Here is a 1,104,184-nt window from a genome sequence, read left to right as displayed (position 1 = left end):
GATGTTATGGGGTTAATTAATTGTTGCTTATTAAGCTTTGAGACTACTGAATGATAGATGCCACATATATGCAAAGGGCAGTCATTAGTTATTGCCAGTGGCGCTTCCAGTTATTTGTAGGCTAAAAACATTTAATTGTGAAGCATTACATTTGCAGTCTAGTGGCATATTTCAGGTTGCAAGATAAAACCCTACGTCTACACTTTGTGTATGCATGCCCTGAACTGCGGCTTGTGGGAGCACTCCCATCAGTTTCTATTGGAACAGAAGAGACTGAGTGGGAGGTTTACTCAGCTTTTGGTAAAACTGATATTCAGCTGATATTCAGCTCCTGCCCATTGGATTGAAGGGATGGTAAAAGCATCTGCAGAGTGATTAGCAGTCTGGGTGCAAAACAGCCATTCCACAGGGTTCTGTGATGGTCTATTGTATCACTCCTGTCCCAGCTGCACACCCCCACTACCTCGTCTCTGTTTTTGCTGCTTACTCAGCAGGTTCTAAAGCAGATTTGAAGCAAGGATGAAAGCAAGGAGCCCTAAAAGTGCTGACTTCTCAAAGCGCTGGTTCCATCACGCCATCACTAAGGACAGCAGTGCACCCAGCACCTTCCTCAGAGCAGACTTTCATCTCCATCTGAAGGCAGACACGTGCAAAAGGGAAAGCAATTTACTAACAGCAATGCTAAAAATAAAATGCTTAGAAGAAAGAACACCTGATTCACCATAAAGGAGGTAACACAGAGAACAAAGAGCGAAAAAAGCAAAAGCGTGGTCCTTTTCTTCCTTCTATGAATGTATTTGTTAAAAGCTTTGATGCCTTTATTACCAGAGTGCTTATTTATCCCCTTTCCACAAGGAAGATGGATTTGTGGAAGACTCTGTGGACCTCTGGGTTTGCTATAGAGCACTTCTTAAAGAGTGAGGGCTTGTCTAGCTTGTTATTTGTTTTACTGTGACCTGTGAAAGAGCCCCTAAAGGGGAGGGAAGAGAGGATGCGATGTCCTGACATGTGGCTTAGAGTGCTATAAACCAACCCTTGCTGCAGGGCTCTGGAAAGGGGAGGAGAGATTGTCAGAACTGGAGAGAGGGCTGATGTGAGTGGGAAAAGAGGGGGCTGAAATGGAGGGAGAGACAGAGACAGAAGAGGGCTAGAAAAATATGCAAGCACGAGAGGTTCAAAGACATTCTTTGGCTTCTGCCTCCTGTGCCTGTGCTGGCTCAGCCAGTGCTGAGGCCTGAAGACCTCTCTTAATCTACATTTCCTTTTCCTCTTTCGCTGGGAATGGAAGAGTCATGTGTAAGTGACCCCTCTCTCCCCCTCTTTCCCTCTCCGTTTCCTTTCCCAGCAGTGTCTCTCTGGGATACGCAGCCATCTGGATGTTTACTGCAGCGTGAGCTGAACTATAGGATGTATTCTCTGGAATCCTGGTTTTATGATTTCTCTACCATTCCTTTGCATTTTCCACATGTCTCATTTGCCCCCCTTGAGCTACGGTTGTATCAGTGCACTCTGTCTTGATGTCCTTTCACGTTTCCTCCTCTCCCCAGAGCTTCTCAAAAATCCTCTTTAGTTTCTATTGCTTTTATTCCATTTTTTTCTTTCCCCTCATGTTTCTGTGCTTCTTTTTAGCACCATCCCACTCCAAAGCAGTTCCCTGTGCAGAGGCACCATCTCTCCTGCTATGATCCCACCCATTTGGGTCGGGACATTGACCTCAGGGCATTGCTGGAGGCGGAAGGGGAAGATGCAAATGATTCCAGAGGAAGTTCAGCCTTGAAGTTCAGGGCTGGGATAATGACAAGAATCTTTAGCCCATCTCCCTTTGTGCTTTGAGGCAAATGCATTGAGCAGCGTGTTTAACTCCTTCACTTCCAGAAGGAATCATCGGCACTGGGAAAGAGATAAGAAAAACAAAATGATTGTCTTCCATGGGGAGTCTATTTATTCTGTATCTGTAAGACATACCAAAAATAGAACAGCAAAGTAGAAGTTTGTCTTGGGTTCTTTTATACTCCTTTCACCATCCAGGATAAGTCAGAAGATAATCTTAACCATCCTGCTGCTGCAAAGGCTCGATGGACTTCTCACTAAGGAACGGATTGATGCTGTGGAATGAAAAGTTTGGCTGTGTCTGATGCAGAGATGGACTGGGACTGTCATAGGGCTGTTGTTCTCTGTGGGGCTTGTTGGGTGATTTCCTTTTCCTTCCTTTCCTCCTGCTGTAACAGTGAACTTACCATGGGTTATTACTTTCACTGGACTCAGGGCAGAGCTGAGAGTAAAGCTGACTCTTCCTATGCTGTGACAAGTGTTCTATGTGATGAGTGGTGTGCAGGGGGTGCGCTGGGATTTGTGCCCAGGAGGCTGAACGGCCACTGACAGCTTCACAGTGGCAAAGGATACAGACCCAGAATAATTAAGCAACTGTGTCTCATTGCAACTCATGACAGTTTCCAGATGCTGCTGTAAGTGATTCCAGATGTGCTCTTCAGGACCTCTGGTTGTTGAGAGCATCTGTGCAATGAGAGAACAGAGCTCTGTCCTTTGTGGCACCTTTCTCCATCAGACTTGTGTGGAGGGGGTGAGCTCAGAAGCATCAGAAAGTGTCTGCAAAGGGGAAAGACATTTACACATCCCTCACTGCAGCCTTCCTGCTGTGCAGTTGTCCTGAGCACAGAGGGTTATCCTTGGATATTCCCTATGGAATCATTTGCTTCTTTAAGCTCAATTACTTCCAGGGTCCTGCAGAGGAAGAGGGAGGTGTGAGACACGGACCCGCGTGGACTCTTGTGATGCATCACCCAACAGCACAGGGCGCTTCCTCTCTGTTGCCTCATGCATGGCCGGACACCTCCCTCTGCTGTTCCTTTTCTGCTTGGCATCCCCATGCTGAGCACACTGAGCTTACTGTGCTTTTTTGGTTTGCTTATTTGTTTGTTTTTAATGACGTTATATGCAGTCAGACATTAAAGACCTTTTGTTGTCCTGCCACTTCTAGGCTGAGATTGCTTTATATTTTGGGGTTTTTAAAGTAACAAATGCCATGATATAATTATGGGTGACAAAGGAAGGAAGATGATGACCAGAGGAAATGCTACTCTTGTTTGTTCAAGCCCCTTCACCTTCCATCACCTTCTCATCCCATCAGGGTGCCCTCCTATGAAAAGCAAACTAAAGAGTGGTGACACACTGGGACAGGTTGCCCAAGGAGGCTGTGGATGCCCCATCCCTTCAGGCATTCAAGGCCAGGATGAATGTGGCTCTGAGCAGCCTGGGCTGCTGGTTGGTGACCCTGCACATAGAAGGGGGGGTTAAACTGGATGAGCACTGTGGACTTTTGTTAGGAAACTAGAATTAGACAGGGCAGTTTCTATTACAGGCATGGAAGACTCATCCCAGACTCATTTCCCAGACTTCTGTTCCCCTGTTGAATACAGCAAGCAGCAAATCTGTGCCTGACATTGCACTGCTGTGAGCTATTGCATGTCTGAGTTGTAATACGTTCTTTGTGCAGAAGGATGCAGACATTGGCTGTAGTTTTATTTGGTCTGTCTGGTGAACCTGTCCTTGGCTTGCCAGGAGACAAGGGAAAAAGCTCAGTAAGGTGAGTAGAGAGGACTAGGACACAAGACATCTGGTTGCACTACTCTGAAAATCACTCTTATTTCCCCAGAGAAATCTCATCCCTCATCTCTGCCTCCAGTTCCATGCGTGTAAAGGGAATGCTGGTGTGTGAGTGAATCTAACAGCACTCATAGGGCACCCAAATTCCGTGGCAATGTGCTCAAAGGAAAGCCAAGCAATTAAGAAAGCGATGAATAACAGAGACCAATATAAACCATTCCTTGGAAGGGGTACAACACAGTTTGAGTGACTCATGGGATTGTGCAGTGTAAAACAGCACCATAGTTTCGGACAGAACAATAGTTTTATGTGGCGTCATGCACCAAGTGCTCACAGACTTAGGCACAAGAAAACAGCTCTGTGATTTGCACACGTGTGCTTTGCAGCCTTCTGCCTCTTTGCTTCATAAAGACTTAAGGGGGTGGGATTCCATCTATGCAGCAAAGCCAGCGTTTCTTCCTGGAGATTAGTAATTAGATCCTGCGGCAGCTCTTAGATATTTTGATGATGTCCTTTAAAAGCATCTTAGATTAGACAGTCAGATAGGAATGCATGATAACACACGGAGCAGACAGGGCCATGTGCTGAGTTACTCGTTATCACTTCAATCCGTTTTGAGTTGTGTGAACACGCCGACACTAAAAAGGGGGGGAAAGTAAAGTGGGCTTCTTAAAAATAATCCCCTTTTTTGCTCTCCACAACTGATTACATGCATATGTCACTGGAGAACCATTCGGTAAAAAGGAGGATGAGGAGTGCATTGCTTTTTCCCCCTTGTCTTTTGCTGGCTTCCATACAAAAAGGCAATTTGCAATTTCAGTGCTCTGAACGTCTGAATTATACAAATTCTTTGTTAATGGGCCCTGCGTGAAACAGCAGCTCTGACAGTGCTGAGCCAGGCTGTGCTTCAGCTGAGTTCAGTGGGAGCTCTGCAGCCTCCAGATCCAGGATTGGGCATTTATAGAGGGAACCTGATCTCCAAAAGGCTCTGTGGGATGCCATTCACAGTTATGATTAGAAATGTCCCAGGAATGCATGGGGAAGGATGAGTGCAGTCTGCCTCAGATAATGCCAGCCTGGTCTCCTGCTCTCTCAGATGCAGCCAGATGGCATCGTCTTCTTTTCCCAGTGATTTTGATTCGATAAGGTTGTCTTTTCCAAGCACTCAAAGGCTCCTTCGCTCAGTCTGGCTGCAGAGGAGCTGGGACTGGGGCACTGCCTCACACGGATCGTTTCTATGGGATTCTTTCAAGGGTTTGCTGCTAATTCCATTCCCTTGTGCCACCTCCCAGCAACTCTGAAGCCTGACATCCAAGTTCCCACTCTCTTCTATTTCCAGGCTCTGCAAAAGAGCCCCTACAAGAGGCTTGGTGGAGTAACTATAAAGCTTGGAGATTGCTGTTACAAAGGCATAACACCTCTGCAGTACCAGGAGAATCATTACCAGGTTACCTTAGAAAACAAGTCATCATTTGAGTTTAACTCCTTCAGCTCCTTGTCATTTATCTGCAGGTGGGCTTTGGTTCTTCTCCTGGCATGCAGTTTTTGATCTGTGTGGCAAGCACTGGGCTTTATTCTCATAGAACCCCAACGCAACCATGGATTAACCCAATAAATCATCCCGAACAGGACTTGCAGCTGCACTTGTTGCCAGAAGAGGGAACTGCAGCTCCATCTCCCAACAGCTGCAGCAGCACTGCAGCAGGCAGGAGGGCCATGGTTTCTGGTGCAGGCAGCCCAAGCCCTTCACCCTTCTCCAGGCAGCTGCTGGGAAGAGCCCTTGGGATTAATTATTCAGTTGGGTCCTTTTATTTTATCTAATCTGTTTATTTATTTTGCCTAAACCCAATGGTCTAAAAGTCACATCCCCCTTCAGATTTGCTCAGTGAGTCCTTCAGCAAATCAATATATGGTGCACTCATTCTAAAGGAAGGGGTGGACACAATGCACACAGGAACAGAGGGTTTTCTTGACTTCCAGACAGGAGAGGTCTGGAATTAGAACAAGGATGCAGGATTATGGGCAAGAATAGATGCAAGGCAATGCAAAACTCGATACAGCCTTGTAGCTTCGTGTGAGTGAAGTGAACTCTTCAGGCAAAGTGAAAGAACTGCTCGCACTGGGAAGTGAGACAGAAATGCTGCGTTACTGAGAGCTGGCAAAGCAGAGAACGGCAATGAGAAAGGTAAGAGTGTGCTGCAGCTTCCTGAGGTCACAGGGCTGGCAATGGGCAGCGGCAAGAATCACATTCATCTCCTGAAACAGTTGTTTGTGGATGGAGCTGTGCCTTCCTAGAGCACAGCAATGATCAGTTATTAATTGTTCAGCTCAGCAGCAAATCCAGCCTCAGCTTCTCTATCTCTCCCTTTACCCAGGATCCCAAACCACAACAAATTCCCTTCTTTGTTGGGGAAGAAAAGTCTTCAGAGAAACTCATAGCCTTAAATGTAATGGAAACATTTGCTAATGAATGAGCCCTCATTATAAGTTATAAGGAAATGCTTAATTGACAGTGGCCACCGGATAACAGGGTTTAATTAATAAATCTAGGTGGCGTCATGGACACCACAGGAAGGGATTACAGGGGTTAATGTGTCTGCCTGCTGGACTTTTATGGAAGAGCTGTGTTGCCTGTCTTCTGACATGAACAACCCGCGTGTCTGCAACCCAGCACTTCCAAATGAGAGCCAATCAGTTACGGGAACACAGCAGCCCTGTCTGAGTGTTTGAACACAGGTTTGGATGGCATCCGAGGCCGATGCAGACCAAAGCAAGGTTTGTTTTCTTGCCTCTTTAGCCAGCAGCTGGGTTCCTGTGTCCTTTACACTATGCTGCTATCTGTTCTAACCGCACACACCACCCTGTGTTTGATATATCAATCTTAAGCTTTGCATCTTTGCTCATTAGTGCCTCATGCTTCAGCCCGTTTCAGCAGCAGGGCATGCAGAGCAGGGGCTCTCAGATGATGGAAGCTGATACTTTTATTGAAAAATTAGGGAAGCTGTGTTGAACTCTCTTCCCTAATCCAGAGGCTCTATTTTCAGCAGGAAACCAAGCTCTGGAGATCCCACTGAGGTCTGTCCCAGAAGACTGCTGTTATTCCAACCTGCAAGCTGGTCTTCAGCTTTGTAGTGTGGTGTGAAAAGGTCAGAAAGAGTCCAAGACTCCTCACCAGAGCAGCTTCTCACAAGGATTCTGCCCTAAACACAGAGCAAGTCTTCACTGTTAAGAAATGGTCTCAACTCAGCCAAGAGACAAAGGAGATCAAATTAGCTGTAATTAGCCTCATGCTTTACCTCATCTGGATTACAGGACAGATTTCTATCTAGTATCAACCATCTTAGCCCCATTGCAGGCAATGGAATGGGATTTATCCACATTAAACAGGTAGCACTGCTTCTTGGCCTGACTTCCATCTCTAGCTCCCCTTCATTAAGGCATCTGTGAGTTGTTTTAGTTACAGATAAAGTTAAGGCCAGAGATGGGCATGCTGGAATGGACTGGGAGCATCAACATCTCAGCCTTTTGTCCTCACTGTGTTCTTTTAGCCTGGCCTTATACAAACATCATCTCTGTGGATGCTATTCATATTGGCCATGCCTATTGATAGAAGCCAGCCACTTTGCTTTCAAATACCAAAACTAATACCAAGCTGCTACTGCAGCATAGCTGCAAGAATTGCAGTCCTCTCTAAGGGCTGCTCCTCTAAGCAGCCCTTGTCCCCTTTTATAGGGCAAAATCAATTGGGTCGATGAGCCCTGATCAGTGTTTTCAGGTGGGAATACAGGAGAGTGGGAAGAAGTTTGTGGGAATATTGCTGTCTGTAGCAAGTGAGAGAGCAACTATACCTGCCTTTTGGTAGATATCTTTGGGATAGGTGAAAGGGAGAACAGTCCTTAATTGCAAACAAGGTCTGTTCAGTATAAGCCAAGCACTGAATGAAAGGCACTGCATGATGGTTTGGGAGTAACTAATGCTGGGCTGTTCCTGATGGGAGCCAGCATGAAGGGCAGCAAGGCTGTGTGAATGCCATCCAAGGGCTGCCAGGAGCACAACAGAGCTATGGAAATACATATAGAGGAGAGAATTAAAGCTCCGAGTTCCTTGTAAAGATGAGGTTATGGCTGGTGAGAAAAAGAGAATGTAGAAATTCCTCCTAAATGCAGAGGGATTGGAAATATGTACCAGTTGTTCGATGTGTTACTCCCCCACTTATACTGATAACACAGTAAAAGCTCTGGGGTTTAACCAATGGCACCAGGGTCTTAACAGCTATGTGTATTTGAATGTCCTAATTATACTGCATAGCAATTGCATTCTAGCTGATTCTTGCTGTTCCTCACAGGTATGAGCTGCTTTGCCTGAGCCCATAGGCTGGGCCAGTTGACCAGTCCTGAGTGCCACAAACCTGCTTCCAGAACTGCATTGGTGCAGGCAGGGCCGAAGCTCTTAGGAGCAAACTGGGTGCTCTCTGGAAATGGCGACCTTGGTTGCTTCCAGATGGCCGTGCTGAGATCCATCTGCAGGTCTGGGGTCCTGCAGAGCCAAGAATGAAGGAGGCTGTCTAGAAACCATTTACACAGATCAGCACTTGATGGCATCAATAACTCCCTGAGGGCTTCTTGCAGGCTGAGATAGTGGCAGATTGTCAAAATTACTTAACATCCTGGAACACCACCCATTCCAGTATGAATAGGCTTCTTGTGTACAACCCACATGATCATAGTGTTTTTCTGGTGTCTCTATGGAGACTGGAGTCATAATTCTGGTCTATTGGCTTGGGATCCTTTTTCTTCTCTGCTTTCAGGTGAATTGTCTTGTAGGAGAAGGAAAAAAAAGGAAAACAAACAGATATAATCCTTGTGAATAATGAATAAAGCATCAGTCACTGAATGCCAAAACATCCTGCTCCCTTTTATAGAAGGACTTGGAAATATTTTGATTTTTTTAACACTACCATCCAGTTTGGCAGATATTTAGCAAAGCTTGTGCAAAAATAATGGGCCTCAGGCAAAGCTGGATGAAGCAGTGAGCATTCAGATGTGGATCCTCACCCAAATTAGGTTGGAGCATGGATCAGAGTGAAGCTGTATTAAATCTGGGAAGCTTACCATGCCAAAAACTGGGGGAGACTTCTAAAAATGTTCCAATCCCAAACACTGATGCTCTCATGAGATCAGATGCTGCCCCTTACTGTTGGCTCTAATCCTTCCAGGAAAGTGGTTATAGTTTAAATAAGATTTTTGTTACCTTGCCCATATTAAGGGGTGTCTTGGTGTTCCCTGGGATCCTGGAGAGGGCAGCAATGCGGTTGGAATGAAGAGATGGATGTGCAGTCTGGAGTTTCATGCACAAAAGGATGCATGAGGAGACAGCTATTGAGAACAGAATATTTCCTTTGGAAGGGACCTCCAAAGACATCTGTTTAACTGCCTGATCTCTTCATGGCTAAGCAGATTAAACCCATTACTGAGGGCTCTGTCCAAACGATCATCCCACAGATATTTGTGGTGAATACTGGGGGGGTACCAAGCACATCTGTCTTACCCAAACCCAATGCTAAATTGCCTTGAGGATAGCTGCAGAAACTGTTGCACTCTTGCCCCACAGAGCCCCTATCCATAGCTGCTATGATCTGCTCCCTCCACCCCACACTAAGCCCCATTGGTGTTCTGCTGCTCAGGATGACACAGAATGCTCCTTTGCATTCCTGGTTGCCGCTCCCAAACTCCTCAGCCCCGGTTTACATGTCCAGATTGTAGCCTCTTAGCTATAGCATGAAAAAACAAATCCCCACTTGCTGAAAGATGCCATATGTTCTTTGGCATCCACTCAGGTGTACGTGGTATCGATACAACACCCAGAAATCACGGCCACCCCATAAGTGTCTCTATAAATGCTTTCGTTTCTGCCAGTTCTGCCTCAGATTCATAATGAATTCTTCAATCCAGCTTGATAGGTTCCTTGGTTCCCTGAGTAGGTTAAGGCAACGCCCCTGGGAGTATATGGGAACAGCTCCACCAGCACCAGTGGCAGAACTGGGTTTGATTTTGGTAGCAATGGGGCTTAGGAAAGGAGGAGATAAATTAGAAATATACCTTCTCAACATTCAGGCTGCTTTGGGCTGTGCTAATGTTGCAGCATTGCAGTGGGAATAGGAGGAGAGCCAGCCTGGCTCTGACTGAGGTCTGCCGACACTCACAGAGGCTACAGACAGATTTAAAGGTGACAGAGGAACCACTGTGAGGATTCAAAACCTGCTTTGAGCTGGGAAAAGTAAAAATCAATGAAACAGCTGGACCTGCAACAATCCTCCTCTGCAGTCATTGGAGCCAGGAGTGAAATTTGCTTGCAAAGATAAGCTGGAAGCAGCAACCTCCCCGAAGCCAAATGCTGTGTATGAGCATATGCCATTACCTCTCTGCTTTGCAATTTCTATGACATCGCACACTTCGGTGCCCGGCAGTGTCGCCTTGCCATCCGCACAGGGGCCAAGGCAGAGTTCAGAGCCAACAAACCCTTCAGTTTCTCTTCTGTCCTGTGTGTTCCTGCCATTACAGAGGCCTATCAGGGCTGGGGGAGGAATGCCCTGCCTGGGTGTCTGTCTGTCCTTGAGCAGTGTTTCTCTCAGAGGAGCAGAGCACTGAGGAGCTCCTTGGGTTTACCCAATTCTATGTGCATGTAGGGAGATTTTACACCTTCCTGGTTTTACAGCTCTCTGGGCAGTTCCATTTTCTCTTGCATTGGGCAGACATGAGAAACTTTCATGTGAATGCTGAGATCACACTGGATTTCACTGGAAAAAGCAATTAAGTGTGGCAATGTGGGGGACTTGAGGGAAGAACCTTTGCTCGTTAGATAGGGTGAACTAAGAACAAGAAAAAAGTTGGTCTGACATCACTGTAAGGTGCCTCAGCACCAGTAGGGGAGTTAAAGCAAGTGCCTGCAGAAACCCTGCTTCATCAGATCTCCTGCTGTGCTTTCTGATCAGCTGGGTGCTATTGCCCAGTGGTATGGTGGGGGAAAGAGCTCTCTGTATGGATGACCCATGACGATCAGTTCTGGTTCTGGCTCTTCACACACACACACACAAAGTAGCTTCACTCAGTGACCTGCAGGGTCGTTTCCCTGGAATTAACCCCCTTCCCACTTGGAAAGGACACACAGAGGAATCCTGGGCCTGGCTCTCACATGGCCATTTGCTGGGCTCATGTGCACAACCCACGTCACAGCGCCTGCCCTCCGAACCCTTCCGACATGCCTTTCCCTTCCCACCCTCCTGCATGGCCCCATTTCTCAGCCCTACAGAGACCTCAGGGAGAAGTGCTCAGCAGCAGAGCTGTCCTACGTGGGAAGAGGTCTGGGGGCTCCAACAGCTGCTCGGGGTTTGAGTCCCCTCGGCAGATGTTTGCTATTCCAGCCACTTCATTAATGTTGGAAACAAAACCCCTGGTTATTCCTGACCAAAGCACCCCCTTTTTGATTGACAGCCAGCGTGTGTTTCATATGATATAATCCATGGTATTGCTCCAGCCACTGAAAAATAAATAAATAAATAGAAAAAGAGAAATCTTGAGTAAATAAGTGGGAAAAATGGGTTGGGGTGTGCAAATCCTACCTGCCTGAGCTTCTTTTTGGGCATCCGCATTTAGCAGAGGTGCCAGCCCCACATCTCTGTATGCTCAGCCCTTCAGATATGAGAAAAGTGGATTTGGAAGGTCAGGCAGAGCTCCTATGGGGTGGCTGTGGGAAGAGATGTGGGTGAGACGGCGGCTTCTTCCCCATTTGGTTTCTGCACTGGAGCTGATTGGGCTCATTGAGGAGCCCTTCACTTCCAGCGCTTGTATTGCACTTCAACTTTAGGAAACTTCCATCTGTTGGGTCTTGTCAGCTTTTGCAAATGCAAAAATGAATGTGGAGCGGGGAGAAGGGGCAGACATGGGGGAAACAGGAGCAAAACGCCATTCGCTGCTGCTTTGCGATGGCGGGGGGTTGAATTCGGCTGCCGCCTCGAAAGCGCTTCGTGCAGGGTTACCAACAAGTGATGATTGCTGAGGTTAATGCCGCCGGGAATTGCTTTGTTTCCTTGAGAGAAAAAAAAAGAACTGTGTAAAATAAAAGGGGGAGAAAGTGTTCCCGAAACTTGTTTGGTGTGTGAGGAGAGCGTTGGTAAAGCTGCGCTCATAACGAACTCTGCAAATCTCCTTAAACATTTGTGGTTTGCTTAGGAATTAAACCAAAGAGTTGCAGTAATTGGGGTTGGTTTTATCATCGGGGGAAACGTCCCCGAGCTCCACGGTGGTTGCTTTCATTCTACTGAGATTCCTCTTGGCGAGAGTGCCTCCGTTTCTCAAAATCAATAGAGAAAATAGATATATCCAAACAATTTCTCTTAGCCTTTCCATTGGCTCAATGAGCAAAAAGCTTCGTTTTATCTTTGTGATAATTCGGTGTGCTGTGTTTTTTAGAACCACACAATGAGCTTTAAAGTCCAACAGAGAAGTGAAGAGTGTGGAGTTTTGCCGTGTGTGCCCAGCGCTGCTTTTAGGGCTCTCCGAACCTGCAGATAGATCTATGAAGCTTAAAGCCAAGCAGTGAATTTGACGAAGAGACACTGCTTACAAAGAGGATATGAGAGGCGGCCAATAGATGTGTGAGGGTTGGGGTTGTTTTTGATTAATAAAGAGCAACGAAAAGTTGCCGAAATGATCCGTGAGTGGGATTGCCTCCTTCCATAGAAACAAACGGGCTTTCTGACAGCCGCAGAGCTCATCTCGAAGAGATCTGCCCGTAAATCAGCTCCGGGGCCGAGGAACTGAGCTGGGACTGAGAGCACAGAACGGCCGCATAGAGAAGCACCCATGGCAGCGGGTTGGAGCTCGGGGAGGGCTGAAATGGGGGCCCAGGGCTCGGGCAGAGCGGCACAGCGAGGCTGCGGGCCGAGCCGGTTCGGGACGCGGCCCCGAGGCTGAGCTTCCCCACGCTGCCTGAGCTTTTAATTTCTTCGAACTAATTGCGAGCTTGGAAAAGGGGGAGAAAAAAAAAAAAAATAAAAGAGAAGCCAGCCCTAATCTGGAAGCTTTCCAGTTTTTGCACCGAAAAAAAAAAGAAAAAAAGGGGGAAAAAAAAAGAAAAAAGAAAAGAGAAAGAAAAGCACACACCCCGGTATCTTAAAATAGAGAGCAGGGAGGGGAGAGGAGCGCCGGGATCCTCCCAGCCGGGCTCAGGGTAACAATGGTGCTCGGCGGGGAGCAGCGGGCGCCCTGATTGACAGCCGGAGCGTCCTAAAAAGGCCGCGGGGAGATGCTTATCGGCACGGTTATATAGCGGGGCAGCGGCGCTGCGAGCCGAGGGAGCGCCGCCGAGCCGAGCAGAGCCCAGCACAGCCCAACACAGCCCAACACAGCCCAACATCGCCCAGCGCTGCGGAGCGAGGACCGAGAGCGGGGGCAGCACCCGCAGGAGGAGCTCGGGCGGCTCCTCGCCCCATCCATGAGCGGCCGCCCGCCGCCCTGGCAGCCCCGCTCAGCCCCGCGGCCCCGGGGCCGGCCATGCACTGCCCGCCGCAGCCCCGGCTCGCCAAGGCAGGCAGGAGGCGCTACAAGACTTTTATGATCGATGAAATCCTCTCCAAGGAGACGTGCGATTACTTCGAGAAACTTTCCCTCTATTCCGTCTGTCCGTCCCTCCTGGTCCGGCCCAAGCCGCTGCACTCCTGCGCGGGTAAGGAGGGATGGGAAGGGTTGGGGCGGGGATCGCTGCCCCTCGCTGGGATCAAACGGTGCCCCCCAGGGCCGACCCCCTCCAGGTGAGGGGGGATGCCGAGGGACCCTGCCGACCTCGCTGTGCGGCGGCTGATTTTAGTACATCACAATGAGCAGGATGGGGTGTCGACCGCAGGTGTTTCACAAACGGATCGGTCCGACTTGAGCTTTTAAAGATCCACGTGCGCAGTAAAAATGTCCCCCCTGTCATGCATTCTAGTTTTAAACAGAAAACAGCCCGTTTTCTAGAGAAGCAGGTAGCTCTATTATCACGCTCTTCCCGTAGTGCCATCCTGGTGGCACCCAATATAGCAGATGGTGAAGCTGGGACTTTGCAATACGTGATTCAAAAGTCCGGAACTATTCAAGAATATTCCTTAAAAGCTCAATTTTTGGTGAGGTATCAAGGCCAACATTTTGTTTTTCCTTGTACTGAGAAAATGCATTTTGCATTTGTGTGATGCCGTGTTTAAAACTTCAGTTCCTACTTTGGCTCTTTGCTTACTTCCTCTCTTAGAGCTCGGTTGGATATAAATAAAAGGGATCTTTCCAGGTCCCAGCGAAGCCGCACTAATGCGCCAATGTAAAACTTGCTGTTGGGTTACAGAGAGTTTGATCAGCACAGTAATGCCTTGGTCTTCCTCCAACCTCAATATTTAGTTAGCAAATGTAATTAACTGAAGGTCCCAAATTGATTGGAGGGTCAGAAGTTACATGAATAGTGTCAGCTTCGTTCCAAATTTATTTCTTCCTATTGAGTTGTAATGACACCCATTGCCTCCCCGGACTGAGCACGCTGTGCTGTCCTATGGGGAGACCCAGTTGTTAATTGGGATGTTGTTAATGAGGGAGTTTTTGAGCGCTGATCCCTTGTTGCTGCATGAACAGCAAAGTCCTGTGCTTGGCCAAAATAGGCACAGAGGGCTCAGATGGGGGGGTCTCATGGGGAGCCAATTCTGCCTGTGGTGGGGTCAATGGCACGACTGCACAGGTCTGTGGGCAGGAGATCCTTGTCTCCTCCTTCCATCTCTGCTGTATGGAAAGCCCTTAGCACTCAGAAGGAACACAAGTATGAGAGAGTAATATTTATTCATTAAATAGTCATTAATAATCCTCAGATGATTCAGCAGTGGGTTCTGAGCTCTGCAGTTAAAGCCGTGCTTCGCTTTGTGCCTGGGACTGTTAATGAATTTGCCCTTGAGATTGAGTTTTCAGCCCCAGCTCCAGGCTGCCCCATTGCAGGGGATATCGGCTCCTGAGCTGCTCAGCTTCATGGAGCTGCGGTGATTGGGAAATGCAGGGCAGAAATTTGGTGGTGGGATCAAAATTATGGAAGGAATGGCTGCAAAAGTCCGTGCTTCCAAACAGCGAACCTCCCAAGCAGGATAGGTGCTACTGAAGAGTAAGTACTGGCTAATGGGATTTGTTTTATTATAATAAAAGAGGAGAAGCTCTGATACTTAGAAACAGAGCGGAGCACAGAAATAACAATGTACAAAAAATACCCGACACAAATCTGTATGAAAACAAAACTGCACGGGGACCAAAGGCATCAAACTTCAGCTTGTGCTTCCTTTATCTGTCAAGTTAAGCAGGAAAGCAGTGAGCACAGATTACCATTGTGGTCTGAAATAATTTCAGGTGTTTTACAGTGCTCTCTTGGGCTGAAGAGTGAATTTCTCTTTCATCCCGGGTGAAGTTGGAGCAGCCCGATGTGCTTTATAATTGGAGCTGAAAGATATAAGACGTTCAGCACACGTGTTTAATGGCATCTCTTGTTAGGGGGAGAGAGCTGAAAAAGTTACTAAGCAGATGGAAAATACTTTCAGTTTTGACTGTGATGGAAGTTGTGATATTTACGTGTGTGTAAATTTTAGTTGGAAGGAGATTCAGAGTTGATGGAAGGGCTCACTGCTCACTGCTCCCATTGGGAAGGTTCCCATTGCAAGGAGCTCGGAGCGAGCCCCAAGCAGACCTGGTATATGGAAAGAAAAATGTGATGTCCCTTAAAAGGAATCAGCACTTAGATTGAATTTGGTGTAATTGTGGCATTTGCTGAACTATTGGCTATTCACACAATAAAGCAGGACAGGGAATGGCTGTAGAGTCCACATATGCCATGCTTGGCTTTTTGTCCTGAGTTCTGGAGGCTGAGAAACTCCAACTCAAATTCGGGGCATCGCCTGTTATTGATCAGCAGTGCTGGTTCCGAATGTCCTTTGTGAACCATCCAAATGAGTTGAGATGCTGGATTTAAAACAAATCACTCTGTCCCTTTCAAGAGAGCTTGCTTCAAAACTGCAGGTTGTTTGGGCAAAGTTGGCGGCGCCAATTATTTCTTGTCTATCATTTGTTGTATGCGCTCCAAAGGGGGGGCTTGGAAAGAAACTCACATTTGCAAGTATTTCAGTGTGTTGCTTCATTTAAATAATTATATTATATTATATCATATTATATATTTTTTATATTTTCGGGGGGTGAGGAAGAAGTGGGGAAAGTAAGACCTTGTTTTCTGTTCGTACTCTCAGGGTTTTAATGGACGTAGGTATGTAATACATAATTGCTCTGAAGTTTTATTTTCCACTTCTTCTGTTTTTTAATATATATATATATATATATATTAATGTTGGGGTAAAAGTGGGAACTGCTGATCCCAAAGGTCTTTCAGCTGCCATTATCTGGATGTATTTGAGTTCTTGCGTTGCTCTGCTCTAAACAAAGCGGCACGGTGAACACGGTGCGGAATCATTGCTCATGCAGCAAAGTGTGGGCTTTGGCATTCCTGATTTCTGATCAGTCCTGGCAACCTGGTTAGGAATTCGTAGTAGGAAAGTAGATTTACTGCATTCTAAAACAGCTCAGTTTCCATTCAAGTGACCTCAGAACAGTGAGAGATTCTGTTCAGAATGGTCTTGATATGGCCGACGTTTGGATTTGCTCTGAGACATTGCGTAGGACTGGGGTGGAAGCCGCTTCTTTTGCAGAAATACTTTGCTGACCCTTTTTTCTTTAGATCGAATGGATATTGTTACAGAGCTCCTGGGGGAGAGCTGGGAAAGGAGAAGGGATTGGTGCAGAATGCGTCTGAGTGTGGGGAAAAATGAGATGCCAGCCACTCTGGGTGTGTTACATGAAACACAGCAGCTGGATTCATCATTTGCAGCAATACAAAGCAGAGGGTGGACCTCATGCCAGGCCAGCTCACACCTGAGCAAGCCAAGTTTTGGGTTGCCCTATCCCACCCGGGTCCCACCTGCTGGAATGGGTTCTATATTGTGGTGTGTGCCCTGGGTGCTCCAGAGAGCTTTCTGACCTGAACATCCCACATATGTGCCCTCGGTGGCAGAAGCTGCGGTGTGGGGTGTCTGTGGAAGGTCCAAATCCTCATAGACTGACCCAAAATACGGAGCTGCCAGCATCTGTGTGCAAACCAGTGGTAGTTTGGGAGTTATTCCTAGGTTTTATGTGAGGAAAAAGGGAAAAAACAAAATAATAGAAAAAAAATTCTCTGCGTGATCGGTTTCAGTTTACAAAGATGAGTGTAATTCTGTAGTTGAACAGCAAAACGTAAATGAAAAAGAAAATACTGAGCAGTATCAAGTGTTGCTTCGGTAGCTGCCTCTAATCTGGGATTAGGTGAGCTGATGAGTGCTCTCAGTAAATTCAGAGTAGTTCACAGGCAGTGCTGCAGCATCCAAATCCTAGAAGGCTCAGTCCGCTTTCTGCCCTGTCTCAGTGCTTTGCAAACCCAGCAGAGCTCAGACTTTGCCGTCTGTTCATGCAGGAGTGCCTCACTGCTCCCCAAAGGCCTGGGGTCAGCGCTGGCATCATCAGGCTCCAAGTGTCCTCCTCAGTCCTACTGGTATGGGGAGAGGATCTGGCTGTAGTGGCTGTAGCCTGGGCACAGCACTTTGTTTTAACAAGTTCAGCATTCTGCAGGGTGTCTGAAATGGTTTTTATTGTGGTTTTTTTAAATGCGTTTTGACAACTTTAGCAAGAAATATAGCTCTGAAATGCAAAAAAGCAGCATGTGAGCTGCCTAATAATATCTGCGTGTTCGGAGATGAGTCTGTCAATCCTCTCAGTCGGATTTTATCCAACATTAGAGGTGGCATTTCAGAAGCAAAGCCAGATCAGAGCCAGGATCTGAAAACAGATCTCGCTCAGATCAAGCACAGCAATCTGGCCCTGACACTGAGATATTTAAGAATCAGCCACCAGGACTGGATGTGGCTGTCTCCTTCTCAGCGCTGTTAATGGTGGATAAAAGAAATCAACCACAGGCAAAAACGACCCAGAACAAAAGAACAAATCACAGCCTGGTGGCTGCAGTAAAGCCGGCCGCAGAAAGGCAGCAGTGCTGTGGCTGTGGTTGAGTACAAATCAGCGCTGCGGAGGAGCTCTGGAATAGATGGAATTAATGAATGCGGGAGTCCTCTGGGAAAACCAATCCCTGCACTTTATTTTCTGGAGCCTCTCAGTCACACTGGAAGCAGTTCAGGTTCATCCTTGTGCTGTTTTTGGGTTAAGCTTTGGGTGTCCGTGCAGAGCTCTGACTGCAGCTCTGCCCGTGGAGCCCTTTGGTGCGGCACAGTTCTGCGGCTCCGGCATTGCCATGGGTTATTATTCCTGCAACTCTGCTTCAAGTTACTGGTGTTTAATGCAGGAAATTAAGACTCGGATTGTGGGATAAAGATCCCACCAGCACTGATGCCTTCAGTACCCAATGGGCATGAAAAATGGTGTAACTTTTCTTGGGGAAATTGTGGAAAAAACAGGTGAGGTTGTACTGAGTCATCTCACCATGCACTGGGCAGAAGGGCAGGAGCTCCGGAGCCTTTTTTTCCCTACTGTTCACTAAGGCTGATAATTGCATTAAGGCAGAAGAAGGGACGTTTGTTGGTTTGCGGACAGAAGTTAACGCTAAGTTGCTCTTTTCAGGTCAAAGTTAAACATAATGTTGTAGAATTTATTTTGGCAAGTTTGATGTTAAAAACGGGGCTGGGGAGGGAACAGGTTGGAGACTCTTCCCACTGCAGTTGTCACAACCGTGGCATCATTGCACATTGGAGATGGCTTTTTGTGAAGGAAGCGCAAACAGCTTCCCAGAATGTTTTGTAAGGCAAAAATAAAATCCCCATTGAAAATGCGACGATAGGAAATCTGCTAACACATATGCTCATTAGTTCCGTGACATTCAAGCAGCAGCCTCACCGTGACCTTTAGGTGTGTTTGGATTTGCACATTCAGGTCTTAGTTTGTAAGTTCTGAAACTTGCTGGTTGTTTCTGTTCGTGCGGTTGCTTGGCTGATTTCGGCAGGGCTACTCATGCAGGGAAGGACTGGAATTGGAAGAGTGTGTGTGTGCCTTGTAATTCCTATAACCCGGCTGCTCATTCTGTGCCTCGTTCTAAATGCAATTCATCTTTAAGCGTTTGCTCACCATTTGCCTTTGGATATTTCTCCTAATGACGATCTTAAAAGCTACACGGTAGTTACTGGTTAATTCTTACTGATGCCTTTTTTTTTTTTTTTTTTTACTGGGATTTCACCCATGGAAGTTGGGTTTCGTCTGATCTGGGTTTTAATAGACACTTCTAGAACAAGAGCAGGTCTCTGTCGCTTGGAGGATACAGGTGCCTGCACTCCTACATGGCAATCGAGCGTGCTGTTGTGTAAGCACCCAAAGGCTGAAGCCTTAATAAAAGCATCTCCTCTTTTACAAGGCAGAAACATGTGTGGTGTGTTTGTGGTTACCTAAACAGGGTGTTCTGTGACAGATTAATCTGAAGCCAAAGGAGCAGTGGTGGTGCTTTCTTGTGGGTGGCTCTTGCACACGGAGCGTATCACCAGCACATCATTGTATTGTGCGTGCATAGGAAGGCCTGGTGCTGTGACTTGCTTTTATTCCTATGGCTCAAAGAGGAGAAATATGAAAAATTCTCTCAAAATAGAAAGTGAGTAATGTTGATGCAACACAATGGTGAGAAGTCTGAAGCAAACGCTGTTTTCTTTTTGTTGTTTTTTTGGCTATGAAATGTTTGCATGAGTTGGTGCACATATTTGGTTTCACCCTTCTGTCTGTTTTGCTCAAAACCTTTTCTTGACAGCTATGCCAACGGTTCATTTCATTCCTTTGGTGACTAAATAGTGGAGGAGCTGATGTTGGAAGGTTACTGTAACAGCAGAAGACAATGCTGGGCAGTTCAGACCCTCCCATCCGTGTGCTTCCCATAAGCAAATTGGTTGTAGGCCACTCCATGGTACTGAGCTCCTCCTCTGAGGGACAGGAAAGCATGCCAGGAGTTGGTAGGGTTGGTTTAACCTCATTGCAATAAATTACAGAGCAATCATAAATGATGAGAAGGAGTTTGATGAAGTGGGTGAGGAACAATTGATGGGTTATTTTAGTTAAAATGACTCCGAGCCCAATCCAACTCCCACTGATGTCAATTAAATCGTCGTTGGATCAGGGCCCAAGTGAGTCAAATTCAATTATGCCTTAACAGTAAACATTTAAAAGCACATTATAGCAAAGTAGTTTAACGCTTAGATTTCGTGAATGGTTTTGTTTTAATGTAATCCCACAGCGATCGCTCTTTATTTGTACAGCTCTGAAGAAACCCTTTCTCTTGATGGCTATGAGAGATGTCACTGCAGTTGGTTCTGCAGACATATTTTTGTCCATTGGAGACTTATGTGAGAAGATACAGCAAAGATTATAGGAAAGAAATCGTAGGGATTGTGGTGCTTTTTATACCTAATTGAATTTGGAGAGCTTCTTTGTGCACGTATCAGTTCATAAGCTGCTGAAATGTGTGCGTGATCCAATCTCCAGACTGAAATGGTTACGGAGATTCATTTCTGTCTCAGCAGAACAAAGCACAGCATCCAAAAATCTCATTTTAAAAGTGAACATAAATAAAAAGATGGATTGATAAACACATTCAAGTTGAAAAACTTATGGTGTTGTCTGCAGAAAATGAAAGAGAGATTTTAAATTGTGGCTCGCAAACCTGCGCTAAGAGAATTATTGTATTTTTTATGAATTTGGGATTGTTCCTTTAGGAATGACCCTTCTCACTCTGTCCTCATATTTCCCCTCAGCTCCCTTCCAGCCCAGAAAGGCTTCACCCCCAAATGGGGCAGCTCGGTGGCAGCTGCGGGGTTTCTGGCTCACACCCCTCTGCCAAGCAGGGTTGTCTCAGGGGCTTTTAGCATTGCAGCTAAGTGCCATCTCTGGAGGCCTCTCACAAGCTTTGGACATTGAGAACTGTGTGTCCAGCAGGGAATAGCTGCTAGGTGGGGTCATTGCTGGCTGTCTCAGGGAACTAAATCCGTCCCCGCAGCAAATGATCTCCCAGTCAGTGCCAGGCGCTGAAAGGGCTTTGCAGGGGTTGGAGTTGGTCTGTTCTGTTTTCTGCCTTCGTTGTGCAGCTGTGTTTAAAATGAAAGACAGAGCCTGATCCTTGTTTAAATAAGGAGCGTTGTTCTGGCTCTGTGAAAGTCTTTGGTGGATGGAAACACTGGGTGCAACAAAAGGACAGAAAATGGGATGTGGGTGCGGGATGCCTCCACCATTATCCATCACACAGGTAAGCACTGGGCTACCATGGTCCTTATTCCCAGCATAGATAATGGGAGACCTCAGGGTGTCTGGGTGGGATCAGCAGGGTGAGATTGCCCACCCGCCTGCACTGTGCAGCCCCCGAGGCTTTTTCTGGCGTGGGGCAGGGAAGTGCATCCACGAGCGTGTGGGAGCAGAGCTCTCGTGTGTCCTTCTGCCTCTCCCCACACCTTCTTCCAGCCTTTCCCCTCCCAGAAACACATCTGAAGACATGAGCAGATGATGCTGAGGTAGAAGGGTTTGGGGTAGAAGGCAACGATTCTCATTGTGATTTTATCACTGCCTGGCAATCCATGCCTTATTTTCTCCCTTCTTAATATCAGCACGATTAGACATGTCACAACATGTGAAAATGCATTAAAATCAGTTGACAGCTATTTAAAAACTGAGCATTGCCTTTATGTATTCAGAGATATCGGCTGCTTAGGACAGCTTAGGCATGATGCATTTCACTCGTATTGACTCAGCTGTGATCTTAACCTCATCTTAATCAGAAAAGGAAAAGGTGATGCTTTTGTCTGCTGATTTCATTTCTCTGACTCTGAGAATATACCTGCAAAATAAATACGGTACTTCACTGTAGTAAATTACAGGACACTGAAAGCGCTGCCATTCATCACAGTGCACTGATGGTGACTTTGGTTAAGAAAAACATTTCCTGGAGGGGAATTATCTTGAGAAAACTGTGATATCTCTTCACAAGCAGAGCTGGTGCTGAGTTTCTGAGTATCTCTGCAATGTGTGCTGATGGCTTACCAGGACGTAGCTCAATTGCTCTGAAACCATTCGTCTCTACAATGTATTATCTGAATAATTCCTACCTATGAAGGAAACTGAAATGGAATAGCTGCTATTGCCTGTTAGTGGTTAATTAATTGAAAAAATCCCATCCAGAGGAAAGTGTTTTGTTCCCAGCACCCGGCCTGAAGGTGGCTTAAAATGCATCCTTTTAATTTGTTGTCTCAAAATGTTTGTTTCCCCCAAAGCCAGCAATAAGTCTTTTCTCTCCTGCAGTTGCTGCCAGTATTGGAAAGAACTGCCTTGTTGTTGATAGAATTTAAGCACGTGAAAAGTAATTACTTGGGTTAAACTGGAGAGAAAATTCAAAGCTTCGTGAGGTTCCCTCCTTCATTCAGATGTGTCACTTTTACAGCCATCAGTAAACACTGAGGCTTACATATTTCAAACTCTTAATATCCAAACGTTGCCTTTCTCAGTGCCTCCTAATTTCCAAACTGTCCCCACACGTTATTTACTCCTTGAAGTCAGGAGAAGGTTTGGGCATGTTGGAGAAGAAAAGGAATTGCATCAGACTGCAAATGTGTGACCATTTTCTGCTGAGCACTCATTTATCTGGCAGCTCCGGACATGTCGCTGCTGTGAGCAGGGACACCTGAATGGAGCTGGATTTTGCAGATCCATGGGGCAGCCGAGGACTTTGCTCCGTGGCTTGGCTACCTTCACCCAGCTCCATCCCACTCTCACTAATTGCTATGAAATGCAAAAGAAGTCCAAAGTAATATACAGCCAGTGGGGATTGCAACACTGACTTGCATGCACTTCATTGTGTTCTTCGTGAGGCTTAACTATGCACGCAAGGAAGAACCTTATTTCTTTTCCCCTTCAGAGGGAAGTCTATAGGAAGAGGCTTCCATGCAAATCATATTTAGACATTAAGACCAAGTTGCGTGTATTCCTTTGTAGGGATTTCAGTCATCCATTAGCAATGTGTATCTATCCTTTCACCTTCTGTTATACACACTCGGTGTTTTCAGATGTGCTCTTTCATTCTATTCCTTTCTCTCTCCCCAGACTCATTCTTTCTGTCTCCCCTCTGCACAAACTGCATCTGATGTTTGAGTTCAAGTCGAACTTTTGAACCCATGACGTCAAGTTGGTTTGGAATTAGGCAAAACCAGTTTGCCCATCCCTTGTTGTAAAAGGGTTAATCCTCTAAACTATTGAGAGACAAGGGCAGGGAATTATGAAAGGAGCCCCTGTTTTATAAGCATTTGTATTGCCAGTGCTTGAATACCTATAATAAGTAGGTTGCTTCTGTGATTAATGAGTGCGTTTTACACGCTGACGATGGATGATACGTCTTATTGTAAAAGCCATTATTTTTATTTGGTCTCTTTACCAAAGCAGCACTGGAAATGAGATGTTAACGTCTTGGTGGGAGTATGTTTTCTTCTCAACAGCTTAATGAAAAGTGACCCCCACGGAGTTAAAAATAAATGATAAGATGTACTTTTTCTTCCTTCTCTCTGTAATGTGTGGAAGAGGCGCGAGGCGGATGTGCAAGCGGAGCGTTGTTTTAATGTAGGACTTTTTATTTCCAGCAAAGATTTTCTTTGTTTCCTCCAGGCTGGAATGGGGTGGGAATGTGTTGTCAGACCGAAGCTGTATGAATTTAGAAGGGTCTTAAAGTCAGTCTCGCTTTGTTTTACTGACTCATAGCTTAGTGAGAGCACTGACAACGTAAAGTCTCTTGTGCCGTATGCAGAGTGAACATGGGAATAATAAATCTGTGATGTTTCACCCCAGCAATGCCACATAAAGGAATCTGGCCGTGTTGGTGTATGAGAATCAGCAGGGATATTCCCCTCAGACCTCTTTCCTTCGGCTGTCTCTGCATTGGCAGCCATAGCTTTGCTAGGATCTCTTTCCTGATATTCTTAGAAGAAGTCTTAGAAGATTTTTATAAATAAAAAATATTAATTTGTTTCTCAAAAAAAGGTGCTTCGTATATGTCTGGTATTGGAGGAGTTCCCATGGAAACACTGCTTCTTGCACAACAACAGGATACACGCATTGCTTCACCATTAACATATATATTAATGGCACATTAAGGAGTTTCGTAATCGTATGACACAAAAGAGCGCTCATGCAATCTATTAATGGGAAATATGTTTAGCTAGGTGTGAGATAATAACACCTCTGCCTCCCCTCTGTGGCTTCCGTTTGAGTGCTTTCCAGACCATACAACAGCTTTGTGTGGTAGATGTTATCACCCTCGTTTTGCATGTGGGGAAAACAGAAGTCCAGTGAGAGCTGGGGATCTGCTGGAGATGGAACATGAAAGCTGTGCCAGGGCTGGGAATGCTAAGCCAGAGTCCTCTTCCCCTTAATCTGTATCTCAGTGATCAAAATTTGGTTCTTCTGGTCCTGGATGAGTCAAGTGAGATTAAGTAGAGACAGTGGGAATGAGACAATCTCCCATTATCCTGGAGCTGATGCTAATACTGGCTCGGGTTGTACACCCACACGTGTGGAGGGAAGAAAGCACTGCATTGTCTTTGTCTATTGACTTCTCTGATTGGTATTTAAATGAGGTTATCACAGACTGGAACACGGTGATGCTGCATTCCATAGGAAAATCAGAGGTAAACAGATGTGCTGATGAAAACCAGAGATGGGTGATAACCGGAGCTTGGACTCAAACCCCTTCATATTGAGGGCAAGGGAGGGTCTCCTATCCACATCTCTGGTCAGGTAGAGCATTTCTGGGGGTGTGTCTGTATTTCTAGATTGGAGGTGCCTGAAATGGATGTCCTAAGGTTTCTGTCTGTAATAGCATTAGAGCTAGCAGAACTAGAGCACCAGTAGAAACCTAATTTGAACTCTTATGATTAATTAGGGCCAATCTCCACCCTAGGTCTAATCTATATCTGTCTGGAGATATAAAACAGTGTCTCCTTGGCTGACTTCCTATCAGAACTGAAAAAAAAACAGCACAATGGTGTCTGGCATGAGTGAGGCAGCCTGTTCTCTGGAGACCAGAGCTTTGGAGAGCTCACCAACTGGAATTTCTGGCTCATCCATCTAACAGTGCTGTGCATAAGCTGCCTGGTAGCTGAGAGGAGACCCTGTCATCGCTTTTCTGACATGTAAATGGTTACATGCAGCCCAAGCGCTTAGAGATGCTAAGGCCAACACTTTTCTCATGGAACTGCTTATTCTGGGTGCATCCATTTTGAAACTACCCGTCCTTGAGACATTTTGTTTTGCTTGGGTTTTATTTTTTTTGAGATGAGATGAATGGAAATAGGAGCTAAACCTGTTTGTGCTTCAGCTAGACAGAAAACAAACAAAAACTGAAATGAATGGGCTGAGTCTTAACAACTCTATCTCAGTTTGGTTTCTGCGCTGGGAGCTATTCCTGTGTCCAAGCTGTGGGTCTGTTGCAGATGTGTTGTTTAGCCCCCATTTCCCCTCTCCAGGCTGCCTCTCTGGCTCTCCGTGTGCCTTCATCCACAGGCTGTACTTCGAAGTGAAAATACACATGTAATGCTGCAGCCTGACATGCTCTTTCCATGATGTCTGTAGCAGTGAATGCAGTTTTCCTTGTCCTCACTGACTCCTGGACCACAGGGCAGGCTGATTAAGTCCAGATGTTGAATTGAGTGCAGTATCGGGCTGCTTGGAGACCAGGGATAACCACTGAGTCCATTTTGGACTGTCCCATCTATAGTCAGAGGTGGTGAATAAGCCATACATCTGAAGGTTCTTGCAGTGACTTCATATAACGTAGACAATCCTACAGAAGTTGAAGGAGCTGCTTTGGGAACTGGAAGTTCAGACATACTTTTCCCCCATCCAAAAGGTGAAAGCTGAGCCCTCCCTGATTCATTCAATCCAGGGTAAGGTTCTGCCCATGGGGCAACCTGGGTATGCTGCTGTTTGAATCAGAGGGAATAAAATAAGCAACACCATGCAGCAAAGCTGTGACAAAGTCTTTGTCAGCTTCTTCAACCCCAAAAAATCACATTTGGAAGAAATCATTATTCCAAGGTGCTCTCTTGGAATAATCATGGGGGGAACGTTATATTTAGCTTTATTGCATCAGTGTTTTTCCTCTCAACTAGCCACCAGCTTGGGGTGAAACTGCTGAACTGGCAGACAAAAAGGGTAGACAGGTTGAATGCAGCTTGCTAGTGTATCTTTCCTGTCTATCTAAACTGCATTGTTAGTGCAGCTGTTCAACCAAATTGTCCACAGGGTTTATTTTTGTGTGTAGAGGAAACAGAGATGAGTCTGGGGCCAGATGGAAGATCAAAGAATCCTATACTGTGAGACCAGCCTCTCTGCTAAATGTGTCCTGATGGGAGCAAGATTATTAATAGTGACCCTTTGGGTAAGCCATGATTCTAAGAGGCAAAGGCTCTGCCACTATGTGACAGGTTAGCACTGGTACTTGCTGAAGTCGTCCTTATGTTTTGGTGTGGAGGTGTAGAGGATGGAGTCTGCTTTTCAAAGTCTGATCTGCTGTTCTCCTGAGAAGAATAATGAGTTTTCCAAAAGATCAAGTGTGCAAAATTTAAGCAGTTTGGTGTTCAGAAGCAACTGAACTCTCTCTCTTCCCACGTGTCACTCACCAGAATGTTTTCAAGGCTCGGAGCAGGAAGAGGTGGTGATATTTATGGCAAGGTTTTTGCTGGAGCTCGCACAAGGGTGGGCTTGAGAAACCTGAAGAGTGCCTTTGTGTGCAGGACTAGTCCGCTGTCTAAGGCTGGTGTTTGCTTATGAATGTTGTGATAATAATTAACAGAGCAGGAAGTAAAGGACTGATTGATTTATACATGCACGGCATTATGCATTTAAACTTGGACAGAAACTCTGAAATCCTGAGAGAAGGCAGATTTATTTATCAAACGTGCAGGAACGTAAGAATGGTCATAATGTGTCAGACCGAAATCTTTATAGACTAATATCCTGGACAGCATCCAGTAAGAGACACTTAGGGAGTAGTATAAGGAACAGAACATGACTTACCCTTCCATTAAACTGTACCCTCTCACTCTGATTATCTGTTTCTAGACTTAAATCCAAGTGTTGCTCCTTGACTGGTGACAACATCTGTACAGGGTTTGGGATTTGGCCTCCTACAGTTCTCCCCAGTGTCCTGAGCTGTCTGGTCATCTGGCTGCCATCAGTAAAGACAAACATGTTGCAGTTCCAATTCGGACACCCAGAGAGCTGGGTCGCCTTGGTGCAGTGCTTCTCCTCCATCCCTGAGACCAGAAACTGCCTGTAATTCCGTTTCTCCTCGCTATTTGTTTCTGTAATCTTTTGGCTACGTTGCTTTCTAAATTCGGGTCCAGTGAGTGATGAGCTCTGGAGTTCAGTCTTATCATCCGTAATGGAGGAAACACTTGGCTGAAGTGTTTGACATGACTTAGTTCAAAAGAAAGAGCTTCAAATTGATGTTGGCTTAATGGAGCCAAAGTGTCCCTCGATACAGATATGGTAAATGAGCTGGTGGCTTGTATCCCAGTAACTCTCCTGCATCATCTGAGCTCTGTGGTTTATAGAGACGTGCTTGTGTTTATTTCTCTGGGACTAATGTGGCCTGGTCTTAAAACTCCCTTGGAGTCCAAACAGTAAGGGTCTGGAATGGAGATTCCCATCCAAACCCACCCGTTGCTTGGAGCCATTTTCAGTTATGATGGCCTTTGGCCCATCCATTTTAAAAGGAGATGTGAGGATTGATCTGCTTGGGCTCAGAACAACCCTTTTCCTATAAGGTAGGACTTAAAGGGTCATCGGCTAAAGATGTGGAATTGCACACACTTTTCTGTAGCCTCAAACAAAGTGGGACCTCTGTGAGCCACGCTTGGTTTCCTGAAGAGGTGGATATGAGTCAAGGGGGAATTCATTTCAAAAGGCAGGCTGCCCTGTGAGTGCGTGAGGCAGGATAATTCAAAATAGAAAAGTCGTGCTTGTTTTTCTGATTCATCTTCCACCAATTAAGCCGGAGCTCTTTTACATTCGCTACAGAGGATTTCTTGAGCGCTGGCCAAAGAGATTCTTTAAATGATTCATTTGAAAAATAAATAAATAAGTAAATAAAAATCCTTCTTTATTTACAGATTTTCCTCTTCAGCATGGATCTGACAGGGTCCTGGTCCTTACAGCAGGCAATGGGAGCATCCAAACTCATCATGTCCTTAGAACCAATTACTTTCTGGGTGCAGGGTGCCGTAAAGTTGTACAAAAGCACAATACAAATATCAAATGTCGTTATTAAGTAAAGATTAATTATCTTTCTGCTTAGGTTTTTTTTTTGTGAAGGCCTCCGGCGTGCATGCCTCAGACACACTCAAACTTATTAATTACTGTTATTATGTAAAAGTTATACTGAAACATTATGTTGATAAATTACTAATGGAGACAGGTATGAAAAGGAAACTGAATCTCACAGCTCCAAGTGCTCAGCTAATTTCCCTTGTGGTTTTGGAACTAAATGACTGAATTCAACCACACACCCAAGTGCCAATAGCTGGGGAAGTGCAGCTGCAGATTCATCCACCTCTATTCTCTGCTGGGTCCCAAACTGGGTACCTCCATAGCAAGAAGTGCCTTGGGGAAGAGCCCTTTCCAGCTACAGTATGTTTTATTCAGTATTACGATGGGTGATGTTCACAGACATCAGGGTTTTTGTTTGTGATGAAAACACAACCCATCAAAAATGTGGTTGAACAGGGAAGTGACTTTAGCTAATGCGTCAGGGAAGGCAAAATAGAATGCCTGAGTGAACTCTCATCTTGTCTTAGCTCATCACAGAAGGTTTCGGTTCTTACAGATTTGTCCTTTAACTGGAGTACCCTATAAAGGACCATTTTTGCTTCACTAGATTTAGCTGCACTAATTTTTGTTTGTTTTCCTCCTGCAGACTCAGTCTTTGTGCTCCAGTGCTGCACTTAGCTTTCAGAGCTGACTGCTGTTTCCCCGTAGCCTCTATGACACCACTCCTATGGAAATGTTGGCTCTATGAACTTGAGCTGAGCCTTGGGGCTGGTTTTGGAAGCTTTCAGAATGTCCCAGAGATGCCCTTCAGGACAGTGTACAAGTGGGGGTAGCATGTCTGAAAGACCATCTGTGCCAACATTTTAAAGGCCACACCACACAAAAACACCAACTCAGGCCTTGGAATCTGGCCATAATTAGATCAGGTGCAGTTGCAGCATGGCACGGTTGTGCTGCTTCCCATTCTAGAAACAGCCAAGGAATCTGTACTCAGCACTACATTGCATGGCATGAACATCACCCAGATCATCTCTGAACTTGGGATTTGTTTAGGGGATTTGCTTTGCTCAGGTCTTGCTTACTCCATTCAATGGGCTGCTCACCCCTCCAGCAAAAGGGAACTTTCTGAACGAACCCAACTCCTCCTTGGTAGCCTTTTGTTTTGACACTCAGGAGAAGGCAGATTTATGGACTTTCCAGAGTCGTAAGTTCATTTTCTTTTTATTTACCTTTCACTGCAGCCCATTCGGAGTGAGATTTCATTCTGCCTCCGAGCAGGGCTGACCTGCCAAGAGGAGCTGATCCATAAATCTTCCCTTCCTTTTTCTTTCTTTCCAAAACAGAATTAGCTGAGTTTGCCTGGGAGGAAAACTGTTCTGCCATTGCCGGCAGTCAAACAGTGCAATTAATTAGTGCTTTCCCTTTTCTCTTTCCTCTAGTCTGTGTCTGCTGGGTTTGAAAGTAAGCCAGGAAGGAGGGGGGAGAGACAAAAGAAGGGAAAACGTTTTGTTTGAGGTATTTATATTAAATTAAAACGTTTGCAATGTGATACAGCTCAGTGACGGTGTCCCTTTTGTGTCATGTCTAGTGGCCACAAGTTTAATCGAAGCATCCCAGCAGAGTGCCTGGCTTATGTGGGCTGCTGCTTGGGTTTCAAGTGCAAAAGGATAGTGGAAAAGGTGTTTGTAAAATGATGATGGAAAGTAAAAACTGTTCTGCAGGGCAGGTTTGAAAAGGAAGATGCTCCATCTCTTCTCCTTCCCATTTAGGAAGACAGAGCGAGTCACGACAGTGCTGAGCAGACGAGAGCTGCTTGCCAGCATTTAATTTGCTGAAGATTAGGAAATTATCCCATTCTCACAATACCGTGGCAGTCCAGAAATACCTTTGAACTCTGGGGGATGTGGAATGGAGATCGAGCCTCAGATTTTGTCTTGTTTGGAAGCCAAGGCTTTATCAGAATAAGAACTGTACGGATGGTTTAAGCCATATTAATAGTGTACCTTGACCCAATGGACTGGCTCAGCATCAGCCACCTTTCAACTCTGGAATAACCATATCCAGAATGAGACTGAACTTTCTCATTTTCTTTTTGATCCAGAAGCAATGCAGAGATGAGTTGTTTCTGCTCTTTGTCCTCACTGTGGAGAGAAGTGGCTGCTAAAACATTGCCCCTTTCTGACCTCCAGCTTTCTCTGTAGAAAGCCTTGAACCCCATGTTTTTCTCCCAGAGATGTCCTTGCTCCGTCCTACCCATCCTGTGCCCTTATCACACCAAAAACAGAAAGCTGAGAAGCCTTCTACATGGCCGACTGCACTTCAGCTGATGCTTCCATTATTTACAATCATTTCTAAACGCACTCTAATGACTGTTGGGGTCGAGCCATAAGCAAAGGCTTCTCTTATGATTATACGTGATAAACAGACAGAAGGCTCTTGGTGTCACCAATCTGTTTAGCACCTGGAGCTCGCAGCAGCTTAGCAGTTGGAAACCACCACTCGTCCAGAAGTAGAAGAGCAGTTTCAAAAGTGCTGTAAGTAAATAAGTGTCCTGACGTGGGCACCAAAAATAAGCACGCACTGAGCTTTTCTGAGCATTTGGCCAGGTCACAGTTGCTGACTGCTGAGCAGTTAGGAAAAAGTATCCCCTCCTTCAGGTGCTCAGCACTCGAACAACCTCAGAGTCATCTGCTTCTCTCATAGCTAGCACTGCTTTGCCCTGCAAAAATAGCCAAGGTTGGAACCAGCACCACTGGCCCCTAAGGGACACAAGAAGGTTAAGTCCATTCCTCTGTGGCACGTAAACTGTGGCAGTAACTGTTTTTTGGTGTTGCAAAGATGTGGAGGAGAAAAGCAAGGCTCAAATGGTTCCCACTTTGCTGGGGTTTATGGTGTAATGGCAACATTTTCCAAGCTTGCTTTGCTGGGTTTTGGATGTGAGTGAAGTGGTTGTGGGGAGAAGTCCCAGCCAACAAGATGCGTGGCTCTGACCTACCCCTGCATGGCAGTTCACCTGGGATCTGAGCTGTGATCCTACAGCTGTTCATGCTGGGGAATATAGGTCAGCAGCAGGCCAGGCTGGCAACACCTTTCTCCTGCTGGTGAAGAGTTACCTGCTAAAATAGACTCATTGAGGCCTATGGATTATTATGTTCATTAGTGGTGATTCATACTAAGAGTTTCATAATCAGGCCTGCTGGTGTAAGATGTTCCTTTCCACAGTACCATTTATCTTAAAGATCTCTGAATACTTTATGTACATTAAGCTTTAATCCATGTTTTACCACCGGCGAGGCAGGTAAGGAGGATTGTTTCCATTTTGCAAATGAGGAAAACTGAGGTACAGAGTGAGAAAGTGGCTTGCCCAATATTCTGGAGGCTGTTTGCATAGTTGTATGCGGTGGCATCTTTGAATGAGAGTATATTTCCCATCCATATTACCACTGAACTGACCTTTGTCTGCTTTCTTCCCTCCCAGGGTCCCCTTCTCTGAGGGCATATCCTCTCATCTCCGTTATCACCAGGCAGCCTTCTGTGGTCCCTCACCTCGTTCCAGCTGCCACCAGCTCCCGTGTGCTGCCAGCCCAGACCTCAGCAACTGCGAGCTCAGAGACACCAGCCAGCGAGACCCACGGCAGCAGTGAGTCGGAGGCAGAGCAGCCCACACCTCGGTTAAAAAAGCCACGCCGGAGTCGGACCATCTTCACAGAGCTCCAGCTGATGGGCTTGGAGAAGAAATTCCAGAAGCAGAAGTATTTGTCTACACCCGACAGGTAGGAGTTCAATGGGTTGGAGAGGGAGATCCAAGCAGCCCATCACAGGTCGGGCTCTCCATGTCTACCAGCTACTGCAGTCATTTTGCTGTGCAGAATGCACTTGCCTTCATCTGGTTTACTGCTTTATCTGAACAGTCCATTCAAATGCTCATATGACTATAAATATTGCTTAGAAAGGAGCAGGAAAATACTGTTTCCTAAACTAGGAGAAGGACAGGGAGCAAAAGGGTTGAATCAGTCCTGCTCAGCTGTCCCCATGCTGAGTGCTCCCTGGCTGCAGTGTGCTGCTTTCTAGCTCAGCAGTGATGCCTCTGCTGTTGGCCAAGGACATGGGCAGATGACCTGATTAAATTTCAAGGCTAACTTCTCTTGGGATCAAAGATGACACGGATAGGCTGTATCAATGGAAATGTCACATGGTGATAGATATGCCTGCTAGCAGGCATCCAGGCTCAGAGATGTGCAAGAAGCTGAGCAAAGGCTCTTTCTTCTTCCCTGTTCTTGCTCCAGACCATTGGGAAAAGATGTAGCCTGGTTTCCTGCTGGGATGCTGAGGTGGATGGTTCTGTCTCTGTGGCAGCTGGGAGGTTGGCTGTAGCTTCAGCTGTCTGCTGCCTTGCCCTGTCTTGAGTTCTCAGGGACTGCTTGGTACCAGATAGACAAACTAAAATAAGGAGAAGTTTTATTTGTTTTAAAGGCTTTGAATGCTATTCTGCAGATTTAAATAAGAGGAAAAAGCCTTGTCCAGTTCCTGTTCAGTTTGTAAACCTGGGGAGGGTTTGAAAGGTTCACCAGACCTTGAACTCCACAGATGGCAGAATCCCAATATTTAAAATGGTTTTGAAGTCAGCACACTCCACTTGTACTGCTTGTCACCAAAGCCAAGGATCACAGCTAGACTGAATTTCATGAGTCTGAATGCCTCCTACAGCTTTAGATCCTAATGCTCCCGTAGTGACTCCTCCCAGCGTCACATAAGCAGATTGTTGACACCATTGATGAAGCACTCAGGGCTGGTAAATTAATTTAATAGCATGACTGTTCCTTGGCTTTGTCTGTGTTAGAGCCTGGTGAGCAATTCCTGTCCCTGCACCACTTCCCCTGTTTGTTTCCTTGGGTTTCCAGGCAATGCTGACTACAGTAATGTGTGTGGCAAGAGATGGCAACAGGCTGCAGGTAATCAGAGTGTGATAACATGCACTATGGCAAGTTAGCCAAGCAGTGTTTCTTTCTGTGAACTCATGGCTGGAAACGTGATGGTGAAGCAATGGGTTGTGATCTGTGTTCAGTCCTGCAGCTTTTGGCCTAGACACGAGATCGTGCTGGTTAGAGGGCAAATGGAGCACCTGGTTTGTTAGTAATAAAGGAGCTCAGTGTGATGTGATAATGCCTGTGCCACATTCTCAGACAACACTGATAGTATTTTTAAGTCAATGGGATATTCTGCAGACACTGTATAGTAGCGTAGGCAGCAGGGAATCTAAAGTGGGGAAAAGCATGGAGCCAGGAGTGTGTGTGTGTGAGCACAGAGCTGGTGTGGGGTGCGTAGGTGTTTGTAAATACACAAGAGAGCCTGACTGCCCGAGGAGCCCAGCTGGAACAGAAATGCTATTATGAACAACTTGGCCTTCACAAGTGTGTTTTCTCCTGTGCAGAAATAGGGAAAATATCAGCCCATAACACCTGGGAATGTGGCTCTGCATTTGGGCTGTCCCACCTGTGGGTCTTGCGTGACTCTATGGGGCACTTGCCTGGCGTTATTGAGGATTTCCAACTCTGCCTGTTGTGCAACTCCATTACAACACTGCCAGATGCATGGTACCATCACCTGTGGGGAAGGATAAAGAGCTAACCCGAGCTGCATTTGCTTCATATCCTGAGTTTTAATATAGAAATAATGAATGGTTTCAGATGAACTTGCACAGGTTGGAGAAATGCGGAGGATGAATCAGGATTATGGGCTGTCTGCCACACATACCCTTAAGCTAAACACGCAAATAATAAATTCGTTTATAAGCTTAAATTGCCTATAATAGCACAATGCATAAGAAATTAATAGATTTAGATGTACTACTGCTCTTTGAGAAATGAAAAAGTATCATTATCCTCATTATGTAGGTAGTGAAGATGAAATGCGATACAAAGAGCAATGCTTTCACAGGCAGACTGATGCCAGGTGTCTTGTTTCTTGCGTGGTTGCTTCAGACACCATGGGCTTATTTTTCAGGAATGCTGTGTACCAGCAGCTCCTGCCTCATGCACAAACGTGGAGTGTCAGCAGAAACTCTTATACTTGGCCATTTGTCCACCAACACCTTGACCACTCTTTCTTCTTCCATAGAAGCAACTATCTTAACATGCTGAGAGAAACAAAGCAATCCTTTCTGGCAGTCCCACTGCTGTGTGGTTGGCTGCCCTTGGAATCAGGGTGCTTCTCGTCCTCTGTCAGCTCCCTGCAGTCTCTGTCTTCTCTTCCAGGCTCGACTTAGCGCAGTCACTGGGGCTGACTCAGCTCCAGGTGAAGACGTGGTACCAGAACCGCAGGATGAAGTGGAAGAAAATGGTAAGGGGTTGGTTGCCATTTCTCTTAGACCCCAAAAACTGCTTCTGAAAGGATGGATTCTGAAGCTGAGTATGGTATATCAGGGATTTGTGTCTATTTATACTAAATTTTGTCTTCTTCTTGCTGAATTCTCCTACAATTTCTTTAGAAATGTGCTTTTTTGTATCTATAAAAAGCTCACATTGGAGCATAAGTGATGGGCGGGAGGTACAACAGGCAGTGGGAAGAATGCAGAGCTGAGGGATGAAAGAAACTGGAACAGAGGGAAGAACCAAACTATGTACCTCTGCATTTTTGGCATAATAATATTAAATGCTAATTTAGAAGCCGAAGTGGAACTGGCAAGAGAACAGACAGTCAGAAGCAATCCTGGCTAAAGTCTGAATGTTCTTACTTGGGCTTTAAATAGATCAAATGCTCATGAAAGGGACTGAATTGTGCATAAAATCTTTATATAATGTTGAGGAGTGGCTGATTAGATTGCTTTTGGGGGTGCTGCAGAAACTGGCTTAGATGGCTCCATCTAAATTCTGAGTGTCCTTGCTGGTATTTTTTGCGTTTAGTTTTAGTTATATGAGATAACGAGTGAACTCACTCTGTGAATGCAGGGAATTTCTCTGAAGCTGAATGGTGACTGCAGGTCACGTCTGAAATCACATTTCATCCTCTCTCTAAAGGAAGCCTCACAGCAGTGAAGTTCAGGTTGATCTGACTGTTAATCTCTTTGTTCCAGGTGTTGAAAGGTGGGCAGGAAGCTCCAACGAAGCCCAAAGGCCGTCCAAAGAAAAACTCCATTCCCACCTCAGAGGAAATTGAAGCAGAAGAGAAAATGAACAGCCAGGCTCAGAGTCAGGAGGAGGGATCTCAAGCCCCTGAGGAGCCAAAAGTGACAGAGGAGAAGCCAGAAGTCTCTTTGGAGACAGAAGAGTCTCCGGAACATATACCAGAGCCCTCCTCAGAGGAGGCTACACCATTAAGTTAAAAGGGAAAAAGAGAAGGGAAAGGGAAAAAAAGAAATAACATAGAGAGAAACCAAAACCAAATATATATATGTGTGTGTATATATATATATATATTTAAATATGTATGTAATTGTTGGTGTGTACATATATATATAAATATATATATATATATGTAGACCTTGTGTATAAGTTGGAAGATTGGTCACTTTGTGCCTTGGGGAGTCAGCCATCGTAGACCACGGTGGAACAAATGTGTCCAGTGTGAGCGGTGGCACATGAATGGCTTCCACAGAAAATGATGGAGACCTGAATGTATTTCCAGAGAAAACCATGTCCAGAAACCCCAGACAGCTCCTGGCAAATAAAGGAGAAGGCCAGGGCTCCCTTCCTGCAGAGGGGGGCAGATGTGTGTTGGCACGGCTGTGTTGGATGGTTCCGTGTGTTCGCTTGGCTTTATCCTTGCCTTTAAAAGTAGTGCAAATGGACTTGGCCTGGTCTTGGATCAGGGACAGCTAAGAAATGGGGAGCTCTGACAGCACCATTTCGACATGTAACCAGCACTTATTTCTCTTAGGGATGGGCCCAACTTAAACATTTTGGGGGGGGAGAGTTCAGACACATGGGTTTGCTTTGGCCCAGTATAGAGACCAAAGCTTCTGAAGAGAGACTCAGACCCAGGTCAGCGCTCAGATTTCGTGTCTCATGGTTATTTGGGTGCCGTGTCTGTGAATTTGCAGTGATCCAGGATAAAACTTCGAAGGAGATGAGGGTTTGGATTTGAGTCTGCTCCAAAAGCTTTGGAATGCTTGGATCTGGGATTTTTGCTTTGGGCCCACTTCTAATTTTTCTAGGGTTTTTAAAGAACATTTAAATGTTTCCAGGGTTTTGGGAGAAGGATGGATTGGAGAAGTTGCTGTAGAAAGTTCACATTTGTTTAAGACGTGTGCCAAGAATAGATGTGCATCATGTTTCCTAAAGTCTTGCTAAGGGTGCATTTTGCCCAAAGGCTGCAAGAGATGTATTAAGATAACCTTTATTTTTTAATTAAAACTGAAATATATAAACAAACCAGTTGTTGCTGTTTCTCTTTCAGAATGCTAGGCAGATTTTTCTGGGTTAGGTCGTTCCTTCTACCAAACCCTGGAGAACATGGGAGTCATCCTTCTTCCTGTACCCCCCCTGTGCAGGAGGCACCGTGCACCCTTCTTGCAGCACCTTGCTGAGGTAGGTGAGGGTGCTGCCCGTGTCATCTCATCACTGGGTGCAGGGCAATATCTCAGGGTGCTCTTGCTGGCTTGTCACTTGCCCTGCTGCACATCTAGCTAATAAATGGACCTCTGTGACCCTGTCGTTTTGGGGGGTAAAGTGGGGAGTAACAATTCACACACATAGTCACTTGACTTATCCAAGGAGCGTTATACGAGGAGAAAGGATTTCTGTTTTTTCCCCATTTCTTGCTTGATGATTTCTTGCTTGAACTCAGGCTGGGAGCTACAATGAGTTTCCTCTGCCATTAAAACACATGAAGATCAGTTTTTGAAGCATTTTTTTTCCCCACAGAGTTCTAACAAATTCATGACAGGCCCAGAGAAATAAAGGGGTGATGGGGCAGAACTTTGGCCCCTGTCTGGTTGGCTGCAGTCACGATGCTTTGTGTTGTTGCAGATCCTTTGTCTGCGGAAGTCTTTTGTAAAGTAAAACGACTTCAGTTCAACCGTATCTATTGGACTTGAAATGGCATTTCATTTAAAAAAGGCCAATGGCCTGTTTATACAAGAATGAGATTAGATGGTCTATGAACTGTATAATTGTCAGGTATTGTTCTTGGATAGCAGCAACAGCACTATTATCTCAAAATAAAACGTTTCTACAAGCCTTAAGTGCGGTATTGCTCAGGATGAAGGGAGCAATTTACTGGGAATAATTTACTAATGGGTTGCACCACTTAGTTTGGAGTTCACCGGGTTTGGAAGCACAAAGAGGGGCACTGAATCAAACCAGCAGATTTCGTGTGCATGTCATTCCAATAAACAACAGCAAAAAGGCAATCCAAAAACAGGAAAAGCCAACAGCTTCTCCTTCAGGGAGCATCAAAGATATTCTGATTTCACTGATTTCAAAGTGGAACAAATATCCTCCAGTGCATTTTTCTGTAACTTTTTGGAGCTGGATACTGAGCACAGCATCTTGGAAACTTTAATTTTCGGTGTGTGCCCTTTCTTTCATCCAAAATGTGTTCCACAAAGTGGAAACCAGATGTAGGATTTTGTATTGATAGCCAGTGTGTTCATCTGATTTGAGGAATCTGAATGGATTTGTATGGGGATGGGGTAGAAAGTACCCAGGGAAAATGGGTTTCTTCCCCATGAGGAGGAGGTGGTGGTTGGTGTTTCTGTGCTATTCTAGGAGAAGGAGAAATGCAAAGTTACAGAGTTTTGGAAATTCTAAGGAAGGTGAATTCCTAAATCACGAGCAAAGTTGGTGATTTTCCAGCAAAGAGCTTTGGGGAAATGTCACTTCCCACCTCCCAGATGAAAATAATTGGTTCTGACTCAGCCCTACTTCACAGTGGGAACAATTCCAGCGATATTTTTTTTGTGGTTGTTAATCCCATTCTAATCACTTATGAGTCAATCTGGGTGAGAATGCAATACTCTAGCTGCCTGGGCTAGTTTTTAATGAGTCCATAAGACACTGAAGATGTTTTTGTTCCTCTTTTGGATGAGTTGCAATCTTAGTGTCTTATTTTTCAACGTGATAAAGAGCAAAATTAGCTCTCTTAAATGCTGTTTCATACATGCTTACACTGAATTACTTTCACTGACTTTGCTAAGAGCTTCTTGAATGGAAAGCCTGTTCAGAATGTGTATGTTGAGATGGAATGAAAACGGCAAGGGATAAATGGTAAAACCATTGAATTACCTCTTGGATAAATCTGTTCATATTTCCCTGTTCTGTGTCACATCTGCAGATGGAATAAAACACCTCCAAATTCTGTTAGAGTTGAATATGCTGATCCCTTCCATTGACAGTAGACAAGAGATCCTTCTCTTGTTTTAGGGCTCTTCTCCATTGGGTTTATTTCTCCTCTCATCATTCTCATTCCAACACCTCCTGTCCTAGAGTGGCTTGTCACTTATTGGTGGGTCAGATCAGAGAGGTGCCCTTGGGGTTGAGCCTTGCGACTGTTCAGGGGGTGTTTGGCTTCCAATTCTAACAGCAAGAAACAAGCCCTGATGTTGAAATCCAAACTCCCCTACAGGGATGGAAAGCTCTCATATCCGGAGTTCTGGCTGGGACCCACCTTTTATTGTACCCACCGTTTAGATAATTTTGCAAAGCACTGAGCTCATCCTGCAAAATGGTAAGTTTCCCCCAGGTTCCCAGCAAGGATGAATGGGCTCTCATCCTTCATTTAAATAAGAAAAAAAAAGGTTTAGCCCCAGGCCAGTACAAAGGCATTGGTGTTGGGGTGGGTTTTCAGTTCCCCTTTGTTTCCATCACTTGCTTCTGGAGGAGAATGGAGAAGGAAAGTAAGAAAGTGATGGGTGAGCAAAGAGGGGAGAATGATGTGAAAGGAAAGAAGCTAAAGCTGAAAAGATAGGATAAATGAAGAAAGCTCAGGCTGTGTAAAGGCAGATTGATTGCTGGGGTTTAACTACATAGGCAAGGAACAGCGTATTACAGGTTTTTCACAAGTTTCCTCTTACACTGAATAATTAAAATGTAATTGAATAAAGGACACTTGGATTACATTTATACTACAATACAAGACTTGGGCCCAAATCTACATCTCGAAAAAGACGTTGGTTTGAAGCACAGATCTGGAATCTGGGGTGTTGAATGCAAACATCCCGTAACCAACTTGCTCTCTTTCATCTCAAACTGTGGTAATACCAGGTTGGATTTATCAGGTTTTACCATTAATTTTAGAATTAGTGGTCTGGGGGCACCAATCTTCAGAACAAGGTAGGCCTTCCCAAGCTCCAGCCGGGGAACCCATGTTGTTCATCTTGAACATACTGTCCCAACACAGAGAAATAATTACAGCTTAGCTTGGCAGTGACAGGAAGGAAGCTTCTTTATCGCTGCTGGGATCCATAGGTGCCAAAAGGGAGATGTGTGTTGCTTGGCTGTTGCCAGTGGTGAGAGTGTAACCCCCCCAGGCTGTTCTGACACATCCGTTACCTGCTAGAAACACCGAGGCACTTGTTATTCATACAATTGAGAGTCACAGAGTTACTCACCGAGAGAAGTTCCTGAAATTATCCTGGTCGTGGGCAGCCAACATGCAATGGGAGCTTTTGTTCCCCAGAGATTAGTGAGAAATGCTTTCTTCAGAAAGAAATTTCACAAGTCAGAATATCCTGGGGAAGAAGCCTGCTGAGCATGACAGAGCACCACCAAGAGCAGGGGAAGCTGTGTTAACCCTTGGGCAAATGCTTCTGATATTTGCTAAAAGCCAAATGAATGAACCTATTCCCATCCTATTCCCAAGGCACTGATCCCTCGCAGGTTAAGGGCTGCACAACAGCAGCTCTCTGCAGCCCTCACTTAGAGCTTAGACACCCTAGAAGAGCTGGGTTTGCACACAGGAATTTCTACATGATCAAAATTAAATGCAGCTAATCCATAACGTCATCTTTTTCTCCATATTTCATTTATTAGGGTGGGGAGCATGACTCAAGAGAAATTATTTCCTCTCTTGTCCATGCTTCTCATTACTGGAAATACAATGGTACTTTTTCCCCTTCCTTTTTGTGTTATTGGGGATAATGATGCTGAGTAGGTGTCTGATAATGGGATTAGAAGCCCAGACTGGGAGTTACCTGCCTTATTCTGTGTGAATATTTACCCCTGAGGTAACAATTAGCTCCATTTGTGCACTGAAAAGTCACCCATCAGTGGTAATGGGAAGCTGTCAAAGAGCAGCGGCCAGGCTGACGTGGTTTGCTGCTCTTGCCAGCAGAGATGGAGGATATGGAGAATAACTCCTCCTGTATATCAGCCAACCATCAGCACTGCACATGAGCTCCATGGTTTGCTCTGCCCCCTCCCAAGGACCAGGCCCTCCCCACATCTCCTCCAATCCTTGCTACTTCCCCTTTCATAAGTCTTTCAGGTGCTGTTTACAAACACATTAAGGGTGATGTTACGTTTTTGCTCCTGAAGCAAAGTCCTGTGGCAGTCCTCCATTAGTCCTCCCATGCCTTGTACCACTTCTTCAGCCCTCAGCTCCTGCTTTTCCTGCAGGTTATACAATCCTTTTTGGTATGGCAGTCTGACTCAGCCTTTTGTCATCAGCGCACGTTGATGGCTCAGCCCTGCTTCTTCTACCCAGGGTTTTAATTAAAGCCTTGTACAAAATTAGTCTCTGTCTGAAGCCCAAACAGCTCCATTACACAACTTCCCTGAGCCCACTTGTATCCCCCTGAACACTCTCCTGACCTCTATCTGCCTGTCATACAAAACCCCACGTTTGTCAGCGAAGTAATTAATTCCCTCTACAGAATTATGCAGCTCACACAAATGACAGCTTGTACTACATTTCCCTTGTCTATAAAAGCCAATTCGTATCCTTTTTTGCTCTCTTCAGATTTTCTCCCCTGTCTTGGGCACACACGGCATTTCTCCAGTGCCACCTATGTCCGTGTTGTGTTATTCCAAGTGTTGCTCTTGGACTCCTCAGCTCTGTGATAAGCATCTCATTGGCAGCACAGCCAATCTGAGATTTGTTCCTTGCAGATTTGTCTCAGTTCTGGCTTTTCTGCCCTCATTTCCTCCCATATCCGATTCCTGCTTCCAGCAATTTGAGTATTTACACTCTTGGCCACACAAAATCAAGGTTACCATTTCATAAAGGCAAACTTTGCCTTCCATAAGAGCAGAACTGCACTTTCCCTACTTCAAGAAGCCCAAAAGAAGTGGATACCAGTGGGGAGCACAGGGAGATATGGGCAGAGCACCCATGTTCCAGCCAAGCCTGCTTCCTTCTGAGAATTCAAAGCTTAGCAATCCTGCACAGTGTCACTTCAAGCAGTTCTGATGACAATATCCCTCCATCTCTTTGGTGTTGTTAATCTTTGTTTTTTTCTCCCCTCTTCCTCTCTGTTTATTTTTGTTGCAGATTTATTAGGTGCACATTTAAGTGCCATTTAGCTTTGCAGAGCTGTCATCACCAGCTCTTTATGAATGGGATCATTCACTGACAAACTATTTAAACACTAAAAGGGGGGAAATTTACTGCTGCAGGTCAGCGAAGAAGCCAAGATCAACTGAAACTCAGCTGCATTTCTCCTTGAATAGAGGAATGTGACGAAGGAGCTCAGAGTTTTCTTTAACATATCCTCATCCTTAATTTATCCTCCAACGTCAAAGTGAATGTCACTCTCTTTTGCAGTGGTATTTTACCTAAAATAATGCCTTTCTTTGTGACAGCTTGCAAGAGCCAGCTGTAACATTCAGGTCTGGGGCTGAAACTGGCTCTTCACACCCATCCCTGGTGATACCAAGATGCTGCAGATCACTCAGGTGCCATTATTTCTTTGCCATTTTGGAGAAGTGCAGCTTGAAGCCTACCAGAGTCAAGGATTCCCATGTCCTCATTGCTGTATTCATTCATGCTTTTAAGCTGGATGAACTAATAGCAGCGGGTCTCACCTGGATTTCACATAAAAGCTGCTGTGCCTCATGTGCTGTCATTTGCACATTTTGCTGGCTCCTTCTCCCATGCTCTCCTCCAGTTTCAGTTGGCAGTTGGGTCCCTTTATCCAATTTTTCTTGCTCTTATGGTATGTAAAAAATGAAGCCTCCCCGGACCGACAATTAAGTAAAGAAACTATGCTGCACTTAAATAATGGAGCAGACCTTTTTATTCTCACTTTGAGAATCCTTTGGGCAATGCCATACAGCAGCAGCTGAGGGGGTTCAGCTCACCTGACTTCGACCATCTCACTGCTGATGTTCAGACCGCCCAATTTCTCTGCTCCTGCAGAGGGTTGTTTCTCTCTGGTGGTGCCTCTTTTCCAAGCAGCTGGCTTTGTCCTATTGCATGACATTGTATACGCCTGCCAAATGATTCTTACTGCTGGCTGTAATGGCCCTGGGTATTATCATCCGCATAAATTACACTTTGGCTCCTGTGTTTCAGCAGCACTGTGCTGTGTGCGCAGTGGGTCCTGCAGCCTCATTAAGCTCTCAAGTTCATCCTTCCTGCTCCTGTGCCAATTCCTTCTTGCCCATTGATAATGAGTGCATGGAACTTCTCTGGGCGACCCTGGGTACAAGGCCTTACCTGCCTCACACTACAGTGATCCTGAGGGGTCTGAAAGTGAGAGTAGAGTCAGACCATAGCCTCCATAATTAGTGCTGATTCTAATTAATGAAGTTCTATTTTTATCCAGCTTTATTCAGGAGACACGGGTACTTTGGCATAATAGCAGGCAGCGCATTAAAAACAGGGGATCTTGCTAAACTGGCTGTGAATAGTTACATTGCCTTCTGTTCTTTGCTTTTGAACTTGGGGGAAACAGAGAGAAATATCTGTGGTTGCTTAATGGAGTATTAATAACTCACTGTTGCCATTATTCCATCTGTCAAACGTGGAAATGTTCCCCCGTGCTCAGTCGGTGTTTCTGAATGGAGACGGAATGAACGTGGCTGGGGCTGTACGAAACCTTCTATTCATAGAGCTGTGCCAAATCCCTTTCCTTGCATTCTAGTTACATTGTCAACGAATTCATCAGGTCTTGGTGCAGAGTCAGGAGCAAAAGAGCTTTAATTGCATCTTCTGGAAAATAATGCCTTTGGAGGACTGCTTTTTTTAACTTTTTAATTAACATAATTTTGCATTAAAAATAAAAGAATTGAAATGAAGTGCATCTCATTTTTAAATCTCCTGGATTTTCCCGAATGGAAAGAATGGATGATGGAGACAACAGGAGTGACCTTACACAGTGCAGCCAGCTAAGCACTGCACAGTGTGCCATGGTTAGGGTGGATTTTGCCACCATATGGGGAATACTGACATCCAGACTGAATTTCCTTATGAATTTCCTTCATTCTTATGAAGCAGTTGAGTGGCAGCAGGTAAAGAAGGGAGGAACAGGTTCCCTCCCTCTTGCAGGATGGACTGGAGTGATGGAGAATGCAGAGAAGGCCTCTGTTATTGTGCAAGGTTGCCATATCTCACCCAGTCTGCTCTATAGAGCTTTCCCTTGGCCATAAAGAAGTCATCACCGAGATGCCAAGCATGCCTTCTCTGAAGTCATCTCCCATGGATCATAAAATGAACTTGGGATCATCAGCTGCCCAGATGATGAGCTTAGAGGAGATTTATTCCACCCATGGTCCTGAGCATTGGGTGTTTCAGATGTGCTCTCAGACCCAGTGGTTCAGTGAGTGATGCATGAACTCTTCAGCCTGCAATGAGCTCTTCTAGGCTGGGGATGGGCCAAATGCCCCATGACAAACACCCCCAGCTTAATTCTGCAGTTGAAGGTTATTTCCTGATTTGTCTGTGGTTGTGTTTGCAAGTGTAAGCCTCTTCCTTTTGATGCATGTAGTGTTGTTTGTGCAGCGTGCCCTATCTGCTGACTGAACAGGGAAAATAAAAGCGGATAATAAAACAAGGTGTAAAGAACTTCAGGAACTTGGATAAATTTAGATGGTAGTATGTAGTCTGTTGAGGCAGGAAGGACACCCCCCCAACCCCCCCTTATTCTTTTCACCTGTTGCAGTAGCTTGAAATTTTTTCTTAGCTAAGATTACTGGGTTCAAGTGCAGCATAGTGCAATGCTATATAGAAACTCAGAGACGTAGTGGAGTCATATTTTTGGCTGACATAAATCAGCAGGGAGCCATTTATACCCTCCGAGGATCTGGCTGGGGATTAGCTTTGCTGCTCTGCTGTCCACCCTGCCAGAGGCTCACCCCAATGGGGAAGGAATGGCTTTGACCTCAAGAAGTCATAAAGAGAGCCCGGGGTTATGCACGTGAGCTCCCATGAATTGGTGTGTGGGAATTCACAGCAGGGCAATGTCTGTGGGCAGTTATTTGCCTTTTCTGTCCAAAGTGGGGACAGTGCATTTCCCTGGAGGGAAGGGTGGGGGCAGAAATGCTAGAAGAGCCTCAGGTCTGTATGAGCATCATTGAAGGGAGAAGATCCCTGCAAGAAAAGGGCAATGCTAGGGAACAAAAGGAGCCTGTAATTGCGGATAAACACTGGGAAAGCCACGTGAGTCATTAACCAGTGCATTAAATGGTTATATAAATTCTGGAGAGGAGAAGGAAGAGACCCAGTCAGTGAAATCTGGCACTGACAGGAAAAGCTGTTCCCACCTACTGCCTTCTGAGGCAGACAAAGGGTGAAGAAAAAGGAAAGGAAAAATAGAAACCACATACAAACATTAATTAATGCTCTGCGGGCTTCTTCTTCTTGGCCACGCTAAACCCATAATCCTTGGGATTTTAGACAGTGGCTTTCTATTGGTCTCTGGATAATGAGTGTGGAAAGGAGTGCTGAGGGAAAGCCTTCACTAGCACAGCTCACCCCCAGCAGCCAAGGCCACGCGGGGCAGGGCAATGAGAGCACTTCTCCAGCAATTCTGCTACTCTGCCAGGGGAAACACTCCCTTGGGTGAACTCTGAGGTTAAGCTGCACCATTCCTGAGTGTCATGAAGCGCTTCAAGGTACTGTCAAGAAGATGACACAAGAATTTGTTCTGAAAGTAATGCTTCCCCTCATCCCCTGCTCTCCCTTGGGGCTCACTGGCCTTGGAATTGCTGCTGGGATGGGGAGGGCTCAGGGCTGCCCAGCGCTGTAGTGAAGGGCTGTGTGCCATCCTAAGGCACAGGGCCTGGACACTCCTCCTGGATGTATCAATGGGCTTCAAGCCATTTATTATCATTTCTAGGACCCTTTTCCTTTACCTCAACATGCAGGAGTGAGCCTGACAGCAGCCCCGTTCCTCTTCCAGGAGCTGTGCTCTCTGCCATGTGCATTGCAAACCATTCATTTTCTCCGGTGAATAATGGTAGTTTAGAGTTAAGATTTATGGCATGGCTGTTAGTGCCTTGATGATAGATATGCAAGGCTATTGAGCTCTTGCCGAAGGTGGAAATCCATAACGATGATGGAACAGTCCCTCCCCAGACAGCACAAAAGGTTGATTCACTTTTTTTTCTGAAGATGTCCCCAAGCTGGCGATGCTGTTGTGTTTCCTTTCCCTTTTCCTTTGGCACACGCAGCTTTGTGCCTCCACTTTTATTTGCAAACAGAAAAGATAAGAAAATCCTCTTTTAGTTTCTTTAGTTTTTCCCTAATTTTTGTGTTTTTCTCCTAATGCCAACCCCCACCAGTTGGGTGCTTTTGACATCACTCCTCCCTACCATCTTGCTTTGCCCCACTTTGAGCAGTGTTGGTGGGTTTTTCCTGGTTCTTTGTCTGGATCCTGATTTCCCTCAAAAAATAAATAACCATTTACCATTGGAAAAACAAAAGGAGAAAAAAACAGAGTCCTGGCTTGTTTGTTGCTGGGTATTTCAGTACAAAGTAATACAAAGGAAAGAACAATTGTTTGGGGGAATGCATGGGAAACTGATTCCTCAGTCAAAACTGAGTCCTCTGTCAAAACAAAATGTTGGCTGAACTGGGGTTTGCTGGGCAGGCAGTGCCAATGCTGACATGCCTGGACCCCTCTCCCTGTCCCACTGCTCCCCGCTGGCATAACCCATCTGCAGTCACCTGGGAGGAGAGCAGAGCATCACGATAAGCAACAAACAGAGCAGCTGAGCCAAGCAAAACATAAGAGAATGTGCCGATAATCGTTGTTTTGGAATAAAGATTTGTGAACAAACACCCAGCAGCGTGTGAGTGGATGGATCCATGCTTGGCACCCCCTGGCATGGTAACGGGGTGTGTGTAGCCCCAGGCCCCCATTGGGGCTGTCCCTGCATGCCAGCTACAGTGCTGCTGCTCACATCTTTCATCAATGAAGATGAAGGTTGGCTTCCCTAAAACTTTACCTCCTGACAGACGGGTGGCCTGGAGGAAAGGGGCTTAGCCCCATGCCTCCAGCACAGCTGCTTGACACCCATCCAATCTCAGTGAGAACAGGGAGCGCCGCTGGGAACACAGAGCCCCACGCTGATCTCCTGCCTGGCGGTGGGTGGTGACGTGGTGGGTGACCCTCTGACAGCACCCAGCTGGGCAACGCTCCTTTCCCTCCAGTGATCTCTGTGGTTTCAAGCTCAGACCATTAAATAACTGGAATTGCTTCTTGGATAGGCAAGAATGAGCAAATTGGGTTTTTCTTTTCTTTTTTTGAACTCTCACAAGCACTGGGTGTGATGTTGACTTAGCTGGGCAGGCACACAGCAGCCTGCGAGGGCAGGAGAGCAGAGCTGTGCCAGGTGTGTGCTCTGACACTCCATCCCCAAACCAAACCTGTCCTCAGCAAAATGGCCCTGGGGCAGCAGCTGAACTCTTCCTGCCCAGCTCTTGTCCAGAATGCACCATGGCAGCTGATAGGGCTTTGTTGAGATGTAACAGCCCTGGTGAGATGCTTTGAAACAGAAACATCTCAGGATCTGACCCCAGTGCTCTCATTTTCAAGTGCTTTTTAACAAAAAAAAAAAAAAAAAAATGGAAACAATTATGTACTCTGTAAGGAAAAAAAAAAAAAGAGAGAGAGAGAATGGGTGGGTAAAATCTCATTTTATATCAAATCCAATTAATTTGACTTCCCACAGAATCTCCCTGGATTCAACTTGGGTTTCTTGTAGCACTGGTACAAGAGGGGAGCACGTATCTTCTCCACCCACGGATGCCCAGCTCTCCTTGCTGTGCAGATGATTGCCAGGTGGCCAAGGCATGAGACAAATGGCATCAGCTTCCCACACCTTGTCCTTGGATCATGGCTCTCTTCACATGGAGTGGGTTGGGAAGCATCTTCTGAATGAGATGAGCTGAGAGTCTCTTTTCCTCATTGCTTATCTGCCTGGTGTGATCAAAATTCATTTTCCTACCAGACTTTTGGGAGAATCACATTCTTCTGCCTTCTCTACCAAGGGCTGCATACCAAAGCTCTGCTCTCGTGGCCAGGCAGAGCCAGGAAGAGCTTCACTCCCCTGAGGCACGGAAAGCCTGAGTGCTGCACTAACCCTGCCCCTTCTCGGATGCTCTCTGATAAGAGTATTTTAATAAAAGATCTGTCACTCAAATATTTCCGAATCATTAAAGAAAAAAATGAAAGAAAAGGAGTAATTGAAACTCTGAGCCTAAAGGGGTAATTAAAAAAAAAAAACAACAAAAAAACTCGAAAAACAGCACAAAAGACAGAGGAAGCAAGAGACCCTAAGAATAAAGTTGAGAGTCAGGATCACACTGGGAATGGTCTTCTTGTCCAACATCTAGAGAGATCCATGATTTGTAGCCCAGTCCTTCCATGCTGACATGAGGTCCATTCAGGGGCTGTATGTTCTCTCTGTCCTCCACCACCTACCCCGAGCCAGGAGGAGATGCAGGAAGGTGTGAACCACCTCAGCGTGGAGCTGATCACAGACAGACAGCTCTGCTCTTGCTTGGCATTGCCAGCTCCTGTGATTTTGTGCTACAGGTCAAGGACAGGTGGTGGTTGTCCAAAATCATGGCTTTGGGAGCTATGGGTCCTCATGAGCACCCCTGTTCCTGGGGGAGGTAAAATGGAAATAAATCATCCCCACCTCTTGCGGTAGCTGAGAAAAGCTTGAAAAAGTGCCTTCTGTAAGAGAACAGCTTAGGAGGCAACCTTTATTGTATTCAAAACCTTGTAGCTTTTGAGCCGATCTCATTATCGATGGAGATGAGTCACGGGCTTCTGAATGTGTGTGGGTGGCAATATAAAAATTTCATCTGAGTAAGGAGAGTGGGGTTTGGAGAGTGGGCAGTTGGTACTCTCATCTGCCCACATGAGACAGTGTCACTCCAAAAGGCGATGGAGTGAATCATTTCTTCTTTCCATGGCAGTTCTGGCTGAAGTGCTCACACATGGCCCATCCCTGTGCAACCACTCAGTGTCTATTTAACACCACTCAACATTTCTCTCTGTAGGTTCTCTCTAAGGGGCTTTTCAGCATGAGGGATTTGCAGGCTGTGACCAGGCTCCCTTTTGCCAACATCTTGACCAAGACCATCACCTCCTCTGGATACAGTTCATCCAAGGGTTGCTGCAGAGAGATATAAAGCCATACCACAGCGGTTCATCAGAGCTCAGAGGTACGTGGGTGCTCTATTGGCACTCAGTGTGCCTCAGGCTTGTTTCACTGTCACTCGATAATGCACTTCTCATCCCATGAAATACAAACTCGGGTGGAGCTTCCCTTTTCACCCCTTTGATTGTTCATCTGGAATCCCAAGGGACTGGAAATGAAATACGTTGGCTTAAGTGATGTTCCCCAGCTCGGTAACTGGATCCTGGGAGGATTCCCTGGGGCAGTTTTCCACCAGGTGGGAAGCGGGATGTGTCTCACTGCGCTGACCCCCGCTAAGGCAAGCACATGCTTGAGTCACTTACTTATTTTTATTTGTGTGATTTAGAGCAATAAATCACACTCGTGTTTCCCAGTCTCCCCTGTGTGGCAGCCCAGATGCTTTCCCGTCCCATTTTGAAGTGAAGCCTCAAGGCTCTCCATCTCCTACAGCACTCATGGAACTAACCAAGCACCCAGGGTTGGCTTCACCTGTCCTTACCCATCTGCAGCACTGGCCACTAGCACAAGTTGTCCATTGGAAAGAAACTGAATTCTACACAGCTTCTTGACTAACAATTTCCATTAGGAAACGGAAAAATGAAAGCAGATCATTTATTCCTTGAAAAAGTCAATATATCTGAAACAAAACAAAACACACGTTCAGTAGGAGGTTTTTAATTGTCAAAGTTGTTTTGGCTCATTTTTCTGTGAATGAGAACTCAAGTGAATCACTTCCATCTTCACCTAAATGATATTATTTGTATTTCTGTCTGAGCCAAGTAAATGGAATCCCATCATTTCATGCACTGTCTGGATAATAGCAAAGCAGAAATTTTGGCACTTTCCAGCAACATGGCCCAGTATACAGAAAATGGGGATTCTGGAGGAATTATTTTTGATTAAAACATTTGTGTTCCAAAATAGGAGCCTCTCTTTCCCATCCACCTTGACGCAACATGGAAGCGTATTTCTACACGTCTCATGTTGGGTAACTGTACCAAGATGGCTCTATGCAGTCATGCATAATAACACTTCCTTCTGTCACTGGATCATACGCCCCAGGATTTCCAGGTCTTTGACAGTTCACAGCACCTTCAGTGAGGTGGTTAAGTGTTGATTAATCTCCTTGGTACAGATAGGTAAAACGAGGCTGGAATTGGTGAAGCAACTCAGGCTCTTGCTACAAGCTGGGAAAGGACCCAAAACCACCAGATTCAATTTGTTCTGACAGAGCTCCATCACTGTGTACTTCTGGATCCTGTTTCCATTGGGGTAGTGGGGAGCAGTGATTTCCCCACTCCTCTATGCTGTGGTGGGGCAATCTTTTGCAAATGTGCACCCATAAACACATGGAAAAGGTTGCCCGATCTGCCTGGCCTAATTGAAAGCACAGAGGTCTGTTGTGGTGCCTGTTGCTATAAACACCCCAGTAATTTGCACAAGTATGTGACATTGTAAAAGTTCCTGAAAGATTTTATCTCGTTGACTTTGGCTGGCAGCCCTTTATTCACAGGGAAATGCCAGGTAGAAAGACAATAAGTGTGTATCCATGTGCATATTTTCAACTTCCTAAAGGCCATCAAATTGGAAAGGGAGTGGGTTTACTTTACTCAAATATCTTCGGAGTTGAAGATAAGGTAACCCAGGAAAAGCCTTTCCTTTAAAAGCAATGTATGGTGCTCATCGGTATTACTCCATGCACAGATTGCCTGGGAGATCTGCAACAATCCCTCTTACCTCTGAGTTATTTTGGTGTTAAAATATTAGCTCGTAGCCAATCTTAAGCTGTCAAAACTAATGGATTGAACAAAATAGCTTCAAGGTTACACAAACAGAGTAGCTGGGAAACAATTCGGCAAAACACATCCATCTCAGAAAGAAGACATTTACTTTTTAAATGAATTTTCCACCTGAAACTGGCCCTCTTTATTTTGGATGACACCAGTTTGATGGGATTGAAGCATAAGGAGAATGGGGGACAAACGGCAGGAGATAAACCAGGCAGAGAAGGGTACAGGAAAGGAACCAGGGCTGCAATTGCCAAACATGTATTCAATGAGTTTTGTGATGAGAAGCAGTTGGGGATGAGTGGGAGCTGGGAAAGGGAAATGGTGTAAATTAGAGCACATTTGGGCTAATGGGGGAAATACTGAAGGAAGAGGGGAGGTAAGAATGAGCCTGCAAAGAGCTAAAAGCTGGGGTTGAAATGGAGAGCTACATGGTGTAAGGTGATGGGGAGAGATGGAGTTACTGGCAGAGTAATGGAGTTGGTGTTGGAATGGGAACAATGAGGGTGTTGTGGTGATGGGACAAAAGAGGGTATCTGGCAAAAGCCTCCAGCCCTGGGAGCCCACTTCAGTCATCGTAGGGTTATGGAGAGGGGCATCCTATTGCCCAGAGCAGTGTGCCAGAGGGAGCTGCCCCTCAGCCCCAGCATGTGTTATCCTGCAAAGTGGACAGGACCCAGGGCAGATTGCAGCAATGCCCTTCTGGCAGAGCTTCTAACTTGTCCTCATTATTTTTACTACATTGTTTTTTTCAGCTGCAAATCTCTCTGAGCCACTGAGTTCATTAATTTCATATTAGTGTAGCTTCCTAGATGCTTACAAGAGACGTGTATTTATATTGACCCTAATTCAGCAAAACACTCAAGCACATGCCTGACTTTCAGCAACTGAATGGGCCAACAGGACTACTGTGTAATTAAAGCTAGACATAACTTGGTGTCTATTTTATGGAAGGCCTGCTCAGCTAATTAGTTAAATCTTCCACGAAAAATCACTAGCACACTTAACAAAGCAGTGCTCTCCAAACAGCTGTTGTATGGCTATGCCCAGGTCACATTATCTTGTTTGCAGTTTAGATGCCTGAAATAGCTGCTGGCTTTTCTTGTCTGGAGTTCAGTTGTTCACAAGAAACATTCCCTCCTTCCCTAGTAAGACACACTAAAGCCACCAAACGTTAATTGATTTAAATACAAGTGATACCTAACCAGGTAGATGTGGTAAGTCACACTAGTTGGGTAATTAAATGCAGCCTATAAATCATAGTGGAGCATGTGAACCAAGCACCCGGTATCAGTGCTTTTAATTAATTCTGTAAAACAATATTTTTGGGCTTAGATTGAGTTGCGTGGGGCAGATAACGTATCAAATGCTGGCTAATAAAATCTCAATCATAGATATGGCACTAATGAGCAGTAGCTGCTGTGATTGGAGCACCCCAACAGGTGGCCCAGTGTGAGCAGCGGCATGCGGTGTTATTGCAGGAGGATTACCAGTGGTCATTATACTCTCATTGCTCTTGTAATGCTGGATTAATTAACCAGTAAGCAGAATTATCTCTCCCTCCATATTCATCACCCGCTAAAATGTACTGGCAGGTCATGGAGGATTAGGCTGGGGGGCCTCAATCTGTGTGTCCTCATGGCTGTGATGCCTGTTGTTGTTATCTGTGCCCCTGGATGTGGCTGTGTGTTACAGAAGTGTTTTACAAGACACAGGGAAAGGGTCAGATATTAAAACAGTGTTAAAATGCAGAATGCAGCATTCAAAAAAGAGGAATGGGCTCTCCTCCTAATTCCTGGCTCTGCAGCTCTCCTGTTTCCTCTCATCCTTGTAGGGATTTGGTCTCTCTTCACCCTCTCTCTGCTGCTGGGCATGGCAATGGAACAGATGGGAATGGGCACAGATCACCTGGCATGGCAGCTGATCTATAGCTGTCTGGGAATCACAAAGCCAGGCTGTGGAAGTGTTGGTACTGAGAGGGATGAGTAAATCATTTGTTGTTAAGAGGACTTTTGTCAGCAGGACTCTTCTGGTGCAGCAGTTTGTTTAGATACCAAGCTGGGAGCTGGATGAGTAAAGGTATGGCTGTGTTTCCTCTCCTGCCCTTAAGTGGTGGCTTTGAGATGTTTGCTTGCACCCTTTGGAACTGCTCCACTGCTCCTTGTGCCCCAGGGCCAATGGAACAAATAGGCTTTGTGTGGTTTTCAGATGACTGTCAGAGCCCCGTGGGATAAATATGGGTTGGCTTGAAGGGCGGAAGGCTCTGTAATTATTTTATTCCCACTCTATGACACCTTTACTTTGTTTCCTGATACGTTTGTTAATTGGTACAAAGCCTGGTGCTTGCTTACTGCTCATCTTGCTGAGAGGATTTGAAACATCATTCCCTCTGAATTTATTTTTATTTGCTTTTTTTCTTCTCGTATGTGAGGGTAAGGAAAAGGTGAGCATTCCTTTGGCTTTTGAGATGGCTCAGGTGAGTCTGGCCCAGAGCATCTTCCATCCAAATGGAGCTTTTCGCTCCACTTTGCTGCCTGCCTTGATCTGTGTGCTGGAGTTAGATGCTGCAATGAGGATGGGTCAACTGGGGCACATCAGGAGCTGTGGGCACTTCTATTGCTTTGTCACTCTAGAAAATGAGACAAGAAGAAAACCCCTTCCCGTAGTGAGCTGAGCAATGTTAGAGCTGGCAGCAACAGTGCAGGTCATTTGGTAGCAGCAATGTCAGGCAGGGACCTCTCCTCTCATTTGTATTCGCCTCCATTTCCCTGCTTCTCTTCCTTTCTCTTTTCTCGTTTGCTCTGGGTCCCCTGCCAACAGAGCAATAAGATAAAACTGACACAGCCTTGGCAATATTCTCCTTTTCCTTAGCAAAATGAGATGGCAATGCCATGACACCCCTTAGCAGCACCCAGCCCATGGGATGCTCAGCAGCAGGTCGGCAATAACGCCCTGTGCCAGCCAGCAGGGTGCTCTCAGTATTGCAACAGACACCAATGCAGGCTGTAATGTGGGGCTGCTGCAGGTGGCAGCCCCATGTCCCCCTGGACTGTCCCCCCTGTCCTCTGTTCATGTCACATCTGCTATAGGGTTGGACACCCACAGCACTAAGGTACCCCAGGACTTAATTGTTCCTTTGCACTGATTGCCCAGTGGCAATCCAAGGCTTCCTGCAGATTTTGTGGGGACAGATGGGGCAGCAGTGAGTGATGTGCAGGGTGCTGGCTCTCCCTCCTTCCCCACCTTGAGCCCTTCTCACTCCAGACATGCATGTTGAGGCAGCTCGCTGTGAGTTAGGTGAGGAGCTGGCAGGGCAGAAGCTTAAATCTCAATTACTTTCCTTCTTGTCCGTTTGCACAGGATCCTTATCTCTCTCTGTGTAACTCTCCGTATTTAATTATATGCAATGATAATCCTTCACACGCTAAGAGCATTATTAAGCAATTCCTAAGATAAGTAGTTTTCTGGATCCTCAATTACGATTGGATATTGGCAATCAAGCTGTATTCCACTCTCCCTCCTGGTCTCCCTTGCCAAAACCTGTCATGTTTGGGTTGATACAACACAAGACCCATACGGGAAGTTTTCCCACAAGTTGAAATCTAGACACGAGATCTTTGCCTCTTCAATCCTTGCTATGACAGCTGGGATGCCAGTAATCTCCTTTGCAGTCATCCCACAGGGCTCCAAGGTCTGAAGTGTTCTCACTCTTTGCCCTCTTATGCCACAGCTCTTTTGGGGCCATCTCAGATGGTTCCTATGAGCTCTCCTTGTCCAAGCAGCACCCAGCTCTGCACACGAGAGCTGCCACGCAGGGTATCACTGCTGCACCACAATGGGCAGGGGATTATGGGGATTCCTCCTAATTCTCTACAGGAAAATGCTGTTTGTAAGTGTAATTGAGAGGGTGGCTTTGGAGTCAATGAGTAGGAGCTTATGTTGTAGATGGATCGTGTTTCACCTCTTTCAAAGCATTTAAGAGCTTACCAGAAAAACAAATGTCATTGCTCAATCTGTGAAGTAGCTCTATGCAACTTGCTGTTTCAGTTCCTCCCCTTCAAGATGAGTTGGAAACAGATTGATTTCACATCCAGTACTGTGAAGGTTACGGTTGCCCTCTCCTTCAGTGTTGCTGCATTTGTGTATATTTGTCTGTATGTAAAGTGATAGCCTACGACTTCACTGTGTACTTGGTAAGGCTGCTTTCTTCCACTCTCCAAGTATTCCCAGTGAAAGAAATACTGAGTCATATTTGTTCATAGGAAATCTTTAATCTTAGCTTTGCAATATATGCACTCCTATTAACGCACAAGGGCAGATGATCTGGCAGCAGAAAGGAGGAGGTGCTCAGAGCAGTCAGCCTGGCTGATTCACCCTGGCTGAACATCAGTCCAGTGAACGTATTTTTCTCCACCCAAATATTCAATTATCATTAGCTGAATCCTGATCTTTCACCCTTTTAAAGATGGAAATGTGTGGAAACAGCTTAGGTAGCACTCAATATACACATTTCTGCCCTATATTTGAGAATTGCTGAACCTCAGGTCTGGTTTTTGGGTCTGTCAAACTTGATATGGAGAACTACATCAAAGACTTCAAATGTTTGCAGCTTGCACATGTTAAAGAGGGGTTGGGGGACAGGGTGAGCATTGCATACCCACACTGCCTGCATCAGCATTGCCCTCCCTCCCAGTGCCCTTGCAGAGCTCAGCCATCAATGGAAGAGCCCCAGGAGCCTCTGCTGGCATTCAAACCATCAGGAGGAATAAGGATTGTGAAACAGCACAGTGGGCAAGCAGAGAGCAAGCAAAGAGCTTTGCTAATGATCCCTGGTGTGCCAACAATAATACATTTTCTGCAGTAATACCTTGCGTTTTGCTAGCACACTTCATCGTGCCTCTCACAGTGTTCTGCAAACAGTAATTAATTACAGCCTCATTACATCTCTGTTAGATCCATTTATTTATTTACGGAGAACTTTCCATCCCCAAGCCCTTTGGAATCTGTTAATCACCTGAAGGCAAACAGCGTTCCCGTGTGCCCAGAGCCGTGAGAGCTGTGAAAATGCTCCTGAGCTGGGGTTAAGCACAAAGGGGCTCTTGTGAGCACAGCTTTGGGCTGTGGTTTCAGCCAGGGTTTGATTCCTGCTTCTAATGTGTGTTCCTGCAAACCAGGTCTCTTTAAGCTGTCCATGGTATAACCAAGCTTGGTTTCTTGGAGCTGGGTGAAGAGGATGAGAATGCTCTGTGTACAGCCATGCTTGGTCAGGATGGGGACTCTCCTTGCCATCTGACTTTAACATCCATTTCAGCACTCAGGAGCAGGGCTCGGCAGACTGCATGGCAAGGGGCACCTCCAGCTACAAAATGCCCCATCTATCAGCGTTGGCATCACTCCTGACTTTGAGAATATGACTATGAACTCACCAAACATGGTTGGACTTGATGATATTAAAGGTCTTTTCCAGCCTTTATGATTCCATAGGTAGCTCTATAGCTACCAGGCTTTCCTGAGGTGGCTGATCTCTTTGGTGTGGTGTTCAGGGACCATTGCTCTCCATTGACTGCAAGCATGGAGGTCCTGTTGGCTGTTTTTAGCTTTCTCTGCTATAGACCAGCAGCTCTAAAGAAGTCACAAGTTAGGAGGGTGAGCTGGGAGGTGCTGGGATGAAGCCAGCTTCCCACCTGGAGGCACAGCCCCACAAGGTAGGGCCATGCCCATCACCTACTGTCACCTCCATCCGCAGCTCCCCTCCTGTACCACCAGCTCTCTGTCCAGCTGCACCATAAGATGCCAAAAGGCACCATATAGAAGCAATTAGCTCCCACAAAACTTTCCACCGTTAGGAACAATGGCTGGCTTAGTTCTCATCTGATCGAATTAATGATATTCTAACAAGTGATGGTTTTTCCTTTTAAATTTTCTCATTTGGAAGGAATTGCTCGTCGTAAATTACACATATAAAAATTAGGCCGGTGTTTTGTATTGTTTACAACAAGCACTTCGGGGTTATGGATGTTACTCACTGATTTATAATGTTTAATTTTTTCCCCGCTGTTTGAGCTCTCCATAAATCAAGCGGAGATGTCAACTTTGTGTCAACATTTCACTCAGCCTGCAGGTTACGGGCAAGCTGGGACAGCAGATCTCATGGAGGAGGTTGACTCTTCTCCTCCACTGTCTTTCCCATTTTGATGAAACAATAAGAAGGTGAGGCTGGCACTTGTCAGTTATTTCTGAGTCACATTTCATTAGGCCATATTCAAACACCCGGGAGAACAATGTTTGAGGCAAGTGATCCAAGCAGCTCATGTTCCTGCTTGCGGGTTAGGGCAGCAGCTGCCGCGGGATTGCACTGCGAGGCTCAGCAGGTGTCTGATGGTCCTGGACTGGATCCGAATGATGTCACACAGCTCTCATCCCAGCAGGCTCCTCTTCCCTGAGCCCCAGTGAGATCCTGGGGTCATCATTTTGAAAGCCCGAAGAGGCTTGGTTGTATTTTCTTTATGGCATCCAATGAGGTGATGGGACTTCCCTGAGTGTCTAAAGAAAATTGGGTGGAGCTGGTTGGAGTTGCTGGGGACACAGAGTAGGTGCTTGTGTAAGCCCCTCAATAAAGATTTAAGGGGTTTTGGTAAGCAACATTGCACAAGTCTGCAGTGTCAGCAAAATGAATGGGAATTAGGAAGCTGAGGATCTTGGAGAGCATCTGATAGGGTAAGGAAACAATTTCAGCTCCCCAGTAATCCAGCTTAGTAAACCACTGGCCAGTGTAGAATATCAGAAGATGTGGTTGATGTGTAAAGATCCCTGAACTGGGGTAAAACAGAGTACTGTTGGTCCTTTGCTCAGGTCATATCATCAGCTTGCTCAGTATTGCTCTGCTGTTACTGGCTGCTCCATGTCCAACCTCTTGACCAGTCAGAAGATGCTGGTGGTACCCCCAGAATCCATCCTGCAGGGCTGATGCATGCTTTTTTTCCCCTCTGGAAACGACATCTTGGCTTTATATGAGGTGGAGTCAAATTGAACAGTGAAGTCATTGGGCTCTCTGAAGAATGGTAGTCCTCCATTTCCTTCTCCCTTCTTCTCCATACCTGCCTGTGTCAGGAGGAGTCTGGCTTTATGTTAAAACCAAAGTGCCTGGTAGGTGCAGGTATGTGTGTGGGGCTATCTCATATCATTCCTGCCTACACTATGCCTACACTTGGATGGCTTATCAGCCTGCCATTTGCCTAAGTAATAGGGCTCGCCCAGTTGTAATAACAAAAGTAAATAAATACATTTTAATGATCCGATGCTGGTAATTAACGATGCTGAAAAACAGATGTCTCCCTGAAGTGCTCATAAGGAAGCCTATTGCATAAGCTCGCCCATTATGTGGATATGAGTTGATTATTAAAAGAAAACATTTAGCAAATGCAGAACAGGATATTCATCTGCTATTACATAATGCTAATAAGCAATTGAATTCAAGCAGCGATAGTCTTCCAGCCCTTACTGAATGCCGAGTGAAGTGTATTTATGGACTCCTATGTGAAACAGGCCTCCTTGTTTTTCCAAGACGAGAAGAGATCTTTCAAGAGATAATAAGTAAAATAGACTCTAGTTGCTTTAACATGAAGCAAGATGAGTCCTCTGGATTAGTTTGGATTAGTCTGTTGCTGGTGGCATGGAGGTTTGGCACTCGGCCATTTATTCACCTAGAATACGTCGAGCTAATTGGAAAAGCACCTGCGATGAGATGTAGCTCACCACCTGCACTTTGCTGAAATAAAATAAGCCTACATAATTGACTACATTACCTATTAATGTTATGAAATCTCCCCCAGGCATTTTTGTTATTATTATTATCATCTCCTCCTCCCTTCCCCCCGCCTCCCCTTCCCCCTTCCTCAAGCTTTTATGAATCAAACTTTTGTCTTTTGCTTTTTCCTTGGAAGCCTCAGGATTGTGCCACTGCACTGAGACCAGGGCTGTTCCGAATGACTCGCTTCTCCCTGCAGGGGAAACCTAGGAAATTAATCCTCCTCTGCAAGGAGAGAAATAGTTTGACATTTACCTGCTTGTTCTCATGGGGTGGAGCATCATCCCGGCCTCTCTCCTTTCTCTTTTTCTGCAGAAATCAAATGGGAATCTTTGGACTGCTGTATGTAGATTTTGGGATATCCCACTATCTTAATGGTACAAAGCTTCTTGGTTTTTTTTTTTTGGCAGATTGAGGGTTTTGCTTGCCCAGTCCTCATTGACAGGAGATTTCTGGAGCTCAATGTGGGCAGTTGGTTTAGGGAGAGTGGACTCTATGCCTCTTGTGATTGTATCTTAAATACATTGGTTGTGCTACCCCTTACTGGAAGACTTTGAGCTGTAAGTTGTAAAGATGAGATGCAACGAGTGAATGAGCACAGGCACGGGATGGAAGCTTGTCCCAGGTGGGTATGCGGCCTCAGGGACCTCTGCATGCTCATCATGGGACAGCCCTGCTGCTGGCAGGAGATGAGGCTTTCAGGGGTTAAAAACCTCAGACAAAACCTCTGTTGCTACATAATTGCTTGGGAAATGCAGACAGGGATAGGAGTGGTGGAGAAGAGCCATAGGAAATACCTTCTGCTTTATCTTTTCCACCTCCTGGCAACTTTGCCACAAACTTGAACCAAGCTCAAATCAAACCATCTCTGTGTGGCTCCAAAGAACAGCACGAAGAGTCTCAAGGCATCTCCTTGGCTTTTGATTAGAAACCCCAAACTCCTGTGGTCAGAGATATGATGCTAAAACATGGGCCTGACCTCCAAAACGAGTGGTAGAACAGGGAATGAAATGCAGGAGCCAACCTTGTTCCTGAGCTACCTGAAGTGTACAGCTGTGCTCCAGTTGACAAACCTTCATCCTCAGCATCAACAGCTGGAGATCTGAAACTCTATTGAGCACTTGTTGGAACAGCCCCATTTGGGTGCATGGAAATGGAAATCTGCTGAATTTTTTCCTCTCTTTAGTTAGCAGAAGCAGTTTTCTGCAACTGGACTACTTATATATAAACAGGTCTGCCCTGAGCACTGAATGCAGGTCATGGAGTATTCTCCCGTGGGATGTGGTCATGCAAAGTCCCACCCATTGACTCACTGTTTGGTCCAAAGAGGTAACCTTAGTCTGGCTCTTCGAGGCTGTATGCAACGCAGTAGAACTCAGCATTCAACATCAGGCTGTGCTCCAAAACGCTCCTAATCCAAGGAGGGACTTGCAGCAAGCAATAATGAACTCTCGCCCGAGGGCTGGGGGTAAAAGCCAGAGCTGTGTGGTGAGAAGCTGAAGGGTGTTGGACCTTAGGAATCCTGCTCAGCCATGGATGGAGCCAGCTGTGAAACACCACTGCCAATCAATCTCCAGGCTGTGTGTGTTGCAAGACTTCCCCTTTCACTTCCCAGAAGCTCTGTAGCTGTTCAGACCCAAGTCTTAGGTTCATGCCCAGCTGTGATACCTCAACAGGGTATGATTTCCTCCCATTTCCTGCATAGGGAATAACTCCAGTAGTGAAAAGCTTCCAAACCCACCAAGCCACATGGATGGAAGAAGTCTTGCCACGTACCCCAAGAGGCCCCAATAGCTGAGGGTCCCTCTGCAGCTGAAATAAGCAAGGCAAATAACTGAAGGAAAGGAATGGCAGTGAAGTGTGTGTCTGTGGATGCTTGTGAGGGAAATGGGGCCCATCTCTCATGAATATTGAAGCCAAATCCATGTTTCTCAAAACCAGAACCCACTGAAAATGCAATTTCTTTCCAGGAATGACGAGACCTTGGAATCACTGTGTGTGCCATGAATCTCACCTGCATTTCAGGGCCAATCTGCAGCTAAAATCAATTCCCTTTACTCAGCAGTGCAGCGATTCATCCCAGGAAAACCAAAGCCAGGCCTGGGCTGAAGGACTGATAACATTCAGCAACGCTGCTGTGACAGCTCTTCTCTTCTTGAAGCTCCTAAGTGTTTTTTGCTCTTAGTATCTTAATGGACCTCTGAGAAAAGAGCAGTGTCAAAACAGGAGCTCAGATTACCCAAGTTATTATACTGTTATGTACAATGAGTGATTATTTTCTGTATATATAAACTTTTTATTTTTGCAAAGGCAGCAGTTCAATAAATAATTAATGTTTCTTAATCCTGCAGCTATTTCTCTCGCTGTAAAAAATTAATTGGTTTTCCATCATCTGTTTCCCTTTAACCTGGAGGTATCTGGCACAGCGACTGTGCCCCTGCTTAAACATGCTCCTTGTAATCTTTGTCATGCCCATGGTACAGAATCTGGGGGATAAACAAACTAATCAGAGATATTAGAGGCACCTCCAGGAAGATTTAGTCATCGTAACACTTCGCTCTTATGCAGCATCCATCTGTCTGGGAATAATTAAGCCTCTCAACCCTTGATGAGGTAAATGCTGTGCTCGTTGGTGTGCAGACTGGCAAGCAGAGTCACACAGAGGTTACAAAGTTTGCCCCAGACCACACAATCAGTCAGTGGCACTGCTGAAAAGGGGAAGTTTAGAGAAAAAGGTATTTTATAGGAGGTTTAAGGGTTTGTTGTTAGTGCTTGTCAATTTCTTTCAAAGCTTTCCCTGCCCTTCTTCTGTAAATGCTATTGGCCTGTTGATCTGCTCTGCCCTCTGACTTTCACCCCTTAAGTCCCAAAGTTTGTAGACTGACCAAGGAACTGGAAGCCTTTACATCTCAGCAGCATCTCTAACACCCCCCAAATATTTGCTATAAGGTGACACTGAGACATCAGATTTTCTCCTTGCTTATTTCCTCCCCTTGAAGCTCCTCAGCTGCTTGCAGGCACCGAGCTTCCCATTCACCAGGAGAGCACACGGCATTCATAACTTCTGCACTGCTCACAACAGCAAAGCTCTGCCTGAAGCTTCTGCTTTCCTTTCCAGTTACAGGCTGCAGGGCAGTGTGATGTAGCAAGGAGCTACTGCCCCCACGTAGTGGGGAACAATGTGGAACTGCAGAGAGGAATTATAAATGCTGGTGAGCTGGAAAACATGATTTTAGGGCAAATAGCTGAAGTCCTGGCTGTTTTTTGTGGACTACAGAGAGCTATGCTTTTGTATCTGGTGGCTCTTATGTTTTAGCTGCTGATGTTGGCTAAAATGGCCAACACAGCTGTCACTTCACTGGTGTCATGGAGCTAAAAAGGGGTATGAAAACTGCTGTTTCAGGCTCCTGTGGTCCTGTGTTAACCATTGCTCTTGCTGCCATCTCCCATGGGAGGGCTTTCTGCCTTCATGGGCTGAGGGCAGCAGCTTGGTTTGCTGCCTAGGGGCCCTCAGTGTCTGTTCATGCATGGTGTGCCCAAAAGGGTTAACTGATGGGAAATGAGCGCCAGTTCAGCCTAGGGGAGCTAGCAAGTACAAGCATTTTCCTAGTGTGCAACTTGGTTTGATTACATCTGATAAAGTCTTCGGTGGGAGCCATCACTGCCATTGCATTTTCTAGAGCAAATTCCTTCCCTTTGATTCGTAATCTGGTAACGTCCCTACTGGCCAATCTTGTGCAAACAGCTCCACGGGCTGTAAAATCAAATGGAAAATGTGGGCTCACATGGCACAGCCAGAGTTTGAGCTGGAAGGGTGTGACAGAGGAGGCTGGGAGGTTAGAAGGTAAAGATTCATGCTCCAAAGGACCTCTGCATGTGTCTGGACCAAGCTGTCACAGATGTCTAGAGATCAGGTCCCAGAACCTACAGGGCCTGTCCTGATGTTGTCACAAGTGTCCTGGTGTCCCAGTAACCATTAACACAGACAAATGATTTTATGGTTAGAAGCAAATGTAATGACAGTCTAGACCACCTTCTTGTTAAATCCAGTCCAGAAATGAAGGCTTGTCTGGAAAACTGGCAAACGTGCTGTATGAACCCTTGATCTGATGGTTAAATGCTTTGTCTGTTACCATTTACATCTTACTGCTAGTCCTGCTTCGTTTTGTATCCTCCAGAGACTCAGATCGTGATCCCGCACTGTGTGACCCACAGAGACTGCAGCAGTTCCCGGTAGGGGCCAAGAGATCAATGCATCATTCCCCATGGGAAAGCAGGACTAGGAAACCTCACCGAGACACAGACTGCATAGAATCATCCCAGATATATTAATATATTAAAACATAGCAGAAATGACATATGCTAGCATAAATAACTGTCTTTGCTCATTGCTCAAACTTTGCCTTTGGAATTTTCTTCTTTTGTTGCTGTTTTACAATAGCAGCAGTTACAGTCATACTACTGAGCATCCATCTAATTACATCTCAATTTAATTATCGTGGCTTCGTCATGGCTCCGTTCTAATGAGGTCTTCAGGTTGTTACCGTTGATGATGAAGTGGCTTGAGAGGTGTTATCTGCTCACCTGAACGAGTGCCATTCAAGGCAAGGACCAGAGAGGGCTCATCTCTCTGCCTCACACACCAAACAATCCAGATTGTGAAATACCTTTTGGAAAAGCAGATTGAGGGGGAAAAAAATGAAACAGCCACAGGGCACCCAGGTTGGTGGATGGGTTCCAGGAGCATTAGGTCATACGTTCACTTTATTTATTTCTTCTCACTCCCAAAATACTCCGGCACTTTTCCAGCCATTATCAAAAGTCACTTTTAATAGAGCGAGTGTCTTCTACAGCGCAGCTCTTTGGATTCTTTTCCATTGGTCTTTGTTCTCCTCTGATTTCAAAGCTTTTCCTTCTTTCTTTTGCATTAAGGAGGGATGGATCGAAAGAGAGGAGCTCAGATTTCCTCCCAGGTCACCCCAATGTGAACAACACCACCCCTAAGGTCTGTATGTTTCTACCTGAAGAAGCCTGGGAGCAGGGCCTTGCTGTCCTTGCCTGCCTTGTGCTTGGCCTTTACCATGTAGCACTTGATATCTGTTGACCATCCTACAGGCAAATTAGCAAGAGAGGAAGAACCTCCTCATCTAAATAATTATTCCCCTGAAAATGCATAGGCCCAATTAACATTGCATTGAGATTTTGGAATTCACCCATGATACATTGCCACATTGAGCAAAAGTCTGTTACAAATACGGAGAGATGGCATTGCTTTCAGCCCAGAAAGTGTTGCTATGAAGTGCTGCCTGGTGCAAGAGCCAGTTATACTGTGCTTTATAAAATCAAGGGAGATGGAGTGGCAGAGTCCATGTTTGTAGTCTTAATCCTTGTGCTTCTAGACATCACTCCTACCGAGTTACTTCATTTTAAGAAGAGGGCTCCTCTCAGTATCTGCCAAGGTCTGGCAGTGATAGCAAGCATTCAGCCTCCATCACAAAGCTTTTAGCAACCTTTCACTACCTCACTTCAACATTTCACATGGCTTCTGCCTTCCTCTCCAACCTCCCTTCTCTCAACAGAGCTACTCTCTTACTCAGTCTTCCCTCATATGCCATGTTTCCAGGCTGCTCATCAATCCTGCTGCTTATTGCGTTGCATAAAGCAAATGGATGGTTGTCCTCAATCCACAGGTTGAAATTCTTTTGAATTCAAGTAGATAATTGAAGCTTGTTGGATCAATAGCAGGTGATGATCTAATATATTGACTGTAGATATCCATCTAGGCAGTAATGGGTTAGTCATTGATACATAAATATAAAGGCAATCACCTGTGGCCAGAGTCAACTTGGGCTTACAACATCCGCATCCAGGTCAGCCATACATGTAATTTGGGTTCCTGCTGAGTCTGCAGACACTTCCCTGGTGATGGGGGCTGAACCAAAACCAGACAGATCCTCATGACTCTCCTTGGATTGAACCAGAGACTGTCTCAGAGCACTTACACACTCGTGTCATCCATCATAGCAGACTGTCACAGTGGAATGAGCCACTAAAGCTGTGGATTCTGCCCTATCTCATTCAGGGCTCAGCCTCAGTAGGGCATTAGAAAGCTTTTTTTTCCCCACTGAAGAAAAACTGCTGTTGCTTAAAATAACAGAGGGGATCTAAATTGCCACCACTCTCCAGTGTCTACAAAGACAGCCTAAGGCCTGAGGCTGAGCAGAGTGGGTTGAACCCAGGTACCAGTGAACACAGTGGGATCCAAAAGTCCATTCTACATCATTCCATAGCCCGGGCTGTGTTACCCATTATGCACCTTTCCACAAGAGCTGTGTTGCTCATTTCAAGCATTGAATCCAGGAGATTACAAGGCACGGGGTATCTTCTGCCACCTTAAGTGGGCGTTGAGACATGGGAATCTGAACTCAACCCAAATAGCCTGAGATATATCTTATGCCATGACGTGGATTTAAAAGAGAGAGAGGAGGAAAAAAAAGAGAAAGAATGTATTAGCACACAAAATATTAAGTCATTCATATTTTCTGCAATTAATTTATCTGTCATCAATGGACTCATAAACTATTCGACTCTATGACAGCTTGGAAAGAGAAGGTGCCAACTTTTCCTGCAGGTGTGCATCTGGTTGGGAAGACATCAGCAACTGTACGTGCAGGGAGGGAGGATGATAGGAGGGAGACGGAGGGGTTGTGAAATAAGATGGGAGTGAGAGGGTTGGCAAAAATGCTGGCTATCTGCATTTGCCCTCCTTAAGGATGGGAAGACAGATGTGAGAAACTCTGGGCTTCAAACATCTACCCCCAGAGCAGGCTGAGATCCCTTTAATGCACAGTTTTATTGATCTGGCTTCAGGCAAGGAACCTATAAAAAGAGTCCAGAACACTACAGGAATGGTTTAGCACATTTCCCATATTCAATGTGATATTTAAAATATGTGTTTAGTACCAGATATCTGTTGCTCGCTTGCCAGTGTGACCATAAATCCTCCTGACTTCTCTGAGAGGTAGTTTGCTTTATGGTTCTTGCACAGCTGCTCTTTGGAGCTTCTCCCTTGGCACTTGTAGCATAAAGTTTGTGTTTCCCAGATGTCAATACACTGAAAGTACATGAAGAAGTAACTTAATGGCTTTGGGCTGCTTTGTGGGCACGCTGTTTGGTGGTTGATGGGTGGACGAGATGATCATAGTGGTCTTTTCCAACCACCATCAAACCCTCAGTGTTATAATGGCGGAACCCAGGTGGGATGCTGGAAGCCGCAGAGAAGTTCAGTTGTGTTCAGTGCACTCCAGCAGCACATCCCACCGAGAGGGAATTAAAGCAGAACAGGGGGAAAGGGGAAGAGCAAAGAACCAGCACAAGGAATGTCACTCCACAAATACGGAAATGTCTCCAACGTGCCCCTGGCGTGTTGCAGCAGACAGCTTAAGCCCAGTGAAAATTCTTTGGCAGTGACATCAATTCAGCACTAAGTAATGCATTTTCTAGGGCTGAGATTCAATTTAAGGTCTCTCTCCAGTGAGTGGAATGATTGAATGGTGTTTAAAGAAAACAAAAGGAACCAACAAGTGAGAGTCTTTTTGTTAGGCTCTCATCTGCCTGTAATGTGAAAGCTGTTTTCCCTTTTTTACCCCTGCTTGGGCTGTGCCACATTGACCTTCAGGATAGAATGGCCTGGGTTGAAAAGGACCACAATGCTCATCCAGTTCCACCCCCCTGCTATGTGCAGGGTCACCAGCCACCAGACCACGCTGCCCAGAGCCACATCCAAGCTTCCCAGTGCATCATTGCACTGTAGTCTGCTCAAACTGCCACGAGCAGCTGCCACCTCAACCCACAAACCCAGAAGCTGGCACTAATGCTTTTAGATGCTGAGTTCCTGATCCATCCTTTAAGGACCCTGAGGCTCTCCACACTCATCTCCTCTACCAACATGTGCAGTGTGGCCCAGAAGAAACTTTCTGCTCAGCAACTCGTGCAGCTTTCAGCAGCCAATGCTTTATAGTGATGCTAAGCCAAAATCTATCCCTGCTTACTAACTCTCAGCAAATCTCTCCTCTAGAAGTGGGTACATTTCTTTATTCATTCTACAATAAAAAAGTAATCAGAAATTGCCATGATTTCATAGGGAGATCTCACTGCCTATGAATTTAAAACCAGCCTAGATAATGCTCTGGTGAAAAGGCAGTAAAAATAGTTTTCTGCCATCAAGGGAAGGGCTTAGAAGTTTATTTTCTTGCTGAGTGATTGGAGTTAGGCTAAACCCATCCCCAAAGGTTTCACTGCTGGTGATGCAGCTGTAGGGATTGCCAAATGCATACTCAACAGGAGACTTGTTTGCTAAAAATAGTGGTTAGATCGTTAACTCTGTCTCTCTCTCTTGATCCAAATTAAGTCTGTGGACAGATTTGGAGCTGGTGTGAAGGGAGAGGTGCTGCTGAACTTAATGCTTTCCACCAGCTCTGTGCTCCCATCTGCTGAGCACGAGGCTGGGGGAAAAGCTGCAGTGACCAATGTGTTGGCACCGCCAGGTCCTTGTCCGGTGTGGTTCCAGCAAAAGCACTGCTTCATGCAGAAAAGGGGTTTTATCTGCTGTCGCTGTTTGCAGATGAGATGTTTAATTGGAGCTGGTTGTGTTGACTCTGCAATGAAGGGAGATAAAAGGGGGAGGTCAAGCCAGCAGCCCATCCCAGCTCTCTCAGTTGTGATCTCTGTCTGGGAGATGATGGCTTTGCATGAAGGAGGGATGCAGAAGGGCTGGTCTGGATGCAGTACAGCATCTGTCTTTGGGCTGGGGAGGTGATGCAGTCCTTCAGGGCCAAGTTGAAGCACTCTGCGGGTGAAGGTATAAGTTTCCATAGATGAGCTGTAGCCCACTCCCAAGGTCTTCATCTTTAGTTGTCTGTACTCACATCAGTCAGAAGTTGAGGGTTTGCACATCACAGCTTCACCCTGCAGCTGAGCTTTGCTTGGTGAGCACAGAGAGCAAAGCAGAGGAGCTGGAGTCCCCTCTCTCACCTCCTTGCCTTGCTGGTGGCTGTAATAAACTTAAAACCCAATAAATGGAAATGCTGGGGAAAGAAGTTACAATAACACCATCAGGATTAGATCAAAATAAAACAAGCGCCAGAGAAAAACTCTGTTCAGAAATCAACCAGCGCTGCATAATTCATCAGCCTCCCATGGACCCCATTTTCCTGCCTTGTGCTTCAACGACTTGACCAATTTGGTTTATAGAGTCATTTGGGTAAAGGTTTGGAGGGAGGTGGGGTGGGGGGGAAGGGGTAGAAATGTTGCTTAAAAAGTAAGTCAAAGGCTCCAACATGTGTTCTGGGCGAGCTGAATTCAAGATGAGGGTTTTAGACTTCCCGTGGGAGCTCCCTTTCACAGCTCTCCCCTAATCCTCTGGAAATCGCCTGTTCCCCACAGCTGTCGGTTCGCCAGATAAACTATTTGTTCAATTATTCTTGGCCGAGATGGTGCAGGCTGCCTCAAAGCTGCCGGCTCCATCCCTCGGCCCACTTCAATCGCCTTCAGAGGAGCCCGAGCCTGTTTGAAGGCCGCCGTCCTCCTCTCAGGGCTGTCCCCACTGCCGCCTGCGCATCCTTTTTATCTCGCCTCAACCCCTGGAGGTGCTCCCACAGGGGCGGACAGTGAGAGCGGCTCCGGTGTCGGAGTGGCTGGGCGAGAAAATAATTACAAATGAAAGAGAGATTAGCAGAAGCCGTTGCGACAAATGCTCCCAAAATGGTTTCTGGAGCGCCGGCGGTTGCTTCTAACGGGAGAAGTCAGCTGCAGCTGCCATCCCTATGGCAATGCGGGGGAACGCGGGACCCGCTGGGACCCTGTTTGAAAGCCTCAGAGCTGACAAACCACATCGCGGCGGGACGAGATGATGGACCGGGGCAGCTTCACGTCATGCAAATGGACTGCTAATTAATGTAATATTTTTTCACATTTGTCTTCCCAACTCTGTCTCCATCCCCAAGTCCCCTGACTTCTGCAGGAGTGTTCAAACCCATCTCATGAATGGCTCACAGCTGCTGACAGACGGCTCTCGCCTGGTGCTGGGAGTTTCTCCTTCACCTCGAGAGGAGCCTGAGCCTCTCCAAGATGTGAGTGGTTTGTCATGGCTTTGGGTAAGGCTCATTTTGCCAAAACTCCCCCTATTTAAACAGAAGATCAGAGTAACACATCACCAGTTTGTATGGGTTGTCATACAGGTCATGCATACGGTCTTTAATGGTCCTTGCATGAAACCATGAATAATAGTTCATGGAGAGAGCTTAGGGCAACTAATTCCTACTGCCCACAAGGCCAAGGGCATCCCATACACATCCCCAAGCACGGCCTGGGCACAGGTGTGTGTGTTTGTTGGAGTAATGGTGTAAAGTGGGCACTGGTTGTGCTGCAGGAGAGCACGTGATGGAACAGCACGGCCTTTGGCCAAGCAGTGATGGAGGAGCTGATCCAAAGGAGGAAAGGAAAACTCTGTGCCTGCTTCTATGCAGACAGAAGGTGAGTGATGAATGAGAGCTGTGGAAGTGGCATTTCCAGTGCCCCCAGTACTCTGCCCCACAGCTCCAGCTGATCCCCACAGCCCCATGGGTTGCTCCTGAAGCCCCACATCATAACATCAGCTCCTCCCCGACCTCCTGGCTCCCTTCCCCATCCCAAACAGCGAAGGCTGAGGCATCCCACCCTGCACTTTGATGTGCCTGTGGGGACAGCTGGGCTGTGCCACAATCCCCCCGGCCCTATGGGCTAAGCCAGCATTTTAAAATAGTCCCCCCCGGCCCAATGGTGACAACTGTGCAATTCTTTTAGATGCTGTTTACGGACCCGTGGTGTAACCGGAGCCCAGGGGTGGCACAGAGGAATGGAAGGTGGTGGACAAAGAGGGCTGAGGGTGAGGGGGAGCAACGAGTGGTTTTCAGCCTAATTAGCAGCCCCTTGGCTCTCACAGGGCAGCTGAGGATGGTGAAAAACCCATTTGTATGTACAGAAGCCACAGTTTTTCTCCTCTTCGGTGCTTGAGCTGTCCTTTGGCTTTCAAAATACACCTCTTATTAACTGTCATTCCTTTTTAACTTTTCATATTTGGAACAAAATTGCACCGCTCCCAAAATATCACCTTTGGTAACCCTGTAAGTAAGCCAGAATCTACCAGCAGGGCTTCAATCCCCCTCATTGCGGGATGCTTTGATCCTTTCCCATCCGTTTCAGGGCTGAGCGTGCGGCCACTTCACCTCCTTGCTGGGATAGGTGGGGATGGAGGCTGCGCGATCCCCCTCGTGCCTCAGTTTCCCCATCACTAAAAGGGGGGATGCCCGGCCCTATAAACCTCCCTTGGGAGGAGGAAGGGCTGCGATAAAGGGACAGTAGAGCTCGTGGCCGGCCGTGCGGTGGGACGGCAGCACCCCGAGCATCCCTCGGAACCGCTCCGTGCAGCCCCAGCACCACCTGGCGGCCCCGCACCGCCCTGGGGCGGAGAGGCTCGGGGTGACATTCCTCCCTCTGCCACCGAGGTGTGCCATTGCTCCACTCAAAGCCCTCCAGGAGGATTTACAAGTGCTGTGCAGACTCGGTGTCCTGCTGGATGGATGCAGTTGGATTTGCAGCACGGCTGAGCTCTGTTCTATTCAGTCTGACTGCGCCTTGCAGCTCATCACACTGCTGTCCCACCCCCTGAAATCACAGCTCAGGTTGCCATCCTTACCTTGCAGAAACAAGGAGTTCATTTCCTGGCTGTGGAGCTCCATCATTTCCCCCATTTCCCTGAGCAATTAATTCTGAGCTCTATCCAAGCAATTCGACACATCCTAGGATAGGAATGGTGAATTGGTGCCAGGGCTGATTTCAAGTCAAGGTAACAGGATTTAGGCACGCTGCCATTTGGGATGGAGCCTGGCTTGTGTCTGCAGCCCATGGTGACCCTGAGCCCACCCTGGTGGCAGCCCCATGCCCACAGCTATAGAGAGCAGAACACGGATGCGTGCTGGGCAAGGTGCCCATGTGCCTATGTGTTGTTTCAAGTATAGTGGAGGAAACAACCCCTAGCAGAAGTATAGCTATAAATTAGAGATTATTTTGTGTGTGTGTTTCGTTGGGAAATGTTTGCTTTGGACCATGCGAGCATTGCTGAGGTTAAACACGCACACATTCAGCCTAACAGCCAGCTCCGGGATGGTGTTTGCTGCAGTAAATACACACTGAGAGGTTTCCTATTTCCCCACCCCATGGGCTCCATGGTTTCGTTCTGCAAATATTTCACAGTGTAAATTTCCTGGTAGACAAGCAACAGCAACAACAGGCAGCACAGCTTTGGCTGAGGGCAAACTTCAGTTTCAATGTCAGGGCTCTGCCTGAGCAGCTCAGCTGTGCAACAGTGGGATCACAAACCCAGCCCAGCAGCTTGGATTTCCATCATTGATGAAGGAGCAGCCCCTCATTCTCAGTGCTTCATTGACATTTGTAGACATCCCATGTCTTTCTTTCCATATGCTTCCTCAGGAGAGGCAGACCCTCCCCATAGAGAAAGAATTATTCCCATTTCCAGGCCTTCCACATCACCACTTACTGCTCATCTTTAGGTGTAGGGTTTTGGGGTTGAACTTAAAGATTTAGACATCACCTGTTAAAACAACATCATGAGCAAGTTGCTTTGGTTTTAACAAATGCCCCTTTTCTTGAATGCTGGGGTGGGCAGCCAGGCAGAGCTCTGAGCCATGAAGTCATGTACAAAGCACCCAGCCAATCAAACTCAGCTTTCTCCCTACAAATTCCCTTCTGCAGGTGTGTGTGCTCTGGGTGATGTAAGTATCTGTGCTGCCCCATAAAAGTGAGTTAAGCCGAGGGCTGGCAGGGCTTTAGCACAGAAGGCTCTGTCAGTGCTTCTGTTACAAATGGTGATAATAATGCTTACCTCCCTCCCTGGGGTGTCATGGGGGTTAATTATTTAACATTTGTAAAGCACTCGCAGGGCTGGAGATGAAAGTGGGAAGTATTATTAAGAATAAACTATGTTTTGTAGGAGGTCTGGTCAGAAAATTGCATTCAGAGTTGAAATATGGGTTATGATTGCAGGTCCCTGGAGGAGCATCCATCAACAGCCTGGGATGTGTGGGAAAGGAGCAAATAGAGCAAATGAAGATGTTTGGTGACCCCCTTCACTGCTGCAGCACTTGGGGGATGGGGATGATGCCCTGTGCCTCTTGCTCCTTGCACAGGGTGGGTGATGCAGCAACCTGGAGAAGGATATCTGGTAAATACATAAAGGTTTGGGGTTAAGGACTGTGCATAAAGCTTTACCATGGCCAGCCAGCATTGCTCATTGACTCGGGGAGGTTCTGAAGGAAGAAAACTTGGAACAAGCTGCTCGGTGTGCCCTGAGGTGTGGGGTTTTGGTGTGCCCAGCCCCTGGCTGCAGGTGGGTGGGGAGGTGCTTGAGGCGGAGCACAGCTCACCTGGGCAAGGTGCAACAGCAGCTGGCAGGTAACGTGGGGCTCTGCGGGCAGGGGCTGTGTGTTGGGTAGGGGTGGGATGGTGATGGATGAGATGGGGTGGGTGACCACCCCCTTGCCTTTGGGATTGCGCTATAGATTCTGTAGCAGGGAGGGAAAGGAGCCCACCTGGTTGTCCAAAGGGTCCTTGAGTGGGTTTGGGGTGGTGGACCCTGAAATCTGGTGTTTGGATTGAGTCCATACAGAGTAAGGGGGGGTGGGTGAGGAAGGATGTGCTTTCCACGGAGAGCAAAGTGGGTGCATGGTGGGTTCTGCCTGCCCCATTGCTGGGCTGTCCCACCGGCATGTCTCTGCTCCTAGCCAAGTTACACACCTGCACTGAAGCAGAAAGCCTTCCCTCACCCTCCTCTCTCTGCAGAATTGCCCAGAAATTCCCCTTTTCATGCCTGAAAATGAGGAGGGACTGAGTCCTTCAATGCCCTTCTCCAAGGCCGGTGCTTCCCCCAGCATTGCTCTGTTCTGGGAAGGTTTCTTCCTCCTTCCTACTAGCTAGAAACTAACAGCATTTTAGTTTTGCAGTGCAGCCCCAGGTGCCCAATGAGGCAAGGAGCACAGGTGTGGGAGCATTAGGTGAATAATTGCTTGTGCCTTAAGTATATCAGAACTGAAATGGTTTCTTAAATATTTGGGTATACAAAGCTTTTTCCTTGAGGTGTGACAAAGGCAGCACTGTGCTGTTGGGTCACTATTTTATCGCTCAGCTTTCTCTGCCGGGCTGGGGGATGGGCGCTGCTTTGTGGCCATGGGCTCGTGTCCTTCCCTCTGATGGAGTAAAAGCAGGTTCTGTTTATGATGATGGTTTTCAACCTAAGAGGAAAACCCCTACGTATCTTCTGTAGGTGGAAGGCTGCAGATGCAGCTGGGCTTGTAAGGATTACTAACAGATACATGACAGCTCGATGCCACTGGTGTGGGTGCAGGCAGGAATACAAGAAAAAAAGCAATGATAATGGGATGAAATGGCTCAGAATGGGCTTTAGGCTGATGTGAATGCATTAGGGGTCTGGTTCCTGGAGGAGTGATGGAAATGCTGCTCGTACCAGAAGCAGCTCTGAGCAGCTTGGACAGATGGGGGATGAGAAACAGGAAAGCTCCCATTTGTGCCTCTTTTGCAGTATTTCTACCTGCGGAGGTGTTGTTATCTCTCTTCTATGGCTGCTCCTCCAGTCACCCACTGAAACCTCCTGCACTGAGAATCAGCAGCAGGAAGCCAGGACCATTTCAAGAGGGTCTGAATCACTCGCATTATTCCTAGGCATGGCATCCAGAGGCATTTCCAGCTGGGATCCAGGCACAGCTCAGCTTTTTCTGCAAGCGAAGCCATTTCTCTTCATCCCTGAGTCAGCGCTCCCACAGGGACTGCTGCTGTCACACCAACACTGCAGGTCCTGCAGAGAGAGAGCAGCTCTGAGCTGTCTGATTTGTGGAGGCTGAAGGGCAGAGTTAATTGCACGGGTGATGCCTGTGAGCTGTTTCCAATGGCGAACTTTAGACAGTAATTTCCAAACTGGCGACATGGAAGCAGTGCCCTGACCAAGCCATTATTGATGCACTGATAAAACCTGGGCAAAAACAAGAGAGAAGTAAAGAAATAAGGCAAACTGTATGGCCCCAGGAATTGAATGGAAAGCAATGGTGTGCTAGGCAGGTGAGAGGAGGAAGCAAAACCTGGTGGGTTCCTTACCATCCTCCTGACAGTGCCGGTGCATTAGCATTAAGACAAAAAGAAACCAGCTCCTCTGGGAGGGCAATGAGAGCAGAGGAAACAGTAAATCATTAAGCCAGCTCATTGTAATGAACAGGCAGCGGGACAAAGTGCATTAATTACAAGGAAGGGGGATGCGGGTGTGTTGTTGAGCAGATCAGACAAGTGGGAGCATTGCAAAGTCGTGCCTTGCAGGGATGCCCTGTGCCAGTGGTCACAAGTGGTGGGAGCAACAGCAACTGCAGCACCAGATTTATCCCCTGTTTGAAGGACTGCAGCACCTTGCTGCTTGTAGAGCTGCATGGGTGGACAGGAGCTGCTCAGAGCTGAAATCAGAATTGTTGGCTTTTCTTCATCCTACTAGTGGGTCGTGCATTTAACACAGAAAAGTGAACTTTGGAGTCTATCGGGTTCTCTGAACACCAGCTGTGAAACAGAACTGCTAGAGGTGGTCTGTGAGGTTATATATTTGACATACAGTACAGCATTATGGCATGATAATCATGACAGTTGCTGCAGGAATGCCTTGCCATGTTGCTCTCCCAGGGCTCTGCTGTGCTTTCAGTCTTTGCTCGGGTTCCCCTGCACGTACACAACGTGGCTCATTGCTCACCCCAACACACACATTGTCAGCCTTGCTTGGCCCAGACCCGATGCTCCCTTTGTTGCAGGGTACAGGTAGATCCTCTAATTGCGGGGTTGTCTCCTTCAAAGGACCAAAGAGCCCATTGTATTTACCTGCTGGACTGTGCCAGCAGAGCTGGTAAGCAGCGCCTTGCTTTGATTTCGTGTTTAATTATCCAGTGTGCTCATTGTCGATAAATCTCTGCTTCTAAGTCCCAAAATAAGGCAGAGCCTCACAGTGCTGCTAAAACCTTCCTGCAAATACAGCAGGAAAAAATGATTTCAAGCACAGCGTTTTCTCCCTAGCAATAAGTTCCCTCCTTCTTTATTTTTGGCATGAAAATGTTGCACTGTTGTTTGGTGAAGGTTCCTGCAGCACTGGCCTGGTGGAAGGTGTTGTGGCATTCGGGCAGCTGCATGCATAGGGCAGAGTTTGCCCCCAAATATACCCTCACCATACCAATGGGCTGTGTCTGTGCCATGGGCTGACTCCTGTTGGTGCATCTCAGAGCCTTATGGAACGGAGGAGGAATTGCTCAGCATCACCAGCACAGCCTTTGCTATCAATTAAAATCTCCTAATTGACCAGCCCGACACAGCCGACCTGTACCCGTGCCAAGGCAGGCCCCCAAACATATGCTTGAGCCCACATCAAAGAGCTAATCGCTTCTCCACCTAATTAAACAAACCAGCAAATGGCAAGCAGGAGCCGGCTGGGTTTTAATTGCTGTGATTCTCCTAGGAAACGGATCCCTCTGCTCCTGCAGCCCTGCACTGTGCTGGCACTGAGGGCTGAGCTGCGCTTGGCTGGGAGCCTCACTGCCTGGTGATGCTCAAGGAGAGCACTGCTGCAGCTGATTTGGGTTGGGGGACGTTTCTGAAGCTGTTTTTCACCAAACCCTTTGGTTTGGTGCATTTGGGTTGAAGCAATTCCAGGAATGTAAAACATTTTTGTCCGTAGCACTGCACTCCTGTGGCTGTTCAAATCCTTCTGTATGAGCTGAACAACCCCAGTGATGCTTCCTTGCAGCGGACCTCCCTGTTCTCCAATGTGAGTTGTGTAATTGTAGGTTTTTTTTCTTTGCCTTCTATTCAGAGGACCTTGTCAGCATGGCGAGCTTCAAGGGCCATGCACTTCCAGGCAGTTTCTTCCTAATCTTTGGGCTCTGGTGGTCTGTGAAATACCCACTGAGGTACCTCAGCCAGAAAGCAAGCAAGAAGTCCCAAAAGAATTACTGCTTCCAGCGCTTGGATGCCATTGAAGGAGGAGTTAAAATCACCTTTGCTCTTATAGGTAAGGGCTATGTTGGTTTGGCGATGCTGGCAGCTTCCCATCCTGTAGTAATGATCATTGTGGAGTCCTCACTCCTGAGAAACTGGTCCAGATGGGGAAGGATGCATTTCCTTGATGCTCATCTGGTGTTGAGAGACCAAATCTCACATCCCTTCCCAAAGCTGAGCCACCATTAAGGCAGCCAGTCCTGACCCAAGTCGGTGCCTGTTGCCTTCAGAAAGCACCCACAGCAACCAGCAGCATCAACCATTGTTGCAATATATGCCATGACCTTGTATGCCCATGCAGGGATGCTGGCAGAACAGTTCACCCCCAGTGGGCCCCACTTGTACCTCTACAGCGGGGAGAAACGTGACTGGGTGAAGCTGATGAACTGGCAGCACACCACCATGTACCTCTTCTATGGCCTCTCTGGGGTAGTGGACGTCTTCACCTACGTCTGCCCTATGGTGCCACGGGGTCTGGACCGCCTGATGCTGTCTGTGGCTGTGTTTGTCGAAGGTCAGTAGGAGATGGGAGGGATCTTGTTGTGTGAGTCACAGTGAGAACAAAGTTGGGCAGACTGAGATATCGCTCTGCACATCCCTGAAGACGGGGCAGGGCTGATATATCATCAACGAACTGCCTGCTGCAAGATGAGAAATATAGGCGTTGATGCATCCTGGCTTTCCTGGTTTGGGGTTTCTGGTGTGACAGCAGGCTGAGTTTCCTTGTTATGATGAATTGCTGGTGGATACCCCATCTATCTTACAGCCACCGAGCTGTTTTCATGCCCCGTGTCCCCCCCGAGGGCCATTAATTGTGCTGCAGGCATCATTGTTCTCATCTGCTTGCATTGCACGTGGCAAATTGAAGTGACTTATTCTGGCTTCAGCACATTGTGAATATCATTACGTCTTCAGACTGTCTTGTGTATTGCAAGCCTGGATTTCAGACCTCTTGGCTCACAAAGGGCAGGAAGGAGACACTAGGAAATGAAGTTCTTCCTTACTCAGTGGTGGTGGTTACTATGGTTGATGCTGCCCTAAGCATGGTGCATCTTTTGGCAGGTTGCCTCTTTTATTACCACGTCCTTCACCGCCCCATGTTGGATCAGCACATCCATTCCCTGCTGCTCATCGCCATCTTTTTGGGGGCCTGCAGCACCATGTTGGAGGTTTTCCTCAGGGACAACATCGTGTTGGAGATGTTCAGAGCCGGTATCGCCATCGTCCAGGGAACGTGGTTCTGGCAGGTCAGGGCTGGCTCCTCCTATGGAGCAGAGCACTGGGATGGGAGAGCCATGTGGAAAGGAGCCATACATCACATCTCAATCAGACGTCCCTAAAGAATAATCTTGTGAGGCTTCATAAATAGATCATAACCCAGAGTGAAAATTTACTCATCTCAGGTCATCTCTGATGGCTGCTCTGGCTGAGATGGCTGTTTGTTTTGGCTTATTGCTTCTCTGGGGGGAAGAGAAAAGGCGAATGCTCACAGTAAGCAAGCGGAGTTCTGCAGTATCTGACAACAGAGCCCTAATTGCTTAATGTGTCTAATGCACCCTGCAGCACTCCCCGTGGCTTAGTGGAAGGATGCAATCCCCACCAAGCAGTCAAATGGCTGAGTGAAAGCACGGCCACCCGCTCGCTTTGGTGGTGGAGATGCAAAGAGATCAATTAGAAAGAACTGCTCCCAAAACTCAGCTGCCAGCAACAAACGTGAGATCTCCTTCTCTGCCTCAGTCCCAGGGTTGCTGTGATAACTCAGAGCAGCCCTTATCCAGGGATATGAAGCACCAAAGGCACTGCACAGCTGCCCAGGGAGTGCTGGTGTCCCTGGGGGTGTTCCATAACCATAGGGATGTGGGCAGGGATTGGGGATCTCAGAGGTCTTGCTTAACTATAACAGTTCTATGGTTCTATGGCTCTATGATTCTATGACTCTAAATTTGGAGGGCTACGAGTCTGCAATGCAGAGAGACAACTGTAAGCTTCAAAGCTCCTGTAGCAGCTTCTCTTGCCTCCAGAACATTGCAGAAGGTCAGGAAGCAATAACACCATTTGCAAACCAGCCCAGGCTCATGTCTTAGGACCCTGGTTTTCCCCCAAGCTAACAAAGTTCTCATCCCACCCAGGTTGGGGTTGTGCTGTTCCGGCCATGGGGAGGTCCGGTGTGGGATGAGAGCGACCACAGCAACATCATGTTCCTCACCATGTGCTTCTTCTGGCACTGGGCGGCTGCAGTGGTCATCCTGACTGTGAACTACAGCATTGCTTACAGGTACTGCTGAGGCTTGGGCTTGGGAGGAGCTATTTTTTTACCTGAAAGTCAGCATTTAATTCAATAGAAAAACCAAAGCTTTCCTATCACCACCCAACTCCTGGTGGTGATGGGAAAGGATTTTGATGACCTTCCTTGAGCTGTTAATAAGAACACCAGGTTTTTAGGACCTCTATAGCAGTTTATCCCTCACTGTGTGTTCACTTTGCCAAACGTTTGGGGCTTGGCTGTCAGTGATGTCTTGCTCCGTGTGTTGCAGCTGCATTCAGCGATGTGGGAGAGGCAGCGGAGAGCCCTACATCAGCCTTGGGGTCCGGAAGCAGAAGGATAACATGGGCTCCCAGGCTGCATTCCTCAATGGGTCGGATGATGAGTGAGGAGGGTGCAACCTCCTCCTGCAAAGTGGAGAAGAATCAGCTTTCCTGAAGAAAAACACAAACAAAACCCAACAGAATGTCTGCAGAGAGCAGAGAGGGGCTGCCCTTGTGCTGCTGGGAATCCTATTGCGTGCACTGTGGTCTCTGCTCTCTGCTGTACCCAGATACACCAGCTCTGACACAAGCACTGATTGCAGTGATTTTAGCAACAAAATGAAGCACAGAAATCGACTGTTAAGAGATTGTTTGGGGATCCCCATCTCCATAAAGATAGATGGCATCCTTTGGCCTTCCCAACTTCCCCACCAGCCCAACCTGCTATGATGCAAGGCAGGGAAGCTCCATACTGGGGTCAGGTTCTCCAACACCACGGCATCATCCCAAGGAGGAAAATCAAAGGAGTGATGTGAGATTATGTCACATTTGCAACACAGCAGCCTCCTTGTACACAGCAGTAATTTTATTGCCAAAGCTGTGAGCTGAAGACATTTATAAAACAGTTTTCTATTCACTTACATTCTTGAAGAGGGAATAAATATGAAGCAAAAATCCTTTCAGTCTGATAAATTATGGAGTGTGTAACAGTGGCTCTCAGACCTGCGGAGCCCAGAGACCTGTGAGATGCACAGCTGAGCACCAGGACCCACCAAACAGCCCTGATTTCCATAAGCAAATCCCCCACAGCTGGGAAAGTGTGATGAAATGGGGTGAATGTTGTGTTCCCAGCCCATCTGTGCCGGATAATTCCAGGTCATAGATCACTTCCCAGGTGAGAGGAAAGCAGGCACTCAGCCTCCCAAGGTTCCCAGCCTTTGGAGCAGGTTTGTATCACAGTGCTCCTTTTCAGGAGGCACAAATAAGGTTCAATGCAAAGGAAATTTAGCAGCAGAGCAATTCAGCTTTGCAGAACTGTCTGATTAATGCCACACAATGAAGTGCCAAGAACTGTAACTGGAGGGTACCAGCAGCGTTTGGCAGATGCTCTCTCTGGTATGGTTGGGGTCAGCTTACCCCAGATCTTACAGTTCTCCTCGCTGCTGTGATACGAGACCCAGGGATGGTCTGCGCACCGAGCCACCCCTCGAGGGTTCCAGGGGCGGAGAGCAAATGGAAACGGGCAGCAAAAGCAGCTCGGTGCGATGCTGGGAATGACGGCCACACGAGGGCAGAGCTGCTCGGAGCTGCGGGCGAAAGGCACCTTGGGCACCTGTACCCCCCATCCCCCAAGCTGTGTCCCCCTCCCCAATGAGGGGATGCAGGCACACCAACCCCCTCCGGCATCCCCTCGTCCCCACCAAACGCTTTTCCTTTCCGCAGCTGGAATAGCTCTGTCTGCCTCATTAACTCCCGGACCTACAAACGTCCTCGCACTGCCGGTGCGGTGCTCGCTAATTTGTTTTCCTGCTCTTGAGCTCGTTCTTTGCCGAGGTATGAAGGTCAGCAAAGGAGGAGAGGGGGAGACTGTGACTGTACAGACAACACAGGAGGAGCGAGGTTTGGTGGGAGAATTAACGACTTGTGTTTTAGCTGAAAAACGTGTTTGTAAATAGCTGAGATACCCAAAGAAGGGTGTGAATTGTTCTGGGTGCCCAGAGCAAAATAAGTGGGTCCAGAGCTGGTTTATTATACAGTCAGGCACAACCAAAAGCCATCCTCACATTTATTTCTTACGTGACAGACATTCCAGAACACTTCTAAATGGTACATTGCTTTTAATACAGCCTTGCTTTTGTCCTCTAGGATCCTATGGAGCGTACAAAGCCACATACATTGAATTATCCATTAGCAACTTAAAACTTGGTGCTGGGTCCAGTGTTGGTGCAGCTGGAGTGGGGGGTCTTAGGAGAACTGTATTACCTGGGCTTGGTTTGGGGCAGTTTGGTTTGTGCTGTCAGTGGTTGAAGCACAGGGATGCTGATGTTCCCACAATAGGAAACCTGCTCATTCAAGGCAGGGAAGAGCTGCAGGTGCTCTACCTAGTCCCATTTCTTCAGCATGACAGGAGAACACAGAACATCACCCAGAGCACCAAGTATCCCACACCCTGCTGTCCTCCCATCCACCACACTTTTGACCATAGAGATAGGATCAACCACTGCCACCTTCTATGGCTGCATTTATGTAAAGCTAAAGGGACAGCGTAGGATGCAGCACAAGGCCAGCCTATGCTTCTACCACCTGCTTCACCTCCCCTGTTGCCTGTTTATGAAAGCCTGTCTTAGCATTCGTCATAATAATAATAATACTTTGCACTTCCCTAACAACCATCCATCTGCAGAGCCCGAGCTGCTGGCAAACCTTTAATTAGATCGTGCCTCCCACCACCCCCAGGAAGCAGGCAAACATTATCACATTTTTTCATTAGCACTGAGGCCGGTGATGAACCTTCAGGGAGAGGATGTTGCAGTTACAGCCAAGAAGGGAAAAAAAAAGAAAGAATTAAAAATGCAATGGAGTTCCGTTCGCTATTTAGCTTGAGAACATCAGGGCTGGAGCCTGGGGAGGGCTGGGTGAGGAAAGGAAGGCAGAAAGGGGAACTGAGTTACACAGAGGCTGCTGAAGGTGCTGCTGCTCTCTGGAGCTGACTGCAGGAAGGCTGGAGGTCCACACTGCATGACAGCACTCCAGCTGCTGCCTGTTCTTCCTCTTTCCTCCTCCTTGCTATTGCTGATATGGAGATAACGTGTGTAATAGGTCTCCTGGCTATGGCTCAGTGGCCTTTATGGCTGTGCAGGAGAGCAGCCTTGGGGGAGGTTGTGTGCATTGGTTCCCCTCCTGCTATTCCAGCCTTAGGGCTTCCCTTGGGTGCTGGCTTATATGTGCAGCTCTTGACATAGCTGAGCATTGGGCACTGCTTATCCTGCAGCCTAAATGGGGGATATGGGGATTGCATGGGGTCCTATGATGTGTATCCACATGTATTGTGACCCAGAGGAATACTGGGTTGCGACTGCACCGAGTGCTTTTTGTTGCCTGGATCTGCTCCTTGGGCAGGGCTCATTGCTTTTGCACCAGGAACTCAGTGATTTGAAAGGAGATGGGGCTGCTGTGGGGTCACAGCGTCTGTTTGCCTCCAGGCACTTCATTCATTGCTCATCCGTGCAGCTGGTGAGGTGAGAAGGCTGGATGTGCAGGGATTGATTTGCATGTTGGTATGGTTTGTGTCTGCAAATGTTTAACACTGGGCAGCACTGAGTGTCAGACAAGAACAAGGAGCAAAACCAGGCTGCTGCGTGCTGCAGAGTCTGCTTTGGGGGCAGCGGGACCATCCTTTCCCTCTCCCCCTCTTGGTTGCTGTGGGCTGGAGATGTAGCTCACAAGGGCTTTGCTTTAGTTTGGGAGCCCTGACCCCAAACTGCTGCCCACAGGCACCTTTCATACTGCACAGCCCCTGTATAACCCCAGACTTCCAAAAAATAACATCATAACTGAACACACACGGTCACCATGGGAAGGGGATTTGGCTGCTCTTCATGATTTAGTGGCAAACTGTGGGATGCTCCTTGCTCCTGGCGGATCCAGGTGTCCCCTATTGTGAAACCACGGCTGAGTCAGTGCTGCAAGCCGGCCTGCGGGGAGCCCAGCTCCAAACATCCTGTCCGAGGGCCACCTCCCCGCCTCACCTGTGCCTTTATCTGCCCCTTCTGAGTAACAACGCGTCTGGCGAGGGAGAAGGACAGGCAGAAGCTGCAGGTAAAATCTTCTCTTTGCTTATAAAGAGAAGCCAAGCTGCTATGCATGGCATGGACGTGGCTCCTGGAGCTTGGGAAGGGCTGTGGGGTGGCTGCTGGTATAGGCAGACTCCTGCTGCTCTGCAGCTTTAGGGCTTCTATGGGGGGCTCTCAGGTTCTGGGGTTGTGGGGGAGGATTTGTAGGAGGAGAAGGGAGAGGTGGGGATTTCTGCTTAAGAGAAGTGCCCACATAGCAGAGGTAGAGGAGGGTTGTTTGGGGAAGGCTCTCCAGAGCCTATAGTTCAGCACAGAGGATGCTGAGTGCTGCCCCAGGTGCTGCCCTTCACACCCCTGGGTGCTGCTTTGCTGATGTGTGATGGAGCTCAAAGGGAGAGCCCTGCAGCTGGGCAGAGCTGCAGTCCTGCCCACAGTGGGCAGTCAGCATCCTTATGTGCCATAAGGAGAGCAGGCAGCTCCGTATGGCTGCTGCAGGGAGAGAAAGACAGCGCAGGTAACAACTCCTGACTGCAGCCATATTTCACATCCTCTGACAGACACGGTAGCTTGCAGGGAAAATAAATAGCCCAGCTCTGCACTTTGGGGCTGCGACTCGCCTGGAGCCTCACCAGCTTGTGTAGGAGTGTGGGTTTGGGTGCTGGGCTGGCTCTGGCCTTATTGGGACGTGCTGCACCTCGAATGTGTGAGCTGTGAGTGGTTTGTTGCTTGGAAACGTGTCTGGTTTCTCTAAGAAATAGTGGCTGTGCCTTAAAATAAGTTTTTGTTGTTGCTATATATATATATATTTTTTTTCCTTTCTCTGAGAGGGATGAATTCAAGCCTCTGCTTGATCAAAGGGTTGGGATGGGGAATCTTTGCTACAGGGAAGATAATCCTCTGGGTTGCCATTTGGATACTTGGGTGCCAGAAGGTCTCTGCTCTTCTCCTCCATCGAGGCATGGGATGCTAATGCTGTGGCTGTGTCCTGAGCCAGGTACACTCCTGACTTCAGCTTCAGGCTGCTGTCATTGCAGTTAGCATCCCTATAGGACAATGGTAACATTTGGTTATCTATCATGCAATCGTGCACCACTCAAATGTGATTTAAGAGCATTTGTTCTTAGTCAGTTCAGCAGGTGGATGTGTGTGTAAGGAAGATAAGTGCCCTGGATGGGTGTCCAGGCTGTAATCAGCAGAGACACAGTCCCTCCTGGGGCACCATCCACCTACAGCTGAAGTACAGCAGAGAACCTGAGCCAATTGCTGGGACCAGGTGGCTCTCATCAACCTTAACAGCCATTGACTCATTTCCTTGCCACGAGGAAACCTTAGTGTGGCTCAAAGAGTCCCAAGCCTTCCCCACATCACCCATCCCAGGTGATGGATGCTGATGCTCTGGAATCCACAGGCTGTCCCAGCACTGCAGCCCCAACCTGGTCGGGGATGCCTTGCAGAGCTCACCCACACCCGAGGCACTTGCCACACCACATCCTCCCCTTATTTCACAGTGCTAATTACTTTCTCGTGTGGGAGGACTCGGAGAACGTGCTGGAGTTGTTCATCCAGCCTCTGCCATTTCCTTTGGTATTTATAATCACGACGAGGATGTATTTGTGATGCAAGGGGCCCCTGATGCAAGTTGGTGTGGCAGCTTTTCTGCAGATGAGTAATGCTTTCTTCTGCACAAAGCCCAGAGGTGAAAGAGCTGAAAGGCTGCAATAGGAGCGAGGGCTCCTCAGGTGGGAGATGCATACAGGGCACTCCTGTATACAGGAGTATATATAGGAGAGAGGTCTTGTGTGGCACAGAGGTTGTGTACAATAAACATAAAGCTCTTCTGGGCCCCATGTTGCCATGGCTCACTGTGAGACTTTGGCTGCTGGGTGCTCCAGCTGGATTCACACCCAGCCATTATTTAGTTGGGAAGGAGCTTATGTTCCGAGGAAATAATTGCCATGCTGCTTTTTATGAGCAGAAGCATTGTTATGGGACCTCAAAGCATGGAGCTGCCACATTTTCTTAGGTGTTCACATCGTTTGTTTTGTCACGAGGAAGCTGAGAAGACTGAGGTGTAGATATGGAGGTACACATGGTGCCAGCTGCTCCTTTAGGCACCATATCTCTGGCAGTCCCTGTTGGCAGTGGATGCTGCAGTCTCTAGCAAGCTCTAGGGGTAACCTGAGACTGTTTGTCCCTACAGACACCAGGATTGATCCCAATGCCAACGAGTTTCCTTGGCAGTGCCCTCCGGGGCACCTTCTTCCTCATCTTTGGTCTCTGGTGGTCAGTGCGATACCCCCTGAAGTATCTCAGGAGGAAAACCAATGCTGAGAACCAGCCAAGCTATGGGCTGCAGCGTGTGGAAGTCTTTGAAGGGGCAATCAAAGCTTTCTTTGCCCTGGCAGGTAAGGACTGAGGAGTCCCTGTCCCATCACCTACCAGCACAGTGAGGGCTGTCATGATGGGACACAGCTGTTGCTGTGTGGGAGGACTTGGTGACATCCCTATCAATATTGCTGGGTAGATATCGCTGTGAATTCCCCATCTCAAAGGAACATTTCCAAGTTTGCCCTTTCCTCCATGTAAAAGGAAAACGTGACCTTTCTGTCCTCTCCCTAGGGATCCTGGTGGAGCAGTTCGTCCCCTCTGGTCCCCACCTGATGCTGTACAGCCCCAAGACACACAGCTGGACAGACCTCACGCATTGGCACTACACCACCATGTACCTCTTCTTCCTCCTCTCTGGCATCGTGGACGTGGTCTCTCACTCACCCCTCAAACTGCCTTTGGGTTTAGATCGGCTCTCGCTGTCCGTGGCTCTGTTCATGGAAGGTGAATGGGGGGCTGGAGGAGGGCTATTCAGATTATTCTTTGTTTTTCATACATGAAACAAATCCTAACGCAGTGTTCATTTTTGTCAGGTTTGCTCTTCTGTTTCCATGACTATGGTGATGCTGCACTGGACCAGCACCTCCACTCCCTCATGGCCTTTGCTATCTTTGCTGGAGCCCTCTGTGTCCTCCTGGAGGTGTTCATCCGAGATCACATCATCCTGGAGTGCCTCAGGACCAGCACATTTCTTTTGCAGGGCTCCTGGCTCTGGCAGGTCAGTGGGAACCCAGTGCTCCCCTCTGAGCTGTGGGCTTTGCCTTAGGTAGGGCAGGGATGCTGTGGCCGTAAGGGTGGGAAAGCACACTCATGAGTTTCCCTTCTTATTATGAGGTTAAATTCAACATCAGTATATTAAAGCCTGATGCTTCTGCCTAACACCTCTGTCTATGAGCAGATCGGGTTTGTGCTGTCCCCTCCCTGGGGAGGACCGGGCTGGGACCAGACTGACAGCAGCAACTTCTCCTTCCTCACCATGTGCTTCTGCTGGCACTACGCAGGAGCTCTCTTCACCCTGGCAGCCAACGCGGCCGCATCACGCTGGTATGTGGGCACCTCCAAACAGGGGCTGCTGGAAGGGATGGGGAGGGCTGGGTACCACCGGGGTGCTCAGCATCCTTCCTGATGGGCTGGGGGGAGCCAACAGCTCTGCTGCCTGCATCCTGAGCTGCGTTCCTATCCCTCCCTACAGCTGCAATGAGTCCTGCCAGCTGCGATTTGGGGACATCGACGTGGAGTTGGACTGCGGTCTGTGCCTGCGCAAGAAGGGCTCTGGTGGGGCACTGCTGCCTGAGGGTGGCACGGAGGAGAAGTGAGGCTGATGTGGGTGGTGGCGGCTCCTTCCTGCTGCTCTGGGGCTCTTGAGATGAACTTTTGAGTTCTGCTTTGTTAAACTGGAAGCAGCAGGAGCAGGAGGTGGCACCCTAAAGCTGAGCTGATCCTGTGTGCTCCCGGCCCCCTCGGACAGCAAGGAGTTTGCCATTTCCTCAGGACTGGTTTTGCTGGCAGGCTCTGCCTGGTGTGGCTGGTTGGGCCCACTCAGAACCCAGCAGGAGGGATGCAAACTGCCCCCTGAAGCAGCTCCTGGTGCCCTGCTGCTCGCTGTGCATTTAGCAGGGGGGTTTTGTACAAAGCTTTGCATGCACAGGGCGTACACAGTCCCCAGTAAAGTGCTATAACAAACCTTTCGTATGGATCTCCTTACTGTGATGCCTTGAGGTTGGAAGCACTGTCTGGCTGCTGGGCTGTTTGGGAGTGAATGGAGTATTGAGTGGTGCTGGGGGCTTCTCTGAGAAACACTGGGGGAAAGAAATCCTTAAATCTGGGGTGAGTGCAGCTGAGGGGGTGCTGGGTAACAGCAATGCTGCTGGCTCATATGGGACCACTGGGGGAGCTTGAGCAGAGACAGCTCAGGCTCTGCAAGGGTTAAGGATGTCCTGACTTCACGCACTGCAGCTCTTACAGCTCCCTGGGCTCCATCCCGTGCTGTGCTAAGGCTCATGGCCAGCTGATTGGCACGGGGTCCCAATAGGGCTCAAGCCCAGAGAGCACAAGCAACTTCTAACAGGGAGAAATCACAGCAGAGCTGCTGTGTGGGCAGGGGGATGTGGGCCTCAGAGCTATCAGTGTGTCTCACCAGCCCACCTACCACTGGGATCAATGCTCATCTCCAGCCACAGACATTTCTTTCAGGCTCAACTACTTCCACACATTCCAAAATACCTGACTTCAGCACTAAGCACCCCTTGCACTCCATTTCCCTGCCTCGCTCTTTGTCGTTCTGCTTGCCAACAAGGAGTTATTATACCCTATAAAAACAGGCTGTCTCCCAGCTCATCTGCTTTCGCTGTTTGACCCTTTGCTGTGCACGCACTGAAGCCTCTGCCATCTCAATAGAGTGCAGATGCCAAATGAGTTACAACTGCTCTGGAGACACCCAGACAGAAAGAAGCTCCTGATTGCTGACACCAACCTCAGCCTCTGCACTAACCTTGAGAGCTGCAGTTTGCTGCCAGCAGCATCGATGCTCTGTGCTAAACCACCACTGCTGAAACAATAAAGGAGGTTGGCAAAATAAATCTGCCCACGCTGCATCCACCTACTGTTGGGCACAGAATGGTTTCCATGTACATTATCCCACTGCACAACCTCAGAAGAGCAATTATTAATGAGCAGAGAGACGGAGTCATCCCACGCTTCCTCCCCTGCTCTGTGTTCCCAGCTCCTAAAGACACACCACGTACAGCAAACACCTTTATAGCAGAGATATTCAAGCACTCGTTTCTCAGCTCCTTCCTTTTCTAATGCTGCAGTCACAAAGGGCTGCATCCTGGCTCCAGCCCTTCCATCACTCAGTACATTGCATGCACCTGAGCTCCCCTGGGCTGCCCTGCCTTCCCACCAGGTGCTCCATCACTGCTTCAGGCCAGGACCCAGCATTGCCACTACAGGGAGACCAATAGAATTTATCAAAGGCAAAATCCAATCCTCAAATTCAATTCTAGAATTGACTCTGTAATTCATTTATTTCTCTGTCATCCAACCTGAGGGCACAGTCCAAGGAACAACTTTGGATTATAGAATTGCTGCAGCATCATTTAAATGAAATTTACAGCTAAAAATCAGAACTCCTTCCCAAGTAGCTGTGACAAGCCAACAGACGGCGTTTTCTAGGGCAGCATCTGTTCATTCCTGCAGTCTGAATAATTCAGCCAGAATATGGGAGCTCCAGTGGAACTCAGGAGGCCATTTTAAGGAGAAGCAGAACACGCCATGATCTTGTGCCCTCCTGCCTCCTCTCCCCTCTGTTCAAATCCATTGGGAACCTCTAACCAAGTAGATTCTGCTCAACCAAAGGGAAGTTTTCCTTTCCCCTGACTCTCTGCAATGGCCAGCAGGATCTGGAAGGACCACAGAAGGCTGAGGGCAAGGCAGAGCAGTCAATCAGTGTCAAAGATGGGAAGTGAAGGAGAGGCGGACAAGGAGGGGAGGAAAAGGTTTCCTCAGGTTTTGGTAAGGATAAAGTGGGAGGTAAACCCGTGAATAAAGAGTTAAGAGACAACCTGGAAGTTAAAGTGTTTATTGATGTGTTTAAACTTTGTACATTCCCCACAGACCACACTAAGGAGTTTGCAGGTAAATCTGTGCATAGTGGGAAGAGACATGGAAGGGAAAAGAAAGTAAAGTCACAGGAGAAATAGAAAAAATACACCACAGGTTACCAGAACCTCCAGATTTAAAAAAGCCGTGAGCATTAACACCAACTATACAAGCATTACAAAGACAAGATGGTGAGCAGAACGAAACCCCTTCTGTTCTTCTTGGGGCCTTGCATTCAATTTCCCTTAAAGCAGGCAGAATCCCTTTCCCAACTTATCCCTCTCTCCTCCCCCCGCGTTCATCAGCTCCCAAGGTGCTGACTTGCAGTGATTTGTCATTCTGGGAAGGACCCAAAGCCGTTCCTACAGCCCAACATCACTGGAAGAGATGCGAAGGCTCCAAACACTGCTCCTCTTTAACTACTTACCATGTTGGTGAGGCAGGAGAGCTGGGGAAAATTAGAAAGTAGTAGCAAAAGGGGCTGTTAATGCCAGGTGAGTACTGAAGGAAACTGGTTGAGAACAGAGGATTTAAATTCAATACCAGGAACTTCCAACTCTAAAGCAGAACTGAATCTGAAAGGGGAATGTGCAGACCCCAGTATGCACAAACCATGTTCTAACATTCCACTAGAGTAACTATAAACAGAGATGCTAGAAGCCTTTTAACTCCTTGCCTCCAGGGAGCCTTGATTCCTAGAGCCCAGGCTGCTAAGCAGCAGGGTGCACATCACTGGTGTATGAGGATGGGATTTTTCTTTTCTTTCCTTTTTCTTTCCCTCATCATGAGGATTTTTGTTCGTTACCGTTCCAAATGCCTTCCTTGTTTACGCCCTCACAGTTCCTATCCCTAAATTAATCTCTTTGCAACTCCCAGCAAAATTCACTGAAAGAAAGAAAAATAAAGAAAAAAAAAAATAAAGAAAAAAAAATACTGCTTTATATATAAAAGCCAGAATGAAGAGCCACAACTGTCTCCTTTTTACAAGGCGGGCTGGTACAAATGACCCTCAATATACAGGTGGTCTATCAGAAATAAAAATCAACGTTTCCCATTTTATATATATAGAGCTTGTATCAGACAACAGTACAACAGAACTGGTGGTTTTCAGATTATTTAAAAAAAAAAAAAAAAGAAAAAGAAAACTACATCTCAGTCAAATATCTGCAATAGATCCATTTTTCCCATTTAAGGAGATTTATATATCATATTGTTATATTATCATTTCTTCACCCATTTAAAAGAATGGAAATTGCAACTCTACAGTAGTAATTATAGTCTTAATGATCCAGGAGTTCTGAATGTAAGATGAAGTCCTCTTGAAGCAACGGTTGGTCAGTAGTTGATCCAAAACGCTGGACCCACTTTGGCCCTTCTGCCCTGCTCCTTTCCTGATCAGGGCTGCTGTATCTTCATCTCTTTTATATCTGCATCTGCTCCAGGTATTTGTAAGTGGGGTTCTCGTAGCCATGGTTTTGCATCTTGCTCAGATGCCGCTCTTCTGGGGTAAGCATTGGGTCAACCTTGGGAAAGAAAGGATGATCTCTGGTTAAAGGAAGCGCTCAAAAGGCCTCACTTCACAGCAAGACAGTTAACACAGAAGGCTGGATAAATACCGTGCTAAGCAGGAAACAGAAAGGAAGGAAAACTACAAAAATGATTTGCTTAACAGAACTCCTCAGTCAGGTGTTAATGCTTCCTGCACACCCAGGTTTCCAGTAAGTTATCTAACATGACAAATCTGGGACCCATCTCTCTCATTACAGTGAGAATTACACTTGACATTACGCTTCTCTCATCAGTCGAGCAAAGGGGAAGAGCAGCTTTCTCCAGACTCCATTAAGTTGCCATTAGCAATGTGAATATTGGGAGCTGAAGGATTATGAAAAAACTGCTTCTCTGTGTTCTGCTGCTCACACTCCTAATAGTTGCTATATTAGTTGGGAGGACAAATTACTATGGATTGACTGACTGACTCCCCTGCTAAAGATATCGCCTCAAAAGCTCATTTACTGTTAAATCCTATCCTGAGCCAGACAGGGATGCCTAATTGAATTCCTTGTGATAAGTGAATACAACAGTGATGTGACAGGGCCCAGCATGGCACGCTGACAAGTGCTACCTGCATGCTAATATATAAGTGACAAAGATGGCAGCATGGGCAGAGTGAAACCCCATCCAGCCAAGAGCAGAGCAGCTGATGGCACCTACTGCCATCTTCACCCCCTACACACAGCATGTGATTCAACGCAGACTATTTTCATCCTCAGTTATGGAGTGGTTTCTCACCTCCACAATTCCATGGCTGATGGTTCCATACTGCCTCTTCCTCAGCATCACCAAGCTGATGACTATCACAGTAGCTATGGCAACAGCAATCACCAACAGACCAATGAGGGCACTGCTGCTGAAACTGAAGTCATCACGAAGCGAGTTGTCATTATCCTGCAAGGAGGACAGTGATGGATCAGGCATAAAAGGAGCGATGGGAGAGCTGCAATGCTAACTGCAAACCTAAAAGGAGGCCACCGATAAGGTCTTCAACCAGCTGTGGTATCAAGACATGATACATGGCAGTGTAAATATTTAATCCCCTTCTGTCAAAAGGACAACGAACACAAAACTGTTTCCCCATTTAAGCATTCCGGACAAGCACTGACCCACAGTGCTTCATGTCCCACAAAGCACTTCTGCAACAAAAGAGTCAAGTTAGCATCTAATGTTTTTCCTGTTATCTTTATGCAGAAGTGCCATACTGCATTATGATCTGCATGACTTCCCAGAGCACTGTCAACACATGGAACCCCTGGAACTTGGTAATGTGAAGGAACCAAAATGCAGTGTTAGAAGGTCAGCAATCACTGGACTCTGTAACCCTGTACATACCGGCTCATCCACCAGCCCACCAACACGCTCCGCATTGAAAATCATCTCCTTCACATCGAGGGTTTCATCAATCACCTGAAAACAGTCACAAAAGCATTTTATGAAAGGAGCTGTAATAAACAGGTGGGAGAAGGAACACGAAGCCAGACAAGAGACTTCTGATGAATACTTGCAAGGGCTCAGAACCACCTACCATTCTACCCTGCTCTCCAAAGCGTGGGATCACCTCCAACTTTTAGATCCGACCGAGAAAATAACTGCAACCATTTGGAAGTCTAGACTGCCTCAAAGTGAAGGCCTGAATTAAAATGTCTTGCACACAGCACTTCTGTCACTTAAGAACTAACATGTGGCTATAGGACAATTCTGAAAGAAAGCTTCTAAAAACCAACTTTTCCAAGCCAGGCAACTGCTGGAGGCAGCTGTCACCATGACCCAGTGAATTTGTTATGCTGCAGATAGAGCTACGCCTACTGGATCGCCCACTTTGATGAGGTGAGGCCTACCTTGCCATGTAAAGTGTGTGGGAAAGCAGGTGGAATACAACAGCATTTCAGTGTACTCAGACAGAAAGCTACCTTGCTAAAACAAAGGTATATCAAAGGGTCTCTCTCTGGGAAAGCAATTACTAAATCAGACACTTCACCTGCTCAGACTGCCAAAGATCCAGATCTCTCTCCTTCCCTCATCCTCCCACCCTTCTCATGCTAATCAGTATTAAGAGCCTACAATAGTCAGAAAACTGACTCCCCCACACCATATGGACAGTGAATACACTGGCATTCTGTTAGCAGGAAGGAGGAATGAAAACAAGCCACTGCTATTAATTAGTGCCCGAAGCAGGCTTTGCCTTATAAAATAAAGGTGGAGGGCTCACCACATTTTCATCCACTTTCTTCTTGCTGTTAATCACTTTTTCTTCAGCGCCAATCAGCCCATCCAACTCAGTCATGCCAGAACCTGCACCAAAAGAGCAAAGCAGGGACCGTCAGTCAGCCCTTAGCACCACATAGGAAGGATTACCTACTCTTTGTAGAGCTGCCACAGCTACTGCATTTAACCACACCGACCGCTGATTATTAAGCTGTCTTCATGCTGTTGTGTCAGAAGGGGAGCTCATAAGCTATGCTACAGTGACAAGTGATCGGGGAAGTTCTGTTAATGAAGGGAAATGAGGTGGCGATGAGAGAAGCAGACAGGACTCACCAAAACAGGCTCAAGTGTAAATTCAGACACACTGTTAAGTACTGCTGTTAGAAGTTCCAAGACAACATGTAACACAAACTGTGAGCGTGCAGTTCCTTTCTGCAAGTGTCACCCAGGGTCACCACCACCTCCAAGTGACCCGTGATGGCAGCTCAGTCTCCTCTCTGCTGGCAGCCAGCACACAGGGAGTGCTTTCAATCGCACGGTCAGCACCACCCATTCTTTTGGAATCAAGCACAGCAGCAGCAGCTCAGGAATGACAATCTCAAGGTCACCCAGTACAGCTCTGTAATGAGCTGCTGCCCCAAATCCAGTGTGAGCCCAGAAATGATAAACCCCAGGGCAAAGGAGGAGCAGAGTACTATGCTACCCTTTGTACCAGAACATCACTCACCCATTTCTAGGCCAGAACTACTATATGCTATAAGAATATCAATTAACAGAAAGCTGCTCTGTATAAACTGTTTTGATCTCAAGCATTTATAAATAGATCCAATCAGCAACAATTTGATGCAGGATAGTCCGACCTACCGTCATATAATGAGTTAGGAGACTGCAAGTTTTCCACTGCCATTATGCACAATGTCCTTCACAACATCCACACCTCCCTAAAGCAAAGCAGGAGGCAGGGAAGCTACAGGTGGGTCCCTCCAAGGAGGAGTATGAAGTAGGGGAAATATTACTACGGCACTTAATGTTATACAGGTTATTGTGTGCACTTCTTCACAAGCTGCTGAGCTTGCAGGTTGCCTGAGACATGACGTCAACCAGTGCTGAAACTGGCACTCGTTCTTTGACAGGATGCAAAGGAAAGGACAGTTGGCTCTACAGCAGGTTTTTACCCTGACAAGATTTTTACTGCACAAGAACGCCAAGGAAACCAATGTTTCACTCCAGCTCCTCCCAAAAGGAGCATCTAGACTTCTGCTGCACTCCCTTCCCCTTCACAGCTCTTTGGAGGCTGTAATCAGATTCCAAGCACGGCCACAGCTGCCAGTCTGACTTTCCACGGCCACTGGAGCAGGTCATGTTATTGTGAAAGTCAATGATTTGGGTTTTCTGGACAGACTAGACACAAGTAGTTTTTAAGAGAACTACTGCGCCAGCTTTTGGCCTACGGCTGCTTCATTCAGTTCTCAGGAGGCAACACAAAACAGTCTCCAGAGCTGGGAGTTGAGCTGTTGCACTGAGCTTTGCTATTTGTTACTGTACCCAATAGCAGACACAGTGCTGTAGAGCTCTAAGGTGCAGTTTAGGTTCTATATTTCCCAGGTAAAGGAATTAAAAACCAACCCATAATAACCATACACACAAAATAAGCAGATCTCCCTGGCAGCCCTTGAGAAATTCAACGAAAAGAGGAAGAAAGGTGAGATGAACCTAAACCTTTAGGTGAGAAATACAGCCTGGGACTGCTGTGGCACTTAGATCCCTAGCTCAGCGCTGTCACCAGTTGCAGAACAGCCTACAGACTATTTAGCACCAGCACTGCCTGGTTTGCTTTGATAAGTGTTGAGTATCTAAGTACAGACGATGAGATATAAAGCACTGCATGGCTTCAGACAGACTGCTAAGCCCACATTTCTTGAGGGCAAAGAAGTTAATCTGTGTACTGTGAGACACCTGCTAGCCCATCAGAAAGGAACACACAGAACCAACTGGATATTCAGACTGGCTTGTTTCTTTAACACTAAGCCTAAACAAGCAAACAAAGTTACTAAACTAAATGAGGGCAGGGAAATGAAAATAAAGGTGGGTATGAAACTAAAATGAAGCTATCGAACACACAGAGAAGGTAGGAGAGTGATAGAAGCACTGTGAGGGAGCAGCTTAGAACCAACCTTTTTTCATTGGATGGTACAAATCCGGCTGAGGATCTAGCAGGAGGGAAAACAAAAACAAAAATAGCAGAGAAAGGAGATTAAGAGAGAAAGGAAAAAAGGCTTGCGCATGATTTCTGACTCAGACCCTGGGAAAAGCTTTTAGTTCTACAGCTTTCTTTAAGCTCAGGACTCTCTGCAAGCGTTTTTAAAATAAATACACACACACACACCAGATGTCAACACCCGCTGATCAAAAAATAGAGAAGTATTAAAAGGAAAACATAAATTCCCGTGTCCCTTCAGAAGGTCATGGCACAAAGACTTACACCAGAACTTTTTGGTTAAACAGTGACAGTGAGTTCCAGAATCAGGTTACAGACTAAAAACTTACTTAACACTTCCTGTGAAATGGAAAGAGAAGAAACAGTTTTGCAAGGAGCAGAATCAGGAAACCAAGAATGCAGCTCAGTGCAAATCTGTAGCAACGCTACTTCTTTCAAATGGACACAGTCTGAATGTACAGGGGCTGCTTTCCTCTTCAATGACCCCAAGGGATGGAGTGTCCTGTGCCACTGAGCAGCCCTAGCAGTTAAGAAAGCAGTGCCTATGTTCTGTAAAGCAAATGAACCCAACTCTTCAGTGCTACATACCTTCGTTTTCAGGCACGGCTGGGAATGTTTTCACCTGGAACGGACGGAAAGGTTTGCCCTCCAGGGGAATTTCTTCACTTTCCTCAGAGCTCACCCTGACATCCACCTGGGACTCAGAAATGGACGATGTGAACTGATCCATGTCTGCACGTTGCTCCTGAAGCAATTCATCTAAAAGGAATAGGAGGCAATCTTAGACAAACTGCATGAAGCCTGGCAGGAACAGAAAGGGCCAGATGGTTTGAACGAGCTGATGCAGAGCTGCGAGGCAAACACTCCTCTGGGCTGCCAGGTTATCTTATCTTGTATACACCGAGGTCCCATCTGGAATGCTCACTAAAGGTACCCGCCAGAAAAACATGCAAATAAGAGCCCAGAAGCTTGATGTGGCCAGAGATTTTGGCAAGGGGGGATTAAAACCCTATCAAACAAGAAAGTTTTGGCTTATTTTTATGCTTCTTTTTTCATCTACCTTTGAATGACAGCTTTGCTATTCTGACTGTTGTTGACTTTGACACAGTGAAAGTTCTTAGAACAAGCTGCTCTGACCTGCTGTGCTGCAAAACCCACAGAATACCTGCCCTGCAGTACCTGTCTACACCCACGTGCTCGTTGTTTAGGGCATCCTCAAAGAAGTTAGCAACCTCTCTGCAGTCTGCCTCACTTCAAGGCAGAGATCCTAGTCCAATGCAGTAGCAATGGAGCTGGCAGAGACACTCACCAATCTCATCCTGGATTTCTTCAGCCACATATGGCACCTTGTAGAGCAGAGATAAGCTTTGATTCATCCGCTCCTCAATCACACGGAGATGTGTCATCACCTGCAAACGTACATTAATGCGTTGGAGTAGGCAAAGACTGCCAGTCACTTTATTGGTACCAATACTCCACTTACTTAATAAAATACCTACTACTAGAGGAATTGCTATGACAGACAGGATGGGACCATTCTTTTGGTCCACCTAGTCCAGAGGGGGAGAGAAAGAAAGATGGAGAGGAGTCAGCTGACTTGCACTGTAACCAGCTCTCTATTGGAAAGTCTGAAGATAGCTGCTTTCTATATCCCAGATCATGTTTCCCTGGTGTATTAAATTCACTGGTGAAGTGAAGCCTGACCTGCAGAGGGTGCTACATAATCAGGGATCATGCAGACCAAGAAACGCATTAATACAGACAGCCAAATGTTGGAGAAAGCCAGGGAGTTGAATGGACCTTTTACAGTCTAACGTGTACCTGACCTTTTAGAGCAAGGATGAAAGCAATTTAATTTTACATGTGGCAGCTTGTCAGTCAAAGGAATCGATTGAGGAGCTTAAAGTGCATCTGAAAAGTAAAGCGAATGGAAATTGAACTGTACCACCCACATCCCTCACATGTCGATTTGTTGACACTGCAGCCTTCAGAATGAATTAAGGACTGTTTAGGTTTCAGCTTAAGAATACAGTTCACACACTCCCCTCTTGGGCTTTAGCAGCTTCAGAACAAAGGGTCAGGACAGACTGTGTTTGATACGCTAAGTTCTCTCTGAGAATGCTACTGCATATTCTATATCACAAGCCAAACAGCAGTTTGTAAACATCACAATTATTAACAATCCTTCTGAGGACACTCAGCTCAAGAAGAAAGCAAGAATCAGTGGTGGAACAGCAGAGAGACAAGAGTTGAAGTTGTACCACCAGCCTTGAAAGAAATGAAAAGGTCTTTAAAGAAAGTGGACACAAAGATGACCAAGTCTCCAACAAATAATTTCATGGGTGCTCAACTAAAGGAAACACAAAGATGGCACCAAACTAGTTCTAACCCCTGCACTCCCGAGGTAGTAGAACCTACATCCTCAGTTGTTGTATTTTAAACTCTGAATCATACACTGAGGAAAAGTGTGCAGAGTATCTGATGGCAGGCAGCACGCATACAGAATGGGAGATCTCCACACAAGCCTATCAAGTTGCTATAGCACCCAGCAAACTAAGGTGAGGACCCGACGCATGCCTGCTAGTGCCTCTGCTGGGTTACAATGCCTCCCTTGATAGAAACATTCTTATACCTGAGATTTCATCTGTGCAGCCTTTTCTGGGTCAACTGCCAGGACGTGCTGGTAATGGCGGATGGTGTGCAGACGGTCCTTGTTCTCAGCACGAACGTAGCGCTTCAGAGCTTGCACAATGCGGTGGGGCTGCAGGATTTTGGGGATGGTGGGAGGAAAGAGTTCAAATCCATGTGATTCAAATGAAAATCACTACTGGAATACAGCATTTGAGACGTGAACCTGCTTTGCTACTGGACAGCTCTGTACAAAACCTCTTACGTAATACCTTTATACCCTACGTCTCTTTGATTCAGAACGCTGTGCCTTACAAGCACTAAAGAAAGCAGTGTGATTTTAAATAGACAAAAAGAGCAAGTCTATCAGGAGACTCACAGCTGGGTCTTCAGCAGGAACAGCCACAGTGGAGAAGGCTTTACTAAGAACCTCTCCCTAGCTGCTGACCCAGCAGGTCACGGTCTCCTCACCAAGCCATTCCCACCTTTCACTCCACCCAGCACTACCCCACTGTAAAACATCATTGCAAAGGAACTCACTCGTGGTGGGACTGCTTGCAGGGCAGCCAAGTAGTTCTCCAGTGCAATCCGACGGCGATCATTCAGGATGGCTTCCACACGAGCCAGGTGAGTCTCCACAAGCTGCTGCTTCTCACTTGCTGCCTCTTTCTCCAGAGATTTAACCATTGCCTGGAAGTGCTGGAACAAAGAACAGAGTCCCTATAAAATGCTGCATGCTTCAGGATCTCTCTCGTTCACATAACTCCTCAGAATAAATGGAGTCTGTCACATTGCATGTCCTAGACATTTACAGCAGGAGAGAGGGGAACTGACAGATGTTGATGCAGATTTCATATTTACCTTGCTAAACAACCTGTTTTGAAGGTCTGAAGAGGGCACACAGCCTTGCAGATAAAGATAATATTGGTGCTGAGGGACCAAAACTACACTGAACAAATGACACCTGCATACTGGTTTGAGGGAACTTCATCTGTTTCCCATTGCCAGGAATATCTGCCTCTAACAATCCCATACAAAGCATATTCCTGATTAACTTCATCATCTAACTGGACTCTACTCACAAGGCAGGAGATTGGCATTTTGGCAGCAAACCAGCTTTATCTGCTGTCTAAGTGGTTTTCACTAAGTCTGCCCAAACAGGAAATGTGTGCCCAGAGCACCAGGGCCAATCTGAACAGGGCTGTGAGGTCGCTGCTCAGTGCAAAGCAGGCTGAAGGTCTGAAGTTACAATTTGGCTCTGATGTGAGATAGCTTCCTCCTGCTTGGCTTAGGAATGGACCTGGCGCACTATCGGATCATCTCCAGCTTCTAGAACAAAACAAGCAATTGAATCGAATCTCCTCTAAAAGGCAACTGCTGACAGAACAGGAAAGCTGCTCTTCCATTTCAGTCATTTTTTGGCTTTGAATATCGGTAGCTCTCTTTTAGTTTACTGATAAGATGAAGGCCAAGCACCTGTAGCTTTCTTCTTTAGGCCCTTCAACTCTTACCTGAATGAGAGTCTGTCTTTCTGCCTTGGGGAGATTTACAGCTTGGTGCTCTGCTTCCTCCCATTCCTTTTTCACCTGGACAAGAAAAGGACAGAGCAGATCAGCAAGACAGACATTTATATCTGATTTATATCTGGTCACATTGTAAGAAACTCATAGAAGCCAGAAAGAACGTCAGCCTGCCATCAGTTTGTTCAGAAGCACAGGGGCAGCAGCCACGCAGTGCAGTACAAAAGGCCAAAGCTAAATGCTCACCCGATCCATGCGGTTGTGGTGTCTGACCTCCAGCTGTTCCTTCGCCTTCTGGAAGCGGGCATGTTCATTGTCATCAGCGGGGGTTTCGAAATACACATCCACATCATCAGTTGGCACTGCAAAGAGAGGGGAGGGATAAGTGGAGGTGCAGAAAACCACGATCCTGTATTGTAAAAGACAGGTAGGGAGAGAAATCTCCATGCCTGCAGAATTAACAATCCATCAGGCAAAGCCTGCTGAACCACCACCTACCAGGAGTCCATTTCTGTATCTCTAAGCTGCCAATTTACTGCACGACATCACTCAGTTACATCAGCCCAAGCACACAGTAATGCGCTGTGACAACCAGCACCTGTTTGGTCTTCTCTTTAGTTTTGAGACCAGCACTATTCAGCTCCAAGAGCAGTGACTTGCATTGCAGAATAAAGAACTTGTGTTCTTTTCCCCTTCCCGCTGGCTCTGGATAGTTTAAATGACATTTTGTGCATTAGCTGCTCACTGACAAGCTGGCTCCAGATATCATTAACATGATTAAGGAGCTCGACAATAGATCTGCACAAAACACTACCCACTATTTTAACACTTCAAACCTACCTTCTTGTAGCAGATGCACCATACAGGACTAACAGGCAATAATATTAGACAAGACAGCAACAGAAGGAGGCTCAGTGAGACAAACTGACTTGTCCAATAATCGGGATGATTTGCATCTTTACGACATTCAAATCCGGCAAGGGGAGAAATAGGATTCCAGAGCTGACAGTCTCAAGCTCCTGCAGAATCCACAACAGGAGATACATGCTCCATACACCGCAGTGAGGAAATATGGAACCAGGTTTCTGTGCTACAGTTTTAGACATACCACAGCCTAGAGCCCTTTCTGAAAGGATCTACGGCAAGCAGGACATGCTCTGTTGCTGCCCTTTAACAGACAGAGAGCAGAATGGGAAAGCTAAGGTAACCCTTCAACCATTTTGTTAACGTTGGCAGACAAAACCTCCAATACTTCACTGGAAGTCAGCCTGCTTCTGAGCAAAAGTCACCTTGTGCTTTAGCATGAATGAAGGGGAAGAGTTTAGCAGGCAATGGACTCCACAGACCTTCTTATTTGGGAGGGAGGAGGGGAAGAATTACTGCATGAAAGAATGGCAACATATAACATAAGCATTATCACTGTGTGCGAGGACAATGCCAGACCTGCACTGTGCTCTGGACCTGCTCATGGCATTTCTGAACCAGGCTCTGACTCTCTTTCCAGCCCCAAATCCCTCTGTAACAGGACAAACTTTTGTATGAAAAGCTCCTGACATCCACATCTTTTATTTCACCACTTCAGTTAGATCAGCCCAATCTAAAGCACTTGCATGAAGCCCATTTTGTAAACAGGATTATGGCTGTATAGTCAGACTGCCAAGCCCCAGATAACACAAAAAGCCTTTCAAAAGGCTTTAATGGTAGCTGAAGTGGAAGTGCTGGAGTTCAACAATAAGATTAATAAGGAGGTTAAAATGTTTTTGGTAGTTTTATCATCTGACATAAAAGCCAGTTGAAATTGGTGCCAAAAACCTCAAGCTCTCAAAAAAATGCAGGGATTGAATCGTGATTCATATTTCAAACCGAGCTCAAAGTGGGAAACTGAATTCTATACTACTTCACTGATGTCTTCAGAAAATGTAATAGCAAGAAAACGCCTACCTGCAGGAGAACGGCGAGTAGCAGCCTGCTTCTCAGGACTGACTAGTCACACACATGCAAGGCAATGTGACTGGGGAAAGAGAGTGCTTTCTTCCATAGATATGGAAAAAAAGCCATTATGCAAACAGGCAAGCGAGGTGCTTTCATAATGAGAGCTGAGAAACAACCCCTGGTTCCTGTTATAGATCCAGAAGATAACCAAGCCCCCTTGGTAAGAGCTGCAGATCAATGGTGAGCACAGACAGCACGCAACCAGAACCACTTTCCCCCATGAAAGTCAAACCTAAAGACCTCGAGAAGCAGAGACAAGAGGAGACTGCTGCAAAAGGACAGACACCAGAACCAAAAGGATGGGCTACACACGGATCCTCTCTTGACCTAGGCAAGGAGGAGGAGACACCAAACGCCAGACAGACAGTGGCTAGCTGCAAAGGGGCCAGTGGGAGGCAGGACTTACTCATCTTTTTACACACAGCCATACAATACTCCTCTGACTCAAAATTGTTCCTGTTGCCTCCGCAGCCTCCATATATAAAGCGAATGCATTTTCTCTTGTTAGAGTCGAAGTACCAACGAGGCATCACAGCCCGGCAGGGCCCTGTCATCGCCTCCTGGGAGCAGACAGCTGTGTGGAGACGGGGTAGAACATGAGCTGGTAAGGAACACAGGCCGTGCCGAGCAACGTACAACGCAGTGGTGGCCCTGGTTCACACCTCCTTCTGGACATCTGGGCTCAGCATCGCTATGTCAGCCCTTCACCAAAGGGCTTTTGTCAGTTTGAGGGGGATTCTTAACATCTGACAAGTGTTCACTGCAAGGGAATGGCCTACACATGCTGCTTTGCAGCGGGCTACCCAAGCCAGAGTCTCGACATGTAGCTTTCATCTGCAAGAGTAATCTCACATTAGCTAGCACTAGGAACAGCAAGGATCTATTATGCTGATGCCAGAGTTGTGTCTTGGGTATCCCAGTGGTAGGGCCTGAGCTGTATAAAACCAGCATGATGGAGAGAAAAACCCATTAGGGCTGCTTAACGCATTCAGCGATGTCCTGTTCCACTGCACTCTGCCTGGATAGATGCTCAGCATCTCACAGGCGAGGTGTAAAAGCAAGTGAGAAGGCAGGCTAAGCACACGGAACGTGATCGCTGTGGCAATCAGAGCTGTTAGATTTTTAAGGTTATGCATTAGATACTGAAAATCCAGATAGCCATTGGCATGTGGGCTGCTTCACAATAAGCAGGCAATGTAAGCTGATGGGTTATTTTGAGGCAAGAGAACAGATATGCTGTGTAAGTCAGCAACTGTATTTGGTACTTCAAGAAAACAGACTGTGTACCCCCAAAACAGACACTCCAGTCAAATTGTTCCAAATCTGCTTCAACATCTGCAGCTCTGTAATGGTTCTGCACATATATGATCTAAGCCTTGCTTCCGCAAGGAAAATTATCTGCAGCATGCTGGCATTTTACCAGCAAGATGCAAGAACTGCTGGCAATGATTCAGTGATCTGTAGCTAATTGAATTTCAATCCCTCTTTGCTCCTCGTTCTCTCTGCAGACACTTGGACATGCAAAGTATAGGACAGTCTGCAACACAGATGCCCTCTGAATGGCACCAACTACTTAGCAGAACCTACTGCAAATACTTATGTAATGAAAGAGAGCCAATTGTGCTGATTTTCTTTCTTTTGTGAAAGAGAAAGGTTTATACAAAGGCTATTCCTGTTTAACTTGGAGAGTGGAAAGGGGGCACCAAGTATCATCCTCAGCCTCAAAGGGCACTTTCAACACCACCTCTGCAGAATGCACCCCATCACTTTAAGCTTCCTTTTTGTAATCTGGGTATAGCACACAACACTCGAGGTACCCACCCAAAAGCAGGATCTCAAGGTGTACCCTGCACATAGAATCAATCAGATTCCCCAAAATTAGCCTATGCTGATATTATTTCCTGACTCAACGCTGCACCTTCATGGAGGTGCTTGTTCAGTGTGCCAAACACTGGGCTTTCTGCCAGCAGTTCTGCTGTTTATCTGGAAACATATGGCCCATGCTCCAGAGAGTTAATTTCAACACTTGAAACACAAGCATCATCAGCTTTCCTCTGTTTGCTAACTTATCTGGCAAATAAAACTTCCAAGTGGCATTTACTGACTTGATCAAAAATCTATCACCAACTGACAGCCAACATGAGTACAAGGAAGTAAAAGGCCTGGAAGCCAGAACGTGACTTACATTTCATATCACTGCTCACTTCTTTTTCAGAAACAGCCTTGTCACTGGTGGGCTCTGTAGTGGTCTCCTCGTTGTAATCATCTACTTTATAGCTATCATAATAGTAATCACGATCTTCCACCACATCCTCTTCTTCCTCCCCTTCATCTTCTTCATCCTCGTCTTCCTCCACAGCTGTTCCTGTGAAGTCTTCTACACCTGCCTCTGTAGGGAACTCACTGAAGGGATACAGTTAAGTTAGGGAGTTAAGGGAAAGCCAGCTCCTTTGCAGCCAGCCTTTGGCATAACAGAATAATGACTCTCTTTTCAACTGTTTTAGGAAAACCAAAGGTGATAAAATAAGTGTATTGATGGCTGTACAGCCCCAGCAATGGGACTCAACAGCTCAGCTATTACAAGCAGAGCAACTCCATGCCTCTAAGCTTAGTGGGGGCTCCTAATGTTTCTTTAACAGATTCTTTTCAGTAAGCTCAAATCTGCAATATCTGCAGGGAATTGCAGCTATCAGTCTTTCTGACTGGCAAAGGATGGAAAGAAGGGACTGTTCAGCTGCTGTAAAAGGAGTGCTGAAAAGTCACTCATCCTCCTGCAAGGCGTGTTAAAGCTTAGGACTCTGCCTTGGGAAATTCAGAAGCACAGAAATTCTCCTCTCAAACCCCACCATCTACTTGTAACAGGTAAAAGCAGCTTCACGTGCAGGGCTGTTAACACCTGTGAGCAGTAAGAACCTCACCTTTTGTAAGTGTCATAGTCTTCATCCTCATCTTCATCCTCTTCCTCCTTGGACAGAGCCTCATCCACAATTTTTGTCTGGGGACAACATACATATTCTGTTCCATGGAACTGGTCTACTCCACAGGGCAGCAGCATGCCGTAACTGTGCAGGATCATCCCTTCTGTCAGACAGGCCTGAAAGAGGAGCCCACACGTGGTAGATGAGGATCATGCCCTTACTTTGGATAATGTTTGCCTAGCAGAGGTCCCAGCAATGAAAGGACCAATAATCCAAATAATAGCAATGCACAACCTGAGTTTGAACACTATGAGTAAATGGATTTGAAACCTGTAGCAGAAGCAAAGTCCCCAGAGAAGTCCCTGATCCAAAGCCATGCAGCACTTCATGGTGTTAATGCACAACCCCCCAACCCCATACCTATCAACCACCCATTTGTCACAGCCCTGCTAAGCTCTGCAGAAACAATCAGGTGTTCTGTGCCAACTCAAGGGTGAGAGCACTTGGAAGAAAGGGAACTGCTGTTTGCCTTCCTGGGTTGGCCATTTCATTAAACTTTATCTATTAAACTTCACATGAGTAAGTGAGTAATTGCTCAACTGCACTTTGTGTCAAGATTATTTGAACGTGCTGCAGATGGAAATCAATCAGACAATTCAAGAAAAAGCCCAGTCCAAACTGTGCTTAGACATTATGTCTATAGGCTTCTCTTCAACTACAGAAACGTATCGTTTTGCAGACAAAGATGCAGTAAGAAAGGCTTTATTATGTAGATCAGAACTCTCTCCTGTTTTGCTTTGTAACAGCCAAATATTTCTGCAGAACAAATCTGTTGAAAGCAAGCCATCTTTATATTTTCTGTACATAAAGTTTGTCCTCAATTAAAAAGCAATTCCTCTAGCACAGCTTCATTAAGACAGGTTTTTCTCCCAGGAAATTAAAGAAATAGAAGCTTAATTGGTACATCCTTAACCTCTTATTTACTAACACTGTCACAGTGAAGCGCTGTGTTACTGTACCCACAAAATTTTAAGCATGTATATTTAACTGTGATTTCCTTTTTAATTACTCACATCTGAAATGGGTGCACAGAGAATTTGTAACATTTTTGCTGGGCAGATTGATAAAAACTCCAACCAAAATACATAACAAAGCAGCCAAAGCCCCAGCGGTCTAGATTTATTCTGAGAAGATAATCCATCTCTTATGTAAAACCTCACTAATCGGTCACAACATAACTCACATTGCACTCCAAACCAAATCCCCAGCAGCAGCACCAACGTTAATGGAAAATGTGCATGAAATATCCCAAACTCTGACCACTGTGACTGTCCACAATGCAGGATGAAGGATGAGCCACCAGTTAGTGCAGTGTAACCAGGGATATGGATTCCATTCCCAGCTCCATCCCAGCGTATGATCTTGGGAAGCTGCTTAGGACAGTCTTGCAAGATTGGAAAATAACTCAACCAGCCACACTGCTTTTTGATGCCATTTAAGCACTTACAAGCATTTTTTCCATCGCCTTCCGCCCCAGGCTGCAGCCTGCAACATGGGAATGAGGGACCCCAGAGATGAACAGCATTACACTCCAGCTCTACAGCCATCCAAGTGCACATACCCAGGGTAAACACTCTTACCAAAGCATCTCAGTTACCTCTTTTGCTGCCGTGTGCCAGTGCTGATGGCTTTCACACACATCCATCCTCTCCTTGTGGAAGAACCGGCACTTCTCCGGGACCAGCAGCACATCGCTCACAAACTCACCCACTAAAAGACAAGAGATGGCCACAAGGAGGTGAACAAAGGTCCACCCATCCCATCATAAACATCCAGCTTCCTGCAGGAGATAGAGGCAGCATCAGGTGTCTCAAAAGCACGCTCAGTTGTAAGTGGAGAACATTGCATCTGCATACAGAAGCTTTCAAAGCATTTAATCATCAATCTCTAAATGAGCTGTATCATACCAAGGCTGCTTCAAGCTGCCTGTTGTTGTAACAGCCTGAACATTTTTACGTGCCACAAGTGTTATCTATGTTTTCAGTATCTGGGTATCTGATTAAGTCTTGTTTGTTTTGTTTTACACGTTTCCAGATGGTTTAGCTCAGGATCAGCTGTGGCACATTCCCCAGCTCGGACAGCCCTAACCAAAACAGAGGATAGGAAAATAAATCCATACAGCCCCCAAAAATAACAGAGTAAAACCAGACTCAGCAAACACACTGCATTCCAGCATTTAGATAACCACAGCCTCACCAGCGCAATGAAGTTCTGGCACAGCCACAAGGCCAGAATCTTGCTTTTGAAGAAGAAATGGGACAAAGATATCAGTTTGCCCTGCAGGCTTTGCAGCAGTTGGATTTAACTGTTTAAGTTCAATACCCACTACAACTCAGTTTAGCACCAACATATGTCGGATCAGGATCAGAACAACATAGGCATTACTTCCTGTTCTTAGTCCAAACTCCTAACAAACATCAGCACTGCAATATATTATGTTTTCTCAGAGTTGAGATTTTTCTTTGTGGATTTAAATGCCGGTTCCAGTAGTTTTAAAATAAGAAAATGCCTGGATACCCTAAAAGGGGTAAGGAAAGATCATCAGTTTGAATGTTTGGGGGCAGAAGACTCAAAGAAATAACAAGCATTAATAAACAGCTGCCACAGAGCCTGTTTCTAATATAGGAATGGAAGACATGGAAAGGTCTCTCATCTCAGGCTGTAAATAGAAAACCATTATGCATGGCACATTAATGGGACACCTACTTCACTGATGACCACTTCCAATTAAAAAAAACCACTCCTCCTTTTAGAATGAGAGCAGAGGAGATGTTCCCATGGCACCTGGCAGCTCAGCCAGCACTTTGCATTTTCACACCTCACCAGTTCAGCCCCACTTCCACCATCCTATTGTAACCTCTATTTTACAGCTCAGTGCCAGTGCCAGGGGGCCTCCTGTCCCCTGTTTACCTTTGAAATACAAAAGAGCTTTCATTGACAGGGGAGAGGCTGGAGAGGTTAAACGCAGCAAGATCCTATCTCAAGACTGTCAGCACCTTAATGTAGCAAGGGAAACACCAGCAGGCTGGACTACAGTAAAAACGCCCTGCATACCCCAGAGGTGCTCATTGTCCATTTAGAGCAAGCAGTTTGCAAACTGTTAAAGACCACAAAGATGTATTTTATGACTTGCATCTCAGATGTAAAAACCAGAGCTGACAAGCTGAGCCTCACCAGCCCATAGCAGTGCAGCAGATGACACACGTGACAGCCTTTAACAAACAGCTTCATGCTTCTCCAATTTTAGGGTTGTGCCACAAAACCAGCTGAAGAACACGCTTGGGAGAGGATTATTTTCAAAACTGATGACTCCTTATAAACCCAGAGACCTTCATTTCATCCTTATTCCCATCAGCAGTACTCAGTCTGATCAGTCAGGTTTCCTTGCTTCTCCAACTGTGTTTTTATACCTATAGATATGCACCTTTCTCCTGAGATGTAACCACACCGAATTCAGCTTTTACTCATGCTCTATGGAAGGTACGACATACAGGAGAACAGCACCTACACAGACCTCTGGAATGTCCTTGTCCTTTCTCATACCAACCCACACGTTAACCTGAGGTACATGCAGTAATTAAGAAAACCAGCCCAGCAGTGTCAATCACGACCTACGGGTCAAAAGCTGCATGATAAACAAGTGCTGCCTGATTCCAGTGGCTTGGATGGACTTTGGAAAGTACAGTGAAATCCGTGACAGTTTATCTGATATCTTTCACAGTTCAAAACTGGGGATGAAGGATGTAGCTGCAAGAAGCAGGGCCCTTTTGAAACAGCTAAGTTTAAATATAGGCATTGAAACAGAATAGAGATCTCTTGCCAAGACTGAAGCAGGAAGCCTGAACAGGCAGAGTGTTTAAGTTTCCAAGGCAACAAAATATTAAAGCTCCACAAAAATAAGATCAGAGTATTAAATCCCAGTGTCTTTGTGATATTCTAATACAATAGCCTTCAGGTTTTTATGGCAGTTGCAAAGAGAACGGGGATTTCTTTTTCACGCCAGGCACCATTATTCCAGTGCAGCTGTTATCAAGCCGTCGATCTGTTGAAGAAAGGCAGAGTTCCATCTTGTGGAAATAAAACCATCTGAGTGGAAGTTGGATGTGGAAATGGCAACCCGATATGAGAGGAGCTTTATGAACTCAGATGTTCTCTATCTAAGAAGCCAGGAGGCAATTCTTTACCCTCCCCCCCACACACAAATGCAGGGAAGCATGTCATGCACTCACCCAGGCACTTGTAGGGCACAACGATATGAGTGTGGTCCTTGCACTGCTTCTTCCCCCTCTTGCACCAGCTGTCAATACTGACAGGCTGATTGGCTTCCACGACATTTGTAATCTGAAGGTCTGGATACATCTGTTTAAAAAGAACCACAGATACATTTATTTCCAGAAAGGACAAGGAATGCACAAAGTGGCTCTCAGCCAGAAGAAGCAAGGCCAATTCTCTGAACAACAGTAACTTCAAATCTGTACACGGATATACATTCTCTTCTGGATCAAGCTCCCAACAGCTGAAGACATAAAAAAGCCCCCAGCTGTTTATCACTCAGGGCATCAGCAATGGAATGTGTCACCACTTCTTTACACGTGGCAGGAGAAAGCCAGGTTAGGGGCAAGAGCTGGGCACAGAGATGAGGCCTCTGGCTTTGCATGGAGGTGGAAGAAGAGTATTTTTACCCATTCCATTTTGGCTGGTGCACTGACAGTGTGATACCCTTTGGAAGAGGGCAAGCACCAATAACGAGGACTAATAACATCTTCAGACTGACTCATCATTTGCCAAGCTAATATGCACCTAACTCCTCATGTTTCCTTATGCCTGCTCCATTTATAACCTCTGTTAACACTTCTGCTCAAGTTCTCAAGTGCAGACACTGATTTATATTTAGATTTCCGCTACGTGAACCACATGTAGCCCCAGTTACATCAGCCTTGTAAAACAGTACTAGAAGTTTTCCACAGTCCAGACATAGCGTGCTCTATCACCTTCCCATTAAAAAAAAAACATTCCTGCTGGTATTTTACATGCCAGTCACCTCTGTGGAATAATTAAAGACACTCTTCAAGGCCAATAGGCTGCAGTATCTGGAGAACGTACCTCCCTGACCTACAGACTGAGGGCCTTCTTAGGGCAGCGTGGGCTGATATAAACTAGAGGTAACTCCTAAATCCCATTAGATCATCCACGCTGCTCTTCCACGGCAGCAACACAGCAGGGCTGTTCAGGGAAGGCAGACAGTCAAACACAACTCTCCTGCAGGGTTATCTTGCTACTGACTGGTTAAATTCAAATCCAAATCCTTTGCAGCAGTGAAGAGCCAGATCACACAGCAATCCTCACCTCCTGGCAGTACTGCAGAATCTCTTCCTTCGTTCCAAAGCAGCTCTTGGTCCCAGAAGTGTCAGGTTCCCATTTCCCGGTCTGGATATTCACATGCATATTTAGCTTCCCGCAGAACATGGCAATTTGAGGCTCTGCCACCGCAAACCCTGTCCCAGCATTGGCTGCAAGTGCCTGTGAAGACAAAGAAAAACAACACAAGTTGATTGCTTTACCTGACAGAAAGCAGAACGACTCAAAGCACCAGAAAGGCTCCGGCATCTCCGCAGATAGCTCCCACTTCCATCAGCAGAGTCTTGCATACACACTTTGTAGCCGTATTCCTTGAAGCTGATGCTCCCCAGTCTGTTTTCACCAGCAATGCATTTGTTTTTCCAACTTTATTTTTGCAACAACAGCTTGTTGAAACCAAAGGGTAATTCACACTTGAAGGTCGGGCCCACAAACGCTAAAACAGATGTCTGAAGAACTTAAAGACCCGCTCACCATCCCCAGTATTTGGGGATAAAGAAGTAATCTCATTAACCCTTGGCAGAAACTCCTTTGTGCAGCTCGCAGTGTTGCTTCTGCTAATAAATTAATCGCTTCCCACTTCAGGAGGATGGCTCAGAGATTCAAGTCTGGTGCTTGCCCAGAGATCTGCAGACATCAGGGATACATACACCTCACTGTCCAGACCTCCATGTAAGGATGGCTTCTGCTGATGCAGCTCCCCAGCCCATCCCTCACCCCACGCATTCCCAGGGCTGCTGCCCTGCCAGGTTCTACCATCAGACAAAAGCCTGACAACACAAAGGCACATCCGGGTCAAACTGCAGAGCGAGCACTGCAAACAAGGCCAGCTTCCCTTCCTGAAATCCTGCAGGCTGAACAAAAGAAAAACGGGATTAAACTAAACTGCAGAGCTGGGGGTTTTTCGGAAGGGTTAGGAGTCAGCCAGCCTCTCCCCGTGTAACTAAAAACCAACCCTAAGAACAACAACAACAAAGCAATTCACCCAAAGAACTCCAAAATCAAAAGCTCTTCAAAGTGGTTTTGGGAGGGGGGAGGAGTGAAATTCATTTCAACTGCTTCAGATAAGGCAGATGAGAAACAGCAAGATGCGGCTCCAGAGCAGCGCTGCCCCAAGGCTGTGTTTTTCTGGCAGGCTGCACTGCCCCAAGCCACCAATCCTGCCTTCATATTTAACCTTTCAAGCACTCAAAAATGCATATGTTCCTGCAGGCACTGTTCATCCCCTACTGCCTGCAGATCCCCACAAACTTCAATCGACGCACATACACTCGCAGCGAGTCAAAAGTGATCGAGAGAGGAATTCAGCTGGTCAACTCCAAGTGCAGCTTTTGCTTTCTAGATATTAGGGGAAAAAACAAATGTCCTGCACTGCCTTCCTCATTGCCCTGCTGTGCCAGGAGGAAAAGGGAAGTACAGGATGGTCCTTTATAACAAGTAAACTTTCTAAGAGGGCTTTTCCAGCTCTCTAACAACAAACACCATGTTGGTACCAACAGATAGATGGGAGGAAGAAATCCACAGCAGAACTCTGCTTTGAGACACTATGACTGCATCCAGGATTCGAGCTGGCCCTGGTAAGAAGAACAAGGCATGTTTTGAGTGGTTAGGATTGCTAACACAGCCCAACTTGCTTTGAAGAAAAGCAGGAGAGGTGCAGCTCCCATCCAGAGGCAGAAACATCCTCCGGTAATCCATTCACAGCTGCCTTCAGGAGCAAAACTCCTGTTCAAACACATACCAACCTCCTGAAGTCACCCACAGCCGCTATTTACACACTGCTGTTAGCTGCTGTTTAGTCCTGCTGTCTCTCCGGCCTGACACCTCGCACTGTGGCAAAGGTACCATTCCTCCTCCAGGTCTGCTCCTACAGTTTGCATATCAGTCCGTTGCCATGATTACGGGATCATGCTAAACCCCAATTTGCAGCTGAACAAACGAGTCTAATTACTTGCTTGATTTCATCACTTCCAATCAGATGGAATAAGTCTGCTCTGGAATCGCGCAGTTGGGTGAGTTAATGAACTGTGATGTGCAGGAGCTGAATCTTTAACCCCAAGATAAGATCTGTGAGTAATGAGCTCCCATTTTTCACCGACCACATCACTTACTTAACTCGGCATTTTTATCTCATCGTACCTGTAAGGACAGAACACAGCACAAGGAATCCCAGTGGAGTCCACACCTTCAACTTTGCCACTCAACTGAAGGACCTCACCTACCATGGGGGCTCTTGGGGCAAAGACCTGTTCCATCACCCCACAATGATCTCTAAATCCCCCTGATGGAAGCACTTCTCTCTAAGGACCCAGTTCATGGCCACAAGATTGACAATGCAGACAGGTCCCTTTGTTTCAAATTCATTTTCAGGCTTCCTCTACAGCAGCACTCAGAAATGGAACCTCCATCCTCCATTGCTGTGTGAGCAGCACTGAGTGCAGGCAGAGCTCACAGACACACACTGGGGATGACCCGACCCCACAAGAAAATGCCTTTTGTACGACTGGCCATAGGTCAGAGCTGATTTCCTGCTCAGAAGGGTTAAACATTCCACAACTATTTGCTGCTCCACTGCCAACAAGTGCCACATTGCACTGCGAAGGATCACTTGTGCTGTCTGTGTTTGCAAAAAGGGAAGGCCCTCAGAAGAAATATTGCTCCATACACCATAATGCACAAACCAAGAGACTTCAGAACGGGCTGTTGGGCACAGATCCTATCAGAAGAAATTACAATTAAAGAGTGAAAGAAGTTGGCAAAGTGAATTTACATATAAGAACTTCTAAACAGAGTGCCTACAATTCCCCTGTATTTGGATTAATAACTCCTAAACATGAGCAGAGCTTTGAATCTGTGCTTCCAATGGTGCTCCACGCTTTGCTGCCCTTAACCTCTCCTGCTTTTATTCAGCAGATAGGTGGCTCGAGCCCAGGAAGGCTGATGAATGCCTGACACAGCAGGCAGTAAATCTACAGACCAGCAACTCATCCTAGCTCTACTGCTTTATTTTTTTTTAAATTGCTGATAATTACAATAATGCACATGGGCAGGACTCCAGGACAGGAAGAATTATTGTCTGCAGGCAGATCTGGTGTGAGCTGATAATACCAGCCTGTGTTTGCTGTTGAATTTAGGAGGCAGAAATCTCAGTGAAGCAGCATTTGGCTTCTTTTAAGTTGCTGGAAGGGAGGAGTTCTCATCTGCTTGTCCTTTACTGACTTTGGTGCTGCAGCAGCCAAAAACTGGGAAGCAATGCAGGAGCTGCACTGCTGGCTCAGTGCAGTTTATATTTAGACCCACCCCATGCACGGCCAACGTGCAGCCTTGAACGCCTGGAAATTCAGTGACAACATCCCGTGTACTTTCAGATGTGCTGACAGCAGACAGAGAACTACAAACACCAACACAAAGCCAAAGCCCGGAGCGTTCTTATTGCTCCTGCACTCTGCTCTGCCCTTCTGCATTGAGAAGGGGCCTTCCCAGTACCTGTGGCTCACAGGCAGCCTCTCTGCCCTTAGAATGTGCACTAATTACACAGCAGATTATCTCCTCGCTCCTCCTCTAGTCTATGTGCTCCACAAACCCAGCCTACATGAGTCACTGGGCAGATAATCTATAGTCTATAAACTGTAGCCACTATAGCACCTGTATGGGAGATCACAGTGTGAACCACTGATTAATCAGCTGAGGCAAGTGTGGGGGTCAGCTATGGGAGCACAGGTGAAAGTTATGTAGCTGCGCTCCCTGGAGGGGTGGAATTCGACTCCACCTCCTCTAAGACTTCATTTAAGGGCTGACCCTCACTGAGGCAGCATCTCTTGGAGATCGCTTGCCAGGGAGGATCGCCTCAGCTCTGGTGAGTTCCTTTTTCCTTATACCTTCTGTATATCCACCATTTTCCTTGTAATTGCCATTCTTGTTAGTACAGTTAGTATAGTTACTGCCAATACAGCACCTTTATACAGAGCCCTCCTAAGGTACAACACGGCACACACAGGCCAGACCTATTTATTGTGGGGCTAAAGGAAGGCAGAAAGTCAAGTGACATGCCTAAGGTCATGCACCATAGCTCAGCCTGGGCTAATCCTCAACCCCCCATGCTCCAATCTGTGCCATCACACTGCCCTGCACAGCAAGACTAATTACTGCTCTCCCACTTGAGTTATTCAGGCATATGAACCATAGAGAGTCAAGATGCCTTGCTATCTTACCAGTAAGGGAAAATTTCAGTACAAGATGATGGTTTCAACATGCACTAAACATCTAGTGAGGGAGAAACCATTGGGAAATGCAGCAGGTGGCTGAAAGCTGAACCGTGTATTTATGGCTGTTAGCAGCACAATGCAATGTGAGAAGCAGCACTCAGACATGCTATTTCCTAAGTAACTTTTCCACACAGTTCAATAATGAATCCTTTCCATCTCGAGGCACTTTATCTACATAATAGCTGGGGAATACAACCACTGCAGTATCCAGGATACAGAGATTCCACAATACACAGGGAAGTACAGTTACAAAAACCTTTCATCGCTTCCAAACAAGCTGGTTGAAGCAAAAGCAACCAGCTGCTAGACCAAACCTCAGCCCAAATCACACACATGCAATGCTCCCTCATCTTCCTAGTGGGCAGGAATGGAAGAAAGGAGACAGAAAAGAATGTATTATCACCAGGCCAAAGAACCTGAGCACTTGAAACTGCTGATCCAAAGTGATTTAGCATTCCAGAGATGCATTTAAAAGATCCAGATGTTGTTTTAAAGAGCTGTGAAGCTCCCCATGACAAGCTGTGCTGGGATGGCTGCTGCAGGAATGTGGTTTCTCAGCCTGACCACACGTCTCACCGCTCCGATGTCACGCGATAAGATAAAAAGGGCTGCACAGATTGTGGGCTGATCTGCAGCAGCACCATCCAAAAAGCAGGCAGGAAACAGACCAGAGTATTTCAACAGAGCACCAAGAATGTCAAGTGGCAAGGAAAAATACCTGGAAAAATATGTGTGAGATAAAGAGGAGATAGCAAGTGGAAAGGCTCCAACAGTGGAGCCTGAGCATCCCTTGAGTTTTGCCTGCAGCAAGATCACACAAAGCTATGAAAGGACTTTCTAACACCTTAATGGATCCCCTTCTTTTACTCTTTTTCAAAGCAATCTTGACTAATTCGGGAGCGTTTTATTTCTGAGGCATTAATTTATCAGCTGGGGTTTAATAGTCACTATGTCATATCGTAGATAAACCAGCATACAGAAGCTCTAATGGACGCATTAAACAGCTCCTTTAAGAGAAGCAATAGGCCTCTACTTAGACTAACTGCTTAATGCTATTAGAAAATTAAGGAGTAATTTATAGCACAGACTAAAGCTGGCTCGGACTGGATCTCCCCTTTACTGATTATAGCCATGGGGGCTACTGGGCTCTATCACACTGCACGGAAACAGAACAGGAGGAAGCAAAGCACTTCTGTTAGCAACTTCCTCCTGGTTTCAGGGAGGAGGAACCAGACACCCCATATCCTCCAGGTTTCCTTAAGCATTTTCTGCCTGTTTTGAAGGCAGGGAGCAGTTCTTTCCTACTTCCAGCCGAGTGAGCAGGGTGGTGGGTATAGCAAGGTCCTGAGTGCCAGCAGCAAAGTATAAATGCTCAACTGTCACAAGTTTTACTTTCTTTCACCATACAAAGCAGATCCGGACTGCAGTGGAAATGCTGACTTCACACATAAACACCATCACTACAGAGGGATGGGATAGAAGATCGATGGCAGTATTGATGTATAACAGGCCATTCACCATTTTCCTAGCCATGGGCTGAGCAGCTCCAATAGCTTTCTCAAAGTCAAAGGATGAGAGCATTGCACAAAGTTCTCACGCCAGGGAGTGGCGGTTTTGTTTCTCATTAGCTGACTCCAACAAGGCTTGTAATGCAGACACGAGGCTGAAGACAACAACCTCACCAAAACCTGGCACATCTCTGCAATGGATTAAGTCCTTATGGAACGTGTTCAGGTGCCTCTCACATCATAAGAAATCAGCGCTTGAGAAGGAGCCATGCTGAAATTACAGCTTGGTGATGTAATAGCACCAGAGAGCCAGGAATGTCTCATTCTAATATCTTGACTTTGGATGGATATACAAAAAACTTTGAGGGCTCCAACGTGTTCCCAAGCAGCCTAAGGCTCGGCTGTCTTCAAAGCTGCCTCTCCATGCACCACCTCCAGCTAACACAGCCGGCAGTGCAGGATGAATCTGGCAGGAGCTGGGGATGCCAGGGATACTCAGAAGGTTGTGAGAATCCAGCACTGAGCACTGTTGGCTTGACTGAAAATGTACAATAGATTAAAAGGAGGAAACTGGACAAGAAAAATAAGCTTGTAGGTAGAAGAACAGTACAGATGGCTGTGAACATTAAACCCCCCTTAGGTGGTTAAGTTTGCTTACAGCTGTAGCTAAATCTTGGTTATGCCCTCAGTTCTACGATCAAGACAGATTTAATAATCACAGGCTATCGAATACAATAACAGAGCAACATGAATAAAGCAATCAATCACTTTACACAAGAAAAGTGTATGGGGACATCTTCATCATGTGCTTCTCTGGAGCAACCAGTTGAGCTGTTTGCACACACCTGACTAACAAGTACAGCACCGGCCTTTTCAGAGCTGTAATACCCTTGAAATACATCAGCAGGAATCACAAAAGGGCTACAGAGACCCATTCTGGTCCGTGCCCCACAGTGAAAGAGGGAATTAACGTGCTACAGATGCCCTGTGGAAAACCTCCCATGTGGGTTATACTTTGAACAGTATTCTTCCCCCCATGCTAATTCCCATTGGAGCAAGGTCCAAAAGCTTGCTTAATACAACTGAGCACAACAAATCCATCCAGACCCAGGAATTCCAGCCTAGACTTCAAAATGCTTTTTGCTGGTATTGCAGGTTTTACAGTTAGGCAAATCTGAATGGAGATCTCTGGGTGTCTTAGCACCCTGCTCCATTAGGAATCCAGCTCTTCGGTCTTCCTTGGAGGCACGCTGCTGAGTAAAGGATCCTCCGGGCAGGGAGAGAAGGCAGAAGGACTGCAAGGGGATCAGCTGGCTGAAGGTTATTGTTATCTCTTTGTCTCTTAACCTGAGAAATGAAGACGTTCTGAAGCAAGACACAGCACTGAAAATGAAGGAATACATTATCCAAAGCATGATGTATCAAAGCAGTACCAGATTCAAACGTAAGTAATCAGCATCAGCTGTTGCAATTAGCGTGACAAATACAAGTTGAACACGCACAGAATAAGAGCACGAGCCCATAGCTGGAAGGTGGGGGACCTAAAGCAAGCACAGGCTGTGATGCAGAGCCCAAAGCCAGCTGCAGACAGGGACAGGGCAGCAAAACACTACACTGCAACAAGCCTGCGCTCTGGCAGGCCATTCATCTCCTGCCTTTGTTATTGGGAAATTGCTTCCGAGAAAGCGGCTGCTGCCCTGAACAGAATGCCCACACAGTGCCCAGCTTTGTTGCACAGCAAGCACTGATGCAATGGGAACAAGCCAGCATTGATGAGGAGCGGGTACAACGCTTCTGTTGGTGTTCTTCAAGCCAAGCCTCATGTTTCAAAACCCAAAGCAAACTCTTTTGGTTGGCCAGCATGAAAACACCTTCTCCACTGCTTAATGCTTCCAGTTCCAGGGCTATGAAGCTGACATCTTTCAGGTTCCTAAATGCAAACCTGATCTTCCTGTTTCAAACAACCCAGACATCAAATTCAATTTCTTCAGTGAGAGCTTTGATAAATTATGCAGAGAAAGAGTCACGTCCAAATGCCAATACACTGAGTGGGAGCTCAAAGCTCAGGTTTGAATCAACATTTTGCATTTAATCTTTTGAGAGCAATACTTAGCAGATTAAAGCAAATCTGCCCTTCTCTATTTCAGGCCACAATTACTGTAAGATGACCAGGGTAAGAAGTCAGCACCCAAGGCTCAGCATTAGTGACTGAGTGTAATTCATGCCCGTTGCTCTAGGACCACTTCTAGCGAGTTACGAATCCCAATATGAATGGGAAAAGATTAAACACCGATAACATAAAAAAATCTGCTAAGACCCAGCTACGTGCCACACCAAATCCAAACCCATAGAGGGGAATGTGGTGATTAAAAGCTTTATGCTAGAGGCCACCATACGTGTAAGTAGAGCCTGTGTCTGTTGTGAATACACACTCCAAATCCGCTTGAAATCCAACATGAGTGCATGATGTTTGTTCTAACAGATGGCACGGGCAACGTTTTTCTTTCTGTTGCTGTCACTTCACACTACGCAATGACATCATAATTAGCGGGATTCAGCAACCCAAAACCCAAAACAATAGCGATGAGTCTTTTGGCAGGGAGCTGGGGCTAAAAATAATGTAAAAAGCTTTTCAAGAGAAGCCCAAAGATTCCAAATGCAAATGCCTGGCTTGTCATTTAAGCCAGGGCAGCTCCAAGAAAACCCCAAGTAGTTCACCCAGCCTCCTGCCCACCCCTGCAAGGGCAGCAGCAGCAGATGAGTTCTGAGCTGGTATCCCTGTCTATCACAGTGCTTCAAGGCAGCAAATTGACCATGCTAAGCACAGCAGCAATGCATGGAAAGACAAGGCCACGAGAGCAGAGTTAACAGAACACAACTTTCCGCAATGCAAGAATAAAAAGCCCAATGGCCAGCAGCTCCAAGAACAGCAGGCTCTCAGAAATAGCACATCAGCAGCAAACGTTTGCAGACTGCAAATACAGAGCTAAATGAGAAAGGGCACTTCCAAGGTTAAACGCTACTTTTGCTTCAACATGGCTGCAAAGGCTGGTTGTCAGCTTGCTTGATGTGATCAGCAAGAAGGCGGCAATATGATGATAATTAGCAACTCTTAAATGGAAACTTCCCTAAGTAAAGCAGCAATCTTCTGTTAGAGCCTTGAGGAACCACGGCCTGGCGTCTCCACTGCAAGAGCATCTCCCTCCACGTCCTTGACCTGAATCAGGCCATACTTCTGCCTGCTGTAATTTTGTTAGAGAGCTTACCGTATGAAATTACCTAAATGCATCCCTGTCACAGAGCCAAAGCCTGGAATCCCAGCATGGTTCTCCCCCCACCCCCTCAACACAGCTCCGCCTACATGATGAGTCAGGCTGCAAAGGGAGGATGCACTCTGCCCATCCTGCATGGCACACACAGCTCCATCAAGCCGCCCAGCAAAGGACCAGCTCTGTCATCTATGCTGTTATTTATTTCTGCATTGCATTTAAACGACGCAGGCAATTTTTAAGCTCTTTGTGTTTGGTGACTTGAAAAAAACAAACAACAAAACTCAAAGTCATCATTTCATAACGATTTTCAGTTAGTCTTGAAACGCAGCAAGGCCATCCAAAGCCAAACTGTTATCGATTCTGTCTCCACACTAAAGCCCTCCAAAGCTGCACAGAACAGCCCCCATAAAGCAGGGGGCAGCATGGCTCATCTTCATAGGGATGAAAGGACAACCCCAGCCCCCCAACACAGCCCTGTGCAGTGCCATCAAAATAAGGAGCATCCTCCCCAATGGCAGCACAAAGCAGCCCCGTAACACTGGGCAGAAAGCAGCTCAGCAGCACATGCTTGTGCTTGGGTGGGCACTTGGATGTGCAAAGCCAGGCCATGCTCTGCTGCAGGTGGGAATGGTTTCAAGTTAAAAGCAGCGATAGGAAACACCACTATGGGTCCAGATTGCACTATTTGAGTGCAAAGGGACAACATCACAAGTTCAGATACAGATCTGAAGCCAACATCATCTTAAATTAACGATGGTCCAGAGATGTCGATTGCATGAACTAAATAGAAATGAACAGCACTGTTTTACTGCACAGAGAGCAAACAGGATGACAGCAATTGGCACAACCTAAAGCAGTTCACAAGAAGGCTGTCTTGTCCCAACATGAAAGGCTGGGGAGAGCACACACCTCACGTTTCCAACTGGAGAACAAGGTTATGGTTTAAGCACAGCTGTAGAAGCAGATGCTGCAGTCAGAATAACTTATGTTTACAAGATTGAGCCCTCATGCCTCCCAAATATGCATGGAATAGGAAAAAGGAAAGGTAGGATTTTTATCAGCAATATTAAGAGAGAAGCACGTGTACAGAACAGACCCCAAATTGCTTCTTCCTGCACTGCACCACAGTCGACAAGGTGCAATGTGCAGTAACAAAGCTCAGCCAAGGCCACCTGTACAGTGGATTTTGAATAGCCCTCATGTTGCAATGGATGTTATTAACAAAAAGAAGCCTAACCCATGATAGAGATATTAATGCCTCATTATCATCTAAGGTCACAGCTGAGACTCAGGAGAGCTGCAAAGCACTGAGCTCACCTCCATGGAGCAGCCCAAAGCAGCGCAGAGCCTCCCACAGCAGCAGGTGTCCATCACTGCTTCCTTACACGCATCTCTGCCTTAGCAGAGGTTGAGATGAAGCACTGCAAATAGCTGCTTTCATACCAAAGCATTTCTCCTAACGCTTCCTGGGATGTGAAGCTTTGGGAAATGAAAGCAAAGCAAAGGCTGAGCTCAGGACTGGAATTTTCCTGAGCTGTTTCTCCTTAGGACTGGAACACAGAAGTGGAAATTTCCCCTAGGTGGAGTTCTTTGTTCAATGCAGCAGGCAATTACAAGTCCCCAAGGTCTGCAGAAATGGCACAAGACTAGTATTTTCGTTAGTGAGAATTGAAGCACACCATACAAAAACAACAACCCTGACACGAGTCAGCACGTTGTTTTCCTTACCCCAAACCTCGGCGCAGTAACAGAAGCGTTCAGGATAAGCTTGGGAAGAGGAGCACTAAAACCAAAGGCTATTAAAAAGAAAACCAAAAGCAGCATCAAGTCTGCATTGCCTCCGATTCGATTACACACAAGGTCAAGTGATAAAAAAGAAGCTTTCCATCCCTGAAGGCCCCGGGGACACAGCACGAGCAGTTTATCATTGGAACAGAGATCCAATTAGAATGGATTCATTTTCCTTTTTCCAGTTGGCATCTGTGCCCCATCCCAAGTTCTCTCAGGTTTCACAAGCAGGACATGGCAGCCCCTAATTCAGATACAAGCCCAGGACACGGCACCCTACAAAGACAGCAGCACCAATGGGTGTCTCTGTGCTCATACATTGAATCTCATTTGTAGGCTGTTGGAGGTTATCAGCCAGCAGCACCATCTGAAAAGGAGGGCTGACACCAGGCAGGAGCCCTGGGGAACGCCCTATTCAAAGGCTCAGATGGCAGCAATAAATAAATAAATAAGGCCGCCACTCCTCTTCCTCCGTGCAGGGGAGAAAGAAAAACAAATTGTGGTCCATAAGTGGATTAACGGGTGTTCCGGGGACAGGGACTGTGAGCTAAGATAATCAAGCAAAAGAAAATCCACCTAATGGGACATTGCCAATTCCACTGAACTGATAAATGCAGCCACCCACTATTCGTTTGCCTTCACTCCACAATGCTTTCAAATGTCCTCTTTATAAGAGAAATAAACCTATCTCCTATAGGCGATAAAAACAGCCACCATTTCACTTCCTAAGCTCTGCATCCAGAGCAAATCTGACAGCAAGGAAGACCCGCAGCTCCCCACTGACAAGGCAATGGTGGGGAATACGGCATAAAAACAAGAAGTAAAATGTGACAACTGACATTTTGTGGCAGCGGATGAAGGAGGTTGTCACGCCTTCAGGATGCAGATGGTGCTGCAGGAATGGCCGAGCACATTGAGCGCCGTGTAGCTCTTGATCCATAGCTCAATAGCAAAGCAGGGCGAGCAGAGAGGCAGGATGGGATCCAGGTTAACCTTCTTCCATCAGGTCAATACAGCTGCATTGATGGCACCATCCCAGTGCTGCCAAAGACCCCACGACAGGGGGGGTGAATGCTGAGCTCTGCTTCTTCAGCCTCAGAACACCATGAGGGCCATGTCTGCTCCCATAGGAGGATGTTGGCTGTTCATAACATGAGTCCAGGCTTCCACAACGTGTGTTGGATGTGACAGACGAAGCGACCTACAGCTGGAGGAGCTTCTCAACAAGTGCACCAGCCACCACCCAACCTGCTGCCCCATGGGGACCCCGAGTGACCCCAGCAGAGCACCAGCCCACATCCTGCAGGCCAGCATCCTCAGCACCGGCCCCTCGTGTTAAAATGAGCCGCGCTGCATGGATTTAACACAGCGATAAGGAGGAGATGGAGCACTGCGTGGCAAAGACACGGGGCTGGCGTCATATAACGCGTTAGGAACGTCGCAGGGGCTCATGATCCTACAGCAGAGCGGTGACAGCTCCGGACCCAGCCCGGCCCAGCTGAACCTTCCTACAGCATCCACATACGGTCCGGCTCCATGCGCTGTTTTCCTCCCTTGGGTGTTATCGGCTCAACCACACGGAGCTACGATTTCAAGCGATAAAGCCGGAATTTCCCACCTCTCCTTATCTCCCTACGGCCCCATAGGTGAAAGCCGGCCCCACACGCACGCGAATTGCGGCAATTAAACCATCTTAACGCTCATCGGGCCGCATCCAGCACCGCTCCCAGGGCACAGGCAGCACATACAGAGCCGGGCTGGAAGATGGCGATGGATCCAACACGGCGGATCCGAACCGGGCCGGGGGAGGCTCGGATAACGCAGCCCACACCGCAAAGCGACGCAATGCCCAGCCCCAACGGCCAACCAGCTCGACTCTCCGCTCACACCTACCTCGATGTATCCGGCCAATGTGACGGCAGGCCCGGCCAGCCCCAGCAGGAGCAATAGGGGAAAGCGCCGCGCGGTTCCCATCGCTGCCACCACCGCCACCGCCACCGCCGCCGCCCAAACGCGACTGCGGCCCCGCGCCCCCTGCGATGGGAGCCGCCTCGCCAAGCCCCGCCCCCCGGCCAATCACAGCGCAGTGGGGGCGGGACTAAGCTGAACGAGGGGGATTGGGTCAGAGTCACGCCCGCCTCGCCTCTCTCAACCAATGGGAGGGTGAGACGTCGTGGCGGGGTTCCCGCCCACCGGGGTTGCAAAATGGCGGCTGTGCTCTGTCACCACAGCACCACAGTCAGGCGGTCACTGTCACCTTATATAAAGTACATGGATTTGCTATGAAAGTACACACAGACATAAAACACCTCAACTTCATAACCCTCAGTGCCCCCTATAAGCGCTGTTGGATGGAAAGGTTGAAGGGGATGTAGCAGAAGAGCTGTGGATGGGGGTAAGTCTGAGCAATAGATCAATAAACAGCCCCAGTTTGTATTAAATTAAATAATTGAGGATATTCAGAGTCAGGCTGGGCCCATCTTTAAATAAAAGGAAGCATTTCTTTCTCCCAAGGCCAAGGAGTAAAAAGCTGGTTACAAACCTTTGGGTAGAGGCTTTAATTCCTGGTTGGATTCATACAGCGTTTAAAGCGCTATATAAATTAATATAACATCAATATTTAATATTTACATACTGCTGGGTGAATATTTAATATATTCATATTAATTCATATATTTTTAATATATTCACATTTGATATGAATATATCCTGGTGCATTTTGAAGACGCCTTGTAGATTCAAGGCATGTGAAGGTTTGATGTTTTAGGGGTAGAGCAGGAGCTGAAGTAATTGGCTTCAGGTTTGAGTACCCCTAGAAATGAAGTTATGAATGTGAGCACAGAGGCATGCGAAGCATCAGGAGCAAACATAAGGTGAGTGGATTGACTTCTATGTTCCATCATGGAGCCTTCACGGAGCAGGAGCACAAGGTGCTGGAGCATCAGTCTGCAGTAAGGGCTGAAAATTCCCTTCCAAAGCCCACCAGGGATCCACCACCTCCCACTGATCCACTTGGTACAATCCTGGATGAGTGATTGTGGAACTGCCTCTTTCTGCTCGGCATTAATGTGGAGGCAGTGTTTAATATATGCTCAGCAAGGCACAGGAAGGTTACATTAATGTCCATAAAACTCTTTAAGATTCCCAGGTGAAAGGCTCTATGAAAGTGCAAATAACTCACATACTTTATGTTGTCTAGAGCCTCTTTACTCGCTTTTAGTGCACTAGTTATAGCTTCTGGAGCTTTCCATACATCTGTGCTGAGTTTTTGTACTGCATACAGTGGTCACAGCCCCATTTTGTCCATAGGTATATTTCAGATTAGAACTGACAGGTAGTTTTCTGTTGCCTGTGACAACAGTACCATAGAACTGCTGCAATTCTGCAGTGTTCCCTGCAATGCATTTCCCATTGCCAACCCTGTTAGGCAGGTGGCAGCTTCTATTTCCTTCCAAGAACCCCGAGATCATGCCAATACTGGAGAATGAGTTCACAGAAGTGAGAAAAAGCCTTTGAATATTTCCACCATTCTTTTAGACACAACAAATTAAAGCGTAAAATTGATCCAGCCCGTGAACAGTAATGTTATGCAGTTCTTAATTAAAAAAACCTGATGGAAGATTTAAGTGGCAGATCATATTGCTGGTACGAGCTGTGCATGACAGATATGTGTAACTCGGAGGTTGTGAGGGTAGAGCTGAGCCAACCCTGGTTTTAGGAGGCAAAATGCAAGCTGGATTTAGAAAGCAACCACAGCACAAGGGTGTGCTCAAATGGAAAGAGAACTCCTTATTAAGGCACAACTCACACTAATGAGTGCTTCAAGAAAAAAATACATTAATCCATCTGCAAGTCTGAGGTACAGTTAATTGCCACAACTCATCCTGGTCTGTAATGCGTTTAAGACAAGTCTCCTATCTTCCAGCAGTAGTGTGAGAAGGGCACACACAGACAATGAGAGAGAAAGGGGATAACAGAAAAGACAGAGACCTTCTGGGCCTTGAAATATAGGAGCTTAAAGGACGCTGATTTCCACAGGAATACAGTGGAATCTAGAAGAATGAAAGGATGAAGAATAAATAGGAACAGATGCATTGCTAGAAGAGCCATACCTTAAAAACAGGAGAATAATTACAGCTGTGAGGAAAACTGTCTACTATTCAAGAAAGGAAATTCTCTCTAATACATAACCATGAGCCTACACTTAGATTTAGGATCCCAAAGGCCAGAATAGAAGCCAGCTCAACCACTCTTTTAATCAACGTGGGTTCCCATCAGATGCAAACAGGGTGTTGTGCTGCTCAGCTTCTGTCTCACAAAAGCCCACCACCAACCAGGGATATTTCCTGCAGTTTATGGCCCTTACGATGCTGAGATTCCTCCCATTGTCCTTGGACGTTTCTTTCCTCTCTCCTTGTCTTCTTGCCAGTTTCACTCAGACACTCATTTCAGCCCTGTGAAAGGCTCTTCATTTTATAGAGGTCTTTTATGAAAGATGGAAATTCAAACATGTTATAATTAGCTGCAGATCCGCATAAGTCACTATTATTGCATCTTTTATATTAGATCTGATTTTTTTTCTTCCCCCCCACAAATGTGTGTCCAATATCGGAGCAGAATGATTAATGATATCACACATAATGGAAAGATGAAGCACTGATGCGGGAGGGTTGCTCAAGAGGAACAATTTTGACTTCTTTCCTCTCATCATTTATTTTCGTCCTGTACAGCAAAAGAAATCTGAAATGGAAAATAAAAATGTGAGCAAAATAAGAAAGAGAGATGTGATTCATGATTGAATTCTTCATTCAGTATTCATGGATGGATTAAAAGCCAACTCATCGTAACAACTGGCACTGAACAACATGGAATATAAAAGCCTGGGGACTCTGTCCTGCTGAATAAACGTGGCATCATCTGCAGCAGCTTTGAAGATAAGTGCAATTCAACAACAAAAAATCTACCCCTCCTTCTGCAATCAGGTCTGATTCAGCATGTTTCACCCAGCATCACGGAGTCCCCTGTGCTAACAAGTTCTTCTGTGGCACTCTGAAGTCACCTTATTCCTCCCCCCATCCCTTGTTTGTACAGTTACTCAGTTTGCAAGCAGCAGGGTGTGTTAAGGAGCAACACCCGACACAGGGACACAAAACAAGGAATTCTGAGAGGCCTGGGAGATGTTTCAACTCTATCAAACATTTTGTGCCTGGTACAGCAAAGCTTTACTGCCTGCAACCTCTTCCCAACGGCACCATAATACTTTCAGTCCTTTTTTCCTCCTGTGCACATAACAAAGTGACTCCATTAGAACCCCCCCTGACTTTAATTTGGTATCAGCACAGACGGCTGCAGTTTGCATCATTCTGTTTAAACAAATACTAAGCTACGTTTCCTGTTGCAATCATCATTACAGGCTTCACTGCTCCCAACTACTCAGTCATTCTTATGTCAACACAGGAATATTTACTTCGGTTCCTTGAAATGTGCAACCTGGAGACAAGGGAACTGCACACAAGGGAGCACAAAAAAGACCCAGAAGTTCTGCCTTCCATTGCCTGTCACCAGAACATGTTTTGGAAAGGAGCTGAAGGGTCTGGTGCTCATTTAAAGCCTTGTCTTTAACTGAGCTGCAGTGAAAAATCAGTTGGATTCTGGAATTCCCAGGCATGGAGATTCTTGTTTGCAGACCTTGCCCTACAATTGGAGCCAAATAGGTTCTTTTTAAATGGCCCAAATGGAGACAGTGCTCTCTACTACTAATATATAGACTTATTTGAAATAGTGGCTTCGTACTCTGTACTTTTCTATGACATTTGAAGCTTTCAATTCTTCAGAGGACCCCAAGAAAATAATTAGCAGTACTTTCAAAGGCTTCAGATGCCTTCAGCCAGAAGCCAGGATAGCAGATCTCCTGGCAATAAGAAATAAAGAAATAGACGTATTTGAAGTCTGCTTCAGTTGGATAAAAACAGGGAGCACGACTCAGCTGAAGGAACTGGGGCATTTGTGCAGATGAATCCCAGTGTCTCCAAGGGAAGGAGTGGACCGCCTACAACTTCCACCTGCAAACCCGTGGCCTGAGGGGCAGAGCAGCCCTACTTTGTTTCCCTCCTGAATCACATTTTCTTCGAAGATGAGTCAGCCCAAGAAATCTTTGTTGCAAAAAAAAAAAACCAAACCATGTTGCTTTTCCTGTAACTTTCCCTCTGTAGTTCCCCATCTTGCAAAAGGTGAACTCAGAGTTCTACTGTGATTTCCCCTCTTGCTCTAGAAGACACATCAGCCTGCCATCTGGTTTGCAAAGGCTGAGGGCTTTCCTTTCCCCCAGTGATGGGGGTACAACCACAAGAGCAGCAGTTCACAGCTGAGCTTTGCACAGATCCCCCCACGGCCTGCATTACACAAAGCGATTCACCAGGCTTCTCCCAAGTGTTTCTGCCTTGTCTCAGTCCTTCACTTGGCTCCTCAAGGCCTCCACCAGGATGGAGCTCACTGGTTAAGTTATATAAGGGGGAGTCTTAAATAGAGAGCTCTACTGAGGTTTGAGTTTTTGCTTTCGAGTGCAAATAGCTGGTAGTGAATTCCCCTTTGGGATTAAAGAGCTGAATTTAAAACGGAGAATGATGATACCAAAATCTCCTTCAGAAAGCATCGCAGGATGAGTAATGTCCCATTTGCTGTATGAATACAGGTTCCTCTGGTCAGCCAGACAGGTTCATTTGTCTGCATGTTAATAATTCCCCTCAAAGCTGTTCCTGACAAAGTTAGTCCTCGCCATACAGCCTGGTGCAATCCCTGAGGAACACAACGGGACAAATTTCTCCATGTTCTCTATATCATAAAACTTCATGTATCAGCATATTTAAATATATCAGCAATCCATCAGGCCCTACAAACATGTTCCCTCCTTAAGAACTCTTACCAGACCTGGAAACTGGATGACAGACCTGTTTGCCAGCTCCTTCATCAGCCAGAAAGGCTCCAGATCTACCCAAGGAGGCATCTCCCCAGGGAGGATCTTAAATCAATATTTATTTACCAATTTCCTTCTTTCCCCAGTTTGTTTTCCAGGGTAAAAAATAAACATATGATTATGTCCTTACATCAATTTATGCTTCAGGATACACATATACATGTGTACATACAGACACACCCCTCCAACCTGACACAGACCCACGGGATGTGAAGTGCCGTAGCCTGCATTTAAAATCCAGGCTGATTTTACATCCCACTCCGTGCACAACCAGGCCTTAAGTAACTAAACTGGCTGCCTTGCATTTGTTCTGTCTCCTGGAAATATACTTTTACATAACCCTTCAAAAGAATCCACTGCTATTCACACCAGCACAAACACACACCAGTTTTAATAAGCCTTACACCAGCACAGAGTGGAATTGTGTCACGATAGGAAACCCACAGATCACACCTAGAAGGGAACCTCAAACTTTCTGCTCTCTGTTCAGAAGGGCCAGACCCAGATTCCACCCCATGGGATCCCCAGCTTGAACCCACAGCCACTGCATAAGGGAGATCCCTGGGCAGGACCAGCAGCTCAGTGCCTACAGCAGCAAATAACACCAGTGTTACTTCAAGCTCTACCTACACAAGCAGAGTCGGGATATATCAGATATTCCCCTTCTTTCTTGCCCTTCTTTTGTTTCCCTGTTTCTCTGCACACTGTCCAAGTTTCCCCAGCCTCCGTCCCTTCTTTTTTGTTACAGCCCGACTTCAATCAAACCCCAGATCTAAAAGCCCCCAAACAACCAACAAAGAATGTATTGCAGTGTGCTAAATTTGAGAAGCCGCAGTAAGGACTGTGGTATAATACTGTGATATCACTAACAAAGAACTATGACTGCATTGTGAAGGAGAACAGCATCTGGCACAGGGCAGGAAATCATTTACCAAGTAAGAACCCTACAAGTACAGCGATGAGAAACAAGGTTGAAATGAGTTTAAGGCAACAGACGTCGTGGTGCTCCTAAGAGGTTCTTGCATTGGGAAAACGTTTCTTTACATTCTGGGAAGGAAAAACACTGCAAACGTTGAGCCTGGTTGGCCGCCTTTGACACAAACACACCAACAGCATCTCAACAATTGCACGATTCACTATTGAGAAGCTCATTGAGGAGGAGCCCTGCGTTCTCTATTTCCATTCTTCCATTCACTTCTATTACCTATTTATTTTGCCGAGCAATATGTCAGCTGTTAAAGAAAGCCTGATAAAAGAATAGGGAAGGGGATAAATCCGCAGTAGAGCTATAAAATACTGAATGGTCTTTCAGTCTTAATTACACCTTCAATGTGTTTTTGCACTTCAGCTGGGGAAAAGGGCTTCCAAGTGGAGGATGTGCAGTGCCTGAGAGGTTTCACCACCTTGGTTCCTGCAATGGACACTTGTGATTATCTGAACCTACACAACAGTAGGTTGTGGGAAAGCAAGAGCCACAGCCTTAACTCTGCATGCAAACAGCCTCAGGGCTGGGAGCTTCTTTCCCTCCATCAGCATGGCTCCAAATTTGCTTTAAGAAATAGCCCTGTGCTGCTCTTACTATGCAGTCAGATTCACTAAGCAGGGAATTTCAAATCACTTTGCAAACAAGGGGTCAAGTTCTGGGTTCCTTTGATAAAACTTGCAGCACAGATCCATCCTGAGCTCTCACCACAGCTTGTTAGCTTTAAAAACAACCTCCTCAAGCAAATGGGATTTTAGAGCACTGCAAAACATCAGTTCTAATCCGACAGCAAAACTCTTCATGCACATTTCCAGGGGGGCTCCTGCAAAATTCAAACAGAGCAAACCCAACACAACGCAGGACACATCAGCACTCTCAGCTGGATGCACAGCAAAATGTTTTATTGCAAACTGCAGCATCACGCTCGAGAGAGCAAATCCTGAATTTTTCCACTGTACGCAGGCTGAGGTTACAGGAGTTCAAAGCAACAGTTGAACAATCGTGTAATAACAGAAAAATGCTAAGTACTGTCAGAAGGGTTTGAAAGAATGAATGCTCACCTTACCATGTAAATGCATTGCTTTGAAGAAAATAGCTCTGCCTGCTGTTTGCCCACACCTGGGGTATGGAATAGTTGTGTGCACGTGGGTAACATCACAGAAGGAACATTTCCTACAATGGAAAACAACAGGGGGGGGAAAAATGGGCTTGAAATAATCAGGTTATGTTCTGCTCACTACGCTGAAAGATTTCTGGAGAGCAGATTAATACGTTATTGCTTTGCAGAGAGCAGGATCCCAATTCCTCCTGCAATGCCATTTGTCTGAGGCACATTGTGGGACCTGCCAGCACTCCCAGCTCTGTGCTCCCCCCATGCAGCTCATTGCTGTGTATCTCCATCTGCACTGGGGCAGAGGCTGCAGCTCAGATGATACCATTTTTCTTTTGTCAGCTTCAGGAACAAGGCAGCGTTGAACTCTGACAAACCTTGGCACTTGTTACGTGTTTACCTCATTTGATTCCTACTGCTCCTCTAACACACTCGCATTCCAAGTTGCTCAGGTATGTGCCTGCAGTGTGGGTGGGATATACTTACCTTCCAAACACAGTTCAGCTTCAAACATCCCCTCCTTTATGCTAAGCAGCCACCAAAGCAAACATCTCTCTTCCTCTGACACCGCTCTCCTCTTGAAGGACAGATCCCACTGCAAAGAGCTGCTCTGCAAAAACATTTTGAACATAATCCAAAGTGACATCTAAATCAATACAGCCCCATGCTGCTGCAGGTGTCTGCTTGTGCAGATCTCTCTGCAGGGTCAGTTATTCAAACAGGACACTGCAGTCTCAAATACCAGCCAATACTGAAAAGGTTGTTTTTCCTTGTAGTGAGCAACAAAAATCCAGAGCCCTTTGGGAAAGCACCAGCAGTGGTTTCCTTCTCAGAGCTCTGATTGTTTGATCGCAGGGAGAAGAGGCAGGGGGAAAACTTGAAAAGCACAGTAAATAAAAACCATAGCCTAAGGGTGTGGAATAAATAAACATGAGGAAAGCACTCAACAGCTTCAGAAAGCTTAAAGAGCCAATTCAAAACATAGCCACAAAGTTTTAATAAGAGGTGAAATGCTGTACCAGAAAGGTAGCCCATGCAGCATAACAAGCAAAGCTACAGCAGAAACAAGCCCCCACCCACAGCACTAAACACAGCCCTTACCTGGGGGCCACTTATATATCCCAGCATCCTAACCCACCCACAGGCCCAGGTGCTGTATATAAGGGGAGCCGTGGCATCCCACTCCTCATTTAGGTGGATCTTCTTGCTGGAACATGGCTCTGGTTTGTGCTTGTTGGTTGGGGGTGGTGAGGGTTGTGCTGTGTTTAATCTTCATTATCTTTATCAGGCTCTGTTGTAGCCTGGGGGTTGTTCTGTTGCTGTACCTCTGACCTGCTTTGTGTATTTTGACCTTGCTTGCTGCTCTGGATTCAATGTACAGTCAGCAGTTTGGCTTGCTTTGCTTTCTCTGGGTTCCTTAGGATGGGGCTGTGGTTATTGTGTGCCTCTATGAGCTCAGAGGTGCATCCATTTCCATAGGCACCAAACACCTCACGATGGGGGCTCTTCCCCTTAAAACTCAGTAGGACTTTCTGAAACTGCTTCAAAGAAAACCGTATAACTTGGAGACTTACTTTCTAATGCTCAGTTAAAGCTTTCTACCATAGGGGCCAGTCAGACAAAGTAGAGAACATATTGTACAAGGGGAGATTAAAGGAATGTGCACAGCCTAACAAAAACAAATTATAGGAGAGGATATGACTGCTGTCTATAAATACATGAGGAGAGTAAACATTAGAGGGGGGGAAGAGGAAAAAAAAGTCCCCTATCCAAGCTACGTAAAAATCTTGGCGTAAGAACAAATAAGCAGAAATCAGCCTTGAAGAAGTTATCCTTATTTGTCCTCGGTGCCACTTTGTAGGCACCCAGCAGAGAGGCTGCAAGAGCAAAAGTGACAGCTTCAGCTGGGAGGGAATCTGCTCAGGTGCTGCACTGTGATGCTTTGCAGTTGAGGACCCCTCTGCCTCTCACGCTGATGGGAAGGATCTGATGTCCTCATTTCTGGCCATTTAAGGAAGAACAGCCGCTTGTCTGATATTTCTGTCTCGATCCACATTGAAACCATCAGTGGGTTTTCCCCAGGCACAGCGCTTATTTTTGCTGGTCAATGAAAAGTCTTCATAAATAGCACGAGTCTCCAGATTATCCAACCTGGAAGCATTAAATACAACTTAACCTGTGCTGTCCATGTGGCTTCTTTTCATACCTGGAAGCAGCAGTGTTATCTCTGAGGGGTCTCCCCTTTCCCAGCAGAGGTGGCTCAGATTGTCTTCATCCCCTATGAAAACCAGCAGTCAGAAGGGCACAGATTAATAAGTCCAGGGCTGGGCAATGGGGAAATGTTCTGGAAAACTGAAGTCCTTTAAATCCTTTGTGGTTCTTTAAAGGCTCTGGTGTGATGCCTAGATATGGTATTAATTCTAAGAGAAAATATTTGGCTTTTATTTCTGTTCAGCTTCGCTTCTAGCAGACTCAGAAATATCAAAAAGCATCATTAATAGTTTTGAGTCATCCCAGCCTGCTTAATGGGGAGGAAAGGAAAATAGCCTTTGGTTACTTAGCAGTTGGCACAGGGCTACCTGCTGCCAATAGAACCAGATGTGGGCAGGGGGGACACGGGGAGCAGAGCACAACCAAAACCCCCCACCCCAATGCTTGTACCCCAGCATGGCTTTGTTTGGACTGTGTAGTGAAGTGGAAAGCTTCCTTTTCCTAAGAGTTAGTGCACACTAAAGTCTATTGTGGAGCATGTAAATTGTTTAGTAATCCATTTTTCTGCCTATGTTTATTAAGTGTTGGGGGGGATGAACGGCATTGCTGCGGGTGTGGATCAGATGAAGGCAGCCAAAGCGAATGCATGTGATGAAATGCTTTCTTTAATGGTACAAATTGAATTTACCTGTGAAGTCAAAGCAGAATGCAAAGTCATCACATTTCAGCTGCATTCTAATTCAGAAGGTTCTAACAAACGTTGCCTTCATCTTCTAGATGAGTGTTTTAAATCAGGGAGGTGCAGTGGGTACCACAGTGCACAGCCCAACTCCATATAGTTTAATTTGCAAATCGAGGGCTGACTTATCATGCATAGGTGTAGACAGGAGAGGTCAATGGGGCCATCAAGGCTTGGGCTGCTTACAAAGCTCATATGTATATAAGGCATTTTTCTTTGCCTTGTTTTAATCTATGTGCCACTCAGAATGGGAGGATGTCCCCCCAAACATCAAGTGATCCCAACAGAACCAGCAAGCAAGAGGTGTGGGCTGAAAAAAGCTTCAGGAAAGCTTTGGAGGATGTCTGAAATGAGATGGTTGCTGAGCATCCTTAGGGAGAAGTGAGTAACCTCCAGGTAGCAGGAGGTTAAAACTTAATAGGGAAATTATTCGGATTATGAAGACTAGGAATAAATTGACCTAATATGAAGGTTTTTCTCACTCTGACAGCGTGAGGCCATTGGGAAAACAAAGCCCATGCTGGAACATCAGGAAGAATGCATGAAATGTGGGCAATACAATGGGCATGACATCAGATTCCAGATATGGCAGATGATGAATCAGAGCCTTCCCTGCATCTGGCAGCTCCTTCCATCCAACTCAACTGCCCTCAATCAGCCTTTCTAAGCTAAGGGAGGAAAATACCCACGGGGAACTTTCAGACGGGGAAGGGCAGCACTGAATCCTCCTACACCCTTGTGTGCTCAACTATGGGGTTGCATGGCAGCATGATACAATAGCATGGTTGTATGCAAGTCAGTGCTGAGATATTAGGGAGCTCCTCAGAAACCCCAAATTAAATAGGACAGCTTGAAGGTGCTGGGTTGTTTTCAGCCGTAAAATGAGCATAGGAGGCTGTTGAGATACACAGGGAATAAAGCAGCTTTATTTGGTCTCATGTATTTCCCTGTGCTGTGTGTTAACCCAGCGTTTCTTGCTGCAGTGGATGAGGAGAATCAGTGATTCACCTTATGTACAACCCACCCTCCTGGTAGGGGATCACTGCAATAAACTGAAGGGCAATGCACACAGATCATTTAGGAACTCTCTGCTAAGCCACCAGCTCACTGAGCCCATGCTAAAGGCAAATAGGGGCTAAGCAAAGCTGTGTTTAACACAGGTATCTATGGAAGAAGAGCTACAACAGGAGCACGGCATTAAACCCCACCGCCATGACCCGGCAGCTCCTCCCCGCCGCCAGGGGGCGCTCCGCCATTCCCCGCCCTCCCAGTAGGGGGCGCTGCTCGGGGCGGAGCGGAGCGATAAGAAGAGCGCTCTGATTGGCGGAAAGGACCTCTGCAGGGATGAGAGCGGCGCGTTGATTGGTGGCGAGCATCCGGGAGGAGGGGGGGCTGGTGAAGGCCTGTGCAGCGGCCCCCCCCTTCCCGTGGGTATTTACTCATCTTGGCGGGAGGAGGCTTTTCAACCAATCAGCGCTCTCCTCCGCGCACTGTTACCAGGCAGATTATGATAATGAGGTCCGGGCGGCCGCCCCCCCCCTCCCGCTCTGCAGCTACCATTGTGAGGTGAGGGCAGGTGGGGGGGTTTGTGTCCGCAGCGGGGACGGAGGAGGAGACCGGGACTCCACAACAGCACGGGACCCCCCGAGGTAACGCGATGGGACGGTCCGGGAGGGCAGCGCGGAGCGGGGCCGCAGCGGGGCCGGGTTGGGGGTTTAGGGCCGCGTTGTTTTAGTCGCACCCAAGATGGCGCCCGGAGCTGGCGGCTGCTGAGCGCTGCTGGACGGGATAAACCGTTCGCTCCTGTTTATGGGGGGGGGGGGGAGAGATGTGCCACTCACACCCCCCCACACCCTGTGGGAGAGGTACGGTCCGCTCCCCGCCCCAGCCGGGATCCCCCACCCGGCCCGGCCGGAGGGAAACGGGCTGCCCCCAGCCCTGCCCCCCCCGCGGATGGTACAGTCCGGACCCCGGCACTTCACTACGGGCGGGGGGGGTTGTATGTGTGTGTGTGTGTGTGTGCAGCCATCTTGTTCCCCCCCAGCACTGTTTAAACCCCCGTTTAATGGACCTCTCGTGTCGCTCTGTCCATGCTTAGCCCTACTCGGGCCTAACAGCTCCTTTATCTCCTGCATTTCACCGGCAGCCCCTGCCCCTCTGCCCCCCCCCCCCCCGTTGTCTCAGTGGTTGGGGCTCAATGAGCGCCGGGCAGGTTTTGGGGTGGGGGGCATTGAGGTGGCGGGAAGGGGCGCACCTGCACACACCTGATTGGCCGCGTGCCTCGCGCCCCCGTTTGCCATTGGCTCAGAGAGAGGAGGGGGCATTGTTCCCCACTGCTGGGATTGGCTGCGGTGGGGAGAGGAGAGGATATAAGGGGCGGGTGGGGAGGGGGTGCATGCAGTCGGGCCTGGGGGGCGAGTGGGGCTGTGTGCTGCTCCTTATGGGGCTCCTTATGGGGCTCCTTATGGGGCTCCTTATGGGGCTCCTTATGGGGCTCCTTATGGGGCTCCTTATGGGGCTCCTTATGGGGCTCCTTATGGGGCTCCTTATGGGGCTCCTTATGGGGCCTACAATGGGGCCTACAATGGGGCCTACAATGGGGCCTACAATGGGGCCTACAATGGGGCCTACAATGGGGCCTACAATGGGGCCTACAATGGGGCCTACAATGGGGCCTACAATGGGGCCTACAATGGGGTTAATAGGAAGGGGCTGGGTAATGCTCACTGCCATGTTGGCTGGGCCCAGCCATGGGCAGAGGTGGCTCCTGCCATATTGGGTGTTGTAGAGGGCAGGAATAGCTTCTATATGTGGTCTCTGCTATCTGCCCCTGTTGTGTTGAGGTTGGGCTTTGTATTAGTGGTGGTGGTTCCCTCAGCCATATGAGTTTGTCCATGGGGTGGCTGTTCCATGGGGTTTATTTCTCTATTGGGCCTCTTGCTATTGAGGTTTGTAGTGTTGATATGCTGAGTCTGCTCTTGTGCTGGAGAAGTGTTAAATATTCAATTAAAATAATAAAAAATATGTAATAAAATTTAAAAAAAAACCTTGGTTCTTTGTTTTCTAGGCCCTAAAGAGGCAGCTAACCCCATTCTATATGATAAACCTCTTGTTGTGTCTGGGCTGCTCATTGGGGACCCTTAAAAGGAGCTTTTCCAAAGCTTATAGACCAACTTTGCAGCTCTTTCCATAACTGACTGCTTGCTATTGACAATAAGTTGGTGTGGGGAGCTCTCATCACCTTTCTTTGCTATTAACCTGCATAGGAAATCCTTGGATGAGCTCTCTGATGTTAATTTGCTTTGTAGTAAGCAGCCACTTTCAGTGTGTTTCTGACCACCTGCAGCTGCTGTCAGCTGCATAGACAGGATTGTAATTAATTTATAAGTGTGGCTCATTACAGAGGCTGACTTAATGCTGTGAGTTTGGTTTTGGCTTAAACATGAGCTGAGCTACGTCTCTTTTTGTGTCAGTGTGCCATAGCAGCCTGATGTGTTGGGTAGGAACCTGCTTTAGTGTTTAGAAGGCCTGGTTCGTTCTAGGTTTGTTCTCTTGCCCTTCCCACCTGCAGTCATTGTGCAGCAGGTTTTGCCTTTTGAGCAGCGATTTAATGGAGAGGGAGGGAAGAAGCAGCAGGAAGATGAGCAATAACTGCAGCTTTAAGGTGGCTTTGGGAGGAGGAGAGGAAAGTGGAGTGAAACAGGGTGGTTTGGTTTGGTTTTCAGTTAAAAAGATGCATTTGTAACAGTGTAGACACACTGATACAGATGCTTTCATTCTCCTCGGTTGTCTTCCCTGCTTTGTCCCTTTATCATTCTTCTCCCTCTGCAGTTTATAAGCCAAATCAATTAAGTAAATGAGGTCGCTACCTCAAGCAGCTGAAGCCTGAGAGTTGTGGTTTATGGCAGAGGATATCGCAGGGAGCTGAGAACACAAAGCATTTGAAAGAAGAAAATGACATGAACAATGTGTGTTTAGAAAGGAGGAGGAGGAAGAAATCAGTTATGGGGTGACTAGGAAGAATGTGTGTATGAATATAAGCTTTAAACTTGTCTCTTTGCCTACTGAGAACAGGAAGGACAGACACTGAGGAGCACTTGGATATATGAGAACTAAGGCTGCGCAGAGAGGGAGCTGCATCTCCAAGTGGGTCTGTAGCCAAGTCTGTGTTGTTCTGCTGTAGGATGTAAATCTGCCTCTGGATTCACTTGCAATTCTAGGTGTGTTTTGTGGAGTAAACAGGCTTAGAGCTGCACCATGCTGTTGTGGCATTGGTTTTAGAGCTTGGGTAAAGCCCTTTCCTACATCACCCAATGCAGCAGCAGAGGACTTGCCTTGGAGATCTAAGAGGCTTCTTCCAGCTCGTTGTGCTGTGATGGATGTGGTGTAAAGATGCAGCTAGATCAATTCATTCTGTGCTATTTGAGTAAAGAGTGAGTTTGTGTTTGGCTGAGTTGTTCTATTTATTATATGGCTAAATAAATTGAAGCCATTTTTCCTTTTGTGGAAATAAATAATCCCCGTTGTCCCAGCCCTGTGCATGATTTCTATTTCTAACCCACCAGTACAGCATAAATATTGTGGCTATATATTACCTGGTTATTAACATGCAGACAAAGCACGAGAGCTGAGTTCCTTGAAACAATGTGTGCTGCTGATGAATGAGGATGCAGAGGAACAGACAGCAGCCGTGACTCAATAGTCAATGAGGTTGGAACCCCAGCGTGCTTCCCTGCCCTTCCTGCTGCAATGAAAGCATCTCCTTGCCAAGGAACCTCAGGAAATGCACCAACTCTGCCTTCCAGGCAAGCTGGGGTAATTAACTTAAGTGTGGGATATAGCTTTTGCAGACACATGTGATGTTCCTTTTGAGTGTCGTAAATCACTTTCTTATTAAAAGCTGGAGGAAGACCCGTGGTCATAAAACCCCCTTTTGTAGCGATGGTGCTGTCCTTGCATATGGCCAGCAGTGAGAAAGAGTGGTCAGTGAGCTCAGTACTTAAAGAATTAAGCTAATAGCCCCCGCTGTTATTGCTGCAGGGATCTTCAGTCTATATGCAAGTCTCTATTACACTAGGGAGTAAATCACATTAGCTTTTTTTATGTGCCATTATTGCAAAGTGGCTTCTTGTCTGAGATGCTGCAGTGGCTTTATGACTCCCTGAGAAGGGAAGCAGATTTCTCCCTTTGCCCAGCTTTAATGTTCCCCCCATCCTTGTCATCTCAGAGAAGGGACAGGGATGGATGTTTGGCAGCAAAGTCAGGCAGTGTTTTCATCAGCACTCGCCCTTTGGGAGGTGGATGTCTGCTGCTGAGGACAGCCAAGCTAATGAGGGAGTTGGTGTTGGATGGTCAATGAGGTGCTTTGCCCCGAGCAGAGCTTGTCCAGAGCTGAATAAGGCAAATGGGGAGAGCTGCTGATTTAATGATACAGCTTCAGATGCTGCTGGAATGGGAGAGAGGGGTCAGAGTGTGCTGGGGAGGTCAGAAGGAGTTCTCAAGTGAAGTTTCCTCTTGGGCAGGTTGCTGGTTTAGCTGCACTTACCCTATGAAACAGGCTCTTGTTAACTAATGACAGTCAGAAACGGGCTGATTAGGATGAACAGAGCTAAACAAAGGTGACAGGAAGGCATTTGGTTTGGTGTGAAATTGTTTAGGCTGTTACTGCCATAAACACAGCCACCAACAGGGCAGAACCCAATGAAATGAGGCACAGAGTTCAGTGAGAGTGGAAGGATTAGATAGGAGGAAATTGGGATTAATCCTCAGTAACGCAGTGAGAAGCCTTGAGATAACAGGATGAAAGGTACCGTGTAAGGGTGGGTGATATTTCCTACTAGATCAGAGCTGTAATAAATAAACCGTATTTTTATGTGTTTCATCACTCTGAAAGCACGGCTGGGTGTTCTCAGTCCATTGCTGCCCTTCTGTTCTCCCACACTAACCAAAGCACAGCACGCAGGTCCATCTATTTCTCCTTCCTTCAGTCAGTGCTGTTGATTTCCACCTTCTGGCTGAGGCCGGTGGTTCAGTCATCACTCAGGTCTGCAGAGCTTATTCATTTGTGGTGAAGTCAGCAGAAGGCAGAAAGTGAATGCTTTTTTTTCTTTCCCCCTTATCTTTTTTTAGCTTGACGATGACGAGCCAACTGCTGGCATTTGTGGGACTAAATTATGACTCAAAGAATTTGCATTTAAAATGCAAATGAATGAAAGCATCGGCAAGGAGCCTTCTGCTTTTCTTCATGGTGCACAGACAGGGTGCTGGCGTTGGATCAGTCCAGGGAGGCTCTGAGCATAAAGCAAAGTTAATTGGAGTAGATGAAAAATGAAACGGGCTCAGCCCCACGTTAATTCCAAGGCCTGTGGATTTAGTGTGACATTAGAGACGAAGAATTGGGAAGGTGCTGAACCTCTGACTGAACCGATCACCAAAGCCATAAATTCCCCTTCTGAGGTTCCCAGTGGCAGATTGAGAGGCCTCAGTAAAATTACAAGGGGTGAATAAAACGGAGCCTGAGAGCAGTTTGTCAGGATCTTTGGACTTGAATCAATTAGAGTTTGCGTTTCATTACTCTCTTTCTAAAAGCTGCCTTTGCCACATTACCTGAATGCCAACTGGGTCTGCCCTTCTGTGAGGAGGAAGCTGTCTGTAAGTATGAGGCCAGCTGGGAAACCAGCAATGCATCTCCAAATGTGTCCTTTCTTGTTAGGAGCTTAAGGTTGATTTTAGGCATAGTTCATTGATTTCTGGCCCTGTATATGCCAGTGGGACCACATGCAGGATGTTCTGCATGGTTGTGGCTGAGGAGGGACATACAGGAGGAATTCAGTACCCTTCAATGGGATGGGTGACCTCTTTCCAGGTCCTATTAAGGAGAAAATAATTAGGCAACATGCTTGAGAATGGGAGATGAGAGTGTCCACGTTATTCTGGCAGTATGTTCCTGTGGTGCAGTAGCTGATAACAGCTTCTCTTCCATCACAACAAAAACAGACTGTTACGTGTGTGTTTTAATATCTCCATCTCCTTTCCTTCTAGCCATGTTACTGAAGATCCCGTTGCCTTCTGGAAGTAGAAGCACAGTGAAGAGATGAATCTATTCAGCCAGACATTCCTCCAATAGTTCTTTCCCATCATGGAGCACCACAGCAGGGAGGAGATGGACTCGAAAGAAGAAAGTCCTCAGGTGTGGCCTGACTCTGCTGAGCAGGACCAGAATGCTGCTCAGGTGACTATAGCGCCTTGGATTCTGCTTCTGCTGGATTAGGCTCAGTATAGTGGATTTGCAAGCAAATGTTCCCATTGAACTGCTTTTTGGTTTTGTTTTTCTCTTTGAAACTGCTTGGAAACTCAGTTTGTATTGGAGAGGGAATAGAATCATGCTTGTAGTGATTCCAGGAAGTGAGCTGTGCTGACTGCAGCACTGAGCACACAGGCATTTGGAATATACAAAATGAAACTGATCAGTAGCCATATGCATTCAGCACCCAAAAATGAATACGTACCATTGTGGGAAAGTGAAAAGATATTCAGATTAATGAATATTAAGAAAATATGTGCTCTGTGGCAGCCTGTTCTGTTGGCATCAATTGAATCAGCTGAACTGGGGGTGGACCTTTTAGGAAGGTAATACAATTTCTTCCATCCAGACATCTGGGTAGTGGGGGAGAGAGAAATGTCACTGACTGATGTAGTCAGATCCTGCTGCATGCAGCTGGTCCCTCCATCTCTGAGACAGTGCAGCTGAGAAGTATTAGAACACTGATTTATTTCTTTGACTACATTATGAAGAGGGTGCTGCGTGTCATTTGAACCACAAGGCGAGGAAATTGGGCTTTCCTGCTGACTTCCAGCTTTGACATTTGCAAAGAAAAGCAGCTTTCAGTAACCTGTGTTCTCTATGATGGGATGACTGAGCTGCTGTTTGCACGTGGTGGTTAAAAGGTTTGATCAGTGTTTGCAGGGCGCTCTCCAAGCGTGAAACACTGCGTGCCTTTTTACTGTAGTGTTTGCATAAGGATTTATTGTATGGAATCAGTGCTTAGCATCCCCTGAGGAGTCCCAGGTGTCATCTGAAACAAACTAAAAGGTGAAAGGAAGTAAATAAAATGTGGCCTTATTTTATGTGGAAACACGGGGTGGTGGGTGTGGATACCAAAGCTGGGCTTCCTGCTAACTGTCCTATTTTTTCCTGTACACTGAAAATGGGTTTTCAGTGTATTAGAAGTGTCAACAGATAAGTATGTTCTTATTAGCACTGGACTTATTAATTCTGGTTTGTTTTAGGTAATGTTCAATCAAAGTAATTAGATTCTGCTGCCAGTTTATCAAACAGAAAGATTTCTTGCAACTATGAAACTAGCTGAAATAATGATCATAAATCCAAAAAGCAAGGTAGAAAATAAAGGGAATCAGTGTATGTAGTAGAAATGTTGAGTCACAGCCTGAAGCTGTGATGGAGCAGGGCAGGTCAGCTCAGGTGCATGCAAAGTACTGAGTGATGGAGGGGCTGGAGCCAGGATCCGCCCCTTCCCAGCCCTCATTTAAGGGTTGGCAATGGAGGTGTTTGAATGCATCCTCTATAGCAGCAAGGTCTTGAGTTGAAATGCAGGGGGTAAAATCTGGAACCAATGGTAGTTCATTCAGATTTTTATGCTGCTAGCATAATCTAGATGAGTTTATAAATATATATAATGCACTGAGGTTTCTATTGTTTTCCCAACACCTGGTTAGATATTTGGGGCATAAGGTGGTGGATGCTTCTGCGATTGATGCCTTTTGTGTTGTTTCCATAGGGGTATTTCAGCTATTTCAGTACAGGATCTGTTCATCTTCCAGGTGCACTTCGTTCCGGAAGCAGGGACGGTGGCACAGATTGTGTACAGTGAGGAGCAGGAGCGTCCCTCCCAGCAGGTTGTGTACACAGCAGATGGCACCTCGTACACCTCCGTGGACACCTCGGAGCACACGCTGGTTTACATCCATCCCGTGGAAGCTACGCAGGCACGTGTGGTTCTGAGCACCCCCCTCCCCTTATGGCATCTAGGAAATGAAACAGGCTTGTCTGAGATGAAAGCCAGCTGCCAGTGAGTGGTATGACTGGGAAATAGCAGGCAGTTACTCCTAACACTTTTATGTGCCCGTTGCTGAGCAGGGACTTCACGCTGTTGGTTTCGGTCTGATGTGCAAATGTGGTAATCAAAGGATGTTGAGGCTATGAATTATGAAACGCTTGTTATTTCACTAAAGGTGGACAGGGTGGTAATTAAATCAAAAGTGGTTTTGAAACGCCTGATATTCTCTCCAGAAATTCTGCCTCTGCCTGTATTTGGTAAAAGCTGAGAGATCTGTGTCTCCTGGAAGAGTCCTTGTTTGCACAGTGCTGTTTTAATTATTAATTGTAACAATAAGAGCCTTTTTGGAGGAGATCTCAGTGAATTTGGTCTAATTTTGTAATCTCTCTTCACAGAAGTTGTTGATTGCCTCACTTGTTTCTCTTCATAATTATATGAAATATCAAAGCTTTTTTTTCCCCTCTGACAGCGCATGTTTATATGGAGTTAATACAGCATGCATCTGTACCTCTGCATGGATAGACTTTAACAAAACACAAATAGACATGCTTCATCAAAGTGCTTTGTGCTTTTGGACAGAATAGACCAGTATTGCTGCAAGGTGCCTGTACATGACATTGCCAGCAGCACTGGCAGAGCTTTCTGTGGCACAATCTTGTCTCTTGTGCTGTTTTCAGCAATATAAAAAGCAGTTCCTATGTGGTGGGGTGTTCTGAGAGGATAAGATAGCAGGAGGGGGCATCTCCCAGGAAGTTAATGAGTGATTCTGGAACTCTCTGAATATGACCACTTTGTCTAAATTAAAAAACCTCACTGTAGTAATAGGACGTCATGCAAAAAGCACCAAGGGAATTCTTATCATATCGTGCTTCACTTTGCTGGAGCCAGACTGCAACATGCTCGGGTATTTCAGATGCTGGCCAAGCAGGCAGGCAGGCTGCTCTCAGTGCTTAGTGTTCCTCTGAGTTTTGCTCTTCTGATGTAGCAGCTCTCCCAGCGGGGCTGTTCTTTCAGGCTACCATATGAATATTGGCGTTGCTACATCTTCTATTAAATGAAAACAGACATCCTCACCCCTACCAAATTCATGTGTAGGATGCACTGATATCCCCATGCTTTCTTTTGAAGAGCTCTCTTTTGAACTTGGAGGAAGATAATTGAATCTGCTGTGTTAATAGGCATGTTAAAGGCTAGCAAGGCAGTTATTCTTACGGGGATCACATTTTGGTGGCAGTGATACTTGTGTGCGTGGGAGCAATCAGCCCTAAGGCCAGTTTGATAAACCTTTTTCACTTTGTCTAGACTCTGTTTACAGATCCGTCCCAAGTGGCTTATGTCCAGCAGGATGCCACCACGCAGCAGGTAAGAAAGAGACAGTTTTCTTTGGGCTTGGAATTATAAGGAACATTAGAGACAGAATATAAGGAGCTTACTCCGAGTTTGTGAGATGGCAATCTTTGGTCATTTACCATCTTCCCATTGATGGTGAGCAAAAAGCAGGTGTTAGTGAGAGACTGTGATCTTGGCTCTTTTGTGCATCAGTGTCAATAAAAAGATAAGTATGAATTTAGTTTAATACGTGTTCAACAACAATACAAATGTACTGCCTCAGGTATCTGGTATTGCTTGAAGTCAGTCAGCAGGCTGATACATCTGACTTTATTTTAATGTCATTCTGGAATGACTGAGTTAGAAGTTGTCCCCATATGGACTCTGATCAAAATACCTAGAAGTCCCTGAAAGCTTTCAAGGGGAGAAGGTTGGTTTTGATTCAGGTTCTCAGTCTAGCAGAAGCTTCCCAGGAAAACAAAGGATGGAACCTGAAGGAAATCAGTTGTTACTCACTTATCTTTGTGGGATTTCCCAGGTCTGACATGCTTGTCTATAGGAAGTGATCTGGGAATAGAAATGCCCCTGGAATGGCATGTGTGAACGTGCGTGTTAGATCTGAATCGTCACCATATTGCTAATGCTATCATTAGAATGTGTTGGAAGTCTTAGGGCACACTAGCCAAAAAAATGCTGTTTGATCATCTTAAAGCTTCTTCAGCAAGCTTTCCCAGTAAATATATGATGAAATTGGAAGGATGAAATACTTACCTGCAGTGCAGGTGACTCTGACAGTGGGCTGTGAGCTGTTGCTGTAGTTTGTTATGTACCCAAGGGCATCAGAAGTTCCTGTCTGCGTGTGTTCAGAGTGCCCTCCTTTCTGACTGACAGCAGCCCCAGCAGAACAATCTCATTAAGGCAGTTATTACCTTTGCAGGTGTCTTTACATCAGCATTTCATGTAGGACATCCCTGAACAACAAAGGCACATTTGTCTTTGAAAAGTTTCACTTAAACTATATACGTATCTTTTCAATTTCCTTTTCAAATACTGCCCATATTCTTTGCATTATCTGGGATTTAGATGGAAATGGAAGTTAGAGATGTGTTTGAGGTATGATTAGCAGTGAGAGGTGCTAATATGTGGTACAAATAGACATGAGGCTGGCAGAGCTGGGGCTGTGCTGCTGAACAAGGATGCTTTTCTGTTGCCCCTTGGTATCCAACGTGGCAGCAGCACACAGTCCAGCTGTGATCATAGAGGTTTCCAATTTGCCTTCATGCACTTCCCTGAAGTCTTTTTATTCTATATTTTCTCTTCCTGTAGGTTTATAAGTAGTCTCCTAAATTGCTTTCAGTGCATCTTTAAGCTAGATTTGAAGTTTTAAAGCTATCTGCTTATATTATGAATTTTCCTGCGTGTTCCTTTACTGCTGGCATTACTTCACTCTTCTCAGTTCTATCTGATATTTATTGTGCACTCAGCAGTGGGGCAGAGGCTTTAATTTTAGCATCAAAGCTGTTTAACAGTCAGAGACACGAACTTGTAGCCACATAATGTCAGCTGTAGAGAAGGATGAAGAGTCATGCAGTGTGCTGGCACGAGTGGCTGCATAGATAAGCAGAGCAGCAAAGACAGGAGAGGTGATTCTTAAGAGTTCAGTTCTGCTTTATCACAGAATGAATGGGGGCACTATGTGATAATGTGTTAATTTGCCTGTTACTACACGAAGATATGGTATAAAATTGAACAGAAAATGGATGGTGTGGCCAAATAATGTAATAAAGTTGTTGTTGGAGTTCTCTCACTTTTGAGTGCTTGAGCCTCCAACAAGGTCAGTACAGCTCTTTGTGTTATAACGTGTCTCGTTTACTTAAGAAGGAGAATACAGATGAAATCAGGAGATGATTCTTCATTTTATTTTTCAGAGGAAAAGGAAGAAAGTGAATTTGGAAACAGAAGGGCCAAAGTCCATAGTCCAGTGGTTTGCCAAGAGCTAAATAAAGAGCTCATCATGCTTGGCTTTAACTTTGAATCCCAGGCTGGGTAGCAATTCTGCTTCAAGTCAGGAGTGGGAGATGGGCTGAAAGCTTTTCAGTTTGGGTTCTGTAGCTTTTCCTGTTGTCTTTGGGTTTTTAGGTGTTAAGCAAGTCTGTCATCTATACTAAAAACGTCATTGAAATGCTGCAGATTTTGACCTAGTGTAGGACTCTGGGGAGCTTTGCATGCAGGGCTCTGCCTGTGTAGAAGTGAAAAATGGAAATGATGCAGTGCTAAAATGAGTGCCTGTAATTTTAGGTAACTGTGCTCTTGCCTGCTGCTGCTCAGAGCATGAATCCCACCAACCTGTCCGTGCTCGGCAGCGTTGCAGAATCCCCCCAGCAAATGGCTCTGGAGCAGGGTCAACAAGCAGATAGAGTAAGTTGCCAGGCACCCTTTTCTTTTGAATGTGAAAATACGCTGATTTCATTGCTCCATTGTCTCAGGTGATGAACTGTGTCTGAGTGATATGGGAGGAGATGTGGCAAAACCCTAGTGCAGATTTGTACTGTCAGCATGGAGTATGTGTTGTGTTATTTTTTTGACACATAAAGATCATATTATCTAATAAACCTCTTCTGTGGATTGTTTTGTCTTGAGTAGCACCTTAAAATAGTCTTAGCTTTAAGAAATGAAGTTAACAGAAGGTGCAACTCTGACTGTCACATAGGACTGACATCCTCTGGGTGTCCTTGCCAGTCTCTTGACAGCTTTACTGTGTGTGGTGTTGCTTGTTCCCTACCTGAGAAACCTGTGTGGCAGATGGATATTCAGTGCCCTGCATGTCAGTTAAAATGTAGGGAAAGCCAAGGGTAAAGCTTCATTAAAATAGTAATAGAGTAAAATAGTCCTGGTGTTGTTGTCTCCTCCCTCACTAACTTAATTTACATGTGTATTCTGGGGATTGTTTTCATCTGATTGCATGATAGGAGGAAAAAAGGAATGTACCAAACAAAGTACAGGGTTCAACAGTGTGTACAAACCAGGCAGAAATGCAGCTTTAGGTTCTATATAACATCCAGAAAGATGGGACTTCATTTCATTGCTGAAACTCTTCACGAGCATCCAGAGCTTCTGACTTCAGTTTTTTTCTTCCTTGAAGTCAGGCCTTGCCAGAGCTGTCCCGAGTGACTGTCAGCAGCAGGGATTTCAAGCATCACTCAGCATTCATGTATTGTGTAGCACCACTTTCCTTCCTCCTCCTTTCCTTTACCAGAGGAAGCAGAAAGGGTAGGCTAGCAGGAGCCTTCATTGCTTGTCTTTGTAAGAGTGTTTTTCCTTCTGATCCAGTTTTGATTGTTTTTTGTGAATTCTGTCTTCAGGCATCGTTACCGGTGCATAACCAGGTGTTACCTCCTATGGAGGCAGTGGATGGTTCTGACCCTTTAGCACCGCTGGAGAATCAGATGGAAAGGATGGAAACAAAAGAGGAAGACGATGAGGATGAAGATGATGATGAAGAAGGGGAAGACACTGACATGGATGAATGGGATCCAGATCCACCCCGACCATTTGATCCCAATGATCTGTGTAAGCACATGGAGTAGTATGTAGTTTATCAGCTGCCCTTTCTTTTGCTTTCACCAGGCCTCTACTAGATGGGGTCAGAGATCTTGTGTTTTTAGCAGTACTAAAGCCCTTTATATCCAGAAATGTATGCTCATGTTACTTAGAAGGCAATGGGAGATTGTTCTTTATTTTGTGGGAGGCTGCCCTCCCTAATCTTTTAAAAGATAGACAGACTATTGAAATGAGTGATCCCATATCTGAGATGAAGATGCTCAGGTTGATAAAACTGTCTCTTCCAAGCTGGTGTGTGAGTGTCTGTCTGACGTCATGTTCTCTCTTTGTGTTATAGGGTGTGAAGAGTGTAATAATGCACATCCCTCCGTGTGTCCAAAACATGGACCTTTGCATCCAATCCCAAACAGGCCTGTGTTGACCAAGGCAAGAGCCAGCCTCCCCTTGGTGCTCTACATAGACAGGTTTTTGGGAGGTGTCTTCTCCAAAAGGCGTATCCCCAAACGCACACAATTTGGACCTGTAGAAGGACCCCTGGTTAGACAAACTGAGCTCAAAGACTGCTATATCCATTTGAAGGTAAGGGTGTGCGTGTGTGTGAGGAGAGGGGGAGGAATTTGTTTAGACTTTTGATTTTTGTGAATTTGACTCAATGTGACTCGATCAGCTGTGACTTGATCAATTACTGGATGTGTTGTTCTTGTGTTGCTTCCTTTTTGAATATAACTCAGAAATATCCAGCTTGCCTTGGCTTCAAATCTATCCTTTTATCCAAGGAAGCAATAATCATGATAAATATTCTTGCATTATGGTGTTACGGTGTATAGGACTTAGAGTATGCAGTGCTGTGAATCACTGTCACGTAGGCAGAAGCAACACGTAGACTTAAAAATAGTCTGAGGATGTTTTGCAGCCGTTATTTTGCGTCACGCTGTAACTTACATTAGATTCCTTCTTCCTTTCCCTCTTCCCTCCCCCAGGATGTGGGGCAGAGGAGAGATTTTTCTCTCCCGTTCTCCTTGCCAAACACGAGTTAAACTGGATTTCACTAATTTCTATTCCATGTTTACTGGCTTGGCCGTAAGAGTTACTCTAGTATTTGCTTGAGATATGGCCCACAGTCTTAAGAGGAGTAGTCAGTGTCTAGGACTACAGGCAGGTTCAGTACAAAAGAAGTTCATTTGAAGAAATGGGTTTTTTTAATAGCTTGTGGCACGGTGAGTCCTGAAATAGAAGCAGGGGGTGTGTTAGAAACATCTGACAGCATTTGCTGTGTACCATACTGAAAGTTCAGCTTCTTGTGCCTCAGTCACAGCTGCACATCACACACTGTGCCTGAATGAAGGGTCTCCTTAATTAAATCACTACCTGTATCAAAGTATTTTCCTGTGTACTGCTTGTTCTTGCTTCCCCATTAGCATAGAGAAGATCAGCTATGTGCTCATTGCTTTTCTCATGTAAGAGTTCTGTAGTTGCAGTAGTCTTTCTTTAGAAATAAGAATTCTTTCCAATCTGCTGCAAGAAAGTCATATGTAAGTGATTTTTCTTACAGGTGTCTCTTGATAAGGGTGACAGAAAAGACAGAGATTTGCAGGAGGACCTGTGGTTTGAACTTTCTAGTGAGGCTCTTTGTAACTGGATGATGTTTGTGCGTCCAGCTCAAAACCATTTGGAGCAGAACCTGGTTGCGTATCAATATGGCCACCATATTTATTACACAACCATTAAAAACGTGGAGCCCAAGCAGGAGCTCAAGGTATGACATTGCTCATGTTTGGGAGCTTACAGCTTCTACTGATGAAATCCATTTCAATTGCTACCTAATAAGCACATCTCCAAGAGTCAGAAATGATTGCTGTAAATAATTGGAGCATTTTTTAGGGCTTTTTCCTATGATAAAGCACATGGTGGCCTGAATCAAATGTCACTGAACTCGATAGTCAGCCACTGACAGGTTTGAAATGAGTTTGGCTGAGACATAAAACGAGGAAGCTTAAAATTAGAGCATGTAAATGATTTGCTTGTCACTGTCATGCTTTATGCTGCATACATTTTGCTGATGCAATCTAGTTTTTATTACAGTAGTCTTATTCTTTTTAGTTCTGGATGCTCGTGTCTTTCTGCTTCTGGAAAGCACTTTGATGTGTGTTTCTATGTGCTGTGCTGCCTGTTGTCTATGTAACGATGTGGGAAAATCCCTTAAGAACTCTTCTGTTCCCTTTGGTACAATTGCCCTCTCAAATAATAGGGCTGTGGTGGCACCCGTGCTTCATAGTTAGATCTGCAGAGATGAATTTTCTTTCCTTTAGATTACTGGTAGCCAGGTGTGAGATTAACGTTCATACAAGGAGGCTGTACCTTAACATTACATGGATGTGCTTTCTAAGCTAAGCTCTTTTATTCATCAGTGGAGGGATATTGAGCTCAACAGACTTTATTAGCAAGGATGAAAGGAGAAAGAGGAATTAGGGCTGAGGCAAATAAAGTAAGCATATTGCATAAAAAAGCATTTTTCAAGTGAAATCCCTTTGGTTCCTTTCCATGTAAGGAAGTGTTACGTTACCTTGTATTTCCCCCTCAAGGTGTGGTATGCTGCCTCTTACGCAGAGTTTGTGAACCAGAAGATCCATGACATATCTGAGGAGGAACGGAAAGGTAACTTGGGCTCTTCTTTGTTTGTGCAGAGTGATGGTGGCTGGGGTGATAAACTTGGTTTTGAGTACAGAGCCTATAAGCTGCTGGGAAGAAATGTTTCTGTACTTGAGTAAAGAACCTTATGCTCCTGCTTTAGATTGAGGAAATATCTGTTGGCTGCACCTACCACATGATGCTGTAGGTGCTCTTTCATGTATCTTGTTCATCTGAATTTTCCTCAGTGACCGTCTTGTCCTTCTGCAAGGAGCTGTAGTCATGTATTGGGCAGGGGGGGATAGATAAAAGCAATGTTAAGTGGCTGTTCTGCAGTCTGTCTCTACTTGAGCAGAGAAATACAGCCCAGGATAGAAATGGTGGGGGGGGTGGGAAAATGAGGCATTTAATTTGTAGTGTCTGAAATGCTGTTACTGACCTTTCCAATGGGACATAGTTCTCAGAGAGCAAGAGAAGAACTGGCCGTGTTATGAGTGCAACCGTCGTTTCATGAGCTCAGAGCAGCTCCAGCAGCACCTCAACTCCCATGATGAGAAGCTGGACTTCTTCAGCAGGTACTGAGAGCTTTAGTTTTGTCCCTGTGTAATACTGTTACTCCCCATTATTATTTTTTTTTTAACCAGTGACTTAAACTGCAATATTTTCATATGACAGAAGTGAAATACTGATCTTCCTCTGATGTATCCAGATACAGAGCTCAAAGAATTGAGGCATCTAGTGCTTTGCCTCTCCAGCGAGGTGGAAAGAGTTACCCTGACCTATTATAAACTCCATCTAGAAACATCCTTCAGGGAACAGTAGGCATTACTGCCTTGTTTTTCCTGAGATTTATCAAGTGGCTGCGTTTTTTACTTTGTGACACAGAGCTGTTCCCTTCAGTTCACAGTGTCTTTTTGGGGAGGGATGTTATGGCTTCAGGCTTTAAATTGGATTGCTGGTACAGTAACTTCCCAGCACTCTGTACCCTGGGATGCTGGAAGGAGCATTGCCATGGCTGTTGGTACTAAGAACACATAAAGTGAGTGGGGATGCCAAATCCATCTCTTTTGTCTCTAATTTGAAGCATCGTGCTTTGCAGAGCCAGAGGCAGAGGTCGTGGGCGAGGAAAAAGAAGGTTTGGACCAGGCAGGCGCCCAGGACGCCCTCCCAAATTCATGCGTATGGAAGTAACCATTGAAAATGGAGAGAAGAGTGAAGAAGGGACACAGGTATATATGGGGGATGGGGGGGAGGAAAATAAGATGTCATGTGGGCTGTAAATGTTCAACTAGAAGAGTTCAGTGCGTCAGTGCAAACTGAAGGCTTGTTTCTGCTTTATACTTAAGTAAATGGTGGTGTTTCTAGGTGTGAATCTTTGCTGGGGGAGAGCACTACTTCTGTTCTGTAAAGTCTGTAGACTGGCTTGTGTTTATACAACAACTTTAATCCCAAAGCTCGTAGCAGCTATTGCAGCTGTTTAGCAGCATCACAAAAGTAATATAGGCTGTAAAACTGTAATGGGAATTTAGGTTCACTTTTGTCCTTTCTGGAATGTGAGGTCAGAACCTGCTCTTACAACTGTTTCTGGTGGAATTAAATCAGGTAGAGCTATGATTCTTTATGATGTTTTAATATTAACAAAGGGTCCTTCTGTCAGCCTGCTTGCTGCAAAAGGTTATTTTGCTTGTGGCTGTTAGTTATATGTTAGGTTCCTGTAGAATGATACATTGATATCAATTAAGTGTTAATTCTGTTTAATGCTGACTGGGCATAGGGTTAACACAAGACCCTTTTATGAGGGTGTCACAGGGAATCAGTGGCTCAGTTTCATTGCTTCGCTGAAAGCTGATGTCTGAAGTGGTAATTTTCTTCTGGTGTCACATTAGGTTACAGTGCATTGCTGACTCAAAGGGAGAAATGTATACATGGCCTCTGAATGCCCACTACCTTCTGAGCATGCAGAATTGCCCTAAATTTTGCTTTATATGTGTACAGTTGGAGATGATGTCACCCTCTTTGCAAATTGAGCCAGCTCCATGTTCCAGCTTTTCTCTCCAGAGAGTCAAGACTCACTGAGCACAATTCTGTGCTAATTTGAGTAGCTCTGGCCTGGCAGTGGCTCACATCCTCCCAGCTTGGGAGTATGGCCCAGATTGAGCTCACGTGTGCCTGTAAAGTCGAGCAGGGAAGCGTCCCAGGTCTTTGGATATCTGCCCACCTTCCTAGTGACTACAAACAAGTTCATCTGCCTGAGAATTTGAGGCTCGGGATGTCATGACCACAGTTCAGTGTCAGCATGTGTACAAATCTGCCACCTAGGCCAGGACTGGACCTTTGGATAGTATATTGTTCTACTAAATCTCCCTGTCTGATGAGCACTAATGGTTTATAACAGCTGCACTCCTGGCGTCTCACTGTTGTTTCTTCTCCCACACCTCCATTTATGCTTGAACAGTACCAGCCCTGAGCTGTTGCACTCTGATGCTTTGCTTCATCGTCTGAGCTTTTAAGTTCCTTAGTTGCATTCTAAGTGATTACACATAAGGATCTTTGGGCTTTTTCTCCTCATACTGGAGGTTTCCATCCAAAAGGAGATGCTGGACATTTTGAGGAAAACAAATGTAGATTGTAACAGGTACTTTCAGTTCCCAGCACCCTCCTTTATCTTTTATGGTAATGCTAAAATGGAAGTGAATAGCTTTGTGTGATAAATATAAGTAATATATGCAGCTGGGTAGATGAGAGTATGCAGAGTTTGGAAACTGGATAGTAAAACACACCGTGCACAGTGTAATGATCTCATTTATCACCCTCCAGTTCATCATTCCAGCTAGTTTACAAGAAAGGGGAGACGCTGCATATCAATGTCTGATGTGTTTCAAAGAGACAACAGTTTCAATGAGACAGAAATTCTCTGCTTTTCCTGGAGGTCCAATCTGTGCTACTCAGTTTGGTCTTGAAATTTCTTACAGGTCAGCCTACATCATCTTTGTTTTAAGTAGTGATGAGGTCAGTAGTGTGGAAGTTTGCTTGGCTGTTAACAGCTGGGTTATTTTGATCCTCTGTGTCCAGTCAGGTGTGATAATGTTATGGAAAAAGGGTTATGTTGGAGTAGAGCAGTGTAGGCACCTTTTGTTTATAGCTTACAATGAAATATGTAAAATCCAGTTGTCTGCTGAGTAATATCAAAGCATTTTTCAGTGGGTGGGGGGAATAATCTCTGGCTGTATGGTTTGCGATTTCAGGACTTGCTGCATTTTTCCAGCAAGGGGCAGTTTGATGAGGCCAGACAAGCGACACTGAATGGGCTGGAGCAGCAGGAACAGACTCCAGTGCCATCAGAGACACAGTCAACACTGGAACAGCAGTCAGAAAACCACCCGCTACAAATCCAGCCCCAGCATGATGAGAGCGCGGTGCCTACGCAGAGCACCATGACAGCAGATGACATGAGGCGAGCAAAGCGTATCAGGGTAAGCAAAGACAATAGTGGCTCATGTTTTCTCTCATCCTCTCCATTTGCTGTAACCCAGAGAATGCTGGACCTGCCTGAAAGGAGCAGCTGGTCCCTTTTTCCCACTGCAGTATCCATTTCCAAGTCCTGAATAAAGCGTCTCATTCCTAGCAAATTTTCCTTCTGAGAGGAAGACAAATCTCATGTGAAGAACGAGTATCTCATGAGATGCTATTGAGAGCTGGTCACCAATTGGAGCCGATTCAATTCCAGCACAGTAATTCTTTCACAGAAGCACAGTCCATCCAAGCTGGCAAGCAGGAGTGCTTCCAACAGCCGGCTGGATCACGGTGCTGTGGCACAGACTGGCTTATTCTCAGCACCATCTGTGCCTCTTGGAACTTTTGCCTTGCAAATAGTTGCTGAAGAGAAACCACAACTTCAGTTCGAATCTGCTTAGTTGAAGATAGTGATAAAGTCCTTCCTTGGGGTAGAAAAGCTGTCTGTCTTTGTGAGGTTAAGACCTGTGCTAAGAGCTTTGTGTACCAACAACAAACACTTTGAACCTGAGCTCCGTGTCAGCTGAGTGAGCTGGTATTTTTTTCCTCTGTTGTGTGTGGGAGGGAAATGATTCAAGCAAATAATCCTGCAAGCCGTGTAACTGAGATTGGTTTATTTAGCCAAAAATCTCTCTCTTCCATGTGTAAAATTTTGATTACAGAAAGGAACAGCTGCAATTTGAGTAAGATAGAGTTTTTAGGGGATGAGAAGGTAGAAAAGAGTAACTGTTCTGTATGGGAAGATGTTGAGCCAGATTTGTGTCTCAGTTTACAGCGATACGTATGCAGACAATGGTGGTGTTACCCCATAAATACAGCATCATATCTTGAAGAGGAGGGAGTTTGGTTGTGATGTTAATGTAGGATTTTATTAAACAGTAAATGTGGGAGGAAAGGGGAAGAAATCCTGAAGTGACCGATCTCTTGTTGCTTGGTGTTTGTCCTCTGAGCATTTATCACAAGGGGATCACAAAAAGAGGCGTGCAGTGGTGGTTTAATCCTCAGTGATGTGTTTGTATCCCCAAATCTATATGTTAAGCAATAAGTTGTGTTTAGCAGAGTCCTGGTGATGTTTCAAGAGGGGCATTGGCAGAATGGCACAGTGATGGTTGTGCTGCACTTTTCCATCTTCCGTCAGGCTGAGCAATGAGAGTTGGGCTGATCTCAGAAACACATGCATTTCCAAATGGCCTTTTTTCATGTGCAGACCTGATCCTAACACGTCCTTCGTGTGGGGTAACTGTTTACTCAGAGGAAGCAAGTAACATGACAGGAATATGATTTGGAAGTACAGTCACTTCCTTTGTGCTGAAGGAAGGTGATAAGCTCTATCACGATGAGTACAAACAGTAACATGAGGTTCCAAGCTTCGCTATTCCTCAGCTTTCCACCATATCAATCCTTGCCTGGTTGTTATTCTGCCCTAATTATTCCCTTTTGCCAGAAGTATTTCATTCTCTCTGTGGCTCCACAGATACATCATTATTAACTCTGAATCTCAGAAAATATGAGAAGTCACAAAATGCTTTCAGGGTTATCTGTGCCTTTCATTTTTGCCCTTTAAGTCCTCTTGGGCAGTTGTTATTTATGAGTTAAACACTGAAGTTCCATTCAGTGTTTCCTAAGGCAAAAAACTCAGTGTAGTTTTGCTCAAGTAAAGGGGGAAAAAAAGCAGTTTGAGGAGCTGGCCCTCACTGTGGTCCACAGAAAGTGTGAATACAGAAGTCAAGACTTCTGTTTTCAAGTCTATTGCATAACATAAGTATTTTTCTCTCCCTCAATGCTGCCTGCTCAGCTGGAGCTGCAGGTAGGTTTATTTTTTGTTTCATTGAGGTTTTTTCTGCATCTGATCAGATGGTACATAACAACATTGCATTCTATGTTGTTTTGTCCAGCTTCTGCTTAGTGTCTCCTGATTGATCCCCACATCATCAGCAGTTACAGTTGTCCTTTAAGCAACTGATGTCCAGAATGAAGAGTTACCTGATTAATGACTGACATTTTTTAGTCAGACACGATATATGCTAAATGGGAAAGATGAACAGGTTGCTCTCCAGTTCTTACCTGATGCTTGTAAAACTGCCATTCTGCCTCTGCTGAACTATTTTGAAACTATTCTTTTTAATAATAATAAAAAGGGTTAGGCCAGCATCCCTTAAATATGATTCCACCAGGAGTTTTCCAGGCAATGCTATAAACCACTGCTGCACACCTCTGATCTTCACAGAAGCGGATTATTTGTAATGGGTGGTGGGATTACATCAGCCCTGCTCCTGCATGACAGATGGAGGGTAGGCAGTATGGGGCTGACCTCATGGCCCAATCCTGAAACATAAGTAGGAACTGCAGCTCTCTTCTTGTATCCAGGTCTCTTCTTTGGAGAGGGATTTAGCTCTCTTTTACACAAGAATGTCATGCTGGAGGTGGAAACATGGACAGGAGGGGGAACTTCTCCATTCTGCTTTCTTAACTCAGTGTGTAACTGCAGGTATTTCCCCTCTGTCCACTGCAGCATCTACTTCTATAAAATGCAGGCTGTCTGTAACCAAAGTGTCTTTTGAAGTTCAAGTTCACCAATCTGCTGTTTTTGATCTTGGAAATGTTGGTCTGTGAAGTCGGTATCTAGTGAAAGCTAATGGGCTCCGTGTTTCTTTCAGAACGCAGCTCTTCAGCACTTGTTCATAAGGAAATCCTTCCGCCCATTTAAATGCCTTCAGTGTGGGAAGGCGTTCCGGGAAAAGGACAAACTGGATCAGCATCTGCGATTTCATGGCCGGGAAGGGAACTGCCCTTTGACTTGTGACATTTGCAACAAGGGTTTTATCAACAGCGGTTCACTTGAGAGCCACATGAAGTTCCACATGGACCAGAAAACATACTCCTGCATTTTCTGTCCTGAGTCCTTTGACCGCTTGGATTTACTCAAAGATCACGTGGCCATCCATATCATTGATGGCTATTTCACCTGTCCTACCTGCAAAAAGCGCTTTCCAGACTTTATCCAGGTGAGATGTTGTACCGATTTGAAGCCCCACCTTTGGGATCTCCTGCATGCACTGGTGCTTGGATTACAAATGTGAGCCCTCATTAATGTTCTTCTATGAAAGACAACCTCAGAACACTGAGTGCTTTAAGATGTGAAGGGTAGTCTCAAAGTAGGCAAAAGCAATTGCTGTTGTAGAAAGCTCCACCAAGATATCAACTGATCAGATGAACTGAATTTAAACCAGAGCAGATGAGAACCCTTTTTTCCTTTATTTTTTTTTTACCAAGAATTTCTGAGACTGTTTTACCACACAAATCTTTGGTTGAATGAAATCCGCTGTTTTGTGATCTGCAATTCTAGGTCAAGAAACACGTACGCAGTTTCCATTCAGAAAAGATTTATCAGTGCACAGAGTGTGACAAAGCTTTCTGCCGCCCTGACAAGCTGCGGCTCCATATGTTACGACACTCGGACCGCAAAGACTTCCTGTGCTCCACGTGTGGCAAGCAGTTCAAGGTAAGATGATTCCTCACTGGATCATTCCTGATACAAGCAGGGATCAGCCTTCTTTACCTCCCTTCAAGCAGATAAAGTCTTATTCTGAGGAGGAGGGAATGGATGTGTTTTGAACCACCAGCCTAAGCCCAAAGAATTCTTTCTGTGCTGTCCAGTGCTGAACAGGCACCTCTATTTCACAGCAATAGTGAAGAGGAAAAGCCAAAGAGGTGTTTGAACAACTTACATTGTGTTTCTAATCTGTAGCAAATAGTACAGCAATAAGCACTGCTGATGTTGTTATTGTTGTTATTCCCCGATTGCTGTTCCTGTAGAGGAAAGACAAATTGCGAGAGCACATGCAGAGGATGCACAACCCAGAGAGGGAGGCCAAGAAAGCCGACCGGATCAGCCGCTCAAAGACTTTCAAGCCTCGGATCGCTTCCACTGACTATGAAAGCTTCATGTTCAAGTGCCGGCTGTGCATGATGGGCTTCCGCCGGAGGGGGATGTTGGTGAGCATCCACGTGATGTAGCTCCACTTCTCACATCTTAATAGCTAAGGAATAAGGGTAGAATGAACTGTGCAATGTTGATTGAGCCTTAGTGATTGTTCAGCTTTTATGATGCTCTCCTGTTTTTCTCCCGTTCCTCGGGAGGGGCCTCTGCTGGCCAAGCATTGTAACTGACCCCTGTGGAAGGATGCTTGCAAATAAGGTTTCTTCTTTCATGTTTTGAGGGTTGTGATCTCTGCTAGCAGAGATCCTTGGTATCAACTTGTTCTCAGCTACCTGAGACTTCTGACAAGTTACTTTACTTCTTTCCATTGTGTTTTGTTGGGGGAACCCATGAATGAGTACATCAAGACAATGTGTTTACCTTGCAACTGACTAAATGCACAGTAGACTTTGCAATAGTAAGTGCTTCTGGTGTTTTGCTGGCTAATACTACTGCAGTTTTGGTTTGGCATTTACCATGTCTAGGACAAAAAGCAATTGCTGAGCTTCCAGTTGTAATGCACTCTGTTGGTCTTCTGTTTCCTTCTCCTAAGGTGAATCATTTGTCAAAGAGACATCCAGACATGAAAATAGAAGAGGTGCCAGAGCTCACCTTGCCCATCATCAAACCCAACAGAGATTATTTCTGTCAGTACTGTGATAAGGTAGGTAAGGAGATGAGCCCTCAGAATGTAGCTCAGTCCTGAACTTGTATACAAGCAATTAGTCTCTGCACAAGAACATCTGGCAGGGCTTGCAGTGATTCTGAGGGCCTTGCAAGCAAACACTGACCAAAAGCACTAGAATGTGTATATCTGTCTATGCATTATGTTGTACTTGTTTGGAATTATAGCCTAATCCTTTGTCTAAAACAACACACAGACCTTCCAGGTGAAGATAAGTGCTATCAGTTTTCTATGTTTCCATTTGAAATTAAAATGATGCAACTCCAATCATTACCCTTCAGGTGTACAAGAGTGCCAGCAAACGCAAAGCACATATCCTGAAGAACCACCCTGGTGCTGAGCTACCTCCAAGCATCCGGAAACTGCGCCCTGCAGGCCCAGGAGAGCCAGATCCCATGCTGAGCACCCACACCCAGCTGACAGGCACTATAGCCACCCCTCCAGTCTGCTGTCCTCATTGTTCCAAGCAGTACAGCAGTAAGGTATGATGGGGGTGTTTCATAGCCTCAAAGGACAGCCTGTTTTTGTAGTGATGCTGTTTCACTGTAGCTTTTGCATGTTGAGCTCTTTCATTCTGAGCCAGAGTGCTGGTTTCATGCTGCATGCTGACAAGACATGTGCAGCCTGCTAGTTTTATGGCAAAATGAGGGGATGAGCTTGAAAGAAGAAATGAATTTGTTGTCAGTGTGTGGTTACAAAGAGAGAAGCATGGAAACTGCTCCCTTCTTCTTTTGCAAGGGAAGAGGGATAGAGAAATGAATAGTACTAGTGCTAATGCTGTCATACTGAGAGAAACCTATAAGCTGCTGTCCACATATGTTAGATTTCATCTGACCTTAAGCCTCGGTTGCTGGCTGTTTTTTCTAATGCTCTTTTGCATCACTCTGTAGACGAAGATGGTACAACACATCCGCAAGAAGCACCCAGAGTTTGCTCAGCTCCCTAACACTATACATGCCCCACTGGCGACAGCTGTCATCAGTTCCACTCCTGCAGTCCTCACCACTGACAGCACTACCGGAGAGACTGTTGTGGTAAGGATTCGAGACATTAAATCAGATCACTGGAGGGAAACAAACAGGATAGGAGCCCTCTGGTAGTTGTCTTAGTGTTTCTTAGTACTTCTGGCAGACATCACTTTAAAGCATGTGTTAGGGCACTATTAGAGGTCATTTCTGTTCTTGAATCTGTGCTGTATTTTTGTTTGTCCAGATTGTAATCTTTTCTTAAATTATTATATGTGAAGTTTGCTCTGAACGATTCTGACCAGCACTTGGTGGATGGTCTTTGCTAACAGTTTGTGACCCCATCAGCCTGTGTATGCATTTAGCTCTTGTAAAGAAATGTTGAGGCTCAATGTCATAGGTGTTAGATTCAGTGCAGTGAAAGAATTACAGCCCTATAAAGGTATTCAGTCATGTAGGCAATATGGATGATATTGTGTGTGTGTCTCTCTATCTGCACAGACAACAGACTTACTGACACAAGCAATGACGGAGCTATCCCAGACCCTCACAACAGACTATCGAACTCCCCAGGGGGACTACCAGCGAATTCAGTACATCCCTGTGTCTCAGTCCACAACTGGCTTGCAGCAGCCTCAGCACATTCAGCTGCAGGTTGTTCAAGTGGCCCAGGTGAGTAAGCTGCCTGGAGAGTTTGTATGCTTTTTGACCCTCTCATAGGAAGCCTGTGCTTCCTTGGGGCTGTATTACTGGGAGATATGTTAAGGAATAGTTAAAAAATAGAAGCCAGGAACTCTTCTGGCTTTTCTGCAGACAACTTGAAGTATATATCCCTGCTTTGGTTTTCTTTCTAGGCTACCTCACCTCACCAGTCTCAGCACTCCACAGTGGATGTTGGACAGCTGCATGACCCCCAGACATATACCCAGCACGCCATCCAGGTGCAGCACATCCAGGTCACAGAGCCATCACCCACAGCTCAGTCGTCATCACAGGTACATCACTCTTCACTGCACAGATGGCACATTACTATCCTGAATCACAGTAATCATTTTGTACTTAAGCTGAAGGACCGCATGGAAGAACTGCCATGTAAACATCTTTGAGGTCATCATATTCTTAGGGCTTGGTTATGTTTTCAGAATGTACAAAAGGTAGAGAAAGATGGCCAGAAATGGATGAGTTCGCAGCTATTCCTGATTAAATAGAAGTAACCACTAAAATTGATATAAACTGATACAAATGAAAATTGGAATTCTTCAAGTATTTGGAAGTTCAGTTCTTTGTGCTCTGGAATAATTTTTAGCCTCTTGTCTAAGTCCTCTGCCAGACTTCTATCTTGAAATCAAAAGCTATGTTGATAGTGGTGCAGGGCTATGCAAATTCTTAGTCTGCTTGCCTTTTTTTTCTAGGTTGGGGGTCAGCCTCTGAGTCCCTCCTCACAGCAATCACAGCAGGAACTCAGCCCCTCACAGATGCAGACAGCTGCATCTACACAAAACCAAGCCCTCCAGCAGCAGCAAGGATCTTCAGTCCAGCACACATATCTTCCCAGCACGTGGAATTCATTTCGGAGTTACTGTAAGTGTCAGCAGCGGCTGGAAGTTTGGCTAGCATGTGAGACTACTGTGTTTTCTAGTTTTACTGGCCAATAAATAGAATGTTTTCAGAGCTTGGCCATTAAGTATTATCTTAGACAAATGAAAGTGATTGTATTAGCTTTTATTACTGCAGATCTATTAGGGTCTTTGAGTTTGCAGACCTTGATTGTCTGGTTTCAATCTTTTAGCATCCGAGATTCAGATGATGACCATCCCTCAAGGCCAGTATGTCATCACAGAGACAGCTGTAGGTACACCTGTCACCACTGTCAACACAGGGCAAGTGAAAGCAGTTACTCAGGTAAGGGGGGAAAAAATGTATATGGGACAAGATTTATAGATTAGACAGATCCTTACTGTAGGTTAAGGGAAAAAAAAAACCTGATGTCAAATCTGCTAAAGCAGACTTTGGGCAAGAAATAATTTCATCTGCTGATGAGAAACAACGTGGTTTTGTTGTATGAAGTAGCATCTTATTTCCTTGTTAAGAATGGTTTGCTGTGCTTAGCCATTCACAAGGCCTGTGCCTGCCTGACCCTTGTGTGTACGACTCCTTCCATATTAAAGTGTTCTCTTATTCATGTTTGAAGAAGTTATGATTGAGTGGTTTTGAATACACTTAAAAATATTTACAACTCAGCTGTTTCTGGAAACATTTCTCACTCTAGTCCTGCAGGTGAGACAATATTGTTTTCACTTATTTTATAAGCAGTCCCACTTAAGGAGTTGAAGCTGTTGCAATGCACTGACACTGGACACTAGAAGTGGAACTTCAGCTGAACACTTGGGAAATGGAAGAAACTTTCAGAATAGTTATAAATTACAGTCTTAATTTCTAGTGCAGAGTTAACTGTATAAATAATTTAACTGTTTGTAAATGGACCAAAGTAGTCCAACATACCTCAAAACAAGAGTCTGTTTTGTTACACTGGTCTCAAAGCTTTGTTTAAAAGCAGGGCATCATCAGCTTCAAGATTCCTTATTTATGCCAAAATGTCATTCAGCACAGCAGCAGGAAGGTCAGAGATTATTAGAACAGAGAGTGTAGAAGACAAAACAATTGACTTTTTATATTCTTCATGCAGACCCACTATGTGATATCTGAAGGTCAACCTGATCTGGATGTCAAACAGAACTCATCGCTCTCCAGTGAGGTGCAGGTCGGTGTTTCCCAGCCACCAACACACACTGATACGCTGGAATCTCAAACGAGTAATCAGCAGCAAACAACCCAGTACATAATCACTACAACCACCAATGGCAACGGGGGCAGTGAAGTGCACATCACTAAACCAAGAACTTTCTCAGCAGAACACGAATGAAGAAGCATTGGGGTGTCGCTCGTATTTTTCACCTCCTCCAAAAGCCCGAGTAGATGGGTATCCTGGAGCTCATAGGTTTTAAAGTATTTGCTCACTTCAGCTAAAATCCTGAAGCTCTTGTTAATGCTTTAAGAGGGTTTAAGTCCACAGTGACCATGAAGAATTACCCTCAAAATCCTCCTGGGATGCCATTTTATGCAGCTTTTAACAAAAAGGACAAGAGGAGAAATGAAACCTCTGGACTTTTTTTGGCATGTCTGCTGACCCTAATTTTTTCCTTCTGAGAAGCGTCTCTGGTAACCACCTATTTCAGTTGTAAGGGAATAGCTTGCCCATCTGAAGGCGAATTTGGCAGATGATGTTGTATGTATATTTGTAATAGGAGCTGTTAAACAAGAGGACATCATGTAAGTTGCTGGAATATGGCAGAGCTGCTTTCTCTGTCTTTGTTTCAGCAGCCAACGTGAAAGGGAATATAAGCTTGAGAGCAGACTTTGTGGAGAATAGGAGCAGCAGTGAAGCAGTGACTCTTTGCTTATATGTGTGGGAATGGATACCACAATGAAGCTGTGACGACGTGCAGAAGCAGTCCATTAAATTATTATTTTTCCACCCCTCAAACTGTTTACATGCTGTCTCACCTATCCTACTTTCCCAAGCAGTTCCGGAGAAAGGAAAAGTGCAGCCTTATGTTTGGAATAAAACCATAGTAGCACGTAAGAATAGTACGAAGCCACTGTTATTATTTTTCCCTCCAGAGTTTGCAGGGCAAAACACCTTTCTGCCCACAAACAGAAAAGGCTTTACCTTAGCCTGCATAGCAGCTTCTGCTGTGATCTCTAACAATAGATCTGCCAGGAGAAATGGCTATAGAAGTGCACCTTCTGAAAACACAGGCTGGTCGTCTCTGTTGCCACCTGAAAGTTGGACGTATCTTTCTCTTGAGGACTGGATGAAGAGTTGGTTTATGCTGGTTTTCCATTTACCTTGTTAACAACACACCAATTCCTTTGGACAGTTACTTAAAGTGACCAGCCTTGGACTCAGGAAACACAAGCAAAACACCAGTGGACCACTATTTACAGGACACAGAAAGCCATCTGCAAGAGCTGCCTGCTTTGCTAGACCTGGTCTATGTACAGAACTGATGTTATGTCTGGGGACCAGGACAGAGGGAAAGGTGTCTTTTTTTCTTTTAAGGCAGTGTATTCTTTTCTTACATAATTCTCCTTCACAGGTCGTGTTGGTCATTTAATGCTTTTTGGTATTGCGAGAGTATGATTGCAACGCCATATACTGTTGATGGGCTGTACTGTATGTGTCTAAATGTTCATTCATTCTGCTTGAAACCTCATCCCAGAATGTCAGCGCATAACAGGATAAGATTATTTATAAAATATAAAGCAGAGAAGTCTTGTCTTAATGACCCTCAAGAAAGGCCAGAAGAACTAAGAGAGGATCTCGGGGTTTTCTTACACTGCATTGAGTGCAAATCTGGAACCTCTGGTGTAATTGCTTCTATGGATTGAGATGGAATTGAATCATGTGAGTGCTGTTACACATGTTATACAGGTTGCGGTGCCAGGCCTTACAGAGGCAAAGCTCTTAGATATGAGAGAGCATAACACTCAGTCTTGGAAAGCAGATGTCTTGTTCCTTGCTGGCAAAGCCTTGTAGCATGTATTCCCTTGGTAAATAACATATCTATTAATATGGTGTGGAAATCGTGACCGTGCATGATGAGAAATCCTGATTGAAATACTGGCCAGTCCAGAACTGTTTCAAGGTCACTTTGAAGTGATTTGCCAAAGTGTAGGTGAATTTGTGCCTGGGATTTCACTTCTCATATTGCAGCCACGGTAGTGGGGCATTAACTAATAATTGGAGCATTAATTGGGTTGGTAAGTAGTTAAAGACCTGAGCTCCCATTTAGTCAAGTGCAGTGATGAGCCTTTTGGTTTGGTGGGTTTGGGAGCTCATTTACTCCAGCAGTGCAGCTGAGCAGCTGTGATACCCCTTAATTCAAATGAAATCATGTTGCTGAGCACTTATTGAAGAACAGTGTTTGTATGGGAGGATAGAAAGAAGCTCTTTGCATTGGCTTTGCCTCACAGAGCCCTTTTTTAGGAGGGGGGTCTGCATTCAGGCTGCTGTATTAACAACACAAGTCAAACATTTGGTAGGTACGAGCAGGAGGGAAGTAAAGACCTGGAAATTAAATCATTGCAAATGGATGCTGATCTACAGGAGTGTTTTTAAAGTCTTAAAGCCTGAAATATTTAGACGTTATCAAAATTTGTCTTTAATGATTGAACAAATGTGAAATTAAGAAAGAAATGCTTTATTCACCTTTGGGAAAGGTCACAGAATGAGGTTGTTTGCTCTTGTATCAGTTTCTTTAAAGCTGAAAAGTGCAAAGTGTTCCAGAAAACAGTTGTACAACGGCACCTTTGAACTCATTCCTGCTTTAGTGAACTCCCTGCAATAGCAGCTACTCAAAGCCATCAGCTTGACACCAGCATTAAGCGACTCATCGTGTCCTCAGTCAAACTGATGCCTTGTGGAGGGGGAGAAGCACTTCTGGAAATCAAGTGGTGTGAATTGTCATTCCAAAGTAATGAAGTACAGTGACAGAATAGAGGGGGGCAGGGGAGCTGAAGGAAGCTATAAAGAGCTGGTTTTGTTCCCCATTACCCCCTATAGGACCCCAATGGGATCTGACTGCTTGTGGGGCAGCGTTATTGAACCGTGTACGTCCATTGTCCATACGGTGACTGTTGTGTTCATAGTCTTTGTGCTCCTGGCTGGATGTACAAACAACAACCATGTTAATAAACCTTTTTCTTCTTGGTTTTTTAAAGGCTCTTGGTTTTTTAAAGGCTGTGCTCTCTATGGGCTGCCCTGCACTGTGTGTGTGGGGGGGGGGAGAGTGGGTTTAATTGAGTGTTAAGCGGCTTGGAGGAGGGGGGTGGAGGGAGTGGGGGGGAAGGAAGACAAAGCACTTTGGGGAAATAAACCCTTTTCTGGGTGTTTTTAGCTACTTTTAATGACTTTTAATGGGAAAGCACTGCGCATGCACGGCAGCCATGTTTTTTTTTGAACATAAACCGGTAGCGGAAGGCGACTTCCAACTTCCCGTGTTACTCCCCGGCCGCCTCCAGGCCGCAGCTCGGTGTGAGCAGCCCCGCAGGCCGGGCACTGACCGGGGGCGGCCCCACGGCCCGGCTGCCGCTGGAGGAGGCTCCGCTGAGGTGAGGGGGGCGGCCTGGGAGCGAGGGGAGCGGCCTCCAGCTCTGGGTGTGGGATGGGCGGCACACCGAGGCCTTGACACCCCACACACCGGGTGCAGTGAGGAGCTGTCGGCCTCTATTCAGCTCCGTGTCCCACTGTGTCTATATTGACACATACTGAGCCATGGCAGCTCAAACCGAGCTGGTGAGAAGCCTGAGCTGAGCTTCAGTGCTTCCATTCACACATTAAAACGTCTTCAAAGTGATAAATGTAGTTGTGATGCTTCGCTGTATATGACAGCATATGCAGTGTGAGATGCTCACCTGTGCTCGTTGGTATTACATACTCACTTTTAGCACGGTGTGTGCTGCAGTTGAATGACCTTTTGTGTTTCCCCCTGTGTCTCTTGGATTGATTGAGTCACTATTTAAACAGCTGCTCCATCAGATGTGTCCCCTCCGAGGTTGGCATTGAGGGATGGAGCTGCTTTTGTAGTGCTGTGTGTGCTGAGGGTTGTGCTGCTGTTGTTCAGGAGCTGGAAAGGGAAGAATGGACTCTCTGGATCACATGCTGACAGACCCCTTGGAGCTGGGGCCGTGTGGGGATGGAAATGGGACACGGATCATGGAGGACTGTCTGCTGGGGACAACCAGGGTCAGTCTGCCCGAGGACCTTCTGGAGGACGTGAGTAGCACAGTGTGTTTAACTCCTATTGTGGGGGTTACAGAGGAACAGAGCTTTCTTACAACCAATATCAATTATTTCCTCTTCCATACAGTGTTGTTTCAACCTTGTGTTATTTAGCTGAAGTTGTTAAAGATGCGTATGCTTCTATTTCTCAATGTTATTCCCCTTCTTTAGCCTGAGATCTTCTTTGAAGTCGTCAGCTTGTCGACGTGGCAGGAGGTGCTGACGGATGCACAGCAAGAACATCTAAAAACCTTCTTGCCTCGCTTCCCCGAGAACAACCACGAGCATCAGAACAAAATCATCTCTGCTTTGTTCAATGGCGAAAACTTCCGCTTTGGAAATCCACTGCACATCGCCCAGAAACTCTTCCGAGGTCAGTGAGCACAATAATGTGTGATGTATTGTCATAATGTGTGATGTATTGTCATAATGTGTGATGTATTGTCGTAATGTGTGATGTATTGTCATCAGAGTTAAGTCCTCAGGCTGAAAACTAAAGGAGTTTTGACCTCTTTAATGCAGATGGACACTTCAATCCCGAGGTTGTGAAGTACCGGCAGCTGTGTCTGAAGTCGCAGTACAAACGCTACCTGAGCTCTCAGCAGCAATACTTCTACCGGCTGCTCAAGCAGATCCTTGCTTCCCGCAATGTGAGTGTCTTCAGGCCACAACCATCACTTTCTTGTGTTCTGTAATGGACAGGCTGCCTTTTCAGCAGCGTGCCTTGCTGTCTGTGTGTTCACAACTCACCATTCTCTTACTAAATGCCTGTAACTGAGATGACTAACGTCAGGCGTATCTTGTCTTGCAGTACTTGCTGGAGTTAGCTAGGAAAGGAGGCCCTGATATGATCATGAAGAGAAAGCATTTCTCACCATCGTATGACGCAGAAGAGCGGGAGAAACGGACACACCGGCGCTACTTGAAGATTCTGAGGGAAGTGAAAGAGGAGTGTGGAGATACCACTTTGTCTTCTGATGAAGAAGGTAATGCCCAGAACTGAAGATGTCAGCTGTGAATAGAGAAAAAGGCATTTTAATTAAGCAGGGATATTGTTTTTTGATAGAGGAAGAGCCCTCTATCTGTATTATCTATCTATTAAAGAGCCCTTTAATAAGCACTGAGGAACGGGATTAGCTGTGTTTGGGGCTGATAAGACTTGCAGACATTCCATTCATTATATGTTCATTTCAGATCTAAGCTCCTGGCCTCCGAGCTCTCCCACACGTTCTCCAAGTCCACCAGTTCCCCTGAGAGTGATACCCACATTGTCAACCATGGACATGAAAACAGCAGGTGAGAAACAACGCAGGCGTCAATAAGGATTGAGGCATGAGGATTACTTTGAGAACCTGGAATAAGTCTGGTGTGAGAATTTGTTGTTCCACGAGAAATCACGTCATACTTCAATTTTGTAGCCCCCAAAATATCCAAAGTTTGTTTAACATTAGTGGGTTTTGTTGTTTTTTACTCCTTGATGATTGAAGCAGTAGCATGGTGCAGTTGTAGCTGTTTAGGTGCATGTGGCAAGGGAATTCCTCTGCAGGTTACTGCAATCAAGGCTGCAGACCTTTGGCTTTTCACTTCTTTTCACTTCCATATTTGCCTTAGCAATGAAATCTAATGAACAAGGGTAGAAAGTGCTGTAAGAAACTGATAAAAAGAGTTTCAGATTATCAAGGGAAATTTATTTACTGGGAGTTGGAGGTTGTTGGGAGTGAGAATGAATAGAAAATGGCATTCTATGTCTGTAAAGTAGCCAAGCAAAACAAGAAAAGCATGTTATCCCTGACTTCTTTCATTGCAGACAGAATAGAACTTGGTGAGAGTGATTTGAAGATGATGCTGAGGAAACACCGTGAGAAACGAAAGTACCAACCTGTAAGACAACGGGAAATGTTGGGGTCTGACTAGGAGTGTGTGTGCCGCCCTTCAATTCCATGCCATAATCATACGTAGCTGCTGATGGCATCCCTTGTTCGTGGTTATCTGCTCAGAATTGTTCTGTAACTTTCAACATGGGTTGTTGAGACACAACATTTTCAACTTGGGGATTGAAGACTGCTCTGCTTCTATTGTAGTGATTAACTTTGTAAGCTGATCCCAGATAGGTTTGAGGTGTTTCAGTGTTTGATTACCTTCTGTATCTTTGTTGCTAACACGGCATTTTATCTGTTCCTAATTTTCCTTCCTGTTCTCTCGTCCCATGTAGGACCACCCGGATTTAGTGACAGCAGACATTACCCTGGAGGACATTATGACTCGTGTAAATGCTGGCAGGAAAGGTTCCTTAGCAGGTCAGTGGCTGGAAACAGTGCTGTGTTTAGATTGCATGCAGGTAACTCCAGTTTCCAACGAATGCAAGTGAATTAGCTTGCAGCTAATTGATGAATTCAATTTGTATGCCTGCTCTGGGCTGTCACCTTTACTTTTCTCATTTCATATATGTTGGCATAGAAACTGGAATTTTCCTGTTGAAAAAAAAAAAGCACGTGGGAGTAGGAGGATGAACAGATAGTGGAGAAGTTTGTCTTACATGTGGTTTTGAATATGTATTTAATTCTACTGTTATTTTATGGTCCTCGCTGAAATATAGTAAGATGTCTTGTTTTTTTTCTTACCTTCTATCATCTCTAAAGCTTTATTTGACCTTGCAACCTTCAAGAAAAAGGTGAAGGAAAAGGATGATAAAAAGAAGAAGAAGCTGAAGGTCATTAAATCAGAGGTGGAAGATTTGGCTGATTCTTTCAGCAGTGCACATGGGATCCCATCGCTGTCTCAGGATCATTCTCCCATCCCTCTGTCATCTGTCAAAGAGGAGTAAGTGCTTCAAAAAGCCCCATATACTCTGTATATGAAGGTGGACTTTATATATGTGTATGATCCCATGTATGTAAACTGAGGATGCTTACACACTGCCCGTGTTTTCTTTCATTTGAAGACCTCTTGAAGACATGAAGCCGTGCCTTGGAGTAAATGAAATATCTTCCAGCTTCTTTTTCCTTCTGTTGGAGATACTGTTTCTGGAAGGACCTGCCAGTCTCTCTGTGGTGAGAACAACCCACAAGAATCTTTATTTGCTGTCTGTTTTCTGAAATACCATCTTAGAGTTACTTGAAAAAGTCAGATGATCTTGTTGTGTCAGCATCAAATCTCTTTTTTCCCATTACAAGTTTGGCTGGTTGGTTTTCTATTAGAACGTTCAATCTTTAACAGAATGCTCATGTTTTCTTTCCAGCTTGAGGATAAAGTTATAGATTGGCAAACTTCTCCTGCCAGTGCACTGAATACCTGGTTCTCCTTTGCCCCTAATTGGTCTGAACTGGTTTTACCTGCCTTGCAGTACCTGTCAGGTGACAGCAGAGGTAAGAATAGCTGTCAGAAATACTAATGGTGCTTGTACATTTGTTCTAATCAGCGCTGGTTTATATTATAGCTCCAGTCAATCTTTAATTCATCAGCACAGTAAGTCATTGTATTGTTTACAGTGCTTCTGTAATAGGTCCTAGGGATTACATTTGCATGGGGATGGTAGATAAGACCCAGTTTGATTCTAATGAATGTGAAACTAAAACAGGTTGTTTCTCCTGTTTGAATCATGTCCTTAAGGCAGCGTGTTACCATCCAGTAACAGTTCCTGGGATCTGATTTGACTGCTTGTAGATGAAAGGGTTGTTGCCCTGTTCACCTCAATAGATGCTAACCTTCCCATTGGGCAAGAGTACATTTGGAGCTGTAATCACTTAAAATGCTGTCACTGGCTCAACGGTTTGCATTACAGCCATGGAACTGTGGGGGTTGTGTTGTTGTGTGATGTATCTGAACTGCACATCTTTCTTTCTAGATGTTCCATCCAGCTTCTCACCTTTTGTTGAATTCAAGGAAAAAACTCAGCAGTGGAAATTACTTGGTAACTTGCACTTTTCTATGATTTCTAGTGTTGTAAAGATCATTTGTTTGCTCCAGAACTCTGCCTTCTTCCTTGCTGTAGCCCAGAGATGATGTCCAGCAGATCCATAACTTCAGTGGTTGGGCTCTTTGTGTTCTTTTAGCTGAGCAGAAATGTGGTTTACATTCAGTACTTTTGCTAGACGTTATTTCCAGCAATAGAAAGAGTAAGTGATCAAAGGCACTGAGCTTTTTTCCTTTATGTTGCTGACATAACCGTGTTTGTCACCCTTCAGATCTTTCTGAACACCTTCATATTTTCCATTCTGTAGAGCGTGCTTTCTGATTATTCAGACTAATTCTTAATTACAGTTATAAATAATTGAAGCTTCTCTGTGAAGCAGGCTGATTTTATTCCCATTTTACAAGCAGGAACCAAAGAGCAAATGAATAATAAATTTGCCCAGGCTCATATTGCGTGAACTACAGACACTTTGCATTTTTTACTTTAGCTTAAGCTGAATATTTTTCTATTCCTTCCTATTGTGACTCCTGATCACATTCACAGGCTTAAACTGGCAGAGTTGTGGAGTCAGGTTGGACTTGATGGTCTTAGTATGTGAGGTGCCTTGTGACTGGTGGTGCATGGAGGTTAGAAGGGAGTAGGAGATGGTTGGAAAGTACAAGCAGCTGGCTTCATAACAAATCATTTTCATTTCCTATGTTTCTTGCTTTTTGGACCAGGTTCTTGCCAAGATCATGAGAAAGAACTGGCAGCCCTGTTTCAGCTCTGGTTGGAAACCAAGGACCAGACTTTCTTCAGAGTGAGTCAGGAGAAAACGGTCTTTTCGCAGCACAAAGCCTGGCTGGGTTGTATCCAACACTGACATTTCTGTGTTTCTTTAATAGGAAAATGAAGACAGCTTAGATGCCACAACACCAATTCCTAGAGTGTAAGTGTATAATATTGCTTTTAAACTTGCACAGTATGTGCAAAAGCTGTGGAGTTTGGTCCTTGTACCTCTAGATCTGAAGAGCTGGTTACTTCAGAGAAAAAACATGGCAGGAGAGAATTTGTAGTCAGAGTTTATAGACAGAATAACTGGACATTGCAAACTCAACTTAGTTTTTCCCAAATTCACCTGTTACCCAAAGAGACTCTGATCTAATGTGTGTCCTCATTACTGGATTGCTTACAATCCTTGCTTACCTTCAGGTAGCCTGTAGAGAGTATTTTAAGGTCTCTGCAGAATTATCTATACCAGCATAAATGCTTTCAGAACTTCTTTGGTGCCAGAAGAATTTGCAGTGAGGTGGTTAATGCTTTGGGATTGGGATTGGGATTACTGTGGGCTTGTTGCTCAAATCTAATGGTGGTCTTTGTTTCAGAAGGACTGACTATGTTGTCCGACCTAGCACTGGAGAGGAGAAACGTGTATTCCAGGAGCAGGTAAAGAGAGACTCTTCCTAAGAGTTGGCTGTTAAAGCAAGAGGATTTATATGGTTTGAGAGCTGTTTACTCTCCAAAAACTAAAGAAACTATATAGAGAATGATGGTAATTTAAATTATATTACAGTATCAGTTACAGACATCAATACTTTGCTCTATTTGTGTCCTGCTAAATTCACTCCTCTTGTTTCAAAACACAGGAACGTTACCGTTACAGTCAGCCCCACAAAGCTTTCACCTTCCGTATGCACGGCTTTGAGTCGGTTGTTGGTCCTGTGAAGGGGGTGTTTGACAAGGAAACATCATTAAACAAAGCCCGGGAGCATTCTCTCCTGAGATCAGACAGACCAGCGTATGTCACCATCTTGTCTCTTGGTAAGTTGATTGCATGCTTTGATGGCTATTTATTTACTAATTGAAAGGGACATCTGTCCACCCAAACAGTGACTTTAGGAATCTATGATATGAAAGAAAAAAGAGGATGATTTACTGCTATGACATAAATGAAGAGAAGAATTACCTGAAATAATGATGGTGAAATGCTGGGAGCTGCAAGTTTAAGCTCTGATTTTCTCCTTCAGTTCGTGATGCTGCTGCTCGGCTTCCCAATGGAAGAGGAACTCGTGCTGAAATCTGTGAGCTGCTTAAAGATTCCCAGTTCCTTGCGCCTGATGTCACAAGTGCTCAAGTAAGTTGCCCTGCAGTGCAACTTCTGCTCGTAGTCACTTCATACTCACATTTAAAACGCCAGCAACTTACTCCGGTTTAATGCTGAATGGGTTTGACTTTTCTCTATGTGACCTCCAGCTGCCCCAACAAGGACAGCTGGTAATATGGTGAATTCTGAATTTTCAGGTTAACACTGTTGTTAGTGGTGCTTTGGATCGATTGCATTATGAGAAAGATCCCTGTGTTAAATACGACATTGGACGCAAGTTGTGGATCTACCTGCACCGGAACAGGAGTGAGGAGGAGTTTGGTAAGCCTGGTTTGATGGGACTACCCTATTCATTCCTTATCTACACAAGCACGTTTGTTTGTGTTCAGGAACCCTAACTATTAACTTATATTTGCAGAACGGATCCACCAGGCTCAAGCTGCTGCAGCAAAGGCCAAGAAGGCTCTCCAGCAGAAGCCAAAACCTCCTGCAAAAGTGGTAAGTTTCTTTGCACAGATTTGCACAGATGCTTTTGTGATTGAGAATGAGATAAGGGTTTAACTTAACCTGTAAATTTCGCATCTATTGAGGTTGATGAAAATTGCCACCTGTTCACTGAATTTCCTTTCTGTACACGTATATGAGAGTTTGTCTGTTACTCAGCCCATTCTTACAGTACAACAAACACAACCGGTTTCTGTACAAAACCTTCACTTTGACTTGGTTTCTCTGCAGAAATCTAGTAACAAGGAGAGCTCAGTGAAGGCTCCCCCCAGCAGCACGTCAGAGCCCAGTCAGCTGAGCCTCAGTGACTCCAGCTTGCCTCCAACTCCAGTGACTCCTGTGACACCAACTGCACCAGCATTACCACCAACACCTATTTCACCCCCACCGGTGTCTGTGGTTAGCAAGACTGTATCTAGTGCTGGATCAGAACCAGCTAAACCCAGCCAAAGGTATGCTCTCCTTCTATCTTATATGTCATTTGTGAATATTACTGGTTCTTGCTCAGTCATCTACACCTTTGCTGATCCACTGGCTTTATCTTTTCTGCAGTGTTCTTCTGGTTTCATCCCCTACCATGCCACAGCTTGGGACGTTGCTTTCCACAGCCCAGAGTTCACAGACCCAGCCTGGGCAGCAGCCACCTCCCACCAGGGTGGTGAGTCATACTGCATCCTCAGTATTGCCACAGGTCCGGGTGGTCAGTGCCCAGTCCAGCATCCCAGCTGTGTCTCAGCAAGCCCCGGTGGTAACGCAGCAGCAGCAGCAGCAGCCTACATCAGTGTCTCAGATCCGTGTTCCAGCTACAGCCACACAAACCAAAGGACTCCCTCAGGTGAGACTGGATGCTTGGAAATGGTGGAGTAGCTCTGGTGTTCATCTGTGGGTCACTCTGCTATGGTGCAGCTGCACAGAGCATTGTTAACAGTTGTGCACAAATACTGTTCCGTGCCCCTTTTTGTTTCCACTGGCAGTTTATGTGGCAGCATCAGTGTGTACGTTACACTAAGAAATACAGAATTTGCAAGCTAAGGCATGAGACAAAACCACTGTGTGTCAGTCTGTTAGGGTTGTATTAGTCTGTTCATAAGCTGCCTCTTTGTTTTGCTGTAGGCTGTGATGACTTTACCAGTAAAAGCTCAAACCAGCCCAGCTCAGGTGCAAAGACAAGGAACTTCTGTGACAGGACAGACAGGCATCACTGTGACAGGACTGTCTGCAGCACCCAGTCCTGCTGTAAAGGCAGTAACCAGCTCTCCAGGCAGTTCTGCTACAAGCACCTCCTCTACCACTGTCATCCAGAATGTAGCTGGCCAGAATATCATCAAGCAGGTGAGAGGGAGGAGAGATGAGAGTGAACTGCATTCCCTAGTTGTCTGCTGTTTATTGTGACAGGTGTGCATGCAGATGTGAAAAGACAGTGAAAGGAATAGTTAGCCATCATGTACAAGTTGACTGACCATTCAGACTTGGGCAATTGCTGGTTTGCTGTATTTTAGCCCCATTTTCATGTACAGGTAAAGAATGTGTTAGTGCAGGCTCTTTAACTTAGAATCTGTGCCCGTCAATCTTTTTTCCATTCCTTTTATTTGAAGAAGAAACAATTTCCAGGACATTTCATATGATTTTGTGAGTGCTGTGTAACAAGCAACCATAAATCATTTGTAGGAGTGCAGTAAGCATTTAATCATGCTGCTGAAGGGGAAAAGAGCACTGAACAAACATCAACCTCAGTTGGGAAGTTTTACTTCTGTTTTACTCTGCCTTGGACTGTGTTCCAGTTTGATGTAACAAATCTGGTTCTCTGATCTTTTCCAGGTGGCTATTACAGGGCAGCTTGGCATGAAGACCCAGCCTGGAAGCAGCATCCCACTTACAGCTACCAATTTTCGGATCCAAGGCAAGGATGTGCTGCGCCTGCCCCCCTCCTCCATCACCACGGATGCGAAGGGACAGACTGTGCTGCGTATCACCCCGGACATGATGGCCACCCTGGCCAAATCTCAAGTCACTACCGTCAAACTGACTCAGGATCTCTTCACAGCAGCTGCTGGAAGCAGTACTAGTGGGAAGGGCATTTCTGCAACACTGCATGTGGCATCCAATCCTGTCCAGACTGCTGATTCTCCAGCCAAGACCAGCACAGCCTCATCTTCTTCTTCCAGTCCAGCTGGAAGCACAGTGGTTAAAGTGACCCCTGATTTAAAGACCGCAGAGCCAACGAGTTCTGCTTTCAGACTGATGCCTGCTCTAGGCATGACTGTGGCAGATCAGAAGAGCAAAGCCATTACTACAGTGTCATCCACTGAGGCCAAGCCAGCTGCTACCATAAGAATCGTCCAAGGGCTGGGGGTGATGCCACCCAAAGCTGGGCAGACAATTACCGTAGCTACTCATGCTAAGCAAGTACCCTCCTCTGCAGCAGTGACCGTGCCTGGCACAGTCCACACCTCAGCTGTCTCATTACCAACCATGAGTGCCACAGTGTCAAAAGCAGTTGCTGTTGCTTCAGGAGCTGCTGGGACTCCCATAACTATAGGCACAGGAGGTACTGCTGTGCGGCAGGTACCTGTCAGCACCACAGTAGTGTCTACATCACAGGCAGTAAGTAATGCTGAGCTTTTCCTGGAGTTGGCTGAAAAAGGGGAGTGGTGATTTATTACTGATGGTTTATCACTAAAAATCTCTTACCTCTGCAAAAGGTCAAATTAAGTTATGTAGAATGTGAGTCTGCAACTGATTTCTTGGTGTTGGAATTGCAGCTAAATATTGAATGACCAGAGAACAGTTAAATGTGCGTCTTCCATTAATTCCTTTTGAGACAGTGAGTGAAATAAACTGGGTTTATCTAAAGTCCTCACCGTTGCAGTTCAGCATCGTGCATCATGCTTCTGAAACGTTCTTTTTTGGAACAGTGTCACAAGTAGAAGTGCTTTTCACTTGTATAAACGACTTTACCAAGTGCTCAGTTTCATATAGCTCTAATGCCCAGAGCTGTCTGCAGTGTAAGCTGTTTTATCAAAGTTGAATAAGTTAATTGACGTTACTGTGGTTTCATAGGGATAAAAACAATGGTCAAATGCAATGCTCCTTCCCGGAGAAATATTGTGGTGCAAAGATGAAAGGGATTTGCAGGATTGGGGCAGCTGTGAAGTGAATGAGTTGGAGGTGAATTTTAATCAGGCTGAAATGGGGCTGTTTACATCGGCAACGCTGCTTTGGTTTCTCATCAGGATGCTGAAAAGGAAACTGAGTGGTAATTGCGTGTTGTCAGGCAGTTTCTCTGCTGTATTCCCTGTGGCTTCTCATGTATTCTTCAACTTCTTTAGGGTAAACTGCCAGCCCGAATAACGGTGCCTCTGTCAGTGATCAGCCAGCCAGTGAAAGGCAAGAGTGTGGTGACTGCCCCCATCATCAAGGGCAACCTCGGGGCCAAGTGAGTACTTTGCACCTGGTAGTTTTGTTTAGAGATGGGCTGAGGAGGTTCTCTGTTCTGTCAGATTCCTGGGGATATAGCAAAGGTTGATAAAGATGTGAAGTCTGTTGATAGGACCACCAGCTAATAGCAAGAAACTGAGAGAATGTGGAGTCTGGCAAAGAATGCAGTTCTTGTTTAGGGGCCCTGAGATGTAGATTCTAGCACATACAGGGAAGAAAATAATAATATTTGCTTTTAAACCAACTAAAATAGTTCACTTTATAATAGATTAGTTCTTTGTTTGAGCGAGAATTAAGCTGGTGACACACTTAAAACTGTTTGTAATCTTGAGGCCATCTCTTTGCTAAAGAAACCAGCGCATTGTTAACTGCCTCAGTGCGAATTCCTGTGGCGTTCAGGTATTGTAGTCTTGCTGTTTATTCTTCCGTGAATTCTGGTAGGATCTCCCTTGGTTGATGTTTCAAGGCAGAACATTGTGTGCTCAGCTATTTTCTGTATTCCCTGAGCAGTGCTCAGGTCTGATCAGACTGGCCCAGTAACAAACACGGTCCAGAGTGAGAGGGTTTAATCCATGTGATAAGGTAATTCTCTCTAATCGTGAGAAATGTTGCCATAAACTTTTCGCTTGTGTATTTGCCATTGTTGTGAAAGAAAAATAATGAAAATCATTAGTAAATTGGCCAAGTAATTTCATCTCCTAGCAACTGAAAAACAATCTGTGAGAGATATAACCCGCTGGACTGTTGATTAACCTCTCAACAATTCTCTTTCCTTAGCATCAGTGGGTTGGGTAGAAACATCATCCTGACCACGATGCCAGCGGGGACAAAACTGATTGCTGGGAACAAACCAGTGAGTTTTCTGACTGCACAGCAACTGCAGCAGCTGCAGCAGCAAGGCCAAGCCACACAGGTAATGGCACAGAGAGATTCTCTGCTTTGCTTTGTGATGAACTAACGTCTTCATGAGGACATTACATCTGATACATGGGTTTCCATGTATCACGGCTTGTGTGTATTGAGCACATACACTGCATCATTTCCTTTGCCTTCTCTACGTCCAGTTATGGTTTTTAAAGTAATCTTCCTGGATTCACATAACTGAAATTTTGCTGGTGTGACACCAACTTGTTCCTGACATGAGCTGAATTCTTTTCTTTCCATTTCAAACAGGTGCGAATTCAAACAGTACCAGCCTCCCATCTCCAGCAGGGAACAGTGTCTGGCTCAACTAAAGCTGTTTCCACTGTCGTCGTGACAACAGCTCCATCTCCAAAACAGTCCCAAGATCAGCTATGAGAACTGGCCTCAAAACTACTCGCTTTCCAACAGCTTCCCTGAATACATTGTTATCTTCCATCCGGCCATCCAAGGTTACCTAACCACAGTCATGGCAAAGGATTGGTCTGGATTCTGTCACGTGCAACACACGTTACTTGTTCTGCAGTCAGCGTGTGATGTCGAGGTAGAAGTTCCACATCAGAAGATGCTGTACCTGTAAAACAAATGGTTTCAGTCCAGATCTGTACAGCCAAATTCAGTGGCATTCAGCGTTTAAGAGATGTCTTTATTTCCCATGTTCTCTTCCCATCTGAAGATCTTTTTACAAAAGGCCACTTGTCATTTCTGTCCATTTTGGTTTACGAACAAAGCAGCTGATCTTGGGTCATCTTAACCAGGGTATCTCACTCAGAAGAGGAGACTTGTTGGCTTTCCAAAGTCATAAAGAAGGTGCATCCTTTTGGTGGAGCCCAGCTGTCACTAATTTCCTGTAGCTGACTTAGGATCATGGTGTGGACACCCGGCGTTTGTAACATAGCCTGGAAGTAGATCCCTAAAACATTTAATGCACTATTTATATATAGACTTTTAAAACACCTCTTCCCTATCTCTGGGCTCAAACTTCTCATTGAGCAGATACCACTTCCATGTCAAGTTTGTGTCAAGGGCAGCATTAACAGTCCCCTGGTCAGGATGATTCTTGATGTTAACAAAGTGATCCTGGCCTGCAGTTTGGTTTTTATCTTGAGAATTTTATCCCTTTCTTTGAGTTTTGCACATACTGGAGAAGAGTTCCTTGCTGTCCTGATGTGACCCTGAAGCTTTTCCAGACTAAGATCACAAAGAGTGTTGAGCGAGGAGAAGAATAAGAATGCAGAAAGCCTTACAAATCCCTTTGCCATCTCCTTTCGGTTTTGTACAGCTTGTTGTTTTGTGTACATGATTGTTTAGCTTGCCAAGGGCTAATAGATTGTCCATCTTCCTTTGTGAGGTGGTTCCTTCTAAGATGGTTTCTCTTGTCTTTTTTTTACACTGTGGTTTGCCCTGAGTTACATAGTACTGAATATAACATATTCACAGAACCAGGTCTCATCTCTCAGTGCTCTCCTGTGTTAGTAGAACTTCATGGCTCTTGAATATCCCTCAGGAACTGAATTGGGTGTTCTGAATGGAATATTACACCAGTTTCATGAGCCAAGTATGCCCCGTTCCATGGTATGTTCTGGTATGTTGATTCCACTCTGGTTGAAAAATAACCCTTGAGCTTCTGCAAGTAAGGCGCAGTTGACTTTATAAGTAACCTATATTTATTTCCACCAAGAGAATATCATGTAATCCTTGCTTACAAGGGCTGAGTCCTACACATTTAAACACACACTAACCTTTATTTCTAACAACAACAGCTTCATTTTATTCAAATCATGGGGAAAATATTTATACCTCAGTGAGACGTTCTCATAACCCGCTCATCTCCTTGGGGTCACTTTCAATGTTCCTTTCTCAAAGCAATTAAACTGATCAGCAGCTGCTCTTCGTTTTCCAGCTCTCAGGTAAGTTCACAAACCTCATCGCTTGCTTTTCATATGGCAAAAGTTGAACCACCCCAGAGATGTGTTTTAATGCTGTAGTTGCTGGGCAGCAATCAGCTTAGTTCCATCCGTAACTTAGCTGAGTCATTATTATGTGGGTAGCTTAGATGTGCTGTAAATCAAATAGCATCTATAGTGCCACACTGGTCCATTCAATGGTAGCAAAGTACATCCAAGTGCAGCAGTGGGAATTCACCTTTTGCCACCAGCAGAGTGGTTAAACATTAAGGCTGTGCTCTGCTCTTTAATAACACAGAGAAGTACTACTCTTACTTGTTTAGTTTGCACAGTGAGGTGCTCCTTGGAGCCTGGTTCAGTTGCTTGTACAATAAACTGAGCTGGACAGCTGGTGTGTGCTGCAATTTGACATCTATTAACTTTGTGTTTCCAGCCCCACTGAGCTACTGACCTGCTTTGGGGTGGCACTGCTGGATCACATGGAACTTACATGGTTGTTTAATGGAAGCTTTGTGAACGCATATTGAAATACAGGCTCATTTTAGCAAGCTGTTAATGTTGCTTCTCCCACTGTGCCTCTCAGTGTCCAGTCCTGCTGTTATCCAATAAGGAACAAAGTATTTAAACTCAAATCCTTCTGACTCCATTTAGTTTTATTGTTCATTTGCTGTCAGAGCTCTTAGAGTTTTATTTTTCCCCAGACCAGTGCCAACATTTTGCCTTTCAAATGAAGTCTGGCAGGATTCCTGTCTGTGGATGGAGATGGAGCACTGCAGTTCCTATCTATGTTTTAGGGGAGTCCTGATTTCGGTTGTAAATGCTATCAGCAGTTTGAGCATGGATTGATTTTGTATGGTATCGAGGGCTAATAAGGTAAAAGGTAAGGTAGAAGTTCTAAGAGCCAATTTGTTGGCTTCCATTGAGAGGTATCCACCAAACTGACTTGATAAGCCTTACATCTGTCAAGTTGCCTTTTCTCACCATCCTCCAGTTTGTAAGACATGGGGCAAATTAACATCACCAAGCTCCTGGATGGAGAATCGTGCTGGTCTTTAATAGCCCCAGGACCAGATTCCTTTCCATCCACACTTCCAGCAGGAGGCATCACCACATGCAGGAGGGGGCAGACCTGAAGGTGACACTGCTGATGTGTATAGAGCCAACCAGGACCTGGAAGCAAACACTTGGAAAGATGCTGGCGTTGTTTGCAACTGGGTAAGTGCCTTTCATGCTTTGATGTGTCATTGTGAATGAATGTTCAGCAATGGGAAAATGTTTGTCCCTGGGGAAGCAGCGGTTAGTTGGCATTTATGAGACAGATGGAAAACATGAGGTACAGAAATAAGCTTGATTACTGTAAGTGTTGTGCTGAGGACTTTTTGACTGCTTAAGCACTGCACTGCCTGGAGGCCTGTGGTGGGAACTGCTTTCTTCCCTTGCGTCCTCAATTATACAGTGAAAATCTGAGTATGGGCAGAGAGCAAAAAGTCACTGCAACTTTATGAACTGCTGGCCTCTCTTTGCACAGCCTGGTGTAAGGAAATGGCTTCAGTTTTCATAGCTGGGGTGGAATGAGTGTGTGTAGTTCAGATGAAGAGCAGTGGGTTGGTAAGCTGTTGTATTGTGCTTTGCTGCTTTTAGCAGTGCTGTAATGAAAGAGCACTTGCAATGTAGGTTGTCGTGTAATAGCTTATAGGGCTGTCTTAAAGCTGGTGAGAAGCAGAGAGGGACTGTTATCTTTTCAGCACATAACGGAGCTGCACCGAGAAATCTTTGGAAGATTTAGGGTTTAAATCTAAACCCCTTTAGAGGTTTAAATCTAAACCCCTTTAGGGTTTAAATCTTAAACCCCTTTAGGGTTGCCCTGAGCAAATAGACCTCACCAAAGCCCTGAGTGTTTGTTAAGGATTCACAGTAAAGCATCCACCTCTCCTGATTCAGTGCAGTGCAAAAGGAGAATAATTGCCTGTATTCATTCTGTAATTGCTGCTGTGCAGACAAAAATATATGTTAGTGTAGCTGAATCACAACCTCTGGTGTGAGGGAGGGACAGCACTGAAAAGTTAAACAGAGAATTACAGGAATGATCCAAGCTACTGATCAATAGCATTGCTAAAGGAGGCTGTCACACAGGAGGATCACCTGCATCGTATGTATTTATATATATATATGCACACATAGAGAAAAGATATATATATAATAAAGCTACTGCTAGGGATACATACCTCAATGCTATGAGCATCCTCACCCCCAGTCCTGTCAGTCAGCAGGTCACTACAGTAAAGTTCCTTCTCTCCTTGGTGCTGTGTGGTTCAGGCTGATGGCAAACAGCTGCAGCTTTCCACTGTGTTCCCTGCCTGCACCAGGCTCCATGCAGGGGCAGTCTGAGCAATTCTGACTTATGCAGGACAGAGCTCAGTGCCAACCAGTGGTCACAGAAACACCAGTGAGTTGGTGTCTCACCTTTGTCAGTCCAAGTCACATACAGAACAAGACAGGACTGAGGGTGAGGATTACTTCTGCTCTTACACAATGGGTGCATTATTCCTTAAGTCAGGTGTGGTCGCCCTTTTGGCTGCATGACTTAGGTGGAAATGCTGAGATAAGTGGTTCTTTGGTAGCCAGATACTCAGTACAGTCTCAATTAACTTCCAAAAGCCATTGGGAAGTGCTGTAGCTTTTCAGAAACAAAGTGTCAGGATTCTGGATGTCAGAACTTCTAATGGGAATGCCTGCATCTGAAAGCAAAAGCGTAGCAAAATAATCTATCATTATAGAAAGGGACAGGCTACAACTTCAGCCCAACCAAGTTGAAGCCCTCTAGTTAAACACAATGTTCTGGATGAGGTGCCTCTATCTGGAGCTTTATCACGTGTCAGGATAAGGGATAGAAGCTCTTCCTTCACCATCCTTACCTCTGGAACTCGTAACAAGATGGTTTTTCTAATCTTCTATAGTGTAGAAATGGTTTGTGTGTGCTCAGCACTGATTTCCAGTTCCTGCTAAGCTTGGAGGGCTGCAGCTTTCTTGTTCTTCCATGTCAAAGGTCCCAAAATTAAAGGATTAGCTTCTGGTTTTGGAAGTGAATGTGTTCTTCCCAGTCTGCCCACGTTAATATCCTTGTTGTTCTTCTGCTCCTGCGTTGGGAAGGTGGCCTTAATGCTAGAACAGATTGTCCTGGGAGGAGGGCAGGCAGACAAACGTTGTGCGTAGTCATCTTTTGATGGATTAGAGCAGGTCTGCAAGGCTGATCTAACCAGCGAGATGCTGCATCCAGCGCGATGCCTCATCCTGGAGAGTACAAGCAGCATCTTGGGAGAGCGTGTCTTACCTCTCACCTTTGGCAGACTGAACTCTGGCTGAGTTCATGCTGGATTTCCTGCCTTAGGGTGGGCCTGTTGATATTACAATATATTACAGCCCTGCTGTGCGGCACATCCCTCAGCAGCAAAGTGAGGGAAATAAGGGGAATCAATGGAAAATCAAAGTTGTGCTTTTGTTGTTGTTGTGAGCAGCTGAGGTAATGCCACACCACGTCTGATCTTTTGTTTTCCATAGGAAATAAGGAGGCAAAGCAGGTAAGCACAGGTTAGACCTACTTGTCTGTAGTAAAGCAAAGAGGGGGTAGGTGATCCCAAAGCATTGTCTGCATCTCTCTCAGTTCTTGCTCACTTACAGGCAGACGGGACCTTAACTGACTTTGAATCTTGGGTGTGCCCAAGCAAACAGCTGCGTTTCAAAACACACAGTGCCAGAAACCTGGCATTCAAGCCCGTCCACTCTATTACACTCACAGCTTGGCAAACACTGCTGCTACTGATTCAGAGCTCACCAGAAGTGGTTCTGCTTTCACAAGCCGTGGAAGTCCTCAAGAAAGGCCTAGTGAGCTGTAGAGCCCTGGCAGCCAGCTTACGTCCTGCAGTGTATTTCATAGCCATGTCCCACAGCTTTCAGGTGGCTGGTAAACAAGAAATGACCCTCCTTTATCTTGAATGTGTGTCTCTGAGTTGTCTGTGTGCTGGAGAGCTGTGGGTGGGTTTTATTGCAGGCTGGTTGCATCCCGTTACATCCTTTGCTTGTTGCTCGTGCCTGTACCTTCCACAGGATGGAGCTGGTCTGTTGTTCCAGCTATCACGAACTCAGGAGAGTTCTGTAATGAATGAGCACTCTCCTGGCTAAGTGCTAAAGCAGGTGGAATTGGCTGGTGTTACTGATGTGAGGGGCTAAGCTGCCTCTGGTCCCTGCAAAAGCTGTTTTGGAAGCAGGACTCTGACAGAAGCACTAGAGATCAAAGGGATGTTCCCATCCAAATTAATCAGAAACCCCAAAAAGCTTTCTGATAAGTGGTTCTGCATCTCAGCTTGGCCTTCATGGCATCACGCAGGCAACTGAGGGCAACTTGCTGCGCTTTACAGGTCCCATTCTCCAAAGTCAGTAGCTATTCTCCTTGCATTACAGATGGAGAGACTGAATCATGCTGAGACAACCTACAGGAAGAGCTGTCCCTGTGGAAGTGTCATTTATAGGGTACCCAATGTCCACCAGGACATCACACTGCTGGAGCCAGGGGCTGCCGGTTCAGCTGGAAACCACAGTGCTTCTGGATGACGTTTTCCTCTCCTCCCACTGAATCAGCCTTTTATTTACCCATTGGAATGCAAAGTAACAGGACACCCTGTGAGTTTTATCTCTCTCCCCATCTTTTGTATCGCTGTCTAAGTTGCCAGACCGGATTGGAAGTTGGAGCTGCAGACATGTGGGGTGGTTTCAGGGTTGTCTGGCAGGAATCTGGGTGGGAGGGAACTGCTGGTGACATTTGAATTTGGGAGTCACAGTGAGAACAGAAGGAAAACCCTTTGTCACTGACTGTGAATCCAGCCCTTTGCCGCTGTGGCTATGTGGATGGATGGTGCTTCTTTGTGGAGTTAGGATTACTGAGAACTGCCTCCACCAGAAGACGTTTCCCCTGCAGGCAGCCTGCCTTCGCTCCTTGTGTAAGCAGATACCTTTAACTCTTTTCCCTTCGTGGCATTAACAGGGCTGGGAGCTGATGTGAAGGTATTGTTTGGTCAGTTGGTGTTTGCTGCTCCAGCAGCTCATCCCTGTCTCCTTTGGGGCTCTCCTGGGGTAGAGCTCGCTGTGGTTTAGCTCTTGGAACTCATCTACAATAATAACAAAGGCTGACTTGTTGCTCAAAGTTTCGGTTGTACCTAAAGCCAGCAATCTCCTTCTTCCTAAAGGTGCTTTAAACCTCAGCTTTCTGCTCTCATGCTGCTGTTGTGGCCATACAGATACAAAGAGAGGAGGTTAGGTGGAAGAGGTGGCAGCCTTTATTGAATGGACTGCTGTAAGTGGGCAGAAAATGGAGGCTTTGTTTATTGCTGACTGCTACCATTGCAAGTGAGTAATTTGCTTGATCCTTCTGCTTTAATTACATCTTTCTTAATAGTGGAGATGGACTTGCTGAGTTCAGCATCCTTCAGTCAGACCAGAGAGACACGTGGCACGTTTGCTGGTGCAAAAGCACGTGTTGTATGCTTATTGAGAATGGTGCTTTGATGTTTTGGGTCTGTACAGTGGTCAGAAGGAGCGGGACATCATCTTACCGTGGCAACTTAGCCATTATTGCAACAGCCACTAAGTAAATCACCGTGCTCTGGCAGCAAAGAAAAGGGAATCCTATCATTTAAGGCTGTGAACTGACTGCCTTCCAGCTACGTAATATTTTATATTCAGCACATGGATTGCTTTCTTGTTTTCCCAGCAATGATTGTATCTCCTTTTTCAAAGAGCCAACTGGGCTAATGAATTCAATGACAGTGGCTTGAATGACGGGAAGCACTGAGCATTTGCAGCTCTGCGTGAACCCAAGAGCTGTGGATCTTTGCAAGGGACACTTTGGGTCTCAAAGAGTGAGACTGCCCTCATTAGCCACATCCCAGAGCACAGCATTTTCTTGGCACCTGCCTGGAGGAGATGAATTGATATGCAGGAAAGGAGGATGAATTTGCAGAGACAAAGAGCAGTGGTTCAGCTCGGAGTAGCTGCTTTGTACACACGCTGTTTTACTGGGGTTTAAATCAGATTGGAGCAGCTGCAGTCAACCAGGGAGGGAAAGGCTGTAAAACTGGAGTGCTGGGAAGGGCTGGGCATCAAGAGAGAGCTCAGAGCAGCTCCTGACATCAGCCAGCCGTGTGGTTTCATCGGGCTGACTAACAAAGCCACCTTTTGAATGGGGATACCTTAAATCTGGAGATAGTTCCTGCCCTGTGGTGCTCAATGTGATTCCGGTAGCTGACCAGGGAGCCAGGAAAGCAGTAGCAGGAGCATCTCTATAGGAGCACAGGGGTTAAGTATTTCACCCAGGGAGAAAACAGCAGGTTCAGAGAGCAGACATCATCTCTTTATCCCCAGGGAGACACCTGCAAAAGGGACAGGAAGCCCTCGCTCTGCAGGGGCCATTTTAGAGCAAGGGCAAACAAAGGTAACCCAGCTCGCATCTCCCTGCGGCGCTGTGAATCAGCTTCTGTTACAGCAAAGCAGAGAGGTGGGAGTGTTCAGGTATGGAAAGAGTTCAGTTTCAGGGCTGGAGGCAGTTGATTTAAAGGAAGACCGGCTCAGAATGTGGCTTTTGGAGGGGTGCATTGCCTGGAGGCATAGACTGTGACGTGTAACGTGGAGAAGGGAAGAACTATTTCAAGGAAGGTGGTGGTGTGTGATGTTGAATGTAGGAACCCTAGAAATTACTGTCATTAGGGGCATCTTCCCAAGAAGAGAACAATGGGGTAAAACTGTGTTAGGAGTGTAGATCCCTGTGATGCACTGCCCGAATCTTGCAGTGTGCAATGTGGATATAGTGTGGTTTCTGCTGTGTCTTGTGTCATTTTGCATCTGTTTCCCTCTGGCTGGAGGATGGTTAATTGAAGAGACTTTAAGGGCCATCTGTGCTGTTACTTGAGGGATCCAAATATGGGTACAGGAGGGATGGAAAGGCTGCAGTGCTATTTGAGGAGTCAGGGTTGGGTACATGATGGACAGTTCATGGCTGTCCATGGATGTGAGTGAAGGTTCTGGCTGGACAGAGGAGCTGTGTTGTTACTTGAGGGATCTGTTTTGGGGCATGTGTTGGACAGAGGAGACGTGCTGCTGGTTGGAGGTACCTGAGCTGGGGTCCGTGTGTTGGAGGCATCAGGGTTTGGGTACCAGATGGACAGAGGAACTTGGCTGCTATCTCAGTGATCTGAATGGGGGCACAGAGGGTGCCCTTAAGGACACGTTGTGCTCGGGCGGGTCCGTGGTGCAGCCCAGGTTCCTACAGTCCGGCTGTTGTCACCTCATCACGCTTCACCCCAGGACGCATCGTTGTGCCGGCGACTCCATCCGCCCGACGGGGCGCACACCCGGCACCAACCCGCATCCCCAGCCGCTCGTTTCACCCCTTCCCCGACCCGCTCGGCTCCCGGGCCGCTTCCTGCTTCCCGTCCCGCACCTGCCGGAGGGGCTGGACCGGAGGAGGGGCCGCGTTGCGCCGCGCTATGGCGGCCTGAGCCGGCGGCGCTGGGGATGGAGCGGGGCAGCACGGTGCCCGGCGGCGGCATGAAGTACACGGCCAGGCTGCAGGTGAGCACGGCGGGGCTGCGGCAGCAACGGAGGGGAATGAATTGTTGTGATTTTCAGCTTAAAGTGCTCCACGGTGACACAGGTGGGAGCGCGGAGTTGCGCTGCTGGGTTCGGGTTGCTCCGACGGCCGCGATGTGCAGTGAGCGAGAGCTGTGCGGCTTTGCTCATTAAGCTTTGGGTTACCTGCGTGTTTTTAAAGCCAAGCAGCGGTGAGCTGAGCGTTTTCTTGCCCCCTGCTTGGTGTTTTGGACCTGTCACCTGGTGGCTGGTTGCTGGAGCGCTGAGGAGGAAGCTGACCCACAGCAAGAGAAACAGGTCACCCTGCTTCCAGTCCTGAGTGTGCAACACAGAGCAGGGAGAGTCTACAGTGGGATGGGTGAGGTCCTCTGTCCCCATGAAGGCTTGTGCCAAGCGGTTGTTCTACAGGAAAAAGGGCATTAGGGATCTTTGCTGCTGTGCTGGGACAGGGTGAGAGCTGATGGGCTCAGGTTGTGCCAGGGGAAGTGCAGGTTGGATATTAGGAACAGCTTCATCTCCAGTGAGCGGTGCTGCACTGCTCAGCTGTCCGGGGGGGTCAGCATCCCTATGGGGATGTGGCACTGAGGGATGTGGGCAGTGGGGTTGAGGTTGGGGGTCTCAGAGGTCTTTTCCAATCTGAGTGATTTTATGGCAGCTGTGGGTTTTGTACATCTGCACATCAGGGCTGGATGCTCGAACCAACCCGCTCACACTGCCAGGATCAGGGACGTGCCATGTCCTTCCCTGCAGTCTGAGCACAAGAGCTGACGTGCACTGCGAGGTCTCTCCTTGCAGATGGACACTTTGAGGGGTTTGTTTCTGGTAGTTTGACTGCTGCTGGGCTTGGTGGACCTGCAAACATGGCGGTGGGGCACACAGGAGTGTTGTGCAACGACTGTGCTTTGTGCTGTGAGATTTGCAGCCCGTGGGTGCAGTGCACGGGGAAGCTAATCCTCATCCTTAGAAAGGTGCAGTGCCGGTGGCTGCTGGGTGAGCTGCTGCTGCTGCTGCTGCTGGGGCCAGTTCTGCTGCTCTTCTTGCCAAAGGCAAAAACGGATAAGGAAAGTACAGAGAGAAAGAGGCTGAGGTTGATCGAGAGTGCGGAAGACCTTTGCTCTGTAAACAAAAGATCACTGTAAAACTATTGAGGGAACAGGGAGAGCGGTATTGAGGGCCGGACTGGGGAACGTATGGGACCAAAGGTTCTCACCTCACCATTTCCAACCAGCCTTGCAGTCTCACCTTACAGGAGCCGTGCTGTGATATCTGGGCAATGGGCTCACACGGAAGAGAGAGAAGTTACTGCAGCGGCTGAGAAAGGGTGGATTTGCTGATAGAAGGCTTTGCTTGGTTGGAGGTTCTGGTATTTCCCCTGCTGCTGACCCCAAGTACTGAAATATCTTGGCCCAGCTCCACCTCAAGGACTGGAAGAGCCAGTAAAGACTGTGGGCGAAACATAATGATGAGCTTAGGACGCTTCACTGAGGTCTGGAGCACAGCTGGGGGTGTTCTTGTTGTTCAGACAGTGCTGTGCACCGGGCAGGTTTAAATCAGCTATTTACAGCTGTGGCATGCTTCTCTTCTGGGCTTTGGAAATAGGGGAGGAACTACAAGACTCAGAACTATCCATCAGGCCTCTGAGACGACTTCAATTCCCAGCTCTGCCCAAGGCTGACAGTCATACATGGAAAAGAATCTGCTCCAGCAGAAACACAAATAGATGTGGTCACTCCTCCGAGCCGCGCGTTGCATGACACAGCTGTGCTGATAAGGCTGATGCAGGGTAGCAAGCCAAGCCCGTGCTGTCCTGTGCAAACATTAACTGAGTTTCTTCTGCCATTAACCCAAGGGAATTCGGTTTCTCTGTGACTCAGGGCGGTCACAAGGCAATCGAATGCTATAAAGGCCCGTGTTTGGAATTGCTGTGTGACAGGTATCTCTCACTGTTAAACTTGCCCTCTCTGCCTGGAAGTTGGACGGTCTGGAGGATTCTGCCCCTTATTCCCTTCTTGGTTCAGATGCCATCGTTTTATAGCGCAATTGCCCTTAATAAGGAACTACTGGAGGAAAATAAAGCGCTGATAAAGTTTCGACAGTGCTTTACTGCCAATACTGGGGGAATGCAATGTGAATGTGCCTTAATGAAACTTAGCTCGTATGTCGTCTATTTCCATATATTGTTGTTATCAGGAGTTTGCATGCAAATGATCCGTGCAGGTTTTCTTTCTGGAGCAGCGCTGGGGTTTCCAGCAGGGGTTGGTGCAGGAGTTGGTCACAAGTTGTGTAGCTGATATGGCTCGAGTGGCTGGTGGCTGTCGTCCCTCTCGTATTTACTGTGCTGCTCATGTGAGAATTGGTTTGGATTTTATTGAGCAGGTGTGGCTGGCAAAGGGGAGGTGAGAACTTCCTCTTGGCTATGGGGGCTGGGATCTGAAGAGTGTGATGACTTGGCAAGGGTCCGGTAATGATCTGATGTCCCTCCTTCATCTCAGGGGACCTCCCCCACATCCCCTCTGACTTTGCACTGCATCTACCTGCCTTGGTGTCAGACAGGGAGCCTTAGTGCAGGGATGGAGCAGAGGGAAGGAAAGGGGCTGTGCAGAGCTGCCAGCAGAGCTGGGTGATGCTGTGTTGGTCACACACCTGCTGTTTGCTCCTGTGTGGATCCATGGCAGAGGAGATGGGGCTGGAATGTGGTAGCAGCCAAGGGAAGCAGTTGAATCCCATATCTGTGTTGTGCTGGGCAAACAAATTAACTACCGTTGATAAGAGACAGGTGAAACTCTCGGCCAAGAGCCCAGCAGTTGTGTGGGGCAGAGTCCAATGGGGCAGACATGGACAGCGGGTCAGAGGACGTGCCTGGGAGGGGTGCAGAGCAGCGGGGGCTGCTGGTGTGTGGGCTGTGCTGAGCTGCCCTGCCAGCACTATCAGCCAGCATGAAACCAGCCAGGAGGGGTAATGCTGATCCCACGTTGGCCTGCCCTTTGTAAACATCCCAGAGCTCCTCTTGCTGGGAAGAGCCACCTCCCGACCTTCCTGGGAGCCCCTGCTGCAATGAATCTCTGCTTTCCAGTAAAGCATCTCCAGTCCTGAGTCTGCCGTGGCAGCTCCCACCCTCCCCGTGTCCCTGCTGCATTTCCTGCTGACAGAATTAGTCACTCCTGCATCTTCTGGTTTGTCCAGTCGGGCCGATTACGGTCACTGTCTAAAAATAAATTACGTAGCTGTTTTAGTGAGGAGTGGGAAGGTTTGCTGACGTACTGGGAGCCCGTCAATGGGGAGACCTCACAGTACTGATCTCTGTGCTCTCCTCTCCTGATGCTCCTCAGTCTGTGCTCCAGGAGGAACTGAAGGTGGCACTGGATGCTGCAGCTCCCCATGCTGCAGCCCAGCACTCTGAACAGCTAAAGATTCACCTGCTGGTTGGTTGAGGGCTTTTTAGGTCTTTTTTGGGGGGCAGTTTGGGCTGTTGCTTGCTCTGCCACATCAGGAAAAGACTGGGATTATTAAACATCCCTAAGGATGTTCTGAGGAAGCCCAGGCTCGTGCTGCTGTACAAACAGCTCCTTCTTGTCACCTGGAGGCTTTTCAGCAGTGAGCTGCAGAGAAAGCAGACTTCTCTCCATGTCCTGGTGTTACAGCTCAGGATAAGCTGCTCCTGTGTGCACGTCCTGCCTCCTCATCAGTGACACACACCTCTCTGACCCTTTCACTCTCTTGGCACGTGACTTTCCTCCCAAGACACGACATGGCAGCAGCACCAGTCAGAAACCTCCGTGCCTACAGAGAGCAACGCAGTGAGCGAGGCCCAGAGTGAGGAGGAGCAAGAGGAAGTAACTGAACCTGTGACTAACGCGGGAAGAATATCAAGGAAGGATTTTCTGTTAAGGTTTAGAGAAGTCATTTCCTTGAGAGGGCTGAGACCAGCGTCTCCTGGGGCATCATGAACAAGGTGAGAGCGGGACGTGCGTTCACATCGCCTCTGATTTATATCTGCAGAAGCTGTTGTGGTGAAGGGAATGGTTGGTGTGGGCAAGGGAAATGCACAGCAATGGTCAGCTGAAGGAGATTTAAAAGCAATCATCATTCTCTTGGTTTTACTGTGATCTTTTGGCTCTTTCTTGCTCTTGGTTCCATCTGGTTTCTGCTTGGTGAAGGGGATGTGTAACACAGTGAGTGTGGAGCAGAGCTGAGCTGTGCCATTCGGACACATCTGGTACTAAGGTCAAATAGGTGCTTTCTGTGCTGAGTGTGGGCAGGAAAGATTACTCAGGGGTTGGGACAGAGCCTTGTCTGAGATCTGCCTGGCATGGTCTGGTACATTCTCGTGGTGCTTGGGGAATGCTTCAGATCCTTTGTATTGACAAGGGACTTCTCAGGAATCACCGGTGCTTGCCCAACCTGCAACAGGTTTTCAAAGCATCTTTGTGCATGACAGAGGAGGCTGGGAAACATGAGGTTTGTGAGGTGTGAGCATGGGAGGGGATGAGACCTTAAGAGAGAGGGCAGGGACAGAAACCTCTTTATCTCTGGATCCTGGGAAGCCCAGGGAAGCTGCTGCCATGTGAACATCATTAAAGCCCTGGAGGTTGTTCTCTTGCCATGGGCTCCTGCTGATGTTAGAAGTGAATTAAATACTTTCCTTTTGCTAACAACAGCAGCATGTTGGTAATCCTGGAGGCCAGGCCCTGGGAAGGGTTGGCTGTACAATCAGTCCAGCAGTGGGGAAGGGGAGATACTGATTTGTTTGCTTTGGGAGCTGCTGGGAGCTGGGTGCTGTTTGAGTGTTTGAATATGGTTCATCAGACACAAAGTCTTGATTCTGATGGAGGATTTTCTTGGTTTGAGGCATATATTTGTATTCCAGTTCTCTTTGCGTGTTCTCTCTTACAAAGTTCGCTTGGTTTGCATTTTCAAGTTCCCTGTGTGGTGGTGGAAGCTAAACCAGCAGCAGAGCAGTCGCAGTGGGATGGTCCTTGTGGCTTTCTGAGCCTTCTGGGCTGTATCCCCTTCCATAGCACAGCGATGTGTTTGAAAGCAGCAGCTTTGTGCTGGTCAGCATTTTGGGTTGTTGTGTGCTTGCTGTCAGCTGCAGGATGTACTGAGCTTCCTGTGTGCCCAGCAAGGGCTGCTCTCAGCTGCAGGAGCTTCTCCCCATGCTGTGGGCACCAGGCAGGTTCCTCTGTCTGTCTGTTTCCAAACTCCTGGTGTGTCTCTTGGCTCTCGGTTACGCCCTCCAGCTTTCGTAAGGAGAGCGTGAGGTCATCCCTCCTCCTTTCTGTACACTGAGCGGGCACACAGGGCGAGCTTGTCTCATCAGCAGAGCACAGAGATGGGAGGTGGGTTTTCTCTTTCCATTTGGAGGATGGAATGAGCTGCTCTGATTCCCTCCCTGGTTGAAGCCTGGGCTGCTGTTGGTACATGGGCAAGGCAAGGAGCTGGGGCAAGAAAGTGAAACCCCAATGCAGCAAGGGCTTGCTGACACTGCTTCCTGCCCTGAGCTTTCATCCTGTGCGTGCAGAGCTGATGCAGAGCTGTGTGCTGTGGCAGAGCCCTTCCCCTCCATGGCCCAGCCCAGTGCAGGGCGGTGATGGTTGTGTGATGGTTGTGTGCTGTTCTTCACTCCTGGGTGAGACCTGCTGGTTGTCTGCCAGCACATTTTGTCCTGAGGGACAGGCTGCTGGTTGGGGGGATTTGTTTGCTGTTCGTCCTCGTGTTGTGTTGCTTCTATATGGCGTTTGTCCTGAGTGAGAGATCCGGGCAGGAATGTAGGAGTGTTGTGTTGGCCCAGCAAATGCGTGTTGTGGTGTGAATGTACAGGGAGGAAGTAGTTTGCCTTCAGTTTCAGGAGCTCTGTTTATAGTGTGCTGTGTCCTGTGGGGTGGCACGTCTGCCTCATAGCAGGTGATTTTCTGTTTGCTTTTTCATCCACCAGAAAGCAGCAATGCTTGAGGTTCTGGGTTTGGGACCTGCCACAGCCATTGTGCTGATCATGGGCTGCCCCAGTGGTTGATCAAACAGCTTGGGTTAGGCCCAGAAGGAAGCATCCATTTCCTATTGGGGTGTGAGGAGGAGGCACACATTAGCACTGCTGTCTTTGTAGGGTCCTGCTTGGGGTGGCTGTGGGGCTGCTGGCACCAAGGCGTGTGTTGTGCTCTCAGTGATGCCCAAAAGCATCTCTGTGTCTGTAGGTACCAGACTGCTTTGCAGCTGGATCTCTCCAAACCAAGCTTGGGAAGTGACCTTAATGTTGTCCTGCCTTCTCTCCCCTCACAGGAGATGAACAACCTGGAGGAAGGGGTGGAGTTCCTCCCTGCCATGAACTCCAAGAAGATGGAGAAGCGTGGCCCGAAGCGAAGGGTAGTTGTGGCCATTCTGATCATTGCTTTTCTGCTCATCTCCCTGGTCATTGGCCTCCTGGTTTGGCACTTCAAATGTGAGTGTGATGTTAAGCTTTACGTGGGGTGGTGGCCCTGGGAACATAACCCTGCTATTGTGGATTTGGAAGAGCTTCATTACCAAGTGTTGCTCACGTGTGACCTTTCTACTAACCTTCCAGACAGGAACGCACCCGTGCACAAAGTCTTCAATGGCCACCTACGAGTTCTGAACTGGGAGTTCATTGATGCCTATGAGAATTCCAGCTCTGCAGACTTCATCATGCTGGCTAAGAAGGTGAAGAGCACGGTGAGCATTTACTTGGATCCCTACTGCTGGGTTTTTATTTCACTTGTGTGGCCATAAAGATCCTACTTGGAGCTTTCTCGCTTCTCTCAACTCTTCCTGCTCATCACGAGTCGTGTGACTCACTTTTAATTGATGTCACAGCTCCAGCCCATTGCCAGGGTGTCTGCCTGCCCTGTGGTCTAGTGTGCCAAGGCAAATCCCAGGCCTGGCATGTAGGGTCAGAGAGGGAAAGCAGCTCTACAGCTGAGCAAGCTTTGGGGCTGGAGATTGAGGCAGAGGCTGGCTGCAGGAGTCTGGACTCTTGTCTCCTTTTAGTTCTCCTTCTCCTGCTCTTTGGCCCCTGCAGATTCCTGCACTCCAAGGATGCTGGTTATGTGTTCTGATTTTCCTCCAGAGGCTTGAAGCTCTGTCTGTCTTTGTCCTTTCCACTCTCCTCGCTTTAAGATGTGCTGATCATTCTTCTTTTAAACTCCTTTTAGGTCGAGGATATCTACAGGAGTCATCCAGATATTGGCCCTTACCATAAGGAGACAGTAATAACTGCATTCAGGTGAGTGTTAGGAGGTGCAGTAAGCCCTATAAACCACAGCAGCTGATGTTTGGCAGCCTGGAAAGGGTCTTCACAGACTGACTGGGGCCTTTGCTGATCTTCAGTTTGCTCAGCTTTCCTATGGTCATCCTCCAAAACGGCTTATCAATTGACTGGCCCCCTCTCTTTTGATACATCAGCCCTTCCATGTCTGTCCTTGCTGTCCTTGCCCTCGCCCCATAACCACCCTTCCTCACAGCGAAGGCAGTGTCATTGCCTACTACTTGTCAGAGTTCATCGTCCCCAAGTACCGCGAGGAGAACCTTGACAGGGCCATGGCCGACAAGCAGAACTTGGTCCAGAGGCTGAACCCACGGCTGCGAAACCCCACGCTGAGGGTGGAGTCCATCGTTGCTTTCCGTGAGTGCTGCATCACTGTGTGGGGTTGGGGAGGAGATGGGAGGCTCCGGTGTTTTACCAGGTATATCCCTCCTTTGGGTGCCCTCAGCTTTGTGTGCAGGGGCTTTTCACAGCTCAAAGGGTGAGAGCATCTCTCTTTCTTCCTGCAGCTGCCGACCCCAGCATTGCTCAGACTGCACGGGACAGTAAGTACAGTTCTTCAGTCTCATTGTAATGGCTTCTGTGCATCCCTATGTGTCTGCAGGGTGGCAGTTTCCCTTCTGGGGTGAGGAAGGGCCTGAAGGGAGGTGCTTTGCCTGTGGCAGATCTCCATGTGCTGCTTGGAGCTGGTTTGGGGTTGGCTGAACTTGCTGTTATCCAGCAGTGCTGGGTGGCCTGGTCTGTCCTTCTGCAGTGCCTTTCTCAAGGAAGGCTAAACTCCAACACTTCTGCTGTCCTCTGTATACCTGCACCCACAAGAAACATCTCTCCTCCTCCTCATTTGCCCCGATAACTCTTTGCTCTTCTCCTGGGCAGATAGCTGCCTTTTTGCCCTCCACGCCAAGGAAGGGGAGATCACCAGTTTCACCACGCCGGGGTTCCCCAACAGCCCATACCCCAACAATGCGCGCTGCTACTGGGCACTGAGGGCAGATGCCAACTCCATCATCAGCCTGACCTTCAAGACGTTGGACTTGGAGCAGTGCACAGACAGCAGTGATTACATCAAGGTGTATGACTCTCTGAGCCCTGTGGAGCCCCACGCTTTGGTGAGGTGAGTGTCCCCAGGGTTTGGTGCTCCTCCATGGGCTGGCAGGAGAGGGGTTCATGTTGGGTGGAACTTGTGTCCCTCTGTGCTACTTGAGGCTCACTGTGCAGCTCCCTGACAGGATTCTGTTCCTTCCTTTGTAGGCTCTGTGGGAATTATGCCCCTTCATACAACCTGACCTTCCTGTCCTCCCAGAACGTTATGCTCGTCACGTTGATTACCAACAAGGAGGGGAGATTCCCTGGCTTTAAGGCTGAGTTCTTCCAGCTCCCAAAGATGAAAGGTAAGCATTAGACCTTGGCCCGGTTTCCCCCACCTCTCCCTACCACAAGCAGTTAAAGAGGGAAGTGCAGCTGTGGCTGTGGTCAGTTTGCCAGGGATTTTTCCATTGCTTGAAGACATAGAAGCAAAGTCCCATCTTGGCTCTGTGAGCTTGCCTTGCCTTCAGCTCTTGGATGCTGTAATGATGTCCCCTGAGGAAGGGAAAATAAGAATTAAGTTGGATTGGGCATGGAGATGGATGTATGCAGGAAGTACCTATTGATTTCCTGAGCTCTCTCCAAGCCCTGGAGCAGGAGCTGCTTTCTGCCAGAGATTAACTTAAATGTGTTAAAGGCTGATGCATTTCCCTCCTTTCCTGCCTCAGCCAGTAGCCACTTTTGTCTTGGGAAAGCCACATCTTGAATGTCTAACCTGCTTTTATTCTCCTGCTTCTCTTCCAGTGTGTGGTGGGACTCTGAGAGGAGAGAGTGGCACTTTCACCACTCCCTATTACCCTGCACACTACCCACCAGCCTCAGACTGCACCTGGAACATAGAGGTAAGACACCTTCTCCTCTTAGCCTTAAGTATTCTGTCAAATCAACCTGCTTATGTGGGACAGACTGCAAGTGAGCTTACAGCAGGCTTTTGGGAAGGTATTTCTTCTTCTGCTTGACTTTGTTCCTTTTTCAGTTATCATCTATCCTTATCTCAAACCTTTTCCCATGTAACTCATCCCCATATTTAGTGCCTCTGACTCTTTCCTTTTGCAGGTTCCCTCTAAAAAGAACGTGAAGGTGCGTTTCAATATGTTCTTTGTGCTGGAGCCCGGGGTCCCAGTCAGCTCCTGCACCAAGGACTATGTGCAGATCAACAACACGAGGTAGGTGTCTGACTGTGGCTTTGGCCCTCCAAGTTAGGAGGCTGTGTTCAGTTCTATGGTGTTTGCATCTGCCTCCAACCTTCTGCCAGCTACATCAAAATTCAGCTCCTGTGTGTGGCATTGAGGTCCAGCAACTCAGTTCAGACCCTTTGTGTGGTGATGGGGAGATCAGGGATGTAAGAATGGCTCCTTGGTGTCCATCTGTAGTGCTCCATCGTTGTTTGTTCTCTCCCATCAGGTACTGTGGGGAACGTTCCCAGTTTGTGGTGGCCAGCAGCACCAACAGGATCACAGTGCAGTTCCACTCAGACCGTTCCTACACAGACACTGGGTTCTCTGCTGAGTACCTGTCCTACGACTCCAGCGATCGTGAGTTGAAGCCTGGGGGCCGTGGGTGGGAACTGGGGGTGTTCTGCAGGATAAATAAGTGGATGCTGCAAGGAAGAAGCTCAGAGCACTGGGAAGTACCACAGAGGGGGCAGCTGGAGGGCTCACGTGTTGTTTTGCTTCTCCTCCCTCCCAGCCTGCCCTGGCAAGTTTGCCTGCAGCACCGGCCGCTGCATTGAGAGAAGCATGCGCTGCGATGGGTGGATGGACTGCGTTGATGGCAGCGATGAGCGATCCTGCAGTAAGTGCCCTTCTTCCTTTTGGCTCTTCATTGCAGGGTTGGTTCTGGCAACAAGCCTCAGTGCTGCCAGATCTTCCATGTGTGTCGCTGGTGACCCCATGGGTAAGTTGCAGATCTGTCCTCTGATTTCTCTCTGTTCTTTTTCAGCCTGCACCGACCAGCAGTTCAGGTGTCAGAATGGCTGGTGCAAGCCCAAGTTCTGGCTCTGTGACAATGTGGATGACTGCGGAGACAACAGCGATGAGCTGCAATGCAGTGAGTAACTTGGGCTGGGGGTTTGAAAAAGGTGAAAGGGTGATGGAAAGAAGCACCAGTGTTTGTTGTAGCTGCAGAGGCTTTATCTATTTTAGGGGAGATGGATGCAGACATGCAGGTTTTCTGGGACTGTGAGTGCTTTGCTGTTTCTCTCCCCAGGTTGTGGAAACAACAGCTTCAAGTGCAGCAGTGGGAAGTGCATCCCCAACACACAGAAGTGTGACGGCAAGGACGACTGCGGAGATGGGAGCGACGAGGGCACCTGCAGCAAAGGTGAGGATGGGCTGTGGTGGGGACACTTGAAATGCAGCCTCTTATGGATGTACACTCATAGCTGGGCAGCCTGGAGTGCATTTCTGCCCACAATGGACTAAATCACAAAGACTGAATCTTTGTGGACTAAAAAAACACTCAAGTTTATGATTAGATTTTGATGTGGTTTCCTATAAGTGCATGAGGGGAAACCAAAGTAGAACGAACTTGTGTTGGGTTTTAATGTGTTTTTAGAACTGTTGATTGCTCAAGTATTTCCTGGGGTGTGCAGAAGTGGGGAGGGGCTCCTGAACAGCCCCTGGGACTAACCCTTCTCCCTTTGGCCTTCTCACAACAGCCCAGGCAGCAGTTGCCTGCAAGGAGTACACGTACAAATGCCGCAATGGACTCTGCATCAGCAAACAGAACCCAGAGTGTGATGGGCAGAAGGACTGCGAGGACAATTCTGATGAAGACAACTGCAGTGAGTACCCCAACCAAGGGGAATATGTGGGTTCTGGGCTGCATGTGTGGTGGAGAGAACCCTTGGGCAATAGCTGGGATCTGGCAGTAGCTGTGTTCTTCAGCAGCGTGCCAAGTGCCTGCATTGTCCAGGGTGTTTGGGGAATCACAATTCTGTGATTCTGTGAGGGTTTACACACACAGTGCAGGGGTTTGTATGCACATGTACTGATTTCAGCCATTTCTGGTGTAGGAGGGGGCACTTCTGCTGTTGTGAGAAAGGAATAGGGGGTGATGAACAGGAATGGGAGCATCTAATTAATTGTCCTTTCTCTTTCCTCTCCCCAGACTGTGGGACCCGCTCCTACGTTAGGAAATCGCGGATCGTCGGTGGGCAGAACTCGGATGTGGGAGAGTGGCCGTGGCAGGTCAGCCTCCATGCCAAGAGCCAGGGCCACGTCTGCGGAGCCTCGCTCATCTCAGAGACCTGGCTGGTGTCAGCAGCACATTGCTTCCTGCAGATGCAGGGCATCAGGTAGGTGGGAGCCGGGGTGCTGCTTCTGTTAGGGACGCTTTGTGCAGCAGGCAGAGCTCAGGGCTGCCTGGTTTAGCACTGTCAGGGACAGATGGAGTCCACTGTTTGCTTGTTGAGGTGTCACATCAGCACTGTGTGTGTTTGCAGGCACTTTGGTGATTGCTGCTGGGATTTGGGCTGACAGGTTACCCAGCCAGTGGCACTTTCAGCCACTTCCTTGTCTGAATAAGGATAGAAATTTTTAGAGGCACTTGTTAAGGGAACTTTGGAGACAGCAGGCCCAGTTTGTGAGCTGGGATGACTGCTGGCTTTGCACAGCAGGACCTCACACTGCCTGTACTCTGTGTCTCCTGCAGGTACTCAGACGCCAGCCTGTGGACAGCCTACCTGGGCCTGACTGACCAAAGCAAACGCAACGATGCCAACGTGCAAAAGAAGCAAATCAAGCGCATCATCTCCCACCCCTACTTCAATGACTACACCTATGATTATGATATTGCAGTGATGGAGCTGCAGACCCCTGCCACCTTCTCTTCTGTCGTCCAGCCCATCTGCCTGCCTGATTCCACCCACAACTTCCCTGTGGGCAAAGACCTGTGGGTGACCGGATGGGGAGCGACTACAGAAGGAGGTGAGCGCTGGCAGCAGATAATGGGGAGAATAAGGGGGCTGCTGCTGAAATGACTTTGTACTTACACAGTTTCTGGTCCTTGCAGGCAGTGGATCCGCCATCTTGCAGAAAGCAGAAATCCGGGTGATCAACCAGACCATCTGCAACCAACTGCTGACCGACCAGCTGACGCAGCGCATGATGTGCGTGGGGGTCCTGACGGGCGGCGTGGACGCGTGCCAGGTGGGCTCAGCACTATTTTATTCCAGCACACTGACTCACATTTCCACACTTAATAATATGCTGCGCAGCCGCCTGGATCCTTCTGGGTTCACATGGACAAACTAGAACGCACGGCAGCAGCAAAGTGTGTTTATTGATGCATGCTGTGGTCTCATAAATGGATCACTGGGTCAGAGCAGTGCAGCTGCACCCTGCTCACTGTGCCTGAGAGCACTTCAAATTATTTCATTCTAATTTATAAGTGGGGTTTACTTAAAGCCTTAATGGTTCCATATTTACGGTGTGGTTTGGTTTCATACAGGGAGACTCCGGGGGTCCTCTGGTCAGCGTGGAGGACAGCGGGCGGATGTTCCTGGCCGGCGTTGTGAGCTGGGGTGATGGCTGCGCACAGAGAAACAAGCCTGGAGTGTACAGCCGGCTGACAGCACTGCGGACGTGGATCAAGGAGCAGACGGGGCTCTAGGGATGGGCTCAACCCTCAGACACAACCATCACCTGCAAAGCACCGGGGGGGGACAACGCTGGCTCTGAGGCGCTGCCTCCAATTGTGAGCCTCTACCTCACTGCAGCTGAGACTCCCAGCCTTGGGCTGTTGGCTGAGCGCAGCCATTTGTTACTTCACCCTCCCACACCCCCCCATCTCAGCTTAGGAATTAATTCCTTCCATCCACACATTGATTTTTTTGTCCCTGTTTTATGGGTTAAGCAGCTGCAGGTCCCACAACGAACCTGAATGGACAGTCAGTCAACAGGGAATTAAAAAAAAATCAAACTTTAAAAAAAAAAAAAAATTAAAAAAAAAAAAAAAAAGAAAAAACACTTAGTGTTTTTAGAAGCAAGCGGGAGGGAGAGGTTCAGGTTCCATGCTCTCATCATCTATTCTCTCTCATTGCATTAATTCTGTAATCAATTAATTGTCATCTTCTGTCTGGTCTTCAGTGATGAGGGAGGGGATGAAGCTGCTTCTCTCTTCTCCGTGGATCACAGCTGCTCTGGGTCAGCAATCCTGGGCCCGGCTTCTGTGCTTCTGTTGGTGCGATGCTGAGGGTTGAAGCAGGGCTGAAACGTGGCCTCAAATGAAGGGAAACCTGGAAAGGCAAAACCCTGCCACAGAGAGCAGGGAGAGAGGAATTACCTTCTCGTTGTGCCTCAGGTTGCTCCTTAGAAGCCAGCACCGCCGTTCCCATTGCACTGAGGTGGCTGCGTTGTGCAGGACCCAGCATACAGCAATGAGTTCCTTGCAGGCAGAATCCAGGGGCAGAGAGGGGTGTTCACAGCTTGGCTCCTAGGGAAACAAAAGCTGTCAGATCACCCCACTCTTTTTACTGTTTCAAGGAAAAAAATATGCAATAATGTGACTGCTGAATGTGATTTGGTTTTTCCTGTGTAGCCCAGTCCTGTCCTTAGGAGAACACTCCCAGTGAATTCAGTTCAGTCTTTACCTGTAAATACATCGTTTTGTAAGAGTCTGGATGAAATGAAAATGCCCTAATAATAAACTGGGATATTTTATAGTACGTGGTCTGGGTGGTTCTTCATGGGCTTCTATGCAAGCCCAACTCATTTCCATGTGAGCAGCCATCCAAGGAGGGGGCTGAGCATCACAAATGGAAGTGCTCCAAAACCCTTCACCTATTCCTCCTACCTTATGTGCTGCTTTGGGCATCCTCAGGCTCCATTCCAATGCAGAGAGGCACAGCTCAGCTCCTTCGTGCTGTGCTTCCTACATGGAAACACAGGGACAGCACTGCTGCAGGTTCTTCTATGGCTGGCACAGGGACTGCTCTGCATGCTCAGCCACGCTGCTTCCTATGGCCAGGAAAACAAGCCCTAAGGAAAAAGCAGAAAAGCAAAAATAAGAGAAAGAGCCACACAGCCCAAAAGACACTGCAAGGAAAACAATAAATAAAACACCACGAGCCACCAACAGCTCACAAACCATTCCTCAAATCCAAAGTCCAGCCTGGTTGTGGGTGCAGATGGATTTGTGCTGCATGCAGCTGCTCTCCATTGCTGCCAGCTTCTTTGTCCAGGGGACAGAAGGATTTTAAAAGGATTTTAACTGCTTCGTAGTCTCACCAGAGTGCTGCAGAGGCAGACAGGGCTGCCAAGGTGGTGCGTTGGCCATAGTGTGCCAGAAGCACAGCTGCTGGGGCTCATAGGGGAGGGTCTGTGCCTCATTTCTCCCTGCAAAGAGACAAAGAAACATCTTAGTGCTTACACAATGCTGCAGCAATGTACAGGCTTTTAGTGGGGGCACCCACTGACCAGGGGCTCTGACAAAACACTCACACATGGGCAGACCTGGGCTGGGTGCCAGGGTGCCACAGCTGCAGTGCTCTGTTCTGGCCATGCTCTCATTCTTGCATTTGGAAGAGATGCTTAGACTGGACCAGAACAAGCCACTCAGCTCCCTGTGGGAGCTTGAGCTGCCCAGACATTCCCCTCCCCTCTCCCCACAGCCACTCCTGTGGGTCCTGCAGGTTCTCCTACCTCTGTGCAGACCCTCTGTCCAGTCCTACTGGTCAAGAAACAAACACAGCATCAGAGAGATGGAGACCCACCAGCCATTCCTCACCTCGAGGCAGCACAAATGAGTGCTCATTCTCAGCTATCAGCAGTACAGGCCCTGCATGAAGCATCATCTGCCCTGAATTACTGGGGAAAGAGAAGGAAGGTTTCTTAAAAGCCTTTTTGGCTCAAGCACGGAGCTCATCCTTGCTTTTGCCAGCACATTTCCTTTATGCCCCAAACATACATGTAACCAGAAACTGACTGCCAGCAAAGGGCTGCAGTCACTTCTGCTGTCAGCCTGTCCCTCCTGCAGAGCTCCTTCCTGTAGCCCCTGTGGGCTCCCAGTGCCACCCACACCAGAATGGGGTGATTACAAACTCTGGATTACATCAGCTGATACACAAAGGAGGCCAGCAGGGGGGAACACACAGCACTAACCTTGGCATTGCTTTGGATGTGTTTACTGCGCCTGTAACTCGAGATGAGTCGTGTTTGTGGTCTCGTGGGTTTGGCAAGGCAGAGCTTGGAGTGGTTGGGACAAGAGCTGAAAACATTAATACGACTCCAGCATCACCTTCACCTTAGAAGAGAAAGGCCAGCATCCTTAAGCCTGCCTCCAGCATTCAATAACCTGGGTCAGAGTATTGTACAGACAAAAGGAAGGAACCAGCACAGAACTGCCCTACCCCAAAGCTTTGCAAGCACCTGCTCCATTGGAGCAGCATGATTACTGCCTTGCTTCCCTCCTTGCCCAAGCTTTTGTGCTCTCACCTCCCACAGCCTTGAAGGTGCCAATGCAGTGCTGCAACTCCCTCTAAGCTACATCAAGCTTGGGACCTCCATCAGGACTGGAGACCTACATCTCCATGATGAGACAGATAATTTATCCTCTAAATAACCCCCTCCCCACTCCCTACAGCCTCACATGAGAGCACAGCAACCTTTCCCCTCATGTGCTTTCTTCCCTGATGCTATTGCTGGCTTCTTGCAGCCCATTAGAGCAAGCCAAGGAGGAGTGCCAAGAGCAGGATTTCAGCAAGAGACAAAGCCTGCAGTTAGAGATCAGCTCTGGGGAAACTGTGAGACACGCAATGGGGGTGGGGGGTTATCAGGGGCCTGGATGCACCCTGAACAAGCAGTTCCTGTGCGCTACTAAAAGCTATCAGAGAAACCAAGGAAATCCCAGCCAAGACTCATGTAGCATCAGAACAGCACAAAAATAGTCACACGATAAGCTGGCATATCAGATGCTCTCTGTGCCCCAAAGCAAACAGCACAGGACTACTCAGAGCTCAGCTCCTGCTCCTACAGAAACCATTTCTTCATAAAGCATAACTAAAGAATAAAATAGCAAGATTAAACCAAGCTAAAATAGCAAGATTAAGGCAAGCTGTGCCCTGGAGCCCAGACCCCACTAGATGTCCCTCTCAGCCAAGGCACAAAAGCTCCTGGAACATCACCAGGAGGAGGACCAAAGAAATCCAAAGGCCAAAGGGGAGGGAGCCGAGGGGAACAAGTGCAGAGAAAAGGAAAGAGCAGGCAGGGAAGGGAAACAAGTGTAGGCAGCACCAGATGGAGAGGAGAGCTAAGCAGTCCATAGCAGCTGGCCTTGCCTGCAAGATGCTTAAGGGAGGTACTGTGGGGGATAAAAGGGACTCATATCGTCCCCTCTCAGGGTGAGGGTCCAACTCGAGGAGCTCCCTCCAGCAGCCCACTTCAAGTCTTTCCCAGTTCACCAGGAGGCTCCAAATCATTTCCCCTCTGCTGCTGTTCAGATCATTGCCCCCAAGTGGCAACACGTTAGAAGAAACAGTCCTCCTGCTGCTCCACGTTAATAGAAACAAGCTGATAGAACCCAAACTGTGTTTCATTTCAACGCAGGGTGCATCTGATACTGTGGGATTTAGGTTCTCCCTGTGCAGCCCAGAGCACCCCCAACACTCTAAGTGCATCCCACGACTGTCTAGAGCCTCCTAGCAGTGTTTCAATGCTGTCTTCCCCCTCTCCTGCCCCAAGATACTCCTAATACACCCCCAGTGCCCTCCAGTGTTGTCTAGAAATGCCCAGGAGGCCCTGGGGACCTCTAGGCTGCACCACAAGGGCACTAGCAATGCACTTGGTGTCTCTAGACAGTCCTGTAGGTCACTGGGAGTTTATTGAGCTCTAGATAGTGCTGGAAGTGTAGTACGAAGATCAAGGCAGCACCAGACATCACTGGGAAGGTTCTCATTATCTTTACACATACCTGTATTAGGATTTGTATTAATGCCCTGCAATCACTTCTGTGCCAGCAGAGGGACCCACTTCCCATGCCACTGCCTGCTTGCTGATTTGTGTCCCCAGCACACATCCTCCAGTTTGCTGAGGGGGAGACAAGAAGAAAAAACACAAGGTAAGTTAAAATCCCACCCAGCAGACTCTACCATACAGAGACCCACCTTTGGATGGCCATAGGCTCACTGCTCTTACCAAATACCTTGGTCCTCCTCAGTTTCTATGCTCAGCAGCTCCAGCCCAGCTGAATCTCCTGGATTTGGGCTCCTCAGATCATGGGTGCACAGGGCAGAACAGGACTCATCTCCTGTAGCAGAAGCATTAAGAGCAAGAGGAAGATCCCTGTCATCCTCTCCAGCCTTTGGGGAATGTCAAGTGACACTGCAGAGTTCATGGAAAGCACCTGATTGAACACTTGAATCCCAGCTGTCTGGCACAGTTGGCAGCCATCTCAGGAGAAACCCAGGGCTGACACAGCAAAGCAGGGACAGAGGTGAGCTGCCCAGGTTTAGAAGCAGGCTGATGGAAAGGCAAGAGCTGAAAGCTCAGTAGGAGGGATTTCCAACAGCTGCCACTCGACACAGGGCAGACATACAAACCACAGCAAACCAGAGCTCATGCCTAATCTAACGCCATCCCTCTCAGAGCTCACAGTGGGGAATAAAAGTGACAACAGTTTTATAAATAAAGAGCTCACTGTCACCCACGGGGAACATGAGATGCTTTGGCAAAGGCAGGTCTTGCAGTCACCTTGTTTTAATGTCAGCTGTTGTTTGGTTCAGCCACCCTTCTGAGATGGCAGCTTGGGCTTCCTCCAAAAAGAGGAGAGTCTTTTGCTGTATGTTGACGACCCTAAAAACAAACAAGCCAGAAATAGAGTCAGATGCCATTTTGAAGATGGATCAATTCTTCTGCTCCAGGACTACACATCACCTACCAAGGGAGGCAAGGAGCTGTGGTTCCTTCCACACAAAGGACATAGAGTTTTTCCCTTGCTCACCCCTAAAGAATCACAATACTCTTGTAGAAAGAAAGCGCCAGGCCTTGATTTCTGCACAACCATCAGATCAGTCAGAAAAACAAACATGAGAGGAGACAGAACATAAACCTGAGGCCTTACAGTTCCAGACTGAGCTTTAGCATTGGCCAGCAGAACACTGACAAGTCGATTTCTATTTACTAGTGCTAAGCATGTACCAGGCCTACAGAAGAGAAGATATCCACCCTATTTGATTTGCAGCCTCCCACAGGGCTTCTGATGGGCACTGGAGGCAAATAAATGCCCCTCTGAACTGTCAGGTTCAGCATCCATAGCAGAGAAGATGGCTGTTCCTCCTTATCAATGCAATTGGCAGCTCAGAAGAAACAAAGAAGCCTCTACGAAACACAAGGGTCCACACTGCAGTTGTTTCCACACCAGAAGCATTCACATTTTAGTGCAGGACCATTAAATCCACCTTGGGACCAGCCTTCCGAAATGAATTCTTATTGTGGCAGCTGTCAGCACCGCAAAGCTGTGACTCAGAAGAGATCTTCTGTGATCCTGGTGGCAGCTCAGCCTCTTTGTGCAAACGCTGTTGGCTACAGACACATTAAAAGGCTCAGAGCACAAAGCAGGAGACATTTTGTAATGCCACGAGTGGACAGACGGAGCCCTTCAGAGAGGAGCATTATACCTAATGCAGCACTGCCCCTCTGAGCAACAGCATCCTGCTCTGGGGTTCATTGGCACAGGTAAAATCTTTCACATCTGCTGCACTTACAGTAAGAGGGATGACAGCTTCTTTACGAATGCGCAGAGCTTCCAAAGAAGAACAGCATGGAGGGTTGCCTTGGAGACTGCAGTAAGCAATGTGCTGCCAGATGACTGGGTCTCATACCACAGCAGGCATTTGCCAGAAGGGTGATCTCAGCAGCGTGCACTGCATTAACAAACATTCCTTGATGGAAAGAGTGAGTCTGCGTAAGGATCGGGTGAATCAGGCTGCACGGAAGGTGGTTCTTTATGTTACCAATTAGTCATGTTCTTGGGCTCTGCCACCACAGCAAGTGGCACGGCTGTGGTTCTCATCAGAGCAGAGCAGCTTTTCTTTCCAAGAACACCAGCAGCAGGACTGGCATGCAGCACTGGGCTGCAGGGGACCACAGACCCACTAGCTGCCCTCTGTTACACCACAAGAGATGAGAGTACAAGGTAATTCCCCACCTCTGGTCAAACCACAGCAGAGAATGTGTCACGGAGCCTTCTGCTCAATTAGGGTGATGCACAAAGCAGCCTCCAGGTGACTCCTGACAAAAAGCAAAGCTCCCCATCAAATGATGCACTACGCTACCACAGACCTCTCAACCCCTACCAAGTGTCCACCCCACCCTTAACATCTCTGCCATTATTACGTTTTATTCCAGTCTTGTCCCTTGCACAACCACATGTTAAATATTTACTTGCCTCTTCTCATACTGGCTCCCATTTGACAGCGTCTCCAAGGCCTGATCCCACTCATCCTTCATGGAAGATGCTTTATCCCATCATAACCCATCTATTTAGCAGATGATGTTTTAAGAGCTACTTCAGCATTAGCTGAGCCACTGGTTGCACAGCATTGGCAGCACAGGCAGGATAAAGCAAAGAAAGCAATCCATGCTATTGCTATAATATCCATGCTATAATAGCAATCCTCAGCTTGTTAAGGAAAAGCAAGCTTCTCAACTAAGTGCTAGGCACAAGCAAAGCCAGAAGTAAAGAACAGCCATTACCATATGTTCAGTTTGCCATTTAGTTCAACATTCCAAGGGTGGTAATCTCCCATTTGGGGCATGCTTATGCTCTATAGAAGAAATCTTTCCACAAACATCTAATTTCCAGGAGGACCAGCAGGTCTTGGTGCCCATACTGCCCAAACTATCAATGCTTACCAGGCTTAGAGACACTCATCTCGATGTTTTCCCATCCAAAGGGAACATCCTTTTTGTTTCAGGACAATCAAAGTGACACCAAAAGAGTTAACCAGTTCTCCAATAACACTATGAGCATTAACCCACCACAGCTTTATGTTCTCTTCCACTGTGGAATCTGCAATGTGGAATCCGAGAGAGGAACAGAATCAGGTGGAGAATGAGGAAAACATTTCTCAGAGTGAGAAATCCACCAGGCCTCCCAAGGGAAGCAGAAAAAGAAAAGCTCTAATGCTTGAGTCACTTAAAACTGGACCAAGTACAGGAAAATCCAGTGGAAGGGAACAAGCCTTCCCTATTGTGGGGGGAATGGAGAAGTTGGATGACCTCAGATCTTTCCCATCTCCAGTCCGTGTGGTTCCAGAACTGTGAATGCAATAATTTACACAGCACAGAGCAGGTAAGTGAGATGACCGGCTGTTGCTCTCAACCTGCCACAGAATGAGCCAACCCAACCAACACAACTCATGCAACAACAGTCAGGATCTGGACCACCAGGTCCACACTCACGTTGCAGTGAGGAGCAGCTGTAAACAGGACCAGAAATAGCATCTACTGGAAGAACTGTGCAACAGCAGCTGCTTTTGATGGCTGTTAATATTGACTGGTTGCATCTCCAAGATGAAACACTTCAGACCAACGTTACCTGATAATAGACTCACACTTTGTATAGCACAAGTGTCGTGCTCAAGTGTTTTCAGACAGATCCTTTCAGTTATTCACGATATCAGTGGCTTCAGGAGAACTAATACAGTCAAAGAAATATACCCAGCAGCACAGTACAGGATACTATTGGCTTTGCTGTTTAAGAGCCACCTGCTCCAGGAACAGTTACCTTCTACCAGCTGGGAGAGGAAGAAAATCCCACTGGGAAAAGCTCCTTGATTATCATCAGCCTTTCACACACCTTGGAAACAACTGGTGCTGATGCCTGGAAGATACTGGATAGCCCATTCATTTAATGGCAAACCCTGGCAAGCATGAGTTAACTCCGAAGCATGGTTCAGCCATCAGAGACCTGCACTTACTGCAGTATTCCCAAATACACCAGCAGATAAACTCAAAGGCATCAACTCTGAGTCTACCAGGATTCTCTGTAAGGCAGCAATTACCCATGCAAGGACACTTGCCCTTGACAGCAACTTGGCAGAGCAGCGAGGAGGGCTATTAGATTGCAATTCTAGCAGAGTGCCAGCTTGCTTGTTGAAACATGGCATTTGCAGTATGATGAATTCCGATTTCAAGATAATTTATAGCCTCAGTAAATAAACAGGCTCATGGCTGTTTAAACACTGTTTAACTGTCGTATACAACAGCTCTGGGCAAGCACGCTGAAGAACAGAACAGTTGTCTGAGCTGGGAAGCAGACAGCAGTAGAAAGCAAGTGAAATCTAAAATACTTCCCATCAGAAACGAGCTGTTTCCTCTCTCAAAAACCAAAGCAACCTCTGAACACAGGTCTTGCTCACCCTCCTCCTTGTGTCTGCACCAGATCAAAACCTTTTGTAGAATGATGTGTTATCACGTCACCTCCCATAGGGTGCCTTTTGAACTGGCTGATCCCAATCACCATACCTGAGCTCACACCATTTTGCTCACCTGTTTGGGACATGGTAGAAATCATAGTGACGACTTTCAGGTTTCCTAAAATGGAGCTGGAAAGTCTGGAGATAAGTTTAGAAAGCAAGTTAAGATACCTTTGAAACCAAGGTTGAAGGGATCCATTTTTTTGCTCTGTTACCAGAGATGTTCTGGACTGAAGGACATTCCTGCTCCTTCCCTACCCATATTTAACATAGAAACATACTTACATGAACCTGCAGCTCCAAGAACAAAAGAAATCAGTGGGGGCTGGAGGCACCAACCTGGGAAATAACAGCCAAAATGTAAGTTACAGGGAAGAGCCAACCAACAGATGCTGAAACATATCAACCCTCTGGAGAATGGAATCATTCTGGACAAAGCAAGGGGCTGGATATTCCCTAACAGTCATGGGATGAGAGGAAAAGGAAAACTTGAGCTGCCTATTGAGGGTTGCTCCCAAGAGGAAGGCTCAGATGAGTCTCTTCTTCCAGGGAAGGGACAGAACATCCTCCCTGCGACCAGCTTATCACCCCACTGCGGCACATAGGAGATGTAGGAACAGCCCTGCCAGGAGCACAGAGGAGATGAACTCATTCCCTCCCCCATGCGCTTGTTCCTATAGATCCAGCCACTCAGAATATTTATCCCATGTTTCGATTGTGCCTGTGGGTCTACTTGGCTTGATGCTCTGAATAAATTAAGAGCAAGGAAAGGGAAATTGCTGAACACAGCCAAGCCATTGTATGGGGCCAGAAACCTTGCCACTCTTAGACAGTGGATTCCCACTCCAAGCAATGCTGTTACAAGGTCAGAGCAGGAGCCATAGCATTTACTAGTGGTTTTGCTGGCATCTAGGCCAGATAAAGGGTCAGCACAGCAAAGAAAGGGGTTTCAGCCACACATTGCACCATGGCTGAAGCACAGCAAGAGGGAGAGACAACAGGAACCAGCAGAGCCAGGGATGAGTGAGAAGACAGCCCTGCCCATACAGGATGTGAATAGCCTCTGACATAAGGGTAACTGAGTCTCTTGGATGAAAGACAGCTTATAAAGCTGCCCGCCACAGCCTTATTGAAGCCCCAGGCAATCCTCTCAGACCCTCCATTTTCCTCTAAAGGCAGGACAGTATCTCAGAACTGCCTTTATAATGAGAAAACACACACAGGACATTACTGCAGCAGATGATCTCACACAGACATGAAGGCTTCATACCAACAGTCGTGTCTCACAGATAGCACAGCTTGCCAGCACTCACCTGAGGAACCAGCACAGAGTTGGGACAGTTCCCAGGAGCCTCAAGTGTCATTCCCTGTGTAATTATTGTGTTTCACTCAAAGCCAACACAGCTCATGCTGTCATGACTGCCAGCACTACCCATCCCTCTATTGGCCCTGTGGGAAGAGTTCACACACAGGTGGAAGGAAAGCAGAGTCCTGATTCAATGGACAAGTGATGTCCTGACCTTAAAAACTGGCATCAGAGCCCAAAAGTTCAAATGCAGAGTTGAATTGTTAAAGAACTCAGAAGAGCTCAAGATGCAGCCTATGCCTTGCCTGTACATGTGCATCTACATCAGAGCCAACTGGAAGTCTCAAGCACTAACTTGGTACCAAGTGAGCACTAAGGGATCTTGCCTCTTAGCTGAGTTCAGTGTTACTACAGGGTGCCAGTTCATACCTGGTTTGTGTCCAGAAGGCTCTGAACACAGGGAAAACGAACACGCACCTACCTGCAAAACACCAGAGATGTTCAGACTGAAGTGGGTCAGGTTCAGAGTGAAGCCAGGATCTACAGGGAGATCATCTCAGCCTCTCAGATGTTAATTCCACACTACCCTGGAGCACATTGCTTAGAGGGCTATGAGCCACGGCACCAAGCAGCAGCAAGTTACCTGAAGTCACAGAACACGAGATATGAAAACACAACAACCAACCCTCAAATGTGCCAAGTCTTCACCTTAGGTCTGACCCAGCACATCATCAGCACAGCTCACAGTTGGTTAGGCAGTGGTGGGTAGCACACAGAGCACCTCGAGTCCTCTGTTACTTACAGTCAGGCTTAGTGTACTTCCAAAATCTTTCCAGCAGATCTAGTTCTGCTCCCAGGCGTGGGTGTTACTGAGAATCGCTGCTGCTGGGAAGAATTGTTCAGCAAACACACTTTGAACAGGATCCATACAGAAGAGTTTTGTATTTCCTGAATGGAAACGAAACCCCTTTATATAGGCTGGATTGGAGATTCAATGGCCAAACTGTTCCCTTCAGACCTTATTTTCTTTGGACCTTGAGTATACCCCACATGAGACATCTGGCAAAGGACTTGCAGGATACAGTTTGCTTTGGCACTAGCTGGGTTTGGAGCTCACAATGTTTAAATAGGATTTTATGAATTGAACAGTCTTGCTCTCTTCTGTAATGCTTCAAATTAAGGTTTCCACATATGCCTTTAATAGAGATTCACTAAGACACTTATTGCACGTTAAATAAACATCACTCAGTGAAACAGAACACCCTCATTGAGGGATTAACAAACATACAATTCAGTCAGGCTGCTGCAGCTGTTAAACCTCAAATACAACTTCAATGTCATAATCAGTCATTTTATTAAGATAATAATTGCCCTCTTAATGCTAATTAAGTGACTAATGCCTTCGCAGTCATGTGATGCTGTCCACTGATAACCCCTGTTTAATAATAGATGCAGTAGCCCACTCCCTCCCTATCTCCAAGAGCTCAGGTTAATTAACAGGAGGGCGCAGAGTTGTTCACTGTCTGCTACCCCAAATAAACTTCCAGAGCAGAGTTAGAGGAGTGTCATCTGTTTCTCTGGACAGGGAGGAAGGCACATGAAAAATAGACACTTGGGTTTTGTTCCTCTCTCTTCCTGAGAGGAGATGGTAAGTTGCTCAAGCTAAATGGTTTGTTTTTAACCAGGTAAGCAGAGCAGAGGAATAAATACCAGCCAAAACCATTGGCTGCAGTGCCAGTAAGGTAGAAAGGGATCGCTGCCCTAACCACAAGGCCCACATACATACCTCTGTCCTGCCAAGAACACCTCACTGGGACCTTACTCATAGAGCTGGGGAAGCCCAGACAACCTGCAGGTCCAAGACCATGCTCAGATGGTAAACAGAGGATGTCAATCTACAGCCTGTACCTCCCAGCACAACACTGCAACCCCAGCAGTGTCTCCAGCTTTGCAGGCACCCAGCTCTGTGCTCAGTACATCGGACACAGCTGTTCAGCCCCCACAATCTTGAGGCTCATGCAGCAGTTAAGACCAGACTCCACAGCCTGACCATCCATCATGAGATGGACCAGATGTTCCAGCATGGGCTACAATAGGGCTCAGCAGCATCACAGAGCCTGGAGCCAAGGCAGTGTTGTAACACTTGGCTGCCTACGCAGAGAGATTCCCTGCCCTTCATTCCCAGATTTCAGTAATGATTATTGCTTTTAAAAGTTTAAAATAAAGAAAAGAGGATTCCTTGGGTCTTCATCATCTTAATTGGAAGAATATCTTCCATAAATGGTAAATGTAATTGACCTCATTTAAAAAAGAAGGGGCAGGGAGGAGCAAGTTACCGCTTGCCATGTGATAGTAACCTTTCTTGCAGCTCAGGGATTCAAGTTACTAGCACAGGCAGGCTTCCATTTGTTAGACTATAAAATAACACATTGCCAAACCTTATAATGGACTGCAGATTTAGATATTGATTAATTGTTGAAATATCTCTGCAATGTACTGTGTTAAAGGGGAAATGACCTCATGTTTCCTTTGAGACTCCTCACCTTCCTCCTACTCCAAGAATCCCTGCAGCGCAGCTTGCTGCTGTCCTTGCCATCCCCTTGTTGCATGGAGCTCCATCGCAGTTCACACGAGTCCTTTGTAACCTGTTCATCTTACGCTGAAGCTGCTTCTAAAGGTATTCAGGAGGAAAAAGAGTCAGATTCAAACAAAAAAAGCCCACAGTAGGAACATAAGGACACCAAAGATGTGCAGGCACACAAGTGTCACAAGAGCACACCGATATCTGACACTGAGGGTGCTTGGATCAGAACAGCAGCTCAATGGGAGAGAAACACTGAATTCCATTTCGCTTCCAAAAGCAGAAGATAACAAACAGAAAAGACATATGACAATAACACACGTGCTAAGAAACAAAGGTTAAAGACATCCACCATTTCCAGAACAGCAGAAGCAATTCTGAAACACACAACTCAATGCTCACTGTTACTCACTGTGCACGTCAGGTTGGCAGCTTTCACTTCCACTGGGCAACCACACCGCTGATGGGTTGTTGTCTTTATGATCTATGCACAGCAAATAAGGTTAGGAATTAAATCAAAGCTATTTGGATCCCAGCTCTCACACAGAGATGGCACAGCACAAAGCAGCACCTTCCCAACACACCTCTTAAAATCTTCTGTGTGAGATGCCTTTCTCCTACCTTTCATTGCAGCTTCCCAGTACTTAAAGCTCTTTTTGATCACGTTGTCTTCCCAGGGAGATGATCCAGTAGAAGTGCTGGTGCTTCAAGAAGCTGTTTGTTGATATGGGCTCTTATTCTGGGCTTTCCAGATCTTTGGGCACCCTGGAAAAGGCTCCAGCAGCTGGTTGAGCTACAGATGGAAATCAAGCAGTTGAGGGTGAAAAGGCACCAAACCCCACATTGGCTTTGCAGGTTTCTCCAATCTTTGTCCCAGCTCAGTGTTTTTATATGCAATATTTATGTTATCAAAGCAATTTTCACCACCTGCAATACATGCACCCTTACCTCATTGTCCAGCAGTATTCCTTAATCCTCAAGCATCTACTCTCCAAAGTGCAACTGGATAAAAACACAGCCCTATCTCCTCACCCCAGTTCAAATAGCATTCATACTATAACATTATGCTGTATTACTCACTTTTCACAGCAGTTTTCCTGCCACAGGTTCCTGAAAGCAGCAGCTCAATCTCCTGGCTCTGGTGTAGAGAAGATCCAGCTGAAATCTCCAGCATCCACCTACAAAAACATACCCCTGTTTAATCCCCACTGCTTTGCTTCAGAACTTTGACAAATTCCAGCCGTAAACCCCTCTGTACCCCAGAAGAAGGTATAGAAACTCACCAAATGAAAAGCACAGGCAGCTCTCCTGTAAGGCTCAGTATTTAAGCAGCACCAGGTGCCCACATTTAACCAACCGGGCTGATCTGGGAAATAAACTTCACCTGGTCCTGAACCAAACCTGGTTGAGATGACAGCAAAAAAAGCAGCACATGAGAGCCTGTGTTTTACAATTAGGGGTTCACCTTTCTTGAGAACCTGCTTTCCTGGTCTGTGGTTCCTTCTGAGGCACCCTGTGCAATCCATGTAGTCTAAAGAGAAACTCAGTGCTATGCAGAGCACCAGGGCTGTCTCAGATGTCAGTGTCTATGGATGCTGTGTTGATTTCTGAGGGAACAAATGTGCCCAGTGAGGCAGAGAGGTTCACATAACTCTGTCACTGTTCAGTGCTACAGAAAGCATTAAGGTTCAAGGAGTGAGTAACAGAGACCTTATTTGGAAATGCACAGATTTAAACACACGAAAAGAATAAGAATGGAAACAAAATGGACAGGATTTCAAAGCTGACACCAAAAACGAGCTCTGCAGGATGACCTTTTAATTAAACCGTATTAAAGGCCCCTTTTCAGAGAGAAAGCATGGGGCTTTAAAGCTGTCCTTTAAACTGCTTTATAAGGGAACTTTACAAAGGGAGAGATGGATGTTGGTGGAGGACTGAGCTTTGAGCTGAAGGACGGGTTGAGTCTGAGGATGGGTACCACCTGCCTGTGGCAAAGCCATTGGAAATGAAGAGGTAGCAAAGTGAGGAAATGTGGGTTGCAGAAGAAGGTGGCAAGTGAGTCAGTCTCACTTCATCACATGCTGTCTGGGCCACTTCTGGCCTGGGACACCACCTGGCTGATCCAGTTAAACCTCTTTCTTTCACCACTGAAGCGCACATCACTCAAAGCAGAGATCAGGGGGAGAGCTCAGTGCAGCATAACACAGCCAGCCAAAGGCATACAGCTGGTCTGCTTTAACCCTGAGGGCTTGAAGGGGGTTTCTGTCTGGAGAGCAGATGCACATGTATGGACTGGGAGATGGGGAGGAAGGAGAGAGGAGATCAGGGACAGGTAAGTGGGAAGTCAGTGAGTGATTAGAACTCAGAGCTGCACTTTGGACTTGTGACTGCAAAAGCTTCTCTGCCAAGTTTTGCAATTCATTGGGTAAGAAGGTGCTGTGTGATGTTATAACATTACCTGGGTGCATTTCGCCTGCCAAAAAAAAACCCACCAAAGCAGATAGTAACATTTCAAAAGAAATCACAAACAGAATAAAACAATCAGGAATAAACTGTGCTGGGCCAAATTAGGGAATGAATTCCCCTAATTACCACAAGATGCTCCCAAAGTCTGACAGTATCTCTCGGAGCAGATGTGTTCAAATAAGATTTCCTCAGCCTCCAGCCTGCGTGGGCAGATTCCAGAACCAGCCACTAATGTTAAAAAGTACCTAATGAGCATCAACATTAAGAAACTGCCTTGGCTTTTGGTGTTTGCATTTTTCCCATCCTCCAGGCCAAGCTGCAAACACTTTGTTGGTATTATTCACGTCAGAAAGCATTTGATTAAAAAAAAAAACCAAACACCTAAACCACTAAATTCTGGATCCATGAAAGCAATTGCTAGAAAGGAAGGACTGGAGTCCTTGAAGTTCTTATGCAGACAGGCGAAGTGCAAAGGAGCAAGTCTTAGTTTTTACTAACAGTGACAGCCAACACTGCCTGCCTCGCTGGGAAGCCTGCAGGTTTTGTTTAGGGATGAAGAATTACATACACTTGCACACAGATCCAAGCAGGGTCACTAATTTCCCACGTGATGAGCTGCAGCAGAGCTGCTGTACGGTGATGGAGGCTTTTGGGGTAGTCTGTGGTAGCCACCTGACCTCTTACAATGCCGTGCGTGGCCCTTGCAGGGCTGCATGAGGACAAAGATGAGATTCCTTCTTGGAAGAGCTAGAAATGAAGAAATGTTACTTGAAGTCTTGCCACTTAATGCTTCAGAAGGTCCCTGCAGCGTTACGCTGACAGCAGGTATCACTCCTGCTTGTTCGGAGCTCAGTTTCAAAACTCAACATCTCGTCCTCCTCACAGCCCCCTCTCTACCCCCACTCTCCATCCTCATTTCTGAATGAGCTCCAAGGTTGATTTCCTGCATGTTTGAATAGGACCAGCTTGACACAGCCTGCCTTGGGATGAAATCACCAACTTGGCTTGCCTTCTGTCTGAAAAACAAATCCTTCTGCAGGGCTTTCATCTAGAAAAAGGACAAGGATTCTGAAATACAGGCAGGACTCTGCCAAGTTCCCGTGAACCAGTGCCTGAGCTGAGCTTATGTTTGCTGTGTATTTAGCTTAGCTTTAATAAACTGAGAATTTACACTGAAAAAATATAAGTGCATGAACCTCCTCCTGTTTGCTTTTGAAATAATCACAAATGCAGGTAAGAGAGATGTGCAGCGCTTACAGAAATGAGCTGTTTAAAAGACAAAAGCAAGCGTGTGGAAATCTCTCACATTGTGTGAGAAAAGACTGGGGAGAGCTCAGAGAAAGGAAAACCATCAAATGGTGGGTGATCTAAAATAAGTCCTTCCTTCCCTTTGACTCCTATGACCAGATCCTTAAAGGTACTTGATGGGAATAACATCTTTAAGGATCTCTGGGCTTCAGCTTTACTTTACTGCAAGAAAATGGTGATAATATTGTTAATTTATGGGTACCTAAGAACCCTGCAAGCATGGTATACAAGCAGTATCATGCAATGGCTGGATGGTAAATGGGTATAAGGGATGAGCAGGTGAGGGAACAGAGGGCAGCCAACCAAAGCCAAGTTCCAAACCCAGAAGGAGGTGCTATGGTTCATGCTGAGGGCCTGCTGAGGGCTGTTGTTCTTGCAGTGGTTTTGGGACAGGGTTGTTTCTATGGCAGAGCCCAGATATGACAAAAAATCAATGGACATTCTAGCTAGTGATGGTTGGGCGAACATCCTAATGAGTGAGATGGCAAAATAGTAAGGTACCCCATGTGGTACTACAACTGTACTAGGTGGCAAGGGTGTTTAGTGGGCATGTGTAAGCAGTTACAAACAAGGCTAGATTGCAGATCCATTCTGCAGGAGCTTGTACTAATTCTTACTAACACTTCTACTCTTTGGCGATCTGGGGTCTGAGAACCACCATATGGTTATCATTGGTACCGGAGAAGCACGTGGCCAGGACATGTGCAACTCACATTTTCCTCTGGACCACACTCAGCCTGCACTTGTTTATTGTGGGGGTGAGACTGGAAAAATCATTGACTCACTGTCAGGAACAAAATATTTAAAACCTTGAGTTGAAAATGACTCTTTTCACCAAGTGATTTTTTTTGCTGGTGCATAGGAAAGAGAACACGTATCGAGAGGGAAAGTTTGAGGGCTGCACAAGTGGTTATGGTACAATGTAGGGACATGGAATTGCACTGGCCAGTGTCAGGTTTCTACTCCAACCTTGCTCTAAGCTATACCTGGTTGAACCCCACACTATCTCTGTTCCTCAAGTCGTGTCTGTTTTATATATCACTGCACCTTGTTTCCATCCAAAACAATCTGACCATATATCTTAAACTATTGACCCATCTCTAGGATATTGTGATGCAGACAGACCAAGAATGCACTCTGCAACTGGCCTATACTGGCCCTAGAATACCATGTGATGTGACAGGAGGGGATTAAAGGTTTAATGTGGAATTCAGTGCGTTTCAGGTACAACACCCAGCTCTGCCATGCAACCTTGAGCAAGGCATTCTGAGGCTTTGTGTGTGCACTGCTACCCCCTGTTCCACTGCACAGCTGAATTCAACAGCTGCACTTGAGCCTGCTTCAGTGATGTTGGCTGAAGCACATTCATCTACCCACAAAGCTCCTGCAGATCCAAGGAGGCTCTGCTGGGCCTAAGATCTGAGCCAAGCTTAACCCTGCATTCTGTAGCGTCCAGTTCCATTTGCCACGATGGGTTCTGCCAAGCTCTCCTGACCACGGGAAAGGCTTCCAGCTGTAATTCTCAGTTCTGTTCTCTTGCCTCTTTCCATTCTTCCTCTCTCATTCTGCTGCCGGAAAACACACGAACAATGGAGATTAGCCAGAGCTCAAAGGCCTTTCAAGTGTTGTCCAAAAAGCATGAAACCTCTGCTTCTATTCCTTGCTGACGTCACGCAGAGCCAGCTCACCCCCCATCTCAGACATGAGAACAGTGAGCGCCTCACATAACTGAAGGGGTTCCTGCCCTCAGATCTCACAAACAATAAGACAACCAAACATCTGGAGGGAACAGATGCTTCTTGCATCTCTAGAGAGTATGTTTAGTGTGTGCTTTATGCCAGTTATCAACTGCAGAGGAGCCATCCCTGGGTTCCCTATCAAAATCACTACAGGGGCAGAAGCCTCGTCTCCTCTTGCAGGCCAAGCACAGGAAGGAAGAAAGCGTATCTGTTTTTTAGCTATGACATCCATACACCCTGCTCAGATATCAGATTATCACTGCCTGGCACCCAAGGAAGCCAGAGATGAGCAGCAGCACAGACCAGCTGAGGCTGCCAAGCCAAGGTTCCATACGAAGGGCACTTTGAAGATGGGTCATGTGCTATTTTTGCAGGCCAGCCTCGTGTATTTATTTTGCCAACTGCCAGATAAACTTCACTCCGACCCTCAGCGGTCTCACCTTAGGAAACAGATGAGTGAGATCCTACCTGCTGAGTGAGAATGGGAAGATCCGTGCTGAGAAAGTCCCACCTACTGACAACAGGGAAGGCGGATGAGGATGTTGAAAGTGCCACAGTTCTAGTCTTTAGTCAGCCAAGACCAGCCTTAGAACTCCAAACTTTATAGTTCAAATCCACATGATATTAATCCAGTTCAGTCACTTCCAGCATGGTCGCTAAGCTGCCAAGCAGCAGCATAGGGAGCTACATAGAAATAATCCCAGCCTGAGCTTCTTGTGGCATCATAAATTGCCTGTGTCGTCAGTCAGCAGAAATCTGAGATGAGATTCTTCCCTTTGCAGTGAATTATTTCCAAGCCTTTGCAAAACTGGTGAAAGGTGCCGAATTGACAGCCCTGAATGGCTTTCCATTTGTCCACGAGCTTATAGTCTGAACTAAAACCTGCTCCACCAACGTGCTGCAAAGCTTTTGCTTGAGTTGGGCTACGCTTCCTTCTCACTGCTCCACACTCAGCAGCTCTGTTGCAAACCCTGGAAAAATCACAACCTCAGACTTATACAGCTCGTCCACAGGGCCAAACCCAATGGGAATGTTACCCCATGTGTCTGGCAGCCCTGTAAGGGTGAAGAAACCTCTTCCAAATCCGCTGCTGATGTTTATCATGGCCAGGTGCAAACCTTCTTGCACTGGCCTGGAGCCACGAGAGCAGCATGTTTTTAAGAATTTCACCCTCCTACCAGACAGTGTTTTTCGATATTTTGCATTAAATCTTCTGCTGTATTTGATTAGCCTGCAGCAGCTGTTTTCCACTCTCACAACAAATCATAAATCTATAAGCTTATGTGTGAGAGACTGTCTGTGCCTAAGAATGCATGTGTCTGAGAAACTGGCTGCATGTGAGTCCATACCTGAATGTGGTCTTGAGTGAGGAAGAGCCTCAATTAAATCAATGAACCCTCTTGCATAAACAAGTTTGGACCTATGTTGGAGGCCACACCATTACGTAGGGTGGTTTATAAAAGCTTCTGTGTGCACAGCATGTACAGTGTAGGAGCATGGGGATATCAGAGCGCAGGTAAGAAGCTGTTATTAATGGCGTGCACCCATTGCTGTGCACTAAACCATGAGTCCACGTGCAGTCGTGTTGGTGGTTGTGTGTACTCAGACAAGAGCTGCTTGTTGCGACGCCAATGTCCCACGGTCAATTCAGATAAGGAGAGCAAATGGCTGAAAGAGAGGGAGGGGAAATGGCTACATACATTTACAAGAAAAAAAAAGAAATAAATAAAATGAAAAAAAAAAAAAAAAGTGATTCGAAGACTATAAAAGGCAAAAGTTTGGATGATGGAGAAGAGAGAGGGCTGCCAAGTCATTACAGAAAAAGACGAGAACAACGAGCAAGCTGCTGCCAGGTCCTGGCACGTGTGCTTTTACTTGGATAAATCAGGCACTGCAGACCTATGGTAGTTCTTGCTGACAGGCTGTCAGGCTCCTTGGCTGGGGGAATAGGGCATGTGCTTTACATGCACTTACAGAATAGTAAACTGTTATTAAAAGTGGAGGGGAAAAAAAAAAGAAGCCAGTCTGATTTACTTGTGGTTTTGCATGCTCAGCTGTATTATCACTGAACAAATCCGCTCGTGCACGGGGTAGTCTGGGTGCATGGAAAACTACAGGCTAACCTCCCTGCAGAAGCACTTGACCTCTTAAGGGGGATAGGCAGAAACAAAACATCTCCAAGATCTGAGAACGTTCAATGAAGGAATGGTCTTAAGCCACAGAAATGCTGCGTGGATTCCAAAGAGCCCAAAGCACTGGGGGATGTGGTTCCTTCATGCTTTGAACTGGACAGACACCTGAGAACATCTCAGCCTGATTCAGGAGATGGGGAAAGCACCTCTAGGCAGGCTTAGCTCGGGGCTGGTATCTGACCTACTGCTATGTCAAACACAGACTCATTAGCTGGGCGCACAGCAAAGAAACTGCATATGCTCAGTGAGCAGCCAACAGTCCTGAGCTGCCTGGGGTGCAGCAAAGGGGGAAGAAGCTCGCTGCTTTCAGAGGTAAGGGAAACAGGGAGGCACATGCTTTGTCTGAAAGCTGCTGGGACCACTGGCACGAACGGACGTTAGACAGCAGGAGATAGGAAGGATGGATGATCAGCTTAGGGGAGCAGGGAATTCAAAACAGAAGAGCCAAAAAAGGACCTAACAGAAATGCTAGAGTAAGAGGAGAAATAGATAATTGTCTGTGGAAAACCTGACCAGACTAGTTCTCGCTGCATCGACTGTGCAGTTAAGTATAACCTCGTCACTGCCTTCCCACATTACAGGACATTCATCCTGTTTTATCACTCAATAAGCTGCACAAATATAAACACAGACACGCTCCGGTCTGGACTATTTGCCCGTGTCATCCCACCAAAACACCATGTCAACAGTCCTGACTGCCACCCAGAACCTTTCAGCCTTCCCAAGACTGTAAGTCTTTGACTGTATTGCTCAGTTCATGGGGTACGGGGCCACCCCTGCTGCTGAGAACCTCAGCACGTGCCCAAAACGACACAGAAGATGCTCGGAGATGGGTTGTGTTGCTCAGGGTGGATCATGGGGAGAAGGTCAGACTTGTGCAAGACTTGTATGTTAAAGTAGGTCACTGATCCAACCTATCCATTTAGGGTTATATGCCTTACTGATGACTTCAGCATCTAACTGTCTTGACAACACTGCCAAAACATTAATGGATCTAGGGCAAAACTCAGCCCCGAGCAGGAAGCCAGTGCAACACCCAGGCACCTTAACCACGTTCAAAACAATGCTTAACCAAGATCTGAAGGGCATAGAAGCAAACTGAATTGTTAGCAAGCATGTTTGCAGCACCAGTTACGTTCCTGCAGGGTCTCAGCAGTTACACAGTGGCCTGCAGTCAACAGGTTCAACCTTTCTATATAAAATATGTTTTTCTCACTCAAGGCTGCTGGACCAAGGGGGCAATTAAGCAGATTGTTTTGTTAAGGACAATGCAATTAATTAATTCCAACCTCTCCCCTGGTCTAATGATACTTGTTTTCAATAAATAGAATAGGGAGGGCAAACTGTTTGCTCCATGGTTACAGCAATGGAACTGCACACGGCTTAGAGGGCTGCGAATACCTGCCCTTCTTGATGCACTTTTACAGTGAGCTCCCATTTTCCAGCTTAGCTCCTTTCAGTTTTTAAAAGGAGAAACATGAGATTGTTTTCTAGCCTTCAAAGCTGCAGCAAACCCCCACTGACCTACAGCCAAGCAACCAAACATGACTTGAATGCAAGTAAGGGAGTACTGGCTTCCCAGGGCTGCCAAAAGGCTGAGCTACAGTCCTGCAGGGAACTGCAGCTTCTTTGTGAGAAATGTTAATGCATTGAAAATAAATACCTTGTCTTCCAAGTCGGGAAGAAAGGACACTTTTACAAAACCTTAATTCCATTTCTTCTTTCCCCTTACATTCCCTTCAGGAGTTTAAGAATAGAGTTAGGTTTAATGAGAAAAGAGGATGAACTCGACACCCGACATGAGAAGGGAGAGTGCCGACTTAAGTCCTTATAACCTGCACAGATTGAGATGGTAAGGATATCCTGGACTCTGGCTTTTAATATGCCGATAGGAGAGATGGTTGTTCAACATTACTTGCCTTTTTCCACTTAAATCTTCCTGCTGCTGTTTGATTCCTCCTTCTCTGCCTTTAGGAAAGAAGATACAAGTACCTGCTTGGTCTCCTAGCAGCTACCTGGAAAATTGAATGCCTTGAGTTAAGAAAGGGAGCAAAACAGCCAAGGTGCTGAAGGAGAAGAATATATACCCTAGTATATCAGGCAAGCTGCATTCTACACTGTTGGGTTCTTTGTGTCTTCCAACACGCAGCTTAGAGTCTCTGTGTTGGACAGCAAACAAAAGAAAGGCTTTTTCAGAACATGGGAACTGCAAAGCAACTTTGAGATGGCAATTGAAGCTGGGGGATTTCTGGCATCATCACTAGGAACACAGACAAAAACAGATCATGGCCAGTTACAGCTCCATTCAATGAATTGGTACAAATGGCAGATGATGGGGAAGAGACACCATTGCCACTGTTACAGCTAATGGTTCAGCTGCCAGTCCTTGTAATAAAGGAATCTGGTACATTCCTACAAAGCTATAATGCTCCTATAGCACTGAGGCAAAGAGGGGCAAAACCAGTAGCAAAACAACAAAATAACCCAAAAAAACAGTTAAAACATCACAGACATGGAGAAGAATGATTTCCATGCAACAGCTTTATGGTACCGAGGGCCCTACAGACACTCTTTTGATCAGAGCCATACTTTAAAGGCATTCTGTCCTGCCTTATAAATGGGATAATATCTGGGGAGCTTGCACAGTAAGCACTATTAATTGTTCTGGTTATCACACTGTGCAGTTTGACCTAACCTACCGATTTCCCTCCACTCCTGCTGCAAAACATCCATCACTTCTTAAAGGGCTACATAAAACTACACAGAAAGGTTCTGGTTTGTGTTAGCGTCATTGATATAGACTTTAATAAAGCACCCATTGCAGCTGCCTAGACACACAATAGGTCAAACTCCTATAATTCTTTTCATGTCTCCAGAGGGGAGGGCTATGCAAAACATAAAACTTAACCTCCCAGTGCTTTATTACTGGCCTGAAAGATGTCAAAGGCCGTGTGAGCTTCCACTCCCTCCTTGCTCCTTTACAGTCTGCAGCAATAGACCAAAGGAAGAAAGCAGGCAAGGCAAGCAAGGACAATGAGATGGCAACATAAACCATGCTCTTGATGTCACCTAACAGCACACCAAGGGTAATACACGACACTGAATTACTGGGTCAGGAAAAACAAGTGTAAACAAGTGGCATTTGGAAACTCAACATCTCAAATGGGGAGCTTTGAGATCAGCTTTCTTCCTCAACAACAGGTCTATGTGGGGTGAAGCCACTTGTCCAATGTCAACTGCTGGCAAACCTGGCAGGGAATCCAACACAAAGGCTCATCATAGCAGACTGTGCATGTAGGAATAGCTATCTCCTCTCCCAGGGGTAGCAACAAAGCAGAGCTCCCCTGCATCCTCGCATTCTCAAAGGCACAGATGAGCAAAGAGACAAGTCTGTTTCCTGTCCCCCATCTCTTGTTCTCTGGATGAGCAGGAAAAATACTGGAGAAACAAAACAGCCACAGAATTTCTGTGATAAGAGATCCACTCTGCCATTGTTTTCTACATCTGCCTCACAACTGCAAATTAATTCCAGGTTAGCTCACGTCCATACTAAATCTTTAGTGGTACAGCAGGGTAATTGCATCCTGCCTTTATCGGATGGATCACAGAAAATGAGTCAGGTACATTCCTTCTTGCCTGGCTCTTTCTTTCTCTGTGTTAATTTCAATTCAATGGACGAGGCAGTTGCGTAACTGTTGTTTATAATTGCTGTCACGTCAGCCCTGAAACTGATCACTGTGACACTGAAGTTACATAAAAGGTTTTGTTAGGATTCTTAGTATTTTTTGCATTTAAATCATGGAAAGATGAAGTTCTACCTTGGAGAGAGAATTTGGTTTCTCAAACTGTGATATTTTAGTGTCTTTCTTCCAGCTCTATCGAGTGCGAAGGTTCTGCTTACCCCAAAACAATTCTGTGCACCTCAAAACAGGAGGGAATCTAAGAGTCAGGGACAGTGATGCAGGCACACAGATTAACATACAGTTGAGCACAGCAGCTCTCTTACCTGGAGATTAATAACTTCAGAAGTGCTATAGAAGGTTCAAGTGAGATGCACAGTTGCCCCATGAGTTGCTCTCAAGTTCACCAGGAGACCTTGGGACTGAGATGAAGGCGACCTGTTATAAAGGCAGTAAAGCCTTTAGAGTGGCTTTCAAACACGACTGTCACCGGGAGTTTGCAGCCTGTTTCTAGAGGATTTGTGAAAGGTAACCATGAAAATCATGGCTATTATCAATAAGTGCACATCTACTATACAACCAGATCCACATCTCTGAAAGAAGCGTTTAGATCCAAAAGTCAGATTGACTGAAAACTACTTCTCAGAAGAGCTCTGGGCTGTACTTAAGCTCTAATGTACACACTTACCCCCGCTCTGCTTGCTCATGGTCTCACAGCAATGTGTGCTCTGAGAATGGTGATGACAGACTTATGTTCAGTGCTCTGGAGATGCTGCACGCACAGGCAGCTTGTGAAAAACACTTTATATATGATCCGAGCCAGGTTCCTCTTAGCAGCTCCATTTTCACCGGGATATCACATACATAGGAATGGTGCAGTAAGCCCTGGGAGAGCTCCTCCCTGCTATACTACATTCTCAGTAGCTATGAATTCAATCCCATCTCAACCACACTCCTCTGTGCAAAAGAAATGGTACCTCATTACTGTCAAGGATAAAACGCTTAAATGCTGTAAGTAAGCCACAAAAAAACTTGGATTGTGCACATTTGCTTTGTTAAGGAGCTCTAAATGATGTCTCGTAACAAACCTAAACATATGGCTGTGCTTTGCAAAAATCCACCTCAGTCACAAGGCTGAACCTCGATATCCATCAAAGGCATGCATTCTAACAGTCTCGCCTTAGCTTTATGGCTATACATTCATATACAGTCATACAGGCTTTAGATTTGTAATGGTCTGCAAAACATCACTGCATATTCCTAACTGAAGGCCGACTGTCTTCAAAGCGACTGGATTCTTTCCTCTGAGGAAGACCAATGGAGTCAAAGCCTTCACGTTTCAAACATAATTCTCTCCAAAGCTTTCCCCAGATGTGTCCCCTCTTCCCCTCTTACGCTTCTGATAAAATACTTCTGACCCTACACAAGGTCCTGAGGAACATGAGAACTTGGAATTTATAAACTCTCCCCCCCTCTGCCCAAGGTTCATTGCAGCTGCTTATGCTGCACGGTGCAATGCTTTTCCATTATTATTTTTCCCCCCCCACTTCCCACATCAGATGCTGACTCTGAGTGCATTAATTACGTCAATCCACTTGTTATTCACACAGGTTACTGAGCAGAGTTATAATCATTTCAGCCAAGTAATTAAAACATCCATTTTCCTACCTGTGCCCTACCTATGTGCTGATCCAGCCAGCATCCCTACTCAGACAGGCGGGTCTGGACGAGGCAAATGAACTTAATTGCAAGGGTTGCCAGAAACAACAGAGGTATATTTTATGTCCCACGACTCTAGGCTGTTTCATGACTATTTTGAAGCTCATGGCTGTGATCACAATGACTGCCTACTGTCCTTGTTAAACATCTGCTTTGACTAATTTGGTTAGGCTCACTCTTGGCTGGCCTTCCATCAATAAAACCCAATTCAGAAGACGGCCCCACCGCTACTGCAGAATACAGCCTAAAAGAGAACATTAACAAAAGGAAATGTAATATACAATGGAAAATTAAACAACAGCACGTACTTTATTCTCAATACTCTTAACTTATGTAACTTCTTCGATCATTTCTTAACGTTTACTTCATTTCAAAGTACCTTCCCTCTAGGGACAGCTTGAACAATATTGAGTTCCTCATATTCTACTGTTTGGAGACAAGTTACAAACAAAAGTTGTACGATAACGTAACTCAAGTAACAGATCTGCACCTTTTTACCAAAGTCTTCTGCACTTTAAGACCAATTTTGATGTAGTTAAAGAACGACACAAAGCAAAGTTATACTCCATAAAACATTAATATTTTAATGAAAAATCTTAGCTTCATGTTTCTATCCAAAGACACTCAAAACTAGTTTTTTCTCCCCCCTTAATTTTGACCTATAATGGGACCAGTTTGGATAATTTTTTTTGCATTTTAGAACATTTTTTTTTTAAAGATTAAACAACCAGGCTAGCAAAAAGGTATCCAATACATACTTTTCTTATATCAAACAAGCTAGTATTTCAATACAATGTAACTATACAGAATATATACATTACACATATGATCACAAAGCAAACACTACAGGCTCAGAACAGATTTGAAAAAACATGATATTCACATTGATTACAATAACTCTAAAAATGATTGCAACGTTGAAACGGCACTTAGTTTACAAAAAAAGTCACAAAAATATATATAGCCACCAAGAACTATGGTTCCTGAAAAATACTAATAGCCAGATAGTATTATATAAAATGTGAAGTGTATTTAAACATCGTATACATTAAAAAACAAAACCAAAACCAAAACCCAATTCTGTTAAGTCAATAAACATGCCAAGTAATCTAGCTGTGGCCAGCATCAACAAGAGAAGCTGTACTGTGGATGAGATGACGACTGGATATACGGCTGGTGACTGGAGACTGGCACAGTTAAGGGGGTTTCACTGTTACTAAAATGCACAAAGAAGCCCAACAATAATTTAATTCACATTTTTCCTCCAGCTTTACTCTTTCCCTCTTCAGGGTTTCACCACAGAGCAGCACCCAGAGCGAAGGCACTGCAGGTACAGGGCAAAGAAGCTGTCCAAGAAGTTTGTGTAGCCAGGGCTTTAAGTCAGAATATCAAAAGCATGCACCAGCTAAACGAATGGTTAAACAAAATCACTCCTCTGGGGACATCAGCAACCCTCAGGAAGACTGTAGGTACAGTTGCCACACAGGCTGGCAGCACCAGAAACCCATTTGACTTTGTTATTAGTGCAACCAGATTTGAGACCTGCGGGACACTGAATTACTGTGATAGCACATATTGAGTTAACAAAAACCCAGAGCAGTTCAGTACTGTTGCATTAAAAGAAATTCACATTTTGTTTTTTATGGTACATTTCCTCTAATACTTTGAATCGACTCCACCTACGAGGGACCTCCAATGCGGCTGAGGCACAGTCTGGCCTTGAACACTCCTATCTGTCATCAAGATGCTATGGAATTTATTATGTCCATAACTGGAGATGAGAACCCTCCAAAGACGGGTTTCACCTTGTACGCAAAACTCGAACTTAATCCATCTGAATGAAAATTAGCTATTTTCCATATTCTGATGGTGTGGAAGTTGCAATGGATCCGGGAGCAACAGGTGCTCCTACATCTGCATTTTCTCCATCCCTGCAGGGTGCACAAAGCTCCCGTTCTATTTGCATATAAAATGCTTCCTGGTATGTCTCAGAGAGAGACTGGCAATAGTCTCAATGCTCTTTCATCCTGGGGCTGGAGGGGAAAGCCAGCAACCAAGAAGCGACTGAAGCCCTCATATAAAAACTTTAAACCATAGCTTAAAAACAATAAAATTTTATCCTGTAAAGGATATATAGGGATCATAGTCTTACAAAATATATCTTACTGCATTGGCAGCTAGTACTTTTTAAAAAAGTTTAAATTCACACCTTTTAGACTCAAATGCATGTGAACCCAGAACCATTTTCAATAACCTAGTCTACTAATCTCTCAGTATGAGAGACGCGACTACACTACCTGCGAGCCTGACAACTGAACTCAAACAGCAGTGAGACAAAGCATGAGGAACACATATCACACATGGTGTAAGAAAAGTGACAAGCAGTTGTGATGGGGAGCTTAATTTGCTGAACACGAAGGCAATCCCATGGATCTCCAGGGGAGCTGTGCTATGGATCTGCATCATAAAACAAAACAAACCCTTACAACTTGGCCAAATCCCCCACGCAGCTAAAACAGCGCTCATTTTTCTTCCACTCTTTGCAGGGAAATAGAGAGCTGCTGAATTTTATCCCCTCTCCCAAAACACCACATTGAGGCAGAGAAAAAAAATAATACTGCTGCTTTCCTGTTTGTCTCATTAGACATCCTGCTCTACTCAATATGCAAAGGAGAAAGACCCCATAGAGACCCCAAGAGTTTGGGACCCGAGCACACAGCAGAATCCTGCTGGTTCCTGCTGGTTCTGCAGTAGTGAAGGCACTCAACTTGCAAATAAATGGGTGAGGAAAGGATTTTCCACCAAATGAAAAGATTGCCCACAGAAGTCATAGGGTTTCTGTCTTTGGAGATATTCAAAATCTCACTTACCCTGCCTTGATTCCATGTCTTGGACCGTGTGATTTCCAGGGGTCCCTTTCAGTCTCAACTGTTCTGTGATGCTGGTCAAGTAGAAAGATAAATGCAAACCAAGGGACTTGAGGGCATGGGTGGAAAAGGATGAAAATGCAGCCCAGGGTCCAAAACAGTCAGATAACGTAAGCAGCTTTCCGATTAATCCCAGGTGTAAGGTAAGACAAGTTTCTTCTAGTTCAGATACCTATCTTGCTTAATCTGGAATCCAAGTTTTAGCAACAGAACTTGTTTTAAGATGTTCTACATTTTTACATCTGTCCCATAAAGAACACAAGTATTCCAAACAGAGCTGAACATTTCAATCAAGTAAAGGAGGAAAAATAAAAAGGATATCTATATCTAATTCAAGTTCTATGGAGAGAAGAGACATTAACAAGAAGCATTTACAAACAGGAAAACTAACAAAAAATGCCCAATCCTAAAACAAACAAACCCTCTAAGAACTGTACTGCCCCTGCAGTGGAATCAGATTCAAGTGAGAAGAACAAAACAGATGTTACACAGAGATGACATGGGTGAAAAGATAACATCTAACACTGTGCAATGAAAAATGAAACCCATGGCTTGCCTCGTACCAAAGTGTTAACTCATTTCTTCTCAAGGAAGAACAAATTAGAACTACAAAGGTAGTGGGGTTCTTTTTAAACTTTCTTTTTCATTTCTCTTTGGTCTTCAGAAAGCAGTTTGCCTTCTGACACAAGGAGTTAAGACTTCTACAAATCCAATATCCGGAGATGTCTATTCTGTGTTTGCACATCTCCTCACCAATAGGCATATTAACAAAAGATCCAGTGGGTGAAAATTATCAGATTCTAATAGAAGTTTATGTCCATCTCCACCTGACCGCTGAATATTACACCTGTACAGCCTGGAACTGTGTGAGTACTATTTACTGCATGAATCACAAAGGAATCTCACAGACCTGGAAAGATGAGTAACACTTATTACAAAAAAGAAAAACCCTTTGAGTTCAGTGTCATAGCCCGATACGTCAAGATAAAGCTCATCAAAAGGCATTTTCTTGTCTCACTGGCTTTTCAGTTATAGAAATCAGAAGTGGAAGAGAATTGGTCTTTAAATTCAGCCCATCAAAAAGATACCGGACCGATTCGTAGCACAGCATCACAAAAGACTATTTCTCCTTCAAGCCCTTTTAAAGAAGACTTAACAAAGGTAGACAACAAGACTGAACTGTAGCTGAGAACTCCTTTGCAGCATATTTATAAAACACTCTATGGATCTGGTAGGGAAACTTCACTCCAGTAACGTGGAAAGGATTTAAAATCCAACTGTTTTCACTTTATTTAACTAAAAGGTGTATTTTGTACTTAAAACAGAGCGGAGAAAAACTGCTGAAGACAATGAAACCCTTTGGTCCCTTTCCAAAGGGCAATAAGCTGTTTTTCCTTACAAAAGCAGGTTATCAGGAACAACCCAGACCTACAAAGCATCAGCTGCCAAAATGAACTGAATACAAACTGACAGTGCAACATAATATGACTTTTGTGCCTTCTGTTTCTTCAGGAGCACCTTTTCCTATCAGCTTCATTTCCTCCTCATGTTTGCATAAAGCAAATTCAGACAGAAAACAATAATTTAAAATAAAGATTCAAAACTAAGGGAGTGTATCATGCCTTTGGAATACTAAGATCAAGTAATACCTACTCTCTCAGCATGTCATCTGTAGGCGATAGGCATTTGGCATCAAACACCGAGTTAACTTCAGAAGCAAAAATAAATCAAAAACCTCCTAATGTATTTCCTAATTTAGCTTTCAAAGCAGTACCGTAACCCAAACAGCCTCAACAAAACAAGAACCGCTGCTCTGAAAATCCCGTACCCTAAATTTGCAGCTTTTTCTAAATATGGAAAAAATGAAATTGCAAATCTTTCACAATTTATTGCTTACTTGAGCCGTGTATATAGCTGGAGTAATGGCCTTTAATAAACTGAATTGGCAAGGATTTAGAATGTTTTGAAATAGGAACGATTCATCACTGCTATATAGGCTTTTTGTAAACAACCCCTTGTTGGGTTAGAAAGTTGGCCTCTGAAGGGAATAAATCGCTTGTTTTGTCCAAAACAGCCTAATAAAAATCTCAGCAACCATACATGCATATGTATAAACACAAAATGTGCAATAATGCAGAAGAGAGCCCATTTATTTTCCCCGTCTGTAAATTCCCTTTAGTTAGGTTTTGGAGACTAGTAAAATACAGTATATACGATAGGAAGAAGTGACCAGAACTGTGAGCAACCTGGTCAAGATTTCAGAATTTCAGCTTGGGAAAACCTTCATTTTCACACATGGTTTCCCTTCTGCAGAAAGATACAGTCGTGAGATATCTGTCAGGAGTGCACGGTTATACCCTTCTCTAACCTCCTCACTTCATTATGCACCACCAGAATTATCCTGACCGGAGTATTTCCACGCCTAACCTTAGACTGGCAAATCCAGACAGGCTATTTGATCGAGATGTTTCTAAAAGGACTGAAATATAAGAAGAAGGAATACCTGGCATGACATCACTTGGTTTGTCAAAACCAATTTATCTGAGATGAAAAGGGACAATGTGTTTTTGCAAAGTGTGTGACTGTTAGTTTCAGAAATGCTTACTGTTTCCAACAAAAGGGTTACAGTAAGCGCTTTGAGAAACAGCAGGCACAGAGATAGGAAATGTCTTTTTTTTTTTCAATGCAGAAGATTAAAGCATCCACTCAAAACCAGTCAAAGCTGTTCAATAATGATTTCCAACGCATCCTGTTGTTTGTCATTTTAAAAAGGTTTCCTCTGATTTCTTTCCCTTAACCAGAGGTTCTGCAGAAGCAAGAGAAACGTAATGAGCTGTTCTAACTGTGGAAGAAGAAATAGTTAAAGTGATCTGAATCAGTTGTTCTTCTTTAGAAGTGTATCACAGCTTCCATGATGTTTTGACAAGATCTTTTTGTGCATTCAGTCTTAAATATTTTCACAGAAGTGATCATTCAGTCATGAAAAATAATGTAACATCTGTTGCAGTTTCCTGTTTAAAGCGTAGCTTACAAAGTAAAAAGGGAAAATCTCCCCACTTTTGTTTAAAAAAATTAAATTAAAATGTACAGGACCAAACACAGGCACTTTCCAAAGAACAAAAATGAAACCAAACCATGAATTATTCAATAGTAATAGATGACAGCTCCGGCTTTGGAGGGTCACCTGCGGTTGCCTCAGCAGTGGCGTTAGTCTTTGGCTGCTCTGGCACATCTTCTTCCTTCTCTGCCAACCCACCCAGAGACCCCAAGGGGAAAGTGCTTTCACAATTCTGAGTTGACGAGACCTGTGAAATGACAGGCATTTGGACAGAAGAGTTGCTTTCAAAGCCATGCTCCCCTAGCTCATACTGCCCGAGGGTCTCTTCTTGTTCCTGGTTTAAGTAGTCCGGTACTAGGAAGTCACTAGAAGAGGGGCAAAGGACAGAAGAGAAATGTCACTTCTCACACAAACACTGGAGGTATCAGTTTCATTATACAAGCTGCACAGAGATACTTGTTTCACATCGTTCTCAGATCTTCACAGCAGCACTCCTCACTCAGCACTATAACCTAGTTCTCATTTAAACACACAGAAAACATCACTCAACATCATCTATTTGGCATCGTTGTGCATCCATATTTCCTGCACAGTAAACTTCTTATTTAGACTGCATCACCTTGATGAGAAAGAAAGTTAATGATCGGAACATCACATGGCACTGAAAACCCCACTGACAAAAGGGAACACTCAGCCATTAAAAACAGACACAAAAATTAGTTCAGCACTGGCAAAGACGTGGGCCTTTTCCACCCCTGAGATAAGATCCACCCAAGAAACAGCAGCACTCAGAGTGGACAGGCTGTAAACAGAAGCATGAGGTGAGAAAGCAAAGCATCTGCTGGCGGTATAGGAAGGCTGCCAATCGCAACAGCGTTTTGTGATGGGCACACGTATCACAACAGAGTGAATAGAGCTGAATTTCATTTCCTCCCCCGATCCATACCACCTTTCTCCTTTACAGACAGCAGTTCTACAACTGTTTAAAGACACCACACTCTGTTAGTCTGATCATTTAGCAATAGGTTATCTAGAAAATTAAAAAGGTATGGAGTCATGCAATCTTTCTACAATATCCACCATTAAAAAAAAACAACTTCACAAGAACTCACAGGTCTATTCCCTGCATAAGCAAACAGTCTGCAGACAACATTTTGAATATTAAATCATATACAGAACTCCACAGACAGTACAGAATGCCACGGCTTAACTCCATTAGCCTGCCCAAGGATACAACTGAAGATATAAATTAAGTAGCCCCGAAGCAGTTTCTGCATATCACTGGGTTCTTCAGTGCCCTCCTATGAAGTTTATACACTGGAAAACAGATCAGATACAACAGATAGCGGTGCAAGAATGAGCGTGACTCAAATTAGCTGGCAACCTGATGAGAGGCACAGCAGGCTGCCCTGAAAGCAGGAAAGGATGATTTAGGAAAAAAAAAAGGAAATAGGAGAAAAAGGAAAAAAAAAATAGCAAAACAAAAAGCAAGTTTCCCTGTTAGGTTTTTGCTGTGCACCTCACCTGCTCTGGAAGTAGTTTGCTAGCTCTGATGCTTCATGGTTCAAGCTCCGCAGGTGAACGATTAAATTTCCAGAGTTGGTGAACATGGCGCCGCATGTTTTGCACTCGTAAATCCGAGGCTTGCGGATAATGTGCCGGGAAACCCGCATGTGGTGTTTATATTCCCCGAAGGAAGTGAAAGTGGCACTACATATCTGGCACCGGAAACAGCGTTTACCTTCGTGCTTCAGGCGATGCATCTTTAGCGAGTAAGCTCGGGTGAACTTTTTCCCACAGCGGTCACACTGAAATGGTTTAATGCCTGCAAAAAGAGAGCAGCAAACGTTCAGCTTTTGGAATGGCAAAATCCTTCCAGATTTCTACTAGCAAAAGCACAGGAGCGGCGCCCAGTCACAGCAAAGTGCTGATTTAGGAAGAAGCAATCCCGTTAACTTTAAAATGGCAAAACAATTAGCACATAGCTGTGATTTTTCAGAACCAGCTGCTAATATTTCATAATCATGTAACCCATCTTTAATGCTTACATTTCTTCTTCCTCACCATTTAAAATGAACATAAGTTTCCATGGATTAGACCATGATTAAGACGATGAGCCACAGCCAGAAAGGATCTGATGCAGCTGTCATCTCAAAACATCTTTCAATTCTTTTGATCTTGGGAGCTTCTTGTGCCAGACTGGTTCCCAACAATGCAATTATCAGACTACCCTTAATTGCAATGGCTTTTCCTTGCCGCCTGTGGCCTCAGAGCAGTGTTCTGGCAGGGGGGGGACATTGTGTACAGGGTTCCCCTGTAATGCAGCAGGAATGGTGATAAAAAAGTAAAGCAGCAGCCTTTATATTGTGTGGGAACCCTTATATACAAGACTTTTCAGCAACCTTGCATGACAGACAACTCTTTAAGGCGGTTTAAGTTCACGCTTTGCCTTTTTTCTTCTTTTAATTTAACCATTCTGTTACCAGTTCATTTCTCATTTGTTATAGGCACTAATAAAACCCCAAAACATGTGAGCTTTGCAAGATGCTGCAGCGCCTGAAAGTATGCAATCACACCCAAACAGAACTATTACTACATAAAAGACTGAATCACCAAAAAGTTAAATAAAGACTCTGAACTCCAGAAAGTGTGGAAATCCAAACATGAGGCCAAGAATCTGGAATACGGAGCTCTATTCATAATAGGGCTGTCAAGGAATAAAGAAGATTTTTTCAAAGGGCTGAATGTGCATCAGTCCGTGCTGTTAATTCCTCTGGTCTTTCACTCTGCTTTCCTTATGTTCAAAGTGAGAGCTGAACTTTTAATTGGGGCTTTTACACAGAGAAAGCTGTAGTTAAGGCTACACTGAAACTCCTTGTTAAGCATGTGAAAACAAGTTAATATTCTAGAATATCATCTCGTGGAGCTTTTCAAGCTTCCATACTGTTCACAGGCACCTATTTCCTCAGATAGCAAAATCCCTTCATCTACTTTGCTCATGTGAAAACATTTCTAACACTTCTGAGGTCTGGGAACAAGCATTCAGTGAGCCATACCCTCTCTACCCAATTCACATGCACACGGCATGTGATTAAAAAAGAACTGTATTACTGTATTTGCAGCACTGTGAGCAAACTTCTGTATATCTACGTATTAGTCATCAGTGGAAATAGCACCATTCCTTACCTGAGTGGATAAGCATGTGTTGTTTTAAGTTCTGAATGCGAGTGAACCGGACCCCGCAGGTGGGACACTGAAAAGGTCTATCTGGACCATTTGGGCTGGGTCTCTCTGTGCTGCTGGTAGAAGGAGCAATGTAGAGTTGGTAGGGATACTGAACGTTCTCCAAACTACAAAGAAAAAATTCACTGATTTACAAGCATGCTAGAGAAAAAAAAATAGAAGCTGTGCCTGTGGAAATCTGAAACTTGAACATATTAGAAGGAAAAAAAGACTGGCCTTTTACATTGCTGTATTTACATGGCAAATCTCTTTCTCTCTACAGCTATATGTCTTGACCTGCATCCTGAACAAACACAATAGTTTGTGTTTTTTCCTTTACACAACAGGTCTCAACACCAGCTGAATGTAATTCTGAGGCGTGAGCATTTTATCACACACACTGATGATTTACAACCAGTCAGGTGTCCCTGAGGAAGAATTTAAAGAACTGAGTAAATTGGCAAGAAAAGGTTTATTTTGCAGTTTCAATGATATTTACAAAGGAAATTAAAGCCAATTCATTTTCATTTCAATTCACGTCCCATGAACAAACATTAGCATCTACAATTACACAGTCCTAAATTTAAAATATTAATCTAATTCATCAATACTTTCCCTTATCTGATTCAATCAGCTCTATCAGAATACCTCAAGCATAGTGCTGAAAACACAGCACGCAGACTATAATAACAGAACAATTTAACTTTCAAAGTAATTCATTTAAGACTAATTGCTCCTACACAGCCTCGAGCTGCAAACTGTTTAAGTGGTATAATCCAGGTCCTCTGGCAATGCAATTGCTTCACCAAAGGGCACAGAGAAAGAAAAGCATCTCTGCTGGTACAAACAGAATAACAACAGGAATTTGTACTTACCTGGGATTTCCCTTTCCTGAGTATTAAGCTCTACCTTTTATTTTTAATCAAAATAGACATTTCAGCTTGCTCACAGCCCGACAGATCAGATGTCACTGGCAGCAGGAATCTGCTCTGACCCTGAATCTCGCCTGCAAGTCACAATCACCGCAGGAAGAACAATGAATTTTACTAAACTCTAATGTCTTAAATGCAAGGTGAAAAAAGTACAATAATTCTCCTGTTGAAGACGGTCAGACGGTCTCCCTAACTGAACAAATCCTTTGGAAGGAACATCCACCTCAAGCCACTTGGTTAGTTTCTAGGTAAGATTGTATTTCTGCATACTGATATTACCCCAACAGGTGTCTCTCACCCACAATAATGGAAAAGTTGGTACCAGGTAGCACAAACCAGACGCAGAAGCACAGCTCTGTCTGCAGCCTGACCGCGTGTTCAGTTAGTGCTGAGCAGGAACTGCAAATGGGCCAAACTGGACCTAAAATGAGTCCTGGGGAGCCATCGAGACAGGCTTAAACTGCACATCTACAGCAGACTTCTGCTATGAGAACCCACTGAATGTCCTGTTATTAGAAGCCTGAGAGCTGTACTGATTTTTGGAAACTGGACAAGCAATTTTATCATCCTTTTCTACATAACTGGGTCCTAAAGAGCTGTGGAAAAGGTAGATGCTGGTAAACTTGCTGACTTTTGCTAAGGGGAAAACCTTTACAAAGGAAGCTAACAGCTCACATCCTGCATGTGACAGAATGGGGCCTGCCACATAGGGGTCCAAAAAAGATGCCTCACCACATGCACCTGCAACAGATGAGGTTATATTCAAACATGGGTTCTGATTTGCCTAGTTAAACTTCTACCATAAACTCTGGCACTCCTGCTTCTCTTTGTGAGCAGATCATTAGACACTTAGTTATTTTGCAACAATATTTAAACTGCTTTACAGAGAATTCATTTTCTGGTTCCACATTTCTCAGGTCCTTCCTCCCTCATTTCCCAGGGAGACACTCAAACCAGGACAGAAGTTGGGAACCAAGGCTCTCCTTTTGTTTCCAGCTTTCTCAGGCCAGCTCATCTCCAAAGCCTGTAACGGTGCCAGGTTCTCTGCAATTAAAACTGAAAGGAGATGCGCTATGGGACAATCTCCCTAGAAGAAATTTAAAATAAAGATTTGGTTTTCTACATAAAAAAGATCATAAGGAGAAAGGCTGGTCAGAGCAGATAACGGGCTCTGCAGCTACCAGTGACTGGCACGTCCATGGGCATTCTAAAGTTGTAAGCAGGCTGAAATATCTGTGACATAACCGTGCACCTTAGCACAGCAAAGAAATTACATTTAAACACAACCATACTGTCCCTTCCCAGCTTCTTTTTCCTCACATACACTCAGTATCTCATGACTCTGAATTTGTGACAAATGAGGCATTTACTAGTTGAGATTAGTCTAACATTTGAGAGACTTTCCCTCACAGATGTATACAAAGATAGATACGGAATATACTAGCAAGTTTTTCCCCTTTTCACCCACAGATTACATATATCTTCAATGATGTAGAACTAAACACTGGCAAATTTAAATGCCAGAATGCTTAGTGAGCCTACAAATGTCCTCTGTTTGTAAACAGCAAGTGCTTTAGACAAATGGAGGCTCTCATTATATTGGATATTAGAAGTCTTGTGTAACTGTCTTTGTAACCTCTTTTCTAATGCAGCTATGAACGTGATACAGAGACTAACAGTTAAACCAGCCAAAGCTGTGTTACAGAGCTGTCAGAAAAGTGTGTCAGAATCCAAAAGTGAAATACCACGGAAAGAACGTAACAGGAATCATTGTGAAACGGTTATTCTCATACTTAACAGATGCCTGTTAAACTGACCACAATTACATGTGACCTGCTCATCAAGAACGCTTTCATTTTGTTGGGATTCTATTAAAAACTCTGCAGTGCAGAGTGCATGAAAGTGATCTTTTGATAGAAATTCTCAGTGTTCAAAGGATTTTATATATTCTGAATTTTTCCACCCAGTTGGTGTGGGATTCTATAAATTCAATGGGAAATTTCTGATATAAATCACTGCAGAAAATACATGTCACTTGATTTTGTAATTTAAAATCTGCTTAAAAAAACTGGGATTTTCTCTAATGAACGCCACATGTGTTCCTACTACCAATTCAAACCCCAGGCGTTGGATATTTATTTACAGTGAGGGTTTCCAGCAGATCCATACAATCTTCTGTCGTACACAGAATCATTTCTAGGCAGTTATTTTCCCTTCACGTTTAATCCTATGATGAGACAGTTTTAGATGGAAATGGCAGGGAAGATTTTAGAGCTTTGAAAACACAGCTCTTCATAGTTATCTCCATGGAGTTTCACTTGACACAGTTTCTGGAACAACTCCCAAAGGTTGGCACTTCTCAGATCAACTTGTCTAACAAAACACTATGCAAAAGCTAGCTTGTCAATATTTTAAACCCTCTGCTTAGAAACAGAGCAGCTATCCATGCACCATACCTGACACATATGACAAAAGCAAAAGAAATAACATGCACACCCTTGTAAGCCAACTGCAGGTGCATCGCTTTGCTCCAGCAGAGCCACAGTACATCTTCCACTAACCAGACCCACTTGAGCTCTGCCTTCTAAGCCAGCCTCCTCTTACAAGGGATTCCCCACAGTATATTACTCATCTCAACACAGCAAAAGGCTGCTGAATATGTAAAGCATCTTGGTAAAAAGCTACAATGAAAGTTTGGGGAAAAAAAACCTACAAGTTTGCCCTGCCTACTTTGTGTTTTATGGCAACAGAAATGTCTGAGGAAGCCACAACCAGCTATTCTAGTTTGTTGTTTTTGAGGCCTTACATCAGCTTCAGCATGTATGCAACAACCATACCTGTCTCACAATAAAGATCTTTGTATTATTTATTAATATAGAGCAGCAATTAAGAAACAGCAAAAACATGAGTTTCTTTCTTCACCAGTGTAGCCTGGAAATAGACAGGAAACGAAAAGCAACAAGTAAGCAAACTGACTTTCATCACCTACATTCTTCTAAAGCATCCGATCCTTCAGGCACTGATTGTACTTTGATCAACACAGAGAAGTATATGTACAAACAGCTGAACATGCTGGGATTAGGGCTGGGTAGGTTAATTACAACATTCCACTTGCTGCAGAACAGTTTGCACACTGCATTGGTACATACCGATCATCGTCATCCGCATGAGCGTTAGCCCCAGAGGTACTCTGGAGTGTGGGCAATCCCTCCGTAACCCCCTCATCCATTGAGCCTAGGCAAAGAAAAAAGGGCGACTTAATACAAATATGTGTTCAAAAAGGGCTGAGGGGGGAGGTAAATACACATACAGCTTGCTTCGCCAAATCTCTGAGAGTGAGTGCTTCCTGGGTGGTGAGATACTAAAATTATCTTGGGAAAATCACTTAGAAAACTGAGAAGCAACGTGTTCCAACTTCAACTTCTCCTCCGCACAGATTATCTAGTAAATGGACAACTCAATAAAGGGCAAATATTTGGCACACCTAGAAAATGAAAAGAATCTACGTTAAACGCAGCCAGAGTTTATAAAACACATCCAGTACTAACAGAGCGAAGCAGAAACGATACTTTCACCTAAGGGGAATATTTCATCTGTTCTCAAGACCTCGTGAGCAATGCAGTTCAGTTCTGTTACTTCACAAGGCTTCTGCAACCCAAACCTTCTCGGGGGCAACTGACAGGAGGCTGTGAGGAAATGTGCACCTCAAGCAGCTTCAAAATAACACTTTTCTAATCAATTTTATTAATTTTCCTATGAGCTGACAAACTATATTTGGGAAATTCAGCAATCTATGCAGTTACAGCAGTTAATTCCATTCTGATTTATCCTTCTTTCCTCATGCTATACTTAACTGAGTCGACTGAAAAATAATTCCAATTCCTCATAGGTTTAATGTTATGCCTTCACCCCTCCAATGGAAACTGTGTTAATGAGTTATGAAAGTATCTTCTCAGACACAGCTATTACTGTTGCTGTAATGACTTATTTATCAAGGCCCCGCTTCACATCTTCTGTGTTATAAAGTGCCTCCAAATACAATAAATTGCAAATGAATAATTCTTGAAATTGCCCAAAGAGTGAAGAAGAGCTTTTTGCAATATCAGAAAGGCAAGAATACTTTTACAAATGCATTATAAAACACTGAGATAAATATATGCAATTATACAAGGAAAATTTGTTGAGAGAGGAGAAAGCCGTACTTTAATGTATCCCGCTGCCTTCATTTATTGTTCTTTATGTTGCTGCATGAAGAAATACATCTTTGGGAGGCAAAAGGTGCTTTCTGAGCTACACAACACGCCTTATCATATATCTGATACATGCAAACTGCTAAATATGACAGCACTGTTTCTCTTACAGGAAAATGTGAATAAAAACTGTTATCAGGACAGCTAATAGTATTATGCAAAGACTGCTAAACATTAATTCAAACATTCAAGGACAAAGTAGAGAGTTCACACTGAAGATTTAGGGCTGGCTAGCATACTGTATCTCTATGTAGCCCTTTAAAGAAGAACATGCTGTACTAATGACCCCAATAATAACAAATGACCCCAATAATAGACATTTTAAGCTTAAGCATTATCATCTGTAAGGCCTGAGAACCTCGACTCCATACTGTACTCCTCAAGAAAAGGTTAACAGCACTCACAGCAGTAAATACAACATTCTGATTTGGAAATCGCATTTCTGACCTAAAATGTCAACACAAGAGCTACGAGGATGGCACAAAGGGAGGATATTTTCATTTCTTTACACCTGAGCTGGTTTAACAACACAGACGAGCCTAGAATGCTCAGCTCCACTTCCTGCAGAGAACGCACCACAGCGCTGTGCTGACCAAAGAATTTATGCAGGCTACATTTATTTACTTTATTTGAGTTTATTTTAATTAACTGACATAGCATCTCATGTAAACACTACTCGGATGAAGCAGACCAGCACATTCTGCATCACTATGGTTTGCTAATAAAATAGGCTTTATTAAACATCTTTCAGTAAACAAACTCTTCCAAACGCAGGTCAAGCCACTTAACTGGAGGCAAAATAGCTGGCTTGGGCAAAATTTTGGCAACTAAACCAGCTATATTGCAAAATGCCTGTCTTCTGACCTGCTAACAGCCATTCAATGCATTCTCTGTGAAGAGAGAAAAAGATTATTACAGTAACTACCTTTAAATATTAGCTATTAATACACATCAGCCTGCTAGAAGAGCCCAAAACTAGCTTCACGTTGCCTTCATGGAAAAAGGTTTCTCACAGCAATTGGCAGCACTTGAAGAAGCAACTCGAGAACTGAAGCCCACAGAAATGGAAAGATACTCAATATTATGACTGTGTGGTTTTGCCTTCGTCTGGGACATTAAGATGACAGTGTTCCACCACTTATTTTGCAAATCTTCTTACAAAGGCTCTCTGTCATAACTACACAAGATTTCATGGCTGATGCAAAGATCCCTTCTGTCCCTCTGTGGCTATAAGCCATAAGCCTTTCAAATTTGGTGATACAATTTAACTGAGCTCATGCCTTGTGATACCACTGCAAACAAGATTTCGGTCTCTGCAGCCAAGTGAGCAGAGGTAAAATGGGGTTATCAAACTCTTCTGAATAACCAAGAGGTCTACCACCAGGCTTACCTTCTTATCCATGCTTCAGTTATGTCCAGTGCTCTAAGTCCCATACTCCTACCATGGTTTATATTTTAATTTAATTAAATAGTAACCCCCAGTAACCTCACAATTATCATTATTATACATGCACTTATCTACTCGCACATGTATCTAACCCCAGAAATGGTCATACCTATAGAGGACGATTGTGGGCTGATCAGGAGATCCTCCTGAACTTGCTCGCTTCCTGGGACTGTCTGCTGGTCACTCAGAGAGCTCTGGGATGCACTGACGGGCTGCGATACTTCCTCGTGCACCTCCTCATCGCTTAACCTCTCCACTTTGACACGCACGTCTTCTTCGATCACAAGGGGCGAGTTGGCTTTTGTGCTCTCACATGTCACATAATCTGCAATTCTCCTGTTCGACTCCGAGGGGCCGGGCATGTCCAAAGTCCTTGAGTTCTCCACCTGCTTCACTTTCTCAGACTGAAGCCTTCGATCAATCCCAAAAGGAAAAGTCCATGGAAAAGCTAAGGAGGAGTCTACGGGCTGATTTCTGGACTCTGGGTAAGAAGTTGAAGGATTCAGCACTTGGGGGGAACTTGTTTGTGTGTTACACTTGACAGGGCTCTCAGGAGACATAACTATGTAGCTTTTGCGCTTCCTTCGTGACTCTCGGCAAACAGGAATGGCTCTTTCCACTACGCTGCATTCAGAAGAAACGGGAGAAAGGCTGCCATCTCGGGAAGTGAAATTGCAGTTTGCATTATTCTCCTGCCCTGCATCCAGCACTTTCTCTTGCTGGCTGTTGGGCGTATTCCATAAGATGCTCGACTTCATGAACTCTGAGCACGTGCTAGCAACACTGAACATTTGCATATAGCTGGCTGCTGCCAGCACATCAATGATGTTTTCTGTATTAATGGATAACGTCGCTGTGTAAGCGTACTCCAGAAGAGGAATAAAACCAGTCACTGTCACGTGGTGCAGGTCCAGCACACTCTTGCTCTCATCTTCTGCTTGACCAACCAGTTTGGAACGGAAGAAATCACTGCAGGCTGCCAACACCACCTTGTGAGCCCTAAAGATTTTGTCCTGGACGCGAATGGTGATGTCACAGAAATGCCCATCGTTGCGGAGCATGTTTAGCTTTCCAAGCATCTCCTGACTGTGAGCAGGGGAATTATGAGTGAATGTTTTAACACCCATTTTTTCACCTTTCTGCCAGCGTTCTTTCCACATATGAGAGATCACGGGTAGCCCTAAAACAAAGAGAAAAGCTGTCACTTTCATTTCTGGAAGCAGAAGTGGCTTCATGATTACAAGACTGTATGCAGAAGATTCAGCAGAATTCTCTAGGGTCACTCTTTCTTTCAAGATCCAGACTGTACAGTGGATTAACTCTACAGAAATGCAATTACTTACTTAAAAACGCAGACAAAATTATTTGCAGTCTATCTCTAATATCATCTTCCACGTTTCTGCTACTGTTGAGTCAAAACAAACTCCCTTCACAGCTGAAAGAAATACAAGTATCGAACACTGAGATGAAAGCATCTCTGAAACCATCATCTGTGTAAAAAAATCCCTGTTTTGATTTTCTGGACTCGGGAAACTATTGCTCACAGCTCTTAAACCTGGGAGAATTTGTCACATTGTTCTTTTAAGTAGAATAGACGTTTTACTGGTCCACTTACAAGTGTGAAGGAGCAGGCAAATATCCCAGAGAAGGTATTTAATAGCAAAAGAGTTTTAGAGAAACTATAGCATGAATTTTCAGGGGGCAGAGTTCAAACTAGTAAACCCAAAGTAACTGTTGCCAATAGCTCTGCTTTCCTGCTGTAGGGCAGGGACTGATTGCCTAAAGCTGCTTTACGTACATGAAAAATAAACAAAAAGTACAACTTTCTTACAATAAAACCCCAAGCTGCCTTCTTAGGGACCAATTCTCTTCCATGTGTAGAAGCACATGCATGGGGTTTGGGCAGTGCCCTGAAGGACCAGAAGGAACTGTATGTCCCACAGTCAAGCAGAGTTTTAAGCTGCATCTGTATCCCAAACTGCAGTGCCTCTGCTTTGATGAAGGTGACCCACAACTTAGTTCCTCTGCAATACAGAAAAACACTGTGCCATGCTAGGTGCAGTAAGCCCAGACATCTCCTGCCCCTGCATGGGAACATCTGTGCAACCAAAGCTGCCTCTATTAGCAGAGGATAGACACGTATATGAAAAAAACCCCTAACTAAGTTCATATGTTCACTCACACTGTTTTTGAATTATTCCACTGTAAAGGAAAAACAAGCTGTAATGTTAAACCTTCTTAAGGCCCCCAAGCTTCCATTGCAGTCTTCTGTGTTCTATGTGACTCACACAATTAACATGATACAGAAATATCATCTGGTAAAGTTGGTGGTTGAACATCAGTAACATAATTGGATCTGATTATTTCCTGGAGTCAGTCAGCTTATTCACATCATCCTTTGCTCTCCCCTTACACGTATACAAAGCTGCATCACTCTTGCAAACTGCTTGTGAGCAGCTTTACAGATACAAAGAGCACTGCAAATTTGGAACAACCTACCACAAATCTCAGCACGCATTTCAATGGCAGCTGTCAGAGCCTACCCTGTTCTACACGGCTTCTTGTCTCTTTGATTTCACTTTTGATACTGCAAACCCTCTCACATAGAGGAAAAATAGCTATTCTAGAGAACAGACCAACACTTTATATATATAAAGCTCGAGTGAAACTATAAACACCATTTGGATTTGAAATGAAATTTCACACTACTGCGAAAGAAGTTAAGCACAAGCAAAACACTCCTCAGTCAAAGAAAACATATTGACCTCAAGAGGCTTCTGAAGATCCAGACTGTTTGATCTCCAGCACGAATCAAATGAAAATCATGTTTAATTGATCTCAGACCAAAACTCTGCAGTAAAATCTTGTAACAGCATATTCTAGAATGGCCTTAGGACACCATTCCTTCTGAATTCCTGAGTAGCTACAGCAGCACGTTGGCACCTCAGAAGCCCAGAACCGCCGCTCAGGAACTGGGTTTGAAAAGATGAACACATGCATAAGGATTACCAACAACAGACCTGGCATTTGGAAATAGCACCAATACGTAATGGGAAACAGAGAGAAAAAATTAAGCAAGCAATCCTCCCAATTCTTAAATGCCTGGAAGACCAACAAGCATCTTCCTTCTCCATTCATCTGAATGAGTAATGCTCATCCCTCCCATCTGAGAGCTCTATTCTGCTCACCTCCTTCTGGCTCCCCTTGGAACCACTGCTTGTCCCGCTTCCCCTTCCTGCCCGCCTCTCCCTCTTCAGGCTTCCTTTCCCTTTCATCTTTTGCTTCCTTGACCTTGATCTGGTTACAGAACTTAAAACAAAATAGCGGAAGGCAGTGATGTGTAATAAATTCATTTACATTTATTACAGGAGCAGGGTGCCTGCCACGAACACGGGATATTGCTCTGCTAAGTCACTTCTGTGGCTGACTTTGCCTCTCGTCCCTCTGACAGGCCACCATTCAAACAAGTGGCTCCTACACAGGCTGCAGTGCTGCCAAAGGATTCTGTATGCATATGCATGTTATTTGCAGAACAATCTGAAGAGGTGGGCTGGGCTGGGGAAATGACATCAGTTACCTGGAGCTCAGAAGCTAGTGAAAACGTCAAATGCATTTGGAAGGTAATTTAAACAAGATGAAAGTATTTTCCACATGAAAAGATGGGCATGCTAAAGCCCACACAGGTCACAGAGGGGTTCAATTCTCCTTTTTAATCTTTTATTTGCAGAGGGCACCTCTACAACTACAGTAAATCATAGTGATGAAAGAGAATAAAGGGCTGAGACAGAACAACTTCACCTCAAGTCTGACATCTGTGCAGTGTCAATGCAAAATGACACTTCTTTTTGTCTTATTATCGACTATTAGATACACCCTGCCAGCAGCAGTTAGATCCTAAGGTGTGGGGTGCTACATTAAGTTCTTCTTTGAGACTTGAAACACTCATATCTAAACACACATCTGCTTCTCCCAACAATACCAGCTGGCCTATTACAAGGTACTATCCCCACTACAAATCTTGCCTTGCTTGCTGGCTGCAGATCACAAACTGTTCTCACATCCAAAGAATCAACAGTGCTTTCTGAACTTTGTTTAAAACAGTATTTTAAGTCAGGTCAGTAAACCCAGCTTGAACTCAGCCTGTCACTGCCAAGTCTAACGGTACTTATGGGGAAAAAGAAAAGGTTTCTTTGCTCAAAATTACGTCAATGAGCAGCATTCACTTTGGTGTATTGGAATCTGTGGAATGCAAACCTGTAACCTTTAGCTGCATTGGTTGCACAGACCAGGGAAATGAACCGTCCTGAGAAGCATGCAGTGGTTCAGAACTCCAATTTCCTCTAGGATACTTCAAATTGTACGTGCACAAAGGATCTAGTGTTAAATGAGTCACTTCATGAGCACCGGTTATGCTAAGACATGACATAAATGCTGAGCTGCAATCTATGAACAGAGGCTGAAGGATACTACATCCTGCAGCAAATACACCGACATTCAGCACTGAGGCTGACCTGCTCCTTGGTTTCCTGGTGCTGGAAACAAGTTTTTTCCCTTCCACACTGCCCTGTGTGAGACTGAAATGCTCCTCTCTCTCCCTTTCTTTTCAACTTCACCACTTTCCTTTCATCTACCATCACTGCTGCTTACAGAAAACATTGCTTAGCTTCTTCGTATTAACAGAGAAGTTTGTACATACATTCTCTACCTTGTTTTCTCATAAGAATCCTTTCCAAAGATACCACAGCAGCAAGTTGCTTCCTAAGCTGCCACCTCCTCCTATGAAAACATCCTGGCACAGACACCTTCCAAAAGACCTTCCCAAATCTCAGCTCCGCACCCCCAGAAGTTGATATCAAGGGTGGCAGAAAGTATTTTGTAATCAGAATTCATAGAGGTGGCCTAAAATACTGAAGCTGACAGTTGTGATTAAGTCAGTAAATAGCCTACATAATTTTCAGATGACAGATCAACTCCATGCACTCAGGCCCATTTAACAGCTGTCAAAACCACATTATGGCAACAAATGCCACAACCAACTCTAAATCCTGAGCAAATTAGCAGGGATTCAGCTCAGTTCCCCATAAGCCCTGTAACAGTTGAGCTGTACAGAGCCCAAGTACAAAGGCTGGATCCTCATCACAAGGATCTGCTGAAAAGATGAGCACATCTGGAAATCCTGAGCTGTGCCATGACCTGTGATATCTGTACCTGCTTGGTACCAACCAAAGCAAACCACATGAATAAAGGATACAGAGAAGCAGGTGCAAAAGCACACATTGTTCTTTCATTGTAAGCTCTCTGACAGACTCAGAGCATTCATCAGCAAAGGACAAGGAGAAAAAGCATCCAACAGCTTCTCTTCCAAAACAGTTACTTAGGATTGGGAAGTGTCCTCAAAACATACTTCATATTCCTAATACATCCCTTAAGTTTTCCTAAAATTGAGAAGCCACAACTGTAGCATGCCATGACTACAGAGGAATAAGGGCATGGCAAAACCCTGATGGTACTTACAGCAGTGACTAATGTTTTTAATAGCAATGATAATGTAAATCTTTAACGTGGATGGGGAAAGAACAACTCGGATGATAGAAAAGCGGATTTGCATGGCACAGATCTGGTAGGTGCATGTTACCTCACAGAGCTGGTGGAAGCACTGAGACCAGTGGTGGGATGCCAAGAACAGCAATTTTATTCTCCAAAATGATTTTATTGTAAATTGAGATGGTAGGTCAGCTGCAACAGGAAAGTTTTGAGAGAACGAAAGCTTTTACATATCCGTTATGATGGAAAGCTGATGTAATCTTTGCAGTAACAACAGATGCCTTTTCCCCTCCATTGTGACAGCAGAGCACAGATCATCCTAGACAGGTTTGCATGACTGGAACTCCAGCTTTGAGCTGCACTGAGAGTGTGCCAACACTCCTTAAGATGCCACGGCTCCCAGTCATATATCATGTCTGCAATTTATCATTTGAAACCCAGATACTGTTTTTGGCAACACTGCTGTAATCGCTGTTCTAATCCATATTCTAATCTACCCAATTAACTTTAAGGTATATTCCCAAATTATGAATGAGCAAAAATGCGGCTGTTCACAATTTCAGCTTTATCTATTGATATATTCAACAGGGCTTAAGGTTTGACCAGAAACCAATGCTGAACTCAAGCCCTCCATGTCCCAGAACAATTGTTTTACTCTATGCTGAGCGAAGTCATAAGCAACACATATGAAGCTAATGAAAGAGTTCACAATTCCGTGCAAATTCCTCAAATAATTACAATTCTCAGCTCTCTATCCTCAGTTTTTGTCATGATGAGCTCAGGACCCGCTCACCAAAATTGTTTGTCATCCTTATTCATCATCTGGTAGTGGGTTCCAAAGATGTGGCTGAGCAGAGCACTCTTTCAAAGCTCCAGCAGCCCATCCCTTAAGTGCCACTGCTCTCCTGGCACGCAGCGAGAGAAACATTTCCACTTCACATGGCTGGCTTGACTCAGAGCAGATCTGAACAGAAACAAAGAGGCCTGTGAGTGACATCAAACCATCCTGTTAGAGACCCTGATGATAGCAATGTACTACCACTAAATCTCTGCTGAGAGGCAGGATGGGGAAAGGCACTGTTTTTTAACCCACTCCGCACATTGTTGTTAGCTTCGTTTGCTAAAAGATGCACTGGTTTTATTTTAAACCATGGATGTTGAACAACTACACAGCACAATACCTGCTGTTACAGACCGAGAATAAATCAGATATTTACTTAGCTGCAAACATTTCACTTACGCTGGCTCTATAAGATAACACTCGAAACAGAAAGTCTACAGATGCCAGAGTGAGAAGATCAAAGTCTTTCTCATGTTACAAGGCTGCCTGTGTGCAAAAGCAGCACCATTTGCTGGATACATGAAAAAAGCAACGTTTGCTGTAATGAAAAACAAGGGAATGTGTCCATCGCTTTAATCCTAAGTAATTTAGAATATTAAAACCAGCGCAGAACATATCACAGAGCTGCCATGCTTGTAACATGAGGTCATGAAGAAAGGCCATAAGTCATTAGTTAAATCATTATTTTGCAGGAGCTGCTGTTTGTACACAATGTGAAGTATAACGTATCTTTTTTTTCCCTCCCAATTAGTCATTTGTGTGGAAGTCAATACATCAAACATAGAAAAATCAGTATTCCTGTTCTGACAACATGGCAGGAGACATTAGATAAGAAGTTTGGGAGTCGGCTGATAGGAAGATATACTTCAGTCTGGGCAGCACCATCCAGTAGAAGCCAGCATGTGGCAGAGAGGATGGAAATTCATGCAACAGAAGTGCCTCCATAATTCCCAGTGATGACACCGAGCAAGACAAGGAACTTACCAATTTGGAGGACATATCTTCCAGTGAACCCTTGGCACAGTGTCTGTTTGAAAGCCCCAAGCATGTTCTGGAAGGCAGAAAGGAGCTCCTCCAAGCCCTGCATCTAGCAGAATCAAGAAGTCATCTGCCTGAAGACAACAGGCTACAGATGCCAAGGCCAAAATCATTAAACTTACCAGCAGACACATACTTGCAACAGACACTTGTGCAGCTAATGAGTTCCACATGGAAGCGACACTTCTGGATTCACTTTTGTCCCTTATTTCATATATGTGACCTACACAGCTTTCTTCTAACCCATCTCAAGCTGGCAAGAGAATTCAGTCTCACTGTAAACCTCTTCCTTCTGCTGCAGGAACCACGCTGCTGATGTCTTTGCAGCTGACCAACTTATGCCTGTCATGAGACAGCTTCACATCACACAACCAATTCACAGATAAACGGGAAATTATTAACTGCGGAAGGTGTCACAGCATTGGAATTCAGGTCGTACTGTGTGAAACAACCTGCTAAATGGTTTCGGTCCCATTGGCTTTGGGCAATGGAAATTAATCTGCACAGCACTGTAAATGGCCACGGTCAAGACCAGACCCCTCTGACTGATGGGAGAAGCTGAAAGCTGACAGTAGTTTGTTACCAAAAAAGCTTGGGGACTATTGACAGGCAATTGAGAGCTCTGTACCGGGTGTGCTAGATGACTACAGCCAGATTAAAGCATCGCTACAAGTCCTGGCCTAGATAAAAATTGAAGATTAAAGCTCATGTTGTAGGTGTGTAAAATGTTACCACTCCTTTCAGTACAAGTCAACCTAAAAATGCTTCCATTAGACATCGCTGTGATTACAAACATATAAACCGATACTTTAATTCGCAAGAAAAGGTGTCAGTGTAGTGGGAGAAGAGGCACAACTGCTCCAAGATTGTCTCATTGTGTGGCACGCACCTGCCAGAAATCTTGGCAACACTAACACAGTGTTAACGTAATCCCTCAAATATTTAGTGCTGAAGATCTGGTTATTTAAACACACAAAGATGTTTCCGTCTCTCAAGGATCAGCAGTGTTACGTGATTAGGTGTTTGTATAAAGCTGCAGAAATCTGGCTGAATGAAAATAACCTGAAGGAACGAAGAATGAGAAACAAGTGAGACAACACCTGTGTTTACTGAGGCAAAGTGTGTCATACCCACTTGGTAATGGATTTTCCACGCATGGAACCTAGAACAGATGAGCTACAATCTAGAAGATAATTAGTTAATGAAGACTTTGGAGAAAGTTCTCCATAGTATTTAACTAAATTGAACAGCTAATAGAAACCCCCCCAAATAACCAGACTGTTATTATCTTTTGTCAGGATTATTTTAACCCACAAAAGGTTCTGAGGAGGTTTTTCAGTGTCTTTGCTCTGCACATCTGCTCCTTACCTTGCTTGTAAGGGTGCAGGTCTTCATAGAGCACTTACCTCGACCAGACAACATTTCAGACAGGAACACGCACTAGGCAGAGCCAACAGGGCATCTATTAAGTGCACTGATCAGCAAGACAGTTCTTAACCTCAGGAGCTAATTAAAAGGGATTACGATAGTCAGGGCAGTGCTGCAGTGCAGGCCACGCACAACGTGTTGATCTGCTGACACTAAGTTCTTTTTTACGCAAGACTTAAAAGACACTCCATAAAACATTTACAGATATATAAGGAAGATAGATGGTGCTTTCTTAAGCCGCACTGTACCTTACAACATCACTGAAGCTTGCAGATCCCTGACGTGAAGCTGAACTCTGACAGATGTACCAGGTGAAAGCACAGGAACTGCAGCACAGCTGAGCACGAGGGGCGAAGAGCTTCAGGAATACAACCAGTGCAATGTGCTGATTTTAAGCTCCTAATAGTTAAGAAACACCACCCGTTTTCACAGCCTGTATCTTCCCCCCCCAAGTCTCCTTTTCCCTAACAGCGACAGTTTTCCAAAGAACAGAATGTTACCGTTCACTACTTCAAAGGAGCCCTATTTAACTTGTTGCCTTTTTGAAGCTGCAGCGCAAAGTATAAACTTTATGTGCCTAATACAGCTTTCACATGGTTGAATAAGCAAACCAGACAAATGCCACTTTCTCTGGCCTCCAGCACTTTGAACTTTTCATTGTAGGAATCTCACATTAGTGTTCCATGTAACACATAAAAGTGAATTTTCAGACCGTGGTTAAAAGCGAGGCTCATTTACTAATACGAGCAGTAACTGCTAAGAAGCCTTACGACATATGGAATTATATCTTCATAATAAAAATTAATGTGCAAATTTCATTAGGTGGAATGTATTGTGATATTTAGAGCACACTGGGCAGGAGGTGCTGGTCTGAACAATCCCTCCAACCTGCAGGACTTAATAGGTGCAAACATATGAAATAAAACACAAGTTCAACATAACATTTTGTTTATTTTAAGTGCTGCAAGCTGCCAAAAATCATCCATAAAGCACTTTTATTTGTCACAAGGCAGCAACATTCTAGTTTAAGAGCAGAAATCTATTTTTTCCTTCCTCTGCCATGGCTACCTATGGCACTTCAGTCTGAAAAATACACATCAAAGCCTGCTCGGCCCAACCTCCCTCCCAAATTACTAACAAAAGCAAAGATCTCCAAGCCCTTTTCTGGGGGAACCACATGAAAGGAACAGGAAGAAATATGGCCTGGTTGGCGTGCCTGCCTGCCAAAATATCCTAATACAGCTGAAGGTTTTCTTGGTAGCACTACTGCATTAAGATCCATGAAAGAGTCAGAAGGGAAAACACAGATCTGGGCTTCCTCACGCACGTGTACGCCTATTTACTGAGCCCAGCCAAGTCTGCCTGCGTGTGTTCAAAGAGAGAAAAGGGCACACGAGGCGTGTTTCCAGACAGAAGGGAGTCAACTGCAGAGATCACTGGCCGGAGTCACAGTGAAAGAAGCCACACGTGGAAAATAAACCACTTCTTTGTTTCCCCCGAGAACAAAACGGGTCTATCTGGGCCCCTTGTGCCCCAAGAGCTGCCGATAGCAACAGCATTTTGGCAGCGGAAGAGTTCCTCCTCCCCACACCCCCTGCTGTCACCCCAAGCAGCGTCTCCTACTTTGCTGTGTGCAAGGCTTTAATTTTTGTCACTTGGAAGTGACAAACCTCCTTTTACAGAAACAAAAGGCTGTAACTGCATATCACAATCATTAGGTTTGTGACAGCCAAATTTGGCTAAGTGCTAGTTTTCACTAGTTCTGCACAAAGCTCACCTGTCAACCGAGCTGTTGTTTCAAGTATTCGGTTTTATTACAATAAATGACAGCTTTCCTTCTCTAGCTTTTATTTCAGATTAGCAAGGAAGCGTTACACCTTAATGAAATACACACTAACTACAACAGATGAATCCATCTGAAGAGCAATGCAAGCTTCCAACCTCCCCCAAGCATTCTAGCACAAGGAGCTTGCACTGACCAGCAGCAGCATGGAGAGCCTGTGTAAGGAGCAAAGGGGAGACAGAAAGGTGAAGTCCCACATCACATCCAACCTCACCATACCCCATCTCATAGAGCACAAGGGTTGTGGATGCAGTGGAGAGCAGCCAGCCTGTCAGGTGCCCAGACACACAAACAAGCAGCCAGCTTTCCGCCAAAGTGCCTATAAAGAATCCCGAGCAAGTTGAAGCAGGGCAGGAATGTGAATTGTGTCATCACCCTTTTAGCACTATGTGTACCCTTTATTTTCCTAATGACTCAATTATGCAGGTAAAATTAAATGCCTGAAAGGAGTTCTTCCTGGCCCCCAAAACTGAAAACCCTTGTGTTTATCCACAAGTCAGCTACTGCAACACTGCAAGCTTTCTTACCTTGAATGGCCAAACACATATATTCTTAATTACCTTCAAATACAGTAACAAGCAACCAAGTGTAGCTAAGCTTATATGAACCAAGATCATCTTCAATATCTGTACTTCCAGTAAAATAACTCAATATAGTTACTAAGTTCATCTGTATTTTTGACTATTAAATACTACATATAGTATTAGTGGAATGTTATAGATGAGCTAGAAAGCGTCCGACTATTAAAGAGCATATCTTGCTGCTCTGGAAGAAAAGGCCTTCATTCAATCTTCACTGGGTAAAGCAAATATTGTGGTCAAATCACCTCTACAGAATATAGAGACCTCAAAACCAGGCACTGCACAACAGTCTCTGCAGACAGAGATACAAAAGATTGGGACAACCCAGCTTGGAAAGGAGAAGAACTCAAAACCCAAAGAACACAGAATACATCTATACAATAGCAAATGAAAAAGCTACTGAGGAAAAAAAAAGGTTCTTTATTCTTTCTCCTGCTACACAATCTAGGAGGTGCTCAATGAAATGACCACGCACAGCAAATATTTTTGCCCAAGTTGTGGAATTCATTGCACAGCATAAGGTAGAAGCTAAAGGTATAAACTGCTCTAAAGGCTCAGGCAAATCCACAGCTGACAAATGCACCAGCAGGCATCGTTACCCACAACTGCCTGCACAGCCCAAATGGCTCAGGCCATCCCTGGCTGCTGGCAGCCACCCGAAGAGCCATCAGTAACATCAGCTGCCTGCTCTGCTTCTTTCCCCTAATGATTTACTTCTGGCCACTGTCACAGACCACATGCCAAGCTCCGCACACACACTCCGCAGACCTCATTATCCCATCATTCACATGTTCGGATCATTATTTCACATGAACAGGTTTATTTCCCCAGCTCTACGATGTAATATATTAAAAACCACTATCTGCAAATTAAGTATAGCTTAAGTCACTTCCTTAAGTTGACTAAATAGGAGAGAATTAAATGAAATTCCCAGCCTTCACAGTTCACCCTTTCCATCCATCCACACAAATGCCATGTTACCAGGTTGCAGTTCATTCCCTACCACCACCATTTTATTTGTGCACCTTGCACAGACATTTGTTTTCATCCTGTGAAACCATTAGAAGAATCAATTGGAACTCCAAAGCAAGCTGAGAGTAATGGGCTCCTGTGTTTACGTAGCAGTCAGTACACAACTATTTAATTGGATCTATTGGCTAAAAACTGCATCTTTCAAAGCAATAACAGCATCCACCACAGCAACAAGGAGCTGCCTTAAAAACCTTATGTAAACCACCATTTCCAGTATTATTTTCCTGCTTCAAACTGCCAAAATAGCAATCGCTGACTACTGCAATAGTGCCACAGAAGGCACACCTCCCATCTAGTTTGACTCCTGAAATCGAACACTTTCTGAAAGGGAAGTAATTAAATCGCTGCCCCTTTTCAGTGAGACAATCCCAAGACTGATGTCATAATTCAAGCGACAGACTGTGAACAGCTCCGCAACCGTAGCATTTAATTTAGAAGTCGGCACTTGACACATTGAAGTATTTGGAATTCCTGAAGTCTGGCTGTCTGCACAGTTGCATAATTTGAACAGGAATAACCTACTTACAACCGGGCGAGATAGAAGTATGTCAACAGACAATCCCTTCTACGTCAAGGGCCATCTCCTTCCTCATCACACACCGGCAGCAACAGCATCACTCACCGATCTGTCACGGTTCGGTTTTCCTCTTTCAGCTACTGAACTACAATGCCTTCAGGAGCTGTTACATTTATCACCACATCTTCCTGTAGAAATAAACCCAAATGTTCTCAAAGATTATAAAGAAATAAGTTTACACACGTAACAGGCTCCATCAGTGAAACACTAGATGTACAGAAACCAACACCAGTGCAAAGGACCCGAGGCCTCCTTCTCTGCCTCCTTCTCTTCCAGGGACATGTGAGCTCACACGAGCACCATCCATCTTCCAGCAGGCATCACACATCCATTCAGGAGAAGGACACGAACATAAAAAGCCTCCAGAAATAACGTTTGGGCACTTGTTCAGCTTCACACACAGAGGAAGCTGTATTTTCTTTCACCCCTCCTAGCAAAGAGCTGAGCAGATGCTACAGTCACCACTGAAAGGAATCACCCCTTTCAAAGTTGCCAGTTTATGATGAACCTCCTGTTGCAAAAAGCAATGGAGAGGGTTCAATTTCACTTGCTAACTACTTCTCTTACATGCTACAGAAGAAAGACATGAAGACACTCCTCCCCCTCAACTTGACACCCACAAAAAAGAGGAATTCTCTCACCCTGTTAAAAAACAAGAGCAACAACCAAAAACCCCAACAATGCAAAACCTTCTGCGTGGGAAAACAAAAGTGATCCCTCCACCTCACAGGTGAGCATCCACACAACCAGCATCCACCTGGGGAGCCAAAAACAAGGGCTGGAAATTCCCCTCCCTTGGAAAGGGATCTCTTGGAGTGTTCACACCAATTAAGAGCTGCAGATTAAAACCAGCTGTTTAAACAGAAGAAGTCCCCAGGGAGACACGCTTACAGTGTTCTAACTAGTTTCTGGTATAAAAGGTTATAGCAGGTTAACACTTCTTCTGCTCTTTCTTACATAGATTCACTCAGAGCCAAGCAAGCTCTCCAGGCACATCACGCCTTGGATCTGCATTACACGTGGATATCGAGATGCAACAGGAGAGCTCAATGGCACATGTGAAATGCCCCACGAGACTCCTGGACAGCAGCCTGTGCCAGCCATTCCCACCCAGTATCACCTTGCAGGGTTCACAGAGCAGTCCCGTGTCACTCCGTGTACAACAGCGTGATGCTAGAAACCAGAGGTCAGCTCAGCAGGTGGGCTGGGTGACCTCCACCTAAAGAGAAGCCAGGGAAAAGAAGGGAGAGAACACGAGCAAACACGTAAATAGCAAAGCTGAGAAATTACCCTCGTGATAATAGGGCAAACCTATGGCTTCGTGTGAGGAAAAGAGTGAATGCTAGAGACTACTGGAAACACGTGAGAAAGATTCCTGAGTGAATGGGAACAAGAGGTGGACAGAAATGAGGAGACTTCCAAGTTACATGTATGACTAGAGAAGAGAAATCCAGTGCGTTTCAGACCAGCTATGTCCAACTTGAAACCTGCAGATGCTATGGGAACACACATAGTAATTCCAAGTAGAAAAGCAACCTAAAGGCAGCCACAAATTGCAGGGCACAGCTGAGTGACCCCTATAGCACATATAGCAATGAGTACCACACGTGGGAGCAGGCACCATGAGGTGTCTATGGGATCAGGTGGAACAGTAAGCAGAAAGCTCCTCCTTGGGAACCTGCAGGGGAAATGCCTCATATCCAAAGGGCTGAGGGCAAAACATCACGGTGTGTAAATGCATGTGGAGCTCTTAGTCAATGGGATGACCAGCTCTTGGTAGACAGTCAATGGGATAACCACAGAAGGCCTAGCAGACAGGTAACCTCACAGTGCAAGGAGATGGAGGAGCTGCCTCGTAGATCTGGAGGAAGGAGTGTGCTGCTCTATTAGGGTGGCTCAGAGGCTTCAGGGGACAGGATAAAGCCCCATGGGGTGGTCATACTTCATAGGCTGCATCAGCCCAGCACATCTATGCCCAGAAAGAAGCACAAGGGGCTCCTGAAGGCAGCAGGATGCCAACTTAGGCAGCTCATACACGAGAGCCGAGCCCCACAGCAGCCCCTCTCCCCCTGCGCATCCCCATGTGCCAATGTTTACGTCGATCCGCTCACAACCCACATCACAACCCACACACACGGCACAGCTGAGCCCAGCTGAGCCCAGCACCCCCCGGCAGATGGACAACGGCGGGTGGGGGGAGCAACAACAGGCCGCGGGCTGCCGGCACCGCAACAGGGGGCATCACAGAGGCACAAGGGGTCGGGCCCACAGGGCACAGAGGGTCCCTAGGGCAGCTTTACCCCCCCACACTCCCCCGTTGTCCCTCAGGGCCTTACCTGCGCTCTAACGCCGGGCCGAGCCCCCTATCTCGGTGCTGGCCGGGCCATGGCGTTGGGAGGCGGAGGAGGAGCAGAGGCCGCTGCCACCGCCACCACCACCAACACCACAGCAGCAGCCGCCGCCTCCCCCTCAGGCGCGGAGCTGGCGGGGCGATGAGCAGCCCCCAGGGTGAGGGGGTCGGCGGCTCAATAAGGGGAAGGGGGGGAAGGGATGAAGGGAGGAGGAGAAGGGAGGGGAGGGGCGGCTCAGCGGGACGGCTCCGAGCGACGAGCTGCCCGCGCCGCCCGGCCGGGCACTTTGTTTGTGTCCCACAGTGCAGCGCGATACGGGGCGGGGCGTAAAGGGGGGCGGGGAGAGCGGAGTGCGCGTGCGCAGTGAGCGGCACAGCGGGAGCAGCGGGTGGGATGTGCATTGGGGTTATAATGTGTGTAATAATGCGTGTGTGTGTATGGGGTGGAGGTGTGGATGTGGGGTATTGAGGTGGGACTGTGCACCTGCAGGCGTGGGGTGCACACAGAGGTCAGGGTGCATGCACTGATTAGGAGTGTGCACACAAAGCGCCTCAGTGCGTGCACGAAGGGACTAAATGCATATACCGGCCACAGCAGTGCATGCATGCATGGGTAAAGCAGCACTGTGCATGGGTAAAGCAGCACTGTGCATGGGTAAAGCAGCACTGTGCATGGATAAACCAGCACTGTGCATGCATAAACCAGCACTGTGCATGGAGAAACCAGTACTGTGCATGCATGCATGGATAAAGCAGCACTGTGCATGCATAAACCAGCACTGTGCATGGATAAAGCAGCACTGTGCATGGATTAACCAGCACTGTGCATGGGTAAAGCAGTACTGTGCATGCATAAACCAGCACTTTGCATGCATAAAGCAGCACTGTGCATACATAAGCCAGCACTGTGCATGGACAAGGCAGCACTGTGCATGGATAAACTAGCACTGTGCATACATAAGCCAGCACTGTGCATGCATGCATGGATAAACCAGCACTGTGCATGCTGCACACCCCAGTGCATGCACACCCAGGGTTGTGCACACTGCATGAGTGCATGCAAACCATGCACAGTGCACACACACCATGCACAGTGCACACCACGCTGATGCACCCCCCCAGCCCTCATCCCACTGAGTGCACTGCAAATTGCAGCATAAAATGGATTTGAAAAGCAGCACGGTGCTCCCAGCTCCCTGCAATGCAAAGGAACCCCCCTGGGGATGTTTCATGACTGTTTTCTTGCAAAACCAGAGGGAGATGGGAACACCAGTGTGCTGCAAGATTGCACTCACTGCTGCTTTAATTTCTCCTTTTCCTTCCCTTGGCTTTGCATTTGCACATAGCTGCATAGTGAGCATGGTGCATTGCTCTCTGCAGATTGCTTTGGTGAAAAACTGGGGTGAAATAGCATCAAGTGAAGCAAATAGTGTGTGTGAGTGTGCGTGCAAAGATTGTTCTCACTTTTTTTCAGCTGACAAATAAGAGGTAATTTGCAAAGCAAGGAAGAATGCTCACCCTCCAAATTCTGCTCCAAAAAGCGCACAGCCGGGGGTGTATCATGTTTGCAAATGGAGCAAAGGAAAACAGCCTTAAAGCGCTCTGCAAGAGCAACTCCTGCAGAGCTCAGCCATCCGGCACAGCTTCCTTTGGGGCAGCACTGCTCTTCCTGCTGCTGAAACCTTGGGGGATTGGGAACATCTGACTTTGGGAGCGTGCAAAAGTCCAGCTCGGAGCGCACGCACAGGAACTGTCCCACCAGGAAGCCACCAGCAGCACGTTGATTGCTACCGCTGCAAAAAGAAATGTGCTGCTGGCACAGCTTTGCTCGTTGCTTCCGCCTGTTTTGCAGCAGGAGGTCCCACAGCACAGTGCTGGGGGCCCTGGGCAGGATGCAGCGGTGTCCATCGGTGTGACGCATCCCAGGGTGCTGTATTGCTGCCCACGCTTTAGCACCTTAAAAACAAATTCACCCTTTGTTCAGCTGCTGGAAAGGGAACTAGAAAACAACCTGAGAAAAGCATTAATAAAAGCCAAGAGGCGATAGGCAGGAAAGCCTTTATTGAAGAGGTAAAGGCAGAGTCACAACCAGAGTTGCCCTCAAACACAAAGATTCAGAAAATGGTACTTTTCTCCCCTTGCAATGGAAGCCCCGAGCTCGGTTCTGGCCAGATCCATCCTGCAGCTGATGGGATCTGTGCACCCCGAGGGTGCCATGCAAGGAGTGATGCTTTGGTGGAGGGACATGGGAGCAGCACGGTCAAACACAGACAGTCTGGTTTTTTGTCTTACGTTTTCTCTCCTTTTCAGACAGCTACTGTACAAAACAAACCAGAAATCTGTAATAAATACACAAGAGGCTCAGTACATTGCTACAATCCTTCACTGAAGGGAAACATATATATACACACACATATATATCCTAATATATAACCTCTTTGATAAATCAGCATTAAGGCTACGTGTTGCTATGGGAAGGCAGCAGCAGACCCCATGTCCCCAAGCAGGACCCACCAGCCCCCCCAAAAAAAGCCCCAGAAGGCCCAAACTGAGCAATATTACTGCAGGGAGCCACCAGCTTGCCTTGGCCATGGGTGGGCGCCTGCAGCTGCGCTACAGCATTCCTCCTTTGGCATCCCAGGGGCAAAACAAAGGGCACAGCATGGGGTCTGATGCAGCAGAGAGCTTTTTGCATAGGGGAAGCACTGCAGAGCGAATGTGAAAAGCTGGAGAGGCCTTTGCGGGCTGCAGAGCTCCTGCGCAGGGCTGATACATGCAGACGTTTTCCTTGGCACTGTCTTAGGCTGAAATATCTGCCCCATCCAAAATGGATGCTGCTTGCGCCGCTGGAGAGGAAACACATGCTTGCTTTTGAGTTAAAACCCTCTCAGCTGCAAAGGGGAAAAGAAAACAACCCAGCGAGGCTACATGACTTTAGCATCCAGCTATTTGTTAGAGCGAGAGGCCTTAAATTCCTGGAGATTAATTAGCAGACAGAGAACATTGCCCGAAGGTAGGTCTGAACTGCAGCCCAAGCAGCTCTGGATCCAGACTGCACAGCTGGCTTTTGTTTTTGGCTTTTCTCAAAAAGAGCCCAGCCAAAATGCTCAGCCTCTGCAGTCCTTGGTTCTGCAGCCCTTGGCGTCACCCACAGAGGGGTCTATGTCCCTCCTAGGGGATGGATTTTACAGCACAGCTTCGGCCAGAGCTCTTCTTCCAGCCCCATCTCAGACCTGCACAGTGGGCACAGCAGCAGGGAAGGGTCCAAGTGAATTTTGAAGTGACCTCCAAGCACAGTCTGCATCCCCTCTCCTAAATCTATATCCCATTCCAAAAGTCTGCGTCTCCTCCAAAAATCTGCATCCTTCTCCAGCATCTCCATCCCCCTCCAAAATCTGCATCCCTCTCATCCCTGCAGCTGCCCAGATTCACATCTCCATGCAGCAAATGACAGCAGAGCCTCCTTGCAGACAAGGCAAGCTCTCTGCTTGAAAAGCCTCCATCCTGCTGTAACAACGGGGACAAAAGTGATTCCCCCCAAGGCACAGTTTGCAACATGGACCTGCTGTTTGGTCACCTCCACGCTGGCTGAACAATTGCATCATGCTCAGCCCTTCTTACAAAAACTCCCTCCCATCTGCAGTGGAGGATCGAGCAGCTCCTGGACCAACTGCAGCTCCGAGAGGCAGCTTCATTTTGCAAATGGGGAAAGTCAGACCTAGCAAAAAAATCACAAAACATCCTCCCACCGTGCGATGTCAGTGACAAAACATTTGCAAATTCCAGCCCTGCTCCCAAGGCTCCAGCTGCTGCCAGGCAATTGCTTCAAAAGGGGAGAGGTCAGAGAGTGAACAGCATCTGCAGCACGGCCAGAGCGTCTGGGCTGGGAGAGGAGCTGCAGCCCTGCGGGACTCCCTGTTGGAGCTTCCAGCCCCAGATGGAGCCAAAAGCTGGGGCTGAGCATCCTCGTGTGCCCTGGGCTCGAGGGGTTGGGGCTGAGCAGTGGCACTGGTTGGGTCTCATCTCCAAAATGAAAAGCACAGCTGGTAAAATGAGCATGTGGCAGACAGAGCCAAGAGGATGGGAGAGGGGATGTGGGCACAGCCAAATGTCTGCTCTGCAGGGGAGCAAGGACAGCAAGAGGAATTTCACAGCCAGAGCGCTGCAGAGCTTTAATTAATCCTTGGGGCAACCCTGCAAGTGGGAACATGGGTGGGATCAGTTTTATACTGGGGAAATGGAGGTAAGGAGATGCATGTTCCTGGTGGGGCTGCAGCTCAGGGAGGAACAGCAGCTGCGGGGGATGTTTGGAGGCAGAGCTCTGGCACCTCCTAGGTTATAAATCCAGCAGAAGCCACCACGACCGCCTATAGCCCAGCCCTCGGCTCATTCCCTTCCAGCCACACGAGCCACTTATCTCCAGCTGCAAAACCACAACCGATAAAATGCTCAACACACCCACACTGCTGCATGGCAGGGACAGCGACCTGAGCTGCACAACAGCGCTTTTGCAAAGAAGCCCCAGTTTTACCATGCCCCACACCACCACCACCCACCCCTCCTGAACCCACAGCCCCAGCCAGCCAAAAAGGAAAGAAAGGACACAAAGAAGAGATCCCTCCATATCTTGCTGCCCTTATTCCCCCCTCTGAGGTAGACGAACCGCTGGACTACCAGCAGCTCTCGTCCTCAAGCAAGCTTGCAGCATGGTGGCACCCAGTGGCCTGTGTCCACAGCCCCGTGCCCCACTGTCCACACTCAGCACTGCCGCAGCAGGCAGGTGGCAGTGGCTGGTGGTGGCCCTGGGGAGCTGCATTTCTCCGGGGCGATGACAGTGCCCGTGTAGTGGATGCAGGAAGCATTGCGTGTCCTCACACCCTCGCCACACGTTTGGGAGCACGGAGACCAAGGACCCATGCGCCAGAGTGGGCAGGGGATGTCACCACAGGGTTTGATATCCTCAGGCTTGAGGGCTCGGTCGCAGGTGGCTGAGGGTTGGCCTTCGACATCCCGGCACTCCACCGTCCGCCTCTGCCAGCCAGAGCCACAGGTCTTGGAGCACTCGGACCAGTCGCCCAGCACCCACTGCGAGGTGAGCATCGGGCGGATGATGTTGGCTGACTTCTTCTCTTTGTCCTTCTGCTTGCTGAAGGGGATGTCTTTAGGGATGAAGAAGGTGTACTTGACTTTGGGTGGGAAGACTTCGCTGGCGATGGTCAGCAGTTGGACGGTCAGGGGCTCTGGGAGCTGCCGAAAGCTCTGCAGCCTCTCCAAGGTCGTCATGGAGCCACTGTACTTGAGGATGGTGCCCTTAATGAGGATGTCCTGCTCCATGGCCGAGATGGCGAACTCGCCGTTCAGCAGGTACTTGCCCTCCAAGGTCCTCAGGGCCAGGTAGTTCCCATCATGGCGCACCCCACGGTGGCTGCGCTGCTTGATGTCAATGTTAGTTGCCCCAGCCGGGATGGTGACGATGTCATTGTAGCCGTACCTGCATGGGGTGAGGGAACATGGTTATTTCCCTGGCCTTTCCAAGGGGGATCGTGGCTCTGAAGCCATCTCTCAGTACCCAAGAGCACTGCAGAACTGGAAATGCTGCAGTTGTGCCAGATGTGTGCTAGACTGGAAGAATTACTACATTAAACACAAAAAAATGAGCAATGCAATCAAACAAATCAGCACAATTATCAGCCTTGGTAGGAAACTGCATTTTCCTAGCTCCCCTTTGTGTTTGACATGGCTGCAGTGTTTGGCATGAAAAACCAAAATGGCTTTGTTGTTGCTGATGGCACAGGGGGACAGGCGAGCTGGGCGCTGCTGGCTCTGCATGCCTTGGCCAGGTGTCACTGCTCAGTTCCAATCAGGAGCCAAACAGTTAACAGCACAGCCAGCTCTGATTGCATTGGTGCCAACTGGAAAGCCTTTCCTAGAAAACAGCAAGAACGAGGGCAGCAAAAATATTGCTCACCACAGGCGGGCATCGCTGCACCAGGCAACCCAGGCTCCTCTCAGTTGGGTTGGCAGCCTCATCCTAATGCCAAAAGCTCCATTGGAGGATACTGTGCTGGAGGAGGCTTTTTCTGCAGAGCACGACCCTTGGGAACACTTTGCTTTTCCCTTGGCTCAGGGCTGCGTCCCCACGTGCCCCCAGTGCTGTAATGCTGCCTGGTGACAGTGACAAAATGCCACCTTGGCACCCTGTACCCCCACATGAATCACATCATGGAGCTGGCAGGGGGCTCGTGCATTCCCCAGGTTGATGCTGCGGTTGGGAATTATGGTCAGAGTATTTTGGAACAAAGCCTCAGGGTCAAAGCCTGCTCTCAGTCACCCTGGCCTCCATAACCCCGATCTTAATGGGATCTCTTCTTGGCTGTAGCTACCACGCTAATCTCTCTTTAGTCAACCACAAACAATTCATAGGAGAATGGAAGCTCCATTCATCTGGCTCCCTGGAAGGAAACCATTTAGGAAATCTAATTTGACTGAGTGAGTCACCTCGCCGCATGGAATTGGATGTGCCGGGCTTTGTTACTATCTGTTCAGCAAAAGCCTCTGCGGGATGCATTAACTCCAGCTCCATGACAAAGAAGCAAAGATTTTGGGCAACAGAAAGGGCTGCCCACATCCCGGGACCTCATGGAGCTGAGGGTTTTTGATATTCCTAGTCAAGGGGAACAAGAGGGGGATGGTTTCCTGAGCATCGCGCTAGTTTCCAGCAGAGAGAAGCAGGAACGGGTTTTGCTGCACAAGAGCAAAATGCACCATGTCAAACACGCAGCTCGCCCTTCTGCATCACATCACCTTTCAGAGCTGCGCCCTGAGCAGCACCGTGCAGACACAGCAGAGCAGCACAGTGGGGACGCGTGGGGTCGGTGCAGGGGAGCCCAGCTGTGGAAATGCTGCCTCTGCTCTTTGCTAAGCCCTGACTCGATCTCGTTTCCTTTGCGGCGAGCGTAGGAAGCGCTTACGCAGACGTTGGGCTTTGTGAACATCTGCCCAGCACCCCCAGGCTGCCTGCAGGCACGGAGCGAGCAAAGCTCCCCAGCCAGATGTTGCTGGGTCAGGAGCTCAGCAGAGCCAAAGCAAGCTTTTCCAATCACAGCCTCAAGAGGAACAAATGTCTCTGTGCTCCCTTCCTACAGCCTGATGCTGCTTTTCCCCCCGCCCATCTCCACAGACCTCTCTCCCCTGTGCCTTACTTGGATCGGTTGAGGGAGCCGGATATTTTCCTGCAGGTTGAGCCGTTGCCGCCGCACACCCCACACTTGTCCAGTTTCTTGGAGGACCCAACAATGTGGTCGCAGCCAGCCTTGATGCACTGCCCATGCACGCAGATGGACAGGGTCTCCGGACCACACAGCGTCCCATCTATCACCTGGGGAGAGTGGACAGGGAGCATTACAGGAATTTGCTGGGAATAAAGATGGACGTTGGGAACTGACATTGTGAGATATCTTACTTTGGGCTCAAAGACTTTAAACTCACTCCTTCCCCTGGCTCGGCAGAAGAGCTTGCAGCGGTCCCGGGGGGACACCCCGGCGTACTTGGGGACCCACTCCAGCCGGTTCCCCTCCAGATCAGTGAAGTTGTAGCTGTTGTACTTCTCACACTGCTGTTCTCGAAAGCTCTTGCCTAAAAGGAAAGGCAAAAGAATGACCCAAAAGCCTTGTGCTGCGAGTAAGGAGCTCTCATCCTCCTCAGCAGAGATATGGGAGAGACGTGAGGATGGTGGAAGCATGCAGAGAAGAAGATGCTTGTATCCAACAGACTGCAGGGCAATCACAGAGTGCAGGAAAAAAGCATGGGAGGGGGATGAATGTGTCCTTGGGAACAGCAAGAAGGGCTTACCGTCCTGTGGGCACTCATCTGTATGGCACGACTGGTAGCGGGTGCGCTGACCCTCGCAGTAGCGGCCGCCGTGCTGGGGCCGGGGATGGTCACAGTGGCGGTGGGAGAACTGCACGCCGCCACCGCACGTCCGTGAGCATGAACCCCATGGGCTCCATTCACCCCAGCCTCCATCCACCGCCGGCTGCAAGAGGCCATGAGAGGCTGTGAGGGTGGAAATAGTGCAACCATCCCCCATATCCCCTCCCCGTGCCGCGAAACGAGGCCCTGATCCAGCAAAGCACTTAAATGCGTGCTTTGCACGAAGCTACTGCCGGCGTGCATGGGCTCGTGTGTTGGAAGCCTGCAGTTTGCTGACTGGTTCAGGAATTGCTGCTAATTACTCCAGTAAAACAATGCAAATAAATCAGTTTAATCAGAGTTAATTGCAGAACTGCTTGCTGCATCTAGGACAGGCCTGGTCCTATGATACTCTATGAGCTCTGCCCTGGTTTTGGCTGGGAAAGAGTTAATTTTCAACTCAGTGATTGGTATGATGCTGTGTTTTGGATTTAGGAGAAAAACAATGTGGATGTGCTGCACAGAGCCAAGGACCTTTCACTCCTTGTGCTGCCCTGCCAGCAAAGGGGCCGGGGGGGAAGGGATGAGGAGCTGGGAGGGACAGAACTGAGACAGCTGACCCAAACCAGCCAAAGGGATGTCCCATACCACACAGCACCGTGCTGAGCAATAACAGTGAGGGGAGCTGGCTTGGGGAGTCACCAGTGCTTGGGCATCAGTCAGCAGGTGGTAAACATATATATATATATATATACACATATATATATAAATACACAAATATAGAGAGGTGCAACCCCATCCCTCCAACCCCTGTCCTGCAGTACCTGGGGCTGCAGTGCATCCTGTGGCAGGCAGGCTCCATCCCAGCACAGCCCACCGCCCATGCAGGGGGTGCCATCAGCCCAGGGCAGGCTGCCATTCTTGGTGTGGCACAGCGGCTCCCCACTGCTGGTCCTACACCACAGCTGGGCGCAGATATCCTCCTCCGTGGTGTTGGGGCAGTGCTGGAAGTCTTTGCCAAAGATCTGCTGGCACTGCTGGTCCAAGCTGTACAGGGCCCCTTGGCCAGGCAGCTCCGAGGGCAGGGAAAGGGCTTGAGCTGGGGCATCAAGCAAGCAGTCACCTGCAAGCAGCAGGGAAGGGCATGGATCAGGATGGAGGTACACCAGGGTTTGGTCCCATGGGTGACACAAAAAGAGGACACCAAGATGTGATGGATGCTCCATCCCTGGAGATATCCAAGGTCAGGCTGGACCAGGCACCGAGCATCTGATCAAGCTGTAGGTGTCCAGGAGTTGGACCAGACCCCTTTTAAATCAAACAGTTCTAAGATGATGAGGGGACAGAGCTCAGCCTGCGTCCAAGTGAACCCCCTTCACCCTCTAGAGATCGTAAAGAGCCCAAGCAATCAAGTAAAATGCTTTAAATTCTGCCGAGCTGAGCCTTACCATGCCCTCCATCCAGGAACTCAGTGAGGTACATGGCACTGCACGGGGACCAGGGCTGGCTCTTGTTCAGGTGGACGAAGAGTGGGGCCATCATATGGTGCTTGCCCAGGGGCCCGAAGACCCGCTCGCAGGTCTTGGAGTCGTCGTGGGGCATGCTGAGCACATGGCCTGCAGAGCAGAGAGCATCTCGTATTAGTTGTCAACCTTTTCCCATCTCTGCAAACATTATTTGCTTCCAGAACAGAAGCAATCATAAAACCATTAAGGTTGGAATAGACCACTACGATCACTGAGTCCAACCATCAACCCATCACCACCATGCCCACTAAACCAAATCAAGCAAACTAGTTAGCGAGTCAGCACTGCAGAGGGTGATACCCAGAGCAGAGATGCTGACACTGGGCTAAAAAAGAAAGCAGGAAAGCTCCACAAGGGCACACATTACCCAGCTCGTGAGCCAGCGTGTAGGCAGCCTGCAGTCCCTCGTCCTCGATCACCGAGCAGCTTTTGTTGCGGTCACACATGGTGCCAATATCCGCCACCCCCAGTGTGTCGCAGCCTTGATGCCCACAGAAATCCTGTTGGGAGGCAGCACCCAAGGAGGTTAAGGCAAAACAAAATTCCACATCCTAAACACACTAAACTCCTGAATTGGCTTTATTCGTGCCAACTGGAAGCTCCATCCCTTGCAAAAGGAGCTCTCCTCTCCCTCTGGGCTACCTCAAAACCCCATCTCCCCAGCATCCATCCCCAGGGACCCCCAGACCTGTCGGGTGAGCAGGATGGCAGTGTCGTAGTGCTCCGGGTGCCGGTCACTTGGTGGGTTGAACCGCTGCTGCCAGCTGCAGAAGTTGCGTAGGGTGAGGCCACCGTTGTCTGACACCTCTGGCCCTGCTGCCTCCTCATCCACCACCAGCACCTTCACCACCACCAGGTTGATGGCATTCTTCAGGCTGGGGTGCTTGTAGATGCGAGCTGCCATGGACATCAGGGTCAGGACGTGGTTCTGCAAGAGGGGAGAAAGCTGGGGTGAAATCTCTACAAAGGGGTGTGGTGTACCTGCCACCTTCTCTTATTTTTGTATGATCATAGAATCATTTATGTTAGAAAAGACCTTTAAGGTCATCAAGTCTGACTGTTAACCTACCTAACTTTACTAAGGAAGGAGAAATCAAACCCATTTATGGAGTCTACCACATTGAAACAGTCATACATTCCCTTAGGCTGAACAGCAGCTGGGTGTTGCCATTCCCATATATGATGCTGCACACCCCATGCCTGCAGGAGCCATAGGCACAGCCATGTCACTCCACTTTTTGCCCTCCACACCCAGCACCACCGCTCTTTAAAGACAGTTCTGGGCCATGCAGAGCAGCCCACAAGACCAAGCCATGCGTTGCCCCTTCCCACCACAGCCTCAGCTCCTGAATGGGGCTGCAACTGTGGGGCTTCCCACACCAAGGCTTTGCCCAGCAGCATCCTCCACTCAGCAGCTGAACAGCCGGCGATGACTTCATACATCAAATGCGCCAGCACCGTTCTGGCTGATGTAAACATCTTATCAGAGCATCGAAATTCCTCTTCTGCTTGGCACGCGTTAACAGACCCGCAGTCATGAGAAAAAAATGCACGATTACACAACAGTGAGTGTTGTGAAAGAGAAAGTGGCTTCTCTCGTCCCCAGACTGATTGCCCGCCCGTCTCGCTGCAGCACCAGCACTGCACTGCGCTGCTGGGAGCCCTGAGAGCTCCCAAATGGGATCAGGAGCACATCCCTGGAACCTTCCCATCAGCAGATGTTTTGCTTCAGCAAATGCAGCTGAAGCCTTCCTTGGGCTGCGACACAACAGCGGTCCCAGCGAGGCTGGTGGGAGCACAGCAGACTTTATTTAGACTGGCCAGTGCTCCATGACATGGCCCACATCCCAGCCAAAACATGCAACGAGTGTCATGGAGAAGTCACCATACAGATGGGGTCCCTGTGAGAGCAACCACTTGGTCTCAAACAACTGAAAAAGACCTTTGAGATCCACAATCCCAACCCACTCCACCATGCCCGCATCCCTCAGTGCCACATCCCCATGGCTCTGGAACATCCCCACTCCCTGGGTAGCCATACAGTGCAGCACTGCTCTTCCAGAAGATACATTTCTCCTTAAATCCAACCTCTTCAGGTTGCTGCAGGGGATGAGGGATTTGTTTATCCCATGGGTGACCTACCTATAAGTAGCATAAAGTGTTCCCAAAATTACCCGCTGGAGCTTCCATAGCCCCAGATGTAACTGCAGAGTTATGCCAAGCCAAGGTATTATTCCAGCAGTGGGAATGGGGAGCTCAGAAAACACCCACCCACCTGCCCTTCATCTCCAAAGCTCCAGAAAGAGCTGGAAGGATGGAAAGTGAACCGAATGAACAGCTATTTAGCGCAGATTAAAAGGTCAGATCCACTTGTTCCACCATCTGGTGTCTATTTATACCCATCTTAAGACTGAGTGGGATCCTGCTGGGTTTTGGGTGGCTGCTGCAGTGCTTTGGGGAGAGCAGCAGCACACCTGCATCTCATTGCTGCGGCCAAGGGCTGGGAGCTGGGGCTGAACACGAGCCCTTTGGCCCCATGTTTAAGCTCAGCAATGAAAAAATAAATAAGACAGAGCACGGAGAACCAAAGCGGTTGCTTAGAACTTGCCAGCATTGAAAGATTTCACTTTCCAATACAGCCTCTCGCAAAATCCCTGCTTACATGGGAGAAAACATGCTTAGACACTATTACTGTGGTATGCACATGATGGTCCAACACCCATACAGGAGGGCAGCAGGGTGCAGCTCCCTCCCAGCTCCCAGCAGGACCAACAGCAGGAGAGCTGCTGCGCCCAGCTTGGAGTGAAGCTGTGGGTTTGTTTGTTTGTTCATAAGGTCACCTTCTTGATTTCCCCTCCCTGGAAACCAACAGTTTTGCAAAGGGAAAAGAAACGCTGAGATTTCTGGAGCACAGAAAGACAGAAGGAAGAAAACACATGGAAAGAGTTCCCAGCTATTGGAAACAATGCACACAGACATCCCAGCCTGCTTTCCTGCCCCAAAATATCTGTTTGCAGCCCCCCAGCTCGGATACCCTGCAAAATAAAGGCCTTTGCCTCCAGGCCACGCTGTCAGCAGGTCTGAACATCACAGAGGTAGCAGCAGGACCCTGGCTGTGGTCAGCAATCCCACGTGCTGGTCCTAGAGAGAAGGGATTGCAACAACACTCCTAAAACCTCATAAATCTGCCTGCAAAAACCGCAGAAGTCAGGAGAGGAATCCCAGCTTAATCAGCCCGACCCAGTTTTGCTGTGCTCCCCCACGTGCCGGCCCTTTACAGCAGGGGTTGCAGATTCCTTGCTTGCAAAGTGAGCGGCCGGCAGCCATCCGTCTGCAGGGGGAGGCTTAGAGAACATCCCATCTGAACCCAAGAGATGAGAGAAATCCCACTGCAAGAATCCAGCCCCGCTGCCAACTGGCTGGGGATGCTGCAGGCACTTCCATAACTGTGTGCTGTTGTAGATGTCCCAGCATTGCTTTGCAGGTGCACAGTGAGGAAACAGCCCCTGCAGCACCTCCTGCCTCTGCTCCCAGTTCTCCCCAACCCCATTTCCTGCAGTCCTCAGCCCCGATCCCAAATCTCAGCCCTGGTTTTGCTGCCACTTTGTAATTTCCTCCTGCTTTGAGTATCAGTTCTGCCTCCATCAAGCTCTTGTTATCTAAATTAGGTTAACAGCTGAGTTATAATGGCTCAATCCATGACACAGATTGATTAAAAATAAATCACTAATAGCATTTCCCTAATAACAGAATGACATTGATTGTAATTTGCAATGCTTGAATACATCTCATGGTGACTATCTTCTACTTGATCTCTTACAGCTTATGCAAGAAACTAACAGGGCGTGCAAACAATGCTTGTGACCTTCAATAAATATTCAGCGATTTAAGTGTGGTTATGGGAAGAGAAGTCACAGCAGAAATATGAAGGGGTGCTTTGGACTCAACATTCCCACTGCCTGGGCATCTCCTCATCACCAGCACTTGTTGGCTCCACAGCCCCGGGTGATTAAAGGAGTAACAAGCAGCTGTTCAGACACTGGAGTTGGGTCTCTCTCCTCTTTGTGTTGCTGAGATCAAAATCTTAGGGGAGAAACCCACACCATAAGAGCTGCCACATGACTGGGAAGGTTTTCACCCCAATCCTTAAGTGTTACCACTCTGCCCATCCCAAGCGTTATCTCTGAAGCACTCGGAGATGCTGCAAAGATATTTTGCCTTTAGGGACAAAGAGGGGATGGGGAAAAAGGGAGCTGATGGGAGAAATGGAGGGAGACCTGAAGGAAAAAAAGGACAAAGTGGCAAAGCCACGACGCCAAAGTGCAGGTGATGGTTTCAGGTGCTCCAGCTGCAAGGACTCCTCCACCTGCCCCGTACCCAAAGGTACCCTTTGCAGCGCTGCAAAGTCCCGCAGCCTCCGCTCGCCTGCAGCAGGTGGCTCGGGCTCAGGGTTGCGATATGCACGGGCTGCCTGTGAGCACGGAGCTCAGCTCATCACACGGCAGCGCGGCTCCGACCCGACGGGATGAACGGCTTTAAGACCCTCTGTCCCACCGCCGCGGGGACACGGGGTAGAAGGGGCATCGCCGTGCTGCTCCCCGGGGTGGATGCTGGGTTTGCAATGGATCCCTCAGACACCGAACCCCTCCTCGTGGTCTCTCCTCTACGTGTTAAGGGGTTGTAGACCCCTCCGGGAACCGAGTGGGGGCACGGCGAGCTTGGGAGAGGGGACGGGAGAAAAAGAGAGGGGGACAGGAGGGAACAGATGCGATTGAGGGGCATAGGCAGGAGGTGACAGAGGCAGCGGGGAAGGAGACACAGGGGGGACAGATGCGGTGGGAACGGGGACTCGGACAAGAAAGGACTGGGACAACAGAAACGGATGGGGGAGAAAATCACCCCCCGGAAGGATAGAATCAATGGGGAAAATGTAAGCAGCGGAGGGATGGGGACAGGAGGAGCCACGGGGCCAGCGGCAGCCCTTACCTCCACGTCCTCCCCGTAGAATCGCACCATGGACGCATCGGCCACCAGCAGCGTCTCCACGTAACGCGCCTCGGAGACGAAGCGCCGGGTTCGGCGGAGCGGCCGCCCGGGAGCAGGAGCGGGTCCGGGCCGGGGCTGCGCGGGGGTCGGGGCGGCGCGGCGCTGGAGGCGGTGCGGGCGGCGCCAGGGCGGGCCGGGAACGGGCGAACCGAGAGGCTGCAGCGCGTACGCCGCCCCGTCGAGCAGGAAGGAGGCGCGGAGCCCGGCACCGCAACGGCTGAGCACGGCGGGAGCGTCGGGGCGCCCGTCGACGGTCCCGGCGTAGAAGCAGCCCCGCCGAGGAGCGGCCCGAGCCGGCGGCCGGCGGCCTCCCAAGCGCTGCAGGCGGAGTCGCGGGGCGAGGAAAGAGGCGTCGGGTCGGAGGCGAAGCACGACGGCGCGGCCGAAGGCGGCCAGGCGCAGCGCCAGCTGACCCGGCGGAGCGGGCAGGCGGGCGGGCAGCAGCGGCTGCGCCTCCCGAGGCGGCGGAGGCAGCGCCCAGGCGTGGCACAGCAGCAGCAGGTGGAGCGGAGCCCGCCCGCCCAGCAGCGCCCGCCGCCCCATCCCGGCCCCGCCGGGCTCCCGACCCTCCGCCCCGCGCTGCCTCCCCCGCAGCCTCCGGGCCGGCTGCGGAGCCCGCTGTATTTATACTTTCTCCCCCGGCTTTGACATAAGAGGTTTATTTTTGATCTCTCGCTGTTCTCCCCACTCCCCTCCCCTGCCAGCCAGAGGCCGGGGGAGGAGGAGAAGTGAAAGAGAGAAAAAAAAAAAAAAAAAGAAGAAGAAGCAAGGGGAAAAAAAAAAAAAAGCACTTTTGGATGGGGTTTGAGGCCAATCAGGCGCCGGGAGCCCCGCCTGCCTCCAAGTGTCAACTTCAGCCTGTTACTCTCCCAGCATTAACCCCTTCAGGACAACCTCTGCCCGCCCGCTCGGGGTCCTGCCCCGGCCTGGGGTCGTGCTGCCGCTTTCCCCCCACCACGAGAGGCGTTACCCCGGGGTGAGCCCTCCCCCAGCTCCCCGGGTGTCCCGTCTGTGCTCCTCGGGACGTGGCTCCGAAGCACGAGGCCTTTGCCATCTGCAGAGCATCTCTGTGCAGCCTGCGGGGCTGGAGGTGCCTGGGGAGAGCTGGCCCCGAGGTTCCCACGTCCTTTGCTCTGCCAGGGATGGAGCTGCGGGCCCCAGGGGAGCTCCAGAAGTGACAGACACGGAGGTTTCCGTGCCCCAACAGCTGGGTCCACATGGGCTTTCCTCGGGCTGGGACAAAGCAATGGGCTAAATCAGACTGGTGGAAAATGCTTGGGAGAATGAAGCACTGCAGCCAGCTCCTGCTGTCCGTTTGGAGGAAGCGTGACTTCATTAAAAACCCATCTCTCCCCCTTTCAGAACTGTTGGTTTTTTCTATCTCCACATTCACATTCCCTTGCAGTCAGTATGAAGGTCTCAGACCAGGCAGAACCGTCCCTTGTACAGAGGTGACAATAGTTGGGATATGGGCCGATGCACATTGACCCTGGCTGGGAACCCGCTTAGCACCAGGAACAACTCACTGTAATGGAGCAAGGGAAATTACTGCTTGTATGGATTACTCCTTCTTTCCTCCTCATCTCTCCTTCCCCATTAGTTCATGAGATTCCTGGCCTCCCCGTGCAGCACAGAGACATCCCGGGATGTCCCTGCTGCAGTCTGGGGGTGGCACATCCCATCCTGCTCCATGTCCTCATTTTTGCTTATTTTTTGTTTGTTTGGGGTTTTTTTTTGTCCTCAGTTCAATCCTAAAAAGATCCAAATGGGTGAAGCAGCATCGCAGCTTCCTGGGAATTCTGCTTTCCTGTGGCTGGGAAATTGCTCCTGGCCACTGCAGGCATCGCTCCCTCTACACGAGGATGTATTTACATCTGTTTTGCTATTATTATCTCCACTTAAAAGCCGCAGCCCTACCTATATAGTAAACAGAGGCTCCGAATAGCAGCACTCCCTGGGGCCAAGGCTCTGATTGCTTCTTGTCTTTTTCAAGTGTGGTTTTCTGCTGCTGTAGGAGGGGAAGGGAGGAAAGAAATACAACCTATGGTGTGCTTCAGTCTGGGACATCTCTGAGAGGCTGCATATCAAACGTGCTTCCCCAGCACTCGGCCTTGGCTGCTCTCCCCCAGCCGCCCGGCTGCAGCTGGAGGGGCTTTGTCATAGTTCAGATTTGTATTTGAAAATCAGCAGAAAAGCACAAATCTGGACCAGCAGCCAAAAACGAGCCATGCCTCTGTCTCCTCCGGCCCCAAAGCTGCTTTAGGAGCCTGCTGACAGCCAGGCTTTGCTGCAGGAAGGCAGAGGGGTGCCCCTGTGCTGAACTAGGCCAGGTAAGGCTGCAGGCGATGCAGGGCACGTCTCTCCAACAGGATGCAATTTATTCCCTGCTTTCCTCTCTCATTGCCGCATCTTTGATCTCGGAGGACGTGGCTGCCTCTTTGCTCTGAGGCACCGCTGGTTTCCATTAGCAGCCCTCAGCACACGGTAGCTGGAATTCCTCGTGGCCGATATGAGCCTCGTTGGGCTCGTTATGAGCTGGAAGGCAGCGAACCCACAGCTGGCTGGGACTCCTGCATGCAGAATGGGGCACCTCAACACTTTCTGGGGTTTCACTCCTCAGACCCTCGCAGTGTGCCATGCTGGGTGTCCTTCACCCCACAGACAGACGCTGGCTGTGGCTTTCATTTCTATAGGGCTGTCTGAGCATGTGAAAGCCATTAGTGCAGTCACTGTGATTTAAAGACCCTTTTGATCACGCAGCTTGCAAACGTCTTCCCTTCCACATGTCCCCAGCCCATGCAGTGATTGTGCCCTTCTGTGTCTCCCCAGGCTCATGCTGCCCAGCACCCATCTCCTGGGTGGTTTTGGGCACGGGGATGAGGCCCATCCTACAAGCAGGTTGTACAAGAAGATTCCTTTGGGGAATCTCTGTTGTGCTCTGCCGTGCCCTGGCGGTGCCAGCCTGCTGGGTCTGTTCATCCCGTTTGCTTTGCCTTCAGCCCTCATCCCAGTATGGGGCAGACGATGGGGAGAAAGCAGAGAGAGGAGCTCAGCCCTTCGCTGCAGAGCATCGCCGCTGGGTGTCAGTGCCGCCCCGCAGCCCGGGGAGCTCGCAGGGCAGAAAGACGCACAGTCACAACCGATTCCATTCGTTTTGCTCTTAAGGAAGCAGGTTGGAAGAAGTCTAGCTCTGAAAATTCATCTGGGCTTTAAATCAGGGTCCTGGGCTCATGTCCTGCCAGTCCATCCACAGGGAAATGCCTTTATTGCAGAGGTTGGGGGCTGTGCTTGGGGGTGTGGCTGCAGCGCGATGCTGGGCTGGAGATGCTGGAGAGCTGGGGTGAGAAGAGGTTGAATGGAGACGAATGGATGATCCCAATGTAAATGCACCGAGCACAGCCACGAGAGGGCTCCCGTGGCTCGCAAGTTCTTCAGCGTCAGCTGCCCTAAACCCCTCGTTTCCACATACAGAGCTGTCTTACCCATCCTTCGGTGCAACGCCGTAATTCCCACAGGGACCCTTAAAAGTGGGGGTAATTTGATGATTCTATGACCCTAAAAGCCCTAACCCTAACCTTAACCCTAACCCTAACCCAACCCCACGAGAGGTGGGTGCTGCGCTCCCAGGATTGCTGGGTGCCCAGAGCAAAGGCACGCTGGGATTTCACCCCAAAGGACAGACTCAGCTTCCTCAACCCACGTTTTAACTGATTTAACTGATTTTTAACGCAAAGCATCGCGTCACATCACTCATAATACCAGCAGAGGGCAGACTTACCACGGGCTGGCCCGGGGGCCGCACTTTGCCCCAATGAAGGCACCCCATCCTTAGCGCTAAATAAATCCGGAGAGCAGTACTAAAAATCACCCCTCTAGGAATAAAAAAGTCCAGCACCAAACCAGGCACGGATCCCTTCTCCTCCATATTCCCCCGTTGCCATTTAATGGGCTGATGGGAATGCAGAATGGGGACAGTGGTTTGGGTTTACCTGCATCTCAGCTCATCTGCAGGCCTGGTTTGGTGGCTGTATTTGTACTGTGAGCATCACACGAAGTTAATTAATTAAGCCATCAAGGATGGAGCCTTCTTGGGAAGATGTGTATCATTCTAGGGCTGTGTAGTCCTGGCTCATAAACCTTTGGGTTGAGCTGTAGGTGCTTGTGAATGATAATAAATGTGATATTGGTTTGGGGTAATACGTAGGGCCACCTTCTGTCTCCACTAAATTTCCACTGACTGCTTCAGAGCATCCCTGAAATAAACCTGTTGGACTCAATGATCCCTAAGTGTCCCTTCCAGCTCTGGGTATTCTATTCCACGATTCTATGAAAGCTGCTTTTCCCATGGCCTTTAAATGGGAGAAAGCCTTGATTACCAGGGGATGAAAAGAGGTGAATTTTGGCTGCTTTCTATAAATGACCCAGCAGCACATTGGAACCTACAATACCGGGTGCAAATCAGGCTAAAAACTTGTTAGGATTTTATTCTGTGTCTCTCAGCATTCCCCTTCCAGGCTCCAGTGGTGCAACGTGGGCCACGTGGTCACCTCCACGTGCTCGGGTTCCTTGCTGCTCTCTCCCTCGATGACCCTATCCAGACACACTCAGCTTTTCTCCATGCCTTTCTTTCCTGGAAAGCCTCTTAACAACACAATTTGAGTCATCTTCAGCCCCTGGAGAGGATCCTCCTTCCTGCCCATGTGGTGGGGAGCAGGGAGAGCACAGCCTGAACTTTTGGGATGGAGCCCGGGCTGCAGGGTTGCAACGCCAGCTCTCCCCTGGCTGCAACCCTTCCTCTCTATCTTTGCTGTGCAGATCTTGGCCCATCTATCTGCAAGTATTTATTCCGGGAGTAGGAATGCCCTGGGGAGGTGTGAGGTTTTTTTGCTCACCTTTTATTTCAGACTTCTCACCCCAGGAATTGCATCGATGGATGAAGAAATCATAAGAGAAAAGGAGCTGTTGCTTCCTGCAGCCACTTAAGAGGAAAGGGGGAGGTGGGAGGAGGAGTTCTCAATGCCAACCACTCAGATCAGCTTTTGCTGGTCAGGGTGGGCTGTGGGTAAGGCCTGGGTCAGAAGGGACCCACCTTAACTTGTGCTCTGGGCAAAAATCAAAGTGGGATCTGAATCTGAGGCATTTATGTGTTGATATGTGTGAGGCCAAAGGCATCTCCCACCTCTCTTCAATCATTACCAGTCTTCTTTAGGTCATCTGTATCCCTTCCATTTCCATTCAGCTCAGGCAGCAGCCAGGTACAGCCCTGCAGAACTCACTGGGCCATGGCAGCCATCCATCCCACTGCTGGGTTGTCCCACACTGCCCTGCCCCTCCATACAGCAGGAGGCATCCTGCTGCTCCACAGCCTTGGCCCTCTCTGCTTCCTCCCATCTGACCCTTTACACTGGCAGGAGACACAACAGAGACGTTTCCCCTGTGATCTCCCCTACGTGCCTCAGAGCAGACAATGCAACCCAGGGGGGCTGCCCAGGGGTTTTGTCCATGTTTGTCCTTGAGATAGGGGAAAAATGAAAAATAATGCCTTGCCTCTTGTCTGGAGTGCTCTGTGGGATGCCAGCAGCCCCAGGCTGCTGCCCTAAGAGCTTTCTGTAGGCAGTTTGTGTTCCATAGGGCCCACAGCTTTCCCATGCACCACGGGCAGGGAAATGAAGGCAGCAGAACCTGGCAAACAAAGCTCTGTGGGTAGCGATACCCCAAGAGAGACTGAGGGCGAAGGGCTGAGCTGCATCGCTTCCCTCTGAGCCCAGAGATGCTGTACGCGGCGAACATCACGGGACAGCCAAAAGCCATTCTCAGGGGATGGAGTGGGTCCCGTCTCAGCCAGATCCAAAACAATCACATTTTCTGCCTGCTTTCCCCATCAGGATGCAGTCAGATGTTCTGCAGGCTGGAGATAAAGTTCTGCCAGTTCGCTTTGACTCATCCTCTGCTGCTGGAGAAGATCTACCAGACACAGTGATGAGTAACCCTGGCCCGATGACCGCAGCACCTGGAGCCAGGGTGCTCTCACAGCGCTCATAGGGACCCTTTTGCTCCTTTTCCCATCTGCTCCTCACTGCCACCCCTGTGGGCTGAGACCCCCTGAGCTCCCGCCCTGTGACAGCTCTGTGCTGTGCCTTCTCCTTGCTCTGAAACTCACCCCTTCAAACAGTGCAGTGCTGCAGGATGGAAGGTTCCCTCCTACCACCTTGGGAAGCCTGTGTCCATGTCAGGTCTTCCCCCCTTCACCTCTACTCACTGTTTTGCCAGTGTTATCTATCAGCATCCTGGGACGTGTTGCATTTTGGCTAGCAGACAAAATCCCTGATTCACTGAGCCCTGTGCAGTTTGGGTCCCCACTTCAGCTGCAGAGATAAGGGACAACTGAGCACAGCCTGGTGAGCAAGCACTGCACAGGAAAGTGCTGGCACCAAAAAGAACCACGCTGCCAGCTCTGCATCTATGCCTTGGGTTGTATTTCATACACACAAGCGTTTTCAAGCTGTGCTTGCAGCCTTTGCTGAGGCTTGAAATCACATCAAAACTGGTGTGTCTGCAACAGGGCCTTAATTTACCATTAAACAAACCCAGACTGCTGGAAAGGCTGTGAGGATGTACACGCCTTGGGTGCCTGGGAGTGGAAAAGTCCTTGCTTCCCTCTGGGCACAGAATCAGCCTGTATGGAAACAGAGCAGCAGATAGAGACCCACCTGGGCACCTCCCCATGCAGCCTGTCCCAGTGCCTCTATGCTCTGATGATCAGGGTGTGTTTGGTGGCTATGAGGAAACCCTTCTCTTCCCTTACACTCCTCACAGTGTGCCCTGGGCTCTCAGCTGACACTTTGGATCCTAACACTCCCTGAGTGCACCCTGTGCTGGCCTTGGGGATGCAGGGAGGCTGCGCTCCTGCTGAGCAGTTGGAAGCACCACCTGGTTGAAGCCCTGTGATGGAGCTGGGACAGGGCAGTGCGGGACGCAACTGGTCCTGGACAGAGAGGAGCACGGGGGTACCCTTGTCTGTAACACGAGATGTGCTGGTTCACAGCGGTAGCCCAGCGATGTCTGTACTGGAGTCCAGCAGGAGGGCAAGAGCCAATCCCACAGACCGCGACCAGCACATCCTGCTGAACAGACCCACCCCAAAGCCCTTCCAGCCCCCAGCCCGGCCCCCGAGTACTGGCAGCCTCTCTCAGCATCCCCGCGGGTCGGTAGGGAACCCACCCCAGTTCCGCAGCTCGGAGCCGGAGCGCAAAGCCCGGCTTCCTCCGTCCCCTCCCGCAAGCGCCCGGGGAAGGTGGCTGCGGTTCCCGGGCGGAGCTCTCCGCTCCCGGCCTCGCTCCTCTCCCTGCCCCGCTCCGCTCCCGGCCCCCCGCACCGGAGTGGCTGCGGCGGGGCCAAGCCGCGCCCCGCTCCCCCCGGCCCCGCAGTATATAAAGGCGATGCGCCCCAGAAGGCAGGTAGCGGCGGGGCAGGCGGCTCGAGCAGCCGCTCCGCTCCTTCCAGCCGAGTTTTAGCAAAAAGAAGGAGGCACGGAGGAAGCAGCAGCAGCAGCAGCAGCAGCAGCAGCAGCAGGGACTGGCTCCTGCTTTCTCCCCACATGTGAGCCGGGACGATGCTGCCGCTGCTGCTGCCGCTGCTGCTGGGCGCCCGAGCGCTGAGCGCACCCCCGGGGGACACGGCGGTGGTCACCCCGCTCCGCCTCGACCCCGACATCAACGGGCGGCCCTACTTCAGGCGCGGCCCCGCCGAGGCCGTGGTGTTCCAGCTGTCGGCTTTCGGGGAGGATTTCTACCTGCATCTCTCCCCCGACGCCGGATTCATCGCCCCCGCCTTCGCCGCTCAATACCTGGGCTCCGCGCCCGGCGCCTCCCGTCCCCATCACCTCCGCCACTGCTTCTACTCGGGGGATGTCAACGCGGACCGAGAGTCCTTCGCCGCTCTCAGCCTCTGCGGGGGGCTCCGGGGGGCTTTCGGCTACCGGGGAGCCGAGTACACCATCAGCCCGCTGCCGGGAGCGGAGCACGGCGGGGCTCACCGCCTGCAGCGCCGCAACGTCGCCCACCCCCTGGGTACCTCCGCGTCGCGCTGCGCGGTGGGCTCCGGGCTCACCCCCGGAGTGCTGCAGGCTCTGGAGAAATACCGGGGGAGAGCAGCCGGGGGGAAGGCAGGAGGGAGAACTAAACGCTTTGCCTCCGTGCCCCGGTACGTGGAGACCTTGGTGGTGGCCGATGAGTCCATGGTGAAGTTCCACGGGGATGACTTGCAGCACTACCTGCTCACGCTCATGGCAACAGCCGCCCGACTCTACAAGCATCCCAGCATCCGCAACCCCATCCAGATCTCCGTCGTCAAGTTCCTCCTCATCGGGCAGGATGACAAAGGGCCCAAAGTCACCAGCAACGCCGCCCTCACCCTCCGCAACTTCTGTGCCTGGCAGAAGAAGTGGAACAAAGTCAGCGACAAGCACCCCGAGTACTGGGACACCGCCATCCTCTTCACCAAGCAGGTGGGTGCGGGTCCTTGGGGAGGTGGGGACGACCCAGCAGGGCTGCTCTCCTCCCCTCCAGGTGTCCTGCACCCTGTCACCCCTCTTGTGTCCCCACCACCCCGGACCCCTTTCCAAAGTAGCTCATTGTCTGGGTTGGATGGTTGGGAGGGAGCCAGCCCTGCAGAAAGCTGATGGGGGAGCAAGGCCAGGAGGTGCACAGAGGTTGTCTCCGTGCCCACAAAACTGCCACTCAGCTCCACATTGGCAGCCAGCTCTGCCACCCAAAATGCAGGGCCTGAGCTCAAAAGGAGAGCGGTCAGCTCCATGTCCCCCCAGCTGCAGTGCCACCTGCCAAGAAAAAGCCTCTCCCCACTTCCTCTGAGTCATGCACGAGGTCCTCCTGAGAACCTGGAGCTCTCCTCCTTGCCCTGGCTGTTCTGCATGGACTGAATTCAGGGCTGGAAGGACAGCCAGCACTCAGCCTGGGGAGCAGACCCTGCTGTATCCCTGCTGGGCTGCAGAGGCTTTGCAGTGCTGCTCTTGTTTCTTGCTAGAAATGTCACTGTGATGGGCAACCAGCAGCACCAGTTGCTGTAGGAAGGGAAGGAGGATGCAGCCCTTCCAAGGGGATACAGTCACATTTCACCTCAAGCACAGCGGGTTTGGCCAGCAACGGCAACTTGTGCTTTCTCTTTCCCCTGTCCCTGCCCAGATATCTTTGGATTAGGGACAGGTCAGGAACTCCGCTCAGCAATTCTGAGGCCATTCCCAAAACCTCTTTCCAAGTCAAGCACACGTGGGTGGGAAGGGCGTAGCTTCCATCTCGCTCAGCACGTGTTAGCAGCAGTGATGCTGTGTGGGACATGAGACCCCATCCACAGCAGGAGCTGCGTCCCCTGGCTGGGTGTAAATCTGCTGGAGCAGCTCCTGCAGGCACCAGGCAGCTGTGAAGGGAGGAGGCAGCTCCATCGCTGGTGGAAGCCTGGTGAGGTCAGTGGAGCTGCACGTGGGACAGAGCTGGTCCCAGAGATCTGACGGCCTCTCTGTCGTGCAGCACGCAGCATGGATGGGCTGCATTTTTTACGCATTGCTAAGCCATCCATTACTGAAATCCCAAGGCAAGCTCAATGCAAAGGCACACGATCAAGGAGACATCTGCCTTCCTTGAATGCATCCATCTGTGGTCCCCCGACACCCCAGAGCTTATCTCCCTGCCAAAAAGCTGTTACATAAGACCCCGACTTAAATTTCACTTCGAGCTCGGTTGATCGGCAGTTTCCAGTTGTGTCAACACGTTGCTGATGGATGGGACTGCACTGTCTGCGCTCCCTAAGCCGGACCTCGGATTCGCCTTTGGGGAGCTCAGTCCTGCTGAGCTGGATGGTGTGGATGTGCCGTGGGATTTTCACCTTCCTACCCAAGCTGGTGCCTGCTGGAAGGACTGCAGAGCACCCGTCCTGCTGCTGCCTTCCTGCCTCTTGGAAACGGTGCTTCAAGTCACAGAGAAGTGTTTGACTGCAATATTCACCATCCTCAAACTTGATGCCCACCAGCTGTAACAGCAAAGCCTTGCTGAGCCTGCCATCAGCTGCAGGGATATTGCACCAAAGGATGTCTCGCTGTAGCTCAGCATCATGAGGGTGTTTAGAAACCCGATGGTTTCAGCCCTTTGGGGAGCTCACATTTTTGGGATTGCTTTGGACCCGCGCACTGAGGAGCATCAACAGTTGGGAGAGTGCTTGTGTGATGGCCTTGGCCTCTGAGAGGGAATGGAGGTAAAAGTCACAGGGATGTTCTTCAAGTGACCTGCAAACCATCCCAAGAAGCCTGCAAGCAGAACAGCCTTCAGAAGGTGTCCAGGGACGAAGCTGGGGCTCCTGGTTTTATTTCTAGCCATCTACACACAGAGGACATGTCAGGTGTCAGTGCTTGGGTTGCCCTCTTCCCATCCTGGTGTTCATCCAGGATTTCCTTCCCAGCCTTCTTCCCATTCCCCCACTGCTGCTCACATTTGCCTCCCTCAGCCTTGGAGATATATTTCAGGGGGATCAGGAGCCCTCCATCAGAGCCCAGAGCTGCTGCTCAAGGGGCTGTGGTTGGGGTCTGAGCCCAGGCAGGGGGGTGATGGGAAGCCCCATGAGGAGCTGCTCCATCCTGCAGCCCCACAGTCAGCAGGCGAGGCTGAGAATGAGAAGTGGGTCAGTGTGTCAGCACAGGTGCTGGGCCGGGAGCCAACAGCTCTTTGTGCCGGCCAGGAAACAGGAACTCCTAAAAGAGCAATGAACAGGGAGTGGCCGCTTGTCCTCACCTCCCCGGAGCACCCCACATCACCTCCAAACCCACAGCGCTGAATCCTGCTCATGGCCAGGTGTAGCTCTGCACCTCATGCTCACTGGGATGTGCTGGTTCTCACCGTGGGATGGGGATACTGTGCGTGAGACAGGACCTGGGATTCAACGGGCTCCCAGTGGATGCAGAAAGCTATTGTGAAGCAGAGTTGAAGCTGGTTATAAGACAGGTTTTCCATCAGCCACAGCAGCCAGGATGGATTCTGGGCTCAGCTGTTGGAGCCTCCTCACCACCTTGCAGCACCTTGCCAGGCAGTGGCCCCCACACCCACCCCATACCTTGGCTGTTCATCTCCCATGAGAGCGGTCCCGTCTGCTTTTTGCAGCCCTACAGCTGCTGCTAAACCCATCTCAGCTTTGGCTGGGGCTCTCTGGAGTTGCTGGGGCCATTACCGATAGCTGAACCTGCCTGCATGGGAATGCCTTCAGCCTGGAAACCTTGCTGGAAATGTTGGCAGAGTTGCTCCTATGAGGTTTCTAGCAACCCAGGCGAGTTGGCTGGCTGGGAGCTGAGCATGAATCACTCTTATTTATAGCATGGGAGCGCCCGGAGAGTCCCTTACGTTTTCTTTTCATATGGAAAGCTGCAGCAGCTCTCCCTGCCCCATGCAAAGCCGCCGCTACAGCTCAGTGGGATGAAATAGCCCAGGGGTGAAGCTGCAGGGATCCATCCATCCTGCTGTGCTCCTTTGAGGTGTGCTGGCCAAAGGCAGTGACTGCAGATTGAGAAGAAATCACATCACTTCCCATCCAGGAGAACACAGAAATGGATGAGAGCAGGGTTTGGCTGAGCCCAGGATGAGCATTGCTGGCTGTGGGGTTGGCACAATGTCTCTTGGAGAGGGTTGGAGGGATGGGAGCATCCGAGGTTAACTGCTGGGCTGTGGCATGTCCTCAACCAGCAGCTTCTGGTTTGTAGTAGCACCCGTGGGTGCTGGAAATGGCAGCCTGTGGTCCTGGGGTCTGGGCCGGCTCCTTGCATCAGCTGGGCTTGCTTTCTCCTGGAGAGACATCAGTTGTCATTGAGGACATAGGAGCCTTTCCTGTAGCACGCTGGACCTGCTCTGGGAGCTTTTTATCACTAGGAAATGGAGAGATGGGTCAGCTGTCAGCCAAGGCCGGGTCTTTCCACTGACTTGCCTGGGTCCGGACCTTGAGCTCACAGAAGGATGGAGCCAAGCTGGCTCCTCTGCACCGAAATGGGCTCCACCCTGCCTGGAGGAAACGCTGACACCGAAGGCACAGGAGGATGCTGTGTGTAACAAAAGGGTCACATGCAAAAGTGCCACTGAGTCACCATCCCTTGGAGGTGTTCCTGAGCCATGGAGACGTGGCACTGAGGGACATGGTCCTGTGTTTCCTCCTCACCGTGGGGCTGCGTGGTCCCCATTCTCTGTGGCTGACACCTGCCCAGCAGCTTAGGGCCAGGTACAAGTCTGCGGTGGGAACAGGGTCAATACCAACCCCAGGGTTAACCCCTTACCTCTGTGCCCACAGGACCTGTGTGGTGCCACCACCTGTGACACTCTGGGCATGGCCGACGTGGGCACCATGTGCGACCCCAAGCGCAGCTGCTCCGTCATTGAGGACGATGGGCTGCCCTCAGCTTTCACCACCGCCCATGAGCTGGGTAAGGCATGGCTGGGGGCTCTGCATGGGATGGGGTCCCCCAGGTCCCAGAACACTGGGGGGGAGCAGTGCATCACAAACTCTGTGTTTTTAGAGCAAATCTGAGTGCTGGTCTGATTGCTGTGCTTGCATTGGAGATGCTGCCCTGCCTCCTGTCACCAAAACTCATCCTCCAGCCCTGCTCAGTAATCACTGACAAAGTTCAAAATAGCCCCGGTTCAGCCTCCGGAAGGACAGACAATGACAGGCATCCGGAGTGGGGAAACTCCACCTCTGTCTGGGGGGAGGAGGGGAAGGGCTGAGAAAGTGAAAGGCATCACTGTTGTGGTTGCCGGGTTTCCAGAATTCGAGAATCCTGAAATAGCAGAGGGGGATGCTGAGGGCACACCTACGTTTGGAGACACTTGTGTGGCTCTGCAGGGTGAAGGATGAGCTCCGATCTCCTTTTCCTTGTGATTTCCTTTGACCTTCCTAGCAAATGACGGCCATCCATGACGCAGATGGGAAAGCATGCTGGAAAGGCTTGGGGTGGTGCTGTCAGGGTGGCTCACACATACCTGTCTTGCAGCTCTCAGCATCCATGTGCAGCCCAAGCCAGGGCTTTTGCAAGCTCTGTGCTTCCCCAGGCAGGTCCTCCTCCTCCTCGAGCTGCCCACAGCTTTTGCAGCTGTTAGAAGGAATGCCATGCTCCGTGCCTCAGTTTCCCCCTGTACACAAAGCAATGCCAAGTGTGGTTATTTGCGTTGTCTCCATCTCCCAGGCCACGTCTTCAACATGCCCCATGACAACGTGAAGGCCTGTGAGGAAGTGTTTGGCCGGCTGAAGACCAACCACATGATGTCTCCCACCCTCATCCAAATCGACCGCGCCAACCCCTGGTCAGCCTGCAGTGCTGCCATCATCACCGACTTCCTTGACAGTGGCCACGGTGAGTTCTTGTCCTCTTGTCTGCTGTCATTGTCCCTGCGATGCTGATGGGAACAGGCTGTTGGGGTAGGCAGCAAATTTCTCCCTGCTCTCCCAAGAAATCGAGAAGGAAACAGAGCTGAGCGGTGTTTCATCGCCAGCTGGGTTCCTTAGACAGTCCCCAGCTCAGCTCTACCCACCTTCACCAAGAACATGGCATCACTTGGGTCCTCTGCCTTTTGTTGTTGAATTTCTTATCCACAGCAGTGGCCTGAGCTGTGGCTGAATGCAAGGCAGCTCACAGTCCCATAAGGACCCACTCAATGTTCCTCTCCCTGCTCCCTCAGGAGACTGCTTGCTGGACCAGCCCTCCAACCCCATCCCGCTGCCCGAGGATCTGCCTGGGACGAGCTACAGCCTGAACCAGCAGTGTGAGCTGGCCTTTGGGGTGGGCTCCAAGCCCTGCCCCTACATGCAGTACTGTGCCAAGCTCTGGTGCACCGGCAAAGCACGTGGGCAGATCGTCTGCCAGACAAGGCACTTCCCTTGGGCTGATGGCACCAGCTGCGGGGAGGGACGATTCTGCCTGAAAGGTGCCTGCGTGGAGAGGCACAACGTCAGCAAGTACAGGGTGAGTACCTGTGAGTCTGAGAATGCCCCGTGGATGATCCCTCAGTGCTTCTGCATTGGTGCTGGCTGAGCAGTCCCCAGTGGGGAATCCTGCAAGGGGATAATAATGGAGAAAGGTGAGGAGAGAGCAGGGATAGACAATGCAAGCAGGCTGGATGCTGCTGTGCTGCTCGGCCCATCCCATAAGATCCAGGATAGGCAAAGCCACAGGTTTTGCTTGCTAATGAAACTAGCAAAGGGTCCAGCTTGAGTCCAGAGGGGGCAGAGATGGAAGCCATGAGGGAAGGGGACAGCAGGTGATGCTGTGCCATGTCCCTGCAGGTGGATGGAGGCTGGGCCAAGTGGGCGCCCTATGGGACGTGCTCACGGACGTGTGGCGGGGGGGTGCAGCTGGCCAAGCGTGAGTGCACCAACCCTGTGCCCTCCAACGGCGGCTCCTACTGCGAGGGTGTCCGCGTCAAGTATCGCTCCTGCAACCTGGAGCCCTGCTCAGCTGCAGGTAAGGCAAAACTTGCTAAAATACATGGCCTGACTTCATAAGGTGTTGAGCCAAAGGGAAGCCCAGCTTCTTGCACGTGTTGATGCCTGTGAGCTGAGCAGGATGAGCTGACTGAAGCTGTGAATCCTCTGCTCAGCCCACTGCAGAGGCACTGCTTGCATCCCCAGAGCAGCTGAATTCCAGCAGAGCTGATCCTCAAGCACACCAAAACCCCAGAGTTGCCACAGCTCTTTGGGTGGGGTGGGAGTAAAGCCAATCTCCAAATGTCAAATTCTTTGACTGTTTCAAAGCACTTGGAAACACGGTTCAAACATGCCCCTAAACGTGCCCCTTGCAAATGTCAGAGGTGACCTTGCCATTTGCAGTCCCGTCGCGCCCTGTTGCATTGTGCAAGGAGCAAAATGCTTCCGAGTTGCTGTGCTGAGGCTGCAGGCTTTGCACGGCTGCCCCTAACAAGCAGTAACACCTGCCCTGGGGCACCAGTCTGTGCCCCATCTGATGCACACTGTGTTCCTTCTAGTGCCAGGAAAGAGCTTCCGAGAAGAGCAGTGTGAGGCATTCAATGGCTACGGCCACAGCACCAACCGCCTCACCGCCTCCGTCTCCTGGGTCCCCAAATACTCTGGCGTCTCACCCCGGGATAAATGCAAGCTCATCTGCCGGGCGAATGGCACAGGGTACTTCTATGTGCTGGCACCCAAGGTTGGTGAGAGCTGGGGAGGCTGCTGGGCTGATGCTGGGTGGCTGCAGGATGACTGTGGGGTGATGCAGGGTGCAGCTGTTGCCTTACTCACTCTCCTGCAGGTTGTGGACGGCACCCCGTGCTCCCCAGACTCCACGTCAGTCTGCGTCCAGGGCAAATGCATCAAAGCGGGCTGTGATGGGAAGCTTGGCTCCAAGAAGAAATTTGACAAATGCAGCGTATGTGGAGGAGACAACAGGAGCTGCAAGAAGGTCTCAGGCTTATTCACCAAACCCATGTAAGTGCTGGGGGACCACATGCGAGTTCTTCTGTGGGGTGGACACAGGAAGGTGTGGGGATGATGATGAGCAAATCCTCCAAGGTGCCTGCTCTGAAGCAGTAGTACGTGTTAGCAAGCTCATGGCTTCTGGTGTTGGAGCCAGCTCTGCTGAGCTTCTCATATCTGGGTGAGCACAGCCTGGATGAAACAGCGTGCAGAAAGATCTCTATAGGATGGAGGAGATAAGCTTAGTGCTGGAGATGGGACATCTGCAGCTCTGTGCCTAGTGGCTCATCCTGCCTGCTTCCTCCTTCCAGGCATGGCTACAACTTTGTGGTGGTGATCCCCGCCGGAGCCTCCAACATCGACATCCGCCAGCGGGGCTACAAGGGGCTGATCAGCGACGACAACTACCTGGCACTGAAGAACGGGCAGGGCAAGTACCTGCTGAACGGGCACTTCATCGTCTCAGCCGTGGAGAGGGACCTGATGGTGAAGGGCAGCGTGCTGCGCTACAGCGGCACCGGCACCGCTGTTGAGAGCCTGCAAGCCTTCAAACCCATCCAGGAGCCCTTGACTTTGGAGGTGCTCTCCGTGGGGAAGATGACCCCTCCCCGGGTGCGCTACTCCTTCTACCTCCCCAAGGAGAGCAAGGAGGACAAAACCTCCTACAAGAAGGAGGGCAAAGCTCCTCCGGACCTCAACAACAGCGTCCTCAGCTTGTCCAACCGCTTGGATGGGGGCAGACCGACCTACAAGCGTCCCTCCTACAAGTGGGCAGCAGGTGGCTGGGAGGCGTGCTCTGTTACCTGTGGCAGCGGGCTGCAGAAGCGGGCAGTAGCTTGCCATGACTCCTATGGCCACCCAGCCTCCGAATGCGAGGCTGCACAAAGGCCGGCTGAGGTGCGGTCCTGCGGGGAGCCCTGCCCGGCGTGGGAAACAGGACCATGGGCTCCTTGCTCCAAGAGTTGTGGGAAAGGCTTCAAGAGGAGGATGCTGAAGTGCGTGGCCTCCAGTGGGAGGCTGCTGCCCAGGGAGAGCTGCAGTTTTCGGAGGAAGCCGCAGGAGTTGGATTTCTGCACCTTGAGGCCGTGCTGAGCTGTGCCAGTGAGGATGGACTTGGTGTCTCTCGGGCAGCGGCCAGGGGCTGTGAGAAGGGAAGATGTCCATAGCACATATCAAATGAGGGTAAAAAAGGGAAAACAAACAGACAACGAAATAAAGAGACCTGGGCGCGGGGAAGGGCGCACAACCAGGTGATGAGAGGGCTTTCACTGAGCGGGTTGCTCGGAGGTGAGCAGGAACCAACCTACCTCGATGCTGCCGCACACATGGGGACCCGCAGCTGGGAGCTGGAGGACAGACAGACAGAAATCACTGCCAGGATGGCCCCGAGGACACACAGAGGGGACACCCCCGCATGGCACAGCCAACACCTGCCCCATCTTCCCAGGGCCAAGCCTACCTCCCCCTTCCCTGATTTTCTGCATGGGACCAAATGGATTTACTGATGCGATGATGGCAAGTTGTACTGTCCAACAGGGTTTTGTAGGACTGTTACCTTCAGGGCATGCAAGCAGTGACTTCACAGCTCTGCATGCCAATGGGGAGCCCAAGTGCCAGGCTGGGAGGTGGTGCTTTGATTCCTATTTTCTCCTCATGTTTATGATCTGACCAGTGTATACTTTATGGTGCTTAACTCTGTGTTGTTTAACCTCCTCCCCACCTGGCATGGAGAGGATAGCATTGCCTCCAGCAGAGCCTCTCCTGGGGCTGAGGTTTTCCTATGGTGCTTTGGGGAGGCTGAGACTGGCTCTTGGCTAAATGGGTGCCTAGAACACAGCCAGATGCTTATTTACACCCTGGTGCAGGGCAGGATGTAAAGCTCTTTGGGGCTAAAAGGGATCACAGTTGAGGTGCAATGAGAGCAGTAACTGCAGAAATAACCAGCTGTACTGTAGCATCATGGTGCGGTGCCTGGGAGCATCCCTGCCTGTCGCTGGTGCTCAACTCTGCTCTGAAAATGGTGCTTGCAGGACTAGCATGCCATGCCCAGGCACCCTGCTGCCTGCCCCACTCCAAGCTTCAGGGTTACTTTGCTCTGTATTAACCTCCAGCTGTGTTCTGACCTAGAATGTGGCTTTGGGGCTGTCCTGACCCTCCTGCTCCTGCAGATCATCCACAACCAGCTGCATCCTCCTGAGTTTTGTGCTAGGGCTCATTCCATACCTCCTCTGTGTCCAGATGCTGCCTTACCTCACCACAATCCTGCCACACACCTTCCCCCATAAGCCTCCTGCTCAAACCATCAGGGATCATTTCACGTCTTGCTTTCCTACTGATGAAGGTCCCTTGGAGGGAGCTTGCTGTTGACCTCTTGATCAAGACATGTCACTATCAGGAAGAGCAGAAGGGTCGATCCCAGTTTTTGGGTAGGCTGCTGCCTCAGCAGTGAGATGCTTGGAGCCTGCTCAGTGCATATGGAAGCTCTTCATACTCCACCAAACCTCCAGCAGTGGTCAGCTGTGAGCGTGGTCAGAAGGGTCCCAAGGAACAGCACAAACGTTCTCGTGGAGACCTTTCCCACCAGCTTAGCAGATTTCTCATGATACTGTTTGCAGACCCACCCTCCCTGGATTTGTGTAATGCCTTTTTGAGCATAATAATATTTCTGGTCTCCACGATGCTTGATAGAGCCAGGAGCAGATGTTGCGGTTGCTTTGCACAGCGGGGATGGGATTTAATGTTCTAGGAAATCCCTTCCAGGTCTACATTCCCATGAACGCATCATCCATTTTCTGGACAGTTTTCCTGCGTAGCCGAGCCTGCAGTGCTTTCGTATGGGGACAGAGCTCCAAGGAGCTGCCCTTTGTGTCTTGCCATCAAATAGATGGTTTCCAAGCCACCGAGAAACTGTCATCCTTGTCCGATGGGGGGGAAGGATGGGGTGGGAGGGATTTCTTGATTGCAGTTCTTTTGCCGAGTGTGCAGCAAAAGGATGGAGATGCCTATTGTACTGGCTGCTTTGTGTATACCATGTATACTAAACATCGATCTCTGCTGTTTGTGCATCAATAGCAAACCTGAAATAAAAACCATATTTAAAGATCCACCTTGCTCCAGGGGGCTGTTTTTGTGCCCACGTTGCTTGGCTGGTGTTGGCAGCGTATATCCCGGTGTATTGCAGCACCAGCTCATTAACTTAAGGGAAAAAAAAAAATTGTAAGGTCTAAACATATTATTTGGAATATTATGGCAATTTGTCTTGCTTCTGCTGGAGAATTTGTAGTTGGCAAAAAAACATCATGTTGGATGAGTCCATGCAAGTGCAGGGCTCGCCTGCATTGGGAGGAATTGCAGCAAGGCTGTGCCACGAGGCTGGTTTGCTTTAGCTGGAATCGAGATATTCTTCAGTAAGAATCACAGCAGCACAGAGTTAAAAGTTAAATGCAAACTGGAACAGTGCTCTCACATCCTGGAACAACTGCGTCTGTGCATACCATGAGCTGGGAGTACCCATTCCCAACGTGCTCCCCTGGCGTCATTCATTCCATCCATCCCCTTTCCCACACCTGCAGCAGCTCAGGGAAAGCTGGGGGGGGGGGGGGTTGCTCAGTGCTTGTAGAACATTCAACAGCTTCCAGCCCTCCTCTCCCTCTGATCAGGGCCAGCAGTGAGATAAGGCACTGCCTGCTAATGGGGGGTGCCTGATGTCACTGCCTCAGCTTTTATTTCCCCCTGAACAATTGCAGTTATGCTCCAACACTTTGGTATTTTCCCTTTCCCCCCATAAGGCAAAACACATTTCCAGTACCAAAGAAAAGCACAACAGCCCCAAGTGAACACCTTCCCCTCTGCAGCCTGGTGACATACAGCTCTGCCTCACCCCATGAGAAGCTCAACTTCAACCCCAAGAAATCCCACACTGCAGCAGCTCCAACTGCATACAGCTTTATTAGGAGCAGAGGGTTTGCACTTCCGGGGCTCAGCGATAGCCATATGTAACCCGAACAAATCACCCAGGGAGATAAAAACATGCACAAAGGAAACATTTACCTGGGAAGGAAGGAAGAAGCCGGGTACTGATGCCAGAACCCCAGTTCAAAGGGAAGGTCTGTGTTTAGCCAAGTCGTGGTCTGTTTGCTCAGGGCTCTGCGTTACTGGGAAGGCTGCAATTACTTAACGGCTCAGGGATAAGCGTGGGCACCTGGAGCGGGGTGGGGGCACAGGTGAGCTCCTGGGGAGGGAGGAGCAATGCTGCAGCAATGCAGGGCTATGAGGGTGGCAGACATAGGGACACAGGGCACATTGCTTGTTCCAAACTGTCCCTCACTGAGCCCAGGCACTGAAGATGCCTTTGGAGGAGTGGACGTTCCCTTTCTGTTATCATTGCCTTTATTGTTGTTCTTTCTTTCTGCCTGGAGACAAAAGCACCACCAGACATAGGGGGAACAAACAGTGCTAATGGGGAACACGTGGCCCAGCCAGCAGCGATGCTCACGTGAAAATACTGATGTGGAGCAGCGATGGGACACAAGAATGCATTTCTATGCCAAAATAATTGATTCCCCCTTTGCCACCATAGGCTGTCGGTCACTTGCAGCAGACTAAACTTCCCCACATCATCTTCCCCGGCCAGTAAAATGACACTTTCCCACAAGAATCCATGTGAGTTGTTTTTTTTTTTTCTTCCCCTGTATTTTTTCTAATTATACAACTCAACCAGTGCCAAAATCAGTCCGGCCAACTGGAATCTGGCAGCAGAGCTCACGCACGTAGGGCCAACAGAATCACCTCCTTGCTGAAGGGCAGCAGGTTGGGAATGCACTGAGGCAAAGCTCTTTGCAAGGCTCCACATGGATGTTTCTATGCATGCAAACACCTCCAGAAGAAGGCTGGCATTGGCTGCCTATGTCAGCACTGTGTGTGGAGGTGAGGGCATGAGCTGAGCCCATCGGGTGGCTGCTAATGACTACAGCCCTTAGCTAGGCAAAGCACCTGGAAATGGCTGCATGGTTGTATGAGCCCCCAGCCCCTCCTGGGGACAGTGCTGTTGGGTTTGGTGCAATTAATATCAAGTTCAGCCTGGGGGGCAGAAGGGCTCCCAAAGGGTTATTTAATGTGGCTTGATTATTTATTTTTTAAAGTGTTTTATTTTCCTCCTTGTAAATGAATTTAGCACCGGGGAGAGGTGTTGGATTGGCAGCTCTGGAAATACGAGCCCTGAAGGGCAGATGTTTTGGAGTCCTGCAAGTAACAGCACTGCATGCGATCCAGGCATGAGGGTAATTACTTGCAGTGACAGTAACAGCTGCTGCCTGCTCTGCACTCACACATATTGCTGTAAGAAAGCAGTATGCTGCCCATGGCCACCAGGCACTTGGGGACGTGTCTCAGTGTCCCTGTGCTGCTTTGGCCTTTTATGCAATGCCATATTGTTTGCACTGCATTCCAAGTGCAGTGTGCAGGCTCTGAATAGCAGAAACACGTGTTGGCAAAACCCTGGTCACTGCAGGGACTGCATCCTCGTGGCTCTCCATGGTCCCAGTGACACATGCTGTCCAGAAGCAGCCCCATGTGTTGTGTGGATGTGGTCAGGACATTTGGAGCAGGGATGGAGGGGAAAGTGCATTGAGGTATGGAAGTAGGGAGCCTGAAGGCTTCATCCACCTCTGGGACCCCTCTGGATTTAGGAGGAGGTGATGAGTTTTGGGGTATCACCATGGTGAGGCACTGCCTTGACCGGGGCAGTCCCAAGGTGCCCATTAACCCCTGCATTCAGCACTTACTTTTGAGGTGAGGATATGTTATGCCAAAAAAAACCCACAAACAACCACGGAGGGAAACAGGCACTGAAAGATAAGGAGAACCTGGATGGTGCTGTTTTATCCCAAAGGCAGAGAAAAGGAAACAAGGCGAAGGAATGAAAACAAGGGAAACCTCAAGAGGGAGACGTGCTTGGCAGCCCCTACTGCCTCGCTCTGCAAACACAGAGCAGCTGTTATCCCACCTGGACCTGAACGCTGGCTTATCTGCTTCCCTGGAGCATCACAGAGCAGCAGAGATGCTCCATGAGTGCCAGGGCACAGGTAATGCACAGCCCTGAGAAGAGATGGGGAGAAAGGAAAATGCTGCTCTTTTGTTCAGGGAGCATTTTCCTTTCTTTAATTTTCAGTTGTATGAAGCTGTGGGGAATGGGCTCCTTCTTGAAAAGGAATTCTTTGGGTTGTTCCCTTTCTCTCTGTGAGCTACATCACCAGTTTGGGGTTTTTACAGGGCCAAACTGCATGTGCCATCACCCCCATGGCCAGCAGAAACCACCAACCCATCACCCCCAGTTCCCATTGCCCTCACTGGCTCCATATTTAATGCATTACATGGGAAAGCAGAGCTGGTCACTTGGCCCCAGTGGTGGCATTGGGTTTTTCTTTGTGGTTTAAGGCCAAGCTAAAGGGCAAAGGGATTTGGGAAATGAGTGGTGCTTTGGGGTGGGCGCTGGCTCTGGGTAATCCCTAATCCCACAACACGTGGGGAAATCCTGGCTTTGGGACACCACAAACACCATCAATCCACGTCAGCCTTGTGGGGTGGGAACAAAATAGGAGGAATTTGCTTCATAGGAAGGGGAAGAAGCACGAGGCAAGGTTTGAACAGCAGGGGCTGCGTGTGAAGGAGAAGGGAGCTGGCAAAAATGAAGGGGAATGCTCAAACCCCTCCATCTGTGGGAAAAGATGGGGTGGGTGCAGCCCCTCTGGGGGGCAACCTGAAATCTGGGGGCTGCCCGCAGTGGGATGGTTCCTATTTAGCTCTGGAAAAGCAATGTCTGCTCCAATTAGCGCGTCGCGTGCGTGTGCGGGGGAGGCGATGCTTTTGTTTCCTTTTCGAAAGAAAGAAAAAGAATTAATAATAACAACAACAACAAAAAGCACGGAACGAGCTCTGTCGAGAAGCCAGAGTGCTGTGTCAGACAGACCGGGATCCAAATGGTTTCTATGAACCCTCCAAGAGGGAACAGAGCATCCAACACGGCTGGAAAACGGAGCGCTACCTCCTAAAGCTGCCCTGAGGGAGGCCGTCAGTTGTTAGGGGTGATTTTACAGCTCCCCACAGCTGGGAGTTCAGGAGGAGATGATGATGGGGGGGATCTGTAAGGGTTAAAACCATTCCGCCTGTTTGCATTGTTCCTTCTTAATATCGCCCTTGAATAAACAAACAGAGGCGAATCCCACCCTCTCCCCGGAGACTCTTACTTGGCTGGTTGCAGAGAACAAATGATAATTATTTGCCTTTATTTATTTATTTGTTTCAAACTCCGTTGTCTCCTTTTAGCAGCCCTAAGGATTGAGGAAACTGAGTGACAAAATGAACAAGGAAAGTCATAAATGAAACAAAGCACTGATAAGCCCAGAGCACAGAGGAGATAAAAACCCGACGACATTTCCCTCGTGGCACGGAGGCTGGAGATGTTGATAAAGCATGGATGGATGCAGCCAATGGATGCCAATAGGGTGGGAGATGCAAGCACGGCCGCGTCTTCTGCTTCTGTGGATGAGAGCAATGCTGAACTGCCCAGCTGCCCAGGGAGTGGTGGGGTCAGCATCCCTGGGGGTGTTCCAGAGCTGTGGGGTTGTGGCACTGAGGGATGTGGGCAGTGGACACAGTGGGGTTGGGGATGAAACAAAAAGAGGAAAGGAGAAGCGGTGCTGTTGTGGGTCTGATGGAACTCGTGTGGTTGGGGCTGCACTGAGCATCACCCAGCCATCCCCACCTCTCAGCAAAGAGACTCCACGTTTTCCTTCTTTGGGAATGGGACTGGTGTGCCTTTCCCCTAATCTCCCATCTGAGAGCTCCTCAGAGCCGATAATGAAAGACTTCCCCCTGCGTCAGGGCTGCTGCTTTGTGAGGAATCCCACAGCCATAACAAAGCCATTTGCTAAGATAACATTAGTTCAGCACTGGGGCTGCTCATAGCAGGCTCAGAAGAGGCACTCAAATGGCTCCTGTGGCCTGAATGAAAACCCCACAGCACCTACAGACCATGCCCTGCAAAGGGATCACCATCCTGGCATGTCCTATGGATGCTTTAAGTCACATATTGGGTTGAATTGGGAAAATCATTTCCCAGTGCACTCTAGACTTAATGGAGGGAGAAAGCAGAGCGCAGGTTTGTGCCCTTTTGCACGTGATAGCAATGGGATGCCTTCACAGCAAGAGGGATTTGGGGACAGGATGGTGGGAAGAGCTGCTGCTGTTGGATAGGGCTTGCATCACTGCAGGGGAAGGGAGAAGGAAAACAGGAGTCTGGAACAGGGTGAAATTCCTCCTGGCTCTCTGCTTTGTTCAGAAGTAAAAATACCCCAAATAGCCTGAGAACGAGGCTGCTCAGCAGATGGTACTTTGCCCCTTTTGGGACACTTTCTATCTCCACAGCTGGGAATTCGTCATGGGAATCTGATCCCAGGAGGCTGCAGAGCTTCAGGCCCAGGAGTTTGGGTAGCTTGGGAAATTTGCAGTTGTGCCCTGCCCTGAACCTTGGATGTGAGCCCAGCTCTGATCTCGCTCCATCCCAGTGCCACTGAGCCCCTTCCCCAGGCTGCAGCTCCCCAGCCATCCCAGCCCTACAAAGCCACCCCAGGTCCCACAGTCTCTTTCTGTCCCAAACCACGTCCCAGTCCCCAGCTTCTTTGGAGGACTGCTGCATCCAAGCACGCACCATATGTGCTCTCATCAAAGCATTTCCCAGTTTCCTTTCCCAGCACTGGTGGCTTCCTCCAGCCTTTTCTTGGCTGTCACCATTCCTGGGGACATCTTGTGCTCAGCACACTCTGTGGATGAATTTTTCCATGAATTTTTAGGAACATTTGGTGAGAAGGGCAGTGATTTTGTGACCAAAGCTGGGAGCAGATGGTGGAGAGATGCATTTTGGTGCTCATCAGTCACCTGCTCAGCATCTCCTGCATTGCATTTGGGAGCAGGAGCAACAGGGATGAGATTTTTTCAGAGCTATGTAACATTGTGGGAAAGCCAGTTGAGCTCTGAACTGCTTGTTCCTTTGGGTTTCCTTTCAAAGTAAATCCCAGTTCAGCACCTGCTTCGCAGAGCTGTGCCTGCAATGGGGCCTGAGCCCAGAAATCAGGGTGTGATGTGGGGTTGTGCTGGAGGCTGCAATGGATGGAGAGGAAGGCTGCATCCCTTGGGATGCTCTCAAGTGCTTAAATGGTTTGTGTTTACGAGAACTAAAAATATTTCCTCAGGGAGGGAGAGGGGACAGAAGGCCTGTTTGCTCTGTTATCACTTATAGGCTCTGTTTTGGAATGAGGCTTAAATAGAAATAACATGGTATTAAAGGTTAAGTAAAACACAACTAAGCAGCATCCCTGCGTGGCACGGGGCAGCAAAGCATCTGCATGGCCCTGGGGACAGAATAGGGACGGGGATCCCAGCCCTTAGAGCTGCCATACACCTCATGGCCACGCTGGTTCCCTGCTCAGCAACAGACTGGGATCCTGCCCTGCACTGCACACTGCAGCTGGGCCAGGAGTTTCCTGATTCAGCTCTTCTTCCCCCAAAACTCAGATGGAAAACAGGAATCTAGGGATGTTGCCTATGGGAAGAAATCCTGATGGATGCCCTGGGAGCAAAGGACTTGGGGTCTCCTCCAGATGGGTCACATCACCCTCAGGGTTTGCAGCAGGGTGAGGGGGGGCGGGCAGTGCTGCTCAGGCTTTATTTTTAAAGGGCATTCTGTTTCCAGTGAGAAAAGGCAATAAATCAATGACTTTCATCATCCTGAGAAAGGCATGTCTGTACCCCTGCACCATGAGACCCTTGTGTTGCCCCCAGTGACACTGAGTTGGTGATGCACCAACAGACACAGGCTGGGCATTGTACAAAGTGTTCCCTATGGCCCAGCAGTGCCCGGCCACGCTGCAGAGCGTCAGCACAGCCCTCCCAGTGCCATGAGCCCCTCGGGCAATCAATGAGACATTGTCTGACAAGAGCACTGGGTGACATACAGCAGAGTGAAGCGGTGGCACAGAGGTCAGGAACGTGAGGACGGCCCAAGTGCCTTTCCCCTGTGCTCATTAATTCTATACATTTTGCATAAATTCCAGCACAACGAGGAATTTGGGAGTGCTACCAACCCATCTGCTTTGAACCGGCACTCTGGTTTGCAGGAAGGAATGTTACTGGGAACAACTCCGGGCCTAAAGCTGGGTCTGATTCAAATCTTGCTGCTTCACCCTTCTTCCCACCGTGAGATGGGACCAAGCCCGGGACTGAGAAGAAACTTGGGAAAGAGAACGAACACCCTGGGGCTGCATCACATCTGAGCCTCCCAGCTCACCCCAATGCTTCCAGCCCCTTGCAGCTGGATGGGCAGTGCTGGTGATGGAGGAGAAAGAGCAGGATCCTGGCTGGGGAGGTTAGAGAAAGAACTTGTAAATGGAGAAAGTGATGAGCACACAGGGATGCCTTTCCAACAGCCAGGAGCAGGAGAGATCTGGAGCTGACACCCATCCTGGAGGGTTGTGTGACTCCTGATGGGCTGAGGGACCATCTGGTGAAAGGATGGGGTCTTTAGTAGATGCCCATGACAGCAAGAAGGCAGCACAGGCACTGAGTAGCCCTGCTTCGTGCACATGGTATGACTTTCCCAGCTTGAATTCCTCGTGTCTATTCAGACCATGTCTGACTCCCATCCCAAGCACGTCTGTGTGGCTGCTTAGGGAAAACAAAAGCTGGGAGGATGAAGATAACGTTGCTGAAGTTGGAAATCTGTGTATCCCCTTTGGTGCTGGGAGATACCTACAGCAAGCAGGGAGCTTTCTATGAAAAATCACAGGTTTTGCTAAGGCTCTCGGGAAAACACTGCTCTCCTGCCAACCTCACATTGCATCAGTGCTTTGTGGACAAGATCTCCCTCTGTGCCCTGCACGGATGGCTGTGTTTTTGCCTTGGCCCCACCAAACAGCCATGAGTCAGCTAATCCAAACCAAACAGCACGGGGAGCGGGAGGTCAGCCCAGAGCACGGCTGTGAGCTCAGAAAGCAGCACCTCGAGCAGAACCAGGGATAAAATCACAACCCCAGGAGCAGGGCAGTGCTGGGTGCCAGCAAGGACTGGGGCCAGGTCAGGGAGCACCCAGTGTGACACAGGGAGATGGTGACTTTTCCTACCCCCTCTGCAACCTTCCTATGTAAATGCATCCCACCAAGAAGCCTCTGCATTCACATCACCGCTACCTTCTTGCAGCATCCCTATTACTTTTGGGGTTGTTTTCACCCTGGTTTTGTTGGCTTCTCTTTCTTTCTTACCCTTCTCTCCTCTAAAAGCATCCCTTGGACACACTTGCGCGGAGAAAAAAATCCTCCCATCCAGCTGCCAGCTCTGCCTTTGGCCTCTTGCTCCAGTTTCATGTTTGACTCTAATCCCACAATTTATACAGCGGAGCCCTGGGCCAAACCCAGCGTCTCAGGAACCTGCCAGAAACCTCAGCTTTTCCTAAGCTCTATAAACAGTTTCCTGCCTCCATCCCTGCACCTGCTGCCCATGCTGTGCTGCCGGCCAGGGATGATGGTACCCCCAGGGATGCCTGTTCCCCCAGGAACGGTGGTAGCCTGGAGTTGGTGGTACAATAGGGATGGTGGTACCTTGGGATGATGGTACCCTCAGGAGGATGGGGATGGGATGCCCTGTGCTGCATCCCCTTCACCCTGCTTGGCAATATCTGAGCACTGGGAAACACTCACCCAAAGCCTGAGAAGTGAAAGAGTTCGATTCATTCCATCTCAGGACAACCTGGGAGCAAGCAGACAAGGAGTTAAGGGATGTAGGAATGGAGCAGGGACAAGGAGAGATGTGTAGGTGTCAGTGGTTGCTGGTGTGCAATACAATCTTCTGAAGCTGAGCTGCAATTGATTTCTTCATGTTATTTTCCCTCCCCTGTGTTTTCAGAACAACTAAAATCCAAGGGTTGCAAACAAGCAGCAGGAGTCGGGTCTGGGGGAAGCAGAGATCTGTTCTTACTGTGCATCTAAAACCCAGCGAGGACACTGCAAATTACGGAGCACCATCTGCTGGCACCTTGCTTACTGTCTGCCTCCTTCCTTGTGATGCAGCACAGGGGGGGCATTATACAGGGTGTACCCAAAGCAAGGTGAGAGGTGAGATGAATAAAACAGTGGGCAGAACATGCTGGCTAAGTGCACAAAGGCAAAGTCCCACTTGCTCTATTGAGGGCAGGACTTCACCCATAAAACTCATCCTAATGGGGAATTTGGAGCCTAAATTCATTAAACTGATGGTGTCCTTCCCGAGTGCGAGATTAAAACCAGGAGACTTTGCAGGTCTCTGCTGGCAGCGTTCGGGGCTCCAGTTGAACAGGACATAAAGCCGTTTCCTCCTGTATAAATCACCTGAATGCTTTTAGCTCACCCCGAGGCCTAAAACAATGCTTTCAGCTCAGGTTTGCTCCTTGGTAATGCGTGCTGGCAGCTGGCCCCATCAATCTCCGGCACAGACATGTAACTCAAGCCTCTGACAAGTGCTGATTTAGAGCTTCAGCCAGTAAATCAGCATAAAATCATCGGAGTGCTTGCTCATATTTTTCCTAGTGGGGCTTTCTCACATGGAAGGCAAAAGGTCCTGGGACCCAGCACTCACAATGGGACACTGACCGCAGGCTGCTGTGTCCTGGACCCTGCAAACTGCTGTTGAATCCCCACGGTGTGCAGGATGGAGATGCTGGGAAAGCAGTGCAAGAGGGTTTTCTGCTGTGGAAGCCACCTGTGCATGCATGAAGCTGGCATTGCACGGCTTTGGAAGCGCTTTGCATGCATTAGTGGGGTGTGCCGTGTTATATGGGATGATGCTGGACCACTGTAAATAAGCCAAGAGATGTGTTTCCCAGCATGGATTTCTCTCCCATGGGCTGTTCTTCTGGCACTAAGGGAATGAGAAACTTGCAGTACTTCAAAGCCCCTCTGCCACTCTGGGCTGTGTGATCCGAGCCAAAGTGCAGCCCCAATCCATCACCCAAAGAGGGATGTTTGTGTATTTGTGTGACATGACAGACTGGAGAGACCCAGAGCTAAAAGCCAGATGCTTTCCCAAGAAATAAAATGGGTTAAGGACTTTAAAATGCAGGAAGAGCCTGTGAAGGAAGCACCATTGCAGTTAGTGGCTGTGACAGCCCCAGCCCTGGGTCCCAGCATCCCAATAAGCATCCATTGCCATCCTCTGTGTGCTAAGGGGAGACTAAAGGACACAACCCAGACCTCTCAATCATTCCACATCACTAAGTCCTTAATGGGGGCAGCAAACTGCAGAAGTCAGCATCCCCCATGGGTTAGAGCTAAAGCTTCTCCAAACAAACACCCATCAGATGCTGATAAAAAGTTGCTTTCTGTAAACACTCTGTTTATTGTGCTGTCCCACTGATTCCTCCGCTGTCAAAACAGAAAAGCAAACGAGAGCAGGGCTGAAACCCATCCCAAAGCCCTACCAAGCCGTGAAAGCATTTGGTGACTTTGTTCCTGGCTTGGATTTCTTTCTTTTTCTTTTCTTTTATTTTTTTTTTCTTGTTAATTGTTTGGATTCGGTCACAAGCAGGAAAAGCTGATCTCATGACAGCTGAAAAAGCCCCGTGAGAGCCCGAGCTGTGAGATCTGATGTCACGCACGGGTGGTGCAGGAGGGAAGGAAGCCTCTGTGTGAGCCCAGCAAGGCGGGCAGCTCAGCACGCCTTGCCCCCAGGCAGCTTGTGTTGGCACTAAGCGTGTGCCTGAATGGTCAGCCCTATGGAAGGGCTGTGGGTCCCACCATCATCCCATCTAAAACCTGTCCAAGAGGTTGGCACGCTGGCTGAGTCTATGGAAATAGGGTCATGGAGTCATTCAGATTGGAAGACACCTCTAAGAACATCACATCCAACTGCTGCCCACATCCCTCAGTGCCATATCCCCACATCTGGAACACCCCCAGGGATGATGAGCCCACATTGGGCAGCATGTAAAGATCAGTTCCAGCTGCCACCCAGAAATGGGGGAACAGCAGCTGCCAGACAGCTCAGAACCCCCTCAGCTGTTGGATGCAGCAATGTACACACATGAAGGTGTTTCAGTGCAGGGAAGCATTCAGGCTCGGGCTGTTGTTCCCAAAAGTCAATGCAAAGAGTCCTGTTTCACTCTCTACACCGTGATTAGCCACGTGTACAATGGGCTGACCGCTGGTATGCGTGGCAGTGCCAGAAGTAAATGAAACTCCTCCCAGGGGAGAGGGCTCCATTGCTTTTGGCTGCTGAATTTGTGACATTTTTTCACTATTTTTTTTCTTTTTTTCCCCCCAATCTGCTTCCTTGGAAAACGCCTCTGGGTTTTGATTCGAAGAAAAAATAAACCCAATGCTTTTGGTTGTGCAAGGAATAAAGAAAAAGCCATTGATATTTTTGAAAGCTGGATAATTTTAGCCAAACACAGGGGATATTGAATAGGATCCACGGCCATTGGATGTGCTTAAGAGAGCTCCATGAGCCTGCTGATAGGAGAGCAGCCTGCTGACACCTTTCACATGCAATGAGTAGAGCTCACTGCTGCAACACAAATAAGCAATGGGGAGGGTGCTTGGGAAGGCTGTCCTGCCTCAAAGCACTCCTGTGCTGTGAGCTGTGATGCTGCTGCCTTTACTCTGTGCTCATACACTGCAAGAAAGGGATGGGGGGCAAAAAGGGCACGAAAAAGAAAAGGACAGAAAAGTGAGAAGCAGTGGCTTGCACTCTTTAATTTCCTTCTCCAAGTGGGAGCTGCTCTGGCAATGTGTGCAAGGAATGAATACCCCCAAATGTTCCCAGCAAATGAATAATACCAATAATATTCACAGAGCGTGGATTCCACTGATTTCCCTCCGTGTGTTTGGACTGAGATCTGACAGCTCTGGATCCAAAGGGGAGATCTGTGTTTGACTGCCTTTGGTCTGGATCACACCTAAGTAGCTCGTGTTTGAGCAGCATCACCAATGGTCCTACCAATACTCCACTGAATGCTTGGGTCGCTTTTTCCCTTCTGGTCCACAAATAAATTATCTGCCAATAAATGGAACCAGAAGCGGCTTGGCCAGATGTTCTGCTGGGGCCCCAGGGAGTCATGGTGCAGAAAGGGTAAAATAGGGGGAAAGAGGGGAAAAAAAAGCCAATAAAAGATAAAATATGAACATGGCAGCTCCATTGGCCGCTTGGTGCCGGGGTGGGAACCCGTCTGCAGCAGCTGTGCCCATTATGGGGTGAGGTGCAATGCCCCGGTTGGGAGGCTGTGCCAAAAGCAGGATATGGGAAAAGACCATTTTCAAACACAGATGGATTAAACCTTGATTCCTTTTTAAATGAGATTTTAATGCGCTGGCTGCACGCGGCCAATGGACATGGGAGATGCTGGCTGGACATGAGATGGGATGGGGTGAGTGTCCCCTGGTCACCTTGCTGACCCCATGGTCTCCCATGGGAGAGGCTTTGGTGTCCCTGTGCTGTCAGCCCTTGTGCTGAGCTGCAGACCCTGGAGGACAACGCACTGCAACCCACCAGCACCTACAGACAGGAGATGGAGCAGAAGGACCTTTGATTTTGTTGTGTTTTTCCAGCTGGAAAGAGAAAGAGAAAAGAGAACGTTCCCACAGAGGAAACACTGTATTTACTTTTTGCTTTTGTTTTGCTTTTTTATTGTGGTTGAGCTGAACTGTAACAAGTCACTTCAACTCTCTTGAAGGCAGGATTTTCTCACTTTCCGATAAACTGCAGTTACCATGGAGAGCTTTGAGACAAGCCAAATGCAAAACATTGGAAACTACACCCAAACTCACCGCAGCCATATCAAACAGTTAATTAGAAAGGCCGTCCATGTGTTTCCCATTCCCTGGAATGGTTTGAATCAATTGCCCCGTGATTTATCACCTGTTTTCTGTGCGAATGGTTCGGCTCTGCTCTCGTGCATGTGTTGGAAGGGGGATCTGTGCTGTGCAGTGAAGGAGGGAAGGGAGATATTAAGGACTTATATAAAAAAAACCCCAATCATCAAATAACCGATTCTGCTCCTTCCTCCAGTATAAATCTCCCCCTGGAATGATATGCTTTGGGTTTTGCTGGGATTTCTATCCCTTGGCAACTGAGAAAAAAGGAGAGACAGCTTTTGATTTTGGAGCATGGAGGATTACAGCTCACCGGGCCACAGCAGAGCTGTGCTGTGCAGTGCCCAGATGGGATTCAATCCCAGCTGCTTCCCTTCCCTTCCCTTCCCTTCCCTTCCCTTCCCTTCCCTTCCCTTCCCTTCCCTTCCCTTCCCTTCCCTTCCCTTCCCTTCCCTTCCCTTCCCTTCCCTTCCCTTCCCTTCCCTTCCCTTCCCTTCCCTTCCCTTCCCTTCCCTTCCCTTCCCTTCCCTTCCCTTCCCTTCCCTTCCCTTCCCTTCCCCATCCCCAGAGCCTATCCAGACAGGTGGCTGCAGATCCTCATCCCTTGGTTGCATCTCCTTTCCAGGAACACTTTTCCCCACTTATCTCATACCCACAGACCATGGGGTTGCCCTTTGGTGGCCCACACGTGCCATTGCCACCCTGCTTGGCCAGCAGGCAGCGATGGGCAGTTGGTGAAGCCTTAATACCCAGAGCTAAATTCCCAGACAGGCTGCATCCCCACTCCCCCTCCACAAGGCATGGGGAGAACACACCTCAGTCCTGCCTTGTGCCAAGAGCTTCAATGCAGAATTGGTTCCTCCCAGCATCCAAAAGCAGCAAGAGATGGTTTGGAGGAGATCCCTCTGACTTTCAGCTCTTTCCAATGCACGCTGACCTGGTTTTCCCACTGCCATCTGCATCGCTGCCCACTGGGGTCGGGTCGGGTTGTGAGTCACTGCAGTCCCCTCCGGTGGTGTGGGTTCCTCCAGGGATGTTTGTGGGGATGGCTGGGATGGACACGGTGTTATCAGCAGCCATTCCCCCACGCCGTGCTCTGGTGAAGCCTTCTGACTGGGGTGTGTGGGGCTGATTGGAAACCCTGCACATTTATCTAACCCATCCCCCAAAGCAGCTGTTGGCCTGAAAGGTGGCTGCTCCTTTCGAGCTCCACATTCCACCTTTCCTGCCAAGATTGGGGGAGAGAGGGAATAAAAGCTGCTCTCCTATCATTAGCAGATGATTGAAAAACCTTTCAGCTCCCTGAGCCAAGCGTGGGAGATAGCAGTCCTGCAAGACAGGAGCCGAGAAGCCCATAGCAGCAGATGGTGGGAAGAGGCAGGGACTCACCTCCATCTGCAGAGCCAGCAGGGTTCCACGTGGGGCTTGGGGTGAATGCCACACCTGCAGGAAGTGCAGCGGGAGCATGGCAAAATTGCCACTTACCTACACAGCTCAGTTCCCATCATGAACATATAAACGTGTGCACTGCTTTAGCTTGAATTTATCTTTTCATTGCTCTGAGTGCAACCAGCCTCACTCCTGTCCTTGGAAAGGAGGATCTCAGCTACAGATGTGTGCATGATGGATCCAAGAGCAGTCAGCTGCCATCCAGCTCGGATGGGCGGCTGTTATCGCTGCACATGCTCCGTTCCACGACAGCTCCTTTTCAGACACTCTGTTCTGACAGACTGAACAAGAAATTCCTCTTGTCTTCATTTTCCAAATCCAGACTGGAGTCAATGCTTCGTCCTTTTTGTGGCTGTGAAATATCTTGGCATTCAAGGGGCTCCTTCCCCCATCTGGGAGCTTTGCTTCGATTGCACTGACAGGGCAGTTGGACTAGATGGCCTTTAAGGGTCCTGTCCAACTCAAATGATGCTATGACTCTGTGACTTCCTTCAGCCTTGCCCATTGCTGCAAGCAGGGCTCCAACAGCACAAGAAATGAAGGAAGGAGGGAGAAGGGAGGAAGAGAAATCTGAGCAGCCCAAACTAGAACCCGTGGGCTCCAAAGGATTGGCAGCGGGGTGTTCGTCATCCCTGAAAGGAGTATGTAGGAGCAGAGCCAGAATTTGCTTTGCATGTGCTTTATACAAGAGTGAAAACCCAACCTGCTTAAAAGCACAAAGAGCCAGAACCGCTGCTGACGTGAGCCCAGGCTGTGACACAGCTTTGGTTAAGGAAAATCCCCCAGGTGAGCACAGGGCACGCAGCCGCCCTGCACAGGGTGGTAGGAGAAGGTTTGTGTGTTTGCAGTCTAGGTTACACAGCCTTTCCATTTATCAGGGAGACTCTGTGGTTTCTTGTGTTTTATTATATTTAATGGGGTATTATTTTTTTCTTGCTGGCTGTTTGTTTGAGAAATTTCTCCCAGGGGAGCTCCTTTTTGATCGCTTGGTTGCCAGACAGAATGACATCAGACAGACGCTCAGAGGAATGATAAAAAGGCAGAGCCTTATTTCTTAATAACAGGCTCTGGCAAAACACAGAGTGGAGTTAAACATGCTGGAGAGCACCAGGACCTAATGCTGTATGGGGTGCAGGGCAGGGGGACAGGAGGGGCTGCTCTGCCTGTCCTGTGCATGGACAGCCCTGTGTTAGTGGCCAGGGAGTTTGGTCCCTTTGGGAGCAAAAGAGATGGGGTGGCAGAAGGCATAAAGGTGGGCTTGTGCTTGCAGATTAGCTGGTGCCAGTGTGTGGCTGTGTGCATGGGGCACTGCTTATCAGTTCACTCTTTGTGCCTTCAGGATGTGCCCTCTGTGCTGCTTGTGGTGATCCATGGAATTTCTGCTCCCTTTTCCTCATTCCAGCAGCTGATAGCAAGAGTTGAACGAGATGGTCAGACACTCCCATTGGAGATGGGCAGCAGCCCAGGCACCAAGTAACCAAAAGTTCACAGAAGCCTCAATGCCCTATTACAGATATTGGAGAAACCTCCATGTTCCCAGTGAGAGTCCCTACGCAATCGGACACTGAGCTAAAAGCCATTCAACGCTATGGTTACATCTGGCTTTCAGTTTCTTCTTGCTGCCTTCTCTTCTTAAGTGGCTCATAAATTTGGGGGGGGAGATAAAATTCCATTTGGGCTGAAGTTGTCTATGTTTGGACACTCCTCAAAACTTCTTCATTTAAAGTAATGTAGGAAAGGGAGAAAAGGGCTCTGTCACTTCACATATTCTGTCATTCAAAGTCTGTGTTTCCCCTCACTTCCACCTTAGACTCCCGCATCCAATTCCTACCCTACTTCTCAGCAACACCCATGAGAAAGTGCTGAAACCCACCATGCCCTGAGGGTTTGTGGCCAATTTGGACTCTCTGCTCTGTCAAGTTGGCTGAGATGGTTTCACCTCCTCCAGTCTTTTCTCATTTCGGAGGAGCAGTAAGGAAACCCAAGCAGCCAGCAGTGGGATCACAGCAGGGGCTGTGTGGGGTGGGAGCACTACGTGCCCAGGAGCCCGAGGACAATTTGCTTGGGAACAGAGTGCTGTTGTCAGCCCCACAGAGGAGAGCATTCTCCATTCATGCCCACGCCATTGTCCGCCCCACGAGGAGCACCACACCATGCCACGGTGAGGATGGCCGTCCGCACACAAGAGATGCACTGTGGTGGCTGCTGCCAGGCAGGGAGGGGATGCATGAGTTAATTGGGCATAGAAAGGGGTCTGTAGGGGTCTTGTGTTTCCCACTTGGGTTGATACGTTGCTGGAGGGAGAATTCCCAGTTTCTATTTGAGTCAGCACAACAGACACCCTGGTTTGACGTGTGATACCTACAGGCAGAGTTTAGAGAGCTGAACCCAGCAGTGTTGGGAGGTGGAGCTGTGTTTTGGAGCACTGCAAGACAGCTCTGCTGGCAGCCAGGGGCTGAGGGAGCTGCATGGATGGAGGGCTGTGCTGATGCTGCCCCAGGGACAATATGGTGACAGCACACAGAACAAAGCCTGATATGGGGCTTTGATAGCGATGCGCACCGGGAACCAGCAATGCTCTTTCCCCTGGTGGCACTGAATAAAGGCTGAGCAAAGTTCAAGGATAACACAGCCGGTGTTGCACAATGCTGGCAAAAGGTCCCCTCATGGGGAACATGCCGAGAGCTTTGAGGATGGGGGAAGGAGGAAAGCGAGTGATCCCACACTGCTGGCAGTGCCTATGCACCCCAGTGCTGTTCCTGATGGCACTGCAGTGATCTGGGACTGAGGGATCCCAGGGCCCTCTGCCCTGCAAGAATGCATCCCTGGCAGGGTAGGCAGGGAGGAGAGCAGCACACCCAGCATGCAGAAATCAAGACATTCCTTTCTCCCCCTGCAGACACAGACACGAGGCTGGGATGTGCAAGACAGCTCCTTGTGCCCGCAATTTCGCCACGGCCAGATGAAATGTAGGAGATAGGCCAAGAAATGGGCTTTGATGTGCAACCACCACCCGGCTCCTCTCTGTTATTCCTTCCCCCCTGTGCCAAACCGAAGTAATAGATGCTTCCCCTCTGCCCCCACAATCCAAAGGTCCTTGCATGGATGAATTCATCACTCAGATAACTACCCGCAGCCAGGAGATGGGAAGGCCAAGGTAAATACACACCCATCCATCAGCAGATATGTGATGAAGCTCTCCTTTCTTCAAGGAGTTCACCCCAGAGGTTCAACCACAAAGCAATGCTGTAGCAAGGCGATGGGATGCGTCCGATCAGCAAATTGCTCAGAGCCACCGAGGATGCTGCCAGCATCCCTGCCAACAGGATTGATTGTACAGCCCACATCTGAGGGGTCTGCCAGCCAAAATGGTCTTGCCCTGCAAAAATGAGAGGTAATGGCCTCATGTTTCACTGCACAGATGCCCAGGGACTGGGGGGTCACCATCCCTGGGGTGTTCCAGAGCCATGGGGATGTGGCACTGAGGGATGTGGGCAGTGGGCACAGTGGGGTTGGACTTAATGATCTGAGAGGTCTTTCCCAACCTGAATGACTCTGTGACTGTATGACTAAAGCAGCCGGGACAAGGCAGACGTCATTGGCACACGGCCTATAGACAAACAAAACTGAACTACAGACCAGAAAAACCAGAATCTTTTTGAATCAAAACAGCCTCCAAAAGGCAAAAAAAAAAAGAAATACAAATGGAAAAGGAGAGTGAGACAGATTCCCATGAAGAGAGCAAAGCCCCGAGTGCATCCTCACCGTGTCTCCACATTTTGCCTTCCCACGGAGGGACCCTGGCTGATCTCCAGCCCCCAGCTGGGCACACAGCAAAAGATTTTCTGACGCGACAAACTGTCTGATCCCTGCAGCAAAGGGAACTGTCTCTGGAGCAATGGGGCACTGAATAAGATGCTCTCACTGCAGGGAGCCCCAGACCAACTCCCACCCTCACTGCAAAGGAGCAGGAGTCAGATAAAAGCTTCTCTGATAAGGATGACCTGTGCTATGTCCTCTGCTGGCCTCTGGAAGATTAACCCAATGGGATGTGATGGGATTTGCTGTGGACTCCAAGGAGTGCTGAGCAGACATGTCCGTGTAGCAGCGTGGCCATGGGAGCAGTTGGCCAAAGTCAATGGCAATACTGTGAAAGGAACTTGGTCACTGGCTGTGAGAACAAGGATCAGAGCATGATGGATCTGAGAATGTAATGTGTTTGCTTGGAGCTGTCAAGAACAGAAATTTATTTGCTGTCAGGGTGGTGGCAAAGAAGAATAAAAGAGAGGGAGAGGGTGTAGCAGATATACTTCACTCCAGCTTTGTTCCACCCCACCCTTCAGCCCCAACCTTGGGTGGATTTGGGTTTCTTTGGACTGAGGAAGAGAAGAAATCAGGAGTGAAGTCAGGATCAAAGCCTTAAAAAGTCTTTTGTACCAACACAGTGTAAGAAATAGGCACATACCAGAACATCTCCCTGCCACTTGGTGCCCATTTTTCCCCTGCCCTTTGCACATACCTTAGAGCTCTGCTCTGTGACTCTGTTGAGTTGGCTCCAACAATAGACATAATTCATATTTGGTGGGAGACCTGACCTCCCTCCCACCACTTCTGCAAGATACAAGTGCTCTGCCTGTAAATGCTGATACAAGGGAAATGAGCTGCTTGTAGCAAGCGTTCCGTGCCGTTCCCATTGGCATGTGATATATCACGATTAACAGTCTCTCCTTCACGATATTACCGGCCCCAACCCGTGATCTTGGGAAGAATTCAAAGTCCAGCTTATCAGCAAAAAAATAAGCTAGTTAAACTTAAAACAGCAAGACTCAGCTCAGGCTAGAGGATGATTTATTAAGAAACACGGACTTTGGAGACAGAGAGAGGGAAAGGAAGCCACAAACCCCACATACAGCCTGTAAAAGTTCCAGTTTATAATCTAACACGAGTGGCTGCACTGCTCTGGCTGAGAAATCATCTGGGATCCATCACAAGGTGGAGGCACACAGCTGCAATGAATCCACGGGTGGGAGCATCGCTCCCGTGTGCACAGCACAGAACAGGGCTCCAAGGACACAGCCCTGTTCGGGTACCCCAGGATGGGCCATGCAGGGGGTGAGGCTCTGCTCCCCTTGTTTGGGCACAGCCTGGCTCCAGCAAGACTTAATGCAACCTCCCTTCCAGCTACAAATAGCCACGGTGCTCCATTTGGGCAGCGTGCCATTGGATGCTCCATCTGGGCAGCGAGCCGTTGCTCCCTGCTAACCAGGCACAAATATTTCCCTTTGGTATCTAATGACTTGTTAAAAGCAGGCATCTCTATTACAAATACGGATCTGAATATAAAATCTCACCTCAAACAAGGCAAAGGCAAATGATGTACAATAATGCTTTACACTCACGTTTCTTTCTTCCTTTCTTTTTACGAGAGCAGAGCAAAGCATTTGAAATGAAGTGAAAAGAAGATATCAGAAACCAGGTGTTGTTTTTGTGAGCCCTTTTGATTTGGAAGAAACTCACTTTTTCCACTAGGAAGCTGTTACATCCCAAGCCTTTGGCTCACACTTCCAGAAAGCTCTGCAGGCGTTATTAATGACCACCAAAACATGAGGACCAAAGCATCTGAGCTGACACCTCCCTTCCTGCTGAAGGATTACACTCATTCATAAAATGCAAAAGGGGGAAGAAAAAAAAAAAAACCAATCTGATAGCATGAGCTGGGATGAAAATCATTCAGGAAACAAAGGAGTGAGGCTGGATTTCATACCTTCAGCCACACCGCTCACAGTAGGGCCTGGGATTTTAATGCAGCCTTTGAAACAGGAGAGAAGTAGAGTGTCTGGTGAATGGGAAGGGCTAAAGGCAGTGAGGGCACCAGGTAAATCCCTCTATCCTCCTCTCCAAGTCCTAGGGGTAACCCAGACCCACTGCTCCCCTTGTGCACCCTCCTTGCTGGGACCCCTCTCCCTGTGTTTGTGCATTCTTGTTTTACAGGGAGGGAAATGCCAGCGAGAGCCAGCAAACCTGAACTGAATGAGCAGGGAAGCTAACGAGCTGCCCGTAAAAACAGAGCTGCAAGAGCCTGGGGCGAGGGGCTGGCAGTGGAGGGGCCGTGCATTGGGGCTACCATATTGCAGAGTGCTTCGACACCAAAAAGGGCCCCTGCAGTTCTGTTTGAGTGTGGGCTGCCTGCGGTTCCCACTTGCACGTTTGGGTTTTCCAGGTGCAAGCATTGCCATGTCTCCATGCTGCAGCTAAGGCTGTCTGTGCCAGCATCCCCTGCACGTGAGCACATGGCAAAGAATGGGTGAATGCAGATGCTGCAATACAATCCTGCCACGGAAAGATTCACACCCCACTGTTCTGGGCCCTTTCTATGCCAAAGATATAGACCCACATTGCTCTTATCCTGCCAGTACTCCAGTGCAGACCAGCAAACACACGACCAAACCTGAGCAAACCTGCTGGGTGAAAGCTTAGCGAATGCAGACTGAACAACTCTCCTTTTTTGGTCTTGTCCTGTTTTACAGCTGGTCAGAGGACATGGGCAAATGTTCTCAGTGTGGCTTAAGAGCCAGGTGACACTTTCTGGGACTTTCCTAAGAGGACGCAGAGAGCAGCATTCGTTCCATGCCATCACACACTTGAACTCAAGAGGTTTGCACAAGAAGTCACTGACACCTGAAGGAAAAACCCAACCACTGGTCATAGAAGAGAACAGGATCATTAAGGTTGGAAAAGACCACTGGGTTCATCTCCAATCACCAAGCCATCCCATGCCCACTGCCTATGTCTCTCAGTACCACATCCACCCTCCCTGCAGGGATGGGGACTCACCTCCTCCCTGGGTCTGGCACAGCCTCACCTGAGAACATCAGTTTTTACTCTTGGAAACACCCAGCTCCAAAGGAAACAAGCACTGCGATTAGAACCCTACTAATTCACACTGACATCTCCATTGATCTGGGGGTTCATTGGCCCTTGGAAGCTCAGGAAAGTCAAGCTCAGCTTTGGGAAACACTGAGATAAATGCTCCTGCATTTCCAGCTGGGGCTGAACAGGTTGTGAGTCCCCACGCCCTGCACGGGGCTGACATCAGTTCCTCTTGTTTTTATTGCCCCAGGCCCAGCTCTGGCCCTGATTTTTAATTGCCTCGTAATTTCTGCAGCACTTAGAGCTTTTATAAGCCTCCTGCCTTCCCCAAGGTCAAGAATGAGTGCCCCCAGCTCCCCCGTTTTCTTAATCACCGAATAGTTCGTGAGCAGTAAAAGAGGAACGTGGATGCCATTTCCTCACACCGAAGGGTGCACTGCGGTTTAATGAAGGCAAAGGAGGGAAAACGATTTTGGAATGAAGAAATCTTGTGGCCTTCTTTGGGCGCTTCCATCTCTTGGTGCCAGGCAGCACCAGAAAGGTGGAGATGCTGGGGAAGGACAGATGTCCTTCATGCTTTTGGGGGGGTTTGTTGTCAGACTCTTTATAGGGGCCGGTAGCGTTAAGGGTAGGTTTAACCCTGCCCAGATTGCCAGAATTGGGCCTGGTGGACTGACTGTCTGTGGGTGGTAGGAAGCAGGCAGGGTTTGACTTGCTTTCATTAGGAGCAGACTGAAGCTATATGAGGCTCTGAAGGAGGTGTAAGGACGAGTTGCAGCCAGGAGGAGTTTTCTAGAGAAGGTTTCCCATTCAAACAGCCCCCACACAGCCCAGCACTGATGGAGACAGCCCCATCCCAAAGCAGCGCAAGGCCTGGTTTGCAGGCGGCAGCACATGGAGTCACAGAATCATAAAGGTTGGAAAGGACCTCCAAGATCACTGAGTCCAACCCCAACCCACCCCACCATGCCCACATCCCTCAGTGCCACATCCCCATGGTTATGAGCATCACCACGGATGGTGACCCCCTACTCCCTGGGCAGCTGAGCAATACAGCACTGCTCTATTAGCAGAGATATAAACTAAGTGAGAACTGAACGAAGCTGTCAAAGCATTTTGCACTCGGCAGAAAATGAACCTCCCCAGATGTCTCTAGATAGAAATACTGACTTATTTTGTTTGCACTCAGATTTCTCCCAGGAAAATACTAAGTTGGAGAGGGCAGAATTGTCCCTCCAGGTACCAGCATGGACAGAAAAAGCACAGTGTGGTCGCTGGATAACAATGACTTTGTGTTGCTGTGTTATAGCCCTAAACATAGCCAGCCCTACTGCAGTGCAGATAAGTTCATTGGGAGCTGACAGACACCAAATGCTTGCTTGATTTCATGTGCTGGGGCTGAAAAATCTCATTAGCATCTGAAGCACTAAAGAAAAAAAGCACTTTTCTAGCTCTCAGAGTCAGCAAAAAGCTCAAAGACGTCCAAGAGGGAATCAAAAGGCAGAAGAAACGGCAGCAACAGAAGCAAAATGAAACAGAGAGTTCTTGCTGAGCGCTGATGCTGGAGATGCAAATTGTGATTTGTGAACGCCTGGAGATGGAGAAGTGGAGGCCATCCGAAAAGGGAGAGAATAAATGAGACTTTGTATGAGGTCCATAGAGATAACTCAAAGCGAGAGCGAGCCGGTGTTTTTCCAGCTGAATAGAGTTCTGCCAGACAGCATTTTGCAGGCAGGTTTCGATGTGCTGAAAACATCTATTCAGGATTCTGAAAGCATTGTGCTCGGGGAAGGTGAGCAGCACCAAGTTGTGCCTCTGCCCCCTCTCAGACCCAGCATTATTTTGACTGCAAAGGGCTAAAAGTCACAGCTGTGATTTATTTTCCCCTTTCTTTCCACACTGAGCATCCTCATTCATGCAGTTGCCTGCATCCACACTCCCAGCCCACAGAGAATGATGCAAAAAGATGCAGGGAATATTCCAGGACTGGAAATGGTGGCTCACAGAGAGATGGGCAGGGGGTGGCAGGTCCTCGCAGCCCCCCCAGCTGACATCTTCAGGGGAAGGTTGGGCACGGAAACAGCACAACACGGCCAAAATATGCGGTGGTGCCGGCGGCCCAGGTAGGTGCTCGGGGAGGGATGTCCATAGGGTGGGCTGTGGAAAGCTGGCCGGCGGCTGCACAAAGCCTGCTGTGAGCCAAAGCAAACAGCTCCTGCTCCAAGTGCCTGCCTGGCTCAGAGCATGAGGAGAGGCACCGAGGCACGGGGTGAGGTGCTGGAAACGGAGCTGGGAGTGCTGGGGGCCTTAACCCTCACTCCTTAGGGCACTCCCAATGGATGGCATGGCCCAGCTGTGACCGAGGTGTGGAGGGTGGTGGGAGGCGATGGCTGGAGGCCAGCACCCCGCCATGAGATCCCCAACTGTTCTCCATGAAGAATGGCCCCTTGTCCTGCCCCGGACAAGGGACAGCCGGGCAGTTTTGGGGACAAAAGCATCAATTTGTAGAACCATCAACAAAGGAAGCACAACAGCCGAGGCAGACAGGGATACCTCAGCCCTTGGCATGGACCCAGCAGTGCCACAGACATCATTTCATGCTGGGATTCCTGCATGGCAAAGGGCAGCCGCCCTTTTTCCCCAAGCTCTGTGGGATGTATGGGATGAGTGGTGTGCTGGGGAGAGCTGGGGAGCAATTTCTCCCCAGCAAAGGCAGAAGATGCAGTGAGTGATGCTAAGGAACAAGCAGGCAGCCACAAAAGGAGCTGGACTTGGTGATCCCTATAGGCTCCTTCCAGCTGTGAACAGGCACTCACCTGCCACAGCCTGCAGCAAATCCCTCTCCTGCTGATGATCCTTGTACAGGATGGTCCAAGCACCAACCCGGAGCCTTGGGGTGGGAGGGTGAGGGTTGGGGTGAGCATCCACTGGTGGGTTTGGGGGTATTTCCTCAGCAGCAGAAGTCAGTGAGACTGTGGGAGAGAGTAATAGCTTGTCATTCTTGCTATCAAAGCCACCAGCTATATGTTACATTTAATAGGACAGTTATCGAATGTTAAATACTGGCATGATTAAAAGCATATTTATAGAGGATTAACAGCTCTGTAATGGCTGCACGTCTGCTCCGAGGCCCTTAAATCTCCCGGAATATGTTTCTAATCATGTATACAATAACCATCTTAATAAATCAGAATTAAAGGCATGTTTGGGTGAGCACAGATCCCAGCCTGCACCTGGCAGCCTTTTGTAGATGGGAAAAAAAGGAAACCCCCAATTTCTCCACAAAAATACCATCCTATGGAGGCGTTTCTCACCCTGCATCACTCCAGGCCTCCTGGGATGGGCCTGGGGTGTCCCAGGGCTTTGCATGTCCCGCTGTCAGCAAAGCACTGCAGCACAGCAAAGGCATTCTACAAAAATAAACGGCGGGGCAGAGTTGGAAATGTTTATTTTCCAAGAGCAGGCCATTCATCCAGCGACACCGCTCTGCTCCACAGAGTCCCCCTCTGTTTATATGGGATGATTAATGAGACGCAGATTGTCTGTACCCCTGACGGATGCTGCAGTCACCAAGTATGAAGTTGGGAGTGATCCCACCTCTGCCTGGGCCATCCTGATTGGTCTGGAGAACTGATTTTCTTCCTGTTTCGTGCAATCAAACCCAAGTTTTTATTGCTTTTTTTTTTTTTAATTTTATGGTCTCTCCCTCTGCAATCAGCCCTCCTTAGGCTGCAACCTCTGCTAAGATGGGAGTGGGCACAGTGGGGTGGGCTGGGGTTGGATCTGGGGATCTGAGAGGTCTTCTCCAACCTGAATGATTCTATGGGTTGTTTCTAATTGCAGCTGAGAGGAACTGGGGGGCTATGGCTGATACCAACCCATGGGAGCGTGCTCTAATTAGCCCCACTAATCAAACACCACCGGGGGAATCACTCTGCACGGAGACAGGAGAGCTGAAGGAAAGTGCAGGACACAAATTAATGAGCCCAATTAATAACAATAATAGCAGAGACATTTTTGCAATGGCTAAAAGGGGCTCGGATTGAAACCACCTTGAACATGTCACCACAACAATGCTTTTACACCCCTCCGAAATATGGCTGGGGGCAGCAGACGTTGACACATTTCTCCAGCACTTGAAGCTCAAATTGAAAAGCTGCCATTAACATTAAAAAAAAAGGTGGGGGGAGGAGGAAAAAAACCCAACTTTTAAAAGCTCCATACGTTCCTATTTTTTTCCCTCCTTTCTGATTCACCCTTCCGATATTTTGCTTGGACTCCAGTCCTGATGCATTCGTCCTCCTTTAGCACATTTTTGGGTTGCTTCCACCATTGTTCTTGGAAACGTCTTTTTTTTTAAAGGACATATATTTAGATATACAACCTGGTCTCCCATGTTAAAAATCCTGCTTGAGGCTGGAAGGGGAAAGCATGCAGGAAAGTGAGCCAAGCCCCCAGCCAAAGCTGCTTGTGGTGTGCACGGGGTGTGCATGAAGCATGTGTGTGTATGAAGCTGTGTGTGCATCTGCATGCGTGTGCAAGGGATCACATGAAGGTGGGTGTGCATGCATCTGTGCATGTGTGTGTGTGTGTGTGTGCAGGTGGTGCTGGGGGACCTCGAGGTGTCAGTGGAGTTGCTGGCGCGGTGGGTGGGATGCTTGTCTGTGTGTGGCACAGGAGGGCTCTGTCTCCAGTGCAGAGACATCTCCCAAAGCTCTGCCAGCACAAACAGCAGGGTGCACTGCTCCAGCACTATAGTGGGGCTGGAGCATGGCCCCACATCTCCCATCACACCTCAGCAGCCCAAACTGGGCTCAGGGGGTCACAAGCATTGCCTTAAATCTTGCAGCACTCCTAAGTGTCTTTGCAGCAATGCCTTGGGCATGGTGAGGGGCTGCACAGCCTGCATGGGCAGCTGCACCCTGTGCCTTGGGGTTGGGGCAGGCTGGATTCAATAACCCACGAGCGCTCAGCCCGCACCCAAACATCTCATTTTGAAAAGCCAGCTCAGAGTCCAAGAAGCACTCGCAGGCTTTTCATAAACACACTTTAATAATCTTCATCAAGAATTTTAATACAGAGCGAGCTGCTTGCCAGGAAATGCATTTACACTGTCAGCTGCCGAGAGAAATGGCCCTGCACTGCTGCTCAATACCAGAAACACCCTCTCCTCCTCCCTCCTGTGCTTCCTTTCCTTCTCTTTGTATGAACACGATGCTCATGGAGCTGGAGGGCAGGTGGGGTGCAGGCAAGCAGCACAGGGATGCTGCCCATCTCCCATTGGGATGCTGCCCAGCTCCATTTAGGATGCATGGACTCATGCTATGCCTTGGTTTATTTTGATAGTTTGGGGGTTTAAAGGCTGCAGGCAGCATTTTTCCCTCCCTCCTGCTAACCTGCAGTACTAGGGAGGTGGCTAAAGAAAGCTGGATATTTAGATTATGGGAATAACCAGGGGGTTGCAAGCTATGGATCTGGTTACAGAAGCCTTTCCTTCACAGCAAAGATTAATGGGATCAGAAAAAATGTCCTCGCTGGCTGTGGTATTAAACAATTAAAGGGATTAGTTGAGGGTTTACCATCCGCTGGCGCATCAGGTTTTGGTTGCTGCCAGAGGCAAAATACCTGATTTGATGTACCCCGGACCCACAGGGCTGCTTACGGTGGGAATTGTGTTTTACAGCCTTTTTCCCAACAGCTGAAAAGCTCTGCCATAACGCTGTGTGTGCTGCTCTGAGCACTGCGCCGTGCCCTCCCCATGCATGCAAAGAACATCACAGCTCCATGTCCCTGTACAAAGCACTGGTGGGGAACTCCTGCTTCCCTCCAGGAACACCATCACCTCTGCAGCCCCATGGCCCTAAAGCTGGGAGGAAAAGAAATGAGGTTCACCCCAGCAATGCCTTGAGCCGGGGGAACCCTAAAACCAAGTACAGGCAATGAGTGGGACAACACAGGTGTCCTGTGCAGGGCTGGAAGCAGAGCTGTTGTACCTTGTTTGTGTTTCTATGGTATTACCCCACTGCTGGCTCCCCTCCCGCAGCCCCCACCAGCTGAATCTCGGTGAGGTTAATTTCTAACATGAAAAACGGCCTCCCAGGAGCGGCCGTGGTTGATTTAAAATAATAAAAATGGAAATCTCAGATTTGATGACTAATCCCAGGAGAGGGGCTTAAATTAGTGGGAACCAATCGGCCGCAAAAGACCAGAGGAAAATTCCTGCTGGACTTCTCTCCTCGGTCCACTCCCTGGCTTCATTTTCCATCCCCAGATCCTTCCAGCCTGCAAACATATACAGTGTTGCCTTGGCAACTGTGAGACGAGATATACATACACAAAAAAATGAGACAATCTCTTTCCTCAGCGATTGCCTGGAAGGTGGAAAATGGAAACCTCTCATAGCTTATAGCAAGGCCAGCCCATCCCCAGCACCCCAACCTGCCCCCAAATGCACCAGCTCCTATGGGAATGCATGTGGCATCTTCACAAACATCCTCCTACAAATAACAGGAGGGCAGAAAACCAGGAGGAAATAGCTGGGTGAAGAGGAACACTCACACATCTCCTGGCTGCAACAGAGCAGGAATGAAAAGCTGCCTTCAGTATCCCATTATAATTGATAATATTGGGTTGGGATGATGTCGGGTTGGGATGATGCTGGGTTGCTATTTGCAGGACCAGGACGGCAGTGTTAGTACTGAGATGTGCAGGAAAAGTCCTCCAGGGACAGCATGAAACGCAAAGCTGTGATAGCAGAGGACGGTGCATCATTACTCAGAAAGTCAAGGCGAAATTTGCTTTGCCAAGGTGTGAAAAACATTTCTATCTGAATACACAGTTTCTCTCCAGTTTTGCAATTCCCTGTGCACTTGGGAACCTGAGCCCTATTTGTGGGAGCGGTTGCTAAGGTAAGCTGCTCTCTGCCATCAGAGTGTGCCAGTTCTGGGGCTTAGAGAAGATGAAGTGAAAAAAAGGGTGGGAATGTGTGATTTGATCTGCTTTTTAAGTAATAACAGCTTCACTGCAAAGCTGTAACCCGTGGGGTGGAGCAGGACCAAGAGCATAACTCCCAGAGAAGAAAAATGATGCCCTTTCACATGCTGGTAGCGTGTTATCTTTAAAGTCAGAGGAAGATAAAATAACTGTCTGCAACTATCACCACCTTTCATCTGGAAGGATTCTTGCTCCGTGCACATCACTGCTCCTATGGCCGCAATGGGGCCACCTTTGGGCTGGAATGCAGCAGTGGCTGCACAGAGCAGACAGGGCTGCAGGATGAGAGGGGATGTTTAAGGCATGAAGATGAGGGTCATTGATGGCACCCTCCCTAGAAAAGACACCAAACGCTGTGCAAAGATGCAGGTGAGGGCTGAAGCAGGGGCAGCACATCATTAGAAAGCAGCAGCTGGAGCAGGGATGCTGGACCAGACGCATGCCAAACCCCACTATCCCATTGCTCCCTGTATTTCTGATTATGAAGCATCACAGCTTCCCACCACAGGACCCGTTCCACCTCTGAACAACTCTTCCCTTTAAAGACTTGAGGTTAGAACCATAATTCCTACCCCAAAGTGAGGGGTTTACTTCCCTGCAGGGGGATGAACTCCAGACCCTGAGCTGAACTGTGCTCATTGAGGCAGCTCTTCTCCCTGGTAGCACTGATGATGTACAGAGGAACCCAACGCTTCAGACCCACTGACTGCTGGGCACACAGGCCTGGTACCTGAGTCCAAGTGCAGGTGGAATTTTAGGTAGTTGGGATGTGTTTCCTCAAACTGGAATTTGGGCTGCAGTCCAAGACTAACACCCCCAGTTCCCCTCCCACAAATAGTGTCAAGGGCTCTTTAACGACCACGAGTGGTCTAGGCCTGTTAATGTCTTATCCATAAGTTATTCAGTATTTCCTTTTAAAGACAAAATAGTTGGAATACCTCTCTTTTTCTCTTCAAATTGCAGTCGTGGCGGCTGAAAACGCAGCCTCTGCACTATTTCCATATGTGGCACCAATGCTGAGAAACCTCTGTTCCATGGAAGTCCCACCTCTTGGATTTTTATGGGAAACTCCAGCATTATCAGGTTTATAGCAATGCTAATACCCTGAGATAAGGGCAGCTCCTCTCAGCCCCAGTGCTCAGCGTGGCTGGGAACTGCAACCGCTGAGTCCTGCAACTGCTGCTCACATCCCCATGCAGACCAGGAAGGGGTTTTGGGGTGGTCGCATCCCCTGTGCCACATCCCAGACACCACAAAGATCCCCAATCCAACCCCACCCCACCCCACCATACCCACATCCCTCAGTGCCACATCCCCACAGCTCTGCAGCTCACCGAGCAAATCCTTTGTTAAGATTGGAGGATACAGCTGAAAACTGTGGCTCTTTTTGGCTCCAAAAGGGTAACATTTTCCCAAGTGCCAAAGAGCCTTTAATGCTGGTGGGATTTAGGGCTTAGTTTCTTAAGCAATTTGGAAACATGTTCCGGGAATGATTCTCTCATGTCACTGCAAGGGTTAGTGGATGAACTGACATGAATTTAGTGAACACCAACAAAGATCTCCTCCTTCCTTGCAAGAATTATTTCACATGGATGCTTACAGGTAATAGGGATTAGGTTGTTGCTTAGATGGTCCCAGTGCTGTGGGGCCCCTGGTCTGATATGAGCTGCTAATTGCTACTGCAACATTACCAGCACGGCTAACAAAGTGCCAGGAGAAGCTTTCCATCCATCCAGAGCACAGACACCATCAACATGTTTGGAATAACACAAGCAATTGGGACCCAAAGATAAATGGTTGGGAAAGGAGACAAGTGACATGGCCTGATGTCCTGCCTTGTGCTCAACACTATATACATATATATACACACACCTTGTTGTTCCAAACAGCCCAGGGACAGGGGTGTAGGCAAACAGGCACAAAATCAGCTCTTCTAAGCCTTCACGTCAAAACCACACACAAGGAGGCATTTTCCCTGCCCTGTTTTCATGTTTCTTGACAGCAATGGCAGCAGCTGCAGTGAAAATGGAAAGGAAAGGCCTGGCCCAGAGCTCTTTGATATGTTTGCAAGCTCTCCCGAACGCCCGTTTGCATTTGGATTGATGATCTGGGTCACTTCGTGGCCTGTCAAGAAATATATTTTGTTTTTATGAAAAATGTCAGCAAAAAGAAATATTTCCTTTGATATTTCTCTTTAAAAGGTTTCAGGCTTCCTTTGAAAAGAATACGCCTGAGCCTTGCGAGAGAAGAAACATCCAGCGTAGGCATTTCTAACAGAAAACATTAAAATATTTGTTTTTCCTCAGACCCCCCCATCTTGTCTTCCCCCTCCCTTTGCTTGAACAGCAGATTGTTTCCATTCCCAGTTTAGCAAGTCCCCAGCTCCACTCCTGCCAGGTGCTGATTTCATGTGCCTGCAGAAGCTGAAGGTCCAAAGACCCCACAGGTCAACCCACAAGGACACATCCCTGCTCGAAGCCACTCCATTGCAAATGGGTGACGGCACATCCTAGGACAGAGCTGGGATCTGAGCATTGGGATGTGCCATCGAGGACCTGGAGGATGCTCTGGGTGGCACCTTTGCTTGTTCAGCTCCGCTTTGTGCAAACAAATATCCTTTGGTCCCAGTGGAGCACACATCCAGGTCCCAACTTTTCCACCTTCAGAGGCTTAAAATGAGGCTTAAACATCAGGAGAGGCACCGTGCCTGCTCCAGCAGGACCTTACAGCAGTCCCTCCCTGCTTTAACAAGAGATTGCCAAGGGCAGCTGTGACTGCTCCTTGCCCATGCCACCTCCCCATACAACAAGGATCCCGACCCAATAAGGGCCGTGGGCTCCCAATGAATGGCACCATTGAGATGCCCGCTCCCAAACATATCTGTGGCTCCAAATCACTGCAAAAAATGATTTTTTTTGGATGGCTCGAGCCACCGGTAAAAGTTTCCCTTGTTTTCATCTTCCTGGTAGCTCCCAGCCACAGCAGCACAGTGCTCTTCTCCTGCCAGGCTTGCCAGAAAAACAGGAAGGGCCAGAAAAAAGAGTTGAAAAATGACCTAAAAAAGGCTCTGAGCAGGGCATCGCTGAGTACCGCCCTCTGTTGGCACACAATGGGCTCTCAGCATGACCCTATGGAGGGGAAATAAGGGGGAAGATGCTGCCTGGCCACATCAGGTACATCTGCCTATGGGATGCAAGTAGCAAAAGGCACGAGCTCACACCAGCTCTGCAAATTGTTCCAAAAGGAAATGGGATGATCCGGAGGGAGTAAAAATAGTCCTTTCTGGACACATTTTGGGTGAGCCATCCCAGCACTGGTTCCTCCCATTGCCTATGATTTTCTGATCTGAAGTAGATCTCCACTTCCAAATTTCCATCTTTTCAATTCAGTTTGCATCAGAATGGAAAAAAAAACACCAAACAATTCCCCACCGCCTGAAGCAAGATAAGAAACACTCCAGACATTTCACTAGCTGAGAAAAACCAACAAATTCATTTGGATTGAACCACAAGCACTTTCTTCATTATAAGGCTTTGAGGAGCTGCCAATAAACCACAGCAAAAGCTCTTCCTGCAGGCTGGGCTGCACATACCTGGCTCTGGGATGCTGGAAGGACACAGAGCTTGAGGCTCACTGAGATCTGTGCCCATCTGAGGTGCTCAGGTGGTCCTCGCAGTTACTTGTATAAAGCTACTGAGATGCCAAAGCCCCAAAAGGGTTTGGTCTAGGATTCCCTTGGAGCAAAGCTCTGTGTTTTATAGGACTACAGTCTATTAGCTCATTTATAAGGCAACGTTGAGCTGTTTTCAGGCAGTTGGAGCAACGGGAAGACCAGATGGCTTTAGGACTGAGGGTTGGTTACCTTTGCCATATGGGATGAGGGTGCCAGCTCCGATCCCTCTGCTCCAAGGTGATGCCTTGCAGTCTCACCCAACCCTGGGGTGCGGGAACTGGCTTGGTGGGAAATTTGGGTGGGATTATGCTTAAAAGGTGCATGGGATGGGCAGGCTGACATCACCACTTACGTGGGCTGCAGATGATTTAAAGCAGGCGTGGGGCTGGGTGGGTCTGGGTGCAAATTCAGTGGGGCCTGGAGGGAGCCTGGTGCCAAAGCACAGCTCCAAAACCATCCTCCTGGAGCCAGCAGGGAGGTACTGAGCGAGGGCTGCTCTAAAACACTCAGCAAGCATCCAGTGCCACAATAAGAGGTAGCACCAGTAAGGATGGATCACTATAAACACTGCATTTTTGTTCTTTCAACCATTACTTGTCCTCAGAATGGGTTTGCCCAAGCAGAAAAGGAGCCGAAGCGTGGAGGTGAGAGCAAGCTGGCTTCCCCTGGAGAAACAAGAGAGCAAAGGCAGAGCGTGTGTGGATAATTTGAGGGCAGAACATAATGGGTTTGTGGCCACGGAGGCAAGAATAGCAAGAGGAAGGGAAGCAAAGCAAGAGGAGCACTCAGCGTGGGTCACAAATAGCTCAGAGCTTTCAGGCAGTAAAAACAATAAATCTAAACAGAATGCTTTGGGTTATGGCAACGTTTTCTCCCAGTTTAATACTGCATTCCATTTAGTTTGTCAAAAAGAAGGGGGGGGAAGGAGGGGAAGTTAAACTTACCCTTAGGAAAACACACACACATTGGGTTTACACAAACATACTTGGTGAAGAAAAGGTATTGGAATATTGGTATTTCCTTTGCGTTTGTTTCAGCATCTGTCTCTGCAGATTGGACTCAGAGCAGCAGCGTTCCCCTTCCATTCCACGTGTGTTTCTCCATCAGGAACCACAAGGCAGGCCGGCGGAGCGACGCGGGTAACATATTTCAGCAGATATGCTTTTAAGTTTATTTAAACTTCAAAGCGGGCCATGGTGAATGTGATTGCGGAGGAAGGAAAACACGGGTGGTGCTGGAATCCCTTTCAAAGCCAGACACTCGGTGTTAGTGGGATCTGAGCACACATTTTTCTTCCCCTCCTGCACATTACCCCCAAAAGCCCTTCTACTTCACTCCTCCTTCAGATTTTCAAGACACAGAGTTAAGCATCATTCCATCCATTGCCCTTGGTTCCATCTATTCCCCTTGGTGCCAGCTCCTGACACTCTCCCAGTTTCATTTGCAAAGCTGTAATTACCATCTCCAATAGAGCTTGGCTGTTCTGCATCCCCCAAGCTCTGCTTTGCTCCGTGGTTCTTCCACGAGGCTTCCTCCCTCCAGAAGGAACTACTCCCACTAAAATCCCTGCTCACACAGCCTGAGAAATGTCCATTAAATCATTTTTCCAATGGAAGATTGTGCTTTCAGTTAAGAAAAAAAAAGAAAGAAAAAAGAAAAGCTCACAGAAAGCATCCGATTTCCTCAAAAGCGTTTAACCTGTTTTACTGGAAAATAAAGAGACCAGAACTTGTATGCTGAGAAATTCCACTTTGAGCAGAGAATGACCAAGTGTTGCTCACCAATACCGTATTTCTCTTCCAGCAAAAGTCAACGTTTTCCTTTTAGCTTTTTTCCCTGACACATCACAAATCAAATTTTCCCTGGGCAGGCAGCACGTGGACCTTGAGTTTGCATTCAAGCCCCTACGTCAGCCTGGAGACACGCAGAGCCATGGGTCACAGCAGCCTGGATGTGGATCTAAAGCAGCAACACCCGAGCATGGCCACATTTATGGGACCACCAGAGCATATTACAAGGGCAGAGCTTTGCACCATCGTGAGATGAGCCCTTTGTGTGAACAAGGATGCTGTAGACACAAGCAGAGCAGTGCTGCTCTCCTACTCCCTTATACTACCACACACCAGTATAAACATGCATTTTTCCCCTTGCACTCTCTTACTATATAGGACAGAAGGCTGACTTCACTGTGATTAATTAAACCCCCCACATTTGCAGGGTTAATGGCTTAAAAAGCTTTAGATTCAGCTGTTCTGAAAACAAATCTCCATCTTCATCGCCCCCAGAAGCTCCTCAGCTCAACCATCACTTCAGTCCCCCTGGATATTTCATGTCCTTTCCCAGGGACACTATTTTTCTTCTTCCCACAAAGGCAGCCTATGCATACACCTGCTTGTTCCTGATTGTTAATGAATAATCCTGAATTATCCATGAAATGCTAAATGGCACCATGACCTCATCAGGCATTAACCAGACATGAGACAAGCTTAGCAACCATCCAAACACACAGCCCAACCTGGGGAACGCCTCACACCAAGAGGGTCTTTCTCAAGAAGCAAGAAGGCTGAATTCCCAGCCTGGCAGGATATAAACCTCTTGATGATAAGGCCATCAGCACTGGGAGAGATGAAGAGGGCTGGGGTTACAGTGGGGCTGCATGAGTTGCACTTGGGATCTCACTCTGCAGATGGAAAACCAAAACACACGGAGGTTTGGGCCCAAGGCTGTGCAATAAGCCCAGCCTGGTGCCCTCATGTGGGCTCAGACCAATGGAGCAACCTGTCTTGGTTTTCCTCACCCAATGGAGCATGTTTTGTTTTGGGTTTCCTGCCCCCAAGCATTAGCTGCTGGTGCTCCCAAATAGACACCTCACCTCCAGCAATGCATCTCTTTCAAACTGCAATACCACCTACATATCACAGCAAAGGGTCAGCACTGGGGAAACTGAGGCACGGGGGATTCAGACCTACCCAAGACCAGAAGCAAACCCTGCAGCAGGGGTGGGCATTTCAGCTGAAATAACCCAATTTAATCACAAAACCATTTCTCCCTCCACCCCAGGAGCCTGGTGTGCTTCATTCCCTTTCCCAACAGAGCGAGCACGAGCTGTAAAATCAGGATGGTTTACAGTTATCTAATCATCAGCTTTTCAGTCCCTAGACATGCTGGAGCCAAAGATTTGAGTCCTACCAGGGTTCAGCACAATGATGTTTGGCTTTAGGAGGTTCCCTTCTGCTGAGTGCTGTAAACACCAGCTCTGCTCTGCACTGGGGAGATGGTTAAAGGGATCATACAGGTAAAAGAACCGCAGCCCCACACTCATTCTGTGCTGTTTTGAGGCTATGAGCTCTATGAACTTCACCCACTGCCCAACTGATGTCCTTACGCTCCACTTCCTGCAGAGCACTTAGGCACGTTCACGTGTGCTTTGAGACAGGGGCCTCAGCAGGGAACAGGCTGCTAATTTCATATTTAAATCGACCCCAGCCCTGATATCCCATGCCCTGAGTGCTGACCCAATGGCTTGCACAACCCTATTCTATATCTGGAGGAAACGCAGTGATTAATGCTAAGCCAAACACTTTGGCAAGCTGTTGTGAGAAAATGATCGTGTGAGGCAGAAAGTTGAGAAGTTCTGAAGTTATTAGCTTGGCCATTCTCAAGTCAACTGCGCTCTACCAGCAAGTCCTTGAGCACAGCCTGCTCCTTCTGTGCTAACCATTAATTCCTGCCTGAGGGCTCTCACTGATCAGGAATGCAATCAGTGGGAAAAGCCAACACCCATCAGGATGCTCTCCTTCACAGAGTATCTCCTTGCATTTCAAGACAGCTCAGAAGCTAAGGCTATATCTGCTTAGCAAGACTTATGCTTGCTATTTAGGGATGCCATTCCACATGCAGGCTTTTTCTGCTGGAGCCACGCAGTAATCATGCCTAAAGCAACCAGCCTGCAAAATACAGAGGTGGGAAGGAAGTTCCTCTCCTGGTGAGGAGCATTTGGGGAAGAATCTGGTTCATTTTATCCTGCACAAAGCAGAGATGTCACAGGGCATGGACAGCCCTGGCACAGAGCAGCTGCTATCTCCCAGCATCTCTGCACTGATTGCAGTGCCCTCTGAACCAGCACCAGAGAAAAGAAATCAGATGCAGATCAGTTCCAGCACACACTTGTGCAACACATGTTGGGCTGACTCAGCTCGGAGCATTTCTTAGGAATTATGTCCTTAGGTACAAGCTGTCTTTAAAACATTGGGGAAAGAATCATTGCCTTCACGAGGGGCAGAAGAAAGAGCTGAAAGTGATGCTAATTCTCAAAAGTCGATTGGGAAAAAAAAACAAACAGTTGGAGAGTCAATGAAGCAACAAGTTCCTGGTCAGCACAGATGGGAAGGGAAGCAGGAAAAGGGCAGCAGATCGGGGCACAGCTGGGCTCGGAGGATTGCAGGGCTGAAGCCTTGCAGCACAGGGAGTTCAAGGGTCTGGGTCACAGGGACACACTAAGTGGATTTAAGGGAATAGGGCTGATGCAAGTCCCACGCTTTGGGCTCGGAGGAAGGGCTGATTCACACCGAGTCACATCGCAGGTCAACCCAGGGGCTTGGAGAGCCAGACCTGCATGGAGCAGCTCCAGAGCCAGCTCCAAGGCAAACACTGCTGCAGTGTGACCCACTGCATGTCATGGCAGGGTGTGCCCAGAAAGGATGGGAGCTGATGGATATGGGCTTGAAAACCAGCCTGCAAGAGAAAGCTGCTTCAGGAAGACAGCACAAATGGGGAACAAACCTGCTGGAGGAAGTGAAACACAGAGCTCAGCAGTCCCTGTGTGGCCAGGAGGATGCAGGGGTAGTGAAACAGGCATATGGGATACAGGAATGGCCCTACAAATAGCTTGGGGTTCTGCTGTTGGCTTCCTTTGCTCCTGCCTGCTCACCTTGGTCCCATAGCAAGGCACGGCCACTGGCTTGCTTTCCAACCACAGCACTCGCTAAATACAAGGACAACTGAATGGCACCAGCCCCAAACTGCAGCCCAACCCCATATAGCCCCAGCTCCAGGCATGCTCCCACAGGCAGGAGTTAAGCAGCAGCCATCTCTGATAGCTATAATATAGTAATAGGGGGCCCTATGGGGTGGCTTCCCCTGTCACGGGCATAGGTAAATCTAAGTAACCTGTGACACTATATACAATGCAGACCCTATGTAGGGATGCCCTGGTTTAGGCTCCGTGTAGACAACCACAAGCAGATCTCCAAGCAGGATCAGGCCATCAGGGAATGCATTGCATCCTTTCCCAATGCTGGCTTGCAACTACTGGCTCGAAAGAAGCTTTAAAATAAAATAATAAAAAAGCTGAATTCCAGTACATTCCATTACAGCATACAGTCTCAGATTAAGGCCCCCAAATATGCCTTTAATTTAAGCTTAATAAAGCTGTTATTGTCCAGTCATTAATGACTGCTTATTAAAAACATATTTATTGCATGTGGTGCTGAGAGATCTCACAGAGAGCGCCTGGGGCAGCAATCCTTACCTCCACCCCATAGCGTTTAATGAGAGATACATGTGTATGGGGCCGTTAATTCGCAGCAAGCATGTTTCCAATAAGCACTTGTTTCTCAGCTGAGGTAGCTCGCAGGGATACCTGTATGTGCACAGACACTGTGGGATGTAAATGAAATGCAGACACACAGACCTTCTATTGACAGCACCACTGGCTGCTTAAGGACAGGATGAGAACACGAGTGTTACCGCTAGAAGTCAGCTGGTGCCCTGCTGTAGTGACCAGCTCAAAGATGCTCAGGACATCTTTGCAAGGACAAACAACAAGAAAAAAATGCACATTTTCCTTGTAGGAAAGCTGGCTTTGCTCAATGTTTTGAATAGAAAAAACAGAAAGCCTCCTGCAACCCCTAATCTGCCTTTTTTTTCCCTATTCTCTGCCCTCCACCAGACAGCCCCATCCTGCAAAGGCCCATAAAAACCACTGGCTGCTCATTTTGCTATTTCTGATGCCAGTTATTTCTGTAGCAAGATCCTGAGCTGTGCTGCAGATAAGAAAAGGACAAGAGGAAGAAGAGGGAGGTGATGTTGGCCAGGAAAGTCATTGCACTGTGGGGATATTCATCCCTCCTGGGCACCACTCACCCAACTAAATGGCTCCGGGATGCACACACTGATCCCATCCTTTGCCCACACTGAGGTTCATTTCACCTCTCTGTTAGGGGGAGTTAAAAGGGTGGGAGAGCTGATTTTTGGAACGCTCCCCTGCCTCCTTCCTTTCTGTTTTCCTTCGAAGCAGCTCAGCCAGAGGCTGGGGGAGAGGAGGGGAAATGCTGCCAGAACAGCTCGAACAGCTCTTTGGAGACCGGGTTTACACGCTCAGCTGTCCCTTGTAAACTAAGCCCTGTGTGAGAATTTTCCCAACCCTTTCAATCCTCTCCTCGCCCCCTCCCCTCCTGCTTTGCTCACTCTGCAAGAATGCAGAAAGAAATACTTTGGGACAAGGACATCCTTTAGTGCTGCAGGAGAGAGGGGGCACGAGGATTAAATACAACAGCCCCAACTGCAAAAGGGCAGCGAGGGAATGGCAGAGCTGCCTTGATTGTCCTTCCTGAGGGCTCCCAAGCACCTTGCTGGAAGGAGACAGTCCCTGTGCCAGATACAGGTTCCCCAGACAGCAACCCCAGCCAAAAACCTGTTTGCTCACCGCTGCGCCGATGTCACCGTCAAGGCCTGTAAGTGGAAGTGACAGCACGGGGGGTTCTGCTCGGATCGCTTTCCTGCAGCCTGTGTGTCTGAATGCTCAAGGTCAGGTTTGCAAACGGAGCGATCCTTGATTGAGCACTACTGAGCTGAGATGGAGCAGGGATGCTGCTCCCTGGGTGGTAATTGAGCAGGATGAGTTTGGCTGTCGGTGAAACTCATTCTGCTCACTACAACAAGGCACTTGGTGAACATGGGGAGGAGGGAAGAGACCATCCTGCAGGACCTGACGTGGCCCAAACCCTTCGGATAATCCCTTTTGAAATGCTGAGCGCTTTTTGACTTGGAGCAGGATAAAAAGGAACTATTTGCTCTGTTGTGGCCAGAGAGTGGATGTGTCAGCACTACGGATCTGCAGGGCGAAGGATTCCTGGGACTGGTGCAGCAAAGAGGATCTGGGGAACGCGTGTCCCTGCTGGCCAGATGTGCTGCCTCCATTCAGCTCAGCTAAATGAAGTTGCCTCTTTGCAATGCCTGCTCTGGGCATGAGGATGCAGCCAGCAATGAGCATTGCTCAGAGCCAATTTAGCACAGCACTCTGTCCCTATGACGAGCTCAGGACAAGCTCAGGCTGGGTGATGCTGTCCCAACATTACAGGTGCAGGTCTCCATGCTGGGCTCTCACCATGTTCCCAGCTGCTTGCTGACGGCCGATGATCTACCAGCACCATCATTGCAGCCACAGCACCTCCCCAGCACAGCCCAGGCCCTGAGCCCAAGAGCTTCACTCCTTGAGTTAAAGGAAATAATCTCTACACAGAGCTGGCCCCATCCCAGAGATACTCCTATCCTAGTGCTTGTAGGGAGCAGCAAACCCTTGTCATTGAGCAGACAGGGTGACACCTGGACAACCCTGCACCCCACAGAGGCTTCAAACACAGCTGGGCAAGGAGGAAGGATGGGCTCAGCCATCACTTCAATCAAAAAGCAGCAGGACTCATCCACCCTCAGGCTGCATCATCTTGGACATAAGACACCAGCATCACACCAGCCCAAGCTTCACACAGTGCAATCAAACCAAAACCAGGTTGATTTCTGCCATCCCTGAGGGCTGCCTAGTGTTTGTGGCTGTTCTCACCCCGCTGTTGGTCTCCCATCCCCATCACTGAGGCCAAACCCGAGGAGGGTCTTGTTTTTATTAAGATGCTTTACATCTTTAACCTCCCAGCCAGCTGGACGGCCACGCTTCCAGTGCAATTACATGCATCATCTAAACATCATCTGAAACGAAGGGACTTCATTTAATTAGGTTATTTAAACGACACGTTTGATGGAAAAAGCCAAACGGGGCTTAGCAAAATGTTAAACCATCCCGTTAGCTCGCACGCATACAGAACATTATCTGAAATTAATTCTCACCACAATGCTGGGGGTTTCCTCCCCCTCTAAGAACAGTTCTGCATTTTTCACCTATTTGTGTTGTTATTTTTCCCCCTGTGCAGAAAACAAGTCCAAAAAAAGGCTTTTTAAAAGGGAAAATTCCTTCCCTTCAGCAAAACCGAACCTGAAAGCACGACTGCTGTTAAAAAATAAGAAATCTGGTATTTCGTACCAAAACAAACAGCAATTTAGTTCAATTCTTTCAACTCCTTCCTTACCCAAAGCCCAGACCAAAGGGCATGTTTTTCTAACCACATATTTGCAAAGTGGGACACAAAATATTTCCCATTTCCTCGGCCTTTAAGAAGCTCTGCAGGTACAAAAGGCAAAATACGACCAACTGGGCACCTGCTGATGGAGCACAATGATGAGCACAGCATTAAAAACAGCTTTGCCCAGACAAGCTGCATGTAACCTTGTCAGATGCTAAGCAATAAAGTTCTGGAACACAGCTAGCCTAAGCAATTTCCCTTTCTGCATACGCAAACAGTGCTGAGAGTCGAGAGCCAATTCTTGTATGCCATATTCAATATCATCCCACTGAAACACAGAACAGCAACAGAGAAACCAAGAGAGGAGAACATGCAGAGAACTGCGGTGTGTGACAACTTGAGAAAGATAGGAAAGCCATCTGTAAGACTTAAAAGGGAAACTGCTGGATGATTTTCAGATTTCATGAGTATTTGAGCTTTTCTCTCTCTTGGTTTTTTCCCCCCTGGTGGATTCTGCTGCAAACAATCCTGGGACAAACCAACCTTTTTCTTCCTCCTGGATGCAACCCAGAGCTCTGGCTGTTGATAGGGCAGCACTCAGCAGGCACAGAGCTGGACAAGGACCCTCATTATGGGGCAGGAGGGCTCAGATACCCCAGGATCACCCCTTCCTTGGGTAGGAAGCAGCTCCTTTGATTCCCCCCCAACCCCATCCAGCCCAGCAGGGCAGCTACAAGTGAGTCACCACAATGGAAAGACTTGTGTCGAGCCCAGTTCCTGGCTCCTGCAAGTGACACAAGCACTTTGGCACTTGGCCCTTGCTCTCTTTAATCTATCGATTTTAGCCCCCACCGCTTCTCTTTGGAGGTTCCTGCTCTCCCCACCGCGCTGGGACAGAATGCTCCATGGAGCCAAAGGAAAACAGAGGTGGCCCTTGAAGCTGCAGGAGTTGGTCTTAAATCCTGACACCTCCCAGGGCATGAAAAGCTCAGTGGGGAGGGAAAGAGTGTAGGAACGCAGTAAGCATCGGGAGGGGAGCAGGGAGTGGAATGCCAGCTTCATACCATTAAAATAGGAACAAATTTGGGGTGCTGGAGGCAGCTGAGAGCAAACGCAATGGGAAACCTTGCACATATCATTGGTTGGTAACTCACTGGGTGCTGTGCTATATGTAGGTGTGAATGCCCAGGGCTGGAACTAGATGATCCATCAGGTCCCAACTCAAACCAAGCTGTGATTCCAGGAGTTTCCTTGAAGCAAAAGGAAACGCGCTCTAAGGAGAGCTGAAGGTCTCAGCCCCAACCATCAGAGCTATGGGGAAACCCATCCGTGCACAGAGCAGCACGTGGGGAGGTCTGCGGAGAGAAACAGCTCTGGAAAATATAAAAAGGCTCAGAAATTTACGGAGCTTGGCCTGGTACAGCCGTGCATCAGAGCGGGTAAATGAAGAGCGCAGGAAGAGCTGAGTTCAACTCGAGCCAAACCAAACTCCTTCCAAAAAAACAAATAAAGAAACTGAAAACCAGACCCACAAATAGGCTCAAGTCTCTTCCCTGCTGCTTCCAAAACTGCACTTCTCTCGGTGAATTAACTTTCTGGACCTCCTACAATGAAGCAGCCACTGCAGAATACGAACAGAAGAACCCAGAGACCGTTCAAATAAACACTCTCCTTGTGTATATTTGAATCTTTCATCATGTCCTAAATATCTGTGTAGGACTTTTAGTTGTGTTTGTAAACTTGGAGATAAAGGTACTCGGGGAGTTTGCTTCTTTCTAGCATCACACATGCAAATAAACAGGGAGCACGAACCCAGCACGGACCTGTTTAACTTTTCCCCATATCCCTCTTACTTCAATATCCTCCTTCCCAAAAACAACAACAAAAGAACAAGCTAAGGAAGCTGAATACAAACAGGCTGCAAAGAGTTCAGGGATTCCAGCTGCAATTGCAGCCATAAGGCTCCAGAAATTACCGTGGGGGTTGGTGACAGCAAGAGATTAATCATATTTAATGACACATCACCTCCACCCAAATTAATTTAGGTCTTTACGAACCATTTGGTTTCAAAACGGGTGAAGAAAACTGGCAGCGGTGATGCACTACAGAAAAGGACCGGCTGGGTTCTGTAACTGCAGGGTGCTGGGTTACCATTTCCATGCACAGAGCCCTTGAGCAAAGGGGAAAGGTGAATCTCCTCCTGCCATCGACTCCTTTAGCAACAGAATCACAGAATGACCTGGGTTGGAAGGGACCTCAAGGATCATGTAGTTCCAACACCCCTGCCACCAAACATACATATTTAATAGATCAGGTTGCCCATGGCCCCCGTCCAACCTGGCCTTGAACACCTCCAAGGACGGGGCATCCACAACCTCCCTGGGCAGCCTGTTCCAGGGCCTAACCACTCTCCTAGTGAAGAACTTCCCCCTAACATCCAACCTAAATCATCCCTCTTTTAACTTAAAACCATTTCCCCGTGTCCTGCTATAGTCAGCCCTTTCCAAGAGTTTATTAGAGTAAGTTCCCTTCAGGTATTGAAAGGCTGCAATGAGGTCACCCCACAACCTTCTCTTCTCCAGGCTGAACAAACCCAACTCCCTCAGCCTGTCCTCATAGGGGAGGTGCAACAGGACAAACCAAGCAAAAATAAAGCAGGGAAAATAAGAAATGCATTCCTTCAAAAAAAGAAAAAAACAAGTCCTTAAAGAGATGCCTTGTGAAATATATGCACAGAAAATCATTTGTGTGGGCTCTCATTTTATCAAAACCATCCCACTTCCTATGTCAATAAAGAGCCGTTACCGGTTACATGATATTTCTGGCTTGTAATTTGATGTCTTGCCCATATTTCTTTGCACTGGAGTCAAAAATGTCTTGTCTGTGAAGCTCAGGTCAGATCATCTGGGCTCCGCAGCTGTTGGCAGCTCAGGGTTGTTTTTCCTTCCCCTTCACAATTGCCTGTTTCTTACAGCAACCCACATCACTTGGTTAGCCATTCTCTGCATCCAAGTGATCCCCATTATTCTGCTTTAAGGTGTGACCCCCTTCTGGGCAGCACAACACAGCGCTGCTTTGCTCCAGGATGATGGGACAAAACAAGGGGGGAACACAGCGGGAACACTAACCAGGATCCTCGTTGTGGTGCTTCAGTTTGTGGTTTAAAGGAGAAATAAGGGCCCTTGTGTTTATCCCACAGCTCTATGGGGGCCCTTACATTAAGTGGAGACAGATGAGCACAGCACACCAACCTCAGTGTTTAGTGGGACACCAGCTCCATATCTCATGCAAGTCCATAACCTTGAAGGCACATCTGATACCTGAAAGGTGTGAGGTTATTCCTAATGAGCAAGAAAAGGGAGGTGGATTTTTTTGTACAAAATCCTGGAGCTGGCTGTTGGCTGCGTTGTGCTAATAAATAAAGGCTAATTTCTGCGTGCATAACTCATGCTGGTGGGAGATAAGAAAGGAATGCAAGTTCCCTCCGAGACCAGTGGAGGAGAGAGTTATCCTCTGAGATCAGAGCAGAACACATGGAGCCAACAGCACAGGCCAGTCCCCATAATAAATCCCTGCTCGGCGCAGCAGACCCTGCAGCGAGGCACCAGCTCACCCAGCAGGAAAGCAGGAGGGAGGCACGCCAAGCCTGACCCAGAGCAAGAGCTTGGGGTTTGCAACACAAGCTCTATTTGAGCAGCAGGCTGTTTATCACTGCTATGAAGCAAATGCATTCCTCAAAGGTGAGGCAATGGGCTCCATGGATGGGAGATGGCGCTCGCCCTCCCTGAAGGCTTTGGGTGGCACCTTCTGTTTGGGGAATGGGATCCAAATGGTCGAAGGCTGGAGAGGCTGCCAAGAAGCCCAATGCTGCCCTGCAGCCAGAAGAGGAGGGAGCTTGCTGGCTTGCTCTTGGGGGGCAGAAGGAGATGCATTGACTTGAGGGTCACAATGGGGTGGGGCTTTGGAGTTGGACTCCAAGTCCAGTCCTGTCTTTCTGCCCCCCAAGTCCAATGCCCTCATTCTGCCCCCCAAGTCCATTCATCTCGATCTGCCCTGCTCTTGCTGGGTGTCTGCTTTTGCTTTGCCTGCTTGTCGACCTCATGCCTGCTATCCAATGATGCTCACTGACAGCACAGCCATCTCCTACTGGGAAGGAAGAACCATCAGCTCTGAACTGGACCACAGACTCACAGAGCTCACTGCACCTGCTCTGTATTTATAGAGCAATAGTGGGAAAAAGTCAAGGCTTGGGAGAAAACAGGGTGGGAAAATCCAATCTCAGCTCTGCAACACTGCATTTTTCTACCAACACATTAAGCAAAACCTTCTATATTAAACCAAAGCTACATTGTTGAAATCCTAAGGGGCTAATCCAGCTTCCTATCCAATCCTGCGTCTCTCCAGCACGTCTCCTAGCAGGCTCCCATAGAGATGTCCATAGAGATGTGTTCTAAAGATGTGCAAAAACAAACCTCACAGCAATCTTTTAGCCAATATCTTGAAAGTGATGGAGCTGGGGCCTTCAGGCACCTCTTACTGTGTGATCCATGCCTCTCAATGAGGGAGAGGAGGAATAACCTCACATAAAGATGGATGGAGAACACTTAGGGACACACGGCCCTTCCACCTTGTCAGTCCCAGCACTGAGGACCCAGCTCAGCCATTCCCCTGATCCTAAAGCTTCCTAAGTCACTTTTTCCAAGGCCCATTTTCCCCATTCATCACCCCACCATAAAAAGAAAAAAGGCAAACACCCAACATTAAAAACCTGCTGGGAGCACAGCGGGGTTTGTAGCAGCAAACCCCAGCCAACGTGACAGAGACATCACCTAATAGCTATGCATAGAGCTCTATTTTTAAACCCTCGCCTTGGCTACCTATTAACTCCTCTCCTCCTGGGACGAGGCGTGGAGATGCCATGTTTAGCAGTGAGCACCAGCCCCGATTCCTGCCTTTCAACCTTTACCATTTGTTTTCATCTCCAGGAGGTTGAGCTGCACCCCCCGGCCGTGTTGGTTTTGGAGCAGCACGGGGCTGCTTCATCCTTGGCACTGGCAGAGCTGCATTACACCAGCTGCTCAACAACAACACACCTGGATGCGGGCTGAGGCTGCAGGGAGCTGAGCTGAGCTCTTCATTACATCAGGGTGACACGGCGATGCCGGCATGAGCTCATGGTTTACTTTAGCTGCACGGTGATGTGATGAAGGGCACGTGTTTGCTCAGCTGCCCAGCAGATCTGCCCCCCCAAGTCCAAGTCCCACTGCTGTCCTTCCACCACCCAAATCCATTAATAACATTCTGCCCCCTAAGTCCAGTCCAAGTCCAGTGCCCTCCTTCTGCCCCCTAAGTCTCAGCCCCTCCTGAGACTGAGATGGACACCTGTCTGCAGGGCTGGAGCTGTCACCCAGCCCCATCCAAGCTGCTTTTCTCTGCCCTGCTGACGTAGAATCAATTTTCCTTCTTGGAAAGATTTATTCAAAGTGGTTTTGGGGTTTGGTTTGGCTCTGTGAACTGATGAAAAGATTCAAATTCTCTCGTTTGGAAATCTATGCCTTTACTCCGGGCTGCCCAGAATGGGCCAGGAAGCTGCAAACCCGATGGCATCCACATAAAGGCTGGGAAAACATCTCAGCAGCAAGCTGAGGGCTCGGGCAGGAAAATATGAGACATTCATGTCATAATTATAACTCACACTCGCACAGAACCTTTCAGCAGGGGATTAAAAAGCACTTTGCAAACATTATCGACCGCAGCTCCTCGACGAGGGAGGTGGGTTCCCCTCTCTGTGGGAGAGGCTGAGAGGTGCTGTGTGTACCTCCTTCAGCCTTAATTTACACCATGCAGAGACAAAGTAGAGCAGAGCAGGCAGCACACGCTGCAAAGGATGCTCAGATTGCCATGAGATGGAGCACCCTGTTCCCAACCCCCTGCACAACACAGAGGGCTGGACTCATAGAAGGGACTGCAAAGGTGCAGCGTGTTGTCTGACAGCATCTCATTGCAGGGTTACAATGGAGTAGATGGGAGATCCTCAGCTCCAGACACATGAGGTTATCCATTACTAACATGCATGTAAAGCATCTGCCTCTCACTCTTTGGATAGATCTGCCTTGCAGTGCCAGAAACTACAACATCCCAGAAAAACTTTGGAAAGCTTCGAGAAAAAGGAAATCATTTCAATAAAACCTTGGGACTTGTAGGACTCGACCAAACCAGCCCTGACCAGCCACGAGCACATCGCCCTGCACTGCTGGAAGCAGCTCCTGAACCACAACAGCACCAGCACTGCAGCTACTCCTTATCTGCCATGTAATAGAAGCACCCCCGGTCACCCAAACCCTGTACAGCCACCCCATGGAGTTCACACAAGAGAGAGCCCCAAAGAACACATCTAAGCCATGGACAAGGCAGTTTGCAGACTGAAAAAGATCACAATGACAACTCAGTGAGGTTATTCCAACCTACACCTCCTTACTTTAACCCTTCCTATTTTGAACCCCCCCATGTCACAGTGGGATAAGGGCACCCAGAGCCCCCCATCACCACACACTGTGTCAGCAAACAGCTCCATTGGGCCAGAACAGGCAACTGTTCTGATTAGGAAAAGCTGTTTCCCAACGCAGCACAGTTATAGGACGAGCAGCAGACTCTGCCAGGAAGAGATTTTTGTTGTTGTTGTTGCTCCAAACTGAACTAAACCAGAAAAAGCTGCGATTTTTATTGTTGGTGAAAGGTGCTGGATTTGCACTCACTCAGGAAGCACGGGATTGTGAAACGAGCTGGGAGAACTGATTTTCCTGTCCCATGAAAGTTTTTAAACTCTCCAGAATTTCTTCATATCCACATCACGGGAACAAGGACTCAGTTACTATTACTTCAAACAAGGCTTTTATGCTGGGTTTGTTATCAGATTTACCAGCTTCAAACCAGAACATCCTGAGATCTGGCCAATAAAGCGTTCCTATATCCCCTGAGTTCCTCCAAGAGGAATTATCAAGGATTCCTCAGAGAAAGACTTGGCCAAAACCCCTCTCTAGGCCAGCACAGCCAGCTTGGCCAGGGCATAAACCCAGTATTCCATTTGCAGGTGGGCACTTTGGCACACCTGAGCTGATGGGATGGTTGTGTTATCTGCCTATGGACTTTAGATAGTAGGTTTGAACAGCCACCAGCCGACCAGCGAAAGGGCATCAGTAAATTGCCTTGGGGAAATAGGGAAAAGGAAACAAACTTGTGCACTGAGAGCAGCAGAGAAGGTGATGAGTGATGGGAGGTGAGTGAAGACATCTCTGGAGCAGCTCCCCTTCAGCTGGAGCATCATCGAGTCTGCAACAGCAGCTTCAGCTAACAGCTCCAACAAATTAGGGTGCTCGCTTCTATTTAGCTTGTTCCTCCAGAGCACATAAGCAAAAAGTTCTACAAGAAAAAGCTCTAACAAACAAATGCTACAAGGCAGCATCCCATCACAGGGCTCTCCAGCACCCGCTGTGTTTGTCAGCACATGAGCACACACCAAGTGCTGGGATCTATGGTTTCAAAGCAAAAACACAAAGCTGGGGCTGCTTCCCTCCGTCCCAATGTTCTCTCTGTAATTTATCTTGGCCGGTGAAGAACTCATGCTTTTGGTTAATTTTGATTAGGGAAGCAGCAGTGGATTCCAGCCCAACTCTGATGGGACGTGGGGATGGAAAGCGGCGTCACGGAGCACGCAAGCACTGAACCCCTCCCTCAGCACAGCCCATCGCACCAGCATCACCCCAAAGCAAAGCTGTGCTGCAGGGATGGGGCTGGGAAGGAGTCTGGGCGGTGCCAGGACGCGATCGTTCCAAAGAACTCAGAAACCACAACATAACTTCCCCTGTCATGTACAAAAACAATCTGCATGGAAGAGCGGCCAGTGAGTACATACACTCATTTACACTGTTGTTATTATCATACACGTTATTCTCCATTGGTGATGAAATCCATATGTCTGTTTTTCCCTTCGTTCCTTCTGCATTACCATCTGAGGCTCTGATTTATTTCCTGGCTTTCTCTATTGATTATTCAGAGCCGTATAGGAGGGAAAACATGGAACGGGAGACCTGGAGACAAAGCCATAAGCAAAAACAAAGGGTAAAAAGGCAACTGTGGGGCCAAGCACCAACATCTGTTGCCTCAGCCAGAGGTTGGGGAGAGCGTGGAGCTGATCTCCAAAATGAAACAGACAGTGATTTATTGCGGTAAACCAAACGCGTTGGGCAAGGGTTAAGAAACCAAGGGCCTGAGCTTATAAACACTGCGGCACGTACTTAACTCAGTTCCGACATCAAAGATGCCTCACGTGAGCAAAGTTATTGAGCATGTGTTTGCAGGGCATGAGGGGTTAGCACTGCAGCCAGCAAAGCTGGAAAAGGCAGGGACAGAAACCACAAATAAACAAGGATTAAAAATAACCAAAATAGAGAAAACTGGCGAGGAAAGCTTGGCAGCTAATATAATAATAGGAAAGAAAATCAAAACTTGTTAGCATATATGCGAGGCATCCTCAACCTGTTTGTTTGCCAGACTGATCCAACATGGTCTTGTTGTTGGATCCTTGGTTCTCTACCACCCTCCTTGATGCATATCTACTAACAGAGCCTCACCTACAAGGAAACAGCTTTATTTGCTTACAAATTCTCACCTAGGTACAACAGCCTGTAGAGTAGGATGGTGAAGCCTGCCCAGCAGAATCTCAGCTTTGCATGTAGATGGAGCAAGGGGCTGCTCAAGCTTAGGACAACTCACCCAACCAGCCAAAACCAAGCAGAACAGCAGTGCTGTTATTTTTGCTTCCCATCACTCATCAGGGCCACACATCAGCCCACCCCCAGTAACCTCAGGGCATGAATTTGCTGCAACTCAGAGCAAGCAATGGGAAACACTCCTGCAGGTAGGACATAATATGACCTGAGCACCAAACTTGAGCTGGAAAAAGTGAAAGGCAATGAGAAAGTGAGGAAAAACCCACTTACCCACAGAACTCACACATTTCCTGTGGGAAAATTCACATTTTTTTGGTGGAAGGCTGTCAAAAAAGGGATTTTTCCCATAACTAACTTTCTTCCAGGGGAAATGCTGGAGTTGCAGCCAGCTCTATTCTGAAGCTCTTAGGTTTCCAGTATTAGGCTGGGAATATAATAAAAATAAGCTTCTTCTGGAAGAGCACTGGTATTTCTAGCTCCGAAAAGAGCTGATTCGAGGAGCAGCACACACAGCCATTAGCAGCGTTAGAGATCTGTCAATGGGAGATACAGCAGCACAGATGAAAAATGTCAGGAGGAGCTTTAGAGAACGTTTTAGCTCCCGTTTCCTTCTCCAAGTTATTTCCTCTGCCGTATTTCTCGCTGCTGTAGGACAAGGAGTTACGAAGCATTCCTGTAGGCATGGGGAAGCAGGCACTAAGGGATGGTGTGCCATTAAGGTGAGTGGGATTATAGCAGAGTGGGGCACCTTTATCCCACTGTCTTCCAACAACCATCAGCTTCCCTCCTCCTCCCCCGTCTACCTGGTTTTCAGCACTTGGTACCATATTCCTCTCTCTGAGTTGGCAGGAGGATGCAAGAAGTCTGCAGCTCTCCCCTTCATAAAACATAGCAAAGGGATCGTGTCATGGCTAATCCCTCCCCCACCAGCTATCAGTTATTATTACAAGAAAATTAAATCGCCTTGGAAGCAGGATTGTCTCCATTTACAATCAGCAACGTAATGCTAAACCAGCAATGTCTGAGCTGACCGTGAGGAGCCGTCCCCGAGGTGCAGCCGTGCCTGCAGACAAACAGGATCCAGACCTGGGCTCTGTGGGACACACTACCTTGTCCTGTGATAAGACCCAGCAGGAGGAAGCAAGCCTTGGGGATTTGCACAAGGCAGTGAAGGTTTGCAGCTGGAGACAGATCACAGGAGAACCCATCATTTTCCCTTAGAGATACCAGCCGGGCCAGCAAGCAGAAACCTGAGAGGGGTTGTGGTAAGGAGCTACTCTAGCTAACACCCTCTTATTGTCCACCAAGGCCCAGTCCCACCCTTCCCCAATCATTTTCCCATACGTTTAACCTTTTGCTGTTTCTGGGCATTGCTTTATTATTTGCAGCAGAGTTCACTCACTGCTGCCCAGCAGATATTTGTGGCAGCGCATCCCTGCAGCATCCCTTTGCTTACCTAAGTGCTCTGGCTTCAAGCTTTGGGTGACACTGAGGTCTGCCAGCACCAAAGCAAGAACCATGACCAGACACAGGGCTGGGGTAAGCAGAAAAGCTGTTTGCCCCCATGTAGCATGGCAGGTTGATGGCACAGGGCCCCCCCAGCCCCACACTCTGCCCAGCTTGGCAACACCAGGCATTCTGCCTGTGGCTCCTTGCCACAAATAAAAGCAAATCGTGCTTTGGGGCTGCACTCTCTTCCCACAGATTAGCTGCCTTTGCACATTCCCAAACAAAGCATTACACTATGTGAAAAGAAGGCACAAGCCCTGCAAAGCCCATCCCGCTGCTGGGACAGGAAATATCTCCCATCATCTCAGCTAATCCTCCACCAATACAATGAGAAATGATGTCCAACGGCCGCCAAAAGATTATTAAGTGAAGAACAAAAATACTGCACCGCCCATCGCAATGGAGCCAAAGGCAATAAAGGGGAAATACAAGCTGCAGCCAATGGCTGAAAGGAGGAGGAGGGGGTGAGGAGCAGCAGAGCTGCAGGCAATTCCTTTCTGCAAACCCCAGTGCTGCAGTACAGGTGCTTTGAGGACAGCAGCTTAACCCCAGCTCCCCAGGAGGCCACCTCAGCCTTTTTGCTGCACCAGCAGATGCGTTTTGCTGGCAAACAGGCAGGAACACAGGAGGGGACCAAAGGCCGATGCACTGATGTGAGAGCAGGAGCAGAACGGAGCACACAGAGCTGCCAGCTATGAGCCAAGCACCAGCAAGGTCTCCTACAACGCAAGCTTGGGTAACACCACAGCAGTGCTCCACTTTGACTTTGCCTTTTCTGGATGCTCACCAGTTTCTCTCCTTAAGTTGGCTGTACTACATACAGGTGATGGACCAGGTTTATAACACACCTCAAGACCTGCCTGCAGGTAACAGAGCTGCTTCACCAAGGCATTGCTAGCAGGGTCCTACCAGTACATCCTACCTCAGCTCCATTTTCCTCTTTTGCAGCTCATTAACTGTTTGGTTTTAGCTATAAGAGATCCAGCTACAACAGCCATTCTATAGCCACCCTCAGCAAGCTGCTGCTTCTTACACACTTCAGCACCACACTGTAGAGAGTTTTGGGTTACCTGGGGTGATCCCAGCATCAGCCACACCAGCTCCTTGTAGGATAATGACATTTGAACACTCACAACAAAAATCTCCCATCTCCTTACTGCTCTTCTCCTCGGTGCTTGAGAAAGGCTGTGAAATTAAACGAGGCACCTGGATGGACAGCACTGAGCAAAACTTGGCATCTGCTTCAATATCAGCCTCCAAAAAGCATTTCCCAGGTTGAAAAGCTTGTTTTTAAAGGCAGCGTGGCTTGAGACTTCTGTTTAGCTTTCTAACAAGTGCACTTCAGGCAAAGAGAATTTGTTCCCGTGGAAGCAGCACAGGTGCTGCTCCTTCTCTCCTAGGTGAGCTTTAAATTCCTCCTCCTCATTGCCATGCAGTGATATTAACTGCTGATCCCCCCCATACCCCACGTTCTGCCCTCCAGACTGAGGACAAACAAACACATCCCCTTCACTTCTGTGCTCGGATGCTCACAGAAGCACTTGGGAAGATGCAGGGACCGGCTGTCTCTGAGCACAGTAAGTGCCTGGGTCTTGTTTTCATTGGTGCTGGGTAGAGATGCACATCACTGAACACCAGGCTGCTTTCCTTGTAGTTCAGCAGAACACGTGAATATGTGCAAAGCCTGGGATTGGGGCCCCTCTGCAGCACAGCAATTATGCTAATAATGATAATAAACAGAGGATGTTCCCTCCCAGAACGCCGAGTTGGAGCAAAGAGCCAGACAGGACCAGAGCAGAGGATTATCTTTATCACCACTTTCTGTGACTCACATCAGCCTCCCCAGAGGTCCCACCACAGCTGGGAATGGTCATCACCCTGCTTCCCACAGCCCTTCTGTGGTGCTACAATGCTGCTGGGGACACTCATTGCTGGGGTCTGATCCCAGCTCCAACCCCACCTGTCTGTATCCTCCCCTTGAAGCTGCCCTTACTGATCAGCAGAACCATTTTCCCCTGGTGGCCTAACACAGAGGACCACTGCCATCAGAGGTTGCTCCCTATTAAAGATGCACATGCTCCTGATTTGGACACCTATCACAGAAGTGTGCACATAGAACATATAGAACCCTCCCCTTCCAAACTGACACCACCAGCTCCCACAGGTGACATCCAGCAGCACACTGAGAGATGGCAAAAGTCCTGTTCATAAAACCCATCCCGCTTGCCTTTTATATGCAGTAACAGATTGCATGCAGCCAAGCCTAAGCCAACCCCAAACCCTCCCAGGCTGAGATGCGAGCTACCCACTCATCCTTCCTTCTCTATTTATGCACCTGGTGATTTACGTGCAAGCCTCACCCACAACAAACCCTGCCCAGCCAGCAGGGAGGGTGTTCCTCCCCACTGCCACACTGGCTTCCAACCCAGCTCATCCTCCAGCTCCCAGCACCTCCCTGCCTGGCAGTGCTGACACATAACGCTTGTTCCCTCCTCCATTATCCACAACCTCTGGGATTATGAAACACTTTAAGTTTGAGTGGGTTTTTTTTTTTCAGGCCTGGCAAAATCGCACTCAATAAAGCTTTCTGTTCTGGCAGTGAACCGTTAACAACCATTCCACGTCTGTTTTTCTCCTGCTTACATCGAGCAGCAGCCATAGACCACACTTACCCACTTAAAGAAAGGCCCACAATGCAGTGTCAACAACCTCCAAGTCAAAGACACACAAATTTACTCTTCCTTATCCTCACATCCTATTACTCAATCAGAAAGGCAAATTAACTGGATGGGGATAAACCATGAGCAATAGCCTTTATTCCTTGGCATTTGCTTGTTTTCTTCTATGTCACAGCAAATAGTTATGTAAGTAAATACTGGGGAAACAACTACATAATTCAAGCAAGAAGCACGACAGGGGTTCTGGAGTCATTGTAAGCAGGGTAGCTCATGGGGATGTCTGCACGTCAGTGCTGCCACATGCTTATCTGCAAGATAACCCATCCATCTCTATTTTGCTGTTGACAGCTTACTGCTAAATCACTGCTTCTTCATTCCCCTTCTCACCAAGCATCCCTCCAAGGACCATCTCCCTCCCATGAGTTGACCTACAGAAGTACCATTCCCTTTGGGATGGATACACAGAGCAGTTCAAAACGCCCAACAGCAGCTCTGGCTCGATGCAATAAGCACAACTGGGACCAGAAGAGCAGAAGTGGGGTCTACCCAAAGCTCCAAGGTATCGTAACAATACAGCCATCCTGTGTCTGAGGGAAAGCCATGCGATCCATTTGCACTATGTGATTATGGAACAGTAACGATGGGGGATGTTAGGCCACAGCTAGTAAATGAGGTATTTGGAAATCAGCGAGCCCAGAGAACTTGTAGCTGAGATTTAAAAGAGGCCTGGCCAAGGAGTGCTCTGGATCATTAATGTTGACTTTTAATAAGTCTTTGGAACACTGAGGACTGAAAGAAAGCTTACTTTGTGCCAGAGTTTTAAGAGGATAGAAACAGGATGACCCACTTAATTATCCACCTGCGACCCTGATTCTTATCCCAGGTGAAATAATGGAACAGCTGTAAAAGAACTTCATTAATAAAGCATTAAAGGAGGGTAACAGCAAATGCCAACAGCTTGGGTTTATAGGAAGCAGATTTGTCACTACATTGAGAAATTTTTGTGGAGTTGAATGTGTTCCTTAAGCTCGCAGGCTGAGCGTAAAGGAGGACAAAGTTTGTACAGTTTAAAGCCATCAGAGGCCTTACAAAAACCTTCCTCTCCCCACATAAGGGCTACCAAAAGAGTTACAGGAACCATCATGCAAAGCCAGGAAACAGTGGGGTAAGGGGGGGAAGCCATCCTTGAGTCACCATATTCTTTGGAAAGCCACAAGGAATGAGCAAAGGGAAAGGAGCAGCCATCACTGGAATTTCCCAGGTGTTAAGTGCAGAACATTGTCACTCCCTGCTATGGATTTCTCCTTGGTTCAATGTTTCCACAGCTGAGGAGCACATTGGCTTCTAATTAGCTGCATTCAATGCAAGATCTAAACGGCATTTACAAAACCTTCACTTTGCTGAGACCAAATCTGTAATCTTAAGCACAAATACCAGCAGTGCTTCCAGGTATGTGCCAAGGGATGCACCTCTGACTCAGAAATGGCAAAGAGAGCCAGAGCTAAGCAACATCCTGCTGGTAAGGGACGACTAAATGCACCACCACACATTGTGAAGTCTTTGGGCCCTCACCCAAGGGCAAGGAGGGAAATGTGGGGAAACAGACTGAAGCAGCTGGAAGTTGCTGTCCATGTCATCTTCCGGGATGAAGAAATGGGGGATGAAGAGCCAAACTGCATCATGCTTTTGGGTCCAGTATTACACAGAGGATGCACTTCATCACCAGCAACACTGCCGCCCTGCCTGAGGTCAGCCCTGTTGTGATCTCCATGAAGATGCCAGGTTTTCGGCACCGCAGCCAGAAACCTTCAGTCCCTGTCACCTTCCTCTTGATTTATGCCTGCATCCACAGCCCTGCCAGCTCCAGGTGCACTGGTGGGGAGGGAAGACATCCTTCACCCTGAACCCATCAGCACACAGCCATACACATCAGGGGTCATCACTGCTCTGCCAAACAGCTGGGCTGCCCTGGGCATGGCAGGGATGGACGGACAGAGGGGCTGTGAACCATTGCAAAAATCCCCTCGACAGTCATTGTCAAGCCTCTATGACTTCATCTTTGTTACTGTTATGCTTTTGAGAGTCAAGAATAACACCGACTTTCCATATCTTGTGGTTTTTGGAGGGTGTGAATAAATTCTCTTGCTGTGAGTTATTTAGGTATCAGTAAACCCAACCGTTGAGCAATACACAAGGCCCACGGTGGAGATGTGGCAGGCAAAGACTCACCAGCATGACACACCCCGAGCTCCTAAATGTCAACTCAAAACCACCAAGATGTGCAGATGTCTCCTACATTCAGGGCAGGTCTGCACAGCCACATTAGACTGGATTTCCTCTCCTACATTCACACCTTCATACACCTGAACGAATACAAAAATCAAAGCTGAATCCATCTCAGGACTCAGAGATCACCTCCCTCTGTTACTCATGTTATCCAATTGAAAGCAGCAAACAGGGTATGTTAGGCCATGTCAATCAGAGGACAACAGAACATCCTGGAGAGCCAAATCAAGGCTGATTTTGGTCTTGGGATTCATTCATTGTGTCCCTGTGAGCTCTACAGTCCTTGTAGGAAAGGACAGCTGGGAGAGGGCAATGAATGAGGCACCCCAAAAATCATGGTGCTCCCTACAGCAGCCTTATACCACCATGGCCACTTCCTCCCTCACCTCTGATTTTCCCTTCCTTCTTTTACTCCAGGTGGATCTTTGTATTTTTACCTTCCCTTCACAGCACTCCTCAGCTGACCTAAAGCCCACAAACACACACAGCAAACCTTCATTTCACTCCATGGCTTCCAACTCCAACTCAAGAGGAACGAGCCTCCTACACGAACAAGTGCACGAAGAACAGGAGGAGAGGGAGAGACCTCATTTAAAACCATACAAGGGGAAATTGCAAAAAATTACCTAAACCTTTAGGAACATATTTATATTTTGATTTCATGTAATATTACTTCCTGGTTTCCAGCACATATTCCCTGGGCGTCCCCTATCAAATATCAGGCAGTATTAAATCACTGATCCCTGATCCCCGTAGCTCTCAGAAAAACATCTGTACTAATTTGTTGGTTTTCCTTAACACGAGGGCCAGATGAACTCCTCCAGGGCTCAGCCAAGTGAGATCGCTGACAGATGCAGAATAGAAGTGCAAAGATTTTTCCTTTATTAAAAATAAGGTTCCACACTCCAAACCCTGAGCTTGTCATTTGCCAGAGTGATGAAATGACACGCGGCAACCTTGATCCAACACTGTTGTGGATACAAAAACAGGCTTCTTACCTAATGCAAGCAAATGGTTTCTGACAGCACATCCAAATTGGCATGGGCCAACGAGGTGAGGGGTCTGGAGTCTGGATGCGGTGCCTTTTTGCTAGGAGTCTCTGGAATGACTCAGTTGTTGAAGTTCACTGATGTGTGAATGCAGCAGTTCTGGCACTCTGCTCTCTGCTGTCAGGGCTCTGCCTCCAGCACTGCCAAACCTGGCTGCAGCACTTCGACATGGAGCCACATTCGTAGTGGGGACAGTGGTGTGAAAGCAACCCAGCTCTTTGTCCTCATACACAGCAAGGTACATGAGCCCAAACCAGCAGCAATGACTGCTGCTGGAACAAACTGCACAGCCAGCACTGCCTTTGGTGGGCACACTCTGACCACCCATCCCTCTGAGTCACACTGAGACCAAAGCAGGACCAGGCTGTTTGTGGAAGCAAACAGGCAAGAATTAAGAGGGCAACCTTCCCAGTTGCCACAAGAACCCAGCAGAGCTGGGCTCCCAACAGCGCTGCTATTGGAGCAGCCTCAGCGTTCTCTTCCCTTCTTTTCCTACATCAGGACAATTCATGGACTAACACAGCATGGCTCCTCCCTGGAGACCCTTATATTGGAACAAGTAGGGGGTTCAGATGGCATTTTGCTGTAGCTAAACGCTAAGGAGCACACTGTGAGGTCTCAACACATCACAGCCTGCTTTAATGTCCTAAGGAAGCATGCAGGCTTAAACTTCCTCATGTCATCCAGGATGCTGAAGGAGGGCTGCAGGCTGGCCTTGCACCAATAGGGATATTAATAAGAAGAAGACATAGCTGTCAGTACAACTCAGCCCCACAACAGCCACCCCAAACACCCAGCAACACAGCTGTGTTCATGCTGGTGGCTCATGGTGGGCATCCCCCTCCAGCCCCTTCTCGGCAGCATGGATCCAGTGCAGGAAACCACAGCAACCAGCATCCTTCCACCAGCAGCACAGCCCGGGCACTGGTCAGCCCCATTGACAGCTGTATCTGTTTTCAATAAACTTTTATAGCCTGTCAATGCGCTGAATCCTACGCAATAAAATCTGTCATAAAAAAAAGCCTTGCAGTGCCAGTGTCTTTTCTTTTTTCCTTTTAATTTGAGGACAGCTGGGAGGGACCAATTCAAGGGCCAAGTCCATAAGACGTTATTTGAAAGGAAAGAAAAAAACACCAACACTTTTAATTACAATGGGAATTTTCAGAGCCTCCTTCTGGGGAGAGCAGCCATCTTCAGAAGTGACTTCATTTCCAGAGCTGGCTTCCCTCCCAGTATTTGAACAAGCAAGGAAAGAAAAAGTTCAGAAAGGAGATAGGTTTCAAGTTTGGCCTCAACTGCCATAAACTGGCCTTTAAAGCTGCAGGCAGGCTGTGCGATGGTTTGCTAAGTCCCAAACTTTAGGCCATAGGCCTTCAGGAGCAGACTCAAAGCTTCAGCCTGGCACAGATAAGAAACCTGAAAACCCTCTATTGGCCAACCTGTAGATTTAACCCTGCCTGGCTTCTACATCCCCTCCTACAAAGGACAGGGTCTGAAATCCCTGGCTTGCATTCCTTTCCCGACATCAGGCATTTTTGGGACACTTCGGGATCACCATTAGGGCCATGTTGAGCCAGTTCAAATCCCATGCACATAACCAAGTGAACAGAAAGTGGCATTTAAGAGCAATTCTGAGGTCCCAGTGGAGCACAGCAGGAGACACAGAGTACACGGAGATGAAGGGCAGCCAACAGCCTCTTTATCCTCCACCTTTAAGATAGAGATAACCTTGTCTCAATGAGCATCTTAGGAAGATAAACGTGGTGCCGGAGATAATGAGCCCCATCTCTCTCAGGATATCCCAATTCCCAGCCCTGCTGGCTGCTGCTGAGGGCAGCTCTCACCACAGCTGATGGCTGTTTGGTTATCAGTCTGAGCTCTCACTGCTAGGAGCAGGGCTTTGACAAAGCTCCTGCAGCCCCAGGGACAAAAGCTATGAGTAAGCAGGAGGAATTTTCCCTGCTTGCATTGTTTGGACTGTCAGTCACCCCAAGTAGTACATGAGCCTGAGAGTGAGCTGCAAATACTGCGGCCCAGGGAGGGGATGCAAACAGCTGGAGTTATGGACAGCTGCTCTCCACTACAGCACACTGACTGATGCAGCCTCTCACACAGACGTCAGCTTTCGCTCGTGTTTTAGGAAAGATAAGTCACTAATGACCACTGCTTAAATGATTCTTGGCAGGAAGAAAAACACAGAGGTCCTTTATGAAGAGCTGCTCTTTATCTGTCAGAATAGCAGCACCAGTTCATTTCTTGGTTCCACGCTGTATGCTGTCTCTGGAGTGGGCTGGGGGACGCACATGGGGGAAGAGCAGCTTCCCCAGTCCTTCAGACAAGATGCTGATGTCTGAGAGCGATGGACTGCCCACTGTTTGTCTGATGAGAAGTGGGGAACCGACAGCAGCCAGGGGAGAGGCAAGGAAAGCTGCTGTGCACCCACCGGGAGATCAGCTTGGACAGCACTACCAGGTGATGCAGCCCAGGAGGGTGATGCACACCCATGGGCAGCCCTTGGGATCACTTGCTTTAATCAGCAGCTCTCTAGGAAGTGCCTATTCCTTGAGTGATATCACAAGAAAACCATCACCTGGCAGCAGGAGGCTTCCTCCTAAACTTGCATGGCTTGAGAAGCCACTTGCTCTTGTTGCTTTCCCATCTACCCTGCATGTCTTTGAAGTCTCTGCTCCCCATCTTTCTCAATGCACAAACTCCTGCATGGCAGCAAAGCCCAGCTGCCAGGTCTACTACAAGGGGCAGGAGACTCCCTTCTACCAGGGGCTCTCCAGGGGTCACTTTTCCTCCCCATCTGCCCATAGATGGATGGCCAGACTGCCCAACCAACTGGTGAGAGTTAACCAGTGCCTCAAAGCACACTCAGAGGCTTCCATGACAGGTACTACATTGCTGAGAGCTCTGTTATGTCATTCCACCAACCCTTTGGCCAAGAATCTGCCTTTACAGAAAAGATCCAGACACCAAATAGGTTATTAAGTGAGGATGTCTGACAGTAGTTCAGCTATGGAGAGATGTTAAATAGGAACAATGAAACGATACTCACATTTGAGGACGCTGTACATCTTCAAAGCACTTCACCAAAACATTAACTGATTATACCCAAAAATAAATCGCTCGCAGCTGTTACTGAGATCCATGAGGTATTCAAAAGAAATGGATGGGACATCATCCATCCTGGATCATACAACATGTGCTGTAGTGTAATCAAGAGCTCAAAGGAAATAACTCGCAGGGAGCTCAGCTTTTAGCACTCCTTCACTGCACACCTCAAAGCAGAGCTTGTTGTTAGGGGAAGGAGCCTGAGCTGCCTCCTCTCAGCTGCAGATGAAAGCTGCGACGGAGCCAAAGCCCTGTTCAAAGCTCCATGTCACAGTTACAGCTCCTATTCCTATTTTACCTTAGCAGGAATAACGTGCACTTCTGTGCATGCCAGACAACTGAAGACATTTACAGTGTTTACAGCTGCAACCAAGAAGAGAACATACATCTGGCCCTGCTTTAGTAAACACCGCAGGCTCATCCAGCAACCCCATTTGCACCCATCTGCATCAACTTAAGCACAGCCCTCACCATCACTCCACTGCATTGTGGAGAAGAATTAAGACTAGCGTGCTGCCATCAGTACACAGCCATAACAGCATCCCACAGCCCCAGAGCAGGCAGCAGGGAGCAGCACAGCAGGTGCAGCACAAAGCCTGGGCTGTTTGCTTGTGTTCCCAAAGGATGGAGCAGCCCAAACCTAACCACTTCCACACCCAGTACCAAGGCATCAAGCCTGGCCCTTACAGACAGTGCCCCCCAAAGCAAGGCTGCCTGCTCAGCACCACATCACCCAGTCAGGTGGAAGGAGCCAGCAGGCAAACTCATGTCTACAGAGGACTACAGTATTACAAATAGCTTGTATGAGGAAACGGAGAAGCCAAGGCTTGCTAGGAAAAGGGAACAGCAGAGCTGCATGGAAGAACACACTGACACAGCCCACATCTAGAGGAAAGAATAACAGCCCCTCATTTTCATGAGCATTAGAGCTCACAGCACGCTCAGTCTCACAGGAGTTCTGGTTTCAGCCCATTCTACCATTCACACGCCGTGTGCTGGAGATCATCCTGCAACACATCATCAACATCTCCAAAGAATCCCAAGGTGACTGTGTTTAAAATGAAACTCTCAGTACCCTCCAGGAACGCCTCGGAGCTGACATACCCAGGGTAATGGAGACAGAAACCTACTTCAGGATGAGCTGTTGCAAAGGGCTGAAAACCTCACTCCCATCCTTTTCACAGCAGAAAAATATCCTCATAATACTACAAAGCTTGAGATGTTAGAAAAGCTGATACTGAGGGACAAAGAGGAGGATGCTCCAAGAGGTGCTATGGTTATCAGTCAAGAGAAACACCTCCAGATGCAGCTCTCATTTAGGATCTGCAGCATGAGACATAATGCAGGCTGTCAGCAGGTTGCTGCTGAGAACTGGGGGTCTGGAAATACTGTGTGGGGTGTCAAAGAGGAAAGAACCAAGAGCTGCCACAGCTCAGCACTGCAGAGCATTGACAGAACTGCAGGGGTGGGCACAAGCTGTGCCCAGAGCTGAGCACTGGGGTGACATAAGGCAAAGCTCAACCAGAGCTGCCCTATGGCTGCAGGAGGGTCTGTGCATCCACACAGCACACAGATGGGCAAAGCACACACAGCACCTGCTCGTGCTGTGCCTGGATCCAGTCAGCACTGTCAGCCTCTCACTTAAAAAAAAAAAACAACAAAACACCAACAAATAGAGTTTTCTCCCATCCAAACCTCTCTCCTTCCCCCTCTGAGCTCATTCATGGCTCAGGCTCTGGGACAGCTGCCTGGCTGCCAAGTCCCCCCAGCTCACAGCAACATGAGCAGGATGATAGCAGGGCCAGCTGTGAGAAATCACGGCACCACTCAAAACAACTGCGGCAAAGAGCAAGCAAGGGGAAAAACATCAAACTGCAGCAAGCCCCTCACGCTCCTTCCCCTCTGCCTGCCCGTTGTGGTCTCATTGTTACAACCATCCTTAAGTCACCAAGCCAGCCCTGGCCAAAATGACAGCTCATTAGGTATATTTAAATAGCTACAATGGGTGGGAAGCACGGAGCCCAGGGAGCAGGCAGGGGATTTTTTCACACCTAGGTGATTGTTTAGAATGCAGCTCAGGTCGATGGAAGTGACCTGGATCCTGGCTGGGAGCGGGGCCAGCAGGCTGCAGTGTGCAGCTCTCAGCTGCTGCAGAGCCCTGCTGACACCCCGGTGCTGCATGGTGTGAGCTGGGAGCCTGCAGGGCCTTGTAAGCATTCAATTTCATACAGTCTCTGCTTCCAAGAGTTGCCAAGCTTTCAACCTGCAAGCTCAATCCAAACCCAGAGCCTTCTCTATGGATAAAACAACCCTGTTTGGCTACAGCCACTTACAGCCCCCTAAAACAAACTCCACAGGAACCATCTTTGTTTAAATGAGAGCACAAAGAAGGCAGCGATGCCCATGCTTATGTTTGTGGAAACATATTGTTTCCCCATGGCGACTTGCAGAGTGGGCTCCCAGCCGTCCTCAAGTGACACCAAACATCAGCACAGGGATGCTGAGGGGATGGAGCTGCTCACCAAACACAGAGATGGGGAACAGGACAATCTCAATAGCTTGGCAAGGCAGATGGGATTTGGAAAGGCAAACATCCCCAGGAACCCCACTGATAGCAGCTTTGGCAGTTGGACCAACTCTGGTTTGCTGCCCCCAAGAGTGCTGGGGCAGTGCTGGCCTCAGCAAGGCAGGAGCAGCAATCTGAGCCTGCACATTGGGATGGGGCTCAGGATGCCATGGGAGCTGCTGCTGGTGACAGGACTGCGTGGGAAGCTGAGAAAGAGCAGCAGCACTCAGGCACTTAAGAACATAATTTTTTCTCAGTGTATCACCTTACTGCTGCTCCACAGCCATCAAGGCAGCCCCTGCAGCCCCTCTATGGCAGGGCAGGATGGGGCCCTGCAGCCCATTTCAATCTGAATGCTCCCTAGGGGATCATGCTATCATCCCACTTCATCTCCCTAGCACACAGTGGGGTTTCTATGCAGTGTTCCCCCAGCATGAGCCCTCCCCAGCTTTACTCCCTGCAGGGCAGTGCCCCAGCCCTGTTGTGTGGCCATCCCCAGCACTCTGCCTGTCCTGGATGTGAGCTAAGCAAAGGGGAAAGAAACAGGGCTTCACCTCTGCAGTGCAGGGGACTCTTGGCTCTCCAGAAGTAGCACTGAGTGCACACGTTTCAGTAAGCCCACGGGCTCCCACATCCTCTCAGCACATGAAGGAACAGCTGACTGTTAGCTAGTCAGGGGTCTGGTCCAGATGAACTCCTCCCTTCCTGTCCTCTGCCTTCCAGAAAGCCGCTCTCTCCCTTTGGACAAGTTGATCTCTCACCTACAGCAAAGGCTCTGCCCTCATTAGTGTGAGCAGGAGCTTCTCCAACCTCTTCTGAGACTGCTGTTATTTGCCAAGCCTCCAGCAGAAGCATCCTGACAGCCTGCTGCCCTCACATCCCTGCATCACCTCCTCCCACAGAAGAAGCTCACTGCCACTAGGTGGAACAGCACAAACCTATCTCTGCCCAAACACAGGCAACCAGATTCTTTTTCTTCCATTCCTTTAGCCTCAGAGGCTTTGATGTGTGTATGGAAGGGAGGACAGATGGACAGGCTGTGCCCTGTGGGACAGCGATTGCAGGATGAGGTAAAGCAGAAGGAAGTGGGTGCTGTAGGCTGAAGGACAGCTGTAGCTGTTCCCAGGATCTGGAGCAAGTTAATTGATAAATACCAGAGTTGGAGCTAGAGGAAAGCTGGGCACTCACAGCCAAGAAAGCCTAACTGCTTTGGAAGCCATTCTGGCCTTTGTTGCACAATTTCCATGCAAAGCACTCACTGTACTCAGAGAGCGAGAGGTGAACAGGGGATAGATAGTGCACAGCCCTCACTCATTGCACAGCCCAAAGCACAGCTCAGAGCCATCCTCCAGCTTCCCACCTAGCAAAGAGCACAGCCTCCAGCAGCCAGCACTGCAGCTCGTCCTGGCAACTGCCACTGGAGGAAGCAGAGTAAGGAGCAGCAAGGTTTCAGCCCCACAGCAGCTGCTCCTGTTGCTTTCACAGCACCCCAGGACCCATTGGAGCCTCAGGGAATGGAGAGCAGCAACAAGGACAAACAGCCAACTAAGAGGTAAATATACAAGCCAGTTGGAAGCATTGCAACACTCAGTAAACCAGCCTGGTGTACACCTGGACAACAGCTATATGAATTAACAGAAACCTAAGTCTATTCCCACCAATCAACAAGTTCAACCAAGCCTTACCTTACACAAGCAAACAGCATCCCATGTCCAGCCAGCACTGCTGCCTGATGCTCAGGACGATCTGACCACTACAGAAAGAAAAAACAGGAGAAAAAAAAGAACTGTAAGCCTCCCAAAAGACCTGGGCATAACATGCTCACAACCTCCCTGCTGCTCCTCAAGGCTTTACCTTCATCACCCCAACCCTCCCACCAACACCAAACATACCCAGAGCACTGTCCTGCTCAAGCACTCCTCCATAAAGCAGCCAGGCTCAGCTCAGCCTGACTTATATCAGCTCCCCAGCCCTCACAGCTCTGCAAGGACAGGTGATTCCTCTTCCCCAGGTGGGACAGGTTACTCTGTGAGCCCTCTAACCCCACAGGTGGCCTGGGGAGCTCTTCTAATTGCAATCTGCCCCACTGATTCTGCAAGACTGGGAAAGCTCTGTATTTCTATGCTTCACAGCAGTAGGATGTAGGCAAAGCCTTTGTGTGCATAAGTGTGCAGACATCCATGCACATGCACCAACCACACGTGCACACCATCGTGTGCAAATTATCTGTCTTCCATTTGTGTTTGGCTTGGCTGCACAGCCTGATCTCTGTGGGCTCAGCCAGTGGATATCCCAGCTCAGATAAACAGCAGACAGCTGCTGGGAGTCAGAGATATTCTGGTGATTAACAGCTGTGTGGGTCTATGCAGCAGAACCCCCCCATGACCCCTGTGATCCCTCCTGAACAGGCTGTTTCTTTTCAGATTTCTGTTTGTCAGGGGAAGGCTGGAAGTGATCAGAGGAGATTCTGTGTGAAACCACAGGTGGGAAACACGGTGAGAAGAAGCTGCAGCCCCAAATCCTGTCCCTTCCTCACTGCTGAGGTGTTTGAGTTTTGCCAATGGTTCTTGCACAGCACTGCAGTGTCAACTGGCACTTCTTTGTGCTAGAGAAAGGAGCAGAAAGGGATAGAAATCCATCCCTGGTGTGGGACACCTTACTTACAAGCCAAAGACTTTTTGATGGATGAAGGGGGTAAGAAGTAGGAAGTTGCTCACAATGCAACTATAAAAACAAAGTCAAGAGATTAGTTAATAATGTGTGGTCTGAGAAAACAGTCTTTCCATAAAGACCCTAGTGCAAATAAACCCGCACTGTTGTCGTTAAGCCCCGCTATCTGCATGCTTCTTCTCCACTGGGTCCAGTGTGAAATTTAAAGGGACCACTGAGTGGAGGAAGGGTCCCCAAACATCATCCTGTGTGGCACTGCGAATCCAGATGTGGCTGAAAGGCACTGTGATATCAACATCTCTCTGGGTAACATCTGAAACGAAATAGGATTGTTTGCAGTTGAATGTTCTAAGATAGGAACACGATGTTGAAAGGGCTGAGTTCATAAAATCACAGAATGATTTGAGTTGGAAGGGACCTTAAAGGCCACCTGGTCCAACTCCCTGCAGTGCACAGGGATACCCACAGCTCCATCAGGAGCTCAGAGCCTCATCCCCTGATCCTGGGTGCATGCAGGAATGGGGCATCACCAGTCAAAGGATGGTCTCTTCAAAAGGCCTGACAATGTCAGCAAGCACTGATACATGGAAAGGTGCAGGGAGTGCCCATGGGGCTCACGTCCTTTTCCTCTCAACTGTCAGCATTTGGTGGAGAGCAGAGACCTCCCTGGCTCTGCCCTGGTCGTGCCTTCATGCCTGATTACAGCTCATCAAGGCCCAAAGTCTAATAACGCAACAACCGAGGCTGGGAGCTCCCTCTGACAGTTTAACTGATGGTTGTAATTAGGGACTGGCCCACACAGCTTTTCATTAGTGTGCTGCACCGTGTAAGACTTATTATGAAGAGACTGTGCTTGACGTCCAGGAAAAAGGCACGAAGCCCATCCAGCCTTCAGGGAAAGGAGGGCAGCAAGGCCTGGTGTGAACAGGGAGCACACGTAGAGTCCTCTGGGCTCCCTGCTTTCTTCCTGCTTTCTCCCTTCCCAAGCAGAACCTGCTTCTCTCACCCATCCCATAAGCAGGATTTTGTTTGTGTCAGTTCCATCCTGCAGCCTTAAGTTTTTCTGACTCCTGGGCAATGTCTGCTCTGCCCGTAGCTGTTTGATAGAAGAACTTGTGATTGTAAATGGCACAGGGAAGGAAAGGGAAGTAAACTGGTTATTGTGCCAGAATCACTCCTGGCAATCCTCCCAGTTCTATTTTCTCTTGCTGGAATAAATCAGAAAGTGAGCAGCACACCGAGATGCTGATGGAAGGGGAGCAGAATCAGCACCTCAGCCCTTGCACTGCTCCAAGCACTGCAATGGGAACAGGGCTGTCCTGAGCTGCAAGTGGTGGGGAAGGGGAATAGACTCTGAGTGTTTATTAGCAGTCATAACCTTAATCAAATAACACTCAAGGATATGTAAAGAAATCTGTTCCACTGCAGCCTCCCAAGCCAAATAAAGGAGTAAATGGGACTTCTATCAAAAATCTCTTTTAAAACTCACGCATGTTGGGTCCTGAAAAATATCTCCACTTCTCAGGGAGGAGCCAAAGCTCCAAAGGAACCACCCCAGAGTGGACCCACGGCCCTTAGTGCCAAGTATGGGCCTGCCAGGACCAACCCAACACACTGCAGAATGGCAATGCTCTCCCTGCAGACCCCAAAGCAGCATCTCCCAGCTCAGGGATGTCAGGCCATGCATAGCAGGAACCTCATTCACTCTATTCCCCCCATCTATGGGACCGTTTACGTATTACACAGAACGACATGGGAAAAAGAGAAAGAGAAGAAAAGAAACAGACTCTGTGTAATAGAGGTGCACGTAAATAATCACTGGCCTAATCCCCTTTGACAATGAAAGATATCCAAGCAGAAAACGCTCAAGCCTGTAACTCAACCTGAAATTTAAGCACGAGGAAGTTGTGTCAAAAGGGGACTTGGGTTCCCATAAAAGCCTCTCTGCTTCCAGACCCTGGGCCCCCAAGCCAAAAAAACAGAGCCAACTTCCAGACATAACATCTGAGAAGTGCAGGCCTCGCAGAGGGACTCGCTAACTGCTGCACAGAGACACCAACCAGCAAGGCATAGGGTGAGGGTCCTGGTGGGCAGCTGTACCAAGGGAGGATTGCTCTCCATTAGAGGTCCTGCAGGATGAGCTGTGTTATCCTATGAGATCGCTGACAGCTCTCTCCAAGGGGTCATCTTAAAGCCAGCTGGGCAAAGCTCTGGAGAAGCTGCTGTGCAACCCCCCTGAAACTGATGTGTGACCATAACATTTAGCTCAGGGCAGGAAGAGGAGCCCCCTGGGCAGAGAGGGGTGTATTAAATAACCTTAATTGTGGTTCCAAGCCTCCTGCTTGACTGCTGCTATCCCACTGAGGATATCGAGTGTGTGAGGTCCAGTGCAGAGGGGGGAAGTGCTTGTCCTTCTCATCCCACTCCCTGCAGCTTCATTAACTCCAGTGGAGTGGGTATGTCCCTCTGTGAGGACACCTGAGGTTCATCAATTGTCACATGGAAGACGAGAAGCAACGTTCTCACATCACCATAGCTCAAGCCCCCATCCAAGGCAAGGCAAGCCACTGGGGCTTCAGTTTGCACTCCCATTGCCTCCACACCCCTAACAGATCCACCTGCCATGCCTCTGCTCCGTATGCACACTGCACCCTCTGCCTGCACACAGAGCACCAGCATCCCGGGGACAGAAACACCAGGAGGGAAGCCCTGGGAAAGCAGACACAGAGCAAAGCTCCACTGCAGGACTTCATGGTTTCCGTGCTTTATCTGGCTTTACCCAGAGCCTCAAAACACACAACCCTGCTGGTGTTACATTTCTTCCCCCGGCAGCATCCCTCCTGATACGCTGGGGAGTTTCTCTTTGCTCGCTGGGAATTTTCCTACGAGCTGGTTTCTCATCGGAAAGTGGCGATACACTGAAATCAAAGCTCTCGGTGGGAACGCAGCAGTCATGGGAAAGTTTTCTCCAACCCCAGGCTGTGCGAACCAGCCTGTGCTGCCACCTGGCACAGCAGCGTCCCCCTGGGATGGAGACCCCCCCACTCATTTTCCTCCCCCTCTAGACACCCACCATGAGTTAACACGGCTTGGGTTGGAAGGGACCTGAAGCAGGGCTGGAAATGGGTTCGGATCTGGAAGAACCACCACCTCCTGAGTGCTGGGTGCTGCCCCACACCCGGCTCCAGCTCGGTGCGCTCCCCTCGTCACCCCCTCCATCCCCTGGAGGTTTTGCCATGGCTGAGACAACAGCACCACCGTGCGCCTCCGCAGCGCCGGGGGAGATGCAGGCACAGCCCGTAGCTCCCTCTTGCGGCTCCTGCAGCAGCAGAGATGATGGGGATGCAGGGTGAGCAACACCCGGACCTGCAGCCTGCCTGGATCCCGCCTGCATCTTGGGGGAGCCGCTCCTGGGCATGGCAGGAGCCCAGTCTGACTAAATTTATTACCAAAAAGCCATCGCAAGGGTTGTGGTCCTGCTGCTGCTGCAGTGCCGGACCCCCTAAGCACTAACCTTGCAGAGCTGAGGGCGATTTGTTGCTGTTTGTCTTTTTTTCCCCCCCAATTTTTTTCCTCCTTCTGCAACCACTTTCTAAATTCACACTGTGATGACACAGGGTCCCTCTGACAGCAATCCGGAGGGCTGACAGATTGCAAAACCTCTTGGTGCTGTCTTATCTGCCAGGGCTCCAGCCACACTCCAGGCTAAACACAGCTGCTGCCAAGCAGAAAAGCTGAACAGTTGCTTAAGGACAACACCATCCACAGAACAAGTGCAATGAGCTCGTTGCCCAAGGAAGGCAACACAGGCAGCCCTGCTCAGCCATGCTCATCCTATGCCTGGATGCTGCATCCCTGACCTCCCTACAATCCCAGCTCTTTGCTCTGAGCCAAGCACCCTCCATCTCCCACAAGCACAGTGTATTTGGGGCTATTTGGCTGAGGCCACCAGGTGGATGTCAGAGCATTTGGACCAGCACAAGCTCACATGGAGCTGTTTGCCCCCAGCAGCCCTCGCAATGCACGCTGAGCTTGTAGGGAACATCGCCTGACGCCGTGCCAGCCTCGTTGTTGGCTGCCGATGAGATAACGTCTCTTAAATCTGGATCTGTGACACCAGGGCGTTCAGCCCCGTTTTGCCTGAGGCCGCGTTCCAATTTCAGGACAGAAATGACCAGGAGAAATATGAGAGGTTAGTGACATTCTTGGCTTGGAAATCATTGGCCTGTCGTGGAAAGGAATGCGATCGAAAAGAGACGTCGCTGGTGTTTGTTTTCAAGCCCTCGATGTGAGATGCACTCGAATACACTGTGTTCTAATGCAGCTTCTGGGCTTCAGGTGAACCTTGCTGAAAGGGGTGGGGCAGCTTATTTTTGACGGAGGAACATTTTGGGCCCAAAAATGCCCTTAAAAAAGATCCCAATGCACAGTGTCTATTTATACCCAGCATACTGCTTTCCTGGGGGCAGGAGATGCCCAAGTGATGGGCAGCCCTGCATCCTGCTTGCTCATCCAGCCTGTTTGCCCATGCAGCTCCCAGTGCTTGTCTAAAGTAACTGGGGGTGGGTTCACAAAGCCCACAACACGCATGTGAATCTGGGAGAAAACCCTCTAAAACATGCAAGGGTGTGTTTGTGCTTTGTGCTGGAAACAACAGCCATGTGCTGGTTTATTAGAATTCACTTGCACGGACAAAAAGCAAAACAAAAGCTTAACACAGCTTGACAGAGCCCAGAGCAGAGCAGGTTCATTAAGGGCACATTGCCTTTTGATGCAGTGATGAAGTGCAGTGCTGGAAGGGCTCTTTTACCAATCAATCATGATGGGAAGGCTCGGGTCGCTTGGTCTTCATCACTTATTACAATGGAAGCAACAAGAAGCGATCTCCATCTTGCCAGAACTGTTCTGAACAGCCCCACAGTTTGATGAGAAGAGATACAAGCTCAGCTCTTGTGCCTTTCTCCCCATCCCATGTCACGTTCCCTTGGGCCCATCACCGCCTCGTAGTCAGCGAGCAGAGCTATTAAATACCAAGTGCTTCCCATGAACTGACATCTCTAATCCCTGCGCTGCCATCCCATTTCACACACCAGCAGCTGAGGCCTCTCCCCACTGCAAGGGGCTTTTTGCCCCCCCATTTCTCTGGTCTTATTGCTCCCTCCCACTTGCAGCTGAGAATTAAAAGACATAATAAAGGGCCCTTGAGCCAGAGGTGGGGAGGGAGGGGGGGAAAAAAAGCAAGTCCCTTGTTTGAGCCTGGGATTCATCTGCCTCTCCCTGTGGAGATGAAGAGGCCCTTTCACCCCAGCAACCAGAAGGTTGGAGCTGGATATGTGCTTACGAGCACAGCCGTGGCTGGGATCTGCCATCCTGGGGCTGGATCCCGGTGATGTTTCCATCCCAGATTAGAAGGCACGGTGCAAAACACATTAGAGCCCTGGTCGGGAGCGTTGCTGGGAGATGTCCCTCATAAGGCTGCACTCCTGGGAGCGAGCTGCTGTAGCTATGAAACCATACACACCGCAGATTAAGGTTAATAAGCAGCTCCTGGCCCCAGTGCCCACCCCACAGCCAGAGGTGGGAGCCCAGCATCTCTCGCCTCTGCTTTTGTTCTCTGCTTCTGCAGGGTGATTTTTATTACAAATATCCCCTTACGGGGCACGCATGGATGGGGGAGAGAAAGGGGATGGAGGAGGGGGGTTGGCCACACAAAGAGAAAAGCAGTAATTACAGGGCAGGGGCTCCTGGAGGAGGGATTGGTGTGGATTCGACATGGCAGCGGTTCACACGTAGGGCCCCTCCAGGGGACACCTCCTGCTTCCATTTCATTAGGGCACACAGCGCTGCCGGGGGAACTTCTGCCCTAAAACCGGCTCCCAAAAAGGGGACAGTTGCATTTCTTTTATTCTCTCTCAGAAAGCAATTTTGCTGCCTACCCCAGGAGTCCCCACAGTTGCTCCGCTATGCAATGGGAAGCACAGACGCTGTGTGCTCTGTGTGCTTTAGCAAAACCAGGAGGTGCTGAATCAGCCCCTTCAAACCTTCCAGCTTTGTGCATGAAAGTTGCACCCTCAAGTTGCTCACTAAGAGAAACACATCTAAGGGAAACACTAAGAGATGCACTGCTCCTTGAGTAGAAACTTCTAACATCCAGCCTGAAACAACTGCTAAGCACTACAGAATCCCTGCCTCTCAAATCTCACACACCAAGCAGTGCCCTTCCAGGTGCCAGCAATACAAGGTGTGCAGTGGGATAACCAGATAATCCCACTGTGCTGCTAAAAGCAGCCCCAAGCTCATGGTTTGGCAAAGACACACAACTCACAGCCAAGCTTTGCAACCAGTTTTCAAACGTGCTCAATTCTACTTCACTTCTGTCTCTTAATTCCCAGCGTTTTCCTCTTTCTCTCCTTATTTAGTCATTAATTTCCACGGGTTATAATTTCCCACAGCCTGAGCCCTGCTGGGACTGCTCCACCGACATGGGATTGCACACCGCAGCCCTTCCTTCTGCAGGGAAAGGTCAGGGATGGAGGTTTAGCACATGGAGAAGAAAGGCAGCAGCAGACAGACAGAACGCTCATAAAGACCTGGCTGTGAGCCGCGCTGAGAAAATGTCAGCCTGGGGAGGCCGTAATAGCTTTAATCTGCAGTACAAGGGGATTAAAAGACTCGTTCTCACAGGACAAAAAAGAAAGGAGTGGAGCGGAAGGAGCTGAACAAGGGGAGAATGAAGGCTGCAAGGGGAGGAAAGGAGAAAGTTAAAGAGCTCAGCTATAAAGAGCATCCCGACTCAAAGGGCTCCATCTTCCAGCGCAATAAAAGTGAAGTGGCCTGCATGGAAAAGGGGCTGCGGCCCATGGCTTCCCTTGTGCTTTTTCACACCAAGCACACACACGCTTCACACCCTCCTTCAATCAAGGCAACTCGTTATGTTTGGCTTTGTTGATTTACAGGGCTAAAAGGAGTAGGAGGGGGAAAACAGAAGGTTAATGAGGCTCTGCCAGATGCAGCACTCCAGAGGAGCAGTGGGTATTATATTTGTTTAAGCAGTGGTTTGTGGTCTTTGATCCTCAACCCCCGGGATGGGGCCCTCAAGCCCCCCTTGTCTGTGGGGCTATGGAGGAGCCCTGGGAACAGGAAGGAAGCATTGGGGGATGCTCTCCTCAAGCAACCTTTCAGCAATGCTACAGCAACCTTTTCAGCCACTCAGGAAGGGCAGGAGATGAAGAGAGACTCCTTGGAAGGGGGAGGAAAAAAGGGCAACGTTAAATACTTAGCAAAAGAGAAAGAGTAAACATCCAACCTCGGTGCATCATTTGGAGGAGATAGAAAGGCCAACGAGCCACTCTCTCAACTATCTCACTATTGGAGCAGCTCAGGCTGCCCAGCCTTCTGTGCACAAATCACACTCAGAAAAGAAAAAAAGCCTGTAACATAATAAGCAAGCTCCAGACAGGAATTAGAGTACAGCATATCCGGTGGAGACAGGGGCTGGAGTGACATTAAGGTAGGAAGAATATAATTACCTGAAGTGGACGGCAGCCAGGAAAATGGTATTAATTTATTTCAAGAAAGCCAGAAGTGCCCAAACCTGAATTTTACATTTAAATCCAGACGATGGCAAATCACAGCACCCTGATTGCCTTCTACCAGGGTTTGGCTGGAAGGGAAGGTCTCCACATGGGTTCTCACTCCCACAACTCACCCCACCTTCACCTGAGAAGCCAGGTGCCATCCCAGCACAAAGCCCCGGAGCTGCTCTCTGCTATGAGGGACACACCAGAACGTAGCACAGGAAAACCCACATATCACTCCATACAGCTCACCTGCAGGCAATAAAGCCACATTGGGTCACAGACAGTCACAGGAAAGTTCTATAGAGCACAGCCTCTATCCAATCTGCTAATAATTATCTGCTGCTCTGCAGAGATAAATGCTTAATCCTCTGGTTGTTGACACTGGAAATGGACCAGTTGGGCCTGGGGTGGATATCATACAGGGAAACTTGGCTCCAGCTCTGATCCCTGCATCATGTGCTGTACAAATGTTCACTGGCTTATTGGTAATGGATTTCATAGGGTGTATGGGATCTTTCGATGGCAGAGCTAATCTAAAATAATACATGTCCCAAACATTCATTGTATCAAGTTTTCCTTCCTTTCCAGTGTTTTTTTTGTTAGATTAACATTGCAATTTTCTCTTTCGGTCATTCCTCCCTCTTCCCTTATAGCTTAACCAGCTTTCTCCTCTAAGACTGGTATCATGGAGAGCTTCCCAAGCAGCAGAGCCCAAAGGACACTGAGATGGGACTGCATGAGCCCCACTTATCTGACAGCCTCACTCCCTTTCGAATAAGGCCAAAGATTTCCATGTTGCTCCTCTGGTTTCACACTCATTGGGAAGCCTAAATCAAGAAGTCTGCTGGTCAGGGAGACAGGAGCAGGGTGATGGTATCTGAGAGGAAAACTGTTCCAAACAAGTGGGCAATTTTACCACCTCAAAAGTGCCATTATTGAGAATGTGCTCTGATAAACTGTGCAAAGCTGCACTGATTCATTATGCTGTGCCTTGTCTTGGGATGTTCTGGGGGCTTCCTAAGAATATACTTCCAGGCAGCGAGCTACTCCTTCCCTGTATTTATTGCACAACCAGGCACACACACAAGAAGCATGAAGAAACACACAGCCATGTGTCCATCATTAAGCAGCTGTCCCTGGGAAGAGCAGAGGCTCTGCTGTCAGTAGTGTACATATTTGAATTACATAATCTCAGAGCTCCAGCAAAGTGCAAGAAAAGCACCACTGGTTACAGCAACATGGAAATCAGCTGAGATCTTGCATGCTTTCCTCCTGCAGTGCCTCCTCTTCTCAGCGCTTTAATCTGTTGAGTGCACCAGGAGCAGCATCCCCTTGATTTGCAAAGTCCTGCACTGGTCAGTTCAGTGGTCCATATCCTGGAAGAAATACAGGTCTGCCTGCACGCATTTTCCAGGTCCATTTGCCCTGTCATTGGTCTGACAGAGGTAAGGTTTTGCTCTCAAGGCCATCTAACAGCTGACATCCTCTGGGACACTTTCAGCATTCCTCCTGGCCTCAGAGATGTTCCCTCCTCTCCCAGATCCCACTTTGAGCAGCACTGTGCAGGAGATGATTTATGTGCTGTGTGCCATACAAAGGTCAGCTCCATCTCTCCTGTGCTCTCCAAGTGAACGTCTCTGGGACTGAACTATGACTCATCAGGAAAAATACATGGTCATCCTGAAGCCAAGTTAAGCTACCGGTCCTCTTCAATCAAGGGCACAGTTCTTATTCCTAGGATCAGTCTACCCTACTTGCCTGAGGCATCAAAAGATGCCAGAACAAGACTGTCAGAGTGGTGGCAGCACAGCTTGTCTTCCAACTTCCCAGTCACACTGGATGCAGGGATGAGTTCCTGGCTGACTTCAGGACTGATGTCACATCTCCTCGCTCCATCCTCTCCCAGTCTTCCTTCTGGGGAAACAGACAGCACAGGGCAGGCTGCTTGAGTGTGCAGGGACAGCATTTGGCCTTCCTGTCACCTGTCAGATACCAACACACCACGTCTCTGCATGCCACTGCCACGTGGAGCTTTAAGTCACAGAAGCAAAGCTTGTGTGCCATCTGCCTTTATACATTAGGGCTGGTCAGGCACACGAGGCAGGACACGACATCCCAGCAGCATCTATGGGCAGCCTGCACATCCTTCTCAGACCATCCATCTGCACAGAAGTCAGGAATCTTCAAGCTCAGGCTCTCCAGCAGATCTCAGTGGAACAGATACTACATGGCAGAAAGATCCCATCAACCACTGACACTGGGTTTAAATCCATCACCCAGACAAAACAGAAGCCTGGAAGCAGCCTCGTTTAGTTGCAGCTGGAAGAATTCTTAACAAGAAGCTCCCAGACATGTTCAGTAAGCACCAAAAAATTATTCCATGCCTGTGGTTTCTCTCCTTCACTGCTGGCTACACCAGCCCTTGTTAATGTGCTACACCACCTGCTTTCTCCAGACCACTAGAGTCAGATGGCACGACAGTTGCGGTCTCCAGCTCATCGCTGGAGCCTTTCAGAACCAAGAACTCCAGCAGAATGTCCAAGAGGCAGAAAACCAGGTGCCTGAAATGGAGAGAAGACAAAGCTTAGCCCAGTGGAGCCGAAAGATCAGCTCCAGACACACAGGAGCCAAAGGAAGGCAAGGCAGAAACACTGACTGTCTTCAGGAGATCTCATGTTTTAGAAGAAACGTTTCAAGGGATGGTCCAGTAACCCCAAGCCCCCAATCCAGGGAGTATTTAAAGCTGATGAGCAGTGCAGAAAGCACAAAAGCATCTCTTGGAGCAAGATAGCACGTGTATTTCATTGCAGTTAATCACATAAGTATCGCTTTCCAAATGCACAGCAACGGGTATGCAGAAAGACACCATCTTCAAATATATGCAGATCTCAGAGCTCCTCTAAAACCAACTAACTGAACCAGAGTTTAGTTTTATTTCCTTCCATGACATCTACAAACTAAGCACAACACCGTAGTTATATGACTGGCTCAACAGCCTCCAGCCACACAGAGGTCCTAAAACATACTTTCACACCAGATCCTTTAATAGCATATGAAGCCTGTATGAAGATTAGCCATATGGATTCTACATCAAGCAGCTCATGTCAGAGCACAAAGCACAGCTTGCACAGCCCGCTGCAAGCAAGGTAAGGAGACTATAAGCAATGTACCTGTTTATAACTGGATGGCCCAAGGACTCCAGCACCAGGCTCCAGCTCATGCGACATTTATCAGTTCCAAGGATTTCTTGGACCACATCTGTCAACATCAGAAGCAAAGCTTTAGGATCAGCACGTTTTCACTGTAGGAATACAGGCTCACTCTTCTCCTGATGGGTGCCAAATCAAAGTTTGTGATGGTGCCTGGAGTGTGAGGCATCTTGTGCCCAACATTATCATTAAATACCAAGGGACAGGGCCAATTGACAAGGAAAGTGTTCCTGCCTGGAAGAGAATGTGATGATAGCACTTTTTCATTCCCAAAGGGCAGCAAGGGATCCTCACACTCATAATTCCATCAAGTGGAAAAGTCACTTTATCACCTTTAGAGCATCTAGAGATGACAACGCACTGGAGAGTTCCCGAATCTCACTCTCAAGGGCAGCTGACACCTTTGGGACACACTTACTAGGCAAGATCCCCATCAGGCTCTGCAGGGCCTGCTCTGCGGCTGCTTTCTTCTGTTCCTCTGTCCTGGCTGGTTTGGGCACTTCTGGTAGGACTCCTCCAGGCCAGATGGACTCCTGCAGCAGCTGGAGGTACTGCACCCAGCGCTGGGTACAGGTCAGGTTGACCACCTGGACTTCCAGCCACCTGTGGAGACAGAAAGATCAGGAGACATCAGGCTTGGAGCAACTCTGGAGCTGAAGCACTGGAAGGAAAATCAACTTGCTGGTAAGTTAACACACAGTTCTCAAGTATACATGTCAAACATTTTCCCAAGTCACTCCCACCAGAACTCAGAGCTGCATGAAGACAGCATAGGGGGAGATACATCACCACCATCCAAGCTGACCAGGGCAAGTTTCTAAATGAATGGCCCAGACTACCTTTCCAAGGTGTTTATGTCACTTCCCTGCATAACAGCAAAAGCCACAGCCATTGATCAGAGCTTAACACCAGCTGAAGCCCCGGCTGCTCCTTGTCCTGGGGAAGAAGGAGCCAAATCCTTAATGCCACCAAAACCAACAGGAGAGCCCTCACTGACTCAGGGCTGTGGTTTGAGTAGGGAAAAGGCTCATGATTTCACCAGGACTTCAAGAATCAGAGAGGAGCCAGCAGGCAGGGCCAGGAGACCCATTCCTCTTGGCAGCTGGCGTTCGTGCTTGCAATTCCGTCACCACTACGCCCCAGCAGCTCATAGTACATCCAAGAGTATAGGCTCTGCCAAGGCAAACTTTATTTAACCTGCGCTCTGCCAGACTGTCTGCATTCTTCTCTGGCGAAGCATGTGGGCCAAGGGCATCTTTCCCTGTGCTACCAGGACAACGTGAGCAGAACATCAGGAACAGCAACACCAAAAGGTAACACGGCAGAACGGCAGGTAGCCAGGGCTGCAACATGCCACGCTCCTCAGCAGCAAGATGCTTAACTGCAGGATTATTAAGGATGCATGCCTAGTCTTTGCCAATCTGAATGATTCAGTGTGCTGTGCAAACCCAGTAACAGCACTGGAGGAGTCATCTGTATGCTCAGCTGGGGACCACGGGTTCCTATGTCGGTACATGATAGTGTAACTTGCACCAGGGTAACAGGACAAGATGTCTCAGCAGTGTCTTGTATTCTCAAACATGCTTTTTCCCAAACAATTGTTTGAAAGAGTTTTTATCTCCAGCAATCAGTAGCTTAATGCCTTGGATCATGGTAAACCACCCAGCCATCCCCAAGCAAATTAAAGTGCTAAGCTGTGGCTCCTCTAGGGAGAAGAGCTTTCATTAACATGTTTTCAAATACAATCTGCTTCTCTAATTGAGAAAGCACTTGACAAGCAACAGAAGCTCAGAGACTTGGGGACAGAGCTGCAAACAGTACAACTCCGCATCTGGGGACACCAGATCCAATGTTGACTTGAAATTCACCTCAGCAACAGTCATTCACCATCCTTTAAAGGGTTGCAAAAAGCAAAGAAGAAACATTCTTTTTCTTAGGAATGCTCTTAAAATAGCAAGAACTCAAGCAAATAGTGCACAGAGTGAAAGCTGAACTCTGAGAAGACAGCACACGTTTCCAGACAGCTTGAGAACAGGCTGAGAAGTGACGAATGCTGGAAGGCCTGGTACAGACAGCCTCTCATTTCTAGCTCTTTTCTTCCTATAAAATCACCACAACCAGGCAACAGGACCTCCAAGTAACACCTATAAATCTTATCGCATGTGCACGCATTTTGATTATGCAAGTGCTTGCAGGTCTTTGTTCCCACAGTTACAAAACACAGCGCATGGATTTTCCCCTGCTCTGGCAGCTCCCTGCCTTTCCATCTGTGAAAGAAAGGGCAGGATCCCAGGGCAGAAAGGGAGAAAGAGGGACCCAAAATGACAATATATACATGAAAAAAAGAAGAGATCAGACAAGAAAGGGACCAAGAAAGAAGAGAAACCAAAGCTGGGTGCAAATGGAAGATGATGCACAGGGAATTACAGAATGGTTTCAGCTGGAAGGGACCCTTAAAGGCCACCTGGTCCCCTTTTCCTATCATAACACATGCTGTGGGTTCATTTCCTTCTGTCAGTCTATCAGCACGTGTTGACCCATCTCAAAAGCCCTGGGAAAAGAGGAGCCATCAGACTGGTGCCTCAGTATCATTGAGTTGTAGCTGCAACTCATAGAGAGTCATATCAAGATCTACTGACCTGAGCAAGACCCAGATTTCTAAGGCACATTGACCTTTGCACCAGGCAGACTTGCTGCATCAGCACCAGATCAGGTTTAACAGCTCAAACTCCTCGTGCAGGAACTCCAGACATGCATGGGTCCAAAGCTGACCCCAAATGATTTCTTCTGTACTATTAAAGGACTAAGCATCAGATCCACGTGGCACATCAAAAACACACATCCTTGCTCCCCAGGTAGAAATAAATCCAGTAAGAAACAGAAAGGAACAGAAATAGAGCTATCCTTCTCAAGTTACTATTTCCATTTTGGTATTTAATGAAGAAATAACCTTAATAAGAAAAATAAACCCATCACCAAACCATCTCCTTACGCTTTGGCAGAGGCCAGAAATAGAGAGAAAATGACCTGCTGGGTTCAGACATTCAAATGCTCAGATAATGCCCAGTGCAAGGAGACAGACTGCCAAGGCTACGAGGTCCCAGCCACTCATCTGGGGGTGCATAACTTGCCCATGCTGTAAGGGTCCTCTGTCTGAAATAGCTGCTGATGGAGGAATTAAATGGCTGCTAAAAAAGAGCTGTTTTAATGCCATGGCTTAAGTTGGAACTCCAAGGTCAGCTAAAAGGACCCAATAAGACAAGAACAGCAGAAGTGCTCTGGGAATGATGAACAGGGCCTGGGTAGCACAGAACTTGGCCCTCCTCTGCCCTCTAAAAGAAACAGGACTGCTAATAGGGAGCAGCCTGGTCTGGAAGGGTCAGGAACAAAGCTTACCTGGCCCCTGAAAGGAGGAAGCATCACTTAAGTGCTCTACCCATAGGGTTTACCTAGAGGAGAGAGCTCAACTCTGTGAGTAAAGGAATTGTTTCTTCTGGAAAAGGATGGTTCAAGAATGGTCCAGCAAACCAAAATATGTACAGTACGATCCATACTTACAAACAGCTGCTAGAAGCTGAGAAACCTCTGCTCTCCTCCATCAAGATGAGGTTGAGAACTGGCAAGTTCATTTGAGCAAAGGAATGGCTGGGTTGAGTAGAAAGGAAAACCTTACTAGCACCAGTTGTGATACAGTAATTGTGAACCTCCACCAAGACTAGGGACTGTAAGGATACAGACCAACAGCCCAGAGACTATGTTAGGAAAGGAGAGGTGGAAAAGCTTCTCCTCATCTGCTTTAGCTATATAAATATAAATAGCTCTGTAAATATACATGATCTGTGCAGAACAGTAGCAAGCACAGGTCAGGCTCCACTAACTCTCAGCCCAGCACAAAGCCTCTGCTTCCCTGAGGTCACTTAACACAACACAGCTAACCAGAAGCTCAAACAGGGCCTATGAGACCCAGGTAGGGAAAATGATTTAAGGAAAAGGCAACATCTGGAAATGCACAAGGCAGTCAAGCACCTGACTCCTATGAAATCAGAGAAGGCCGATGCTTAAATCACCAGACCATTCCCTCCTTCCAAGTCCTCGTCCCCCCAAATTGTGCCTGAAACCACAAAAATTATCCTTAACGTGAGGGCTCAGAAAGAGGGACACTCGAATGCTTTGAATACAAACCATTTCTGAAGAGAGCTTATAAAAAAAAGCAAAAGAAACAGCTGGAAGTAGACACAGGGAGAAGGGTGGAAAAGCACCCAGCCCTCCTGCAGGTCTTCCCAGGACCACCTGCAGCAGCAGCATGTAGCTCAGAGCTGGCATGCTCAGCCCTGCTGCCTTCAGAGCAGAGCCACAGTCATCCCAGCCATCGGTCAGCTTGTAGCAGAGGAAGGAAATGGGAAAGAAAAACAAAAAGAAGTCCTCCATAAATCAAAGAATACGAAGAATCCCGAGTCCTTTTAAACTTCTGGCCAAAGACAAGCATGCAAAAAGTAAACTATCCTTCTCACCTTACTGGAAATGCTCCTCTTCTGCTGCCCTATTAAAAGTTTATAGTTGTATAGGCTGTGAACAATGCGTCCTGTACCCCTGCCCTAGCACACATGATGAAGTGTTTGACCAGCAAGGCAGCGGCCCCATGGCCAAGTGCCTTCCCCTTGAACAGAGTGTCTTGCCAGCCTCCCAAACACAGCTCGGCCAAAGGCAGCTGCTCTGGGGGAAGGAAGGAACACACGAAGCTGCAGGAGCTGACACAGGTAGCAGGTGCTTGGTAGCCCTACCTGCACAAACACTTTGCACTGAGATGGAAAAGTACTGGGAGATGAAGGGCACAGCACACACAGCATTCCCCTGGGGGCAGAATGCAACATCCCCGCTGCTGGGAGGCACCGAGCTGTACCTGCGTGTTCAGGTTTGCTGCTGCTGTGTTACTGGCTGCTCTCTCCAACACACCTGCTGCAAAAAGAAAGCTCAGGAACACCAGGCTCCGGCTCCAACATCTTCCTGCAGTGAACCAACATAACTGCTCTGCTGGGTTCTTACTGTTCTCAAGTTAGATCTCCCTGCAACACTGCGGGGCTCAGGAAAGGGGGAGAAAGCTCTGCAATATAAAAAAAAAATCATCCCCAAAAGCCCTTGATTTCGAACAAAGCATCCCAGCTTTTGATAACATCTTCATCAAGTATTTATTGAGCCAATTAAGCTCTCAGCAGTGCCCCAGGGAGAGGCCAGGCTGTCTCAGCCAGGTCCTGCTTAAAGCAGATTGCTTCATTAGCCCACTCCTGGAAAAAAAAAACCCACTTAAAAACAGAATTAACCCTTCATGAGCTGGGGAAAACCACAGCCCACAAGGAGAAATTATCCCCCTTCAATCATATCCTGCTTCATCTCCTCTGTTGGAAATATTCTTTCTTAATTTGGAAGGAAAAAAAAAAAGTTGGCAAATCTCTAATTGCTGAAACAGAGTCAAAAGAAAACGAGATGCAGTTAAAGTAATGTTGCAATTGTTATCAAAGTAGAGAGCACTTGCTTCATTCTAGCGGCTGTTTTTGGAAGAATGCTGCCTCTAAATGAGGGGAAAAGAATTGTTTGGGACAGAGACTCAAAGCCAGATCCAAAATTTCCAGGTGCTTGGAGACAATTGAATTGAGGCTCATTTCCAAGCAGCTTTTTATTTACTTTACACACACACACAAAGACACACACAGTCCTAAAGATTGCTTTTGCTGACGTACCCCAGGCCTGCAAGTCCTGTTGCTGCTTGCAGCTATAGCAGCCAAAGCCAGAGGTGAGGAGGAGGATGCCATGAAGCTGCTTGCCCTATTGCTGCTGTGCAGGCAGGGGTATGGGCTTGCAGTTAAAAGAGCAATGAGACTGCTACCGCCCTCACTGCAGAGCCAAAGGGATGCTGGCTAACCGTGTCCACAGCAGGGAATAAAGCAAAGGAACAAACTGAGGTACTCCACCTGCAGTAAAACATGGGAGGTGCTGCCTAAGTCTGCAGTGGCAAGCTAGCTGCAAGCAACAGAGCAATGGGAACAGCTTTAGAACCAGCTTTCCTGGCTTCTCCTGGCACAGGCTGGCTCTACTCTGTAATGGCTTTTTCAGAGATAATGCAGGGAGAGAACAGATCTCTGCAGTGAACATCTGCCCAAACACAACCACATCCTGCTCTGGGTGCAGAGTGGCTTTGCACCATGCTTAGTGCCAGGTCTTACTGCTGTTTTGCACAGACATGGCTCTTACAAACCAGTACAGCTCCGTGCAGCCAGGACAAGGTGCTGGCCATGGGTAGCACGTCCCCAGCACACCCACGCTGCAGGTGCAGACAGGCTGACTCATGAGCATTGAAGAGGATCAGGCGACACTACATGGCGGTGGCACTTGAGGTTGAGAGGATCAAGGGGGCTGCCATTGGGGCTTTGTTTTTGCCAGTTCTGTTGGCACAGAGATCAAGGAAGAGAGCAGAAAAAACAGCAAGAAACAGTGGAGCTATGATCTATTTGACTTGTAGCACAAGAGCCCCAACACCTGGCCTGACACCGACAGGCTCCAACACCGAGCCCTGAACTGGCAGACCCCAACCCAGTGACCAGCATGGCACTAAGGACAGACCGAGGGCAGGGTGCCGGGTCACAGCACAGCATACTTTGCATGCTCACCGTTTATTTTTAATGCTGCTTTGACTCACAGGCTCCAAAAAAGGACCTAGATTCTCCAAATGCTTTTTTATCTCTTTCCCTGAAAAGCCCAGAATAGCCCCATCCACTGCTCTCAGCAAACAGGTTCCTGGTGAGAGCTCATCATTCCCAACCCATGGGAGGAAGGTCAGACAGATGGGCAGGGAGCAGGGCTTGGTTACAGGGACCTGGAGCATGCAAGGGCTGCTGGAAGCTCCCTCTCACCCGCCTCTCCTTTCAGCTCCAAAAAAGGATCACTCCCTGTTACATAATGGGATGAGCACTGCTCAGATGCAGGCTTGCACACACAGCTCCCTTTTACTTAACAATACCTTTTTCGGGCATACCCTGTACTGCCATCGAGCTGACAGTTAGCAGAGACAGATGGTGCCTGGCTCCAGAGACTGCAGCTACAGAGGAGGAGGAAAGAGGAGCAGAGGGGGATAGGCAGGGCTCCGTCATCAGCAACATGAAGGTAATCCCAGGGACACACAGTATTTGCACTCTGTAGGACATTCTGACCATAGCACTAAGAAGTCACAGGGCCTCGCACCATCACTTCCAGCCCAAGGTTTGCATGCAGCACATTCAAGTTCACCCAGACCCATTGAAGCTGAGCTTCTAACAACCACATCCATCCTCAGCTGCTCTGCCAGCACAACAGACAGAGCTCTTCCAACTCCCAGAGCCAGGCGTGTGCTTTGTGTATGACAGCTTCTCTAGTGGAAAATACCAATGCCACGTGTCAGTGCTGCAGGCTCCTTGGGTGACTGGGACACAGCTTATTAGGAGGCTATGACGTGCATGCTCAAGCTCTCATAACTCCGTGCTTACATGCAAGGATTGGGTTCCAGCTCATTCCCCAAGACACCAGAACCCATTTTTGAGAAATGGGAGTAACACCCACCTCCTCCCACTCGAGGAAACAGACTCAAGTGTGACAGCCAGCAACCTCCGACCTCAAAGCACTTCAGCTGCTGAGGGCAGCTTAAGTTACTACCCAGGTTACAATGTGCTGTGCTGCACATTCTGGCATTGGCTTTGAAGGCCTGTTACAGAAGAGAGGGTGCAGGAGTGGGAAAAGCACTGCTCTGAAGCTCCCCCTAGCCCAAGTACTTCTGGGAAGGCTTATCTTTTACACTACAGACCACGTCCTCAGCTAGTGATAGTCTCTGACCTACACAAGAAAAACAGAAATGCTCTGTTTGTGCGTCTTGGCCTGGTGCCTTACCACACAGAGGCACTGGCCTCAGAAAGGCTTGGCAAGCACATACCAGCTGGAAAGGAAGTCTTTCCTTAATACATCTGTGGGTCAGTGCCCAAGGCACAGGCACTACTGGCCCACCACAGATCGGAAAGGGATGCATCAGTGAGAGCAAAGGCCCTGGGAGCTGTTATTTGACTAGTCCCTGTTCCCCACGCCTGTTTCTTCTCTTTTTGCTGAGAGCACGAGCTGAAACCTTGGGCAGCAGGAATGCAGCAGAAGCCAGACTCTCCCTGGAGAGCGGTGGAGCTGGGCATACTCACTCCTTCTCTAAGGAACAAATTCACATGGCTTTCTACTGTATCAAAAGCCAGAAGGTTGTCTCCTGGCATTACACTGCTGCTCATAGGGAAAGCAAACTCCAAGATATTTACTTTACAGAACTCCATTATAGGGCAACACCAAAGGCAGTGCCACCGTGCAGTTAGGAGGTTGGTCACAGAGGCCTTACCTTTGAATGAGGGTCCCAAAGAGCAGGTGGAAAATCTTCTGGATATTCTCCATGCCCAGCCAGCTCCAATGATCCATCAGCAGCAAACGCAACAAGTCCAGGGCCAGGTCAGCCAAAGCAGTCTCAGAATCTGCCAGGAGGAAGAGGAGGATCAGACAAGCCAGCTTGGAGCCTAAGCAAACAACAGTGAAAAGCACAAATTCCACTATTTCCCCCAAGAGTCTGAACAATGCTTTGCCCCCAGCTTAACACCTCATGCCATATGCAGGTAGTCAGCCTGTGGCTCCTGTCCTCATCACCCTCATTTCCACTTCCAAATGACAGTGTGACCAAAACAGGTGAGAAGGAAGACTGTGACTGTAACCAGAGCAAGGAACATTGCTGAAGACCATCCTCCCCAGTGTTCCTGAACACTTCCCCTTCCTACCACACACAATTCTCAAGGCACAGAGCTCTGCTTGGTGTCTGTGGGCTGCCATCGTGTGGCAGGCCTGAGTCTCAGCAGGACGATGGTGCATCTGTTTTATCCAGATGCATCAGTTCTGCTAATGACACTCCTACATCCACACCTGGTGGCACGGATCAGGCACAGCAAAACTCCTCTCATCCTCAGGTGGATGAGAAAGCCTACAGTATAAACACATTCAGCTTGCTAGCAAAACAACTCTATACAGCTTGGATGTAAAGCATCACAGAGATGCAGAACAAAACTGTTAGTGCACAACAAAACTGCCCCAGATAACCACCCCTAGGCCAGCACCCCAACGAGGCTGCTGCACCTGCAGAACTACTAAGCCATTCCCCAATGACTCATCTTTCAACCTCTCTCTCTGTAGAGAGCTGATGGAAATAAAGGGGAGAGTTTCTAAACCCCATCATGCCTCCTTCCCTCTTCGCTACTCATGAACTAATAACTTGAGGCCATTCATCTGGAGGAATCCAGGCATTTGAGTGCACTCAGCTTCATGCTCAGGCCCACACACAACTCAGTCCCCTTGCTGTGCCCTCTGAGAGTTGACTTCCCTGTGCAAGAACTGGAGCAGGCTGCTTGCTTCACTGTAACTCCATAGATCAAAAAATAAGGGCTGTCAGCGAGCTCTGTCTGTTCCCACTTGCATCCAAGCCTCCTTCCTTGCAGAGCTGCTGGCCATTCTCCTCCACCCAGCGAGTAGATAGGGATGCTGCTTGCCTTCAGCCCCAGACATACATTCCTTTTGTCCAGCCAGACCAGTCTGCCCTGTCTCAGCCCTCAGGCATTTGACATCATTTATGTACAGGCTTCCTCAAGGGTACAACTAACTTGGCCTGTCTCTATCTCCTGTTCTCTGTGCAGTGCTGACTTCCCATTCCAGTCCTGCTCCACGGCAGCTCCAAAACAACTGCAGGCAGAGCTGGTAGCACAGGCTGTTTCAGAACCCCAGACCCATCCTGTCACAAACATGTGCTTTCAGTCACAGCTTGCCAAACTTTCAAACCACTGGAATGAAATTTCTGCACAGTTCCAGCTGATACACATTAGCTATTCCAAGAACAAGATTAGAGAACATTTTTGCTCACACTCAGGGTAATCTTGTAGTTGCTCTGAGAGGACAAAGACCTCCATCCTTCAGAGGAGGGATCTATAACCAGAAATGGAACATTGTTCCTTGGACTGAGGTTATGTACTTGTATTTGCAATAAATTCATCCCAACTTAACAGAATCTCAAATATCCTTTTACAGTGCATGGACAAATCAAGGCTAACTTGAAACTATCAAGAAACCATAAACTTAAACCTCCCAACAGCACCACAACGGACAGAGCTTGCTGTCTCATCAATCAAGGAGCAACAGGCAGGGGACCAGATGCTCAGCAGGACCTGAGGAAAAAGGCTGGAGCAATGGGGCTGAGCTCACCCGTGTCCGTGTCCAGATGTGCTCCCTGCTTTGATGTGCTCAGCCCATCTGTATCCTCCTGCAGAGATTTTTCTTTGGCTTCTTCACTCCCCTCGCCCTCAGGAGCTTTGCTGGGGGCTGCCTCCAGCAGCTTCTCCTGCTTCTGGATGAAGGACTCCATAGCAGCCAGTGACAGGGTGCCAGAGACCTACAAAAGCACCAGTGTGTTAGTACCAATCTATACTGCCCAGACAGCACCCACCACCACCCAACAGAGCACCTAGGGGTGCTCACTGCCTTTCTGCAAAGGCCTGGCATGCAGGTATAAGGCTGCAGCAGCCACAACCTTTGTGCACGTGGATAATTCCAAGCCAGCACCCCAAGAGGGCAATGATCAGGATCACGAAAGCATCATTAGAGGGATCTGAACTTACAGCGCTGCCTTCCCTCACAGAGTACACAATCCTGTCGTGTGCTTCACTCACACTCAGCACTGGGGTGATTTTGCTGGATGGGAACCTCAGCCTGGACCTGGGGAAGAACAAAGGGCACAGTCAGGATTTCCCCCACAAGCTGTAAGCAATGTTTCCTAGTTTCAGCTAAGAACCTGTAGCAGCTGTTTGTGCAAGCTAAGTCTGATTAGAGCTAAAGCAGTTCCAAACAGCACCTGCCACACCAAGGATAACAAAAGCTAGCTGCAAAACCATGTTATGAAAGCTTTAGATTACATGTCTTCAACAACATCATCCTGAAATATTGGCTTCCCAATATCCACCACAACACCTTCTTCAACAGGTGTTTTAGATACGAGTCCGCATGCAGATGTGCACATTCCTGCTCAGCAAGGTGTGAGCAACGTCAGTGCACCCAGGAAAGCGTTCAGACAAAATCAGAGTTGAGACATACCCAGCAGGATTGTGAAATTACAAACACATACACAGAAAGGACGATATGAAAAGGGCATTTCAGACTTGGGACACATTGTAAAATAGTCTGTTTATCATGAAGGAATGCTCTGTCCAGCCAAGATGCTTCACAAGTTGAACTTCTTTCCTTTTTGTTAAAAAAAATAAAATTATCCAATGTTTTTCCTAGCAAAACATCTTTATTTTCCTGGAACAACAACAACAACAACAGAGCCACATTCATGCTGTGGAAGTCTGACCATTCCTGGAACAGCCTTTAATCCAAACAAGGGCTCAAATGCCCTTCTCAGCATGCAAAAGGGAAAGAAACTCAACTGCAATTGGACAGCTGAAGGAACCCTTACTTGTTTGCCTTCTTCCCATCCTGCTGACATTTCCCATCCACTTCAGACTCACTCAGATCCTCTGTGGGGCTCTGGGGCTCCGACCTGGGGAATGCTGTCTTCAGGGTGTCCACGATGGCATTGACAACAATCTGCAGCAAGAGCCAGGAATGCCATCAACCACTATCAAAGTTCTCTTGAATAGGAACCAAACAGTTTTAATACTTGCAGTGTCCCTGTTTTCCATGGGAAATAAAGAACCCACAAAGCAGACCCTCTGAGAGGGGCTCTGACCTTTCCTTTGGACCCTTTGTGGCTTCCTGGGCAAGCTCAATGCACCTATACAGAGTTTGAGTTTTTTAGCTGCTGCTGCAGCAATGCAGGCACATGCAAAGGGAAGTTGGTGCACCCACGTACCTTGTCTATCCTGGAGACAACAAATGGCTTCTTGACAAATGCAATCCTGGCGTCGGTGTTCAGAGCAAGGAACTCCTGCACCTCCTCACTGTTTGCAATCTCAGGGACTGCACACAATTGCTGTAAGGGGAGAGGGCTTTAGGTTTTCGCAGAGCAAGCATCACAGATTTATCATGTGAAGTGCAAGCAGAAAACACCTGAGGTGCTGCACTGCATCAATACACAACCATCCTGAGCCACTGATCTATGCCAATTAAATACTTAAGAGCCAGCACAAGAGCCCAGCCCTCAGGTATCACATCAGCAATGATTTGATCACTGCACCAGAGGAAAGGGAATGGAAGCAGGGGATACAGGCACCAAGTACCTCACCTTCAAGAAAGATTCCAGCAGACTTTTTCTGGCTTCCACTTTATCGCTGTCCATGTTTCCAAATGGGAGATCGGGGAACAGTTTCTTTGGTCCTTTGATATCTGGAAATAAAATGCACATTTGTGAGCTCCAGAGAACTGTAAGAGCTGTATTAAAATCTTAATGTTCTTTCACTTAAAACTACCACAACTGTGCCTCAACCCAATACAAAACACCCCCCAGATCAGGCTGAGTCAGACCTTAAAGCCACCTGTGTGGAAATAATGTAAATCCAATATTTTATTTATAATACAGCTTATATACAACAGTCCCTTGCACACAAGCAAGATGCCTGCAGATCATTAACATTCAATATTGCTGTTCATTGCCTAAGTGCAAAACTGCAATAGGCTGTTTGGGAACGTAATGTTATAATGGGATGGAAAGCGCCATGCTAATAATAGGGCAAAGTCTTTGGCTGTAGCAAATAGGAATGAGCCCAAGTGCAGCAGCTGTGGATACAGAAATAAAGGAAAAGAGCTGCTTACCTTTAGAAGGCATCAGATAGGCAGGAATCTCCAACAGGAGATGCTCTCACCTCCACTGCCAACCCTTAAATGAGGTCTAGGAAGGGGTGGATCCTGACTCCAGCCCTCCCATCACTCTGTACATTGCATGCACCTGAGATCCCCTGGGCTGGCCCTGCCCTCCCACCAGGTGCTCCATCACTGCTTCAGGCCATGACTTAGCATTTCTACTACAGGTAACAAGGATGCTTTCTGCAACACTGGTATTTGCCAGCTAAAGAAATTCTGCTTCCCAGCAGCTCTGCATAGAGGACCACAGGCACCTCAAACAGCCTGGCTCAGAGAGGGCTGAACATGCTCAGAGCAGGGAAGGGCACACTGTGATCACAGCAGCTGATGCAGTACTGACTTTTCAGGAACTTGCGGAGCTCTGGTTTCTCCTCCAGCCTGGTCTGCAGGTTGAGGAACTCCCGGTAGCGGCGGTTCACAGTGTGATAGGCCATCTGCTGAAGGCTGCCTGCAACCTCACCCTCCAGGGCTGTCTCATACTGAGGAGGAAAGCAATGCTCGTTAATCCTTATAGACCTCCAAACAATACCATGTTACCCACACATCCCACCTAGCAACTCCCCAGGTCTCTCCCCACACAGCACGCACATCTCTCACAATGAAGGGATGGCTACAACTCACCTTGATGGTGTACAAGGTGTAGGGGTGGAAGCCGGTCCCGCTGTGCTCGCGAGCAGTGATGGTGCCGGTTATGCGCAGGTTCTGGATGACCACTGGTCCATCAGGGCTGCTGAGGGGCTCAAAGCTGAAGGTGCTGATAGGAGCAGTCGGGGAGGATGAGAGCAGGGGAAGGGGCTGCCCAGGGTCTGACGGGCTTTGTGGCAGGGCCTCTGCTGTCCCCAGTTCTTTCCCCAAGCTACAGGGCCGCTGCACAGAGGACTTCTTGGGACTGTCCTCCTCTGTCTCCATCACTGGATCAATTTGAATGTCAGGGCAGGAGCCCAGAGCATAAGCAGAGGGGAGAAGCAGACCAGCATCACTGCTGGCGGTATGGCCATCCTCCAAGTCCCCCATCCCATCCTCCGAAGCGTCTGTTCCCTCCAGCGGAGCAGGAACATCAAGGAGAGGCTCATCAACAAACTCCCCAGCAGGTGACGGTGCCAGCAGCTCCACATCCTGACCTGGAGAGTCCAGCTCCAGACCCTCATAGGGGAACAGCGAGCCCAGGCCTCGTGGCCGCAGGACAACCCCCTCACTGCAGGGTGGCTCACTGGGCACATCCACACCATCCTCACCACCAGCTCCTGCTTCTTGCCCAGGCGACATGGATGGGAGTGGAACTGCTGGGGCAGCAGCTGGTTGTACAGTGAGGGGCAGAGCATCCGGCACCGGAGCTGCAGGGCTGGGCTCCTCACCCTGCACCTTCCTGGGGAAGGCCCCAACCAGCAGCAGGTTGATCCAGTCGGGGTCAGCCATCTTCCTGATGGCCGGCAGCAGCACATTGCAGGCCACCAGCTCCACCACCACAAAGTGACCCGTCCTTGTCTCCAGGTGGGGTCGAGGCACCAACACCCGCAGCAGCAGCTCTACAGAAGCACGGGCATAGCTCACCTCAGCTGTAGGGCTGCTAAGGGCTGGGTGCAGGCCTGTAATCTGGTGATACTCCTGCCACAGCGGCCCATGGCCCTGTAGAGCCTGCAGGTAGCTCTGCAGGTGATGTCCACACAGCAGGAGCAGCCGACGGGCCAGAGCCTGCCGATCCACCTGCACCATCCGCCGCCTCAGCTCAGCCGCCAGCCCCTCCATGGCCTTCTCCACCTCAGCCTCAAACACACACTCACTGCTGACAGTGTGATACCAGGAGGAGACAAAATCCCTCACCACCTTCCTGATGGTGCTGCTGATCTCCTGCTCCAGCTGCTCCTCTGCTTCAGGGCTGGGTGCTGCGGGCCGCAGGGATCCAGCAAAGCGCTCTAAGCGCAGCTGCCATCCCAGCCTGCTCAGGGCTCGTGGGCCCAACCAGCCGCCCAGCATCGCTGTGGTCCCACACAGCAGCACCAACACACGCAGGTCCAACAGCAGCACCAGCAGCCAGCACAGCACAACACCCAGCACCAGCAGCTCCCTGCGGCACGGCATGGTGCTATTGAGCTCTGCAATAGGATATACACTTAGTGCTGGGACTGAGCAGCAGGAATACACCCAGCAGGATGCACACACACACACAGGGCTCAGCTGGCCCAACTTGCACTGCTCCAGGCTCCTAAGCAGGGGCTCAAACAACAAGGAGCCCACAGCCAGCCACGCATTAAGGCTGCCTAAGATCCTAATTCATCCTAAAATGAATTAATTGATCCTAAGATCAATTAACAGCACCCCTATATGCTGCCCCACACACAGCATTACTCAACGACCCCACAATGCCCCAAGCACAGAGAACACACACAGCACAGCTCTACCACCCACCCCCTGCATGCTCTATGCCTCCCCCATCCAACCCACACCTCAGCCCCTCACAAAGCACCGACACACCGACTCCTCACCCTCCACCAGCCCCTCACGCCCCGCACAACCGGCTGCTCCCGCAACGGCCCGTCCGCACTGAGCGGCGCCCGGCGCGGGACCCGCCTCTTTTCCCGCCTTTTCCGGCTCCGCGCGAAAACGCAGCGCCCTCTAGTGGCGCGCGCGCGCGAAATGCAGCGCCCTGTAGTGGCGCGCGCGCGAAATGCAGCCGTTGCGTTGGCGCGCCTCGTGCACGTGAGTTGAGTTACTTTGCGAAGTGCTCATTGCACCGTTTTTTTGCTATTTTATAGCAAAAACACAAACGATGTGCTTCCTAAAGGCCTCGCAAATCGGCTTTACCTGCAGAGCGGCCCGCTGCTGGCTCGTGATCGCCGTCACCTGGCGCTCATTAAGCGCTGCCTAATTAGAGGGGGCGGCCGAAGGGCGGGCCGTTAGCGGCACAGGTGGGCGCTAATTAGCGTTAATTAGCACGTGGCTCGGCCGTTGTGCCCCAGAAGCGGCTATAAGGGCTGCGAGAGGCCTCCGCTTTTTGCTCTGTGTGGTTGGGCCTTATTCTATGGCGTTCCGTGAAGGACCCGCGTTTGGATCCTGCCTGGTGGAAGGTAAGGCTGATTTCTGATGTGTTTTTGGGGTGGGGTGGGGTGGGGGTCTGGATGTTTGTTGGGCTCTATGTGTGCCCTGTATTGTGCTTTGGTTGTTCTTGGTTGCTTTGTGTATCCATGAGGTTTCTCAGATGTAATGGGGTGAGTTGGGTTGAAATAATTCAAGTTGGGGTATGAAAATGGGGCTGTGTGTATGGTTTACTTGGTGGTTATTTGGAGTTCTGCTGCTCCGCTGTGTTCATGCTGTTCCTCGTGCATGGTTCTGTGGAGCTGCTGTTGCAATAGGTGTAAGGTTGTAGCAGCACTGAGCAGCCCCATCCCCATTGTGAGCCGTGTGGTGGGATCCTGTGGTAGCTCCCATACTGAGAACAGGAGCCCTTTGTGCCTTAGTATTGCTGTTCCTATCTACCCCTAAGCAAAGGGAGATCCTGTTTTCATTAGGTAATGCTGGGTATGGTGAGGTGCTCTATGGAACTTACTATTGCTGGGGGTTGTAATGGGTAGACATAGTGTCTCAGAGCTGTGGGCTCCTGGTGGCTGAGTCTGAACTCCCTGCTCCCCCTCAAGCTTTGCTTTATATTATTTAATGAGGTCCTTAAGCATTTTGGTTGTTAGCATGGAATTCATCAAGGCTCCATCAGCCATACAGAGCACAATGTGACAGCCATACTTGTATTACGAGCGGTGTATTAATCTTGGAATAGCGCTATTTGTTTTCCTCCTTTGCTTTTATGGTGCTTAAAAGCATGTATCTTCCCCTGAAAATCAATAACTAAAGCTATGAATAATAAAAAAACACTGCAGTGAATGGCTCGTGGAGATCCTATGGCTGCAAGTTGCAGCTGTAATGACTCTGTTTGCTATCCGTTAAGTATGTGAACTCCGAAGAATTATGCAGATTATAATAGCTGTATCAACATAAGTATGTTTTGCTGATAGACTTTCCTGATTGGATCTGCAGGACGTAAGCCTGCTAATCCCCTGCATGGAGGACCTGATTATAGGAGAGTGCTCTGTGGATCTGCAGATAGAAAGTTAAGAAACAATTAAAAGAGATGTTGGCTGGTGTTTGGTGTTCCTCCAAAGCTCTCCTGGTGCTGCTGTGTTTGTGTTTCTATTGGAGGTATTTTTCTCTTTCCTTGTGGCTTGGCTCAAAACCAATGGACCCAAATCTGAGCCCTGCTGCAAACACCTGCTTTGTGCTTTGTTTGTTAATGTGCAATCAGGGTGATGCAGCCCATTGCACCTGGGTGTTTGCATGCTGTGGACCTTCCCTTCTCCCCTCCTCAGCCTATTGGAGCTAATAATGGTGCTGCAGTGGAATAGACCCCCTGTAATTAAAAAACCTTCTTGCTGTGCACTTGACAGTCTTTAAAGTCATACAGTTTTGCATGTAGGAATTTGCATGTTAGATCTGCTTATTAACATCACCTTGCTAATATCAGCCGTCACTGCAGGAGGTTCCAGTCAGCTCTACAAACTCTGCTCTTGCTTAACGATGCTTCAGATGTCTTGTAGTTGGATCTGGTGTTACTCTGTGTCTCAGTTTCCCCTTCTTGCTCCCCATATACAAGGGAAGGGTATGGTTTGGGATGCCAACCCAAATGCTGGGAAGCCATTGCTGCTGCAGCTCACCCTATGCTGCCTGGCACCCCATTAGCAAATAAATTTGTTATTTTCAGGACAGTGCAGTGAGTTAATGCGACGTGTGCATCACCAAACCCCAAACGTGCTGCCTGCGGAATCGGGCGAGTTGCGGTGATGAATGTCATGCAAAACTCCAAGGCACTTAATTGAAGGTGGTTTCAACAGAATATTCAATTAATGCTCTCTGCGTCGCAGACAGTCTGGAAAAGGCGCTGTTTTCTCCTGAGGATCTGTGTTACTGTGCAACAAACAGATGAAAATGAACCGTTTTACGGCCTCCTAATTGAAAGTCGATGCACCAGTTGGATTAAAATTTTCATGGTGGGGGGAACTGGATGCCTCAGGGGTTTGGTAATGGGATGAATGAGCTGCCTCGTATCCAGCCGCAGGCAGGAGCAGCTGGGAGCAAAGGGCTGAGCCGTCCCTGGTGGTATGTGTGGTGGTAGCAGGTGGCAATGGAGCAATGTGGGGGGCTGCTGTGTTCATCTATAGACCCCTCCTCCCTGCATGGCCCCCTCTTGGGATGCGCTGCCCTTTCCAATGGGAGCCAAAGCGATGAAACCATGACAGAAATCAGTGCATTTCCCTACCTGATGGATTGAAGCTGTTGTATGGGGCCTTCCATTGCATTGTGTATGAGTATTAATTTATGTTCCTGCACCCATTGATGATTTAGCTGTTTTAAAGCATTATTTACGATGAGTTCTATACCCATTTTGCTGTGATGATAGTGTTGTGATAATGGGAATTTACAGTCCTCACTGACAAGAGGCTGTAAACCAACCGGCTGGATATGTTTTTGTATTCCTACAGGCCTAATTTGTAACATAAAGCACTTAATAATTGTTATTAATGAACCTGCTGTGGTCAGTCTATGGACCCAGCTGGAAATCACATCTGCTATCGGATTTGCAGCAAGTTCCTGCAGGTGGAAGGAATGCTGCTGGAGCAGGACGGCTTTGGGGAGCATTGAGGCCAATGTAGGGTGTTATAAGGTTGGATCTGAAGGGCTGGGTGATAAAATGTGCTATTTGCCCATCTGGGTGCCTTTGTTGGAAGCCATACCCATGCTTTCAAGTGCTGATGTCAGCGTTTAAATGGCTTTGGAGGGGTTCAGTCGATGGTTTGAGCATCCCTTGGCAAAGCCTTCACCCCCAGTTTGCAGCCCCACATGCTGTCTGTGGTTGTTGAACTGAGGTAACGCTTTGAAGTATCACCAGATCTTTGCAAGAAGAATATTTTGCATAATTGGTTTCTGACAAGGCCTAAAATACTATTTAGAGTCGCATGGCTGAGTGTTAATTTATGCCTGTACTCTTAAGCGTAACTTTGTTATATGGCAGCGTTATTTACGGCGCCAGCTCAGATCTATTGTGTGTTGGTGGTAATGGAGATATATGGCTGGCTGTGGCAAGAAGCTATAAAAGAAACGGGGTGATGTTTCTCTGCAGTTATGGACTTAATTTTTTCATGTGAGATATGGCAGCGATTGCGGGTGATGTGAGCTGATAGTCAATAGGATGGTGCAGGGCTGGGTCTGGCTTGGAGGAATAGGTTCCTTTTGGAGGATGCTTTTCAGCTCCTGCTGTGTCTGCTCGCTTCTTGCAGTGCTTTTAGGGTCTTGAAATCAAAGGTGCAGGCGCTGACTTGCTGCTGCTCTTTGTTTCCATTGAATATAATTCTCACATTTAATTAAAACTTAAATCATATGAAAGTTTAATCCAGTGTGTTGAAGATGATAAATCTAAGCCTAGCAGGGATGGGGGGGGGAAAAAAAGGGCATTTTGCTGTAACATTTGGGACAGCCTGGATGATTTGGCTTTGAGAAGGGTGATCTGCTGTCCTCACCCATTGCCCCAATGGGTTCTGAAGCTCTGGGCAGATCCTTGTCCTTCCAAGGCAGGTTTTGGGAGCGTGGCTTTGTTTTGGATGGGATTGAAGCACTGTTGTGCGACTCCATCAGACGTTACAGGCAGGAACATGTCTTGTTTTTGCATTAGCTCCTTTATGTTGTACTTGACAAAGCACAACAGGAAATAATTGGGGAAAGCAAGTCTGAGGTTCAAGTTGTTTCACAACAAGGAATGCAAATGTGAGGGTTGGAGAAGCATCAAAACAGAAGGATTCCATGTCCTTAGATGTTATTTTTTTCCCTTCTTCCATGAAATTTCTGCAGGTAAAAGATCTGACTGTGCAGAGCTCTTTGCTTCCAACGAATCTCATTTTGCTCTGATGGAAAACCATTCCACCCCAGCTCTTTCTGGCCAGATTTATTCCTTCCCTCCGTGTGTTTCCTTGTCATGGAGCCCGCCCCAAAGCTCTGGGAAAGGCATCAAAACAGCTGCGGGTACTTCAAAGCTTGGCAGTCATGTTAGATGTCCTGCAGCCGCTGATCCAGCGTGGGACGTGACCCCTTCCAGGTGTCCCCCTCTTCCAAAGACCTTGAAAGGAGCCCTGATAGACTGAACTCCACTTCTGCAGCAATCGCCCGCCTGCGAGACTTTCCCTGTGAAAATGCAGGGGTTTGGGGAATCTGAAAGGAGGACGAGTGAGATGAAATGAGAAACGAGGGGGGAGCTGATGAGCAGGCAAGGTGTTAGTGAGATGGAGAGAGGAAAGGCTTTCCCAAAGCACGCTGTAAAAGCCAAGACGGTGCTGTCACGTTGAGCATAAAGTTAATGATTTGCCTATCATTAACTGCTGCAAATCCCTGCTGGGTGTGAAGGAAGGGGTTTGCCAGAGCAAAGGGGAACCAAAGTGCTGCCCCTCCTTGTACTGGGGTCTGTGGACACACAGCGTGAGTGTGAGCAAAGCTGAGACTCCTGTGGGTTCTGCAGGAGGCAGAGCTGTGTTTCATAGGGAGCACAAGGAAAAGGTTCCTGGCTTCCCTGTGAGCATCCCTGCATTTTCACTGTATTTGGGGGAATAAAGCACTGTCTGTGTTCCAGTGTATTGAGGGTTAAGGAGGTGCCCATAAGAAATGGGGTAATCCATTGTTTAGACTTGAAAGCTCATTATTGAGCGATGCAGAGGATGCTTGTTCTCTCTGAAGGCTGCTTGGGCTGATTCTTCACTTTTTACATCACATTTAAAAATCTTCTTTAAACTCTTATCGCTTAAGAAAAATCTCCTTAGCAATTATAGTTGTTTAAGGCAAAAAAAAAACCTTAAAATCCCCAAGGTCAAAGCAGTCTCATCTTTATATGGATTGCAATAAATTACTTCCAGCCTGTTCATAGGATAAGGAAGACCTTTTTATGTAGGAAGGATCATTATAGAGTTGCCAGGTCGTTAATTACATTGGGTTCTACTCGCACTGCGAGTCGTCTCCATGAAGCAGCAAAGATGGTGGTGAGAGATAATGCAGTAAAAAGTGCATTAAAACGCTTCAAATGTCCTTTGCTCCTATCTGTACATCAGTCAGAACTACAGCTGATTCCAAAAGGGCACTGCCAATTGGAAGCAATGAACTTTTACAGGTTGGGCTGTGGCCTGTATGGATACTGGGAGTCAGGGCAGGGGCTGGTAGCGCATCCTGTTGATGCTCAGAAGTATTAAAGTTTAATATACTCTGTTCTGGCTGGCTGTCACCTTGGTGCAAATCCAGAGCTGCCCCATTGCAGTCTATGGAGGAGTGCAGGTGCATGAGCAGAATCTGGCCCTGGGTGCCTTATTTACTGCTCAAACCACCTGCTTCAGGAGATAAAGCAGCTGCTATCTCTCTAGCTTTAAATGTGACATTCAGGCGGTGATGTGCTCGGTCCCCCCATCGCTTTAGATGCTCGTTGATTTTTCTTAAATGTCAGAAGAGTTTTTAAACTTGATTTGAATGCAGCAGCACAGCCCTCCCATGGGGTCAGTCTGTCTGTCCTGCTCTAGCGCTGCCTGGTCAATGTGTGCAGGGTGCATCGGTCCTTTCCTTTATTAACAAGGTGGAGTGGTCCCATCCCTTATGGCCCCGGGAGGCTCCAAAATGAGGCAGATCTCAGCACAGTGAAATGTTTTTCCTGCTGTTTTCCTTGGAGCTGGATCCTCAGTGGTTGCTCGTAGACAACAGGGGTCTGTGGAAGGGGTCAGGTGCAGCTCTTACCTCCATGCTTCCCATTCCCTGCTGTTGGCTCTGCCCCTGCTTTGAAGGTGAAGCTGGGAGAAGCTTTATTGATGCTAAAGAGGAGGATGCCACATCCAGGCTCTGCTGTTCTGCAGGTCGAGTGTTGTTTGCAGCATTGAAGTGCATAACCAGAGCTCCCTGCTTTGGAGTGGGGCAGGGTGGCCGTGGGGCAGGCACAAATGCGCCGTGTCTAATCGTGAGCTCAAAGCCTTCACTATCAAACCTTCAGCTCTTCACAGCCTAATTACAACTTGCCTGGTGCATTGGTTACGATGAGCAATGAAGATATAATCACTGCTGTTATTTGTCCTTCCCGGCTCCAGCTGTTAAAACAATTCCTCCTTCATAGCCCAGCCAATTTCATGGCTCTGATGCGTCCCCGCTGCTGCCAGCCCGTTCCTGCATCCCGTGTGCTGGGCGCGATGCTCCACAATCTCCATGAAAGCAGCCTATTTCCTGCATGAAGCCTGTGAAATTGGGAAGATAATATTTTCAGAGCTGCTGGTACCCTGATTGCGTGTTTGTTTGAAATGACAGTTTATGTTGTCTCTCTCTTTCATTAGGGAGGTTCAGCGATCGCGATGTTATTAACTAACAACAGCACTCACTGCATATAAACATGATTCCGCAGAGACACTCCAAGGAGCACTTGAAGGCAGAAGGGAGGGAGGTTGAGAAGGGAGAGAGATGCTCTGTTTCTTGCCTTCTTTCCCCCCCCCCCCCCTCCTTGCAATGCAGGGGAGGGAATTGGAGCTAGATTAAAGCTCAGAAGAGTTCTGTTTGTACCGAAATCCCCTGAAGGTGGAGGGATGAGGATCTGCCTGTTCCCTTTCCAACCAAACCCCATCCTGCAGAGGGATGCGATGTGCTTTGCCCAGTGTCTGCAGCATCTCCCAAAGCCATCCTGCCACACTGCTTGCATGCTGAGGTTTGTGCAGCTGTCATTGATGTAGGCTGCTGGCCTTAAAGCATCACCGAATGTGGGAGCTGTTGCTGCTGTGAGCTGGGCTGCAGGAGCAGCATCATCCCCAGGCAGCTGGGGAGTGATGGATGCTGAGTGCAAGGTGTGGGTTTAGGTTGAAGGTGGTCGTGGTGGTGTGGCTGGGTGGGCAGACAAACCCTTGTGTGAAACTGGTGGTAGAACTCAGCCTAGGAAATAGAGGAGATGCTGGCATCATCAGAGCTGGGCCTTGATGGGAGGGTTTTGCCCTTGCCTCCTGTCTGTGGTGGAAGAACAAGAGGAATGGTTTTGGTGTGAGTATCAGCACTTGCCCTGCGTGGTGGCTGTGCTGCTGATTTCCCATGCTGCTGGTGCTGCCTCTTATTAAATGTAAATGGCTGTGAAATGGGCTGCGGGGGAGTTCTCTGTCCCGAGGTGTGGAGCTTGTTTTAAACGGAGCCGGTGAAGTTGCTTGTAGCCATGGCTGCCCATTAGAAGATCCTGTTTCCAGTGAGTTAACTCTGCCAGGCGATAATTGTTCAGGCTAAAAATGTCCGTGCTGTAAGTCTGCCTTGGGCTATTGGAAACTGGGGAAAGGGAGTCTTTTTTTTAAAATAAAAATCTATTTTTTAAAGAGGAAACCAAGTGAGGTGGCAGCGGAGCTGAAGAGATCCCATCTCTCCATGAGATGGAGGCAGAGGCTTGGAGTTGGGCAGGGGGATGCGGGTATAGATGTAGCGGTGGGCATGGGAAGGGAGAGGAAATGTGTGTGTGTGAGAGAGGGATCTGTCCATTTTCATTACCACCGACTCATAAACAGGAGGCTCTGCTGCGGCTCTAATAGCTGCTGCCTTGTTCATCCCCACATGGGCTGCTTGGTTAATGTGGCTCTCCTGGCTAGATAGCAAAAACGCTCACGACAGGTTGTTAAAGGAGCTTGATTAAAGGTATAGCAATTTAGGAAATAGCAGAAGGCTTCTCATTCAGCCTTAATTTGGCCATTTGCATGGATTTGTTCACTGTGATTGTTTTGAATGATATAATTGGGTGTTATTTTCTCGATGGGAGTGCTTTATCTATTCCAAAGAAGTGCTAGCTGCAACGCAAACATCTCTCCCGGGTTCTGCTTTGTCTCCGTCCTGTCTTCAAGAATAACCATCAACAACAAAAAGACAGCACAGGCTGCTGGGGTCCTTAAGCCCCTGCATTCTGCAGCCCATGTCCTGGGGACTTGCAGAGCCAGGCGTGAGCTCAGCTCCTGCTCTCCTCCACCATTTTGATCTCTTTTTTGACCTTGCCCATGCTTTCCCCTTTCCCAACCCCTTGCTGCAACAAGTTTGACAAGGTAATTAAATGCGTGCGTGTGCAGAAAAAGCACTTCTTTAGGTTTTGCATTGGAGTCTGGAAAAAAAAAAAAGCCAAATTCACCCAAAAAACCCAGAGTCTGAACTTGAGACCTGCCAGCATCCCCACCATCAGTGCTGGTGGAGGATGTGGGGCTGCACCCCTCTCTGTGCCCCATAGGGCTGCTGGGTGCAGTGGTACCCGGAGAAGGGAGGGAGGCTGTGCTGATGCCTCCCTGTGTGTGCAGCTGATTAGAAAGCAGAAGAATGGAAAGAGAAAATGAAAATGGGAAGGAGCTTGACAGCCCATGGAGAGGTATTTCAGAGGTATTTCAGCTGCAACACAAAACATTTGGTGGTAATTATAGAATAACCTTCATTTAAATGCAAATAAGCTTGTAATTAAGATAAGGGCTCTGTCATTTGCCAGCATTCCTTCCTCCTTCCCTCCCTTGCCAGCCATGGGTTGTGAGATGTTCCCCATCTTGCCAGAGCTGCTGTTTGCAGTAGGGGCTCTTATGGCAGGGACAGGGTGCTGTGCTTGGGTGCTGCTGAGATACAGATCCCACCCCCAGGTGTGTGATGCTCAGAAGGGACTGTGCTAGCAAAGCTCCTCTGTTGTGCTCCATGAGCTTGGAATCAAGTTCTAGAAATGGCCAATATCTGCTTCTCACTGCCAGTGTGAGAGCAAGCAGCATTGCATGGGGAGCTTCCAGCACTGCTTGTGCATGGGGCTTTATGAGCCTGACTTTTGCTGGGGGAAGAGGATGCTACTTCTGGCCTTATCCAGGATGTAAAGATGAGCTGGTGGGTTGGGCTGAGTTGAGCTGCACACCTACTCTTGGACACAGGGTAATAATGTCATGATAACGTTTTGACACTCCCTGCTTTAAGTACCTGCTTTCCCCAGCACTGAAAGCCTGCAGGTAACACCTTGTAATGTGGGAGAGATCCATGTGTGGGGCTCCTGCATCCCTGCAGGGATGGGCACTGGAGCACAGCACGGCTCCGGGAACAACCGCTGCTGGAAAGGTTAGCCAGCAACCTTTGCTTAAACTGTCTCAATCTGTATGAAATGTTATCTCTCCGCCTGACTAAAGATATGTGAGCCGAGGGAGCGGAGATGCTCCCAGATTGTATTTATCTAGCCCTTTGAAAGGGCGGCTGAGAAATTAACTCGGCAGCTTAGGAGAACTTTAATGTTTTGATAAGTGGTTGGTGTTACTGCTCCGCTTGACAACTGCTGTGGAGCATCCCCATCCCAGGCTGGTAGATGCCAGTGCCAGCAGAGCTGGAGGTGCAAACCAGCATGGAGGCTGTCTTGGGATGGTGGGATTTGGGGAGCAGAGAGGAGGCTGCAGCAGTGAGAGTTTCAGTGGGGCTGGGGGAAAGGATTTGAAGGCAGCCTGGTTATATTAGGTCCTTTCCTTCTCCAGTAAAGCATCCAAAGGAGGAGCAGACCTGGTCATCCCTTGGATAAGACACAGAAGAGGCTGAGCTGCTTCCCATTGCTGGCAGAGAGCTTTGTTTTCTGCTAAATGAAAGAACTCAAAGAGGCTGGATTTTCTTTGCTGTTGAGGAGCAGGGGAGGAATGTGTGCTGCCCTGGGTGGTTTTGCACTCCCAGTTGAGCTCCAACCAAAGGGAGAAGAGTGTAGGTGAGTGCCTCGGTGCAATTAAACAGCAAGACATATCAGCAGGACCTGTGCTGCTCAGAAAGCTGCCTAGAGGAGAGAATAACCTACTGGTGGGAATGTTCCTGAATATACAAAGCATTTGTCAATATAGCTCAGTTTTTAATACTTGATTCTGAGCTATGAATAATTGACCTCAACATGCAGGGTGACCTCTGAAGTGATGCTGAGTGCACTGAGGGGAGCAGAGAGAATGTGGATTTGGGATGAAAGCTTTATGGGGTGAATAGGACAAAAGCCCCGGGGCAGACTGTGGGGGAGGAGAGCTCTGAGCTCTCTCAGCACTGCCCACGAGATGGCAGCCAGTGCCCGTGCAGCACCCAGCTCTGCACCTTGGTACTTTGGTCATAGGATCATTGGATTGGATGAGATGTCTCGGATCACATCCTGACTCTCCACTGTCAGCTTCTTGGCTGTAGGATAGAGCTCAGGCTGCTTCCTGTGTGTGGGCAGGTAACACCTGGTTAGGAGCCCTTATGTTGGTGATGGATGCTCCCTGGGGAGGCATTGCAGCAGTGCTGGGGGGTTTTCTTTGTCAGCTGTCCATCTGCACCCCTGTGCTGAGCACACAGCTCTGTGTTGGGCTCTCGTACCCCACTGTAACCAGCAAAGGAGCTGCAGCACAGCAGAGGGCAGCAAGCCCCAGCTCAGCCCTCTGCCTCCCCCTGTGCAGTGCCCCTATTGCTGCAATAGTTCATGCGCTACAAACAGTCCCAATTACGGTATTGATCTTCTGCGTGCTGGGAGCTGATGGTAGGTCCCTCCCCAGATGGCTTGGCAAACACAGCTCTCCATCAGCTGGCACTTCATGAATGTCACACAGCAACTTCCTTTTCATCTCCCCGTGGTCATTGTGGGCAGCTCTCAGTAAGGAGGTGAACCAGTTGTGAATAAATGGGGTCTCCTCTTCCCCTGCCTCTGTGCTGTATGTGGTTCTAAAATGGGGTTTGTTTGGGAGAATAGTGCAGCTATGAAGGGGATGCCAACTTGCAAGCAGCAGATGGGGAATGATGTCCCATTGATGCTATGGGTTGGTGACTTGTCAGTGGTGCTTTGCGGGTTCCATCAGTGTGCTATTTTGTGTTGCTAGAAACAATTCAGTTTGGTGTGTGCCAGCCTTCGTTGCTCTCCTTGTTAGGCTGAAACACTCTGCAGCTTGCAGAGCCCTGCTTATTATGGGTCATGTCCTGGAGTGTGGAGCTGAGCATCCTCCCTGCAGGATCTTATGTGCAGCATTGACATAGTCAAGCATGTGGCATAAGGGTGAATAAGACCTGCACTTTTATGGTTGTTTTTTGCTGGCTTCTGTGTATGATTTAAGTACCTTTAGAGCACAGAAATACCCTCTGGGGGATGGTGTGATTGGTTTTCTCCCTTGCCCAATCTGGTTGTTCCATGTTGGTGATGAAATAAGTTGCTTTTGTCGTTTTCTTGCATGGAGAGTTTACTTGCAGAACTAGCCCTGCAGGAATGCTGCCTCCCTGCTCTGTCCCCTTGGAGGAGCACTGTGCAGAATGAACAGAGGCTTCAGTGGTAGCATCCAAGCTCCAGCGAAGCCCATTGCATTGACTGTGGATCATAGCTGACAAAAGCCACATCCATTGAAAAATGGAGTACAGAGCCTTGTTTTCACTGCCTCCAATTAGCAATATTGTGAGAGGGCCTGGAGGTATCCTGCTGTCCTCGAGGCGGGATGTGAGAGGAATGCAGAGCAGGGCTGTGCTGCCCCGTGCCTGCTGGCGGGGAGCGATCTCCTGCAATTCAATTCCACCTCGTGTCCCTGGGCTGTTAATTTCCATTATCTGAATGTCTGTGCACAAGGTGATGAGGACAAACAGGGACTGGGACAGCAGGGCCCTTCCTTGTGCCTTGCAGGGATGCTCTGCAGCCGCCACACTAAGTGGTCCCCGTGCTCGAGCATGGCAGCCTCATGTGGAAGGGCTTTGGTTGACCTCAGTCTGACTCCTGCTATGCGTCTGGCTTCAGTTACTGCTAATTGACTGGCCTAGGAGGTGTGAAATAAAGTACTGGTATCTGTGTCTGCTTGGGGGTGAGGTTCTTGTTCCTTATTGGCAGGAGGGTGCTGCTGGTGCTGCTCAAGGTGCTTCATTTCCTACTGATGACGATGTGCAGAACGCTGCTCTGACTTTGCAGACTCCTTGGGTAGCATCAGTAAGAGCAAGCCAATGGGGCTGCTGTTTTGGAGGGGGGCCTAGCAGCAAGGTGAGCATGCAAGCAGGATGTAAAGCCCTGCTTGTATCTTGTATTCCTCCAGCGTTGCAATTTGCAGCCAAAATCATGAGGGCTGGATGCTGAGAGAAATCCATAGTTGCCATAACGACCAACAAACTGTAATTAGTCAGAGTTGAGAAGAGGGGTCCGAAGAACAAATGGAACAAGGAGCTGCTCTTGGAGGGGTGCTGATAGAGATCAGAGAGCCTGGTCACAAGCGTGTTGCAGAAGAACTAATCTCTCTTGGCGCAGCTCAGTCGTTAGGCTCCCGGTGGTGCTGTTTGAAGCCACACAAACTCAGATTTTCTGATGTTTTCCCTTGCGGAGGATGCAGGAATTAGAAACGCCCCATGTGCTGGGGCTGCTGCCTGCAGGTGCAATGGGGTTGTGCTGGTGGGGATCTGGAGGTGTTTGGTGCACAGAGCTGTGGGTGGGACAAAACTGAGCTTCATTAGGCTTCCCCTGAGCCAAAAAGCAGCAGTGACTGCTCTGCTCCAGGCACTAGAAACCATCCTGTGCTGATGTGAGTTAGGTCAGCAGCACAGCCCTTGCAATGGCAATGGGGCAGGAATCCTGGCTGTGTTTTTGTCTCAGCCCCTTATTGCAGCGTGGCCTGGCACGAGCAGCTCTGCTTCTTGGTGCCCTGGTTCTGCTAAAGGGACTCTGGTAATAAAACCCCACATAGCATGGGGAAAGCTAATTAGTTCCATTAGAACCTGGGGCAGCACTGCCTGAGCTCTGCCCTCATACCCATCTCTATGAGGTGGTGCTCTGCTGCTTTAGGGGGCAAGAGGCAGGCAGGATCCACGTGGGGAGAAGTCATGCTAGCATGAAAAACTACCCCTGAAACACCTCGCAGACAATATAGAACAAAAACCATATATTATAATATGTCTGGAATACAATAGAAGCAAAATCTCCTGGCAGCAAACATTCATGCACTTGACTGCCAAGAAAAAAAAGGACCGTACAGAAGATGAGACATGAAAGGGATCCCTGCACAAAGACTAAAAGTCAGAACACAATAGTATATATTTCAGGCGTATGAAAAGGAAGTGCGACAGTAATACTAAGGAGACAAGATACTCCAACAGAACTGGAGCTGAGGAGAGAGGAAACTCAATCAGCAGTGACACAGGCAGCACGGAGGAGGCAGTGCTTTGAATGGATCGCAGTCCTTTTTATTATTTTTTTTCTTAAATCCTGCTTATTTATTTGATTTCTCGGGGAATTAATCTTTCTCAATTTTTCTCGGCTTGTACAAGAACAAGGGAGCGCATGAATAATACATTGCTGAGACCAAAAAGATACAAGGGGCTGTGTGCATGGGAACGTCGATACGGATGCTGTGCTGGATGAGGATGGGGCTGCAGGAGAGCTGAGGGCTTTGTTGGTTATCTGGCACTGAGTTGCACGGCTCCTTGCCTGGCTCAGGAGCAGCTCTCTGTATGCTTAACAAATGAGATAATTCCTAATTTGTTTCCTGGTCCCATTCGTGTGCTTGGAGCTGTGCTCCGAGGGGAAGGGCTGGCAGTGCTGGGGCTGTGCTGGCCAAGGGAGCTGGGCTGGAGGGGTGCAAGACCTGTTGGTTTTCTGTGTGTCTATGTTAACTTTCCTGCATCAGATATTCAGATGCAGCTGATGGGCTGAAGCCTGGACTTTTTTTTTTCTTCTGTTCTTGCAAAAAAGCCAGGCCTTTCCAACTGTTTGATAGCTCTATTCAAGAGGCTAAGTTCCTTTTTAATAGGTTATTCTCTCTCTGCAAGATCAGAGAGCTTGCCTTTCCCCACCCACCCCTGGCAAAGCCCTGCTGTCTGCAGTTCAAGCGCATCCATTAGCTTTAATGATGTCCTGTAACAAGAAGCCTCCTGCCATCACCCTGCTCAGATGCAGAGCCTCAAATGATGGCTTTAGAAAATGGGGATTGCGCTGCAGGAGCACCTCGAGAAGAAACAAAGTGCTGTGCTGGGTGTTTGCATGCGATGGCAGCACCAGTCCTGCATCTGGGGGGCTGCAGACCTGATGCTGGACCTGTGTTGGTTTGATTTTCCTGGTAGAGCATCATTCGGGAACGCAGAATAGAGCTGGGAAGGCATCAGGGCACTTCCCATGTGGGACCATCACAGAGCTTGAGAGGACAGGGCCTTCTTGGTCTGCCCACCTTTACCTGTCTTAATGCTTTTTATGGGGCTGCTGTAGGAAGATGACACTTATCAGCCAATGTTGTTCTTATTTTTCCCCCTCCATTAATGTCGATGCACCAAAAGCTTAATCAATCTTCTGTGACAAATTGACCCCACTCTCAGGGGAGCACAAAGCTGTAGAACAAATCAGCCTTGCAGATTGGAGGCAGAGCTTGCAGATGTGGCAGCCAGGTACCAGCCCATGCTATGCTCTGCAGCATCCATCTGCACAGAGCACCAGATCCGAATGCAGGATGCTCCATCCCATCCTGCTGTGCTCCTCAGGGCTCACTGCCCTGCTGGCTGCTTTGGCACCAGCTGCTGTGGGTTAGTAATGACTTTCCTTCTCCCTCCAGGGCTGGATGTGAATGGCTGGGCTGGAGGTGAAAGGCCCCGGTTCCCATTACTGATCCAATTTCCTGGACTTTTACCGGGTAGATGGGAATTGCCAGAGCGGAACAGCCTGATGGGCCATTGAGCCTGGTGTCTCCTCTCTGACAGCAGCTACTGTTTGGCGTGTAATTAAAAGCCTTTGTGTTATTTGACTTGTAATGTAATATCGCCCTGCTGTGTCCATATCTCATTCAGGGAAAGAAAAGGCCCTGACATTTGCCAAGATGAAAACAAGTCCCCTTGCATGCTGTGGCCATGGGGTTGGCTCTGTGCCTATGCCATGCATTGCTCCTTGCACATGGGCAATGCCTACACCCTGAACGTGCATTTTGCCTATGGGTGGAAGGTCTGCAGAGAGCTGAGCTTGCAGGGAACAGCCGTGTGGGAGAGCTCTGTGATTTATTAGGTTCTGCTGCAAACACTGAGATTAAGGCAAGTGCCTTAAATGGTCCTTAAAAGCTGCCTTTGGTTGAAGAGATGAGCCCGTATGATATTCCCTTCCTGCTGCTGTGTGGGCTCGCTCCGGCCCCTCTGTGCTGACACTGCTGCCTGACTTTGTGCTGCAGCAGATAAGCAGCGTACGGCCCCATCCGTCAGCTCTGCTGGGAGGATGCAGCACGGTGAGCTGTGGGCTCTGCTGCCAGGTACGTGCCTGCTTCTGGGCTGTGAGCATGCAGAGATAACCGCCCCATAGATTGCAATCTGCTGTCCTTGTTTGCTGTGTGCTGGCCCCAGTCGGAGCTGTGCTGTGAGCAGTGTGCTGCTGCTCCTCCATATGGACCTGCTCTGTGCCTGCCCTTTGATTTGCTGCCTGTTGGCCACCCAGACCCTGGGGGGGGGATTGCAGGGTTGAGGTTCAGCAGTGCATGGAGTTAAGGGGATGCTGCCAAATCCCTGTGCTCCCTCCAGAGTCCCCCCTCCATAGGGGGGCTGTATTTAAGGCTGATTAATTTGCCCACCTGCCTGCTGTTCCCTCTAATTGACTGAACCTACAAGCAAACAAACCTGTGCTGATCAATAGAGAAATAATTTCGCAAATTGTGGGCATAAATCATTCCTGATCGGCGTGTGCTCGCGTTCGTTAATGAATAAAGCAAACCAAATCAATTTTCTTTATTAAAATGCAATTGTTCCATCTATTATTACTTTAGTTGGTGAGGAAGAGGATGGCAGCTGCTCTGTAACCCCGTGGGCTGCATGGACACACATAGGGGCTGCTTTGTGCCCTGATTTACACCCTTACAGCCTCGTGCTGTGTGTGATAACTGCCTTAGAGCTGCGTGGATGCCTGGGGAGCCCCATCTTTTCTATGCTTATAGTTTTTGAATAGTACAAATAACAGTGCAGCCATAAAAGCAGGGATAAATAACCTCGTGCTTGGCCAGATGGGACTGTGCGAAATGCAATGCCCGGAGAAGGTCAAGTTTTTAAATCTAAGCTGGAGCTAAGTAAAATATTGGCTAACTAACTGGATTCCAAAGCTCATAAAATGTTGATAGTGCTGAACGTCAGCTTGAATCTATCTCCTCATCTTTTAGACAGGGAGCCGGTGCTTGCCTTCCTCTTCCCTCCCTGGGGAGATGCAGGAGCAGCAGAAGGGAGCCTGTCAAGTGCCTTGTTTTCCTCTGTGTTGGCAGGGCAGAGCCGGAAAGGTCGTGGGGGTTAAGAGCAGCAGCGAGAGCTGAGCTCCGAGCAGTGCTTCCAGGCACCGTGCTTTGATTTCTTAAGCTGAGCTGTGGGCTGGGAGCGCTGCAAAGAGGGACTGTGTGCTTTGAGTAGTGTGGCCAGGCCTGTGTCCTCTGTAGGAGAAGGAAACCTGTCTGTGGCTGCAGGAGGGACCCTTGCAATTAATGTGCTGCACTCCTAAGAGGTCACCAAGGGCTTGTTTGCTGTGAGGATGGACGCTGTTCCAGGCAGGGATGCCTTCTGCTCCAACAGCAGAATAAATCTCAGTGTTCATGTTGGTGAACCCCATGTGAAATGCTCCTTCAGGTTGGGTGAGATCAGCATCCATGGGGGTGTTCCAGAGCTGTGGGGATGTGGCACTGCAGGACATGCTGGGGTCGGACCTGGGGATCTCAATGTTCTTTTCCAACCTGAATGGTTCTATGATCATGTGCAACACTTTGCAAGTGCTTTTGAAGTTGTGATTGGGTTCTTTGCTTGGCTTCTGTCTCCTCTTTGTTCCCTTCAGTGCTTTGGCAGGATCAAGGTCTGCTGACCTCATGCTCCCCAGTTGAATTGCGTTCTCCCTCGCTGGCTCCACTTCAATGCAGTGCGTCCCATTGGTATGCTCAGTGTGCTGCTCGCTCTTGTACATACTGCATTTTTATTCAAATAATGGTATTGATCGTCGAAATGTAATGGAGAAAGTAAATGAAAACAAATAAACACAGAAGATTTGCACTTAAATTTTCTCAAGGTTTGGTTCTGAAAGTCATGGAACTGTTTGCCCTGTGCAGGACCAGGGGGTGGAGCTGCTCCCTGCTGTGTTGGCATTTGTAGGTGCATGTGGCAACTAAAGGGATCAATAAGCTGATGGCTGGGGCAGGGATCCTGCTTGCAAATCCCAGCCACAGCTGTCTGTGCAGTTACAAAGATCCGTGATAGCACTGAAAGATTTAGTCTTGTGATTTGGGTTGTGGTCTGTCCTCCATCACTTACAGCCTGGTGAAAGTTCTGCTTGTGTGTTGGGTGCCAGCGATGCATTGGATGCATCGCAACCACCACGCAGCACTGCAGAGCTGCAGCTTGCCCTCTTGCCCATCTCGGCATCTCACTGTTTCCTGCTCCTCTCAGTGTTTAGCAGTAGGATGGGACTCAGACTGCATTGGAAATATTTCCAGGTCTTGTGGTTGATATGAAGCCCATTGTCTGAAGTGCTTTGAAAGGTTGTAATTGATTGGTTTTCCCAAAGAGCAGAACTTCTTTTCTTGTTTCCATCAAACTAAATGCTTTTAGATTAAAGAGCAACCGAAGTGAGATCTCTGCCTGAGAGCCCCTGCTGGGTTTAGGGTCACCCCTTTTGGAGCTGGATGGGGTGACTCAGCAAGTGAGGAGCAAGCCCCCCTTTCCCTATGGCTGCTGGGGGGGCTGTTCAGCCCCAAACTGATGGTAGCCCAGGTGGGTGTTTTGGCTGGGTCCTGTGGGGTTCACAGAGCAGCGATTGATGGAGTGCAGCGGGGAGCAGCCAGTTCCAGCTGACAAGATAATGAACTGCCAAACACAGCACGCGAGAAAGGGAAATCCATGATAAATCCACCTCTCATGTGCTGTGGAGGAGACAGATAAACTCCCTCTCCCCTCCTGACAGCGGGATTTTTCTCTCCCAAGCCCATGGCAAGGATGCTGCTGTCCTTCGGCACTGCTGGCTGGAGGTGATTCATTTGGGGGGTGTCAGGGTTGTGCTTTCCTCCTCTGGGGAGGTGGGCTCAGCATCTCTGCCCACTCACTGCTCCCCTGCCTTTGCCTGGTGCTTTGGAAGGGGTCGGTCCCTTATCTGCAGTGTGTGTGCTCTCCCAGCTCCTTCTCCGTGTCTGATTAATAAATCATGAAGTTTGCCCAAGACTTCCCTCCGTCCCCACCCAAATACAAACATTCCCCGTCACTGCCACCTTGCAACCAGCAAAGCTGCTCCTTCTGACAATCAATTACCCTCCGGAGATGAAATTATTGTTTAATGGCTTTTGGAACAGGCTCCTGCTCTGACATTCATCACAATCAATAATGCATCAGCGGGGACAAAAGAAATTACCTGCCTCCTGCTAAGTGAAAGGGTCCATTTGTATTCTGTGCAGCCCCTTGGTGCCCACTGGGCTGCAGGTGGATGGGGTAAAGTTGGTGAAGTTGGCTCCAACTTGGTGCTCCTGTTTGCCAGATTGGGTGTGTGAGGCAGTAGGGAGGAGATATGGGGATGTAAGGGGCAGTAGGGAGGAGATATTGGGGTCTAAGGGGGGAGCAATGTCTGCTGCATGGAGATGTGTTTCCAGATGATGCTCAGCCTGGTGCAGGTTGTTCTACAGCATCCTTTGCTTCTTGCTACATCTTGGTCCTTATCTCAAACAAGGCAGGAAGCAGCTTTGCTCCTCATTCAAAAGCAAAGAGGGCACAGTGTCCTCAGTGAGCGAGCTCTGATCTATCTAGTGCATCTCCTGAGATGGGGTATGATAGCAGCGTGTCCCTGCAAGGGGATCAGTGTGATCGATGTGTCTGCGGTGTGATCAGTGTGCTGCTCAGTGTCTGCTGCTGGGTTGGCTGAGGTCCTGTGCCAAGGTGTGCCAGTCCCCAGCATAAGTTATGGTGGTGCTGGGGAGCAGGTCGGCCAGTTCTTCCTGTTGCATCAGGCTGGCAGCAGCAGTTTTGCTTTTTTTTGGTGGCTGGATCTCTGTACAAAAAGCCTGAAGTGTAAGGAAATGGGTTGCTTTGCTGCTGTCCTAAATGGACTCCTGGCCCAGGTCTCTGACAGCATCAGCCTCCCCATGTATGCCATTAGGGCTGGCTCCCACCCTGTGCCCTGCAGCATCTCCTAGTGATTAGGAAGCGTTATTACTTAAGTGGCCACCCTAATTAGTGATGAAGTGGCAGGGTTCATCAGCTCAGCACCTGCATTAAAACCACTTGATTGCAATTGTTTGTTTTTACCATCTCAGCTGCTGCTTTGCCATATCCTAAATACAACAGCAGGAGCTCAGCATGAGGCGTGTGTGCCAGGTCCTCATTTTGCCATGCTGTGTGTGGGGTGAGTTTAGTGAACCTAAAGAGAAGCATTTGTATTATTTTTCTCCTCCAAATCAGCTCCTTGCTGCAGAGTGGTTCAGCTCTCAAGGTGTTGGTTAAGGAGCACAGTGCTTGCTAGGGACAGGCTTTGCTTTGCAGGCAGTAAAGATGCCGTGCAGGGAAGGAACGCTGAGCCTGGAGCAGGGGATGGAAACAGCATTCACACCAACACAGTGTTTAGCTGTAATCTAACATGACTTTCCCCTCTGTTGGCGAAGGGGAGCACATGATGTTAACATTCATTATCATGTCATATTCGATGGACTGCCACAACGCATTACGCTCTCTCCCATAACACGTGGGGTCCTGACAAAACCCATTCTCTCCTCGTGCTGAAGGCTGCTCTGGGGGGTGTGCAGAAATCCCACTGCCTGCAGGCAGGGAGGGGATGCAGTTACATGATTCCTGGGCTCAGCAATCAGAGTTCAGAGCATCATTATGGCTGTAGACCTCTCAGCTCCCCATCCCACTGTGCAGCCCTCTGAATTCAGCCCCATCACTGGGCTGCCGTGTCTGTGACTTCACAAACTTTGCCCAAACTCCCTATTGATCAAGGTAGTGATTGAGCTGTTGAATCACCACTGCTGTATCTGTAGTGTTGAACTGTCATTTTTTCCGCTCCCCCCCCAGATATAAAAGGATTTTTAACTGTCAGGTGTACGCAGCATATTTGCTCCTAATAATCAATATTGATTTTCCCATGATACCGGCTGTCTGGATGCCATGCCTTATTTGTTGTAAGATTACAATCTCAATAAGCTTGTAAAATAAATCAGATTTTTCTCATGTGCGCGCGTACGCAGAAATATCTTGTTAAGATAATTATCTTGCTCTGTTGGTGGGGAAGAAAAAAGAAACCGAGCTGTGCCCTGCAGCTCGAAAACCAGGGCTGTGCTGGGTGCCTTCCTTGTGCTTTAAGGTTGTGAATGTGGGTGCTGCTGTCTGTAGATAGGGGGCAGGGTGCAAGTCCAGGCTGCAGAATGATCCTCTCTGACACTGAAGCCCATTGGAAGTTTGCATTTTGAAATCTATTTTTCCTTATTCGTATCTTTTAGTGGGCAACGATGTGCTGTTAGGAACTGGGTCTGCTGGTTGCCTTTAATGCTGCAGTGCCTTGGGGCCAGCCTGCAAGCGAGCTGTTCTGCTAAGCAACAAGTACAAGGCATTTACACCCTCCTAAACATGTGCCTTGTATGTTCTGTATGGCTTTACCTGCATCAGCAACAAATGCTGTGTTATGTCTTCAGCGCGCATGGCCATGGCGTGCTGTAGGGTTTGACTGAAGACAAACCCCATTGCCTGAGGACAGCTGTATGGAGAGCACTAAAACAGGAGCTGATTGAATACAGCTAAAACGTGTCGAAGGAAATAGAAACGCTTTGCCCAAACTGTTTGGAGAAAAAGTCAATTTTCCCATTTTTGACAGAGGCGGCCAGATAAGATGCTTCAAATCAGCTTATTGAATTCTAAAAACGCCGACGTTTCCAGGCGCAGCGCTTTGCTTTGAAGTGAAACGCTGAGAGTTTTCATTCTGACATTTCCCAGTTGATGTTTGTGGTTACTTTCCATGTTCCTAGTTATGAGTGAGACGGGGGGGAGGAGGATGCATGGCATTAAAATGACCATTGCTGGTCTGGGAGTTGCTTTCTGACCTTTGGGATTCAATGAGTGGGAATAGTGGTGTTGGGTTGATGGTTGGACATGGAAGAGACCTCCAAGGTCATCAACTGTAATGATTCCATGAGTGGGTGCAGTGGGGATGGGTTGGGCTGGCCTTAGAGATCTCCAGCCTTAATGATGATGTGGTTTGTGCTTGGTCTCTCCCTGGAGCTTACTGCTTGTTGTGTACTTGGGTCCTGGTAACACTGTGGGACAGGAATGGTGTCACCACCTCCTGCAATGGGAATGTGGGTGGGTGCTGTCTGCAGCAGTGTGGAGAGATGGATGTGCAGAGAGAAGGCTGGAGGGCGACAAAATGCACCAAAATAGTGCTGTTAAAAGAAAGGGGAGGGGGCGATGGGGGGCGAGGGAGTAAATAAAACTAAGGAGAGAAGAAAAATTAGACATCAAAAGAAGTGAAAAGGCAGCGAAAGACAAAGTGAAGTTCTGCTTCTCAAGCGTCTTTTGTGGCTTTCTGCACATCCCATTTGGATTCTCCTTGTTTCAGGGGGGCAGAGAGCTGTGTGTGAGCGGGCTGAGCCGAGCCAGGGATGCTTGGTATGGAAATAACCCCTCCCCAGGGTCCCTGAGCTGCACATGAAAGCCCTGCCCCTGGCTCTGCTGATTATACAGCCTCTAATTGTCTCCCATGCCTGCTCACAACGTAAATACTGGAGAAGAAGGAAACCTGGATGCTGTGAGCTGAGCTGGCCCAGCCAGGCGTGTATATAGTGTTTGGGAAGGGAGAGGGAGGCAGCATGAGGATGGAGCTGAGCTGGGGTGTCTGTGGGAGTGGGAGATGTCTGCTGCCCATAGGCACCACACGTGTTGGGGTTGGTTTGGGGGAAAGCTTCAGCTTATTGAGCACGTGCAGCTAAAGCTTTTAGTTCAATACCTCTTAGTGCTAAGCCTCAGTGTATTAACTCAAGACTTCCCCCGATTGGGGCATAAACATACATGAGCTCTTACTGCAGAAAAAGGCATTTGATGCTTGCCTCAGAGAGAGATTTTCTCCTCTGCTGCTTAATGCCAGAGGGCTGGAGCTGCCCATTGGCTCTATGGGGTCGTCTTTGGGCATAGAGGGGCTGGAACAGTGTGGGGTGAGCAGCACTGGGGTGTCCATAAACACCTGGGCAGCTGCTCAGCTCTGCATCACAAACAGTTCACACAAGCATTGCTCTCATCTTGTGTGCATTTGCAAAGGAGCAATTTATCAGAGCGATTTTTATCCTCGTTAAGGCAAATTAAGCCCACAAAGCTGGCAATGGAGGGGAGAAGAGGAAAAAAAAAAATAAGTTGGTGTTCATGAAATATGTATTAAAAACAGCCATTGTAATAAATATTTGAAACCTGGTTATTAATGTTGAATCCTATCAATGTCAGGAGCGTGTTTCACGTTGTCTGTTCCGCTAATTGGGTGCAGGGGTCAGCAGACCTCGTGTGTCAGGGCTGTGTTGGACCCAGTGCTGCTGCGCTCACAGAGCGTGAGGGCAAACCTGGAAATACAGTGGGAAATTGGAGGGGGGGGATGGAAAAAAAAGGTGGGAGAGCTTGCTTGAGGGTTTGTGCAAGTGTTGTGATGGCAATAGAAGTGCCTGTATGTGGGGCTATGGGTGATGGCTGCTTTGTCCCTGCTGCCCTTACAGACCCTCTTCCACCAACACCACGTGCCATCCCTCCTCTCTGAGCAGTTGTTGTGGGTATGTGGGTTCTTTTTTTTTCTCCATATTTGAAGCAAGCAAATAAATAAATGGTAATTTAGTCGTGGACCCAACCCAGCCGCCCATAAAGGCTGATGTAAACCAGATTTACAGCACCATGCTGAGATGCTTTTATGTGAGACAGAGCTTCAGAGGGGAAGCCATCTATCAGGCGAGGAGCTGGAATGAATGAGATTTAAAAGGCAGCTTCCCTTTGTTCCCTAATAGGTTGGACACTTCGGTGTGGAAGTCAGGGAGGAGGGAAGGGGAAAATCAGGAGGTGTTAGGGATGGCATCCGTAGTGTGACATTGCACACCTATTTAGGTAATAGGCTTTAAGTGTTTGAGAAGGAGAATCCTCTGGTTTCCCATGTTTGTTTTCTCCATCCCTGTAAACTTATTGGTCAGGGATGAGAGCCCCAAGGTGGGGTTACTCTGCTGGGGGGGGCTGGAAGCTGCAGTTTGGGCTCAGGCCGGGGCTGTGATCAGAGGCAGCTCAATGCTGCCTGTTGGTTTCTCCTTACCACCCTTATACACCCAGGTTCCTTCATGGGATGTCCATGGGGTGTCCATGCTGGGCTCAGTGTCTGCAGCATGGCTGCGATTCCCCATTCAGCTCATGGGCAGCTCCGTCTGTCTGCGCCTTCAGTGGAGATGATTTCAGCCATTATTATAACTATCCTGTATCGCATCGTCTAATAAAGACATCAGTTTAAAACCCTTACAAGTGGCAATTACCTAATAAAATGCAGGAAGGATCTTCCAAGTTGGCAGTAAAATTAGCATTACCGGGGTTTAATTAATAGCCCGAGCTTGAACGGCTTTTCTATGCCCGATGTAGGAGGAATAGCTGCATGCTCGTGCATGCAGACGGGCTGAGATGAGGAAAGAGTCAGTATGTCCTGAAAGGGCTCCGTGCCTCTAAGCCAGATGGGTGCAGGAGGTGGGATCCAGCTGTGGTGGGGGTGCTGGGTCATGGGGTATGGAATCCTTTGAGTTGGAAAGGACCTCTAAAGGTCATCTAGTCCAGCTGTCCTGCAATGAACGTGGACTCATGGAATGGCTTAGATTGGAATAGACCTTGAAGTTAATCCAATTCTAATACCTGCAGCTGGGTCAGGGTGCCTGACCTTGAGTTTCTCTGTGGACGTGGCATCCACTTCTTCTGTTTCTATGGGTTGTTTGCTCCTCATGTCATTTCTCTGGGATTTGTTGAATATTGGGCAGCTCTGTGCTGGGTGTGAGCTCCCTCCCTGCTGCACCTGAGCTCAGCCTCACCGTGCAGCAGCACACAGACAGACGCTGTTTGATCCAGTGTAAAATGAGCTGCTACAAAGTCAGCCTGTCACAAAGGAAGGGGGAATGGGGGGGGGGAGAAAAAGCTGAACAAATCTGAAATGGCAGGGTGACTTTATACCTAGCCAGCACTTTGCATCGCGGAACCACGGTGTTTCTGATGTGGTACAAGCAGCCCTAGAGCCAGGCTGACTCGTGCTGTCAAATCCTGGTCCTCCTTGTTCTTTTTCCTCAGCCCCCCCATCCATCCCATCTCCCTCTGTGTGTCCATAGCAAAAGTGGATGCAGTGCTGGTAGATGGAGAGACCCCCCAGCACGATGCTCAGGAGGGTACCTCCATCAGGCACAGAAATTGTGACAAGGTTGCTTTGCTGGGGGTGTGGGGGGAGCGCAGTCTGCATGCAGATGTGCATGGAGGGGGGAAGGCAAAGCACTGTGTTTAGCAAAGCCAATTTCCTCCCGGAACGGGAAGCGATAGTTTGGAGAATGGCATTTCCCAAGCTAACTGTATTGACAATATAATGAAAGTATTTGTATGCACTCGTTCTTGTTGTATATAAACTATAGCAAATGGAAATCTGTGGGATTTTTTTTTCTTGTCTTGCTATTCTCAGGCAATTTGTAGCTGGGAAATGATGGGAATTCACTGCACCAGCAGGAGGCTGCATCTCCTTCCTCTTGTGCTGTGCCCAGCAGTTGGCAGGAAGATGCTTCTGCACCTTTCTGTGGCTGGTTTGTGGCTGTGCATCACTTGCAATGCTAATTCAGCACTGCAAAGGCCAGGTGTGAAGTTTAGGGGTGCTTCTGGGTTAAAGCAAGCAATGTGCTCTGGAATCTGCAGCATTTTGAGTAGCAGGGTCTCCACGTCTCTGCTTTGTGTTGAGTTGGGTTTTATGTGCTCCCTCTCTGTGGGCACCTTGTTGGGCTGTTTCTGCCACTTCTCAGCTCCATCACTCTCTGCCTGTGCCCTGTGTTGTTGCTGCTGTGCTTCCCTGGGGCAGCGCCAGGACCGCCAACTCTGGAGGCAGTTCTGGAGAGCCAGAATCCCGTCATCGAGTGTCACTGATGTGGAAATACGGGATCAAATGAGTAGCAATTCGTGTGTCACCGCATGACAGAACAAAACCCTCTACCGAGGAATTAAAGCCATAAATATCCTACAGGGCCCCTTCCTGCTAACATGCTCCTGACATCTGGAGTGGCAGCCCGCTGGAACCTATCTGCTGTCAGAGAGCGGTTGCAATTAAGTCCTGAATGCAGAGGGGAGAAGGGGGAAAACAATTTTTTAAATGACTTGGCAGGTGATGGAAAACCAAAATACCCCATTCCATTAACGCGAGCAAATTTACCTTAAAAAGACTGGGTTAGAGACTAAGTGAGTTAATTGCCGGAGTCAGTCACTCAGTTCTTGGTCTCTGTGGGGCTGGTGCGGGAGTGATGGAGGGTCCATGGTTGGGTTCCCACCTAGGTCTGTGCTGCTGCAGTATTTAACACTTTGACTGCAGCGCAGTGTAACTCCTAACTCGCCGTTCTCCTCCAGTTTGGCATCAATTTCCCCACTGGCCAACCTGTGGGAGCCCAGCAGTCCCTTACAGATGGCCTCCCCCTGCATTGCTGATGGCTCAGCCAGGCAGAACCGCAGCATCCCTATGCAATAGATGCCAGCAGGGCACGTGGCTTCGTGTCCGTCTGTCCTACCCGTGGGCAGCCGTGGCCTCGCAGAGCCTCATTGGCATTCTGCAGGATGCTCCTCGCAGAGGTGGTGCTGCTCTCACTGCAATTTGCATTTGCGGAGCTTACAGGAGGTGTCGCTGAGCAGATATACTGGCAAGCTGCGTCTCGCGGAGAATTTATTTTGTCGGGGTTTTGCTCCCTCCTTTCCAATCTGGCTGCCTTGATTCCCGTTAAAGCATCGAGCTGCTCTGCTAGATTGTAAGGCACAAAACCCGCAGCAGGCTCTGCTTTAAACATAGAGCCATGGTGAGACCTGCGTGTGTGTCTGCTCCATGTTGGTGTCCCTCACCAATCGTCCCAAATCAGGGAGCAAAGTGCAGCTTTGTTGGTGGAGATGAACCTGGGAGGAATGGAGTTGTGTGGTCACCATCCATGGAGGTGCTGGGGTTGAACCAGGGGGATTTTGGAGGTCTTTTCCAACTGGAATGATTTGATTTTGAGTTTGCTTCATCTCTCACCCTGCTGATGTGCTCTGCAGCCCTGCCCAGGTTGTGCATCCATCTCATTGTGTGTTCTGGAGTAAACCCCACCAAGTCCTGGCTCTGCACAATCTCAGCACCTGAGTGCTGCTTTCAGGCTGTGCTTTGCTCTCCAACTTGGCTTGCAGCAGCGCTGGGCAAATTGCTGGCAGTGAGGACTTTGTTCACCCCGAATGCAGCTTTGTGCTGACCGCAGCGATCTGCTCAGTGTGTGTTGTCAGCCAGGACAAAATAAAAGAAAAAGAAATTAGGGGAAAAAAAAAAAAAAAAGAAAAGCAAATAGTTTCCAAATGGAGCATGTTTTCTATCAAGTCAGCTACATGGAAATGTTATTTATTTATTTTAAGGGATGATGAAAAAGGGGAGGAAAAAACCTCATCCGGAAGCAGTGCATTTAGTCCAGTTCAGTTGTTGTGGTTGTGTTTTCAGGGCTAGAAACACTTATATGTGCTTTTAATTGGCCTGTGAAGTTGGTTGGTTGCTCTTTTGAGTCTGAGCGTGAGACCAAACGCTGCTTGGTGTTATTGGGGGAGAAAGCATGGGAGAAACAGGAATGTCCCTTCCTTGCATGGGCAGTTGGAGTGCCCTGCAGGCTGGTTTTGGTTTGGAGCTGCGTGGACCTTCTGTCTGAGATGGGGAAAACACTGCAACAACAGTTGGTGAGTGAGGAAGGAGAGCGCTGGGGATGGTTTTGTCTTATTTACTGCTGACATCCGGAGGTCAACCCGCTCATCTCCAAGGAGAGCAGAGCCCTGTTAGTCAAACACGGAGATTTCCAGCTCTGTAGCTTTGCTGCATGATTTATAAGCTGTGTGGGGTATAGAAGCTTTCCTCTGAAAATACATGGGGATATTTTGATCCTGTCGTTCCCATGTTGTGTTCCCCTGCTCATTTTAACTTTGGTTTTCTGATGTCAGAGCACTGGAGCTCAGCTCTGCCGTGTGGGTTTGCAGGATTGGGCTATGAGCTCACACACCCATCCTGCATCCCTCTGGGTTCCTTTAATGAATGTCTCCTGGTCCGAATGGGTGGAATTCTGTGCCATGTGACAATGCACCGTATCTGTTATTAGCAGCATCTCTGAGGAGCTGGGCAGTGGGTGAGCTGCATTGCAATGCAACCTACTCAGAGTAGGGCAGGATGGCTGCAATCTGGTCTTATGCAGCATATGGGGACAGAGGGTTGCTCTATGGTATAGGGCGATGCCAGGTTTCCTTCCCCTCCACAAGCTCATAAATACATGCTTAACAGAAGAGGTGGCAATGGCTGCTCTTGACTGCTCCTGCATCCCAGTTTGGAGACCAAATGGCACCGCATGAGCAGCTGATGAGGTCAGGAAGGAGAACTCCCCTTCAGTAAGATTTCAAAGTCAGGAGGCCTTGTTTCCTTCTGCATTTGCAACTCTAATGTATTCTTCCCCTGCACTCCCTCCCACTCCTCACGCTCAGCCCCAGACTTTCTACTCACATGGCTATCAGTGTCACTTCTAAACATGTCTTTTCCTTGAAAATCCAGCTTTTCATCAATTAAACATTTCTGACGGCTTTTCTGAAACAAATCCTATATTTAAAGAAAAAAAAACCCACTCTTTGCTTTCTAGCAAAGTTTTCATTTTGCCTTAGAAGTCCCTGACACCTCCTCTCCTCCCATTGGAATCAGCTTTAATTTTCATGCCCTGTGGTGCTCTGAAGCCCCTAATGAGCAGCAGGTCCCATCCCATGGTGCCAGCTACCCAGGACCAGTGCTGTAGCCATACAGATGCTGAAGCAATAAGATAAAGCTGACAGGACCTGATGGCTTTGGGATGACTTGTAGCCTCCTTTAATTATGGTGAACACGTTTAGCTGGCAAAATATGCAGAGTCCATGAAAGTTTGCTAAGTGTGTTGATTTAATTGGCAGTGACTGAGTTTAAAGTAAGCATCCAAGTGTGTAACCAGCCCCATTGTAGACCAGGGGTCCTCTGAGGTGGGCACCAAAGGGGTGAGACAGGGAAGGACTCAATATCTCCCCCAATGGAATGCAGCATTGCTTATCATGGAGTAGTAGAAAAGCAGTGCTTGGGTTTTGTGTTCAGCAATGGCCGTTTATGTTGTTAAAAGCCAAGGGATTAATTTATGAATTTTTTGCAGTTTTCCCACTCTGAGCTCCTGTTTCTTCTCCTTGGAAAGCAAACCCTTCAGTAGGGAGATCATAGAAACCCCAGCGCTGTAATGCAGAACCCTTTATTTACTGCAAAGGATCACTTCAATTAGGGTTTTGTAGCAGTGAAGCGTGAGCCTTGCAGCCGTGCATCCCAAACAGGTGCCTCCACCATCACTGCACACCAGAGGAACCCTTCAACAGGTGTTAATGTTCCTCCTGGAATGGAATGGAGCTCTGCTCAAGCTGCTCATTGCTTTAGCATGATATTTGCACGCCACTCGTGCAAACCCCAGCCCTGTGCTGGGATGCAGGAGAGCAGAGTGCTGGGGGTGCTGGTGGGGAGCGGCAGGAGCCTCTTCTTACAGCAAGTGAAAAATCAATCCTTGACCTTTAAAGGAGTTTATGAATTCCTGGCTTAGGGATCGATGCGCATTGATTTCTGTGTGTCTGCGTGGGCTCGCCATGTGCGCTATCAGGTGATGAAAGCTGAGTTTTGCTGAGTCTGGAGTGGGCAGAGGCAGGTGCTGTCTCCACTGAGCTGCCAGCAATGAAAACATGATATTTTTTCCCCCCTTCCCCCCATAACCTTTTGCTCTATGATAGTCAATGGGCCGTGGGGCTGAGGTTACCGCGAGGTGCCGTGTTTGGTGTTCTAGTGAGGGATGCTGGAGTCTCTGGTGCAGCAGAGCCAGGAATCAAATCCAGGCTCATCCTACAGCATATTTTATAGGATCCATTCTTTGCGTTACCTCTTTTGGAGTATTTTCCCAACCTTTCATCTACAGCAAGTGCTCTCAGCTCTGTCCTTGCAAAGTCAGGCTATTAATTGGTAGAATATGTCCTGAGCTTTGCTCCCCAGCCGCACCCTTGGTGAGTTCCCTGCACATGAGGCAGATGCTCACTGATCTCCTGCTGCTTTTTGCACTGCAAGATCCTAATGCAAGACTTGCTGCAGGCAGTGCTGTGCCACACCTGGGTCTGGGTTGGAAATACTTTGTGCTTCTCCTATTGCAATTGCAAGCTAATGATAACAATGATAATAATAATGGCTTTCCCAAACCTTTTTGCTGCCAGACCCGATGTGGGGGCAGGAGGGGAAACATCCCGCCGAGTCGGTGCTTCTTTATTTAATCCAACAATTCCCCCAGCCTCTCCTACTGTCTTTTCTAATGTATTCCTATTTGTTTGATCTCCTACAAACTTCTCCTCTCTGATCTTCTGATGAAATAATAAATCCGGGGCCCTTGAAGATGCTTCTCGGCAGGAGAGTCTAAACGAAAACCCTTTTAAGCATTTAGAGTTTTTTAATGTGACAATCCCCTCCTGCAAGGATGCCGTATATACTGTGAGATGCAGGGCCGCAGAACCTTGTTATTTCCCAGGCTGGATCCACTTCACTGTCTGAGGGTTTAGAAGAAACTCAGTTTCTCCTTCAAGCTCAGCCTGAGGACGGCCATCCTTTGGCCTGGCACCACGCTGTTTGCAGCCCTCTGCTTACACCAGCCCTGAGTCCTTTTTCCCCGTTTCAAAGGGAAGCTGCTATATTGTGTCTTGCACAGTACAGCTGCAGGACCCGATGAAACGAGAGGGAAACGCAGTGCCATCGTGTGGCTCTGCTGCACAGCAGGGACAGCCCTGGCAGCCATGCAGGTCTGCGGAGCCAGCACTGGGATGCATTCCCCCCTCTCTTGTTCCTTGACAAGGCGTAATCACGTTTGCTCCATTCAGGGTTTTGGCAGCTGCTGCTTTTCATTGCATCGCATCCCTCAATCTGCAGTGCTGATGGCATCAGCATCCTGCTGCGCTCCCAACAATATTTGGTGGTGTGTTGGTTCCATCCTGAGGAGGAATGGGGGGTCTGGGGGAGCTGGCAGCAAAAGAGCTGCTATAGTGGATGGGAAGGAGCATCTCAGGGTGGCATGACACAGGGGTGTGTGGAAAGGGCAGATCCTTTGTTTCTGGTGGAGGGTGGATACCTCTACCCTGGTGCATTGGGGTGGAGATGATAATTGCTAATGGATGCCATTAAGTGCTTTGCAAAAGCATGTGTGGCTGCAGAAGTGCTGTCATTATTTGCATCCCATTGCTAAGCTCGGGTCAACGCTTTGTGCTGGATTTCATACATAGAGAGAGAAGGGGGAGGCAAAAGAGGTGGGGAAAACACCTTTACCAAGGTCACTGAAGGAGAGAACAGCCCAGGTATTGCATTCCAGGACCAACAGCTTTTCCTTCTGCTCCTTTTTGTTATCTCAGTTCCCATTTTTCCCCCTTCCCAGCACTGGCACTTGCTGTTTCGATCCCATCCATTGCAAGCATTCGGGCAGTCAGGCACCCAGCTTGGCCAAGCAGCCTTAAGTGAGTTTAAAGCGAGGGGAGAAACGCGAGCTGGGAAGAAAATAATGAAGTTTGTGGCCCTGAATCTTAAGCAGCAGCTTTGGTTGGCGCTGTGCAGTGGATGGGGATGAACTCGCCCCTTCCCAACGCCTGCCAGCCAATTGGCGGCTCCCTCCAGCCAAGCTGCTTTATAATTAAGTGATAATTGTTTTTGCTGGGGAGCACACAAGAAAGATAAACAGCTTGAGGAATCAATAAGCATCAAGGTCATAGGCTGAGTTATTTACTTGAATCAGCTGCAATTTATCTCCCAACTTTGCTGTGCAAAAGGGAACGGTGGCTGTTTTGTGGAGGATTTAGTGGGTCCGGGGTGAGCATCGTTACTTAAAATCGTAATGGGAGAGGCTGAAAAATTGGTATCTTTATATGAAAAATACTCAGAATTAACCAGAGATTTAGGAGCGTACAGCCGAGGTGCAATAGAGTTATCCACAGGCAGGCATGTCCCCATCCAGACACGCACTTTCTCTCTTACATCAGTTTAACCAAATCAATGCAAAGCGCAGTCTGGACACTTACTTCTCATTAGTTTAAATTTGTCCCTAATTGATGCAGACCAAATCGCAGTGAACTCTGAGGGGGGGATGGTGGGGGAGCAGAGCTGGGAGCAGCACGTAAAGGGGGTCAGGGCTGTGGAGCAACACCCTGACCTGGTATGGGGCTGTTGGGTGGTGGGAGCAGGCAGAGCTGCAGCCATCAGAAGCAATGGATCCTCTTTAAAGCTTTATATTTTATTATTATTTGCCAATGGTAGCTGTAATCTGTTGCTCCACACAAGGGCTGTGGGTTGTTCCATGCTTCTCTTTGTGCTTGTGCTGGTTGTAAGTGGGTAAAGCAGAGGGCTAAGACATCGCTCTGTGTGTGATGGGTTTCCTGTCTCATGGAGGCAGTGCTGGAGATCCATTGATGTGAAAGAGTTTCAGCCCAGGCTGCTTCTGTTGGGGCTGCAGGGTGTGCAGGTCTGGGCTCCCTGCAGTGCCTTTGTTGTCCTTCTATGTTGCCAGACTCTCCCTTTAACCAGAGCATCCTCCTTTTTCTGCCCTGTTTCTCCTGGGCAGGTACTGGGGGGAGCCCACCGTGCTATTTTCCCTGAAGCATTGGAGCTGAATTTAAACAAAAGTAAGAGCAGGCCCACTATTAACACAGCATGCTCCCTGGTCCCCAGTGCGTGCAGATGGAAATGGCAGGAGCTGGAGTGATTGTGCAGATTTTCCAGCCCGTGGCTGTGCCTGCCTCCTGTCCAGCCCTCTGCAGCATCTCTAGCATCACCATTATCAGGCTCTGCTGGCTGCCTCGTGTGTAGCTGGTAGCGTTTTGTATGAGGACTTGGGAATAGTGTTTCATTATTCCCATCGTTGGTGTTTTGCGGCGCTTCCCGTGCTGAGGAGTTCACGGGTTCAAGTATCCATCAGGGAGACATGATGTGTCTATTTCTGATAGCGAAAAGTAGGGATGCTTGACCCAGGAGGTCCCTGCCAGCCCTCCACACAGCTCCTTTCTGTTCAGCTCTTTGCTCTGATGCAGACCCAGCGAGCTGTGCCACAACCCCCTTTCCTGTGCATCTGTGTTCCGTGCCACCAGATGCTGTCTGAGCGCCGCGCTGTTATCTCGGGTTCCTTTATCTAATGAATTTATCATATCAAGGCAGCAATTCACACACCTCCTTCACTCCCAGCAAAGGCTGAAGTGCATTACCCGTCATGCTAGTGTCCGAAATTACAACTCGGCGTCGATCAATCCCGGCTTTTGAAATCCATTTAAATGGATGTAGCGATCTCCAGCGAGCGCGGTGCGAGAGAAGAGATGCTGTGTTAATCTGTAATGAAACAAGAAGTAACCCTGAAGGGAAAGACAAGCGAGGGTGAATGGGGCTCTTGTTGCAATGAGCATTTCCAGCGATGTTCTCATTCTCTTTCCATTTCTGCTCTACACCCTCTATTTTTCTCTCTCCTTTCTTTCAGTGCGTTGCCTCTCTTCCTTTGGAAATGCTCTCTTTTTAATGATCCCATCGCCTGAGTTTTCCCAATGAGAAACGAGCTCTTTTATTTCATTTGCTCACGACCCCAAGAAATTTCAAATGGAGATGGTGTTAGCAAAGCGTGAGCTGTGTGCGTGGAGATGACAACCTTATATTATATGTATAGAGCCAGCCTTCAGATGAGTTTGAATTTACTTCTTGTACTTCAGGAAAGAAACTTCTGAAATGATTCACCCACGTTGTGATTAATTGAATTTCTCATAGTTGAAGTGTTTGCAGAGTCAAAAAAGTGTTTCCATTCCCTGTGCCCGTGTGCCATAAACTTCTCTCCTTTACGACACAAATTGTGTTGTTTTGAAGCTGGAGACTGAAATTGTCAGAACTGCTGTAAGCGCTTTGATTAGAGCCGCCTGCTAAAGTTCCTAATGGAAGTTTTCAGAATGAAGGCACAGCTTCACCCAAATCAAATCATTCCGTGGGACCGTCCCTGTTCTCTCATTTACAATTTAGTGCTTCATTTCAGTGATGCCAAACCCCCTTCGGTTCCATCCGTTGCTTTGCATATGAGGCTGCATTGCAATTTGGGGTAGGGGATGATGTTGTAAAAGGGAACCAAAGCCTTTGAACTCATTTAATGGGTTTTTCCAGTGGCAGAAGCTGAGGTCTGGGTGCCCATTTCTGCTGGGCTTTCTCCCAGCCTTGGCTCCATCCATGCACCCCTTCCCATCTCCCATACCAGAGGAGCTGCCTGTCACTGCAACTCATCAATCACAACTTTGTAGTACGGCTGGGGTGAGATTGCTTTGAAGATTAATTCCTTTGAAAGATTAGGGCAGAGGGCGAGATGAGGACCTTTCTCACCCCTTGAAATGGCAGCAGTGATGTGAAATGTCTTGGGGTCTTTGGGGGTTGGCAGTGCTGGATGCTGTGGACGTGGTGGTGTTTGGGATGCATTGGTGTTGATTTAGGCTGTATCTGTGTGATGAGGGCTGGCAGTGTTGGGATCAGAACCCCACCAAGGTCCTCTCCTGGTGCTGCTTCAGCTGCTTCTTCCTGGCCAGAAGGTTTTTCAATTTCCCTGTGCTGGCAGGTACAGCACCACGGTCAGGATTTAGGGCTTGGCCTGGCCATTTCTCCTCCCTGCTAGCCAATTAATCCCCCGCTGAGTAAATACCTTCCCTGTGCTTCATCATCCCGCAGAGAGTCCCAAAGACAAACAGAAAAGCAAGAAGGAAACAAAACAAGCCATGCACCAATAAATTAAATGCACTGAGGAAAACATAGAAAAGACCAAGCAAACCCCAAGCAGCCCCTTCCTCCAAGTTAATTAATTGAAGCCCTGTTTGAGGACAAGCACCCTCTTAAATCCCCCATTGCTGAATGCAATTTTCTCGGTACAGTTACTCAGTGTCCCTTACAGACCAGAGCCCAATCACTTCTTGACAGAAGGTGAGTGCTGCAGCACTGCTGGAGTGCAAATAATAGATTTTTAACACTCCCGTTAGGCTTGTAAACACCCCACAAGCATATTCCTCCCCAGCACCCCATTGAGAGGCACTGATAGAAGGTACTGGGCTGAAAGGTGGTGGTCATACAGTGGGGCTCTGCGCCTTCTCCTAATCACCATCCATTACTGTGGGCATGGTGGGCTGGGGTTGAATTGGGGATCTGAGGGGTCTTTGGGTGCAAATTGTGTATGTGCCTCCAAATGGCTGGAGCTCATCTCCAGGTGCATCTTGCCTTGCTCTGAGTGGCTTTTCCCTCTTAAATTGCTGATTGCATCCTCGGCTGTGACGCAGCTCTGAAGGTTCAGTGGCTGTGCGGGGTCAGCCTCATTCGTGGGCACGGGGCTAACGACTTCACTGTGTTTATAATATCAGTGAGAACCCGTGTCAAATCCATTGTTGCATGATGTGACCAAATCCATTACCGCACACATGGAAATCAATTACTGCACATTAGGGAACATTTAACACTTGGGCCTTTTTTCCGCGGCGTTGTTTGCACGGTGTGGCAGAAGGAATCGTTATCTGCTGCTCTGGAAATGGATTATTTTGTTTTTTGTAGGTGTGTAACAGATGCACGCAGGTATGGGGGGGAACATCTGTGTGATGGTGGTTGGTTTGTACAGGGGGTGGGGTGATGGGGGGAGCCCCCACTGAGCTCACCCCAAATAAGTGGGAAGCAATGTTTTCCTCCATGTTCTCACATCCTCCTCTGTCTGATGCCTTTTAGAGCCACCCCACCCACACGCTGGCCCACACTTAAGCATGTCTCTCATCTTTGCTTTGTATTAAAAGACGACACCAAAACAGCCGCCAACAAAGCCCTCGGGCTGCCAAGAAAGCAAAACCCACTCCTGCTCATTCCCACCCCTTTGCATCCCCATTTTGCAGCCCACTGTGGGATTCCTGCCCGTCCCGCTTCCCCCTCACATCTGCACAGGGATGAGGGAAATGGATGAAGGTTAATTTTTTCGATCCCTCTCATAATGATTCATCCATAACGATTTCTATTGGTTATATTTCCTCGTGTGACAGAAACAATTTACTGCATTCCTGCAAAGCCTATTTTCTCTGCATGATCTGCTTGTGTGGAGGTTTGGGGAAGTAATTTACAGATATTTTTGCCTTAAAATAGCTTACAAAGACAAAAGAGTCCTGTTGACACCAAGGTGCGCTCCTTGGGAGCGAGGAAAACGGGGATAAAACAGCTTAAAAATAAAAACACTTTATTATAGTCACTCAAAGTCAAATTCTACATTGCACACTGCTGCTTTTGCTAGAGGGGACTTGGGGCTGTGTGGGGCTTTGCTGCTTGGATTGGGGATGTGCATCAATGGGGTGTTGGGGTGATGGGCAGTGAACCCTGTACTGAGGTTTGGGTTATTGGCAGGTGGTGCAGCTCACACACTGTTTGCTAATGGATTGTTCCATTGTTTCTTGGCTGTTTGCAGCAGGGCTCAGCCTGTTCGTGTCGCCCCAGGAGCTCAGCACCACCTGTGTGTGACATGCTGAGCCAAGCAGGAGCATTGCAAGACTCAAACACACCTTGTGTCAGGCAGGACAAGCACTGGCTGTGTCTGTGCACACCACGTACTAAAGTTTGCCTTCAGCTGCCAGCTCCTGTGCTTTAGCAGAGGCTTTTGGTGTCTGCTAGATGAAGGGATGTTGTTGCAGCCCCTGCTCTCTATGCATACATCAGTTTGGTGCATGACACCTCCTGCTCCCTCCCAGGGCGGTAGTGCAGTGATGCTCGGGCAGCAGGAGGGGGTGGGATGCAGGCGTTCATTCTGGATCAGCTGCTGATGCCGGCAGCAGCAAACACTGCCTCTTTATCCGCCTGCTGCCCTGCTGAACATAAGGCCCGTTGTTGCTGAGCCGTGTGCTTGCATCAGCGCCTGGGGAGTCAGCTCGGGGGCTGCTGGGGGCAAAGGCTATCGGGGAGCGAGCCCTCAATGAGCCCTTTGTGGGGAGTCGGGAGGCTCCTCTTGGCCAAATAGGATGCGGGCTCATCTCATTGCAGTTGTAGGGTCTGGTGGGATGTGCTTGCAGCTGGTAGGGCTCAGTGCTGTACAAGAGGCAGCATCCTCAGCTTTACCAGCTCCTTTTACTCAGTCCTATTTCTCTGTTGTCCCATGAATGCTGGTAAATGATGCTTTACCCCATCCCTTAAAGGCAGAGAGGTTTTGTGTTGGGGACCCACTGTCCTGTGGTGTCCCAGTTGTTACCAGGTCTGTGCTGAACATAAGACTGATGGTGGGGGCTCTAAGATAACTACAGCTGGTGTCTGTGCTACTTTGCTCCTTTTTGGGGGAATGTATCGAGGTGCTGCGTGTTGTCCCAGCACAATTAAAACTATTGCAGGTAATTAGGGAGTATAATTGGCTGATTGGGTTTGGGAGGCTTCACATCACACGTCGTCTTCCCAGCAGCAGACAGGGAGGTGTTGGGATGCTGCTCATGGGCTTGATGCTGGGAAATGCCATTTCTGAGTGACTAAGTGTGGATTTGGGGATGCAGTGGTGTGTTGGAAGACTCAAAGTCTTAAATTCATTGTGGGCACTTCAGGCTTTCTTTAAATAGTCATAGAATATCCCAAGTTGAATGTGACCCATTGGGATCATTGAGCCCAACTCCTGGCTCCATTCAGGACTGTCTGAAGGTACTCTATGTGTGATTTAAGCCACGTCCTCACATTTTGTGTTTTGATGGCAAAAGGATGAAATTATCCCAAATTTAAGCTTTAGCTGTCTGCAAGGGGCTGCACTGACGCTCCTTTCTTCCCCTACCTGATGCAATAGGAGCGGGGACCTTGCATAAGGCAGCCCCAGCAGAGCAGCGGGACGATGAGGTTTTGTTCTGTGCTAATTTGAAATGAGGTGAGTGATGGCAAATTGAGTTTCAAGGGCAGCAGAGACAACTTGTCAATTTAGCCTGTGCTCTGCGACGTCGGTGCAATCCTTAGTAGCTGGATCTGAAGCTTGTTTACGGCAGTGGGTATAATAGCTGCAATCCCCCAGGTAGATTAAGCAATTTCTTCATTTAGGACACTCAAAAGTCTATGACACTTTGAGGGATTTTTCTTGACCTTGCCAAGAGCGAATGCTGGTTTCTGATGTTGACCCTTGTGGCTTTTCTAATGGCTCTGGGAGGGGGAGCAGTGATGGAAGTAGGGGTTGGGTTTGGGGTGGTGTGGATCTGATCCTCCATGGGGCTGGGGTGTGTGTAGGTTTCATCCCTATCTGGGAATGCTATGGGCAGCCCAACTCAAAGCAATGGATCCCCATGGGCAAAGCTATTGGTGGGGAAATGGGCAAGAGCAGAAAAGAAGCAAATGGGATTTATTAGATTAAAATACATGTACGCATAGATAAACATCAAAAAGCAGCAATCTGAGAACCGCAGAGGCAGCGGGTGATGGGTGACATCCCTGCCCACCTCCCCGCTCTGATGCGCCGTCTGATTGTGCGGATGCTCACAGCTGCGTGTAGGACATGGGAAGTGTCTAATGACTGCTGGAGCTGGCGTGATTCCTAAGTAGGGATGGCATGTGGCTGCTCTGCAAAGGGTTTGGGGACTGACAGGCTGTGAAAAGTGATAGAGCAGGGAAATGCCAGCGCGGGGAATTAAACACATGCGCAGGTTAAATGAACTCCATTGCTGATGAAGTGGGGATGCTCCGGCATTGCTTGGGTTTGTGGGACCAGGGGGTGTTTTGGGGTGCACGTGGGTAAAGGAGCTCAGAGCTGAAGTGCAAGGGGAGCGCTGGGGCTGTTGTTGATGCTTTCTGGGGTGCTCTGACTGTAGAATCATTAAGGTTGGAGGAGAACTCTAAGATCAGGTCCATCCATTAACCCAACCATGCCCATTGACTGTGTCTTTTAGTGCCACACCTGCCCTGGTGCAGGTACCTTTCTGTGTCTTTGAGACAGTATTTGGGATGGAAAAGGTGCAGATCCACCCCTTTGGCCCATAGGCTTTCCTCTCCATTTACCATAGGAGTCATGTCTTCTAAGTCACCTTCCCTGCTCATCTCCTCCATCACTCATCCTCTCCCCAGGTTTTCATTACGATAATGAGGGAATTAAAATAATTTTCAATATTTTTAAACAAAGTTATGAACTCACGCGCTGCTTTTGCTCCTGCCATATTGTTAAGTGGCTTAATAGGCCTATTTCCTATTTAAATATACTTCAGATGTCATTGCTCAGATGGTCAATGTGCAACAGCCTTTATCAGCATGGCTGTGTAGGCAGAGGGAGTGAGTGACTGGTTTGTGGGAGCCCTATAAAGGAAATGGAATGGAAAGAAACACCTGGCAAAGGGCTGCAGAGCCTGGTGTGGCTCTGGTTTTGGGGCAAGATTCTGTTGGGTGTTGGGGGGGTTTCCTCCATCCCTTCCACTGGGGTTGGTGGGGCTGTGATGGAGCAGATGAAATCAATACAGCAGGGGAGGGGAAAAAAAGGAATAGACCCCAAAAGAAGTCAAAAAAAAGAAGTCAAAAGCATCACAATAAAGTGTAAAGTGTTGGAATAAATATTATTAGAGCGTCTTCAGCAGCAATAAAAAGATTAATTTGCAATTGCACGAAAGGAAAAAAAACCAACACAACAATGCTCTTATGCTAAAAATTGCTGCCAAGAATTGCTTTCCATCTCCTGCATTCTGCTTTATTGGCTTTTCCCTTCTCACCCTCCCTTTATTCCCTCATCTCCCTGAGCCGGCTCTATTGCTGTGGGTGATTGTGAAGGTCTGATCTATCGGTGGGACATCCCTCACGCATCTCCCCAGGGCTCTCAGATTCAGGATTTTACCTTTATTCTATTTTTTTTCCTCTCTATATATATTTTTAACGCAGTGAAACTGATTTGCCACCGGCTGCTCTAAGAGGGTTATGCATACTAGACTGGCAACATCTGATGTATGGCCACATTTGGAGCCACAGACTACACCAGCCTTAATAACATTCTTCTTTACAAAGTGCTTTCTGTTAAATATTTATGAGACGATGCATGAACAACTGCTACAACGTCCGTGAGTGTGCGAGCATCCCTGCTCTGTCATGGGCTGTGGGAGGCAGGTGGGCAGCCAGGCTGCTATTGCTTGGGTATCGCTCTGAGCCTTGACCTGGCCTCTCTTAACTGTGTATTCAATGGATGAATTTAGAGTCAAGCTCCTGCCTTTACATGAGCCCTCACCCCACTGCTGCCCTCACCCCTTGTGGCTCCTGCAGTTTACTCCTGTCCCTCCATTAAGGGATGGGGGTGGCTCTTGGGTGGGTTATCCTGGCTTTGTGCTCTGTCCTAAGGCTGGCAGCTTCATCCTTACTGCCACACAGCATCGTTAAATCACATCCTGTATTCCGAGGGGAGATGATCTCTCACCACTCACAATTGTTTTCGAGTTTATCTGATTTTTATCCCAGCGATAACGATCTACAAATTGCACTGAAGCATTCGGAGTTCAGGTGCCAACCCGGCTCCTGTTGACTCCTTCAGACATCACCTTTTCCATCCCTATCCTCAGGAAGGGGCTTTGGTTGGGTGCCAGGCTGAGTTGCACGTAGGATGCTTTTATTTTTGTTTATTTTTTCACGTTGTCTGAGCACTTAGATGTGTTAGCAGCCTGCAATTCAGAGCACAGCGATAACACTGTGCTGCTGCAATACTCTTTTCTCAGGGAGCTTCCACTCTACTGTAGAGGAGCTGCAAACTCATCTGCAGTGGCAGGGCCGTGTGCTGTAACCTGAGGGCCCTATAATAAAGAATTGAGGTTTTGGAGGCTTTCTGAATAAGATGCATTGGGGTGTTTCTCTGCCTTGCTGCTTGCTGGCTCCATGTCCCAGCAGTGGTGGATGGAGGGATGCACAGCCCTGCTGCCACCCATCATCGTCCCTCCCTTTTAGCCCCAGCATTGCTGTGTGCAGAATCGTAGCATTGCTCCTGCAGGAGTGAGTTTGTAACCTCTATAAGAGGGAATAAAGCGATTGGTATCAAGGGCCAACGAGTGAGGGCTGCACGTTGATGTACTCCTGTGGTCTTTATGGTTACCTGGAGACGTTTGGGGCGCGGGCGATTTAGTGTGTATGCATTTCTTTATTTCCTTGGCTATCTGTATGGCTGGCACGTAGGGGCAGTGTGTTTGCTGTTCACCACCATGGGGGCTGGCTGGGCTGGAAGCTTTCATCTACCTGTGTGTGCATTGCTGTGCCTGGGGTACAGCGAGGACCACTGGGGGCATTGGAGTGGGTGCAGGACCTGCTCTGTGCTCTGATGATGTGGCATTGGAAATGTCCCCTGGTTCAGCAGTCGAAACCATCCTGGCCATGAGGTTGCTTGCAGCTGCTGATGAGCCCCCAGGACGTGCATGTTGAGCTGTAAATGGTACACATAATATTACTAATAATTTCACAGACAGCTCTGTTCGTTTCTGAAGTGAGAGGAGACACTTGTGCTATTCCGCCCGGCTCTCTTTATGGTATAATCTCCCATTGAGATTCAAGGCACAGCTCCACTAATTAAAATGATGAATGCCGGAGGAAGGCTTTGGGTTTGGGTTCAGATTTTTTTTCCCCTTCTGCCTGGTCTAGCCGGTATCTGCACATACAGAGACTGCTTCAGGCAGAGGATATTTGCTCACTGAACGAGTACCTAGGACAGATAGAAACGCTCACATACCCCTGCACAAACACGGGCTGAGAGATACAAGAGCCCCGCTGCAGTCTGTGCTGTGTGGCACTATGGGCTTTGTGCTGGTGCACACATCTGGAACCGTGCAAAGCCAGAGCTGTGATACTTGCTTTGCATCAATGATCCCACCCAAGCGGGGGCTTTGCAAGGTGCCTGCACGGCTTGGACTTTCCTGCTGTGGGATTTAGGGAGGTTTTGGGTTGAGTTGGAGTTACTGCTGCTGTCTTTGCCTTCGTGCCCTGGGTCTGTGCTTGCATCGCTGCATGCTGACAAAGTAGGGAGGCTGTTTGAGCAGCTTAGCTCAGGTTTCCATCCCCTTTTTCCTGCCTCTGGTTCAAACAACTGTGCTGGTGGGGACATGGGAAGGCATGGGAATCCTCAGTCAGATGCTCTGACTCCAACTACTTTAATTCAGATGATTTAAATAGGAATCATGAGAGCTTACATAGGGACGAGCCCAGCCGCTCCGCAGCGGTTGAGCATCGTGCGTTCTAGGATCCATGCTTTTGCAGGACTGGATTAGTTTGTTTTCATTTCTCCTCTTGCCTGCTGATCATCCAACTGTCTCAGTGTTTGGGTGAGCTGCAAAATACCGGAAATACCAATAATAATTAAAGATAACAGGCGATGGAACCCAAACTGCAGCCTGCCGCTTGGCTGGCAGCCCTTGGAATCAGTTCAGTCCTTGGGACCTGCACAAGAGTCCTGTGTGCCTGGTGCTTAGGTGGGCAGCATCCCCCGACCCCTTCCCTACCACTCCCTACAACGTGAGTTTGAGGGTTGAGTTTATTTCCTACCCAAATTGAGTCATTTGGCTCCGAGGTCCCACCCTCTGGATCCATCTGGCTTTCTGCCCGTGAGATTATGTTATATAAACCACCCCTAAACGCAGCGCCTGGGAAAGTGCCTTTATGTTTTAATTTCCAAATAAGCAGGCAAAATTGAGTGCTCTGATTGGCATCTGCAATCAGAGCCCCATTCAGCGGGAGCTGTGAAGGGAGCTGATTGCAGCAGGCGCTGCTCTGACCTTCTGGGGCTTCTGCTGCTGCCTCGGCTTCATTAGCAGGATAAATATTTTTCCAGAAACAACATTTCTGAGCTGCCAGAAGTCGTGACAGGGATGGGGACTGCTCTGCGTGGAGGCAGCGCACTGTGCATCCCGTGGCTTGGGATCTGGGTGCTAAATACGTGCTTTGAGGATCTTGGTGATGATGCTTGGGATGCATTTGGGGACACCTGGAGTTATCCTCCCTCCCTTTGTGGTTCCCTTTCCTTAGCAGCTTTCTTCCTACTGAGCATGGGGGATGTGATGTGTGTTGCGATGCTTTGTGCTAAGGGAGATAGATGATGTCCCATGTCCCGGTGCTTGTGGCAGTGATGGGAGAGCAGCTGAGGGCTGGCCCAGGGCACATCAGGGACATGTCTATAGCTGAGGGCACCCAGCATCCAAGCTGCTGCTGGGACAACAGCATCTGTGGCATCAGCTGAGCCCTTCGAGTGAGTTACAGCCCGCTCTCTGCTCCAGGGGCCTCTTAGCATCCTGCAGCCGGTAATAGATGTTTTTAATTCTCATGGAATTATTGAACAAACATCAGGGAAATATGTTTTACAGTCCAGAGCCGGCGCTGAGCATCGTTAACATTGTTATTGGAGACGAGGCGGATGATTTAAGCAGGGACCTCTGACAAAGACACACACCTGTCCATGAATAAAAGGCTGCAATTTACTACCTGCGCTCTTAATTAAGAAGAGGATGAGGGTTGAGTGCAGTGCCCGCTGCTGCTGTCTCCTGAGCCCAGTAGGTGAGGTGATGCTCTAATGCTCCCATGTTCTCCATTTTCCCCTGGGCTGCTTAGTTTCCTCCTATTGCATTAGGACTCATCAGGGCTGCTGGACCCCTCTGTATGGCCATAGCAACATGCAGTTGGGCTATGCAAGTCCTGTCCTTGCTTGGTTGTGCTGTGCTCTGGTTTCCCCTTTGCAGAGTCTGATGAGAAACCAGTGCTGGAGGCATTGTAATCATAGCAGGGCCTCCGAAGCAGAAATCTTGTATTTTGGCTGCGGCGAGCACTAGAAATATTGGTAAACAGTGCTTTGTTTCATTTGGATGCAGCAACGAACTGATGGGAGGCTGTGGAGGAGCAGGGCTTGTTTGCATGCGTGTTCAGGCACATAGGCACAGCCGTACACATGTTGGCTCGCAGCGCGGTTCACTTCACCGCGTCCTGTGCAAGCAGCCATGCAAGGAAATTACTTCTGCATCCGTTGTGCTGCTCCATTACAATGAAGGACGAGCAGCTGGTGGGTTCCTGCTCCTCGTCTGCGTCCCCTCAGTCCAAACAAGCCCAAAGTCTTCTTTGTGATCATTGTTAGCATCAGTTTGCTGTGCCCAGGGCTATGTTGTGGATGCTCCTGGTGCATGCCTGACGTTGCATTGCAGAAATTGAATCCTGACCTGTGCAGAGCTGATGGTTTGATTCTTTGGTGTTTCCCAATGCAACTCTTTCAGAACAAACAGGCAGGCAGACCCAGCAGGCTTTGCTTTGGGGCATAGGAGTAGATTGCAGTGCAGAAAACGTTGGTAATCTGAGCTGGGTTTGGCCACAAGGGCAGGATTTGTTCTGCTTTCAGCTGAGCACAGTGCAGGTGTTTCCGTGCTCGGCTTCCCCCCCTGATGGTTTTGGGGCTGCAGCCCCTGAGCATCCCTTGCAAAGCGAGGGCAGCCTCAGCTCTGTGCTGGCTGCAAAGCTCCGCGGTTAAAAAGCGCCGAGGAAAGATGAATGCAGCTCTGAAAAGGTTGATTTGCACCATTCTCCTGCTCAGCTGTGAGCTGGGAAGTGGCAAAGCACAGAAGCCCCACGTGCTACAGACGGACCCCACAGCTGAGGGGAAGGAATTAGTCGCTCGCACACCGTGTTCCAGTTGAGATCACAGCTCGGCGAGAAAATAGAAGCAGGAGAGACAGTCCTGCTATTGCCTCCAACCCTTCTGATATGAGAACGGAGGAGAAAAGCCAAGTGCAGAGCAGATGAGAGAGACATTTGCCTCCCCGTGTGCGGGCTGACAGGAGCGGGGCTGGCTTTGTCAACCCTAACATTGGGAACACCACGATGAGAGTAGGAAAGTCTTTGCAAGACAGGATCCCCCCACTTGCAACGAGCACAAAGCTTTAATTTCCAGCCCCAGCTGGTTGTGAGATATTGAGCATTAAAATCACATTATTCTGATTACTGTCTTACTACGTTTTCCACTTTTATTCCTCACTTGGACTCCAGCTCGATTTTAGTGCGTACTCCCTCCAGATCCGCCGGTGCCAGGAGTCAGTGCTGTATACCATTGGAACGCTCAGCCTCCCGGCTTTCAGATGGTATAATTAAAGCATTAATCTCTTACTCCAGCAGTCTGTAAGACAGCAGCTGCTAAAATAACATGGAAGGACTGCTACAGAAAGGAGCTTCAGTTCCCGGCTTGCTGCAGTGGTTTTTGTAGGGTCAGCACACGTAGCTTCCTGCTGGGGTGGGTCTGGGGTGAGAACTGAAGCTGCTGCTGGATTTCAGGTCTGTTCCTCCTTAAGAGTTGTAACTTCCAATAGGGTTAAGGATACTGACATCTCTGTGCTGTGTGGAGGTTTGGGACCTTCACTCACTCCAGTCTGGGACTCACGTAGGTATGGAAAGCAGAGGAAGCTGGGGAGCAGTGAGTGATGCTTGTGGGGAGACCCCCAGCCCTGGAGCTGTTCAGATCTATGGGGTTGTGGCACTGAGGGACGTGGTGGGCTGGGGTTGGGTTTAGGGATTTTAGAGGTCTTTTCCAACCTGAATGATTCTATGCCTGCTCATTTACAGGCTGGGAGAGCAGCGAAGCTTTCATTTATCCCCACATGAATGCAGTGAGCTCTGGTGGGGGGAGAACAGCTCCTCCCCAGGTGCTTCTGAACACAAGCTGGGTTCTCCTCATCAAGATGCAAGCTGCCAATGATTTTCATAGCTTGATTAACGCTCTTCAGACCAATTTCCTTTGGCTGTTGTGGAGGAGCTGAAGGAGATGGATGTTTTCCATTACTTGATGTAATGACTGCGAGGCAGCCTAATGAAACCTTTGCAGGCAAAGTTTATGAGAAGACCACCAACAGCCATTGATGGCCGGGCTGGGGCTCAGTGTTAAGTCAGTGGGTGCTGATGGAGGAGCTGTGAGATGAGATAGAGATAGAAGTTTGTGTTACCTCCACAGCAGATGCATCCTTTGTTTAGTGCTATGATGCAGTGTCAATGCAAGCCCTGTACTGCTGGACATTGACCTAGATCTGCACTGAGGGGATCTCTGCATGCATAGCTGCAAGGTGATGCTGGGAGCGTGCTTTATGGACCTGCACCTCATTATGCTGAAGGCAGGAAAGCTGAATTCCTGCTGGGGAGAGGTTAGCCTGTAATTTTCAGCCTGAGTGGAGGGCAGGGATGCTGCAGTGTGAGCAGAACCACGTGCAGGCAGGGATGGCATCCACCTGCTGGCATGTGGATGAGCAGCAGATTCCATTGTACCTCTGGAACAGCTGCAGTTAGCAAAAGATGAGCAGCCCAAGGGCTGGTTTATTTTGTGGAGGCTGTGGGAGATGGTTTGAAATGTGCCCATGAGCACTGAATGGGATCTGAGCCTAATTAGCCCCTGAGAGGCACCTGGTTGGTGTGTGAGATGGATGTTGCATGGGCTGCTCTGTCCTGTGCAGGAGGGCTGGATGTGAGCCTTGCACTGCTGTGATCCTGCAGAGAGAGCACAGAGGAAAGCAGTGAGATCCCTCCTCCAAACAGAGCACAATGTGTACCTCCAGATCTTGGGCACTTGTTTGCCCCCAGGCAGATCTGTGGCTCCAGATGTGGCACAGCTGCATGCAGTCCTCATCCTCATGGGAAGCGATGCTGACAGCAGGCAGGGCCCTGGGGCTGCACCCAGTGTGGAGGTTTATATATATATAATGTATATATAGATATATTTCACAGAGCAGCAGCTTACAGTTTCCTGTGCTTTATTCATGACTCAGCCATTTCCTCATCCTCCAAATGAGGATAATGATGAGTTCTTCCTTCGGGAAGAGCTTTTTGTGTCCCAGGTGTGTTCAGAGCTCTGCTAAGGATGCAATCGAGGCAAACATTTTCACTTTCTTGGTCTCCAAGAGGAAGTTCCAAGTGAGGATAATTCATATTTAATGTTCTGGGAGGTGTGGCAGAGTAAAAAGCCCCATCCAAAGTGGGAGAAGTGAAGGGGAAAAGCAGCATATAGGGCTGAATGTGCTGAGCAAGCACTGGTAAATTAAGACAGCCAAAATTAAAGGCCTTTTGATAATGGGTTGGATTAATCTGCTCTGACTTCTGTGTTGAAAGTTCGATGTCAGCACTGGGGTTGGTCGCCTCGGGCTCCCTCCTGGTCTGTGGATAGAAATAGGCATCCCTAGAGGCAGTTTATTTCCTACTCTAAAGGCAGGTGAGATGAATTGCCCTCTGGAGGTGCTGGCCTCTCTCCATTGACAACGGGAGCTCTGGGTGTATATATATGTATATAACATGTATTATGTTATATAGTACGTGTAGGGAGGTGAAGGCAAACCCTCGATCCCATCAGAACTGAAGGGAGAGCTGTGCATGGGATGGGGTCTTTGGTGTGGGCCATGCAGTTGTACTGAATCTCCCAGCTGATGGGGTTTTGTACCCGTGCACCCTTTCCCATTTGATATGGAGAAGCAGAGGGGATGCCCTGCAAGCCTGTGCTGCATGTAGGAGATAGCCAACCTCTGTGAACAGCAACAGGCAAACAGCACAGCTCTGCCAGCATTTGCATGTGGACATTGGAGTGATGGGCCACGTTATAACATCATAAAGCAAAGGGAATGGAAACAGCGAGTTCCTAACTACCAAACTATGAGCTCTGTGCTTTAAAACCTATTCGGGAGGGCTCAGAAACAAACTGTGCGCTTCCACGGTCTCCTGTGTCCTCCTTCTGTATTTCAAATGAATAATAGATAAAGGAATCATTTTATTTAAAGAGAATGAGTTGAATAGAGTTTGTCTTAAAAAAAAAACCAACAGACACACAAAAAGCGCCGCAGCGCCCAGCACTGATTGCTGCTCCAAAAGAAAAGTTGGCTTTCCATTTATTATGGAAATAAATTAGGTTGATTGTTGGGAAGTTGTGTGCAGGGTAGGAACGGTTCCATTGTGAGCTGCAGGGAGATGGATGCGTTTAATTTACCCCCATTGGTACGTTCAGGGCGTCCTCACCGCTGGGTTTTGCAAGGGACTTTTTGGGGATGTCATTGCTGGTTGTAGCTGAGGAGCGGGGTGACCTGTCTGTATGGTACAGCACCTGTGGGCAAACAGCAAGCAGGGATGTGGGGCAGTGGTTGGGCTCTATTTGTTCCTTGTTTGGCTTTGCAAGCTTTGACCAGGCAGAGCTTCTCAATGATCCTCTGCTCTGCATGTTGTCTTTTTGATTCTCACCAAAAATCATCAGCAAATGGGCAAGGAAGGAGGGGGAACAATGAGTAAAGATTTCCCCTGGTTTGATGGTGCTCAGTTCAGCCTGAACTCCAAGCAGTGCCAATTGCAGAGCTGTTCCAGTGGGAGAAGACCCCTGTGATCCCCCCTATACCCTGCTCACATCCCTCAGTGCTAGAACACCCCCAGGGCCGGTGACCCCCCCGGCAGCACTGCTCTAAAAGTGAAGAAATCTTTGGCCATGCAGGATTTCTGCTTCCTGAGATCAATTCCAGATCAGCTGCAGCAGCGCAATGAATTTAGAGCCAGAGGGGACTTTTAGATCACATAACCAGGCCCTGGAAAGTCATTAGATGGCTCTTTCCTGAGCCTCAGATTTCGTGTTTGTAGAACATACATCTTCCAAAAAGGTGTTGGGGGTTGATTTATGTATCTCAGGAGATGCTGCATGCAGGGCTGCCATTGGTAGTTTGTTTTAAAGGTTAATCACCCTCGCTGCTAAACATTTGTGCTTCATTTAATTTGCCTGCCTTTACCTTTCAGGTGTTGCCTGTCGCTGTGTCTAACACCTGGCCTTGTCTCTGAACCACCCACACTTCTCTCCCTTCTCTCCCCCAAACCAAAGAGTTTCTCGGTGTCCTTTATCTCAGTTAGTTTTTAATCAAGCCATTTGTTCTTGGAGCCTTTTTCCACTCCCAGCCCTCTTTCTCTTCCCTCGTTTGCTTGTTATTTCAAATACAAACACAGCAGAAAACCAAAAATTGCTCTGCAGGGCTGAGCGTGGAGGGGGTGGGATAAGGCCACGTGTGTGTGTGCCCCCCCTGCCCCATCCCACTGAGCACAAGGCTGCTGCTGGGCTGGGCCAGGGAGGGGGGAAGCATTTGGGCTTTAAGGAGTATAATGGATTTTAAGCCATGTTTCCTTTAATGAATGAGTCACCCAATTACTGCAGCTTGAACACCTGGGTCCAAGGTCTGACATCTCCAGGAAGGCTTTCACTTTTTCATACAGTGTTTGTGTTGCTCCTGCATTCAATGGGGGGTGGAGGGCATTTCCAAGTGTGTCCCATTGCACTGTGCTCTGTTCTATGGAATCCAGCCAGGGTGGGAGCACTACCCTGAGCCTAAGGGGGCTGAGCTGATGTATTTATGTACCTTCCCTGCTCTGTGTTTAAACAGCACCTTGGAAAATGCAGTAAAAGAAGCCACAACTCTTCTCGGTGCGCTCTAGGGGTTTTAATTTATTTTTATTGTTTTGGATGCTTGCTCCGTTGTGTTGTTTTTCCTAATGCTGGAAGTTAGCCTTACTGCAGAGGTGGTGCAAAGGGAAAGCATTGCACTGCTTTAGAACTGTATGGGTTTGATAAGGTAGGGCGGAGGGATGTGACATAGATGTCAATAAGCTGCAGAATTACTTCATGTTCCGACCGAACAGCAAGTCTGTGTTTTTTCCTGTAGTTTCTTGGAATAATGTAACTGGTCATTACCAGTTACTGGTGCTGGGGTCACCAGAGCCATGGTGATGCAGCACTGAGGGATGTGGGGATGGGTTGGGGTTGGATCGGGGGGTCTGAGAGGTCTTCTCCAACAGTAAAGATTCTGTGATGTCTGGAGTCAGAATGGACCCAAAGGGCTCACTGAGCCCAACTCCCATTTGTTTCCATCTCAGTGCAGCGGGGAGGGATGGGGGGTTTCTGTGCATCAAATGACTTAACATGTAAAAATCATTCAAAATGCCTTGACTTGCTCCCCCAATAACCGCATCAGAAAGCAACAGTCCATGTCTATATGAGTGAGCATCCTCTCCCTGTTGCAGGCTGGACCAGGCTGGCTGACAGATGCTCCTGGCTATGCAGGATCGCTGCAATGAGAAGACATCCCCAAGGTAGGGCAGACTTATTTCTGATTACAAGATTATACGTGTCTGGAGGGCATCAATCTGTTTTCCCAGCTTTCCAGGCAGTTTTTATTGTGTTGGTGTGGTGGTGCTGCCCGCTCTGGGATTTTGGGAGTGTGGTTTTATCTGGCTGGCATTGGGTAACACTGTTCAATCCAGAACGGGAAGCTTCTGAAAGTGATTTTGCAAACCTGGAGATGTTTCAGGCTTTATGAGGCTTTTGACCTGCCTCATTTCTGCTCTCCTCCTGCATTGCGAAGGGAGAAGCTTAGCAATGTGAATCATGTGAAATACAGCGTGAAATCTTTTGAGGTATCTAAACCATGCGCATACACACAGGTGCTCCCACCTCCCTTAAAACTTCATCTCTCCTTCCTATGCTGATCCATGTCAGGTTGCTTTGTGCCGTGCTGGGAGGGTGGGTTGGGGGCAGGTGGGGATGTGGCCTCTTGTGCTGCCCTGCTCCTCTTTCTGCCTTATCTGTGCTGCTCCAGGATCCATGTGCTGTGTCCTCATTACACCTCAGCTTGGCGGTGGGGATGGAGGGCTGACCTCTCCCAGGTTGGGACTGTATGTTTCTGAAGCTCGTGCGTTCTTTGATCCTTATTATTTTTTACTTCTTTCCCTGCCCTATTTTACTCCGTACCGTGCCAAAAAAACGTCCATGAGGCTGAAAAAGTGATGTTCCTTCCTAAATGTAGAGCCTGCCTGCTTCTCGTATATGGGTTGTGTGTCCTCCCTGCTGCTTTCCAAGCCAGCCCTTTGCTGCTGCAAGGCTTGTGCCTGTTGGTAGCACTCAGTCTCTCTGCTGTTCTTTCCTTCTGCTGTGCAGTAATTTTATGTGGCTTCCGCAATTGTCAAAGGCAGAAGAAAGCTTAGCCCATGCCAGGCAGTGTTTGAGGCTGTGGAGCACTGGGTGACTGCATGTCATCTTTGCAAGGATATCAGTGCAATGAAGGAAGGGGAGAAACCCCAAGGAAAGGCATAAAGATGGGTAGAAATGGAAGGGCCGGGCGATGCGGTTCGAATGATCTTAATGATCCCAGGCTTTCCCAATCATTCAGTGCCGCTGTGTATTTGCCACCTAATTTCTTCCCAACCGCCCTAAACTGAAAATAAAGTGCTGTTTAATAAACACCGCTCGGCATTTCATTTCCCTGAATGTTCTGGTAGCAACTGCTAATTATTCCGATGATTTCCCCCCTCTGTAATTATTCAGAACCAGCTATTCACGGATCCCTCCATTGACTTGGATATCCGTACAAACGCACGCTGAAATATGGATATATTTTGGTGTCCTATTGAAAATTCAATAGGATCCAATTTCAGTCGCTGTTGCCTTCCCCCCGTGTCTCCCCTCTCCAATTTGCTGATGCTCCAGCTGCACGGTGGAGAAGAAAGGATGCAGCGTCTCACGCAGACGTAAACAGCGCCGTCCAACTGCAACGGGGCGAGAAAAATTACTTCCTTGTGCTCCTGGATGCTCCTGACAAGAGCTGCCTCTTTTTCTTTCTGGTTTTTTTCTCCTTTTTTTTTTTCTCTACTACATTTGATTTTCCAGCCATGCTGGGTGCTGGGGGGGGGTTGAGCAGGGAGTGCCGTCTTTTGGGGTGTCTGGACATGCTGAAGTTGCAGATAGGGATTTCTGAAGGTCTGTTGGCTGAATGGGGGCTGCTGTTGTGGGGCTGCCCTACTTGCACTTCCCCTTTTGGGGAGGGGATGCATTCGGCCCATTCCAGCTCTGTAGGTGTTGGGACATAAAGGGGACTATGGGCTCCTCTGTTTCTCTACATGCCCAGCAGATCGCTGAGTCTGTGCTCCCTCTCCAAGGCCTGGAGAGGGCAAAATGGGGGTGAAATACCAAGTTACATAGAGGTGTGTATGGTTGGGTCACCCTCAAGAACAGGCACATTTGCACAGAGTAGCAAAGCCCCTCTATCTCCTCGAGCCATCTGTTTGCAGAGCTTTGGCCCATGCAGCAGTGCCTCTTCCCTGGGTGGACTTACTGCCTGCTTGTAATCCGTGGGTAAACAGCCCTGTGAGCTGTGATAAGGAACCGTGTGGGAAAACCATTGCTGTAAATGGTGGGAATAAGGAATGTAGTTTGTCTAGGGGAAGGAGCAAATGAAAAGGTGAGCAGATCTTTTGCTGGGTCCAGCCCTGTTGTTTCACTTGTGTTGCATCTTGCTTGGAACTGGGAGAGCTTTATTCTCTGAGTCATTTAGATGAGTGGTTCTCATGCATCAGGTGTGTGCAGCCCTGTGATGCTCAGGGACTGACAGCAGGGCTGGGCAGGTTGTTGGGTTTGCAAGCAGCCATCCCATGTCTGAATGTGCACCTCGACGCAGCCCTTTCTCCATCCATTTGTTCTTTCTGCTTCTTCTACCATGAAGATCACGTTGTCCCTCAGCACGTAGTTCAAATTTAAAGGGAAAACAACGTGCCCTGAACGAGCAGCCCTGGCTGGAGGCTGTTCTGGGCACTGGGGCGGGGTGGTGGCCCACTGCCCTGTTAGCACATGGCATTACTGTGTTTAATGTACTCAGTGCTAATCTTTCTCCAAACAGAAGCGATCTTGCTGAGTTCAGCACTGAAGGAGCAATAACCAATGGAGGAGATGAGATTAAGAAAACTCACAAGAATCAAATGTGCTGGAAAGGGCTGGGGAAGCGCCAGGGGCACTGCAGTAAATGACCTCCCAGGGAATTAGGACAAATAAAACCATGGCCTGTCTCTTCACCAAGGCACCGTATGGCAATGCCTTCACCCTCCCCTCCCTGCTATGACCACAGATGATGCTGTCAGGGTTATTTCTGCACCAGAGCGCAGCAAACGCTGTGAGATGAGCAATGCAACAGGGATGCAATGAGGGATCTGCATCGCTGCATTCAGCAAAACCAGGCTCTGGAGCTCCAGGTTTGCTGCTTCAGTTGGTGATAACATAAGGTGCTTTACTCAGGTGGTTGGGCCCATTGGGTTTGGTTTGCAGCAGTGTGGAGGTGTGCACCCTGTGATGTGGGGCTGCTGGGGCTCTCCCCATTGCTGTAGGATGCCCTTCATGGAGCCTGGGCATCCCCATGCACCCCACCAGCACTCGCTGCCTTCGATCCCGACCCTGCGCCGTGTGGGCTGCAGGCACGGCTTGGCAGTGATGTATTTACTACAATTACCATCTCTCTTCCCAGAGGAGGAAAAAATAGATGAATAATATGTTTTGAAGGTGTCATGGAGTGAAAGCAAGAGAGGAGCTTGAGCCTGAACTTATGAATAACTTATAGGCTTCCTCCCTCCGTGCAGTCACTCCATTTGGGCTTATCTTTCCTGCCTGTAGGAGGTGTAATTAAAGGAGCAAAGCTGGGCACAGCGCTCGTCTGTCTGGCTCCGTGTGTGCAAGGTGCCACCGAGCCTTAGTGGGGCTGGAGGGGGGGAGGCTGTATGACTTTGCACCACCCTTCAGCAGGGAAATGGTGTTGGTGCATTAGTTGTGATCTCTGTGCTAAGGCACCATTGGCACTGATGTCACCTTGTGCAGAGGGGGAAGCCTGATCTGTGGCAATCTGGGGAGCTTGAGCTCTGACACCATTGGGAATTCCCTTCCTGACCTCAGGTGATGACTTGGCCTTCCCCAGCTTTGCTTTCTCCCCCTCCATAAAAGGAGCAATTTGCTCTTGTCTCAACACTTCTCTTCCTCTGTTTTGACTCCAGCAGCTCAAGGGAGGGGATTGTATTTGAGCGGGTGCACACGCAGAGCGGTGCATAATGGAGCTGGGATCTTATCAGCAGCTTGTGAGTGCTATTGTAATGCATATCGTAATTATAGGTGTGTATGTGGAGGGATGATGGAAAAGAAAAAAGAGAAATAGAATGAAACAGGGCATTTCCTTCTGGGAAAAAAAGAGTGAAATAAAGGCACGCCTGGGACTGGGTCAGCTCAGCAAGAAATGCCTGTTAGAAATGATGCAGTTCTGCTCAGCAAGGTCAGTGTTGTTGGAGCCACTTGGAGGTTTCCTTCCTAAACTGCATTGAGGGGTGGCAGGGCGTGCAGGCTGTTGAGTGATGCAGACTATTAGGTGATGCAGGCTGTTGGGTGATGTGCTGTGATTTCACCCTTCAGGTTGTGGATAAAAACTAAACTGTTGCAAAAACTTTGCCCAACTGATTCCCCCCTCCCCTCTCTTTGTGTATAGAGGTGCAGCATCCCTCCTTAACGCCACATCCGTGTGTGGTTTGCAATGAGTAACTCCCTCCCTGTCCCCTATCTGGGGAGCACAGCTCTGCTATCTGTGCATTCCTATCTCTGTATATAGATACGGGCGAGGTAATGGATATCAGGCAGTTGTTGCACGGCATCGTGTTGAACATCACCTTCTGTTGGACACGAGGAACTGATGTTGTGCAGAGCCATGAACTCAAGGCTCCTTCAGAGCCATTCAGGTGCATTGGGTAAATAGATGTGCCCTGAACGAGTGCTGTGTGGATTAATAATGCATGGAGCACATCTTGGGGCTGCTCATGAGCTGCTCTGCTCGGGCACATGGGTGGGAAGTTTGGTTTTTGGAGGAGAAGGTGCTGCTAATCAACCCGATGGGGTGGTTCTCCAGGTGCTGTAATAGCTGGGGCTGTGTGGGGTGTCACCTCAAACAACAGAATACACCACTAATGAAATGCTGAACGTTTAACACAGCGTTATTTGTTTGCCTGGTGGGAAGGAGGGATCTCCAAGGTTTGGTGCTTCCACTTTTCTCAGCGTGGGACAAGTGCTGGGTAGGATCAATGCGTGGCGTTGGTGTATGGGCTGTGTGTGGGTTTGGTCGTTTTAGGGTCAGAGGAAGGGCTGCCTCAATGAATGAGCTCCAGATACAGCATCACAGGCTGGAAAACACCTCTCAGATCCCCACTGTACCCACTGCCCACATCCCATCACCTCCAAGAGGCACCGTGCAATGAGTTATTAGTGCACGCACCCTATACAAGCAGCAGTGTGTCCCTGGGGTCGGATCGGATCCGGGCCGTGTTGGGGCAGCTCGGATCGGCCCCGCGGCGGCGCTGGCGGTGTGATGCGATGCGATGCGGTGCGGGGCGATGCGGGGCGGCTCCGGAGGCTGCGCGGAGCCAATGAGCGGCGCGGGGCGGGTGCGGTGCGCGGCCGGCGGCGTGCGGAGCCCGGGCGGCGTGTGCGGGCCGGAGCGGCGGGCACGCAGCGCCTGTCCTCGCACCTTGCCGCCCCTTCCGACCCCCCCTTCCCCCTCCCCCCCCCTTTTTTTTTATTTTTCAGTTATTTCCCCCCATCCTGCGGCGCTTTTTTTTTTTTTCCCTTTTTTTTTTTTTTTTTTTTTCTTCCCCCCTTTATCCCCTATTATTTATTTTTTTCCCCGTGGGGATTTCTTTTTTTTTTCCTATTTTTTTTTTCCTATTTTTTTTTTTTCTTGCACCTCTCCTATTTTTCCGCGCTTCGCTCTGGGAAACGCTGGATTGTAACCGTCTCCCTGGCGGCAGGCAGTGAGCGGGGGAAGGAAGGGGGAAGCACGCAGCTCCGAATATGGCCCAGGCGAAAATGCAGCACCCCGTCTCATGGGTGATCTTCGCCGGGATGGCCGCACTCCTCCTCTTCCAAGGTAGGGGGGGGCGGCGGTGCGTGATCCCATACCGACATCATGGGGGCGAGACCCCCAGCAGGGGGTGTGTGTGTGTGTGTGGGGGAAGAGGCATCTGGGATGGGGTCCCCGTGTCCCCTGAGTTGTGGGGGATGCAGCACGGTGACATCTCCCTCCCTGTGTCCCCCCCCCCCTCACTTTGGGCTATGGAAGAACTTCTTGGTTTTTGGGTAGAGGGGATGCTGGGCGGTGCCGAGCAGCTCTGCCATCCCCAGCAGCACAACTTGGCTCCTGGAGGAGCCGTGCATCCAACAGGCAATGGGCACGGGGACATTCGTGGCCCCTCTGTGCTGCTTTTCTGTCTCCCCCGCCAGCCCCCCCCCCCCTTGGCTTTGCTTTGCTGGATCTGCCTGCAAGGTCGTCCCAAAAACTCGGTGCAACCCGAGGGTTGAGGAGTTGGGGAATTTGTGGTTTGGTGCCAAGCTGTTTGCTCACACCCTGCGGCTGCTGGGGGGGGGGTTCCAAAAAATATGTAATGTGTGTGTGTATATTAATATATACTTTATATATAATGAAGCAAAGGGTGGGGGGGGGAGGAGGAGGAGGCAGGAGCCAGCCCCAGCTGGCCAACAGCACCAGGCTGTCAGTCTGCGTTAGTCTCCTCGCAGCCATCTGGAGGGGCTGTAGGAGCAGGGTTCCCTGCGGGGGGTCACATCCTGCACCGGCTGCTTGGGCTGAAGAAAAGGGGGGATGAAGCCAGATCGGCCCCGCGAGCCCCATTGGGGATGTATGATTCTGAGGGCTCTGGTTGCATTGGGGGGTTTTTGGGGTGAGGGCAGCCCTGGAGATGAGGATGTGTTTGCACAGGGGGTGGCATTGCAGTGGGAAAGCTGCAGCTGTCCTGGTGGCTGCTGTGGGCAGGGGGCAGCGTTTGGGTGCTGTGTGCCCTGAGCATCCCTGCTTGGTTCACCCTCTGTGCAGCAGGACCCTGTGTGGGGCTGTGCCCCAGCAAAGCAAGGGGAGATGGGCAGCACTCAAACTTCTCTCTGCTGGGCCTGCTGTTGTAGGGAGAGCCGCTGGGATGGAGCGGTGCGGGCTGCTTAGCATGCACAGCACACAGCGAGGCATCGCTCCTCTTCGCCTTCCTCCCATCGCCCTCCTCAAGCTCCCGCTGCCTGTGATGCTGCTGGCAATGCTGGCACTCTGCATCCTGCTCCTCCTGGGGCTGCCACCTCCATGGGGAGCCCATGCTGTGCAGTGGGCATCCGTCCTTCTCCTTGCTTCCCTGATGCAGAATCCGTGCCTCTTTTAGTGCTCGCTTCCGTCTCCTTGCAGCTCTATTCCCTGCTCATCTCTCATGCTTCTCTTCATTCTCCCATCAAAGCTTGCAGATCAAAAAGTTGAGTTTTTTTTTTCCATTCCTCTTGGTTTTTATTCTCTCTGCAGCAGAGCAGTGGGGGGGGGGGTGGGCTGTCTCCCCCTAACTGAAATCGTTTGCACCAACCCCCCCCTTGCACTTAGTCCTGCATGCAATGTGGGTCCCATAAGACCCTGAGTCACTGCTGGGTGGGAGCAGCTGGAGCTGCAGCACAGTGTGGGCTGGGGGGGACACAGAGCAATGGGGTGGGGGGAAAAGGCAGCCAAAAGTTTGGGCAGCTTCTGGATGCTGCATGGGAGGGGATCCCCATGGGAGGCTGCGTTGCGTAATTGTGTTTGAAATAGTCATAGCAAGGAAATAAACTCAGCAGCAAAAGTCATTTTTGGTTTTTAGCAAGAACTTTCCAAGTGTCTTTTGAGCAATTTGGGCATCCATTCAGCCCCAGAGGGAACGTGTGTGCATTTCCATGTGTGTGCATTGGCAGATATGCAGCAGCCCCCCTGCTGCCGTCGTGATCCTTTCCGCTATTCACAGTATGTCTTTGAATTGTAACTTTCCTACCTGATGGTGGAACTGGTTTGTGGCTGAAAGCACGAAAATTGTTGTCATGCAGGAGAGGGGGGAAAAAAAAACCCGACCAATAACTGTTTTGCACATCACTACTCCAAACAGCTCGAGAGATCCGTGCTGCCCTCTGCGGCAGTTTGTCAATACTCCGGGTCATTTACCTATTTGCAGCCAAACAAACAATAAGGAGAGTGGCTGGTGAGTGCGCTTGAGAGTGGAGAGGAGTGTGAAGTGGGGTAATCCAGGAGTGCTTGGCCGCCTGTATTTATGCAATCATCCATAGGTCTGCAGCTTTTGCTGTTGGTTTTCTTTCCCTTTCCCCTGGTGCTGGGCATGTAGGGGAGCCAAGGGCTCCAGCCCCAGTGCTGGGGGATAAATGCTGCTTGCAATGCAGCGACCCACAGCTCATGTGTGTGTTATGAATAGTGGCAGTGGGGATGGTGGAGCAGGCTTGGAGGCCACGTTCTCTCATGCCATAGCAGAGGGATGCTCGTGGCTGTGCCCTTATTGCCACCCAGCTGTGCTTCCCAATGGGGGAAGGAGGAACTCCTCACTCAGCCACGCACGAAGGGATTAACCAGGCTAAAAGGTCAGCAAAGATTTAACCAGGCCTTTAGCATCGGTAAGCCAAGAATTATGGGAATTTGATTTACAAATTAGCATAAAGACCTTATTCTAAGTAAGTTCACACGCTGCAATAGGTATGTGAAATAATAGCGTGTGTCAACATCATACGCCGAGCAATCCTCGCTCAGGAGAATTATCTGCCCCCTCAATTGGTTGAGTTGCAGGTGGTTCCTGTAGGGGAACGTGGCAGCACAGAGACATTGAGAAGGGCTGGGGAACGTGACGTGGGATGGAGGGCGTGAGGGAAACCCTGCAGCTCCTGCACGGAGGTAATTGCACTAATGAATGTGTATCAGAAAAATTACGTGTATCGATGTCTTCTGGTGAACACCCGGATTTATTGCACCCGGGGGAGATGCTGGATGTGGCTTCCTTGGTGGTTTAATGGTTACCACGCGGGTCAATAAAATGTGATATTCACCCCAACGGCAGAAAATAGCTATTTAATAGGCAATAACAGTAATAATCAATACTGACATGATTAGATAACCTAGTTAGGTGTAGTACATAAAAGAGGGGGGTGATGTGTGGGTACTCGATGGCCTGATTTGGAGCATTGCTGAACGTCTGTCACTCTGGTTGATTCTAAGTGGAGCTGTAAGCAGGGATCCGACTCCTCTGGAAACCAGGCTGCTGCTGGGCATTAATTGGCACATTTTTAAGACTCAGCAGAGTGAACAGGAACCCCAGACCTTTGTCATGGGAAGGGTGCACTGTGTGTGAATGGGACGGAACCAAAGGCATTGGGTTGGCACATGGAGGGAGCTGAGGTTCAGATGAATTTGTGATGTATCAGAGGGGCCGTTCCAGGCAGCTCCCTGCCAATGGTTGGGTGCTCTGGGGGCTGCCATCAGTTTTGGGGTGTCCCAATGCTCAGTGAAAACCACTTTTTTTTGCTCATCTCATTTGGACCAGCACAGTAACCCTGGCTGCTGGTTATTCCATCTGCCTGTTGTGCTCGCCCTGTTGTGCGTGAGATGAGCGCATTTGATATTCCAAGTGTCTGCTTCGTTTATTTCTCTTGCTGTTTTTGCTTAAAAATATCCATATTTGTGATTTCCTTCCCCCCAATTTATTTTTTCCTCCATGAGAAGAATTGATCATTTGACAGATCTGGGTCAAGGCAGCAGGCAGGGCTGGCTGTGATAAGCCAGGGTGGAGGTGCAGCCAATGTGCCATGGAGGAGATGTTCTTATGGCCATGGTGTCAAACCTTTTGGCATTTCTTCCCCAACTTCTGAAGGGGCAGAGGAGGATGGATACATTTTCTTTGCCTGTTTCCAAGCCCAGTGGGTGTCTTTACTTGAGGAAGGTGAAAGTGGTTGGTTTTGGGTTGTCGGTTGTGCTCCTTTGATGCATGGTGTCAAATCCGCTTTTGCATGGTGGAACCAAGCCACGATCCCTCAGATGTTGATGGCAAAGGCTCGCGGCTGCCTTGGAGCTGTGAGTTGGGCTGGAGCTCTTGGTTTCAACTAGAGGCCAAGAGGAGCAAGATGCCAATTTTGGGGATTCAGAAACCCAAACGTTGCTGATGTCTCCATCTTCATCCAGCACCTCTGCGTGTGCATCTTCTCCTTCCTTCAAGTAGCAAAGAGAGCGAAGGATGAGCCCTCCATCACCGCATCCCTGGGGCACCCTGATCCCAGCTGCAGGAGCCCTTTTGCACGGTGCATGCTGTGCTGCTGGTACATTCAGGGCTGCATCCACCTCCCTCTGCCTTCCCCACGCACGCACCTCGCTCCTGGTTAATAATAAATCAGAGGTGCTGCCTTCAGTGTGCTCTTATCTCCTGCCAAGAAGGATAGCATGGATTTTTGATGCGCTTACAGTTAATATGTCCGATGCTGAAAGCTGTTGTAAATTAATTGACCCTTTGACCCGCCTTGTCCCGCTGGCTGTTCCCACTAAAGGCAGAGCTCCGTTCTTTGCAACCTCCCCCCCTCTGCTTTTTCCTTCCTCCACCTCCTGCATGCTTTGCTTGCTGAGCAGGGCTGGGTGATGGGGAGTGTGGCTCTGTGTATTTACCTTAAAACATCTGGGGCTGCTGATGGAGCTGGTGGAGCTTCATCCCTGCAGACACCCACGGTCAGGCTGGACGGGGCTCTGAGCACCAGATGGAGCTATGGGTGTCCCTGTTTGTTGCAGGGAATGGGACCAGATGGCCTTTAAGGTCCCTTCCAACTCAAACCATTCAGTGGGAGTTTGGTTCTGCCTGAATCCTGCAGTGATTTGGGCTTGTTGCGTGCTGCATCCTCACCTTGTCTTTAGACACCACCTCTTGCCTCTCTTCTCACTTGCTCTATCTTCTATTCCCTTTACAAATGGGGTCTTTACCCCACAGTGCAATTGTGCACCATTGAGCATAAAGAAAGCTCCTTCCCAAGCTAATCCAAGCCTGCAGTACCCCAGAACCCTCAGGTGTGCCCTGCTGTGACTCACAGTGGGAAACCCCACAGGAAATTGTGTAATGTTGGAAACAGGGGAAGTTTTCATCATTCAAAGGCACGGATAGAAAAACGTGGGGGAAATAGGGATTGATTTCAAGTATCTTTTTTTTTTTGCTCCAGCTCCGAGCTTGCTTATGTGCAAAGTTGTGAAGTTATTTCAAACAAAATAGCAATCCGAGGGCGGCGTTCCAGCAGTACAGCAGAGCCTGCCGTCTCACGCCTCGTTCCGCTTCTTTATTGTTAGTATTATTATTGCTTCTTCAAAACAGACCCTCTGCTAATGTTTTGGTTCTGTCAGAAGCGGGAGTTCTTGATGTAAAGACCTGGTTTGAAAGCCAACTCCAACCCGCCTCATTGGAAGCACGACAAGCACTTGAAGTGGCAAAGCAAGGTTCATTAATACTGCAGCATTATCTGGCCCTTTGAGCGTGGCTGTATGTATTGTTTCCCCCTCTCTTTGGGAGGCTGTCTGGTGGATAACGCTGAGTTGCTGGGTTTGTTTGGTTGCTTTCAGGCTTTATTCCTATTCTGCAGGACAGATGGTATGAAGAGATGAGAGGGTGCCTACATGAGGCTTTTTGCTCGGTCAGTCCCCGAAGCCGGCACCGGGGTTTTGATGGCAATCCAAGGAGCGACAGGGCTGGTTTTGGCTTTGGCATGAGTGACATCTCTCTTAATGAGGCTCTTTTTGGAACAGTGCTGCGGGCAGCGGGAGCCGCTGGTCAGCCAAGCTGTCACTGAATGCAGCATGGAAAAAAATGGTATTATTTATTGTTTATGCTTTCTGCTGCTTTGCTACCCGTCAACACTTCCCGTTGTAGGTTCTCAGCTTCAAAACCTGACATCACATTAGCAGCCGGCTCCAGAGCCCCCAAATAATGCATAAACTATGATTATTCCTTCTGATCCACTTGTGTTTATGTAAATGGCTGGAAAAGCGGTTTTTGGCTTATTTCAGAAGCTTAAGGGATTCATAGCAAGCCTATTATTGAAAAATCAGAAAGTGAAAAAGCAACTTCTGAGACGAGGAATTAGCAGCTCAATGGCTGCATGCGTTGCGCTGCCGGTGCGGCTCCAGCAATGGCACAGCTGGGAATTCCCTTTGGGATTCATTGCCACCCACACGGCAACAGGTTGTGCTGGGAGCTGGGATGCTCTGTGGGTTGTACAGGCTGGGATGGGGGATGCACACAAGGGATGTCCATTGCGAGGTGCAGGTGGTGCTGGGGGACACCTGTGTGCCCCATGTGGGTCTCACCTCCATGCATGACCCTCATCCCTCTGCCCCATTGAGGATGCAGATATTGGGTACATCCTCCTCAGGGCCCCTTTGGCTGCCCTGCTGTCTCATCCCTCCTCTCCTGCTGCTTTTCTTTCCCTGCTTCGGTCCCTTTCCCCCCTTCCTTATGTTAATTTCCCACCTGAGCACCAAGTACTTTATAAATAGCAAATCTGAAATGAATTTCCTAGCAGCAATCATTATCTCCCTCGACAGCCATTAAACATTCACACAAGCAGAGCAAAATGACAAAGGGGATTGATTTTTACAGTATGTTGGGGGGGTGGGTGGAAGAAAGGAAATATGTTGACAAGGCTCTTTTTCCCCCCCCCTTCTCTCCCTCCTCCCTCCCAGATCCTCGATCTCGAGGAATTTAACATCACCCAGCAACTCTCTGCTTGGAGAGAGCAAAGTGGGGAGATAAAAACATAGGAATCAACGTAAGAAAAGCCCTTTCCCAGCCTTGCTGCACTCTGCCAGCTGGTAAACACGGAGCTGGAGGGGTGGGATGGGGGGGGGCTCCGTCCCTGCAGAACAAATGTGTTGATGCTGAAGTCGGGAGCGGGCGAGCTGCTGCCGTATGAGGCACTGTAGCTGAAAATTTAACTTTGATTTCAATTTTCATATTTGTCAGCAATAATTAGATTCAAGAAATGTTTTTGCCGCTGTTCTAAAATACTAATAAGTAGGAGCCTTTGTAGTAGGGCTAATGGAGTCTTTTTTTTCCTAGTGGGCTAGAAAAATTCCATTAAAGGGGAAAGTCATACTATATTACCGTGCTTCAACATGCATTGGCTCCGCCACCACCGTAATATCTATGCTGGGAGACAGCAGCTCTCACTTCTGGCTGTGGGAATGGGGCTGGCATTGCAGCTGGGCTCTTTGGGGGCTCTTTTAGAGCAGTTGAGGGCTCTCAAAGCACTCATGGGATGATATTGCATTGGTCCCTTGGCTGGTTCCTGCTGTTCCCTGTTCTCAGTGTTTCAAATCCATATGGGATTTTTGAAGGTGGTTTATGGGATTCCCCTTTGCTGTGCTCCTCCATAGGGGAAATGAAATGCCTCTTCTGCTGCAGCCCTGACTGCTGTGTGCATGGATGTCTTTGCTGCCATGTGCTGCGTCTCATCTCCGAGCGATGCCCTAAAATAAAGAGAGATTAAATTTGCTGCCGATGTGCACAGCAAATGGGGGAAGCTCTGAGTTGCGTCGTTCTCGAGTTACTTCAGCCTATTAAGCAAACAAAAGCACTTGTGGAGTGAGAAATGGAAAGGGCCGGTGCGGCCCGATTAATCCTGGCTGTACAATTCCATTAATAAGCCAGCTTTTAATAGGTGGCTCTTTCCAGGAGCTGCTGGGACGAAGAATTGATGCATTCGCTGTAATTGTGTTGCGACTAATAGGATATGAAGAAAATTGTATGGAGAACCTGTTCTTTTGCCACCGTTTTCCAATCAGCTGAAATAATGCCTTGCTCTGGAGGAGCCCACAGGGCAATGATACTGAAATCTCAGCAGCAGTGTCTTCAATTCCAGCACAGGTGGGGATGCAGGGAGTGGAGATGGGAGCTCAGGGATCCCTAGGAAGGAGGTTTTGTAGCATGGGGACACCCCTTACATCCCCCTCCATCCCCCATGTTGTCAGTACAAGGGCCCTTTGCAGTCACTGTGCTTCCTTCTGAGGGCAGCCCAGGTTGTCACATCTGGAGGAGCAAATGTTGGAGAGAAGGAAACACGAAGCTGATGGCTGCAAAATACTGACAGCCTCTGGTTCCTGCTGCCTCTGTGCTGGGCAACCCGGAGAAGTTTGTGTCTGCTGTAGAGCTGATTGGGGGCTGTTTCTTTTTCCCCTCTTCCTCGCTATTTGTATGCACGCTCTGACCCTTGGCTGGGAGCAGGCTGCAGAGTAAGTACAAAAGCAGGGAGAGCCGAGGTATGGTTCAGCTGAAATCCCCGGGGAGACAGATGTGATTGCCTTACAGAAATGGCTCCAATAAGGCCAGAAAGGGATATTGCTTTTATAGCTTTTGGGATATAAAACATTTAGGAAACGTGATTGACTGGCAGAGCCTAATTTATCATGTGCCCGTTTCTCCCTCTCTCCCCACCCCAGCACAGCAGTGTGTTCCAATGGGCACAGCTGTGAACAACCTCTTGTGCACATAACAGTGTGCAAACCAGCATTGCTGCTGTGTGCACGTGCACGCCCGGCACACGTTCCCTCTGCTCCTGACTCCTTGTCCCTCCACCCGTGTCATGGATTTATCATCATTCTGCTAAGCGCTGGAACTCCTGTGGCTATTTATAATTAATGCTCAGAAACCTGCCAATCCATTTAATGACACTAGGAGGTCACGGCCTCCCTTATAGCTTCCCATTAATCATCATTAGAACAGTTCTGGGTTTTTTACATTCTTTTTAAATGTTAATTCACCTTTATAATGCTCCTTTCAGCTATGACTGTAAAGGGAGACTCTGTATGTGACTCCAGACTGTCTTGCGAGTGTGTGCAGGTGAAAGGCACAGTGGGACGATTGCACTTGATAAAGTCTCTTTGGATGGCTCCCGCTGGAATGAATCACTCTCACAAACTCTGTGAGATGGGATTTCTTCACTGCCCTCTGCTGCCTGCTGCTCGCAGTGCTGCTCTGCATCCCTCGTGCCTCCATCCCTCGGGTACCACAGAGCCGATGCTGATTGCTCCCTACCCACCAAGACCCACACTGCTGAGATCTGAGTAGCAAGGAGGTCCCGGAGGGGACTGACAGCTCAGTGATGCTCCTGCACTGTGCTGGAGTCAGTGGGCTGGCACATTGCTTGCTCAGACTCCATGGGCTGTGTTTGGGCAGCTTCTTGCCAGGGCACCTTTGGGTTTCACCCATTCGTAGGCTGGAGGTTAAAAAAACAAGGCAGGAGGTGCAGGGTTCTATGAAGGGGGGAGCCCATCTCCTTCTCTGTTGCCTCCCTGCCATTAAGGAGCCTTGAGCCTCTCCCCTGTGTCCCAGAGCAATGGGATGCTCTGGAGGCAGTACAGTGGTGCAGCAGAGGGGCCTTACAGAGATGTCACGTTTCAGCCTGTAGGAATGAAAGCTCTGAGTGCAATCTGCTTGCTTTTGGCAAAAAACATCCCTTCCTATGCAGCCCTCCCTTGCTTTGCTGTCATCCCCTGCCTGGAGTCAATCTGTGCTTGCCATTAACGGGAACAGGTCTGAAGTGATGCTCAGCTCATCCTGATTCTGGCTTTGGTGCTCTCAGGAGTGTCCGTGGTGTGGTAGGGCACAGCTTTGCAGCAGGGATTGCTCCAGATGCAGTAATGTAGGGAGCAATGGGATCCTGTCCCACAGCCCCACATGGGTTTGGGAGGAGGAAGATCCATGCTTCAAGGTCTGATGGGGCATGGGGACTCCTCCCCTGGTCCTGGTGGGAGCCCAGCCTAGCTTCTCTGAGTAAATACGCCAGCAGCATTTGGCTTAATGAACTGTGCCTTTTAATAAATGGCTCTTATCTTGCTGAAGTGCTGCTAAATTGTCAGGATTTAAAATTAGCCTAATAGATTTGCGGGCGATGTTTTATTCACTGGTTAGTTGGGAAGAGGCAGGGAGAAGGGGGGGGGGGGGGACGAGGTGGCTCCACCCCATCCTCCCTGAGTTATACAAGAGTTATTTATTTGTTTGGGCCGAAGGGGAAATGTTCTGGATTAATGTGTGATGCCTCAGCACCTGACTTAATGAGAATTTAGAGACCTATCCCAAACTGATAGTCTCCAATTAATCACTCAGTGGCCCCTCTGCTAGGCTGTCCCTGGGATATATTTCTCATGTTGGGTTGTGGCACCCGCTGCTGCATGTCAGGGGCTGGGATGGGCCCTTCCCTTTGGCTGTGAGCATTTAGGGTGCTGTGCTCCACTCCTAGCACGTTCACCTTGTGTAAGTACTTAAGTAGAGCCCGTATCCTTATGTGTGTGCATGTGCAACTTGAGCAAAGTTTGAGCTCAGCTTCTGCTGCATCCCATGGAGTCGCTTTGAGCCTTTTGAAAATGCAGAGCCAGTTACGATCCTGTTGACAGTTCAGAGACATATGGAGGATTGGGACAGAAGAATGTTTTATAATAGACTAATATCAGATCTGCTCGGGATGAAAGATGCCAGGGAAATGTCAATCACTGGCATTATCCGAACAAACTGCTGTACCTGCCGAGATAATATTTAGCAATTATGTAGCACCCAACAAGCTTAAGCAGCACAGACGGCGGCTAATTAAATCTCCCAGGACTTCCTTTGGGTGGGTGTTCTCCTCAAAGCAGGGCCCTGCCTCTTGCAGGGTGTTCTATGTGCGTTACTCACCCACCTCTTGGGCAGGGAGGGCAGAGGACGGAGCTGGTCCTGCTGGAGGTGCTCAGGGTGAGCAGTGCATTCTGTTAAGTGACCCTATCTTATCCCAAGGTGTTTAGATGCTGAACACCTGCTGTGCTGGCCAAGTGCCTCTTGTCTGTTCTGAAACTGAGGAGTTTGGGTGCAAATCCAACCAGCTCTGTGGTACAGTTTGCAGGGGCTGGATGGGGAAGTGTTGCACGTTGTCCCCAGCTTCTGTCTTGCTGGGCTGCTCTCATTCTCCCTTAGTTGTCTTTCCTCAATCCAGCCTGCATCTGTCTTGCCAGCACAGCATCCTTAGCCTCATGTTGGGCAATGCATCCCTATGGACATCCCGACCTGGGCTGGGGCAGCTGAGATCACAGCATCTGTAAGTTAAGCTTTCAGCTCATCCCACCAGTGCTCTCCTCACCTTGCCCTCTGCACAGAGCATCCTGCCTGGTAAGGCTGCGTTCTGCCCATGACTTTGTGAAGGTCAGCATCTGTGTCTGAAGTGGGGCTGGTAGTAGCGCCGCGTGATGCACGGTGTCAGCCGTAAAGGAAATATTGTATATAAAAGATAAGTTTTTCCCTTTCTTGTGGCAGAGGAACAAGGCGCTGGGTTCATTTAGCATTCATAAAGTCTTGCTTTGGAAACGCCTTTAAGTACTGCTGAGGGAGACTTGAAGGAGCGTGTTTGAGAGTCAAATGCACATCTCCTTGGGCTCTCCTTTCATCTGCTTTAAAAAACACAATCTCTTTTTTTTAATCTTTTTTTTTTTTTCCCCCTATGTAAAAATACTAATCTTCTCCAACAGCAGCAGACACCCAGGGTGCAGGCGCTCAGCAATTAGCTCAGTGAACAGAATAAGCGAGGAGCAGAGGGAAGGGGAGCCTCAGCCAAGAGCTGGGAGGACGACAAAATGCAGCCCGCTAATTAAGGGGCAGCGCGGGGGAAAGCTGGCTGCTTAATTCAGTGCAAAGCTGCTAAGTCACCACGTGTTATCTGCTTGGGCAGCCAAGGCTTGGGGATGCTGGGCTGACGTTGGGCAGAGAGGAGAACGTTAGCAAGGTCTTGGGGTGGGCTGGAAACCAGGTGGCCCAAGCGTTTGGTGAGGATGGAGCACACAGCAGGGTGAGGTTTGCAGCCTTGTAGTTGTAGAGTCATAGAATTGTTTGGGTTGGAAAAGACCTCTGAGATCCCCAACCCCAGCCCGTTGCACACTGTGCCCACTGTCCCTCAGTGCCATATCCCCATGGCTCTGGAGCACCCCCAGGGACAGTGACCCCCTTCTCCCATTCCCTGTGCAGCTGTTCTTTTCCTTTGGAGAAGCAGTGTTTCCTTATATCCAGCCCGAGTCCCATTTCTGATGGCAGAACCTCTTGTTTGAGTGCTCCCAAGGTGGGGAGGGGAGCATCCATCCCTCACCACGCCACCTCCATCCTGCTGAGGCAGCTCCAGTTGTTGCACGGGCTGAGGTTCAGCTCAACCTTTCCCTTTGGCTGCAACTTTTCCCTGTCCTTGAAATCTCTTCTCCTCCGCTCTTCACTTGAGGGAAGGGAATTTATTGCGATGAAATATGTTGTCTTGTGGCTTTTTATGAAAACAGCACATGTCACTGCCCCTGTTTCCTGGAGCCAAAGGATGTGGCTGGATTTCAAAAAGAAAAGGGCTGGATGATTTCATTATTGCTAACAACTGTTCCCACAAAGATAAGGACAGTTTAATCACATTTCCCGTGCAGAAGTACCGAGGGAACCAAGAGGGAACGTTTCCATTTGATTTTCTGTGTTGCCTGCTGTGGTTTGGTCGCCTTTGGTGCATCGTGGTGCCAGACAGACCTGGGGGGGGGAACGTCACGGCCATCAGGGCACCAATCCCAGCACGATGCTCCAGCCTGGAGTGTGGGTTTGTTTTGCTGCTGCAAAATCAGTGCAGGAAAAGGGGATGAAGTCACCATATCTTCCTGCTGTTGTTTGTGTGTCTGTGGCACATCAGTGCGCCATAGTGGTGCTCACTGGTTGGTGACCCTGGTAATGAGCACGGGGTCACCACGTTGGGTCCCAGCAGCGACCACCCAAAGAGAAAATCTGGCTTGTAATTACAGTCATAATTGGAAATGATTAATGGTAGCTAAAGAACTTCAAGCGATTTCTTGTAATTAAATACTAATTTTAATTCCTTTGCAGTGCCGAGCACCATGTTTGCTTTGCTGGTGATATTTATGCCTGTGCCTTAGCATGTATTTTTAAGATATTAAAAGTGATTAACGTTTTTTTTGTAACCGGGTAAACAAGTAAATATCAATTAATTCGTTTACTTTGTGCCTGCATTTAGCAATTACTATTTCATAGTTTGGAAGCTCTCTGTTCTTTAGGATTTGTGGCTTTCAGTGTGTACAGCAAAGAACTCAGACCCCCAATCCAACCCCAACCCACTGCTTCCATGACCAAGGGCCATATTCCTCAGTGCCAAGTCCTTGGTTTGCTGCATGGTCAAATGCATTTCCAGACCTTTAGGGATCTAATTGTAAGGTCTTCAATATGTTTTCCTTACCTCGTGTTTAGTTGGCTTTGAATTTTGACCCCCCAGCTTTGGTCTGGGGGTTTGGAATGGGCACAAAAGTGAGACCCATGGAGCCAGGGGGGGCTTCCATTCCAGGGAGAGCCCTGCAGTGCCATAGAGAGCTGCAGAGAGAGCTCCAAACATCACCCAGCATGGGGATGTGCATCCCTTGTACCTGCTGTAGCACTGCTTACAAGCACGGCTCGATGCGCTCACGTCCTTCCCGTGCCCTGACAGAGCTGCGTTCAGCAGAACCAGGCTGGGAAGCAGTTTGCTGTAAAGTTGGTGCTGCTCTCATAGCAACACACCGGGTGCAGAAAGCACTCGATGGAAATCGTGTCTTTTCCTTACCAGCTCCTTGGTTCCTTGCTAATGCTTTTCATTCCCTCTTGCTGCTTGAAAGAGCTGATAGTCTGATTAAATTAAGACAGACACAAAAGCAGCTGGCCTGCCAAAGCCTCGGATTTTATTAAAAATAATATTGTTTACAGACTTCTCTCCTTTTATGGTGCATATAAAACAGCGTGTTCCACCCAAGCAGCCGGCAGGCTCACTGCAATTTACCCTGGAAGAAGAAAGAGATGGAGAGGCGTTAAACCTTGTTGTGATGGAGAGTGAGGAGGAGAGGGGAAGGAGAAGGGGAACAACCACAGAGCAAAGGAGAGGGGAGGAAACAGGGAGAACAGAGCAGAGGAGAGATGAGCTGGTTCCTGGGGTTGCTGCTGCCCTGATGCAGGAGTGCCCGTCCTTCCCCTGCTTTGATTTCTCTTTCTGCATCTTCTGTTTGTTTGTTTGTTTGATTTGGTTCCAAATAATTAATGGTTAAAACCAGTGGCTAATGGTTTGAATGAAGGATGGATGGGTGCTTTAATTAACTCGTGAAAGGATTATACACTTTTGATTCCAGTCTGGCTGACCCCAGTGAGGTAACAAGGCTGGAATGTCCCATGTGGAGGGGAGCTGGTGCTGGAGGTGAGCGTGGTTGGGAGGATGCTCAGCTCATGGATCTCAGGGCACCAAAATCCCTGGGGTGGGAGCTGGGGGGGGGCTCCTGCAGGGTCATAAGATGGAAGAGAGGGCTCAGTGGTGGCCCTGGGCTGCTGCTCACCAGCTCTGCAGCACCAACATTAATTTCTACTCACGGCTCATCCGTGCCATGTTTGGGATCAAAAGCCGTTTTGACTCTAAACGAGGCCTTTTTGGCCTTCCTTCTGTAGTGATATCTGCCCCTGGAATCCTCACACTTATCAGCCCCTTGGCAAGCTGCTCTGTTTGATTGCTGATCTGCCTTATTATGTTTTTAAATGCACTTTAATATTAGAGTTTTAGCAACTTTTTTTTTTTTTCTTTTTTTTTCCTAAAGGCTAAATTTCAGCTTCTGAAGTGCAGTACCTCTCTTTTACTTCAATGGGAGCCTCTCACATTTATCCCAAGGCATAACATGGTCCTTGTAGCGTTTGAAATTAGAGGCACTGATTAGAGCATCTCTCAGCCACCGCTGCTGTGCACCTCAAAGGATGTTCAGGAGAGGCTGGAGCTGGAGCTGGGAGTGGTTGTGTGCTCAGCATGGGCTCTGATGGGATGTCGTGCCCCTCAGAGCTCTCTGCAAATGACCTGGAGATAGAGGGATGCTTGTAGGGTCGTGAAACACCTGGGTGGTGGGATTGATGGCTTTGGTGGGAGGTCTGCAATGGGTCATGCCTGTGGGACACGCGCGATGAGCCAGAGCAGAGAGGTGAACACACAAGGTCAGTGTGAGCGCTTGCTTTTGCCTCGCTCCTTTTTGCTTTATATTTTTCCTTCTAGCTAAAACAGTGCAATGGGATGTTGGTAGAAATCATTGTACCTGATATTCCAGTTTGAGAGTGCCTCTAGCCAGGTATTCAGGGAGGAGAGGTGATGGTAACTCTCCAGCAAAGCAGGTTGTCCCTGGAAATAGAACATGAATAAGTGATCCGGATAAATAATGGAGCTGTCTGAACTGGGACAATAAAGAATAAAAGTGCTGAGTGTGGCTTGCTGTGATTTGTAGGGTGGTGCTGGCTGGACGAGGAGCTGCATTCCCTCTGGTGAGTGGGTGCTCACCCAGAGCAGGGTGATGTGGAGGTGATGCATCCTCCTGCAAACGTCCTGCAAGGCTTTTATGAGCCAGAGCAAAGTTGCACCAAGTAGCGAGTCAGAATCTCTGCAGCAAATTAGGCTTTTTATTTTTCTTCTGCCTCCTCCCAGGGATGTGGCAAATAATTATTCACCACTGCCTTCATATGGTATTTATGTATGGGAAGAGTGCTGTCATGTCTTACTCAATCTTTTCTTCTCGAGACAAAGCAAACCCCAGCGCCTTTCATCTTCCTTTGGAGCTGTCTGTGCCTCTCACCCGTTTCATTGCTATTCCTTGGACTCAGCCCCGCTCGTCCGTGGCTCCGACATACGATCAATCGCATCCCATCAGCCCGAGGTTTGCGCCTACCCCAGTGTGTGGGTTGATCTGATGGGAAGGGGACCCTCCAGCGGCAGCTGTGTGCAGACAGATGTGTGCTTAGCAGGGGCAGCTGCTCGGTGGCATTGCTAAGCCACAGCGCTTTAACCTTTGGCTCCATGCGAGCACGACGGCCAGATCGGGATAGATATTGCAGCTGAGGCCTGAATTAAAGCAAGCAGAGCAAAATAACGCAGCCTGTAATACGATTTGCCATCTCGTGTAGCCTGCTCGATTCCTTTGTAGTCCGTGGTGCTCCAGCACCCCATCAGTTCCTGCACGCCGCTCCCTGACCGCCTCACCTCCTTTCCATCCATGTGTTTGATTTCTCCTCCCGAAGTGCATCACCTGGCCCTTGTCCATATTGAATTTCCTATTGCTTGCTCCGGAGGTGATTTGAAATTCTGGTCCAACCCTCCGAGCGCTTCCAGTCCCTCTCCTCCTCGCTTGGCATCGTCTGCAAATTTTAATAAGCGTGCTTCTGGCTCCATCATGCAAGTTGTTAATGCAAATGCTGAGCAGAGTGGGGCTCGGGACGGAGCTCGGTGCGATCCCACGTTGGGTTGCCCTCCTGGCTTGTGCGTAAATAATAGATAAGGGCTCTTTGAGAGCGCTTTGTCAACAGCCTGTTAGCCTCCCCTCCGCCCCCATTACAGCCAGACTGCGCGTCCTCGGCGTTGCTCGCAGGGTGCCATGTGGGACAGCTTCAGACGCCTTATTAAAGTCAAGGTATATCATGTCTACAGCTTTCCTCTTATCCACCAAGCCTAGTTATCCTGTCAAGGCAGAAATTAGGTTGGTTTGACATGATCTGTTCTTGACAAACTCGTGCTGGTGGTGGTGGTGTGGGGCTTTTTTCTCGCTTTATTAAATTCCCGGGCCTTACAAGCTGTGATAGTTCCATCGTTTGTTTTAGTATCTTCGCCGTGATTGAAGCTGAGCTGATTGCCTACAGCTCCTGGCTTTTTTTTCCCCCTTGAAGATAGGAAGGCTCCGTGCCCTTTGTGCCGCCCTCCTCCAGGAGCAGTGCTGGTTGATTTCCCCCATCTCTGATCTCGCTCAGGATGGCTTCATCAGCCCCAATGACTTGTGATGACTTTTTAGTTGTTGTTTTAACCCTTTCTGCACCAGCATGGATGCCTGCCTCCCTTCTAACATGGAATTTGCTAAGCCCTTGGGTGCTCATCCTCCCCATGGATTTGTATGACCAGAATTGCTTCCAAAGAAGGAAAAACGTAGCTTGAGTTTGGCTCAGAGCTTTCAGGCAGCAGGGTTGGGTGAAATTAATCCTGTCCTCCGTAACAAAGATGTGTGGGGGCCGGATTGGCAGAGACCTTTAAATGTCAATATAGCAATTCTGCATGGCCTACAAATCTTCGTGGGGAGCTGACAGGGAGGGACTGCAGAGCTGGGCAGGAGAATTGTCCCACTATGCAGCACCAGAGCAGCCCCAGGCTATGGTGAAACCCATTCTATAGACGCTGCTGCAAACCAGGGATGCACAGCAGGGTTTGTGAGGAAAATATAGGGCTTTATATAGGATTTGCCCACCCAGCAGTGCCCTCAAACAACCCTCAGCCTGCTCAGCTTTGCTGTAGCAGAATTACCCCCATCCGTGGCTGCACAGTGCAGGATCTCCCGGCTGGCTGGGTGTAAAATATGGGATTTCAGGACACCCCCTGCCAGCTGCCTTCTGCCCAGCTCAGCCTGCGATGCTCACGCCCCATTAGCAGCGTGTGAGGGATGCAGTCTGGCATCTGTCCTCTGCGGTGTCCCAGCCGTGGTGTGACAGACACGTCCCCAAAACAGGCTGTTCTGTCCCCAGCAGGCACACAGGGACTGTCAGCAGCGTGCGAGCTGACAGCTGGATGTGCAGTACATCCCCTGTATGTATGTACATGGGTGCTGGAAACCAGCATGGACTCAGAGAGATGCACTCCTTCCCAGTTGCCCATGAGGATATTGAATTTTGTGTGTTGATGTCCAGAAATTATCATATTTGGGAAACACTCATTAATCTCTGTCTCCTCTCTGGGCCCTCCTCCTGCTCTCAGCTCATGCATTGCTTTCCTGCTGCCCAAGTTTTTCTTCCTGCTCTTTTCCCCTTCTGCTGCACCTCTGTGTCCCAGATCACTTCATCTGGAAGCCAGGAGCAGAGCATCCAGAATAGTTCTGTATTTTATTTACGGCTGCTTTAATTGCTTTATAAAGCTGCAAGAGCTGGCTGGCAGCATGTTGGGTTGCTCACTGGCTTTGACTTGGGGATGCTCATGTGTCCTGATAGCGGTGGCTATCAGTGATGGCTGATATTAGTTGGCTGATAGTATCTCCCATTCTCCCTTCTGTCCATGCACCGAATGGGGTTTGTTACTGTCCCATTGCCATGCTGTCAGGGTGTTGTGGTGACAGCATGGCATCCAGCTTGCTTTTGCACAGAGATCCAGGTCCGGGCACATCCCTTGCCTTGAAGTTTGCTGGCTGCTAAGCATGTTGCTCTGTGGAAGCTGAGCAAAATAGGCTTCTTAACTTAACGAGTAAACTAATTTGTCAGGCGGGCGCTGTTCTGTTTCCCTCCGCAGTGCAGGTCCTCTCTGCCAGCACTGCACATCATGATGCGCTGGATGCTGCACTGCTGGGAGCAGCTCGGCCCGGGCAGTGATTTGGCACAGAGACTTTCCACACAGAGATCTTTTTTGTTGTTGTTGTTGTTTAATAAAGCATAAGAGCGAGCTGTTTGCTCTCGCTTGTAGGTTCTGAAATATGCATTTAATTTAGGCTTAATGAGGAAATTATCGTATATAAAATGAAATGCCTTGCGATGGCTCTCCAGGATGGGGGCAGGAGCTGCTGTGACAAGTTGAGCTTGGAAGATGAAGGTTGGAAAAGGCCACTAAGATCAACTGCCCTAACTGTCAACTATTCAACCCTATACCCACTAAGCCATAACCTGAACATGATGGGGGATGCTGAGCTGTGGGGCTGGCTGGTGAGGATGGACAGGAAGGGATGGCACAGCACAGCAGATCTCAGCTGCAGCTCGTGTCTGTAAAGAGATCTGGATTATTTCAGGTATTTAGGTATTTATTTTGGTAATTCAGCAAATACGGGCACTTGTGCAGGGTTGTAAGGAAAGGCTGGCTAGCTGAGAATAGCTTTTGATGAAAGGACCTAAAGATGCAGCTCCATCCATCCTCTCCAGTTACATGGATAGAGCAGTGGGGACGAGTTCAAAGCCACTGCACAAATAAACTCTAATAGCTTTCCTCTTGCATTTACGTTATTAGGGGGTTCATTTGACTGGCATTATGATGATAAATGAAAAATGCTCTGCACCATTACGTCGGGCGCTAATGCGTAGTGGGGAGAATTTCGGCTCGTTTAAAAGGAGCAGGAAGCGACAGTGGAGGGGAATGTGCTGGGTTCGTGCAGCTGGGGCTGCAGGGATGGGGCAGAGCTCACAGCTCTGGTCTTGCAGCATTAAGGACAATAGATGAGAAGCAAGCAATGCTCAGAAGGGTTGCTACCACACTGATGGGTAACCACGTGGATTCACACCTGGTACTGTTGGCTCTGCTGCCTTTTGGTTGGTGTCTCACTGATGGAGGGACAAGGGGTTGGACTATTTCCTCACAATTCAGGATAGTTGATGAGTCTGTACCTGCCTCCATCCCTTGCTGTGACCCAGGGCTGGAGGATGAGGCACACAGCAAAGCTCACAGCAGAGCCTGCGGGCAGCCCCAGAGCCCCAGGAGAGGATGCTGCTGGTCCACATCCTTCCCTTCGTTTGAAGCCGTGGAGCAAATTGAGTTCAGAGGGTCAGTGTTACTCCCAGCTGCTGCGACAGAAATCCCTAATGCACCGTATGCCAGCTTTCTCCAAAGCTCCGGCTTCTTTTTTTATGAGCCTCTGTCACTCTATTATCTGTCTCTGAGTTGGTCTTTAGCTCTTTAACCTCATGAGAAGGGAGGGAAGAGGAACCTTGAAAAGGGGGAAGAAAAAAAAAAAGTAGGATGCTCTTGAGAGAGGCTTTTTATCTTTGGCCGTGGAGCTGTAATTGGGTGCTTGGTGAGAGCATGGCTGGAAAGGGGCAGGTTTGAAAGAGTTGTGGGGTGGGGGCTGAGGGGCTGCAATGCCTTTTGGGGGGAGGCATTGTGATGCACTGAGCATCCCTCGGTCCCAGCCCCAGCAGTGGAGGCTGTACATGGGTTGTGCCAGTCCCTGTTGTCCCCATCCCTACATTTGGATGTGGGGAGCAGTGATGGGGTTATGAATTCAGTGTGGCTCCATTCCTTGCAGGCTGCATTTGGCCGCTCACTGCCCTGTGCACCGTGGCACAGACAGGGCTTCAGCTCAGCTCTGTCTCCTGCATGCTAAGCACGCCGTCTCCCTGCAGGATCCTGCAGCCTTCTGCACTGCTCTGCTGCAAAGGGGGTGGGGAGGTGGATTTTGTCTATAGCACGGTAGTGGGGAGCAGCAGGACAGAGCCCTCCTTCCTTGCATGCATCCCTTTGGGTCTGCTCTCACCCAGACCCATGCTAGATGGGGCTCAGCCAGTGCCAGCCCTAGACTGCTGTGTGCCACTGCAGTGTATTAATAACATCTGCTTTCCCTGCAGGGATGTTCATCCCCAGGGGTCGTGTTGCTGCAGGAATGGCTCTGCTGGTGCCTTTCTGCAGGTGGCACAACAGAGTTTTGCTTATCCTTAGCAGCCTTTTGCAAACCATTGCAAGGTGGAAGGGAGCGGGCAGTGGGGATGAGAGGAGCCTTGGGATGGCACACAGGCACTGCATTGGGATTGGGTGTGCGCATCCCAGTTAACTCTTGTCTCATCCAGCACCTCTCTGTGTTCAGGTTGCAGAGTTTGGTTGGAAGCTCATACATGGCGTGTCCAGGTGTTCTGTATTTTTAAGCAAGACCCAGAAAACGTTTAATTGCCTTTTTTTTTTCCCCCTCTTTCTAATAATTCGTCCTTTTCAGTGCTAAAAATAAGGCACCGAGAGGGAGAACGCACCAAAAATGAGGAGAAAAATGGTAAAGTTCCTATTGGTACCTAACAAAGAACCCCCCGTGGAAATATGTCTTTTGCTGGGGAGGAAAAAAAAAAGCCATTTTGTGTGGGGTGTGTGTAGAGGAGGAAAGAGAGATCACTTTAAAAACTTCCACTCGCTCCAATAATGAGATTAAGGGGAGCTGCCAGATGAAACCATCTGCCTAATCTTTTACCCAGAGCAGCTCTGTTCCCAGCTCCCATCCAAGGATGGCACCGGGGGCCGCCTTCTGCCATGGACTGGCCTGGAGGATGATGCCCTGTGCCTGCATCCCTAATGTGGAGGAGATGCTCACTGCGGACCCTGCTCCGTGGTGCTGGCACATTCTGGGTACCCGTGGATGGGAGGAGGAATGAAAAAGGGGAAGGGGGGGCAGAGGGGGGGGAGCACTCATAAAAAAGACAGTTTGACATTTTCTTGACTGTTTTGAAATTTTCCTAGCACAACAAGCTGTTTATCCGCCACTCCAGCTCTTATTGAATTAAAGTGTGGAGGGGGTGTGAGGAAGAAATCAATTCGTGCTCCATATGCTGCTCTGTTGGGGAACGTGGCTCTCTGCACACTATGGAATATGTAGGGAAGGGTGGGGGAAGGAGAGATAAATCCATCAGCTAACAAGATAAGTGCCTTGTTCCTCCATCTGTTACTGCTGTGTCCTTATCTGGGATTGCAGCGTGGCAGCAGCGATACATCTTGTGTCAGGTATTATATTCCAAATTCATATGAATGAATTTTCATGCTCGCAACAATCCGTGATCCGGCAGCCACAGCCTCCTCCAGCTCTGTGTGCTGACACATAGTGGCTGCAGGCTTGGCCCTCTGCTCCTGCAGGAGGGGATGGATTCTGGTGTTGGGGGGCAGGAATTGAGTTGGGTGAATCCCAGCCCTGCTGAGCAACTTGGGAGTCAGTTGCGATGTGATTCTGTGCTCTGGCTGTGAAAGCTGCAGACTTTGGGATGCTGCCCATGTTCAACATCAGATCAGCTCTGGACTGAGCTGAGCACGTATATGGAGGTACTCAGTGCAGCAAACCAGGAGCTGCTCTGAAGGTTTAGTCTTGAAATCCAAAGTTGTCCCCACCCCGTACTGAAATCATGCAATCATTCAGGTTGGAAAAGACCTCTGAGATCCCCAACCCCAATCCATCCCACTGTGCCTGCTGTCCATGTCCCTCAGTGCCACATCCCCCTGCTGTGTTAGTAATTGAGTGCACAAACAGAAGCTCCTGAGGAGTTTTATGGGCAGTCTTCAAATCCCTGCCCTCTGTGTAATCAGCTCATCCAAAGACCTCAGGTTTTGCAGCCATCGGGGTGACTGCAAAGCCCTCTGCATCTTGAGGGGATAAATCAGAGCCTGGCCAGGATGCACGGAGCCTTGTAAAACCCACAGCGTTATCACAGGTGATGCATAGGGTGAAAAGCCCCGTTGGTGTTCGTGTTCTAAAGGACTTTGCTGTTGTTCAAGAAGTCTGTGCTGGGACCAGGAGTGTTGGTGTGGTTCAATGGGTTTTGTGCCCACTGTTTGTGGAGGAACAGTTGGATCTGAAAATGGAGAAGGGCTGAGGTTGGGTTGTGCTGGGAGCCAGGTGTGCTGGAGCTGTTATAGCTGCCCACCATCCCCGTTCCCGAATAAAGATGCTATTTTTATTTTCTCTTCTGTTTAGCCCCAATGGGCTTAACCCGTCTCTGCGGAGGCACAGAAATCCCAGCTCTAATTTCAATTAAGAGCGCTCCTTTTGATTGCAGCCCGGGCTGGGGTTTGGGATCCATTCCTAATCCCTATATTAGCGCTGATTCATCTCTTCCATGAGCATTATCATCAGTGGCCCTTAGGGGGAAAGGAGGGGAGGGATCTTTCGGGAGGATAAATACCATTTGTTTGTGTTTGTATTAGCTTCCACGCCGCATCCTGATTACATCCCGCTTTTTGACACAACAATTATTATTAATTTCCCGGCGTCTGCATTTGGATTCTCTCCGACACAAAGGGAAGATGACGGATAATGTCAGGCTCGGTAATTGGGTGGGGGATGGAGAAGGAAGGCGGGGGGGGGGGTGCAGATGGGATATTATTAGATTGTAATTCTTGGTGTGGAACGGGAAGGTATTTCTCAGCAGATGTCGGGACGAGGTATTTATCCACACGTTAGCACCAGCACAGCGATCCTATGGGCTGTGCTCTGCTCCCTCACCCTGCCCCACTCTGCCCCTATTGCACAGAAATCCCATCAGCTCCTCCTGGTGGGAATTGGCTTTGCAGGGCTCGCCTTCTGCTGCCGGCTTTGCAATTAACTTTGCAAAGTGATCCCTGGCTGCAGCCTTGGCAAAGCGAGCCGTGCTGCTGCGGGATGCTCCGAGCGCTGCGTGCGTGCCTGGGAAGCACTGGGTGATTCCTGCCCTGTGAGGAAGGAGGGTTGAGTTCAAGCTGGGAAAATAATAAATAAACCAGAGGAACTAACTGTGTTTCAGCAAGCATTGATTTCTGAGGCTGCTCGTGAACCGTGGAGAGATGTTTGTGCACAGAGCAGGGTTAGAGGAGAGGGGGAATGGGTGGGTCTTTGGATCTTTGGAGAGCTTTCTTAATTGTAAATCGATGCCGGGCAAGCGAGATGTTGGAATATCTTTTCCTTGTTATCACAGAGACCAGAGGTGGTGATGGAGGTGCTGTGATGGCTCGTGCTCGGGGCTGGAGGGAGGAAGGACTGAGAACCAAGCCCACTGACCCTGTAACTTGTAGAGGCCTCCAGCACTGGAGCTTGGGGTGCTCTTGGAGTCTCTGCTCGCTCTTGGGTTGTCCTACAGGAGCACGTTGTCACCTCTGCTCAGCTGGAGCCAGCATAGGATCATTCAGGCTGAAAAAGACCTCTTGAGATCCCCAGCTCACCCCGCCATGCCTGCATCCCTCAGTGCTACATCCCCACAAACACCCGCTGGGATGGTGACCCCCCAGTCACCATGGTGTGGGGTGTGAGTGTGGTGGGCTTTAAGGGGCACAGTGCAGCGCTGCCAGCTGCAGCCTCCAATGGTGCTTTGCTTTGAAACAGGGCCAGGCAGCATCAACAGGACCAGCTGCCGAAGTGCAGTGACTGTTCAATATGATTTGGCTTTTGTGAGGCGCTCTGGAAGGGCAGGGAAGGTCAAAGTGAGCAATGGGATGATGCACCATCCCAGATGAGATCCGTTCCCATTGGGACCTGGAGGTGAGGAGAGTCCCAGTGCTGTAGGATCCCAGCCAGCTCCTGCTCCTTTTTTTCTCTCTCTGACTTTGATCTTTTCAGCCTTTAAGCACTCTTTACTATGGATCTGTGTGTTCAGTATCCAGCACAATTCCTGCGGGTCGGCATAATGGAGACAGTAATGCAGTGAATTATCAGAGACGTTACCAGCCAAACTTTGCAGCTTTCCCAATTCTCCCCCTCCATCCTCACCCCCCTCCTGCAGCGTGACCTCTAGGTGCTGCAGCCAGGCCACCGGGTCATCTCATTTAATAGCAAACCCTTTGTCCTTAGAACAACGAATCTGACTCTTCATTCCTCTTCTGGCATCTTTTTTTATGTCCATTTGCACATTGAAATCTCTTCAGCTGACTCCTGCCAGTCTTTACAAAAAGCTTTTACAGCTTCAGATGTTTCAAAGATTTAGGGTTGCCCATCAGCCGGTGAGCTTTCCTTGTAAGCAGCTCAAGCTCTGCTGAAGGCAGTGGGAGGGGAATGGATGTATTTGGAAAGAAATGGGGAAAGGAGGCAAAGAGAAGAGGGGGTTTTGTACTCTTTTTCTCTCAGGGAAAGCATTTTTATCTCTAAATCTGTGTAATTGATGCCCAGATACTCTGGTGATGAGTGCCTTAGAAATGCATCTGCAGTAATAATCTAATATCCGTTTGTTAGGACTCCAAGGAAATCTAATAATACTGATGCTTTGCCTAATAGAGCTCCTTTCATCCCAGGATAAAATGCGAGGAGTTTGAGATGGAAAAGACCGATTTTAGGTCGTATAGTTCATCTCCCTTCCAATGCAAGTCTCGAGGTATTTTGCAGGCATTAAATAATTAAAGAGTAGTTATGGTCAGGGAAGCAAGGAGGTGATGGAGGCAGCAGCTGGTGAGCGCCGTGGGGAGTGCGTGGGGCCGGGAGCTGTGAGCTGCAAGGACGCAGCATGGAGCTGTTATTTGCAGGGAAGAAAAATATATAAAGGTTTGGGTTTATGTTTTGAAGTGCCCTCCTCAGTGCTGCTCTTCTGCTTCACCCTGTAGCGGTTGGAGCCAGGGCAGCCCCACAATGGGGTTCCCTGCTTTGCTGGACCCCCACATGGGGTTCCCTGGGCTCGCTGGCAGCAAATGGTTCTGATTGCTGTCAGCTTTAGCACGTGGTGTCTGCACAGTCCCAGGGATGGGGGTGGCAGGAGGGTGGGATTTGGGGATTTGCTGAATTAATGACATCTGCAGTGAGCTGTTGGCCCATAGAGCCAGCAGGGAGGGGAGGGAACCTGCGAGTGGTTCTGCAGGTCTGACCTCCTGTAAATAATGGCGGATGGAAATGTCAAGCCTGGAGCTCCTAAGGGGAGGCTAAATGAGGGGATAAGCAGAGGGAAATGCTTTCCTGGGTGTGGGAGAGTGAGGGATGTGAGTGTGATGGAGGGAGGTGGTGTGTGATGGCTTGGAGCCCTGGGCAGGGCGGATGCTGGAGCTCAGCTCCACAGACAGGCAGGAGGGGTGGCCCCACAACACCCCTGGGATGCAGCGATGCCCTTTGGCTTGGGCTGCTCTGCCTGGGTCTGTGCATCATCCTTCCAGGCCAGAGCTGAGTTAGCCTCATGGAGGGGGTTTCAGTAGTTGTCCTTTCACTGCATGCAGTAGCACACAGCAGAGAGTGGCTGCTCCTCTTCCCCAGGCCAAAGCTTTGCCACCTCGTCTGTAAAGATGCTCTCCTCCCGGTCCTGTGTTTCTCTGTTGAAGGTGCTAATTAGAGGGCCAATTAGTGCTCAAGGTCAATTTGATTTGCACACTTATTCCACCAGGAATTGGAAGGGGCCTGTCTAGCAATGGGGGATCACCACTGAGCAGGGCAGGGGACCAGGAGGTGAAGTGGCTGCTGCCCCTGCAGCCCTGCCTGGATATCAGTGCAGCCCAGTGGTGTGCCATGCACATCTGGGCAGCTGCTGTGCACATCTGGGCAGTGTGGGGCTCACCCCTCTGCCCATTGCAACTCGCCACCAGGGTTTTAGGGCACAGCTCCGTTTCCACCTACCTGCCCTATCCCCATGTCCCCAACACCCCCCGGTCCCTCACCACGTCCCACCAGGTGCTGGCACGTCTGTCATCCTGCAGCCCAAGCTGCCTGTATGCAATCCATGCCGGGGGCAGCGGCTTGCTGCCGGCTTCCAGCCCAAAGCCGATGAGAAATGCACAGAGCAGCAGTGCTGGACTGCATACTAATGGGGCGAGAGCTCAGAGGGAGCAGGGAAGAGAAGGGGAAGGAGCCAGACTGCAGCTCCTGGCTACCCGCGATTGATTTATTACCAGGTTTGCTGATGAATGTGTGAGAAATGCTATTGGTGATAAAGCAGAAAGGCCGTAATTAAAGTAACAGCTTTCAGTTTTTAAGCACTGCCTGTGCTTTTTTCCTCTCTGGCAGATCGTGTGGTGCTGCTCTGTGTCCCCCCCTCCCTCCCTGGGTCCAACAGCCCTGGCACGGAGCTGCCCTGGGGCCACGTAGGGAGGCTGCAGCATGAAGGGGGCTCAGAAATCGGTTTGGAGAGGGAATATAGGGTTTGAGAGGCTCGTGCTCACTGCTGTGCCCCCCCAGTACGCCACCAAAATGCCCTCCTGCCATTGCACGCTGCTACTGCAGAGCACTGCAGAGAGCCTGGCAGGATGCAGGTGCCATGGGGCACTCATACTGCTGGGCTGCGGGTTGGATTTTGCTTTAAAATCTTCACTTCAGCCAGGTCAGAGTGCTGCTCCCAGCAGTGTAACCCACTCAGTCCCCTCTCCTGATGCACCAGGGCGTGGGGAATGGGGTCCTGCTGCTCAGTAGGGCCTGGATTGGTGATAGATGGCAAAATATTGGGTGCCCTCATGTAATAAATCCGGCAGAGCAGATTGTGATGGATGGGCTGGAGGATGGGAGGGTACGTGAGTGAGGGATGGAGGGTGGAAGGGGCAAAGAGGAGAGTGCTGCTGATGACAGGTAGACAGGTGTGTGCCTATCTACATGTACATGTATATATGTAGGTAGGGGGAGGATCTCTCTGATGAGAGATAGGTTGGGAGAGATGGATGGATGGGATATTTATAGTGATGGCTGGGTAGATAGAGCTGGACGTGTGTTGATGAATAGGGGGATGATGGATAGAGGGCAGGGATTGTGAGAGCTGGGGAGCTAAAGGGTATATACGGTGCTAGATAGATTAGATAGAAGGATATATGTGATGATAGAGAGACAGTGCACGCAGCAGCCTCTGAGTGCCCAGCAGTGCCGCTGCTTTTAGCTACTCTGAGCTTGGGTGTAATCTTGTTTTGCCCCGGTAAATTCCTTATCAAGGCAGCTTTTTAAAATGAAATCCCCTTAAAAGAAATGAAAAAAAAAAATAAAAATGAACAGAGCAGAGGCAGCAGCGCTTCCCCACTGCCAGCAATGACCTGGGCTGCCCGTTTCCATGATGACAAATTAACCACTGCCAACTTCCACCACGTCCGGATCCATCCCTGGGTGTCTGCCTGCTGTCCCCACCTCGGGGATCTGTCCCAAGGCACTTTCATCTCGGAGCATCCCCAAAGAGCTCAGTGTTGGCACATGGCGCTGCCAGCACCTGGTGGCAAATTCCCATCACTGCTGCCATGTGATGAGGTCCTTTGGTGTCACTTGGAGCTTGTGGCATCAGCTGGTGATGCTCAGCACTCGTGGGAGTCCTGGCAAGTGCTGCAAGATGTGAGCACTGATGCTCAGAAGAAGATGGCTGTAACCGACCTTTTTTTGGCTGTGTTTGCTGCTGCTGGATGCCAGCTCTGTGCTGCCAGTGTTTTCAGCCTGGGATGTCCTTGTCCTTCCTCTTGTGCTTGGTTACCTTCAGGCTTTCCCCTGGGGGGTGGTGAGCCAGCAAAGCACCTCTGCTGTGAGTGAGTCATATCCCACCTTTCCACCGAACACCCTGAGCAAACATATTTGCTGGCTGCTGGGTCTTCTTCCCCATGTGGGGCTGTGTGGGACCATGTGGGGCTGTGTGGGACCATGTGTTGTTGTGTGGGACCATGTGGGGCTGTGTGGGACCATGTGTTGTTGTGTGGGACCATGTGGGGTTGTATGGGACCATGTGGGGCTGTATGGGACCATGTGGGGCTGTGTGGGACCATGTGGGGCTGTATGGGACCATGTGGGGCTGTGCTTTTGGAGTGGCAGAGCAGCACTGAGCTGCTGCGGTGCATCCCCGGCCCCTGGCTTTGATTGATTGATCGGCGTGGCAGGCTAATAAGCGATAACAGCACATATGACAAAGCAAACAACCATCTAATGAATTGATTGACATCCGAAGGATTTGACTTGATGCACAACCCCAGTCGCAGATAAGGTTAATGAGGGAGAAATTAAAATGTAGCTCGATGGGTAATGAATACAGCATGTGCCTTGTTGTAACACATGCCAGATCCATCACTCTGAATCAAGCGATGGTAGCAATTTCTAAATTATTTATTGCACCCCTCATCCTTCCATCTCAATGCAGGAGGTGCTCAGACTGGCTTTTCTATTCCTTATATATGGATAGAGTGGGGTCTGTCCATCTGTGCACGGTGGGGGTCCGTAGCCAAAGAAATCTGCTTTGAATCTTGCCATTTTCACGTTGTGTTTTTCTTTTTTTTTCCTATTTTTTTTTCAAACTCAATAGCAAAAAAAACCCACCAAAATACAACAATCCGGAACCTGTCACGCCATTTGAATCATAATAGCTACAAATACACTCTCCTGAATAAAACGGAGAGGCTTATTTATCAAACACATACAAGATGTCTGTCTGGTTGTTAACACAGAGTAGGCAGAGGAAATGGGGAAAGTTTGCATATTGGAGGCTGTCTCCGGGGACCCTTCCTTTCCTCCCACTTCCATTCCCCATCCCCTCCCCCAGCTCATCCCCAAGTTGTTTTGGCTTGCTCCGTTTTGTCTTATTTTTTTGCCTTGGTAAATGTGTCTGGCTGACAAAACTTGGGCTGTCACAAATGATCAGGAGACGGAGCTGCCAAGGATGGGAGATGCACATGGAGCCTGCGTCTCGCCATGATGTCTGTGCTTCATTCATTCCCACTGTGTGAATGGGGTGGATGGGATGCAGGTAGCCTGGTTTGGGCCCTGATGGAGCACTGTGATGCTGGGCTGGGAGCACATGGGCTGGATGCTGTGCAATGGGCATTGCCCGGCTCCAGGCCACGTGAGCCAGGTGTCGGCGTTTCAATTAAGCAGTGAGACAGGCAGCACTGCAGCACCTGTACGTCTCTGTCCCCCAGCAGCCGGGGATGCGCTGTATGATAAATAACAATAAGCAGGCCCAGTCAAAGGCTGTAATTGAATCTCTTCATTTTGCTGACGCGGTGAAACAGCGCTATTGAGTGAATTACGCCGCGTGGGGATGCAGCTGGAGCAGTGCATACAGGTACACATGGGAGTGCTGATGGAGACAGCCCAGCCCGGCGCTTCCCCCCTTTGCTGCCTCCTTTTACCTCCAGCCTTGTGTTGTGTGCTCATCCTTTGCTTCATCCAGACATCTCCCAAAGGCCGGTGCATTTTTCAGCCTAAATTTTGCACTGACAGAATATATTACATCTGCATTGAGGCAGAGTGGAAAGGAGCTCTGGGTTTAAATGGCTGCAGCCGGTGCTGCTCCTCCCGAACATCTCACCCTGTTCCTGTTCCAGCTTTTCTTGGAGGTTTGCAATGAAAACACACTTTGCCTTTTCATTTTTTGAATCCACTTTGTGCACCGCTTTCTTTCTTTTTTTTTCTTTTTATTATCTTAACCGTCCATTATTTAGGGACTGCTGGAGCCTGGAAACCAATTTCTATGCTTATTTCAAAGAGTTTGCAGTGTTTTGTATCCGGGCTGCATGTGAGCAGGGAAGACCACAGGGAATGGGGCTGGGTACTGCAGGGAGCAGATGGCAGCTGGTAGCACTGGCTGTCCCCATACGTTGCACTGTGTCCTTCACTGTTCTAGGCTTTGCAGGGCTTGGTGTGTAATGCTGTGAGTCCTTGAGGATCCTCAGGGAGCAGGCACAGGGTTATGAGCAATCCCAGCGTGGCATCGTGGCAGCTCACAGCCAGGAATAGGGGATGGTGGGACCCTGTGGTCACGGCTTTTGAGGAAGCCCCATCTGCAGGAAGGGCGAACCCATGAACCCTGCTGACGGTGTGTAGGATTGAGGTGGTGGTGGGAGGGAAATGCAGGATTGGCGGATTGAGTTCATCCCTCCTGTAAGCCCTCAAAGTCAGCAGACTTGCAGTATGAGCAGCGCTGGCCGGGTGCACTCATGGACTAAGAGGTGCTAATTAGAGATCCCTAAGTGCTCTTGACTTGAAATAACCCTGTGTTGAGCTGCACAGCGTCACGTCCTGTGTGGGACCCCGACCTGAGGCCAGGCAGACTTGTGGGATCCACCACCACGAGGCTGTGAGCATCAAGGGGAGAGCTGTCCCAGTGGGATGTGGTCCTTTTTCCCTGTGCTGAGCCTCGAGTCTTTCATCTGGAGATTTCAAAAGGGCTGGAAAAGATCAGTCGGTGCCATTATCTCTGGAAACCGAGATAGCAGCAGTGTGAGCAGCACTCTGCTTCCCACCTCTGTCAGAACTTCCCCGGTGCTGTGCATGCAGGGTGCCTCTCCCCCCGGCTCTGTCAGTATCCACACTATCCATGGTACAAAACTGAGATGAGGTGGTTTAATTCACGAGCAGATCTGTGTGCTGGCAATGCACCATCTCCTCATCCTCCCCTTCTGGTGGCACTTCTCCCTGCGTGGTGCTGGGATGAGCATCTTGGGCTGACAACAGCGAGGCCTTACAGTGCTTCTCCCCATATCCTGTGGGATGGAGAGCATCCTTACAAAGCAAGGTTATTCCCCCAGTGCTCCAGCATCCACCTCGGGCCGTGCCAACCTGCATCCCCTTGCACCCTTTGCTGTGGGTGATGCTGTGATGCTGCAAGGAGGGATGCAGGCAGTTGCCGTGTTGGAATTTTCTCCGCGTCGCTGCGAGTTAATTCATTCCAGTAAATCATCCACAATAATTTGCGGCGAATATCAATTTTCTGTGTGAACTTCTCGCTGGCTGCACAGAAGTATCTCTGCCGACACGGCTCCCTAATTCTGCTGATCTGAGACAACAAAGCAGCTGGGGAATAAACAGGAGGCGAGCTGGAGTCCCCAGGGCTGCCTGCACCAAGGAGGTGCCGGAGCTTACAGCGCTCACAGATAAAACCCAGCGAACGAAGGCGATGATTAAAGGCTAATTTGCTGTCTGTGTAGTGTTAAGTGCCCCCTTTCCTAATGAGCAGGAGGCACTGCCAGCCGTGTTCGCCTTTACCGCCTTGCATTTATTTATCTTTTCAGTTATTTGGATGCCTTTCAATGAGGAACGTGTCTCCTGGGCTGGGGCTGTGAGTCCACCAATGTGAAGGGTTTGCTGTCTTGCTGTGCTCCCACCCTGCCCGTCCTGCTCCATGTGTCTGCTGATGGATCTCAGTCTGCACTGGAGGGGGTTTGGCTGTCACTTGCTCGACCTCTCTCCCCACCAGCTGGTAGAGCAGGGCTGTCTCACAGCCGGATGGAGGGCTGTGCTGAGGCCATGGGAGAAAAAAAACATAGCTCGGGAACAGGTTTTGGGGTTGGTTTGGTTCTTTGAAGAGTGGCATTTTGTTATCTGCCATTCCAATGGCATAGAGTAAAGCTGAGTGATGTCAGATGCAGGGGGTGCATGCTACAGGGGTCTATTGCATCCATTGGCAAGCAGTGGCAATACAAAGGGTTTCCTGCATCCTTCTCCTGTGCCCTTCCTGCACTCGTGAAGCAAACAGGGCTTCATTTTTCACGTTGCTCCATGATGACAGTGCCCATTTGTTGTCTGAAGTGGGAGCCAATTTCCATGCTGTGTCCACATGCCAGCACCTCCACCGTGATTGCAAATGTCTGAGGAGGGGAATCCTGGGGGCACTGCGTTTTACTCAGCAAACTCATCCCATGGCTGGGGTGGATGGAGGCCCTGGGTTATATAGTGATGGTTTTCACGCTGGGGACACCCACAATTGGTGTTTTGGCTTTTGTTGGAGCAGGTTGAGATGGGATGTTGGGATGCAGGGGTTGCATCCTCCCATCTGCTTATCATGGAGCTGATCTGCCAGATGGGGCTTTGCCAAGAGGAGTGGTTTCCCCACCTACAGGGTCTGCTATGTCTTACAGCCATGTCAGCCCACGTGGCTTGGTGTCCCTCTGCTGAGGATACAAGGCAGCCCCACATAGATCTGGGACACCCATTTGCAACCAGTGCCATCACCGCACATCACCTCCCAGAGCGGGAGCAGCCCTGATTAAAAGAACTATTTATAAAGAACCTGGATGCAGGAGAGGGAGGAGCCATAACGAAGGGGCAGCTCTGTGCATCACTCTGAATTAATGCTATTATTCTATTACCCTGCTTTCTTTGGGCTGTGCTGCTGCTTCCCAGTGGTGGGGTGGTTGGAAACTGTCCCTCCATGCAGTGCAGAGGCTCCATCAGACGTTGTCGGGGCGATATTTCCCACCAAGAAAGGCTTTATTTATTTGTTTGTTTCTTCTCTTCCTATAAGGTTCTGAGACAGGATGAATTTTTCATGGAGAAAAATTCAACGGGGTTTTATTGCTTGAAAAATTGGCTTTAAGTGCACGCGAGTCGAGGTGCATATAGGAAAAAATGCAGAGCTTTTCAGCTGCCTCCGTGTATTTATTTGTTTGTTTGATGCATGGCACAGGTTTATGTAATTCATGGCAGTGTGTTGGGCACTTCCTAAGTGCTCCCCGAGACCAGTGTGGGGTTGGCTGCAGCCTGAGGACAGGTGGAGGTTGGCAGCTGAAGTCAGTAATGTGTGGGCACTGGGCATGGTAGGGTTGGAAAGGGCTGTGGCTGCCCCATGGAGCATTAGGGGTTAGTGCTGGAGTTCTGTATGATGAGCACTGAGCTCTCTGCGACGCTCTGCAAAGGCAGTGAAGGTGCTCTCGAGCTCATGGGGGCTTTTTCATGCAGTCCCAAGCTGCAGGGGGCTTCAAAGTCCCTTGTGATTCCCTTTGAGCTGCTTCTTCAAACGTGCCGTGGCCCTCAAAGCAGAACACTGAGCAAAACCCCATTGGATTTTATCCACTTCCCATTGAGGCTTGATGCAGAGTCATACATCAGCCCCAGTTTGGTACAGGGGTTCCATGTGGGTAACTGGGGCTGCTGGAGCCCAGTGTGCCAGCATACAGACAGGAGGTGCTGCTGAGTGCACCTGAAATGTTGGAGTGATGGAAGCAAAGCTTTCTGCTCCCTTTTATTCCCCTGCAAAGCGTGACCTCACTCCTGGAGTTTCTCATCCTTCCTTCCCTGCATTAGGCCCCGTGCATGAACAGAGCGCAGCTCCTCAGGGCTGGGGAAGGGGGGCATCCTGCACCCTATATAGTAACCTGGGGGAGTATGGGGGGCTTTGAATCACCCCTCAGTGATGGGGGGTCAGCAAGGAGCTGTGCTCTGGGAAGGGTGGCCCATGAGTGCCATCTTCAGGTCTGTCCTTACCTTGAAGTTGCAGCTAGCAGGTTGGATGCTTCCAATGTGCTATAAACCCCAATGGTCTGTGTTGTACCCCACAGCTCCTCCCCAGTGCCTGCATGCCATGGGTGCTGCCCCTCGAGTGCCTGTTTGGGGCTGTTGATGTGCTGTGTTCCCCAGTTCAACATCTTCAAGGGTGTTTGAAGGAAACATGAATGGTTCATTGAGTGGTGTTTGAAGGAAGCGGAGGATTTAATTAAAAAACATGAGGGAAAATGAGTAGTAAAGGAGGCTGATTGCAGGGCTTGGCACAGGGAAGGCTTGGGCAGTGGGGCTGGGGCAAGCTGCAGAGCCAGGCTCTGTGCTCCAACCTTATGCCCTACTGGGGAAAGTAACAAGGGGAAGAGGAGCAAAAGCTGACGGTTCTTTTATTGTTGTTTGCCATTTTTTTAACATAAATCTTGCAGATTGCACAGTCTGTTTTTTTTTTCTTTCCTCCGTCTGCTCTGTTTAATGCAAACGGCACCTTCCTGCTGATTGCAATCACACTCTGATTGAGAGACACTCGCATGGGGCTGGGAGGGAAGCAGCAAGTTTAACCCTTTCTCTCTCCTCCCTTGTCCCATCTTGCTGCCTCACTCCTTTCTCCCTTCCCCTTGCTCTGTGACTCCAGCAGTGCTCCTGCTTTACATGCACCAGACTGTCCGCTCCTCCAGCAGCGAGTTGTTTCAATAAGCAAAGGCTTTAAGTTGGCTACCAACCTGCTTGCTGCAGGGCACAGGCCCAGCTCTAGCTAATGGGATTAGGGAGAAACTTTTCTTGCACAGAAACCATCACCTATCAGTCTGCAGCAGAACTGTGCTGCAGGAGCAGTGATGGAGGCGATGCTTGGAGCATCTTTGTGCGCCCTGTCCTGCTCCTTGTATCACAGCTCCTCCTATAGTGCATGGAACAACATGTGGCTCATTGCATTGAAGGTACCCAAAGCAGCACAGAGCACTTGGCAGGCACAGCAGTGCCAGTGCTGAGGTCAGGAGCAGACGTGGCCCACATTACCTGCAAAGGCAGCAGCTCCAGGGATTGGATTGCGTTGCCCAACTCAGTTAAGTCTCGATAACATCGCGGTTTAAGACATCGATCATTTCAAAGGAACCTGCAGAGGGATTTTAATGCCTCGCAAATTGCTTTTCCTTCTATTCAATTTACATTCGCGATTGCACTGAGCATATTTAGGAGCTTTCCAAACCGCCACAAACAATGACAAATCTCTCCTGAAATGTTCTCCTGTTGCAGTAAATCCAACCTGACAAAAGAGAGGGAGAAACTTCACCCTCCTAATGCCGGGACCTGGCCCGGGTTATGGCAGGGACCTGGTTTGTTTGCCAACATGTCCCCATGCAGGTTGTTTCTGAGATAACCGGCCCATTGAGGCTTCTCCTTGCACCTGGGTGACCCCTCAGCTCACCCCTCTCAGCTTCTGCAATTAGTTTCCCAATTGGAAATCTGAAGATCTCGAGGAGCCAGCTGAGCTGCTGGTTGTCACAGCCAAAATATCTGAGCAAAGCTTCTCGCTGCATCCATCTCCTCTGGTCCTGCACCTGACAGAGCATCACCACTGGGCAGAGCCAGATTGCAGCTGGTGAACGTCAGCTGGCCCTCAGTGGATGGAGATTGGGCATCATTCCTGGCACCTTTTTATCTCTTCCCTCCATGAAGCTCTGATCCCAGGAATGACCGTGCTCGAGGGGAGAGAAGCAATCAGACACAGCAAGGAGACATCCTGCAGCAGAGCAAAGCCTAAAGGCCCCAGGGGTGAGCAAGCATCCTCAGCCCCTTCATTCAGCTTCTGTTTGGGGGTGGTGTGTTGGGCTTTAATCGGATTTTCCTGTGCTTTGGGGCTCTGAGATAGGGCCTCGACTGCTGCTTGTGTGTCCCAGGAGCATGTGAATTAGAGGCGTTGTAATGTGGAATAACAGGGACTGTGTGCACAGAGCCCCTTACCCTTGGGTAGCCCTAAAAGCACAGAGGAACCTCTGATTTTTCCAGTCCCTGCTGCCCTGGTTGCTGCCTCATCCACCCAAATCCAAGCTGGCATAGTGAAAAATATCGTGATGATATTCCTTTCCCCTGCCTTGCCCCTTCAGAGCCAGCCCTCTCGTTGAATTAGTGGATGCACCAAGGCTGGTCATTAATCTTCCACAGCTCTCAAGCACTGCTGGTAAATCTGCTCTGCTAAAGGCACCGAGTCCTCTCCTCAAAGGGCTCTGCCCTGGCTCGGGGGCTGGAGATGTGCTGGCTCTGGATGGGGTCCCCAGGCTGTCCCCAGTGCAGGGCACAGCAGTGCAGGGCTGCATGCAGCACTGGGATCTCTGCTCCTCTCCTCCTGCCTGGAGCTCACCAGTTTGCATCGCATCGGAGGAAATGGGAAAGTCATAAATCAATCTTGAGTGTTTCTCTTCTCTTTAGGGGAAAAATAATAACCCCAAACAAAACAAGCTTGCAGTCGGGAGAAAGGAATTCCTAATGACAAACTTACTTCAGCTAGGACACCAGGGGCTTCAGCTATATGAGATTAAACCTGCTGTGCTGAGACTCTATTACTCCATATATTACTGTGTGCTGCTGGACTGATGGTTCTCACAGGCGGAAATATAACCCTTTGAAATGTCAAGGCACATAATAAAGAGACCTGGCAGGGGAGGCTGGATGGCTCCGGGGATTGATAAAGCCTTTACAGTGCTGGCTGTGCTGCGAGCAGGGGTGGATGCCTGGTGGAGCTCACACGCTTTGCTGGCCCTTTTGTTAGATGGCTTTCAGGGAGAGGCGGCATGGGAGAAATTCTCCTGCAACAACCCTGTCTGACTGAGTTTGCTTTGGAAATAAAGAACGGATCTCAAAATGAAAGCTCGGATGGAAGCTCGACTCGTTCCACAGTCGTCAGCCACAAATGTTTGTCTCTTGGGTGGCACTTGCAGGATGAGGAGCAAAGCTCTTAATGCCTCCCATTCCCTCACTGTGCTGCAAATCTCACGTGGACGGACCGTTTTCATGCCATAGAGCTGAGTGTTTGCTGGGGAGGTGCTGGGAGCCCCTGGCCCTGTGTAAGACCTCGCTGTAAACCTCCTGAGAAGGGTTGTCCTAATGGCTGGTCGACGCAGTGATTGCAAGATGAAGGCAGGCAGCAGATGGGAGCAGCATTAAGGACCTTGTAGCAAATCCTTAAGGGTCAGGAGAAGCATTTGCTCTGATGGATCCGTAATTCCTATCTTCAGGATTTTCTGCTTCACTGAGGGGGTTGATCCCAGCTGGCTGCAGGCAGGAGCTGCTGGAGGAACCAGGAGAGCTGGTGCTGTGGGTCTGTGCTGCTCGATGAGTGAATCTCCCATTCCTCCCCCAAAACACCGGCTGGCAGCTGTGAGCTGGGAACCTGCCCGTCTCCTCATGGCTGCTGTGGGCTCGTTAAGGCGAGAAGAGAGGAATAAATCTCCTGGAACTCATGAACTATTTACAGCCGTGCTGAGCAAGCAGTCCACGATTATTTATTTATTCTCCCCAGCCAGACCGTGCTCGGAGCCCTGGAGAGGCTGAGCTGCTCATGCCCACCCCGCGCTGCCTCCTCTGCACTGCGGGGGCACAGGGCTGGGCTTGTCCCCCCAGGTCCTGCAATGTATGTCCTATGTGCTGTGTTGGCTCTTGTTCATGTCATGGGGATATGAAACCTTTGTGCTCTGCTTTGGGTGGGTGTCCATGAGCCCAAGACCACAAAAAGGAGGAAAATTGTATTGGAGAAGTGATGGAAGGCAGCTCCAGGTCTTGTCCCATGGTTCTGCACTGCCCATGGGTTTTCTCCCCCAAAACTTGGGCTGAACCAACAGGCTGGAGGGATGAGTGGCCTCTTCTGCTGATGTCTGCCTGCCTGGACTAGTGTTGCCTGCAAAGGTTTTTTTTCCTGGTAGGGCTTATGGGCCAAGGACACTTCTTGCCTGCAGCTTTATATCTGTCAGTTTGATCAGCAAATGGGGGAGAGGGCCATAAAACTACAGAGGCTGAGTCCTCATCCCTTTAATCCCGCCAGGAGGGCCTGCGTTATTTCTCCACCGAGAGCGCTAATAGGATTCTAATACGCCGGCAAATGGGATTTTTTACAACTGCCATTCTGCAGTTACTGAGACGGTGTGTCACCGGGACAGCCCCGTAAATCCTCATGGAGATGGAGGGGGGACGGTGGTTTTGCTGCAGCCCCCATCCATGTTCCCTTGCTGTCAGGGCATTGCTGTGGCTTGGTCTGATGCCGTTTGGTTGGGAGATGGGGCTGGTGGGGTGCTTTGGTTTGGCTGTTGCTTCTAGGGTCAATATATGGCCCTTGGGACTTCCCTCCTTGCTCTCTCCATGTTGTCCTTATGCACGTGTGGCAGCACTGAGCATCCCTGTGACTGCTCTTAGCAGCTTGGTTCCCAATGGCCTCAGAGGGATCAGTAATCCCTGAGAGCCTTGTTAGGGTGGCAGGACCCATTAATTCCTCTCCTCCGTGGTCTCTGGATGGTTCTGCAGTTGCTTCAGCTCTGTATTGTTGCTAGTGACAGTGTGACCAATGGGTCTGGGCTTCCAGGCTCATTCCTGTGCACACGGTAATGCTCTTGCATTTACAAGGCTTATTCCAGGGGATGAAAATGTGCATACAGCCTTGGGTGTAGGAACAGCAGAGTGGGGACAAGTGAATCCAACTCAATTGGAGTGTATCTTGGGGACCCACGGGGCATGTATGGCACTGCTGTCCATCCCCTCCTTCCACTCAAGTAGCTCAGCCATATATATTGCGTTACTCCATCCAATCTCAGCTCCCAATTGATTTTTTTTCCAGCCCTGATCTCGGTAAGCCAGGACGATGGGATTTTTTCCAGGGCAATCACAGGTTGACGGGTCCTTGCAGCTGCTTCCACACTTGAACATCAGCAAATAGGCAGCTCCCCACACTGCTCTCCAAGCAGCACCTAATTCCCTGGGACGTCTGCTGGGGTTTTGTTGTACTTAGCTGCAAATTGGCACAGCAGCATGGGCTGCTCCCTCTTCTCTTACAGCAGTACGGGCATGTATGCTTTATCTCATCTATTATCACCTACGCTTGGTAGCTAACAAGCTCCCATCTACCATGCTTGCAACTCCTGTTCATTTCATTTGTACCTCTGCCCTCCAGCTCCAGGCTGACAGCAGGCATCCTGGTGTGAGGTGCTGCACGAGCAGATTGCCACGACAGCCCTGCCCTATAGACAGAGCACCAGCCCTCCCCATCAGCCCATCCCCACCCTGCAGATAGCTGAGCCAAAGGGAAACGAGCCGTCCAAGTTAATAAAGGCACACAGCAAAAAAAAATCCCTCTTGATTTATCCAAGGTGATAAAGGAAAGTTGAGGTTTGGAAACAGATCTCAAGAGCGCTAAACAGAAATTTGCCTATCCGTAAACAGCTCGCTCTAGGGTTTGTAAATTGCCATTTTAGGAATGCATCAAAAGTAGCAGAGTTTCTTCCCCAATTAAACAAAAAATTGAGGAGAAAATTTCCGCATGTAAATCGGCACCGGAGAATGAGATCGTGTTGTGCAATAAATGGGTGAAGGCAGGAAAATGTCACATTTTATTGAGGTGAGATTTGTGATGAGGGAACTTCTCCTCTTAGAACTAATGGATACGTGGAGGGGAAGATGAGCTGCTGCCAGGCACGGGGTCGGAGCAATGGGAGGAGGTGGGGAGGGGTGTCCTGGGGACATGACCCCAAGGACAAGCCAACACTGTGGGAATGGCTCTGGAGCTGCCACCATTTCCAGCAGAGAATTAATGCCAAATTGGCACCATCTGCTGCACATTCGGGTTTGTTTCCCATGCTGTTCAGTCCTGCCTGGCGCACATCTGTGCTGGGGACAGCAACCCATGCACTGATGGGGTGTTTTAGTGTTGCTGGTGTTTCCAGCATCCTGGGCTGGGGGCATTGGGGTCTATGTGCCCCATGCACCCTAAATTGGGTGTGAGGTGTGTGTGTCTGGGTGTTGTTAGGAGCTCCAAGCATGGCTCTTGGATTGGAGATGGAGAATAGGAGGAAAAGATCAATTTTCATTGCAGCGAAAGCTTAGCAGTAGACAGTCTGAAATTTCCTCGGGGGTCTCATGTTGTTTAACTTATTTCTTAATGGTCTGAAGCAAGGGGGTGAGCGGGGCTGTGGCCTTTGGCTACCGGAGAAATAGCAAGTTGCCCTAATAATGGAGTTTGGGGAGTTATGAAAAGGAAGTGGATAAATCAGACTGTAGTCCTCGTGGCAGAGGCCGTGTCCTTCAGAGAGGTAAATATCGTTATTAAGTAAGAGGAAAGGAGAAAAGCAGGGCAGAGCTGCTCTGTATGCAGGAGAATTTGTGCTAGGGAGAGAAGCAGTGAGATGGGGACTGAGGTGCAGTGATTTGCATCCCTTTGGTCTGAGCAACCTGTGACTTTTCACCTCTCACTTCAGCAACCAAAATTGTTCCACTCAGGCAGAGCAAACTTCTGTGAATGATACAGAGATAAAAAATAATACCCCCAAACCCCAATATGTTCATGTTTTTCTTTCTGTGTCTGCAGCTGGTTGAATAGGCTTGTTCCTTGTTGGGAACTGGGGATAGAGTTCATGGCATTGAGAACATAACCGAGCAAATGGCCTTTGAGCTTATCAAGTGCTTCTGCTCTGCTTGGGCATTTAATCACCCGCAGAAGCCATTTATTGCCTCGTATACTCCTCTTCTATGAACATTAGGCCTTAAATACCTGGCATAATTAGAGGTGAAACTGCAGCGCTGCGCCGCACCTCCTGCCCGCGGAAGGGTAACAGATGAGGTAGGAGTTCTGCTGGAGTTCAAGGTGAGAGCCGTAAAGCCGATTTTCTGCATGTGTCAGGGACATTATTTTAGGAATGTATAATTCTGCTCGCGAAAATTGAGGTTGGCTCAAATAATAATTCACACTTAATGAACTTAGAGTTATAGCCCTGGCTCTGAGATCCCCTCTGCGCCTTGCATGGTCGATTTGCCTTGTCAGATGTTTAAAGGATGGTGAGGAAATGACAAAAAGGATTTGGTGGAATTATGCGGAATTCCCCCCAAAACCTGTTCCTTTTGTGTTCCGAGCCCTGGCTAGGAGAAAAGGAGAAATTCTCTGCAGCTTTGCTTGTAATCCAGTCTGCCCCTTGACTGGGACTTGTCGTGTTTTTAACCTTGCGCCTTATTCTTTGCAGCCCTTCACGAACCTTGTGCCCTTTCTGTGTATTGGGGAGAATAAATACCAGCTGTGAATGCATGGTGCTGTGTGCAGGTAGCGAATGCAAGAACCCATCACACCCCCGGTGTGTTCCCTGCTACCCAGCAATCAGATATTCAGACTCCATCATTAATGCAGTTATCCTTGAAACACCCCTTTGATAGTAAATTAATGGGCTGTGCTATGTAGAACATCACACCATCACTACTGCTGGTTTTATACACTATCAGGCTGTATCACAGGGAAATGCTCACCCTTTGATGAGTAAAACCACAGGGATATGGTTTAGTGGTGGAACTCAGTAGGTCAGGCTGGTGGTTGGATGTGAAGGTCTTTCCCAGCTTGGGCAATGGTGCAGCTCTGCTGTGTGCCCATGTGTTGTCTCTTGGCATTGAGGCCTTGATGCTTTGTGGTGCTTCCTCGAAAGATGGGGATTTTTCTTGCTGCTGGGAACGCTCAGCATCTGTATAAACAATTGTGTTAAGCCGCTGTTGTAGCAATTTTGTTTGTACAGTGAAGCAAGAAGGCTCACTTTACCCCTCTGCTGTCTGGAAATGATTCCTCCAGGTTATGTGCGAAGCATTTTTCAGTGCAATGATTTCATTCAGGGAAAGGGGAAAAAAAAAGAAGCCAACACGACACTATTACAATGACATATTCTTCCCCAATGGTAACTTTATCCCCGCTTCTGGCTCATTGCAGAATCATAATTCATTTTGTCACACGGATAGCAAATAAATAATAAGAATAAATTGAGCAGATTATCTCATCTTTGAGCCATGCCCAGCGTTCATCAAATCCATGCCAAGAAGCAAGACGTGTCTGCAGCCAGATTGATCCTACAAGAACACCAACCTTCAGCTCCATTAGTGCACCTGGGAGCTGCTCGCCCATCTCCCCGGGTCCCCGCTTACCTCAAATGAACAGTCATTAAAGTGACATGCGTTCCCAAAGCGACTTTCTTATGAAGGGACTAGTGAAAATGTATGTGCTGCTGTTTCTCTCCATTGATTTTTACTGGAAGGGCCAAAAGTACAAAGGCAGAACTCGGCTTGGCAGAGGTTTGCTGCTCTGCATTCCTCGCGCCGCACATGCAAACCATCCATTTCTTCTCTCACTTCAAGGAAGTTCTAATAGCGGATGCTGCAGGGAGTTTCTGTAGGACTAAGGTCTCATTACTTTTACAGGAGATGCTACTGTACATGTACTGGTGTGCTGCAAAGCGTTATAAATAATTAACGCAATGGCACTGAATAAACCTACTGCAATCCCACTAATTGGTAAACAGACTCGGAGCGTATGAGCAGTATTAGCACTTTTCAGCGGGATGATGATTCACTTGTATAAATCCAAGCATGTGAATAATGGCTTAAAGGGCCGAGGCTTGCTTTTATTTATTCCACAGTGCTTGAAAAATGGAAGGTGCGTCATAAGGCATGAATAAAGGTGAGGTGTGCTGCCCCAGAAAATATTTGCTCCGAAGTCTCATCTGCGCTAAGGCTGGAACTGAAGGAAGTAACTCGTTAGCAAGTAACAATTACCGCGGTGGAAGCTTAAATTGCAGTAATGTTCACTGAACCTACTCCGAGTCCCCCACTCGGAGTTATCGCCGTGCAGCACGCGCAGAATGCAGAGTAGGGCTGTTAATTTGCAGCCGTGCTCTCAAGGTGCCATCGCGAAGGTCTCGCTGCCAAAACAAGCCTTGTCTTCCCACACTAAAGCTCTAATATGAATTTAACCTGATGTGTTTAAGCTGCAGAGCATGCACGGGTGAAGGCTGTGCTTCAGCTCAAGTTGAGGGGGATCGTATTGAAGCGTAAGCTGAACCCTTGTGTGCCTCCATTTAGCTCTTTTGGTTTGGTGATGGACCCGTGTTGTCTGGCTGCTGCTCAGCCGTGCACCCGCTGTTGTGCACATGGGTGGCTGCCATGAGCACTTCTCTATTGCAGATATTTGGCAAAGGGAATGCAAATGGGATGTTAAACCACTGCTGGCATTGGTTTTGTGTGGCAGGAAGGAGAGTGGAATGAGAGCTGGCGTGGCAGCCGATCCTTAGCAAGATGTGCCTACAGAATGCTGGGTGCTGGAGCAAAAAGTTACACTAAGACTCAAAAAGGCGAACTGCCAGCGTGGTGGCACAAAACATTTCAGGGCTATATATAAATATCTGACCTATTTCTTATGGGTAGCACAATAAGGACTCGATCAAAACCCCATTGAATTCCGCAGGAGCCTTTCCATTGACTTCAATGGCTTTTGGATTGGCCTCTATAAATGGCTCACGAGGAGCGGGTGGTGGTGCATTTGCCTGCCTATTTTTGTGATGTGTTTGATCACTCACTCAGCGATTTTTCAAACTCGAGCCATTCGCAATGGGGAGCTGCTGCAAATCACAATGTCGGATGTCCAAAGAAACGTCTCTTGAAATTGAACTGAGACTCATAAAACAGATAAATGCGTTGGCATCCCGCGGCCGTCGAAATGAAAGGAGAGCATTAACACTCATTAAAAGGGACAAGGCAGTGCCACACTCCTGGCGACCCTGTGATGGGGACACTGGGGTTTTGTCACTTTCAGTTCTGCCAGGGGTGCAGCAGCTCATCCGCTGCCCTTTTTACTATGCAGGAATTGGGAAGAAGAGCAAGAAGTCTCCCAACCCAAGTCTGGGAGTGCCCTGGAGCACGAGGGCTGGCTTTGTTCCGCAGCAGAGCCCTGCAGGTTCTCCTTGCTCCTGTTCATCCTCCATCTCTTTGCTTCTCTTTAGTTGCTTCCATGTAGAAGGGGGTATTTCATACCTTGGTGTTGCTGGTTGAATGCTATGGAGGGGTTGCCACTTCTTGGTGCCCAATAAAGTCACTTTCAATGCAGGTTTTGGAGAGCATTACCTATAGGTGTCATCCCTGGAGCTGCAAAGTTAAGTTCCAGCCTTAGATTTTTGTCTTATTTTCTATAGTAATAAAATGGAGTCGAAATGAAAGCCTTCCGTCAGGTTAAAAGACTATTCCTGGGAATACTTTGTGATGTGAGGAAAATTCACTGCTTCAGAATTTTGCCCGGGGTGAAACTCAACCCAGATTTCAAAGTCTCAGCATTTCCCATGGAAGAGAATTTCCATGTTTTGACTTTCTTTTCCCAGAGAATAAAGGTGTCTGCTTGTTTTCCTCCTGTTGTATCATGCTCATGTAGGTAGCAGTATTCAATCTTTTCTTTGATTGTCAATCCTGGTTGTTTCAGAGTGGAGACAGAGAGCATTTGAGAGATACGATGTGCACAGATTGCCTTATTCTATAATAACAGTGTTGTTTTTTTTCTGTCAAAAGCCTTTTGTGGATGTCTTGGAAGCAGTCAGAGGATTAGGGATAGAAAATCACCATGTGTGAGGGTGATGCCTCAGCCAAATTGCAAGGCTTTGCAAGGACGCCGCTCGCTCTGCTGTTGCTTTTAGCATTTGGTCTGCATGTTGGTTGCAAAGAAGATACGCTGATGTTTTGTTGATGCTGCTGCTTCGGTCACCTTCCCAATGTCACCGCCTGTCCCAGCACTTGTCATTCCGTTCATGCCTTCCTGCTCCCATCCTGCCCATGATGAAGGCTGGGGCTGCCCTCTCCCCTATGTGTGCAGTGGTGAGATGGAAGCCAAGGCGTTCATTTCCTTTCTCCTCTGTGTCCTCACACTCTAATTGCTCCCCAGCAGACCTTTGGCATGCTTCCCTCTGTCACTGCACAGGGATCGACTCTGGCTGTGGCTCTCGGTTTGCTCTTGTCTGACCTTACCCAACAGGACCTCCTCAAGGTAGAACTCTCATCCTTTCCCTTCCAATGATGCTGCTTTTCCTGGGTCACGGTGTGCTGCTCTGCTATTTACTGAACTGTAAGGCTTTGATTTCTCAGCAAATCCAGTCTTTGTACTGCATAAGACAAACACAGAAGACTTCTCCAGCAGCCCTATGTCAGCTTTTTACCCCTTTTAACATCAAGACAATCATGTCCTGTGCTTAACATGAGTCCCCATGATCTACTGGTGTGCAGGGCCATCAGTTTCTACAGGATGGACCCATCCATCCATCAGGGCCACAAGCAGTTCCAGCTCTTATGTCCCCATGCATCCCCCAGTCCCTTTGAAGCAGATCCTCCTCCATCAACCACAGCAGGATTCCCTCAAGATTGCAAAGCCTTTTTTTTCTTCTTTTTTTTTTTGCCTAAAGCAGAACTGAAAATTAAGTGAACAGATCTGTTTAAACCTTTATAAATACATGTTTAATATCCGCTTAATGCGAGATGGAATTTATGAGCCGTTAAGTGATGCTAGATCGTTTTTGTAAGAATAGGGAAGTCTAGTGGGAAAACTTCCTCCTGGGACATAATCTCATATTATTATTTTTTTAAGAGCTGGAGATTTAATATGTTATAGTTGACGTTTCCTGTGACATTGGAATATTTCCTATGCAGGAGCTTTCGCGAGCGCCTTATAAATCTTTAAGGGTTGGAACTAATGAAGTCCTGATGTAGGGGTTGGGTGTGGGTGTGCTGTGGGTCTGGAGCACTCATTGGGGTGGGCAGAACGTCAGCCTTGTGTTGGGTTTACCAAGGATGAGAAGTGTTGTGCTGCTGATCTGCCTGCTCCCATCTCCCACTCCCCATAGAGTCTGCTCCTGGGGATGCTCCCATGTTGTTGGGGATGTGACAGTGTTTGGAGGTTTGCTGGCTCCGTGGTTGCACTATTGCTTTGGGGACAGGAGATCTTTCTGCTTCCTGCAGGCACTGCTGAAATGGCTTTATTTTTTACCCTGTGTTAGAGACGCCGCTGAGATCCCTCTGTTCCTGTTGCAGTTTGTTTCGAACATTTTGGAGTATTTCCGTAAAAAAAAATCCCCAACCGGTTTTGATATGAAACTTTAATATTTTTCTCTTCTTTTCTCCGCCTGCGAGATCACACGTTGGGAGGAGAATACAGATTGACAAGAAGGGGGTGAAGGGGGGGGAATGCAGCCGTTCCCACCTCATCCAATAGCTCCTTCCCATCAGAAAGGCTAACTTGGATTCAGCATTGTCAGCACTGCTCTCTCCCATGCCCAGGAGCAGCACTGCTTTGGGGTCCCTTTTGGGAAGCATCCCCAAGCCAAAGGGCTGGATTCATACCCTCCACATCAGCCCATTCACAGGGAGCTGCTGCATTCCCTCTGTGTCTTTTGCCCCGTGTTGGGGATGGCAGCACCATAGTGGGGTGCTCACAGCATCCCCTGTCCCAGGGGGGAATTTCCAGTAACCCTGTGCCATATTTTGGGCTGTTATTGACCAATTGTTGGGTTTCTTGTGAATAATTAGAAGGGGGGAAAAAAATAAAAGGAGGCTGAGGCAGAGAACTGAAGAAATAATCTTTTTACATTTTAATCTTGAGCAGTTTTCAAGCAGTTTGATAAGGCGGGTTGTAGAAATGTCAGCTTCCCCTTATCTCTAATTGACTTAAAGTAGAAGCAGGCTTTAATCCTTGCATGCAGAGGAGCTTCTGATGGGGAGATGAGGGCAATTGATTTCTGCCTTTTTAATTAACACTCTGTCTGCCTTAAAAACAATGGAGAGGGGGGAGGGGAGAAGCACATGGTGGCATTCAGAGCTGGGAGGTGGCTCATGTGATGATGCCCCTAAACCTTGTCTTGGAGCTGCTGGCAGAGAGCAGTGATGCTGCTGGTCCTGCAAGACCCTTTTTTATTGCTGGGGATGGAGCCACTTGGCCTCTTGGATGCCCTTCTTCTTCTCTTGCTCCCAACCTTGCTGTGCTTACCTCCCCCTCCCCTAAATCTATGGGGCTGCAGGGCAAGGCCCTTCCTTGACAGGTGCCATGAGCAGGGTAGAGGCAGCAGCTGGGAGCAGGGGATTTTCTGCTGCTTGGGCTCAGGCAGAACGCACCGCCGTGCTGGCGTTAATGGCTTTCACAGTGGGGAGAGTCGGCTGCTGTGTGTGTTACGGCTCTGTTTGCTGTCCTGCTGCAGCACACTTACACTTACACGCCAAAGTGTCAGCTTCGCAGCAGAGAGGGTTGTTTATGCAGCACTTAGTAACATCTACGGGGTAATGGGCTGTGCAGAAGACCCTGGGATAATTGGGGAAATGTCTGGAAGTGGATTAGCCGTGTGTCTGGGTGGCTGATGTTTGGAAATACATACATACATTCGATCTTTAAATACATATTAGGCGAAAGCCTTGCTTCTCCCTGGGACTGCGGAGGTGGGGTTAATGTGGCGTGGAGGAAGCGAGTTAACATCCCATTGCTTTGGGCAGGGCTGGGGCTCAGGAGGGCTGTGTGCCTTTATGGGGTGCATTGCTGCATCCCCCAGGATGGCTCCCAGGGGTAAAGAGCTGATGGAACGAGGGATGTATGGGATGTCCTGCCCAGGGATGCTCTGCACCACCCAGGGTGGGATATGGCCGATTCTAAGAGTGAGGTTTTGGCTTGAGGATGGTTGGCTGCATCTGCACGCTGCCACCAGAATACCTCAGCCTGCCTTGATGGGCATTTAGAAAAGAAAGAGAAAACAAGAAGTAATCCACCAGCCCAACCTCCGAAACCCATCTGAAAGGATGGAGCGAGTCCTGCCTCCCGTGTACAGATGTAATGGAAAAGCATTATCTGCGTGTGAGTCCTGATGGAAGGAGCCCACAATTCAATTTGTATCGTGCAGGTCCGAATAAATATGAAAAGGCTGACAAATCTGCCCGGATAAATCTTTGCAGGCAATGAGGAGCAGTGAATGGGGGACAGATGTAAGGCCAAAGGTGCAGACATGGAGGGCATGGCAGTAATGGGGCAGAGGCTTCAGAAGAGATTCGGAAGACCACAGTGTTTAATTAGAAGCGAGAAGGGCTGTAGCATCCCAGCTGCTGAATGCCTTGAGAAAATGAGAATTAAGCCTTTAAAATCACTTTGGTCCTGTGGGAAGAGGGGTCTGTGCAGAGCTGTGGGTAGCAGGTGGTTCTTGTACCTGAAATTGGGGGTGGGGAGGGGTCTGCATGGTGTGTGCACCGATGTTGGCTGCTGCAGCTCAGCGGCTGCATTGATTTCCCATCAGCTCCAGATCCGGCCGGAGGGGCTTTCTGCAGCCAGTCTGAAATTTTGCAGCTTTGCATTTCGCTATAATTAACATCTGGGAGGAATTAAAGGGGTCTTGGGGGAGAGAAGCGAGATCTGAAGTTTAAATAACAATTCGGTTCCAGCACAATTAAAAATAAGCCGGGATGCCGTTATGAGCTGTGGGGATGTGGCACTGGGGGAGGTGGGCTGTGGGCACGGTGAGGTGGGTCTGGGGTTGCAATGGGGATCTGGGAGGTGTTTTTAGCCTGGATCCTACCAGGGTGGCTGCGTAAATAGTTGGAGGTGGTTGTGGTCCACCTGGTGAGGATGGGAGCACCAGAAGGAGGAGGTGGGGGGGTACAGGGATAAGGCAGGAGGTGGGGAGGAGCAAAGCAGGTCCTTGAGCTGCTGGGAGTAAAATGGGTGGCAGGAAGATGAAAAAGCATGTTTGTATATGCATGTGTGGTGCCACAGCTCAGCAGTGCAAGCTCTTGCTGCTTTGAGTGTACGTGAAGCATCGCTGTCCTTGTGTGCAAATCTGGTCAGATCTGAGCTCCAGCTCCGTGCTCAGATAGGAAAAAAAACAAGAAAGCACCACTCTAAATGAAATACTGTGCAGGTTGGGTGCCAAGACCCTCTTGAAGCTGATTGGTATCAATGGCCGCTCGCCATTCCCGTGAGATTTCTTTAATTGCTTTATTTGCACTCATCTGATTGCGTCTCATAGTGCGGAATTGGAAGGAAGTGGAAATAGATGCAAACAGAAATTGTTTCGCCCGAACGAAACGCATCGGCGTTGGGAGCAAACTTCACAGTGCCCATGGTCTGATTGGACTCAAAGCAGATGACAGCAGCCCGGGATGGCTTTTTAGCACAGCTCTGGGACTCATTGGGGGTATTGCAAAGAAACAAATGGGTCGGGGATGGGGAGGAGTGTGGGCAGGACGTGGGGGAGCGATGAACAAATGCGCGGAGCCGCTGTGTGAGCAGCTTTACGGATTTCCATATTTATTACTTGTTTTGTGCCGCAGGGGGGACAGAGCTCTTCACGATTGGAAATTCAAGCAGAGGGCTTCTTTTTCTTTGCCTTTTTTTGTTGTTGTTGTTGCCGTGTCTTTTTTGTGTGTCCCTCCCGCGTCTTTAGGGTGGCGGCGGTGCTGTTTGTTGCTGGGTAATTAAGTGGAATCTGTTACGGTGTGGAAGGAATCCTCAGGCACAGATCTGCGTTTGGTTGGGTTGTTTTTATGGAGGGGGGGTGGTGAGCACATGGGAATAGAGTATTTTGGTAACTTTGAAGTTGTGTTCTATGAAGGGTGAGCGGTAAGTGGGTACCGTGAGGCAGCAGACCCAGACTTCTGTAGCAGCATTCCCAGGGGTTCTCATAAACAGAACATGAAAACACTTTCCCATTGTCCAACCTTGGGGAGATCCTCAAAGACTTAATAAAAAACCCCAAAATCTGACACCCCCCTCTCATTTTTCTTTCCCCCCTCCAAGAGCCCCTGACCTCCAACATCCATTCCATCCATCCCATCTGCCATCCCACTTCTCAGAGCTCACTTAGCAGCTATAGGTTTGGTCCCGGACTCGTTGCAGCGATCATTTCCAGACCAGTCACTACCACTTCCATACAGTGTATTTGGTGGTTTGTTTTGCCACAGTTTAGACAACGGTGATGGATTTGTTCTTTGTGCAGAGTTTGGCTTTCAAAGCCGAGGTTGAATCTTCTGGGTATTGCATTTGCTCAAATAATAAATGGTAGCAGCTGAAGTCAAGAATAGTGGGTAATTGGTCAGTGACGTACGTTGTGTTTGAAATTCTCATGCTCCTGCAATAAACTTGTTCCTCTCTTTTATTGACTCTTGATTAAATTTTTGTAACAATTACCGACCGATAATAGGCAGGTATTGATTGCTGTGGAGGTGAGCTCTGAGATTTACCATCACGAGGGCTGGAGCTATTGACTGCAAGGAGACTCATGGCTCGCATTGGGGCGGGGGTTGCTCCTGGGGACCCATTTATTTGCATGCCTGGTTGTGCTGCTGTGATGTCTCTCCAGCTTGGGACTGACCCATTGGAACCCAATGTTGTGCTCCTACCCGATGGCAGCTGCTGTTTGCTCAGTGCCACCAAATGCATTTTGAAAATGGAGGTGTGATATCTGTGCTGTCCTATAGAAATTAAGCCTTCTGTTGGCAGAATCCAGCCTTGATGAGAACCCCAGTTGGGGGAGAGGTTGTGGCCATCGAAATCCTCATACTTCATCATTTTGCTGCTTTCCACTCTTCCATTGATTTCAACTCTTCTGTTTCAGGAAGTGATTTGTGTTTTTTTTTTCTTTCTCCCCTGAGATCTTTCACTTTCCATCACGTTGGGGAGGAAGAAGTGCTTGTCTGCTTGCTTTTCATCTCAAAAACTCTTGTCAGATCCCACTCTTGCGCTTATCACCTTTTCAAATGGAGGCTGTGTGTGTCATTGCGGGCTCTTGAAATTAAAAGGCACTTTGAAATGCTGCCTTTAACTGCATCCCAAGGATAATAGGCAACTTGAAGTCGGCTGCTTCATCTCCCCAATTACACAAACCCGCTGCTTGAACTGCTGATCTGTATCTGGGGATGCAGTGATCTCCTCCACAGCACGTGCTGCTGTGCCAATAGGTGGCAATCTCTGCTCGCACATGGCTGTGACGTGTGTCACCTCACCTGGTGTGTTTGATCCCTGGTTTGCCAGGTGTTTTGCAATGGGAGCACGAGCTAATGGGGTGTTCTGTGTGCCTGGATGTACTTGGCCTCGTGTGTGGGGAAAGGGCAGCAACCAAAGGGTTTCATGCCCTTATGGGGCTGTTTTAGGACTTCTCCTAAGGTTTTGTGACTCTGTTGGGAGTGAGGGCCGCGGATCCCATTCTCTGCCCCTTTAAGAGCTTTCATTGGTGTAATAGGATCCTTGATCTTGCGACTGCATAAATCACAGGCAGCCAGCTCGAGTCAATTCATATTTTTGCAGTTCGTTAGCAGCTCGGGAGGAAATTGCATTTATTATAATTGCCTCTAATTGCACCAGATTAGTGATTACAATTATTGATGGTGGCTGATTATTCATTAGGCTTCAAATCAATTCCCTTGCTTCGTCATTACCCAAAACAGTAACTCTGATGAGGAGAGAGGGCTGGAGGAGCCCACGTCCACACTGCTGCCAGGAGCCCGCCTGCCTCCAAAGTCATCTGAAATCAGCTCTTGGCACTGATTAGTGCGATGGGAGAGGTCGTTAGCCGGGGCTTGGGGTGCCTTCAGAGCCTGGGAGCTGAACTGAATCGCTCAGGTGGTTTTTTGCACTACGCTGTGGTTCATGTGAATAGCTTCAAGAGCTCAACATTGCTTGTTCGTGGTCTCAGAGCAACTTGCAGCTCTGAAGCAGGTGGGGAATGGAGGTGAAGGGAGCAGTAACCCTAAAGCTGCCCAGAGGGGTGCAGAGCAGCCCCATTGTGACACATGCAGCCTTGCAAAGCTGCCCCAAGTGCTGCATGCAGACCAGGTGCAGGCAGCCAGGCACCTGCACGGTGACGTCTAATTGTCACGAGCACTACCTGACTTGAATAATAAGTTGGGTTTGGGGCTGGGTGCGCCCTCAGCCTGCTCAGATGCTCAGCTGAGGTGCTGTGGGGTGAAGAAACCTGGGTGCATTGCAGCTCTCAAGGAGATCCCAGCTGTGCAGATGCAGTAGTTGATTCTCCAGTGGAGCTCTGCTGCCCTCCTACCCAGACAGCATTCCTGCAAAGAAGCCCAAGTGAGTCAGGATAAAGCCAAGGAGCTGGAATTGTGTGGGTTTTTATTTCTTGGCTGTGTTGGGCTGGTGCAGAATGTGGTCGTGTTCTCATCCAGAAGCAGTGGTTAACCTAAATACCTGCCATTCTGCAGTCAGCTGCTGTAAAGCTGAGCTCCTTCATCTCATGCTGATGGGGATGAGGAGCAATCTGGGTCCTTTGAGCACTGCCCATCCTTGGCCTCTCTCTGATGATGGAAACCATTTGGGTTTTTTTTTATCCCCAAGCGTTTGTCCTTGGTTTTCCTTCTGATTTACCTGAGCATATGCTGAGGAATGATTTATTTTGCCGATTGTTCACAGCAGAGTGTTCTTCTTTTGTCCTTCCATCTCGGATAGCTGTGAGCATCTGAAGTCCCCAATTATTGTGCAGTTTGCATTCAGCAGATACCAAACGTGTGGTGTTTTTTCTTTCTCATCACAGCAAAGCTCAGACGTTCCACCTCCTCCCCCACTGCCTTTGTGGGCGCTTCATTTGGGATCATCTGTGAGGTTTTGGTAGAGCTGTGGAGAGATGTCCTTCTCCACCAAGGTGAGAACCTGCCCCCAGTGCTTGTTTTAAGGTTCAGAAGGGTTTGTTAGGTTCAGAAAGGTGTCAGTGGAAAGAGAAGGTGCCCCAGCGTGCTCTAAATCTCCTCATTTTGAAGACAGGGACCAACAGTGCCGGGAGTGCGTCAGTGGGAGTCAGCTGCCATTAATACAGATACACAGAAAGCAAAGTTTTAAGCGTGTGTGTTTGAAAACTTTAAATGAAAAGCCTTAAAAGAAGAGATGAGGTACCAATGGGGAATAAAACCGGCATCATCAGAGCCTTTCTAATAGAGCAACACAGCTTGAATTTGACTAATGAGCCTAAGAGTTTTAAAATAGGTTTATCCGTGTAATATTGCCTTTGTAACTGTGAAGCATTGGCTGTTGGATGCCTCAAGGTTTGGATCGTTGCACGCGCGCTGTTTGCCATGACGTTTGGTGGCCTCCAAAATGAGAATCCAAAATGGGAATCTTCATTTCTCATACCAGGATTCTCATTTTGAGGACCAATAGACTTCATTTGGGAAGCAGAATTATCATTTTGGGGTCCAGGATTCTCCTTCTGGGGACCAGGTTTTGATGTTGAATCTCAGGTGATACCCTCAGCCCAGACTCCTTCCATCCCAAACCCAAGTGAAGTATCTGGAACAGCAGAATTCTTTACAAGAGTAAATAATCTTGCCATGGCAGCATCTGTATTGCAGTGCATCTGAGACAGAAGTGCTGTGTTTTGGCTCATGTTGCAGGAAGGAAAATGAAACGAAGTGCTTGGAGTTTATTGAGGAGATAAGACTTGATGATTGTAGGTTTTTGTGATGCCATCACTCAGGTTTTGGGAAACAACGTGTGTTCAGTAGCATCAGTGCTTTCTGTGCTCGCTTGGGTTTTGCTTGGCGATGCGCATCAGTGTTTGGAGGTGATGCTGGTATTCCTAAATACCCATCAGCAGATGAGTTCCATGAGCTGTGCTGTGCTGGGGAGGGATGTTGAAGCAGCAGCAGTATGTGGTGAATTAAGAGGCTCTGTGGATGCTTATCCCCAGTTCTGGCCTCACGGGATGGTACATGTGCACCGTGCCTCAGTTTCCCCATTAGAATGTGACATTTCCAAGGAACAGCTGAATTGCTGAGGATGTGACAGGGCGCAGCCCAGCGGGGAGGGGGGGAGGAGCACTTTGGAAATGACTTCTGCTCAGTGCCCAAATCCCTGATACAATCGAAAGCACTTCAGAAAGGTCCCAGCTGCTCGCAGGGAGGCAGATGCTCAGCCAAGCAGGACCGAGAGGCGCGTGATACAACGCTGCAGCACCGGAGAACGACAGCCCTGTCATGCTGACTTATGATGGATGAGGAAAAAGCCTATTTCTCATCCGCTGTGGGAAGACATGAAGTGTAAAGAAGGATGCTCCAGGAGTCTCTGGACGATTCATCTTGTGTCGGGCACGTTCCCGGAGCTGGTGGAATTGAGAGCGAGCAAAGCCAAAAGGCCCCCCCCCAAAAAAGGAGGGGCTGGGGAAAATTCATTACACTCAGGCTAATCTCCCAGGGAAATAGCAAAATGTCAGCAGCACCCGCATAGGGGTAGGGGAGGGAAATTAGCGGGTGGCATTTGTCAGGTGTTAAACCAGGCGTGGAGTGGAGCGGGATGCAGCCGGGTGCTCGCGCCTCCTGCAAGCGGTGCCACAAAGTGCAGCTCTGAGCTTTGGCACTCGGGGGGTGGAGGAGTGGAATTAAATCCCTGCACCCTGCTTCTCTTAGAGCTGCTTCCCCCCTCCATGGGGATTCACTGCAGATCTCAGCTCGCTTTTTCACAGGCACGGGGTGTGCAGAGGGAGTAGCGGGTGGTCAGATCCGTGGTGTTATTTGCCCACCTGGAAATGGCTCAGCTTCGGTTCCCAGCACCTCGTTTTCCATTGGGGAGATCTTAAAGCAGTTTTTGCTTTGAGACATCTCTCAAGTCCGGTGGCTGCAGTAAATAGCCGGGCGTTTAGGGATGATTGAGCCATTATTTCCAAGTGCCACCAAGGCTGCGCCCCAGCAGCGCTTCTAGCAGCACTCAGCATAGAGCACAGAGGGGACGTTTAATAGCTGCAGTCCCAGGGTACAGTATTTGGTGTAATAGTTGGGGCTTGACACCAAATAAAAATCCCCTATTAAAGAAATCAGGTTAATTTCGTGTGTGAAATGAACCGACCGAAACTGCTCCCAAATAGACAATATATTGCAGTTTTTCAGCAGAAGCAAAGAAATAGATGGAGGCTGTGCTGCAGCTTGGTGTGATCCTCAGCCACCCATGGGGTCCCGTGGGGCAGAGACCCTCTGCTTGGCTGCAGGATGGGGCTGTGGGGATGGAGAGGGTTCAGTGCCATTCTTCTCTCCATTCAACAAGACTTTTCTTGCCAGATCCTGGAAGGAAAGGACCATCCCTCCCCCACCACCATAGACCCCTTCCTGCTGCCCCAGGAAGCTGTGATACAACTTGAAAACGATTAATAATACACAAGGGATGAGGTGGCTGGGCAAAAAGCGTCCGTTTCCTTGGCTGGTTTGTGTTGTGCTTTTATTAAGCTGCAATCTAAAGCAAAGGAGAGGGAGTGATTTTATAGCCTGCAGCGTCTTGTTTGCAGATGATTTTCCAAAGATGCTCGGTAGAATATCAATTGCCTGCAACAAGGGATGCTGGCAGGTACTGCCTGGAGCGGGAGAAGCTTTGTGGGCCCTCCTGGAGTCACAGCACCAGGGACAATGTTGGGTCCCATGTGCAATGTAGGGTGGGGATGGATCAGGGCTGTTGGGTGGGCACAGGGCAGTGGGCTCTGGTGCAGTTTCCATGCATGCAGACCCCACAGCCAGGTTTTGCCCAGGGATGTGTGTGTGGAGGGCAGCTGTGCTGTGCTTTGTGGCTGTTGAGCCCCTGAATTACAGCGTGCCATTGCTAGCAGGTAAAAAAAAGAGATGAAGGGAAGCGAGGCAGGGGTTTTGCTTGAAGAAAATAATGCTTTCTGGTTCTTTGCAATGCTCTGAACCTTTGAGCCCTCTTAGATGCTGGATGATCAAGGGTGCAGAGCTCCTGCCATCAAGCAGAAGCTACAAAGCCCAATCAGCAGGAGAGGAGCAATTGCTGCTCTCACGATCTCAGAGCTCTTCTGCTGATGAAGAAGAGCAGAGTCCGGGCAAATTGGGAATGAGAAATCAGCATCCAAGCAGAGCTCTGAGTGACCTGGCTGGGAAGGAGGCAGGAAAAGTTGGCATCAGTGACGGTGGTGTTTGTTCAGAGCATCTTTAATCACATCCCACGTCATCTCCATCAGCAGGAAGGTGGCAATCAGAGGATGGGGCTGCTCCGTGCTATTGAGGCTGTGCTGCTCTGGAGCACACAGGGCTGTAGTTTGGGAGCATTTGGCTTTTTGTGGGCAGTGAGGGGTCAGCTCACACCGTGCTGTGGGCTGGGATTGAGATGCTCTTGCAGAGGGAGCTAACGAAAGACAAATGCACTGTACCCTCTTATTCGTGTCTCTTTTTTTCCCTGCCTTCCTTCTTTGTAGTGGTAAAATGATAGAATTTCATGCAGTCAATTGAGGCTATTGAGTTGTTTTGCCACTAAAGTGCTGGAGCATTGACTGCATAGATCCGCAGCGTCCCCTCGGAATCACATCCCTTTTAACAATGCGCCGTTGTGGGAGGATCAGGCTGGTTTTAAAAGGTTTTCCAGGGTTGTATTTCTGCCTCTCACTCTTCCACTCCATCCACTGAAATCAGACCTGAGGCTGTGTCAGGGGAAAGGGGAGTCCATGGGGTGGCTGGACCCCATGTATTCCAAGCCAGCATCCCCCCTTAATACCCAGCTCCTGCATCCTTGCAGCATCACCCTCAGATATCAGTGCCTGAATCCCAGCTCTCCAACTTCCAGCCCATCCTACCACTCCATCCTCTCTTTCCTGGCTCTTCGGTGTGTGCTCTTTTAATAACTGTAACCCATCTGATGATGTTGTTATAAATTAATGATCTGTTTACAACCTTAACTCTGTTTTAATGAAGACTTTTTTTTGTTGTTGGGGGAAAATAAAAGCTGCTGTAATTATACCTTGTAACTGCGGGGTTTTATGGCCGGTGAACTCATCCAACAAGCAATTTCGATTAGTTTATCCAGGCAAATATTCTGGTGTTGATTTCATATATATAAAAAAATACACAGGGGCTTCTGCGAGCGGCAGAAATAATTATTAGTGGATCCCTCTGTGTCTGCATCTCGAGAGCAAAGTGCTGCAGGATTCTGTGATGTCGGAGGGAAGCTGAAATCACCGTTTTGCCTTTGCTCTCAGTAAGAGCGTTAAAGGTGTCTTTGGTTGGACCAGCTCTGTGTTTTCCCTATGTCTTAGATGGCATCTCACCTGGGCCAACCCATTACCCTCTTCTATCCCCAAACTTTGCACTTTGTTCCCAGCGTCTGCCCCGAAAACCACCTGAGGCTGATCCAGCTGCATCACAGAGCTGCTCCGACAGCAGGGATATCATGAATAACCCGACACCTAATGATACGTGTCTTAAGCCCGGCTCATCCTGCACTGACATCTTTTCCAGAGGACGGAGGAGGGGTTTTGGGGAGACACCTCGCTGTTTAATAAATAAAAGAAGAGCTTCATAAAGTGTCTGGCAAGCACATTGCTCACATAGAAACGTTACGGAATAACGCGGGATGAATAATAGAAAAGGTTATTGAAAAATTCATAATTTCCAAGCGCCGGTGGAGGCAAAGCTTCCGTGCCGTTTATTTGCCTGTAGAAAAGTGATTAAAATACGTATTATTGTCCCGTCTGTAGGAAGATGTATTATGAAGTGGATACTAGGATGACATTTGAAGAATCCATTTCATTGCGTTTAGTGGTGGGAGGTGGGGAGGGGTGGACCGGGAGCTGCCTTATCAGGGCACCAGAAAGATGTTAAAATAGAAGAATTGAAAGAAAAATATTGCCTATACTCTGGGGGGGGGTGAGGGTTAATTGGGATGCCCTGCCTCTCAGCGGTGTCATTTTACTTCATCCTCATGCCCTTAGCATTTAAGTTGGAATGAGATTCCTTTGGCTTATTTACTACTTTAATTGCTGAGAAGGGGCACGGAGGCTTTCTCCATGGATGGGTGAATTTCTGCAGCGTTTGCTATTGGGGAAGTGCTGAGGTGGACACGGTGGGTATTTCTGGATGCTTTTTGGAGTTTCTTGTGATCTCACTCGGCATCAATTCAACCTCGTATGGAGGTGAACCCAAGAGTGGACCCTTGAGATGGCCACACTGGGCAGGGAGCTTGTACCATGCTAACCCCCACTTTATACATTTTATATATAGCCCACATGCTCTGAATTTACCTGAGGATTAAAAGGGAAGAGCCAAACCCCGTGCTCTGTTAATGTTGTTGGGGATGCGTCACTCACATTAGCCTGGATCTGTCCCCAGGAAGAGGTGGCAGCTTTTCATCCCCCCCCTGCTCATGTCTCAGATCTCGAGCAGGGTCTATATTTGCTGCGTTAATGACTCGGAGCCTATCTGCAGCTCCTCTTTAGTTTTATTCATAGATCCCATCTGGGACTGTCAGAAATAGAAAGGCAAAACCTGCAGAGGAGCCATGTGGCAAGAGAGGACATGAGGCAAATCACTGCTTCCGAAAAGAAAACAAGGGGTTGGTTAAAACTATTTATCAGTCTGGGAGGAGCTGCCACATACTTTCAATTTAAACGGTTTAAATCCAGTGCCCCCTTTTTGTTGTTGTTGTTTAGAAATGGAATATTTGCATTTTGAGGGAGTGTTTGTATTGGATGGGTTCACACAGCCCAAACTCAGCAGCTCACCCCATAACTCCATAAAGTGCACAAAGCATTGATGTCAGTGGCCTCCATCCATCCATCCATCCATCCATCCATCCATCCATCCATCCATCCATCCATCCATCCATCCATCCATCCATCCTTGTGTAGGTTGCCTGGACCCTGTCCCTGCACTTAGAGACCTGGGAGCACCTGGAGGTGGGTATTGCTGCTGTGTGTCTGAAATGGAGCTGTGTTCTCTCCCACAACACAGAGCTGAGCCAGCCCCCAGCTCCCCTCCCCATCCCCTGTACCCATCTTGGATGATCTAAATTAAAATCTGTTATCATTTCCCGGATAATCCCCTTTGATGCCCTGAATGCAGCAGAATCTGTCCTGCTTCAACCTTGCATGTAAGTGCTGATAGCTTTTGAACAGCTAAATGGCTTTGTATATCTCATACAAATGTCTGCCTCATCCCCGAGCTGGCAAACGCTGCTCAGGCAGCAGGGGAAGCTTTATGAGTTACAAGTGGAATTACTTCGGAGGGATGCTAAGAGGGCCAAACCTTTCAGTGCATGTTCCCTTGGCATCTTCTGGCTGGCAGGGCCGTGGTTTGCATTGTTTTAACCTCTCTGAGCAGCTAATTGTCATCGCGGTGGCTGCCGTGCAATTTGTTACTGGGGCTTTGCTGAGTGCCAGCCCTGAGCTTGCACATCTCTCCCCCATGCAGCCAGGGCTGTGCTTTGCTGGGGAGGAGGGACGGAGGCTCAGTGGCTGCTGGCCCAGCTGCATTCATTCCCTGCTGTGTGAGCTCATCTGCCGGGCTGGCCAGAGAGCAGCAAAGTGGTCTTAACCTTCCACCTTTGCTTTTGCTTCCTCGGCAAAAAAAATATAAAACAACACACAACAAACACGCTGATGTTGCTGAGCAGAGGCTTTATGTGAGCAAAGGGCTCAGGGAAGGCAGCCAGCTGCAATCTTGGCTCAGCTGGGGCAGCAATGGGTTCCCCTGCATATCTGAGCGTGCATGGTCCCCACAGCTCCTCTAGGGCTGCCTTTTCCTTTGGGACAGAGGAAAAGCTTTGGCATGGCAGAGCTGTGAGCAAACTGCATGTGCTGTCCTTGCAGATGAGGGCTGTGCTCTGCTGGTGGCTTCAGGTGCTCTGGGTACCCAGGCTGTGCTTTGCTTTAGCATGGAATCGTAGCATGGTTGGGCTGGAAGGGACCTTAAAGCCCATCCAGCTTTTGTCCTGGTGGAACAAACCGACCCTGCTCCTTCCAGAAAGGACCTTTGTAGACGTTGTCTTTGATGCAGGTGGTAATTGAAGGTCGCCTTTATTCACAGAGTTCCTTTTTCGTGAGCTTCCTGCTGGGATTTTGTGCAGGTATTTGCAGATCCCCAGGAGTTTTGCTCATTTTCCCTCAGCTGTGCTGCTGTGCGGCTTGTAGGAGGTGCAGGGAGTTTTGCATGTCCCCGTCAGTACCAATAACAACAAGGAAACATCCTTCCCAGCAAAGTTTGCTTATGGGAAATGCCACAGGAGGGCTGGAGCTGCTGAAATCAGAGTGTTAAGTCATTGCTTGCTCACTGTGCAGTGCAGGACATGGGGAGCAGGGTGGGCTCATTGCACGCAGGGTTTGCACCCAGAGAGATATTGACTGTCCTCCCTTGAGTGCGAGCACAATTAAGAGCGTCCTAATGATGTATCAGGCAGCAGCATGGCTGCATCTCCCTGCAGAGCCCTGCTTGTAGAGTACGATGAATAATCGTGCCTGTCCTGCTCTCCCCACATGGAAATATTGCGATAAATAAATAAAACAAGATACGTTTTTCATTTCATTAAGCTCTTCCTCCTCTCTCTCTTTAATTTTCCTTTCTTCCCCTCTGCTTTCCATCAGTGCTCATTGGGCTCCAACTCGGTGAGGCTCAGCCTCTCCCTGCCCCGATGAGCAGCACTGTTTGCAGGGGTGTGAATTGAGGAGAGTGAGCAGAGGTGGAGCAGGCAACTGAGCCTTCAGATTCATCTCCTTTTCCTGCTGGTTCATCCTATTGCTGCTGGGATGATCAGAGTGCTGCAGGCACCTGCAAGGTGTGCAAGCCCAGCCAAGCACCAGCATTGTGCATTGAGGTACCGGTGTGCTGGGACTTCCCTGCTGTCAACGTCCCTGAGAGCAGGATTGATGGATCCTGCATCCTTCAAGCAAACTGTATCTCCAACCACGTTCTGGAGTTAAATGACACAAGACGGGGGATAATATATGGGGTAAATTGCAAGAAAAGAGCGGCATAAAGCTGTGGCAGGAGGGATAAATTAAAGCCTTCTGTCACAAAGCCAATAACGGGGAGAGGGGGAGTGGAGAGGTGGAAACAAGAGGGAGATGATATTTATTTCCAGATGAGGTATGAAAGCAGTGGAGAATCAATGAGTGGAACACAGAGCATCTCATGCGTGTCACTGGTGTGTACACAGCCCACGCTGCAGGCTGGGACCTGGGGGAGCTGAGGGCACCCGCTTTGGTTACTTCCAGTGTTGCTCAGGGCTCTTACATCAGGTCTGAAGTGCCTGAAGCTGGGTCTGTCCTCTTGGTTGGTGCCCCAAACCCCATTTGGCGTGACATCATCCAGCAGACACTATGACCATCATGGGGAGAACTGGATTCAGTTCATCCAAGGCCATGCAATGAAGTGAGTTGCAAGCAGCATCCTTTCCAAGCAGGCCCTGTGTTGTGTGCTGGACAAGTTTGCAAGCTGGATGCAGGCATGCAGGCTGTGCTGGGAGATGTGCTGCTGCTGCTGCTCAGCTCCCTGCTCACCCCTCTGATAAGGTAATGAGATGCAAGGCTTTGGTGTGTTTGACAAGCTGCTGTCCTACAGCGAGCGAGCCGAGAGTGCTCAGAGGCTGGGAGAGGAGATTAATTAATGCTAAAAGACACAGTTTGATGTGGCAATGAAATTTCGATTATAATAATCTCTAATTATCTTGTAGCACAAGTGCCTCGGCTCTCCCAGGTGTCTTCCCCACTCTGAAATTGTTATTTGTTGGCATCAAAGGCAGAAAGGAGCCTGGGCAGGGGCTGCACATGGAGGGGAGTGCATTGCAGGGTGGGGATGTGCCTGTCCCCATTGGGGGGCACTCAGGTCCTGTTCTCCATGTCACCTTGATCTGCTTGGTGTTACGCTATGGGGGTGAAGCAGCTTGCATTTGGGGACTCTGCCCTTGCAATAGGATGGCTGTGCACTGCAGAAGATTGCATGATGCTCCTTAGTGAGCAGGAGGGAAACAAACCCAACAGCCCGCATTCCCTTTGTGGGCTGTTTGCAGTCAGTGTTGTTTGCAGATGAGCTCGGGGCCTCGCCGGGTAAAAAGGGGACGCTTGGTGAATCCTATTTCACTTCACCAATGAGCTGAGAAACTATTGGATAATGGGTTATGAGTTGTAGATCTGTTTGATTGCATTGTTGCAAAGTGGGAATTGTTTTGCAACATAGATTCTTAATCACTGAGGCATCTATGATTGAATGCGTCGAAAATTGGTTGGAATTGAAAGTTAACTATACTGCAGACGGCTTATTCTTGTGTATAATTGAAAATAAATTCTAATAACTCATCTCAAAAAGGGCTGCCAGGAGGAAATTTCCAACCTTGCCTTCACCTCGGCCCCCTCCTCCAAACCAGCATCCCCTCCTCTTCCCCTCATTGCTTCTTTGGAGAGCTGGGAGACCAAACCCCATCTCAGCAGTCCCTCCCTGCAGCCATCAGCTTGCAGATGGGTGTTGTTGTGTTGCATGGGGATGGGGATGCTGATAGGGTTTTGTTGGCCAGATACCTCAGCATTTGGTACTGTTGGTGGTGGGATGGTGAATGGCACAGAGGTCAGCTGCAGCTCCTGCTCGTCTGTTGTAACTGAAGATCCAAGGGATGCCCTGTGGGATCAGAAATTGTCAAAATAAAGCCTGATAGAAGGGAATTTTATATCCCTAATAAAATTTTAGTGGGGACACGATTGCCCTGCGAGACCTCCTGCCACAAGTTGTTCTGGAGGCTGAAAGCGGAGCAGGAAATGGCTGCTCCAGAGAATAACATCAGCAACGTCAAAGTAGGTGTTCTCTAAGGGCCTTCCCAACTCAAGTCGTTCTGTGACTGTTATAGGGCACGGGGACGAGCCCTTAGGAGCTGGTTTGAGGGTAGATGGGAGCCGTGCCGTACAGACTCAAAGCTCATACTTGAGTTGGAGCTCCGTGTACAGCGTCGTGATTTAAAAGAGCTAAGCCTCAGTGCATAAGCCCTGCATGGGGGTGTGTACCCCTCTGCCTTATTCTGGGCAATTAGAGGGGAGATTCATGCTTCCTACAGTACTCAGGGCACAGCAATGGGTAAGTCAGGCCTAAGTGCATTATATCACCTTTTGGGTTGTCTTCTACATGGAGCACAGCTCTGCTGTCCCACACCTGGATGCTCACAGTGATCCCCTCCCCAGCTTCACACTCCTTGCCCTTGGGGGCTCTTTGATGCATGTATCCCTCCATGGTTCTCCCTGTGCTCCATCAATTTTCTGCTCTGAGAGCAGAGGCTGCACACCCCAGGTCCTGCCTCGCCGTTTTATGCAGACCACAGAGGTGAAAATCAAATGGTAGCCTGCTTTGTGCAAGCTCTTGGCACTCTGCTGAGGGGCTATTCTTCATGGGACGGGAGGTCAATTTTGTTTGACAAAGAGAAGGGGCTTTCATACATTTTCTTGCTGCGCTCGAGCTATTTTCGTCCCTTTCTCCACCCTCGTGATGGGATGAGGCAGTCCATAAGGTGCTTTCATGGCCTCGTTTCATAGGGGGCTTTGCAGAAGTTGAAGGGATGGGTTATTATTAAGTGCTTGTGATGCTGAAGATGCTTTGAAGCCACACCTGGGCTCGTTTGAGATCTGAGCTGGACCACCAGAGCAGAGAGGAGCAGAGCAGTGCCCGGGGATGGGGAACAAAAGGTTTTTATGCACTGACTCTCCTTTGCTGCTTGAGAAAAGCAGGTTGGGCTCTTCTGTGCTGCCAAGAAAACTTTGGGCAACGCTACGTCCCTTTGGAAGAGCTCCATGAGATATATGGGGAATAATAGCTATTTAAAGCTGGGTTAACTGTGGAGCTCTTCATGAGTTCTGTATCATCGTTACTTAAAGTTATCATCCAGCTTTGACATTTGACATCTTCTGGTAGGGCTCCAGCAATGAAATAAAGCGCGTGCTGGACTGCAACCCAAACTGAGCTTAGCTGTGCCTGAGCTTGTAGTAGAAAAGTTGCACAGAATCAAGTAAATTGATTTTAAATCAATTTATTTAGAATAGCGCAAACTCGTCATACAGACAGGACTAGTTTAACCTTTGCTTGAATTGATTTTGCTTGCAACGGTAAATTACGGGGTGAGACGGAAGTGATTTAATGGAGGGTTAAGCCTGTTTGTGTCCTTTTGGGGGCCTTCCATTGGTTTACAGGGCAGGGATGGGCTGGTTGTTGTGTGGCAGGTTGGAGAACTGAGTTTTCTCTCTTGTTCTGCCACTGCTGCTGGCAGATCCCCATCTCTGGGCCTTGTGTTCCTATGTGTGAATGGGGGAGTTTGCTTGTTTTGTAGGGTCCTGGGATCCAAACCCAGCCATACACAGCGCAGTGCAGCATCCACCTCCCCCTGCCAGCTCCTCATTTCCCCATTTGATTTCTAAGGAGCTGCTCAGAGATTTGGGCTCAGGATTTTGGAGGTGAACGTGGTCTCCTCAATGCTGGAGCAGCACAAAGCTGGGGCTGGGAGCTGAGCATCCTCAGTCCAACCCAAGCAATGCTTTGCAGTGGGCAGTAAATTTGCCGTGTTGCTTGTCTGGAGCTGGTGTGATTTGAATTAATCAAATCCTGCTCAACTACAGGAGGGGAAAAAATAGGGTCTAGATTGACGGAAGAAATGGAGTGGTGATAACTGTGTTTTAATCCAGTAGCTTAGGGCTTAGAGCAGTCTCCTGGTAATCAATCCTGCTTTTTGCCTGGGGAATGTGAACCTGCAGCTCCTGGGAGCTGCTGAAGGACGTTCACGGATGGGAGGTGCTCAGCTGCCCTGCTGGCACGCTCTGCTTTGTATACAAATAGGTATTTATTAATTAGGAATCTGAGTGGCTCCTTCGTTCAGAGGTTAGGCTGCTCGCCGGGGAAGCTCTGGTCCCTATTCTCATTAAGCTTTAATTATACAAAGTAAAATACCATCAACAGGAGGCAGTGAGCCCCCTGAATGCTGGATGAGGGGCATTGGCTGGGAAGTGGCCAAAGCATCCAGCCCTGAGATGTGGGGCCAAGATGGTGCCAAGGGCTGAGTCTTTGCTATGGAGCTTTTCCACCTTTTGCACTATGGGGTTTCCTCCAGCCAAGCCAGGTACTGCTGCAGAGCTGAGGCTGCTGCTGACTTCCATACCCACCTGTGTGCATCCCAGGAGCCCATACATTTAGAGGGATAATAGGTTCTGTGATTTCTCAGTTCCCACTGTGTCCCTTCCAGCCTTGTGTTCTGGAGCTGGGGTTGGAGCGTGGCTGTGCAGCTGTGGGGCAGTCAGTCTGTCTGCTTCCATCTGTCTGTCTGTGGGCTCGGCCTCGCCGGAGGGAATGGAGCTTTAATGAGTTCAGGTTTTGGAAGTGCTCTCAACTCTTCAGGTGAAAGTTGCTCTCCAGGAGAAGTGCAAAGAGCACTGATTTGCATTCTTATTGCCAGCAATATCCATGGGGAGAGAATGTCAGAACAGCTGTTATGTCAAATTACCTTCCTCCAGTAACAGGGGATTTTATCTGTCATCTCGTGGAGGGCAGAGGCACTTGCACCCCTTGGGGGAATCCTGCTTTTGCACAGTTGTTGCATCCATAGCTCAGCCTCAACCAGCACAGGAAGGTGACAGGGATGGGGGCAGACAGCTCCTCTCCCATCACCCAGCTCCAATCCCATCACCCACCCCATGTCCCATCACCCAAGTCCTTCCCACCCTGGGCTACGGCAGCAGTTCAGTCCATCCTGCTCCACGCAGCCTTCATTGCAGGCTTTCACTGTAATCACTTCTTAATTAACTCAAGCGACGGCTTTATTTCTCGGAGCCCATTTCCAAAGGCTTAATTTTATTTCTACACAGAATTAATATTTTACGTTCTCTGCTCGGAAATAAGGCAGCATCCACGGGAGCAGAGGAAGTGGGGCCGCGTGCGCTGCCGTCTGTATTTTCCCAAGCAGCAGTCGATTGCCAGTGATCATTTGCAGGGAGGGAAAAGTGGAAATAAAACCAGGCATGAATCAAGATCATTAAAAGGCTCCATCTGGACCGAATTAAGGATGGGTTATGTCAGCAGAACTTGGCCTTTCCTGGTCTATGCTGTGCCCATCACAGCGGGGGCACGGAGCCTGGCTGTTGCAATCTCCATCTTTGTATTTTAGGTTTTGGGGCTGGGATTTCATGCTCATACAGTGCTGTGATGCAGGGCTGGAGTGCTGGTCTGCTTCAGTAGCAAATGTGCCATCGTTTCTGGTTTTGCAGCTGGAGACCCCAGCCGTGGTCCCACTGCAGCAGTGTGCCTCGGTTTCCCTTGCCATGAAGGCACATAGTGCCCTTTTGGGAACTGCTTTGATGCACATTGGGGCCATTAGAAAAGCAACAAACCACTCTGTTGTCCGTGTATGTGGCTGTAGACCAGGTCTACAGCTTGGAGCAAGTCTAAATGAAGTTGCATCTGAGGGGAATCTCTGCCTTCCCCTCCTGCTAATCCTGTACATGTGGCTCAACCTTAATCTGCTCAGTGGCATTAAGGTTCTAAATAAGCTCCGGATGGGGCGAGGCCACAAATAGAGCTGGGTGCCCTCAGCCAGGTGACCCAGAGGGCTCCAGAATAGACCATGGGGGATGGGCTGGATGCCCACAGCCCAGCAGCTCCATCTTGAAGCACTCTTTTAATGCAAGAACCTATGATTTCTCTCCAGAACTGAAACCTACCTCGGGTGGGCTGACAGGATGGCAGCAGGGTTATGGTACAAGGTCTGAGAGAAGCATTGGCATCACCTGCATCACTGCTGGTGGTACACAGGGATGATGACACCCAGGGCAGAGGTGCTAATACTGTGTGTTATTAATTGTAATTACACATGTAAGCATTGATGCTGAACTCACTCAGTGTTTCCCATGCTCCAGCATAAAGAGCAGAGAGGCAATGCCAGCCCAGAGTTGAGAGTTGGAAGAGAGGCAGAGGGACACTGGGAGATATTAAATCTCTGCAGTCATTCAGCAGCTCCATAATTCATAATCCTGAAACGCACAGGCTGATAATTGCCCTAATCACTGGAGAAACATGGCCAAAATGTACTGAAATAAGCCATAAAACTCATTACAAGATAACAAGATTCTATCTATTCTCAGAGGTCGCGTTAAAGCTCGGCGGGTCAGGGAGTTAATCACCTCCTCCAGTGGATGCAATACCGATCAGCACAGCTCGCTGCAGCGCTGCTGTTGGGCACTGCATCCCAGCCCATGGGAAGGGCTTCTTGGTTCAAACAGATCTGTAGGGCACATACATTTTTTGAGAGGTTGGTGTTTGCTTTGTATCCATCCATCACTCTTGGGTTGGATCAGCTTTGCCTCAACCCATGTCCCGGCTGCGTTATGCCTATGGGGGACTGCGAGCATCATTGCTTAGAGGGCCAAAAACTCAGCCCCTGTTTAAGCAACATCCCTGGAAGGTTTCTGTGATCCAGAGGGGGGTTTTGCCTCCCCGCTGGATTCGTGTGATGGATTCCGTGCCTGCAGCTAATCCGTAATCCTTGGTAAATGCCGCTGATGAGTCAGTGCTCATTTAACATGAAATAGCCCTCCTGTGAAATCCATCTCCATGGATTTAGCAGAGCTGCTTGTTGACTAAATATTAATTGGTTATTAGAAGTACGGGTGTGGGGGGGGGAGATGAGCTTTGCTGGGGCTATGGCTCATTCTGCCTCCTTCTCACATGCCCTTCTGTCCCCGTCCTGCTGTACGTGTGCACCCAATTCCTTCAGTGCTTGAACTGCCATTGCTCAGCTTGCAGTCCTGCACTGCTTTACCCTGCTCAGCTTTCTTGCTTCCTGTTCACAAACTTCACATATATTACGTAGTTGAGTTTTGTCCCTCTGCTCTGGGGGCGATATGCAAGCCATGGGCCAAAGCATCACCTCTGCTAATGTAGAGTGGACCCATTGCAGCATCCTGGGGTGATTTGCAGTAGTTTCTTTAATGCATCATTTTTCCAACAAGAGAGAAGTCAAATGAATGTTTTTGGCCTTTTTTTTGCCTGTGTGGCTGCATGGGCTGAGTCCTGCTGGGTGACAGGAGCAACAGTTTAAAGCTGCCATGCATTTTTCTGTCCCCTAATCCTCCCCCCTGCATCAGGAGGGATGGCAGGCAGCCCCGTGGCTCTGCAGATGTAGCTCCCCACAGGTGCAGGATGTGTTGCTTTGCCCAGCGTGAAAAATCGATGAATTTTCTGCAAAAAAAAAGAAAAGAAATAAATACAATGCATAGGAAACCCTGCTACAAAGCATGGAGAATGAGAGCATCTCCCCCAGCTGTGGGGCTCTGTCCCCACCTAGCGATGCTGCTGAGTGTGCAGGATGTGCTGCTGGTGCAGTGCTGTGTTCTGTCCCACTGTGATCCTCCTTTTTGGGGCTGTTTGTTCCCATGTTTGAACACAGCACCCAGCCCTGCTGCAAGGGGAGAGAAGAGTTAAACCAGTCGCATTTACTACTTGCAAAGCAAAAGGGTGACCTCGTGAGTTGAAACTTGTGAGGAGCAGTTCTTGGTTTTATGGTTTTATAGCACTGCTATGAGGAGCAGACAGCAATTCGTTAAGGCTGGGCTGCACAGCAAGAAGGGCCCCCTCCAAGGAAGCGTTACCCGTTACAAATGGGCAGCACTGACCTGTTCCAGTCTGGTGCTTTGCAATAAAAACCCACCGACGGCCACCAGCTCATGAGCGCAGCAAATTGAGTCTGTCTTAATCAGAAAGATTCCTATTTTCCTTGCACGTGCCCTGGGTAGATGGCTGCGAGCTGCGGGCTGATGCTCTGCAGAGGGATGAGAACAAATTTCTCACAGCTGAGGTTGTATGGGGTGCTTCTACTCCTGTCAGGTTTATGACACGTTGCTCGTGAGTGGGCATGGGGATGGATGGGTTCAATGCACTCAGGATTTCCCAGCACCAGCTCCTCCCTGCTGCCTCCCATCCACATTGGTTCCCCTTCAGCTGTTGTTGGGCTTCATGGCAGGTCCTGCTGTCCCCTTTTGAGGTCCCCCCTGTGTATTCTATTCCCCAACTGCTTCCTTTGCAAAGGGGCAGCAGCCATGTGCATGTGTGTGTGTGTACACGTGTATGTGCCTGCCTTGCCAGGTGGAGGTGTGCACTGGCACACAATGGAGCAAAGAATCAGAGTGAAGGGAAATGTGGATTTGTGGAGATGTTTATAAGCAGGGAGCCCTTTAAAAGAAGGGGGAGGACAAAGAGAGGAGCGGGAGGAAAATATCGTTCAATTTTTACCATTTCAAAGCTTGGAGCTGACCCGATTTCAAAGAATGCCTGTGTTGTACTTTCCCTTTTTCTCCTGTTTTTTTTCCCCTTCTCTATTCAATAGGTATGTGGCATTTCATTCTACTCATCCTTAAGGCAAAGTAGGACTGCAGCACAGGTAGGGCCAGCAGCCCTAGGGCCAACACACAGCCCTCCATTGTACCCAGTTTGGGGACAGCCTTTGGGACAGCAGCAGTGCTGTAGGTGGGTGGGAGATGGAGCTGTAGGTGTCACCGTGCATTGGGTTCTATGGGTGTCCGTGCAGGAATGGCATTGCTGGCAGCTGCTGGTAGGAGTGAGCTCAGTCCTCAGGGCTCTTCCAGTTGTGCTTTCATTGAGTGTGCTGACTTAGTGCAAAGATTTGGCCTGGTGTGGCAAAGCTGAATTACAGCAGCGAACGCTCTGGGCAGCGTCCAGGAACGGGCAGGAAAGAATTATTGTCTCCTGCCCTGTTTTGCTCTGCAGCGAGATATCTTCATCATGTGAGCAGAGCAAGGGATTGCTGGGCTGCAGGGAGTCCAGTAAGAGAGGAGAAAGTAACTGTAAGCAACAGGAAAAGCACCAAAATGAGGTGCTGAATTCCCCCTTCTCCCCCCATTTGTATTTGCAGAATAGAAGGGAAAATAGAAAGTAAAAGGCAGAAACACTACGCCAAGCAAACAGCATTCCATTTGCTGAGGCTCTGCTTTGCTGTCCCATTGAGTGCCATGTGTTGGTGGTGACAGCAGTGCCCTGGGGGACTTGGGCTGGATGGGAACAGAGTGCAACACCCTGAGGGGAGCTGAGCTGAGAGGCGAAACAGCGTGTATCCGAAGCAAATATTTGGACAATCTCAAGGCTGTGTTGAAATGAAGCATCAGCTGCTAATGGCTGATCCTGCAGGGAGCAGCGGGTCCTCCTGCAGTGCTGAGATTGGAGAGCTGTGCTGCAATGGGCACAGGGAGCACTCAGCTCCGGGCTCTGTGCTCAGAGCATGGCTTGGAAAAGCAGCCAGGTGAGCGTGTTGGCTCCCTGCATTGCCAGCTGGTGTGTCCCTGTGCTGTGTTCTGGTTTTAATGAATGAGGTGGGGTGTGTAGATGGGCTGGGGATCCCTGCAGTGCAGACCCAGGCTGGTGCCCTCTTAGTGGCATCACAGGAGTTAGGAGTTGGAGATCCCTCTGATCTTGCTTGTCTCTCCCCTTCACACCCCTTTCTAATCTGCCTTGCAGAACTGCGGTGTTTACATCCCACAATTATTGTAATTACCTGTAGAAAACATGGCCAAACCCTGTGTAAATCAGAGGGCATTTAACCCCTTTGGTGTTCAGCAGCCCAGGCAGCAGCGCCTCTGCTGAGTCTGATCCCACCGACCTGGCTTTGCTGCATTCCCTGTGCTGAAACCCAGCACAGTGGGTGTTAATCTCCCCTTGCTCAGCCCCAGCCATGTCAGCATCTCCTCTGCAACAGGTCGTGCTCCTCCCTTCCCTTTCACCCCCTGGTTCTGGACAAACACTGACCCAGAAGGGAGAGAAAAGGAATTAAATTAACGAACACAATTTCTCCCTGTCATTGAACTCTGACTAATGAGTCTATTTCTGGGTAATAAGAAGGAGCAGGAAGTGACAAGGCACTGTAATGAATTAGTGGCCCAGAACCTCGTTAGTCAGAATAATCTTTCCATGAAAGATAAACGATGCAAACATTAATTATGGAGCTGCTGCGGAAATGCATTTTGTTATTTGGCATCCCGAGACGTCTCTCCAAGTTATTGCTGGAGCGGGGCGAGGTGGAGAGAAGGAAGGAGGATGGTAAGAAGAAGCAGAAGCAGCAGCGATGATCCATAGCTGCACTGCAGGAGTGTTTGATCACTGTGATGTGACGCAGATCCGAGCAGTGGTGATTTCCTGGGGACACCCGGATAGATGGGCGCTCCTCATCTATCTATGTATGGCTCAGTGCTGCCCATAGGGATACCCCATGGATGCAAATAAATGCACCCTGCAGGGGTTACAAAACCAGCTGGGAGCTTTGGATGGATGATTTGCCTTTTGGTTTGGATGCTGAGATGGATGCTCTGTGCCCATTGCCTGGGCACTGCTGCTTTCTGCAGGAGGAAGCTTAGGAGTGGGGCAGGTACATGTTAACCAGCCACAGCCGTGCCTCAGTTTCCCACAGCAGCAGCTGAATCCAGGCTGGGTTTCTCTGTGGAGCGAGGAAGGAGGACCACCTTAATCTCTATCTAATTAGAGGACAGGGAGAATCAATCCACCCGCACTTCCCATCTTCTGGCTGCTCCCACCTCCACCGTATCAGCACAGCTTGTCCCAATTTTCCTCTTTGTTGTTTTTATTACTGATGTATTCAGGCAGCTGCTTGCAAATTTCAAAGAGGCAGTGCAGGGAGGTGCCTCTCAGCGCCGACTCTGCCTTCCAGGTGCAATTACTTTGCAACACAACTTTATTTTGCACGGTGCCTCTCCTAGCAGGCAGCCTGGGAAGTGCCTGGTGGGTTCTGGTTGTGGAGGGATCAGAGGGAAGCTTTTGTACCAACAGTGTGTGCATAAGCTTTTAATTTTGCAGTTGCAGCAGTGGCACTTTGGTACCCGAATACTGGGCTGCAGACACACCTTGCAGCTCTGTGCTTTAGTTTTGGTGCTCACAGTGGGTTTATCCCAGCAGCAAGATCCCCACCTGCATCTCAGTGTGTGTTGCATCGGTGTTCCTTGCAGACCTTTCTCTTGGCCTCCATGGATGGGGATCACTAACAGGAGGGCAGAGCAATGCTTTGCATTTCCAGCCTGCATTGCCCTTCCTGTGCACCTGGAGAGGCTTCAGGTAAAGGTGAGAAGGGATTGAGGAGTGATTGTGGCTGTTGTACTGAGCCCAATCACAGTATGAAGTGGTGTTATACTCCGTGTAATCATCGCCATCATCACTGCTATTGTCTCAAGAAGGGGAGGGAGAAAAGAACGAACCCACATCTCATCACCTTAAACGTTTTATTATTGTTTTCTGCCAGTTGTAGCTGGTCCCTAAGGTAAGGGAAGGGAGAAACGAGCTCTGCTGTGCTCACGTGTATCACAGGGCTGTGGGATGTGGGGCTGGGAGAAGGAAAGTGCCCCAGCAGCTCTTTGTGCGCCAGGTTGTTGTGTTTCTTGTGCCTCAGGTGCTGTTCTGTGTGTTCAAAGTGCATGGGAATGGATCAAATAGGATGTGCTCCTTTCTGCCAGGGCGTGCAAACAAGGCTGATGGGGAGTGAGAGGAGATGGAATGGTGTGATGGTCTGACACCCACAGCAGGGCATCCCCTGCTGCCCATCCCTGGATTTCTGTCCCCCCCCTGCATGGCTGATGCTCCATGTGCAGAGTGCAGCAGATAGCTGACCTGGGAACCACTTGGTGTAGGAGATTTGTAAAGAACCCCCAAAATAAACCCCGTAAAAGATGTGATTTTACAGCCCTGATGCTGCTGACCTCATTGGCAGTGACTACACAAGGCTCAGGCTGTGGAACCACAACGTGGCAGCACTCAGCAGGGCTGTGCTGTCCTCGCATGGCTCTGCAAGGTACTGCACTGCTGCGTGATGTAGGGCTGTGCTAAGGCAGTAGGGATACACGCTTCTTTCTCCCCATTCTCATCCCATGTCGTGTCTCCAGGCTGAAGCATCCTAAAGGGGTGATGCTCTCAGTGCTGCCCCATAGCTGGGGACCCCCCTCCCACAGCCCCCCATTGGCTCAGGGCACCTTGGCTGCAGCCTCCTGTCCCAGGTCCCTCTCTGCCATCTGTGCCAGGGTCGTTAAAAGTGTGAATTAGTGCTTGTCGTGCAGTGCTACTTAAAGGTAATGAAGTTTACTTGGCTGGGTAAATTACCAGCTCTCTTTAAATGGCCCTTTTTTTCCCTTCATTGCTATGCAGATGTATGCTAATGCGATGGTCTCCAAACACAACTTTGATGACCTTCTAATTTTTATTTATTTATTTACTTGACGAAGCAGTTTGGGCTGTAAGTATAATTTAATTAGCGGCCCCATTTCAGAGGCTTTCCTGACAGCCAGCCCAGGGCCAGTGGAGGTGAATGGGACTGCAGGGGTGTCCCAGGTGGGTGGTGGTGTCCAGCAGCCCTGGGATGCATTTAGGTAATCATGGTGCATTGCATTGATGAGGATGAAGATTGCATTGTGCAGGAGGGCACTGTGTTGAATGTGGGGACGTTTGCATGTAGGTTGAGCTTTGCTCTGTGCAATATGAAGAGCGTCTCCTGCAGAATGGGAGCACTGAGACCCTTGGCTGTGCATCTGAATTGATTACTTGGGTGTGCAGTGCACTCTGGGGCCAGGGATGGCAATGGAGGCAGCAGCCCCTCCTCTTGCAGCCTGCTGGCCTCTCTGCAATGAATCACAGCCCGGCAGCATCGCCTGCGACGCCTCTGCTGATGGATCTGGAATTTCTCCCCTGCAAGGAAACGTGTGGCACAGCACTAATTGTGCTGGCCTGGGAACCCAATGCCTGTGGGTTTGAGATTCATGTCCCCAAATCCCACATTCCCTTACACTTTGCCCCATGCTGCTTTGCCCCTTTGCATTCCCAAGCCCCTCAGTGCCCTGACACTGCAGCTTCAGCTGCTGCTGTTGAGGTTTGCATTTGTTTGTGGTCCTTGGGAAAAGCCAGGAGGAGCCCTCAGCAAATGGGCTGATGCCCAAGTGCCCAGTGGGGGTGGGACATGCCACCACAGCCCCTTGTCCCTTTAACCCAGGGCTACAGGGTCAGTGCATTGACATCTCCATGGACAAAGCATTTCAGAAGCCCCAAAATAGCTGAGCAACTCAAGCACCTCTCTGCACAGTGCAGGCTCTGCTGTGCCTCTGCCAGCCCCTCTCCTCCCTATGGGGCTGGGAAGCACAAAGCCATCTCCGTGCCCATCTGCTCCACTCTGGATCAGGGCTGCTGGCATCAAGAAGGCAGCTCCAACTTTTATTGGCGCCTTCATGTCCTCCGATTGACTGATAAACGGGCTCCTCGTTATGTTTTTGTGTTTTACTCAGCTTTTTAATTAGCCTAAGGGCCTCATTAGCAGCAGCGGCGGTGGCGGCTCTGTGATCAGCCTTGCCTGGCATCCAGCCTGCGTCATGTCACAGGGGCTGGGCTCTGTGGGGTCACCTGGACCTCCCTGCAAGGAGCTGCTCCTGCTGCTGGAGGCACCCCCAGGGCCCCCTGCCCTCCAATGCCGCTTCTAGATCCTTTCTCTGCCCTCCTCCCATTGAGTCCCACCAGTCCTCTGCCCCACGCTGAACTCCTTCTTCCCCTATGGACGTGATGAGGGTCCCTCTGCCAGGACTTGGTTCTGCAGGGAAATGCTTCCAGATGTCACTGTCCCCAAGGCATGGGGACCCCAATGGGAGCACCCGGCTTTGCTGTGTCGCAGCCACACAAGGCACTGCTCCAGCTGGTGCCCCCTTGCTCTGCCTGTGCCATCAGGCAGCCAATTAGCAAGAAATTAATATTGTGATTAGCAAATATTATGATTTTCTATCTGAATCTGTAATAAGCTGATTATTCACTTGGAGCTGGTAGATGCTTCTGCCTTTTCCCTGTTTGGTGCTGGTGGAGAAGCATCAGCATCACTGCCTGGATGTGGTCCCATCTGCCTGGCTTAGGGGGGGGGTGGCACCCACTCCTGTGGGGGAACCACTGCTGCATCCCCACCTCCCTGCCCAGGAACCTCTTCCCTAAGAGCATTGTAGCATTGCATCCTCCCAGCCCTGTTGCCCCATGATCCATCCCTGCAGCAGGCTTTGGGGCCAGCTGCTGCTATGCCCCTCTCCCATCCCACTGCAGGGATGTGGGGATGCTCCCCTGTCCCCATCTCGCTGTGGGTTTTGCAGTGTGGAAGCAGGCAGGGCTTGCTGCAGGGCTGCAGTTTGTCAGCAGATGGCAATCCCCTCCTGCAGAATGCAGCAGCTCAGTGGCACTTGGGGACTTTTGCACAAGAGCCCACCCTCCCCATAGAGCCCTGCAGCCCGCGGGCATCCTGCAGGGCTCAGCTCTGCTCCATCACTTTCCGCCTTCCATGGTTCCTGCTGCAGCTCAGTGTGGAGCTTGGCTGCTTTTCCTGCTTGCTTTTTATTTTGCCTAGCTCTCTTTTCTCATATTGATTGCAATGCTTTGTGATTGTAATGTTGGTGAGCGTCCGGGCATGCTGGGGGTATCAAACTGTTCTCTGAAGGGTTGCTTTTCTTTTGCACGGTCTAATGGGGAGGAGTGTGCGTCCTGAGTATCGTGGCTCAAATATGAGGGTTTGTGGCTGATGTTAAGGGCTCATAAGGAGGACAGTGTGTGGGTCTGAGCCATTTTGGGGTCTGCGTGGGCAAGCCAGCATCCCATCCCTGTTCCATCCATGGGAAGTCGCCCTTATTTCGGGCTGTTTCTCGGTGGAACAGGGCTCTGGGTGGGCATAGGTGGCTTTTTGGTGGAGAGCTGAGCACTAGATGGCGAAAACGAGCTGTGGTGCAGCCCTCAGCCTTGATGCTCTCAGCCCATGGTCCGTGCTGAAGACCTGGGGGAAAAAGAAAAAAAGCAAAAGGTAAAAGAAGGAAAGGAGACAGGAGCTCACCTCCCTCCAACCCCCAGAATAGAAAAGGAAAGGAAATATGTTATGGTGACAGGATTTGTGTGAGTGTGGTGCGATGAGGAGCTGCATCTGAGGCCTTCAGCATCCTCCCACTGCTCTGCAGTGCCAGCCCGAGCACGAGCATCCCCATAGCAGTGTCTGGGTGCTGTCTGCTCCTCTCTCCTCTCCTCCTGGCTCTCTCTGAGCTCCTTCGTGGTGTGGGCAGAGCGGGCTCCTGCTGCCCGGCCATTTGTTTGCTTTGCAGCGGAGCTGAAATCACTCCTTATTCCAGCAGCTTCACCACATGGGTGTTTACGACCCGTGCTTGAGGCAGATTCCCTCCTGCAGAGTGTTGGCTGAGCCACTTGCAGCTGCTTTTCCTCCCAGTGCCACGTCTGGAAGGAGTTTATTGCATGCTAACTCGTGGCAGTGCAGCCCGGTGGGGATGTTGGTCTGTCTGTCCTCCATCCGCCTTCACAATCTCTTCCTCCTCCTAAGCCCATCCCAGAGCACAGCAGGGCAGTGATGGAGCAATGCGGGATGGCCAAGGGAGCACAATGGGGATGTGGGGGGCTCCTATCCGGGCAGAGTCAGAGACACCAGCTCTGTAATCACTGGCAAAAAGGAGATTAAGAAGGGGCTTCGTTGAGGGCTTACACATTGCTGGAGGGAATTGAGCGGATTGATGCCACGAGGCTCTTTGAGCTGGTGTCAGATTAGAGGAACGAGTGGGCATCAGTTTAAGCCAGGATGCTGCAAAGCAGGACACTGAAGGAATTTGGGTGAATATACATATATTTAAAATATTTTCCTACGTGCTGATTAGTTAATCTCTGTCATTGACTACCCAAGGCAGCAGTCGGAGTAATCAGTGCAAATGACTTCAAAATGAAGCCAAGCTGGTAATTAGGGATAACAAATGTCACGTCATGAAAGCAGTGGTTTGGCTCAGCGGTGCAGGAGCTCTGCAGAGGTGTTCCCTGTGTGCACCCATGGTGGAGGTGGAGCTGTTTGGTGGCTCTGGAACAGATAGCACAAAGGGTTTTGGTGTGTTAGCCAGCTCTGTATGGCTGTTATCTCATAGCTCACATGCTCCTACTGCCTTTTTAGGGTTGCTTGAAGGGTGCTAAGGTACCTTCATTGGGGAGGAGGCTGACCATAACTCAAGGAACAGCTGAGGCAAGGTAGCAGAATGCAATAACTTGTTGCTTGCCATCAGTATGCTTCAGAGTTAACATCCTCTGGTGTGAATGAGCAGTTAGCTGTGTCTGCAGCACTCAGCAGTGGTGGCTGCTTTGGAGGGCCGGGCTGGTTTTGCATGTTTGTTTAGTGCACAACAAGTCCCTGATTTCAGCTGTTATCTCTGGGGCTCAGTGGAGCAATAATGACATCTGAAAGCTTGGGGTTTTGGAGTGATTGTTTTTACCAAGTCTCTTCCAGTGGTGTTTGGATGATGAACCCAACAGCCGGACCCCTGCAAAGTGTCACCTTCACAGTGATGCAGAGCGTGGCACTGACACAGTCGCTGTCAGGGTGACATGCTGGCAGATGGCAGCGTCTGCTGGGACAGAGCAAGTGAGAAAGCAGAGATCCTGCATCATGCAGCTCTGCACCCAGCAGTGAGGGCTGGGACCAGTGCTGGCAAATGGGGCTGAGCCCAGGTCTGCTCAGCATCCTCTCGTTGTTTGCTTCAGTTTGAGCAGGGCCCAACCATTCCCCTAGCACGAAGCTGGCAGCAGCCTGGCAGTGTTTTTCTTCCTTTTCTTCCCCTTCTTTCATTTTTTTTCCCCTTCCTCTTTCCTGCCTGTGACTCCAGCAGACATCTGTCTAATGAATGTGAAGGCATTTATACTGGCCAAAGTGAAATGTATGAGGCTGATCGCCTTCATCTTATTACCGCTAATGGGAGCCCGCGTAGATAAATCCTCATGGATCCTGATGGAAACTTACCTTTAAATATCTCGCGTTCCGAGTGAAATATGGTAATGCTGAATCCAGGGGAAGGGTGAGACCGCTGCCTGCTGCAAACCACGGGGCTTAATTTGCTCCTCTGGGGATATTAGGAGTGGAGGATGGGGGGGGGGTGGCAGCTGGGGGTTGGTTTTGGGGACGTGGGTTTGGTGTTGGTTGCACCGTGGATTGAGGCTGCTGTCCCCAGTGCTGTCACAGCCACGTCCCTGCTGGGGGAAATTATAAATAAATGCCAATAAACCCTGAATTCACCGGGTAATTAAATAGCTAGTGGCTATTAAGCACATGCCTAGGACTAAGGCTTAATAAGGCAATAATAGGTACTGTGCGTTTTTACACGTGTACCCAGCCATAGGTGGTAAACCTCAACCCAGGTGCGCTTTAAATAATCGATTGTTATTTATTAAACACGGAGCAGCTATCCAGTTACATTTGAATTAAGGGCCTGGCTGGGAGATGAGCCTGGATTTAAAGTATTAAAGGGTCGGCAGTCTCACACAGTGTGCTCTGAGATCTTCAGTTCTCTTATCATACCTGATGCCGACAGCGTGTGCGTCAGAGCCCTGGCTGTGCTCTGAGCATCACTACGTGTGTGATGCTGGGTTTGCAGGAGGAACAGGGGCACCTCACCTCTGGGACAGCAGAAGGTGGATTTGATGATCCTTATGAGTCCCTTTTGGGGTGTTCTGTGGTTCTGTAGCACACTCATGGTGCATTCATTGGTGTAAAGTTAACTCACCTTTGAGCATTGCTCCCTGTACCCTGTCTCCATCACATTGCCATGAGGGTGCTCAGTTGTCCTTTTCTTTCTCTCTCTGAGGAGGGATGGGGTGGCTGAACCCTGCTTGCATTGAAACCCAATGTTTTCATGGCCTATGGAGCCCTGCTCCTTTGCAGCCCTTGGCTGCAGCTTAGCAGTGCTCCCTGCGTGTCAGTGATGGGTTCAGCATTCCTCCAGGAAAAACAAGCAAGGAAAGAAAAACAACAACAACAAAAAACCCTCAACACCGTAACTGCTGCTGTTTATCCCTCTTATTTTCTGTTCATTTTATGCAGCTTCAACACAGCCCGTCGCTCGCCCAGGTCCATTAATGGAAAATAAAGGTCACGGCTGGAGGCGCTGAGCGGTGCCTTCCCGCACAGCGTGTATGTGTGTGCTCTGAGCTTTTCAATTTTCTTTCTGATCCAATGCAGGCGACCCGGGCAGGATTGGCCTCAGTGCACCCAGCTGGCCAGCAGCGCTCAGCAGCACAGTGCACACAGCTGTACTGGGGCAGCAGCATCGCCCTTGAGCTGGATGCTCCCGCAGCCCTGAGCCTCCTGTTGGTATTTCCAGCCCCTGTGGGATTGTTGCCACAGTTTTGCTAGAGGGAAAGTTTTCCCTGGCTGTGTTTGCACGATGAAGGATTTTTTTTCCCCCCCTCCGTTTTATCCTGATCCCTTTGTAACAGGATCAGCTAAATGAGCAGATCTGTTGCACCAGTCCGCCAGCCCCCGGAGGTGAAAAGCCACTGCAGATTAAAGTGGTTTTTGTGATCTCCGAAGCAGCTGTATTTTACATGCTGACCTTGTTCTGCTGATCCTATTAACGGGTTTCACAAAACACAGAACCCCACGGCTGTGTGTGCTTGGCTCTGGGACCTCAGAAGGCATTTCTGCATCCACCCGATGCGCTGGGCAACTTTTGGGTCCTGTATGCGGATGGAAACGTGTGGGCAGGGCTGGGGGATGTGCCTTTACCCTGTGCTGTTTTGGGGGGCACAATGGCAGCCCCCATCCTGTTCCTACAAGGGCTTTTCCTAGCCCTGCTCATCCCTTCCCGTACCTTGTCCCAACCCTAATGGTTGCTTGGTTGTGGACAGACTTTGATTTTTACCTTTGCATTTTATATGTGGAGCTGCTGGCAGGAGGATAAGGTAAAGGAGGTGAGGATTTAAGAGCCTCAGCTCTTCCCGTCGCTCACTGGGGCTGTGACTTGTGATAATGCCCCCAGGCACCAACTGTAATGCATGCAATAAATTAAAACCAAAAATGTGATTACTTTGTCGCTCGGAAGACAAATGCGTGTGCCTAGGGAGTAACAAAGCATGTTTGATTTGTTGTTGTTTTTACTATGTTTACTATTATTATAACTTATTCCAAATTATTCTGGTCTGAAATGAAGAGGAGGCTGCAGCTCAGAAATGTGGGGTTGGGGAAGGGACCTGGAGGAGGCAAATCCTATAGGGAGCAAATCCTATAAGAGGCGAATCCTATAGGAGGTAAATCCTTTAAGAGCCAAATCCTGTAGGAGACAAATCCTACAAGAGGCAAATCCTGTGGAGATGGAATCGTTCTTGATCTTGAATGCTATTGGGGCAGCTGGTGGGGTCTTGGTGCTGCCCAGGAGGACAATGAGGAGGATCTGCTCCTATTTTCCCCCATAGGAGCAGAAATCTTTTAAGCAAGCTCCATCTCTTGTCATTCCTGGCTATGGAAAAGAAGAGCAGAGCTTGTAATACCCAACTCTGCAGGAGACTCTAATGCTAAAGAGCTTAGAGGGAGTGCTCTTGACTTTGAGAAGAGTAAAAGCATCCCTTGTCCCCTAAGCGGTGTCCGGCTCAGTGAGCCAACGCGCTCTGATACCACGGCAGATGGGTATTTCTAGCATTTGTTTTGATGATGAAAGTGTACATTGTGCTCAAAGATGCCCCCAGGACACATTGTTCTCTGGATAAAGCGATGGAAATTAAAACTAAGTTTCCTAGGTCAAAAGGACGCTCGTTAAAGCGTTCAGGCCTAAGAGGAAAAAGGAGGAAAAAAAGGAAACAAAACCCAACAAAACCCAGTTATTTCCTTACAGAAAAAGTGCCTCTGGGGGCTGGGAATGCGCCGTGTGATGTTTGAAAAGGCATTGGGATATGGGGCCTCTGCTTTGGGATGTGCCATCAGTGGAGCCAACGGCTGAAAATGATGTAACAGAAGGAAAAAAAAGGGAGTTAGGTGGGTTTTGGACCAATGGTGATACATGGTGGTGTACTTAGTGGTGGGGCACTGCAAAATGGGATGGGTGATGCTGTGATGGGTTGGTGTCTAAACTAGATGATCTTGGGGGTCTTTTCCAATGGTAATGACTGTATGGTTCTATGATCCTGTGGAAATGCCATTGGTGGCCATGCTTTTGATACCAGGTTTTGTCCCCGTGCTCCATCATTCCCTTCACTCTCCTCAGGAGCAGTCCCAATACTTACTGTGCCGCGTGTCTATTTTTACACCGATTCAGCATCATAGCATCATTCTGACTGCTTTCCCCCTTATTTGTGGTTTGATTTTCCCTCCGGAGATGGGCACAGAGCATGAAACGTCAGTTTCGTTCTACCCTGCAGATCAAGGGAGGAGATTAATAGATGGGAGCGTGCGTTGGGTCCGTGCGCGCATCGCTCTCCTCCTGCAGCGCTATCCGTTCGCAATCACATTTAGACTGGTTCAGCACTGAGCACAAACTTCCTCCTCTAAAAGCCCATCAGAAATATTAATCCCCTCATTGCTGTGGAGCGCCTGGGGGGCCACGGGGTTTTTCATCCTTTTCTCCATCCTCCACCAACCCCGTTTATTTTCTGTCATTAAGTGGTTTCTTTTTGATCGGGAAATGAATTCCCAGACAACCAAGGGTCCCTCATAGGGCTGCTGCTCTGCTATGGCCATGGAGCACAGCAATGGGCGTTGTGGGGTGTAAATATCCATGTATACATCTCTAAATATATATATCAATGTATATGTGTATAGGAATGTATGTGTACATATATACATATCTGTCACGGCTGTGCCTCAGTTTCCTTTCCTGCCTATCCCATATGGAAGTAGTGCAGCCCATATGGAGGGCCATGCCAGCAGGCATGAGGATGGGAGATACACAGAATGCAGGTCCTGAAAGGTGCTTAAAAAATCCTTTCCACTTCACTTGAATGTGGATTTATTTGCAATTCACTCTCCATGTACGTACTATTAAGGATTTGGGCTCTCAGACATATTACTTTTTCTAAAGGGTGAGAGGCGCTCAGGTTCACCTTTAAGGATTTATGATTGTTTCTCCAGAGCAGGTATTTACCAGGGGTATTTCTCGCAGGAAATGACTGAGGATTATAAAAAATAAAATAAAATGAAATAAAATCAAAAAGAACCCCCCCCTTCTCCCAAAGCCAGTAACCTTGTAGAGTGATGGATTGTCTCGATGCAAGCGGGGTATGGGGAAATGGAGGAGGAGAGGAAGAAATGTAGATACCAGAGTATACTCCAGGGGGTCGGGAAAGGGATATGAATTATTAAGTAAAATTAATAATTGAAATAATTAACAGCTGCGAGAGATTTTTGTCCATTCTTCACATAATAGGGTAGTAATGTTTAGTACCAGGCCGTAGTAACCACTGGTAATTTGATGTTAATTAATTCGTTGGCTCAGCATTCCAAGCTTTTATGGGTATTTTCTTTCCTTATAAATATATTAATAAGTTTAAGTAATTCTACAAAGTAATTTCAAAAATATAAAAAAAAAAGAAAAAGAAAGAAGTCCTAGCAAATGGCAAGTCATTTATTTCTGATCAGTAATTAAAATGGCTTTTTCCCCCATGAATGTACATCAGAGGAGAATGGCTTTGTTCCATGGAGCTTCTATTTGTAGTCTTCTTCCTCTGATATAAATGGATGACATTTGCTGTTAGGGGGCTGGATGGCTGAGCACTGCAGTTTGCATTTGGGTCTCCTAAGGATGGGGATCTTCCATTCCTGACCCCATATCTCAGAACATTTGGGGCAGTTCAGGTTGGGTAGAGATCTCCAAGTGACACACTGTGATGGTGGTGGTGTTGCTCAGGCCTTGGGCCTTTTTTTTCCCCTTCCTGCTTGATGAAGTGGGTTTAGTTTTTATTGAATCAGTTTCCTCTGAGGATAGAGGTTGCGAGTGGATAAAACCTCTTTCAATCCCATAAAAACGCCGTCAGGGGATTCACTTAAATTTATTTAATCCTGTGCACTTTATCGTGGTCACTTCATCATGGCAGGTAAGTGGATGCTAATGGATCCCTCTTCTTTATGGCCCGCAGCCTCCTGGAATTAGATCCCCCCAGTGCAAATCTCTCGTTTGTGGTTGGCATTTTATCTTCTGTCTTTTATTTGATTAGCAGGAGGAGGCGGGAGGCAGGGAGCCCACATCAGGGTATTAAGGCCAGGAGAACAGGCTGCTCTAATCTGCTCTGACCTTCTGGGTAGCACCAGCCCAAACTTCTCCTTGCAGATGGCCGAGTTCTCCCTCCTGTATGGGAGAACTCTATATGGGGTCATTGGCTGCTGTGGGGTTGTGTGTTGCTTTGGGTTCTGCTCTTGTCTGCTCTCTCAGTGAGTCAGAGCTGATGTGATCATCCCTCTTTGCCAGCCCCATTCGCTTTCCTCCTCATTGACAGACCCTTTGCATTGAAACGCTGAGCTTTATTGTAGCTCCACGCTTTGCCTCCGCACAGTTGAAGTGTTTGGATGCTCTCAGGTGAAGGTTGTTGCGTGCCTGCTCCATTAATGCTCTTAAAGCCGGGAGATTTGGTGTCACAGTGCTGCTTTTCTTCGTGACCTGCCTTCGTGTGCTGTTTTTGCTGCTGAATCTGAATTGCTCGCCCCATCCGACCTCCGAACCTTGGGCTCAAGGCTGTGGGATGCTGCCTGCTGCATCCACATGGTCCAGGCCCCCATTTGGGTTAAAAAACCTTCACTGAGGGACAGGCATCTGTGTGGGCTGCTCCTCTTGAGAACAGGAGGAATCCATACACTCAGGTTTATTGTCGTGGCTGCGATAATGCAGAGATCCCTGCTCAGTGCAGGGGGGGTGTTGGATCAGGTGGTTTATAAAGTCCCTTCCAACTCAAATCGTTGTATGATCTGCCCTTTGCACAACGGCCCTGAAGCCCCCAAAAAGCAGAATAATGCAGAATACTCTGCAAAAGGGAAAAAAATGCAAAGCCTGGCATGGGGGAAATGAATCTTACAGTGCAGCGGTGACATGGGAGGAAAGGTGTGCAGCAGTGCCCAAAGGGATTTACTGCCCGGGGGTTGGGATCCTGGCACTCCCCCCCCGGCCTGGCCCCAGGCTGAGGGAGCTGGTGTCAGAATTAATGAGAAAACTCCATCACTGCTGAAGTGCAAAAGCATCAGTTGGAAAAACAGACACTGGTTGTGAGTTATGGAGGAGTCCTATCGCTTCTCACTGCCGGCGGAGGGGGGAATCGGTGTTGGGGAGGTCCAATTATTTCTGAACTGCAGACAGCCTTATTAACTTGGGCAGAAAATTAATTAGTCTAATTAGAAAACCACGTTGGAATTGGATGGGGAGTGAGTGGGGGAGATGGCCGTGGTGCAGCCATGGGAGGGAGGAAACACGAGCGATGAGGGAGAGGGCAGATGGATGGGAAATTGTAGTGATTCTGGCCTAAAAATAAGAAACAAGCATGAATATTGCTATATACACACACACACAAAGCTGTGTCTATGTGATATAATGCAGAGGAGATCTATTGGAAGGTTCCTGTGGGTGGTTGTATTTATTTCTGATGCGCCAGTCCATCTGCGTGGAGTTCTGCTGTAACGTGCAGGGTGGGTGGGTTTGGGCTGTTGGGATTTACGAGCTCCTTCCATCCTCATCCCAGATGAGATCAGTGGGGCCATGGAGGGCTGGGAGAGGTGCAGTCTGTTAATGGTGGAGTGGGGATGGAGGAAAGGGAAGGGAGCAGGGAGGGATGGTCCATCCCTGCAGGGCAGGCATGCTGAGAGAGGGGATGTATTGCAGTGTTGTGGGGTTTTGGGGTGGGGATTTGAAGGAGCCATCAGGTGCTCACATTCCTGTAGGAAATGTGTGTTTTTCTTCCTTTTACCTCTTTGCAAACATCAGCCAGTGCTCAGTTCTTGACCTTTTAAGAGTATTAAAAGCAGAGATGGGCAGCCCAGCATCCCATGGGCCATCTCCCCAGGCCAGTGAGGCACTGGAATTCAGCAGCTGACCTATGGCTAGAAAAGCTCCAAGCATTGAAATAAAACCCAGCTTTGGGTGAATTCAGGTTCACCATCTGTGCTTTGGACCCTAAACAGAACCGAAGCATCCTGCTTATCAATAGCCAACGTCAGCCATCCCATCTGTGGGTCACTCAGTGTCCCCCACTCAATGTCTGTGGCTGGAGGAGCAGCTGCCTGTAGGTGACATTGTGGGTTTGGCAGCGGCTGAGCCAGCACTGAGCCTGGCAGGCTGCATGGCCCCTGCCTTCTCCCCTGTGCATTTGCCCTGATGGCTTTTCTGCCTGTTACTGAAATAACCTGTCAAGCTCAAGCTAATAATGAGCCATAAGTCAGATTCTCTCTGGTAGGTTGCCCTGGGTGTCCATCACAATCTTTAGGGGTGACCCAATTATGATAATCGGCCAATCTTGCGACTGGTGTTTGAAAAGAATTGCCAAACAAAGCAGGAGAAAATGAAAACTCCCAGGAAATGTGCAGGAAACCCACAGGTGGCTTCTTCAGGGCTCTCCTTTGGAACTGACCTCTTCCACATACCCTGCACTTAAAAATCTGGCTGTGTTTTGGTTATTAGGTGTGACCTATGGGGCTCTCTGTGTCACAGCATCCTGCACTGCAGCACTGGGTCAGTCTCTGCCCATGCACACACCAGCATTCAGACTGATGGTGGGTTTAAGGAGGGATGTGAGGAGCCCATCCAGGGGCACAGTGCGATGCCAGCAGTGGCAGTGGGTGGCACTGAGCTCCATAGCAGGAGGAAGGCGGACCCTGGGGAGCAGCGTGTGAGTGAAGAGCATTAAACAGAGCAAAACTGATAATGAATGCTGCTGTTATAGCACCTGTCACAACTGCTCAGGAGTTTAATACCATTCAATTTTCAGAGGAGAGAAGTATCTTTCTGTGATGAGTTGGGCTTTTTTTTTTTATCCTTAAAGAGGAAAAACTCTCCGTGATGCTGCCACGCTCTCAGTGCTTTGCTCCTTTTGGTGGAGATGGGGAAACTGAGGCAGAGTATGGAGAGTGTATAGAAACTATCAGTATGGGGAGGCACTGTGCCCCATGCTGTGATGGCAGTGACTGTGTCTGTCTGCAGATGCCACCTCAGCTCCAGGAGCAGATTTGGGGTTGTGCTCTGCTTGCAGGGGATTTGCAGCCATAGACAGGCACGGGGTGGTGCCGGGCTGTCACGGAGTGTCGTCCTTCTGCTGGGCTCTGAATTCACGGTGAGAGCGAATTAGCTTTCCTTAAGTGAGTTATTGTGTCTCGGAGTCGGGGCTCTGCTCCTGCAGAATAAAACAAAACTCTCTCTAGAGATCTGCTCTTAATACCACCTGCCTGGGAGCCTTGATACGGGGCTTAACGCCAACATGAATATTCATCCCTTGCTGTGGGAAGTCTGATCTTGCTCCTCATCTTTGGGATTACAGCCGGTTCCCAAAGGGATGATGAGGTGACTGTGTGCTTTGTGCTGTATGCACACAGTAGGATGCAGCCTTGGTTTTTGGGCAGGTGAGGTGCTGAGATGTACTGGGATGCAGCACAAGGGGGTCTCAGTGCAGCGTGTGTTTGAGCAGCGCAGCGCTGCTCACCAGAATCACAACCCACAGAGAACTCTGCCCTAATCAAATCCAACCAGCCCCGATTGAGGAGCTCACCGCTGTCTGCTTATCAGGGAGCTGGGCTCCAAATTGTCCCCTTTAATGGAATCCCGGCTGACGCACAAGTGTTTGAATTAATGGCAGTGCCTGCTGCGCAATGAGAAGTTGGGCATTTGATTCCAGTTACAGGAAATTGCCATAATTTCTGCTCCACGCTCCTCTCGAGTGACACTGAGCATCGCCCTCTCTCTCTTTCTCTCTGCTTATTTATTTGCAGGGGACGATGGCAATGTATGTGGGCGCATTCCCACACGGAGGGCTTGTCTTGTTAGCATGGCAACCCCTGCTTAGCAGCAGACCTTTTGTGTGCCGAAAGAGGGAGAGAGAAAGGGAGATGTGGAGGAAGAAAGGATTGTTTGGAAGACGAAAGGGATGCAGATGAGAGCTCAGGGCTGGCTGTAGGCAGCCAACAGGCTTCTATGGCAAATTCAGGTTGTGTGAGTGCAGGGGATGCTTATGGGGCTGCTGGCTGTGGAGCATTGGGGTCCCAGGGTGCCAATCCCACCAAGCACCCCCAGTCCCACTGCAGAAGGCCATCCCTACCCATCTCTATTAGGTGTGTTGTGCTTGCTGCCTTTCCTTCCCCCTTCTCCTTTAAATGCAGGTAAAGGTTACATGGGGATACCCAACATACAGACTGTGAAACTGGGAGATCTGGAAGCTTTCCTTGGAGGGAGGGCTGTGAAGATGAATGTGGGGATGTTTGCAAAGCATTTAACACTGTCATGGGAAGTGCCAGAGAAAGGCTGAGGAGGAGATGAATAATTTTGTCTTCAGAGCAGGTTTGAGCAGAGTAAAATAAATACATCCTGGAGCCACCTGTGCAGTGAGGGGCTGTGCTGGTATCAGCTCTGTGATGGGTATATAGAGGACTCGGGCAGTGGTAATTAATGCCTTCCCTAACTCTGAAGCACTTGACTCCTTGACCCTGGTGTTGGTCACCCAGCATGTCCTTTAGCTTCTCTAATGCAGTGAGATGAGCAGAGATGAGATGCCTTTGGGTACCACTGATTCTGGAGGATGGAGGAGTTCGTCATCCCCTGCTTGCTTTTCTCTGCACCTCTCTGCTGCCAGCTGATCCTTAAAACCCAGCCCAGAGCAAAGAGAGGTTCTACTGAGCAGTGTATGAGCACCAGTGGGCTGACTTTGTGGGAGAGGGGATGCTCTGGGGGCTTGGTTTGATTTAATCCTGGTATACGTACAAGTCTTGGGGAGCCCTATGGGAGAGGACATTACCCTGCTGTTCTACAGTGACACATTCAGGAGATGTCAGCAGTTCCGCACAGTGCATCAGGAGGGCTGCACTGCAGTGCTGGTTGCAGCCACCTTTATGCAGTGCTGATGCAGTGGGGCTGAGCACTGTGGGGAGAAGGAACCCATGGTACCACGGCTGCCTTGTGGCATCTCTCATGGATCCCTTCCCTTACAGCAAGGCTGCAGCCCTCCCCTGCTTCCCCCTTCCAGCCCCGCGGGCGCTGACAGCCAGCACCATCCATGATCCCAACTGACCTTCTTAAAAGGGATCAACCGCGGAAAATGAAGAGATGAAGGCTAACGGGAGGAGCCAGGGGAGGGGGAGGAGGAGGAATGAAATTAGGAGTGGATATTAATAACCATGTTAAATATTTATCTGACCTCCTTTCACATGATCCTTTTAATGGTGACCCAAAAAGCTGATGTGCTAATATTCGCTCTGGCTGCTCTGTTCTGCCTCTCTGACTGCGGCTTTGGGTTGGAGAGGGGAGAAGTTCTTCATTGCTTCTCTTGGGAGGTGGTGTGGAATGGTGGAGGGATGGGGGGTCCTGAAGAGGAATTGCTCATCCATGAAGGCCGTGCTGGTGATGGTGAAGCTGCTGTTGGGAGGAAAGGGAGAGAAGATGCAGGAAGATGGGGATGGATCGAGTGGATGGGAGAAGGGTGCAGATGGCTTTGAGAAGTGCAGGGGATGTGTCTGCAGCCTGCAGCATCCTTGCCCACCTCCCCACACTGCCTTCTGGCCCAGGCAGAAAGCTCCTTGTCAAGGCTGGATGTTTGCTGTAGATGTGGCTCCCTTGCATTGCTCCATCCCCGGTATAAACCACTCATGTCTGACTGAAGGATGTATTTGGTGTACTTTTGTGTAAGCACTCCTGGTCTGGGTGCAGCTGTTCCAACAGCAGCACTGCATCGCTCATACCTGTGGTTAACTTCTCTGCTTTCCAGGCAGGTCAGGAATGGAACACAGGGGAAGAGCAGCAACAGCTCAGTGTAATTTTAATGCAGGGTGCTCTTTCATGTCTTCTTCTGATCCCATTTCTGCTGCTTTCCCCCTTTCTGCCTTCCGCTTCCTCCTCCCGTCAGCACTGAGCAGCAGCAGCGCTGAGTGCCTCCCAACCCTCCGTGTTTTCCAGCAGCTCGTCAGCTTGCCTTTTGCTACTGAAGTGCCTGCTGTGCTTCCTCTCTTGTTTCGGTGGCTCAAAGCCCATAAAAGGCCCTTGAGAGCTGGTGTGAAATATCCTCTCATATTATAGTATTTGTCTTTTTATAGGAAACTGCATTCATTAGAAGTGAGGCTGAATACAGTGCTTAGATTTTTCCAATCTCCCCAGCATCAGCCCCCTGGGACGACACCCTTTCACTTCTCTGGGGCTTGACTAAGTCCTCTGAGACGTAATTCCTATTTTCCATTCAAGTGTCAATTAAGTAATAGCCTCAGTTTCCCCACTGATGGAGCTGGAAGCACTTAGCAGCCTGGAGAAGCGTGCCGGGAGCTCCGGCAGTGAGCAAACAGCATTTGTCACCAACAGCATTGGGACAAAGCTTTGGGAATAAAAAAGCAACGTAAGATTTTACCCATTCACTCAACGTTCAGTAACTCAAGGGAGCGGGATGGGGAGCTGTGCTGCTGAGTCTCTCCATCGCGTAACAGAAAGGCGTTTAATCGCTCTCAATGTAATCTTGTAGAACAGGAAATTCTCCACTGGTCCGAAAGGATATTAAGATCGCTGCTCTGAAAGTGTTTGAAATTATCGTCATTAATCTAGAAATGATTATTGCTTAGTTCGAGCCGAGCAACGTGAAAAATAAAGTTTAACTTGAAGTGTATATGGTGAGGAAGCAAATTGGATTTTTAAAAAAGCTTTCATTTCCTTAATGGAAGATAAGATTAATAACACGGCTCGAGGATTCACAAGAAGCGCAGCTTTCCAAGAGTTCAAAGCAGTTGGTGCTGGGAGAGGCCAGGAGGGAGCGGAGCTGTGGGTGGTGGGATGTGAGCTGTGCTGTGTGGCGCTGCCCTTTGCTTCCTGGGCTGCCTCTGTCCCTGAGACCCCCCCGGCCTCAGCCCAGTGGTCCCATCACAGCTCTGTGTGTCCCACGTGTCCCCCATAACCCGTATTTGTGTTGATGGAAGGTTAACGCCGACGGGACTTCACAACTTTTTGATTTATTGTCTTTCGGCGCTCATCACTCTTTTCTTTAAATTAAAACTCCCTCCAGATGGGGTCTGTGACACAGATTTATTGATCTGCAATAAAACCTCCCTCATAACCTGTGCAGCTGTCCATTCATCTTTCACTGAAGGAGGGATCATTTCTTCATGGATGTCCCAGGAATGAAAGCAAGCTGCTAACTTTTTCCCTCCATTGCCTCTGCTGCATTGTGGTTCCCCCTAGAATTTCCTTCCTCTTCCTCTTCCTCTTCCTCTTCCTCTTCCTCTTCCTCTTCCTCTTCCTCTTCCTCTTCCTCTTCCTCTTCCTCTTCCTCTTCCTCTTCCCCTTCCCCTTCCCCTTCCCTTTCCTTTTCCCTTCCTCTTCCTCTTTCCTTTCCTTTTCCCTTCCCCTTTCCCTTCTCCTTCCCCTTCCCCTTCTCTTTCCCCCTTTCCTTTCCCCTTCTCCTTCCCAACTGCCTCATCCCTAAGTTGGATTACACTGCAGTAGATGGGCTCAGCATCATCTCAGAGTTTGACCCTCATACATCTGCAGGCGTTCAGGTGTCACTGCAAAGGTCCCCGGTGATGCTTCAGAGTTGGAGTCTATTTTAGACACTGTGAGTCCTAATGAGGTATCCATGTCCGGTTCTCACAGGGCTGTGCAGGGAGAGGGCATCGTGGCAATAAGTTGCAAGAAGCAGCAATAATTAGGTGCTGAAAGAAATTGGAGTGAGATAAGTTGGCTGGAAAGTGTAATGATCTGCTGGTTCGTGACTCCTTGTGTTCACTTGTGGCTTTTTCACAAATGGCTTCACTGCATGACCTGAAAGGAACCCATCTACAACATTGCCTTGGGTAGCAATGGGATTCTATTCAAGTTGTAGTGATGTGGTTAAGAGGAATCTACAGAGCCGGAGGTGCTGAAATCTAGACTTGCCCAACTCAATTCTTCTGAATTCCAGTATTACTTCGTTTCTGGTCCATGGCTCAGTAGTCCTGGTGCTGAACGCCCCAAGGAAGCACGCAGTGCTGCTTGCTCTTCGGGAAGCAAATGGGATTAGGGAAGGATCAGTCGCTCTGACAATCGAGACAGGGCTTTTTAGGTGCCTCACAGCACAATGCTGCATGAAGCAGGATTATGGTCTGTCTCACCGAAGTCACTTGACACATTGAATGTGCATAAAGATGACTACATGTGTAAGGCTGTCAGATGGCGGGAGTGCATATAAAGGCAGCCGTGTTGCCTCACCTACATCTATCCAGGTCCTGAGAACATCCCTTCTGATGCTTCACCTGCAGTCTGGAGATGGTCAAAGCACATCCATACCAATAAATAGGGACAAGTGAGGCTGCACACACTGGTGGGAAGGCAAGTGGATAATTGGAGCAGCCTGAATGGAGCCCCTAGAATCATTTGAGTTGGAAGAGGAATGGGGCATCCACCACCTCTCTAGGCAACCTGTGCTGGCACCTTGCCTTTCTTAATGTAAAAACCTTCTTCCTTATATCCAATCTACATCTCTTTCAGTCTGAAACCATTTCCCATCCCAGCAGATCCTGCTGTAGGGTCTGTCGCCTCATTTTTTGCTGCCTCTTTAAGTTCTGTAGGTAGACAAGAGCTGAGAGCCAGACAGTGCAGCAAGCATTGGCCATGGGCAGCTCAGGACTGGTGTTGGCTTGGGTGGGGGTAGGCAGGAGGATGGGCAAGCGTTGAGTCAGAAGGGAGGACATCCTCATTTATCACCATAATCAGGAAGCCAGGCTGAGAAGGTTTTAATCACTGTGAACGGAGCTGGAATGCAGAGCAAGTTTATGGTTTACAGTGAGTGGACTGACACAGCTGATTGATGTCAAATATGTCATGATGTATATTGTAAAGCCGGGAGATTTAATGGTGTAACTCCATGGTAGTCTTGGAAGTGAGGCGCTGCAGAGCAGGGAGTGATGGATGGGCTCATTTACATGTAAAATTGCCGATGGCATTGACAGCACTGGTATGCAGAGGGAAGATAAGAGGGAGACAGTGAGATTCACTCTGACCCTGGTATTGAAATATTAAAATACAGCTGTAGGATCATCTGGACTTTGCAGACTGAGTGCGTGTCTGGGTGTATTTGAGCATACATATACACTTGTGCTTATGCTTATAATTACATGCGCAGTATGCCTTTGCAAAGTAGACAGCTCCACGCAGCATTATCAGCTCTTGGCTCGGGCAGAAAGAACGTGTGCTGCTCCCACATCCACAGGAGAGGAGCTCCTGGTGAAGGCAGATACTGCTTGTTTTGAGGAGCCCTGCGGTGATACCCAGGGGGATGGGCAGACACAGAGACCCAGGGGGTTCAGCTCACCAAAGCACAGCCTGCACATCCCATGGCACATGGTATGCAGTGCCTGTGCATCTCAGCATCTCCCTTCTAATTTCCATTGACTTGAGAGGAAGGTGTGAGAAACAAAAAAAAAAAGGAAGGGAAATTTTGGCTGCACGTGTGATGCAAACTGAATGTGGCAGAGCAGAGAGCCTCGCCTAAATAAACTGTCACAGGATGGTTTGTTTTCAGGCCCTTAACATTCCTGGTTGCCCTCAGTTTATTTCATAAGGGTGTTGGCACCGAGGTCTGAGCTGCTCATGGGGAGCCTGGGAAGGTCACTGCGGGCGAGCGGTGCTTGAGGTGTGTGCACGTGGAAGGGGTGCATGAGGCTGAACGCCTGTATTTAGGATGGTTTTATCAGGATTTAATTCTCCTTCCAACCTCCCGAGCCTATCTGCTGTGCCCCAGCTGCAAATGAGCGCGCTGAAGCCGATGGCGATAAGTCCGCATGGTTATCTCCTGCACAACTCAGGGCTGAGCAGCACGGGGAGAGCAGAGCTCTGCTGAGTGCTCAGTGCAGCTCAGGGAGGGATCTGAGGAGCAGTTGGGGAGAGAGGTGCCCTTGCTCCCTAATGAGGGTTTCTTACATTGCACTTACCTTCATCCTCTTGGTTCCCGTTGCCTTTGATCCCGTCCCTCATTTCAGCCTGCTTGACAGTCAGCGGAAGGGCCTAAACGGGGATATTTTGTGAGGCAGGTTGACTAAGCACCAACTGAGCTGACCCTGATATAAACGCTTAAGAGGCTTTGCAGGGGATTAAGTGACTGTATTTTAATCGTGCCTCCTTCCTGGGGATGTGTCGCGGTCCAAGCACACTGCCTGGCTCTGGGATCGCTCTCCCTGGCTGCTGCTTCCAGGGCAGATGGACGGGGTGGAGCGGGCAGAAGAAGGACAGCACTTCCAGCAATTACCTTGCATTGCTGTTTCCTATAATTAAAGTCTCAATATTAAAACCCACCTTGCAAAGAACTGGAGTTGGAGGATGATATGTTAGAGGGAGCAGTGGTGCTGGGGGGAGGCAGGAAGGATTTAGACATTTTTTGGGCTCCCAGAGCTCATTCTGTGTCTGATCCCAAATCCTTGGCAGATAGTGTGAATCCCTTTTTCCATTAACTCTTCTGGGCTCCAGAGGAGAAAGCCATTTGTAGAAAAGGAATAGGTGTTGTAGCAGCAGATCAGTGCTGTGTCTATCTACAAAAGTTACCAGTGGCAGATGCTCAGGGAAAAGTAATAGGGTTACACCAGAGTCACTAAATGTATGTGGGGAGCTGGGGTGGGGGCTGTGCAAACAGTGCTGCCAAATGGATCCCTGTCCAAATCATAGAACCATTAAGGTTGGAAAAGACCTCTGAGGTCATCAAGTCCAACCATCGACCCACCACCACCCATGCCCACTAACTGTGCCCCTCGGTGCCAGATGGGCTCATGAGATGAAGTAGAGGATCCTGGTATGTGTAGTGTGGGTGAAAGCATCACCAAAATCCTCAGGAGTGCCAAAATTCCTGAGAAACCCTGTGCAGAAAGTCCCCAAAACTGGAGATTTCTGCAGGTTTGGGGTCTGCAGGGACCACACCAGCTCTGTGCTCCCCTGTCCATCCGGACAATGCTCCACTCATCCCTCACCATCCCTTCCCAGGAAGTTGAGGTTACTTTTTGTTTGTTTATTTTAATTATCATCTTTCTCCTGGCTCCGTGCTCCCACAAGGGAGACAGCATCTGTGTTAATGGGATTATGCGCGCTGTTTGCTGATGTGTACGCGTTTGCCACTTCCTCTCCCTTTGAATTGCACCCAGATAATTGATTTCTGTCTCTTCCCTGGCACTTGCTTTTGCTGCGCGGGGTGTTATTAGTCGTCTTTTGTTTCACTGCCGAGTGATGAAGCCTTTACAAGGCAGCCCGAGCACAAACAATTGTTGAGTCTTTCGCTTTCCTTATTAACTAACAGGGGATTGCAGCGGCTTGAAGCCTTTGGAGAGAAGTAATAGCGTAAGCGATGCCCTGGGAGCAGAGTGGCTGGGTGGATTATCCCTGCCTCCCGCTGCTGGTCCTCCGCTCAAGTTGACTCCAATGTCTCTTTTCCATGCTTTTATCCCCCTTTCTACTCCAGTTTAAGCTGTTGTTTGTGTTACTGTGGCACCTGGAGGCACCAAGGAATTTAACCACTGTTTTACATTTGGCTTGGCAGGCATGGTGGTGGGTCGACAGACACGATGATCTGAGTGGTCTTTTCCAACCTTAATGACTCCACGATTCTCGTTTGAGGACTTTGGTTTGCCAGTCTTTGGGGTCCCTTCCCTTCCCTTCCCTTCCCTTCCCTTCCCTTCCCTTCCCTTCCCTTCCCTTCCCTTCCCTTCCCTTCCCTTCCCTTCCCTTCCCTTCCCTTCCCTTCCCTTCCCTTCCCTTCCCTTCCCTTCCCTTCCCTTCCTTCTGTTTGCCTACATTCTCAGCTTATTTTCTCTTGTTCTCTTTTTCCATTCCCCTTCTTTTCATTTCCTTTCTCCTCTCCCACAGCCTATTTTCTGTTTGATTTCTGCTTTCTTCTTCCTTCCCTCCCTCCCTCTCCAGACTAGAATGTGGCTGGCATGAATGAGTGATTTCGAGGAGGAATAAAATTGTTTAAGGAGGAGGAAAAAAAAAGCAACAACAACAGCAACAGCATATTCTGTGCATCCCTGTGTAAAAAGTACAGCAATAAAGCAGAACCGCACTAAATGAATTAGGGTTTAGAAGAAAAAAATTACCAACATGTCAAATACTATTAGTACTCGGATTTGTAGAAGGAATGTATGTACAGTGGAAGCTTTTCTTATTTTAGTGTGGGTTTTTTTCCCCCTCTCCCTTTGTAAAGCAAATGCCAGTCTCTTGTAAGAGCTGGTTTTGGTGCTTTGAATGAGTAACTGATAAAAAGAAGTAAAGCAAGACGCGTTCACCAGGAACCATTTTTCATGATGTCAGGGCATCAAGGTAATGTGTTACTTGTTGCAGGAACTTCAGATGTGTTCCTGTATGTGAGCAAAAGTCTCATTTCCTTTGACGGGATTAATGATCGCTTATTCCACTGGAGAAGAAAGATGGAAGAGAATCAAAACCAAGAGGGCCGAGAAAGAGAAATTCTGTCAAGGGATTGATTTGCTGGCATGGCTTAGCAAGTCAAGGGGGGCCTGCTTTAATAAGAGAGCTTCTGGGGGCATGGGTAGCATGTAGCATCCCCAGAGACTGTGCTTATTGCTGGTGGAGCTCGCAGTCATTTGGGTGGCCCTATCTGTCATTGGAGCTACCATAAGGCTCTCCATAAGGCTGGGAATAAGGCGCTTTAGAAAGGAGGAGCTATTTTCCTCATCCAAAGCATTATTTTGTAATTAATGGCATTATTGCTCTTGGCGACTGTTTGTGGTTATTTTTACTTGTACGGTCGAGTCTGAAAGGATGACGTGTTCAGCCAAGGGATGAAATGCTTTGGGTTGGGCCAACAAAACCACACGTTGGTATTGTCAGTGCTCTGTAGAGCACAAGGGCTGAGGTTGTGTCTGTCTCTTTCTGAAGCCGCTCCACTTTGCATGAATAAATATTTGTTGGGCCAGCAGAGATTTTATAGCCCATCAATGGGGCACTCAGCCGGGATGGAGGAGACGCGTGTGTTCCAGTGCTTGCTTAATTATTTATCTGCAGCAGAATGGCTCCGAGAGGAGACTGAGAGAAAGGGCCAGAGGCCAAGTCTGTAGCCTGATAGCTGAGGCATCCAGTTGCCAAGAGAGCCCTTGATTTTTTATTGCTGAAGATAAGCTGTCTTTATTTTAGAGTTCAAGTGGGTTTTCATAGAATCACAGAACTGGAATGGTTGGGAATGACCTCGAAGATCACCCAGCCCAAGCATCCACCTATTACAGTGTTCCCTTGTGCCACATGTACATATTTCTTGGCCACCTCTAGGGATGGTGACTCCAGCACCTCCCTGGGCAGCCCACATTCAGCTCGTGTATCCTGGTACAAAGGTCTGCAAAGAGTTTGCTTTATGCTAGGTACAGGCATTTAGTTTAAAGTGAGCTAATTAGCAGCCAAATTAATCGGAAGGGAGAAGTTCTAGTCCAGTAGACCCATGACTTGCAGGGGCTCCTTCCAGCCATGCTTTTCCACAAGGACTTTGGGGATGTTGCTTGGCTTATGATGAAGACGCATTCAGAAGTCTGCATGACTCCAGCAGTCAGATTCTCATCCTCAGCTATTATGTGGGAAGAAAAAAAAGGTCACTGTGGTCAACCTTCCTGGGCAGATCTTACACTGAAGGAAAGCCGGAGTTTCTTGTCAGAAAGGCTGTGAAGCAAATTAAGCAACACCAAGTGTTTGTCATTCCTTTGAGGCGAATTCATTCCCTATTTGCAACATCGTGCTGCGATAAAGTGAATAAATAAATAAATAAATAAATAAAGCCAATGATACTTTTAAATAATTACCCAAATCTAAACAATTGACTCCACTAGAAAGTGCTTTAGCAAACATATTAGTTAGACATCTTATTAGAAAGTGGTTAATGAGAAATAATGCATTAATGGCACCATTAATAGCTGTAGGTTCCAGCCTTCCCAAGGCTTATGGTGGATGCTGTATTGAATGAAAGGAGCTTTGGGGTGTAGGTTTAAGCCCAAATTTGGGGAGGTTGAGGCAGTTCTTCCCAGTGCTGGGCTCTGGCTGGGATTTCCTCCTTGCTGTAGCAGAGCACCCAATGTCTCAGCACGTGTTCGTGTACCGAGGAAGGCTGAGGAAGGCCGTGTGTATGGTGCCACATTGTGTGTTAAACAAAAATAAATTCCCTCTAACGTGAGTTTTTCAGACAGGTTGTCCTAATATATTAACTTCTGTCTGTGTTTTGAATAGTCAATTTCACGGTGAAATGAGTTCTTAATAATATATTTACCACCTGGGAGAAATCTCCCAGCCATCTGGAAAGGAGCGAGGATTTAGTGCCTCCAAATGGAGATTGGTTTTTTCTTTATTTATTTGCCCAACCTTCTATCCCCAGGCGGGACCTGGAGGACGTGTTGGGTGAGGTCTGACCATGGCACCTTGGGGTGGGGGCTTTTCCCCCAGCTCCTGGTGGCATGAAGGTGTCAAGAGGCACCTGGAGGTTTCCCATTGCTTCCCAGTTGGGGACTGGTGTGAGGATGAGCTCCATGTCCCCTTCACCAGCCCCAGGTAAGGACAGCTTCCATTCAGGCACTAGGAATGGTGGGTTTGGGGAAGAGGAGCTTTGCCTACAGATGTTGGCAAAGGGTGACTTGTAGATGGAGATGTCAGTGATACATGACCCAAATCCAGGCTGTTTTGTGTAATACATCTTTTGAACTCTGGTACGATGGAAGCCAGATGCAAACCAAGCTATCCCTTGATTACATGGGAAAATGGTAAATTCATCATCACTTGAAGGCTTTTAAGCAAGACTGATTGTCCCTCTGTAGCCTATATGTTGCATCAGCAAGAAGTTATCTGGTCTGATAGTGTTTGTCTGAGAGCAAAGGAATAATCCTTTTGTTTGCTGCAGGGCTTACAGGGTGAAATTGTATGGCATGACATCTTCAGGCTGTCAGATTTGGTCATCTCTGACCACTGACATTGGGGATTGATGGAAACTCATCATGGCCTTTCTCTTAAGTCCTTCCCTAGCTTCCTCAAGTGCTAAAACTTCATCTGGCGTGTGAAGTTCCCATGTGCCTTGAGGGAGCTTGGTGTTAACCCAGCACGAGTCCCTGCAGGAGCAAAGGAATAGAGGAATCCGATGGCTTCGGGGCTTGAAAAGCATTAATTTGGCTTGCAAAAGTGCTAATATTAGCATATCCCAATCCCCTGCTTTAATACTGCGGAGAGGTCAAAGGAAACTCTTTGCCATGGCAGCCTGCACAGCCGTGCATGGTGCTGTCACTGCTGTGGGTGCCATGCAGATGTCATTGCAGTGGGGATGCGGGGCAGTCCTGCTGCCTGATTAATGTCTTTGCTAAATAACCCGCTCTGTGCAAACGTGGATAATCTGGCGAATTATAACTGCCAAAATCTCCTCTTTGGGAGCAGTGGGAGAGGCCAGAACATCGGGCTGTTGTGCTGCTCACAGCCTTTAGCACCGTTGTACACACAAGGCAGCACGATGCAGGTTGTGCTCTTTGAGGAAGGCATCAATCTCCATTGCATTTTTCATGGGTTGAGTGCAGCTCTCAGATCGCTGCTTTCTGCTGCTTGACTCCTCTCTTTGCAGGCTGTCAGAGGTGAGGGTTGAGGGTGAAGGTGCTCTTCGAATGAGGTGGGAGGCAATGAGGGATTGTTTGTGATGGTTTGTGATGGTTATCCCATCCATTTTAGCCTTACAAGGCAGGGGATGCCTCCAGCAATGCCCCACCTTGACCTTAGCACTCTCCCATTCAGCGCAGACACCTGGCTGCTCCTGAAATATAGATGGGGGGAGGGAAAAAAACGCTCTCATTGAGGAGCAGCATTTTACAACAGGTTGCACCAAGCCCCCGGATTTCACTCTCCTTGAAGCTGGCAGTAATTGAAGACCAGATTTTGCAGCTGCTGTTCTGACATGATATTGCTGCCGGGTGTTATGAAAACCACCGGAGCTGGAAGCCAGTGCTGCACGCTCTTCTTGGAGTTTCAGCTTTCAAACACACGAAACATCAATCTCTAGCTAGCGGCTCATGAGCTATCAGCTCCTACAATCAAGTGGAAAAGAGTATTTTGAAGGCACTTAGTTACTGGAACAGCGCAAATGCTTTCTGGACCAGTAAATGCTTCCATGCCTTGCTCTTGGACCATGATTAGAAAGATAAAATCTGGTCCCTTGGAATGTGGACTGTGCAGCTGTCCATGCTGCAGAAATAAAGGGGAAGATGAGGAAGGATGTGGGGTCCCTGGGTCTATAGGGCTGCATTGAGGTGTGCTGTGTCCTTAATAGTGACCTATCTGAGTGCTGCTCCAATAGGATCCCATTTCTGAAGACTTAGAGCAGTATGGGATGCACAGTAGGGTTACCCCATGCCCGAAATGATGCCCTCATTGCTGCCATGATGGGCACTGCATTTCTCTGTGTGGCATCACCGTCTATTACCACAATTCATTTCTTAAGGAAATTTAAAAGGTCGGAAGGTTTTAAATTGAAACCATTTCCACTCACAGTCCATTTTCCATAAGCTGTTTTACTGGTGGTGTGACATGACATCAATAACAATGAGGTTTCTCGCTACCTGCTGTAGTTGTTTATGGAAAGGAGCTTTGGAAAACAGATTATTAGAAAGAATAATGGATGGGCTGTAGGGAGACAAGGAAATAATTGCATTGAGGGGGCTCGAAAACATCATAAAGCCAAGAATGGAGTCTGGTTGGACTCTGATGGCACGAGGTCCCAAGGACTCAACTGATTCTCCATAAATCTCTGCATCCCGATCAGTCGTGCTGCTTTTCTATTCTTCTCCTCAAGTTGTTTGGGTTGTTTTCTTTCCCCCTTCCTTTTCTTTTGAAGAGACACCACAGAGGAGATGGAAGTGAATAAAAACCACCCAATCCACAATGATGGCGGTTAATTATCCGCTTGTATTCTGTGAGCACCTCTGGGTTCTGTGCTGAGGGGCTGGGAACCATCCAAGCATAGAATGGAAAACGCATCCCTTTCCTTCAGAACTCTATGGGGCCGTGGTCAATATTGGGAGGGATGGGAATGGCTGTATTCCCTGATGGTTACGTTTCATAGCTTTGTTGGCATCTGGAGCAAAGAAACAACATTGGTTGGGGGTCACCTCAAAGAGGAGTCGGGACTTGTATTTATTTCATGGCACAAAAGCAGTGTTTGCTGTCAAATTATAATGAAACAGTTTATGCAAACCTGAAAATAAGCCCATATGCTTCACTTATGTCGCTTTTTCTTTCTTTCTTTTTTTTTTTTAACCTTTATTTAAATGTCAATTTTTTGGAATGACAATGACATTTCAAGTGAGAGATTGAAATGTAAGGCGCAAGAAACATCACCGCGCCGTGTTTTGACTTCCCTTCAGCTCCCTCCTCTCCTCGTCCTATTTATTTTCTTGCAGGAACCGTTCTCTAAACCTGACTTGAATCTGCAGATAGTTTCAGTTTCCTGGAAATGACATTTTCCAGCAAAATACGCCGTCAGTCGACAACAAAAAGACAAATGCAATGGGCTTTGCCCACCCCCAGCTGCCAGCTCCAGCCCTTATGGCACGTGCTTGTAAAAGCACTCGGGCCAAGAGAATGCAATATGGGTTGGGGGGGTTTCAGCCCCTCTGCATGCAGCCTGTTTGCTTTTTTCTCTTTGCTCCTTTTCTTTTTTGATCCAAATTGTGTTTCAGGCAGGTGTGCAGAGTTGCTGTGTGTTGTGGATGGAAGGAAGAATGTTCAACATCCCCATCCAATGGATGGGAGCATCTTTTGTCACCTCCTGCTTCCTTGACTCCAGCTTGTTAAAGACAAGCTTCATATTGGGTTTGGTCATCAGAGAATTGATAAATGCCTTTTCTACACTGGTCTCAGCTGTAATGTGTCCCCATGTGAGCGTATCCCTGTGAATGTGCAACTTTGCATCCAGCAAGGGAAAATGAACGGCTTCCCAAGGTGGATTATTTCATTATCATCGTAATTGGTACTTATAATTAGTCGTTAACCGTGGTGTGTGGTGCGCCATGAGCACTGCGGCCAGGAAGAGCAGAAGGAAAAAGCAATTTTTAAATAATTAATTATGAGTGTTGTTTGTTCTGTTGTGTATTTATGCACTTGTTGTTTCAATCGAGCACCCTCGGTTGGCTCATCGTGGGGCTCTCAGGCTCAGATCTGCCCCGTGCCCTTTGCTTGTGCTTCGTTTTGCCCATTTTGGTTGTAAATTTGGTCTCTTGTGCCCACAAATTGGGAATATCCCTGCATGCCCGGCTCTGAGCATCCCAGCTGGATCCAAGGAAGGCTCCCTGGTGCTGCCAGTGAATGGCTGCAGAGCTTTAAGGGCAGGTTTGAAGCTTCTTTCCTGATGGGATTAGAGCAGGGGCAGGGGGTGCCCGGTGCCACCAGGGCTGGGCATCTCGTTAGAGGACAGAAGGCTCTTGTCAAAGCCAACTCATCCTGGAAAACCCCAGCTATTTGCCCTGAGGAAAGCAAAGGGCTTTCTTTGTAGCACTGAAACAATTAACAACCTCATCTTCGTTAGCCGAGCATCCCAACAAAGCGCCATTGATTTGGGTAGGTGACAAGGATGCAAGAGATGGGGACCGTGACCCCAGCATCCATCTGGCTGGCTCTTAATGAGCGCTGTGGAGCACAAAGTGGGTCAGCATCCCTTGGCTCTGCCCAGACCCGAGGCCTGGGCCATGTGCCATGCAGTAGCATGAGCTGCCTGTCCCCATCCCCAGTCTATCCCTGCTGGAACCTGCGGCTCCCCGCAGCCCTGGGGCTTTGTGTGAGTGGCGCTCGTGGTGTGCTTTGAAGCCTGGAACCTTGAGCACTTCAAACAAGCAGAGGACAGGCGGATGATGGATGGGAAATTAATATCTAACGGGGCTAAAAATTGTTCCCAGCATCGCCCTCACTCCCCTGCCCAGCTGAGCTCTATTTACTTTCATCCCATCCGGAGCATTTAGCACAAAGGGGCCGATACACACTGAATTTTCTAAAGCACAAAGCCTCCCATTTCCCTGCGTCCAGATGAAGCACTCCGCTTTCTATCTTGCTCTCTCTCCTTTGAAAGCCTCCTCTCCTTCACCACGGCCTCTCCAGGGGGAAAAACAGCAACCGGGCGAATTTGGGGAGGGATTTCCAGCAACCGGATGGATGGGAATGGTGTGGGTGTTTGTATGTTTGTATGGCCAAGGAGTGCCTGAGGTTATCGGAGCAAACAAGGGATGTTTCCACACACCGCCAGGCAGATTTTCCCAGGCTGATTGTTTTGGGGCTGGTGCAAAAACAAGGCAGGAGAAAATACTTGAGTGATGACACCTTAGAGCTGGGTGCTGCTGCCAAGGGCAGAGCTGAGATCTGGGCTGTGACGGTGCAGCAGGGAGAGGTGCAAAGAGCCTTGGGGGACTTTGGGTGCTGATGCCTTCGATGCCCACAGGGCTGGGGTTGTTCCTGCTCTGTAAGTGCACGTCATGTGCCTTGGGTTGTGAAATGGGGAGGGGTGGGCTGGTATGTGCTTGGCTTTAGCTTCCCCCAGGGCTTTGGGATTGCTGCAACCACGCTAACATGTCAGAGAGCTGCAGATGTGTTGTGTCTGTGCATGTCCCTTCCCTGGGGACACCCACGGGGGACTCATTCTGCTTGGGTACAGTGGGGGTTGTTTAAGGTTGGACTGAGAAGTCATTTCCAACCTGAATGGTTCTGTGGTGCCTTCCCAGTCTTGAGCCATCTGTCTTTTCTCCGCACACAAAAAAAGCTGAGGGGGAGGGAAGAGAAAAAGCAATTCGAGTCGATAGGTTTTTCCAATAACCTTCCCTAAAATCTCACCAGGTTACATTATACTCTAATAGACTTTAAGCCAATCTGCCTAATGCCATTGCAAAGGTCAATTAAATTCACCCTAAAAAATTTACTCCTGGCTCATTATACATTTGGAAAATGAATTAGAAGCACAAGCTGCCCCAGAGGTTTCTGATATTTTGCTAATGAACATGTCTTCTAATGGAAGAAAAGGCAAGAAAAGTGCTGCCAAAAAAGCCCTTTGAACAGAAGGGTTTGCTGGGCCCATTGCAAGGCGTGGAGCTGAGGATGTGGTGAGTGGGCACCATGGGGATGGGTTGGGGTTGGACATGATGATCTCAGAGCTCTTTTCCAACCCTGTGGTTGAACTCATGAAGCCCTGAGTGCCCATCCCTGCAATGGGTGGCTGGGTGTCACCTCCACAATGCCACCATCCCAGCCCTGCTCTGGCTCTACGTGCTCACAGCCCACCCCGCTGTAATTACACCTGCAGCACACCGTGCCCGCAGGGACCCTCTGGCAGAAAAGGAGGCAAAATTAATCAAGTGAATGATTAATTGCGATCTGCGGCCCAGCTTTCTGCCAGCCACAAGGAGCTGTGTGGGATTTTTCAGCCTGAAGGTGCTTGACATGCAGTACCTTTAAAAGCACGAGAGCTTTTTGCTTTGGTTTGGGTTTTTCTTTAGAGAGGGCTCTATGAAGCTCCGTGCCTTTGAGCACCCCGCTGCTTATCAGGCTTTCATCCACTTTGCTAACGTGCAGATGCAGGCAGGGCTGCGTGAATGCAAACGCGCTCGGCGTTGTCCTTTGAGCAGCTGGCAATGGTGGCATTAGGGAGCGCTATCAGGAGGGCCCAGGTTGGTGTTAATTCTGAGCTGCTCTCAATAAGGTGTTAATTTGGAATTGCTTTTTTGAATGGTCAATTTGATTTTCCTGCCCTGCGGTGCTGTGGGATGAGGGTTGGGGAGGAGGGTTGCTCACAACCCGGATGTGCAGGCTGGGGATGTAAAGTAAATGAGGCCAGGAATGGTGTATGGGAATGGAGTGAGTCAGTGCCAATAACACCCCAAACGTCATCTCTGTGGAGATCAGCCCACAGAAAGGCTCAGTCTTGTCTCTGACCAAACACTCACAGCCCTCCTGTTGGTGCAGGGGCCATTCACTGAGCATCCTTAGGGCTCAATGCTCTGATTCAGCTGGGATGCCAACCCCATTAAACCCATTGGCTGGGGCTCATGTCTTGGTGGGTGTCGGGGCAGAGTTGGCATCCGAGCTCCTCTTGGAGGACAGCTTGTCCATCCTGGAGCAGGTGGCTGAGCTGGATGTGATGCTGGGCTCATCTCTGTGCTCTTGGTTGGATGGGAACCTGGTGCATCTCCCGTCATCCGAAACAGGCTGCAGCTCCAGCCTGAGCTCTGCCTTCTTCCAAGAAGCTGCTGGGAGTTGTCTTGCAGAGAAATCTTTCTAAATTTATTTATTTCTTTTCTTGGCACGGGGAGAAGCTTCAGGAAAACCGTGAGACTCGGCACACCTCCTTCCAGTTTGTCTTTAATTACAGCGAGGGAAGGGGTGGTAATTACAACACACCTCCAGTGCCCCATCCTCAGGTGGAATCAGAGCGAGGAAATATTCGTGCTGCTCAGGGGAGCATCAGTGCCAGCACTGGGCACGGATACCCAGCTGGCACACAGGGCAGGACGGGGACAGCTGTCCCTGCCTCTTGCTATGGGAGTTGGGCAGGAGCTGGGGACAGCAGTGTGCTGCTCGCAATGTCAATTATTAGCATGCTTAGTAAATTACCTAGTAAATTAGTCCTTAAAATTTCCAGCGGCGTGTCCTCTCTTGCACTCAGCGCCTGCAGCTGAGCTGTTGTGCTGCTCTGCAGGAGGGTAGATGGAGCTGCTCCCCACCCATCATGTGGTGCTGGGCTTGGTGCTATGCCCATCACTGAGCTGGTTTTGGGGTTGGGCTGAGCACGGCTCCTTTCCCACTGCAAGGTGTGTTTTTCTTTCTGCTCATTTCCAACTCTCCTTTTGCCTTTTCATGTGCACTTTAAAGGTCAGCCCATATCTGGAACATGCTTTAAATTTGCACCGAGAGCAGAGGACAGGAGGAGAGGGGAGGCACTGCTGCGGCAGCTCCTTGGAGGGCATCATTTGCCACTTTCTGATGCCTCCACACACTCAGGGGCACAGTACCACCCACTGGCCCAGGAAATAGCTTTTTCCCAGCAGAAATCCCCCGAAGCACAGAATGAGCACTTTGCAACCCTGCTCAGTGCCATCAACAGCCGACCCCAGCTGCTGGCACTCCATCACCTTTATCCTTCCTTGAGGGATGCTCACCTCCATCACCCCACTGCCATCAGCAGGATGAAGCATCTCCTCCTCCTCACTGCTTCACCCACTCCTCCTTGCTCCCAAACCTGCCTCCTCACCACATCCTGCATCCCTTAGCTCATCACAGGGCATGGGGCACACCTGGCCCAGCGCCGTGCCCCCTCCTGCTCCCACATCCCACCCCCTGTCAGCACCGCCTCCTCCCCCCAAGACCTAATGCTGCTTCGTTTCTGTTTTAATTTTGCTGCGGTTTCACGACAGCCACTGCTGGGTCAGGAGTTACAGAAAGGTTATTGGTGAGTGATGGGTATTGACATCCTTAGCAGCGCCCTGACCCCATCAGTCTCGCTCTGTTCTTCTTTTTCCTTACATTTGCCCTGCTTTTTATTTTTTTTTTCTGAAGGGTTGCTCTGCCACAGATTGGCTTTGCTCATGCATAAAGCTTGCTTCATCAGATTTTAACCCAAAGCCATGTTGGGCACTCCTGACTGCAGAGCAGGTAGGGAAGCTCTGCTTTGTGCTGGCTGCTGAGCGTGGGCACTGGGAGCCTTTTCATCCCCAGATTATTGTCCTCTCACCCAAACCTCCTGTGTTCCTTTTTTCTCAGCTTTTTCACCTTCATCCACTTGATTCACCCATGCAGTTTGCCCAGGTACCCACCTGCATCACATTGCCCATGTTTGGGGATGTAAAAGGGCCAGAAAAGTGGAGATGTGACAGGGAGGTACGTGGTTGGAGTCATTAATGTTGGGGAAGACCTCCAAGATCCCCAAGTCCAACCTCAACCCACCCCACTGTGCCCACTGCCTGGCAGCCCATCCCTGCCTTCAGCTGAAAGGGCAGCAACCTTAGCTCAGGCTGTTTGGAAATAGGGCTGAGCTCATTGGAAACACCTCTTATCTCCCCGCAGAGAAGGTTTCTGCGCTGAGCACGGCTGCACTGCACTGTGCGATGCTGCGATAAGCCGCCCTTATCAGATGCTACAGCACTAAAACTCACTGCGCACCAACGAGTTGGGTTTTATTTAGTTTTTTTTCCCTTTTTTCTTTTGGCTTTATGGTTGCCTCCATAAAACAGGCTGGGAAAACTGCTGAAGCTGTAACCCTGCTTGGTTTTAAAGGCAGCTGCAAATCAGCCCCGTGCTCCGGTGTAGCACGGAGCTGCTTTTATGAGTGCTAATTAACCAGGATCTGCCCTGGGCTCTGCCTCTCATCCAGCACATGCAGGGTTGGGATTTCACTGCGCCGTGGTTCTGTGCTCTGCACTAATAGGGTTGGGAACGTATTGGAAGGGGGGGGTTGTAGGATTTGGTGATATGGGTTGGACTGAGGGTGGTTGTGGTGGGGGGGGAGGGTTGGTTGGTGGTGGTTTGTGCCCTGTGTGGGTCTATCTGCATCAGCTGGAGTTGGGAAATGGTTTGCATGCTTCCCCATGGAGATGCTTGCAGGTTTGCATCTCCTGGTGGTGCCTCCGTGCTCCCCTTTACCTTGCAGGGCTGGGGCTAAAGGGGAAGATCCTGGTGCTGGGAGCAGCATTGCTGTGCTGAGGGGTGCTGGGAGCCGAGCTGCAGGCTGACACATGGCAATTTATTTGGAACCCGTGAGTCTTTTCAAGAAAGCAATTTCTTTGACATTTTCTTCTGGCATTTGAAAGGGGGAAAAGGCAGTATTTCCCATGTACGCTCATCGCTCCCATCCCTTCCCCAAAGTGATTTAGATTTCTTGCTCTGCGAGATGCAAGCCATAAACTGTGCATAGAGGGAGGTCGGTGCACGCAGCACGTGGAGCCCGGTGTGCTGTTTGCACAGCAGTGTCCATAAGGATGCCAGGAACTCTGCAGCATTATGGGCTGCATGGAGAGAGGTTCCTTCCAAACCGGGCTCCCACCGATGTGACACCCACAAGCAACAGTGAAATATCATCAGCATCATGGCTAGGCTTAAATCTTTACCGAGTCTCCATTTTTCTTTCTTTAAACGCTTACAGAATAAATGGAATTTATAATCAGAAACCATAAAATCCCTGATTTATTGCTCATCTTGATGACAATATTTAATAACTCGTGTATATTTTATTACATCTTTTTAATGCCCTGTTGTGGAATTTTACTTAGGCATCTCGCCCTCTATATCAACCTGTCGCAGCACAGATGGGCTGACTTCTTGCCTTGGGCTGCGGATGGAGCCAGGCTGGGTTCTGCCCAGGGCTGCCTGGGTCCATCCAAGTGGGCTTCACACTCAGACCTGGACTATTGCAGATCTGATGTTGTTCTCAGCTCCCTTCCAGCATCCCCAGCCAAGCTGCAGTGCAGGTGGAGGAGAAATGCAGCCGTAGGGCCTCTCATCCCTCCTCAAGGACTTTCTGCTTGGAAACCAGTATCTATTTAGGTTATTGCTTTCCCAGTTCAAGTGCATTCTCCTCTGGAGAGCACTCCCCACCCTTTCTGGCATCGTTAGAGCAAATTAGCTGATGCATCCTATCAGCCTGCTGAACCCAAGGTACCAACCTGCGCTCAGTGCTTGCATGCAGAGGAAGCTCAATGAGCCACATTCTGGCTCTGTGGAAGAGCAGCAGCTCGCTGCTCCCACCCTGCACAGCTGAGGAGGAAGGAGAGAGGGCTATGGGAACTGGAAGAGGATGGGGAGCCAGCCATGGCTGTGCCCTCCCATTGGGTTCTTTTTGAGACAGCCAGAAAATGTAAGTCTTGTTTGCAGTGTTGGGATTAATTTTACATTGTGGGACTGTCTGAATCTTTGCAATGGGAAATGAGCCGCCTCCTCCAGGACTCCTGTTCTCTTGCAAAACATTTGTGGAGTTTTCATCCTGGGAATTGTCTCCCCCTCAAGTGATTCAGCATCTGCCTCTGCCTTGGCTCTGCTGGGAGGTGGTGGGAATGACCCCAAAGAGCTGTGGTGTGGTGCTACCTGGGTCTAACTCTAAATTAAAGTCTGGCAAAGGAACGGCCACCTGAGGAGGTGGGATGAGATGGCAGCCTATTAATACCTCTCAGGCAAGGCTGGAAATGAAGAAAGGGAATTACTCATGGTCTCAGAAGGTGGTAGGACAAGGAGCAGTGACTGGGGGCTGAGGGAAGGAGGGGTTTTGCCCAGCCATTAGGAAGCTCCCGGAGGGGCAGCCCTGGCGCCAGGCATTTATGGGGCAGACAGAGGGAAGGATCTTTAGGAAATGCACGAGGTCATCCCACTGACCCCATCGGTGCCATCGTCAATTCCACCGTGGGCACTCGATAAGTCAGCGTAATGGCTGGGAAATCTCTTCCCCTGACTGCGTGCAGTGCTGAGAGGCACCGCGTGGCCCTTAGAACAGTGAGCAGCACTGATTGCAGCCCTGCAGCCTCAGGTTTGCCATGGCAGGGAGCAGGGCCGAGGATGCTCACAGCAGATGTGCCACCAGCCCTCCTGGTTTTACTGCAGGTCTCCGAGGTCTCATTGGAGCTCATGTTTTTTTCTTAATGCTCCTGGAGTTGCACAGGAATCTTGGCTTTCGTTTAGGAGGTTTGATGTGTCACAATTGTGGAAAAAATGTGTGAAAATACAGCTGTGGGCTAAGTTTGGGGTTGCAGTGGCAGCCTGTGGGCAGGTGGGTGCTGGCAGCTCAGCCCTGGGTGCTCCCCCTTCTCTCCACTGAGCAGAACATAAATGCCACAGGAATCCGTGTCGCTTTTCAGAGGCTGTTACAGCAAATTGTTAGCAGGCGAGGGGCAGCGCAGGAGCTGTCGCTATCGGCTGCGTTTGGTTAATCTGATCTGAAGGGTCCTCTTGTGAGTGCATCTGGAGCGGTCCCTTTGCTCGCTCTGCAGATGCAGATTGCCATGTGTGGGATAAGGGACACTGAGACGTGCCAGGTTCCTCACCCAACCTCCATTTCTACCCTGGAGCTGTGACCCCCATGAACACTGCTGCATCCTCCAGCTTTGCACCTGAATGTGCATCAGTGCATGGAATCCCGGATAGCACTTTTCCCTTCAGAAAACGCCCTAATAGCAAAAGCTGTTTGGTTTCCTGGGACAGTTTCCATTTGTGCAGAGCAGTTGATGTTCCAGGAGCAGCTGCTGGTCCCGCTGGGAGTGCAGCACACATCCCATGGCAGGGGTCTATTCCAGCAAGCACAACTGCCTTCAGTTCCAATGAAACTCCATTGGCAAAGTGGAGAAAAATCCATTCCGTGCAAATTCTGCTTTTTGGGGAATTTCTTTTGCAGATGAGGTAGTTAGGGCAGGGTTTTTTCTCATTAAAAGCACATATATATATCTATATATTTGAGTTTTGGTGCATTTCCATTTTGCAGCCAACTCTCTCTGCAATTCCGTTCCTGCAGCAGCGTATGACTTTTTTTTCCCCCCCTCAGGAAATTTTCTAATATCAATTTAATTTTGACTCTCACAACTGCATCTATTCCACAGGGAACGCTCCCGCCAAGGAAGTGTTCCCTCTTAGCAGCGAGTTCATTTTCCAGCTTAAAAACATCATTCAGTCATTCCTAATGAAAGATATAATCAACTTTCAGGCTTCGTGGCTTAGCTGAGCCCCTAATGGGGACGGGGAGACCATTCCAGCAGTGGCTCAACCTGCGTTTCTTTCATTGCAGGGCGTGCTCATGGCTTGCAATGAGTTGCACTGGGTGAGATTGTACCCAGAGGATGCAACCTATGCAGGGCTGCACACATGTGAGTGCAGCATTGATGTGGGTGCAGCATTGATGTGGGTGCAATGCATGAGTTGACTCCTCGATGTGTGGTCTTTGCAGCCTGCAGGGTTCTCTCCATCCCAACCCCACGCTGAGGCCTTTGGGCATTGCTGCACACAGTGCTTTGGGGCTGCTGGGCACGCAGCTTTGCTTTGCTTTGCTTTGCTTTGCTGCATGACATCTGCAGGCATCGGGTCAGCCGAGCTTTTGTTTTCTTCCCTCGGAATGAACGAGGAAGAAGAAAAACCCAGACAGCCCCATTTGTGTCCTGTCTGATTGCATTTCCTTGCCTACATATCTGTTCTGCATAAACGTTGGTGGAGTGCTACGGGGAGAATAGGCTGTCGTTGCATTAATGTGCCGTGTAGCCGAAAGGGCTCAGTTTGCTTTAGGAACTCACTGCGTTACACCACTGGCACTGCATCCCCTCCTGCACCCAGATCTCCCTCCTGAGCAAGCAGGAGCACACTGCTCTGCATTGCCCATTGCTCTGCACACCCACAGCACTCCCATCCCAGCCCCTCTGCTCCCCCTGCCCATCAATGCGCATCCATCCATCCTTCTCCTGAGCCTTTCGTTGCAGCCTTTCCTCCCTGTGAGTCTGGCTTATAGGATTAGGCACAAAAATGGAGGGTTGTGGTGTATAATAGTGGAGCTGTAATTACCTTACAAATAGAGTGCAATTACACCGTGGTAATGCTTCTGAATCACCTCCCTACAACCCGCTACTCCTGATAACGGGCATTTCTCCATATTTCAGCACTAAAGTTCCCTACTTCTGCCCAGTTGTGCCTTTGGCTTCTTGGTCACCCTGTCTGCGTGGTTTTAGCATTCATTGGCACCACTGATACTGCACTTAGACTTTAATTAACGTACAGCCATGGAGCTACCCTTCCAGTTATGCGTGCGCAGTGGAAATTACAAGTGTGGGAAGCACAGCTGCTGTGCAATCATCCCACGACTGCAGTGTGATTGTACCTGTTGTGCCATCAGCACGCAGCCAAGGTGGACTTTTGGTGTCTCTCTTGGCATGGATGGGGGAATGGTGGAATCACAGAGCTGACAGGGACCCTCTCCCTGACCTCTTTCCCTGTCAGTGCAGTCAGGCTAATGAGATGTACCTACAGCTCTCTGAGCTGGGAGGACAATTCAGCCCATTTCTTCCATTTGGATGGAGCAGAGCGCTGTTGGTTGCCCGTATCCCTCTGCCACCACTGCTGCCAGCTGGTGCAGGCTCCAGGACTGGGGGCCAGGGTCCTCCCTGGTGCACCATCATGGACTTTAATTGGGCTCCACCAGGGAGAGGTTTGGATTGCGGATTTGCTCGCGGTGGGTTGGTGCCAGATGGCGGATCTCCCTTGTCCTGTTCCCCTACAGCCTGGAGGCAGAGAGGGGAAAGAGCCTTTGCGAAGGGGAAAAATGGGCAGAGAATCCTGAAACACAATGAGGGCTGATTCAAAGCTGCTGAGCTCCAACCCGGTTTGCTCATTATGCGATTGTAATTGGCATCTGAGATGTGTGTTTAGAAGCAAAGCCTTGCTTCCCCATGGCCAAGTTCTGCGGTGACATCACCGCCCTCCCCCAAACACTGTTTCTCCTTCCTTATCTTAGAATCATTAAGGTTGGAAATGACCTTGAAGGTCATCAGGTCCAACCATCAGCCCTTTCCTCCCCCATGCCTCGTGGGTTATCTGAGGACATGGGGTACATAGAGCAGCAGTCAGAAGGGAACAGCACCGTAGTACGACCACATGGAAGCTGATAACTCGCAGTGACGGCTTTGCCAGCAGGAAGGGGTAAAAAAAAAGGAAAAAACCTGTAAATTTGCTTTGTTTTGATATTCAACTACTCCTCTTTCTTGTGGAGTATGTGCTAATGTGTATGATAGCTCCGTGGTGGTGTCAGAACAAAATATTCACATGGTTCCCACCAGTTGGTGCTTCACGAGCTGTTTCAGAAGGCTGTTGTGGAAGAAGGGAGCATCTCCATGCCAGCATCGCCCCGCTCCCTCCTGCCTTCCTCTCAGACCTCCATCCCCACCGAAATGAGCAGCAAATCAATGTGGGCCTAATAAAAGATGATTGGAAATTGCTAATAGGAGTGTGGGAGGGCAGCCTTGCCGCCCGGAGCCGAGATGAGTATGGATTTTCTCTTGCTAGGGATTGTAAACACTGCTGAGCTCCCCAGGGAGCCCCGGATGCTCACCCTTTCCTTTTGCCCTCGTCATTCTCCAGCAGCCTTAAAGGAGCCCAGTAATGGCAATTAGCTGCATTAATTAGCAAGAGCTCGCTGCGTTTAGCCCCCATCCCAAGCTGTGCATGTTCTGGAAGGCATGTGATAAATGAGGGCATCGGGTGGGGAGGTTCCCACTGCCTTGGTGCTGGGCTCCAATCTCTGTTCCCCATATCTTGTAACTCGTATTTATTTATGGTGACCCATCTGCCTCCCTGGGCAGCCTGTTCCTATGCGTTACCACTCCATCAGAGAGGAAATTTTCCCTCATACCCAACCAGCAGATTCAAAACCCTTCTGGGCAGCTGGTGCCTGTGGTCCATCCGTGACACAGGACATCCCTTCCTTGCCCAAAGGCAGCTTTTAGGATGCTCTTTCTTTGGAGTAAGGTACCCAATGCCAGGACACTGAGCTGTGAGGTGTGATGCCCAAAGCTCAGCTTGGCAGCAGCCTGTGCATCACTGTGGCCAAAAGTATTAATGTGGGGGGAAAAGTTAACCACACGTACTGAACTGCAAAGAAGGTTGTTTTTATACCCCTTTATTGGAGTATAAAGACAGCTTTTATAACCTTTTAAAGGGACATAAAAGCAGCTCGGAGACTTGAAAGCTCGCTCCAATTTAAGACAGCGTGGCGATGCTGACAGGTTTGGGATGCGGTTGCAGGGAGGAGAAGGGGACCTCAGTGGGTCCTCCTGGAGGTGGCACGTGCTGCTGGGGTGCACACTGCAATGGGTTCACTCCTCTCCCTCCATCAATGGGGATTTTCCTTCCTGCCCCATGTTGGCACAGCAGTCGATCGGACACGACATGAGCAGCAGAGTGACCTTTCCAGCAGCCCCATGGCACATGTTGAATATGGAGAGGCTGTGATGCTCTCCCCATGTCACCTCCCAAATAATAAAGCTTCCAGACATTGCTGCTTGGCCATGGAGAGGACGGGAGTGGGAGCAGCTGCTTCTAATTTAGCTTCGTGGGGAGGGAGGTGATGCTGAGAGCACCCCGCATTCTCCACACATATTTTTCATCATTATAGGCAGAAATGCCAGAGTGGTGACAGATATTAATGCAGTTCACGCCGGGAGAAAATCTTCTTTCCATCAGACTCAATGTTCAGCAAGAGGGCAGTGCCATTTGCAGCCCTCGGGAGGATGTGTTTGAAAGGTGATGTGTTTTTTCCCCGGGAAGTTTTATTCTGAGATGAAGTTCAGATTGGATCAAGGGCACCTGGATCCGTCACAGTGGGGCATCAGGGCTGCTCCGTGCCGTGGATCCAAGCTGGTGTATTAAGGGATTTGGGTGCAGCCCTAAGTGCCCACTCAGAGCCTGGGGGTGTCATTGCCACATGTGGCTGTTTTGGGGCCTGTGGTCCATCCCATGGCACACAGCTGTAAGGTCTGCAGAGTTCCTATGCACAGTGCCGTGCTTCCTCACGCCCCTCAGCCTCCTTTTATTTGCTTATCCCACTAAATATTCATCAGTAACATTTAAGACAAAGGAAAGAGATAATTACAAGGGGAGAATTTTTTTTTTTTGCAGTATTAAAGGTTAACAGAATTCTTGGCATTTGTGCCTTGTCGATCTCGGTGTAATTATGCTCATTTCCCAGAATTCAGAGGTGACTGTGCCTGTTAATGCTCAGAGATGGTACCCCGGGAATTAAATTTATGAGATCATTTCTCAAAATCTTCAGATTCAACCCAAGCATCCCGCTTAATGGCACGGCTATTATTAATATTATTCTTGGACCTGCCGCGCGGGGCAGAGGACGGGGTGGCAAACAGAACGTTGATGTACGCCCAGCTTTTGTTCCTCAGCCATTTGGCAACCTCAGTGCTTTGTGAAATGAGCATTCGCTTTGGGTTGGCAGGAGCTGCAAAGGTGTGGGTTGGAGGTCCAGCAGAGGCAGCCCAGTGTTGGCTGTCGGGAGTCGGGATGGGAGCGTTTGCATCTCTGCAGCTCTGGTGTTTAATGAGAAAACAAGTGTTAGCCCCACGCGACGTGCCTTATCAGTGCACAACAGGAGGCAAAAGCAGAGGAGGGAAGCTCAGTTCTTTGCATTCCTTGTGTCCACCGAATAGCCGAGGTGAACACCGAGGCACAGCTCGCTTTGCTTTGCTGCCCGCGTAGACTTTTCCTCCCCTTGCACACTTAACTGCTGTTAAAATGCAGAGCGGGTTGTGGAGCACTGGGTTAATGTCATACACACAGTGCTGTTGGATGGCCCACGGCGTGGTTTTACCCGGTGTCATCACCTGATTCAGCCCATCAGATGCTGCGAGCAGAGGAGATGCCTTCCTTAGCACTAACACAGCAGCACGGATTGATACGAAACCAATATCGATCCATACCACGGACAGCTGGGATCAATCCCTCTTAATAACTTTCCCTGTGCCAATGTGGTTCCATATCTTGGAGAGTTCTCTAGTGTACATTTTTAATGTGACAGAGGCACGTATGGAGGTGTCACTCCATCAATGCATGCGTTGTGTTGGGTGGGCTTTTCTCAGAGGCTGAGATAGTGAGAACTGTCAGAAAGGAGCAATCCTGGGTGACGTAAATCAGAGATTCTCCTTAAGGGGGCTTGACTTTGAGGGGGGGGATCACCATCCCTGGGGGTGTTGCAGGGCTGTGGCAGTGGGCACAGTGGGGTGAACTGGGGTTGGATTTGAGTTGCAACAGGTTGGGAAAAGCAGAAAGCAGATCAGGGAGGGGCTGCTTGGATGGCTCTGTGCATTTTGCATGCTGTCTGTGCCCACTGCTTGGCACCCGTGTCAGGGAATGAGGGCTGAGTGCCTGCAGGGACACTCTGCACATTCAGAAAAATGGCCCCAAATGGCCCCGAACGCAATTTCTCTGCTTCACTCAGGGAAAGCCTTTGGGGCAAGAAGGGCTCAGAATGGCTCCAGCCAAGGAAGGCTCTCAATCATTGCTTCTTAATTGGGGCCGGCGTTAACAAGGGGATAAATGAGGCAGTGTGGTGAGCCCGCATCCTTTGTGTGCCCTGAATGGTCACTGCTATGCAGGGTTCAGTGCTTCGCAGAGTGGTTCCCTGGAGCTGTGTGTGTGCACCTGACTAATGCCAAGCAATGAGGCCGTGTTTGCAGTGATGGGCCCGATGGAGAACGATGCAGTGCTGTAGGATGGAGGGGGTTGTGAATGGTTTGAATATAAATTATGGTTCTGATCATATTTGGCAATTTCAGATTAAAAATAAATGTGGAGTTGGGGGTTATAGATCCCCATCCATCAGCTTCGTGGAAAGGGAAAAAGAAAGGAATTAAAAGCCAAATCTGGCCGTACAAATGGCCTGGCTGTGACCTACTTATGGAAAGGCAGGTTTTTTGTTGCGTGGTGTTTTTTTTCCTCCTCCAGGATTGAACTCTGTCAGTGTGGGGAGATGTGGGCTGTGTGTCTGTAGGTGGGTGTGAGGGCATCCATTGAGCAGCCCCCGAGCATGGGAGAGGGATGCTGGGTAGCTCTGGGCAAGCTGGAGGAGATGGAAGTCGTGTTGTTTCAGTTGATGGAGCAGCAAGTTTGCATCAAGGTATGGGTTGGATGCTTGGCCTTGTTCTCTTTTGCCCCAAAGTCAGTGCTGAGGAGGTCTCTGCAGCAGCAGGGAATGCCAGTTGGGGTTGAGTTTGGGCTTACAGTTGCAACTGATGGCAAACTGATGGCCCATGGCTGGGCATTGGGGGAGCACAGGGGTGAAGGAGGGGAGCGTGCCCCAGGAGCTGCTGCAAAGTGGCCCTGCCAAGTCTCACCCTGTCCAATCTTAGTGGAAAACTTAGTCAGTATCTCCCCCCTCCCCAAATATTGCCTCCTTTGCACAGCAGCACCCACGGCTCCTTCTGGTCCCTGAGAGCTCTCAGCATCCTCCCTGCTGTTCCCCTGCATCCCTCCATGCGCTGCTCCTCGCCCCTCCTGCTCACACTCGCTGCCAGGAGGGGGGGCCTTCAGCCTTGGAGGCTGCGAGAGGAGATAAATATGTGTGCAGAGCAGGTGTGCGTGCGCCCGGCTCGTTCCGCTTGTTTCCTGCCTGTTGCTCACGAAGGAAGGAGATTTTTATCTGAGCAGGAAAAAAAAAGCAAAGGAGCTGAAAGCAAGGCGAGGTGCTGCTTTGCAAGCATCTTCGTCCGTGCATGGCAGGCTCTGCTGCTGTGGTCAAAAAGCAGCGAAGGAAAAAAGGCTCTCTCATCCCCAGAGGAGGCTACAAAGCTCTCTTTCTCTTCCTGCTGAACCTTCACAGCTGGACTCGGTTGCTGGCTCCTCTGCTGCTGGAGCGACTGAATTATTGAAAGGAATCTTGATTTTGTTTTCTCTTTGCTGTTTTCATGCGTTGCGTTTATTGTCTATAGATATTTTTAAAGTCTGAAGCAATTACAGCTGTCAGAAAAGAGACGAGCTGTGACAGGCTGATTTATATGTACGTTGCATGTATGCAAGAGAGGGAGAGCGGGGATGGGCAGGGATTCTGCTGGGCATTGCTATGCAGGAACCAGCAATTTAAATTCCTTGGGACTTGCAGATGGCACTAAGCATCTCCTAACATGGTTGGGATGTCTGGAAGTCACCCCAAGCCCTTTGAGGTCGTCCTGCTCTCAGTACTGACAGGTGCTTTCTGTCCTGATGGAGGGTGCCCAGCAATCTGATTGCTGTCCTTAGGAGGTTGTGTGGCTGCAGTCCTTTTGTTCCCATTGGTTTTGCTGATGAAGGAGCCTGTTGCTGCCCAGCCAAAGGGAGCAGGGTGTGCACTGAGTGATGTGGGTCCTATGCATGAGGGCAGCTATTAAGTAGCACAGGGTGGTCCCAAAAGGATGCTCCAGCAAAATCAGTGCCTCTTGTCCATCGCCGACTTATACATCCCTGAAAATTCCCTGCTGCAGGGGAAATACAGCCCTGCACGTGGAGTTTCATTCTGTCACGAACTCATCTCGCTGTTTGCAGCCAGGTTTTGAGGCTGCAAAAGTTGTGAGTCCCTCCTGCACTGAGCAGGGTGAGCTGCAGAGCTCCCTCCTCCCGCTGAGGGCTGCAGAGAGCTGCTCCCTTCTCCAGGGAGCTGGGAAGTGGAGGGAGGGAATGCAGGGCAGCACGTCCCAGCCGTGCTGGATTCATAAAGCAGAGCCTTTGGAAAGGAAAGGAGTCAGGAGAGAAATGCAAAGCAATCCCCTTCTCATATGACCTATCAGAGCTCACAATAATAATAAAGCTTTATTTGATTGAGTGTTTCCTCTGCCTGGCACAGCTCATAATGTTTGGGAGATTAAATAGCACAGTTAGTGAATTAAGCAGTAGTTTACAGGGGATTCGGAGACTCCAGGGATTAGTAACGGGCTATGGATCCTTTCACATCTAGGTCACCCCTCGGAATCCAGCTCAGGTTGGCAGTGATTTAAAGCCCACAAAAATCCCCGGTGTGGGGTGAGGGCTGCAGAGCACGTGGTGAAGGATGGAGGGGGGAGGGTTTGGGGCTGGGGTCCTGCAGCCCTGTGTGAGCCAGGGGGTGTGGGGCTAAAAGCAAAGCACCTCTCAGTGGCTGCGGGATGTTGTGCTCTGAGGATGGCTCCCAGCACCTTTACCAGCACGAAGCTGTGCCTGCAAATATTATTAATGCGCCCGGCCGCTAGCGGAGGGAAGGAGGAACTGCTCGACATAAGCAAATGTGATATCTGTTAAATTATGAGCTGATAAAAAGTACTCGGGGACTGCGCCTGCAGCTGGGGAGGAATTTAGCACCGACACTCGTGTCTGTGAGGTGCAGAGGACCAGGAGGGCACCCTCCTGCCTCTGCTTGTCGCTGTCTGCGTGGGTTTTTTTGGTGGGGGAGTGTGGGAAGGGGGAACCATCCCGTGCCTCAGTTTCCCCTCTGCCGCCCAGGGAAGGGATGGTGTGGAGGCAGAGGGGGGTAAATATCAGAGGTGGTTTGGCTGCCGGGTGCAGGTAAGCATGCAGAGAAGTGAGGAGGGGAGATGGGGGGGAGGTACCCCATCCCATCCCATCCCATCCCATCCCATCCCATTGCTTCCCATCCCCACGGAGCGCGGTGCAGTGGGGGTTAAGGCTGCCGTCCTTCGCCCGAGAGCGCGCGCCCGCTGCCTGCGCGCGGCTGTGAGCGAGCGGGAGCCAAAGTGCCGGTCAGTGATGGAGCCGCTGCCATGACAACCCCGGGCAGTCAGCCTGCGTACCGCGCAGGGATGCTCCCGGGCAGCTGTGCCGCCGGGGCTGGGATGATGCCGCCCTTCTGCACCCCGTCCTGCTGCTGCTGAGGGTGTCCGGCATCACAACGTCCGATATCCGACATCCCAACATCCGACATCCCGCATCGCAGCGCTCTGTGTCCCACCGGGACCAGCCTTTGGGACCCCGCGCTGGGACTGGAGGAGGAGAGGGACTGCCGGGCACTTTGGGGGGCATTTGCCCGCTGTGCCTTTGTTGCTTCTGGACCCGTTTGCTGTCTCGCTGCAGGGAGTGGTGGTTTTTTTTTTCCGCCGTCTCTTGTTGGCTTTTCTTTCTTTCTTTCTTTTTTTTTTTCCCTTGTCTTTATGGACTGCCCCCGCTCGGGGAGCTGTGAACTCAGGACAAGTGTGCGTGTGCGGGGCGGGAGTGCGGCGCAGCCCCCGGCACCTCCATGCCCAAGTGAGCCTCGGACTGCTCCCGGGAAGAGCCGGCTCGCCCAGCGTCCAGCACCTTTGCCACTTCTCCTCCTCCTCTTCCTCCTCCCCCCGGCCCTCCCGTCCTCCTCCCTCACCCGAGGATACTGGGGACTCCCTCCGGATGCCGCTCGGCAGGCTCAGTGCTCGCAGGCTGCCTTTCCAGGGGCTCTCCTGATCTCCGTGGAGCTCCGCATCGCTCGCCTCCGCGCCCGCCCCGGTGGTTTTGCTCCCCCCCGTCCCCACACACACGCACCCCCTCCCTCCTCTCCCCCCTTTTCGCTCCCGGTGGCCTCGTCGGGTGTGTTTTTTGCCTGGTGGAAAAGTCCCTGCTGCCCAGGATGGGGGTCGGTGGGTGCTTAGCCCTGCCCTGGAGGTGCCTAGTCGTCCTCTGTCTCAGGCTGCTCTTCCTTGTGCCCGCAGGAGTGCCCGTGCGCAGCGGAGATGCCACCTTCCCCAAAGCTATGGACAACGTGACTGTGCGGCAAGGGGAGAGTGCCACGCTCAGGTAGGAGCTGCTGCCTCGGGTTGGGCTGTTGGGGGGGGGGTTGTGCTGCGTGGGGGCTGCCTGTGCCTTTGGGACGTGCCTCGGTTTCCCCAGTTGGGGAACTAAAAAGCTGTGAGCGCCGCTCCCTTCTTTGGGGCTGTGGGGGGGATGTGGGGCTGTGGGCTGCACCCCCTGCCCATGTCGTGCCTGCAGTGGTGCCGTGGGAGCAGGGGTTGTGCCCAGCACTGGTCCCCATTCTCACAGCAGTTGGGTGCAGCGTCCCAGTGGGGCTGCTGGGCAGGGACATGAGCAGTGCAAAGCTGTATGTGAATTGCCGTGCTTGGGTGCAGTGCTTGCAACTCGGGAAGGACTTTGGTTGGGTGTGGGTTCACTGGGGGCCTGTTGGATCAGCGTGCACACAAGCCAAGCACTGCACAGAAAGCAGAGGGACAGCGGCGTGAGTCAGCACGAGGGCTGCTCTCCTTCTCATGGTGACACACGGGTGACAAATCTTGCACCTGGCTTTGGGAAGCAGCCCTGCAGGCAGTATTCCCATCGTGCTTCCCCTTGGGCCCATTGCCGCTGGGAATTACCCATCTCATGGCATTAGTTTGGTCACTGGAGAGGTGTAGCAGTGCGTGTTGCAGCGGCAGTTTGGTGTGGTTTGTTTCCTGCTGGTGTAAGGTGGGGACGGTTGGGAGCAATGAGTCTCTCTGGCGGTGCAGCCATCGATCTGTTGTTTGGGAGTTCACTTGTTTGGAATAGCAATGCTGCTGCGTGTTCCCTCCCGCCCAACACACTGATGCTGGGAGCACAGGGAGGGGGAAAACGGTCTTCCTCTCCTTTTTCCTCCCTTCCCACTCATTTCCATGCACGGTGGGAGGACGGCGAGGTGCAGCCAAGGACTTGGAAGAAAGCATATGTCTCTGGAGGTCCCTTTTTATGGTTTTTTCCCTTTTTTTTTACCCCCAGCTGACAAAAGGGAAAGCAAGCTGAAAAACTTTGCTGCTTCTGTGAAAGCCCCACGAGGGCTGCAATTAGGTTACTCCACACTGGGTGCCAGCTCCGTGCCTGGAGTGCTGGTCACATCACAGCACATGGCTGCAGAGCAGCTCGTGCCCAGGCCCAACAAAGCACAGCCCCAGAGCTCATTGAAAGGGGTGCAGGCTTTGCTCTGTGTTGTTGCATGGTTATTTTGGGGTGAGTGGCTGCAGGAGCTGGGGTTGGGGATGGTGTGTTTGGGGTCAGTGCCTGCAAGGATGAGTCAGAGTGGGGGTGGAGGGAGCAGAGGTGTTTGTTTCCTTCTGTCTTGGGATGTCTGCTGATGCACACAGACGTGTGTGTTGCTTTGGTCATGGTTAAATGTAAGTCTGTGGTTAGATGCTGGGATAGAGCTCGTGCCTGGGGTGGTTGTGAGTGGGTTACTTGGGGATGGGGTAGAAACTGCAGGGGTAGGAAAAGGACTTGTGTGTGTCCAGTCTGACATCTCAGTGCCTTTATCAGTGCTGGGCTCTGAGCTGGGGCTGCTCCTGCTCTTGGGGTTATGCTTAGGGTTCAGGGTGGCTCAGAGCTGTCGGCCTTGCTGCTTTTCTTCATCACACAGTGAGGGTGAGGCTGGTCCATCCCATCCCACACCTTGGTTGCATCCTACCCACCCCAGTTACCAGCAGCTCACAGCAGCACCGAACCCAACCCATTTCTCAGACCTCTGCAGGAGCTTTCTCAGCACCGAAACAAGAGGTTTGATTGCTGTTTCACTCTGATAGGCATCAGTCAGCACTTCCCACGCGCAGCTCTGACAACGCCAGCGGCACACACGGGTGTTTGCAGGCGTCCCCATGAGTTCACAGTGTCCTGAGCAGGAGCAGGTGCAGATCCAAGCGGAGCAGCACTTCTTTCCCTGACTGCTCCCTGGTTTTCCCGGTGCCTTTATTCACTTTCATTCCACCGTGAAGAGACAAATCTGAGTTACAGGAGCTGAATCTCTCCTGGCCCCTGCATTTCATATGGTTTCCATGCCCTTTGCCATTGCTCTCCATGGTGCTTTACCTGAACCTGTTTTGCAAATGCATTTTGCTTTTGTTGCGCTCTGGAAGTAATTTTGGAGACATGATAACTTGGCCATGAAACAAAACAAAATCAAGCGTGTTTGTTTGCCTTTGATGGATGCAAACAGAACCTGCTTCCTCACACGTGGCTCTGTTTTGTGGGGCTCCATGGGATCCCTCCCTGTACCCAAGGACCCATCAGCAGAGGGGCTGCACGTCCCCAGTGCTGCCTCTGGCTTTGCTTGCGACGGCGTTTCTGAGAGAGGAGTTGATTGCTAAAGTGATGTGTCAGCAAATCTCAGCCACCTCTCCCCCATCTCCGAGATGGAATCAGCTTAAAGTTGGGGGGGGGGAAATAACATGAAATCATCATATGCGTGGATTATTTTTATTTTTCCTGAGTACGATTTCCATCCGAGATGAGATTTGCTCCTGATTGCTGTGCCAGAGAGGGCTTCTCTTTATAGCTCTGCTGCCTCGAGCTCAGTGTGGCTTTTGGGGTTGGGGGCATCTTGTGCATTTCTATGTCCATCCTAAGGCTGAGTGGCAGCTTGAGGGAGGTGTAAATCCAGCAGATGGCACTCTGGGATGGGAAGGGCTGGTAGGGTGAGGATCGGAGCCTGTAGGTCCAGAGCTGTTCAGTGGGAAGGTGGCATTTCTAATTGCTAAGGCAGTGTTATGACTGAGCTCAGCATCAAGCATGGGAGCTAAATCCATGCCCCTTCTGTTGGCTTCAGGGGAGTTATTTGGCCTTGGTCTGGCAGAGCTGTTCCTCACTCCTTCCAGACCCCCCAACATGCCCATTTCTGTTTGTTTTTCTGGAGCTCAGACACCCTTATTTTCCTTCAGGAGGAAGGGGGGAAAATAGGAAGGACTTAATCTACGACCACATCAGCGGGAGAACTGGCTAATAGAAATTGTAATGAGAATACAGAGCCAAACAAACAAGCAAATGGGAAAATGCAATCCCCCCTATGCAATAAAGAGATTTATGCCGACAAAGGGGCAGATCCAGCTCTCATTAATGTCACCACAAGTCTTTATCCTAACTGTAATGGACTGTGGATCAGGTTGGAAGACAGCATCTTAGTCTTGCTACAATATGCAAACTGTTGACGTGCTGTGCAAGGAATAGCAATGCAGAAAGCCCTCCTCCAGCAGGAAGAGTTGGCTCTTTGTTGCAAGCATCACCTCTGCAAGGCGAATACACAATGCCCTTGGGTGTAATGTTCAGAGGTACAAAAGCCACTGAAAGCTGAGCGCTAGGCTGGGCTGGCTCCATGCTTGGAGCTCCTTCTGGAATGCCAAGCATGCCTCCATTGGCAGGATGTTAGGAATCTTGCCGTGAGTAAGGGTTCTTGGCTCTTCCCAAGCAGTCCTGCTGGAAGGAGATCGGTGGTTTATGTGTAAAATGAGGAGATGGGAGAGCAGATGGGTGAGGATGGGGGGCTGGAGGCAAACTTGGCAGCTGTGTTGTGCCCCTGGAAGAGGTGATGATGATGCTGAGATGGGGACGGGGAGGGAAAGGACACCAAGGGTCAAAGAGGAGACGCACAATCCAGCTCTACATGCCAATGAGGACAGAGTAAATAAGGAATAAAACCACCTTTCAGCATGAGCAGCTGGTGAAATATCACAGGTCTGTTTGGTGTTGGTTTTTTTTCCAGAGATGGGAGATTTTGACCGACTCTGTGGCCATAAATGGCTCTGACACCTGCATCTGTTTTATCAGACACATACAGGGCTGCAGACATGATCCGAGCATCCATTATGTTGTACAAATCATGTATTTTCCACATCTCTGTGGGTCCAGTGCTCACCTTGCAGTGACATTCCCTGGGAGCTGGGCAGGCACCTCCTGCTCCAACTTTGAAGTGGAAAACTCACACTGAAGTTACTTAAGGTTTGAGAGTGTCTTATGGGAAACAGTGCAATTTTGGCTTCGTTTGGTCTCAGAAGGGAGGAATCCCTGGAATCAGAGTTTCCCTTTGGCTGCAAAAAAGAGTGTTTTCCTGCCCTCCTCTGAGCTGCTTCGAGTTCTGAAATCAATGTTTCCCTCTAACTACATCCTTCCTATTGCTTCTTGAGCTGTAGGAGCTGTTCTCCTTTGACTCGAACAAGACTTATATTGAATATCAGCTTGCAGAGGCCAAGCTGTAGGCTGCCCATTGCACACTGTGACCCCATTTGCTCAGCAGTTTGGTGCAAGGTGTAAATCAGGGCAGGACGTGGCGGTGTGGGGAGGCAGCAGTGTGAATACATGAGTCCAAGTGTGTGTGTGAGATGTGATTTAGTCCACTGCAAAAGCACCGTGAGGAGCACAGGGCAGCATTACCCTTGACTTCCCTCTCCCCTCTTGGTGCTTATGCTCTGTGGCACGGCAGGACGTGGCCAGAAGGCCAAAATCCCACCTTGGGTTGTTATTGCTCTGTCGTGGAGATGGATGTTTGAGGGAGATACCTTCACTGGTGCACGTCAGCTACATCTCCTAAATTTCCCTGCTTGTCCTTGGCTGGTGGAGGACAGCAGCTGCAATCTCCTTGCTGGTTTACAGCCAGCAGCATGCAGACTGCTAATCTTGCTTAGCCAAATACGGGGCTTTGACCCCAGGCATGTGTCTGGGAGCAGCACATGAGGCACTGTGAACCATCTATAGATCCTGCGCTGTCTTGGTGGCCTCCATCCATTCAAATGGGCAAGGTCATAGGGGGATGAGTACCTTCTTGGGTCTTCTAGAGAAGACCAAAGGCTTGATAGCCAAGAATCACATGGGAGAAACTCTATCCTCCATACTAGGACCCAGCCTCAGTGTTAGGGAGCTGCACCATCATCCCACTGAGGTGCTGGATGGAAAGATGCAGTGTGATGTCCTGGTGCAGCCCAAAGGATGGGATGGGGATGTGTCCACTCTTAACACTGCTCCCCTTTGCTTTGCCAGCTGTCAATAACTTAACTAACCCATGGCTGGGCTGGGTGCGAGCAGAGATCTGTGTTAGGAACGTCATCCTTATCATACCTGTCCTTTTAGGAGTGTTTTCCAAAGCTTCACATGACCTGGATACTTCTCCTCCTAATAAACCTGACCAGGGATAGGATATTGATGTCTCTTTCTGTAATGTGAAATCTTGATTCCAATCTCCTCTCATTTTTCAGCACCTCCAAACCGCCCTCCTCTGCTGCTGGGTTGGTTTATCCCCACTATCAGGTTTTCCTGCAGTCAGCACCTATAGCCTCGCTGTGCTGCGCTGATGTGATGCAGGCAGTATAGAAACGGGCACATGACATCTCCCTCTCTACGCTGCTGTAAAATTAGCTTCATCTCAAGTGGCAGAAAATGATCATATCCTCGCTTGAGGGCGATGAAGAATATTCCTGAGTCACTGCTGGTGATGAAACAGGCAGAAAATCCGGAGTGATACACAACTGCCCACTCAGTTTTAATCGCCGAGGCCATTTGCTGCTGCAGAGCCCAGGGAAGCGCTTCCTCCTCCTCTCCCTCGTCCCCATCCATCACCTGCAGCGCTGGTCCCAGTGCTGGGCCATGAGCAGTGAGTGTTCCTTTGTGTTCCCTGGGAGGAGAGGAGGAGGTAGAAGCTTTGTTTCCATAAAGTACAGGAGGAAATCAAAGCAACCTCTGTTCCTCACTTCGCCTCCTGCAAATTCTGCAGCCTCCTCCCAGCTCACCTTCATCCCCACAAATCTCCCCTCTGCTCATGTCTCAGAAGCAGCCGCTGTGCCCATCAGCTTTAGTTCAAAGCTTTCTCCTTGGATTTTTATGTTGCCGCCTTGGAATAAAGCACCCTCTTTCCTGCAAGTGCCAGCTCAGTGCTTGGGAAACGCCTTGCCAAATTTGCTGGTGACTAGGCCAAGAAAACCCTTCAAAACACTGCTGATCAGAAGCAGAACGCAGCAATGCTTTCGTTCCCTGCATATGCTCACTGACAGCTTGTGAGAGCTGAGCACTCCTCCAAGGAGCTCCTGCAGCCATGCTGTGCCATGCTTTGATGCACCGTGCTGTGCCATGCCATGCTCTACCATGCCATTTTCTACCATGCTGTGCCATGCCATGCCATGCTGTCCCCACCTCCAGCTTGCACGTGCACTGGAGATGTAGGGTCCATAAAGGCTCTTTAGGCTCTCAGTGTTTATCCCTTAACCTGATTGTAGATGTTCTCTATCCTGCACGTTTGCCAGGATACGCTATTCAGACAAAGCTCTCCTGGTGTCACACTTCTGCTAGCATAGCTTAATGTCTCCCACAGCCTGCGAGGGGAATACACACTGCTGGCTAAAGCACAGATGCGCAGGCATAAAAGTGTCAAAGCAGGGGTTTTGCCAGCACGGAGCCATTGCAGCAGCTCGCTCCGCAGATGCAGCCTGCCGCACCAGCAAAGCTTTATTGCACCAATTGGCCAAAGCTGGGCAGGTTCCCCCTGATCCCATTCTCCTCTCCATCATCCCCCAGCTCTGCACGCCATGCACTGATTTGTCGCGGCGATCGTGGCAGTGTGAGCAGGTGCAGAGCTGCAGGACATGCGCCAAGCAGTTCGCTTTGGAGGTTGTTCCAATGCTGTGCAATAAACACATGTTTTTCCCCCTTCTTTATTTCCCCATCCCTTCCCCAAAGCCATCCAGATGCTGCCTGCTGCCTTTGGGGTGAGGCTGTACTTCAGGGCATTGAGCTGAGCAGGTTGGGATTGCTGAGTGTTGTAATGACCATCCCCAAGCAGACTTCTATTGCATTCTATACATGCCAACCATTGGCACGCATGGAAATCTATCTGTATCGGTCTAGAGGTGTAACACACATAAAGTGAGTGTCTGTCTTTGTTGGTATGGAGGTGTAACATAGGAGAGCTGGATGTCTATCTATATCAGTATGGAGGTATAGCACATGGATTCTGAGTATCTCTTTATATCAGTGCAGAGGTATAACACATAAAAATGGCATATCTATCTGTGTAGTTAAAGAGGTATATGGGTAGAGAGGTATAGAAATATGTAGCTATAGAGATGTAGAGATATATACCTGGTGCACAGCTAATGAACTGAGATAGATACAGTGTAAGGGGAGCAGTAATTCCTGCAGATACCTACAGAGAGATGCAGGGTGCAGAGCTGCAGGCAGATGGAGAGCACCTGCAGGGAAGCAGTGCTGAGGTGGAGCAGAGTTGGGGGCACCTGGGGGAGGTGGGGGATCGGGCATGGGGAGCTGCTCTCATCTTTCTTCCCTGCTGCCAAGCTCTGTGCATCGCTCCTGCTGTGATTCTGAAACAGCCCTGGAGAAATCAAGGGGATAACAAGGGAGGGAAGGCTGTGCCTTTGTTAGTGGCATTTATTTTGTTTTCTTTCCTGGCACGAGAAGGAAGAAATAAAGTTGGATTTCAAGTGGGGTTGTTGCAGTAATGGGGGGAAATGAGAAATGCTCTTCAGCTGCCTTCTCCCTCCTCACGTCCCCATAAATAACCCTTCTCGCGCGGAGACGGCTCAGCTCTTACTTAGAGAGCCCATTTTGGCTGCCTTTATTTGTTTTGCTGCAGCTCAAGGGCTGCTTTCATGAGTGCAGAGCACCTTGTTGGGGCCTGGCAGCCTTGGGGCTGCTCCTCGAAAAGCCAAATGTGCACAGGTGGTTTCTGGGGAGCCCTTGTGTTTGCATGGGGTGCTGCTGTTGAAACTACTTAATGAAGGAATGAGCTCAAGTCTTATATGAGACTTATAGAATAGGATTGTCAGGGTTGGAAAAGACCAGCAGCATCATCAGGTCCAACCTTAATCCCCACCAGAATTGGTACAGTATGGGATTAGAGGGGAGAGCTTCAGTCCATGCTGGTGTCACCTAATGGTGCAGGAACCCATTGTGTTGTGCTCATTATGGGTGCATCCAGACCATGTGTGGAGCAACCAACGAAGATGGTGTGATGTTGATGGGGACAATCAGCCAATCCCAGTGTCGGGAAGCAGCAGCAAAAGCTCAGGGTTTTGTTCTGACCGCTGCTGATATCCAGTGGGAGATGCTGCACTTTGCTAGAGGATGGCACCAGCTGGTGTCTGTGGCATTGCTGGAGCTGGCTGGCTCACCCTTCATTCAAAGGGGGGAAAAGCAGCACAACAGCAATGAGAAAGGGGGGGGGAAAAAAAGCCCATAGCTCGCTTTCCAGAAGTTCCTAATGCTGCAACAGGCAAAGCATCGGAGATAAAAGAGATAAAAAAGCGAGGGAAAGAGGGAGAAAATGCGTTTATGAGCTCTCAAGCTAACAGCATGCAACTCTCATATTATTTTTCCTTCTTAGCCTTTGAAACAGCACAACGGCCCGGAGCCTTCCCGGCAGATGGACAATGTGCATGCCTTAACCACTTAACAGCCATTAGCCTAATTTCGCATACTGGAGCCAAATTAAATAATAAGTAAGAGGCTATGAAAAGCTGGTTTGGAGCCTGTGTTACTGCCTTTCACTTGATAACCTTCTCATAAACAGATGCTCTCTCTCTACCCTATTAACCTTGTCTGAGAGCAGGGGGGTGGGGGGTTGGCGAGGCAAACAAGCCAGACCCCAATGGTGAGAGCAGGGCCAGATGTGTGTGTGGGGGGAGAAGATGTGTGGGGCCAGATGTGCAGTTTTCTTCCCCCCCTCTTCCCCATAGTTGCTGAGCAAGAGCCCATCCTGTGCTTGCATCCAGCTTGATTCTATGTGCCAAAAGCTTGGTGGGGCTCAGCGAGCCCATCTATAAAGGTAAACTACCTTCATTATAAAAGGTGGGTTGATGGGCTATAGTGGGGCGGCCCTTCTAGCACAGCACACCAGTACCCACTGGCTGCTCTTCCAGCTGCAATAGATGGGAGCTGCTTTGCTGGGCACAGGTTTTCCAGCAGTTTCTTGCTGCTGAGCTCATTGCACAACAAGGTCCGGAGGAGAGACGTGACCGCTTTGCTCGCATGGAAATGTGACTTTTGTTCCTTGTTGGTTTTGCTCCTTCCTCTAAGCTGTCACACGGGCTCTGCTTTCATATGCAAAATCCGTCATCTGCTTGGCACAGCAGCCAGCTTTCTTACAAGTTCGCTTCATTTTGGTCCAAGCAGGAGTAAATTACTGCAGCCTGTGGCTGGGACGCTGGGAAGGTTCTGTGCTGGTGGGTTCTGTGCTTCCAGTGAGGCTGCATCTCATTTTGTGTGGCCTTTCCCTCCACGGGCAATGCAAAGTCCCTCTCCTATACCTGGCTGCCTGTCTGTACGAGACTTGCAGGTACTTAATGTCTTTGAGCCATCTGTTCTTCTGTCAAATTTAGTTAAAATTGGCCAAAGACTTCACAAATTATTGGGGAATATTGCTAGACAGAGGCACGCAGGCAAAGAGCACGAATGCAGAAGCTCATTCCAGTAGGTGTCTGGGCTGAAAACACACCAGGGGATATTATGCAGAGACGAGACAGCTGGAGAGATGGGGTCTGCATCCAACCTTGCCCCGGTGCGGGGGATGCTTGGCTCTGTGCTGAGGCTTGGGTCTGTTTTGGGTACTGTAGAAAGCTCTTCTGCATAGATGGACTTTGCTTTGGGTAGGATACGACCCTCGTTCCCAAGGCACTGATGTGCATCTGGGGCACCCAGGAGTTGGATGCTCGATCTAAGCAAGGTTTGGGGAGACAGAGGGAATAGCCAGCCCTCCTAGCACACCTACCCACTCATAAGGTGACCCTTGTAGAGGTGCCTTTCTGTTTGTTTGATGTAGATGACCATTGTGGGCTAAGGTGAGATGGAATACACCTGTTCCAGGGGAGTAAAAGCAAAGGCACCAGTAAAAACCCCCCTGGAAGGCTGGGTGGCTCTCAATCAATTAACATTTCGGTCAGAGCACAGAAAAGCACGAGCAATCTGGGATACTTGCTCATGTAACTGCAGGTGTCTGGGATGATGGATGTCTGCATCGGAGCGTGTTGTCTAGTCCCCCTTTGCAATCGCTGGAGAGCAATGGGCCTTTTTAGGGTGCAATCTATCCCAGTCTAAGGCAGATGTCTAAAATAGGTCAGACAGATTGTGTCCTAGCAGTGCCTTTTTCTCTCCATTTGCTGTAAAATGGGGTCCAAATGGCTAGCTTGCATGTCGATGTGATAAATCCCAACCCAAGCATTTAGGAGAAGGAATAGAATCAAAAAAGGAAATATCTAACATTGATCAGAGTGTGGTGTGAGAGCCAAGCGTACAATTTCAGCAAGTAAGCTGCAGAGCAGGACCAGATACTTCATCAAGCAGAAGCGGGGCAAGAAGAGAGGTTTTTTGGTGTTTTTGTTTCATTACATTTTCGGGTTTTTTTGGATGCTGAGTCCATCTGCATCTCATCCCTCTAACTTCCAGAAGCCTCAGCTAAGCAGTTCTGGAGGAGGCTTGTCATTAGGCTTGTCATTAGCTACCTCACACAGCAACCTGCGAGTTCATTAGTATTCTTTTAGTGCTAACGAAATGTCCGAGCTGCATCTTTTCTGCATGAGAGGCTGAAATGCTTTAGCAGTAAGGGAAAACCAGAGCCAGTGCTGTGCAGACCACCCGGAGCAGCCCTGCTCTGCCAGCAAAGCGCTGCTTGTGTCAGCGTGGCAAAGTGACCCCCAGGAGCAAAAGCAAAATGCTGGTGCAAAGGGAATTTTGTGTGTATGAATGCAATTGCAACCTTTATAAATGCATCTGTAGTGAGGGCTGTGCTAATGGGGCTGCTGGAGGTGAGGTTTGTACAGAGGGCTGCCAGCACCTGCGGGTACCATTAGAGCATGTAGGGCTCTGCTAAATATGTTCTGCCCTCTCCTGCTCCTGTAGGAGCCTCTCAGTCTGCCTGGCCCTCCTGCATGCTTTGGGTTCCTGTGTGCTGGCATGATGGAGGGAACTCGGGTGCATGGGGTGAGAAGGGAAAGTCAGCACCGGGGCCGTCGCTGTGCCCTGCCTGGCTAAGAGGCTTTCATTGATTTTTATTTTCTTCAATGGAAACAGAACTGACATCCATTAACCAGCCTCACGGCCTCTCCGGAGCAAGGGATGGAGGCGGCAGAGGCTTTATTGCTGATTTTTCCTTGTTGGTTCCTGCATCGCTCTCCCGCTGCTCTCCACTAATACTCAGCAGCTCAGGCTGTGACCTGGGAGGTGCAGAAGGCTTTGAGAAAGGAGCAGGACAAATAGGAGGTGGGAGTGAAGCTCTCCTAATCTGACCTATCGCCAGTGTCTGTTTTGTGAGGCCCTCTATGTTTTTAACCACCTTAGACATCCTCAGGTAGCTCTGCCAGCAGCCATGGGGAAGATAGATGGGAGAATCCATCCCTTCTGGCTGTGCAGCTCTGATGCTTTCAAAGCCATAGTGATGCAAACACCTTGGGATGGTGAGCAGTGGGATGCCCAGTTGTGTCAGAGGGCAATGGGTGCCACCCCACTAATTGAATTGCTTGAGCTTCACCTTAGGTTTACCTAAGGAGGATGCTTGAGGCTGCATGGAAGCAGAAGAATTAATATGCATTTAAGTTTCATTGTAGATGAATCTCACGTAGATCATGTATAAACCCACATTTGATGTCAAGGTTTTGCCTGCTGAACTCTCAGCATAATATTTTGCTCAGCACTGTCTCTATGTTCTTCTCCCCCTCATTTTTGGCGTTCATGTTTCCCATCAGGAGCTGTCACTGCTCCGCAATCACCGCGCCTCCTATTCCATTGCACTTGTCTTTGGGGGGTTGGTTTTTAATATACTGCTTATGAGGAATCCTGATATGGGGAGTAGAGCAGCAGTTTCTGCAGGGGGAAGAGCTCAGGAAATAGCAGAGAAATGAACAAACACTCCGAGGGGGGAGGAAAGTGGAAATCATCCATGAGGATGGTTTGTGGTGGGAAGCCAGGTGAAGGTGAGCTCATGATGGGGGAGAGAGGGTGAAACAGCATCCTGAGCATCCCTGTCAGGCTTTCCCTTCAGCACGTTGGAAATGTGCTTGCAGACAAGAGCTTGATGAGAAGTGATGGATGTGAGGTTTTGCTCACTCTTCTTTTTCCTTCCTTGCTGTTTAAGACTTCTGTGTTGAGTGTTGTCCTCCTTTAAAGAGGAAGGTTAACCTGGTGGCTGCAGAGCCCAAACCCAGAGGCCGTGGTTCTGCCTGGGGTTTCCATGTAGAGCTGATGGCACACAGGGAGCTTACAGCACTGCCTCAAGCTGCTCCACTTCAAGACTGAGCTGGTAAGGGGAGCAAACAAGCCCTGGCAGCAGCCCTGAAAAAAAAACACATGGATACCATCCAGCTCCGAGGAGCTTAATGGGAAGTTATTAGCTTGAATGTCCTCCTTATTGTGGGGGCCGGGCTGCCTTATCATCCTGACAACTCTGAGATTGATGTCCCTTTGGTGGGAAGCTGAGCTGTGGTTTTGTGGTTCCACGGGAGCCTCTGCTTGACTTGACCTTCCCTCTGGGCAATGAGTGCAGCTCCAGGGAGAAACAGCAGAAATAGATACGGGGAACTGAGGGGATGGAAAATGTCAATGGTATTTGGTGGCGTTTGGAGCTGTTTGGTGCTGTGCTGAAGCTTGCACTCACATCCCATTGCAGAGCAGTGTGTTGTGGTCACTGGGGTTGGCTCATGCTGGGGTGGCCAGTGGGGCTTTCTTGCTTTACTAAATTAAAAGTGTGATAAAACTGACTGTGCTGGGAAATTTAGAGCCTGACCAAGGGTGAGTTGATATATCTACAGTAACCGCAGGTGGAGTGCAATGAGATATATTTTAAAGAGAATAAAGTCACCATTTTTGGTGCCGTGAGCCTACAAACAGCAGCCAGATGGTGGCAGGAATGGAAACTGCATGCAGCTCTTCCATCTCAGTCCTGCTTGGCATCTGAATAAGGGCCCAACCATAGAATGGTAGATACATCCATGCCACAGCTGTGTGCTGTGCTTTCCTAGGGCTGATAATCTACTCCTTGAACCTCAGCTCCTGCATTACCCTTCCCTCCAGAGGAGCTCTTTGTCGGCATCGTGCTCAGCTCTGCAGTTATTTCCAAAGTAGATTGGAGGACGCTGCTGGGAATAGCAGGACACCTTCCACGTGGCAGCAACAAGCATCCTGGGAGAGTTCGATTCGGGAGACACGGTGCTTTGGTGGCAGGACATAGTGTGAGCTACGGTGATTTCCTGGCCTCGGTCTCCCAAGGGGGGTATAAAACTTTTAGTGCCTCCTTGCTTGGATGTACTTAGCAACAAAGAGATGTCAATTATTTAAAGAGACAGGAAGACATGAAAGCCATTAGGAAGGGGCTTGGCACCCCCAGAGACATTGCAGGCTTCTCCGTGCTTCCCAGAAAGAACATAAGGAGCTGGCTGCAAAAAGCAGCAGTGGCAGAGGAGCTTGGGGTGACACAAGCAAAGATAGTAATGACCTCAGGTCAGAGCTGACTTGCAAGCAGCCCCAAAGCTCTGGTTTGCAGTCTGGGACTCTTAGTAGCTTGGTGTGGTCCTTAAGGGAAAGAACAACAAAGCAGAGTCACCATCCCTGGGGTGCTCCATAACCATAGGGATGTGGTATTGAGGGTAGCAGGCACAGTGGGGTGGGTTGGAATTGGACTGTGTGATCTAAGAGGTATTTTCCAGCTATTAGGTTTTGGCTGTGTTGGCACAACTCCACCTGGGACTGTTGTCACCATTTTGCATCGTGTCCTGACTGCACGTAGCTTGGGAGATGGCTTCTTTCTTTGCAAGGAGAGCTGGCTTACAGGGAGGGTGCTTAGGAAGCTGTTTTATGCAGAGAGGAATTTCTGATCAGAGTGAGATCTCGGTGGTTTATGGGGAGGTTAATCTCACCGACTTCAGCCCTATAAAACTTAGTCATGTAATCAGCCTCTGCAGTGATTGCAGAGCAGCAAGCAGCTTTGTGAGAGCTATCTGCGGCAGCGTAGGGATGGACGGCAGAGGAAAGCAGCAAGAACATGGCTTTCAATCCAGAGGTGATGACGCTTCACCTGTGGATAGAGCAGATCACTTTGTGCTGTTGGACCTGTCGTCATGCGTAAATGAGTTTAATTGCAGCTTGAATGGAGATGGTGGTCAGATAGCACAGCCCAGCTCCCTGCCTGGGCTGAGGATGGAGGAAGAGCCAACGGGCGACCATCAGGTCTTCCACAATGGCAAAATCTCTCCTCTACACAGAGCAAGCGCATTTGATTTATTACAACGAGGTCTGAAAATAGTACTGGAGCAGTGGGAGAATTAAAAACATGCATGGCATGTATATGATACAGAATAACTAATCTTTCCTGACACTTACTGTCAATCATGGGAGAAGAGAAGATAACTAACTCTGCCTCTCATGTTCTCTGGTCTACAGTCTTCAGTCATGAAGATAAATGTCAGGCATCAGCTGTCCTTTAGTACAGCCATCTCCTGGCAGGCAGCAGGGTTCCAACAAATCCTTGTGCTGGCAGGTGAGTGTGGAGAGCAGCTCACACCCCAAAACCCTCAGCATAAACCCTTGGGGTGGCTGTCAGAGCACATTGGGTCCAAAAGAGGATATGGACATGCAGAGGACTGGGGCTCAGAGCAGCCCCTTTGGATGCTCCTGTCCTATATGCAGCAGCCTTTGTGCTCAGCCTGATGCAGGATCTCTTCTGGTGACAGCCAGATCCAATTCCATATGCAAACCCTTCTTTCTGAAGAAGTAATAATGCCTTTTTAGGTCATCTGAAATCATTTTCCCATTCATCCTAGAGCTCTCAAATTATTTCTGAGGGAAAGGGAAAGCATGGAGAAAGATTAAGATAAAAAGGGCTTTTTTTTTTTTTTTGTATTTTATTATTTTTTATTTCTGAACGTTTCATTTGAAACGAGGGAAGGGGGCAAACACAGCTCTTGTCGATTTAAATGGAACTGCTTGACTCGAGTTATTTCAGAAGGAGCCTCACGTGAAGGAGGTTTGTGCTCAGTCACCAAGGAAGGAAAGTAACATTTAGGGGCTGTTTTTCTATTTCTGGGGGTGAGGAGAGCATCTCCCCAGCTCTGTTCCCCATACAGAACGAGGCAGAGGAGAGGGATGAAGGCCATTGAGTAAAATGGTGCCTTTATTCAGTGGTGAAGGGGGGAGTGTGGCTGCAACAGACACCCAGGCATTTGGGGGAAGCGTTTATTGACAATGGCAAACATTATTTGCCTCGTAGAGGTGCCTACAAGGGCAGCGTTAGCATTGCTACTATTAATAATGAATAACAGTAGAAGAGTAAAGCGTGTACTTCTGTATTCTGTGCCATTCGGTGCGTTTGCAGAGGAGAAATCATAAGCACGTGCGAGGAGGGTAAATATGAGCTGGGGAGGTGAGATGGAGATCAGGCAGCGCTTATTGCCCCATTGGCATTTTTATTTCCCATTTAACCCACATCCAGGCTGCTGGGGCTGCAGGTGGGTCCATGTGGGTTATTTCTTATGCAAAGAGCAGTGCTGCACTGTACAGCTACCCATGGAGGGGGGGTCATCATTCCTGGGGGTGTTGTAGGGCTGTGGGGATGTGGCACTGAGGGATGTGGGCAGTGAGTTGGATTTGGGGTCTGAGAGGTTGTTTCCATTCTGAATCTTTCTATGATTCCTTCATTGCTACTTCCCCCAAAGGGTATGAAGCTCTTCCATGCTGACTTAATTAAATGAAGTAACGGGGAGACTCTTGAAGCCACCTGGCTGTTTGGATGCCTCGTTCTCTCCAGCTCTGAATTAAAAACTGGGGATGTTTTAATAAGCAGAGTGAGCCATCCCTGAAAGATGTGCTCCATCCTTCTGCCTTCCTGCATGTCTTTGGGAGGGTGACTCATCGTTGCCAGCATTTCTCAGCAGCTGTGAGGGCACGGAACTTTTTTTAGAGAGAAAATAAGATCCTTGTGTAATCACATGATTCAGGGAGCTGGCAATATCAGTGGAGGAGCACTAAAAATAACAAGGCTGGGTGACAGGATAGTAGCACTTTGGGTTGTTTTGTACACTGAATGGGCTTATTGCCAGCCCTATGGAAAGGGGTCAAGGGCTTCGTTCTGTGGTGACCCGGTGGCTTTGGGGTGAATTAGGGGTGATGAGAGGAGAGAAGGATGGGTAGGGAAGGGAAGGGGGTGGAATGACAGCAAGAAGGACGAGCACAGCATGCCTTGAACTTGTGCCCGATGGGCTGAGATGGCATTAAAAGAAGACAAAAGGAGAGAGACAGGGTGAGAAGTACAGTGACTTTAATTTGTAGGCAGAGACTGTTAAGAGAGGGAGGGAAAAAAAAGGAAAAAGAAGTACTTTGGGTTCTTTTATTCATCACTAACCATAAAAGGCCCAGACTGTGTTGCCAGTGGCTTTAAAATCCAGGACCCCATTAAACCTTCCTTGATAGTAACTCAGCATTTGGAAACCAGGCTTAAAGGAGGGTGTGTGTGGGAGGGGTTGAGGAGCTGCTTTAATCATGATTTTGGGTGAAAATGTTGCTTTTCTGCCATTTTGGGGGAGCCGGGGGCTCTGTCTGCCTGCTGTCCTATTGGAGCTCAGTAGGAACAGCATTGCAATGACTGCATCCCAGCAAAGGGTGCTGCCCTGCTTGCCCACAGGTATAAGATCAGGATTTATGCCTGCTGCTCCCAGACCAGCTGCAGCTCAGGGGAGGGTGTGCAGAATGCGAGATGAGTAAGAACAGTCTTATCTGCTTGCTGTGCTTGGGGGAATGGGCGCTGCCAGAGGGATGTGGCTGTGGCCAAAGCCTGGTTGGGGATGCAGAGCACTGAGGGGGCCTGAAGAGTCAATTAGAGGGGTTTGGGGTGAGCTGCTTTCCCTGTGGAGGTTGGGAGCTGCCCCCTGCAGATTCATGCCTTCCCCTGTCTGAGCCAGGCACGGTGTCTGCAGACTGTTCCTTTGTCTGCTTTAAAGGAGAGATGACAAAAAACAAGATTAACCTGCAGAAATTCATGCTTCTGTCATCGCTTTCTCTTCCTAATGGAAACACAGAGGATCCTAATCAGTCAGTGGTTGTTAATGTGGCAAAAATGCTCGTCTCGGTGACTTGTCTGGGAGAGACGAGGCAGTTTCATGCTCGGTTATAGATAGGGGTGGTTGGGGAGGTACTGGATGCTCTGCCATTTGTGCACTGAGGAGGGTGGATTTGGGGGTTTGCATCCTTGTAGCAAGATAAAGAGCTGCTTGGAACCTCACCCTTTTCATGGCTGTAAGGAGCGCCCAGAGAATGCTGCAGTCCACGAGGTCTCACCCAAAATCCGGCATTTCCGAAGGGCTGAAAGGAGAGGAAGGAATCCCATTAGGAACTCTATGAAAGCTCCTTTTTCCTTGAGCGTGCCAAGCACTAGTTGCCCTCGGTTCCTGTGCTCAGAGCCTAACAGGCTTGTGGAGCATCTTTAAGTATTACTGGGGGATTTGGCCTGCTGGAAGCGGGCAGGCTACAAAATCCTGGCATTGTTGTGCTTGGCAGGGGCACCGTGCTCTTTGCAGAAGGGGAAAGGCTTTGTCCTTTGCTAAAGCTTGAGCAAACTTCCATTAAGAATTAACCAGAGTCCTCCGCATTTCAGCACTCTCTGATGGCTTCCTTCGTGTTTGCCATGCCTCGCTCATGGGCAGCTGCAGAGCATCCATTTTCCTAGAAAGATTTGCTTCCATCTGCTCTATCGACTTCCATAATGGAGTTAAGACCCCCCTGCTTCCTGAGCCAGGGCACGGAGATTATCCTGCTAATAGAATCCAAGGCAACCCCTCAGCTCCCAGATGGCTCTGACAGTTGCTGGGTGATAGAATTCGCTCCAGAAACAAGAAGCTGGTCAATCTGGCCCAATCCGTAGCACCCACTGTTGGAGATGAATCTGGAACGACGGCTCAAACTGCTCCACCAAAGCTTTTCTCATTTTCGCTCGATTTCAAGGCTCACTGAGGCTGAATGAGCTTTTTCATTGAGGATGCTGGTGTTTTGCAGACACCCGTGGAGGAGAAGAATGAGAATCTGGAGGAGATGAAATGTCTTTTCCAGTTCATGGGGATGGTCCTCCAGCTGGACCCACACGTCAGGCTTCAAGCATGAAACTTTAGAATCATAGAACCATAGAATGGGTGAGGCTGGAAGGGACCTCAGGCATCATCCAGTTCAGCCCACGAGGTCAGGATGCTTCTCCATCACCCATTGGTGTCTGATAGCTGTGGGAGCTGTAGGGATGGGACAGGAGCAAATGGAGTGTTGGGTGGAGAGGGGACCCAAGTGTCAGCATCCCAAAGCCTGTCCCATGGCCACAAGGGAGCTCAGGGCTTCCCATTGCATCCCATTGTGCATCACATGAGAACATCCTGATAATTTGCCATTTAAGGGCAAATTTTGCTTTGGAATAAGAAAAAAAAAACAAATCTAAAAGGGAAGTAAATACAAAACCAATGAGACAAAAGGAAGATACCTTGATTTTTAGTGAGGATCCTTACAGAAGGGAGACTGTGCAACCATGCAGGCTCTGCCTGCCTGCCCTACTCGCTCCTTTCCCTCGTAGTTTCTGAGCCCTTCGGCCAATTTCTACCCAATTTGACAGAAGGAAAGAGGTCTCGAGAGATATTAAATTTCTATAAATTTCATTAAAATTGGTGGCTGGGTAGAAGGGACCAGCTATTACAGCAACCCCATGAGACCGGGGCTCTGGCATATGCAGAGCCTTTGTTAAACTTCAAACGGTGTCAGAGGAGAAAGACTTTCCATAAGAGCAATTGCAGGGAAAATCTTTGACCGGCCCTTACACCTTAACAGGCACCGGGGAACCTGGCTGGAGAGCCCTTGAAGGCAGTGTTCCATTTGTTCCACTGCCTGTGGATGGCTTGTTCGTTCCGAAATGAACTTGTAAGTCCTCGAAATAGGTCAGGAGTGGGATGGAAGAAGTGTAGGGGCCTCGTCGGTGCGTCTCCGCACCAGAATAAATTGCAGCCGTGCAGATCGGGCTGATTTCTGCCCCTGGCACGCTCTGCTTTCCTGCTCAGCTAAAAGTGCTGAGCTCCAAATTGGGAATTGGTTCCGAGCAGAGAGCTGGGAGAAGGGGAGCGGAGGGGAGGCCAAACAAAACCTCTGTATTATTAAGATTTTAGATATACAGTTTTGATAAAAGCTTGCAAGTAGCAAATTTGCTATCAAGCCTAATGTAGCATGGCAGATTTTGTCTGAGCTAGCAAAGGATCACATTTGCAGCTCCTGTGAGGCGGGGAAGTGGGCTCAATAGGCTATTTTCCACATCCACGCTCTGTTCCAAAGGAAAAGGGGAGGGGAGAGGGGAGAAGGAAGGGGAAATATAGACAATTTCTTTTCCCCCTACCCTGGTTATGAATGGGTTTGCTCAGTGCAGGCTTTGCCATGGGGTTTGTTTGACGTGCTGTGTTTTCACTCAGAACCTTACTTTAGTGGCATCAGTTTTGCTCTGCATCTTTTTGGGCCGTGCTGGAGCTGCAGGGGTTGGGAGATGGGAGGAGCCTGAGGTATCCATCACCAGTTGCTCTTCTGAGATACCCGTCACAAGTTGTTTTGCACTCCTCATTGGCTTCCTTAGTCAGGAGCTGATGTCACAGCTTTGATTAAAAGCGATCCATGTGCTGTCATTCGGTGGCATTGTGCTGCTGTTGTAGAATTAGGGGATGGGTTGTGTTGGAGGGACCTTAAATGTTAGAGAGCCTCTGGCCTCTGTATCTTGCCATATCCTTTTTGCTCTTTGTTCCCATCCTACATTTCTGTGCTGCTTTGTACCTAGTGCAGTTTATTAATGCTGGTCTGATGGGTTTTCTTACTGCTTTCCTGCAGCATCCCTGCTCATACAGCCTTGGCTTCATTTAAATGGGGGGCTGGGGTGTGTGTGTGTGAAACAACCCTGCTGCTTCTACTCAATCAAGTGCTGTTTGTGCTGGGAAATGGGAGAGTGATGCCATTAAACTCACTTATTCTGGAGGTTGTCTGGGTTTGCATCCCAGCTGTACACCATGGCAGCAAAGCCCAGCGTCTGCCCTCCCTGTGCCCTGCTGCTCCCTCGGCATTTTGGAAGTAAAGCAGCTCACTTGGCTTTTATTTAGCAGCTGATACAGCAGCATTCCCCAGGCAGAAGGTCATCTCCCTGTTTTGCTCCATAGGAACATTACAGCATCATCCCCCCCTACACACACCTCATCGGATCCTATATGGGCACTGCAGTGCTCAGCAGTGGCACCCAGCCCCACACTGTGGGTTGGGAGTGGGGCTCCCCTGCCTCATCCCTGCAGCTCTGTAATCGGACAGCACCATTTAGGCTTTTAAGACATCTGAGGCCACTTTTCATCGCAGCCCAGGCTGCTGCACAGTTTTACAGGGTCATAAAAGCCCTGACAGGAGTCATAAAAGCCTCCAATTGCACTGCACAAACCCGTGGAGTATATTTTAAGGGCCCCTGAGTTTTCATTTTGCTGCTTTTATGGGAACTCATAAAAGCCTCGATGAGCACAGCCCCTGATTGGCTCCTCAGCACGGAGGTAGTTAAAATTACAGCCACCGACAAATTGTTCCAGTCTAAATAAATCAGTGCTTTGCATGTAGCATGAGCCGGGTGCCGTGTGTGCATGCAGGCACACGCGTGTGCTCCCAATGTGCATTTCTTTATGCCCACAGGGACCAGCACTTGGGTTGCACAGCACTGTGCACGCCTGCTCCCTGCTGCATCATCACCTTGTGTTATGCAGCAGCACGCTCACCTTTGCCGTGCTCCCACCAAATGCACCCATGGGATCACTTGAGTCCTCCGTGCCCATTGGAATTACAGGGCTGGCTGTGTCAACAGTGTCACTGCATGGAGATGGAGCCACGTGTGGTTGTAATGGAGCTCCTGGGCTTTGGCTGCGTTTTCTGGCTCTGTTACATTCCCATTGAGCAACGTCAGTTTGTCAGGAGGGGAATATTTCACTGTAGGAGCTCGTTGTGGCTTTTCTTTTGCACGTTACCTAACCATGCTCAAATAAATGGGTGGTTGAAATTCAGATGCAATGTTTGGAAGCCACGGCAGCAGACCTGTGGCTGGAGCATGGCTTACAGTGGGGAGGATCTGCCTCCTTTTGGTGACATAGGGATTGCTGAGTGGTTTTTGGGATAGGAGCAAGCAGGGCATCACCTCAATGCCCTGCAGTCCATGTCTGCCATGGCCCAGGGGAGGGGAGAGAGGGGGGAGTGATCAGAGAGGCTCTCATTGCTCTGCAGAGATAAATGTATCTTATTGCTGTCTTGCTGTAGCTTTATATAGTAATTATATCAACTACAGCTGATCAAAGCATTTGTTAAAGAGAAAACTCTCTCTCTTTTGCTTTTGTTACTGTTTGCAGCCAATTTGACAGGCTTTACATCTCCGACTACATTTTCTTTTATTTTCCATGCTTGATTTCTCTGTTCTCTTCCTTCCCCCTTGTTGGCACCTGGCACGTAGACGGATCTCTCCCTTCCTCCCCCCTCCTCTCTCCATCTGGTTCAATCACAATGTTTTCAAGCCATCCCAGGGACCTGGGAGCCACCAGCAGCAGCATCACGGTGTCCACCTACGTGTGCCCTGTGTTGATTCTCCAGATGTTTTGCCCTTTTGTTGGAGCCATACCCACAAATCCCATACACATCATCCTTGCTGCTGCTTTAATTTTAATGCCTTTTTCCCTTTTTTCCTCCCATTGACTTTCAATCTTTCTCTAATCTCATTTAAAACCCTCTCTCTCTGTCTCTCTTTCCCCTCCGATGTCTGTGCTTCTTTCTCTCCCCCTCTCTCCGTTATTGGCTTTATGGCCAAACGCTTTAATTTATTTGCCGTACAATATCTCTTTACCACCATTCTGGGGATACAAATTGTTTGAAAGACGTTCCAATGGTATCGATGCCGTGCACATCTGTCAGCATGCAGCATTTCCAGCTCAGGGATGGGTGTCTGCTTCTGCCTGAGCTTTGGGGAGCCCAACTGCAGTCCCTTGAGCCTTGGGTTTGGGTTTCCCAATACAAATTGTATGGGGCTGCCTTTCTTCCCCATTGTTAGCATTGTGGTCTTTGTGCCCCGCTGTGTTCACAGCCCTTATCAACGCACTTCATAACTTCTAATGCGTATTGATTGCTGCCTATTTCTCCTCTTATTTTTGCGTTATGCCTGATTGCTGCTTTAGCAGTAAGAATGGGGCTTTTAGCCAAAATTGTCTTTTTTGGATGGTAGAGTCCTGACTCTGTCTGTCTAATAAGTTTTTTGTTACGAGCCCACATTTCTCTGTTGACATTTTTCCTTCCAGCCAATTTCTCCCATAATTTTCTCCGGCGCTGGAAATGAGTCCTTTTGAAGCACTGAGTATATATATTACTGATTGGGGCAAGCCTTTATTATCCATAGTGAATGTAATCAGGTCCTCATCACTAGTTTCTTGATAATCACTGAGCGCCAGTTCAGTCATTAATTTCGTCTTTATCCATCATGTCTTCTTTCCACGTTATTTGCTAAATAGCTCGGACGTGATTGCGACACTCAGCATCTGAGCTTGTAACTCTTTGCTTTCTTAATGTGTTTACATTGCCAGCACACGCCGTCCCTGCTCCTCAGGTCTGCAGTATTTTACTATGAAGGATGCTCAGCCAAGCACTGTTAGCCTGCATTGAGGAGATGAATACCCCTTTGTTAGGCCATCACCATTGACAGTCGTTAGACCCTGATGTTTCAATACTGGCTGCCTGCGAGCTCTAATTTATTATCTCCCCAAATCAGGCTCTTCAGGGCTGAGCTGTTTGTCTTTCCCCTTGTTGTGGTGCAGAAATTCATCCTGCTGGAGCTTTTGGGCACCGTTCCATTTGTACCCAATGGGTCTGAGACACCAGCAACTCTAGAAAGGAGAAACTAAATGGATTATACCAAGGCCAACCCTTCCAGCCATCCTGCCTTCCACCAGGCAATGCCAGCAACCTTCTTATTGTAGATTTTCCTGTTCTTTCTGCCTCCTGTGGCACTGATGGAGGAGCAATGAGTGCATGGCTACTTTGGGCAGCATTTGCTTTCTGGGAGTCTTCAACAAGCTAACACCCCTTGTTGATTACAGAGGGCTAATTAGCCAGGACAGGGCTTAGCATTGCCATCCTCTGGTACCCAGAGCATTGTTCTTAGCCCTGCCCTGGCCCTCTGTGCTGGCACTGCGCTGCGCCAATTAGAGACCTGCAATGTCTTTCGAGTAGGGTTAGCAGAGCTGCTCTGGATCCTGCCAGGAGCACACTAAGGCTGCAGGCATTAATAAAAACAGGCTTGGATTGCTGGTGATCCTCACACTGGCCTACAGTGAGCCAAGGGATGACAGGGGCCTCAGGGGAAGGCCCGGTGACTTGCAGGGCTGAGTGGAATCCTGGCAGCACCTCTGCCATCCTCCTCCTCCCCCAGCAATGTGCTGACGATGGCATGGCAAGCTGCTCTGTTCCTTGCTGGCTGCTTGTCTGGGGCAGTGCAGCATTGACGTGGGGGTGAGGATATCCACGGTTACACCTCTCCTTGATGCACACCTCTGTCTGTCCTTTCCCACTTCTGCTTCTTCTTACTCATAGTTTCAACTTCCCTCCCTCCAGAGGCATCAGCCCCTTTGGATAATACACGCTGACAGCTCCTCTTCCTGCACATTGTGTTCAGCTGCTCAGGGAAGGTGCTGCTGGCCGGACTGCCCACGTGGCCACAGATAGAAATGGGCACATTCCATTTCTTTTTATGCTTTCCAATTTCATTTATTGTTTTAGGATAATGTGATTTACTCTGTTTTTAATACAAGGGCCGCCTAAGCTACCATCTGTATTATCGTGCATCCCCTGACATAAATCTCCATTACGACACTTAGTAAAAACTCTCTTTATTGCCCTGACCGTCCATAGCACTCTGCATATTTGTTCCCCCCCCCAGCTACTTTATGAACTCAATGAGTTTCTACCTGAGAAGAGTCTTTGGGATGGGGAGGATGGAGGCTTGGATCATCCCTGCTGCCTCCACCTGTGCAGTGAGCCCACATTCCTCATTCGGGGCTGTTCCTAGAAGGGACCTTTGTGTCTGCTCAGTGTTTGTACAGTGTCTAGCCACGCAGGATCCTTCTTTCCATGCATTCACAGGCATCCTTCTAATAACCGTGATTAATAATGAATGACAACCATTAAATCACTTTAAATATCTAAGAGCAGCACGATTGAGACCCGTGGCTTCCCAGCAATGCTAATGCCATCCAGGTGCGGCTGGGTGCATTGTGCCAGGACCAGGAGAGCCCTGCAGAGGAGCAGTGCAATTTATCTGCTCACTGCTTTATTTAGCTGCATTGCCCAGAAACATGGGCACCAGCAGGGACAGGTTATTCCTGCGTGGCTCTCCAGGTTCATCATGGTGCTGTAGGGATTAGGTGAGGCAGCTGCTCTGCCTTGGCAGGCCGCAGCTGAGCAAAGCTTGCTTTGTGGCAGCTTGATGCCTGGAGAGCGGGTTTTTGCAGGCAGAAATAATCCAGATTATAGGGACCTGCCGTGCTTGCGTGGAGCAGGAAAGCCTCTGCAGACAGGGACTTGTTATGTGATTAAGGGCTGTGTTGTAACAGGGCTAGAACACATCCTGCTGCAGTCCCCATCCCCTGCTTTGATGTGGGATCACCTTTGCATAGCAGGACTGTCCCAGCGATGCTTTAGCCCTCTGCCATCCCAGCATGGCTGTGCTGTGCATCCTAACATTCCCCATAAATATACCCCATCCATGGGAATGAGATGGAGACAGGGTGGGGGAGAAGCATCAGCAGAGCCATTGGCTCTTCTATGTTGTCCCATTCTTTCTCAGCCTGGTGGTGGTGCTGCCATTCCCATAAGGTGGGACAATGTGCCTCCTTGCAGCCCTATGCAAGGGAGCTGCAGAGTGGCTGCATGGGGCAGGAGCAGGAAGAAGGGGGAGGTGAGGCTTCCAGATGCTCAGTGGAGCAGAATGAGATGGAAAGCCCGTCCTGCTGTGAGGAATTCCCCTGGCCATCATTTGGACCACGAGTGGAACTGGGGCAGAAGGAGAGATGCTAAAACCTACTTAGGGAACGGTGAGTGAAGGGCAGAAGTGTGGAAGAGGAGTGGATAAATTATTTAAGGTGCAATCATTAGAGCAATGGGGGATGCTTTTTGCTTCACTTGCAGTATTGGAAATGGGAAACATCATTTTGGATCAAGTTGGAACGCAACCTTAATAACTGACAGCTGTAGAAAAAGAAAGGGATTCGTGCTGGGTTGAATGATCTTCATTCAGGGAGAACTGAGAAAAGTTTTGCTTGAGTGTTTTTGTAGTGAGATGGACCAGAGGGAGCAGCAAAGTGCTGGGGGGTCATGCAGTGGGGTGAGGACAGATGACCACCTTCTGGGGCAGAACCCCAGCTCCTTTTCTTGTTGGTGACATCCCAGTGACAGCTTTTCCTTCTCTCTGGGCTTTTCTGTGCTCCAGTCCTCAGTCCCAGCAATGCAATGCAGCCCGCTCTGGACGAGTGCTTTGATAGTCTTCTATGATTTCCAAAGCCACTCTTAGAGGGCCGTTAAGACCTTCGGCTGGTGATAATTGGATTTGTAAGACAGTGCAACATGTGATAAAGTGCTCTTGTTGGACAGGATCCCAGTTTCCTTCTATCATTCCTATTAATGTGATAAATGTCGCTGTCTCAGCTGATAGGGCCGTGTTGGATAATAAGATTGGAATCAGCTTTGATTTCTGCAACTCACTTTGGCATCAGAGCCCTGTTCCCCCGGGCAGGGAGAGCCCAGCCAAGGGGCTGTGAGGCTTGGGCTACTCACCTTCCTGCTGCAGCATCTTGTAGGGCCAGGAACCAGAGGGGATGAGTCCAACACACTGAGCTTGGGTTGGGTGAGGACAGTGGCCTTGGAGGAGAGGGAGATGAAAACTCTCGTAATGAAAGCTGATAGCAGATGAATACAGGAGGCTGAGTCCAGCAGGGAAGCATAGGTCCAATTTGGAACTGAGCAGCTGTGAAATTGCACCCTTTAATCACAGCTGGGGCTGGAGGACGAGCAGAGGGAAGCACGGCTGGGGAGGGGGAATTGGGGCTGAGAGGAAACCTTTGTGGCCAGAGATGATGTTATTGCTCTCCATGTCTTGGCTTGTCGTGGTCCATGAGAGATTCTTCTCATTTCTGCCTATTGGGAGACAAGCAGCCAACTGGGCCCCAACTAGAGAGGTGACATGGAAAAGTGCTGTGTGCTCCATCTCCTCTGAGAAGTGATGGTTGCTTTTGTTCTTTGTGTAAATAGGTGAGAGATTTCTCCTTCAGTCAAATAGTTTTTTAGGTGGAGATATTTTTCCTCTGTCCTTCTCTCTGTGTCTCCTCTGCTGTGGTTATTCCTTAGGGATGGGATGTGTGTTTGGGAGGACATTTAGTATCGCTGCAGTAGCAGCTCAGTGTGCGTTGTTCTGTGGATGAGTAGTTATGAGACTTTATTCATGTTGTTGGGTGTGTTGTTTGTTTTGTAGGACCCGTGCTTTTCTTGCTGAACAAATGCCAAATGAAGTCTCCTTCTTCCTCAGGGGGGCTATGATGGGGCAGCTGGAGGCAGCAGCCTTGAAATGAAGTGGCACGCTGAGCCGCTGCCTGTTGCTGCACAGCAAAGGCTTGTGTGCAAAATGAGGGTGGAAGGAAGGTGCTGTGCCCATGCAGGGCTGTTGGGCTTGCTGTGAGCCACACATAGGGACAGAGTGCTGCTCAAGGTCCTAAAAGCAATGCAGATGAAGCTTTCATGTGTGGTGTGGAGGCAGCCAGCGGTCAGCACAGCAAATCTGTAAGTGCCCCATGCCCAAAGCCATGCAAACAGGAATTACAGTCAAGATGCAGGGAGGCACTGCAATGATCATCGCCAGCGTTATTATCCTCAGGTACCCTTCCTTACAGAGCAGCTGTTTGCTGCACTCAAAGGGAAAGAGGAGCACACACTGTTCAAACAGCCAGGCAAAGTACCCTGGGCCTGCTGAGCCCCAGTTTTGTAAATGTTATTTCCAATCTTCATTGACTTCCCGGCGTGTCTTTTCCACTCGCTCTGATTGCTGCCTCTCGCTTTGGGGAGCTCGGTTTTGTCCTCTCCATTGATTGCTCTGATATGCACAGGAAGGGGAGCTCAGCGGGCAGCAACGAGGCGAATCAAAATTAAAAATAATAAATAATAATAAAAATCCCCACCCCTAAAGATCCAAGCAGTTCATACTGTCCAGGACTTGGATGGAAGCGATGCACTTGAGCTGTAGATGATGGTATGGATGTGCAAAGAGAGAAGGGTTTGAGGTGAGCTGGGCTTAGGACTGGGAGAAAACAGAGCTGAGATCTTTGGGGTTTGGCAGCTCCTGGGCAGCAAATAGAAAAAGTGAGAGGAGGAAGCTCTGGAGGCTGGGCAGCCAGGAGCAGAACGGGCTCTTATCTCTGCAAGGCTTTATCTGTGCTCAGCTCATTGCTCATTGTCAGCCGTGGTGGTTTTTTGCTCGGGAAAAGCGTGTCACCCCATCACTGTGCTCTGCAAGGATGAGAGATCCCAGAGCAGAATGGGAAAGGATTGTTACAGCTGCCGTGTGCTGGGCGAGCCCGACGTGCTGTCGGGGCTTTGGCATGGAAATCCCACCAGGTGTAGAGGTGTGAGACAAGCAGAGGGATGCTGCCCTGCTCTGCCTGGGAGATAACATCAGCAGGGACCAGGACATATCGCAGGGTGACAATTTGCGCCTGCTTGATAAAGGCCACGTCAAGCAGGTTTTCAGAGCCAGAGCCATTCTGTGGTCACACTGCTCCGTCCTTCCCCCCCTCGCTGCTCTTCATCCCAATTTTGGAGTAGGCACAGGGCAGCAGCACTCAGTGCAGGAGTTCTGCACCTTATGCAGTAGGGGAGCACCCAAACCAGTGAGCAGAGCCCACAAAGCGCCCAGAATTCAGCACTGGTCAGCAAGTGTTCTGTAATTGATCCTCCGCCTTGCTCAGCTAATTACATCTCCTAGAAAGGTCTTCACTGCTCGGCCCCGCAAATATTTGTCCAGCAGGAGATGACAGAGCTCCACTCGCTGTCTTTCTTCCCTGGCCATTAAGCGCTGACCCCCAGAGCATCTGGGTGTTACATTTTCTGGGGTCCAAATGTGTTTTATTGCAGCCCCAGAGCAAAGGACTGCTCCCTCATTCAGCACTTTAGATGCCACACTGCAGTCTTTTATTATTATTATTAGTATTAAACGTAAGATTTTTAATCTTGAGAGAACGGATATTTATAATTTACCACCTAGGGCTTGGTAATTAATATTTGTGTAGAGCTCTCAGCAATGTCTTGGATGTGAGATGTATTATATAAATAAAGACCGTCTTGTGAGCAGCAGGGGAAGGAGGAAAGAAAAAAGGGCTTCTGCAGTGCTGGTGGCAATGGCTGTCACCTCGATCCCTGTCACCTAACAGGGCTGTGACATCTCAGGGACCAGTGCTCCTTGGGCCACCAGGGTTTGCAATTTGTAGGCAGCTCATGGCATGTGAAATGAGTTTGTGTTCCAACACAGCTTCCCAGCAGAGCAGAAAATATGATGTACTTGTAAGGGCTTCGGTTGCATGTACATGGAGCTGGGATTCCATGGGTTGTGAGCGTGCTGTCACCATGTCCCAAATGTGGCACTGTGTTGGGTAGCACAACCCAATGGGGACTGGGATGGGACAGCATCACCAAGCCATGGTCCTTCATGGCCAACTTTGGGAGTTCATGAGTATCCCTGTGCCTAGAGGTGGTGAAATTGTTTTCCAGCCATAGATACCCCCAGCTGGTGTTTGGTTTTAATGGAAACCCACCCAAACCCCTGGGTTAAATGGGGGAATTGCATGGAATCCCATCCCACCATCCCGCCCCATTGCTGTGTGCTTGGGCGCTGTTCACGGCTTGGGTGCTGAAATCCTCCAGGCTTGGGTCCAAACTTGGGTTTTCAAGATAATGTTAATTTCCCTGGAAATATGAGGGGGATGAGGGGGGTCTACGACCACTGGAAGCATTGGGGAGCAAAGCTCAGACCAGCATTGAGGGTTGAGGATAGCAGAGAATCAATCCAAAGAAAGTTGTTTCATTTTCCAGAAGAAAAACATTGAGATTCTTTTGTTTCAATTACCTTCTCTTTGGTTAAAAAAAAAAATACAGCGAAGCTCTTGTTATTAAGGCTGAACAAATAAACTAACTAAAAGGAGAGAGCCTGACAATGAAACAAAACCTTTATTTTCTGGTTGAACAAAATGTTTAATTTGACCCACACCATTTTTCACCTGATTTTTCAGTTCTGTCATAAAATCAATTTTCTGCATAGCTCTGTTCTCCCACGCTGCCCATGTGATGGGTTGGGGAATCCTTTTCTCCTTTGGTTTTTATTGTTTCTTTTTTCTCTATTTCCTTTTTCTTCCCATTTTCCATTTTATTCTACTTTTCCTCTTTTTCTTTCCTTTTTTTTTCCTCTTTTTTTTTTTCCCCTCTCCTTTTTTCCTTCCATTTTCTCTTTGAACCTCTTTGAACCGCTCTAATTATAACGTAGATCTTATGTAACTAATATGTGCAGGTAATATTGTGATTATATATAGAGAGCCATATGGTCCTGTGCAGTCACTTTCAACGTTGTTAAACCGCTGAAGCGAATAAACTCCATGTCCGTGCACAAAGTAATTGCACAAAACTAATTTGTGTTTGCAAACAGAACTGAAATTAAGTATGTAAATAAGCAGAGCTGCAGACTAAATATTATAGTAGGGGAGGAGGGGGTGGGGAGGAGAAAGTGGAAACAACTTCATAACTGCGAAGTACAATCAGTGCAGGAGATGGGGATGGTAAGTGTTTATAATGTGCTGAGAGCTGATGCTGTGAACAACTGTTGGAGGCTTTGGGGCTATAAATCCTGCCTGCGTCCTTCTCAGCCCTGCCTCCAGCTGCAGCACCAGCTCTGTCATTCATGGGGGAATATATATGTGAGAACTTAATGTTTTTGCTGGGAAATAGACGCGGTTTGACCCCGTGTCATTCGTTTAGAGACTCTGTTTTACTTAAAAACTTTTAAGAAGGAACATTTTATTGCCTGGGGTGAGCGACGTGACTAATGGCTGCAGACACATGCTTCTGCGACACATAAATCCAGCTCTGCTCACCCAGCCCTGGGGCTCAGGGAAGTGCCAGCTCCTCCTTTTGGGGCTGCCATGTCTCAGGTCATACCTGACAGTGTGGTCTGTGCATGGAGGAGGGATACAGATGGATTTTTGCAGTGCTGGCAGCAGGTGAAGGTGTGCTGGGCTGGGGGGCTGTTTGCTGGTGCACATCTCAGTAAGCAGAGCTGTGCAGCAGGATGGCACTTTGCACCAGCCCCAGTTGCATCGGTGTGTCCCAACGGGTCCCACACCATCAGTGCATGTTCCACAGCACCCAAAGCAGGGAGTGATGCTCACTGCTCAGCATGGCAATGGGAAGGTTCCCTCTGCTGGCAGATGCTGTGCTCAGGCCCCAGCAGAACTCCTGGCAATTACACAGAGCTGGAGTAAAGCTAGAGAGGGCTTTAATTGCATGAGTGCTTAGGAAAATGTCACTGAGCGTATGCACACGTGACATCCTGTATTTACCAGGAGAATAGGTGCTGGCAATCCTGGCTCCTATTTATAACCTTGTTAACGGTTTGCATTGGGGCTGAGGGAAGAGCTCTCTGCAAGTTTTCCCTTCTTCTCACATTAGCATCATGTTTGCCTCACTCCGATGGGTGCTTGCAGGTGACTCTGAAATGGGTTGAAATCTGCCAGCGGAAGCACGCTGTGTGAGTGCAATGTCATTATTCCTGCTATCATCATTAATGGTGATGTCCTTGTCATGAAATCGGTGGATTTCAGCTGTGTTAGAAACCAAGGAGCTTTAAAAAAGAAAAAGCTCCCGAGAACATAAAGCAGAATGGCTGTTTACCAGATGGATAAGGGGCAGAATAGCTTGAGGGATATTATGACTCCTTGTTTTCAAGATGGTGCAAAAGCACAAGGTAAAATAGATACATTAATTGATAAATAAATAAATACTCCTCGAAAACAGATGGGTCCCCTTGAGCCCAGAGCCTTATCTCTTTGTTTCTTTTCCAAGCTTGTACTTCAGAACAGAGCAAGAGTTGTGCAGCACGTGCTTCCCTGCCGCAGTGTGTGCAGTGTGCCTTCATCTGCACCATGTTGCTTCACCACCAGCAATGCATCCAAACAGGCTGTGGGTCGCAGAGCCTCTCCCAGCCCTGTGGACCATCCCCCTGCAGGAGCCTGTTTGAGTTTCCTTGTCCTGCTGCTGAGCTTTGCACTGCTCTGAAAATAGTGTGCAGTAATACAGGTTGGGTAAGCAACCACACAGGGTGCTGTGCCCTAGAACTCTGCTGTGCATTCACTGTGTGCTGCTGCAGAGCTTCTGCAGTGTGGTCTGTTGCTGGGAACAGTGTGGGTGATGTGATGTCCAGCTCTTTCCAGATCATCCCCCATCCTGTTGTGTCTATCAGCATACAGGGCTGCCCTGGGGCACCCAAAGGATGCCCTGAGTCCTTCAAGAAGGAGAACTGGGCACTGGCCAGCAGCACAGAGGAGCTGTCAACATAACAACGCTCCTTTTGTCTTGAGAAGGCATGGAATTGCATGACTCCAGTGTGGTTGCTTGGTGAGAAAGCAGAGAAGCTAAGGGTGCACCCATTAGCTCCTAAGAGCAAGCTCAGAGCTGACGGACTGGCTCTGGTCACAAAGCAAAACCAATATCTGGCCTTCAATGTTGCTCTGCATTGCTTTGCATTGCTGGCATTGGAATTTGGCGTTGTTTTCCCTGAGTTGAGTGAAATTCACCGCAGAGCTGCAGGAGGAGGGAGCTCAGCCTTGACCTGAGCCAAAGCTCAGCCTGCAGCAGGCAGGACATTGAGTCCAGAAAATGGGCAGGTGAAAGTTCCAGAGATGCTGTGAGAAGCTGCTGCGAGGCTGATTTCTACCCTCAGCCACGATCATTTTGTTCTGTTGTTGTGCAAATGTTATAAAAATAACCAGGGAGGAAGGGAAAAAAAAAATAAAATGCAAGTGCAGGGCGAAAGCACTGATAAACACAGCCTGAAATGCTGTTACAGGCAGACTTTAGAGCCTGAAATCACCTCAAATGTATTCTGAATTACCTTGAGCATATTTAGACAGATCTATTTTTCATTGCAGGACATTAATGGACTGACTTAGGGGATTTTTTTATTTATTTATTTTTTTGCTCTGCACAAACATTTCTGTCGCACGCTGTGAGGAGGAGGTAATAACCCTCCTGGCACCAGGATGGGAGGAGAGGCTTTGGGAGGGGATGGCCATGGGTCACAGCTCTGAGGCTGGAGCTTTGAGGCTGAGCTCTGGGGAGGCTGAGGCTATTTTCTTACCTATCTCATGCACTTTTCCTGGCTGTCGTGCTTCGTGCAATATTTGCATCCCTGAAGGTTTGTGAGTTCCTTTCCATTGGTTCCGATGCGAGACGCAAAGTGTATAAAGTAATAAAAAGAGTGGCAAATTGGATTTTTTCCCCAGGTTCTGTGCTATTAGGGAACCTTCCCTCTCCCAGGCAATTCAGATTTCTGGGTGAATTAAATGGAAGCCAGGTGCTTGCGCTTCCCAAGTCCTTGTTTTGCAGCTCTCTGTGTCCAGCAGGCAGAGGGAGGATGTGGGAATGGGGATGCTCTGCAGGGCTGGAGGAGGTTGCTGGAAAAAAAACAGTGCATCTGGCAGCCCAGCAATGCAGGAAAGGTCTGCTCTGTCCGAACAGCAGGCGAGGGGCAGGAGGAGCAGCACGGCAGATGCTGAGGGGTTGGCCCAGAGCGGGTTTGGGGATAGGAGGAGGCAAAGGCAAGCAGGTGAGCAGAGCAGTGCTGTGCTGGGAGGTTTGGAGGGAGGATGGAAGGAGAAAGATTTCTCCTGCTTCATTGGGTTGCTGCAACCCTGGGCTTTGCTGGAGGCAGGGCTGGAGCCAACGGCTTCTCTTGCCTTCAAGTGCTTCCACAGATGCCCTGCCCAGAAGGAGCCTCCAGAAGGAGGAAAAGAGCCAAAGGGGCCACCTCCCTCCTCCTTTACAACTTGCTGCCTGCTCAGAGGAACTGTAAAGCTCTCCCCATCCTTATGATTAATGACTACGGCTGCCACTGAGCTCCGGTGGGCAGCAGCCTCCCACCACGACCCCAGGTAGCAGCCTCAGCAGTGCAGCTGCACTCTATGGTCTGATGGAGCTGGTGCCGCCCTGTGCAGCAAGGAGGATATCGGTGTGAGATCAGAGCAGCGGCTGTGGATGCCCCCAGGGCGAAGGAGCATGCGGTGTGTGCCCTGGGAAAGGGCTTTGTGCATCCCCAGTGCTGAGCAGGTGTCCGAGCAGATGGCAGCAGTGATGGGCCGGTGCCGCAGTGCAGGAGGGCACTATTCCATGATTTCTCCTTTTCCTGTTCCTGAGATAGCACTGCCTTTCTGTAGTTCCTATAGCATGAGTTTGTTTGTTGGTCTTCCATGGTTTCTGACTGTGGACAGTGAAGAGGAACCGTATCGGTAGCAAAAGTGTGGAGTTTTTCACTCATCCAGATTCATTCGCAATTAAAAATATAGAGGGGTTATAGTTAGGCTTAGTATTTTTCCCTCCCAGAAAGGCATGTGTAACTTCAGAATGAATGGGTATTTACAGTTTTACCACCCTCTATGCAGCTATGAGGCTGTTGGATGGGGATCCGTTGAGTTATAGGATGGTTTGTGTTGGAAGGGATCCTTAAAGGCCATCTGGTCCCACTCTCCTGCAATGCACAGGGACACCCACAGCTCCATCAGGTGCTCAGAGCCCCATTCCTTGACCATGGGTGTCTGCAGGGATGGAGCATCACCACCTTTCTGGGCAGCCTGCACTGTTAGAAAGGAGCAGGCCCTTAAGCAGTGCTGGGAGAACAAGAGGGAACATTAAAAACCAGCCAGCAAACTGCAGGAGAAAGCAATGAGTTCCAAAGAAGGTTCCTTGAAAAATATAAGCATGAGTCCAAAGGAAGGGAGAAGGGAATGTGCCAAACTCCCCTCCGATCCCCTCGGCAGCAGCCAGGCCTTCCCTGAGCGTGTTGTGCTTTGGGCTGGAGGTTTCTGCTGGGAATTTTAATCAGGACCAGGGCCTTGTTGGTGGTGCTGTTTATAAATCCGAATGGAGGAGAAGGTCCAGATTGTGCCCTTAAAAAGAGAGGGGGGGGGGGGAGGAAAAAGAGAAAGAAAAACACACACACACAAAAAGCAAACCGGAAAAAAATAAAAGAGCCGTGCTCCAGAGGGGAAGCAGACAAGCTGTTCCCATCCTCATTCTGTCCTGGCTGATGGAAAATCACCAGCTCTTGCCTCATCTAAATGGCACTTTATCCACTGGAAATGTGAATGCTGTCACCAGTGCCCGGGTCTGTCAAGCTTATCAGCCAGGCTGTGAGACGGGAGATGCACCCCGTCCTGCCCGCACTGCTGTGATGGATAATGACATTTCGAGGCTGATGGACGGGCATTAAGGTGCCCTGCAGAAGTCCAGTGCTTGTTCACTCCCAGTTTCAGAGCCATGGGAAGTGGTGTTTGCTCTCTGGTTGGTTTTATGTCCTTCTTTTATGCTGTTCAGAGCCTGTCCTGCAGAACTGTGGTGTTGACTCAGTGGACATGAGAGGGTGGGGTTGGACTTGGGGAGCTGAGAGGTCATTTCCAACCGGGATGATTCTGTGATTGTATGAATTAATTCCTCACTGTGGGGTGAGGCAGATGAGCAACGAAGCCCATTGAAAGAGAGATGCAAAAGTGGCTTTATTGATGGCAGTCATCAGCTTGGTGTAAGTGCATGGATAGAAAGGAATCATCCAGTCTGCAGGTCTGTAGGTCTGTTGCTCTGGATCCCATCAGATCTCACCATGGCCCAGCTCTCTGAGGGGTTATTAATGGGGATCAGAGCATCTTCCATATGCATGACCCTGAAATACCTTCTTCCAGAGTGACCCTTAAGCACGAGTGCCATAATGTAATGAGTTAAACTGCTTGTTCACAGTTCCACTAAAAGCAAATGGGCTGGGGATTTGTTTTAAAAACTGGACAGAGCTTTATCGGCCAATTAATCAGGATGTATAATGGATAAATTAAAGGGCAGCGTCAAGCGAGGCTGCCAAATAAAAACCAATAAAGTGCAGTCTGCAAATGGACGTGGCATTATGGGATGGCACGCAACATAAGCAGAGGGGGGAAAGGAAAAAGGAAACAGGAGTATTTGGTACGACTGGATATTACAGTAACCACTGCACTGCATTCATGGGCTGAGCTGCTTCTCCTGAGGAGCACAAGCAGGGGCTGGGAGCAGGAGATGGCAGTCATGGAGCTGGGACATCAGGGCATAACAGGAAGGAAGGGAAAATACTGGAAGGATTGGAAGCAGCATTTAAGGTGCAGAGATGTGGGTCTGATGGAGATGAGGTGACAAGAGCGTTGGCCAGGCTCTTTCTTTGGGAGGTTTTGATGCCAGGCTGGCCCCACTGTGCTGCTTCCGTGGCACCACTCCCTGCAGAGAAACTTCCATACGGAAATCTTGTAGCTGAGAGACGGGGCCAAGTCCTGACGAGCATATTGCTGGTGAGCAAACACGAGCAGCTCGCTGCTCAGCTGCTGCGCATGGCACAGTCGTGTGCTGACATCTCCCAGCTGCACCAAACCCTCTCTGGTCCCTGTCTGCATCAGCTCCTGTGCTCATCCCCCTTCCTCTGTCCTGCCTGCAAACCACACGAATCCAAGCAGGTATTTCCCCAGACACCCCCTCCCATGCCCTGAGCACGCTCCAGCCCTGCTTGAGTGCAGTTATCCATCCTCATTAAGCAAAAGGAGAGGAGAAGGGCAGCAAGGCGTTAGGTGCTGTTGCATCTTCCTGGCGTGCAAAGATGCTCTTTGCAAAGGATGCTCTTTGCCCGCCTGCATCCATCTGCTGCAAGAACAGCTCCTCGCCTCCCCCAGGCGAGCTCCACTCCGTGCTGACTCTCAGTGGAGTTTGTGCCGTGGAGTGGGAGTGCTGCAATAGAGGGGAGAGCAGCGTGGGAGAGGGTTGGAACCCAGCAAATCTGGGCATGTGTTCTTCTTTTGGACAAATAGCTTATTCTCTGAAAATTCACTGGTGGGTCAGCCAGCACCATCTGTGAAGCCCTGCCAAATGTGGCAAAGAGTTTCAGCCAAGAAACAGAGAAAGAAAAGGAAAAAATGAAACGGCCTGGAAGAAGTCCATCCTCAGAGCTGCTTTTTCAAAACAAACGTTTCATGTCTTTCTTTCCCAATTATACTTTTCTGCTGACATTTCTCCTGGTTAATAACATTTAAAGGCCTGAAGTACTCAGGTTATTTAACCCCGTTGTCTGTATGGGAGATATTTCTGTTCCTGGACAGGGACCTATGGGAAAAGCTGTGCTTGGTGCCCGTCTGGTGAGCATCACAACCTGGCTCCACGCTGGCAGGGACAGTGAGCTGCTTCCAGTCCTCTTGTGCCAATGGTGCAGCAGCTGCTCCAGCTCCTAAGCTGGAAAATGGAAACTGGAAGCCACAGCTTGCAACAGGGGCTGGTGGCCATTGCAAAAGGAACTGGCGTTTCTGGAAGAGCTTAGCTGCACCTGCTGGTGTTTGCTGTCTGCCCTCCAATGCTGCTGTTCCGTGGTATCTCCTCTTCCCTGATGGTCTTGGTTTCCCAGATGCTTCTCTGTGAGAGTCCTGAGCCTCAGTGCAGCATCACTAATCCCTTCTTGCTATCAGATTTTAATGGGGAAGAGGCAATAACTGAGGGCTGCCGCCAACACCTGAGGCCGCGTTCTTGTTGAGCGTAAGTGGGCAGAGACATGAAATAATGTAAGTTGGAATAGACTTTTTGGACGTCATGGTTTAACCCCCTGCTGAGTTTGGAAGTTAGATCCATAGGTGTGCTTTGCTGCACGCTGTTAGAATCTGTTCGAGCTGCAAACCGTGGGGTATTGCAGCAGTGCACACACATCCAGGCCAGTGGATGCGAGCAGACCTTGGAGCCATCATCTTGCAAAGCAGTTTATTTGGCTAAATATGCCATTGATTTGTTTGGGCTGCGTTCCGACTGTGTGGGCTTTGTTAGTCAATACAGCTCCAGTCCTGCTCGCTATGCTCGCTAATTGCTAGGTAGCAAATTATATTTAGGAAGTGCAAGGCTGGGTATGTGTCAGTGTGCTTGAACAAGGGGTGATGGGAGCGTTGTCACTCGGAGAGGTGCTGGGCAGCAAGGGGAGGCAGCAAGCAGTGCCTGCAGGCGGCTGGAGGAGGACGAGGGGTGAGGTTGTGTCCTGTGGGCTGTGTGTGTGCATCCATCTATTGGAAGTTCCCATCATTGTAGGGATAGCATTGAGAATGAGAGTCCCCGAAGCTGAGAACAGGATGGAGGTGGGAAGGATGGAATGCGTGCAGATGGCAAAGCAGCACCAGGGCTGGGTGGGGTGCGAGGGCTGTGTGTGGCTGTTAGCATAGGGAGCCATGGGGAGGGGTTGGGGTTGCCTTTGCATTGCGGTGGGGTGCAGCCCCCAGCCCGCATGCCGTGCTGCTCCTCGGTGCCATCTGTTCCCAGCACCAATGTCAGCAGCAGTGCTGTCACTGCCACGGTGAGCACACGCTTCCATGTGCCAACCCGGTGTCAATCGAGGGCACATGGCAGCCTGTGGGAGACGAGGGCGCAGCCAAGTGGGATTTGTTTCTCTTCTCCCTTTCTCTTCTTTCTGACAGCAGACAATTGTAAATACTCTGTTTGTTTCCCATAGAATTGCAGTGTTCCCATCAGACACCAGCAGTTCCTCCAGGCAGCAACGCAGCTCCACAGACCTCTTCTAAACAGAGGCAAAGACACTCGAGAGGTCCATTTCTTAGCGAGAAGTCAAATATTGCTCTGAAAACAATTCTTTGCACAGCTGAACCAAAGAGCAGCCACAGTGGCATGTTCTGCGTGCACCCACCCTGTGTTTGTTTGTCCAAGCTGACCATGCCCATAATCTCACTACCATTAGGGTATATTGAGAGTCTTGCAGGAGGGATGTGGTTAAGGCTTAGGAGCTGCCTTCCATCCAGCATCACTGTCACTTCCAGATGTGCTGCATGGAAATAAATACAATTAAAAAATGAAACGAATCAGCATCGCCCTAGGATGGAGAGAAAGGCAAAGCAACGCCCACGCTGCTTCTCCCCCCTTGCTGGGTGTGCTGCAGCCGTTCACCATCTGAGCCCATTCCCCCAGCAGCTTTCAGTCTTATCTTCTCTGGTGCCGGAGCACAAATAAAGTATGTAACAAGAGTCTTTCAGGTCCATTAGAAACACAGGGGGAAGCAGTCAATGTTAGCCGAAGGAAGCCAGCAAAGGATGAAACTGTCAGGGCTGAAGGAAAGCCATTTCCAGGCAGCCGAGGAGGTGCTAATTAAATTAAATCTGAGATTTCTGCCTCTCGTTCCTAATCAAAGCTGGAAAAACTTTCTTTCTAAAGAGAAAAACGGGCTGGGGGTGGGGGGGGGAAGAGGGGGGAGTGAAGGGGGGGGGAAGTGCTGCTCACTGAATTGTTTGTGGAATAATGCACCCAGTGCCTCCATCCAAGCGTGCTCACTGCTGCACGTGATGGAGCCCTTCGGAGATGCCTTCCCTTTGATGCTGGGATTGATTCCCCGAGGACAGGCGGGTTCTACCTGGGGAAGCAATTTCTGATTATTTTTAGCCTTGCGAGCGCCGATGGGGGATTCCACTGAAGGACTGCATCCTGTTTGCATTAACCCCTCACAGCCCGGCCCTACCCACATTGTGATCCTTATCTGTGGGGCTCTGTGGGGGTGGCAGCGCTGTCCTGCAGGTGGCTCTGCAAGGTGAAAATGGGGCAGCTTCAGAGAGCGAACGCGGTGATGCAGACAGAGTTCTCCCGCGGGTGGGATGGGGATGGAGCAGAGCGGTTCTTCCAGAGGGCAGAGCAAATGGTGCAGAAAAATGAGACGGTGAGGTTGGAAGCGGTGCTTCCAAAAATCATTCGGGTTCAGCTCGCAAACAGAACGTCTCCAAATGTCACCGGGTTTAAAATCCGGAAAAATGCTTAGAGTGGATTTCGCCCCTTTGCCTCAGCAAAATCAAAACGGTCCTCTGTTTGCTTTTAAGCACTCAGATCTGCGGCTGATGGAAAGCAAATGCAAACGGAAAGGTTGCTGTGAAGGATTGTTTTGTATGCAAGAATTTAGGATTAAAAAGTGGGGGGAAAGAGCCGTGTGAATCCATGCGCTTATGGGGAGATGCCGGTGCTTCTCCACTTGTAAAACTGGATTTGAGTAGTGATAGTGGTGCTCTGTGCTGAGCCCCTCAGCCATCCCTAATGGTGAGAGCAGGGCGAGGGCTGCTGGGTGCTTAAGCCAGAGCTCTTAGATGGATGTTGGAGCAGTTCTCTGCTGCATGGCACATTGCTGGGTGCAGGAGGGATGTGCCCTGGAGATGCTGTGGGGTTGCAAGCAGAAAAGCAATACGTCCCCAACTCACTGCTGCACCCAAAGCAGTGCTGCTGCTCTTCCACCTCCTGATAGATTTCTGCACCCTTTGGGACTGCCCTTTGTCGTGCTGACCCTCCTGGGCTGTGCATTAGCGGTGTAACTGAGTGTGCTCTAATTGGTGCAGAACTGGTCCTGAAATGCCACAGGAAGATTTATATCGCAGCGCAGCCTCTCCAGGCACTAATTTTGCTATAGGCCACTGGATAATGGCTCCTGGAGAAAATAATCCCCATTGTCTTCCAGCTCTCTCCTCCCTCTCATGCATTTTTTCCCCTTCCTTTTGTTCTCTAACTCCTTAGCTCTTCGAGGGGTAAGTCTCATGCAGGAAGGGTGATTCTGCTGCAACAAGTGGGAGCGGATTTAGCATGAACTGGGATACTGGGAGACATCGGTGAGGCTGTGGCTGAGATACTCCGAGCTCCCAGCCCACTGCAAAGCCTCCCTCAGCCCCATGGAGGATGAGGATAAACCGCCTCAAAGGTTCTTCTCTTACAGCCCCAATGGAGGTAACTGTGAGCCTGGTGGCCCTGCTGGGGGCTGTATTGTAATCAATGAGATGTTTTTGGTCAAACAAGACAAGTTTTTTTTGTTTTGGTTTGTTTTTTTTTCTCTTCCTTCCCCAACCGAAACAACAATATTGATCTTCTTTGGTCAGTTACATAAAGAACATCTGCATTAATCTGATTTAATGGGGATTTAGCTGGCACCGGAGTGAACCTGTTACTGTTCTAATCTCATTTCAGCAACACACCACTGTTTTTTAATACTGTTTTTCTTTCCCCCCACTCCTCTGCCATCCCACTCCATTTGGATCAGACACCTCCCAGCCAGTCCTACACTTGTAGTTCTTCCACATTTCCTCTGTGCTGGGCACCTCCACCACCCAGCGCATCCCCATAAATGCTGCAGGAGCACACACTGAGGTCTCCTATTGCACCATGGAGCAATCTGTGTGCACACTGCCTGCTCCCATGTCGCCCAGTTCTCAGTGCAGTGAGTTTTCTCACCTCCAGATGGTGAACCCTATGAAAAGTATGTGGGTATCGGGGGGCAGGGGAAGATGGAGCACCACATTTTTGGCACTTCTGCCGGAGGCTGAGAAGTCTCGAGGACCGAGCAGCGAGAGGCAAATTAAAACCTTGCATTAATTCCATTAACTACGATCATCTTCTCACCGGGGATGAAGTTAACCGCTCGCCATTAGTATTATTATCAGCAAAAAGTTGCATCAAGATGCCCACGCAACATTAACCCGACCCCGCCGTGCAGATGCGTCGCTCCCCCCCCCTCCCTGCTCCCCATGTGTTGCAGTGACTGCATGCTGAACCCAGAGAGCCTCCCTTCCTCTGTGTGCTGCCTCCCGGGTGCCTGAGAGAGCAAGGTGCTAAAAGGCAGCGCAGGGCACCAATTTAATTTGCCAAGCCACTGGCTCTGCTGTCACTGCTGCGCTCACCGCCAGCTGTGCCATTAGTGCCTGCACAGCTGGACTGCTGTGCTCATGGCAGGCAGGGCTGCTCTCCTTTGTCTTGCTGTTGAACCAAGTGCAAATGTGTGATGAAAGCACACGGTGCCAGTTTTAGCTCAGCTTTCTGTTTTAGTGTTGGCAGTGGGTGGAAACGTTGGAGGGTTTGGGCTTTGCCAAGCTCAGGTTTTGCTTTTGGAGAGGTGGGGGGCAGGGTGTTTTGGTTAGTCCTGATGGCTCCTTTGCACTGCTTTCCTCTCTTTGTTTGGTCCTTCTGCACTGGAAGGGTCAGCACACTACTGGTTATTTCCAAAGATCAGGGGAGATCTTATCTTTTATCCCAAAAGGAGGTTGTAGCAAAATGGGGGTTGGCTTCTTCTCCCTGGTGACAGCAATAGGACGAGAGGTGATGGCCTTGAGTTGCACCAGGGGAGGGTCTCTGGCGTTGGTCTGAGCTCTCACTGTGTCTTTGGATGAAGCGGATGCCTCTGTTCAATTGGGAGGTTTGAGATCTTCTCTCTTGGTTTTGGGTTTGGTTTAACCTTGTTTTCCCCATTGTCCTGGGAACACTGCAAAGGACAGAGATGGGAGCAGAGAGGGCTGGATAACGTATGTAGAGTGGCTATGGGTTGATTTCTTATGCCCTCTACACTCACCCCCTTTGGCCGTGTGCTCCCCACGTGCCATGGGGTCTTGTTTTGTATTACACCCTGCATAGAACAGCAGCTCTTCTTGCTCTGTGTCACACAGCTTTGGGGTCAGGCAGTGCTGGACAAGCCAGCCCTTTGCAGTGGGGTGCATTACTTGTCAGGGAGCACCAGTGAGTTACAAGTCTGCAGTGGGTAATTTTTCCTTCTCTTTTGCATGGATTACACTTGTTCTCTGCATGGCCTTTTCAGCAGGGAGAGCAGTTTGGTTACACATTACCTACACAGCAAAGTGTGCTCTAATTGGCCAAGAATTGGTCCCAAAATGTCAGGGAAAGATTTATTTCCCAGCGCAGCCTCTCCAGGTACTAATTTTTCTATGGGCCGCCAGATAATGGCTCCAGCACACAATAGCTCAGAGTCCCTAATCAGGACACAGAGCTGTAATTGGGTTGAAGGGATTTGAAATCATTAAAGCCACATTCAGGGGAATAAAAAAAAGGAACCCCTACCTTTCCTCTTCTCTTCTCCCCCCCAAGTCAGAGTAACTGTGTTTAATGAGCAGCTCCTGGCACATCACTTGCGATATTCCGGTAATTGTGTCGGCAGCAGAGCAGCCCGAGAGGAGGTTATTGAGCATCCTGAAGTGCAGAAATAACAAATTCTGCCATGTTGGTTATTTCGGGGTCCAGCACCCAGCCCAGTGTTGGTGGAGCTGCAATGAGTCTGACTCCATGTTCTTCTGTCACCCTGATGTGCTGCGCATCTTCCAGCCATGGTTTGGCTGCCCTTGGTGCGTTACCCTCAGCATAGCGTGGCTGCAGAGCTGTGCTGCTGTTCTGGTGTTGTCCTATGGGTGAAGTTGGTGAGAACTGATGGGAACGGTTCTGCAGCGGGTTCTCTATTCATAGTGGCAGGTATGAAGCTGAGAAAAGGTCTCCCACACTGCGCGGAGCCAAATTGCTCACTCTCGCTTGAATTCGCTTTGATTTTTCCCTTCTTCAGCATCCCACTTCATGCTTCTAATGGGTCATTTTCCTCTTTTTTTCACACTGAGCGATTTTCTCCGGTGTTTTGTGACGCGTTGAACTCCGCTTCTGTCCTCTGAATCCCTTGCAGACCCACCAGCTCGGTGTCACCCATTCAGTGTACAATGTGCATTTGCTTTGATAGTTCACAGGGGTGGAAATGGTGCTTGCATCAGGCAGAGCCCAGCTTGACATGCCCTGCTCTGACAGCACACTGCAGGAGCTCTTCAGGCTGCAACGCTGCAAGGATCTAAATGCAAAAGCAAGAAGTTTTGTTTGGGTCAAACAACACATTTTGTTGGGCACGGTGTTTGTATGCATGATAGGAGCAGTGGGGTACAGTTGGGCACCGCTGCTGCATGGAGTCTTCATTGCCATCATGCAGTGGGGCCTGGGTGGCATTTGGGGGCTGTAAGCGATGGACCACCATCACTTTTGTCTTTGAAGTGCTGGGATATGAGTGCAGTGCTGTGGCAGCTCCATTTGCTTCCTTTAAGCTGCACAGTGCGCCCTCACCCGCTCTGCAGTGCTGGAGAAAGGGTGACGTCAGGAGGTTCACCGATGTGGGGGAAATATTATGTCCAGGTTTAATTGGCAGCGATTGTTTTGTCTTCTGTACAAAAGCAGCAAATCCCCAGAAGCTGGTCAGGAGCACAGCTGTTTATGGCGAACAGAAGCCGCTGCTTATCTCCTTGTAGCAACCTGTCTCCAGGAGATCACGGCTTAATTAACTCGCGTGTTATCGAAAGTGAAATTGTACAGACATTGTTGGGGGGGAAAAAGAAAAAAAAAGCCTTAAAAAAAAAAAAGAGGAGATAAAGTGAAAGGAAGGAGGTGACCTGGGAGCCAAGAGGAGGGAACTCTGTGCAACGCTGAGCATGCAGCCGGGTTGCTGTGATGGGAAGGATGAAGCAGGACGTGGTGCAAAGGCACAACATGGGGTTCTGCTGGAGGGTTTTGTGTGGTTCCAGGGCTCCTCCTGACTGCTGCGAACCCGATTGCTCTGTAGATCAAAGCCGGAGTGACAACAATACATTCTGAACGGAGAACATTAAATTGTATCCGGAGCGTTTTAATAAATAATTATTTAAAGCCCAGCTCAGCCCTGTCATCTCAAGCCAATTCCATTTAATATCCAGCCCCTCTGACTGACGGGTTTTTAACACCGTAATTAGCATGTAGGGCTCTTAAAAGCCTTTGTTGATATCTCAGTCCTTCTCCGCATTATGGTGTCCCTGCCCCCCCCTCCTCACGGCCCCTGTTTGATAGTGTTATTCCATTTGTAGTTGTTTATTGCTCCCGCTGAGACAGATGAAAGGCAGGGAGGATCCGGAGCGCTGCTCAAAGGGGCTCTGCAGCTCTTGGGCTCCAAACCTGAATTCTGGCCCTAAAGGCCACATGTCTGCAAAGCGGACACGGTTCCTGATGTGCCTCACTAGCACTTTGTTGGCTCCTCTCTGTTTGGCTTGGAGTTGTTTTGGGGAGGGTGATTTCTCCTCGATGAGAGCTGAAGTCTTTATCTAACAGCCTGTGGCTCAGAGCTGGGGCTTTAAGAGCAAAAGAAGAATCCTCCATAAGTGGAATTAGCACCTGGCGCAGCGTTGGCCCTCTGTGTTGCCATCTGATCCACAGGAGGAGCTCAGCTCTGTTTTTGGAAGGCATTGGAGTGTGAGCATTGGGAACCAGACCTTGTCCAGAGCAGCCAGGTGCTTTCTTCCACGTTTTGTTCCACTTCACTGTTGGCTAAAGATGGCCCCAAGGCAAAATCCCAGCTCTGAACAAAAGCCTCAAGTCTGAACCCGCTCCCAAACTGCAGGTGTTGCTTATCTCGGCCGCGATAAGAATCACATCTGAGAAGCTGAATCGCTGCTCTGTAGCAGCACCAGACCTCTGCCGTGCAATTGCCCTGCAGTGCTTCAAGCCTCGGGTGCATTCGTCTGTCTGCACAATCTGCGAGCGCAGCACATTGCAAGGCTCATGTTTAACGCTGTGCACAACTAAATCCTGCCATGACCCCTGTGCAAGGCAGGCCTTATACCTCCCATTTTGCAAGCAAGGATTGAGCAGTCCCTGGCTTTCAGTGAAAGCAACACCAGGGCATGTTTTGCCATTCAAACCAAGAACTGTGTTAAGTTCATGGCAATGAGCAGGTTGCAGTTTGGGGCACTCCAGCCCCCAAAAGCCCATCCTCATGCCCATGGACATGCAGCCTCTCCAGCAGCTGTAGGTGCTTGTGTTGCCTGCTTCTGGTCACTGCAGTTCTGAGCCATCTGCACAGCTTGTACCGGCACAGCCTGCAGCAATTTGGACTGCAAAGACCTCACACCCAGGGAGCCTGGAGCACATACAATGCAAATCTGCAGAAGACTGGAGCAAAGCACTGGTGCTCGTGCTTGTTTCCTGCACATTTTGGCAGGTGCTGTGGGTGCTTTTGGGGGGGATGCTCCCCCTTCCATGGCCAGCATCCTTGCCAGCTGAAGGTTTAGTGAAGTGACATGCTTTGGCACTTTCCCATCCCCAGCTCAGGCGCTCTGGCAGGGTTCAGGGGGCTTGCAATAAAGTTTAGGGCCTGCCCATGACTTACTGTTGGCACATGCTGCTGCTTTTCCTGGTATTGTCTCTGGCTTGTGGCTGTCTTGCAGCTGCTGGCCCCAAAAATTGGCCTGGAGCTAAAGCTTTGCCTGCAGAGCAAAGCTGAAACCCCTTTCCTCCCCTCTGCTTCTTGTGTTAAAGACCGTTTAGTCACTGGGTTTGGTGCCTGCTTGGCAGCAGCTTGCTGCACGTCCTTGTAGTCTTGTTTTGTTTTCAGATTGCCTTTTTGGAGATAAACACTAACATCCGCCGGGGAATGATGGACGAGCTCTTCTTTCTGAAGCCTCGCTTGCTTTTCTTTCTGGAGTGCCTGCAAAATGTCAGTTGCTCTTTCCCTGTGTCCCAAGTGCAGGCGCTTGCCCTGCTCACGGTGCTTTGGATAGCATCCATTTACATGCAGATATATGGAGATGCTCTGGTCAGGGTGGGTGGGTACCCAGTTTGCTCTGTGCTGGGCTGGAACCCTTTGAGATCTGGATGTTGAGGCTTGAAAACGGTTATCTGCAAATTGCAGGTTGCAAAAACTGGCAAAAAATGAGCCAACGAGGGGTTTGTGGCCTCTCCTGTCTCTTTACCCATCCCGAGGCTGATGGGGGTCAGCTCCTGCACAGAGCAGTGGAAAAAGCAGCTGGGAAAGTTGTTCAGGACAAGGAGAGCTGAAGGATGCTGTGCGGCGTCAAGGTGAGCAAGGTGATGGCATTTACGCTGGAGATATTTGGGACTCAGGATCTGGGATTAGTGTCAGCTCTCGTGGCAAGCTAAATTAGAAATGCAGAAGCTGTCTCTGTTTATGATATGGGGCTGTTAGGTGCTTCAGGTGCTGTCATTCTTATTTAGGGATATATTTAAGGATTAACAGTAAGAAGTCCGGCATTAGCAGCAGAGAAATGAATGTTAGTGAGCTTAGGCTTGGAGGGCTTATTTTTGATGATCATCATGTGAGCTGCTTTAGGAGAGATGAGCTCCGAGATGGGGAGAGATTCTTGTACTTCCACAGGAAAATAAAACCTTGTGCAAGTTTAAATACAGATCAGAACTCAGCAACAATGACGGCTGCATGGGTAAAGCCGTGTAACTCTGATGCCGGTGCCTTTGCTGGCTGAGGATCTGCAGCTCACAGCATCCTGCCTATTTTTAGTCGCTCTCACTCTTTTTTCTCCTTCCTCCTGCAGAATATGCACAATCAAACAATGTCCACAGATTTCTTTGTTCTCTGAAATCACTCCATGTTTTTAATTGGCAACCTTTCCGTTTCTGCCTTGATCTCAGCTGGCTGCAAGTAGGTTACATTTGCTATATGTGCTGTCTCGGGCACTGGGGCTGGGCTGGAGGAGCAACCTGCTCTTCCCTGGGTGCAGGAACAAACATTTTGCATTGCAAAACATCTTTTTTTCTGGGGTGTAAACTCCACATTTCAATTCCCCAAACTTTGGCCTCAATATGTGCTGCCCACCAGCAGCACTGGGACCGGGGAGAAGCTGGTGAGCACTGACAGCTGTTTACACCCCAAGACTGGAGATGATTCTTGTCTGTTTGGGTTTATTGTGTTATCATCGTTATTACTGTTAGCATCTTCATCGTCATAAATGCTTCTCATTATATTTACGTGCATTCATAGAATGGCTTGGGTTGGAAGGGACCTCAGAGAACATCCAGTTCCAACCCTGAAGGTTATGAAGCTCAGCCCATAATAACCTCAGGGTTATTTCAGGTGCACTGTGGGCTGCATTTCAGCCTTCTGCAACAGGGAACCAAGACTGCAGGAGTACCCAATTTTGTTCCCCAAGCAAGAAGTCTGCTGGGCTCATATCTGCTGCCTTGCCAGGCTGGACAACGATTGATTCTCCATTACTTATGCGCTTCCTGAAGCTGAAACAATTGCTATTATCCCACATAACATTGCATGACCTACATTTTTACTTTGAAAGCCTCTAGCTAATAATTAGTTTGAGTTTCGAATTATAAATAAACGCATTTATATTCCAGTTTAAAAGAAACAAGCAAAAAAGGGGTAGGGGTGCAAGGGAAGTAAGCAAACCTCTTCAGAGGTGAAATCATTGCCTCTCCCTGCTGGTCTCTGCATTCCCTCTGTTCCTCAGTCTGTTGGGGTGGGAAGGAAGGAGAAGATTTGAGGGAGGATTTGGGCATTTTCCTGGAAAACTGCAGGAGTTTTGGTGCTGGGGAGGTTAGGGCCATCTGGCTAAATAGGGTCAAGCTCTTCATTGGCAGCGTAGGGAAAAGCAGAATGGAGTTGGGACCACTCCAGTGGATTTATCATTTAGGACAGGGACCGTTAGGAAGGGAGCAGGCTGTCCCTTGCCAGAATCCCACCATTCACCTCTCCATCCCTTATCCAGCTGCGAGAGCCCAGGATGCTGCCTGGTTGGGATCGTTAATGGAGTATCTTTAAGTAAGTGTGGAGCATGATGTGACATCTAGGCTCTGATCCACAGCCAGTGGAAAAAAGTCTGTTGTGATGCCTCCAAGCATGGCTAACATGGAAAATGCCGTAATGCGCCGAGCCATGCGGCCCCACGCCGCTAATTGTCATTCTGCTCTAAGCTGGCGATCTGTGTATGCCTTGAAGCAAGACAATTGCTAGCCTTTGTAATTTCCTTTATGGAAAAGAAAAAAAAAACCCAATCAGACTTAATAGGGACAAGACCAATAGAGATGGGTAGAAATTAGTGTGAAACCCTATAGGAAAGGGTAGACAATGAGACGTCTCCGGAGCAGTCCCATGGGTGAGTTTTGCTGTGCCCAGGGAAGGTCTGTGTTCTCCTATTGCTTCAGTAGTATTTGTTCATAAGGTGTTATCCAAAGCAATGCTACTTCAGGTGCTGTTTCTGTTCAGGAAAATGTCAAATCCTTTCTGGGAACTTACAGTCTTGTTGTCTTGGTGATTTCTTGCAGAAACAAGTTCTATAAAAATCCCCTCTTTTCTCAGCACTAGGTTTTTCTTGTCTATTTTGGATGTAAATATTTATTGGAATACTTTAAAAACAAATTCGGGAGCAGCTTTAATAGAACACGTGTGGTGTAATTTCTCCCCCAGAATAGCTCTTGTGAGCTCTTTGAGGCACAGATGGAGGTGGAGAGGTAGCTCGTATTTCTGATACCAACCCAGTGCCTTTGGATAAGAGCCCTGGACACCAAGATGCTGTCTGGCCCCATTATGAGCTGTTTCCTAATCTGAAGTACAGCTCTCTGGGAGGTGCAGACCCAGCAATGAGAGGGGTCAGATTCACTGTGGTGGGATGGGAAGCTCTGTGCTTTCAGGCAGGAGTGGGGTGAGCAGGCTCCCCTCTTTTGGTGGTGAGCAATGTCTACCATTGCAAGAAGATCCCCTGAGTTTGAAGGAGCAAGGCTTGGGCACGGGATCCAGGGCTGCCCTAATAAAACATTTACTGGGGTTTGGAGATATTCTCACTCCAACACGGTGCATACATATTAAATGATCAAAGTTAGAGGCCTTCGGAGGAGCTGGCTGCTAATCTGATGCAACCCTTGGGTTTTGCTCACCGCTGGCTGTGTGGAAGCAGGCAGCAGCTCTGTTTTCCCATTTAAAAGATTTCAGGGGTAAGCCAGGCAGGTCATAGCTCAAGAAACAATTGGATTTAGCTTCTTAAAGACGCTGGCAAGAGGGGACTTGGAGAGGTGGTTGGGTTGAGGTTGAGCTGGGCTCCATCTCTCAAGTCCATTACACTCCTGATCCCACTGCACACCATCCCAACACTCTGAGAATCACAGAGTCCTATGATTCAGATTTACAAATACAAATCTACTGTTCCTCACTGCTGCTGCAGCAGTTTGGTGCTGTTGGATTTGGCTTTCCATTCAGTTACAGCATCTTCTCTGTTTCTCCAGCATCTCCCTTGCCTTTCATCTGATTCCTTAACTAGTTTCCATTTACCGACGGTCTCGTTCTTTTAAGGTACTTGAATCTGTTTGATCATCAACAAATTCCTCTCTCTGTTCCTCTGATAAAAAATTAAATCTGGGCACTTTCTAAAGGCTTCTCCCCCCACCTTCCCCCTTTTCTTTTCCCTCTCCTTCTGTGCTCCATGGGGAGTCAGAAAACCCTTTTCTAGAGAAATAAAATAAATAAGAATTAGAGTTCAAAGTGTGACATCTCCTCTTAGAAAGAAGAAGAGGTTGAGAGGTAGAAACAAAACCACCATATATTCTTACAGATGGGACATCAAAAATGAGGAACTATAAAGGAGGAGCTTTCAAAGGCTCGCACAGGGACTGAGTTGGTTCAGTGGGAAATGGGCAACTGGAGTCTCTTGTGGCCCTTTGAAAGTGTGTCCCCAAGCCCCCAAAATCCTGTTGTTTGAGCTCAGGTGTGTGTGCCAACAAAAACACAGGGCTGCTGTAGAGCAGGGACATGGTTTGGTTATGGGAAGCTCTTCCCTAGGATTCCTGTAGGATTTTCTCCCATCAGTGATTTGCTTTGGGGAGGGAGAGCTGCAATCAATCTCTGCTTGCCTTGATTGCATTTTTTATCATCTTCTTGAGCTAATTGTGCACAGGGGTTGGCATGTAGGGTGCTGTGCAGGAATTCTGGTGACAGGGTCTCTCTTACTTCCAATGTACTCATGCAAATATCTGCTGTCCCAAATGGATCTTTCAGTGCCTCAGTTCCCATGCTGATGCTGTGGGATGGGTTTAGGGTTGGGGTTAGGGTTAGAGTTAGGGCTAGGGTTAGGGTTGGGGTTGAGGTTAGGGTTATGGTTAGGGTTAGGGTCCTGGGCTGGCTGTGGATCGGCACCTTGCTCTGCTCCATCTGCCTCGGCGTCACCTTGGATTAATTACAGTACAGTGCAATATACATTTATATGGTGTCTGCACAAGTGTCTCTGGGCCCTTTGCAATCTTAAAAATCTAATTAAGGTGCAGCCTCCAACATGAATGCTTATCACTGGAATGTGTACAGCGAGGCAGGCGCCGCATGCCTTCATGTCTCAACCAGGAGCTGAATCCACATTCTCGTGGCGTTATTAATTACTCAGCGCTTGGTATCTGAGACACCAATCGATACCATGAGCCTGGCTGGCTGGGAAGCTTTCAGTGAGCGTGAGGGGAGAGGTGATAACCATCAGTGAGAAAAGGCTGAGCTGCTCTTTGCAGTTGGGCTGGGAGGAGGAGGAGCTGCAGTGCAGGACACACGCAATAAGGCACATTTATTAGGAGGCTGTTTGCTCTGTGCAGAAATGGGATGGATGTTTGGGATCTTGGCCTGAGAATGGTGCTGTCTTACTGGGGATGTTACCCTGAGGGATGCAGTCGCTGGATGCATTGGGGTTGGACTTGGGGATCTTGGAGCTTTTCTCCAACCTTAATGAGTCTGTGATTCAATGAAGGCTTTGGTGGCCCCTCTCTTTGGTTTCACAAGTGGCAGCAGCCCTTGGGAACACCGGGAGTGGGGAGGAGGGAGTGCCACAAGTGCAACAAAAGCGTAAATAACCAGGAGGAAAAGGGAAAGGAAATGTGAAGAGGCCCTTTAAATATGAGCCTCCAGAGCCCCGAGCCCAACTAGCGTTCCCTCAAGTATTCAAATGAGATTGCAGCATCAGATTGGTATGCATTAGGCTGGTCTCAATGAAAATTAACATGTAATTGCTTCAAATGAAGTAAGTGAGGAGGTAATCTGTTCTTAAATTGGATTCGCAGGATTTTGTGGTACCATAATGCAGCTGTGAAATGAAATATATTTTAAGGATGATGTCCTTAAGGGGAGAGGGGAGGGGGGGGTCTGTGCTGGGGAGGGTCCTTTCTCTCCACCCCTCTTTTGTTCTAGGTCTTTGGGTGGACTTGGCTGTTGAAAACCCAATGCCAGACCTCGTGATCCTTCTCCATACAGGTTTCCATGCGCTGTGCCCACCTCTAGCCTTTGTGTGCAGCTCTGTTTGCTCCTGTTTGCCCCCAGCAGCATCCTTCTGCTCGCAGCCCTGGCTCACCCCTCGCCGCTCCTGTTTTGTGCCTCAGCTTGTGTGGAAAAGCCACTTTAGTGATAATTTTCCACTTGTAATAAGTTAAGTGCATCGCTTCCTTTCGAATACATTTTCAGTGCAGTTAAGCCCAGCAGTCCCTTGCCTGTGTGCTTAGTTAAATGCGCTCCTTTGCAGACCGTTGGGGTAGATGGCTTCACTTTATTCCTGGGCCATTAGTGTCAATTGCGCAAAGCAGAAGCAGGATTTATTCCGGGGGCACAGCTCATAATTGAGCGAGTACAGCGCTGGGGATCAGCGCTAACTGCTGGGAGTGCAGCATGTAGGAACTTCCCCAGCAGGCTGCCGGCAGCTCTGAAGCTCTGTGGGGCCAACAGTGGGGGATATAAGGCTTGGGGTGCTCTGTATGAGCTCAGGCTTTGGTTCCATGCACTGCAAGCATCCCATATCCTGGCAGCGGGGCGAGCAGGAGGCATGGAACGAAGGATGGAGAGTGGGAGGAGACGTAATTTCATGGGGTTTAACTGCCGTGCGATGCTGGCAGGGAGGTGATGAGATCATTAGGGAGTTCTTTTCTTCGTGCATCATTTCCCATGAGTCCTTTTGAGTCCTCTCAAGCTTGCAGACCCGGTGTGGGGTGATGCTGACCCTTTTGTGGGTACCTCTGGAAGACCTCTGGGGCAGGAGGTGGCTTTTGTCCATGGTTATTTGCCTGCTGGCATCCAGGAGCCCCAAGCAATAGCTCACCTGCTCTGCAAAAACAAAATAAAGGGGAAAAAAGGGAGAAAATCATCAGGAACAAAAGGTCCACAGCTTGCAGGAGGCCCTGAGCTCAGTGCTGGAGCTCCCTGTTGGGGCAGCACCTCATTAGTAACCCAGCCATGTCCCCGCACAGCTGCCTCCACGCGTTTCGATGCTGGCGTCACCCCCTGGCAGCATCAGCACTTTTGGAGGGCACCCAAAGCAGATGGGCCAGGAGCCCCAGCCTCGGGGACAGGGACTGGGTTGGGGACACGTGTCCTCTGCGTGCTGCCTGCACGGCTGCTTTGTCACACGTTCCTCTGGGATGGAAGGTGCCGTAGATGTGCAGAGCCCCGTTGTTAGCAGAGACAATAGGAGGATAAATAGAAAGGCTGGATGAGCCGAGCAGGGGAGCAGGGGACTTGGAAAGGTGCTGGTGTGCTGCTGCATTGCAGAGAGAGAAAGACTTTTGCAGACACGCCATCCCTGCCTGCTGCATTGTGACCTGCTGCTCTGCACCAGCACCTCCCAGGGCTGGGGCTGCTCCGTGCCTGGCTCTGTGATCCCCAACATACTGAAGGGGGGAGTCTGACTCCATCCCTCCCTCCCCACTTTGCTTTCCTCCTGTTTCTTTGGCATTTGCCATGAAGGCAACGTACTGGGAGTTGTTTGCAGCATTGAATCCCGGGCAATGAACCAAGGCAGATCTTTCCGAGCCCGGTATATTATTATTAATGTAATTAGCTTGAATCATTTGCATGTATAAACTTTCAATTGAGGAGATCAGGTACTTTACAAACATGCATTAACTCTCCCTCCCTGGGAAGGAAGTGCCAGCTTTGTTCAAACCTTGCAGAGGGCAGAACTGAAGGGCAGGGATGTGCTGCAGGTTGGTGTGAGCTGGGGAAGGGCAGAGCCTCAAGGCTCCATCTGCACCAGCCGAGGTGGAACTTGGGTTCTATTTTCCACTTCTGAGTGCTGCTTTTGAGTACCTCTGCAAGAGGTTCTGTGGTGGATGCTGATCTTAAGGCACCCACGGCCTTTGGGGATGCTGTGGTTGCTGGTGGGCTGGAGGTGGGGGCCCCCCATTACTGCTGAGTTCATTGCTGGGTCGGGTCCCTTTGCTCAGGAGGTGATAGCCAAATTTTGGCTGCCCCTACAGCAAAAGCAGCACACGGGGAAGTCTATGAGAGCCGTGGGACCGTGTTGGAATGGGATTGAGCTGTTCACAGCCCAGCCTTTAATTAATCATAATAAATAACAATAAAATGTGATAATCACAGAAATAAATCTAAGATGTGAAGCTCTGCCTCAGGCAGCGAGCTGGTTTCGTTGATCATGTATGGCACAATGGTGATGCAGGAGTGGGAGGTGCTGGGGGTCGGTCCAGGGTTGGCTTCAGAGCCCAGAGCTGCCTGAAAACTGCAGTATCAGACTGGAAATGGCTGGATTAGGTTGAGAATGACTGAATTAGACAGGGAAACAAAAACCAAAAGCCATCGGGGCTGCTCGGTGGTGGATGGGTGCCACGGTGCAACATGTGTGAGGCTCCATCAGGTGGTGAGGATGTGGGCAGGGGGTTTCTGCAGGGACCCCATCCCTGTCTCTGCTCCCCGGGATGGAGCTGGTGTCCTGATCATTGCCATGAAAGCAGCAATCAGGTTGCTAATTTTACCGAGCTCTTTTCAGTTCTAATTAGCATTATTCATTTCTTGTGTGTCCTGCTGGGTTGAGACAATCTGTGCACTCCAGCCCAGCCCTCTGAAACACCAGCGAGCTGCACAGGAGGCAACAAAAAAGTGTTGTGTGCCAATTACTACACTTCAGTAATTAAAAACCTCCTTCCTCCCGCTGCCGGGCCACCTCCTCTCTGACATCCCTGTGTGCAAACTTGAGAAAGCAGAGAGGAATTTAGGCAGGCATCATTGCCTGTGCAATCTGTGCTGAAAGCATGGGGAGGTGCTGGGGGGTGTATGAAGCATGGCATGAAGGCAGGGCTCACAGCCTGCGTGCCGTGGTGGTTGTTGCCTTGATGTGTGATGGTGGGGTGCTGGGGTGGAGGTTGGTTGGGGTTCTGATGGACTGTGGGGTCATTGGACAAGCCCACTTTGGTGGATGGTGAATTGTGTTGGCGGCATTTCCATCTCCTATGGGAGAAACAAAGAGGGAGAAGGTTCATTGCTCTGCATCTTCTTGGAGAAGGCCTTGCTTTCTGAGCAGGAATGCAGCTGGGATTAAGGAGCTTGAGAGAGAAAATGAACTCATCGGTGCTTAATTATTTTGACATCTTTTTTTGGAGGCCACCTCTGTGTGCCAGCCTGCCTGGGGACTTAGAATCATAGGATGGCTTAGGTTGGAAGGAACGTTATAGATCATCCTGTTCCAATGTCTCTGCCCTCTCTCCCCATTGCAGGGCAGGGGGGTGGGGAGCATCCATTGCCCCATAGCATCTCTGGGCATCGCTCTGTGCCAGGTGCAGGGTGGGGGGAGCACGGCGGTGCCTCTGCTGCCCACCTGTGCCTGGAGCTCTGATCCCAGCCCCCGCCAAAGGCTTTCCGCTTGGCCGCCCCAGGATGGAAGGGAACAGATGGAGAGGTGGGAGAGCTGCGAGGAGGGGGCGAGACACAGGGACCCCAGTGCTTGTGCATGGAGGAATGGGCACTGAGAGCAGCGGGGAGGCTGTATCCTGCCCTGCAGCCCTGGATCCTGTCATGTTGAAGTCATTTGCTCATCCTGGCCTTACCTGCTCTGGGGAGGGGCTGGGAGCCCTCCTCATGGCAGCTAGCTCGGAAATAGAGCCTGGTACTCACAGCACTTTGTCCCCATAGCTGTGTTGCTGCTCATGGCACAGGTTGGCTCAGGAGCTTGGAGAGGAAGGAAAGAAAATAAAATAACAAGTTGAAGCTTGCCGATCCCAGGGACAGAGGAGCGTGTCTGGGTGATAAGAAGAGATTGCGACCGGGTGCTGTGAAGGGCGAAAGCACTTATTTCACTGTTGCCTCATGCGTTACCTGAGCCCCGTTGCTTCTCAAAAGCACTTAAATGCCCATATGATAGAGGGAATGCTTGGATTACACACTGTCTGGCTCCATTATTATCCAGGGATCTCCAAACTGATGCATTTTACAAAAAAAATAACTGGCGTGGAGGAGGAGAGAGGAAATAATACATATATTTTTAGTTCAGCCTGCTTATGGGTCCTCAGCAATGATCTCTGCAGATGAGACTGGCCTGAGGTTGTACCAGAGCTCCCATCACCCAGCAATGCAGCTCTAGCAGAGGGGTGGACACCCCTGTTCTCATGTAGAAGCACTGCAGGAGCCCTTTGCACTGCATTGGGATGGGCAGGCCAGAACTAAAGACCAAATCCCCACCTGTGTTTTAATCAGACCCCGTCGGTCTAAGCTGCCAGCATTGAGATCCAGAGCGCAGTATAATAAACCTGACCTTTGGGGTGAAATACCACGTCCTGTTCAACTTGTGAAACTCAATTCTAAGGTTTTACTCAAGTTGTAAAGCAAGCAGGAGCAGAGCTCTTGGTGTTCAGCCCAGGCTGAATCTATCACTTCTCTTTTTTATTTTATGAAGATAATAAAAATCTGCTTGCATTTAATTTATTATTATCGTCACATCATTATGGAGCAGCAGTGAAATAGGTTTAATTTATCAGATGTTTTTCACAGCAGAGAGGGAGGACGGTCTGACCGTTTGGGTAGCAAGCCCTCTGGGTCCAGATGTCCCCAATCACCTTGGATAGTTCCCCTCCATGGGTGCTCACACCTCCAGATGTTGGTTCTTTGGGTTGGGGTGGTTTATCTGCAGCGGTAGGGATGGCTCTGAGAGGAGGATGGAGGAGAGGAGGAGGTTTGTCCCCTGGGTGTCTGCTGGCAGAGCTGAGCGCATTGAGCTCTCACGACTGCGCGCTTCTCCGCATCTCCCTCCCACGCCTATAGAATGGGAATAATGGCATCGCCCACCTCCTGGGGAGAGTCGGGACGTGGAAACGAACTGGAGGTGGTGTGGCTCTCCTTGTTAACACTCTATGCAAGTCCATGTGAGGTACGCAAATGCTCGAGGAGGAGGAGAGCAACAGCGCCATGGGGAGGAGAAAGCTCATGGGGGTGGATCATGCCCCACCAAGGCCAACTCCAGCTGGAATGGGATCATGGGGGCACATCTTGCAGCTTCCCATGATAAGAGTTGGGCTGTTTCCATGGGGTGCTGCCTTCCTTTGCTACCCTGCACAGCTTCCAGAAGCTGCTAGGAGCCTCTGATGCCTCCAAAGTTAATTTGCATCCCAGCCAGTGCACAAATAATGGAGTAGACTGGGGAGAACATAAACAGTGGAGCTTAGGCTGAGTGGTTTTATGGAAGGACATTATCTGCCATCACTGGCATCAAGCAAAGCCCGACTAGGTTCTGTGATCTTCGGCTTGCTTTGGTGCTTTGCGCAGCAGGGAGTGAGGAATGGGGCTGGGAAAGGGTGATGGCAGCTTGCTAACAGGTCTGCTCTGCCCACAGGTGCTCTGTGGACAACCGCGTCACCCGCGTGGCCTGGCTGAACCGCAGCAGCATCCTCTATGCCGGCAATGACAAGTGGTGCTTGGACCCGAGGGTGGTGCTCCTGGCCAACACCAAAACCCAGTACAGCATCCAGATCCACGACGTGGATGTGTACGATGAGGGGCCCTACACCTGCTCTGTGCAGACAGACAATCACCCCAAAACATCGCGCGTCCACCTCATCGTGCAAGGTAAGGGGAAGGGGCTTTGAGGAGGGGGCTGGGCTCAGCGCTTCCACTTTCGCCTCTCTTTTGCCATGGGGTCTTCTCCTCCCATTGCTTCTGCTGTGAAAACAGCTCGATGCAACCATGGAAGGTGATCCAGGCTTGGAGAGTCCACATGAGGTTGGGATGTGCTTGAGTGTGGCCATGGTGGCAATGGGCTGACGGTTGGACTTGACGATCTTAGTGGTCTTTTCTAACCTGAATGATTCTACATTTGCTGTCACATTTACCCAACTTACTTGTAGCAGTCATGGGACTGTGGTACAGCCATCCTGCCTCCCAAAATAATCACCACTAAGCTCACATTGCTGGTTTATGTCGTGTTTTGATGCATTTTTTTTCCCTCCCAGTGCTGGAGGCAATGCTTAAAGTAAAATTTGTGCTGGGGGAAAAGAAAGAGCAAGCAGATTTGTGTACTGTGCGGGGGTGTGTGTATGCCTAGCAACAATATGTGTTTGTATGTTAAAACTCCTGAGAGGAGGAGGAGGGATGGCGTGGGGTGGTGGAGCATGTGGTGGCCCAACACATCCTCCTGGAGGCTGCCAACCCCAGAGGTGTGTGTGAGCCCATGGACCTACAGCAGGGAATGGATGGGTGCAGCTCTGCAGGTGTAGGGACATGCACTGGGTAAGGGGCTGCTGGCATGGAGACAGCCTATGGGGGATCGATGGAGAATTTCTGATCCCTTGCTAGCAGCTCTCTTTTTCCTCCCTCTTTTTGTGTGATTTGGCCAGGAGCCCTCTTAGCATGACACACCAACTCGAGTATTGGAATCTCATCTCGGGCTAATTTTCGAATGCTGATGGGTGTATTGATCTGGAAACAAGCTGGGTTAAAAAGGCATTGGTCTTGTACACAGACCTGGGTTGAGCTAATCCGCCGTCAATATGCCAGGCCTGAGCATAATTGACAGCCTAATGAATAGATGGGGGGGAAAAACCCAAACCCAACCTTCCCCCCCTCCTTCCCCTTCCGTTTTGTCTTTGCTCTTCGAGCAATCAAGCAAACTAAACACAGCCGGACTTTCTCCATCTCCATTAACCACGGAGAGAAAGCGGATGTGTTGCCATCCTGGGTCTTTGCCGTTTATCTTGCAATCTGTTATTACCTGCCTGCATTTCTTAAGCCAAAGTCGATCACCCGCAAGTTCCCAAGTCGCTATCAGGCACCGGGGTGATGCAATTTATATTGGCTCCCTCCTCATTCCAGTTTGCTGACCAGTTTCCCGTATCACCAGACACCCAGGCTCATCCCTTCTGTGTAGCATTAGGAAGAGATGTTTGGATACAGGAGGAAAAGGTCACATCTTAATTCCCAGCAGTGGTACAGCAGAGCACTGGAGGACACAGTGATGTGCTCAGCCCTGTAACATGCTGCACATCCTCACTGCTGCTGGTAGAAATGCTGGCTCTTGGAAGCATGACCCCTCATTTCAAGAGTTATTGCTTGGGTTTCTCAGCCATTTCTTGGGTGGAATGTGGGAACAGCAGCAATGTGCTGGGACAGGGGTATGGAAGTGAGCGCTGTGCCCAACAAAGGGAAGATTGCTGGTGTGACCCCAATTAAAGATGAGTGTGTAGGGTATGTCCGTATGGAGGGGAGCTCGGGCATCCCTCATGGGGCTTCTGGGTGGAGTGGGTCTGTGGGGGAAGGAATAAAGACAGAAGAGAGGCAGGGTAGGAAAAGGAGCTTTGTGTAGGATGCAGGTGTTGGAAATGGTCCCTTGTGGCAGCAGGGCAATTGAAAGCCATTGGGAACCCCAGGATGGCTGAGCTGCAGCAAGGGAAATGCCGTGCGTTTATTTCTAGGTTGACTCAATTGATGGCTGAGATCCCAAAATAGGTGGGCAGAAGGCACCTCCAGAGCTAATTTAGCCTGTCCCCCTGCAACGAGGCAGGGACAGCGCCGGCAAACATTTGTGAGAGCTATTCTTAAAATCTCTTAACAAAGCAGGTTCTGCCATCTCCCCAGACAATCTATTCTACTGCTCTGCTACATTTATAATTAGGAAATGTATGGCTATGGCTAATACCTAACTTAAACCTTCTTTGTTGTAAATGAAGTGGAGTTTTTCTCATCCTATCCCCAGCGGACGTGGGGAACAATTGATCAATGTCCTCTTTGTTACAACCTTTTGCTTTTGGGAAGGTTGTTATCGTGTTGCCCCTTAGCCACCTTCTATCTGAACCGACTGGAGCCCTCTTTCTCCCACCTTTCCTTGTTGGTCAGGCTTTCAGAAACTCGTCGCTCTTAAAATCCTTCCCCTGAAAGGCAAAAGGTGATGGCTGCTAATCCAAGAATAGCAGATCAGCGCATCTCCCCCTCCTGCTGCCAGCGAGCCTCAGCACTAATATGGGACAAATGAACCCAGGAAGGAGACAACAGCCCCACGGCTCTGAATGCATCAAAGTTCAGACCTGCTATTTCAGGGACCGTTTTAAGTGAGGTCAGGCTGGGTGTCGGTGATGTGAAATTGATGTGAGGCAGCAACATCGCTGCAAGAGGTGTAAAGTGCAAGAAACAAGCTCCAAGCCACCTCCTGCCTGTTTGGTGTGGAGCCGAAAATGAACCTCTGGGGCCGTGCCTGTGTTGTCTGCGGTGTCTGGGAGGCGGCCCCTGCACATCCCTTTGGTTCACCATGGATTTGTTCTCAGGAGGGGCTGCTGCTGCAGGAGCACAGCGCAGGGAAGGGTGGCTGGCTGTGTGTTCTGCAGTGTGCTCAGACTGGGGGCACACGTGGGGTGAAGATGGGGAGAAACACCCAGCAAAGCATGCAGGTGTTATTGGCACAGGGAGTGGTGGGGTCACCGTCCCCAGAGCAGCAGAGATGTGGCACTGAGGGATGTGCTCAATGGGCATCAATCTGCAGTGATTCTCTGAGTGAGCTCTGTGCATAGAGAGATGTGCAAACCCAGGGCAGAGAAGAAGGCTTCAGCTTGGCCCCATTGACCTTTGAAGAGCAACGCTCTCATCTCCTCCTTCCCAACGTGGGTTTATTTAACACACAGCTCCTTCTCCCTCTCCCCCGGGGCACTCCAGCTATTTAAGCCTCTGTTCTCCAGGTCGCTGGGCTGAAAAGAGAGAGGAGAGGGAGGAGGAGGACGGTGTCTGGAAAGCTCTTATTTGTATTGATAATAAGCCGTCTCCGACGCGCGCCTGCACAACACTCCCACTGCCTTGTAAGATGCATTATGGAAAGTTGGCCTTATCTCAGTGCTGGAAATGGACTTGGTGAAGGAGGCACGGTGCTGCCGGAGCTTAATCTCACTTAGACACGCGAATTTGCATGATAGAAAATGGTGGAATTTTAGTGCTTAGAAAGAAAGCAGAAGAAAAAATAATGAAATAAAACGGGAATGCAACTGAGGGATATTAGCACTTTACTTTGCTTTATCACTTTCTGTGGCCCTATCTGGCTCTTTCTGTTGTCACCGTAGCAAGCAATCACCCCTCCCCTTTTGTTTGGTGTAAATGAGTTTTCCCACTCCTTGGGTTGGGCTTAATCTGCAAATCCCTGCTTTCATATGGGAACTGATTACCTGCTTGCTGGAGTTGGGGGCAGTGGGCATAAGTTGCATGGGGCTGCCCTGGGGTGGGAGCTGGCACTGGGTTGGCACCTCACCCCACAGCATCATTGCTGCCCCACAGCATCACTGGTGTGTTCTGAAGAGATAAAGCAGCTGATGGGGCTCACAGCCTCACCCCGGCTTTGTTTCAAGCCCTGAACTCTGCCCAATTAATTTTCCTTTGATGCCATAAGCCCCTTTGGCTCAAGGGAGGTTGGGAATAACTTTTTGAGGGCACTGCTGCTGGCACTGAGCTGAGTGAGAAAGGGTTCACATAGCAGTGCAGGAGGATCAGACACTGCAGCTGTAGTTGATGTTGTCTGAACGCAGCTTGCAAGGAAAACAGGGTGGATGGGGATGCTTCCCTATGACAAGGGCTGAGCACTGGGTCTCGTCGCTTCTCTTGGGGCAAGAAGTGAGATTTAATCCACAGGTTGAACCCAAGTGGCCAGGTACACAACTTGGGGCTGGGCAGGCTGTCCCAGCCCTTAAGAGTCACTTGACCCCTTTGCAAATCAATTTAACATCTGCAAGGCAGAGATAATAATTGTCACCTACTTCACAGGGGGGTTGATGAGGATTAATTTGGTAATGTCGACGGAGGTCTTTGAAGATGGAATGCCTTATCTGAGAGCTGAGCGTTATTATTAATTAGCAATTATAGTGTGGGGCAGGAGGGGGAAAAACAGACTCTGGAACTTGCACCAAGTACTTGTCCCTGCTCTCAATGCAGTTTCAGGCTCTCCTGGTGCTAGAGGGACAAAGTGTGCTGGTCTGCACTGAATGTTGTGCATCCTCCTTCCTGGGGACACTGGCACAGGAAAGAAAGAGTGGGAGAGATGGGGAGGTGAATGCTATTTGGGGTAGGGCCAAAAGCGAACAAGTGCCCAGTAGAGAACGTCATTGCTCCCAAATAGAGATAATTGGCAGGAGACTGAGGTGAGGGGAAGGGAGAGGTAGTGATTCATAGGATGTGGACTGTTTTCATTGCCTGCATGCTTTACTTCCTCATGTACATCACGGCTGTGGGTAGCTTCTCTGCTTTTCTCCCCTGGTGAACTGCTAACACTGGAACCCAGCAGGTTCCTCTAAGCAGTGTGAATGCAGACCATGCACCACAGTGTACCAAGGTACATGGGCGGCATGCAGTGATCCCGTAGGGGCCATTCCCATCTCCCAACGCCCTGTAGCTCCCTTATTTCCATCCCTCCCAGCATCAGCCATGTGTGCTTTGGTTGTGGCAGGGTGAGCTCAGTGCAGCTCTTTGCTACTCCCACAGAGACACACAGGTCACCCTCAGGTCACTCCTCTTTGCAAAGCAAGAGCCTGCTCCTCTTTGAGCCTTTCTATGCACGCAAGCTCCCAGCAGCTCCATTCACCCATCCTCTGCAAAGGCTTTCACGGGGAGGTCACTTGCATCACCTGGAGCCATTCAGCAGCAGCTCTGCAAATGCTCTGCAAAATCTCTCAGGCAGAGCTGGAGGAGGACATTGGGTTTCTGCAGGTCTTGGGTCTTGCAACAAGGCGTCCTCCAGCATCCCATAGGAGGTGAGCAACTCCCCACCTCCATGCACAGGCCCCAAAGTACCATTCAGCCCAGCAAAGCCAGCGGTGGGTTAACGAGGTGGCTGCCATGTAATGTTACTGCAGTCATCTCTTTTGTTTTACTACGTTAAAATATTTGCGGCGGAGCGGTAGGACCACTGTAACGTGATAGCGCTGCCTTAATGTTATTGTTACCATGGCAATGCTAATGGCTGCTCAATAACATTATTGCAATTTAATCTTACGACAATAAAATTAAGGGGAGAACAGTGAGACCTCAACAATGTAATGTTACTGCAGTGACAGCGCCGTTATCGCGATCGCGGAGTCAACGCGCCGTAGGGGGACACGGGGAGCAGCGCGTATCGTTCCTATAGTAACACAGAGCCATCCACACAGCACAGCAGGGGATGGATGGAGGAGATGGTGCCGGTGTGGCCGTGTTGCAGCTCCTGGGGCTGTTGGCACAGGAAGGTCACCGTGCTGTGAAGTCGCTCTGTTAGCCCAACTCTGCGATCGGGTGTTGTTATCGGAGCCTTTCTTCTCCTCCCTCCGTGCCGGAGCTCTTTGGAGCAGGGCTGTTGTTTTAGCGGTAGTAACTCTGCGGGGAAGGATTTAAAGCACTGCCTCCATCTAGTTCCAGATCCTTCTGCCCGGCGTTTTATAGCATGTGGCTGTTATGAAGCGATAACGTTTTATATTTATATGTCATCTTTCATCGTGAAGGATCCCAGCACAAGCTACAAATTATGGCCGTGCCGCAGGGCCAGGCAAGCAACCCGGCACGCTGCGGTGATGGAGGGGCTCCATCCAAGGGCACCGGGGAGAGCTGAGCACCTGTAACTGTGTGAGCCATGCTGGGAAGGCTTACCCTGAGTCCCCAAACTTTGTGACATTGGATTTGCCTGAGGGGGTGGGGTGCAGCCTTGTGCATCCTGAGCCACGCTGCTTGCATCCAGCAGGGTGCAGCTCCCCTCCTCCGTGGGTGAGCCCAGTGTACCCCAGGCAGCACCCACTATTGCCTGGGTGGGCGTGGGGAAAGGACCAACAGAAAAACACTTTCTGACTTTTCAGCATGAGGAAAGCTCAGCTTGTTTCTGAGATGGAGATGGGTGGGCATAGAGAAGGAGGTGGGGGACAGGGAGGGAGGGAGAACCACTGCAGGGCATTAGGCATTGCCAGTGGTGGGCATTTCAGGGAGTGCTTTGCAGCTCAGCACTGGGCATTGGTGTTTTGTGTATGAGAGCAGTGGGATTCAGTACGACTCAAGCAAGAAGCATCCAGTTTCTTGAATGAGAACCCCAAATCTGAAAATGTGCTTTGAGGTTGGGTGCACTTGTAGAGTTCGAATGCATTTGTAGGGCATGGATGCATTTGTAAGGTTTTGGATGCACTTGTAGGAGTCGGATGCATCTTTACTCTGCAGCATGCAGCAGGACAGCATCCCAATGCCATGCACTCAGAGTGCAGTTTGCTCCCAGCTCCAGGGGAGGGAGTCAGAGCTGCTGCTCTGTCCCCGCATCCCCATCGCATCCCTCAGTGCTCGCTGTGCGCTCACTTTGTCACAGTGCCTGGCAGGCAGTGATGCCCGGTGTGCTTGCTGCTACCCCATAATTGCCACCCTCATCCCCTCTTCTGCACGTCAGGAGAGCATCCTGGCTTGGCAGGCAGGTTCCAGTGCTCCAAGCCCTGCTGCTCTCCCCCTTTTGTCAGCAGATCCTGGCCAACCCCGCTCGGTGTGTTTGGAGCCTGGACACGGTGCTGCCCGTCTGCCCACATTTCTCCATCCCGAGTGCAAATCTGGGCCTGCTCAGCAAGGCAGCTGCTTGGCTCCCCTTGTGCATCAGCATTTGGTTGCTGTCCATGGATATTTGGACTCTGACCACCGCTCTAATTCCTTGTTTGTCCTTTAATAAAAGACCTGTGAGCCCCCTGACACCGCGGTTGGAAACAGTGGGACCTCACGCCCTGCGTGCCAGCTCGCATGGCAATCTGGTGTCACATCCATCCTGCCAACCCGGCTCCTCTGGGACTCACATGTTTGAAAACAGGAGCAGCAGCTCATCTCCCATTCACTGTTTTTCTCCATCATTTGCTTTATTAAATATTGATTTTCTGTTGCATTATTAAACCTTAAGTCCTGAGCATAAATTCTGAGTTGATACTTTAATCTGGCTCTTCTTTTTGGCCTTTAGAGCTGATTTTCTGGCCAGTCCCCCCGGAGCCAGGTCCAGCAGCAGCAGCCTGTTGCAGCAGGTTTGATCAGCTTGGTTCTTCCTTCACCATTGCCATACATAGGGCAGCACCTGTGGGGTCCATGCTGCAGGGTCCAGAGAGCCATGGGTGCAATATTGCAATGAGAAAATGGCAAATGAGTTTTGGGGAAGTCATGAAGTGCATTACAGAGTGCCACCCTCACTTGTTTGGGTAGCACAGGGAGACTGCAATCCAAAAGAGGTGTTTTGTCACAGGCAGCAGTGTGGCATCCTTCCGTGTGCCCCCGTCTGTTTGCTCCCCAGCGCATTTGCTGCTTTGCTTTGCCAAAATCTCCATGCTCAGAGTGATGCTGCAGATGGCCATGTCTTGTCCTGAACACATCTCTTACACGATGCTGTCCAGAGCTGCGCTTTGCTAGCACACAAATCCCAGAGCCAGGCTCAGCCAAACCTCCAAGCAAAGCTGTGAGGACACAGTGGTGGGACAGCTGCCAGCCCATGCGGGGATGGCCACCAGTGCATCCCTGATAGCCCGGCTGGGTCACACTGCCCTCCCCATCCCTATCACGGAGCTGCACGCAGCACATTGGTGCCAATGCTGTGAGCTGCCAGCAACCAGGTGTCGGAACATGGATCCTGAGCCAAGCTGGCTCTGTGGCCAAAAGGGAGGAGGGGAAAAGGAAAAAAGAGGCTTGCACACGGCCTTTGGATACCTATCCAAACGGAGCATGCTGGGCAGTGTGAAATCCGCATCTGGCAGCCGGAGCGCTGAGCAGTGATTTAAAACCCGGCTCCCAGCGGCAGGGAAAAGGAGGCAGAGTGGGAAGCAGATGTGAACACAATGCTGGAGATAAAGGAGAGGCCAAGGGAACAGCTGCTGGAAAAGCTCGGCAAATATCCGCGAGCTTAAGGACGGGCTGGAGGGGTCACTGAGCCTATGGGAGAGTGGAGGGGGGGGAATGGGGCTTTTTTGCTCTGAAGGGGTTGAAACTTGGAAAATGAGATTGAGGACTGATGGGACACGTGCTGGGAGCTTTGTGCTCTCGTCTTGCTGGCTTTTCTTTTGCTTTTCTGTTCCGGTGATGCAGTGAGGAAGAAAGATTTGCAGAAGGAATGAGAAGGCAGAGAACCTCAAAAATAGATGGGGAAATATGGCCTTTGGGAAGTGCGTGTGGGAATGAGTGGACAGTTGGACTTGATGGTCTTGGAGGCCCCTTCTAACCTCGGTGCTTCTATGAATCTATGAAATATTGCTGGTCTGGGTTTCCTGGCCCTAATGATGGAGCTGGGTCAAAACATGGGGCAAGGTGGTGATGATGGCAGCTCCATATAGATGTCCATAGGCTCCCCTTACTCTTCTCACGGTCCATAGAGATGTCTCTCCATGCCATGCCCTCTGCAATCCCTCACTTGCTCCATCCTGAGAGCTCCAGCTTTCATCCCGCTCCTCTTTTGCAAGCACTTCTCTCCCAGAATTAATTCTTCCTTGCAGTGTTTTCCTTCTCTATCTTTTCTTCTCGGCCATGTCTGTCTGAAATAATATTTTTTGCTCCTTCAGCAGCAGGGCTATATAATTGATGGCCTCGCCAAGCTTTCCGAGCTAAACATTAAACCCTTCCTGCCTTGGCTCCAGCCGGAGTTCATTACTTTCTGAAAAGCTTTGTGTCTGTTTGTGCTCAGATTATTGTTGTTGTGGAGGGGAGGATATTGTCAGCAGAGAGAGAGGAGGAGGGGATGGATTTGGCCGGGACTGCTTTGTAATCAAATCCTGCTCTCCTGCTTTTTAGCACATTTTCCAGCATAAAAAGGCCTCTTTTAGTGCAATTGGAATAGCAGCACCCTCCTGGAGGCAGGAGCTCAAATCCTGCCCCTAAGTAACGTGCAGCATAAGGGAGCTACATGAGATGCATCTTTCTGAAGCTTTCATTCTCTCTCTCCCTCTTTTTTGTTGCTGGTGGGTTGTTGGGTTTTTTTTGGCCAGACGATGCACAAGTTTTTTTCTACCATTTTTTTCCTTCTTTTTGCCCTACCTGACTCCTCCTCCGGGCTCCCCTTCCACCTCAGTGCTTTCTCAGCCCTTAAAACACAGCAAGGCGGAGGTGATTACAAGGATTGGAGATGCAATGACACTTCCCTGCCAACAAGTAATTGATTTATTAAAGACATTACAATACATTCATGGTTGAGCGTAAGAGTTTCCTTTGAACTCGCTCTAAAATCCAAAGGGATTGTGCCTGTTTGTGAGTACCGCGGGCAGAATAAATCTGTTCTCCCCCCTCTCCTCCCCCTGCTCCGCTGCAATTTCATTTCCCTTTGACTGGCACAAGTAAATATCACAGCTCGACAACTCCCGTCCAGTGACCGGTGTGATCCAATTTAATAGCATTTAAAAATTCAAAGTGATTGTTAGCCAAATGGAAATGTAAGATTTCATACCCAGCCTGCCTTGGGGAGGAAGGGAAGAATAGGGGAGGGCGAGGGGGATGTAGACAAATGGACTAGATAAAAAATAATGGAAAGTAACTTAATTAAAGAGGCTCGAGCCAAGTTAAAAACAGTGATGATTCTGAATCTGAGAAGCGCAGGTTTTAGAAGTGAAAAGGGGGAGAGGAAAGAAAGGAAACTCCAGAGAAGGAGCTTCCAAAGGGATTAAATGGAGGGGAAGGAGGAGTAGGAAGGAAGGGGTAAAAATATTCTTTCCTTCCATGGAAAGTAATGAGCGCAGGGGGAATACGCAGCACCATCGGTGAGGCTGGGCATTAGCAAGACAAATAGGGAAATTAAAGGATGCTCTGGGGGAAGATAAGTCCCTGTGGCTTTTAGGGCTTTCTCAGAGGCGCGAGGGTGGCCAGGCTGAAGGCTCGAGGGTTTCATTGAGGAGAAATGGGAAATGAAGGCACATTCCTCATGGAAAACGAGAGCAGCCCCCGCGCACGCAGAGCTCGCTGCTGGCCCTGCCTGCCGGTGCCTTTGCTTTTAGCTCTGTCCAACTTTGCATATGTGGGTAGAAATCTCTTGATGAAATTTTAATTGCACCTCTGCGTGTGGATGTCTTGCTGTGCTCAGCACAGCCTGGCGGGATAGCAGGTGCTGCTTGAGCATCAATCCTACTGGACACTTTGGGGCCATTTGCTCTTTGGGTCTTATTTCCCAATCTGTGATAATAGTAATCCCATAACATGGGGGTGTTGTAACAGTGGGGTTAATGCCCAAGAAATGTACGTGGTGATGTGCACAGATACTGAGCACTTGCAGCACCATGTTGTGCTCCATGCACATCAAGGCGAATTGAGGCCCTGGAGGGCTAAATGTTAGGACTTCTCTTTCAAGTAGATGTTAAGGGGTGAAGAGGTGTGAGCTGCACGATGTGGGTCATCACACAACAACTAGGTCATGCAAGACCAGAGATGCTCCATGGGGTGAGCATGGGGACTTCCACAGCCCCCGTGGAGGGAACACATGCTCCAGGTTGTGCAAAGAAGCACTGAAAGATGGAATGGGGTGGCTGTAGGATGGCAGCTGTGCCCCAGCATGGATGATGGATGCGCTGGCAGGTCGCATGCTGAGCAATGTGATCCCAGGAGACCGGAGGAGCAGCAGCATCTGGAGGCATAAATCACCTCACCCACGGCTCTTGTGAGGCTGCCGGGCACTGCTGACCTCCTGCTTCATGAGCAGGCGAGCAAAGGGGTTGGTCAGCAGTAGCAGTGCTGGCCTCGAGACCTCCTAATCAGAAGATAATGGGGCCGCGCTCCCTGCCCAGTCCATTTATTTTTCACCAGACTTGAACGCGAGCAGAAAGAAAGGGATTGAGGAGGATTGAGGAGGCTCCTGAAATTGATGGAGCTCGAGGTGGAAGCACAGGAAGAACAATTATTTGGGGATGCCAAGGCACGGGGAGGAAAAATAACAGCGAGCAGAGCCGCTGCTGGCAGCGGGGAGGAACTGCTGGAGGCTTTGTAGGCAAATGGGGGATTTGAGGACACGGCAGTCGTGCGTATCTCCAGCGCTTTGCAAGGTTTATGGCTGATGCGTGGATTGGGATTGCTTCCATCTGACCCCACAGTACACACTGTATTTTTGTGTCTGGTTGGCACAGCCCCTGGAACGGTGAAAGATATCTCAGAGAGAGCAGGAGGGACAAAAGTAGATGAAAGAGGCCAAAGGGACACAAACAGAGGAGAAGATATAGACAGACCGCAGCAGCAGTTCAGCCCAAAGTTGGGGCTTTCTCTCCATTCCACATTAAAGCTGTGGATCGCAGTGAGTTTGGAGGTGGGAGCATCAGGCGACCATTGCAGCCATCCCTGGGCTCCTGCAATGAGATCAGCGTCGGTGTGGAAAGAGGAATCAGAAACACTTATTTTGTGCTTGAGTCGGGGGAGAGGCAGCGCGGAGGAGAGCGCGAAGATAAGAGCAAATATGCAAGAGCATGGTGTGTTTTTAATGGAAGAGAGATTTATTTCTCTCTGTGTCTTTTTAAGCCTCTAGATAGATCATAAAAAAAAAACACCAATCCAACAACAACAAAAAAAAAAAGAAAAAACAACCCACACACAACCTGTCTGCTTGAAATAGCCGAAATGTAATTTAAAGAGCATCACTTTAACTAATACTTCACTTCAGAGACACCTGCCCTATATTCATTGGAGATGCGGGCTGCATTAGAGCATCTGATTTATCTTTGGGAAGGATGTTGGAGCTCTTTGTTCCCGTGCGTTCCTCTCTGCAAGGGAAGTGGTGTGGGCTGGCTCAGCAGGCTCAATGCACAGAGTGCCCAGCCTGGAGTGGGGAGCTCTGGGGGCTGCACGGGGGGCTGTTGTGGGACCTGCATGCAGGGCTGGTTATGGGGAGAGGGGCTAAGGTTTTGCGAGGTGATCATTAAGGTCCCTTCCAACCTAAGCTGCGTTATGATCATAGCAGGATGGTACATGCATCTCAAATACCAAAGGATGATTTTCTCTCTGGGCGCCACATGGATCCAGCATCCTTCAGCATCCATCACAAGGCAGGATCTGCTCCCAGGCTCTTGGCCCTGCTGGGGAATGGCCATCGAGGACGAGCAGGGGAGAAACAGAGAGGAGAGTTATTGTCAAATCCCTCGCTCTCCCTCTCTGATCTGAAGTTCACTTGTAATATTTTTCTCGACTCCAGTTGCTAATGCGTTTTGTTCTCCAGAGTGCGGCGTGGCCCGACTTCCCGCACAGCCTTTAATTAGTTTCTGGATGATGACATCTCCGCTGAGAATCGTCTCGTCGTGTCCCTCCGATCTCGGGGGGAGATAAAGGAATCTAATAAAGACGTTCAGCATTTGGAGGTGATGGGTTTGACAAGCTTTGTATTAGCGAGGCGTCGTGTTCCAACTTTGCCGGGCGCACTCGTCCCCATGCAGTGACATCTCCCAGGGGTCCAACAGAGCCTCCGGCAGCGCCCGGGGGACCCCGCAGACCCCACATGTCCCCACGTCACTGTCAGTTTGATGGCCGTGGAGGTGGCTGTGTGCAGTGCTGTGATGAGAGGTGTCAGCGATGCTGGGAAGATGACGCCGTGTGTCTCAAAGCTCCGAGATCCTTCAATTTTCTGCTTTTCATGAGGCGTTGCTTGTCTGGCAGGGGGAATCCCAGGTGACTTGGGGGCAAAAAGCAGAAGCTGAAAACTAGATCCTAGCTCTGTGCAGCGTGCGTGGAGCCGAAAATGAGATCTGTCTAGACAGGGAGCTGATCTGTCGAGCAGTCTTTCTTCAGCTGCATCTCTTCATGGCTGACAATATAAAAACTCCTTTCTTACAGCTTTCATTTTTCTTTTTCTGTTTTCATTTGCCCGAGAAGCACAAAGCGGGTTTGTAAAGGAGATCTACAGCATTAGGATCATTTTAGGGAAGGAAACATCCACTGCAGTCCAGCAGTTCGGGGGATGCCCCATCCCTGCAGACACCCATGATCAGGGGATGGGGCTCCGAGCTGTGGGTGTCCCAGTTCAATGCACAGAGTGGGACTGATTGGCCTCTGAGGTCCATTCCAGCTGAAACCATATGATTTTGACCTCCTTTGGGCACCATAGTATGAAAGCAGACCCGGATCCTTCCAGAGCCTCAAAAACAGGCGACCCAGCATTAAGGCTGCTTAATGCTAATGGCAGACAACCCATACCCACCTCAAAGTCAGAAAGAAGTCCTCATGCTTGAGCTCTGACTCTGCTTTTGTGCCGTGTTTATTCTGGCACATCCCTTGTTGACGACGGCAGGAGCAGCGCAGATTTATGCTGTCGTAAGTGGAATCAGATTGGGCTCCCTTTTGGCACTTAGCTATAAAGTTTGTCTGCAGAAGCCCTGCAGCTTATGCGGTGAATTATATCTGCGTTCACAAATACTTTACTAATGAATGATTGGGAACGTCTTTCTCCCCACTCCCCCTCTGAGTTATTTCGATGCCTTGCCATATAACCTGCTGCAGAGACGGGTGTAAAAAATTTGGTGTCCTCCAAGCTCAGAGAGCTCTGCTGCAATAGGAGCTGTTATCTTCTCAGGGAATCATTTAGTTACATCTCAGTGCTGTATGACACATCTCATTACGCCTTGCTTTAAAACGAGCAATTGCCATTAGTTATTTATTAATTGCTTATTAAGGTCATTATGTATGTCCTCTTCGTTTCCCGGCTCCTCTCCCGATGCCAGGTTTGGGGGTTGGGCTTGGGGATCTGAAAGGTCTTTTCCAACCCTTATGATTGTAGCTTGGTGTTGGGGTCCCTGCACCCCATCCCAGCCAGCCCTGTTGTTTGCAGTTATTGGTGCAGCAGTGTGGGCTCGATGTGATGCATGGCATTGCAGTGAGCAGGGCTGGGGCTCCCAGCAGCATGGCCCTGCTATCAGTGTGCTGTAAAACACGGAGAAGTCTGTGGGTAACAGCAGAAAGAGCCTGTTATTAAAGGCATGAGCTCTGGCAGCCTGATGCTCAGGAAGCTGCCAGTGCACATCACAGATCGCCTGCAGAACGCAAGTCTGAGTCTCCCTCTTTTTCTTGCTTCAAGATGCTTTTATAGATGTTCTTTGCTGTTGCCTTTGATCTGGAGCAGATGTTGCTTGTGCTGGAGGATGGAGGTTTGCATGTTTTATGAGGGGGAAGCAAGCCTTACCAGCAGAGCCTGTCTGCTGGCGTGGGCACTGCTGGGGCTCTGCTGTGCTCAAGTGATGCTGGGCTCTGTGGGACTCCCTGAGTGCACCCAGGCTGCAATACCCCTTGCACAGATAGCAGGCAGAGATACTGCAGCCCCATCTTCTGTCTTAGTCAGGATTTAAGAGGCTGAGCCAAAAAATGCAGTTCCTCATTGCAGACACCCTTGTAGGCTCATGCTGGTCTCCTTCCCCTGTATCTGGTGGTGAGCTAGCTCCAGACCCTGGGCTATGTGTGTCAATAGGGATAAGCTGGATGTGGTGTAGGGGCTCAGCATCTGTGCACAGCATTGCATTTGGCTGCTGTGGGGTGCATGCAGGGGCGTTTGCACCTGTGTTGGCTCTGGGATGGATGCTGGGAGGTTCAGCCTGTGCCAGGGGCAGGAGAGCGTGTGCACACACAGCACAAGTTGGGGAGTACATCTGTGTAGGCAAGTGCATATGCTTGGAGCTGCACAGGCATCTATCACCTGACTGAACACCCTGAGTGTGTAACGTGCCATATGGCTTGGTTAAATATTTAAGCACGCTGCTTTCTGTCCCTGGGATTCCGTGCATGCAAGTCCAACCGAGCTCTGGGTTTGCAGTTTGGTGCTGCGCTGAGACCTTTCCCATCAATGTGGCAAGAAGCAAAAAAGGGGGGAAAAAAAGCAAAATTCAGATCGATGAAACATCAGCCGGTCTCTGGGGAAATCTGCACTGTGTCACTGGAGCAGCTTGGCCAACACTGCCATGTTTAATCACTTCTGAGCAGGAGAGATGCTGAACACAAAAGGACTGCCCGCAAGGAGAGGCTCCCGCCTGGGAAGCTGGCATTTATTTAGCTTTATTTATTTATTCATTCCCATTGGGGCACAGCTCCATCTGCGTCCCGAGCTCAGCAGAAGGAATTTCTCCTCTGCCCCAGTGTTACAGCAGGGCCAACTGATGGGTAAAGCCCTGAATGCAAAGGGAATGGCAGCACCGGCGGCCGTTAAATAATGTTAAATATATACTTGCGATCACTTATTTATTGAAGTTTCCCTCTCTAGTGTAGTAAAAGCCTTACGACGTACCTGCTAAGTCTCAAGAAAGGCATTTTACATAGTGCGCGTGGTTAATTATTCAAACGTTTAATTAGCATACAATAACTGTCGCGTTAAATCCTACCGCTTTTAATTTAAGTGGTTCCTAAAGACTTTGCTGATGCCGTCGCTCTCCTGTTCCCCATCCCTCACCTCATCCCGGGTAGGCTGCAATGCATTGCTGGAGACCAACCAACAGTGGAGGAGGAAGAGATGCCCTTCAGGATGTGTTTGCAGGAGACGTGGAAACCCGAGTTGGATTTGTTTTTGATTACGTTTTAGAATCTGGTCATTTAATTTGATTGCAGATTTCTATCCATCAACCGTGTGGATGCAAATCCCCGTGCACGGCACCAGAATCACAATGCAAAGGCTGAATTTACTGTTTGCCAGCCTCAGTGAGCTCGGCAAAACAAGCCAAATATGAGTGATGCGAATCCGTTAATTAAAAACATCGCCAAGGCTCCTCCTCGGCGCGGTGTGCATTGCATGGGAGATGGCAGATAACATCTTCTGACAGCTGGAGTCAGCAGGGCTCCTTAGGATCCTACAGTCATTAGGGTTGGAAAAGACCTCTGAGATCATCCAGTCTGACCACCCACCTCTCACCAATACTGCCCACTGCCCACATCCCTCAGTGCCACATCTCCATGGTTGGGGAAGCACACATTGGTTTCTTGCTTTCTCCCCACTTGCAGCACTTTGTCATTAATTGAATCTCCACGGACTACACGGCTGTTGGCAGAGCATCTCCCAGCCAGCCATCCCAGGAGATGTGTGCCCTCATGCTTTGCTTAATGACACTGATGAATTTTAATATTTCCTTTGGTGTTGCCTTCACAGCCACTGTCCTGACCAGAGCCCCCTTTCTGGGACCTCCTGATCCAGTGCATGATTAGCAGATTAGCCATCATACCTAGAGCGGCAAAGAAATGAACTCCCAGAAGCCCTTCAAAACAGGGAATAATTCATTACCCACCTTGATTTCCACTTAAAATGTACTTTAACTACACTTCCAACTACAAACCCTAAATCACCCTCATGTTCACAAAAAATCCATCATTTCTTATTTTATTGCACGGCACTGGCATGACATAATCCCTTCCAGAGCGTCTTGGAGTGCTTTACGGATCAATAAATTACTTACCTGCACAGCAGAGGCAATGTGTGCAAGGCCATTGCAGTCATTGCAGTGTGTGTGCAGCAGCTGGGATGGGGACAAAGAGGGACAGGATCCTTGGGAGCAGCAGCTGGGTGTGGAATACCCCATTCGCTCCTTGTCTGTTCCCCATTGTCAGCCCCTTTCTTTTTTATGTCCCCTCTTTGGGTCTGCATCCATGCCATGTGCACACACAGGGGTTGATGTTGTACCAGGGTGGCAGATTTAAGGCACAGAACTGTAGAATCTTGATTTGGATGGCACCATAAGGATCACTGAGTCCAACTCCTGGCTCCACACAGCAGCACCCCAAAATTAGACCACGTCACTCAAGGTGCTGTCTGCTTACATTGGTGTTTCCCTCTTTGTTTCACTGCAGTGTCGCCGAAAATTACCGAGATCTCTTCTGACATCTCCATCAATGAAGGTGGCAACGTCAGCCTCACCTGCATAGCCACGGGCAGGCCAGACCCCACAATCACCTGGAGACACATCTCGCCCAAAGGTAAGAGTGCTAGAGTTGCATAGAGAAGTTGGTGTGCACTGAAAGGATGTGATTGGAAGCAGGAGTGGGGGGGTTTTGTTAGGGAAATATCCAGCCCGGTGGCTTGGGAGAGGAATAATGGGGCTTTTTTCTTATGTGGAGGATTAATGATGGTTACCAGGTTGGGGTTGCGCTGTGTTGGGAGTGCTGGGGCTGCTGCAGCTTGTGGCTGCATGTGGCACAGGGCTGCGTGCTGAGAGTCCCCTGGGGAACCTCACACGTTGCATCAGAGGGGCTGGAAATGGTGCAAAGCAACAAGAAAACACGCGGAGCATTAATTGGTAGCCTTGTTAATTGGAAAGCAAACCCTGAGCAGAACTGTGTGGGTGGGATTGCTGGGAAGTGAATTCCCGCGCACACCCGTTCGATGCTGTATTACTGTGAAATCCTTTCCCCACTGTTTTTGTGCAGTTGGTTTTTGCCCTTTGTCTGCTCTGTACGAGCTGCTGGGCCAGATCCATCCCTCTCCATGGCCTCAGCAGAGAGCAAGCAGAGTCGGTGCCATCTCAGCCTGCTCCCTTGACAGGAGCCTCTGAATGATCCATTTCTCCATCCCACATCCCTCCTGCCCCCAGGACCCTCCTTTCTCACTATCTGCCCCTTGCTGCCTTCCTCCCTTGCACCCATCCATCCTCTCCTAACCAGGCTCCCGGCTCGTGGGTGCCTCTCACTTTCACAGGGGCTATTTTCACTGTTTGCTGCCATCCTTCAGGTTTCTTTCCCCAGGGAATCTTTACCTGCGCTTGAACCAGATGTTTCCATTTTACTTAGGACTTAGCTGCTATGGAAACTGAGGATGCATCACGAGAGGAAGAGTGAGCTAATCAGAAATTACCTGTGGTGCTGTGTAATTTGCAGCAGCAGCTCTTACCCGATTTTGGCCATGATTAGGCATTCTGCCTTCAAAGCTCAAAGAGAGCAAATGATTGCAAAGATCTATCTGGCTCTGCCTGACTGACAGAGGATGGTGCTGAGCACAGGGATGGCCCAGGACGGCTCTGATGGCTGCATGCAGCTCCTGTTCCTCTCCCTGCCTCTGGGGATGCTCTGTTTCCCCATTTCCAATTCAGCATGCATACGGGAAACAAGGATTCAGTACAGGGACTGAAGTGAGAGCCAGAGCAGGTGTGCTGAGGTGCTGTAGAAGGTGCCAAGGTGATGATGAGCTCCTTGGGAGGAGATGCTGTGGTTTGGAGATCCAGGACCCGAATAATACTGTTGCCATGCCAGTGCTGGAGGAGCTGCTTCCCATACTTGGACTGAGTGCTCATCTGCACGGCAGCACTTCATGGGCTTTATTATTTTCTCGGCAGCTCTCAGTCTTCTCTGTGGTTCTTGGTGGGAAATGGAGCAAATCAGAGTGTTTGCTCACTGGAAGGAACATGTAGTCTGGTTTCCCAAAGGACTGGCACCAAAGCAGCTCAAATCCCCAGTGATGCATCCCACCGCAGTCTCTTCCCAGCCACCTGTCTCCTGTCAGTGCACAGGTTGAAATGGAATAAGGAGGAGGTGGGTGCAGACACACGTTCCTCCATCTCAGGGCTCCGCTGAGAAGCCACAGCTGTGACAAGGGGTTTTGGGGGCTGCGCCTGGCAGAAAACCCATTTGGGAAGCCAAGCTCCAGCACTCAGCAGGCCCAGCTCCATCCCCATTGGGATGTCAGTCAAGAGAGGTGTTCCCAGCAAGGGTGAAACATCTCAAAGTTCTGAAGGCTTCAGCTGTATTATGGTGCTGGCACCACGGTGCTGATGCCAACTGCAAATGATGGTGAGACCTTCTGGTTAACGGTGTGTTTTGGTCACGCAGGTGTTTCTATAGTTACTTGGGCTCTTTATTTATTTTTTTGGGTGGCTCTGATGTTGTTATGGTGATTGCCATGTTGTCAGTCTGGTTTTCATCTCTTGGTGAACAAATGCATCCCTGAGGCAGGCACGAGACTTGTCTTGGATCCTTTTAAGCTCAGGGAAAGTGCTGATGAACTGCAGTGAGTGGCACCAAGGGCTCACTGCTATCCCGAGCCAAGGGCTGCATCCAACTCGTCATCCTTAACAACCCTTGATAGACTTTTCTGCCACGGTTTTGTCTAATTGCTGTTTGATTATTGCTGTAGTATGATGGATTCTGGTGTAAGGCTTAAGACAGAGGCTGCCAGGGTAGGAAAACATTATGGGTTGGCTTGATGGTGTGTTTACTTATAAGAGGGCTGATCAAGAGGTCTTTATAGCGGGAATCCCTCATTAATCTTAGGATTAGGCTCGGCAATGAAAGCAGGAGCCCAGCCCTGCCCCATATGCACAGTGCTGCATTGCTGCTGGGCCAGGCAGCGCCTGGAGGGGGATGCGGTGCTTGCATGGCCCCATCCTGCCATGACCCAGCTGTCCTCGATGAGCAGCTCTGTTAACCTCTGTTTCCTCCCTGGCAGAGGTGAGACAGCAGTCCGTCGCCTGGCAGGGCTGAGGGGAAGCTAAATGCATTCAGGACGTGAGGTGCTTGGGCGTGGGAGTAATCACAGCTTGTATATGCACTTAAGATAGATGAGACACGGTGGCCTGATGTGGCAGAGGTCTCTTGAGATCGTCTGTCTATACATCAGCAGCAAAGCAGCGGAGGGACTCTGGGAGAAGTGTGGTATATTTGGATATATTGATTCTCTCTGGCTCTTGGCAGGGCTTAAAACAAGAGGAAAAGATGCTGAAAAAACATTCAGCTTGAGGAGTTGCATGTCCCCAGGAAGGGGACGCATCCGCTGCCTTCAGCTGTTTGTGCACTGAGTGCATTGCTTGCTGCCCCGTATCTTTCCAGATCCTTTCTGGACTGCAGGCAGGAGATGCCTCTGAGCCTGGAGAAATCCTTGTCCCCAGGGAAACCTCCTTGTAACCGTGCCTCAAGTCACCACTTTTACTTCATAACGGAGGGTTGTGCTCTCTGCCGGTCATTTTGACAAGGAAATGGCTCCCACAGAGAGCAGCTGGTTTGTGCAAGGCCACTGCTGTGTTCCTCCTGGATCTTATGTTTTTACACTGTTTCTTGGCTCTTACTGAATGTTCTGAAGGTTTTGGAGAAGGCCAGTGCACCTGTCTTGCCTTTCTTGTCTGTATTGAGATGACATTTAGTTGCGTGAATCTTCTCGAGCTGAGCAAGTGCCAGAGCCAAGTACAGCCTTGGGTGAAGGAGGGGTATGAGCCCCTTTTTGTGAAGGACTTTTGAAATAGTTGTGTGGGCCATCAACAGCAGTATCTGAAGGAAGAGAATTGAGCATCCTGTGGCTGGAGCAGTGAACTAACCCAGAGCTGCATCATTGGGTTGGGTTGGGTTGAGTTAGGTTTGGTTGGGCTGAGGTTGATTAAGTTGGGTTGAGTTAGGTTGGGTTGAGTTGGGTGAGGTTGGGTTGAATCTGACTGGGTTGGCTTAAGTTTAGTTGGGCTCGGTTGGTTGAGATTGGGTTGACCTGGACTGGGTTGGCTGCTCTGTCAAACATGACATCCCATCTCACCTAGTTTCCCCTGGTCTCAGTGGCCCTTCTGCAACACTGGCCGATGCCCAGGCTTCTTGCAGAGGCTCAGCCAACAACCCCCATCCTCCTTGCAGGAGGCACTGCAGGCCTGGGCTCCAGCTAAATTAACTGAAGCATTTCAACGGGCTCCAATCCTGTCGGCAGCTCAACCGTCCCCTTGTTTACTGTTGAAATAATTACTGCTTTGCCATAATATTAGCTCTGAGCCGTGACTCCATTACCATTATCGCCGGAATATTACCCATTTATTATCTCCCAGCAACCCTGGAAGATGAACACTAGGCTTCAGAGACCAATTGTTTTACAACAGACAGGATCTTGGTGTGCATTGTTTAATGAGGTAAACTACATTATAGCCGGCATTAATTTGGCTGCAGTGCACTCCACTAAATCATTGTTAACCTGTAAATCTGCCACCCATTTTGATGTGTGTTTAATCAGTGCACTCCGGACAGATCCATTGGGAAAAGGGTCACTGGTGGCTTATTTCCATTGGTACCAATGTGGCACAGGCAGCAGTTTTTGGCCAAGGTGGAGGCAGTGCTGGCTTGCAAAGTTCTTGTGCACATGTTACAAGCAGCAATGGGATCCTGCTAGGAGCAGGCGGAAGATTTAGCCCCCAAGAGCCCATAGCTTGCTATGGGAGCAAGATGGGGTAGGAGTAACTTAATCCTGGGTAGCACATCGTGCACGTTGGGTGCTGAGCTGTGTATGGCTCTTTGCAACGTTTCCCCTCCACTGCTATGCCCTTGTTCTTCCTGCTGTTTCAAAGCAACAGGAGATTATGTACCTATGCGTGTAGATATATAAAAGTAATATTTTTGTTTCTCCACATGGTGGAAATGAACCCGCTCAGCTGATTTGTTTGCATATTTGGCACAGCTGCCTTTACAAGATGCATTTTCATACAAAAATAACAAGACCCCTACCAGCTACAAATGAGGCAATGCCTCTCCATTACAGAAAGGAGGGGGAAAAAGCCCTCTGTGCTTCAGCATATTCCCTAAGACAGCTTTGCAGTGTCACACTTTCCCTCCTCACCAGAGGCAGAGCGTGCTCAGCTCCCTTGGACTGAGGGATGCACGGAGACCTGGGATGCTCTCCCCCATCGAAAAGCACAGGGTTCTGTCTGCACCCCATGTTCCATCCCTGAGCTCATCCCATTGCTCACCACCTTCTCATGGCTTTGCAAGAAACCTCGATCTTCATTCACACCATGCCCAGCACAAGGGAGCCGCGGCCCCGTGCAATGCGATAGCAATAAGAGTGCAGGAGATTTATTTGTCTTGTTCCCAAGCAGAGCCATTTGCATGACAATCTCGTAAGCTGTGCATGCAGGACTGGGGAAGTTTCCACATCTTCCCTGTGCGGACAAAACCCCAACGTGCTGACAGCGTTGGCTCACCAGATTTTCTGTCTCTTCTTTAGCAATCAAAGCTCTCCCTCCTTCCTCGGTTCATGCGGGGCTTTGTGTCGCCGGCTCGGGATGTGACTTTCACTCAGCTGGCATTTGGAAGCAGAGGAAGAGCAAGGAACGGGAGTGTCTGAGATGCGAGAGATCTCCACACAAATTAAAACCTTTTATCAGCCCCTAATAGCTGTGCAAACTAATTATATTTGGGCCAAACTTTGCCAGAGACTCCCTCGAGGTATTATTATAAAAATCTGAGCTGTGGAAACGCGTCCCCATTCTGTCAACACCAGGTCGCTTCAGCTATAGAAAACTCATCTCGTTTTAGCTCCCGTGATGAGCTTTGCATAAGCCATGGCAGTTGTTTTGGGGGAGGAGAGAGCCCGGCCGGGCTGTGTCACACATGGGCCAGGTCCTCCCACCCCATGGTGATGGCTTTTGGGGTTACAGGGATGTTTCCGTCCCTGGAGGGATGGGAGGTTGCAATGGGTTTGGTGCGTCTGCCCTCTTCTGATCGTAGGGTCTCACCCACCATGTGCTCCACTAGTGGGAAGGGTCTGCAGCCACATAGTCAATGTGAGGATGCTCTCCTTGCTGACAGTGCCTTGCTCCTAATATCCAACCTGAAATTCATGCCTGCCTTTCTTCCAGCATCTCACTCTGCTCCCTTCCTTCCTTCCCCACGCACCCGGTCCCAGTGCATCCCAGTGTCCACAGCTGGAAGCAGCACAGGGAGATGCTTTGATGGCATCTCCTGACAGCTTTGTCCCCACGCCACCGTTCCCCTGCCTGCCTCACGCTCTTCCCCTATACAGATTGGTGGCTAATGGGGCGGAGCCAGCGAGAGTGCTCTCTATTAATGGAGCAGAATATAAACAGAATAAAGCCTTCATTTCCCAGGCTGTGATTTCATTATTAATATACTTTACAGTTCACAGGTTGTTCATTTGCTTCCATGTTTTCTCAGCTGGTGTAATCTGCGGCTTGGAGTGAGAAGAGTCATAAAATTTCCATTTCCAGTTGAATGTGCGTCCAATTCGCCGTGAAATGTTTCTCTCTGTCGTGAATATTAAGTGCACGAGGAGTCAGTAGCTGCGGGATTAGGCAGGGCAGGTTGCCAGCCCCTGTTCCACCTCCCGGGGGTGAGATGCTCAAAGTGTGGGAGATGCAGAGGAGGCGGATACAGGAGGATCAGCAAGGAAAGGATGGCAAGGAAAGGGTTATGGGCAGAGGGAATGACCATGTGGTGGAGTGAGGAGGGACAGAATGTGGTGGAGAGGCAGAGAACAAAGTTGGTGAGGAGACTGCAAGGAGAGATGTGATGGGTGAAGGGTGACTGAGAGCTGGTGGAGCCAAGCTGAGCTCCTCCATACAATCATAGAGTCATTAGTGCACCATAGGGTTGGGGTTTGTGCTCTTCCCTGACCCCAAGCATGGGCAGGAAGAGTGTTTCCTTATCTCTGGTGTGCTACCATGGGCAAGGAGCTGAAATGCTTCTGGTTCACAAAGACATGCTGTACAGGAAGAGAGGGTTTGTGAGCACATCTGGAGCACAGCTGGCCCCATGTAGGCAGGGTGGCACAGCTGGGAGGCGGTGATGGATGCCCACTGCCTGGCTGTGCAGCAGCAATTCAGGGTGCAGCATGTGGCTGGATCAATGCTGGTGGGAAGGGGACAAAAAGCAGATCCTGGTGCTGTGCCCAGATGGTGGAGAACTGTTTCCATCCAGCTCCTTGCTGAAGTGATTCCTGCCATGGCACTCCTTGCTGCAGGGAGAAAAAATGCCTCTTCCTTTCCCATCTTCTCACGGTCAAGTCAAGATAATAATAGTCTTTTTCTGATCCCCTGAACTTTCCCATCTGCTTGGTAAAACAATGGCAATTCTTTTTCCTCACGGTCTCTCTCTCCATCTCCCTCTCCTTTATTTTTATCCTCCTGTAGTATAATTTAAAGCTGCAGCAACGCTGCAGCCTGGGGAGGTTTCCCCTTCCTGTGCTACGCTGCTGTTACTTAGAATGGCTTTTCCCTTGCAGATCAGTTGCTCCCTCCCCACCCCATGTGTTGGATGCTCATCCCATTCCCAGTCCCTCCCATTGCCCAGGGCCAGCATCACCCATCCCTGCTGTGCTTGGCAGGCCCCACTACTCCATCCATTTTTCCTGGGATCACAGCACCCCCAGAGCCCCAGAGGTGCCGTGTCCACCTGTCTGGCTGCTCTCCATAAGCCACAATACTGCAGCTGATCCACCAGAAATGGAGACATCAATGCCATAAAACACGAGGGACAGAGCGAGGTCACTGGGCTGGAAAATAGCGTGTCTGAAAAAAAATAAAGGCGGGCTAAAGATGATGGAGAGGCAACAGCCGGCCTCACCTGGCCCCAGTTCAGAGGGTAAAGAGCCAGGTTGGGTGCTCCTCATCCCGTGTGAGATGGGGAGAATTGGGAAACATCCCCATTCACCATCAGCTGGCAGCCAGGCTTAGTGTGCAGGGAAAGTTTCCCACATCCGTGGGACTTCTTGCCAGCGTTCTGAATGGATTTAGCCAGCACTTGATGCTTATGTGGGTTTTTTTCTCCCTAATGCCATTATGCCACTTGCTTCCCATCCTCGGGATATTTTCTTAATGCGGCTGAAATGCAGCTTAGCAGAGGTTACAGCCATTTAAATGCTTCGGATTGAAATGACGTCGTAAGAGCTTCTCCTGCAGGGAAAGCCTTGGGGTTTAGATTTGAAGCCAGGGGGACTTTACGGGGCTGGGTGCCAGCAGCTGTTTGTTATGGAGGAAAATGAGGTGCAGAGGGTCTATCCTGAAGTGCAGTGTTGAGCGTGTGGCACTGAGGGATATGGTCAGTGGGCACAGTGGGATGGGTTGGGCTTGGGGATCTTAGTGGTCTTCTCCAGCTTTAATGATTTGGAGGGCATTGGGGGATCTCACCATTGTTATCCCCACCTGCAATAGTGAATGTGGACCCGCCTGGCATTTTTTTGGGTGTTTTGCAAACAGGAGCAGCTCTCTTCTTGGTGTTAGCCGGGGCCAAGCCTTGTGTTGTGCTGCTTCTCCTCCAGACAGCACTGAGAGCTGCCAGCAATGGGACGGGCTCCAGGAAAACCAAGTTGCAACAGGATTTAATGGAGGAGCAAAGCTCCTGCAAACAGGATGCTTGTCTTTGTCTGAGTGATTTTCTCCCGGAGCATCTGTCACTCTCCAACATCTCGGTATCATCGCAGCAAATTATTTAAACACTACCCACTGTACCCCATCTGTCAGGCAGCCCTTCCCCGTGTATGGGGCCCTACCTTGCTGCCTCTCCAAAGGAACTCTCCGGCAAAGGCTGAGAGCCAAACAACAGGACAAATTAAATCAAAAGCACAGCTTCGGCACCCAGGGGGAAAATGCACATCAGCTTTGACTTATTGCATGGCGCACGCTTACAAGAGAGAAGCAGCGGCTTTTGTCACTGCGAGGGGCCATGAAAAATGAATTAGGGCCGCTGCTGGGAGAGGGCATGCAGGAGAATCCTTCATTCTGGCGACGCTGTCCTCTCTCACCTTGCGAGCCACAACGGGGAAAAAATAGTGGGGAGGAAGGGAAGGGAGGAAGGGTGAGGGGAGGGCTGGGGCTGTGGGTAGCAGTGGGGACAGGGAGGGGGGAAGAGGAGCCTTGTGCTGTAGGGTCAGCCTCTATTAGCTCGGCTCACTGAAACGTGAGAACTGGTGCTTTGTGTGGCTCGTTTGCTCCTGAGTTAGAGCCTCCTTCAAGGGTGGTTGGTCCCTGAGTTGTTGTGTTTTGTTTCTTTAAATATTAATTTCCATAATCCTTTTTATTTCCCAATGAACTACTTCTTGCAGACAAAAGGGCTTAACGCTTTCTTTTTTTATTCCTGCTCACAAAGAAGTTGCATGAAGCTCATCTGTGTGTGTGAGCAGCAGCTCGCAGAGTCGCGTGGTGCAGAGCTGGGGGACAAGAGAATTGTCCCCAGATATCACAGGGATCACAGCCACATAGGAACATAGAATCATTAGGGGTGGAAAAGACCTCTGAGATCCCCAAGCCCATCCCCATCCCACTATATCTATTGGCCACATCCCCAAGTGCCACATCCCCACAGTTCTGGAGCAGCTCCACAGGGTGACCCCACCACTCCCTTGGGCAGCCTGTGTTTTCTCTTTAGAGAAGAGATTTTTCCTAACATCCCACCTGAAACCCCCCCGATGGTGATGGGGTGCGCAGGAGGGCAGCCCAGGATCCACATCCTTTCCATCTCAGCGCCTCTGACATGCCTTTTGGAGATGGGAGATTGGAGAGCTGAAGGCCGGGAAGCACAATAGAAGATAGACTGCTTGTACCTCATTGTCTGGAGAATAGATGGGCTGCGGGCTCCCGGAGAATAGGAGCTGCCACTCAGGCAGCTTTAATAGAACAGGCGGCAGATAGATTTCAATAAAAGAAATGAGTATAAATATTGTTAGCGCAGAAGAGAAGGAAAGTGAAAAAGATCTTGTTTGACTAGTCACAGTGGGAAACTTTCAAGGACTTTTAAGCTAAAAACTCAGCACAATGGTGCTATAATGGGCATCTCACGGTGGCGGTGAGGCAAGAAGGCTGGGCTGCTGCATGGTATGGGGATGCAGTGGTACACAAGGGGCTCTGCAGGGAGCAGTGATGTGTGCATCTGTTTGATGGCAGGGTGAGCTGCTAGAGGACATCCCTCTCCTTTGCGGCCCACAGAGATGCTATGGGAGCTGCATGCCTGGTGGCTTTGTGCACCACCAGCCCTTTGAATCATGCTAATTAACCACTGTATAGGGTGAGATATTTCATTCCTTGTTGTTGGGAAACTTGAAAAGGCTTGTGAGGGGTGAAGAAGAGCAGGGCAGTGGTTGTGGTTGTCCCCACCCCAAGCTCTGTAATGGGATCACCCCTCCAAGGGGCTGCAGATGGAGCCCGTGGCATTGGGATGCAATGTGCTTGGAAGGAAGGACAGAGCCGTGCTCTCCTGGGTCGATAGGGTAATCTTGAAGAAATCATCCTTTGAATGATTGCTTTGGATGGTTTCCAGCAGGTTAATTACCCCACGTCTTCCTCCACTGGAGCGTGGGGAGTCAGAGCTTGGGGTGAATGGAGGTGATGCTGCTGTCACGGTGCCATCGGGCAAGCAAAAGAACAAGGGAGCATCTTGCAATGCAACTTGGTTCCTGATGTGCTAAATGAGCAGTCAGTAGTAGCAGGGAGATGCTGAACAATGAGAGAGAAGGAGGAGAAGAGGGAAACGAGCTCTCGGATTCCAGCAGTTCCCTCTTATTACCTTTGTATATTTTATTTATTTACTATAAACTGTTATAAGAAGGCCATCACCGCCGTGTCGGCGTGACATGTGAAATAGATGGCTCTTGGTTTTAAGAGCGTCACTCTGAGCCGGGAGTCTGCGCGATGTTAATTTTTATTGCCAGAAGTAGCCATAAATTGATAGCTCAGAATTGCTGTAGGGGCTGTAATTAACTAGTTACTATTTCACCTCCAAAAGGAGCAATGTTTCACACTCTTACTTGTACTTATCTGGAATCGGCCACTGTCAACATCTGCTGAAGCCAGTATAAAGATTTATAGACCTTGGAGGTAAATATTGACTAATGGGCAGCTTGGCTTAATGTTCACCTTGAAGGACAATAAATTGTGCTATTGATTGAAGCTAGATGTCAATATCTGCATTGTTGTAAACATTTTAATAAAATTATCCCCATAAAATATTCCCATTCTTAGGCTGACCCAATCGGTGCATGGTCATGACTCAGGAGTAACACTGGGAATCTGGGCATCCACAGCCTGTGGGGGAACCAAACCCATAGTGGGGCCATTGCTCAGATCCACAGAGGTGGGAATATGGCAGCAAGGTGCATGGACGTGGTGTGGGTACATTGCAGCACTGGGAGCTTGCTTAGTGTTGTGTGCTGTGCCCTGATTAGTGCAGGGAGAAAGACAAGGAGCTGGAGTGATGCACGGGAGCAAAGTGATGCACAGAAATAAGAAGAGCTGCTGTGCTTGCTGCAGGGCTGGGATTGCTTCGCTCTGATGCTGGTGTCACAGCAGTGCTCAGCCAAGGTAACTGGAAGCAACATGGCACAGAGACCCCTGTGCGGTGAGCTGGGGGACGGCGGCACGTAATTAATTTGGGAACATGTGTTTGCTTACTGGTGAGTTATTATCTTGTCAGAGGCTCAGTGGAAACTAACAGGTGGGAGGAGGCAGAGGGGAGCCCAGTCAAGCCTAGCAAAGGGGAAGCAGGAGGAGAAAGGCATGGAAGGAATACATGAGGCCCCTGATCTCCCCATACGTCATTGCATCCACTCTGTGCAGGACCCCAGGCACTGCTTGGATGCCTCTTGGAGCAGGATTTCACCTTCATGGTCCAACCAGCACCCCTATCCCAGCACTGCTGGGCCAAGCTCTGCTCTGCTTTGCAGCGCCCCTTGGTCCTGCTGGTGCTGCTCCATTTGCTCCAGGTTAGGAGAGGAGTGAGGTGCTGTGCCTTTGAATGGCTGTTCCATCTCTGGCCTGGATTGTAGTATTATTATTATTAATAATAATGGGTGCTGGCTGTGCTGGTTTTGTAGCTCCTGAGGAGATGAGAGCGCTGTGCCATTAATTCCTGCAATATTTCAGCAGCTAATTGTGCTCAAGCAGAGGCAGCCCTGAGAAGTTCCTGAAGTCACTCTGGGCATTGCAGGGCTGCTGCTGGCTTAGGGCTGCTGAGCTCCGAGCAGTTTCAGAGGCAGGAGGAGTGTGTGCATCATTGGAGACCCGCAGTGCAACCCTAAGGGGTCTGATGTACATGAGACCAGTCAGAGGGATGACTTCCATCCAGAATCTGGGCTGGGCTGGCAGTGCCCTCATCCTGAGCCTCAGCTTCCCCAAAGCAGCATCACCAGCCACTGGGGACCCCAACAAGCACGGGGCAGCAGTGCTTGCATGGAGCTGCTTTTCCTGTAAAGTCCTTTGTGCAGGAGAGGACGTGAGCCAGAGCTGTTATTTCCTTGCATACCACGCTGATTTCTGAGCCCATTCATTTCCAGTGCTCTCAGCTGGAGCAGCACATAACAAGCCGCATGGCTTCGCTCTTTATTTACTGCCACTTCCCCATCAGAAGCAGCTCTCGATATAAAACCCAAGAAGTGGAGAGTGCCCTGTTTGTTCAGCCCTCTGGCAGGAAGGCAGTGAAAGGAGATGGGGCAGGGCTCAGCAGGTGCCTCCATCCGGGTGCAGACTGGCAGAAATCAGCTCTGTCACTGCTGCTAAAGTGCAATAGGGCATCTCGTGTCCAGGCCACTTCAGTGCCTGTGCGTACGTAGCCATTTAGGCCGGTCTCTATGCATGTATGCTGAAAGTAAAGCAGGTAAGGGAGAAAAAGGGAAGTGCTCTGTGCAGGGGACCCTTCTCTCCCATTGACTTTGGTGTGGGATCACTGCACTAACAAGGCTGGATCCATACAGGGACCCTAGCAGCAGTGCTCTTTATCTCAGTGTTATCATTGTTACCTCGGCAATAGCACTCAGAGCATTACATGGTGGTACCTTTGCAGGCTGATGGCACAAAGCCGGCCCCCAAACCTTTGCATTTTGCCCCTCTGGAGGCTGATTACCAGGCACTGATGTCAGACTCCTGCACTAAGCCAGCACAAAGGCTGGGGGAGCCTTCATCTCTCCCTTTCCCAGCTTTTGCAGGTGGCAAGCTGACCCTGGCCATCACTTCACAAAGTCCTTTGCTGGGTAATGAAACGAGCCCTCACTGCCTTGCTCCAGGATCAAACCTCAGCCGTGCAGTGCGATGATTTGGGGAAGGGCCTTTGCTGAGTTTGGAAGCAGAGCTTTATCGGGGTCTTTGCACAAACTGGAGTCAGATCTGCACGCGGAGCATCCAAGGGCTGCAGCTGTGTCATAATTCCATCGGCAGGCAGCGCTGTGCTACTGAGAGCTGATTCTAGGTCAACCGGAACAGGCAGCTCGTTTCCTTCCCTCTCTCTCCTCTTTTGCTGCGCAAACTGCTGCTGGGTATAAAACTGTAATTTTTGTGTCTCCAAAGGATATCGATTTTGGGGTAACGCCTTCATATCTCGCCCTTCTGCTGCGCTAAGTGCTGATGAGCTCAGCGGTTTTCACTGCCAGCCGCTCCGCTGGGAGCTCGGGGCTGAGGATGCTGCAGGTGGACGGCAGCGATCCATCACACTGTGTGCATGGGAGGGCTCACCTCAGCCCTGGATGGGCTCTGTGGGATGGGGGTGGGCATCAGTGTCTCATTGGGTGCTCAGACCCATGGGACGAGCTGCTCTAAAGGTATCATACAGTGGGACGCAGGCAGAATTTGTTGTACACTTTGCATGCACGTGTTAAGAGCAAGATGTGCCCGGTTGGCCACCCAAGCATGTCAAGCCACAGCATTCTGGGTCACAGCAGTTCACACCGGGTGGGAAGCGAGGGCTGTGCAGGTCACATCACCACATCCCCTGGGAGCAGGGACCTGTGCTCGGCCACGCTGCCATTGGCACTCACTCCTGGAAACAGCTGTCCAGAGCTAATTTATTTCCTAATGCTGCAGCAATGTTAATTTATAAATTACACTGGTAATTCGAGCTATTATTAATTTCAGATGGTGTAGGGCAAGCTTAATTAAAATATGATACCAATTGCCACACATATGTACCAAGGACTACCGTTTAAAATTTATAGGAATATTAAGTGTGACACTGGTCGTGGAGATGCTTCGTGCAGTAATTATCATGTCTGAGCTGCAGGAGAGCTGAGAAAGGCGATGGGGAAGTGGCAGGGAAGGGAAGAAGATGCCACCTCCCCCATCTGGGGCTGAAAGATCAGAGGGAGGCTGCAGGGAGAGTCCAGCCAGCACCTCGAGGCAGGAAGATGGGGTGGGATGAGGACCCCCCGCCCATCCTGCACACAATGGGGACATGAATCTGCAGCACATGATGCTGTCGGTGTGGCTGGGACCAGTGCATCTGACACCTAGTAGATGGATGGGTCAGCATGACACGGTCCCAGCTGGTGACTACAGGTTGGGTGTGGGCTCAGCGTGCCCCCTGCTCACAGGCCTCTCCCTCCACCCAACAGCTGTGGGCTTCATCAGTGAGGATGAATACCTGGAGATCACAGGCATCACCCGGGAGCAGTCGGGCGAGTACGAGTGCAGTGCCTCCAACGACGTGGCTGCGCCTGTCGTCCAGCGAGTCAAAGTCACCGTCAACTGTGAGTAGCTGTGGGGTGCAGGGACAGCTCAGGGCCACTTTGTCCCACCCTGATGGGACGCAGCATCACCTGCCATTGGTCCCAGCACTGAGCCTGGCACCTGCAAGTTTTCAAGCAGGTGCTGCTTTGCCCTTTTATTCCCCTTTTCTTTTTTTTTCCAAGCTCCTTGTTTTTCCACCTCCTCCTCAGCTGTCTCCATCAACCTGAGTTTTCCACCTGTGGTGAAATGCTGTGCTTATAACCTCAGGGGAGAGGAGGGAAGCAAGCTGTAAACAGGCATTGCTTCATTCTGAGAAAAAGGAGAAAGAGAGAGGAAGAAAACAGCACTGTTTGTGCTCATAGACAGAAGTGAAGACCTTCCAACCCCCCCAGATTCCATTCTGGAGCTGCTGGGCATCAGGGAGTGCCAGGGAGCATTGGTCTTTGGAGGATGCAGGGAACAGGAGTTGCAGGAGCTGGGCATAAGCTTGGAGATGATTTTTCTTCTTCCATGAGATGGGGAAAGAAAAGGAGAGAGAGGTAAGAGGCACCAACCCCCAGCTCCATCCTCCCCACAGACCCACCGTACATCTCGGATGCGAAGAGCACCGGTGTGCCCGTGGGGCAGAAGGGCATCCTGATGTGTGAAGCCTCTGCCGTCCCCTCCGCTGACTTCCAGTGGTACAAAGATGACAAGCGGTAAGAGCCTGGGCTGCCCTGGGGGGGTGGGAGCCACACACTGACCCCTTCCATTTGTTGTCATCCCCAAAACCCCACAGAGCAAAGCCATTCCCATCACTGTCTCCCTTTCTGCTCTCCTCCCAGGCTGGCTGAAGGACAGAAAGGGCTGAAGGTGGAAAACAAAGCCTTCTTCTCCCGACTGACTTTCTTCAACGTCTCTGAGCAGGACTATGGCAACTACACCTGTGTGGCCTCCAACCAGCTAGGAAATACCAACGCCAGCATGATCCTTTATGGTGAGCAGCACTGAGGGACTGGGGTGGGGACCCGGCACAGCTTAACGGAGTGACCACCTGTGTGTTCCTATTCATCCTTTATAGCTCAGAGTGTGGGTCAGAGGCTGTGGTGAGCACAAGGGAAGCATCAAAACCTCCAAGCCACCCTTTGACTGGGTGCTGTGGCTGTGTTTGGGCATCAGTGCAAAGCAAGGATCTGGCTGCAGGTTTCCATCACCTTGCTCTGGCATATACCAAGGAGAAGCAGGGCTTGGGGACCACCATCCTCTCCCAGCATCATTCTTCATTCAGACCCACCCTCACTCAGTTCTGGGCCCACTTTAGATCTGCAAAAGTTGTGTGCAGAGTATATCATTGTCCATCTCTTCTACATCACTTAGAGCTGGGGATACCAAGGGGGAAACTCAGTGGAGGCACAATGTGGCATTCCTACCCATGGGTAGCAGTGTCTGTAGATGGCATTAATAGCAGCCCATGTTAAACAAACCACAGGATGGAATTAATCACTGCTAAGAAGGTTTAATGGAAAGCACCAACTTGCTCCTGGCATTGCAAACCCTTTCCTAGCATGTGTGAATTATTTAATTAAGCCTGGAGAGGTTACAAGAGACCCCTCTTCTGCAGGAGAGGCAGGGTTGTAACAGAGCAGAACACTGCTCTTGTAGGTGTGCAATGATCGTAGGTGTGCAGTGATTAATAGGAGGAAAACAAAATAGCAATTAGCACCTTGTACCAGCAGGGTGGGAGGGAAGGCATCTCTGGAAACGTGGTCTCTCTTTCCTGCTATCCTCCCATGTCTCTGTGTAGAAGGCTCTGCCCATCATGTGTCTGCTCCTTTACATGTGTTGGGTTCAATGAGCACCCGCATGCTGCTTGCATCCTCATCTTCTGTGGGTACCAGCTGTTGCATTGGGTTCCCCCACTGATTTCTTCCCCTCACCATGCTCAGGGCTGTGCCCACAGCCCCCATGTAGCTCCAACCTTGGGTGTTAATGAGCATCACAGTCACTTCTGCAGGAAAAAGTCGCTGCTGTAAGTGACAGACATGAGTTGTTACCTGGCTGTTAAACCTTCATTAGGGTTGCTTAGGAACGATCTCAGCTTATTCCCCATCGGGCTTTCTGGTAATTGTGGTTACCAGTGACCTCATTTTTCAGGGAGGGGGACAGGACACCTCGAAGCCACACGGCTCTGTCTGTGCTGTCCTGTCCTGGGGGCTGAGTGTCCCATATGGCCTGGGCCACCCCCTTGTGATTGTAATCTCTGTATTGCCTTATGGGATGAAAATCTCACATGTCCTGGGACCCCATTCAAGGACTGCACTGTGCAGGGTGGACAATAAGCCTCTGAGTTAAGAATGACTCTCTCTACTGGTGGCTTAATGGGAACTGCCAGTTACTGGATTCTCTTCCATTAAAGACACTTGGAATGGCTCATGTCATAATGGGAATGTGGCCCCATCACCTTGTGTGCAGCCAAATTCCCTTATGCTTCCCAGTGATGGGCTGTGCTACCTGTTACAGGAGAAATGTCCAATCTGGGTGGGTTTGGGGGACAGTTTTGTTCCCCTCTTCCTCGAGGCTGAGTGAACTATTCAGAGTTCTCCTCCCCCAAATGGAGCTTTAATCCCCGTTGGCACATTGACGTTTCCAGTGCCTTGCAACTGAGGGTAGTATAGAATACATCTTGTAATCCTTTCCTTAATCTGTTTTTTCAGGGAGGTCAACTGGTGCTTTATCTAACACATAGCAATTCTTATTACAGGCCTTCCACCTAATTCAGCGGCTCATTTGATGCTGTCTTTAATGTGATGAAGTGCTCTGGAATCAAATAATTTTCTTGAGTCAGGGAAAGAAAAAAAAAAATAAAGAGCTCTCTACTGCTCCCCTTTTGTGCAGTCCGTGTGGATTCCCAGAGGTTTTGCAATAAAACCACAAAGGGAGCTCCACGTGGATGGAGGACAGAGGCCCTATAATGATCGTGATGGTGCATTTTCCCATGCCAAGAGCAGGCTGAGCAAAGCACCTTGAGCCTGCCATTGCCTCTGTGCCTTAACCATGACTTGTTCTTTGATTTTTAGAAGAGACAACAACTGCTCTGACACCCTGGAAAGGTCAGTAACCATGAGCCCACCATGCCAGCAATCCCCCCCCGGCTCCGTGTCCCTGTGGGTCCCTCTGGCAACATCCAGGGGGCAGCTCCCCCAAACCCCATTGTGATAACTTTGGGGCTGCTCGTGGTTTCCCTGTTGCTGCTTTACTGTAGCCACGTGCATTTAGCTGCGTTTCTGTTTGGGTCTTTAACATTCCCACCTCTGCATGCCCTGTCCTCACTGTCCCCTCAGCTGCTCTCTTCCTCCTGTCTCCAGGATGCAGGCAGGGATGGCTTCGTGGTTCTGTTGCCCAATGGTGCTTTAGCCAGTCTTTCTTCCTCTAGGATGCTTTTAGTGTTGCTTTAGTGCCTTTTTTTTTTTACCTCGGGATGTGATAGGGGTGCTGTTTCTTGCATTGCTGCTCTTACTGATCGATCGATCGCTTGCCCTGGGGACCAATGCCATCCTGATCTGGGGCCCTGCAGCCACGTGGCTCTGTTCATAGTGCACTTAGTGGCTGGCATTGGGATGACCTCAAGATACTGGGAAGAGTTGGAGGCAGCATGGAGCTGATCTTGGCTCCAGAGGTGCCCAGTGCCTGGCTTGTTAGTGGTGATGATTTTGGGGCTTTGTGGATAGTGGTGTCTGTAGGAGTGCTGCAAAAGGGAGACCATGGGCTGGTTGCCTCCCACTAGCTCAGACTACCCAGGGCCCCATCCAGGGCCTTGGGCACCTCGGGGCATGAGGCACCCACTGCTTCTCTAGGTATCCTCTGCTATTGTCTCACCATCCATCCCCAGGATGGTTTTTATAGAATCATAGAGAAATTATGGAGTCATAGAGTGATAGAATTACAGTGTTACCTGATATCCCAGGTTGGAGGGTTGTGAGGAACATCAAGTCCAATTCCTTGGTGGTATTTCTGGTGCTGCTGGTTGAGAGCTATTGCCTCCAACTTCAAAGAACATTTGGAGGAGCTGGAGGAGGTTTCTTTGTACTGTTGCATCCAAGATAAGCTGGGGATGGGAAATGGGGACCAGCACAGGACCATGGTGGGGTTCACATCCCAAACCCAAGGATGGGTATGGCTGCACCGTGCAGCTCACAGTGGTGACCCCAGTGATTGCGATAGCACCGGGGCCCAAAGCAGCATTATTTTCTCCCCCCTCCATTCCCAACAGCTAACAACGCGGGTGTTTCTCCCCCCGCAGGCCCCGGTGCAGTGCACGATGGCAACAGCGGTGCATGGCGGCGAAGCAGCTGTGCCTGGCTGCTGGCCCTGCCGCTCGCCCAGCTCGCCCGCCAGTTCTGAGCCCCGAGGCGGCCACGACCACCACAGCAGAGAGGAGAGGAAGAAGATGTATTCACTGTTTCTGAAAAATAATCATAAGAATTGAGAGAGTTGTCCGGCCAGGCCTTCTGGGGGAGGGGGAGAAAGGAAAAACACGCAAAAAATAATAATAATGATAATTAATAATAATAATAATAATAATTCAAAGGGAATTTGGAAAGGAGGGGGAACAAAAAAAAATTATCCAAGGCTTCCTGCTGAAGACGCAACGCGACTGAGTCTTTTTTTTTTCTTTCCTCTGGTTATTTTTTCGCCTGCCCCTTTTTCTCCCCCCCATTTCGTCGTTCTCTGCCATGGGTCAGTGTGGGGGTGGGACAGCCCTGGTCCCCCCACCATCCCCGCTCACCCGGAGCCCCTCCGTCCGTATGCACAGGTTTTCTTCTTCGCCGAGATATCTCTGTCTTCTCATGGACTGTGCCGCCATTTGTGTTTCAAAATATATATATATATATATATCCACATATACATATATATATATATATATGTATAGATATATAGATCTTCAACAGTTACACCACGCCGCCGCGAACGGAAAGGGAGGAAGGAGAGCAGTGCCGAGCCATGTTCATCGTACGCCACGCGGACATCGTGAATGATAAGGGTTAATTTTATTAATTATATTTTCTGATATGAGCCTAGAACTCTTAGTTCCTAAAAAACAAAGATGCAAAAAAAGAAAGAAAGAAAGAAAACCAGGAACGGGAGAGCAAGCGGAGAGGAGAAGTGTGTTTCCAAGGAGGATGGTGCTGGTTCATCCCTGGGCGAGGAGCAGGAGCCCTGTGCTGAGACCCCTCACCCGGCCAGGACCACGGCCATACAAACAGTTCCTCCACACATCGAGGCGAAGGGAGACGCTGAATCTTTTCATGGGATATATATATATATATACAGTATATATAAATATACATATATATATATTATTTTTTTTTTTCAGTTAGCGTTCTAGCCACAGTTCCCAGCAGGATCCTTCCGCTGCCATTACTGCATGCTGTATATGGAGTTAGGTGTGTATTGGTCCTCTGTGAGATGAGGAGAGGTTCTCGCTCTGCACGTGCCCAGGTCTCATCACCTTTCTGCCCTCGGGTGTATGGGGACAAGGGGACACAGGTGTTGCATGGGGACCGGGGTCCCTCTCCATCACCCTGTGCTGCACAGCCCAGCCCCGGCCCTTGGTGGTGGATTGAAGCAAACCAAGGGATGGACAGATATAGATCTATATAGCTCAGTTTCATATTAATATATATATATGTATATGTGTGTGGGTGTGTGTGCGTGTGTGTGGGTATGTATATATATATACATATATATATATATATATAGAAAAAAAGGCGAAGTGATCGGCACCTGCTGCTGAGCCACTGGCAGAAATTTGAGGGGGGAGGGTGGGACACCTCAACAACTGGCTTTATTTTTCACTGGTGGGGGGTCTCTCCTGCAGTTTCTTTTCCTCCTTTGGTTTCCCTTCCTTCTCCGCGGCCGACAGCGAGGCGGGGGCACAGCGGGCGGGCGGCGAGGGGGCTCTCTCTGCCTCTATCCATTAAAACGATTGTTCCATGTGGCCGCTCCGTCTGCTTGTGGTGCTCATTGCCCCCGCCGTGGCCACTGGGCACGGGGAGGGATGTTGGGATGGAGGGAGGGAGGGAGGGAACAATGATCTGCTGCAGGAAAAGGATGGAGCAGCAGGAGGATGTCACCGCTGAGCTCAGATGTGTTGCAAAGCAGGTAAGGCTCAGTGAGTACGTGGAGAGCTTGGGGTGCTGCTCTGTAATCTGACTGGTCCCCCAGTGGTGTTGGAGGTGATACAGTGCAGTCGTGCAGGTCACAAGTGAGTTTGGGTATTGGTGTAACCTTGCTGTTGGTCTCTGTTGGTGTGTGGAGGGGTATTGTTGATTTTCAGAAGGGTCTTTGGTGCATCCAGTCTTCAGCTTTCACTGTAGCCTCCGGCTTCTCAAGGCACATGTGCTCCACCTGGCACACTATGCGTTGTGTGAGGGTCAGAGCTGTTCCGTAACGATTGCAGGGCTTTTAATGTTTTATTTTTTTCCTCCTCTGAGTTTGTGCAGACCAAGAAGTAGGCAGGGAGAAAGGAGAGAGAGAGCAGAGAGGATAGCGAGGTGTTGTGAAATGACGGCGCAGCATCTCCCGGCCCTGGGCAGCATGTGGGGACCTGAGGTTGGAGCATCCCTCGAGGACGGGGAGAAAAGGTAGGGAACAGAGACCCCCACCCCTGTGTGCACAGTGCCCAATGCACCTTTGGCCAGCAGCATTTGCAGTGTGTCTTGCTGTTCCCTCCCTGCCCTAAGTGAGGGTGTTTGTCCCTTGCTGTCACTATGAGCACCAGCACCCCATCACTGATGATGCAGTGGGCACAGGAGAAAATCTCCAAAGGGATTTGCTGTGAGCCCCAGGGTTGCTTGTCTTCTCCCTTGGTGGCAATTACTGCCCCTATGGAAACAGAGGGGCCCCAAATAGGTGGGCTTTATCCCAAAGGATGGGCTGTTGGCAGGGGTTGCAAAGACCCTCCACCATGCATTTCCCCATGAGCTTGTGGCATTTAATTGCTATTCCAGGGCAGGATGGCTGGGTGCTGACAGCTTTCTGCATCCTGGAGTCAGGATGGCAGAGAAAGAAGGGATCAGTGCCAGTCACAGTGCTGTGCCACAGCCACAAATGTGTGTCTGTGCCTCTCCTGGGGGAGGAGATGGAGCAGTGCGTGGCTGTTGGCTTTCAGGTAAAGAAAGTTGGCTGTGGCAGGGCAAGCCTGGCAGGATACGGAGGGACCCTGCCCCTCCAAAGGATGGATCTGGGATTAATGGGGCTCCTCCCTTTATATTTGAGGTTTGGAAATGTTCAGTGCTGTAGTCAAGAGGTCAAAAGGCACACAGTGCCAGGGTTTGAGCACTGCAGAATAAGTTGAAGAGAGAGACAGAGAGATGCTGGTTTATGGGTGTGTTTCTGTATTTATTTAGGTACATATTTATTTGTGTCTCTCAGTGAAGGCAGATGAATGTCATGGCCTGAAAGATGCCCTCGCTCCCTCTGGATGTAGCTGTGGTCCAGGTGTTAGTGATGCTTTCCTGTATGTTGTGAAAGGAGCCCACTTGTGCTTGTGTTGTTCCAGACAGGGTTTATTGCTTGTGCCACAGGTTTCCTGGTGTGTTAGCTGTGATTCTTGCCTTGCAGGAAGTGATGATGTAGAGCACAAAGGGAAGCCCTCAGGTCTGGGGCTACAGCAAAGACAAGGGAGTATGTCAGGCTGCCTCCCATCGTCCCTCCATTGCTCTTCTTGGTTGTGACAAAGCAAAATTGCACTCAGGAGAGGCCCAAAGTGCCCAAAGAAAGGAGGACAAGGGCTCATTCCTTTCTGAATGGCTCTTCCTTCTTAACACTGCATCCCAATGACTGGTGCTTGTCACCCTTTTACCAACCACACCAAGAAGTCCAGGAGTTTTACATGGGAGATGGATACAACCTGATTTGGTATTGCAGGCTGCAGCTGTTGTTTTTCCCTAAGAGGCACGTAAGAGGCTGCTGGTAGGGGGATGCAGAGCAGGGGGACGGTGTGAGCATCATATCACCTGTAGAGATGCACACTGACAGAGGAATGGCCCAGCTGAGTGATTTCCAACTCCATTGCCACGATCAAGGTGAGCTGTTCGGAGTCTTGGTGATGCCCTATCCCCAATCCTTTTGGATATTCTGGAGCAGGTGTGGTCCTCCCATCCCAGACCCCTATCCCAGTGTGTTTAGGGAAGCACTTACCTTTCTTTCCAAGGAGCACAGCCAAGGTGTCCCTGACAGAGCTGTGGGCTCAGCAATATACTCTGCATTCCAGCTTCATGTCAGGAAAGGCAAAGGGAGATGCAGAGCAAGCAAGCAATCCCCTGATGGGTCAGGCGTTGGCCCCAGACCATCCTGCTGCTCTTGTGCTCCCTGCAGCCTTCCTACCCTTTAACAGAGGGCTCTGAGATGCCAGCTTTGGGATTTCTGCAGGAAAACAGGGCCCCTCATTCATAAGCATCCATCAGTGGGATGGAAGCATGGTCCCAAGAGGCACAGGTCCCTTCCCCTGGTCTTCGTCCATTGATGAAGACATACTGTTTGTGTCTTGGTCTTGATAGGCGCAAAGCACTGTTAGGAGCATTTCCTCTGCAGTGGCATTCCTTGCACAGAAGTAGGTTTTTGGAGCAAACGTTGTTAAGAGGTGATGACACCTGAGATGAGACAGCCACCAAAAGGAGGAATCCAGTGATGCTTCTGCTGAAGGTAGGTGAGCGAGCAGAGCCAGTCCTTCCCCTGCAGGGCTCCTGGAATAGGTATGTGCTTGTCTGTGCTGCGTGTCCCATCAGTGGAGGACAGATGTGGGGATGGGGATGAGGGAAGAGTCAAATAACAGCAGAGCAAGGAGCCTGGGTGGGAACCAAATCACTGCGCTGCAAGCAGTGCCAGTGTGAGGGCAACCAAGAGCTAAATGAGGCTATCATGGAGCACAGCACAGGAGCCCCACGTGCTCCCCATGGCACGTGCGCTCCGCGAAGCAATGCCCCGAGGGTACAAAGTTCGTCAAACTTTATTGATACACTGCACAATCACAACCATCTCTTATTCTTGCCGAATTAGAAAAGGTTACAACTACAATGTAACATGCACAAATCTCAGGTAGTTATAGCCACCCTTGGAATACAATGATCGACGGAAACTCGAAGACCGCGCGCCGGCGGGGCGAGCACGCGGGGAGCGGCGATGGCACGAGGCTCTGCCACCCACCCACACGGCAGAGCCACGGCCTCGGACAGCCAACACGTTCCTCACAACTGCACGTTACATGGCACGAGAAAGTCGAACGCCGTCCCGACGGGGGAGGACAAGGAAGCCAGCCCAAACCAACCCGGGGAGAGAGAGAAGAATGGGGAGCTTGGGGCAGCCCCAAGGATGTTGTGTGGGACCTTGGGGCATCTGGTAGTCGTCATGTCTTGTCTTTGCAATGCCACGGCCTTTGGCCACATAACTGGGGCTGGTTCAGTGTTTCTTCTGCAGGGAGAGAGAAATAGGGCACTGGAGTAGTGTGCCAAGCAAGGGCTGCACGCCAGCTAGGGGGTGTAGGAGGGGGGACAGGGAGGTGGCATTGGGGTGACGCTGCCAAGCATCTCCCATGCCCCAGGAATGCATCTGAAAGCCCCAAAGATGAGTCGGGGGCAACCTGCTGACACCATCCTTTGCCAAGCATGGTTGTGAGCACTGCAGGGCACTCAGCCCATCACGATGTCCCACGCAGTTTTGGAGAGCTGGGAGATGGAGCTGCCAGGTAGGTAGGACATGGGGGGGTTATATCTGTTTCCTTGCAGTTGATGCATCACTGCGGTGGTGGGATCACGTTTGCATGCTTCTGCCTTGCTTCTGGGTGGAGAGGGGCTCTGTGGATCAACCAGTTGGGATGGGGGGGGGCTCAGAGCAGGACTGTGGGGAAGGATGTGTGGGCCACTGTGCCCCCCATCTGCAGAGATGCACACAGATGGGATCAGAATGCTGCTCATGCCTCCTTCCCAGGATGCTGGTGGGAATGCAGGACCAGCTCACTGCTCACCATGCCACATCCCTGCCCATCAGGTAAGCTGGTGTGCCTGGTCACTGGGCCACATGGGATTTGTCACTGTCAGTGTCCCATCTGTGAGGTCAGGAGCATCCCTGCATGTTTTGTAGATGCTGCTGCTGCTTTTGTGGCAGCATTGTACGTGTGCTTGTTTGTGCAATGCCCAGGAGGACCGTAAGAGACAAGGGATGAGGCGAGGGCACCACCACAGTGAGGACAGGGCAGTGGCACATTGCAGGGTCTGTGCTTGGGTTTTCTTTCTTTCCTGTAGGATGGAAACAGGGCAGCAGCAGAGTCTTGTATGGGGAGAGATACACAGCGTCAGCTTTCAAGTTATCTTGCTTATGGAGGGAGAAAGAAGGAGGAAGGATAGGGAGACATCAGTTTCCCAGGGACACAAGGTCCCGGTGGGAGGGGACATCATGTGCTTCCTTGGTGAGCTACCGTCATGTTTTGTCCTTTGGTGCTGGCACTTAGTCCAGTGCCACGTGGGACTTCTCTGGAGCTGAGCAGGAGGTTCTGTCCCTGGAGCACAAACCCAAAGCTTTCCATCCCAGAGCAGAAGGAAGGATTGAGGTTACACCCCCATGCAAGGAGCATCACAGCACTGTGTGCCATGGGCTGGGAGCCAACACAGCCCTATAGAGGTAACCATTGCAGGGCAGCAGGAGGAAGCAGAAAGAAGATTCTGACTGCATATGTTGTGGTGTCAGTGGAGCCTTTCAGCAAGCTGGAGGCACCAGGGCATCCTTGCCCTTTTAGTGTAGGTGTAGCAAATTGATGACCATTATTTTTTTCCAGTGGAGCCTGAGCTGTCTCCAAATGGTCAAACACCCCTGCAGGGCAGGCAGAGGTATTTGTCTGAACAGTGTGGGAAGAGCCCTTGGGGGAGACCTGAAGCACCTCTGAAGATGGAACCTCTGTGGTCCCACCCCTCCTGGCACACAGGGGTGGCAGCAGGCATGTTGCTGTGCTTGCTGCTTGGTGCTTGCCTGTGTTGGTTAGTGCCTCCTCCCAGTGCCAGTGCTGCAGTGCTTTAGCTGTCAGATTGAGCAAGGAGCTAGAAATTCAGTGAGCATCTCCAGAGGAGCTTCCTAACAAATCCAGGCAGGGACACATCCTTGAGCAGAGGGGCTGTGGTGCAGAAGGGGAGCAGCAGGGGATGGAGAAGCGAGGAGATGGTCTGGGAGGAGCTTTGGTGGTGAGAGATCACATTCAGGACCGAGATGGTGCAAGGCAGACGCAGGGCTTCAACTTCAGGGTCTGTTTGGGCTTAGGTGTCTCAATGTGACGACAAGATGGACGTCCCCAATGACTGCTCCGGGTGGCCCCCACCCACCACACCCGTGTCCAACACGGTGTTGCCAAGACGCCTGCCAGGTGTCAGCAGGGAGCCCCATCCACGCTGGACCCCATCCGCAGGGCACATCGCCCGCAGCCGGCTCGATGCAAGGAGGGACAAGGCGGCAGACAAGGCTCGGTGCAGCATTGCCCTTGGATGGGCAGGCGGCGGTGGCGGGTGACAGTCTGGTGGCACGTGGTGGGGTCTGTACAGCGTAACTGGCGGCGAGAATGATCCCGGCAGGTGGGAGACGTGGCCGTCCTCGGCCCTTTGGTGCCGCTCCCCGTCCTCCGACGTTGTGCCCGTCTGACGGAGAGGAGTCCCCGGGCGGCCGTCCTGGGACCCTCCACTCCCTTATCAAAAGTCGAGGAGGAGGCGAGCGAGGAGGGTGGCCCAGAGGCAGAGGCCAGCAGCTGCCCGGGAGGCTGCATTGCCACTGTCGTGCACTGCTCCAGGACCTGCATTGGGGGCAGAAGAGGAACTTTGTTAAAGGCAGGATGAGATCATGCTGTCATGCAAACAGAAGCCCTCTCCCTCTTAATGTTCCTCTCTCCCCCTTTGGCAAGGTGGCAGAAGTGAGTTAAGTCCCCAGTATGGGGACACAGGTGACATTTAGGGCACCTACCATACAGGATGATGCTGGCATTGGTGTTGCCCAGCTTGTTTGTGGCCACACACGTGTAGTTGCCATAGTCCTTCTCCGAGACATTGAAGAAGGTCAGCGTTGAGAGGCGGCCCTTGCTCTCGATCCGCACGCCCTCCAGCCCGTTTGCTAACCTGCACAGAGGGTTGTAAGGCTCTGAGCAGCAGCATCTACATGGGTCAAAAATATAACAGTCCCAGGCACCCCCTCCCTGTCCCCCATAGCTTTATGAGGTCCACCCTTCACCCCACTGTGCCACCCAGGAGCACTTCACCCCATCTCCGTTCCCATCTCCCTCCTTGGGTTGTCCCTGGGATATCACTGTAACACACTATCCATGGAGGGAAAGACCTTAAAATCCCCATGAGTTCTTGGATCCTCCATAGCAGGAAGACCCTGGCCTCCCTCCAAACTGACCCCTTGGCTGCCTCCATCCCACCCCGCATCCTCCATGCACCCGCACCTGGTGTCCTCCTTGAACCACTGAAACTCTGCAACGGGGACAGCCGAGGCCTCGCACTGCAGGATGCCCTTCTGGCCCACTGAGGCGCCTGTGTTCTTGGCATTGGAGATGTACGGCGGGTCTGTGGGGATGCCATGCCACGTCATGTCCCTAGGATGGACCACATGCCCTCTCCACCACCACATCCCTACCAGGGATCCCATTCCATGCACTTACAGTTGACAGTGACTTTGACTTTCCGGACATCTGGGACAGCCACATCATTGACAGCACTGCACTCATACTCGCCCGACTGCTCCCGGGTGATGCCTGTGATTTCCAGGTACTCATCCTCACTCACAAAGCCTTGCCCTGTGATAAAATGGGGCACCATCACCAACAGCTCCCACAAACCAACCTACACATAAATCCCCCCCACATCCCTGCCATCCTCCATCCCTTTGCCAAGCTGGCATCTCCTGCACCCAGCACAGGTAGGTCCCCAAGCCCCACAACTCTCACCTTTCCCAGAGAGATGCCGCCATGTGACGGTGGGCTCTGGCCTCCCAAAGGCCAAACACATGAGGGTCACACTGCTGCCTTCGTTCACGGTGATGTCTGACGAGATGTTGACAATCTGAGGGGGGACTGCAGGACACAACAACAAAGGGACCATCAGCACACAGACTCATGGGGACCTACCAACATTCCCAGCCCTTTCCCCACTACCAGCCCTGCTCTGATGTCACTTAGACCTACACAAAGCATGGCCCCATTGACCACAATGAAAACCCAGACCAACCCCTACAACCTTTTAGAACAGAAATTGCTCCTGACAACCCCAATCCTCAAGACACCAGAGTCTGCCATACCTCCCCCCCTCCAGCCACCAACCCTGCAGCTGGAAAATGCCACCTGTAACCAGCATGGAGGGGTCTGCACACCCCAAAACACCCACCCTGCTGCTTCGGACAACCCATGATAACCAACTCATTATGACTGCCAACAGCTCTCATATCTTAGCATTTTTATTAAAGCTTTCTAAATTACCGATTGTCTGCTCCATTCAGTGCTGGCCATTGTGATTTATATTAGTCTATCCCCTGATACTCCATCTAATAAATAACTTGGCAATCTCCAAGCCTATAAATCCCCATCCCCAGCAAAAAGCAATTAAAGCCCGTTTGCTGACGCCACTCAATGGTGCTCCAGGCCTTGGGGCTGGTGAATGCCACTCCCCAGGAGCTGATCCAACAATGCAAAGGGGTCTCCTGCAACCAAATCCCAGGCTGGCTATGCCACACTCAGTGCCCATGAGCCCTCTATGGCCATGGCAGATGCGAGACCCCAGCCCCACAGTGGCCAGCAATGGGCACAAGTGCAAATGGATCTTGGCAGATCCCTCTTTACCCTTCCACCATCCACCAGCAACACCACCTGAATCCAGTCCTGCTGATGCTCAGCTGCTAGCAATTCCTGTGCCTTGGCAGGGGTTAAGATACAGCCAGAGAGCCCCTTTTGCTCTTGGGGGGGGCTCACAAAGGCTGGGCTTCCCCATGCATGCGCTTGCAGCTCGCTCCCCACAGCCCGATGGCGAGGGCGCTGCCGAGCCTCTGCCACCTGATGGGCCCTGCGAGGCTGTAAATTTCCCAGCAACTTGACACTTTAATATAGAAGTACAGTCTGTTATAGCAGAGGGAGATTGTCTGAGTCCTTCAGGGGAGACTGGCAATCCAAAAATGAAAAGTGTGCAGCAGCAACCGGTGAAAAATGTAGTTAGTGCTGGGAGTGCAGGCGGCACGCTGCCATGGCTCGTCCCCAGCTGCTGCTCTGAGCAGCCCTGTGTGCTCCGAGCTCCTCTCGCTCCTTACAGCACCCAGGGACAATGTTCTCTGTAAAGCTGCTTGCACGACACGGGAAATGCAGAGCAACCAGGGCATGGAGCAGAGCAGCGTTGTGCTGTTCATCTCTGGGTGCACTCATAGTCTGATGTTTATGCATCACAATGTTGGCCTGACTCATCCATGCACCCCTGGGTAAGGCAGACTATAGACAGACACTCAAAGTGGGGCCAGGAAGTGTGCCTGCATGGCCCCTTGCAGCACATTGATCCCATGGGATGCACAGGGGTGGGTGTCCCTGAGAGCATCACTGGCATCAATACCGGACTGCGACGGCAATCGTTGCCTATGAGGTTATAAGGACTGGCAGGAGGACATCCAAGGGACCTGATTGCATTTCTATAGATCCCACCAGCTGCTGGCTGAAGCCTCAAGGGCAGGCTGCCATTGCCTTTGCTTTTACCCACAAGAAGGGCAGGAGGGAGCTGGGACTGCGCAGGGACACAGCAGTCAGCAAACAGGACCTAAGAGCAAGGTAACAGGGAGCAAACACAACAGTGGCCTAACAGTGACCTGCAGGGCCAGGATGATGCAGGTAAGGCCAAGCACCCACACAGCATGAGATGACCACGGAGGCAAAAAGCTCTCCTGTCCTCCCAGCACCCACACAGCTCCCAGATCAGCTGGACTAACAGCACTGCTGTGGGTACTATCATTGCAATTCATTTACCTGCTGACAGCAAGCTATTTTTTGGCTATCTTTGATTTTCTGCAATAGCCACCAAGGGCTCTCTCCCTGTCCTACATCCCATATGCAGCTAATATCCAACTTTATGACACTCCTGTCACTAAATATAGAACATAATAAACGATCCCAGGGCAAACCTCTTAGCAGTCAGATGAGCAGCAGAACCAGTGTTCAGGCGGGGACATGGAGTGCCATCTCCTAGCACACGTAATGCACTTTACTGCAGCTCACCTTGCCTTGCCTCATTAGCCCAAACATACAACACACCAGTGGTGAGATACTCAAGGGAGAAGGGGTGAGATCATAGAATCATTAAGCTGGAAAAGACCATTAAGATTATCAAGCCAACCCCATGACTACCAAGCCCTCTAAACCACCTCCCTCAATTTTTCGAGGTGCTGCCCAAAATAGGGGCACAGATGCTGCCCAAATTACATTGCCCACTGTCTGCCATTGGTATGACACACGGCTTCTCAAAGAGGGCCACCAAAACACAGTTCTGACTCCAGCCACCCCAAGGTCACACTGATATGGATGCCAGCACATGGTGTGCTCATGGGACAGTGCATGGGGAGCTACAGGGGTGAAGCAAAACAGCATCACAGGATCTCTACCCCCTGATTCACAGTCTTGTTTCCTATTCAAAAGACCACTACTAGGAGCAGGTTGGATGCAAAGCAAATCGCGTGGTCTCATCAGAGCAGCGTGTGGCCCGCAGAGGATTGCCTCCATCCCGTGTAATATTAATCAGGGGGAAGTTAATGCATAATGTTCGCCAGGCCAAAAAAATACATTTGGGCTGTAATTTCTTGTTTGTTTGGAAAGCGGGCGAGAGAAATTGAATGTGAAAGTGATGCCACTAAATTCAATAACAATAAGCCTGTGATTTATCTCCTTCCTTTACTGCTCAAGACCCGCACTGCCCGACGTGCCGATTAATGTTTTACATTGGGTACAGGAGACGGCTGCACAGTGGTTCCTGCTGATGCCCTTGGGGGCTGTAAAACCCTGTTCCTCCCCTTGTCCCCATACTCTGCCAAACCCCAGGGCTGCCCCAATCCTCCGGGCCCAGCTTTACAACAACCTCCTTGTAAAATGGCTGGAGATGCTGCAAGACACCCAACTCTGATGGGGGATGGCTGTTGCGAAGGGCATGGCCTTCCCTTGCTAATCTGTGCAGTGAGAGGCAGCTCTTCGGTAATTACTGCCTGCTTATTGACTCAAAGCGACACAGAAGCATGCAAACAGACAGGAGCTGGCTTGGCTTTTGGCCACTCTGTATCCCAGATCCTCACCAGCAATGCTCGTTGCCCCAAGCTGCCTATTTTTAGCTGTGAGATCATTAATGCTGCACGCATACAGCTGGGAGGCTGAGCCACCGATGTCCCTCCGGATCATTAGCTCCTAAACCATTCAAAGAGACCTCTTCCTACACCTGGGAGAAGGTGGGATAAGATGGGAGCCTATGGGTTCTGCACAACACTGGGCATCCATGAGTGCCCTGCCCTATTTGCTGGCACAGCTTGGGGCCTCTTGGGTGTGCTTGGTGGCTTTTCTGCCCCAAAACAGCACTGTGAGAGGCAAACCGACCTGCTTTATCAATGCAAAAAGGCACAAGATACCACTGCTCATTCTGTGCACCCCGTGTGCTGCTCTGGTTACAAAAGCATCTCCTGCTTTCCCTCCCCCCCCGGCCCAGCCCCTCCTTCCCCTCTTTCCAGGGACAGATCTGGCAGGAGAGCTGCCGCCCTCTTTCATTAAATGTTAATGCTTTTATTTATCCGCCAGTATTTATGGACCTCTCGTCTCTTCCCATTGATATTCACATATCTCCCTCTCATTACTACTAGACAAGGATGGACAGTTGATCTGAAGCATCGAGATGCAAGCCTGGATGGCTTCCCAGACACCCTGCAGGGACAGAGTCCTTCTGGACAGCCCACCCAGCACACAGGGATGCAGACCCCATACACATGCACCCAATGTCCTGCCTTGCTCCCGTGGAAGGGGCACATTAAGGCTTTAACCAAAGCGCTGCTTGTTGACAGCCAGGATTACCACCTCTCATCAACCCCACTTTGATGAACCAAGATGCTCGTCGGCATTGATTTTATCAGCACTACATTAAGCACATCTGACAGCTACGGGTTGGGCATTGGGATGGTTTTTGTCACATTCCTCAGCCCAGAGAGCAGCACATCATGCTGTCACCTCGCACACTCCAAAAACGCTCTATTCAGGGGGAAATCTTCCCCCCTTTCCCTTCTCCTACCCATAAATGCTGCCTTTCCAGTGCCTTCCCCAGTAAAGCACACCTCGCACGCTGCAGGCTGGGCAATCATCGCAGCCCACACGCTTCAAACAAATCATCTCCACAGCAGAGATGAGATTTTCCTGCCTGGCTGATACTCCCTCAGTGACCACATCTCTTCTCCTGCCTCTCTTCCTGAAAACAACCCGAGTGCAGTCAAGGGGAGTAAAGAAAACTGACCACAAGCACCTGGAAAGGCAGCATTTATGGGTAGGAGAAGGGAAAGTGAATATCTGGGGAATCCCAGAATCATTAAGGTTGGAGAACGCCACTAAGATCATCACACGTCAAATCATCCCCACCATGACACTAAGCCACGTCTCTCACAGCCCCATCCAGATGCCTTAGGAGCGTGGAAGCATCACAAAGCATGTCCCAGCTGCATCTCAAGCCCCTTCCTGCCCCTCTTATGGAGGATGTGGGCACCCACAGCATCACACATTGTCGTACCACGACACCTCTGGCCTGCAGTTGCATTCAATGGGACAAAGCAATAGGATAAACACTCCATTAAAGACCCCATCACTGATACAAAACCACAATCAGGATGTACCAGAGTGAACAAAACAACTCCAAAACCAAAGCATGGGAGTAGAGCTGCCTTCACTATGCAGCATCTCCCACCTGCATACCACGCACCCTTTTTTCTCTCCATATTTTTGCACGGAGACGGTGCAAGCAATAAAAACAAAACTCCGAGTGTTATACCTACTGTGTAACCACCTGTCAGTAAATTTATGAACAATTAGGAAGCGAAAGTGCTTCCCAGGGAGCTATTTGTGAGCACGATAAAAACGTTCTTTCTGTTTGGGAATATAATGGGAGAAACAACTTCTCCCGTCCTCCCCCCCGCTCTGCCATCTTTTGCTTTTTGCAGTAATTAATCCAGCTGCTGATGCTCTTTTGTTCTGTCAGCTCCTGGTGCCTGCAGCACATCCTGCTGCTCTGACCTGCTCACTGCCAGCTGCTTTTTGGGGCTTTCCCCTCCTTTGTTTTTATAGGATCCTGAGGATGCTTTCACACCTCCCCCTATGGCTGAAAGCCGCAGCCTCCTCCCTACACCCAGCTGAATTTCATGCTGGTGTTCTCTCCCAGCCACTCTAAGGACGTTTTGCTCTCTCTTCAGCTCAAAAGCCTCAGGTTCCCAACACGTGCCACTGCAGCAGCGATTCCCCAGCATTCAGCATCTTCCTGTAACCCTTTGGTTGCTCCCCATGCTGCTCTGCCCTTCAGCCCCCACCTACAACTGCATGGTCCAGCAGCTCCTCTCCAGCCCCCACCAACCCTCTCCAGCCCCCACCTCCTGCAGCACGATGATATCATGAGACTCACTCCACATTTTGGCCACTTGCAAAGATTTCTACTTCCTTCCATGGCAGTTTCCAAAGCCCCCCTACCATGGGATGAAAAAGCAGCATCTCCCCCTCGTCCTCTCTAGCAGTGCACGTGCCAATTGCTTTTCCCCCTGCAACTGCTCATGGTTCTTTTTTCCCCCCTCTTGTGCCATCCAGTGGGTAGTACAATAAACAGCTCAGCAAACAGCTGAGGCCCCCTCCATCCTCACCCCCACCTGCACAAATACCCCTGGAGAAGGAAATGTGAAACATTAGTTTAACTGCTATGGACATTATGTGTTCTTGCCTTGTGCTCCTGCTGGGAAGACTTCTTTCCAGCCTAAGTGATTTTTTTTTTCTCCCCTTTTCCTCTTAAAAGCCTTTTGATTTTTCTCTATTTTCCTGCACTCCATCCCCACTGCTACGAAGCCAAACGACGGAAGAGTTTTCTGCTTAAAGTCACCATTTTGCTTTTCCCCACCAGGACAATTAACCCGCTGCAGCCAGAGCCGAACCCTCCAAAACAGTCATCAACAAAGCACCAAACGAGACCCCAAGGAGTGATGAAGGGGGAAGATGCTCCCGGATACAGAGTGTGGCCAAACGTTGCTGGCCCATTTGCTGGCCCACCTGATGAGCGGCGGCAGCACCAAGAGGAGAGAAAAGCAAACAAGAAGCCTCATGTGCCTGTTGCTGGGACACATAGGCCTGAAAACTCAGCCAACACACATCATTTTTGGTGCACGTTTTTTGTTCTACTGCTAAAGCAGAGCCCATAGGGACCATGCTATAACGAGGGGTGCATTTGGGATGGGTAGGAAAGCAAGCAAGCGGTCAGGTACCAGCACAGCTGCCCAGGGAAGTGGTGCAGAGACACCATCCCTAATGGTGATGACTGTGGCGATGTGGCACTGAGGGACATGGTCAGTGGGCACAGTGAGGGTCCCAACCTTCCTGATTCTGATTCTAAGCATCCCAAATGCAGATCAAGCACCCAAGGACAGCAGTGAACCTGCTGCAGAGGCCACATCCTGCCCTGCTCATTCTCCAGGCTGAGCTGCAGCTGCTGTACACCACGTGCACAGCCCTCATGCCAAACTCTCCTGCGCCCTAATAATAAGCAAAACCACTGACACTCATGTGAAGCACTTTCTGCACGTACAGCATTTTATCAGCTCTACTACGACTCAGCTGCTCCCCTTGCTTTGCTATTTGCCACACAGCCTCCCGGTAAGGTTTTAATAAGTATCACAGTCTCAGCTCCTGCCTGGATATCAAAGGTAGCACGATAAAAGCAAGTTTAAAAGCATCACTTGTGCAATCGGTGGTGGAGGGGGGGCCTGCAGCACAGCCTGTCTTAGGGGAGAACAGCTCAATGAGGCTGGCGTGGGGGGGGCTGCCCTTTCAGAGAGTCGAGAAGTCGGTTGTTAATAAGAAGAAGGAAAAAATAAAGACTCCATTTGCTTGAGAGACACTTGCTGAAGAGCTATAGCTGTTGTCAGTGCCATGTTGAGAGGCAGAGGATGCAAACACTGACACAGGACCTGGTTCGGGGCACTGCCCATATGTGGATTTGGGGGGTACTGCTGGAAGGAGATGCACAGCCAGCACTTTGCTGCCAAGAACAAAGGCTGTGGTCCTTCAGAAGCCATCCTGCCCATGGGGAGAGGGAAACAGCAAAACACCGAGACAGGAAAATGGATTGCACCGACCAGAAACTAACAGTAACGATGCAGACAGCTGGGAGAGGCTTTAATGAAAAATCTATGGTGAGTGGGATTAAGGCAGAACAGAGGAGGGTTCTCCAAATAAATCAGAAACAGGGGACATCTGAAGAGTACAAAAGACCACTGTTGGGTAGGGATGGGCAGCGCTGGGGATCATTGCTGAGATCTCCACCAGCCGCAGAGCTCTGATCCCAAAGCAAAGCCATGCTATGCAAAGCTGCTCTGGCACAAACACAGAGCAGCATCAGCCAGGAAGTGTTCAGGAATACCCACAAATGGGGGCTTCCTCCCTGTTAGAAGACATCCCCGAGGTCTCAGCCCAAACCACACTCTGCGTTTCTCCAGACCTGATGGAAGAAAGCCCCCCCATCATGACTGCAGGATGCTCTGCTGCATCATTGGCACCACCCGACCATGCCTCGCTTCTGCAGCATCGCTGTAACCTCTTGTTTAACTGTTCACTGGCCCATCGTGGCACACTGCACCTCTGGAGCAGCCTGCCTTCACATCTCCTGGCTACATTCATCATCAGTTCAATGCAGGCAAAAGTCTCCGCTTCCTACTAATTGCTCTGACTGAGAAATTACAACTCCTTTGGTGTCATTAGTGCCAGCAGAGCTGCTCTGCTATGCAGACTCCCCTCCCGTTCACCCCTACAAGCTCTGTTTAGGTTTCCTTGCTCCAGCAATGGAGGGAGCCCCTGGCCCAACAGCATCCTCATTTCAGGCTCTTTATGATAAGAGAGGGATTAGGCAGCTCATTCTCTCTTACACCATGTGAAATCCCAGCTCTCCCTGTGCCTGCAACCCTCCCCAAGCACCAAAACACCACGCACGTGCCCATAAGCATCCGTCCTGTCGTCATAGGGAGAGGAAAAAAAGCTGCCTGGCCTCCCGCCATCCCCGCTCTTCCAAAGTGCTGTTAACTGCTGTAATGAACCAATCCGAGAGACATATTAATAACAACACGAAGAGACACATTTAGTGTTGATTGTGACTCGCTGGCAGATTTATCGCCGGGTTGCTAGGAGGGAAGGTCTGGCCCTGCAGTAGCGCAATTAAAACCAAATTGAATACAGGGACAAAGAATCAATAATCTATCTGGGCAACTTTTAGTTGTGCAAAATACAAATATAAATTAATTGACCTGAACACGGATGCTAACTGGTCCTTACTGCCTGCTCGTGTGTGGAGTGCCACCAGGACAGTGTCTGCTCTGCAGAGGGAGTCCTGAACCTATATTTGACACTGGGAGAGCTCTGATAAACATAAGGTGGTGGTCCCATCCCTGGTGGGATCATCCATGGCTGCCTGGCAAGTGCTCTGGATGCGGCCATCCCTTGCTTTGCCCCTCAGAGCCTGGAGATGCATTGCAGGCTGTTCTCTCCATGCTCCTCTCTGCTGCGGCACACTCAAGCACCAGCACTTGGCACCAACATCTTTGTGGAATAAAAGGATTTTTGGCCTTGCTTTAATGAGATAAGATAATCGCACGGGGATTTTATGAGGCAAGATATTGGGTGTTAGGTGCTGGAGATTTATTACGAGCCAGAGCATGAAGAGGGGAAAAGAAGAAGAGATGTAATCTTTCTTGCTCATGCTAACGTGCTCATTTCAGGCTGTGTGCTCATGCTGCACATGGAAAAGCCTGTGCTCTATGGGCAGAACCAGCTGCAGCCCTGCATGCTGCACAGCCTGGCCAGTCCTGGTGCCAACAACACCAAGAGCTCCACCACAACCTCAAGGAAAGAACCTCTGGGGCAGCAGAAGCAAAGGGTGGGCTCCAAAACCATCCATCCCAAGCCTCTGCAGGGCGATGGGCGAGGTGGGGGTCATTCCATCAGGCAGAAAGAGCTCGGATACTTCACAGGTGTTGGCTGGATGGATTAGCACTATTAGCGGGAAGACAGGATAAACAGATTAAACTTTGCGGATGGATGGATGGTAGTCAAATCGCTAAAATGGGAGGAGGGAATGCTCTGATATCTTTTGCTCCCTTCTTTCCAAGCTATGCCCTCCCCTCTCTGCATCACCACCGCCCCAGGACAGCCCAGCACACTCGGAGCTGATCCCCACTACAAACTCCTATGGACATCTGGCAGCAAACAGACACACAGCAGCCCATGGAAGCAGCAAGTCGCTCATCTCCCACGCCTGGCAGGAGAGCTGACAGGCTGGGTGAGGTTTTCCCTGCTTTGATCGGTGGCCGTATCGAACCCTGCCTCTTCCAAATGAGAAGGATACATAAATATATACATATCCGTGTTGGGGGCTTCTCAGAGACATGTTGAGGCTGAGAAATTTTACAGATTTGCTCATTGCAAAATCAATACCCATCAGCTGTTTGAAATTAAAGGAAAGATTAGGTCCTGGTTTTATACACGCTTTATTGTATTCTGAGAGCTTTCTACTCAGCCAGATAAATCTTCTTTAAGAGGATTAGGAAACTTTCATTATCTTTATCTAACCTGAACTAACACTAACTCTGAAAAATTAATCTACAGACTGGACAAAAGCTGATAGCTGCTGCAAAGGAGCCAGGATTGGAGGCACCATCCACCAGAGCTGGGGAGCCCAGTGGTGACCTCCAGCAAACTGAGATCCCTCTGGAAATATCCCAGTGTGCTTTATAACTAGCTCAGCCCCAGCACTCTATGGGGTCATCTCACTAGTGGGCTTGAGCTTGGTTCCCACACACCATGCCTCCAAGTGGTCCTTAGTCTGCTTCTATAGGGAGTGTTTGCAGGTGGGAAGGTTGGGGAAGCAGTGTGCATGTGAAGGGGGGGCTAGGCAAGCTGGGAAGCCAACATCTGACCAAGGGAAAGACATCTTTGGTTCAAGAAAGGCCCCAAAACACCTCACTGCAGCCCATGATGCTACAGGCACCCTGATCTGCCAGCACTGAGAATCTCCCAGATGAGAAGACTTGAGGATGCCAATTTTCAAACCAACATCAGCTGATAAGCCAACACGCTCTGCTATGAAGCCCCATGACAAAAGATCACTGAAGACACCCATGCACACCATCTGCCATCTTTCCTCCAGTCCTGTGCTCTTTGAGTCTATTTCTCCACCACACCTGATGGTGCTTTGCCTTCACCCTTCCCTAAGCACCTTACAAACAACTCCCCAGTGCAGCAAACCAAACTGCATGGTAGGAAAAGGAGGATGCCAGCCCCAGCTTCAGTTTCCAGGTGTTCTCCACCTCATGCCACAACCACACAACACAGCAAGACATGGACAACATGAGTTCATCTCCTCCAAGAACACACAATGCAACAGATGTTACCGTGATCCCAAACTCTCCATTTACAAATAGGGCCTCCAAACCCTTTGGCACTCTGGAAACTCTTCTTCAATATTCAGTTCAAAGCCAGCACCATGAATGTTAGGACTCACCTTGCACGATGAGGTGGACGCGTGATGTTTTGGGGTGATTGTCTGTCTGCACAGAGCAGGTGTAGGGCCCCTCATCATACACATCCACGTTGTGGATCTTGATGCTGTACTGGGTTTTGGTGTTGGAGAGGATGACCACGCGGTTGTCTATAGACCACTTGTCATTGCCAGCATACAGGATGGTGCTGCGGTTCAACCACGCTACCCGCGTCACCCTGTCATCCACAGTACACCTGCAAAAGAAGAGCAGAAGGGTCACCAACCCAGTGCCAACACACACATAGAGCACCCCAGCTCCCAGAAGTGGATGGGAACATTATCACCATCCTCCCATACCCTACAGCTGGTACGGGGACTGCATGCCCCACACACACACTGCACACCAAGGCATTGCATCCCTTCCACCACCACCTGCATTCCCCATCATGGCAAGATTCCTCAGAAAATGGCACTGCCTTTTTTCCTTTCCTTTTCCCCCCCATGGCTCTGGGGAGACGCAGATGAAAATCCCATTAGGTTTGACCTCCACGCGCCGCAAAGGCTTCCCGCATCCCCCGCTCGCCCAGGATTGGAGATGAAGCTGTAAAATTTGCTGACAGTTTGGCTTGTCAGCACAGCCCTCGAGCCATCCCGGTGTGATATACACCACCACGGCAGGGGAGAGCGGCCGGCGCACACCGAGAGAGGAAGAAGAGAAAGAGCCAGAGACGTCGAGCCAGCACACGCAGGAAGGAAAGGGAACATTTGGATAAGCAGCTGTAAATCCTCCAAGTGCCTTGAAAACACAACACAGTCATTTCAATTACTTATTTCCTGCCTGGCTCCCTCCCTCCACAAGAAGCGCGAAGGCTGGGGAGCTCCGGTCCGCGGTGCTGACTTACGCTTGGCAACAAAGCGCCGGGGAAAGGGAATAAAAAGAGGAATTAAAATGTTCCCTGAGAACGTGGCTGTTTCATTCCACTTGATAGATTTGCTCGATCTATTTACTTCTGGCCTTCGCTGCTTCCTTGGTACCCACAGCCAAACCACTGTGCATTTGGGTAAATCAAGAGCTGAGTGTTCCTCGGGAGCTTTGCCTTTCCCACCTGAGGATGGCGGTCGGGGAGCTCCTTCAGTGTGAAAGCAGACCAAGAAAACAACCCCAGGCACAATCTTGTGCTGGCAGCAACTTAGGGCAAGGCACTGAAGTCAATCAGGCAGCACTCATACATCCCTTCCCACACGACAGTAAATTCAGACATAGGCAGGAGGACTGCCCCATCCCTACCACACAGAGGTGGTGTGTTTCAGGGTCCCCATTGGTCTTCGGATGTATTGCTCACTCCTGCAAACAAGTCCCTTTCCCCATGTAGGAGCTGTACATCTGCACAAGCTCGCACTGCACGCTGGATGCCTGGAAAGCCCAATGGCTCTGGGGGCACTCCTGGAGCCCAAGCATCCTCATGCCACCACGGCCATAGAAATGCACACTGCAGGGCAGGCATCCTGGTTGTCCCATCAAAGAGGTGAGGTGGCCTTGTGCCAAGTGTAGGCATTGCCCTTTTGGGGAAAGCGAGTCCTCCCTCCATTCAAATTAACTGGGGGAGAGCTAAGCACAGCCTAGTTAAGTTCAGCCCTGGGGGATTCCAGTCTAGTGGACTATTACTGCTGTCTCACTTCATTATAATGAATAATAAAGAGATACTTACACACGGTTTCTGTAAATTATTCATTGCGTGCACTGAAAAATCAGGGCAGTAATATGTAAAACAGACAACTTGCATGTCTGCACTCATATAAATATCCAGACTAAAGCCCTCCGAGGTACTCCCGGGTCCCCTCATTAGGGGTGAAGTACAAGGAGCAGGGTTTGAAGTGACAGGAAGATGCGCTTGTGCCGTCTCTGGGAATGTTCAAACACCACTCACTGGCTCCGGCTCACATGAACTGGGGCTGTTTGGGGTGGGCACAAGAGCCCTGGCAGCCCAGGCTGCTCGTTTTGCATCTCCTGCCCACATCTGGGGCTTAAAGCCAAACCTCCACCAGTCCCATAACACAGACAGATGTGCTCATGTGGGCTGGAACAAGGACAGCATCCCCCCTTCCTTACCCACAGCATTTGATGGAAAGGATCTCCATCAAAAAGACTCAAAGACTGGGAAGCTGACGTGCTTCTGTAATGCAGAGAGTCGACCCACAGAGCCTCCCTGCTTCGGGTGACAGCAAACACCAGCACACACCCCAACACACACAGTGCCCTGCCAGCTTCTTCATCAGGCTCAGAAAGCGATATCCATTAGCTGCTAAGCCGCCAGCACTCCCTCATCTCTGAGCTGCCTTTGCTACCTATTTCCAATTGACCAGGATTATGATAATGTCTCCAGTAAGCAAACAGGTAAAGAGACTTCTTCAAAGTGTTTAGATAAAGCAGACAAGCTCTGACAAAGCTGGATAATAAAGCGGGCCAGGAGGTTTTCCCTTGAAGGGATCTAATTAAGAACAAAGACAAACCCACATTAACAGTCTCCTGGAGGCACCATATCCATCTCCAGGAGAATCGCTCCGTTACGAGTCCAGAAGGGACAAAAGAAAATAAAGCATGTGTCAGGCAGGAGGGAAATAACCCCTTCCTGTCTCCATGGTTCACCTGGAGACAGCGAGGCAGGGGAAACAGCTTTGGATGGAGATGCAAACATCAGTCCCAACCCACAGCCTCATCCCGGCTCCCTTCTGCAGCTCTTCTTCGTGCACCACAATCGATTCTATCAGCTCCACATCCACCCTGCAACATCTCCCCAGCCCCATACTCATCCCTTTGCTCTGCTGAGGGATGGGAGCCGCTGTACCAACGCCAACACCCCATGAGAGCCGAGGGCGATGAACCCAAGCGTGGCAGAGTGGGAAGATGCATGAGGGAGGGACCTGGGGGCACCGACGCTCTGCTTCTTCCCCTCTAATTGCACCCATTCCTCATCCGTAAATGCTAATTTTGAAGTTTTCCGAGGAATTATTTCACTTAGTGTCAACAATACAAATAACTCCTCCGACATGGCCTTTGTGTTTGGCAGCACTGTGTGACCAGCCCCCCCTCCTCCCACCCTTATTAGCAGGGACCCCCGCGTTGCTCCCATGGCAGGTGCCTGCCCAGCCTCATTAATGACACCGACAGCACTTTCCCTATGCATGGGACGTGAAATAACACCTGCTGCCTTCATTCCCAGCCTTCCCCTGTGCACATCTCAGCCCTTCCCTGCAGTGGCAGCAGGGCCAAGCCTGGAGCTGCACATCTGCAAGCTGGGGCTCCCCCACGGTGAGGGAAATAACCCACCAGGGGCAGTACCAATCTTTCCAAGGGATAAATGACACGTGCAGAGTTAGGGGAGTAAAGCAGGGCTTCCAAACAGAGATCCGTGGGTGCAAAATAACCCAAAGGATGGATATCCCCATAACACTGGGGCAGCACAGTCTTTTTGCAGCTGCAAAGCAGGGCTATGGGAGAGCAGGAGCCTCGGGGGAGATGTGCATCGACCCGCAACCCTCTCACCTTCTCATGCAAACAAACAAATCCATTCTTTTAAATACTTCTACAGCCCTTCAACCCCAAACCATTTTTCACTCCTGTAGGCTCCACATCTCTTCCAAATGACAAATGGAGATGCCAAAATTGGTCGCAAACGCATCGGCTGACCCAGTTTTCTGAAGCTAAAATATTTGACCCAGATCAGGAGCGAAAGAGAAGCAGCTTGGAGCCACGATGGAGCAGAGGAACCTGTCCTGAGGACACGGCCACAGCCACGGGCTGAGTGTGCCCCATCTTCCCACCAGGGTACAGGTGGCTTTGGCACCTACTGCAGGAACACAGGATGCCCATACTGTCACAATAACCCAAATGCAGGTGGGTCATTGAGGATGCTGAAGGGGCACAGCCCCCACTGGGCCACTGCATCCCCTCAATAGTAACAGTGTGGTCATTCAGCTTGGGAGATTTCCAGCCTGTCCAAGGGGCAGAGCACGCACCCAGTACAAGAAGCTATCATTAATTATGTTTGCAGGGGATTCCTGCTGGGATTTCTCCCTCTCTTCCAGTACCTGCTCCAGTGATGGAGCTACCAGGCTCTGAACGTGGCACTGAATGCCTTTAACTCGGGGTGGCTGGAGCAAAGGCAGAGGAGATTTATTTGTAATCATCAGAAATAAACACGGCTCCTCAGAAGTAAACACAAAAGAACAGAACCTGGCGGAGCTCCCGCTTCGTTAAATATGCAAATTAGAAACAGGCCAGCAAAACACGCGGCTCCTCTAATCCTCTCCCAACAACGTAAAGCATCGCATTAGCTGTGCGTACCACGGCATCTGCAGTGTGTGCTGGTGGGGCTCAGACAGCAGCTCCCCAGGGCAGGACTGAGCATCAGCACCATCAGCTCCAAGGTTTATTCTCATCTTCATCCCATTCTGCTGGCATCTTTCTTCCCATCTGGGCCATCAGTGCTTTTCTCTCTCCCTCCTGTCCTACTGGGGCTGTATGGCTCTACCTCTCCTGATCAGACCCAACCTCCTGTTTTAGGGCCACCCCAACCCTTCCCAACACAGGAATCCCAACACACATCCCCTCTTCTGCCAAGGACACAGCAACAGCTATTCCCACAGCAATACCTACTGCACAACTGGGCTTCCCCAGGCAACCTCAGCATGGTTCCAACACACCACAGACCACCAGGAATCCCCCCATTTTCCTCCCAGACCACCCCCCAGCCAGGAGGCTTCTCCCCTCTGCTTCCCCTACAGCACTGTTCCCTCTGCCTGTGCCCCAGCACCAGAACAGAAGTCAGTCCCCATGAAAAACCAAAGCCCAAATTGATACATTAGAGGTTGCTAAATATAAAATATCCATCTGCAAAGATAATAAGCCTGTGAGGACCGGGGCTGTCTTGTTACTCCATTTCAGAGAGTTTAATGGTGTTTTGGTCCATGACTGCAGCTCCCAGACATTAGAATAATAACAAGATGATGAAGAAGGCGGGCGCTGGCTTTGCAAGGCATCACAACTCCAGACTTAACCCTCGCCATGCAGCCCTGAGGGGTGAAGCTGCACAGAGCAGCACTGATGCACTGCAGCATCTGCACAACCCTCAGTCTCAGAGCAGCCCCTGTGACCACCACCACTCCCAGATCCTTTGGCCCAAACTCATTGCCAGTCCTGATCCTACACGGACTCACTATGTTCTCATTCTGACCCCACACCTCTGCTCCCAGGAGACCAGCTTGTCATCCACCAGCAGCTGATCAGAAGCTCAACCATGCACGTCTGTGTGCAGACAACTTCACCCCCTACAAAAAAGTGGACGGGGTGTTGCAATGAGATTTTTGCCTCCTGCAGTCACTGAGCTACTTGCTGAGACTCTCTCTGCCTCGACTCGATTCTTCTTTGCGAGAGATATGAAAACAACAAGCACCCATCTCTCTCTTCTGCACATCCACCTGTTTCTGCTGTTATCTCTGCCAACCTGTGCCTATAGATTACACTTCTCCATATGTCTGTATACAGCTATGGGAAACCACCCATTGCCTCAGGCACCGTGCTCCCAATGCAAGACAACACAAGCATCATTACTGAGCAAATATGCCCCCTGACACCATCCTAAGGGTACAGAGGAGATGTTATCCTCGCGCCCATTGCAGCAGAGAAGATCAGAAAGCATCAGCCTTAGCCTCCGGTGGCCAACAGCCATTATTAGCTTAATAGAAATCTTCATAAGAAAATATGAGGCTGCAGCAAAAGAAATAGAGCGGGAGGCCCTTTTGATAGAGCAAATCAATGGGGATGTTTATAGAGCAGATGGCACTTAAATGCTAACATCGGAATAAGTCAGTGTGTGCAGCCACACCTGATCTTCCAAGAGGAGATGAGAATGAAGGCACAGAGCTGGGCATTCAGTCTGGGGAAAACATGTCTGGAAACAGCCTGGCTGGGCTGAGCTGAGCACCCTCCCAGCTCCTCTCCAAACAGCCTTCCAATAATGCCCACCAGAGCATTGCTGCTCCCCTTGATAACATCACCTGCAGCATCCCAGCAGCATACAGGGGTGGGGATGGTTTCTCACCTTATTCTCTCACCCAGCACTGATGCTCTGTGGCCCAGAAGGGAAGCAAAAACACCAGGAGAAACCACTGACAGCCCCAAAGGATGCAGCCCCACTACCCCTGTGCTCACAGCACACAGGCTTTTTGCTGAGACAGGCACCTCAATCAGCACCTGTGTAAGAATTCAATCAGTGCTAATCTAACACAATGCAGCACCTGCTCCCCGGCTGATTTCTAGTGTTCTTCAATCAAAAGGAGGAGAAGAAAAGCAGAGTTTATTGCTCACGGTGTTAGCAGACCTGAACAGCCAAGAACCTGCAGCCCTCTTCTTGTGTGGTGTGGGTTTAGGGATGGGTTGGTTTTTTACACTATTCCTTTTTTCTCCCCTTTCTACTTTTTTTCTACCACCTTCACAGGCAGAAATAACTGTCTCACTGTCACAGTTGGCCATGCAGCTAAGTAGTGGTAATTAACGTGTGGCAATGCTGGGCTCTGACTGCTATGACTCAGCCGTCCTGATGGGGATGGTGACAGTATCCACCGCAGCCACTTTCAACCTGGGACAATGCAGGCACAGCTCCGGTGACTCTGGCAGTGTCCCGTGGATACAGAAGAAGAAAGAATGTTGATTAAACCTGATTAAAGCACAGGTCAGGGATAGAATGATCTTCTGTACAGCCTGAGCAAACTGATCTTATAGCTCTCCCTGGATGGCAAAGAGGGAAAACTGGACCAGGACAGCATGAGTGCTGCCTTGTAGCAGATGCTACTGATGCATGGCCTGCCTCTGTGCACTGCCAACAGAAGAGGCTGAGGCTGACACCTGATAAAAACACTGTGCAACCATCAGTGCAAAGCAAAAGCCTATACTGGTGGGACACACAACCACCAACTGAGCTGAGGGATCCACACCAGACCTGGAGAATCCATGGGATCCATCAGTGTGGAGGTAACAGTGAGGAGGTTTTACAGAGGGGCCCATGGGTGTCCCCAGGGGGAGCGTTGGCACGCAGGTCACTTTGGATGCACATCTGGCCAGATGTGCTCTGTGTGTCTTTCAGTCTGTCCATCCACACCACCACCCCCATCACAGACCCCCTCCCCAGCCCTTCTCCCTACCCACCATTAATTACCAGGAAAAATATATTTGTCATGAGACACCCGCTCCTATCTCTGCAGCTCTTAAGGGTAATGGAGAGGTTTCAGTCTTTGGAGGATAAGTCTCAGGCTCTTGGCTGCCTGCCCGGGAGGATTATTTTACATCAGGTTGAGTTCTGTAGTAATTATCTTCAAAACAGCTGGACTGCTGGATAAACTCGCTGTATCTTAATACACAATACAAGAGCAAATACGGAGAATTAAACTGCAATTTCAGACGGGCCTGACAAATAGGTGGAAAAACCACTTGGCGGTGCTTTGGAGGCTGAGGCTCAGGACTCCTCAAAGGTTGGGCGTGGGGAGGCATTTGTTGGTTTGAAATCAATTCAGATTTCCCCAGACATGGAGCTGGGGGGACGGGGAGGGAAGAAGAGATTCCAGATGAAGACGTTTCACCCCAAAGCTCCCAATGGGCAGAAAAAGCAAAGCACCATTTTCCTGACCCTCACGGTTGAAAAATCAGACAGTATTTGATCATTGCCTGGCTGGGAAGCTCAGTGTTGTGCACAGCCTGGAGGCTTCGATAAGAGCTCCAACTCCTTGAGCATGGAGCTGCACCCACCCACCTCCAGTGCTCCAACCACCGCTGGGCCTTGGGATAATGAAGAAAAAAAACAGCATCTCAAAGTGATGCAAGCACGAGGCTTGGGGTGAAGAAGCTCCATGGGCACAACTAATAGTGCCTAAAAGGAGGGAAGCAGTGCTGGTAGAGGTTGAGGCCATATTTCACAGTGAACGCCGTGCAGAGCTGCTGCCAAATGAGAGATGTGCAAATTACCCGGGTAAGCAATCAGCCCAGGAATATAATTGCCAATTTGCAGAAATTTCACCAACAATTAGGCAAAATAAAATAACCCACCAGAGGAAATTCTCTGCCCGCCGCTCCCGCGCCTCCTCTGACCTGTCTGCTCTACGCTCACTACTTCATCATGGGCTCGGAAAGCAGGGCTGGCAGCTCCAAGCACCAGGCAACGAGCAGCCAAAGCACATCTCACCTGTATAGAGATATTCATTTGTCTGTGTGTGTATATGAGGGAGCACTGTGAACATCTCAGCTCTCTGCAAGAGAAAATTCTCTTCTCTCCCGAGTTTGTCAGCACATGAGAACACAAAGAGAACTATAATTGGGATGTGCTTTAAATAAATGCACCTGATGGCCATGATGCTAACACGTGGGACTCAAACAAACCAGCGGCGTCAATGCAACGTGCTCAGTATTTCCACTGTGCTGAAGCACGTGGGTGAGGGGCTGACCTAGAGGGTGTTTTTCTTTGCATCCCTCTTGAGCATTGTGTGGGTGCCTTGGAGAGCACCACAATACCTGTGTGGTTGAGGTGCTCAAGGAGCAAGGCAAAGCAGAAGCCCAGATCATAGAGTCATAGAATAGTATGAGTTGAAAGGGATCTTTACAGGCCATCTGGTCTAGCCCCCCTGCAATGAACAGGGACGCCCACAGCTCCATCGGGTTGCTTAGTAGTTCCTCCAAACCATGCCAAGAGCTGATCTCTTTCAGGCCCACAACGCCACACCTTTGGCTCATCAAAACCAGCACAGCCACAGACAAGGAACACAAAGGTCACATCTGAGGATGACTGGAAGATCTCCCACCCCATCCCCAGCTCATTCACACCTTCCTTCTACCAGAAGCCCAAAGCACACATCCTGCAGATGGAGGAAATCCCATGGACCCAATGGATGAAGCCATCCCAGGTACAAGAGGGAGGCCCTGATCACGAGCCATCAGCTTGACAGCTGGCAGGAGACCTCTCCATCATCACCCTACAGCGGGACGTCTGCGCAGCCCAACGACTTCATGCAATTAGGGGGGGGTTTATTTGTTTGAGTTGTACATGAATATACCAAATTACATTATCAGATCATAGTCCTGCTTCTGATTTATTCCTTCTTTGTTCTTCAAGTCTTCGTACATCTAAGCAATTAACCTCTCAAAGAGCTGGAGAACACATAATTATCCTCATTTGTCTAAACGTCACCAAGATGGCTGCCTTTCAATTAACCTTCTGGGAATGGAGGAAAGTTGGAGTGATACAGTGATCATTTCCAACTTCGGTGTAGGCTTTTTTTTCCCCCTTAAAGTAATTTAATTGAAATATTCAGATGATAAAATATAGCCAGATAACTGTTACTGCAGGTAACGGGATCAAGAGAGGGTCTGCAATAGAAAAAGAAGTCAAACGAGGTACAGTAATATTATACCAATACGTGGCGCTTCCATCTAAGAATATCAGAGCACTTTGTGCATGTTAATGAACAGAACCATTCGCCTTCCCCTGCTGGGCCATGGTAAGGACCGATGTCTTCTCTACCAGTGGGGAAACTGAGGCAGATGGCATCACCAGCCTATGGGACGCAGCTGTCAGCTCCCAGGGTTGGCTTCATGCCGAGGGCATCTCTCCTGTGGTTCTTAACGAAGTTAGAGCTGGGGACACGGCCGTGGCCAGGCGGCTTGTGCCTTTGTTCACTCCAATAATAGCCCCGTTTTGCTGAGATAGCGTCTGACACGCCGGGAGAGGCATTAATTCCCACCCATTGCTTCGCTGATAAATATGCATCGCCTCCACCAGAGAGTGCCAGGTCAAACTCTGCACCCGTATTAAGAAAGACACCAGTGTTGTCTGTCGCATGCGAATAATATTTATACATCCCCACACACCCGCACAAACAGATACGGAAAATAAACAACCCAGCGCCGAAGTTCATCACATCTCCTCCCTGACAAGCGTGCCTTCTCAATTCAGTGCTGCTCCCAGCGTGAAATCCAACCCGCCAAACAGCAATTCCAGCTCAAGTCCGTTGCCTTCCAACAGCCAGCCCACCAACCCAACCCAACCCAACCCCCGAGGCCATGCTTGGCTTCACACAGTGCCAGAAAGCAAGTGGTCCCCCCCAGAGGGACTCCATAAAACCACTGTTCTCCAGGTGCATTTATTCGCAGAGATGAAGCAGGGATAACACAATAGCCACCGAGTTTATTCTCGGCACAGGCTGACGGCGACATAATTAAAATGCAAGCTGGAGTCAAGGTACCTATCAATAAATCTTTGCTTTTGGCTCTTAGGCTTGACAGGAAGCCTATACCTGGCGAGGGGAGTTCAGACAGAGGGGGAGGCACGAATAAAGGCTCTGGTTTATGGACGGCCATTTTAATGTTTCGTTTGAGTAATGGGCCTTGCAAATTAGCACCCCGGCGGACTGAAATACATAATTTTCCAAGGACACGCCGGCTCTCGATCCGACAGGTGATGTGGGCAAGCAGTCCCCGAGGGGAGCTGCGATCTCAGCGCTTCTCAGTTGCAGTCATATTTTATCCCGGGCAGGATGACTAAGGAGACGACAGCACAGAGCTCAGGGAGGGGGGATCCAGAGGCTGGGGGAGGAAATGAAGCAGAAAACGGCCCCGTGCCAGTGTGGGGCTGACGGGCAACAGCAGCAAGGAGCAGCCAGGCAAAGGGTGCTTGGTGCAAGCAGGAAGGGATGATGTGGAACGGAACAGCACAGAGCTCATCCCAGAGCTGAACACTTGTTTGCAAATTGCTTTGAGCCTTGAAGGAGATGGACACCGGTAATCATCCTCATTGATGTCCCCACAGCCTCCTGCAAGGGGCACAGTGGGACACCTCTGTGGTGCACAGCCCCACTCCTCCTTTCTGCCTAAATAACAAAGATGTGGAGACAAGCACAGCCCCAGCAAAGCCAAAGTGTGGTAGGATCATGGTGTGGCACCTTGTTGGACACGCAAGAAACTTGCTGAAGCTTTCCTGTCCCATAGGCACTCTGTATGGATTTCACCATAGGCATACTCGGACCCTGGAGCTGCTCACTGCTGCCTTTGGAAGCACACAACACAGGGCCATACACAAAGACCCCACATAGCACCAAGCCCCATGACAGGACTGGTGAAGCCCTGGCAGCCCTCACCCGACCCACAGCATCCCCTTCAGTGCCCTTGAAGAGGATGGGGACCCAACTTCTCCTCTTGCACCGCAGCAGATGACAAGTGATAAGGCTGGGGAAGAGCCAGCTGCCTCCTGGGGATGGCTTCCATCTCCTGCAAGCAGCCCTGGGAACAATTCTGCCTTGCCAGCCAGCAGCATGTGCTTCCCCAACTGATGAGTGGTACTGGGGTGGCACTGGGGAAGGACCATTTTGGAGGTACTACACCTGCACCTCCACCCACACCAAGACACTATTTCTCACACCGTTTCTCCCAGACCCACAGCTCACCAAGGAGAAAGCAATGACTTTCTCTGGAGGCAATGGGCTCAGCTCTCTGCAATCGCAGCCATCTAGGGGCATTAAATTTCATTTATAGCTACCCGAAAGCTGAAAAGAGTGGCCAAAGCCACTCTGGACAGTTAATCTGCCATCCTGTCACCTCTCCAAGGTTGTTCTGGGAAATTCCTGTAGCCTTTTCTACCCATAATGACAAAAAAATGGGGCTGGCGACACTATTTTTGCCACTCCAACGCACACAGGCACACAAGCAGGTAGAGGGAAGGAAGAAGGAGGAATGGGCAAACGCACACAGAAATCATTTTCTCCTGGCAAAGCCGCCGACTCAAGGAGAAACATAAAACCCTCGACGAAGGGCTTGCCTGGTTTATTATAACATCGGCTTTAATTTATGCGCCTGCCTTTTATGATTGTTCTCTATCACTGTTCCTGGGGCTTATTTATAGAGGGCCATTAGCACGGAGAGCAAGCCCTGATGAGTGAGCATTTGCAGCGTCTGCCAGGGGAGCGGGGATGTAAACCGGGAGGAGGAGGCAGAGAGCTCCCACGCGGGGCTGCAGCGAGTCCTCTCCCCAAAAGCCAAGAAGGATAATTTGATCTCGCAGTGAGATACAACTTCATCTCACGTGGCTGCAGCCTCCTCCACGGGCACTTTGTTAAATCCCCGAGTCCCAGGCTGGATGGATCTGCTCGTCCGCATGCAGAGGAGGGATGCAGGGAGGAGAGCTGCTGGGAGCAGGAACGCTTGTGGAGCTGATGGCAGGGATGGCAGTGCAAGGCTGCGTCAATAAGACAAAGAGAAATGAAGCTGAGAGTGTTGGCATCATCCCTGGGGATGAGGCTACGCTGCCAGCACTTTGGGGACCCACCGAGAGGATGCACCCGCTGCCAAACAACACCAAAAGGGAGCAGGGAGGAAGGAAGGAGGATGGTGATCTTGGCTGTGCTGCTTGCCAGGAGCATCATGGGGCTGAGTCACCCTGCTGAACAGGGAGGAGGAGGAGGGGTGGGAGGATGGGGAGCAGGAGAATGAGAGCCATGGAGAATGTTCTCCCAGCCAGACCATGGAACACTGTGCTCTGTACCCACCCTTTCCCCGGTGCCCAATGGGGACCTCCAGGTCTTTAAGGAATGTGGCCTTGGTCCTTGAGCACAGGTAATTTTGAGGCATTCCCTCCTTCCTTCTGGCCCCAACCCCTTTCCATCTAACATCCACATTTCGGGGGCTAATTTCCCCTTCTGTCGCATGACTACAGGAATTCAGCCCTTCTTCACTGCCTGCTTCATAAGGAGGGACAGCACAGAGCAGGGCTTCCATAGAGCATTAAGATAACAGCTGGGTGGGATGCAGCAGAGCCCACCCCGTCAGAGCAGCATTACAAGATGAGAAAGGAGTCAGCCTAGCATGAGTCCCACTGAGCTGTGAACCCATCTTCATGGCAAAACCCATTCCCAAAACACAGCGAGGAAAGCAGAGCGCTCGGTTCAAAACCTGCTAAGCAGGTAGGTGGGTATGTTGGCAGATCGAGATGATGTAAAACGAATTTGTACCATCAAAGCCTTCCCATGCAGTTCACAGGTAATTTGCGAGGAGAACAAAAGCTTTAAATTCATCTCCTAAATTATTCACTACAAATCGTCCTCCCGTGCTGGTGTCCTTCAAGCTGTTGGAGGCGGTGGTTCCACCCCCTCGTCGCATGGGGAGGATGGAGGTGCTTTGCTTTACGGAGAGAACTGGGAAGAGCAGGCAGCTGCCTGAGGACAAGAGAAACTTCAAGCTCCAGCCATCCCATCAAGGGGCTTTCAGCTCTTTATCGTGTGTTGGGTTCTTTTTTTTTTTCTCCTTTCTCCTTTTTATTTTACTGAACAAACTCCCACTGCAGGCAGAGTAGATGACGTTAAATTATTTTGGAATATGCTGAGAATGTCCTGCCAGGCCAAGCAAAGCCTCATAAATCATTCCGCTTCCCCCACCCCCTTCACATTCCTGAGCTCTCTTTCAAGCCAGAGAATGCAGCTCCTGCTGGAACACGTACATGGTCTGAGCATCCAGGATGAGAGGGTGTAAGTGCTGCAGAACCATGGGATCAATGGGGTTGGGCTGCAGAAAGCAATTCTGTACCACACATAAAGGCTATTAGTGCAGCTGGGATGCTCAAGTGATGCTCCCCTATGGAGCAGGTCACCCAGCTCCTCTATCATCACCCTCCAGAGCAGAGGGAGGGGATATGGAGAGCTGTGCCCAGGGCACAAGGTGTAGCACTCCTGGCACAACTGGAGGGCTTTGTGGGCCCTTCTATGCTGCTGAAATCCTATAAAGAATACACCAAACTGAGAGCCTGTATTCAAAGACAGCACCCAGCGATCAAGGCTGCAGTGTTTTGGCTCAGGACCCAGAGCCTGACAGAGGCACAGTCATTTTCTAATACCTTAAGTGACATTTACCGAGTCCCTCATGCTCTGCTGTGACACCAACAATGTCATAATAGGGCCATGAGAGCTGCACATCTCTGTTGTGGCCTGGTACCCATCACTCAGGCGTGATGGATAGATTGCAGGCTTGGGAAGCGCTGACAAGAAGAATCAGCAAGCAACTCCATTTGTGGCTCTGGGTAAAGAGGAAACCTGTTCCTCCTTGGCTCCCAGCTGCCCAGAGAGGGAGAACTGCCACATTTCAATGCATAATTGGGTCCAGATACCTGGAGCAGTAGAGTGGGGACAGAGCCCAGAGGTGGACCTCAGCTCACCACGTCCCATCATCACATGCATAAACACAAATGGAGTCCTGTGTGTTTTGTGGGCTGTTTTTCTTACTTTTCTTTCCATCAATGATCTTCCTCCTCCCCAGGAAAACACTAAAATATGTTTAAAAACACACAATAAAAGCCTCACCGGGCACCTTTACCTCTCCAGAGCCTGAGCTTTGCGACACTGTAGCTATTTATTGCTTGCTGTGTTTTGCAAATACCAAATGTGACGCTCATCCTGAGCAGCCTCGCTGAAGGCCCCTTGGTTATTCTGTAGATGGAGCTGCTATTTTAGACAAGACAGACACGAAGCAACAACATAACCTAAAGCGGACACGGGGGGGAAAAAGCCCTCAAAGCTCTGCCACAGCAGCAGAGATCCATCACAAGGCATTCACCCTCGGTTTTTAATGCAGAGGAAGGTGGGAAGCCAAAGTGAGGACCTGCATGGGGCTGGATGGGATGCACCATCCCTCTACCACTTGTCCCCATATCCTGCACAGCATCACAGCACTTTGGGGATGCCCAGATGTAATTCCATACTATCCTCCATGATGCCCCTCGGCACCAAACACCCCTGCAGCCACACCAAGCAAGGCCCTGCGTACCAAATATCTCATCCCCTGCGTCCCGTAAGGGCTGAGGAACACGCGGACGCGCTCCATAAACCCACCATTAAGAGATCCCCTGATGGAGATGGATTATAATTTGCCAATGATTAAAACACAATTAACGGCGGCAGGGAGGTACTGGAAGCTCTGCAAAGGAGCCGTGCAAATGAGGAGTTATCAGGACCTTCAGTGTCCTAAGCACCTGTCAATTCTTGGTTGAAACAAGTGCATTAGCCTCGTCCAATATCCATCTAACCTTTACACTCTCCCTTGCTCTGTTTCCCTGGCAACCATTTAAAAGTGCTGGAAAAAGGCACAGCTGCTTTCAGGGAAAAGAAAAAAAAAAAAAAAAAGGGAAAAAAAGGGGGGAAAAAAAAAAAAAAGGGAGGAAAGGAAGATTCATTTAAAAAAGGCACCGTGCTCTTATAAGGCACGCGGCTGCTTGTTGGCTCTTCTTTCTGCTTCCTCTCTCTGTGTCTCTCCTATAGGTGCCTCTGTTTCCCCCGCTGACAGCTCAGGACTGCAGGGATGAAGGGGATGCTACAGGGATGAGGATGCAGTGCCTAAATGCCCCCATTCCCCACCTCACCCATCACATACAAACCCACACAGCTCTCCGGAGCGCGACGAGCTGCAAACTCTGTAATTCGCAGTGCTCCCTGTCACACTCTGAGCAAAACAGCAGTTAACAAAGGTCAAAACTTGAGGCTGTCACTAAGCACTCCACCACCACCTGCTAAAGAGGGTTGTTTTCCCCCTCTTGCCTTTCCTCCCATGTTCTCTCCCTGTCTGGGTGTTATCCATGCTGATGAGAACAGCATTTGTCCCGGCGTCTCTGATAGAGCAGCTGCAAAGTGTAGCAGGGAAATGGCAAGGAGAGAATTGGCCACCCAGCACGGTACCAAGGAGATGGCCCTGATTCCTGACACTGCTGTGCTCTGCCATCTCCACAACCAAATGCCAGCAAGGGGCTGGAAATGGATCTTTCTTCCAGGAGTGAGACAGTGCCCAGAGCAACCCATGTTGGGCAAGGGGGGAGAGGGAAAGGTGGGTTCTAAGGGCTTCCACTGCAGGAGCCTTTGGGAAGGATGGAGCTGGAGGGAAAGCAGAAGGGATGGGGTGGGGAGAAGATGCTGCTTCAAAGCTGTTTGGTCATGGAAAGCTTGGGGACCATCAGTAAGAGGGTAGATGTGGCAATGAGGGACATGGTTTAGTGGGCACGGTGGTGATGGGTTGATGGTTGGGCTTGGTGCTCTTAGTGGTCTTTTCCAACATTACCCCACACACAGGCATCCATTCACCTCCTTCACACAGGTTTTATTTTCAGCTCTCTGACGACCACGGACTAATTAATCATCTCACTGCCCTCATGAGATGGTTACAGGAAGAATTACAGAATACCTCAAGCTGGGAGAGACCCATAAGGATAACTGAGTCCAACTCTTGGCTCCAAGGCAGCAAACCATGCTCACTGGGAGCAAATGGACACCATTTGCACCTCCAAAAAGAGGTTAAATGCACCCAAAACAGGGGCTGGGCTGTGTGGGGTGGGAGCAGCACCAATGGGGGGCAGGAGCAGGGAGTGATGGGTTTTGTTTAATTAATTGCACAGTTTCAAGTGTGCCGCTGCCACTTCACATTCAGCTTCTTAACCAGAGGGCGGGGGGGAATAAACAACCCATTAAACAACGTGCACAAGCAAAACAAAACAGAATAAAGAAGCCCACAAACAAAAACATAAACAAAGGGGGAGAAAAAAACAACCACCCTAATCTAATGTTCCACAAACACTGGGCACCCAAACAGCCTATCTTTGTCGGGAACCTCAGTTCCAAGAACCACTTACAGGCTTTCATCAACACATTATAATATTAATCAAGACTCATAATGCAGAGTGATTTGCATGCCAACAAATATATTTACACTGTAAATTGTTTGTTGAGAAGCCTCAGAGAAATATGCAATTCACTGCTATTGAACTCGGGTAGCAGGGAAAAAAATACAAGTACAAACTCCCTGTAGAGTTTGTTCCTTCTGGTTTTGGCAACGCAACTCATTAGCATGCATTCTGATTTCCATGCGGGCCTTTGCTCGCAGCCATTTAGCTGGATCACAGCAGTCGGGGATGGAAAGGCTTATTAAGGGTCTGAGAGCTGAATCCAGGACACTGGCTTCTCAGCAGAGGGGATGCTGCTTATGCTGAAGTGGTCCAGCTCTAACCAAGGAGCCAAAGCACAGAGCTTGCCTGTGTCTGGGGACACTCAAGGGCACCAAGTGCTGCTCCCCAGCCCTGTGGCTATGGGGCTGCTGACCCCACAAAGCCCTGCTCCCACCGAGGGCAGGATGGATGGATGCAACACTGGGACCTGGGCAATGGGAAAGCTCCCAAACCCTGCAGGCCCTCCTGATGTCAGCCCCAAACCCCAAAGCCCAACATCACATACCAGCCAGCCCTTACAGCCTGTTCACCCACAGAGAAGAGGAGCATTTATTAGCTCTGTTACCACAGATACGTTTCACAATGCAGTCGGTGTCTGCAGCCACTGGGGGACAGGACAAGACAGAAGGCAATGAGCACAGAAAGCAGTGGAAGAGATGCATCTTTTGCATGGTTTGCACACTCATGCTGCACTACACATCCCGAACAACCTTCTGCTCCATCCTTAAGGTTGCTTTCACCCTGACTTTTCCCAGGTGTGCTCCCATTGTGCCTCTGCTGGGGTTGTGGGGCTGGGAGGGGTGATGAGCCACGGTGTTAGAGGAGAATTAAAATGACTATTCTGCAGTGCCTCTCTAAGCTGCTGAAGAGCCGATTAGCAGGAGGCATTGATCTCCTGGTTCAGAGATCTTCTAAAGAGTGAGGTGAAAAAATAATGGGAGGGAGGAGGGGGAAAGCTAATTAACACTTGCAGGGTTGCAAGCTCTCCGCGAGGAGCTGGTATTAATAGATGTGATAGAAGGTGCCCCGGTCAGCAGAGCAGGAGGTGTTTGCTCTCCCAGAGGGTGTCTGTGCTGTAAAGGGGGCTGTGCTCAGCAAGGTGCTGGGAGATGGCACAGAGGGATGGCAGACAGCAGTGAGGTGCTCCAGCTTTGGGTCATCACCGTCCCCATGGTGCTGTGGGCTGCTCACACACAGGTCCCTCCGGCTGAGGTTGCTGCCTTCACTCAGCTTTTGCTCAGTGTAAACACAAGCTGAAGCAGGAGGCTGGTAGAAGTGTCCCCACACTCCCCAGCTTGTTAATCTACCCCCCGGCCATGGGTTATTTTGGGAAGGCGGCGATGCAATGTTGGCTCATCCACACAGCGCTCTCTGCACAAACCCACCATGTGGCCATGACTTCATCCCTGTAAAGAGCAGGGAAATGATCCGAAAGCACAGAACGCGTTTCTGTAGAGCAGGGAAAATCACCGGAATAAACTTTCAGGGTCCATCAGGTAGTTTGATCTGTTTATATTTAATACTCCATTTCTTTACGCATGCAAAGTGCGAGCCCCTAATCCCTGCTCAGTAATTACCAACATTAAAAGACCAAAGCACGGTCTTAACCATTGGCACTAGCTAATGCATACACAACCACTTCCCTAACCCTCCCTGAGCCACAACATTAAGGATGGGCAGATGCCTCCAAGCTCTCAGTTCATGACGACCGCCCTGCAAAAACACCAGGGATGGAGGATGAGGTTGGGTGGGGGTAAAGGGGCATTTTATTTGATCAAATCATAAAGAGCAGTGCATCCTGCAGAGGAAGAATCTCCGAGACATAAATGTCAGGTTTATGAACAATTGAGCTGCACTATGCTTGCCCAAAATTGCTCTTTAAGGTCAGTGCTGTAAGTGTTCCCGTGGGCAAATGGACTGCGGGGCGCGTGCTGAGCACAGAATGATGGTTTGCCTGTTGAGAGGCTCTCATGCAACCAGGACCCAGTGTTGAGTAAGGAGGTACCCAGGGCCCCCAGCTCTCTGCATCATCACCCCTGGGAAGGGTAAGGCACTTTGCAGCATGCAGGCTGAGCTCACAATGCTGTTTCCTACCCTGCAACCTCCAGACACCTCTGCACCCCACAATGGGACATGAGCATCAACCAGGTTAAACTCAGAGCAAGAGCTGAACTTGTAAAGGTTATAGCAAACAGCCTTGGTGGGAAGCAGGAGGGATGATCGCTAATGCAAGTTGCTTTACACTCCTCAGGGTTGTTACGCTGGGGCTGTGATGGGCCATATGGTCTTGTCTTGACCCTTAAATCATCTTACGCCTTTCCAACAGCAGCCCTCGCTGTTGCTGGCTTCCATTCCTTGTTATTCTTGGCACTGGGAGGCTGGGATTGCGAGGCAGCTCATCCTCGTAATGAGATGCATCAGATGGAGACCATCTGGAAGGAGCATCCAACTTTAACCTTCAGGGCTACTTGGAAAAGGACCTTCACCAGCGAAAACCGCCTTCCCGCGGACAGGCAGCCTGCTCAAGGATGCTCCCTGCAACACAGCGGGGTCGTGGGAGCCATCGACCTCCACAGAGCCCAGCACCAAGCCCTCTGTGCTCCATGCCTACAAGACGGGCTTCCATCTGCTGCCTGCCAAGCTCCATGTCCTCGCCTGGTGCGAAGGCTGCGGAGCAGGGCCAGGAAAGCACCCGGGGGAGGTGGGCAGCGGGTCGCGGCCGGAAGAAATTAATTAGGCAGAGCTTCTCGTCTGGAAAGGCAGGAGGGGAGTTGGGGCAGCATCCAGCTCGGATTGGGGAGCAGCAGGGAAGGAATGTGGCCGCCGGCGTTTTGGACCTTCATTTCCTTTCCCCTCACCTCTTGCTCCCAATTTCCATTTGCTAATAGCAACCCTTTGCATTTCCATATTACCGTTTATTTAAGGACTCTGCACATCTGACAGATACTGCTGACAAATCTTGCCGGGCCTCTCTGAGGGAGATAAACTTTGCTGTTAGTGGAAAACTCATTTTCCAGCCGTTTTCAGAACCTTCTGTGTTTGTTTTCATCCCAATTAGGAAAGAAACCCATAAAAATGGAAATTCTTCACAAGGCAAGTTCCTGAGACGAGAAACCTGTGCTCAGGTTGGATCAAAACACTTCACATCAAGGTGCTCCCCGGCACCGACACCGCACAGAACCGCTTGTCTTTAAGGAACTAAAACAGTGTTCCAACCAGAGCAGCTCCCACCAGCACTCCAATGCTTTCAGTTGTGCACTGATTTCCTCTATAAAAGGAAGCCGTGGCACACACAGAGAGGCGATGGAAACGTCTCCTGACTTCAGTGCAGCGTGTGTTGCGCTGCTGAGCTTTTCCTGCTCTCTCCCCTTTGCACCAAAAGGACTTTTGCTTTGCTTACCTCAGCCAGCCCAATGGGATGCTGATCCCACAATAGTGGGGGTATAGCAGGGATATCCCAAACCCGACTGCTTCCAGGGGTGTCAACGCAGCAGGGATTTGCACCCTGAGCTACAGGAGCCCAATTTCATGGAGCAAAGCCCCAGAGCATCTCTAAGTGCCTACAGGAAAATCTGCTCCTTTAACCACATGCTCAAGTGCTTTGCTCAATTGTGGGGTTTTTTATGTTCTTTCCGGTTTTTTTAATTAAAAAAGAAAGGCCCCGGCTGTAAAAAAGAGGTGTTTTGAAGCAGCAATCGAGCTTGTATTCATGGGATGAGGCAAAGTTCATTTGAATGGAAATTGAGAATCCAAATCCTCGGAAAGGCTTTCAAAGCCCACCTTAAACGGTTTTCTTTGTTCTCCCGGGGGTTAAACACCTCCTTGGAGCGGAGATATCTTTCCTGAAAGAACCCTGCAGATCCCCACAAAGGCCGTTCCTGGTGATGTGCATGGGTGGCTTGGCATGCTTGTTCCAGCACAGAAAAGGACCAGGTTAGAGGAGAGCTATGAGCTCTGCCAGCATCTCCAGCCCATCAGAAAGCTCTGCTTGCAAAGAAATCTGCCACCAGCCTCCATACAACCCCACATCCCAACCTGAGGCACTGCCTGAAACCACCCGAGATGGCTCAGGTAAATTGTTTCGTATCAAACATCCCCCTGAGACACACCGAGAAATAAAGATGCCTTGCAAGAAAGGAAATGAAAAAGAACAGCAGCAGAGAGCATCTGTGAAGGAGGGAGCAACCAGAGAGGGCTTCAGGAGGAGGGCTGCTCTCCTGCTGATGATGAGCAGAGCACAGCTCAGAGTGGGACAGCAGACATGAGGTGGGTGCTGTCAGCATGACTTTGCTCCCATCCCTTGGGTTCGTGGTGGTAATTTCATGCTCAGCCCGGACTGCAGGGTGTATAAATCTGTCACACGCCATGCCTGCTGACAGCAGCTGGCTTCCTGGGGAAGGAAAAGCCTCTTCCCGTACAGCAGGCCATTTCATACGTGTCCACTAAAGAAGATTTAAACCTCCCTGCAAAGTGCCTAGCGCTGGTCAGGACTCTAAAAGAGGCCACTGCATCTTCTGCAGCACTCCTAACCCAGATCCCCCATAGCACAAAGCCACCTCTTAGAGTCACTGAATCATTAAGGCTGGAAAAGACCACTAAGACCACCAACTCCAACCATCAACCCATCCCCATCATTGAACCATGCCGGTGAAGAAGGGCTGATGATCTCAGTGCCCCAAGCAGGTCAGGAATGGTTACAAAGCTCTCAAACCCCAAAAAAGCACAAAGGGACATCACAACCTTTGCTGCTTCTGTCTCCCTTCCTGCTGTCATTGCCTGCATCCCCATGAGCCGAGCTCAGGCTGCGGCTGCCTTCGGATGCAGCACTGATAACTCTGAGCCACACAGGGAGCCGGCGAGCCACCCCACTGTGTTATTAATACGTGAACTTTGCCACCACCCTCCCACGCTGCCTGCTGATTTTTATACCGTATTGCATAATTAATCTGTCAACATTCTGTGACGAGGTATAAATATTAATAATACGATCACACACTCGGCTGTTCCTTTTAAAATTCAAACTCTGCGAAGATAAATCGCACACTTAATCTTAGCGAGCTTTGAAGAGTGTATTAAAAAAAGGGGAAGAGAGAGGGGAAAAAAAAGAGAGAGAAGATACATTCGATTCTGAAACAGGATCAGCTGCTTTTACCTGGGTTTGTCCTCCCTTTATCTGCGCCTCTCCCTTCCAATGCAATGAGAGCAGCACGTGCTGCAGGGCTGAGCAGTGCTGGATGCTGAGATGCTGCTCATGGGCTGGATCTCCCTTGCTGAACCATAGTGCTGAGTGGTGGGAAAGGGCTTTAAACATCCCTTAAAGTGATGCTGGAGGGGCAGAACCAAAAGGAGTGAGGATTTGTCCCTGCAGAGCTGTATATCTGCTTCTAGTGCTGCCCTGAAGAGCAAAGCTTCGTCAAGGCTGTGGTTAGCAGTGCAGGGAATGGGAGCAACAGATTCACACATCCCTTGAAAACACAACTCTGGAGGCTGTGGTTCAGCGATCCAGAAAGAGCCGGCCTTGAAAGCACAACAGCTGACCAAACTAGCAGGTTCCTAAGTGCTCTGCCATGCACAGCACTCAGAAGCAGGGATGTCAGGTCTCCTGCCTGAGGTTAGCCTATAGTAAAGCTCATAGGCTCCAAGCAACCTGATGGAGCTGCAGATGCCCCTGTTCACTGTAGGGTGGTTGGACCAGGTGACCTTTAGAGGTTCCTTCCAACTCAATTCCATCATTCTACAACCAAAGATTACAAGACGTCATTGCAGAACAGCACTTATTAATGCCTCCATTCTCACCCAGCCAGGGTCTGACCAGTGAGCCCTCTACCCAGATGGTTAGCAGCTCTGGGGGCTAATTGAATCACAGAATCATTAAGGTTGGAAAAGACCACTGAAGTCATCCAGCCCAATCATCAACCCACCATGGGAGAGGCTCCTTCACATGGGGGTTCCTTTCTTCTCTACTTATAGCCTACAAGCACAGGAGCTTCATCTAGCACAGCTTTGGATGTTAAATGACAAGGAAAGGAAGGAGCCCTGTTAGCCCCCCATCAGCCTCTGCAGCAAACTGACAGCAAACGCTCCCATCAACACTCCAGTCACTTTGTTTTACAGAGCACTGAAATGAAAGGGATACTTTAGATGAAAAGATTTGTTTAATGGTCTGATTAATTCATTCCAAACAGACAGAGAATGTTCTGAGGATCCCTGTTAGCTCTTAACCTTTCCAGCTTGGGGTGGTGGGGTTTTTTTTTTTGTATGTAAGTGAAGGATGTGTTTTAATTTAATATTCAGCGCCTGCTGCGCTCTCTCCGGGTTGGATCACATGGCTTTCCTTCCTCACAAGGAGTGGGACCAAATGCTTCTTAAAATAAACCTGGAGGAGCTGGTAAACACGGAGGGCGAAAGCAGGAGGGCTCACCTGTCGGCCCGCGCACGCCACGGGTAATTACCCCATTCACCCTGGTTCAGTTCACAAAATTAATTAGAGCTGAACGCTGCTGGTCCCTATTATTTATGAGCTAATGAGCAGGAGAAGCTGCAGCTCCAAGGGGAAGTGCACTGGGATGCCAGGGACAAGTTGCCAGCCACCAGGAGGAACGGATGGCACCCTGTGATGCCACCGAGGTGTTGGGGATGGGGACCCGCAGGGACAGCAGAGCCAGCAGCAGGAGCTGAGATATTGCTCCAGGCTTTGCAGAGGATCCATGGGCAGCGTTTGCCCACTCCTTCATGCCAGTGCTTTTAGAACATCTGGTCCCGCTGCCTCAGCTGTGCTCATCCCCCTGTGCCTTCTGCTCCTCCGAGGAAGGAGGCTGAGAAATGGTGGATGTCAGGAGTTGGCACGTGGTGTGACAAGTGCCGTGTCCAGGACTGGTCAGAAATGATGGTAATTCTGCTACCTGTTGGCAAAGGCCATCTCTCTCGTGGCTGTCACTGTCATGCTTAAATTCAGGGAGGTCCCTCACATCACACCTGTCTCCTGCAGGGCCCGAGCTGTTTCTCTTTCCCTCCCTCTCAAGCTATGAAGACAGATTCATCCTCGGATTGAAACATAAGGCTGCTTTGTCTGGAGGAGAAGGGACAGTGACAAACAGGTGCAATAGCAACCAGGTGAGCACGAAGCGCTCTCCAAGCCCTGGGTCAGACAAATGCAATGCTTTACCCTCACTGCTGCTCCAACCCAAACTTGGGTACCCAGCATGGCATCACCCCACATTGGCAATGGGGCTGTGCTGGGGCTCAGCAACGTGCAAGCTCCAAGTTACAACGCTCCGGCAGCTACAGGCTGGGAGAAGAGAAGCATTTCATTTCCACCTGGCTGCTCTCACTTACAGGAGTGCACAGCTCCAGCTCTCCATCTCACTCTTCCCCTCTCTAGGACAGTGGAGAAATATCACCACTTGCTTCAAGCGAGGCAGAAAGTTCAGCTGCAGCAGCTGCTGAGAGCACTCCATGTGCAGTGCTCATTTTAAGCCCTCTCCTGATGATCAGTGGCTCTGCTGCACTGCTCTGTGTTGTGGTGGGACCTGCTCACCCCCTACCCCAGGGGGTTCTGTCCCTTTGCCAACCTTGCTCGAAGCTGTGGCATTATTTGGGGTAGACCAGGCCTTCTTGTTATTTCTGCATCCTGCTTGCTGCTGCAATTTGATTCTCCTAATTGCTTTGTCTTTGCCTGGTGTACTGATGGGAAACCAGTCCCATCTGCACGTTACCTGCTGTGAGGAAGGAGAACATTGCTCATGTATGGGTACCTGGCCAAGGACCTCCTCAGAGGCAACAAGGGATAATAAGGACTGGAGGCAGTGATGGGCACCAGCTCTTGGCTGGGCTCACTAATTTGAGAGAGGATGTGAGATGTATGAATGCTGCTATTCCAACAAGGTTATCTGACGGAAGACTTCTAAGGTGGGAAACAATCGCAGGCAACAGACCTCCCGGTCACACTAATTGGTGGCCTAACGAGCTACGGGTGCCTCTTCCAGGAAGGGCAAACTTTGCAGCTGATAAGATGTGAACCAAGAGGTCCAGACTGGGAGGTGTGGGAACTGAGTGTTCTGCAAATCCATGGGGGTGTGCAGGAGGATGAGAAAGGGAGGATAGGATGGAAAGCAACGCACTGGAACAGGCTGCCCAAGGAGGCTGTGGATGCCCCATCCCTGCAGGCATTCAAAGCCAGGCTGGATGTGGCTCTGGGCAGCCTGGGCTGCTGGTTGGTGACCCTGCACACAGCAGGGGGTTGGAACTGGATGAGCACTGTTGTCATTTTCAACCCAGGCCATTCTATGATTCTATGAAAGGGTATTAAAGGGCTGTGCCCCAGCAGCTGCAGGGGCTGGGCTGGAGGATGTAGCCACGCTCCCATCTATCTTAATCTCCCTTAACATCTCCTCATACCCAATCTCATATCCAGGAACCAACCAACCAAACATAAAAATCAGCCGCCCAGCCAGAAAATCATCTTACTTTATTCATATGTTTGTAGTTGGTTCGGTGTTTTTTTTCCCCCCATACTCTCACATTTTTGTTTCCATCTTGCTGCTTAAAAAGCAGAGAGGGGGGGGGGGGAGAGTGGGAAACCGCATCCTAGCAGTTTTGCTTCTATAAGCCTTTTCCCTTTTTTTAGCACACAACAGATGTTTCACACGTCAGTGTCTCTTGACAAAGGCGGCCCTTTTCTGGTGGAGAAAAAGCACTCAGAAGGAAAATTTGTTCCTGTAGCACTATTCCCAAGTTCTTCAGCTCCCCCACACCTCCTCCTGCACCCCCAGCTAAAGCACGCTGTGGGTTAGACATGCTAAAGCACCCACGTCCTCTGGGCTATCCCTGCATGATGGTCTTCCTCCATCAGTCCCCCACCCCTGAACGCCACCACCACAAGTGGGATCCTATAGCACCATAATAGAAACTGCCATAAATGGTAGTAAATAACTTTCATTAACTTCAACAGTAACTCTCCTAAAAGGCAAAAGGATTCTGCAATTAAAGGCATAATGCTTTGTTAGACTTAAAGGAAGAGAATATAATTAAACTCAAACTCTCCGGACAAAACCGCATTTAGAGAGCACTGAAGGCACAAAGCCCCAAGTGAGCAGGGATGCTGATTGCAGTAACTAGCTGGCCATTATCAGCTTGATAAAGGGCAAGGAGAAAGGAGGACCCTGCAGCTGTCACCTCAAAGAGGAATCGCAGTCAAAACAGTACAAAAGCACAGGACTCGGTGCCAGGACTTCTGGCTATTCTTTGGCTCGACATATATAACTTGCTTGTTTTCTCCCCATGCTTCAATCTACTCTTATGAAAAATGAGGATGATAATAGCCGGCTAATGGTGGCATTGTTTGAAATAATAGCTCTGCTTTAAACAGGTGAGCTGCCTCAGCTTGCAGAAGCAATGCTGTCAGCATTGCCGGAGACGGATTTTTTTTGCCCTTCACAATAAATCACCAGCTCTTCTCTGCGCTGTGACAGCCAGGAAATCGAGGAGGGGTCACAGCTCATCGTGCTCCAGAAACCAGCCTGCAAGCAATGATTGCTGACTGCTGGAGCACCAGGAGGGGAAGAAGGCTGGGACTCACTTTGTCTCTGATGCCCAAAAATGAGTGGGATGAGAGGCATGAAAAACAACGGAAGGACTACACTGTGTGCATTCAAAGGGCTTCATGAATGCAGAATCAGTGCTTGTCCACGGCACAAGCTGACCCATACGATAGGAGAAGACATCTGGGGCTACCCGAAGTGCTCCCATCCCTCTGCACATCCCCACACCAATCCGTGCCTATACACAACACTAAGATACATCTCCTAAGGAGCAGCCGCCACCCGCGCTGGCACCAACCCCTTCCGCGGGACGAGATAATGTGCATTATTTGCTAAAATAAGTTTGACATTAATTATCAGGAATCGCACTGGCAAAGACTCACACTGCGCAGCAGATGTGCTGCGGGCTCACAGCTCTCTCCCTCCCCGCTGGGTGGGTTGGGGGAAGAGCTGGAGTTTGTGCAACCGCGGCCAAGGAAGGCTGCGTCAAGTGCGACTGTCACCGGCGGTGCCAAGCCGAGATGGCGTCCCAACAGCAGGCTGGCTTCCTTTACAAGAGACAGGCTGGGGAAGAGACAGATGTCATCCACGATAGACAGGGGAGCGGCTGGCACCAGGGCTCTGTGCCCCCCCAGAAGACACAGGTTTGGGACACGGGCATTTGACTCCCTCCAGAAAGTGGGGAGTGAGTGATCGAAGCACTCATCTGAAAGCGCTTGTTCTTTCCAGAACATCAGCCTCAGATTCAAGCAAGGCACTTCAATTCCTCTTCTTCTGTGCTCGATAAACCCCGGTCCATAAAATTTATTGCACGCTTCTAGATGACAACTGCAGGAGAGAAAAAAAAACCCCACTGCTGGAGCCTCGTCTCGCATAGACAGCCTTTACAGATGGCACTGCTACGGCTGATTTACACGAGAGCAGAGACAGGACAAACCTGAGTGCCATGAACCATCCTATATCTGGGTGCAAAGCAGCACCTCCGTTCCATGGCTTCATTTTGCTCGTTTCCAACAAGCATCCCAGCACACAGGTCAGCTACGTCTACCTGGTGGAAGCTGCAGCACAGCCACAGACTGCAGAGAACTGCACATAATAACCTGCATGGGGCTGTACATCATTGCACATCCGCATCCGACCCTTCCAACCATACAAAATGGACACAACACAGGGCATGAAAACCACTCACTAAACACAAGGAAGCTGTTGCTACCTGGTATTTATGGACCATAAACAGGAGTTTGGTCCTCACACATTACATGCTTAGCAAAGCTGAAAGAGTGGGCAGCCAGTCCCAGGGAAGTGCAGGCTTGTTCCGTGACTGAGGAAGGGGAGGTGGGAGAGATGCTGCAGGTGGAGGGATGAAAGAAAAGAAAAAAGGGAAGGAAAAGGATAAAAAGAACGAGCTACGCCATGGCGAATGGAGCGGAAAGCCTTCTGAAGGAGCCATGTTTGTCACATTAAAGTGAGTGAAAGGCAGGCAAGGGTGCTTCCCTGCCTGTCAAGTGCGTTTGTCTCCGGCCCTGGGAATTTTCATTATTCATTACTCGCCCAGCGTGGACAGCAACACGAGCGCCAGGCTCTGCCTAATCCCCACCTGATAATGTATTTCTGATAAGCATGACGGAGCCGACACCGCCAACCGGATTCACATTTCCACTGTAAAAGTGCCATTTACAGGAGGCAGGTGGCGCGAATTTAGATGGGGAGATGAGGGGAGGTGTGGGCCAATGGGTCCCAAAGGCACAGGTGAAGAGCATCACTGCGGGTCTGGGGACAGAGGTGACATCCATGCTGCCACCTGTGCAGCAGGGATAGGTGGCAGGGCTCTGCTGATTGCAAGGATGCATGCTTTGTATCAGTATTACTGATACAGGGAGGTCTGAGCATGCTTCACAACATGGGAAGAGCCTTGGGTTGACTGCTCTACAGCACAGAGTTCAAAGCAGAGGCTAAAAACCCCCATTCCAGATACAGTTCAGAGCTCCAGAGGAGCACTACTCTTGGGGAGCGTGTTAATTCCACAACCAAGCAGGGTCCATGTCCACCAGCAATTATCACGCCTCGGATCAACCTCATTGACTCCAATACTACCACGGTACAAAGCCACAGCAACGGGCCATTAATATTTATCAGGCTTCATATGAGGAAAAATGGCTTGTATGATGTGTTCCGTGTAATTTATGTCATGGAGTTTAACAGTGGGTCATGGCAGAAGCCAGATAACAATAACCTTGTCAACTAGTGAGATTTATAGCTTGGTTAAGACACATATAAAGGTAGAATATTATTCCAACTCGTAAGTATCTGAAGTGTGAAAACTCTAAAGAAGAGGTACAGATGCCACAGGGCTGAAAATAAGGCTATTTGAGAGAGAGGGAGAGAATTTAGGTCAAGTATAAATATGGAAAAAGTTCTCGATCTGCAACCATCTCCCAGGGGAAGAAGGAGGTGCTCTGTTGCTTCCTCACAGCACACCGGACTGAGGACTAAGTATTATATATGGCAGAGAAGAGCTTGTGTGTTAGCAAGGGGATGTGCCCACAGAGCACAACTTCTCCACTCCCTTCTCACTGCCATCACAACTTTGCCACGGCGGGTCTTTAACGCTCTCCCTCGCTAAAAGCCGCTCTTGTTTTCATGTTTTGGAATGGCTTAATCCCGTATATGATAACATCCCCAACAAGCGAGTGCATTAAACTGTGACAGCTTTTCACTGACCTAAGCAATTGCATTACGAAAACGCCATTAGTGTCTCTCTCTTCTTCATCTAATCCCCCTCCTCCCTCCGCCTTCTCCTCGGCCAGTAAAAGCTGTGCTCAATGCCACTATTAAATTACCCTTAGAAATACGCTCCTCAAAGAAAATCAATGCACACGTGTTTTAACACTTGTCACAAATAGATCAAGCAGGCCATCAAACATATATTATTCCACCGGAGGTTTAAATAAATGGGAGGGCCGCCTGTTGGCTGTTGCTGCCAGGCAGCCCCTGGGCTCCTCCTGGATGCAAAGATGCTGCTATATCAGCTCGCTCCATTTGCTTTGCAGCCCCTTCTCCCCATCCCCTCCCTGGTGCTATTATTTATTGCCCTGGGTGCCAATGGAACAACCATCCCTGTGATCACAGCTCTGCACAACAGGGTTTGTGTGGCAAACATGCACACGGATCCAAAGTGCCTGATAAACACATCGTGAGCCCTGAAATCTCTTCCTACTGTGCAGACGTTTGCTGACGCTATTTTTACTTCAACATCATTTTCTCTCTCTGTTTTTCTTCCCTTCACCCCCTCTCCCCCTCTCCCAACCCCTCCTTCTTTATTCCTTGGTCAAATCAGGACAGAGACGGATTTCTTGCCGACTAATTAAAGCCCCACATGTTAATGAACTCCCAACAACACTTTACCACTTCAGAGTGTCTGCAGCCCCACAGGAAATTAATAAGAGCTTTAATCACAAAGAGACTTGAAAGGTCAGTGCCTACAATGGGTCTCCAAACACAGAAGGCAACAGAATCATATCACATTTTCGAGCACCCCACTGAGGAGCCAGGGGGCTGAGGACAAAGTAAGAGGCACAGGATGAGAGATGCTCAGTCATGGGGCGAGGGAAAGCAGGATGAAGGCTGTCACCACACTCAGCCTTTATCTTCTGTTTAATCTGCTGCACCTCAGTTATTTCTCTTTTCCCCAAGTGCAAGGCCAGATAGCACGTGATCTATCTGCTAAAGAGTAACCCTTTAGCACCCGCTGACATCTCCTCTCCTGACCTCCCTCCCATCTGCGTGCTAAACGAGCTCTCTCCAGTTTTCCCTTGCTGCCTATTTGCATGCATCTTCCTAAAACTCCTTTCAAGATATTATGGCTACCTAGATAAATTGCTATCATAAGTAGACACCCCGGATAACCTAATTACTGCAGGAATCCATAACACCTAAGCATGGCTTGCACAGAGGGCTGCTGGGGCTGGGCAGCACTGCCAACAAAGGGCTGCTCCATCCCAGGAAGGTCTGTGGGTCAGCAAATGCACAGCAGTGTTTTTCCCTTATGTCCATTCCCAGCCCAATGTGAGTGTTACCATCCACTCCAATGGGAGCACTCAGAGAAAAAACAACACCCATGCTATGGATGCAGACCTGGTTGGAACACAAAGTCACCCACCATACAGAAGACAACACGAGCTGATGTTCAAAGGACAAGTTGGGACACCCTTCGCCAACTGGACAGCCAAACTGAGCTGAAGAGCCTTGGCTTCAGGAGTCTCAAAGGGGGACACTCCACCAGCAGCAGGCAGCTGGCAGCTCCCCTCTCCCCAGTTCCTCTGACCTCCATCCTGCCACTTCCCCACCTGATTGATTACAAAAGCTTCAGTGGCTCTAATCACAGATCAGTGGCCAGCTCCAGGGAGACAAAAACAGCCTCAGTGGTGTTTATCATCCCTGCAAACTTCTGCCATCCTTCTCTTAGTCCTCCACATCTTTAACTCCTTGCTGCCTGCAGTCCTCGGGTGCCTTCCCATTGGGTGTTCATATGATGAGCTTAGGAGGGAAGAGATGGGAGCAACCCTAAGAGAGAAACAGCCCCCAGAATTGCTGCCGAGCTCAAGCAAACCCCCAGCAATGCATTGCCCAGGAGAAAACACACTGCTGAGCCACAAACACTCCACGCAGCTCCTGCCCACAGACACACAGCCAGGTTTCTTCCCTTGAGTTCAGAGCTCTTCTCCTTTGGGCAGGTTATAATTGAACACCACGTCAGGACCAGCCGCTCAGGGAGGCGCAGCGCCGGATGGGGCCAATCATCACTCCACTTCTGTCTGGCAGTTCCTTGGCCTCATTTTGCCTTGCGGCTCCTCATCCCCTCTTGGGATTTGGCCCCATCTACAGAGATAATTGGAAACACACCCTCCGTGTCCTCTGCCTGTCAGGAGCCAGCTGGCTACTGCTCTAAAGGCAATCTCCCTTCTACTGAGGCTCCATGGAGACCCTGACAAGATAAGCATATAGGGAGCAGGAGAGACCCCTCTGCCTTCCCCCATCTCACCTCCAGGCCGGCCTCGGTGTTCTCTTTCATTTCCAACAAGATCTCATCTGACAGCACTTTACAAATTGTGAGAAGTCACCACCAGAGCAACAATCCAATTACAACCCTCCACGACCACAGATGAGGATGCAATAAGTGCACCCACTGCTCACCTCCAGCACGGGTCCAACCCCACCCCCACGCTGCCTCCAATTCTCATTCTTGCTGCCGTTGTATTTGGATTCATTCTCACCCTGCCCACGTTAGCCATGGGGAGTTCATACAGGACAGGGGAGGAGGATCCAACCCCATGGGAGATCCTTGGAGGCAATGACATCAGGTTGGATGGGGCCTCATCTAGTGAGAGGCAACCGTGCCCATGGAAGGGGTTGGAAATGCACAACACTTAAGATCCTTTCCATCCTAAGCCATTCTATGACTTTATATGCATAGAAAACCTCCCCAGCCATAGCATCCCTCCTTCTCTGCTTTTATACAGCAAGAGACAGCTTTTCTTTGCTGCCGCCGGCACTGATGTTGGCCTCCTGAAGAACTAGGAAATACATATATATACATATAGCTCTATATATATATAAAGAACGACCTGCTTAATGAGCTCTGATACACTCCTTGTAAAGAGTAGGAAATTATCTACGAGTCTAGGAATATCTTCATTAAAAATGCATTTAGCTGCGGAGCGCTACGAAAGAGAGACCTGTAATACATGAAAGATTAGCCCCAGATTGCTGATTGGGCTCTTTCACATCGTTATGGTAATTAGGCTCGCACGCTGTTGTGCTGACTCTGACACTTTGCCGGGTTCGCCTTTGTCTGGGTTTTAAGGTGGATTTTCCCCCTGTTCTTCACCCCATCTCCCTTCCCCAGCAATCCCTCCCTCTCCATTGGGCTCATCCTGACTGCAGGTGGGCACTGCCTCAGCTCATGGATATACACAGCGCTCCCACCCGATGGCTCTGCCCACCCCAGGCTGCCTCGCATGGAGGAGAGAGAAGACATTAATGGTAATTACAAGGTGCGAGTGGATATTACAGCTCTCAATCTGATTGCCACTGAAACCAAATAAAAATGCAACTCAATCAGGCAATTATTAAAACAGGGAATAAACAAACTGCGGTGCGTGCTCACCCTCTGGGCACATAGGGGTTGAGCACCGTGCCCTGCTCCATGCCATGCTCCCTATTCCCACATCCCCCCATCCTGGTGCTCATCCAGCACAGCCCTGAGCCCGGAGCATCACAGCAGAGCTGCTTGTCTTGTGTTAACCTGACAGCATCAAGGCAGGTTTGGAAACTTTCCAGATGTGCTCCAAGCCTCTGACTCAGAATAATAATAGATAGGAACGATCATAAATTAATCTTCCCTTCCATCTCTCCTTTCCTCATACATGTATTGATGTGTTTCTATAGCCTCTCCGCATCCTCCCTCCTCTCTATTCATTCATCTATCCCCCGGCATGTCCTTTAATTACCTACCCATTAGGTTTCCTCTTTCCCGGCTGCACTTTTTCTCCCTTCTCTGGTTACTGTGGGGAATATGCTTTAACCCAGAGACAGAGCACAGGGGAAAGGCTCAGACAGGATTCCAAGAGCAGGGAGAGACGCTGCACTCCTCAGGGAGCTCCAGAAATTCCTTCTTACAGGTAAAAAACCTTTTGATTAAGTGGAGGAGCTGCTCTCACTGCCGTCACCCGCTCAAGGCAACGTTATTGGCCACCTGTCTACCCTGAACCACCACCAGCTACAGGGATAAACCACACCAGACCTACTGCAATAAGGGTGCAGCTTTGCAAACCTGTGCTGCCCTCTTCCTCATTTCCCAACCCTTCAAATCCCCCTGCGAACTCACACTCGCCCTTAGACCTTGCAGATGAACCCCAGCAAGCAAGGAAGTCACAAAGAACCTGCCTGGCTTTTGCTGGGTGCTTGCAAAGACCACAGGAAGAGTGGGGCTCTGCACAGCATCAGGAAACCATGGTGGGTGCTGACGCAGCGTCTGCTTTCAGAGCAGATGAAACTTTTCCAAAGCTCAGCCCCCGGAGTCGGCATTCGTGTCCAAAAAGCACAGCAGAGTCTCTCTGTGAGCAACACCACCGCCACAAATAAACCCAAGCACCAGCAGGATGACAGCTGTAATGAACCAGTGCATACGTCCCACTTGGAGGTTTCGGAGAGGCTGATGACTGATGACATTTGGGTTTCAGCGAGACAGTTTTCACAGGAAATCTGCAGAGCAGCCAGTTTGATGACACCCCCTCCACTTCCCCTATAATCGCTTAATAAGCATCGGATGGCGGCAGCCTCGTTTGCTGCACGTGTGTCTCACGGTGAGGGATAACACAGCACTGGGAAGCTGATGGTTAGAAGCTCATGAATCTCATGTGCTCCATGGGGACAGCATCCCATCCCATCCCCAACAGCTCCCATTGCCCTTCAAAGGCCCCAGCAACAAGGTTCAAACCTCTCGAGGGATGTGGGCATGGTGGGGATGGGTTGGATTGGGGTTGGACTCAGTGATGCTGGTGGTCTTTTCCAACCTTAATGATTCCACAATTCTCTCACGCTGCCACTCCCAAGACACTCCAGTTCTTGCTGCCAAGGAGATTTCTATTCCCAAATATCTAACCTTGATCTTCCCTACTGCAAATTAATCCGATTCCTTCCTGTTCTATCTCACAGTGGACAGAGCGATCGATCAGCCTCTTTTCTGTAACAACTTCTGACATATTGGAAGAATCGAGATCACATCTCCCTCTTCCACCATCCGATCCTGTGAGTCCCACAACTGCATCTTCTTCCCAACCCCCTCACCCTTTGCTGGAGGGCAGCAGTACCTGGTCCTGGGCTCCCCACACAGGCGCTGCTTCCCCAGGCTGCATCCCGACCTGGTTCCTTACCATCGCAGCTCAGTGCTGCTACAGCGACCAAGATAGCAAAATAAGACCGAGCTCTCCTCCAGGAGCTGCTATTTATACCCCAGGGAATGATGAGCAGCAGCAGCAGCACAGTAGAGCACAATGGGGAAGAGCATCAGCCTGATTGCTGAGGGGTATTTTTAGAGCTTATCTAAGACCCCTCACCCATGACAGGGGGTTTTCATCCCCCCCATTCCTTTCTAAATCCCTGTGCACAGAGTTGGCTGCTGGCACAGTGCCTTGCGCATACAGCTGACACCTCATTGCTGCTCACTGCAGCCAACAGGTAAATCACTGCAATCACACTCCAAAAGCCACATCCTGTCCCTCCTCCCAACCCTCTATGCCCAAACCAAAATAACAGGTGAGGACTGAAATGCTCACGCAGTCAATGCACGCTGTGCTCCTTGGCTGGCAGAGCTGGAGCCAAAGCAGCACCACTGCTCCATCAGCTGGCAGCAGGAGCTGGGGATGTGCATGGGAACCCAGCTAGGAAGCAGCTCTAAGGGTGGCTGTTAGAACCCCCAGGTGACAGGCTGCCCTTCCATCGTGGCTTAATCATAGGCAGACAGGAGCTGCTATTTGCAGGCACATTAACACAGCTGTGTCAACTTCTAGGTGAATCAGCTTTGCTTCATCAGATGCATCAACAGACTCAGCACTGCCATCTCTTCTCCCGCTCAGATTTATTTTAATTGCAAGCTGCAAATAGCATTCTCTCTCATTTTCCTACCCACATCCATCTGGAAATCTCTCTCAGATCTTCTACGTTTGCATTCCTTACGTTTTTAGCACCCCCCTCCCCCCCCACCTTCATCTCTTTCCCACCTCGCTCTGTTCCACATTCAGGCTCAGGTCTGCAGAAGGGAGCAGTGAGTTTGAAATGAGGAGGATCTGGTTTGCAGCAGCCTGGCACTCTGTGCTTGCTCAAAACCCAGTGTTCCTGAAAGCATCTCAAAGTGGTGCTGCTTGGCCTCAAGAATCACTCTGCAGATGATTCAAGCAACCTAACGGTGCCCATCTCCCACAGCTGTTGGCTTCCCTGCAAGGCTCAAAGACACCAAAAACACCTCCACCCCATGCTGGATACCCAACAGATTCTATTGACAAAACCAAGCCTGAGAACCAGGCTATGCAGGCATAAAACAGGGGACACGAGGTAAGAACATCCCCAAGCCAGGAGCTGGGAGTCCCCATAGATACCCTAAAACCTGTTCAAAGGGTTCTGCACCCCTCTGGGAAAGCACAATGATCCCTTCCAATCCACCAGCTCCTTCCACTCCCCCTGGATGCACAGCAACCGTTTCAAGCTTGTCCCTGGACACCTCTTACGCAGCAAATTAATACCAGCAATCAATCATTAATCAGAGCTTTCCTCCAGCTCACAGGGAAGGGGTTTAGGCAGGTTCTGCTCCCACTCATGTCAGACAAATGCACGCTGATAGAGCAGCTCCTGCACTCCATCACGCCGTGCCAGAAGCCAAGTGCACAGCACTGCCCCAGCATCTGCCTGGGTTGGTCTGGCAGCAGCAAGGATGTTATTAGCAAAGAGAAAAGGGAAGAAAAAGTCTGCCAGCACTTAGTCACCCGCCCGGCCTCGCTAAGAGAATGGAATAGTTAGATATGGCTTTTCCCATTATAGCTCGTTAATGACTTGCCATTGTCCTCCTAACGTGTTAGGGGGAAGCATGGAGGACAGAATATCTCTGGCTGATTACAGAGGTGTCCTGGAATCGCCATATAAAACCCTTGGCCGTAATTAAAAGCTGCTCTTTCCCATTTCTTATGATGTCTGCTTGGCAATGAAATCCATTCTGCCAAGAATTGCCTTTTCCCTTATATACATATATTTCAATGCAATTATTTGCAAAATAAGAAACAGCCTCACTCTGCAGGCACTTAAAAAGGACTCCACGCTGGGCCCTACCATTCCAAAGTGCAATGCCCTTAGCACAGCCAGGGCTACATCCTCCTTGCTTCAAGCCATGGTGACCCCACCCTCAATGATGGGACTGTAACCCACATAGCCAAGTGAGGCTACTGAGCTGCTTCTTTTAATTCCCTGTGACACCAGCTATAGTTATCTGCTGTGAAACTCATGATGCTGCGATTTCGAGCAGCTCTCTTCAGGGACCACGCAAACGCCACAGAGCTGCTCATAAAGCGCTGCCTGCTTGCACGGAGAGGAAAGCAGAGCTTTTATGGGGCTTCTGCACCACACCGCCTGCCAGTTATTTGCAGCTGCCGTAAAAACCATGCAGCAGCCATTTGCAGATGGGCAGAGGAGCGGCGGGGAGGCAGGAATGTGAACCAGCATGATGGGGAAGCGGGTGGACAAAGCAAGGCGAGCATCACTTGCAGAGATGGAGCCCAACAGACCCTTTGCTGCAGGTGAGCAGGGTCTGTCCCAGCACAGACCAGCCCGATGCAAGGACGCAGTGCTACAGCGTGCCTCAGTCCCTACAGACTCCTCGAGCAGCCTGCCATGGCTTCCTTTAATAACTTTGCAATCAGGTTTAAATTGCCACTGCAAAAGGTTTATAAAACTTTGTGTTGCCTGCTAATTAAATCCATACAAATGCCGGCTCGGCATTAATTTACTGTAAAATTAGTGTGAGGCTACAGTAGGTTATTTGCAAGAAGCTTGCCCACACTGAACTACCAGCGAGGAGCCGTTGACCTTGGGAATTATCTCCCCCAGCCCTCCCTGCCTCCGATCAGACACAGCCATTCTTCCAGGCTCCACATGCAAATATTGTTGCTTTTCAATTATTTGGCGACCGATCCGATGGTTTGGAGACAGCGGCTAATTAAAAACTAATTGAAATCAAACCATTTCCAATTCCGCTGCCTTTCATCGCCTCTTGGAGCAAAGGTTCCTTCCCTTGTGGGCTGCCTGTCCTCGGTCCTGTTGGTTCCTTAGCTTTGTAAACACCCATTTTATAGATGGCATTGGGTGCTTGTCCCAACCCTGGGGCATCAAGGCAGCTCCAGTGCAGCAGAAGGGATGTTGGGCAGATGTTGGCTGCATGGAGATATAAAGTGAATGGCCACTATGTTGGGCCACACAGTGATGACTCCCAGAGCACAGAATGATGTTGGACAGGCGTTGGCATAGGGTGAACAAGAACCCAAAGAGGCTTGATTCTGTGATAAGCATTAAATTCAATGCTACCTTCCAGCTGGGACATGGGTTTCAGCCTGAAGGACACAGCCAGGGCTCCTCCAGCCACGCAGCTGGTGGGCACTGAGCAGGCAGCAAAACCAATGAGGTCTCGCCCTTAAAAGCCAGAAAAAAAACCAACCCATCTGCATAAATCCAGCAGAGGTGGCAGAAACGGCTTCCCGATATAGCTGCGCCTCAGCCTCCGAATATAGAACTGGACACACTGTATAAAACCCAATTATGACTGTGAAAACCTCTCTCAGACATACACACTTGAGACTGTATTAACTCCAGCAACACAGTATATCTTGTCATGCCAATAAAGTTCTTGACACTGAAATTGAGAGGAGGGAGAGCGTCTCTGTGTACATGGGGAGCAGGGATGGAGCGAGCCACGGAAAGAAAGGATATGGGAGAAGCAGCTGATTATAACAAGCTCGTTTAATTTGCCTGACACATTTGCCCTACTATCTTTTTTTTTCCTTCTTCTTGTTTTTTTTCCCCTCTCAACGACTTTATGGCTTAGCAGGAATAATAATAATAATAATAAAAAACAAATGCTAACCAGAGTTATAAATAAAAGGGGAGACAAAGAAAGGAAGATGCACACGTGGGTTTGGAGGCACTGAGCTGCCATGCTGGGGTCTCCAGAGCCCAGCCCTACCATTGGGGACATCTGAGTGCATGGGATGGGGACGTGCAGCAAGAAACCCCTCCTTTTTGGAGGGCTGTCTGCACATCCTCATGCCATACATAGCATCTGGGGAGGGGTTCACAGGCACCACTATATCCAAGGTGAAACCCCACTGACATCAACCCCTAGCAAGTTCCATTGAAAATAAATACATAAATAGCTAAAATCCCAGAAGGGAGCCCAAGGATTTGGGTTGGGAGGAGGAGAGGTCCTGCTTCACCCCTTGGGGCGCTGGCAAAACCCTTCCCATCCCCTCGTGTTCCCTGGGGAAGAGGAGCAATCCTCATCCTAATGCTGAGTGTCAGCGTATCAATTTCAGACTCTCCCAGAGTTGAGATGAAACATGTGCCAAGGTCAGGGCTGCAAGGCTTAAGTGTATCTATTGTCATCCGCATAATAGCATACGGATTCATTTCTATCATTTTTATCTCTCTTCTTTTTTAATAATCCTATAGCGAGGATATAATTCTCTATTAATACATTATAGAAGAAGCTTGATGGAAGGAAGCGGGGTGCTGCCTTCTTTTTCCCACTTACAAGCAGTGCATGCAGAAAGGTGGGGGTTGAGGTTCCCTTTTTTTTCCTAGCTGAAAAGATGCTTTCGATTGTTTGCTTCCTTCTTCTTTTTTTATCCACACTACTGCAGACGCAACAGAAATACGAAGCTCTGTCTCCGAGGGAGACTCATTAGAGGTCCCCCCAAATTGGAGGTTTTCTGAGCCGTTATTTCCAGGCGAGGGGTTTAACGAGGGCTTCTCTCCCAAGAGGGTTTCTCCAAAGGAAAAAAAAAAAGTCATTAAAGAAAGAGGTGACAACAAAACCCACCCCCAGATGTGGGGTTTCCAATGGGCTGCTATCCCCTGTCCTCTGAAGGCATCATCTCTCAAACAACATAATCCTAACAAGTTCTCCAGATGTCCTCTGAGCCTTCCAGAAAACGGAAGACAGACAGATCTTGAATTTTTAATGGGAAAAGCAGTCAGAAAAAGTAAGAAAGCAAACAAACAGGGACAAAAAAACAAACAAAAACGGAGCTTTTTACTCCTTCTGTGTATGTAAATCTCATCTCCCGTAGATTCCAGTTGCTTTTCTTTCCTATTTTTCAAGCTGGCAAATGAGAATCTCCAGCAAACAGCTCTGGAGTCGGCGTTAGGAGGTGTGCCAGGGTTCAGGGATGAGCTCCCAGCCAAGCCATGCCAACACCAAGGAAACATGCTGCAGACAGCAGGGTCAGGGGACAGGGCTCTGAGCACCCAATGCAGTGTGGGTGTCCCTGCTCTTTGCATTGAGGGCCTTTAAGGGTCCCTTCCAGCTGTGACTATGGAATGGATATCGGTCCTTGGAAGGATGAGCCTGCATGTTCCTTGGACAAGGCAGTGCTGTTTGCAATGTATCTGCAGTGCCACTGCCAGCACTGTTCCTACGGCATCCATAGGTGGATTGGAAATCCAACATGGAACGGGAAACAAAGGATGCAACTGATGGACAAGTGACATGCCCTGAGCAAGGCTGGCAATGCAGCTCGTTCCTCCCAGCATGGCTAAGGAGCAGCGACACATGCTGTGGTGCCGGCTGGACCTGTCATCTCTAATTCGGAGCCTGGCTTCCTGCCTGTCACTGCCATCAAGCAGCCTGTCACCTGCCAGTCACACTGCACTGCAGCACTGAGAGGTGGCTGTAAAATTCTACATCATCTCAACCAAGCACTGGCAGCAAGCAAAGCCTCCTGGAGGGGAGGGGATGGGGTGGGCAGAGCGATGAGACACCCAATACTGGCATGGGAAGCATTGGCTCCACCACCACCATGCCTCAAAGTATTGCTTTCGCATTGGTACGGGAGGTACACCTCCCCTACACAAAGAAGACTGCTTCCACAATGGCTTCTCCCTATGGCTTATCACCTCTCCAGTAGAACAGCCTTGTAGATACACTCCTACACACACAGACTTTACTCCAATCCCATCTCCACTTGTTTAAAACACAGTGACCGGGGTAAGCAGCTTCCAATCCACCAACACACAAGGTGTAGAGCAAGGAGATAAGCATTAGCATGTCCAAAGAGCAATAGAGAAATTACGGCCAGTTCTACTCCCATCAGGGCACAATGCAAGAGCTGCACCAGCCCCAGAGGCCCACACTCCCACCCCACTTGCTAAGCAGTCAAGGATGTCCAAAAATGCCCTATTTTTAGATGACCGGGGAGGGGAAGGAGAAAGAAAAAGAGAAAAGGCACCCTTCTATTCCTAGCACAGCTCAAGAGGATACAAGTTGTAATGCTGAGTGAGAGCATCCTTGGATGACAGCCCTTGCATCCCCGCTGTGCACAGCAGGGCCGAGGCGCAGGGAAGTCACTGCAGAGAGATGGGATTCAACCTCTGCCCAACCACACAGAGAATCCAAATGCCAAAACACTCCGGGGTCCACAAACAGGGCTATGGTGAGCACAGACTCATCTAACGGGGTTTTAATCTTTGCCCCTTGAGGGAATCCTATGGGACTTCCAAGGGAACTGCAGGTACACAAGGACTGGAGAAAAGAAAAGGGTAGGGAGGGGTAGGGAGGGAAGAAAAACTGTATTTTCCCATCCTCAGAACCATCCTTCACATCCCGGCCGGGCAGGGCGGTACTCAGAAGGAAAATTGATCTCATTGTCGCATTAAACGCCGTATCAACGCTCACCGTGTTGAATTAGTGCCGGTAGATTTCTCTGACTAGAACATGTTAGAAATCACAGTTGGGTTACAAGAATCAATTAGGGCCAGATGGGGCTGCGTAGAAGTTAAACAATTTGCCTTATTGTAGGACTTGGTGCTGCAGTAAAGGGTTCTTTACATTTTCATTTAGATTTAAAAATCACTCGAGTGCACCCTCTGTATAATTCAAACGAGGAATGGAAAGGAAAGTACCAAGAGGGTAAGAGATAGATTGTTCTCCTCTGGAAGATAAAAGTGAAAAAAAGAAGGGATTAGAGCACAGATCCTCAGCAGAGGTAAATCTGCATAGAGACGCTGAAGTCAATGCAGGAACATCAGTTAGTGGAGGAGCTGTGCCCACCCGGAGGCAGTAAAGTGCATCACCTCACATCCATCCCAATGCTGTTTGTTTGGTCATCGGTGGGAATTCAGGCTGGAGGTTGATCTCGAATCGCTGCCCCATCCTCGGGCAGGACAGGGGGGCTGTCACCTTCACAGGGATGGGAGAAAGACCCGCACCGACCAACTCTCAGCAGAGCTGGGGACTGGTAATGAGAACTAGCCAAGGTTAGTCAGGGGAAAAAAACACTCGCTAATATGCAGCACACCTCCACTGCTGCAATAAAGACAAGATTGAATTGCAGAACGTGGCTGCGGGTCTTGTTTCTATACGTTTCAATGTTGTGCTCCAACAGGTCGGAATATTGTTAGCAATTCCGTCTGCAGAGGAGACATTGCTGAGCTGGGTAAAACATGTGGCAAATTTCTTTTTGCACTCATCCCGGATCAGGTAAAGGCATTTGATTATATAGGCTCGGGGGTTATTTGCATTATGGGATTCCCAACACTCCTCCTGAAATGGTTAGGAGCATTATGTAAATCAGCCGGAGGGGAAGCTTCCGACGCACGTCTCAGCTGATGGAACAACTTTAATCTCAAACCTGGCTACTTTTCCAATTACCTTGCATGTCTTTTGCCACCGAGCGCTTCGTAAGGGAAATCCAGCCTTTGTGGGGGATCCCTGAGTCGTCGCGTTAGAAGAAGGAAAAGGGCAAAGATCCCATTCAATTTTCCATCTGTGTGCGTGGGCTAATGCGATGTGCTTTCTGCAGACAAGAGGAAAGGTTAAACAGAGCTCTTGTTGAGAGGGAAGCCGGGAGGCTTCAAGCCAAGATCTGCATTGGAATCAGAGAGCCAGGGCCTGCTGAAAGCCAAAGGACAACCAACATCTCAGTCCACAAGGCTGCTGAGCTGCCCGTAAGCTTTCGTGCTTGGCTTTTAGTGCTTCAAAAGAGCACCAAACTGCAGAGCATCAAGCTGACGCCCACCTGCTTCTCTCCCCTTCCTCATACATGAACAGCAATGGAAGCTCAAGGCTGGATGAGCACAGCCCAGGGTAGGAAAGGGATGAATAACGGGACAGAGAAACGCTGTGCTATGCCTCAGACATCTCCCATCCCAGAGCCCAGCTTCATTTTGCACCTATTGCACACAAGACGCTGCCTTTATCCACCTTTCCTCCCCTCTTCTCCCCAACAAGCACCAAGACTTCAACTGAAGTCTTTCACACCTTCGTGGTACATGGACAGCTCTTCATCACTGAACACGAAACCTCAGAACAAATGATACTGTTTAAAGAACGAGGAACAATATATAGAGAACTCTCTCTGCCTCTTACTTAGACACAAATTCATTTCTATTGCTGCCGCTGCTCCTGTGCTCGTGTCCATCCCTCCCTTCAGATATACCTTGACTAATTTTGCATCATGTATTATTTAAGCCTGGTACCTTCGTGCAATATTGAAGACCTGACTCATCCGTTATTATTAAGCCCTGCCATACACCCTAGGAGGCTCGGAGATCTCAATCTGCACAAAAGAGAACAAACTCATCTCAACCCCTCAGTAAACACAAGGAATGGCAGAAGGGGTGCTACTACCACCCTGCTCCCCCTTACTATGCCCTGCCAAAAGCAAAAGCAGAGAACAAAAAGGGGACAAAGCCTTTCAATTCTGATGCCTTCTGAGTGAGGACAGTGCAACCTATGGGTCTGTTTTCCCACCAGGCTCCCAACTGTCTCCCATGATCTGTAGATCCATGATCTGTAGATAAGCCTATCCTTATCATTTATTTTACATCAGTGTCTTTTTTAGCAGAGAGAGAGAGGCAGAAACAGCCTTTGCAAGCCCAACTTCATACAGCATTTACACTCATAGCAATGGGAGGATTGTGGCATGTTCCAGGATGTGCCAAGCTTACCCCAGTTGGTTTTCCGGATGCAGAAGTGATCACAGCCAACAGCCTCTCCTGTCACTAAGGAATGCTTCCCAAGCTTCCCTTTCCAGGCACTGGTGCTCTTTAGCTTAAAAGCTGGGTGATCAAACCATGCTTGGCAGTCGCTAGGCTTAGGAGGAATTTACATCTGAATTTCACAGCTTGGGTCCAACTCTCTAACAGGCAGAACATAAAACGCAGTGAATGCTTCCCTCTTTTGAGTGTGGATCTACACCTCGAGATGAAATTCTGTGGCTAAAGTGCATCTATTCTTCAAAGGGGTAAAGCACAACTCGAATGCAATAAACCCAGGAAGGGGAAAAATTGAAAGTATCTCAATGGGAAAAGACAAGGCCTCACACGCCTGCAGCTCTCATAGCACTTTAAAAGGCAACAGTGCACAGCCAACAACAGTCCACAGAAGAATCCAGAGTTCACGTCTTGAAATCAATCCTAGCTGATGGGAAGGGAGTTTGTGAGTGATAAACCATCTACTTGAAGGGGCTCCTATGCAAAATCCCACAGGGATGCTTTGAATTGGACAGTTATGGAACGATCATAGAATCCTTAAGGTTGGAAAAGACCTGTAAGATTTAACATGGATTTAACATCCATGTCTCAGCCCCAACACATGCAGGCTCATGCAGTGTGACCTTGCCTGCCTGGAGACAGGGATCCCAGCACTGAACCTGGCTGCACTCACTATGAGCTCACACTAAATCCAACAAGGAACAAGTGACACATCTGCAAATATCAAAGGCAAAGTTGTTTGGGGAGAGTTCAGCATCTCGGGTTGGGGTTTTCTTTCTTTCTTCCCCCCTTCCTTTTTAAGCTTTGTCAACACCAACTGCGCTTTCCATCCTAGAAACTGTATAATGACGAGCAAAACTGTTTATCTTTCTCCTTAAAGGGATGAAGTATTTCTCTCTGATATTACACACGTCCATAAGAACGATTTACAGGATTGAGTGGACGGGTCACACGATGCCCTTTGCCTGCCCAAGGAAAAAGGGGGGGAAAAAAGGTCACTCTGGGGTGAGATTTTCAAGGGTTTCTTTGCTTCTCAAAGGCTTTTGTATGAAATACCACTGGAGTGCAGGCAGACAGGGCTCAAGAGACCGGGCTCTCATGGAGCTTGCATGCAACAGTGCTGCATGGTCTGGAGCAGCAGTGTTGCAGGATGTGCTGCATGCTCTGCTCTATACACACAGATGTGCATGCGTGGAAAAGGGCAGAAATAAAGAAAACTAGGACAAGGGAAAGGAGGCAGAGTCCAACTCATGCGACCCCACTGCCAAAGAAAGCAGCCAGAAATAAAGCAGTGCCGGAGTCGGTTGTTAGGGATGAGATGGAAGCAGTTTGCTTCTGCCTGTTTGTTTTGTTGATGCTGCCGGATTTTTGGCAGGGGAAGAGAGAACGGGGCTCAAAGCACTTGTCAGCATGGGCTCATCTTGAGAAAAAAGATGGTGCGAGACAAATATAATTGCATTTGTTAAGGGAGTGGTGGAGGCAAACAGACAGGGAAGGCAGTGCATGCTGCTTGCTCCAGCGTCAGCTAATCTTCCAAAACACAGCCCTGCAGGATGTGCTCAGCTCCAGCCACAAGATCTGGGGGCAGCAAAACACACACCCACAGTGCCTCCAGCATCACAACTAACCACCAAGGCAGAGAACGAAACACAGCCCCCCCAGCAGATGCAGATTGTGTCTGACAACAGGCCTTGAGTACAGCAGTGGTGTCCCCCAGGGATATAAAGGTTGGGGAGCATCCTAAGAAAGCACTGAGCACTGCAATGGGGCAGGAAGGAGGCTCTTCATGGGGTTACACAAGAGGGAAGGGGTTGATGGAAGGGCAAAAAGTGGCTCAGGTGCCCCAGTGGCCTCTTGCAGACCACAAGGCGATTGAGGAGCATCCATCTGCTCAACCTCACCTCCTGCCTTCTCCAACAGACACCTCCATATCTGATCAGCTTATACCAGAGATGGCTGAAAGGAGCTCATTTCCCTCATCCTCCTTCTCTCTTTTTCTCCTCTGGATTTACGACAGCGCCGCAAACCCAGAACTCTATTCCTGGAAGCGCAGTGCTGGGAAGCCCTGCGGCTGGCAGATGCACCAGGCCATTAACCCCACGCGTACAGGAAGCAAAGGGACAGCCAAGGAAAGAGGGACCCATGGTTCTGCAGTTCCCCATCACTGCCATTGATCCCTCAAGGTCTGAGGACCCTGCATCCCCCAGGAGGTCATTCTCCCAAGCACTTATGCAGCCAAATGTCTCACAGCTCCTAAGCCCCCAGTGCCTGATCCTGCCTTCCCCTACCACCCCGATACTGCAGTCCCACAGCACCTTGCAAGATCAGCCTCTAATTAAACCACTCCCTTGACAGCCTGCAAGTTAGTTATGGCTCATTATCCTCACTTAAGCAACTGGAGAAACTGAGGAAGGAGAGAGAGATTAAAGGATTTGCTAAATCTTCAGCAGCAAGGATGCAGCAAGCCAAGAGACCATAAAACTCGCCTCTAAGCACGGGAGAGATTACAGGCACAAACTGCTGCACTTGACTGCGGTGCTGAGAATGAACCCGGTGAGCACTGCGCCCCTTTAAACACCTCTGGGCACCCCACTGCTGTGCCCACAGCACCCAGAGGCTGTGTCTGTATCTTGGAAGAGCTGAAAACGGCACTGATTTCCTCCAAGTGAGCTGGCAAGGGCGATAAATCAGCTGCAGGAAGGGCTGGCGGAGCGGAGGGCCCCAGGGAGAGGCTGAAAAGCCCAGCCATGGGAAAGGAGAGATCTGAGAGAGGAAAATGAGGGATTGGGAGAGTGGAGTGTAAAACAAAGAAAGGACACAGGAGAGGGGGAAGCAAGAAGATGGGATATTACCCCCTCCTTATCCCTTCTGCTGCTCTGGATCATATCCTCAGTACCCCCCCCAATGCCACTTTGCCAATCATCATTTGGTTATTATTACTCCTGATGACAAACTATTGCAGCTAGAGCTCCCTCGGCAGCAAATCCCTGCCTCCATCCCCTGCCCTGTCATGGCCATACTGCTGATTGCTGCAGCGTGACTGGGAGAAAGGGATGGGGATGAGTAAGCAATGAAGGCGAATGCACACCCCATCCCTCCATGGCAGAGGAGAAGGAATATATCTCTTAACAGAGAGGATGGGGATGGGGGGAAACACGTCCTTCTGAACCCACCAGTTGGGCCCAATTGGGATTGGGAGCATCCAGTTCGTCTCATAACGGCATCGGGCTCACGCTGGAGCATCGCTCCTCTGAGCTTCACCTTGCAAATAAATAGCTCTGAATTGCAGCCAGAAGCAACAGGATCTTTCAAAGACATTATCTGGAAGCAGTCAGTAGAATGCACCTAAAGTCTCATTAATCATCCCGCCGCTTACAGTACTTCTTAATGGCTTTTATGGTTTATCCTTTGAACGCCAACAAAGAGTGTGATTTCTCCTGGCTTATTCTATTAAACAGAAATCAATATCTAATACAAATGTGCCGACGGTGGGATATTTGGAAAGGCCGAGGAGGCACCTGTCGTGCTTTTCTCCTCTCCTCTTTGATTCGAGCAGGATGGGAACAGCCGCTCAACAGAAAAGAAGCAAGAGGGGCAGGAGCGGTGTGGGGAGGTTCTCATCTCTGTAAGGGCTCCTGTATTTTGAGCACTGGCTGCAAGGCAGCTGAATCAACACCGAGCAGAGATATAAATAAGCTTCCAGGAGGGTGGTCTCAGGAGCTGGAGTTTGCTATTAGTATTGGGGAGCTGGAAGGCAGAAAGGAGAGGGGATCTGCTTTGCTCTGTTGGCTGGGGTATGCAGGCTGCTTCAGGACACGACTGACCCTTTCCTGGCAATGTTTGTCAGCCCAGCACATACATAACCCACCGACCCAGGCACCATGGAAAGAGCCCAGCCATTAAACTGAAGCAGCTCTGGGATTTAGCACGCACAGCTCAGGGCTGGCTCCTACACTTAGAGCAACACGACTCTAAACAGCTACAACAAGCGGCATTAACCACATCGGAAACCAATTCTGAGATCCTAATAGAAAATGAAATCTGTATTTGTTAAAAACCACTTAGAGGGTTCGGAGCGTTCTTTATATACCTCGTTCAGAAACACGCTGTTAAGTAATTTGCAATTTACCCGATTTAAACAGTTAAGAAAATCCTTCCTGAAAGCATTACAGACAAATCGTATCGCCCCAGACATGAGCTGATTCACCCATAGCTTTCAATGGCATCCATCACCTCACACCAGCCCATCCCAGAGCAGGTTCTTCGGTGCACACCAAACACCCCAGAGCAGGTGGGAATAATGGAGATCAGACAGCAGTACCTGCACGTGGTGGTGCTTCCTGCTGAGGCTGAGGCTTGGATCTCTCATCCTTGCACATCCCATCTGGGTGCAGCTGATTCAGGCCAAGCACTGCAGCGATCCCACCTTTGCTTTGGAAGCTTTGGAATGCTTTGGAATGCTTTGGAATGCTTTGGAAGCTTGGCTCTGCCTGACCCCAGCTCCAAACCCTTTGCAGCTCAAAAGATGCCAGCAAACAGATACGGAGGAGATCAGATGCAGAGCTGGAGGAAAGACTTCGGGCAAAGGTTCAAAGCAGCTCAACGCTCAGAGCCCTGCCCAAATCCTAGGCCAAGGGAAGGGGAAGAAGAGGGGGAAGCAACCAACACAGGCACTTGCACAAGCCCCCATGCATCAGTGTATGTGGCACCCTTCTGCAGCACCCTACGGTATTACTTAGCACGGCTGATTGCACTCACTTGCTTCTTTCCCTCCAGAAAGTTTCTCTTTGGGGAGAAAAACAAGGAGCAGAACAGTTACGGATGCTCGAGGCACTTAGCTACACTTAGCAACCCCGAGCCTGCCAGAAACATCCTTGCACAAGTGATGCTTCCAAAATTAACTCCCTGCTCTCGGCATGCTTGAAAGGGGAGAAAAAAAAGGCAGAGAAGAACACTAAACCTCTCAAATGAAAGTGCTCAGCTCTGCTTCAGCGCTGGTTCATGCTCGGCTGTTGCACTGCCATCATCCAAAATGCAACAGCATCCCAATGCTTGATGCAAACTGACAGGGGCCCTGGCTTCCTCCGTATCATATAGATCCATATCACATAGAATCTCAGAATGGTTTGAGTTGTAAGGGACCCTCAAAGGCTGTCTGGTCCCACGTCCTGCAGTGCACATGGACACCACAGCTCCATCAATGCTCAGAGCCCCACTCCCTGATCCTGGGTATCTGCAGGGATGGGGCATCACCACCTCTCTGGGCACTCAGTGCCAGTGCCTCACTGCCCTCCTTGCTAAAAACCCTTTCCTTATATCCAACCAATCACTCCAGCTTGGAGTCTGGGTACCTGGTGCTCACACGGGGCCAAGCTGCTGCTGCACTCACCAACAGAAGGGACAGAGTTGCAGCTCCTCTGCCTTCAGGTAAATGGAGGGAGGCAAGGCAAGAAAACGCCATTTATTGGCAATGCAACGGAAGGTCATTAATTTTTCTTTCCCAAGGAAAGATGTCTCCAGCTTAAATCATGAAGGCTGTTGGCATCGTTCTGCTGCCTATCTGGATCTCCTTATTTATTTATTTGGCTGCTGCACCGTCTGCCCGTGCATCACCAGCAGCCTGTCTGCAGCATCGCTCCTTCTCAAGGCGCTCCTGCTCCGGCCGGCTCATGTCCAAGGCAGAACCCACAGCCAAAGCAAACACCTCCAGCATCTCTCCTCCAAACAGAGAGGCATTTTAATAATTTAAAGCTTTATGGCTCTCTCCGGTTGCTTGGTAAATTATTCACCAATTTCTCAGTGACAACAACACCGCCCACCTGCGCGCACACGGAGCAGGTGCACCTACACAAAGAGAGCTGCTCTTTACAACTTCTGAGATGCTAAATCATGTCAAAGAGAAGGGATGAAAGACAGGGGGAGGCTGCCAGTCTCCAATCACATCCTCCGCTCTTCCTTTCCAATAGCTGAACGCTCCGGGTGCTTTTCGCGGGGCATGTGATGATCGCAGACACTTCTGCGGTGCACAGGTGTGAAAAAGGGAGACAGGAGGGAGAATAAAACCTGCTAACACTTCACTCGGGCAGCAGCACTGAAGGCAGGTGCTTTTTCTTTCTCCCAGCTGCACAGAGCTGCGAGGAACAGGAGGGAAGCAGCAAGCAGCCGAGCCGGCTCAGATCCCAAACATGCTGCCTTCAGCCTCTGCACCCCGCAATGTGAGGAGGACTCCAGCGGTGAGTCAGCTCTGTTCCTGCAGCAGACAGGTATTCTGCTGGCAGCAGCTCAGTGCTTGCTTTTCAGAACTTCTGTAAGCCAGGGCTGCCTGCTGCTGACAGGCTGCGACAGGGCAGATTGTGAGCAACCAAACGCGCTCATGCCAGCCAAAGATGCTTCTATTTTTTTCCTTGTCTTTTTTTCTTTTAGGGAAACTGAAAGCGGGAGCACCTGAGAGATGGGTTTGTTTGCTGTCAGAAGGGTGGAAGGAAGAACCATCTGGTGCAGAAGGTGCTGGGTGAGCAGCTGAGGGCAGAATGTGTCCCCGATGGACCTGAACAAAACCTGAGTGCTACAACAGAGCTGGGAGAGGTCCTGAGCAACAGCAAAATTAGAGGGATAGTTTCTGAGAGACCATAAATCAGCAATTTCTGCAATGTCAGATATTAGCAACGAGCTTTGCGGCTTATACTACACTACATAACTTATACTACACGTGCACGGACACACACACACAATGCATTCATATACATGGCTTCCTATTTGTTCACATTCCTCCACCCACCCCCTGCACAGCTCTGCCTGGCTCCCCACCTTTAGGGAGATGCTCTGCCCACCCCGCTGCCCATGCACAGGTGAGCACCTGTTTCCATAGGGTTTCCATAGGTCACTCCATTTCTCATCATTGAAGAACCAACACCCACCCCCCCTTCTCACACCTCCAATGCTTCCAGCATCAGCCAGCTCCCCACACTCACCAGGATACATTCTGCAGGGCTGCTGTGGTGACAGTGGGGAGGTGATGCTGGTGGGCGAGGTGACAGCCAGCAGGATTCATTACCCCAGGCTTTGGGAAGAGAAAGCAGCCCAAACTCAGCTGAGCACAGAGGTTTTTGCCTCTGCTTGGGCTTGCGAGGGACGTGACCTTTTGTGAAAACTCTGCTTATTTATTTTGATAATCCTTTTGTTGGAATAAACGCTTTGCTCTCACCACGGCCCCAAGGTCACTGGAGTTAATGAGGAGAGGAGAAAGGCCAAGAGAATGGGATTTGTCCTTTGCAACTGAGTGCATTAGTGTAGGAGAGGTGAAATGAGGGGGCTGGACTCTTTCTCCTCTGCTTTCTACTCGAAAAAAAAGCCAACAACAGCAACACACGGCCCCACAATAAATCTCCTTTTCTATCTCCTCCTCACTCTTCTTTCTTTACCCCATCTTTTTGTCATTGCTTTCCTTCAGCCTTCTCTACCTAATCCATGCTGAAACCATTGCACACCACCTGCTGGAAGGAGACTGATGTCCACGCACTGGATTCCCATGTGGGACAGCCCTAAGGTACCACTGACCCCATCCCAGGTCCTCTCACCCCTCTACAGACACCAAGGCTCACAACTGCCCTTTAAAAGTGGTGGGGTGGAGAGGAATCCGCGCACCTCCCTGCTCCAATGCAGCCATTTTGGTGCAGAGATCTGCAAGAGGAATATTAAGCTCGGTCTGAATGCAGCAGCCTTGCTTAAGATTTATGAAGGATGAAGGAAGGAAGATTCTGAGGCAAAGCATCATCTCAAAATAACTGCCGAGTCCTGGCGGGTATAAAAGATCTGTCCATAAACCAGTTTGTCATCACCAGTCAATAAAAATGCAAGCAACAGGAGGAGGAGGACGCAATAGCTGCCATCCCTGGTCCTCTGCAGCACAGCCACACGATCCCAGCCAGACCCAGCTACAGAGCTGCCAAAAACAGGCAGTGCCTGATAATTAATGAACCCACTACCCAGGCTGCACCAGGATGGGCAGGGGAGAAGGATGCAGGAGCATCCCATAAAGGCAGTGGGGCAGCAGTCTGCACACAGCCCTACACCCACCCCTGCCCAGCTCTCTGCTGTGTTCTCCAGTGTGCTATTAAGTCACGTTTTAAATAGCTCAGATGATGGAGTGGACCCCATAGGCTTTGCAATCTTTCAGACAGGAGGATTTCTTCCCCTGCGTAATTATTTATTCCCTAATGGTGCTTATCAATCCACCTCTCCTCATCTTCAACAAACCCAGTGGGTCGGCGGCCCCATCCCTCTCAGCTCATGCCATCATCTTTTGGGATGCCCCATTCTTTGGGGAAAAGATCCAAAGACTGACCCAGAAAAGAGCTTTCCATTCACCCACCTTTTCTCACCCACGATGCTCCCATGCCAGCTTGAGCCATGCACTCACTTGCATCCTCTCTCTCTATTTTCCTTAACCTTCTGCCCGAACAAAGCCCCGCCATCCCTTCTCATTACTGATCGCTCACATCAACCTCCCAGCAAACACTCTGGGGCCACTTGGCTATTAACAGGGCACTAACAGCGAGGCGGAGGAGGATATATTAATATCTAATAAGAGTGATAGATGATGTGAACCGCTCAGGCACTCCAACTCAGGTACTCATGTCAGGTACTGGAGCTAATTTAAAATAATAATAATAACAACAATAATAACAACAGCAGCAGCTGCTGCCTTCATTTTCCAAGCCAATTGATTCCTCAGCAGGAATGCCATCTTGACAGATTTATTTTGATCGAATTGTCTAATTGAATACAGTTCTTGTTTCCCTTCACTTTGTGACCTTTCACGGCCATGAAATAAATGCGATTTGGAGAATTACTCCTTGGCAGCAGATTTAGTTCCTCCAGGGCTGGGGCAGCTGCTTTGTCTCCCTGCCCTGCAGTCACCATTACTGGGGGTTTTCAAGGAGGAGATGGATGTGGCACTGAGGGATGGTGGGGATGGGCTGATGGTAGGGCTTGGTGATCTTAGAGGCGATCCAACAGTGCTTCCAGTTTACTGGAAGGAGTTTTGCTCCCAGCCCTGGGATGCTACAGGAATTAGATACGCCATCCCTTCCCCTCGCAGCCACCACAATAAGCCTGATCTTATGGTTGGCAACCCTGCCCATGGTGAGGGGGTTGAAACTGGACGATGAATCCAGTCCTTTTCAACCCATCCCATTCTATGATTCTACCAAGCACATCCCAGCCCGGTGCCCAGGGAGCCCTGCAGTGCCAGACATGATGCGACGCTTCCCATAAATCTCACAGGAGTGGAGTCTCAGAGATTAAAAATAACCAAACCCCATCCCTGGCAGACAAACGCTCCGTCTGAGAGCCAAGAGAGGTCCTGGTGAGAAGAGTTGCAGCTGAATCTTTTATAATAATATCAATCAATATTAAAAATGTATGGTCTCGCTCAATTTTTAAAGCATCTTAAATTAATCTTTAAACACAACTATTTTGCTTAAACCAAAGGCTTTGGTTTGCCTGAGAATGGTATTTCTGCCTGCTTCCCTAGGGCTCGTGCCAGGTATTGAGAAGAGGTCTAATAAGTAAGTAAATAACACACATCCAGCAGAATTCCCCAGAACCACGAACGGGGAGGGAAAGCAGAACTTTCCACAAAATCCATTATTGACTTAACAGCAAAACTGGCTTTATCTGTGCGGCGTGATAGGCCCTACAGACAATATTAAATGAGCTCAATCTACCGGGTTTAGGCTGGATAAAGAACAGCTACCGCAGCTTGAGATGAAGGCAGAGGACTGGGTGATGGCGAGGCACTGGCACTACAGCCCTGAGATGCTGTGGATGCCCCATCCATGTAGGTGCTCAGGATGGATGGGGCCCAAAGAGAAGCCAAAGAGAAGCCAAAGAGAGCAAAGAGCCGTGCCCTCCATCACCCCATCACCAACACAGAAATGCCTGGGGGGGCATTGAGCAAACAGGGGCATCCTGGTGACAGTGCCTCTAAATGTGGCATTTTGATGGCAAGACTTCTGCCTCACTTGCCGTTTAACGTTAAGAGGCTTGTACAGTCAGCAGCGTTTAAAGAGTAATGACTGTTTTCATGGTAAATGCTCTGTTAAATAACCCAGGATTATTGTGTTGTGTTAGTGCATATATAAAATGGCATTTCAAAGAAAAAATAATAATTGTTTTAGAGCTAATTGATGTTTTTAACCAGCTCCGTGCGTGGAATTTTTATTTGGTTGGAGGGACGGGCTGCCATCAGCAAAGAGGACATGGAAGCTTCAGCCTAACAGATCCAGTTTGTCTAATGGCCAGGGCTGCTTCTGAGGAGGTCTGAGCTATCTGCACTGAAGTACCAAAGGGATTTCTGCATCCTGAGTATGCACAACCCCAAAGAGCCCCACAAGTGGTCAGTGAGATGCTGCTGAGCTGTCACTGCAGGGCAACCATTGCTCTCCCCCACCCTGGTTTCAGCATCGACTTGCAACATCTCAGACCTCAGCTCTGGCCACAGTGGTTGTCCACATAGTGGTACTTCAGAGCCACCTGGAACTCTGAGAACATCACTCCCAGGGGATAACACAGAGGCAGTGCTGATCCCCCACCCCTGTCTAGCACCGCAGACAGCAAAACAAACCTGTTAGCAGCACGGGGCTGATGAATCACTGCTGAGCAATCCTGCTGCAGGAGCTTAACCATGGCTGCTCTAGCAGGGATTTGGATGGCCCACCTCCCTCCTCTCCATCTCCTCGGGTCCAGCCTCCTCACTACAGCACACAGGTCACAGCCTTTGGGGCCAGATAGAGCCACTCTGGGTCCCTGATGCTGAGCATGCCACGACTCTGATCACACTCTGTGCAAAAAAGATCTTGAGCAAATTTGTTCAGGCTGCCCAGCTCCCTGTTTGCGCCCCGTGCAGTCTGCAGGCACTTCACTCCCCCATCAAAGAGCAGACAAGTACTCTTGCTTTCAAACCTGGAGCCTTTGAGCTGTCTGGCAGCAGCAGCCTTGCTGACCCTTGGCCGGAGGCTTGCAGGGCACTCAAGCAGTCAGCTGAGTCCTGAAGCTTCACAGAGGCAGTGACTTTTTGGATGTGAAGTTAATCACACGAGTGAAAGTCTTGGAGTTGCCGGAAGGGAGAGCGGAGCCATCAGAGACCGCAGTTAAAAGTCTCAACAATCTCCTAAGATCTCCGTATTCAGACACCAGCGAGCTCAGATCACAGGGTGAATTGTGGCTGTCACACAGCTCCTGGGGAGCACCTGCTGGGTCGCCGGGTCTCATCCCTTGCTGTCAGGCAGATGATTAATCCAAAGGGTCCTCAGCATCCCCGCTGCACGGAGCAAACAGCTCCTAACAAACCACAGACCTGTAGTGCAGAGGCCAAACGCCACCAGCTCTGATTCCTTACAAGAAAGGAGAGGAGATGAAAGCTATTGCTGTGCCCCAGACCCCAGCAGCAGCAGGGAGCGTGTAGAAGGAAAGCGTTGAAGTGAAGCACGCTCCGAGGTGTGCAGATGGGCAGGGAGGAAAGCTGCGTGCTCCTCCAGCATGGCATGAAATAATTGGGCTGTGGAATCTCAGCTAAGACTGCCAGAAAGGAGAGCTCAAGACCATAAAGGTGCTGGTTTGAAGTTGCTGCTCGCCCTTCAAAATCATCCCCATGCCTGTCTCTGCTAAGAGAGCATCCTTGCACCATTGCACAGACCTTGCGGCCCAGCCCAGCTCCTTTGCAATAGGAGTCACCAACTCTTCTGCAGCCTTTCCCAGCTATGAGAGACTTGCAAGAACAACTAAAGATAAGTTTGAGCTGATAGACTACGAGATGCTGCCCTCCCTCTTGGAGAGGTGATAAGAGCAGCGCCCTTTCTTAGCATCAGCCCATGTACAGACTGATGTTACAGCTGCTGGATCACCCACCAGATAATGCTAAATCCAGCTCCGTGCACGCCAACAGCATGACTCACAGGCTCTATGAAATGAGATACAGAAGGAGATGCTGAGGTCAAAACCTCCTCACCCGCATTTTCTCCCCACCTTATCTCCTGCTAAACCACATTTCAGAGCAAGCCATCCCCAGCTCAAGGACAGGACAGCTGTCCAATTCGCTCTCTGTCTCCTTCAGAGGGAGCCCTTCCCTGCTCCTGAGGCTCTGTCTCTACCTTCTCTTTTCCTCGGAGGCATCTGGACCCCAGGAGGACGCTGCCCTAATGGGTTCCATCTCATTACTGTGGCCGCAATGTCAAACTCCGTCTCTCTCCATCCCTTCAGCATCTGTCTCTGCGGTATCTAAGTGCCTCAGATGAGTAGAAAAGTCCCTTTGTGTGTTTTCCCAACCCTTGGCCATATAAGCACCATTTAATCAAGCTCAATAATGAAACAGAAACAAGGCAGAGCAGGCGGTGCAGTGACACAAGAGGACCACACAGCCCTGGAAGAAAAGAGAGGAACCAACAGCTGGCAAAGGGGAAAGGGGCAACCACAGGTCTGGAAAGCTCTGAGATCCTGAAAAGGCCCAAGCTCACAAATAACACTCAATCTATAACCTGAAGGTGGGACTGCTCCTACACAGGAGGGTTAATTATTGTCCTGTGCATCTCAGGCTCATCCTCCCACCTGATAAAAGCAACATCCCCCACCCCCAGCACCCCTAAATACAATCACTGAGAGCCTTAGGAACAGCATTACACACCATACAGTGATCTCATCTGCTACAAAGTGAACAGGGATGTCCATAACTGCAGGAATACGACAGATGTACCCACCTCTGCAAGTCAGCCTGGGCAGTGAGCAGCTCTGCCTGCACAGCGCCTGTCCCAGCCTGGGGTAACACTGCTGCCAATGCTGACAGCCCCTCACCCAGCAGTACAATGAAAAGCTTGTTTGGGAGTAAAAATTACTTAAAATTCATACCTACATTGGGAAATTATTCAGTAAACTCTAATTACTTATCAAAAGCCACGACGACATTTTTAAGGAGAGGGAGTGCCCATAAATACAGAGCCATAAATAAACTGCTCCTCAGTAGCACGAATTAATTTGTATTTAATTGCCAGAAATTGCTATCAATTACCAAACATTCCTTGCAGAATAGGCAAATTCTTTTAAGAACAATTTCAATTGCTAATTGGAAGTCATTTTTATTTGTTCGCCTTCTTTCTCATCTCCCAGATCCTGCAGGGTGAGGCACCCATCCCACTCTGCAGGACCTGGGCATCAGGGTGGGGGTAGAGAAAGAACAGCGAGTTACAACCAAGGATCAGCTCGTGGGATATAGAAGTTGTACATTCAACATCAAGGAGAGGAACACCTCCCAGGGAGCGTCCGTCTCACTTGCATGCAGACAGAGCAGCTCAGCTAAAGCAAAGCGATGGAGCTACTGCAGGGAGCATCCCCAAACCCCACCCGTGCTGTATTGCTCCCCTCCAGGCACTGACCATGCCCTCTGTCAGAGCTTGCCCATGCATATGCCGTGCAGCAGGAGACGGCACGCCGAGCAGCCCCGGCATTGCTTCTGATTCATTTTCTGGTGTTTTCTGCTTTGCTGTTGGCATAACATCCTATCAGCACAGTTAATTACATCCACGCTGAGTGTGAAGGGCAGGCTGATTCCCAGAAAGAGCCGCAGGCCATGAGATCCATCCCGCTGCTCTCACAAAACAACCTCCACGTCTGCTGACAAACCACAGCACGGCACTACCCCTACAAACCGCCCTTATGGGGCTCTTCCACTCACCCCCAGGTGACAGCTGGGGCTGCTCCCACCCCACACCCTGCATCACTGATGGGAAATCAGGCTGGATGCTGCAGCATCCATCCACATCACACAGACAGGCAGCAAAGATACCTCAAAAGCTGTAAGCCAAGCATGCAGGATGGAAAAGAAGACAGGGACAAGTCGGATTGTCATCCTGCATTTGTGAATCTCCCAGCATGGGGCAATTTAACAGCTCCTTGAGGGTCCCACAGGTGGTAGAATCACTAAGGTTGGAAAAGACCTCAAGATCACCCAATCCCATGCCCACTGACCAGCTCCCTCAGTACCACATCTACAGCTATAGACACACATCAGCACAGAGCAGAGGGACTGGGGGTCCCAGGGTTGGCAGCCCAGCATCAAGGCATCACTCCCAGCCCCCAGGACAAGGGTGACACTGACATGGAGCCATGTGACACCCATGACAAGCAGAGCAAATGACACGCGCCATCTCCGCTAACCAGAACAGCCTTTCTGTGTCTAATCCATCATATTTGATGCAGATCTCTTACCCTGAAGTGTTGTCAATGAGGATTTAATTTAGTGCTAATTAGACAAATATTGCATGTTAAACACCCATTGATTATTAAGAAACATTGAGCATGGTTGAGATCTGCAGCGCGCGGCGGACACGCCGTGTTATATCTGGGATGAGGCTGGTAAATGTCTTGCTGTTTCTAATCATCAGCTAGTAATTAATGTCCAATAACTTGTAACTTGGTTTATCATTATAGATTTAGGAAGCCAGCAATGGTACTGTATGCTAATTAAACATCAATTGATTATTTAAGGCATATAAAGATTTAACAGCTAGGTGATAGACAGACAGAGTTGTTAAACTTTAATAACCGTCACACATTCCCTTGTATTATTAACTTGGCGCTTAATCACAAAGAGTTCTGGTCTAGAAGATAACTTTTGGGTGTGAGCTGCAGAGGCACACAGCCCTGAGCAGCCCCATGATGAAGACCTGAGTCTTCTGCTATGGGGGAATAGATATCAGGGCACTGGGAGCCCTGGACATCAGCCCTGGGGTAGAGAGGTGGGATGCCCCAAGACACCCATCTGCATGCAGGAAAATGGATCAGAATAGAGATGCATGGGCTGAAGTTTGCATTGATCCCCATGCAGGATAATGGACCCAACCTCAGGCTGTCATTAAACAGGGACAGGGCCACAGCATAAACCCCAGTGGGAACAACTATCAATCAACCTGCAGTGCGCAATGGGAAGGAAAAGCAAGCAGATCTTATAGTGAATGCACTGTGCTCCTCTCTGGACATCCCCATGTGGACCATCAGTGAGCACAAAAAGCAGAGCAACGCCCCAAAGAGTTCCACTGTGCTCACAGGGGTTTACCCACTGCAGCAGGGACATCAAATGAAGCAAGGCAGGGAGGTGTCGTGGCACATAAAGGATCCTTCAGGTAGGAAACAAAACCAGCTTTGGAAATCTCACAGAAGTGAGTTTCAAGTCTCTGGAGGATATCAATTGAGAGTCTGTCACTTGGTGTCAGGATAACTTTCCGGACAGCTCTCGAAGCTCGTTAAGCTCCCGCTTGGGTTGCATTTGAGCTCTGTTGGCAGCGCTGTCTGCTGGCACAAATGCTGAAATTAGAGATGAGAAAGGCCCATGGGTGCCCCCTGCATCAAAGCAGGGTGTGAAGCCTGAGTGATGCATCAGCCTTGGGAGTTCAGCCCAGCAAAGCAGGGGTGCTGGAACCCCCCTGGGATGAGCAGGGTGACAAGCAGTGCCTGCTGTGCGCGGTCTCAGCATCACCAACTATGGGCAGAGGGAGAAACTCACCGCTTCCCCCATAGCAATCACAGCATCTGAAACCCTGCAAGCCTCCTGCTGCTCCACCAGCTCCAGGTCCCCAACTTTAATTAAGTCCAAACAGCCTCATTGCAGGAACATGGGAGGAGAGGGTGACTCAGGCAGGGATGGGACCAGCTGGCCTAATTACCATACAGTTAAGAACACTAATTAAAACCGGCCTTCCCCCCAGTTCTATATAATAATAATAATAATAATAATAATAATAATAATATAAAATCCAAACTAATCAATTCCACTTAGAGGGGTGTATTGGAATAAGGAGCAAGAGTGGGGAGGGTGACAGAGGGAGAGATGAGATGTGATGTGAATGCTAACAGCTTCCCAACGTAGCACTGCTGCAGCAAGCCCCAGGCCTGGCTGCTTCTAACAGTTACTTCAAGTCTCCTTGGAAATGGGTTTAATCTTTCCCTCTACCTGCTGCTGCATCAGAGCAACTCCTGCGAGCGCACAAAGGACCTTAAATCTCTGCTTTAACTGCCTTGATTGAATTAAATGCAACCACGCCGTAAAGCAGCCTCTTCATTTAAGGTGCAAGCATGGAGGCTTTCTCCTCTGCTCACGGCTCTCTCCCTCTTTCTGAAATGATGAGTTGCTCGCGGGTTATGCTCTTTTTAGACAAGAAAAAAAGAAAAAGGAAAAAAGTCATCTGATAAAGTGGGTTATAAAACTGGTGGTAGTAATAAAGGGAGAGCAAGGAGCCTGATGCAGAGCCGGCCGAGGAGGCAGAAAGCGCTGTAGGGACACAATATCTGAACTGTGATTAATATGTGACTGTGGGTGACCGGGGAGGGAGCAGCGCCCTACTGAGAGGGGGACAGAGGGTGATGGTGGGGATCCTGAGTGTCACAGCCAAGGGAGGAGTGATGCCTATGGGTGATGCAGGGGGTGAAGCATCAGCAATGGCTCAGCACAGCCATCAGATCCCAGCGTGCACATCTCCCTGCTGAGCCACCCCACAGCTCCAGATCCAACTGCTCATCCTCTCCCAGTGTACCCAGGGATGCCCCGCTGCTCCCTGTCCCTCTGCCCACCAGACTCACAGCCCTCACCCAGGGCACAGACATGGCCATCGGCTCCTTTTTACGAGCCTTCATTGTTATTACCACCTATTTCTTTTTACATCCCTGCCAAAATACCAAACATTAATCTCCCTCGCTCCCTGCAGGCAAAACACGGGTAATTGGATTTATATGGGTTAGAAATTTGTTAGATTTTATATATATATACACACATACACACACATGCACGCGGAACAAACATAAATAAATAGGAGGTCGGGAGCTCTGTTGTATCCCAGCCCCACTACCAGCAGCGCTCAGCCAAAGCCCGTTCATCTCTGGGATCACAGCTCCCTGTGCTGCCAGCTGGCTCTGATTTAGGAACTCATCCCTCAGCGCCGCACTCCAGCTCCCCAATGGGAGCCACCAACTATGATTTTTACTTCCATCCCCTTCTGTTTGTCCCTTTACACCCCCTCGGAATCTTATGAATTGGAAAGGACCCTTAAAGGTCATCTAGTCCAACCCCTTTCTTCCTCTTTCTTGGCTTTACCATTCACTTTTTCCACTCCTAACTTTGCTCTCTCTTGCACTTTTACCTCCATCCTTTTCCAGCTAGAGCCAGCGGGTGACAACACACGCACAGCAAGAGAAGAAAAGCCAAAACAACCCTACACAGCTTGGCAACCCCTCACTTTGCACCAGCTCATTTCTGCACCAGACACTGCATTGGGTACCAGCAAAATCCCCCATCACCGACCCCATCCTGCTCCACACAGCTGCTGTTTTCCTCCTCCTCGTGGAGAAACAGGCTTTGAGACCCTCTTGTATCCTGAGAAACGAGCCCATCCGTGAGTACAGTCACGGAAATCACTCATTTTAAGCAAATCTCAGGGAAATATTCATAAGAAAACAGAAGTGCAATACATGAGGCTTTGCACCGAATGTCTGACCTTGAAGGGTTCTGTCTGTCAAAGAAGACAAGACACATGGAGGCAAACCTGCAGTAAACAACCCATTACAGGCTACGAATCGCTGGCAGGGGCTGTGGGGGAATTATTTTTCTCATTAATAAAAAGAAGAAGAAGAAAAAGAAGGGAAAAAAAAAAACCAGAACATCAGAGCCCTCAAAGGCTGCTCACAAGGACGGAAGGAGCAGTGATAGTCACCGCATCAGATATTCCTTATGAACTGCCTGCTCGGCTGCAGTATCTAAAGATTATCACTTAACACAATATGTCCAGCTGTTGTAAAGAGCATCCGCGTTGCAGGGCTGAGAAATGGAAGACTCTGCATAGAGGAGGCAAACTGCGAGAGCAGCTGAGGGAGCAGAGGAACACTTTAGAAGCGGGGATGTTTCCTTATGCAGCATTCACACCTAATCCCTTCCTAGAAACAAAGGCTGGCTCTCCTGGAGCAGCACGCTGATCCAGGGAAGGACAGCTATTACTGCTCACCAGCCAGGGGAGTTTATTATGCTTGCAAAAAGATCTCGTGTACGCTTTAGTGAACGGATAACTAACAGTTCAGTCTCATCCCCCGGAGCTGAATATCACTGCTTGTTGCTATTTCTAGCTAGCAGAGCTCCACAACTGAGCGGGGAGGTTGGTTTCTCACTAGGCAGGGCGACTCGTGTCCTGGCCTTTGAGGTGACAGCAAGTGACATCTCTGCCTCCTGGCACAGAGCTGGGCTGGGTCTGCTGTGTTCTGGTTGCAATGTGCATCCAGCAAACCTCCTGCTCTCCACATGGACCACAAAACGTGCAGCACTGCCACTCGAGATGGCAACATCTGCACTGGGGAAGCAGCATCAGCACTAGAGCACCAACATCTGCACATTGGGGCTCCTTCACCTGTAATGGGGCTCCAACATCTGTCCCTTTGGCAAAGGGTTGGCCAGGATGGGGCCCTCCCAACACCACCCTCCAGCAGCTGCGGCAGTACAGTGAAATTAGCGGGCACTGTAATTATAACTATCAGGAGCAGATAAGACAAGTTAAATACCAGCTACCTGGGGAGAAATTATTATGCCAGCCAGGAGGATCCAAATGCCAGAATCTGTGGCTGTAATTTCACTGAGTCGCCAATTACAGCTCCTACATGCAGCGAGCTCTACCTTGGAAACGGCAGGTATATATTTAGCTGCTCCAGAAAACTTTTGGGGGAGGAGGGGGAAGGAAAGGGGCAGAGATGGAGCAAGCCCTCGCTAATCTGCTCCACGCTAATCCCCATGCTATGAGCATCTGCACACAAAAAGCAGGAGCCTCTGCCCACTTCTCAGCACAGATTTAACAGTGGAGATGTGGCTGTGTTAATGCTGCTGTTCTCCATCAGTTGTAGGTTGTATGGGGAGCAACACCACCCCCATTAATAGGGAGGGAAACTAAGGGCTGGCAGCCATCTGACCAAGCCTATGTGTGAGGGCAATGGAGGAAGCAAGCAGCCAAGCTGACCCCTTGACTGCCCAGTCCCGCACCCACAGCCCATGGTCCTGATGCTTGTATTTGGCTGGGAAACAGCCTGCGGTAGATGGTTACCAATAAATAAATAAAGAAAACATAGGAGAAGCAGCAGCAGCCTTGTCAGAAATAATTAAAACTATAATTGCAAAAATAAATGGAGGAACGGCGTCTCATGATGTTTTATTCTGGCTTTTTCTCTCTTTTTTTTTTTTCCTTTGCTGTTGTTGCTTGTAATTGGAATTGTTCTCATAGTGGCTAATGGACAAAAGACAGCCAGTCACTGGGGAGCTGGTAAAGCTACACCGTTCTTTTGGTCCTTTCTGTCAATGGGAAACAAGGGAGGGCGCAGTGAATGGAAAGGTGGAGGGGGGGCTTTGTGGGAAAACGCCTTCAAATAGAGGGAAAAAGCATCTGTTACGTGCCTTAGTGGGAAACCCAGGTAAAGATACCTATTTCTGGTACAGTCGACCAGCTTCCTCTTCTAATTACCCCTGAGAAACAACCATTACTGCCTCCATCCTACAGACAGGGAAACTGAGGCAGGGAGCAGCCAAGGAGCCCCCCCAAGTGCTGGTGTCCCTGCAGTGCCAGCTGAGGACAAGGCCCAGTGCACCCATCCATCCCAGTGCTCCCTCCAGGCACTCACACACACACACACAGCCTCTGTCCTTAAAAAAGAAAAGAGCCAATATTTCTTAAATACAGATAAAACTATAAAGCCTTGAAATTTTGAGCAGCTGTTGTTTTACGTCTTTATGAACTGTACTGATGCCTGTTATAAAAGGTCGATTTGCTGGCAGCACCAGCAATACGACCCAATTTACTATATATCCCTGCTTTTACACCACTTGAATATTTGCCACCGCAGCAGCTCTGCATGCAGTTCAACCCCGGATCGCTGCTGAACTCTGGCAATGGAGGAGATGCTACAAAGCGTGATGCAGACGGGTTAAAACACACAGCAAGGCTTCGGGCTGGGCTCATCCTATGGGACAACACCCCCCTGCCACCCCAAGGGAGCACATGTCCACACTGAGGCTCTGCTTCCCAAAAGCAGAACTGAATCCCAGCTGGGAAATCAATCCCTATCTCCCTTATTGCCACCAATGCACTTGCATTACACACCCCAAACTGGTGCACAGCTCGAGTTGCTGCAGCCATCCAAACACCTGCCCTGCATCACAGCAGGTTCTGTATTTCGGAGTCAGAGAGCAGGAAGCTTGGTTTTTATTTTTAATAGCACACAGAGAATTTGCAAACTGCCGCCAGCTCCCTGGAGAGGAAAGGTGCACGACTATTATGGGAATTGTTTGTTCTTACAATAAAAAAAGTAGTGAATTATCAACAAGCTCTGCCTGTGGGGGAAGCGTTTGCTGCTGAGCTACGATGACCCAGAAGTTGCCTGCAGATGGAGCCTTCGTTTCTGTAACGATGATGCTGAGACTGTATTGCACGCCAGGAGGCCCATATTGCATGCAAGGAGGTTCTGTGACAGTCCCCATGTCAACCACCCCCTTACAAGGACCCAATTCCCTTCTCCTACTTCTCCACAGGTCAAATAAATGCTCCACTTTGTGTCTGCTGTCTGTAATGCCTTCCTAACCCTTAGCCCCAAAGAAGGCTGCTTGCTGCCCAAAGACTTCAGGGAGGGGGGCAAACTTTGGGAAACAGTAATGCAAGATAAGACCGGGGTGTTAAGAGCAAAATGGAGTGACTGCAGCAGGGAAAGCTGAACTTGAAGATAGAAAGGGAGGAGGTGAGAGCATAGGAAGATGCACCAGAGAGCAAGGGCAGGAGTAGTTGCTGGGAGTGGAAACAGGCACAGAAAACACTTGTAGGGCATGAATCCCTCTAAGTCCCACTGGGGGTTGCAGAGTTTAAAGGTAGGCTACAGCCTCTCACTCCAGGGCTGCCTGCCTCACAAACATCCCATCTCACCGAAAGGAGGCCAGAAGCTTTAAAAAAAAGGAAAAAAAAAAGAAAGGAATCCAAGTCAGCCCTCTGCTGGCAGCAGCCTCGGCCAGCACCGAACCCAACAGCCTTCAGCCCTGGGGAGGGGGCTCAGCACCTGCAGCTCTGGCCCCCACCCCATGGGCACCACTTCTGCTGCCTGCCACCAGCATCACCTGTGTTATGGTGCCACTGTATGGTACGATGACAAGTGTGTCCCAGTGGGTCCCCAGGCACAAAGCAGTGTCCCAAAGCACTGCACAACCACAGCTCCCAACGCACACACTGGGCAGGTGTACAGACAACAGGGACACATCTCTAGCCCTGGCCAGAAATCCATCTGCTGCCTTCCTTCAGGCCCTCAGCACTGTGGGGCTCCAAAAAGCATCTCCTAGGGCATTGCTCCACAGAGGGGACAGCACTGTACTGAGCATCCCCACCATCCAGGCAGCACCCAGCCCCTTTATGCACACTACGTATCAAACATTTCCCCTCTCACAGACCACACCACAAGGAGCCTGCCTGGCCCTGAGCCTCAAGCAGCCCCAGCTTTGCAGCTAATGGAAAGCATGATGCTCTCAGCTTTGGGAGCAGCTGCTGTCTGCTGCAGCCCCGGTTCTCTGGGTTTGAGCAAGGGAGCACGCACAGCATGACCTGCACAGCACAACCCAAAGCCCTGACACAATACTGTGTGCTCTCTGCTCATCACCCACACCATGTCTGCTGAGAGCCCATGTCCTACACAGGTAATGCACCACATACACCTGTAACTCGCTCAGGGAATGAAAAGGGATGCTGTTGCTGTACTATGCAACCTAGAAGTGGCCCATCTGCATCTAAGCCGCTCGCATTTCTCCTCCAGCAACCCGCGCTAAGGTAAAACATCCATCAGAATTCATAAGATGCACCCCTGGAGTAAAAGATTGATTTGATATTAACAGATTCGTGCAGAGACTATCAAGTGATCGAGCTGAGGCACCGACACCTCCGAGGCATCACAGCCCTGCAAACCGCCGGCACGGCACGGACCCTCCTCCGCATGCAGACAACTTGCAGGCAGCGCTCAGTTGCTGTCTGCCACCTCACCCCTTTGTCAGCCCCACGTCTGGCACCCGGCAGAGGCAGGAGGGGCCACCCCATGTGCAGCCCCCGGCCACGCACCCTCCCCAGGGTGACTGCAAACTCACAAGCCGGTCCCAGGACCACAGGGCACACAGATCCCATGACGCACACTGGGATCTCACCGCAGCACACCGATCCCATCACGCACATAACAGCACAACAAGAACCCCCCCCCCCCCAACAGCCCAACCCGAGGCAGCAGCTCCTACCTGAGCGTGGCACTCTCCCCTTGCCGCACAGTCACGTTGTCCATAGCTTTGGGGAAGGTGGCATCTCCGCTGCGCACGGGCACTCCTGCGGGCACAAGGAAGAGCAGCCTGAGACAGAGGACGACTAGGCACCTCCAGGGCAGGGCTAAGCACCCACCGACCCCCATCCTGGGCAGCAGGGACTTTTCCACCAGGCAAAAAACACACCCGACGAGGCCACCGGGAGCGAAAAGGGGGGAGAGGAGGGAGGGGGTGCGTGTGTGTGGGGACGGGGGGGAGCAAAACCACCGGGGCGGGCGCGGAGGCGAGCGATGCGGAGCTCCACGGAGATCAGGAGAGCCCCTGGAAAGGCAGCCTGCGAGCACTGAGCCTGCCGAGCGGCATCCGGAGGGAGTCCCCAGTATCCTCGGGTGAGGGAGGAGGACGGGAGGGCCGGGGGGAGGAGGAAGAGGAGGAGAGGATGAGCGGAGCAAGAGATGAAGGTCACAGAGCTGTGTCTGCTCGAGACGCTACTTTAAGATTCAGTTGGGCACGCGCTGCGGAGAGCTGGCATCAAAAGTTTATAACCCAAGGAGGAAACGTAAGTGTCTCTGGCAGGAAAGGGAGGGCGGCCATAAAAGCAGGCTGGGGGAGCAGAGCGGGCTCGGAGTTGGGTCGCCGGCTGGCTGCTGTTCGTTTTGCTTTTTAGAGAGGGAAAAGGAAAACAGAGAGAAGAAGGAAAAAATAATAATAATAATAAAAAATAAAAGCCCAAAAAAAAGAAAACCACCAAAGCTCCCCAAAATGCCGATTCTGTCGCAAGATCGAAACTTCCCCGCGGAGCTGCAGGCGACGTCCGGACGCGGCGCTTCCTCAGTGTTGGGTGCAGGATGTGGCTGTAGGATGTGGCTGCAGGCGGGGGATGCAGCGGGGGCTGCTCAGCGCAGCAATGGGGCGGACGGGGTGCAGAAGGGCGGCATCATCCCAGCCCCGGCGGCACAGCTGCTCGGGAGCATCCCTGCGCGGTACGCAGGCTGACTGCCCGGGGTTGTCATGGCAGCAGCTCCATCACTGACCGGCACTTTGGCTCCCGCTCGCTCGTAGCACCGCACACCAGCAAAGGAACCAGCCACTCGCAGCCCCCCGCGTTAACCCTCGCAGCCCCTTGCTGCAGAGGGGGCTTTAATCATGCAACACACGGCGCGCACCGCCGTGCGCTCGCAATGCAGCCCCCGAGGAGAGGCGGGATGCCGGCTGCCCTGCCCACCCGGCCACACCTCGCTGCTTCTTTCCCTGCATCCACCTGTTGATGCTCCTCCGATGCACACAGAGCGGGCATCGCGTTCTCTCCTGTGTCTGCGCAGCAGTAGGGCTGGAAGGATGCTCGTGGTGAGGGTAGGGGGGATGTGGTGTCCTCTCACCACGTGTGTGCCCCAAAGGACTGTGTAGGATGCAAAGGAGCTCCAGGGCTTCCCATGCTCTGACCCTGCCATCCTCACGCCTGTTCTGCCCTGACACTGCAGTGGGAAGCTCTTGGGTTCATTGCTCCCACCAGAGCAGCCCCCGATACCAGCAACAAATAAATGCCTTGTTGTTCAAAGACAACCCCAAACCTCCATTCAGCTGCTCCAAGAGGAAAAGGGAGCACCAAGACCTCACAGCCCAGACACATCTCTGTGCCTACAGACAAAACTAAGTGCCTTGCTGCTGCTCCCCACACCATGCTGTACAACTCCTTGTGCCCACATCAATACGACAGCATGTTTGGGTGCTGTCCCCCAAAGAGCATCTTCTGCTGAATGCCTCTTGGGGAAGAGGCTAGAGGAAGAATGGAAGGATCTGTGAAAAGCTTTTCACTAATTTATTGCCCCAGCCCAGTCCAGAGACCCACACATGGCTACTAAAACTGATGGAGATCTGCTAAGGTTTTGCACTGCTCCCGAGGCCGATGATGAGCAGAGCACAGTGGCAGTGAGACGCAGTGACCCTAAATCCATCCCCAGCCACAGGCTAGTGCTGCAGAGCTGCGCCTGGCTCCCGGCACTAGCTATGGCTGCAGGCACCGGAGGGATGCTCACTGCAGCTTGGATAAATAGGGCAGTGAGGAAAGCACGGAAGAAAGCAGGGCTGAGTTTGCCATTGGAAAGTTAGCTTAACCCTGAACATGCAGTTGGTAGCAGGCATCCTCTGAGGGGAAAAACAGGGATGAAGGACACCCCATCTCCTGCCTGATCTGCTCACACTCAGCACGGAGGAAGCAAAGCTGCTTGCAGGGAAGGAGCAGCAGAGGGAAAGGAGTCAGCAAAAACCCACTGCAGTTCTTTACCCATCGCAGAGCCCGACCCCAAGCACTGCTGAGCCTCCTCCAGCACTGGGAGCAGCTCCAGAGGCAGGATGCTGCAAGGACCAGATGCTCCACTGGGGAAATGTTGTTTACCCCTTGGGATAGGAAGCTGTAGGCGAGGAGTGTGCACAGCAGCGAGCCTGCCAAAGACAGTGCGACTCAGGAAAGGGGAGACTGAAAGGAGAAGAAGTCTGTCTGCCTCTGAATGAGACTCTGAGGAGGCTGGAGGGACGTGGTTACATGAACAGATGCATAGGTAGGGCATAAATGGATAGATGGATAGCTGAAGTGGCTGCTGCAGACAGCTGGGCACAGGTGAGCATATATGGGGCATTGGGGAGGGGAGAGAGGGGGCTGGAAAGAGAGCGCTCTGCATATTTATGTAATAGAAACCTACCTAACTGGGTATGGACCCAACAGCCTGGAACAGCTCTGCAGGAGGCTGCAGGCAATACGCCTCAACCGTGCTCACCCCCGAGACCACTCTGGGCTTGGAGATACAAGGAGGAAAGCAATGTTTCATTGCAGCCAAGCTCCCCCGCTCCTCCACAGCCCCAGTGATGATGCTTGTGCCTGGGAAGGTAGCAGCAAGGGGTGATGGATGAGACAGAAACACCTGCATGTTCCTCTGAGTAACAAGGGAGTGACATCCCACTGCCAGCTGCACACCATCATGGTCCCTGTGCTGCTTTGCCATGTGTCTCCCTCCAGAGCAACTCCCACTATGGGGCTGCACAGTGATGCTCCATGCCATGTGCATCACCCCAAAGCAATGCAAACAGCTGGAGCCCCATCTTCTGGGATGCCCCATCACTGTCACCACCACTGAACAAGCAAGCTGGCACGTGGGGGAGAAAAGGGCGAGGAAGAGAAAGTTCAAAATGCAGGAGGCTGCAAAAACGCGACCCTGACACCAAACGAGAAGGCAGGAAAGAAAGGCTGGGCTGTGCCCAGACGTCTGCAGACCGTGGGTCATATGGGGTGCTCTGCAGGTGGCCTCAGCTCAGGTCCATGTCTAATAATACCGTGCAGCTGAGAGGGACTTGGAGGCTGGCACGAGCCCTGGGGGCAGCAGGCATATGGCAGCGGCGGATGCTGCTCCTCACGGTGACGTTAACAAGCCCTGACCTTCTCTCATCATCCCAGAGGCTCAGAAAGAAACCGAGACTGCAAGGACAAGTCCCTCCACCTCCCTCGCTGCCTTCCCAGCCGGTTGTCAATCTCCGCTTTTATTAGTGGCGCAGTTTGGCCTCTATCTCCCTTGGAGATTTCTCCCTCGTTGCTCTAATCAGGAGCTTGCAAATGTCAAGAGTACAGGCCTGGAAGTAATTAGTGAAGGACCGGAGCCCGGGGGCTATGAGCCGCTCAGTGGCAGCGCTGCTCCGCACCGGGGAGCAGCCCAAGGGCTCCAGGACCCACTCAGAGGAGCCAGAAGAGCCCCAAGGATTATTGCTGCCTCCTTGCAGATATTCACAACCCACATCCTTCCCAGGAGCACAACTCATGGGCTTCCCCAACCTGGACACAATGCACCCCACCAACTCCTGCCCATGCTGTGCACAGCCAAGGAGGAAAAGCCCTCACCATGCAGAGAGAACCACAGACCTGCCTAGGAAACAGCTTCCTTTATGTTGCTTTGAGTCTCCAAGCCACTCAGCCTCGTGCACAAGGAAATGGGGTTAACGCATCACCCGGGAATGCAGAAGCCTCACGAAGCAGCAGGGAGCCCCAGGAGGAGGGCAGAATGTGTTTACCCAAAGCATCAAGCCCTGCTTGCAGGGGTTCACCCCAGTGCTGATGGAAGCAGAAGTTCTCCAGCACTCCCTTTGGAAGCCCCAAAGCCTGTTCCAGGCTGCACTGCCGCATTCTCTGCCTGCAGACAGCTGAAGCCAGGCTCCTTTCACATCTTGCTCTGCTGGGACATGGGAAATTTCTCACCTTGAGCTGCTCGGTCACACCATATGGCCACAGCACACAGCTCAGCCCCATGGCGGATAGGCAGAGCTGCACAACATTGGCACCCCACTACATACGAGTGGCATCTGTGTGCGGGGCTACGGGATTCCTAACCACAGCCATTCTGCACTATTATTCCCTCCTCCCTTTCTCCCACCTCCTCTTTCTCTCCCTCCTTCTCTCCATCTGTCCCTACCCTCCTTTTCTTCCCAACCTTTCCTCCTTGCACGCTTGCAGCTGCTAATTTTTACCCAGTGTATTTGGCAGCTCAGCCCGACAGCTCTTCCCCCACACCTCGCCCTGCTTCGTGCTTATCCCTTATTCTTATTTCTTCAACCCAAAGCAAGAGCACTCCACACCTATCGCTCAGGAGATCCCAAGGGCAAGTGTGCTTACAGCAACATCACCACCAGAATTACATAATTCCAACCTCAGAACGCACAGCATCCCTCTGCAATGCAAACAACACCAGCCAAGCAACTCTCATCCCTATGGAAAACAGGATGAAAGCCTTCCTGAAGCCATCCACATCTGGTCCAGCTGCCCAGCAGCAGCTCTCCATGCAAAGCACAAACCTCTCCCCCACCCCTTGGCTCTATAAGGCAGGATTTATTTATCCCACTTAATTTTTCCAGTTGTTTTATCTTGTTTTTATCTTGGCGCTAAATCAGGATTTCTCCGCAAAAACAAAAAACACCCAATTTTTTATTTTCCGTGCTGTTACATTTAATGCGTTTTATCGCATGAATTTAGCAAAGGGAAAAAGCTGAGGTAATTGTGGAAAGAAAAAAAAAACAACTCACAGCCTATTCTTCATATTGATCGCAATGCTCGAGCTCGGCGTGGCAGAAAATGCAAACTCCAGTCGTGCTGCTCCATCACCCCACAGCCCAGCAGGTCCCTATGGAGCTTCATAGGTTGATGCCCCGTCCTTGGAGGTGTTCAAGGCCAGGTTGGATGGGGCCATGGGCAACCTGATCTATGGGGTCTCTATGGGGATCAATGGGGTCTATGGGGTCTCTATGGGGACATATGGGGTCTCTATGGGGATCTATGGGGTCTCCTGGGCAACCTGATCTAGTAAATGTGTGTGTTTGGTGGCCCTGCTAGGCAGAGGGGTTAGAACTACATGATCCTTGAGGTCCCTTCCAACCCGGGTCATTCTGTGATTCATTGGGAATGAAGGGCTCCACTTCAGTGCACTCACACCGTGCCCCAAGGGGCTGATGGCTGGGGACAAGCAAAGGGCAAAGCACAGAGATCACCAGCAGGGTGGGTTGGTTGTTGTCTTAGCTTTGTATAGTGCAGATGGACCAGAGCATCATCCCTCTGCCATGCCCTACATGTAGGTACCACCTCCAGCTGCCATAAAGACATGAAGCCCAGCCTGGGGCATCCTGCATCCATGGCAGCAGCTCAGCAGGATGTGCAAACCAAGCTCCACTTCACACCGATGGTTTTAATGGGATTGCTTTCCACTTAATACTCAGCGTGCAGCTCAAATCCCTGGGTGAGGCAGACAGATGGCAGGCTCAAAGCAGAGGAAAACCTGACGGCTTTCAGAAAGGAGGCTGTGCTGACGGCACCCACCCCTCCTTTACACCAAACACTAGAGAAAAAAGCACTCTGCAAACACTCAGCGCTGCTCAAAGAGGCCAAGAAACTCAGGTACAGCAGAACGGGGCCGAGCCTGAAACTCAAGGACTGCATTTCCAGCAGCAATGCTGACATCAGCCCAGGATTCTATTCTTCATAGGGGGGTGAAATGTTAAGCTCTTGCAATGCCAAGATCCCTTGTTGCCATTACTGTTGGTATGCAGTGAGTTTGGACAAGTTTTCAGCTCCCATGTGGGTTTTTTTTTCCCCTAAGAACTCTCTCTCAGCGGATGGGAGATGTTTGTGATTACAGATGTGACATTTTGCTTCATTAACAAAACACTGCCATCCCAAACCACGCGACAATTCACCCCAATGCTTTGGAGAAATCACAACACAGAGCAACAAAAACATTATGATTCCTTCTGCAAATATCATCATCTCTGCTTCACCCTATTACGGCACTGCCAACCTTCTCCATCAGCACAGCACTCCCATTGCTTTGCATAACCCCTGCTGGTAACAGCTCTGCATCCTGAGGGTCTAAAATCCCAACTCTTACACCACTTACAGACTCTGCAGACCCAGTTTGGGGCCAAATCAGACTGATTCCATAAAGGAGGGACTGGGAACAAGTAGGGCTGAGCATTAAGAAAGCACAAGGCCAAGGATGCGGGTAGGTGGCACTTGGATGAACCTGACCCTACTTAAGGAAAGGATGTGGAACAGCAATTGAAGGCCTGCTTTGTGACATCCCACATATGATTGCTTTTCCATACTGGAGATGCTCATAGGAACCTGAACGTGTAGCAGGTACCTGTGTGAGCATCAGCCCTGCCATGCCTTGGCCTCTCAGTTATCCCCACCAGCCCAAAGCACAAGGACTTTCCTTCCACTTCCCAGCCACACTGCAAGGCTCAATTTATAGATGCTCACAAAATGCTTCGTGAGCTCTTGACTGAATGAATAGAAGAATAAATAGATAGCACAGAGAGCCCTGTTTATCCTGTTTCTAAATACGATGGCACCACATCGCCTCCAGGCTTATTTACAAAACACAGAGACACAGAAATGATCAGAGCACAGCCGGGCCACCTACGTTCCGTGCTGTAATAGGGAACACGAGGCTTTGGCTGCATTGGGAGCATACACGTACACCCACATACATATACACCCATATACATATACACCCACATACATACACCCATTCCCCCTCCTAGCACCCTGCACGCTTTATGAGCAAGAGGGGGCAGAACGAGAGGACTGTACTTGGGGGGCAGGATGTGATGAATGGACTTGTGGGGCAGAATGGGGGCTATGGTCTTGGGGGGCAGAAGGACACGACTGGACTTAGGGGGCAAACGGCAATGAACACTGGACTTGGGGGACAGCAGGACTCAATGATCTCTAAGGTCCCTTCCAACCTGCACAACACTGTAGTACCATGAACCTTAGGGGAGGGTTTGGCTGCAGTTTCAAAGGCTGAGCAAGGTTTTTGTACACAGCGCTGCCTCCGTTCTGCTCACTGTCAGCAATCCGTGCTATCTCCGGGTTGCTGACAACCCGACAATCTCCGATACTGCAGCAGGGTACCAACCTGCAAAGGCTGCAAAGCGTGTCAGCCTGTTTCCCAGCGGGAATAACAAGGCACAAAAAGACAAAGGAAACCAAATAGGTTTGGGGACGCAAGACATTTGCCCTAACAGAAGTCCCTCCGCCTGCATCTCCTCCCGTACATCGTTATTAAAGTCAGCATTTGTCACGTTAAGCAGCCCTTGTAACATAAAGCAAACCTGTCGAGACAAACACAAGCACCGCACGTGGGTGCCATTTTCTTCCTAACTGCTTTATTTTTATTTATTTGTGTTTTTTTTCCCTCCCATCTCCCTTTACCGCTGTCCCTGTTAGAGCGGCTCGCCCTGATGAGCAGCCGCTCACTAACTTCTCCTGGACCTGAAAACGCTTCTCCTGTTCATTGTTGTTCCTCTGTCACCACAAATTGGCACTTCGAAAGAGATTTCCAGGCCAAGCATTAACCCCCTCTGGAGCCCAGCCTCATAAACACACACGTTATTTGTCAAACGAGAGAGGAAAGCAGTCAAGCTTCAGGAAAACAGAAGTGACTTGTCTGAAACAGCACAGAGCAATGAGGGCGGAGGATGGAGTGGAGACTGGCGGCCCCAAACGCCACCCAACCCGCTCTCCTTCTCCCTGCGGCATCCCAAAACGGCTCCATCTGCCCCATCAACCTGCAGGCACCCGCTATTCACAGCCAGAAATAGGACCCAGGAGTCCTGACATCACGCGGCCGTATTTAAGCACAAAACAAGGTTTCCTTTGGGTTGCAAATTCCAGCCCAAAATCCTTTTAGAAAAAGGTTTTATTTATTGTCAACTCCTGGATGATCGACTGAGGCCGTTACCGGCCCTATTTATTTCCCCCTTGCAGGAATCAGAAGGGGCTGAGATGTGAAACCAATGAAAGGCTCCAGCACTGACCCTGGGCTCGTGCTGCTCTGCAGCCCGCCGGGTGATTATTTTATAATAGCCGATAGCATCTGTGATTTAATGCAGCTGTTAGAAATTAGCAAGGACTCCATCGAAAGCGGCCCAGTCACTCACGGTAACAGGCTCATAAATCATCCCCCCCGTGCTCCCTGGCATTTACAGTGTCTTTTCTTAGGGATGCAAAGCATAGATCCGGCCACCCTCCTGGATTTACTTGTATTTATACTTTTAATAATGCAATTAAATAAAGAAATTTCGGGCGCTGTGACGCTGTTGCTAAAAGTGGCACCGATGACAACTTCCCCTGCATGACTTTCCTCTGTAGTTTTCTCCCCACAAGCCAATTAAACAGATAACAAACGGCTTCAAGGCACCTCAGAGTTATCATAACAGGGTGAAACAGGGCGGCTGATGCTGGGGCAGGAGGAGGACGGTCTCATAGAATCACAGAATCAATCAGGTTGGAAAAGACCTCCCAGATCCCCACTGTCCCCACTGCCTACATCCCTCAGTGCCACATCCCCACAGCTCTGAACACAGAATGACCCGGATTGGAAGGGACCTCAAGGATCATGTAGTTCCAACCCCCCTGCCTGGCAGGGCCACCAAACATACACATTTACTAGATCAGGTTGCCCAGGAGATCCTATAGATCCACATAGAGACCCCATAGATCCCCATAGAGACCCCATAGATCCCCATAGATCAGGTTGCCCATGGCCCCATCCAACCTGGCCCTGAACACCTCCAAGGACGGGGCATCCACAACCTCCCTGGGCAGCCTGTTCCAGGGCCTCACCACTCTCCTAGTGAAGAACTTCCCCCTAACATCCAACCTAAATCTTCCCTTTTTTAACTTAAATCCATTTCCCCTAGTCACACCCCCGGGGATGGTGACCCCATCACAACACATGCAGCTCTAACAGAGAAGAAACTTTTCCAGCCCCCACAGCACAACTGTCTCCACTGAACCACATCACAACGGAGCCCACTCTGCCCTGTCTGTGCCCCTCCAAGGGACCCCCTGGTGCAGACAACCCCAAAGGGCCCCACAGACTGCACCAGCCATGCACTGAGGAGCAGAGCATCCCTCCCCACCTCCCCCTGCTCTGATCCATCCCCGTTGCACGCTTATTTGCACACCCACACGCATGCCTCCTCTCCAGGCACAAGCCTTCAAAACATCTTCTTGATGGACTCACGGGAGCTCTCAGCTTGTGTCTGAGCTGAGGCAGCAGGGCTGGGAGCTGGGGAGCAAAGTGGGTCTGTGCACAAGAAGCAGTGAACGCATCCACCTCTTCTCCTTGCATACACCTCCAGCTCCAGCCCTGAGGTCGTGATGCACCTTTCTGCTTTTGCTCCCAAATGAGCCCTCTGTGCTCAGTGTGTCTTGAAATACAGCATGCCCCAGACTGACAGCTGAAGGTTCACAGCTGATTGCAAAGGGCTTTTCTGCAAGATTTCACCCGGTGAGCTCTGCAGGCACTGGAGCAAAGCGAGATGCACCCAGCTTGGGGGGCAAAGACTGGGCAGCAGAGCTGGGAGTGGAGCTGTCTGGGTTTACTCCCAAAGGAAGTTCACGTTGGGTTACATTTTGAGCTCCTGCAAGGTTCATATTCCTATATATCCTTTCAAAATGCCCCTTCTCTAACCCTTCACACCATCAGTTTTAGCAGGGAGCCTGACAAATGCTGGGGCTTCCAGCACACACAGACCACCTCCATCCTGAGCCAACATGGGGAGCAAGCACCCCCCTGCTGCTCCTCAATGCTCACCTCCATGCACCGCTTCACTGCAACACAGCAACAGAAAGAACTTAAATAAAAGGGCTCTTGCTTCTCCTTCATCTAAGAAGGTTTGCTGTTAATAAGGAGAAGTCAATTTATTTCTCAACCTTGCACTGAGCTCTGCTACGAGAGAGTTTAGAGGAAGCCAACACCCAAAAGACTCCACACAGACATCAGTGGATCTGCAGCTCATCCCTGTTGAGTCCATTTAAAATGCTCTCAGCATTTTCATCATTTCCTCCCTTTTAAGTAGAGTTCAAGTCAGAAAAATTACTCTGCATACACAACCCCAGAGGTTCCATATTTCTCCTCCTACGATGACAGTTCCTGACCAGATCTGCTTAATTTACAAGTTGGGAGATAGGGTTCCTTCCCCCCCCCATACCCCTTAAAACTGCCAGCCCTGCAAATTCCTCCAGAATGGAAATATTCATCCGGTCCTCCCTGCTCTGCCACCTCCGCACAGATACACAGCACCAGGCACAGCTCCCGAGACACAAGCAGATGGAAGAGGGAAACCCATTGGGATCCCAAGCCCAGAGCTGCATTGGGATCCCACATGGGATGGATGGGTGCTGGGTGTGAGCATCCCTAGAGATGAGGCAGACTCATGGAATCATTAAGGTTGGAAGAGACCACAAAGATCATCAAGTCCGACTGCCAGAAGTGAACCAGCGCCAATTACTCCCGTCCTCACCTCAAATTCTCTTCTCAGCATGCAGGAAATTGGAAAAGCCTTGATCTCAAAAAGAAAGCGGAGGGCTTCACTAAGCACTTTCAAGCAATACTTTAATAATAAAAATTCTAATTAAATTTTTAACGTTTAAATACATTTGTCGCGTGTTTCCATTAACAACATCCTGTGCCTCTTTTAATTTGATAATCACCTCACCCTCAGCAAATAACCCCCCCCCTCCATGTATTCCAGCCTATCTGGCACAGCAGATGACACCACTTTCCCAAGGCCACGCTGCACACGGGGGGCAGCGGTTTGTGGTGCTCTGCTGCGAGCAACATGAGAGGCAAAGGGAAAAGCAAACCAAAGAGCTCCCTAGGATGGGCCTTCCAGCAGACCCACATCACAGCAAATCACAGCTAACCACTGGGGATAATGGGAACGTTTTTCTTGCTATTATTGCTGGGATAACTACGAGCGGAGCAAGTGGAGGAGCAGAACAACAACAAGCTTCAGAGGCGGCTCTCTGAAAACATCCACAACCATCTCCCACGGCCACTGGCACAATAAAGACCAGCTCCCAAGCTCCCTGCTGCCTTGAAGAAGCAGCTGCTTATGGAGAAGACGAGATGTGAGCTGTTTATGCCTCAATCCCTTCTCACTTCTGCGATGCCATCTTTAGAAAGGGCAAAAAGCTGATTCTGGAGGATAATTCAAGCCACCCATTGATGACTGCCTGGAGCAGAGGTGGTGCTTAGTAGCTGGAAGGGATCTTTGATGGTTTTGTATTTATTCTATTAATATTATTATTATTATTTTTAACCGTTGGATCGTTTTATTAATATTAATAAACTAGCAGGAAAGTGCTAATTTCCTCCATCATTCCCCTAATTACCTCTATTGAATTGCGAGGATCATCTGCATGAATAATGACTCCCCATGCACTTGCATTACTGCTATGCAAAGTCACCGGGAAGAGCTGCATCCTGCATGGATGCTCCAGCACTGCAGGAAGGAGAGAAGGGTCTTTGGAAGCACCGTGTGTGTTGGGAATAGTAGCTCATGGATCCTTCCCCATGCTTGGCAGACAACAGCTCTGCAACACCCTCTGGCTTGCTGGAGAGCCACAAGTCTTTAAAAGATGGATGGTGCTCTTGGATGACATCCATTCCCCTGCAGCTACTGTGTGATACAGGGCTTGTATGAGCAGAGGGGTCTGCCAGCATGTGGCAATCTGGTGTATGGTCTCTGGGGACCTTCCTTCCTGCACAGGGACTTAATCCTGCCTTCTTTCTCACCAGAAAGCCTGACGCACAAAGGACATCTCCATAACCATCCTTGTTCTCAACATGGTAAAGCAGCTCTGACCAGCTCTTGCTCAAACATGGGGGGGGGGGAAATGGGACATCATCACTTGCTGTGAGCACACTCAGCTTACACAGCACCCTTCAACCACTGCCCCTGACGCAGGAAAGCACATTCCTCCCAAATTTGTATTCATTTTCATGAACTCCCCATAAAAGTCACTAATAGAACACAATCTGCTAATTAAATTTCACTCAGGAAAGCATTTTCACCTTAGATTAGCGGTGTCCTTGCACATTTTTTGCCACTAATGTACTAATAACATCTTATTTATCTTATAAATGAATTCGCTTAGACTTATCATTAAATTTGAGATATTAACACACACGAATGAACCCAAAGCAAAAGGAGGGCGAATAACTCCAAAGGGATGAGAACCAGGAGTCCATTTTCCTTTTTACTGCTAGGGAAATAAGGCAGCACACTGAGAGCTCAGGGAAGCAATGCTCTTCCTTGAACTGATGGAGAGGTGCAAGCAAAAGCAAGGAGCCAGAACCCAGGGAGACAGCACAGCTTCAGCAACCCCAGGTCTTTGCAAGGAGGTCTCTATTATGAAGCTGTTCTATGCCACACTACACTGAGATGCATCTCACCCCATCCTTGCTCATCCCATTGGGAACACAGCTCTATGCCAACACCCAAATCCATGCTAGTACCCAAATCCACACCCCAGTTTCCCAACGACTTGCCCCACAGAGATGCCCCATCTGTGTATGTAAATAGCCTGCAGAGCCCGGCTGCTGCACCTGCTGCCAGAAGTGTGGCCTGGATTTAAGATATTTGTCAAAGGGAGGGAGGAGGTGGGGGAGAGGCATTCTTGATCATGAATCTTGGCAGGATGCAGCTGCTGTCTGTGCTTCCCTGCGCCTGGCTAGAAGATGGATCACAGAGAGGAGGCCAAGCTGCAAAACTTAAATCTAGGCTTGCTTTCACTCTCTGCTGCAAATCCTCCCTGCTAGAGCCGTTTTCTGATGACACATCCTCAAAACTTCCTTGTCCCCAGCTCCAAGGGGACACCTCACTGCTTTCCTGAGCATCACACCAGGTCTGTGCCAGCTCCCAATGGCTCAGCAGGCATCCAGCTGCACCTCCAAGAAGCAGGATGCGTTTTTGTGCCTGGCTTTTCATTCTGCTCAGGCTTTTTGTCCCTAATGGGGGTTCAGCCCTTAGGCAGTCTGGATGGAGTCCCACCCTGGCAGAGCAAAACAAGAGCAATGATGGTTCCCACCACGGTGCATTCATACCTGGCCCCATAGTGCTTAGCAGCCAACTTTGCCGAACAACACACAGCATCCAATCTCCGCTACTCTGACAGCAGCATTTTCTCCTTCCTGAAGACTCATCTCTTTCCCACTTGTAATAGGATGAGGCAACATTGACATCCAGTGGCCGATCAGGTTAATCGCAGAGGAGATGGGGTTTTCTCCTGGGGATGGAGCACGCATTCTCCAAGATCCAGCAGTGACATTCAGAGCTTCCCATGGCCACCCCTCCTGCAAGAAACCTGCCAGCACCACAGCCCTGACATCGCTTGGGCCAACCAACACCACAAGCCAAGGGACACTGCATCCTGGGTCTGCCTTATTCCCAAGTTCTCCATGCTGGAAGATACAACAGGCCCGCTGGCATTACAGCCCCTCTCTGCCATACCAAGCTCAAACCATCTATCTGCCTGCACACACAGCCCATGCCCATCACCTGCTCACACGGCTCTGGCTTTTCTCTTATTCAGACCGTGTTGTCGGCTGCCGTTTTCATGCACAATTTGCATGCCTGCAGGGGCAGCTGGATGCTCTTCCCTCCCCTGACAGCCACTAAAAACAGAGGCTCCCCCTCCTCAAGTCTGCTTTAAAGGTTCTCCCGGTTTCTGCGGGGGTTTAATTTTATTTTAAAGAAATACGGAGGCAGATTACATGCTATGCAATTAAATATTGATTGGGAATTCTCCCCAAGTATGCTTCCCCTCCATCTCTCTGCCTCCGCAGGGAGATGTCAAGTTCTGTTTCCTAAGCTGTCCCCATCCAGTGATTACGTTCATTAGGACAGCAGCCTTGTGGTTAAAAGAACTTTCTTTGCTGCTGTACGTTTAATTAGACAACTCTTTCCCAGAAATTATTTATAGCCGAGCTTGGGAGCTATTGTTAGTCCGAATGTAAATAAGATTCAAAAGGGAAATCCCAGGGCACCCCTGTGGCTGGTGAGCCGCTCACTTCAATCCATTAGCACTGGTCCCAGCGCCCCTGCTTAGTGCAGCCTTCCAGGGGCTCTATGGCTGCAACTTGTGCTATTTAACAAAATAATACAGCCAGCCAGGCTCGGCACAGGCTTCCAACACAACTTTCTGTGCACTCAATGCACGGAGATGGGAAAAGCACCAACACGCCGTAAGGAAAGGGTTTGGTTGGAGAAGGACACAGCAACGCCAGCACCTCTACAAACACAAATTCAGCCTGGTTCAGCCCAAGCTGGTCTGCTCCAGTCTGAGAGCCCCTCCCCATGCACCTCCTTAATTCAGCTCAGTGGGAAAAATATCAGCTTTAATTAGGGCAATACACCTCTTTGCAAAACCGTCTGAGAACACCTGAGCAGGCTTATGTGTGTGTTTAAACAGGATCATTTTGGAAACGTGCCTTGAAAGCAAGACCAGCAAACTCAAATCCCTTTGCAGCAAGAACGCAATGAGCTCCAGCACCCAACTGCAGGCTGGGTATCAGAAAAAGGTCCTGAACCAAAGGATGGTTGGGCATGGAAGGGGCTCTCCAGGGCAGTGACTGCAGCCAGCAACAGAGCTGGGTCTGATGCACTTCTCGGGTGGTTTCTCAAAGCGTGGAAGCTGAAGGTCATTGAACAACCTGCACTACACGTGGGGGAAATGCAAAACCAAGCGATGCTGCCAGCTTTCCATTTCTGCATCCCATCTCAGCCAGCACCACTGCCAGCGAAGCTCCCATCAATGCCACCAAGCCCAGGCAAGAGCCATCACGGTTCTGGAGGGTAGCGCCGTGGGGAGGTCTATTATTTTAAACATATAATTGATTCTAATTCATCACTTATCGCACGGTGACAGATTTTTATATAGTTTATTATCTCAGTCACAGCACGGGGGCCCGGGGGGCTGGCTCCTATTGTTCAGCATTTCCTGCTCCTGCCTCATCTCGAGCTGCTCCCGTTATCTGTCTGATTAAGTTAGGGATGCTGGTAGCTCTTGGTCCCCAGGTAGCCGTCAGCACTTACACCTCCCCTGCAGGACTGAAGCTGCTTTTGTGCACCTTTCCTCCCCAACCCGCCTGTCACACACACTGTCACTGCACTCAGCTGATCTGGGGATGAAAAGAAAGCACTTGGTCCCCACCTCCAGGGCACTACAGCACCCTGTGCCCTGCAAGATGCTACCCCAAGAGGGCAGGTGCCCCAAGAGTTAGCACCGGGATGTGCAACATCACATCGCTTCACCACCCCATCCAGGCCCTGAGCCCAGGGGCCAGGTCCTGCTCTTTCAAGCAGCGCTGGGGAGCAGCTCCCCTTGCATTGACATGGGTCCATTTCATGGGTTTCCATTCCACAAAGGCACTCTTAACTTCTCCAGGACTTTGCTTTTGTTCTGTATGATCACAAATAAACTTTAGTGTGCGCAAACGTTTCCCCTCCCAGAGATCCCCAGCAACACCAGAACCGCGCTCTCCCCCAGCGCTCCACGCAGTCACACCTCCATTTCCCTGTATTCATTTCAGCCTTTTTACATTACCCTGAATTATTTCTACAACATTTCACGACGCCAAACGCAACGCTGAACATCACATACAACAGCTCCGAGGATGTCATTACGTGACACAACACAATGATGGAAGCGGTTTACAATCCGCTGCTGTTTCGGAAGCGTCGAGGGCTGCTGCATCTTAGTTTTGATTGAAACATCTCATTTTGATTTATTTATTTATCCCCCCCCACCCTCCACCTCCAACCTCTGGATCAAAGTGTTCTGTATGGAAACAGCCTGACGTTGCTCTATAAAACGGAGTCAAAACAATTCTTCTCAACACAAACACCAGAGACTTTAATCTCGGTGTCAAACAGCTTCGTTACAGCAAGAACAAAAGGCAAAGCTGGGAGATGCTGCAGCTGACTTGAAGTAACGGCTGCCCTTAATTGTTTTAAAAGCAAAAGGAAACATGGCCAGGATTAACCCGCTTCCTTGGTAGCATGGAATGCAAACGGACCAATCGCCACAGAGCTCCAAACAGCCAAATTTAAACAGAAGTTTGAAACAGGGAAATTCTGGACCTTTTTTCTGCCTGGTGCAAAGGATGTCCGCGGCTCTGCATGAAGCAAAGCCTTTCTGGCACCCTGTGGTGCTATCGCTGCTCCCCATGTGGCTGGATCTCCTTTAGCACAACACAACCAGGCTCTCAGCTGCACAAAGAGCTCTGGTTTCCCCACCAGCAACTGCCTTTGCTGCTGACATTTTGCTCAGCACGTGATGAGCTTCCTCCCCCACTTCCCCTAGGAATGACACCGCTGTTATCTCCGCTGCATCTAAAGCACACACAGACTCAGTTTAGGGACAGTTAATTTCCAATTCTTTCCAGATGGGTTGGAATAATATCCCCAGGTGGTAAATACATTATTAAGAAGGCAGTTTGGTGTGAAATTGGCTATTAAAATATAGATAAAGTTTAATATATTGAGCTCCTTGTCAGAAAAATCACTTTAGAGGGAGCTTATTATTTGTTTGATATTAAAAGAGTCACAGCTCCGCTCCGAGTGACAAATGGGGAGGGGGAGGAAATGCCACCAGTAATGGACAAAAGCTTTTTAACATTTAAATTTAGGATTCTGCTCGGCGCCCCACGCTGTGCTGGGTATGGCCATGCTGGGTATGGTCATGCTGGGTACGCCCATGCAGAGCATCCTCCTTCCATCTTCAAAAGCCAACAGCTGAGGTTGGCCATGCCTGCAGTATCCTTCGTTGCGTGCCTGAGCTCCAGGCATTTAAGGGGAGAAATCAGACAAGAATCACTGGGAGGCAACAAAGAAAAAGCCTTCCCAGTATCCATAAGGTCGCTGTGCTGTGGCTCTACCCGCGTGCCCTCTTGCTGGAGCTCCATCCCATCTCCAAACTTCAAAAAGCAAAGAGCTCTGAGAGCAAGCTCAAGCACTTTGTGATGCTGTGATTCCAAAGCTCTGCGCATCCCAGCCTGGGTGGGATCTACACAGAATAATTAAGCAAAACATCACCAGTCCACGACGGTACTAAGCAGACATGAGAGACGAGCTGCCTCTTCCCTCTGCTCCACGCAGGGCTCAAGTCAGGGCTCGCATTACTAAGACTTCATTAGTTTTACAGAATATACTACAGAACATTTACTAGCGGGCTATGAAGAATCATAAATAATTAAAATTAAATTACACTTGTCAAGGAAATGAACGAACCGCTTCCTCGAGATGCATTATCCTCACACACTTATTTATCCCCGTTTGAAGCACTTGCTCACCAACTTTGCAGGGCTTTGCAGAGTGGGGTTGGAACACAACGTGCTCCCAGGACCACATAATATCACCAACCTGATCTGTACCTTGCTGAGCTCCAAAGTAGAATTACAAGGTAAATCAACCATGCCATGGCACGTGCACCCGTGTTCGAAATCAGCGGTGGTGTTAAAAGTGTTATCAATTGGTATTATTATTATCTAGCAATTAGCAAACTTCAATAATCGGCGCTTATTAGATCTTCCACTTGATGAGAATTTACAGTCAGAAGCCTTCAAGGGGAGGCACAATAACGGTGGAAAACATCTTAACTAATTAATTAAACCCTCCAACAGCCACGGAGTCCTTATGAGAAATAAAAAGATAGCCAACCCTAGTAGGTTATTCTGAGCTCAGGGTGTGGAGGTGCTATGGGGGACTGCAGGCAGCAGCTTTGTACCACCCAGCCCATGCAGGAACCACAACTCCATGCCCAAATCCTTAGGTATGCACAAAGAGGGGCAAACAACGGCGTTCACTCGTGAATCAATAATTAATTAGCTAATTCAATTAATTCTTTCAACACTTGCAAATAAAACCAGGACCAAATCCAAACGGTCCTTCCAACCCAAGCTGCTCCACGATTCTATGATTCTACGAAGCAGATCTCTGCACTCCCCTCTGCATTGCACTCCCGCAGAGCTTCTAAAGAAACCTTCCCCTTCCCCATGCCCTCTCCTCCTCGCTCTGCTTGCTGGTAATTATCCACCAAGCGCTGCTCCCTGGGTCTCATGCTCTGCCCAGCACCCGGCACAGGGTTTGAGGCGAGTGAGTGCCAGTGAGTGGCTCGCTAGTGGAGGAGGAGGATCAAGGTTGCTGGTGCTTCTTCAAAGGAGATGTGGAGAGGTTTGGAGGAGAGGCGGGACTGCCGGCAGGCTTCCCCAGAACATCTTATTAGAGTCACTTTCACACATCACTTGAAAGCCGCCTGACAATGTCCTTTCTTTAACAAAGCAAATATTGTATAAATTAATAGCCCTTCAGGGAAAGACAAGAGGCAAACGCTTCCCACCGCAGCCCCGACGGTCACTTCCAGCAGCCTGTGAGAAGCAAAGTGCCACCAGGATGGGGGGATGAAATGAGGACAAACCCTCCTGCTCCAGCTCAACACGTGCCGGGGTCCCTGGGTGCACCCTGATACCTCCAGAAAGGAGGGTGAATTGAGCAGAAGAAGCCTCACATCCCTCACTGCCCTGCACCGCTGCTTCCCCGAGGCAAGCCCAAGGATCTCTTTTATAGAGCTATCAATATTTCACGTGCACACGCTTGGAATTTATGAAGGTAAAGCGATGCCTCTCCAAAAGCCATCCTGTATGCGGCTCAGCTTGGTGCAAAGCTGTGGACAGGAGATAGGCACTGCTCTTTGCTCATAATGAAACACCTCGATTGGAAAAGGATGGGCCACTCTGCCCAACATCAGCTTCCATTGGGCCAGGACCTGCAGAACGCACAGCCATGGACTCCCCCCATGGGTTGCCTGCAGCACTCCTGCAACTCTTCCTCTCCCTTCCCTTGCTTTGCTGCCTTTGCCCTTTTCTCATGTTTAACAATGCTGGGTTCCCTCCTCCTCTGCCCCAAACCCACCTCCCTCTGTGCAGACCCGCACTGGAGCCACGCAATTGATTTAACCTCTGCTATCTCTGCGATTAGCCCAGCCACAGAGCAGATAGTTGCCTCTTATCAGTCCATTAAGGAGTCAAAGAATGCCGTTACCAGTTTTTTATCTGCAAAGAGCACACAAAGCCCCGCTGATTATTCTATTAATTTGTTAATGAACCTGTCTTGCCAGACACACTCTCAGCTTCTTTGCAAATAGGGAGAGGAAATTTTCATCTTCCTAGGGGTTCATGCCCTGGGCTTTCAGTTTCCAACTTCTGGAGGATCTGAAGCAAAAGTTTGTTCCAAATTGCAGAGCTAAGAGCAAATCTGCACTGCGGGTATCAGAGCAGAGACTGAAGGTATCACTGGGGAGATGGAGATACACCTGCAGGTGTTGCCTGCAACCAAAGCAGCAAACCTGGCAATTCAGGGCTCTCCCTACCAAGGCCAGACAGAAATCGCCTGATTGACTCAGAAATGAGATATTAAAAATAATAAATTTGAGGCTCTGTTCACCTGCCTTTGGAGCCTCTGAGATTTCCGAGCCCGTGTTCTCTCGCTGTGCAGCAGCCTCACCGCCTCACCTTAATGCCTCCAAATCTTTCATATATTTACTCTTACAACACCCCTGTGCAGGAGTGATATTATTACAACTGCTGAGAGGCCCAGAAAGCCTGGGATCATGCAGAAAGACAGGAGCAGAATGAGCGATTATGCCCAAATCTTCTAAATCCCGCTCCAAGCACCCGCCTGCTTCTCCTCCCCATAAGCAGGACAGACACCTCACTCTGCAAAAGCTGAGATTCCCCAAAATGCTGCAAATTGGGAACTCAACTGCAAAACACTGATGGGGCGAAGATGAAAAGGAGGAGCCCAGCCAGGGGAGGAAGGCAAAGCTCTTCACACTCCTCCTCTTATATTCACTCACGGCCATCAAAGAACTGAAATAACCAGATAAGTGCAGTCAGGTTTGTGTAGAATTCATCTGTCTCCTTAACCCATCCCTCTTCCCTTCATCCCAAAAAACACAGGCTTTCTTTTGGGTTGTTTTTAAGGCAAGGAGAGCTGGGTGCTTGAGTACTTCGAAAGCTGCCAATTGCACGAGGAATTAAAAGCATAACCCTGGAGCAGGGAGGATGAATACATCACGGACAAAAGAAACATGTCAGCACACCCACACGCAGCTTTGTTTACTTTGCATTCATACGTTTACTCTGCTGTCACCTCCATCCCTGAATCCTAATGATAAAAGACAAAAGGCAGAGAATTCCCACTCAGACCCCAAAATCTCCACCTGATGCAACCAAATGCAATCTACCCCAGCCCTACCGCAACCCCATGGGCTGGAGACAGCTGCAGGTAGGACCCAGCTCATCAACCAGAGCCTGGATTAGGAGCAGAGCCCTTGGCCCAGCCTTCTGATGGCACTCAGATGTCTGGAAGCCAACCATTTCCCATGGACATTGAAGAGCTGCCAGTGTTCCTATAGGAACCCTTCCTATGCACTGTGCCAAGCGAGGCAAGATATTTGTTTCCACGCTCCTGGGTTTCAGCCACGCTCTGCATGTCATTCATCCTGTTTTCACACTGAAACAGGCTTTGATCTAAAGACCAGAACTGATACCATGTAAGAATTTCAAAGCCATATCGCCTTCAATGGATGCACCACTCGGTGCCTCCTCATCGCTCATCCTCCCCTGGAAAGAGTAACCTCATTTACAGTTCACATTTTGATGCCTCACCCTGAGCCTCCTCTGATGCATCCCCAGTCCCAGAGTGGACTCAAAGGTTCTTTAAACCAAAGCATTTTAAGCCAAAACAATGGCAGCATCTGGCAAGGCGCAGACCAGCCGGCCTGCAGGTTGACTCCATCTGCTGCTGGCAATGGCTTTCAGGTCAAAGCAGGCTTTCATTGCACAGAGCAGAGACAATCCATGCCGTAAGGAGTCCAGAGGAGCTCTGCATTAAAGATGGTGAGCATAAAAGCACAGATCTCAGTGGAAGAGCCCATGAAAGCCTGCCTAGGAGATAATACTGTGGGAAGACCAAGCTCCACGTATCTCAAAGGTAGAACTTCAGACTTCTGACTTAGATTTTCACACTCAATAATTCAGAACCCTTCACTAAGGGAAAGGCAACAGCTGTCCCTGATGGCCAAGTGCTCGAGGCTCAGTTCTAAGGCCTGATCTAGCAGCATACACGCTCCAATGATGCCAGTGGTCAACAGCAATCACCCCAAGCAAGACAATCCTGCAAGCATCTGAATCATTAGATTCAGCACTGACCCCCCTGAGCCTGACACTGAAAATACAAGCATCCTTACACGACAGCTTCGTACCAGCTTCCAGCACTCCCCGCTAGATATTATGTCATTATCTTTCCCCACCAATACAAGGCAGTACTGGGCACACAGAGCCAAAAGCACTGTTTGTCAGCTGGATGGTGCTTTGCATAGCTCTGAGCACAGCTCCTCACTCGGGCCCAGAGCACAATGACAGCAATAAACAGAACTAACAGCACATAAAATGGGGGTAAAAGCTGCCTTCTGCAGCCAGGGAAACCTTCCATTGCCAGCACTTGTGCTACTGGGGAGCCTGCTCTTCCCAGAGCATCCCAATGCCACCCAGCCATCCCCACCCCAAAGAGCAGCCCAGCATCCTCCCAACAGGCACCATCTTCATCTTCCCTGCTTACACCTTTCTGCTTAACCAGTGCTTGGTATTTGAGTCTAAAGGTTAATTAAGTGTGGCTGCAAGAATGAAAGGCCACAATCAATTACCACATCTCCTTGTCCATTTGAGTCATTTTTTAATCATGGTGATTTGGTATTTGGGGAAGCACGGGGTGAAGAGAAGAGTAAAATTCTTTCCCTTTCTTCCTCTCATTTGAAAAGACGTTTATTCAAGCTGGACGATTCCCCAGTCTCTTCTGGGCATCATGCCTTCCCTTGGCACCTGCCACCTCCTTTCTCCTTCCCTTTGTCTCTACACACTGCTCCAGAAGAAGGAAGCCAGCAGAGATGGGGAACACAAGAAAAGCTGCCTTGCAGCCTGCACTGAATCATCAGGGTCTGGAGGAGCAGGAGGAGCACATACAGGTCTGCTCCCACGCAGCTCCTTGAGTATCTGCCCATCACATCAGTTCCTGCCCTGTCTGCTCCATGACACACCTCTATTCCCTCCTAAAATACACGGGGCTGCCCACACACCTCCAGACACAGCCCATCCAATGTTCCCAACAAACACACCTCCAAAACCTCATTGCAACATCACAAACTCATCCCTTAACACACACACACCCCACCCTAAAGGCACAATCTCCCTCCCCCTTCCAACACACTCCTCCTGCCTTTTGTAATAATTAACTATTTAAAATTCTACCAGTGCTAATCGCAGCAGTCCGGGCTGTGTTCTCATTACCCAGGATCAATTCCTGTTTAATATTCACCTCCAGGGGTGGATGTGGCTGGAATGAGCTGCAGATTTCTCTTTCGCTACGCCAAAGCTAATGAGTGGCTGCTGCTATTGTAGTACAGTCACTCTGCTGTAATCAGTCAAAATAACAAGCAACAGCACCTTCCAGGGATGCGAGATATTCTACATAAATATACATAGACAGCCTGCCATGCCGACAGAGCTCACATCTCAGTGAGCTACAGCCAAGGTGCAGCCCGCCCGGCTGTGGGCGTGGGGATAAACCCACAGCCCTTTAATTAGCTGCCATCATTATGGGGTGTCACACCCATTCATAAGGGCTGGTCTGCACCTTGGGGCTCCTTGGGAGACTAACCTAGCCCTAATCCTTCCCTTCAATCCTCCCTCCACAGCGCTGCAGAAATAACAAGGGTTAAAAGCACCACCCTGTCTGCTCCCTTCGGTGCATTTGCCAACAGGTCTTGCATGGGACGGGGTTGACTTCCATCTCCTTCCTTTCCATCCAAGGGGAAAATGGAAATAGCGTGTTTCCTCTCTGCTTTTTAAAGCACCAGAGATAGCTAAAACCCACTCCTCTATGGAAATCAACCCAACAAATTGAGCTGGTAGGACCACAGGGATGGGAAACTGTGCTCAGTTATTACACTGAGGCAGCACCATGAGGGCCACCTTCTTCTCTCCAGTGCCCAACAGGGTCCACAGTGCTGCTGTGGGTATAGAGGCCAGCAAAGGCAAGCAATTGGAAATACAACCACCACCCTCCCATGAATAGGCTCCCAAACCAGATGTGAAGATTGGTTCTAATTACTCTGACAGCATCCAAAGCAGAACCCCCAGAAGAGGGTTCTGAACAGAAGAGAGGCTGCAGGATGGATAGAAGTGAACTAACAGCCAATTCACTTGGTTATCCCAAAGAGGGATAGGAAGCTCTCAGCTTGGAAGGGCACAGCCAGCTCCACAGTGAGATGCTGAAGTGCCCAACTCCAATCAGGCAACAGCACTGCTAATGGAGCAAAAGGGAACTGTGCTCCTGGTGCTTGTCTGTCACCCCCCAATAGCTCACAGGGGAGGAGAAAACCACAGATGCCTCAAGGCAGTTTGCTTGCTGAAAAATCAATAACTAGTATTAAAAAATGGATCCAGTTCCCATTGGAACAGACTGCTCAGGGCTGTGCCATAATTCTGCAGAACAGTCAATATTTACTGTAAGTGTCTCAAATAAAGATTGAGCTTCGATTTAGTGAGATCGTTATTGTGCGTTAATAATATGCCAATTGATTATTAAACATATTTACCGAGGGTATGAAAAATAGGCTTGGAGATGAAAGGGCATCTGACGCAGGGACATGATGTTAACTAGGAAACCTAATTGCACAGAGCTGCATTAGCCAAATTATCTTTCTGTCATTAGGAAACATTCTATAGAGGCATTAAAATGCTACAGATAGAGAAATGATAGATGAACATTCAAAGGAGTTGGGCAAGGGGACAAATTGCATCCCAACAAGGCACTGTGCGCCTGATTCTTCATTGGCACCGTGATGGCATCGCTGCTACCAACCCTCATCTCTCCAAATACCGGGCCAGAAAGGAACCAAGCCATCTCTATGGACAGCTTCAACACCATCTCCTCCAGCCCTGCGTCCCACCTTGCAGCATCTCCTTTTGCTGCTGTGGGGTTAATTGGGGCATCCTGGTTAATTGGGGCGGCCTCACCCGCGACGCAGCTCTGCCGTCAGAGCGCTGACGCAAACTCTGCCGAGCTCAGTGCTGACATTTGGCCGCCTTCCGAAGGAGACTTTGTGCTGCTGGAGGATTTTCACAGCATGTCCACAAATGTCACTTCAAGTAACGCTCGTAGCTAAGCAGTCAATTCTCACTTTGAAAATACAGCCAAACGTCAATTTCTGCATGTTTTGCTCCTATTCGAAATTATATCCTCTTACTGAATAACCAGCCTAACAGAAGGGTTGCTTTCTTTTTTTTTCCTTCCCCCTTGTCCTTTTCCCACAAGTTCTTGATGAAATGTAAATGATTTTCAACTTTGATCTTTATACTTCCCGGCTGCTTCTGACTACGTTTCTATCTTAACGATTGGGCTCCGACTCGCTCCTGAAATAAAGCTCTTTCCTCCCATCCTCACCATGCAAATTAATGAGCAGTCCAACGCAACAGCTCAAAATTCCTTCCTACCACTGGAAATCATTTCCATTTGGAGCAGTATATCCCACTGCACCCGCTCAGTGGACTGCTGCTCACCAGGCATTCAAATTCCACTCATCTTATGCCGCAGGGCAATTTTGAATGCACCAAAGCCCAGGCTGTTGATGCTGATCAGATTTGTGTCACAAACAGGAACCTTCCAAGCACAGGGAGATGCACAGCCTCACATCTTCCCTGGGGTTTGGGTCCAAGGACTGTAGGGCTGTCCATGGCTCACAATGAAACCACAGCTTTGGGAACCTGCAGATCTGGGCTCTGCACTCACACATACACTGCTTTGGCTCCATGCTGAGCAAACTCATTATGTTGGGGCTAATGGGTACATTTTAAAGACAGCTAATTAAAATATATGCAAATATAAATATATGCACAAGTGTGCGTATATGTAAACATACACCTATATACACACACATATATAAGTGTAGAGAGATCTGAAGTGTGACTTACTTAACAAAAAAAATAAGAAGAGTGGGAATTAAAACTAAACTGAGCCCCAAAGCTCTGACTGAGGGGTACCTCCCACCTCCACACCATGCCTGCACTGCATCCCTGCTCTGCCCAGCCTCAGCAGCAACGCCAGAGCTCTCCATGTGCTGGTTTGATCCTACTCTCCAGACAGCAAACGCTGGATAATTCATGCACTCTGAGGCAACAGGAGGAGAAGAAAGGTATAACTTGCCTTCAGGCTTCCCACCTCCTCCTGAGACACCCCTGCCTAATGTTGGTGCAAGACTTTCTGCTTTCTGCTCCAAAAATTGGCTCCTCTACGTCCCGCTATCCCAGCAGCATCCCCAGCTCCATCAGTGCAGCCCAGCCGCCAAATCCACCTCCCTGGCCCCACTGCTTCACACCTCTTGTCTGCCCATCTATTTACTTAGAAGTAGGAATCCTGAAAATCCTTGGTGATCTGTAACCACCTTTCATCAGAGGATTTCGGAGCATTTTCCAGACATGAACTGAATAAGCCGCCCTGCTCCCCTAAGAGGACGGACAATAAGTAGGATTAATCCCAGTTCAGGAAACCAGGGCCTGAGAGGTAAGAAGAGGGAAAGAAAACAAGGCAAGAAATCACTCTGGCTCCCCAGTGCCTTCGATTTCCCTTCCTCTGCTCAAGCTACCATGTGCTGAGCCCCAGCTCTGCTCTGATCCCTGGCTGAACAGAGACCAGACCCTGACTCCAGCACCCCAAGGCAACAATTAGCATCTTTTCTCTGGCATTTTCCCCATCTTCCCCTGCCCTCCAGAGAGGCTTGGGAGAGACACAGCCATGACGAGCTCCTGAGAGATGCATGAACCTGTTTGCAGAATATGACTATTTTTTTTGTGGTGTTTGATGGAGAGGGAAAGTTCCCCTCAGAAGAGAAGGCTCTGCAGCAGCCACTGCTGCTGCCGGAGGGAAGGTGACAGATAGGGTAGCAGAAAGCTCTCTGTTTCCCTCTCCTGTCTGCCTGCCTGCTGCTGGAATGAAGATAATCTATGAGCAGTAGCGTGCATCAGCACTGCTCTCTCCCTCATATAAATCAGAAGGGTGAAGCTGTATTGAAGGCAGCGCTCCCCAAGCCTTCCCCCAGCACGATCCATCTGGTACTGAAGGTCACAGAAGTCTCCAAGGACAGGATAATCACTGCCCAGAAAAGGGCTGCACTCCATCACTTGCAGGGTGGAGGCAATACAAGGCAGGGACATGGGGCTGCCATCCCACCTTGCTTCTCCTAGTTGCACTCCCTGCTTTCCACCCATCTCTGCTTCCCCCAGCTAGGCCAATGGGATGGGGCATCACAAGGTATGGATGGTGCTGGTTGGTTTGGGTAGTTCTGGCTAGGTTTGGGCTGGCTCGTTAGTTCTGCATAGTGCCCCATCTCAATGGACAGCCCTTGGCCTGCAGGAGCAGCAATGGTTCCTTGCCTCCAAGATGTCTCAGCAATGCTTGGGGCCAGCCCAAACAAATGGAGGACAGCCCAGTGGTATAGGCAATGTCTAGGTTGCGATTTATCAGCCCCATTGATGCAGTCAATAAGCTCATCCCTCTTTTCGACATGGCTGTGATGAAGGAGGTGGCTGGAGGGCATTTAACAGGCTGTGATGTGCAACTGATGGCATGACCGACCAAGCCATCAAGCAATCCCCCCTCAGCTCCCACCCCAAACTGGCCTACCTCCTTCTTGCCCTGTGCCCTTATCCACTCCTTCCTCAGGACTTGGTAATGGCCATAATCTATCTGCTGCACAACTTAATTAAAGTCAGTGCCAGAACAGAGCTGATCGAATCATTGATGCTGCCCTGGATCCTGCTCTGCTTGCTCCTGAGCTGTTGCTACCCACAACAGGGGCTCCTTCCCAGCCCAGGGCTTTGTTTGATTTGTGTTTTTTTCTTGACAAAAGCTGCTACTTCTTTATTTGCTTTCCTCTGTAGTGTTTTACAAGCCACAGCTCCAATGCAAAGCTGTGCCTGCCCAGCATGCAGAAGAGCATGTGCTAAAGCCTACCTATGCTGCCCTGTCCCCTTCCAAGGGACATCATTTCATTCTTCCAGCCAGCAACAAGTGAAAGAAGAGGAGCAGGAGAAACAAAAGGAAGGTTACAGGTTACAATATAGGGCGTAGTAACTAAAAATGGGACAACAAAGAGGCTCATGTGCAGTAACGGATGCTTCCCAAGGGATCAGAGATGTCCAGCTCCCATCCCTGAGCTCCTTCTGCCCCAAAGACTCACACTGGGAGCTTCCCACCCACAGAACAGCTCACCCCATGGCACAGAGCAGCCCACCCTACCTGTCCTTGGGAGATGGGTGCTCCCTTCAGCACAGGGGCTGCAGCCACACCATAAGGAGCAGGCTGGCCCGAGGAAATCCAGGCTTGGCATTTGTCTCTGCCAGTCGCCAGCCATAATTGGGCCTCGCTTTAAGAAGAAAAAGAAATAACCTACATCCAAAACCACTTCTCCAATCAATAAGCATTTGTCCTCTGCATCTGTGGCACGGTGGCTGTGGGCTCACTGGGGCTCCTGCCAGCCTATTTTTCTTCTCCTTCCGCTGGCCCATTGCTTAAGCCAGGTGCTGAGATTCACCTCTAGACCCTCTCTCTCCCCCAGGCTGATCAATAGCTAACCCTCTGCTAATGACCTTTCCATCCCTCTGGAAGAGCAGATCAGTCAGAGAGCTGGGACAAGCCAGGAGCTTGCTCATCCCTTCTTGGACAGTGACTAATTGCTGCCATTAGATGCAGAATTACAGACAAAGAATGAAGGCAGGGAGATGACTGACCCTATGTTTAATGCAACTGATGTCCGAGCGTCCATTGCTGCTGCAATGCTGGGTGAATGATAATGCAACACAGAGGATGGTGTTGGGTGAGCTGAATGTCTGGGGAGAAAGGAGATGCAATAGCAGCAATGAGCAGGGACACCTACAGCTAGATGAGGTTGCTCAGAGCCTGGTCCAGACTGATCTTGAATGCCTCCAGGGATGGAACATCCACCAATTACCAAGAGACATGAAATAAATGAGGAGAAACACACACTGAAACAACCAACAAAAAACCCCTTCCATAATGCAGAGCATCTCCAAGCCCTCCGCATGCAGCCCAGCTCAAACACATCCCCATCTGGGATGCACCCAAAACACCGCTGCCACTGGTGACATACACCATCTCCAAGGGGCTGCTACAGCTGGTAACAAACCAAGGCCAAATGGGCAGAAGCTTTTGACTTGTAAATGGAGAACACTGGCTCAGAAAGTCATTGGAAGAGAATAAACAAGTAATTCCCAGCAGTGTGCAAAGCAAGAGGAGCTTTTTTGTTGTTGCTATCGTCATCACTGTTGTTTTCTTCCCTGCAAACCCCAGGCCAGACTCTCTCTTTTTGTAAAGCATCTCTCTGATATGGAAAATTTCAGCAGCTTTCTGTGCACAGCTGAAGCAATATATTCCCATCTCAGCACAGCCTGCCTGCCTTTGTGCATCTGATTGAGCCCAACGATCTGCACTTCTGCCAGTTGCAGCTTGCTTTGGATTCAGAGTCAAGTTCCTGTGTGTCGGGTTTTTTTTTGCAGCACATTTCCAAGCCATGAACTGTCAGGCACTGAGTGAAATGGCCATTGCAATTACTCTGCTCTGGATCAAGCCTGGCCTAAGCTGGGCAGCACCTCCCCACCACCTCCTGCCTGCTTTAAGCTATGAGTTTACTCAGTAATCAGCACAGATTGCATAGCTGAGCATAGGATCCTATAGAGCCCAGGATACCTCAGGGCTTCATGGTGGGACTATGAGATGGGTGGGATGCTGCTGTCCCCTGACATACAGCAGGACAAAGCGGTCTGGCTCAGTGACACAGCAAGAAAAGCTGCTGCCTTTGGGTTTGCTTTGTGGCCACAAAAGGATGGATATCACGTCTTTGTTAGGATAAGAAATGACTGGTCATTGGAGTCAAAGCAATTAAGAAGAACGATTACCATAACACATTCTTCTTCCCTGTCTGCTCTCTCGCTTCGTGTCCCAACTCTGCATCTTTCCGAAGTAACTCCTCCACCCATCCGTTAACCCCACTCAATACTTCACCCCATCACAGCAGGAGGGGTTGGTGAGCACCACCTCCCGCATCCCTCCAACAACAGCACTCAAACCACGGCTGCAAAGAATAGCAGCACAAAGCTCTCCTTGGCTCCAGACCTCTTCTCTAGGTATCAACACTCAGCAGCACAAAACCTCCTCTCTGCCATCCCCACCACCAAGCATGGCAGCACGCAGCTCAGGGCATCACGCTAACAAGGAATAAGCGGGGGAGTGAAGGGCCATATATAAATATGTTCTTTTTTTTCCTCTCCAAAGTCATTTCAAGTGTCCCTTGTGGGATAGGAATGCAGGAGACGTTTCTAAATGTACACAGCCCTATCTATCTCGGGAGCAGTATCAGCAGCTGCAGACAGAGACAGGAGGCACAACTGCGCAGACAAAGAGAGATTAGACAGACAGACAGATGAAGAGCGGGAGAAAAAAATGTGGATTCCAAGCATTATTCATCTAGAAAGACTTTGCAAGTGCCTTGTGAATGGAGGAAAACTTTGCAGAGTGGTGCTCTGAAGTGCACCCACTCCATGCTCATATCCACCAGCAGAATGCTCAACCAGACTGAAAACACAAGGTAGAGAGAAGCAAAGTACTGGGCTTCCTCACAGCCACTGCATCATAGCTGGAGCTACAACAGCCAGAGAGAGCAGGAGGCAGCCCCTGCAACCAGCGGGTGCTGCAGTAGAGCAGGATGAGCATCCCATGCCCAACCTGATGTAGGAAACGTGCCCCAAAACATCCCTGAGGACAAAGAACCAACCCTGACCTAAGCTGTGCTCAGAGCTCTATAGGCATACACTGCTAACTGAATCCCTAAAGCACACAGCTTGGTATGGGTATAATTTGGGTGCAGACCACAGACAGGCAGATGGCAGTGCCCATTGATGGCAATGGTCTCCAGGAATCCATGCAGCAGCTGCTCCATGCCTGGGAGCCCTGGGGCAGCAGAGGCTTTAGTGATGGCTGAGCAGGGGCTCAGTGAGCCAGGGAGGGCTGCTGAAGTGGAACAGTTACTATCTATCCCGAGAATGAACTGCTTCTCTCCCACCAACCTACTGCAATTCACCACCGGATCACACACAGTGAGCCTCATGCTCCGCTTGATTGGCACACACTTAATTAATGTTAATGGAGCACTCGCATCACGATCAAGGAGAGACTCTGAACCCCAAAGTATACTAAATCTGAACAATTACAGCAGAATTCATGGCCTAATTACAGAGCATTGTTGAAATACCACTTAAATATAGTGATTATTAAAAGCATATTATTGATTGAGGTTTAACTGCTATGTAAATAAATCTAGTCGAAGCAAACTGAGCTACAAATTCATTACCTCGCCGTAAATCCTCGATAAATATTTTTTTCCACGAATCGGTTGTTGTTTATTATACAATAAATGTCTTATTAAGCCACAATTAATTGCATATTTGAGGAGGGAAGGCTCCATTCACTGTGCCAGCCACCCTGTAACACACAACCTGAGAGTGGTGGGGAGCAGATGCTGCGGTGCCAAAGCAAAGCAAAAAGGACTCAAAGCCAATTGCCCTTCTCTATCACAGCCAGCTCCGTGGCTGGGTGATTTCCATAGACCCCAGCAGCTCATAAAGCAAGAATCCCAACTCTTCCTTGGGCCCAAACCGTGGCGATGAATAATAAATAAAACAAAAAGCAGCGATATTTTGCATCTACTGAGAGCTTTTCATCTGCGGAGCTCAGAATGATTTACAACAAAAAGTGAAGCGTTAGAGGTGTTAGGAAAGCAGAATTTCCTCCCTCTTGGGAAAGCTCCGTAGTTCAACATTTGTTTTCATCTTGAGATCGGGTGAGAAGTTGAAAGGTTTCCTTCTGGAATCATCAGTTCCAACGACGCTGAGATTCAGAGCTGGGGACTTTTCTCTTTGTTTCATCAAACCTTCGTGTTGTACCGAACTGCATCTGCAACGTTTTGAAGTGCCAATTTCAAACAAAATGTCTCACTTTGGATTTTCCCCAGGAAAAAAAAAAAGAAGAAGAAGAAGAAGAAACGGAGCATTGGAGACGTTTGTATCCAGTCCCCTCCCAGCATCGCAAATGGAAGTCTGAGTGAAGCTTGCAGAAAACGCTTTGCTCCATGATGCTGTGCAGCATCCCTGGTGTCTGCTGTGCAAGGAAGGACCAAAGGCTCACACAGGTGGGAGCAAATGCCCACTGAAAGAGCACATAACATCACTCCTTTCTGGCCTGTTCATCACCCATGGCCAAGAGGATGCAATCGCTTCCTGTGCTGTTTTGTCCTCACCCACAGATGCAGGTGGAAAACTCAGTTCAGTTTATGCAATAGATCCAGGACAGGAGAGACAGAACTCACCCAGCTACCAGTGAAAAATGAATGCTCTCATTAGAAAAGCTTAACGATTAATAACAGCCCGAAGTTGTTTTCACTGACTTTCACTCCATCCCTGACATCAGCCTAATCACTCTATGCAGCCCCATATGAGCTCAGGGCACTGTGCATCCCCCAGCTCTTCTCCTTCCATGCCCACTCCCATCACTGCATCCCCGTTGCTGCATCCCATAGATGGGAAAGTATGCACAAGATGGGTTTAGTGCAGAAGGAAATGAAACGGCAATGGGATAGGATCTTATGTATTCTCTGTGTTTATTGGAAGCACAGCAGTAGCCATTCCAGAGCTCCTGATGGAGAATTGATTGCCGGGTCATAAAACTAAATCGTGGTGCTCATAATAAGAGTAAACAAGGATTCAGGGAGGGAGAGCACTGCAGGAGTGCAGGGACGTGCATAGGGGCGATTAGCTGCATAAGCAGCTCACTCAATACATACTTATGGTCCTCAAAGATTTAAGAGTCAATGGGATAAATTGGATCGATGCTGAGCTTCCCCTGAGATCCCATAAATCCCCAAATAACAAAGCATGTGGGCCTTTTTGTCACCATCAAAACGGAAACAACCACAACAACCACCAAAGGTGCTAAACAAGAGCAGAGTTTCTCCTCCCGGCGCCCAACAGAAGCAAAGCTGAGAGCACACAGAGCTGGAAAACGTGAAAGCAAATGGGGAAAGGGTTCTTTGCCTCAACTCCCCTCCCTGCCCAACAGGCTGCGCAAATATCACCCTATCGTCTGCAAGATGCGCGGCCCAATTATACAGCAATCAATTTTGGGAGCACTGAGGAGATAATGGAGTGATAAGAAACAGCCACCGTGGATTTGTCAATAGCAAATCATGTCAAACCAACTTAATTTCCTTTTTTTGACGGTGTAATTGGCCCCATGGATGCTTGGAGAGGGGGGGGGAAGGGCAGCAGATGTAATATACTTTGGCTTCATTAAAGCATCGCGTAACGTTCGTCCTGACATCCTTACCAGGAGCTTTGGGAAGGTGGTTCGGGTGGAAATCCTATGGGAAAAGTACTGCTGAGCATTTGCTGCTCCCTTGGGAGGGCATTTCATGTGTGTGTGCCCCACCTGCCCCACACTGGGGTCTATTCAGTGTGACTGGGTGGTCACAAGAAGTCCCTGTGGTGGTATTGCAATGGTAATGGGGGGATACAAGGCAGAAAACGCATTAGGTTTTGCACGGATGAGACTGGACTGGGAGGAGCTGCGTGTGCTTCAGGAATGAGGATTAGGAAACAAAATACTCGTGATAAATTAGACAAACAGCTGGAAATCATCAAGATGAAATCCAATAAAGACGACTGCAAAGTAATACACTTAGGATGAAGAAATCAAACGGCGGATAGACAGCAGCACTGCGAAGCCGGGTGTGCAAATAGACACTCAATCACAGGGTAAATACAAGCCGACTGCCACGGGGCTGCGAGGCAGCTGGAGGGGCAGGAGAACACTCAGGCACAGCGGAACCCAATCTGGATGCCAAATCCCAAGGAAGAAGCAACATCCTGGAGCTGATGCCAGCAGGATCCAGGGCTGCAGGATGTAGGCTGGGGTTGTGCAGGGGAGGGGATGCAATAAGCTGCATTCTCCGTTTAACAAGGTCTCTAAATCCGTCCCTACAGCTGCTTAGGAAGCACCTGCACGTTTAAAAGCTGCTTTTATTGCTAAATGCCATCAAAGCGTTGCTACAAGATGGCAACAGGTGGAGAAAGAACTAAGGGTTAGGAGAAGTTTGGGCTGCTGTTTTCAAAGTCATCCAAGAGACAGATGTCCTGTTTTGATTAAAATTAATGGGAACTGAGCATCCCCATCTCCCAGGTGACTTTCAAAGCTTCATCCTCACTTCCCATTTTCTGCCCAGTGCCCACAACGCCGCCTTCTCTCCTCCTTGCCAGGGGCCAGCAAAGAAACGGGGTTACAAAGAACAGCGTTTTGCAGCAGAATAAATTGCTCTTTAAATAACAGCAATAACACCAAACTCACTTCCCTCTCCCCTATTCCGTCTGTCATTTACATACACAGAACTAAGACTGCATTAAGAAATAGAAGAAGGATGTGAGGAGAGCCCAAGTCACGCCCCCAGTTGCCCACCCCATGGCACAAATCCCTGCCCAACCTCATGGCACCCCAACACAGCATCCGTCAGCAGGACTAATAACTGCTCAGGGCATTCAACCTCTGCCTGCAAAGCAAATCACGCTGCCTGGCCCTGACAGCCCCAGCCCTTGGGAATTGCATCGACTGCAAGCCCAGGAAATGAGCATGGATTACAGCCAATATTATTCAAGACCAGCTTAGGTCCCCCACCATCCAGGCTGGCTAATACACCTGGAAAAAACAAATGCACTAGGCAGGAGTGATTTCTGACACAGCTCTTTATAACCAGGAGGAAAGAGGATTGAGAAAAAGAAGAGTGAACAAAATGATACACTTGTGCTGTGCTGCGTGCCTGGGAGGTTCTAAAACGTCCTTCTCACTGGCTGAGCAGCACAACAAGAGCTTCTCAGCCCTGCTGAGCTGCAGTGGATGCTCAGGGCTCTGCATATAGCTCTGAGCACCACATACAGCTGGGCTGCCCCACGCGTGGTCTCCCATCCATTCCTCAAGGCCACGTGTGGTTCAGCTTTGGTCCTGAAGGCAACAGGAAATCCATCTCTTCACCTACCCAGGAAGGTAGAGCAATCTCTCCCATCACTTAACACATCTGTCCCATCCTGGGGTCCAGAAGCCCTTAGATAACAGTGTCCATGAGACAAAGAAGCTGCCTAAAGCCCATTATTTCCTCCCCATCCTCCCCAAGAGCATGAGATTACAGCAGGATGGAGGGGGGGAATGCTTCTATTGGGGCAGCAACACCCAGGTACAGCAGAAGGGAGGAGGCTGGGGCTGAGCCCGAGCATCTCGCACACAAGAAACATCCTTGTGGGACTAAATTGCACTCACTATAATAAACTATCATCTTGAAACGAGTGTTCCAATTGAGTTTTGATGTAAACACTAATATTTTCTCCACTCCGCTATTCTCTTCCAGGGAGATCTCATGTATATTTCACTATGTGTCCTACCTACTATTGCTCTCATACATCAAAGGGTTCGAGGACAAGGAGCCTGATTTTGAAAACATTATTCTTTTAAAGATTTATTCGCTCTTCTTGACCACCTCCTCTGCTGAAAGGGAGAAGCTCTCCATAAATTATTTTAATGCCCTATGTAAAACACACACATGCTCACCGCCCCCAGACTGGGAAGCTTTGCAAGGAGAGAAACCTGCCGGCCCTTGTTCCTCCTGGCTCATGCTTTGCTGAGATACTTCCATGCTTTCTTAGGCTACAAGCTGCCATCCCATTGCCTACAGCATAGTGCATCCTGAGACCATAGAGGGTGAGAATGTGCATGGATCTCCTCAGCAACCTGCCCAATGCCACATGGGGAATGAGAGGCAGAGAAAACACCTCCAAGCTGCTCATTGTCCCACCCAGGTTCTGCTCTAGCATCCCCAGCCCTAAGGCTCAGCCTGACCCCAGCTGGGCTCCATCACCTCCTCACCCCCTCCCAGCTCCAGAGTTGATGCTTCCACCCTGCCAAGCACAAAACCTCCCCAGACAGACAGATGCTGGGAAGGATGAAGTATTCATAGCCACGTTTTGTAGCCACAGGGACTGACTGGCACAGTGTCGCAAAGGACACCTGCAAGAAACATGAAAAACATCCACCAGCCCGAATAATACACGGCTCTTTAAGGAGCAGCCCATGTAAAATTAACGCCTTGTTCCCTCTCTGCCCACTCCTGCGGCAGATGCTGGGAGGCACTCAAAGGAAGCTCCACTTATTTAAAATTAAATAAAAAAGAAGCTAATTTTGGCATGCAAGAGCTAATGCACCTGGGGGACTCCTTGCTGCAGGGCACTGCCAGCAGAAGAAGAGTAACAAAGTTAAGAAAGCAATTAAAACACCGCTGCAGCTGCCCGGTGGGAGGCTGGAGCTTTGGCAAAGCCACGGGGCACAGTAATGTGAGTAGATTTCCAACACCCTCAACCTCCCCTTGCCTTCAAGTGGCAGCTCGGGAGCTGCTTTCAGACTGCTAGAATCAGATCCAACCCAACAGCACCGATACCCCTGTCCTGGGGACGCAGCCATCCTGCCAGCAAAGCCCTTATGGGACGGGGAACTGCAGGTAGGGACAACGAGAGCCTGTAGCGGAGATGAATGGAGTTTTGGCAGCACCGTGTGGACAAGCAGCGGCATTGCATCCAACACAAGCAGGAACAGCTCCGCTGAGTTGGCTCAGAACAAACACTGTGCATCAGCTGCCCAGAACCACACCTCTGTGTTGCTGGAGCTTTGGAGGGGTGGGCGGCCAGGGATTGGGGCTGAGACACACCAGAATGCAAAGGGAAGCAAAGTAAAACGTCCAAATGTTTCCAAAATCTCTGCATTTCACTTGAGCAGGCATACGGTGCTCTGGTTCCTGTCCCCAGATCTCTCAGCAGCATCTCTGATCCCTCAAAAGCCCAGCTGTCCATACTGAGGCACAGTAATAAGACACAAGAGAAAACACAGCCCTGATAGAAGCAGACAAGTTCAAGCCTTCACCAAACTTAAAGCCAGCAGGACAAAGCACCGTCACTTCTCTAACACCCCAAAGCAGCCCCTGATCCCCCGTCCCTGGGGAAAGTGACAGGGCCAGTAAGAGAGACCAGCTGGGATTTAACTGCCAGCACCTGAAAATCCTCACAGACAGCATCTTTATGTCCTGACAGCACCCTGTCAGCATCAACTGAACGCTGCCATTGATTTCTTGTAGGATGCAGGGCTTACTCCTAAAGAAGGGTGAAGGGCTCTCAGCCAATTAACACATAATTTCATCCCTTCACTAAATTGCTGTTGCATAAACAGAATGGAAAAGAGCATGAAACAAGCATTTCCAAAAGGCATTTGTCTGGGACCACCTGAAATCCACCTGCCAACAAGCTGCTGCAATGGGAGGGAGCACCACACTGAGCCCATGGGGGGAAACCTCCTGTGGGTGCAACAAAATGCCTCCACATCTCCCTTTTGCAATCACACCAGCTGAGCTACAAAGCTGGAAAGCCAAAGAACACAAAATACGAATCAATTTTGGTTGTTTTTTTCCCCCCCACTTTTGGCAACCTTCCCCAGCTACACCAAATGAAAGCAAAACAGCCCTGGGGCATCACCGAGCTGCACCCCTCCTTCCACTCGAAACCCAGCACGTGTGAGGGTGGCAGCTGTCTGGTCTGAATGCTCTCTGCTGGATGCAGGGATGGAGCTGATTCCATTCCCCATCATATGGCCCCACATTAGGATTTTCTGAGCCATGGGCTCACAGTTCCAGACAGAAACCTGAGCTTACATTTCGGATACACGGGACGTTGAGTAACAGAAGGGTATTTCTGGCTCAGAAGCAGCCCAGCGGTAGCTGAAACGTCAAGCACAGCTGACTTGCATGATTTTCCATTGATTAAGATGACAAAGTTGGGCCAAAATCTTACAGGAACAGATTACAGAGGGCTGATGCCATCTAATCTCAGCCCCAGCTCACCAGCTTTAGGCCTAAATCCTAGCTGAGTCTGGAAACGATCCGTGCTTCTTTGGTTATCTCCACCAACTCAGGGAATAAGCAGTCGTGTAAAAAACCATCCGCCCAAAAGACGTGATGGAAACAAATTAATGAATTAAAAATAAAAACCAAACAGCATATGCTGCTTCAACACTGCTCAAAAGGCAGCAGACAGGAGATGTGGACCCTGAGGGATGCTGACACCGTCCCATGCTGTCCCCATACCAAAAGGCTGAAACAAGGCACAAAAGTCCCCTTTGAAAAGCAGTGCATGAGTCAGGGCAGGAAAGGGCTGGAGGGCAGCTGAACGTCCTTTGGGGTTGGCTTTGGGTTTAAGTGCTCCGTGCCCATCCCTGGAGGACCTGGGGGTGTTCAGCTGAGGGTCTCACTCCGTATCAACAATAAATACGTCTGTAATAAATATGCAAAGTTGTAACTGATTTGCATTGACATTTGGGCTTGGGGGGGAGCTAAGGGGAGAAAGAAATAAAGTCCATTATAGCGCAGAGTAATTTAGGATATTACCACCGGCATCTGAATTACAAATCTACCTCTCATTACTGGTATGTTAACCGGGAAAGGCAGCTTCTGAACAACATGCAAGGCAGAGTTTATTAGCATGAATTTGCATAATAATTAGCTCTGCAGCAAGCAAAGGCTGTTGTGCCTTTCAAAAAGCCAACTTTCAATGTCAATATCCAGCCCCAATTTGGCTCCTGCCTGAGGCCCTCCGGCAGCGAAACACTGCGGGCGTTCAGCAGCTGCCAGAGCACACCGTGATGCCATCACCTGCATTGGGGGCTGCAGATATCCTGTCTTATCCCTGAGCTTTTGGGCTGAGAGACACAGCAGAGCTCCTGGGAAGGGCTTTAGGTACAGGAAACTTCTCAGCACGGACGGTTCTGCATTGCACACAAAGCTTTGCATTGCACTGTCAGTTTTGCATTGCACACACAGCTTTGCATGCACTTTCTTTCCCTGGTGCACCAGAATGGCTCCAAAGAGTCCCAGCAGTCCCATGCCATTCTCTCCATCCCCAGCCCATAATGCTAAACCTGCCTCCAGCTGCAAACTCCCTAACCCTAACCCCCCACTGACAATATGACCTTTAGACAACATGATTCACATAACACAATTTAAAGAAGACACAAGAAAAAGATATTTTCCACCTAACGATGCCAGGATGAAGAAAGCAGGGTGGGAACAGAGGGAATTGTAATTGAACTCCATCTACCCAAGCTAGCCTCCAGGAAGCAGCCTCAACTCAGCTAACACTGAAACAACTGCCTGCATCTCTGCAAGCAAAACACAGCTGGGTGAGCGAGTCTCAGACCTGCCACCTCCAGGCCTTCAGGTGCAAGTCCTGCTCCTTGAAGCCTATCTTAGACAACGTGAGCTCAGAGAGACCCACATGCTGGTTTCACCTGATCAAAAGCAGCTTCTTTGGATTTCATTATAAAACTGAAGGATAAAACTGAAGGAGGGAAGCATGGCCATGGGGTGCTGGGGGGCAGGAGGAGATTGGGGATGTGGGGTGGGAGTGGGGATGCGAAGGACCACGAGGTGGTGCTGCAGGGCTGGGCATGGAGCTGCAGAGCGCAGGGAAGGGGTGCACGGATGGATTGCAGCTCGCTGTACAGCTGTTCATATAGAGAAGGAGGGAGCTGAAGTGCTCGAAGTGCTCCCCCCCTAAAGTGAGGGGCTCATAGCTGAGGAATGCCAAGGTTTGAAGAAGGGAAAGCTGATGTGCCAACCTGCTGAGCATTGCTCGCATCCCACCCCATCAAAGCCACAGACACAGAGGAGGAAGGGAAGGAGCACTTGGAAGAGGATGACTCCACAATGAATTTAAAAGGACTTATCGGCTGCTGCTGGGTAAATCAGCTTGGCTAAGATAAGAACCAGAACAAATAGTTATTCCAAATTTACACTGACCTAAACCCGAGTGCTTGAGGGTTGAATAACTCTATATTTTTGTCCAATAATTCCTCGGGCTTCTTGCATGGGCTGGGAAGGATAAATCCTGGCTGCTTCCATACTCTTATCAAAAGGATGGGATGGAAACACAGAAACACAGATGGGTGGCAGTGAAATGAACTTCATAGTGTTTCAAACTGTGCCTTTTCATACTGGGAGCCTGACTTTTCCCAGTGGACTCTGACCAGCATTCAAAGGGTTCATCCAACAGTGCCAGGAAAAGAGCCCAGATTTCAGGATGCTCTTTGCAACGACACAAAGTCAGATGTGCAGTGGGACGATAAGAACAAGCAGGAGTTAAGTTTACATCAACAGCAAAGAACACAACATAAAGGTTGTCTGTGCCTGCAGGCTGCTGCAGGATGCTGTGAAATAGAGGTCCCAGGCTGCTCACACTACCAGAAATCTGCCTGTAACTCTAAGGTTGATGCTTCACCAAAGTACCCAAAGCTGCTCAGGGCTCACGGTGTGACCGAAACAAACACACAGAGCTAGAGGCTGCACTGCAGGATTGCTCAGCATCTCCCATCCCTTCCTGGTACCACGCAACATCTCAACCCCAACCTCTGCTCTGAGATTTCTCATCTCAGTAATCACTGGGCAAAAATGGGCACCAGAGATGACATCCTTAAAGCTCATCACAAGCACAAATCTACACACTGCTGAGAGGTAGCCACATTGTATGGACAGGGAAAATGGAACCATGGAAGTTAGGTGATGAGAATACAACAAAGAGCAGAGAGCGCTGCCATGTCCTTACATCTCCAGTCCAACTCAAGGAGAGAAATTGATTTTCCTTTAACAGCAGAAGGCCTTGCTAAAGGAAAGGCAATTTGAGAGAGGCACCGAGTTACAATTGGACTCACATAGCCGGCACAAAGCAGCACAGTGCTTATGCATGTGTATAAATACATCTCGGTGTGTGCACACTCAGATGGAGTCCTGATGAGCGGGAAGGGGGCGGAGCTCTTAAACTTGGGGAGAAATAAAGTCCCAACAAAACCCCACTAAAATTGAGGGGAAAACACCTTTCCCTCAAACAAAGGATGTCATTTGCAGCCCCCCATTTCTCCTTGTGGCACTCTCCCTTTCCCCCTCGCTTTCTTCCTCCTCTCTCCAAGCCAGCATTGTGCGGAGCCGCACTCCTTTTTCCAGCTTTCAGATGCTGTTGTGCACAAACGAATCCCATTTGGTCACAATCGATGCCTCTCCCCCTCTCATGATTGCCTGCAGCCCTCGGTGCAGGCAGTGCTGCTGGCTGCCCTCCAAACCCACGTTGGCACGGCGCTGCTGCGCTCACCTCTCCAAATGCGCAGCAAAGGGACGCTGCAGAATGTCACCTCCACCTGGGTAATTTTTAATTTTCTTTCTTTTTTTCCCCCTATACTGTTAAATTACCTCCAAGCTTATTTGTCTGGCTAGAGGTTAATGAAACGCTAATGATGTTAATGAGCCTTTCATGCCTCAAGTTTTTTCAAGAAAGAGATATAATAGCTGTTTTCCTTCCCTTTTAATCTTTTTGATCGCTTGGGAGTTGCAGGGCCAAAGCAATTAGCGGCTCACGCAGCTCTGTCTTCCCTCCCGGTCACAGCCCAGTGGGGCAAAGAGAAGAAACCTATTAAACCCGCTTCATGTGTCCACAGGTGAGGAGCTGGTGGGCTGATGCAACACGCTGCTTTAGCCAGAAGGCAAAATGCTATTTGGGGGGAAAGCAGGGGAAATTAACAATCTGGAGCTGAGGAATGGAGGCGGCGGGAGCTGTCCGGAATGGTGAAGTGTTGCCATTAGTGGAGTGGTTGCTCGTTAGAGGGGACAGAGAGATGGAGGAGGGGAGTGTTGAGAGGTGATGGAGGTTGGGAGGCGCTGAGGTTGGACAGAGCTGCCCAATGGAAGTTTGGAGCAGGGAAGCAGCCCAGTGTTTCTCCTTTCTCACAGTGAAAGCCAAAAACTGGCTGCTCCTTGCAAGCTCACGATCACATCTGGTTTAAATACAGAAAGAGACTGAGCAAGAAAAACCCTGGAGGACTGAGAGCAATGGCTGTGCCTCGCAGAGGGGAACGCTGCCTGTCTGCACCCTGCTGCCTCTGATAGGGTTTTTTTATCACTCCCTAATCCTTCCCATACAACTGCATAGCCCACTTCACAGGAGCTGCCTGTGCATGGGGGACACGAACTGGGCATCCTAAAGCCACGGCTGAGCCCCAGCAGCCACTGCACTCTGTGATGTGCCCGGAGGGGACACCGTGTCTCTTTTACTGATGGATGCATCAATGCCAAAGGGCACACAACTAAATTACGAGCTGGCACTTACAAGGAGTGAGGGCTCTGCCTTGTGCTTCCATTAGAGGGTATCTATCTGCATTTAAAGCTGTGGCGCTCTGATAAGGAGTAGGGAGGAAGCTAGAGAGACCTCAAAAAATTGCCTGGACGAACTCCGAGATAAGACTTTTCAGACAGACAAAAAAGCCTGTCCTGATTTATAGAGCTTCGTCCGTCCTTGACAGTACCTCTGGAGCTCCTGATCTTGGCTGTAAAAAAGGAAAGTTCCATCAGAAATGCATGTTCTGCCCCCAAAGTATTTATCCAGACAACCTGTCAACCTACCACAGCCAGATCTGCTGCTGACATGGACAAGGCAGAAATACAATGGGCCGCCTTCCCTTCTCATCCCCTCCTCTCCCCTGTTCTTACTAATCACAGATGCTTTGTTTGCACGACAATAAAGATCCTGGCTGCCTCAGTTTCCATTTCTCGTTATCGTGCCTTTCAGCCGGCATGTTTATTTATGACTGCTACAGAGTGCTTTCACCAAGAGATGCCATTAGGCTGCAGCGATGCTCTCTTGACATTGAGATCACAATCTGCACAGACGCCACGCAACAACTCATTTTTATGTTTGCTTACTTGTCTTTAATTCCTTTTCTTTTATTATTATTACTATTATTTCCATCGCAAAAGCTGCCAGGGAGGGAGAGGCAGAGGGGCACTTAAAGCACAAAGACACGAAGCAGCTCTGACTGAGGCCACAGATGGTAAGGGCTGGCTTGGCTAATCCTGCCCTCGTTTAGGGCGGCTGTTGGCATGCATGCTCTCAAAAAGCCCATTATGAGAACAGGACCCCAGCCTGACAAGGGCACAGGAATGGATTTATGCTTGCTCATGACCAGGAGGCGATCATCCTGCATTCCACAGCAGAAGAACCTGCACAGAGACGCCTGATGTGTGCTCCCAGCAGCTGGCTTTAAGGCCTCAAATCCAACAAAACCCAAACTGCAGCATCATCACACAGCAGCCACGCAATGCTGACAGTAGGACATCCCTATGCATCCCAGCAAGCCCTGCTCCTCCAATCCTCCTGGACCACAGCACCCAGCACAGCAATCTGAATGAACACTGATACCAATGAGGTTTTCTCTATCTGCCCTTCTGTCTGCCAGCCCTGGGACTCAGACACATGCCCACAGCGTTACAGGCTCTGGGGCACTTTCAGTGCTGTCCCCAGAAGGACCAAACACACTGCCTGCCCTCCAGCTTCACCCAACACACCAGGGCACACAGAGCCACAGCTCAGTATGACCTGGCATCTTTCTCAGCTGTTAGCAAAGGCGCGTCCTTCCCGGGCATCGCTTCTCTAATTAGTTCTATTGGTTTCAACAGTTCGGCGGACTCGGTGAATGTAATATTTAACACCCTGGAGGAAAGCCTTTCATGCCGATGCCTCTTTCATCATCTCTGCCCATCTGGTGCTCACTTGAAGCTCACGGAGCAACACCTGCTTGAAAAACAATGAACCCGCGTGGGTCCCACGGAGCAGTCGGGCTCTGTAGGTGGACACAGGGACACAAGCAGTGTCCATCCCTCCCTCAAGGGTGCCACAAACCTCCCCTGGCACTGCTTGTGTGCTCGCCTTCACCATCTCACTCAAGTTTGCAGGGATGAAGGATGCACTACAGAAAGGAAGCGAGGAACAGCGCGGCTCCACAGCAGCACACAGCGAAGCAACAGGCAGCTGCATGAATGCATGCAGGGTGACAGCCAGCAGCACAGTGACACGATGTGGCCACGTACATCTCCCCAGTGGGTCAGAGCAGGGATGGAGCCAGAAACCATTTGCTTTCTACAGCCCCGGCTTCACGGAGACAGCAGCAGGAAGACCACGTCTGGAAATGATTAGATTCCTTCCAGTGACTGACACCTGCTAATAACCTGCGAGATGGGCAGAGGATACTTACATCGTCGTCTCCAGCTATCTACAACTTCATTTTGCATCATCTTTGTCACTCAAGGACGGCAGCAAAGGATATTACTTCTGCTGTTATTGTTATTGTTATTATTTACGCCATGCAACCACAAATCTGCAGGTGCCTGGGCTGGGTGGATGGATTACACCAGTAGATTCTCCTTCAGATCAGAGGGAAATTTATGGCGAGGATTATGCATAATGCATTTTTCTATTAAATTAAAATAAGATTCCCTTTCAAAGTTCAGCGTGTTAAGCGGCAGCTGGAAGGACGCCGGTTTTAACCTCACTCTCAGCCACAGCGCCGGCACAGAGGGGAGATGGATGGATGCTCACTCCAAGGGAAATACAATAATCTCCTCTGTTTGCAATGCTGAACTGCATTCCTGAACCTCCTGTCTCCCCGCGTAAAGCCTATTAGCTACCCATTGGTGTTAAAAAATATATAATAAATAAATATGCCGGTGCACAACAGTGCTGAGGGCAGGGAAGTTAGAGGACATTATAACTCTTTAATTACAGCAGGCTGGGAAAGAAAAGAGCTGTCACCCCCTCCTTGGCCCCTCCGGGGAACACTTGGTATCTACCTTGGCCAGAACCCCCTTAGGAAAGTTGTTGCAACATATGTCTTCACTGTGATTCGTGCCAGGGATGGGTTTAGTCCTGTATTAATATTCCCCACCCACTATTTACCATGCTTGCACACACACAGATACACACAGACGTGCCTTTCATCTCCTGCCTTGAAAAGAGAGGAGAAAAGGAACCCTTCGTTAAGCTTTCAAGATAAGAGAGTCACACACAAGTGCTGGGCTGGAGCTGAGAGAGAAGACATCCTTAATGCTGTTTGGTGACCATACAGGATGCAGGGAGGACCTGGCTGAGTGGAAGCACCCGCAGAGCTCCATCCCTCCCTGCTCAGCCATCACTGCCACTCTGCAGAGCTGCTGGGTGCACAGAGCCATCACAGCGCATCTCCAATGACTTCCCCAATGAGTGTTTTCCTATATATTTTGCCCTGACAAAAACACCCTTTGTAGAGATGAAAACATCTGTCAGAAACCCATCGCCCACCTCCTAAAAGATCCCATTACGCTGCGGTATTGAACTCTTTTTTTTTTTTATCAAGAAAGTTATTGAAATAGTGATGGAAACAGCCAATAGCGCTTCCGATTAAAAATGTATCACAGCATTTTGTGATTTAAAAGCAAACAAACAAGAAAGGCGCATGAAATGTTAATGCACACGTGAGTGGGTTTGATTTTTGTTTGTTGTCTGTTTGTCAAACGTTTTCGACTATCAATTAATTATCAAAACTGGGCCAGAAAGGCAGTGTGTGCTCTGTACAGCCTGTGATGCACATCCCCTGTGCCAGATCAGCAATGCTGGGCTATTTAGACAGCAATGTACAACTACTGCTGCCCATCATGGTACCCAAGCAATGGGACACAGTGTGGGGTCTGCAAGATTTCATCCTTCCATAGGAACAAGGCACCGCAGGCTGCTAGCCATTAAGTCCTCTCTGGTCACCTTGGATCCAAGGCCAGCTCACTGTTGGCTGTCAGGCACATCATGAAACCCCACATGTAGAATCATTAAGTGAGAAAAGACAACTAAGATCATCAGCTGTCAGCCACCGTGTCTGCTAAACCACATCCCCAAGCGCCACATATCCACAGTTCCTGAACACATCCAAGGGTGGTGAATCCACCTTTTCCCTTTGTTCCAGCAGTGCCCAATGCTACAAGATGTAATGCTTGAGATGGGGCTGCTCCTATAAGGGCTCTGCAAAGGGGAAGGGAACTGGAGGTGGGTCAGCCCCACACTCTTCACTTGAGCAGTGTTTTCCACCAGCTTATAGTCTAAAAGACACAAAGGCACCCTCTGAGCTTCAGCCACTGGATAAGGAGATACAGCAGAGTCAGGAGGCAATGGCCCAAGGGACCCATTAACAAGAATCCTCCCACACAACCTCCATGAGCCCACACCATCAATATAAACCCCGCTCTCCCCCCAGCCAGCCTTGCGTGGCTCTGAACTTTCCAGCTACAGGCTGCAGATTGGATTCTTCCGTCATCACCATAAAAACAGATGAATTGGCCACGGCTGAGGGCCCTTTGATAGGACGGGACCCTTTAGGCAGGAAGGCACACTTCATAAAACCAGCACTGCCTTCCTGTGAACCCTGTGCTGCTGGGGTAAGCACCTGCTCCCATTTCTCTCTTCCCATTACTCTCATCAGACCCCAAATTGCACAAAACCCAAATCCCATGCATGATATCCAGCGAGAAAGTCTTTGAGCCAGCAGCCACAGCAGACAGACCCCGGGGCTCTGCAACAAAAGCATTCTTTTTTTTTCCTATTTTGTTTTTGCTTTGCATTCTCATTGCCTGGTTCATTATCAGGGTCCTTATTCCTGCACACGCTTCCCATTTTTCTCCCTCCTATCTCTGCTTCCAACACAGCAGCCTGTATTAGTTTGTTAACAAGCTGTGGCAGCAGTAATCTTGGCCTCTGCAGTTCCGGCACCTATTCTGCTGACCAGGCACATCACTTGTCTCTGCTGCCTGCAAGCTACCCCCAAGATACGGCCTCCCCAGGGCAGTGCAGAAGGGAGGAGAACCTCCCTTGCCCTGCTGGCTGTGTAATGAACCCCATTGGCCTTCTTGGCCACTAGGAAACACTACTTGGCCACCAGGACACCCACATTGCTCTCCACAGAGCTCCCTTCCAGCAGTTCAGCCCCTCATCTCTACTTATGCATGATGGGGGGATACTTTAGGTACCAAACTCTGGTTCAACATTGCTGCTCCAAGGCCAGTCCCAGCACTCTGCACCCACACTGTTATCAGCCCACATCAAAAAAAAACCTTTTCCTTTCTTTTTTTCCCCCAGTGCAGAGAGCCAAATGAATGGCAAAGCTTGTTTTCTCCCCAAAATAGAGATTGTGTTGCGTGAGCCCTGGTGCTGCTATGCAGCAGAAATCACAGCATTTGTGTGCAGGGCAGGAGAACTCTCTGCCCTCTCCTCCCACCCCAGCCCTGCAATCTGACAGCACACATTTGTCTTCACAGGTCTGACTTCTCCTCAGCCCAGGGTGACAGCAAACAGCACTTGGAAAAAAAGAAGAGGAGGTGGTGGGAGGGGGAGAAACAAAAGCAGAGCAAAGCAGAGCAAAGCAAAAAGCAAAACCCAGCTGCTGTGGCAGAGGGGGCGAAGAACATTGATTTCAATCCCCATCCTGCCAGCCAGCAGCACAGCTCTGCTCCTCCTCGAGAGCTGCTGCCTGATGTGTGCAACAAGGAATGGAGGCAAGAGGCAGAGATACTTGGTGCCTCCCCACTACCTCTCACCACCAACACGACCTTGCTCTTCATCACTTCAAAACCCATCTTCACTTGCAAAAAGCTACAGCAGGGATGAGGCAGAGCCCCTCTTTGCCTTCCCTTACTCCCTTAATCACAAGCTCTCAGACTGCCCAAGGCAATGAAAGAAGCCTTCTGGCTGCTGGGAGAGCCCCAATGCTGCACAGCCCTGCTGTGCTAATGGCCGGGCTGCTTCAGCACACATGGGGAAGGAGCCGGCGCGTGCTGCTGATTACCACTCTGGGTCTCTAAGGCCAAAGAAGGAAAGAAATTCAGTGTGAGACTGCAAACAATTACTGCTCTTAGATAATCACTGTTTCACAGTCCAGACATGCATAAATATTGCATAACGCCGGGGCTCAGCACGTAATTGTCAGATATTATTCAAATTGAGCCACTGCTTTATTGGCAAGTGCTGTGTGCTTGTCACAGCTCGGGGTCAGAGCTGGATGGATGGGGGATTTTCAAGGAAAGCTCTGGCAATGCAAGAAAGCTGTTCCCTAAACTGCTCAGCGCTGACCTGTGCAAAGTGATCTCACGTTTCTGTGGCTGTGCTGAGTAAATGGCCCAAACCACAGCACTGCAAACACACCCCAGGGACCAAGCAGGAAAAGCACATCCAAATGCTGGGATCCCACCTGGATCCCTGCTCTGCAAACACATATGAGGCTGCTCCTTCTACAGAATGAGGTTGCAACCCCATTCACACCCAGTTTCAGCACAGACACCCTCACAATTCAACCTGCACAACAGCAAGGGCTGAACTTGACTCAGATCACCTCAGGAACAAGCCTAGTGGCACAGAAGAAAACCAGCTGCTTTAGGGAGAAGTAAAAAACACCAGCAAAAGTTACCTGGGAAAGTGGATTCTTCTCACTACAAAGGCACAGCATCACCTCCAAAGGGTCTCCAAAGCCTTTATCCTTTCTGCAAATCACACTGCATTCAAGGCAGCTCAATCCCTCATCTGGGTGCTCTTTTGACTCCTCTGACCCAGCCCCATTGCAGCACCAGCTGCCTCATTACAGCCTGACCATGCAATGTGTGCATCGCTGCCTATCACATTTTGCCCCCTCCATCACCTGTGCACCCACAACCCCTGCAGGCATCTCAGCTCTTTGCCCTCTCACCACCCCAGCTCCTGTCTTAATATTAAGTAACACACAGCCTGGGATTCCCATGCAATCACAGGCTCTCACGGACTGGGGCTTTAAGGAGAAAAAAAAAAACCACCTTGCAAAACCCACACCACAATCAGATGGATTTTGATAGAAGCTGCAGTGAAGGATGGCTCTGTGGGATTTCAGATAAATAAAGCCACAAAGGCCAGTGAGATTGGACTGACACCTTCCAGATGATGTTTTCCTGACCCTGCGCCTTGAATATCAAATCCTCCCCATCGCCAGCAGCCATGAACCCCAGGCTCTGGAGAGAGGGATGGAAGGATAACAGAGCTTCCCTGAGCCTCTGCTCCTTACAGGGCTGGATGCCAGAGCAAGGAAAGACTCAGAAACACCTAATCCTTCAATCCAGCAATTTGCATCACTGAGGATCCCTGCTGAGTTCCCACAGCTGTGGTCCCAGCACACTGCACTGCTATGGAGGGATGCAATTGCAATATCAAATAACGGGGCTCCCAAAGCTGCCAGCATTGCTCCCGGGCAGCATTCCCAATAAAGTTCTGCAGAAGGGAGATGACATCGGCTTCCAGAGAGGGTGTGAAAAATGAGTTGGAACAAAGAGATGCTGCCTTAGAGCATAAGGAAGATGCAGCTGAGTGATGATAAGGCTCCAGGCTTAAGCATGGGCTTAGGGCCCTTCGTTTGAGGGTTCTGGATCTCAAAAGGGGCCATTGCTACCAGGCAGAGACAAGCAGTGGTGCTGAGGTTTGTGTTTCTGCTAACACAAACCCTGCCTCCAACAAAGCCTGAACTGGGGCTGGCCCTGAACTGCAGCGAAGTAAGCGTGAATGCTGATAACTTTATCATCCAACAAGGCAGAGATGAAATCATTCTCCTTTGCTAACGACACAGGGAGAGGTGCAGAGCGGGCACAGGACAAAGCACTGGTGATGGAGAGCGACAAATAGAGCACAAAGTCAGAGCCCAGCTTCTTTCAGCAGCCCTTGATCAAGCAGCATCCCACCAAATAATGAGAATCTTGCTCTATTGTATCCATGCAAATCACAGGTGCTGCTTGAAAGGGCGTGCATTAATAACTCATATGTAGGGCCAATAAGAAAAAACGTATCGCATTATCTTGTCCACTTAACCATTAGAGAAGCTCAGAAGTGCAATCATTCAACTCCTGTGAGCTCCCAGCTCTATTCACAAGCATTGCATTTACTATAATCCAGGAGTGCTGCCCTCCAGGACAGCCAGACCTGGATCTGACCCAGTGCCCAGCAGTGATATTAGTGCACCCACGTGGATCTGAAGCCTTTCAGCACAGCTGAAAGAGGAAGCATGTAGGAAAGCATCCAGCAGTGCACCTTCTACCCAGAGCAAAGGGATCTCAAAGCCCTTCCCTTCTGCTGCCTGTGTTTCTTTAAGGCCGGCCAGGGAAGAGCAACGTTCTCCAGCTGGAATTACACAGGGAATTCAGGTAAGCAGAATGTAATTAACCAAGCTGGAACGCTGCCATGTCTAACAGATGTAGAAATGCACCTTGGGAGGAGAAAAAGGAGGAGAGGGAGGAATGAAGAGGAGGGATGGACGGATGCCCAGGCTCTGTGCTGCTCCTCGGTGAGCAGAGCCCATGTGTGCAGGGCAAAGGAGGGGATGCAGCAGCTTCTCCAGACACAGTTTTGAAGTCATTTGCCCACACAACTGCCTACAAGTGCACATCCTGGACTTGCCCTGCTTTGGTCTGCCTGAAGTTGGCACCCACAGCCCCAAACCCTGCAGAGATGGACCAGCACGAGCATCACCATCTTGCCATGCCCAGGGGGACAAGCCTTGAGCCCCAGCATCACTGGAGCACGGCAGGAGCTCCCGACCCACGTGGCAAAGCACGACTTTCACCTCTCCCCTTTCGCTTTGTTCGATAATTTGCCTTCTCCCTGCTCTGCCTCGTAATCAGATTGGCAATGAATTACAGCAAGGGTGGCTCTGCTCATTTCAGATGTCAGAGCCCGCAGTAATTGCGGCACCCACTTAAAATTTATGTCAAAGAGAAGAAGCCTTTGTACGGAGGCAAACAGCACCACAGCTGCCACACAGCTCGCTCAGCTCCAGCAAAGTTTCCCTTTGAAGGGCCCACATTCCCAGCTCTCTCCTACTCCAACACCTGACTTGCACAGCGCTGCATATCAGGCACCTCATCCCGCAGCGGCTTTTTGAGCTGTGCACGTTTCCCGTTGTAAAAACAACAGCACGCCGTGTTTGCTCTGCATTCAGCTCCCTAAATCTTCCAAACGACTCCAGCACACGCTCCCCTGCCTTCCCTCCCCCCTCCCACAACCAGCTGCAGCTCAGCATCTCCAGACACACACGTATTTCCCTCTGCAGGAATGTGCCAGGAGAGGCACGGCAGCTGGCGGGGGAGCAGAAGTGGTCCCATCTGTGGGCACATTCGCTCTCCAGGTGGGAGTTGTGCCCATCTGCAGCAGCAGCAGAGGGCACTGCGGGGCCGGGGAGGAGCACAGCATCCTGCAGGTGTGATTTCTGTGCCTGTCACAGCTATTGCATGGAGCCTGTGGGCATCCAGCTGTTGGGAGGGCTCCCGCAGAGCTGCCAGCACCTCGGCATCCCCAAAGGGAAAAGGATGCAAAGTAAGATGGTCCATGAGTTTCCATGAGTGATGAAGTGAGAGGAGAGAGCCGGGCATTCCAGCGGGCTTCCCAAAATTGAGACTGAAGTTTAGCATTGCTGTATCATCCTGACATACAAGCAATAGATACACACACGCTCCTCGCTTTTCCCCTTCCAGCATTACCTGCCTCCTGTCACATAGGTGCAGGAAATGGGATGTGACCATGGCGAGGTCACAGCACCCTTCATGCCTGGCCAGGCTGCTGCGTGCACTGAGGTGTGTTACTGGGAGGTGATGCTCATGCCCACACCATGCACCCATGGGATTGCAGCCATAGAAGGAGGAAAGCTGTTTACTTTGGTGTTTAATCGTTTTTCTTTCACCACCAATACCTGAATCATCGGTTAGAATCTTAGATAATGATTAGATGGAGAAAAAACCACCAGCATTTGGAAAGCAGCCCTCTGCTATTGCACTCAGCCCAGGCAGCTCCAGCAGAAAGCAGCTTCATCTGCAAGGGGGACAAAGTCCAAACCTGATCCCTCAATATACCATCCAGCTGCCTCATGCAGGTCACTCCTTCATCAGGACATGAAGGGCACACAGCCCTGCAGGCACATGGCCCTGTGTGCCCAGGGATGCTACCTCTGCATCGCAGAGTGAGCTCAAGCACTCTGTAATTGCATTCAGTCTGCATTTTGCACTGCTGCCTGCAATCTGACCTCCAAGTCTGGGCTCTCCGAGACTATGAAGTTCGTCTTCACTTACAGTCAATGCCAGGAATTAAAGAAAACAACAACGGCAAAGACACTGTGCAAGGTTCTTCTGTTCCCAAACTCAGTGAAAGCACTGTGGAATCCATCCCTCCTCCCACAGCAATCAAGCTCCCAGCACCACTATAAGACCCCTCTGCTCTCCATTGTAAGCAGCTTGGGCACAGCACAGCCCAGGGGGGAAGGATGCAGCGGGATGTGATAAGCCCATGGGATGCAGGGCACTGGGTCCTGCCGTGCCCAAATGGCAGCATGATGTTGGCATGGAGTTGGGATGCTGGTGGCCTTCCCTGCAAGCAGCAATTCCTGCTGCTGTTTTGCTACCACGTAAGCTGACGTCAGGAGAACCGCTGCCCAGGAGCTCCTTCCAGCACATCCAGCACTCATTTCGGCCCATTAAATATTCAATAACCCCCAGAATAAACACACAGAAGATCTCACAGCCCTCAGGGACTCCCTGGCAATAGACAGAGACTTCCCCTTCACTTCTGGATCCATAGGCAAGGGCAGCACTGAGCAGTGGGCTCCTCTGGCTGCATCCATCCCAGCATGGTGCCATCCCAGCACAGCACCAGCCTGTCCCTTCACACCCTGAATCCTAACTTCGTCACAGCACAGAGCCATCTCCTCGCTAATCAACAGAGTGCTAACGCGGTAATGCCAGCAAATTGTAATTAATTTCCCCCCTAATTGATGCGTGGGAATACCCGGGACCCTCATTCTCCTGCCTTCGTTTCCTTTATAAATATACCATTTGACAGGTTAATTTGAAAGTAAAGGTTGGGTTCTTTACAGCAATCCAAGCAGGAGCCCCAGAACACCAGCCTGCTGCCTTAATGTGTGAGGTGGAATGAAACGGGCTGCACTCAGGTTGCCATCGTCATCATCATCATCTTTTTAATTTCACTAATTTAATTTCTGTCATTTCCCACCTCCTTCTTCTTTCCCCTCCCTCTCCCCCTCCCAATTCTTGGAAGATAATAAAAGCTTCATTTCACAGTCCAAGAAATTTGGCAGCAAAAGGTGATAGGCAGCCAAAGAAAGATGGGAAAGAGGTGTAAGCACCGTGTGCTTCCTCCCGAGCTGAAACATAGTGCTCAGCAGCCTGAAAAAGGGCAGAGGAAGGGACACAGGACACAGAGGCATTAAGAAACACCTTCCCAAGGTGGCAAAGGGAAATCAAGCAATGCTAATGATGGTGCCAGAGGGTGCAAGCACTCGCTCCATTGCAAGCTGCAAAAGGGCCAGGTCACCTTCTTGGGGCTGTCACCACTTTGTGCAGTGATTCTATGGGGTGGGGGGCAATTGCAGTGGCACTGCCAGCCCACAGCATGGAGCACAGGGGCTGCTCAGTGTGCTGTCCCCACAGGGAGCACAATAAAAGCTCGGGGAGATGGGGAAAGGAAGGACTGATGTTGCCTCAGAGGATAAATAAAAGTGAGTCTTAGATGTGGATGACTGGCAGACAGTCAGACTTCAATACCAGTTGCCGAGGGGATTTACTGGAAGCAGATGTGGAACACAAAGCATATGGGAATTCCATTCATCCAATACTGTCTCTCCGAGTTGTGTTTTGGGGCTTAGGGGACTTTTTTTGGAGGAAATCTATAGGAAAATGGGATCGGAAGTGGGGAAAAAAAACCCCATGCCTCGATGCAGCCTGACAAAATGATGCTTAAATGCTGACACTGAGCACCTTTACAAAACCTCTGCTCCTGTTTGCTGTTTTCTGCCCAATCTCCCTGGTCACCGAGCGCCCTTTTCATCCACACAGCAGCAAAACACAAAGAAAACCAGCAGACAACAAAGGCAGAGAGAACGAACGGCCCTTCCTGTCCCTTTTGGAGTAATGCAGCGATTCGGCGGAGCTTCAGGAAATGAGAAAATATATCACTTTGCAGTTGTGAGAACAACTGATCCGATCCCTGCCCATATCTACCCCTTAATGACACACGTGTACAACTGGGTGCCAGAAAGCGGCCACCGCTTCCCCTCCCATCTCAAACACTGTGTAAATCCAGGGTGGAGAACTCAACCCGTTGCCCCAGCAGGGAGCAGGGATGCTTTTCTGCACCCTGCATTTCCCATCGACTGCATCCGTCTGCCTCCTGCCGCCTGTCGTGAAGGGGAGAGAGATCAGCTGTCAATTTCCCAGCAAGGGGATAAAAAAAAAGAGGCGAAAAAAGAGGGTTTGTATCTCGTGGAGGTTATAGTTTTATTGCCAGCCGCTGCTGTAACATTTGCTCTGATTACCAGATTAATCACCAGACTGCAGAGCCCATTAAATAAAATCAAGTCGGACAGTTGAGGTGCTCCAAGAGTGATGTCTCCCAGCCTGCCTTTCCCTCTCCTGTTCCCTACCTGATGCTTAGCTCAGGTTAAAGACATCCCTCCAGCCCAGCCTAAAGGGGAAATGCAGCATTTCCCTCTTCCTCATGGATATAAACCATTGGGATACACCAACACAGCTGCCTGCTTCCCTCAGCCTTGTTTTCCAACCCAACACATTAGTATTTTGGGTGATGGACAGCACCAACCCGCCAGGCCTTGTTGCACCACCCTTTCCTCAGGTCTCTGCAAATGAGTGCTGTACATCTCCCCTTCCCCTAATATCACCTGTCAAAGCCCGGGGAACAGGATCCCGCATCAAAGCACAGTTAAATGGGGTGTAAATGCCTCTTTCATGCACAGAAAATGGGCTGGTTGGAAGTAATAGGGGGAACTGTAAATGCTGTCAGAGCTACATTTTGTTTATTGATTTACACCGTGTAATGGGATGACTCGATTTGAATCATATACCCAGGTGTCACGTCCCATTCATCGCCATCGGATTTAATAAGAGAACAGAGCAGCACTGAGCTCAGCTGCATTGTAGGGTTTAGAGGTGCCTGAGGGCACACACAGATCCTGGACCCTTCATGGTCTGCATTTCCACCTTCATTTTGCAAGCCCACCATCACACCAGGCTCAGAATAGCAGGACTGGAGCCGGACTCAACATACCTCCAGCCCTTGGTACCCATTGTGTGCTCACTCTGGTTCTGAGGGCTGTGATGCCTTGTTAAGCACGCACAGATTTAACCTATCTGCTGCCCTGAAGCAGCTTTCAGAATTACACATCTCTGCTGGTACAACCCAAGCATGCAAACTGAGGGCATCCTGCAGCACTCCGAGCACAGCCATGAGCCTGCATGAACAAGGGTGATGTTTCCACATCCCAACCTCCACCAGCACCATCCAAATCCCACGCTGAGCTCTCTCTAACATGGAAAACTCGAGGGATTTCTTGTTTCTGCACTGTCTGTCTCTGTAATGACACGGAGGAATTAATTCCCAACGCTTAATTTCTGCCGCATCTGCCAGGTTCTCCCTCTCCAAAAAGGAAGGAATCCAATCAAGAACCTCTAAGCGTATCACCCCAGTGGTTACAACAGCAATTAGCAGAGAGTCAACCACTCAAATGGCCAAGCAAAACAAGGCAAATGACAAGTAATTTAAACCCTGCTGGGCACTCTCCTACCAAACGCAGCCTGCCACATCGCAGTGATCTGCAGCAGTCACTAATTAGGATCCACTCAGAACACTGCAAAGAGCATTCAAACCATGCTCCAGGTGGAGCAGTGCATCGTGTTTATCCCAGCTCCCACCGCGCAAAGGTCCCAGGTCAGACATGAGCCATTTCCATTGCTCCATCATGATACAGGGCACGGCCAGTTGGCTTGTGTAGGTACATCCCACTCCCAAACCTCCAAAGCATCCCAGGTCTGCCCATGCAGAAGGAGCAGGGTCTGTGCTATGGGGTGACTCAGCATCCCTCAGCCTGACTCAGCACCCCACCTTGCACTGCCTTTGCCCAGCAAGTAGATACAGGCCAGGACGGCGTTGTCTCTGTTTTTTCAGGTCATGCTTCCCCTTGAAATACCATCACTCGGAGCAATGAAGCTGTCACTTTTTGTATTTTTAGTTTTTCAAACCTTATATTTCATTCCACCGCCGGCTGCTAAAAAAGGACGAGCAAAAGGCCAAAGCAGGGAGCAAAAAATCAATATGCTGCAGGAAGACAGAAGATCTGTTTCTATTCTTCATCTCTGACACTGGGTACCCAGTGAACACCACCGCAAACTACACTGTGGGCCACTGCCTTCCAGTTAAAGCTGAGTCTCCTAGTTCCCCACCCCAGGCACCATGGGGCAGGCTGGCTTTTTGGGAGATGCTGAATGAATCCTAGATGGATGGATGGTTGGATCCTCTGTGCTGCTCCTCTTCCAACAACTCATCCAGCACAAACCACACACTTGTTATTTTTCCACATCCCTTCTCATCAGCAGCCACACACCAACGTTCTGCTCTGAGCCCATTCATTGCCAAAGCTCTCCATGTCCACTTAATCCCTTTATCTGCCCTCACTCCCTTTGCACAGGGAGCAAAGTCCCCAAAATATATCTCCAAAACCACCTTGGTTTTGCACTCCTCCAGGCTACCCCGCTCCTCTCTAAGCACAAAGGATGAGGAGCTGCTCATGCTCAGCCCTCTTCATGCTCTGACGACTTGCTGCCTTGTGCAGTGTGGGAACATATTGGACACATCCAGACAGATCACGCTCTGCTCTATGGACATGATAAGGAAGCCATTTCTTGCTCAGGAAGGTGGAATACACAGAAAGGGATTTGGATCCTGGGCAGTAGAAACATGCAAGGAGTAGAAGAGAGACCAGCCCAACCTGAAAGGCCTTTAGGGCAGGAACTAGAGGATGAGAAAGATGAAGGACTAAAGGCTCTTCTTGTTTTCTAGGCATCACCCTTTCAAAAGCTGTGCCACGAAACAGCTGGAGCCCTGAGGAACAACGGTCAGCATCATCCTGCCCAGTGGCACCATACATCCCCTCCTTCCATTGGACCCTGCTCAGCATCAGCCTCCCCATAAATCAGGGGGTGAGCGATAGGCGCAGAACATCGGAACTGCAGAAGCAGCAGCACTGCAGTCATAAATCAGGACCTAATTCAATCTTGCGAGATGCCTCGTTTGATTAATTTATGTCAGCATTTTCCTTTCCATCCGCGCCTGCCGGCCCTCCCTGCATCGCCTCTGCCTCCCATCCTCAGCCCATGGGTACAGTGCATGCATGGCCCACCAGCTTCCTCGGCAGGTGAGCTGCTTCCATAGGGGATGTGCATCTTTGCACATCACAGTGCATCCTGCCATGGGTGGCCAGCAGCTCCCATTTCCCAACCACCATCCTCACCACCATGACCACAAGCAGCTGGCACCACCACGCAGCAACTGCCCTCTGAAACCTGGTGGCTCCTTTTTGTTTTTCACAGCACACACTGCATCTGAGCCCAGGTTTCATTGAGGCAAAGAAATTACTGAACTAAATGGATGTGGGGAGGGGGAAGAAATAAAACCCAACGCCAGCTATCCCTGCTGAATCCCCCAATAATGAGAGTCTGATCAAGAGCTGCATATATCAACTGGCATCTCAAGGCAAGAGGGTGTAAGAGTAACATCCACACTGACCTCTGCCAGCCCAGCACACATCTGAGAATGCATTATAAATCCCAAATCCCTCTCTGGACCACTCATTTATTTAGTAAGGAGGTAAGAGACAGCGAGATGGGTACTTGGGCCATCTGCCCTTCACCAGGACATGTCTCTGTTTGAGCACAGAAATTAACAAGAGCCTGCAAGAAACAGCAGCATATGTTTAATTCAGCCCTGCAGATTGCTGGAGCCGTCTTCAGGGCTTGGTTTATGGCAAGGTGAACTCTGCAATGAGGTTTTAAATAAATCACAGGGTCAGAGGTCCAGAAGGCCGAGGCAGAGATGCTCTGAGTACCTCCATGCAAGGAGCAGCCCTGCAAAGAGCCCTGCTGGTGTGGAACAGAAGCAGTTCATGCAGCAGAGACACGGTGTGCTGGCCTGGGGACACTGGTGTGCTGTGACAGCTGAAAGCAGAGCAAGGGGAGGGTGAGGGCAGTGCTAACTCAAGTCATGGACAATAATGGCAATGCCTTTGAAAGCAGGGCAGGCTCTGCTTTGGCTGGGTGGGATCCCTCCCTGCAGCCCCTGTGCACAGCACTGCAATGGGTGCCGGCTCCATGTGTGATGCTGCATGGACACACCCCGCTGGTACTTCTTGAGATGAAACTCCACTCCACCTATTTGTATGCGTAGCAGCAGCAACTTTAGAAGGTTTGGATCTATTTCAGAACATCCTCACTGGCAATTTTCTCAAAGGCTGATCTTCAAACAGTGACAAACCTGCCTTGATCTTCTCCGCAAAGCAGCGGGAGACGGGCTGAGCCTGTCCTCTTAATTGGTGTTACTCTCCCATTATTGCCAGGCTGGTAGAAATCCTGCAGACTCCCTTTCTGGCAGGTGGGCAGAATGGGATTTCCTTGGGACTGAGCTGAGATCAGTAACGTCAGCAATAGCTTGGCACATCCCTCCTGGGAAAAGGAACCCGCAGCCAAAGGAGCCAGCATTACACACAGCAGTGATGCCCTCTGTCACACTGTGTCCTCACTGATACACAGGCTATCAGCACCCACAGATGGCAAAGAAGAGCATGCACCACCAAATCTGATCGTTGCTGTCAATACTGAAAACAGACCTCTTCATTTTCAATCAGCCTAATATTGGTGACAGATCACTAAAGATCACAATGCAGAACCTTGGACGATGGAAAGCAGTGCAGCTCGGTGCAGTTGTGATTACCCAGCTGAAGACACAGCTCCAGCTGGGAAAGAACAACTCAGATACGGAGAGAGACAGAGACCTATTCACATAGGCAAGGCTGCAGGCCAGGTTCCGTAAGTGAGGAGGAGGAGGATTGGAGGGGTCCTGGCCTGGGAGCAGGCGGACTGACAAAAAACACCAGGCAAATACAAAGAGCAGTCGAACTCTTCCCCTTGTGAACTCTGCCATCCCACTGAGTTCAGTGGCAGGGAGTGGGAGTGCGGCTCCTGCAGCGCCCGGGCACAAAAGAGCTCTGTTCTGTGTCACAAAGCAGCCTTGATTTCACTACTGCGTGTGGAGTATGTGCAGACACTGCCTGCAGGCAGCACAGAGACACAACGCCTTCGTCTGCTATTGGGACCCCTGGAGCCCCCAGCCCATCCCCAACACCCCCCTGTGCTGAGCTGCATCCTCCACAATGGGGGAGGTGGGCTGAACTCGTTGCTGAGCACAAGACCTTGGCCAGAGCGATCCCTGCAGTTGTTGCTGGCATTATTCCTGCGTCTCCTGTTTCTTTCATGCCCTTGAAACAAGGGATGTTGATGAGGTCCACCCAATCATCCTCGCTAAACCTAAGTGCTGCTAATCAAATATCTGGTGACGAGCAATTAGAGCAGGGTGCTCAGCTTCGACACCGTCAGCTTCCATGCATTAACCAGCATCTCACTCCAAAAAAGACAACTTGATGGATATCAACTACGTATTACTTATTAAACACCTAATATGGCTTTAGCAGCTCTGTTTACTGAACAGTGTTAATCTTAATGAAAACAATATTTGAGGCAGACTGGCAGGATAATTCTCTCCCCTTTTATCCAGGGGATCTCTGAACACAGAAACAGTAATTGATCCTCTCCACATCTCGGTGGGTATTACACCTTTGTTAAAAGGGTAAACAGAGGCACTGGGAGGTGATGCCGTTTACACAAAGCACATTTGCTTGGCTGACAGTGTCAGCAGTGCCCTCAGGGCACCTATAGAAGCATGTCCCTACCAGGAGAGGTCTGTGTGTTTTGTCCCATTTGCCCCATACAAGCCTGGCTAGAGCTCTGCAAGGATGAGCGGAGCAGAAATAGCACTTAACAGGAGTTAGAGATGGAGGAGATCCATAAAAAAGCTCATCAGTATATAGAAGAGATAAAAACGCAGGAGGGATATAAGCCCTTATGCTTTGGCACAAAAAGTCAATCACTAACTGACTGAGATTTGCAAAGAAAATCCTTCCCAGGCAAACGATTATATTAAGCTCCCTGCACCTTTCTGCGAGGTCTGCGGTGCAGGGAGTGGTACATCTGTGTATGGAGGCCAACAGAGCACCTCAAGGGCTGGGGTACATCAGAGCATCAGTGCTGCTCGTGCTGCCTGGACCTCAGGCACAGGGAATGCAGATGGGCAGCAGCTCCCTGAGCCCAGCACCATCAACGCTGATCCTCACCGACAGCCTCCTGAGCCAGGCCAAGCCAGGAGAGGCTGTGACAGAAGAGGCAGAGCAAAGCATAGGAACAGTGCCCTATGCCATGCTCTGCAAGGCATTTTCCATCATTAGGACATCACAAGCTGCCTCCAGAGCAGGGAGAGATGTCAAGGTTCATAACATTTCCCTGAAATACTTTCTACCATCCTCAAGTCTTCATTATCATTGCTTGGGTCCGTCTCTTAAAATTCATAAGTCTTTCCCATGTATCCCACAGCCAGAAAAGCACAGGTCAGCCTCAATTCTGAGTCATGCACAGCCCATACATGACAAACGGCACCCAGGTGTCCATCTATCAATCAACAGCCTGGTGAGATGCACACACACTCAGAGCCAATTAACCAATTTCGTTAGGATAATGGTGGTCCAAACACGTTCACGTCTGCATTTAGATCACTGTATTCCCCCTAGCACTGAAAATGCTTTTATTATACACTGCCACAATCACAGCCCTCCCATTGGAAGGGCAAATCTGGCACACCTGCACATCCATGCCCACATCCACACATCCCAGCATATATGCTTCAGCAGAGGCTTATTTTCATGCTGGCGTTCTCCTGCTGTCAGGATTTATATTTTTAATCTCACCAGAATGCCTGTGAAGGAGCAAAGCCTGTGTATTTAAAAGCTCTTTTATCTGCTTTAGGGGAACTCTCGTCCCCGAGGCCATAGGTACACCCATGTAAAAGACAACAGGGACAATTTTCAGTGCGTACACAGAGCAGATCTGGTCAATCCAGACCTCTGATGTGATGAGAGATGGAGTCTGTTCTCATCATTTCGCAGCATCTTATCCATGCAGCAAAGTCACTTTCCACCACTGACTACGAATTCATGCCATGCCCACTGATATCACCAAAGCACCATCCCTGTTAGGATGTGCGAGTCTTGCAACTTAAAGAGGGGAATTGTGGACATGCAAGTCACGTCCAACTGGCTGCAGTACCAACAGCCTGGGAAATGCATCCTCATACAGCCAGGGAGCTGACAACCTGTTAGCATCACCTATTAGCCTGATCCCGAGTGTGCTGCAATCTGACCTGCTGCAGCTCAAGAGCCTGTCAGCTCGGAGAGATGAGGGGAAAGCAGAGGCAGCAGCCTGGGGATTGATACACAGCAGGTACAAATGAAAGCAAGAATCACGGTATTTACATGTGCCTCGCCTTGCTAATGGCCTTGCTGCTTGCACTTATCTGCTCCAGGTCCTGAGGATATACACCACAATCAACACTGACTCAGCGAGCCTCACTGAGGAATGAATTCCAGTCCTTTCTATGATGCAGTTGGAAGCCTAACTAAGTGCTTTCCATGCACTTTGGCTCCTTCAGACACGGTTCCCCTGCCAGCTATCCCAGATCTGCAGGAAGCAGCCCAGCCCAGCCCAATGGGTGCTGTTATTCTGCCATAAAGGTGCTGTGTCAGGGATGGCACATGGACACACACACACACAAACACGATGGAAGCCCTGCATGAGGGCAGCAGGATTCTTTGCAGCACGTAGAGGGATGGACAGACAGATGAGGAGACAGACAGACCTCAGTGGGAAAGGAGCAGATGCCACAGCAGTCTGCAGCCCCACGGGATGCCTGGTGCCTCAGAATGGCCCTAAGAGGGGAAAGAAGACATTGCGTGGGCAGTAAAAAGCCATTAGTGCTATTTTTGAGTTCAGACCAGTCTTTAAATCCAAATATAGATTTGGCTCCAGGTCTACATGGTCGCTTTGGTTTGCCAGCACATTACTTCAAAGCTGCAAGCAACAGCATGAAGGGCCTGGACAAAGGAGCAGAGGTGGCAGATTGACCTGTGAGCAGTGGACGGGCTTTGGTTTGCCCCATAGGACTCAGACCAGAGCTATCCTAGGGCCTGAGGCTGGGCCCTTCACACCCTGTTCTTATGCAGAAGTCTGAAACCTCGTATGGTTCTATGGAGGAGAGCCCCAGAGCCCTGCTTTTTCTCCCCCCACACTGCAAAGCTGCCAGCAATCACATACACCTTCCCTATGCTGCCAGCACAAAGCAAAGGCTGCTTCTGCCTCCCCATCACTCAGCCCAGCATGCAGGCGGGTGCTGGCATCCCCCTCCTTGTTGTATTTTGCTGGGGAACTTGTAGGGCTTGTCTGGCTAATGAAAAGCTGCTTTGGATTCCCCTTTGGGCTTTTCAGGAAGGATTAGCAAGGTTTCTCCAAAGTAGACACGGCAAGACAGCGTGTTCCTCTAAATACATCAGGGACTTCTCCGGCGCTTGGCTCTGGCAGGGGCTAAGTGCAGTTGTCTCACAGGTTGTCTCCTTGCCTGGGTATACAAATAGGAAGGTGCTGTCAGGCATTGATACGGGGCTGCTGGGCCTTTCCCTCTCTAGGGTGCCCACACAAATCCTGCCCTGGCTAATAGCAAGTGAAAGCTGTTACTGTCTGACAGCTCTGCAGGGCTCTATCCACCCGCACACACACACACACAAATGATGTGGGCTGCAGAAAAGCATTCCTGCAGAGGCAGCCGACCCTCCTGCAGCCCACACCCCACCTGGCAGCCCCATAGGAAGGGGAGCAGAGCCCAAATGACCCACTGAGCTGCACAGAGCCACCTCCTCATCCTCCCACACGCCCCCAAGCTAAAGGCTGCCTGCTCCTAATGGCCAGGGAGCAGAAATTACATCCTAACCTGCTTTCTTCTCAATATGCAGCCAGCACCTTTCAGTTCTGCCTAGACACAAAGAGAACCACAATCAAAAAGCAAAGCCATAGGGTGGAGCTGGGACCGTCCTCAAGCTCTGTCACCTCCTAAGGAAGAGGTCTGGATTCTATGGGGACTGCTGCAGGGTCCATTACAGGTGCTGCACTCACTGAACTGGTGTGATCCTCTTGCAGCTGGCTTGTATTTCCCACTCGGAGTAACTGGGGCAGATGATTAGCTGTCTCACCAGCACGTATGGGAAAGCTGTTGTTGGCAGGGGTAATTGAATGTTATCCCAGTCAGAAACAAGGGGAACAAGATGTGATAGCCGTATCATCTCAAAATAGCCTACACGCAGGCCATTCATCCTTCTCTCTGGGGGCCTGGCTTTGTTTGAGCAAGATTATGAACTCCCCTTCAGAAGAGCTTCATCATTTCCACATATTTCCCATTGGCCATGGGCAGGCAGGATCAATAAAGATATAATCCAAGAGACAGCTGCAAACACAAAAGTTCCTAATGAATTCCAGACCAGACAGCCAGCCCAAACACACATCCCGTCAGCTGGGAATTTGTGCAAAGCCATCACTCCAACACGCTTAAAATCTCCCTGTGGAGGGCAGAACTGAAGGCGAGGAGGCAGCATCAGAGAGCTCCCAGTCCATCTCAGAGCCCATCCTTATCCCCAGAGCAATCATTGCTCCAGACACCACCACCTTCATCTGACCAAAGCAAAGGGAAGAGGCAAAGGAAAGTATGCATGAAGTCAGGACTATGGGAATGACCTGGAAGCGTGACCCTGGTGGGGAAGGAAGGGTGATGTGTGCATAATAAGGATGAGTCAGTAGCCCAGATTGCATCCTGCACTGATGGTGATTCACAGGCTGTACCGCTGGCACCACCTTGGCTTTTCATTTATTCATGTTCTGTTCTCAACTCCTTCTTCTAAAGGCAATTTAGCATCTCTACAAGTACACATTCTGTCACTTCAGCCCCACCCTCTAAACAGCTTGACTAGTCAGATGTAGCAGAAAAAAAGCTGCGTGGATTTATGCTTTCCTAAATGGCATGGAACAAACTGCCATCTCCGTGTCACCTAAAAGGTACAGGGGGGGGGTCACCCAGTGTTCTATTCGGTGATGGCATCCTCTGCTCGGCCACAGCCTCCCACAGCTGTTAATAAGTTAAAAACCAGGCTGCACAAACTGCTATTTCCCAGCTTTTTGTAGAGCCTTCTTTCAGAAAGACGGCAAAACTTTCTGAGCCATTCGGGGGAACTCAGGCATTAAATTCTGATTCCAATGAAGCAGCGCCCACAGCTCCCAGGTGGGTTCGTAAATCCCAGCTAAACCCATCACCAGGAGGAAAGGTTGAAGGCTGAGCAAGGAGCAGCATAAGAGGTGATGGTGAACACACAGGGTTGGGCTGCAGCTCCTCTCCATCACTCACAGCTGTCTCACAGCTTAGCAAAAGATGGAGAAGGACTGCGTGTTGCTTGTCAGGCCCTTCCTAAGCTGACAACAAAGCCCAGAGTCAAGTCTCAGGGAGTAAATTCTCCTCTCCATAAAGGTAATCTGAATGCCCAAGCGACTCGGCTCGTGCTGCAGCCCTTTCTAGCACTCCTGCTTCCCCAAAAGTTTACAAATGATGTTACTTATGGCAATGGATCACCGGAATCAATAAGTGCTCTGCTGCAGTTTGTATTGAGCTAATAAAAACATCGAGCACGAGGTGCTGGCCCTGTTCACCAGCACTGCTCTCTGGCTGACTCTACACCCGGTTAAGCAGTGCCAGGCTGAGCGGACAGAGGGCTGGCAGTGCACACAAGCAGCCCCAGGGCTGACAGCAGCCTCAAATCCAATGGCCACAGGGCAGATCAGTGCTAAAAGGACGTGAGTTGCCTTCTGTTTTCCAGTGCCATCCCTCCTAGGCTCCCTGTGAACTTCGTTAGCCAAGGTAGGATGAAGGTTTCCATCATTCCATTCCTTCTTGAGCAAAGAAGCAGAGCTGCTCAGAAACGGCCCCAGGCTCTTTGTAAGGATGTGATAGGAAGAAAGCAAGGGGGCAGGACACGGGATGCTTTGAAATCAAACCCCTTCTACACTATTAGAGGCGTTGCTGTAATTTTCTTGAATGAACGCAGGGCGCATGCAGTGAGAACTCGTGTCTCGAGCAGTACCCAATTTAAGCGTATGAATAGGATTAATTACTGAGAGATTAAATGACTTGCTCAAAGTCAAAACGAAGCAGTGGCAGTGACAGAAAAATAGCCCAGCAATCCTGGCTCCGGATCCTTCACACCTGACATCAGATCACACCACTCCATCCTCCTGCATGGCTGATGTTTATTGACTTCATTGTGTACAACCACCATCTCCCTGCTCTGGGCCACAAGACTCGATGCCCATGGCTGAGGATCCAAAGCAAAAGGAGGCTTTGCACTGGCTGCAGAGGCTGCTTTGTTGCTTCTCCTCTCCAAAGTTAGTCGTCAAGAGCATCTGGGCATTTGGCTGGATCGCTCCCTGATATACGAGGAGCATGTTGAACATGTGCTGCCTGCAGTTGGTACAAGGTTCTTTGTCAACCCAAGCATTGCCTAAGTGCCCATAATAGGGAACAGGTTGTCCAACAGTTCCTCCTCCCTGATATTGATTATGGGGATATAATACTCCGCAGAGCAGCAGCAGCTGTCTTTCACCGGCTGGATCTCACGCATAATAAAGCATTGCAAGCTCCTTTCCTTGTGCAGTTATTACTCGATGCACCACAATGACTCTTGCAAACAAGCTCCGTCGGCTCAGCCTTGCTGCAGGCATTCCTACTTAAAGCAAGCACACAGCAGGGAACAGGTATGTGCTGCAAGGACTGAGAGAGCAACGGCCCATCAGCTTCAGCATCCCGCCCCTATGGACTTGGAGGAGCAGTCAGGAAGCTGGATGAAAGAGCATCCGTCTGTATATCCAAGAAGGGAATAAGATAGTTCACTCATCCTCATCTTATGGTAACAATATATGCAACCAGCTGAAACTTATGAAACTTTGATGCCCGTGTATACACATATCTCCATCTGACTCAGGAAAGCTCTTGGGTTTGGTCCCTCCTACTGCAAACGTGGAGCACTGTGTTGTGTACACAGAGTGGGAAAGAAGTGGAGGGTTTCAGTGTGGGTTCCCGTCTGCTTTACTCCAGCACTCCTGCTAAAAAAGCACGCTGCCTGAATGGCAGTAACAGCTGGAACGAGAGCCTTTTGTGCCAGGTTCAATCCACGCACAGAGGAACAAAATCTTTTACCAAGCCTGCCTGCAATCAGACAAGAAAAGCAAGCAAAACGACACACCGCTGGGGAGGAGAGAGGCAGACTGCCGACGATGTGCTGAAGGTCACACAGGCACAGCAGGGACAGAGCAGGGATCAGCCCCACATCCCAGCCCCATTCCTCAGCCACTCCACTTCTCTGAAGCATCCTTTTGCATGCCATCATGCAGACTGCAAAGCAAAACCAAGCAAACCTGGAGCAAAGGGAGCACTCCCCAAGGGGGGGCACATTGCCCACCTCTATGCACACAGACAGACCTCGCAGCCCACCCCATGTCTGCCCTGTGGATGAAAGCAGCTCTCGTGGTGCCAAGCTGTCATTCACTGTTTGGTTCATTACATGGAAATGAACTCTGCTCCCCGGCGTCGGGGGGGACAGAGAGTAATTGGGTTCTGTGAAACCTTTCCACTTAATTTACTCAAGTTGTGTTTATTTCTCGCAGAATCCCGTTTCAGCAGCAGACAGACAAGACATCAGAAAAGGCAAAGGGAAACGGATGGAATAATAAACTTCTATCAAGAAAAGCCACGTCCCTCTGGTCTGTCCTTCCTCAGCCTCAGTCATCCCTGCCTTTTTCTCCCCTTTTACTACTGAAGGCGTTGGGCTGCTGCTAAAATGCCCCACGTCATCGCAACGTGCCTTTGTGAAGGGCGACCTTATTATCTGGGTTCATCCCAATATGGAAAGGAGGATATTTAGTGCGGGTTAAAACGCTCCCTCCGAACAATCTGCTCCATTTAATGAAACCAAAACATGTGCAAGAACCTATTGATTGTGTTGACATTTCCAGGGAAAAAATTATCAAAATGTTATTTTTGATAAGGTTGAAGTGCTTCATTTCAGCATATTATAATTATATCTGATATCCTTATGGAGAGAAAGCCAGAACATAATATGAAAGCTAAGGGGAAAAAAAGCCTCCATTTGGCAAAAGGAAGCAACACCAGGGCGGCACTTGCTCAAGGTTTTCTCATGGTGAGGCTTGGGGTAAAGCCAGACCCCATAAGCAAGGAGCCCACCCATTCTACAATGTTAAACCAGCCCTTTGAGCTCATAGGTGACATACAATGGGGCATCCATCGCCAGGGTTAAGCTTCCTGGTGCCATTAGGTCCCTGGGCAGAGCGTGGCACAGGGGCAGGCAGCGAGGCAGAGCGCACACGGCTTCGCCTCACCCCATGGCACCATAAATTATGCAGCTGTCCTCATCCATTATTCAGCATAATTTATTTTGAACATTTAGATCAGCAGTTTGCGCGAGAAAAAAAAAAATAGAGTGTGGGGGGGGGGGAATAGAATTAAGTGAAGGAGAGAAGGAAGCGTTGGAACGGATGGTCCGGTCATTAATCAAAGATGGGCAGAGAGATGACAGGAGGAGTAAGAGCAGCTGGGAAGCCACTTAAATAATAACAGGAGCTGTGATTCCCCCAGGCTTAGAGGAGCAGGGAGTGAATGAAAACGCCCCGTCCATGTGCTGTGCTCAGGGCCAGCTTTGCTCCTTCTTGTCCCCACGCCAGGAGCACCCATAGACCAAGCTGGGCTGCATGCATTGTGAAAAGCAAAGCATTTCACAAACACAACATCTGCCCTGTGTTTCCAGCACCTTCAGTGCTCCCCAGTTGCAGGCAGTGCAGATGAAGCCTGCAGACAGAGCAGGGAGAGGAAAGGATGCTTTCCCATGCCATGAATTTGGGCTGCACCAGTCCAGCCAGCTTTCTGAGCCACAATTGCTTTCTAATATAGAAGTTTCATTATATATCAGCATATTACTCCACGACTAATAAATTGAAGGAAATAGGAACTTGCCCAGCAGACATACCCAGAGCTTGAGACCGCTGAATTCAATGAATAAATTGCTTACATGAATTATTCGCTCACTTCTAACGTAGGCAGTGCTGCTCTGAAGCAACTGCTCCAAACTACAGACATCAGCGGCCCTGAGGCACTCAAGGGCAAGAGGGAAAAGCATGCCCAAGATAAGCTAGGACAAAGGTATCACTACAAAGCACCACCGTCAAAGAGGTGTCCTTGGCTGCCAAGAGCTTTCCTCCATAAGGAACTTGCAAGTTCCCTCATAGGCACCTTCACCTGCATCTCAAGGGGCTTCCCAAGCATCGACTGCCCATCCCAGAGCCTTGGGGAGCCAGAAGGGATGGTAGGGTTTATTGCAGCAGGATCCCAGCACAGGAGCTGGCATTGGAGGTGGGTCAGGGGTGATTGAAACACCACAGGGGGTGACAGGAGCATTTACAGTGGAAACGCACAGCTATTCTCTGAAAGAAATCAATACAAGTTTTGTTTTGTACCTTTCAAATCTGCAGGGGACTGTCAGATCCAGCTATGAAGAGCAAGTTTTGTTTGCAGTGGAAAGAAAAAACATTTCAGTTGTCCAATTACCATCACACCTCAAAAACCAAACCCTACCCATTCCTTCCCTACCACCAGCACAACCAGCTCTAGGAAAGCCAGAGGATTCAGCCCAGGCACACCACTCTGCTCCCATTTTCTGGGCCATAAACCTGGAAAGGCAACAGGTCACATCACTGCATGGTCACACCACTGAGGACTTGGAGCTGCACTCAGGATGTGCTGATCCATTCATTGGGGTGGTTTGTTGAGGTATCGGTGCAGTTTGCAATGAGACGTGCTCTGTTCCCACACCTCCCATCTCTCACTCTTCTTCTCTGCAGTCCCTGGGAAACTTAATACAGCCTGAGCTGACTTTCAGAGCTTTAATGGGACCAGATGGTTCCATAAAATATAAATGCAGCGATAAAAATACCAACATACCTCCCAGTGATTAACTTTGGATCTACCCTGACTGGGAAGGATTCAACTCAGCTTTGTTGAACCAGCAAGCTTGCCGCCTTCCTTCTGGGTCCATAAACTCTCTCTGTACCCTTCATCTGCCTCAAGAGCAGCGCCAGGGCTGTGCCCACCTCTCCACAGCCCTCCAGCCCCTTCCCAATGACACGGCTGTGCTGTAGGGCTGCCAAGCAGCTGACAACATTGGCCATGTCCCCTCCCTCAAAGAGGTGTTTGCAAAGGGAGGAAAAGCTGTAGCGCACCCCATAAATGTCACACTGCCAAATGGTTTCTGTTTGCCGCAGTAGAGAATTTTGGGCAATTGCAGAACAGAGATGGTTTTATGTCATTTAAAAATACCAAGTTGGTTTAGTAGATTGAAAACTAAATTAAGACTAAAATTACCGCACGATTTCACTTGGTAATTTTTGCTGGCATGGGAATGATCCCTTCCTTGCTTTAGGTGGATAATTCCAGGCTTCAAAGGCTTTTTGCAGCATTAGGTAAACTTGTTCAATTGTGGGGTTAGGAAGTTGTAATGAAGTAAACCGAGGAAGGTGACGTGGCAAACAGCAGGGCTGGGAGAAAACAACGGTGCGCCTCTCTGATCTATTGGAGCTCTTTGTGGAAGTCAACAATGCCTCGGAAAAAGCGGGTATAATTTATGGGACCTTCAAAAAATGTCTTAATTAATAATTACCAACACCCCCCGAAGAAGCAGCGGGTTATGAAGATGAAAACCCCCACGATTGCAGCTGCGCTGAGACGGGCTGTCATTTCAACAAGGAATCTGGAGCGTAAAATACACAGACCAGACAACAGCTGGAGGAGAGAAGCAGCTTGTCAAGAGCCAGGCAGAGCGGGGACGTGGCAGAGCGAGAAATAAAAGCCAGCCCTCCTGAGTCACAGCAATCCCTGCCCTGCGCTGGGCAGATTCCTGATGCCGCATCCATGTTTCAAGGGGGGAAAATGTGACAAGGAGCATTTGCCAGAAAGGCTGGACTTCAGTACACGCCAACAGCCCCACAGCATCACGCCTTTGGCTTTTGGAAACTGGAGTTTACCCATCCAAGATACAGCATCTCCCTGCACAGCGTGAGCATCCCCCGAGGGCACCAGGTTGCCTTAGGATGGCAGTGACAGCAGAGCACGAACCCACGGAGATGGGAAGGAGGGGAAGAATGACGGGAGAGATGAACAGAAGTTGATAGCAGATTAAATCCGCCAAATTGGGGTGAAGCTCTAAATGGCATGGGGGGAAAAAGGTGTCAAGTTTGAAGCGTTTGTGATACGAATGCTATTCATTGCAGCCAGGAGGAGAGGACTCTGGGAAATTCAACATTATCTAACACGGGCAATTAAGAAAACAATGACAGCTGAAATTTAATACAGACAAGTACAAGGTAATGCCTATCAAAAGAAACATTTCCAACAATTCATACACACTGATGGATTCTAACTTAATTGCAGCCACTCAAGAAAAGGCAAAAACGAGGCATCCCTGTGGACGACTTAAGAAAAATATCTGATCAACAGGCCACGGTGCCCCGTAAAACAAGACGGATGGGGAAATGGAGAGGCAGCAATAACGGGAAATATTGTGATGCTGTTACAAAAGCAAACAACATTCTCAACTTCCAGTGCCTTCTTTGGTGTCGGATGGATGTTGGAGGAATAGGAAGAAACAAACAAATCACAATCTGATCCTAAACACGTTCCCATACCAAACAAAAAATGAGGGGGGGAGAGGTGTGATTCAAAAGGAGGACAGGAAAGACGTGAAATGATTGCAGAACAAAAGTAGTCACAATGAGTGGTGCCTCTTATACATTCTCTAATAGTGAAAAGACAGGTGAGAACTCAATGCAACTGAAAGCCAACACTTTGGGAAGCAACCTTAAGCACTGGAGCCACTTTGGGGAGCCATAAGCCACAGGTGACACAAAGAGGTCGTCAACTTTTGCAGTATCTTTAGACAGCAACACCAACATTCACGTCCAAAGACATGAATCTATTAGGATCTAAGCAAAGGGCAGGCTGCAACCCCTGGGAGCCTTTTCCATTTGCCATTTTGGGTAGCCTGGTATTTACTCAACTCCAACTCCTTACAGAGGCCCAAGGCCAATTGCTGATGGCCTGGAGCTACAAAAGGATATTTCCCCTTAGTTGTCTCCAGAGAGGACTTCTCCCCTCATGGAAGCCATACATCAGAGGCACAACTGCCTGCAAGTGGCCACAGCAGAGCAAGTGGAGAGATGCTGACATCAACATACAGCAGACCTTCTGCACAGCCCTGCAGTGGAGGCACCAGCACAGCAGTAGCGGCACTCAGCAGCACGAGGCACTATTGATCCAGGTTTGACAGACAGCACAGAGCACCACCAGCCTGGTCTGACCCCTCGTTGGGAGCAAAGGGAGCATGACACAACTCCAAAGGGTCCTCCATGCAGCCGATAGGGCTGTCTGCAGGTTAATGAGGTCGCTGTCTGCAGAGCTCAGAAGATGAGGAGGACCCGCGGGTGCACAACGCGATACACTCTTGTTTTCCCACGGGCCACTTAATTACTTCCCAAACTGTTGATGAGCACAGAGGCAGGGAAAGGGAGGCACGTGTTGGTGGGGACCTGCGATGCGCAGCCATGTGTTGCCACTGCTCATAACCAGGGGTGGATGTGAAGGGCAATCGGAGCGCATTTGCAAACAGATTTAATAATAAGGGGCTGTCTGCCTCGATGTGTCAGGCTACCCGCGAGTACTGCAAGAGAATATCATCGAGTGTGACATAATGCAAAGCAGGATAAGGTCATTCCCTTTGCTTTTCCTCTGTTTTAAAGCATCAGAAAAAATTCTTTTCAAAATAGAGCTTTCACAGAAACATGACCGCCTGCCTAAGGAACAGCGCGAGATCAAGTGTTTGATATTCAAAATTAATCCCAGGAGGACGAGGCAAGATACGTTCCCTTTCCCTTCATCCACATCCAGGCTGCAGATATCTCTCCTCCATTAACTCAGCTCTCCTCTCCCTTCTTATCCCCCCCAACCAGGTTTTCTTTGCGGGCTGAGTTCATCTCTATGTTATTTTCTTATGAACCACTGATCTCAATGAGGGTCGGATTCTGCTCTCCTTATTCAGACGGCTTTCAATGGGGATTTTCAGCTGAGTGAAACCTTCACCACCCCAGGATGACACAAGGTGAAATAAATACAAGCAGGGACTCCCACTGCTCTCCCCATTGAGAAGAAACAAGAGAAACCCAGCAGAGAGCACTCAGAGACAACTGCCCGAAGCTCCTTCACTCGCACCTATTTAGAGAGGGTTTAAAGCAGAATCACTGCAGCACAAGCAAACAAAATCCTTGCATTAGGGGATGGCATCCAACTGCTGTATGGGTACCCAAAGCAGAGGGACTGAGCGTGGCCATGTGCTCCCTCAGAGCCCTGTGGTAGGGAGCAGCTGCTGGAACACACCAGCAGTTGCAAAGCACGGCCCTGGGGCTGAGCTGTGGATCTGCAAGATAAAAACTCTACTTAGGAAACCAAGCGTAAGAAATGGAGCCTTGGCTATGGCAGCTCAAGATGTGTAAGCATCTGCTAATGGTGATCCATGGGGACACCCAGCAAGGAGGTGCCCAGGGCAGCACAGAGGAAGGGGAGCACTGAAAGGCAGAGCTGTCTGCCAGCTGTATGAGTGGCCATGGGGAGTGATGGTGGCTGCATCCCAGTGTTCCCACCAGCACAGCACAGCACAGGGTAAGTCCTGCTGGGAGTGCATCACAGCAGAGCTCAAGGAAGGCCCCATGAGAGCAGAGCAGCATGCAGCAGGACAGCAGCCACCTGATAGGGCTGCACAATGCCAGCACCTGCCTGAGCTCCAGCACTGCAGGTCCTCTGCATTTCGGTCCTCTGCTCCACTCTGCAGAGACCTCTTCTTCCTAACAAGCATGTTAACATAACATACAAAGCCCTCAAGCACTCCAATTTCTCAGGAGCCCCAGAGGAGTACAGGAAATTCTTCTTAATTACAATGCGTGTGTTAAATAAGGACACGAGAAAACAGCATTTAAAATACCTGCAAAAGGTTGCAAAGGCAACGTCACTGCTCCACGGTTCCTCTTTCTTCTTGCTTTTCTTTAGGGGTAGCTCCCCATTCCTAGGAGCTGCATGGCCCCCAAGGGCTGAAATGCACTGATGTCATAGCATGGCCAACAAGAGTCCCACCCAGGGGGCTTCAGGCATGGGGAAATGTGAGCTGTGATTGGAGCTGCAGACAGCTGCAGTCGTGGTGCTGCAGAGGACACATCCCCTGCCACCAGGTTTTAAATAAATAATTACAAGCAAGCCGTTATCTCCGTAGCAGCAGCTTCAGCCCTTGAAAAACCCATTGCAAAAGCTACTGCAGCCCTCAGCTCCTTTGTCACCCATCTCTCCCACCCACGGCATGGGAGCTAAACCCTGTGCATGGGGACAGCTGGGCTTTGTCCCTCCCATGGTGTGTCCCAGTGTGGTTACATGGGAACGAATCTCTCCCTGCATGGATGTGCACAAAGCCACATCACAGCATCAAGACAGGGTGCTGGGGTGCTCATCTGGCCATACTGGGTCCTATACCGCACTCCTTCCCGGAGTGTTGCCAATGGGAATTTGCTAATTAAGCAATGATAACGAATTCCCTCTGGTGCCTATTCACAGCACATTTGTGCTCCCCTTCTGCCAGCTCTCGCCCATCAGTTGGCTGGTGGGAACTTGACTGAAATCAGGGCTCTCATGCCAAGAAAGCCCATTTCGGCTGCATGGCCACGAATGCTCACGCCAGGAACGGAGCTTAACACTGTGTTCATCCAAGGAGGGAACAATCCCACCCTGCCTGTGACTCTGAGGCAGCAGGGAACAAAGTTATGACATCACCGAGAGTTTATCAGTGTTTGATATCTGCAAAGCAATACAGGCAGGTGAGGTGGGGTGGCTTGGTGAGATAGGTGGGATGGGATCCTCCCTCCTTCTCATTGCACACAGCTGACGTTCCAGCAAACCAAAGTAACAGGGATTGACGCTCAGTCAGTCTGTTCCTCAGACATTTCCTTTCATCCCCCAAGACGTCTCAACATCTGAGCACGGTAATTCCCCGCTGATTAACTTCGTTATTTATTTAAAACAAGTCGCGGGGTTTTCACAAGCGTGGCTGTCACCTGTCATCACTCACCAGCAGTGGGACAACACGGGAATGATGTGACAAATGCCTTGTGCTGCTGGTAGGGTCCCCTTTGCAGGCAGCATGCCCTGGCAGTGCTGGGGGGCTCACACCCACTGAGTGCTGGTGAGGATGAGATGATGCTCAATGCCTTCTGCTCAATTAGACACCAAAAATAAAGCAAAAGGAACAGGGAAAAAAAATGCATCAGACGGCTCGGATAGGATGCAAGCATCAAGATGGCCTTTGGCCATGGTGATAAGTAGCATCACTATAATGATGAGCACACAACAGACCCATCGAGCATCCCTCTACACCTGGGAAAGGATCTGCTGGGAGCCGACACAAGGCTCAGCACAGCAAATCCTTAAATGCCAATAGAAATGCCACCAGGCAGCAGGGAGGCTTTGCAGCTGCATTCCTGCCTTCCCAGGGGGTGGCCAGGCCTTCCCGGTGAGAAAGAGGAGACGTGAGAAACCCTCCTGCTTGAAATGAATAAAATATGTCACTCCTGATCTTGTAGCTATTAAATCACTGGCTATACAATTACTTAATTATGTAGCAGAGAAAGAAGGGGGGTGTGGGGGGGGAGAGAGACAGTATTTTTCCTCCTCAAAACTTCAATTTGCTACCTCAAGAAAATAATTACTTGATTCAAACATTAAATAATTGAGACATTCATTAGCGGTCCCATTGTACGATTAGCACAAGGAAGGTACCATTTAACGACTGAGAAATTGATTCGCTGGAGAAAAGTCGGGCTTAATGGGATAAGCGAGGCTGGGAGGGTGGCTCAGCAGGGGTGGGCACAGCTCTGCTGCATTGCTGGGCAAGCACTTCCCCATGCTGAGACACACATCCCAAACAGCCTTATGCTGAAGACAGAAAGGGCAAACACAGCCTGTCTGCACACAAATACCCTCTGTGGCATGAGCAAGGTGAGGTTTTCTGCTCCTGCTCTCAATGCATGAACATACAGAGCTCTCCCTGTGCTCACCTCCCGCTTTGGATGCGCTATTTAGCACCTTCCTGCAGAAAAAATCCTTCAAGTTCCATCAGCCCAGACCCCGGCTACACCTCAAACATGAACCCTGTGTGCATTCACTGTTGCTGCAATAACCAGCTGCCAAATAATTTGATCCGGGAGACAGGAAGCAGGAACTCTTTATCCCTCTAGATGCAATCGAGCGATTTACAGAGTCTGCAAAAAAAAAGGAACAACAACAACAGCAAACCCTATTGCAAACGTGCGAGGTGGGGAGGGAGCCAAGCAGGGTGGGCAGAGGACGGCAGCTCTGCAGCTCCTATAAAAGGGAGAGGGCAAAGGCAGCACCGAAGGGAAAGCAATTACAAGCAATTATTGGCAGAGGCTGCCATGTGGAAACGTTCTCATTGTTTAAAAGTTTGACCCACTGCGAATATCTTTCTTAAAATGGTTATTGCCTTATCCTGTCTGATCTAAATAGCGCTCTTCACACTCGGCTGCTCTTGGAAGCAGCGCAGCTTGGAGCAGAGGTTGCTAAAAACAGGAGAATTTGGGTTGGTCTCTGTATCCCTCCAGACCCATCTCTGTTAGTGCCTGGAACCCAGGGGGAAGAATCCCAACGCAGCTCAGGGGCTGTTTGGTGGAGCATGGGAGCAATGGGGCTGCAGCAATGTCACCTCTGGGCAATGGCACCAGCAAAACAGCGGGGAGATTTCAGACGATGCCGCGCTGAACCGAAACGGTGCTGGAACAAAAGTGGCCGTGTTGTTAATCTTGGCTCCATTAAAAAATAATAATGGATCAAAGTTTGCCAAATAGAAAAAGACAAAATCAGCAGAGAATTACTTTAATTACTACCTTCAAGCTTGCAAAAAAAAAAGAAGGGTATTACAACGGAGAGCACACACGAAAGAGGAACTATAAAGGAAGTACTTGACAGTGCCCCTTTAATTAAACTGCTCTGAATATCATTAGCAATGGACCTTTGGAATTTAAAGCCAATTACAATCTAAATACAAAAGTTACTTGCTTGCCAAATTGCTTACACAACGTCTTTCAGAAGTGGGCTTGGTGCACAGGGAAGAGCCTTTGCTCTTTAAAGCGCTTTTATCCTGTACTTATAAGCTGGGCAACCTCAGCACAGCAAATCCTAATGAGAGCAGTGAGTGAATGGCTGCAGCCATTGGGATGTGCGTGCCCATGACACTGTATGACACACACAGGGGTCACCAGCCAGCAGATATGGACCATTCAGCCCCTCCAGGCTCTTGGTCACTGTGCTGGCCAGTGGAATATCCCAATTACTGAGGTCAGCACTTTGGTCGGTGCTTTGCTTGTGCAACTGGGTCCCAAGCCTCCAACGCCAGCTTAGGAGAAACTCAAGCCTCTGAAACGAGCTTTCCAAATGAGACTTTCTACTGCTCACCAGGCTGGGGAGTTACACGAAATTCTCTACAGCTGCAACAGAAGCTGCCAAGCTTTAGCATCTCCCTGTAGTTGTATTGACAGCAAAGGACTAGGGCTGAGCAAATAGCAGAACCTGCACTGGCTCCTGTGCAGCTCTCGACAGGCAGGCACACATGGTTACAAGCAGGATGACAGAGAGAAAGGAGGAGCCCTACAGCCTGCTTGCTGTCACTGCTTTTTCCTTCTGAGAAACCACTGAAGGATCCCATCACTTTCTGCAAGGTTCAGATCAGAACCTGATTATAGTGCAGTGAAACTCTGCAGTTTTATCTCCTGGACAAAAGGATACGACTGCAGGGATGGGAGGAAGCAGTTTGCATGATGACAGCTGTCCCTGGGCTGGCAGAATGGGACAGATCCTGCTCCCTGCAGCTGGAAGTGAAGCAGCTGCATGGGTGCATGTGAGCTTTCCATGGGGCTTGTCCATGGGGCTCTGAGCAGCATTGAGAACCATAAAGAGGACCCTCAACTTGTGTATCAGGGGGTCAGAATGGGACAAGAAGGCATAAGCTTTGTTCTCCGGTGCCCAAAGGTTCAGGTTATTAAAGCAAAGAGATAATTAAGGATCAGAATATATTCTTCTTTTCTCGCACACCTTTCAACTTCATGGAAAAAAATCCCACAGAAATACTGCAGACTGTGTGTGTGTTACAGACTCAAAGCAAAACGAGGACTCATATCCCTGTCACAGCATCTGATGGGACAGCTACAACGAACCCAACTGAAATATGCACTGCCATATGTTGTAGGAACGCTTTCCGCAGACGTTCATTAGTATCATTGCCATCAAGCTCTACAGGACTTTCCTACAAAGAGACTGAGGACCTCAAAGGAAGTGGCGGTTGCTAATTAAACTGCAAACATCACCCTGAGTGAGGAAGGTGAGGCTCTACGTCTCCATTGGGAGGACTGAGGAAGGGCACACTGCAGAGGTGCTTGCTATGACAACACAGGACCCCGATACCTGTCCCTGGCTGTAAACCCAGCTCTCCTACCCTTCACATTGCCAGGCTGCCTACAGGGAGTGATGATGTCTACGAGCTCCACACATTTGCATGTTCTGGTAAACAAACCCAAGTACAGAGATGCTTTCTTGCATAATTCGGCTCATGCAGAATTCCTCCATCAAAATCAAAACAAAAACCTCCGAACCCTATAATTAAAACAAAAGTAGCTGGAGGTTTGGGAAGCCATGGCTGACACTTCCCTCATGACATTTAACATTACATTTCAATTTGGTATTTTTTATTACTTAATTGCAGGGCAGCTCAATGTCCTGAAGGGTTTGCATGCAGAGGAGTGCTGCTCCTTTCCATCACTCATGTTGCCTTTGCTGCTGCCTGCCTACCCTGCCAGCTGCTGCTCCATGGGCAAGTCAACATCTCAACCCTTCTAAAAGCTACTTTAGCCTCCCTGAGTGAGAAACCAAGTCCAAACCTTCCTTCTTTCCTTAGCCAGACTTCCAGAGGAGTAGCACAAAGAGAAACACAGCAGGAGGAGGATGGAGTCAAAACCACTTGGACTCCATGCATCAAGTATTGGGACAATGGTCACCCACCTCAGTAAACTGCTCTGATATCCCAGAAGGTGACAATCACAAATGCCACTGTTAATGATTTAATGCACACAGTCTTGCAGCTATCCCATACAATGATCTCCCCATGGAGAGACTCAAACACGTGTGTGGAAGGACTGCAGAACACAGTTATTTCGAGAAGATGGATAGACAGGCAAAAAGACAGGGCTTGACAGCAAGCAGAACATTTCAGAGAATCTCAGCTGTTCAGCAGTCATCCATCATCGCCTGCAAACAGCAGCAAGACAGGGCTGTGTAATCACAAGAAAGTTTTTAACATCTTTGCTCACCTCTATAGGGTTTTAAATTGCATCTCTTGGACTGGGCCTTGAATCTGTCACCAGGGACATCACCCCAAGCTTAACGTCCATAGAGTGAAATAGCATTATCTAATACACACTCACACACTGAAGGTGCATTTACACACGCATCCCCCTTCCCACATACACTGCACACAGAAAAAAGTGAGGGCTGGGAGGAACACTTCACACTTTACCATAAGGAAACTGAGGCAAACAAGCAGCAAGGTGACCTACCCACTGCCCCGAAACTAAAACCCATTTCTTACAGCCACATTCTGCTCACCGAGCCGTCAGCTCACACTGCTTTGTTTTCCCCTCTGACCCCAGCCAGGAAAGTCATTTCATTCTGCAGGCACATGCTGGGCAGATGCACTTTTTGGTGCCCCCCCCCCAGCAGTGATGAAGTGCCCTTCCCTTCCAGCTCTGCAGGCAGCACGGAGTGGAGCCCACCATGCTGATGAGCAAACAGAGACCTGCTTTTTGTTCTCCCCTTCCACCTAATGAAGCGCAGTATCACTTCAGGATGTTATTGTTTTTAATCAATACAGAAAGAAAATGTTCATGTCAGTTCCTTTCCAAGTCAGGAAAACATCCCCTTTCTACCTAAGGAGTGAGCTGAACTCCTCACCAGAAGAACAACATCTACAGATTCCTGAGTCTATCTGCAAAATAAAGGGAAATGGATGCAAAATGCCCTTTTTTTGGCTTTTATCCCTTGGGGGAAGATCCAGAGGACTGTGCTGGGGGAAGTAGAGGCTGCTACATGGGAACAGAAGGACCTGGCAAGCAGGAGAGGGGCTGGACTTTGCAATCTGCCTTCTCCATCTGAAACTCGTAAGCAACAAAGGGAGAAAAGGAGGAAAGGAGATTGTGGTTGGATGGGACAGCTAAAGAATGGGCTCAGTGTGTCCAGAAGAAGGGATGGACAGTGGGAGACGGACAACAGGGGATGGGCAGCAGATGATGGGCAGCAGGAGATGATGGGCAGCAGGAGATGATGGGCAGCAGACCCATGTGCCTCACTTACAGAGGAGGAATCTTCAGCACAGGCATGGCATGGCAAGAGAGAAAAAGCACAGCAGCGCATGAAGCCTCGAGCAGATGGGTCTGAGTTGACCAGAGAAGGTGAAAAAATAAGCTGGCAAATGCACGTATGGCAAACACCCGTTTCTGTTCTTCTTCCCAGTGCAAGAAACTTGGAACAAAGATCAGATGTGTTGCTTTTCTAAACGCCGCTCCCAGCAGCTACGGCAGAGGCTGGAGGCATTCAGAGCAATTTCCTGCACACATGTCACTGTCACATCTCCAAACAACGGGCTTAAAATGGACACCCAGGCTGGAATTTACTGTCTGCAGAGACAGCACAATTACCTTCCTCGTCCTCCTGGGCAAGGAGGAAAAGCAGAGGATGGAGCCCACACCAAGGCAGCAGGATGGCGAGCAGACGGAACTGCCGATGGCCCCGCGGCGCTGTATGGCATTTAGAATGCAATAATTAAGTGAGCATCTTTTGAAGATGCCTGCGAGGGGTGCTTCCCAGCACACCGAGGTTAGGTAGCTATTAGAAGTGGTTTTGTTTTGCCGGCGAGATGGGGCCGTTAAGCTGCCGGCGTCTCCTCTGCGGAAAAGAGATAAGTGATCTTCTCAGATCACAGTATATTAAAGTTCACAATTAATTTAGATAACTCCAGACAAGCTGGGTTATTAGAAGAAAAAAATATTTAAGGGAAATCTGGAGATTAAGACTTATAAATCGGCAGGCATTAGGGAGAATTGGATTCTTTCTTATACGGATGTAAAATCAAGTCTTTTTTATATGATTCAATTATAGATTGATGGGAAGACTCAGAAACGTGGATTAATGATCTTTTCTTAAAGGAAAAATTATATAAGAAAAAATAAAAAGAGAGTCGCGTAACAGAAAGAATTACTGCTCCCCAAACCATGATTAAGGTTTAGTAGGTTACGTTCAGAACAGCGTAAAAGGGAATTTGTGGATTCCCAACCGCATTAAAGGAGTATAAACGGAGATAAAGGAAGCAGTGTGGGGCAGTAAATTATTGTCCCTGCTGCACGGCCAAGGGGGGAAGCAAGTCTCCAGGTGATGGGAATGGCACGCACCAAGCTGGTGACTTCATGCTGGGCAAGACAATGTGGTTTATGGGATCCCCCAAGCATCAAAAGCAGCTTGAGAAATGTGGGGTGATGGCAGCACTGATGACAGTGGGGCTGGGCTGGTTTATGGCAGCCAAGGAGATGGCAGCTTTTCCCAATGAGAGGAATGGGGTGAGAACATGGACACCCCCAGGCACCTTTGTGCTCTGCAGGGCATCCCAGCATAACCATCAGAAAACACCACAATGCTTCTTACTATTCCAGCCCCCAAAACCCCATACATGGAGATCTAATGGACTTCAGGTCTCAGTCAGGGTACCTCAACCCTACCTCAAAGGTTAACATGGCAATGAGCATCTCCACAACCTGCCAGGCGCAGACAGTGTGCTAACAGAGGGCATCCAAGCACCTCAGATCATATGGCTCCAAGTGAATATTCCTCTGATGCAAAATCCGAGTCCTACACAGCTTGAATTAGCAGCCAAACGCACTGTTAGCACAGCTATTGTTTACTGCTTTGTCCAAAAGCAGAGCGCTATGTGGGTCACTGGTGAAAGCTGTGCACGAGAATGCAGCCACCTGCCTGGGCACTGCTATGGAAATGAGGGAATAGATGGGAGAGGAACGGGCAGGGAGCTGACATCGGCTGCCCAGGAGGATGGAGGGGATGCAGGAGAGTGAAGAAATCTCATTTGCACCTCTGTGCTCGCAGCCCTTGGCTCACAGGGGTGGAGTGAAGCGCAGAGGATATCGGGGTTTGCTTTGAGAGCTCAGCCTCAGCCTGGAAGTTGGAATTTGCAATAGTGTAAATGAGAGCATCGTTTTTAAGGCCCTTTTGGCATGGAGCCGGGGCTGTGTGCTAAGTAATTCAAAGGAAGATGGATTCCAGTCATTTTGGATGGCTCTAGCAGTCTGACAGCAGCACAGGACCCTCCAAACCAGGTGGGGACAGCAGCACAGCTGGAGCATGGAGATGAAGGATTGCTGGGAAGCAGCCACTGTGCTGGGAGGGATTTCTGCAGGGCCTCCTGCCCAGCATTGCTCTCCTTCCCCCTTCCTGCACCGCTATCCACAAACATCCCTAATGGCAACTTCTCCTCTTAAAGCCCGGGGAGTTCCTGCAGCACTTCCCCTCCAAATGCCCACTCCTCCCACCGCTCTCCATCCTGACTTCCATTAATTGATTTGTACGGATCCTCTTCTCAAAGAAAATTGCCCAAGAACTCCAAATCCTGAAGGCAGTAAGAGATTTCAGAAGCTGAAGATCTCGGGAAGTGGTAAGAGCCGGTGGGAGCCAGGAAATGTTATTGGTTTGCCTCCTTGTTTGAAAATTAAGGGTCTTTGGTTAAATCAAAGTTTCTCTCTCCCTCTAATAAGATGACAGCTAAGACTGTTCGACTGACTGCTGAGACAGTGACTCCTTGCTGGCTTTAGATTACTCAAGTGCTCAGAATTTAATCTCAAATGGCTGTTATTGGATTCTGCTTGGACTAGCTGGCTGACGGGCACGGTAATAGAAGGCAGCGGCCCTTGGGCAGCTCCCTGCTTTTAACAGCCTGCTGCCGTGAAGCTGTTTTGCAGGAGCTTTTGCTCCAACACCTCCAAGGAGCTGAGGCTCCCGTTTGCTCAAGACAAACCTGCTTTCTCCAAGGCACACAGAGGTATTAATTGTAAGCAGCAGCAAGGAGCTGTGCGAGGAGCGATCCCTCCGGATGCTTTAAGGCTCATGGCAAGACAAGGCAATTCTCCAATGTACACACGTACCTCAGAAGGGTAAATGTTTCCCAGCTCCTACCGGCGCTCTCATGTCATTTACACAGCACCGTCAATCACTGCCCTCCCAAGAAGGGGAGAAGTGTAAACTCACGTTTAATGCCAGATCTACACCCATTTCTCTTCTCCAGTAAATGAGGCCGTTACATGTGTTGTGTCAATTGATTTTATAGTCTGGCTTTGCGTGTGTTTGCACGAGGGCTGTGGGAAGGGATGCAGGCACTTCAATCAGGTGCAGCTCTCCTCCCTGTCCTCCGTCCTATCACAGCCACATCCTGACCTTTACCTTCTGCCATTAAGCTCCTCCGGGCCACGGACCTCCTCAACCTTATCAGCAGATCCCACAGAGCAGACTCAGCTGTGCAAACCTTTCTCTCTGACCTACCTCCTGCTGCAGGGGGCTGCGTTCATGTCCTGCATCTCAAGTAGAGACCAACAGCCAGAATCTGCCCTCAGATCTCACAGTGTCCAAGCACTGCCATGCTTTAGGCCATATCAGGATAAAACAGACGAGCTCAGTCCCTTCGCATGTCCCCACTGTGCTTTGCTCTGTACCTCACTGCAGCGCAGGATGCCGTCACCCTTTGCAGTGGCACAACTGACAAGCTGATTTGCCATCCCTTTAAGAAAGTCCTTTTCATCGCGTCTTGCCAAAATAAAGTAACCTTCCCTGCTGAAATTATCCTTTGTAAATACCCCCCAAGGAGTTAGCAGTTCCTTTCTCCACTATGACTCATCCTCCTACACGACGGACCGTGAAAGGAGCAATCACGCTGTCATGTCAGTCTGCTGCAGGGATGGCACAGCCCCTCTGAATCACCCCTGAGTGCAGAATTGGGGTTCAGCTCCACCTGCTCGCCCACCTGCAGCACCCAGGTGTCCCCACTTCCGAGCAGAGCCCCATACAAAGCACCCCGAGGTGCTACCTGCATCCTGCAGGATGCGCTCTGCACCTCCCGCTCCTACCCCTTGGTTGCTCTGCCTTCATCAACATGCACAGCAGCACCTTGTGAGGCTGGAGCAAAGGGAGACAAACCTTCCCAGGGTGGCTCTTCAACCCCGAGCCAAGCGGGTTTCTCACTCTAAATGACTGCAAAGGAGCTGCAGCAACGACCTCCAAAAGCAAAGCCCTGCATTTCGCTCCCCACCACCCAGGCCACGCCACACACAGCAGAATGCAGAGGCAGGAGGCAGCAGAGCCATTCAAACCAGACACGGGCAGTTTAACAGAAACAGAGCCTCGATCCAACATTAATTTGCAGCATCCTGGGCTGAGCACTTCAGATAAGCGGTGACGGAGCCAGCGAGATGACAGAGAAAAGCTCACGTCTGTGAGCTCACACAACACCCCATCCATGGGCTGAAGCTCTGCTACAACACAACACAGCAACCCAAGGGCAGGAGGACCCTTCCCAAATCCCCAGCAATGCCTTTCCCCCCCCCTGGCCAGGCTTAAAGCCTCACCCTGCTCCAGTTATTCTAAAAGGGAATTTAGTGCCTCGCCATCAATTAACGCCACCGTTGGACACGAGCATCGTTGATGCAAAATCTCTGCTCCCCAGAACAAAGCCAGTATCAGCCTCCTGACTAAACACTTTTTAGTAGGATTGGCAAACGAATAAAACCTCCCAATGAATACCAGCGCTCTGATGAAAAAATCCTACTGATTTTAATAGAAAATGATCGTTTTCCTATAGGATTTTGGAGCCATCTCATTGAATTTAATGGAGATTTTCTATTCTGGTCCACAATTATGTAAGAGTTAAGACACCTCCAGAGACGAGGAGATTATCTATTAAATTTTATAGGATTGCACAGTCATTTCCATAGAATCCTGTTATGTTTCTATAGCGCCTGACAAGTTTAATCCCTATTGAACTTTACAGGGACTTTTCCATAAGGGACAAACAGACACCGACATCTGTTAGCCACAAAAGGAGTAATACTCAGAAAATAGAGGTCTTACACAGCACCACCGTACTCAAAATGCCTGAGAGATGTCTCAAGCAAGCAGCTTAATGGGGGAAACGCACTAAATTGGTGTCACATGGCCATGTTAGTATGGTTGTTTCTCTCGTACATGATGTCATTTGTACAACCAAAGCTTTACAAACCGTGTTTGCCACCAATGTGTGCTTGATCTCATCATCTCATGCTGGGACTTTCCTGTATCAGAACAGAAAGAGTGAGAGCAACCTAAAACGAGGGGGGAAATGGCAGTTCAAAGCATGGGGCTGATTGTATATGTGTGCATATTCCTCTGCCCTAATGCTACTCGTAAATGCATCGACTACAAACCTCTCTCTCATTGCACTCCACTGCAGAGCTGGAAGGAGGACTGCACTTCGCTTTCATCCACAGCACTAGAGAAATTCAGCTGAGCTGTCTGGAGACTGAAGTCTTTTAAACTTCACCATAAAGTGGTGCTAACAGTGAACAAAACAAGGAGGAACAGAGGAAGTTTTCCTACACCAATTTGTCCTAGATGGTTCGAGGAGCAAATAAAGACACGCCACAACCCCTCTGGGTCTTCTCCCACCTTTCCTTGTGTAATGACTTGTCAAACACGATGTATGCCTGCAATATATGGCTGTAGCACAATTGGCTGCTGCTCCCTTCCAGTTATCCCTCCAGAACCCTAGGGATTCTGCAGGAGGTTTCACTGTTTGCACACACCTCTTGGTGGGACCAAGCAGACCAAGCCAAAACCAGGCAGCCACTGCAGCACGCTTGAAGACACTGAAGATATACCCATGGCAACAAGAAGAACAAGCACTTCCATATGTCTCCCCAACTGCAACTTCCTTTCCAAAGAAAAGGACAACGTGATAACTGAGCACAGCATTAAAAATATGGCCTTAATATCTCATCGTTTGCCAAATGCTGGCGGGGTGTGGACGGTGGGTGTAGGGAAGGCTGTGGGGGTTGGTTTGGCTCTTTTCTCTTCCTGAGCTATGTGCAAAAGAATAAAATCCTTATTGATGATAGGATGAGTCTTTTTGCTAGTTAATGCCCTGAGACCCAACCAAAGCGAGCGCAGACCACAGAGGAGATGTCTGGCATCTCTGTGCAATAACATCATAGAGATCAACACGTATTCACATCTGCATGCATCCCATACCCATACAACTGCCCTTGCCTCCTCACACTCTCACTTTAATCAACCCCAGCGCTTCCAGAAACCAAACTTAGCTTCATCGAATACTAATGAAGACGTCTCGTGTCCCTTTTAAGATCCCATTACAGAATACACCGATATCCACAAAGAGAAAGCCTCATCGACTCTTCAATCCTGAGTGCTCTAAGACTGAAAAGCCAGAGAAATGAGAGAGGCTTGTAGTTCTAATACCCGAAAGGAAGCGACATGATACAGTCTTTGATCCAAGCAGGCAGCTGTGGGTTTTCACACACACACAGCTAACAGGAAAGCATAAAAAGCTATGGAGAATGCAGAGCAAACCAAGCAAGGTCACCCCATCCCCGAGTGGCCACTTCTCTCCTACAGAAGAATCCTACACCGGGTAGAGATAATCTCCCTGCAAGTGCTTTCTGTGCAGAGCGTGGAAGAAACGCTCATCCCTATGAAAGGTTGGGAATATCTCCAGTGACGTGAGCAGCCGAGCTACTGCTCAGCAGGGATTCCCAGCAGGGCCCTAATAGCAGCATAGGAAAACAGCAGCCAAGTCACCTGCCAGCCATCGTGAGAAGCTGCCCTGGGGAATTTCAACATTTCTTTGCTATCATGCACGTGGTGCAGACACCTGTATTCAGCAGCAATGGATGCATTCATGATTATATCAATAGAAGAACAGGTAAAGGTTGAACTGCATCGTGGACAAGGCCAGCTGCCTTTTCTCCACCTTTAGGACTGCACAGAGACCTCACTATGCCTCTAATTCAGTTGCCTAAAACTTCAAGTTAAAATTAAGAGCAATAATAATATTGATGTCTATTATAATTACCTACCTTTGCACCTGGGAGCTCTCATGCCCTTGTAATGAAAGCTGGTACATCATAGGGGAGAGGGATACCCAAAGAGTGGCAGTCAGCAAACATCTTACAGCCTGCATCCTAGCAGCTTTTGCACCTGAGTTAAGGCAGAGCAAACCACATCCCTTGTCTGTATGAAACTCCTTGCAGTATTTCATCCAGCACAGAATTAAGCATGAAGACAGCACTGAGGAGGGCAGGGAACATTCTGCCCCCAGCGCTGCACTTCAAACATCCGCCGCTCAGTGCAATTTCATCCCATCCAAAAGCAAGACAGTGTGCCCTCTGGAAGCAAATCTAGAGGGTTGGGAGGATGAAAATGAAGCTGCGGTGAGGATGGCAGGAGGAACCAGGAGAAGTGGCCAGGCTCAGCCATTGCACGCTTCAAGGGAAAGGCACAATTGTCACAATGTCACAGGGATGGGCGACAGGCAGAAACGGAGAGGGATTTCAGGATCCAAGCACACAACGAAAGCAGATTGCAAAGAAAGGCACGGAGGTGTGACAGCCCTGCTATAAACTTCATAAGAACATGGAAAATCTTCCCAGAGCTATTGCATCCCTCAGAGCCAGAGGGCAGGTCAGCTGCAATGCAGTCTCCAAAGCTCAGCCCAAGCATTGGGAGAAAGGGCTTTGCTTTCTGTCTCACTGCCTCCCCGCAGCACGGAGCTGCTCGCCCCGGGCCGGGACTTGCCAGGCTGTGATTTGCAGTCTGCTCAGATGCAGCTGTAGATCACTTGGGAGAATGAACCTAGAGTTTTATAAACTATTTATTAGCCCTGTCCTGTAGCGCTACATCAATACAGCCATCGGTGAAGCAAAGCAGGAGCTATCAAAATACCATCTATCCAAAATAAGCTTCATAAAATCAGAGGCCAATGCAGCCTGGGATGGGATTGTGGCTTGACACATAAAGGGCCTCTCAATCTTTGAGATAGGCCATTAAAATCTTCGAGCCCTTTTTGTTCACAGAAGTCTCAAACAAAAGAGGAAAAATAATGGCAGCTTCCATCCCGGAGCAGTGGGGTGAGGTAGCACAGAAGCATCAAGTTGATCCCATAGTGCTCAGATCACTCTTTCTCCACTCAAAACAACTACAGGTCCAGAAACGTATTCTTTACATTGCCTCTTTTCCTCTGCCTCCTCCATACACCTCTGCATGGTGAAGAAGCCACAGTTTTGCTGCAGGTAAAAGTTTCTTCTCTGCACAGGCAGGAAGCGCTGGGGGAAGGCAGGGCTGAGGCACACTGATAAAGGCAGGTCAATGCCTTGTCGGAGATGCTGATTAACATTTCCAGCCAGCACTCCCTCAAACTGCCTCTAAAACACATCTTAATAAACTGCATTGCAAATAGCCTTGTATTTCTAGCTTGCTGCATCTGCTAGGGCAAGATAATACACCAACCTGAGGAAAAGTGACACGCTGGGAATGAGCTGCTGACAGTCACACGACAAAGCAAACCTTGCTCAGCACATCGCTGCCCACCCTGCAGGCAGCACCCAACCCCCTGGGCTCCAAACAAAGGGAACAACAGCTTACATGGGGTTTGGGGCTCCGAGTGCTTGAGGGAGAAAACCACTATGGACTGTGAAACTCACCGTATGAGGGGAGCCCTTCCCCTGCAGGATCAGCCTGCTTGAGTAACATCACAAGAAAGAGAAGAACAGCTTGGGTTGGACAAAGGGAAGAGAAAGGTTTGGGTTTACCTGCCAAGGAACTGCCAACCAGACAAGGATGTTTTACATCCCCCACCGCGGGCCTTCAAGTAGTTCAACAATAAATGGATGCCACTTACCTATGAGGAAGAAGAAGAAAAATATTAAAGTTAAGGTTCACTGAGTTTTATAGCACCGGGAGAAGACATTTTAAAAGTAGCCTATAATTTGCTTTTAAACTGGAGCGGACACAGAGGGAAAAACTCCAGTTTTAAACACACTTTATTAAAGGTCGGCGTGAATGGCACCTTGCTTACAAAGGCCATTCTGCGTCTGCTTTGTTTCCTTATTTATTCCTCACAGCCTCACTTTGCTGCTTCTTCCAACCCTCCAGGAAGACACGGCTGCACCGGTCACTCTTGCTAAGTTGCATGAGCATTGACCTCATTGACAACACAAAGAAACCCCACTGCTGCCCTTCCCCATTGCAGAACCTGCTCCAGAGATGTTAAGATGTAGATGTCCTTCCAGACATGCAGGACACCCGTCCCTTATTGTTTTTCCTCCCCAGACATCTGGAAACATGGAAGGGCAAACAAGGCGGTGGTGCCCATCCAGCTGCTTGCTCTGTGGGCTGTTGTAGGCATTCAGGATGATGTGATTGGGGCATGTCTTGTTAATGCGCGACTGCGTGTACCCTAAATTACTTAAAGGATGCCTGGGGCTACGGACAGATGCTGCTCAAACACGCAATTGAATAAATAAATGGAAGGTAACAAAGAGAGAAGGGGAGGAATGCAAAGGGAAAGCGATTGGCAGAGTTGCGTGCCAAGGTGTTAAAAAAGCTCCCACAGAGCTGCCTCGTCCTCTTCTGAGACTCCACTGCTACGTGTTTCAGATGCTGAAAAGATTGAACTAATAAAAAAGAAATGAGAGAACTGTCACTGCAGATTACATGGTATTTATTCCAAAATCTGCTCATTATAGAAATTTGCAAGACAAATGGGTTTTTAGCAGGAAATGGCAGCTTTTCCTTAAGTGCATAACGAGGGAGCGGAATCTGTTGGAAGCCGAGCCTCTCTTTTTAGCTACTCCGGCTCCAAGTCTTACCAAGCACCCAAGAAATACTTGCAAGGCTGGAAAAAAACATCATTATTATTATTTTTTTTTAAATTCTCCACCAGCCTCTTTATAATCCTATAAGAAACTCCGATTAAGAAATATTTGAAGCAAGAAAAGCTCATTTGGCCTAGAGAGTTTCTAGACGGCGAGAGCTTCTATTGCTCCTCAACAGCATACAAACGTTATTGGTTGGAGCTGCTGCTAACTCTCCGGATCCTTCCTTCCTTGCAGGGAAAGCCCTTCACGAAGAAGAGTATTTGCTGGTCAGGCTTTAATCCCCCTGCCTTGATAAATGTTTAATTCCTGGTCCTGCCTTAGCATCTGAATATAGACTGGAGGTGGTTTGCATTCTGCCGTATCCAAGTGCTTCTAATGACATTTTGGCTTCTTTCCCAGTTAATTCCAAGTGCCTGAAACCCAAGCATCTCCCCTCTTCCCCCTCCCCTTCCTAACACCAACGGATGCACACGCGGATATTCAACTGATAATATACAAAGCCGTAATACGTGGTTTTAAAACAAGTCTCTGCAGTGGAGTCTCAAGAAGGAAGAAGAAGAAGAAGAAGGGCGAAAATACGCCTTGAAATATTGCAGAGTAGGAGCTGTCAAGTTGAAAAAGCTTCTACAAGGTTTTCAATGCCATAACTGTGTTATTTAGCTCAGGATGAGAATTTTCAGACACACATCAACAGGAAAGAAGGGGTTTGGGGAGGGGAGGGGGGGGGCGAAAAAAGAGAGGCGGCCTGTCTTATTTGCAGCTCTCCTTTGTTGGAAAGCAATTACAGCCTTACTCAATTTATGACCCAGAATGCACCCTAATCTACTTGTAAATGCATCTTATTCACCACACAGCACTTCCAGATACAGCCAGGGTAAATAAACGGGAGATTGTTCCTACCTACGTTGCGGCACAACTGTTAATTGTAACGCCCCATGAAACTTAATTATGCAAAGCAGAGCGGCGACACTGCAGCCATTAATGAGATGTTTGATTCAAGAATAATTTGTTGTTTGGAGCTTCGGACTTGTTTTGCCTGTCCCTTCGACTGAGCTGCGCTAATTCCCAATCCGTGCTTATTTTAATAGGGTGTCAGTAGGGCACAAAATGGCGCAGCTGAGGACACAAGGGGAGAGCTCACAGCTCTGAGCCCATTTAACCAATGCACAGCAAGTTCCCATCATACGGGTTCCTTACACCGCAGCAATCCTGACTTCAATCTGCCTTGCCTGGAAAAGCAGCAGTGGGAAACACAGCGTTAGGCTGAAAAACGCCAGCGCTGCTCCCAAGCACTTTTAGGTGTAGGTATGGAAAAGGGTTTTTGGTTACTCCTAGACTCCGTCAGCTCCTTTGGACTTGCTGACTTGCAGACATCTTTTCCCATTTGTTCTCTAAGTGCACAAATAAATGCCACTTCTTTCCATGTCCCATCTAGGAAATACGCCCAGCCAACCACAAACAGCCCAACAGGGAAAATCCAAGCACGCAAACCCAAATGTTTGCCCTTTCTCAAGAACCCGTGCTTTGCTTCCAGCTCAACTCAGCCATCACGTTGTTTGCCGGTAAGTAGCATTACAGTAACCGCAAATTAAAGTACATAAGAGGATGAACAGACAAAGGAAAAGATGATGACTTTGTACAAAAACATGTAGTACACCCACTGATAAGGTGTGTGATAGATAGAGCTACAAGCTGCCGTGTGGAGCCCTTCGCCGCCGCACTAAGAGACTTTCTCTCTAAATGGGGAAATGAGATTGGTAGCCAGACCAAAGTCTATTATTTAAGCCTCCAGTTATTGATAGAAACACACTATCTTTTTAAATTTACAAGCAAGCAAGCAATTCAATTTCACCCATTTACAACAGCACAAGATGTTTGCTCATATCTGCCGTGCAGATACCGGAGTCTCTCGGCTCTCCCCCAGCTGAAATTCCCCACCTCCTCCCAGCCTCGTTTTTCTTCCCGGTGACACCCGCTGCTTCCAACCCAGTCCCAGCCCTGACCCTCTCCTCCTGTTGGCCCCGTTAATATCTGTGATGAGCCAGCTTTGGAGACCACAGCCACCCCAGCTCTCCCAGCCCATGAATCAATAGGATTTCTTCCCTGCACGGCAGAGGAAAAGGAGGCAGAAAGGGCACTTTATCTCTGATATATCTCTTGTTGATAGGAAAGACACTGCTGGTCTACTGCAACTGTCTATATTTTTCCATATAAATGTGACTCTTAAAACAGCAAGTCACGGAGAGGGTTTCAGACACATCCAAGGCCCTTGGGAACAGCCCCATCATGACTACACGATTACAGCGCACGATATTGATGGCAACTGAGATAAAGAGTAACTTGCACTCCAGCACAGTGAATCCTGCCGACGTCTCTAATAAGATCAGGACAGATGACAAGGCACTCAACTGTGCCCCAGCAAGGTCATTACAGAGCATTAATAAAGGAGCCTTATTATGAACATATCACTCAGCAATATTGCATTTCCCACCTTCTCTGTTCGGAGACGATGAGCGTGGCAGTTTCTCACATCCCTGACCTGCTGACTTGGGCTTTTGTACTTGCAGCCATCCAGGCCAAACACGGCCAATCTTCCTCTTCTTTTATTTGTAAGAAATATCGATCTTCTTTCATCACTTAACAAGTCCTGACCGCCTATTTGCATATCATTCAGGCACAGAGAACTGAAATTCTCCTTCCCTTTACCATCTCCAACATCCTCCCAGCCCAACCTGGCTTTTTCTCAGCACCGCAAAGGAGCAGCCATAGGATGAGGCCAGTCTCCTCTTCTTGCAACACAGCCAAGAAGATTTAGGTTCACTACATCTTCCATCACCCTTTTCCCTACTTTAACCCGGAGTCCAAGCCAGGCAGAACTGCCACCACCAGTTTCATACTGGGGCTCAGCTGAGACTGAATGAATTCACACCGATTCCACTGACAATGTTTCGCTTCCAGGAGATAAAAGCCATGCTTGGAGAAGGGCATGTGTTTTTATCCAAAGCATTTTTCTTCCCCCCACTGATATTTCATTTCAGGCATTGCTTTTGATTTTATAGGGGGAAGAAAAATAAAGAAAAATCAAAAACAATCTGACTCCAATTGTTCAGAAGTGCTATGAAAAAATAAAAAAAACAACCCAAACCAACCCAACCTGATATTCACAGAGCTCTGCTCCTGTTGCCCTAATTCTCACCTTCTCTTATTTTGCAATTTCCTCCTTTATGACATGGTGACTGGAGCCGTGCACGGCGTCTCAGACGTGCACTCAGCTTGGGCTGAGATATTATTGTTGATTTATATGGGCTGGCTCTGCTTAGGGAGCAGTGATTTACTTTGCTGTGTTTTCACAACGCTGCTATCTCTTTGGAGACAGATATCGCCCTCATCTCCCACAGCCCAGCTCCTAGTGCTAAGCACTTGGTCGCAGACTGCTGAGACACTTCCACATCTCTCCTCTTCTCTCAAGCTTTGTTTCAAGGAAGGTCATTACCACTTTTGTTTTGCTCTGTAGCACTTTAACAGCCCAATTAGGAGACAGGCAGCACTGCAGTGGGTGCTGGCCGGAGCACGCCCTTATGCCTGGAAAGCAATTCTCCCTTACATCTATAGACACTTAAACACGGACCCAATCTTAAACTCCACTTATCTCCACAGTGGAGCAGGTCAGGAGTTTTCCTTCCCAGCTCTGCCTTTTGTTGGTCCCCTTCTCTCAGTGCTGCAGAAGGAGCACCCGGGGTCACTGTTAGCCCTTTCTCCCACGTAAGCAATCCTCACACTGGTGTCTTATTTTTATGACCCTGTGCCAGAAGCTGCCCAACATCCAGCTAAGTGTCCATCCCCAATGGAACGTGCTGCTCCCCAGGTGGCTCCTGCAAGGACAGCTTGCTTGGAACACTGTGCCTGCAAATGACCCTCAGGGACAGAAAGAGAAATGGGAAAGACCATACAGCAGAGCCTGGCCATAAATACCCACTAAGGGACCCACTGTGGCTTTGCCTTTTGCAGCATTTTTATATATACATATATCAATAAACACTTTAATGGAGCGAGTCTTCTCGACTTTGCCTTTGGGGCACTATTTTGCACACAGAGGTACATTGCTGTAATTCCACACTTTCAAAAAAACACTGGAAAAGTTGCTTGCTGGCCAAAGGCGGCATTCCTGCAGTTAGAGAGCAGCAGAGAGAGACCAGAATGCATGCTGCTTCTCCATCATGCATGCATTTATGAAGCTATTTGCACCCAGCTCCTATCACAGGGCTCGTTTACCATCACACACAAGCACAAGCAGACCAGCATTCCTAGTAAAAGGAGATGGACATCACTTCCAGCCCAGAGCAGAGGAGCAAGCACCCCCTGTGCCCATTGGATGCACACACTGCAGATGTGCTGCTCTATTCTGCATCTATCCTCAGCACTTCCCTTCCTCCCTCCTTTCTCCTCTGTTTCCCCCACTGCAGGACACCTCAGAACCAGCTCACTGACAGAGAAATTGAGATGCTTAACAATCAAGCAACGCGCTCAAAGCCTCTGAACAAGTAGCTTTATGTGGGTACAACGCTTCACCCCAAACAATGATGCATTCTGGCTCAGCGCTGGCTTCTGCAGTGACTGTCCTCAGCACAACCGCCAGCCCTCCTCCAACTGAAGGCTCTTCATTATTAGTGATGAGCTAAGAAGCGCAGTTGAATACAGCTTGATTTTGCAGCTCCAGCAGTTAAGGAAAAGAATACATCTCATAAACCTGTAATCGGTGCAAACTCACTGTTGAAATCATTGAGGGAGAATAAATATGGAATCCCACTGCCGCTTCCCAGGTGAAGCCGTGCTTTCAAGCCCATGTTTTCCCTTGCTGCTTTCCTCCTGTGAGAGGAATACAGGCTAGACACCAGCTTGCCTTCCCTTCCCTCCACTCCCACAGCCCCTGCTCTATAAATTGTACCACTTACATCCACGAACAACTTCCTACACACTTTGTAAACTCTAATGTGCTCTTAAGGAGTTTTACGCGGTTCCTCTCTGATGCTCATAAGTATCAAATCTTTCAGGTGCAGCAGCGAGAGCCAAGATCAAATGACAGGTTGATTTAGTGTAGCTCTTACTAACAGCTTGCAGAAATTAGAAGTAAATAGGAGGTCAAACAGCTCGCGAGTAATTTGACATTGGCAAATGCAGCTTAGTTAGGCTCCTTTGGTAATAGAGAACAGTCGCATCCTTCCTTCACCTGAGCGCTCTGCAGCAGCAGAAGGGTCATTACAGCTAAACGTACTCCGACAGAACACCACTTTAAATGGTTATTATTTTTAACAAGGGATGGGTATTTTAAATAGAGCCTGCAAACCCAACTGGCGGCACGCTGCCGTGACAGAAAATGGCTCAAAATAAAAATAAAAAAAAAATTAGGAAAAAAGAAAGCAACCCAAAACAATTGGAATTGGAAACGCAATATGTGATCGTCCATAGTTGTTAAATGTCAGCAAGTAAAGGAAGAACGGCATGGACATAAGCCAGCATGGAACTGTAGGGTAGTATGGTTGGGTTGAGGTTGGACTTGGTAACCTTTAAGGTCTTTTCCAACCTGAGCAATTCTATGATACTATGAATATAAGCATTCCCATGCATTCCAGATACCGGTGGCAGAGAAACACACGCAAACTTAACTAAATGCTGACATAAAAACCACTAAAAAAAAAAGACTAAAAGTAAAGCAAATAAAGAGGTGAAAGAAAAAAAACCAGACAGCTCCAGTCATGATATATAGCACTGCTGGACATGAGCACGTTCTGCAATAGTCTGACTTCAGATGCTTTCTGGATGTTGATTACCTCTTAAATCTCTTTCATAAAACATAAAGGTAATTAGGGACAAAATAATGACACGGTAAGTGCCGACTGCAAAATAATACATGGCTGTTTTGAAATAGGTAATAAATGAATGACGGGGTCCAAACCATTGTTTTCAAGGGTATCCCTCCTGTAAAGCAGACAGAGGTCCTGGGCGAGGTGGGTGAGCAACTGCCTTGATATGGCCACTAATTCATGAACTGAAGGATTATAAAACAAAAGAAGGAAAAGAAAGGAAGAGTAGACCACTGCAATTATAAAAACACCTCTTAAAACCCCTCTGTTTGAACCGTGGTCTCTATTGCAGATGGTAAAAGCCCATCTCTCCATCTTAAGGACCTCCTGATCAACTCCCCATCACGAAGTTCCCCATCTCCCAAGCACTGCGGTGGGAGCAAAGTGAGGCCCATCTTCCCAAAATAGTGGCAGCATCACCCAGCCCAGGGCGGTTCTTGATTCCTCCGCACCTCAGTTTCCCATCTGTCTAATGGGAATAATAACACCGACCCATTTCATAGATACATTAGCGTTCCAGAAGCACTTAGATGCTATGGTAACAGGCGGCATTACGCCGCCCACGCTCCCCCACGCTGACTCCATTATTCAGCAGAACGCAGCCAGGCCAGAAGAAGCTTCCTGCCATGCTGGATGAATGATGGGCAACACACCTTGCAGACCTCAGCCCCACTCCCAGCTCTTTTCTATGTGCCATGTGGGGTGCATCAGCTGCTCTATGGATGAGCGGCTTCATCAGAGGCACCACAGAGCAGAAATGTTACCTACTGGCCGGGCCATACATCCTGCTGTGCAGGAGGAACATGAGAGGCACAAGGAGCTGTGAAGCTCAGCAGAAGACACAAGCCCAGCACATACTGAGGGCTGGGCAATGCTTCAGCATCACTTATGTCACCTTTCCCCACTGGGCAATGACATTTGAGCTCCCTGGTCTCAGCAAAAGGGCCACCAAGAGCAATTTCAACCCATCCTACATCTGAACTACCCATGCATCAGTGTTTGCTGCTCCCCACAGTCACTGCTGCAGACAGGCTGTGCTGTATTTCAGCCCAGCAGGCAGCAAGAACTGGATACTCATTAACTTCCCTGAGATGGGAGCAGCTCCTCCTATAAAAGGTACTAAAACAAATCCAGCACTCGCTGCATGTCATGTAGCGAGGCACAGGGCTGTGATGTGCCCCTTCTCGCTGTTTGCTTTTTTTTTCCTCTTCCAGTTTTGTTTTTGCTTGGTGACATTTGCAACAGAGAGCCCTTGAAAGCTGCAGAGTTGGACACTCAATTCATAGCCCTCATTCATTCCTGCTCCCTTGCTGTCACTTAGCAGAAAACATTCAGAAATCCAATATTTGATCTCTCTCCCTCCTCCTCCTCCTCCCTCCTGCCCTTTGATCATCTCCCTTCTGCACCTCTATCCGTGGTAGGACAAAGATGCTTAACAAACAGGAGCAATGGGCTGAGGAGTGAGCTCCGGGAGGGATCCAAGGCAAGGCAATCAGATTTACAAAGCCCTTGCTATAGGCACCGCCAAGATTCTGGCAGAGATGTTGAGAGATTTGTGTGCTGCATGCCAAGTGTTCTAGAGAGGGGCTCTCAGCTGGTTAGCAGGGAGTTAAGCATGGCAAATAGTTAACAGTTAATGGATTGCCGAACACTTGGCCAATGGGTCCATGCTCAGCTTATAACTATGGCACGTAGCCATCAGCAGCAGCATCTACTGATGGATTTATACCAATCTACTACTAATATCTGCAATATGTTTCTAACATCTGCTAACCCCTTATTAACTCTATACAGACTCTTGAAGAGCTATCAATAAATGTAACTTTAATAGGGAGGCTGACCCTGTTGCTAGCATCAGAACAGAAGCAGAAATCTCATTAAATCAGCTTTCCTAGCTGAGCATCTTTTCTCTGATGGAAATCTCATGGGAGCATCAAGCAGGATTGGAGCAGCGCCTGTCCTGAGCAGGAAGGAAAAATCCCTTCTATGGCCCTCATCACAAGCAGCAAAATCCATTAAGGATCTGAGGCTGGGCACAGCATTTGGGGGCACCTCCACCCTCTTTAGGGATGTTGCAAGTCGGCATCATTTCCTCTAGTGGTGGAAACTGAGCTAAAACGCAGCAAACAGCTCAAGGTCAGAGCATCCCTGCCAGCTTGTCCTTGGGACTGCAGAGCCCCTGCCCTAAACCTCAAGGCAGAGCTCTGCATCAGGCTGTGCGTTCCCCTTCTCTCCTCCACAGCCACTCCATTCTGTTGATATTCAAGTTGCAAACCACTAAAAGTTCTTAACAAGCTCGAGTGCAGTGACCTCATTCCGCATGCAGCAGCCTCGTGTGTTGCAGCAGATATTTTACTCTTCCTATATTAAAGGTGAAAAGCGTGTATTTAGGGAAGGCAGCACGGTGTGAGCCGTCAGGAGGGATGGCAGGGAGTCAGCTTCCCCTTCCCTGAAGGAGGCCGCCCTCTTTGCCCACAGCCTGCTCACCTACACAACCCATGGGGCAAACTGAGGCAGGCTGGCTTATGAGGCCACATTTCTGCTGCTTTTGTGCTTCATTACCAGCTCAGCTCTGGGGGCAGTTTGCATCAGCAGCATTCACACATCCAGCATGGATGGGGCCAGATCCCAAACTAAAGCTCAGCTCCTCCACCCCTTGCAGCTTCAAAGGCTCACGCCGCACCAGCTTCATTCACCCCTTTCATCCAACAATACCACTTCCAAAATAAATAGGTTTTATATCAGCACGGCTGTTAAATCGAACCAAGAGGAGCCGCTCCTATGGAACAAACAACCCGCACCGCAGCCAGCACCGCTGCCCCGCACTCAACAGAAAGGCTGCAGCTCTGCCACCATCTCTTGCATCCAAGCCACTCGCATGGCTCTGCCAACCTCCACCACCTGCTCCGCTTTCCATGCTTTGGCCCTGGCTTCTGCAGCCCCCCGTAGCACAAAAACCACCCTGGCATCTCGTGGATCCTTCCAGCGAGCAATGGGGTTTGCAGCCTCCGCCACGGCACCATCAGGCACGGCTGGCTGCGATGCTAATGCACTGCAATTCCGCCGCGCGGAGTAATGGACATTGCAGCACGAAATTAACGGTGCATCTGCTCCTCGCTGCAGACGCCGGAGAGAGTGGGCTGTAATTTCGTCTCCGATCCCCCAAATAATGTTTGTTGTCGTGCTGTAATCTTGGCAATCAATGTAACAGCTGAACAGATCGTTTCGGCTGAAATATTTGCTAAACACACTAAGACCTTGAAACCACACCTCAGCGTGCGCGTATTGTGTATGGAATTACATACTGAACTAAATAAGGACTGGATGGGGGAGAAACAGCAAGAGTTGCCAGCCAATTAAAAAGCAAAAACAACACCAATGGAAAAGAAAACCCTGCCGTGCTTATCTCCAGCACCTTTCACCAGCAGCATCTTACTGCCTCTGAAACGGAAAACATACAAAAGCTTTGAGCGCTGAGTGTTTCAAGCACACCGCCAGCCAAGATGTATCAACTAAAATGTATATGCAAGGCTTTTAGGAGTGGAATTTAATGGTCAAAGAAATCAATTGGCCAAACCAGCTGTACACGTATTAACCTCCCAATATCCCCCTGACTGAGCGCTACTTTCACTCATCTAGCTATAAATAGGTTAAGCCACAAACTGTTTTTATTTGGGGAATTTAGTGAGCGTTGCTTTTTTATTTATCCTGCTTAAAATGAATGCTCGGGAGCTGGAAGGGGCAGATTGAGCAAAGGCAAAGCCACAGACAGGCCAGGCCGTGCCCATGGCCACACTTTTGACTACCTGCATGCCTTCCACAAGCCACAGCACATCAGTATTTTCCCTATTTGCTCGGGGGGGGGGTCTCCAGGCATTGATGTCTGTATGAGAGGTTCAATTCCACCACAGCCACTCAGTACTATGCTCACAGCAATGCCCAGCAGTACTGTTGATATGCCACAAGGTCTTTGGGGACATGAGAGAAAAGTTGGTTCTTTTGGGTCAAACTCTTTGTGCTTCCAATGTTTTGATTTCTTCCAGCCCTGTAGAGTATTTGTATAAGTTAGCGCAGACGTCGGATATACATCAAATTTGACAGGCTTAGGGGGAGTTCAAACTTCTGATCACAACATCCATTATAGCGCTGAGCTATTTATCAACAGCTGCTCAAAACAAAGAGGGAGAACAAAACCTCTCGCTCCTGTGATACCCAGGGACTCACAAGACCAGGCCCACCATCCTCATTCTCCCCTCCTCAGTCTGCAGGTTGCTTTGCAATCCCAAGGCTTAAAGCCCCTTCCAAGAAAGGGTTTTTCAAGGGATCTGATGCCCCTGAGGGTTTAAAGCCATCACATGAACCTGTTCCAGTCAGCAGCCATCCTTTCATCCTCAACCCAGCTGAAATCCTGCCAGGCTCGCACAAAAGCACTCATCACCGTAATATAATGGGTAAATGGGTGAAGAGAGATCAGAGGTATCACTGATGGAACTGGGATGAGCTGCTGTGGGTAGCAGTAGTCACTCCTGCTCTGCCCCAGGCACATCACGCAGCCTCTCTGATCTCAGTCAGGTTAGGATCACCTTGGGAGTGCTTTGGAGACAGCACATTTGCAAATAAGGGGTGCCAAGATACGACAGCAGAAGGGGGAAAGTCATTCCGGCAAGACCCAGGCAGCCCTTTAATCCTCTCAGCCCTGCCAGCTCACAGCTGCTGAATCACAGCACTCTTCACTTGGCCTCAAAAAAGAGTCTGGGGCTGGTGAGCACCTCTGCGGTGACCTGTCAAGCTCAATTGCTTGGCTGCAACAACCCGCCCATCACTAAACATCTCATTCAATGGGGTTTCAACCATCTGCGCTGTGCGGGGACCAATATCTTGCCTGGGCTGCACATTTGGATTGGAGAAAACCCACTTCAGCCAACTAGCAAAGCCAACGGCCAGCTTGAAGCCAACAGAGCCCCAGCAGCACGAGCATCACCTCCACGGCTGTGGCTACCCCAGTGCCCATGAGATGGAAGATAAGGGAACCACTGTGCACATCTCTATCATTCAAGCAGGCTCTAATCCTACAACAAGAGCCAGCCTGGTGTGCCTGGATCCCATATGAAGACGCAGCCAACCTGCTGAGGAGAGCACAATGGGGAAGCAATGGCACCAAGCAGATCAATGAACCCCATGCTGCTTACAAGCCCTGGTCAGGGGATATGTGTATCTGACAGATCCCCATCCCAGCATGGTCATCATAGGGAAGCAGCACCCAACCTCTTGTGACACAGCTTAGGAAAGCCACGTGGGCCAAACATAGAAAGGAAAACAGAGTTTTCCTTTTAAAAACAAACAAACACCCACAAAAAAGAACAACCCACCTAATTTAGTCATTTTTTTTTACACATTTGCTAATTACTCATCAGCTTTTCTAACGAAGGTGCTGTGCTGGGCACTGGGAGAACAAGGGACTTTCTGCTGAAATCAAATGGTGAGTAAGTGCTGCGTTTACCAAGGGAAAGGCAGCTTCAAAGCTTTCCCTTCCACTTAGATTTTAAGCACTTCTACAAAAGAGCATTGATTTTGGGTTAAATTGACTGATTTTATTCATAGCTGGTTCATACGGTGTATTCAAAAGACAAATTGTACAAGACTGCAAGCTATGGATCAGCTCTGATAATTCAGAGGTCTCTTTCCTCTTTTTTTCTCCCCCCCCTAGCCCCCCCCCCCCCCTTTTTTTTTGTTCTAAATATTTTCCATGCTTATAATTTGCTATTATTTGGCCCCTGCTTGGACAGAAAAGGCATTTTCACAGTATGGGAGCCTCTCTTTGAAGAGAGGGTATTATATTTTAATGCCAATTACAACAGAAGTAAGAATCAGACATCCCTGCAACACTTTAGAGCTCCTGCTTAGGAAATAGCCTATTTGGGGAGGGGAAGTGTTTTCTTCATATACATTATATTTATGCAAATAGTTTATTGACTCCAATTTACTTGAAATGTATAATAAACACGTGTATCAAGCACTAAACACTTGTGACAAAGATCAGCTCTGATCTCTCAGGTGCACTGCTGTAGCTGTTAAGAGAAGTGCTGTACGAACACTCTTCAAACACATAACACACCAGGAATGTTTAAGGGCCATTGTTGTACAGTGGGGACAATGCTGAAAGCCCAGGAGAGCTGGGAAGCTGCTGTGTGCCCTCAAACACGGTCTAAGGAGGTTTTCAGCTCCTGCCAATCCAGTGCAGGTCACCATAAAGGTCCCCACATCACTCCTGGATGCCCCAAAGAAAAGCCAACACTTCTCAGCTTCCCCAGTCTGGGGAAAGGGGGGATGGATGCTTCTGTAGAATGAATCCAGAACAAACCTGAGGCTGTAAGACAGCAGCAGCTGCAGCAAAATTGCTTCTAACACCACGACCCATTTCTGTAACCACGGGGAGAAAACTAAACTATCCAACTTCCACCCCTAAAAAAACCCAAAGCTCTGCCGACCCCAAACACTTTCTGCATTGAACCCACTCAGATGTTTCAAGGAAGGGGAAGAAATGAACAACTTTAAAAAATGCTGAAGCACGAAAACCTGCAGAGCGTTCAATCAGAGACTCATCTCCCAGCTCCCTTCTGCTTTATTTAAACTCTTTGGGAATACATTTAAATGGATGAAATCAAAACAACACAGCAGGGGGGTCTTCAGTGGGAGGAGTTTTGCTTTTCTTACCTTTCTTTTTCCTTCTCTTTCCTTTCTTTTCCCTTTTCTTTCCCTTCCTTTTGCCTTCCCTTCTTTTATCCTTTCCCTTCCCTTTTCTTCCCTTTTCCTTTCCCTTCCCTTCTCCTTTTCCCACCCTTCCCTTTATAAAGGAACTCCACCATCAAGCAAATGAGCAGGAAAAAGTGATATACACCGAGCTCGGCTCCGAAAAATAAAGTAAAATAACAAATAAATAGATAAATAAAGAGGAGAGAAAGATCACATCAACCGCTGGGAACAAGCAGCCCAGATTTGCATTTGCAATGAGGTTATTCATGTCACACCCCAAACACAGAGGCTTGAAGTGAGGGGAAAAGGGCACAGACTGCAGAGCTCGAGGGCACTGATGCTCCTCGTTTAGCTGAATTTAATGCTGATTTTCTGTTATTGAAGTAGGTATCTTGTAAAAAAGAATCGCTGAAGTGTCTCAAGTATAATTAGATTCCCAGCAGCCACGCGGCAGCATTAAGCACAGTGGATCTGCATTGTCCCAACAGCACTCTGAGCACACCCTATGAATGATGGACACTGGTGCCTGCAAAGCATCCCCTGCTCAGGGAGGCAAAGCTTGGCACCAAGGGAAACCCTCCATGCCCCGGATAAGACATAACATAGTATGATGGCACATAGGAGCTATGCAAGTGAATGGGATCTGGACCAATGCTGGAGCATCTCTGCTTTCTCATAATCATTCAGGTTGGAAAAGACCACTCCAATCCCAACCCCAACTCATACCACCATGCCTGCTGACCATGTCTCTCAATGCCACATCCCCATCCCTGTGGGTGGGGGGGTCAGGTCCTGACCACCCTCAGCACCCACTGCTGTATTCCATGTGTGCAGTGCACACAGATGCCAGGCACATCTCCAAAGCTGACTGTCCTCTTATCATTTCAGGGCATCTGATGCCACTAATTGATACATGGTAATGCTCTCATTTACTCAGCAGCAAGTTGAAGCGTTGATAATTGATGGATTGGTTTGCCTTTGATGATTTGCAAAATTAAAAGCCCCAACCCTGCAAGATGCCAAGTACTTCTATGACAGTCTGCAAGGTCTCCAGCCCCCCTTCCCTCAGATCAGCAGGAAGGGAAGGCACTCAGCACCGAGCAGGATTGGACTGTAATCCAACAGCCCCCATGACCATCTCCATCTGTAGCTATTAGTAAGGATCTAATTGTAGGTTTATATCTTATTACTGCCAAATGAAATGAAATTAGGAGGATGCAGCTCCTGGTTCTCTGGGGACCATCCATGCTTCCAACCCCTGACAGCTTTCGCCTATGGGGGAAGGCAAATAGAGACAAGTTCAACGAGACCTTTCCCTCTGCTCTTAGATGAAAAGCTTCACTGCAAAACCCACAAAGCAGAGAGGACTGCAGGCACTGCACGGCAAGACAGCAGTCTGTGCAAAGCCTTCCTCTCCTACCCAGTTCCACTGCCCTTTCTGGATAGGAGATGCTTCATTCCAGCTCAGCATCCCTAGAAAGCAGCGCAGAGAACATAAAGAAAAGCACACACAGAGCTGTCTTGCAAGCCCAGATGTAGAGTATTTTTTCTTCCAGCGCATTCAACAAGCTGAACATTTCGTTACAAAGAAGGGGAGAATGGCTGGCTGCACTGACATTAATTGAGATAGGATTTCTCTTCAGATTTCTACAGATTTCTGACCCGGTGCTGCCCACACGTCAGCCCTGTGAGATGTGTGAGGTCAAGGAGACGTATGCTTGAAGGATGACAGTTGTACGGCTCCTCTCAGCCTGGTGCTGTCAGTCAATCCATACCTTCTCTCCATATATATTATTGCTCCTTCTGAAACGACTCCCCCATCTGCAAGCGATGATTAGTGCTCTAATCTTGGCATAATTACTCCTGCCTCTCAATTCACACGCACACATACAAAAAAAGCAGAAGAGCATTGAGGAGTCGATATCCCACCATCATGTCATCCAGCTATGAGACCAGCCATGCCACAGCCCTGTCCTACTACCCCATCTTATTACCATCTCACTCAGTCACAGGGTTTTATCAGGTCACTGCTTCTCCTAACAGCATCCCAGTGTTGGCTCTAGCTTATTTCTATCTAGATTCCCATACTATTGCTGTTAATGATAATTTAAGCCTCCTCATTCTGGGCAAAGCAGTCCAACATCCAAGTCAGGATGCCTGTCAGAAGCACCTCCCGAGCATCTCTTAATTATCTCCATCTCTTTCAAATGGGGGAAGGTCTGAGCTCAGGTGAGCGCTCGGTGCTCCCACCTATTTGATTCAGTTCTACAGCTCATGAAATGTGCTTCCGCTTCATACGAAGGACAAATGAAATGAAACAGTCTCTTGGAAGGAGATGAACAGAGGATATGGGCGAAGCCATCATTCAAAAGACTTTGGGAAAGTCAGGTGGTGATTACAAAAGGTACCCAAGGAATTAATTCAGGAGAGGAAGCAATAGGTCAATGATGATTTGGGAGGAAGGGGATCTCTATGGGGTAGGAGAAGACAGCTGGGCAATTAGCAGCACGGGTGCTGTAAGGCTGAAGGGAGAAGCCAAGAGAAATTTGGAAGAGAGGAGAGAAACTATTATCTATTATCATTAAACTAAAAGAAATCCAGCAACCACCACCTGTATCAGACTTCCATAAAGGTTAAGCAAAGAGTGGAGGACACTGATGGGCCAATGTTGGCCAACTCACGTTCCTGGACAGTCCCTTGCTCAGCCCCACTACCACACAATAGCCCTCAGCAAACATCTCGGCCAAGAACACATTATTTCTCCTTTGTTTGTACTCTGAGGTTATCCACGGCCCCAGCAGGGACTGCAGAGGACGTCGATCTAAAGCACGGACTAAAGCCAGAGGTAATTAAATACAAGGGGCCTCCCATTGTCAGCGTTGTGACTCTGTTTTGGCAGGCAGCTCCAGCAGAGCAGAAGAGGGAAGATTTGATTTTAATCACACAGATTTCAGGTTTTATTTTGCTCATTAAAATTTCTGATAAGGATTTAGTCTGACATTATGCAGTATTTTGGAAGAGGATGTGCAGTGGCGGGGGGGGATGGAGAGGACTGCATTTCCTTGTGATGAGAAGATCCTTCTGCCTCCCCACAACAGACACGAGGATATGAGCAGGTGTTACTTCAAAGGGAAAGGATTTGGGGGAAGCAGGGGGCAGGAGGGAATCAGCCACACCAAATCAAGGATCTAAGCCTTGGATTATGGAGAAAAAAGGTCCCAGGGCTGAAAGGAGGGAAGGGAGAGGAAGGGCTGTGCCCCATTTCAGAGCCACCTCCCAAGAGCCGCAGATCAGATGCTCTCCTAATGCATTTTTAGGGCCCATCACAGGGAATGTTTCATCTACTTGGACCCGACAGAAAACAGATTTTCTGAGCCTCCCACCCTCCCCACGTCCTTTAAGAAAGAGCTCCAGAACGGGGCTGGCACTCACTGCACAGCTGTCTCCAGGGGAGGGGAAGGATGAAATCATTATGATTTCACTGCCTTCTGGAGCATCCTTAAATACTTCAGTGAAGAGGAAGAGTGAGAGCTTGGACAGGGGACGCAGTGATTCACTCAAACACAGGCCTGGCTGCATTCAAGTGGGGCGATGGCATCTGATGACAAAGAAACAACCAAAGCAACCTGCTCTGAGATGGCTCCATTCCCAGAGCTCCATCCCTTCTCACAGCATCCAACAAGGCACAGGGGGAAGCAAAACCTCTGTCCTGAGAGGATGTGCTCGTGTTTCACACAGCCTTAAGCCACTAAAGTTCTGTGATGTGATCTGTACAGAACAGGGAAGGGTCTCGGGAGCTGCTGTCCTGCTCAATCTCAGCCCCTGCACCCACAGCCGAGCAGCCCGGCAGGAGATTTTAGAAGGAGCAAAAATCTGTGAAATAAATTGAAACGAAACCTATGAAATAAGCTGTAATTCCCACCAAATCAAGGGCAGCCAGGACTACAAAGCAGAACGACAAGGCAAAGGTATTCAGCCAAACATTTCAAGCGTATCTGAAAGGGTTTGTGCCAGCAGAGGATCACAAAGGTTCCCACTGCCTTTGCATCGGCACCCAGAGCAATAAGGTGTAACTGCAAAAGGGATTTCAGAGGTTTGGCAGTGCCACCACCCCCCAGAGGCATCACTTTGCAAACAGACCCCACTTGCACCTCCCCTTCATCCCCACTGTGTGCAATTACTGTGCTCAAAAGATGGAGGAAACAGCACAAGAGGAAAAGCATTTGTGTATTTTGAACATGTTCTTATGGAAGTGGGCAGCTGGGGATGGGTAGGAGCACAGCTGGTTCCAACCCTGTACCACACTATGGGAGCTGCTCCGTGCACCATGATGCCTACAACGCATGGCTGCCCATCACCACATGGCTCCTTCCCTTTCCCACAATTTCTGGCACCCAGTTATCCCCCCTCCCAGCTCTTAGGAAATCAAAGCCAAGTGAAAAAGCAAGGACAAGGCTTGGGCCAAAGGCCTGGCTCCTCACAGACATGGCATGGATGGGGGATGTGAACATAGGACAAGGAGCAAGCTGCAGGACATCACTATCACCACTGCCCCCCACAGCAAGGACACCTCTCAGGTGTTGCAGCTCATCTGTCACATCTCCTCTCTTCTCTCCCACCTGCCACTGCCTTTATTATCTCTTTTTATTATTAGTAGTAGTAGTATTATTTTTCGCAACCAAAAGGGAAAGAAAGGGAAGGAAATCTCTCCACCACAATAGCGTGTCAGGCTCCTATCATTTTCAAACCCTCCTCTCCCCTCCCTTTCAACTCTCCTTACTTAGCAGAGAATTTTCCTTCATTAAAATTAAGCCTCATTTCAGGCTCATCTTCTTTTCTCTCTCTCCTTTTCTCCAAATTGAATCGAACGTGATCTCCATCAACCTGGCCTCCCCGTCCCTCCCCTCCCTTCTCCTCTCACTTTCATACCCAAACCTTCTTTGCAGCAACACGATTCTCACACCAGCCATCCTCCCTCCCCTCTCACTGCTCCGTTATGGGCAAATCAGCCCCACCAATGACAACTTGTTTTTTTTTTCTTTTCTTTCCAGCAGAGTCTGCCTTCCTTCTCCCCTCACACCGACCACTTTCAGCTCATTCCCTTTAATTGGGAGGTATTCTCTCCTGTGTAATTGAATGAGACTTTCTCCCCTCCCTTGTTTTCCCACCTCCACTTATACTCGGATTCATAGTCATGCTATCTCTCCTGGAAGCCAGCTGGAGCCTGTGTGATTTCTTCCATTAACCTGTGCTCTATGAGAGCTGCTAAGAAACACCCAAGACCACGGGAGCCCTCGTGCCCCATGAGAAGCAAAGGCAACCACAGCACATTTCACACCTGCCTGCCTCCAAGGACACCTCTCCTTTGCAGCTTATGGGGGTGAAAGTGAGGTTTCCAGGTCCCAGCAAAGAGACAGTAGGTAAGAGATAGCCCATGCATTACAGGTGCCCTTCACTCTGTGGCTGTGCATCAGGCATGACCCCCTCAATGGCCAACACAACAGCCCCAATGGTGCCATGGGGGCACGTTCCCCAGAGCTCCCCCAGTGTTCTCCATCCCCATCCCTGTTGCTTTCCCCATCTCTCTTCCCTCCCCTCCCTCTTCCCAACGTGACGTTCTCACCCATCACATTCTCAAGCTTTTCTCCACCAAAAAAAGGTATTTAATATTCTCTGATGCTCAAGGCCAGCCGGCTCGTTAGCTCTGCTACACCTGGATCAGGATCTGGAGACAAATTGCTGCTTCATTACAGGAGCTGAGACTCTAATCCATTTTTTTCAGGCTGTTTAACTTGTGAGGGCAACAGATGGATACAGGGCTGCATAATGCAGACTCCTTAAGATCCATCACACAGTCTTGGAAGTGCAAAAACACAAGGCTGAGGAATGTGAAACTAGAGCAGATCTTACAGCGGTCACCTTAAATTAGGCATAAGGAGAAAATGTGCCAAGGCAAAAATTGGACCACACTGCCAACTTGTTTTGCTGAAGATTAGAGGAAAAACAAACTTTTTCCTTCCACAACTCAAAGCCTTTTAAGGCTTATTTGCTTCTCTCTCTCTCTCTCTCTCCAATGAAAAAGAACAAGCCCAGCATACAGTCGAAAAAAAATTAGTTAAGAAATAAACATACTTCCTCCTTATTTGAGTTCCAAAGGGACAAAAAGCTCCTTGAAGCCACAGCCTGGAAAACATTGGGTTTTGCTTTCTGATTTGTCTCGGAGACAACTGCAAACCTTTAACCCGAGTAAAACTCCCAGCAAACACATTCTCTGTGCTCAAAAAGACTTTCTGACAGCAGTGGGAAAAAAACCCACAACATGAAGCCCTATTCTAGCCTAGAAAGCAGCGTGTTCTTCCTTTCAGCGTATAGCTGAGATAAGTGCTGAGCCCATCTGTGGAGACCTCGGAGAAGTCAGGAAGACACAGAGCAAAGCACAGCTCTGACCTGCCTGCCCAGCTGCTCTGGGGAGCTGGGAGCCCCATAGGCTTGGAGCTGCTTCAGGTTGGTACCCAGGCACCCATAGGGTGAGCATAGGACCTATAAGCACTGCCCTGAGATGGGGCACAGTTGAATGGGTGCCCACATCCACCCCAAAATGTGCCACACGTTTCTCTCTTTTAAACCAGATGGCAGCAACCATGGGCAGAACGTGCTGCAAACTCCCCTCCTCGAAACATTGGGATGAGGTGCAATGTAGGTTGAGTGAATTTCTGAATCATCAGCTGTCGAGAGGCATTTTCACTCCTCCATCAGCTTAACTGCTACCTACCAGCATCGGAAGGTGACTGCTGATGACCTGGGAGCTCTCATTTTCCCCCACTGAACACAATTGTTTAGATGACAAGCCTGTAAAGTGCTGCAATTTCTCAGGTCTTCAAACACTTAATTCATCTCGGAGGTGATACTGAAACGCAGGGCTGGCACTCACCCTGGCATCACCCGCTCCTCCTGAAGGCTCCAACCAACACAGAGGGTTCCCAAGCCCAATGGTGAGCATGCACCCTTGTGCAGGAGGGAGATTTGTACCCTGCACTGCCCAGCAAGCTCCCAATGCCAGCATGCTTTGGATACAGTGCTGCTCACGCAGGGATGGATGGATCTCCTTTGCCCCTGGGATAACCCCACCTTTGCACACCAAACCTTGGAAGCCTTCCCAACACGCTTGCTGCTGTGCTTTGGGGATTTGCTTGGACAATGCCAGGACAGAGGCTCCCACACTGCGCCTGCCCAGGGGCAGGCAGATGAATAGGCACAAGGCTCGCTATTTACTGGGCACAATAAAGCACGCAGGCTGCCGGCATGCACGGCTCACTCGGCGTTTGTTCACGTTCCCTGTTTCTTGGACTCTCTCCTGGTCCCTCTCGCAGCTTGGAGGCAATAACTTGCCTTCTTATCTGACCCAGAAGGACAGCCAGCTGTCAGCACACAAACATGGCCTTTGTTTATCCGTAAATGAAAGCTCAGTTAATTAAAACCAGAAATCATTTTCCCTTATCTGCAGCCTCTGGCCCACGTGTGGAAGGCAGGATGCTCCCCACCACGCTCGGCCCCAGGGCTGCAGGCAATGGCCCCAACACGTGCCATGCTGATAACCCCATGGGCACCCGGCGTGTCCAGCCCTGGGCTCCGTGCTTAGGAGCAGCAATGTGCAAAATGCTGCTTGGTGCATTCCCCTGCACAACCAAATGCTTGTAGGTTCTGTGCAGTGACTTTAGGAGTCTCAGAGCTCTGCTTTGCAAAGAGGTGATTGCTCTCCCAGCCTCTGAGCCGTGTTACTTTGCACCCACACCAGCACTATCATCCCAAGGATCCACACATCACAAGGCAACCCCATCTCACAGCCAAAGGCAAGCTCTAAACCAGCACAGCACCACCCCACTGCCATCCCTAAAAGAGCCTCCAGTGCCGGGCTGGGGGCTGCAGCCACCACGACTCCACGCGTGCTGGAAGCTCCCACCAGCAGCAATCACGGTTATGCAAGGCAACAGCTTGATAGAGTGCCTGTTCTGCATGCTGAAAATTGAAAGTGATCGACTTCCACCTTGCGCGTAAGGCAGAGAAAATCACATTCAACTCATTGAGAGGCTTCAACAGCAGAAAGATTGATCAACTTGATGAGAAGTGACTCTCTCCCTCTCTCTGCCATCCCCTTGCTCCCCCTTCTCTCCTGTTGATATTGGTTTCAGTGCAAACAAGGCAGCTGAGAGGCAGGAAAGGAACCTACTTGTCGCTAGTGCTGAGATGCAGGGCACAGCACAGCCCCCATCTTGCTGGGAGCATCATCCAGAGGCCACCCTGAGTCCAGTTTCTCCCTCCCTTCCCTTTCGCCTCTCCCGGCACTAGTCACTTTGCCACTTACACGTGTCACACCCAAATCTTTCTCATTAAGTGGAAATTGAATTTCGTTAATTAAAGCAAAAGAAATCAATTAACCTTATCAGCAAACAGGAGCCATTTGAAACGGAATAAGGAAAAAAAAGGCTTCTCTCCTGTACGCCCTGGATGCTCCAGCAGCACATCGTGCGTGCTGGAGGGGGACTGCTCTAAAGGTGGGGAACTGCTGACGAGCAAAGTCAGAGAGGAAAGGGATTTCAAAGCAATTAACACCCCCAAGATTTACCATCAGGTTGACAAGCTCTCAGAGTAGCCATCACTCAAACCTAAGGATTCAATTAATTTCTCTCTTTTTTTTTCCCCTTCTCCCCTCAGCTCCCCCGGTACTTTGCACTGAGCAGCACGACGACTCGGCAAAGAATGGAAGATTTAAAACCAAGCAGAACAGGGTTATTTTAAAGGAGATAAAAGAGCAGTTTCTGCATCATCGTCCCCCCCACCACCCCCCAACCATCACTGTTTGTTTTCTGTCCTTCCTTTGCTGTATGCCTCATTGGATCAGCTCTGAAACGCGGCCATTTTAGAACTACCCCTGGAGACTTTTATGGACTCATTTTCTTTTAAGCCTTGCAGAACCTTACCCCCAGAGGTGAGCCTGGCAGGTAGCGATGCCTGCTCCATACTAATTGCTGGAGTGGCCCCAGCAAAGGAACCAGTGCTGGCTCTGTATCAGACCTGTCCTCAGCCATACTGGTGATGCCCGGCCTCCTCATCAATGCAATGAGGATCAACAGCTTCTTCCACCCCAACTCTTCTCTGCTTCAAGCTGTCTCTGGGGGCAGACGCTTCCAGCCAGATCTGCTCCTGCTCCTCTTCCCTACCTCTAGAAGCCTATGCTGAATGAGTTCTTTAATATCTCAGTCTCTCTATGCAATAAAAACATCACAATAATAATAGCTCCGGCTGAGCACCCTTAATCTGTGGAGATCCAGGCACTTTAGAAAGGAGCAAAGCAATTATATCAAGGGGACAGAGGAGAAAAGAACCCGGACTCAGGGATTTGCAATAAGAAATCAGCAACCTGAGTCGCATACATCCCCAGCCTCTCAAATCTCCCTCCAAAGCCAAGCTGCAGCCTTGCTTACACCCAAAAAGCGCTGTGCTGCAAAGAGCCAGAGCGGTGCCTATGGATCAGAGAATTACAGGATCATTCAGGTCGGAAAAGACCTCTCAGATCCTCAAGCCTAACCCCAGCCCACCATGCCCAGTGACCACATCCCTAGAGCTCTGGAACACCCCCAGGTGACTCCACCACTCCCTGGGGAACCATGCAGTGCAGCAGTGCAAGCTGTTCCTCCAAGGAAAGCCTGGGAATGAGCAGAGGTGAGCAGGGAGGATTTCCTCCAGGCAGCTCATTGGTATGAGGAATGCTACTCTGGGTGCAGGGCCAAAACAGCATGTGTTTTCAGACAAAAGTAGGGAAGAAAAGATGCAAATATCTTAGGAATGTGCCCAGCAGTCTTTTGTGCAAGCACATTAGAATACAATACAAATGTGACTAAAAAAGACTCAACAGAATAAATACTGCACTTATAATAGGCCTCAGAGAGAGAAAGAGATTTAATGGCAACATATTAAATGTAAATCAACACAAAAGGTAACTGGGAAGGGAAGAGATATACCAGCTTAGGGATTATAGCACAAAGCTGTAATATTTACTCACGAGATTAAGGCACTTATAGGAAATGAAAAATTGTCCTTTTGTAATAATTCAATCCCCTGCCTTTATCCAGAAGGATTGGACATATCAAGCTGTTTCAGAGATGCAGACATACATTCACACCTATTACAAGCAGAGGGATGCCAACCTGGTGCCCGCATCTGTCATGACTCCTCTATAGAACTCAATGTATTGCTTGGGAAACTCAAGCTAAAAGCAACCAAAGACATCAGCACTGCAGGCAGCCTACACACCCAGCAATGCCAGCACTGTGATGATCAGAGATTCACCCTGGATGGACCATAAGGTGAATGCTGACCATGCTGGGGTGGATTCCCACCCACCCAATCAAAGCAGGTCCACCAGCAATGCCTGGCTGCTCCCATTTACTGCTGGCTTTGGGGTTGCCAAGGAAAGCACCCCACGTCCATGGGTGGTCAGCAAATATTGCCACCTCCATTTGCCATGTCTTGGTTTCCCTCCAGCAGAAGATGCTTTGGGGCCTATTGGCCAAAGCACATACAAGGGATGCAATCCACTATTGCTGTGCATTTGTTATCTCCCAGTTCACACTGGGTTTTTTTTGCAGTCAAAACTTACATTTTGAAAACTCAATTTCATTTCCAGGTGCCAGACATTGGTAGGCAATAAAATAAGACAGCCTTCTGCTTTTTCTCCATGCTACAAACCTTTCCCTAAGCTATGATACCTCCGCTCCTTGCGCAGCCCCAATCAGCACAGCATCTTTAGAACCTCGCAATCTTTAATAGACTTGTCCTCTGCAAACCCCTTTGGTGAGGGAGGGAAGTGCTATTATCTCCTTCATACAGGCAGGGAACAGTTGTGCCCACAGCAGTACCTCAATGCACTGCAGATCTGAACCTTATGGGGTACTGCTGGCAGCACAGGGCTGGGGAGGGATGTGAAAGGACTCGGTGTTGCCAACACTGGAGGCCAAAATAGCTGTTTAGACATATCCTGAACTAAGCTAAGAGGTAATGATGGTGGGGTGATGGTTGGATTGGTGATTTTAATGGTCTTTCCAACCTGGCTGGTTCTATGATCCTTTAAGCCAGAATCCAGTGCTGCCTCCAGGTTGGGCTGGAGGGTATGGCCAGCACAGTCAAATGCCTTGAACTTGAACTGCTTTACTGACTTCTAACCAGCTGCTGGTGGAGAAATGAATATAGTCAGAGAAAGAGCTGCTGCTGTGTGTGGAGGGCAGCAGGACCTGTAGGGTAATGGGAGCATCAGGAGCACTGCTGGCACAGCAATGCTGCGTGCACTGAAATCACCTCCCAGCCAAAAGCTCCACTTCATTCCAGCTACCAACAAATACACCACTGCGACGGGCTCTTCAGAAGCCACAGCTCTGGGTATCCCCCATAGCATGGCTCAGTCAACCCATCACACAGCCCTGAAGTGGTTAATGCCATTTCAAGCGCAAGGGGAAGCTGATAGACACAGTCCCACTCTGCTCTTTATTTAATAATAATTATCCGGATAGTAAACCCGACCCTGCTGTTTTGCTCACTTAGATTTTTTTGTTTCCCCAGCTATGGCAGTGTCACTTCTCCCGAGGCAGCCTCCCCCACTTCACGGAGTTAAATTGCATTCTGATTCTATTAAATGGTACTAAATGTCTTCAAAATCAAAGAGCAAATATAATTTAAGTGCCATTTGGGTCTTCCCACAGGTTCTCAGCTGTTCACTCAGCAACCAACCTGCAGAAAGCCGCCTGGTGACAGGGGTATAGTTTAAAAGGAAGCACACAGCCAGCATGTACAATACAATTCCCTTCCACCACGTCCTTTATGCAAACTCACAATGCACCGTGGTTACAGCTTAAAACAATACAGTTGCTATAATAAGAAGAGAGGAGGAGGGGAGCAGACGACCAGCACAGCTGGGGCAGGAGGGTTGTATGGCACAGCAGGATGACTGCAAGGCCGTGCAAGGGGCACAGAAAGGATGGGGAAAATGAGAAAGCATGCAAACCAGGTTCAGATACCTGAGTGACACCAAAGTGCTGGGCAAACCAATGTCTGAACAGCCTGCAGGGCTATGCACGACCTGTGTGCAGAAATAAATCTCTCTGTGCAGCCAACCCAGCAGGGCAATGTCTCAGCACAGTGGGTCTCAGTGCACCTGGCATGTCCCAAAGTGATCTCAGGTGCAAGAGTCACTGCTGTGCTCCGGCATGCAAGGAAAAAACAGAGTGGGGTGATATGATAGCTCCAGCAGAAACTGGAGTTAAGATGATAAACCTTAATGTGCCTGCAATGCCTTGCAATTTCAAGGCTGGTTTTTAAGGGCAGGAGCTCAACAGATGCAAAAAGCACTTAATTAAGGTTTTCAACAACACCTATTGACTCGAGATACTTTCATAAGCCGAGCAACCAACACAAAGACAGATTTAAAGGAGAAGTGCAGAGCGGAGCAATGAAGGCTCCTGCAAGGCACCTGCCCAAGGGAGGAGAATCTGAGCCGGGTGATGTGTTGGCACTGTGCAGCACTGTGCTGGCTCCAGCTGAGCCACAGCTCACCTACAAATGAGCAGAGCTATAGCAGCAGGACCCTGCGGAGCAGCCAGGCAGCCAGCCAGCCCCCAGAGCTGCTGCTTAACTCCTGCAGATGAGAGAAGCAGTGCTGGCAGGGATCTGGCATCATCACACAGGGCAGGACTGAGCTGACATCCTCACAGCCCCACAACCAGGGGGAAGGACTAAGGATGCATATGGGGAAGTGATGGGGAAGACAAAGCTCATCTGGAGCAGTCCATACCAGGGGCAGTGATACGGGAGGTTGGCTCTCCAGCTTCCTCAGCCTGCAGCCACAAATAGTTCAAGCCCTTGCTCTCTCCTCATGCTGGTGGAAGTGACTAATGGTATTTTGAGAGTGAAGCAAATCATCTCTCGAATCATCTGCACCGGTTCCAATAATAGCCACTCTTGCTTCAACCATCTCACAAATGCTGCCTAAGGCTCATTAGGCAGCAAACGCTGTGCAAAGGCACGGCCAGGTCAGAGCCCAAGGTCATGCCCTGCCATGCCCCAAACCCCCCTGAGCTGCAAACAACCAATGTGCATTGACAGCAAGAGAAGTGGTTACACAGGGAAGGCATTAGGCAAACACCCTGTCAGCTCAAACAGTATTTGTGTGTACGGGACGAGGCAGAGAGCGGCTCTCCAAGAACAACACTGCTGGAGAGGCATCTCCAATGGGCAGCTCTGGATGCTGAAATCGCTTTCTTTAAGGATGCAATCCTAACAACAGCAACAAAAAAAACCCCACGTTGCCTCCAATTCACTCCTCGGCTTCCTCCCCAGCAATTTGCAAGCCTGGTTCCTTGGCTGGGTTGGCAATCTGGCACTTTCTGCCGGCGCCGACTGCACGTTCAAGAGAACGTTAAAAATATCTCCCACTCCTGCACCCTCACCACGATGCCTCCCACGGGCACACGTTCAGCTGTGCCCCCATTGCTCTGCCTGCTGCGGGGAGGGCTGCCGCAATGCAGTCAGCCATTGGGCTGCATTCCCTTCTGATTTGCAAGGAGGGGTGGGCAACAGATGGAAGGAGCTCTCCGTCTCTGTCTCCATTTTTAACCTCGCTGCAAGCAGTTGGGAGCTGTTGAGGAAGATGGTGATGCTTTCAAGCAATGCATCTCCAAGGAGTCCTGGAACCTCTTGGAGAAACCCTGGACCAGTACAGCAAATAGGAGGACAGTGACATTACTACATCCCATTAAGGATTACAGGACATAACTACATCCCATACCAAATATTTCTGCTGTACTGAGGTTAAGCCATCGTCTCCATTCACTGCAGTGCACCAATGGTGAGACAGTTCCTCAGGACCTGATTAAAGCTGGTTTCACTTTCTGGAGGTAGGAGCACAAAGAGAGGTTTTGTTCAAACAAACTCTCAAGATCCCACCAAGAGACACCTCATCCAGCTGTTACCTCCCAAACATTAAATACCCAGCCCAGCAAATTCTCCTGGTCTCCTCTACCATCAACAGACAGGCAAAAACAGTGACTCCTGGGTCATCCATTCATCTCTGATGACCAGAAATCCAGACACCTACCATGGAGTGGACTTCTAGGTCCACACAAAGCCAACCCAAGCTCCCAGAGAACCCATGTCTGCAGTGAGGTCCCTGAAAATGCCACGTGCATAACCGGTACCATGATACCTGCCTGAATTTGCAAGCAAAAAAAAGGGTGGGGGGGAAAAAGAGTTTGCCTGGGCTCCAGCCTGCTGAGTTGCAGCAGATGGCAATGCTGCAAGAGCGGGGAAGGAGGAGAGAGATCTCTGCACAGTTACGAAAGGTTGCCTCCTCTTCTTAGTCTGCTTCTTCCCCACCTCCTTCCCCACACTCCTCCTCTCCAATGGAGAGAGAAATACGCAGGAAAGATGCTGGTGAAATCCCACACAAGGTGCTACTTGACTGACTCCTCCGAGTTACTTTCCTCCTATCCAATTTATCCTAACTTTGCAAGCAAGCCGCGGCCCGCTGAGAGCCAGCCAGGCGGGTTCGTCAGCGTTCAGATCACGTAGGACTCACCCTGCTGCATCACCAAGCACACGCAGCTCGGCCGGCGCTCCCCGGGCTCTTAGAGGAGACCTCATGCAGCTCAGCAGCACAAGGTGAAACCAAGGGGCTGCGAGGAGGCATGGATCAAACCCAACAGAAATATTTGCACAAAGCTCCACGAAGTGAAACCGCCAAGCTTCTCACGGCTTTAATTATGACTGGCAACCTTCCACGGTATTAATAAAACTCATGTTTCTATGGCACCTTTCATCCCGCAGGTTGCTGAAGTCAAAACCTTTTGCAGGCTCTGTAGGTGTGCGCAAGATGAGGGCACTGGGGTGCAGCCACCATTGGCGAGAGCAGCTCCAGCCTTCAGCTGCACACAGCATGGCCAGGTCTGATCCTTCTGCTGAGCCACCGGGGTGAAAAGGGGAATGGCTCTGCTAAATGCTGCCAGCAGCAGCCCCAAGCCTTGTGCCCAACTGAAGGGCAATGGTCACCATTGAAAAGCCACAGAATCACTAAGGTTGGAAAAGACCTCCAAGACCAACCGTCCACCTATCATCATTCCCACTAAATCACATCCATCAATACAACATCTAAACATTCAGTAAATGTTGGAGATGGATGATGAGCACCACCCTCTCAACGTAAGCCTTCCTACCAACTTCTTCCTCCACTTATTTACATCCCCATTCAAATCCGCACTGCTCATTGCTTTTTCTGATATTTCTCCCTTTTGGGGTGAAAACTGCCAATCTGCACCATCCCCGTCCCATTCTGTGCCACGCTGCCTGCAGATGGGAAGCATGAAGGGCATAACTGAGGGTCGACAACCCACGCAGCTGGCTCAATTCCCCATGCACCAAAGCCCTTCCTCTTCCCATTCACAACAAGCTTCAAAGGAAGACCATGAAAAAACACAAGGAAGCCATCCCTACCCCCACCATCCACACGTGCCTTTTCTCAAGGTCACCTGCAGCCATTTGATACGCTTCCTCCAGTCAATTCCACAGCAGCCAAAGCCTCATTTGAACGACAGAGCCGCCTTTCCAGGAAGGAAACAATTTCCTCGACGGCAAAGGAACAGAATTATCCATTTGGAAAAACGGCGCCTCGTCAAGCTGACACGTACAACAAAGGCAGCTTTCCTCTGAGACTGACAGAGGCACAGCAGGCGAGAGGAGCGGAATCCCACAAAACATCATTTGGAGGTATAAAATATTCACCATAAATTGCAGCGCCGCTCGGGACCTGGGATTCAAAGCATAGAGAAGAAAGCGGAGCCTCTGCAATGACATTCAGCTCCCTCCCATGGCCCCAAGGAGGGATGGAGGCTGGTCACAATGGTCTGCCTCCCATCCTTGCTTTCAATCAGCACCTCCCCCGGTATTTTAACCAGGAGATGAATATCTTTAACCCCGTTTTACTAGGCAGACAGAAAGACTGAGAGACTTCTTGAAGGGCTAGTGCCCTGCAGACATCCAAGACCAACAGTGGGCAGCAGGTCAGGATAAGGCACTGGATGAGAAGGCAGAAAGTGATGCAAGGAAACATCCCCTCGCTTACAGATGGGACTCCTGCCATTTATTTCACTCATGATGAAAGAAGCTGCTTCAAGCTCAGACTGGCTGATGGCACCAGGGATGTGCTCACCCTGAGCTGCCCTCCCCATGGGTACAACACAGGGTGCCAGCAAGGAGAAAGACCTTCACCCAGCACAGACACACCTCAGCTGCTCTCCAATTTCCCTCCTGCTTCTCCATCCCTTTGTTTTTCCCCTACCAAACACACCATTTCCTGCAGAAGGTGAACATTCCTTCTTGAAAACCCAAGATTCCATCAAAATCAAACCCTTTCCCCCTATAAAATCTTCCACCGGCTCTAATAAGTAACAATAACACTTGGATGTGAACCACCCCTGGCTCGGTTTTTTTGTTGTTTGCAAACCCTGCTGGAGGCTTTGCCCACCTGTAGTTATTATTTCATTGCTTTGTTCCTGGCTGTCAAACTCCATCTCTTTTTCTCTCTTTTTTTTTTTTTCCTAACCTTAACACCATATGCCTCCTAATGAAAAATGTCTCCATATTCACACCTGAAATTAGAGTCTTGTGTGAGTTCTCCTGCACGGAGCCCTTATGGAATTTCACTGGAAAGAAAAAAGGTGAGAGAGGCTTTAAAGAATAGAGAGAAGACCTTATTCCTCTCATCTCCCTACGACTGTTCAACAGAAGCCTCCGTTCCTGGCCTCCCTTCACCAAAGGTCCAGGGTGAGCTGGATGTGGAAGGCAGATTTCAATAGAGGGAGAAGAAAAGGGCTCGGGTACCACAGCCATGAGCCGCCTGAGCTTCATCCCTTTGAGAGAGGGGTGCAGTAGGTTGGCCGAGTTACTCTTCAGCTATAAAAGAAATGCCCAAGAGCCTCTTAATCTCCACTCCTTTTGGAGGTGACCTTGCTGCCTGTTCCACAACGCCCTGAGCTGTTTGATGTGCTGGCTGCCTGCTGCATTCTGAAGGGCTGGGAAGGAGGGACCTTCCTGCAGCCTCCTGCCCAGCAGAGCACTCCTGCAATAGGGATGCCCAATTTCAGCCTCCATCCTCCACCCAAGCAGAGGAAGCTGTTGTGGCACCGAACCCAAACTTGCCATGCTGTGACCTGCTGCAAATCATCTCACCAGAACCGCTTCTGCCAGCGCTGCTTCAGAGCCAGGCTGATGGGGCTGTCAGCAAAGCTTCCTCTTTACTCTGAGCAGTCACTTAATGAGCCAGCACGTTGCACATTTAATTAAACTGTGCTTTTCATATTTGTCATTCTTGAGGCTTGGGAAACTGAGCGGAGCTGGAAGGCGCTGATGTGACACCTGTGGATACAGAGGTGTCAGGGATGCCCTGTGCCCAACACCTGACCCATGTGCAGCCCAAAAATACTTTACAAATGGGAAAGGGGGGTCTAGAGCACCCCCTGTCCCATCATACTGACAGTTTCTCTAGCTACATTGCAATTGGGTATGCACAAAACCAAGGCTTGGCAGAAAGCACCATCAGGGCAGCAGGGATTGGCCTCATCCCATTTCCTCCAAGGCAGGTATGAAAAGAGAAAGATGTTGAAAAGGAAGAAAAGCAGCGTGACAGCAGCACTTCTGGATGGAAAACACAAAACCGAGTTGCTGCAGAGGAATTCTGAGGTAAGCCCAGTCCTGGATGAAATCCTGCAAGAAGCATTTCTATTTTGATGAGGAGGATGTGCAAGGTGGGAAGCTGTTATACTTCTATCACACCCTGTCTCTGGAGCTTTCAGTCTGGGGTGGGAGGGCACGAAGCAGCAATTCCCACAGCCCCCGTGGTGCTGGGACTCAGCTTCTCTCCCCCAGCCCTGCTGCAGCCCACGATGGCTTCCTGCAAAAACCACTGTGACACCAAAAGGTGCAGAAAGAACAGGTCGAAAATGCATTTTGTTTTTGTGTGGGAAGCAAGACTGGGAAACAGAAAAGATTTATTCCAGACATTATAAGGCATTTCAAGCCCCCTTCCTCATCCTCCATCCATTTAGCAGCAATAAGGCGTTTTCCTTCCCAGTTTATCCTTTGACAAAACAAGCTGCACTGCTCAGAAAGTCAGATTGCTTTCTTTGCCTCCCCCTCAACAATACAAGCTGGTGGGGGGAGACCTGCTGCCTCCCCAGGTAAAGAAGCACCCCCTGTTTGGGTGCACAGCTCTGCAGCCCTGCACTGAGATTGCGACAGCCCACAGAGCAGCAAGGGACAGAGCAGGAACAAATAAATAAATAAAAGCACTGAAGATTGCATCCATTTATTTCCCTTCAAACCTTCCCCAACAGCTGCTGGTTATTTACCATTATCTCTCCTTGCAGTGCTGGCATTAGAGCTGGGCTCCCCTGCACTCGTTTCCAAGCAGTGCAGCACACTTGCTGCAAAACCCTGCAGCCCCAGGTTGATGCAAAAGGGAAAGCAGAGAGGGAAGAAGGGAGCTGTGCTCAGCACTCATAGGGATGGATGAGTCCTTCTGAACCCCAACTCCCACCTCTCTGCAGTTGCTTGGAGATGCTTAGCACAAATACTGCTCCTCTGCTGCATGCTGGATAGGGATGAGCACATGCCATTCGGGTAATGGGTGCTGCAGCGTGCGTCAGCCAGCTCATCTGTTCTATTTGCCCAAGACAGCATTTGTTTGGTCACGGTAGGAGCGGGCACACACAGCATCCTCTGTTTTATAAGAATTTATTGCCCCTTAGGAGGAGCTTTAACTAGTTTGCACCATCAACCATGGATGAAGGAGCACTGGAAGCGACCCGCTGTGCTGAGCTTCACGACTAATCTACAGCTTCCTAGTTAACCTTCAGCGCAGGGCAACGCGCCTCGCTGTTAACCCTGAGCTCCTGGAGACAGCTGGGATATTTCCCAACCCTCTCCCACAAAAAACATGCTGTGAAGTGGTGAGAAGGATCCCAGAGCTACATTAAATACCTGCCCATTTCCAACAATCTCTTCCCCACAAATAAATACACGTCCCTCCGGAGCTGCACATACTCTTCACATACACCCAGGGATGCTTCTTGACCAAAGGAGTTAATATTTGTACTGAAAGAGCTACACGGGCTGAGAGAGAGGGGGAAATAAAAGATTCTTGTTGTAGAGATGAAGGAACTGAAGCACGAAGATGAAGTGATTTGCCTAAGGTCATGCAGAGTTTGAGGAGCTGTTTGTGCCTATCCATGCCAATAGTCATTTAGTAACAGGAGTATCAATAGATGGCAATGAAGAACACGGTTCAGCTCCCGGATCTCGCTGTCTGATGATACTCCAAGCAGCAATCCAGCCCTCATTTCCCTGACAACAAGACCTCACTGTGCTGGGACTGAAGGCTGCCGACAGTGCCTCCTATTGCAGGGAGAGCAGCAAAAATATAAGGAGCTGTGCTACCCAATGGTGCACAAACCACTGTCTGAGCACCCACAGCAAGTGGAGGGATGGCTCCAGCAGCCCCAAACCTCCCCATTGCCTGACCATGCTCAGCAATGATGATCTCAGCGCTCACTCCTAATGGGTTTGCTGCAAATCCACACGCGCTCCTTGCTGTGCCCCATGCTTGGCTGCACACAGAAGACGGGGCTACTTTTGCATACCAAAAGCATTTGAAAATCAGCTTCTGATTCTCCCCTTGCTCTTCAAAATGGAGATAATCCTATTTCCCTCGCCGTGCTTGCAGAGCTCGGTGCATGACTATTTATGAAGCGCTGTAAAGGCGTTTCTCGAAGTTCTCCTGCCGCCCTCCCTGGCCATTCTACCTTGCTCTGCCATCTCCCCGCTGACTCAGGGAGCACTGAAAACCTTTTCCTTCTCCCACCCAACACATCTGGCTCCCTCCCAGGGCTCCCGGTAGCAGCCAGCGGTGACGGCAGCTCCTCCAGCTGGGTGCTGAGCCAGCAGCATCAGGGCCAGCTCTCAGCAGGAGACTTCCGACAGCCTTGGAGATGAGCACATCCATCCTAAGTGATTTTCTGCATGCTGCCAAGTACCCATGGCCAATGCAGTTCTCCTCACTTCCCTCACCACGGTCCCACTTCATTCTCCTAAGCTGCTGATTAGGCAGTCAGCAGAGATGAAGAGAGATCACAAGGAGTGGCAGTGCCTTGCTTACTGCTCTGACACAAGGAGAACGCTTGCTAAACAGCTAAAACCAAAACGGACCAGAGCCCAACACATCAAAATTGCACTCTAAATAACTCTGAGCTGTTGTTTTTTCTCTTCTCACCCCCCTCTTGCCTTTTTCTTTCCCCCCCTCTCCTGACATCAAGAACTGATTTGAGATGCAGGTGATTTCATTTTCATAAACTATCACTTTCCATCAAATCTATCTAATCCATTTCTATATAAAATCCCTTAAGCAGAAGATCTCGCTCCCACTCTGCCTTCCCCAGCTGTGTAAGCCTCGCAGAGCTAGCAGAAATACCAGGCGTGGGTGGCACTACAAGTTCCCAGCTCTCTCTAGATGTGAATATCACTGAGCTTACATGTCCCCGCCATTCCATCTAAAACATATGGCTTTAACATCTCACCAGTCACTTCCCATCAAGATCAAAGTTTAAATAGATCTGAAGCCCAGGACAGAACATGAGGTGCTTCATAGGAAGCCGGGCCAAGGGACTCAGCAGGGTGCAGCTGGGGAGATGCTCCACATCTGGAGGAGATGGAGATGAAGGGAGGTATAAGACAACTGCTCACCCCACAGAGCTATGGTTTGTGGGGAAGGGTGAGCACACTTGTAGAGCTGCAGGTGCTGATATCCTGTTTTACAAATGGGGACACCAAGGCACAAGGACATGAGCAAGGTGGGGTCAGAACCAGAATAAGACTTCTCCAGGAACAAACCCCACTTAGAGCCCCTCTCTGCAGTTATTATACAAGGCCCCAAAGCTTCTGACATCCAACCACCATCACACCAAGATAACGCAAGCATCATCCCCCAGCTCTTCACCTCAGCTACAGCCTCATTGATCACACAACAGAGCAGAGCATACAAGGTTCCCCAGCCCTGCCTTGACTTTCACACTGGCTTTTCTCCAGATCCAGTTTGCTCCAGTCCAACCCTACCATCAAGTGACCTGATCTGCTGGGCAAATAGCCTGGCAACAAGCTGGGGAAGGGCACAAGGAGCAATAGAGAGACATTTCCATCATTATCAAGACCACACATAAAGGTATTGGCCGCAGGTTGAACGCAGTTCATGGCAAGTGTTTCTGAAAGCCACTGGTTTGGGAGCCCAAGCACAGCCTCACACCATGCAGCACAAGGAGTGCTGTGGGATCATGCCTGCAATTCATCCCTAACCACTGCACATCGATGTCCATTAGAGGGGAGAGAGCAGGTGATAATGAGATGAAGTGCAAGAATAGGGGTAAAATGAATAAAGGCAACAGCATGAATAGCACATGAGAGGCAAATGAAATAATTACTCTGCTCGCCATTGTTACAACAACGCAATAAATTTAATGTAATTCCTAAAGGCCAACCAGTTTCCTTTCTTATTTGCTGTTTCTTTCTTTCTCTTTTTTTTTTCCTTAAGTTCCTTTTTACAGTTTCAGAATTATGCTTTAATTAGCATAACATTTAAATTAGCGAATGGAATCTTAATTAGCTGAGGAAATAGACTTTTGTTGGAGTGGTTGCTAAAACAAATAAATCCTCTTCCTCTTTCAAGAGCCATTTGCTTATGGCACATTTAATAGCCTAGTGTACCATAAACAATTTGAGACAAGGATAAGTAATTAAATTAGAAAACATGCCGGCAGAAGTACCCCAGCCTGGCCTTCTATGAGCTATAAGAGGCTCATGCAAACCTTCCCTCAATGGGGGAAAGAGCTGCAGTGCTTGGGTTGCCCTGTGTTGCCTTTCCAGTATTGGACCCTTAGGGCTCTGATCCCAGCCCTGGCCCCATTTAGGCCTGATGCAGAGCTTTAATGGGAAACAAGGGGCTGCAGAAAGCTTGGCTGAAGGGAATAATCCTGAAACAGTGTTTTCTTTTGCAGAAGGACCCCAATGGTGAGGAAGGTTTGCAATGCATTGGGAAGAGCAGGGCAGGAGCCACAGGTTGCAAAGCCAAGACAAATTGGACTCCAGGGTCAGGAACCACATTAAAATCACAGTATTATTAAAGTGGGAAAGACCAAATCAAGTCCAACTCCAACCCAGCACCATTATATGCCCACTAACCATTTTCACAGCTCAAACCTACCCCTGCTCCTGGCTTTATCTCTCTGTCCTGGCTACGATGCATCTCTCCCAGCTTCACCCCCCTACAAATTGGGCTGCTATATTGTAATTCCTACAACCTCCCAGTTACCGACAGGACAAGAGATGCACCATAGCATAAATAACACCACCAGTTTCCAGCCTAATGAGATTCATGTGTTCACACACAAAAAAAAAGGGAACAGACCCTTCAGCTCCCAACTCAAACCATTGTATGGTAAGATGAGAGACCAAGAAGCCATTAAATCTCAATGGCAGCAGCAGCACTCTTTAGCTGAGGCTGCAGATTCCATGCCAGGAATCACCCTGCAAAGCACAGCATGGCTCTGTAGCATCAGATTCCTGGTAACCCCACTCCTCCTTTGCTGCTACCTTGCTTTGATACCCCTGGATGAACACCTCCATGGCAATGCTGGTGGCCAGCAGCTGAGCTGCCACCACCAAAGAAAGCATCACTGCAATACTGAGGCTGAAAGAACCAAAGTGGAGAGGCAGCAAGACCTAGGGGGAGAAATACGCCAGCATATTCTGTACTGGAAGACCTCTGTGCCTAAAGCACCTTATAACTAACCAGCAAAGCCTGTGTGGCCCTGTATATGGGAAGGCACCTCCACAGCATCCCTCTCCAACCCCAATTTCCAGCCCAATGCAGGCAGACGGAGACGGAGTGCTTCCAGCAGCAGGTTGCTCCATCCCGCTCTGGCCAGGCAACTGCAGAGAGCAATAAAAGTTTAATGGCTCCCAGCGGGTCGATTCAGAAAGAATGAAAACGCTATAAATCCAGCATAGTGCTTATGTGGAGCTTAAAAACAAACTGCTCCAATCACACTTAGCGAAGCCATCCAGTCTTCACAGAAGACAGGGATGAAAAGGAAGGATTTAACCTTAGCCGTGCCTTGGGCAGTGTTTGGCTTAGGCAGAAAAATGAAGTTTGGGCTTCACTGCAAAGATCTTCTTGGCTTTGCATTTGCTCAGCAGGATGTAAACATATGGATGTGCATCTCTCATGCTAAGAGCCCACACCTGAAGGGATCACCAGGAGTATCCCAATAGACGTGGTGTGTAGAACATGGAAAACTGCTATGGATCAGACAAAACCTGCTCACATAAAGCCAAAGCTGTGGGTGAAACCAAAGGTCTGCAGCCCTGTCACCTACTGGCAGAGCCCAGCCCCATTCACACAGTATTTGGGCACTTCCCAGACCAATTAGCAGTGAAGAAGAGAACCTATTAAATGATTTGCTACGCAGAGTATTTCCAAATGCAAGCCCATGCCATGCTCACTGCCTCATTTCTCCTCTTGGTGCATGATAATAGAGGAGGATTTTCAGTAACAGCCTCTTTCAAGGAAGATGGTCTATTATAGGTCTAACTCATTCCTGGATGCTGCTCCCTCTCTTCATATTATCTCTCTTTCTTCCCTGCTTCACTACACAGCTGCAAACTATGGCAGCAGCTTCCTGAGAGGAAGAAAGAAGCAAACCTTCATGTGTAATAACCATCTCTCACTTCACTAATGCCTTCAGAGCTGGGTCTCTCCGAATGAGGCAAAGGTGCACCACAGATCTATCAATCTCGCGTCCACTTGCTCTTTTGTGCTAATCAAGCAGGGGATGTAGGTGGTTACAAATAACAATTAGCCTCTGCTCTCTGGAGGGGGAAAAGTCATTCAGCAGAAAGGAGCCAAAAAACAGCTTCTTCCAGCCCGCATCGGCTTCTCCTCCTCCAGAAGCAGATGCAATGCCATCCCTTGGGCTCTTATTTCTTGCTGCTCTGCCCTCAGCATTAGAAGCTCTCAGGTAGCAAAAAGAGGGCAAAGCACCTTGTACTGGAGGAGTGTCTGACCCAGTAGCTGGGTGCCTGCAATCCTCAGGAGGCTTGGAGATGCCAAGTTATGTTGTACAGCCCCACTACCAACTCTGAGCTGATCAAATCCTTCACTACATGGAAATCTGTTCAAGGAATTCAGGCTCTTCCCCTGTTGAAAAATGGCCATAACATAATCTCTGTATGCGTCCATCATCAACACTCATAGCAGAGCATGAGCAAGCCTTCCCACGCTGCCAGCTCCCAATCTGCTCTGCATGGAGGGGAGGAATGATGGGCTAACTCCAGAGATCAGTTTCCAGTCCCAGAGATGAAGTCTCTGGGAGCCAGGACACCTGGATTCTGGCCAGGCTGTCCCCCAGCATCCCACCCCCATTGCTCCTCTTTGGTGATTCCAGTACCCCCAAAACAATAACACTTCATACGCCATAGAAAATCCTCTTTGATATTCGAATCTACAACTGAAAGTGAAGTGAATTAGAGCAGCAGGTTGGCTGCAGGGCATCAACACCCCCTCTATGCCATCCCCCTCCCAGACCCCAAAGGAGGATGCGAGATTGCCTTCATCTTTAGTCCTAACCCAAAGGGGATTTCACCTGCCCTGACTTGCAACACAACACACCTTCACCCCCATGCACTGAACCAGCTCAGCCACTTCTTTCTTTCTTTATTTATTTACCCTCTGGTATCCAGACACGCACACACAAAAAAAGGCCCGGCTTTGTCCTCCAAGCCATTACCTCAGCAATATTTATAGCTTTCCAAGAACAAACAAACCTATCACACTGAAGCCTGAGCCTTAATGGCACAGCCTCGGGATAGATGACTTTGGGGAAATCACTGCGGCAAGCGCTGAATGATGATGGATGGTGGAGGAAAGGGGGGAAAAGGAGAGCAAAAACAGCAGTCTGCAGAAACAGGGGGACAATTTGCCAGCTTGAGTAGAGTCACACCTCCTTGCTCCAGTGACAAATTTGCTCCATTAGGCCTATAAACCATACTTTGCCACCACTGCACTGCAAAGCACAGGCTCGCGCTCCGTAATGGGCCTCCAAAGGCAAATGCGTGCCCCAAACGCTTTCCTAAATGCCTCATCACTTTGTTCCAACCACATGCAAGTAGCGCCCGACTGCTGCAAACCTGAGCCCAGACTTCTGCACCCCTTCCACCCACTGCAACGCTCCATAACAACCTGCTGGTGACGTCCCAAGCTGTGGCTGACCATCATGTGGATGGAGAGGATTAAGGAGACTTACAGTCCAGTGATGGGGAGACATTATGGGGAGGGAAAATGACTCTGACATCCTATCTTAATCCACAGCCTCAACAGGAGCGCTACCTTGGGATCTCACCCCGTGTTATTAAAGCACTCCAGATGGTTTTGATGGGGAAGAGGCATTCATTTCGATACCCCGGACACCAAGCTGACATCTCAGCAGCCGCAGGAACATCACAGAGAAAATCAGCTCCCCACCAGCGTGTTTGTGCAGCAAGGGGGAACTCGGGAACTGAAGCAGAAAATCCTCCACGACTGCTCCAGACTAATAATTGCCCAAACAACGGGTGGTAGAAAGAAAAAAGCAGCGCCTGGCTCTGAAAGCCCTACACCCCACTCCTCACCCAGCCAGCACTGTGCCTGTCCCATACTAAAAAGGAATGCAGCAATAAACGTGATGCAAGAGCACATCCCCTCTGCCCCAAGCTGACTGCTCTGCACCCAGCCTGGCTTTGCTCTGCAGCACAGCTATGCGCAGACACTTCTGCTCCCTGCTGCTTGTGGATGCTCTGGAGTGCAAGAAGTTGTCTGAACAGCCTTGACTAGAAAACCACACTGCCCACTCTGAAAAGCAGAACTTGCAGCCTAATGAGGTGCTGCAGGGTGCTTCCCCTCCCCAGCTAAGGGAAGCAGCGTGCTGTGCCAGGCATACAAGGTGGCAACAAGGGATTGCCACCTCCATAGGCTTGGGTGACCCTGGTGGTGTTGCATGTTGTAGCCCAAACCCAGAGGCAAAGCAAGGCAGGGGGAGCCTGCAGACTGCCCTCACTGCAGGAACGAGCGGTCACGGCTGCTTCCCTTCAATCACCGCTCGGCTGTGAGCAACATCAAGGCGATCACTGCGGCCTTTTAAAGAGCAATATCATCTCCTGTTATTATCATACAGAGCGGCGCGCGGAGAGGTTCAGCACAGCAGGAGAGTTATGAGGAGTTTGGCTGCTCTGCAAAGTGCAGGCTGGGGCTGCTGGAGCCCAGCTCACCGCACCGCCCTCAATGCACCCATGCATGTTATTGCTGCCCAGCACGCGTGCAGCCCCGTGCACCACGGCCAGCCGCCCCTGCAAGCCAGGGAACATTTTGCCATAGGTGAAGCTAATGAGGCAGATCATCAGCTGATGTTGCTTGGCAAAACGCTGCGAGCTTTTGCTAATTTCCACCACCAGAGAGTCCTACCCCAGACATTAATTATCATTCATTCTCGGGCACGCTTGATGACTTTGGGTTCCTCTCCTCCCCAAGCTGGATGCTTTCCCCATCCACATCAGTGAGGCTGGAGCTGGTCCCTCCTGTCAGCTGCTGCCAGCACAGATGATGGCCCAAACTCCACAAAGGGAGAAAAAAATAAGAACCAGAGCAGGCAGAGCAGTGCCAGAGCTGGTGCCTCATTCGCACAGGAGACAAAAAAGGACTTATTAGGGGATTGCTAATGGGGAACAGATAAACACTTTGCTAGCTGCGAAACCCTGGGTTAGGTGGGCCAGGGAGGTAAAAGCATCACATGAAATGGCACACACAAGGCATAAGGGACTGCTGTGAAATGAAGCTCACCTCCAGCCAAACCCCACTGCTGAAGCCAAACCTTCCCATGGTGACCACCTGCTGTTAAACCTTCTCATCCACTTGTTGTGGGGTTTTTTTGCCATACTGATGGCCAACAGAAATAACGCCAACTCTGTGCCTTCCCAGCTCCACCAACCCAAGTCACAATGCTGATGGAAAGATTCTGCCCTCATTCTGGGAGACATTTCCCTCTCTGAGAAGGGGCCAAGAGTCCTCATCCCTACAGGTGTTCCAGAGCAACAGGGATGTGGCAGAAAGGTGTGATCAATGGGCATGGTGGGATGGGTTGAATGACTCTAGGTTCAGACACACAGCTCTGAACATCCCAGTCCATGGGATAGGAGCCATCCCACCATCTGGCACAAAGAAACCCAAACCCTAATTTTTTGGAGCCTTCTACCTCCTACTGCAGCCCAAATTAACATTGTCAAAGATGCTCACAGCCCTTTGCAGCATACAAGAGCATCTCCTCCTTGAAGGGCAAGGGTGTGAAGATGCAGGCAGGAGGACAACAGCACTTAAAACTCTGCTGCTTCTGCAACAGCCAAACCCACGTCTGAGCTGGCGAGAGAACAGCTCAACCGACGATAAGGAAAAGAGAATACCAGGCAAATTTAGTTACACTGGATTATGGGAGACCAACGCTCCCCAGGTTCTCCACAGAAGAAGTATAGGCAGGAGTCTGCTGTGAGCTGTTCCAATGAGAGGCAATAATTGAATTTGTTTTCATTTAATTTGAAGGGCCTTTAATTAAAAGCCAAGCCTGTGTGTGCAGAGAGATAAAGCTGAGCACGTGGAGTCTGGGGGTAATTTGGGTGCTGAATGCAATAATTAATTGTAAACGTGGAGGTCAGGAGACTGGCTCTATCTGCCTGCAATCAGCACGCTGCACTGGCCATCCAAACGGAATGGGCTCGCGAGCGCCGGAAACGCTTAAGTGATTTTTGAAGCCTTAATAGCAATTATAGAGCAGCGTGGAGGTTAATTTGCAGAGTTCATTAATCAGAGAAATAAACACGTCAGTGATCACCACGGAGAAGGGAAGCACAGGAGCCTGCCTTGGAGATGGAGAAGGCTGACCCTGGCTCGGGATGCCAAGCAGGGCACTGGTGGCAGCTGTTTGCAGCCCATCACTCCAAGCAAACCATGGCTTTCTTGCTCTGAACCACTGGCTCGAAACCCCACAGCCACTAACCCTAGGGCTCAGCAGGCTAAATATCCCCCAGCAACACGAGGTGTTAGCTGGATATCAGCAGCATGCAGCTCCTGGGCTGCTGACACCATCCTCCCATTGCCTGGCAGCCACAGCCTCCAACCATGAGGTTATTACCATCATCACATCTCCCCCCAGCACAGGAGTCCTCAAACCCACTCCTAAAGATACTGGAGGGCACACACAGTCTCAGGAAGAAGACTATTTAGAAACAAAGAAAATAGCTTGAGATCAAATTGGTTTCAACCAACACAGTGCACATAGGATTTCCTGGCCATATAATGACTAAGGTTACAAAAGACCTCTAAGCTCAAATCCAACCATCAACCCATCACCACCATACCCACTAACCCACATCCTTCTCCATGTGCACAGGGAGAAGGTCCTGGTGGTGATGGGTTGATGGTTGGATTTGATGATCTCAGACATCTTTCCCACGCATGGGGAGAAAGGGCAGCATTGGAAACACCACCAGCAGCATCACAGGAGGGTGAGAGGTGTGTCAGGACCAACAGCAGGACAGGAAAGGGCTGATCTGAGGGGTATCAATGTCATCTTGCTGTTGTTCAGACTAAATGCAGCTCTGCACAAGGTGGAAAAAAAAAAACATGCTTCTGCACCATCGTTTCTGATGGAAGCAGGATTTGCAATGCAAAAATCTGCCTCTTGCAACTCACACTCAGCAACTTGAGGAAGAAAAAGAAATCACTACAATCTATTTGATCTGAAGTGGAGCAAAGCTGCTATGAAGGGAACGCTGGCAAGATGAGGATGGAGGTCTCCGAATTCATATATTCTTTAGGCGTTCCCTTTGAACTTAAGGAAAGGTGACAGAATGGGGTAAGATCTTGGGGGGAAGGGGAGAAGGTGGTTCTAGGGAGCTGGGCTGCCCCTTCCTTCCCTCACTGCCTTCTCCTGTACCTGCTGCTTGGAGCGAGCAGGATGCACACACATGGGAAGGCATCTGAAGGAGCGGAGCACTAATAGCTGCTTCTCAGGCTGGTAATTGCTCCCTGGAGAAAGGCTGTACATTGCACAGATTCCTTCCCTCCTTCCTTCCCCACAGTCTATTTCAGGATCTGGTTTCTGACTCGTTTGAAAGCGTTGGATGTACCTGCATTGAAGATCTGCAAGGCAATGAGCAGAAGAGGCCAAGCCCAGCACAGCCAGGTCTCTTCCTGTTTTATGTTTGGTTGGTTTGGGTTTTGTTGTTTGTTTATTCCTAGTATAATAAGCATTAGCTACAGCAGTGCAATTCATCCAGCATATAATTCTTTGAGCTATTCCCTTCTGCCACTGCAAGCACTGCTGTCTCCTGGACTTCCATGTAGGAAAGGAGTTAAGAAACCTCAGCACAGGTCAAAGTTTTATCTTTATGGCAGCAGATGTGTTCTTCAGAATGCTGGAGAGCATCCATGATTTTCCAAAGGGGAAAGAGCTGGGCTCAGTGCTTGGGACAGAATCACCCCATGTATAGGGGTTGGAGGGATGGGAAGGAGGTGCTGGGAAGGACTTGGGCACAGACCATGCACATGGCCAGAAAGAAGCTGTCACCCTTCTCTGTCACTAGGAAGAAATCACTGCAGAAAGGTTTCTTCCCTCCCAAACAGCAGCACCAAGGCTGGACAAACTGCTCTCCTCCACTAACTCCAAGTCTGGGGACTTGACCGGGATCAGCGCTAACTTTTCTGCCTGCTAAAACAGTGCTTAATTAAACGTTTTAATTAAAACCTACAAGAGTGATTGCTCCTGTCATCCTGCAGAGGAAAGGCTAATCAAGTCCCTTTTATCCACACCGACACGCAACCCAAGGACGTGCTGCTGGGCAGCAGGCAGAGCAACCACACATTGCATTGGATGGGGAGTGGGACTGCAGCCTTGCACCAGGGCAGGAATGCTGCAAGGAGAGCCCAGCCTGGGGCTGGGGAAAGACTCAGCAGTAGCCCTAAGAATTATTAAGGCTGGAAAGACCACTAAAGTCACAGAATGGCCTGGGTTGAAAAGGCTGACAACACTCATCCAGCTCCAACCCCCTGCTGTGTGCAGGGTCACCAACCAGCAGCCCAGGCTGCCCAGTGCCACATCCAGCCTGGCCTTGAATGCCTGCAGGGATGGGGCATCCACAGCTTCATTGGGCAACCTGTTCCAGTGCATCACCATCATCTGGTTGATCATCCACCCAGTCCAACCATCTGCCCATCCCCACCACACCACTGAGCGCTCCATCACCTCCAAAGCACCACCAAACAACCTGCTTTCCTACTGCATGCAAACACAAGGTCTGGTGGCACCCACCACGCATCTCCCCACGCCACGCGCTGCTCCAAACCTCTTCCACCCCAGCGCTGCTCAAAGCAAAGCTCTGCACAAAGCAAAGCTCTCCGCGCTCACCCTGATCGCGAGCGAAATGTTTGAGCACCATTTCAGAAAGTTTCCTCCCCCGGCGCCCGTCAAGAACAAACAAAGTATTTGTTATTAAGGGGGGGGGGGAGGAGTAAAAAATTCATCAAACTAAAATCAAATCAAGAAGCGGGAAGGCAACGCGGCGTCTACATTTGAGTAAGCGAGGACAGAACACGCTCGGAAACTTTTTTGATCAGAGCGCAGAGCCTCAAATCCTGACAGAGAAAATGTATTCATAATTTATTAAAAAAATAATTCATAATTTATTTTAAAAATTCACCAGGCTCCTTTTTTTCCCCCTTTTTCTCTCCCCTCCTTTTCCTCTCTTTTTTTTTTTTTTCACTGCCGTTTCCAAGGAGAGCAAACAACCCAAAGATCCTCCGCGAGGACCCTCATCCTCACTCCCCCCCTGCCAAGAGCAGCCCCAGCTTTATATGCCCCATCTCTGCCACATAGAAAGCAGCACTGCAGCCCCAAACCCTCCCCAACGCACTCTCCATCCAGGCAGATTATGAGGTTTACTGCTGCTTCTCCATTATCCTAAATAAAGCAGCCTTTCAAAATTGCTTCAGACGTATTAGATCATGGACTTTTTACACTTCCAGAGACACTGGTTATAATATCTTTTTAACAACGCTGGGTAGAATCTATTTTCTTCTTCCACTGAGCTGAAAAATACTGTTTTCTCAAGGAAGGAGGAAAAAGAAAAAAAAAGAAAAAGAAGCTATTGATTTTGTTTAGGGTCAGAATAAAATATCATTGGAGTGGGTGTTGAAATCCTCAGCCACAAATTATTTCCAAAGTGACAGTTTGGGCTGAGGAGATTTTTCTTGTGAAATAAAACAAAACAAATGAAACACCGTGTTCTTCATCTACAGGTACAGGCTCAGGGTTCCCACTGGTTCTAGCTGGTTCCTGCAGGCTGTGTTTTCCATTCTGATCTATTCCTCCTCACATTCCCATTTCTGGAAGCGTGGCCAGAACCAAACCCTACTGTCCACCCACCCCACTGTCCCAGAACCATCCCATAGACACCCAGTCTGACCCCAACCCATCACCACTGACCACATCCCATCCCTCTGACCAGGACAGCCCCTCTCCTGCTGCTTTTAAAGGCAAAATATGATGAGGAACTCCCCAACCCACAGCCTTCAGCGAGCGCTCACTTTCCCAAAGAGTCAGAAAATTAACTCCTATTTATATGCACGAGCCGCTTCCCTCTAATCTATACACCCATCTCTGCTCTCCTGCTGGTACAAGAGAAGAAACGCTTGAAATACAATAATTTCTTTATAAATAAAGAACAGGCAACACTTTTGAAACCAGATGTCTACCTCCCCTTTTCTTTGGTTACTGCTCCTCAGCATTGTGTGCCCGAGATAGAAGCGTGCCGCTAGAATGGAGGAGACCTGCAGGCCCCTGCCTTCCTCTCCCCATTTTATTTTATGTATTTAGATTTATGCAAACTCCTAAGGAGGTCACCACCTACCCGGATGCTCTCTATGCCCTTGACATAACTTGAAAATGCATCATAAAAACGTCCTGGGTGCAGCAGTATAATTTAATATCACACACCACCAGGAAGGCACATAACTGAAAAAGCCTAAACCTTCCCCTGCTGTTGATGCACTCCTTCCCCAGGCATATCCCTGCACGTATATATATACATTTTAACTTCCGTCAGCTCTTTCCTTTCCCATCACCTTCTGTTCAGGGAAATCTCAGCCTATTCCCCCTCATTTCTGCTGCTCAGCTCTACCCCTTTCAGCCCCTCCATGCCCACCCGCTGTGCCTTTGGGGATGCACCATCCATGAGCAGCCCCATCCTCATGGTCACCAGCCATCCTTGCCATGCTGTCAGGGACTCCTGCCCTTCTCCATGCACCTGAGCACTGAGCCATGGCTCTGAAAGCTCTTGACTTCACAGAGCCTATATCATAGAATCATCATAGAACGGCTTATGTTGGGGGTACTTAAGGCCCACCCAGTCCCAATCCCCATGCCATGGGTTGGTTGCCCCCTACCAGATTAGGTTGTCCAGGGCTCCATCCAACATGACCTTGGACATCTCCAAGGACAAAGCATCTGCAGCTCCTTTGGTCAATCTCTTCCAATGTCTCACCACTCCCTGGATAAAGAACTTCCTCCTACCTAATACCTAACCTAAATTTCCCTATGCCCACACCCCAAACCAACTCTGAGCAGGAAAGCTACCCACCATCCATATCATCATGTGGATGTGAGCTCCTGTCTCATCACCCTCCCAACCCTGGGGACCTGCCTGTGCCAGAGCTCCCTGCTGCTGCCTTAGGATGCCATAGGATCCCTCTGCAACATCTCTTCATGGTTCCCGGCCACCGCTCCCTTGGGAACGAGCACGAAGAGCGAACTAATGAGACTATTAGACTTAATTAAGCTAATGTGAAATTATTTACTTAATCTGGGAAGATCTTATGATGGCAAGAAATCCCTATGGAAAAAGCACACAGCTGCCTTGCAGTCAAGCAGAAGCTCATAAGCAACCAGTTGTTAAAGCCTTCAGGTGGGTGATGCTGGGGCCTGTAGGGATGGGGACCCATCCTGCTGTGGTCTGAGGGATCTGCTTCCAGCTCTTCCACCCACTCTATTCATGCTGAAGTCACTGGATGAAGACAAGGCTCATTCATGCACACAGCTGTTGGAGGGGCTCACACAGAGCCCTCGCAGCCCCCTTGCATGAGGAGCAGCCCCAGAGACTTCAATATCAGCATTGCTGCAAGGGCTGTACGCAGAGCAGAGGCTGCAAAGGCGAAAGAGGGGATTTTGCTTTGCATATTTCACTTTTCCCCCCACCCTCCCCCAACTACATTAGTAAGAAAGCTTAATGCTTGCTTTGAATTCTTAATACGACCGAGTTCTTTTTGCCACTTATTTTGTTTTGTCATGCACTACATACAATTACACATCTCTAATCCGCAAATCCTCCCCCGACACCAGAACACGTGCCAAGCCTTTACTTTTTGCTGCCGCTGCATTAAAGGTCCTTTTAAGACTCTCTCACACCATAGAGCAGGATGCCCTTCCCGAGCTGGGAAGCTCAGACCCAAAACCAGTTCCCACCCAGAGGATGGGGCTCACACTGTAAGGATCCCATAGAAGATCCCACTCCCATCCTGGCTGTGAGGTGCTTGGCTCAGCATCTCTCCGACGGAAATCACAGCTTGCAAATCTCCCCCAGCGCACAAACTCGCCTGTCAGATATTAACTCAGCAAAATCTGGCAGGCAAATGATCTAATTAATAATCAGCATTATCAGTAGTTTCCACTTTTCTCAGGCAGCCAAATAGGCAAAAGCTACTGCGCCAATGGGACGGCCATGCTGCACTGCCACAAGGCTGGATGGCAGCTACTGCACCTCTTGGGGCATGCAACGGGTTGGGGGCCCTTAGGGCCACCCAGGCCCTCCTAGGCCAGCAGAACCAGCTCAGATGCCAGTTCCCCATTTTCCAAAGGCAGCTGAAGTGGGGGCTGAGGACCAACCCGCTGTGCCGGGTCTTGGCTACAAGCACCAAGTTCAAGAGAAGACTCAGGTCCTCCTTCAACCCAGCTCTGCTGCAGCACCTGGTGAGACTATTCTGCACAGACAGAAAGGAAGGAAGCAAACTCAGAGCCACGAGGACCTGCACCCACCGCAGCCCATCTCCTTCTCTGCAACCAACAGGGAAAGCAAAATAGGATGCTACAGCAAAAACAATGCCCCCAGGAGCAATAGCTGTCACCAGCAGAGCCTATTCCTGTTGCTCAGCCCCAACGTAGTGCCTGTCAGAGGCAATGCTTTATCTTCCCCTTATCACCCTCTCGCTCTCCTCTCTTCTCCCACCTCCACCCACATCCCTCTGCTAAATGATGCTCATATCCCATCTGCGGAGTGAACTGTCAGGAGGCCACGAACGTCACCGATCACCCATCAGAGACAGCACTATCTGCTCCCTGCAGCAGGAAAAGGGAAAGCGATACCAGCTGGGGCTGCACATGGGGCCAGAGCACATCTGCCAGGAGCAGCAATGCCAGCAGCTCCTCCCGACCCTGTTCAGGGTAAGGAAATAAGAGATACATCAATTTCCAGAGCTCGGAGCGAAAACCCAACATTCACCTTCTTTAAGTGTAATTTATTCAAGCTGTTTTATTACTGCAGATCCCAGCAGAGATGGAGAGGTCACAGCTGGAGCAATAACAATAATAATAAAAAATACTTAACTCAGAAGAGTATCTTGCATGAGTTCATCGTCCATTGGGGAGATGCCTTTTTTCTAGCTAAGGTGTTTTAAAGAAAACCAAGACAGAAGGGCAAGGAAGGTGTCCATGAGCAAGGGCAGGATGAAAGCAGCTTGTCCCAAAACCCATCCAGCCCCAGTTCCTGCTCAACAAGCACTCAAACTCAGGTGTGCACCTCTCATAGCAGGGCGAGTTTCTCCATCTCTGCCCCTTTTCCCCCCTCCTGGTGAGCCAACTCATCACACTGATGCTACAGCTCAGCTCCATGCACTGCCAGAACCCATCCAGCTGAGGGCTGCAGGAACAGAGCTCCCCTTTTTGGGCTCATTTCCAAGCTTTCCACTAATTCTAACCCCAGAGAGCACAGCCTGGGCAAAAACTTCACTGCAAGCTCAACCAACTTCATGGCACTGAGCAAGCCTTGGGTGGGGAGGGGGGGAGAAGGGGCTTTGCACCCCTCTGTTCATGAACCCAATTAGGCACATGCCGAGGAAAGGGTGTATGTATATTAGATTTTAATTAAGCAGTGTTAATTATAATCTATGAGATGTGCTTACTGCTTATCTGATAATTATGAGAAAGCCAATTTGGCTGCTGGCTTGTGACTAATTAAGTGGAATTAGTAATGATAATTATAGATTTAATTTTTGTTTGCCTTTATTGGCAATGGGGGTAAAATGGTATGGAGGGCTGCAGGAAAGGGGGTGAGAAACACCAAGGGAAAAGATGGCCCCATGGCTTCATAAGAAAAGTGCATTTTCAGCAAGAAAAAAAGCCACAAATGAGGCTTTTTCTTTTTTGTCAGCCCATCTGCAGGCTGGAATAGGGTTGAAAATGGGGTAATTGTCGAGGTTGGGCTTTTCTGCCCCACTAACAGCAATCCCCCATTGGTGCTGTGGGGATGGGGCAGTGCTGAGCCTGGGGAGGCGACAGCAGGAGCCCCTCCACCCCCCCATCATCCAACCCCAGTGAGGGGGAATCGCCCTTTCCCAACAAAATGTCAACATCTCCCATTTGTGTCCTGAATCATCAGCAACCCCTTTTTGGAAATGTCACAACTCAGACTTTAGGGATTACTGAAGGAGGTGAGAATTGGAGGCTGCGGCTTCGAGCTGCGACGTTCCCCTTCCAGCCCACATTGCCCCAACTCCAAGCTGCCAGGAAGGAAATAAAGGAAATATTAAGACAATTTTTGGATGCTGACTTTTTTTCCCCCCTCATGGTGTCATTTTACAGGATATGAAATAAATACTAAACCTTACTCTGTGGCTGTGAGTCTCCTTGGAATGCACCTCCCTCCATGGCCAAACACTTGCCATGGCCACAGGCTGCCAAAGTGGCCCCCAAACATTATATGGCAGCGTGAAAAGGCAAAGAATCAAATTACGAAGAAATGAAGGGGAAAAAAAGTAATAATGACGCACTGCAGCTGGATATTTAAAAAGGCCAAGGGAACTTGCAGCTGCATGACACCATGTGGAGCCATGCAAGCTCAGCTAATGATAACTGAATCTCCTGCTGGAGGGGTGAGCAGTGATTCCTGGCTGTGTATGGGATGGGAGCAACCTGGGAAGCTCAATGGGGTGGTGGGGTCAGAGTGCAGAGCACGCTGTGCTTAATTCCCCACTGTAAGGGGGCAGAAGCCAAAGCTTGCTGTGCCCATGTGCCCGCTCCTTCACATGAGCGGCGTTCCTAACGCCTAACTAAATAATACATGGCAACATCAGGTATAAATTACAGGCGGCAAGGAGGGAAGACAATGCTGGCTGAATGCATTAAGGCAGCAGCCCGCGTGCAGCGCGGCTCATTTGCAAGATGCCGCTGCAAAGAGCTGCGCTCCCGCTGCTGAGCCCGCAGGTAGCAGCAAGGAGAGCTGCAGGGCCAGCTCTGAGCAGGGCTTGGCTTAAGGAAAAGCACCTGACCTGACTGCAAAGCTGCTTCTGGCATCAAAGCGGGGCGTTCCTGGGGAGCAGACTCCTGTCCAAGGCATTGCTATTTGCATGCTGGATGAACCCCCGGGGCTGATTGCCACAGCCTGAAATAGGAACTGCACCCAGGTACTGCACATCAGTTGCAAACTAAAAGTGGGGTAATTTAGACTGAGCGCAAGTAAAAAGTTTGGGGTTTTATAAATAAGGGTAATGAAGCACAGGAACAGACTGCCCAAAGAGGTGCCCTATCAGGCTGCATGGGGCTCTGAGCACCCTACAGGACCAAAGTGAACTCCTCTTAATCAAAAAGCAACCAGCAATTCCAACATCATTAAAGAAGCAAAACCCAAAGGTGGAGCAAAGGGCAGCCAAAGCCTCTTTCCCCAGGGATTTCCAAGAAAATGCCATGAAAGCAGATACCAAAAGTACTCTGCAAACTCCCTCCATAGTTTCCACCTGAAGCAGCACAGCACAACCCATTGCAACCAGGCTGAATATCAACTCCAACAGCATTTGCTGAATCACGCTCTCAGGGTCCTGCACTTAATTCCTCTGCAATGCATTTAATACCTTTGCTTCCTGTCCTAAAGAGCTCTGGGATTCACTGGACGGAGAGTGCAAACAGCTTTGACTCCAACCCCGTGCTCAGCTTTACAAGGAAATCATTCATTTGGATTTCCCTGATGAGCACTAAGGTAAAGCAGGTCAGTATCCAGCCTTACAGATACAAATAATAGTTGTGAGATGAACCAGCTCTGAGCCCTCCAGATCTCTTGCTGAGCACTTCTACACGGGGCTGGCCAAGGATGCATTGCTGAGTGCTCACTTACCCCTCTGAAAATAGGAAAAATGGGGTTTTAAGAGAAAAATGCTTCATAATACCAGACAAGCTGTTGGATAAGGAGAAGACAAGACAGAAGGCCGGAGATGGTAAAAGCTACAGCTTGTAATTTCACTGCATCTCCTCTACTCAATAAACGGGTTTCAGCCTGAGCATCTCCTCCATCCAACCCAAAAAGGAGCTGAAGGGTGAGCTGATTGCATTGATCACACACACATTTCCCTGGCAGGGAAAGCAGACCCGTCTATTGCTGCTCCCATCCAAAGGGCTCCGCTGCCTTATTATGGGAATACAGCCAGCAGCTTGGGGCCAGGGAGCAGGACTGCAGGGGATTCACTGCTCCCCGAGCAGCACAAAGATATACAGGGAGAACACAGCAGCAGCAGACGCTCAGCCTCATCCCCAGCACTGATGCAACACAGGATCCTCCTCACCCAGCTATTAACCCTTCTGAAGCCAGCACATACAGCAAGGTCATGGGGAACTGGGGCTGCCCTGCATGGCCATTAACCCCCAAGGAAATCCCTTGTTACCCAGCAGCAGCTCCTTTCAGCCAGCAGCATCCTCCTTCCCTGCAAGAGGCTGAGCTGTGCCTGCTGCGGTGTCTTCGAAGGAGAAGGCTATCAGCTCCAAACAGCCGAGACCTTTAGCTCAAATCCATTAATCCTCTTTATTAAACCCAGGTCACCTCTGAGTCCTGGCAAATTAACCAGCATCTCCCCACTGCAAGTACATCAAGAGGAAACGCTCTGTACAGCGCCTGTAATTTTCATGGACCAGGGCTCCGGGGTCAGAGGGCTTCCCGAGCTCCATTCTCTGCCTTTGTCAATTTAAAAGGGAACATCAGCTGGCTCTTGTATAAATTACGGGAGAGGCAGAGCAGGGGCTGCGGGGCACTTTGCAGCCTCCAGCCACTACACCATCCCCATCCTGCCCCAGGTGAAAGCACAGCACAGCAAGGCCACGAGCATCAATACCAGGGAATAAACAGAGTTAGGGACATCCCCCGAGCACAGCCACCAGCAACCAACAGTGGTTGGGCACCAGGTGCTGAGCCTGGCATCCACCAAGTCTCCTTTGGCCCCTTGCCTTCATACTGCTGCTAATAAATGCCACGTCCCCATGCCAGCCCAGCTGGGAAGCGAGAAAAAGAGCCTGGGAGGGCTTTGCTCCAGCTCAGAAGTGGGTGGAAAATTGTTGCCTTGTTCCCTGAAATTCCACCATTTGAAACATCTCCTCCCCCTTGCTGCAGGCTCCTGGTAGAGCCACTCTACTCTGAGTGCTTGCAGGGCCAGCATAGCCCCGATGCTGAAGAGCCACGGACATTTAGCTGAGCTGGTTAGACTGCAGGCCAACTGCATTGTAAGCACTGTGATGAACCCAGGAGGAGAGCTCCAGTGTGAGGAATGGAAGCTATGGGCTGGGAACCAGAGCAGGGACTTTTAAATCTCCCATCCGCCAGCTTGCGTCGCCGCTTTAGTTTCTTATTAAAAAGCCAATTTCTTGCTGTATTTAATCACTGCAAGGTCATTGCAGTGACAGTTGTCAGCATCCCAACCCAGGAGCTGGAGGAACACAACCCCATCCCGCTGACCAGATAAAGGACCCGGCGCTGGGCCTCATCTCCTTGTTTGCAGTCGTGAGTTGCCCACCTATGTGTGCAGATGAAGGTGTGGGTGGATCGGTGTCAGCACCCCGCGGGTGCTCGGGGAAGCTGCTGTTCTCTCTGCTCATCAGGAGCCCCAAGGATGGAAATTGCATCGTTCCCTTTGCGGCCCTCTGCCCACCTCGAACCAATTTCTCTTCCTTTTAATTCAATTCAGCTCCTCCTGACCTTGGCTGGCTGGTGTTGCAGAGTTTTTCTCAACAGATAGCACCAATTACAGAGGTGCGAAAATGGAAGGCTTTCAATTTGGAGAACAAACCCAAGGAACTGGAACTCTATTGAACTGAGAAACAGGGGGTGGAAACGGGGGAGAGAATGGGGCCACAGGCCCAGAAATATTCCTTATATTCACATCAGAAACTAAATGTTGTAACTATTTCCTTTAGAGGGGAAGGTCTTGCCATAAAGCAGGCGGCCCCAAGACGTAAAAGCTCTCCTCTCCATCCCTATCCCTGCCATCTCCTCCATCCATGCACCAAACCTCACCTGATCCAGATGCAACCCACCTCCCACAGCAGCACAGGGGACAACATCACACCACAAAGCTGTCTGCCACACCAACACAAAGAGCAACGAGGTCCACCCAGCCACATTTTGGCTGGTTAACACATCAGGGTTGGCTCAGCATTCCTCTTTTGGATACCTCCCTCCCAAGCCCCAGCCCTAAAGGCCAACACAAGGGACGAGCAGCTCATTCTGGCCTCTTTAAAGAGCTTCCATGAGTTCTCAGGCTCGTGGCTTTGCAGCCAGCACGTAGCACCTCCTGGATCCCCGGCCAAGCCGCGACCGCAGCTCCCCCCATTGACTGCCCATAAATCTTCCTAGTCGGTAAACAGCCGAATTACGGCTCCCCACCATTGCTTAGCTGCTTTTGACACTAATTGCTCTGCGGAGTGTGTGCAACTGGCAACACCTTATTAAAAGTGAAATATATTATACTGTCCACTTATTGCTACTTTATAAAGATAAAGCGCCCCGACTATAGGGAAAGGCTGGCAAAGGCATCCAGCAGCAGCCCTGGAGCAGCCGGCGGACACTCCATTGCACAGAGCAGAAGCACGGCGAGCATTACTGGGATAAATGTGTGCTCTCAGTTCAACTGCAGAGTGTTTCCATTTTGAGCCCAAGGGTTGAGAGAAGAGCGTGCTTGAGAATTTTCCCTCTCTGTTCTCCTCCTGGTTTCAGCTCTCAGATCACTGCTCTCAGACCTATGGAGAAGTCGGATGGAGACGAGGCATGGAAGGACAAGGGCACCCAGGACATGCTGCCCTCCTGCCTACACCAAGAGCAGCAAACAGTGCCCATTGATTCACAAAGCCACGTTCATCACCTGCTAGTCACCAACCAGTGCTCAGCAACCTGCAGACATCACCCTGGGCATCACAGCTCTGATAAGGGCAAGCCTTGGTGCCCCAGCCCCACTTCAACACAGCAGAGAAACGTTGGGGTTCAATGCCCTGATTTCAGTCTTTTTGACTGTGTTTCTCAAAGGATGAATCTGAAACCTGCTGTTTCACAAGGAAAAAACACGTAGGAGCCTCCAGTTCAGATTTGGAACTACAGCGAGGACACGTCTTTTAACACATCTCTCCATGCATGCCTTAGGCAAGTCATTCTCCCTCTTTATTCCTTGGCTTCCCTGTCTGCACAAACAGAAACCATGAAATCTCTCTTCTTCATGAAGTGTTTTAAGATCTACAGAAACAACCAAGACACACGAGCAAAACCCGATACCACATTTCAGTAATGAATATTTCCATCCAGTCCCTCAAGCTTCCCCTCACCACCTGATTCGGAGAAGATTTTTCCTCTTGTTCTCTTAATTAAAATGCTGTTTTTAGTTGGGAACGTGACAGCCAGCATGGAGACAGGAGGAAGGCAAACACAAGGGATGCCACCAAAGGGTTCTGCAGCCTGGGGAGCTCACAGAGATGATGTACAGAAAGCTGTGGGCTTAAAGGGGGGAAAATATCAGCACCTGGGAATTTGTTTTGTGTAAAAATGGAGATGTTCCTCATGCACATCACAAGAGTCATTACATCCACATCCCGTGTGCACACTGCGGAGCGTAGGTACTGTTATTTATCACTTATTGGTTATTTCCCATGTGGCAGAGACACAGAGCCACCTCCATCAGCTCCAAGCACTGCGGGCGCAGAGGCTGCGCTTCAGGTCCTATAGGAAATGGTGTGTCCTAAGCAACGTATCTGAAATATCCAGACTCTCTGGTTCAACAAGTTCAAATCCAAGCAGGATCGATACCTTCTCACTCCTGAGGTATCAGCAGGTAATTGGGTATCACGCAGTGATGAGCAACCTAGTTTGCTCAGAAGCTGCAAACTTTAATCTTCATCCATTCCTGCTACACAGAATGGAGAGGGAGGAACACATCAAAGGAGAACAGATCAAATTCAGCTGCGTTTGGGCCCAGATTGCAGAAAAAAAGGGACTCATTCTTAAGCAAAACGGCTCAGGCTTCTAAGGCTCAACATCTTGTTAAGACTCGAGCACAATATCTCAGACATTGCTGATCCTTGTGCAGCCACCTACAGTCTCAGCACTGCCTCCCTCAGCTTTGGGTTTGCTCCTGATCCCCTGACCTTGCAGACAGCCAAGTTTACACAGCAGCACTCTCTTCCTCTGCAACACCTACATCCACCTCCAGCTGACAGCCATGGTCCTGTCTCCAAACCAAAGGGGCCCATACCAGGGGGTCACATCACTATATCCTATGCCACTGATGCTGTTGAGGACGAGGAGATGCTATCCCACTCTTTGCAGGCTGGAAGGTGCCACCTGGCTGCAGAAGATTGCCACCTTGGCCACATTAAGGGACAAGGCAGATGGATGGGCCGAGACAGACAGAAGAACGCCACAGGCAGCAGAACGACCTGCTTGACAGATTTCCCTACTGATCAAAGCTAACTTCGCTCAGGGGTTTTGACATCTGATTAATTACATCACACCAGCTTGCTCCAAAGGTTCCGTTTCAGCAGTCCTCACCTCCCATACTCATGGGGCTCTGCAGCAGAACCTGGTGCCAACAGAGGAGGGACAGTTTGAGAGCAGCTCTGCCAAATGCCCTGGTCTGTCCCTGTATGCCCTGAGATAAGGAGGGGACGGCTGGGAGCAGAGCCCCTTTGTCTGCAGAGTGTTTGTCGCGGGCAGATAGGACGCATCCGCCTCACGCTGACATTTTGGTGACCAAATTAACATGCGCCGCCATGGAGACTAAATGTCATTAGCCTCATTAGAAGCAATCACATGAAAATAAAGACAAAGAAGAAATTCAAGTGAAAATTAACCAAAGCCATTCAATAAAACAATGGGGAGATCCAGCGGGGAGCAGACGGCCAACGCCAACCGCGTGGGATGGGAAGGGGTTGGGTAGAGGTCTCCATGGGCTCTGCTGTCACATCCAGTCCTGATGCAGCCATACGTAGTCAGACACGTGCCTGGGATATGACCATGCATGGCTGTGTCTAACAGGGACCAGGCTTTTTTTAGCAGCATCCAACTCCAGGTTTCTCTCCCATTCAATTACTGGCCAACGCCAACTGCGTTTTGCTTATGCGCTGTGACAAGACTGCTGCACAAGGTGGAAGGATTAGCGGAGTAAGTACTGTTTTGCCCTTGTAAAGCAAAGAATTTCTCCTGTAGCCCTCTCTTGCTATGCAAACGCCATTTCCTTTGGGGAGGGAGAAGTCAGAGGGCCCTTGCAAGATCCTGCTTATGACAGAGCAGATTTGAAAGCCCAGAGATCTCCTTCCCCCTCCTTCCCTTCTGTCAAAAATTATAATCATCATTTTCCAGCTTGCTGAACAATCAAAGTGTGGCCTATATTCGCTGGAGCTCCTTCCACACGCTACATGCATAGCAACAAGTATAGGAAACAAAAGCCAGAAGTAAACAGCAGTGCAAGAAGAGGAGATGGGATGGCAGGTGGGAACAGATGAAGGCTCCTTGGAGGCACCATGTGGGATGCACAGCATCACCCCCACCCCCAGTGCCCTCCATTGGTGCTGCTATGGGAGCCTGAAGCCTGCTATGAAGACCCCTTCTATGGTCTGTAAGGAACACGGTGATGAAACATCAATCAAGCAGAGCAATTGGACTAAATGACCTCTGAAGGTCCCTTCCAACTCAAATGGTTCTATGCCTACAGTAAATGCACCTGGCCCATTTTATTAGTGGTCAGGGCAACATTCCTGCTGTCACAGAATGGAATCCAGCCCTTTTGCTGTAGGTTCACTTGGTCCACAAGCAGCTGCTGACTTCACCACCATGAAGGAACCCACAGTCCCCAACTCAAATAACCCTACGTGCCCCACTAGGAGGCTTTACCCCACATTAAACACACCAGTGCCCAGCCCTGGCCAACAGGATAGACCTCCTGTTGTTTTTCACCCCAGACCAACACACTCCAGCCTCAGCATCCATCCCAAAGCACGGACCCTGCAGGGCAATGTGCTGGGCTCCCATTCCTTGCAGACTGCAGAACGTTTCCATCTCCAGAGCTGTCAATCCAGCACTTCTCACTAGCGCTGAATTCACAGAAAAGTAAACCTAAAAATAACTCTTTCTTTTTTCCCTTCCCTCCTTTCCTTGCCTCATCACACACGTGTCCCGCAGGCACATGACTGTGCTGTGCAGGCAACAAGTCCAGCATCCCTCTATGGCCCCAATGACACATTGATGGCACCGCATCAGGCTGAGCCCTGCTGCCCAGGGCTGATGCATCCACCCATGGATTCCAGTCCATAGGGATTCAGTCACCCTTAGAGCACTGTAACATGTTCCCAGAGCAGGTAAAGGTTTCTTTCCTCTAAGTAAAGGGGAAAAAAAATGAGAAAGGGAGGAAAAAAAAAAGGAGTTTCCTTAAAAACCCACCCACTGAGAAGCAAGTGTCAAAGCCACCTCTGTATGTGCACTTGCTGCATTGGTAATTATAAGTACCATGCCTTCATTAGAGAAAGGGAGGGAAGGAGATTTGTGGCAGAGCTGTTATTATTTTTAAGTTTAAACAAGAGGAGAAAAAAAAGAGGACAAGTTTGACGGCTGAGATCACAGCCCACCCTGCACACACACACAGCTGGGAGCAGCACTGGGATTTGCCTGTCTGGGAATGGGAAGAGGAGAGGGCTGCAAAGCCTGGGCTGACCCCAGGGAGAATGGTCAGCTTTGGGCACAGATGACCCCATAGATTTTGATAAGGAAACCATATATATATGTGTGTACATATATATGTATATACAGGAGGTATTTGGTTTTGGTGGGGATCCCTTTTGGGGTCAGGATGGTGGGTGACCACCAGCTCTATGTGCAAACACCCAGACAGGCTCTAACCACACCAAGCACAAACTTCAAATTGAATATTCAAGCGTATAATATGAACGCAGCTGTTTATGCAACTTAAGATCCACCATAACCAAACATTCAGCCCTTTGGGGAAGATATTCAAAGGCGGCAGTTAATGTACCCAGCTCCCATTGGTGCCTTTGAACCATTTCTCTCATTTCAGCCTCAATGTCAGCACTTCACAGACTCACACCAGCAGACTCCTCCATCCAGCTGTTTGCAGCCACAGAACGACACACAGAGGGGATGCTGTCAAAGGGAATCTGCTGGAATAAGCAAATCAAGATCCTCCAGTTTGGTGCACTCTGGAAGGCAGCCACCAGAGAACAGCCCCAGAGCCCGTAGGACAAACTATTCCAGAAGCTTACAATGCAGTAGGTTTGCATAGTGAAGCTGCATTTGCTCCTTCTTCTATCATATTCCTTCCTGATGCCACTTGGAAAGGTGAGCAAATGGGAGCCAAGGGCATAGGACTGCTAATGGGATCTGTTCCCCAACATCTCTGACTGATGGAGGGCTCATGGCTACAGCAGCGCAGCCACAACCATCCCCAGCCTTTGAGAGAGCTCTGAAAATCCCTTTTAGTCTACGTTGGAATGACACTGGAGCAGAACTAATGTGCTCCAGGTACTTATTCTTCGGCTTAGTTGTAGGGATCAGCAGCTCTCTGCCAGTCCTGCGTGCTCCTTAACAGGGGGGGGTCACAGCTGAGCATCCTAGCAGCTCCCAAGCCCAGCCATCACTCCCGAACAAGGAGCAAAAACCCTCTGCAACTCCTGCAATGCCTATTTCCTCATCTTAGACTGGATTTTCATCCACCACCAACGCCACACAACCCACGTGAGGCTCAGTTACAAGCGGGTGCAGAAAGCAAGCCCTACATGCAAGAGGTGACAGCAGGGCGCTGGGGACTCTGCCCAGCAGGCTCCCAGATGCCAGCACCCGCAGCACCAGGAGCAGCTGTCTTACAGCCTGCACTGCCACAGCTCCGAGCCTGCAGGGCTCGAGCCCCAGCTGGGAAGGATCCACTGCCATGACAAGTCGTTTTGCCAAGCCAGCAAAGGCAGCAACATAAATGTCTAAACAAGTTGACACGCATTGATTTTTGCCACTAGTAGAGCCATGATGCCACGCCATAACCTCATCCTGCCCATCAGAAAGAGCCCACCTCAGTAAGCAACGCTGCTCAGGAACCCCTGCCTGCCCAAAGCCACCGGGTGACAACAATATTAGCCTTAGAAATTGTTTTGCATGGGAACTTGTCTGACAAAGAAATAAAGAGCTACAGAGTAAGATGCTATCTATGACCAGAGGGGTCAGGGTTTCATTACTGCATTAACCTTTTGTGTCTTTAGATTCCACAGGAGTGAATTGGTAACGAGACAATGCGAGTCCCAGTGGGGAAAAAAATATATATATACATCTTTCCTAACAAAGGTAAAAGGGGGGAAATAAAAAGGAAAAGCAAAGAACAGAGGCGGGAGAGAAAGAGGGGAAAAAAACTGGCAAATAAGCTATTACAGCTAATAATAACTTCGCAACGCTATTTTCTGCAGGAGCCTTCAAGTTGTGATGTTTCCCTTCACTCTAATTACACCTCTAAAAGCAGGTTCCCTTCTCACTGTAACCACCCCATGAGAAACTCCCGCAGGATGCACGCAAAAATGGTGAGGAAAAGGAGTTCACACTTCACAAACAGCCTCTGCACATCCCAGGGGAGCATCACCTGCATAGAGCACGTGGGATTCTGCTTGTAAAAAAAATAAACAGCACTAAAAACCCAATGGAAGATGCAAACCTCAGGGGTCGGAAAAGGACCAAGGCAGCAGCTTGGCACACCAGAATGGTTTCCTTCCTCCACTGCAGGCAGCAGGTTTCAGTGTGATGGATTAACAGCTGAGCCCAGCTGGGCAAATTCCTAGGCTGGTTTGGCTCAAGGGACATTCAGAGCCAAAGCAGATATTGCTGCTCAATATAAATAAGAAGGGAAAGCTACAACGGCAAAGCGCAGATCAAGAAACCTCTCCCAAGTTATTGGAGGCTTAACTGGTATGGTTCTTTTTCCTTCTGGATGCTGCCTTGCATCCATTTCATTGCAATTTCAACCCAACAGCACAGGGCAGGAAAACCCAATGCCATGTTTTGCTCAAGATAAGACATTGCAATACTTCCCCTTCAAATCCCTTGTACTCTCCAATGGATGAGCGCATCATCCCCATTCTCATGAGCTCTCTGCTGTGCTATAGGTGCACCATTTTGGCTTGTAGAGTTGCTGGGGAGCTAAAGACAACACATTAAAGGCACTGCTGTAGGAGGTCCTCCATTGGCACGTCTTGCCCAGCCCACGCCTGCCTAACACACATCACGTCACCCTGCCATCAGAGCGAGCATCAGTGGGAACCAAGCATCAATCAGCAGCACCCAGCCCATGTCAGTGGCTGTTTCCCATGGCTGTGGCACCCCTGGATGCAGACAGTCCCATGATGTGAACCTCCAGCAGCAACTTTGAGCCTGAGCACCCCAGTGCTCATCACAGCTGTGCTGAGTGCTGCCTTCCAGCTATGACACAGCTCATCTCTCCCCCACTCCGGCTTCTTACGTGCCAGCCCAGCACAGAGAAAGCAGTGGAACTAAACCAAACCACAGAGAGCAGCTCAAATTGCAGCTGCACATCTTCCCTGCCCTCCTGAGTCCAACATAATTCTCACTGACAGTCATGAAAAACACATGTTGGGCTGAGATAGGATCCGAGCCTCAACATCTAGTCCCCATCTGTTTCAACAGGGGCCGCAATCTTTTCAGCTGCTAGAAGCACGTATCCTTGTCTGGAAATACCAGTGACTTGTCCCCCAGGAACAGCTCTGCTGCCCACCCCGCTGCTCCCCCCTCCCCATGGATGCACTGCAGAGCTGTGCTCACTGCCCCATCGCTGAGCATCAGCTCGGAGCCGGTGCTCAATGCAAACCTCACGTCTCCCCCTCATCCTGGTGAGCAGAGGGGATGAAGCCAGTCTGCATTTTGGGAGCCTCCAGCCCAGCACGCAGCAGCTGAGCACCTTTGCTGCAGGTGGGCTCATTCCTGTGTGCACCCACATCGGGGGCTTCATATTCACTTTGCAAAGACACACAAGGCTGACAGCTCGCTTTGCCCGGTGGCAATCAGCAGAGATGTGGGGGAGCAGGGAGAACAGCACGACAGCTCACAAGAGGAGAGAGGGATGCAGGAGATGCCCAACTTGGAACGTGAAAAAGCTGCGTGACCCCACCACGTCTAGACAGGGAACCGGCTCTTTGCAACCAGACAGTAGTGCAATGCCACCCTCCTGCACTGCCAGCACCCAGAGCTCTCCCCAGAGCCCAGCTTGATGCCTTGAACCCTGCTGCAAGCACTCGGCGAGCCTTGCTGCAGAGCAACTCGCAGCTGCGTGCAGCCGTGCGCTATGGGCATGAAGTCCGGGTCCCCCCAGCACGCACCATCACCCCTCCATCCTCTGCACCGCTCCCCTCCCAGCCCTGGGGATAGAAAAGCTTCCCTCACTGCCTACCTGGGATGAAGAGCAGGGCAGTGGTGGCGGTGAAGATGATCCAGCAGGCAGGATGGTACATCTTGGAGCTGCGGTCGGCTCGCGGCTGATTTGCTTGCTGCTTGCTGCTGCTGCTGCCGCCGCTGCTGCTTTCGTCTGCGTTGAATGCTGAGCAGGTTTAAATCCAATGTTTGCAGTGGGAGGGAGACTGAGTTAGCGAGCTGGGGAGAGAGAGAGAGACGGGAGCAGGCAGTCAGATTTTTCCTTGCACACACACACGCACAACTAGCCCGAGAAGCACCGGGCTCTGACCGTGCACGGGGAAGCAGACCTCCTACCAGGCACCCATTGGTTCGGGTTGCTGACTGACACCCGCACACTCTCTCTGTGCCACCAGGGAGTTAAACACGGGCATCACCCCCCCTGGGTACCGGACCCGCACATCCCACTGCCGCCTTCAGCCCAGCAGCATCACAGTGTGCACTTGGCTGTGCCCACACTGAGCCCCCAGCTGGGGCTGGCAGCCCCCCAGCTCGCCCCTTGCAAAGCCCCCCCGGGAGCAGCCGGCAGCTCTGCCTGCTGCCAAGGGATGGGAGCAGAGGCTCCGAGCTTGGGAGCATGAGTGGGTGGCTTCTGCACAAAAACCTGACACAGAGAACTGTCTCCTTGCATCTCAACCACAGCTCTATTTTTCCCCCCTTCTGTGCATTAAACAGCTCCCAAATGATGCCCAGAGTGGGGCTGTCTGCTCTTGCTGCCCCCCAAACTGATACCACCCAGCTTCCACCAAAGCAGAGCTTTTAAGTCCCCTCCCTGACCCCCACATCACATTCCCAACTGCTGCCCAGCCCTGAGCATCCCCAACACGCTGCCATCCATCCCTCTGCCATATGCCACAGCTCCCCAGCTCCATCCCCAGCTTCCTAATGGGATCACAGTGATATCTGCCCACTAAAACGGCCCCCCTTCACTCATCCCCCCCCATTCCCCCCAATGCATTTTTGCACCCCCAGGGACTGGTTGTGCCGCGCTGTTAAGAAGTTTCCAAATGGAATAAAGCTGCTTTTGACATTCTCCAAACAACAGAAAGAGTTTCTTGTTTCATATTCATCACAGCTTTGTTAAAAATATATCGTGAGCCTTTTAAAATGCATAAAGGCAAACTAAAACGGCTCCTTTGGCACAACACAATCTCCTTCCCCATTACTTTTAGGCTGTTAAGTCTTATGTTTTTAATTGCAGGCCAGCCTGAAGGTGCTTTGAGGTCAAGACTTTGCACTTGTACCTCTGTGCTCACCCAATGAGGGATGGAAGCCAAACATGCACCAGCAGGACAAACTTGGGCTGTGTTTCACCCATCCATCTCTATTCATTTCCTATTCTCCATGAATAAACCACAAGTTCTTATAAAGCTTTTAACTCAACCCCATTCCCACGTCATCCCACCCCTTTAGGTGAGTTGGTGCACGTTGCAGCGAACGCACCCGGGGATTTTTATCTTTTAATGGGAGTAAAGCCACATCGTTCACAACAGCCTTGACCTCTGGAAGAGCTAAATCATTGCACTGAGCAAAGAAAAAACAAGCAAGCAGCTTCGTTCAGCCTGAGATGAGCACGGCAATGTTTCACTGCTGGATTTCCCATCATTGACATCCAAATGGCCGACACTGAGTGATTTTATTCTCTCAAGTGAGCCCATAAAACTCAGCCCCCACCCCCATTCTATCAACCAAGAGGGATTTGGGGGGCACAAGACCCTGCATGACCATTGAGTGAACCAGCTCCCCCTATATCCATCCCCCAGACCCCAAAGGCATCACCACCCTTTGCTTCACATAGCATTTGGGAAACCCACCCAAGGAAAAATAACACACTATGGTTATCCTCACAGAACTCAAAGGAACATAGAAATAATTCCTAATTAACGACCTGATGGGCTCAGAAGGAGCGTGCTGCTCTGCTTTCAGAACCAGAGCTGAAAAGCTATATTTGGGCACACTCTGAAACAACACATTCTTACTTCTCCTCCCACAACATCCCTCCCGTATGCTCAGGCTTGTATTTCCCCCCCCCCCATACCTTGCAATAACTATGAAACAGACCCAGCACAAGTTTAGCTGCTCTCCTTGCTGGTTAAACAAGCACAGCACTAAGCACAACCTAGGACCAGACTTCCAGGACATCACTGCTTTTGCTTTCCCATCTGTAAAATGGGAACAAACGTGCTCGGGCAAAATCATCTGTTGCTGCTCACTAGTGCAGGGCTGAACAGGGAATTGGTCTGTTCTGTTTGATTTCCAAGACAAAATAAAAGATGTATAAATATGTACTTCACCAGTGGAGCTATTCTAGGATATTTGGGGGATGTATAGGGTTGTTTGTTTCTTGATATAAAGCACAGAATTTCAACCATATTCAAATTTGACAGCAGCACTGGATCAAAAAAGGAGACATTATGGTCTGCTGGGCACATTTAAACACCATTTCAGTGTGTGTCTGCAGTATTTATCCCAAGCTGTCCTAATGCATATTTACATCTGGGAACCCCCCCCCAAGACTCATGGAGGAATAATACACTGTCTTAAGGAGCTGGAGATCCCATGACCGTCTCCTTGCAGCCTCCACTTCTTAATATGATGGGACAGAGCATCGTGCCTATGGGTATCGTGCCTATGGGCTCAGGCTCGCTGCTGCTCTCTCTGCTGGCAGCATCCTGCACAAGGCACAGCCACATCCCACCCCATAGGGCCCCCCTGCCACCTTCCAGCCCCCCCCTTCTTCCTGTCCCCTCGCCACTCCCCCGCCTCTCCCTGCCTGTGTTTGCTTCTCTCCCTGAATGAAAGGCTACCCTTTTCTCCTTGACATCTTGTTAGAATGTGAATACAACATCTATTGATTTGCATTTCATGGAAGGAAAAGGGAAAAAAAAAGAGAAGCCTCTCTGAACTCAGTGCTACTAAAGAAGTAAACAGAAGATGCCAGCAAAGGCTGCCCTGGGAGGACTCTGCTCCCTGTGCTCAGCACACAGCCTGGCTCCTGTTGTTCCAGCATCAGCTCCATGCACAAGAACACACAGCATCACCTCGTGCTGCTTCATCCTGCTGATGACCAACAGCAGACTTGCAGTAAAGGCAAACCAAGGCCAATTCAGGTGGGCTACATCCCTCAGGTTTGCTTTAACCTGCAGAAATAAGCCATACTGCACAGCCTAGAGGGTCCTGCTCCCCAAAAACAGGCAAGCAAAGCAGGGATGCACAAGGAGAGAAACCCCGCACCATGGAAAGGGAGAGAGGAAGCAGCACTGTGGGTGAAGGCTCCCTCAACCTACAGCAGCGGGGTGCTGGGAGGATTAATTAGTGCTTGTAAAGCACTTTGAAGATAAAGGCGACTTGGAGGAGCGCTCACACCCAGGTGGAGATGGGGAGCAGGGAACCCAGGCGCTGCAGGGTTCCTTATCTGGAGCTCAAGCTGCAGCCCTGGCTGGGCGAGTGCTGTGCAGGTTCAGATGAAAGGGAGAATGGGAAAATTTCTGCGGCGTGCAGGAGGAAAAAAAGAGAAAAATCAAACGTGTGCTGCTTGGGAAAGGAGAAAGAGAGAGAGAGAGAGATGAAAAGACTGGATCTAAGTCTCTAAAAGCTGAGGAGACCTGCTATTGATTCTGGCTTGGGAAGAAGGGGCCTGAACAAGAGCCGGTGTGTTGTTAAGTGCACTTATCTCCTCTCGTTAGATGGCAGAATGGGGCCAGATGGACGGGGCACTAATTCCCATCACCAACCATTACCAGCTCAGTGCTGGACAAGGCACCTCTCCAAAGACGTGCTCTGAGCACACAGCAAATCCAGGGACCCACTGCAGATCCCAGCACTGATCCCAGAGCACGGCACCACCCTGAGCCTCTATCACACCTCCCCATGAGCAGGGCAAGGTTTCATGGGGTGAAGCCATACTCATGCTAAATCAGGCTGCCCAGGACCAAGTCATTGATTTCTGAGCACTTCCAAGAACAGACACTCCACATTTCCCCCAGGCAACCTTTGCCTGACCATCCTCACCATAAAAAAAGAAGAAAAAGCTTTCTCTTGCATTTCAAGAGAACATCATAGAATCAAAGGCCAGCTTAGGTTGAAAGCAATCTTCAAGATCATTGAGTTCCAACCCCAGTGCCATGGACAGTTTGTGCCTGCTGCCTCTTGGCCTGTCCTTAGGCACCCCAAGAAGATGCCAAGCCCTGTATGTGCCCACAGCTCCCACCAGGTACTATCCAATGGGCAGCAGCAGGGTGGGAAGAGCTGTGATGGAGATGCCTCCACAGCTCTGTCTGATCAGGGCTTGGATCTTTGACCACAGCTGTTTTATACGTGGTAAGGGACAACATCTCCCTCCTCATTCCATCAGAAGCCAACACTCCCTTGCCAGCAACGGGGCAGGGTTTCCTCCTCTTGTAACCAACACACTTTTGTTCCTCTAGCTATGATCAAAACAACTGAACACCAGGGGGATAAGAACACCAAACCAGGACAGATATGATGCATCTTGATCCATAAGCAGGAGGTGGTTCAAGGATAATCCAGGCATCACGTATCAGCTGTGAGCTTTGGAAGATGCATTTTTTTTCCCCTTTTCCCACTATTTGTCTTTTATTCTTTTTAATGAGAGAGAAAGAAAACATTTTAAGCTTTGTTCCCTTTCATTTATCGCCAAGTTCAGTGGTTTTACTCGTCAGTCCTCTGTAGCTCAGGTAAGAACAGAGGGCTGCAGATTAAAGGGAAACACAGCAGCAAATAGAAAGCTGTCGAGATAACAGAGAGGACAAAGTCAGGAAAGACAAAGAAAGGGAGCCTGCTTTCTGCAAGATTTCCACTTCTGGGTTTGTTTTTTTTTTCTATAGGTTAATCCAAAAATGAGGAGCAAGCTCTGATCCAAACACCCAGATTGGAAGTGTGGAATAGAGGGCAATAAAGCAAAAGCAAGAACTACAAGTGAGAGTCTGCCCATGGTGCTCTCACAGACACTTAATACACAGGGGATTTTATGTCAGCGGGCAGACAGCACACCAGACTGACAGCTCCCAATAACGGTGCAAGCATGGGCAGCATGCAGCACACCCCTACAGCTGCAAAGCCAAACCCCAAACTGCCACCCCATCCCTTAGTGCTGCATGGAGACACACAGCAAGCAGCACAAGGAAGGGAAAAACAAGGATAGTCACATTGCAATCCTACCCTTGGCACAGCTGCATGGCACAACCCTGCCCAGGGTATATGGGTTCTATGGGGCAAAGCACAGTGCACCCCGAGCCCAGCACAGTGAGCAGGTGCCAGGAGAGGGGGCACAGCTCCCTCGTGCAGCACAGAACGTATTTTCCATATGCTGCCTGATCACTTCTACGTTTCTTAAAATGCTATTGCACAGATATTTCAGAGGCATCATGGAGTGCCATCTGGTACGTTATATATTGCACCGAGCCCGGCCAATTTTGAGATACTTTTATCTCCTCCATTTCGTATGCAGCACATTGCAAGGCAAGTTGATGGGGAATGGGAGTTTGTAAGGGAATGGAAAGCAAGTAAGTAGAAAGGCGATGCCCGAGGAGCCTGGCAATGCCAGCTGCTGCCCATCCCCAATGCCAGAGAAGAGATCTAGGGCTGGACTCAGCCATTTTTGCATTACCCAGGGCACAGCATGCCTGGCTGTGACAGCAGCACTGCAGGGAGAAGCTGCTGCAGCATCTCCCAGATGGCCTTTTCCCTGCCTCCCCCAGCTCTTCCCAGCACCAGTATGGTCCCTTTGCTCTCCACTGTGCCAACAAACCACGTAAGGGCTCCTCTTGCCATACAAACACATTCTGCAAGGGATGATGCCAATGGAAAAGAGGTAAAAAAAAAACACCACCAGAGCCCATTAACACAGGCATCTGTGTCTCTTAAGAAGCCAAAGCCGTGCCTTTGAAATGAGCACACCCAACTCAGCACCAATGCATTCCACCAAGTCCCATCCGTGCTCCAGACACTGCCCAAGCAAAGCACAGTGCCACGCTGATAAACTGATCCCCATTCCATTAAGAAAAAAAGATGCCATTAAAAAGTGAAATCTTTCAGATTTCCTGTGTTTTGCTGGCTCCCTCCTCTGGCACTCGGAAATACTTTTTATTTTGTAATTAGTTTGGCCATGCACTGTGCACGAGCATCCTCCTCTCAGCCCTGCTCTTCAAAGCAAGGCAGCCTTGCTCTGTGTCAGTTTGAAAGCATCCTCCTCCATCCCTATTACAGCAGGGGATTGGAGAAGGAGAATCAGAGATACAGCTCCTCCCATGCTATCCCCTAGACCCCACTGCTGGACCCTTCCCCTCCTTCCCATTCAGCAAGCAAAGGAGTTTGGATTGAGGGGAGATTTGGCCAACTCTTGATTTCAAAGCAAAACCACAACCTCCTCCTGGGGAGATGTGGATTCCAGCTCAAGCATTTTCACAAAGGTTTTGATGCCAGACGCACACTGCAGCTTCCACCTGCGTTTCATTCTTCTTTTTTTTCCTTAGTTCATTAATAAGTATTAATACCTTGTATTTCATTCGTGCTTAATATTCATCCCGGAGCTTTGATTTCTCATTTGAAAGGGACACTTCAAGGGCTTTTTAAACATTATTTTGCTATTGTTCGTGGAACTCTTCTGACAGAAAACGGCATTTCCATTCTGTTTTACAACTTGTAAACAACCTTTCCCCTTTATAAAGAAATAAAGCGTGTTTATCCAGCTACCATACACTAACAAGCAAAGAGCTACAGGGAGCCTGTTAGCTCCAGGAGCTGGAGGTGGTTGGTAGCCAGAAATAGGAAATAATGTTTACTACTTCTCTCTAAAGTTTCAAGTACTCTTGACTCCTGAGCCAAACTCCAACAGCCAAACCCCCAGCTAACCTCCCTGTGCCACAATGTTGATGCTTTACATTGTAGAATCACAGAACCAGTAAGGCTGGAAAAGACCATTCAGAACATCCAGCCCCAACCATCATCCCATCCACAGACTCCTCTGAAGGCACATGAGGATGGAGGGGCATCTAACAGCACAAACAAGCTGTGGTTACTGAAGGAATCATGGGTCTCAAAGTAAGCATGCTGTCTCCTGGCCAGATATGGTGATACAACATCCCTGCAGACACCCAGGGTCAGGTGGAATGGGGCTCTGAACACCTGATGGAGCTGTGAGTGTCCATGTGCAATGCAGGGAATGGGACCAGATGGCCTTTAAGGATCTGCTCTAATTTGAATGATTCTATGAAGAAAATCTGTGAGAGGATGGAGAAGAGAAAGATGTCTGAAGCCCAAGGGAAGCAGAGAGCAGCACAGAGGCAGGATGCTGCTCCACAACACCACCACACACCTGAGTCCTTCAGGTGCTGCTCCCCCCTCCCAGGAACAAAACATTTCACATCTGGAGAGCTCCTCCTGCCCATCAGTTATCACCCACACTGCTCCGGAACACCCAGCCCATTACAAACTACGTATATATTGACAGGGGTTGTGTTATTAAATAAACACATCTGCTCAGGCATCCAGTATTGACTGCTTCCAGAAGACAAAACAAAGTCTGGTGGACAAGGGGATTCATCTAGTCCCGAATTGGATAAGCACATACACAGCTGAGGCACTGGATACGGCCACCTTCCCACATCCTGAGCACCAGCTGGGAGATGGGAGGGGAAGGGAAGCCCTAGGGAGACAAGGAGGGAAGATGTAAGCATGGGAATGATGCCTCGACAAGGAGTTTGTCTGATTCTGTTCCCTTCTGGTCAAGTAACTGAAATATTCAGTAGCATGCATGCAGGGCTGGGGCATGGGAGGCATGGAAAGGGAATGTATTCCTCTGGGGACAATCAATCACAGAAGGAAGGCCTCTGGCTGCCCACTCGTGTTAATGGATGGGATTAGAGAGCTCCTTCTGGGGATCAAAGGAAAGCTCTCCCCTGGGAGCACAGCACTGCCTGCAGCATCCACATCTCCTTCCGCACTGATTTCCTTTGGGGGGTCACCATCCCCTGGGGCTCATTAAGGATTTTGAAAGCAAACAAATCTCTCAGCAAAGGGAACCACGCTTCAACCAGCTTCGTGTCAGAAGTGCACACAAGATGCCGGTGTTGTGTTATTTGATTGCAAGCCTTGGGTCTGAAGATCTAACCCCACCACTTCCCAGAAGACATACACCAGTGCATCCCCTCTGCTCCGGAGCTAATTAAACTGGAAATCAGCATTCTGCACAGTTTCCAGTCTTGTGAGGCATTCATCTCTCTATGATCAACCCATAAAAAAATAATAACTACAACTGGAGCTTGCTAGAGAAAATCAGCTTTACAAGTCATCTGGTTTGGATCACAGGAGATCAAAACAGAGAGTGGCAGTAGCCTTGCAGCTCTTGGCCTCTGTAATAGGAACTTGCCTATTCCTCCAACTCAAAACAATCCAAAGGAGAATCGTTCTTTATAATTGTTTTTCAACTTCTCCTCCAGCTGGAGGAATAATGACTGCACAATTCTCCTAACAACATGATCATAATCTATCAGTTCTATGAACTATAGAATGAACCCAAAGAGATAATTGGAGCAGGCACTGAATGATAAACATGTCAAGATTATGATTTCTTTGCTTAAAAATGAAACGAAGATATGATTGGAAATGCCATGCTTGGGGAGTAGGAGCAATATTCCCATGCTCCATCATCTAAATTAGTTTATAATTTGCATACACTTGTATTTTTAGGCATTGTTTGAAGGCAGAAGAGCTGTAAAACCTTAAGATCCAAACATCCCCAGACTCTGTCCTTCAAGTAGCACCTTTCTGAGCACAGATCTCAATGCATGTCAGAGCCCCTTGGTGCAGGCTGCTGGAGAGACCCAGGGCTTTGCTGCCTCTTGTCCTTGGGGTTTACAGCCTCAGGGACATGCTGTGAGTATAACAGCTCGTACCAGCACCAGTGTCAAGCTCAGCAGCAATGAATTTTACAGTCACACCGTCCTGATGCTCCCAGAACGACGACAAATCCAGACACTGAAATCACAGCAAAAACCTAAAGCGCAGCAAAATTCACCTCGTTTCCTGTTTTGTTACACTACTTTTAGCTTTAACAACGAGCCCTCTGAGTTTAGCAGACCGCAGTGCTTCGCTGGGGTAAGCAAAGGACTGGAATATCAGCAAAACTGAGCCATGTCCACTGGTGGAGAGGTCGATGCCTCTGCTGGGTCAGCCACACACTGGCTCCATTTTCAGCAGCAATACAAATAAATAAGGAGGAGAGGGAAGCAGAAATACAGCCCCACCTACCCTCAGCTATACAAAACTCAGTGTGCTTTCTTCTTTCCCCCTATATCCAGGTGAGGAATTTGGGGAGATGGGGCAGGCTGTAATGCGTATTATCACCTCACCTCCCCACTGCCCTTATGGAAGGTGCCTCAGAGCACTCTGCAAAGCAAACTCTCTTGGATGACTGCAGCGTGCAGAGCAACCCAGGACAGTAGGGATAAGGGCTGGGGGAAGGGACATTTCTGCTCTTGGATGTATTCTGCAGGAGCCATGAGAAAAAAGGGAAAAATCATAAAGGAAGAAAGAAGGAAGCACCAAGCCTATCCTTACTGCGAGAGAATAAAAAGTCCCTTAAAGCAAGCCTAGTGAGTTAAAAGGGAATCCCTAGAGAGCCTCCATGCTCATGAACAAATTCAATTTGCCATCTCATTTTGAACTCCAGGAAACCAGAGCTCTCCAGAGCTGAGCGCTCAGCCTGCAGCCATCATAGAGCAGCCCCATGGCTGAGCCCCACATCGCAGGAGTCGCCTCACCCAGAGACCCTGAACAGGCACAAAGCATCACCCCAGCACTGTTACAGGACAATGTGGTCAGGGTTTTGCTTGCACCAGCAGTAGAGAAGCTGAGCCCAAAGCTGTCTCAATTCCACCCTCCCAATGCATCACCATCCAAACCCCACAAGCAGGGCTCAGCCATCCACAGTATATTCCAATGCACCAGATAGGAAGGCACACGAAGAACTCCAACCAATTGAGCTACGTGCTGCAAGTACTTCATTCAAGACACGCCGACATTCTTGTCAGATAATTCACAATGCTTTTTTTTCCATTTATTTTTTCTTTAATTTCTGAGTAGCTCCGTAGATCATTGGATTACTCTCGGGAAGCCATCGTGATGATTTTCTTTTCCTTTCCCCCTTTCCCATCACCACCATCAAATGAAGTTATTTGTGAGCCCATCTGCTGGAAACCAAACCAAACATGACAAGTCTATTTTCACTGTCGGGGAAGCGAAGTTGCCAACGTGCTGCAGCTCAGTGCTTACGAAGAGCCCGAGGGGGGGCACATAGGGCTGCATCCAACTTTGTGCATGGGGAAGGCAGCACGGTGAGGCTGCGATAGCACAATCCCACTAATGAGGGGAAAGTCATAATGCTCATGGAGAAGGTGGCCGCTTCGATAAGATAAAGGGGTTTTTTGGATTGCACGATCCCAGCGCAGCTTATTACTGTGTCATTAGCAATTAAGTAACATTTGAGGAGTTCATAATTTGACTAATAAGCCTCTGTAACAAAGGCAAAAAGCTAAGACAAAAAGGACGGTGTGAACCAGCAATTTGTCCTGACAGCTCCTAAGCAGGAGAGAAGCAGCCAGCCCTGCATAGGAACACCCTGAGGGGTGCAGGAGCCAGCAGGAGGATGCTGGATGCTGAATTTCTATGGCCTAAGGATTGGCAGGAGGGGACCAAAGGAGCACAGCTTGGGATGGGCACCCTGAGCCCATTGTGGCCCTTCCTGTGATTTAAATCTTTCTGCTTGTGAAATCTCTTCCCAAGAGGACGCCCGGAATAAATTGTCATCTGATAACAGCTACCAGGTGGCGAGCAAGGGAGAAAGCAGACACGCACAGAATGTTTTGACTTCAAACTCATGCGGACTGTCAAGCGAGGGAGCGCGTTTTGCGTCCCTTCCTATTCCTTTCCTCCCCCTCAGCACTTTCACCCCCTTTATGGATTGTGCTTCTTTATTTATTTTGTTTCCTCCACGTGATGACAAACCCGCAGGGCAGTGGCTGAGGGCCAGAGGCAGAGCCCAAACCAAATCCCCACCACCATTCAAAGGGGCCATATAGCCTGGCTCACCAGGCCACCTCCTTGTCACCTCCATAATTAAGCAATAGATGAAGGAATTCTCTGCAGCCGTCGCTGCTCCTCTCACCTCCTCATCTCCCACTGTCCCTACCCTCTGCCCCTTCTTGCTGTCACTCCATCACCCTGTGCCCTTTCTCATTAACAGCTGGGGGAATGCTGCCTGAGCTCAAGTCATCCACCTGCATCAGAGCCCTCCTTGGCCTCGGGCAAGGAGCAGGCACTGAACTCCCTCCAGTCCAGAGAGAGAAAGCAAAACCACATCTACAAGCAGGGCAGCAAAGGGCATCCATCACACAAGCTTCAGAGGGCAGCAAAAAGCAGAGTCATCCCTCCCTGCTTGCACCTGGGACCTGCATGTCCCTTTCTTCCCATTCTAGCAAGGGGCTTCCTCTGTGCCAGCACACACACACACACACACACACACACACACACACACTACATCTTGTTCTTACTGGGAAGGGATATTGACTTGGAAAATATCAAAAACCACCTCTGAGCCCTCAGCACTGCATCTCACAAAACAAAAAGGAAAAGTAGCATGAGTCAGAGAGATTGAATCGAAGGAGCAGAAGCATTTTGCTATCCAGATGATGTGAAGAAATTAGCTTCTATAATGGGGAGGTCAGCACTGAGAGCAAGGAGGAACTTTTCAGTGTCATCTCAAAAGTTTAAAGGTCTTTCTATGCATGTGCCTGTTTCTGTCCCCAGCACAGGGATGTGCACAGGAACAGGAGCTGTGCAGCCAGAACACAGCGACCTCCAGCTCCATTCCCACTCCAGGAGAAAGCAAGTGCCCGCAGGCAAGCGCTGATGATGACTGCCGATATAACAACCCACATAATACAGTCGGCTCCATTGCAAATGTAATTGCAATCCTAATGCAATCAATACCAATGGAAACACCATATTTATACAGAACCTTTCATCACTCACATGTAATGCAGTCAGCGCCAGTGCAAATATGCCAGCATCTGAAATGAAATATTTGCCGTACATTTTGTGTGCATGCAGACCAAACAGGAGAGCTTTGCAAATCTGCTCAGCAATGGCCTTGGGTGGGTTTGGTATGTCCCCCAAACTCAATAACAAGTATAAAACCCCCCAGAGCCCACCCAGCTGCAGCATCCCCATGTCTGAACCCAAAGCATCATCCCCATGGTCACGGATCACCCCAGGGATGGTGACCCCCCCACCTCCCTCCTTGCACAGCTGTGCAATGCAGCACTACCCTTTCCATGAAGAAATCTCTTCTAATACCCAACCTGCATGGTGACAAAGGGGCAGGATTTGCCCCCTGTGCTTCACAAAGCAGAGCACTGTGTACAACAGCACAGCTGGGGGAGGCCAGAACAACCTCCCTGCCCTCGCTCACCATTCCATCTGCCCTCTGAATTTGATCCAGACAGTCCATCACAGGTCTTGACACATTTAATGTCTCAGTAAAGAAAAACATGATGCGTTGATGCTCCTGTAAAGCTCTGACAACTGACAGCCTAATGGCTCCTTATTTTTTCCCAGCTGCAGTTTAGAAAATGAAATAAATTTAGCTCCTTAAGCACGCTGGCTGCTCAGTCAGTAACGTATGTGCTGCTCACCCAGGCACTGCACTGTGGGACCAGGGAGCACCCGCAGCCCAGGAGATGGGCATTACAATGGATGGATGGGGACTGAAGAACTGTTCCCAACAGATTTACTGCTCCAAATGCTGTCTCCTGTGAAAGGTGGTTTATTGCAGCACCATAGAAAATGCCAGGTTGGAAGGGAACCATTGGGGTCATGAAGCCTAACTCCAAAACACCATGTTGGTAATTGATACCCGGTACCGGTTACTCCTGCAGACTGCCAAAATAGGGCACAGATCATTTATATCTGAGCAGCACTAGAGAAAGGTGATTTCTCCCCACCCATCAGAGGGAACCTGGTGCTTCCCAGCACACAGAGCTGCCTGATGGGCAGCAAAAGACACATCAGAGCTCCAAAGTCCCCTCACGCCTGGTGGCTGCAGTATATTAAGCAGAGTTGCTGTAATTAGGCTGAAGTACTGTGTGGCCACAGGGCTGGGAAAGCATGATTGAGAGCCTCTCGTCGGGAAGCGGCCGGGTCCTTGTGGAGCACACAGCATCCATTACTCACTGCAGCTCGCCCAGACGAGTGCACGAGTCTCAAACCAGCAGACTGGAAACTTTCTGCAAAATATTTCTCAGGCCGTGAGTGATTGAGGACGGACGGGACTGGAAATGAAGCTCTTATGTCCCCATAAAGGAGGGAAGGAAAGGAGGAGGGGATATGGCACCAGCAGTTCAACCAGCACCTGCACCCCTTGAAGCAGTGCTGGAAGGGAACGTGACCATTTCTATTGGCTGAATCTGAAGGTGGATGCAGGGGAGGGTTAGGGTTAGTGATGCTCAGCATCACTCAGAAGGCAATGCAGAGATCAGAGCCCCCCTGACCAGCAGTATAAATGGCAAGGAGCTTTCAGGCTCACTACAAGCATTTCCTTATTCTTTTTGCCCCCACCAAGTAATTCCTCTTAAGCAGCTTTTCCTCCTGCCCACAATGTGCTGACCAGAGGGGATGCTGAGCAAAAGCCAGGAGGGCTGGAAAAGCCGATGAAGACAGATGGGAGGGTCTGGTGACCGGAATACCTGCTGCCACTGTCACCTCCTGCCTCACCGCCCCCTAAACAAGCTCATCTATTACCAGCCTGGGTACAAACAGTATCTCTAACAGGTTCACCTCCACATCCATCAGCACAGGCAAGGAGAGTCTCCTGCAGCCATTCATTGTGATGAGCTCCACTGCACCCTCACACTGCAGCACCCAGCTGGGGCTGAGCATCCCTATAGAAAAAGCCTCCCAATCCCAAGGCAAACACATGCACAGCCCTATGCAGAGCACCCATCCATCCTCTGCACGCAGCGTGCCCGTGTGCAGATTGTTCCTTTCAGCACTTTTCTCGCCCCAAATTCCCTGCTCTCCCCCTCCCTTGCTGCCTGAGGCTGTTTTTCTCCTGATCCAGGCCAGCGACAGCTTCAAAAGCAAAGCTCCTGCAGCACGTCTTTGCTGTTTGCTCCCTATCTCCAGAGGAGCTAAATGTGTTCCTGGCGAGTGAACAGCCATCAAGTTCCCATTCCCTCCTGGAAGCATTCAGGAACCAGAAAAGGGAGAAGGAAAGAGACTGTGCAAGCCACTCGAAGATTAAAAAAAAGACCTCAAGACCTTTAATTATGATGTTGATTACAGGAATGAATCAGTACTGTCTGCAGGATGACTGGTAATGACCAAAAGGATCAAAAGGATGGGAAGCAGCAGAGGAACAAGGGGAGCTCCAACAGCAAAGGCATCAGTGCAAGGAATGGGTGCTCAGGAGCTCCTGAGAGCCCCATGAGGAACATGGTGGGGCACATGGAGTGATGAAGCCGCCAAGAAGTTGTAATCAGGACTAATAGTTTGAGGTTCTTAATATTCCTGCAATCCAATAAATCAATGGGGCTAAACACGAGCGAGGGAAGGCAAGCACCAAATTGACAGGACAAATTAGGCTCAGCTGCAAGGAAAGATTTCTCAAATAGTTTGTTCCATATGAGCTCCCAGCATAAACAAACCAACCTGGAACTCAGCAAGGGTGCTGTGGGAGATGACCCTTATGGATACCCCTCCTAGCACACAGATACAGAATCATTAAGGTTGGAAAAGACCACTAATGATCATCAAATCCAACCCCAACTCATCCTCACTATGGCCATTACTGCCACATCTCCATGGTTCTTGAAACCCTCCAGGAACTGATACCTCCTATTGCACCCAGACACCCCATGTTACCCCATTTCCCTGCTATGAAAAGGAATCACAGCCTTCCACATCACTCCAAGTAGTACACAAGCATTAACTAATTGTTCACACCAATCCCAGGACATGGGGAGGATTAGCTCCATGTTTACCAAATGCTTCAGGGATGTGTGCAAGCCACCATCCAAGTGGCAGAATTCGAGACAGGAGTTGTTATTGGAGATGCACAAGCAGTGATTTCTGATAGGATTAGCACTGTAAAACAGAGCTGCTTCTGTCCATAGTGAGGGCAGTGACAGCCCTGCTGAGCCTCCCAAATAACATAAAAAAGGCTTGGGGGTATTTCTGCAGGGAAGTGGGGCTGCAAAGCCTTCTAACAATATAACAGCAATGAGACAGACCAGCTCTCCCAAGCCCTATGAGAGAGGCCTTGCAATTTAGATCACATCTTAAACAAATGCTGCAGCTATAACCTCAGTCAGGTTAGAAAAATCACATCAGCACAGCAAGCAACTCAGACATGGTCAGCAACCACGTCTCCGCTCAGGACCCAATATGCCACACAGCCAGCCCCTGCTGAATTCATCTTATTTCATTCTCAAGCCACACTCAGCCCAGCCCAAAGCTACAAAAACACACTAAAAATGCAGAAATACTGTGTGGACAGATGCGCATCTGTGCCTTCATCCCCACATTGCTCAGTGGGACACCTGCAGAGAAACAAGTATATTCAATCTGGTCATCTCCATCTTCCGCTCCAGCCCTCAGGATATTAGATGGCCAGACTGAATATACCAGTCTCTGTATCCCTTGTCATTTGGGATTTTTCCAGGTCCTTAAATCATTCTTGTCACCATATGACAAGGGATTGGAAGGGCTGAGATTATTTATCTTAAGAAGGAGACAAATAGGAAGTCTTATGATAAATGTATGTGAATTAATGAATGAGAGAGACAAAGTACATCTGGTACGTCTGTCCTCCCTGCCTTGCAACACGAGCATCCCCTTTGATTCCACCAAAATAGTGACAAATCTGAAACTGATGAAAAGAAACAACTTTCCCCAACCAGTTCATGAAATCTGTTGAAGCCAAAAGCTCAGAAGGTTTCACAGACATTTATATCAATAACAGGACTACCCGGAGTTAATGGTTAGCGCTAATGAAAAGGAGAAAATGAGTTTAAACCAATCTCTAATGACTGCATTGGGTTGAATCTAAGATGTGGAGTTTAGCCAGCAATTCCAGCCTGAGGAGAGAAGCTTTCATATTCAAAAGCAGCACTGACACATCCCTGTCCATCAGCCTCACCCTCCTTTCCTTCATGACACCCCAGGCTGAGAAAGGGACAGATTCCTTCCAAGGATGGCTCCAAAAGCAGGAGCCTCACATTGCCTATTGACACAACACAGGGCTTTAACCTGACTGAACACAGACATATGGAAAACCCTCCTGAAGCTTTAAATCACAAAGCAAAAAACTGCAGGAGCAGAATGGCACTTCTCTACCCAAACGCATTGCAAAACACTCTGCGTATCTATCCTGGATATCAACAGCTGCAATGATCACCATGAAAGGTTCGAACATAGCAGAATGTTCTTTACTCAGGAGTGTAACCTGCTTGTTATTAAGTGCTATATAATGCTGAGTTCCTGCTGTAAAAGGCTCTTCAGAAATGACAACATAAAGAATAATGGCCTCCAAGCAGGACTCAGGTGAAACTTGACAGTTAAAGCCAGGAGAATTTTATATCAAAATCCTGCAGGAACGTAACACGGAGCCATAAATCAGACCAGCTTTGCTTACAAGGTTGGCAGAACATGGGAAATATAAAACCCTAAAACTTTTGATGAACATCCCGAGTCCCCAACTGGTGACATGGTCCTGTGCTGCTGTTTGGCAAACCATATTTACCAGCATGTCCTCAAATGCTTCTGTGCAAGATAAATGCTACTAAAAATAAGGTTACAGCCCCAGCCTAAAAAAGATGGAGCCTTTGGATGGTTCAATAAGGATATTTATCAAGATACAGAAGGAGTTAAAGTGCTTCACTATGGAATGGTTAGCAAATACTGAATCAACACAACAGGAACCAGCCCAGAAAGAACAGCAGGTGCCCAAAGATGGGATAAGAGCTAATAGATTCAAGTTATGCCAGCAGAGCATCAGGCTGGATATTGCACTTTCCACCTGTCACCTACCTGGCCACTCTCTGAACTAAATGCTGCATGGCCCAGCTCCCTGTAGCCCAACCCTCGCTATTCATTTCATGGGAGCCTGCATGTTAGCAAACCACATTTAACGCGAGGATCAAGTCAGAGAGGAGCTTTAGTGGTTTCATTTCGGCCGTGTTGCTTCCTCTCACCATGGGGTTATCGATCTCTGCAGGGAAGAGTCAGCAGCCATAGCTGACACACCGTCCCTCAGCCAGGGGTAATATATGACCCTGTTGGGAGCTGCCGTTAACTGATGAACCCATCTGGCAGGGGAGCCGCAAAAGTGATTGATTCACTCTCCATCCTGGTACTTAGACTTTCCACCCTCAACAGGCCACGAAGCCTCATTCATCATCTTCATCAATCAAATGGGTAAATATCATTAAATCTGCAGGCCACAGGCAGCATCATTTATATATATATTATTTTTTTTTTGCTTTTATTTTATGTTTCAAAAGTTCTCCAGCTCCTCTCCCCACACTCCTTTCTTCCACCTGCCAGGGATTCAGTGAGGTGAAATGGAGACCTGAGCCCTGATAAGATCAGACATCAGAGGACTTTTGGCTCCTTATCTCTCCCAGGCCCCAGGAGGAGCTCAGAGGGACAGAAGATTCCCAATGCATACCAACAAAAAGCCTTATGCAGCATTGGAGCCACCTGGTGTGGTGCAGCTCATGATGCTGCCATGTTGCTCAATGGATTAAAGGAGTGTGGTTGGGTTGTGGTTGGACTTAAAGATCATCAAGTCTTTTCCAACCTGAGCAATTCTATCACTTTATGATTCTATGACTAAAGGAGTTTTGTTGACATGGGTTGCCACTATGAAACACACTCAAATACCACCCTAATTGAGCAACACACATTTGACATCAATAGGTACAACTCAGCAGAGCAGCCACGATCGCTCTATGCCGTTCAACTGACAACTTCCCAAGGACAAAGCTCTACTCTTTGACACTCCTGAGGTCCCTCTGCAGGGGCAGAAGGGACAAATTCCTTTATAGCACGAGCAGCTCACACACAGAGCTCTACCAGCAGACCTAAGCAAGGATGCTGCTGGTGAGAGATCAGGAAAGTGGCAGGAAGAGTTGCTTGAGGTGGCTGGGGAGGCTGATGTTACAGGTACCTGGTGTTACAGCTACTTACACTTTATCACAGCTGTTTATTGAGCCTGTGACTCATATCTCAATGCACTTTATGGAAGTCTCTTATCACAGATTAACTAGCATGAAGCGTGGAGTCCGTCCAACAGCACACGCCAGCGCTGCAAACCAGAGTACATGCAGAACGAGGACACACAACACAAGTAAAAGGCACAGACAAAAAGGCACAGACAGGCTGGAAGAGCCAAATGAGATCTCCACCTGCCATTACTTTGGAGCAGAAAGAGGGCCAGGAATGCCGAAGGAGGGCCAGCAATGCAGCGATGGATGGGCAGGCAAATCATTCCATTAGCCTTAATTGCCGTTTCAATACCATACTCATGTCTTCACATAAGCCTTCATTTTGTGCAAAGTTGTCAGTTCATGTCCTGAATGGGCCAGGCTTGTTATCAGCAAGCCTTTTACAGCCCCTGGGCTGTGCATTAATTAAAAAGGCTTTGTGCAGAGGCTCATTCATTAGCACACTGCTCCTTTAATCACTGCCTCTTCAGCCACCAGGACAATCTATAAATCTCCTCAAATATGAAATAATGAAGTGGAATGGTTCAATTTATTACAATGTAATAAGTCAGGATAATGTGGGGGTGGACAAGGTGGTGCTGGAACTGCCTCCTTGTCCAGTTCTCCCATCTCATCACTGACAGCAACCATGAAAGAGATGAGCAGAAGGGACGTGGGCACAGAGGTGAGCACATAGGACAGGAGCCCTCCCACCTCCTGCCTTCCTCCCAGCAGATTGAGGTGGAAGAAGTGAGCAGAACACAGCTTATCTACTTGGGGTCATCTCCCTGCAGCTGGGATCTTGAATGGAGGTGCCCATTAAAATACATCTTGGGTTCACGACAAAGGGAGAAGAGTGAAAACAAGCCTTGACCTTTCCTAAATGCATGGAGGATGCTGAGCCAAACATGAATCTCTCTCTCAGTGGAAATTTGGGACTCAGAACACCAAGGAAAGAAACAGAACTTCCAGCTCTGAGATCCAACACTAATGCAATTTGCTACCTTATTTTCCTTGCTCCCCTTATGCAGTTGTAGGAAGTCATGAATTTTTATGCTCTGTTATACAATTAATGCGTCCATTAATACAATTAATGCTGCAAGTTGATTTATCCCAGTCAAAATTTATTCACAGCAAAGCCAGCTGTGATGAACTGGCTGCATGAAGAGAGAAACCAAATCATCACAGCATCACATTCCAATGGTTCCATTGACCTCACCTCATTCTGTAGGGTGGGGATGACTTGGACCATACAAAGCACAAGATAGGAGCATTACTTCTTCCCCCACATTACAAAGGGCTGAATGTGAGCACTGCTCAAACCCACAGCTCTTCAATACCATCAATCTGCCAAGTGCTAATTTGTCAACACGGGATCTTTCATCTCCAGGCTTCCCAAAACACTTCATTTACTCAAGGGCCACTTGTCCCGCCACATTAAGGCTTCCCATCATCCACACAATGCCTAGAAGAGGAATTTAGGGTTCTGCTCCCCCCCCAAGAAGGGCTACTCCATGAGATGTGTGACTAATTACTACTCAAGTCAACAATTAACCCTGTCCCTGGCTAATCCATGAGTTTCAAGGAGCTTTAGAGAGGGAACAGCATGCCAGGGTCCTTACCATCAGAAAACTCTATTATGCAGATCTTCAAAAAAGCTCATTACTACAAAGCTATGAGCATTCAATCCCATTAATAAAACACATCAGTATATAATTATAATATTAGGCACTTAAATTGCAGTTTTCATCTGCAGCTCTCAAAGTGTTTTTACCATAGTAAATTAAGTCCCCCCCTAATTTGGGCTGGCCCGAGTTTTCCATTTGAAGCTCCTTCTTCAAGGAGGATTTGATTTGGTACTTAAAAAGAAATCGGAGGAAAGAAAATGAGCATCTTAAAGAGGAACATTTCCTTCTGGGGAGGGAATGTGAGGGAAACCCACCCCAAACCCATCACAGCCATGGGGATGGAGAGGCAGAAGGCTGTCAGAGGAGGAACCACCACTCATCAAGCAACTTCTACAGCAGCAGCAATACACACATATATATTCATACATATATATGTATACACACACAATCTGTTGAGCACAGAGACCCAGCCATCCTACCACCAGCTTTTATCAATGGCAATCAAATTGGCCTCTCCCCCCTGGGATCATAGAACCACTAAAGGTGGAAGAGATATCTAAGACCCTGACCCAATTCTCCCTAATATCCAACCTGGTACAACTTCAGGCCACATTTGCATCCTGTATTTGTGCAGAGCATGGAGCCACGCTCACCACAACCCGATGACATTGGTCAGCACTGCACTTGATGAGATAGAGGATGACAGCAGCTCCTCCGGAGCCGCACTGTGGTCCAAGCAGAAACAAACACTCTTCCAGCAGTCAGAATAACTGAGTAAATCAGACATGACAATAAAAGCATCCAGGAAATTCTCTGTCTGGGAGGCAGCACACCAGGCATACCAGGTTCAGCTTTAATTTGTGAGCAGACCCGCGTGCTCAGGAGGTTATCGCATAAATGCCAGTGTAAATGATATCACCATGGGCACCAAACAGGACGCTCACTCACGGTCCTATCAACCAGTACACGCTGATCTTTGGTAATTCCAGCTATTAAAAACAACTCTGAGAGAAATCAGACCTCATTTTGCAGACGGCACAAGGGGTCTCAATGACTTCTTGAAGTTTTTCCCATATTCAGCTTATCAGACGACCGGGTTTTATATATTCAGCTGCAGCACTGCCTCCAGGTTTATTAAGTTTACAATAAGGGAGAAAGCCTGGCTTTTCAGTTTTCCCCAGAGACCCCCTAGGAGAAAGGGAAGCTTCTCAGGCATCACTCCAAGCTGCGATCTAGGCAGTTTATAGGGGATTTAGCCCCTGTGGTTGGAACAGAAGAGCTTCCACAGCCCTTTTCCACCACCAGCCAGCTCATGGCACCATGGCATTGCTGGGCTCCTCTCAGGAGCCCCAGCTGTGAGATGGGAATAGATTCTCCCTATCACAGGTAAGAGGATTTCACAGTGCTCATCACAGCCTGCTGCATATGCTCCATGCAATGTCTAGGTGAAACTCTATTAAATCCAACCAGGTTTTACAAGCCAGGAGAAAGAAGAATCTACACAGACACAAAGCAGGGAGAAGAGGGGTGCTCGGGGCTCAGGAGATTTTTCTTTTGGCACGCATTGTCTTCTAAATTCTGCAATCTGTACAATATCTGTGTTTGTAATCACTCGAAAATTTTCAATTAAATGTAAAAAACCAGAAACAAGTAAATCTATTCTCTCTTTTGACTGTTTTATTGATTGAAATGGATGTCTGAGCTGCGACCACTGAACCATGAAAAGCAATCCGTCTTAGATGGGTAAGAGATCGTTAGGAAATCGTTGTGCTGAGGCAAGAAAAACAGTGCTTGTGCACACCAGCAGTGCACAGATGCACACACGTTACTGCACAACAAGCCATCTGCAATGAGGTTATATATATAAAACATATGAAGTTTGAGGCAGTGTGGTGATGCACTGGAACAGGTTGCCCAAGGAGGCTGTGGATGCCCCATCCCTGCAGGCATTCAAGGCCAGGCTGGATGTGGCTCTGAGCAGCCTGGTGAGCTGTTGCCCATCATAACATCTCTTCTGGCCTTCTACTTCCATCTGCAGCCCTGTCCCCATAGGGAGGAGCAGCCAACATTGCCAAGTTATGCAAAATCAAGGTGGGTGCAAGCAAGCCCCCAAGCAAAGGAGGGAAGGAACAGCCCACATGAAGCTGCTGCCTCCCCCATCAGGATCCCCAAACTGCAGCAGAGACATGGAACATTGGCTGATAACAGATTCAGGAACAGATGGATGACGCCTTAGTCTGCACTGACAATGCTTTCCTTTTTAAGCGAGGCTATCCTAATATCAACTCCACTTCTAAGCACCTCAAGTTCAAGCTTAAAATTAGCTAAATATAAATATATATGTTTTAAACTGTAAACCATCCCACACGCTGCGAGTCTTGGGGAGTTCAGCTCAGCAAAATGGATATTAGGAAGAATTTCTCAGAAGGAGAAATTGAGCACAGCTACACAAGGCTCAGTGGGGTCACCATCCCATGGGGATGCTTTGAAACCATGGGGATGGGGCACTGAGCAATGTGGGCAGTGGGCACAGTGGGACCTTGGAGGTCTTTCCCAAGCTGAATGGCTCTATGAAAACCACACATGCTCAAGCCAACCCTTGCAGAAAGGGCAGCCTTGGTAAGTCACAGCTTTGGGGAAGGCTCTCTTAACAACCACAGGGCACACACAGCCAAACAGCAGCCAAACCCCTTCCAAAAGCTGCTTTCCACCTGGCTTCCTCCACCAACAGCATCTTCCTCCCACCAGCACAGCCCAGAGGAGGCACAAAACACGCTAGCCTCTCCCTGAGCCTTTAATATACTTTCTCTAATTAAGCTGTTCAATTCGCCAGCTTAAATAGCTGCCAATAGCTGCTACAAATTGATTTATCTTTTGATGAAGGTAAAATTTGCTGGAAAAATGAGAGGCAAACAACGTATGGGTTTGGAGGGATTAAATTACTTTGTATTGTGTTACGATTCAAACATATTCCAGAGACAGGATGAGTCTTTTACAAGTAAATTGTTTTTATACCATACATTCATTTCTATGTAAACAGAAGTACTCTAATTTACACATCCACCTACAATACCTGCTAGATAACAGAAGTGTATAATTAAACGCCAGATGAGATCCTGAGCTCTCCACGGGCACGCACACAAATAAAAAGCAATCCTCCTGGAACCCATCTCGGGATTAAATATAAAATGAAATAAGTCATCTGAAAAGCACACGCGATCCATCTGTGATAGAGGCGCCCTACAGCGATCCCAGTGCAAAGGGATGAGAGCGGTCAGGGCTGGAAAACTGCATCTCCATTCCTGAACCACTCTGAGCTCATTCAAAACCACCTTCAGATCGTCCCTGACATCAGCTCCTCCAAAGGCTGAGCTGCAAAGAGGTCAGTGCAAAGGATGCAACAACAGCCACAGGGGTTTCACTTTTATTAGCTGTTATTTCGGGCATCCACTTTATATGCTATTTCAGACATAGGCATTTTCTACACAAACACATGGCTGACATCTGAGAGTGGATAATTTGCCCGGACAGGCAGTAAATACATCCCATCTCATGCTTCTTCCTAGAATAATTTGCTTTCCAGTGTCACCTGCCATGTAAATCATCACCTTGGAATTCATCTTAAATAACATTTCAAACTGCTCCGGACCAACCAGAATAAAAGAAGGTCCCATTACCCTCCCTGATGCTTCTTTCCCAACCAGTATCTTGAATTTATCACAGCAAAGACACCACCTGAATTCATAGCCTGCCTGTTGAGTTTCCAGCTCTGATTTAGTGGAATAGTAGATTTTCTTCTAGATACACAAAAGCCATTTACATCAGTTTTTTGTGCTACATCAAGAGCCCTCATTCTGCAATATAAGTATTGCATAACCAGCCACCATGTGGTTGCTGTGCCCAACAGGTTAAAGCCAGACTGGAAAACACACCTAGCATTCCTTCTACTGCCATTTTGATTTGGAGGGGTGGAAAGACCTAAATCCAAGCCAAGGCTTGGTGTTGATAAAGGTTGGATGGGTTGACATCTCATCCCATCACCCATTGGGATGTAGGATGTGGTCCTGGGGGCTCTCCCAGCACACCGCATCCTCATCCTGTGCTGTTGCTCAGCTGTCTCCCTTAATCCTCCCCTTCAGTCATTATTCAATATTTGGTTTTGTGACTACATTATTTAACTTGGCAGAGCATTTTGGGATGCAGCGTGCATGAAAGGCTCCGCTTTAAGAACAGATCGCAAGGGAGGGGGGGACAACAACAAAGGGGAAAAGCAAAGCATCACCCATCAAAAACCCTCTCCGGGGGAAGCAGCCTGCAGTCACCAACCCATCAACCAAGGGAATAAATCAGCAAAGCCGACTCCGATGACGGTAATTTGGTGACGCAGAAAATTGATTCGTACTTTACAATCAACAAGCATCTTCCTCCCATCATGGATGCTCAGCGTTTTAGCATAATTATTTGCACAACACACTTTTTAAACATTTTACAGCCTTTTTCCCCGGCTGTCAACCTGAAAGTTAAGGAAATAAAATGTATAAAACACTCTTCTTCAAAGACAGGATTAAAAAGGGGGGTGGGGGGGGGAACATAAAATCAATCTCCGAGCGACCTCCTTTGTATTTTGTTGTGACAAGACTGAATTCAAACAGCCTGTGAAGTCAAAACAACAGGAGAAGTATCAATAGGCATTAATTTAATCAAGAAACGCCATTGCAGGCTGAACACAGCCTTCTCTATGCCATGGTTTCCAATGGAGTTGTGTACCCCAGGGCATCGAGTCCCATCTCCATTTACATCCATGTTGTCAGCAGAGCATGGCTCTGTTATCACATCTTCATCTCCCCTCCTGCAACAGGGTTCATTCCCTGCCCATCCTGCTGCATCCCCACTGACCAGCACAGAGCAAAACCCTCTTCCAAAGGGCAGCCAGATGAAAGGGGAAATGTGGGAACAAAAACCATCTGTGCCATACTTGACTTTGCCGAACCCTGAGCACGCGTGCGGTGCTTTGAAACAAGAATCTCATTAAAGAAGGCCAAGTTGAAAGAATAAGCCCCAGCATAGCGAATGCAGGAATCGGATGTACTTGACCTTTCAAATGAATGTACATTTTCTGACTGACTGTTCATGTCAGGGTAATTCTAACAGGCACCTGATGATCCTCTTAGAACTGAGATTTGGATACTGGATGGAGTACAACACAGTGCAGCCTGTTGGTGGTCTCATCTCTTAGCTCCATCCTGCCTTGCCCCCAGTCTCCCAATACACCTTCAAGTTTCCTCCCCACACATGCACAGAAGACACTTCCAGCTTGGGATTCATTAACAAAACAGCTAATCCCTGCTTTCCCTTTTGCATTCCCCACGCTCTGATGCAGTCAAATGGATGCAAAGATCTATTGCCTCAAAAGCACCGCGGCCACACATTAGATAAGTGGAAGATTGGCCACTCAGCCAGCAGCAGTAGGAGAGGCAGCAGGCTGCTGGGGTGCTGTGTTTCTCACACTTCATTAAGCCTCCTCTGCAAACACTTTTTAACCCACAGAATTAAGGGTGAGAGCTGCTTCGTTTATTTATTTAACAGCTGGACTTGTTACAAGCTGTCATCTCCACCCTATGCCTGCAGCATCCTCCAGAGCAGCAATCTGACAGCTGGAGCACACCCCTCCTGCCATGCTGGCCCATGGGGAGAGCAACAGAAAAGTTCAAAGTCCCTATTTCCCCCATCGGAGGGTGCTAATTACCACCCAAAGGCAATGCTAAACAAACACAGACAGCAGCTACGGGATTTCTTCATAGAGAGATCATCAGAACAAGATTGATGCTCTGCATGTCAGCCTGGAGCTCCTCCCCTTAAGAGTTTTGGCATCTGAGACCCTGGTGAGACATCACTGCTTTGCTCTATGGTAGCTCCCATCACCCTCCCACACCCCCAGGCTTCATTTACTATATCCATTAAGAAGAGGCTTAACAGCACCAGACCTTGAGGTCCCACACCCTGCAGAGCCTGTTCTCCTACCAGCACTGCCTCCCTCAGGGAATAGGAGCATTTGGTATCTGTGGCCTGAATCCACAACCACACATAGCAACAGACTGACAGTGAGAGGTTGGGTTTGTTTCTTTTTCCTTGAGCAACACCAGAAAAAAAGATCAGTGAAACCCAACAGCATTTTCCAAGCTGGAAATACACCAGTCTGGTCCAGCAAAGTTAACCCAAGCCATGCAGGGTGCTCACACCCACATTGCTGTTTCCAAGCACGCTGCTGGTTCCTGCTCATGCCACCTGGGGTTCTCAGCCATTGCCATGCAAGACAGGTAGCGCACGGCTGCACATCCTCCAGCAAGATCTCCCCTTCCTCCTCCCCCTGAGCTCCCCTGCATGTAATATTAATTGGCTAATATTTGTTTAGATCATTCCTGACACTTTGCCTTTTGGTTTCCGCTGCAATGCATTGGCTGCAGGCTGCTGGAGGAGCAAAGCCTTTGCTGGGAGCTGTGTCCAGCCTGGGGTCTGGGGTCTGCAGGGGATCTGCTCTCAAGGCAGCCCCCAAACCCACAGGGCAGCCTGCAGAGAGAGCAACAGCAGAAGAAAACCCAGCTCATACACCAAGGCAAGGGGCTCAAACAAGGCACCCAGATGGCACTATTTCCCAGTGTCTGCCACTGCAGCATCCGGGCTCCATCCCTGGAAGCATTTCCATGTAATAACCAATGGCTCCAGAAGCCATCTGAGAAGATTCCCAGCCTAGCAAGCAGCTCACAGTACATGCAGCACCACCACAGGATGCAACTGTCCCCTTGCACCCCTTCCCTGAGCCCCACACTGCACCCAAACCCTGAGACACATAGAGCTCACCTTCATGTCCTCCTCATGTCGTGCCCCTCCTCTCACCTCCCCCCAACAGCTCACGAACTTTGTCAGCTACATTTGCTGTAATCAAACCATGAAATTGCACATTTACCTCTGTCAGCAAACAAAGGCTTGGCAGGGAGCTGGCACTGCTGGGGGCTGCCATACAGATGGCACATCCCTCTGATGGACACCCAGCCCCACTAAGTCCTCTCCATACAAAGCAATGACACACAGCTCTGTGCCACATCTGGGAACATCACAGCACCCCCAGTGTACACACCAACCACCCCCTGCATCCCTCCCCTTCGTGCCCAACACTAACACAGAGCCATGCAGCAATACAAAGCCTCAACAGCCCCAAAACCCCTTGGAAAAACCACAAGGGATCTGCTTTGCCCCTCTAGGCTCAGCTTTGCCCCTCTAGGCTCAGCCAAGCTTGGCTCCCACCCCCAAGCTGGCAGCACCACGCACTGACTGCACCCATGGTGGCTGGGAGAGCTCTCATTAAGTTAATGGAGTGCTAATTCACTGGCAGACCGAGAGGAGGGATCGGATGTGCTGCCTCATTTGCTCGGTGGAACTGGGCTCTAAAAATGGGGTGGGCAGCAGAGGATGCTGTGCAGCTGGAGGGGGGTACAGAGGGGTTCATCTGGGGACACATGAGGCTGCAACAAAACTAGTTAAGAGCACGAAGAACTCCCAGCACAAGCAGTGTGGGATCAAAGCAACATCCCTAAACAGGCTGCATTTGAGGCAACAAAATGGGACCAAACCCCCCACCCCAACAAAGTATGGGGAGCACTGAGCTGTAAGAACAAATCCCTGTTCCACACTAAAGCCAACCCTGCCTTACACACTGCCCTACATCCCCTGCAATGAGGATGTAAATGCAATGCACCAGAAGGTCTTCCCCACCCAAAACAACTCCATCCCTAGAGCAAAGCCACGCTTTAAGGATTAGAACAACACCACACATTATTAATGCCTGTTTTCAACAAGTGTCTCCATTCCATCCATCCTTCTGCCTCTTTAATCGTAACTTTAAAGTCTTTCCAACAGCACATTGTGAAAGGACATTTAAAAAAAAAAAGGAATTTAAAAGCTTTAAATCTAGTTTCTCTGGTCTCTGACCCCCTGAAGATTCCTGCACAGCAAATAAAGTGCTTAGCCACCCTCCTTAAAAAGATTTAATCTACCCTATTTCCAGAGCTCGTATGATTAAGCCCTACCTCTAATTCTGTTTTCAGAGCCACAGCTGAATCCTTGCTTAAAAGAAAATGGCACAGGCAATTCTGTGCTCTCCCTTATGTGTTTAGGTACACGTGGGGGATGAGCGGGCTCCGAGCAATTCCCTGCTGGAAACACAAACACCCTTCATTTTGCAGACTTAAGGCTTGAGCTGCCTCCTCATGAGCAAGGCAAGCTGCTAATACACAGAGGGTTTCTACTGCACCCCAACATCTGCAGCTCTATGGCACCTGTGGCTGAAGGAGCAGAAACAGCCCCAAACAAGCAAGAAACCCTGCAAGAATGAAGGCAGGACAGAGCCAGCACCAGCCTGAAAACACACGAGAGCACCTCTGCATGGCCATTCAAATCACTCATCTGTGCATAATGGAGCACTCAGACCAGGTGGGGTCTGACAGCAGGGAGCATCAGCTCGACTGCCCAGGGTCCCCATCCCACACTGGGAGGAGATGGAGCATGAACGATGAGACCAAACACTGCTGCAAAACCAGCTTCACCCGACGTCACTGCATCCCTCTGCTGTATGTTATGTGTGGAGTTCGTTAAGAATAACGAGGCGACACATTTATTGAAAAGCCAGGAGAAATCGACTTTCCAATGAGACACTGCACAGTGCCCTTCACCTGCTAATAAACTGGAAGGAGTTCAAGACCAGCTCTTTAATGCACCCAGCAAGTGGTGAGCATGTCCCAGGGCAAAATGGAGCTAGATCTCCAAGGAGCAAAGCATCACAAAAGACAACCAGGAGGTAATTAACAGCTCAGCATTGCAGCCCCCCAGCATCACAAGGTTTGGTTTGGGGATAGACAGGAACACATCATCCCCTGACACTCCTCTTGGTGAATTTGTTCTAAGATTCCATGTGAAACGACACCAAATCAAGTTCCAAACCTTCCCCATCCCTTCGTACGACGCTGCCAAAACCTATTTATTTCTTGCAAATCTCTGCGAGCTGCTGCTCATGAATAGAAATGCTTTTATCAAAAACTGCTCGCGTTTTCCACTCTAAGTTTTAAAAATGAGTATTTTTGGGTGGCTTTAAGGGGGAGGGGAGGCTGCCTTCTGCAAGCAAACTGTATAATGCCCCTTCTAAGCATTTTCATTTCAAAAACTAAAAGAAAATGTATTTTCAGGATGTCAGCTATGAAATGGGAACAAAGAGCCAATGACAGCATCCCCAGGTTGGGTTTCCAATAACTCCACCGCTGATGTTCCCATGGGATCAACGGAGCAGACACAACCCTGAGCTCACACAGCATCATCCCAGTGCTGAGAAATCCCATTCAGAGAAAGGAGCGTGGCTGGGAGCAGGCAAAGGCAGCCAGCAAAGAGCCCTGGGTCATTCATCTTGATTTCTCTTAGCAACACCAACGAAGGCTAGAAAACATCACCTGCATTTTCACAGCTGGAATTTAGTCTGAGCCATGAGCAGGGCAGGGCTCTGGGGCTCCTCCAGGGACACCTCCCAGCCCACCCTGCTGGGAAAGAGATGGGGCATGGACACCCAGCATTGCTCCTATAGGGACATGGCTGCTTTACAGCCCCCAAGCTCAAGGTAACAGCAGCACAGCTGGGTTTGGGGTGAAGGCAATCCCAACCAGGACATGCTTCCCACACAAAAACCTGCAGCACTGCATGAATGGATGCTGTGCCTACACTGACTTTGGGGAGGTAACTACTGCCATCTCTACTGCAGCACATGGGTTGGAAGTTAATGACCATTGGGGTCCCTTCCAACCCAAGCCATTCTATGATCAATCAGGGTTAAACACAGCCCCACAAGCCCACCATCCCCCTCTGAAAGCCTTCATGTACATGCCACTTCCATTTGGAAATCACTGCATCTGTTATATATGGATTGCACTGAGAAAAAAGCCAACTGCCCTATTGGGCATTACTGACCCCTCAGTGCTGATAAACACCCCCAGGCAGAAGAGAAAAAGCATCACCGGTCCCTATAACACGAGAAGACTTAAAGGGCAATGATATGTCTGGATAAATGAACAGGTAGATGTACTTCCATTAAAATCACCACATTTAAATTACTCACAGATGAGATTGAAGACATGAGGTTAAAAACTTAATTGACTAAATCAACTGAGACACCGAGGGCTGATTACATCATTTAAAATAAATGTGATATTGGCCATCAAGAACTGCACAATATATTATTACACATCAAAAGGCATTATTCAAGAAGCACAAACAATACCCTCCCAAATCCCCAGTGGATTTAATAGCATTGCCCAGCCCTGTTTCATGGGATTGCTTTTCTCCTTCTGCAGGGGAGCAGAGCAGGACTGCACCCATCAACAGCAATGCACACAAAGCAACCCCCAGAGATGCTGTATAGGAATTATAACAAACCTAGATGTGGTGTCATGCTGCCAGGAACCCAAGTTAGGGGCAAAGAGGAGGTACACCCCCAGGGCTGATGCTGGAGCCCTGCAGCACACACCATACCCTCAGTCAGAGGGATGGATATCACACCCTGCATGAGCAGCAGCCCAAACCCTGCCAAGTCCCTCAGAGGAGCAGCCATGTTCCAACAAAATCCAGATCAGCTTGCAAATGATTTGCTAATCCAAACTGGGAGCTCATTAGAGCCTGGGTGTTATCAATAATGGAGAGCTGCACTGGACCCCCAACAGGAGCTGGTGAGGCCACAAGGAATTCACAAACCTCATTCTGCTCCCACCAGGAGGAAGGGCCCCAAAACCCCAAACCCTAAAAGCCACACAAACACAGGAAGGGAAGGTTTGGTGCTATCCCCATGTAGTGTTATGAACATGCAAATCAGCCCCAACGATGGGCCCTGGGCACTCAATTACACCAATTACATGATAATTACAAGCAGTGCCATCAAGGGTTGCTCAAAAACCCATGCTTGTTTTTAAAGGCTCTGCCCTAAGAACTGCATGCAGGGCTCATTAGCATGCACATGTGGAGCAAGGTCTCCTGTGCACAGGTGGGAAGCAAAGCAAAAAGCAGGGATCCCATGCATCCACCCCCTCCCTGCAACACCATACAGTGCAATGCACAGATTCCCTGTGCTGCCCCATAGCACAGAAGGGTGACCCCAGGGAGCCTGGGGTGGCAGAGCAATGCAGCAGCAGCACTGGGAGCTCTGCTACAGCCCCATTGCAGCTCATAGAAGCAAAGCATCCCACTGGCATTAAACACGCAGGGGTCTGCATTACCAAGCCATTTGCTGACAACAAGAAACCAAAATACCCAACCAAATACACCATAATTGCAGGGTTTTCAGGCACCAGGTTCTCTCACTCTACATTTGAGTGCTATGATAAACCAGCCTTCAGGAGCCTGAGCCAAAACCAGCCCTATGTGCTGCTCACACACCTCCCAAGCAGGTACACACAGCATCCTAAGCCACCAAAGCAAGGTGCTGCTGCCCTGCATGCTCCTGCCCAGCCGGTTCTCAGTGCTTTCTGAAGCAGAAGTGTTTAAATTCCCTGCACGGCACAGGATGAGCCATTCCCAGCATCCCAGCGCAGAGCGAGCTAATCCTGCCAGGTTAATTCTCCCCCTCGGTTCATTCCAGCTTATTAAAGCCAGCAGGCACCCTGCAGAGGATTCATTACCTGTGTCACTGGAAGGCAAAGCTGGGCCATAATGAGCCGAGAAACATGGAGAGGATGCTCCTGCCAACCTGCCCATACCACTGGGTTTGTCCTGGAGACCCACAGCCCCCAATCCATACCTCCATAGGCAGTGTTATAACCAACAAGAGGAGCACACAGGTGAGCCCCAAACCTCACATGGGGTCCATTCACACTCAGCTTTCACCAACAACCCATGCCCTGCAATGGGAACCCATCCTACTTTTATTTCTCTGCACCAGCAATCACTGGGATTTACTGGCAGAGGGCAAAAGGAGATGGATTTGCAGATAGGTGAGTGAGCACATAACCATGGAGAGAGGTGGCAGCTGCTGCACTACATCTTCATCCCTTTAAATAGTTCCCTGCCTTCCCCCCACAGAGCCAGGCTGGCTGGGTAAAAAGAGATCTCTTCTAATTAATCAAGTCCTCACCGTCGCCACCGAAAACAGAGTCAGAGCTGGCAGATAAAATATTGCAGGAGCTAACAGAGGATGGCAGGCTTGGGTTAGCAAGGCAGAAAGCAGAGCTGGACTTCAGCTGAAGGGGCACAATTATTTCACCACCACTCTATGCCTCTATTCCCATAGCTGTCTGCTGTGCTCCAACACCTGCCTGCTTTTCTTATCGAGGTTTTGTTCCCCCCCCAACCCATTTTTCACTCCAGTTCCTTGAGTTGTTGGGTGTTTTTTTCCCCCACTCACTGGGTTGGATGGTTAATTCGTTGTATTTCAGGCTTTCACTTCCATGAGGGAAGGGTTTTTTTAATAGAAAACGAAGAAAATGGAGGGGGAAACTGGTATGGGATGCTAAAGTAATGAAGGCAGCTGTGATCAACGCCCCCATCAGGGGGGGTGCAAAGAGGGGCAAGGAGAGAGCCGCCATTTTGCTCAACCTCGTGGAGAAGCAGCAACTTCCAAAAGCACAAAAACACCCCAAAACCCACATTGCCACAGCTGGAAATCACTCACCTCCACACAGGACCGGGTTCCCCATCGCTCTATCAGCAGCTTTTCCAGCTCCATTCGAGCCCCGTTGTGTCTCACAGGGGCAGAACTTTAGACCCTCAGACCCACCCCCACCTCGTGCAGCCCATTTAACAGCCGGGCGTTAATTAACACCTGCTGGCCGACCAATAGGGGAGCGGGGCCAATGCAGCGCACCTGGGTACAGCCCGACGGGTATAGAGCTGTGCAATCAGCTGGGGGTAATTAACCAAGAGAGCAATGCACGTGCAGGGACAACTGCCCGACCCCAAAGGTGCTTTGCAACAGCCCGGTTAAAGCGAGAATAGGGCGAGATTTGGGTTCTCTTGTTAAGAGGTCCCTGCGGCTCCCTCTGCCGGGATGGAGCTCTGGATTAAGTTCGGCTTTAGCTTGCAAAAGTTTGCAGCTGATGAGCAAGTCCTCGTGGCCGGGAGCTGCTTTCAGATCCTCCTTCTGCAAACCTGGAGTCAGCAAATGCAGCAGGGCTGTGTTTTGTGCCCCCCCCCCCCTCCATACTCCCTGCTTGCTATCAGAGCATCCCAAGCACGGCCGGTCCCCAGCCCAGCTCCTATCACACCTCAGCGAGATAAAGATGGGACAAGAATTCTAAAGGCTGCCACCGCTGTCTATCAGCAGGATCTGGAGTCCTTTGAAAGAAAGAGCATGATGAATTCAGCCACAATCACAGGCACGGAGCGCGAGGTGACGACTTATCCTTCACCATACATCCAGATTTATTAAACATTTAAAATTGCTACATAGATCTGAAGAGCCGGGTTATTTATTTTTGCAGGGGCTGATCAATCACACGTGGTCCCCATAGGATGCCAGACCTTTAACTACTCATCTGATTATGGCTGCTGTACCCAGCCCCGCTGCTTAATATTTTATCTGCACGGCTCTGAGGCAAAGGCGGAGTGGAGTCTGATTTCCTGGCGGAGCAGAGACCTGCCTTTGGATTTTTATCAGCTCCTACTCAAGGGCAGGAGGTGGAAGAAAAGGAATAACTTTGATTTTTGCCCTCTGCCCCTCCTTTCAAAGCAACAGATTTACTTCCATCATCGCCGTTCTGAATAATAGGGGCTTTTCCACTTCTGTGCTTGCACCCGGACTGCAAAGCGTTTACAGAGCAAGGAGGGAGCAAAGAGATGGTCAGAGCTGCCTCCATCCATGGGCTTTGCTGCTGGCATAGTCCTACTGCTCCCATCCATCCACCCTCCTTCCTCTGGGAGGATAAAAGTGATCATAAGTGCTCTTGTAATGATGTGGGGGGGAAACTGAGGCATGGAAGGAGGAGGAGAGATGCTGCTCAGCAGCGCTGTGTTTAAGCTGTGCTGTTTTGGGAAGGGAAGGGAAGGGAAGGGAAGGGAAGGGAAGGGAAGGGAAGGGAAGGGAAGGGAAGGGAAGGGAAGGGAAGGGAAGGGAAGGGAAGGGAATGGAATGGAAGGGAAGGGAAGGGAAGGGAAGGGAAGGGAAATCAGGCCCTTAAATGAATGGCAGTTGGCAGAGATGCACAGTTGGATGGAGCTGCATACAGCAGCTCTGACAGGGACGAGTGGCATCCCTTGGCCATGTCCCTTCAGAGGGAGGGTCTATGCAGGGTCAGCCCTGCCAACAGGCTCATGAGCAGCCTCAGAGCTCATTAGGGAGACGAAGTGATGGGAATCCCCACATCCAGCTGCTCTGTGCCAAGGGGGAAATGATGGGAAAGCAACCAAGGGGGAGAAAAGCTGCGTGCCAACACACAGCCATCACATCTCCACCAGATTAATAAAGTCCACAAAGACTGACAGGGAAGAGCACGAAGGGGGAAGAGAGAACCATTATTATTCCAGGCACACCGGGTGCCCACATCGCCTGCATCAGAAGGAACAAAAAGAGTTTTCAGAGAAATCACGGTCAGTTAGCTAAAGATTTATGAATTTTATTCTTAGTGCGCTTTAATTGCACCTATAAATTAGCAATGAGCCCGTTCTGCGCCGTGCAAAGTGACTGCATTCACCTCGAGAAACTGCACTTCAACTTTTAATTCCACTTCAATTGCACACGCACACCAAGTTAACGCCGCGCGGATCTCAGTGCCTGCACTCTGGAAATTGCCAGCACCGTTTCATCCCACCTCGGCTGCACACATGCATTTTTTAAATGTTACTGCTGTGCTGAGCTGAGCAGCATTAATTGAGTGTTAACGAGCTGTCTGATCAGCTTCCCACTGTCCTTATTGCTGGACGTCGGGGTCGCTGAGATGTCCCAATTAAAGTGAATCAAAGAATACTTAATGCGCGGTCAACTGGTTCCCAGCCGCTTGAACTGATTAAGCAGCTGTTCCCTGTATGCGGGTCCCTGTTTGGTGATCCCACGCAGGCTGTGTTATCAGTGGGGATTCATGGAGCTAATCAGCTTGGGGTGGCACTTTTACATAGAGCCAGCACATCCCACCATGTGCTGGAGCAGGGTGATGGAGAGGCAGACAGGCTGGCATTGTGGCCAGGGCATCCAGAGCCAATTGTGTTTTACTTAACAAGCTCCAACAATAAGGAGAGAAGAAGGGGAAGTAACTTAGATCACTGAGGAAGATATCGTCTCATCTTAATACCTACCTGCAAAAACCCACCTGCAGCGTAAGATCAGCACAGAACTTAAGGATGGAACAGCCAGACCTCCCCGTGCATCTGGCTTGTGGCTGGCAGGCTGCTTTGGCATGAGATGAAGGGCTTTTGCACACAGAAGTGAGCAAAGCTGAGGTGCTCAGTCGCCACATATCACCTGTGCAATGGCAACAACCCCATGCTTGGTGCAAAATATGGGGGCCAAAGGTTTGCTTGTCATCCAGCTGCAGGCAGAACGGCGCTCCAGCTGTTTGCAGGCTCGGCTGTGTCACGTGGAGAGATAAAAGAGAATTTAAGGTGCAGAGGAGAACCAAGCAGATCCTTGTAGATAGGAGCCAAACAAGATAAGGGAGCAATGATGAATATAGACGCATTACGCTGGGACAATTCAAAGCACATGCAATTTTGGTGCATGGGAAGAAGTGATAGTGCCATGTACTTACAGTCCCCGAGCGGCTCTCGGAGCTGGCAGCCAAGGTTTGCCCACGTCAATCTCAGCCAGGCTCAGGCAGTCACGCTCGAAAAGGCAAAGAAAACAATGCTACAACCATCAGCATCTAACCTCAGGAGAGAAAGGCTGGGCTTCAGCAGCAAGGGCATTCCTCAAAGCCTGGGCAATAACATTTGCTCTCTCTGCTTATTTTACAAGACAGACGCTCAGCTCGCAGTGCAATTATCAAAGCCTTCAGCTCCCCCTTCTCCTAAATGGAACAGTCAAGGAAAATAGTCTAATTTGACAATTTTCAGCTTGTTGAAATGATACGTGGAAGAGACACGGAAGAAGGAAAGCATATTATTCACTGTTTGACAAATTATTGCTATTAGATGGGAGGTGAATCTGAGTGCAGGAGATGCACGGTGCTGCTATAGGCAGCGCACAGTCTCTCCCTGGCCACCAAAAGGCACCACCATGGGACACAACAACCCTCCCCTACACTCAGCCCATGCAAGCTTGGCTAAGGGCAGAGACTGATGGCCCACTCTTCCCTGCCCCAAATCACACTGTGGGCAGCACACATGGATAGGACATGCACCCTAGAGTTCCCAGAGCCACACAAGCAGGGCCACCCTGTCCCTACAGTCCCATCTCCACCCCAAAGTACCATCCCCATCGCTCCCGATCCGCTCAAATGTATTCATGAATTCACTCAGAAAGTTCTCTCTGTGCTCAGGCGGGTGCTGCTTGTAATTGCTGGCGGCCAAAATCTGTTCTGTTTTTTCTGGCTGAGGTACCAGGCAATCATCAGCTGTAATTATTTCGAGTCTTGTTACAGATGGATCTCCGAGCTTTCAGTCTTAAACAGAATTCATTATTCAAATGCCTGCTCCAGCCTTCTGCGGCAGGGTGGGCTCTGCACAGCCACCACGAGCAGCACGTGGCTGTGGGGGTCGATGGGATCTGCTTGTCAAAGCCTTCCCATACCTCACAACCCCTGTATTTGTGATGGGACCATGTGCCAAGGAGAGCTGCCTCCCAGTGCTGGGGATGGCAGAGGTTCAGCCCCCCTACCCCACATCACAGAGCAGCCTGGGTTGGAAGGGACCTCAGTGATCATGAATCTCCAACCCCTGTGCCATAGGCAGGGCCACCAACCTCCACATTTAATACTAGACCCAGCTTCTGGTCGGTCAAATTAAAACCTGTTGCAGCAGATAAAGGCTTAATGTCAGCTGAGAAATAACTCGTCTGAAGCTTTCTCCCAGCTGAACCACCCATCTCAGCATTTTGGCAGCTGCTGGCACACGAAGCAATGCTACGGAGGATGCTGCGTGTTGATGCACAGCCTAAGAGGCACTGCTGGCCCCTCCTGGTGCTAAAGCAAAGTTCTCCTCTCCCTTCCTGCCCCTGCAGCCCCTTCATCAAATGCTCAGAGGGGAGATGGAGAAGCAAAGCCGCAGAGCTCTAAGAGTGCTCTGCTCCGCTTCTCAGCGGCTGTCAGAGCCAGGAGATCTCTCTCCTATTCAGCTGCCCAATGGATATTGGCTTTATGACAACATCAAGATTTGCAAGGAAAGCGTCTCGTTTCCTTTCGAATTTCCAATCTTTGATTCAGAGCAGCCGAAAAAGGATCATTTCCTGGCTGCCTTCCAGGCCAAAGCTGGGGCGTTTTCCAATTTAAAAAGTCAATATTTTCCATAGGAAATCTCAATCTTTAGGGTGGTTTTTTTTCCTCCTTCCCCCCCTCCGCCAATAAAAGATCATTTGATCAGAGTTTTCTACGGGGAAAGAGAAGAGGGACTTTGCAGCAAGCAGCAAAGTGTTGCTAATCTTATGCACACACAGAATGGAAACACCACCTTCCTGGTGGGATTTTGGCTATTTTGTGTTTATAAAACTTTTAATCTCTGTATCCTCCCGCTACTGTTTGTATTTTTTGTGTGTCTATTTGAAAAGCAAACAATATTGCCTGCTCCCACGGCGCGCTGGGTTTGGTTTTGCTTTACACTTATTTATTTTGCTCAGCAGTTTAAATTATTAGTCCCTGACCCTGCAAATATCTCACGGCACGTGCAGATCTGTGTGTGCATGCCAGCAGAATGCGAGGGTGGCAGTAGGATGGGGCTGTGGGCTTGTTGGCATGAGGGATCCCATTGATGCCTCCAAAGCTCAAGGGCCAATGCCAGGCTCAAGGATGGGATGGGAGGAGCTGGGATGAGCCCAAAGAAAGGGAAGAAGCTGCAGGAGTGGAGCATGCAGTGAAGGCTGGGGATGAAGGGCTGGTCCCATCACTGCCTGTGCTTCACCCCTTAGCCATCACTGGCCCTGCCCATAAGGATGCTCAGTGCAGCTCTGATCTCAGCTTGCAACGTCAGGAATGGTATTTTCTCCAGTTCGCAGCTCTGCCTTTGTCTCTCACGCAGAGAGAGAGGGGGAAAAAAAAAATAAAAAAAAAGGAAAAACAAAAGCCCCGAAGAAATGCAATTAAAATATTATAATTATTGGTGCTGGAGTATTTGCTTTTATCGGCTCCTATTTAAAAAGATGCAAATAGAGGTGAATTTAACATTCCAGTCAGCCCCGCTCCCTCCTACAGGGATGGAAATATTTGGTTTAGTCAACTTTGTTGTGTTGATCCTCCAGTTTCTCCCTTCTTTCTCTTTTTCTTCCCACTCACGTTCTTCCTCCAGTGCTGCATCCCCTACAGTGCTGGGATGGGTACACCCTAAAAGCATGAAATATCCCCCAAATCCCTCAGCTGAGGTTGTGCTGGCTGCAGGACACCCCAAATGCTCCTCAAGGTGCTTTTTGTCCCTAATACCTGCTAGCAAAGGATGTGGGGGAGGCAGCAGTGACAAGTGGGAGTGCTGGGGGAGCAAAGTGAGAGCGCTGTCCTGGTTGGCAGAGGGGCCGGGGGGGCACCAAGCAAAAGGGAGGTGGGGATTGTGGGCTTAGAGCACCCTCAGCTGGGCAAAGCGCAGTCCTGCGCTTCGTGGGTAGAGAGAGAACGGGGTGCCCCCCCTAACAGGGCTCTGTGATGCCCGCAGGCTCCTCTTAGAATATTTGGGGGGTATTTCCCTGCTTTGGGTGCCGCAGCCTTTCCCAGCACCACCCACTCGAGGTTGGGGCTGATAATTGGAGGTCGAGGCTCCCCTACCTGCATGGTCTTTGTCCCTTCTTGCACCCATAAAGCTGCACCATCCAGCATCCTGTCTCCTTGCTGCAGTACGTAGCCACTGAGGCTAATTAACGGCCTAATTAAAGATCAAAGCACTGATGGTGTTTATCCCCCCCACGGGACCAGCCTTAAATGCAATCTTGATAAGCATCACACAGGTGGTGGCCATTAGGGACACTGCAAAGTCCAGGTTCTGCAGAGCTACAGAGTGAGGCTTGGTGCTTTCAGCTTTCCCTTCCTTTCACTCAAGAGCAGGGCTCTTGTCCTGCGTTATTAAGCTTACCTTGAGCAATAAAACTCACGAGATGATAAAAATGCAAAAAAGGCCATTTGCTCCTCACCTCCTCCATCCTTTGGTTTGCACTTTCGATCGGTCTCTGGAAGAGCTGATTCATTTCTGTGCTTCTAACCCATTTCATTCCAGGGCTCAAGAGGGAACATATTGCTGCAGCAACACCAAACCCAAACCCATGGGGTGCTGGACCCCCCCAAACCCCACTCTTCTCCTACAAACAGCCCCCAGAGAGGGCCATTAGCACTGGACTGAATGTGTTTTTCAAGCAGAAGCTCACAGCTCGAGCCCCTAACAGCCAACCTAATCCTCAAAGCAACAGGCTGATATAAATGAATCATATCAAGCCTTTCTTCTTATTATTTCTTTATTGTTTGCCCTTGTTGTTGAGAAATCTATATTTTAACCCTAATTGTCTCCCAGCGGTAATGATTAAGGCATGACGGGGCAATTTGCATTACAAATGCTATAGGGCTTTCTGCCTGGCCCCGATGAATTGTTCGGTGTCTAATGCCCATTAGCATGTGTTTGCTTTTCCCATGGTTTATGAACAGTGGAAAACAAAACACTATGCTCCTCCACTGGATCAAATCATGTTTGTCCCCACTGGGTCCCTCTGGCTGACCAGGGGGCTGTGAGCTCAACAGCACCTCCAGGTCTCAGCCAATGTGCCAACCATTGTGGCTAATGGAGGTCCCAACTCATGTTCCAGCCATTGGGGCCAATGGAGTCCCAACTCATGTGCCAACCATTGTGGCCAATGGAGTCCCAACCCATCTACCAACCATTGTGGCCAATGGAGTCCCAACTCATGTTCCAACCATTGGGGCCAATGGAGTCCCAACCCATGTGCCAACCATTGTGGCCAATGGAGGTCCCAACCCATGTACCAAGTGCTGTGGTTAATGGAAGCTCCATTATAGACACACACACACACAAATACCCCAACCAAACGGCCTTTTTGTCGTGTAGGGAGTTTAAAAGTTATATTTAGAAGGAGATAATTGTACAGCCAAAACCCATATATATATATATAAAATCATATTTTAGATGAAATCTGTATCCTAAAAGGATCCCCAGGAGAAATCAGACAAAGCAGCGAAAGTCTGGGAGTAGAAACAAGTTTGTAAATAATGAATATGTATTAGAAAAAGAAAGAAATGAAATATATTCACTTAGAAAGTACAGTAGTTGCCAGGCTGGTAAATATCAGTCTATAAAGAGCAAATTGCAGTAGAGCCTTCGTTTATTTTGTCTTATGTGAGGTTTAGTGAAGGCTCAGACCAACCCACTCACAGCTCCATAAATGGAGATTTCCATTATTGTTTTGCAGATTAAAAGCGAGGGCTGCTAGTTGAGGAACAACGTTGACCTTTCCGTATTACTTTATATGAAATGACATAACTGGTTTCATTATATCCTCAAATCTCAATGAAATGAGCAATTTCCCGGAGATTTACGCATTACCCTCCAGCTTGTGCAACTTTTAGCAGCCTTGTTATGGGTTATGAGACCCCAGCACCCCCCCGCTAGATAAAAAGGAAAGGAAAAGCCAGAGCAAGAGTAGCTCATAGCTTTATTCATGTTTGCTAAGAAAGAAAAGACAGCAAAACAGCCCCACAAAAAGGCTGGAAAACCAGCGAGAACATAGAGGAAAAAAAAAACATGAGAGCTGGAATAAATTAGAGGGGATGAGGGAGATGCAAATCCTGCTAGGAAAGCAAAGCAAAGCAAAGCAAAGCGGTGATGTCTCCTGACATTAAGGAGAGCTGCAAATTCACCACCACCTCTGATTAATTTGGGACCCGCTGCCTTCTTCACCAGCACACAGCTGGGGCTTCTGAATGCTTCTGCTGGCAGTAATCTGGTGCTCCCACTCACCCCAAAGCTTCAAAACAGCCCAGTCCTTGGTTGGATGGAGGCAGAGAGCACCAAGAGCTCTAGAACAGAGTGGGGAAAGAAGGAGAGACCTCATGCACTTATGGGTTGCATTTGAGTTGCATTCTTGCAGTTGGCATGGAGATGAACTCCAGTCCCATTCGAGTGGATGGGGATGGGGTTTCATGAAGGGACACAGCGCAGAGAAACAGTGCATCCCCATCCCCAGCACGTGGTGCTGCCGGTGAACGTAAGGGCAGATCTGATATACATAAATCAACATGTTACTCATTTTCAAGCGTTGCAGCCTGACAGCTGTTACATGAGCACATTGTTAAGAACTGTCAGGCAGTGATACATAGTGCCTTTTACAACATATGTTGACTTTTATCTAATGTTGTTCCATAATTAGCCCCAGGGAGCAGGAATCTGGGCATCCGGCTGGCTGTGTGATCCGGACTAACCTCTGCTGCCAGGGGAGAGGGGATGAGAAGGGAGGATGGGGTGGGATGCAGGAGGAGCATCATGACATGGTGCCCATGCAGCATGGTGATGGAGCAGGTCCCATCCCTTCCTTAGGCTCCTGAGGGTCTCAGAGCCATCACAATGGGATACAAAGCCCCCAAAGATCTGGAGACCTGAGTGTCAAGCTCAAAATGGGGTCTTTAAGTGGGAATCTGGGCTCCCAGTGGAAAAGGAGGGGGAAGGCACAGGGGGGACGTAGTGGTTGGGAGAGCAGGGAAACAGAGGAGCAGATGGTGGAGTTAATGAATGGAAAGGATAGATGGATGGACAAAGAGACAACAGAGAGAACGTGGTAATGGATTGGGATGGGGGCTGATGTGTCCTACAGCCTCGGGCTCAGCAGCGTGCAGCACTGCCTATGGAGGAGCTCTGCTTACCCCAAACAGCACAGCCCTGCTCTGCCTCCGCTGTCAGCCCAAAACTGGGCTGAAGACAAAGCAGTGCCCCAAAAGCAAACCTCACATCGTGCACTTCCCACTCTATTATGCACAGAACCATAGAGTGAGCTCAGCTCCCCCAATATCCCAGCCTAGGGAAGGCCCTGCACCCCAGCAGCCACATTCCCTCTCTTCTCTGCAGCATCCCAGAGCTGCTCAGAAGCTGCTGCTCTCCCCATGGCAGCACTGAGCTCTGTGGCTTCAGCCTGGAGGTGGAGAACCCCAGTGGGAAGGCTGTTAGCAGGGCAAACTGCCTCCAGACGCTTCCCATATGCCTGCCTTGTTTTCCCATCCCTGCTGCAGCTGCCTGAGCTTGAAAAAAACGGGAGTGGAAAATAAATCAATGAGACACAAAGATAAATACACATTTTAGCCCGTGCATGTTGCAGCTGATTTCTCCGGCCTTGCCATGGCAGCTGCATAATTCATGGGTCCTCTGATAACATGCAAATGGAGAGGCTCCCATCAGGTTGGGACTGGGCTGCTCCTCTCGTGTCTCAATGGGAGCACACAGGGATGGGGAGTGCTGAACCCCCATCACATCAGCACAGCAAAATGCTGCTCCCATCTGCAAATCTGGGTTTTTAAGAGGAGGATTTTGGAGGCATTTCCTACCTATCTTCGAGATAAACACAACAGAGCGTGGGGCTAAGAGCCCTACGCAGCAGAAGGGCAGGAAAACTGACATGCTTTGATGAGAGATTAGGGGGAACTTAGTTGCATCTTAAGCCACTAAAGACATCTAAAAGCCCCAAAGAATAGACAGTGCGACTCCAGAAAGCCTCGCAAAGCTCAGCTAAGAAAAGTCAATTTAAAGTTTGAGTGCAGGCTGCTCAGCTAGAGCTGAGCGTGGTGAGAAACAAACCCGGCCTGCATAGAGAGGAGAGTTTGGGGGGAAAAAGGGGGAGTTTTGGTCCCCTGTGAGGCACTGCTCGGAGCTGCAGGCACACTCTGCTCACCTACATTAAGTTTCTATTGACTCAGGCAAATACACTCCTTGGGCAGTGCTCAGAGAGAAGGAACAGAGACTGGGGGAGCAGAGTCTGAACCCCAGCAGCCAGGGGGAGCCCTGAGAACCTCTTCCATCCCATACAGAGCACAGCCCCAAAAGCAAACCCTGAAGAAGAAATGATATCAGTGTGCAGAGAGCATCGGGGAGGGGCAGTGCAACGTGAGGGGGTTCAGAGCTTCACCTGCTGCAATCTCAGCTTCTGATTTCTGCTGTGGGGAGAAACCAGCCCTCAATATTTGGGGAATGCTGCATGGAACGGGGAGGGGACAAAAAGCAACACCTTCTTACTGATGATTCCCCCAGGACAGCATCACCCTGAGCTGCACGCCAGCCTTGGATGACGCCAGAATATTAATGCAGAGGAGGACGGCATCTGCCTCGGCCAGGCACTGGCTGCGCGAGGGAGAGAGATACCAGGAGCTCAATTTGTGTTTGCCTGAGCCAAGATGAAAATCTAATTAAACATGGTGTCGGGGCTTGGAGGAGCCGGGGATGGGGCTGGAATATAAAGTGCGGCTGCTACCCGCAGATCAGAGGGCAATATTAATAAACCCGCAGAGGGGGACTGGAGGATCAGCTGGTAATATTGATAAATGGAAAGCAAAGACAAACCAGCTGGGGAATATTGGATAGTAATGTTGATAAAAATGCTATGGGGACTGTCTCGACAACAGGCTGCCCATCTCCCTGCCTGCTGTCTGGGGCAACACCCCCCTCCCCAGGATACATGTGTGATCCCTCCAGGACATTTGTGTGACCCCACTGTGGGCTGGGGGGAACACAGAGGGGATATCATGGATTAGGGGGCATGGATGTGACATGTGGATACAGCACACACAACCACGCTGGTGCGTGAAACCTTTTATTTCCTGGGGCAGATCAGTTCTGGAGAGGTGGAAACAGCTTCAGACACAGCTGGGAAAGGGGAGGAGAATAGAGACCAGTGGAGCAGAGGCAGATAGAGCTGGGTGGTCCTGGGGGCTGCCTGGGGTGTGCAGGGAGATGTGAGTGATGGAGCAGGGGCTCTCTTCTACCTCCTAGTTGTTGGTAGGGCATTCAGATAAGTTGTCGGTGTCTGTCGTGGTGATCATCATGTTTCTTGTTGCAGCATCCACCGTGGTATCAATTTTGAGGTCAGGCATGTCCTGGAGCACCATCCAGCGCATCCTGCAGCAAAAACAGAGGTTATGGGGCAGGGGAGCAGGACCCTGCCTGCTGCACCCACTGGGATCAAGCAGCCCTTTCTCCTTGCAGGGAGTTTGGGTTTGGAGCTCTCATCTTTTTAAATTCTTGACTGATAAAGGGACTCTGGGAGCAGGGCAAATGGGAGTGGGTCTCTCCCCTGCTAAGCTACATACACGGGGGGTCTCTGGGAATGGGAACCCCCCCCCCAGAAGCTGTGCCAAGTGGAGCTCACTCATTTTCTGTTTGCCCCGGCCTTGTCACTGTCTCTCCATCCTCCTGCACATTCGAGATCTGATGCACACAACAGGACTTGCTGCAAGAATCAGGTGAGACCCCTCAGATGCTGCCCAGGGGCACCGCTGCCCCAGCACCCAGCCCTGTGCCCCTGGGCAGTGCAGGGATTTACCTGATGGACAAGACGTGAAACCCATCCTTCAGGACCACCTGCTGAGACACCTGCACCTCCAAATTGGCCCCTTCCTGCAGAAAGCCAGGGGGGACAAATGATCCATGGCTACAGGTCTGGGCGGGAGAAGGGCTGACCCTGGCAGGGGGATTGAAGTGACCTGCTCACCCTATGGGCACCAGGGGCTGAAGGTTCTCAACATAGGGGCATGTTGGGAATCCAGCAGCCCCCAGGACCCCTCATATCTCAGAGAGAGGGGCTCCTGATGGGATGCAGCTATGGATGCTAACCTGTGGGCTTGGACTGACGGGACGTGGGAGGTCTGGAGGAGCTGGTGTACTCTCTGCTTTTGGCATTGCCTGCTGATCTGCTGGAGGCTCTGCTTGCTGATCTGCTGGAGGCTCTGCTTGCTGATCTGCTGGAGGTTCTGCCTGCTCATCTGCTGGAGGCTCTGCCTGCTGATCTGCTGGAGGCTCTGCCTGCTCATCTGCCTGGGGCTCTGCCTGCTGATCTGCCTGGGGCTCTGCCTGCTCATCTGCCCCAGGCTCTGCCTGCTCATCTGCCCCAGGCTCTGCCTGCTCATCTGCTGGAGGCTCTTCTGCTGGAGGCTCTGCCTGCTGATCTGCTGGAGGCTCTGCCTGCTCATCTGCCCCAGGCTCTGCTTGCTGATCTGCTGGAGGCTCTGCCTGCTGATCTGCTGGAGGCTCTGCCTGCTCATCTGCCTGGGGCTCTGCCTGCTGATCTGCCTGAGGCTCTGCCTGCTGATCTGCTGGAGGTTTTGCCTGCTGATCTGCCCTAGGCTCTGCCGGTGGTAATGCCCTCTGCCCTGGCCACAGCCCGGACCACGTATCCAGCATCCTGAATAACCACGAGAACTGTTCTTCACCCTGCAAAGGGAGCAGAACTGCATGTGGCTGTGGACTGCCTTGAGGCCCACAGGGGTCATATCCCAACCCACCATGCTGGCTCTGCCCTCAAAAATACCCAACACCCTTTGGATTTAAAGTACGTGATCCCATGGACCATCGTGGGCATTTGCCTGCCTCATCTTTGCCTTGCATGGACACCAACTGACCATGGAAAATGCATCTATCGCAGGGCCATCCTGGAAGAGAAGCACCTGGTGTGCTCCCAGTCCCATCCCAAATACTGCCCTAGTGCCTGCCCATTCCCAACAGCTGCTTACTGGTACGCCATCTGTGTCTGTTTGGCGTTTACGAGCTGCAATGTATGCCATCCATAAGGACACGATCATCCTGGACACCCTGCTGGGGGCAGCCCATGGCACCACCAAACACCCAGCATTGTTGAGTCACAGTTCCAGCACCCAAAGGTTCCAGGAGCAACAGGGAGAGGGAATTCTACACAACCCTGGGGGAAAAGCATTCCCAATATCCCAACAGACACCAACCCAACCCAAATCAATGTCATCAACAAGACTCTGCTTTGTTGCTGTTGTTGTTTGTTGGTTTGTTTTGTTTTTTAGCAAATGTTTATTTATATCAAAATACAAAACATTTCTGAAGCAGGGTAACGTTACATGAGGAGCAAGTTAATCGATTCCAAAACCCATCATTCTCCTACAGCATGGCTGGTTGGACGTTAACATTGCAACACTGCCGTCATTACTTAAGTGGGTACATTGGAAAAAAAAGAAACAACAACAACAAAAAGAAAGAAAATAAGAAAATGAAATAAAGTCAATCTATCAACATGCAATGTTACCGGCGATACATCGTTAAGTACCCAGCAGGCCTTAAAATCCCAGCAGGCAGAGACCAGCTACTTCCAGTAAGGCAGGGCTTCAAACTCAACGCTATTCCAGTTTTTGTTGGCTTATCAGCATTGACTTGAGAACCAACAACAGTCCAAGAGCCGGAGGGGGCAGTTTTTCTTGGCAGAGCGGGTTTATTGCTTACAGCTATCATAGCAGACGCAGCTCAGGGCTGTCCCTAGTAGCGGGATGGCTCTGAGAGCGCTGCGTTGGCCAAGCGCTTTGTAGGTTGAGCTGAGCTGGAAGATGTAAAACCCCGCAGCAGGCGGGGGAACAGCGAGGAGGAGCATGCGGTGCTCCCGAGGTCTCATTTCCCTGCCCAAGGCAGATTAGCACCCAATCAAAAGGAGAGAGCGGGGTGAGGGACCCCACTGCTGCTCCATAAGGGGGAGCGAGGACAGATCGCAGCTTCCCCTCCCCACCAAGGTCCACGTAGGGGACCTCGGGGTGAGATGGCACCTGCTAGGCCGCGGCCGGTCCCTGCTGCTGGCATTTCATAGGCCTTCATGAGAACGGAGGCCAAGAGCAACAATACGGATACAGAGATTATACAGAGCGCGGAGTAAGTTTTGTATAAGGCTTTGGTACAGCACCATCATGTCTCAGATTTATTTCTAAGTCGTTTACAGAAAGAAAAAGGAAAAAAAAAAAAAGCTGACTGAAAAAATAGTGTTTTGTTTCTTTTTTTTTTTTATCTTTTTTTAATCATTTTCTGCTTTTGAAGAACGTACCTGAAGTTGAAAAATTAACCCTCTTTAGTTGCCGCTCGGGCTCACGCCGAATGCGAGTTACGCTGTGTGCATCTGTGCCATTAAAAACACAAAGCAAACCAAACCCAGCTGCTGTTGGACTGCGGTTCAACGTGCACGGAGTCAGTCAGCAACTCTGCAGAGACCCAGCAGCGGGTCATTAGTCTTCATTAAACCAATCAAATACAACAAAAAGAGGGGAAAAAATAACCCTACACCCAAAAAGTCACAATGATAAACGTTATGGAACCAGCGGTACTGGAGATTTCTTTATTGTTATTGTGATTAAAACATAAAAAGGTCGGTTCCACTGGTTGCCATTGAAACAGCACCAAAGAGCACCCTAATGTGTGTTATACACTGTAATACTCGACATTCAAGAAATGGAGACGAGGTTGAATGGTCCAGGCTGGATATCAAGAGGCAAGAACTCTTAAAAAAAGGAAAAGTTGTCCCACACAACCAGAGACCTGTTGGGTTCTAAAGCAAATCCTGCCTTAAAGGAGAATACTGTAGTTAGGTGGACATTTAAGACCTACCTATGGAAGTCTAAGACGGTTTCAGAGACTCTATAAACCTATCAGAGTTAAGTCGATGCTGCCTGAGGGAGCAGGGGATGCTCTGAGGGAGATGGCACACCAATGTGATTTCCGAATGCCCAAAGGATGGCACAAGGAAGCTACAGAAATGTAGGCTTTTCTGGATCGATTCCGACAGGCCTTCACGGGGGGAAACGCAAAGAGAGCAGAGCACAGAAGGTCCCACAGCACCTCTGGGGATGGTGGCCATGGAGCACCCCAACTGCCTTCCGATGGCCCCATGGAGAGCTGAGGCACAGCTGCTCCATGCAGCAGGCAGATAAAAAAGGAAAAGTTTGGCCTTAAGTGCAGCCAGGAGGGCAGGGAGTGGGCAGGCTGCCTCTGGCACCAGAGCCCAGACCCCCTCCAGGCAGAGCTGGGTGCTTTCCCTGCATCTCCGCCCCTCATTCCCCCACTTAGAAGAGCCCAGGAGGGGGCAGGAAGCCCCCAGGAAGCAAATATCCCCCAAGAATCAAGCTCCCACCAGGAACACGCACTGTACAGCAGACGGATGTGGAGGGGTTGTGTGTACAAAACAACAGAGATATTAAAAACATCCATGAGGGACGCAGGGTGATGCTGTCCCCACGGCCACCCCTTGGTCCCACAGTGCCCAGGGGAGGAGTGGCTCAGTGTGTCTGTTTGGCATCCAGAGGGTTAACAGTACTGTGGAAAAGTGTGCTTTGTAAACATCTCTTCTTCTTTTTTTTTTTTTTTTTTCTTTTTTCTTTTTTAATTTATTTTTTTCTTTTTTTTCTTTTTTTTTTTTCCTCCTGGTTTTTTTTGTTTTTTTTTTTGTTTTTGTGTGTGTGTGTTTTTTTTTTCCTGTAAGTGATTCAAGGAGAGATGGGGAAAGGAGAGAGCTGCCCACCCCATAACCCACCCCCCTAAGAGATACCCCAAAGCCAAGCCAGCCCCAACGCCAGCAGGAAGCGGCCGCAGAGGTGGCTCATCCCTTTGCTTTCCTTTCTTTTTTTCCCTCCTTTTGAAACATATAAAATACTCACTTATGTATTTACCGCTAATAAATGCAAGTTAGTTCCATCAAACATGCTTTGCTTCGATATCAAGAATTGGCGCTGAACAAACCTTGGTTCCATATTAGAAATAGCCCCCCTAAGCCCCCCGCCCCCCACCCCAAACCCACCCCAAAGACAGAAATATCATGGAAAATACAGGTGACACCTACAGAGGAGACGGTGCCGCTGCAGAGGGGCCATCCCTGGACACCCTCACCCTCCCAAACATGTTACATTCATGCCTCAGTCGGTCAGGGACACGGCAGGACAAAAGCAAGAAGGGGGGAGCTCCCCTTTGCAGGGGGAGTTGAGCCCCGACAGCATCCCATGGAGTCAAGGGTGTGGGAGTGGGCTTGGGCGAGGGGAGCAGCATCCCCTGACCCCATCGTTCTGCCCATGGGCAAGCCCAAATCCTGGCCCCTGAGGAGGGAAGTAGGACAGCTGCTGCTGGCATCTCTCCTGGGCACAGCTCAGCACCCAAATGCAGGAACTCACGGGTGGGTGAATGGGGGAGTACACAGCCCCAGGGAAATGTGGAGCACGGTGAGCATCAGGGGAGGCGGCGGGTCCGTATTGCTTTGAAGGAAAATCCCAGAGCACCCCTGCCACGTTCCCCTCACACCTGTAGTGGGTGCGGGTCTCCCCACGCTGCACCATCTGTCCCACTCACCTAACAGCAGCCCCCACAGCACCGGTCCCAGATCTCTTCTTTCCCTAGAGAGGTATTTAAGTGCCAGGGCCAGGTCCTACAGAGGAGCTGGGAGATGGCAATCAAGGCCACCCAGCCTGCAGGAGCACCAAAGGACCGAATCCCCTTTGCCCACCTCTCCCCAAGGCATGCAGATTGCCAAGGAGGGGTCCTCAGGTACCGGTGAAGCAGCAGCACACCCATGGGCAGGATGTGTCCCCACTGTGCCCTTGCCACAACCACCAGCCACATCCTCTCCTCTCCAAGTAGCACCCATTGAGCTGAATTTCCACTTGTCTCCAGAAGAAAAAAGAACAACTAAAGAAACAAGCCGTGCCCCTCAGAGGAAGCACCACGGGCACCATCACCTTGCCACGGCACAAATCTAGCTGGCAGCAGCCGGGGCTCCCCGTGCAGCCCCATTACCCCGCTCCTATTTCTCCCACTTTTCCTACTCAAGCAGCAAGGCGGCAGCGAGCGGCAGCGATGGCAAAGGATGTGGGATGGAGCCAAAGCGGAGCACGAGCCCCAGCCAGCCCCGTCCCCCTCACCACCGTATTGCTCAGACAGCACTAGGCATGGTTACAAAAATAAAACAGCTATGTGGCTTAGATATATATATATATATATTTTATATATATATTTGTATATATAGATTTTTGTTTTTGTCTATTTATAGGTGGATGGAGAAGCAGAGAAGCCTAAGCGCAATATAATGTAAAAATACTCGCTCTGCTCCCGCTGTTCAGACTCTCCCCACCTCTGACAGCCTCTCTCATGCTGCACAGAAGTTTCAGACACCTAGTACTAAGGAATTGTCTTAAATATTTATTCTTCCCCCCCTGCACCCTCCCCCCTTCTTCTAAAATAGAAAGTAAATATATATTTGTATAATTTTATATACAACGCAGTTTCAGTACACCAATATCGTTCTTCAGATAGAGATACTGGGGCTCATGTTTGGTCATGTTCTTTTTTTTAAGTGCTGGGTGGGGGGGTTTAGAAATCAGAGGGGCTTTGGGAGCACAGGATGGAGCTGTCCCAGGATGATGGGCAGCCCCTGGGCAGCCCTCTTGGTCACCTTGAGAGAACTGGAAGAAAACTCTCCCCAGGAGAGAAACTGGTATGTTGATGGTAAAGCAAAACATCCTGGGCAAACTCTCCTCCTCCCCATGGCAATGAGGGGCTGGATGCTGCCCATGTGTGTGACAGCAGCCCCTTCCCCATGCCTGCTGTCCTCAGAGCCCCCAGCCTTACAGGGGTACATCATGGGCCCCTCCTGCTCCATCCAGTGCCAAAAAAAAAAGGATGCCAGCCCCTGCACGGCCCATTGAAACCAGTATAAAAATCCTACCTACCACTACAGTGCATGCTTGCAATATCCAAAACCCCTAAGCCTGGACCAACCTATCTGCCCCCCCTTACTCTCTTGCCCACCCCCTCCCCACATACGGTCCTTCTTCCATCCATGCACATATCAAAAAATGCCCAGAGCCCTGGGGATTCGGGATGCTTGTCGGCACATGTCCTGAGGTTACCCCGCACTGCTGGGTGAGACATCCAGTGCCAAGCAATGTCAAGGAACAGACAGTTCAGACAGCACAGGCTTGCCAGATGGAAACACACTTAAATAGGGAAATACTGCACCAGGTGGCCCTGACTCATCCCAGCCACTTGCAGAAGGGCACAGGGTCCCAAACTCAGCCACTACACATCTGCAGTTTTGGGCCATGTCATTGCTGCCTGCACCCCCCACAGCTGGACCAGCCTTTGCTTTGTGCTCTGCAAGGGGCTCTTGGTTTGATGCATGAAGCAGCAATGCTACAGTACATCAGGTGAGCCATCGCTAATGTACCTCCAACAGTGGCTCCGGTTGAATCCCCTTATCCCAAAAGTCCTACTAATGAGTTTTAAAAAAGACAAATGTGCCATATGGCACCCGGGGGGGAGAGGCAGAACATTCTGTCCTGTGGAGCCACTACATTGGGACAGCCTGAGAATGGCCAGCACAGCAGTTCTCAACCCATTTAGCCACATCTCTCTCATCTCTTCTGAGTCATGCTCTTCTGGAAAGAACAGACGCAAAGCAAAATGCTTTAACACCAGTAACCAGAGAACAGCACCAACAGAGATTTAAGATAAGGGGTTCTGCTTGGTGTTGCTTCCTCTTTGAACGACTGCAGTGACATGGAAGATGAGGCAATGTGATGCTCCTTTCTGCTCCCATGCCCTGTGTGCAGGTAAGAGGCCCTTAACTCTTTCCTTCCCGCTCCCATGGTCCAGTGATGAGTCACATACAATGAACACAGCAAACAAAAGAACTGGGGGCAGGAGCATGACTGATAAAAAGGGGAAAAAAGAACAACCGAGTCCTGTGTAGCAGGGATGGGGTTGCATGAAGGTCAGGCAGAGGTGCCCTGTGCCCATCCATTCCCAAATCCTCCCCAGGCTCTGCCTGGCTTTGCCCATCCCAATGCCCTCCCCCTCCACCACGGCTCTAAACACTCCCATATAGACAAACATACCCTTTACATGCAAATATACCCGACTTCTGCATACATATCTACCCTCATCCTACACTTCTCTATGTATTTATATCTCATATATACATTGCTTTTTATGCTGGCTCCCTGAAAATGTTCCCTTCCACAAAAAGCAGCAGCTCTGCAGCGAGCCCAAGTGGGCCATGGAGGAATCGCTGCCATCAGACTGTGAACCTTCCAGCCTCAGCTCTCCAAAGAACACCCCAAGCCAAGAACTACAGCCCGAAGCACATGGGGAAACCAAGCCAAAACTCTAAGAGATCCAAATTTTACATCACTGCAATAAGGAGGAGGAGAGACCAAACCACCGAGCAGATTCTGTCCTAACACAGACTGCAAGAGATATGCAGCACTGAGGCTTGTGTCACTCCCTGATGCCATTAGCCATAACCCAGCCCTGCTGGGAGGTTTGCTGGAGTGCTGACCACAAACCCTGGGCCCACAGCATCCCTGGAGGTAGGTACAGCTTTGCTGTTATTCCCTTTATAGCAATGGGGAAACCAAGGCAGAGTGCTGAAGCAACTTGCCTGCAGGCTCAGAGGAAGCCAATGGCAGAGCTGGGAACAGCAGCAGCTCCCAGCTGCCGGCCCCATGCTCCAAGCAGACCATTTAACATGCATAACTCACCTTACTGAGCACCACTGCCATGCACGAGTCCACAGAGCTGCCCAGCAAAACTCCACCACAAACACAACTGTCTCCAGCCTCCATGCATGGATGAACTGATAAGGAAATGCACGCAGGAACAACAGCCTGGTGCCCACCAAAACTAGATCTACACAACGCCCTTGTACATACACCTCTGCATTACCCCCTCCCCAGCTTGGGGGCTGCTGAATCCTGCCCATTTCTTACTTCCTGATGCTCTCAAAACAAACCTGCAGCAACCTCAGTGCTCCTGCAGCCCTGCAGAGCCCATGGAAACTGAAGCATGGAACTGTAGCACTCTCACCCACCTGCAGCACCAGAACCCCAAAAACTGGGGTTCACTGCACAGACACATTCAGCTTGTGTCCTCATCACAGCTTGTGATTCAGAGGCGTCTCTTCCACCACAGCCCAGCTCTTTGCATGAGACCTAATGAAACACATTGCATTTGCACCGTGCAAGGAGGAACGGATCTTATGTTTACCAATAAAGCAAGAACCATCTACCCTAAGACAAGCTTACAAAATAAGAGAGTTTGGCCCAGAAAGATAAAAAAAATCAAGATATATTTTGCAGCATAAAAGAAAAAGGAAAAGCAGCAGCAGCAGCAGCCGTGTTTGCAAACCATCAAAACAAAAACGGAGTTCAAACAGGGATGGAATGGGGGAAAATGGTTGGCATCATCTGACACAGCTTCGATGTCCCAGGTCCGCGGGAGCAGAGGAGATAAACCCCTGAAGGGCATGGAAACCAGAGAGCTGGGAGAAGCGAGGAGGTTGCCAAAGCAAGAGGCGAGCCCATCTGCCAAAGCACGGCCCAGCACGTGGCAAGAGTCTATTGGAAGGTAACTTGGTCTAGCAGGGAAAGGAGGTAGGGATGGTTTAGGGAAGAGCCGCGTCCATGAGGAGCCCCGGCAGGATTTCCCACTGCAGCAGCGTGGCAGGTACACGGCTGAAAGAGAGAGAGCTGCAGCTCCAGCCTTTAAAGGTCGAAGACAATGAAAAGCAGAGGGCCCATCAGCTCAAAACACCTGAAAAAGGAAAACAAACTCTCAAAAGATTGACCAAGCAAGCTGGCGCACTCAGTCAACCTTCCTGCACTCCAGATCCTCCTCTTTGCAGCAGGATGGGGGCACAGTCCCCCAACCTCGAGAGCCCAAAGACACTGCCTTGCCTGTGCAAACAGGCAGAGTAAATAGCTTGGAAAGCGCTCAAATGAACAAGGAAACCTACTAGAGAGGTCCAGGCAATGAGAGCCAAAAGAAGAGCGAGCAAGCTGCAGTCCAGCCGGCACAGAGCCTCCACACCCCCCTCCCTGCAGGGTACCACACCACTGAGCATCCCCGGTCACCATCACCTGTAGGGTCTGTGCAGCGAGGGAGGCCAGGGCCGGTGCCAGCGGGCAGCCTTGGGGACAGCAGGGAGGTGAGCCCTGGGGCTAAGCCCGCTTCCTCCTCCGCTGTGACATCGGCTAAGGTCTGGGGCCAACGTCAGCTCCTCTCACACCAGCGAGCTGAAGTTACCCACAAGTTTGTCCCACTGCCAAGCAGGCGAATGGCATTAAATCAATTCAGATCCAAGTGGATTCTAGGTCAAGCCCTAAAACACACTCAAATAAAAGAAATACTCTGTTATACTGTTAGCGAAGTTGAAGTCTCACTCTGGTGGTTGATGGCACAGAAGAGAGAGGCACCTCTAAGAAACCCTCCCTCCTTCCCGAGACAAACTTGCTCACGGTTTGAAGACCACCTAAAGGAAGTTGTTAAAGCTTGAAAGTATCTCATCATCAATTAGAGGATTCTGTCAAGCGGTTCGAACCTAAGTCAGGGCTTTGAGATTTGAAAACAAGACGTCGTGCTCTGCTTTCGTTGTTGCAGGTTTCTGAACATCTCGGTGGAAGACAAAGCACAGTTTCATTTAAAATTAGATATTTCTAGGCAGGTTGATGAACAGATTTCTACCTAAAACCTCACTGGGAGCTCAGCTTGTTCTCACTGCCATGCCCTGACCCTTTGCTCTGGCCAGGCAGCTGAGAGGTCGCATGATTCTCCAAATATCAAAGCCCTTTGAGGTTCAACCAGCAGCAAGAGCAATAACCAAGGCAAATCACAATTAAAAGGCAAGATTGCAGAGCATCTCTTGGCAATTCTACCTGGGAATAAACAAGAGTTTTGTATGCAAATGGCAATGCCTACACAGGCTCTTGGATTCTCTTTTTCTAACAGCCTGAATCAGCTTAAAGCAAGAATATCCACGTGACATTGGTATTTATTCCCAGGCAGGCTGGCGGGTTTAGCACTTTGCTAGAGAGGAAGAAGTGTGCAAACCTGGATGCAGTGTTTGATCTTACCACTTAAAATAAAAAAATCTCTAAGTATCTTAAAGGTAGGGATCACTTGGTAGTAATAGCACTCAGCACATATGTAGCACTTGCTGCCCGTGGGCAGCCAAGAGCTTTACAAAAGTGCTTAAATATGACTTATCCCCATTTTACAGATGGGAGAACTGAGGCACAGAGAGGTTCAGTGACTTGCCCAAGGCCACGCAGTTAGATAGTGGAGGCAGAGCAGGAAAGAGAAGCCTGGTGTTCTTGGAGCAGGCTGCAGCTTTCCTGCTGAGAAAAGGCCTACGTAACCCAGAGAAACATCAATTGCCAAAGGAACCTACCCTAGGAAGAGAAAATACATTCTGGTGAAGAGTTAGAACAGCATTACCAAGAGGGGAACAGCGAGTCTCCTCGGATGGGCAAAGGGAGGGATAAATCCCAAAGCAGGTGTCACAGGTCGCCTACACAGCCAGGCTGGAGGAGGAGGGAGAAAGGGTGGACAGTGAAACCAGCAGCAACACATTTCGAAATGATGCCAAATGCTGGGCTGAGCTCTGTGCTTGGAGCAGCCGTCCATTGTGACCCACAGAGCTGGGCTTTTCCAGCTGCCCTGGCTCAGGGACATGTTGGCCACGGTGGCTTTTGGGAACACACAGTGAAACCCTGCTCACACGCACACGTACAGCGGCATCTCCCCGTTCTGCAGTTATGAATAGAGATTACAGACATGACCATAGTAAGAAATCACATTTCTGCACAGCACTGAGGGACATATGCTAGTGATACACGGAGTGTCAGGAAGAATTGGTCAAAACCACCCTCATCAAAGCTGGCACAAACCAGACTTGGGGGGAAAACACCCATGGATGCAAATGGCCAATACCTGCTTGCTTACAAAGAGTTTGGTACATGTTAACAAGGTTCAAATGCAAATGCACGGAGAAACTGTGATTTATCACTTCTCAGGCTGGTGTGAAGCCTTGGGGTCTTTCTGGTTTTCCCTTTCAGAGACAGGCAAGGAAAGATGTCAGTGATGTTGTTGCTGTTATCTTCACATAATGGGAGGCTGGGCAGGGAGTGGCAAGGAGATTTCATAATTGCAGCTTTCCTGGGACCATTTGGACATACTTTATCATAATCAGATTCACGGGATTACCAGCTATTAGCTAGTTGGGTTGTTAGTTCCTTGTCAATCGATTACACCTCGTGTCACATAATTCCTTCTTTCAATTCAGGGCCGGCTGCTTAATCTCACAATTTCCATCTACACGCACCCTGCAGAAGCAGATGTCAGAATCTCCACCTATGCCTTTTACATCGGAAAACTCCCTGACACAGAGGTGTGACACCCCCTCCCCGTCTCACCAAAGCTCTAAGGGAGAGATGCAGATATGAAAAGCCCCAGGCATCCCCCCTCTAGACCCCAACCCACTCCACGTCCTCCCAGTTCATCCTTGCCACCAGTTGCCCAACCCCAGCGTGCACGCAGACGAGGTTTCGGCTCCCTCTACCCTCTCCCTTTTAACCTTCTCTTGGGTCAGCATGAGGCTAAAGCAAAGTGGCGTGCCCACTGGGGTCGTCGTGGTCCACGCTGTTGAGGATGGCTGTCTGGTCCTCGGGGAGCTGCCGGTGGCAGAGGTCGTCCTTCAGCGCTGAGAGGCGGGCAAAGGGGTCCTGACGAGGGTGTCTCTTCTTCTTGCGGAGGCAGACAGCCTCGTCAGGCCACAGTACCTGAGAGCTGGGAAGGTGCTGAACCTGGGAGGCAGAGCCGTCTGCAGAGGAGAGAAGGCAGAAGGATGAGATGTGGAACCCACCTGTAGCACTGCTGTAAAACAGAGCTTATATCAAGTCTGTTCCTCCTCCCCACACCACTTCAGGCCCTACTATGTGTGGGGTAAGGAAGGGGGAAAGATTTGCTGGAAGGAAAGTAGGCCTTTGTAGGAGAGGGTGTGGAAAGTCACCTTGAGTGGAGGGAAGGGAGGAGGAAGAGGAAGGATGGGGGCTCCAGCATGCAAGAAAGGGAAAAAGAAACAAACATAGAAAAATCCTAAATAAATTTTAAAAAGTAAATACAGTCACTAAAGATGGGTAATGAGCAGATGTTAAAGGATGGAAGGGGAATGGTGTTGGGAAGCAGGGCAAGGACTGCAGACAGCATGTGGGCAAGCAGCCATCCATCTGGGAGGCAGGCACTCAGAGACCAACCCATGCAATCCATGGGGTTATAGGGGGACGCTGCTGGGGGATTGCGGGGTCCTCACACTCACTGGCTTGTTTTCTGGATTTCGAGGAGCCCTTGGATGACTTTTTGGGCTTCTTTATCCGCTGGTATTTCAGAGCTTCGAGCCTCTCAGGTGCAGCAGCGTCCCAGGACGGAGATGGACGTTTTCTAGAAAGGAAAAGCAGACACGTGCCATCAGCGGCTCCGGGTCACGCTTGGGCTGTGGGACGTCCCAGGCGGGGAACGGTTGACCCCAGCCAGCTCTGCCATGGAGAAGGAAAAGGTGAGAAAGCCCAGGCCGGGCACGCTGCCACAGGAGACAGGAGACCCACACGTGTCCGTGTCCCCATCCCCTCCCACTCAGCTGCGTTGCAAAGTCCCAGCACAGAGAGAGCGCAGCCGGCACCCGGCTCACCTGCCTGCCACACCGGCACTGCTAGACACAAAGGACGGGGCAGATCCTATGTCCGATAAGGTATTTTTGGGAAGTGATGGGAAACCCCTTGGGATGGAGAGGGAGGAAGAGAAACGCAGAAGCGGCACGACAGCACCGAGACCTGCGCGACACGGGGCGGGAGACACCGGCGCAACGAGTAGGAAGGAGGCAGGGATCCTGCCTGGCTCCCATAGCAAGAAAAACAGGGACTGCACAACAGACAGGGACACAAAGAGCATAGCTGGGGTCAGCAGCTTGCTCCCAGCTAGAAGTGACAACAAATACAATGGCACAGAAGCTTCTGCTCCTTCACACTGGGATACCAGGAGCTGGATGTTCTGGCCCTGCTGGACAGGATGCACCACAGCTTGGAAATGAAAATACCAACAAGATTTCACTGCAGGGGATAAGGAGGGGATTCGTAAAGGGATTTTTCCTGTGGGAGAGTCAGTAATTGTAAGAGAGTTTCCCAGCCTTAGTCCCCAAGTAACTCTTGTACAGGAGTCTGCTCAAGGTTAAGTGGTCTCCCCTTCACAAAGGCTTTGTGCTCCATTTCCCCTTACTGTACCTGTTTTGCCAAGGATTTTTCAATCCAAGGATTGAAAAATATGAGTGCTATGATGCAGGGCAGTAGAAGAAAACCTTTTTCTTCGGAGAGCAGCCAGTCCAGCTCTCAGCTATAACACATCACAGCATCCCCCCATTTGCTGCATTCTCCTTTCTTTCCTGTTTGTTTTGCTTTCAGTCTCTCCAAACTGTATGAACCTTATGCCACAGAAGCAGAAGTCTAAGTTCAGGCAGCTAAGGCCATGGGATCAGCCCCAGATGTGACAACAGCCTGCACATGAGGTGCCCAGAAATGACACGAGCCTGCGCTTACCCTGTCCCATCCTTCAAAGAATGACGATGGAACTCTTCTGGTCTCCTAACTCAATGACCAAAGCACATCACCAAATCAGCAACACATCAGGCAGCACAAACAGCAGCTCCAGGATCTTCAGGTTTCTGTGATGGTTGCAGGGCTCAAGTGCAGCCCCAACCAGCATCCCTGAGGTCAGGCAGGGCTGGCTGTGCTTCCAGGGTTATTGCCAGCAAACAGTGGGAGCAGAGCTCTTCCTTGGTGCAGTTTCCAGCAGTGAGTACATGGCACATCCCACACACAGTTAGGGCAATGAGAACTTCTAGATGGTGAATCCACCTTCTCAGTGCGTTTACTTCTACCCAAACACACGATGCTTTTCTTCTGTTCCCATTTCACTGCACTTATCCAGTCCAAGAGGCCAACTAACAGCAAATAACCATGACAGGCTCAAAACATAAGGTATGCAGAAAAAACCATGCATAGGAAATGGTGAGGATCACAAGTGAGGAGAGGCACTCCTGCCTTCCCCATTAACACACTGCTGAAGATAAGGAAGGCGACAACGGTAAATGAGCACTGTGGCAAGGATGCCACCTACAGCACCATTCACCAAAACTGAAAATATCAGCAGGTTTGAGATCTGTGAGCTGTGTCTAACCCAGAGAGAGGAGTGATGAGACCTTTGTGAAGAACAGAACCCCCACAAGCAGGACAGATGGGTTGGAGCATCACCTTGAGCCTGCATTGGAAGGGACCCATAAGGATCACTGAGTCCAACTCCATGTCACCAAAATTTTGAAGCCAAACTCTTCCATCCCATCCTGGGGCTGTCAATGAGGTGTTACCCATTCACCATGACAAACACTGCAGGTGCCTAGCAGGAACAGCATGGAAGAGGAGGACAGGTGCAATGCTACCTGAGGTCCATTTGGAGCTTCTCATCTCCCCAGCTGTGCACACATATACAAGGCTTTCCCCCCTCTGCCAGTCTCTATGTATGCCATGAAATACCAGTATGGGAGTGCAACTCATGAGCAATGCTTCACATCTGAGATTCCAAGCAGCTTCTAGAGCTGCACACACTTCAGCTGGAGAGGCACTAAGAACTCCCCAGGGCTGTTCCCCCCATGGGGAGCAGAAGGGGTTGTTTTTGAAGATACATGGGATTACAGAGCTTCTTGCTTTTGCTATTAGCATTAGAGAGCACCAAGGAAAACGCAGGATAATGTGATGAAGCAGCTGGGGCGCAGCAGACGCAATGGAAACCCAAAGGCTGGGATAGAAAAGCCCCTTTCATGTTTCCCATTGCAACAGAGACATCAAGCAGTGGATGCTCCCGGAGATCCTCTCTTCCAGCTCCCAGCAGAGCAGTGCATCAGCTGAAGATGAAGCATCTCTTTACACAGGCTGATAGCCCTGCTGGCAGGATACAAATACGTCTTCCCTCTCAGGGAAGACATTTACAAGCTTGTAGAGTCTCTGCGCTTAAATGCCTTCTTCCCACAGCCAGCTTAAGCAAGAAAGGTACTTGGCCAACTGCAACCTCAGCTACTCCAATACCAGTCCATTGCCATGTGGCTCATGTGTGCCAAGCCCTGGATATCACTGCATTGCCCACAAGCATGTCTTCCTGTCTTGCAGCCCAGACAACTTTGCTAATGCTATTAGAGCTCCGTATGTTAAAGCCTCTTGCTATTTCCATTCTTTTTTTCTTCTAAGAAGATGCTAGTGACTGTGGCATGTTGACAAAACAAGACAGATTTACCAAGGGATTATGAGGAAATTGCCTGAAGTTCGTTTCCGCTAGTTCTCCCTAATTGGGCTTGTATTTATATTCACAAACATAAACAGCGAGCGCAGTGAACCCATGTGCCACTATAAATACTGTCTGACCTCTGGCAAGGAAGAGATACAGTGGAGGACAAAACGATGCTACTCACCAGCCAAATCTTATCTGCTCTACCCACCCTTTATTTCTTCAAAGGTCTCCGACTCAATTGAATTAACTTGCATTTTAAGTCCAGCCAAAAGCCTCTTCCTGCCCCCAGAGTCTGTACTATGGGCAGCCATCCATGCGTGAGGGATCCTGAGCACCAACAGACAAGTTCAGAGTGGGGGGATGAACTTCTGGAGACCTCAGGATGGAGCCAAGCAAAGAAGCTTCAAGAAACACACGTGACTTCCAGACGTGACCTCCTGTGCGATGCCATAAAACATTCAGCACTGAATTTTTCCTCCAGTCTTCAAAGGAGAGCCCTTCTGAACAAGCAAAGGTCTGAAGCACGTGCACAGAGAGGTCTTGGAAAGAGTGGTGAGTTACTCAGCCCCAGGACAAGGAAGGGTAACTATGAGTGACGTTATCCAAACCAACAAATACCACTGCTATGTTTTCTTCAAACATCTTTGCACTGTAAGGGAGAAGGCTCCTTAAGCATCACAATTATTTTTTTTGCCCACCAGGGGGAAGCCACGTGAAAGCACAAGCTGTGACCTTCAAAGACATCGGGTGCATGTGTCACCTTGTGGAGGTCTCTCACATCCTTCCCCATCTTCTTTTCTCCTTGAGTCAAGACAGTGATATCCAGTGATATGTTTGGACACATCAGAGCCTCTGTTTGGCCATCTCCAGTGTCCATCACGTCCCAGCCAAGCTCCTCCAACCCCTCATACTCTGCTGAAGAGCTCCATTTGCCTACACGAGGCTCAACCTCAAGTTCCAGTCTTGTGTGATCCCCTTGCGCTCTTTGCTCTGAAGCAGTGCCCAATGCCACCTCCATCCCAGGATGCCACCATACACCATTTGAGATCCTTTAGTGCTGGAGAGACGCAGCAGTTGCAGCCCCTTCCCCCATAGTTGTTGCCAAGCCACTGCTGCCAAAATGAGGGAGGAGGGAGCTGGTGACAGTGGGGAGCACAGCAGAGCATGGGGGCCCTTCTGCAAGTCTGCAGACAACACAACTCATCTACACCATGGACTGCACCATGCTGACGGGAGAGGAGAGAGGACAGGGGAAAAGGGACCGGAGTGGAAAGAAAGGGGTGGAAACAGTCACGGGAAAAGAAGGGAGAAAGGAAGATAAATGAAAACCAGGAGTGAGAAAACGTATAAGTAACGTAAAAAAAAAAGAAGTAAAAATAAAAAAAAAAAAAAAATCATAAGAAAGGAAAGAAGAACGCACTCAGACAGGAGGACTCACAACTTCTCCAAGCGGGAGGAGGCATGAAACACATGCAGAGGATCAGCACATGGACAGTCTTTAAAGGGGAACCTGGTTGCTTTCAAGCTGGGAGCAAGGGGTGCTCCTGCTCCTGCATGCCTGGCACCGATGTCCCTTTGTCACTCAATGCTACGGTGCACCCAGCCCATGAGCTCCTGGCATCAGCAGCACTGTCCTGGCAATGGAGGCCAGGGGGCTGCCTGCAATGCCAAGGGGCACAGGAGCTCGGTGTCTCATCTGTGGTTTTTGGGTTTCCCTCTACATGGAGACAACAATGCCCTCTTCCCTGGTAGGAAATGAATCACTGCCCACTGGGTTGAAGCAGAAGATGGGAAGCTCCTAGCTCAGTAATGGCAGCATTTCTCCCTGCTCACCTTCACCCAGCAAAGCCACCACATGGCAGCTCCTGCTTCCAGTGCTGGGGGATCAGCTGCAGTTGCCACCAGCTCACAAACTGCCTCTCCCTCTCCTCCTCTCAGCTTTTATTACTGCAGTACAGAAATCCAGCTGCTCTAGTAGAAAATTCCCGTGCTCTGCATCCACTGACAATTTTACAACCCCAAATCATCACAAAATTACTTGGCTGGGCTCTTTACAGGATTCCTCGCTTATTACAGCAAGATTTATTCTTTCTATGGCTTCCCCTTTGTTGGGATAACAACCCTGGATTCACTCCTGCAATTCCAACCCCTGGCAGCAATGCAGGGCAGGACACACTGCAGCTCCTCTGCAAGCATCCTGTAGGACAGTGTGACCCTGCTCCTGGTACCTACCCACCCACAGGGCTCGCTGTTGAGACAGGAGCCAAGTGCAACCTGTGCAAGAGCCACACCAAGCTGGGACACGAGACTGGTCTGATCAGGCAGTGCTGAATCCATACTCATTTAGGCCTCTAGATCTCTTGGATTAGGGAATCACCATGAATAAAGGATGTAAAACAGTGCTCAGGAGCTCTGGAAGCTGCAAAGCTCAAACCAGAGGGGTTTTGCCATGCTAAGAAGATGACTTATCCATGGAGAACCTATCCCAGCTCCATCACCAAGACCCAACACTCCTTCCTTTCCTCTCTCCATCTCAGGAGAGAGCTCCATGAACCATTTGAGTTGGGAAGGACCTTTAGAGGTCATCTAGTCCAACTCCCCTGCAACAAACAGGGGTTTCTCCCTCCTGGAAATATCTACCTAATTCCCTTAGGCACCTCTCCCACTTCAATGGTCTTCTCAGGCTGTTGGGGTAGTATGAGCCAGGCCACTGACACTTCTCATTCATGCTTGCAGGTTTTGAATCTAACAAAGCTTGGGGATGGTCAGGCCCTAAAAAAGTCCCATCTTCAACCTCACCTCTCCTTTCCCAGCCAGCCTGGCTGACTCCTCAGGGCTGGGAACAAGCATCATCCCAGCTGGTTCTATCCATTTTAGTGAAAGAGAAAAAAGGAAGAAATTCTCTGCCTTATAAGATCTGGAAACCATCTCCCAATTGCTCCTGCTGCCATTCCAGGGATGCCTGTGGCCATCCAGGAAACTGCTCCAACATGGGAGCACCTGAGAGGTATTTCCTTGAGAGAATCTTTCCAGATTTGCTTATGGCTGTTTAATTACAGCTGGGTCAGGAGAAGTCTTACAGATTTCTCCAAGGAGCTTTTCAGAGAGGGAGGGCTTTTACTGTAACTACATTCACCACAATAGGAATGATGAAACACTCCACCTGCCTGGAACTGCAGTGAAGGTACTGCCAACCACAGAGCCCACCCTGAAACAAAGACTTCTCCCACTTTCTACATCTGAGAAACCTTGGGAAGAAGAAACTGGAAACTAAAGCCTCCATTCTGTGGAATGGAATGGGAAACCTCTTTTGGAGCTGTTGCCCACAAGAACCAGGGGCAGCTATTTCAACCAGCTGAAGGTGCAGGGCTCTGAGCTCCTCCAAAGGGATAGGGGAAAACCCAAAAGCCACAGAGACTGTGCGTTCAGAGGTGTTTCCTAATGTTTTATAGTTCCTTATTCCCCTTTAAAGGAAGAGATGGTATTGGAGAAGCCCCTTCCATGTCCCCTCTCATGCCCCACTCCCAGCCACCCTCCACAGCGCCCACACCATCCTTTCGGACATGGATCACCCTTACCTATTGAGCTGAGGAGAAGCTTGTCTCGACAACACTGCCCAGATAGCTGAGATTAATCAAAAACAAAGCAGTTATCAACACCCGCAAGGAGCCGAGCTCCGCAACACATCAGCACGTCAACAACTCCAAAGGAAAAGGAGGGAAAGAAACCAAACTGAAACACAAACGAAACAAGGCTGGAGAAGAAAGGGGGAAAGAAACAGAAGAGAAAGGAAAAAAGAACAAAAATAATAATCAACAAAGCGAATGGATACACTGCTTAAAAGCACGGACAACAGTGCTCTAACACAGAAATGTCCTGCGACTGTCCTGTACCTGGAGCTCCTTGGGGTGCCCTGGCTCTGAGACTGCATGGAGACGTGGACCCATGTGTACATGACTGCATCACTACGGCCCTGTGCTCCCAAGAACTGTGCAGAAATCATCTCAGGTCCTCCAGGTCCCCATCTCCCTCCCCAGCCTCTCCCGTGAGCCCTCCCCTACACCCTACACACCCCTTTCCCCAGCCACGCTGGAGGGATTTCCTATAAGGCCATAACGCTTCCAGGTACCAGAGAGTGGGAGTGAAATGTGGAGGGCGCTGCAGGGTGAAAGGCTGCCTCCCCCCACCCCAAAAACCACAGCTCTGCTTCAAATGCCTCCGACCGCACCGCGGGGCTCCATGGAGAGCCGAGGGGCTCAGACCCCCCCTACACAACAAGCCAAAATGAAGCGAGACGAAAGGATGGAACGAAAGCACGGCTACGGGATTCTAGGGTGCTGTGAAAGAGACGGAGGAAGAGAGGAGAAATACAGAGAGAGAAAGACGCTTTTTGCCTGGAGCAACCCTGGTACCTGGAAAACCAGCTGCTACAGTCTAGTGCAGCCACATCCCTCTTTAGGGTAGGATCTGAGCGTGCCGGCGGCCTCCTGAATTCCACTGGGTTATTTTTTCCTCTCCTGACATGCTGCTGGTGGGGCTAAGTCCTTGATCTCTCCCTGCCCGCGTCCTGGGGCTGCAGCATCCCTTTTGCAGATGGGGCGGTGGTTTTTATAGCTGTTTCTGTCATGCATTAAAGCTCTCTAGGTTCCGCGGGATGGAACAGAAGGAAGACACAGGCGCAGCAGCCCTAACGTTCGAAGAAAGCCAAGAGCCAGAAGCTAGAAGAGGAAACAACCGCCGGTGACACCAGGACACTTACCTGCAAGCCAGGAGCCAGGCCTGCAGCCCAGGCAATTGTCAGCCTGGTAGCCCAACCACAGAGCTCTGGTTCCCATGTCAGCAGTCAGGGAGGAGGAAAGCAGCACCGGGAAGGCCGCCTGCCTAACCCCGAGCCGGCTCGGGCAGCGGCCATGCACCCTGCGCCCGCAGCGTGAGCCTCTGCAGAGCCATGGCCTAGCAAAGCCCGCGGGACGCCATCTCCAAAAGGGATGCTGCAGCGTACCCAGAGAGACCCTACAGTTCGGATGATGATGGCGGGGAGGGAGCTGGAGGGAAGGGAGGGGTGAGGCGGGATGGGGAAAGTCGGGAGAGGGCCTGGGGGTTGGGGTGGGGGGGGACCACAGGTCTCACGCACTTACCCCGAGGTGGCTACCGTTGTCGATGTGGGCTCCGGTCTGAGAATCTCCTCACTAGCCCTCCTTGGAGAAGGGATGTCTCCAAAAACATCCATGGTGTCTGTGGGCAGGGAGGAGCCCTGGGAGCCAGAAAAGCCAGTGGTCAGCGAGGTGAAGGCTGTGGCAGGTCGGTAGCTGGGGCTCTCCCCCCGGCTGCTCGGTGCGGGGGATCCGGTGGATGGCGTGGACTTGCGGGAGAAGCTGACCGCTGCGGGGGGCTGCAGGGTGATCTCCGACACCTCGGCCTGCTGGATGAGGCCAGGACGGGGCCTGGCGCGGGCAGTCAGCTCCGGGGAACTGTTGCGGGAGCTGAGGGGGCTTTGGGTCAGAGGAGAAAGCCTCGAAGGTTGTAGCACCACCTGATGTAAACTGGGCTCAGCCCTCCTGACCTGCCGAGGGCTGGGCCGAGGTCGGGGCTGGGGCTCGTACCACCTGGTGTCCAGGCTGAATGTGCTTGTGCCGCTGTGGCCGACGGGCTCGGACGGTTCGTGGTAAGGCAACACAGGTATGCCCATACCTTGACTGGTATGTCTTAGCTGCCCTTGACATCCCATGGGTTGCATAGGTTTGTCCTGCCACTTGGTGGTGGTGGGCACAGAGGGTTGGCCCCTGCTGGGTGACTTGCCAGTCCAACTCTTTGGTGCCTCCAGGGGCAGGATGCCCGGGTAGGATGCGGGGACGACCTGAAGAGAGGAAGGAGGCGGCCCCCGAGGAAGACAACCAGTGGGCTGGGAGCCCTCGGCTGCCGCCTCGCACTGCTGGAGCTGAGGGGGGAACGTTGTCGCAGGGGACGCTTCCAGGCTGCCGAAGGGGAGCCCCCAGGGCTCAGGGGACCGGCCCCCCGTAGGGGTCTGGGCCAAGGGCAGCGTGCTGTTGGAAGCATTCTCCCCGTTCTCCTCGGGGATGGTGGGGTGTCCAAAGGGCCCCTCGGGGTGCAGCGGCGGGGAGGACATGACCGAGCTCAGCGGGCTGACTTCTGGCATGTAGAAGGGTGGTGGGTCCACCTCCCCGGGGCTGCTGCTGCTGAGGTAACCGTAAAACTGGTGGTGGAAAGCCCGGGGGGCCGGCGGGCGGGCCTGGCCTGTGGCCTGCAGGGCGCCGGGACCCTCCAGTGCCCGGTGGAACCGGGGGCTGTATGCTGGTGGCTGAAGGTAGGACTCCTGGCTGGAAGAGAGAGGGGTGAGCTGGGCCTTGAGGGCCGTGACTGAGGCTGGGACGACAGGGTCATCGTTCTCCTCGTCCGACTGCCGGAACTCAGGGTACATGTCTGTCTCCTCCACGAAGGGGAAGCCCTCAATCCGCCGTGTCTTCAGTGAAGGCTCCATCTCTGCTGGGTCCATGACGAAGCGGCCGTCCGGCCCACGGCTGATGAGCTCGATGGGGGTGGTGGCCTCAGCTTCGGCCTCCGCCTTGGAGACGCTGTACTTCTTGCTGCTGATGGCTCGCTTGGTCTTCTTGTAGAGGGAGAGTTCCTTCTCCTTGGTGGGGCTCAGCATCCGCTTAGCCTGTGGGCCTTGGTCGTCAGAGGACTCGGAGGGGGGACGGAGCGTGCGGATGCTCTCTGGACTCACCTTGCCAGAAGACAACCTGGACCACAGGGGAGAAAAACCAAGAGAGGGAGCGGTCACCGGAGAGGAAACAAGCTCTTCTCATCCAGAAGAACTGCTGGATCCAGAAAGCAAAGATCTCAAAAGAGAGACTGCTGGAAGAAACTTTTGGGGACTACCACGATGGCTTGGCCAGCTCCAACACAGGCTGTGAGAAGCAAGTGGGAAAGAGGAGCCAGAAACACCACACACGATCCCCATTCCTCAGGACACCTCTGCACCCCCTTAGGGTGCAGTTTGCTCCAACGTCTCACAACCAGCTCCACAGTCCCATCAGAATGAAAGACAGATCCAGAGTCTTTTTCCAACTCCTTCCAAAGTTTCCTACATTCACCAAAGCTACCCAGCTCTGGGAAAGCCCCCATGAGGTGCTTCCCCATTTTAGGGCTCCAGAAGAACCTCAGGCAAACATTCCCTCCTGCAGATCTCAACATCTCACACAGAGATGCTGACAGATGGCTTCAAATCAATTTTTTCCCCATTTCAAATACACAAATTTAAGGCTGAGAGCCTCAAAAGATAAAGAGATGGCAGGAGGAGATAAGTATCGGAACAGCATCCCTATTCAGAAAGCCTCAGACAAACAGGATTGAAGGACAAAAGATAGCAGATCCAACAGAGATGATGTGAACATGGCCATTTCAGTGCGGTAGATGAGCTAAAAAAAGGAAGATTAAGATCCACCAACACAGGGACGCTGTGCAACAGTCCAGGAGCCTAAGCAGGAGGTGTCCACACCTCAGAATCTTGCACTCACATCAGAAAGATGCTTCTGCTACTTAGTGGCTATTAGCACTTTTGAAGGGCTCTGGAAGGAGTTGTGGCCAGTGCAACATCCTCACCCACAGCCTTTAGGCATACATGCAAAGAGACTTCAGCAGAGACTTCATGGGAAATGAAAAGATATGCATTTAAGATTCTGAATTTCCCAAGATAAACGAAGCCAACAGAACAACTCAAAACTACACTGAGCTTGCACAAAGGACTACAAACACAGCAGCAGCCCTTCCCCTGAGGAGCCACTTTCAAGCTGGGTGTGTAATTCATTTCCACCTGGTCAACACGTCCAGATCCACAAGGTCGTCTCTTAAAGGTCGCTGTGCTTGTCCCTGCTGCTTTCTGCTCCAAAGCCTGTTTGTCTCCTGTGAACCATTCTGCTCCCACAAGTTTACAGAACATCGAAACCAAATCGTCAGAAGCCACAAAACAAGGCCAGATATTTCCATTCGACCTTTCCAACAACTGTAGGAAGAGGCACCCTGAAGACCCACAGCCTGGTGCCAAATCTAAGACAGATACTTACGGGGACTCCAAACTCTTCCTGCAGTGGGTTATCGAGAGAGGAGGGTCTGGAAAAGAATAAAAGGGGAAAGAAGAGAGAACGCTGAGGAGGCGCAACAAGACAGAGAGACACACAAACAACATCACAACCACAAAGAAGACACTCAACAAGAAGCCAAGTTTTCATTGCTGCTGTACTTTAATAGTTGCTGACAACAAACAGCTCCCGTCACAGATTCCTATCAGTCCTGCTGCCGCAGTTTCGCACGCTAGAGGCAAAGGAGCTGATTCCCCTGCCCTCTCCGGCTCCCCAGCTGCCTGGACAGGTGGTGGTTTCCCTACCAGGTGCTCCTGTAAGGTGGCTGCTGGCCCAGATTTAGGGAAGGAAAATGGTGCAGTCTCCTCCTTGGGATCTTCTCTAGCCTACTGCTGCCACTGGGCACTGCCAGGCAGAGCCAAGCAGCTGCAGAGCCCATTGCTTGGGGGGGGGGATTGGGGAGGGCATTGGTACCCCTCAGCCAAGGGGACATCCCAGCCCTAGCCCCCAAGCTCTAAGAGCTGTCACCATGTGAGATTGTGCCCTCAGAAATCTCAGGCCTCTGTGCCGCCTCTTCACCCACCCTTCCTCTCCCACTCCTGAACACAGGCGCTTTCAGGCACAGCCGGGGGATGAAGTCAGAGCTTCACCTGAAGACGCGCAAGGGTGGAAGAAGAGACAAGACAGGGAAGAACATTACCACCACAACACAGTCAGGAAAGAGGACAGAGACAACAAGAGGACAGAAAGGACGAGGAGAGAAGCACACCGGGGCCAAGCTCACCTTTCTTGCGTTTCAGTTTGCGTTTGCGTTGCTTGTTGACGAAGCAGGCGGCGAGTGTGCTGAAGAGGATGGCAGCAGCCAGGAAGCAGATGGTGGCAACGATGCCAGCCAGCACCGGGCGGGCTAAACCTTCATCCGTCAGGTCAGGCTGAGGGAATACGTCTGGGGAAAAAGAGCAACCATCAGGTGTTACACAGAGACACACACGCACAACCTGCCTGGGGGATCAACAGTCTGAAGGGCAATGCTGCCTTGATGCAAGACAGATCACACGTTTCTGCAGTGATAACCTTGAAGGAAAGACCCTGCCTTAAATCCAGCCCATGTGGGAAGACCAGTTAGTGATGCTGCAGGCCAAGTGGTGTCACATAAAAGAGACCCTTCCATCTCTGTTGATGGACACGTGGGGAAGATGTGCTGCCACTGCATAAATCCACATTTATGCACAAATGAACACAGCTTCATCAAAGCTGCAGTTATCTGCTGCTGTAATAACCTACTACAGCTCAGGCTGTAGCAAGACCAAGTATCTTCCCCAGTGTGTGAATACAGCATATTGCAGCTCTTCAATGAAAACTGGGCTGGAACCAGCACCGATGCTCCTGAACCCTCACCACACCACTTCTCTAACTGAATCACCACCAGAGCTTAGCTGCAGCTATTTGCAGATGCAAGAGCAGTTATCAAATCCTGCACACGCCAGTGCTCCTGCCACACATCCACACACAGGGTCAGTGCACATTCGCCTGCTGGGAGCAGCAGCTCTGAGCTGCAGACAGCACCCAGGAGGGTCAGGGACGCACGCACACCCCGTGGCTGCAGCTGCCTTCGTGCCCCATGTGCTGTCAAACCCAATAAGAAACACTGGGCAAGAGGAGAGCAGCAGCACAAGGAGGACAGAGCAGCAGGCTGCTGGCAGCGGGCTCCCTGCATCGCACCAGCACCACTTGGGGGCAGAGAGAGACTGCTTTATTCCTACACGCAGCCCAACTGGGCGGCTCCTCAGCTTTTTCCAGGCAAACCACACCAACAGGGTTCACTGCATCCTCTCCTGCAGATCTCCCCCTTCCCATCACCATCACCTGCCCAGCCCTGGCTGGAGGAGTGCTCCTCTGAGCTGCACTGGTGTGCAGGGGACACGCTGCAGTGTGTTGTAGTCTCCTACTGCAAAGCTCTGCTGCTTTTCCACCCCCTGCTCTGGACACCGCACTGCAGTGCTGCATTTCCCTCTCTGCACCTTTCATTTCCATTTCCAGGCTGCGCAGTGCTGGGCTCAGAGCTTTGTTCTCAGGGCACCCCACAGAGCAGCAAGGACCAAGAAGGGCACTTTGTCCTTGCCTGCTCCCAGCACTGCTGCTCTGAAGACAGCACAAGGGAGCAGAGTGGCCCAGCTCTCAAATTCCTCTTTGGCTGTGGAAAGCACCAACACAGCATCAGCCAATATACTGTTATGCTGCTTTACAGACTAATGCTTCCTGTGATCAGAGACACACCAGCTGTGTTGGGATGCTAATCCTAACCCAGCTCACAGCTCACAAGCAAATGCACACAAGCAGTTTCTCCAGCCAGCACTATATAGTGATATATATATATAGTGATGCATAACCCCACCAGAGCAGCACTGCAGAGTGCAGATGCTCCCACAGCAGCCAGGCAAAGAGAGGAAGGAGGAAGCAGCAGCCCTTACCTGTACTGGACACACCAGCAACGTTACTGGGTTCGCTGATGAGATCTTGCATGACAGCCAGAACCCGGAACTCATACCAGGTGTCCTAAAACACCAAACGCATCATCAGCCCTGAGAAGTAAACGAGTCACCCTAAAAGCTTCCAATGCAGCCCCTCTCTGCTCACCTGGGACAAATCCTTGGCAAAGAACTCGCTCTCGGTCCCAAGGATGGCATCGTCCAGGATCTCCCACCTCTCCCCAACACGGAACTCCATGATGTAGCGGTCAATTGGAAAGCTGTGGTTAGCGGGAGGAAGCCACGACAGGAGGACGCCTTGCTGCGTCCGGTTGGCTGTTAGGCACCTCGGTGGGGTAACCAACACCAGAGGCTCTGGAGTTGTTACAGGGAATGCTGCAAACAGAGGAGATGGAGCTTTGAGATGGGGTCGAGGGAAACGCAGCAGATGCTCTCCTCCCTGAGGTCATCGCCATGATCTCTTCCCCCTTGCATTTTGGGGCAGCAGCTCCTCATGCCTCCACACACAGCCATGATATATGGGTCTGCACAAGAGCAGTGTGCCAGGATCCCTCCCACATGCTGGCATCAGCAGCAGACAGAGCATCACTGCAGCAGCAGCTCCCCACCTCGCAGCAGGTAAGGACATATCTCAGGCATGTGCTCTCTCATCACAGAGACAGAAAAGCAGCTTTCCAAAAACAGGTGGACTAAAGATACAAGGACTAGAAAGAGGGGCACAGCATCAGAAAGCCTCCTCTTCTCTCGACCTATTTCTGAGACAGCCCCAAGGCTGGTACCCAGCTCAAAGCCCTTTGTGAGAGCTCCAGCTCTGAGCCACACGCAAGTGATTCTGTGCTCTATTAATAATTCCTGCCCCAAGCTGAACTTCAGGAAGATATGAAAGGTGGCCAGGACCACAGTACTGCTCCCCTGGGACAAGCTTTTGGGAGCCTTGAGCACCTGCAAAGTCCACAGGTTCCATCCAGGACACTTCACAAACACCTCCTTTGCATCTGGAAACTACCACTGTTCCCACTGTGCTCGGGAAGGACCTACCTAGAGTGTTCACAGTGACCACCTCACTGAAGGAGCTGGTGCCCAGCTTGTTCTGAGCCAAGACACTGAACTGGTATGCAGTCTCCGGTTCCAATGTATCCACCACTAGCCAACTGGAACCAGCTGGCACAGGGAGAGACAGCCAGTCATGGGGGCCAAACTGGGCTCTCTTCATCCTGCCAAGAAAGAAGGGAACATCTTCAGGGAACGTGCCTTTGACTGGGAGTACAAAGATGCCACGTTAACTTCTTGAGTGATAATGGAGCTTTCCTGAGAGATGGTTTGGTTTGGCAGCAGCAATGTGCATGGATGCGGTGCTGACCGTTGCCACCCAAGAGCTGGCTCAGGGTCAGCGTGCATGAGGACTTGGAGTGCTGTCCCATCGCACCACGGTCACTGCCATCACCACCTTGCAGCCCCACACCCTGACAGCAGGGAGGCCACAAACAAAAGCAAAGCCAGCAGCCCTGCTCTAAGGGTTACCTCCACCACATCCCCAAAGTAAAATAAGCAAGTTGGCTGATGGGCCCTGTTCTCATTCATACCTTGACAGCTCCCAAGCCAGAGCTGAGCTTCCCATCAGCTGTATCTTTGTACATACAATCCCATACAGGAGGTGATTAGCCAAAGCCCCATTTTGTGGGTTTAACCCCCCAAACTCAGGGTGAATAAAGCACACAGTCACCACAGCATCCATGAGCATCCATCTCCAATTCACTTCTACCAACAGGAATAATCATGGTGAAAAAGCCTGATGGCTCAAAGCAGCATCTCTGTACTGCAGTGATATTGCAAATATCGCTGAACTCCACACATGCACTAGAGATGCTCTAGGGAGACCCAGCCCTCAGCTGCAGGTTTCTGTTGTGCTCACTGAGGATTTAATAAAGATCACTGCAGAAGCTCCACTCTGCAGATACGTGAGCTCTCGGTGCACTGCCAGGTAAACCCATCTGGAGCAAAGAGGAGTAATGCTGCTATAAAGGGAGCAAAAGGTAAGGCAGGAAAAGCAGCAGCAAGCCATGGAAACAAGCAGCTCAGCAGAGCTCTGTGCACGTGCAGTGTCTAAACCAAACCCAGCAGCTGCAGACAGGAGAGCCCCAAAATCACAGCGGCTACAGCAGGGACTCCAGCTCCCATGCCATAGGAGTCGGATGCAGGGCAGCTGCATGGGGCTCTCCCTCCTTCTCCAACTCACCAATGCTCCCTGCATTCAATTTAACATCCCTTCCCTGCCTCTGGCTGCTCTCATTTCATGTGGGGTCTGGAGTAAAACAGGGCTAGGCAGGCAGCCAGCAGCTGCCACCTCCCTGCAAGGTGAGACACGTCTCAAGAGCGAGGAGGTCAGATCAGTCCTTCCCAAGGACGTTTTCAGAGGCAGCTACACAAGGTCTGTGCTGCTACATCCACTCTGTTCACTTCCCCATTTTTCTCTTCCACTCGTTCAATTCCTTCTTCCTCTCTCCCGTCCTTTGTCTCCTGACACAATAATCCAACCCCACTGTGCGAGCGTAGAGACCATCCTCAGTTTAGAACAGAGAACTCATTACAAGCAGCATCTCTCCAATCTCCACTCTATCAACAGACCCCATCTGGGCAAATTAAGGAAAGGAAGGAAAGAAAAGGAGTGAGAAGAAAGGCTGAAGAAGTGGGGGAGGACATCAGCACCAGCCTGTGAAAGGGCCCTCTTCACACTTCAAAGCATGGCTCTTAGAAGAGAAGGACAACTGTAAATGCAGAGCCCAGAGAAAAAGCCTGACCTCACTACAGACACATTTTGCCCTCTCTTGCCTCGGGGTGGGGGGCCAGCAGAGCCAGCCTCATTGTGGAGAGGTTGAATGTACCCTTTGCTTTGGGTACCAGCAGCTCAGGGAGTAAAGTCTCCCGGCCTGCATCTCACCATCACCGGTCTCAAGCTAAACTGGGATTTAATGGCCCCCGGGGAGTCACACAGAGGAGGGAGAGATCGTTTCTGCTTAGTCACATTTCTTCAGGATGTACTCTCTAAAGATTGCATTTTCCATCCTCTCCATGGCTGCTAAGCTTCATAAACAGTTTATCTTGAAATTAGATGCCAGAGGCAAAGTTACATGAATGCAAAGTGTCTCCCCGTGTAAGCAGACTAAAATGTGCTGAGGCAGACAGATGTACTGGCTAGCACAAGAGAGAAAGGAAACACTGCAGACCTGCAGCCCTCCACAACACCTCTGCTGCTGGTCACTCCAGTGCACTGGGTGGCATTGCAGTGTCCCGCTAGCAGCTCCTCTGCACCCAGCAAGAGCAGAGAAAAGCTGCAGAGAACAGCCCAGGGCCACCTCCATCCTTCCCATCCCACCCACCCCAGGGCATAGATTTGCACTGGGGTTCTACTCTGCATCACAGCAAGACCCAGGCAATGCTCCCCCCCGACCCCCACCCCCCTGCCAGCCCAACCCCCCGCCACGGCACAGCCCTGCTTGCTCAAAGCTGGGCTCAGCTAGGAAGAAAAAGAAGCAGAGAGCAAAGCATGCCAGGATGACTCACAGAGGGCCGTACCAAACTGAGAAAGTCTGCTCGTATCCACCGTCGTAGCCGGGCTCCCAGGAGACATTGGCAGAGGTCATGGCAACCACAACATGCACGCTGGTTGGGGCATGAGGGCTTGTGCCTGCAGGGAGAGAGATGGGCTGCAGCAGGAGCAAGGGCATGGCTGTGATTCCCAGCACAAACACAGCCCACGGCTCCTAGTGCGGATTTGTTTCCAGCCATGACACAAAGGGACTCCACCCGCACAAAGCAAAGGCTTTCCTATCTGTAATGTCTGCTAGAAATACCAGCAGCATATGGCTAAAATAAAAGAGCAGAAAACACAGCACCACTGGCAGCTGGAATTAAAGGGAGACATCACTTTGCATGGAAAGCATCCCATCCCACGCACAGCATTCTGCTGTGTATACCCCAGGAACATGTCCCTGTGCCACCAGCCGTCCCCGAGGCCCCATCCCCTGCCCATACCTACGACTGTAAGGTGAGTGCTGGCAGTAATGCTTGCGACGACGTTGGTGGCGATGCACTCCCACTCGCCATGGTCGTCCTTGCCAAGGGAGCGGATTTGCAGGGTGCCTCCGGGCAGCGTGTTGTGCTTGCTCCTGCTGGGCTTCCCTACCTTGGGCAAGGAGCAAGGGGAGCATGGCAAAGAGAGAAAAACCACGATTCAGAAGCACGTCAAGCCAGGCAAGGCAGCAACGCAATGACTGAGCTACCTGCAAGGCCTGCAGGGCAACACCAGGCGCTAACAAGTGCTCCCATCTCTCTGCAAAGTCTCCCTGGTTTCAATGTGACCTGGCACAGTAACTCGGGAGACATGCAAAACAGAGGCTGATATTCCCAACTCATACACAAGTCTAAAACCCCACAGCGCTCTTACAGACACTGAACCATTCACAAGAACTCAGCATGGCTCCTCCAGCATCCAAAGCTGAAACTGTCACTGCTGTGGAGGACGAGGCACTGAGTGTCCCCACAAACACTCTCTGAGATGGGTGTCTGCCCCAGGAGATTCCCAACGGCCCCTCCTGCTCCACTCAGTCCCAGCCAGTGGCAGAGATTTCAGCAGGAGGCAGCCTGGGGACACGGGAGGATGGCGTGCGTGGAGGTGCCTGGCAGCTCTCAAGCCAAGCGGAAGGATGCCTCTTCTAACAACTCGTGTTTATGCCCATTATCCAAAGCTGCACAAATCCCGTGTTGCTCTGAGCCCTCTTCTGCTATTCTTCATGCATGGATCCCACTGATGGGCTCCAGGGACCTGCAGCAGGAGCACGGCAGGTTAACAGTGCCCAGCCCAGGTCTTCTGCAGTCCTCCAGGAGGAGGAAACCAGCCCTCAAAGGCTGATGGGGAGCAAAGGAGCTTACTTTTTACACTGAGAAACTCCACTCAGCCCATGCAGTCCTAGCTGAGGTCAGGGGAGGAAAAGCCAAGTTACATTGTGAGGAAGAGAGTCAGAGAGCACAAAAGTATTTTGAAATAAACCTAAATAAGAAGAGGACGGAGTAGGAAGATAAAATAAGATGGATAAGATGACTAAAGAGCCAACAAGTTTTAGATAGGCCACTCAAAAACAGTACAAGTTACAGTCCTCCTTCAGCTGGTGAATAGATCCAGCATCTTGCTCTGAGATGAGTGCAGATGGTACTCATTGGGCAATGAAGGGATCCTGCCCTCTGAGAAGGGCTGGTAGGGGACAGGAGGCTCCAGGAGATGATCCTGACAGCTGGACAGTGGCTTTCCTACAGAAGCAGCAAAGTTGGGAAGCAAAGGGGAAGGGAGACAGGAAAGCCCTGGTGACATCACACCAGACCTGGCCCTGCAAAAAGGAACATCCTCAGATTGCCACGGCCAGTCCAGCAAAATGAAAATAGCTTCTTCCCACAATCTTCCAACTACCAGGGCAGTGAAGCAGCCACTGGTGGGTCCAGGCCCTTGCCAAAACTCAGCCAAGCCCAGGGCAGATCCCCCGGACCCACTGTGGTGGCACATCCCCTCCTGCTGCGGGAGGTCTGTGCTGTAGGATCACTGACATCAATGCCGGCCTCACGTAGGGCCAGGAGGGTCCTGAGAGCAGCATCAGCGAGGAAGAGGGAGCCGGGGTGGGAGCAGAGCTCAGCTTTGCCGATGCTGCTATGAAGGTTTCCCAGTATTAAGTACTCGGTGGCCACAAGCTGGGCCTCCCCCACCCACCTGCGGGACAGGACGGCAGTGGCTCAGCCCAAAGCGAAGCAGCTGTACCTGCAGTTTGTTCTTACCGGGACAGAGTGTGGCTTCTCTGTCTGCAATATTCACCAAAAGCCAAAGGCACTGCAGATTTGTCTGGCAGGCCGGGTACCTTTCTCCAGGCGATGATAGGAAAGGGGTCTCCTGCAGCAGCACAAGGAATCAACAGCTCCCTTCCTGCCTCCTGTCTGTACTCCCAGCCTGGTAGCACCGTGAAATAGGGGGGGTCCTGCAGCCAAGGGAAAAGGCAAGGAGAGTGAGCCCACACTGCCACACGTCAGCAGCTCTGTGCCACTAAACCTTCCCAAAATGAAAACCATCAGCAGTTTGGGTGAGGTGAAGGCAGCAGAAAGCGTGTGCTGAGGAGGCTTTATGGTACACTAAATTACACACACAAGTTTTCTCTGAGCAGACACAGTGCTACGATGCCTTGTTCAAATCTCAAGGAGGTAAACAGGAAAAAAACACCCACGTCACATCAGGTATCAGCCCGATTTCATCAGCTCCGCAGCCGTCTCGGTGGATGTGCATACACATGAGGTTTGCTGAGCTGTACTGCATGAGCCTCAGCAATAACACAACTCAGCACCACCTTTTTGTTCAGAAAACAAAGAGCAGCAGCTCCTACCCCAGCAGCACTGGTGACTACAGCAGAGCCTGTCTTGCATTGGGCTGAGCACGCAGCAGAAGCACGTGGAGCTTCTCTACACTGCTTAAATCAGCTCTTCATTAAAATTCTCTGCAAATCTAAGGCTGGGTCAGCAAGACTGAACCTTTTCGTTGGCAAAAATGACCCCTCTCAGGACCATGAATGAAGGCAGCAAATTTATGCACGTTACCTTCAGTACCAGTCGGGCAGGGGGAGACTGGCCCATCGTACCCAGGGCATTATAAGGCACACAGGTGTAAGTGCCGAGAGCATCTTCGGTTGCCTCCTCAATTCGGATCGACCCATCTTCCAGCAGGTTCCAGCCAGAGTACTGCAGTGGGGAGAAAGAGGGAGTTAATGCATCCTACACACACCACCACTTATCCTTCCCTTCAGCCAACCCCAACACCTCAACCCAGGGTGGCTGTGGCATCTCCTGAGATTCCCAAATCAATTTCAAGTGTCCAGTTCCATTCCCAGCATCCAACCCATCTCCAGGCCACCTCCTCAACTGCGGGGAGAGGAAAAGCAGGCGAGATCAGCCTGTCTGCACAAAGTCCTCTCACTGCAAGGTAACTCCCATTGCTCTAGCCCTCTTTTCTAGCTAATGAGGAGAAATCACTGGGTCTTAGAATCTTTTGGGTTGGAAAAGACCTCGCAGCTCCCTAAGCCCAACTCATCCAATCATGCCCACTGACCACATTCCTCAGTGCCAAGGACACTGAGGCCACTGGGCAGCTGTGCAGTGCAGCACCACTCCTTTCAATGAGACTCTTCACAGCTCCATTGCCCTTCTCTGTACACACACATCCCAGGGAGTGATTCAACCACTTGAAGCCGTGGATGCCTCATCTCAACCAGAGAAAAGCCGTCTCCTGGAAGCACATCTCTCTCCAAGGACTGTGAGAGCAGCCTGGGTGAGTATAGTATGAGTAGTCCTCAACAACCATCAGCCCTGGAGACACCTAAAATTAGGTGAGACAAATCCCACCCACGGAGTCTGAATCCCCGCCAGCATCTCACTCCCTGTCCTTCCCTAGGAAGGATTTCCCAGCTCTGAGCACACAGATGACACATATTTATCTGCTTGCTTCCCCTCCCCCTTGTAGACAATCAGGCTTCTTCAAGTAACCCAAAGGACTCACTGCAGCCTGTCATACCCCAGATGATACAGATAGGCTCAATGATATTTGTAGGTCCCTTCCAACTATTGTCAAACACGTGCCTAAACGCACTGAGGTTGCTTTTTCCTTTGAGCACTCTCCCATTGGGCATTTATTAAACAGAAAGTCACAGACTGGAGTAATTCCAGGACCCAGCTCCCACCTTTTGTTAAATGGGGGGACCAGGAGTCTCCACTCAGGCTCCTCTGCATCCCCATCAGAGAGAAATGAAGCTAAGCAATAGGGACACCAAGGATTGGTGGCACCAAGGAGCCCACATCAACAGTGGGTTTAAACCAAATAAAAACATCCAATCGTTAATATTTAAACAAAAAAAAAAAATTTAAATACGGAGTGTTTTTCTTAAATATTTAATGGCTCAGAACATCAAGCAATGATTAAAGGATGATGGAGACTTGTTAAAAGGGTCTTTTAACCATTAGCTGCCCTTGGAAGAACACAGAGCCATCCAAAGGTCATTTGAGAGGGCTGAGAGACAGACAGCATGTCTGCAGGCACCTGAATTAACTCAGAGCAAAGTTGCTGATAAGGTAAGGCAGCACCATCCATCCTGTCCAAGGCAAGGACACACCATGCAGGGACACCAGCCGCCCCGTTCCCTACCACCCTTCCCATGCTGCTCACCTTCTCGATGCGCAGGGGCCGGCCGTCCTTGTTCCACTTGACCAGCGTGACTGGGGGCTCTGCCTCCACGGGGCAGCGGATGTAACCATGGATCCCGATGGGAATGTAGATGATGGGGGGCATGTTCACCACACGGGCAGGATCTGGGATAGCAGCAGCAGTGTGTTAGTGTTGGGAAGGAGCCCATCAGCCCAGCCACCACCCAGCTCCCAAGGATCACATTGCTTTTCTAATGAGTACAAAACCCAAATGCTCCCCCAGCTCCCACAGGTTGTTATCTCCAGGCTTGCTACGCACCCAAATCTACTCTAATACCTGGTGTTTCTATGAGGCTTTGCTTGCACCCAGAGTGCTCCTACATGGAGCTCATTAAAAGCTGCATCTAAAACAAAATGCTAAACGCAAGTGCTCGGCACATCCAGCCCGACTTGCTCCGTCAGCACAGCCTCAGCCTGCAGGACACACACAAGGTGACACATGCATCAAGCAAGGCACCCACCCGCCCTACAGCTCACTTTGCATGCCAAGAGGAAAAGGCTGTTTATATAAGAAACAACTCCAGTACAGCAACTCTAGAACCTTTAACCACACCAAGTGCAGCACCCTGGAGCACGGCAGAGACCCGCTGGCCAGAGCTGTTTACCTCCTGTTTGCACTCACAGCCTGTGCCTAATTGCTGTTGGCTTGCGTGGAAAAAAAATCAGCCACCTCCACCCTTCCAAATGGGATGCAAACACTTAAAATATGCCTCCAACCTCCCCACGTTTCACCACCCACACGGGAAGGCGTCTCGCAATCCTCGAGTCTAGAACGTGTCATTAACAGCACTTCTAAGAGCTTTTTAATTAAGTGCGAGTGGGTTGGAGAGAACCTCGACTTTCTTTAATAAGAAGCTTTATATATATATATATATAAAAAAAAGAAGTTACTTTAATAGGAAGAGCGAGTATTTCTACAATCTTGTCTAGACAGCACGAGGTTATGGGAAATTCCCAACAGGGCTTACGCTGCGTGAAGGGATGAAATCATTTTTGGGGTGCAGAAATGCTAAGTGGGCAAAACATGCAGAGCTGAAACCCAGCATAAGAATTAAGATCCTTCTCATTGATGCTTTCTTAGGGCAAAAGCAACCAAGTTCAGGTGCAAGCCCCCCCCTGACTCCAGCAGCACAGGGATGTGCACACAAGTGCTCCCCAAAACCAGGCAGCTCCTCACTGCCACCGTAACCCAGCTTACAGCATATGGGACCAGCTTTATCCCCCCGCATTTAACTTGACCTCTTCGGAAATGCAATCAAGAGGTTGGAGTCAGTAATGGGATCGAGAGGCTCCGCCAGGCGCTGGCTGCACTCCAGTCTGGGTCAGCACAAGCCCTGCACCAGCTTTGCATGCACCCTGCCCCTTTGGGCACACCATACAGCAGCACACATCGGGCTCTCCATTGCAGGGCATTTACCAGCAGTGGGGCTGCATACACAAGCTGTAAAGCCATTGGGAACTGTGCTTCAAGCCCAGCTTGTTCGAGCCTATCTTTCATTATAAAATAAAATCGCTACAGTCTTTTACAGCAGAGCAATACAGCAATTGCAAAGCATAGCAATTTGGACCATTACTGTTGAATGCCATAGGACGCTCGTGGCACACTAGCCATTAAAGCAGGGGGAGCCTGAAAGAACAGGCGTGGGCAGCAATGCTCCTTTCAGAGCTGTTCTGCGTTTGTTTAGATCAGTTACTGCCTGAAACTACTCCATGCACGGCTACAAATTCAAAGAAATCCACGCAACCTACAATAAATACCTAGAAAATACAAGCGGGTATTTGGTGGTAAAAGCCCTGATTTGGTGTTTCCGTGCCTAAGCAATGAGAACAGCAATCGGGAGCACCTACAGCAGCAGCAGCAAGAAGAGATAAAACCACTTTTCAGGAAGGCAAGCACTGATCCCACTTAGGGTTGGTGCCCAGGACACCCCACCAGCACACAGAGATGCTCTCAGCCTTTTGCAGCAACATAAGACTGGCCCTAAAGATGCAAGATTTGGAGCATCAGCATGCAGGAGACACCCCAAAGCACAGCAGGGAGCAGGCAGGCACCTCACAGCACCCATTAGGCTTTACTGCACTCACACTGCACTGTCAGGTAGGCGGAGGCGGATGGCGAGCGGCCCAGGCTGTTGCTGGGGATACAGGTGTATTTTCCAGCATCTTCTGGCTTCACCCGGAAAATGATCAGCGTGCCATCAATCAGGATCCGTACCCTCAGCTTCAGGTCGCTGTGAGAGAAGAGAAAGAGGGTGAAAGCTACAGGAGAAGCACGGAGGGAAGCAGCAAAATGAGTGTGGGATGCATTGCAAACTCACTTCTTGAAGTAGACGTTCTCTTCCTCCCAGTACCACAGGTAGGTGAGGTTCCCGGGGTATGCCTCGGCCTGGCAGGTGAACAGTGCATCCTGAGAGATGTTCACCGTGATGTTCTCCGGAGGGGAAACGATGAAGGGAGGTCCTGGGAGAGGAGAGCATCACCCCTTTGGGACCAAGCTGGGGCTGGTCTCCATCATCCCCATAGGGACCAGGCTGGGGCCGCTCTCCCTGCAAACACATCCTCCTGCCCACGCCAGGACCCCCCCAGCTCCTCTCCCTGCCAGTAGCTGTTGACCTAATTAAAGTCTTATCTAATAAAGAGGAGCAGGAGGCCGGCCATATATCACCGCTATCTGACAAGGCGCTTTGTGACATTCTCAATCTTTCCCTGATTTCCAAACAAAACCAAGCTGCAATCAGGGCCCGGCTGCTAATCGGCACAGCTGCTTCATTGAGATGACAGCGTGGTCACCAGAGTGGCCCAATTAAATGGACTGCTGCCCTACAAACGGGATGCAGAGCCCTCCTGGCAATTCACATCAGCCCTGGTGTTTAGGACCCCAACCCAAACATCTCCCACTGCAATGCACAGGGGATGAGGTACATACTGGTGCTGCCCAGGATCCCAGCCCAACCCTACCCCTGCTCTCTTTGAAGCTGGCAGCCCCAGTATCATTTATACATCTGAGGTTTGGGCTTCATTTCCTCCTTTGTTTATTTATTGATGGTGTTCCTCATGGAAGGCTGTGGGCAGTGGGGTAGCAATGTGCTGTGGCCAAGCTGTGCCACCAACCAACACTGGTCCTTGCTGTACCACGAGGACAGGGCTGGGATCTTCCCAGGGACTACTGAGCCCACGTAACATATGGGGACACACAGGGATGTCCCAGCTCCCAAAGCCTCCTGGGGGACCCCAAGGCCACTCACCTTGGACCAGCAGGCGCGTGGTGTGCACAGCCTCCCCTTGGATGCTGTATGCCCGGCAGGTGTAGGCACCTCTGTCCTCCCGACTGACAGAGAGCACCGTCAGGCTGCCATCACTCACCTGTGGGCAACCAGAGGGGATCACAGAGTGTCTGGGGACCATGCAGAGCCCACCAGCAGGATGCCTGCTCCCCCCCTGCACCCCCAAAGCCAACAGGAGGGTAACAGATGGGATTTAAGGCCGCCAGTAGAAGTCGGCTGAGAAATGGGTTTCCCCGCTCTGCAAGACGCCGATATTAATAAACCAACACAGACATCTCTGCTCAACGCCAAGGGGGAAAAAATAATAATAATAAAAAAAAAAAAAGAAGCCTCGCAATGTATTCATCTCTCACAATGTATTCATCTCTTGCAGGAGTGATTGACGTGCAGCAGACTCTAAACTGCTCTGCTCCTGCCAAGCGTTTCCCAACAACAGTGCTGCACTCTGCAGAGAGCTCAGTGGCCATCCCAGTCTCATGGGCACTGCTCAGTGCCCCTGTAGGGCATGGGACCACAAGAAGCTCCCCATTTTCCCCCATGGCCTTGTTAATGGTCACAGTGCAACTATGGCCCCCAACCTCCTGCCCCCAGCACTGCCTGGCAGCCCTGGCAGGGCTGAGACATGCAAAGGATGGATGGGGATTGTCACCCCCATAGGCTGCAGCATAACCCCTCCCGCGAGTGAGCGCTGCGCTCCCAGGCAGCCTCCCTCCCCGCCGCTCATTCTGCCTCATCCTTCTATTTCAATTAGTAACAAATGATTCCTAATTACTCTCATTAGTGCCTGCGCTGATTCCAATGCCTGATTTACCAATTATGGCTCGGATGGAATCTCTGCCCGGGAGAGGAGTGGGAGACTATGGGATGGGAAACAGAGCTGGGGGGAGCCCCCCCCCTGCACAATCCATTTGATTTCATCCCATTGCAGCCACCACATCCCCAGGTCCTGGCCCTCACCCCCTCCTGGGGGAAGGGAGCAGCACAGCCCCCAGCAGCCCAGGAAGCACAACTCCCCCCCCCCATTCCCACTGCTGGGAAGCAAGGAAATGTGCTGAGACAGCAAGACTGGCTCCAGCCACAGCGTGCACTACCATCCATCCCATCCCCACCGCAGGAGACACACAGTGGGGACCCTCATGGCACCCACCTGGTACTTGGGGCCAGCAGCCAGCAGCTCGCCCTCTCGCAGCCAGGTGACGATGGGCTTGGGGTTGCCAAATGCCATGCAGGTCAGGGTGATGCTGCTGCCCTCCTTTGCCTCCACGTATTGCGGTGGTGTCTCTGTGAAGGTGGGGGGTGCTGGGGAGGAAGCAGAGCACTGTCACCTTCCCCATCCCACACATGACTCCTGTCATGCGGTGGCACAGAGACAGAGATGAGGACACCCTGTGAATCCTTTCTCCCCATGAAGGGGCAGGCAGCATCCAAAGGCTAACAGGGCTGGAGCTGCAAGGACAGCAATGTCACAGCGCTGTATGGAGAACCAGAATCCCTCTGAGTACACCCTATGGCACCCTCTCCTCTCTGGCATCTCCAGGGCACAGCACAGCTTTCCCCCTCCCTTCCCATCACACATTAACTCGCTATTGTCAAAACATAAGAAAACACCGCAGTGCAGATCGAAAGACTCCTCTCTGATTAAAGAGGCTGGCAGCATTACAGCCCGCCCCCAATTCCCAGCAAGTTGTTAAAGCCCACTTTCAAGGAAGACAGGCTGGTAATTTTATCTGCTTGGGGGGTTAAAAAAAAGCCCCAAAAAGAAATACATAATATTTTGTTTCTCCCAAAATGACTTATTTTCCCCAATGAAAATTAAGCATCCTAATGCACAGGGGGAAAGCCACAGCCCTGCCCCCGAAAGCAGCTCCTCAACCCTGCAGAATTACAGTCATTATTTTGTTATTAAGGCCATACAGAAAACACAAAGAGCAGCACAAGGATGGGGAAAGCACACGGGGTCACCTCGCCCTGTGGTGTGGTGGTAGTGCCCAGCAGCTCCCATTCATCCCAGTGCCCTCTGTGCTGGGAAATGGGCTCGCACCAGCAGGTGGTGACCAGCCAGTTCTGCAGGGCTGGGAGGTGATGCACAACCCAATGCCATTTCCCAAGTGCTTTGCAGGGTCTGTGCACACTGTATGGTGCAGATGGAGCACACACCATCCTCCTCCTGCATCCCCACATAGTCAGAGCTCCACCAGCCATTGCACACGCCTTCCTCCCATCTCACCCTGCGCTCCTCCTCCTCCTCCCTCCCTCCTTATCCTTCCCAGACTCTCCGAGCTCATTAGAGGACAGCAGCTCATCCTGCTTCGCATCGATGCAAGGAGGCAGCAGGCAGGGACAGCCACCACACTCCATGCCCTGCTCCTGCTCGCTAATTGGGCTCAATTAGGCAGCTCTGCACCGCGCCACGGCCCTCCTGGAGGTGCCATAAGTGGCTCAAGGTCAGGCAGGAGCTGCAGCCCCTCTGCAGCACAGCACCCTGCATCCCAGGGCTAAAAATAAAGACAGCTCCTGACGTGCCAAACGGCAAATTGCTAATTAATTGAATGCGCGGCACTAATAAAGTGGAAAAGAGGGGAAAAAGAAGACAGTGGAGTCGATCTGAATTTCAAGAAAACAAAGATTTGGTTTTCTGATTTGTTTGTGAAATGGAGATGTGGGCCCTGCCCTGTCTCCTTGATGCCTCGCCTTTAAACAGGCTTTGTGTAATTAAATGGTGTGATTGCTAATAAAAGTTTGTCCCCGTTGTGAGTGATGTTCCTGCCTGAAGTCAGTCTGGATGGCTTCTCTGTTGGTTTAAAGGTGCAGATAGGATCTAAGTCCAGCATCAAAGGGAACCCAGCCCAACCCCACAGCAAGTCTGCACCTTGCACAGCCACACCAGAGTTCTCCACCTTCCCCAGTCAAAGCATCATCCTGCAGAACAGCCTCAGTGCATGGTGGTGATGGGGACCTGGCCCCTGCTCCTGGCATTGCTGCCCAGGCCATCTGCAGCTCCCCAGGTCTGGACACTTGCCCCATTGCCCTCTGCCAAATGCCAGTGCCAGCAGCCTGTGTGCTTGGGCTCTGCCAGACCTGGAGGGTGGCTGTCCACCACTATCACCTATCAGATCTACAAAGCCATGCACAGAATCACACCCTGAAGCTCAGCCTGAAACACCAACCCTGGTGCTGCAAGGATGCACATGGAGAGGGGTGACAATAGACAGGGTCTGATTTTGACCCTACATCTCAGTGCAACAGCAACCCTGTCGTCTATCCCACCCCCATCCCATCACCATCTCTGTTCACTCATGCACACCAAGCTCCCAGTACAGCTGTGCTCCCCAGGCATGCAACCTCCTGGCACATCCTATGCCACGGTGCCATGCTGAGACAGAAGAGCAGCACTGGGTTGGATGTAGCACTGCACCCCAACACTGCACTGCTGCTTGGGACTCACCATTGACTGTCAGGTGCACCCAGCTGCCGTTGTGGAAGGTGTCGTACTGCTGGTCCAGCATCAGCACTTTGCACTCGTACCAGCCCTGGTCCTCGGAGCGCACCTGCTCAATGCGCAGGGACGCCTTGTCGTGCAGGCTGGCCCTGCCTGTGGGGAGAGCACAACCCATCAGCTTTATGACCCCAGACCCTCCCACCTCACTCTAATTGCCCACATCATGCTGAACCCCACCAATGCATCCTCACAGGAGACACCGCAGTCTCATGCACACCCGTGGTCCCCAAGGTGATGGTACATTGCGATGGGTCCACCCCCACTGTGCCACCAGCCCACAGAGCATCTCAGCCTTCAGATGCACCTCCAGCCACACGGGGAAGGTGACACAACAGTGTGCAGCCACATGGCTCTGCTGGAAATGCCACATATGCCTGGCCACCAGTGAAGGGAGATGTCCCTAGAGGGGACCAAACCGCTGCTTCACTCCCCCGAGCTTCCCCAGCATCACAGCTGTTCTGGGGCGCAGCAGCAGCCGCTGCCACCACGTATCACCCTGAGTTTCTCTGCCTCGGTTGCTCCCGTCCCACGCAGCCCAGCTGGCTTCCTAGTGCTGCTGCTTAATTAAAACCAACTGGGTGGAAAGAAAGCGATGAGAGAGAGAGAGCGAGCGCACGCGGCTGCCGATAGAGGAGCAGATTGAGCGGAGCCTCACGCACCCCAGAGGAAACAGAGACCTCCTGTCCTCACCTGCATACCCCGGGTCGACATGGGGAGGGTAAAACCCAAACTTGATGAAGATGGGGATGGGGACTCCGAACTTGAACCACTCCACCACATAGGGAGGCGGCTGTCCCGTCAGAGGGTGGATGACGTCGCATCCCAGGATCACGCTCTCGCCAGCGCGAGCGGTCACAAACTCGGGTTCCTCCCTCGAGCCGAGGGCACCTGCAAGAGGATGAAGGTAGAATTGGAGGCTTTGGGATGGGGAACCGTAGAGCTCACCCTGCTGCACACCACTGTGCTGGCAATAAGGCTGGATGGAGATGCCAACTGCCACCCCCAACGGTCCCACCACCCCAAAACTAGAAGCCAGGCAAGCTCAGTAAGCAGCACTGAGCACCCGCAGCCCTGGGATGTGGGCATCTGAATGGCCAAGTCCTCATCCTCAGTATCACCAAGAGCCCCAGGCTTCAAACCCAGCTGTCACCTGTGGCACCCTGCCCCTCACCCTGTCCGCAGCAATTAAAGCCTCTTTGCTCCCAGCAATGGTGCTGCTCCACCCTGGCTGCAGCCTGTTATCATCCTATGCTTTTCATCAGCACAAAGCTCAGCATCCTCAGTACGGCTTTCACAAAAGGAGACGAGCACCCAGGGCAGGGAGGTCCCCGTTCCCAAGTTATTGCTTGCCTTTCCCACACCGTAAGCCCTGCAGAACAGCAGCTCAATGCCTTTGTGGTGAGAAATCACCAGCACAACCAGCATGTGGGAAGAGAGCAGCTCCAGATGGGCTTCCAGAGCTCTCCACAATCCCCCAAAAACAGCAGTACAGAAGGCACAGGGGGAGGGGGTCTGATGCAGCATAGGGATATGCAGCAGCTCCACACACCACCCATCCTGCAGCACTGCAGGCTGGGGATTCCCAAACCCACAGATGTGGGGTTTAACCCATTCCTATGAGCACATCACAGCAGGGACCCCTCGGTCCTACATGCAGCCGCCCATCCATGGCTGCTGCCCGCTCCCAGGTATATGATGCTCTGGGAGGGATGCTCATGGAGGGATGCTGGGGAGGGATGCTCGGGGAAGCACGTTCCCACTCCTCCGCGCTGCTCTTCGGGGCCGCCGATGATTGGCGGCGAGTGACATCACCGCTTCCCCGCCGCGAGAGCTGAGCATCACTGGCTATTTTTGGCTCTGGCACAAGCGCGCACCGGCGAGAGGCCCGCGCCGTGCATCCATCCATCCATCCATCCCTTCCTCCACCCGGCATCCCGGGGCTCTGCCAGCCCCAACCCGCTCTGTGCCACAGAGCAAGGCAGCCCTCACCAAGCCAGACATCTCTGCTTCCTTCAGTGCTGGATTAGAGATGGGAATGGGGAGGGCTGTGCGCAGAAGGGAGGGTGAAAGCACCACAATGCATGCAAGAAAGCTTTACTGCATTGCACTGCTATCGAGGTTTCTGCATGGCCCCATAGGGGAAGGGAGGAGTGGGGCCACTGCCATCACTTCGCACCACCCCAGTGGCACACTCGCACCTCCCGGGCCCTGTTAGTTCTGCATTGCTGATGAGCCCAGGCGTTTGCACCCTGTCAGCAGCGACGGTGGCAGCTCTGCCCCCATGGTGAGGAGCTGCAAGGAGCCGGCTCAGCACCAAAAGCATGCCCACCACCTCACCAGCACCCCCAGCTCCCCACGCCAAGCCCTGGGTTTGCTCCTATACACGGGGCTGTGGCACAGGAATGGGTTTCAGGGTAACACTGGGACGTGGCCAAGCTCCCAGCAGGAAGGGAGACAGCATTGGGAGCAGTGGGATTTCCCCCCGGCTGCCCGCAGCCCCCCTGTGCAGAGCAGGGACAGCAGCTGTCACGTGCAGCTCAAGAGCATCCAAGGACAACGCCGGCCCAGCCTCCCAGGCACAGGCTGCTGTCTCGCCCCAGCGGGTCCCCAGCACCCCACCAGGCACTGCATTGCCCATGACCTTCCAAGGGACACCCCTCCTGCTTACCAGCATGAACACAGTACAAAACCTCATCATCATTCTCTCACCAAACCTCGCTGCCCCCAGCTCCATCCCCCTGCGAGCACAGAGCCCCTTCCCCAGCACTCCTCCTGCACCAGGGGATGGGATGCTGGTTTTCAGCTCCCAGAAACCTAACAGAGCATGGATGGTGCTGCAAGGCAGAGCACTGCCATGCACCCCTATGCCAAGGGGATGGGCTCTGGGGGGACCTCCTGGTGCCACAACAGAAGTCATTTGCTCCTGGGCACTCATCAGTCCCCATCGGTGACCCCAGTGACTCCTAGTTCATGGACAGACCCAGCACTGACCCTCCACCCGCAGCCTCTGTGCCAGAATGCACACAGAGGAAAATAGGTCAGTGCTGCACCAGGGTCTCCTCTTCTGGCATATGACCACGTGCAGCAAAGCAGCCAATAGGCCACGTGGCCAGCGAGCCCCCAGCCAAACAGTCCCACCCAAGCAGCTTCCCCAGCACAGAGATGAAAGGATGGACACTCAGAAACCCCATCATGATCTTGTGTTCCCAGCTGCAAAGGGGAATGGGGACAGTGCCCAGCTCTCCACTCATTAGAAAGCACCAGGGCTGCCCCATCCCAACCTGCAAACCCAGCCCTGACCCTGCTACATGCAGGTTTCCCTTCCAGTCCCAGCTCCTGAAAGCATAACAATAATGGAGGCTGCAGCTTGCCATTAAAAGAAGCATTTCCCACCCTCACATTTGTGAAGAAATGCTTGAAAACAACCCGCAGACGCCAGAAGAAACAGAGCACAAATAGAAAGGGTATTTTTAAACAGGCTTGATTTTCCCAGCCAAGTTCAAGGGGGGAGTTTGAGACATAACCTGGGGCTTTGAGACCTGGGTCAAAGGAGAGAACCACTGCAGGGATGCAAACCCCAAATGCCCCCACGGTGCAATGAGCTGGGGATGCTCTGTGAAGAAAAACACACAATCAACAGGCTTCATCATCAGAGCAGATCCAGGAAAAATAAAGGCACGCAGCGTGCCAGGAGGCGAGAATACAGAATGTGGAGGTGGAGTGGAACACATCCCAGAGGGAGTGGGAAGGCTGCCATCTCGTAGGGCGATGCCATCGTGGGGCTCCCATTGAGGCTGGGACTACCCTTGTTCCTTGCTGGGATCCAGGAGGGAAGCAAGGATGCAGCAGCAACGAGGCTCGGCTCTAAAGATTGGGATGTCCCATGGGATGTGCTCACACAACACTTCCTATAAGGATGCTTTGCCTGAAGGAAGGAGACATCCTGCTGTGTTATAGGGAAAAGAACAGGGCACCATCCTGCTGTTCGTGTCCCCAGGCTGGAGCCCTTCCCCCAGCTGAACAGCAGCATCTGGTTTTCTTTCAGCATGATTCCTGTGTTTTAAACCCAATTTTCCAGATGGATGGACTGCGCTGCGTGGAGGTCAAGCGACGCACCTCAAGGTCACGCACAGAGAGGCAGCGGTGGCAGCCCGGGATGAGCAGGTTTGCAGCAAGGTGGCAAGCTCAAACCCAACGCACAGGGACAAAGGACATCCCATGTGGCATCAATGCCATCCCCATGGGGGCATGCATTAAGTCTGACTGCTGCCCATGCACCATGATGGTGATAGGAACAGTGGGACTGTGCTGTCAGCCACTGGTGTCACCAACAAATGAAGGACGTTGGATTTTAGGGGGGTCACTATGCAATTCCTAATGCCACCTGCCCACCTCCCCATACTAGAGCATCCCAACACCCAGAGCCATCTCATAGTGCTGAGCTGCAGCAGATGCTGGAGCAGAAACAGCCGCGGGGAGACCTGCTCTGCATCTGGCTCCTGCACAGCGTGCGGTCCTCTCCATCCCGATGCCATCCCAGTCCTCCAGCTTAATATCAACTCCAGCACAAGCACTCTGTGTGCTGACAGCCGAGCCACCCGCCAGCAGATCCTGAATCATGCTGTTCCTGGCGCAGGCAGTCCTCCCACCAATGCCAGGAAGCAGGAGGAACAGAGCGATACGTGCAAGGCCAGCCGGGCACCCAGAGCACCAGGCTAAGGAGATATCTGCCATGGAGAAAGGAAGAGGGGATGCTTCCATCATCCCTGTGGGATGGGAGCGTGCCAAGTGCCGACAGCATGGCACAGAACACAGGGGGCTCACGCTGACCTGTCCTGCAGCAGCTCTGCAGAGGGATGGAGGCTCGCAGGGTCCTCCCATCATAGGAGAAGCTGCATCATCCAGTGCAACAGCAATGGAGGCAGAAAATCATCACCGCACAAATCCAACGCCAAGCCGGGGAGCGCGGCACACACATCCATCCCTGTGCTTCTCATCCAACGGAGCACAGTCCTCCAGGAAAGGATTGAAATGGGACCAACCCGCTGCCCAACGCCGGTGCCAAACCATCCCCGTGCCAGAGATGCAGCACCCGAGCTCCAGCACCGCCACGGGAGGTGAGCATCCCCAGTGCCAACATCCTGGTGGTTCACCCAAAGCCAGGTCTAAAATCCCTCCGCACGCCGTGCTGTGCCATCCCTGCAATGCCACGCCAACAGGAGAGGGAGGAAAGCCCCAGCATCATCACAGCCCCCAAGGGAACACCAGGAGGCCGGGCCCCCTGACACCCACTGCCACCGCACCCCAGCACTGTCACGTCTCCACTCTCCTCCCCCTCACCATAAGAGGGGATAACGCAGCCTCGCTGAGCGGATTACTGCCTGGAAAGCCCTGGGAGAGCCTCGCCAGGCCAGGGGGCTGCCCACAGCCAGCAGGGCTGTGAGGGGTTGTGGGTCAGCCCTGCGAGAGGAAGAGGAGGAGGAAGAGGCGGTGGCAGTGGGAAGGAGGCCGGCAAGGCAGGGAGGGCTGAAATCTGGTGCAGGATGAGATCTCAGCCCACGAGCATCATCAGACTGATAGCACAGCACTGGGTGCAGCAGCTCAGGATGGGCAGACCCTGCAGAAGAGCCCAGGGCCAGCAGGACACCGGCAAAGCCATGCAGCACTGCCACCAAGCACACGCTGACGGCTCCCTCCCCGCAGCCACATCGCCAACAAACGCCGTCCCCATCCACCGCCGAGTGATGCAGGGTGACAGCCACCCCCCCACGGGACTCCCTGCTTCTCGCCCATCCATTGCCGCACCCCCAGCACGGCTTCGGGCAGGGAACACCGCAATCACCCCCCAGCAAAGCCCCCTTCTCCGCATCGTCTCGTCCCCATGCCCACAATGCTGCATCCCCGCGGGGGCCGCACACCCCCCGCCCGCTGCGCCCACCCACACATTACTCACAGCGAGCTCATTCATCACGTCGGCTCCTCGCCGTACGCAGAGCAGCCAACCCCTGCAGCCCACTCACCCGTGCCAGCCCCGCCACCCCCTCCCCATTAGGGCAGCCTCATCCCATTAGGGACAGTCCCCTTCTGACCCCCCTCATTCTAGCTGCAGGGATGCCAACACCATGAGACAACCCCACAGCGGTGCCACTGTGAGCTCGGGGAGCCCCCACGTCCCCATAATTGGGTTTGGGGGCACCCAGGACCACCCTCCCCTCCCCCAACCAGCCTGGAGCTGCTGCTGCATCAGCAGACAAGCTCGCGGCTCACCTGCTCCCTGCAGGGCTGGCGGCTGAAGGCAGAGCGAGAAAAGCAGGGTGAGTCCCTGCTGCTGTCTCCTGCCTGACCTTGGACAACCCTGTGCCTCAGTTTACCCTGCGAGGGAGAAGGAACCACAGGGGCTGCGGGGAGCAAACTGCCCCCCATAGCCTGCAGATGTGAGCACTGACCTCACAGCGCAAGGAAAGCACCAAAGCCCTTTGCATTTCTCCTTACCCACCCCCCCCTTCCTCCCCACCTTCCCCCGAGGCTACAGCCCTGCAGGGAAGGGCATTCCGCATTCGCTGAGTTGCAAGAGGGAAAAAAAACAAGGGGTGCAAACCCAAAACCCCTATAGGACACATCCCCAGCAAGGGCTCGTCCCCATTAACTTCTCCTAAAGAGAATCCCAACGCCCGGAGCGGATCCGCAGCTGCACAACCCGCACCATTTGCAGCACCGCAACGTCCCGATGTGCAGCCGCTGCTTCACCGGGAGGTCACAGCATCGAATAAAGAGCAGAATAAAGAATAAAGCAATGAAGCCCAGCACGCTGCACAAACAACAGGAGATGCAAAAACCCACCCGGAACCGCAGCAAAGCCGCGTGCACCGCACCCCCACCCCGAGATGCAAAGCCCCGCATCAACCCTCGGTGCAAACAACCACCCACCCGGTACAACCCCCCCCATTTACACACGCACACACACCCAGCCGTGCTCACCTTGCACGCTCAGCCCGCGGGCTCCGAGCACACTTGCTACCAAAGCGGCCACATACCAAATCATAGTACTACCGGCACCCGGTGCGCAGCATCTTCCGCCCGCCGGGCGGCCCGGCCGGGTCGGGTCGGGTCTGTCCGGGCCGGGGCAGCTCTCCCCGTGCCGTTATGGGGTTGGCCGGCCCGGAGGAGCGGCTCAGGGCCGACCACCGGCCGCCACTTCGGCTGCGCCCATCTCGCACCTGCCTGAGCCGCTCGGCGCGGCGCGCAGCCTAGCCTGAGCCCTTTAGATGCTCGGTGCCGCCTCCGCTCTTCTCTCACTGGTCTCTATACGGCGGAGTGGGCGGTGATATGATGACGATACGGCCCGGGCTCGTTTCAAGGTGGGTTGGCGCGCACGGGGCCCCGCGCCGCAGTATCATGCGCAATGCCGGCACGGCACGACAAGGGGTCACCTCCGATCGCGGTCACCCCCAGGAACAGCCTGTCCCCAGGCTGGGCCCCCTCCCCGATCCCCATGTGCCGCCTGTAATGCCGCCTTTCCATCCCCGTACAGCGCCATCTCCCCGTCCCCAAGCGGTGCCACATGTCCCCGAGCAATGTCACCTCCCCAGATGTGCCCAGATGTGCCACCTCTCTGTTCACCTTTGTGCCACTGGTCCATACACAGTGCCGCCTCTCTGTCCCTTCATGCACCACCTCCATCAATGTCACTGCCCCCATCCCCAGCTGTACCACCTGCCCCTGAGCAGTGCCACCTCCTTGTCCCACCTCTGTGTCCCTTCATGCACCACCTGCCCTCCAGCAATGTCACTTCTCCATCCCCAGATGTACCACCTACCTTTGAGCAATGCCCCTCATCCCCTGCTGTACTACCTGCCTCTGAGCAGTGCCACCTTATGTACTACCTGCCCTCAAGCACTGCCCACATGTGCCACCTTCCAGACCCATCTCAGTGCCACCCTGATGACCACCATCCATCCCTGACCCCCTGCTGATCAATGATGTTCAATGATCAATGATGGCCCTGCTGCCATCTGTGACCCCCCTGCATGGCAGCAGCATCACCACCCACCCCCTGTTCCCTGTTCCATGCCTCTCTCACCTGTGTCACACACTTGCCACCATAGCACAGTGCCACTCACACACATCATCCCACCAATGCCACCCCTAGCACCAGCTGTGCCACTTGCTCACTACCACATCCTCCTGCCATCCTGTTCTGCCCATGTCACCACCCTACAGCAGCTCTGTGCCCCCTCCGTGGCACCCAGACTCAGCTCTGTGCCATTTCCTTGCACCCTGACCACCTCTCCTCCCTGTACAGACCTTTGCTGATGCCAGATGGGCAAGCAGCCTGGCCGGCTCTCGAGGAGAAAAATGGGCCATTGCACTTGCCATGAGGTGACAGGCAGCCTGGGAGGGACAGGCTGGCACAGCCGTGATGCCCACGCCGACATAAGAAGGTCTGGAGAGGCTGGAGCAGCTGCTGGTCCCCCACCCCTTCTGCTCAACCCACCCATCTGCAGTGCCACCATCTATTTTGGTCATCGTGATGATCCGGATCTTCTTGATGGTTTCAGTTGGGGCGTCTCCATACATTCAAAGGAAAATAAACATAATGAAGGGCATTGATTATACATACACAACAGCCCAAGGCAGGAGGCACCCGGAGCCTGTGATCGATGGGGACGACCCAGCCCCACAGCCCTGCCATCCATCACAGAGCCAGGAATATGGCTTGGGTTGGAGCGTGGCTGCTGGTTCACACCCTTGTTTTTCCAGACTAATTTGCTAGTTTTATAAAATCCATTCCCCACTGTTTTCACACTTCTGTCCCTCTCTATTTATAGCCGGGTTTATTTACATGAGCAGGGCACTCCGTGTACTTTCCCATCAGTTGGCTGTGGCAGAGCTGACAGCAAGCAAGGAGCACCAGGACCCTCGGCTACAACCCTTCTGCACCTGGGGATGGGCCCATCCTCTAGTGCACAACTGGTGCCACCCCAATAGGGTCAGCACCTTCCCGTCTCAAGCTCTTCCATGCCACTGGCCTGGGGATGCCCATCATTCCTCAGCTCAGAAGGTCACAGAAATGGGGGGGGTGGGAAATGTCATTGCAGAGCAGAACCTGGTGTCACAGCCCTCTGCCCCATGAGCAGGAATGGAGAGCAAAGCACATCACGCAGGGCTGAGTCACTCAACAACTGCCCAGTGGTACGTTTACCAGTTGGCCTTACAAGAGGGATAACAACGTCATCGTGTTTGATTTGCTTTCTTTTCTGAGAGGTACTGACATTGCAAGTATATGCAATGACAACGCACGTGCCAAGAGACATTGGAATGCAGCTTTCCCCATGGCACCTTGGGCAAGACCCCTTGGGCTTGGGATCGCTGGGGAAGGCTTGAGAATAGGCCCAAAAACTGGGATTGAGATACAAGATGAGGCTGGAAATGGAGCTGGGCAGCCCTGAGAGCAGTGAGGCTCTGGTTCAGCCTCTCACATGGGGCAGTAAAAAGAATGGAACAAAGCTCTAGTGCTATGGCACAGTGAGGGCATGGGCTGCCAAAGAGAACCTGCTTGCTTTTCTCAATTAACCTGACGGGTCACAGAGAGGTTGACCTGCATCACAGCATCCCTAGAGAAGCACAACCTGCATGGACCTGGGCTGCTGCAGCCCCCGCCGAGCACACGTATGGGATTATTCACAGCCCCCAGCATTTGCATGATGGAGTCACGAGTCTCACAACATCTGATCTCCTGGGAGAGCTGCCTCCTGCACTTCAGGAGGCAACGGCCCACATTTGGAAAGTGGGACTCGGTGTCTCACAGCATCCCACATCGCCCAGCTGTCACCTCCTCCCCACCCTGGGAGGGGACCAGAAGAACGGAGCATACCCCAAAGAGAGGGACAGCTTTGGGGCAGAGGCAGCAGGAGCTGAAATGCTGAGCCAGCCTGCAGCATCACTGCCAGCACAGGGAGAATGCAGAGCCCTGTGATAGAGCAGGCAGCTCAGTGCTGGGTTCCTGAACCCGGTGGCTCATTGCCGGCTTGTGACTCCAGCTGGCAAGCAAAGAGCAGCATCCTGCCATGCCTCCCCGGCCAAGATGTGGAGCAATCCACCTGTGGTATTTGAGAAAAGACACACTAACTTCTGCGGAGTGGGGTCAGCTGAGTCACGTTAACAACTTTTTCCTCCCGTTAGCAGGTCTCCAACGTAGCTGATGAGTAATCAGCCCACTAATAGACTCACTCACACAACACTCCCTGTATCAAGAGGCAGCAATTGCCTGCCTTGTCTGATTAACCTCAAAGAAGGATCTGGCTCCGGTAACGTGATACCCCATCCTTATCTCATCCAGCCCAAACACAGCTCTCTGCAGCCACACAGGAAAAGAGTGCCCACATTGAGAAAAGTTCAGGGTCCACATCCCATCACTATATGGGGAAAAGCCCATAGCCATCATCACAGGACCTTGGCTGGGGCAGATGCAGCCCAGGTGGGATTGGAGACCCTGACCCACATCAGCCCCTCTGGGCGTACCTCAAGCGAGGGGTAGCAGGCACCCATTGCTGTCCCCTCCTGGCAGCAGCACAAATCCCTCTCCCACACAGCCCCAGCACCACCACCCACCCCATTACTCACTGGGCCTCTTGGCACTGGGAACACAGCCCCACACAGGGAATTTGGGCACAGCACGTGCTCCTGGAGGCTGGGGACTTGTCATAAGCACTGTCATCACTGTGAGTAATGACACTGAGTCCTGGCCTCCCCCCAGCACATCCCCAAAAAGTATCGCTCCTTGGGGGCAGTGCAGCCCCACGGCAGCCTCCTCTGTACTGCAGGGAAACTGAGGCACGGGGCTTTGGAGCAGGAGGGAAGGGCTTGGTCACCTCCTGTGTGCCAGCACAGGGGACAGGTAACTCACCAAAGGTCGGGCAGTGGGGCTGGTTTAATGCCGAGTCCCAGCACTCCAACCTCTCACCCTGGCATCCTCCCCATCCCCTGCACATGCAGCTTGTCATCAGCAGTGACACACTCTGCTGACGTCCCCAAATCATGTGGCGGCAGCAGCATCGCCGGTAATTGCTGGTGGCAGGAGTGCTCCCCCCTGTGCTGCTGCAGGCTGCAGCCCGGTATGCTGGGCTCCTGTAGCCAGGTCCCCTGGATCCCTGTATCACAGGGATGGGGACAAGCACATGCAGCCTCCCTGGCAGGGGAAGCACAGGGGTAGTGAAGGGGGCTGCAGCATGCTGGGGATTGGAAAAGGCTTTTGCTGCCAGAGAGAAGGGCTCTGTTGTAGCGTGCCAAGAAGCAGGGGAGTCTCAGAGCTGCCTTTGTTCGCAGGGGAGAAGGGGCTGAAGCTGCGCACATCCTCACTGTGCTGCTGCTCCTGAAAGTGGGTAGCACTAAACAGAGCCACTGCTGGGGGCTGAGTAGGACCAGAGTTTGTCCTCAGCACTGAGCAGTCAGAGATAACCCTTTATTTCCTGCAGCTATCCACCAAAGAGGGACTCCATGTCCCTCACTGGCTCAGTGGAGGCCATGACCCTTCAACTGCTGCAGTCCAGCTACCATGGGGATGGGCTCAAGGAAATGTAGTTGTGCCCACTCCCCACACTGTCCCTTCCTTTCCTTTCCATGCTCCCACCAGCACCAGCCTTGCTCCAGGCTCAGGGCATTACAGTGACAGCCTGAAACCAGAAGGGATGCAGAAGCTCGGGGTGATGACCAGATGACACTGCAGTGGCAAGAAGGAAATCTCCAACCAGAAACCAGGAATGCAGCTCTTTACCCACTGCACAACTTTGCACGTGCCCTTCTCCCTCTGGTTGATTTGCATGGGGGCACAGAGCTGGGATCTTCTCAGTCCCTGGGATACATGGACCCACTGCCACGTGAGCAGAAGCAGGGAAGCTAAAGGGATAAGGCAGCAACTTGGGAGATGAATCTGTCAGCTCTCAGCTCCCCATCAGCATCGCTTCCCGCAGCTGGGCTTGGCCCCGAATCCGCTCCCCCGCCACCAGGCAGCAATCAGCTCTGCATTCAGAGGCTGCTGGGGAGGATGATTAGGCAGCGAGTCACACCACTTTGGGACTAATGTGCAATCAGCCCAGGAGCACCAGCACCTTCCCAACAACTGAGGGGATGACCCAGAGCGGGACCTGTGGGGTGTGAGCGTGGGTTGAGCAGCTCTACAGCACCACAGCCCATGTGCTGGCAGCCCCCAGCCCCAGAACAGCCCCAAGGATGCTTTGAGACTCCAGGTGTGTTGTCCACCCGCTTATCACTGCATCATCATCCAGATCCATGAGCCACAGCTCTGGCTGGATGGTCAGAAACCTCCCACCTGAACTTAACCCTGAATGAGCTGAGCATGGTCCTGGGAGAGGAGACAACAGAAATATGCCTCTAACCTTGGATTTTCCCCATTAGACAGCAGCAGGACAGCCCTAAGGGCCTGCACCATGGGACAATGTGCAGCAGATGGATGCCCTTGTCCATTCCCCATCCCTTGATGCTGAGCAGAGGGAGATCCTCCCTTTAAGCCCTGCCACCCGAGATCCCGTAACCCCAATTCCCACAGACACAATCTCTCCCATAACAGCCTCCCTCTCCATCTCAAGGCTGGTGTGTCGCTGCTGCTGCATGCTGACATTTTTTTTGCCGGATGCCACTTATTTATAGCACGCCTGACCTTTTCCCAAGTTTACATCCTCCTTTCCCTTCCATCCTCCCACCAGCACCAAAAGCCACCCCCGCCTTTCTCCCAAACCCATTTACATGCAGCATCCCCCGAGGCCGAGCTTGGATGCTCACGTGCATCCCCATAAAGGAAACATCTAGGGGTGTCCATCACGCACGAGACCCACTTTCCTTCTGCAAGGAACAGTTTGGAGCTGAACCTCCCACCCAGATGATCAGGAATCTGCGCTGGGGGAGAGCAGCAGGGGCCCTTTCCCCAGTCTCTGTGCTGAAAGCAGCAGCCCAGCTCTGTGTGGGTGGGATTTGCCAGCAAGCTGCAGGCTGGAAGGGCAGGGAGAGCTGGAACAGCTCCTGCACATCGATTGCATCCCAGCTTCAGGCTGCTTGGGGCTGCTGCAGGGAAATTTTCCCTTTGCACCCTCCCCCCCAGACAGCAAAACCTGGTTCCCACTGGGATCCCTATCACCTGCTCCCTGTGTCCATACAGTCCCTTTGCTCTCATCACCCCAGGGCACGCCAGGTGCTGGGGACACAGGAGCCAACCCTGGGATGCCATGGGGACCCCAGCAAATGCCCCAGGTCCTGACCCCATAGCAGCCAGCTGCCCACTGCCCTAATTACTTGTCTGGCACCCGGCACGGGGTCTTCCGACCCAATTACAATTGAACCCTCACTCCAGCCTGATCGATGCCATTGACTGAGGCATCAGAAAGACAAATCCGTGCTCCCAGCCCAGGAAGGCAGCGGGGATGCCCCCGGCACCCACCAGCACTGGGTGAGGGCTGTTGGGCTGCAGCAAGAAGAGCTAAAGCCTCATTGTCTTACCCTATATGGCCCCAAACTCAAAGGAATTTCCCCCTCAAAACTCCCATCCATTCGGCTCCAGCAGAGTAATTGAGTCAGAGCCCAAGAACACTCACCAACCTTCAGCACATGTTACATGGATGGGGAATGGACAAGAGCTGCCCCTCTGTCCCCCACAGCCCCCAAGCAGATAATACACCCGCACAAGGAAATTACAAGGAATTTGCTGCCATCCCATCTAATCCACAGGGGAGACATCTGAATCCTACAAGGAGCATTTGGCCTCTGGGTTCGGAAGAGCTTAGAGGCATGCAGAGACATTAAAAACACACATGGGGATTAAGGCAGGAGCAGGGAAGGGAAAGCACAGCTGGAGAGCCAAGGTGGCTATGAGAGGTGGCTGGGGACCTGAGGTGTGGCAAGCAAGCTATGGGCAAGGCCTACATGCCACCCCCAGTGCCCCAAGGCAGAAAACATTGGGAACTCATGAGATGCTGTGGATGGATGGGATTTGACCCAACAGAAATCAGATTCTGCAGGATTTGGGGGTAGTGATCTGATGCCTGAGGAGTCAGCAAGCAGCCACAGGCAGGTCACAAAGCCCATTCTCCATGGGGTCTGTGCTGGTGGGGTCTTGCAAGGATACACTTCGGAAGCATCCCTCATCATTCGGGATTTATTCTGATCATCTCTAATCCTCCGCCTTGATTGCTGAGGCTCCCGATCTCATTAGCCGGGCTATGCCGGGTAGTTATTTATGCTGGGGAGGAGTTGGTGTTTAAAATTGATATTAATCCCATCTCAATAATCTGATGGTTATTGATTTTTATTTTTAACCTGGCTTTTTATTAATGCGAGCCCAGGCAGCTCCCGACTCCAAAGCAGCCCCAGCCCTACATCCCCTACAATACACCCCACAGATGGGTTCACACCTCCCTGGGCTGTGAGCATCACCTCGATGCAGGGCTGTCAGCAGAGCTTTGAGAGCCTCCAACCTCTCCGTTGTTCTCTTTCCAACCCGATAGGAGCATCTTTTTTAATTACAACAGAAAGAAGCCGCTTCCTTTCTCCGCGTTTAGGGACATCAGCGCTCACAATTGCCTGATTAAGAAGGAGCCATTAACACCCCGTCAAAACAGCTTTTCAAAAACGAGCTTTGACAAAATTGTCACGGTTAGATGTATTGGGAGAGAGATGGAGCCGACTCAGCCCGCCAGGCACGATTCTACATCATTTTGACAGCTCACATTAAGGCAACTTCAGGCACCTTTGGGAAATTACCTCGGTGCTGCACTGAGCTCAGCATCCACCCCTGCTACAAAGGCAGCAGTGGGATGCTCCCTTGCACACCACACCTCCTGCCTCGGTTTCCCAAAGCACCGAGTCCAATTGGCTGCAAGCACAGCACCGATATCCATTGCATCACCACAACCTGCCAGGGATTTCCTCCTGCTCCAAACCTTCTCCTTGTTCTGATTCATTTTCTCCTTGCAGCACAGGAACATGCCACCTTTTTGCTGCTGTTAAGAGTTAATGGCTGCCTACCCGCCTCCTCTCTAGACCCTTGGCAAAAAGCAAAATGCCAACAACTTTGGGAACAGCTCGTGTTTAGCTTGGCAGGACGGCTATTGTTCCTGCATTGAAAATACATGTATCATCCTGAAATGTTGTGAGTGAAAGCAGATTGTTTCCCCCCAGTCCTGTTAAAGCAATGGCAAGCACCGTATTGCAGCTGGAGGAGCGTCAAGATGAGCTTCCCAAGGAGCAAGACAACAAGGCTTTGCATATTGTTTGCATAGGGCAGGAGATTGACCCCACCACAGCATCCCCATGGTCATACTGGAGTAAAACCAGCCCTCCATCCCATCCCCATTGAGCACTGAGCCTGTAACCAGCAAGGTTCTGCTCTAGGTGGGGGAAAAGCTCTATGGAGCAGAACCAGAGCATCAAGAGCCAGAGCTGCCCTGGTTCCTCAAGCTCCTCATGGAGGATAAACACTAAACAAAGAACAGAAGCAGCGTGTCCCATTCAAAGGGAACACAAGGATCAACCAGAGCGTGGATGGAGCTGGGAACAGCAGGAGGGTCTGCCCATAAGTGCCTGGGATAAATGGGAGAGGTGTGAGGTGGCCAGGCTGTATTTTTAGCTGCTGGTTTTATTTAAGAGCTGGTGGTTTAATAAGGAGGTGGCTTTAATTGGAGCTGGAGTCACTAAGGAAAACACAAGCAATGGGAGTAAATATATAAAAATAGTCGGGTTTCTAAAGGTTGTGTGATACCTTCCTAATTAAACGGAGCACGTTTTAATTACAAATCAAAGTTGGTGCCATTTGAAGAAACAACCCACAGGCATTTTCCTTGATTTGAAGAGCAGCTGACGCCAACCTGGGAAAGCAGAGTTATGAAGAAGATGGGTTGGGGGTCAGCTGTGATTAGTTCATTGACAATAGCACCAAAGCAGAGCCACAAAGACACCCCCTTCTAGCTGGCAACACAAGCAGAAGGACACGGAGAGCCCAGAAACCTGTTGGAGGTGCCACCTGCTGGTGCCATCCCATGGCCCTGCCTCCTGTTGGGTTTGAGAGAACTGAGATCTGGGTTGAAACCTGCCTGCAGCTCCTGGGGGCCTCACTCATAGAATATCTCAAGATGAAAGGGATTCATAAGGATCACAGCACTCAACATGGCTCCTACCAGAGATACCCACTACTGGAGACCCAAGGCAAGCTTGCTATCCCCAAGTTCAGCATGAAAGAGGCTGGTGGTACCCAAAAACACTGCTCCAAACAGGACAGGGACAGCCCAGAATCCAGAGAAGCACTCAAGTGTGGTAGAATAATATTACACTAACTACAGCCATCAAGACCTGTGCATCCTGATATACACCTCCATGCTTCTGGAGGCAACTACTGAGCAAAAAGCCGCTCCCATCCAGGAGAGACCCAAACACTTCCCAGCCCTGCAGCTCCTACCTGAGGCCGCAGCCATCACACAGGCTGCCTGACACCTCCCCAAGCCACCTTCCCAGCAATTAACTTCACGAAAAGTTAATAAGGAACGTCTTTGTCTGGAAGGCACTCATTAAAAAAAATAGAATTGGCATGAAGAACGATGTATATTGCACAACAAAATGTGTTGCGTTTTAATATGTTTTTATAACCCAAACAAATTTGTTTCTCACACTCCCAGGCTGGAAAAAGGAGCCGTCCTACAGTTTAAGATTGCAGTTTGCAATCAGCTCCGCCAGAGAATCTGTTGCAAAGCTGTCGCAGCAAATAAGAGCCGTTTCCCTGCTGTGCTGCAGCTCCATCGGTGCTGGGCATGGATCTGCATGGCCACCACATCCCCAGCACTGCAGGGAAGGAGCAGGGCTCTGCTGTGCTGTGAGCATGGGCCAAAGGAAGCAGCCATGCAGCAGCAGCCGCATGCACCTGTGTCACCTCCAGCTGGCAAGGACACGGCAGCCTTGCACAGAGCTCTGTCACTGTCCTGTGCCCTTGCCTGCATTTGCTCTGTGTCCTCCATCAGCATTTGCATTCAGCTCTCACCACCTGGACCTGACCCCTCTCATCAGCAAAATATCAGGGTGTTGGGATTTTTTTTTTTTGCAGGGGAATAGAAAGCACAGCCCTGCTCCTTGCAACACCTGCAGAAATGCAAAGGTGTTCAGCATGCAAACATCCCCTGGTGAGGACACAGGAGCTGTAGCAATGCCTGGCCAATAAAACCCAATGAAATCATCCCTATAGGCACCATGCTCATAGCAGCAGGGCCATGGGGAGCAGCAGGAGCTCGTCACACTCCGTGCTTGGAGAATGGCTGATTCACGCTTTTATTCCCAGGCATCCCTTGCAGGAGCCTGGGATGAGAGCAGAGCTGGAAGCTGAGCGGGTGTCTTCATGCTGGGCTTCCCTTTGGGAGGCACTTTGTGAGCCAAAAACAGGCAGGTTTGGACAAAAAATACAGCACAGAGCCCTTCCAGTTTAATGAAGGAGTATCCCGGATACCTGCTGCTCTTCCCCAGCTGGAGCTCTGACCCACAGAGGCAGTGCTTATTCTTAGATGGTGCAGAAAAAAACCCCTCAGATCTGTTTGACTAATATGTTCCTGCACTTAAAATTAAGTCAGTGAATGACAAAAGTGCTGTTTCAGGAATGGATCTGACTCAGAAAAGGAGCAGGAATGCCCCAGCGTTAGTGGGGGGGGGAGGAGGCAGTGGGAAGCATGTTCCAACACCCACAGAGGGTGTCCAAATGGGACCCAAGGGACCAGGATCACATCACTCTGTAGGGACAGGGATGTCACCTCCCAGTGCCACTCCTCCCCTCCAGGAAGGACTGGGACACAGAGCATCCTCCCAGCTCTGCACCCATCTCCTGCCTGCAGCTCGTCTCCTCAAATCCTCCCTTCCCCTGGAAAACAAACACCTTCTGATGCCTCCCACCCACCCCAGCCAACCTGTTCTCCACACCAGCTGCCACCCGCCCATGTTCCTCGCTCTGACAGCCCCTCCTGCGTGCCGTCATCCCTCTGCTTGGGAGAGCCCATCTCCTGCTGCAGCTCTATTAACATCCCTCCCAGCCCTCCTGCAGCACCCGGGACACCTTGACCAATTTCATTCAAGAGAGGCAGGGCTGCTCTTGTCAGCTCTTATCAGCTCTGAGGCATGTCTGCATGCTGCTATATACGCTCACAGGGTGATGCAGAGGAGTGGTGAAGCAGCCCTAAGTGTTACATACCCTTCAGCAGGTGGGCACACGAGCCCTCCATGCATGGAGCAAGTTAATTAAAGCCCTTCACAGCTTAATGCAGTGAATGAGGGTTGCAAGGCATTGCTGTGACCACCTAAGAGCCTGGGAATGCCTTCATGCAAATACTCCATGCACACATTCCATGCCCATGGGACAGCTCTGCAGCCCCCCAGTTTAAACCCACATTCATATCCGCACTGAAACAATAGCACCAGCACCTTATTAACTTGCAAGGATAGAGTCAATTAACAGCACACCTTTGCTTCTGAAATCCTAATTGGTTTGCTGCAGAAATCTCCTACAGAGTCTCCAGGACACAGCTGCCAACGGGTGTTTGTGAGTGCTGTGAAATGGATGGCAAGGTGATGGGGTGATCCTTATCCCCCAGCAGCATCCATCACCACAGCCCTGCTGTGTTTAGGGTGTGATAACACCCAAATGTTCGCTGTGATGGATGCTGGATGAGAGTGACAGTTGCTCGGGCAACCAGCCATGGTGGTACCCAGTGCTTAGAGGGGTTCCTTGCAGACAGGGGTTCCCACACCCAGCCCTGGGAGAGACAAGCACATTGAGAGCAGAAAGAAGCAAATTCCTCATATGCAGAGCAAATCAAACAAGCTTTTCTAATCCACTACTAATGCTGCACAGCCTCAACATGGTCCCTTACCTGACTGGGAGAGCAGGGGGTGATGGAGCCAGCACAGAACAGCAGAAGGAGCAGAATGGGCCCCCCTCACTAATTTAAAGCCTCACCACACACAGCAGTGCCCTATTAGCTGAGAGGCTCCAGGTTCTCCTTCCTCACTACTCCATCCCTCCCCACCTGTATCCTCCTCATCCTGATGATGCCCCCTGGGAAATCCACTCCCATTTGTCCTCATCCTCCTCCCATCCCATGCCTCCAAACCACCACACTTCCCCACCTCAAATCCCCCTCCCGCTTGAACCCAGGTCAAGGATTTGGTTCCATTAAGAGGCAGCACGTGTGGCTGCAAATCTGCTGCTGGCTCATCCGTTGCTCCGTGCCATTAGTGCCTCAATCCATGTGTTGATGATGCTCAGCTCCCCAATCCAGCCCTTCCAGGAGCTCCTCAAAAGCCCTTTCAGCCAGGAGCAAGCCCAGGTGATGCTTTAACCCAGTGCTTTGCTCCATGCAATTTTGGTGGCCAGGATATGAGCCTCTCCCTCCACAAATCCCACCCCAGCATTATGTTGTCACCTGCATGGATGAGTTTTGCATTGTCACATCTTTCTCCCAGTAAAAGCACAGCCCCAGTTGTGCTCCACCCATTGTCTGTTTGGGGGTGGGCAGTGACTTAGGGCCATGCCCCAGGGCTCAGACTTCCCAGCTTGGAGACTGTCACCACTTGTTTGGAGCCATCATCCCCCACTGCCCTCCTCCTCCTCCTCCTCCTCCCCACTGCCCCAGGTTGATGGGTGAAGAATAGACCTGTCTGATGGAGGGGCTGAGTAATGCACTGAGCCACTCCCCCCTGGCAGTGAGTAATGGTGCTTTTGTTTCCATCACCAGCACAGCCAGGACCATGTTACCTGGGAACATGATGCTCCCAGAACCAAAAGGATGGGATCTGGGGACACCTTGGGGTGACATATGGTTTCCAGCCATGCAGCATCCCTGTGACCTTGGCATGGTGGGGACATCAGGGGACATCTGAGGACACCAGGACAGCACATGTCCCATGTATCAGACCCTAAAGGCTGCAGATCCCTGTGCTAAGTGTAGTGGTGATATTAGGACACTGGGCTCAGGTTTCTGGTGGCTGGGGGACACTGTGCTTCTCTCTCCATGCCCAGGGACCCCACAGAGCAGCAGGGCTGTGGCAAAGCATCTCTCTGCTGGGTGCCATGGAAACGTGCCTCCTAAGAAATACCTCTGCTTCCACCTGGATTCCCCCCCTTCCCAAGGAAATGTTGGAGGTGTGAAGAGTCTGACCCCAGCTGTGATGGCATCCCACAGCACCTGGCTGTGAACGGCCACCCGGGGGCTGTTCTGTCCCACATCGGGTCCCCATCATGGGATCAGGTCATTTCTCAGGGCACGCAGGGCAGAGGAATTCCAGCACATCCCTCCTTCCCTCCTGCTGCTGAGTCACTCAGTGGTACCCAGGCACAGGGCTGGCGTGCAGCTCCTGCTCCGGCACCCACACAGCAGATGGTGAACCTATCACTCTGTGATGGTGTTTTGTGTTATTATTTTGTGGGGCTGTTATTTCAGTCCACGGTCCCTCCCTCTCCCTCCCTCTCCTCCTGCCGTGTCCTCTCACCACCTTCCCCCAGGAGGAGAGGAGCAGGCAGCAGCAGCAGCGAGCACCAGAGACGAGCAGCAGCCCCATCAGCACAGCTCTCTGGAAGGGAAAACAAAAACAGTATAGAGAAAACCTCACCTGGATGCTGTGTTCATGCAGATCTATGGGAGGAGGCTGTGAACCACCATCAGTATCATGAATGTGCATGACCTCAGCCCAGCTGTGCCAATGGGACAATCTGGATGTCCCACCTCTAAGACCTACACTGTCCTTTGCAGGCCCATAGAGCCATGGCAACATCCCTCACATTGATGGTATATGGGGTCCCAAGTTGTCACCCCGTGCCCAACTCGAAGGATGCTTGGTGTTCAGGAGGAGCACAGTGCTGAGGCTCACAGACAGTTTCTCCTCCGCTTCATTCACGATGGCTGCATGAAGCCAAACTGATGGAGAAACATCCCTGCGACGCCGCCAGTTCAGCAGCTCAGCTGTGCTGGGGAAAGGGGGAGAAAAAAGCAGCGAGAGCAAGGCAGACTATAAATAAGAGCTGGAGGAGTGGGAGGCAGCAGCCACAAGGGCTCTTTGAAGCAGTGAGGGAAGCAGGTGCATGCGGGATATGGCGCTTGGTGCCTTTGTGTTCCCTGAAGAACCCGGGGATCCCTAATAACCCATCTCCGGGTGGAAGCACTGGTGGGGAGCACGTGGGGTTTCCCTGCCTCGCTGCTGAGACATCAAATGAATCTGAAATGCAAACAGTGTGCAGGGGAGAGGGAGGAGATGGAGGGGAAGAAGGACAGAAAATGGCCTCGGAGGTGCTGAAAGGCTCTGAGCATCCATCAGGCTGGAGGAATAAGGGCAGGAAGCATTGGTGTCCCCCAATGGGGAAAGGGGAAGGGGACAAGAAAGTGGTTTTGCATGAGTGGGCTCAGATCTGCTCCTGAATATGGTCAGGAGGGATGGAGCCACCCCTGGGTCACCCAGAGCCGCTGGGGATGGGGACCCTTCGCTGTGTGCAATGAGACGAGGGAAGAGTGGAAGGGAAGGAGACAGATGGGCAGTGGGGGAAACATAAGTTAACTCGAAGGAAGCGGATAAACAGCAGGCACGGAGCAGATCCGAGCACATATGTTGCTCCACACTCAGCCAAGCACAGAGAGGCTCTGGTGGTCCCCATCTCCTGGCTCCTGCAGCCAGGTCCTTGATGTCGGTGGTGGGAGCTCATGGCCACGGGGTGTTGGGGAATGGAAAAGCCAAAGCTGGACCCAATCCTGCTCCTGGTGCTGGGCAGATGCAGGTGACCACGTGCTGGCTGCTAACGAGCCCCCAGCCCCTCCAGTCTCGGTGAATGTCATGACCCAGATTAATTGCTCGAAAAGATGCTCATAGGCTTCTAACAAAAGGGAAAAAGAAAATCACAACAAGCCCCACACAGTCCCAGCTCATCCCCCCCCCCCCCCCTCCTGCAGCCCGGAAAGCCCTGCCCGTGGCAGGAATGTATGTCGGGGCCACGGGCCAACCCTCGTGCTGGGCACACACAGCAGCCCTTGTTCCCCGCTGCCGGCGCCGGGTCGCAGCCGCCGACACAACGGGGCGGCTGTTGGGATGCCAGCGCTGTCCCTGCGGTTGCCAACACAACCCGATGCTGCTGCAGGAGCCGCTGCGTTCTGCTCTCAGCATCCTCCCGATTGCGGTACCCCGAGTGTTTGTGGTACCCAGGGAGCGGGGGATGCCCATAGGAGAGGCAGGAGGAGGAAGCAGATGGGAGATGTGCTGCTCTCTGCCCTGCCGTGACCCAGATATCGGCACGGAGATGGGCAGGGGGAGAGCAGAGGTCTGGGGATGGGGGGATAAAAGGGCTTCAGAAAAGCTTTGCCGTGGTGAGGTGGCATCTGGGAGCAGCCCAGGAAAGGCGGCACAAAGGGAAACGGCTGGGAGAGAAAACACAAATTAGGACTAATAGGGCACAAATTGTCAGCGATGAGAGGGATTAGCGCTGGGAAGAGGATGCCCAGGGGCACGGGGATTGACAGCCGGGTTCTGTGCGGCTCAGAGCAGCCTCTCCTACCCCAGCAGTCAGAAGTGAGCACCTGCCATAGAACAGAGCTCCGAGCACCGAAGGAACGGAGCAGAGAGGGAGAAAGGACTCCATCCAAACCCATTGGGTGCTCAGCAGGGGGGATCCCACAGCAGGAGGGGATCCCACAAACCCGACCCCACTCCTCACCCGTCTGCAGCCCCGAGGCTGCCCCGCTCCGCTCGGCTGTGCTCCGCTGCGGCGGCGGAGGAGGGAGCGACGATGACTCAGGAGATGATGAAGCAGAGCAGAAGGAGGAGAGAAGAGGACGTGGAGGGGAGGCAGCTGCGTCCTTAAGGCCCACACCCGCCCCCCGGGATGTGACCGGGAGTGCCCTGACTCAGCCGGGGTGGGGGGAGCAGCCCCAACATGGAACGTTTTTGCCCCTCTGCTGCACCCACCCCTCCTGCTGGGGTTGGGGGTGCTGGGATCCCCAGGGCTGGATGTGGACACCGCTGGGCTCACAGCTCGGGTCCATCCAGCCCCACTGTGCCTTCACCCCTGGATTCCTCCTGCTGGTAGACCTGAAGGAACCTGAGCAGATCTGAAGGGGGGGGGACTGAGGCAGGGAGACACCTGACCTACAATGGGGACAGAGGAAAGGGGGGAGTCCTCACCCCAAGCCCACCCCTGTATCCGCCCTTCCCGGTGGGGTGACCCGCAGTGGGGCTGCACGCTGCATCCCAGCACACACCCCTTTACCCACTGCACCTCCAACCCTCCCTGGGAGCCGAGCCTTGGTGCAAGGAAGGATCTATTTATACAGAACAAATGGAATCCATCCAAACAAAAAGCACTGGGCCTGCTTGTATTTCTTCCCCATCCCAGGCATCTTTCAGCCCGGACAGGCGCTCAGAGCCCGCACATCCCTCCTCGCTCACCCCACTCGGGGCCACGGGCGCTGCTTTCCTCTCTCCCAACCGGAGAACATCCCATTGCCGCGGCCGAGGTCTCCCCCTGGCGGTCCCGGCCACGCGTGGGTGCCGCCGGCTGCGCATCAATGCGCTCACTGTGCCAGAGGAGCCCTCCGCTCTGTGCACATCTCCTGCAGCAGCCCTAAACCTCGTCACGTCTGCAGAGCATCTGGTTTCATGGGGCCATGGGTCGGGGGAGGTGCGGGGCACTCAAAGCCGCCGCCACCCGCGGCAGGAGGAGATGCGACGATCAGGGCTCGTCCTGCCACGAGGGGGAACCCCTGGGCTGGAGAAATGCGTTCTGGAGCTCCGCACACGGACACGAGCGATTCGGGCAGGGTACTATGCTCGGAGCCCCCACCCGTGCCCGTTCTCCGCCCCCCCCCCAGCGCAGCGCAGCGCTCACACCTTGAGCATCCCGCAGCAGCGTGCCAAATATCCACGTGTTGTTGCACAGCCCTGCTGCAAAAGCTCTGCTCGCATCCCACGGCTCCTCCAGCAACCCCCCGCCCCTAAGAAACACTGCCCTATAGCTACACTCTCTGGCTCTCCGGGATTCCCGTCCCCTCCCGGCAGCCGACCAGGTCAGGGATGAGGTTTAGATGCTGCTGCTGCGGGGGAGGGCTCAGAGCAGGGCAAGCTGCCTTAGCCTCTAACAGCACCAGCAAGAAAATCCATGGGCTCTGTGTGGGTGGGTCAGCCAAGCAAGGACAGCCGCATCATTATGGTGATGGAAAGCCAAAAGGATCCACGGGACAATGTAGCAGCCATCCCACAGTGCCCACACCGACATCTGTGGGTATCACTTGTGCTCCATCTAAACCCCACGGAGCCAGGTCTCTGAGCAGAGCACCCAGAACCCACACAGAGCATCTCCCCCAAAGGCCAAAGGGATGTGGGCACCGGGAGGAAAGGGCAGAGCAGAGAAAGGGGAAGAAAAATGCCAGGAGGAGGATGGAAAACCAGAGGCGTGGACCAGCGGGATTAGCAATGCTAAACTTGCAGCTAAACAGGGCTTATGTCAGCATGTATTACCCGAGAGTGGCAGGAATGATGGGCTTGTTCGTCTGCCCTTTATAAGTGGCAAATTCTCCCTCCATCCTGTTTGCTATGAATTAACTGGCATATGTCTAATCGCCTTTACGGGTGCAACTCGGCTGGTAGATTACAGCCCTGCTCCTCCTCCAAACCCAGCTCAGTGCTGTGCTCAGCACTGCAGCCTGGCTGCTGCAGGGCACCAGGAGGGCATGGGGCACAGCACCAATAGAAAATATCATGCACTGACACACCAAGAAACCCTGCTATCAGTCACCAAGGCAGTCTAGACACCGGTGCAGCTCACCATGAGATAAGCCCCGTGTCACCTGGTAATCTCATCCCATAGGTGAGGACAAGGAGACATCGTGTGATGAAGGAGAGCCAGGCTCCTGACTCCTCCTCACCTGCAGTATGTGAGCACAGAGCTGATTTCCATGGGAGTCACGGAGAGCATTTAAAACCAGCTTTACTCAGGGAGCTCTGCTAGCAGAGAGCCAGCATGGCCAAACCCAAAGCACTTACTAAACAAGGAAGGTGAAAAGACTTTGCTGTCACCAGCTCCACGCTCAGCAGCACTGAGCCCTTTGCTGGGTCACCAGCCAGAGCCCAACCTGCTGCTCTGTGTGTCTGTGCCATCTCCCTGGCTGGTGCTGGCAGGAGAAGTGTGCAATGGAACGTGATGATGCCCAGCTGGCCTTGTGCTATGCTGGGGGATGGGGCAGGGGAGAGGAGCTGGCTGTGAATGGAGCAGCAGGACGCAGTGTGCCCGAGGGGTGCTCGCTGCCTGATGGCTCAGCCAGATGCTGCTTGCACGGCAGGGATTGGGAAGGGCTGTGCACAGCGAGCTGCATTGTGTTGTGCTGGGGCTGCTCCCTGACTTGGGAGGATGCTGAGAACCAGGCAGGTAAGGATGTGGGGCTGGAAGCCAAGGAGAAAGGGTGTCTATGTGTTCTATGTAATTGGTGTTGCTCTTGGCTCCAGCCCTGGTAAGTGAGCTTGGCTTGTGGCCCTTCCTTGTCCTGCAGCAGGTTGGTGCTGGGCAGGAATGATCCACGCAGCTCCAGCCCCAGAGCCTTGTTGCTGCCCTGTGAGTTCCCTTCCATGCAAACCACCCAGAGAAAGCTACCTCTAATTAGAGGTTGGCGTTAAAAATATCCATTGTCCATAAACAGAAGGAGGCAGACAGGGAAAAGGCACATGCCAGAGTGACTGACGCCCCGGGAGGGAGACGAGATTAGGAGCAACTCAGCCTCACACATACACAGCATTCAAAATAGATGAGCATATGCCTGAGACATGAACCAGGGAAGAGCGATGGGGTGGGTGTAGGAGTGGGGTCATGGGCTGTGACACCAGGAAGCAACAGCTTGTCTAGACTGTGGATGGCAAAAAAAGGAAGAGATACTGAATTAAGCTCAGAGAGGCACTGCACAGAACGCAGTGTCCCCCCCTGTCCCATGGGCCTGGTACAGCACTGAGAGGGAGCTGGCACCAACCTGACACAGGGGAAGGTGCAGATGGACAGCCCAGGGCTACAGACGGCCTCACACGAGTGTCACAGCTCAGTGCCAGCATCCTCAGGGCCTCAGAGAACAGCATTCCTGCCCACGTGCATTGCTGTTGGAAGTCACCATGACAGGTGCAGGCTGTTGGAGCAGCTTCTTCCCAGCAGGGTTTGAACCTCCATTTAGTCCTCCAGGCACTACGAGCTTGGAGAACAAGGCCTTTCCCTTCAGACCCCAAACACTGCATGCACACCCCTCTCCCTACAGCCTCCATGTGTCCCTCTCCCCATCACCTTCCTTCCCTCCTTGCAGTGACAACAGCCATCCCTGCTCCCTGGCAGAGCATGAGTTCCTTCCCTCCCCTCCTGCATCTTGAGGGTGGATGGGAAGAGCTTCAGTGATGGATGAGATCATGGGAAGAGGCAGTTTTGCGCTGCCCCTCATCACGCCTGAATACATCCCTGCATGCACAGGGCTGCTCTCAGTGCATATTTTATTCTAGCTACTTGTTTCACCGCTAAATAATGAAAGGGGAGCTCCATTTGTGTGTGAAAATCAATGTTGTACACTGCAGCACTTTGCCATCCTGGCTTGATGGGCACAGTATATCGTATAATATTGATCGTGACTCCTTTTCACATCTCCAATGGCTCTGCTGTGCCATGACACAGCCGTGGGGCAGCACACAGGGGTGGGCATAGAAGTGAGGTGATATTCCAGATCTCATCCCCCACTCTTGTCCTCTGAGTTCACATCCATTTTGCTGCTTTCCCTGCCCAGGCGGTTGCTTGGTGTCGGGAAGGAACTTGGTGGCTCAGTGATGTTTAATTGCTGTTGGATTTTATCTCTCTATCCCTTCAGTCCAAAGGAAACAGGTTAAAATGACTCTTTGCTAATGGGGACCCGGCCCAAATATTGGTGCTGTTGGGCTGTAAGCCATCAAGTCTTATTGAGCGAATCCATCCCCCGCATCATCACTGAAGTGTCCCATCTGGCCATTAGGACTGATGAGTGCCTTCATATTAATTTCACCAGGCTCAGATCAGCCCTTTAAGTCTCCTCATTAGCACTGAGAGTTAGATCCACCACGTTATCAAGTTAAATACGTTTTTACATCCCTTAATTTCAACCCGCTCTGCCGAGCTCGTGGTACAGAGAAGAGCTTGGCTTTCATTCCAGCTGCTTGATTTTCAACAGCATCTTAATTACATCCCCATCACAGTGCACTGACGCACGAGCCGGCACCCATCCAACCTGACTTCAAATCACAGAAGGGTTTGGGGTGGAAGAGACCTTAAAGTCCATCTGGTTCTGCTTCATGTGATGGGAACCCATCAGGCTCAGAGCCACATCCCCTTATCATTGGTCTTGCAGGGAATCAAATGGAGCAGGAACTTGCTTCTCGTTAACTAATGGAAAAGGCTCTGAGATGCTTTTGGGGACTATACAGAGACTCGGGGTGCTCTCACTCTGCACAGCACGAGATGCAGCTCTGTCTGTTTGCGTTTCTCCCTCGCTTTAACTCATCCAAAAGTTCGCACCGCCGCTCATTGCACATCACGAGTCAGCTTTAGCAGGGCACACCCCCCCCCAACAGCCCTCCACGCACTCAAACCTCCCCCCACCGCCCAGCACTGCCCATAACCGAACCCATCCCCACCCCGGGGGCCGCCCCATCCGCAGCCCCTCCGTGCCAGGCTCCATCCCCGCAGCTCCCCGCCCGGTTACCGCAGCAACATCAGCGGCACCCCCGCCCCCGGGCCGCCCCCCTTCATCATCCTCCCCCCGTCGGGGCAGTGCGCAGGCTCAGCGCAGGGCTCAGCTCCGCACACCCCATCATGGCGCTGCGGCGGCCGGCGCTTCTCTTGCTGCTGCCCCTGTTCGGTGAGTGCCGGGCAATGGAGATCGGCCCGGAGATGCCCGATGGGTCCTTGGGGTCTGGGGGGGGATGCGCAGAGGGGGGGGTTAAAGGGATGCGGTGCCGCGGAGATGGGTCGGGAACGGGGATGCGCCGCTCCGAGCCCGGGGAAAGAAGGGATGCGCTGCTCTGATCGCCATCCCGAGCGGAGACGGCCCTGATCGCTGTCCCGGCTGGGAACGCGGTGCGCTGCCCTGGTGCCGGGGACAGAGGGGGATACGCTGCCCATAACCCGGAGAAGAAAGGGGATGTGCTGCTCTGATCGTGGGGAACAGGAGGGATGTGCTACTTTCATCGGGGTCCCGGCGAAGTGAGGATGCTCTGCCGCCGTCCCATCCCGGGGTGAGCAGTGATGGGAAGGATGCGCTGCCTCTACCCCAAACAGGACCCCAAAGGGCGCTGAGTTGTGGGATGGGATGAGATGGGGGGGGAGGCAGCTCAGCGAGGTGCGGGTCCAGGGCTGAGGGTGCCAGGAATGTGCAGCCTCGGCAGGCAGGCAGGGCGGACACTGGTCCCTATTCAAGCCGAGGCACAGGCTCCTATTGTTCCGGGGGCCCGCATGAATGTTTGCAGTTTTTAATTGCAAAAACATTTGCTAATTCCGCTCAGGAATGAATTCGGGCTCATTTGTTGTCTGGCTATTAATAGCGGGGGGATGAAGAGGGGGGGACAGCAGCCGGTGGGCTCCCATTGCCCCCCACCCCCACTCCCCCCTTCCAGGCAGGCGACAGAAGGAGAAGGGATGGAGGGAGGTCAGAGTGCCAATCAGCAACTGACTTGGAAAGTTCAGCCACTGAGATCCACGGGGCTGTGCACACAAATAACTGCGTTGGGTCAGCTCGAGACTGGAGTGCATTGAAATATTTCAGCCAGTTTATCTAAGGACAAAGGAATTCTTCAGTCCCTAATGGTTTTCAGACGTTGGGGCTTTGAATTAAGTTAAGATTTGGGCTCTGTTCCCTCCAAAATTAAGGGGTGAGAAGATACAGCTGTTCCACTGCAGCACCCATTGGGATGAGGAGTGCAATTGGGGGGCTCTGCTTGCTTTGCTGTGGTTTGAGGCTGAACTGTGAGTACCCGGAGCATCACAGTCATCCAGGTCCCAACTTTGGATCTGGGTGTTCCATTTGAGTGAGGAAAAACGGCAGATTTCACTCAGCTTCTGCAGTTGGGCTCAAGGGGCATTTCCTCTCCTCCCTCTGTGCTGGAGCAGTGCTTGAGCATCCTGTTGAATGTGGCCTAAAAGACAACAGCCTGGAAATGAGCTGCAGCTACTTGGGTGCTTCTTTGGACAGGTGGGAGTTGCTGAATGCAGGCAGACCCCACTGCTTTCACACCTGGTTGCACTATAGTCATATTAGTGAACCGGGAGGAATCCCACATTAAAGGTGCACTAGGTTGCTGCTGTGTGGTCCCATAGGGCTGTGTTCGATGCCAGCCCACTGGTTGGCAGAGAAGGAAGGCAACAAGGCCAGTGAGATGCTGCAAAACTGCTTTAGGAGCTCAATGTGCTTCTTAGACTATAGAGCAGGGATGGCCTCTGTGCTTCTCTATTCAGAATGGACCCAACTCTTGGTCATGGCCTCAAAACATTGCCACAGCACAGAAGGCAGTGAAGCATGGAGAGTGCAGTGTGTACCCCGCTCCAGGCACTAAAAGCATCTAAAGATTCTGCATATGAGGGAAATGCCATGGCCGTAATTATGCTAGCGGAAATTATCAGCATCAGTGGTGGAAAGCAGAGCTTGTAAGCAACATCCATGGTGCGTCCTGCCTCGATGCCTCTGCTGCAACCTTCCAGCATTTGGATTTGGAGGGTTTCACGTGTCAGACTGAGGGCAGAGCTGTGCAGCCCTTCCCAAAATTCACAAGTATTTCCTGATGAAAATAAAAGCACGTCCTCAATGGGGAGGCAGGTCCTTGGCACGTTGCGGTGCCAAACTCAGCGTGCTCCAATCTCCCTTTGATTTATCTCTGAGGTTTGAATTGTGCAAAGGCCATTTCTCAACCTAGCAAACAGAAGTCCTTACTTCCCTTTGTATAAGCTATGAAGTCCATCTGTCCCAGCCACCAACAACTGTTCCTACTCAGCTGTCAGCACCAGGAATTGCTTGGTGCAAACGCTGCTGGCCCTGCTGCAGCACCGATGTTGTTCCTTGCTGATAGGAGCTATTTGCAGCCATGCTTTCCTTTCAGCAGGCAGTGAGAAAGCAGGACCATCAGCTCCGAGAGCAGTGCCAAAATCAGATGCTTAATAATGTCTTCCAAAGAATTCCTGGGGAGGGCTTGGTGTTCCTATTCAGGCACCACCACCGCAGAGCTGTTGGATCCCATCAGCTTTACAGCTGTTGACAAAGAACGTGACACCAGCGCATTCCTTTTTGCTTGGAATGCTGTCAGGAATTAGTTGGTTATTGAGGCACAAGTAGATCCAGAGAGTAAAATGTGGGGTTTTTGTAGGGAGAAGGAGCAGAGGATGGAGATGCTGCCCTGGTAGTGAACTCTGCTTCCTCACTGACGTGTTTATTTTCCTTTAAGAGTTGAATTCCGGGTCTCCCCGCCTGCTGGGTTGTTTTTCACTCATCCATCCCCACACTGAGGGTTTGCACCAGGAACACAGGTTGTGCTGCCAGACCTCACCTAAACAATCAAATACAGCAGCACGAGCTGCTGCAGCCAGCTTCACAAATACAGGCAATGGCTGCAGGTGGCCCCGCTCTGCATCTCCTGCTGCTTTGCCCCCATCTTTTGCCAGCTCCCCACTCACTAATTGCTTCCCCCACAGTTCCCATGGGTGATGATTTAAGTTTCTCTTGCAGGCTGTGCTCCCCGCGTTATCGCTCTTTGCAGTGCCTCCTGTTGCACACTTAGAGCTAAGAATGCTTCATGGTTGATTGCATCAATGAGCCGAGGAGCTCCATCACTCCTTACCAGGCAGATTGGGAGAGGTGAGAAGGAGTTAGCAACATTTGTGCAGGATCCCAAGTCCCACAAAGCCAGATGAACGTGCCTCTCCGTGCAGATGCTGATGGCCTGCTTTGAAACCGCTGTGTGTATTAGAAAACAGATGAACTCGCAATATGAAATTAATGAGGATAATTGCACGCTCAATCTAGCTTCACTATCAGCTGGCAGATGAGTCACACCACCTCCTTCCAATCGATGAGGGGTGTGTTTGTCTGCTCCCCATTGTATCTGCAGTGTTGTGCTGTTGGAAATGGCTGGGAATGACAGCTCTGAGCATCGCCCCATGCAGTGGCCAAAAAACCTCGCTCAGTCAGGCTGCAGCCTTAGAACCACTTAATGGCTTTAATTGAGCTAATGAATGCTCTGGATGCGGTTTTTGTTTTCACCCACAGGGCTGGATTACTGTGTGGGTATGGCTCTGCCAGCAGTTTGGGGCTGAGAAGATAGGTGCTGTGCTTGAGGTCTCATATTCCCATGCTGAAAATGCATGTTGTCAGTGTCAGGAAGACAGGATGGATTGAAACAAGCAGAGAGAGAAGGAAAGAAATCCAGACTTCTTTCAGATGGGCAGCTCAGGTCTGTGTTTCCTATCACCCTTCAGAGTGATAGGAAGAGTTTCCTGCCCCAGAACAGCCAGCTGTGGGTCTGTTAGCACTTGAGCTCAGCAGTAGCTGCCTTTGATTGCCTTGCTGTGCTGTAAGAAGCCTTTGTGTGACTCCTCTGATGGGCTTCAGCTGTCCACCACGAAGCTTGGAAGTTCAGACCAGTCAGACAGCTGCATAATTGAGCTGGTGCCCAGTTCTCATTAGAGCAGCATCCAAATTCCTTGATAGAGCAGAGTGAGGGGCTCCAGAGGGTGTCCAAAGCTTTGCTGCTGCGTTGGGTGTCCAAAGAAGTTGTGGTTGGTGCTGCGTGTTGCAAACCTGACAAGTGGCAGAATATAAACCAAGGTAGGAGATGCTGGAGCAGCTTCTTCTTTCTTTAAATAAGTGAAACCCGACAGAAATAATAAAGAAGAAAGAATTCAGCTGTCAGTAAAAACAGCTCTGTGTACTGGGTTATATCGTGCCCCAGTGCAGGATGGGGCATGGGCTTAACGCAGGCTGCTACAAGGGGAAATGAAGGTTTCAGAGCAGTAATGGATGGAGTAGATGAAATTAAATTCTGTTCAGATCATGTTCATACATGGGCTTTTCTTTCTTTTTTTAATCATAAATCCCTGGATTTCAGAGTCAAGGCCAGAACGCATCCTAACCTGCTCCCATCGATGTCCTTGATTACTACAAGGCACAATAAGATCAGGTTTGTAAGAGTCATAGAATCACAGAATGGCCTGGGTTAAAAAGAATCTCAATGATCATCTCATTTCAACCCCCTGCTGTGTGCAGGGTCACCAGCGCCAGCCCAGGCTGCCCAGAGCCACATCCAGCCTGGCCTTGAATGCCTGCAGGGATGGGGCATCCACAGCCTCCTTGGGCAACCTGTTCCAGTGCATCACCACCCTCTGGGTGAAAAAAAGCCCTTTTAATAAGTCCTCTTAATTCATTTGGAAGCAGCCGGCTCCTTTAAGAGCCTGCAAACTGCAACCTGCCAGCAACTTGCCACGTCTTTGGCATCTGGCTGTAAAGGCAGCACTTTGGCAACGTTCAGCACTTGCAGATTTTGGGCTGCTCTATTAAAAACCCATTTTGGTGGCCTAGGTGAGATTTGCTGCTGAGCTGCAGAAATCCACGGAAATCTCAGGGGATTTGTAGCCATTACTTGGCCGTGCTTCAAACACCCCCGGCCTCTTAGAATAAAATCCCCACCTTTGTAACCTCTGGGGCACGTCCTTGGTCAGGGCCAGCAGATTGCAGGTGGGCTGGAGCTTGGCTGCTCTGCTTCTAAGGGAAGAAATGCAGTGCTCCCAATGAGCCTTGCATGGTTTGTATGAAGCAAACAACACCTCACTGCACCAATTTACATCCCCATTCATCGGGCTGTTGGGCTTCCTGAAAGATTAGCAGCATTCCTTACAGTATTCAATGATTATGGCTGCACTAACAACTCTTGAATCACAGCAGCAGACAGAATGGAGCATCCATAGGCAAGGCAGCCCTCCACATACCCAGAGGATCCATTAAGGAGATTGCTGCCTGCTAATGGACTTCCTTCTGAGGCGCTTTGGCTGCTAACACTGTTGAATGGTTTCCTGGAGCTCCCCTAGTTATGGTCAGGAAAGGTGTTTCAGCGTCTTCTGGCTCTTGTGGCTTCTGCAAAATAGCTTTTATCCCCCCCCAAAGGATCTTATCAACACCTATTTTTAACATACCCTTCAATCTTCGCTTTAATCTTTTTCTTCTGCATTAATCTCTGCAAAAGCTTGGAGGTAAATATTTCTTTATACCCAGCTCTGCACAACCATTCGTCCCTCTGGACCAGCCCTGAGCTGTGGGATCCTCCACCTTTGGGAGAGGGATTTGGTGTAGTTCAGGTGTCCAGAGACCTACAGCCAAGTGAAGAGGAATAACACACAGCCCCTCATTAGTAGGAATGATTTGCTGGCAGGAATGGACACAAGTGCCATGAAACAAGCTGACTGCAACCACCATGAGTCAACTTGTTGATAGAGGAGCTCCTACAGCAGGGGAAGCGTTGCTTTGTGTGTTCCTTTGGTCTTATCTACTCTGCTGAGGTTGCACATAGTGAATAGATGGGGCTGGTCTGATCTCTCAGGGAGTGAGGAGGCGATGCCTTATCTCCTTGTGCAGCAGCCAGTCACTATGAGTTGGCTGTGCTTTGGTCAGTGCTGGTAGAGCTGCCTTTGGACTGCTGATCTGGAGATGAAAGCCAGAGTGCCTTGTAATCACTGCCTGGATCTTCTGTGCTCTCCCTCAGGCAGATCCAGCTATATGAGCTGGTGAGCATCCTAATGTATCTGGTACTTTCCCTTCATTTTGGCCAGTTTTCAGCATCCCATAAATAACAGGGCAGCACAGAGCTCCGCCTCCAAGCCTGCCTTGCTCATGCTGGAAGGGTCAAACCAGGTACCCTCAGAAGTCCTCTGATGGGCCTGGCCAAACAGCTGTCCTTGCCTGCAGGCACTGCATGCTCTCCCACACAAAGATAAGCCCTTTGAAGTCTGCACTGTGGCAGGCAACAGCTTTTAAGGCACTCCCTCTTCTAGTTACCAACTGCATCTTCAGTGCTCCATGTCAACAGCTGAGCTGGTTGACACTGAGCCCCATGTCAGCAGGGCTGGTAAGTCAGCAGCTCTGGGTTGCTGGGGACGGAGGAACCTCCAGATTCCAGCTCATTTCTGTAAGCACGATAGGGCCTGGGGGCTTCTCCCCAATGAAGCAGCAAGTCGTGCTTGCTGCCCACCAGCCGCCCGCTGTTGGTCCACAATAGCAATTGTTCTCCTCACCAGGGCAGGGCCGTGGTGCTGTGCTGCAGGCTCCTCGAGATGCAGAAAGCTCTGCATACATTTGGAACAGATTCTGTTTGGCAGCTCTGAGGGTTTGACTCAGCTGCTAAGCGTGGAGCAAAGCAAGCTGGCCCCAGGTTTGCTGTGATGACAATTAGCTCAATGAAGAGAGGAGGTGAGGGTCAGATGGAGAGATGAGGCAGCAGCTTATCCCTTATGATAGGCATAGGGGACTCGTGCAGTGAGCTGGTCTCAGCTGTTGGAGCTGGAGCTGGGCTGCATCCAGCCCTACTGCCTGCATGGTGTAACAGGATCCCTTCCCTTGGCTGTAGTGCTGTACAGTCTTGAGAAGTGTTTTCGGAGCTTCTTGTGGTCTGGTGACAAACAAGTTTGGCTGCTGAAATATTTCCCAAGGGCTTTTTAATTCCTGGCTCATCCTCGGGGCACTTCTGAGACCCACACATGCCATACGTCTCACATCTGTCACTCAGCTTCAGGTTCTTGACACCAAGTCTTTCTTTGCTACAAAGACTTCCCTTTTCTCCTCCCTTTCTTGTTTCCTTTCCATATCCTTCATTGAGAAGTAGGATCTCCTTCAAAGAAATGCCAGGGAACCCATTTGCAGAATTTACAGCTGCTTCCCCAGGCTTTCAGTATGCTCCTCTTTAGCAGCAAGCTGCTAAGCATGTTCTTAAGTGGGAAGATAAGTGGTGTTATGAACCTTTCATCTTCTGGCTGGGAGCAGGATGGAGATGACTGATAATGGGATGACAGCAAGGAAGACGCATAGACACCTTTGGATTTAATTCCTACTTTGCAAGGCAAGTCTTTAAAGCACATTTCTGGTGGGAACACAGGCTGGTAAAATAAAGCTGGTCCTTCCTTTCACAGCATATGGCTTTTCCTCATGTCTCCAAGGCAGATCCTTCCCCTGTGCCAGCAGAGCAGGGAAGATGCAGAACAAGCTCAGCTTCGGAGCCATTCCTTCTTCTGGAGCTGACATTGAAGGAGTTTGGCTTGAGGTGTCAGCTGGAAAACAGTCAAACTCAACGTGAGGGCCAAAAACAGGTCCAGCATGGCCAGTGATCTTAGATGATGCCTTTTGAAATGATGCTCCTTCCAAGCATCTCAGAGTGGGCGTTCAGAAACAGAGGCTCCCCAGATCATTAGTCACTTTAAGACTGTCTCTAGACACCGTTTTGGCTGGTGGTTTTTGGAGCAGCAGTTCTTTGTGCATTCGATGGGGGGTGCATCTGTGGTATGGGAGTAGCAGCCTTACACACATGCATTCCTCTGCACTGGGTCTGTTACGGAGCATACATCAGCAAGAGCTTCACGTGGGTGAGAGTCTTTAGTCCACTCTTTAACAGACTGTGCATTCAAGCCCAGAATTCCTGCTTTAGTCCCTCGTCTGCTGGCTGAAACAGGTGGCAAGCAGATGCCTGCAAGAATCTTTATTGGGGGTGGTCTAAAAGGTCAGCTGCATGCAGGCTGCATTCCAGCTGGGTCCCTGTTCCTCATCTTCTCCCCTCACTGGCCTTGGGCCATGCAGCCAAGGGGATCCTCATCATGGTACATGCTCTGCTTGCTGAAAGCAAACCACTTGATGGTTTGGAATGCCTGTGGACCAAGGCAGTGCCAGCCTGCTGCATTTTTTCTTAGAGGAAATAAGGAATAGTGGTTATGGCAGAACTTAACAGCACCCCTAGGGCACACACACTGCTGTAGCAGAGCTGCTGCTCATCCCACATCCACCTGAGGATTCAGCACCTGAGTGAGCCCATGGCCTGGCAGGGGATGCTGCTTCCCAGGCTGATGTAGCTGCATGGATGGAGTTTGGGAGCTGTGGGGCACACAAGGCCTGGGAACAAAGGTAAGAGCTGAGCTTGCTGAGTCAGGGTCTTGGCAGAGTTGTTGGCATGGTTTGTAAGGGAGCGTGATCCAGAGGAGCCCAACCCTGCTGCACTGCGGAGCTCACTTCCAGCTGCTGCCATTGAGGAGGTATCAGCAGAACCCCAACTACAGCCAGGCTGCTTCAGATTGCCCAATCCTATCATTCCTATTGCACTGAGCAGAGATTTCCACTCCCAGCGCTGTGTGCACTCTGCACATGGTGGCACGTCTTTCACAGACCAGGCTGCAAACCTTCCCATAGCAAATCCCCATTTATCTGCCTGACAGACTCCTGGCTGCTCTGCCTGGGCAACCAGCACACAGCTGAGCAGCGCTGGGCTGTACCCTGGAGCTCTTGCATCACAGCCCATAGTGTGAACAGAGGCCACATGCTGGCCCTGCGATCAGCCCCCATTGCCTCTGCACCTTGCTGTTACTCAGCACTATTCACTGACTGGGAATTAAGTAGGATTTCTGGGTCATTGTGGCCCTGTCAGGAGGAATCTCTCCTTTAGACCTCATTAGCAAGGCTTTCTGCAACACCAGGCTTCAGAACAATTGCAGCCTGGTTCCCTAAACACTGACTAATGAGACGGAGCTGTTAGCAGCAGTCTGCTAAATAAAGTCTGCTCCTGCCTGAGATAGAAGAAAGCCAGACAGGATTCTCCGAGCTGCCTCTCACACAGGAGGTATTTCAAAGGACCCATGTTAAAATAATGAGCTAGATGGTGCTGTTTTAGTGGCTGCATAGGGATGATGGTAGCTTCAGGTGCTTCCCCAGAGCACTGACTGCATGTAACTTGTGTTCAAGGGACCTAGAACTGCTCACACCGCTGTCCCCATCAGTTCGAGGTCTCCCAAGCATTGAATTGAACTGCTGTGACTTCCCACTCACTTCTGTTGGTCCCATGAGGAGATGTTCCATCCTATGTCTTCCTGCTCTCAGAAGAGCTTGGTTTAAAGAGAAGCACAATGGGATGGATCTGGCTGCCTCTGGCTGGTGCAGGGGCTATTACTTAGCCAGTTTGTAGGTTTGTTTGCAGCAGTGCTTTGATGTGGCAGTGGGATTTGATGGAAGGTAACTGATGTCTAGACAGGTTGTACTCACTCTGGTGTTGTCTCCCAAGCAGCAGCAGTGCCAAACAGGCTGAACAGCTCTGGGATGCACGCAGCCTTGCTATCTCTAGCAAGACAGAGCCATAGCTCTTTAGGAGCTATGTGTTAGCTAAGTGTTTCCAAGGGAGCTGGCATGACAGAGAGATGCAGGAGAGGTCTGTAACCTACTGCTCTGGCCAGCAAAGCCCAAAACCCAGCAGGTGAGATGACTTCAGCCCCATTCAGAACATGCTCAGGCTGAACACAGCAACAGTGTGCTGCAGAGACTCAGTGTGGTCAGCTGGATGCTGCCAGGATTAAGTGCCCAGCAAAGCTGACCTGGATGTCCAGGAACAACAGCAGCCAGTGGTTCAGCTGCACTGGGAGAGAAATGGCAGGCCATGATCTGGAGAGACTTGTTGTTGGCTGGCTGGCAAGCTGTGCTTTCAGGATGCCTTGGCTCCAATGTGCCATCACCCCCCCAGGCCGTTTGGGAGGGGAAGCAGAGACTGCATTCAGATGCCCATTGTCTGTCCTCCAGCTGGGAGCAGAGCCAGGAGAGAGGTTCTGGCAGCATCTGATACAGGGGGCAGATGTTAGGGGAAACATACTCATCCATGAAATGCCGTCGCTGGGATTTTCAAGGGAGCCTCAAAGGTTAAGTGCCCGTGGCTTTGAACGTGTGCATGGAAGTCAATAGAGGGGCTCTGAGCTCCTGGGATTCCTGCTGGGCTTGGAGGAACTTTCTGAAGGTTCTAATTGGAAGGACAAGCCTTCATGCAGCATCTGTGGGCTGCCCAGGTGAATAGTCTTCTCGGGTCCATTTGTTTAAGCGTAGCTGGAGAGGAGGGTGAAGTTGTGCAGTGCCAGATTTATTCTCCTGTGCGGCTTTTGGAGGTGTGTGGCTGTGTCAGTCTGCTGCCTTCTCTCATAGCCAACTGCTGCAAGCATGAGCTGAAAGCTGAGTATTTCCTGACCCTGCCTGTCTCCTCCCTTCTCTCCTGCCAAAGGAGAACCCGGCCGCAGGTTTCAAGCAGAGCTGAAAACTTGGCACTGAGAGAAGGAGCAGAAAAGAGCCCAGCTTGCTCTCCTCTGTCAGGGCTGGCTTCTGTGCTGCTGCAGGGAGAGCAAATATGTTCCCAATCTGTTTGCTTCATTGACATGTCTCCAGGACAGGCAGGCGACACACACTGACCAAGAAGGGGCCATTGTTAGAGGGACCAACTCGGCTGCAGCTCTGCTGTGACCGACTGCTGCTGCTCTGCCTTCCATTCACAGCACTCAGAGCTCTCAATCAGCCGGGCTTCCCAAAGCTGTAAGTGCACATTAGCACAGACAAGCCGGGGGTTCATCCCTGCTGTATTCAATTTGTCCACCCGTGTGCCCTGGTTTGGCCTTTTGATTTATGTGCCCATCTCTGTCAGGCAGGTATTCAATCAAGCTGGAAATAAAAGAAATTACAAGCATTGCTTCCCTGCTGAGTGTCGCAGACATTAATTGACGCATCACTAATTGCACATGGATGGTTATCCTGAGCTTTGTGCTGCAGGCTGAGCAGCCGGGCAATGGCCTGGCAGCCAGGTTAGCACTTTGGCTGAGGAGGAACAAGGGGCCTGGGAGAACCAGAGGAGAGGAAGGGAGTTACCTCATCTGTTTCCAGCAGCCAAGGCAGGGTTGTCCTCTGAGAGGTATTTCCTTAAGCTTTATCCAGTCCGATTTTAGTTGTGACTTTTACGAACAAAAGGTTTCCACTGTTTCCTTTGGAGGTGCTGGAAGGAACCCAAATAGATTTTAGCACCGAGAAGCAAATCTTGCTATTAATGTCAGCCTAATCATTTCTTTCTATCTCCTTCCTGCCATTCTTCATCATTCAGACTCTTCAGTACCAGCCTGAGGACAGTAACCAGCTCAGCCCACCCTCTTCTTCATCTGCTTTTGGATTGCAGCCCCTTGCTTGGGTGTGTGAGAGCATCACCCTGCCTGTACCACATACACGGGGAATGCCAGGACGTTGCTGACAGCTTGACATGCAGACCCCAAAGCCTGCAGGGATGGTGGGACAGGAGCAGCAAACCTTACACTGCCGGGCTGTGCCTCTCTGGGACGAGGGCCCCTGAGCAGCACTCAGCTGGGAGCATTGGGCTGAGAAAATGCTCTGCTAAAAATAGCAGTGAGATATGTTCGAGGAGAAAAACAAAGTCAGGGGCTGGGAGAAGTTGGTTCTCGGATGTGTGGCTCATTCAGCTCCCCCAGGACAAGGAGTCTTTTAACCTCTCTGTGCCAAAGTTTGTTTCCACTCTATTCTGCTCTATTGGTCAGGAATCCAGGCTGGGAATGACTCTCCCCTCTCCTCCCTTGCTCTGACATTACACTGCTTTCCTCCTGCTCATTCAGGCCAGCATCTCCCTAATGGTGCTCTCCCTGCACCCAGTCCCTCAGCTTTGTCATTGACTTCACCCAGGCTGCCTGTGTGATGTTCCTTCAGGCCATGCCTTGCACTGCACAGCACACCTCCCTCTGCAGCCTGTGCTGGCTGATGTTGACAAGGTAAGTCTCTTCAGATCCGCTTGCATGGATCAGAGCTCAGCCATCTTCATGCCCATAGCTCACACAGCTTCCTGACTTTTTTCCCTTCTCTCAGCTCTGATATCTCTGCTCTCTTCCCATCTCCCATTTTCCTCATGAAGATGACACTGTTGGGCTCTGATAAGCAGAAGGCCAGATCTGTGTTTTGCTGGTCAAGCTATAGGCTGGAGGAGAACAGGGGGGATCAGGAGATTAGAGTCACAGACAGAGGAATAGAGGATTATAGGCTAAAACCCTGCGAGTCTCTGTATTGATGGTTGGGACACAGCCAGACACTAAAGAGCATTGCAAAGCCTGGTGCTGATAGCATATCCGCTTAGTTCCTGCCTCTGCATTCCAGGCAGCTATTTGATATATGTGTCCTCAGCAAAAGCCGGGGTCAGGCAGGTAGGGAGCACCCCAGTTCCCAAAGTCAAATACCTGCTGAGCAGGGCTGTGTGCTGGCTGGCGTTCAGCCTGGAAAACGTCACTTTGGCTTATGAGATTCTCTGCAATGCTGGAGTCAAACTCCCACACAAGGCCATTAGGTTAAAGAAAAGCCCAAATGGAACTTGTCCCTTTCCCCATTAGTTTCTTCTGTCTCCCTGGTCTTGGCCACAGCTCCCTGTTCTGCATCACTGACCTGACTCCATCCCAAAGACTAACATCTGTCTGCTGGAATGGGAGCCCAGCTGGGAGGAAGGGAGAGGACTGGAGGAAGACCACTGTGCTGCTTCTGGCTCTTATCGCAGTTATCAGCTGGTTCCCTCCCACTTTGCACTAATTTGGTTACCAGCATCTGCCACTTTTAGGAGGAAGGGGACTTGCAGAAGTGAGAAATAACGTAGGATGTGCCTGTATGGCAATTCTTGGGGCTGCCCGGGGAAACAATGGAAGGCAAGTGGGAATAGGCAGGAAGGGTTGGTTTCAAGTTTGCCATGTGTAGATATCCCTGCTTCCCTTTAGTGCTCACCGTTTTTGTTCCCAGCCTTTAATTTCACTGCTGTAAGGCATTCTTCCAGATCTCACAGTCATACATCCTTTGCATGCTGATATACTGTATTCCTTACTCATCGTCTTCCTCCAGTTAATTGGGGCTGAGTTGGAGGGGACACTGCATCTGGGAAGACCAAAGATTAACTGATGAATGTAAAACCTAGTAACAGATGAAAGTGGTCATGGGGAAGCTCTGCCAATGGGAATCTCAGCAGGTTGCCAACCTGGTTCATTGCTGCTTCTCCTAAAGCATCCATGCTCTCTTAGGGAGAATAGAGCACAAGAACCTACTGGTAGATAATATCCAAGCTCAACATGCCCAGCCAAGGGTTCATGTGTGTGCTAAGGTGTTAGCAAGCTTGAAACCTACCTGTTGAGACAGCTCTGGCATGTGGCTCGTGATGCCTCCTCCTGGCATGGGCCTCTGAATTTGCAGATCCAAATCTGATGGTGAGCAAACCTGGTGGTGAGAATAGGCTGTTTTGTTGTGCAAGTGCAGAGGGATGCAAGGCCTTAATATCTCACCTGTAAACACGCTGTGCTGCCTTGAGCAGAGCCACAACCAAAGATTGTGAAATTCTTCCCTCCAGAAGCCCTTGTCAGATGGATGTTGGAGGCAGCGTGTCTGCAACTGCAACCCAGCACAACGAAACCAGATCTTGGGAGATGATCAGAAAGCACCACGTGGTTCATCGGGCAAATGGCTGAGCTTCCTTCCCTGCATGGGAGAGAGGAGGAAGGGTTATCTGCAGAAGGAGGCTGCTTTGAGAAACTTTTGTTTTAATAGGGCTCTGTATCTGCTTGCTAACAACTTGTTTCACAACTGTGTGTGGTTGCGTAGGCTGGCTGTATACCAATGGTTTTGTTGTCTGGTGAGGAGGTGGAACAGTAAATCCTCTTGTACAAGAAGGGAAGGGGAAAAAATGAAAGATGGTGTGCATGGTTTGGATGCCAATGGGCCTCGTCTGTAGCAAATACAGTCAGGTCTTGAAGGTGATGGTTTAAGTGATTTAAACAGGTTAAGGTTTTGTTCTACACATTGAGAGCTGTGGTATGAGAAGGGCATGCAGCTCTGTCTGGATGCTTCCCCAGCCATCCTCAGTGCAGACTTTGCTCTCTCATAAAGAGCCTCATCAGCACATGATGGACCACCAGCTCCTCATGGTCTGGAGGCAGGGGCTGAAAGCAGATGTAAAGGAACCATCACTGAGAAAGGCAGTGAGACACCCTGATGAGGACTCTACGATCTTTTGGGGTCTCATTCCTATAACACATTCTATCATCCATCCTGCCCCACCTTGGCTGCGCTGGCACAGGTTGAGTTGTGGATCAGGAGTGAGATGCACTGGGGACAGAGAAGAGGAAAAAGAGCCTGAAAAGAGAAAAAACGATGGATGTTTTGTGCTGCAGGAGGTCAGATGTTTCTTCAGTTTTCTGCCATTTCCTCAGAGCAAGCAGCACGCAGAGCCTGGCCTCCTTCTTCCTCCTCTTATCCAGCTCAGCCCAGCACTGCGGGCTTCCTTTGCTGTCCCTCTGGGGGTTTCTCACAAATAGAACAGCTATTTCCCTTCCTGCACAGCACATCCAACGCAGGGACAGTGCTGGGGTCAGCTGGGCTTGTCTCACACCCACTGCCCCCATCACCTCTGTGATGTACCCTCACTACTGCTCCCTTCACTCCATCTCTGGGTGCTGTTAGTGCTGACACACAAAGCGTTGGGCTGATGGGTTTCTAACACCTACCAATCTCTCACCTTCATGGCACTCCTGCCATCCAGAAAAGCAGAGATGCTTAACAAGGCGTGTGGCTTATTGCAGCATTCCCACATGGCTTAGACGATGCGTTTTGAATTGCAAATGGAGGGCTGATGGACACCTCAAGAAAGGCGTATTTTCGTTTCTCCAGTGGGTGGGTGTTGAAATACAGCTGCATGTTTTCCTACTGCTTGTGCCTAACAGTGCATTAACTTCAATTACCGTATCAGATAACTGCACCGTTGGCACAGGGCTGTGCTTTGCTGCAGCGCAGCCTCTTTGGCAGCAACTTGGTGTTTTCCTGGCCATCCTTTTGACGTTGCCTGTCCAACGTAAGGGATATTTTAGCTCCTCTTCAAATTTCTGCCTTGAATTTTTAAGCAGATAAAAGGTTGGGGTGGATGGAGACAAAAAGGTCAGGCTTTGCATTAAGCCCCGTGCAGAGACGGGAGGTTTAACACAGCCCAGTTGTCTATAAAGCCGCTAGTTTATTTCTTCTGTAGGTTCAGAGCAGCGTTTTGAAGTGATTCAGATACCATGAGTCACAGCAACATGCATGGGCTGGCTCCCTTCAGCTAAAAGAAGCTCCATAAGAATACGCTGTAGAATCCAGGACGAGGCACTGAAGTCTATTTGGAGAGCTGATGGCATTTGGGATTCAACCATATGTCTGGCTGAGCCCACAGTACATACAGATCTGGTGGGTGCCTCTGTTGTGGCATGCACGCTGCTCTGGGAAGGAGTGCATGCCTTCTCCTGCACAGTCTGGGTGCTGAGACCTTTCAAGTGGGATTTACATAACACAGAGCTTTCGCTGCTTGCTTTGCACTGGGCCCAACGATGCCTGAAGGAACATCTTCAGAACAAACTTTTTAAGGGTGACAGCTGCCCCTATGAGGATGATGTAACGCAAAGCGGGTGCACGAGCACAGTCACCAAAGAGACGAGGCCAACAGCAGAGCTGTGTGACACAGTGCAGATGCTGCACGGTGCAGGCAGCTGGGAAGCAATGCCTGTGTTAAATTGCTCCAGCCCTACAGAGACCGGTGTGAAAGGGATACCTCCAAGTGATGCTGAGAAGAGCTGTAAAGATGTTTTGCTCCTGCTTTGCAATCTGTGTGCTCACTGGGGAGTTCTGTGCCACGCAGCTGTAGGCATCTCGTTATTTAGAGCGTGCCTGTGCCATGCACAGAAGAATAAATGTGGCTTAGAGGTGATTGAAGCAGCCACGTTGATCTCTGCCCGCAGTCAATACGTGTAATAATGTGAGGCTCTTGCACAGCCCCCAAGGACTCAGCTTCTGCCTCAAATTCGTTGCCATCCTGCTTTGTGCCTGAGGGATAGACCTGAAAGCTCTTGTGTTTAATGGGTGGGAAAGGAAGGATGCTGCTGGGAATAACCTCTGAGAATTGAGATGGGGCAGAGTCTGATGGAGTCCCTGTCTCATGGAAAAGAGCTGCTGGAGCCTTCAATTCTTTAGAATGATGTGAGATCGTGGTAATGTCATCTCTGCTTCCAGCTGTGTTGTGGCTATGGGAGAATAGAATGGAATAGCTCAGTTAGAAGGGACCTTCAGAGACCAGAAGTTCTTCAGTCAGACTCTTATCTCTTTGGTGGGGCGTATTTCTCTTATCTGAAAAATGATCTGTTGTAAACAAGAGCAAGAAAAAAAACCCAGGAACATCGAGTTTCCTTTAAGGAACCTCTGTCATATGTCCCTTTCCCTCCCATTACTACCTAAGTGTGAAGCACAGGGAGGTGGCTTGTGTTGGCACTGGCTTTGTGCCGTTATGCTAATCACCCTCTTTAATTGCTGCTTCTAACAATTAGGTTTTCCTGTATTTACACCACAGCTCCTAAATAAACTTCGTCATGCTGGACTGCCATGGGTAGCACGGAACAGCTTCTATGTCGGGAAGTCAGGCCTTGGAGCTGGAGGAGAGCTATTCCCAGCATGCGATGTGCTTCTAGCGGGGTGAATTACGAGCTGTGCTATTTCTTATTCTCTTCTGTTTATTTTTCCAGGCTACAGACTCTTGGCTGTGGAGCTGACATCCAGCAACACCAAACCCGTGGTGCAGGAATTCCAGAGTGAGTGCTGTGGGGCTGCAGGCTGCTCCAACACTGCCGTGCACTGCCTGGAGCAATGCACCCAAACCATTGAGAAAAGCTTTGCTTGTTGCTGGTGGTATCTGGTTTTTGGGTGAGGGGGGGTGATGAGAGCTTGAGGTTTTGCATAGATTTGATTGAAATAGTTTGCTGAAGTCCCCTGAAAGCCATTGGCGTTGTAAAGTGGCTGCCTAAGTGCTTTCTTGAACTGGATCCCAAATGGAGGAAGGGCTGTTGCCTTGCAATTAATACACTGAAAGGGGGTTGGGGAAATTTATCTTCTATCTTGGGCCTAAGACAGACGAGCAGTGTGGTACAGGGTGAGCCACCGCTCAGCTGTGCTGCAATGCTGCCTTCAGTGGAGGAGATGGAGATGGCGAAGCCTCCTTCCATAGGGATGGGAAGCCTTGAGCTTTCCCTTGGGCATCGTGGTCCCCAGGACACTCAGGCAGACAATGTGTCACCAGAAGATGAGCAGACACCACCCAGGGAGATTCTGCCGCCCTGACTCACATCGTACGCTCTGATTAGCAGCAGGACAGTGCTGCGGGCTCACCCTGTCATAAGGTCTTGTTTGCCATACGTTAGAGCCTGGAGAGAACAGCGTGTTCATTTCTTCTCCGTAGCTGATATCTGTACAGCTATTATTTTTGCTGGCCAAAGTCCATCTTCCCCAACAGCTCCTGGAACCCAGCAGTGTTTCTGTTTGTCAGGCACATGAAAGAGGAGGCTTTTGCTTTGTGGGCAGCATCTCCTAATAAAACAGCGTGTGAGACGGCTTAAAGCAGAACAAAAATACAGCTGCTGCCCATTAATCTGTATTCCCTTTATTTCTCTTGCTAGGTGTTGAGCTGTCCTGTATCATTAAATCAACTGTAACGCCGGATCCCAGAATTGAATGGAAGAAAATCCGAGATGGAGAAACCTCTTATGTATTTTTTGACAATAAAATGCAGGGTATGAAGACTCTTTGTCCTATTGAGACTTCCAAACAGCCTCAGCAACGAATAGAACTGAGAAGCCTGTAAGAGGAAGGACCCCTAGCTGTCTTGCTGTTTGCTTCTGGAACTAGAGCTCAGCAGCCCAAGCACAAAGTGGAAGGAGAGCAGGATGTTCTTTGCCCTCTGGCAGGTCATTGCTCTCAGCAGGGAGCCCCAGAGCTGGAGGGAGATCCTGTGTAGGAGATGAACATGGAAGTCAATGCTGCAGTCTCCTCCAGAATTTACTCCTTGCATGGTCATTCCATGTCTGTGCTCTCGGGACCAAATGCAATCTTTCCATATGAAATGCAACTGGTGCTACTCCAAGATAGAGCTCACTTTAAATGGGACCAACAGCCACATGCAGAGGAGCCTTCCAAAAGATCTGAGGCTGACATGGATGGCTCATTTTGCCTATTTTTGAGTTCTGGGGTACTGCTTTGCTGTTCATTCTCTTCCATGCTTAGCAGCACTGGTTTCCTTTGTGATCACAGCAGAGAGAAAGGCTCTTAACATTATAGACCATCAAGTTCCCTTGGTGGTCCTCTGGTCTCCAGGGTCAACCACATTATTCAGGTGCTTAAAGTCACTCTGTGTGTCTCTCCCGACACTTTTCTCTCTCTTTCTTATCAGGTGATTTTGCAACTCGGGCAGAAATCCTCAGCCGGACATCGCTGGTGATTAAAAACACCACACGGATGGACACGGCCACGTACCGCTGTGAGGTGGCAGCACCTTCTGATACCAAAACCATAGATGAGATAAACATCCAGCTTACAGTCCAAGGTACGGCTTCAGGTCCAGATAGCTTTGCCATAGAGCTTTGTTGTAACAGTGGCATCCAACAGGGTCTTGTTGAAGACCAACTGGAAATGGCTGGAGGTGTCGATGCCTTCGAAGCGCAGCCACCTTACAAAGCCAGGTCGTTTTGTTGTGCTCAGCAGTATCGTTCACATGGCTTGTGTCTTCCCCATAGTGAAACCTGTGACTCCAAGATGCACAGTGCCTAAAGCTGTCCCCGTGGGTAAGACGGCCTCCCTGCACTGCCACGAGAATGAAGGTTACCCCAAGTCTACGTACAGCTGGTATCGCAACAGCGAACCTTTATCACCGGACACGAAATCAAATGCCAAGCTCCAGAATTCATCCTACAGCTTGAATCCCACCACAGGAACTCTGGTAATGTCCCTGAAGATGGAATCAAGACGCATGTTACAGGGCAGATTATTTTTGCTGGCAGAGAAGCAGAGAATTCCCCCTTTGAAAGAATCTTTTCCTTGTGTGAATCCCCGCAGCAGCTCAGGCCCTGCTTTCTAATACATGTCAAATAACCCTCATGTTAAATAAGGGTTATTAATAAATACAGCATGTTAAATAACCCTTTTTCCCCCCTCCCCAGGTTTTCCATGCTGTGCACAAAGGTGACACGGGCCGTTATTCCTGCATTGCAACAAATGATGCTGGATTTGCCAAGTGTGAGGAGCAGGAGATGGAAGTTTGTGAGTGGCTCTGTGTAATTGTGGGCAATGTTAATTAATGTTTTAATGTAAATAAACCACCATCGCTATGGGGAAGGAAGGGGGGCATCCTAGAGCGTCTTTCTAGCTCCAAACACATAAAAATGGCTGGTTTGTGGTTTGTGTGTTTGTCAGATGACCTGAACATCGGTGGGATCATTGGTGGGGTCCTGGTGGTCGTGGCGGTGTTGGTGCTCATCACACTTGGTATCTGCTGTGCCTACAGGAGGGGCTACTTTGCAAACAGCAAAGACAGTGGGGAAAGGTAAGCTGGGATCCATTGCCAACTCACTGGATGTATTTCAGTGCTCAACTTGGATATATTTCTTTTTAGTTCCCTACCAAACACTACAGTTCTCAAAGGATCCAGTTCCCCCTTTAAGCACTGCACCAAAGGTTCCTTTAGCTGTTCCTGTTGCTATCGTTCCTTCTGTGCTCACTACCAGGACCAGATAAGGGAACGAGAGCTGTGTTATAACATCCTCATATTATTCACAGTAAGAGGGGACCAACGCAATTAAATAGCAGTAGGTGTTTGTCCAATAGGTGACTGTTAGGTTACCTATTAGGTAGGTGCTGTTGGCATAGAGGTCTACAGCTTAGCAAGCAGAGCTGGCTGCACAATTAGCTCAAGGCATCAGGAGATGCACAGCAAATGGATGCTGAAGAGTTGGCTCTCTGCAGGAAATCGTGCTAGCTGTGACTTGGAGCCTAAATTTGGGATTAAAAACAAGCCTTTTAGAATGTTAAAAACAAGAGCATTAGCACTTGAAGGTGGGAATTTCCCACAGATCAGAAACAAGCCTCAGTGTTCTTGCAGAATCTGAGGAAGAGATGATGGATGTAAATAGGATTCTCACCAGATCCATTTGTTCCATGTGAGGTTTTGCTCTGCTTTCTGTTCTCTGGGCCACTCTTCCTTGTTTCCTTCCTTTCCCCCAAGTCCAGACCTCTAACTCTGCCCCCCAAGTCCAACTCTAGAGCTCTCATTCTGCCCCCCAAATCCCGTCCAAGTAGCTCCAATGTCCCCATCCTGCCCCCCAAGTCCACTCATTCCATTCTGCACCTCAAGTCCATAGTCCTCCTTCTGTCCCCCAACTCCATTCAGCCCATTCTGCCCCCCAAGTCCAAGTCCAACCTCTTCCCTTCGAATCCTACAGTCTCCCTGTCCCAGAAATAAGATCTTTTCCTTTATTTCAGCTACAAGACTCCAGCAAAACCCGACTGTGTTAACTACATCCGGACAGATGATGAGGTAACCATCGATTTGCATTTAACATCTCTCTGCTTTGGAGAGGAAGAGGGTGGGCAGAGCACTACCAGGGTGGGTTTCTTTTTTAGGGCCTATAGACTTTCTAAGAGCAAACACCACTGAGAAACAAGGATTTCAAACAGGGAGAAAACAGAAGGGTAAAGGCTGAGTCATTTCCTTAGGAATGATGAGCAGCTGAAGTTGCTCAAAGCGATTGATGCCAAAAAAGCTATAGAACACAGCTCTGCTCTGTCTCAGTTCTCTTATAGCTTGACCCCCCCCCCCCATCTTAGGATGAGTTTCATTGGATTAAATGGGCCAGCAGTGAGAGTTTTTTGGGATTTGATTAAATAGCTGGGTTTAGGATGAGAAAAAGCCTCTCCCTATTAGCAGAGATAGGGAATGAGGAAGCACTGTGCCACACCGTGCTATGATAGAAGGAAAGAGGGAGCACTCATCTGGTACAGCTGATGCCTTTTGTGGGCAGCAGGAAATAAGGGGAACCTGCAATGCCACCACATCCATCCCACACCCACAACTGTTTGGTTGCAGGGCGACTTCAGGCACAAGTCTTCGTTTGTCATCTAAGATGCCAAAAGAAAATTGCAAAGTGTGCAAATACCTCCAGGAACTCGAAGCCAGAGCAAAAGATGAATGAAGTGCGCTTGGAAGAGTTTGGAACACACAAGAACTCGATAGCTAGCTGTAGATCTTTTTGTTTTCTTTGCCAAAGTTTAAAGCAACTCCTCACTGCCCAACCTGCATCTCCCTGACTCCGGAGACACCAACAGGATCCCTTAAACCTTGGAGTAAGGAAGGGAAATACTTCCCAAGAGACTGTGCTATGGAAGCCTGTGGAATTGCCTTCTCTTTGTGCTGCAGGGACACAGCCCCAGTGTACAAAGCAACCAGGGAGCAGCATTACATAGACATTACTAGGATGAGTTACTAGTAGGATCAAAAGGTGCTGATACAGCAATAGGACTGCAAAGAGTAAGTGTTACCCATTTGCCCATGCAAAGGGAAAGTCCTCGCAGCAGTTTGTTGCCCAGGTTGTGACTTGTGATTATCTTGTGCTTCTATGACCATTCAGGTGTGAACAGGCACCCAACTAGTTGACAGGCACACGTACAGCAAACACAACTCATGTTCTCAGCCCTGTTTGTTGCTTACTGAGCCCTCATTGCTCTGTTTAACAAGAAACACGGGCAGCATCAGGCTGAAGGGCTGCTGCTGCTCACTGCTTTACAGGTAACCCCACATTGTAATCTGCACAAAGCAGGCTTCCCTCTTGCATCTTACTGAGGCTCACAGTGCAGGCACAGAACCCAGTGTGCTAAGTTATCCCTTACAGGAAAATCAAAGCCAAATATTTCTATGGGCCCAAAGGCCCAGCAAAGGTACTGAGATGTTTGTGAGCTTTTCTCTTTTTAACCTTCTCCTTTTCTTTTGTAAAACCCCTACATCCTAAATTTTTTTGCAAAGATCTATTTTGATTACTTCAGAAAAGGTAACGTTTCTATTTCAAGTGTAAATACGTGATGCCAGCCGTGTTTAAGTAACGTGGCTATTTTTTTACTTCCCAAGATACAGAGGAGAGCTCAGATGTTGCTGTACTATATGGCACAGTCAGAGCAGCTCGGTGTTACTGCAGTGTAATACAGAGCTGCAGGTACAACAGCATCTCTTCCCTCCTCAGCCCCCCTCAGCTATTTCCTTGCCACGTGAGGTCTTACAAGACCCAGAACAGAGTCACTCAGGGATCGTTTTTGTAGATCTATAGCGGGACCTATCGACTTTTTTATACATTGAACTTTTCTTGCCAGCGACCAACACTTTGTTTTTGGTGTCGCAAGAAATAACCCAGGGATGGCTGTTGGGATTCAGTTTCAACAAGGTGACAGAGTGACTTTAATGTTTGCTCAACCCCCCTCTGCAAATTCCCTGAGGCACTAAAGCGATGGTGGGACAGCTGTGGCAATGTTACAGGTTTAGACTGCATAGCCAAGCAATTGTTACCAGCTAGAGAAAAGGAAAAAGAAACCAATAAAAAGAAAGCAATCTAATTCTCTTTGCGTTCAAGAGAAGAAATGGAAACTCATGTTGATACATGAGTTGATACTGCTTTCCAACACTGGGTTGCATAGAGCTGCAAGATGTGGATGCAACACTAGGACTGTGCTGTGGTTGAAGAACTTTTTTCTTTTTAAATGTAGCATAATTGAGTGTTCATGTATTTCCAATATGAATTGTCTTCACTCTCCCCGTAGGCAGCGTTTTGAATACTTGATGATTTGGACTGTCAGTGTTATTTTGTTTTAGCGTTCTGCATTCATCTGCTTTGTTTGCTAGGGGCCTCGCTGGACATGCCATTGCTGCATTTGTTCTATTTAGATTAAACATTACCACTTTTCCTTTTGCTAAGGAAAGCAAAACTAAAGCCAAGGCAGCGATTTCTTTCTATAACCAAGACGTGGCTGTTTTTCAACTCCATTTTGGCAGCCTTCCTAAGATGGGCACACAGTGGCATTCACTGCACGCTGCCTCTCATCATTACAACAGCAGTGAGCGTAACATTCCTTTGCACTTTCTGTACATCCACCCTTCTGTGCTGCTTGTAGGATCCTCATAATAAAGGAGAGAAGGTAAATGGCTGAGCCAGGGTAGCTCTGAGAGTACAATCTACAGCCTTGCTATGAGCCAAAGGCAGCCTTCATGGGGGAAGCCTGCAAGCTAAGAATCACAACTTATCATTCAGTTCTGCAATGTGACAGTGGCATCTCTAACGAGAGAAGGGGAAGACAACCCCCAAAGCACAGCTCATGAGATCTGATGGATGGAACTTGGATCATTGTGAATAATTTTTAGGTTTGTACTAATGTATGATGTTTAACTTTGCCAAGAATGTTTTACATAAATACCTGAGCTCTGAAGTGTTCTTGTGGGTTTTTCTTTGTTCTTAAATCAAGTAACCTCATTGCTGGCTTCTGCTTTGAATTCAGTGGAAGAGAAGAGTTCTCTCTCAGAGCACTCACTTGAGTTGGGCTGCAGGAAGTCCAATGCACATTCATGTTCATCAGTTCATGGTCCATCAGTTCGTGGTCCTTGGTTCTTTCTATAGGAGGCCGATCAGAGCTCACAGGGCTGATCTTTGTGGGACAGAGCAAGAGCTACAAAGCACAAATTAGGAGATAAAATTGGAATCAGAGCAAGATAACATGCAAAGCAGTTAAGTAATACTTTAATGGAAGAGAACAACAAAATAAATGGACGCAGCCATAATTAACCGTTGCTTGAGCCAAAGCCATTCCACGCATCTCCTGCTCTCAGGTTTTCACTTTGACTTTGAGAACAAAGTTTAACCTCACTTGAAGGCTTCTCTATTCTTTCAATAAGGAAAGTGAGAGCAGACAAGGAGATTCCAGTGCAGAAGGTGAGTGCCTCTGGAAGGGCTTTGGCACAGAGGCACTAAGCCTCCTTGGCTCCATTTGTGCTGTGATCTGCACCTTTGGTAAGGTCCCATTTTCCAGTTGCAGTGAAATCCAGGGCAAGAGCACTGTAATACAAATTAACAACTGAAAAGCTTCACTTAGGCTTACATGGCATCAGAGGGAGGCAGGAGCATACAGAACCCAGCATTCACCAGGCACATTGGTGATAAACAAGGCCTCTAGACAGAGCACAAAGGTACGTACATACATGACTTACCAGCCTTGATTTTAGCAAGTTAAAACAGGATGTGGCAATAATTTGTTAGATCAAGAAGAAGGAAGAAGTTGTGGGTGGAATTAATTCTATAACCATTTATTTTCATAAAATCTTAATAACTGGCAATTGCACAGTTCAAGAATGGAAATATTCCATATAAAAGGACGTGAAGGTTGTTCACACACGCAGGAGTTTGCACAACAAATAAGAGGTGATGTAGCATGCAATTACCAGATCTAGGGGTGTGGCAGTGACAAGCTGTTCTACCTTTGTTCAAATTAAAGTAATTCATGTGTATCACCAAGAGGGACAATGAGGGACTGAGTGAATAAGCCAAGCCACTCACATTCCTGCACACTGCGATAAAACGCGCTTAGTGCTAAGCTCGTAGCAACATAATGCTCTTACTTTTCCAAATGGACAAATTATACATCCTGTGAATGAATTGCAAGCCTCCCTTATTACTAGAGCTTTCGCACTTCCTCACTTCACTGAGCTTTGCCAACAGCAGCAATAGTTTATAATATATATGTTAACGCACACTTTGCGTATCCATACTCCAGACACATAAAATGTGAAGAAAAACAGGTAAGGAAGGACACTTGTCCACAGTGATTTGTCACTACGGATCAAAGGACAGATTTCCCCCAACATGATGAAGATTCTGCATAAAAGTTCATGGTAAGGATCAGTTCTCTGTTTTCAGAGGAGTCCTCCGCTGGGATCGTCTCAGAGGGACCTTCTGATTGCTTTTTCTCCTTGCTGGAGATTCTACTTTCCACTCTCGTGGCACGGATGGTCTAGGAAGAAACAAAGCCATCGTGTATTTTAAAGCACTCCAGCATTCCTTCTCACTGTGGTCACTGTTTCGGATCTAGATTGAACTTACAGTTTGTCTGGTGATGTCAAACAAATAATATCTCCCGACTGCTCCTCGGCCTCTTTATTCTCTGCAAATAATGCACATATTTTCATGTTTTTAAAATGCCACAGATTCGATCATTTGGGTTTTTACCCCCTCACTTTGAGATAGAATTGTGGGTAACTTGCCTTGAGCAGAACCAGGTGTGTGTGTCAAGCTGATGCAACTGACCCCAGCACCAAAAGTCAAGTCATTAATGGTCTCTGAAAGAAAAAAATACACGTGAGCCAGCTGTCTGTGACACAGCCAGAGGGAAGACAAGCTGCAGTGCAACACCCAGGTGTTACACTGAATAAGTATATCCAGTTCACTGCAAGCAGTTAGGCAGAGCATCTCCCTTCTCCAACCCATCAGATCTCAGGGCCTCTCCATCAGCCTCAAATCAACGCGCTGAATCTGATGGGCCATCTGTGCACATCACGTTCATACTCCTGAATTACAGCCTTCCCTGTGTGTGGAGGAAACTAATCTACGTGTGGGACATGGATGGTGCACCTCCTTGTCCTGCATTAGGTGCTAGAGCCACACCTCCCATTGCAGCTTAGCCACCATCCATAATGATGATGGCACAGAACCTCATGAACTGCCCTCAGCAGCACAGTCAGATTGGTTACATGGCCCAGACAAGGCAGAATGGGGCCCTTAAAGGCTGACAAAGGATTTGATCAGCCCTTCCAAAAGGAACTGTTTGCAGCCAGACAAGGAATCACTTGACAGGGAAGCTAGGTAGAATTTAGCTTGCCTGAACAGGCCATGCTTGTCAGCTGTCACTTTCCTGTCATTTATCTCAGGAGAGATGTCACAGTATTCAGATTTTTCTTCTCTCAGCTCTCTGTTTTACGCTCCTGTTTCCCAGAAACCTTCACAAGGAATTACAGTAGAGAATGCTTTATTGAGTAGGAAATGGAAACTCTGCTAAAGAGCTGCCATCAAGTGAGGCTTCCCTCGCAATCAAAGAAAGGTATTATGTTCAAAACATGTGTTTATGTATCACAGTGAATAAATCTACACTTGTCCAGACTCACTCAGCCATTCTCAAAGTAATGAGCAGGAGAGATAAGGAGGTGACAGACAGAGGGGACAGACTGACAGGACGGTTGAGTAAGATAAAGAGACAGCTGTTGTTCTCAAGTACAAAATGATTTACAAAGAGCTGCAGCTCCAACAGTGTTAGAACAATGTACCTGGGGGGAAAAGAAAATGTTCCCTTTTGATTGTCTGTCAGCCTGCAAGACCCAGCAGCACCATGCAGATGGTTCAACACAGTAACCAAAACGATACTGCTTCATACAGTTTGTCTCCCCACCAAAGGAGCCTTGAAACTAAGTAGGAATTCAGCCTTAGTACCACTGCAGATTAACATTCTTCCTCCTTGCATGCCATATGGTGCTTATGCTGAAGAGAAACAGCCATGCAAGCTTCCAGACAGAGATATGGCAATTAAAGATCTCCGCTCTCTAAAAACATACCCCAGTTTCTTTTTTGCACAAAGATCATTGCCTGCTGTTCAGCCAGCAAGGAGAAACATCCAGACAGACAAATCGAGCCAAACAGTGGAGCGTACAGGGAGGAGAAGGGCCAGATTTTCCAGTGGATGCACATGACTGCCACTGCTTTGCTCCTGCCTGCTCGCGGATGTCAGGTATTTGCAGACTCCCACACAGCTCACTGCCTTATTGGCTATGTGCCGCTGGCTCTCCTGTGTGCATGCAGGTCAAGTATTTGCACAGACACAGGCAATAGGAAAACAAACCCACACTCAGATACCTGCATTTCTAGATCATCATCACTGCCCCACAAACATGGACAACTGCCTCATGACAACTGACCTGTCAGATGCTCACCTGGACTCCTAACTTAATTGGAGTTCACTCCTGAGCAGGGGAAGTTTAGTGTAATGAGAAACAGAGACCTAAAGGAGTTCAATGTGTCCACAAACTGACATATAGCAAGGAAATCTGCTGAAAGTCAGCTTCATTTGTAAGACTGCAGAATGCTGTCAGGAAAAAAACCCATTCCAAAAAGGCATAGCTTTTGAAGGTCAGCTTCTGTGAGATGGCAATTCAGCTGCAGTGGATATAAGCACAGCAGACTCACAATTTGTGTACTAGAGATTCATCATTATGTATTTTCACTTTAATGCCTACAGCAGAGTCAAAAAAAAGAAAGAACAACTACATCATTCCTTCTCTAAAGCTCAGTTCAGTTCTTCCTTAGGGCAGAACAATCAGAAATGACTGTGCAGGTTATTAATCCTCCTTGAGCAGATCTCCGTGGTATCTCAATTGACACAGCTCACTGCATGCTCTAGTGACAGAAGCAGGTCACAACTCACCTGGGATCTTTTGTTTGGACAAAAGAATCTCCTGTTGTACAGCTGAAAAGGACTGAACCCCGAGTATTTCCCCCTGCAGCAGGGTTCTGTAATTCAATGCTAAGCTACACTCTAAGTATTAAGGGACAACAGAATCCTGCACAGCCTGGGCAGCGTAACCTGCTAAGGAATTATAACAACATGCCTTCTCAGCAATCCTCAGTTGATAAAAGAAGAAAGGGCAGTGGGTTCGTTGTTATTTTAGGCTGCTGAAAATGTTTTCATGCACTGATTCAATCTGTAACACCCTGTGACGTATAAACGAAAACCGTATTTGAAGCATCCTTTCCCATGAGACCTTCAGTTTCAGAGTAATTCTGATTTACCACAGCCATATTTCTCTATTTATCTATTGCTAATCCTGACTAGTTTCCTCTGCTCTTCAGGGAAGCCACACATTGTTACCTCTCTTACAGAAGGAGTGCTCAGCCCAATTTGAAAGAGTTCTGTTGGATTACTTACGTTCTGGTGTGCTGATTGCACGGCCCCCCACAGGAACGTGTGCTCCAGTAGACAGCTTATTCATGCTTTGAAAAGAAGCTACATATAACAAGAAAAGAAGAATAGAAATGTTCAGAGACCTCCTGGGTCTAACAACCATGCTGTGTCAACTAGACCCAGGCCGACACTGAACCAGTTTGCAGCAATCTTTCTACCTTGCTTGCTGTTAGCTGTGCTTGGTGGAAGCGAGTGAGCTGATAAAATTCCCCCGGCACTCTTGCTGCGTTGCTTGCTTCTGGCCTTTACTGCTCTCGAGGCAGAGTTCAGGATGGCAAGTGTGCTCAAGGATGCCGGCCTACAGGGCAAAAGACAGACAGTAACACTGAAGTGACTTCTTGCTGCAAGCCAAGGTGAAAAGCATGACATGAGGAAGAGTCCTGCTCCCTCCCAACCCCTTACAATCTCAGGGCCAAACATAGATTTCACATTGTGAATTTCACACCACTAAGAGAGAACAGACAAACAAAGGAATAGGCCTGCAGAACTGCAACCTGTAATATAAAGAAACCCATACCTGTGACCATATAAGGGCTGCTTCGGAACACCAGTTCTAGGTGTAGTAAACTCAGAAGGCACAGAGAATGGAAGTGACCCAAGGGATGAGACTTGCCTCCCAGCAACAGGGGATTGGGCATTATCACTCCGGGCACCAGAAGGTAACGGCATCTCCAAAGATGGAGGCTGCTGCAGAAAGGAAAGAAAGAGCAAATCTAAAAACAGACTAAATGCAGACAACTCTAGATAGGAGACATCCAGAACAGCTTGCTGTGTGATTGAATCCTTTGTGTGATGGACTTAAATGGATGGTCAAAATTATAACGAGTAGCAAATAGTAAGTTATGATGGGATATGTATATTCTAGTTTAAAGGTCTATATATATATAGGTGCTTCTGTAGGTCAGCAGAAAAAGAAAGGAGCTGCCAGGGTAAAAGTCATTTCATTTTAAGGTAGGTATCTAAAATGATTTGGGACAATTGAGCCAAGCATGCCGACTCTAAAAAAAGATCTGCATGACCAGCACAGATATAAGTTTCCATTCCATTTAAGTATAAAATCAGCCAAAATAAACCCTTTTCTTTTTGACCCATTTATCATCTTTATCACTCTGGAAAAAGAGTGATACAGCACGTAAGCACCAACAGTGGAAAATTAGACTTCCTTTTAAGTTGAATTGTTTTTATATTAATTGTTTGCTATTTGCCTTTGGCTGACGTGTGTTGTTTGCTGCTTTTCTAACATTAAATGAGTTTGAAACCAAAGCCTCGGTCAGCAGATGCACAGAAGTATGAGAACGTTACAACATCCACAGATGTACAGAATGTAGGTGTTATTTGTATAATTTTTGTATAGACTTCTGTAGAGCAGTCAGAAGGCATACAGAGTTAACAGCCCCACCAACCTCTGCCTGCGATGGCGAGACTTGCTCTTGGTCTGACTTTTCCTTTTCCAGCTGCTCTTCATACTTCTTCATATCATACTCCAGTTCGGCTGCCAGCTGCTTGTCCACAGCAAAGAATTCTTTGATTTCATTTCGGTAGTCTTGCATCATTTCCTACAGCAATAGAGAATATTTAAACCCTTTCAGAAATCTCTCCTGACTACTGATTCATGTCTCCATTCAGATCACAGCTGCTTAAGTGCAAAAGGAAATACCAGTTGGTAGAGCAGAGGTGTTTTTAACAGACTAAGAGTTTAAACTCCAATTTGTACTTCAGAACATGAAAAACCTTTCCAGCATTCAAGCTTTCTGCCCACATTCCATGAGGAGGCTCACACGTAACACACTGTGAGATCCCAATCTAAAATCCCTCCACCTCCTGCTTTATTTAACACAGTGGCAGTGTCACAACATCATATGCCTTCCAAATTTCCTTCTAAGAAGGCTGTTCGCTCCATTACTGGTTATGTACCTAACACATTAAGTTAAGAGGGGGAAAAAAAGCCAACAAGAGAACACTCCTCCTTACCCGTAAGTAGACCATAAGGTCCCTAAGAGCTGGGATCTTCTTCCGCTCCATCAAAGATTTCAGCTCAGCGATTATTGGGATGATGTTTTCTATGAAATTCTTCTTTTGAACCTTTGTTTAAACAAGGCACAAACAGTTACGAGATGCAACAAAGGAGAAATCACTCTGTTGTTACATGAATGGCCTAAGTGAAAGGAATTACTGCTTCATAGCATAGGAATTATCACAATTAAGCCCACTTTTATACTGCACGTGTACAGGTTAGGCTTTTAACCTAAATGGGAGTCTTTCAAGATGGATCACTGAGTCTGTTGTACATTGAAAGCAAATTGTCTAAAGGTGCACCAAAAACCATTTAGGCTCAGATGCTTTAACAATAGGAGACGTGTAGAAGCAATTTAAACAAATTAAAGCTGCTTTTTCTTTTCTTAAACAGGAAATGCATTTCTGATCATTGCAACTGACCCCTCACAAGCACAATGGTCTGTTACAAATCTAGCCTTAACATCTTGTTTTCGCAATACACAGTGCTTCCATACAGGCCCTCAGGGCAGAGTGGATCTACAGCCAGAGCCTGAACAACAACATATATGTATTGGATGCCCTTGGTACCAATACATGAATAATGCTTGCCAAGTCTCTGCAACACAGAAAGCTAGAACTCCTCTCAGCACTGTGGACAGTCCTCTTTCCAACCAGATCCAAGTGCCATTTACCTGTGAGATGAGCTTTTTTTGTGCTGCCTGCATGACAGCATTAGCCATTGCCATTTCATCTTCATCAGGCTGAATGTCTTCTTCAGGTTTTGATCTCATAGTCGACAGCTTGATTTCTTTGCAACTAAGGATAGCAAACGTATCTGAGAGCAGCTCACTGGCTTCCATGTCCAATGGAAGGACCCCATCCACAAAGCATGCTGGAACAGGAAGGGAAGAAGTAAAAATCACTTCAGAGGAAAAAACAGTGCCAGGAAAGACAGAAAAGTAACACCATAGGACTCACAGCCTTATGGGTTTATTTAAATGGACACAAGTTGTCTGCCAGATTAATTATCTTTTTTTCCTGAAGGTGGCCCCTACCCAGGACACTGTGGCTGATCTTTGTTGTAATGCTGAACCTCTGCTCGTCTGTAAAGTGGTCCAGTAGGAACTTGTAGATATACATCCTTTTTTCTTCGTTATCTTTTCCTTTCAGAGAGAAGAGCTTCTTTGCCCTGTAGTAGAGAAAGACATTTTACGTGGTTAAGTCACATTATGCCATCTCACAAAAATAGTAAGACTTGAAATCAACAAGGAATATCTGCATGTCAAATTCAAGACCCATCAGTGTGCCAGGATACCACACACTCCCACAAATTACATGCAGAAATTCTCCCACTTAATTTAACACCATCTCCTTGAGCTGTTTTCCCCCTACTGCATACATAAATATGAAGTACCACAAATGCTTTCTGTAACCAAAGTCTGCGTGGCCACCATTCAGGAGTAAGGAGGTAGAAACAAGCTCAACTGACCTCTCGCTCTGTGGGAACCTGTTGTACTTCTCATGCTTCTCGTAGCTATTGAAATGGAAGATGCACTCAATGAAGTGCTGGGAGAACATTAATGGATTCCTCTTCAGCAAGAGATGCACCAAGCAGAACTCTGCAAAACTAGAAAGGAAAGAGAAGTCACCCCTGAAACACAGCAGAGGGTCACAGGCAGTACAGGAGGAGTTCTCCACTCCTGAGTCTCCCTCAACACGCCCATTTAATACCTGCCCAGTTATATCTGGGCTTAAACAACATACTAGCTTATTGACCTTAAGCTCTGCAGTACTGCTCTCTTATTGCCATTGAAACAGAGGCAGAAATAAATTTAACTTGAATGCAGGCACAGCATTTTCATTATCTTTATGAGTGAAGCCCCTGAAACACAGCACTTTCTGCAAAAAGTTAATCACCAGAAGTCTGGCAGGAGCTGAAAGTCAATCTCAGACTTGAAGAAAGTATTTTTTATGTAGATACAGCCTCTGAATGCAGATGCAAAGAAAAAGGCTACCAATGAAATAGCAGCGTGTTCCACAGCTAGAATTCAAGGAACAAGATGCTGCAATGCCACCACCTACTGGAAAGATATTTTTGCATACTAAAAAAAGAAGAGCAGGCTTGAATATGCAACTTGTAAGCAATGATGGGTTGACAGCCCTGGGAAGAGCAAACTTAAGTTTGGATGTTCCAGGCAGAAAGTTGTCCAAGTCTCACTGGCACCCAGCATCAACACAACCTTCCATCCTTGGAGGAAAATGCCTCTCATTTCCCCTAAAGCAAAGCAGCTTCAGACTTGGAAACACACAAAAACTTCACGTGTGTGTACTTATGATCAGCGTGCGCCATTCTTTTGCTATGTCAAAGTACTACAGAATGTGGCAGAAAGCTTAAAAAGGCCAGGCATAAAGAACAGAGTACATCTGTGCTCCTCAACACCTCCAGTATTTTACAGGTGAGTATTTTACCTGGCAATATCTGGATTTGGATCCACCAAGACACTAATGAAACGGAAGAAGAGACAGTCCTTCCATTTCACAAACTCCTCCTAGAAGGAAAGGACAGATGATAAGTAAGCCTGAACCAGGGAAAACCTCATGTGAGGCTTCACAGAGCAGCCAGGGCAGTATCTGATGGAGCCTGCCAGAACATACATCGAAAAATAAACAAGCTATACAACTTCACCACTATGTACAGAAAATAAACCTCAAAAAGACAGTTCTAGGAGATGCTTGAAGCAGAATAAGCACACAGCATCCAGGTTCACCAATAAAAAAGCAGAATCAAGAAAAATCTGCTTTCCAGTGCCAAAGGCACAGATGCTCCTCAACGCTTTTGTGAGAGCCAAACACACTCCAAATCTGCTTTGTTTGGCTTCACGTGAACACCGGAGGGGCAAATATTGTCAGCCTCTCCACTTCCACAACTTTAAAACAATAAGCAGAGGTGGAGGGAAAAGGTGCTGTGATGCTCAGTACATTCATACATATAGGAGCAAAATGGAAGGGGATTCACAGAAACCAAGATAAGAGAACCACTGAATAAAAATAATCTTGTTATCCAGCTGTGCTGAGCATCACCAATGTTTGCCCACCTTGAGAAATAGTATCAAAATGCATGTTTGAAGCCTTCATAAGTTAAGAAACATTACAGCTATGCTCCAGAATCAAGTTGTAAGCAATAAGCTCTCGGTCAGTGCTCAGTACAACAGAAGGGGACTTCTGTTTACCTGCAGAAGGTTGGTAATCATAATCAATGTCTGCTTCCGAATGAAGGGATATGGGTCCTTCAGGCACAAGGAAATGTTGGGGATGTATCTGTCCACCATGGTGGTGTAGCGGATACAAAGGTCACACATAACAATGACGACGTTATTGCGAACAGCCACGTCGTGTGACACCTCCAGCTCTCGAGCCAGAGCTGCAATGCACTTCTTTGCCAGATCCTCATGCTGCAAACACAGTTTACCTGTGAAATAGAGATGAGACTGTCAGCGCTGTGAATATATTCCTAACCACCACAGCTCTGAGCCCAGGATGAGCCAAGAGAAGAATCGGGTAGTAAACAGGTGAATAAACAAGAAACATATGCTGAAACTTGACGAGCAATCTGCACCACCTCTCAAAGAAATTATACTTCAAGGAGTTCTTCCAAACTCTTTTTAGACCTATACTGTGGGCCTCTATGCCAAACTCCCTCCTTCACAGCGAACTATTCCTGTGTACGGGGTATTATTCAAAGCAGCTAAAAAGAACAGCCCCAGCTGTCATAGGCATCACAGGGAGACACCCACCTCCAAGAGCATTACTAAACCAACTGAAAATAAAATAGCCTGCATTCTAACATTACTTCTTCCTAACTGTTTCTAAGCTCGGTGCAAGAAATATTAAGGTTCCCAAAGCAGTTAAGGAAAGAATGATTCTATCTGCAACAGATACAAGATTTGCTCATATATACAGTGGGGCTACAATACCCAAAGTTTCACTTAGCACATTTGTAAATTGGGATTACAGATTTGACCAGGTTCCTATGACAAAGAAGCCCATATAATACTAAGGAGAACAAGTAACTACATACAGAAATTCTGCTCTACGCTGCACCAAAAGCATCAGGTTTTCTTCATCCTCTGTTGAGCACCCTACTACAAATTAGAAGATCACTCAGCTAGACAGAAACCAATCCTGAGTACAAGGACAGCATATGCCTGAAGAGTACTATATAGGAAAAATGCATCAACAGACTTGAAAAACAGTCTCATAGACTTTTATGGTTTGTGCAACTTGTTACCATGGATATTTGCATTGCTAAGAAGCGAAACAAAACACTGAGTGCTGCATCTATCTGTTAGAGCTGACGTGGCCTTTGAGCAGAACATGAAGCAGAGAGCAGACAGGAAGGGTGGGAACTGGATATAAAGGGCACTCTTGCTGCAGGACAATGCTTACCAAGAGTGATGAATGCATGAGCTCTGATCACAGGAGGCATGGCTGATCCTCTGAACTGGGACAGTGGCTGAGAAGCCGGTATTTCCTCATCATCAGGAGGATTAGACACTAAGAAAGAATGGGTCAGGAAAGAAAATGTGCTTTTTGGGTAACAGCACTGTTGATAAAAGGAAAATTAAAGGCAGAAGGGAAAGAGCCTCACGTTGATCAGAAGCCAGAATGGACTGGATCAAAAGAAAGATGCGTTTCTCCACTTTGGCTGGACACAGCTGTGCAGCCTCACCCAAGAGGAAGAGGTGCCTCACCTATAGAAAGAAAAAGCAATGCTGCAGACTAAGTCTGCAGCTCAGCCACAGCCTTAAGTCAGCAGGACTTTCCTGTGTAACCATTACTGCCATGAACTTAACAGCCCCCTCATTTGGAAAAAATTCACATCCTTTGCCCAGCCCACAAAAGGGAACCAAACTTACCAAGAGATCTTCTTGCAACTGCTCTGCTCCGTCCTCTTTGAGAACTATATTTGAAATATAACTTTCACAAGTGGATATTAAGTCTCCAAACACTTGGTTGAGCAGTTTCTGTTCCACAATGAAACAAAATTAATCAGGCACTTTATTAACATCATGGCTAAGTTCCATTTAGCATCTGCACACATAAATCCCCAATTTGAAAATCCTTATATGCATATAATGTGTTGCTAACTGTGTGCTTGGGCCCATTAGAGAGGCCTTGAAAATACATGCATTAGCACCAGCTCTGGTGTAGAATAGCCTGAGCTTATAGTGAAAGCTTATAGCTTCTAATGGACCAACCCTCAGAAATAGCTGATAGTGCAGGTCTCATTTAGGAATGCAGTAAGTCAACAGACTTTAGTGGCTGGAGCTGGATCCTCTGTGCTCAGTGAGACAATCAAGCAACAGACTGGAGACAGAAGCTGCCTTCAAGAGTCAGTCCTTATACACATGAAACAAACTATTTTAAAAGGAGTATTTTAAGTCGCACCTGTGCCTTTGGGTCACCTGCATACGCACAGCAGAGCTTCTGCAGTGACTCCACAGCTGGGCTAATCACCTCCAGGGGACACTGAAACTCCTTCAGCCAGTGCTTGATGTTATCTGAAAATGAGATGACACACATAGCATGGGGATTTGGTCGGCCAAGCAACCACTCACAGAGAATAACCCTTAGCTAGGAGATAAAACCAAGCTGTACTTTCTACCCTGCAGTTTCTCAGGGCCACTCACCAATCAGTCTCTCACAGGTGCTTTTAGGGAGGTGCTTTGCAACATGACTGACAACAGACAGTATATGTCCTGTAGAATCATTGCTCGTGTTCTGTTGCCTGGAAAACAGCAGAGCAGACAAGCTAAAATTTATGCTTCGGAAAACCACCAACCACAGCAGAAAAATCCACGCATCTTGGCTACGCTCTATCAAGGCAGACTCATCAAACCAAATGAAAACTCAAAAAGCTCAATGTAAGACTTGATGGCTGCACAAATCTGTGGGTTATTGCTTGCCTCCTAGCTACAGAACGTCGTTGCCTGAATAAAGAATGGTGATCTAAGCAGCACTATGTCTATGGAAGGACAGATAGGGCTCACTTCCTCATCCTCACCTCCATCTCTTCCCAGTAGAATAGAGGAGGTCAAAGCACACATACCTGCTGACAGTGTACCAGGATTCGATGACCTTGGAATAATCCAGTTTGGGAGAAGAACTTGCCACCTTAGCAAGCAACATCCAAGCTGGTACAGCATGCTCTGTTTCCACGTGAGACATCACGTTATTGATGAAAGTAGAGGAGAATTTTTTCTGCCGGGACCAAATATGAAAAGCTTTGTTCATATAACAGCTACAAGGAAGAAAGAAAAGAAAGCATGATAAACAAGGAGCAAACAAAACTCTTGGGGTCTTGGAGAACACTAGCAAAATCCAACATCTGCCCATGCTATGACTTCACCTGCCTTCTACCCCCAGTAGATAGGATTTCTGCTATGTGTTTTATTGTTGGTCACTCTTTCTGTTAGAGTTCAGATGGCTGCAGTGCAGATCAGTCCTGATGCACTACAGACCTGGAGTTAATGTGTCTGTCAGACAGAGGAACCTGAATCAGAACAAGCCCAGAAGCTACTTCAACAACCAAAGATTTGTACCAAAGACAGTTTCAAAAAGACAATAGCAGTTTCTATTTAACATCCTTAATGGGACAGCACTGGTTGCATCCTTCTCTTTAACTCTAGCTACCCATTTCACACGGACAGATTTATTCTGAGATATATCAAGCTGCAAGGTACTTCGAGGTCACCAAGTAAAGGTGCCATGAATCTTCAAACTGTGTCATAAAACAGCCCAAATTAGAACACTGACAGTTTTACAGATTGCAAGGCAGCACAACCAGTATCTCATTTTCTATTTCTGAGCTATTATGCCCTGTTGACTAATAAACATACAGCCGGCTTTAATCAATGTTGCGTCCTTGTCATACTGTATTAGCCCATTTCTTCTGCTTCATCCCACAACATTCTGCAAAAGGCAGAATCATTCTATTTGTCATAAGACAAGTAACATATTGTACACCAGAATTAATAAGATCTTCTCCCTTCCTATAGCCTCTCTTGCTTCTGTCATCACAACACCTCCATTTAACATTCATGCTGCTACCAGCGCATCAAGAACAGCAAGTGACATTCCTGTGTATGAACACCAGGGTTTGGAGAGACTGCACAGGTAACAAGAAGAGCAAATCAAAACACTCAGCACAAAGCAAAACTGTGCTCTTCTCACCAACTGCTGGTGTATATGTTTGACAGCTCCTCTGTCCTACGAACTGGCAGAGCAACACAGGCAGCTCACAGCATGACAGCTGCCATCTCTAGAGCAATGTGTGCTTTCATTGTCTGCTTTGAGCAGAGAGTTCAAATAGCTTAAAAAAAATACCCAATACATTCAGTTTTTTGCCCTTGTGCAATAGGTGGCACATGCATTTCAACTGTGGCACTTATTGTTCTGTGGTCACACAGAGGATGGGAAAGCTGAGAACATAAGCCCATGCTTGTATCTTAGTCCTCCGGTCACTAAGCCATTTCCTACCGTAAAGGAAAAGCTGCATGTTTTAATCCTATTAGAAGTTTAATAAAATAATCTGGATTTTGTCCACGAATGCCAAGATAATAAAGGCAACAAAGAGATCCAGTGCACTGGACAAAGGAGTGTTTTGGAAACACCAGAAGAGCCCACAATGAAAGACAGCCACATTTACCTCAGCTCCTGGCTTTCCGAAGTCAGCAGCGTAAGGAGATCCCATGCCAGCACCTGCTTCTTGTCTTCCATCCTGAATTTACTGTAATGCTTAATGTGCTGCAACAAAACCTGATCAAGGCATTCCAAGGCCTTTTCTTGAACAGAAGTTTCAGAGTCCATCACAACAGGCACAACTCCAGTCAACCAAGCCTTGTGCACAAGGACGTCATCGTGCTGGACCTGAGAGAAACACACTGTATTAGAAACATCTCCTTTAGTTATGATGTGGTCCTACAAGCACAGATAAGATCAACGAAAGCCTAGAAACCTTGAGATTCATTTGTTAACTTGTAAAATAAGTTACAATTAGCTTGCTGCTCAACTGGCAGCAGAAAGGACAGTACTCTGACCAAACTACCTGGGCTAAAGCAATGCAATAGTTTGTTTTGAAACTCTATAAATAATTATGAGAGTATTGCAATAAAACTGTAATGCAGATGATTTAGGACTAAAACAAGAAGGTTTTGATTAATACAAACCTTATGCTCCATGACTAAGTTACCAAACCTTTGAGAATAAATAGAAGAGAAGGAAAAACATTACAGTGGCATCATGAACATGCTGTATCACAGCAAAATGATTCAGGTTCTCAAATTTCAGAAGGACAGCAACATAAACATCCCTTCCATGACACATAAAACCAACAGGCAGGGAAAAGAAAAGCATTTCCAGCAGTTGAAAGCATCCCACATAAATGGCAAGTATGTGCAAGTCACTGATTGCAAGTCAAGAGATGATTAAAACAAATACAGAACACAGTCATAAAATCTGGTGAGTGAACAGGTGATTTGCTGTACCCTCATCCTCTTAAACCTACATTTCAGCCATAAGAATTGGTGTTGTTCATTTCCTCACCTCGAGGAGTTCTGTCACAGACTGCAAGGCCTGTTTCCGCACAGAGACTGCGGGGTCCCGGCAACGGTCCTGAAGAGTGGACAAATCTTCTGCAGTGCAAGGGATTGCTTTGTGCTTCAGGATGTTTGTAAAAACCTGCAGGTCAAAAAACAGCATGAGTTCATCGGGAATACGAGCCAGGATGCATGGGGTAATTAATCAGAAATAGATCAATCCCTAATTTAAGTCAACAGGGAATAGAATGTATCGCAATGAAAGGGAAACATAACATTAGTAATTTCTAAGTACCGGGCAGAACTTGATACAGAATGCTAAGAGAACTTCTCAGTCCTTCAGATTTTATAAGAGAATTCTGCATTGAGTCAATGCCACAACTCCCCCTTGAAGCCAATGTTTCTCTTGTTATGACCTACATCTTTCACCTGCCAATAAGAGGGAAAAGAACTGAAAACCTCACAACAAAACAGTTAGAAACCCTTAACCTGAGGTGTTCTCATCCTGATTTATCCTGGAGGGGAAGAACTAAGGGAAAGAGGACTAACAGGGAGAAAGGCAGTCAACAACAGATCCGTATCCTATAAAACAGTGAAATTCACATTGAAGAAGATACCTTTCAAAGTTCATGACTTAATTAATTAAAATGAAGCAAGCAGAAAAGCAGTGCATCCCTCAAAATGATGCCAGATATAGCCCAAACTCTTGCTAACAAGGTAGAAACAAAGCACCTCTTATGCCCCAGTTTGTAAGGAAGTCGCTTAAGTTAAATACCTATTGACATTTGGAAAGAGGCTCTTTTTCTAAATGATGGAATAAGTGAATGCCAGCAAAAGAGTACTAGAATGTTATTTCTTCCTTGCATTATTTACTTATCAAGAACTAGCAAAAATGACCTTTTTAAGGACTGAATGCACTCAGTGGGAATAGCAAGAAGCTACAGCTGGGCAAACTTACATACAGTTCACCGCAGTACTACAGCTCAATTATTTGTTCCAATGGCATTCTGTGTAATCATGCAGAACAAGAAATCATGCAAAGAACACCATACCTGGAGAGCAGATTTCCTCACAGTGGTTTTCTCATCCCCAGCTCTCAGCCTCAGCAGGGCCATGATTTCTTTTCCTATCCAAACCCAGGATAAAAAGAAGTTATAACACCCACCCAGACCTCCCTCTGTACGCTTTGCAGAGCTCAGTTTGTTGCCCAAGGCTTTCAGGAGCAAGAGATGAGGACTGAAAGCACAACAGCAACTAACTGAAAGAATGTGGGCTCTCCTTTGCAGCTGCCATTCTGACAAGGGGAAGAAAAACCCAAAGTTCTTCTATCTTGAAAATAAATCATAGGACATAACACAAAATCTGGTGATATACCAAATCATTTCATACACAGAGCAAAAAGGAATAATCTGTAACTCTCAGTTCTTTTATTTCTGTATATAAAAGGTATCAGGCTGCCTTCAAAGCTGGAAATTAAGTTTTCCTAAGGACATTTTGAACTTGCAAATACAGAAATCTGTTACTTTGAGAGATTCATCTGGAGATCTACCATGTTTCCATTAAGAGAAAGAATTAGTCATTAGGAACCAATAAATATAGGGTCTAAAAGTAGGCTTTTTTTAATCAGAGGAAGCTAAGGGATTTCAATCTGCATGACTAGTGCTTTCTTAGTAGGCAGGTAACTGCAACTGAGTCTTTCTCCTGAGAATAGCTTGACAGAAAAAGCACACAACCTTTTCTTTGCAAGACACTGCCAAGAGAACAGTCATGCTGCTATTGCAAAGGTAACCAAATCTGCTAAAGTGATCAACCTTGGCCAACTGTCATGGATTTCTATGCATAGTGGCATAGGGAAAAAAACCAAACAAGCCCTGAGATCTAAATGGCTGAGAACTAGCAAGGGAATAGAGTGTTTATAGGCTGACAGGCACTGCATATTCTATAGAGTATACTTCACCCTGCAGATTATCCCTACCAGTCTTATCTTTGCCCTTGTGCATTTTGCAAGTTCTGAATATCCTCAGCAAAGATTTATTTTGCTTCTAAAAGACAAGCTGTTTGGTCTTCATAGAAGTGCAAAATTAGCAAGTGTGCCAGACAGCTTTGCTAATGCACCTTGACTGGCTCTGAGAAGCCTGTTTTTTAGCTATCCTCTTGAGCCTCAGACAGCCCTTTTTGATCCAATCCTTTGCTTAATTTGTTTTGCCAAGTGCCAAGCGTATGCTCAGCTGGGTATCAGATACAAAACCAGGCATCCTCTGCCACACAGAGCCTGCAACTGAACAGGGAATACACAATACCTTCAGTGGCCTGGAGGATATTTCTATCTTAGAGAGCAGATTAATGAAATTTATCAGCAAAATGTTTTGAAAGAAAGCTTTCAATAGAGAAGATAGGAGCCTGGTTCATGAAGATATGGAGGGATCCCACATGAAGAGCAGCATGAGAAGTGTAACAAAGACACAGAGGCAGGATGCGAGCTAAGCAGTAAATTGAATTGTCAGCAGTTCAAGAGAGGTGAATAGCAACAACTGAGAGCGAAGACACAGACAGAGGCCTAAATGTGAGGACTCCACATTGAAGAGGAAGAGATTCAATGAAATATCACAGCCACGAAAGCCAACTTTTGTGCTGATTTCATGCCATTAAGGAATCAGATCTAGCACACTGACGTTGCAAATCAGTCCATTTAACCTCCCACTTTGCTTTTAACATCAGCCAATACCTGGTGCTGCTGAGAATTAAATGCTTCCCTGCGTAACAGTGCCAGTCAAAGGTGCTGTGTTTTATGCAGCAAAAATACATCCATTCTTTGTGCACTGAAGCAAGAGGTTTAATTACCCTTAAATCTATGGAGCTCCAAGTACTGCATCCCACATCAATTAGCATCCTTTTGGGAAAGTATAAATTATCTGCTTTGCAATGAGTATTGCTACCACATTAATACAAATGAACACCAGCATTTCACAATTAAATGTATTTCCCAAATTTAAGTGGAAATAGCATTTCCTTACAGCGAGCACTTCCACCCCTTCACCACCTGTGTTTTTTAACAGCTCTCCAGAAAGATCTCTCTGCTCTTTGAGACATGGTCAGCGAACAAGATTCAGAAAACATAATTGTAATTGAGGTTCTGAAGAGCTATCTGAAAGGCTGGTGTAACTGTGACATACCATTCACCATGGCAGCACTGCTGCTGTTTGTCAGCTCAATCGTTTTGAAGCTTGGTAAGGTCTTCAGCGGATGGTTGGACGTAGCTGGAAGAAAAGTTAAAAGCTTAAGAACTGAGCATACATTCACTCAACGTGATTCACCATTAAACAGAGAGCTGCACACATGTCCCACGTTTTATGGATACACATATTTTTAGAAAGCAGCACGCCAAGAAAAGCCTGAGACTTATCATAAGAGAATGACTCCGCACCTTCTTCACTGAGCATCAAACTGGCACTGTTTGTGTTTGCATCCAAGGCTGCACGGTCATAGCCTGCCAAAAAGAAATTAAAACAGAAATTAAATGAATCGCTCCCATTCAGCACGTTCTGTCACTCTGATTTTTAGTTTGGCTTCTTTTTTTTTCTCCTAAGGCAAGTGATCCAACCACACGATGATGTGTGCACGCTTCTCAACTGTGCCATCTGGCCTCTACCAAACCCGAGGGAGTTCAGAATGCCAATCACGAAGATACGAATTTAGCAGAGGCAAAAGGCAACTCAGGATTTAATCAACCCTCAGACAAAAATTAACTTTTTTTTATTGTACAATTTCAGCTTCTCATACATCCGTTAAAGGTATCTCATGGAGTAATCTATTTAGAGCATGTACGCAAAATAACCACCCTCCAAGTGTAAGGCTACAAGTAAGACTCATCTATTACCTCCCTTAGTGACAAACACCAAGGGTGCTCTGTGCAGGTGTAAGGCTATAATGGGATGATAACAGCAGGGTGGCAAAGTCTTTGGCTACAGCAAACAAGAACAAGCCCAAAGGTAGCAGCCATGAATACAGAAACAAAGGAAAAGAGCAGCTTACCTTTGGAAAGCCTCAGGTAGGCAAGGATCTCCAGCAAGAAATACCCTCACCTCCATTGCCAACCTTTAAATGAGGTCTGGGAAAGGGTAGAACCTGGTTCAACCCCTTCTAATCACTCAGGTGCATTGCATGTACCCCAGCTCCCCTGGGTCAGCCCTGCCTTCCCACCAGCTCCATCACTGTTTCAAGCCCTGACTTAGCACTTCTGCTACAGCATGTGTTACAGATCCTGACAACCAGTTCTACTATGTCCCAGCAATTATTCCCCAGACAATTCAAGTAATGCTTCAACCATGCAGTTTACTGACAGTACTTACTCTGTAACAAGTCCTGTATGCTATCCAAAGTAGCAGCAGCTTTCATTTCCAGACAGTGGGCAAAACTGCTTAGAGCTTTGCTACGAACTACAGGTGCTCTGTCTGAGCAGCGGCCAAGCACCATGACCTGCACTAAGAACTCGTGCTTCAGAAACTTCTGGTGATCCAGCGACACTGAGGAGTCCAGGTTTCTCTCAGGCACATCCAACAAAGCTAAAGCTACATCGAGTGCAAACACTCTGTAGGAAATCTGGAGAAATAAGCACACAAGACACTTTGTTAGTATAAAAACAGGCATGGATGTTACCTGCTCAGCCCACCTGCAATAACAGCACTATTCAAGACTGATTCTAAGCTCGCCATCTCCAAAGTATTGCTGTAGTCAAAGTGTGGGACATTAAGGAGATGTACTTACTTTCGTGTGGAGTGAGTATTTATAAAGCCAAGCAATGAAGTCAGCAAGCTCCGTACAAGGGAGTTTATTCAGCAAAGTCACCAAGGCCTGTGCAGCATACGTGCGATAATCAGCTTTATCTGGGACCTGAAAAGCAAGAGCAGCTTACACTGTGATATTCCAACACACCGTCCCAGAAGCCAGGAAGGTCTAAGGAGAAATATTAATGGGGCAATGTGGTGCATTCAGCAAACACTGGGAAGACAATCCCAAATTCCTTGGTCATTGCTTCAGCTCTCACCACAGACAGTGCAAATTCACACCAAAGTCCTTCAGCCCAGTACACACCAAAGCTTAGCATACCTTGGTACAGATATGCTGCAGTAATATTCGAAGAACAGGAAAGGCAACTTCCTTCAGCTCCTCTACCACTGAACTGCACAGAAGAAAAACAAGCACATTTAAGAAAGGCTGTTTTTATAACAGAGCAAAAAAATCAAGTGTAGGGTATTCCTTTTGAAATGCATTTTGAAAGTCAGGAGGGCGGCATGTTCAGGAATCACAAGTGCAAAGTAGGAGACACGGTCAAGAAAGCAGACCTTACCTTCTATACTAACCTGACATTTCAGGCAGAAAAAATTACTTCCAATACTTTTCTACAAGTAGAGGGCAATATGAAAAGCTGCTTTATTCTCAGTCTACTGATTGAATTCTGTCTGGGGATCTCTAGACAAACTGTGTTTTTGAACAACACGGATCCTCACACAGAAGAACAACAAAGGCAAAATATATCCTTAAGCAAGAGACAGCAAAGAGCTGAAGAGAAAGTGAACTGCATGTTAATAGAAAGCAAACCACTGAAGGTATGTCCCCTCCACTCACTGTCTAGCAGCTCCTTATTTCTCCTCCAACAGCAAGTTCAGTAAACTTACATTAAAGAAATTTTAATTAAACCTTAATTGCGCAAACAACATCAAAGTCATTCTCAGTTTGTCTCACCCCTTTATCAACCAAAGAGTAAAGCAAAGGCAGCCAGAAGAAAGAACAGACCTGCACAGAAAGGATAGTGTCAGAGCTTTGTACTTCACCTGATGAATTTTACAGCCTGATTCCTGGCACTGATCACAGCTGATGTGATTGCAAGGACCGTGTGTCTGGAACCTGTGCCACCCTGCACCATTAGAATGACATTGAGGATTCGATGGAAGACACAGCGAAGAATCTGGAAGGAAAAGGTTATCTTCAGGTTCACCTTCAGCAACAAGATAGATCTTCATCTACCTTGAGCAGAGCAGATAGATCAGCACTCTTAACCATGGCTATGAAATGACTCTGAACCAAACAATAGCACCTGACAAATGATGACCTCTAGTGGAATAATGCAGGGCGGACACAATAACACAAGAAACATCTTTCCTAGCATGTTTTACCACCACGTGCATGTGAATGTTTGCAGTTTCCTCCCTGCTGCACTCAGGGACCACAGCATGTATCATCATCCTGATGCTCCCTGAGCAGCCTAACAGGAGAGACAGGGAACATGCAGCGGATCTGAAAGAGGGAGCTATTAGAGCTTCTTTATACTACAAATGTAAACCATTCTGAAAAGCTGCACTGAAACACTGAGGTGGTTGAGACACACAGGTTTCCTGGCTGCTGAAGTTGGGCAGCTACTAAGGCAAGAATACCAGGTTAGCATGTACTTAGCTCCAGGCTTACTTGACTAAATGGCCAACAGCACCCTGGTTTCCTAGCTCAAAACTAGTTCAGATGGGATTATGCTGATTCCGAAGCACAGCAGCACAGTCACACCCACAGTTCAAAAGCTCCATCTCCAAAGAGCAGCACACAGATAAGCAGGAGATGACACAGCGTGCTTGATAATTTAACCAAATAAAAATGTAAAGCTGCAGACAGATTTCTGGTAGAACTGGATGTTGCATGATGATAATATTCTCTGAATTTGCATCCGTCCTGCTTATAATTATTTGAGCACAACACTTCCCTGCTTCCCATCATGCTACACTGCACAATCCAAGCACACAGCACAGCAGCAAGCAGTGCTGGAGCTCCACCTAGCAGGAAACAAGGAAACTTCAGGCAAAGGCAGGACGTTGGAATTATCTTCATTAAGAATCTGAGATCTAATGGCACTGCAGCTGTTCTTTGCATTCGATTCATTTGGCAAGAAGCATTAAAGCACAGAACATAATGAATACAAAATGCAGCATCCAACGAGCCAAAGAAATAAGCACTAGGGATAGGAAAAAAACCATCTTTTACCTCATTTTCTGTGCCATGTAGAGGTGAACACAATAACCACAGTCCGTGGTAGGCCAGCTCAGGGATATACTTGGCACGAGTAATGTTCCTAAACAAAGGAAGGCAGAGATATCGTCATCTCTCATGTGAGAAACATTTACTACAACTAAACACGGCCACTGACTGGAAAACATTCAATATTCACTGAACATTGTTTACTGTTAGTTAGGTGGAACACATCCTAATTATCTCGAGTAAAAGAAATCAATGCTTTCATTTTGGTATAAACAAGATAATAACAACACAAGCGTCGAGGGCTTTACTTTTTAAAGCAGTGTTTAAATAGTCAGAATCAATTGCTCACGTTGTTGCTGAAATCTCAAACTCGCCTTCCACTGGCTCAAAGTTTGTCATTTCAACAAAAGTCTGCAAGGAAAGAAAGCCAAACTTAGCTGATTCACATGAGGACAAGCTGGTCTGGTTAGACACCAGAACACAGAGAATGTGAGCCTTTGGAGCTTTGAAACCACCGCCCCTCAATCAAAGCAGAACATAAGCAGACCCCAGAGCCCACAGGCCCAATACTTCGCATCTCTCACCCAGCTACAGGGAGGGTTGATACCTTATAATGGAACACTAACTGCCCAGCTTGCAACAAATGCTAAGCATGAGGGACAGCCACAGCAGGCACCCCATCCAAGGTTTACATAGAGCAGTTTATTTGGGGGAGCAGCTTATGAAAGGCAGCACTGCCCATGCTCTGTGAGCATACAGTGTTCTGCACTGACTGCAAGCTCGTGCTGGGGGACATAATGTTCTGCTCAAGGAATCTCATTACCTGCAGGCAGTTCTGGAAGCACTGAGGTTTTTCTTTGAGGGAGAACTTAGGTAGAAACCTTAAGAAGTTTTTTAAAAGAAGGAGGATTGCTTTGCGAACTTGAAGGAGATCATCTGTTGAGAAGTAAACGTTCTCAAGATCCTCTTCCTCCTCATCTTCAAGTACCTCTTCCATCTACATTGGCAGATAAGAGAAACAGAATCATCCTATCCCACAGCAGGGACAGATCTCTGTTGCACATTTTGGTGCTTCCCAGCTAACATGTCACAGACAAAGAAGCTTCATTTTTCTATTAGTCAGCAGCCAAAGAACTGCAGCTGATGTTGAATCATCACACCTCTAGAAATTCCTAATCAAAGGGATTGAGAGCATGGATCAACAGCTGAATAAAAGATTAAGAGAAAAAAAAACACAAACACAAGGGCTGAAAAAGCAAAAACAAGTGTCACACTGACCTAGAAGTGAAATAGCTTGTCAATGATTTGCTTGCTAATAGAGATCTGTATCTGAAGATTACACAAACATCTTACACTAGGGGTGTCATTCCAGTTTGCCATTCCTTTTCTTCTGTTTCTTCTTGGCTTGGTCTGAGAGCTTTCAGTATGCATATTCTTCCTCTTCCTCATCAGACTTTGTCCCTGAGGCCAGCATTTCGTCAGGGTTTGAAGACATTTGTCAAACATCACATCGTGGAACATCTGATGAGCTATACTGCCTGTCCAGAAAGGAAAACGTGAGCCATCTTCTGGACACAAAGAGTATTAACCCCTTCCAAGAATAAACAACGCTCTAATCAACAATAAGGAGGTGAAGCCCTTCACTCACCTGGGATTTCAAGCAGTAAGAAGTACAACCCAGCTGCATGGAGAGCATAAACCCTCTGTAGTGCATTGGCTCTTTTATTCAGGCCTTTTTGGACGAAGTGGTGCCACACAGCCACGAGGGCATTACGAGAGATGTTGCTTTCGACAAACAAGCGCCAGATATTCTAAAGCAAAACACGAGAACAACAGTAAGAAACCCAATAATAACAGAACTTCCTATAAGGATATCACAAAGGAAAGGCCTTAAATGAAAAGGTTTGGATATATTTTCAATGTGCAAATCAGCTCCATCTCAAACACTCTGGTGAGTGTGTCAGATGAGAGTCATATGGCGCAGTCTTAGAATGTTGCTGTGAAATAAGGGCAGACTAAGCAACAAAAAGCACAGAGCTCCTGCTGAGCAGCACAGCCCGGCGCCATCCATCCAACTCACCCCTCTGCTCTTGTCATCCCCTGTGGCAAACGGTGCCAGCACCTGGTACAGGGAATTGAAGGCTGCCAGCCCATCCTCCGTGATCTCCTCTTCGATGCGAGGATCCAAAGGCTCAGTTTCATTGAAATCCAGATCCCAGACTGTGCTCACCCACACTGCGAGAATAACAGGTAGAAGTAAATCAGATAACAAAGCAGCTTATAGGCAAAGACAAGAAGCGAATAGAGAGCACGGCAGCCCCATACAGAGCACGGCAGCCCCATACAGAGCACGGCAGCCCCATACAGAGCATGGCAGCCCCATACAGAGCACGGCAGCCCCATACAGAGCACGGCAGCCCCATATAGAGCTGACATAGGGTATCAGTGCCATAACCAAGGCCTACCCTCCCTCAGCGCCCACTGAGGCCCTCAGACACCACCACCCCACAGACAGCCCTTCTCACTCCCCCTTCACACTGATATCTGACCCCACATCACTCTCCCTTCCTCCTCAGCCATTCCCAGCCCTTATCGCAGCCCTTATCTCCCCCATTCCCAGCCCTTATCACTCACCATCCCGTACATCCCTTATCTTCCACTCTGTGAGGATCCCCATCACTTCACCACCCGCCGCCATCGCGCCGCCGCGCTTCGAACCGACCAATCACGCGCCACTTCCTAGCGGCAACCAATCACAGCGCTCCCGGACGCGCGAAATCACTTCCGGACGCGCGAAATCACTTCCGGACGCGCGAAATCACGCTGCCGCGCGACGCATGCGCACTGTGCGACCGGGCCGGGGGGGGGGAGCGTGCCGCGATCCCGGCCCCGAGCTGTCGGCGCATGCGCAGTGCGCTGAGCCGGGCCGGTGCCGTGCGGTGCGTTGCGGGGCGGTGGGTGCGGGTCCATCACGCAGCGTTACCGGCCCCGCTGTGCCGCATTGCGGCCCCTTTAGCCCATCCCGGGGGCTCCCGTTGTCCCCTCGGGGCTGTACCGGTATCATGAGCTTCTTCGGGTTCGGACAGAGCGCGGAGGTGGAGCTGGTGCTGAGCGATGCCGAGAGCAGGAGGCGGGTGGAGCATAAAACGGAGGAAGGCAAAAAGGAGAAATATTTCCTATTTTATGATGGAGAAACAGTGTCCGGCCGGGTCATCCTCACCTTAAAGCACCCGAACAGGAGGTTGGAGCATCAGGGCATCAAGGTGGAGTTCATCGGGCAGATCGGTGAGTGGCTGTGACATAAAAGTGGGTTATGAGCTGAATCCCCACGGCTCCGATCCAGGTCGTTGTTCCGAACCTCGTAATAAACGTGAAATCCGGTGTCAAACTCCATCCTGCAGGCTCAGGGCTGGGGGCTCACACTGTGTCCATTTGCTTCATGCACAGCTCCATGGCTGTGTATCGCTCTATTGGGCTCCATGCAGCAGCTGCACTCGGGGCTGAGGGTGGTAAATCATCCAAAATGATGATGAAAATGGTTTTTCTCCCTGTGCATGGCCCTAGTTTGGGTGTGAGCATTTCCTGCTTGCTTGGAGGCTGACACACCCACTGCTGGTGGTTGTAGCATTGTACAGGCCGTGCATGAGACCCACAGCCTCAATAACCCCATGGTGTGGCTCTCAGCATCACTATCCATGTGTATGGAACAGCAGCCCTGAGTTAATACAGCACACACAGGCAATGTGTGCTCAGAGCTGCTGTGTCCTTTGGTTCTGCAATGTGTGCTCAGAGCTTTGCTTCTGCCCTTTGTGCTGGTGAAGGTGTGGAAGCTGCTATTGCTGATGGCGCTCCCTGCGTGCTTTCCCATCTCCTTCTGTTCAGGCTCCTGACTGCCATGAGGTCAGCACGTGTACAAGCTGAATTACCAACTTGAGATGTGGGATGTGCCATTGGGAGTGCAGCAGTCCCAGTGTTGGAGCACACAATAGGTTTCAGTTCACCTGCAGTTATTGTGCCAACTAGATGTTGGCAGGTTGCTTTTTACACCTGAATCTCGCTGCTGTTCCTCAACTCTTTCAATCCATCCCAACAGCCTCTTCTGCACAGCTCAGTGCTGATGGTGAACCCCTGTGTGCCATTTGGTTTTTGCTTTCTCATTGGGATATATCAGATTGGCTGAGGCTTTGCTTTTTGGAAGGGCTGCGTGGGTGTCTTGCATTCACACAGGGCTGGGAAGGGCAGATTTCATTGATGGTTTATGCGTAATACACAGCTGCAAATGCAGATTGCAGAGTTGAAGTTGCTGTTGCTTTGACTTGGAAGTTTGTTACGTGTAGAAGGAACAGCTTGCATTAAAGGAGGAGCTTGTGGGGTAAACTGGAGCAGTGTGACCACATGAGTTGAGCTGGTTTGAGCAAGGTGAATGCTCTCCCTTCATCGATGTTTCCCTGTTCTCCAGGGGCTGCTGGACACACACGTTTGGTTGCCATGCACTGAGTGCTGCTTTAGTGCAGAATCAGTGAGGATCCGTGCTGTTGTTATTCTCTGGTGTGAATCAGAAGCAAAGCAGCACCAGCTGGAAGCCTCCTAGCACTCCATTTTTGCTCTGTCACTGCTGTTCCATAGAAGCAGCGGTGTTTTTCCTTTCATTATAGTGCCAGTGCCTTTGGCCTTGAGTTTAAGGCTGTGTAGGAAACGATGAGAGCAAATGGCACGAGCTGCTGAGTGTTTGTTGGCCTTGTGTTCTGAATGCATTGCTTTGAATGATGCCTTAAAGCACATGGAAGAGCCAATGTCTTCTGGCTTAAAGGTGATGCAAGCTGTAGGGCTGCTCTCAGTGTAGATGAGCGTGGGAAGGGTTAGCAGCAAATCAATACACCAGGAACCTGTGCTAGTGCAGAACAGCTCCTCTCTTATTTCTGGTGTCGTGATATGTGAAATCTACATATCCCACTTTGTATTGCTGCTTTAACGTGGACTTGTATCTTCCTAGAGCTCTACTATGACCGAGGAAACCACCACGAGTTTGTGTCCCTGGTGAAAGACCTGGCCCGTCCTGGGGAATTCACTCAATCACAGATATTTGACTTTGAATTCACACACGTGGAAAAACCTTACGAGTCTTACACGGGGCAGAATGTGAAGTTGAGGTGAGTCTCTTCCCTTTGCTGACCCCTATTCTCGGTGCTGTGCAATGTGCTGATGCTTATTGCGGTGATACTGGAGTGCAGCATCCCTTCCAAAACATCCCTGTGAGTTTATGATGCGACTCCGAGTGAAATCTGGTGCTCTGAATTGTGAAGGGCTGTCTCTGAGGGGTTTTATAAGCATGTAAAGCTCAAAGAGACCTGTTTGGCCCCATTTAAGTGACAAGAGAAATCAGCCCCTTCTGAATCTACCTCATATTTTCCAATTTACTCGGCAATTAAAAAAAAACAGAAGAAATTGTTTGCTTTAGTCCCCAGCAGGGACATTTTCACCATCGTGTAATCAGTCTTGTTGACTTTAATTGTGCTCTATATGCAAACAGATGCCTTGCTGGTATCTCGCTCGTATGTTGCAAGCTGTATTTCACATCTAGGTGCTCCAGTTGACTTCACATCCAGTCACTGGATTCAGAGGGTGAGCTGGAAATGGTGAGATCTGCAGCCACTGGAGACTGATGTGATCTTACCTCTTGCAAAAGGACAGTGGTTTTCCATACGTGCTCTACAAGCTCTTATTCAGATCCCCAAAATAACACTTAGGTAATTCAGGCTCACAAATGCACAGAGGCTTCGAAAAGTCATAGTCTGTTATTCCATGTGAAAGTTCCCTTTTGGCTTTGCAACCTGTTGGCTGCTCCACAAATCAGGGTACCTACAATACCAGTGCAATCTATTCAGCCCCGTGTCCTTCCCTGCTTCATCTCCATTGCTGCCTATGCAGCACTAACAGGATGGGGGTTCCCTTGCAGGTATTTCCTCCGAGCGACTGTCAGCCGCAGACTGAACGATGTGGTGAAGGAGATGGACATAGTCGTGCACACTCTGAGCACCTACCCAGAGCTCAACTCCTCTATTAAGATGGAGGTGGGCATTGAGGACTGCCTGCACATTGAGTTTGAGTATAACAAGTCCAAGTAAGTGTCTCATGAGCAGCCAGTGGTGGTGGGGGTTCTGATAGGGGGAATGCTTGAAGCTCGTGTCTTTGCATGTGGTTCTCAAATGCAGTTTCTTCATGTGCTCCACTTAATGGCTGGGGCCGAGGGTAAGAGCAAAGTGACCTGGTCTGCTCTGCCTTGTTGACTGTGGTCCTTTCTTCCTTCATACGTCAGGTATCATTTAAAAGACGTGATTGTTGGTAAGATCTACTTCTTGCTAGTGCGGATCAAGATCAAACACATGGAGATAGACATCATCAAGAGAGAAACGACGGGGACGGGACCCAATGTCTATCACGAGAATGACACAATAGCTAAATATGAGATCATGGATGGTGCCCCTGTGAGAGGTGAGGAAGCAGATGATCCCCTTGAAATCCTTCTCATGTCTTTAAGGGTGGGAATATGAACAGTATTTGCAGCTGAATCTATGAGCATTGCTGCAGCTCAGGGCAGAAGGTGTTCAAGTTCAGTGCTAGTGGTTTTGCTGGCACTCCTAGTTTGTATTTCCAGGATCACATGCTGATGGTTGTGTGCTCTTTGCAGGGGAGTCCATTCCCATCAGACTCTTTCTGGCTGGCTACGAGCTGACTCCAACAATGAGAGACATCAATAAGAAGTTCTCGGTGCGTTATTACCTCAATTTGGTGCTGATTGACGAGGAAGAGAGACGCTACTTTAAACAGCAGGTGAGAAACAGCTCCTTGGTCCTCCAGGCTTTCAGGAAGGAGACTTTGAGATGCCAGCGTGGGCAAGTTCCCACTGGGTGCGAGCTGTGCTGGGCAGCTTGGTTCATTCAGCCTTTGGGTCTGGGTGGGGTTGGGGGCAGGTCTCACAAGCCTTGACAAGCATTGCTGGATGTGTTGCTGCAGGAGGTGGTGCTTTGGAGGAAAGGAGATATAGTGAGGAAGAGCATGTCCCACCAAGCGGCCATCGCCTCCCAGCGCTTTGAGGGGACGTCCTCGCACACGGAGGCCAAGACCCCCAACCAGCCTGCAGAGAACAACGGGCGGCAGTGAGAGGCCATGCAGAGGGAGGGCTGCTGTGGAGCCAGCGGGGACAGCAGCGAGGAGGAAGAAAACAACACTTCAGAGACTTCGTGAAAACAAATATCCGTTTTTGAACTCAATTCCTTTCTTCAAAGGACTAGCAGGGTGGGAAGGGGCTGGGAGGGCAGGGCAAGGCGGAGCACTGGTGGTGCAGAGTTGAAGGTACCTCAGTGCTTCCCCATCAACTACATTCCTCGGGTCGGCTGCTTTGAGGCACATCTGGAAGCTGCGGAGCTGCCTGATCTCCTCTTTGCCCCGAGTCCCTTTTGGGGTGGCTGCGGGGAGGGAGAGAGCAAGTGAAGGCCAAAGCTGCTGCTGCGGCTCAGCGGTGTGGAGGTTGCTTTGGGACTGCGTGGGATGGGTATCTTTTTCTTGCCTTTCAGAAATCTTCACAAGGGAAAATGACGTGGCGTTTGGTTGGAAGGTAGAGGAGGGAGTCGGAGACTGAGGTGCAGCCTACTTGAAGTGGTTTCGTGTTATCCCCTCACTGCCTCCTCTTCCTCTTTGTGTTGGTGGTGGATTCTTTGTCACAAGCAGTTACATAATGCAGTTGAGTCAGGCAGTGCCACGCAGCCACTCTGCTGGTGGAGCATGGGCAGCGGGATGGCTTCTGTGTCCTTATGGGAGCTCCTGGCTCTGTGCTGTGTCAGGGGGAGCTGGGCTGGTTGGTAGGGAGGGAGGCATATGAATCCAGTGGGACATGGAACAGAGAGGTGGCACAGGGTGGGCAGTGCAGTGAGGGTTGGGAGGAGCAGACAGTGGTGCTGGGTGGTTAAGAAGTCGGGGCAGGAGGGCTGCAGGCTGAGAGCAGCGCCTTGTGAGCAGTGTGTGTGGGGCTGCTGCACTCAGCCAGGTCCCATCTGCAGGCCAGAGCATCCTTGAGAGGTCTGGAGCTTTGGTTTTGGGATATTAAATACTATGGGAGTGAGTTTGTACTGCACATGTTGCCCTGCTTGTGCTTTGTGTCCTTGTGACAGAGCAGGCTTTGTAGCAGGGCTGAGAGCAGTGCAGAAACGTGTGTTGTATTGTTTGCTCTCTCACCTGCAGAGTGAGGATCGGTAACGCCAGAAAGAGGATGCAGTTGTTTAAGGAGCTCGTGGCTGATGTGTGCTGCTGGATGAGCCAAGCAGCAGCTGGAAGGATGGTGGAGTTCTCATATTCCAGAGGGACATTATTCAGGCCTGAGCTGAAGTCACCAGTGAGGTCTGAGGGTGTGCCTTGAACTGAGAACCCGAATGCAGTTGTGTTGTTGGTTGTTCTTTTTTAAACTCTAAAATAAGCTGCTTTTAGTCTTCAACTAAGTAGAATCATGAGAACATTCCCAGAATGGAATCACTCCTCCGTTACAAATTAGAAATGGCTTTGTAGATTTGATTGAGTTTGGAGAATATCCATCCTGTTTAGATGCCCTTTGGAGAAGCAGGTGGTTGGAGCTCCTACCAGAGAGACAAGCCTGCAATAGATGCTGGGATCGGAGCTCCATCAAGTGGGATTTGGCTGAGTTTCCCTGCAAGTCTGTGGCTCGCTGTGGTTTTGTCCAGCTTCTTTCTGATTCTGGAATGAACCTCCTCTGCCTCTGTCCTACAGCTGGATGTAGAACAGTTGTCTTGCAGCTGGGAAACGGAGGCATCTTCTGCTTTGTTTAGTCGAATGATGCTGGTGGAGGGAATGGGGTCAGGGTGGGAAGGGGAGCTTTTTATGTAATAAGACAGCTACTGTATTTCAGTGATCAATGTGTGTTTCTGCTTGCCAAAGTAAGTTATCTTTTAATCACCATGTGTAAGGTTGTGGTTTTTAGTAGAGCTGGGCAGTCTCACTCTGTTGTAGAGGACACTAATGAACTCATCTCTGCTGAATGCTCGTGTCACACCATGTTTCTGCTCTGTAATAGTGAAGACGTGACTTGCTCTTCTTTACGTGAGAAGCGTGTGCCATGGGCTGGAGCTGTGAGCTCCTCAGACTGAAGCAAAAGCTGAGACAACCTTGTTACGCCGGGGCAAGGGGTGGCAACGTCTGCAGGTCTGACACGGCAAAGCAATCTGGATGTTACTTTGACACTCTACTCCCCCTCTATGAAGGGGGAACCACCTGCGCTGTGGCAATATACAATCATTGAGAGACAAGCGAAGCTCCTGCAGGAGCCTCAGGGGATAGCAGACTATCATTCCACAGCTAAGCTGAGCACAGCAGCACCCAAACCACCCTTTGCTTACCCTCAGCTCTCCTCCTACGTAAAGCTTTTCCCCCTGTGAATTCCTTTTGATTGTAGGCTATGTGGTATTAAAGAAGCCCCACGGATGAAAATGTCTTTGCATTCCAGGAGTGGTTTGTTTACTGTCTGAACAGCATCAGTACAGTCTGATAATGCACTGTAAGGAGATTTTGATTCATCATCTGTTCATCACTTCTAGAGGGCTTGCTTAGAATGAATCAGAGAATGGCTCGGGTTGGAAGGGATCTTAAAGATCATCCAGTTGTGACTCTCCTTCCATGGGTAGGGTTGAATGCATGAGCCTGTTTGGCTTTTTGTTTTGTTTCTTCCTCCTTTGTGCCTCTTTCCCCGAGCTGCGGAATCACACTTGGGAAATGATCCCCACTTTTACTTAATATAAGAATCGTTGAACCCCATTAGGCCCTCTGTTTGGGGTGGAGCAGATGTGCTGAGCAGATAAGTGGAAGCATAAGAACAAGGTACTATAGGAAAGCACTTCATTAGCACAGTGCGGGGCAGACGCTAATTGAGTTGTGTTCCCCTGAGCTGGATGGTTCTGTGCATTACTTGGGTCATTCCCTCTCTCCTCGGCAGCTTCATGTAGGGAGGAGTGGGCAAGTACTAAACCAAGCAGTGCAACTTGTAATTAAGCCTCTGCTGTGTTTACATGTTTCTTAATTCATCGTCTTTTCAATGGCTGTATTTTAAAACTTGGGTTTGTTTTTTTTTGTCTCTCCAATTAAAAAAGAGCCAGACTTGGCTTTCAAATGCTGTGTGTGAGTTTGTCTGATATGATTTGTGGTGCATGGGATGGTGGTGGTGTTTTTTTATGGTATTAAGGCATTTTTCTTTGCTATGGTCTTTAGAAAATACATCACTGTTGGAAGCTGTGCTGATGGAGGCCACGTAGCTTAAGATTTAGCAGGCTGATTTCTCCTTGCTGATGTCCCTGCTGAAGTTTTGTACCTGCAGGAAGTTAACAGTGATCTGCTTGGCAGCAATTGGGTTAATACACACCAAAATCTTCTTGCTCTAGGCAGAAGCACAGTGACATTAGAACGTCCCACTGCAGTACATGGAACTGCATCCTCAAGGATGTTGCTTTCAAGAGAGAAGCTGCAGAATGTCACCACTGCTAAAATCGAGTAGCTGCAATTGATTCTAAAAGGCTTTATTTAAAAATAAGCAAAAAAAAAAACCCAAACAACCCAAACAAACAAACAACAGTGTTGGAGTAAGGGACGTAAAGCTTCAAACCATTTGCAGGCTTGTTCTCCTTGCTGTGGTTGAGTAAACTTGAGGATTGTGCTGGTTTAGAAGGAGGCATCAACGGGCTGGGTACAAGCTGTGCTGCCGTCAGTTACTTAATGTGGCTTTTCCTCTTCCAGGCTCAAGACAAAATCAAATTCCTCTGCATTGGAAAGGTAAGGAAGAAAGAGTCATAAGCGGGACTTCCAAGTTGTCTGGTTGAAGGCTGCCCCTCAGAAGGAATGGCACTGAGACCAGAGGAGGAAAAGGCTTTTACCTTGTGTCAGTGGTTGGACAGAAAGACGTTGTCTTGAGAAGAGCATCATGTCCTTTAGGGGCCCCCCATCTGCTTTGTGGGCCAGGTGGTGAGTCTTGATTTCAGAAAGGGGGATGAAACGTTTTGTCATCCGCACAAACTGGACATCCACCTGGCAGGTGATGAGCAGCAAAGGAGCATGGATGAGGAAGGATTTAGCATCCAGATAACACATAAGATCTTTGGGGGGAGTAAGGATTTTAAACTGAATCAAATAACCAATGGACCAATGTATAGTATCTTGTAATGGCACAGCAGCTTTCTCTTGCTGAAGGCTGAAAATCAGATGCTTCTGGCAGGCCAGTCATTTATATCAATCTTAGCACCATGAGCTAGAAACATACATTTATGTGGTCACAGACAATATAAAACAAAGCTGCAGGTTATATAGCCAGCCTGTCAGCAGTTACTTCCTTATAATTTAGTATGAATAAAACCATAGTTTTCATTGCTATAGACTAAGAGGAGTGCTTGGAGATGTTTGTTCCTCCTGACTCGGAGTTCTGCAATGGACAGGCAGGTCTGAAAATGCAGGGAGATGCATTTTGTTGTGGAAGTAACAGAAGAGTAGAGAAAACAATCAGGATTGGGTTTTCTCTTGATGGAGAAAAAGGTAGGTAGGATACGGCAGAAGCTTCCAAAGATATGCAGTATAAGAGGCTCCTAACTGCACTGGGTTCAAACACAGAGCTTAAGATGACTGTATTTAGTTTGCTACGTTACCATGGACCATTTGGGGTTCTCTTTTCTGCTGGAGGAATCATAATGAGGATCCTTCTGATCGAACTGTGTGTGATCAGGGTATGCTTCCTTTACAATCTGAAACAAGAATGGGAGATGAATGTGAGACGAGCTCCTGTCAATTAAATGCTGTTGTCAGCAAAGGGTGTGAAATGCCCTTGAGAAAGCTGTGCCTGGACAGAAGAGGAATAATGCTGGTGCAAAAGGGAGCCTTGCTTTCTGTGAAATCCATTCTAACAGATATATTTCATCCCTTTAGATTCCTTGGATGGAAGCCCTGTAGAACAGCATGGATATCAATGGAGCATCATCATCTCTATAGAGAGCCAAGTGGAGGGAACACACGTAACAGAGGAAAACTGGGTACAGGTCTTCATGAAAAAGCTTTCCTGTGCCCTAGGCTTTATACTGCTTTCTTGCAGAGTCAGCACAGTAGAATTTGGTAAATTAGACATCAGTCAGAAACCACAAGTGCAGAGCAATGTTTTGCATGGCTGGAGATGCTCTGAAATGACAGCAAGGTAACAGCGGTGTGGTTTCATTTCTCTGGGGAAAGATGCCAGAGATGCTCGCTGTGATATGTACAATAAGCTTAAATACCCTAGGCCTATTTGCTGCTCTGATTAGACTTCCTTTTGCACTCCTTTGATTGTGAAACAGAAGTAAGGCTAACAAACCATTTGATAACCCACTGATGACTTTTTTCCCCTCCAACACACAGAATGAGGCACTCACCTTGACAATGCCAACGATGCCAGGCTCTTTGCAGTTACTGTGATAGAAGAATGCCTGCTGCCCAAGTTTCATGGCTCTCAGGAAGTTCCTTGCCTGTCAAATTAAAGTGAGAGGCTTTGAGCAATTTATATGATTTCTAGTGATATTTCAGCCTTTGACTTCTGCTTCTTACCTGGTAGTTTCTTACTCCTTCCCAAAAGGTTGTCTGATTGGGCTGAGCCTTCAAGTCTTCAATGCTGAACTGCCAAATGGAATGAACACAAAGCTGAAGTCCAGGAGGCAGTTTGATCTCTGTTGCCTTATGGTCTGTTTTGCTTTAATGTCTGAAGCTCCTTCAGTTAGAGCTCAAACTTCACAAAAATGTTTTTGTTCTCATAGGGCTTAAAGAAAACTCCTTATGAATGAATGCTGCACCCAGTGTAAGGGCAGAGCCTGAAACAGATGGAGTCCCTGCTGCCTACAGCTAAGCATCCTAAGGACCCAATTTCCTCTTTAGTATCAAACCCCTGTGTTGTCACCCTTAAAGTGACCTTAAAGGTTAGGAGTGAAATTGCTTCTATGCTTTGTTGACTTTGCTGAATAAGGATACTAGAATGGGTGTCAGTGCTTACTTTCACATCCACTCCCTTCTCAAGCCTGCTCTCTGGCTCCGATTTCAGAAGCCAATGGCAGTACGTTATCTTGCTTTCCTCTCCACCAGAATCAGATTCTTTTGCCTTTTTCCAGTTCTTCCATCCTGACTTGGAGCCCCCAGCTGGAGGTTTCGTGGACGTTTCCTCTTCCTCCTTATCTTCAGTCTCCTCCTCAGTCTTGGCGATTTTAGCATCAGGCTCCTTTTTATCTTAAAAGAAACGAGGAAGAAAAGACCACTCTGGTAAAATATAATGTTTCTGATATGGGCTGGTGCTGAAACCTGGATGTTACATATAGGATAGTTTCTTTATGTATCACACAGAGGAGCCAAACTGGGTAATTTTCACATCTTATGCCTTAAACATCAGGTAACGCTGCCTTAAGTGTAAGGCTTTTAATTATTTTTGCTTTGTGTTTTCTGCATGTTATCACATCATTTCTATGCCACTAAACTGGGTACACTTCGACCGACCAGCTGTAGCAAGCAGGATGTGAAAGCTGTTAATAAATGGATGAGTCACATTTCTTAACCGTCTCATGCTGAGAATACACCACTGTCCCTCTCTTACACCTGCCAGACTTGTCTCAGTCACACATGGATGCTCAGCCCACTTTTACAGAGGAAATGCTGTCTCAAATGCTGTCTCAAAGACACATGGCTTGAAAGACATGATAGTTAAGATGACTGTACTTGCACTGTAGCCCAGAACCTCGTGTAAGAGATGCTCAATTAACCAGGACATAGTACAGACCTGCTACTGCTCCTTTGTCCCTCTTTCTGCTTGGCCAGGGCATCTCTGGGCTCTTTAATTCTCTTCACCAAGAAGCAGCACCTGCTGAATGTAAGGGGGCAGATCGCTGCTTATTGAGGCAAGCTGGAGGAAAAAAAAAAGCTGGGATGGCTGAGAGAATGGAAAAGCTGTGCAGTAAGTGGAGAGAACGTTTCCTCCCTATTGCTCAGCCATTTCCTCTATCAGTGCAAGTGCTGGCACTGGTTGAGGACCACACCCGGGCTCCATCGCTCTGATGGACGCTGGCAGCAGGGCTGCTTTGAGCAGCTGTTGGAGTTAAGTCCCGCAGGCGCTCGGCCTCAGCATGGCCGTTTTCTGCCTGTAAGAGGAGCCGTGCTGTCGGGAAAGCGAAAGCAGCTTCCTTGCATGGCTCAGTGCCTGCCCAGCACGGAGCTTATTGCATGCAAACACCCACAGCTCGGCCGCTCCAACAGCAGCCCCTGGTACAAGTTATGCGGCTCTGGGCGCTTCTCCTCCCCTCTAACCGAGCCACCAACAACTTTCCCACCACCTACACCCACCGTCCCGTCCCATCCCATCCCGTGGCTCCGCTCACCAGCTCCGGCCGCGTTCCCCCTAAGGATGCTCACGCCTTGCCCGGAGGAATCGCACCTCCCTCTTACAGTCGGAAGTCTGGAACCGTTATGCAAAAAAAAAAGCCCTGCCCGGTGCTCGCCTCCTTCAGCGTCCAATGCGGGCAGCCCCATCCGACGACTACAACTCCCGGCTGCCGTCGCGCTGTCGCCGCCTCCCGCACCGCCATGGCGTGGAGAGCGGCCCGGAGCCGCGTTATGACCCCGCTGCTGCTGCGGCAACGCGGCATCGCCTCCTGCATCGACCGTAAGGTTCCGTGGGGCGAGGACGGCTCCTGCTGCACCAGGGAGGGATGGAGGGATGGAGGGAGACCTAAAGGATCCCGTGACACTTCCCCGTTTAATTGCCCCGGCGTTTAAATGTGACGCGTTAAGGGGAGAAGCCTCAGCAGGGCAGTGCGTTGTTACAGCTTTAGATGCTGTTTCCAAAGAGGTTCTTTTGCTTGCTTGCTTTCTAACATCCTTGAACATCGCAGGAGTGTTCCCTTGTGCAGCACAGGCCCAGAGGAGCTGTGCTGTCCCTGCCCCAACCTCAAAGCACAGCAATGAGCAGCCAGAGATGTGTGCACTGCCCAGATCCCAATGGTTCCAGGGAGCAAAGAAATGGGTTTCGTAGCACAGAGTATGAATGATGACCTGCTGGATCTCTTCCTGTTTTTTAATAGCATCTGTGGGTCTGACAGAGGAGCAGAAGGGATTCCAAAAAGTGGCCCTTGATTTTGCTGCCAACGAGATGGCTCCTCATATGGCCGAGTGGGACGAAAAGGTAATTGCTTGTGTTTTAACCCAATCCCAATTACCAAACACTTCAGAGCTTTGGGACTGAGCACTTTCAATGTCTCTGTCTGTCCCAATAGGAAATATTCCCAGTGGAAACAATGCGCAAGGCAGCCCAGCTGGGATTTGGTGGCATCTACGTGAAGCCAGATGTGGGTGGCTCCGGATTGTCACGTCTCGATACCTCCATCATCTTTGAAGCCTTATCGACGGGATGTACCAGCACCACTGCTTACATCAGCATCCACAAGTGAGTGTCTGCACAGGGCTGGATGGTGTCGGTCTGGTTGTATAATGCAGACCCACCTTCCTTCTAGGGCTGTGTTCACATGCTCACACTGTAATGCTGCTCCTTCTCTCCTGCTCCAGCATGTGTGCTTGGATGATCGACACCTTTGGCAACGAGGAACAGAGGCACAGGTTCTGCCCATCGCTCTGTAGCATGGAAAAATTTGCTTCTTACTGCCTTACTGAGCCAGGTGAGCGTTTTCTTCTCCCCTCCCTCACTCCTAGTGAGGTTTTACTACATGTGAATGTCGCCTGGAGCCAGAGGTGGAATGTTTCTTTTCACATTCTCTTGTGCAATCAACCAGAAGTTGATGGTTGGTGAATACTTGTGGTACAGACCCCAGTGGTTCTGGGTATGATTCCTAGGACACCTTAAAGGCTTTGTCTTCAAAGATCTCCTGCTTCATTGGCTGCTCCCTTACCTCCCAAATAGGAAGTGGAAGTGATGCGGCTTCCCTGCTGACCTCAGCTAAGAGGAAAGGGGACACCTATGTCTTGAATGGCTCCAAGGTACCTCTTTGCTCCTCTTGAAGCTGCTGGATGGCACTGCATGCGCAAAGGGTCCTGGGTCTCACCATGCTTTTCATTTCCTACTGTCTCCTTATCTCTGTCATCCTCACAGCATGACATCCTCTGCAGGGCATCCACCAGAGCTTAGCACAGTTGGGTCCCTAATGCCTCCTGGCAGTGGAGTCTTTGTCTCATCACTTCACCCTTCCATCTTCATGCCCTGGCTGGTGCTACAGGCTCTGAGTTAACATACAGCAGCCAGCACTTTCCTCTTGTACCTTACTGCAGGCTTTCATCAGTGGAGGAGGTGACACGGATGTATACGTTGTTATGTGTCGCACAGGAGGCCCAGGCCCTAAGGGCATCTCCTGTGTGGTGCTGGAGAAGGGGACACCAGGTCTCAGCTTCGGCAAGAAAGAGAAGAAGGTAAGAGCTTTGCTTTTTATTTCCTGTGAGGGAAGAGCAGGACAGACATGAGCTCATCTGCAAAGCACTGGGAACCTTTTGTTGAATGGGACCAGAATCAACCACGTCCAATTTTGATGAAGTTTGCACAGTAACGTTCACTTTGCTAAATGAAGGATTTTAATCTCAGAAGTGCTCTGCTCAAATCCACTTCCATTTCTAGCTCAGCACACCGACACCAAACCACACAGACCACAGGCTCTGAGGTGCTCTTAGCAATGAGATCGAGGAGTTGAGAGCAGGCTGAGCATTTCTCTGCTGTGATAAGGATGTGTGCTGCTCCCTGAGCAGTTTGGAAAGTACTTTTTCTTCCAGGTGGGGTGGAACTCCCAGCCAACTCGGGCTGTGATTTTTGAGGACTGTGTTGTTCCTGTTGGCAACCGGCTGGGAGCTGAAGGGCAGGGCTTCAACATTGCCATGAAGGGACTGAATGGAGGCAGGATAAACATTGGTAAGAAAGACAGACAGCAGAGACAAGAGAGAAGTCTTGACTCTCTGCATTAGTCTCGTGGTCACTCTGTGTTCTCATTTTCTCCCACCAGCTTCTTGCTCATTAGGAGCTGCTCACGCCTCCGTTCTCCTGGCTCAGGAACATCTCACTGTCCGCAAACAGTTTGGGGAACCCCTAGCAAACAACCAGGTAAATTCCCTACCAGATTTGCACTCTGAACAAACAGCTAGAGGGAGACGTCCTCAGTGTGCCAAAGGGAAATCTGAAGGGAGATCAGAGATCAAAGTCAGGAATGTGCTTTTCCATAGTAAGAAAGCACGTCAGGCATGAGACCTGCCTGCAGATAGCAGGGATGTGGTTCAGGGCACAGTGCTCTGTAAAGATGCTGACCTCATTTTAACTTGTTCCCTGGCAGTACCTGCAGTTCAGGCTGGCAGAGATGGCGACGCGCCTGGTGGCTGCGCGGCTCATGGTGCGTAATGCTGCACGGGCTCTGCAGGATGGAAGGGAAGATGCAGCCGTGCTGTGCTCCATGGCCAAGCTGTTTGCAACCGATGAGTGCTTTGCGGTAGGTTACTCGAAGCTCATTTGGCCTCTTCATTGGAATCTTGGGAGACCTGAGTGTGTTCATTGAGCCAGAGGCCTTGTTTCAGAACCAGGATGTTTAATGGGACAGAATTCTGCACCCTGTGGAGGCTGCAGTAGTTGTTTCTTCACAGTTCAGGCCTCCTGGCTTTCTATACAACTATTGAGAGGGCCAAGCAAGGACACGGGATAGGCAGCAGAGCATTCAAAGGGTAACACCCATGTTACACGCTGATAACTCCTAGTTAGGAAGTGGTCTTTTCTAGACCATTTTTGCTGCCTGTTGTGTTGTACGTCTCGAGTTGATAGATAATGACACATGGAGTCACACCTCAATAGAAATCAAAGCCTTGAACAGATTCCTCAGCTGACTGCCGCTAGGTGGTGATCTGGTGTTTTGGTTTTTCTATCAATAGCAGCATGGAAACACAGCAGAACCTGCCTTTATTAAGTCAAGCCTTTCTTGGTTATTTATATGCTCTATTGTTCACATAAATGCACCATGAATGTGAAGCAGCACTTAGGTAACATGATAGCACTGAGAGCAGCACTGATGGGAACTGAAAGCTCCTTGCTGTCACACCAGACTGCTATGGGATGAGATGAGGTGACCAGAAGAAAAGACACTGGGTTCTTACCGTGCTTCTGTCTCTGACTTGTCCTCAACACCACGCAAGTCACTTCAGCAGCAACGCTGTCTTCTTAGATCTGTAACCAGGCTCTGCAGATGCATGGGGGCTATGGCTACCTGAAGGATTACGCAGTGCAGCAGTTTGTGCGAGACATCAGAGTCCACCAGATCCTGGAAGGTAAAAGATGCTGTTACTAGCAGGGATTTGGCTGAGCATCAAGAAAGAACAAGCCTTCCAGGCCTTGCCACGTGACTGATTCTAGGGTTTCAGAAGCTGTTTTTGCCCTGTGCTTGAACTACCCCTGGATATCACATGCACGCATCCCACAGCCAAGAGCTCTGCGTGTAAAATCTCCAGCTCTCTGGAGAAGCTGCCATGTACTTGAAGGGTCTTACAGCAGGGGGAGATCTCTGTTATGTCAGTGTTGCCTCCATCCAATTTTATCCAGTGACTCCCACTGACACTCCCCAGCAGTTCCCATTTAGTCTTTGGCTTTCTTTCTCTACCAGTGTTTGGGCACAACTGCGTGTGCAATGGCCTTTTCTAATCTCTGTTTGACTTCCTTTCCATTTTGCTGTCCCTTCTTTGAAACCCGTATACATAAAACCAAGGCACCGTGTAGGGATGGAAGCTTTAAGTTGTGTCACATAGCAAAGCAGTGAACTCAGTTGTTCACACAGATCCTGTGCAGCTCAGTGCCCATATCAAAGGAAGCACTAGTGCTTATGAAGCCTAAGCAATGTGTTAGCACTTTATAGCTGTATTGCAGCCTGATATCTCAGAAATGCCACCTCAGATGGTTCCCCTGGGGAGGGGTTTTCTGTCCTATAGACTGTAGGTTGGGGAAGAACTTTGTGTGCCCTCATTGAGTGCAGAATCAGAGCATCTCTTAACCACCTTTTGCATCTCTGACCCACTGCAGGTACCAATGAGGTGATGAGGATGATTGTGGCCAGGAACCTGTTACAGGGGTGAAGCTGGGAGCTCACCTATAGCCAACAATCTTAACATGGGAGAGGAGAGCAGGATCTGAGCCTGAAGATGTGAATACAGCTTCAAACGAGGCCTTTATCCCCAAATAATGACTGTGGGCTGCCTGCCATCCATCCTTCATGGAAGAATAGGGACATGGGAGCTCCAGGCTTGGAGTTAGAATGGCTTGGACCCATTCATCTACCAATTAAACCTTAATTCAAAGGACCTGCTGGTTTTACATACACTCCCATCCTCCTGGATGCCTGAATGCTGCAGCCCTCGGATCAAAGCTGCGGGAGCACAAACGTTGGCAAATCCAATCGGTTGGAGTCAGTAAATCTATGATTGTCAATGGATCAAGTTGTGATCGCTTTGCTCGGGCTGTGAGCGTGTGGGGTTGAGATTAAAACCAAGTTATACAGCAGGCCCGACCCCACTGACTGAGTGACTGGGTGAGTGAGTGAGTGCGGCCCGCTGCGCCGCTCGCCCCACCTTAAGGACGAACCAATCAGCAGCGCCGCTCAGCGATATGGGGCGGGACTTAGAGGCGCTCAGCCAATGGCGGGCGGAGCGGCCCAAAGCCGCGCTCTGGGCTGGGGGGGGGGCGGCGGTGCTGGTGCTGGTGCTGGTGTCGGTCCGGTTCGGTTCGGGCCGCCGCCATGTGGCCGTGCGGAGGGCGGCGGCAGCGGCGGTTCGGGGGTGTCGCGATGCTCCTCCTCGTGCTGTGGCTGCTGGCACGCAGGTGAGAGCCGCCGAGACCACGGGGTGTGAGGGAGAGGGGGGAAAAGGGGCCGGGATGTGAGGGGTTGGGTTATAAAAATAGGAATAATAACTAAAAATGGGCAGTTTGGATATGGGGAGCTGGGCACAAAGCGTGGGGATCGGGGCAAGCGTGCTGAGAGCACCTGAGCCCTCATGTATTGCAATGGAGTGGGGATGGATGGGACCTGTGAGCATAGATCGGAGTCTGTGCTACCCAGCAGTGAATCCATAGCAAAGCATCCATTGCAAAGCATCCATTGCAAACTATCTATTGCAAACTATCCATTGCAAAGCATTCATTGCAAACTATCCATTGCAAACCATCCATGCAAACTGCGTAGGGTGACAGCAAAGTTCCATTGCAATTGTACAATAAGGACCTCAGGTCTCCCAGCCCTCTTTGGTGACTTGGTGGGGACCTTCCAGCTGAGTTATGGCCGGGATTAAGGAGATGAGCTTAAGTGATTAGTTTATTTTTATCTAGCCGTGTTCCTTCTGCCTCCAGTGTTTGCAGGTGTAACTCAGGGCTTTGTGTGGCTCAGGAGCAGATTTGCAGTGTGCCTTTATCCATACTTGGAGCTTTACATCACCTGGACCTTTCAGCTTTCTGCCCTGGGCTCCCCCAGCCCATTAATGCTCCCCAACATTCAGTCATCATTCTGTGTTTGTGCTCAGCTTCTGCTGATGGGCATTTTTGATCCCGTTCCTATCCAGGCCCTCACCCTTTAAATACGACTGTGGTGCTGGTTGTGTGAAGGCAGTGAATTCTAACCCAGCCTTGCTTTTCCAGGTATTACCCATGCCTGCCGCCTGTTGTTTCAGAGCCCTGTGAGAATGCTGTTGTACACAGGTACTCTGTGCTTGCCAGCCAGCCCTGCCATATGTGGAAAGCCTTAGATTTAGTTCCTTGTAGTGTCCCTGTCTCGTGCTGGAGGACAGGTAATGGCTGCAGGCTCCTGGGCAGTAATCCCTGTAGTAAACCCTCTGCTAACACCCGCTCTGCACTTAGTATAGAACACAGCCAGAGCCCTTTGCAAATGTGACCCATGAAATGTGTGGGTCGCTGTTTTCTTCAGGCTGGAATTCATTTCTTGCATCTGGCCGTGATGGTGTCTCAGTGGAACAAGCTTCTATTGTCCAGCTCTGTTGTGTATTCATTTCTGGAACACGGGTGGTCTGATGGAGGCACTGTAGTTGCTTTGGATCTGGACTAGTTGATAAGAATGTGGTTTTTTTGGTTCCCAGAATGAACTGGGGAGCAGTGCAAGGCAATAGGAGGTTGTTTCCTGCATGCAGGAACCGACCTGAATGGAGCTGTGATGTGAATGTTCCAGCTGGTAAGTGCTTTGGAACCCGACGTCTCATTTGGTCCAGTTCTATTGGCAGATAAGTCATTAAGGAGTTGGTGTGAGCAGCAATACAGGTGGACATAAGTTAGTGATGACAGCAGACGTGATCCTTCCTGAGTGATGAACTGAATCTCTCTTTAAACTGAGGGGGTGACACAACGAGTCCCTTGTAGGAGGAGGTGCTCTTTGCTGCAGGCTGCTCACCTCTCCCTTTTCTCTTGCAGGTTTAATTGGAGTGAACTGGTCCCAGTGCGGCTGTGGGGCAGGACACTGGGCCTGCAGACCAAGCACTCACAGTTCCTGCTGGAAGGAATGCCCTTCCGGATCTTTGGAGGTTCCATGCACTATTTCCGAGTCCCCAGGGAATACTGGGAGGATCGCATGCTAAAGATGAAGGCGTGTGGCTTGAACACCCTCACAACGTAAGCACCCTTGCTCTTATCCCTGGGATGTGTACAGCCCTGATGGTGGTGATGTCTGTTGGTACTTGTGGCAAATGATGAGTTCCTTGTCCTGCCCCATCCTTTAGCATCTGTCTGAGGTTTACACAGCTGCCATGTCTTCCAATTTAGATCGTCACTTAAATGCAGACAGTAACTGCTGTTCCTCTTTGCCAATCTCACTGAGTTTGATGGTCTTGACAAACTCAGGCACTGCACAGCACAGGAAAAGAGTGCAGCAAGGAAAGGGCTCATGAGAAAAAGAGGCACAGATCATATTTAAGAAGGGACTTTGTGATGTGTGCGTTCTGTAATCCCTGAGTCTGTCACTAAGAAATGGAGTGCTCAGCTTTTATTTTCCCTGTGCTTCACAGACACAGAGCTTCGTTCTCACTGCCCTGACTTTGCCTTTCAGGTATGTACCATGGAACCTTCATGAACAAACACGAGGGAAGTTCGACTTCAGTGAGAACCTGGATCTAGAGTATGTGGTGCAAGTATTGTCATTAAATACTGAGTGGAGGGTGTGCGTGTTGGTTCTGGGTGAAGACAGCATTTCCAGCTTCCAAGCCTTGGTCTGGTGTTGGAGATCCTCACTCCTTCCCCTGCTTCCCAGAGCCCCAGGAGCTTACAAGTTTAGCATCAATCCATTGTAATTATTTCACCTAGTAATTCCTTTCTGGTTCTAAATTCTCCCGGTGATTGGCATATTAGGAGCACACGAAGCATGGATGCTGCAGTCAGACAGTAATCAGTGTCTGTATTTCTAGGGCCTTCCTTTCCCTGGCAGCTAAGAATGGGCTGTGGGTGATTCTGCGTCCTGGACCTTACATCTGCTCAGAGTGGGACCTCGGTGGCCTGCCCAGGTAAGAGCAGGTGAATGCTATTGTTGGTAGGAGCCTTTGGGAGCTGAGCTGAGTACGTCAGTACTGAGACTCGCTTGGTTACTGGATCCCAGTGGAACCAGTGCCTGGTTACAGACCTCTTGTTTTCCTTCAGCAGAGACACATGGCCAAACGTGAGGGTTATTTCTTTTAGTCCTTTTATTTATTTATCTTTTCAAAACGCCTTTTGTGTCCCACACGGTTCAGGTACTGAACTTTGAAGGTGTTTTTGGTCAGCTCGCTGAGCTGGATGTCTTTCCAACCTCTGAAAGCAGAACTCACTGATGCCTTTTGCAGAGGCAGGGGTGGTGCGGTCCTGCTCTGCTTGTATCATTACAGCAGCACACAGTTCTGCTCTTACACTGTTTCTCTGTTAACCCCCAAACAGCCAACTAAATCTTGTAAATAAGCAGAAGAGACCATGGGAACAATTAGTGGAACCATTGATTTGAATGATGATTGGGGTTTTATGAGAGAGCACTTAACTGTAGGGCGCCCTTGGGGATGCAGGGAATTCTGGAGTAACCTTAGAGCGATAAGCTTACCCTTCTGTGCTTCTTGGTTTGCTCTTGAATTATCTCCTCTATAGTTATAGGAGTCATGTTTCTGAAGTTGAAAACTGCTTTTTATCATAGTTGGCTGCTGCAGGACCCAGAGATGCAGCTGAGAACAACATACAAGGGCTTCACAGAGGCGGTGGATGCCTATTTTGATCGTCTAATGCCAATCGTAGTCCCTCTTCAGGCAAGTACAATCCATTGCCCCTCTGTATACAGATGAGTGTTGGTCTGTATAGTAGCAGCAGGTCGAAGCAGTGACAGATCTACCAGCTTCACTTGGGGAGCCACTGTTGGCTGTAGTTGGCCATACCAGCTCTGCAGTGTGAGATGTGTGGTTGTGCTGTGTAGGCTTTGGGAGGGTTGTGCAGATGTGTGTGTCTTTTCTATAAGCCAGCTCTGCTGTGATTTTGCTCCTTCTGATTAGAAATCACAGTGAACATCTCCGTTTTGTTTCCAACAGTACAAGAGAGGAGGTCCCATCATTGCAGTGCAAGTGGAGAATGAATACGGTTCCTATGCCAAAGACTCAAACTACATGGCCTATGTGAAAATGGTAATGTTGGCCTGTTTACTTGTTTCTGTGGTGAGTCCCACTCAAAGCACCTTCCTTGCAGTACTTTCTTCTGAGTAAATGTGACCATGGCTTCGGGAAGCCTTGAAAGCATCAGTGCTAAATCCAGCTAGATTTTCCATGGTACTTCTTTTGGTTACACCTCTCACTACTGGTAAATTGAGTTCCTGTGTATTGAAGAGAAGAGGTAATAACAGGTAATAGAGGAGTGGCCATCATTCAAAGCTGGCCTTGAAGAAGTTGTCTCCTGTTAGTCCTGCTTCACTTCTCTTGGACTGCATTAAAGAAGGATTTCTCCATTCCTAACCTCTCGTAATCTGAGGTCCAGCATCAGGAAGGTTAATTTACCCAAAGGAAGGTTAATTTACCTAACGTCTCCCTTACCCTTGTCAGTTGGAGATGGACTGCTCCCTGCCTCCAGGCTGTGTGGTGAAGTTGGCCAGTACCCAAGGAGGAGAATCTAACATGAGTCAGACCTGCTCACTCTTCCCCAGTACAATAGCGAGGCAGGAAGCTAACAGCTGCCTGTTTCTGAACTAACTCTACCTTATGGAGTGATTTCTTGTTGCTTGGAAAGATAAATAGCAAGTATGCATACAAGTACATTAAGGTTAGTTGCTGACCTGAGCTGATAAGGTCAAAATTGCTTCTTTTATCTGCATAGTTTTGCTGGTTGTGTGCCGTGCCCATTGACAAGCATGTGGGTAAGTGGCTTTCAGGGTGAGTGGGGCACAGAGACTGTTGTGTCTGAACAGCGTGCCAGCTCCGTTCTTACTTTCCCATATCTCAGTGATGAAAGAGCTTGTGATGTTCCATGGACTTGTCAGAACAGATAACTTTCCTCGTCAGGCCTGTGGGTGTATTTTTGTGGTGCTGCTTTGTTGTATTCTGGAATTGTGAAGTGCTTCCAGCAGAAGCTGTGGGAAAGCTGGATGTGTAGGGCTTCCTTGGGTTGGAGTGGGGTCTGCGGTGCTTCAGGCCTTCAGCTCCAACAGCAACAAGCAGATCACAGCTGCACCTTATTGTGCAGTGCAATCCACACACAACCTGAAAAGCCTGTCCTGCTCTCACACCCATCTCAGGCCATGGGAAGGTGTGCTGGCAGTGACCTGGGGTTAGCTGAGCACACACCAGTGTCTGCCTCTGACACTGCTGCTATTCCTGGGTTCTGTGCTGTGCACTGAAGTCCTGCAGTGCATTTAAATGCCTTCCAGCTCTGCTGTTTCTCTGTGCTGCTCTTGTATTTCAGCAGAAAATATATTAAAAAAGGAAGAAACTTAGCTCTGAGTGCAGTGCTTCAAGAGTTATCTTAATAAAGCTTACTGGAAATTCCAGTTCTGTTAGCAGATCCCAGCATCCATTTGGGTATTGATGGCAGATTGATAAACTAAACATGTTTTTTCCACTCTGAATTGAATCTGTTGTCTCTAAGGTAGGTTGTGTGAGATGCTCAGGTCCCCTCTGCACAATGTGGGTGTGTGCAGCATGCAGAAGGTTGTTTAAATGAACAGCAGGCAGTAATAAGTTGGGATAGGTTCTGTAGGTGCTTGTATCACCATTTTGCAGTTCGTGGTTTGTTATTAAGGTGAAGGTGTGTGTTCAGAGCTCTGTGGAGCTGCTGGAGTCCCTCTGACTGCAGCTGTGCTGAGAAGAGGGGTTAAGTTCTTACTAGCAATTCCTAATCCCTCTTTCAAACATCGGCCACAGTGTAAAGGGACAAGTGTGAGAGAACACTCCTGGTGGGAATGAGGTGCGTGTGCATGCATTTTAACACAGCTGGGAGTGCCGCTGCATACAGCTCTGTGGTACTGAGGAACCATCAATTCTTTCAGGCGTGACTATCCAAGGAACCGAGCTGTCCTGTGATGGATATGCCCACTGGAAATGGGCGTTTTTCTCCTATTACTTTCTGTTGTTAGACAGAGAGATGGTGATAACGTGCTTTAATATCCTGATAAATACAGAATTTGGGCTGTTAACGCGGTGGCTTTTCCTCTTTTTAATGCAGGCTCTGTTAAGCAGGGGGATTGTGGAGCTGCTGATGACCTCAGACAACAAGAATGGGTTATCATATGGCTTAGTGGAAGGAGGTGAGTGCTTGTGAGGCTGTTCCTTGGGGCAGCGGATGAAACTGAATGAAATCACATTGAATGAGAGTGGCTGCTTTGTGGATGTGGCTGGATCTCAGCCCTGAGCGGCTGCAAGCATGCAGAACAACAGCAATCCCTTCTTAGATTTCCCAGTGCTGCAGTGATTGCAGCATTGCCCCACATGGAGGCAGCCTCTCTGCTTTTGAGGGTTCTCAATGGGTGTGGGTAAAACACCTCGCTGCTCCTGTGTCACACCAGGCAGTGCTATTAAAGGGCTGAGAATCTTTACTGCTTTGTTTGAATGGATGCTATGTTTGTATATAGAAGTACCAGAGGGACAAATCCAGCAGCTCAGCAGTGTGAGCTCTCAGCAGTGCTCTCACAGTGCTTTGATTCTTATGGAGCACAGCAGTTTCCAGCTGTGACCACACAGGGTCACCCTCTCACTGCTGTCCAGGAGGTGTGGAACAGCCCCATCCTTCAGTGTCTTCCGCAGGAGTGTTTCCAGTTCCCAGCTCCATCATGCTCAGAGTTATCTTTTCCAGCATGTTGCACTGTGATGGGCACCAAAATAAAGCTCCGGGTTCCCGCTAAGCCAAAGCTAAAGCACCATGATGGAAAGCTGTACGCATGGGAATGTTGCCTACAGTGGAAAGGCTGAGTAAGGCTTTGGGCCTGGTTCTCCATCCCCTGTCCAGAGTTGAATGGTGTGATGTTAATCTGCACAAGGAGCAGAATTGGGCATTTTTGCCTAATTCTGGATTGCCAACTAATGTATCGCATCAAGGCTAAGTCTACATTATGTTTTGTTCTCCTGCTGTGTTTGCCTGTGCAAAATTCTTCAGCTCAGCACACTATATAGTTCAGCCCATTAGTTTCAGGGTATATATAGAGAGAAGGAAGCTTTTGCTTCTGTAAGTATTCTGTTTGAAGTGCTCTGTGTGACACAACTGGGGCTGGATCCCATGCCTGCTCTTGTAAGAAGTCACTTTTTACAAGAGAATCCCACTCCTGCTCCTGCAGTTTCAAAGTTTCTTGGGGAGAACGAAGCGACTGAGGTCTAGGAAAGTATGAAAACTATTCGAGCATCTATTATGGGCTGGGACACTGACAGCAGGTTGCTGTGTTGTAATGCATCAGCTTCTGCAGCCAGCTCTTCACTTTGCCTTTTGCTGTCGGTGCAGCACACAGCACTGCTGGCTCCCCTGTGCTGCATGGGGCAGGAGCACAGAGCCATCTTCCAATCTCAGTTTCTGCCTGGTTCACTCACACTGCAGCCCCTCTCCCCATCCCCGCAGACATCACAAGCAGTGAGATTGCCTGGCTTTCCTGCAGCTATAGCCTGGGAGATCGGTGTGCCATTCAGATATGATGTTCTAATAATAAGTTTGCCTTTATGTGGTGCCTTTTAGGTGCTTTGCAGCCTCTAATTAAAGCTGATGAGGCGTTCTGATGCTCTCTTTCTAGTAGCTCTGAATGCTGTGGCTGAGAACACAGCCTGCAGGTATTCCACTGTGTGCTGTGGTCCCCTCACGTCCCACATACTCAGTGAGGACTTTGATGGGAAATTTCTGGGGAGGTGGTTTGGGTGATATTCCAGTTCCCTTTGGGCTGATGCCCAGAGAGGCGGTCCCATACATGAAAGCATTTTGCAGGCATCTGAATTAATAACAGCTTTTTTTTCTTTCCTTGACAGCATTGGCCACTGTTAACTTTCAGAAGCTGGAACCTGGTGTATTGAAATACCTGGATAAGATACAGGTAAGATGCAGAAATACTCTGTTTTGTCTGATTTTTGCAGGACAGCTTTATCTCAACAGAAAGTTCATGTTCCTTCTGTTGGAAGACAATGTTCTTTGGGAGGGTAGTTGGAGTTTTTGTTACCCTTTGGGTACAGGCAGCAAACTCGTTATTACTTGGGCTTCAATGACTATTAGATCCACAAAAGGATCCTACATAACACATTGGAAGGTATTAGTCCAGCTACTGGAGTATGGTACAATTGCACCCACTGTTGTAAAACAACAGGGCGCTGACATCTGGCGATGGATGTGCTTTGTCACAGGGCCACGAGCTGCAATAAACTGAATTATTCCTCTTTCCTTGGTTGAATTTGTAGGTCTGCCCGCGTAGATCATCTTTAGTGCCTAACAGATTTGAGTGCCTAGTAATTCTTTTCTGAATATTCAGTGATTGATTAAATAATTAAAATGAGCACGCTTTGGCAGGAGAAAGTGCTCTCCATGAGGCTGCTTGGCAGACATGTTTTCTGTAGTGGCAGTGCAGTGTGTACCAGTGGGAAGGACAAGGGACCATCCAATAAAGCTGGGGGAGCTGTCTGGTCCCTGCCTAACTTGCCTAACTGTGGCTGTATTATACATGTAGCTGATTCTATACACGTATAAATGCCCACTTTCAGCGCTTACTCCACTTTCAAGTGTTGGTGCCCAATAGCATCCTATTTGCAGTTGCCTTCCCTCCAGAAGATCACTGCTCTTTTTCCCAGTCTCTTTTATCCTGCTGCTGTGCGTTCCCTTAGGACTCAGTTTGAAGGCTGTGCTCTTCAGATGCTGAATAAGTTCCCAGCAGCTCCTTCCAGCAGCGCTGTGCCCTCCGAGCAGCCCAGCCTACCTGGCATTTAATGTTTGCTGCAGAAATGCATTCACACAGAGTGCATTGCTTGAGCATCTCTGATTCCCTGCGCTGTCAGAGATGTGAATCAGTGTGAAAAAAGAGGTAGGGAATTGCCTAATGAGCATCTGATGCAGAAAGTATCCTGTGTGATGCTGGGGTAGCAAGGCAAGAGCTAATTTTGATTTTTAGTGACAGGTTCTTTCTCTCCCTTTCCTCTCCTCCATCCTCTTCTCTCTCTATTGCTCTGTGTGCTCCAGATGTCAGCCTGGGAAGTTCAGAATAGCTGACATGTGCCCCCGGTCACGATCGATTCTATTCTGATCTCTTCGCCTGGCTTTTGCTCAGTCTGTGAAATGCAGCCCTGCTGTTGGCGTGCTGAGAGCCGCATCCCATCACACTAACTTCTTTTTTGTCTCGTTCAGACAAAAGAGATTCTGCTTTCTTCAGGTCTAGGAAAATTCCACCACATGCAGCAAATGAACAGAGGGCACCTTTCCCACAAACTGAACACGTACATAAAACACAGCCCAGCAAAAGCAGCTCCCCCATTGCCACACGTACTGATTAGAAGACAGGAAGCCTGTCATTCATATTCATAAGGATTGTGAGGCTGCGTTACCTTTTCCTTGTCATGATCTCTTATTCCAGAAGTCAGTAGAACTTATTCAACTTGTTTACTGGGGATGGAGTGATTAAACATATCACTGAGAGCTGGTCTGAACCTGGAGCGGTTGGATTATTACAGGCACCTGCAGTTGTTTTCTCCTAATGAAACATGAGTTTCTTTAATGCCACTTACCTTGGCTATTTCATGCGGCATCACATAAAGCCCCTATCAAATAAATGGCCAAATTGCCTTGACTGGAAATAAATACCATGAACAGGGAGTGCCAGTTGTTCTGTGCAAGGTGATGGGGCCGGGTGGAATTCTGCAGGAGCTAAAGGAGCTGGCAAGCAGTGAAGAATGGGAAGCAACTGCTCTGTGTGCAGAACCTTTATAATGAAGACCTAATTCCTGCAAAGGCTAATTTTTCCCTGCCAACACCATATGCAGCATTAAAAAGGCATTAAGCTGCTAAGGTCTGCTGTTCCCACCTTGGCAAGCACTGGCTGCAGTGCACCTGCAAACCCTCAGCTGGCAGTGGCATAGCTGATAAGTAGACATTTATAAATGCCTATTTCTAGCAGAAGCTAAACAGTGACAGTTGGTTAGTCTCTTTTTTTTGCTACAGCTCCACCACCCTGGTCCATTTTAACTCTGTTTTTGTTTTGGTGAAGCGAGATCAGCCAATGATGGTGATGGAGTATTGGACCGGATGGTTTGATAACTGGGGAGGCCCTCACTATGTCTTCGATGCGGATGGTGAGCAGTGCATGGTGTTGTAGAGGGGGGGGATTCTTGCTCTGCAAACAGTAACAGGAAAATGACAGGACCTTTTCAGAAGCTCTGTTCATCATTTTTACTGTGTTTTTTAAGCTCGTTAGGAAGGCACTAAAATAAATAATCCCACAACCTCAAGGGCATCTAAGGCCTCTGTAAGTCTACTTTAATGCCTGTTTCATCTACCTGCAGCTGTCTTTGTAGCTGGACAGTTGCTGTGTTGAGTTTAGGAGTATGATTGAGTGGTCATTCTGCTTAACAGCAAAACTCCAGCCTGTGTCCACAAGTTATGCTTATTTTGCCTATTAGAAGAGGTATATTTGCATGGATTAATCTGTCCCAATGTGCCAATGGATGCGCTGCCCTTCCTGAGGGCTAAATGGAGATTGCAGATTGCTGTAATTACACAGACCAGAATGTCTGAGTCTGCTTTGAATTACTAGAAGACGGTCAGCCGAGCTCATTGGTTTGTGGACTTCATGGCATTGCCTTTCCTTTACAGAAATGGTGAATACTGTAGCAAGCATCCTCAGATTAGGAGCATCCATCAATCTCTACATGTTTCATGGAGGCACCAACTTTGGCTTCATGAATGGTGCTTTGAAGACTGATGAATACAAGTCAGATGTCACCAGCTATGGTGAGTTCTCTGTCACTGCCTTGCTCATGAACCTGCTGTGAGTGCACAGCTCAGGCTGCCCTTTGGGCTACTTAGAGTTGGTAGAAGTGTTTTGAAATGATCAGTGTAACCCCATGGTCATGGGTAGCTGAGCTGGAATATAGCTTGGAAGCAAATGCTTATCTCAGAGGAGGCTCACATTAATATTCCCTGTTTGCAGACCCATTCCAGGATGCGTCGCTAAGCACAGTGACACAGCTTGTAGAGTGCAAGTTTCCTTAACTTAATGCTGAATGAATTATCTTGGGCTCTCACTTCTTGAATGATGTTATGTGTGCTTCTTTTTCAGATTACGATGCTGTGCTGACAGAGGCTGGAGACTATACATCCAAATTTTTCAAGCTCCGACAACTCTTCAGCACAATCATTGGTAATTATAAATCCTAGAGCCAAAATAGTGTTGCAGTCTACTGCACTAAAATCAGAATAATCTACACTGCTGGAGCCCTATGGCTCTGATTGTGTGACTGGGAGCATTTCCCAAGAGGCAGGAAGGAGGAGGACCAGGGATTTCAGGTATTTAGTCTGTTAGCAGGCAGGTGGCACTTGGCATCATCTCACTGTACTCCCAGATATTCACGTTTTTTGGCAGCAGATACAGGGCTCTGTAATTCAATGGAAAGTTTGATCAGAAGAGCTCTGGAGAGGCCTTAAATCTGTGTCGCCTTTTTGCAGCTGAAATAGTTGCCCCATCTTTCTTTTTGCATCACAGGCCAGCCACTTCCTCTCCCTCCCATGATTGAAAGCAAGGCGTCGTACGGTGCCATCCTCCTGCATCAATATATCTCTCTCTGGGATGTGTTACCATCACTTGTACAGGTAGTAATCTGTGGCAGAGTGGAACACCTGTCTCAAATGAATTGCCTCTATGTGACCTGTTGGTGCTAAGAAAGCACTTTTTGCTTCTCCTTTGCAGCCCATAAAATCAGAGTTTCCAGTTAACATGGAGAACCTCCAACTAAACGATAGCAGTGGGCAGTCCTATGGATATGTACTCTACGAGGTTGTCATATTTGGTGGTGGACAACTGCATTCCAGAGACCATGTCCGTGACCGAGCACAGGTGAGGAGCCTGGGGCCAACTTCCCATTGATGTGAATGCTCTGATCTCAGCAGCAAGGCAGCAAATGGGCCAACCACGCAGTAAGATGTGATGTTTTTACATTAGAAACGTGACTTGCTCTTTCCGTTCTCATCTAAGCACCAACCTTTTTCATTTGTAAATCAGCTTGAGGTCTGTTGAAACTCAGAATATCTTTAAATTTTGAATGTTCTGAGAAATGCTGGTTTTGCATCTTTTTTCCACCTAGACTGAATCAGTGACAGAGCTGTGGACCCTTGGTTCCAATCCCCATTAGAGACAGTTTTCTCCCCAAATACTGCTCCAGTAACCTATGCAACCCACGACTTTAATTGATGAGATGCTGCTCTTGTCTCTCGTGCTCTGTTCTGCAGGTGTTTATTAACACCATGTATGTTGGTGAGCTGGACTACAACACGGTGGAGCTCTCCCTTCCTGAAGGACAGGTAACTTGATGGAGGTGGCAGACAGAACCAAAACTTGTAATGAGATGTAGCTCCCAAGAAGGTACCTCCCATCTAATCCATTTAACAAGCTGGTATGGTGCTCTGATGCAGAGGATGGTTGGTATGCCCTAATGAGACACCATTTTGCTGGTGGAACACAGCATGAATTCACTGCCAAGTTCTTGCTGTGCACAGTCCCTTGGGTAAGGTGAGCAGGCATGAATACTCAGTGCTGCTCTTGAGGCTCATGGCAAAGCTACATGCCAAAAGCCTGCACTATCTTAAACTCCATTTCTCCATCAATCTGGTATTTAAAAATTCAACAGAGGAAGAAAAGAAAGGAAACCTTCACAAAAAGGCTGAGACCATCAGTAAGCAGATGAATTGCAACTGTCAAAGGTCCTGGTGCAACCTCCCCTCTTCAGCACTGCTGCTGACTGCTGTTGTCCAGGCATTAGGGCTGTTGCATCACATGCTGTGCATTACTATAGCTGATGCCATCCCATATCTTCTTCTTTTCTTATTTCTTCATAGGGATTCAGGCAGTTGAGACTCTTGGTTGAGAACCGTGGTCGTGTCAATTATGGCCTGGCGCTGAACGAGCAGCGGAAAGGTGAGTTTTTGCCAGGTGATGGGAGGGTACCCATTCTGTTGCTCTCTGAGTGTGTTTGTTCACAGGGCAGGAAGGAGAAGAACCTTTTTTAAGCTCTGGGGTTTGATATTGGAGGATCACAGCGTCTTAAAGCTCACACAACGCTCAGCATATTCAGGAGGAACCAGTTACATCCTGTTGAGCAGCATTTGCTGAAGCATTCAAGTCCATTACGTACCATTGTGGAGCTGGAAGAGGTTGAAACCCCAGGATACTATTTTAGTGGGGAAATGTATGCAAAAAGTGTACAAGAAAGAATAATGGAGTGAGGCGTGTGACTGTACTAATTCTGTTCTACTGCTTTATACTGTGTATAAAGCCTCTGCTGCTTGGGCAGGCTCAACTGCAGCCCAGCAATTAGGGGGCTAGATTAGGGCCCAGGCACTGTTTGCTATGTGCAGAGTATCTAACAAGGAAGTGCTGGAGGGAAGTTATTTCTTAAAGTATCTTAAGATCTTTGGATGAAAAACAGTGCATCAGCACTGGGTGTGAGTGCTTCCCTGTGCTAAACTTTGATGAAATTACTATTAGAGAAGTAACTGATCTACTGCTTTAACAAATCTCGACGTGGGCAGCTAACAAAAAAACAACAATAACAACAAAACCCCATCTGCTGTGTGTGCCAACAATGTTTTCTGCTTGGAGGGTGTTTTAATGGCCTGGTGAGTTAAAGCGAAGGAGGGAGTGGAGAGGCCAAAGTATAGTAATGTTCTCCACTCAGTCTGGATGAGCAATGGGACCATATGGACTCTAATTCCATTGCAGAGCGTGGCTGCTTTCCATCTCCTGCTGTTCCCTTGCATTCAGAGAGGAAAATCTATCAGTTTTAGCTGTTTTTCAACTCTTCATTACCCCCATTGCTCTTGCAGGCTTAATTGGTGACATCTTCTTGAATAAAACCCCCCTGAGGAACTTCAGGATTTACAGTCTGGAGATGAAACCTGACTTCTTGAAAAGGTTGGTGGGATTTAAATGTGGTTCTTGCTCATTTGAAACCCAACTGTTTAGCAGCATTGCAGAATCAGGGAGGCAGCAGTTACATGTGTAACAGAAAGGCAAGGCCATGTAAAAGTGGGTGAGTAAACTCATGCCTTGCTAAGTTCCTTGCTGATACCTTATCAGAACATTGGGCTGTTTTCTCCACACATTTTAAGGCAGCAGATACCCCGTGGGCTCTGACCAATGTTCCAACAAGACTATTTTGAGTTTTCTTAATGTCAGAAAATAACACGTGTGCGTCCCCCAAGATAGCACAGCTCCCACAATGTGTGGGAAGGGGAGAGAGGTGATGTGAAACCAAACAGGCTTTTAAAAGAGGGAAAAAAGAAGAAAAAAAAAAAAAAAGAAAAATCAAATTTCCGAGGGATAACATGCAAAACCTGGATTATCATGGATAGTGATAACTCCATATCTCCTTTTCTTGCACCAAAGACTTGCATTTCAGTGGCATGGCAAGTATAGGAGAGTGAAAACCAAGACGTGTTCCACCCGTTCCTTTCAGCTAGGTGCTTGCTAAACAGCATCACCCTCTTGCAGCATGAAGGATATCACCTTCAGGCACTACCAGTAGGAAGCAGCTCCTTCCATTAGGCATGGAAGGAAACTGCAGCCTTGTTGTATGTAACCCATCCACTGCTGTAAGCAGGGCTCTGAAGTGATGCTGAGGCTGCTGTTGGAATTTGGTGCTGCCCAGAGCTTCCCTGCTGTTAGCTGTGCTTGGCCATTCTCTTACAGCTTGCAGCACGCTGGTGGATGGAGCGCAGTCCCAGATTACTTTGTCGGTCCAGCTTTTTTCCGTGGAAAGCTGTGGATAGAGCATCAGCCACAGGATACTTTCTTGAAGCTACAGGCAAGTCCTTGTCCTTCCCCACCGTTTTTGATTCATGAGGGGTTGCAAAAGCTGGTTAAAGAGATCCTGTATGTTAGATACAGCTGCTTCACTAATCCTGTATGATTCCAGGGCTGGGAAAAAGGAGTTGTGTTTGTCAATGGTCACAACCTTGGCCGCTACTGGAAAATTGGACCTCAGGAAACACTGTACCTTCCTGGCCCCTGGTTGAGGAAAGGGAGCAATGAGGTGAGAGGCTTTGGTGTGTGTGTGTGTGTGTGTTGTTAAAGATCCTGCTCTGGGTCATATCCCAAAGAGCTAAACTCATACAATATATTAATTAGCTAGCTACAGCTGAAGACCAGGGCAATAGTGAAGGAAGGAGACGTAGCTCCTAGGATCTGTGAAAATTAGGGGAGGTGCTGCTCTAAAGCTAAGAGTGTGGTTCTGACAGCCATTAAGACATGACAGGGATCCCAGCTAAACTTCAAAGTGCAGCATCAAGTTCAAAATCAAGACGAAGCTGATTTGATGCTCGTTCATTTTCTGCATTGTGTGGTGCTGAAGAATCAGAGTTACAATTCCGAATCATATTGATTGATCTCTTCTAAATGAGGCTTCCTTCCTCTGCAGTGATTGTGTGCCCTTTACCCTTACAGTTGTTAAGTAACTCAGCCTTTGTGTGAAGAGCTTTCCGTGTTCCTCTCTTCTGCAGATCATTATTTTTGAGGAACGCGCTGCAGGACGGATCATACAGTCTGTCGACATACCTTACTTGGGAAGGACCCAGTATGTGGACTGATGAGAGCTTCTTTCCCATGTTTGGTTCATCTTGAACACTCCTGGTTGCACGTCTGGGGACATGATGGCCCACGCACTTGGGCCTCTTAATTTCCACTAGACCCAGGTCAAGGATTTGCTCTTTGACAATAAGCTCAGAAGAGAGAATGGGCCCCAAAGGAACCAGAATCTGTTGTTCCAGTGATGGATGTGGAAGCTCATCTGCCTGCACTGCCGAGGAGCTGTGGCTTGGATGGCTGTGCGTGATGTTACAGACAGCAGTGAATGTGAGGGAGTAACACGGTGCTGGAGGCAGGAGAGAATGAACTGAACCCCGAGTCCAGCTCTCCACTGACTTTAAAAGCGTGTTATTGCTGACCTCTTCATTTTTATAATTAGAGAGAAAATGGTGAACATTTGAGTAACCAGGTGTGGAAACACATGGTGTTGTACTTCCAGGCACAATTTATCAGTGCAGTCTGCAGAGGGGCTGCAACCGGTTCACTTGTTGGAAGCCACGTTGGTTGTTAAATGAGTTAAGTGTGAGCTTTGTTCCACTGTGTTTTAATGTGGAGGTTGTTTCTCTCTCAGAAAGAAGGAGAAAAAAAAAAAGAAAAAAGTTTTAAAAATTCAAAAAGTGGTTTTTTTTCCTCTATCAAAAATACCGTCCTGTTTCAGGTCAGGAATGAGCAAGAGTTTCTAGTCACTGACAAGAGAGAGATCCCTGCTTGCACCTGGGGATGAAGTTCCCCCTTGTAAAGCAGCAGCAATCAGTTTTTGGTTGTGATAGAAGCCAAGAAGTCACATACATGGGTGAGCACATCTGGGCTCTGAGAAGCACCAACCACGTGCCTCTCATAATGGAGTTGCAGGGTATTCTAGCTCTTAAAAACCATACTTAATTTTATTTAACAAATTTAAATACAGTTTATTTAAAACTGAGAACAGACAGTGTGGCTGTCATACACTCCACCCTGACAAGAGCTGGCCTCGCTGAGCGTGCACATCTCTGCTCCCCAGACCCACAGTGCTGCTGTGCAGGTTGGAAGGGCTCAACTTTGAGGAGTGTAAAAGCAGGGCTGTGCTCAGGACTTGGGCTTTTGTGTTTTTTCTGGAAGTTATTTCCTTCCAGGGAGGGAAGGCTGCAGCTCAGCAGGAGCTGGAGCTGACGTTAGTGAATGAAAACATGCGGCTAGGAGAGGCCATCAGTTGGAAACTACCTTAGCAGAAGAATTTATATGCCTTTAACAATGTCTTTTTCCCCTCTAGGGTGTGCAGACTGAACTGAGGTGTTTGATGCTTGTACAAGAACAGAATCGGTCTGCTCAGATGCAGAGAGCTCCCATTTTAGTACAAGGTAACAGTGCCTGTTCCAATAGAGTGGCCAGTGGAACTGGATGCTTTCTATCCCAATACTATTTCATCCAGTCTAAAAGAACATTATTGTAAAGGCTGTGTAGCAAGGCTTTGTGACTGAGAGCTTCCCCCCATTGATTCTGAAAGACAGTGGGGAAAAAATAACTTGAAAACAACCAACCCAAACGTTTCTTTAAATATTAGGGAATGCACAGCCATTAGTCCAAGGGGAGACTTCTGCACTGTGAATGTAACAATCCCAGCTGTAGTACTTTAATACTTCTATGCGTTAGGGCTAAAAAGAACCAAATCTGGGATTACATTTTCCCTCAACTCGAAGGGAAAACTCTGCTTCAGACCCTTGTGAAAGAACTGGGGCAGTGGGGGTTGATGAGATGTTTGAGCTGTGATGGGAGGGTGCTAACTTGTGTGTATTAAGGGTTCTTTGTGTGTTTGCTGGCTGGAAGTAGGGAGAAGGGCTAAGCTGTACCTTAATTTCTTCCTCAGCAAGTGTGTCGTTTTCAAATAGAGTCAGCCAAGGGAGCAGCGCCCAGGTTCCTCCTCTGCATTGCTCAGCCACGTGCCTCTTGCTGAGGAGCAAGATATAGTTTCATCAGAGAATACCCTTTCATCAGTAGTACCTCAGGTCCTTTGATGTCACAGAGCAGGGAAGAGGCAACTAATATTCAGGTTAATTTTTCAGCCTACCTAGAGCCAGAGGTAGAGGGAACAGAGCGTGCTAAGCACAGGATCCCTTTACAAGGATGCTGCTCTGTTCCCACTACTTAACTCCTTTGCACACCAATCCAGCCCTGAAAGAGGAGCTAGGGCTGAAAGATATGCCCCACTAAGATGGTAAATGCACTAAAATCAGTTGTTCGTGTTCAAACCCTAGTTTTAAGTAGTTTATTTCTTAAGAGTAGAAATTTAACTTTATGTAGGAGCGCCCTTCTGAGAATCCCACACCTGATGTTCATGTGAACCAAATGAGAGCTAAATAGAACTAAGATCTGAGCCCAGACAAAGCATTATGGTGTATGGCCGCAACAATCTCTTTACAACCCACCCACAGCTCTTTTAGCATCAAGGGCTGTGTGCTGTGCGTGTAACTCCATCCAGGAGCACAGAGTGCCCTCCAAACCATGGAACCGAATCAAGGGAAGAAGAAGGGGGTAGAAGAAACAGATGTACAAATGGGTTTGTTCTAACCTGCCTTGCTTTTCACTCTCCTCCAAAGCCTTCCTGTCTTGTGCAGCGTAATAAACATTGATTAAAGTAGGTTTAGAATTAAGGGCTGAGGTGCCACCTCAGGAGGCAACTGTCCCTTATGTCAGCAAGGAGCTGCTCTGGCTGTTGGACACGTAGCTGCAGGGTGCGTGTCTGAGAAGGACAAGTCATCGGGGCCAGCACACTCATGTGTGCATTCTCACCCTTGCTCTCAGGTCCCGTATTACAGCCCGCTCAGTCTGGGCTGCCCTTCCAGCTGAGCTGCATCTTCAGTGCATCGTGCAGTTCTCCCACACCGAGCGTCTCACAGGGCAGCTGCTCTCGTAGGGAAGTTCAGTCCTGTATTTCTGTGCTTTTTTTCCATCCCCGGAGCATCAGGTTCTGCTCAGAGTCCAGGAGGAAGGGCAGGGGGGATCCGGGTAGTTTATGTATGCAGTGTTGCTTGCTTTCAGTACACTAAAACTCTTGGAAGTCAGCAGAGGTCCTGGCTACTGCATTTCTGGCTGTATGCTGTGGGGAGGAACCTTGGAGGCTGTGCATGAGGAAATCTTCTGCAACAGAGACACAACCAGCATGTTTATTACCCCTCTGCCTCGCTGCAGTGAGCTGCCACCCCTTGGAGCTAACCCAAAACCCATCTTGGATTGCAGAGCTGTGACTACTGCTGCTAGGCAACTGGGTGTTGGTGGAAAGCAGTTGTGACAGCGCTGAAGAGCTATGGCCTCTCTGCAAAGCTGCTATATATAGCACAGACAGTGTGCAGTGCAGGCTTTCCTTTGCTGTCCTGCCAACGGGCCACAGCACAGGCCCTGCAGCAGGCAGGGCTCCATCCCCGCAGCCCGAGGGAACGTGCTGTAAGAACTCATTATGTTAAAAATACACTGCTGTGAGCAGATCCGCCCCTCTCCCATACCCCTTGCTGCTCTGACTTCTCTGTGTCTGAGAGGAAAAGAGAACAAGAACCTTCTCTCCCCTCCAGGCCTGGTTCTGTGCTCTGGTTGAAGGGATTTGTGCATATATTTTTTCCCCCATAAGAATGAAGAGCAGTGGTCTGGACATGGATATGAGCAAATACTCCATCCTTCACTCTAGCAAACCAACTGCAGGGTGCACTCTGGAGATACAGAAGACTGAATGCAACAGAATGCTCAGGTAATTAAAGGTGAGAAGCACGAACAAACAATGGACAAGTCAGCCACCAGCATGCACGTCTGCAATTTGCTCCTCTCCATTGCTCTTCCAGCAGTGGCATCCAAAGACACTATATATGCTGACCTTAGGTAAATAGATACACAATGGGGTTTAACCTACAACCTCCCTTATTGCCACTGACTGTGTGGTTTGTATGTCCTGTCACTGTTAGGTATTTTCCTCTGTTGCTCCTCCTTATGGTTCCAGAACATGAGCTCTCACCTGGTGTTGGTCTCCGTTCAGCTGTGCACGCTCAGATTTCCACATTGGGATCTGTGAATCCTTTCTTCCCCTCATTCACCAGCACAGGCTTTTCTGTCCTCGTGTGCCAGACTAAAATCTGAATAAACCAGCAGAAGTCATTAGCCTCGTCCCTTCACTGCACTAACAAACATTCTTGCACATTAAGTCAATAGTGCTATTTAACCATCTACCCTGGAGCCTAATGGTGCATTCACAGCTGCAAGGAGGTTTGCATAAAGCTTCATTTAGGTGGGCCTGCTGCTACCCAGAATGCACAGTGCACAGAAATTACCTATCTTATAGTGTACTGTCTTGGGACATTAACCTGCTCCTTCCATGTGGTTAGCAACCATCTTCCTCCAAAGGCTCATCAACCTTGCCAATGATGTAAGGCCGTTCCCTCATCACCAGAGGATCAGATGGATGTTTCCTATAGTCAAGATCCTGACTCTGGTTCTTGCTTACAGTGTTAGCCAACCCTCGGGCATTGTGGAGCTGCATCACCTTCAGGGCCCCTCTCCAACCAGCACTGAAGCACATCAGGACTATGATTCCTACTAAAATCTGAGCAGTAAAGCTCAATGTAAATCAACACCTACAAAAGAGAACTGGAAAAAATATAAATGGAAGAGGTTGGCTGACATTTGTGGTGGGGGAGACATTATAGGTCAATGGTTCCTCGCAGCTGTGCCATGCTTCAAGCTCTGGAAATGCTTTCCTTTCACCAGACTCAGTTATGCTCATTGCTCAGCACTACAAGCTGGATTGCTGGCAGCAGTTCTGTCCCTTCAGAGCTGTGGTTTCCTGCTCCCTCACCTGCTCGGTGATGGTTCCTCCTCGTGGGGGTCTCCCTCTTGTTGCTATGACAATGCTTGGTGCATTCAATCCCAATATATGCAAAACAGTCTCGTACCTGCTCCCTGCTTTTCTAAAAAATGAGGCCATGTTCTGCTTCTAAAGGGCAAACAGAGCATTCCTCAAAGGCCCCTGTAGTTAAACAGGAGCCCCTCCACCTTCCCAAGAAGCCGCTGCTATTACGCTGCTGCAATTACTGCCTTACTTCCTAATGAAAAGCAAAAGCAAACAGGTCTCGCCAAGCAGCTCTTTGGGCAGCATCAGCATCAGCTAAGAGCTCCTCATCCAACAAACAGAATAGCCAAGCCTTAATGCAGGGCAGGTGCTGGAAACAAAGCTGGTGGGCAGTTCTGCTCTCCAGCAGGAGCTGGGAAGATCTGCTCCCATACAAACACTGCCAGCAACGGGGCTTGGTCTCACACAGCTCCAGGCACCAAGGCACAAATACACATTAATAGCTTTTCTTTGCAATTGCATCCTGCTTTGACATTGTTAAATCTGAGTGCCAAAAAGGCAGTTATGTGGAATTAACTGACCACAACTGACTGATTCTCAAAGTCTGCGGCTCAATGCAGCAGCTTCTACTATTTCTCACACGGTGCTCTTTAATATGGGAGGAACAGCTCCATTTTACACAGCAACACCTGCTTTTGCTCTCAGTTTGATGCTTTCCACAAGCAGCGCTGGTTTGATGTCTGAGAGCAAACATGCAGTTTGCATGGGAGCAAAGGGGGGCTCTGAGTGCCTGACCTCCCATAAGCAGCAGTTCCTGCAGTTCACCTGCATTCCCTGTAGAAGTCCTCACTATTGCAACACATGTCGGTCATTGACAGCCTTGTCATCCAGAATCACGAGGCTTGGAACAGATCTAAGAGATTTTATAGCTTTGTCGCCATTGCAGGCTTTTTCATTGTCTTCCAAAAGGAAATTAAGGGTTCTGGTGGTCCAAGCTGAGCTACCACAACTGCCATGTCATCCGAAGGTCCTGGAGCAGGCAGAGTGCTGCAGAACCCCAACTACTCAGATGTAGCTGTTCTACAGGGGATGGCATTGGCACAGCAGTTCTGGAGACTCATCAGGGCTCAACGAGGCAAAAAGAGCCCTCCAGGTTCTTCACGTCCCCTAAAAATCACCAACTCAGGCACTACGTGTGAAGCTTAACCAACAAAGCGCTGTTGCACAGCAGCCAGGGTACTGAATGCTCACTGCAAACCACACAAACCCAGCAGCCCAATTTCAGGAGCAATCTAAGCAAAAAGGGGCAGATCTGCTCCATCCATACCCCGCTGCTCAGGCCCTGAAAGGGAAGGAACACAAAGAGCTCATGAAGCCAACTCCCTGCCTACTCTGCAGCACCACAGGGTAAAATCAGGAGGAAGCAAAGCACTCCTTTACAAGCTTTCTTGCCTTAGGCTGAATTTTTCCTTCCCCCTGCCCATTAGCAGTCAGCTTTAGCTGTTTTACAGCCGTGATGTCACAAAGCAGTCAGCTCTGGTCCCTTTTGCTGCGTAATTCCCTGGCTGCTGCAGGGCCAGGCTTGCTCTCCTCCAATACACAAGAATTTATCCTCCTCTCAGAGCTGGTTCCCAGACCCACAGCATTAGTTTGGGGTTCAGGCGCTGCAGGGACACTCTGCTGCCTGTTCTCAGCCTGTGTGTGTGACAGCAGTGCCATTCCCATGGTGGCATTTCACGCTGCCCACACTCACGCTGTCGCCCAGCAATCCCTGCCCAGCACACGGCTGCCAGCCAGTTTCCTTCAGCAACATCCACCTAAATGCCAGGCTGGAGCCCACGGCTTTAATCACAGATCACGCTCAGCCAGGAGGGAAGGAGAGCAAAGAAATGGCTGCTTTTAGTTACCAAAACCACCCAAGTGCACAGAAACTTGCCTCACCCACAGAACTATAAGTCTGTCTCCATCTGGGGAAACGAGGAGCTGAAAGAGCAGCAGGAACAAGAAGCACATCATTTGCAGTGCCCTTGTATTTTGTGTCTGTGCTCTCGTGCTGTTTGAATAGCTGAGGCCGCTGACAAGGTCCCTGTCCTTTAAGGGCTCTGGTTGAGCGCTGCAGCTCGTTTCCTCAGGCACTCCCAGGAAATGGGGAGCAGAATATGTCCCAGTTACATCAACCTTATGGGAACATGAGATCTCTTAGACCTTGATCCTGTCAGATGTAATGTGTCAACGGATTGAAGAGAGCTTTGTGTGCTGTGGGGGAAATGTAGAAGCAGCAGGACACAGAAGTACAGAGCATGCTTGTAAAGCCACGTTCCCTTACAACCCCACTGCTAACCAGCCTGAGCAATTCACTTCTTTCATTTTCTTCTTCATTTTGGGTGGGTATCAAATGAAGAAGATAAATAGAATGTATGTCTTCAGCCCAATGTAAGGTTTTTGCAGGAGTGAGCATCTGTGGGATGAAGGCAGCTGAACATTACAGCCCCATACGCAGCGAGGGCAGCTCTGCTGGAGAGCAGACATCTGTGCTTATCTTACACAGTACTCTGATCCCTCCTTAATGATGGTACCTGAGCACGTCGTAATCTGTAATGTAAATCTGACTGCAGAGCTTTACAGCTGCAAGCAATGACACTTGCTAGGAGCACACTGGCCCATTGAGAGTCTGCGCTGTGATGCTGGGGACCCCAGAGCACAGACACCTCTTGTCCTCCTCTGCTGCTCGTTTGGACTCTCCTCCTCATCAGAAGGGTGAACAAAACAGCAATTGGAAAATGGAGGCTGCTGGCAGCAACTAAGAGCAGAAAGGCAAAGACTAACCTGCAAAGCTGCACTCAGACTTTGCCAGGAGCAGACAGCATTCAATTCTCAACAAGGACCCTTGTAAGATCCCTACAGCCATGCCAGGAAAAGAAACACAGTCTGCCTCAAATCCTGGGCAGCAATTCCTGCTTCCTTTCCAGCTCTGACCTGCAGCTCTGTGTGCAGCACTAGCACGGCAGCCTGTCTGTCAGCACCATTTCTTACCTCCAGCCTTTTCCTAATTCTCTTACATGTACTCTTACATGTACATGTACTCTTCTGTACAGCCTAAAACAACCTGAGCATCTCCCTTGATCTGCTGAAAGCACACTAATTTCCAGCCAGCACTTGCTGTTAGCTAGTAGGGCAGTAAGGGGGTAAGAGGCAGAAAGACCTAATTGTAGGGCAAGGCCAGAGCTTTTTTGCACGAAAAGCTTTCAGCTCTGAAGTGGATAAGGACCTGGAATAGATGGCCCAACACTGTCTCTGTCTGCAGTAACAGCTCATTTGTAAAAGAAGAAAAGTCCTCTTGGGATGATTACACAATGGAGGCTGGGTGGCTGCCTGCTACAGACAGAGGCATGAGCACCAAGCAGGAGTCTCTGATCCCAGATAAAGTCCCTCCAGTGCCTGCCACCCTCTCACAAAGCTTTCAGAGCACTTGACAGCCCCTCTGTTGCTGATGTGCTCTGATTGATGCCTGTCAGGCTAACCAGCATTGTCTCATTGTATCTCGCATGCTCCTGTCATCCCAGCTAGATATCCATCTGCTGCCTCTCAGATTGGACTGGAGAGTCTTAAGGGCAACAACTATCAGCGTGCCCTATGACTATGTCCTCACATCCCATGTATGAGGAAGAGACCTTACCTTAGTGCAATTGGCAGCTTTCGGCTCAAGGTCATTCAGGGTGACCAGCTCTCGCAGCAGGCTGCTCTCCTGGTAGCCTCCCTTCACTCCTCGTAGTTTGAAATAAGCCTGAGATCGCTGGAGGATCAGTCTGAGGTTCACAGCAAACCCTGCCATGTCTATAGCAAAGGGCCGATGGGGATCAAACACAGTTTTCCAGCCGTAGACCTTCCCTGCAGCATTCACTTTGGGGGACTCGTAGCGCAAGCCACCGACGAAGGCGACTGGCCACACCGACACCTTCCTGGTGCTGCGCATCTAGAGGCAAAGGAGAGAGAAGGGCACAGTGGGTGTGTGCTGAAGGATGGGCTGCACACAGCATCCACCACACAACAGACCTCCAGCAAAACACCTTCACCTTCCCAGCGTCCTGCAAGAGACACGTGGGGCTGGGAGCCCAGGTGATGCTCCCAGCATAACTGTGTCTTGGAGCAATGGAGCTTTGTGTATCACTCACCTGTGAAAGGTGTGCAACACGGGCCTGCAGGAGTGTGGTGCTTTGGGAAGGGGCACATGGCCATGGGACTGAGTGTGAGCTCAGCACTAGGTACAAAACTTCAAGCAATGGTTGTAACTGAGGTTTAAGTAAGTGGGTTTAGCTTGCTCTGCTATCCAGAGGGATGTTAGATGCCTCCGTTCCCCATAGAGTCACCAGAAATAGATAGAAGCCATCAGGGGACACTTCAGTGTGTGTGCTTGCCAGTACAGATGATCAGAACGCCTGTCTGCCTGCCCTCCCAGTGCCTGGCCCTGCTCTCTGGCAGCCTCAGCTTCATGCTCTGCTCTCAGCCCAGGCTCTTAGATCAGGGATCTCCCAGAGCTAATCTCATCACTGCTAATTACTGCAAACGAGACCAGAAGAGCTCTGGCACTTGCCCTTCTGCATTATACACATGCTAACGGCAGTGCCTGTCCACGGGGAACAATAGTGCGTGTCTTCTGCATTTCACAGCACGTTCCATTGGCTCCATGTGACCTTAACTGCAGCTCGGTATCAGAGAGGAGAAGGCTCTTTCAGCAAAGCACATGGGTGAAGCAGGCGGGTGAATGAAGGAACCCTTTCTGCTTTATTAATGCACAGAGTCTCTCTGAAGATGCTGCCAGCGCCAGCCTCAAAGGAGGAAAGTGGAAGAAAGACATTCAGCTTGAGTTTGCTTTCAGCTTTAAAAGCGTGTATATTCTGTGGCTATCCAAGCTGAAGTGAGAGCCATCAGGGAAGAGAACGGGGCATGCATGGAGTGAATAAACAGGAGATCCCTGGTATGGGAACTGGCAGCCACTGGAGAAGGAGGCAATCCTACTTTCTTGCCCCATTCTATAGGATCTCAGCCTCAGGAGGGTATGGGGACAGGTCCTTCTTGAGAGGTGAGGTACACATCTCCCTCCAGACCCCTCTCCAGGCAGCACAAAGGGCTCCATGTTTCCAGGATATGAAGCAGGTGCTGTCAAACACATGCTCCTCTCGAGCATGTTAATCCAGAGAGAAGTGTATGGATGTATGCCTCCTCACCGTGTGCCACAGGCTATACTAGGGTCCCCATTAATTTGCATTGCTTTTGACACTGGGAAATGCACACATAGCAGTCACATCACCAAGCCCCAAAGGAATCATAGAAATGAGGTTTGGCTTAGGTTGGAGGGAACCTTAAAGATCACTTAGTTCCAACCCCCTGCCACAGACAGGGTTGCCAACCACTAGATCAGCCTGCCCTGAAACCTTCAGGAAAGCTGCAGTGGTACCACTGTACACAGGACTGATCCAGAGCACAGGAGATGATGTATCCAGCACCTTTTGCAGCCCACATGCTGTGCTCATGGGGCTCCTCCAGCAGGGTCTTACCTCCTCAAAGAGCTCCAGGCTGTAGGTGTTGTCATCATCAGCAAAATAAACAATCCCAGGCTGGCTGTTGTTTTTGTTAAAGGTCTCTCTCAGCCACCTCAGGGCAAGGTTCCTCTGCATGGTCCCCCGAGGGATGCGGGGGTCCCGCATGTCTCCCCGCAGCTTGTAGTTGCGAGGGGTCTCCACGTTGAGGTGGGTGTAGTTGAGCCCTGTGTCCCGCAGCAGCCGGGTGATGAGGGGTGTGCGCCGCTGGGAATCCTCCACCAGGATCCAGTGCAGGTTTGGCACATGCAGGAGGGTGTTGGCCAGGCGTGTCAGCTCTGCTTTCTGCACGGGCCGGCTGTAGGTGGGTGTAATGACGTGGATAGTGGGAAGGGTGTCTGACCACGGGGGTGGGCGAGTATAAACATATTCTGTCCTCACCACCTCCACAATGTCCCGGTCCGACAAGCAGTATTCCTTGGAGTCCAAGCCTGCAGCGAGATCACGCCGGGAGTCACCACCATCATCTGAGCAAGGGTATGAGAGAAGAAAAACCGCATGGACTCGGTCCTCCGACACCCCCCGTCCCCCCAGATGAGCCAGCAGGCTGTGTACTGATAGCAGGAGATCACCCCCACAGCCCAAGAGGAAAGGAAACAAGCTCAAACAGAGGCTTGAATAAATAAGTACACAAATTAATAAAGGAATCGGGGGCAAACACCCACGAGAAACAAAGTTCCTGCTGTTAGAAAAGCTGCACCCGTCAGGGCCTGAGAGCCCAGAGGAGACAGACTTGTAGAGCAATTAGATCTAGATAATGAAATTAGCAACAGGGACTGATGATCTGTTGCTCCCAAAGAGCTCCAGTGCTCCCGGCACCACACTCAGCAGGGCAGGACTCATTGCACTGGAGCACTGGGACTGGAAAGTGGGGAATCAAACTGGGCTGGAGCTGTTGAACACATGGAGTCCCTCTATCACCTGAAGCTCCCTGCATCACTGCTGGCCAGGACACTGCATACCCTGCTGCTTCCTGACAGGCCTGGGATGTAGCATAGGGAAGCAAGGGTAAGGCACTCAGCTCAAGGTAAAAAAACAGGTTTGTCACTTTTTCAGCCTTCAACTTTCACACTACGTAGAGCAGCAGGAACACCAGCATCCACAGTTAGGAACTGAGAGAGATAAAGGGGCGCTGCCATTCAGAGGTTCGCCAGCTGCTCTCTAGTGGGTGCCTGACTCTTAGAGCCCCAGATTTTGCAAAGCCAGCTGCTGCTGGGGACTTCAGATGAGAAAGAACAGGAACAGACAGCCATCAGATCTGATCCAGCAGGGTACTATCTGTTTTTCATAGCATGTTACACGTAGAGCAGCGCAGCCTTTGATACAGCCCTGAACTGAATGAGGGATTTGCACTTGGTAGCTTTGAAGGTGTGTGTTTGGGGACCAAAGGATCCTGCACACGTGAGGATCACATCCTATATAGGGTGAAGCATTGCACATCTGCATTGCATAACACAGCTATCTGAAAGCACCGGAATCAATTCAAAAATAAAGCTGCAAAATGCATTGGACACGGGCACAAGATAATTAGCCAGGATGGAGCCTGAAGGAGACATATGAGATAGTTTGCAAACTCTCAGCTGTAAATCCTGGCACATTTATCCACTGTCACTGTGTCCCCACTAGCATATAGATGCACATCTCATTTTCAGCACCTGCTACCAAAGGATCTCAGAAATGCATTGCAAGCACATAACAGTTTCTCCCATGAGCTTCAGGTCGGTCTCTATCACCACTCATTTTCCACTGAGCGCTCACAGAAGCTCTGTCAGAGGAAGCATCTTACCAAGGGCACCAGCAAGTTCAGGACCGGGTCACAGCAGGGCTGTCGCTGTGCTGCGACTTCATTGTCCACGGTCATTCACCAACAAACTGGTCCTAGTTTTTATGGCATCAATTCAGATCACTATATAGAAAGGATATTTCTCTAAACCCCATTTTGGAGCCCAATAGAGATCCCACATCCTGTGAAACACCTTTTGGAGATCAGTCCCCTTTCCCTTAAGAGCTGTCCTAAGCCTTGTAGGTGGCTGCAAGTCCAAGTCCTCCAGGAAAAGGTAAAACTGTTCAGGATGCACTCTGTGCTCCTGACAATTCCAATGGCACACCAGAGTGCTCAGCAAAAGAAAAAGAAACTGCTGAGGATGGAGTGAACATTACAATGAAATGGGTAGAAAATCTCCCAGAGCGAAGGACTAGAGACAGAAAATGAGCTGGCCTTCTTCCCCAGAAGGATGCCCAGAGAATGGAACAGCAAAGAATAAAGACTCCTCCCTTAAAAAAAGATATAACTGGGGAGTAACGGAAAGCACTCTCCTTCTGTGCTCTGTTCCACTGAATCTGGATGTAGGTGGCAAAGAGCTCTCCAAATGTAGGGAACATGTCCCATGGCTTGGAGACTGATGTCTCCAAAGACTCCTGGAAAGCACAGGGCTGTTCCTGCAGCAGAAGTGGGGAAGCTTCTGCATGAGCATGGACTGGGAGCGGAGATGGGAATGGCTGCCATGGAGAGATGAAATGAGAGAGATGAGGACGAGGGAGTGATGTGCAGACTTGGCATGGGCTGGTTTGATTTCTCTCACCCTTGTGCACTGCAAGCAGTGGAGCAATGGTGCTCTGGTGCCAGACGGTGATTAGTAGTGTCCAGGGCAGAACTATCAGCACGATAGCCAGGATGTCTCGTCTCTTCGGCATCTCCAAGACTGACTGGACCCACAGCTCCTCATTACCTGACAGTGAAAACCCCAGAGACAGAACAGCAGAGCAAATGGAGAACAGAAATAAATGGGCAGGAAGGAATAAGGACAGAGAAAGAGAACGCGAGAGAAAAGAGAGAGCAGCGAAGGCGACACGACTCGTAGGTCTTACCAGTGCTTACAACCCACCCATTGCAGAAGCAGGTTTGGAGGGGCCTCAGCTGCTGGGACCAGGAGAGCACTTCTATGGGATGCTGTTGGGGCCTCCAGCAGGAACCTCAGGCACCCATCTGGCAGGAAACCTGCAACACAAAGCAAAGGTAAGAAGGCAGAGAAAAGTACCAGGTTGCTGCTCCACAAAGCTCAACAATCCTCCCTGAGAAAAGCAAACTAAACCAGGGCAGTGAGCAACAGAAATGTGTCCAGCCCCTCCAGGAGAGATGGATGCCTCCTGGGTGCTCAGGGCTCTGTTTTCCTTTGCATTTGCTCAGTGAACAAGGCCACCACATCAACCAAGCAGCAGTTGCTCAATACCAGTTCTGATCCATGCCCAGAAGGACCCTTCACCCCCAAGCCAGTTGTCTCATAGTTCAATCAGCACAGACCCTGTGCTGGCTCCAGCAAAGCCAGCAGCTCCACACACTGCCCGTCTCTGTAATCCTTCAGCTCTGACCATCCCACTGGCACCTTCGATGCAGCCAGTTTTAACTCAGGCTTCCAATGGCCTGTTCAGGTTCATTTCTTCCACCTCGGAGGTGTTGCAAGTGGAGTATATTAAACTGCCACAGCAGCTTAGTTTGATTCAACACAAGCACATACAAGATTTAAGCAGACTGTATTTTATCCCAGTATCTTGGCAAGAGAAGTACATCACTTAGCAGGGATACACACGGCGGACAGTTTGCAAACACGGGTAGCAGTTTAGTACCGCTGTTCCCTGGTGGGGGAATACATTAGCCTGCTGCTTCCAGGGCTGCATTGCAGTCACAAAAGAGCCCAAAGATTACTGCAGACAAAGGCTGGAGGTCTCCACGCTGGGCAAAAGCTCTAATCTCTCACCCTCACAGCTACAAGCTGCCTGACTGTTCTCTTTCCCTGCAGTGCCCTAGAAACCATCAGATCCCCTCCTTAAATCACAGGGGAGCTCCTGAAGCCCAGGTTCTGGATGCTATGCATACAGATGCTGCTTTGCGGATGTTTTTCCTGACAGCCATGGAGCTTGCTTTTTCTCAGTTGTATTGGGCAGTCGTGGAGAGATCCAAGCTCAGAGCTCCAATTTAGCCCTGTTCAGACTGATCTGAATTTCCCTTGTCTGAGCCTTGACCATAGGGCTGCACATTGAGTCTATGGCACCAAGCCCAAGGGAAGACTTGAAGTGAAATGGCTCCAGGAATGGATGGGCTGTCCCTTTAAAGTGCAAGCAAGTGATATCTAAGTCCCTGGATGGATTCTGACTCTTCCAGATAAGCACTTTAATCACAGAGGTGTTCCTCTGCCAGGGAAAAGAAGGGGTAGGGATATGCCTTTGTCCTTCAAATGCACATGCAAATCCTCAAGAAATGTTTTGGGGACTCCTTTATGTTAACCCACACAAAACCTACAAACACAACTGAGAACTCCCAGCCAGCTCCAGGAGGGCTCTCTCTGGGGACACATCTATAACCATGCCAAAATCTGGGCCAGGGACCATGGTGCCAAGTGAGCGTGACATAGGACAGCTATTGTTCTGCAAGGGTGTTCAGAGGAAACAACAACAAAACCCCAAACCAGCCACCAAACACATCCCCTCTACTGAGACTGGGGCTTCCTGCAGCCTGGTTTGGGGAATCAATGGTAAGGAACCTTTCTGAGCCCTGAAATAAGTGATGTGCAACTGGGCAGCCCAAAGGCTTTCTAGGAAGCACCTCCTGGCAATGCAGGTTTGTCCTTAATTTTTTCAGAACTGAAGAAATCAGCCTTATCCAGACAAAATAAAGCAGATAGGAAGAGGAGGAATTGTTCCAGCAAACATCAGCCTTCTGCTCCATCCCTTTCCAGCTATTAAAGCAAGAGAGATCCTTCCTGCCTCACACTGCCAAGGCACATGGTGCCCTCAGGAAAGAGCATCTGGCCTCATCCTGCCATTGTGATAGTGCCTGAACAGAAGGCATGGAGCAACGGTACCCTCTGATTTCCCTGCTAAAGCCAGCAATGCCCTCTGAGCACACTGGTAGGGCACAGAAGGGTGTCTCTGAAAAGCCCCAACACCTTCCAGTGCCTCTCTGCAAACACAGCAGGCATGGGGCAGTGATCCTGCAAAAGAAGTGCCTGTATGGACTGGCATGCACCAAATGCCCTGTTTGTCAAAGGCAGCTTCCCCTAAAGCTAGTACTTTTAGCTCTCCCTGCCTCCTGCTAATCCAGTCCCAAATTATCCACCTTTTTCCATAGGACAGCTCAATTCTGGGCTTTATGTGATGGAGAATGGGCACCTTTAGGCTGGGACACTGCACTGATTTCTGTGCATACAATAGAGGAAAGCCAGCAGGCTCCAACCATTTGTACATTGGTCTCTGCAGCAGCAATTCCTTTTAATTTGCCACAGAGCACTTAGCAGCTTCCTGGTCACTCATCTGTCAGTTGGTGCTCCAGGTGCCAGCACAGCTTTGCTCTCAGCTCCAGGGGATGATGCTCTGCCATGGGAATGTATCTCACCTGCAGCTGCCTCCCACACTTCTGTACCCCAGCACACACAGCATTCCAGATGCTCAGTGTTAATTCACAAAGCAATGTTTTATTGATGACCCCAATAAACCTGACTGAAGGACACGGTCAGAATTCTCCTGGGCCTCAGTGACGCTGCCATGCTCCCTCCCTCCATCACACCTTAAGGCTTCAAGAGTTGAAATCCATTTTCTCCTCCAAACAACAACGGTGAGGAAATAGATGGTTGCCTCTGATTTCATTCTGCTGCTGCTGAGGAAAGTCACAGCTTGGCAGCTCAAGGCTCACCCTGCAGCCCAACAGCCCCTTATGACCAATGCAGCCCCAGGATGTTTGCTGTTGTTTGTGGGGGGAACACTGCTCTTCTTCCAGGCATCTGCTCCCTTCCTGCCCCCTCCTAATACCACTCTCTTTTTGCCACTGAAAGGTTCAGAACAAAACCTGGCTTGTCTCCAGTTGACAATGGTAGGAAAAGGAGGGGGAACACATTGAAATGTGAATTAATTAAAAAAGAACACGCTCCGTTTGCTTCTATGAAAAGCAAAAGTATGGAAAACCAAAGCAAAATAAGACAAACCATCAGCTCAACTGTAAGCAATCCCGGAGTTAAAGCATTCCTAAAACAAAGGTGTTTTGCACAGGTTGGAAACCTGTCATTGCCAGAGTCGGATCTGACAAAGGCCACGTGGTGGGAGAGACTCCTCATCCTCCGGCAGAGGGCAATGGTGGCAAGGCATGGTGATATCAAAAGGGCATTCATCTAATAAAAAAGCTTTAATAAATCCCAGAGCCATGCGTTAGTAACGTGTTGGCTTATTAAATGTGGAAGGTTCTTTTTTTAGACCCGGCTAATTGGCGTCAGCTCTGACACTTGCCATAGGGAACGTTGGTTTGCTCTGCAGTCAGGTTTAGCGTCACTTTTCCCCTTCCCTCTTCCTTTGGGGCTGCTCAGCCCCACAGCATCGCTCCTCGGTTTCCCCTTATTGAATAGGAGTAATTTGGAGCACATTCAGCTGAAGAATGGGTTTCGCTGAGCTTGTGTATACGCATCAGTCACCAAAGGAAAAATATTGCCTAGATGGAACAGCACCAAAAGCTCCAAGCCACCCAAACAAACATCCTCTATGTGCAGAGAGGAGCACCAAGCTCTAATGCTGGCCCATGGGGAGCAGTGCAGCCCTGGGGGCTCCTTACCCAGCCCAGGGTCCTGTCCTTGCCCATAGGGTCCTGTCCATGAGCTGCTGTTTGGCAGAGAACCTTTGTAAAGCACTGGCTGAAAATAAAGGTAGCAATAAAGCCTCTTGCTCGTTAATTACTCTGTAAGCCGTAACTGCCTAAAAACCCCATAACTTTAATGGGTGCTATTATAAGTATAGTAGCAAAACTACAAAGCTAATTGTGGTTTAGTTATTAAGTAGAGCGTTGCTAGAACTGAATTGCTTATTCTTTGATATAGGGGGGTGCTGACTCCACCCTCAGCTCTCCCCAGCTCTATGGGCAGAAGGGCTTCGACTGCAAACCAAGAGAGGGAGATAATATGCACCAGAAACGTTTCTGATTCCTGCTTCTCCTCTGGTAGTAAGAGCAGAACCACATCCAGCCATAGGAGCTCAGATGTGACTCTCCAACACTGAGCCCCTGGTTGCAACGAATGGGACTGTGAACACAGATTGTCTCACTAAAAAAGTACAACCAAGATAAAACCCAAAAATGAGCTTCTCTGAACAACACTTAGAACTGAAAGCAAGCATGAGCAAAGTGGATCAAGGGAGCTCAACACAAGCACAATTAGTTTCTGTAACTTATTGCCACAGGACACTAAGGAGAACAAGAACTTAACAGGATTCAAAAAGGGATTAGTTGTGTATGTGAATAAACTGCATATCCAGAATTAGAATGAGCCACCCACCCAGTTTGGAAACACAGACACCGCTGAGTCTCGGAGCTTAAGCCAAATTTTAACAAACACCAGAAACTTTTTCCTGTCCACATTAACCCCTTCTACACTGCTCTGCCTTGGCAGGTACCTGCAGTGATGGGCAGGGCTGGAGATGTGATGACACTGCTCCTACATTGACAGCAAACACCCTCACATCTTGCTGCTTCCAACAGCAAAATGGACCTTCTGCTAAGTGCTAAGTCCTTAAGAGGCTTAATACATTGTCCTAAATGTGTTTCCTTTTCTGTACAGAAAAGCAATCAGCACCACAGCAGCAGGTATCTCTCTATTGCAGTGCTTTTGAAGAGAGCTGAACACAGGCTCTGCAATCTGTTTGCTCTCAGCAAGGAACCATCAAAACCATGTCACACACTTGGCAGCAGTTAGTGTGGGTCCTTGGGATGCTCAGCATCCCGGCCCTGGCCAGCAGGAGGTCTGCCCTGGCTGCTCCCAGGGGCTGTGCTGGTGGATTGGGGTTGTTCCAGCCTGGAAAGCTGTGGGTTGACTCGAGCCTCAGATTAGAAAGCTCTTCCAGCACCCGCTCCTACTTGATCGCTTCACGCACTGGTTTTAAAAAGCATCTCTCTTCCTATTGAGATGAAAAGCTGTTTGACTTACAGCCCACTTCCAAAATAGAAAGGCAACTGGGAGTTGTTATCTTGGGGAAATGCTGACGACACCCATGAAAAGTCGTTCAGCTTTCTCTGAGGTTGCTCGTGGGTGAATGCTGAACGCGTGCTGAGGAAAGAGCTCCAACATCAGCTCCTCATCCTTCTCCATGAAGTCTTCTCAAGCTGGTGACACAGCAATGCCTCAAAATAGCCCCTTGCTCAGCTAAGGCCACGTCAACGTTTTCAGAAGCAGACGTATCTCCGGACTCTATTTCCATCTCCGTGGTCTGCATGACACTGAATATTTTACGCACCGCTGACTTCCATGGATTTTTAAAAGGGACATTAACAAAGGATGACCCAATTTCAACATGATTGGTCTAAATTCCACAGCTCCATAAGAGGCTTTGCATATGCTTTGTCCGAAGGGGTTGATAGCAACCTACCGGAGGTGTCAGGCTGTGACAGCCAGGTTCCTCCTTTCCCAATCAGATTTCACAGGACTTGCACCATGGAATCACTGAACCAAAGATGCCAGGCTAACACTGTGCACCATGGGGGCTTGCCTTCCTCCCTCTGCCCAAAGAAACCTAACAAGTTAAACATGCATAACATAGCTGGGTGATGAAATGACTGGCACAGCTGTCAGAATAACAAGGTTCACCTGACCAGCACCCCCTTCATGTCTTTGTTGTCAGTGGCTGAGAGCCACTTCCAACGTGCCCTGCTTGCAAGGAGCTGCAGGAGCCTGGCATTGGTTGCTTTGCATTTTAGAGGCACTAAGAGCAGCTATGCAGGCAATTCAAACCAAAGAGCTTCTGTGCTATACATCCACATGTAAATTCCTGCCTTCTTGCACACCGTCTGCTTGCTGTGGACAAGCCTGCAACAAAGTCAGCCCAAAACTGTAGAAAGCATAGAAAATCCCCAGCTCCCATCCCCATTAGACAGCTTCTTTAAAGAGATGAGGCTCAAATCCTAAACCCTGCTCAGTGCTGGGGGTTAAACAGCACGTAGAGACCGCCAGCCTGTGACCTCTGCAAAAGTCACTAATGGGACTGAGGGATTAACATCGATTCTTTCAGGCTACGGTAGGGAAAGGGGGTGGGGAGGGACCTGGGATGATAAAGCAAATGCCCAACTGTAATTCAGCAGCTTGCAACACAATCAATCGTTGCTTGCCCTTCCGCAGCCCATTTGTGCAGCCACAAACCTACACAATATTCTCCTCAGAAACAGGAAGGTCATTTTCAAACTACCTCCCTTCAATTTCTGGTCACTGTTGAGATCCAACAGGGTCTCCTCACCCCACAGTGCCAGCCAAAAGCAAGCACACAGGGCTCCTTCCATCATACACTTTCCCTTCTTCCTCTATCTCCTCTTTCCAGAGTGAGCACTGAAGCTTTGCCTGCCTGGGAACCAGCTGTCAGGATAACGTGGCCCGTCTGCCAGCTGAGAGGCATTTGGAAGGCAAGGATTTCTTTGTGTCTACCAGCAAAACAAACCTGTGTGTCAATCCAATCAACCCACAGCCATTCCAGCAGTGCCCAAGGAGGTAGGATTTGGCTCTCAGTTTGACTCTGAGTGCAGAAGGCAAAGGCTAAATCCACAGTTTGTCCAGCTTCCAATCCAAACCCAGATCTGACACTGGCTTCCCTGTGGCTGAGTGATTTTGGCTCACCTGCACCGCAGCTTGCTCTAGGGGTGAGATGAAAATAGCTGCCTACTTTTGGACAGGAATGGCAAGGCTCAAGTAGCTCACAGGCTAAATAGGGAAACGGCACAAACTCTGATGCTGCAGGTGCTGGCAAAGCACAGCTCTCACCGATCTGATGGGCTGGTGTGTGTGCCCAGGAAAGGTCATTTCTTCGAGTTTTAAAAACACCCAAAGGCCAAACCCAGCACAGATTTTGAATAAGAAATGCAAAAGCCAAATAAAAGCTGGTATAGAATTAAGCCGATGGTTTCTCAGCCCAAGTCAAAGCGGAGTGAAGCAGCAGCTCCTATGGAAGGCTGATCCTCACAAGTGCCTCTGGTGCTGCCCAGCTCCCCAGCACAACTTGCCAGCCCCTGTCATGTATGAGAGCACCTCCATTCTGTATGCAAGCCTGACCTGCTCAGCCAGGCACTGATCTGTCTCCAGAATAGCCAGGAGATAGGAAAATACTCCCCATGAACCACACAGTGCCTCATTTCAAGGAGCTCAAATGTGCAAGCAGCTAAAAGTACATGGGTATAACCTGCCATACAGAGAGCTGCAGACAGGGATGGACAGCCAGACTCCCTTGCAGGGCTACACATGCAAGGTGAGGAGTGAGATAAGCTCTTAGATAGCTCTGCGAAACCAAAGAGTTTTGTAATGGCTGCTCTAAGAATATTGTAATCATGTGGTAATTATGTTGCATGCAAATCAACCAGGCAAATTACATCGTTATTATTACAACCAAGCTCATGGCAGGGACAGAGGGGCAGGCCATCCCCTGCCCAAGGGCAGAGCAGAGGCAGGAGCACTGACAGGCACAGCATAGACCCACACTTTGCTCCCTCCAGTTCTGCCCACCCCAGGCCATGGCACCCTGGAAGCTTCTTCAAGCAACCTGGAACACATCAGTGCTTTCCTACACTGTATCTCAACATGCAACGCTTAATTAGTCAGGTTGATTTTCTTTTATTTTTAAATTAAACAAATATCTTTAAGCACAAGTGCAGCCCTTGACATTTGATTGGAGCTGTCAGTCTAGCAAATGTCATCGCTGCAGATGACTAATCTTCAAGAATAAGGCAAACTTACTAAACTCTTTGGCTCAGTTGAAAACGAGCTACAACAGTAACAGTGGTTGAGATAAAGAGGGAGAAATAAGTGCTGTCTGCATGCAGAAGGGCTCAGCACCACACACAGCCAGTGCTTGGGCTGATCCCAGACTGAATGGGATCACCACCTCCACCACAACCCTTTCCCTCCCGCAGAGCAAGGGCTGCATCATCCACAGCTGCTCTGTAACAGGAATGACGCAGGCTGCAGGATAAGTTATTAACTTCAGCAGCCAGAGTCTCTCCCCATTAGAGCAGAATGGCTCAAGATGCCTGTGTGAGACAAAAGGGACTGCCAGGCAGAGCGCAGAGCGCACGAGACAGAGATGAGAAATAATGTTGGCAGCATTATTAAAAGATAAATCGGAGGAAGAAAGGAGGTGCATGCATGGGGTGAGAGCTTCAGAGGATCGTAACAAATCCTTTGCCACCATCAGTTTCACAGCTGTTGAATTTCCCAAGCAAGGACCAGGGCAGCAGCTGGGAGACAGCTCGGGTCCCCTGCTCACCCCATCCTGCCAGCACAAAGCCTTACAGGCACTCAGCAGCAGGTGTATGGCATTCTATATGCTCCTACCTAGCACCTCTTCACATGATGACAGTGACAACACCCTGCTGCTGGGATTCAGCCCACAACACTTCCATCCCAAGGCCCCTTCTACTACTCATATCCCACCCAGCCTTTTCAGAGCATCTAATTTTTGCTCTTGAGACTCTTCCCTGGTAAAAATCATGCCTGGTATAAAGAAGAAACTGATGGAGAGAAACAAGTACTTCCAATTCCTACAGAAGGGCATTCGAGGAGCTGCACGCTCACTGAAAATGAATGCATTAGAGTCATGCCTTGTGGACACACCACTATTATAAGGAAGACAGTGGGGAAAATTATTCATTAATAGTGACTTCTGTAGCTCTAATCTCCATAACCAGCTGCCACTTATACAAGTGGATCAGAGCCCATCTGAATAAACCTCTGAATATCCCTACAAGCCCGTGTCACACAGCCAAAGTCAGGCTCTCCCAAGGGTGTGATGCATCCCTGCAGCTACTGCAAGAGCTAAGGATGGGAAGGGTGAGCAAATCTTGTGTCTCACTGAGGCTGTGGGGAGCATACAGTCAGGGAGTGCCATAAACTGGCTGGCAGCCTTTCAAGGATGGCAGGCCTGTGCCAGATTTCACTTCTGTATCCCAAATTAGAAGCAAAACATGTCACTAGAAAGGTGAAAGCTGTGTCTCAAGGAAGAGGCCGCTCTCAGTACCACTGCATGAAGGAGTATCTCAAAGCATCTTGTTAATCTGAGCACAGCAACCACCTCACAAAGAACCCACAGCTCCCTGGGTCCAGCAGGAGCCCTCAGGACTGCAGCTGACCCCATGTGTCCTGCTGTCTCCTTTAGAGACACAGCCCCCTTCTCTATCTGCCCCTCAGCAATCAACAAGTGCATCTATTATTCAGAAAAATGATCAGCTTATCCATGTACCAAAATGGGTTCCAGATACCACATCCAGCCTCTAGTAAAATCCCTCCTGCAAAGCTGCTCTTTTTGCTGCTCTCCTGCTTTGATGCTTCTGGAGGGTTTTACGGCTTTGTTATAGCAAAGGACAGGAGTTAACAGCCCTGTCAGGCCGCTCCCTCATCATCTGGTTAATGTACCTCATTAATGGCACAGCAAGCATCACTCACCTCCTGTACACTCCACAAACTCCAGCCTTTCCCTTGGGCCTGCAGCTGCATCCCAGTGGGGATGGAGAGATGGCAGAACATGACCCAGAAGCATTGCAGGGCCAGCTGTATCTCAGCAAAGCTCCAAATTTACCCTCCACACCACAGTCTATAGGATTCAGATAGAATAATCACAGATCACTCTACTCTGGTCAGAGAAATGTCATTCCACAGCACTTACTGCCTTTTGCTCTCCTACTTGCTGGGAGTGGGTCTACCACAAGTACATTCCTTCACAGACTGGTGAGCACAGTCCTGGCCCTTGCAGGGCCACCTGTGTTAACAGCAATGTGTCGGTACACATTTCTTCTTTAGCTTTAGAAGCTGCTAAGCAGATGGAAAAACAAAGCGAGGAGCACAGCCAGAATGCCTCAGCGCCCCGCTGGTATTTATGGAGCAGTCCAGAGTAGGTGGGAGTTGGCCCAGGCACCCACTCCTCTCTCATTTCATGTTCCTCTGCTCCATGGCAGCACCGCTCATGCAGCTCTGCTCCTCTCTCATAAGCATCTGCAGGCAGACCAACTCGTCCACAGCAGCACACAGAAGCATCTCAGCTCTTGTTTTGGAACACCAATGGGAGACAAGAGTAGGGTTATTTAAAACTACAACCTGTCAGAAATGGGATCCTTCTCCTCCTGGTGGTGATAGGAGTTGGGCTTCCTGTTTGCCAAGAACAGGAGTGGGACCTGAATCATGCTGACATTATGTTATCATAATGCTGGAAGTATTATAAATGCTCTGCTTGCCAGACAAATCCTGGAGCAGGCTTCCAAATCCCCTCAAAATCCCCACTTGCCTCTCTACATTCATCCATTCATGAAATCCAGAGCGGAGCCTCAGCATCCATCCTTTTACTTTCGGTCTCAACCCAGCTGTATGAAAGCTGGAGGGGGGGAACAGGCAGAGTGCAGGTCTTTCTTCTGAATTAGCCTTCCTTGTCTTTCAGGTGCCAAATCTGGCAAACCAACCGTGCCAGGGCATTTAGGAAAGCAGCTGAGACAGGCCCGTCTGCTTTCACAAAGCAAAACACGTCTTATTCCCCTTGACCACAGCAAACTGCAGCACTGGTGAAACTGGGGTTCTGTCCCCATTCACATACTGCTCATGAGGCTGGAGAGCAGACTGGCTGCAGATTAGGTACTGCAGCTGTGAGCTCGCAGCTCCAGACGAATTCCCACCGCCCATGTCACTTTACAGCTGAATCTATGCAAGCAGACATCAGTAAGCAAAGGGATTCCCACCTTTCTGCAGCCACCGTTCTTTGTGCCACAGCTCTCAGTTCCTGACCTACTCCTATTGGGCTTTGACGGGGTTCCCAGACAGCAGACAGAGCAGAAGAGCGATTTCCTCTGACAACCCAACCCACCAGTCAAGATTGCACCAGGCAGGAATGGAAGGAGAGTCTGAGCACCACTTCCCTCACTGTGAGAGCTGTGTACCAGCTGTTGTTGTTTCAGAGAGGACACAGAAGGGCCCAACAGACATCAGTCTTTAGTAGGCTCCACGGTGCACACACACCTTTGCAACAGCCCGGAGCTGGATGGAGAGAATTCTCAGTCACGATGCAAAGCCATAAATCACTTCCTCATAGGCATCAGAGCTGGAGGCTTGTATGCATTTCTAAAGATTGGTCCACTCTAATGAGCAAAATTTCTCCCATATCTCTGCCAGAAGACTCTCAGTATGGTCACATTCACCTTTTCTTGTCAGCATCTAGCTCTCCTTCCACCTACAACCATTTCCTCTGCGTACTTACACGCTATGCTTCAGATGCACGCAGCACCAAGGAGCAGCAAACCACATCTCAGGAGCTAACAATAAATAGCACTGCAGGCAGTGTACAGACTGGAGCTGGGCCAGCAGTGACCGATGCAACCACACACCCTTTGAGTGCTGACATATCACCTGCTGTTACAGAACAGTGCAGGGAGCCTTGCAAAGAAGGTTAGCTCCTCTCCTGTCTGGAGGAAAACAGCTCTGATCCAGGCAGGAAGGGGATCTTAAGCATTTCCTATTTATTCTGCTGTCACTGCCAAGAATATCACACTGTGCTCCCCATGGATCATCCGGAGGGGTTGCTGAGTACCAGTGCAGCTGGCAAATTGCTTAAAGGCTCCATGGTGCTGGGGCAGGGCCAGGAGCATGCGAGGTGTGTGTATCTCAGAAGAGCTCAACTCTCTGTACAATGACAGAATGGATTAACTTGCCTACAGCTGTGGGACAGACCTATAGCAGTGCACAGCTGGGAACTGTTTGCCCTCAGTTCTCCCATCTCTCAGCTCCCTGGAGCTGTGGAGTTCCATTAGAAAATATAGGAGGATATGTTCAGTAGTGAGTAATATGCTGTGTTGCTTAGAGTACTTGGGGGTGGTCCACACGTCTAATCAAGATATTAAGATTAATTATGAGCCACACCTTGTGATCTCTACTCAGCAAGGCCCTTATTAGCTTGAGGAAAGTGAATCCAGCCCTGACATCAGCTTGCCAAATCAAACACAAGCAGTTGGGATTGGCAGGAGAAAGAGGGAGAATCCATCCTCACTCTTCAGGCCTTGCAGCTGGCAAAGGCCACCTCTCTTGCCATCCAGGGAACAAATCACTGGGAATATCCCATTTCAGGATGTCCTCAAGTAAAACAGAAAGAATGACATAGTACAGAGAATGTGGACCTATGAAAAAGATACTGCAGACGGCCTTTCCTGTGACATTGCTTCCAGAAGATGCTTTGCCATAGTGTGTGTATTGAAGCTACACCAAATGCTGCTCCAGCCATAATGTCTGAACAAAAAATAAAGCAGAGGCCCACTCAGTTCTCAGGGCTGCTGAATGGCACTTCACAATGCAGAGCTGTAAAGAAGTGTGGGGTGAGAAAGCCACAAAGGGCAACAGCCCCAAGAAGGATGCTGACCCAAGTCTGCTGCGTCCCTGGGAGTTGGAGACATAAAGCAGATCTGGAACCCAGGCAGCCTCTCATGCTGTGCATCCCTGCAAGACAAAATGCAAAGTGACGCAGAACAGCCTGGCTCTGCATCCTCTCTTCCTGTGGATTCACATCTGCACACTGGATTTTGTTTGAAGAAGAACAAACTGCTTTTGCACAACTTTCTTGAGCTGGCAGCAGTGAAACAAGGGCAAGAGAGAGCAAAGGTACTGCAAAGGGCAAGTCTGCATGAGACACTAGGAAAAAAGAACTGCAACATTTGCCCTAATTTGTCCCTTAAAAAGCAGTTCTTTTCACTTCCCAAGACTTCTGCTGCTGCAATGTGAGGGTTCTGGAAAAAAAAATTCAAAGGGCAGATGTGCTGCTTTCCCTTCAGAACGCATTATCGTGATGCTGAGCAGCCAGCGTTACACAAGTGGGGTGTGTGCTCACACTTGGCAATTGGAAGGATTCTTGGTCAGCTCAGGCCAGATCTCCCTGTCAGAGGAATTATTTACTAGAAATTGGTGGTGTTGGGGGGCATGTTGATGTGACACAGCCCTGCACACCAGATGCACTTAGGGCTCTTTTTGCCTCAGGGGTTGTACAACTGCAGAGCAAAACCCAGAAAGACACAGAGCAACGCTGCAGGTCAGGGGAGGAGAGAGAAAATCCCAGCACTGCTGGAGCTGGCTGGGGCTGAGACACTGACCTGCTGAGGACAAAGCCACAGGAGAACAGAATTACAAACTATGCCAGGCCTGTGACACATCCAAGGTGACAGCCCTGTCCTTGGCTCGGGGCACTGTTCCTCCTTAGAAGGACAATATTTATTCTCCACTTTGAGCCACCTCATTGGGTCAGGAAACATCGAGATGCCAATTAACACCCATGAAAGTTCTTCTCTGTACCAACACATACATGTAGAGGGAGATCTTTCCTTTGGATGCCCTCTCAATTTGCCACCTTAGAGAACAGAAATGACACGAGGTTTACATCCCATCTCTTGCACCTTCCTCAAGTTAGCCCAGCTCAGAAGCAGTAGCTCTCATTAGAGCCGTTACCACCTCACTACTGACCCCAGATTCCTAGTGCTGTGCCGGAGAGCTAAGTGATTCACCTGGAATGCCTATGGGAAGGCAGGAGAGATTCAGAACTTGGGTGCATGAGATGGGAAAGTACTCACAGTCAGCATCGCTCATTGCGTTTCTTCCCTCTCTCATATACCCCAACATATTCTACCAAGAAAACAAAAATGTTGCTCAGCTGCCTTCCCCTCCTTGCAGCATCCACTGCCCTGCCAGCTTTGCCCACTTCCAAGGCTCTCGGCTCATATCACAGGGTTAGCCCTTCTGACACAATATCTTTCTTTTCCACAGCCTAATTACTCCATCCCTTCTTCTGAATATCTTCCATCTTTCTCATTGCTTTGAAGCTGATGCAGAGAAGAGTTGGGGCTACGTACTGAAAGTTATTTTACCTTCCCCTCCCCCCCACACGCCTCCATTTTCTCCCACCTTTTTCACACTGACCCTGTCAGGTTACCCAAGCAATCCCAACCATCTTCTCAAGCCAAATCTTGGTCACTTCATTCCCATCAGAGACTTGCATATAGGGAAGCACTAATCACACAAACAAGTCAGCAAGATGCACTTCAATGGCTCAGTGTCCTCACATAAGCAAGAATTACTCACAATACAAAAGGAAGCTCCACTCCACATTTCCACAGCCCAGCTTCTGTACTGATGTCCATGCACATACACAACCCCAGATGTTTTCACAAGTTGGCATCACCTTGCTGTAGATGTTCAGGAACACGTGTCAGACAAGCACACAAGACCTACAAACAGACTGCACAGCCTCCGAGTCCATAGCAAACATCAGGCTGTGAACTCCTTACAAGTGTATACAAGCTCTGAAGTCAATCGACAGCTCATCAGGGCTTGTGACTCTCTGCACTGTGTGCACATGATCTGTGACATGCCGCTAGCAAAGTAATCAAAGCAAATTCCTCCTAGCTCCATGCCAAGCTGAAGACCCTCCAAGAAGCCCCCAAAGGTGATTAAGGGCATGAAGTGGGTATGGTATCTGCAGCTGGAGACATCAGGACTTCCTCCATGCTTTCCCAAACAACATCTGGGCTGAGCCACTTCCCAGCATGGTTTGAAATTGTACTTTCTGGTCTGGCTGAGAGAAATGAGGACCTTAAAGGTCACAGATCCAGGAACTATAGCAGAGAGAAGCTCAGCAGGAAAAGGGCAAGCGTCATTTGTGGACTGCTTCATTGATCGCTATGGACTTTCTGGCCGTTAATCACTATTTCTCATCCCAGTCCGCTCACACAACATGACATGACACAGAGATCATCCTCCGCTGGCAGAGCATTGCACAACCATTTCTTCTTCCTCAAAAAAAAAAACCCCAAAAACCAAAAAGCAAAACAACCAACACTTGGAAAGCTTTTCCCTTTAAGCAGCCCCAAAGTTGGCTCTCGCCACTGGCTGGCACGAATGAAAGGGACTTCAGTTCCCCCTCCTCCTAAATCCCTGCTCTTTCTGTTCAAAGAAAAGGCAGAGATTGACACAGGAAAGAGAAAAGCAACTCTCTGATTGCCTCTCACCTCCCTCCTGTCACTCTGCAGAGTACACGGGTGGGCTCTGGGGGACACAGGGCCATTGAAGTCCCCAAGCAGATCTTGGAGAGCCACACACAAGCCCACGAGGGGAGCCCCAGAGCAGGTGCAGGGCTGGGAGGGCAAAGCTGGGAGCACAGTGCTCCTGGAGGCGAGACATGGGCATTTTTTCCCAGCCAGCCTTTCCCCAGGCAAGGCAGCCTGACATCCTATGGCACCCAGCCTGAGAAAGGGAGGTAAAGCGATCTCCAGCACTGCAGCCCCCAAGACCCCTTGTGCATCCTTCAAATACACTGAAAGAGATAGTAAAATTGCTTGGAGTCTTTCTTGCTTCCTCCCACACCCTGCCCATTGCATGCACACATACACACACCCAGCCCTAGTGCATAAAGGATCTCTGTCCTGCTCAGCTCAGCCATGCAATGTCTGTGAGAGGCAAGAGTTACCTTATTCCCACAGCCTGAACCGCCTTCTCTCTCCATCGTGGCTGGGAGGCTGCTCCCATTCATGCTTTAATCCCTGGGAACAGAGGCACGATTCAAAGCAGCTGTTCACCCACTGGAGTGGGCTCCCCCCAGCAACCTCCTCCTCCTTCTCTCCTCCCTTTTTCCTTGTTTGTTGGGTCCGGATTTTATTTATTTATATATATTTTTTATGTATTCTTTCTTAATCCAGGCAGCAACAAAAACGCTCCTTCATCGTATCTCTGCCTCTCCGTTTCACCCTCAAAGAAACGCAGGGGAGAGCTCCTTCCTCCTTCGTGGACCATCAGTTCCCCAGGTCTGCTTCTCTGCAGCGGTAAGGGAAGGAAAGAATGAGAGAGGGAGCGAGCGTGGGAGGGAGGGAGCGTGCAAACAGGGAGGAGGAGGCCAACGGGATGCGGGAGGAAGGAGCCAGAGCGTGGCTGGCTGCTTTGTATCCAGAGCAGCGCCGACAGCCCCCTCCTTTCCCCCGTTGGAGGAGGTCTTGCGCTGCTAATGGTCTGTACCAATTTATTCCACTTAGGCAGGGGCACTTCTCCCTGCGACAGGAGGAAAAGCCAGGAAAGGCTCTGAGATGGCCCCTTAAGGAATTGGTTGTTGCTATCCTCACTCCACGGCATCACCCAGTGAGTTTACTGCCACAGGCGAAGGGAGATGCTCTCCCAGCTCAGCAGCAAGAGGGAAGCATGAGGCTGGAAGGGATGGGTGCGAGGGACGGGTCTTGCTGGTGAGGAGGCTCAGCACCATTCCGAGACAGAGTGGTGACATGATGCTAGATGGAAAGCAAGGCTCTCAGGAAGGCAGGCTGAGCTCTGCTTCATACAGCACCCTTCGTGCCTTGTAGCACTCAGACTCAGACTGATGGCTCCCAGGCTGAGTCCACCTGGGCTCTGAACCAGTGGGCCCTGCTCCTTAGATGTCACACAACTCCTCTTATTTAGCATCATGTCTTTCCACACTGCTTAATGTGAGGACAATCGCACCAAGTCCATGGGGAGCTGGGAGTCACATCTCACTTCTATGAGCTGTGACACTGCAGTGAGACCTTAGGGACACTCCATTTCTCTGCTGGGGCCACTTAGAGAGGGAAGGGCTTGAAGGGCACAGGGATCAGAAAAAGATCATATCTTTTGATACTGCTCTTTAACAGTTAACCCAGGGAGGGCTGACTCATGCTCAGCAGCAGAATTCTCTGAGATGGCTGAACACCACAATACATATGCCTCAGAATGCCACGCTCACAGCTAGGCAGCTTATCACGAGCCAACAACCAGCCCTGAGGTTGGGGGGGACTTACCTCTTGCTTCCCTGCCACTGCTGCCTGCCTACCTGCTTCCAGCTCCCACCACACTCTACCATCACCTCCTGGCTACCAATCAGTGTATGTGCACAGACCTACAGCCACAGCTAATGCCTTGCTGCTCCCTCTTTCCCATCTGGCAAGTTTACAGTGCCATGGTAACACATAGGTATGGAGGGATTTGCTTGCACTTTACCAAAAGGGAACGACAAAGAAAGAAAATGCCTTCAAGTTTCTGCAAAAAGAATCAGTACTCAGAGGGAGGAGTTCTGTATCATGGAACAGCCTCAGATTTTCACCATTTGTTTCCATCACTGCCACCAAGTGTTTCATTATGGGGGGGACCAAAAGGGCTGTCAGGGCACAGGGATGTCTGCTGGCCAGCTCAAGGCCAGTGCTGGAGATGGAGGGAGATGCCTTAAAGGAAGGTGTCTTGCAACAGCCTCCCCTCTCACACTACACCTGCTCTGCAG

General features: G+C 49.2%; 26 protein-coding genes across 151 annotated transcripts; 12 read left to right on the top strand and 14 right to left on the bottom strand.

Annotated features, from left to right (window-relative positions):
* Nucleotides 1-12,807: 12,807 nt before the first annotated feature.
* BARX2 (BARX homeobox 2) lies at nt 12,808-36,412 on the top strand. Of its 2 annotated transcripts, none has more exons than XM_015884237.3 (4): nt 12,808-13,347; nt 31,522-31,816; nt 34,298-34,382; nt 35,116-36,412. In XM_015884237.3, the coding sequence occupies exons 1-4, from the start codon at nt 13,176-13,178 to the stop codon at nt 35,362-35,364; spliced, it is 801 nt and encodes a 266-aa protein (XP_015739723.1). In that variant the 5' UTR covers nt 12,808-13,175; the 3' UTR covers nt 35,365-36,412. The 2 variants fall into 2 exon arrangements, with proteins under 2 accessions (XP_015739723.1, XP_015739724.1); XM_015884238.3 differs by lacking the exon at nt 12,808-13,347 and adding an exon at nt 20,750-20,982.
* Nucleotides 36,413-71,511: 35,099 nt separating this feature from the next.
* On the top strand, nt 71,512-78,519 carry LOC107324302 (transmembrane protein 45B). 2 transcript variants are annotated; one of them, XM_015884232.3, is made up of 6 exons: nt 71,512-71,677; nt 75,132-75,329; nt 75,618-75,830; nt 76,379-76,563; nt 77,446-77,591; nt 77,851-78,519. In XM_015884232.3, exons 2-6 carry the CDS (start codon nt 75,146-75,148, stop codon nt 77,966-77,968), a joined length of 846 nt encoding a protein of 281 aa, XP_015739718.2. In that variant the 5' UTR covers nt 71,512-71,677; nt 75,132-75,145; the 3' UTR covers nt 77,969-78,519. The 2 variants fall into 2 exon arrangements, with proteins under 2 accessions (XP_015739718.2, XP_032304990.2); XM_032449099.2 differs by lacking the exon at nt 71,512-71,677 and adding an exon at nt 74,080-74,174.
* Nucleotides 78,520-81,552: 3,033 nt separating this feature from the next.
* Nucleotides 81,553-85,711, top strand: LOC107324303 (transmembrane protein 45B-like). 2 transcript variants are annotated; one of them, XM_015884233.3, is made up of 6 exons: nt 81,553-81,661; nt 83,837-84,041; nt 84,256-84,468; nt 84,558-84,742; nt 84,923-85,068; nt 85,217-85,711. In XM_015884233.3, the coding sequence occupies exons 2-6, from the start codon at nt 83,855-83,857 to the stop codon at nt 85,338-85,340; spliced, it is 855 nt and encodes a 284-aa protein (XP_015739719.2). In that variant the 5' UTR covers nt 81,553-81,661; nt 83,837-83,854; the 3' UTR covers nt 85,341-85,711. The 2 variants fall into 2 exon arrangements, with proteins under 2 accessions (XP_015739719.2, XP_015739720.2); XM_015884234.3 differs by lacking the exon at nt 81,553-81,661 and having other exon boundaries at nt 83,737-84,041.
* A 1,877-nt stretch (nt 85,712-87,588) lies between these two features.
* On the bottom strand, nt 87,589-120,929 carry APLP2 (amyloid beta precursor like protein 2). Of its 8 annotated transcripts, none has more exons than XM_015883965.2 (18): nt 120,804-120,929; nt 108,066-108,239; nt 106,949-107,078; nt 104,317-104,429; nt 102,660-102,835; nt 101,927-102,144; nt 100,148-100,315; nt 97,996-98,111; nt 97,741-97,815; nt 96,770-96,928; nt 96,234-96,362; nt 94,911-95,010; nt 94,190-94,360; nt 93,558-93,593; nt 91,388-91,470; nt 90,511-90,585; nt 89,914-90,069; nt 87,589-89,147 (listed from the first exon to the last, which is right to left on the bottom strand). In XM_015883965.2, the coding sequence occupies exons 1-18, from the start codon at nt 120,882-120,884 to the stop codon at nt 89,046-89,048; spliced, it is 2,262 nt and encodes a 753-aa protein (XP_015739451.2). In that variant the 5' UTR covers nt 120,885-120,929; the 3' UTR covers nt 87,589-89,045. The 8 variants fall into 8 exon arrangements, with proteins under 8 accessions (XP_015739451.2, XP_015739452.2, XP_015739453.2 ...); XM_015883966.2 differs by having other exon boundaries at nt 91,391-91,470; XM_015883967.2 differs by lacking the exon at nt 93,558-93,593.
* A 2,073-nt stretch (nt 120,930-123,002) lies between these two features.
* LOC107324181 (uncharacterized) lies at nt 123,003-129,421 on the bottom strand. 2 transcript variants are annotated; one of them, XR_001559426.3, is made up of 4 exons: nt 128,996-129,052; nt 128,463-128,586; nt 127,932-128,038; nt 123,003-123,650 (listed from the first exon to the last, which is right to left on the bottom strand). XR_001559426.3 is itself a non-coding variant. In XM_085525787.1 (4 exons), exons 1-4 carry the CDS (start codon nt 129,102-129,104, stop codon nt 123,542-123,544), a joined length of 372 nt encoding a protein of 123 aa, XP_085381913.1. In that variant the 5' UTR covers nt 129,105-129,421; the 3' UTR covers nt 123,003-123,541. The 2 variants fall into 2 exon arrangements, 1 of the variants encoding a protein (XP_085381913.1); XM_085525787.1 differs by lacking the exon at nt 128,996-129,052 and adding an exon at nt 129,078-129,421 and having other exon boundaries at nt 127,927-128,038.
* Nucleotides 129,422-132,295: 2,874 nt separating this feature from the next.
* Nucleotides 132,296-162,446, top strand: PRDM10 (PR/SET domain 10). Of its 22 annotated transcripts, XM_085525743.1 has the most exons (25): nt 132,343-132,575; nt 135,001-135,076; nt 135,540-135,731; nt 137,968-138,157; nt 139,768-139,932; nt 141,306-141,365; nt 143,631-143,750; nt 144,695-144,902; nt 145,231-145,472; nt 146,446-146,649; nt 147,476-147,548; nt 147,979-148,096; nt 148,606-148,750; nt 150,767-150,994; nt 153,692-154,039; nt 154,381-154,536; nt 154,851-155,030; nt 155,567-155,677; nt 155,980-156,180; nt 156,589-156,732; nt 157,165-157,335; nt 157,518-157,658; nt 158,076-158,244; nt 158,453-158,565; nt 159,350-162,446. In XM_085525743.1, exons 4-25 carry the CDS (start codon nt 138,065-138,067, stop codon nt 159,584-159,586), a joined length of 3,627 nt encoding a protein of 1,208 aa, XP_085381869.1. In that variant the 5' UTR covers nt 132,343-132,575; nt 135,001-135,076; nt 135,540-135,731; nt 137,968-138,064; the 3' UTR covers nt 159,587-162,446. The 22 variants fall into 22 exon arrangements, with proteins under 22 accessions (XP_085381872.1, XP_085381869.1, XP_085381868.1 ...); XM_085525742.1 differs by lacking the exon at nt 135,001-135,076; XM_085525747.1 differs by lacking the exon at nt 135,001-135,076 and having other exon boundaries at nt 132,345-132,575; nt 148,621-148,750.
* Nucleotides 162,447-162,679: 233 nt separating this feature from the next.
* NFRKB (nuclear factor related to kappaB binding protein) lies at nt 162,680-175,731 on the top strand. 4 transcript variants are annotated; one of them, XM_015883921.3, is made up of 26 exons: nt 162,680-162,837; nt 163,350-163,501; nt 163,679-163,880; nt 164,030-164,157; nt 164,319-164,493; nt 164,702-164,803; nt 165,315-165,388; nt 165,720-165,804; nt 166,147-166,327; nt 166,449-166,557; nt 166,746-166,872; nt 167,352-167,417; nt 168,140-168,219; nt 168,305-168,348; nt 168,788-168,845; nt 169,046-169,220; nt 169,427-169,533; nt 169,701-169,824; nt 169,922-170,001; nt 170,239-170,459; nt 170,560-170,842; nt 171,121-171,339; nt 171,826-172,611; nt 173,337-173,443; nt 174,223-174,358; nt 174,619-175,731. In XM_015883921.3, exons 2-26 carry the CDS (start codon nt 163,367-163,369, stop codon nt 174,742-174,744), a joined length of 3,930 nt encoding a protein of 1,309 aa, XP_015739407.2. In that variant the 5' UTR covers nt 162,680-162,837; nt 163,350-163,366; the 3' UTR covers nt 174,745-175,731. The 4 variants fall into 4 exon arrangements, with proteins under 4 accessions (XP_015739407.2, XP_015739406.2, XP_085381864.1 ...); XM_015883920.3 differs by having other exon boundaries at nt 162,681-162,837; nt 168,785-168,845; XM_085525738.1 differs by lacking the exon at nt 171,121-171,339 and having other exon boundaries at nt 162,681-162,837.
* A 937-nt stretch (nt 175,732-176,668) lies between these two features.
* On the top strand, nt 176,669-197,938 carry ST14 (ST14 transmembrane serine protease matriptase). 5 transcript variants are annotated; one of them, XM_015883927.3, is made up of 20 exons: nt 176,669-177,488; nt 180,732-180,950; nt 190,188-190,347; nt 190,471-190,598; nt 191,078-191,148; nt 191,387-191,547; nt 191,697-191,732; nt 192,064-192,301; nt 192,439-192,578; nt 193,018-193,115; nt 193,330-193,439; nt 193,678-193,808; nt 193,963-194,067; nt 194,215-194,322; nt 194,482-194,595; nt 194,933-195,058; nt 195,385-195,571; nt 195,928-196,202; nt 196,288-196,424; nt 196,726-197,938. In XM_015883927.3, exons 3-20 carry the CDS (start codon nt 190,191-190,193, stop codon nt 196,885-196,887), a joined length of 2,484 nt encoding a protein of 827 aa, XP_015739413.2. In that variant the 5' UTR covers nt 176,669-177,488; nt 180,732-180,950; nt 190,188-190,190; the 3' UTR covers nt 196,888-197,938. The 5 variants fall into 5 exon arrangements, with proteins under 5 accessions (XP_015739413.2, XP_015739412.2, XP_085381886.1 ...); XM_015883926.3 differs by lacking the exons at nt 176,669-177,488; nt 180,732-180,950 and adding an exon at nt 181,085-181,267; XM_085525760.1 differs by lacking the exons at nt 176,669-177,488; nt 180,732-180,950 and adding an exon at nt 181,514-181,673.
* Nucleotides 190,606-210,272, bottom strand: LOC107324171 (uncharacterized). Of its 8 annotated transcripts, none has more exons than XM_085525785.1 (15): nt 210,199-210,269; nt 209,990-210,061; nt 209,540-209,667; nt 207,799-207,944; nt 207,478-207,639; nt 207,004-207,139; nt 201,963-206,029; nt 201,408-201,519; nt 201,184-201,299; nt 199,377-199,518; nt 198,918-199,082; nt 198,717-198,811; nt 198,504-198,611; nt 198,070-198,254; nt 196,426-197,709 (listed from the first exon to the last, which is right to left on the bottom strand). In XM_085525785.1, exons 12-14 carry the CDS (start codon nt 198,775-198,777, stop codon nt 198,187-198,189), a joined length of 237 nt encoding a protein of 78 aa, XP_085381911.1. In that variant the 5' UTR covers nt 198,778-198,811; nt 198,918-199,082; nt 199,377-199,518; nt 201,184-201,299; nt 201,408-201,519; nt 201,963-206,029; nt 207,004-207,139; nt 207,478-207,639; nt 207,799-207,944; nt 209,540-209,667; nt 209,990-210,061; nt 210,199-210,269; the 3' UTR covers nt 196,426-197,709; nt 198,070-198,186. The 8 variants fall into 8 exon arrangements, 7 of the variants coding, with proteins under 7 accessions (XP_085381911.1, XP_085381910.1, XP_085381912.1 ...); XM_085525784.1 differs by having other exon boundaries at nt 198,717-198,786; nt 210,199-210,268; XM_085525786.1 differs by having other exon boundaries at nt 198,717-198,786; nt 199,377-199,482; nt 201,415-201,519; nt 210,199-210,268.
* On the bottom strand, nt 210,231-254,090 carry ZBTB44 (zinc finger and BTB domain containing 44). Of its 18 annotated transcripts, none has more exons than XM_085525775.1 (12): nt 253,738-254,065; nt 247,617-247,767; nt 247,347-247,446; nt 246,077-247,002; nt 245,887-245,989; nt 244,855-245,025; nt 238,627-239,697; nt 235,970-236,054; nt 231,853-232,016; nt 230,191-230,491; nt 210,658-210,755; nt 210,231-210,370 (listed from the first exon to the last, which is right to left on the bottom strand). In XM_085525775.1, exons 6-12 carry the CDS (start codon nt 244,868-244,870, stop codon nt 210,312-210,314), a joined length of 1,794 nt encoding a protein of 597 aa, XP_085381901.1. In that variant the 5' UTR covers nt 244,871-245,025; nt 245,887-245,989; nt 246,077-247,002; nt 247,347-247,446; nt 247,617-247,767; nt 253,738-254,065; the 3' UTR covers nt 210,231-210,311. The 18 variants fall into 18 exon arrangements, 17 of the variants coding, with proteins under 17 accessions (XP_085381901.1, XP_085381894.1, XP_085381892.1 ...); XM_085525768.1 differs by lacking the exons at nt 210,231-210,370; nt 210,658-210,755 and adding exons at nt 223,240-229,031; nt 251,447-251,529 and having other exon boundaries at nt 253,738-254,064; XM_085525766.1 differs by lacking the exons at nt 210,231-210,370; nt 210,658-210,755 and adding an exon at nt 223,240-229,031 and having other exon boundaries at nt 246,077-246,282; nt 246,830-247,002; nt 253,738-254,064.
* Nucleotides 254,091-255,793: 1,703 nt separating this feature from the next.
* On the bottom strand, nt 255,794-268,891 carry ADAMTS8 (ADAM metallopeptidase with thrombospondin type 1 motif 8). Its single transcript, XM_015883990.3, has 9 exons — nt 268,175-268,891; nt 263,877-264,116; nt 263,556-263,688; nt 263,111-263,278; nt 262,487-262,785; nt 261,603-261,786; nt 261,214-261,386; nt 260,954-261,129; nt 255,794-259,242 (listed from the first exon to the last, which is right to left on the bottom strand). Exons 1-9 carry the CDS (start codon nt 268,775-268,777, stop codon nt 258,510-258,512), a joined length of 2,709 nt encoding a protein of 902 aa, XP_015739476.2. The 5' UTR covers nt 268,778-268,891; the 3' UTR covers nt 255,794-258,509.
* Nucleotides 268,892-275,693: 6,802 nt separating this feature from the next.
* On the top strand, nt 275,694-286,808 carry ADAMTS15 (ADAM metallopeptidase with thrombospondin type 1 motif 15). Its single transcript, XM_015883988.3, has 8 exons — nt 275,694-276,740; nt 280,568-280,700; nt 281,460-281,627; nt 281,953-282,236; nt 282,557-282,734; nt 283,255-283,436; nt 283,539-283,714; nt 284,014-286,808. The coding sequence occupies exons 1-8, from the start codon at nt 275,847-275,849 to the stop codon at nt 284,792-284,794; spliced, it is 2,796 nt and encodes a 931-aa protein (XP_015739474.1). The 5' UTR covers nt 275,694-275,846; the 3' UTR covers nt 284,795-286,808.
* An 11,249-nt stretch (nt 286,809-298,057) lies between these two features.
* On the bottom strand, nt 298,058-346,405 carry LOC146755290 (uncharacterized). 11 transcript variants are annotated; one of them, XR_014938174.1, is made up of 6 exons: nt 346,244-346,405; nt 310,728-310,883; nt 300,530-300,641; nt 299,639-299,699; nt 299,383-299,498; nt 299,063-299,275 (listed from the first exon to the last, which is right to left on the bottom strand). XR_014938174.1 is itself a non-coding variant. In XM_085525732.1 (5 exons), the coding sequence occupies exons 1-5, from the start codon at nt 346,260-346,262 to the stop codon at nt 298,475-298,477; spliced, it is 1,149 nt and encodes a 382-aa protein (XP_085381858.1). In that variant the 5' UTR covers nt 346,263-346,405; the 3' UTR covers nt 298,058-298,474. The 11 variants fall into 11 exon arrangements, 6 of the variants coding, with proteins under 6 accessions (XP_085381858.1, XP_085381859.1, XP_085381860.1 ...); XM_085525732.1 differs by lacking the exon at nt 299,383-299,498 and having other exon boundaries at nt 298,058-299,275; XM_085525734.1 differs by lacking the exon at nt 299,383-299,498 and having other exon boundaries at nt 299,063-299,328.
* Nucleotides 346,406-359,079: 12,674 nt separating this feature from the next.
* SNX19 (sorting nexin 19) lies at nt 359,080-377,794 on the bottom strand. 2 transcript variants are annotated; one of them, XM_015883989.3, is made up of 12 exons: nt 377,690-377,794; nt 375,828-377,299; nt 375,547-375,685; nt 374,632-374,732; nt 374,260-374,379; nt 373,864-373,994; nt 373,028-373,124; nt 372,615-372,801; nt 370,720-370,849; nt 362,743-362,927; nt 362,286-362,373; nt 359,080-361,676 (listed from the first exon to the last, which is right to left on the bottom strand). In XM_015883989.3, the coding sequence occupies exons 2-12, from the start codon at nt 377,283-377,285 to the stop codon at nt 361,541-361,543; spliced, it is 2,772 nt and encodes a 923-aa protein (XP_015739475.2). In that variant the 5' UTR covers nt 377,286-377,299; nt 377,690-377,794; the 3' UTR covers nt 359,080-361,540. The 2 variants fall into 2 exon arrangements, 1 of the variants encoding a protein (XP_015739475.2); XR_014938173.1 differs by lacking the exons at nt 359,080-361,676; nt 362,286-362,373; nt 377,690-377,794 and adding an exon at nt 367,225-367,425 and having other exon boundaries at nt 362,793-362,927; nt 375,828-377,641.
* A 70-nt stretch (nt 377,795-377,864) lies between these two features.
* Nucleotides 377,865-645,803, top strand: LOC107324282 (protein CEPU-1). 14 transcript variants are annotated; one of them, XM_015884183.3, is made up of 10 exons: nt 378,211-378,271; nt 427,465-427,533; nt 551,539-551,623; nt 608,140-608,372; nt 625,503-625,628; nt 639,712-639,846; nt 640,404-640,524; nt 640,651-640,802; nt 642,883-642,915; nt 644,106-645,803. In XM_015884183.3, the coding sequence occupies exons 1-10, from the start codon at nt 378,226-378,228 to the stop codon at nt 644,204-644,206; spliced, it is 1,101 nt and encodes a 366-aa protein (XP_015739669.2). In that variant the 5' UTR covers nt 378,211-378,225; the 3' UTR covers nt 644,207-645,803. The 14 variants fall into 14 exon arrangements, with proteins under 14 accessions (XP_085382179.1, XP_015739669.2, XP_085382184.1 ...); XM_085526053.1 differs by lacking the exon at nt 642,883-642,915 and having other exon boundaries at nt 377,865-378,271; XM_085526058.1 differs by lacking the exons at nt 378,211-378,271; nt 642,883-642,915 and adding an exon at nt 405,053-405,116.
* Nucleotides 645,804-647,185: 1,382 nt separating this feature from the next.
* On the bottom strand, nt 647,186-911,489 carry OPCML (opioid binding protein/cell adhesion molecule like). 8 transcript variants are annotated; one of them, XM_085526065.1, is made up of 9 exons: nt 911,357-911,489; nt 878,731-878,930; nt 729,066-729,150; nt 663,622-663,854; nt 652,785-652,910; nt 652,500-652,634; nt 652,284-652,404; nt 651,803-651,954; nt 647,186-651,635 (listed from the first exon to the last, which is right to left on the bottom strand). In XM_085526065.1, the coding sequence occupies exons 2-9, from the start codon at nt 878,789-878,791 to the stop codon at nt 651,535-651,537; spliced, it is 1,014 nt and encodes a 337-aa protein (XP_085382191.1). In that variant the 5' UTR covers nt 878,792-878,930; nt 911,357-911,489; the 3' UTR covers nt 647,186-651,534. The 8 variants fall into 8 exon arrangements, with proteins under 8 accessions (XP_085382191.1, XP_085382190.1, XP_085382189.1 ...); XM_085526064.1 differs by lacking the exon at nt 911,357-911,489 and adding an exon at nt 879,048-879,345; XM_085526063.1 differs by lacking the exon at nt 911,357-911,489 and adding an exon at nt 879,022-879,315.
* An 11,101-nt stretch (nt 911,490-922,590) lies between these two features.
* On the bottom strand, nt 922,591-924,644 carry LOC107324314 (uncharacterized). 3 transcript variants are annotated; one of them, XM_085525819.1, is made up of 5 exons: nt 924,519-924,641; nt 923,623-924,219; nt 923,333-923,406; nt 923,159-923,239; nt 922,591-922,908 (listed from the first exon to the last, which is right to left on the bottom strand). In XM_085525819.1, the coding sequence occupies exons 1-5, from the start codon at nt 924,585-924,587 to the stop codon at nt 922,779-922,781; spliced, it is 951 nt and encodes a 316-aa protein (XP_085381945.1). In that variant the 5' UTR covers nt 924,588-924,641; the 3' UTR covers nt 922,591-922,778. The 3 variants fall into 3 exon arrangements, with proteins under 3 accessions (XP_085381945.1, XP_085381944.1, XP_085381946.1); XM_085525818.1 differs by having other exon boundaries at nt 923,333-923,470; nt 924,519-924,640; XM_085525820.1 differs by lacking the exons at nt 923,159-923,239; nt 923,333-923,406 and having other exon boundaries at nt 924,519-924,644.
* A 133-nt stretch (nt 924,645-924,777) lies between these two features.
* On the bottom strand, nt 924,778-971,897 carry IGSF9B (immunoglobulin superfamily member 9B). 9 transcript variants are annotated; one of them, XR_014938184.1, is made up of 21 exons: nt 971,567-971,897; nt 965,279-965,476; nt 964,535-964,681; nt 962,237-962,388; nt 961,051-961,168; nt 960,124-960,265; nt 959,891-960,036; nt 957,768-957,910; nt 956,150-956,290; nt 955,423-955,539; nt 953,555-953,705; nt 953,084-953,207; nt 950,561-950,736; nt 949,671-949,897; nt 949,505-949,589; nt 947,818-947,979; nt 947,019-947,064; nt 944,073-945,695; nt 942,513-942,558; nt 935,924-936,045; nt 924,778-935,428 (listed from the first exon to the last, which is right to left on the bottom strand). XR_014938184.1 is itself a non-coding variant. In XM_015884190.3 (20 exons), the coding sequence occupies exons 1-20, from the start codon at nt 971,628-971,630 to the stop codon at nt 935,205-935,207; spliced, it is 4,308 nt and encodes a 1,435-aa protein (XP_015739676.2). In that variant the 5' UTR covers nt 971,631-971,896; the 3' UTR covers nt 924,778-935,204. The 9 variants fall into 9 exon arrangements, 7 of the variants coding, with proteins under 7 accessions (XP_015739676.2, XP_015739678.2, XP_085381941.1 ...); XR_014938185.1 differs by lacking the exon at nt 924,778-935,428 and adding an exon at nt 943,347-943,652 and having other exon boundaries at nt 935,955-936,045; XM_015884190.3 differs by lacking the exon at nt 942,513-942,558 and having other exon boundaries at nt 971,567-971,896.
* A 20,525-nt stretch (nt 971,898-992,422) lies between these two features.
* On the top strand, nt 992,423-1,016,010 carry JAM3 (junctional adhesion molecule 3). Its single transcript, XM_015883916.2, has 9 exons — nt 992,423-992,508; nt 1,009,245-1,009,310; nt 1,010,172-1,010,285; nt 1,010,942-1,011,094; nt 1,011,285-1,011,487; nt 1,011,708-1,011,807; nt 1,011,961-1,012,090; nt 1,013,026-1,013,080; nt 1,013,630-1,016,010. The coding sequence occupies exons 1-9, from the start codon at nt 992,463-992,465 to the stop codon at nt 1,013,663-1,013,665; spliced, it is 903 nt and encodes a 300-aa protein (XP_015739402.2). The 5' UTR covers nt 992,423-992,462; the 3' UTR covers nt 1,013,666-1,016,010.
* Nucleotides 1,003,460-1,006,271, bottom strand: LOC116654376 (uncharacterized). Its single transcript, XM_085525813.1, has 4 exons — nt 1,005,990-1,006,271; nt 1,005,835-1,005,908; nt 1,005,442-1,005,588; nt 1,003,460-1,003,672 (listed from the first exon to the last, which is right to left on the bottom strand). Exons 1-4 carry the CDS (start codon nt 1,006,155-1,006,157, stop codon nt 1,003,600-1,003,602), a joined length of 462 nt encoding a protein of 153 aa, XP_085381939.1. The 5' UTR covers nt 1,006,158-1,006,271; the 3' UTR covers nt 1,003,460-1,003,599.
* Nucleotides 1,016,011-1,016,865: 855 nt separating the features above from the next.
* NCAPD3 (non-SMC condensin II complex subunit D3) lies at nt 1,016,866-1,040,910 on the bottom strand. Of its 2 annotated transcripts, none has more exons than XM_015883901.2 (35): nt 1,040,826-1,040,910; nt 1,040,272-1,040,426; nt 1,039,840-1,040,002; nt 1,039,545-1,039,729; nt 1,039,015-1,039,188; nt 1,038,541-1,038,602; nt 1,038,198-1,038,285; nt 1,037,003-1,037,136; nt 1,036,278-1,036,350; nt 1,035,936-1,036,061; nt 1,035,521-1,035,770; nt 1,034,596-1,034,658; nt 1,034,345-1,034,428; nt 1,032,224-1,032,297; nt 1,031,179-1,031,313; nt 1,030,283-1,030,503; nt 1,028,684-1,028,875; nt 1,028,265-1,028,362; nt 1,028,023-1,028,135; nt 1,027,491-1,027,598; nt 1,027,223-1,027,325; nt 1,027,021-1,027,128; nt 1,025,805-1,026,043; nt 1,025,044-1,025,123; nt 1,024,064-1,024,201; nt 1,023,630-1,023,763; nt 1,023,267-1,023,466; nt 1,022,551-1,022,661; nt 1,021,983-1,022,135; nt 1,021,097-1,021,266; nt 1,020,738-1,020,877; nt 1,020,544-1,020,621; nt 1,017,836-1,017,910; nt 1,017,675-1,017,735; nt 1,016,866-1,017,585 (listed from the first exon to the last, which is right to left on the bottom strand). In XM_015883901.2, exons 1-35 carry the CDS (start codon nt 1,040,887-1,040,889, stop codon nt 1,017,474-1,017,476), a joined length of 4,464 nt encoding a protein of 1,487 aa, XP_015739387.2. In that variant the 5' UTR covers nt 1,040,890-1,040,910; the 3' UTR covers nt 1,016,866-1,017,473. The 2 variants fall into 2 exon arrangements, with proteins under 2 accessions (XP_015739387.2, XP_015739388.2); XM_015883902.2 differs by having other exon boundaries at nt 1,021,097-1,021,263.
* Nucleotides 1,040,911-1,041,109: 199 nt separating this feature from the next.
* On the top strand, nt 1,041,110-1,048,367 carry VPS26B (VPS26 retromer complex component B). The gene is made up of 6 exons (XM_015883906.3): nt 1,041,110-1,041,476; nt 1,043,185-1,043,341; nt 1,044,148-1,044,312; nt 1,044,508-1,044,683; nt 1,044,880-1,045,022; nt 1,045,206-1,048,367. The coding sequence occupies exons 1-6, from the start codon at nt 1,041,254-1,041,256 to the stop codon at nt 1,045,350-1,045,352; spliced, it is 1,011 nt and encodes a 336-aa protein (XP_015739392.1). The 5' UTR covers nt 1,041,110-1,041,253; the 3' UTR covers nt 1,045,353-1,048,367.
* Nucleotides 1,048,368-1,048,749: 382 nt separating this feature from the next.
* On the bottom strand, nt 1,048,750-1,052,685 carry THYN1 (thymocyte nuclear protein 1). Of its 3 annotated transcripts, none has more exons than XM_015883917.2 (8): nt 1,052,615-1,052,685; nt 1,052,020-1,052,142; nt 1,051,246-1,051,475; nt 1,050,807-1,050,875; nt 1,050,635-1,050,727; nt 1,049,882-1,049,977; nt 1,049,120-1,049,270; nt 1,048,750-1,049,005 (listed from the first exon to the last, which is right to left on the bottom strand). In XM_015883917.2, the coding sequence occupies exons 2-8, from the start codon at nt 1,052,060-1,052,062 to the stop codon at nt 1,048,959-1,048,961; spliced, it is 729 nt and encodes a 242-aa protein (XP_015739403.2). In that variant the 5' UTR covers nt 1,052,063-1,052,142; nt 1,052,615-1,052,685; the 3' UTR covers nt 1,048,750-1,048,958. The 3 variants fall into 3 exon arrangements, with proteins under 3 accessions (XP_015739403.2, XP_015739404.2, XP_015739405.2); XM_015883918.2 differs by having other exon boundaries at nt 1,052,020-1,052,103; XM_015883919.3 differs by having other exon boundaries at nt 1,052,020-1,052,100.
* A 126-nt stretch (nt 1,052,686-1,052,811) lies between these two features.
* Nucleotides 1,052,812-1,057,690, top strand: ACAD8 (acyl-CoA dehydrogenase family member 8). Of its 2 annotated transcripts, XM_015883905.2 has the most exons (11): nt 1,052,812-1,052,898; nt 1,053,317-1,053,417; nt 1,053,509-1,053,678; nt 1,053,798-1,053,907; nt 1,054,150-1,054,226; nt 1,054,515-1,054,652; nt 1,055,007-1,055,142; nt 1,055,234-1,055,331; nt 1,055,558-1,055,710; nt 1,056,434-1,056,536; nt 1,057,282-1,057,690. In XM_015883905.2, exons 1-11 carry the CDS (start codon nt 1,052,820-1,052,822, stop codon nt 1,057,332-1,057,334), a joined length of 1,218 nt encoding a protein of 405 aa, XP_015739391.2. In that variant the 5' UTR covers nt 1,052,812-1,052,819; the 3' UTR covers nt 1,057,335-1,057,690. The 2 variants fall into 2 exon arrangements, with proteins under 2 accessions (XP_015739391.2, XP_085381927.1); XM_085525801.1 differs by lacking the exon at nt 1,056,434-1,056,536.
* A 250-nt stretch (nt 1,057,691-1,057,940) lies between these two features.
* Nucleotides 1,057,941-1,074,108, top strand: LOC107324161 (beta-galactosidase-1-like protein 2). 3 transcript variants are annotated; one of them, XM_015883904.3, is made up of 19 exons: nt 1,057,941-1,058,076; nt 1,059,670-1,059,867; nt 1,060,301-1,060,369; nt 1,060,656-1,060,751; nt 1,061,405-1,061,513; nt 1,061,790-1,061,882; nt 1,063,909-1,063,990; nt 1,065,687-1,065,751; nt 1,067,903-1,067,987; nt 1,068,508-1,068,645; nt 1,068,974-1,069,054; nt 1,069,397-1,069,503; nt 1,069,601-1,069,747; nt 1,070,140-1,070,211; nt 1,070,746-1,070,824; nt 1,071,733-1,071,820; nt 1,072,598-1,072,712; nt 1,072,824-1,072,940; nt 1,073,407-1,074,108. In XM_015883904.3, exons 1-19 carry the CDS (start codon nt 1,057,994-1,057,996, stop codon nt 1,073,491-1,073,493), a joined length of 1,911 nt encoding a protein of 636 aa, XP_015739390.2. In that variant the 5' UTR covers nt 1,057,941-1,057,993; the 3' UTR covers nt 1,073,494-1,074,108. The 3 variants fall into 3 exon arrangements, with proteins under 3 accessions (XP_015739390.2, XP_015739389.2, XP_085381926.1); XM_015883903.3 differs by having other exon boundaries at nt 1,061,790-1,061,912; XM_085525800.1 differs by lacking the exons at nt 1,072,598-1,072,712; nt 1,072,824-1,072,940; nt 1,073,407-1,074,108 and adding an exon at nt 1,072,295-1,072,471 and having other exon boundaries at nt 1,061,790-1,061,912.
* Nucleotides 1,074,109-1,074,373: 265 nt separating this feature from the next.
* On the bottom strand, nt 1,074,374-1,102,873 carry B3GAT1 (beta-1,3-glucuronyltransferase 1). Of its 16 annotated transcripts, none has more exons than XM_085525808.1 (8): nt 1,102,376-1,102,870; nt 1,086,764-1,086,893; nt 1,086,478-1,086,624; nt 1,084,277-1,084,362; nt 1,083,854-1,084,193; nt 1,081,975-1,082,271; nt 1,077,468-1,077,585; nt 1,074,374-1,076,605 (listed from the first exon to the last, which is right to left on the bottom strand). In XM_085525808.1, exons 4-7 carry the CDS (start codon nt 1,084,360-1,084,362, stop codon nt 1,077,499-1,077,501), a joined length of 810 nt encoding a protein of 269 aa, XP_085381934.1. In that variant the 5' UTR covers nt 1,086,478-1,086,624; nt 1,086,764-1,086,893; nt 1,102,376-1,102,870; the 3' UTR covers nt 1,074,374-1,076,605; nt 1,077,468-1,077,498. The 16 variants fall into 16 exon arrangements, with proteins under 16 accessions (XP_085381934.1, XP_085381938.1, XP_015739399.1 ...); XM_085525812.1 differs by having other exon boundaries at nt 1,084,277-1,084,326; nt 1,102,376-1,102,800; XM_015883913.3 differs by having other exon boundaries at nt 1,083,854-1,084,362; nt 1,102,376-1,102,873.
* Nucleotides 1,102,874-1,104,184: the final 1,311 nt, after the last annotated feature.

Source organism: Coturnix japonica, chromosome 34 (assembly GCF_054131305.1).
Source record: "Coturnix japonica strain WE chromosome 34, WE-NBRP24, whole genome shotgun sequence".
Lineage (NCBI taxonomy): Eukaryota > Metazoa > Chordata > Aves > Galliformes > Phasianidae > Coturnix > Coturnix japonica.
This window is presented reverse-complemented; position numbering and strand designations above follow the sequence as displayed.

Excerpts from the sequence above, each read along its gene's own strand:
- BARX2 (XM_015884237.3), top strand. The coding sequence starts at position 13,176 with ATGCACTGCCCGCCGCAGCCCCGGCTCGCCAAGGCAGGCAGGAGGCGC. Across the intron at positions 31,817-34,297 it reads TATTTGTCTACACCCGACAG|GCTCGACTTAGCGCAGTCAC; the intron begins GTAGGAGTTCAA and ends CTTCTCTTCCAG. Across the intron at positions 34,383-35,115 it reads GGATGAAGTGGAAGAAAATG|GTGTTGAAAGGTGGGCAGGA; the intron begins GTAAGGGGTTGG and ends TCTTTGTTCCAG.
- LOC107324302 (XM_015884232.3), top strand. The coding sequence starts at position 75,146 with ATGGCGAGCTTCAAGGGCCATGCACTTCCAGGCAGTTTCTTCCTAATC. Across the intron at positions 75,330-75,617 it reads AATCACCTTTGCTCTTATAG|GGATGCTGGCAGAACAGTTC; the intron begins GTAAGGGCTATG and ends ATGCCCATGCAG. Across the intron at positions 76,564-77,445 it reads AGGGAACGTGGTTCTGGCAG|GTTGGGGTTGTGCTGTTCCG; the intron begins GTCAGGGCTGGC and ends CATCCCACCCAG.
- LOC107324303 (XM_015884233.3), top strand. The coding sequence starts at position 83,855 with ATGCCAACGAGTTTCCTTGGCAGTGCCCTCCGGGGCACCTTCTTCCTC. Across the intron at positions 84,743-84,922 it reads AGGGCTCCTGGCTCTGGCAG|ATCGGGTTTGTGCTGTCCCC; the intron begins GTCAGTGGGAAC and ends GTCTATGAGCAG. Across the intron at positions 85,069-85,216 it reads AACGCGGCCGCATCACGCTG|CTGCAATGAGTCCTGCCAGC; the intron begins GTATGTGGGCAC and ends CCCTCCCTACAG.
- APLP2 (XM_015883965.2), bottom strand. The coding sequence starts at position 120,884 with ATGGGAACCGCGCGGCGCTTTCCCCTATTGCTCCTGCTGGGGCTGGCC. Across the intron at positions 95,011-96,233 it reads CTGCACAGATGAAATCTCAG|GTGATGACACATCTCCGTGT; the intron begins GTATAAGAATGT and ends GTACGTTTGCAG. Across the intron at positions 93,594-94,189 it reads AGCCGTGCCTGAAAACGAAG|ATCCTCAGCCGGATTTGTAC; the intron begins GTATGTAGCACT and ends CCCTCCTGCTAG.
- LOC107324181 (XM_085525787.1), bottom strand. The coding sequence starts at position 129,104 with ATGCTGGGATATATAAGTGGCCCCCAG. Across the intron at positions 128,587-129,077 it reads GATATATAAGTGGCCCCCAG|AGCAGCTCTTTGCAGTGGGA; the intron begins GTAAGGGCTGTG and ends ATGTTTTTGCAG. Across the intron at positions 123,651-127,926 it reads CAATGCATTTACATGGTAAG|ATTTCTTTTGCTGTACAGGA; the intron begins GTGAGCATTCAT and ends TTTCCATTTCAG.
- PRDM10 (XM_085525739.1), top strand. The coding sequence starts at position 138,065 with ATGGAGCACCACAGCAGGGAGGAGATGGACTCGAAAGAAGAAAGTCCT. Across the intron at positions 146,650-147,475 it reads AGCCCAAGCAGGAGCTCAAG|GTGTGGTATGCTGCCTCTTA; the intron begins GTATGACATTGC and ends TTCCCCCTCAAG. Across the intron at positions 154,040-154,380 it reads GCTTTCCAGACTTTATCCAG|GTCAAGAAACACGTACGCAG; the intron begins GTGAGATGTTGT and ends CTGCAATTCTAG.
- NFRKB (XM_015883920.3), top strand. The coding sequence starts at position 163,367 with ATGGACTCTCTGGATCACATGCTGACAGACCCCTTGGAGCTGGGGCCG. Across the intron at positions 168,349-168,784 it reads ACAACACCAATTCCTAGAGT|AAGGACTGACTATGTTGTCC; the intron begins GTAAGTGTATAA and ends TCTTTGTTTCAG. Across the intron at positions 169,534-169,700 it reads CTGATGTCACAAGTGCTCAA|GTTAACACTGTTGTTAGTGG; the intron begins GTAAGTTGCCCT and ends CTGAATTTTCAG.
- ST14 (XM_015883923.3), top strand. The coding sequence starts at position 183,837 with ATGGAGCGGGGCAGCACGGTGCCCGGCGGCGGCATGAAGTACACGGCC. Across the intron at positions 193,440-193,677 it reads GTGCAGATCAACAACACGAG|GTACTGTGGGGAACGTTCCC; the intron begins GTAGGTGTCTGA and ends CTCTCCCATCAG. Across the intron at positions 196,203-196,287 it reads GGGAGCGACTACAGAAGGAG|GCAGTGGATCCGCCATCTTG; the intron begins GTGAGCGCTGGC and ends TGGTCCTTGCAG.
- LOC107324171 (XM_085525780.1), bottom strand. The coding sequence starts at position 199,492 with ATGTTTTCAGCTCTTGTCCCAACCACTCCAAGCTCTGCCTTGCCAAAC. Across the intron at positions 199,083-199,376 it reads ACATCCAAAGCAATGCCAAG|TAATTCAGGGCAGATGATGC; the intron begins GTTAGTGCTGTG and ends CTCTTTCCCCAG. Across the intron at positions 198,612-199,002 it reads CTCATTTGTGCTGCCTCGAG|GGAGAAATGAGGCACAGACC; the intron begins GTGAGGAATGGC and ends GTCTCTTTGCAG.
- ZBTB44 (XM_085525768.1), bottom strand. Across the intron at positions 232,017-235,969 it reads CATGCGGATGACGATGATCG|TTTGGAGAACGTTCAGTATC; the intron begins GTATGTACCAAT and ends TTTTCTTTGTAG. Across the intron at positions 230,492-231,852 it reads ACACATGCTTATCCACTCAG|GCATTAAACCATTTCAGTGT; the intron begins GTAAGGAATGGT and ends CTCTTTTTGCAG.
- ADAMTS8 (XM_015883990.3), bottom strand. The coding sequence starts at position 268,777 with ATGGGGCGGCGGGCGCTGCTGGGCGGGCGGGCTCCGCTCCACCTGCTG. Across the intron at positions 264,117-268,174 it reads TCTACGGGGAGGACGTGGAG|AACCACGTCCTGACCCTGAT; the intron begins GTAAGGGCTGCC and ends CCCCTCTTGCAG. Across the intron at positions 263,689-263,876 it reads CCATCCTGCTCACCCGACAG|GATTTCTGTGGGCATCAAGG; the intron begins GTCTGGGGGTCC and ends GCCTCCCAACAG.
- ADAMTS15 (XM_015883988.3), top strand. The coding sequence starts at position 275,847 with ATGCTGCCGCTGCTGCTGCCGCTGCTGCTGGGCGCCCGAGCGCTGAGC. Across the intron at positions 282,735-283,254 it reads GGAGCCCTGCTCAGCTGCAG|TGCCAGGAAAGAGCTTCCGA; the intron begins GTAAGGCAAAAC and ends TGTTCCTTCTAG. Across the intron at positions 283,437-283,538 it reads TCTATGTGCTGGCACCCAAG|GTTGTGGACGGCACCCCGTG; the intron begins GTTGGTGAGAGC and ends ACTCTCCTGCAG.
- LOC146755290 (XM_085525732.1), bottom strand. Across the intron at positions 300,642-310,727 it reads TTTGCTGCAGGCTGTGGCAG|CCATCCCCACAAACATCCCT; the intron begins GTGAGTGCCTGT and ends TGTCCATCCCAG. Across the intron at positions 299,700-300,529 it reads GATGGCAGTGGGAAAACCAG|CACAGATCCCCCTTCCAACA; the intron begins GTCAGCGTGCAT and ends TTCACTGCACAG.
- SNX19 (XM_015883989.3), bottom strand. The coding sequence starts at position 377,285 with ATGCCGTGCCGCAGGGAGCTGCTGGTGCTGGGTGTTGTGCTGTGCTGG. Across the intron at positions 374,733-375,546 it reads GCTCCGCAAGTTCCTGAAAA|ATATCAAAGGACCAAAGAAA; the intron begins GTCAGTACTGCA and ends TTTTATTTCCAG. Across the intron at positions 374,380-374,631 it reads TGCTGGAATCTTTCTTGAAG|CAATTGTGTGCAGTCCCTGA; the intron begins GTGAGGTACTTG and ends CTCCCCTTACAG.
- LOC107324282 (XM_015884181.3), top strand. The coding sequence starts at position 551,008 with ATGGACTGCCCCCGCTCGGGGAGCTGTGAACTCAGGACAAGTGTGCGT. Across the intron at positions 625,629-639,711 it reads GAGACACATCTCGCCCAAAG|CTGTGGGCTTCATCAGTGAG; the intron begins GTAAGAGTGCTA and ends TCCACCCAACAG. Across the intron at positions 639,847-640,403 it reads AGTCAAAGTCACCGTCAACT|ACCCACCGTACATCTCGGAT; the intron begins GTGAGTAGCTGT and ends TCCTCCCCACAG.
- OPCML (XM_015883790.3), bottom strand. The coding sequence starts at position 729,232 with ATGGGGGTCGGTGGGTGCTTAGCCCTGCCCTGGAGGTGCCTAGTCGTC. Across the intron at positions 663,855-729,065 it reads GGGGAGAGTGCCACGCTCAG|GTGTACTGTGGATGACAGGG; the intron begins GTAGGAGCTGCT and ends CTTCTTTTGCAG. Across the intron at positions 652,635-652,784 it reads GCGGCATCTCTCTGGGAAAG|GGCAAGGCTTTGTGAGTGAG; the intron begins GTGAGAGTTGTG and ends ATTTTATCACAG.
- LOC107324314 (XM_085525818.1), bottom strand. Across the intron at positions 923,240-923,332 it reads TTTCACGTCTTGTCCATCAG|CAAGTCCTGTTGTGTGCATC; the intron begins GTAAATCCCTGC and ends TGATTCTTGCAG. Across the intron at positions 922,909-923,158 it reads CCGGGGCAAACAGAAAATGA|GATGCGCTGGATGGTGCTCC; the intron begins GTGAGCTCCACT and ends TTTTTGCTGCAG.
- IGSF9B (XM_015884190.3), bottom strand. The coding sequence starts at position 971,630 with ATGATTTGGTATGTGGCCGCTTTGGTAGCAAGTGTGCTCGGAGCCCGC. Across the intron at positions 964,682-965,278 it reads TGTCGACCCGGGGTATGCAG|GCAGGGCCAGCCTGCACGAC; the intron begins GTGAGGACAGGA and ends CTCTCCCCACAG. Across the intron at positions 960,037-960,123 it reads GAGAACGTCTACTTCAAGAA|CGACCTGAAGCTGAGGGTAC; the intron begins GTGAGTTTGCAA and ends CTTCTCTCACAG.
- JAM3 (XM_015883916.2), top strand. The coding sequence starts at position 992,463 with ATGGCGCTGCGGCGGCCGGCGCTTCTCTTGCTGCTGCCCCTGTTCG. Across the intron at positions 1,011,488-1,011,707 it reads ATCCCACCACAGGAACTCTG|GTTTTCCATGCTGTGCACAA; the intron begins GTAATGTCCCTG and ends CCCCCTCCCCAG. Across the intron at positions 1,012,091-1,013,025 it reads AGCAAAGACAGTGGGGAAAG|CTACAAGACTCCAGCAAAAC; the intron begins GTAAGCTGGGAT and ends CCTTTATTTCAG.
- LOC116654376 (XM_085525813.1), bottom strand. The coding sequence starts at position 1,006,157 with ATGAACCACGTGGTGCTTTCTGATCATCTCCCAAGATCTGGTTTCGTT. Across the intron at positions 1,005,589-1,005,834 it reads TGCCAGAGCTGTCTCAACAG|ATGCAGTGTCCCCTCCAACT; the intron begins GTAGGTTTCAAG and ends TGGTCTTCCCAG. Across the intron at positions 1,003,673-1,005,441 it reads AAAGGCTGGGAACAAAAACG|CACCTCCAAAGGAAACAGTG; the intron begins GTGAGCACTAAA and ends GGTTCCTTCCAG.
- NCAPD3 (XM_015883901.2), bottom strand. The coding sequence starts at position 1,040,889 with ATGGCGGCGGGTGGTGAAGTGATGGGGATCCTCACAGAGTGGAAGATA. Across the intron at positions 1,037,137-1,038,197 it reads TACATGGCACAGAAAATGAG|ATTCTTCGCTGTGTCTTCCA; the intron begins GTAAAAGATGGT and ends TTTTCCTTCCAG. Across the intron at positions 1,017,586-1,017,674 it reads TTGACATCACCAGACAAACT|ACCATCCGTGCCACGAGAGT; the intron begins GTAAGTTCAATC and ends GTTTCTTCCTAG.
- VPS26B (XM_015883906.3), top strand. The coding sequence starts at position 1,041,254 with ATGAGCTTCTTCGGGTTCGGACAGAGCGCGGAGGTGGAGCTGGTGCTG. Across the intron at positions 1,044,313-1,044,507 it reads TTTGAGTATAACAAGTCCAA|GTATCATTTAAAAGACGTGA; the intron begins GTAAGTGTCTCA and ends TTCATACGTCAG. Across the intron at positions 1,045,023-1,045,205 it reads GACGCTACTTTAAACAGCAG|GAGGTGGTGCTTTGGAGGAA; the intron begins GTGAGAAACAGC and ends GTGTTGCTGCAG.
- THYN1 (XM_015883917.2), bottom strand. The coding sequence starts at position 1,052,062 with ATGCCCTGGCCAAGCAGAAAGAGGGACAAAGGAGCAGTAGCAG. Across the intron at positions 1,051,476-1,052,019 it reads GGACAAAGGAGCAGTAGCAG|ATAAAAAGGAGCCTGATGCT; the intron begins GTCTGTACTATG and ends GTTTCTTTTAAG. Across the intron at positions 1,050,728-1,050,806 it reads AAGGAGTAAGAAACTACCAG|GCAAGGAACTTCCTGAGAGC; the intron begins GTAAGAAGCAGA and ends TTAATTTGACAG.
- ACAD8 (XM_015883905.2), top strand. The coding sequence starts at position 1,052,820 with ATGGCGTGGAGAGCGGCCCGGAGCCGCGTTATGACCCCGCTGCTGCTG. Across the intron at positions 1,055,332-1,055,557 it reads AACCCCTAGCAAACAACCAG|TACCTGCAGTTCAGGCTGGC; the intron begins GTAAATTCCCTA and ends GTTCCCTGGCAG. Across the intron at positions 1,056,537-1,057,281 it reads AGTCCACCAGATCCTGGAAG|GTACCAATGAGGTGATGAGG; the intron begins GTAAAAGATGCT and ends GACCCACTGCAG.
- LOC107324161 (XM_015883903.3), top strand. The coding sequence starts at position 1,057,994 with ATGTGGCCGTGCGGAGGGCGGCGGCAGCGGCGGTTCGGGGGTGTCGCG. Across the intron at positions 1,060,370-1,060,655 it reads AGTGAGAACCTGGATCTAGA|GGCCTTCCTTTCCCTGGCAG; the intron begins GTATGTGGTGCA and ends CTGTATTTCTAG. Across the intron at positions 1,061,913-1,063,908 it reads CCTGTTTACTTGTTTCTGTG|GCTCTGTTAAGCAGGGGGAT; the intron begins GTGAGTCCCACT and ends TTTTTAATGCAG.
- B3GAT1 (XM_015883908.3), bottom strand. Across the intron at positions 1,082,272-1,083,853 it reads GCCTGGAGCTCTTTGAGGAG|ATGCGCAGCACCAGGAAGGT; the intron begins GTAAGACCCTGC and ends CTTTGCCTCTAG. Across the intron at positions 1,077,586-1,081,974 it reads AAGCTGCCAATTGCACTAAG|ATTTTAGTCTGGCACACGAG; the intron begins GTAAGGTCTCTT and ends TGGTTTATTCAG.